Source organism: Lichenostomus cassidix, chromosome 10, assembly GCF_008360975.1.
Source record: "Lichenostomus cassidix isolate B80296 chromosome 10, HeHo_3.0, whole genome shotgun sequence".
NCBI lineage: Eukaryota > Metazoa > Chordata > Aves > Passeriformes > Meliphagidae > Lichenostomus > Lichenostomus cassidix.
In genome coordinates this window covers 14,541,296-15,582,978 of record NC_139491.1, presented here as the reverse complement: position 1 = coordinate 15,582,978, position 1,041,683 = coordinate 14,541,296, and the positions used below count along the sequence as shown (strand labels likewise).

General features: G+C 39.7%; 16 protein-coding genes and 3 long non-coding RNA genes across 56 annotated transcripts; 10 read left to right on the top strand and 9 right to left on the bottom strand.

Moving 5' to 3' along the window:
• The first annotated feature begins 26,169 nt into the window (after positions 1 to 26,169).
• LOC146432811 (uncharacterized) lies at positions 26,170 to 237,291 on the top strand. Of its 4 annotated transcripts, none has more exons than XR_014854328.1 (7): positions 26,170 to 26,234; positions 65,037 to 65,165; positions 136,904 to 137,031; positions 143,852 to 143,963; positions 158,786 to 159,018; positions 164,016 to 164,099; positions 234,551 to 237,291. XR_014854328.1 is itself a non-coding variant. In XM_085070843.1 (5 exons), exons 2-5 carry the CDS (start codon positions 65,069 to 65,071, stop codon positions 234,568 to 234,570), a joined length of 357 nt encoding a protein of 118 aa, XP_084926969.1. In that variant the 5' UTR covers positions 26,170 to 26,234; positions 65,037 to 65,068; the 3' UTR covers positions 234,571 to 237,291. The 4 variants fall into 4 exon arrangements, 1 of the variants encoding a protein (XP_084926969.1); XR_014854329.1 differs by lacking the exon at positions 234,551 to 237,291 and adding an exon at positions 226,916 to 227,028; XR_014854330.1 differs by lacking the exons at positions 158,786 to 159,018; positions 234,551 to 237,291 and adding an exon at positions 226,916 to 227,028.
• On the bottom strand, positions 131,431 to 134,677 carry FOXB1 (forkhead box B1). Its single transcript, XM_085070818.1, has 2 exons — positions 134,309 to 134,677; positions 131,431 to 133,892 (listed from the first exon to the last, which is right to left on the bottom strand). Exon 2 carries the CDS (start codon positions 133,866 to 133,868, stop codon positions 132,906 to 132,908), a length of 963 nt encoding a protein of 320 aa, XP_084926944.1. The 5' UTR covers positions 133,869 to 133,892; positions 134,309 to 134,677; the 3' UTR covers positions 131,431 to 132,905.
• Positions 179,069 to 187,533, bottom strand: LOC146432813 (uncharacterized). The gene is made up of 3 exons (XR_014854188.1): positions 187,265 to 187,533; positions 182,054 to 182,234; positions 179,069 to 180,047 (listed from the first exon to the last, which is right to left on the bottom strand). It is a non-coding gene; the product is annotated as an uncharacterized LOC146432813 (long non-coding RNA).
• On the top strand, positions 194,831 to 198,545 carry LOC146432812 (uncharacterized). Its single transcript, XR_014854187.1, has 3 exons — positions 194,831 to 194,889; positions 197,368 to 197,771; positions 198,254 to 198,545. It is a non-coding gene; the product is annotated as an uncharacterized LOC146432812 (long non-coding RNA).
• Positions 237,292 to 246,279: 8,988 nt separating the features above from the next.
• Positions 246,280 to 261,776, top strand: BNIP2 (BCL2 interacting protein 2). 4 transcript variants are annotated; one of them, XM_085070830.1, is made up of 13 exons: positions 246,322 to 246,429; positions 248,024 to 248,092; positions 248,801 to 248,938; positions 250,518 to 250,648; positions 251,357 to 251,424; positions 252,228 to 252,401; positions 254,236 to 254,412; positions 255,068 to 255,170; positions 255,346 to 255,477; positions 255,872 to 255,958; positions 256,087 to 256,185; positions 257,594 to 257,629; positions 259,280 to 261,776. In XM_085070830.1, exons 4-13 carry the CDS (start codon positions 250,599 to 250,601, stop codon positions 259,326 to 259,328), a joined length of 975 nt encoding a protein of 324 aa, XP_084926956.1. In that variant the 5' UTR covers positions 246,322 to 246,429; positions 248,024 to 248,092; positions 248,801 to 248,938; positions 250,518 to 250,598; the 3' UTR covers positions 259,329 to 261,776. The 4 variants fall into 4 exon arrangements, with proteins under 4 accessions (XP_084926957.1, XP_084926955.1, XP_084926958.1 ...); XM_085070831.1 differs by lacking the exon at positions 248,024 to 248,092 and having other exon boundaries at positions 246,280 to 246,345; XM_085070829.1 differs by lacking the exon at positions 248,024 to 248,092 and having other exon boundaries at positions 246,294 to 246,429.
• A 2,366-nt stretch (positions 261,777 to 264,142) lies between these two features.
• Positions 264,143 to 268,672, top strand: GTF2A2 (general transcription factor IIA subunit 2). Its single transcript, XM_085070833.1, has 5 exons — positions 264,143 to 264,227; positions 264,584 to 264,717; positions 265,202 to 265,306; positions 266,616 to 266,742; positions 268,360 to 268,672. Exons 2-5 carry the CDS (start codon positions 264,646 to 264,648, stop codon positions 268,383 to 268,385), a joined length of 330 nt encoding a protein of 109 aa, XP_084926959.1. The 5' UTR covers positions 264,143 to 264,227; positions 264,584 to 264,645; the 3' UTR covers positions 268,386 to 268,672.
• A 5,296-nt stretch (positions 268,673 to 273,968) lies between these two features.
• GCNT3 (glucosaminyl (N-acetyl) transferase 3, mucin type) lies at positions 273,969 to 276,341 on the bottom strand. Its single transcript, XM_085070828.1, has one exon. The coding sequence runs from the start codon at positions 276,217 to 276,219 to the stop codon at positions 274,666 to 274,668; it is 1,554 nt and encodes a 517-aa protein (XP_084926954.1). The 5' UTR covers positions 276,220 to 276,341; the 3' UTR covers positions 273,969 to 274,665.
• Positions 276,342 to 311,679: 35,338 nt separating this feature from the next.
• On the top strand, positions 311,680 to 417,536 carry OTUD7A (OTU deubiquitinase 7A). 8 transcript variants are annotated; one of them, XM_085070825.1, is made up of 18 exons: positions 313,195 to 313,402; positions 348,542 to 348,617; positions 352,943 to 353,060; positions 353,598 to 353,703; positions 355,466 to 355,548; positions 367,931 to 368,063; positions 373,351 to 373,496; positions 374,604 to 374,758; positions 383,583 to 383,765; positions 385,110 to 385,328; positions 390,291 to 390,392; positions 391,793 to 391,920; positions 392,637 to 392,749; positions 398,069 to 398,196; positions 399,715 to 399,864; positions 404,181 to 404,295; positions 404,541 to 404,625; positions 406,428 to 417,536. In XM_085070825.1, exons 8-18 carry the CDS (start codon positions 374,674 to 374,676, stop codon positions 407,859 to 407,861), a joined length of 2,742 nt encoding a protein of 913 aa, XP_084926951.1. In that variant the 5' UTR covers positions 313,195 to 313,402; positions 348,542 to 348,617; positions 352,943 to 353,060; positions 353,598 to 353,703; positions 355,466 to 355,548; positions 367,931 to 368,063; positions 373,351 to 373,496; positions 374,604 to 374,673; the 3' UTR covers positions 407,862 to 417,536. The 8 variants fall into 8 exon arrangements, with proteins under 8 accessions (XP_084926946.1, XP_084926947.1, XP_084926951.1 ...); XM_085070824.1 differs by having other exon boundaries at positions 355,461 to 355,548; XM_085070820.1 differs by lacking the exons at positions 313,195 to 313,402; positions 355,466 to 355,548 and adding an exon at positions 311,680 to 311,732.
• Positions 417,537 to 424,111: 6,575 nt separating this feature from the next.
• Positions 424,112 to 458,101, bottom strand: KLF13 (KLF transcription factor 13). The gene is made up of 2 exons (XM_085070816.1): positions 457,119 to 458,101; positions 424,112 to 429,560 (listed from the first exon to the last, which is right to left on the bottom strand). Exons 1-2 carry the CDS (start codon positions 457,657 to 457,659, stop codon positions 429,268 to 429,270), a joined length of 834 nt encoding a protein of 277 aa, XP_084926942.1. The 5' UTR covers positions 457,660 to 458,101; the 3' UTR covers positions 424,112 to 429,267.
• Positions 458,102 to 458,273: 172 nt separating this feature from the next.
• LOC146432805 (uncharacterized) lies at positions 458,274 to 459,901 on the bottom strand. Its single transcript, XR_014854326.1, has 3 exons — positions 459,787 to 459,901; positions 458,796 to 458,967; positions 458,274 to 458,703 (listed from the first exon to the last, which is right to left on the bottom strand). It is a non-coding gene; the product is annotated as an uncharacterized LOC146432805 (long non-coding RNA).
• TRPM1 (transient receptor potential cation channel subfamily M member 1) lies at positions 458,950 to 581,935 on the top strand. 5 transcript variants are annotated; one of them, XM_085070815.1, is made up of 30 exons: positions 458,950 to 460,332; positions 487,687 to 487,828; positions 489,397 to 489,522; positions 494,182 to 494,376; positions 507,065 to 507,160; positions 544,474 to 544,553; positions 545,322 to 545,517; positions 545,788 to 546,001; positions 546,548 to 546,672; positions 547,347 to 547,518; positions 549,966 to 550,140; positions 551,638 to 551,761; positions 552,914 to 552,986; positions 553,833 to 553,933; positions 555,462 to 555,635; positions 556,289 to 556,423; positions 556,710 to 556,760; positions 558,291 to 558,431; positions 559,070 to 559,099; positions 562,092 to 562,381; positions 562,914 to 563,142; positions 563,873 to 563,995; positions 564,336 to 564,467; positions 566,423 to 566,551; positions 566,869 to 567,120; positions 567,678 to 567,852; positions 571,936 to 572,080; positions 574,132 to 574,331; positions 575,450 to 575,582; positions 577,436 to 581,935. In XM_085070815.1, exons 5-30 carry the CDS (start codon positions 507,158 to 507,160, stop codon positions 578,691 to 578,693), a joined length of 4,860 nt encoding a protein of 1,619 aa, XP_084926941.1. In that variant the 5' UTR covers positions 458,950 to 460,332; positions 487,687 to 487,828; positions 489,397 to 489,522; positions 494,182 to 494,376; positions 507,065 to 507,157; the 3' UTR covers positions 578,694 to 581,935. The 5 variants fall into 5 exon arrangements, with proteins under 5 accessions (XP_084926941.1, XP_084926937.1, XP_084926938.1 ...); XM_085070811.1 differs by having other exon boundaries at positions 567,678 to 567,870; XM_085070812.1 differs by having other exon boundaries at positions 458,950 to 460,342; positions 567,678 to 567,870.
• A 5,150-nt stretch (positions 581,936 to 587,085) lies between these two features.
• Positions 587,086 to 623,081, top strand: MTMR10 (myotubularin related protein 10). Of its 2 annotated transcripts, XM_085070809.1 has the most exons (16): positions 587,086 to 587,381; positions 588,650 to 588,710; positions 601,007 to 601,143; positions 602,243 to 602,315; positions 603,323 to 603,465; positions 609,925 to 610,015; positions 612,320 to 612,494; positions 612,900 to 612,987; positions 613,153 to 613,241; positions 614,216 to 614,346; positions 614,468 to 614,537; positions 614,723 to 614,793; positions 615,652 to 615,821; positions 617,099 to 617,269; positions 618,102 to 618,284; positions 618,809 to 623,081. In XM_085070809.1, the coding sequence occupies exons 1-16, from the start codon at positions 587,328 to 587,330 to the stop codon at positions 619,406 to 619,408; spliced, it is 2,307 nt and encodes a 768-aa protein (XP_084926935.1). In that variant the 5' UTR covers positions 587,086 to 587,327; the 3' UTR covers positions 619,409 to 623,081. The 2 variants fall into 2 exon arrangements, with proteins under 2 accessions (XP_084926935.1, XP_084926936.1); XM_085070810.1 differs by lacking the exons at positions 587,086 to 587,381; positions 588,650 to 588,710 and adding an exon at positions 593,129 to 593,231.
• A 953-nt stretch (positions 623,082 to 624,034) lies between these two features.
• Positions 624,035 to 638,715, bottom strand: FAN1 (FANCD2 and FANCI associated nuclease 1). 2 transcript variants are annotated; one of them, XM_085070807.1, is made up of 14 exons: positions 638,581 to 638,715; positions 635,815 to 637,239; positions 633,555 to 633,695; positions 632,885 to 633,080; positions 632,339 to 632,572; positions 631,732 to 631,863; positions 630,480 to 630,588; positions 629,651 to 629,770; positions 629,057 to 629,221; positions 627,967 to 628,135; positions 627,196 to 627,299; positions 625,623 to 625,817; positions 625,113 to 625,241; positions 624,035 to 624,275 (listed from the first exon to the last, which is right to left on the bottom strand). In XM_085070807.1, exons 2-14 carry the CDS (start codon positions 637,115 to 637,117, stop codon positions 624,138 to 624,140), a joined length of 3,135 nt encoding a protein of 1,044 aa, XP_084926933.1. In that variant the 5' UTR covers positions 637,118 to 637,239; positions 638,581 to 638,715; the 3' UTR covers positions 624,035 to 624,137. The 2 variants fall into 2 exon arrangements, with proteins under 2 accessions (XP_084926933.1, XP_084926934.1); XM_085070808.1 differs by lacking the exon at positions 629,057 to 629,221.
• A 412-nt stretch (positions 638,716 to 639,127) lies between these two features.
• MPHOSPH10 (M-phase phosphoprotein 10) lies at positions 639,128 to 646,065 on the bottom strand. The gene is made up of 11 exons (XM_085070804.1): positions 645,903 to 646,065; positions 644,760 to 645,417; positions 643,783 to 643,946; positions 643,212 to 643,383; positions 642,789 to 642,930; positions 642,313 to 642,380; positions 641,565 to 641,702; positions 641,245 to 641,355; positions 640,905 to 641,012; positions 640,154 to 640,384; positions 639,128 to 639,326 (listed from the first exon to the last, which is right to left on the bottom strand). The coding sequence occupies exons 1-11, from the start codon at positions 645,995 to 645,997 to the stop codon at positions 639,177 to 639,179; spliced, it is 2,037 nt and encodes a 678-aa protein (XP_084926930.1). The 5' UTR covers positions 645,998 to 646,065; the 3' UTR covers positions 639,128 to 639,176.
• Positions 646,066 to 647,854: 1,789 nt separating this feature from the next.
• Positions 647,855 to 658,763, top strand: MCEE (methylmalonyl-CoA epimerase). 2 transcript variants are annotated; one of them, XM_085070806.1, is made up of 3 exons: positions 647,855 to 648,031; positions 651,737 to 652,080; positions 654,516 to 658,763. In XM_085070806.1, the coding sequence occupies exons 1-3, from the start codon at positions 648,001 to 648,003 to the stop codon at positions 654,666 to 654,668; spliced, it is 528 nt and encodes a 175-aa protein (XP_084926932.1). In that variant the 5' UTR covers positions 647,855 to 648,000; the 3' UTR covers positions 654,669 to 658,763. The 2 variants fall into 2 exon arrangements, with proteins under 2 accessions (XP_084926932.1, XP_084926931.1); XM_085070805.1 differs by lacking the exon at positions 647,855 to 648,031 and adding an exon at positions 648,377 to 648,580.
• Positions 658,764 to 660,756: 1,993 nt separating this feature from the next.
• APBA2 (amyloid beta precursor protein binding family A member 2) lies at positions 660,757 to 748,433 on the top strand. Of its 3 annotated transcripts, XR_014854325.1 has the most exons (14): positions 660,758 to 660,903; positions 710,459 to 711,464; positions 721,412 to 721,492; positions 722,668 to 722,704; positions 727,640 to 727,785; positions 729,105 to 729,140; positions 730,722 to 730,808; positions 734,568 to 734,753; positions 737,422 to 737,601; positions 738,666 to 738,878; positions 739,677 to 739,796; positions 744,915 to 745,055; positions 746,499 to 746,677; positions 748,081 to 748,433. XR_014854325.1 is itself a non-coding variant. In XM_085070797.1 (13 exons), the coding sequence occupies exons 2-13, from the start codon at positions 710,496 to 710,498 to the stop codon at positions 746,568 to 746,570; spliced, it is 2,268 nt and encodes a 755-aa protein (XP_084926923.1). In that variant the 5' UTR covers positions 660,758 to 660,903; positions 710,459 to 710,495; the 3' UTR covers positions 746,571 to 747,753. The 3 variants fall into 3 exon arrangements, 2 of the variants coding, with proteins under 2 accessions (XP_084926924.1, XP_084926923.1); XM_085070797.1 differs by lacking the exon at positions 748,081 to 748,433 and having other exon boundaries at positions 746,499 to 747,753; XM_085070798.1 differs by lacking the exons at positions 729,105 to 729,140; positions 748,081 to 748,433 and having other exon boundaries at positions 660,757 to 660,903; positions 746,499 to 747,753.
• On the bottom strand, positions 747,323 to 838,776 carry ENTREP2 (endosomal transmembrane epsin interactor 2). 5 transcript variants are annotated; one of them, XM_085070799.1, is made up of 13 exons: positions 838,537 to 838,776; positions 801,330 to 801,386; positions 786,048 to 786,158; positions 780,306 to 780,437; positions 770,627 to 770,734; positions 764,026 to 764,043; positions 761,248 to 761,408; positions 760,511 to 760,646; positions 756,073 to 756,148; positions 754,845 to 755,432; positions 750,821 to 750,895; positions 749,811 to 750,139; positions 747,323 to 749,434 (listed from the first exon to the last, which is right to left on the bottom strand). In XM_085070799.1, exons 1-13 carry the CDS (start codon positions 838,774 to 838,776, stop codon positions 749,249 to 749,251), a joined length of 2,217 nt encoding a protein of 738 aa, XP_084926925.1. In that variant the 3' UTR covers positions 747,323 to 749,248. The 5 variants fall into 5 exon arrangements, with proteins under 5 accessions (XP_084926925.1, XP_084926927.1, XP_084926928.1 ...); XM_085070801.1 differs by having other exon boundaries at positions 764,026 to 764,088; positions 838,537 to 838,766; XM_085070802.1 differs by having other exon boundaries at positions 764,026 to 764,040; positions 838,537 to 838,766.
• A 24,426-nt stretch (positions 838,777 to 863,202) lies between these two features.
• Positions 863,203 to 1,022,158, bottom strand: TJP1 (tight junction protein 1). Of its 9 annotated transcripts, none has more exons than XM_085070783.1 (30): positions 1,021,977 to 1,022,158; positions 1,012,944 to 1,013,076; positions 903,904 to 903,960; positions 899,375 to 899,499; positions 899,056 to 899,158; positions 897,336 to 897,615; positions 896,653 to 896,756; positions 895,585 to 895,753; positions 895,092 to 895,236; positions 889,229 to 889,365; positions 886,701 to 886,806; positions 885,723 to 885,873; positions 885,094 to 885,202; positions 884,189 to 884,408; positions 883,599 to 883,783; positions 883,368 to 883,463; positions 882,866 to 882,948; positions 881,621 to 881,831; positions 880,988 to 881,088; positions 879,592 to 879,945; positions 878,927 to 879,178; positions 877,297 to 878,196; positions 876,887 to 876,981; positions 876,150 to 876,374; positions 872,039 to 872,089; positions 871,110 to 871,285; positions 869,995 to 870,436; positions 868,498 to 868,715; positions 868,051 to 868,194; positions 863,203 to 864,784 (listed from the first exon to the last, which is right to left on the bottom strand). In XM_085070783.1, the coding sequence occupies exons 1-30, from the start codon at positions 1,022,141 to 1,022,143 to the stop codon at positions 864,690 to 864,692; spliced, it is 5,634 nt and encodes a 1,877-aa protein (XP_084926909.1). In that variant the 5' UTR covers positions 1,022,144 to 1,022,158; the 3' UTR covers positions 863,203 to 864,689. The 9 variants fall into 9 exon arrangements, with proteins under 9 accessions (XP_084926909.1, XP_084926910.1, XP_084926912.1 ...); XM_085070784.1 differs by having other exon boundaries at positions 868,090 to 868,194; XM_085070786.1 differs by having other exon boundaries at positions 868,111 to 868,194.
• LOC146432796 (uncharacterized) lies at positions 1,022,142 to 1,027,506 on the top strand. Of its 4 annotated transcripts, XM_085070794.1 has the most exons (4): positions 1,022,142 to 1,022,922; positions 1,025,298 to 1,025,424; positions 1,025,515 to 1,025,548; positions 1,025,664 to 1,027,506. In XM_085070794.1, exon 1 carries the CDS (start codon positions 1,022,142 to 1,022,144, stop codon positions 1,022,838 to 1,022,840), a length of 699 nt encoding a protein of 232 aa, XP_084926920.1. In that variant the 3' UTR covers positions 1,022,841 to 1,022,922; positions 1,025,298 to 1,025,424; positions 1,025,515 to 1,025,548; positions 1,025,664 to 1,027,506. The 4 variants fall into 4 exon arrangements, with proteins under 4 accessions (XP_084926920.1, XP_084926921.1, XP_084926919.1 ...); XM_085070795.1 differs by lacking the exon at positions 1,025,298 to 1,025,424; XM_085070793.1 differs by having other exon boundaries at positions 1,025,298 to 1,025,548.
• The last annotated feature ends 14,177 nt before the right edge of the window (positions 1,027,507 to 1,041,683 follow it).

Here is a 1,041,683-nt window from a genome sequence, read left to right as displayed (position 1 = left end):
CCCTGGTTTTGGGTGGGTTTTAGATTTTTTTACTAGAGAAAGTCTTACTAAAGCAACTGCTTTTTATTTTCTGATTGCTTTCAGCTCTCACATGCTATACGTGTTTGATGTAGGTTCATGGGCCAATTTTCTTCTTTTTTTCTGTTCGTCTTCTGTCTTGGTCTATTTTATTTTGCTTTGAGAAAATAGGCTTAGATATCCTATCGGTTCAAAACCTGCCTGGACATGAGCTGTATTCGTTTGAGGGTGCTATGTAGAAAAAAATAAAAAAAATAATGTGATGGGATTTGACTTTTTTGGTTATTTTCTCCCACCACCAGTTCTTGCCATAGACAAGGAGTCAGGATTGTGAAGAGAAATCAGAAGTGCAGTTATTTCAGAAATAAACTGCTGTATCTGTAATTGGTGATGGTGCAGTGTTTTAAAGCAAAGAATTGGAACTGGGTAGGAGCCACAAGGCTGAAAATAATGAACTTCAGCAAGGTAGCTGATGAACTGACAAAAAAATTCAGACTGTGTCTGCATGAGTTGAGCTCAGACCTAGCAGAACAGAACATAGGCAATAAATTTGCAATCTGCTTTTCTCTCTCTTTTGTTTTAAACAATTGTGTGGCATTTATTTTGGATTAGTGGAGGTCATAGCTCAGAAAACACCTTGATGTTGGATGAATAAGCTGCAGAGCTGCCTCTCTGGGCTCTGTGGGTAAGGACTGTATTTTAGAAGGGCAGGCAGCTGAGTAAGTAGCAGATAATTCACGTACACAGATTGATCTCCTCTGATTAAATATTAGAAAGAAAAGAAAGGAATGTTGTGTGCAATTTATCAAAGGAAGCCCCTGAGATGGGGAAGAAACACTGTGATGGCGGCGTGATGTGTCTATTAAGGGCTTCCCTGAGCTGTCCCAGTGACTGGAATGCTCAGCTGGAATCTTGGGTCAGCTGTAAATTCAGGTCTGTGTCCTCAGTATAGAGCATTAGGCACTCCAGTGTCTTTGAAGGTCCAGACATGTCATTTTTAGCAATGGGAATTAGATGTCTAAACACCTTTCAGTGTCTGAGTCTCCTGTTGTGTGATTGCCTCCTAACATCAGGCATTTATCAAGTTCTGAAGCACTGCAGACCCTTCAGCCAGGACAGTGCTCCAGTGACCTTGTTCAGAGTTTCTCTTAAACAGGGCAGATACTGGGCTTGCAGATATCCTGGCTTTTTAATCTCAGATTTTCTTTGCCTCTCAGCTTAATCTTTGTTGTCACATATTCTTATGTCATCAGAAAATCTCATTGGTTTAGAAAAAATCATAACTGAAATTACCACCAATTATAAATAGACATGAATTGGGTCATGAAAATGCTCTTGATTTAGGATTAATCCAGTAGTTTAGATACGTTTTATAATTATAGCTGTCCTCTTCTCCCCCCCAACAAGGTGCTAGTTAACATTTACTATATTTTTCAGCTGTAGGCATGAGTGCATGTTTTGAAAGAGTATTACCAAGGTATACTGTTCTCGGTTTAATTACTCTGGCAGTAGTTTGCATTCACTGATAGAAGAAAGAAACACTCTGTGGCACAAACTATCTGATTGCAGTTTCTTTTTGTTCTTCATCTATTGCATGACACTGTCCAAGCCATTTAGTTTATCTCAGTTTCTCAGTGTTCCTTTTAAATAAATTTCTTCTTTTTAAACTAATATATTTATATATTTATTTTTTTAAGTGATTCCTGATACAGCAAATCTATTACAGCAGTTGATGAGCTGTTTTCATTAAGTGTTTTCAGTTCCCAAGTTCAGTTCTTCAGGACTGATTAACATTAATGATTATGTTTCAGCTCAGATGCTGCCTGGGAAATGTGTTTTGAAGCTTTGATGCAATTTTCATAGCCTGTGTATCTGAGTTATTTTCCCAGGTGGACAAGTACTTTCACAGTTGTCCAAGCTGCAGGTCTTGGGTAAGAGTGAATCTGAAAACTTGGGACCAGGCAGCCGAGATGAGAATGCAGAGTTCAGTATACAATATTTTTTGGAATAAATTGAGCAGCTGGTGTGTGTGAACCTGTTAGACTGAAATATTTTGGGAAATCTTGTGTTGTGATAGGAGAACTGTGCTCTCAGTTCTGGGTCATTCCAGTGCTCTGGCCAATCTTCAGTCTTTTGGGGGTCTGCTGTCATTGGTGGTTCTGGGCAGGATTTTTTCTGTATCTGTTTCCAAATGACTTCATGCTCTGCCATTCTCTCCCACATCAATGGACCATAAAATGTGTATCATTTTTCAGCTCTGTTTTCCAATCTACCCGGCATTCGTACACATATAGTCCAGGTAACTGGAGTGCTTAGCTTTGAGAGCAGATTAAAGGTGCAGTCTGCCCCCTTCCATCTGAACTATCCTTCTGAGCCACCTTCATCTCTCTTCTTTTTTCTTTTTTTTTTAAACTAAAATTCTTTTTATTTTCTCCTCGTAACTCATGGAGTAAAAATGAGAACAAGTTTAGGGCCTTGATCTAAAGCTCAGGGAGATCAGTTAAGAAGGCTGATACTGATTTTGATATTTGGGGATGTTCAAAAAGGCAAGGTGAAGGAAGGAATTTTACTTTCTATGGTAAATACTATATCAGATCCTTGGAAAAGAGCTCAGCTCTGTATTAGTGTATAGATTTACCATTAAATCATTAAGAGGGTCATTACACTGATTCAAATTCAGTGTCAGATTTTCCAGATGGGCTTTCTCAGTATTAGTGGCACCAGTGTATTCAGAGGGAATTGCAGGAAGAGTGTCCAGTGAAGTCAGGATAGCTGCTGCTGAAACCTCTGCTTGGCTCAACTAGGAATTTATTGTCATTTAGTGAAAATATTGGTGAGAACATAACCTTTTGTAATGTTTAATGTTTTATTGGCTATAAAAGATAAAATATAGAGTAAAGGGAAGTAAAATAGTATTTTGTTAGGTCAGGAGTTAGATTTATGCTGCTACTTACTGATGGAATAATCAGTGGGTCATAAAGATCAGACTGCCTGCCTCCTATCTCTTTTTGTGTGTGTGTGCGCATTCAACAATCTCTTCTTTGTGATAGTTAGGCCCATGGGAGCTTACCAAAACACCAGGTCCCTTTTGTCCAAGGGTATTAAATTATCTGTTTAGATCAAGCAGAATGTAGTGGATGCTTCTGTTTCAGACATTAAGCAGTTGGGATAGGACTAAATAGACCAGGATGCTTGACATGTGCAAATGGAGCTCTTGCTCACAAGGGACACTCAGCAGCGTTGTGAGCTAATTCAGCACACACAGAGTAGGCATTAAATAAATTGTGCATTACCATTTGGTGGGGAGTAATAAGCAAAGAGATCTCAAAGTCTTCAGCTTAAAAGGAGTAATAGTGTATGTTTCACACTGTTTCATGATATGTCTGGTGTGCTCTTACTCAAATAGATTAATAGTGGAAATAGCATCTGAAGGCTTCTCTGAAAAATGGCAACACATTGAGATTTTTCATTAGACTGAAAATCCCTATGCTGTGATAAAATTGATAAGATCTCGTGATCAGTGATAGAGGAAGCAAAGACTGAGTGGCACCATGAGGGAATTCTCTTTGGTAGAGCAGGGTGCTGTGGCAGAGGAGGAAAGCATCTTTGCCACAGTTAAATTGTCCAGCAGTGATACAGAGAATGTCATAGTCTGTCAAAATTACAAAGGGCTTTTTTTCCTTTTTCCCCATAGGTAGCAGACTGAGGTGGGCTTCCAGATGTCAGTTCCTGTAAAAACTTTGGTAATTTCATTAGTGTCCTTTGGAACGGGCTGCTCTGGACACATGATGTTTTGTTGGATTAAGACTTCATTCCCAATTGTCCTGTTAAACCAGCTTTCTCAGAGGGTAAAATTAATCCAAAAGATTTATTCTAAATAACTTAATTTGGCACAGCCTTCAAGAGAACTGTAGTCTCAATAATGCCTAGTGCAGACAGTGCTTGGTATCACTGCAATGCGTTTTGTTAGTTATATGAAGCTTGTAAGAACCGTGTACCTGCTTTGCCTCTTGGAATAAGTGATTTGGTTTTGCTTCTGATCACTTTTCCTCTCTTCCTTTTTCTTCTTAGCCCCTTCTTTCCATCCCTCAGTGGGAGAAACAAAACCCCCTCTCTTTTTACCCCTACAAAATGACTGGTGTTGTGCAATTCACAATATGAAGAGAGAAAACCTGGAACATGTGTCATTCTTTCCATATGCATAAGGTGGTGTATTCTTACATTTCTAGATATTCAGAAAGAGATTTTTTTATATTCAAGTCTCATCCTTCTGCTTACCTGCACTGAAATAGTTGCTTCAAGGAAAAACAACTGAAATCCTTGCATTAGAAGGACAATTGTGGTTATGCACCTTTGATTAAATCCTTTGTGCTCTGGAGGCAAACCAGGCTGAGTTCTCAGCTTATGGTGTGGACAGTTGGACAGAGTGGGGATCACACCTGACCTGGGCACTTAAATGTGACTTCTTCAGAGTTTTCTTTTAAATCAAGGAATGCCCTGTGTGCATAGCTCACAAGACTGGAAGCATGGCAAAAAGACATGAAGAACAATACTTTACACATTTTTTATTCTGGCTTTTATCCCAAGAGATCCCACAGAGCTTCAGTAACTACCATGGAACCTGCCTTTAATGGAGAGGAGTGACAGGCCTCAATTGTTTCAGCACATTTCCATGAGGGCTTTTTCCCCTCACAGAGTGGTTCATTTTTCTGTCTCTGATGGTGAGGGGAGGGGGAGAAGAGCTGCGTTTGGGGAGGTTTATGTCTTTGCAACTCTGCTGGTATCCCCGTGAGACAGAAGTAAAGGATTTTTTGTCTGTAGCTTCAGGATAGCAGCACACAAGAAGGATGCTCACTGTGGCCGTGCTGTTCTGAAAGGACTTTTTCTCTGCAAAACTTCCTTACTTTTGCAGGGGTGATGTGACCTGCTGCTGCTCTTAGAGGGAAGTTCATTTGCTCCTGGTGTAGTGAATTGTCTTTGATAGTTCATGCAGACACACACTCTGCTGAAATTCAGTTGTCAGCACAGTAGAATAAAATACCCTGTACATCATAGTGGAAGGGGGGAAATTAAGTTCTCTTTATACATGAGGTTTGCTAGGGCAGGTGACCTAAATGGCTACATCTCCCTGTCACTGTCCCCTGTCTATTTTGAAATAAAATATTAAAAGTCTTCCTAGGTCAATTATGGGTTTCCTGCAGCATTAACTCCTTGGCTTGTAGAGCATCTTGACTCTAATCTACTCAGAAACTGAATTGGTTAAACGAGAACTTGGATCGCAGGTTAAAAAAAGAGATCTTAGAACTCGACCAGCCAAGTGCTGCTCTGTTTGGCTCTCAACACTTACAGTTGCTGCTAAGGAGCACAAGATCCTTTTTAGAGCCCAGTTCCCTTAATTAAATATGACACTTTTATTAAATATGTAAAACCACCCAATTGTCAAGTACACACAATGTACAGCAAAGACAGCTGAGCAGGAGTGCCTGGCTGCAGGCAGGGATTTGCAAAGTCTGCAAAAAAACCCCGCAAGGGATGGGGACAGTGAGCAATGCACTGCACTGACTCCTGCAGAAGTGTGCTATACTTTTCATCTTCCTTCATTGTACCTACATGAAAGGATCTTCTGGAGGGGCAGATGTTGGCCTCCCACCAATTCTAAATAATGGATGGTACCAGCATTTGTATTCTTCTTTTGTGGAGCCAGTTTATGCACTGTTTTACTGGCTCCTAGAGCCCAAGGAAATACAGTTTGGAGCCAATCCTGGTTCCATGGCTCTGGTTTGCCTTGCTCAGGAAGAAGCGAGGGCTGTTTCAGATAGGCCATCTGGCTCTCTTGAATGAGCTTATTAGTAATAGTGGAGGTGGGTCTATTAGCCTGGGACAGGAACTCAGAAACAGATGCTTTGTTTATGTGTAAAATATGGCTTCAAGCCAAAGCGCTAATCATGATTGCCTCTGAAGTGGTTCTAATCATCTGTATGAGACTGCAACTGCTCTCGTGTTGTTTGTACAAGCTGGTAGTTTAGAGGTGTTGTGTACAAGATATTTGTAGTCATAATTTCTCCAAACAGGTTAAGGCAAACATTATGAGAATCAGCATATTAATGTGCTGTGTTTCAAATTAGAATTATAAACACACTTTCCTCATTGGAGGCTTAATCTGCTAGGAAGAAGCCAGATGTTTACTGATGACACCATTATTTAGAAAGACCTATCAAACTAAAACAAATTATGGTTGTTTAACTGGAGGAAAGCCTAGTTTTATGTATCAACTTAGTAAAACAGCTTTGTGCTGAGACTGACTGAAGGAGGTTTTTTCTTCAGGCACTAGGCCAAACGTGAATCCCAGCAGATGTGCAGGTTCCCCTTCTGGCCTTAGGACAGCAAAACTAGGTGTGCCTATGTTTCTATAGCCTGTGTGAAATAAGTGAAAACAGGAAATGAATAGTTCTGTTTTATTTTTCCCAGAAAATCTTCTTTGAGGCCGAGGAAAAAGACTAAATTACATTTAGAGATTTCAGTTAGCATTATAAAAGGGGTCAAACAAAGGTAGAATTTTTTTCTGAAAAATGGGAAATTTAGACATATCCTGTTTAATTGTCCTCTTTTTTTTATGTTTATTTGAAAGTCTTTTTGAGAAGGAAAAATTATGACTGGGCAATGCGTCTGAATGGTTAAAATCACAGTTTTATTAATAAATTCTTTTATTTGTTTTGAAATGGTGTTTTGTGATTAAAAAAAAAAAAGAGATGGTTTCAGGCAGGGTAGCTTTATCCTTTTTTTTTTTTTTTTTTACTGTTAGCTCTCTGTTTCCACACGTGCTTTCCTCACAGATATTTGAAATCAAGTCAACTATCTGAATCTCTCCAATGATCTCCAATTAAGTTTTGCTTCCATTGGTCTTTCAATAGAGTACATTCCATCTTGTACAGTTTTGCCACAAAGCATCTTTGCTTTTTTCTTTCATTGGTCTTTCCCATTTTGACACTCTATGCCAGTCTTGCCTGCAACACCAGGCTCCAAGAAGTCATGTAAGTACATACTTAAAATACTGTGCTTTTGCATTAGCATGAAGTTTACCTTTTTTCTAAAGCATCTGATCTTCAAAATATGCTTAAACCTTAAGCCAAAATGTTACTATGCCAAACACAGGTCTTTGCTCCATACAAGGCAAGAGGAAGATATAGTACAGGGATTGTCTCATGATTCTATTCCTCTAAAGATAAAACGGAATACTCAAGATTTATGTGCCACACTTGTATGATATATATCACACTGTCTGGGGGTACATGCATTGATACTCTTGTTGTGGGCTGGTGGATTGTAGAATTATCGAAGGGAAACTGCTTTTATTGAATCCTCTGTGTATCTAACTTCGAATTGTCACTCTACAAAGCAGGGTGTTCATAACACAGTGAGACACACCCAAAATTAGTTCTCTTCATTGTTTCTTGAATTGATGTTTCCTAAAACATATCATAGGAATACCTACAATACTATATTTATTTCCATGTAGAACCGATATAAACTGTGCCTTTCATTTGAAAAAAGGTGATAATGTGAAAGCTGTGGTTTAGCTATAAACAGTCTATGAGTTGTAGTTCCTTGTGATGCCAGGTGGCATATAGGAGAAAACAGTAAATATGCAACAGAACAAAACCTGGCATAATCTAGCTGTGTCTGCTGTTAAATTAAACCTTGTAATCTTTTCTTTTTTGCTCTTGATTACAGAAATGTAAAGGTTGGGTAAGTAAAAGCACACCTAACAACCTTTTGATAGTATTAGAGAACTAAGCATTCTCAGTTCTCTCACTGAAATCTTCTTAGAGGTCTGGACTTGCAGGAACACATGGTAGCTCTGAGCAAAGCCTGTAACACTGCTCTTAATGTAGCCCTTTTGTGGCTATCCACTGCAGCCCATGATATGTGCAAAAATAACTCATGGCTCACAAAACACCTCTACCCACCCAGAGTGTAGAAGCTTAATTGGTAGAAATCCCTGCTGGACCTATCACTCTCCTATCTGTAATCTTACTGGGCATGGTTCTCAAAGCACAGACACAAAATGAATCGATGTTTAATTTCTCTTCTGTGCCTCAGAACATCCTGAGAGCACAGAAGACCATAAAATAAATAGTCCTTCCTGTTTTAATTAGCCAGTTCTTCATTTTTGCAGCTACTTTCTTTGACAAGTGCATCATCGGTTTCCCTTGACTTTCCAACTGAGGACAATGGTACAAGGGCATCAAAGAGGGGATCTTTTGCATGCACCAAGAGGCAGCTTTCGTGTTCCTGGCATTGTCTAGACTGAGTGTTATGGCTTGTATGAGGAGTTTTATTAATAGCTGTGTGGAGTTCTCTATGTATTGGATGTGTTAATGACTGCAGTGAGTTTTCTGTGTGTTCAGTTCATAAGGAGTTCAATGGCATTTATGTCTTCATAATGAAAGGAGGTTCTCTTCTTAGCAATAGCATCAAACAGAAGATAGCTGAAAAATTAAAAATATAGTTGAGCCCTTTATTAAGACTAGTTCAAAAGTGAGCAGGTGCTATTTAGTTAGATATTTGGTTAGGTGGCAGATCTTTTGTCAGGCGTGAAGAGAGTATCAGGAAGTAACTGTGAGGCAGATTCAATGGTCCTTCCCAGAGAAAAGCTCCCACTGACTCACGTTCAATAGACACCACAGAATTTGACTGAGAAGGAATGAATTTTACCTTCGTAGGCTGAAAATGTCTAATTAAGGGCCCAAGTGGGTTTTCTTTGAAGTCAGTTGGGGCTATTCGTTGAGGGAGCAACTGTTCAGCATAAGTAAAGGGGTCTGGCTCAAAAAACTTTTAACTAATGTTGCACTGTGTTAAAATAATCTCAGAATCAAACACAGAACAAATGTAACATTTCAGTTAATGAGTCTATTATAACATGTTTCCCTAGGAAACTTGTAATTATAATTAATTACCTCAAATCTGCTGCTAATCCATTTGAGCTTAGAAAAGACATGAATTTTAAGAAAGTTAATTTTCTGGTGCTATGTTACTGTCTTTGAACATTTGAATATTTGAAGTAACATTACAACTGAAGGACTTTAATTTTACATACATCTTCAAATTCTCCTCAAGCTCTCCCAGTTCTACATTTAGCTGCTGTTGAGCAAATGCTTATAAAAATTATTTGAGATGGGAAGAAATAGGGAGACTTTGTATTTGCATTGGCTGAAAAATAATACTTTTCATTATATTTTCAAACTGAATTAAACACCAATGAAGTTCCTGCATTTTTATAGGCTAAAGGGGCATATGGAAGTGAAAATGCTACCACTTCACAAATTCTCAAAGTATTTTGGACTCAATTTAAGAACCTACAACTGTCATGTCAGTTCTCTATCCAGCTTCTTGCTCACAGATCTAGGTGAGATAATGTTTTTAAGAACACCTGTGAGAAAAAAAAAAAAAGAATATTATAGGAACAAATTTTTACACCAAATCCAGGATGGATGTAAATCTGTGTGACTACTGAGCATATTGATTTACATTAACTGAAAAAATGTCCATTACTGTGCAACAGCCAATTACTTGACTTGCTTTCAATGAGGAGGCTGGTATTTAGTGTATTTAGTTTAGGAACTGGAATTTAAAAGGTACAAGAGAATTGACCAATCCAGGCAAAAGAAATCTGTGCAGTATTGGAAACATAGGGTAAAGAGCTGGCTGAGATCAGCCTTAAAGGGAGTCATCATGAGACTTAACCTTGTCTGTTGTCTGTGATCTTTTGTTGCTAGTCCAGTTAGTGTACCTTTATAGCCACTTTTTCAACAGGACCTTAAATGATTAAGAAACTGTGGTCCTAGTTTCAAAAAGGCTCTGAATCAGTATTTCTGAATGTATACCTTATAACACGTAACTGACTGAAATGGACTCAGCAGCCCCATTTTCAAAGAGTTAAACTTTATGGTTGATGATGCTGTGTATTTTTCCTGTCAGTGCTAAACAATGTATTGCCTTAATCATTGCAGGTTGCCACTGGCCAGGAAGGGTGAAATAATTGTTCCATTTCTTGATACACTAGCTGGAAAAGCCCCAGTGGTGACACTCAAGCAAACCAAGGCAGGTGTTGCCATACAAAGTCTTTCAGGACCCACATTTTCCTACTGCTTCTTCTCCAGCTCAGATTCTCTGGAAAGAAGGCAGTACATTGATAAGACCTGGGCTAAAGAAAAGAATCAATTGTTTTGAAAGTTAAGCCTTGTAAATGGAAATAATACCAGTGAGATCCCATTATTATACCGATAAACTGGTTTGGTTTTGAGTAAGTAATGAGTTACTTGACACTGATCAAAATTATCCTTAAATATTTTCTAGTTTGTGACATTTTACTTCCAAGGGTATGGCCTGTGGCACTTGCACCATTTTACCATCTGGCTCTATGATGTATTCTTTATCCTAAAAGAATGCTGAGTATTCATGGAATAAATGTTTTATATATATGCACTCTTTGCTTACACTCTTCCTGCAGAATAGCCTGACATGTGACTTGCATATTCTTGTTGAATATTCCCTGCTGATTAATTTTTCTCTGCCATTTAAAATGAGTCTTTTAATACCTGGAAAGTCATAATGCTTATGAAACAGATGGAGTAAGAATAGAACTTAGACCTTTCCTCACTTTGAAGTAATTTCATAGATTTAAAACCCAGTTATGATAATTATATGAATTTCAGTTTTCCTTCTCTTGATGGATTGCAGGATTGCAAAGTAGGGCCATCAGATTTTCATTGCTACCTTGCCCTCCAATTAGTTATAGGAGCTACAGGCCATATTCCTCACTTCTAGCAGCTGCTATCCTGAAGACAGGAAATTGATTAGAGGAATCCAGTCTGGGCACTGAGGGAGGAATCTGACTTCAGTCACACAAACTCTGGGAAGCATCTAAGAGAGAACAGGTTCATTTTAGTACTACATTAATAGTTAATGTGCCATGTGAGAAGGCCATTATGAGAAGAAATGTGGTGGTGTATAAATAGGTGAGGAAAAGCTTGAGTTGATCCAAGTTTCTACTCTGTTCTGTTGCAGTTTCTTATCCTTTTGCATCTGCCAGCCTTTAACTCTTTGTGGCAACAGGCAATTGGAGAGGTCAGACAAGGAACTCTAATGCTTTACTTGCTGCCAGCCAGTGTCTCAGACTGCAAAGCTCTCCTCTTACGTTGATGTTGGTATTTGTACTAATATTTCTCAGCATATAAGAGAGCATGGAAATCATATGCCAGGCTATGAACACCTATGACTTGTATTTCAATGGATCTCTGAGTATTTAGTGGTGCCTTTTTTCCTTTTATTCAACTTCTGCACCATGTGGATCAGTGATTTGGAGAGGCTTTGGGGGAATTTATTTGATTTTGTGTGGGAGGCAGTTTCAATACAGAGAGAAATCCTGTCACAGAGAAACACTTGAAAAATGCGTCCTACTACTCCATAAAACCCCATAATCCAAAATGTACATAAAAAGAAACAAAAATATTTGGTTTTAAAAAACCACACAGACAGAAGCTCCAAAATAAAAATCAAACTCGTTTGGGGATTGACTCACATGACTCCACTGCTCCGACTTTTGTCTGTTTTGCCTTGTTACTCAACCACATACTGTTTTTCACTACAATAACCTCTGTTTTCATATTTGATAAATTAATACAAATTAAATTCAGATTCTACTTCAGCAAACTTACATTCCTCAATTTCTTTGGAAAATATGTATAAATAAATGAATAAATAATTATTTTCATAAGAATTCTCTAATGTACAATATGGACATGAATAAGTCTAATGGTTTCGAGGAAGTGTTCAATTTCTCAAGCTACTGATAAATGTTTATGAAAAAGTTACATCCACAACCATTCTTTTTAAACCAAACAACTCACAGGTTAAAAGCTTTAGACTCAGAACATTGATTTTAAATAGCTGAAATGAATTTTGTCCTTGTGTATTACTTTTTGCTAAGTGTAGCATGGTATAGATATATATATATCATTTGTCTTTGGGCAGTTGAGTACTGTTTCAGGTCTAGCTAAGACAGTTGTTTATAATGTTCATTATATCACGAACCAAATACACATCATCTGTGGAAGTTGATTTTTTAAAAAACTGTTCAGTGTGGGCAGTAGACAAGAATGGGGGTTTTAGGGTCTTTGGGCTGTGTATTGAGGCATGAAATTCTACTGGCTTTACAGGTGTAATAGCACCTTGATTTGCCAGAGTCCTCCTATGCCATTATAGGCGGCAGCTTTTTGCAGTAAAAATGGATTTGGTGAGGAAGTGCAGAAAATGAAGGGCAAGAGTAGCTCTGTCTTGCACTAAAGCAAGTGTTTGTGTGCCAGTGGGGTAGGGTGGCAGCAGCAGAGTTCAGCAGCCAATTAGCTGGTAGCTGTGGTTAATAGAAGTCCCAAATGTATACACTGTCTCCTGAGCATCATGTAGATCACATGCACATTCTTGATATGTCTGTGATAAAGTTAACTTTATCTTAAATGTATTTGTATTAATTGTGATTTTCCTGAGAACACTTCTGAAAGTAATTTCTGCAGGCACTGCATTGCTATCATGTGATCTGGTAATTCCAGTATTTTATCTGTGGGAAGACAGGCATTGTGATTAGGGATTGACTGTACTGGAACCTTACCCCTTATCAGTGGCATTTCTGCAATGGTACCAAAGAGTGGGTATTCATGACAGAGCTCATGCACAGTGTACCCACCACAGGGGTTGATGTCTGTGTGCTTGGGACAAGACTGCTGGGAAAGTGACTGACCTGTTTTGTGGACTGGCTGCTCCATCATCCTTCATTCCCCAATCCAGAGAAGTGCTGTCATATTAAGATATAGACAGAAGCCGCATGGATGCCAAACTGCAGTTCTTGTGCCAAGTTCTGTCTGTGAAGTTTCTTTAAAAATTATATTTACAAATTATGTACAAAATGTCTTTTTTTCAATAAATAAATTCTTGAACAGAAGGCTTTTTCCTCCACAAAGTTTTGTGGTGATTTGGTTGGGGTTGTTTTTAGTAGTTACTTGTATTTTCTTGGAGTTTCCTTATTTTTCTTAGCTCCCTGATGTGTTCTTGTGGAAAAAAAATATCAGACTCCAAATGCCTTCTCTGCCTCGGGTGGCCTTGGATATGCAAATCTGTCTTGAATAGCAGAGGAGTTGATAACTCTGGCCTACAGCTCTCACACAAAGGAGACAGATTTGTCTTCTTTACCCCCTGTTTGTCTCCTCAGGAACTCTGTTCTTGGTTGACAATATAAAGCAAAATGAAGAAAAAAATGAAAAGCCTGCTCTGAGCAAAGTAAGAGAAAGGGGAGTAAGGAAAGAAAAAGCACTGCTTGTGCTTCCACCAAATAAATTGCTTACTGCAATTTTTTTGATAGGTGTCTCTCATTGTTTTTATTCTCATTAGTGGAAATGAGGAGAAAAATATTTCTGTCAGATTTCCATATTTCCCCATTATCATTTTATTTGTCACAATATGTCACTTTGCAGAACAAATGCTTCAGAAGGGCCCTGAACCACTATTGCTGCAAAAAGCAATAGTGTTGTCTACAATAAAGTCAGTATGTTAAAGAAAATGGAAATACTTCTGTGGATGTCATTGGAAAGAAAGGTGGCTATTGTAAACAGAGTAGAAGAAAAACAAATCTGTCTTGTTTAGAGTTAGTTTCCTATTTAAAGCTTTAAATGTTCAATTAGTGGGTTAATCCTTCTTGCAGGTTTTTACCCTTTATTTGTTGCTGATTGAGGTGTTTGTTTATATTAATTTTCTTAAAGCATGTAGTTAAAAGAAATTAGTATTAAGGCTTTGAATAGCAATTGCAGATCAAAGCTTTTACACGGTAGTTTGTCACAGAAGGTGCTGTAATGCACATCTCACAGCAATATTCTTAGACATGATTTGCTAAGCTGGTTACTGACCAGCTATTGCTCACCTTTTATGTATCACTGGGTAAATGCAGCAGCTGGGAAAAACAGTGCTACCAACAGTTGTAAATTACTACTTTTTTTTTTTTTTTTTTTTAAATCTGATGAGGTTTACAGTACAAATGAGAACTGAAATACCATAATTAGGAAACTGTGAAATTGGAAAGGACTGGTTCTTGTCTAACATAAAAACCCCTACAAAAGTTCAGCAGAGGGAATTTTTGATGTAGCAGGAGTGTTAACAGCTGCACTAAATTAGAAGCTGCCTATGGAATCCATAATAAAACAGACAGTGAAGCTTCAAACAGAATTTCCATGACTGAGTATGCCTACGTTCCAAACCCATCTCTGGGTTTTTTTGCTTTATAACCTTCATTCTTTCCAATTTCCTTTTTCTGAGTTTGTGTTTTAATAAACAATAATGCAATAAAAGGGTTCTCTGATGTTAATGATGTAGATGCAGTGCTCAATAACAAGGGCTTTTTAAAATTAATTAATAACTTAGTAGGAAAAGTGAGTTAATTGCTGCAGCAGGAGGCCAGTGAGTCTGTAGGAGTTTTGGACTTACCCAGAAAATTGATGAATTGTGAGCAGCAGAAATAAAGTTTCATTATGCTGCCCTACATAGGTGCTTCAGATCTGATTCCAGGGAGTGCCCACTGGACAGAATGTACCTCATTTTATTCCAGTAGCTTTTTTCTCTCTAAAAGGCAATTCTCTGGGCTTAAAGGAACTGTTGAGAGTGCAGCTTCCATTTTGTGTGTGTTTGTTCAGTACCTCATGTTTGTGTAGAGCCCTTGTTGCCAAGGCCAACACTCTTCATTTTCACAGCCTCTTCCTTTTGGTGCTTGTTTTGGCATCTTTTACCAGACTCATGCCAATTCTTTGTCAGAAGTCTTTGATCCACATCAGATACGGCTGGAGTGTTGTTTTTAGCCCTGAGAAATGTATCTCCAGGGACTGCAATGTTCTTTAGTTCACTGAATGTCACCTCCCTTGTTTATCTCATTGGTGTGTACCTGTTCAGCAGAGATATGTACCTTCCTTACTGATGCAGCAATAAGGATGCTGTACACAAATTCCTTTTCCATCCAAAGTTACCATTCTGAGACCCTATGGAAAGCAGATTCCTGGGATCCTGTCTGCACTGAAGGATGGAGTATGATAGGACCCTCCTCTGTGCCCCAGAGTCAGAGCTGTGAAGGGTGATGTTCTCTCACCAAGCAAATGAAGCTCTAAGAAGGATTTCTTGAAGGGTAGAGATTTCTTCTTGAAAATTTCTTTGATATTTTCAAGAAAAAGATTCCTAGTCAAAGGTTTGGTGCTGCAGCTTTAGACATTGGGAGAACAGAATTTCTCAGAAGAATTGAGGCAAGTAGGGATTTTAATGTCTTCAATGTGTATTTCTCTTGGATTTAATAGGATGTGTATTTTATGTTAGCCGAATGCTAATTTTTTAGATAAACATTTATTGCTGTTTAACAGCTTTGTAATAGATATATGAGTATCTAAGAGATGTGTTACATAGCTGTTATTTCTTAATAAATGTATTTTAGGTAATCAGTGAGTACTTAATGTGCAATTACTGTCTTATTAAATCTAAATTGAATGTGTGGTTTAGGAAATGGAGACCTGGCTCCTCCAATCACATATGTCTGCATGTTTGGCTGCAGATGCTATAAAGCAAAGTTTACCAACAGTGACTGGCTGGGAAATTAATATCTTTAAAACACTTATTTAATTTTCCCACTGAAGTCTGCCATGAGTTTCTGAATCTGTGCTTGGCTCCTAGTGGGAGTTGATTAAACGTTCTAGGTGGTCAGGTGCAAAGTGCAACGTTGTTGGTGGAATGGGAAATTTCAACGTGGTGGTTAATGGGCAGTCTTGCAAACATGCCACTGCTTTGCCGCCACTGAAGGCAAGCAGTAACTCCTGGCACCTGGGACAGGGAGCTCATGAGGGGTAATGTTAAGGGTGTTTTCAGGTGGTGGTGTTGTGGGGGTGTTTGCTTATGTGATTCTTCCTTGCCTCCCCACTCTGTTTCCTTAAGGCATGGAGTTTTTACGGAGAAGGCCATGTACCGAGGAGAGAGATTAAGCAAGATTTGTCTTGTTTGCAATAGTGTTACTTTAAATTTGTTTTCTACTAGATGTGTGTGCCTTTAGTGAGTTGCAAACTTTTTTAGCATACAGGCATTATCCTTTCTGTCTTCAAGTCAGAGTGGAGACCAGGCAGCTGGGACGGGTGTGAATTTAACACTGAAAAAACTTTCAGTAGGAATGGCTGTCTATTCAAACAAGCCACCTGGAAACGCAGCTGGCTCCTATTCACCAAAGGCAGCTCCTGCCTTCACTGGGTAGTGCCTTATTAGGGACACTCCCAGTAAAGGGCAGTGGAAAGTTGTAGAAGGGCAAGAGATTTGTAAGTTTGTTTTATAAATGGAAGATTTGTTTCTTAGGTTTAAAAACTGGGGTAAGCATGAGGTGTTTACTTCTACCACAATTCTCCTAGAAAGCTAATTTGCAAACCAAAAGCTGCTGACTGAGATTTTGTCAAGGACTGTTGTGAGCTATGGAGGGAGCCTAAAGACTCAAGTCAGGAGAGTTGGGCTGGGAGCTCATACTGCCCTGAAGCAGGATGCCTCAGAATGTCAGAAGAGGGGGTTTAGCATCTTAGGTTGCAGAGGCTTAAAATAGTGAATAGCTTCAGGTCTCAGTGCAGCGAAGGGCTAGTGAGGTACACTAAAAATTTGATACTCTATAATGTAATACACTATATATTTTGCAGTACTCTGCAATCGCTAGAAAGGTAAGGCTGGCTTGTTCTAAGACATATGATTGTTTTGGTTAATTACTCCTCTCTGTATTGTGCTTATTTTCTTGTTCTGAACCATCTCCCTATTACTTCTGGTTTCATAATTAGGTGCTGCCTATTTTTATATGTTCAGATTGAAGCTCTTATGTAGTGTAGTATCACTCTTGACCTTTTAAATGACCTCTTTTAACAATTTGGCAGTGAATGAGTAAACAGTAATGATTTTACTGTACCACTTTCTTAGCGCTCAACTTCATTTGATGCACTGTGGCATAGTCAAGAAGGCCAATTATTTTTGAAATGATGCTAATTAGTAAAAAGGCCACGGCCTTATGGTGACTGAGCTGTGTCAGGTATTGTTCCTCATCTCCCTCATCAGTCCATGCACTGCCCTCTTCCTAGAGATGTGTATCATGAATACTGGGCTAAACACATTCCTCCTAGAATCACACTGAGGTCATCTGTGCAACAGTTGAGATGAATGTGTTCTGTTATGTTTCCAGATGACAAAGGTCCATAAATAAAATTCAGCAGAGGTAACTCTTCTGGAGGACAGTGATGTAAGCACATGCACATCACTGACTAATGATAGATCTGTTTGTCTAGCTAGACAAAGGTCCATAACTCCTCCAGCAGCTAAGTATGGCAGACCCTTGTAATTCTGGAGTGATAGAGCTAGGATTTTTTAAAATTAACTATTTTGATCCTTGAGCAGGAATATTTTCATTTGGATCATTTATAATCAAGATGCTTCATCAGTTTCCAAGCCTTCTGGACTTCTCAGTGCTTAAGTTGTTCTCGGGGACACCTCTCATTTAGATCAGGTTAGCATGGTTGTGATGGAAAAAGTATCTCCTAGAAAATTAAATGCTTTTTTTTAATCTTCCATTATATGCAGAGGAGTCAACAGACAGAATTTGAAAGACTTAGATTAAGTAGTTGTAACACTTCAAAGGCATGAATCTTTCCAATATATTAGAGAGAAAGCCAGTTTTTATTGACATATTTGCAAACAGTAATTTAAGTGAACCAGATTTCTGAGGAATGTTCTCTTTGACCTTTTGCAATGCTGCCTTACATATCCCAATAAAGAATATGCCCTGTGTGAGTAAACCACCCACAGTATCATCCTTCCTGTGGGATTTACAGTAAACCAAAGCAGGACTATCCTGGTGTAAAGGCAAAACTGCGGACTCCCAGAGACAGTACTATGATTCTGCTGTCATCTGAGGTGGCATAACTTGAGTTATAAGGGCAAGGGAAAACCTAATCTAGGCTGTGGTAGTCTGAAATTTTACCCATTTTTAATCCTTCCAAGCACAGGTGCACAAGGGCACATGTGTGTGTTGGCAAAATCCGATGAGATGGCCCAGCTCGTTTCCTGTCATAGCACAGAAAATTCTTTCATAAAAAGGAGAATGTCTGTAGTTGCACTAAGAGAGCAAGGTCCTATGGTGCTGCTGTTAAGAACGACTATTCCAGTTGTTCCAGAAAGACTATTACTGTCTACAAAAGTTGTTATGGATAATGTGAATTTCTTAATGAAAATGTGTTTTCCTCAGTCTGTCTAGAGCCTACACAGTTGCTACAAGTTTTAACTCAGGTTAATTTGTCAGTCTTGTATTTGTAAAGCTCAGATGCTTTTCTCAGCAAGGTGTAACCTGGTTGATGGTAACACATATTCTGCCACTCCCACTGGGATAGCACATCTTTACACAAATCAATTCCTATGGATGATCTGTAAGTATAGCCTAACTACTGAGGGGGATAGAAGCTTTCAAATGTTTTGAAGGAAATACATGGATCAGCTGTTTCCCTGTTGCCTTCTGTGGGATGTTTTGTGTATCCTGTATGATTGTCTATGCTAGTCCTGTGTCACTGCTTTATAAAGGGTTGTGTGTGGTTTAAAAGAAAAAAAATCACTACTAATGGACTCATACAGTTGTTTTAAAATGCTACCGCTGAACATATCTTTGCTTCTACTTCATTGTTTCCATTTTGTTCATACTTTAAACAAAGTTTTGAAGGTTGTTTGAAAGTGTTATCCCCTAATACAGTTTGCTCTCATCATCCATTATTATTCCAGTCTGTGTAAGTGAGGTGAAAGAAAGTAAATTTTTATTAAAGATTAAATAATATAAACTTTATTCCCATTAGTTATTTACAGGAACACTTTTCATTAGCACTTGCAGATAGATAGGATGTGTGTAGTCCACTGGACTCACTTAGAAGGGACACATTGCCTCAGATACATGAATACCACCCAGTACCATGTGGCTCTGCCAGCCTGGTGGGTGTGTCAGCACGGCTGTGTATGCTCGTGGGCAGCCCGTGCCTTTTCAGCCCTGAAAACACTTTGCCATGGAAGTAACCACCAGCAAGGGAACACTGCAGGGATAATGTCATGGCAATTCCTCCAGTTTAGAAAGTTCTTCCCAGCATCCCCTTCAAACTCTCTATTGGATGATTCTGTATTTTTGTTATTCCCACCTCCAAATGTCCCTGTAGATTTCTTGAGATATGGTGTTTTCATTGTTGCTTTCTGCCTCAGGCAATTTAGAATGCAGTCCAACAGCTTCAAGCTTCTTTTCATGGGGAGGTCATAGCCTCCAAGATTCCAGTACCTCTTTTGACTAGGCAGCCCTCTCAGAGTGTGAGGCAATGCTGTGGTGTCAGTCAGCCTGCAGGAAGGAGCAGTGAGGAAGCTTCTCTTCCTGCACTCGCTGGCTGCTTGGAATAGCATGGACTCCTTGCCCTGATTTCCTTCTTGCCCACTTGCCTGTTCCTGGGCAGGAGGCCCCTACCCTTTCCAGCAGCCAGTCATAATCTAAGCAAGGCAGAGCAGAGGGACAAAGGTGGCCTTGTTTTCTTTCATAGTCCTGTGTGTGAATAAGTAAAATCTCTGACAGTCTAGCCCCGAGCTACTATTGTTTGACAAGTGCTCAGAGAGGCATTGAAGCTCTACAGCAGACAAATCCAGCTCATGGCACTATGATTGTTTCCTGTGTGTTTGAAAGCATTTCCCATATTTATGTGTTTTTTAAATATCAATAAATGTCCAAAGTGAAACAGTAAGCCAAAGTTGTTTGCTGGGTCAGTCTTAGCCCTTGTTCTAGATTCCTCCTGAGCTGAAGTTCTGTGACCCAGAAGTTACATTGCCCACAACTCCTCATCATTCCAACTCCAAACTGTGATTTGAGTTTTGTGGTGTATATTATACCTTGATGCAGCAGTCAGGAGATAAAACAGATGCTTCTTAGGACATGCTGAAATGTAAATGAACAGGAGTATGGGGGGGTAGAGGGGTATCTAAGTTCTTGCCTCTTTAAATTTTTATTACTTCCCATCCAAGCTTACTGTTTTTGTTTAATCTTGCCATTCCTTTTCTTCTTCATTGTGTGCTCTTGTTCTTAGGGATATGCAAACTTTATTAGTCAGCTCAGCTTTCAAGCTCTGTGCGCTTTTGTGTTTGAGAATTGGGAATCAGGTACTTTTACAGTTAGCCTAAGGGGAGAGCTGGGCAGGAGGAGCCTTTATGAATAATCAGGGTTGACATCTCCAACGTTGTTCCTTCATTATAAATATTGTTAAAGGAGCTGTGACCACCATGGGCTCAAACAGAACAGAGCATGGAGGGGAAGAAAAAGACAGCCTTTGATATCTGCTCTTTACTAGTTATCACTCCACTGATGACACTGGCATTGACAGGTCTCTTAGATTTGGCTGCCTTTTTTTTGGAAAGTTTTTCTTCTATTAGCATAATTATTCTGTCTGTTGAAGGCTGAGTTCATTGTACAGATTGTAAAGGCTGGGAACACTAGTTAATGTTACTGCTTGTAAATTTTCTTAAATGTTGTATGCCTAATAGATGGGGAGACCATTCTGATTGCATCAACTGGTTTTGGCTGCCTTCCTTAACTAGATTTACTGAATACCCCTACCATTAATGAATCCCATCCTCTCCATGAGCTGTACAATCTAAATGATTGGTTTGTTCCCCTCCTCCAAGTGTACATTTTTTCACTAATATGAGAGTACGCAATACTATTTAAATAGAATCTTGCTTTAAGCTTTATTTTCTGTCTTTTTAATTTGATTGTGTAGGAAAACAGTTGCTCAAGCCTGGACTTTTTGAGGGTTTTTCCTTTTAGGAAACTAAAACATATTTTTGCTATCACAATCAGCTTCTCTACTGTATTAAATATTACTGAGAGGGAAAATTCTGTTCAGTGGGATGATTAGTTCTCCAAAGGGTTAGCACAGCTTCATGGGACATGTAGCATAAATTTTCTATTCATAAAGTACTTTGAAGTTTTAATGGGTATAAAAGTTAAAAATACAATCAGATTATATATGCAGAATGATCTTGCTCTTGGAGTATTACACAGAATGTTTGCTAGTATGAGCATAGTACGTGCTTTATTGGATTCCTTTACTCTGGCACATATATTTTCCTTTCCTAAGCTATGGACAGATGGAATGCTTGCTGTAGTATTTGAAGTGCCTTGGGCACTTGTGCAGAAGAATTTTTCTGCTCTACTCACAGATCCTCATCTGGCCTGGGTGTCTTCTTGGAAAAATATCTGGAAAATTACCTCCATGGATGAACTTGGAATTTTCCTCCATGCTCAACATTGCTGCCAGAGCATGAGCAGAGGAGCTAGAGAATGCTGAGGAGAGACTCTCTTTCTGAACTGAGCTGGGGAGGGAGTGAGAGGAGATAGAGACACTGAGATGACCATGAGCACTTTTTAAATCTGAATACCCTTTCAGATAACAACATCTGTACCTTGGGCGTGGGAAGGGAGTACACCATTTCTGAGCCAAATATATAATCCGTGAGTCAAGTATGACAATTACAGAGAAAATGGTGCTGAACTGAAGTTGGTATTTTGCAGTATGTGGTTTATAGAGTGGTTGGAATCTATGGATTTACCTCTAAATAGGCTCAGCCAGGAGAATAAAGTCTATCATGAAAGAGCTGCTTAAATGCCCTTTGTAAGACCTGTTCTTACTCTGAAAAATGTTTTGAGATCTGCGTATTGGAATATGTGTCCTTTCCTTGTACAGGAGTGACTTTACATTCTGAGTGACAATTTTATGAGTATGGGGAAAATCCTTATGTCTGGTCACGGGGATGATGGGGCACTATGCACTGCTTGATTGGGATGAAATTTGTTGACAACTTTCTGCAGAATTTTTTTACTCTACATTTTTGTAGCTTTTCTTTTTTTTCAATTGTCGCCTAAAACAGAAAAAACAATACCAAGTTTAAACTGAATTATAGAAAAGGTGTTAGATATTACAATCAGAACATGTGTAACCGTGACAATGTGTAGGAACAGAATGGGATATCTAAGGATATTTGGAGAATACTCAGAGTAGCCTGGGTAACAATCTGTTTATAAAAGATAATTACCTCTTTCTGGTGATGGCATGGGAAACAGATAAGGTGGCTCTGAAAGTCTCTCCCATATGAAACCAACATGAAATGGCAAAGAACCTTCATTGCAAAGCAGCAAGAGTTCCATGTGCTTATATTTCTTCTGTCTTTAGGTGTACTCTTGGAAAGGACTGAAGATAGCTCAGTACCTATTCAGAAATGCACACACATATTCTGGGGTTAAAAATACAGCTCTGTGAATGTATGGCACCACACACCTTCCCGTCAAATAAGATTTTGAACCCTAACCAGTGGAATAACCAGCACTGGCTAGTGAAGTGTACAGTGTTGTGTCATAAAACAAGTCTGACCATGAGAAAGGCAAAATGAATTACAGTTTGTTCATAAGACTTGGCACATATTGAAAAATATTTTCCCATTAAGGAAAATGAACATCAGTTTGGGCTTTTGTTCTGCATGTCATTGAGGTGCTGTTGAGTGTGATGAGATCTCAGGAACGCTGTTCAGACTGGGCATGCTCTGGCCGTGTCCAGATTACACTGGAGGAATTTTTTCTCTGATCCTTGCTTTGCAATGCAATAGAGAGCCACACTCATATTGCATGATTCTATGTTGTCTTCATATTGATGAGGATGTAAAAACAAGGGAAAATATATCAGGGACCAAAAATGTAAGTCAAGCAAATTTACTAAATAATTCTGTAGAGCCAGGATAGCAGTGTGAACCTGTAAAATGTGTACATATACAGTTTTCTTCCAGATTGTGTGCATGAAGTTTCAGTGGTATCACTGACTTTATTGTCCAAAGTCTAAGTGTCACACTGTCAAGTTTTCATTTCCATTTCTTTAGCCTTTGCCCTGCCATGAGCAATCTGATGTTCAGTGACTCTTCACAGCTCTTTTATTTATTTTTATAGATATTGGATTATGTCCTGTAGATCCATGCAAGAGAGCGCTTTATTTTACTAATTTGAAGGCATCTAGTAGATTATTAATGCAGCATACATGGTAGAAAATATTATACATGTTTTCATTCTTTTTATTAACTTTTTATGAAAAAATGCTTTTGAATTGATCAGAAGCTCTGCTTTATGATACTCTGTGGGAAGGATAAGTAAGCATTTGCTTTTAATAAAAATGATTCCGTTGGGTAAATAAAATTATTTTATCAGATTATGGACAATTTTAATACATACTTTTTGTTCCTTTCAAATGAGTAAAAGTCAAAATTGTGGCAGTGTGTACAGAGGAGTAATGAGAGTCTTACAGAAAAACAGGTATTTGCTTTTTGTCTAGTAAATCACTAAAGGCAGCAAGACCCAGTTCAGATGTGTTTAAAGCTTGTTTACATAGTGTTCACTGTCTGTAGGTCCTGAGTTTTTGCTTGAAAAATAATCTGAATGTGAATAAGAAGTTGGAAGTGGAATTTTATTTGGTTTGGGTTTTTATTTTAATCAAGGTGTTTATTTATCTATTGCATCATTCTGAATATAACTACTGTCTTTTTTTTTCTCTTGGGGGGTTGAAGGAGTCACAAAATGCACTGATGGACTCACAATTCTTTTTGTATGAGAAAACAACTACAGAGGTGGAATCTTAAGGAGAGTTTAATGGCTCTCACATCTTTATTTATATCCTCTATATTCTCAGTTTTGAAGTTATAGACAACCTTCCACCCCCAAATTTTACAGTTCTTTAATTTATGAGAATGAGTATTTGCAATAATTTTGTCATTTCTCTCCATATTGTCTGAAGATAAATTGATGAAAATGTAGGATTTGCTAAAAAATAGTGAATTCTGTGTTTTGGTTTGAGTAAGGTAATGTTCCTTGAGATTTTAGTTTTTGAAGTGGCAGGTTGTCTTGTGCTCTTTACAGGGAAAGTTTCTGGTGTGATTTATGGGCTGGATTTTCACCTATTCCCTCCTACTCACCTATGGATTTTTGCCTGTTCACTAGTTTCTATAATTGCACCCACAAATGGTAGGAGACCAGTATCATGTTAAATGAGTAAACACTGTTCCAGAATTTCAGTATTGCAGAATTCCAGTAAATCCTGTTTGAGAATTTTAAAAATACTTCTGTTGCTTTATGAACCAGGATTTCTGGTTTGCATTTTCAAACGTCAGCGTATTATTTGCTGTGCAAACCAGTGGCAAACATAGGTGTTTTGCCTTACTGCCTGGTCTTCTTTGCTGGCTTGAAGAATTTGCCTTATTGTCATTTATAAAACGGGGAGCTGTGACTAAGGGACCGGTTATATCGGAGCTTGATAAACCTTTGTAAAGCAATGTGCTGTTGCGAGTAATGGCCTCCATTCATTATTAGCCCAGTTGATTTTCATTTACACTTGGCTCTAACAATTAGCTTGAGCAGGTGTGAAGGTGATGGAGGGCCAGGGACGCACAGAGGTCAGCCACTGCTCTGTGTGATAAATTAACCATTATTATCTGCAGTGAAAGTGGCTCTTTACGCTTGTCAGCAGCAAACAAAGGGACAACATATCTCACATAGAGTGGAATCAGGGCCGCTACTGCAAATGTGATGTGTCTGTAATTTTTGTCTGGTAAATAAAGGCAAATCCTTCTGATGTGTCACACCTGTGCGTTTCACTTTGAGGAAGTAAACCTATCCTATCTTATATGTCTATAGATAAATTTATGGATATTGAGTTTCAAAGATGTAGTTAGTAGAATTTCATAGTAATACATTCTAATGTGTATTAGAAACTAACTAGAAAACTGTTAGTAAAGGATTTGAAACATGGATATTTTCAACAGACTGTAATAAGGAAATTATCTGAGACTCCTGACTTTTAAATTCCTGTGTTATTACTTCAAAAGCACCTGTGATTTTTTTCTCTGCGTAGCATTGGTTTTCCTCTAATGTGTACTTATGTTTATCATTCTAATGAACTGTAATCTTCTCCAAATCAAAAATATGTCCTCTCCTAAAGGGTATGGAATTTGGGAATGGATCAAGCTCACTGTGGGATACTGATGGGATGTAGAATTGACAGAATTTGAGTTCTGCTTGGGTACTGCTGCTTTACTATTACCAACTACTTGGTCAACTGCACTGCCAATATTTTACATGTCATGAGTAAGTTATAAAGAATATTCAGGCCTTGACCCTATATGAAAATGAGAGAAAGCCTAGAAAGAGGAGGGCCATTTTCCTTCCCAATAAAAATAGGGAGTGCAGGGAATTTGAATGTTTAAATTGTCTGTTCTATCCAGCTCCGCCCACTCCTCATTTATTCTGCTCTTGGAAGGAATGATCTTACAGGATGAGTGCCTGAAGCTAGGTTTTCATTCTTTGGCTAGCAAAACAGTCTGTCAATTTGCAACGTTTCAAGTCTATGAGCTCCCTCCACACACAGCCTGTCTTATGAGTCAACAGGAAGAATATGTAGATTTTTGGATACTTTGTTATAACCGCTGTTGTCTTTATGAAGAATTTTCAAAGAAACTCAAGGTTCTATTTTAACATTAGCTTTGATTATCAGTGATGGGAGCAAACATTTCCTTGTTTTCTCTGGTGGACAAGAGTTGCACCATCACACTCCTGCTGGCATTTGTATTGGTTGCTCACGCAGTTGTCACTGTTAGCTCAAGCACCAGCCTGTAAAGCTTGATCATGTGGGCCATGTAGTTTTAGGCTGAAGTGGCATTTCATTTGCTATTGAGACTCTTTTGTTTCTCTCTAGAATCATGGTGAGTTTTCTTAAAAAGCCAGTTTCCATACATGAAGTACTTGCATAATCCATTTGCAGAACACTTAGAGAAGCGCCACAGATGTGGAATCCGTCTGTTCTAGCTCATCTAGCAGTCAAGTGACTGCATAAGCTAAGCATCTTCTTTTCCAAAAAGTTAAGGAATTTAGTAACCAGTGTGATGGAAACTGAAATCAACAAGAACATACTGAGGTCTGAGCAGAAAGTTCTGTTATTAACCTTCCACTGTACTTTGGCAGGAACCTCCGAGGCTGCCTGTGCTGTCTGCAGCAGGGAATCTACCGAGGTACCTGCTCTGGTAAGGTAAGGCCTTTCCAATGGCAACAGTTTCTTTTGTGCTCTGATTTTACTACATCTGTGATCACAGCTTCTTGGTCCTCTCTGAGTGTAGTTAGGGGTGTCTGCATCACCCTGAAAATGCTGGTGTGACTTCCTTAGAAGCAGCCAGTTGTCCATGGGCTGCCACACAGAAGTTACATTGCAGAATGAAGGGTAATCCCCTCTCCAGAGGATGCAAAATATTGTCAGTTTAGGGCTGCTGCTTATCAAATGCACGAGTGAAAGGGGGGTGGGGAATAGAGACGTTTGGTTGTTTTAAAGAAAGCAATGTGTTTATTATAAAAAGCAAAGCTCTTGCAACTAAGTGGCAGCAGTTTAGCGTTGCATAGAGTCTTGTTAGAAGTAAAGTATATGTTTAATCATTTGATTTGTCAAAAGGGAGGGTTGAACTCAGGGGAATAAATATAATACACATGGGTTTAATTACCATGGATGGGTAGGCAAAAACAAAGTATGCAAAACAGTACATTTACTCTTCACATATGTGTGTATATACATACATAATTAGAGTTGGGCAGAAAATGCATTTTTTTTCCTGCCACCCACACTTTCCTTGTTTTTTTATCAAAATAAATATTTTGATAGAAAAACATGCACCAACTCTACCATATATAGTAATTACTTGTCACAGACAAAGATAAAAAAAAAGAAAACTTTGAAGTTAAACTCAAAGCAAAGAAAGCTAATTTTACTCATTAGAAATATGTAAAACCCTAATTGGGAAGGGCACAGAAAGGAATACAAACATTTGCTGCATGGTAGAGGAATAAGCATACTGTAGACAAATACATCTCTTGAGTTTCTCTTGGTGGCTCATGGCAGATCTTCAATACACAAGGATCAGGGACATACAAAGATAATTTTTAGTAATTTGTCCAAGGCTGTGTTGTGAATCATTTTTATGGGGGATAATACTTTTAGGTTTCTGGTCTTAGGAAGGCCAGAAAGCAGTTGTCCCATCTGTTATGTATTCCATAAAAGGTAGGGGTTGGGAGGGGGGGTTGTTTATTTCTTTTTTAATTTGAGAAACTCATGAATGTTAAACAAAAATGTAGTTTTTGTCTGAGGTGTAAATGAGAGGGAATGTTGCTGCACAAGTTAGGGAAGTTAATAAATACATTATGTGGTATAAAGTTAGATGTGTTTTCTCTCTTGAGAGGTTGTTCAAACAGGGAAAGGTCAATAAAAACTGTTAAAATATCCTTTTTTCTTTGATCTATATTTATAAGGACCATTTTTTTTTAGTTAAGCCATGCAAATTCAATGAATTTTAACAGCCTGCTATGGCTGAAGATTTATCCTCTTCCCAATATCTTTGCACAGGGAAGCATTAGTTTAGGAAGTTTATGATTTGGAGAAGATATATAAGTTAGACTGGGCATGATGCCAAATTTGATCTGCTGCAGATTCATCACAAGCTGACAATGTAAAGAGGGTGCAGATCACTAATGCTCAGTGATGTATAAGTTTTTAAAAGTTCATCTCAGGTACCATCACTGGAACTTCAAGGCACTTCTGAATCTCTGTACTCTTGCCTGAATTCAGAAGAAATTATGGTGGGATTTGCTGGGGGTCTTGTGTCTCCTGCTGAAAAAAGTCAGGTATAAAACCACTCAGTAAGAAAATGGACTGGGTCAGGTGCTTTGGGTAGGTTTGCTTTGTTGGCTCTAACTTCTCATGCTGAGGTGAATTTCACTGAGTGAATTTTATTCAATCTGACATTTCAGAAGTTACTTAGGTCTAGTTAATATCACAGGGCAAGCATTTCCTTCTGAAACAATTCAGGACATAATCTAGAATACCTTTTCATGGGAAGAGCCTTATCTGTATTTCAAGTTGTGTGAGTGAAGCAGGCAACTGTGAGTAACCTCAGTGTACTTTCCTGGGGAGGCACACAATGATGGTGATGTCATTCATCTTAATATTCAGAGTCTTTACTCAAATCTGGGAGATTGTAGCATGTTACCTCTAACGAGCTCAAACAACATATTTTTAAATTCAACAAATGTTGAAACCTTCCCTAGAGGAAGGGCTGCACATACACGGCCACAGACAGGAAAGCATCCCAGAACTTTGGCAGATGGCTCTTAGAGTTGACTGGTTGTGTGTGTTTTGTGGTTCTAGTTTTATTTTAATGGATGTGATTTAAGGTGAGAAAATTTTGGATTATTTTTATGAAGATTATTTGAGCATTACAAATGTTGAAAGCTACTGTGTATTATTGAGAAGCAAATTGTATTTGTTCAATGAAGAAATAAAGCTCCCCCTCTCCATCTCTAACCTTGAATGAGCTAATTATGTCATGCTGGTGTGAAGTAATACTTTTTACTATTGGCATTTTCAAAGCTGACACAAAAGGTGTTGTGTGTTCTTACCTCAGCGCTAGAGAGGGAAAATGCAAAAGCACAAATGCTGTAGGTGAAAACTATCCTTCCCTGGAGCCAGAGCAAGTTCTGCCCTAGAAAATACAAAGAAAAAATTTTACCTTGTTTTGAAACATAAACAAGAAAAGAAAATGCATTAGGACATTGATAGTTTTAGTTATTCTGAAGCCATCTGTTAATGATGCAGCATTTAAAATATTCAGAGGCTTTATTGCACTGAGAAGAGAGAATCTTTTTTTCCTGAAATTATCAGATTTTATAATTATCAGATGTGCTGAATTCATAATTAGGTTTTTTTCCCCTTCTTTTTCCCCTATTTATGTAAGTTTTGAGGGAATTAATCGTGTCTCCCTTTCAGGAATTTATTAAGGCAAATTTATAGCTATAAGTACATGAACAGCATCAGCTGGTGATTACCTGAGTCTTTCAAGTCAGCCACATGCTGAAATTCCACAGTGGATTGCGTCATTGCAGTGATGTAAAGGAAATCCCTTGGTTTCCTTTTCTTTGGGTATCTAAATATTCAGTTCAAGGCCTGGTGCTTTAAAGTTTTTAGCAATCGTTTTTAAAGATGCAAACTGCTTTTAAATTGCTTCAGTGGTATATGCACTCTTTGATTATATGTAGCTCATAATACATTTATATTTATACACTGCAAATTGTTTTATATGCTCTGTATATGAACTATGCATAGTTTTACTGATGCTTTTAGGCCAAATTGAGGTTTGCTGCATCTCTGAAAGCTTATTTTTAAAGTGATGTGGTTTTTTCATTTTTCCCACTTAAGCAAAATTCTATTGCTGCAAAGTAAAAATTCTATTGCTGTAAAGTAATTGTATGAGTGAGTGCCCCTGTTTAAGTGAACAGTTTATGGTTACTGTATTAAAGCGAACATTTCAACTTGGCTAACACAACCACTGAATAAACACATATTGATATTATAGAACAAAATAATATATTAGTGCATTGCTCATTTGTGCTCTGATAGTCACCCTGATACTATTAGTCATGCGGGGAGTGACAAACACAATTACACTCGAGTGCTAATAGAGTGGAAGGGCAAAACTGCCTGACCTCGGCATCCTGGGTCGATTTAAATGTTTGATGTCTCATTGAATTAGTATCACAGTGTGAAAGACAAAGCTCAAACTAATGGAAATGAGCCTGGACATGCAATACTGCTGATTGGGCTGACATAATTAGAATAATATTCTTCACACAGCTAATAACAAGCAGAAGAAATAAATAACCAAGAGATAACTTAATGACTGCATGCTAAAATGCTCCTTTGAATATGCTAAGGTTAGCATTTTCTATTTACTTATGGAGCACTGAGGGAATTTTTTTCTCTGTGTAATCATTAGCTGTGGTGATCAGCTCCATACTGGTCACTAAGGCCATATGAAACTATGCAGGTTGACCCAACTTTTCCCCCTCAACATCATTATTTAACCCTCAGGGCATTGTTACAAATATCTGTCTCTCTGGAAAACCTGCCCAATCCCTCACAAAAAGAGAGAAGAAAAAGGAGGGGAAAAAAAAAAGCTGACACATGATGGATTCATAAATATATAGCTTTGTATCTTCTTATGCCCTTGATCTCTGAGGTACAGGGTCATAAAGCATGGGTAAGTGTACAGGGCTTTTGAAGACTGTGAATTTCTGTGGGCATGAAGTGAGATTTTGATATATTTGATGCATAACACAGGACAGTTTTTCAGAATGCTTTCCACAGTAGCTTATCTTAAACTTTCTTTGTCAGTCTCTCATGTACTTTCTCAGCTTGAGGCGGGATGATGTAAAAACAGACTAAGAAAAGATGTAGGTGAGACAGATGTCTAGAAAACCACTTGACATTACTCATCAGTTCCATCTAAACCTCTTTCTTGGTCATTTGTTCCTGAACATATGTGCACCAGAAATCCAATCTAACAAAGCACATTGGCTTCACGTCAGGTGAACAAGACTTTGCCGTGGACAGAACTAGAAATATGTTCAACGATAAACATGTACTTTCAGGATTTTGTAGGAGGACTTTCAATTCTTAACCAGGACCTACTGAGAGTAAAGCCAAAACAATTTGCTGCCTGGGTATCAAGTTAGTGTGATTCTGAGACCCAGACAAAAAAATCATTCAATGTATTAACTAGATGAAAAGCTTTTTCTCTTTCTACTTACAGAAGTTCATAACAGATTTTTCTTCTGTGAGCAAATCATTGGACTAAAATATGAGAAAGCAGCAACAGCTTCCTGAAGAGGCTGAGGAATAGTTTCAGCTAAAATTAATGTTGTGTCTTTGGTAGGTATCAGCAAACAAAGTGCTTTTAACTTTAAGCTTGACATGGTAACTTTGTCTTGGAATTTGCTAAGAGATGTCTTTTGGGTCAAGTTTTCAAAACAGCAGATAATCAAGTTTCAATCAAGTCGGGAAGCTTTGTAGTGTCTTTGAAAGCTGATGCAGGAGAATTCCATTTCTTAATGTTGGGATTTGGCAGTGAACTTCCCTGTACTTCTGGAGCTGCAGCCTCATTCATGAGGGGATATCACCACAGCACAAAACTGCTAATAAGATCTGATTCATTTAAATTGGGCTTGTTAGTGAGAACTGAAAGTTTCAAGTCTTAAAACACCTAAGACAATGTACGTGGGTTTTTCATGCCCAGTTGAGCCATAAATTTATATAATGACAAGCCTTCTATCATGAATGTACTGAAGTGGAAACCATAGTCTGAAATAAGTAAAATGTTGCAGGTTGCAAACTTGCAGGTAGCAGAGTCCCAGCAGAGCATTTTAGCTTTGACCAGCACAAGGCAGTGAAATGCTGTTCATCTGTTATGTTCATAAGCTGACCTACATCTGTTACTTCCTTTCCAATAATACCAATAAAAAGAAGGCCCAGCATTCTCAGCAAATCACATTATTTCACTTCATTAAGGGTTAAGGGTTTTATGTCAGTCTATTACCAATTGAGGCTGAGATAGCAGTGCTGAGCCAGCACATGCCCCAGTATTGAGGGCTGGCACAGAGGTGGATTCCCTCTGCTCCCAGCACAACCACCCTCAGTGCTGGGGGCGTCTGATTAAGAAAGGGCTTGGGGTTTGTGTTATAAACCAGTGACTTTAGTAAGTACAGTTGTCATGCAAGTAGTAAGAAATACATAACTGATTCAATTCCACAGATTTTTGATTATCAGAAAAAGTGACTCAAAGTTGTCCCCTCCTAATCCAAACCCCTCAGCCTTCTGATTGCTGTTGGTTCATTTACCTTTGTCAGCTCTTCCAGTCCTGTGGAACTGACAATGTTGACTTTGTGTTTGCCTGCTCTGTGTTGTTTCCACATCCTTACAGAAGAAGTCCTGTCTCCCCTTAGTAAGAAAATCAGCATCATGTAAGAGGAGCAGGAATAACTCTTTTCCTCCATAACATGGAGAAAACAGAAGCAACAAATATAATAAACAAATTCCCATTCCCTGTGATTATGCAGAGATATTACCTATGAGCAGCACCTCTTTTTTGTCAACCTTAATCTTTTGCCAAGAGTACTAAACCAGTGAGATTAACTATGGGATGACAGGCTGACTCTTGAGGTAGTTTGAATCTAATGGTGAGGGGCTATTTTCCCTCACTGTTAACCTGTCTGAATTTATGCTGCTGAGCCACCAAACCTCCTCCACTCAGCTCCTTTAGATAACCTTCCAGAGTTTCTGTGCAAAATGACTATTTTTAAACACATAACAGTGGCCACTAAAAAATGAAAGGTGAGTATGCAAGCAGACCAAAGATACTCTTATTTTTGCACTGAGCTTTCTTTAAGCAAATCATCTGGCTTTTGCTCCGCCCAGATACTAATTTTTGGGAATACACTGAACATTTTGATGCTGGAGTCAGAGGCCTCCATGAACTTAGTGCACTAGAACTGATAGTAGCAATAGCTTGACTGATTCTGGTAGTTGAGCCTAACATAACAAAAGTTCTGTCTCCTCCATGAGTGATTTCAAAGCTGAACACATTGAGTATCTTGCAGTTGTTTCTTGGTGTTAACCAGTGGGGGAAATGTGTTTTGTAATTCACATGGTTTTATGTTTTTCCTGTGTTCGTCATGTTGCATTCTTTATTTGGTGGCAGCTCTGTTTTCTCAGTCCATGTAAATGGTTCTGGTAGTACACTTGTATTCTCACTTAGAAAAGGTGACAGCAGTCTGTTGCTCATTACTTAGCTTTAGTTTCCAATTATAAATCTGTTGATGTTATAGCTCAGCATAATTTGCACATCATTTGCCTTCTTAAGATAGCTAATTTTTTAAAAAATTGAATTCTGCTTTCAGTAGAATTGGGGGAAGACAACCTGTTATAAAAACAGTGGTTCTTCTGCCTTTTCTGTATCTCCTATGGTAGTTAACATTTTAGTGAGGTCTTAGTTCTGAACTTTTGTCATAGTGAACTAGGAAAACGTTTTTCCTTTAAAAGAAACTTCCTCAAAGAATGACAAGATATCAGCTGTTGTGAGTATTAATGCTTTTAGGCTAAACATGTGGTTTCATTATCAGTCAAATCAGAGTAATGGATCTCAGTTCTTTATGTCCTTCTGCAGTTTGTGCCCTTTGGCACATCAGCCCCCAAACTGTAGGTTTAGGTTTATTTCACATACCTGAAGAACTTTTCACACATTTCTCATTTCTATCTTCCTTGTTTCCTTTGAATGAAAAATATTATTTTGTTTAATTTTATGATAAGTAGGAATTTAAATGTCAAGAATAACTATGGGATTAGTTAAACCTTTCTTCTGACAGACCATTTTAACAAATTAAGCTTAGTTAAAAGTAAAACTGCTCTTTGACACCCACTAGTGTGTCATCATCCAGTGCCTTGTGGAAAGGGTCATTTTATATGGTGGAGAAAGAATAGAAAATGTCACTGTGATAATTTCTATTCTTATCCACAAACAGTCAGCTTCTTCTGTGTTCTAATTTTCTACAACAGTCTTCTACTGTAGTCATGAAAAATCTGAATCAAGGACATTGACATAAACTGAAATCTTTTGATTAAAGTATTTTGGATTCCCAGTCAGCAAATGTGCCTTTCAGTTCGTACATTATTAAGGAACAACAACAACAAAAGTCAGGGTATTTTTCAGTAATTCCTGGTGCTCATAGATGAGTTAATGCCATGAGCTGGGAGGTCTGGCTCCCTCCGAAATTTGCTAGTTGGATATTGTTTTATTTTATTTTTCCCCTCCAGTGGCCTTAGTCTTAACAAGACCTTGTGCATGGACTGGTACTGCATATTCTCAAAGCAATAGTTCTGTCACGGAAGGAGATTGCTTCATCTGCAATACTCTGCATCCATTTTGAACAGCAAATCCAAATTCTGCCAGCACAGATATCACTGACAGGGGCTAGTGCCTAATGTACAAGCTGGCATTTGATGTGGGTTGCTGGGGGTGTTCTTATGCAAAACATTGACAACCTTTCTGGACCACAGAACTGTAAGCCTTTCCACTTCATTCAGAAAAGACAGAAACTTGAATAATAATTTGAAATAAAGTCCTTTGTGTATCCAACTCTCCTGGTACAAACCCTTCACTAGCAAGGAATGTACTGAAAGTGGTGGTATTCCAGTGCCAGTTGAACAAAAACAGCCTTTGGCTGTCTGGACTAATAAGAATGAAGAACACTTGCAGATAGAAAAAAACAAGTTTTTTTGTTTTGTTTTGTTTTGAGCAAATGTAGAAATACCACAGATAGCTGCAGATCTGATTTACTTTCATGCCACTTGACAATCTGATAATTTTTACAAAGATATACTTTAAATGCTGTTTCATGCAAAGTTCACTTTTTTCCTTGTTTAAAAAACACTACATCTTTAATTTGCAAGGCTGTGTATTAATTTTGCTGAGTACCATTTATTTCCCTTTCCTTCTACTTTATTTAAAGTCAGTTGTTGACAACTCTCAGGCATGTCAAAGTCTCACCACTAATAATTGCTTAAGGATCCCTAACTTCTATAAATGTTGGTTCCAGCTAAAAACCCCATGCAATAGCCCTGTTTGAAGGAAAGGGGGAGGGGGGCTGGGGAAGGAAAAAAGGGGTGGGGAAAAAAAAGAAAAAAAACCTGAGAACTTCTTCTGATGAATTTTTGATTTTCCTTCCTAACAAAGAAATGTCTGTGATTCAAAGAAATAGCTTAAAGTGATATTATAAAATAGAATATGGAGTGCACTGTTCTGAATGACTCTTTGCTTTTAATGTGAGGCTGAAAAATTGTCAGTGCCTTTTTTGATTAGATGAGGTTCTTTTTTTTTTTTTGTTCTTGATCTAAGAATTGAGGAGAAAAACATGCTACTTGCATTTGAATATGGTATGAGCTGGCTGTAATGTGTTGAAGATAAAGCAATACCAGTACTGCCTCAAGGCGGCACCTGTATCTGTGGGTCAATGCCATTCCTCCTTAGATCGCTGCGGAGCCTCTCTCTCGGCTGCTGCTTTATTAGGCCTAATTAGGCAGGCTGTCACTTTTATTGGTGATGGAAAAGGAAGATAAGTAGATTACTTGTGTCATCTATCTCTATCCGGACGTGTCTAAAAAGTCTAAAGTGATTGCTGTGGGCCACAAATATATTTCACAAGAGGGAGGGAAAAAAATCAGAAATGTATTAAACCTCTAGAAATGACTTACCTTTGGCACTACTGTGTGTAATTTCAAACCCACAGAGAAAAGAGTTACAGTACATACGTAAAGTCCTTTTGTTCAGAGGGAGAAGGTTGTCTGTAATGGTTTTTGTGATATCAAAATAATAAAAAAAGGCTGTTTTTAACTTGAAATTCCAGCAGCAGTTATATATATTTTAAAGTTAATCCAAGTTATAATAAGAGTGCAGTGTCTGTGGCAGATGGAAGGGGCTATTTTGATGACAGGCTTGTTGACGTGTTCCTCTGATAGGTTTGCTCTTTGGATCATTGCTCAGGGCATCTCCAGTTTATGCAGCATGTGTATATCTTTAATGATTGTTTATAGGAATAATTATTTTCTAAATAAAGTATCAGATATCTTCTTAAACAAATTCATTATTGAGAACTAATATTATCAACAGCAATCAGCACTTGCAATATTTTAATTTTCTGAGACATCTTCTGCTTTGGAAGATGATAATCTCCAGAATGTTCCTCAACAGCAAGAACTTATTAGGTATAGCATTGTGGTAAGAAAATGAAACTGCCTTTTATGGACTCTTATGAAAAGGAAATATCTTCTTGCTTTAGGAGCTTTGGTAGAGTCAGATACCAATCATTACAGAACTTTAGGCTCAAGGATAATACAAAGCACGTTTTGTATTTTTAAAAATTCTTAAAGCTACCAAATCACAACCAGATAGGTGATAAAATGCTTTTAGAAATCTTGATTTTTTTTTTTTTTTCTTTTAGAGATGTGCTCTTGCTTCAACTGTTGGTTGACATCCAGTCATGTGGGATACAAATACTGACCTCTCAAAATTTGATTGCAGCCACAGCACAGTTAGCAGAGTGTTAACATAGGCATCTTTAAGAAATACGTCAAAGAAGTCTGTGTGAAAATTCCTAAAGTCTAATGGGTCAGTGTGTTTGACTATTAGCTGGAGTAAATGTATAGGTATAATTTATGGACTTATGGACTGAAAATCAAACTCAGTCACAACACTATCCAGCATTCCTTATGCAGAACACTCCTGTAGGCTTGAGCAATATCATTTCAATAAATGTTCTTGTGTATAATGAGTGCTATGGAAGGTCTTTAAATGACAGCTTCTGACTGCTTCACCAGTGGCATCTTTATTCAAGATTCTGTGTTCTACAGGCAGTCAGCCATTCCATTTGTTTGGAACCTTCAAATGTTGTCATTCATTATTCAATTCAGACTGTTTAGGCTTTATTTTCTTTGCCTTAAAGACTCCTCTTCACAGATGTTGCCTAACTTCCTCCATGAATATTGAGATAGCTGAAAGTGCAGTGTCATGGAAATCCACCATTAGGACACACAGTTTCATAGCTGTCATACAAGCCTTTTTGTAGAAGTGAGGGTTTTTTGAGCCACGTTATGATAGAAAAAATTCTAAATGTAGGACAGAGAGGCACCTAGTGCAAGGAACTTTCAAGTGAGTTTGTCTTGAAGGACTTGCAGATCATTATTGAAGAAATTCAGAAATTTGATGCTTCAGGGGTTTTGTTTCTGCCTATTACTATAAGCTGCAACTTTTACTCAATACCCATTTCTTGATTATTTCTCTTAATTGCTGTATCTGCTCAGAGTGGGTGTACTATCCATGTCTACTTATTTATAAGATTTACCCAAGGATTATAACAGGATAGAGCTACTGATTGCAGCAGCTGATCAAGTGGAGAGCCACACCTCAGCCTCCCAAACCTGGCTGATCAGGCATTTGCATCCAGCAGTTGCTAGAAGGTCACAGGGAAAACAGAGTCCTGAACTCAAGGCAAGTGTGAGAGTTATTTATTTATTGTCTCTGTGTCTCTTAGCTGGAAAGGTCCAAGGTCTGATCTACTTTAAGATGTATAATTCTGTGTTTAAGTTAAGGAAAAGCCAGTCTCTATACAAACATTTTTACCATCACATTTTTTTCTGGATGTGTCCATGTTTTGTAGTTTGCTGACATTCAATGCCCCAGTACCAGCAGACATAATGTATATGAATGATCAAAACTGAGTTCCTGAAAAGATTCTTCATCTTTCTAAAGCTTTTGAAAGATTTAGAGAAAAAAAATTACCAGTCACATCCTAATTTTGTGCCTTCAGTATTACATGTCTTATTCCATTGTTTCCTCACAGTATCTGAAGTTCAGTGGCTTTTGGCTTATCCAAATCAAGCTACCTGTGAGATCCCAAATTAGAACTCTCACTTGAAAGATATGGAGCAACTGTCTTTGCTTATGGGGGGAAAATATTCATTCATTCTCTTGTTCCTTCTTCCCCAGAAACATGCAAACTCTCCCCATGTCCATTCTTGTGCCATGTCATACCTAAGAATAAATCAAATTGCTGTATTTCTAGTTTAGTTGATCAGAAAAAGACTGGGAGCAAAGATGGCATCCCAATTTCAAATCTGTGTCTCTGAGAATATCACAGGGAAGTTACTGTTGTGCATATTTAAAGAACTTGGAAAGATCCACAGATTGAATACAGCTGGTTAGAGTAGGAGTGTTTTTCACATAGACAGTTGTAGTTACTTTTTTGGTTATGCAAATAGATGTGGCAAAACCTTAGTGAGAAATAAGGGATGATGGTACTTTGATAAGAAATATAAAATATTATTATTTTGGATTCTTTTAGCAGGTACTCTTTCTTTGGAAGGCATGATGCTTGCCTGTTTCATGGATATGTAGAAGCCTTTTAGAACATTTCTATTTCCAATTTACCTCCTGGTCAGTTAGGGATAGCTGTGAACCCAGGTTCGTATGATCACGGGCTGCTGCAGCCAAGGACCAGCATATATTGACCAGATGAAGAATAATGTCCTGTATGGACATTTTCTCTTTTTATGTTTGCATTCTTGCAGGGAATACGTGAGGGTTTTTGTATTCCAAGTGCTTTATCCAGGGAAGACTGACCCTATAATTTCTACAACTTTTAGAATTAAGTACTGTAGCAGAGTTAGGCTCTAGTAACTCAAAAGCACTGGAGTAGCCAGCTGAAGCCAATTCATTTTTAAGGGGTATTTAAGCTTCTAAGAGGTTCTTGATTTCAAAAGGCAGATTGTGTTTCTTTAATAATATTTGTTCTTTCTCTTCAGCCATTGAACCAATTAGACACCAAGAAATATAGTCTAAAAAGCCAAAATTTGTTGCACAAAATTCTTGCAGAGTTGGTTGAGATCAGTTTGAAAGACTCTCTAAATTTTTCTATTTAAACCAGCATATTTATCCTTTTCTTATTTGTGTGTTTCCTGTTAAGCCAGAGCCAAACTCCTTGTCAGCTACACAGGGCTTTGGTGGTATAGTTAGTTCTCATATTTATTTCTGATTGTGTCATTTTTTGTCTTTTGATATTAACATACTACTTTTATTTCAAACTGATAACATCTGTGTAGGCAATGCAGGATAATTGTGAGGAGAGTTAGGTGATAAAGGTGATTTCACTGGATAACTGCAGATACAGAACAGTTCTATGGACATGGCCTTTGCACACCTGTATGGAACAGGCAGGAGTAGTTAGGAATTTCCTTCATTTTTTGAGGCACTTTCTTTCACAGGACTTTGACACATCTTCAGGCTACCTGGCCATCAGTCCAGCCCAGGTCCAGTGCACAGATGGACATCAAGTTCGGCAGCACCGTAAACGGCAATATCTAGTCCTAGTTGCATTTATGTTTTTCCTTGTTCCTTTCACATCCCATTAGTATTAGTTTTTGTTTTGAGAACATAAAAAGCCAGAACTAAAGTGTACAAATATTATTGTTCTGTATTAATGACTTCTGTATCCAATTAGTGAAGATCATTATTGCAATATGTTACGACTTGTATTGCACACAAGAGAGCATAAACAAGATTCCCAAGAAGCAGGTTTATAAATAGCTTCCCTGCAGCATTCCTTGACTGTCCCAGTTCCTTTGGTCTGTCACGTTGCCACACAGCAGAGTTCAATGGCACCGGTAACAAGCACTTGTCACAGAGTAAGGGTTCCATCAGAGCCAGAACAGAGTGCAGGGAGTACCAGCTTTCCCTGCTCCCCATCTGTTTCTTGTACGATAAGATTATTTCAGTCTTGTGGCTGAAGCAATTAACATTTCATTGCAGGTGATAAAACCTGTTTGTTAAGTACATTTTAAAGAGAGATACTGTATTTTAATGGACATTTAGTAGCTGGCTATCAACAGTCTATGCTCCCTGCCTGGGGACAGCATGCAAGGTTTATTAAATATTAAGAAGCTGTTCATTACTTTCTGAAACTATGACAACAGAACATCTGAATATTTAGAAAACAGTTAGCGTTCTTTAGAATATCTTCTTCAGTTAGGGGAAAGGACTAATGTTTGTCTGGCTAAAGATGCATAAAAATGTAGTGTCTTCTTTGAAGTTTGCTCTTTGCTCCTGCTACTTGAGAATGTTGAAATTAACCTGCACTGCATAATTTAGAACACAAGTGAAAGCACAGCCTCCTTTTAGAGAGTGCAGGAAATCAGATATCTCAGATAAACGCTAGTTTTGCAAAGTTTTTAAAAATCCCAAAATCCATGGAGGGGTATATTGTTTAGAGGTTTGTCTGTCGCCAGTTTGAAGCTTCAATCTTTGTAGCATACAGAGGCTATTATTTCATTGCAGACCTCAAGGAAAATATCAGTTCTTTGCAAAGAGGCAATACCTCACTGAGAAAATATCCACAGACTTCTTGGAAGATCTTCCTTTACTTTAACCAGAGTTTGAGGCAAGGTGAAAGCTCTTTGCATATTGGCTGTTTGGATATAAAGGAGGATCTTCAACACTGATGAAGCCAGTTACATATTGTATTAGTACCCACTCTTGTTTGTCTGGCATGAACAAGAAAAGAAAAAAAAACAACCCCAAACTGACAACCCAGAGCTCTCCTTGGTCCCGATCTTGTCAGTCATGCTGAGTGAGCAGAATCTTGTTTCCATGTGGAGCAGTTTGTAGAAAAAATCCCTCCGTGGCTACCATGGGATACAAGAGATTTAAGTGCATCTGTTGTGAAGGACAGGCAGCAGAATTATTTAGCATGAGACACGATTTTATCTTAAATGTATAGAGTTAGAAAGGTCACAAATGTATTACCATTCTGTGATGTGCAGCTAATGTTTTAAGAGTCTAAGGAGTGGGGGTGGGGCTGGTGAACCACATCAACTTTTAATCTTGTGTGGGCTGTAAAGGTGTTTTCCAGGCTTTAGAATATGGAAGTAGGGTATGTTTTTGTATAATTTTCCAGTTCAGCATTAAAAATACTGACAAAGAGAAACAACATTAGCTGGCAATAAATTATCATGATGCATGAAAATGATAATGCATTGGTCCCGAGACATGGACTTGGTCATGTAAATGTTCTGAGTGCAAGAACAGGGGGTGAGGAGGGGCTCAAGTAGCCTTAAGTCATCTTTCTGCCTCGTACCCCAAGCTGGATCCTGAATCTGACTTGGTAGTGTTATCGTGGCAGCAGAGAGACTGAGCAGGGAACAGGAGCTGGAGTGGGACACACAGTGTAGCTCACTGCTTAAACTGCAGAAAAGATTAGAATATACATGCAGAGACTGAAGGCAGTATCTGAGGCTGTAGGATTATTTTGTCACAGAAGACAATACAGTCTACATTTGCTTTCAGTAAATGGCAGCAGCAGTGGTATTGAAACTGATCTCGGTGCAAATCTCTTTCATGGGAAGTTGTAACTTCCTGACTGCAAACTAATGCTACTAAAGCAAGGTGGTTTTTCTGGAGAGATTTAGATGTGCCTAATGTTGTATGGCAAAGGCATGAGTGAATTTGAACTATGAGGTTTGTATCCCAGCACTGCAACACAACCTGTTTGTTTCAGTGCTTCTGGGTAATTACTTTGCTCTCTTGTGAGTTTTTCTCTTCCTTGGGTTCACCTGACCTGGGAGCATGTGTTCATGTCTTTTGGCCATAAGGATGTCTCCTTCCACTGGATTTGCACCTGTGTTTTCTTTCTCCTCTTTCAGTTCTCTGTTTCTTAGATCTATTTGCTCTTTTCCCCTACAAACTTTTCTTTGCTCTCTCTGGCAGGAGCTTTAATTGTTCTTGGCCTGTATGTCTTCCATAAAAGCTCCTTGCAGCCTTTCACTGTCCTCTGCATGCAGACTTCACCTGCCTTCCAAATCCTTAGTCTTTCTGAGCTCCCTGGCTCTTTGTCTTTTGGCCATGTATCTCTGCATCCTTGGTCTCTGAAGGATTAGAGCACTCAGTATCTGTTGAGCCAGAGAAAGGTCCAGGACACAAAATACCTGACCCTGTCAAGAGTCAGAGTGGGCGTGGGCTCACTCCAGTCTCACCCCTCCACAGCCAGTGCATGAAGACTGGGCATTTGTTAATTTGCATGGGCACTGGCTGTGATAACAGATTTCCATGGTTTGATAATAGGAAAATAAGAGCTGCTCTGGTGAAGTTCCTGGCAGCTCTGGGTTCTTTTTGACGTGTCCATCATTATGTTGCAAAGCTTGTCATTTAGGGAAGGGTAAAAAATAGTCTACCCAATCTGCCAGGAAAAGCAAGGGAAGGCTATTTAATTTCTTTCACTTGCTGCATTTAATGAAGAAATTGATGCACGAGGTTTTTAGGGGAATGGCATAGAAAAGGGGAAGAAAAACCTCTATGGGGAGCCAGATTTCTCATGAAATGCTTTAAGATTAACTGAGGAGAGAGGGACAACCCTAGAAACTTTTCAAAAAGGAAGACCTATGATGGTGCAAACTGAGGCAAATTTCTGCTTTTTCAAGTCTCCTTGAACTCAGATTTTTCTCATCTGTGTATGAAGTAAAGTTTAGAGAATTTTCTGTTTTTCTGATCCTGCTTTCTAGTAAGTTTGCAAGTCTCCAACTTCTCTCTGAGCCTTTGCAGTGTTCTTCTCTAGTGGGAACCATCCCTTGGGTTCTTCCCCCACAAACAGTTCTTTGGTTTATAAAGGAAGCGCTTTTATTTTGTTTTTGTTGCTGGCGTCCAAGACTGACAAATGGGTTTAGTCCCAGGCTCTTCTTTCAATTATTAATGAAAAATATTGTATTACCTGAGGCTAACCCAACATTTCATTCCATTTCCAAGCCTTTGGCAACCAGCAATCTCATTGCTGTCTAAAATGCAGAGAAGAAAATCTTTTGCCTGTTCCTTTTTCCTTCTCTGCTTCTGCCTTGCCTCCCTCCCTTAAGAAATTCACTGCGTAATTGCAGGATGACTCCAATGAGTGTGCTAAGAAAGCATTGTTATAAATAAAAGTGAACATCATGCAGTCTGATTGTCACTTGTTTAGGATTTAAAGTATCAATTTCTGAACATTACGGAGATTTAGACATGGGTTAATTAAACATTTACATACATGTGTAGAACAATATATTGTATGGTGCAATAATATGCACTTTAATCAGAATCTGTGGGTGTTGTGTGTTTGCTTGTTCCATGTTAATTGGTATCGTGCTGGCTCCTAGCTTAGGTCTTTGGCTGGATGGAACAGAATAGACATGGTGTTTTAAATATTTTAATTAGGACCAGCAGTTCCCGGCTCACTCATTTCTCATTGGATTGTTTTTCATGCATGAATAAATTAGCTAGCATGGAAGTACTTTGCAGAAAGTAGTTGCCCTCTAGCCATAAAATGAGTCCTGTTCATTAATACTTTAATGAAATTAGCTGTGAGCAAAATATCATTCCTTTTAACTGTGTTCTAATTTCTTAATTTTAATTAGGCACATAATTGTAGTATACTGAAATTATCTTAATGTACAGCAAGAAAAGTTCTATCACCATGGGCCTGTGGCTGAAACTTGAGCATACTTGCAGCATATTTCAGCTTGCAATTTTTCTCTTCAACTTTTCCTAGCTAATCAAAATCTTTTCCTTGCTTTGTGTTATTGCAACATGATGTCAGGGACTGACTAATGCCCTAAGATACCAAAAAAATTAAAAGAATCACTAATGCTATGTTTTGTTGATGGCAACATTCATTTGACAGCCCCCAGTGTAGAGTCCAACATAACCCAGGAGTAGTTCTAGGGAAGCATGGAATGGACAAAGCCTATTTGTTATTTTGACTTTTTGCCCTGAGATGTTTCATGTTTTGCTAACTGGAGTTCCTACATTTAATTTATAATTGTACAAACTGAGATAGAAAGGAGTGAGAATGTATGAAAGCTAAGAAATTTAGGTTTTAGCAGCTCTAGCATGTAATCTTTAGTATAAAGTTTAATTAGTATAAATTAGTCTAGGTTGTTTTACAAATTATCTTGTGTAAGCAGATACTGTGCTGGTGGATGCAATTTCTTTACTGGAAAGAAAAACATGTTCTGACAAAAAGGCATTGGTTACTCTATCTGACAGTGAGTTTGAGTATTTTGAATGAATGTCCTCATCCTGATAGAGAACTGTGTGTAGAAACACTAAACTACATACTTTCTTTTTTAACAGGAGAGCTAAAGATCTTCAATCCAAATTTATGTCAGGGGGGATTTAAACTTCAGCGTTTACGACTTTGCTCAAAACTGCAGAGAACTGGAATAAGAAGCCAGAAAGGAATCTTGAAAGTTTTAAAATACTGAAAAAGGGGCACATATTGAACCTTTGAGTTTTTGCATCCAAATCCTTTGAAAACTAGGTTTTGTATTTGTCACTGTATTAAGCAAAGAGAATTTCAAGTAGTAGTAACTATATAGACATGAAACATGGCTTTGACCCCAGGGATTTTAAGGTCAAATGCTGGCACATTAGCATGTTGAACATGGTGGATTCTTGTAGTGATTTCTGTCTCCTGTACAGTGCTGTAGTAAGCTATTCTGCAAAGCTCTGCAGGTGTGTCTGTAAGCACCTTTCCAGAACTGCCCTGCAATCCATGCTGCACCCAGCAGGTGAGCTCAGGCTCCTGCCTTCCCGTGGAGGTCACGTAGATCAGGGCTCTTGGCTCTTTTACAGGGTGACAGGGACGTTTGTCTTTGCTGAAATTGAATTTCTAATTGAAATCCTTTTTGGCAGTGTATTTCACTGCCTGCTGTAATTGGCACCTGCTCTAAATAATATTGATATTTCTTATTTAAATAATAAATTATGGCTAATTGTAATACTTCATTATGCCCACAATTAAGTGAACTGAGGTTAGTTTACAATTAATACTAATACTAGTTGATGTGCAATTTGAATGTAATTTGCTGCTGTTAGCAGATTGCCAGTGGAAAGAAGAAAGCTAAGGGATTTCTTGTTTCCAGTGGCAATCTTGTTTTTCTAGACAAACAACCTTAAATAAAATGTGAGTTATATTCAAATAACCACAAAATTAATTAGAATAAACATTCTGGTTTTATTTCTGATCAATCATTGTCACTCTTCCACTGGTAAACACACACTCAAACCCTCCCTTTGGAATTATTTTTTTTTAAATTATTTTTTAAAATTTATTATTTATTTTATTTTATTATTTTAATTTAATTATTTTAATAATTCCAATTATCATCTATTAAAGATTAGTAAAATTAATGCAGTGCATCTTTAATTGTTTCATGTTATAGGAGACAAGATAAGTTCAGAAAACTCCAGCTTCTCTTAGGCAATCTCCAATATGATGCATTTGTATCAGAATGGTTTGCCTGTATTTGGTCATAGATTGGTGTAAGAGTGCTAACAGAAGCTCTAAAAAGGAAATGAGAATGGGCTGGAAGTTTTATGTGGAACTTCAGCTGGTGATAACAAATGTTACAGACAGTGATTGTTCTAAAAAAAGAAAAAGCATGGGATCTCCTTTCTTGTAATAAAATATGTTTGAGTGTATTCAATGGCTTACAAGTTATCTGAACTTGGAGATTATTTGCTGCAGAAGCAAATGATGTAGGCTATGGGCATGAGTTGGTTTGCTCTGCTTCACTTGTCAGAGTCCTTCTGGTCCTTCCAGCATCAGAAAGCATCTATAAAGTGTGTTCAAGCAGCAAATTCCAAGTGCATCATCACTGCATTCAGTTTTCTGACTTGACAAATTTGTATTAGAAAAATTACTTACCTGTACTTCCTATAGACCCATCTGTGATAAGGCTCAAAGAAAAAGTTAAATTTAAAATTGCATCTTTCTGGCACAAAGAAAATTTGCATATCTAACAGATGTACAGTGAAATTCATTTCCCCTGCCCATGCCCTGTGGGGATCAAACATCTCAGGATGTAAGAATGGGGAATGACATGTCCAGAGTGACTTGAAAGCAGGACATGAGGTGGAACTTTACACAACAATGGTGAAAGGTTTAGTGATCTTATTGCCATATAATTCTTGGTTTCTTTAGTTTGGTTGGGTTTTTTAATTGAATGCTATGACTTCTTAAATAGGCATCTGAGTACATTACAGCTCATTTAAAAATTATGTGGGGGGAAAATTGATTAAATACCTGGAATGAGCAGAAATGCTGGAGTTGTGAAAGTCCAACTTAAATCAGGACCACTTAAAAATTAAAAAGCCATCCCCACCATGTTTAACTTAGTCTTATGATTTCCAGGTCAGTCAGAAGCTACTCAAGATGTATTGAATAGAAAAGGAAAATAAAATAGAATGTGTTTTTCTTCTTCTAGTGGGCCAAAAGCTAATTTGGGAGAAACTAGAGTTGCTTTACCAGATCAACAAATAAACCAGAAAATTCAAATTATCTTGACAGAAGATGTAGCTGGAGTGATTTGGAAGGAGAGGTAGATGAAACGTTTTAATAATGAGCATCCTTTACTGAATTATTTTTCCTTTATCAATGAGATTTCTTAGACAAAGAATCAGGAGATTCTGTGACAAAAAACTCCACCCTAATCTTGTTTCCTTCTGTCTTTCTAAATAGCTGTATGTCATAGGATTTGCTTATCAACTGTAACATTAGCATTAAAAATCCTTTTAGGTTCCCTGTTGTTACTCCAAGATGCCATTTTTAAGGCACCAATCACTCTCTTCAGATCGCGTCTGCCTTCAATCAGTGGCGCATCTGATTTCATTATAATGATGTTATCATTTAGATTAATCAGTATTTTGCAGTTTCAGTTGATTAGAAAATTACAACTTGTACATAGTATTCATAATAAAAATACAAACTACATGGTAAGGAAGGAATTCTGGAGAACAGTGGGTGTTTAACAGCCTGTCTAATTTTGGAGGCAGAAAATCACAGCTTACTGTTGCCACAAATTCTCTAAGTCCTTGATAACAACACAGCGTCAATGCATTAGAAACCAACAGCATATTTCCCTTCAGAGGGTGGATGCTGTTCATTTACACAGCTATGGGAAATTTCCTTTTTTATACAGTGTGTGTAAATCCTACCTCTGCCAATGAAATCGCTGCTTTGAAATTCTGTACCTCTTTCACCACAGCATTTTTCTTGAAAATCCAGAAAACTTATAAGCCTTCCCTGATATTTTCTGTTGTGGCTCCCAGTTCTGAGTAATTCTTATTTTTGGTCAGCCCTGTACCACAGGTGACTTTGAATCTCCAAATTACGGAATTGTTTAATAGATTCAGAGAAGGATGTTATGGAGTTAGGCTTGGTGAATCATGTGGCAGAGGATCAAAGACTTATTTTAACTGCTCTTTGCCATTCCTTGTTTGATAGTGGTGTTAATCCTTCCTTTATAAAAGGAAGTAGCAAATATTAATACTTTTAATAGTATTAGTTGGACTTTTTAGAGTGTCTCTGCTGTAAGTTGTTCTTACAAATAAGGAGGCAATGTATCTTTGCCACAGATCAGACTTATTTACTGTATGCCATGAATGTAATTGTATAACCATAATGATCTGGGGCAAAATGGATTGGACTGCCAGCTCTGCTCATCTATGTGCACCTTTATCATCTGATCTGACTGGCCACCTCTAGTTCCAAAAAAACTCATGGGAGATTTTTCTTCCTGCTTGGGCATCCTCTATCAAATCCTTTTTGCAATCTTTCATGCAGACTTGCTGTATTTTCTGAAAGAAGAAAGCATCAGTCACATCCTCTGCAAGCTCCAAGTTCTCTACAACCTTCTCCTTTATTTCCATCCAAGAACACAAACAGTCACATGCTATTATATGTCTGTTATGGAATCTACTCCTAATGCCAAAGGGCTGACTGTAACACAACATCCAATGCTTGGAAAAGATGTCTAGCTTCTTGAGAGCTTTCTAGTAAATTAACCCAGTTCAAGCAGACAGAGCAAGGTCCCAGTACTGAGAAATTAAACAAAACCAAGGAGAATATTTTTCCATGTCATATTTTTGCAAAAATGCAAAATATGGGACTGGGCAGCATGGAAAGATACTTGCAAATAGTCATCCTTTTAAATGCATTGAATTTTAGAAGGTATTGCCTTTTTAATAGGAAAAACACTGGATCCCTTAGTAGCTTTTCTACAGGTCAATACTCTGTTGCAGAGTATAAATTAAACATAAAATCAATCTAATTCATAGTGAGCTTCCATTGACCTTGCATGTCTAGCTTTATAAAATGTGAAAAAACAGTGTCTGTTACTACTGTCCGAGTATTAGGTCTGTTTCTCTGCTGTAATCATGAACGTTTCTCATGAATATATCTGCTTGTTTTGTGACGCCTGTAAAAACAGCCTAAGAAACCACATCATTGATATTTTTCTAGCAAATATTTTCAGACTTCATGAGATAGTGGCATGAGTCTGCTACCACAATAGCACTGTAATAGAGTACTCATTAAATTTATGCAGATGGTAGTTTCTTGCAAGGAAGATGTATTGATGTTTACCATTATGAATATGAAATTGTTAATTGTGGATTTTGAAACTTCAGGAGGCGTTTTGAGCATGCAATTTATCTTATGACAAAATTTATCCTAATAGAGTTGTGTTGAGCACTCAGAATGACAAAACCAGCAGGGCAGTCAGGCAGACTGTCCCTGGGGAAAAAGAACTGGTTTGACATCTGTCTGAATACAGTATTTCTCCTAGTTTTTTTCCTGGACTGATATTACAGATGCTGTTTGGAGCCTCTGAGGGCATGATGCTGCAAGCTGATGTCTGGGTCTCAAGGAGCCTCCAGGTCTGTGAAGAACACAAGCTGTGTGTTTTAAAAATCAGTTGTTACTCAGAAATGCAGAGACTCCTCGTGTCTGGAATAGATATCCCTTCAAGTCAGGCCTCCTGAGGTTAATAGGCTGCATCTTTCTTTCCCAGGTAAAGTGGGGACGTGTTGGGCTGTGAGTGTGGAGTTCGTAGTCTCACGTCCCAGGCTGAAGGAAGGGCAGTGGGAGCCTCCTGTGGAGTCACCAACCAGCAGCACCTCTCTTGTAGGGAGGGCACTGGGGGTGGGGTTGTGGCTAAGGATGAATTGGTGTCCTGATGGTGGCTGATTTCAGTTGTGTTTGAGTTGCCTCTTGCCGAGGTCAGTCTCCTGATCTGCTTCCCCCATGGGACTTCTTCTTGCCATGCTACAATACAAAGTGCTTTTTAAAAAACAAACAAATGAAAACAATTTTGGGGTCTTGAGATTTAGGATTAGCAGTAGCTTTTTTACATTTTATAAACACTTAAAAATTTTAATAACAACTTTTTGGGACTTGGAATGTTATCTACAGCGGTTTTTTTAAGCTTCTTATCTTACCGTGTCGCAAGAGAAAAATGTAACTTTAAGTCCCCCTGTGAGAGGGGCCGGGGATCACCAGGTGGCGTTGGATCCCACGGACTTCTAGGCTGTTTTGTGCCGGGAGAGCTGCTGGGCAGCTGCGTGCAGATGCACCGCGGGGTTGGGTTTACTGCAGCACCGACAGTTTGCACTCAGCTTTGCCTTTGACTTAAGCAAATTAAGCAAATGTTTGAGGCAAGGCTGCTCTGTGTCATTCAGAGCAGGCACTGCTAATGAAAGGGTTTGCAGAAAAAATGTTGCTCAGACGTTATAGAGGAAACTGTATAAAGCAAGTGTGGAGTTGAAGCACCTCTATTGTCTTGTTAAAAGGCTTTATATGAAAAACTTTTTAACCTCAGAATAGCAGTCTTGAAAAAATTATTTTAATCAAGAGCTGGTTGACTTACTGACTACAGGAAGCATTATTTTGGACTGAAGTGGCTGGGCATTTCTATCTAATTTTTTAAGTCTCTATGAGGTCCACTTAGGTCCTACACTTACAGAAGTAAGACATTTACTAGAGAGTTTTCTTAACTGCTTTTTTACATTATTAAACAATGCAATGAGACAGGAAATTAAGCCAGAATAAATAACACACATTTAATTGTGTAGTTAACCACGGGAATAAAGGCTGTAACTCAGTTTTTCCAAGAGGCGTATAAAAATTCAGCAATGGACATGGTCAAATATAATATGTATCTTATCCATGACTCATGAGCTCTCCTATCTTCTCCACACAACTGGCTGAGAAAGGTAGAGAAATTTTCTTTTCTCCTTGAAATTGCTTAGAGATTTCTATTTCACTGTCAAATCGTGCTCCCTTTTACAGCTGCTGGTTGTCAGCACCTGAAAACCCATTGTGCTCAGCTGTTCTGAGTAGGTGTGAAGGCAAAGGTGGCATTGAGGATCCCTCTCTTCCTTAGAAAGCCAGTCAGAGAAGAGGTTCACACTGACTCTGAGAGCACTTAAAATTAACATCTTTTTTACATGGATAGCATTTTGTGGCAGATCATTCTCTTAATAAGAATCAATTACCTGTTCTTTTTTCTTTCTTTCGTTCTTTTTTTTTTTTTTTTTTTGAGAATCCAGTTGCATGGAACAAGTCTCAGGGGAAGTGTAAGATTATGTTTTTAAACCATTAATTTCTTCTGATTATCATACTGCTTTCCTCATGCTAATTGCTAAACCCGGTGGGATCTCACTAACATGAGATACAGCCAAGAACAGACAACAAAATCGGAAGATAGCAGAGGTGGTGATTTTAAACCCCACTGCCAGGCTTATGGCACAGTACTGAGAAATGGAAAAGGCCAGTCCATCTCTCTTCCTGCTCTGTATTGTCCCCACAGCATATTGTGAATGTGTTTTTTCTCCTGTGCTTTATGGCTTTCAGATGATGTAGGGAGTTTCCACACTTCCCTGAAGAGATTGTTCCATAAACTTGTGCAATTTATTGTGAGAGGTTTTGTTGGTGTTCTACTGTAATTTCCTCATTACTGAGATATAATTATCAGTAATGTAATTATATATACTGTAAGGGATTTCTTTTCTCTCTGTGGTATTTACACCGTCTTTTAGAATCATAACCATGATTCTTTGCAAGCCTTCTAGTTAATACATGCATTTATAGCTTGTTCTTTAAATTGTTTAGCATTCTTTATTCAACCTTTTTTACTTTTATTTTAAAAAATTCATTAATCATGGCAAAATATTACTTGTTTTGAATGAAAAACTTTCAGCTGACCAAAACCTTGCCACCAGGTTTTTTAAAGGAGAGAGAATAAGAGAAGTTCTCAGAAAATCCTTGCTTCCCTCCAAATCATGAGATTTTTGCTGTTGAAGAATCAGTAATCCCCTGATTACTGAAAGGTCAGTAGTAAGTGTATATGCATACTATATATATATGTGTGTGTATGTATATGTATATCTACTACAAATTGCTTTCTTGGCAATGTTTACTCATAGGTGCTCACAGTTATGTTACAGATACTATTACCCATATATCAGATGTATTATACAAGTAAAAATATGTTTCAGAGTGATTGTCATCCACTTGGGTCTTCCACTTGCTGCTCTGAATCCCCTTGTAGGATATGGATGGCATTATTTCCCTAACTTGGATGCTGTGAATCTCTCTCTTGTCCCTGCTCTCCCACCCCTGTCTCCAACAGTATGATATGTGCTTGTTTATAGTACTGGCTTTTAAAGCTCTTTTTACTTTACTGATGAGGAACTTGCTCCTTTCTTTGGTGGAAGTCATCATGTGATTATCTAGAAAAAAACAATTGACAAAGCAAAAGTTTCCCTGTGACTTGGGGTGTTCCAAGTGGAGGATATTAGTGTAAAGAACTGCAGGCTTGATGTAATGAAAGAAAGAGTATTCCTGCAGGATTTGTTTGTCGGGGAAGGGAACTCGGTGTCTGTTGCCAAGAAACTGTCACACTTGCCTTAATTATGATTAACAACATACACATGTATCTGAGAAGATTTTTTTCCTCGTTGACTTTTGTAGAATGTCCATGTCATTGCTAAATATTATTTCACTGACATCTGCTATTGTAGTTTTTTATGATAAGAGCTGGTCTCTGGTGCATCATCCATCTATGCAGAAAAATTATTTGCAGTGCCTGCATCCACTGCCAGTTTCAAATGTCTTTCTTGGCAGATTTCTGTTCTATGTAGCACCAAACTGCATTTATTTGTGTAGCTCTGGTCAAGAGTGGAAAATTGCTTTGAACCATGAGGAATAATGCTGGTGCTGTTCATGAGCAAGGTATTTATCAGCATATTGAGCTACTGGCTCTAAACCAACCAGAGTAGCTCATAATCTGTATTGATGAACTGCTCAGACTTGCAATGAATGCACTAAGTTTGCATTGTAGAGTTTGTTGTTCTGCCTTTTCTCTGTCTCATTTGTTGTATGAGGAATGTCAATAATGCATAATATATTTTTAAAGGAAAAATACAATCTGGTGTATACATTACTTGATTACAAGGATGCTTTCAAACACTTAAATTCCAAGATCATGGCGGCTATTATAACCATATTAACTGTGCTATAGGTTCTCATTTTACAGTTACTTTATGTTCACAAATGATTGTATTTTCTAGGAGAAACCAAGAGAAATAACGTAGAAGTCAGTTGAAATTACATATTGAGAAATAAGCCAAGAGAATTGAAACCCACACTGTTTCATAGAATGACAGAATAGTCAGGACTGGAAGGGACCTATAAAGATCATCCAGTCCAACCCCCTGCCAAGGCAGGGTCACCTGGAACAGGTGACACAGAAACGCTTCCAGGTGGGTTTGGAATGTCTCCAGGGAGGAAGATAGATACGTACATACATACACACACTTATATATACACGTTTGTATGTGTATATTTACACACACACACATTAAGGCTGTCAAGACATTTCTAAACTCATTTAATTTTCACTTTCTCATTCCTTCATCTCATTGTGTTTTGCAGGTAGAGTTATTGGTCATAGTCCTCCAAAGTCAACAGTGGAGAAGTCTGTCTATTTCTTGTTAATTAGATGTTTAAGTTCTAATTGGCAACTCTTGAGACAATCGGGGGTGTAAAGACCATTTACTCACTGGGAATTGTAACAGCAATTGGTCCAATCAATGGTTTGTACACCAGAAGCATTTACTTATTCACAGCTGAGAGACTCTGAGACTGAAGGACAGCTGGATTAGGTGCTCCCAGTTATCCAGTAAGGTGCAGAAGAGCATGGCTACCATTTGGACATCTGACTGACTTACAGTGGGAGATATTTATGTGGACACATTTTGAGCTACAGTGTACATCTACATTTTCAATGGAAATGGTTTTGTAAGTGAATCTCAGTGCAGGAGGAAAATGAATGGGGTGTTTCAGTGAGAGTGCCAAGCCAGGTCCTAGGAAGCCTCTTAGTGAATACTTCTGTTTGCTGGGGAGTGAGGGAGGAGTTTGATTTAGACTTCAGGGTACAAAACTAAATGCAAGGTAATTGGGAAAGAGAAGGGAAATTCTGCAAGTCTCTTCTCTTTGGAATTACTGGGATACTGTTTTTCCTTCAGTAGTATTTACCATCTTTGTTTTGCTCCAAGTGATTTGGAAGCCAGTCTTGCACACTGTTTATTGTCACTTCAATTCCCTGGGAACTAGTGCAGGGTCTATGTAGCATATTCTGCAGCATTATGCACTGCTCTCACACATCCTTCTGGAGCAGTAGCAAAGCCAAGTAGAGGAGCAGTGGCATCTTGGCAGTGAGGTCCAAGTCTGACCTGTACTCTTGGTGCTTGTATTGCCAAACCTCTGAGCTGATTTGACCTAGGCATCAATTCCCTATTAGTGTGTTACAGGGGATTCACATCCAAGTGAGAATTCTAAGACATTTTGCCCACTGAAGCCATAACTGACTTCAGTTGCTCAGGAACCAGGGTTGGATTCATATCCCTAAAAATGCTGATTCCACTCCAGGCACCTGAAGCTGTGTCTGCAGCAAGGCCAGCACAGCTGGCTGAGCTTCACTCCACAAACCACAGGTAACACCTGACTGCAGCTACAAAAGGGACCTCTGGCTGGTACCCTCTGCACCAGAGAGTGGGACAGCCCTACTCAGCCTCTTTTCCCTGAGTCACTGACACACTCTACTTCTCTTTAACACCTGAGAAAGAAATGTAACCCTCAGTTGCTGGGCTCGTATTTTAACCAGCACGCTGGCAAGTATATTTCAATTCCTTTCTTGTAATCATGATTGTGTGCTACTTCTGTATACCAAAGGAGAGGGTCCTTAGTGATGAGATGAATGTTGAATGTTAATTTCTTTCTGAAGTGTTGCTCTTCAAGGCTCTGTCACAGAAATACCAATAGAAAATTAACTTCTCAAAGTCACAAAATTTCTGATAGGGTATTTAGTCTCTGATCTGGAAGCTGACAGTGCCTGATCTTTAAACAACTTTGTTCACGGGGTTCCTGCTGAGCCTCATAGCACTTTTCTAGATACTCCAGAGAGCTGGATTTGAGGGGAATCAGTAGGTTAGAGGGAAGGTGCTTGTGTCATAATCATTACCCTACCCTAGAGCAGGCTGCCCAGTTCAGTTTAGCGAGTTGAGAATCTGTGCCAGAGAACTAAAGCAAGCTCTCTTCAGTCTGAACAGGCTCATACTGAGTTGTATCTTGCCTTTGGCCATGGGTTATATCTGCACCTTTTACCAGTAGCACTTCAACAAGCTGTGGGCAAGCACCTGCACAGAAATCAGCCTCCCCAGACACATTTGTAGAGGATTGTTTGTGAAAGCTGTCCGGACACCTACCTTGGTGGGCTTTGCAAGCTGAATGAAAACACTGAGCAAGGGGTGGAAATTTTGAATATAGTAATGTGCATTTAAAAAAACAAAAATAAATTCATATGAGTTTAGTGTTAAAAGCAGCCCAGGGGAGCTAGATTATGTCAATAGCTGGATTTTGGCAATTTAAGAGCCACCTGCAAATTTTGTCAATTAATGTTAGTTTGGGTCATATCTGTAGAAGCTAGATTATTTCATTGCCTAGCACTGTCAAAATGCTATGAAATCAAACAGTGATGGTCTTGCTGGCCCACGTGTGTTTCATACTAGCAATAAAACTGACAGGAAATTAGTTGGTGTGATTCGGATGAGGCCAGATGAGAGGCAGAAGTCCCATTGATTTCAGAAGGAAAAGGGATTGTACATAAGCAGGGGAGGGGGAAGAAAACTATGCAAAATGTTGAGATCTCACCTCAGCCTGAAACAGCTGCAGGGGCATGTTCTGAAGGCAGAGAGGCATTATCTTATTCTATGATAAGCATATTTTACTTGTTTTATGTCTACAGACAAAAGGAAATTTAACTTGTAAAAGAGATTATTTCATCACAGTGAAGTTTTTTGGTACAAGACTAACTAGAATCTAGAATTTGAAATGTGTTGACATCGGAGAGATTTTTGTGAATTCATGTGCTTAGGTGACTATGCCAAGAGAGCTGCCTTGGAGGGATTTTATGCATTTGTAGAAAGATATTAACAATTTTAAATCTCTGAAGAGTTTCAGTTAACTTATAATCATAAGGGTATTAATTTTACATTCCTTCTTTTTCAGTCTGGTTAAGTGTTGACCTGTGCATCCAAAATAGTAATCTTCACACATGGTATTTCTTTGTACTGCTGTTCAGATATCAAAAGAGAGATGGAAAGGTTTGTGGGTGTTTTGGAGGGATTTTTTTGAAAAGAATGTAAATAATCTTTAATCTTTTCTTTTGTGTGTGTGTACAGTCATAGTGTACTTAAGAAGGTTTTTTTAATTAATAAGGAAGGTTATTGGTGTAAATCTTACATTGAAAAAAAATACTAAAACCTTTACTGCTCAATAGGAAGCATGGCTTTTCAAGAGGAAGCAAAGACTGAATTTTATTAGTTAAAAAAAAAGTCATTGCAATTCTGTTTAACAAGTGCTATATTTCCATATCCTACCTGTCATTGCTTTAAAGATGTGCGAATCTGAGATACCATCCTGATTGCAGTGTCACTGACACAGGTGTGTTCTGCTACTTTGGCAGCTGAAGTGCAAGAAGAGAGCTCTCCTTCAGCCTAACCAGACTTGTGTAAAGACCAAATCAGAGCAACTGAATTTAATCATAAGGAAAAATAAGTGTGTCTCAGCTTCAGCTAAACTTACACAGCACCCCCAAGCCCTAGAACCTTTGTAGAGTACATTATCCTGCACACTCCCATCTGATCTAACTTCTCCATTCAAAGATCCTTTTCCCTTGTCTTTGTGATTCCTGTGGTATTTTTCTGCTGGTACATTCCCAAAATGCTAAAAACTTCAAAATTACTGACAATTTTTTATTTCAAATTGGGAAAAAATTCCGAGCAAATGATAGTACTTAGCTCATCGTGTGGAGACTGTGATCTGCACCCATTTAGGTCTCCTGCCGTGTATGCTGTCCCTGGAAGTGTTGTAGCTCTCTGTTGGTGTGAAGATTGTGTGCACACAGAGCTCTGCAAAATCCATTCTTGTAGGTGGTAGTGGCAATTTCCAGTCCCTTGTGCCAAGACAGCAACATCAGCTATTGGAGAGAGAGAGACTGTGTATCTATGTGGCTGGACTCAGATATGTCATCACAATTTCTTCCAGTGAGCCACTCTTTTCTATTATCACTCTCTTGAAAATGTGCCAGGCAGGTCCTGCGTGATTAGTCTTGGTTGAGCTTTAATTTGCACTACTGTTAGTGTTTAAAAATAACTTCAGTTCTGAAAAGTTTTAGTGGTTTGAGAGGCACTTGCTGCACTTAGGCCTGGAGAACTGGTGTTGTACCTTCAAATGTGTCAGTAAGTGACAGCAGATATGTGTGATGCATTGTGTTCAGTGTGTTTGTATGTGCAGACTATTTGGGGTTTATTTTTTTGAAGTACCCACTCAAAGCAGTGTAAATTTATTGTTTTTTCCTAGAGTTTACTCGTGTTATTTTTGTAGTTGTTCTGAGGAATTCAGTTCTGAGCTTGCAAGAGTTCAAGAAGTTACACAGTGTAGGCAAGATACCCTATAGCTCTGCAAAAATCTGCATATTTTTCACTATGTGAGTGCATACACTGTTTTTTTAATATAATAATCATTGAAATAGATTACTGAGCTCCAAGACATTCAATTGCAAATAATTTCAACCATGGTCCTTAAGTAGCAGCTCAAGTAACCTAACGTGGGGGTTTTTCAGTAAGAAACTAACTTGTAGCCACCATTTTATTCAAGTTGACTTTCTTCTAAGCAGGCTGCTTCTGGCCATATCATTGGCATTAGTCCTCTGTCCCTGACCCAAAGCTTTTTTTAAAGCAATCTTCAGAGAAACCCATGCTACATTTAACTTTGGTATCTCTCCTGTGGGTCTCAAATTTAACCAGACACGGCCGATCTGAATATTTCCTGCATGTTAAACAGACCATTGTAAGCCTTTTCCTCCAGGCTAGATTGTTATAAATGCTGTTTATGATCCTGCTATGACAACTGTGAAGGACATGGCAAAGAATTTATCACAGGATTATTCATCCACCATCAGAATACCTAATAAGATTCTAAATGACCCAAGATGATAATAAGATCTAGCTTGTAGCAATAAGGTATTAATAAACTGGTTTTTTTCAATAAGGAATTGTCCTGGCATCATTACCCTGACATATTTGTTTTCCTTCTATTTTGCTGGTAACATAGCTCTGGTGCTTTATACAGCAAATTTATAAAACCCCATGATGTATGAAAAATACACCACATATGAAGTGGAACCCATAGGTTAAAGTCAAGAGCATTCTGTTTGCCTATGCCATAAAAGGACTAGATTTTTTTAAGTCGTAGATCCTAATTTTTCCATGCTCTTTCACTTTATATTAAAAAATTATATATAGAAGAATACATGCCCTACATACAAGACCATAATTCAGGGGAAGGGATTTTGTCAAAATCATAAACCCAGAAAGTGCAGGTCAAGTGATTAATGACTGGCACTGGAACCCTGAAGTCATCCTGAGCTGGAATTACACCTGCAATCCTTACTTGCACTGTCTCAGACTTTAAAACCATTAGATTCCTGTTGGGGGGGGAAGAAAAATTCTATAATGGCATAAAAAGCTTGCCATTTCTGTTGCTGTGAAAATGACAGATGGAAAATACTTGAATGTGCAACTGGTCTCATTAGGCAAATAGTCTGGGATCCTTCTGAAGGAAGACCTGATGTCAGTACAACCTGTTCCTGTGCACAGCTGACCCTCTGCTCCCTGCTCACCTCCAAGTGCTAGGCTAGGGAACTTCCAGCTTCAGTGGCCACCACTGGCCCCACAGGAAACACTCTTAGCGGGAAGAAAAGACCATCTCAACATGGAGCTTCTGAGGAGGTGAGAGATGCCAGGTGCAGGAAAGAGTAGACATGTAACACTACTGCTTATCCATTAAACCTGTTGAAAAACCTGGTGATAAAACATTACACTACTCCTTGAAAACGCAGAGCTCTTGTAGCTTGTCTAAATACAGGTTTGCACTGGGTGATCTCAAACTCTTAGAGGCTGATTCCCCTCCTGCATTTATAGTAATGGAAAGCATGAAAGAGGTGGATTGTTTTGCTCAGAGCTCTGACCTGAGGCAGTGAAGAAACTGGTCTCAGTCAATTACTCTGCCCATCAATCTACATCATGACCAAGGTAATTTTCTTTAAAAAGGCAAAAATGAGTGTATGTCTCATTATCAAACTCTTATCAAAAGTTTATTCAAGCTGGAGAGAAGTGAGATTTGGTGCAGAACACCATGAACTCTTAGGCATAGAAGGGATTTAGATGATTTCAGCTCTTTGCTTTCAGTCGTGTTCCTGGTTGGAGAATTGAGTGGTTGCAGGTACAGTCAAGTGACCTTGCAGGGCTGCTTCGTAATAGAGTAAGCTAGCATGGGACATATAACACTTGTGTTGCCTTTTCCTCTACAAACTTTCTCTGGGACATCAGGAGATTGCTCTGCCTTGCTTCTTCATCTGAAGAAAGAAAAGAAAAATATTTCCTATCTTAAGGGAAGGTTGTGAAGACAACTACCAAATATTACAGTAGTGGAAATGCTCAGACTTTACTGGAATGGAAGCCTTGTGGAAGTTCTAACAAGGTCTAATTTCTGACTCAGTAGCTGGTGCTTTGCATGTTTGACTTTTCTTTCTGATGCAGCAAAAATAATCATTTGCACACCTATTTCCCATATGGAAAATGAAGATTATGTGTTTCTATGGGTGCTGTGGGTACAAAGGGAATATATGCTGAAGTGTGCAAGGGAAACTAAAGGATAGATCTGAACAGACAATTCTAGTTGAAAAAGGAGTGGGATCAAGGCTTTGATCCCATTTAATTGTCTTTTCCTCACTGACCTCTGATGTTTTTAAAGTGGCTATTCACTGAAAGTTTCTGCTTTCTAATAACTGTCTTTATAGGGAATAAGAAGGTCATTAAAATAGTTGGGAAATATGTAGCAAAATATGTTATGTGTTTTTATGGTTTATTTTCATCTTGTCTGATGGAATTCAACTTGGGTCCATCTGGGATGGTGTTGATGGTGCTGACACAAACATGTAGGAAGCTGTAGTCACATTCACTGCTGGTGATAATTCTTTTATCTCACCGGACATAGCAATGCATTTTAAAACACACATCTTCAGAATTTTCCCCTGATTTATATAAACATTGTTAGCATTATAATATGCAGAGATTGGCAGAATTTTATGGAGAAGGGACTTGTATCAGCTCTGATGAGCCCTGGAAATAGGAAATTTAAAAGTCCGTTTGCGTTGACAACTCTTGTATGTCACCCCTTCCAGCCTGATCAGTCCCTTTGCAACCACTGCTGTTCTCTGTGTAAAATATGAGAACACGATGGGAGGAAGACAGAGTGAGAAGCAGCTGTATAAAGGATGGCTGAGGGGAGAGGGTTAAAAAATATTATTGTCTATGAAGCTGAGAAGAGTACTTGTTGCTCTGGGGACTGGAACTACAGTAAATTGCTTGAGAAAGCTGTTCTTTTCTAGTTGGTTTTTTTCCTTCTCCTTCTGGTGTGGATGATTTCCTGGAAAAGGTATTTACAATAGTACAATCTGGTAAAACACCTTCCTGGGTTTGGCACCTGCTTACTAGACTCTCCTTCAGATATGCTTGGAAAAGTGGGTATTTTGTGAAAGCAGACTGTGAGACTGCTGGGTGATCCTCAGTTTTCTAGGAAGCAGAATAAGTTTTCCCTTTCAGCTGAGAAATAATGTTCTGTGAAAGCTGTAGAGAGAGATAAAAGCGAACACAATCTAAGCAAGTGATCAGTTGTGAAGTTGGCTGGGACCAGCACCTCGCAGGAACAAACACATTCTGTCAGTAAAGCTGGGAACAGCCTGGGAAACAAGAATCATAGCTTCCATCGGCCTTTCCTTTCAGGAGATGTGTGTGGCCTTACTGTTTCTCCACCTACAGTTCCCCTTTCCCAGTCTCTCAGAGGAGCCCTGCTGTTCCATCATGCACTGTGTGGAGAGCAGAAGCCTTTTTCCTAGTGCTGCAGCCATGGGGCTCAGGAGCTCCTCGCACAGCCCAGCTCCAAGCCAGGCCCTGCAGGCAGCAGCAGGAGGCTGTGCAGGTGAGGGGCTGAGAGGCAAGAACCCAACCAGCAGTGCTTGAAATGGAGATAAATGTGGGAGGGGCAGGTCAAAAAGCAGGTTCACCTGCCCCACATCATGCATCAGTTGATAGCCTGAAGATTTTGTAGGGTTGTGGTAAACCATAATTTTGTACTCTGGAACAGAAATACGTTGTACTCCCCAGTGCCTTTTATTTTGGACTGTTTAGGCTGGTTCTCTGCTGCACTGTTCCTTGTATCCCCAAGGAGCCTTCAAATGTCATTCTTAATTTTCTCTAATTCTGTGAGTCTTGTCAGCAATGCCATTACAATAGAGTAAGTAGGCTAAAAAAGGAGAGAAGAAATGTTGATTTTTTTCCCTTCAAGTTCTCAAAATAAATAAAGGAGAAATATTTATCTCTATAGTATCTCAAATCCACAGTATTGCTTCATCTGCCTAAGTCTACTTTCTCTGTTGTGTCCTATTTAGCTCTAGTAAGTCACAAGGATATTGAGGGCAAATGACAAAAATCTGACAGAAAGCTGATTAGCTCTCCTGTGATTATCAGTAAAGACTATGACTCATTAAATCTCATTTCCTGAGAAAGTCCACAAGAAATTATCTGGAATAAAGGTCTAAAAACCTAAATTGATCAGATTTATAAGTATTCTTGTTGTCGCTACAGAACAATCAATGAAAAGAGAGGAACCATTTAATGATACCTTTGGAAATGGTTATTGTTCAGAGAGAGGGGTCTGTTTCCCTTTCATTCAAGATTCAGGCAAAATAGCCGCCCTTCTCCCAAACTAAACAGGTTGATGCATGTTGTGAGTTTTTTCACTTTTCAGTTTAGATATGTGATTATAACTGATGTAATAAATAGATGCTTGTGTGCAATATAGCTTTCATTCAAAACTATGCTTAAAAATGAACCTGGCTTGTCCAGTTTTGAGTAGGTTATTATTACCTCGATGCAGTGTTTTCTTCTTGGGATGCATGTTTTTTGTGGTACATTTTACATTATTTTGAGAGGAAAAGCCTCTTCCCTGTTGCAGGGAAAAAGAAAGACCTTATTGATTTTAATGAGATTTGGCTCACCCTCTGATAGGGCAGAACTGCAAGAAGTTTTTGTTTTGACAGTTTTTATCTTAGTGTAGAGATATGTGGTCACAATCTCCTGTTGTGTTGCATACTAACCTTACATGATGGATGTGACAAAGAAAGAGTTGGTGTGGTCTCATGGAGTGAATGGTAGACCCCAATTACTGCCTGAGAGGTGAGGGACTTGAGCAGTTCTTTGCATTTGTAATTCAGAGTGGGATCTGAACACCTCAGCAATTGAGCTGACTTGCCTTCATAACTAAGTTCTTGCTGTTGGGTAGGACCTCAAACTGACTGCAGCAAACTCTGGTTTTGAACTGTTTAAAGGATTGGCTTTCTCAGATACTATGGTGTGATGATACAGTTGAGCCTGCTGGCATTAAATTATCTTGGAACAGAGATATTAAAATAATAATTATTTAACAAACAGAAATTTATAGCTTAGTTTGATCTCACAAACTTGGATCAGAAATGAACCCAAGTTGAACGTATGGGGAATAAGAGCACTGATACCTTTCTGAACAGCTCTGAGGTTTTTTCAGTGTTTTCATCTGAGATTTTAGGTATATTGAAGTGTTATTTGCTTAATTCAAATCCACTTCTTCTGGCATGAGAATGAGGAATGTTGATGTTTTATCCAGATACAGTTTGAAGAACATGACATAAAAATAAATGTAGGAGACATGCTTTTCATGTGGGCACCTTAGCAACAGTACATTTGGAATTCCATTTTTGCATGTGTTTCCAGCAAGTTGAGCTTTTGTTGAAGAATTGTTTCCCTCCACTGTAGCTGTTACCAGTTCCATCCAGCACATTAAATGTCTTCTGTAGGATGTGTTATTCAGCAATTAAACAAAATACTTAGAAAAATATGCTGCTGTTTATAACTTGAAAAAGCATTTATTAATGTGAAGATACAAGGTAGGAGTAGTTGTCTATGTGCTATGAATCATACTTTTCTGTTTTGGAAATGAAAGTTATTTAGAGGTTCTGTGTGTTTGTCAATGGAATTTGCTCCGGGACTGTTTTATAATGACAAAAGAAATTCTGTGCTATGTGCAATACAAAGATGAGAAAAATTATGAATTCTTACTCTACTGGGAAGGACAGCCAAAGAAACAAAAGGAGTTAGGGAAGTGTAAATGTTCCTCTGGTAATGTAACCTAAAATGATACTTCCCTGTCTAAGTCAAAAATTGTAGATGCCATTTTTAACCCTGCGGAGGGAAAGACTTTGGAGCACCTTCATCAAGTAAGCTTCCTTATTTAGCACATGTGAAAGTCTGCAGCTTTATGTAACATCTTAAGTTAAAAATGAGTAAAGGATGGAAAAGTTAGATGATTATCATGAGGGTTTTGCTGGTTTGGTGGTGAGGTTGTTTTTTCTGGTTTTTTTTTAGATTGGAAATTGAAGCTTAGTATCTGAAAGACTAAAATGATAAAGCAATACAAAGAAATGTTTGGAAGGGCTTCAGCGTTATAATGCTGCAGCCTGAAGGAGGTTCTTTAACATTCTGATGTCCTCTTAACTGTCTTGAGTACATTCTGCACCTAAACTGGCATTGAGGGTTGGGAGCACAGCTTTGCACAAGGGTATTTCCAAGTGCATTTCAGCTGTGCTCCCCTGGTGAAGGGCAGGTACCTGCTGAGCTGAATGAAGCCACTCTTGGGATTCCACTCAGCTGTTCTCAATGCGTCAATTAAATTACTCTAAAAATTATTGATGCCAAACAGGTGGAAATGCCTCATGTGTAGAGCCTAAAGGTAACTTTACTTCGTTGAAAGGGAAATGTTGGAATTAATATAAGGCAATGAACTGGCTATTCAGGCTAGTTAGTGAAAAATTAAACTTCTATGAGTTCAGCCAAGCTGTTGTGGGATTTGCAGAGGGAAAGAGAAGCTCTGGTTCTGACTTGTAAGGGTGGGGAACATGGGAGCAGAGGTTAGAGCCAGCAGCCAGACTGATAAGGAGATGAGAGAAGGGGTCAGAAGGGATGAGCCAGGGGAACTGTGGAGGTGGGTAGAAAAGTATAGTGATTGAACCACTGAGGCTTAAATTTTGAGGCTCCATGTAAGTGTAGTTCACTGGAAAACTGGGAGATTCCTTTTTATTTCTGTGAATGCATCTTGGAAAGGTATAGGATATTTTATGCAGATCACGCTGGGATTATGGCAAGGGGTGATGTTAAAATAAGTAAAAAACCACTCCACATTTTTTCTTAAAACCCTGTCATTATTTTAACCTCATCTCTTTTGAACAACGTGGAAGATCTTGATTTTTCTGTTTATTGGTATCTGACACAATATTCATAAGTGTTGCTGTTACTTGGGGGTAAAATATCATATTAGTGAACAAAAAGTTCTTGTGCTAATCCTCTGAAGGCCTCTGGTTTGGAGAAATGCTGTTGAGAGCTATATTAAAATCTAGAGAGGTTGATTGGTTGTCTGATGTGAATAACTGTTTAATGCCCACATCACTTTGCAACCAGACCCCTCCAGGCTGATTCACTGCCTCCATAGAAGCTGAAATTCCTTCAGTGTCAAGTAATGTGTTTAGATGTGCTTTGTTTTGCAGACACTCTATTTCTGTGTGAAGTGTAGAATTTTCAGAAAAGTCTGGAAAACAGTGGACTACAAGAGAACAGTCCAAAGGTGGCAGAAACACAGACCAGTGTCAGCCATGGGCAAGCAGAATATTGGTCAAAGGCTGAAGAACATGTAATGAAGGGGAAGGGGCTTCGCTATATTAATGACATTCCAGCATAATCAATTTACACATTATCTACAATTTACAGAGACTTAGATAAGCCTGAAATCCATCAGATTACCCTGCCAAAAGCACACACTGGGTATTTGTTCCACCTAATCCTCACTGGTAGTCCAGACTCTTCAGAAAGGATAAATCAAGAGCAAAGTAACCACATCAGGCTACTCAATTGCCACCTCAAAACTATTCTTAAGCCAGATATGGACATCTTGCCCATCAGTCAATCTGCCTGTCATTTTTACCACCTCTCATTGTGCAAGAGAACTGGCTTTTTGGCGAAGTGATAATAAAATTATAACACAGTCCAATTTTTCAAATCAAAAGCTAGAACTCTGCTATGGGGCTCCATTTTCTTTCTAAGAGTCTAATGAGGAGGGACAGGCAATTATTATTATTTATTTCACTAATTAGCTGGATAATCATTCATTGTAAAACTCTTCAGTGTTAGAAATATGTTCCTTGTACACTTTGCTTAACAGTTTCCTTTTTATCAGACTGAACCTCTGTAAGACATCTATTATTAGTGGGGCAGTGGGGGGCATTTGAAAAAAAAGGAAAAAAAAAATAGAAGGATAATTTTGATCTACGAAGATAATGCAACAAGAAGCAACAGTCCATAAAAGCATCTCCTTTCAGTCTCTGAAGACATAATGCTTTATGATAACCATAAAACATTTTAGTGCAAAATAAATTGCTGTCCTATTCAAATCCTTAAATGTACTACAGTGGATGTCACTGAAGACATACAGCTATTTTTTCCAATACTGAGATATATTTTATCATAATTTGTAGTGTAGGTGACAACCTTGCACACATGATTGCCTTTTCTTGCTTAGTTAGCTTGCCAAGGTCAGAGTCCTTTGGCCTTTTATGGATGTAGAACTATTAGGAAATAAACAGGATAACCAAGTAGTGTAAAGACAAAACTTGTTTCCTTGACTGGTTAGTCATATACCCCTTAAAGATTTTGTAGTGCTCTAAGTATGTACTTACTGGAAATTATTTCTTTTTCAATGCTACAACAAATTCTTCACTTGTAAAACATATAGGTGATTTTTCTCATTTTCTTTCTATCTTTCTTTCTTTCTAATTTTTGTTTAGTTATGTTTTCTCTTTTCCCTTCTAGCTAATGAATGGCATACTGGTTTTGGAGCTGCTGTGAGGAGAATGAGGAGTGGCAATTAATGGAAAATACTGCAGCTACAATTCAGCCCAGAAGACTTGAGCCAGGTAAGCACCTCAATTTCCTCATAGCTGAGTTCTTCAGATGTCATTTCACATTGTGCCACTGGTGAGGTTCTTGGGATGTGCATTCTCAAGGAGCTTCTAGAATTTCATATTCACTTTTTGCATCAAAGCAGTGGGAAGGAGGTTTTATTCTGAAGTATTTTTGTGTTACTGCTGCTGATGATTATGCCTATGTAGGACTGCATGGAAAGAGTATAGGAAAATGCTAATAATGGTGACCTATTTAGCAAAATCTTTTAGGAGGTATGTCCCCAGCCCATCAAAGTATTTGCCTTGGCTGATTTGTTTAAATCTGATATAATATGTCATAGCTTATTGAATGGAATTTAAAAAAAAAGTTTATAAAGTCCCTGAAACCATAGAAATGTGTAAGACCTGGCTGGTGACCTTGCTGTAAGTTCTGTACAAGTGTGAAGGAAATAAATGTAAAATGCATTTTATATGTTTCCCTTTAAAATACACTGAAGTTTTTGAAATAGAAAATGGGTTACAATAAAACTTTAGCCTCTGTCTTGAGTTGTTGGGATGAAATTGTGACTCAAAGGAAATTTGTGGAGTCTTTAAGTAGAACTTCAACCATGAATGTGCATTTGTGTGTTGACTTGTGTGGTGATGGTGCATTTAAATTTTTTTTCCACGCTGGTGTGGAAGAACTTTTATTCCATGGTCAGCGAACACAGGTTGCTAGCAGTCAGTATTTTGCCAATATCCTGAAAGTATGGGTATAAAATTGTCTGCTACTTTGCTTCAAATAACTGTTCCCCCAGATGAAGGATCCATTTTGAAAAGTTCAGAAATCCATGGAGATTTGATGATTTGGAAGAATGATATTTGAGTTTGTAGACCTGTGCATTTGCATGAGTCCCCTCATGTGAGACTCTTGGCAGGACAAGAATTTCTACTCTTCCTTTCACTGTTGTTTCCAATCAGTCATATTCACCTAAAAATGGCTTATCAAAGGTTTTAAATTGTTTTCTGTGTTGCCAATATGGTGAAGGTGGAACATTTTAAATACAGAATGTAAGCCAATAACTGGATAAGAGGAGGTTATGAGCAACCTTTCGGACTCTCAACCATATACTACAGCATCTGTAATGCATATATCCCTTATTAAAACATTTTAAAATGTGTAATTAATATAACATGACTTTCTTGGTGTCTACATAATATGATTGACAACCCATACCATGTAAGAAAATAGTTGTCCAGGGAGATGGGGATATTGGGGCTTTTATTCTCTCTTTTTAAATGTTTTCCCAGTTGTTGTTCATTGCTTGTTGGCAGTTTTAGATTTTGCAAATATAAAAGCAGCTGCAGTAGCAATGTTTAGCTTTTGGATTCAACAGACACATATATTTTAATCTAAATGACAATATTTAGCAACAAAATTGCTTCATTTTAACTTCACTGCGTTTCTTAATCTGTAGGAACTATAATTTAAAAATAATGAATGCAACAGGGTGAATATATGGCATCCATTAATTCCAAATACTGCTTATTTCCAGCACTTTTTAATTATTTGAATATACTTCTCAATATATTTAACTGAAGTGGAAAAATCATTCAAACCTCAGACCATTTACGATTGCTGGTGTATCTGTTTCTTTCCTTCCAAGTTACTGAACTTCAGAGTAACATTTCATTTTGAGTACCTATTTTTTCTTTGTATTAGAAAGTGCTACAATAGTTGAAAAAGAAGCTGTGAAAGATGCAGGTTTCATGAACAATGAACATCAGAGGACATGAATTAATAAATTGCAGGTTCTGCAGCAAAATTGTGTTAAAGGCTGACTTAAATCCAAAGACATTAAGTATGATGATTGAGAGTCTGTGCTGCATCTTGTATTCTTCTTTTATCTTAAAACAGTGCTTTCTTGGAGAAGCAGGGATCTGGGAGGGTTCCTTGATTTCCCAGAACCATCAACTTTAATGTCTTTTTTGCACATCCTATATGCAGGTGCCTGGAGACCTGCAAGGCCAGGTCTCACATTCTGGAGGTTTTTGTTACCTGCTTTTTGTATCTGGCATGAAATTTTGTCTTTTCCTCATCAAATGGTGTTCTCTTCCGACGACTGAGACTGTACACTGAGTTCCTTCCTTGTTGTTAACATAATCATTTACTAAATTTCATACTAGCATGGACTGGAGACAGAAATCATAAGCCTGTTTATATCACGAAGCTTATAGGTTCTGGATGCTGAAAAAGTGGGTGGCAAAAGCTATGTGATCTTTCCCACGTTTTCCTGACTGTACCCAAATGTACCAATAAGGAGCTGCATGTGACTCACAGTTACATGGTGTTTTGGTGCCAGGATCCTGATGTGGTGTGCATTTTGGAGCAGTGTCTGCACTTTACCTGCGTCATGGCTTGAAACTGAGCATGAAGACTGACAGTGAGAAAAACAGATTTGTATATTAATGTTTCATTTTTTTTTTAATGTATTCTTGTGCACTTTTTTGTGGTCATATAGACCTGGGCCCTCGTGAAGAACTAGCTCAGACATTACAATGTGTTGGTTAATAAGCATTTGAGCAAATAAACCCTACTTCCCTTGCTGTTTAAACTGGAAAAAAAAAAAAAAGAAGAAACAAAAATATCTACTTGATTGCTATTGATCCTTGTTGGCAGCTCGGTTTGCAGCATGAATACAGGCTGCCTATTCCTAGACTATAAACCCTCAGTAGAAATCAAAATACCAATTAGGGTCAATTCTTATGGCATCTATTGGTTTTTCATGAGACCAAAATGAATGAAATTTTTAAGAGTCTCAGGACAGCCTGATACTGACTGTAGTAGGCACTTTGTACCTGTACCAGGTTTAGCCATCCATTTAGTCAGCTTGTTCACATATTTGCCTGCCACAGCTGCAGGTGGTGAGAGAAAACAAGCCTTGGGCCAAAGTCTTCTTGCTTAAGGAGCTGTGTGGTAGCGTTTTTTGCTGCTCTGCCATCTGAGCAAATTTTGTCAGGAAGGGAAGGGTAATGAGAGCTGGGAAAAGATGTTACCTGGTGAGTTTGTTTCAAGGGCTTTACCCTGTAACTGACCGGTCTTTACTGTTGAATTCCTTCATTGACTTCAAGGTTAGTTTTGCCACTCTTTTCAAGGTGCTGTGCACTCTGCTTTCTTTTGCATTGGCACACACATTCTGGCTTTTCTCACTTCATGTCTCAAGCTGACACACCAGCTCTCCTTATCTTTGTGCTGACTTCTCTATACATACCTGTGATCGTTTGGGGTTTTTTTCCTCCTGTGTGGCAGATCATTAGTTTCCCTCCATTGAAGTCCTTCTGATATCAAATCCTGTTTGCAAGGGCACTCAGAGTTAATCTCTCACAGGAACTCTACTCCGAGAGAAGAATGTGTTTGTGATTGAGCTTTTTAATTCCCTGTTAGTTGATATTTTATTGCAGAGCTATGTCTTTCTCTGGTTGCCGAGTCCATGATTTATCTCCAAACAAGTGCCAGCTGCTGCTGACAGTCAGTAAGAGACTGAGTGCCCAAAGTGGATCCAGTACTGAAGTCTTTGCTCAGTTTCCATTCCAGGTACAATGAAAATTTCCCAATTTGGAGTTTAAACAGGCAAATAAACCATGAAGAAGCTGGCTTGTGTACGTAAAGAAACATTTTGTGGTGGGGACTGGCTCAGGTAGAGGATGTCTGACTGAAATGACTTCTCACAGGGAAAGAGTAAATGCTAATTATTTATCTTGTGGGCCACAATTTTTCATTTTGTGTTCCCCAGGCTCTACGACAGGCAACTGGTATGTAGGATACATGGTGTGACTCTCTTTTCTGAGAGTTGGCAAGAATGCAGTAGTTCAGATCACTCATAGTCATCAGAGAATGACAGACTGGCCTGGGTTGGAAGGGACATAAAAGATCATCTAGGTCCACCCCCTGCCATGGGCAGGGACACCTTCCACGGGCAGGGACACCTTCCACTATCCCAGGTTGCTCCAGGCCACACCCAAACTGGCCTTGAGCATTGCCAGGGATGGGGCAGCCACAGGTTCCCTGGGCAACCTGTGCCAGAGCCTCAGCACCCTCACAGAGAAGAATTTCTTCTCAATATCTAATCTAAACCTGTGTCAGTTTGCAGCCATTCCCCCTTATCCTGTCACTCCATGCTCTTGTGAATAGTCTCTCTCTGTCTGCCCTGTAGGCTCTCTGGAGGTACTGGAAGGCTGCATTCAGGTGACCCCAAAACGTATACTGTGCTCCAAGGGTTCAGCCTGTGTTCAGTTGAAACAGCCAGGAGCTCCAGGGTTTGCCCAGATTGTCTTGACTGGATACCCAGCAATCACTCCAGCTGGAGATACGTCATATGTATTAACATAATTAGAGGCACTGGCATTGTCAGAAGCTTGTGTAGGGATAAGAACTGTTCATTTGTATGAAATCCCATTATTTGATAAAAGTTAGAGTTGCTAAAAATGGCAGGCCAGCTACTGAGGTGTTGCCTTCGATGTCTTCAGAACATTCCAGCCAATTTACAGAAAACTGTGTGGTTATTTGCAGGCTCAGGGCCTCAAAGCTGAGGAGCCCAATAAATAAGAAATGTGTATAACTAAATATAGCACCTCTACTTAATCATTTCATTCCCTTCCACCTGCTTCCAAAGAACAAAGTTTCAGGCAAAAATCCCTCATGTCAAGTTTCATCTGTGTTCCCATATTTCTGAATGAATTGCTGCTCCCCACTGCCCCTCCCAATAGGAGTTCACAGAAGTGCAGCAAGACCTTATTATTCTGTTTATGATAGGATGGTCTATTCCAGTCTGATTCAGTCCATAGTAAATCCATCTACAGAATTAATTCTGGGCTTGTGAAGAAGAGATGCAAGTAAAAGCTGTAATGATTTACAGTTTGAAGATGCAGCTGATAGGAAAATAAACATTGAATCAGTTTCTTCTATATGTCTTAGTTCCATTAGAATAATGACAGTAGGTGACATTTTTCACTTTTTAATTGGTGTTTTGCTGATTTTATCAGAATTTCTGCTGATCAAAGCAAACTGGCTATTTATTTATTTTGCAGTGATGCTAACTAATCAGTGGAAGTTTAATGTACTGTAATGAATTTTAAATATCCTCCTAGTCATTACAAGTGTGTGAATCTAGACTCTTTCTCGTAACAGTTTGAATAATTAATTACTTGAATAGCAAAAAAAGGTAACATTTAATATAATAACATTTTCTTTGAAATATTTCACTGCATGTTTTATAGCAGCATCTCAAATTAGCAAAGGATAATTCTGACCAATATATCACCCCTGCATGCACACAGTTCACTTAACCTAATTCTGACTGCATTGGGTTAGACTGATAGTAAATACCTTAATTACTAGTTTATTTCAGCAGCTTGTTAAATGATTGTTTTATATTATTTATACTTCAATGTCTTTGTTTTAGTTGGTTTCTTTTATGTTATTTATGTTATTTATGGTTTTTTCAAAATCAATGACATGCTTCATGTCACAGTATTGTTTCCTACCAATCATGGCATGCCACAAACTATCCTCATGAGTATAAAAGAAAAAGGGAAGTTAAAAAAAAAAAAAAGAGTTACAGAAAAATTCATGGACTTTGTTAACTTTTGGATACAATTATTCACATCTCCTCTTGTACAGGAAAGAACTTCAGCATTCATTCAACTGTTTAGGACTAGAGCATATTCCCTGAATGAGAGCATTTGTCTTTGAGGACTTAAAGCCAAGCTGAAAAGATGTTGGTTTCAGTTTGCTTTTCCTGCAGATTGTGTAGTCAGGTCCTGGTACACTTTTTGACATTGTGTGTTTCCATGCTTAGCTCTGAACTAGACTTCATTCCAATATCTTGGTAACTGAATGTGAAATGTGAGATGAATGCATGGGATTTAATGTGTTTGTATTTCTGGATTTTAGTTGAGGCAAGACAAACAAAAAACCTCTCCTCATTCTTCCCGTTGTGCTAAGAGTTATTCCAGTTCTGGACTCAAAAGGGGCATATTCAGTTCTCAGAATGCTGAGGTTTTGGAAGGAATTTGGTGTCAAATTTTAACTGTAGTGCATATGTCCTTCTAATATGCCCTTCTTCAGTGGGAGGTATGGAATGCTGTGGAAGAGTCCCCAGCAGGTGATCCAGGGTTCATCCTTTAGACTCAGGACAGGTGTTGTGTGTCTGTGCAAGGAAAGCCAAGTGCAAACAGCCAATCCAAGAGAAGCTGTTTTACACTGCTGCTGCAAGGAGGGAGTGCTGCGAGGTGTCTTGAGAGGACAAAATTTGGGTTGCTGTAAAATGAGAGAATCAATAGATTTGTGCTGCTCAAAAGAAATATTTTGGGTGTATTATTAAACACTCTTCAAAGCCATGGGAATCTTGCTTCTAAAGCACGAGATCAGATGTAGATCCTGTGTATAGGGAGTAGGGGGGGTTTTTTACATGTCTGTTTGGATCATTTTCAATGTCCAAATAAGAGATTTTAACCCTCCTTCAGAACATCTAAATGGGAAACTGTAGACAGATTTCAAAGTGCAAAGTGTAAATACTTAAATTTCAGCTAAAGTAAAAATTCTCTAAGGGTTATTTTATTTATTTTTTAAATTTTGGCCTGTTAGAAGTATGTGGAAGCAATTCATGAATTTTGAGGGGGTTTTTTGCAATGATGTTTTAATAAACAGTAATGTTTTAATAACAAAAATTATAAAGTAATGAGTCGGCTACTAAGTCAGTGACTAGATTTTGAACTCGCTTGTTAAAATTCATCTCGCACTGTCTAAAACTGTAAAATAAAGACAATTTAAAATGAAGAGTGAAATAGTATTAGTGTAACAGAAAGCATCCAGGCTCACACAGAATTCATATCTTCCAGTGAGACACTGTTGAGAGAGCCTACCTAATTCCAGTATGTTTTAGGTCTAGTTTGAGAAATGAATTTAGTTGTTCTGCAATTATTCTGGATTTGAAAGGAAACAAATGGGAATTACAACATAAATATAAAATTAAATTACAGGCAGAGAGTTCCTGTCTGTCTTGGACCATTTAAGATATTTAGACAGGTGTGGTTACTCTTTCCAGAAGCCTGGAAAGGCTTTTCCATGCACATCTGGAAGGTATCCAAGGATGAGCCTGGTGGGTGCTGTGGTTTTGGTGCCTCTGAGGAGGACAGTGATGAGCTACCCCAGGGTGGGATTGTTCTGGGCCACTTTGGATCTGAGGGACAAGAGGCTTTCCCACACTTGCTGGAACAATGGTAGAAAACAAGCAGTGCTTTCTCCCATTATAAAAAAGAATGGACAGATGAATATGTGGAAGATGTTTTGATTTTTGTTTACGGCCAGAATATGCTGAGTTCTACCTTTGCTACCACAGCAAAAATGGATATAATACTCCCAAAATAATCCTAATAAACTTACTTGAGGGCATAATACAAAAAGACAAATTAAAGGAAAAACACTGATTTATTGTGATTTTATTTGTTGTCTGTTGCTTCTTGTGGTGCATTTAACATGTAAAAAAGACAGAGCTGCAATTTGTGGAATGAGACTGATTTTGTTCCAAAATTTTTCCTTACTTATCAGTAGCTATGCTGGAATCATCTGGTCTGTTGGGGTTTGGTAGCTTGAGGAATTAATGAATATTCATTCCTTTTCCCTGGGTACAAAGTAAAATAACTAGTAATTAGTATAATATTTAATACTCCTATTCAAAATAAATAAATCTTTTGTGAAAAAAAATCTAATTATTATAATGTAGCAACTTCTGCGTGTGTAACTGAAATTGGATGTGCTGTTTTGAAAATGCTTTTAAGCCCTCATTTACATGTTTCCAGATCAGTTAATTATTCCCCTTGTATGCATAAAACAGAACTCTGGATTGTACTTGCATATATTATTCATTTTGCTATCTATCTTCTAAGTTTAGCTGATTCTAATGTTTTAATTTTACATTATTATTATACCAGTGATATTTGTCTTCTGATATGAAAATTAGTCTTGTCTGCACTTAGTTTTATGCTCACTTTTAAATGAAGTGGCTTACATGGTAGTAAGTGTGACTATTACAACTTGGATCTTGTGTTTTGCTTCTCATTCTAAATTAGTCACATCATGTGTTTCTGAGGAATGGAATGGTCTCACATGGGGACCTTGGCTTTTGCCAGTGAGGTCATGAGCCAGAGAAAAATGTCGCTGATAAAATGAAGGGCAGGAGCCCTGAATCTTGTCACCAGAGTCAGAGCTTGGGAGTTGCTCTAATAAGGCCTGACTCAAAGCTTGCTGGAATCTGCAGAAGGATTTGTGGTCGCTTTTAACGAGACCTTTCATGTTTATCTCAACGTTAGTTGCTGAATTTAGTATTTCCCTGGTGTCCATTTAGGTTGTCACAGTCACTAGATCAAGGCCATTCCTGGCCATGAAAATATAACTGGGGAGATGTTTGACACCAGTGAGCCCCACTGGAGCTGTATAGTTCCACTGTGGGCACTGATATGTACAAACCAGCATGGTCTTGTGTACACCACCACTGGGGCTGGGCTCCTCCTTCAGAGGACACAAAGTGGGGCAATCTCTCTGTCAGTATGCTTGGAAGTCTGTGTGTGGTAGTCAAACAGATGCATAGCTTGGAAATCATTGCTGCCTTCTGACCTAACAAATCAGTAATTTCCTATTCCATTTAGAACTGATTTCATTCCCCAAGAAGGAAATCTCGAAGGTGCAGGACAGGCTGTACCTGCGTGCCAAGAGATGAGCCCTGTGTGCTCTAACTGCTACTGTGTGCCTCTTGGTGTGAGAGATGGAAGCTGAGGGCTCTGCCATCTACATCCCAATCTTGATGAGATAATAATTTAAATTTTCCTTGAGCTGTTTTATGTGTCTCTTGTGTCTCAGAAAGAAACTTGAGCAAAACTTGCCTTGTAGACGTTAAGGGTTTTACTAACCCTGCGATGTCACATATTTTTCTTTCTTTTTGCGGGGGGCACGAGAATTTTCAGTGAACTTTGGTTAGGTGGTAGGGATTTGGCTAGACCTGACAGCCATGGAGCATGAGAAACAGCGAGGTACTGAGTGCTCCTGTTAAATAGAAGTTTAAGGTTAAGGATGTCTGAAAGGATGACATAAAATCTGTGCAGGACTCAGGAAAACTGCATAATGCAGAGCAGTAAATGCCAGGGAGGAGTTCAGAAGCAACAACAATGAAGTAGCTGGTTGAAATGAGATTAAGATACCACAGCACTTTAGGGACACACAGAGAGGAAGGGTTAAAAGGATGCTGATCAAACAGGAAATTGTATTAAACAGACATGGAAGAGTCTGTGCAGGACCCTCCTCTCAGAACCATGTGTCAGGCTTTGCCAGAGGCTGGCAGATCTTACCAACTTTTGCTCTTGGCTCATGTTTTTGAGGCTGTCACATCAACTGTCATGACTTTGTGTTTAAGTGAAATAGTAAATTGAAAGGAAGGAGCATGAAGGATGTGCCACCCTGCTGTTTTTCATGTGCTGGCCCAGAGCCCTGCCTGCATACAAGGAGCTAAAGAATTGCAGGGGGGTAAGACAGGCTTATTCATAACAATAAATTTGAGAAACCCTTTTCCTTTCTTTTCGGTGCTGAAAGGACTGAAGGCCAGTTCTCTGTGTGAATAGTTTGAAACTCTTTTTTTTAGTTGAATTGCACTGTACATTTTGCTTCAGGTGCTGTGAACTTTGAGATCACTAAATTGTAACTGAACTGAAGGTAATATAATGCTTTAGATATTCCTTGAACATTACGAATTTTTGGGCAACGAATTTTTTGTCAAAACAAACTTCTTTTATTCTTATTTAGGATCTGTAAGTAGGTGATTCTTGGTAATCTGTTTTTCATTGTTTTACTTTGATCTTTCTTAATAATTTCTTTTAAAATGTGCTTTGAAGTACATTAATGTAAAAAGTATAAAGACTTCAATAACTAACACAGGCCCTTTGGGCAGGAACATGCCTATTCAGTTTTTTAAACCTTTGTGCATATTTACAATGCTTCAGGAAGAATTATTGATGGTAATACTATAAATTTTTTTCTGATAAACTTATATGGAAAAGTTTTGCTAGAAAGGCTGGAGAGACAGGAGCAACAAAAATGAACAGGCTTAGAAGGTGATGTTATAAAACCTTTCTATGAAGCATTTTATTGAGTGAAAGGTAAGAGAATTTACTTTGCTGCTTCCAGGTAGAATTATAGTTAGGGACAAATAAATTTTGACTTCTAACATTTAAGTTCCTCCAGTTGTCCTTCAGCTCAGCTCTGTCCCTACCTCTGTTGTTTCAGAGGTATAGTGGTAAATTTAAAAAATGTGATTCAGCTGTGTTTGTGTTCATCATCTCTAAGAAGGTAATGAACACTGTATTGCTGAGATCAGAAGTCAGTAGACTCCTTTTATCTCTCTTGTGCCATAACCTTGGCTACAGCACCAGGACATTGTTCCTCTCATGACTTAGCAGGCATTGGCCAGCAGTTCCCCCAAAATCATAGAATGGTTTGGGTTGGAAGGAACCTTAAAGATCATCTCATTCCCACCCCCCTGCCGTGGGCAGGGACACCTTCCACTAGACCAGGTTGCTCCAACCCCTGTCCAACCTAGCCTTGGACACTTCCAGGGATGAGGCAGCCACAGCTTCTCTGGGCCCCTCTTTTGAAACCCTTTTAGGCACTGGAAGGATCTCTAAGGTCTCCTCAGAACCTTCTCCAGGCTGAACAGTCCCAGTTCTCCCAGCCTGTCTTCATGGCAGAGCTGCTCCAGCTCTTGGATCATCTTTGTGGCCTCCTCTGGAGTGGCTCCAAGTGGCTATCCTTGCTGTGCTGAGTGTCCCAGAGCTGAGTGCAGCACTGCAAGTGGGGAATGGAGCAGACAGGGACAGTGCTCTCCCTTGACCTGCTGGCCACGCTCCTTTGGATGCAGCCCAGGGCACAGCTGATTTTTGATGCCGCTGGCTCAAGGCAAGGTTCTCACCCACAACCTCCCCAGGTCCTTCTTGAGGCTGCTCCCACTCCATTCCCCATCCAGCCTCTGTCTGTGCTTGGGGCTGCCCTGACTGGGCACAGGCCCTTGCCCTTGGCATTGCTGAACTTGATGAGGTCACCTCTCACTCATATTCAAACCTGCTTCACCAGCTGACCTGATTCACCTGCTTTTTTTCTTCTTGTGAGTGATATGAAATTGCAGTAAACAATTAAGTAAGAAAGAAATATTTTATTCTGCTGATATTTTGGCATGTGTACCATTTCTCATTTTAGCAACATAATTAGATTGGCTTTCACAAAATGTATTGTTGAGATGAATATATTTATTTTAAATGCTTCAATTTTATTAAAAGTATGTTTTGAAAGGGAACATTTCTGTGAAAAACAATCACACTAGATGTGGTATTTTTTATAACTGCTTTACATTTGTCATGTATATCTGTTTTTCACAGAGGCATGCTAAGATTTATCAGTAAATTTCTGTGTTTAAAATATGTTAGCAGGGAGAATTGCATAGCATTTTACATCAGAAGCCCATTGCAATCTCCCCAGAATTTTACCTCCTTCCCTTCAGAGAGGAAAAATTTAAGAAAAAATGAAAAACCAAACAAAATATTTGACTTTAAGAGTTTTTCAAAAGTTTCCACCTTCTCTTTGGCCTTTTAGGGGAAGATGCACCTGAGTAAGAAATTAGAAACTGTGCAGTGCAAAGTATCAAGTATTCTTTGAGCTTCCAATATTCCAGAAAGCTACTCTAGAAACAGGAATTATTTGTTATTTCCACTGGTGTCAAAAGACTGGGGTATCTTACTGCACTTGCTTGTGGTGCATTTTTTCAGCACTTAATTTCCTGAGAAGCCCAAGGGGCCTTGAGGTAGCTATTCCTTTGTTTTGAAGTAGCCAGTTCTTTCAAAATTTAGTTTGAGGTGAGTGCCTTTACATCTCCAGAGAATTCTGGTGGAACTTTGGGTTGCATATTAAATTAAATTGAAATTCATGTCCCATTGGAATATGTCAACTATTAGGTCATCTGTGAATGTTTTAACATCAGTGAAGCCACATATTTCTGACTTCTGCCTCTATGAATCCAAACCTTTCACACCAGGGAATTGGCAATGCTGTCTGAGTTTGTTCCATAAAAACAGCTCAGGTGTTCAGTAATGTAGAGAGCAAAAGCCTCTGGGAATCATTTTGCTGCTGGGCATGATTGCAAACCTTTCCCTTTTCCTTCCAAACACCCACTAGTCAGGTAACTGAGATGTGCTATTATTGATCTGCAGAGCTACCACTGGGCTAGTCACTTGTCATACAAAATGTGTCAAAATTTGCACATCAATTGCAGCAGTTACTTCAAAAATCATACTTCTCTATGAAAATAAAACAGAAAATCACACGCCACTTAAACACCTCAGCAATAATTCTCTTGCTTCAGGCACCTCAGCTGTAATAAATGTTGGCATTTTCATTCCAAACTTTTTTTTTTTTTTTAAGAAATTTAAAAGAGCACTGTCAATTCATGCCGTTTTGAAACAATCATAGTATGCATGAATGGGACAGAAAGCTGGCAATTAGGCCAGTCAGCTGCCCAATGTTTGCTTTCTTCTTGCACTTGCCATCCTGCTTCTCTCCTCTGTTCTGTTACTGTAATTTTGCAGGATACAGCAGGGGTTTTTTGCTCAGCTGCATACATAAAATTCTTCTAGAAAACTGCTTTGGCATGAATATGTTGGGTCCCACTACATGTCCAAATTCAAATCAATGTGAGAATTTTTCTTGTTGTTTGGAGATAAAATAAATCAGTAATATAATGGGTCCTGTTGAAATTCACTCTTCAGCAATATGAATCTCAGGGTAAACTCACTCCACTTTTCCTCCCGAAAATTTCTAGCTGAAACATCTTGCTCTAAAGATGTCTATATTTTTTTCACCATCTGAAATTACTGTGGTGGAGCACGGAAAATTTCACTTGAAAGAGAATTTAGTTTAAATTCTTAAATAGAACAAGTTTTGTATTATTTCTTCTTCTTCTGAGATATTGGGTGACCTTAAAAATCTTCCAATATTTTGTATTTCTTTTAGATCAATGTTTCATCAGCACCTTAAAAATACTTTTTTTTTTTCATTTATAATGACCAGTTTTTCAGGGTTTCTAACATTTCTCAGTGGAGCTATTGTCATCACTGGGTAGCTGGAATACTAGATAAAACACAAAATATAAGTGAAATATTTGCACAGAAAAGTATTGTTGATGTGCACCTTGCAAATCAAAAGGAAGGCTCTTGAGTCTTATTGTAATTAGAGATCACTGAAGTGGTTGTTTTATTAGCAATGCAGCTTCTCTTGGAATAACTAATTTTGTTCTACATTTATTGCACCTAAGTCAAGCTAATCCTACTGAAAAATGGTTTGAATGCAGTGGTGGCCCAACACATCCACCTGGTAGAAAAGCCTTGCTGAGAGCAGTGGGTTGCATTTGGGACAGGCGAAAGATTTCCACTGAGATGGTAACACTGAGTTACTAAATAAGACTGCAGATTGTGGATGGAGGATGCACCCTGACTGGAGAAGAGAGCTTTAGCAGTGTTTATTGGCTCTGGTGTCACATCTTCTGAGCACAGCCAGGAACTCTGCCTCACTGAGCAGCTGCAGGACACAATTCTGTCCCTTTCTTTCTTCTTCCTCACCTCTCAGGGGTGTTTGGGTTATTTTTTCCTCCAGAAAGGAAGCCAGTAAAGTCTGCCCAGGTGGGGTCCCCTCTTTGACATGTTATGCTCCTGAACTTTGGCAGAGGTGCTTTATCAATGCTTGGAGAAAGTGAAAAGGAAACAGGAAGCCCAAATGCTCGAAGCTGCATGCACAGACATAACTATGAGGCTAAATTACCCGTGTGCAATCGGGGTAATTTCATGGGAAATTGTCTGCTAAACAATTTTCAAAATTTGGGTCTGTACCAAGCAATTCATATGGTAAATCTCGTTGGGCTTTCACCTTAATATATTTAGCCAGCTTAATGTTTAAACAATGCTTTTATTAAATGAAAAAAATCTTGTCTGTTCATCGGATTGTACAGCCTGTGCTTTCTGAATGCAGAGCTCTGAGTGTTGGCAGGAATTCCCTCAAGTGGGCTTGATTCGTGGGATAGGGAGTGACCTTGGAAGAGCATCTGAGAGTACCAATTATTGCCACAATTCTTCTCACAAAATATACAGTAACACACAGTAGTTTTCTATCACAGCTCTTTAATACAATCCTTTACTTGCCCAGTTCCCTTGAGTGAGCTTTTCTCCTACTGTAGAAACGCATTTTCTGATACCTTAGTATGTGTGGCTGTCCTGCTGTCTTGGGACAGAGAAATTCCCATTTTAAAGTGTCCATGCTAAAACACAAACTGAATGCAATGTAGTAAAATACAGAGAGTAAAACCAGCAAGAGTCCCTTACTGGGTAGATGGAGATAAGGCCTCTGTTAGCATTCACTCTTTATCTCAATAGACTTACACCACCCAGACTCTCACAAAAAGTGTCTGTTAAATTTTAGTTTCTTTTTCTGAGTGACAGCTTTCACTGAGTGATGCAACTCACATCACAATAGAATTCTGAATGGCATGGCCACAGTCCTTTGCCTCTTGACTGACAGCAAAATTCCATGCAAGTGTCTCTCATGACTTGCTGCAGAGGTGCATGTGCATGGAGCTAGCTCTGAGAACCTGCTGTGTATGGAGAGAGAACCCAAACATCCAGATCCTATGCTGGTGGAGGGTGAGTTTGTTGTGGAAATGATGCCATTACAGTACTTACTGGGAAGGGGAATGATTGCTACTTTGTTGATGGTGTGCCCCGCCTTGGGTGACTGAACCACACTTGAAATGCCACATGGACAGGCCCATACTGCATTCCAGTTATGCCATTTTCTGGTTTTGTTATGATTTGTGCTCTGAAACTGAATTATCAGGCTGGGTGTTCTTGTAAGAATCCGATCTTCTCAACATTCTTTTTCAGTCTTTCGGTTGCTTGGCTGACCTTGTTTTTATGTTAGTGGGGTTATTGATGGGAGTAGCCAATGAAATGGGTAGTGAACATGGGAAGCATTTTCAGAGTGAGTTATTAAACTCCTGCCAGAGCTTGCATTTATTATAATTATCACAAAACTGTTATGTGGCCCCATAAACTTGCATGGTGATTTATAAACTTAGGCTGAAATTTTCCTAATGCATATATGCGAATTTTTTACTCCTATGAAGGAAGTAATACCTATGCTTTCTATAGTTAGGGTTGGTTCCTATATTCAGAAAGATCTTATTCTATTTAAACTAGAATATGGCTCTTGGAATGAAACCCAAACTAGCTTGCTTACATTTCTAAAGTCTCAGTGAAGTTTACTTGTAAAACTAGTATTGGTCTAATCCTGCAGGGCTCTGAATCCTTTTCCTGCTTTTTTTAGTACCACTGGAAAAAAAAAAAAAGATAGTCATCATCTTGCACAGTGGATTTTAAAGCATGAAATACAAAATAGGCCTACAGAAACTCCTTTCCTGTTTTCTTAGCGTGTTAGCCAGGAGCAATAGCAACAGAAGGTCTTTACCTTGTAGTGGCAGATGGCTGGATGCTACATCTCTGTATTGTTTAAAATTCCTGCAGCTTTTCCAGCTTCTAGAGTTCATCTAAAACAGCTCTTAGGAGTCTAATATGATTATGTTTTAGATCTTGATTAAATTTGATTTACAGTTACAGTTTTATTTCTTCATTAAATTAGATTTTATGTTCTTTATTTAAATCCTTGAGTTTACAGATCTGTTTTCCTGAGACCATGACCTGTGCTGGAGGTGGAGGAGGCTGACTGTGATTATCAGGTGTCCAAGCTGCCTGTGGCCAGCTGAGTCTAAATGTAGTGGGGAAATTGGGTTAACAGGGAGTGAGAGCCTCATTAGTTACTCTCCTCCCTCCTAGAAACACGGCAGTCCTGGTTGTGGTAAATGCACTAATGCTGAGTGAGTTACTCAGCACTGCTCACCAGCATATCAACAATTCAACAGACTGAAGTGCAACCAACATTCTAAGAACTGCTTTAGAACCTCTGTCCTGTCTGCACCCAGCACCAAGTGTCTGAGGTAAGGTGGTGTTTGAAATATGCTTGAATCATCCCCAGACTTGGATTAAATGCCAGACATCAATGCAGGAATCATATCCCACATCCAGATATTAGCAGGTAAGATCCTTTCCAACAGAGTAAAAGCAAAGCAGGGTAAAAGGAGACCAATTGAAGTTAGAACTTTGAATAAGCTGCCCTGAACCTGAACCAAGTTTACTTTTCTTGCAAGGGCATTTTTACCTTCAGGGATAGGCATGAGCCAATGTCTCTTTTCTGGAGAAGGATAAAATGCTCTCAATTTTGCAGTTTATTACAGCTTGAGGAGCAAAATAAGTTGCCTAGAATGGTTTTGACTACACCATGCCAAAATAATTTGTGTCTTCTGAGAAGGATGTGATTTTATTGAACTTATTTTTCAAACTCTACTTGGAAAGATTATTTATATTTATGAGAGGCTCTGCTTAAATCATACAAAGGGAATTTTCAGGAAAATAGCTACATAAATCTTAGAAAATGTAAAACTAACAGACATATGAAGGATTTGTATTTAGAAAAGAATCTCCCAGTGGGTTGTTCTCAGCAGAAAATGAAAAGGTCTTTTTTGCATTCAGTTGAACTATTAGTGCATTTTTTGCTGATACAAGCAGTTGTACAGGTACGACCACTGTCAGAGTCCCAGATCTCAGTGCTGCAAATTAGCAAGGTTTTAGCTTTGCTCCAAATATCATGCTAGCTCATTTTCATTATGAAAAAGGTGGGGGGAGGAGAATGGGACAAAGTACCTATTGGCAAAGCACATTATAATTGTTTAAGCAGGCCCCACAAGTCATGCATTTCAATTATTTGTTCAAAGCTGTCTGCAATTAAGAGTTGCAAACAAGGTTTTTGAATGCAAAGTCAGACAATTAAAATGTTTCATGAGTGCTTTAGAGAGAGAAGTTCTGAATTAGCACTTTGAATACTCAAGACCTCTTGTTTCCTAATCTCCTTTCCCTTTTACTCTGTGGAAGAGAGAGATGTATATTTTTCCCAGAATTTTTTTCTTTAAGCCAGGCTGATCCTAGGAAAGATTGAATCATCCTGCTCTTTGATTTGTACATTTGAATGTCTTTTGCTCCTTGAGAGATCATCCTTTTTGCCTCATAATGGTCCAGGTGCAAAAAAATTACTTTGTCCAGGTCCGGCTTGTTCTCAAAGGGGGGTTGTAAATCACTTTGAGCATCCCTCTCTCTTGTTTAAACACCCAACACACACAAACACACACCACCCCCCAAATCTCCTTCCTTCCCCTTTGAAGAGGCAGAACTGTTTTAGCTGGTGATTTGTGGCACTGCAAGTGCAGCCTCTGAGCTGGATAAGCTGACAGAGATGTGGGAGCAGGGGTGTGCTGGCCTGAACCGAGTTCTGTGGATGGTGGAGGGGATCTGCTCCCAGCTGCTGCCAGGGAAACAGCAAACTTCTTTCTCTTCAACCAGGAGAAACAAACTTCACTTCTGTGATTCCTTACTCCTCTCAGGAGAAGAGTGCAGCTCAGGGTTGGGGTTTTCCTTGCTAATGTCATTTGAATGTTGGTTGTTTGTATTTAGATCTCAGTTTCTGAGTTTTTCAGGGTGGTGGAGGTTTTGTTGGGTTTTTTTTCCCCTGCTTTGTATGCTCAGAAATCCACAGCCTCAAGGCATTTGACTGTCTTTCCCCTTTCTCTCCCCGGTAATGCCTGTCATGGAATAATTTTTAATTATTAAACCTGTTTGATGCAAAGAAGAGCAAACTGCTGCATAGGTTTGAGTTGTGTAGTTAAAGATGCCAAGCTGTATCAATTTTAAAAAACACATCTAGGTATTGAACCACAAAAGAAAATGTCAGGTTAACTAGTTACTGTCAGAAAAGCAAAGACCACACGGCTTGTGGTATGACATGTAAATTCAATTGTGATTGAGCTTTTCCTGGATCTGATTATTATTATCTAATAGTCTAATTTTTGTGCCCCTGTAGTCTGTGTTCTGCATTGCTGGAGTGGGGACTGAGAGTACGTAACAAGATTTGCTACTGTTAAAGCAGAGTGATAAAGTTTATTCTGCTGCCTGGGGTTCTGGAATAGACAAAGCAGAGGGAAAGAAAGGAAGAGCAGGGTTGCAGTGGGGCTGCCAAGGCAGAGTGAGCACTGCTGTTGTAGTTGTCTCTGCCTGTTCTTTGCTTTGACTGTGGGGCTGTCCCACTGCATCAGTGTTGCCTCAGGTGGGGACTTTGCCTTTTGAGAAAGAGCAGTGTGAGGCACGTGGTGAGATGGGACAGAAATCACTCCTTATCCTAAGGATGTCACTGTGTTCATGGTCTCGGCTTTGTTGGGTTGGGCTTTGTTTTTTGCTTCTCTTGTTTTTGGATTGTGTTTTTTTCCCCCAGTTAATTGCCAATCAATTCCTAGATTCATGAATCAGGGATTTTTGTTGGAAATTAAGGAATCCAGTCACTATGTCTTGCTTAGACTGGCTCTTATGGAAGTATTAAAACTTCTTGAGTACTGCTGAGAACAGCAGTGATTTCCTCCAGAATGGTGTATGTTTAAAAACAGATAGAAGTAATAGAGGGAAACTAAAGTTATCCATTATTTGTGATGCAGGGAATTACTATTTCTTACTGGAATACTTGTGCTCAACATCATTCTCAGCTACCCAACACTTCATGTTTTCTCTAATGTTAGAGATTTTTTGGCTAACTTGAAGTATAACTGCTTTTTTCTTTATTTAATAAACTATGAACTGGGACTTCATAGTTTATTAATAAATTAACTCAGTGTGACTGAGTTAGGAAAGAGAGTAACCACAGACAGACAGACTGGTGATCAACTGTGGACGGGACCTGGTCCTGTATGTGCACATTTTTCCAAATTCTCTCTTTGTTCAATAACTATATCAAGCATCAGTTCTATCATGCTTTTGCAGAAAACTTTGAGCACTTAAAAACAGCATTTTATCTTGGGCAACAATGAAGGAAGAGGAGGACACATTTGGAGGGATGGTGTTTGTCTTCCCAAGTCACCCTTACCTGTGCTGGGGCCCTGCTCTCCTGGGGATGGCTGAACACCTGCCCAGCCATGGGAAGCAGTGAATTGACTCCTTGTCTTGCTTTGCTTGTGTGCATGGCTTTTAACTGTTAACTCATGTCCACCCATGAGTTTTCCAGCTTTTCCCCTTCTGATTCCCTCCCCCATGCAGCTGATGGGGGAGTGAGCAAGTGGCTGTGTGGGGCTGGGCTGCTGGCTGGGGTTAAACCTTGAAACATCTGAAGGACACCAGCTTATTCTGCCACTGATGTCTTAATAACTCCAACTGAAAAGACCAAGTTAGACCATGGACAAATATAGGGTTAAGAGCTTGTTTCTAGATCACAGAGCTTAGCTAATGCTGCTTGTATTGAACTATCATCTAGAACTTCAGGTACGATCCATCAATAGTATTATTACATGTAACATTTTTGCTAGGCACTTTTATCTGCCAGGGATAACAAATCAGTAGCCTAAATTTTTTCAGTACAGAAAACTTAAATGGGCACAGCTCTGTCAGTCTCATCCTTGTGAGGGTTGAATTTCAATCAGAAGACAGATCTGCATGAACCTGCATTGAAAAACACAGTTAGTAGACTAAAGGCCTCAGCAGGAGAATACCTGCAGTCCTCTGCCTGGGTTACTTTGTATTGTCTGGATTGGCAGCACTCAGTTGAATCCTTCCCTTTGTGCTATGCTTCACCTTCCCTGCTGGCTGCACTGCCCTGCTTCTGTTCCCTGTCCCAGCTCCTCTCCTGGAGAGCACTATCACTGCTGGAGAGTTAGGCCAGAAAAGGGCCATTTGTTCTGTCTCCTCACACCTTTCCATAGCAATGCCATGTTCACTTCCAGCACATCAATTAGAAGTGATTCTGGTCAGCACCCATGCTCACACTTGGCTCTTTAGATCTTCATAACACTGTGCAAACATTGACTAATTAATCTCTTCAGAAGAGATGGAAGGATAGGTGGGAGTTTTCACTGTCAGCAAGGGAGTGTTTCTAAGGTGCTGCTTTCTGCCAACAGCTCCCGACTTAACCCGTGCTGTCTGTCTGGCTAATCAGGCACATTGGTGGCACCCAGCACAGTTAATCACCTGAGACAGCTGCCTGCTTTCCCTATCACCCTTCTGTTGCTCCAGTAAAATGGGATTATTCAAGTATTGTTTTCAAACGTACGGGGCTGTGACTTTCCAGTGTGACAGGAATGACTGTCTCAAAATTGGTGGGCTTTTGTTTGAAAGCTAGTGAGTATAAATCTGGCCCTTTTTTTTTGCATGCAACACTGTCCCCAGAGGCCCTGATCTCCCACCTTTAGGGAAGGGGTTCAGCCCAACTTGGGAGCATGAATGAAAATGCATGTACTGCTTACCCAGTGCAACAGAGAGGGCTCACTACAAGAGCCCTGGGAAGTTTTCCAGCTGTGGACACACACATCAGTTAGACCTTGCTGCTCTGCATTGTTTTATTTTTATTCTGGATGCAAAGCGCTGATCCTTGGGGGTTTTGTTGCTTCTCTTTGTTTTTGTTTTACATGTCATTGTGTTCATAGGAAAGCACCAGCTCGCAGGTGAGCATTGACAGGCTCTTGAAAGAGCTTTCAAAGCTCTGCTAGTGCTGCGAGTTTTTGCACTTGAGTGAGTAAGGTTTTCCTCACCTTGTAAAAGGGAAGTAGCACATTCAGTGGTGAACTTTGCAAATAACAGGGCCAAATGCCGAGGGGCAGCTGCACCTTTAGGTACCTTTGTCCTGCAAGCAGACCTAGAGGAGAAAACCATGAAAGTCTCACTTATCTGTTTATCTAGCTTGCAGCAGTCTGATGCCTTCTGCCACCTTTACTGATAATGGTCCCTTTGAAGTTGAATACAAGTGTGAATTTATGGTTTTGTAAAGGCTGGATTCCAGAACAGGTCATAAATTACCTTGTTAGACAAAGGCTTCTGGGGAACAATATTGCCTTACAATCCCTCCCCGTGTCATTATCCTGATGCACTTCTAGCATGGCAAATAATTGACCAGAATTATATGCTGACCAATTCTCCAGTCAAGCTTTGAAATTTGTTTGTGTAAACTTTTCTAGCAAATTCTCATAATTGCTCTTAAAATGAATCTTGAGTCCAGGTGACTGTCAATATTCTGAAGCCAACGAAAATGAGGATCTTTATTTGCTTGAAGTAACATTTGTTTAATTTGCTGCTGTTTCTTCTTCAAAATAAAAGCATTTTGAAATGCCAAATGCCTATTTCAGGCATTCTCAGGATGTGAGAGTAAACAGCAAAATGAAGCAGGAGAAGTAGTGAACACATATTTCATCTATACATGAGTGGGCCAAATCCTGAAGATTGCCTGCTGATGGAGGGCAGAGCCCTGATCTGCTCCTCAGTAAAGCTCCAAGTCAGGTAGCAAGGCATTCCACAGTCAAGAGGGCTGTGTTTGAAATTGATGGCTGTCCTTGATACTCTTCTGCATTACTGAACTCAAGCAAAAAGGGAGTTTGTGTTCAGAGTGTAAAGCAGGTGGGTTTTTTTATTAAGGATGGATGCTTAAAATAGTCTATACTGTATATTTAAATGTCATAAGGAAGTTTCTCTAACAGAAGAAAAAAAACAAAACCACCAAAAACCCACCAACAAAAATGCCACAATTGCTTTACTTAGAAAATAACGACTTCAGTGGTGGAGGGAGACAGAAAACTATCATGATCATGATGCCCATGGGATTTGTACCATGGCTGCCTTATTCCTGCTCTGGACTGTGAGCAGTCTTTCTCAGGAAGACCTAATTCCCTATGATTTATCACTTTCAAAACTCACCATGTATATAATCATTTTTATAAGTCCCCTTTAGATACATAATTATGAGCTAACTAGTTAAAAAAATAATGTGACTCCTGTCGGCTTCACTACAGAATTCCAGAGTTCCAAAACAGGCACAGAAATCCCTGCCCTTCTGAGCACTTGAATTTCATACTTCTTGTCCCTCATGATCTGAACTGGGGCTTTCTTTGTTTTCTAAAGTACACAATGCTCACTCTGCAAAGAGCTAGAGAGTGGGCATACTGGAATACCCTGTTTATGTAATGTGAAAGAATTTGTATAAAAATTCACAAGTGCCTTGTAACCCAAGTTTGCTCTGTTCCCTCTCTTCCTTGAGTCTGAAATGCTGACAGGATTCTCTTGTCATCTGCTACTAAAAGAACAAACAAAAAAAACCACAAAAACCTTGGTTGGAAATCACACATAATTCATCTGTGATAAAATAGATGTTTAATTTTAGTGTCACATTTTTCCTTCCCAATTGTCTTGCTCCCTGGAAATGGTGACTGCACCAGACTGAGGGCTGCTACACCTCATTTCTGGCTGGCATCTCGAGAAACTGTTAATAAGAAATGGCTGAGCCTTGTCTGAACAACTCTTCTTACTGAGAGTTGAAAAGGAACTGTAGTGTGAAAGGAAAAGCAAATAAATAATGGAGTAATCACTGATAGAGACATACCAGGACATGTGAAAACACTGTGTATAAATGTTCCCAAAAATTCCTATTGAATTATTCTCACTCGCTGGCTAAATAGGTAGCTGTCCAGCATAAAAAGCTTTCAAACTCTGTCTGAGGCATTGCACTGGACTGCTCCTGTGCCAGCCCTTTTTGATGTCCCAGAATAAGGTACGTCTTGATGTATGACACACAGTAAGAAATTTGAAAATAATAGATTGCATCAATTCCCTTTGACAGCCTGGTTTCTGGCCACTCCATATAGATTTTGACAGATAATTAGCAGGGCAGATACAGTACATTTGAGGAGCAAAGGCTCTTATAACCCGTGGACAGCTAGTTTGCCATAAAAGCCAGATTATGCTGTTAAAAGAAACTGCAAAAAGTTAGATTGCTAGAACTTTGACACTTCTGAAAAGAGATCATAGAAAAAGGTTGAATTGGCTTTAAGGCAGGACCTAACAAATGGCTATGCAGTTGTACAGTGTGTGGGATGAAGTGGTAACCTTGTTATTTTATCAAGAAAAGACTGACTATTCAGAAACAGCATAAGACAGTGCTGACATTAGAACAATTAGGAGAGGGTGACACAATTGAAATGCAAAGCACCAGTAAACCTCGTATTGAAGTGTTTGTTTCCTTCAGCAAAGCTCAAAAGATCCTTAAATGTTGGATCTGTGGGATCTGTTGCTGTTAGCTTTTACCTTGAATGCATTTTCGCAATTTATTTTCTTATTTGTCTGACACTAACATTGTGATCTGTGGTAGACAAAATACAGAACACAAATACTGCAATTCAAAATCCTGAGTCAACAAAATTCTGTCTTTAGAGTCTGTCTTCAGTGGGAGACACAATGTGGGAGCTTTGCTGAATACCAGGAACTGGAACCCACCTGCTGTGGTCACCTTGAGCAATCAGCAGAGGCACTTCAGCTCTGCAGGGCTTTCTTGTAATATCAGAGAGAGTGTCCTGGGTGGGAGTGGTTTTATTTTTCATGCTTCTCCTGTTTTCAAAGGAGCACCTACAATCATAAAGCAGGTTGTCCCATTAGTGTCATTAGTCACATAAATGTAGTAGGTCTTAGTCTGTCCCCATGTTTGGGGGAAAAGTGGTGACATATTTTCAGTGAAAAACTTCTCAGAAGAACTTAGGTCCTCTAAATGACCTTAAAAGTAAAATGCAATTGTGCCAAATTGAGACTCAAATTTTGCAAATGATTGTGATAGGAAAGTGTGGTTTTTAAAAATTTTGCATAGTTATTTATTTCTATTTTGTGACATAAAAAAACATTTCTTTTAAGTAGATAAAAATGGATTTTATTAATTATCAATTAGATAAAGGATTTTAAAAATCTGATCCATTATAAACATTATTTTAAAGTTAAGAAAAATTGATGATTGATGCTTCTACTCCATGTGCTGCAAGTCCAAAGAACTGTTGCACAAGCACAGACTGAGCAGTTACAAGAAGAAAGGAAAAGAATAAAATTGTTGAGACAGAATGTGCCAGGCAATGCAGGAGGTAGTGCTGGCTCCTTTAATTGGGGCGCAGCGTTGTTGATTAGTCAGAGCAGAGGAGAATCAGATCTCTGAGCTAATATTCTGCTCAATTAAGTTCAAACCCCAGACAGGCCTATCTAGAAAATGCCCCAGTAACTGTGATGTACCTCAAGGGGGGGAGTCAGGCTTAACTGATGTACAGCAAGCATTTTAAAGGGTCCATCAGGGGAGCTCTACAGCCCTTCTGTGTTGTGTTCGTGTCCATGAATAGTTAAAATTTTTACCATAAAATTATTGTTCTTCAAATTTACTGTGTGCTAATGACAGGCTTAATTTTTTCTAAGTGCTGCTGCGTTGTTTGAGCTTGCAAATCACTGCAGGTATTAAGAAGGTAAAACTGAGGTCAAGTGTTATTACTGTTTGACATTATTTTTGCTAGAAAGTTAGGGAACTTGTAGTATGCCATGCAGATTTTTGTATGATGAATGTCAGTAATAATGAGACTGAACAGCTGAAGCCATGTAGCCTTGTCAATACATGCCAGACACATATCATTTGTTTTATTACAGATACAGGCTTTGATCTTTCTTATGTTTGAAGACTTGATTAGGCCCATCTTGTTAAAGACATAGCACATGAAAGCTGGGAATTGGTTCCTTTAATAGCAAAGCTCTTGAGAAAGAGCTCCTCAAATTAAAGAGTAGAAAACACCTCCTAAGGGCTGTGTAAACCTTCCCACACTCAGTACGAAATGTATTTGCAGATGTTTCTGTGCCAGAATGGTGGTTCTTACCCAGTCTTTCAGTGGTGCTCAGAATTCTGGATTTGGCTGTCGAGAAGTTGTTTTCTGAGCTGACCTGAACACACTTGTCTGTGTACCGAAGGACAAGGTGACAAGGTGATCATGTGTGCTCTGGGTGCTGGGGACAGACACGGGCTGGCAAAACACACCAGAGCAGAGTCTTAATAGCTACAGGGAAAAATATTGTTGTACATACTTTTCCCTCAAGTCTCTAGAGTGTATCACTTGAGTTCAAAACTTTTTGACTCTTGGTCACATCTGTTAGCAAAGGAATAATGTAGCTCCTGTAGGAGAATAATGTAAGAGAGTGCTTCTCCTCTGTGAGTGTATTCCATCCTGGCAAAACACAGGCAAGATTTTGCTGGCAAGTACTGAACAGCACACCACATTAGGATGTGGCCTGATGCTGTTCCCAGCTATTCCATTTATTTAATGTTAACTACATTTCCTTTTTTGGTCCAGGCCCTTCCAGTATGATACAGAAATAAATTTATGCATAGAGTAAGAAATAATGATTAGCTTGAGAATATAATTTCCATATGAAAACAAAAAAAAAAGAAAAGGCAAGAAAGGCTTTATTATCACATTTTTGTATTGTTGCTTTTCCTGTTGCTTGGCTACCGGGTCATACAGAAAACTACATTTTGAAGAGAATGTAAGTTAATTACCAGCTATTCCTAAATCAGCAATTAAAATCTCACCTCCAGATTTTCTATATGTTTTACATTCTGTAAGTAGCAGCAGAAAGGAAGAAAATATTTCATTTTGCTCCCCACCCTGCCAAGAGAGTGGGCTCAATGTAATGGTCACCCGTGCCTGAAGTAGTTCTTACGGTACTATTAGATAAATGTCTTCTAGCAGCTGCTTGTTAAATACAGTTTTGGAATGGTTTTCTGTGGACGTAGCCAAGGGCCTTCCTGCCTCATTTGTTCTCAAAGTCACATTTCAGTGTATGCTCTGATGATGACAGTCACTGTAGAATCAGATGGAGTCTTCATCTCAGTCATGATAACTTGTAACATATTTTTTGCCTCAGCAATAGTTTTGTGGTACTTCTGAACCTCTGGTTACTTGATTCTAGTAAGTGACCTTCAACTAGACTGAAACATCCAGGTCTTGCTCTCCATTAAAGCAAATTGTGTCAGCTCTTGTGCAGAATGAGCAGCTCTTAGGGTGGTGGCCCTCTCTCACCCGTGGGAGAGCTCGTCCTGACCCAGTGGGATGTGGGACCTTGGGCATTGCTCTGCATCCACCTGGCTGTTCTGACACTGCTGCAGCTTTCCTCACTGATGGGCTGCCTTTGAATGAGGTGGTAACATTTAATTATATTATCTTGTCTATTTTGCTGTAGGGGATGCTATTTAGATTTATTTATTTTAATAGTGCAATCTGTGCTTCCACTAGCTTAGATAGAGGAAGGCTTTTAATTGGAAGGCTTCAGATTTGATGACAAGATTCAGATTGTATTCTCAATCCCATGTCTGTTAATCCTGCTTCTTGAATTATTGGCTTTTCACATGCACAACTCCCATGGAAATAAGAACAAACATTTAGTTCTTTTCCTTGGAGAAGAGGAACCACTTGGTTCCTCCACAGAAAATACAAAGTGGTTGAAGCACCCGTGTGAAGAAAAAATAGCCAAGAAGAAGAAATAAAGAGAGAATATTGAAATAATCTTTTTATTTTAATCACTAAATCACTGCCCAATAAAACCATTTGAAGTATCCACTGCAAAACCTTAAGGCATTTAACATTTGCTGGGAGTTGTCATTTTCTTGAAAATGAAAGAAATCCTCTTGAAATTTTTTGGTTATGAAAATTTAATTTAGGCAGAGCAACTTGTCATTAGCTAAATATTCATTAAAACTTTAGTATACACCCATGTGTAAATTCAGTTAGTCTGCACTTGCCTTGGAGCTCTGAGGATTTCATTGCAGCTTGTGTTCCTTGATGAGGGTGATGTGATTTGAGCTGTTTAGTTGCTTGCAAGACTCTTGACTGATAATGTCAACCCTTTGGGAAAGCCTCTCAGATGCTGTAGTTTTAAGGTTCTTAAGGGTCTCTTTTCCTCTGGTCTTGGGAGCTGGGGTTTAGTTTTCAGTGTGCATTGAGTGGGGATTTGCAGCATTTGAACCCTCATGTTAGACAAGGACTGATTTGTCGAGAGCTTCCATTTGTAGTTTTGCATTGAAGAGAATTTGTTTACCAAGGACAATGATATGATGGAAAATAACTGTATATTGTACTAGGTGGCATTTTGCTGTGGAAGTTCTGTGGTTTGTGGGGAATTTCTATTTTCCTCTTAGTATCAGCAGTGAGGGATGGAGTAAAAGGGAAAGAAGTAAGCTTAATGTAAACTGTGTTTGAATAAATGTTTGCCCACAGGAGCACAAATATTTCTTACTCTTCTGGTCTAATTTTTTTATATATTAAAAACTCAGGGTCTTCCTGCATCATTGATTTTATAACTATTTACAAATAATAAAAATCTTCATTTGAAAGAGGTTTGTGGTAATGAATTTTGAATACCATGTTATTCTTTTTAATAAACAGGAATATGAAAGCTCTTGAAGTAAGATGCGGCAATAACTGCTTAATTACAGTGGAGGGGTTGCCCTCTTACACACCCTCCAGCCTAGGTAGGACCCAGATTCCAGAACCTTGCTGACTATTCCTTTGGTGAAGGCATGCAAAGTATTAGGTATGTCACTTCATCAGTTTGGATTGCTAGCCTAGGGTTGTTTAAAAGCAGGTGCTAAGAATAGGTGCATCAGTTAAATGCTCTGTGATGAGGGTGATTTATGATGGGAGGCTTGAGCAAAAACAAAAATTATCTCAAGTCAGATGAACAAAGGGTGGCTGTAATTAAGTATGTATTAAACACGAGCATTACAGGCTCTCAGCCACTGACTTGGTGCTTGCTGTCTTCCACTGATACAGTTCTGCACTGGCTGCTTGTATTAAATCCACACAAAGAGGAACATTCTGTGTTCCTACCTGGCTTTCCATAATGTTCAAACTGGAATGACCTTTAAAAAGCCAGATAATATTTTATTTACCTTTTTTCTCCTATTTACTGCTAAATGTTAATGAAGGTAAGAGATTCAAATCCTTGCAAATAAAACATTTTAATTGACTTAAGTGTAACCATAACAGTAAATTGGCTACTTTACATGGAAAAGCTTTTCAGTATTGTTGAAACACACTTGTACAGTCCTTTCATCTGTCCATAGACTCAGAAATTAGAAGCAAACATTTCCTTTGTTTCCAATGACAGGGGGTTTGAGAATGTTTTGAGGATGGATTTCCCCAAGATTGGTTGCTGTAATCCAGCGCTGGTCAAGTGCTCCCCCGAGATACCTCTGCTTAAGCCCTTGCTGCTTACTTTACAGTATTGACCAGCTGCAGTCAATCCTAACAATAGTTACAGGGAGCAAGATTTCTATTCCAGCTCTCCAGTCTACCTGTTCATTTATCTCAAGCTGAAGTATCCTCTGTTGTCTAGCAGTGTTGTCCAGCAATATTGTTGAGTTTGGCCTGCTATTTCAGCTAGTCTGAACTTAATTGCATCAGTGCTTTAAGGTAAAAGGAGCATTTTATTGCTGTATTTCTGTTAAATGGAAACAGATCAAAACTCTCATTGTCTTCCTAGGAAATTTCCTCCAGGCAGCTGGGGTGCGAAAGTTCCCATCGCTCCATGTGAGCTGGGAGCTGCTCCTTACAGCTGCAGCAAACCTTCTGCCTTGTGTGTTAAGAGGATGGGAGGAATGGCTGAAGGAGTTACAAGGTTTAATGCTGCCTTCTAAAGCAGAACTGCCTGACTGCAGTGGTGCTGAGAACCATCCTCCACCCTGTGAGCAGCCTTGTCCAAATTTCCTTCAAAACCAAATTGAAAGAGCAGTGGTCCAGGTACTGGTGAGACCCTGTGTAGGTGCTAGTGCAGGAGCAGAGTCGCTGCCACAGTCACAGCAGCAGCCAGCCTTTCTTGATAGAACTTTCCAGGTGAACAAGCTCTGTGAGACTCACAGCTTGGGGATCCTGGGGCTGTGTCAGACATGTTCTGTGTTAGAATGAACAAGCTGCTTGGAGCAAGCCTCTAGAGACTCTTATACAGGAATATTTCTCATTCTTTTCCCCTGTTCAGATTGGGGGAGGAAGGCAGTTCAGAATTGGTGTTGCTGAGGTTACCTTGAATAGCATGGGGCAGTCTCACAGTTAAACAGCATTTGTGTGGATTGATACTTGACTGTGCAATTGCCTACACTTCGATGTTCAAAGTAGCAACATGCTGACTCAGGAAATAAAAGACCAATAAATTTTTAACTTTAGACCCATTTTAGTTCTGCATTAACCAAAGAAAAACATCTACTGATAAAGGCAGAACCAAGTCCTTGGAATTACAGAATCATTTAGATGGGAAAAGACTTCTGAGATCAAGTCCAAGCTTTAACAGAGCACTGACAAATCCACCATTAAGCCATGTCCCTCAGTGCAACACCTACACATCTTTCAGAGTCTCCAGGGATGGGGACGCCTCCTGGGCACTCCACTCCCTGGGTAGCCTGTTACAGTGCTTGACTGTGCTTTCCATGAAAAAATTTTTCCTAAATTTCAACCTAAATTCACCCTGACACAACTTGAGTGCATTTGTTCTCATCTTGCTATATGGGAAAAGAAACCAACCCCCACCTGGCTCTACCACTCCCTTCTGGAGCTGGAGAGTGATAAGATCCCCCTTGAGGCTCCTTTTCCCCACACTAAAACACCCTCAGCTGCTCCTCATCAGACTTGTGCTCCAGACCCTTTCCCAGCTCCATTGCCCTTCTCTGGACAGTCTCCAGCACCTCAATGTCCTTCTGTTCATGAGTGGCCCAGAACTGGACACAGCACTTGAGGTGTGGCTTCAGCAGTGCAGTACTGAGGGACAGTCACTGCCCTGGTCCTGTTGCCACAGCACTGCTGGTGCAGGGCAAGTGCCATCGCCCTTCTCGGCACACACCCACCAAGGGCTCACGTGCATGTGTAAATAGTGAGGCCCAAGACTAAGAGTTGTGTAGTGAAACAAGTCTTAGACACAGATTTCTAAAACAAGGCTAGAAGTGTGTCATCTGACATTGATAAGTAAACACAGAAAGACATTTTTTCATAATTTTGCAGAGTGCTCTTGTAAGCCAAGTAAAACTGTTTCATCCCAACATTGACTGAGCTAAAGATAAAGCAAGTTTATTCTCAAATTTTTCTGACCCTAATGTAACCCAGAGCCACCTCTTCCAGCAGCTCTGATTTATGCCTTGTTATTTGAGAAGAATTCACATGAAGAGGTAGGATCCTATGTTGTCTTGTGTCACACAGCCCAAGAGTCCTGGAACCAGCAAAATCCAGACTGGAGTTTTACACTCCTTGCACAGCTCTAGGTAATGGAGGTATTTGCCTTTAGAAGAATTTACTTTGCTGCCAGCCTGTGAGATGCTTGCACAGACTGTGTGTGGCTCATAAGTAGAATCTGTTCTCAGTCCCATTTCCTTCAACCTTTCACTGGAGCAGTGCTGTGTTTGCTACGCCGCACTGACTGCTGTGAATGGCATCAAAGCTTTGCTATACTTGTGGGTGGAGCCTTTTTCTCTTTTTCCCTTTTTAAAAACTGTTAACAAAAAACAGCACAGCATATGAGAGGAGAGGAGGGGTTGACTGGGTAATTTTTTTACCAGTATATAAGGTGGATATTCTAATTTTAGTTTTTATAGGGAGCTTTTCTGACTAGAGTACATGGCAGACAAATCTTTTTGTAGTTACTTTCCAGACAATCTGATAGTGCATTGGGGATGAACATAAAATTCTGCTCCTGACTTAGCAATTTATTTTTAGTATTATTGATAAACTATTGGATTATTTTGATTCTAGTAATTACACATTATTATTAAAATAAATAATCTTCTCTGTTATTTTTATTAGGAGTCAGATCCAACTTATTAATTCAAATTCAGTTACAAGCTGATTGTATAAGGAACTTACTTTTTACTGTCCTCAAAATTGTCACATACTTAAGTACATTTCCAAAATTAGAGTTCCAAACTTCTCTTTATTGACTTATCGTTTCAATTTAGAAATCCAGCAACCTGACCTGGTTTAGGAAATGATTTAGTGAAACAATTCAAAACCTAGTTATCCTTCTTTTCTTGATCAGGTTGATTCCTTTCTAGTCAGTACTTTTCCGCCTTCTGGTGGAAGGACTTCTCTGTATTTTCTTTGCTTTGTGTGTCCTGGGCTGAAGGTGCAAGTGCTTTTGGGAAGCTGAGTGTCCTGAGGAGGTCACATCTGGTTACCTGTAGCTCAGAAACTCTAGTGACAACCTTCACTGGCATGAACCTAGGCAGCATTTCAGAAGGGGTTTCCTCACTAAAATGTTTTCCTATTTATGAAAATTCTTCTGAAATATGTTAAATACAAATTCCTTCAAAGAAAAAAGCCTCTATATATTAATAAAAATTATCTTTTTGAAAGCTCAGGAGTTTGCAGTCCTAGCCAGACCTGTCTCATACATGTGAGTTGCCACTTTTGTCATAACAGATCCTCATTTTGCCCACATACTGTCAGAAGCAGCCTGGAGAACACAGAGCTCTCTGACATCTTGTAAAAAAAACCAAAACAAAAAAAAAACCAAACCATTTTGCCAGTTTGGGAGCTGTGTTCTACAGAAAATAACATTAATGATCCAACAAGCAATATGTTTGGTCAAAGCTTTGCAGTCTCTGAGGAACCTTTGAATATGACAGCAGGCTGAACTATCATTGCAAGTGATTTAGAGAAGCTTGGGGGAGTGAAGATTTCCTGTTTGCTGTGTGCAGCTATTAGAAAAATAAAATTTGGCAAAAGATTGGATTTCTCAGGACTTGTTCTGTAAATCAGACCAAAATCAGATTGAATCCTTAGAACAAAGGCAGATATACTTTGCATTTGAATATAAAACCTATCAAGTGGGTGGTGGGGAGAGAATGGGTAAATAAATACAAAACCTCTTAAGGGTTTCTTTCTGGGTTGGTTTCAAGAATGTCCCACAAAACAGGTTTTCATGGTTGTATGGGGCAATGTGATGCCATTCAACTTTCTTTCCTTTCTTTAGAAATTCTGAAGAAACTGTTGAAAACAGCTTCTGGGCTTTTACTAAAATAGTTTCCAGAGATGAGGAAAATGAGAGAATGCATATACAATCTTAGACAAATGATCTGCTCATATATTGAAGCCTGGATTGTAAAATGACTGCTGTGCTTTCCAGTGAATGAATATTCAGTGCTTCCCTGCTGGGTTGGCTTTTCCTATTTGAACCAGCTACAGCTCTGCACTGTGATTCACTTGTTACCAAATTAAACTCTTTACACACGTGGGAGATCCAACTTTATAAAGTCAAATTTTTGAAGCGCTTTCTGGTCAGCCCCTGTGCCTGTCACAATCTTCATAACGTACTGAATTAAGTTTAAAATATCATCCATGTGTGTTGTTTTCTCCTGGCTGTTGAGCAGCCCTTCTGTACATCATGCATTTTTCTGTTGACACTACATATCACTTAGCAACCCAGTGAAAGGCCCTATATGCATTGATTGCACACAATTGTCTTTATGGGGTGGAAGTGTTAAGTGAATAAACCCCCACAGGTGACCAGACGGTCATTCCTCTCATGTTGATAATCTGTTTACATCAAAATATTGTTTACTCAGCTCTCTGATCTTCAGGAATCTACATGAAGCTGAAAGAATACAGTTAACTCCCCACACTCTGACACACAAGTATGAGCTGTATTTACATTCTCAGAGATGGACAGATTAAGAAGAGAAGGATTGTTTTGTCTTTAACTTAGCTCTCCCAAATAAAGCATTAAAATGCATTTGACAGTTAACCACAGATGATAATGCAATCTTTATGCTGTGGTTCCCATCATAATGGAGAAGTTACAAGGCTGTCACTACACCATAAAGAAAGAATCTTTCCTGCAGTCTTAGTGCTGTCTTTTCTGCTTTCCTCTTTGTAAGCACTGTTACCAAATTACCTCTGGAGAAGTTTGATTGTTTACACTTATTTTTCTATACAGGGTGAATAGCTGAGCTTTTAAAATGAGCTACAGTGTTCTCCCCGGACATTTTTCCTCAACATAAAGTAGTCCAAAGAGACAAAAATAGTTTTCAATTCCCCAGTTTTTGTGGGTTTTTTTTCCTTCAGTTTTATTTGGCTTATTATATCCTTATTAATTACTGGGTAAGTGGATGGAGAGGGGAGTGTGCTGAACTGGAGACAGATATTTCCATCGTTTGGTTTGTTTGTTGACAAAGATGTAACTTCCAATGCAAGCAGATTTTTTTTTTTTATATTAATGAAGGCTTTGGAAACTCAATAGTTTATATCATAGAGAGGGAGAATCAGCACTTTTGAACCCTTTTTGCCAATTGGACAATTCTGAACGATTTGAATGTGAAATCCTCCCTTTTGAAAATATTCCAAAAACACATATCCTGAAGCAGGTGAAGCAATAGGAAAATTGCAATCTCCTACTGTGATTTTTTTTGTTTGTTTGTTTGTTATTATTTGTAAAGGTCACACTGTAGCATCTTGTCGGAAGTACAATAAGTGTAATTGAATTAAGGGAGTCAGTTATATCTGCATCTTCTGTCTGTTTTTTTCCAAGTAGTTAAATATTATAGTCTGAATCTTTATAGTCCCTTCATATAAACCTATTTTTAAAAGACTCTTTACTGGAGAAGCACAATAAGGACTTTAACAGGGCTCTGGAAATCCCTGTTACACCACACAGTAACTGCACTTGGCAACACAATCTAGTTTGGAGCTTGTAAAGTGAGAGCTGGGCCACACACACAAATGCGTGTTACTGCAGTGTGTGTTTTCTGGAGTCAGTTTAAATCAATCCTTGCCCAGTCTGATCAATAAATGATCTGGGTTTTCATTATGTTGCTCATCTTGCTCCCACTGAAGCCCATGCATCCAGTCCTGGTATACCAAAAAGTCCTGTTGAACCAAACTGGTCTTTGGTGAAGCCCATGGAGTTCTAGAAGTGATTAATTTGGCCCATGAGCTTCAGTGGAATTTCTCAGGTGAGGAAGGCAGTGAGAATTTGGCAGTGATGAACTTTTCCTTGGCTGCAGTGAGAGGCAGGCTGAGCTGGGTGTGGCTCAGGCCTGCTCTGGGCTGGACACAGGGACAGGAGTGGGACTGCTCTGGAATACAAAGCACAGGTGATGGCCAGAGGAGGTGGCTACCATTTCCCTCTTAATGGCTTTCAGATCAAGCTACTTTTAGAAGCTGGAAGATCAAGTGGATAATTTAGTTTTTGGCAGAGTCACCTAAAAACTCTGTATTTCTGTACATTAACAAGGAAGGTTGATTGCTGATCCTTAGTTCTGCAACTGAATGAGTGGCTGCTCCTATAAACATTTCACTGTTACAAGTAAGATTTTTCACAGTATTAACTTTAACAACATGGGTGTTTGCTATGGAATAAAACTTGATGTTCTGCCATTTTGCCAGTTAAAACAAGGGAGAAAAAAATGGAGTTAAGATTATGATAGCTTCTATAGTAATATTGTCTTCTGATACAGGGACTTCTTAATAATTAAATGAGAGCCAGAAAAAAAAAACAACATTGTTTTTTCTTGGGATATTTTCCATCTTTACAGCATGATGAGTTTTGTGTATTTCTTCATTAATTCTGTAATAAATCCAGTTATTTTTAAGTATCCTGTATTGCTTTCAAATATATCTTAGTTCTTTTTCTAGAATAAATTTTACTACAAAATTTTGACTTCGCATCTCAAAAAACGTTGATTTCATGGGAATGCACTTGAAAATGCCAGGAGCAACAGGACAGAAAAAAAACCTGGCTTTTTTTTCTGTCTTCTAAAAAACTAATTTATATTTCTTTGTATTGAAAAGAAGCCAGACTTAGAGCCTTATTTTCATGTGTTCAAAAGTTTGGTTGCTCAAGCCAAACATTTCCAAGGCTTTTTTAATAAAAAATTAATTAGTAAATGGCATTTCTTCCTTCAAGAGGCAGATTTTAACATACTGTAGGTGATGCTGGTTGTCACTTTCATTCCACTCTGTTCAGGGACTGTTCTTAAAATCATTAAATGGTGGTGGGTTGGGGTGGGGAGGCGTGACAAAATTTAAAGACTGAACTGTGCATAATGAAGGTATGTGGTAAAAAAGCAGTCATTTAATTGCTGAACCTTCGTTTGGATTGTGTTGCTTGTGCTTTATCATAAACCCTCTCTCAACCTATAATGTCTTTGTCTCCATATTTTTTTTCCATTCCGACAAAATTCCAGGCCTTCTAAGTCTAATGATGTTGACATATTAAAACGGTAGGGAGAAGAATGTGAGCTGAGCCCCTCCTTTTAGCTAAATGTTATCTGCTTAGACTAATATTGCAATTGCCACCCACTGACATAATTTGTTTCACAGTCACAGCCTGGCAGCATGAATCAAATGTTGACATTCTAATTTCATGCACACATGGGTGTTTGGCTGAGCAGGCCCCAGCCTCTGAGCCATTCACACCATACCTGTGTAAATCAGGGAGACAAGGCCTTTTCACAGCCACCCAAAGGGAAGTTCCTACCTTCCAGCAAAGTCTGGGGCTGGATAAAGCTGCACAGCCCTGCCCTCTGCTCAGGAGCTCACACTGCCGTCACCGTACTAGCAGCTGGACAGGCATGTTTACAGGAAAACTAGTAATTAAAAAAAAAAAACTTCTAAAATTCAGTATGTTTAACAGATGTATCTCATAATTCCTGTATGGAATAGATGGGTTTATTCTCAAAACTGTTTACCAATTTCTGTCTAACTGGCTTAAATGCAAAACACATTACAATTTTACTCCTGGAGACCGAAGCCCACTAATGATTGTTGCAAAGATGTTTCACCAAAGTTCTCAGTCCAAGAAGCCACCGCTGGAGCTAAAATGAAATTCAGCTTCTATATGCTTCTAAAACTACAGCCAGATTCAGACAGCCACCTGCCAGAGCCTGGTCAAAGGCCAAAAGGCTTAAATATTCTTGTCCTTGTAGTGTCATAACTGTGTCCCTGGGAGCAGTGCGAGGCTGCCATCATGAAGAGTGAGAGAGGGTGTGGCATGGCTGGGGTTAAGTTGCCTTTGCCCCAGGATGGGAGAAATGTGTATCTGGCAGAGAGTTCGAGGTGAGCTGTGGAGATGGCCAGGGAAGGGTTGCTCCTGGCAGGGGCTGCTGCCTGCCGTGGCCTCTTTCCTCTGCCGCTGCAAAAACCTGGCTTCTGGTGGCTCTTGCACGGCCAGAGTGAGCTGCCCTCAGGCCAGCCCTGGCTGCCTGCAGTGCCATGGAATGGACAGCTTTGCCAATTGCTCTCTCTGAAGAGAGCTGCTTCCCACTTCGGTTTGTGTCAAATGCAATCCCGAGCTGCCTTGGGATAATCATGGCAAAGTCAGCCTCAGAAATCCAGCTTTTCACTACAAATACAGTTAAAAGCTTGCAGGTATCAAAACTATGGGGTTTTCTGTCTCCATTTTGTAGTTTTGTTTTGGTTCCATGCAAAGTACAGTTAAGTGTAGTGAAAGAGCAGATTTATTTTGCTTTGAAGAAAATCTTTTGTTTTCCTTGAAAGGCACCCAAAAGTCATGGCAAAGCCAAAAGAATGGCTTTGAATAGTTATTCACAGATCTAGAGGCACTCTCCAATGACACATGGCAGAAACATTCCCAGAACTCCATGGTGGAATCCCTAAGAAGGATGCCAAGGAGTTGCTGTGGGCCTTGATGGCACCTGATTGTCAAACAGGGCAAACTGTCAAACATAAAAATACCTGCCTGCTGCTTTCCCAGTGCTGTGTGTTTGAGAGCTCTGAAAGATCTGGATTGTTATCAAGTACTGAGGAGAATAATAGGCAGTCATGAGCCATGTGACATTCCTGTGTTTTAATTCATTGTGGTCCAGAACTGACTGTGGCTGGGATCCAGTGCTTCAGCTTTGGCATCCGTGGATCTGACAGGAGTGCCACGACTGAACTGTGTGAGGACAGTAACATATACACATCTCTTTTGCTCTGGAAGGATTCCAGACTGTGCATGCACAGCCTATTGAGGGGCTGTCTACACTGGGCTGGAAGACAGGACCTGGCTGGCATGGGCAGTACTGCAGCAGTGGAAAGGGAAGAGATTTTAGCTGAGGACTTGGACAAGTCCTTGTGTCTGAGACGTGCCAGGTCTTTAAAGTTCATTCAGCATAAAAAGGAACTTGGATTTTTTTTTAGTCCAGAAAAATGACAGTCAGTAAATTGTGAAGAAGCAAATTTATTTCCTTCAGAAGGATGGAGAGCTGAGCAAACCCTGCCAGTGTCAGATGTGCTGTTTCAGGAACATGTGAACATTTCAGACAGGAAGCTTGGTGAAGCAATATTGAATAAATATATTAAAGCCAGCAAAACCAATTATCAAGTAAAGACTGATGTTATTCACCCACACTGAAAACCGTGGGCAAATCTTCACTCATCCTCAAAGAATAACTTTGAGGGGGATGCCCACACAAGGGAGGAATCTCCACACACACTCCAAGAAGGGGTATGGTAGCAGACCCTGCCATTGAAAAGTGGGACTGGCCTTTGATAGTATGAAGTCATCGACTGCCAGTCTGCAGGCTGGCTGAGTCAGCTCAGCATCTTTAGATAGGTTATCAGTAGTATCACTTGTTGATTCCTTTTATCAGGTACTTTGTTTTTCCTCAGAATATTTAACTTTGGGATCGATGAGTCAGGCTGGTTTCTGCATTGTTCAGTGTCAGAAGCATCACAACACCCCCTGCTCCATTCACCACTGAGGGCTTTGCTAATCGGGTATAGTTCAAGTTCTTTACCCCACTCTAGGCAGAGCATCTTGCTACAAGTTTCAAGAATCTGGCAAGATTTACTATTAAAGGAAAATAATCATTAGATAGTAAAAGGAAACAAACTGGATGTGGATGGTACAATGGATCTGGCTGATAAATTAGTATATTCTTTGATTATCAGCTTTCTGTCATTGTATTTCAGACTCTGGGCAAGCTGGATGTTTTTTGAGAACCTACAATTTTCCAATGTCCCTGTGTTCATATGTATCTAAGAAAAAAACCCCACAGGTTAATATTGTTGATGCTTTGCAAGATAATGTGTCAGCATTTGTATTTTTCCCAGGAGGCATTAATGAGGTTTTTTGGACTCCCTGTGGTCTTCCCTGTGCTCTGAAACAGCCCTCTGGCTTATCCTCAGCTCTTCCTTTTCCCAAATAAAGAAACAAGATATGGAAGAGACCCACTCCTCTTCCCCACACGCTCTACATGCCAGCAGGCAGCACTGCAGTTGAGACTCACAAGCTGCTCCCTTCCTGCCCCTTCAGGGCTGGCCGGAGTCAAATGTGGTCTCTGCCTGGACCTGCCCACTTGACCTTGGCCTTGGCAGGAGATTGTATCAACTGGCTACTAAGCAAAACATAGTCAGGGTTTATTTTGATATGGTTTTGTTTTTCTTTCTCAGTGCTTTATTTATTTGTTTGTTTGTTTTCAGCCATCTGGTTAGACCAGAAGGAGGGAGCTGGAAGGGAGAATTTTTTGGTTTGCATATTTTTATATAATGAGAACCTGGCAGTGGAGCTGTTATGAGCACCTCACAGACAAGAAGCCTCATCTGCTGGCACTTGGCTGTGTAGCTCCTGATGCTGGCTGGTTCTTACCAAATTGCAGCCAAAATACTGAGGAGTGAGTTTTAAACTGAACTTTAAAATTCCTTGAGAAAACCAGTCTGTAACTTGCAGCTTTTCTGCCTGCTTGGGTTAGGTAAACAGAGGGAAAGAAGGGTTAAATAATGTGCTGTGTGGTGATATTGCTGTGCAGGCACAAGCAGAGAGCTCAGCAGAAACACTTGCTGGGGAGGAGCCTGTGGGGTTCCAGGGATGGCTCTGGGTGTCATCATGTCCCTCCTGAGGAAGCCCAGGGCCAGAGGGATGCCAGCACAGACACCAAGAGAAGGGTTAGCGCAAATGAAACCTGAGAGTTGATTGAAGCATTTCAAATCTCTCCAAAGGTTTCTTTATTCCATCAGGTCAAACATATAGTGTCTGGATTAGAGAACATTATCAGCTGGGCCAGCCTCCTAAATCAATTAGGACTTGAAGGGCTTAGTAGCACATTTAGAGGGGCTTAGTGATAAATTCTGTCTCGTTATTTCCACTGAAGTGGCAGTAGCTGTGAGAGTAACTGTGGTGGTGTCTATGAGAGAAAGAAAAAGCAGCAGAAAGCAGTGAAAAATGAGGTAGAAAAACTGATAAAAACATCTCAGAATAAAGACATGGTGATGCTATTTGCCCATCTCATTAATAAAAGCTTATGTCACTGGGAGCAAGCTGAGTATCATCTATTTGCCTCAATTTCTTTAGAATTTGGGTAAGAATATAATCACCTTCCTTCATGGAGTGCTGGATGTGACTGTTTTATTGTGTGAGAAGGGTTGTGCCATGACTGGAATGAAAAATCCTTGCTACTGCTACAGAAAGCTCGCTGTAGCTGTGCCTCTCCTGTCAGAAGCCAGGCCTCGTTTGCAGGGTGTGTTTGCTAAGTTGTGAGCTGCTAAGGGCAGGTTTACAGCCATGGGAAGTGATAAATGCCCTTGGCAGGCTTGTTGGCTCAGCCAACATCCACACTGCAGCTCTGGTTTTGGACTTTAGCTGAGTCATGGACAGCCAGCTCGAGTGCATCTGGACTGATCCCCCAAAACTTTGGGTGCCAAGGTTAGCACTGGCAGAACCATCTCCAGTGTCTATAGCCTAAGTCCAGCAAGCTGGTCATTTCCTGGTGCTGATACATTTCTTCTAGAAATAGAGACACTCTCAGCCTGGCAAAGAGGAACTATTATGAAAATTAAAATGTTACAAGGTTTTAAAAAGTAATGTCTGGATCTCAGCACGAATAGCATGGAGATTATAGTAGAGGAAAAGTGAGTGTCTGACAGAGGCTTATGTTTGGCACTATCCTTTATGCCAGCAGCGTTGCATATTTTATTAACCACACCCACCTTGAGGGTGGTTTGTGCAAGGATTTGTAATCTCATGTATGTGGAGGTGAATTTACTTCTTCCTTTCTGATCCTTTTTTTTAAGTGTGTAAGACTCCTTAAGACCTGTTTGTGCATTAAAATAGGCTGAGTTGCTGGTTCCTTTCCAAGTAGCACGAGGCCAGAAAAACCCCAAGTATTCAGATGGAGATGTGGTTCTGGTGTGGTTAAGAGTATGAGTGCAAATATTTCTGGAAGGAGTTTCCTGAGATCTGAGCAAGTTCACATGCCTTTGATAGTTGCAAAGCATGTCCTTGGAGAGTCAGGCCACTGTGACTTCTGACCTTGTTTTTCTTAAATGGAACTTAATTCTTCTTATAAAGGTAACTTGCAGCAATTTCACAAGTGCATTTTCACTAACTAATGAGTAATGTGGCCTCTTCCCCCTCCTCCCAACTCTAGCCAAATAAATCTTGAGGTAAAAAATAACCCCATCCCTCCTTTTTATATTGTTTCCTGTCTGGAGAATATCTTTTATTTTCATGTGTGCTTTGAGTGTAGTACTTACTTACATTTAAGATGGTAAACAAAAATTTCAAGCAATGCATTAAAAAACCCCTTGTTCTGTATTCTATCCATTTGTCTTCCCTTTGTCCTTAATCTTGATTTGCCCTGTAGGTTAGTCTTATCATAAAGACAGTATGAATGACTGTCTCAGCGCCTTTCCTCATTAATGCTGCAGGAAATTGATGAGTAGATCTCTGGAACTGTGGATTTTTTTGGCAAGAATTATAGCCCCTATTTATTTTGGAGGGACCCATGTGGCTTTCTAAGTAAATATATGTTAAAATTTTCCCCAAAAATAAACAGTGCAAGTAATCGCTTGATATATGAAGTTGACATTTTGGCTTTGTGATTTGCTATGATATGTAAAAATCTAATTTCCTCCTTGGAAAGATGCTATTGCAAAAATTGTAGGTAAATTAAAATCAGTGGTTTATTCAGAAGGTGAGTAATAGACTCTGTTTTAATATATCAATATTTATTCTGCAGCTTCTCAGGTCTGCCCAGATATATGCCATCTAATGCTAAATGTGTGCTTGGCTGTGATATTACCTTTGTTGGTAATTGAAATGGATAAAGATTGATGTAAGTGTCTTGCACACTCACTCCAGCCAGGATTTGTAAATAGCATTGCTCCAGATACTAAAAGTGCATTACAGGAGTTTCACTCTGAGTATGATATTCATGTACTCTGTTTACTGACTTGCTGATAGGCACTCCAATACATGTACTTGAATTCTAAAAAATCAGAGGATGAAGTGTAATTTTGTAAGTTTAATGAAGCTGTATCTGCTGTTAAATCTCTGCCTTGAAGGAATCTGTTGGACAAGTACTATATTCATAGCTGCTTCTATTTGTGCATCCTTTTCTAATTAAACTTAAAAATAGAGTCCAAGAAAGAGAAGTCAATGGCTTCATGCACTGAGCACCTTTGGACTCGCTGAGGTGCCCAGTGAATCGATGCTGCTAAAGCTTTGGACATGTGCCACATTATTAAAAGTAATGGCACTGAGCTGGATGGCAGAGCTGTGGGGAGGAGGAGGGGTGGCCAGGTCTTTAAAAGAGACTTAGTCTCTCTTAAGGGGATAAGGCACCTCAGAAAAACAAGCATTCCAACAAAAATAGGAAAACAACTAAGTTAATGGAATTATTGCGATTTTTCAGGAGTAAATCTGGCTCCAAAGCTAAAACCAAGAAAAAATCCCTTAATAATAAAATTAATAAAATCTGTCATGATTTTATGTCTTGCAGTTCATAATAAGGTTCAACAGTATAATTATGATATCCATGCTGATGAATTATAGAAAACCTATTCCTCTGCTTTTGTTCTTCAGTTGATGATTTTCCTGATTGAAACTAGTTCTTTGCCTCCCCAGAATCCAAATGTCTGAACAGTTGGCTTTGGATCATACTCTGAGTTTGGGGATTGCAGAGTAGTAACCAAATTTAAAAGTCTTCTTTTATTGTATAGAAATACAAGAAAGTTTATTTAATTTTTTTTTTGTCTTCATTGTATTTTATGAAATTGGAATATCTGCAGTTTGAACCTCAGCTCTAGTGACATGAATTTCTCTCTGCAATGCCCTGATGTCTTTGCATAATTTGATGGATTGAGTGGGACTCCAGTTTAACAGCAGCAGCCTAGACTCTTCTTTATAAAATTTGCTTGCTCACTGACTTTTTTATCTTTTTTCCCCAAGACCAATTTTCACAAATGCACTTCTTTGGAAGTACACTTGAGAATTTTAACATTTTGGAAAAAAAAGTGGGATAATTATTCTAAAATACATTTGTATCTCTTGCTCACTACTTAGTCTTAGAATTGTGAGTTTTGTTAGGTGATTGTTATTGGTTTTAGAAGTTGGACACTTCTGTGTTTTGGTTTCTTTTTTGTGTGGCTAAAATTTGTGCAGTTGAGTTTATGCAAGCATGTGCATATGTGACTGAGAATTATTTTCTTTCACCATTTTGTCCTCATTAAAATTTATTAAGTCTGAGTTATCTGAATGTTGATAGAAAAGAGGATAAAAAGGTCAGAAATGTGTAGCACAAATAATACATTAATTTGCAATAATTCTCTGGCTGGCATTTCTCTATTACTACATATTCCAGAATACTTGAAAAAAAATCTTTATATACACAGATTTCTGCTGTTTTTTTAGTGATTATGGGACCAAGCCTTAGCTGAGAGATACTGGCAGAAGCTAAAAGATTCCCATGTGAATGGAGTATTCTGATCCAAAGAAAGTAGATTTTTGTTGGCTCTTAGAGTTCATTTCAATCAGCATAGATTGAATTTTCTTAAGAGCAAAATATAGGCTGTCTTTTGCCAGCACTTTCAGTAAGATTGAGGCTTGGCCTCCCATACTGTACCAATTAGTTGTACAGGACAACTCTTATTAATTCCTCTTCCTACTGGGAGTGTGGAAGTGGGAGATGTTTAAGCCAACACTTGGACTGTCATTTAAAGCCATGTTCCCTAAATAATGATTAACTCTGTACAGGAAGTTTACTTATGGCTATTGATATAAAGAAATAAAAGAGGAAACAAATAAGGATCATTTGGTGATACAAACCCCAAAATAAACATTCAATTTAGTATCATACCTGCATTTTAGAGTGAAAATCCTACTGCAGACAATACTTCAGAATTACTCAAGAATGCAACTAAAAAAAAAAAAAAACATCTGGAGCTTATTGCATTGTCTCCTATACTTGAGAGCTACCAAGTCTCACATTTGTATGTTCAGGAAAGAAGCTGCCATGAGGGCAGGATGGTGCACAAAGAGCTGGATTCACTTGCAGAGTTCCTGTGCTACCTCAGACAAATGCCTTTCGGTTTTGTGCCGTTGCTGCAACAGGCAGCAAAAATCAAATGTAAATTCAAAGGAAAAAAACACCCATTAAACATTAGGCTTAATCCAAACCCTGCACTCCTCAAGGATTTTCCCCACTCAGGCAACAGAAGACATAACCAAATCAAGCACAGATTTTTTTCAAAGGCTGCAAATATGAGCACTTCTTAGGTGGGTAGAGACCAAGGAGCAATGTGAGAGCAAACAAGTCAAACATGTTGACAAGACAAAGGAATTTGGGGAAAATAATCTATCTGTGTAACAGCTAATGAGTTTCTGATTAAGGGAACTCTCTGCATCAAAGTAAAGTTTGTATTTCAGGCACATTTGTTCAGCTGCCTTTTGACAAGGATGAACATTTTTTATGTTTTCCAGTGTTGAATAGATCACAGCCAACCCTTCTGCGCCTAGAAAAAAATTATTAGGGAAGAAAAAGTAGCACATAAAATATTTTTTTAGACCTTTTGATTCCAAATCTTGCAGAGCCCTACAGCTTTACTTCTGCCTCCTGTCACTGCACAAGGTCTTTCCACTCCACCAACCCACATGGCCTCACCTCTGTGCCTTAAGGCTGAACTTGCGCTGCAGGTCAACGCAGATGTGAAGGTGGTTCCTGCTGTGGCTCTATCCCACCTCAAGTCATATATCAATATCTGTCTACCTGTGTTCTACAACTTGTCCTGAGTAAGCTTAACTGGCTGGTGTCTGAAAGAGGATCTGGAGCTGAAAAGGTCTTTGGTCAAATTTGTTTCTTTGCTCTTACCAGAACACTTTGAGGCCTTCTTTTCCAGCACTAAACTTTATAATTCCTCTGCTGGAATGACAAATCTGGCATCTGATTGTCTTGCCAGCCTCATATCTGTTCCCCTAAACACTGAGATCCTGTTATCACAAATCTGCCCTTTCACAGGTTCCCCAGGCCATAGGTCTGGCTGTGCTCATAAGGAGCAGAACTGTGTGGCAGGAGCTCCCTGGAGCTCAGGACTCTAACTGCAGGGCCCTGGGGCTTAGCAGGGATGTCACTCATGAAGAGCAGTACAGCTCCAATACAGTAATTTGTGTGTAGAGGGGCAGATGCACTTTGCTCTGTGGAAGAGACACTTACAGCTGCTTAATGCTCAATGGATTGTAGCAAGGTTAGTGAAGTCTTCAGTAACATTAGCAGCTCAAGGCACTATGGATCCTCATGTGGGCACCTCAGTGATGATGGCACACAAGGGCTCACTGAACTGAATCCCACTAAGACACCAGAAGAGGGTCTATGGTGCTGGTTTGGGGTTTTCAGTCACATCATGTTCCTGACTTGGTTTGCAGTGAGGCTGTGCAACTGGGGAGATGCTAATCCAGAGAGGGAGCCAGGGGCTTGAATGAGTAGGTAGTGGAAAGGCAGTAGGTCAGGGTGCCATGGAAGCCATTGACTTTGGACTGGGAACTTACACTTTGAGGGTTGCTGTTTTGGAAACTTTTGCTACATTTGCTCCTTGGTGAAAATTTTCAGGGGAGCCTTCCTTCAGGTCATGTCCTTGCTGCAAACTGCACATACATGATCACACACTCAGTGTTCTGGTAACTGATGGGGACAACAGACATTTGCTTGATTCCTTCCTTAACAAAAAAGAAAGCCAAAACACTTTCATACTACTGGGTAGGCAGCATTTTATGAAGAAAATTTAAGAAATTAATTAACTATAACAAAATTTCACCTCTTTAACCTTAGCTCTTGAGCAAACCTGAGCTAAATAAACATCTGACCATTCAATCTCTTCCACTTAAGGTTAACTTGAGTTTATTATTCAGACTACTGCCCTTGTGTATTAGGCAAAGCATAAATTATGCATACTAATTACCTTGGATGGGGCATGACTTTAATGAATTCTTTTAATTAAACTGCAACACTGTGGTTTTGTAGAGGATGGTCTATATTTCATCCTTAAACTATGTAACCTTCATCTTTGTCTGGAGAGATCACACATTTGAGTTGGTTTAATTCACTTAAGTAGTAAATACAAAGAACAACCTACCCTCGCTATCACTGGGAAATTTGAAAAATGTTCATGTTCTATTGCAGTGCTAAGAAATGAGATTCTTCAATGAAAAGCTATGATTCTGTTGGGAAGGCAAGGGCTAACATGCAGCAAAAGGATAGGCATTCTTGAAAGAATGAAGCTAAAGAATGGTGTAGTATTGGTAATTTCCAAAGCAAACACAAGTAAATAATTTCCCAGGACTTCTCATTTACTTGGCATTTTACTCTAGTGGTAAACCAGCAGAATTATCTAAGTTCCTGGTATGTTCTTTTCAAAGTGGCTTTGGCTTCTTAAAAACGATCAAGGCACAACAATTCAGTTACACTCTTACCTGCAAAGGATTTGTCCACAGTGGCAGCACCAGTAGCTTACTAGCAGAAATAACAGCAGAGACTAAATGATTCATTTGATTCTGATTCTTAAAGGCAGAGCATGCATATGCCCTTTCTCTTTTGCCTTTTGCTATTTTGTTCTTGTTTACCTGTTCTTGGCAGTTTTGAGGCCTCTGCGGCTTCCCAGAATCCAAAGAAAGCAAATGTTCATTGGATGAGCTTCAACTGCCAGACAAACCAACTGCTGGGTTAAAAAAGAAATGCAGTGGCTGACAAGAGTGTTTAAGACGGAAAATAGCAAAGGTTGCCCATCTGGACATCTCTTCCATCTAATCCAGGTCTCCTTCCTCCACTGTCCATATAACAGCAAGGCGTGCTCCTGGCTGGTCATGCTGACACATTTGTGTCCTCTTTTCCCATGGATCTAACGTGGTACCCTGCCCTTTCCTTCACAGCTCTCTGGTTGGTTGGTTGCTGCTTGTGCACTGGCCAAAGTGCTCATCCACACAAATAAATGAGAATTTTCTGTTTCAAGTTCACTGTAGATCGTTCCATCCCTCTGATGCTGGTCCTTTGGTCTCACCCTCACTGTTCTTTGGTGTTGTTTCATCATTGTTGCTTTGTCTGAAAGGAATATCTGCCCATGCAGCCGTTAGTGTGGTTATCTTACCCACAGAAACCACCTCCAGTGATTCACAGACACTTGGTGAAAGGCCCTTCCAACACAAACCATTCTATAATTCCAACTCTGTTACTAGTTTTTTTCTGAGGTCTTCTGTGGCAAAACCTGAATTTCACATTTTATAATAGAAAGCAAAGTCTGCAGTTATTGTGCAAATGAGTTAAAAGGTTTGTGCTCATAGTATGTGACTATTTTATTCCGTGTAGAAAGAGACAGATTTTGGGAAGTTGAAAATTTGCTGGCATGAAAATGTTGCATCTCTCTCTGTGTCCTGTTTGGGGAATGAATTTTAATATGCTCTTTGGAACAGATTTAATCTCATCTGCACTTCCTTGGGTGAATCTGCAGTTTAGGCTTTGCTCTTCATTGCAGTGATTCCTGTGTGGTTTCAGTCATTCCTTGATGCCATTGTTTGCCATGGGCTTGTCTTCCTCTCAGTGCCTGCAGGCTGTGCTCTTATATAGCATATGTTTTGACAAGCCATCTGGTTTCAGTAGGTTTCCCGAGTGTCTGCCTTCTCACAGCCTGTATTTTTGGCAGCTACCAGTGCCTTCAAACCCTCTGCCTGTCTTTCTCCATGGGTCAGAGATTCTTATTTCAGCATGGAAACGTTAACACATGGGATAAAGAAAGAGGCAGCTTATAGAACCGATGGGACGTTATCGATGTAGGGAAAGGGACTGAAACCAGAGGACTCAGCACAGCTCCTGTGAATGCTCCTGTCTGACACCCAGGGGTGAATGAAATGCATTCAGCTCCTTTCTGGCTGGGCACAGTGCCACTCTAACAGAAGGTTCTCAGCACCACCAACCAAGAACCCATGCACAGCATGTGCATCAAAGGTATTTGAAAACAGCATTGCTTCAAGGGTTGAATTCAACAGCTGTGTATCTTACACTTGCACATCTAATCATCAGAGAACTTGCTCACCGCTCCTGCAGCTTTTTTAACCCCACAGAAGAACAGAATTAGCAGAATCAAGGAAAGAGCATCCCAACTGTTTACCTTCCCTCAAATTGTCATGGGGAATCAGCTAAAAGGTTGTACTGCTAGGTGACAAAATGGGTTCAAAGCAAATCCAAAGATCAGAATCTATAAGCAGAAATAAAAAACTATTGTATAAATAACATACAAAGTTTTTTATAGATAATAAAATATTGATTTCAGCCGTTATTGCATATCTTCAGCAGTTTTTATGGGACAATCTTGTATGGGGGAATCTTCTTCTGCTTTCTCTATTGCAGAATGGTGAAATTACATTATTACTTCTGTTTATGTGAGTTGAAAGCATAGAAACACTACTCACACCTGCCTGTTGTAACATATCCTAAAACAGTGCTTTAGTTTGAATCATCCCACATGCTGAACATAGGCTTGGGCACATCATCTGAATGAAAGAGATGCATTTGCATTCTTCTTCTTTAAAGTTTTATATTTCTAACCCTCTTCTGCCCTTAAATTAGTTGGGCTATTCTTTGACTTGCACTGACACAGTAAGAAGATTCATGTAAAAACAAGACAAGTTGTTGTATCAAACAGTTTCTGCTTTGCCAGTAGTGACAAATAAAAGTAAACACCTTTTCACCACCCCTCCTTTCTTTCCAGGGAGGGGACCTTCACTCCTGGTTTCACTAAGGATAGTGAATATCAACAGCTAGATTATTTACAAGGAACTCTACTTGAGATTAATTTGGGGTAAACAGAAGCAGTAGATGGTAATAACCCCATCAATCACTTGCTGTTTCACAGCCAGTTTCAAGCAATGCCATTAGATTCTTTTTTAAGACACAGAACAAGTTTTCCAGAGCTCTTGGCTGCCAAGCTAAGTAACCCCCCAAGGCAAATGCATCCTTTCTTGACTGATCACTTCTATTGAGGAGCATCAGGAGCAAATAGGAGACCTGTCAATTAGCTTGGAAGGACTGGCTTTTAAATATTACATTTCAGTGATTATTGTTTGCTTGCTCCAACCAAAACTTGTTTATGGAGATGAAAAATCCTTTGGTATTTTATTGCAATCTAAAGAAAATTAAGATTTAAGACAAATGCATGCTTGGCAGACAGAAGTGTGTGTGCAATGGGTGATGTGAACAGGGACTGCAATACTCTGACATTGTATGCTTTGTTTAGGTTGTACCAGCATGCCAAATCTGTCAGCAGGTTTTCCAGCAGAAGGCAATGTATAAAGCACATCTTATTTTAAAAAGTAAAGTGAAGATCCTGTGAACTATTTGCTGTGTTTAAATGCCTGTAGCAACACAGAATTTTATTTCAATGGGAATCTACAAAAGCAGAGGAGTTATTTTATTCTGTAATACTTGAAGATGCAGGGAGTAAGTACATAATGTTCACTATTATTTTATTCAGGTCTGAAGTTCTACACTGATTAATTTGCAAAACAAAGCAGTAAATAGAAACTAGATTTTCTTTTGCTCCAAATACATAACCAGGAAAAATCTGAATTACATTGGAATAGTTTCGTATTCATACTATTCCTTGAAACTCTTCCATGTCTCCTTCTCAGATTTCCATTCTTCTGTAGGTCTACAGCAATTCCAGCTGAGCTGTCCCAATAAAACCTGGTTTGTGGATGGGAAATGGCAACATTATGCGTGTGGCATGGGGAACTACTGATGGAGTTTTATTGCTTTCTTTCAGGCCTGCCCCACTGCAGGCAAAAGATTCTTTATGGCAAGAAGGCTAAAAACCAGTGTATGTGGCAGCAGTTTCCCACCTAACTCTCTGATTTAGTCTGGCTGATCTTCCTGAATCATACGTTTCTTGTATATGACTGGAGAAAAACCTGCTGTACCCTGAAAATCAAGCTTTATTAATTTTCAGAAGATAGAATCCTGTTCTGATATCATTAGTATATGGTATATGAAGCTGTAGTGACATGATGGCAGTTAAAATGCTTTCACAAGCTCAGTCTGCAAAAGCCACTTGCTTACTGCTGCAATTGCGGATGCTGAATTTGGTGACAAGACTGAAGTGCTTCCCATCAGTTGTGTATTATTACATATTGAACTCCCTGTTTTGGGGCTGTGACCCTTTTAAAAATCTTATGTGGGGATTTCAATAGGACCAGTCAGGTGCTTGGAGTGAGAGGTGTACTTCATTCAGTGTTTCACTAAACTAAGGTGCACAGTTTCTGAATAATGCTGCTGCAGCCAAAATGTGACCTACACTTACAGAGGTGCAGGCCTGCTGATGTGTTTCAGCAGACCCACTGAGGTACTTGGAAAAAAACAGGGAAGTTTGAAGGTTATTAAGGTTGGGTCTATAGTTTTCATAAATTAATTAGTCATAGAGATGTGTATCAATTACTCTTTATTATTGTTGTTGTTAGTCAAGGTTTTTTCCACATCGGAGCATGAAAATTTAGCTTGCAGTGGACTTTGTTATTGTATTCTCTTTAAATCTTTATTCTTAGTTGAAGTAAATAAACCAACACAGTAAAGAGAGCTGATAGCTACTCCATCTGTATTATGGCACACAATGATGGCTGGAAGTTAAAGGTTTGATATATAGATCTATTTTTTTATTGCCAGCCCCTGCCCCTGAAGAAAGTATTAAAATTTCCAGATGAGTAACCAAACAATAAATAGATGAGACAGTTGCTGTGAATATCTGATTTTTTGCATAATAATGAGATATTGCTGGATAATACGCTTTGCAGTCCACAGTTTGTCTACATTATCATTTTGATTGGACAAATGCATAAGAAAGATATACAAGTAAAGCTGTGCCAGGTCTTCTATTTTAAATTGATTCCATGTGAGAGTTCAGTTAAATTTCTAGGACATTTTAAAAACAAAACAAATTCTAGGAATATCCCTACACATGCACACAGACACATTCACTTGCACACATCCTCACACACAAAATATACAGCCAATACCTGGCCTTACAATTTCTTATGCACAGCAGAAACATTGTGTGCAAACTTCAGGCTCTTTCTCAGGCCAGTGAGGTTAGAATTAGGGGCATTTTCAGTGAGCATCTTCTGTCCTGCCTTGCAAAAGGCTCGTGGAAACATCCTCAAGGGGCCCTTTCAGCTCACAGCAGGACCTTGCTCCATCTTGCTCCATTCTTTGGCCAGAATAGGCCAAAGCAAAGTAGGCTTTGGGCTCAGTCCCAAATACTGGCTAGGTAAATTCCTCAATGGTTTCACTGTGGAAAGAAATGTGAAGTCAAAACACTCTCATCTTCATGAACATCTCAAGAGAGTCTCAATCTAGTACCATTTGGGTGCAATTTTGATGGGAGGGAAATACTGTGCCAGTTCAATTCCCTGACAAGTTTCTTATAGTTGCATATAAGTGCCCTGCTGGCAGCACTGAAGCAACATCTCAGTCACTGCTCTCAATGCTGGGAGATGTCCAGCAATACTGCCAATATCAGTGTCTAAACCAAAGCTGGTTCTCAGTAATGAAGCTGGCTGACAAAGTTAAACATAGACAGTTCTAAAATTTATTCCAGATATTTTTCTTTTAAAGTTTTATTAATAAAGATGGAGCCAGAGCTTAGTTTTCATTCTATTAAAAAAAACCCCAAACAAACAAGAAGATAAACCAAAAAAGCTATATAGTTTATTTGAACATAGTTATCTATTTTCTGCATTTGACCTTGCCATCTGGACAGGGAGATGCGTAAGCCCAGGCTTCAAGATTAGTTTCTTCTGGTATGCACACCTCCAGCTTCTGTTGTTGGTCTGGTTTAACTCTGAGCCCTCTAAATCCTGCAGGGTTATCACGTTGTTCTTCCTTTCTGTTACATTTTTCTTAGATCTCCCAGATTTCTACAAGTCTTCCCACAGAGGTTTGCTTCCTCCAGGTTTTGAGAGGGCAAGGTCCTGTGTTCCTTGCACCTGCTGACTGCAGTGAGAGTCCTTGCTGTGCAAACAGTGACAAACCTGCCTGGCTCAGGGCTGGTTTCAGACCTGTGAAACACTGGCAATTCAACTGCAAACATCTGCTGGTTCAGCAGAGGAGCTGGTTTGACTCTGTCTTCCTTTTTTTTCCCCTCTGTTTGTTTCTGCATGCGTTTACCAGACAAGAAATCCACACATTTATAAAACAATGGTAAATAAAGAAGCAAGCCCAGCAAATATGACTTAGATGTGTCCTAAGAGCACTTACAGCATCAGCTTACCTCAGCAACAGGGAGATGAAAACTGCTGCTACATTAAAGGAATTTACACAGTTACTGTACTGCAGCTCTGCTAGGACATATATGATTTAACTTAGAGAAGGACATTTCTATGTTCTGATGGTCCCTCCATACCAGATTGCTGTAGTGGTAGTTTCTGACCCTGTTTCTTCAGCAGAGCATACTCACTGCATTGAGAAGCAGAGCAGGATTTTTTTCCATGTGTTTACAGTATCTATCAGCATTTCTGTCCTGATGGGATGCCCTAAGAAGAGCTTTCATGATGCTCAGCCATCAGTGCTGTATCCAGAAGCCATTCAATCACAAAAAAAGAAGTGGGACCAAGTTTTGGCCTAGTTACTTATCTGCTGGTGAAATGTCCCTCACAGAGAGTGACACCTGGCTTATGTCCTGGTTCCCTCCCTCTTGATCCCTCACACTGTAACCAACAAACAGGAATTTTGTGAGTTCTTTTTCCTCAGTCATGTAGGTCCAACCCATATCTACAAAACACAGAGCAAATTCAAGCCTTAAAGCACAGACTATTTTCATCTACACCATGACATTCCCTGCCCTGGCAAAATTCCAGGTTACTGCATTTGACCTCAGAAAAGAAATGCATTGTTGGAACTATGCTGTTAGAATTATGCAACTGACCAATTAATTATATTTTAAAGATTATAATATGGTTAATGGGCAGCAAACTTGGTGAAGTCATCAGGCTAAGTGTACTGCAGGTGCAACATCTTTTTTTACTGGAATTTGATTCATTCGCAAAACGATTTTTCTATTCAAAGCAACTGTCATGCTTCCTTTGTCCATAGATAATTAAATAAGCTTTCCAATTTATTCACGTATTCTAATTTACATAGGGTACCGACCCAAAAAAACCTTTCTGCTTACCCAGAGAGAAGACATAAAATACACAGATAAATCTAAGTGGCAGCCAGGGCACACAAAGAGCAATTCTGGCTGGTGAGGGCACTGTTGCTGTAGCTCGGAGCCTGGCCTGAGTACTGCCTGAGAGTTTTCTGTCTTCTTTTCTGAGGTCACAGTAGGAAACTGAAGGTCTGAGGTACTGAACTGTCCCGTGCAGAGCTTTTATATTCTCTTTACTCACATCTTCTTTAGCTCAGCTTTCCACGGTACAGGCTCAGAGAAAGTTTGTCCCCTTTTATTTCACTTCTTCCAGGTGCTGGTCTTTGTAGAGCCCCTCTGTGACAAGAGAACTCCATCCAAAGCTTGTCAGCTCTGTACTGTTTTCTGAGCCTGAGGCTTCCTGCAGCTGAGGTTTGCATTTCCCAGAGGTTCCTTATTTTCAAAGTTTTAGATACTCATGTGATTCCTCCTAGCATAGAATTCAAATTCTTCACAAACATTTGTGCATACAATTGCACAGTATTATTGTGAGTTTGGCAAGTGGCACTGATTTCTTTACAGGGAGCAGTCATAAAGGGGCCCAACATACCATATTTGCAGCAAAGAATATATAGGTCATGTCTCAGAAATACCAGCTACAAAATTATTTAAATGCTATAGCATCACAGGGTGCTGTAAAACCCTTTACAAGCTTAGAGAAGAGAGTATACAAGCACTTTCAAGGTAGTCTAGGCCTGTTTCAGGCTGTCTGGGTACAAGCAAATGATTGTATGGATAGGCTGGAGCAGTGGGCTGAGGCCAGCTGTGCGAGGGTCAGCAAGGCCCAGTGCTGGGTCCTGCCCTGCCATCACTACAGCCCCAGCAGTGCCACAGGCTGGGGACACACTGACTGGAAAGCTGCAAAAGGCCCTGGGGATGCTGGTCAACAGCAGCTGGACATGAGCCAGGTGTGCCCAGGTGGCCATGAAGGCCAATGGCACCTGGCCTGGGCCAGCCATGGTGTGTCCAGCAGGGCAGTGACTGTCCCCCTGTGCTGGGCACTGGTGAGGCCTCAAGTGTTGTGTCCAGTTCTGGGCCTCTCATGAAAATAGGGACTCTGAGGGGTTTGAGAAGGACTGAACTCCCTAGAGTCCAGGCAAAGGTCTGGAGCATAAGCCCTATGAGGAGCAGCTGAGGGAATTGGGGTGTTTAGCCTGGAGAAAATGAGGCTCAGGGGGAACCTTACCATTCTCCACAACTCCCTGACAGGAGGTTGTGGCCAGTTGCGGGGTTGGCCTCAACCCCCAAGTAGCAGGTAACAGGATGAAAGGAAACAGACTCAAGCTGTGCCAGGGGAGGTTTAGGTTGAATATTAGAAAAAGTTTCTTCATGGAAAATACAGTCAAGCACTGGAATAGGCCCTCAGGGGAAGTGGTGGAGTTAAAATTCCTGGAGACATTAAAAGATGTGTAGATGTGGCCCTGAGGGACATGGTTTAGAGGTGGGCTTGGCAGTGCTCTGTTAAGACTGGACTCCATCTTAGAGGTCTTTTCTGGCCTAAATGATTCTGCAATGTCCTGAGACCTGCTCTAATATATTTCTTTCCATGTGTGACCTTATGGGCACTTTGGGAGTCCATGAATGAGATGCAGTATTAACCTACTTCTCCTAAGTTGTAGGAAGTGCATTTCTGTTTTGATTGTCCTGTCTCTGAGCCACAAAAGCCACAAAAGAGATGTGGTATCTGTGAGCAGAGATATTTTAGCCAACACAGCTGGGCCTGGGGCTACCCAGCAGCCAGTCCTGCTCAGGCTCTGGGATCATATGTGCTACAATATCCAGGGCTGTATCCACAGCTGGGGCAATGCTCCAGTTGGTGACTTCAGGGACTGTGTGTGTGGACTGATTTATGATCCTCAAGTGTGTTGTGTAGTAGCTCTTTTTTCCCCCAGACAAGGCAATTCAGCTTCAAACATATCTGTCTTACTTATAAGCAGTTTAAACTTTACACTCAAGTTATTTTCTTCTCTTTCCCCAAGCTCATAATTTAAGGGGAAAACCATCAAAAATAAGTACATAACATAGCAGAATACAAACCCTTAAAAACTAGCAGAACCTTCAGTCTCTGCTTGTTTTCCTTTATGGTATTTTGTTTTATTAATAAGGCTGCCTCTGTATTCATGACAAAATAAAAAAGCTATTTCCAATGAAACAGACAAGTCTTTGTTAGACATCAAATATAACTAATATTTGATGTCATAAATATTAATGACTTTCATGTCTTCAGATACTTTAGAATCAATTCCAAACATTTTTGTTTTGATTCACTCTTATTTATTTTTTCACATTGAACTGGTAGAAGGATTTTTCCCCTGTTTTTCTGTGAAAAATGTATCAAGTTCTGCAGCCTTCTTTTCTGTTTGAGTTAAGACATTGTTCAATGTATTTTACATGGCTATGTCTGTACAGCCAGGCAGAATTAGCAGTTAGTGTCACATAACAGAAATGTAGATATGATGGCCACCAGTCCAGCTGCCAGTTCGAGCTGATCCTGGGATTTCCTGGCAAAAGAGTAGGGATTGAAAGAGGTAAGGATTGCCTTTACCAGGCAACATTGAAGAGACCACATTTTCTGTGGGCATAGCCCACAGCACAACCTGTCATTTGACATCTGTTTCCTTTGCCAGTTCTCCACAGGTACTGAACAATTATTGGAATCTCAGCAAAAATAAATTAATATTAGTTGTTCCTTAAAAGCAGGAAATTCCTCTTTCTGAGTGGAATCGTTCTGTCTCTAATCACAAATGTACAGACTCAGGTTTAGGCCACAAATTCAAGCTTTCATGTCCTATAAATAAATAATGAATAATGTTATCAGTTGACTGAGTGTTGATGCAGAGAGCAGAGTCTCCCAGAGATTAGATATCTCAACCTGATGTATCTATAATAATTGGGAGCCAAGTTAAAATATCCATCCACTCATGGAGGAGAGGGGATTCTTTGCCTGTGGAGGGTTGGTCTATACTCAGATCAAAGGAAAAAAAAGATGCAAGCCTGTGATGGGAAATGTAGGAAAACAGTAAGTTAAAAAAAAAAATCATACCTTAAAAAAAATCTGAATGCTTTCAGAGCATGAAGGAAAGAAATCCCATGTTCTTTCCAAGCCTGTGGAACATCATAGCTGTTGTAAATAGGCCAGTCCCAAAGAGAGCACACATGTTCCAAATGGGAGGAGATTATTTGCTGCACCATTTTAGCATGCTTGATTTATCAGTAATTAATGGAAAGTTGACAGGGATTTTGAGCAAAATAATTCAGTGTTCCATAAGCCCAAGTTTTGGCATTAAAAATGTTTTACTTATGGTATATTCATATGGTGAGAACATAGCCAAGTTGTTAGCATTAATGAAATCCATCCTAATTCCTCTTTGTAAGATGCATTATTAATCTGCTGTTATTAAACAAGGAGTTCAGTGCAGTTAAGACAAAGAGTAGGACAAGGAGAAAATATATTTGAAAATTGCATCATTCAGAGCAAGAACTAGAGGCTGAACAGAATTGCTTCAGTTTAGTGATGAAACTGTGTTAATTGGGGTTTTTTTAAGATAGTTTTGGAGGTAGAGAATATTTCCTAGGCAATCCTAGTGACTACATGGGATTTGGTGGTATTAACAAAATGTGGAAGTTTTATCCTGGTTTGCTGAGGAAGTGAGGCTTATGAGACCATATTTCACGCCTGTTTTCCCCTCTCAAGCCAAGCAATGTTGAATGTTTTGGCCAGCTTCAGTCAAACTTGAAAGGAGGGGAAGTCCTCTTCCTACCAATTGAGTTCCTTAGTTTTTTTAAGTGTTCTCTTAAATGGTTTCTTAAAATATTGACTAGATAGAAAAGACAGGCTCAAATTAGTCCCTGAGGGAAAGCCAGCCTGAACTCAAGCACTGTTCATTGTGTACAGCAGTAACAAGGCAGCCAGCAGTGGGTGCATCTTCTGACAAGTCAGCAGGCAGCTCTGTTCCCTCTGCTCGTGTTGGGTAGGTTATCATCCAGAAATAACAGGGGAGGGCTCTTTGGGCAGGTATAGTTTAGGGAACAAAGGCCATTTTCTGTAGGGAATCAGGTAAATTTATTCCAGTGCTTACACTACAGTGTGCTTTTCAGTACTGCTCTCTGTCAGCCATCCCCACTGAGATCAATGGCAGTTGTATTGTGGACTGAAAGGATAACAGCATAAAGAATGGGCATGTACAATCTTGAAAAGCCTCTGTGTCCAGAGAAAGATCCCTGAGTGCTAGTACTAATACTTCCTTACAGAATTTGCAGAATGAAATCCTAGTGCTGTCCTCACCAAGGGTGTTGGAGAGAGCCTGTAAGAGCAAATTAAAGTTTTCATTGTGTCAGGGCCTGGATGCTGCTAGTTGAAAGAACACTTTACAGCAATATTTTAGCGCATATTTTTCAGACTGTTGATTTTTTCCAATGATTTTGTGTTAATTACACAATGTCAGCAAATGAAAGATGAAATGGAGACATCCAAGAATAGTCTGAATCTTTTGGTTTACACTCTTGTATGTGCTGCTGTGCATTGCTGGCTGCCTTGCAAGGAATAAATAAATAGATGGCACCTTATTGCCCTGACTTTTGAGTTGTCCTCATGGATTGAGAAATGTGATTTTTTTGTTTTTTAAGAAAACAATATTGGTGACATTTTCATGCCCATTTTCTTGAACCTAATGGGCTTGATGCTTTCTGTGCACATAGTAGGTGCTTGCATACATAGCTTGGCAGCACAGGAACTCTGTACATGAACTTGTATTTGGCAGTCTTGCTCTGCAAGACTGAAATGCCACCAGCTCTGTTGGGCTGAAGTAAGGAGCAACAAAGCAGATTTTGGTAGCTTGCTGTAGAGGTTAGTGTTTGTCCAGTCCATTTACTCTAGTTAAAGCAATGTTTTAGGGGGTTTTCCCTCCACCCAGACAATATGAGTCAATCATAATTCCATCCGAGTGAAGAGAAGGTTTAGGCAGAATGAAAAAAATATTTGGACCAAAGAAGTTCCCTCTTTTCAAATTTGCAGTTACTATTTACTAATGTAAAGAGAGAAAGGTTACACTGTATGGTGTAGCATGCTTGGAAGAGTGGAACATTTTCTAAGCCCCAGTGAGAAGCCATGGTTTGGAGCTTCTGAGAGATAAATTAACCTCTCTGAAGTCTTGTGATGCGACTGGTACGTGAGTTACCTGAGCTAACACAAAACAAATGACCAAAACCACTGCCTCAAGGTCTGCAGTGCAAGGGACAGACTTTCCTCTCGTCTGACACTGTGAAGAAATGGACAGGAATGATTTGCATCCCCCACTCCAGGGAGAAAGGCTTTTACCATTGCTGATCTGAGAGATACAAGGAATTCCACCTTATGTCAGGATACTCTGAGGATCCAGGCTTATATAATGATGCTTGCTGTTTTTCTACCAGATCAGTTCCCAGCTTTCCTAAGAGGTATTTCCAGAGCTCAAGTGGATGAATACTGACAGCTTCTGCTTTGTATCCTCAAAAGGATGAAGGAGAAGACAATGCTGAAAATAGTACTTAACTCTGTGCTGTTGACCTCCTACCCAACTGTGCCACATCCACATTCACAGAACCATAACCTCCCTGACTTGCATTGAGAACTAAGGAACGCATTGTTACTGACCCAAATTCATCCCATTGAGTTTCTTTGCAGCGGCATTTGACCCCAAAACTGTCCTTTTAAGCAGTATATCTTTACTTAGGAAAAAAAAAAATCGGAGCTTGATCATGGAGAAACAGTTTGGGGTTGTTTTATTTAGTTGTAGGAACTGGCAAAAGAGAATGCTCAGGAAAATAGAATAAAGTCGAAGGACTTGGGATATTCTGAATAAAAGAAAAAGCAGCACTTAGATATACACAGTCCTTACTGCAAAGGGAGGGCTAACAAGGCATCCAGAGTGCTAGATGTCTCATGTGCTTTCTTCTTTTCTAATGTTCTGGGTGGCTCTGTGATCTGATGGCTGTCAGCTGCTCCGTGGTCTGACAAGGCTTTACTTCTCTTTGGAAATGTATTTTGTTTTATAATTTATGCCTGTGACCAGTTAGGAGGAAAACGCTGTTCTCTGAAATACAACTCGGACACATCAATGCAGATAGAGAAAGAGGAGCACTTTGATAGACTGTGAGTGCTACAGGCAGAGCTGGGTTTATTTTCCAGTGGAGAGCCTTCATCTGAACATGCAATAGGTGCCCCTGGTGATTCCTGTGCAATGACTTCAAAAGACCCTGATCTTGAGCTTATGGAAAAATCTCAGAGTAATGCCAAGCTGATAAAAAGACATATCTTTGTATGTCTTCTGACAGGGAAAAAGGAAAAAAAAAGGAAATAAACCCCTAACCCAAATTCCTCAAAAGCAAGGCTCTGCAAGATGAGCCAGAGCTTTCAAAAGACTTATCCCAAACCATCTTGCAGTAAAGGGATTTATAATATATAACTATATACAGGCAGTATGAAAAGTTGTAATGCCTAACTATGTACAGACAATGGAATTCACTGTTAATTGTCTCTCATTTTGCTCACTGAAGGAGTGAGGAAGAGAACGAGGTGATTTCAGGGCAGTCAGTCCCTGCCCAGCTCCAGCTGGTGGTGTCCATTCTCCACATTGTGCTGCCCAGTGCTGGCTGTGTGGGGGCAGAGCAGGAGTTTCAGCCCTCTTGTGCTTTGCTGCTCCTCTCTGGCCTTGCTGTGTCTCCTGGGTGGACATAACCAGCCCTATGGCTCTGATTTAGCTAAAGCCTCTCTGGATTCCTCACAGGAATTCATCTACTAGCTCTTTTAGTCATACTTTCAGAAGAAAATCCAGTATTAGTAAGACTTTATCAAAGGCTTTACAGTACCTGATGCTTTACATAACAATCCTGGAGAACCTGAATGCTGGAGAATTTCCAGAGATTGATTTGTTGTTAGAAAAGGAGGGAGGGAATGTGTCTGAGGTATTACTGATGAGAAGTGGATAAAGTGGTTTTGATGCAAGAGGAATTGAAAAATTCCTCACCATTGAGAAAGTAGAGTCAAAACACAGAAAAGAGAATTTCTTAAAGCTTTCTAGAGTTTTATCAAAAATATTTAGGACTGTGATTTTGTTAATGTTCAGTAGATTAGCCCACATCTTGAAAAGAACCCTAGCAGCATCCTAAAAGCAGATTATGAGCTGTGCTTTCTTCCTCCAAGAATTCAAAAACAAACAAGACAAAACAACCACCTGGAAAAAAACCAAACAAAAACAACAAAAAATCCAAAAAACCCGAAACACACACACACAAAACCAAACCAAACCAAACCAAACCAAACCAAACAAAACAAAAACCAAACCAAAAACCAAACCCAAAAAAAAAAACCCAACAGCAAAATCCCCCAAACCTTGTTATAGGCAGAGGGGAACATAGGGCCCCATGGTTCGGTCTGGGTTTGGTCCTTCTTTGGCAAGTTCTTTTGCATCTGAGGCAAAAGAAAATGTTTCTGGCTTATGGTCTGAAATCACTGGACTAACAGTTGAAGAAAAAATGAAAAAGGATGTAGACATTTTCCAAAGCTTTCAGATTTGCCCATGGCCACACAGCATTAGGGCACATGCGTACAGCTGTATGTGACTTCCACATCCACTGACTGTGACCCCAAACTGAGAAAAAGATAAATTAGTTACCTAACTAGAAAATCATCTAAATGCTCTGAAAAACCTTGGTAGTGAAACCCTTACTCTATTTAATTCACTGGGAATTTTCTGGGGATTTTTATGCAATTAAATTTTTACCCTGAACCCCACCCTTTTTGTATAACTCATTTGCAAGCATGACTTGGGTGAGCTGTGCTGTAACCAGAGGTCTCTATCCCTGAGAGCTGAGAAAACTCAGCAGTGACAGGGCAAGAAGGAAGGGACAACACTCCCCTCCTGGGGAATTTTCTGTTGTGGAAGTCATGTGTCTTCTTCTGCTGGACACAGTACATGTCATTTTTTGGGAAAAAATACTGGTGCCAGCCTTGCAAATCATGAAGTGATTAAATTATTTTAAATTATAAATTACTTTAAAACCACATCCTTTGGCCAGTGAGGAGAGCAGCTCAGGGTGGTCCAGCTTGTCCCCATGTACATTTGGGAGTGTGTCTGCTTCCCTGGGCCTCCAGATGTACCAAACCCTTATAGGTCTAGCAAACATGAGGAAGCTCTAGCTCAATAAAGAAATGAATATGACTATTAACTTTCTTCAGGTGTAGAAATCATTAAAATCTGCCTTCATGTGTGTTAGATTTCCTCTCTCTCTCTCTCTCTCTGTTAGAGTTCTCACAGATGCAAAACCCAGCAATTTGGAGCCAAATTATGTGTAACAGGGATCAGCCTTCTCTTGATCCTCTTCCCTGTTCTCCAGAGAACTTCCTTAACCTGGAAATTATAAGGGTTAATCATGAAATTATATTCAACAAGGGCTCAAGTGCATTCAGCACCAATTGCAAAGAAACACAAACTGTGGTCTCCTTCAGCAAGCCCATGCAGGCCTGTTCCCATCCTTCTGTGCCTGAGTGGTCTCCTCACTGGTCTGAATAACCCAGCCCTGGGAAAACTAAGGAGAGGCAGGAGCACAGGGAGAGGAGACACAAGCTGTGTGTCCGTGGGTCCAGCACTGCACTGGGAAAGACCCGGGGGAACTGTTTATCTCCCATTAGCCTTCAGGGAGAGATATCTCCAAGGCACAATGCAAAAGCCTTTTAAAGACCCTGGGATGCTGATGGAACCTTTCAGCATCCCAGTACTCTGCTCCCAGGAATACACATCATTAAGATGAAGTGAAAATTTGGTAGTCAGAGCCACAGAGAGAATGCCCATGCAGGAGAGAAATACAGGAAGAGGTGGGAGAAAATCAGATTGTTATATTGCTCAAGTTGGAAAATAATTGCACTTCTGTGGTGTGGAAGAGGTGGGCTTGTAATTGTGTGAAGAAATGGTTGCCATCTGTGGCCAGCAGAGCAGGAGAATTGTCTTCTCTGCTCTGAAATGGGTGCTTTGTCCACCTTGATATTCTGCAGCAGAATATCCTGTGTGACCTAATCTTTAAAGCAGCTATTTTTAGCCAGAGCTGGATGACTTGGTGTGCTTTCACATTCAGGTATTCCAAAAGACAGACTCCGATTTTTGCTTGTTTCATTTGATTTTGTATTTGTTTCATGTTGAATTTGTAATGCAGTGGTGCTGCTGATAGTAGGAATAAATGTGTCCCCTAATTAGTAGCTTAGACCGTTAAAAGATGGAACTAATATGTGGGCCTGTTCAGGAGAACTGCCTTGGGAACAAGAGTTCCCAGATGCTCTGGCAGGAAGCAGCTGTTCTAGAGGTGTTTAAAATTGAGAAGGCACCATAAGCTGTCAAGACCGCGGCTGGTGAGCATATCCAGGAGTAGGACCAGGTCTGTGTTTTGGGCTCAATCCCTCCATCTTTACTGTCTATCCAGTAGCCACTAAAGCAAGCAAGGAGGATGGAATCTGCAACCCCCACAGTGCCTTGACATCATCCCTGGGAAAAATGTCTGCAGGTTAATGTTTGCAAAGAAGCCCAGTACATGCAGGTGGTCTGTGCTGTCTGCAGTAGTTGGGGGCAGTGGAAATGCTGAGCGTTTTCCTGTGGTATAAGATTAGTCTTGGCTGTAATGTCTCTCTAAGGAACTGCTCTAATTAATGCAAAATACTCTACTTACTACTTAATTAATATTGAGGCCCTACGAAATAGTGCAAAATCAAGAGCCTTTATTTAGTAGTGCCTACAGTTGTGGTGTGAGTTAACCTTTCAGACATGTTGGTGTGGCCATGTCAGGCACATGGAAGGGAGCAGAAGGCAGAGGATGCCGAGGTGCTCTGCCCTGCTCTGGCCGCCTCAGCACTGAGGGCCCCAGCAGAGGAAGGGTGGCACATAAGGTACCTTCACGTGGAAAAGCTGCAGAAGGAAGGGCAGGGTCATCTAGGTCGGCATACTGCAGTTGGCACCCTCTGGTCCATCCCTGTGAGAAGAGCAGCTGTGTCTCTGCTGTCCATCGCTCGCTCCCTGTTAGGCACTGGCACGGATGAACGCGGCTGTGCCCCGCGCTGCCATGCGCTGCGATGTGCGGCACGGCCACAGTGCCCGGCCTCGCCTGCGGGCATAGGCAGGGCGAGGCCAGCACTAGGTAAAGCCGAGGGTGTCCCCGCGATGCCGCAGCCGCAGCCCTGGCTCCGTGCAGCGCGGCAGCCCCGGTGAGCGCGGTGCCCGGGGTGTGGCAGCCCCGCTGTGCTCAGAGCCCCGAGCGCGGCAGCCCCGGAGAGCAGCCGGGCAGAGAACACTCTGCCCAAGCGTTTCCAGAAGGGGCTGCGATCCTTAGGGCAAAGGGCCGATCGTCCCTCTTTTCTCTTTGCAAATATAAACGGCACCTCCCAAACTGTACTGTGGCTCTGCTGTATAAATCTGGAACCTTTAAATTTTTTTTGTTGTATTGTATTTTTTTCCAAGCAAGGGTGCCAGTGCAACTCGCCCTGTAGCGCAAAGGGACCCAGAAAGAGAGAGGAAGATAAAATGAATTTAAATTCCAAAGGGGTTTCAGTGCTGGTTTCCTAGTCCCCGAGTCAGCAATGTGTTTGTGAAAATTCAGCCTTTTTGTCTCTCAGAAAAAAAGGGCTAAATCTACATCGGTGGCCCAGTCTAGGTTTGCTATTCTTTGCATTTTCTATTCAAGTGAATGAGAGTGAATGAAGTGGCCTGGGACCCTTTATTTGATCTACTCAATTGCATAAAGTGACAGAATTCTAATATATTTGTTTAATGCTCTTCAATGGGGCTTTCACTTTCTAGCTTGCAAATGAAGCCTCGATCTCCAAAGTTTTGTCCTTTTTTTCTTTCTACCTTTTTTTTTTTCCTGGCAGAGAGACCATATTTCATAACTTGGGCCACGGTTTGAAGTGATTTGAAGAGGAGTTTTAGACTCGAAAAGTGGGAAATAAAGAAACAGATGTGAAGTTATTGTAAATTCTTATAGTGGGCTCTGGGGCTATTGTAAACCCACTGCAGGCGGTCCAAAGCCTCTCTTTTTCATGCTGTAATTGAAACATATTAATTAGATAATTTGTTGTTAGTTTAAAAGAAACAAATACAGCCCCTCCAAGGCTTCACAGCCTCGGTTTCTTTTTGTTAACAAAAACAAAACAAAAAAAAACAACCAACCCACAAAGTGACATTTATATTAAGATTCCGAGATAATTCGGCGCTGAAGTTGATGAAGCTGCTAAGTTTTTTCTCCCTTTCCCAAGGACCACTTTTGAAAAAAGGCTGGCTCATAAAACTCCCTCTCAGGGGTCACCGGGGAGTTCTTTTCTCCCTACCTGGCACAGACCGCCCTTCCCTGCAAGGCGCGGTTCGAGAGAAAATAAATATTCTGAGTGAGAAAGAGCTGGCTGTCTTCAATAGAGGATTCAGTCTTGTGGGGTGGTGTCTTGTCACATGTCGAGGGGAGAGAAAACAAAACAAAACAGAACCACAAAAAAAAAAAAAAAAGGGGGAAAAAAAAGGGAAAAAAATACGCCGCCGAGAAAGGATTCACATACCATGTGCTGACACGAAGCAAACCCCCGAGCCGCCAAGCCCGGCTGGGTTCTCGGGCTTACCTTGCTCTAACCCATCCTCCGCAAAAGAGCTTTTGCCTAGAATGAACGGTGTCTTTGCATTAAGTACGTCTAGCTAATAATGTCTCCCTGGCAAATAAAATTTAAAAAAAAATAATAATCCCCCCGACCCCCCCCCAAATGTCTAAACACTACCGAGAGCTCGGCCGCGGCTGATTCCCTCGCCCCCCTCGCCCCTTCCCTCCGCGCTGTTGTCTGTTGCTGCTCTATTTCAGATCTGTGTTTATTGACATTGGACTTGAGCCATTAGGGAGATTTAACAAGTCAAAGCAGTAAATTCAAGAGACGCGCTGAGCTGAGTATTTGTTTGAAACCAGCATCACAACATTTGGGGGCGCGGGCGGAGATGCGCGGAGGAGCGCGGCGGCCCCGCGGGTTGCGCGCTGGCGGCAGCGGCGCGGGAGAGGGCGCCGAGGCCGGGGGGTCCCCTGGCTTGGGCAGTCTCGGGCAATCGCAGAGATAATGAGGAAAATGGCACTTTAAACGTACGGTGGCGAGTCACACGCTCGAATTATGTAGCGAGAAAGCTACTGCACCTTTTGAAAATGTTTTGCTTTGGGGCATAATCTTTTCAGATCTTTATCTCTGCCGTAACTATATCGCTTGAAAAAAAGACTCTGAAAGTGCAGCTTCATCTTGTTAGTTGAGCTCGCATTTCATCCTTGAGGATTTGTTCTGACTGCTAGATCTTTAAAGAAAAAAGAGAAGGAGAATAAGCGTCCTCGTTGTCTAAAAATGTAGGTCATCGCTTGTTTAGGAAAAGTTTGTCGAGTTATGTGTCCATTGATCTGGTGATAAGTTTTGAATGCTTTCTTTAACTGATCGTGTTGATATAATCGTGGGTTGGACTTGATGAATGAGTTCAGTTGTCCCCCATCTGACAAGCTTTAGCAGCTTCATGCATTTTAATCAGCCCAATGATTCATGTATTTTCCACCTTTTTTCTGTGTGTGGGATCCGTTCTTTAAAAAAAAAAATAGTCGCAACTGGATTAATTGCCCTCTGCATTAATCTAAAAACTTTTGCAAAGACCTTTTGGTATGTAGTAAGGAAATGGGGATGTCGCTTACTGTGTTTGTGGTCCAGAAATTCAGAGAGAGATCAGTCAGAGACAAAACCTCTGTAACATCACTGCCGTAGAATTCGTGAATCCTGTCCCTTCATTAGAATACAATGTCGTTTTCTTGCTAGTGGGCACTTCAGCATGTGGTTATCTGGTAACTGTGCTCGCAGACTACCCTATCTCCAAGGCACTTATTTACTCATTTCACTAGAATGCTTCTATAATTTTCAACAGTTGCAGAACCCTTGTAAAATCCCTAGCAGATTTGGAGAACTCCCCTAGAAAGTGCCCAGAACCCATTTTCATTGTAACTACTTTGCCCTTACTTTTTGAAAGGGACTGTATATTGAATTACAGAAAACCGGGTACAATTGTGTCACACTTTGCAAACTACCGGTTTTGGAAAGTGTTGATCAATAGGGATGGGATGGAGAAATTCTAGCAATGGTTGGACTAACTTGTGCTTGAGGAGGTTTAAATGCCAGGTAAAATGCTACAATAGCTCATTTTTACTCAAAAAAGATTTCGTGATAACACTTGTAAGAAAAATCACCGCTGACAAAAATTCAGTGTTCTCAGTTGTAAAAAAGTAACTAATTCTTTAAAGATTTTTTAATGTTTGCTCTGTATTGCAGAAGATCACTAATTTTTACTCTTTTTAGAGTAAATGTAACTGGGAGTAAGTAGGTGATGAGTATACATACACCCAGGCGTGAATGTAATGCATGTTTGTATTTGGTTTAAGCGTATAGGGCACAAATGCAGATGTGTGTGTGTATGCACAGATGTACAGATATATAGTTATAAACCCCACAGAATGCACTCTCCCTTTGGTAAATCAGAGATATCAACAATTTCATCTAAGAAGTTGTGGTAAGTTAATAACTATATTTATAGTAACCTTGAGTGAAAAGGCTGTTTAGATTATCTAAATATTGGAATAACACTATTCCTTCATCATGAACTAATGTTTTTACTTTTCCTGTGTAAACTCTTTAAAAAGACAAATAAGAAACTAAATCTGCATTTACATATTTTAATGAGAAAATATTATTTGGACGACTAGGTTCATAATTTAACGTAGACACTTTTTAACCTTTTAACTTTTTAACCACATGCTGGGAACAAGAACACCAATATTTAAAATGCCATGCTTATTCTGTACAGGAAAAAAAAAGTTAAAAAGAAATGTCCTTACAGTTTCAATAGACATTAATGCTGTTTGGAGGGGGTGTTCTTTTTTTTTCTTAACTTAAGCAGTTCACAACAGAACAACAGTTCGGTTTCCAGCAAACTACCTAAAACTAGAAAGGAGTATATCAAACAAAAGTGCATTTTACACATTTTATAATCATTCATATGCACAAACATTTACAGTTTCCCTAGCCCCCTCTCTCTTGTCTGCAAAGCTCCAGCAGAAATCAGGATGACCTCCACAGTTTGTACCTGCTGTTGTATTACTTTTCCACATTTTATCAGTGACTTCAGCAGCTTTTCTTTAAGCTATGTCGGGTCGTGTGCTTGGTAACAGGTTTATTTTAATTAAAATTATTGTTGTTGTTTGTTTTTAAGCTATGAAATAAATAGCTACAAAATTTTAAAAATAACAACAACCAAAAAAACCAACAACAAAGAAAACCTCAGCTCCCCAAACCTTCGGGTTAATCAGAAGTTAACAGACAAGTCAACTCCTCCTTCTCTTTCACCTGAAAACTACAGTAAACATCCACGTTACAACAGGTACTGCAAAAAGGACCTCATCTGATTTACAGTACAGATGCAAGTTCAGTATTTACATTAGAACAGGCGCTTTGTAAACATGATAGTTGTGGCGAGAGGGGCCCGGCGCGGTTCCGTTCTGCGGCTCCCGCTCCGCGCCGCCCCCGCCGCTCCCTCACCTGCGGGCCGCTCCTGCTCGGGGCCTCAGCCCGGCCCCGCCGAAGCCCTGCCCGCGGCGGAACAACGGGACACGCACCCACACAAAGGACACCGAGCACTGCCCGGCGTTTCCAGGATCCAAGCCTTTGCTGCTTGGAGGCTGGAAACGCCGCTGCTCTCATGCGGTGACACGGCAGCCATCCTTGTTTATGGTACTAAAGATCGGTCCTGTATAAACCCCTGCTTTTCCCCAGACAAAGGAAGGGAAAGAGGCATCGCCGAGCCAGGCTTGCCTGGTCGCCGACAAATCGAAGATGCCTGAAGTACTTTTGGAAAACTAGCGATGCAAGTGGCAGTTCCTACCGGGCGGGAGGGGGCGGGCCGGGCCGGTTCCTTTCGCCTCAGAAGAACGGAAAACAAAGTTCAGAACCAGGGGAGAAGCCGAGCCACGAGGGAGGGCTCGGCTGAAGGGGCGAAGCGGAAAGGGAGCTCACGCGAACGGCAAACCTCAGTTTCCCGCGGGGAGTTGTCTCTGCTTTCGAGGAAAAGAGTAGAGAGGAGAGGGGAAAGAAGAGGAAGGAGGGAGAGAAGGAGAGGGAGGAGAGCTCCGAGGAAACTTTGGGAGAAGGGGACTGCAGCGTCCGTGCAGGCGGCCCGGGTCAGTGCACCGCCACGGAGTGCAGGGCGGGCGCCGGGCTGGTGAGAGTCTCGCTGGGGGTGGCCGGGCTGCTTTGGCTGGTGGCCGTCTGCGAGGACGTGGGGCTGAGGGAGGGCGGCGAGTTCGAGAGGATGGTGGGGATGGGCGCGGGCAGGGCGGGCAGGGCCGGCACCGCGGCAGGGGTAGGCTTGATGGGGACGGGGATGGCTGGCAAAGTCTGCCCCCCATGGCAGAGCGGTTTGATGGGCACGCCGTAGGCGCCGTACTCGCTGCTGGCCATGGAGATGGGGGTGGCGGTGTCGATCATGCCGGAGCTGTACATGTGGGGCCAGCCCGTGCCAATGGAGCTGCCCACCGTAGTCAACTGATTGGGGAGGGGGTAGGCGGCCGGCATGGGCTGCATCGTGGAAAAGGCGAGGCCCCCGGGCATCTTATATTCTCTGGCGATGATGTTCTCGATGGCGAAGGGGTGTTTGAAGCTGGAGGGCTGGGACACGCCGAGGTTGTACGTGGACATCTGGGGCAGGTGGGTGCCGGTGGCCGCAAGGGCGCTGAGCCGCAGCTTCGCTTGCTGCTGCAGGTACTGCGCCGCGTCCGCCGGCTTGCTGGGGGCCAGGTGGTCCGACTTGACCACCTTGAAGCGCTTGCGGCGGCGCAGGAAGCTGCCGTTCTCGAACATGTCCCCGCAGCTGGGGTGCAGCGCCCAGAAGCTGCCCTTGCCCGGCTGGTCGGGGCGGCGCGGGATCTTGATGAAGCAGTCGTTGAAGGAGAGGTTGTGGCGGAGGGAGTTCTGCCAGCGCTGTGTGTTCTCCCGGTAGTAGGGGAAGCGGTCCATGATGAACTTGTAGATCTCGCTCAGGGGCAGCATCTTCTCCGGGGAGCTCTGGATCGCCATGGCGGTCAGCGAGATGTAGGAGTAGGGAGGCTTCTGATCACTGTAAGTGTTTCTGCCCGGGCGAGGCATCTTCGCTAGGCGACCCGCGGAGATCTGCAGAAGGGCAGCGACAAGGGGAGGGGGGCGGGAGGAGGGGGTAGACGGGTGAGACCGAGAGGATTTGCACGGACACCCAGTCGGGTCAGCCGGTGGATCTGGGGCCGGGCTGGAGAAAGAAGGGCACAGGGAAGGGGGACGGTGGATCTCAGCCCTCGGAAGGGGGCGGCGGGGCTGGAGGGACGCGGATGAGGGCAGAAGAAAACAGCCCGGAGCCCTGTGCCGCCGGAGGGGGAAAAGCGATGTGCCTCTCCCAGCTCTGGCCTCCCTCAGCCTGGCCTTCCCGCAGCAGCCCGCGTCCGTAAAGTTACTCTAGTGATAGCTCTGTCTTCTGGTCTCGGCGCGGAGAAGGGGACCCCGTCCCCTCCCCTCGTCTCCCACCCAACTCCATGCCAGCCCCTGCATATGCCGACCTTAAAGTTGCTGCAAGTTGACAGTCCGCATCCGGGACGCAGCTGGGAGTCCGGACTCTTTCCCACCCCGCTCCTCCGGCGTGTCTCTCGCTCCTTTCGCGGCCACGCTGCTCCGGTTTAGTCCTGAGGAGGCAGCGAGCTGGCTTGGTTTTGGGAATCCTCTTGTACACCCCTCCCTTCGCCTCCGCGGGCTGAATCAGCTTCTTTTACACCACCGGCAGCTGGACTGTAGCAGAGGCTTGTTTGCTTCTCTGCAACGGCGATGAGCTAAGTAGTTGCCTCCATGTCCTTCCTCTAACCATCTGATAGTTTTATGTGGTGACATGAGCAGAAAAGACCCCTGTAGAGGCGCTTCATTAATGTGCCACTTCTTTGCTATCATATGACAATCGCCTTGGGAGCAGGGGGAGGGGAGAGGGGAGGAGGGGGCTGGAGAGAAAGGCATAATCTGGTTTCATTTACACCTATTTACATGGACACCTTGGGCCAATGGGAATCATTTCCATTTGAAGACAAGGCGAGGGGTGAAAAGGCTCCGCCAGCGGAATTGCAGTGCGATGGTACCCGGTGGCTGGGGGTGGGGGGGAAGGTATGCACTAACCTCTCTGTGGACTTTGCAGGAAGCTTAGTCTGCAATTCACACTTACAAATGGAGGTACTGAGCAGTGGGATGTTTGACATGGAAATTGCTTGGCTGTGGTATTCTGTTTGTTCTGCATTGTTATCTGATTTGTATTGTTGGCTAACTTAAGGCGAGCCTTTTTCCCTGTAACGAGAGACTTTCTCTTTGCCAAATCCGCTCTCCCCGAGCGAAGGTTCTTTCGAGGAGCGGTAAGATCGGGGCTCCTCGGTAGCCGCCCCGGGAAGTTACTCTCCCCCCCGCCCTCCCACCCCGCCCGAGCCCGTGCAGCACCGCTGCTCTAGTTCCGCGGACCTGTTGGTGTAAAGCCGTGGGAGTTGCTCTAAAAACACCAGAGCGAACGGGCTGCTGGCCGTGGCGCAGCCCCGGTGTGCTCGGTAACGAGCTGCCCTCCACGCCGCTGCTCTGCTCTGCCCTGGGGCCGGGGAGGATCCGCTTGTGCGCCCTCCGGCCGGCCGGCCTCGAGGTTGGGGGGTCCCGCAGAGCTGGTCTGGGCTAATGGGTCCGTGTCAGCCGTCACTGTGCTGCACATCGTCAACTTGACGCCTTCTGTGGGATTTGCGTGATGTGTCTCAGACTGTTCGCCTGCCTGTGTGCTTCTCGGCGCGCACTTGCGTGTGTGGGAGCAGGCAGGATGCGTAACACCCGAGTTGCGGCTCTCTCTGGTGCACCGTACTCCCTCCTCCCCAGGAACCAAGGCCCCATCCTGGAACCGCAGCCCAGACGAGCAACTCACTGCCAGCCTTGTGTCCTGGGGGGAGGATCAGGCCCGGAAGGTCCCTGGCTTGCCCTGGAACAGGAGGGAAGTTTGTATGATGTGTATTCCCGAGGCTGCAGTGCATCCTGTCACCCTAGAGCCAGAACTGAAGATTGTCTCAGGAGCTGCGAGCCCTGGGAGGAATAGTCTTTGTGGTGAATACACATCAACTCCATTAACAGTATTTTCGGAGTCGGTCAATAACTCACCAAAACATAACTTAAACACGATGAATTTAGGAGATTAAACAATTTCATTAATATTGAAATGGCTGCTGAGGCTGAGCGCGCGCGCTTGAAATGCAAGCGCACGTTTCTCAATATTAACAGAAGTACTTGAAAAGAAGAATAATGTCACCTTCTTAATTCAGCAAAAATAGCCGGGCTGGGGGGAGGGAGCGCGGCAGCGGCTCTGTGCAGCGCGGCTGCTGCGAGACGGGCTCTGCGAGAGCCTTGGCGTCTTCTCGGAGGGACGATCCCCATCAAGCAGGGCTCCCTCAAACCTGGCAGGAACCTCAAAACGCATTTCACACTGCGACCAGCGCCGACCTCGTGTGTGCTTCCCTCGTCCCAGCCCGGCTGCCCTCGGTCCCACCTAATCCCTCTCTCTCGGGGCAGGATGTCGTTTAGAGAATAATGAGCAAATAATTGTGTTTCTAGGAATCCGAGAAGCCGGCCGGCCCCGCGCTGCGAGCTAACGAGCCCTTTTGGGGGGAAGGCATGGCTCTGCCCCTTGCAGAGAAGGGCCCGGGAGTGTTTGTGCTGTTCAGAGCCCGAGAGCTGCCTTGTTCAGTTAACCGGCTCTGGGATGCTTCATCCAACAGGGCAGGGCAGGAAGGCAACCTCCAAAATTTTTTTTTGGGAGGGGGTAAGGGATGATGAGACGATGGACATTTGCTAGAGAGTAGGAAAGACAATACTCTTGTATGTCTGGAGAGATTCCTCCCAGCATCCCCTAGGACACCGGACAGAAGGCTTCTATTTTTGCATTGAGAGACCCCAAATATGTGGGTGTAAGGGACACTTCCCTCCCTCCCTTCCTCCCACACACACAAACACAGAGATCTCCCCCGTCCCCAACTTCTAACACCCCCTAGTTCAGGTTTTGTCTCTCAGCCCAAGTTCGCTCCTGGGATGTCTATCAAAAAGACAGCTCAGAAAATTCACAAACTGACAAATACTTTTCTTCTTTTTGCCAGTACCTTTTCTTTTCGAAGAAAGAAAACCCCAAACCAAACAAACCACTGACGGAAAAAGGAACCTGCGAGCTGTAAAGTTAAAGGAAAGTCGACTTCCGTTGTCATTTGCTACTCCGAGTGCAAACGAGGTATGGCTGTAAGGCGCCCGATTTTTTTCCCTTTTTTTTTTTTTTTTTTTTTTTTTCTCCATTGCAAAGGAATGTGTGAGCGGAGGGGTAGGGCAGGCAAAGTCATCCCAGTAGTTGATACCCAAAGTTTCACCTCGTGCTAAGCACGCAACAGATGATAGTCTTGGGTAATATAGGATTTAAATGTAACTTGTAGCATTTGCCTTTTACTTTGAAAGTCAACATTAGGGAGGAGGAGAAGGTGAAAGTGAATCCGAATCCATTGTGTGGAAACACAAAACAAATAGACGTTTTTCTGAAGTCTAATTCAAATAAGGAGCTCAGAGGAAGTGTTGCGAAAACTGTATAAAATACACATAAGTCAATTATATCAATGTGCAAACCCAATGGAAATCTATTTCGTGCAAGAGCCATTCAGCCCTTGCATGGAGCCCATCATGGACCACCTTTCTGCATGGAAGGTTTGCAATAGCCCCCTTTCCCACAAGCAAGACCACACACGTTTACAGATTTGGTAATAATTTATGCTAATTTTCCTCCATAAATCCACAATTCGCCTCAGTGGCAAGCGGGGCTGTTGAGAGAGGAAAAGGAGGCAGAAAAGTGACAAACACAATATTGATTTTGAATCCGTGTGGCTGCAAGCAGGTGTGCAGCTTTGCAGAGGGGAGGAGTGGGAGAGGGCCTGTGGGGGGAAGCCAAGAAGTTTTCCAAGGATAAAAAAATCCACCCGGTGTGAGAGAATAGCTCACAACCTTGTTAATATTTACAAACCAGTTGGGAGAAAAGAGAAGGGTGGGGGGAAGTACCAGCTTCTTAGGGTTTCCTAGGCTGCAAAACACAATGCCAGGCTCTGAGCAAGCTTCCCCCGTTTTGGAAAGTCAACTCCAGGCTGCTGGTTGTGGCCGCGTTTCGGCTAAGCCTAGCCTTTTTTTTTTTTTTTTTTTCCCTTTTCTTTTTTTTTTTTTTTTTTTTTTTTTTTTTTTTGGTAACGGTTCTGCTTCTTTTGCTTCTTGGGGGCCGAGAGGGAGAAGGAAACTGAGATATTTAGGGTCTCCTGATTTTCTGTGTGCTTGAATTCCCGGTGCGGTTTCCCGAAGAGCTGCGGCCGCTCTGGGAACGGCGGGGCTTTGTCCCACCCCACATTCTTCACCAAATCTGCCACTTTGGCGTGAAAGTACTTAGCGCCCTTTCAAAAGGATTTTGTTCCTTTCCCAATGAGCACTAAACAAACTCCCCCTGCCTGTCAAGGCTGGACTGAGAACTGCTCCCCAAACCTGTATTCCTGATAGCTTGGGATGTGCAGTGCGTTTTGTTCCCGGGGGGGCCGGGCCAGGCTGCGCCCCTCAGGACCCGGAGCTCCCAGCGCTGGGCAGCGCGCTCGGCCGCCCCTGCCCTGCCACCGCCCGCTCGCTCCTCGCTGCTGTCACCCTCCTTAGAGCCGGCTGCCCGAACGCGCTGTCCTCGGCAGCCCCGTCGGGGATTCCAAACGCCGCCAGCCCGAGCCGGCACTTGGCCCGCTGCGCCACCACCGGCCTGCACCCCAGGACGGCCGGTGCCCCGTGTGCCGAACTCATCGCTATCGGGCCTCGGCCCCGGGACCCGGGCAGCCGTTTCGCCCCTGTCCAGCGCGCAGAGAGCCCGCGCTGGGACCACCCGAAATCCTTAATCCCGAGAGGAGGCTGTTGTTCCCGCTCATGGCTCCCGGGGCTGTCCCGCAGCACCTGGTTCCTGACCAGAGCCGGTTTCCCGGGAGAGCTCTTTTCCCTCTGCCGCCGGCGGTAAATCCACGCGCGGGTAAGCGCAGCACCTCAGCCTCCCCTCCCTCCACATGCCCAAGACCTCCCTAGGACGGCTCCGAGGAGCGCCAGGGTTACACCGGGTGCCGTGAGCCCGGGCTGGGCACGCAGAGCTGCCCCCGCTGTGCCTCTCTCCACGCCCCTCGTCTCCAGCACCTGCCCCGCCTGGGCTGTGAGCGTTCCCCTCTCCGCGGGGCCGCGCAGGTGTGCGCCGGGGCCGCGGGCTCGGGCAGAGCATCAGCCGTGACTCCCCAGCGTTTTGTTAAGTACTGTGCTGCTAGCGCAGATTGCAGCTTGAGTCTCGACGTTATTGCCCTAAGAGCCTGTCTTTGTGGTAAACTTCCCTCGCCTTCCCGGAGGTGCTGGAGTATTTATCTACGCGTTTGGGATTTGTTGGTTTGTTTATTTATTTATTTGGAGAAGTATCAGGGGAGGCCTCGCAAACTTTTTCTTTTTAATCTTCCCTTTTAAACAAATGTCGCATTTCAAGCTGCCCTCTCTTCTCCTTTTCACATTGTAGGAAATATTGAAAATGCCACCTTAGTATTGAAGGGATTAACTTGCTTTTCTCCCAGCCGCTAACTCTGGTGTAAAGGGAGCAGTAGATCAACTGTATAATGTGTGCACTGTTTGGTCATTTGTACAAGCAGAACAAAGGTTGAGCTAAGCCAAATTGCATTGCACTTGTGAACCGAGTCCCAATTTGAAGTATCTTTTACAGCAGGGGGAATGAGAACAATTTCGTGTATGTCTAAAAGGGAATAACAAAGCCACTTTCTAGAGCATCTCAAAGTGAAGTAGTGAGGCGTGACATTCCCAGGGTGAGGAGGGACAAAGGCAGGGTCAGGGGGATGAAAAAGGGAATCAAACAGCCACTTTCACATGTCTGCCCTCAACTGCTGCACCTCTCCATAATAGGAAACAACTGTTGTAAAAAGGGGGATTGCTCCCATTCATTCAAAATAGCAAATGATAGCTAAACAACATTGTCAAAACTGAATCAACTTCTGTGCAGTACCACCCAGAAAAAGGTATTGTGTTTTGGTTAATAGCTGGGTGGAGCAAACTTGATTTTCCTTTTTCTTTCTTCTCTTTCTTTCTTTTCTTTCTCTCTCTGTCTTCCCCCCCCCCCCAAGGATTCTTCTTTCCAGATCCATCCGTTTCATAAACTTTATTTTTTATCATGAACCTTTTTTTTTACAAGACATGATCAGCCCATTCAGGCTTTCTCCCAAAGTCTGCTCTTGGTGTTCCGTGCAAAACCAGAAAGAAAGAAAAATTAGGCTGAGTCCGGTTCTCTCTTCAGTCAGAACGGCTGTTCAAAATCCATAAGCAATGCATATCTTTCTTGAAATGCACGTGCGTGTAGCCCGGCAAAACCACCTTTAAATGACTAAGTTATTACTTAGCCAAACATTGTGAAATGGTTTTTATGACAATTGACGATGATTTTAAATTGCATATCCACAAGAATAATGGCGCGCACGTTACGGTTATTTCCCCTCTTTAAAAGCAAAGGTAATAACCGCTCGCGGAATTCAGGCTTGGGCAAACTTTTTCCTGCATTGTGTGAAGTCTTTAACGAGCCAGGCTTTAATTAGGGTCAGAACTTTGAATGCTCGTGTTTTTCTCTCTGTTGGCGGGGGGCATGTTTGCAAACAGATCCGTAAGTTGCCGCCGCGAAGCCGCAGCGCGGTGGGGGGGTGTGGTGTGACTGTGTGGGCGCCGGGGCTCTGCGCTTTCCCTTCCTGCCGCAGCGCCCCCTCCCCGCGCCGCCCCCCGCCCTGCTGCCACCCACCAAGCTGCCCAGGGACCGGGAACACAATTCCCGAGCGTGGGGCTCCCCGCCCCCGCGGCCCGGCCGGGCCCCGCTCCTCGGCGGGACGGGACAGGACAGCACGGCCCGCCAGAGCCCCCCCGGCGCTCGCACCTGCGAGGTGCGGCTCTGTCCCACGGGGAAGGGGCAGCGCTTCTCGGCCACGCCGAGTGGCCGCAAAAGCAGAGGGGCTGCCCGCCCCTCCCCGTGCTGCCGGCTGGGCTCAGCGCCCACCCTGCAATGAGAGGGATCCGCAGGGCCGGCTCGAGGCTGCGAGCGCTGCGGGAGGCGACTGGGCGGTGGAGCGCTCCGTACGCTCGGGGCCCGTGCAGCGGGGCGGGAGGGCAGGGCGGGACGGTGACAGGGCAGCTTGGCGGCTGCAGGCGAAGCGCTGGTTGCGTTTCCCGAGCCCAGCGGCTTCCATAGCTTCCTTACATCTGTTGACATCCTCCGCCCGCCTCAGCTCCCGGCCGCTGTACTCAAGACGCGAGCAAAGCTCCCGTCTTCCCATCAACCCTCAGCTCTGCAGCAAAAACCATATTAACCTTCTTTAATATTTCATTCCTGGAAGAGATTCTTTGGATCTAACTTTAGAAAATATTTCCCCGCAGCGATTTCTTCCCATATATTTTTTCTCCGTATTTATTATCGAGAGATGTGGTAGTCATACAGCATTCAACCAGCTAAAGAGGATAGAATTTGATAGAGGATTTTTTCCCTTTTGGCGAGGAACGATTTTACGTGGGAATAAAAGGCATGGGGAATGGCAGAGCTTTTTTAGCTCTGAGAGCGAGATGTCTGCTCTGTCATACAGAGGAAAGCCCTTTCGTATTTCTTCTACTAGGAAGTATTTCCGTCTAAGTTCGCTCTCTCTTGAGCCGCGACCTGTAATACCCTTGCTCTGTATTTTGAGTGACAGCAGTTTCAGTCGGCACGGCCGTTTTCTCGTCAAGGTAGAATTACACTTGCAAGAAGCGCCCCCGGTAGCCGAAGGGAACCGGGGCCGGCGCTGAGCCCCGCGGACCTGTTGGCAGCCCCGTGCGGAACTGCGCGGAGCCGGGCGGAGCTGCCTGGGTAAACTGCTTGTGTATTTCACATTATCATCCCGCTATCTGCAGGCAATGTAGATTTTCTAAAGATCTAATGAATAAACAACCAGCAAGTGCTGGCGGTGTAATTTACATTGTTAATGCCTACATGTGTATAATAAATATGCATTTGTATGTCTTCAAATAAACTCTTTTTAGTTTCTAACCTGTGGTGATTTTTTTAAAAGCTGTCTTTTTCAAGAAACCAATTTTCCTTTTCGTTTCCTGAGCTGGTAGGGAAGGAAAAAACCTAGCAAAGCGCTTCACATCTGCTTTTCAGTGACTGCGAGGGGTGCGCGGGCCCGGGCGCTGCCTGCCCGCCGCAGTGAGCCCCGGGGCGCGCCGGGCGCAGCTACCGCCCGATCCCCCGGCGCGGGATGGAGGCCGCGGCCAGGCAGCGGCAGGCACTCATTCCTCACTGCAACTTGCCACGCTTTTAACAGCAGAACAATTTAAATGTACAATATTAGCTCACAGTATTAGTCTGGAGGTGCAAAGAACAATCCATTCAGAGACTGAGCTTCAAAGGCACCGGATTCCCCTCAAGGAAAAGTTTACAAATGTGGCTGCTCCCTCCCTCCTTCCCGGCCTCCCCCTCCTCCCCTCCCTCGCCGGAGACAAACGGTTTTCCCCGAACGCTTCTGTAGAGGGCATCCCTGACCAGATTTCTCCCACCTCGCCGTGCGAAGCCCTCTCCCCCCGCTCTGAACTGCGGAGCGCGGTTACTCCGTGCGCGGCCCCGCCGCCCTCGAACGGGCTCCGCGCCGCCCTCGCGGGTCGCGCTCTGGCAGCGGTGGTTGAAGGCGAAACTCTCGCTTTCAGATCTTCAGGCTGAAAAGCCTGGCGCTTCTAAGCCCCTGCTGACTTCACCTTGGGAGGGATAAAGATTTTCTTCTCATTTTTCGCTACAAACCAGGTGCCACTTTCTTACACCGCTTGATGGCAAATGTCTCGTCTTCAGCGAGCTGGATCTGGCATACATTATTTTAATTAAGTCTATGGCGATTTACTTTCCTCTGAGATCCATTCCACGGTGCAATTAGGAACGTATTGGTGCTAGCACATATGAATATTCAGGAGAGTGTCAATTAATTAGCAGACAGAGGAATCTCATTATGGTGCTCAAAACCCTTTTAGTGCTAAGCAGAATTAAGGGGGCATTTGCCAATGTGCTGGATTAGTGAATATTTTACTGCGCGCTCATTTAACTTCATTATCATAGCACTTACGCTACTCTCTGATTTTATTAATTAAATTGCTCATTAATTTATCCAGAAAGGGGGATAAAAAGTTTTATGACGCCACAGCACTCGCGTAGACGCCCCAAAGAGCGAAGTGCCGCCCTGCCGCTCGGCAGGAAAGCGTTTCCCCGGGGCCGGCGGGAGCCGGGCAGCGGCAGCGCATCCGCCCCACGCGCGGAGTCCTGCGCCCCTCAGCCAGGTGCATTTTTATCTCCCTTCACCCCAGAGATAAGTGTAATGCGGCAATTAGTGCCTCTGCAGCAAAGGGAAAAAGGGTATCGCTGGGAATTTGAAGCGTAGACTACGGGTTTCATCTCTTTTTCTACTTAAATCTTTTCTCAGCGTCTGGGGAGCGGGAAAGCCCACGATGCGATTAACCCCTTAATCTCTGCTCTGAAAAAAAACAGCAGAAAGAAGAGGCATGATCTCATCTTTCCTAGTATTATGGACAAAATCTAACGGGATCACTTTCCGACCGAGACAGAAGCGTAACCTGAACGCTTTGCTGGGGAGGAGCGCGAGTGCTTCCTGAGGCCAGGAGCAGCCAAGCGCAGGGCGCGCTGGTAGCGGGCTCGCAGTTTCTCAGCGCAAGCGGGAGAACTGCGAACATCAGAAGCCAGCGATCAGGATTACGCTCATTTTCCAGTTAGGCAATACTTCAATTCTCATAATTTTTCCGAGGAGCATTGTATTAAGAGCAGCTATTTAAAAAAAAATGTCCGTGGGATATTGTGCTTTGCAAAAAACAAACAAAAATTCCCTCAGAAATGTTTAATATTAAATATTAATCGGATTTAAATTCAATAGCCGTATCTTGCGACAGTTATAGATGTGCGGGAAGCTATAGATAATCAGCCCTTGTGCATCTTCACACAGGAGGGATCGACCCGGTGTCAGCAGAGAATCCGCAGAGGAAAGGGAGACCGATGGAAATGTGTTTTAAAAGTCACCTCCATTTCAACACCGAGCGCGGAATTTGCCCAAAAAGGTTAGAAAGACAAATATTAAATCTGCCTTCACAAAGGGAGCCGCTAAATAGATCCGAAATTAATATGCATGTAAAATTAATTAGCTGCATTTCACGACATCAAAATAAGTACCTGGGAAACAAGAACACCTTCTGGGCATTTGGCACCATATGCTAGAATTACAGTTAATTGACTAATTACATAAATTAGGCATTAATTTTACAACAGATCAAGTATAAAAGATATCTCAATTAATTGTGGAGGGAGAAGGAGGAGGTTAAAGGGGAGGCTGGCCGTCCGGCCGGGCGCTGCGGGCAGGGAGCGCGGCCGGAGCGCCGCCAACTTGGGGCGGTCGTTAGCGCGCGGAGCCAGCCAGCCGCGCTCATTAGAATCAATTACACAGCCGAGATTGATTAGCGCGTGTCAGGGCGCGGCGGCCCCGCCGAGAGCAGCCGGGAGCCGCCCAGACCACGGTACGGCCCGGGAGCGGGATGCGCTCTCTCTGCACTGCCCGCTCCCTTCAGGGGAGCTTCCTGCCCTCTCCTGCACCCTTGAGTATTTTATTCGGGGAAGAAAACTGAGGTTTGTGGAGAAAAGGTGCAGGGCTGGGGTGTTTTCCAGTGAAGTTAGTCAGATTTTCCTGTTACTTTGCTACAGTGTGATCAAGTTTCAAATGATATTAACAGTTCTAGGTAGCCAGAGCTGTGGCACAGTTTTGGTGCCTCAGAGGTGTGAGGGGATGTTCTTCATAGGCCCAGCACCCTGGGGCCTCCTCACCTGTTAGAGAGGCTACCTAACAAGATTCCTTCCTCCTCAGAAGAAAAGGAGTGTCCAATTTGTACCTGACTGTACCCAAAAAGGTGTCAGACTATCTGCAGTTTGCTTTGTAGCTTTCAGTTTAAGCATGAGGGAGGCTGTGTTAAAATTCAGGAAGGACTTTTAGCTAATGGGAATACTTACACCTTACAAGCTTAAAATGGAAAAAATTCAAACCAGTATGGGAGACTCAGGGACTGATAAAAGCCCTGCTCATGTAGCAGGTAGTGGAAAGATTATCACACTGTGAGTATTTGGGGAGGCACCAGTAAGTGGTTCCCATTTACACTGGGATTTGCCGAGCACCACAAAATAAACAAGTCCTACGCTGCAGCTTTTGGCAAGGTGACTGGTGAAGCTGGGACTGCAGCTGTCCCAGCAGAGCAGGAGCCCCAGGCAGGCACCAGGCAGGCTGCACGGAGGGCTGGCTTCTGCCTTTATGGGGAGGTACAGGGGCTCTTGCTTCTTCTGTGAGTCTGCCTTACTAACAGAAACAAAATTTGGCTTCCCTCTCCCTTTGTAAATAAATATTCCATAGGAATAGACTTCTACCTGGTTGCATGAGTGGCAATATTGCCTGACTGTTGATGGGCTAGAAAACAGATGAAACCCTGCCACACGTCTATCTTTTTATTGAGACAAAATGTTCATTTTGATGTAGCAGTTTTGTGCTGTTGCCAGATGCTGAAGGTACTTGAGGGAGATGTTGACAAGTGGATAATTGTCAACAGAACTAAAACAGACACTTTGTTTACAGTTGAGCATGATTAATTGAGAGTAAATAAAACAACAGCTCTGTTCATAAAGTCTCTCAGCATCTCAAGTTCAAAAGCAGGCAGCACACTCCAGAAAGGAAGGCACTGAACCTGCTTGTACACAGGGGTCAGTAACTGAGCTCGATAATGAGAACAGCCTGTGCAGCGTGGGGCATCACCCTCTAGGTTTCAAGCCAAGTCGTTTCCTGCTTGCTTTTTCTCTCTGTTGGGTTTTTTTCTTCCTTTAATTTCAGCTTACATGGCTGGATCCACAAAGGGTTACGGATCACATACTAATTCAAAAGAAAGAGTTGCACATCTTAATGCTAGATGTAGTTGAATTAGGTAAAATGAGGGGACAAAAGTGTTCTGGAATGCTTCATCGGCACTAAAATAGGAAGTGATGCAGCAGTCTTTCTTCCCACATTGTAACTTAAAGGTTGTTATAGACTATTTCATGCTTTAAAATGGTAGTGAGTGGCACAAATTAGTGGTGATGGTCAGTAAAATCCAGGAGTACTCTGTGTTTTTTTGGTATTGGGTGTTGATTTTTTTGTTTTCATATGTTTGGTTTTGTTGTTGTTTGGTTGGTTGGTTTGGTTTTTTTTAGGCAGTGTATGTTTACCAAGAGTTGTACAGAAGGTGGCATAGTTAGTATCTAAGTGGTATTTATGCTGCTCAGACAAGATAGATGCTGCAGCTCTATAGGAGGATGGAGGGAAAATAGAGTTTACCAATCCACAGTTGCCCAAATGTGCTGTTTGTGCATATCTTTTGCAAAATTGTAATTTCCCCTCTCTCCTTTGTGCTCTGATCCACTCTGAAGCAACTTCATGTGAATTATTCTTTCTTTAATGGACAGGAGCCCTACTAAGACGCTGTTGTAGCAGCTGGCTTAGCCTCCCCTGTGTGTAGCACAGTTTGCTTACAAGTTAGGAGCCTGTTAATCTATGTTCAAACTGCCCTGGTCCTGCCCTCAGCTGACTGGGCACTTGAGAACAGCCTGTTTATGTCTGCACCTGTGGTCAGTGGGCTGCAGCTGCTCACAACCTGTGAGTGAGACCTGCTTGCCCCATCAGTGCCGAAGGAGGGGCAAGCTCCCTCATTGATGACTTTTGTGTATTTCTTCTCAAGTCAGTTTAATGCAGCTTGCAGCTTTGGGGTTTTTTTGTCTTTTGTACCCTGTCCTGTCATTGACTTCGACAGTGCCAGTTTCCAAGGCATGTCTTTAAGAGAATATCCCTCAGTCTCATGCCCACAGCTCAAAAATACAATTCCTGTTGCCTGTGTTACAAACGGTCCTTGAGGAGTGGTTGGGTGCTACTCATCTGTTACAGCTGTATCTGCTTTGAGGGAGGGGACGACTGTCAGGAATTGATAAGAGTTCACATGGTAACACACATTTATCTGTCTTTTCAATGTTACAGGTAACCTTAGGTTATTGTTTTGCACTCTGAAGGCCACTCATGCCACCAGCCTCCCATCCGGAGGTGTCATTAGCCCCGCAGTGCTGCCAGCACAGTGTGTGTTGTGATGTGGCTCCATCACCCATGCTCAGTGGATGGTATGATTCTGACATTGCCCTGGCTGCTTGCTGGCTGCTGGGCTCCTGTCCATGTGGGACTGTGGGTCTTGGAGCCATGCCTAAGGGTATTTATTCTGATTGTCAATACCTTGTCTGTTGGATTACTAATTGGCTCACACTTGAATAATTTACACTATCACAGCCAAGATAACTGCACTTTTCTCTTTGAAGCCTCCTATATCCTTAGTATTTCTCCAGTTCCTTCGAAAACCTTTCTCCTTTATCTGTGATCAAAACTTTGCTCATGCCTCGTCTAGAATGTGCCTCTTCCTCTGGAGCATATGCTTGTCTGAGCTGCAGCAGTTGTTGCCTGTGCAGCTCAGAAGTGCCCCAGGATGCTCCCCAAAGGCTGCTGCACTTCAAAGGAGAAGCTGCAGGCTCACAGCAGCCAGAAAACAGGCGCTTGCGGGGCTCAAAGCCCCAAAGGTGCCTGTTGGCATGGATGTAAGAGGAAAAGCTCCTTTCAAGGAGCAGCTTTGGAGTTTCCTTCTGTAGGGGAGCACTGGGCACTTCAGGGACAAGGCAGCAAGCCAGGATCCTCCATGCATATTGTGAAGATCTTCCCAGAAGCTAGAGCAGCTGTGTGGGGAACTCCTGTGCGAGGCAAAACACCAAGGAGGAGTGTGGCAGGGAGGAGAATTGTTTCCCTGGTGGAGAGGTGAGAACATGGTCTGTCCTGCTGTTGGTGAGCTCTCAGCCCCGAGCTACTGCTGTCTTGTACCATTCTCAAGTTCACTGTGTTACTTGTTTGGATGGTGGTAGGGTTCAGCTCTCCAAAGCAGAAGACCCTACTTATTTGCAGGACCGAAGGGAAAAAATGGTTTCCATACTTATGTCAACTTTGCATTTTCATTTGAATGACTGTCAAATGGTAAAGACTTCTGAGATAACACCCTTTGAACCTAACTTACCTAGCACCTTTAAAGGACAAGTTTTCTAAATGAGTTATATAACTTTTAAAATAGGCCCAGAGACAGGAGGTTCTGCTTCATTTGACATCAGTGGATTTAGTGTATTTTACAAATGGTAATGATCACATGAATTTTAGGTGACTTCTGAATGAGGATATGTTCAGTTTCTTTATGATCCAGACACAGAAGCTACAATGCATGGACCTATAGGAATGTCTGTCAAAAAGCACCACAAGTATTACTGACCCTGTAGTCTAGAGCAAATCCTGAGAATGCTTCTGTCTAACTGGCCCAGGGAGATGTGCCTGGATTTCTTGCTGCCCTGTCAATATAATGCCCTGGAGTGTGAAGGACAGAGGCTGCAGATGGATGTAGGATATACTTTTTCATGGTCAAAAGTTACTTGTGGATCCTGAAGGAAGTCCTGCTCTGGGCACAAACCTTGAGGCAGCCAATCATTTGCTGCTTCATTATCTTGAAAGACCTTGAGTTGGAGTCAAAACTGAAATAATGAGCCAGACCTATGAAGGTGAATGTGTTTGCAGCTGACAAGAATGGACACATGCTGGTAACCATCTGCTGGGATTCCTTGCAGGTAGCTGTGGAAATGCACTTTCATGTTTAGGCTGTGAATGCCATGTGTGTGATCTACTTTATGTGCATATGCTGTCTAACTAAATAGTTGCATGGGTATTAATGTCTATTTAAACTGATATTTGTCTTATTATGTACTCTTTGGGAAGAGACTGCCTAGTTATCCATTAGATATTTTCTTCTGAAAAAAGAAATGCCTCTATTAGTGGGTGTTTGTACATGAAAATCCTTAGAGATAGAGCAGTTATCCTTCTGTGCTCTGTGTATGTGAAGTTTGTATGCATTTGCAAAGTAGAACTTTGTTTAACTTGGTTGTCATTAATGGTCAGGGATGCCATGGCACTGGTACTTCATAAGTCAATTAAACATAAAACATTGTAACAGGATTATTAGAAAGTACTGAATGCTGGAGAATAGATGTGATACAGGAAGGGGCACGAAATTGCTGTGTACTTAGCGTGTATAATGCAGCTTGCTCAATTTGTTCCTGGCTATTCATAGGAGAGTACATTTTCTCTTTTAATTGCACAAGATGACAAGACCTTTTAATTAAGGTGGCATCTATAGTATTCATACACTGCAAAACCCACAAATGACTAAAACTTAATAGCATCGTAAAAACTATGGTTAAGGCTTTTACCAACAGTGCCATCACAGCAAAGGGTCTTAAATCAACTATGTCAGCAGTGAACTTATGCCTACACTGAGCCTACTGACTCGGAGAGCAGGAACTGATTTCTTTTCATGCAGAAATAGTGTCTTTGTGGGTTTTTTATGGCTGTAGTAAACTGGTAAATGGCCTTTTTGTCTCTTCATGTATACCTGCCCTCCCATGTCTAATTTCTGCTACCTCTGAAATAGTCTGTGTCCAGTTAGAAGATACTTTGGGGAGAGAAGATAAAACTCTTCTCCACTCACAGAAGTTTCCTGCAGGCTTCAGAGGGACAGAAGGGCAGGGAATGAGAATATTGCATCTGGAGGTTGTGGGGACGCAGACAGGCAGCATTGGATGCCACAGAAACAGAGCAGGGAAGCCTTGGGGCTGCTCAACTTTGGTACTGACTCGAGGTCTCACTTGGAGAACCAAATCACCCTGTTCAGGGATCACATTAATGGTCACTGAGTTACTGCTGCAACATGGGATGTTAATAATTGACAAGCATAGTCCTGGAAAGGATTTACGCACAGGCAAATTATTTTCTGTCTTCCCCTTTTCCTGACAATGCCAGTCTTACATTTGTTGGGCTGGTGTTTGTGGGGGCATGGTCCTGCACCATCCATTTGACAGGATGCTATCCTGTGACATCCCAGGAACCTCTAGAGGTGCATTCCACTCCAGAGGTGAGTGAGGTACAATGGCAGCTGAACACTGGCGCTTTTTGCCTTGGTAGCACTGGTAAAAATGGGAAAGGTTCTTGGCCACTTTTGTAAGGCGTTAGGCTTTTTTCTTTCTTTATTCTCAGAATGTAAAGGAATATTATGCAGATGCTAAAGGTACGGTGTTATTTTTGGCAAGAGCTTTCTGTGTTTCTCATCACATTTTCGTGTGTGTAACAGTTACTGTAGGGGGCTTTTCCACGCATTTCTTTTTTCATAGAATTAGAAATCTAACAGTTTGGTTTTAATCATAATGTCCTGATGCTCAGAATTCCATCGACTAAGAAATAAACCAGTTTGTATCCAACATTTCCCTTGTGAATAGTTCAGAAAGCAATATGATTTTTACTTTATGGATAAAAGTACCGTGTTGTTTACCAGATGAGTATTTAAATAATTTAGGTATGCTATTCTAAACAGAGACCTTGTTAGAGAGAAAAGTGCTAAATCACAAGAACCTCTAGCAAAAGAGAGAAGGACAGAGTAAACAGGCAAAGAAGAACGGACCTTGGGATGTATTAACATTTAGCAATACTAAAATTAATTGTCTTAATCATGTCTGGTCTGATATTAGGGAATTATGTTAATCAAGTATATTTTCTCTATGATCAGGCTTTAGAGTGCTGATTATTAATTTGTGGGTGTGGAATCAGTCATTTGGAGATTGTTCTCTGCAAAGCTATGTGACCATTGGGTTGTTTATTGGCCAGAATCCTTGATTTTTCAAAGCTCTCTGTATTCCCTGTTCAATCCCAAGGGCCCTGAGCAGCAGGAGTCAGTCAGGTGTGCAGGCTGAAGAGTCTGTAGTCTTTCCATGCCGTTTTGTAGACTGGCATGTTTGGTGTGGATTCCATGGCACAGGAAAAGCTGTTCATCCTTCACTTCCAGCCCTTCAAGCAGAACCTTCTGTTCTGCTTCCTGTTACCTGGGAAGCTGGGAGGCCTTTCTTCAGCATGTGGCTGGTTCATCCAGCAAGGGGCTGGAGCTGGGACCACCAGCATCTTCTGACAGAAGTTAATGAAGCTCTAAGAAGTCATGGGATCAAAAGTAATGTAAAGCTGTTAAAGCCTTTATTTGAGTCCTAAGTCACTAAAGGAACTTGAATTGAACTTACCCAGTTCATCTATTCAATGACTGGCAAACACATGCTTAAATTTAATCATAGAGATGAAAACATTTGCTAAATACTGTCCTAAACGGAATTAAGTTTTTAAATGTCTTTTGTGCGTTTTCACATTGCTTAGGAGTTTCCTTTTTTCTGCAGCAAGAGAAAAATAATAAAAATACAGTGAGAAACAGAAATTTGGCTGTAACTGTGAGGATTTGAGAACTGTGGTAGGACAAGATTTGTAGGTGGGGGTTATAACTTAATTGGACTCTGTGGTATCAATGGAAAATGTAACTAAGATTTTAGTCCCACAATAATTCTTCTGTAAATGATGCATTCTTTTTATTTTTCTGTACTCAGTACATTAGAGTGTCAACACTTAGAAAATAATATTGATCCCATTATAGGAGCCTTGGAAAGTTGTCATGTTGAGGAAGAGTCAGTTCCTCTAAACCAGTCCAGTGTCAAGCGGTCCAAACAGTTTGAAAACATGAGAAAACTGATATTATTTTCTAATTCAAGCTGATCCTGTGTGCTTTAAGCAATGAAACTTCCCACCCTAAAGCTGCTTTTAGGCCCATCAGTGTTTGTGGATGTAGTCAGACTTGGTGTGTGTCTGGTCCCTCTGTTGAGGATCAGTGATGCCCCTGGGTGATGTGCGGCTGGGTTTGTATGGAGGTTTTGCACTGGCACGAGAACGGTTTGGTTGTGCTCAGTGCTCCCAAACACTGTGGTAGCAGAGAGCTCTGCTGACTAGCATCCCTTTATTGAAAGGAGGCTGGGGACAAGGCAGCTGCAGGGAGGAAGAAGATGCTTGGCTCTGGGGTTAATCCCTGACTATTTGTCTTGTGGAGCTTGGAGTTCAACTTCAGGGCATATTTCAAGGGACATTTATGCTTGGGGGCAGGTCTGCCAGCAGTGCTACGTGCAGCACTCCTGACATCAATGAGAGGCCCTCACACAAAGCCAGCCTCAAGTGGCCTGGAAGTTTGTGGCACGGAGTGTGGCTCGAGGATGTGTGTGTATGTTTTGTGCTCTGGGTGTGTTTGAATGAATGTGCTGCTGATCTAGACCCTGATCCTGCTGTGCAGATTCCATAGGAACATGCATGCTCTTTAATACAGCACATGGAACATTAAGTTATGGGAATTTTGTAAGCAAACTTTCTGTATGTAACAGCTGTAATAAGCAAGTTTTCACAAGCTGCAAATAAAACAGTAAAAAAGCAAAGTTAGAGGTTTGCTGATTTGTTTTGGGCTTTTAATGATTACTGCAGATGTTACTATTTTGAGACATTTGCTTAATAGAACGAGAAGAAAGAATGAAATAGGAGTGTTCAGTAATGCCAGCGCCCTCTGAAACTGAAAGCATTACCAGTACACAAGTCCTTAAATATCAACACTGTTTAAAGGAGGGAAAAAAGTTAAATTAGTGTATTTCCCCTTCCCAAAGAGCAGATGTGGATCCAAATAAAAAAATAATTTCCAGATATTTCCTGTGAAGTTCCAATAAAGCAAAGAATGAGATCAAAGGGAAACTGAAAATGTAGGCTACTTCTGATGCTTGGTCCATATCTCTAAATTCAGATGATTGGACAGAACCTGTCAAAGATTGAATTTTGATTATCTGCTGCTGATCATGGGCTGTGGAAACAAGGAACTGAAAGTGATGTGTAGTGTGATCCTGTACCTCGGTGTTCATGTTCTTAACCTCTGTTAAGAGGATATTTCTCTTTTCTGTCCTAATGTCTGCTGTTCTGTCCCTCTCACTACTTGCTGGAAACACCATTAGGGACACCAGAGCAAGGGCAGAGTGAACAATCAGCTCTGCACACAGCATAGGGAGTGAGCCAGAGTGTAGGGATAATACCCAAAGGAAATCTGATCTCAAGGTGGGACCTTGAGGTATCTGTGACATCTGAGAGCAAAGGAAGGAGACATGGTGTGTGTTCAGCACTGGGGGAAGAGCCCAGAAGCTCCAGAGAGGCTGCTCTGCTCAGCCTGAAAACCAGAGCGTTGTGTCACACATTGGGCTTCTTTGAGCTGCTTTGCTCTGGGGAAATTTCTGCGTTCCAGGACTCAGGATCACCTCCCATCTGTGCCAGAATCCTGATGATGATGAAACTGGCAGCACTGAAAAATACCTCTTATGTAACTCCTATGCAGTTACTTTGTTACAACCTTTTAAAAAAAATTTATTATTTTTTACTTTAAAGAAAGGGTCACCTTAAACTTGACGAACTTTCATAGCCTGAACAGGCAGGGGGACCACGTGGAGAGCAATGTCTCTGGGGATGCACTTTTCAGTGAGTAAGTTCACTTGAGGCATGAGTCTTAGGTAGATTTGATTGCATTTACTAATACAAAATCTGTCAACGGTAAAGACACCTTCACTGTTTAATCTTCCACTAGAGGGGAAAAAAAAGAAAATCAAAATACTTTTTTCTTTCCCAGAATAGCTAGCTGGCAGAAAACTTGAAAAATGTGAATCCCCTTCTTGATACCAAGTCACTTTGTTGATGAACAGTGCTCCCAGCAAAAACTGGGAATGATACCAGACAAAGGATGCCCAGCATCATTACCTGCATTATATATCAATAGTTGTGCTTCCTGGCTTATGAAGTGTATAACCTTGTGTGTCCTTAAAGTGTAAAAACAAAACACGCAGCACCCTAAGGACACCTGGGACTGCACTTCTAACAAGCCAAGAGAAAGAAAAAGGTTTTATTAAAATATTATGAATTATTGTTAACATATATTTACATAATTTAATTCAACCCAGGAAACATCTAAAAGAATGAAATTTTATATACATATGGTCATGAAGCCATCCTTTAATGTCATCATTTCTCTGCTACAACCCATCAGTACACTGGATCCATATTTGAGGGGATTTGCTTAGTTTATCTAACAACAAGGCAATTTCTGGGGCTGTTGTCACTTAGATGGGATACTTGTCTGGCTCTCTCAGCCTAGTCCTAAACTGGAAAGACAGTGTCTCTCAAGGATACTGGTTTTTTGAGTGAACAGTTTAAAATGCTACAGCTTGTGGGCTAAGTAAACTGGGTCAATGGTGTTACTCGAAAATTGTTGCTGTTAGTAACTGACATTTAAGGCTTTGATATTTCTATTACAAGCTTTTCTTCTTTTCTTGGGAATGCTTAACTTGTAATTAATTTTGTTAGGTTGAAGGTCATTACAGAAAGAAAATTGAAGCATCTTTAGGCTTCTTATATATGGAATATCTGTTAAAGGCCTTATCTTTCGAATCATTTACTTTCTAGGTTCAAGACAGTTTTGCAGTATTTTTGCAATTAACAGTTATCAATTCAATAAGGACTTCTGACATTCTTGGTCAAGTGTTTGTACAATCACTGTTTTAGATAGAAAACTGCTAGGAATCTAATTATACTAATGCGACTGAAGAGGAAAACAAGGCTGAGGAAAGCCATGTGCTGTTAATGTTATCTTCTAGAAAAACAAACTTATTGCAGACCTATTATTAGAAGTAAAATCTCAGTGAATGCTGGGGTAAATCAGAAGGCAGAGAGAACTCAAGCCTTGTGTGTGTTGTGTACAAGTGATGAGGCTTCTGGTAAAATATCTGCATTTAATCACAGAATAACCTTACTTGCAAAAACATGTTTATAAATATAATTTTCTGTTTCAGAGCAAAAATAGGGCTAATTGTGTGGCTGCCAAACAAATCTGCTTGACAATATGTCCACAAAAAGGGCATTTTGCTGGTGAGGAAATGCACTGAAGGATCCTAGAAACTGCATGACAGGAAGTTCAGCTCTGTTGGGGTGACCACATGCCTGTGAACCACAGGTGCATTGTTTCCACTTCTCATGGTTTCAATCTCTGAGTTTTGAAACCCAGGAGCACCTGCATTTCCCAACCATATCTGCTGCTCTGCCATCTCTATTTCCCCTCTGTCAGCAGTTGGCTACCAGACAAGCTTTAGATGAATAGCATTCACCTTACTTCAGAGTTGTTTTATGATGCTGGTTAGATGAAATAGTTCCAGCAGATACTCTCAATAAGCAAAGGCCTGTACTCTCTGCAGTTCATTGAACCCATATGGATGAGAACAGCTGCAAAGATGGGTTTGCTACCTGAGGCCAATGTTTGTGTTGCCAACCGCGACTCCGGCTTGCTGACCCTTGTATAATTCATTGCAGTTGAGGAAATGTTGCTCACACTATTCCATTTTGTGATGAATGGCGTTACTTAAAACTGATAGTCTTGTAAAGCAGTGGTGACTTCCCATGTCTGACAGATGTGAACAAAGAATACAGTCAATAAATATTGCCATGTTCTAAAGGAAGATTCACTGCTCACAGTCGAGGGGGAGGAATTTCAGCGCAAAGAGAAAACAGGTGGAAAAGAGGCTAGTATAAAATGACAATTTAGAGGTTATGCTTAAGGATGGATCTTTGTGGGGATTCATGCATTGCAGGTCTCTGAATCATCCAGGTGTGGTGTTGCAGGCACATATTTCAATCTACCACCGTGGAACAGTTACTGCTTCACTGACCCTCTTACAGGAGCCAGGCAAATCATTTCAGTGACCTTGCTGAGCTTAGACTTCCATGGAATTTGCCCAGAAAGGGAAGGATGCCTCAGGAAGGCCATATTTGGATAATAACATTTTCTACTTAGAACTATTGCTTCCGGAAATGTTTTTCATCCGGACATTGCTTGGTGCATTTTTATAGACAGTTGGTTTTTTTTTTCCAAACTGAGGTTGAGTGCTTTCTTGTTCATGTGAAAGAGCATCTGACCTCCTAACCAGTGTCTCTAACTCCATGAGAAGCCCTTGTCAGCTTTGCTGTTGGCCTCTGCAGGCAGCAGCCCCAGGTTCTGATGAGAGAGAGATTAGAGCCAACTGATTGTATCCTTAAGAAGGACAAAAAGGCAGATTCTTTGAAAGGTCAGGAATATCCACGAGTAGCCATTAAGAAAAGGGAAAGAGGAACTTTATTTTAAGAAAATGGGAAGAGAAACATGCAAGTATTTAAGCAGGTGTCTGTCAGAGACCCTGGGCAGAAACTATTATGGTCTGAGAGATGAGGATGCTGCCTGGGCAGGTGGAGTTAAACAGAGCTCTGAGTGGATTGCAGGTACTACAAGGGAAGCAGGTGAGGGGTTTCAATGAGGAACAAATTGAGGTGAGTGGTGGAAACACAGTGAGAAGGAAGCAGGTTCCTCTTTAATGTGAACCCTTCTTTCACAGAGCTGGTGTCCCTAAGCTTTTAAGGTAGACGAGCAAAAATAACATCATTGATCATATTTTTATAAGAATATACAGGGCACAAAACCACCTGGTATTTGTTCACCTTCACTCTATGATAGGTGTGCAATTGTTTCACAGTCCTCTGCTTAATTTCTTGCCACTTCATGGAGTATGAAGATAAATGAGGTAGTGTTTCTCTAGAATGTTAGGGACAACTGCCCAATTCAAAGTCCTGTTGAAGTTGAGGTATGGATTAATATTTGTTTCCTATTCCTTTGTGGTGTTAACAGTGCACCAGCTGCAATACTGTGGATATTTCCCTAGAAATGTTTCATATCATTAAACTGTAACTTTTATTCATGAGGGAAAATAATTTTTCTCCAATGCCCCCATTCAAAAACCACAAAAATCTTTGCTAAAAGGCTATTAAGAAGGTGCCTGAAGTCCACGGAGTCAAATAAGAAGAAAAGTTTAAATATCTGTATAGGCAGTGGTGAAATAAGACAAAAGCCAGTTAATAATCTATGCTGTTTTTCATTCCCAGCAGCTAAAGCTTGCCACAGTGCAGAAATCAGACCATAAAAGGGTGTGTAGCAACCTTATATGTGAGTGATGCTCATCTTGCTTGTGATCGAAGCAAAGACTCCCAGGCACCTAGGGGCTGAGACACCCCAGGAGTGTGACCCCCTGCACCAAGCTCTGACAATGTGCTGCTCCTCAGCCCTGACTTGGCCCCAGGAAGGCCAGCAGGGATGCTCCTGAAGCTGCAGGTCTAATTGAAGCAGCTCTGACAAAGTAGATCAGATCTTTGTGGGCACAGAAGGTGTGTTTGCAGTCAGGTTGAGAAAAGGATTTTTGCTTCGCTTTGTTGTCACTAATGTTACATCTACTGAAATCAAAGCCTCAGCACTGAAATGCACTTGTAGTGATTTCTGCAGTTCTCTCTTGTTTCTTTACATGGTGGTGTATAGCCACAAGGGGCCGAATTAGAGATGTCTAGGCAGCTTTTCTGGGCTTAGCTTTGCAATTAAGCTGCTTTAAAAGATTTCCCAATTAAAATGCAAGTAAATAAGCCACAATAAAAAAGTAAAATCACGTGAAACTAAATTGATATTCATTTGGACAGTTGCAGTTCTTTTAAATTTATTGTCTAAATCTGCACACCTTGAGTTTTCAGACTAGCAAAACAATGGTTGTCTTTTATATTGTGTGAACTGGCCAGCACAACTGAAGGAGAAACTTTATTATTATTACTGTCTTGGGGTTTCACAATTGTTTGTGGCAAAGGAACACAGAACTGAGCACTCCTGACCTGACCTGCAGGTGCTGTGCTTAGGTGTTCTTCAAGGATGCCCAGCAAGCAGTGCTGTGCCTCTGGATTTTCTTGCCTGTGTCATCACTTTTTGTGTGACTTCCCCAAGGTGGCCTTTTAATTTTTCTTTCTTTCTGGAACTGGCAGCCTAGCTGGAGCTCCTGCACAATAAATCTGGAAGCAACCCAGAAATCTTGCTCATTTTTTGGAGAGTGCAATTGGCATGGGGCTCAACAGAACTTCACCTGCCTTTGGTGCCCTCACTGTCAGACTGTAACTGAGACACAGTAAACCCTTTCTTCTGAGGGCAGCTGAGCCCAGAGAAGGGAGAAAGGAGAATGCAGAGGTGGCAAAGAGGAAAGAGTGGAAGTGGAAGAGTGAGGATGCCTGGGGAGGTGGATTGGTGGGAACAGATGTTTCTCTGCTTATCTTCCTCCCTCTCCCCAAACAAGCTGAGGATCCTGCTGCCCTTGTCTGTAGGTAAGGGAGTGGTAGATGCCAGAAGTCCCTGTGCTGAGTAGGTAGTGCTGTTTTCTCTCTGCTTTGTGGGTCAGGGGTACATTCAGTTGCAGCATCAGCTGCTGCAGTTCCTTTGGTGGTAGGGGTGATAGGAAGCCTGTGCTGGGAGCTTCAGGAGCTCAGGCAAGCTGCCAAAACTGTCTTAGCAGAGGGAGCGAGAAAGGGGAAACTGTGACGCTCCACTTTATCCCTCTGCCCCAAACATCAATGGGATTTGAAGAGACAAAGAAAGGACACTTCACCACCTGCAGGGCTGCTTATCAAAGGCCTTCTACACACAATGGAGGTGTGAGAACTTCTCAGAACTGAGGTCACAAGTGTCCTCTACAATTGAAAATATTGAGCAATCTACATAGAAAAGTAATCTACCAGATTCTCTGTGTACGTAGGTGTGTACAAGGATCTAGGTACTTACATATAATGTCCCTAGATCAACTGATGTAACATCAAAGATCACAGCTTCACACCGTGCTTATCTAGACAGAAGCAACAGCAGAAATGGATGTGAAAACCAGACCAACATAATGCCTTTAAGATAACTCAGAATCTTGTATTTATATCTTGCATTTTGCACTTCACTTCCTCTGTCTCTTTTGTCTTTTGTCATTTTGTCATGTCTCTATTCAGATGCTGAAGTCTTTAGGGGAGGCTGCATTTTCCCGGCAGTGTGACACAGAGCACTTTTGAAAGTTAATGATTACTATGAGAAATAAATATTCAGTGAAATGGCATTTTCATGATTGAAGCTTCTGTTACCAGTGATACCCATTGCCAAACAGGAGGAAGTCAGGATGCTGGATGTGCTCTCACAAGCCTTAGAAAAGCACCCACGGAACTGCGGGGAGGCACTCACTCTGCAGGTAATCAATGCCTTGGAAATAAAAAGAGGGGACTCTTCAGGGACACACCCTGTTTGTGTGTATCCAGACCTGACACCTCAATTGAGTCTTTGCTCCTCACCAATATTTTACAAATGTCTCTGTGTTTGACTTGTTTCATGGATTTATGTGCATTTAAAGTGTAATGTTCATAATTTGGGAATTGTATTCAGTAAAGTATTTCCAGTGGTTATTCCTGGCATCTGACACTGAAATATAGGAGATGAAGTACAGATACTGCTTTTACTACATAATAACAGGTATAGACGAATTGATTTATTTGTTGCAAAGCAATACAATTACACAGTTCTGTGGAACAAAACATGACCTGGGACAGTGTATCTGGTAGCACTGTATCTACCACCAAGTAAACACAGGAATCTGTCAGTAGCCATAAGAAACAATTTTCATTTGGAAATATTAAATTATACCTGACACCCAGCAGAGGTTCACTGCAGCTGGAGCTAAGCAAAGGAGTACCCTTTAATATAAAATAATAAACTTCTAATTCATTTGAAGTGCAATCATTTTGAGTAGACCTATAAAATTACTTATCATCTTGCTGTCAGTGCTGATAGAATATCTGTGTAAACAGCCATGGAAAACTGAGTGTCATTTATAACCATTCTTAGATCACTATTCAGTGGCTTTTAGGGTTTGTTTTTTGGAGAATCTTAAAAACAGCAGGAAGAGAAAGAGTCCCTACAGACAGTTACTAGATTGTCTGCTACTCCTGAGATAGGAACAACTTTACGTCTTATGCAGTGGTAGTTTCTGGACTTGATTATTTGTTGAATTGGTTGAAAAGGCAATTTTTGTCATAACCTTTCTAATATTTTGGCATTTTCCGTGGACAAGAGAAAGATATTTTCCTTCTTTCCAGCAGGGGGATTTCTGATCCAATCTGTAAGTGGATAGGGTGATAAATAGTGACTTGGTGTGCTGGTGGTGCTGTGACTGTGAGCCCAACACTTGCAGTGCTTCATTGGATGTGACTTTCTCCCCCAGTGTGTAGCAGAGTCTCTGTTTTGTCTGGCTCATAAGAGAGCTCTGAGAAATGGGGACCCCCAGTTAGTGTGGGGTGACTGACACCACACCATGTGCTCAGAAAGGAGCACAGGTTGGACCAGGACATGGCTGAACTGTAATTCCCATGAAATTCCAAGGTGCTGTTTGGTGTCACATGGGAGAAAGGTTAACGAAAGAACTGCAAAAGGGAATTTGGAATACAAAGTGAACCAAGGAAAATAAACCTGACTTCTGTGAGAAGCAGAGAAAGAATGTAGAAAAGAGATATTTTGATGTAAAGGGTGAAAAAGTGGTACGTAGTGTGAGTAAATTTCCAAAGCAGATTAATAAGGATGACCATGAAAAATGACAAGGAATCAATACAGTACTTAGAAATTAAAATAGAAAATGAGGAGAGAGTGAATGGAAGGACAAACTGAAAAGTGTGAATATACGACATGCAGGACAGTTACAAAGAAGAAAGATGCATTCTGCCTGTGGGTTAGAGGATTTGTGGTTAGGTTTGTTGGTTTTTTCCTACTGAAGCTTTTTCATAAATTTATGAAAAATTGATGGTGCACTAATGGTGACGGACTGTCACGGATTGGCACAAAAGTTGCTCTGACATACAGACTCCTGAAGAAGCCTCAGATATGCAGTCTGTACACAAACTGCTTCTGAGAAAACTGTCCCTTAGTGTTTCTGCCAAGGGTTACAGCAAAAACCTCACTCCAGCTCAGACTTGGGTTACTGAAACTCACAGATGCTCTAAAGTCCAAGTTTAATCATCTTGATCCCCCCTCAGTATGTAGGACATAGTCTGGACTTTGAAATCTATTCATATGCTTTACACCATCACTGTTAGAGGTCTGCCCACTGTGCACAGAATACCTACAGACAAATGAGAGTTGACAACAGCAACAGCAATCAGGACTGAAAGTGTGACATAGCTTTGCTGCTATTCAGAGAAGTCATTAAGTAAATCATAACTTTTCAGGGGAGAAATGGAAGTGGTAATTGAAAAATGATTCACAGAGCAGGTGTCTTCAAGAATCAGAGAGGTAGGTGTATCTCCCATGTGCTGAATATTGTTCAGGTTTGCTTTGCTTCTCATCCCCCTCTGCCCTGCCTTCACCAGGAGATGAAGTGCAGTTTTCCAAGAGCAGCTGTGTGTATATCTGAAAGTATGAATTTGGGCAATTCCATTCATACCAGAGTTGCAAGGGGAGCTTTTGATTTCATGTGGTAATCTCCAGAGCCAGGTACTGACTCAAGGTAGTTTCAGTGCTAATCTCAATGTCCTCCTGTTTTTGACACCAAATCAGTGTTTGTCAATTTTCTGTCTGATAGAAACTGAAGAGATTTGAGGAATAAGCAGCTTCAACTTGTTTTTAAAACATCAGTGAAAATCTCCCTGAGTATTTAGAGCCTCTGAGGACATCAAAATAACACATCTCAAAGAAAGTACAGTTAATCCCACAAGAGCAAAACTAGATTTGAAATACACTGCATTTGGTTATTGGACATTTAAATGTAGTCATTTGCTGAACCTGTGTTAAGCTTACTTGGACATCCTTACTCTTCCCAGGCCATCAGTTAGTCAATAGCATGATGTAATGAACAACTTACTAAAGCCAGTATTGCCATTTCCTTGGTTATCTGGACTTGTCCTAGAAATGTGCAGCCATAATTCTGTGTTCAGTCAATGTTTCCCAGGGTATAAACGGTTATTCTACAGGTCTAATCATTGGATTAGACAAGGTGCCTGAATTTTTCTTATTTCAGTAGGAAGCCCAAGCCTTTCAGCATCTTGGTCATGTGCATCTTGTATGTTTTTCTTGGGAAAAACAACAGTTGTTGAATATCCCAAGGATTTGCTCCAGTCCGTGGTGCTCTGGGCTCCCACTTGGCAGCTGTTGTTCACTACTTGTGTTTCTGTGAGGCTGACAGTTGTTTGAGATGGGCTGTTCATTTCTGGAATAGAGGAGCTGTGGTCCCAAAGAGCCATAGGAAACAGACAGCTGGGACAGATGACGGCAACAGGGGAGCTCAGAAATAAATGGTAAAATGAAGTGAGAATTGCCCTCACCTTCAGCAGCCCCTAACCTGGGAGCTCAGCGTGTACCACTGCATAAACCTTAGGCTAGGGCTAGAGCTGGGATTAGGGTCAGGCTTTCAAGGAGTAAACTGAGAAATAGGTACGAATGACCCTGAGAAAGGGTTGCTAAAGTAACCTAAAGGCAGCTGGTGGGATGTTGCCCTTGGCACTAGGTAATCCAGGCATGTAGCCACATTCCTGACCTAGCCTTCAATCAAGAGTTAAGGACAAGATTAAGGTGGAAACAGTGAGAATGAAATGTCCTAATCATTAAGGAACGTTCAGACGGAACTACCAAAGAAAATTGAGGGGTGCTCTTAGTGCTTCACCCCTATGCACTCCTTAGCCTGGGTGCCAGGAACATCCTATGGCGTAAGTCTCAGCCTCAGTTTAGAATTCCAGGAGAGTGGAGTGGTGCAGTGCAGTAAGCAGGGACAAGACACCTGTTGGGAGATGTGCAGCACCAGCTTGGTCCTCAGGGAGTGGCATCCCCACCACCTAAAAAGCAGCGTGGGTTGCAAAACAATAAGCAAAAAAGTGCCTTGTTCCAACCTGGCCCCTATTTCATAGGTTGAGAAGGCTGTGCTTCACGTATGAAAGAGGAGTTCCCAATTTGTGTCTATTTGTCATTAAATAGACAATGGCCATGTGCACGAGCGTGCAAAGGATTGGAATCATTGTGGTTTAAACAGCAGCGAAGAGCTGAGAAGTGAGGTTAGGGGAAAGGTATTGATTTTGTGTCACACAAATGTAGGTAGAACATCTAAGCATTCAATAATGTTCCCAGGGCACTTTCAGTGTGACTGGTTGAAAGAGGAAAGTACAACATATTTAATGATCTGTAGAACACAGCGTCCTTGAGGTCAATAATGTGTACTTAACCTTTAGGTTTTCCATGTTGTCTGCTTGTCCAGTTGGTTTATGAAGTGTATGTTAACATGATTGGGGATTTAAGGCAGTGATAACTTGACCTCTCAAATGTTCACTGCTGGTGCACGTGGAGGTTGGACAAATCCATTGTGAATTCTGCTGAGCTTTCCCTGGCACTGCCTGCAGCTAAGGCTGCTGCTCAGTCACAGCTTTGTGCTTTGAATGCAAGTCGATAGTGTTTATAATGTGAGCACTGATTGCTGTCTTAATCCAGTTTTACTTTGCCTCCACAATTTAAAATGAAGATAACCTCTTCCAGCCTTCAGCTTTTGTCAAGGGACCTGGGCTTATTTGGTGGCACAAATAATGATTAATTTATTTTAAAGAAGAAGTCAAATAAGAAATAAAGGCAGAACTTCAGTTAGCAGCAAGTATACCTCAGTTAAGAGGAGACTAAAGATTTTTACAGTGATCCTTATTAGACACTAAAGTCTAAATAATTTTAATTGGCAAATGAAATTAGTCTTTCTTATATGAAAGCTAAAATCAGATCTTTATTCAGCCTTAGTGTGCAAATCCCATTTCAAAGAATTACTGCTGTCCCTCTGAAACAGACTGGAAAAAGTTTAACCTGATTTTATAGAGCAAGATTATTCCTGTCACTGTGGAAGGGTCACTAAATGAGGTATCCCAGAGTATCAGCAATTCCCATGTAAATAAATTTAGGGTATGCTTTGAATTTTAGTAAATTCCTGCAATTTTAATATGGGGCTTTCTTACCTGTCTTCAGAGGATAAATATACAATGTGCAAAAACTTGCTTTGTAAAACTGACTTCCATTTGGATTTTGCTTCAGGACAGGAAACCCATCAGACATTTATTGTCACTCTGTCTCTTGAAATTGCAGGAGATGGGGTGTGGTAGTGTTGAGAGCTCTCACAAACAAGGACAAACCGCAAACTGTGAGTGTCCCTCACTTAGTCCTCTCTCTCCCCACAAATAGACGTGTGGAACAACTGCTTTGGCACTTAGACCCACAGCAGAGTTACTGCAGCTTCATAAGCAGCTGCTCAGCTGTCAAGACAAGGTAAGAACCTTTTCTACTTTTTTTATGTGTTACTAGGCAAAAACCTCACTGTTAGGTATTAATTTATAGTCCCATGGCAAATGTTTCCTCCCTGTCACCACAAGGTAAGAATGCAAACATGCTCAATTACCCAAGGTCTCTAAACTGCGTTACACTGATACAGAGCTGAAGCCTTTCCTTGAGCACTGTAACTCCTGAGGTCTCCTCTTGCCAACTCTTCAGGTTCCCTCAGAACTTCCTAAGAGCTGATGCCCCACATTTACCTGTCTTGGCTGCAAATGGCAGAGACAGAAGGAAGTGCAGCCAGCAGGGGTGTGCAAGCTGAGTGAGTGCTGCCTCTGTTTCTCAGTACATTACTTTATACACACACACATATATTTATAAATATATATATATATATATATGTGTGTGTGTGCATATAGGAAACCAGCCTTTTCTTTGAGTATTTCAGGCCCCTGCTTATCCAGCAGCCCTGCTCATGCAGAGGTCCCATGACCCAGACTGCCTCGTGTCCTTTCCACTGAGTGCAGTATTTATACTGATATCTTTTTGCTTGAGTTTTCTACAGCAGTATAATGAATATTGTTACTGAAATGTAGTGAAATTACAAAATAGTATCAGGGCTTTCTGTATGAGGTGCCCTGTGCACTTAGAATGAGAGAGACCTCTTGAAGAGTCAAACCAGACAATAAACAGAAGTTTCAAAGTAGAGTAGAGGAAGGAAAGGGTGGATGGAAGCATATTATGTGATTATTGTGCTTCTCCTCATTTCTAAATTAGAGCATCATCTCCCTGAATTGCTTTCTGAAAGGTTTGAACAAAGTAATTAAAATTTTAAGGGTATTTCAGAACACAGATCAAATTAGTATGATCTCACTTTTCTATTCATTTTCCTTTTTATTTTCATTATATTTGTGAATCACCTATTATTTGTTTGTTAGTAACTGACTATTAGATTTTTTTTCAAACAAAATCTGCAGTGTAATTTGAATGTTTCATAACTTGTTGGAAATGAGGTTATAATCCTACAAAAACTTTTGCCTGGAGCAATGACTGTTTCCATATGAGTAGTTCTATTGATTTATTCCTGTATACAAACATTTGAAGGATAGAGCTGCGAAGTTATATTTTATGTTCATGAGGTCGAGCCTTTCAGGGGGATTTCTCTCACAGGAAGAAAATACTTTCCCTCAGTGACCTTTGCCCCTACAAGTAATCTGTCACTGTATAATTAAATGAGAAAGTAAATAATGTTATTATTTCTGAGCATGGACACAGTGCACACAGTAACAAATCGGATTCAAAGAATAGCTGATGAGGGGATTTGTGGAGATCCTTGATGCAAAGTTTTAAGTGCAGTACAACCAGATACCTACTCTAAATTGGCTGCCACTGTAATTAAAAGTATAAATGTTTCAAGCTGAATACATCCTATTAGTAAGATTTTAGGAAACAAAAATTTAATTTATTCACATTCGATATGGTCTGTAAATGCCACCATTATATGCTTTCCTCTGGCCTTTGATTAGCTATGGATTAATAAAACTTTTATACCTTCTTTGTCAGCCTCATTTTGAACTCTGTTTTTGCATACTGTTACTATTAAATAAATGAATTAGTGTCCAGAAATGTGTCATGCATATTACCTAGCAGCAGGAAGCATAATACAGTGGTCAGCTCCCCAGGAGCATTATAAATCCTAACACGCTCAGTAACCTGCTCATGTGGACCTATTAAAAGCTTGATGATTTAGTGAAGCAGTATTTGTGCTTAACAATGGAATTTTAGTTAATTCAAAACAAAGTAAATCATTTCCAATTACAGTATTTGAATATTCACAGTAGCTACACAAGGATGTGCAATGCTGCCAAGAAAAAAAAAGAAAAGGTATTATAAAGGTTGACTGGAGTTTAGCGTTTCGAGTGGTTGTGGTACCTCAGCATTAAGTGAACACCACTGTTTGTAAAACATATTTATTTGACATAGCTGCTTCACTGGAGAGATTAAGAAGCTATAGCTTAGAATGGGCAAAAGTCTTTCCAGAGACTGTGAAGACTTCAGTGACCAGAAAAGCTCCTGAAGGTTAGGCAGCAGCAGGAGCAGGAGAGCCACCCAGCCAAGAGAGCATACAAATGGATTGTCAGCAGACATTTATGATCAGTTCAATGGTACTGTTTGTATCTGGGCTCAGATACAATTTCATATCTGTGCCTACACACACCTCAGCAGGACTTGCAGGGATCTAAATCTGCAGCTCTTGGGGCAAGTGAGTGAGAGCATCTGCCAGATTATCCTGGGACTCTGGTGCAGGAACATGAGGGATTGATGGGGAGGGTCAAGTTCCATGAAATGTCTTAGCAGCTTCTATCATGAGTAGCCAATGTCCCATGTGTGTGTATGTGTGAATACACACAGATCCATACACATGCTACTTATAGTGTGTGGAAGATCAGGCTGTTCCTTCTGAAAACAGGTCAGTGTTTTCCAAATCTGTGTTTTCAACCCGGACTTAGAGGTGTGGCTATGCCTTAGAATGCTGATATGACTCAAGAAAGGCATTGGGTTCCTAAGTGCATTAAAACCCCTTGGGTTTCACTAGGAATTAGGGTCTCAGTTGCTTTCCTCAAATCCCACTTTGGCACTTATTTACAGCCATGAACTTCAGGCTGTTGTGAAGCTCTGAAACCCAAAGCATGTGCCACTGTTGTTCACTGAAAAGAGAGCGAAGTTGACAACTCTCCAAGTATGAAAATTACTTCATATCTGCAGCATTGTTTTAAAAATGCTATAGAGTCCAAATGTATAGACTGTAATGGAGTTTTTACAGTTTTTCTTGTGGATTAATCCCTTAATTCTGGTTCTTGTATGCATTTTAGCTTCCTTGTGATCAGCTGGTCACATTAAGTGGTTAGATTTTAGTATTCTTATAAGAAGAATTAGGGAACTTTTAAGTGGGGGAGGGAGCTTATGAAAATGTAATTTCTTAAGGCTGGTATTATACAGCCAATAAGCACGATATGAAAGCACAGAACTGCATGAAGAGGTCTTTTTAACACTGTCTGCTCAGCTGACTTGCACTGTATGGTGCTGACAGAAGGTGGTGGAATAGGCGAAGTGCTAACCTCCAGGCAGCTTTTCTATCTTCATTTATTCCCATTACGTCTAAAAATTTATTTTGACAACGTTTTCCTTCATGAGTGACATTTGCTATCTTCAGACATAGTTATATAAACCTGTTGCTGTTAATTGGGATTACATTATTCCTACAAGTGTCTGTCTGACTCTTGCAATTTTCAGACCTCGATTCCATTAATAATCTTAAAAATATCAGTATTTGCTCCTTGTGGCTTATTGGTCTCAGCATAATGACTTCCATTTGAAGATGATTACAGTCATGTGATATCACCTACTTATTAGAAAGTCCTGAGGGGAGAGGCTTGGGAATAGATCCATCATTAAAAACAATGTGTTCCTGCTGAAGTCTGAAATACAAAATATCACCCAGTATCCTCAGAAGCATTTCTTTGTTCATTTTGGCTGTTACAGTGCCCGATACAGCCATGTGCTGCACAGCAAATTAACAATCCTATAGCTGCAGAAATAGATCTGGGGGAAATGATGTATGATTTGGAGGAATAAATCAGGACAGTAGTGCATGAGTATAGCGATGCTATAGATTATAAAAACTGATGTGATCGTCTCTGGTTTAAAAACCTGTTCAAATGCCATGGCAAAGTTCCCAGCAGGTTCCTGGTGTGTTGTTGGTGTCTCAAAGATAAGGACTGGCACCTGATGCTCAGGGTACTCAAGGGACTGCTGATTGCATTTGCAAGTAATTGCAAATTGCATTTGTGCAAACTGCTGTGGGGGTGTGAGCTCACAGGCATTCAGAAGTGTAAGGTGGTCTTAATTAGCATTCAAAACAAATTCCAGGAGGTTTATAAAAGTCTTTTTCCTCTATTCTTCCCACCCATTTTAATTTTTTTTAAACTTTTCTCTACCCTGAAGCCATCCACTTAAACAGTGCAATGACTTGGAATAGTCTCTGTTTAGAGATGGTGATAAGGGGAAGGAAGGCAGGTTGTACTAAAGTGTAATCAGTTTATGGGATACAGCTGGTGGGAGACTGCCTGGCTTTGCGGGGCAGCTGAGGGTCTGGAGGCAGCCTGGAGTCAAGTGCTGCTCCAGCCGCCCTAGACAGCATCTGTCTGACACAGAGGAAAAGGGTGGCCTGGGAGGAAAATGTACTTGGCTCGGGAGGAAGCACTTAACATCTAGAAGGGAATGTCTCTATGGATACAGTCCTCATGGGCAAGGAGAGATTTCTTTTGTGAGGACATTGAGATCTTCATTGGAGGCAGAGGGTGAGTAACTTCATTTTGGAGTTAAGTCTGAAACTCGGGTGTGTATCTGAGTCTGAGCCTGTGCCTGGGTGGTCATTAAGCGATTGTATGGAACCATGTTGTGCCCAAAGTCACCTGAAGTCTGCTGGCTCTGCCAGAAACTCTGAGAGCTCCCAGAACGATTATGAAGTAACTGTGTTTTATTCCTTTATAAATGTGGTCTGTAATGCTGTATGCTTTCTGCAGTGTGTTCTCATTTCCTCTGGTTACAAGCCACAGACCTTACGGGAAGGGAGGAAAAGGATAACCAATATTGGAGTGATGAGGGGTAATCTTTGCTGTGTCTCTAACAAGAATTACTATGTGTAGCTCTATTTTCCTTTTAAAGTGTTATATTTATGGACGAGTCTTAATCAGTTCTCAGCATTCATGATCAGTAACATAAGTTGATGTGAATACTAAAACTAAGTAAGTTTTAAAGCTTCTGTTGAGGCTTGTTTGCTCCTTCTAAGCAGGAAATTAACTGGCCTGAAAGCTGCTGAAGAATGTACAGGATGCTTTGCAGGAATATGTATGACCCTTTTTCATTTTAATGAAACTTTGCTAACATATGGTTGAAGGAAACAAACACAAATAGGTTCACCCTGGCCAAATGCATTAAATCAAACATAGCTAGTGTGCTCATTATCCATTCATTGTTGTTTCAGAGTTACTCTTGATTGCCTAAGAAATCTTACAAATTAGAAAATCCATCAGTTGCTGCAAAACATGAGTAACATATAAATAAGAATACAGAATGTATTTCAATCCCTTTATTTCTTGTTCCTGTGAGAGCAAAGTTAAAAGGGCTTGCTATACAAATAAAATAAAGTAAACTGCAGTTTAGTTAAAATATGGTCAATGTGGTCAGGGTATATAGGATTTTGGAGCCCAAGTTCAGTGATAAAGTTCAATGACAAAGGCTTTTAGGGTTTCTAACTACTAAAGCAACAACTTTGTCTCTACATAATACCTGTTGTTAAGCCGATATTAAGTTTGTTTTACTGGACTGAATTTGTAAAGAATATTGATGATATAGCATTGCACTAGCAATGTTTATTCTGCACTACATATCATACATTCACTGCACTCCAGGCATATGCAGGATCTTCCCATAAAATACGTAAAACTAAGAGCAGGAATCTCTTAGTTAAAGAAGATCTAAACCTCTTCTCATGTATTCTGGCAACTTTGACAGAACTGTGAAGATGGAGATCCTCCCAAAATGCCAATGCAGAGAACAAGCCCTGGTGACTGTGGAGCTGGAACTCTGAAATGAAATAGATTCTCATCCTCTAAACTTTCAGAAATGTTCTTACTGTAGGTGTGTAAAAGCTAAAACCTTTTCAAACATCTAATGAGCTAATGAGCTGTCCTACCTGCAGGGCTCTCTGCTGTCAGACCATTTGTGCACTCTAAAGTTCTGAATTTGTTCCTTCAGCAAACAGGTCTTTCCATATCTGAACAAGCTGGGGGCACCTTTCACTTCTCAAAAAAAGTAAACGTGCTGTAGATTCAGCAGGAATTGGCTTCAGAAACTCAGGAATTTTCTCAGCGTTCAGTCACATGACAGATCTGTCAATGGCATGCAAAGGAACAATTTGCAGTTTATTTGTAAAACTAGTTAATATGTAGCTTATATCTGCCAACAAAGCTAGTAAGCTTCAATTCTGCTTTGCATTTGGTTAAACTCAGTGATGCACATTTCTACACCTACCTGTGAAATTTGTGTGGTTTGTATCTCTGACTTGTGTTTAAGAAAATGGGAGCTGTCCACACTTAGTACTCTCCAAACTGAGTTTGTTTAAACCCACTTTTCACTGAATATATAGACATAAATCTTGTTCTTCATAGTACCTTATGTCTATCCAGGTATGTCTTTGTGCATGTGGATGAGCAATTTGTTCCCAATAGTATAAGAAACATCTGCAGAAAGGGCATATTTCACTGACAGTGGCAGCATGCCAGGAATATGCCCCAACTCCTGCTCTCAAGGACACGAGTTTGTGCCTCAGCTCAGACACAGTGTGAGGGAAGGAAAACGTAACCCCAGTTTAATGCATATTTACAAGATCTCTGCTCTCTGCAGTGTGGTGTAATGAGTACCCAATGTGCAGTTTGTATCATTGTTAAAGGAGCACTGGTGGAAACACCAAATGAAACGAACATGCTAAAATATTGTAATCTATCCCACAGGGTGCTGTTCTTCAAGGGCTTGGTGATTAGAGGTTTTATTTTCATGCAGCAAACATTACTTATTCACACAAAAGTCCTGCAGAGAGACAGAGATTCACACAGGCTGTGTTTGCTCAGGAGATGGGACTGGGGCAGGGTTGTGTCTTCCATGTAGAGACCTGGCACTGAAGAGCATTGGGAACCTCTGCAGGCTTTGTACCATGGCTCTGATTTTGATCACGTGCATAAAGAGGTCTTCTGCAGAGTGGTTGACTTAATTCAGTCAATTGATAATTAGAACTGACAAATAAAGAGATCAATGCAAATCATGAGGAAAAAAACCTGGGACTTGGTTTATGTGAATCCCCCAAATCCTCCTATATAGTAACCACACCACATGTACAAAACAGAATCCACAGTTTGTTTTCCAAATGCCCAAGTTAACACATCATAAGAGATGGGAAAAAAGGATTTAAAATTATTTCTAGGAAATAACCAGTGCAGAGGTTGCAGGTCCTTCTTAGTTTAGACCTTGTGGGTTTTCAGTGTCTTTCCATGGTGGGATGTGGGCTGAGCAGTGATGCAATGGGTGGAATGCAGTCTGGCACTGAGCCTAGGCACGGCGCTGGGTGCAAAGCCTGCAGCTCTCTTGGCTGCCTTCTGCTCCTGGCCAGAGCTCTAGCAATGTTTTTTCTAAAGTTTGAAGGGCTCCAACAAGTTATTCTGGATTTGTTGTTGCTGGTTTTTTTTAACCCAAGTGGCTAATCAAAGAAATAAAAAATTAAATACTTTGAAGGAAACACTTGATGTGAAGTTGGAGGCATTTTGAGAGAGAGAAATTAAAATCACAATGAGCTTGTTGACACTGTTGTTTTTTTTGCCCTTAAATATATCTCTTCTCAGGTGTGTTCCATTTCATACAGTGAAGAAAACTGTAAAAAACGGTAGTTGGATTTTTTTGATAGGGTTTTTCCCTTCTTCTTTCTTTCCTTTTTCTTCTTTGAATGTGTAATGTCTCTGCAATTAGGAAAATAGAGTGCTGTCAGAAGATTAATTTTTCAGACAGTGAAGAAAATTCTGATGTGTTTGAGGATAGTGGTTAAATTTCTTCAATTTAAAAATATTTTGAAAGGCTTCAGCTGGGAAAAGGGATTGGGGGAAATGGGAGGAAAATAAGCTGTATACATGCTTTCATGGTTAGGGACAAGACTGAGGTGAGAGAGGTGGTAAAGCTTGGTACAAAAAAAAAGGAAAATCTTTAAACCTAAATAGAATAGAAAATTAATTTAAAACAAACTGAAATAGAAATGCTTTTTAATAGGGAAAATAATCTGAAAACTTTTTGATGTTTTATTGATGGACTCTGGTTTTTCAACACAAGTTTTTATTTCCCCTTTTTGGTAAAGGATTGATGCAATCTTTTTTGAGTTAGGAATCAATACTATTTACATTTCCTGTTTGAACTGAGATTCAGGAAATCTAAATGACCATGGTGTCCAAGGCAGCCCAGCAGAGCCAAGAACAGATCCCTTGTCTGCATCCCCAACTTGTGCTATTCCTGCTCTGTATTCCTTGGAAAGAAATCTTTCCTGGTCATAGGTGGTAAATCCCTGTCACTCCCTTTCTCTGCATGGCTGTGGGTGGAAGGCTGGGCAGTGTGTGACAGTGACACTCTGTGCTGTGTGACAGTGTTTGTCACCTCCTAGAGATGTGCCAGCCTGCTTGTCCTGAGCATCTTACCTTGGTTTGAGCAAATCTCTGCTTCTGGGTGACTTTAAAGAGCTTAATGTGCTCCTGGTGAATTTGGGTATCTGTCAGAAAATACAGTGTTTTTCAGAGGATCAACTGTCCTTTTAGGATGATCAATATCAGCAACTGATGGACCTTGTTAGAATGCCAAGTCGTTGATTGCAGAGCTATTTCAGATTTTGTTCTACTTCTAATTTCAGGGCATTATTTTTCTTTAGACATTCCCTCTGCCTGGTATGTTACTGCCCAGGGTTGCAACTTGGCTTGCTTCTTTTACTCTTGTTTCTTATTAAATGTGTGCAAATAATGTTTGTTTAGGAATAACTGCAGTTCTCCTTGTATATAATTTTTCCTTTGGTTAATTTATTAATAAATGCCTTTTATTACCTTTTGAAACCAAAAACAAAGTTAAAAAGGAAAAGCTCTGCTCGTAACCTAAAGAAAGTAAAAAATGTTGTTCCAGTATCAGTTATCACAGTGTAAAACCATTAGTCAGGAATAAAATTCTGAGAGACAATGTTCTCATTTTTTTCACTAATATAAAATCACATTATCTATTAAAAGTGTAAATTTGTGTCTTGCAGACTTAAAACTGCTGGATACTGCAACAAAAATCATGTGTGTGTTGGTTTTTATTATTAACTCTAGCTTTGAATTAGAATTCCCTATATTACAGCTTGGAGCTAAACTCTGTTTACAAAACAGTATTTACACTTGACTAATTTTGCAGATCAAACTAATTAAATCAATTAAACTGGTGATTAACCAAATGAAGGCTGATTGCAAAAATTAGTGGGTTTATTTTGGAGGACTGGAAGTAAGCTAATTACTGCAGTGATTACTTGAACCTGGAGTACTCTAAATGTGGTATAAATTGAAACCTCATAGTGAATTAGACTGGGAATTCATTACAGTTTAAAGCACTGTTAATACTATTCAGGCTGCTACTCCTGTGGGAAAATTTCACTCAATATTTTGTATACTGATAAACAATCATTTAGTTTGTGTCCTTTTAAATAACACCAAGCAATTTCACACAGTATTTTTTTCTTGTAGCCGAGTCACAAGTCTGTCTTTATGAAAATGAAGTTACTAAAATTGTCAATCATATTCCTGCACTGTGCATGATGGGAAATGTAGTCCAACAAAGTCTCCCTCCATCACAACGAAACCCAGTGCTCTATTCTGGCTTCACAAGGTTGCCACAGCATTTTTGGGGTTGATATTCTTACCCCATGTTTGGCATCTCTAGCTGCTGGCTTGGTGCACAGAAGAAATGGGGGTTTGGTTCCCTTGCCCTGCTCATCACTTAACTGTTGGCACAGCACAAAACGGCTTGTACTAATCCTAATTTGTTGCATTTCACGCTCATACTTGGAAATGTGGTGCTGTAGAAGGATTTTAGAAAATGGAACAGATCTGTGAGATTACTCGCTCATTTTGTTTGCCAATGCAAGCTATTCCCTGTAGGATACTTCCCAGGCTATTTCGTTCCTCCTTGCTTCGCCAATTAACAACGGAATATAAATGTCTACTAAAAATGACCTATATTATAGAGTTCCTTCAAGCACATCTCCTTGCAAGGGGGTTAATGAAATTGCACAGAATTAAAATAGAAAGACCTCAAAGAGCTGGAATATTATGTAGTTTGTGGTTATTGCCTATTACACTTATGACTATTGTAAACATGCTTTGTTTTCAGCTTGTTTTGTAAGATCTTTCATTACATCCCTCATCCAGGGAGGGGTTCAGTTTCAGTCCTCATTGCTCCAGTGAATCCAGGCACTTGAGAGTTATGTTGAATAACAGGCTTTTATTTTGTATATTTTTGCAGGTTTGGATTATTTTCTCACGCACATGAGTACAGGCCCCAGTTGTTTAAAAAAAAATTACTGTAGACCAAAATGCAGAATCTGCTCCTTCATTTTGTTGTCCTCTAAGCTATGTCATATGTAAGCAAAGCCATATGTAGGTTTTTTGCAGCATTCCCTTCAGAAGCTGTTTGCTCGGGATAAGGAAATAGATACTTAAAGAAAAATTAATTAGAAGTACAACCATTTTTCTCTGTATTTAATTCCCAATTCATGGGAATTGTTCATTTTACTGCTTACATTGCCGGGTGCATTTTATCAAGGGGAACTTCAGACATATATGAAAAGAATTTAAATCTGAAAGATGTGAGAAGAAGTAGAAGGTGCCAATGAAGCCATTTTGCTGGGCAAGTAATCTGAACTGAGGTTACTGAAGGAAATAGTTGAGGAAAAGGTGGTGATCAGCCATGGGACAGGACAGGAAACTTGGTGGGCCATTGCAAAGGCTCAGCATGAGCCAGCAGTGATGGAAGGCAGCAGTGGGAAGGATTTCAGCTATTTTTTAGTAGATCTGGAGAATAAGAGCTGCAGATGTGCACAGAGCATCAGAGGACCTTTCCCATATGCACTCTATATGGAGTGCAGTGCTTGGCACTTCATTCTCAAACAACTGTGTGAAATGAGAAAGCAGTGAAGGGCTGCAAACCCCACAGATGCTGCAGGGAGAGAACTGCCATAGGAAGGCTGAGGTGGTGAACTCTGCCAAAAGGCTGGTGCTCTGTGAAGATGGAAGCTGAGATGTGCTCACAGTCAGCAGCTCTTAGCACTGGGAAACAATGATGTGTGTTTGGCGTTGTGCAAGAGCAGAGCACATCAAACCAAAGCAAAGGGAACACCTCAGCCAAGTGGCTGCTGTATATGTATAGATCATTTTAAAAGAAAACTACATTCTGGTGTAGGATACTCACTTCTTGAGCAGATTTCTTGAGCAGACTCCCATAGGAATCACCTCCAAAATACATAGTCAAAAATTCAAATTTGTATGTGAAAGTCACATGCAAAATATACCTTATGTTTTTTGTTATCATTTTTTAGCAAATATATGACCTTCCATCACTGTCTTTGCAAGCTATGAATTTTTTCTTACAAAGAGGAGTTTTGTTTGTTTGTGATGGAATTAAAAACATAGAAATGCAGATTACTAGCTGAATGCTTTAAGGGAGGAAGCCATACGTATGAAGTACAAGGAAATGCCAGTGCTTGCTTCAACACTATACCAAAATAAGGCATTTTCTCATACTCTGAGCTCATTTAAAATTCCTTATAAAGTTCATTAAAGCAAAGCAATCTAAATGGTAGTTTGTTTTTGTAAACTAAGTCAATGTAACTTGTCATTATTTGAATAGATACAAGTGATTACCAAATTTTCATTTTCTGATGCAGTTTTTTGGAAGTTAAATTCCACAATATAAACCTGAAGTGAGTTTGCCAGTCTTGGGTATGTTACATTGCCATATGTTTGCCCCACAATGTCTATTTTCATTTATTCTCCATTATTTAATGCTAGAGCAGAAAGAGAATATTTTCCTGGCAGCTTCAAATGGTTATTATTCATTTATATTGTGTTACCACCTGGAGTGCTCATCTAGGCTGTATATATGTGGGATTTCCACAAGAGCTTAGGAGACAAGTATGTGAAAAGAGAGGAAGCTGAAGGAAAGCATTCATTAACCAACACGACAAAGGTCTATGAAGTAGCTCCAGTAACCCTGTCTAGAGTAAAATTGGTTAAGAAAGAGGTGTGTGCACTCTTAATAAATTCATCATGTAAAAAATGCATTATTTTTCTCAAGGAGATAGCAATATTATTCAAAACGTGCTAAAGTGGGCAGGATATCCCAGGAGTAATTGTGAATTATTAGGTCATAGGGACCTCATTGCAAACTATTTGCAAAACTTAATTGGTGTAATAAATAAAATATGCATGCAAATTAGACTACTTTCTGAATTAAAGGAATCTGTTATCCAGTATTGCAAAGATTCATCCTAATTTAATAGGTTTTATATACTGTTTGAGATAGCCATGTTTTATATTTGTCCTGAAAAAACCAGATGGTATTTAACTAAGCCTGAACCAGCCAACTAGTGGCATCTGACAAATGTCAGTGTGTAATGCAGGGTATCACTGGCAGGGTGACACCAGACTCCAGTGGGAGTGTAACAGAATTTTATTTAATTTAGTACACAGAACAAAGTGGCTAAGCAAGGTGACAAAATGAACAGCCCTATATGCTTTATTCTGTCTAAAAAGACTCCTCCAGTACTGAGGCTAAAAATATTAGTAGCTTTGAAAGTTCTGTTTGAAGCCCTGTTATTTATTGATTTATTTTCGATTCATCTTCGAATCTAGTAGTGGAAAGAAGAGCGCTAATGAGTGTAGCTGATTTCATTACCCTAGATATAAAATAGGGAGTATGTAGTCATGGTAGTCATGTAATGACTTTGTATCCTAAAGCAAAATCTGAAAGAATCAAAGTGAAGAATCTCTTAGAATAAATATAAATAGATGGATATGAAGAAGCAGTTAACATTCTCTGTCTAATATCATTGCTAGACTCAATAACACTGTCTCATCATCAACCCCAAATCAAGTATTGCATCTGCTTTTTTAAAGCAGTTGATTGAATGAATACAAATGTCTTGCTGTTGTCACTTGGGATAGCACTTCATATATCCCATTTTCTAGCCTCTAATTATTCCATTTGTAGACATGAATGCCATTTAGATGTAAGCTAATTCAGCATGGTAACTCAATTAGATTTGTACTGACTAGGATTTATGAAACATCAATGGATTCTTGGTGAGACCAATGGGACTACCAGTTATTTATCCCTAAGTCTTACTGATACTGCCTCTCAGGAGCTCAATTAAACACGCCAGTGATGAGAATATTTTGTAACAGTAGTCTTTCACAATTAGACTAAGATTTTTGTAAAGCATATCACATGTAAGGCAGGGCATCATGTATTATGCAATACAAAGTTCTCATCTGACTAGTTCATGATGTTGAAGGGTAAAAGAAATTCCCATCATTGCGTTGTTGCTGTAATTATAAAAAACAAAACTCAAATTGAGTTCATAGAAAGTATGATGAAAAATCTGCTTTGCTGATTGAAAAAGTAAAAATCAAACTATATTTATAAAATAGTATCTGCATCTTGCAGGCTACAAACAGGTCTCCCTACTAATGTAGGTCCCCTTGGAAACCATGAGTTCCTTGTGTGGATTTAGAGCTCTCATTGCACTTGATCCCGGGATCATTTTTTTGTTCCAATTTTGAGAAACAAATGTTGGGAATGCTCACTGAAATTGTGGATTTTAAACAATGAGAAACCTGCACTCATTGTCATTAGGAGTTTAAACTATTGGATCCTAATTATCAAGTACTGTGGAATTAGCCATTAGTAGAAACTGAATTATTATTATCAGACAGTATCAGAGTCTGAGCTGAGCAAAGAGACTGTTGGAAAGTATTATTTTATTCTTTCAAAGGACCCAAATTCTGGCAGAGGAGGTGTTTGGGACACACCATGCTTTCCACACTGTTCTGTATGGTGAGAAAGTGAACTGCTGCAAGATTGGGATTTTATGTCAGTAAGTGGGAGGAATGGGCAGTGGCATCTGAAGTTGCTGTATTGGGGTTAAAAGTCTTGGCAGAGGTGCATGGAGGGATGGACTGGAGTTCTTGAAATGCAGACTGAAAAACTTGATCAGCCATCTGTGCTGCACTGCTGTGGACCTCAGCAGGCTAAAGGTAGCCTTTGCATAGCCAAATACAGATTTGTTCTGACTGGTGTCATGGCTTAGCCCCAGCAGGCAGCCTGGCACCCACAGCCCCTGCACCCCCAGTAGGGTGGAGGAGTGAATCAGAAGGACGAAAGTGAGAGCATTTGTGGGTTGAGGTAAAGACAATTTAACAGGTCAAGCAAAAGCTGCCCAAGTAAGCAACACAAAGCAAAGAATCTGTTCACTCCTTCCTGTCACATGTTTAGCTGTTTCCAGGGAAGCTGGGTGTCCTCACATGTAGCTGCTGCCTGGGTATAAGGTGCCATCACTCTGGAAGTCCCCCCTGCCTCCTTTGTCCGGTTTTGCTGCTGAGCGTGACGTTGTAGAGTAAGGAACATCCCTTCGGTGAGCCGGGCTCAGCTGTCCTGGCTGTGTCCCCTCCCAGCCTCCTGCCCACCCCCAGCCTACTCACTGCAGGGGCAGAATGAGAAATGGAGAAAGCCTGGACGGTGTGTAAGCCCTGCTTAGCAGCAGCTAAAACATCTGTGTGATATCAGCAGTGTTTGGTGACAAACCCAGAGTGGCACTGTGTGGGCTGCTGTGAAGAAAATTAACTCTATCCCAGACAAAACCAGTCCAGCTGGGATTTGGGGATATGGCTGGTGCTGTCTAGCATTGTGGGAGTTCCTTTGCATTGCCTCTTGTTTATGCTGGGAAGTGTGATGGAGGAAATGACTGGCATAGCTGCTGCCCAGCCTACCTTAGAAATATCCTCTCGTTTGACTCATGCCTAAAAGTAGCACAGAGGGTTAACTTCAAATATGTATTAAGTCTCTGTACCTCTACTGAATGCACTCAACTTTTGCTGAATAGTGTAGGAAAACCAGCACAGGGATTTTAACCTAAACATTTTATTTTTCATATGTTAATCACATATTCTTTCTGCAGATTAGACATTGACTAATCAATGTGCATTGATATGATCCAAGTACCTCCAAAATCACCTCTGTGTCTTAAAACACTAAACCACCTGCCAGCCTGCTCTGTCTGATGGACTGTAGGCTTTTGCAGGTGGAGTGTCAAGGGGAGTGAAGCAATATTTAGGTGGATAGGTCACATATTAGGTGGATAGGTCACACTAACCTATTAGCTAAGAAATTTTATTGAATCCTATGTGCTAAAATGCCATCTCATTTGTTCAGACTATTTTGTCCATATGTTAAATTTGAGTCTGTATATTCCTGAAAGAGCTGTGCTTGAATTTTGAAGTATGGTTGTTCCCTTACACCCTCTTCTGCTTTTTATGGTGCTATCCAAATGGAGAAGTTGTAGAAGTGAAATGTATTAGGGGACACTCAGATTCAAACTGGTTTCCTGTTGCAGGCACTCTCAGGCTCACTGGCTTGCAGCCCTTGCTCCCATGTTGGTCAGAATGCTGTAGCTGCTGATGGGTTGCAAGGTGGCTGAGGCCATTTCCCTCTAGGAAATATTGACAGCCTGCAGGACTGAAGGGTATATAATGGCACCTTAACTGACATGGTGGCTGCTGAGGAATGAACACACAAAAAACTTCTTTTACATGGAATTATTTAGTGGGAGGGTGGTGTTTGAAGGCGCTGATTGCTGAAATGGCATTGTTTGGATGCTGATTTTCTGTACCATGTGCCATTTCTTTCATCAGATTTACAACACTGTGATTATCCCACTCTCTCACTCTGCAGTTCTTACTGTTAACATTAACACTCCACCTGTACTCCTCAGTGCTAGTAGCCATCTGTATTTGCAGCTTTTTATGAAAGTTATTCAGGTTTGTGCCTAAAACCAGTTGGTTAGAGACTATCTTTCAATTTACAAACCATCCTGCTACTTAAATATTTTCAGCCTATCATTATTACTGAATGGTTGTTTAAAAGAAATATAATAATTATTCACTTGCCAAATAGTTTTCAGAGGATCCTGTCTGCTGTCTTAAGTCTTGCTATTGCTTTCATATGGGATCAGGTCAGTATCTTCTCATACTGGGAGAATTTATCTTGGCACCACGTCTAATAATTAATTAATAATGAAATTAATATTAGATTTCAGTTATGGTAATTTTTGTGCAAAATAAAGTATTGCTAATCTTAGTACAAGGTAGTGAAAATCTTCTAGCAAATGTTCAGTGTGTTGGAAGATATTTTTGTGGAAATTTTTTTCCCCAAAACTGTCCTTTTTAATGGAGGTATGCTTGGAAGAAGAGAGCTCTAATTAAGAAAAAAAAAAAAACCAAAAAACAAACCAAACAAAAAACCTGAAAAAACCATAACCAAACAAACCTTGTCAAAATTGAATGTTTGCATGTTCTTATTTTAAAGTATTTCTTTTCATGTAAATACACTTATCTGGAGAACAAAGGGTCAGTTGAAACTTTTTTTTTTTTTCAGTTTAAACCAAACCTGTTTAAAAAAAAAATCACAGGAATATTTGAAAATGTATTTTGAGTAGAGGAAGGAAGTGCTGGTGATTGGTAGGTGTAGTGCACAGGCACATACACAACCACAGCTTTTGCATAAGGTTGAATTCATTCTAGAATCAGGACTGGAACACCCAAAGAAGACATGTAGCTTGTCCTCTCTCCTAAGTCTGAATCAGCCCTACAGAAGTCATTCCTGACTGATTTTTGTCTACACTGTTTTTAAACCTAGATAATTAAGATGCACAACATATTCCAGGGCTAATGCTAATATTTAATTTTCCTGCTGAAGTACATGACTAGTTTTTCTTACTACCATCATCATGGATGTGGGGAAAAATAATTTCCTTAGCAGCAGCCTTTATTTCACTTGTGTGAGAAACCTCTTCTATGGGACAAACAGAACCCCAGTTGTTTCAGTTTTCCCCAATGGCATTTGCTTGTTCTAATGTTATGTTTTATCTGGGTGTCTTCCTCTGGGCTTATCTCCATTTAGTCTACATGTTTCTTATCTAGCAAGATAACTTTGAATTCTATTCTTGGAGAATGTCACAGTTTTTCCCACCGTGCCATAGATTTGTAGGCATACTGTCTTGACATCCAAGTCAGCAGTGACAGTATGGATTGACACTAATGCAGGATGGTAACCTGCAGAGCCCAATCTGACAGGGGAGTTTGACACTGGAACACCAGGAATTGATCTCAAGGGTTGTTTTCTACTCATTTTAGAGTTCACTCTTGTCCTGGTCTTGGCATGTAGAATGAATTTTCTTCTAGTGGCTTGTACAGTGCTGTGCTTTGGATTCAGTACAAGAGGAATGTTGATAACACACTGATGTTTTAGCTGTTGCTAAGTCATGTCTACACTAAATCAAAGACTTCCCGGTGCCTCATGCTCTGCCAGTGAGCAGCTACACAAGGTGTTGGGTGAGGGCACAGCTGGGAGCTGATCTGAACTGGTCAAAGGGATGTTCAGGGATGTTCCAAGGCATGGAATGTCACACACAAACTGGGGAGAGTTGACTAGGGAGTGCCAATTGCTGCTCAGAGACAGGCTGGATGTCACTGGGTGCTGAGCAACTGCTCTGTACATCAGCTCTTTCTCTTGGGTTTAGTTTCTCTCCAGCCCTCTTTTTGTTATGATTATTATATTCTATTTTTCTTATCTCAACCCACGAAGTTTGCCTTTTCTTTTTGATTCTCCTTCCCAAGGCATGGCTATCCTGTTGCAGAAGGATATTAGATTTGTGAAAGCAAATCATGTCAAATTTTACACACAGCTTGTGTGTGTGAGAAACTGTAAAAGTGATGTTGAGAGAAGCACAGCTGCAGTTGTGCCTTTCTGACTGCTGCCACCAAATCCTAGTTCAGAATCCACAGAATTCCACTGAGATGGCTCCGTATGAGCCCTGCATGTTTGGCCCTTTAACTGGGGCTTTGACCTGAGGACACTTCAGATGCCTTTTGTCCTGCATACCAGATATTGCACTCTCAGGAGCACAGGTGGCAATGAAACAGTGCTGCTTGTAGAGACGGAATGGAGAGAAAGACACAGTAGGAATTCTCCTCACCTGCTACATAAAGTGACACCCAAGTTACCTGAAGAAGTTTCTTCAATTGCTATTTCCCCTGCAAGCCAGGTCCACGCTCATATTGCAGCATTCCAGCAGTTTCAGGTGATTGTTGCTCCAATGAGGTGTTTCATGCCTGGAACTATTTCTTTGATGGAAGAAATAGAGAGCAGGACCAGGAACAGATGGTTGATAATGACATCTTAATTCTAGAGAGAATGAAAGTGCTATTTCATTATGGAGTGGTATATTTAAATTGCCTTCAGGTGTTAGTTTAAGAGAGTAGAGGAAAAAAGAAAAGTTAAAAAGATTTTTAAGATTTAGTAAAAGGGATAGAGTGGTACAAATCAGAGCTAGTAATAATGCCCTACAAACCTGTCAGATTGTAGTAATGTGACAAGTGCTTGCTAAAGGGAATCATTGCCCCATGTATGGTGATGGACTTGTTTCACTTTGATGAATCAACTGGTTAGAATTATTAGAAAAATGAAATGTTTGCCCTGGTTCAGAATTTCCAAATGCCCCTTCAGGATAAAAGGACATGCCTTATGTCTTTTTAATAATTTGAGAATCAATTTTATGCTATGCAAAATACTCTCTCTTTAAAGCAGTAACATACACTTTAAAACAAATTCATAGTCCAACTGAGTTTAGTGACTAATAAGCTTAATTTAAGGAATTTCTTTCCTTCTGCTAAACTTTCCTTTAAAGTGGACTTATTTAGTAAACATGTGATCCGAAAGGTTTATTCTGACACTTGCAGTAAGGGGAATCCTGGCTGATAGAAATGTTGACATAAATTAGGATTAATCAGGCTAATTCCTGTGTGAATTTATAGTATTTGAGTATGAGAGATTGGAAAACTATCAATTCAAGACCTGTGTGATAGAAAAGCCACACACCGACATCTTTCTTCCTGTGAAAGATGTCATTGAAGGGCTGTTATTCTGTTATAGGTGTCATCTAAAATGTGTGCAAGATGAACAGAGATCCATGCACAAACACTTTCAATCTGTTTGCATGCATTTGAGGAAAAGCTCTCATAGATTTCTTAAAAATACACAAATTAATATTGCTTACTTTTCAGCAGGGGTAAATTAGGGTCTTTGAGACCTTCTTAGAATAGTCTGGAGTTAAATAATATGCACGCTTTTCATTTTACTATGATGAATGCAAAGCTATTAAACAACCTTTTAAAGAGTTGGTGTAATTATCTGTAAACAGTAATGTTACAAAAAAAGGTCAAGTTGTCCTGCCATTAGAAGTTTATGGATATAAACTGGATTTATGTTGCCATAAAATGGGCACCGACTAACTAGATTAATTCTACACAACTAAACCAACTGTAGTAATATTTAGAAACAATAAAGTGATACCAATTAAAGCAATTTTATTTTTTGTGTCATATTGATTAATGGTGCACTAAAATTAACCAAAGACCTTAAAATCAGAATGGTTGCAGGAGGCATCCACATCTCAGCATTATTACCAACAAGAAGGAGCAGTTAAGGGAGATGGCCCTGCAATAGTATGAATATTTAATTAATAATTAGTCATGTAATTTCTCCTCAGGAATTATTATCCCTCAAACTGGTTTGTGAATTTAATTATTAGCAGCCTTTTTGTTTCCATGTCCCCTCATTACTGTCAGGATTGATGTAACATAAACTTCATTAAAAATTAAAGCAAGAGTCTTAATTACAAGGCTACCCTGACTGAAGTCAGAATTAGCCAAGTCAGTGATGTGCAAATGAGTGCATTATTTAAGAAACATGCTGGAAGTAGTTATGCTAATGTGGAAGGTTCACAGTAGCAGACCTTTTCACTTGCAGTTGCATATTCATTAAATGCACTATGCAAATTTAATGTAGCAGCCTTAGTAATGCGTTGTTAATTTATTCAGATTTATTGAGTAGGACTTAAAAAAAATGTACAAATTTAATTACTCTATCTGCTAGAATGATATTAGGAGAGATAGTGGAGGTTTAAAATGTGTTGATCTGGATTACTGCAGTTTGATGGAGGATGTAGTATCAAAGGACACAATTTTGATAACTAGGCTTGAAAGAATATTTGATTTACTTATAGAATGATCTAAGAAATCACTAAAATTGCACATGCTACTTCCCAATAGGAAAGTAAAAAAAAAGTCTCAGTTGTATTAACTTAAGAGCTAAAGCAGTGCTGAGTCCACAGTCTAATGGATGTAATGATCCTACTGAGACCAGTAAAGGTTATGTATGGAGATCTATGGGAAGCAAACTGTCTTTGTGGAAAGTTCACTGGTTGTTACATGTTCCTTGGCGATGCTGCTGCTCATCAAGTTTAACAACAGGAATCCTGTCACTTTGCAACATTACTGGCAGCACATGGTAATTTGTTAGCAGTGGCTGATAGGAAGTTTAAATTTCTGTCTTTCTTTTTACTTTACAGTCTGCAAAAAAAAACCCATTATAAAGACTGCAAATTTACCATTATGGAATAATTCTTACCTGGTACATTTTTTCCTTACAAAAGCAATACATATGACAAAAAACCTATGATTGCATTGCAGTATTCACTTTGAAACCTATTCAAAATTATTTGGTCTCTCATGAAAAGACTCATGCCAGCAAGTGTGACCCTGTTACCACTGACAAACAGAAAAGCTGAACTAGTACAATTTGTTGTCAAATGTCTTTGCTTCTCGCAAACAATGTAACAGTTTCCATATGTTTATTTCCCACCTGACGTGTGGTTTTGGAAATGTAATTGCTGTGGGTGTGTCTTGTGCTCTTTCAGTAATTGACTTCATAGCTGGGTATCTGTAAAAGTTCAGACACTTGCAAGGGCTAAAGCCTGGGCTGCTTATTTGGACAATAAGAGCATAAAGGACACCCTCCTTCCAAGTGTGATAAATGCTTGCCCATTCTGCTCCATGTGGGGTTGCCTGCTTTGCTCACTACTGGATTGTTGAGACATCCAGGCTGTGTCAGGCTATTGGCTTGATACTAAAAATAGGTGACTTCTGTTCCCTTGTAAAGGTCTGATCCTACCTGCCCTGTAAGGAAACAGGGACCAGTCCATGCATTTATCTCATAGTTAACACTCAGAGTTTTCCTGCCTGCAAGTACCTGACTCTTCAGGGCAAGCTGGGCACAGGCAGGTCTGCATTATGAAGCCTTTGGCAAAGCTCATCTGAGAAGTTCTTCTATTCTTGCCTCTTGTTCCTGCTACGGTGAGGCTGCTGTCTCCTCTGTCCTCTGAACCACACTGCAGAAATTAACTTGACTGTGCACTTTTAAATCACTAAAAATTAGCTGCTGTTTGAAATAATAAAAATTAAAATATACTGATGTACATTCTTAAGTCTGCGTGGATTTGTTTTATGAAACTAAGAAACCAACCCAATCCCTAAAACCTTCTTCATCTTTTCACCTTTCCTGTGCTTTACTGGTCTAGGCCAGTGGCTTTTATTTTCAGCCAAACCTGATCCAGCTAACAAATGCTCATGTGTTGGGATATCAGCTGGCACCACAGGTTTGACACTGAAGTTACAGGATGAGGGAGACAAGACAGACTCTTTCTGTCACACTGTCACCCTCAGTGCATGCCAAAGCACACCTGAGAGGACAGGAGCCACTGGCACGAGGGATGGAAACAAGCGGTTGGACACAAAGTCAGGAGGGTCCTTTTGTGGTTACTCTCTTGTCAAACATGGAATGTACCTACAGCTTCTCTGCTTATGTCTTAGGCTCCTTTCACTGCTAAATATTATAATTCAAACTCCCTGCCCATGAATTTTAATCCATACTGGAATCCATCCTGGTTTTGCCAGGTGGCTTGAGGAATCTGGAGAAATCTGTCAGTCTCTGTTCTCCTCGTAAGCAATTGGATCTGTTTGGTTTGGGTAAAAAGCTGATTGCCCAACCTATCAGTCTTGATTTTCCCTCCATGCAGCAAACTCTTTTCAGATAAACTTTTGCTCCAGAAAGTACCAATCTTATGACTGCTACACAAAAAGGATCTGTAGGAAAGTACTTCCCTCCTCTGATGTCAGGCATTTCCCTTGGAACACACACGGCAGAGTCTGTAGCATTGTAGGTCAGTTCCTCTCAAAGATCATTGAATCACTGCCTGCTTGTGCACACACGCAGCCCAGGCTTTCTGAGGAAAATTCATCCTCTTTGCCCAAACAAGGATCTATGCAGTATCCCACACGTTGCAGCAGTGTTGTTTGAAAGGCATTCATGGTGCTGTAAAGCCTTTCACAGTGTGGCATCTGTATGTCAGAAAAATCAAGAGGTGTGGGTGTGCTGCAGGGCCATTTCCTGCTCCACAGAGAGTTTCTCATTTCACACACACTTTACTGGAAATGGCTCTTTCAGTAAATTCACATTCACTCTTCTTTTACCTGCTTGGAATTTTTTTTTTCTCTGTGTAAAGCATAGACTGGCTTATTCAAAATAGTTTGATTGCAGTGAAATCTTAGAGCTGTGCCTGTATCGTGTGGGTGGTGAGATTAAATGATATGCAGTGTATGCTTGGAATAGTTGAATGATTAGGCACTTACATCTGTTTAATTAAACAACGAGCTTCAACCTCTATTTAATTAAGGACTAGCTCATTTCAGTTGTGGTCACGTGCTGGGAGTTATAACACTTAGGTTATTCAAATCCAAGGATATAATGGAAATAGGTTGGTCTCCTTTCAGTCCTTAATAGCCAGTGGTGCACAGCACAAGGCAAAGAGATGATCTGCAGGTGAACAATGTAAGAATTTGTGTTACCAGGGAAAAGGTGTGTTTAAGGTAAGAATTGGGCCAATGGGGAGAATGTGAAATCATATCTGTGGGGTGATGCGGGAAGTAAAGGCTCACAGACATCATCCATCATCAGCAGTATGCTACAGTCTGGCTTACCCCCTGGAAAGTCTTGTTTCCTTAACATTATTGCCCTAGCTTTTTCTCTTAAGAACTTTGCCCACATTGCTGAAGGCTGAGGACCTTTTGCTTTTCAATTTAATCCTCTGAAAACAAACTTCACTATGAAAAAAATGCAAATGTTGTGTTTTTTTCAAAGAAAAAAGTAGGCTTTGAGATACAGAGGTTGGAGCTTAGATTTGAGGCTCTTGCAGTATCCCATTTAGTAGAATTAATGAAAGAATCTGGGGCTGAACTTGTTTCCTGTGCTCTGAGATTGCCTGCCAGGCAGTGGACTTTCTTTTCTCTGTCTTAATTATGAATTTGAGAAGCACAAACCTTGTTGTGTTAGGCAACTCAAACCGGTGTTAGCCAACAGGGAAAGAAGCAGCAGCTGAAGAGAGAGCTGCATAGTGTTCTTTCAGAGCTGTGAAAAGTAAAGATGAAATTTGTAAACAAATACAAGAAACATAGGAGGTGTTATAAATCTGTTGAAGCGGATTCAGAAAAAAAAGCAATTCTTGTGATCAGACTTACAGGTCTAAGTAATAAATCCAGGTTGGTTGGGAATTCCAGCTTCCTTTTAACTTGTTACATTGACTGTCCCTAAGGAAGACGTGCCAAAAGATGACGTTGCAGTGAGTAAATGGGGCTGTTTCTACTTTAATGTCTATGAGCTTATACTGGAATATTTGGGGAAACTGGATTAACTTTCAAACAAACATGGAATTTGCTCATCTTGTGTTTATCTTGCACTTACCTGAAGTTCTGGTGAGCCCAAAACCTGATCATCCTCCCCCCCAGCATATGAATAACACCACCGTTGCATTACGCTTAAGATTTACTCTTTTCCATGACTGGTGAGATGGGAGGAACCCCTAAATGAGTAAATTAAGTCCTAGCTTGGACACTCACGGTTTCCAGGCTAAACTCCTGAACTTAGCTGAACTTCCAAGCTAAACTCCAAGGCAGAGAGATCATGAAGAGCCTGCATATGCCTGTCTCCCAGCAGCTGCAACACACCTTGTGCCACACCAGTCCATCCCCCAGCCAGCAGCTTGTGGCAGTGGTTGGTACTTCTGCCCCCAGGAAAAGACAGGATTTGGGTGGATGGCTTTTCACAAATGTGACCAGGCTTAGGCTTACTGAACCTGAATTTTGAAATAAGTAGTTAGTTTGCAAGTAGCTAGTTTTTTACTAAGATAAAACATTCTTTTTTAAAGAAAGCATTTTCATAATAAGCAGTTTAATATGCATATGATTAATTTTGATAAGTTGGCCTGTGTATGTATACATAATCAAAACAATACCTTTGGTTGGAGAATGCCAAGCATATTAATCTCAAAAGAGAGTTGTAAGGACTAAAAACAGCAAGAATTTTGTCAGAGATGGTCTCATGCTCTGATATATGTGGTTACTGTAACTAACACAGTAGCTGAAGCTTTGGTCTCTGAATAGGTTTCTTCTGTATCTACCTGCTGTTTCAGCAGTCTGTCTCTGTTGATGAGTGGCATCTGCTAACAGAGATAAGGTGTAAGGTTATGTTGCTTTTTGCAGTGACACTGTGCATTTTGTTTGCTGCAGTTGTAGGAGCAGCAATTCAGGTGGTGCTCACATGTGTAACCTGTCAGCCCTCCTGCAGAGACAGCCATTGCCAGACTGTCCCTACGGCTTTACAAAGATGATACACAGGAAATTGTAGTTATTGGGTTGTGACAGCAGCACATTATTTTACAGAACCTTAAAAAAAGAGGGATGTGGCTTTCTTGTTAAACAGCCCTGTGTTTCAGTTTCTTGGTGTAACTTCAAAAGCACTGGGTTAGTCTGGACCCTGGGCAGGCAGAGCATCTGAAGGCTCTATTCTCAGTGGGGACACTGTAGCCCAGTAAATAATGGCTCTGCTTCTGTGGGTCTTATTCTTTGTTGCAGATTAAATTAGTTTAATCAAGTTCATGAGTTTGGGCAGCCTCTTATCTTCCTGCCTCTCCCTGCTCTCCATCCTCCTCCTAGTACATTAACTGGAGGAAAAATTTATGATCTCATTAGTTTTGCATATTGGTTCACTTAGGACAAATTGATGCTTTAAAATGTCACTCAACTTCAACCTGTTGTGAAAGCACTTAATCCACAGAAGACTACTCAGGTGTTTCTGAGCCATTTGACAGCTCTGACATCCTGTAGAAGTTACGTAAGAAATGGACTCTGTACAGCTACTTCTGATCACCAGCATCACTGTCAGTTCCAAGCTGGGCTTCTGGAGGGCTGTTTTTGGCTGTGCCAAGCCTCACTCCAAGTGCTCAGATGTGCTTCCCTGCAGATTCACAAATTCCACGGGAATGGGCTGGCATGGGGATGAAGTGAGGCAGCTTCTCCCTCTGTTGACTTAGGCCCTGCCTGGTCCAGTTCTTGAATTTGTATGAGACCTGATTTGAGAAACTAGGATCACACAACAGGGGACTCCAGCACACAACTTGGTAGCAAATGAAGAGAAATATTTATTTTCTTTAAGCTACTGTATCAAATTTCTGTCTTTTAAAAAATTCAAATCTACATTTTGTTTGGAAAAATCTGTGTTTCTAAGCAATTTAAAGAGTTTGGTTAAATCTTCTGAATCATATTTTTATTACCTTTTACCAATTATATCCTGAAGGCGAATTCCAAGAGTTTTGCTGTAGGAATCAGTTATATTTTACATTCTACTGTCAGCCTTTTCTCTCCATGGTGACTTTGCATGTGAATTTTTAGCTCAAGAGAAAGCCTTGTGTAGATGGAGATTAATCTCCTGATGCAGTTTGTGACAGCACTAACAGGTTGTGATATCCTAGGATAATGCTGCACCTCACACTTCCTGCTGTTTGAAGCAATTATTTTTCATGCAAGATCTGTTGGTCCTGCACAGGGATTTTTACAGGTGTCTTTGTATCCTCTGGCAAAGATTTGAGGCCTGGGGCTACTTTTTCTATGTCATCGTCATAATTCCAACATGGATAAGCTATTTTGGGGGTCCCTTTTCTGTCAAGTCTCTGGAATTTACAGTCTGTCTCCCTTGCCCTCTTTGTCAGACACTAAGGCTCTCTTGCCTTAACTGAAGATGATTTGCCATATGGTAAAGTGGATTTGCTCTCTATTAAATGTTTTTAATTGCAGTATGTTTACCAAGAGCTCTGTAAATACTTACATATCTGATGCAGCTAGAAATTAGTTTTATGCTGGGTTTTCCTGGGACTATTCCAAATGATGCTGTTCAGAGAAGTTAAATTGCATTTGCTGCCATTCAGTGCTTAATGACAGCACGCCCAGCATGGGGCTGGATGGCATCGTGCTTTCCATGCACCCATAAATAAGACCTCAAAAGGATTACTTCAAATGATATAGGTGAGTAAGCTCCCAGTGAGGTCTGGCAGGAATGCCTACTCTGGTAGCACTAGTGAAATTACTGGAGTGATTTACAGCCAGAAACTCAGCCAACGTAATTAATTTTAAACTCTGTTGTTTGCACTAGGATTTTTCATTGCTTTTTTTTAAAGTTGTCCCAGTATGACTTCTGATCATAAACAGAGTCAGTCTGTCAGAGCTTTTTCTAAAGGCTGCTTACTGCCCTCCATTAAAAGTTTAATTTGAGAGAGAGACCATTTTCTGCTCTTGGGAAGACTGAAATCAAGCTTCAGACTTGCAGAAACAATGTTTCCGTACCTCAGTCATTGTAATACTGATTTTCATGTAACACTGGTGTGCAAAAGCCTACTAGGTACCTTAAATATCTGCAGATAAAAGTTACAGATGTGAAGTGTGTGTATGCCAAGTTAGCACAAAGTGCCTCAGACAGGAATTGCAACACAAAACAACCCCAAACAAGAAACTGTATTATGTGAAGTACAAAGAATTCTCAGCTGGGTGAAATCAGAGAATGGGCCAAGTGATTTGTTGGAATATAGATTGTATAATTATACCGCTCTCAAAATATTTATTAATCGTGTTTGAATCCTAGGAAAACCTTTTCTAAATGTTCTTGGAGGAAAACCAGAAAATCTCGAGTTAACCAGGGCAACTGAAACTCTGTAACAAGTAGAGAATATTCCACTTAAATTCCTATTCAACAGACTAAGTTCCATTTTGGCAGCCAAGTTGTTTCCATGTTGTTCAGCTCAGATACAGGTATTCAATATCATCTCTTTTGGAAGTATCATCTGTCCACACCAAGGCATGGAAGGAAAACTTGTCCTCAGTAACATCCTGAGATTCAAACCTGTATTCCCTCTTTGTCTTCACTGACCTGTTTTGAAATACAAGACCAAATTCAGACTCTCAGGCAATACTGTCCTTGGTTTTAGCTGGCCCTCAAGCTGTCCTAAACTTCTCCATGAATATTCTTTAGAGACTGCAGACATGAGAAACACCAAGGGCCTGTTTTGTGTTTCCTGAGGCCTTTGGAGTATCTATGCCCAGCAGCACCAAGATGGCAAGGGCTATCAACAGATGGACAGAAGTTCTGCTGGGAAAGGGTTCAGCCTGCAGCTACAAGTGTTGGAGTATGATATGGGAAAGTGTGTGGGGAACTTCCACTGTTGCTTTTGGAATAATTTTGTGTTGCTTCTTTTACATAAGTAGAACTAAAGGGCAGTGGATCTCTGCAGACTGATTACAGCTCCCTATTTGCAAATGGAATGTGCTTTCCCTATCTTCTTATTCTTGGACTTAGAACATATCATAACAAAACAGGTAATATTCAGTGTAATGAAGTAATTGATTTTTGTGTCTCTGTAGTGTGGAAAGGTCAGAGCAATAATAAATAATTTCAAAAAGTAGTTGTAGGGTCGGATTTCATAGCTGCCATAGGTACTGGGTACATAGGGTACAAATGGCATAAAGAGAGCCAGGTGGTGCAGGAGCACCTCATGTGGGAGCACTGTGACATTAACTGTGACACCATGGCAGCACCTCACTGAGGAAATTCAGGAGGAAGAAGTTTGGAACGAAGAACATTCGGAGCCAAATACTTTTCTGGTGTAAGTTACTTTAGCTGCACTGGCAGGCTTGTGTGATTTGAAGATGTACATTTGTATCACAAAAGAATTTCTTTTCCCAGGGTATCGGACTGTGAAACATTAGAGCTCTAAAGCACCTTGATTCTCCAGCATCCTTTAAGTCTTAAATGTCTGTCTTTTGGGTATGGTCTTAATAGACTGGGGCTTTAGGACCAGTTTCTCTGAGAAGCAGTTCTGTTCAAGAAGGGCCCTTGACACCATTCTGGCTTAATGCTAGACACATCTGCTGCTACTTGGGCAAAATTGACACTGTCTAGAGAGCAAAGCAATCACCTGCTGTAGCATTACAGAGCATTTACACTTGAGCCATGTTACCAGGCAGTAAATCTTGACCTTTAGGAGTTCAGAGATTAGATTTCTTCGCTACAAGCGCTCAAGATATTGTTAGGCATTTGTTGCTATTCAAAGCAGATTTCAGGGGTTACCTATGGGTTTAAATCATAGCTTCAATCATTTTTGGAAGGTTCTTTTAAAGCTGAGATAGCTTCAAATAAAAACTAGGATTACTTTTACATTTATTGTTAGTAGTTGTCAAGAAGCAAAGGTGGGGGAGGAAGGGTTGTGGGAGCAAAGACATTGCTGTAAGTTTCAGTGTTTATTTCTATGTGAACAGATATTTCAGTGTTTGGAGGGAAATGGCTTCTTTTCAATGTGGACAAGAGATGCACTTATTCCAATGGGATAATAAACTAAAAGTTGTATTCAAAATAGGACTGAAGACAGTCACAGTATAAAAGAAACTATTTTGAAAATAGGAACCCCTCAGATAATCACAGACTTAAACAGACACAGTGTTAATCATTTGTTAATACTGAAGAACGCCTGAAAGCTTGTGCTTTATATTATGTACAAACCAAGCACTGCAGAAGGGGAGTCAGGCAGATGCCCCCACTACTAGCAGGAATCCCTCATTTCCCATTACAGAAAAGCACTGATGATCAGATTTGTGTAGGTGCACACAGCAGTTAAATGAGACTCTCATCTCCTTTGGCAGCAAGACAGAAGATCAAAATTCACAAGACATTTTCTCCTTTCTTCCTCCCTTTTCGCCAAATTATTGGATGAGTCTCAAATCTTTATCTCCGTCTTTTTATCCCAAGCTTATTTTTCCAAAATAAAGAGGTACAGTCATGAAAGAAATCCCATTTTCATCCAAAGTTTTTAAAAAACAATGAATTTGTGAAATGTAACTATAAACCCAGATATAAAATTGAAAGCTAATGACTGAAGAGCAATACAGTAAAAGCCTGTTGTAACTGATAGTAAAAGCATGTTCTGCATCGTACTAGAGTTAAAATGTGGTGGTAATTCTGAACTGAATTCAGAAAAAAATCAGCCAGAACAGTAAGGGATTTTTGCCCTTTGCTCAGGCCAATGCTCCAGAGCTGGAACACGCTCTAACCCTCTGGGCATTGTATTAGAGAAGGATTGGAGATCACTTGGAGAGTACAGACAGGGAAAGTTTTATTGAGGAAAGGAAGCACGATTAAAGTGATTAACTACCATGAAACAGTTCATTACAGAGTCCTTTAAAGTCCAAGTCTCCCAGCCCCCAGGGTTTCACTTTCTTGCTTTTTTTAATCCTGTAAAGTAAAATAATAGCGATTTTTTTTCCTGTAGAAAGGAAGGGAAAGCTTAACAAATGGGAGGAGCTCAGAATGGGGCAGAACCTTTTGCCTTATTGCTCTTTGAAATCTGTAACTGATATTATAAAACTTCGCAATGGAAGTTTTCCACATTTTTCCAGGCCTTGAGAGGCCAGAAACTCCAGTTATTTTGCTAAGCCTCACAATTGCAAAGTGTAAGAATGTGTTTGAACTGGCTGGACAACCTCCAGCTGAGCAGTTCCACTTCTCCATGATAAATGGAGAATATAGATGATAATGATAAATGCCATCCTCACAAGTCCCAGGTCTTGTTCCCTGTTCTGTGATAACTAGGCACTAAACACAACAGATGGAACCATAACTGGTTAGCTAAAATTGTCTAGGTGTCTGTAGACACATTTGATACCTCACAAGGTATTAGAGTCTGGCCTTTCACAGCTGGTCTTGCAGTCTTTGAAATCCTGACCAGTGGGAACAGATTTTGGCCTTGGGAGATAATGAAAAAAGCTCTCCATGAGTCCCATAGGAGCATAAAGGGTCCTCTGGTGATGTTGGCTTAGGTAGCTTAAGGCAGCAGAGCTGTCCCCAGTACATCTCTGCTTCTATTTTTTACACTTGTCTAGATCTGAACTCCTCCAGTCTGTCTTTTGTGCAACTCTCTTGGTCCTGGTTCTACATCCGTCTTTGTCATCTTGTGATGTTGTGTGGTTGCACTGCTCTGAGCATCTAAGGATGTCACAGTCTACAGAATGTTTGCAATAAAGCAGTTAGGGCAGTCACACTTCCATTTGTATGAGTGGGAAATTGTGTTCTGTTTTCTGTGATTGGGTCCTCTAAGGTACTGGGACTAAACACAACTAAATGTCTTTCGAGAGTCTAGGTTTAAATGGGAATTACATTGGTGATCTGATAGAGAGGAAAGAAGAAAACCAAACAACGCCAAGTTCCTCCCATCTTCAACTGCAGCCCAGCTTGCCTTGACATTCTAAGGCAGATCAGAAGGACTGAAGTACATAAAGTGCTATTGGATGTAAAAGCACCAAAGGGCTTTGGTATAATGCTGTGTGAAATGTTGACATACTATGTCATATTTCTAAATTCTAAAATGCTTGCTGCTTGTTTGAAACACTAACCTTAATATAGGATGTGGTCTTTTGATTAAAATAAAATACAGGGAAACGTAATCTAGTTGTGACTGACTATGCCAAACCTCTGTGGAAGTTTTTGTTTTGACTTGTTTCCCTCCCGCTTGCTCCCCACAGAAGACTCACTATTGGTGCCAGCAAATGCAGAGTGTGCAGTGGTTGCTATGGTAATTATTTCTTGTAATGAGTTAGTGTTATAAATGGCTAGGATTTAATGAAGAGTTCCCTCAGGAATATCGTGATCAGTTTGGTTATGCATCCCTGTGAGACACACCAGGGTGCTGGGCACTCATCCACCACAGCAGAACCAAGGGAGCTGTGGTGGTTCATCACTCCTGAAATCTCCCACACTTTTTTCAAGCTAATTCTGTAGGAAACACAAGTAAACGATGCAGAACTTACTAATGACTGAGGCTGGCAATCTGCATGCATCTGTTTCTCTGTATGAGGGGGGCACTCAGTGTAGCTTTGTGCACAGTGCTGATTTACTGAAGGGGCAAGAAGATTTTCAGATCTACAAAAGCCAAAAGAATACTGCATTCTGCATAAAATAGAATGATTCCATCCTTGTGTATACAAGTGTTTTTTACTGTTCTGAAGGGTCCATGCACAGTGCAAAAGCAAGTGATAGCTTAATGCGGCAATTTGCAAACCTCAAATCAGATGTAAAATGTTTTTAAAAAGAAAAATTGTATTTTAGATCTTTGTAGAAACTCATCGGATTATGTTTTCAAAGCAGGTGTCTTTCCCAATTTGAATCATAATAAGTCTTAATTTCATTTTGAGACTGTGGAGAACTGCTTAACTTGGTTCAGCAATCAGTAATGTATTCCTTTCTGGAAACCCAGAGACTTAATTTAAGACTGTCAAACAGTAATAAGGCTGCTACCAAATATGTTAGGAACCATGTACAGGTGATTGTAATGCTCAACCACATGGATAAAGGTTAAGGGACCAGTCATTTTATAAGGCCACATGTGGGTTCTCCTGCAGTTTTACAAAACAGAAAATGGCTTAGTCTGTTTAGCAGAGCAGATTCATTGTGGTGTTTATGTTTTGAAAATAGTGTATGGGAGAACTGAGATAAAAAAAGGGGGTTCAAAGTGTCAACTGCAGATGTGGCTTTACTTATATTTTCCTGGGGGCAGTCTCTCCAAAGGTACTTTGTAAGCCAAGATCAGTCCATACCAAAAGAACAGATCCAAGCAGCTGCTTCTCTCAGATGGCACACTAGTTACTAGGGGTCTGATCTGGGCTGAATCAAAATCCCACTAACTGCTGGTGTTTGTGGTTGGGTTTTTCCTGTTCAGGAGTTGAGACCAAACACACAAGTTGCAGAAGTGGAGTGTTATGAGCTGGAATGAGGCAGTGAAGCCATTTGTTGTACGTTAATTTATTTGAAATCAAAATATCTGGGTCACATGTAACATATTTTTGGTTATTCCATGTGCCAGATTTAATACTTGACCTGGGTAATTAGGAAAAGAGCATTTTTTTCTAGACGTAAAAAGCTTTTCAGAAATGATATATTTTATAGTGAGATTGTTTAGAATTGACTTTGTCTGAACAGCTGAACAGACACATTTTCATCTCAAGTCTTTCAGCAAGACATTGTTAGACCTGCTCAGATTCCTTGGCTGTCTCATTTAGATAATCTCTGCTGTTCCTCTTTTACCAGAGTACCAAGGGTTCTTTTGTCGAGGGCCTTGTTGTTCAGATTGTGTTAATGCATCTTTAATCATTCTTCTTCCTCTTTCTTATGCATTTGCTGCATAGTTCTAGGTGGAATTGCCTCTTCAGATTTTTTCTGTCTTGCAGTGGCACATTCAGGCTCAAATTGTTGTGCTCAGTAGTGCCATTGTCACATTATAACAAGGAAGATGCTTTATCATGTGTTGTAAAATGAGCTGAAATCTTCTGTTAGGAGCTGAGGGATCATGTTGTAGAAAAATATTCATTTTTAAGCACCAAGTCATTACACTGGAAAAGGACACATTAAAGCTGTCAAAGTATTTTCACTCTGTAATGCCAGGGTATCACATTAATAAGTTGCAGGGCATGAGGTTTTCAGTATTCCCATTTACAGAGGTGTATAATGTAGATGTTTTTAAATGGGCAGTTTTCCTCTGGGTTATGAGTTTGGCAGTGGCCAACAAAAAACTTTGTTTTCAAAATATTAGCAAATTAGCTAATATTATTTGGCAAGTTAATTAATGCAGTCAGTTCAGGCACTGCCTCTTTTACTGTTGCTACTATGTAATTATGATCTTAGATTTGATTCCACATTTCATATTTCCACAGAAAGCAGCAAAGTAATATAGACTTTCTCATTGTTAACCCAGTAGTAGTAGTTCTGTATTCTTGCTTTTATGCTGGTCAGGAAAAGAAGAAAATGTTTAGGTGAAAGATGGTGAAGGAAAGAGATATATCCAGGGACAGAAAGAGCTTATTGCTTGCATGAAAAGAAAAAAGGTACCTGAGTTCAGCAAACTGAAAGTTTAAATTATAAAAGTGTGACAGTTCAAGTAAAAAAAAAACTACATGAAATTTGTGCAAATATCTGCTTAAATAATCTTGCTATGATTGTTAGTACAAACTGTTTTGAAATATTAACACCCTCACAATGTATCTCGGTGTCTATTTAGCAACTAGTGCGAGCAGGAACATGGGACATCTGTTGTTCAAATCCCTCCTGTGGAACCATGAGTGCGACTTTGATAGCTGAAGAAGACAAAAGGGACAATTTCTGACGTGAAATACAGAGAAAATACAGGCTTTCTGCTGGGAGATTGGATCCCAGACAATCCTTCCAGCTGACTAATAGAAATGGAAAGCAAGGAACAGGGAGGAAGGCACTGGGAGCCTGCCGTGTCCCTACATGTGAGCTCAGAAAAGAGAAAGCAGGGCTCCTGGCAAGGAATAAACAGGTCTTTCCTTTGTGCATCTCAAGGTACTTCTTCAGGGGCCAGAGGAGCAGCAAGTGGACAGATAAGGATAACAATGAAAGGATGAGATTGAGGTTCCGTAGGAATACCCCAGGCACTAGCATGTGGGAGAGAATTTCCCATGGAAAGGGTCAGATATTGGTGGCAGTAGCCACAATTCACTCCAGTTTGACCAGCTAACAGTTGAACAATTAGATGATCAGAACCATTACAAGCAGTAGATAATAGTGTTCAGTATTATGGGAAGAATAGTCAGGGGATCAAATGGCAGTGAATCTATACTGCAGACAGTAAACAGAAAAAAAAGAGGAATTCCTGTGATGCTGTCAGAATGTGAGCTGGAAGTATGGAGAGAGCAGAGTTCATTTTTGAGATGAAGAGACACATGTGGTGATATAATATTAATTGCCTAAATATAGTATAAAAAATCCCACCCTTGTACATTTATCTTCGAGGCAAAACTAGATGCTGTAGAGAATGTGGCACTGATGCTAATGATGAGGGATTGTGCTGCTGATTGGTGAATCTCAAAGGATGGACTATTTGCTACTTTTCTCTTTCCAATATTGTGTCCCTCCTGTGTCAGGCATGTCAGAAGACATCAATCGGTCAGGAAAGGATCCCATTTGGTAACAAACTAGACCATAAATAATGCCCTCTGCCAAAGCACAGACCATTCTCCAACTGATGAGAACAAAACAATGCAGAAGTATTAATTGCCTCTTTAAGAGTATAAAACCACTCTGCTGCTTGGAGCAGTGCAGCTCTTTAGGATCTTTAGCTGCTAATGACCACTGGAATCTGAGGGGCTACAATTGTCTTCCCAATTATTTAAGAACCTGAAGCAGTCTCCGAGTGGTGAGTGCTAAAAAGGAAAATCAAAGCAATGTGCTATATTGTGCATTAAAATGATTGGTTTATATGGTACTGTATTTTTATGTAATTTAACATTTAGAAAACTAAAGACAACTAAATAAATAAAAATAATCTGGTTTTTTCCTATTTCCAAGAAAAAATACTTTTGATTACTATTTTGAAAGCATCCTTAAAGAGATTTCTCTCAGAAATGAGGAATATGCTATTCCTTTATTTCTCTTTATGAGACATAAATTTTAAAAAGCTTGGCCTACTGTGGAGAAAAGCAGTGCTGAAGGTCCTGTGCTGCTGTTTGTACAGACACATGAATGGAAACTCAAGCTGAGCAGAACCAGTGTTGCTGATGCCTTTCCTTCACTGAATGCTGGCTGTGTTCTGATCCAACACCAGCCGCTTGGGGAGTGGTTTCCCTGCCTGGGCCCTGGGGATTCTGCCCACTCCCTCTTGCCCACGGCAGTTACACTCTGGAAAATTACTCATGACCTTCAACCAACTGGCATTTTTATACCTGTGCTTTGCAAAAGGGCAGGTGCCCCTCCAGTGATACCAATTCCTCCAATAAACATAAAATGCCCCCACATTAAAATTCAAGTTGAGAGGAATCTTTGGAAGCAGGGCTGATTTCAGGGTTGCTCATGTCTTTGTCCAGTCCAGTTTTGAATGCCTGTAAAGCTGGAGACTCCACAGCCCTCCCCTGAACTGCTGTGAATTAGAAACTAGTAGCTGAGAGGAATGAGCAGTCCCCACACCAAAACACAGCTGCATACTTTCACCTTGGCTGAAGGCTGAGCATTTGCTTGATTTTTGTCTGGGCAGATGGAGGCAAAGTACTTACTGAAGGCATAGTAGAGCAGAAGCAGTTTGAGCTCTTCGGCAGACCAAAAAAACAACTTTGGTGGGAACAACTTTAGCTGCAAGATGGGCCTGGAAAGGACTTTTTGTCTGAAACAGTTTTGAAGTTACAAAGAAAAGGCACTGCCTTGGCATCTTTATGCTCATAAAACTGAACTTCCCCCATTTTGTGCCTTTGCTGAGCTGCACCAAAATCCCTGATTCCAGAATGTTTGCTGTCTGTTCATCATGAGAGTTTGTAATTTGCAACCACCATTGATTCAGAAAAAACAAATTAAAATACATTAGTTAAAGATCTAGCTCATGTTTGTAGAGCTAAAGGAGGGTTTGGAAATGCAGTACCAGATAAATACACTCCTCTAGGAAGATACCAAACACTGAGCTGCTGCTGTGTGTAATAAGGTTGAATGAATTCAGTGATGTTGGACAATAAAATAAATTGCTGAAGATTTGGGTTTAACCAGTTGGCTAGGCTGTTTCACTGAAGTAATTTTAAGTAGCATGGGAATTCATCTTTCTGTAAGAACAGAGAAGGGGGAACAGCAACTCTCCTGCTTTGTGACGCATCAACCAGAATAAAAGAGACTACTGTTGTACCTGCAGGAGTGTTGGTAATCACCACACATCCAAATGAGTAATTAGCTGAAATAATTACCAGCCTTGAGAGATGAATCCACACACTTTTCTTGTCTGTGACAGTATCAAGGAAAACAGGTGTTGAGCGTGCCTTCAAGGGACAAAGATTAAAGATTATTTCATTATCTGGATTCCTTTAGGCAGAGAAGTCTTGCGTTTTATCCTGTCATGCACAGAAAGGTCTAAGCAGCACCTCATTTTCCTCATGCTTTGGCAATTTTGAAGCTGAGCTTCTGACAGAGAGTGAATATTGTTTAATCTGGGAGAATTGTCTGTCCTTGAGAATTCAGTAAATTATCTCTATGTCTCTTCACAGTCTGCTTCCTACTTAGAGACCCAAGGCAAACTGCAAGTAAGGATGCCAAAGAGGCACTGAGCAACAGTCTTCCTAAGACAGAGATTTAGATTAATTAGGAAAGTAAGTATTTGAAGGGTTACTTTACTTAGAAACTTACTGATGGGACACTGTGTGTGTTTCCAACTCCTTGTTTCCATTTCTCAGCAGTGACTTGCAGGAATAATGTCTCTCAAAACCGTGACTAGATTATAACATATCTTTGCAGTGTGCACCAGCATTACACCCATGACAGATCTGTGCAAGTTAGTATTTGGATCCCAAAATTATGAGATGGAACACGGGAGAGAGATGGGATGGGTGGAACTGATGGAAACTGGCTGTTGCAACAGTTTGTCTGCATCAACATCTTTCCATTGAAAACTTTACCTTGTCCCTTATCTATTTTCTCCTCTAATCCCATTATAATTTGAAGGACATTTTTGCCTAGCTAGTGCATGTTTGATTAATGATCTTTTTTTATCTGCTCTCATTTGATTCTTTACCTGGTCAGTATTAGGTGTTTTTCTGATTCATTATCCCCTACTTTTGTTTTCCATTAATCTGTTTGTTCCTGCTTTTTCTTTGTTTGTTTTCTATTCTCTATTTCTCAGCTACAGTCTATGACTCCCCAGAGCTGAAGCGAGCTAGAAAAAAAGACATGTCCTCAGTTGCAGCTGGCATAGAATTATTTGTAGTGGCCCTTGCTAACATCCTGTGGTTCCAAGGCCCAGAAACAGTTCTTGGTGGTTTATGACTTTGACTGTCCATGGAGCAAGGTCCATCCTAGTAGTGCTGTGTGCAATTTATCTGCCTTTTGGAAGAACAGATTTGGTGCTGGTGGTACAGCTGGGCAGCACCACAACACTGGATCTTCCTTGCTATAAACTGCCCTCTCTGAAGTTAGTCAGTTTTGGTTTAGGAGTTTTCCGGAAGAAACTATGGAAGACATTGTTTTCAACAACTATTGTTTGAACATTGTTTTCAACTCTCCCAGTTATTGCAGCTGGCTGCAGCTGAGGATTTCTGGAAAAGAACATTGTACGAATTTTTGCTGCACTTGGCTCAGCATCTTGGTTCTGTACAGGGTCCATCTTCCTGCCATACTGTGGGCCAGCATTTCCAGAGGAAGAAATTCTCTTCCTTTTTGCTGGATTTCAGTTTTGAGCACTGTCTGTGCTTTTTCTCTGACAAGTCATACAAAACCCTTGCATGGCTGAGTTCACGTTTTTAAGTTAGCAGAGCGCTGCTCTCTCCCAACTGACATTCACCTGCAACTCCCTTGGTCTTCAAGCAGGTCATGAACATGTCCTGTAGCAACAAATAAAGAAAGCTACACAGGCCCAGTTTACATACATAAAATCAGACTAAAGATTGTACTGAGATGCTTTCCAGTGAGACAAAGATTTCTGCTTTCTGCCAAGGTGGCAGCAGCAGCCACTGAAGATTAGGCAGATGCTTAACCTGAGCAGGTTAAGTCTGAAGGAAGTACAGGCTGGCTTCTCTTTTCCATTGAGAGCAGTTTCCTCACATCTAACTGTGCTTCTCTCTGCATTTCATGTATTACTGCTGCCATAGTTTTGAACATACTTTCCAAATTTTTTTCTTCCCCCCACCATGGTTACTTAAGAAAACTTTTGGATGATTAATTCACACCATAAATATTCATAATTAATTTTATAATTTTCAGTATGGATATGTAGTACACTTGCTGAGAAGAGCTACCTACAATAAATAAATAAAGCTGAGGATAAATTGAGCATTCAGAACTCCTGGAATTTGCGAGGGACTGACTTAAAGTGCAAGTGGATGGTTTGAAATTCTAGTACCCACAGGTCTTCATAAGCTGAAGTTCTCAGTCTGCATCTTCAAGGAACCAGGCTGTAATGAAAATATTTTGATATTCAGGAAAAATTTAAAGCTTCACAACACTTCAGCTGAAAAGATCAAAGGCATCTTTGAATAAATGTGACTGCATTTTGCCTTTCAGGGACTTAACTGATCTGTCTTCCCTGAAATGATTCCTCTGCTTCTCATGGGACTCTCCCTTCATGTTTGTGGGTTGTGCTTCTAGAACATGATTTTTGTTTACTCTAGTGCTGTAGTCTGATGGCTGTTAAATGGCTTGCTAAAGAAAGGACAGATCACGCAACCTTTTTTTGCAAATGCTATGAATAATCCCAGTGATTTTCAATTAGTTGCCTTTCCAAGAGTTTCTGAGTTTCAACTGCTGTTTATAGTGCTGGAACTATGCTGTCTTGAGCTAGGTCAATACGACGGAAAAAACCTAAACCTTTAAAGCATACCTTTCCTGAATAACTAGGGAAACTCTACCGGTGATTAAGAAAAACAGGGAAATACACAGTATTTGAAAAAAGTTTTGGTAAGATCTCACGCTGCTTATTTACAGAGGCTCCTATGAGAAAATAGAGGTACTTAATGTGTAGGTGGGATGAACCTGGACGAGCCAGAGCATCTGTAACTTGTAGCTTGCAAGTCAAATGGTTTAATGCTGCTGGAGAAGTTAGAGATACTTTCCAGAAGTTAGAGAAGACAGATGTTTAACCTCTCCCAGGCTTTCCAGAGGAGCTGGGTACTTCAGGGCAATTGGCACAGTGCAACTTTCAACTTACATGCCCTGTGGGCAAGTGGAAATATTTTCCCACTCTATCTATAGAAGATCGTTATATGTAACTCAGAAAGTTCCACAGCCTCTTAGTGACCCCTGAAAACCCTTTCCTTAAGTATTTACACTTTAATAAAACAAATGAAGAGGGGGATAATGAGGTCCAGAGGCAGATGGTCAGTGAGAAGCAGAGTAATGGTGCCTATCTTAAAACCTTCTGTTTGTGTTGAGTACTGATGAAGAGTGATGTGAGACATCCCTGCAGGTTCCAGCATGGATGCTACTGCTGTGCCTGCCCAGTGCTCCCAGCAGGCAGGATGTGTCCAGGGAGGCTCACTTGCTGCTCTCTGCTTTGGACTGCATTTCCAATTGAACACCTGCTTGGGAACCCACTTCAAAAACACACAATGCAGATATCTTTTAGGAAGGAAATTGAGCATGCAAAGAATTAAGGTAGTGCATTGATGAGACTGAAGCTATTTTGAATAAGAACAAACACCCTTAGGCTTTTGGGATTTTAGTACAGAATTTTGAAAAAACATCAAAGGGGGAAAAGTAAATACTGGTTTTGCAGCTATTGACACTTCAAATTCTATTTAACAACAGCAATATCAATTGCATGTTTCACACAGTGTGATTTCCTTAGAAGATGAGCAAGATTTGCTTTTGAATGTAGACTCAGACTTTTTGCATTGAATTGCAGGTTGGTTGTGTTTCAGCAGTAACTATAGTCTGCTTCTCCTGTACCTGATCTTAAACCTTCAGTTACACAAGAGACGTATGACCTGGGAGCTCAAGCAATTGCAATCAATATCTGGTAAACTGATTTAAACTTAGAGTGCCAAATGCCTTTGGGAAGTGTTTGGACTTCATTGCATGGCTGTGTAAAGCCAATGTAGCAAATGAAACTTTAGCTACCTCTGAGTCATGTGTTCATATTTTTTAAAAATATACAGGTTTTTTTAAATGGTAAATATTATCAGCTACTTTTCATCCTGATCACTAATGAAAGATTTTGTATCTACTAATAGAGTTTTACAAGGTTAGTAATTTTGCCTCCCCTGTTTATCACCCCAGTCATTTTCCATGCATAAGTCACTATTTGTCCAGTATCTAGAAACCAACACCCTGAAAAACAGTGACACTGGTGGGCAACTCCATTCATGTCAGAGGCTGTTAATACTTTAACTGTTGTCTCTGATGTGGTTTGGAGAAGCAAATCACCAAAGACTTCTAAAACCCGCTGGTGTCGTTCAAGCAATCAATGACACCAAAAGGAACCTGCTGCTGGTTGGTTTTGTCCCTCGTGTTGGTCAAGATGAAGCCAGGTGTTCACTGCTCACTCAGTGCTGCTCAGAAATCTCTGTCTCTAGTTCACCCCTGATCCCCACAGTTCTCTGAGCCAGCTGGTGTCATCCACGGAGCTGGGATCTGGCCTTGCCAAGAGACTGGGGAGCAGGGCTTGGATGTGTGGGAGCATTAGCTCATGTGATGCTCGGAAATGGGGGAGGTACTTCTGAATTTATATGGTCACTTTTTATAAGGAATGAGTTGGTTCAGACTTCAAGGATGACAGCTTTTTAGTCAGGCTCAGGATCTTGGGAGGCCCATTGCCATAATTATCCTGCAGGAATACCCTGACCTGCTCAGTGCTTGTTTGGTCTGTTGGTTTACATACCATGTAAGTATTGTAATAGGCTACTGTTATTTTATAATGAAGTACCCGTTTTATTACTGAAATGGCCTATGGAAAAGCTAAACAGAGTTGGGGTAAATACTTTTAAATAAAATAAAATCTAGGGAATAGTTAAGTTATGCAAAGCTCGGACGTTTTAAAGAGAGGTATGAGTCGTTTGATGAATAGGAAATGTGTTAGGAAATTCTGATTAATTATTAATCTATTGAAAAAGGAGCTAGAAAAATTAATATTTTATATCACAGATATATTTATATAAAATAATTCTGTAGTTGGTTAGCTGGTTAGAGTACAGCTTCAAACAATCTATAGAAACAAGTGAATCCTCCTTTATCTCAAATATAATTAGCCATTTAAATGTCTTGGGTCAATTTATTAACACTTTATTCATCGGGGTGTAACTTTTATTAGGCTTTATTGCTATCAGAAATTATATCCTACACAAATACAATAGAGATTTAAATGTTCTGTAGAATGAGTCAATGCTTCCTGACTTTATTGCACAGTATTGTAATGAACCTTGACCAGCTGTAGATTTGATAAGTGTAAAATATTGCTGCTTGCTGCTAATTTTGTTCCTTTTTAATGACTGATAATCCATGTCGATTTAGTGTGATAGTCACAATCCAATACTGTTTTCCTGCTATAAATGTGATTGTAACAGGAGCTATTAAGTGTGTCTGCATAATAAAATTAGTCAGGGAAGCTCTGTATATTGTTTCCAGGTCTTTGGATTTTCATTATAGTAGTGGAACTTGTTAGACTGTAAAGCTTGATGGTTGCCAGCTCAGACAAGCTCTTTTCTACTTCTGTGCCAAGCAAAGGGGTAATGATGCTGCACTAAGAAGTCTGTTCTCACTGTTCTGGAAAATTCATCATATATAAACATAGGGGATCATTTTGGGGAGAGCAGGAAAGGTGTTATGGGGGAAGAAAGAGAGGAAACTCATCTGGGCAACCACCACTGCACAAGAGTTGCTCAAAGAGACAAACCTGACAGCTGAATGTCTGTGTTGGGAAAAGGCAGTTGTGACATCTCTTAGCAATCAGGCAACACTGATAAATCAAATGTTCATGTTTGTCAGGATGCCAAGCTGTGTGAAAGGATCATAGTGAGGAAGCCCAGGCAGAAGACTCTTTTCCTTTATGGCTCTGTCCAGTAGCATATTCCACTTTTAGGTAATGAACTGTTGCATCAGAGTCATTCTGAGAAACACACACTTCCTCACACATTTGCTGTTGGTCTCATTTGATCTTGTCTAACCTGAAGATTTTTATTTCAGTTCTTGGGCCTCTAGGTTTGCAGATATTTTTATAAGAGTGGTTGAAATCCCAACTGTGAGAATAATCAAAAAGCAGTTTCTGTAGCTTAATATAATTTTCTGGATTTTTTTTCCTAAGTGAGTACCTATGTGATCTCCATCGATATCTTGGCAGAATAGTAACTAAAAGCTGTACCCATATCTGGGTACATTCTCAATAATGCAATAAAGCAGATCTTTAATCCCTGCATTTCTTACTTCTTAAATAGATAATGGGGAATTCTGCCACTGATGTCAGCATAGGCAAGGTTTTGCCCACAATAATTTTGTCTGGGGAAGCCATGGCTGTTGTGGTGTGAGAGCTTTGCTGGGCTTTCTGTCTGCTCAGGTGGACTGAGCTGTACTGACCACTGGAGTAGGACAAGAACTTGCACACATCCCCTGATAATATTGGCTGAATAAAGGCTTCTGTCAGCAGCTTATAAGGGGTAGTTTAGAACTATTCACTGACTAAATAATAGTTCATACCTTTCAATTCAAGGCAGGAATAAACCTAAAGATTCATAGTCTTCTACATTATTTATTTGCATCATTTCTTCCAACACTTGGAAAAGCTTCCCAAGAAAAATAATGCAGAAAGCTGACAAGTACATGCAAAGAGAACTGTATTAGCCTAAGGTTTACTGGAACATCTTTGCATTTTGGTGATTGTGTGGTAGAAGCTGTGAGACCCTTCTGACTTTTGAGTTTATGCTTACAGGGATGTTTAAATGTCATTGCCCAGCCTCTGCATTATCCACACTTACTGTACTGGGGACCATTCAGATATTCTTTCCATGTGTCTGCAATTTCTATGAAGGCTCTCAATGCAGACTGTAACACAATAAAACAGTGGTGTAAAATACATTTACTATGAGCCTTTTTGCAGAGATCTTCAGGTTGCCTTTATGGCTGACATATACTCCTTCGTAGAGGAATTCTGCAACTATTTCTAGGATTCAGAGGGATTTCTGCTTTGCTAGCTCAATCTGCTATGCAGCACTACTTGCATCAGGCTCTGTGCAGCAGTTTTGGGGGATGCTGGCTGGTCAGGGCTGCTTCCTGCCAGAGCACAAAATGCTGAAGGGCTGGTCAGCAGGTAACAGTAGCTGAAATGCTGCCAACATCATTTGGAGGTTGAGGGGTAGTTAGTGTACCTGCAAATTAGTGCATCCATCCATAATTGGGGCCATTTCATCAGTATTCCTAGGGGACTCTGTGGGAGAAGTCCAGTCCAGGAGAAACTGCCTCCTTTAGGACTCTAGAGCAAAATGAGTTTTGGGTAGAGAGAAGACATTTCCTCTGCTCAGACACAAAGAAAAGGGAAGTTACTTCACCAATTTATTATTCAAGTTATTGGAATAAGTTCCTAGTGTCCCATTCATTTTTTTTTCCAGATGAGGATGTCCCATATAGATTTAACTCTGGGCTTTTGCTCTAGCTCAGCAAGTACACTAATACAAAGGGTATTCCTTGCAAATAAACACTGGACAGATACAAAGAAACACTGTGCAAAACCTAAGCCATGCAATGAGCTTCAGAAAGATCAGATCCACAGATGTGCTGACTGAAGTTTAAGAGACAACTTAACAGATGTACAAAGCTGTAGATCAGAGGGGATATAAAACAGTTAAACTTGCTTAAAGGCACAATGTGTCACAATCTAACGATTCCATGCATCCTCAGCCCGACAGAAGAGGGAACATACGCTCAGCTCGCTGCTCTGGCTGTAGGCATGCCAAGAAGATTATAAAAATGCCATGCTGTGATATGTTGCCCTCCTGCCTGAAAGGCTACCATTAAGCTGCTTATTTACTGCACCTATTCAGGCAGCAGTGCGGTTCAGAGTGCTACCTGTCTTCTTGTTGGATAAATTAGTTGTGGATATCACAGGATTGTTGCTGCCTATTGTTCAGTCTGGTGAAGGTGGGAAGAGATGAAAGGCACAGATCTGACCTTGTAATGTTTTGTGTAAAATAAGAGATGCTTTTTCTTCATAGTGAGTGTCATAGTTGATCTTGGTAGGACTGACAGTGTTAGCAAATTTGGAGTTAAATTAAAAAGGCTGACATACTAATGAAGGCAATATTTTCCTCTCAATCATATACATATATAGATATATATATAAAAAGATGTATATATATTGGGGGGAAGATATGGAGGTGTGGAGAGAAGTGCATGTCATTAGAGCTTTGTGCTCTCTGTAAATCAACACTGTTCAAAATGAAATCATCAAGTGCACAAACAGGAAAACTTAGACACCCCCTCAATGCAAAGGATTTTTTTTTTGTCATTGGTTGGGGATTTTTTATATATATAAGTTGTTTTGCTCTCATGTTTTTATGATATATGGAGCTGTGAACTTTAAATTAGTGATAACAGAAATTGACAAGTACAGCATTAAAAACTAAACCATGCAGCCCTACAGGCTTAATTATGAAGTGAGCAGGAAGATAGACACAGAAAATCCTGTTTCAAAATTTCACCTCACATAATATAAATAAAAGATTATGTCTTCCACTGGTAGCCTAAGATCAAAAGGATAATATAAAATGACTAGTCTGTATTTATTTTGCCTTTATTATGTGTATAGATAAACTATACATTTCTCATTTCCTTGTGTCTTTTAGCTACACACAGTTAGAGACACTTATATATAGATTTAATTATGGATAAATATCTATAAATTAATATATGTAATTATTTTTGATTTTTCAATTACTCATTAGAAAGATGTGTTTTCATTGTCAAAACTTAAATATAGAGCATTTTTTGAATAGTGTTCTAATTGATAGTATGACAAGTTGAATATAAATTAGGCAAATAAACATTGATTGGAATTTATTTTAGAAACTGTGATTCTGAAGATGTTTTATATAATCACTAAATGAGACCAGTTATGGCAGTATTTATTGTATAGATGTATATATGTCATATAAACAGATACCTTCACCAGTCAGGTACTGTATGTGCTAAACTGATAATTTTCATTGCTGTTCTAAAAATAAACTACTTGTGAAGTTTGAATAAGGCACTGGAGAAAGTTTTCTTCTTCCTGACAAGCCATTACTAATTCAAAACATTTTACATGGCTTTGGTATAGCAGGTTAGTGGCAAGGAAAAAAAAGAGGAGGAAAGAATCTCAAAAAAAAAAAAAAGTGCAACATTCTCCTTCCTTCCTTGAGCTACTTATTTGCTGATTTTTGGATGCCAGTATAAAAACTGCCTGAATAGCAATCGATGTGCAGCCAGGAAGGGTTTGTCACATTCAATGTGGCTTACTGTGACACCAAATCAGGCTCAAAGGAAGAGTGAAGAAATATGAACACCTCGTTCTAAGGGTTTCCTAAAAGGGCACATCAGTATTTTCCTTGTTCAAGAGGGCATGTGCCCTCAGTGATGGGACTGTCAGGAAAGTGTCAGGCTGTAAAATGCAGGCTTGTTCCACCAGAGTAATTCCTTGTTTCCATATTTGTTTGGCCATGGTTTAGAACCATTTCATACAAAGCCTTAGTTTGTGAAAGTAGCCCTGTTAACAGATGGTGGCTGAAGCTGAGCTTTTCTTATGCTGCCTTACAGTACTGAGTCCTCTTGGAGTGGTATTTTAGCTGGCAATTATTGTATTTGATTATGATCAATCAGGATGAAAATTGACTTGACTCCTAAAAGTCCAAATCTCTTTATATCATTATTAACCCAGCATTTTCTTCCTTGTGTCTCCTCTTCAGTGAGCCTCCGCCACACACATTTGCTGAATAAAGATGGCCCTTTGCAGAAATTAAAGGAAGGTGTCCTATTGTGAACAGTCCTAGATTAAATTTAATATAGAAGATATGGGATAAAAAAAAATATTGTTTTAACTTGTCATTTTTGAGTACGTTTGGAGTTGACAATATTTCAGAAACTTTTTGTAAAGAAGAAGTAGGCATACACTTATGCTAACTCTCATGGAAGGGCCTAAATCACTGCAGTTGTGATTAAAGATAATCACAGGCAAATCTGTTATAAATGTGTAATTAATCCTAAGCATGTGAGTAGTGTGACTGTTGTAAATGGAACTGCTCAGACACTCATGTACTGACATGCACAGAATTAGTCAGGCACTTGGCTCCTCCAGTAGGTCTGGATGGAAATGCAGAACTCTTCTGCTAAATCGCCGTGGGCTCAAGAGAACAGAACAATTTAATTATCTCCAGCCAGGGTTAAAGAGGGATGGAAGTATCCTTTTGTGCCAGAGAAATTTGCCCAGATGTCATTTGTAATGGCAGCAAGGACCAGTTCCAGGGAGCAAGCCCAGGTGAGGTTTTGTTGCGTGGCTGTTACTTGTGAAGGGAAACTACTTTAGGATATTAATGCAAGCCCAGTAATCAGCCTGGGATGAGCTTGAGATGGTTCATTCAAATTTAGAGACATCTTTCTGTTTGAAAGTGTTGAGGGAAAAATTAACTAGGTCATGTAAATGAGAGTAGGGATCATTTGGGGAGACTTTGAGTACTGCAGTACTAATAGGCAATATTTAAGCAGACTTTTCATTTTTCATGTGTACCAACCACCTGAAATATCAACTGGCTGCACATCCCTAAAACAAAAGGGTGTTGCAAAGGGGAAAGGAGGGAAAAATCCCAGAGCTGTATAAAGCAGAACAAATTTAGAACTGTGAAAAATTCAGGAAAATGGGTGAGCAGAAGGATGGAGAAATATGGCTGTGAGTTTTGCAGCACTGAGTAACAAAGTTGCTTTATCCCAAACCTACTAAAACTGCAAGGTTCCAGACAGATGCCAATACTCTTCAGTCACTGTAATTGGCAGACAAAAAGGTTTTCAGGAAGAATATAATCATTAAGATCTTGGGGGGTGGAAGTAGGGTGGAATGTTCATCAGAATTAAAAACTGAAATTGGAATTTGGTGTGGATTTGGTGTGTGATAACCCTACAGAAACATAAAGTAAAACATAAATTTATTGTTTGGTCACTGTGTTGGACAGTCAAGACTTGAGAATATTTTTGTGTTAATTATAGACTGTAATGATCTTTATTTTCTATGTAAATCTATTCCATATATTTAATGATGTAAAAATATAAGTGCATGGTTATCTTCAGTTAAATCAGTGGTTATCACTTCAAAAAGCATCTAATTCTGGTTGAACAGTTAGTAGTTCTGGCAAAGGACTGAACCGCTGTGATGTGATGTACACTTGCAAAATAAACAAAAATTGCTGTGCTACTGAGCTAAAGAATATTTACAGATTTGGTTTTCTTTGAAGGGAAGCTCCATGAGGCTTTGCTGTACAGAACACCCTTCTCCAAAACATAGTGATTCAGTGATTTCATGTATATACAGCATTTTTTTAACTTGATTTCTTTTATATGCATATTTTCAGAGGATGAGTTTGTGTAACCTCCACAAAAGACATTCAGGATATTTAGATTTTTTAAAATCCTGAAGATAATTGCAGATGTTTTGGATAGTTTTCTTTTGTCTTGCTTTGTGTTAACCATGATTCGGTATTTAGTCCTGGGCCATAAGAATTTTTTGTTTGTTTGGAACTTTGAGAAAGGAAGTATTTTTGTTCAGAAATTTTGCAAAGCTTGCCAGGTTTTATGGTTCCTCTCACAACATCCAAGAAATGACAAATAGTTCCTGGAAGTGCTTGGGTAATCAGCATCTTGTGCATTTCAGTGCAAATCCAGAAAAGTGTGTACAGATATGAGGAAACCACCTGCCTTTCACAGTCCTTCTGGCACCTGAGCAATGATCTAAACCAGTTTCATTTTTAAGTTCCTTTTTTATCCAATCAGTGCAAGTCTGGTGGGTGTTCTGAGGTGCCCTGAGAGCTCTGCCTTTCTGACAGAGCAGCTCTTGGCTGGCGGTTCCTGAGCTGCAGCACAAGGTTTACGTGCCCAGAAAGAAAAATGGGGATGTGAGGTCAGCTTGGCTCCAGCCTGGTGATGCTTTGTCAATATTGGATTGGCAATCCTGTTACTGTAAGAAACAAGGACATCATGTAGCTGTTAGGAGCTAGAAAATAGATTGTTTACTATGTTCCATGCCATCAATCAGTTTTGTGAGAAAACTTGAGCTCTGGTTGACTGGTATAATTTCTTTTAATAGCTCCAAATGTCTCTGTTGCTTAATATTTATTGAGAATCAATTAACAGCAAAATAAAGCTATTCAATTTTTTATGTAAAAGAATTTAGAATATTAAAACAGCTTTGTATCTCAAATTATTTTAATTCTAATAATAGTAACATGGACATGATGATTTAAAAATGGCTGCACAGTTGTTGCAGGGAAGCCATACCAATCAATGTGTATAGATTTGCTCATTTACTTCAAATTGGAGATTAGTAATATAATTAGAGATTACTTCTTTAGTAAGGGACTTGTCAGTAAAATAATGCAAAAGCCTAAGTTTAAGTAATAAAGGTTAGTTTCTTTGAAATATTCCTGTTTGTGTTTTCAGTATATCTGCAGATGAAATGTATTTTGTGTGTTATGTCACTCAGTATTCTCAATACTAAACCAAATCTTTTACATTCTTAATATTTGTTGTGCTATGCAAATTCAAAGTTTGGAAAGCTGTTGCCTTCCAAGTCCTCTGTATATAATTAGAGGGATATAAGCAGCCCTACTCTCCAATAAGAGTCCCTTCTGGTCAGCTATGTAGCATAAATATTGATGCCAAAAGATTTAAAATTCATCCTAGAAAGAAAACTCCTTAGGATTTACAAAATGCCATTTAGAAGCTCACTGTGTTGAATGACCTTAGTTAAGTGACATCCTCCATTGAGACAGCATAATAATTGCATCATGCATCAAATGTTTGCATTGAAAACCAGAATATTTTAAGACAGGACTGCGGATCAGGTTGACATGTCCCAGTAAGAAGGAAAAATGAGATGTATAGCAGAGGAACAAGTGTGAAGCTGGTCCTTTCTTCCTGCCAACCTCCTGCCATCACTCACATTACTGTTTTGGAGCCTAAGAGGTTTGATATTTTCCATGGTCTAATTCAAGCTCCAGTGAAGTTGATCAAGTGCCTCACTTGGAAAAAACCAACAAAAAAAAGGGGAGAAAAAAGCTGAAAACTGGTTAGATTTAGAAGAAAATCCATAATGGATCACTAAATGAAAACAAGACTAGGAGCTAAATATTTTGCCTTCAATGAAGTCAAGGTATTTTATCCTGAAGCTGCTTAGTTCTATGCACTTTCCCACTCCTGTCCTTCCAAAGAGAAACAAGCAGAAGTACTGAGGCAGCTTGACGAACATCTCCAAATATTAAGGACGACCTTTCCTTGCCAAGGTAATTACCTTGTGTAAGTTGATGGTGCAATTTGGTACGCTGTGTGTTGGACTGGTGACATTGCATACACCTGTCAGGCAAGTTAGTACATCAGAAGCAAGCAAACCTCCCCAGGTTGGAGCTGTAGAGTGTAGTCTTCATCTTAATTTTCATTCTCATGCAAGTCAAGACCTCTTCTTCAAAGTCTTCCCAGCCTAATCCCTTCTTGGGTTCAGACAGCTGGCATGCAGGTATTTTTTAGGTGGGTGCACAGGCACAACTGTCTGCTGTGAGTTCGGTGTCTGTTCAGAAGTGTTCTTCAAACTACTTGACCTGGAAGTGGATATGAAAATTACCTTCTCAGGGCAGAGTCAAATGTTCCCATGGTGTAAAGCTGTCCACACTTCTCTAAACACATCCCTAACTGGTATTCAACATTAAAAAATGTCTTTCATTAAAAATATAATTTGACGAAGTAATTGACTTGCATTTGATTAAGTCAGAATCTATTGGATTAAGATGATTAATAGATAAAATTATTCTCAAACAGAGCAGTACAAAAGGTGAATTAAGTCATGGGTCATAATAAAATATTAAATTTTAGAAAGATTGATATGGTAGGAATATTCATTTCACAGTAGGTATCATGCTGTCCTCTTACAGATAGTGATGTAATTCAGATGGATTTTGGTAGTCAGAATCAGGGCTGCTTCAAAGGCCTTTGAAGTTGATGAGAATTGTTGTGCCAGAGATGTGTTTACAATACTTTACACCCACAGTGTAAATATTTGCTGCTCCCATATTGACAGCAAAGTGGGGTGTTACTATTTAGAAGAATTAGTTCTGAACTCCAGAGGAGAAAAAACAGCTTAATGATCTTAGAATCAAAAAACCACTTATCTAAAGAAGAACTGCTGCCTTGTAAGACTTCCTGTTACACAGCACTGTAATACAATGTAGCATTTCATTGCACATATCGTATGTATTAGGAAGAGAACTTAAAATTTGTTAGGAAATTTGACCCACCAATACATAGGACACTGCACTGACTGAAAAAGCTTATTCAGAATAAAAGTTCTAATATTAAAACTATAGTTTTTCTTTTAATTGAACAAGTAACAACATAGCAACAGACAGCAACCACATCTTAAAATAACTTTAAAGCTGCAGGTTAACCATTAAAGCTGCACTGTCCCCACCTGGATGAACTGTCAGCATTAATGTGTGTATCTGGCTTGTACCTTACTTCAAAACAGCAAGAGTAATTATTTTTTGTCTGGCAATTGCAGTACTCATTTTTGAAGGTAAAAATTTTCCTTCCTTGCCAACCATAGCATGTAATTTTAGTAGCCCCCTTTTAGCTGTGCCAATCTAATAGAATGGTCCATGTGTGGTGCATAAAATTCAGCATGGCTTGAAATGCATGAAATGCCCACTGGATGGGGGATATGGGCAGCTACCTGCACTCTGATATTGGAATTTGACCTGAAGATGGGAAGGTTTTCTATCAACCTCTGTTGTATTTCGAAAGGATAGAGCCAGTGGAAATAACTAAACCTACAGTTACCCAGCCTTCCTAGATTGGCAGCTTGTCAATAATTAAATCAGAGTAGCTAGTAATTAGATGAGCACTTGGTCTGCTACTGAAATTAGTGTGTGCATGGGATCTACTAAGTTCTTTCAATCAAAAAATTGATGACCAAATTGAAGATACTGGCAAATCATAAGCAGGAAATTCCCACTATGGGACAACAGACTATTGACTGTTTCAAATTTAATTTGCAGTAGTCATGTTCATTGAGGCATCTGTAAGACAAGGAGAAATAGGTGAATTACAGATTTTATTATAAGCATCTGAGTTTAGGAATCTATAAAATCTTAAAGGTATCTTCAGCATTCTCTCAAGATTCACTAAAACAGAACCTAAGTCTGGTAAATATTGAGCATCTCAACAAGTTCAAAGTACCAAGGGAGTTATGGGATCTATTTGCCAATGGAACCCATCCAGGGAGTGACTATATGTTTAAAATAATGATTGTTTTAGTCTGGTCAAGTGGGGGATGATGATGCCAAAGCAATGTGGAAAAGCTGTCATTGCAAGTAGTTTTTCTCTGGTTGGCTTATGGTATCCCAAATACTGAGACAAATTAGAACGTTTGTTGCCTAAAGGAGAATTTCTTGAGTCTAAGTTCATATGCTCTAATAAAAGGGAGTGCAAAAAGACTACCAGATACTTCCCTGACTGTTCCAGCAGGTGCCAAATGATTTAGTAGTGAAACATAGCTGTATTTAACATCCTTTAAATTGTTCCACAAGGTAAAAAAGTGCTACAGTACCAGTGACAGCACACACCAGAAAACCTGTAGCAGGTTGGAAGTGCTCATTATACATCCCCAGAGACTCCCTGCTCAGATGGCACAAGTCCCACTGCAACTGTGCCTTTTTTTGCCTTTTTTTTTTAAATAATGTTACAAGGTCAATGCAAATGCTGTTCTGAGAAGAAATGGGCTTGCTTATTTTTCTTAATTGAGGATTATGTAATTGCAGCCATTTAGTGACTGCTGCCTCTGATAGACTGGATTTGTAAAATGAGGAAATTGGAATTACAAAAAGGGCACAAACAATGCTCCATTCCTTCACAATAGCTTCTGCTGACACAAGAGCCTACTTCCAGCATACTGAAATTTAGGGTTTAAAAGATCCACCAAAAGGATAACAATTACTATTGTTTGGTCATTCTTGTTCAGCACTGGACAGCATGGCTCAGCCATATGTATAATATTTGCCTATTAAAAGACAAAAAAAAATCTCATTTCACTTCCAAGCTTACTTGAAATCTCTTGAACAGTTGGCACATGATATTGGTGCTTTAGTGCCAAAGGTAATAAATTTTGTTGGCCTTACGACATGTTTGGGAACAGCTTTAGCATTAGAGATGGAAGAGCTAAGCTGGACTCTTGTCTTTATACTAAGATGGTTGGTTAACAAAAATGAAATCAGTAAAATTCAGCAGATGTATTTTTCAGTAATTTCACTATTGTCTTCTGGATACCTTGAATTTCCAAATGTGTTACCTCTGTGAGCCAGACTTCACTCATTAAGCATAGTACTTGCCAAGGCAAACTCTAAATTAAAAATTAAATTAAGATAAAAATTAAAATTAAATTAAAAGCTACACTTCCTATAATGTAAAATGGAAGAAAACAAAAACAAACAAAAAAAGGGAAGACTATGCTGTTTCAAATGTCATTAAACTTAGGCAGGACACTTTACACAACTTTAAACTGTTGATTTGAAAACACTTGATTTGTTTACTGCAGAAACAGTATTTTGTTATGGGTGAACTTAGCAATGACCAGCTAGGGATCACTGTATATTGATTTTTTTTTTGTTTTACTTAGGAATAAATTTAGATGGATGGACAAATTTGGAGCACTGTTGCTTCATCTTTATCCCTAATTGAGATACTACCACGGATCGTAAGGCTCTGGAGTATAATGATTTGTCAGCACAGGACACAGAGTGGACCAATTTAATAGTTGCTAGAGGGGTTAGGATTCCTACTGCCTTTGATGAAATCTTTTTTAGGTCAGTAACATTTAGAGATATAGGAAAAAAAAATGAAGTAATTGGAGGGAAACCAGATGGTTTGTGGCTAATTTGGAAAAGTACAGATTATTGTTGTGCAGCATCTTATTCATTAAATGAAAAGGCCTTAAGATTTTATAAGGGATAGATTAATATTGATATCGTGTTATGATTCACACTGTTTAGTGTGCAAACATCAGCCATCCCTTATTTTTTTCTGCCCATGCTCAGTGCTGTCACTGAAACCACTGTATGAGGAATTACCCTGGTGAGTCAGTAGATGACAGCCTTACATGTACATTTTTCATTTATGTTTTCCTAGTACGGAAAAAACATTTGCATGCTGTAAAACACAAATTCAAATATTACAGAAGCAGCCAAATATATGCTTATCTTGGAAATAATATGGGTGAGTGAAGTGTCACAAGCATAAGCTGATCTCTCTGCATTCCTTACCATTTTTTCAGAGCATCTTGTTTTATTTGCACAGGCTTCTATTCATTACATCTATTAAATGTAGGTTAATTTTTAAGTTCCTTTACTCTTTTATTCTGAAATAATATAGACACACTAGCTAAGAATCGAGATGTGTTTATTTTAGGATGATAAAGGTAAAATGTTTACCCATCTCTAACTGGGTAAATATTATTTTACTCAGATTTATTATGATAGTGCCCAGGGACTCTGAATGAAATTGCTGAGCAGTTCATAGGTACTGCAAGGGGCATTTTTTGCCTCACACAGTTTGTAGCAAAAATAAGCAAGACAGAAAAAAGATGAGAGTGCACACACAGCCTGGGAAGTGACTCTTAGAGAGGCTTTAGAAGGGAGAGGTGAAATGCTTAGGAACACAATGCTGACTGAGCTGAGAGATCCTGACTGTATACATGAAGGGCCACATGGCCCAACAGATATGCAAATCAAGTATTTTTAATTGAGGAATGTGTGTCATATAACATACATTTAATACACTAATATATTTTATATTTGTGTGTGGATATATATCTGTGTAGAATTTTGTGGAATTTCAGGATGGTTACAAATTACATTTACAAATGGTTCCCAGTATATTGCAACTGGTATAGGGGATTTTTTGGCTCCCATTAGCTTACTTAGTGTTCTTAAGGCCTTAACCTTCTGTTGTGGGATGAAGAGATTTAAACTTCACAGCCTCTTGCTGTCACTTGCTGGCATAATTGAGAATATTGTCTGAGATTTTTGGAGAATCCTTTCCATTTGGCAGAGATGTTTGGACACGCTTGTTAGGAACTGAACACTACAAAATAGATGGTCAGCTCTGGAGGGGATCCTTCAACGAGGGAATAGCTGTAAGAAAACAGTGCCAAACAAGCAACATTTTGCTGAGAGGTTTTCAGAATAACATTCTTGACTTAGAGCCCATTATCTAACAGATGTGTATTGATTTAATAAGCCTCCCTACTGTTTCACTGTAAGCACTTAGTTCTCTCATCTTCACTGGAGAACGTGGAACAGGAATCTGTTAATAAAAAGTCTCTTATTCCAGCAAAACATGTTGGCGCCCATATTTGTCAAGGACAGTTAAGTATTTCAAAGCTAATTAAAACTTCTTTTTCTTGATTGGGATGTTGTGGGCAAGTCCCTCAGCTGGATAGTACCTGATATATATACACTGATATCCTTTTGCTTGACCAAAAATAATATTGCAAATTATTTAACCTATTATATTTTTTAACTGGTGTACCTCAAAATGATCTCACAAAATGATGTGACTTTCTATGGCTACAGAAGTAAAAACTTGGTAATTTGCCACTCTCAAGCTGTTACTTCATTCTCCTTTCATTTTCTAGATGAATTTCTAATTTTTTTTCTAGCTGATTTTGCTGAGCACGAGCAAATAAACAGGAAAATCTATTTGGCACAAAATCTGTTGAAAGACTGCCTGAGTGTGGACGGGAAGGGGGAGAATCAGCTCTACTGCAGCTACAAAATTCTGTCAGGTTTAACACAGAATTTGCTTTCTGTGGCAAGGTTTTTGGGGGGAGGGGGGGTGGCGCTCCAGAGGTGGCTTCTGTGAGAAGGTGCCAGAAGCCTCCCGTTCCTGACAGAGCCAATTCCAGCCAGCTCCAGGCAGGTCCACTGCTGGCCAGGGCTGAGCCCATCAGCAACAGTGGATGGGATATCGTTTCTTCCAGAAGCAGGGGAAAACCTGCACAACAGCCATGCAGCTGGGGACATGAGTGAGAGTATGACCCCACGGGCAGTCAGGACCAGTCTGTCAGGACCTGTGGAGAGAAGCCCATGCTGCAGCAAGTTTGCTGGAAGGACTTGGGACCCTGTGAGGACCCCCACTGGAGCAGACTGAAGAACTGCAGCCTTGGGATTGGACTCAGAGAAAAGTTTGTGGAGGACTGTCTTCTAGGGGAAGGGAGCAGAGAGAAGAGTGTGAGAACTGCTGCCCCTGAGGAGAAGGAGCAGCAGAGACAGATGTTTCTGTCTCCTCAGCCTCTTGAGGAGTACTCTTAATGTTTCCCCATGTACATCACAAAGTCATGTCACTTGAAAACTTTGGCCTTCAAATGCTACATTCTTTCTTACAGATGCCTCAGTTAGAACCACTGGATTTACATATCTGTAGTGCATATGATGTAAGACCAACACAGGAAGCATTTTATACCACACAGCTTTTTGAAGGTAATAAATGCATGTGTGAGGAGTTTAGCACCTGTTTTGAACACAGTATCTCCTTTTTCACAATCTATTACTACTTTCTGCAAAGTTTTAAGTAATTTGCTTTTCTGAATCAGGCTATAAATCTTTTAACTCTAAAATTGATCTCTTCACAAAGTACATGTGTTCTAATGCTGTAATTACCTGAGGCCTGATCTTCCAACCCTTGGCAGTGTAAGTAATCTATCTAATCTAAGTAATCTGTCTAATCTTTGTGATTGAATATATGGAGAATCAAGTGATTCCAGAATATCTACTAGGTCCCTACTCAACTTTCCTAAATCACATTTTGTTTTCACATAGATAAGCGATCGAAGTGAAGGGTTAACAGTGTTCTGTCTCTCTTAATTTGAGATTTTGAAGACAATTATAATTCAAAATGTTTCTTCTAGTTGAGACTCCTTAGGAAAGACACATACATAGCCTAGAGCTAGAAGTCCAACTTTGCTTTTAAATGCAAATATTTTAACAAGTATAACACACAGAAGCATGAACTATCAATTATTACTACTAGGCATATGTAAAACATCTTGTTTATCACAAAGAGACCAAATTAGGCTAAAAATAAGATAGAAATTTGTAATTGAAATGTTGCCTGTTCTCCTTTAAAACTGCCCATTGTTCTTATCAGAAGTAGCCTTCAGGTTGTCTTGATGCATCTAAATAGATCTTTCAATAAGAAAAGATGGGAACTGCCAACGTTGGCAGACTGTGGCATTTGTCATGCAATGAGACTTCCTGGGAATGGTGTTAGAACAGTGCATTATTTACAGCACCAGCCTGTCAGATAAGAGTAAAGACTTTGTTTCCCCTTACTTTCATTCTCTAAAGGCTCTGCTGGTACATACAGAATGACAGGAGGAAGTTTCAAGTCAGGCGGAGGGAATTTCCCAGTTGATGTAGCAACATAGGAATGTAGGCAAAAGTCAGAGGAAATTTTGAAAGTGTTAACTTCAGTAGATATTTTGAATCCAAATTTAACAGCATTTGACTGAAAATGAAATGTTTGATTTATTTTTCAATGTAATAATGTCTCAGTCTAAATCAAGTCAAATTCTACTGTTGTTTATCTCCATCCACCAGAAGACTTAATTCTGAGATAGTAATACCTTGGGGTTTTGGTTGGTTTGTTTGTTTGTTTTTCTAGGCTATTACTACTTATCTTTCAGAGCTACAGCTGGATTGAGTCCTCAAGGTGATTTAGTTGCATCATTTTGTAGACATGACCACTGTTTTACCAATACTTTCTCAAGGGTAGTGGGTAGGTTTTGACCAGAAAATAATTGTCTTAATGATCCTCAGTGCCTCTTCAGGATCTCCACTTGCACATCCACACTCACAGGAGTACCCTGACAGCTGGACATGTGCATGGCAGTGCCCTGTGACTCATGTGCTCAGGGAACACGGCCTGATGAGTTACAACTGGAAACGTTCTGTGAAGTCAATGTTGCATTGCAACAGCTTATTCTTTGCCCTGTCTCTGTGTCTGCTGAGCTCTTCTGGAACTATATCTCTCTAATCCCTAATGGTTATTGGACTGTTCTGTTTTGTCCTCTTTGGGTTTTGGTACAAAGTTTTGTATATTGGCCTTACTGGTATGGAGTGATTTCACAGCTCCCTGACACTACTGGGGTTCTGTATATCACACCAGGCCCCTTGATTTGCTTGAGGTATTTCTAGAGGTTATTTCTGTTATATCAGATACAGTTTCACCTTGTAATTTACAGTGGTCATAATTTAATCTATTTAATGTTGACAAGATTGATATTGTTGTTTAATATTTATTTTACAAAACAATATGTTTAACTACTATTATTTAAATATGTATTGTCTGCATTGTTTCAGTCTCCTCTCTCTGTCCTCTTACTGATGGCTTCTGGTTTTCTCAAGGTTTGAGGGTTCAGGTGTCAGAACATGAACTTTTTTTCCACTCTAGGCTTGCTGGAATGGAAGGAAGCCTACCTCTACACAAGGCTGTCTCAAAAAGTTAGAATTTTTTTTGGTAGTGTATGACTCCCCCATCATCAGCTGGTTATAATTTCTCTTATTGTAACAGCATACAATTAAGGAGACTTGACTCAGCTGCAGAGATTTTCACTTCAACTCTTTAAGTGGTTTACAGCCCAAATAATATTTACCACTGTCAAAAAAACAGGTCCTACCTCTACTAGGTGGTGTTATATATTTATAGTGGTCTTATATATATATACACATATATTTATGTATTTATCAGACACCATGTATATGTCTATATGGCATCTGATTTAGCACTTTAGTAAAGTCCAACAGTAGAAGTCAGACCATACCCTTTGTGTCACTCAGACTTCAAAAGGACATAAAATAGCCCTCACATCTCCATATCACTACCCAAAGTCTCTTCTTTTTTGTTCGGTCTCTTACATCAGAGACAAAGGAGTGTACCTGAGGCAGTCAGTTGTTGCTTGTCTCTGTGTTGTTTGATGTGTGATGAGCTTGGTTATCAGATCTCAGTGTGCAACCAAATATGGCTTCACTTGCTACAAAAAGTGCTCATCTACAAGGAGACAAATATGCCCTCTACTGACTTCATCTGTGGCTAGAGTGTAAAAGCTGCTGTCAGAGAGTACACAATGGAACTGTTTGCAAATAAAGCAAACTAAAATAAACATCTTTTATCATAAGAAAGCAATTAGTGTTGATTCGCAGCTTCACTTGGTTTTTCTTTCCTGACCTTGACTACGTTGTGATGGTTTTGTGCTTCCTCGGACAGTTTCTACTTGCATCTGCATCGATTAAACCTTGATCTCATTTATTATCTCAGGAAATGGTCTCAAGGTCACAGGGCTGGAAATTTAATTATGGTGGCAGTATATTAAGTGGCACATTTAAAGATGCTGAATCGTAGTAATTAATTTTTTGGATGGTGGTCTCTAGGGAACAGGTTTTCTCTGCACTGGGTGTTTAGACATCCATCATGGCCATTCAGCTTGGCAGCTGTCTTTTAGCTTTAAACTGCATCATTATTCATCTTTTATGACTGACTTTAAAAACACTAGACAACTATATCCTTTTTTATTGTAATATATGTCAGATGCTTGTATTAAGCTATACTTCACCTTTGCTATAAAACATTATCAGAGGTTGCTAGCAGCTACCTAGGCTGGCCTCTAAATTGAGACAACAATTACCCTTCGCTGACATCTAGTGTCAAGACATGAGATATAGCTGGAGTGCTGAATCCATTGGCCTGGAAATCCTGCACTTCCCCACTGATTCAGGCTCACCCAAGAAGCTGCAGCACTGGACATAATTAGTGGACACGAGGGATTAACTTGGCACACAATGTTGACTTTGTAGCAGCACTAGGTTATTGGATGAAATGCAGCACTGTCAAGGTCTTAAAAAGCTTGTAATGTTTAATGAAGGAATGGTCATTAAACTTGCTGGATCAAATATTAGGCAAGATGGAACTGGGAGGTATTTAATAAAGAGGCCTGAAAATATGAACTAAATCACATATATTCATTTAAACTGCTGGCTAAAGCCCAGCATATTTCAAAAGTGTCTGCTGCTGGTTAAAGCTGGATGATATGAACTGGGAAGGAGAAGAGTGAGCAGGTTTTAGCTTTCTGCATAACTTTACAGATATTTTTTTCTACTGTAGATTTATTTTTCTTACATTAAATACTTTAAAGTTCACACTTTAAAGTGTTGGGACCACAAAAAAAAGTTCTCTAGGGAGTGTGAGGTTGTTAGAGTTCTCCAAGTGAACAAAATCCACAGATTTTTAAGCGAGGTCTTTCATACCCTTTGTCAAGCTGAATCTTCCAGGATCATATTAAACAGTGGATTTTCAAAATATTGTTACAAGTGTCGGTCCTCATACTGGTATATTAATAACACTATTATTTACAGGCTGAGGTGAAGATGATCTCTTAAAGCAGTTGGGACAGTCAGAGAATGGAATTAAATTCTGGGTACAGAATACTGGGTGTAGCATTCCTCCTGCACCTTGTTACCTCTTGAATCTCTCTACATATAGCTCTTCAGCAGTAAAAGCCTTTGTGCTTGCAGCATTTGACCTTCTCTTTAAATTCCTGTCATTAACCCATGCAGTTCTTTGTGCTCTTTGGCCTTTCTGGAACAGTAATGTATCTTATTCTGTGGAGATCAGCTAGATCTCCTTTTTGTGCTGTGTTTTGTGATTAGAATTATGTGATTGTGGTTGAGATATTTAAAAGCTGTTCCTGTGCAGTGAAGGTGAGGAAGACTCATCTTCTCAGGTGTGTGTCATCTGACTACAGCTTACTTCCCTGGGCTCACTCCAGCAGTTGCACATGCTCAGCCCAGGGCTCTTGTTAATTCAGAGGGTTGTAGGCAGTATTTGTAAATGCTGAGCATGCCATTCCTCCACCCGTGGTCTGTGTTCCCACAGTTTGAGAAGAAACCAGCAGGTAGAACAGCAAGGTTATAGAGAGAGGAGTGGATGGTGGATCTCTGAAGTGAGATACACGAAGGCACAGAGTGTTTCTCAGCTTTACTTGGGTTTGATCGCAGAGTGCCTGCAAAGGACATCTCCCAGCAGTGTCACACAGTGTTCTCAAGGCTGGACAGTGAGGACAGTAGAGAATTTGGATCAGGTCAGTTGAGTCACATACAAGCTTACTTGGAAATGAGTGATACCACAGTGGCTTCTTACAGAGCTGCCTATGGAGCTTTGGAGCTGTCTGTATCTCATCTACTTGAAAAGGTACAGTGAGATGGGGAGATAGCCTATATCTATTCAAGAGTCAATTTAAACAGGAAATGTTTGCAACTATGATGTTCAGCATCTACGTGTGGTTGAAAACTCCTCGGTAATTTCCTTATAAAAACAGCCTGTAAGCTTGCAAATTAGCTCTCATCTACTTTTAAACATTGCAACAGAACATAAAAATGGGAATAAGGTATCCTGATCACTCCTGTGGATCACTATGGTTATGTTTCAAGTGCTCTAGCCTGTTCTAAATTATTAAAATTGGATAAATCGCATGTGTGGTTGCAGTTCTAGACATGCAAAGCAGACCAAATCAGGACAAATCAGGGCTAGCTACAGCTGCAAAAACAATATAGTTAAAATAGCTTCTTTTTTTCCCATGGGTTTCTGAAGAAGCCTCTTTGTTCAGAATCCACTGGATTTTGTGAAGCAATGAACAAATCACAATATAAGAAACATGGTGGAATTGCAGTATTTGATGCAATATTGGTGGATACTGATATTTGGAGCATAGTAGGTTCCAAAAAAATTCAGTAGGATATATGGAAACTATTTTTCTCAAGTTTGTTTTCTATCCTCTTGCAAGCCATTTTAACAAAGACCATATCACTATTTGGGTTGTAAATCTCTATGCTATTGACCCATTCAGAAATGGTTTGAATATATCTGCATGTAAATATTGCCATCAATACGTGTAGATGTGAGTGTTCACAATGGAGTGGGGACTAGCTCTACAGAAAGTTTGAATTTTGGAGCACATAGAAGAGATAAAGTCAGTACAGCTAAGGCAGCAATGTTGGAAGGATGATAGGTGTATAATAAATAATCCATAGGTTAAGGTAAGTTTATGCAAGTAGATGAGTAGCTTTGCACAACAAATGGAGAAACAGAAGAAAAAATCATTAATGATAACTTCAGAAGAGGCTCATGATACCAAATCACATATCCACCATGAACTGCTTCTTCTGCTGCAGTCATGATTTGCATTTTATTCGGATTACCTTACTGTTGGATTAAGTCACTGGTATTTTTATTGAAATCAAAATAGCAAATGTTCCCACAATTCATTTGGAATTTATGAACAGTAAAATTAGTCTGTTTTGTGTGTTTTTATGTCAACAAGCACAACAAAACCACTTATTGTTCCTGTCTGGAGGCCTTTTTATCTTAAATGCTACAGCAGAAGGCCACCAGTGATAGAAAATTGTTGCACTTCACCACCTTTGTAACAGCCTTGCATATGTTTGGTAAATTAGAACTCCTCCTACTGAAATGCTGGATTTATAACCAGTTATGGGAGGTTTGGGTCCAAGCTGTTGTACATCATCAGAACTTTTAAATTACCTATCAGGATTTTTCCTCTGCTTTTAAACCATCTCTTACATTAAAACACCATGTCATTCTTGTAATGACTTCATGCAAATGTCTTAAAATCTTCTTAAAACATTATTTAAAGCCATTACTCAGTATGCTTGCTTTACTTTTATAGTAGTTCTGAACACCACAGTTTTAGCCTGTGTCAGAGAAAGTTCCTTTCAGATGAGGTAGGCAATAATTGGATTTCTGTGTATACGAACTATCTTTCAAAACTGTTTCGGTGCATACTCACATGACTGATATCCTCATAACCATCCACCCTGAACTACATTCAACTTTCCTAAATGAGATTTTATTGGAACTGATTATGATTAGACAAATGGGTGACTTCACTAATGTATAATACACTTTTCAATTATAGAGTATGTATGATAATTTACATTTCTTGTTTGATAGTATGATATTTATGTGACATATTCTGGATGAGATCTGCTGCTGTTTATATAATGGCCTTACTTTTCTTTTAAATTAAATCTGCTTTCAACTTCTTTCAATATATTTAATTTTTTAGGATAAACAAAGACATTATAAATCCACCTTAATTTACCCTTCAGTGGAATGAAATCTCTTGGTGGATAAATTCTGCTCCCCAAATTTGTTGCCTAAGGAGACAAACTCTGTCATCAAATGAACAGATGAACACAATGTGGCTTGGAATAGCAAGTGTCCCCAGTTAAGTGACTGCAGAATCAAGCAGCCATTATTAAACTGACAGCTGAGACTCTGTTAGAGAAAAATGGAATTTTATGAAGAAACAGGATTTTTTCTTTCTTGCACGAAATCTGATTTATGCCTCCTGGATTAACAGTTTTCTTTACATGTAGAGATTTTGCAGGATGCATTGTTAATTTTGAGATAGGTGAGAATTAGAGCATCTTCCCTGGCAAAGAACCTCTGGGCAGAGGAAACAAAAAAGTATGTAATGGATTTAATGGACTTTTTTTCCATGCTAATAGCCTTTACAACTTTTTATCTGGTGTCAACACCTAAAGAAATGGCATTCAGTCAGAAAAGAGAAATTGTCTATAGATACATCAATAAATTAGGTTGCTAAATAGTTTTCAGATCTTGTGTTTAAAAAAAAAAAAGGAAGAAGTTAAAGTTGCAGCTCATATCTGTAATAAATAAAGACTTTTGAAAACTACCACATCACCAAATTCAATTTTCAAGTGGTCAACATACTAGAGGAATACATTTTTCAAATTTAACATAATCTCTTTGCATGCTTCCAGGAGTTTGCTGGTGACACAATGCTGGGAGGAGCAGGCAATCCCCCAAAGGGCTGTGCAGCCCTTGGGAAGGACCTGGACAGGCTGGAGAGATGGGCAGGGAAGACATGGCTGAAGTTCCACAAAGGCAAGTGCAGGGTCCTGCACCTGAGGAACAGCCCCAGGCACCAACACAGGGGCTCTGAGGTCTCCCTGGAGCCTTCTCTCCCCCAGGCTGAACAGCCCCAGCTCTCTCAGGCTGTCTTTACACAGAGAAGCTCCAGCCCTTGGAACGTCTTCATGGCCTCCTCTGGACTTGTTCCAGCAAGTCCACATCCTTCATATATGCTGAGAGTCCCAGAGCTGGAAGCAGGATTCCAGGTGGAGTGCAGGACCTTGAGCTTGGCCTCCTTAACTTGATGAGGTTCCCACAGGCCCACCCATCATGACTGTCAGAGTCCCTGTGAAAGGTCCATCCCTTCCCTCTGGTGTGTCACCCACACCACACAGCTCGGTGTCACCAGACCCGCTGGCCCTGTCGCTGACAAAGGTGTCAAACAGTGCTGCTCCCAGTATCAGCCCCTGAGGAACATCACATGTCTTTCTCAAACTTTGGGTGTTTTATTTGTAGGTATTAGGAAGTGTCTGTCCCAAACAGTGAAAGGTGAAGGAAGCCAAGTCAAGGCACTCACTGTGTGGGGTAGCTATAAATGTGTATTTTCTTGCACTTGAGATTTGCGACCTGAATCTGACTCCTCTCTCTAAACCAGGGCTCTGCCTTTCAGTAGCAAACTACTGAAAATGCAGGTACTTTGATAAGGAAAAAATCAACCCTTGTGTAAAAGTAGACTATACACTTAAATCTGTATGAGGCAAAGCAGCTGTATGAGTCTTCAAATCATAAACATAATTCTCTTCCTCCTTTAACAGGACACCACCTGCTATTTAAGTCACTAACTATTCTGATTATTTTAGACAAATTTCAGTGTGCATTTTCTTGCATCTCAGTAACAAGGAGTGTGTTTGCTCCAAAATCACCCTACTACAGCTAAATGTGAAAGCAAGTGTATTTGATTCATATTGGGCTTGGAGTTTCTTTACTGAAATAAAATAGGAATGCTCCCAAGAAGTAAATACTTAAATAATAATGCTGATGCAAGTAAGGGGAATGCTGAGTCCACAGAATGCATGATTAACAGCACATTAGTACCACATTGGCTGGGACATGTAGGTAGTTGTGCGTTCTGTAAATAATTCTCTGGCTGTCAAAATAGTATGCACAAGATAACTGAAGCTATCTTGGCAGTGCAGGCCAAATGGCATGACCCACTAAAATCATGGCTCATTTATGAGTCAGTGGACAGCTCTTAGATTTTAACAATCTATTAAAGCAGTTGGGCAAAATCCTTTTCACTGGAAGATTACTAATGACCTCTGTTCCTGTCATCCTCATCTGAATTGGGGGGTGTGTATACATACACATATGAAGCCTTTATCATACCTTTGCATTTCCTTTCAGAGATTTCAAAGTATAGTTGCTTTGCCCCACTGACTTTAATTTTGTTCTTGGGCTTCTCCTCAAAAATAACTTATTTTCTAGCCTATCTTGGACTCTATAAGAACTTCCCAAGGAGTAACCAAGAAGACATTTGCTTCAAATTAAAATTCTTGAATCCAGGTATGATCATGCAAACAACAGGCAGAATTTATTTAACCTTCAGCCAGCTGCTTAACCAAGCTGAAATTATTGATAGCCCATCAGCAATGATCAAGATGGAGAAGCTAAATGAAGAGATGCCTTTTTTTTTCCCAGCCTCCCCCTGTACCACCCCCCACCCCCCCTTTTTTTTTCTAAATAAGAGAACCATTGAGCTGGTAACAAGACTTGAAATGCCGTGTCAGCTCAGCCAGCGTGGTCAAGGAGCTCAGCTGTAGAAGGGAAATAAAACTGTTAAGTTATGACTGCCCTCCAATCAGTCACAGGGGTAATGATGTTTGGCTTTAGTCAGGTTATATGTCAGTAAAGATACATCTCTCAGACAGCCTTTAAGACAGCCTTAAGATCATGCTTATTGTTTTATATAGATAGGGGTCGGATGCTGATATATGGTGGCCATAGGCCACTGAAATAAATTTCACAGCATTCAGCAGGTAAAGTTAATCTCAATAGAACAGAATGTGACTGCACCTTTGATAGAATATTCATTTGACAGTGATGGGGCATTTTCTCTCTGCTAGGTTTTGGGCAAATCACTCAAATGCAGATTTTTTTTCCCCCTGCCTGGATTCTAAATTTGCTGCTGACCAATTACATTTGGTCTTTAGTGCAGAGCTGTGGTGAGATCAAAATTCCAGTTTCTAAACTAAACTGTGTTCACCCTGTTCACCATGTTCTGTTCACCCTGCCCACACATAAATCACTTTCAAAGGTAAGGAAACCTCAGAGTTCTAAGTTCTGCCAATGAAACTTCAGTCATTGTGGGTGATAACAGGAACTGTGTCTCAGGAGCAAAGGACTGAGACAAGACCTTGCTGGAAGAGACATTCCAGACTTACAGCTCTGTGAATTTAAATTTTACTATAGACTCAGACAAATATCTTTTACTATATTCTTTCTGATAATGATATTTAAGTTTTCACTTAAGCCTACTGCTAAGCACTTCATATCATTTGCAAACATTGGATCACACCTTTCATTGCAGTAGCTTGACATTAAACATTAAATTTGCTAAGTCTCTCAATTGCATTATTATAACATAAATTGGATTGTTATAAAAAGCAGGTTCCCACTATGCCAGCTTCTGCTCTTACTATTATTCAGCATAACCATTCCACAGAGAAAGAAAATAAAAATACAGCCTATATGCATTTCATGTAACACCAATGCAGCCAGACTAAAATTTGATAAAGCCGTATATAGTATTTATACCACAAGTAAAACGTGCTTTGCATTTTAGAGTATAATGCAGTGTTCATTTTTAAAGTCAACAAAATTATGGCTGTAGGCCTAGGGTTAAACTAAAGCATCAAACTGCCCTATAGTGTTGGAGCCTTAAATCCAGATCTAGAGTAACAAAACTGTTTTAGTTTAATTTAATAGGATTTATCAGAGCAATGGCTTAATTCTAAAGTTTTATTTTGTGTTTAAATTGTCAAACATCAATTAAATTAATAGAAAATTGGTCTGGTAAAGACCAAAAGTGGAAAAACAACAGGTCATGTCTAGAAGTGCAGGCAGATATTGTTGAGAAGTTGATTGTGTATCAGGCTTTCAGTGTTAACCTCTGTTGATGTTGCTTTGCCAGGCTTTTTTAGAGCTGTTGCAGTCAATAAATAAGTTAAACTCAGAAACTTTAATGTTCATACTACACCTGTTTATATTTGCTAATGTTGATCCACGTCCTAAGAGAAAATTATAATGTCAGTATAAACATATCAGATTTTACCTTTTAAATCTGCCAGGAGAATTTTTATGAGACTCTGAAATGTTGGAGGAGCTTTTTTTTCTCTTAGATGGTATTAACTAGTCTATATTCACAAATTTTTAATTTTTTTCCTAATACCTGATTTTCTTTTAAAGAAGATGCTCTAATATTCTGGGCTTGCACAGCACTTTTTAGACAGGTATTTGAAGACATCACTGAATGATGCTTCATAAGCTTCTTGATACAAATGTCATCAGCTGAAGAATTCCAACTATTACCAGGAATCCCACAGTTAAATGAAATCATTTACATGTGAAAACTGAGTAAGAAATTAGAGTTCATGTTGTCTGAACTTTAACTAGGCATGAAATTATTCAGAGACTTTCCATGTGATCATCATATGTTAACTTTCACCTGGCAAGGCCTGTTTCAAGGAAGTGCTTAGGCAGGTATTTCAAGCTATCAACTACTGTAAGCTGTGATTAAGAGCTTTCCTGGAGAGTGACCCTAATTATAATTCCCATGTCTTAAATAAGGTAGGCTATGTCTGCAGACCGACTGAATTTGGGGAACATAGGCTCAGCTTTTCAAATTAACATATTAAAGCTTTGAATTTTCCTCATTTAACATCTTTAGTTCCTTCAGAGAGAAAAACATTTTAAACTATTTTGGAACAGTTTTAAAGGAATTGTTGTATTTTAACTCTTTTTCCTCTCCCAGTCAAGTTTAAAAAACATTAACTTACAGGTCTCTGAATTTTCTATTATAGATTTTACTGTTGGCAAATTCTGCCTGTTCTTCTGCTTAATATTTGATCAGTGTCTGGAAAGGCAGTGATCTGAAGGGAACATATGATCAGTAATGAGTTTGATACTTCCCATCTTGCTGAGACTTGGCTCTCTGGTAGCAATGCTTTAAAGGCTATGAAATTGCTTCAGTGTTTTGCAGTAGTGTACCTCATCTTGAGTTTCAAAAGCTTTAAATCCATATGTGGCATGGTTAATGTCAATGTTTTATTATTTATTCTTTTTCTAATTATATGTATGCTATCACTCAGTATATACCCAAAGCAGGCCTTGTTTAGGGTGTCTCTAGCTTAAAAAAAAATTAAAAAGCTCCTGCTACTTTATAATGATTTAATGAAAAGTAAAAAAGTTTCCTTAATGTGGATAGGGACCAGTATGAATTTTTTCACACTGATACAGCAAATTCTCATGAAGGAAACACAAATGCTTCAAAGTCTTTAAATGCACCTTTTAAATCACTGCACTTTCAGGTATACCAAAATTTTTGCTGGCATGATATCAGACAGAAAACAAGTCACAACCTGTTCTGTAACTACCCTGGTGTGACCAGTCAGTATAGATTATTACTTCTTTTCTGTTACAGATTCTTCATTGAAGCCTAGTGATCTGTAGTGAACCATGGAAATAAATATTTGCTTTGCTTCTTACAAATTATTTTTCAAGAAGAAAACAGAAACTTTTCCAGCTGTTTTTTTCAAAGTATAATCTTTTCCAACACAAAGATGTCCTCTAGAACTACTAACATAATTCTTTATCTAATCTAATTGTTAAAATTCCTGATGTAATTGTTTAACATTTCATAACAGGCTACCCAAAAACTACACAAATGCCAAAAAAATTGAAAGCAAATGGTCAAGTAGTAAATGACTACGTTTACATAAATGATCTGGTAGTAAAAGTTCAAATCCATGAAAAAATGATTAATGCAGTATTTTGGTTAGGCTGATAAATGAGATTTTAGCAATATCTGTGTATGGGTTTCTGGATTAAGCTTTTTCAACTTTTATCTTCACTGAACAGATTTTCAACCCTTGTACATAAAGCATTTTTTTCTTATTTCTCTTACCAGGGCTTAACAAACTAGAGCTTGTTCCCACATGAGGGAAAAAAATGAAAAGGACTTTATTACTGCATACTCAGAGTTCAGACACCCTTTAAAATGTTGAAGTGGTATTTTTTTGTGTTAATGCAACTAAGGCAGACTTTGTGCCAAGATTGGAAGGTACTCTGGGAGAAAAAGAACCTAGTAACTTCTCATAGTCTAAGCTTCCAAACATGCAGCACATAGCAATTTGTTAGCTAATTAACTCAGAAGTTAATCAAATCACAGCTGGCTAGAGCCAGGACAAATATGTCAATGCTCTTTTGCTGAGCTGTCCTTCTCAAGTGCAGTGACTGATGTATGGATTTAGCTCCCACCTATGGAGATGCTCAGCTTCAGCATTGAAAGGAGGCATTTCCATGGGTTGCTCCTCAAATCCAGTGTGACTGCTTTTAGTACATTCACTGCACTGAATGCTTCTGCAGTCACTGCTAAAGAATAAATTATGAAGGCTGGTTGATGATTCTCAGCAACCACTCCCTAGGCTATCTTTGCAACAAGAATCAAATGTACTACAAGACAAAATTTCTGATTTTTGCTTTCAATGTCTAGTGGTCTGTGGCAATTTGGCTTTGAGAAAACACTATTAAAACATTCCAAATGCAGCACTGAAAAATGCAACCAGATGTAAACTGCAGTTTTTAATCACATGCCATCATTGTGCACACAAATAATTTGTAGGAATTTAGTGGTTTTCTAGAACTGACCTTTATTTTTCTTGTACTTGGGTGCTGAAACATAGACGTATTTCTCTTAATTATGACAAATTATTCTGATATTTTCCATAGGCACAGTTTCTGAAGGCAATATAGCATTAGTTTCTGAGATATTTGTCTTGTCTTATAGAAGGTATTTCATCACTCTCAGAGAAGTTCCCTGTGTAGTTCCCACTGAAGCTTCACAAACATTTAAATTCCCTACTGGAGGGGACATGGATTTAACTGTGAATCAACATACTTTTTAAACCTTACAACAACAACAAAAAAAACCAAACAAAAAAACCCCCAAAACCCACCCATTACTTTTTTTTTTTAATCAACTCTGCTCCTGAGTACGATTAACAGGAAGATTTCTTTTACAGCATTACAAGGAATAATTAAGCTGTAAATGAAGTCTCTGTTTGCTAAATGGGAAACAATATTTTTACCACAGGCTTCTCCCACCTCAACTTTATCCATCTAGATAAACATAATTAAGTAATGGATGATGGTTTGTTAGCATTTTATTACATGTGTTTGCAAGGGCATTAAGAATAATCATAAAATGCACAACAAATGTTATAGGTATTGAGGTTTTCAGCAGTAGAAAACGTGACTTTTTAAAATCTGGGCTGGAAACATGTACTCCTACAAATTAACTATTCCTCTATGCAGAACAGCCACTGAGATGCTGCTGTCTTAGTTGATTTACATACACTAATTGCTAGTTCCTATTAAGCACTGAGTGGTCACCTGCTCAATAATATTAATAGATTCATATTTTCACATATCAGTTAATCACAAGTAGTAGGAAACATTAATTTCAGTTTAGATTTTAGCAATGAAATTGGATTATCATTTTGTTTAGGAGCCTGTTTGCTGCTTTGCTATTCAAACAAAATGACCTAGCGAAGCTGTCAAAATTTGCAATATTTTGTATGTATATACTATGTAAATGTATGTGTATGTATATAGTTATATAATGGTGTGAGTTTCAAATAGACAGGGATGGAAATATTTTTTTTCTGCACTTTACCTAAACCACATGATCAAAATGTTTCTACTTGAGTCATTTATCTGACTGAACCTTTAAAGTGGGCTGAATTTTCCAGAGACAGAACCTACAGGAAACAATTCATATTTACAGCTCCATCAATTCAAAGGAAAATCTCACCTGGCATGTACAAATTTTCTCACAAAATTCCTCAGTTGAACTTCCCCCGAAACCCATTGAACAGCTCAGTTCAGTGGCTCATCTGTACCTGAATCAATGCACAGCTGACCACCCAGAAGACAAGAGGCTGGCAAAGGGAAATGCTGAAAATGCTCATCTGAAGAACAAGTGGCACAGCCTGTCTGGCCTTCCCAGCAGCACCACCTGGAAATTCATGGCACTGCCTTGGCCTTCACAGCCAGAGAGTGGAAGCACAGCTGGAGCCCTTCTGCTTCTGGCTGGGTTACTCCAAGAAATATTACACTGAGTTGAGGCCTTTAGATGGGATGACTTTGGGCCCTGTTTACCAAATAGATGTCCCAAATTACTAGTAGGCAATAGGGATAAAAACCCCTCAGTTTTCCAGCACACTGACAGACTTTCTGACTCACTTGGCCCTTTTGCTCTCTCCTAGGTTCGGTAAGAACAATTTAAGTCCAGGACAGACAACCCTTGGAGATCTGAGTGCAACTTTTGGTACATGCTGGAAAAACATACAGGAATTCCATATGCCATTTTAATGACAGTGTGGAGAGACTGTTTTGGGGAAAAAAAAAATCCTCACTTTTGGAGATTCAGTTCTGTATGATACTTTTTGGGGGGGAGTGGGGTTGCTTGTTCTGTTATCGAAACACTTGCCATTTAAGAACTTCACAATTTTTCAAAACTAAAAATACCATAACCATCACAGTGCCCTTCCTTTCTTTTACAGAATTCTTGCTTCTCAACATATGTAGTTTAATTTTCTAGAAAATAAAAGAAAACTAGCAAGAGAAATAAGTTTTTTACCTCTGTTTAGTTCTTTGTGTTTTGATGAGTGTGTTCAGAGATGAGGGCCTCGGTGCTCTTGCGGAAGGTGTGGGCATATAATATATGATGGAAAGTAGCATTAATACCCTGCCATGAGGTGACAAATACAGACCTTAGGAAATGCTTTTAAAGATAAGCATTATTTCTGTTATGCCACTGAAGAGGCACAGAACTGCCACTAGTGGAATTTCAAGTGAAACCTCAATTTACTCCAGGAAGTTACTGATTTTCAGAGTCTCATGTGCAGCCTAAGATCCTGAATTCTTCTTGAGTTGTTTTTCCGCTGACTCCACTGAGGACACTCTGGAGTCTAAGAGGCCATAATTAAGGAGGAAGGGCAAAGGACCTGACAGGACAACTCTGAATTTAGGACTTTACTGTGGAGTTATTTCTGCACGGTTTTAATGATAAATATTGTCCTGCATAAAGCAAAATAGTTGATAACTCAATCTGATGGACATAATTAGTTCTTTTTTTATTCTGTGTGTGTCTTTGTAACAGCTACTTGTTCATTAATGTGATACTTCTAATGTTAATTACTAATAATTATTAGCTTGAACAGCACTTCACCCCAAAAAGGTATGTAAAAGTGCATCAATGTTGTCCTTTTGAAATGCTCATGTGGTAAAGGTAATAAACCATTCCTGTGATTCTGACAGTAGCAAATACCATTTGCTACTGTCAGGAGGCAAGTTAACAGTATTACAACTTTGCTGAAATTTGAATGCATTCCACGTTCAATTTTTTTAATAAGAACTGTAAATAACAGGCCATTTTGAAGTATAATAAATGATCCTTTCCAAAGTCTAATGATAGCTTACTTTAGTTATAGCCATTCTTTTCTAGCAATAGACAGCTTTAAAAAATCATTCTTGTCGCATACACGTAATTTTAAGGAGCTGGCATAAGGTTTTGGAGCAAGTCCATTCATTTAATTTACACAGGTGTGACAAGTACTAGGAGTATCTTTGATGACCTAATCTCATCTTACATGGAAAGCTGCCTTATCTTCTGGGGTTTGCACACAGTATTTTCTTCCCAGGTACTTCATATTCTAGAGATTTCCTTTCTACTCAGGGTATTGCTTATCCTCATTAATCAAATGAGGATAAGCAGTGGCTAAAGATTTAGTATGCCTCTGATTTAGTATGTTTAAAAAAATAAGATTTTAAAAATTAATGAAGTCTCTATTTAAAACTTCACCTCTGAATTTGAAATCTCTCAAAAATCACATTTTCCAGATATTTATGGGAATCCTAAAGAGTAGTATTTCTTTTTTTTGTTTGTTTTTAATTAAGTAAAGCACCAATTCGTACTTTATCACTCAGATTTGGAAGGTGCAAATCCAAAAACACAGCAAGATTTATTGGGAGGTCAAAATAATGCAGCCATATTATTACCATATTATTACCATTAACTACAGCATTATAGTATTCTTTATAGAAGAGCAGATACCTATTTTCAAGTGAACTAAGCTTCAGGTGTTCTGAAAAAAAAATTGAGAAGAAAAACCAAGTCCCCTTCAAAGAAATCCATGTATCTTTTTCCTGGCTCTGCTGAGGCTGTGATTTTGTTCTTTGAAAGCAGAAGAATAAAAAATACTACATGCATTAATGCATCATGAAAAGAAATAATAGTATGAACTTCAGATTGAAACCATAAATATCTGGTGTGGAAGAAAAACAAAAGTGGGTTTTTACTGTAATGTTTTGACTGCTTGTTGGTCCTGCTCTTACTACAGTTATAACAATGACTAATCACCACAGTATGTGAGCATGCTAAATGGGGATTGAAGCCATGGAAAACTCCCCAGTAAGAGCTATGTCTGAGAATAAAAGAGAATGAAAATTATTTATTCTGAGTGGGCATTCTTTTTTCCTTCAAATTTTGCTTTGGTCACATTTATTCTTGAAGAGAAAGATGTGACATTCTTCCTTCCCACCTTTGTTCTACAGGCCAATCCCTGACTGGCACAGCCTACACTGTCCTTTTTTGCACTACTTTGTTTTTTTACAAAGTGTAACTTTTCATGGTAGTTGAAAAGATAAAAAGCTGTTTTTGGAATGAACAGCAACACGAACCAGCCAACTCTGCACAGCATAATGGGATTTTAATGTATTCTTCTTGTCGGCATAGTGTATTTCTGTGATAATTTTATGTGACAGCATAATTAAACTGGAAAACAATTCCCATTTCCTATGTATTTTATCTATTTATCATCATTTATTTCTTTACTTTCTTGCTCTGCTATAAATATTATTGTAAGGAGAGTTAAATAAGTTAAACCAATGCAATTACTTTTACAGATTGAAATTAACTTCATATATCAATTTATACTGGTTTGTATACAGCACTTACTATTTGCCCTGTACAAATAAATGCATTTGTTGCAGTATATTTATAGTGTCACTATGGTTTCCATGTTTGCACTCCTTTTGACTAATGTTCTATATGTTAAAACTTGACACTTTAACAGTATTTTCAAACAATTTCATTCATTATCAAATAACCATTTATTACATTGTGGCAATTTCAAACCATTTACTGGACCCTCTAGACATTGCTAAACAATGATTTATCAAGGAGTGTGCAAATTTTACTGCTTATCACAGCAAATACAAAAAGTAACATTAAATAGTGGCTTGACAACAGCACTGACTAAATTATTTTCCTTTTTTAATCTTGATGAGTCATATTTAGTAATAGCAGTTTGTAAATGCACTGGAAATCGTGGCCAATATTCTAGATTGCTCCATTATATGAGGTTCTTTCTGGTTTGCTCAATTCTTTTGCATGCTTGGTGGATAAATTGAAGGTTGTGGGACACAACAGATGCATCTCTTACTGTGTTTTTATTTTCTTATGGCGCCTTATTATGCCCCAACATTGTCCTGTATGACAGTGCTTTTCACTTGACCATGAATGTAACAAAATTCAACTCTAGCCAAATCTGTATTGATTTTTGCTTCCCTAGAGTGAATAGCAGTGATGCAAAGGATTTTCAGTTCTGTTTTCAGGAAAAATCTCCTCCTTCCAAATTTTCTAGCCAACAAGTAGAACTGATTTAATTTTCCATGTGAACACTTGGCTGCAAAATGCTGCACTTTTAACAGCATTCCTTATCTCCCCCATTTCTATAGATTTTGAGATCCACAGTATGTCTGTGAGAGAACAGACTGATACCCACAAATGACAGTTAGGTCTCTGCAAGCACTTAGGTGTAAACTTTACAAGAAACAGTATTTGAGGGAGACATCACCATTCTCAAGAGTTGTCATTAATTGCAGGGCTCACACATTCAGCTCAACACTAAGTAAATTGAAAGGCTTCAATATTTCAGATATTCACAGAAAGAGTTTCAAGGACTTGGAAGTATTCCTCATTTGTGGGATTCATACATGGACTAAAGCTGAACAAATATAATTTACACTGAATTTAAATGATGCCTAAATCAATAGTCTGCCATTGTTGGTTGATACTACAGTAACATTAAATAGCTCCAGAGAAAGCCAAGGCTTCACTGTGCAAAACTAACAGCTGAACATCACCCTACACAGAAGAATTTATAGTCTACACAGTTTGTTTGTGAATTGAGGTAATAAGGAACCACACAGTAGATTGTGAGCTTCCTTGGCCAAGGTTATGAAAAGAATGGAACTGAAAATTGCAGACAGATTTTCTATATGTCAGTCTTAATTTCAAATGCATCCAAAAGGTTTTGATTCATTATTTCCAATTCAGGAGTAGTTATGAGGAGCACTTGTTCTGTTACTGGTTCCATGCTAGAGCCAGCAAAGACAGCTTTTACTCATTAACTTAGTAATGTAGTAATTTAGTTTAAACTGCTACCGTTTTCAGCTGATTCTGGCAAGCTGGGCTGTAAACTGTGGTAAAGAAGTAGCCAACTTTCTGTTCTGCAGCCTGTGTCACAGGAGGACAACATCTACCAGAAGGGTGCAGTTAGGCTGAGGCACTAACAGCAGCCAGAGCTACAACAGCCAAAGTGCAGCACAAACCGGAGCCCTTGTACCTGCAGAAAGGTAAAATCCTGTTTGCTTGCTGAAGGTCTTACAACCCCCAGAGTAAGTACTTCAGTTCTTTAATTTTACCCACATGTATCTGTTATGCTTAACCCTAGAAGCTCAAAGCATGCGTGTTTACCTGTAATGACAGTAAGGAATGTTTGGGGTTTGAGGGGGTGGAGTGCTTCTTTGAGGTTTAATGTTTGGTTAGTTTTTGTTCACCAGCTCTACTAATTCACTGTTCTCTGCTCCCAGTTCTCTGAGAATTCTGCTAGACTAGTTGTGTATGACCAAGCCCAAAGTATGTTCACAGGGTATACAAGGAAAGTTCATCCAAAAGCAGTAAAAACATGGCAATTAATTTTACCCCAGCAGAACTGCTTACTTGTCTTCTTAAGCTTAACAGATAATGTCTAAAAATTATTCATCTACTCCTGAATCTCAGTAATTTTTAACATGCTAGTGTTTTAAACAAAACTGCCACTGAAGTCAGGGAGGCCAGATCAGGCACAAAAAGAAGTTTTAACTTAAACCAATCATTTAATTTTAAGTGACGCCATAATAAACAAACCATTACATCAATGCCCCTGCTTATAAAAAACCCCCTAAACACTGTCTTAGAAGATTAAAGCATCTAAGGACCCAGAACAGTCAGCAGTAAGCATTTAATCATTGGAGAAACTGAAGCTGAGCTCAATCTCAGGACAGAGCAGAGAGGCTGCTCAGAATCAGGTACCTCAAATACAGCACTTTGGGCACAGCTGTGTCCATAGCCCCATTCCAGTGAGCCCAATGTAAGTGCCAGTGTGTTTATTTTATTGTTGTCAGTCTAAATGACAAACTCCTAGGACTTTCAGGTACATTTAGATCCAACTCTTGTTGATCCAGGAACTGATCCTGAGATGGCTGGTCTTGTTAATCCATTTCCAGCCTCCCTTTCTCCACTAGTTTGCCTACTGGAGATTACTATTCCTTGGTTTCCACTGGCCAGATTAATAATTTGACTTCTTTTTCCCCTATTGCTATGAAATCAAGTTTGAGGGGGATTTTTGAGTGGGTTTTGTTTCGTGTTTTGGTTTTGTTATATTCTGTGGCAGACTTTGTATGTTACAATCCATGGAAGTTCAGCAACCATCAGCTATCAAGTGCCAGAGACAAAAACCATTTTTGCCTTAATCAGGCCTTAATATAATCAGGGTTAACAGCACTCCCTCTTAGAATGCAGAAATGGAAAAAGAGTTTTACTATTCTCTGTGGCCAGCAGCCTGTGCATGAGGAAGGAAGTCATCAAGGCAAGCTCTTTCCTCACTTAAGGAGATATTATACAAAACATTAAACCCAATGAGGGTATCTGTCAAAATCTAAGAGACTTCATCTCTGCTGTTATCGACCTTCCATTATGGATTAATTTGACACTAATTGCAAAAATGATTTAATTTAGCTAATCTTCAAAAAATACTGTTTGGAAATTAAAATTAATGGCCAGGATAAAATCCAAGTATTCTACCTGAATAAAAGCTTGGACACTACGAGCCTGATGCAGCAATCTTAGATAGGAATTACCTCAAAAAACTGCATTTAATATATAAAGCAACAGAGAACCAAAAATTAATTTGAAGAAGAACATGACAGGTTATCAGTGGCGAAATGTCAAAGTTGTGTACTAATGGAAAGGGATGGAAAAAAACAAATTTGGAGCATTTTAGCTCTAGAAAGGACTTTAGTACTATATTTTTTTAGACCTAAAAACCTCAAGAAATTACATATTTTTTAATTGTGCACTTTTAGTTATCCAATAGGAGAACCTAATAAATCGAGTACTTATCAACTATGTACTGGATAAACCAGAGAATGTGATTTTTAGAAGCAGTTTTGTAGTTCAAAAGTCAACTTTGTACCAGCAAACTAATCCCAGCTTTCTGATGTTCTTCCAAGTTCCTATTTTTCATAAAGACACTGTGTAACATGATAGATTCTCATCTGTACCAGATGGTACAGGTCCCTGAAGAATCATATGCCAGCTGTTCACAGCCAGAGCACAACACACTCCAAGCACACTTGGTCTTTCCTCTCACTGTGCACCCAACACAGCAAGGCTACACTAACACTGGGGCTGCTGAGCATCCCCAGCAGCACAGCCTGTGTGTCACAGGCTCTCTGTGTAGTGTGACACGTGTGACAGGTGACAGCTCCACACTGTGCTGCATTCCTTTCCCCTGTTAAGTTTGGTCACGACAGTCTCCTGTGTCTATTGGGCTTACTTTGTCCAGGAGGTTGGAAGGGTCATGTTCTCCAGCATACAGAGTATGGTTTCCTTTCTCCTGTTTGCATTAAATGAAAGGGTGACATCTCAACATCTTCCCAGTGCCACCAGACTTGCCTTGCTATAACCCAACTGCCCCACCACTGCACTACTGCCTGCTTCCCTTGTGCTCCTGTGTGCCTACCTAATGTAATTAGCAACGTGTACGGCTTGCAAGGGAGAAAAAGGTTGATTCTAACACATGGTTAATTAAGACATTACAGTTAGCTATTTGTTAGGCTGACTCAGGGGAGTAGTAATAGGATACGGAGCCTTTCACCTTAAGTTCAGCTGTTCTTACCCCCAAATTCCCAGGTAGTGATCAGTAATTTCTCATTAACCCTGACATATGCTGACTCCAACTCCACTCAGGCATGCGGATGAGTTCTGAGCACATGTCTGTCAAGGAGGAGTGTCAGTGTCTCTGATAATTAAATTGCAAAGTGAAGAACCCCACTGCTGTGAGTGAGCAGCAGAAGTTGATGTTTCCCTGTAGCATTATTTTAACTCGTCTTTGTTGTTGTTGTCTCCAAACTCAACAACTATCATAAGCTGTCATAATATCAGCAGATACAGACTTAGGTTTTGAAGACTACAAATTGACCATTGTTCTTAGGTTCCCCAGCAAGACAAACAATTAATAGTAATATCACATAGAAGTTGGAAAAACATAGTTTAAAAAATACCTAATCCAACACCTAAATTATAATGAATCTCCAAGAAGCCACATATTTCATGATCCTACCTGTGCTGCCAACAATGTAAAGAATCATTGGCTCTTGACATCATTCTCTTGCCAAAGGGCAATTACCTATTCTGTATGCATTGCCTTAATCATGTCAAGTAGTGTCCCATAAATTTGCATGTCTCCCAAGGAAGTACAGTGCATTGCCAGCAGCCTGACAGGCCAGATCAAAACAATTTCCTGGTGTGTGTTTACATCAGCTTTTGGCTTCTGAGCTGCTTTAGCTGTAGTTGCTCTGCAAAACAGCGCAAATTTCCTCTCTCTGAACTGTGCTGCACTGGGGATAGAGGCGGGAGTAAGAAGAGTCTGGATGGATACACTGTCCTTACCAGATCTGAGCAATGCTTCTACATTAATGAACTGCAAGTCAGCTACACAAATGAAACCACATGCTAGAGATAAACACAGCCCTCTGAGATGGGCTTGTTGTCACAGTCAGAGAGGGAGAAGGAGAGAGGGAGACACACACACACACACACACCCCCGTGTGACGAGGAGAGTAATGAATGCCAGCATCTCTCCCTCCTCTCTGGGATATGTGAGGATGACAAACTCTCTGAGGAACAATTCCTTTGACTGGTTCGTGAAGGAAAGAAAACTTGTCATGCTGCCAAGAATAAAACTGCTTCTGGGCTTAGTTTTGAATTTTATAAAGTGAATAAGTGAAAAATGTATACACATTCACTTCAGACCCAAGTCATGAATAATTAAAAGAATATATAATTGTACCCAGTTTTCCCCTCAAGCTCAAGCAGCAAAGATATTTTCTGTCCATGTAACAGGGTACTTCATGTGTTTTGTGTTTTTTCCAGGAACTGCTGGAAGTGAGCTGAACTGAATGCATCCTGCATGCAAGTAGGAATAACAGCCTGACCATCGGAGCACACAGAAATGCAAATTGAGAACTCAATTCTTTCATATAAAGGAAGCTGCGGATTTTTTGATTATGCATAAATATTTTCCTGGTGTGATTCATTCACACTTGATACTGGATTTAGACTACAATATGATAAAAATTATAACATGAACCCAGCATTATTGTAGACATTAATCTGATACTGCAAATGGCAAAGATCAGACATCTTTTATAAGGCACAGGAAGGTAAGAATGTTTACCATGTCAAAAATAAATATGCAGAAAATAACCTCAGAAAACAAAAGTTGTCCTTACCCATGTGTAACTATCTCTCTTTTCTGAGACAGGCACACTTTCTAGCACAAATTAAGGAATGTGAGTCAATGGTATGCAACCACACATTTGTCTGCAATTCTGCTGCTGTACTGCAATTGTCTAGTGATACCTACCTGGAAGAAGCAGATGCAAGAGATTTATTGCTTTTATTTTTACACATTATTCCCACAATTAATAGGTGTGCCAGTTTTCAACCAAAATGAAATTCAGGATTAATACTGACTTCTCTCAAGGGCATAGACATTAGCAAATATGGTATGAATAGCCATGTATTTAGTACCTTTCACCTGCAGTACAGAAATCTTGTTCAAAGACTAATGAAAAACATAAATTCTGTAAACAAAATTATTATTATACATCCCCTCCCCCTCAAATACAGACAGGAAGTTTCTCATTAGTAGCAAGCTGGCTCTAGCCTCCTGGGTGTTTGTAGCCAACACATTGTGATGCTCTCTGATAGAGAAAAATATATAAAAACCCCTGAAAATCACACCCAGAGAGAATGAACAGATTGTATGTAGATAATAGCTACGTCCTTGAAATGGCAAATGTATGGGACTTGGTTTGACTCTTAGAAAGATGCACATTCTCTCTATTTTTGTCCTTCTCCAGCTGAATTCCAAACACAAGTTCTTAAATTAGACCTGACTTAGAGCTCAGCTTCTTTTCAACAACCATGTATTTGCTCAGAGATAGAAAAAGACAAAACAGGATTTTTAGAAGTGAAGCAGAATATTATATACTACCTACCTCTTGTCCACAGATCTGAAAACTGCTACTCTGTGATGTGTTGATCTTGTCATTTTTTATCACTGTTGTCTATGAGAGGAGCCGAATTATTTTTGTGGGCTACAAAAGCAAGGTAAACTAGAACCCAAAGACCTCACCATCATAAAAGGGCAAAATAAATTGCAAAAAATCCCACACAAAAGTATTTGGATTTCCAATACAGGGAAAATGGCAAGGAGGAATTCTCTACAAATGCAGTCTCTGATCCAACTCCACTGAGACAGACTTTCAAATTAGTGTTTTCGAGTTCCAACATTTCTGAGTTGTTGCTTGAACCACTTGAAAGAGAAGCACTTCCCATGTAGTTGATGTTTTTTTTAAGATTACTAGAAAATATTTTTCTATTATGTAAAATGTGAAAGGACTATGGAAAAGGTGAATGTTTTGTATTCCATTACTTTTGATGACTAATTTCTATTTAAAGGTTAATTGTCAATTATGTCAGACCCCAAAATTGTGTAACAGTTGGTTTTTCCCATGTACAGGACAAAATGCATACAACAGAGCATTATTCCTTCAAGCCTGTTCTCTTTGGTAAAGCTTTAGTATCAGAAACTGCTTATATTTGCAATTGTCTGATGTGTAAAAAAAGAATTATTCAACATTCCCCAGTAGTTGGCTGTGACCTCTTGTTTGCTTGTTTTCTCGGTTCCATCGGAACACTGGATGGATTTCCAGCTATCTTGTGCCACCCCGTGTAAGAAATGGGAAATTACACAACTTTGCTGACCACTGGGACCTGAGCTTGGCATCGGTGTCCTGGAGATGATATTTGTGCGTTTTGAATCTATTTTTCAGTTTATCAACAACTGAAGAACATTTCAAAAAGTATTAAAAGTATTTAATATGACACTTAATTTTTTAAAAAACATTATTTCTTTATACTTAAGCTAGCTCCTCCTTTACATTTGTAACTTTTATATGATAATGTATACAGGCCTTAGGCCATCTGCTGTGCATGATACTAGTTCCTTATGAATATATTTTTAATGTTGTAATTAATTTACCTTAATAATCGTGCTTTTTCCCCTGTTATTTGTAGACTTTTTCTTTGCTAATTGGTGCCTATGCTTTTTTCTTTAGTGGTATTTTTCTTTCTCACGTTTTCCTCCATGCATTTTCTGCACCTTTATATCACTATTTAATTCCTTCCACACCTCTCCACATTCATCACATTCATTCCAAGTTCCTTCAATACCAACAATAAACAAAACTTTGTTCCTATTGTTGTGTCTACTGGGCAGTAGATCAGCTGTGACCAAGTCAGCAGCTGTCTGTGTATTATAACACTGTGTTAGTGACAAGTTCTAAACCTTAGCCAAAACCTAGTAACTACCATTACCATTCTTAGATATGTGAAAAAGAGGAAAAAAATTAGATTTATCTACCTTCCCGTGATTTTACTGTGCTGAAGGTCTGTATTTCGGATGCTGTATTTATACAGGTTGAGTTGTACCTGCAAATGCTGTGGCTATTGAGGGGTTTTCCTCCATAACTGTGCTACAGCTATGCAGCGCTGACACTGTCTGAGCTCTTTTCCCTCCTGCGGGAGGTCCCGCTCATCTCACAGGTTCTTGGGCTCCCCGAGTACCGCGCACAGCACTCCAGCCTCGCACGCACAGCTCAGCCGAGTGCACTTGACATTTCCATCCCGTGTCCCGCGGGTGGTGGCACACGGCTCGACCTCTCGTGTCACAGCCCTGCGACGAGCGGCACGGGCAGTGGGGGAGGCGATGCCGTGCGCAGGAACAGCAGCTAATTAGCGTTAATCACGTCCAGCCGAGCGCTGCCGGGGGTAGCAGCGTCCCTGGGCCCGGCGCTGTCCCTCAGCCACGGCAGGAGCGGCCGAGGGCGCTTGGCCTGCTCAGCCTGGAGGAGGCTGAGGGGAGAACTCCCTGCGGGCTGCAGCTTCCTCCTGAGGGGCAGCGCAGGGGCGGCACTCACTGATCTCTGCTCTGTGACCAGCGACAGGGCTCGAGGGAGTGGCTGGGGCTGTGTCAGGGCAGGGTTAGGCTGGGTATCAGGAAAAGGGTGTCACCCAGAGGCTGCTCGTGCACTGAAGAGGCTCCCTGAAGGGCACTGGTCACAGCACTAAGCATGACAGTGTTCTAGCAGCGTTTGGACAACGTTCCGGGGCACATAGTGTGACTCTTGCGGTGTCCAGAGCGCGGCCTCGAGTTGGACTCGGTGTTCTCCGCGGCGCCGCCCTCACGGGGGTGCTCTGTGGCGCTGCAGTCCCGCCCTCACGGCGGCGCGAGCCCGCCCCGCGCGCAGCTCGCACATGCGCGCGCGAGCACAGACCTGCGCGGGCAGGGCTGTCACGTGAGGCGGGCGGCGGATGCTGTTCCGGGTGAGCGCGGGCGCGCAGCGCAGCGCAGCGCGGCCCCTGGCGCGGCCCTTTCCGCGGCCCCGAGCGCGGCCCCGCTCCCGCCAGGTACGGCCGCCGAGGGGCGAGAGCGCCGGCCCGGGTGCCTCGAGCCGCGGTCGGGTCCCGCGGGGCGGGCGCGGGGCGGGGCCGAGGCCCGGCCGCAGGTGCGCGGGGGGCGGCGGGCCGAGCGCTGTGGCCCGGCCGGCGCTCCAGGCGGTGGCGGCGCGCAGGGACCCCGCGGCCGGGCAGCTCCCCAGCCCCGCTCGGCCGGGCCCGCGGCTGCCCCGCGCCGCTCCCAGCGCGGAGGGAAGAGCTGTGAACGCGTAAATCTCCGAGGGGAAAATCCCCCGCCCTGCCCTGCCCTGCCCCGCAGGATTTCGCAGCGGAGCGGCTCTTCCGCTCTAGGCGCAGCGAACGCGCAGTACTGAGCCGTGGCGCGGAAGTCGGAGTTGCTTTCTAGTGCCTTTTGTCTCAGTTCCTCCTGATTTCCTGCTACTAATGCAATACACTAAATAGTGGTTGATTATTTCTGGTTGACTTGTATGCATATTTAAGTCCTACAAAGGAACATCTAAGCAGAGTATAAATGCTTTTGGGTTGTTTTGAGAAGTTAGTATTTAAATGAATCTGACTGGTGCAGAAATACAGACTCTTCCGTTGCTCTGGATGTGGAGTTTGGTATCCTCGGGTGGAAAGCAAGAGTGTTTTCCAAAGTTTTCTCTCTTAGCTGTCTGATTTCTCTGTGCTTTGCTGCTGAGAGAAGGGAGAAAAAGGAAACAAAGAATTGATTTGTTATTAATGAAAGTCCTTGCATCGTCTCATTTTGCAAACTTGCAAGTGATAAAGTCTGGATGCCCCTTTTCAAGTTTGGGAAATGTGTCCTGTGCTTATGGCTAGTCTGGCCATGGTCTAAAAACCACTGGAATTATAGAAACATTTAGAAATTGTAGTGAGCTGCATCATGTGGTAGCAGAAAATGGGTCTGTTCCTTGCTTTTGACTTGCTTTAAAATCAAATATGAAAATTACTCCTAGAGGTGCCTCTTTTAAGCCTGGAACCTGGAATTAACTTGACACTCAGCTAATGTTTCTGTTGACACAGTGGGAGTGAAATGTGGGGGGAAGAAAAGTAGGCTAAGCTTGTTTTGAAGTTGATTTTGACTTTTGAGATGGAAACAGCTTTCTGTTCTTTGCCTATCAGGTACATTGTCCGTGGATGCTGGACAATGCTGGACATTGCAATTGTTTGGCAAAGTTAAACTTCCTATTTATTCTATTTTAAAAGCAGAGGTACTGGTCAAGGACTGAATATAGATCTTTGTATTGGATAGGCAGGTGTGGCTATGGAAATGTCTGACTTGTATTTATTGGTGTGTTTGCTGAGAACTGAGGTGAAAATGTAAATAATTTTTGCAAGCAGCCTTTAACTTCGTGAATTAAATGATCTCATGCTTTCTGTTGCCCTTCTGTCCCAGCCCCTGCCACTACCCCCTTTTTTAAAGTATTTGGGACAGACATCTCTGTTTAGTTGCACTGTAAATTTTTATAAGTGGCAATTTTTAATAGGCTTCTTGCCACTGTTGTACTTGATATTCCAGAACCTACCAGCTAAGGCAGCTTGGTATTAATGGGAGAACTCTGAAAATTATCTATTCTTCTAGGAAAAAGGATGAAAACACTGATGTTTGACCTCTGGTGCAAGCAGTGATACTCTTCAGATGCAAACTTAAGTAGGTCTAACCTGCTGTTCTGGAATGGAAATCTATTAATTAGCTGTTGTGAAAGAGCAGTGGGTTTGAGTGATGTGTTCCCTTTTTGTAATATCATACTTGCCTGTTCAGATACTTAAAAATATAAAAGGCATTGTGGAGTACCAAAGTCCAGTGGCTCTAGTAAGAGGGCAGAACCTCCTGGCAGCCCTGCATCCAGATGTTCTTTGATGTGTTGAAGTTTCTGATCTTTAGATAACTCCCCAGCTTCCATTTCTTTAAGCAAAATAGAAAGTAATGAGTAATGGAGAGTAAAATTAGGTTTGCTGCTCTTAGAAACCATGACTTTTTGAGTTGGCCATGAAGTGTGCTAGGATCAGGTAGAAATTATTTGCCTTTTTTTCTATGTGACTGATAAATTCTTTCATTATTACAATTTAATATATTTTTCAAGTTAAGTTTTTAGATTTTAGGTTTACAGCTAAATTAAAAAGGCTTTGGCATATTAAAAAACAGATGTCAGCACTGCCACATGAGTTATTTTCCAGATATGTAAAAAAGAGTTATATCTCTGGGTTAAAAAGCAGTATTGGTTGCCTTAGAACTTTGGACTTACTCGTGTTCTGTGTTGATTGCTTCTTTGCAAAATACCGTGGTTTATTGTTTTGATTAATGTTGGTTTTCTTAACACCGTCATTGATAAGTGTACCTGTTTCTTCCAATCTTCAGAGCCAACACAGCCAAGAACTTGAGCTGGTTCAGACTTTTATGTCAGCAGAATGGTTTGTCATGTTCCATTATTGGGGATTTCTTGTTGCTGGTGATGGGTGAGCCTGAAAAAATAGAACTTTACTTGCACATCACAGGGTGAGTACTCTGAAGACACTTTCTTAAATAGCTATCTTTAAAGTGTTTGGGTTGTTTGCATTATTTTTCTTTTTAAGTGGGTGTGTTGGTTTTGCTTAGCCCAGTTTTTGGTAATGGAGGGTGCCACAAAGATGCCTCCTGTGAGAAGCTTCTGGAAGCTTTCACCATGTCCAGCAGAGCCAATCTTGGATGGCTTTGAAGATGATGGACATGTTGCTGGCCAAGGCTGGGCCAATTAGAGATGTTAGTTACACCTCTGTGATGACATATTTAAGAAGAAATCAAAACAAAGCAGTCAGGCAGTTCTTTTTAGCCAGAGGATGAGGAGGAGGTGAGAACATGTGAGGGAAACAACATGGAGACACCAAGGTCAGTGGAGAAGGTGGGGGAGGTGGTGCTCCAGGCATTGGAGCCAACAGTCCTCTGCTGGCCGTGGTGAGGACCAGGGTGGAGCAGGTTGTCCCCCTGTAGCCCATGGGGTCCACGGGGGATGCAGAGATCCACCCACAGCCTGTGGGGAGGTGCCCACACTGGAGCAGGGCGATGAGTGGGAGTCCCAGTGTTGAGAGAGGCCTTGCTCCCGAGATGGAACAGCCTGGCCTCAGAGGGCTGCACCCCGTGGATGACGGACCCCACACCACAGCAGTTTGGGAGGACTGTCTGCCCGTGGGAGGAGCTCACGATGCAGCAGTGTGTGTGTGTGTGCTGCTGCTCATGAGATGGATCCACACTGGAGGAGTTCGGGAGAACTGTCTCCTGTAGGATGGACCCCACAGCAACACAGGGGAAGGACTCCTCTCCCTAAGCAGCAGCAGATTTTGGTGATGGACTGACCTAAACCCCCACACCCTGCCCCACCCTGCACTGTTGGTGGGAAGGAGGGAGGGGGGTGAGCAGAGAAATGGTGTCTTTAAGTGGTTTATTTTACTTCTCATTATTCTCCTCTGACTCTTAGTAATAAATCACTTTGCAACTTTAAGCTGGACTTGTTTTGTCCTTGGAGCATTTTCTCCCGGTTCCTTATCTCAATTCATGAACCCTGTGTGTGTTAACTTTATCTCTCCTCTGCCCAGCTGTGGCAGGGGAGAGTGAGCAAATAGATGCCATGGGTACCTTGGTGTTTGGCCAGGGTCCAGACCACAACAGTGGGTTGTATCTTAAAAAATCCATCTTGATTTTTTTTTTTAACTCAAAATACACACTTACTGTGTGTATAAAATAGACACACTCATTGTCTCCTATAGAGTCTAGAGACATGTCAGGTTCCTTATATTTTGGAGTGAACTGGTGTAATCATGAATGACAGATCTGGCTGCTCAAGGCCTTAATTTTAACTGAGAGGTTGATCCTGCTTGACTGCATGAAATCCCTTCCAACCTAAATTATTGTATTATAAATCACTCTATAAGCAGTTTTGTCTGGAAAAAAAAGTAAAACGGAAACAAAGAAAAAACCTTTCCCTGTGTTGATTGGTTTTTATTCTGCGTAATCCCTCAATTTGATGATAAGTTAAAGGATGTGGTGCAAGTATGGGAATTACCACAGTATTGAACCAACATCTTCTGTTATGTTCCTGCAGCTCCTCTTTAGCCCATTGTGCTGAAGACCAGAGGTTCTGGCTGATCAGGAGTCTTTGTTAGCAATTCAAGTTGGCTGAAGAATGGAAGGGGTTGAGTTTAAGGAAGAGTGGCAAGATGAAGATTTTCCAAGGTTTTGAATTCTTTTTTGAAGTAATTCAGATTGAACACAACATCAGCAATATCTGTCTTCCTGGTGCACTAATACTCAGTAATAATCTTGAAGTGATTTACATTAATATAGCAGTTTTAAAAAGGTTTTGTGGCATATTTCTTCAGGATTGCCACTGTTGAAGTTTCCAGTGTTTCTGAAGTGACGATTTGTAAGCTTGGCTTTGTTTATTTTCTGTGCTAATATTTTGCAGCTACATTGCTTGCATATTACTGCCAGTGTCTCATGGCCCAAATATTTCATGAAGCAAAATTTCTGAGGAAAATTTTTAACAGCTAAAGCTGCTACTGATGCTTGGGCCCACAAGGAAACTAAATTTGCTGACCTTAGAGGCATTCTATGATTACATGACACAACTACTTCTATAAAATTTATTTGAAGTCAAATTTTGTCAAGTAAGAATATGACAAGTTTTCTTAAGGATGACACACTGGTAGTAGTCAGTGTTCTGGTATTTGTCACAGGAAGGGATGGTCACTTGAATGCTGTAAGGAATTTTCTGCTTGCTGTGGTGTTTTGTTTACTGAAAGTTTGAACCTAGGCTGTAAGTCAAGTTAGTGCAGTACTGTCCCACAGTGGCTTTTTTTTTTGCAGTGTGTAATTCTAAATATATGGCATTAAAAAATGTAAAAGCAGTTATGTAACAATAATTTCTACTTTGTGTCCCAGGCCCCTGCCAGAGGATGATCCTGTTGAGTCTGATACGTTGGCTGCAGCTGGAACAGAAAGTGAACCTGGTAAGAACATTCCACTCCATTCAAGCTGACTACTTCCTACATTGTTGGGGGGGGGATTTTTTTTGCTTGGTTTCTTTTAGTTTTTCGGGGGGGGGTGTTGTTTATTTTTCTGTTTGATTGGGTTTTGGGGTTTTTTTTGGTTTTTTTTTTTTACATTTTAAAATTTTTTAGATTTTGTCTGTCTGCTTTACTTTTGGGGCATTTCCAGTCCTGGATTGGTAATCTGATTTTATTCCCTGCTTTCAGCTGCTGTCTAAATCATGCAAGTATTTGCTTTATGCCTTGGAGCATTCTATGTATTCACAGAACAGATTCTTTCATTTTCTGTCCTCATTCTTGTCTTTTTTTCTTTTTTCAGCTTGTATATTATTTTCTGTTTGCTCAAAGATAGTTATGATGCTACTGAAGCCTAACAAAAGCAAGTGCTAGGGACGTGAATCTGTTTTATTATTTGCAAGATTTATTCAGTATAATATCTGGAACAGTCCTGGGACACTTGGATGCAGCAGGCAGGAGCAGTAGTGTCTGAGGTGGTGGCAGCTCTTCAGGTTTTTCTTCTGCAGGGAGTTTGGCTGGTGGGCTGCCACCCTGGTCATCCTGTGTGTGTGCAATTGAGACCTTGCACTTGAGAAACTTTACCTGCTGTTCCTTTCATCCCCTATTAAAGTCTTACTCAAAAGTTAGCTTGTTTAAATTATGGGCATTAATTTACAATGCGTTATAAGAAAGGACTGTGCTTTTCTGTCTTGTTAATATGTTTATCTAAACTTGCTTTGGGTTTGAAAATAATTTGCTTTCTTTAGATACAGAGGGTAACGGAACCAAATTGAGGAAGAAAACAATTACTCCAGATATTAGGTTAAATTTGGATCCTGATGAGGAAGCTGTTTTGTCTGATGACTTGGATGAGAGCGGAGAGATAGACTTGGATGATTTAGATACAACTTCAGAGAATAGCAATGAATTTGAGTGGGAAGGTGAGTATTTTGCTCATTTTGTCTGATGCTCTAAAATATTTTCTTACATGCCGCAGGTTGACTGTTTCTCTAGTAAGAAATAGCTGTGGCTCAGTATTACAAGAGGAGAAATACAAAAGGAGTGATTAGATTAGAAATCAGAAATAGGTGCAGTTACTTTTTAAAGAACAATCAGACCTCACCTGATAAGTTAACAGTTAACAGCTGTAACTGCAGATTAACTTAGGTGAAGATCATCTATATATGCATCTATAAGGCTTGAAGTTATGGAAAATCCTTTCTTTTTCAGGAAGGTTTTAAGAACCACCCTATGGAAAAAAGTACCCAAGGTGTTGTAAATGTTTTAGAAATGAGGTTTAATTGGAGGGAGCCAGACAAAGAGATACAGGTTGCCTACTCAGAAAATTATGAGTTGCAATTTAAGGAGGACTGAATGGTATTCTTAACAATACTAAAAATACTAAGTAACACCTGATCTCGAATCTTCCTGTGGTGAGAATGGCAAAGTCTAACTCATAGCCTTAAAGTTTGCCTCTGTCCAGATTGACTGGAGGCAGTAGAAGAGCCTGTATTTTGTGTCAAGGAATTCTGGAGTGACTTCATAGGAAGTTAACTTTGCTATAACTGCACTAGTAATGATCTCAATTTTAAGACATTAATAGGTGTTTTATAGGAAACACCTGGAAATTCTGACAAATTTTATTTGAGATAAACGTTTTGTGTAGGAGTTGCAGCACAAATTTTAAACTTGGAGTTTAATGATGTCTTAAGGCCCTTTTATGGAAGCCAAGAACTGTTGTGTTGGGCAAATTGTTGGAGTCTCTAATATCTCTAAACTTCATGGTTTAGGAATGTCTTTAATTTAAAGCAAACATGTAAACTCAATTATTATTTTCCTATTCTGAAAATAACATAATTTTAATTCCTGAATAAACAGGAGGTTCTCTTTTCAGTGTTATATTTGAAACACTACTTGTGGAAGAAGAAACACTTTTTAGAATAAGGGGGTGGTTTTGGCATTTTAAATAGCTAAAGGCATATTGCAGGTAAAGTTTTCTTAACAGAGACTATGTTTACCTTTGTAAAAGGATTTTCATTGTTTTAGTGAAGAAGCATTGGTATTTAGGATTAGTTTTGCAGTGATGCAAAGGAAATGTTCCAGATGTTTGTGTCTTGTTTTTAAAAGTGGCTGAAAAGGGTTTCTGTCTTTTCTTCCTTTAATGCTGCTGTCTTCATTTTCCTGGAAGGATAGTTTCAATTAACAGCTTTGTCTTGGGAACAGACAACTAACTTGCAGTAGGTTTTTCTCGCTTTGGGTAAGGTCCATGCAACAAAGTCAAGAATCATAATTTCATTGGAGCAAATTGTCTTACAGATTGCTGTCAGCATAAATTTCATATATTTTGATTGCACACATGTTAATTAGATCTAATTTTTACTAGATTTGCCTGCATGTCTGCTTGCAAGGTACCTCAATGTTTTAAATCATGCTTCATGTAAATCTGTGATCAAGCAACCTCTAATTCTCACTGGAGTTAACCACTTTGTCTATTTTGGTGAAATTCATTGAGGTCTGTGTTCTGAAAGCCTACCATTAGTTAGGCTTCCTCCATGAATGGAGGTTTTTCACATACCTGTAATAGAGAACATTACAGTTAACAGATAACTACCAACATGAGTATGTTTATAAAATATCCATGACATCAGCTGGTGTGTCCATTGGCTGAAGAATACCAAAACAGATCAAATAGCAAAGTGGTTAACTTGTGTTGTAACTGATTGTCACTATGCATGGTATTCATAAAGGGTCTTTAACATGTTTTAATTTTGCTAGATGATCTTCCAAAACCAAAAACTACTGATGTCATTAGAAAAGGATCACTGGCTGAATACACTGTGGCAGAGGAGAAGGATGATGGTCGACGCTGGCGAATGTTTAGGATTGGAGAGCAGGACCATAGGGTGGACATGAAGGCAATTGAACCATATAAAAAAGTTATCAGTCATGGTGGTAAGGATTGGTGATGTGCTATGGGGAACTGTTGAGCAACTACTTCTTTAAACTGCATTGGGGAGGCAGAGGAAGAGCTTTGGGCATAGAGACTTGTGGTGGTTCCTTTGTTGCACTGTGAAGACATGGTTGATGTGACAGTTTTTTCTCTATTAAACTGAAGTTCTAAAATGTACATGTGGTCACATGTACTAAAATGTACCTATGTAATAAGATGTATTTACTCTATCCTAAGTTGTCACTGCTAGCTAATTTTTTGGCTTTAAGAGTGCTGAAAGTATTAAGTATAGATCTGCTAAGGCAGAAATCAATTAATGACTCTTCCCAATAGTCTGTGAAGTTTAGGTTAGAAGAAAAGTTGACTAAACTTTAATAACATAAGATGTTACTAAATATACTGAGGTTCTGTACTGAAATGTTAATTATAGGTACAGTGTTTGATTGACATCAGTTTGAGCTGTTCCTTGAGAATTAGACAAACTTGAAAAATAAACCTTGAGGTTTTCTGTAACTGTATGAATGTGTCCATATGGATGTTTGTAAATCTCTTTGAGGTAAATAATGAAAAAGCTCAGTCAATGTGCTTGACTTAGTGTAAATGTAGTCAGTGTATTGTCACCTTTGTCACTACTGCTGCTTATTTCTTTGTTTTTAGGTTATTATGGTGATGGGTTAAATGCCATTGTTGTGTTTGCTGTTTGCTTCATGCCTGAGAGCAGCCAGCCTAACTACAGATACCTAATGGACAATCTATTTAAGTAAGTCATCATCGGCCTTTCTGCTTTTTTGTTAGTTTTAATTTGTTAATTTGTTAACTATTTATTAACTATTTTGTAATTGTAATTTATTTTGTTAATTTTAATTAAGTGCTACTTGGAATTACTTTAAAATTAAGACTGTGGATACAAAAGTTTTCTTTGCTTATCTCTCCAGGTATGTAATTGGCACTTTAGAACTGTTAGTAGCAGAGAACTATATGATTGTTTACCTGAATGGTGCAACAACACGGAGAAAAATGCCAAGTTTAGGCTGGCTTAGGAAATGTTACCAACAAATTGATAGAAGGTAAGAAGTTCTCCAGTTTTTTTAGTGAAAATAGTATTCTTAGAATACTGAATATTGTTATCTTGTAGAATATGCTTACAACTTAATATATTAATACAAGGTTAATAAGGGGGGTCCTTTGTGAAGCACTTCATGAATTGTGTGAAAAGATTCAAAGAAGCTTCTCCTTGGAATGTTATTTCCTTGTCAAATCGATACTGAATCTTAAGTTTTGATTTTACAGTTGTGTAGTATTTTTTCTTCTGATAGAGGTTGACTTCTAATAATGGGATGTCAGAGTACTATGTTTATGAGACAGTTGTGCTTCTAAAAACGTACTTCTTGTATATTCAAAACCCCTTTGTCATGCTGCCATTTTCTTCTAGTAATTGTGTCCATTGTTTAAATCCTTCAGGTTAAGAAAAAACCTGAAGTCACTGATCATAGTTCATCCCTCCTGGTTCATCAGAACACTCCTGGCCATCACAAAACCATTTATTAGGTAATACTCTGGAAGCTTTTTCTTAAATAATTGACGACTGTTTGCTTTGAACTTAAAAGACTGTTTTAATATTGACCTAGTGAAAAATGTTCAAGTTGTAACTGTACCCTGCATTTGTTCTTCCACAGCTCAAAATTCAGCCAAAAAATTAGATATGTCTTTACCCTGGCAGAACTAGCTGAACTCATCCCCATGGAATACGTTGGCATCCCAGAATGCATAAAACAGTATGTTTTATTATTCCAACATCTTCTATATTTATCATGGTTTAGGACTGGTAGATGTTGTAATCAATGTTTGGGTTGAATGTAACACTTGGCACTTAATGACTTCAACTGAGATCACTGCTGTCTCTAGGAGGAGTCTCCATGTTTCACCTCGTTGCCAAAGGCAGTTTGGTATGGAGTAGCATGGATAGCCAAAATGTTAATATATAGTGATTTTCACTGTGAAGTTTTGTGCAATTACTAAGTTGTGGTGTGCAAATTAAGCCTTCTAGAGAGAAGGTCTCATTCCAGTTGTTTTGCACCTTAGTGTGAATACTAAACTGGCTTGTGGGAAATTCTGGGCATGTTGATACTGAAGTTGTTTATAATGTCTTCAGTGTTTATTAAAATGTGGAACAAGTTAGGTGCTGAAATATCACTTGGATTGGGTTTTCATTTAAATGAAAAGCAGTGATGGGAAAATTCTGAATCCCTACTCATTACAGTTCTAAACTACTTTGGTAAAGAAATGAAGATAGCATCAATGTAATTTTCTTCCCATCCAGATGCAAATATCCATTTTAACATCAGCACAATTCTGCTCTCAAATGTGGTCATGATCCTTTTGTCAAAAGCATTTGTGGATGCAGTAATAGAGTAAAAAGCATAAACTTGGGTCTTAAGAAAACCAGATGAAAACACTAAAATTCTGATGACAAATTGATCAGCCTATTAGAGGGTATAATACACAAACAGTGTTGTCTGCACTGTAATAGGTGAACATAAACTGGGGAAGATGGTCCAGTGTCACTGTGCACACAGAAGGTGGACAAATCCTCATGCCTCTGTAGATGGCTGGTGATTTCAGTAAACATCCCTGCTATCAGTTCCACAGTTTAACTCTGTAAGACAGAAAAGCAGTTTTCTTGGGGTGGAGGTGAAAGACATGACAAAGCTGCGGCAGCCTTGGGCTGTCTTTAGAATTCTTTTAACTGGGATTTTGTGGATGTGTTATGAGTATTCAGAGTGTCATTCCAAGGTTTAAAGGACTCCTCTTTGTATTGATGAACCTTTAACTGTTCGGTAAAGGCTGGACTTGGTTAACTTAGAGAGTTAATTGTCAGATTTCTGTGGAGGATTATGTCTGACTTCAAACTGTTACGGATACAGACTTTAAATTTTAGTGATGAATGCTAACACTGTACAAAGTTCATATTCAACTGTTATGTCATAGTAACTAAATCCTAATGCATTTTGTTTAATGCTAATAAATGTTCAAGGTACAATGTATTTTTTTTCTGAATTATCTTAAGTTTTGAAATTTGATAAGTTTCTGCAAACTGTATTGACACTAATACTGGTTTGCAGCTTCTGTTGATTTTGGCCTTCATATGTTATACTTACTGAAATAAAACTTTTCCTCACCAAGGTATGAAGAAGAAAAGTTTAGAAAGAAACAGAAAAGGTATATTCATATTTTGGTTAGGGCTGCATCTAGATAAGACAATTTGCACTGCAACTAACTCCCAGTTGATTGGCTTGCATAAAGGAATAAGCATTTGTAAATATAAACATGCACTAGTGCCCTAGTTTTTATGCATGACAGTAATTATACTGTACTTGCAGGCAGTATGGAATCTATAAGAACTCACCCTGGGTCTTCAGACAGACATTTGTGAATACTTTCTAGTACACTATTATGTGAAATGCTCACTTTTAAGGGGATGCATGGGTTCTCAACTTGAAGTCTTTAAGAGGCAAAAGTAGTGCTTCTGTATGAACCCATTAAATCAAATTCCACTGTTTCTAACAGGAATTGGTATCTGAAGACGAGCTGTATTTAGGTGCTAAGCTGTAGCTATGCATTAGCAGAGATGCAACTCTCTAAGCAGTTCTAATATTGAATCTTGTATTTTTGGTGTTCGCTACCTTTTTAGTTATTAACTTGCACAGATGCAATCTAAATTAGTATTTTAGTGCTGTTTGTATTTGCAGTGCCTATGTTCCTTGCTAATAAATACTGGATTTCCATTTTTTTAAATTTCCTGCTAACAATTCAAGCTATTCCACAGCTGATGAATTTTTGGAATGGATATGTTATTTTTTCACTCACTAACAATGTACTGAAAGTTTTTGCTATTAACTTTGTTTTTTTTTTTTAAATTACTTTTCTTTTGTGTGCATAACTATTAAGGGAGGCATGTTGTCTAAATTGGGTAGAGTAACACTGAGATTGAAGTAAAAGGAATTTAAATTATTTCTGAAAGCTTACATGTAAATCTAGTGATGTGCTGAACATTCTTTAGGAATTATTACAATTAAGAGATAATTTTTAAAATCTCCAGTAGAGAGATTTTAACTAAAATCTCCAGGGGCACTTTAGTTAGTGTCCCTGTTGATAGCTTCACCTAGACTACCATCACTTCTGTAAAAAGTAGTATGTTCCTCAGTGAAAATTAGATTTAGGGAAGAGATCCTGGCAGAATTGGATAGTGAGCCTTTAATCAGATTGAAAGCAGCTGTAGGCATTATTTTTTATAATAGGGTAGAAAGGAGATGTGTTGAAGGTTAGTCCCTAAACAGGGAACTCAATAGGAAAAGTATTGCAGTTATGGAGCCTCTTCACTTTTGTTGATACAACCAGTGCTGTTACCTACTTGGCTTAATTACTCTCACATTAAAGGTGACTAATTCAGTGCTTATTCTGCAGCATATGAATTCATCAGAGTGGTAGTGCTTGCCAGTATTGTTGTGTTACCTGTATGCTTGTATTCCTGCTTGCGTTTGTTACTACGAGCACAGTGCCTGCTTTTCTCTTCTGTAGTCAAACTTCACTTGCACCTTATAAATGCTTCCTCTCAAGTGCTATACTTATTTAAATGGTTTCCTCACAATTTTAATTAATTTCTAGGGGGAGGTAGGAAAATAGATATTAAAAAAAACCCAAACATCATGACTACATTAATTAAAACTCTTAATTTAATATTTTTTTACTAAAACTTTTCCCACACAAAAGCTTTATGTTTTTCTGTTAAGGTTAATGTTTTTTTCTTAATATATGAGCTATCAAACTATGTTAACATAGTTTATTTTCACTCCTTTCTTTGCTAAGCAGAGTTGACCAAGAGCTGAATGGAAAACAAGAGCAGAAAAGTGAACAGTAAGTTTGGAGTTCAAACAAGACTGAAGAATATGCAGATGGAAAGATGCCATTTGTGCACCATGACAATGCATTCTCTGTGTGTATGTATTATATAAATCTGTTGCAAAAGGTGCTTTGGAGTAGCACACAATGAACTGCTTACTGCTGTATTGGTTTGTCTTGACTTTAATTGCTGTTTATGTAATCGTTTTATACTGCTAAATGGCAAAGAACCCTATGTTTTCAGAGGATGTTCTTGCAACTGTTTATCTAAATGATGCATGTTCTTCAGTAAAATATTTATATACCTAAATGTTAAAGGAAAGAGATAATATATATATTTTTATGACTGAGCAATATATATTGAATACCTGCTGAAGGAATTCATTTGCAGGTAGACAAGGCCATAAGTTACTTGTTATTGTATAAATCTGTTTTGCTGTAAATGGTCAAGTGCATTTCTTCATTGTTGTGAAAACTTGTTTGGATATTAACAATCATATTAACTTGGCTTTCACAGATGTAGAGATCCTTGTTTTTGTTCACATACCTAATACAGACTCGCTCCTTTACCTCACTAGAGTGAGCTTCAACTTTGGTGTCTTTCAGTCCATCAATCAGGATGCAGAACTGCAGTTCTGTGGATGTCATTTGTTGGCCACAAGGTTTAAGCCTAAACCACGATAGCTGAACTGTCTGACTGGTAAGATACCAGACCTTTTTCAGCTGAAGTTGTGAATTCAGGTTCTGCTTCACTATGTCAAGACAGTCTCAGCTGGCAGTAGGAAATGAGTCCATTGCAGTTCTCCGTGGATGAATCTTGGTTGTCACCAGTAGGAGCTCTGGTCATGCTCAGTAGAACTTGGGAGTTACACAAGTTCTGCTGTGTAGTTCTAGGGAGATATTCTAGCCACAATACCATTTTTTGGGCAGAAATATGAGAAGTCTTACGCTACCTGTGTCATCCTTGTAGATGAAACATCCATTTATAAAGCTTTTAGTTAGGCACATGATACCAGCACTAATTTAACTTTGAAAAAGCGTTTTAAAGGTTGGAGTGTTTTCACTCCCCGCAGTGGTGGTAAACCTGTGTCTGTAAGAGGTGTTCTTGGACACATAACTAGTGTTTATAGGTTTACTGGGACAACAGTAATGCACTGGTTGATATGTTGTGAAAGTTTGTAACATCTTTTGATAAACATTGCAATTTCCATGTAAGGGCAGGTGTATGCAAATAAATCCATTCAGGAGTTGAGCAATATAATGTTGTAGCAAGTATATTCAATCTTTGCTTTTGGTGTTTATTGTGCTCACAATTTTGTCTTAATGCCAAAAAATATCACTTTTTAACTATATTTAATGTTACTCAGCTACCTTATTAAAAAATGTTATGTTCAACCGCATTACTACCTGGCACTGATAAATAGCAGTTGTGAGATATTCCATGGTCAAGACTTACCAAGTAACAATTAAATCCACTGTCTCCAGTGATACCTGTCTAGACTCTGAGAGCATATGGATGTCAGGTGAGGGAAAATTGCTCATGTCTCTGGAAGTTTAAGTCTGCAGTTCAGATACTTTCATCTCAACATCTAAGTCCTTTTGTTGCAGTAGCTTCTGTATCAGAGTTTCAAGGAGATTGATGTGCAGGATGTATTCACACAATAGGCAATACTAATGCCAAGTTGCCTTGCATCCATTCCGTCAGGTTTGGATCTTGCTCTGAAAGCAGAACATAAATGCACTTTCTTTGGGGCTGTCTTACCTCCTGCTTCAGTTTTGATGTTGACTCAGATTAATGTAAAGTTCAAGTCAGTACATGGGACACTTGCAGCCTGTTTCCTTCTGATATTTTCACAGTGTGATTTGTACGACCATGCAAACCTGATTTTCACTGGGTTTGCATGTGTCCTAAGCTAAACAGGAAGCATTCTGGTTATCTTATTTCCATTTTGATAAGAGAATTATTCTCAGTAAAATTATATTCTTAGTGGAGGGATTACAGTTCTCTGTCCCATTGCTTCCTGTGTGTACAGTGCAGTATGGAGTAGCCAGTCCTCTGTATATGCCATATTAACAAATGATGGGATTGGTTTTGTGTTTCCTGGTGGCCAAGGATTCTACAGTTTCATGCTGTATGATTTCTTTCAGAAATGTGTATGTGCTTATAAATGGTTTATTTCTCTTGTATAAGTTGTAGTGAATGAGTATGCAACACAGTTCTGCCTCGAAAGACATGCAGCTTGAGAAAGAAGTGTACTAAAGGATTATTCCCCTCTGACTTCTTGCAGCTCATCATTTAATGGTGAGGTGGATGTTTACAAAAAGCAAAGTGGTCCCAAAGCTATGGGTAATGTTCTGTCAAACTTTCCTTTTTTGAAATCTATAATATGATGTAATATATTTTAATATTTAAAAACATGAAAAGTTGGAATGTCATACTTTAATAAAAATTATTTCAAAACTTGAATCACTTTGTGATAAGATACACTATTGTAGGGAATTGACCTTTCAATGCCACTTCCTTCTAAAAGTAGGAGTCACTTTGCTAGAATTTGGTGAGCCCTGTCAAGAAAAAAATTTCATGTGCCACTAATTTACCTTTGATTTAGAGGTCTCATTATTTTATACATATTTATATGTGTAGCAATCAAGTCATAACCTACCTCATTATTGCTGTACACAACTGAAATAGAGTTGTTTGGGCCAGTGGCCTCTTGATGTGACATTTCATAAACTGATTTCTGCAACAGGGTAAATTCAGAAGTGGCAAAGAGATTCTGGAGAAAGTGTCATTAAAAACTGATGTGAGTAGACTGGATTTGCTTGAATATTCTTGATGATTTTTGTAGTATGGCACAGCCACGTTCTGTGGGAAGGTCATGGGAAGGGATGTGTAAGGATTTAGTGCTGAAGCAGATTGAAGTCTTTGAGGTTCTGGGATGTTGAAATGGAGAACTTTTATTCCAAAAAGCTAGAACTAGTTAGAATAATATGTACCTTTGTTAATAACAATGCAGTTTGGCATATTTTTTCCTTTACTCTCAGTAAATTTGTGAAGAACAGTCCTAATTTCTGCGAGGAAGTGTCTGAGAGACAGTAGCTGCACTGCCAATTGCACTCAGCTAGCAGAGTGTAGCCTGTGTCTGTTAGCATGTTTCAGCAACTTTGTTGCATCATACCCTTAATGCTCCAATAACAGCACAAAACTTTCAGCAGTTAATTTATGTCAGACTTCAAGGTTATATTACATGTGATGGTAATGGAGTCTTTTATGAAATGACCTTGAAGTGTATCATGGGGAGGAGAAGGTGTTGCTGGTGCCTGGTCATGTCAGCTTCACTGATACTGCCTGCAGAAATGTCTGCACTTAAGTGAAAATAATGGAATTACATTGTGAATAGGCACTTTCTAAATGAAATCTGTCACAAGGTAGAAAGTTCCTTGGTGAAAAGCGTATTTCTTTCAGTGTCAGATTTTGGTTGGAGTATCCTACAGGTTTATACAGTATTTTTACTATCTAGAAAGATGGTTTAAATTAATGTCTTCTCAAAACCTGTTGCCTTGGGATATGACTTTTAATTCTCAATTCATTCCAGTCTCCCTCAGAAAAACCTCATATGAAGAACGGAGAGGAGAGGGGAATAACAGCTTGTGTGCATTTTGTAACCACAGAAGTCTTAAAAATCTTGCCATGAAAATTCTTACTCAGTCCTTGTGAATGCAGGTCATTCTGTAGAGGATTTGTTTCACTGACTGCTTGTCAGAGACACTTGAAACGAGTGCTTTAATTATACTTTTTAGGAACACTTGGTTTTAGTCAGAATAGCACTCTGAAATGTAAGGGATATTTAAATATTCATATTCTGCAAGACATATCTTGCAGGTTTCCTACCTTCAAAATTCTAAGTTTAACTACACTGGTTCTTTTATCACATCTCACATTCAACTAACATTGGAAAAAAGGGCATTTGTGAAAAGGTTGCAGTCATGTCAGATTTTCATCCTTTAAGCATGAGTGAGATCAGTGACATTAAAGCCATTCTTTGCTCAACTAGATCTTTTTTAAAGTTTTCCAGTTTGAACTGCCCAGATTACCCTGATTTGAATTATTTTCTTTTGTCCTGAAAATGATCTTCAGAGAAGCTGAGTGTTTTCCAAAAGTCAAGTCATTATCTTACCATGTTCCTTACTCTAGCTTGCTCAACTGCTAGTTAATATTTATAATGTGGAATTCCGGGTTAATAATTACAAATAAATATTCAGATGCTTAGTTTACCAGTGGCTCTGCAGTTCTCCAATGTTTCTTAGTCATATAACAAAACCTTTTTATTGACAAGAAAGGCCTGAGCTGTAAGGTGCTCCAATGGTTGAATGGCAGATTGAAGGGTTAAGATAGAACGATTAAATTGTCATTAATGTCTGTAAGCCTTATTGTGTGTGATAATGGGAAATGTGCAGTGTTTTAACAAAGTGAAGCTGCAGTAATCATGCAAAAGCACAGGTTGTGAATCATGGATGATAGAACTGGCTTAATTTGGCTAGTAACACTCTTCACAGATGTCACTGTTTTTCTTAGCCCCTTTAATAGAAAAGATGTAAGTAGAAGACTCTTCACCTACCTCTTAAGAACATTATGATCCTTTCTGTTTAAATGAGCGTATTTCCTGTGTTCCAGAGTGTCCCGGAGTAATGTGATAATCACGAGTGTGAGTGTGCTCGCGGTGATTACTGCCGGGGTGTTTTTAACTGGGCAAGCCGCCGGTGTCGCAATGAACGCGTTAATCCGAGCGGGAGTGTTTGATGGGGCGGAGCTGAGCGGAGCGGAGCGCTGCTGCTGCTGCTGGTGCTGCTGCTGCTGCTCGGCCGTTCCGCTTCCGGGCCAGCGGCCGAGCAGGGGCCGCGCTTCCGGCCGCGCGCGGTGAGGGCCATGGCGGCGCCGGGCCGGGCCGGCGGGGCTGGGAGCCGTTCTCCGGGCGCGGCGGGGCCGGGATCCCTTCTCCGGGGCAGGGGGCGGCGGGGGGCCGGGGACGGGTGGGGCTTGGCGGGCCGCGCAGTGCCGGGCTGGCTGAGGCCGGGCTGGCTCCCGGCGCCGAGCGGGCGCGGCCGGAGGCGGGCCGGGCTGTCGGTTGTGCGGCCCCAGCGCCGGGAGCGCTGCCGAGTGCCGGGCGGTGTTTGCGGGGTGCCTCTGGCACGGGGCGTGCTGTGCATGTGCCCGGCGGGCTCGGCTGTGCGGCGTACGGGGTGTTATTGTTACCTTTGTTTGTTTTCAATGAGAGCGAGGACAGCAGAGGCGCAGCCGCGGATGACCAGAACGTGTCCGGCCCTCGCAGTAAGCCATGGCGTATCAGCTGTATAGGAACACCACGCTGGGGAACAGCCTGCAGGAGAGTCTGGATGAGCTCATACAGGTGCGGTTGGGGTCTGGGCGAGTGCTTTAATAAAAAGGGACGTTTTTATCCATATGGCTTTGTGGGTCCTGTATCGAGGATCCTTTGGCTGAGCTTTGGTAAACTTACTGATGGGAATCATAAGGGTTGGGTTTTCCATTCACTTGTGATGTCTTTTTCTTTACATTTTGGGTGAAGGAAAATGTTTCTTTAAGTGGCTTAATCTCATGTGTCCCCATGAACAGCCAGATTAAGCTGGAACATTGTAGTCAATTTGCTGCTCTTCTGGGTATTTCCAGTAAATATTTATTGTAAGAGATCTTTGTGTAGCACAGAATTGAAGTATAAAAATGAAAATAAATACAGGAACATCATGTTTGTCTAGAACGTTTGTCTAGAGATCTGCTTCATGTGACCTTTGTTTTGATGTTATTAACATTTATTGCATGTTTGAGCTTACTTTGAAACAACTGAAAACTTTTTTTTTTTTTTGAAACTTCTTTAGTCACAGCAAATCACACCTCAGTTGGCCCTTCAGGTGCTACTTCAGTTTGATAAAGCTATAAATTCGGCACTGGCACAGCGAGTCAGGAACAGAGTCAATTTCAGGGTAAGGAAATGATATGTAGAAGTTTTACATGAGATACAGCAACTAAGTGTTGTGACTTAACTAAGAATGTCATTAAAAGCTGTGTGCTCTAAGCATGGACTTAAGGAGGTCCATTTGGATTCTGTAATAATGACTGTTTGCATGTATATTCTGTGTGTAGTTGTAAGGCTGCTTACCTTGTTCTGCCAGGGATCTTTTGACTGAATGCAAAAATCAGATGATGAAAACAGGGAAGAGGGGAAATGCTTTTTTGTTGGATAACATTGCCATCCTCAGTGTCTTACAGATGAGGAGGGAGACTTTTGCTTCTCGCAGCTGTCCCTAGCAAAAGTGAGATGAGGCCACAATTTCAGCCACATCAGTAATGTGAAGAGAGACTAGAGAGTTTTAGATCTGCCCTTTCACTGGATCATTCTGTAGCTATTTTCTGTAGGTATCATAGAAGAATAAGCTGGGGGAGGGGGGTTCCCCAGTCAGCCACCCTAATTGATGTTAGATACCCAGCAAGTTGTTAAGTATCAACTTGAATGTAAAGTTAAGGGAAAAAAACACAAAACCCAGCTTCCTGTTAACTTTTGTCATACTACTTTCCTACATTATGTAGAACACATTAATGATGTGGTCTCCTAAGATGCTAGATTTTTTAAACAATATAGAGATGTTAAAAATAGTATAATTTCTCTAGCACACTTAACTTGTTTTGTATATGTAGCATGATACAAAAAACAGTTTAGCATGTGTTTAGTGGACAAATTAAAAAAATGTTACTTGGGGCTTAAGTTCAAGAATATAAATTTAAGATATGTAAAAGTGAAGGCCGAAAGTTTTCCATATTGACATTCTCAGTAATACATCAAAGAGGAGGGATACCCCTTTATGTCAGATGTCAGTTTTGTCATGATTTTTTATTTAAGCTACCACTTTGTTTAAGCAACTGCAGAATTCACATCTTGTTACAATTACTACTGTAGCAGATTTTTCTCACAGCCCAGTATTTTAAGAAATGTTTTCTACTACTGATCCTTTGTACACATTAGAAAAACTGTGAAACTTCTTAGCCTACCTGTGGATCCTCCCCTTGGATATCCTGTAACATCACTACATGGTCTTGAAAATTTCAGCCACTGGAGGGCATTTAAACTCCGGATTTCCTCAGAATTGCTTGCTTGCCAGTTTGTACACATTCAGGTCCATTATTGGCTTTGTGCCAAATCTTGTTCTAAAAGGGACATAGTTCAGTAGATACTCATCATATTTTCTGTTGCTTTTGAGATGCATCCTATAGAAAATGTCTCATGTCTTTTTCTAGGGGTCTCTGAACACATACAGATTCTGTGACAATGTATGGACATTTGTACTGAATGATGTGGAATTTAGGGAGGTCACCGAACTTGTGAAAGTGGATAAAGTGAAAATTGTAGCATGTGATGGAAAAAGTAAGTATGAAATATGATATAAATATGCTGAGACACAACCCTTGATTGTTTTTAGAAAGCTTTGACCAAATAGAGTGACTGTATTACTCAGACAGAAGTAGGGCTCTGCATTTCCTTACAAAAGCCAGCTAAATGCTTCACTGACTCATAAGCACTGAGGTAGAACCATGCTGGGGACTGCTCTGCACCTGTTGTTGGGAAGTACACAATACTAGAGCTATTAGGAAATCAGAAGTAAATTTTTTTTTTTTTTTTGTGTGGTGTAGTGTTAACCTGTTTGTTAGGATAGCACCATGTTTGACTGAATCTGAAGAGTGCTACAACAGTCTGAGCAAGGAATTGTCTGAGAAAAGTGTCTAAGCAATCATTCTCTGGATTTGATAGTTGGGGGCACAAGCCCATGAGAAGCTTATGCTTGCATTTGCAAGTCATAAGACTTATTTGTTGCCTAACAGACCTTCTGTATGTACACTGCTTGTGGGAGTTTACAATCCATATCTGCTTGACTGGATTACTTTTGTCCTTGTTCCTTGAGATTCTTTACTGGAAAAAGTAATTCAGTGACTTGTGGCAAGCTGCTTTATAACTTTTTAAAGCCATCAATGTGGCAGAGTATTGCTAAAGCTGTGTGAAATGGTGCCACTTGTTTCGTCCTCTGAGAGTGATGCTAAAAGGAAGAACTGAGAATGGAAAAGGCTTTATTTAAATGCACTATAGACCTCTGAAACAGGTTCTTCATGGCTTCCTGATTCTGGCATGATTACAATGGTCACTTCAAGTTGTAGTTCTAAAGAGTTGACAGAATTTATTGTTTGCTCAACTTCTGGTATTAGCCAAGCATATAATCTTACTGCTTGTTTTCTTGTGTGCTTATTATAGCTAGTGGAGGAAACCTTACTTTCCAAGTATTAATCATTTTCATTCTCGATAAATTGTGCAGATAAGATTTAAACAGCTGACTGACTTGAAGTTGCTGTTAACATTACAACCTTTTTTTTTCCCACGAGAAGTTGACTTGTTGAAGGAACATATTAAACACTGGCTTGTTGTTTGAGTTACATACTTCTTCCACAGCTCTAAAAACAAGAAAGCAGTAATGGTAGTGTATCAAAAGCTGCACTGGTGTTAATTGGTGATTCTGACAAAAGTTCAAAACAGAGAATAGCTCTCAGTTTCTTTATGAAGATCATGCTCATTCTTGCTTCTGTTTCAAATGCATAATAAGCTATAGCCCACAGTCCATCAGAGCTTATGCTGCTGGATGTGCAAAAGCCTTTCTCTTTAGTAGATGATAGCCACATGTTCTTGTGGCTGACTGCAGTAAAGGGTTTGTGTATCACTACATGTTAGAGCAAAGGTTTTAGTATTTTTAATTCCTCTGTGTGCACAACCCTGGAGTTCTGTGCTGGCTCTTTTTAGTGTTGTTAAGTGAAGTGAAACAGCACAAGCAGTTCATGCATGGCATTGAGAGCAGTGGAGGGAATTGGGTAGGTACAGAACATGTTCTAAAATGCTTGGGGAGTGTTTTTGATCTGGGGGAAGGTGTACGAGAATGCTCTTGGTTCTCTGTTTTTAGTGGGGATGGGTATTGGTCTCACTTTTTTTTTTCTTTCCTAGACACTGGTTCTAATACTGCAGAATGAATAGACCTGTGGTTTGTCTGCAATATTTTCTGTTAATATGCAGCACTTTCTGGAGAGAAGCATGGAAAGGGACTGATCATATTCAATTCTTGTGATGCAGATGTGAGTTAATCCATATTAGAAAGCATCACAGAATGATGGCGGAAGAAATACCTGTAGCATTTCTTCAGTTCACCTTATAGGGCATGAATACAATGTTACCCTTTTTTTTAATTACAAGAGATACTGTTGTCTTTTTTTGTTCAAAATAATTTCTGTAATAAACTTTTATTTAAAAACTTTTGAAAGAGTGATCATTGGAAAACTTTGTTCAGAAACTAGCATTAGCATACCATATTTTCCCAAAATTTTCTATGTGTGTTTAGAGAAATGTTGCAAATTAAAAAGTCACTCAGGTAGAGGGTTCTGAGTGTGGTTGCACTGTTAAGTATTGCTAGAAATGGCTGTTCCAGAATGATGGGGGAGGACATCAGCAAAAACTTATCAGCTGGTGCTGGGCAGCATGTTTGTGTGTTTGTGACTGCATCTTTCTCTCTATAAATAGCTCTGCTACGTGCCCTTTGCTGCACACTGCAGATTGGTAAGTAGCCATTTCTGAAACCAAAAGAACAGACAGTTGCTTTTATTGCAACAGTAAGTGTCTGTTTAAGTCATCCTAAAGGATGGAAATGTGTAGCTGCACCATGGTTTTCTCTTGTTCTATGTCAGACTCAACTCTTCTAGGTTTAAAATTTTTTGTTCTCTAATAATCATGAGGTAAACTAAATTTCAACCCATACAGGTGTAAAAATTTGTTCTTCCTACCTCCAACTACTTGTAATCTTTTGCTATCTCTAGACAGGAACTACACAGTCTTGAGGTCTCTGTAGCCTTAGGACTGTCTCCTAATGGAAGTAATTATATCTCTGATTTTATTCCAACTAAGTGTGTGTTAGCATCACAGAATGGCCTGGGTTGGAAGGGACCTTAAGGATGATCTTGTTCTACCCCCTCCCATGGGCACAGACACCTTCCACTACCCCAGGTTGCTTCAAGCCCCATCCAACATGGCCTTGAGCACTTCTAGGGATGGGGCATCCACAGCTTGTCAGGGCAACCTGTTCTAGTGTCTAATCACCCTCACAGGGAAGAATTTTTTCCTGATATCTAAACCTACTCTCTCTCGGTGTGAAGTCATTCCCCCTTGTCCTGTCACTCCAGGCTTTATCCATATTTCTGGGATGGTGTTTGTCCAGATCCCGGATCTGTTCCTTCTGTGGAGGTGTTTTGAGTTCACTGGAAGAGCAGGGAGCAAAGGGAAGTGAAGGGGATCTGGTGCCAGTGTTCTGCTTTTTGTTGCTTTGCTCTCCATAGCTTTCTTGTCACTCGCTACTTTTTGTGTTTGAATTTGAGCTAATCCTGCCAGGTTCATGTGATTAATGTTCTTTGTGGTCTTGAAAGATTAAACTTACAACTAAGAGCATCAACTGCACTTTTGTTACACTAAGCTACTGCAATATCCAGTGGAAGACACATAATTTCACTTGCTAGAGCATCAGCATGCTTGCTGCTGCCCATTTGGTTCTTCTTTGCCTGTAGTGTTATGGACTTTTTCATTTATTTATTTCATTATAGATTTTCTTAAGAATGATCACAATTGCTTCCATTTCTCAGCAGCAATGAGGAACTAAAAGATACCTTTGCACCTTGACATTGAACTGGAATGGATGGTTCTATTTAGAAAGTAAATTAACTTAAAGAAAGTGAAGAAAGCATAAACACCAACACAGGACTGGCTGTGAATGACTGGCTGTTCAAACATGGTTTCCAAGAAAAAGGATTTTGTCAATTCCATAGGTGTGCAAACCAGGATGTTACCTGATGTAAGCTGTTTGCTCAGTCTGGGATGTCAATACCTGACTCTAAATGTTATCAGAGAGGCACAAATTAAAGTGCAGAGCAGGAAGAATTTATGATGAATTTCCAGAAGACAAGTTTAATCGGGATCATTATGTTCCTTTGCACAATGATTAGGCACAGTGAGGTAGAGGAGAGTTACTCAAAGCAGATACTTGTGTTTAAGGATCTTAGCAGCTTGGGGGTAGGATTTCAGTCAGGTCCTACTGACTTGGGTTTGCTTTTCTGTAGTCTAAAACTTTGCAGCGGGAAGAAAAGTTAGGAGCATGTTAAAAAGGACTTTAGTCTGGGAGATGTGAACCTTTTCGTCATTGTAACCTAAAGGGTGATCTTTGTTAGGATTAGCCATTATGGCTTAGGAAGTAGTAATTTACAGATATATTAATATTTTGATTTGTGTCTAGTACTAAAAGAACCTGCATCCTTCAAGGAAGTGGAAAATAGTTCACTGAGAGTCAACATTTTATGGTCACTGCTGTTGCAGTCAGCAGAAAAAGAACACCATAACCCTGCTGCCTGAATCAATTTCACTCATGACTGCAAATATTTTACTGGTATTGTATTCATATCGTTCATGTTTACTTTTTGTTTCTTTAGAATGTATTACCTGTTTTCCTCCAAATTCATTTTCATTGACCTCTTTTTATTATCGGGCATCTCAGAGATGATCATATAAAGGTATCAAATGCAAAGCAAGAAGGAAATAGACTCTCCTAACTAAATTTAGAAAGAGCTGTTCATAGACCTGTTGTGAAATATGTAATAAGCCAGGTGCAGCTCACATTGTTCTTGTAAAAATAAAGTGAAAACCACTTGGAATTAAAGTGTAATTTAAAACCATGTTTAAACCAGAAAAGTAAATCTGCTATTAGATTTCATAATTATAGTTTCATCTTCCTTCCATGCATTTCTTGAAAGGTAAATTTGCAGCGTATTTCCTCCTTAAACAACTGGTGGCCTATTTAGAGGTTGGTTTGTTAGTTAAAAATTGATTGTAGACGGCAGTGTCAGAAGTAGATTTTTATCACACAAAGTTAATAATTCTGGTATGAACCCCTTGATTTTACGGATGAATTTCACATGGGGTTTAATCTATTTTTGGAGGTGATCCTGTACTCTGATGTGATACTGCTACTGTGGGCTAGAGCTGGTCCTACTCTATTCCAAGTTTATTCTTTTTTCAGTTCTGCAGCCAACTGTGGCAAGTTACATGATGTCTCTGTGCTCTGTTGCCAACTTTCTAAGAGGCCAGCTATCTGATTTCTAAGAGCCTTTGAGATCTCTGGAAGGCAAAGTTCTGTATCAGAGTTGAGTGGGGGTTTTTACTGCCATTTCTAATGGTAAGGAGACATATCACTGCTTTGACATGTGGCTGCAGTCATAAACATGACATTTCTAATGTCTTTGGAAGAGGATAGGCTGAGAACATTCCTTTGTAAGAATCTTTTAGTTCTCCTTTAGCATTTGGGAGTAGGCTTATTCTTTCAGAAGAAATTAGGTCACTACTAAAAGGAAGTGAGTAGAAAATAAATTTGCGCTAGATAGCCTTTGTTTTTGCAACCAAATCATCTGAGAGGAATTCTAAGTAATAACACCATCAGAAACAGGAAATTTCCTTTGGATCAAGAACATTGGATGTGGAGGTTTTACCAGGTGTTTACCTCAGCAGGTGATAGTGCCAGAACAGTCATTTTCCTCCAAAGCAGTGATCTCTCTGAATGGGAGGGCTGCCTGGGCTGGGTTGTCAGATAACTGCTGCCCCTCCTAGTGAGTTGCTAAGCTGGTTTTCTGGTATGCTGGCTTCACTTGATGCCTTCATATTCTTTGGCCATCTCTTTCAAATTTGGATAAATGCTTAGATCCTCTGTCTTCAGGTCTAACCAGGAAGGGCAAAGATTGCAGTGAATAACATTAAAAGAAGAAATATTTTGACTTTGCTGGAAGACTTACCATAGAACAGATTTGAAGTGGCACTTTCCACCCTCAATCTAAATCCTTGTCTCTGTCTCTCCATCTGTAACATTTTTGTGTCTGTCAATAACAGATGAAACACTGTTATTATAATAGTGTGTACAAGCAATACTACACATTTCTGAGAGAAGAAACAGCTGAAGAAGTTAAACATATTTACAAAGTGAAGGGGATAAAAATTATTGTTGACAGGTCTGTAACTTGTAAATATGTATCTATCTCTACAGGTACATTTGCAAAATAATAGGTCCCTTATTCAATAATCTTCCACTATTTCAAGTGGGGATTCTTTCCAGGCCCCTCCACTTCATTCTTTGAGAAAGAAATTATTTAGTTCTTACAGACAGCCATTTCATGGCTGGGTTTGATTTTGATGTAATTCCTTAGAACTAAAAAGTACAGGGATTTGTTTTTGTCTCCAGGAATATGCACATTTCCCCTCCATTTTCCAAGGGAAAAAGACAACACGTTGCTATAGCTAGAAACTCAGTGACTCTTCTCTGCCTGTTTCAGTTCAGACACCTGAACCTGTCCCAGTCCCCCAGTGAAGCCCTTGGCACTGGTTTAGTATTTTGAGCTAATACGTATTAATTTAAAGTAAGTGAAAGAGGTCTAATAAGCAAAATCAGATGAAGCAGTGGTTGGATGCAGTTTTCTATGATTGGAGACTTGAGTTCTTACCCTAAGTCAGCAGAGAAGTTTTGTTTATTCTAAAGGAATGCACTAGACACGGAGATAATTTCTATTTAATGCTGAATTTGCTGCTGAAACCATTAAAAATGTTGTATGTAACTATCAGGTTAGCATAAAGCTTTAATTTCTTTAGCAAATGTCTGCTTACATAAATTGCAAACAGTTCCCCCCTTGGACCAGTAATCCTGTTACTTTATTTGCTCGTTTTGCATAAACAAATACCCAATGATACATTGGGTATTTATGTATGAGAGCCTTTCTTGCCAGTATTTGGAGTTGTTTTCTATAAAGTTTGCTGTAAAATCACCATGGCATTTAAAAAAAAAATCACTGTATTACAACCAAGTTCACTTTAAAATGTCCAACAAAATTGCAGTGACACACCTTTTCAAGTCAGTTACTTCATCTTCTCATCCTATTTAAATCGATGTTGTAAAGATCTGTGTTATTGCAGTCATAACTTCATCTAAATGTAGCCTGGTGTTATGGACTAGCTTCAGCTCTTTGTATAATTCTCCACTGTTTATTCTCCACTGTTGACCTTAAATTTATAAAAAGGTGAGTGTTTACTTACAAGAAAGTTACTTTTAAATTTTTCTTAGTATAAAGACAATGGCATTAATCCCTCAGCATTACAGGTAGTGAAAAGTTGTTGGATCCATGGGAAGTGGCTAGCTTTAATATGAAGTTAGAAAAACATGTGGGTGAAACACGGAAGTTCACAAATCTTTCTTTCAGCTTCTAGAAACTCAAGGAAACAATGTGTTAGATGATTAGTTAATTCATTGTCCATTACTGGATATGGTAATTACATTACTGAAATATCACTAAAATATCTCTTTTTTTGGTGGGGGGGGAAGAGAGAGATGCAGATCTTAGAAAATGTAGGTTTGCACACCATTGTTGCATCCCTCTGCCTGGGCTGCAGATGGAGAAGTGGGTGCATAAAGGGTTAACTGCTTTAACGCTCTGCCCAGGAGCACAACCCGTTCTCCTCAGAGGGCATAGAATACCGAAGCGCTATTTCAGTATCTTGGATTTTATTGAAAGTTGGGTTTTAATGACTAACGCCTTTTGATAGAGTCCAAGTTTAAAGCGAGGCAAAAGCAGCAGCCAGATGTTCAGCTGGCAGCGCTGCGGCTGCCAGAACGGGCGGGCGGCCCGCCAGGTGCTCTGTGGAAAGGCAAATCAATCCCGGTGTCAGCTCTGCCCCGCCGGAGCTGGAGGCACCGCGGCCCGTGCCCCGGCCCTGCCCGTCCACAAGCAGCAGCCCGGGGGTCACTGTGGCGAGTAGACTCCATGAAGGGACTGACCAGGCCCTGCCCGCTCCCTCCCGCCCGTCAGAGGAGTGCGGGCCTGCCGCGCCTCGTGAGGGCAGCCCGGGGGCAGGACAGGGCCCGAGCGCGGCGGGTTGACTTTCCCGCCCTTCCCCACCGGGCCTTGCCTCGGCCGGGCCGCCCCGCCCGCCCGTCTGTCCGTCCGTGCGACCCTCGGCGGGGCCGCAGCCCCGTGCCCCCGCCCGTGGTGCTTCTCCTTGGGCCGCGCCGAGGCGTGCGCCCCTCAGGGGCCATGGGGCTCCCCTCCCGCTGCCACCGAGGCGCCGGCGCCCGTCTCGCCTCACGACACGGTGTCGATCCCCTCTGCGCTGTCCCTGAGGCGCCGTCGGCAGGACTCGCCCACGGAAAGCAGCAGGTGCCGGCGAGAGTCTCCGCGGCTCCCCTCAGAGCCCCCGGCCGTAGAGGGCCCTGTGCCGCAGGTGCTCCTCGAGACACAGGATGGCCGCATCGTCCACCTCGGGGTCGAACTTGTTGGCCAAGAGATGATGCTGCTGCAGCATCCAGGGCACGTCGCCCACCCCGTAGATGCAGACGGCGCGCTGGTGGCGGCCGGTGCAGGGCGGGTAGGGCGCTCCTTTGCTGATGTCCCCCTCCAGGTACTCCCACTTGACCAGGCGGGGAAGGGCATTCATGTCCGAGAGCTGGAACTTGTCGTTGTGCGGCATGGCCCCCGGCACGCCCGGCATGCGGTTCAGGGTGGCCCAGACGTGCTCGTCAGGGCTGTAGGTGTCCTTGGACCACTCGAGGAACTTCTGTGCCGTGGGGTTCTCGAAGATGTGCTGCACGAAGGCCCGTGTGACCACGATGTAGGCGCTGCCCGTGAACATGGGGGAGCTGAGGGGCGGCGGCAGTTTCTCCTGGGCAGTGCGGAAGATGGCCGTCCCCACCTCGTGGTGGTACTGCCAGCGGCCCCGCTTGGCGCCTGAGGGCCTCTCCGACTCCAGACTGTTCCGGCCGCGCAGCAACTGCAGCGCACGGACGATCTCGGCGTTGGTCTTGATGGGGAAGTCGGCGCCGCAGGTGTTGAGGACGTAGCGCCATGGCACGGGGCTCTGCAGCAGGTCCCGCATGCAGTTGAGGTCGGCCTGCAGCCGGGACCAGGAGGCATAGACCACGCTTTCCAGGCGGCTGGCCACGAACACGTTGGGGAAGCAGGCAGCGATGGCCCGCACGGCCTCCTGGAAGGCGGGCGGCGATTTGCTGTCCACATGGACGCAGTAGACATTCTGGGGGGCGTAGAGGGACCGCAGGAGCCGCTCGAACATGTCGATTTTGTTGTGGATGACCATGGAGTAGGCGATAGGGAACTCCTCCTCCTCCTGGCTGAGGGGGAACTCGATGTACCGCCGGCTCTCCTTGAAAGCTCTGCAGTCCCTCGTCATGTTCAGGTACTCGTCGGGCGTCGGCGAAGCCTTTTTGTTCGCAACTTCCAGGTTGCTGAGCTGCGCCTCCTCGACGGCACTCGGGTCCCCGCGGACGACCGCCGAGCAGTTGATACTGCGGCCGGCGGAGAGCTCCAGCGCCCGGCAGAGGCGCTGGCGGCAGCGGGGGTGGCCGGCGGGGTCGGGGCGAGCGGCGCCGCGCAGCGCCAGGGCGGCGGCGAACAGCGCCAGCGGCCCGAGCAGCAGCGCCCAGCGCCGCCGCGCCGCCGGGGCTCGCTCCCACCACCGCATCCCGGACTCTGCCCGCGACTCCTGGCTGCGCTGCCCTGAGGGCGCGGGAGGCACTGCCGCACGGAGCAGCCCGGCAGCTGGGCACCTGCTGCCTCTGGGAGGTGGGGAAGCAGTGCCTGGGCGCTCCCCGTGTGACCAGAGGTGAGTAACAGTCCCCTCCCTCCCCGTGGCGTCGCTCTGTTTGGTTTTATCAACACTGGAGGTGGCTGTATATCTTCTGTGTCTGTTTAAAAGATAATATTTAATCTTACCCCTGTCCAACATGTAACGCAAGGAAAATTCCTCTAAAAGTCAACCCTACATAATGCACTTTTTCGTAAGACTTTACGAGATTAATTTGGGGTCCAACCTGCTTTTCCAGTGTTCTCATCATTGCAACTTACAGGTCAAGGGAGGGGTAGTGATAGGCTGTAGTCTAGAAATCCAGTTTCAAAAAGGTTTATTGCTGTCCTAGAGTGCTTTGAGCTTTAGTGAAGGATTACTGCAAAAGATAACTGGGCAAAGTTCAATCTCTGCCTCTACAGGGGAAGTAGACGGTGAAGGTAGAAGCTATGGTTTATAAATTATTTGCCACAAGTATCTGCTTAAAGAAGGAAGTGAGAGAATGTTTGCCCCTACACGCTGGCCAAGGCAGTATCACATGAAAGAAAAAGAGGGGTAACTGGAAGTGATAAAATACTCCTTGTGCTGAGATGAACAAAATAATGCTCCCTAAGCTTTGCAGTCATCCTGAACCACTTCATGATTTGAACCAAACATGGTATGTGGTACCATGTTGGTAAAAAAGGAGCAGTTTCAACAGTTTCAGTGAAAATTTCTAAGCTGGGTTTTTCTGAGATAGAAGGCATATTTTTTTTTTCTCCATATGTATCAAGAAACCAAACTCACAGAATCTGCAGATGGACTGAGGACAGTTGTATGTGTAGTTCTGTACAGGTTCTTGAAAAAAAGAAGCAGTTACTTCTCTAATTTCAAAACTGTGATTATTTGTTAAATTAGTAGCTTTAACCAGCTCAGTAAATAATTGTCTTAGACATGGGTAGTCCAGAAATTTTACTGGGCATTATGAAAAGCAATTATGTGATACACATAGTATTTCCTATATGCACAGTGCCATATTGCCTGTTCTGAGTATCAAAGTGAATGTGCTTGGGAGAAATGTGGGGGAAAAGGCTTGAGGAATGTAAATAAATGGACTTAAATTATTTTGGAATAATTTGCCAACATTCTGTAAATGTAGTCGCAGATTTACCAAAATGGAGCTTCTTTGGAAGAAGTTTGTTGCTTAGCATTAACATCTTGAACTTGTTCAGTGCAAGAAACTTGACATTTTGAAGGTTTCTGCAGTTAGTAGTGTGGCCATAGGACTCCACATCATTTGCTCTGTGGTACGCAGCTCTTCATATGTAGGCTCTTACCTCAAGTTAAAAAAAGCTGCAGCAAACCCAAGCAGTCTGAAGTGCCTATGCCTCTGCTCTCAGGGTGAAATTTTAAAACTTTCTCCTCTGAAAAGTATGAAATGTAAATAACCAAGAAAATACTTGGCTGAAAATCTGAAAAAATTGAATTAAATTAAACGTAATTAATAGCTTTCTGTAAAGCTACATTTTTTCTTCCCATGAGAGAAATGTTAGCTTACAATAAAAAATGTTTTGTTGGTAAAGTTGTTGGACTTGAGGACTTGTTTTTATATTAAATAGAGCTGAAAACATGTTAACATTTATATTCTTAAGTGCAATAACTTCCAACATACTTCACTTTAAACTCTGGGCTCAAATCTTTGGTGTTCCCTTAAATGATGGTCCATGTGACTGAATACAACAGTGACTCTGCTTAGGAGTGAGTGATGTAAAACAACTGTCCTACAATCAGTATGTGACACACAGCCCAAGCACTTCCTACACTGTAACCAGCAACCTCGTGATTGCTTGCATAGAGATAAATAGCCTGGAGATATGACAGCAAATTACAATGTAAGAGGAGGATGGTTTAATCATGTTTAGATAATAATCTTGCAGAAGACTATCTGTGAGGGGTTGCACAACTTGTAAGATTCTTGGAGTTATGCTTTTCAAAGAAACATACAACAGGCTGCAAAAAGTTTTGTATTTGAAAGGGTGAAGGAATGGCAGAGAGAGGAGTTTAAATATTTGACAGACGTGATGGCCGAGGCATAAAGATCACTGTGCTGTCACAAGACAGACCGGTGTTGCAATTAATTTCTAGAATTCCTGTGTTGATCTCAAAGTCTGAAGAATTTTCATCAGTATGACAATTTTCAGTTAAAATAGTTCTGGTAAGTCTAGGTTTCATGTCTCTCTAGTGCCTTTTTGCACCTGCTTCCATTTCAATAAGCTATATCAAGTTAGAAGTTTCTGCTCTTTTAGCTTTCCTGTTAAGGGATAAAAAGAATCTTCACAAGTTAACCTGCTACCTACTTGCCTAATTGCACAATTTCTAGGTTGTGGTTCAGATAAGTGCATTGGAGAGTGGAGAAGAAACATCTATTCTACTTGCTTCTCCAAGGGAAAAAAGCCTAATTATGATTGTTTGCTGATGTTGTCAGACCTGGTGAAGCACATGGGAGAAATTTACACTGATGACAAGGGTCATAATCTCCCTGGGTTCACCTGTACACAGTTAGCTTGTAAAAGGAATAGGGTTTTCCCAGTGAAAGCAGCGTTAACAAAGAAGGATAAAGAGCATTCATATGAAGGGATCAGACTGTGGTGGTTGCTGGAATCTGTAAGGAAAGGATTTTTGTATATATAGATACACTGTCAGTTATTTTAGCATGACTTTTAAGAAATACGTGGAAGTAGTAAGTTTTGTGAACTTAGTCAAAGAGACATCTGAGACCAGGCTTGTATATGCTACAAAAAAGTCTAGTGTGTTACACTCTATTGCTTGGGGGGATGGTTTAAGAATTTCAGTTTTAGCTTCTCAGTCTAAAATGGTTTGAGTGTTAATTGGTTTGGTGGATGGGGTTTCGGTTTTGGTTGGTTTGTTTGGGGGGTGTTTCTGAGTTGTCACTCTTTCTTTCTTTCTTTCTTTCTTATGAAGTCTATTGTAGGTCAGCTGTAGGAGTTTTGAAGGATTCCACCTGGAAGCTCTAATGCCACTTTTAAGCATTGTTGTCTGTTCCATTCTGCTGCTTTTCTGTATTTCTCAGTTTTCAGAAGAGAGCCTTTTTTCCTGCTCATTCATTCTGAGCCATAACGTGCATTTTCGTGTGTTGGTTGCAATGCTTTGCAGGCATTACTAGCTCACAGCTAAGTTCTGTATTGTCCAGAATGCTTGTGTCAACAGGAGGAATTTTGTATTAACAGCACAATGACTGTTATTTGACCATTGTGTCTCATAACTGTTTGGTTTTTGTGTGTCATCTAGATAGTGAAGCCTTAACTTGAAAGAAGTATGTGCATGAGGCATAATTCTAATCAGAAAGCAGTGCATTTTCCTTCATGAACTGTTCTAGTGTGGGTCCTGTCCTAGGCTACAGGATATTCAGGATATCCTTCAGGATATCTGTTCCACAGTGGATCCTTTTGCCAGCTTCCTTTTAGGCACACTGGCTACCCCACCCTTCCACCCTCCTGCCCTGACCTTGGTGTCTGCAAGATTGGCTCAGCTTTTTAAGTCTGACATGGGGCAGCTTCTGGTCTCTTACCACAGAGACTCCTCTGTCTCCTTACAAAATTATTGCCATGTTAGCCCAATGTAAGAACGTATGAAAATTGACCCTCTTAGACTAATGGTGGGGAGTGTGCAAAAGTGAGTGATAAGGGTGTGACTTCAGCAAGCCAAATGAATATGGTTTCTTTCTTGCTTTTATCTTCCCCTTTTTCACACTCTCTAACCCTCATTTGGCTACATATTTGCATAGAGAGCTGATGGCTCTAGCATTCTCAGGGTCCACTAGTATGTTTTACAGCTGTAAGATTGTGGAATCCTAGAACAGCTCAGGTTAGAAGGGAACTCACAAAATCATCTGGCCCAAAGGCTCATGGGACAGGGAGCTCAAATAAAATTATAAACACCTTGTCCAATTTCATCTTGAAAGCCTCCAGAGATTCCTCCCTTATTTGAAGTCATGCAGTGGTGCTGCAAGTTGTGTAATGTTTATAGACACTACGTGGAATGATTTACAGACAGAATTTGAAACTTGCACACAGAACTGACTTATTTTGCCAAGGAAAGTGTGTAGAATCCCAGAATGTGCTGGGTTGGAAGGGATCCATCAGGATCATGGAGTCCAACTCCTGGCCCTGCACAAGGCACCCCTAGAGTCACACCTTGAGTCCAAGAGCATTGTCCAGACATTTCTTGAGCTCTGTCAGGGTTGGTGCCTGGGGAGCCTGTTCAGTGCCCAACCATCCTCTGAATGAAAAACATGGCTTTTTGCTTCATTCTGTTTGAATGACTACTGCTGAAAGTGGGGAATCTGGACTGCCACTTGAGTACCCCCTTGTCACTGAATGATTTATGGTGTAGGTAATATGTCAGATATGTCGGTGAATATCCAGGTTTACAGATAACAGGTAACCTAAACCACCCAAACCCATGGTGAATCAGCTTTCTGGCTCTCTCCAGAGTTATTTGGATTAGTTATGTGAGAAATACCTACTTGCATGAGGCCTGTAAAATTATTTTGTAGGCCCACACCTAAAAATACTTTGGGCTGACTCTGATCTTCCTTTAATTTCTGATTATATAATAAAGTGTCATTAAGCAAAATTAGTGGTACTCTCACTGACTGCTACTTAATCAAAATTTTTCCTAGGTGTACTTTGTACATAATTTGCTGTCAAGTACACATCTTGTAGTAAGATGCAGTATTCTGTTGTGAATAACTGTATTCCACTTTTTTCATTTGTGTTCCCTTAAGGAATGTTCTGATTTGTGTCAAGTAGTAATGGTTCTTTTCAAAAGAACTGTTCTTTTTGTAATAAATACTTCCTTGAACTATGGCAGAAATGAGATGAAATTTCATTTCCATTGGCTGTTCAGCCTTTGTTTTTTTTTTTTACTGTCTCTGCTGGTGTTGTGATACTTATCTAAAAATCATGAGATTGTATTTGGCTTACAGTTTTGAGATTTATAGTTTTAAAATTACTGACAAATATTTGGAAAACTTCATTATAGATTTCTCAATATCTTGAGAGACCATATGTTCAGTGTCCTTTTTATGTGGAGTATTTGGCACATCTTGGCAAAGGTGGGGAGTGAACAAGGAAGTGTTGAGGTTTCCAAATACATAAACCTTATGCAAATATGCCTATATTGTATATGTACATTTTGTCTGTAAAACCTTAGCATGATTAATATGGTCTTGCGCAGGTTTTGCTTTCTGAAGCTGAAAACTGTCTGATCACAGACTTTAGCTTCTGTTTGCTCCCATTTATTTCAGCTGAATTATGTGTCTCAGTCCTGTACTCTCTAACAGTTCTAGCTGTATCTTTGCATGCTGCTAGGATTGCATCCCCACTAGCAGAGTCTTGGGTTATTTTGATGACTAGTTAGAGATCAAGTTTATCTTTGAGGAAACTGTCGGATGTTAATTTTCCTTTTAGAGCTGTACTTCATTGCTGGTTTGTGACAAATGGTTTGAAAGCACTACATGGAGTACCTCTGGATTTGCCACTACATGAACCTGATTCAGAAAGGACATGAAAAGGCAGCAGTAATAGGCAGTAAGTAAAAAACCAAACCACAATAATTTTTGTAGCATGCATACCAATTCCTGTTACATAACTAAGCACTGCCTGATGCTACTCACCTTACAGTTGTAGGCTCATTGCTCTGCTAATTCTGGACCTGTGGTGCACTTCTACTGAAGTAAAAGGATTTCTGCTTTTATCTAAGGCAAAATTGCTGGACTGAAAAGTGTAAGAGTGAGTATGGCTTAGAAGAAAGCTTAAGCAGATAATCATCACTGACATACAGTCCATAGGATAGTACTTGTTACTTGAAATTTTACACAATGGCTGAACACTGCTCACAAGGTATAACAAGATTCCTCAATTACATTTTATATTATATAGCAAAATAGGGGGATAAGGCATTACTCACCTTATATAGGTTGCTGAAGATAGACAAATAAGTAGGATGATGCTAGTAAAGATGTTTACAAGAATTTCCTTTAAACCACTCTTAAAACTCACACTGTTTCTGACTGTGGTGCCCAACACTATAAACTGGACTGTGTCTTGGGGGAAGAAAACCTGTTTTTTCTTCAAGGATGTAACACAAAGAAAACACAGTGATACTGGGGATCATAAATACATTAGCTCATTCTTCATTGTTTCTAGAAAAGGATTGCTTCATACAGCATGAGAAATATAAACAAAACAGCAAACAAAACTCTTTTAGACAGATGATAGAGGAGTTCAGGGCGACAGGAAAAAAAGAACCAAAAGGAATGAATTTAATTATTTACATTTCTCACAGTGAAAAACCCATTATAACTAACATATTGAAGAGATTATTCCTTAAGAGATAAGGGACTCTTGAAATAGACACAAATGTGAGTTTTGTTTCTTGCCTTGTTTTGAGCTGTTTAAATAGTATTCTGAAATTAAGGTCTTTCTCTTCTGTGGTAGAACTTTTATCAATTTATCAGTGTTCTGTGCAGTTCTATTTGGTCACAAGCAGAGAGTCTGCCATGGTACACAGATCCATGCACAGAGTGAGGGCTGACAGATCATGTCTAAAGCCTCTGTGTAATTGAGCACATTGCTTTCATGTCCCTGTGGCTGCCCAGAAGCATCTGAATATGTTCAGACCTACAACTGGTCTGGTTGCCCTTGAGTGTCCCACAGTTGCATAAGAATACTTTGGGCTGGGAGTTTATCCAGTTGCTGAATAGGTGTGTCCAGGGCTTACTGATTTCAGTAGATTTTCCTTCAATGCTTTTAGGATTCACACAGAGCATTTTAGGATTCTTACCTTCACACTCATAGAGTGCGTTATGAGGGAAGTCACACAAGGAATCAGTGGGGGAAAGGTGGTTGTCACTCCAGAACTGTTGTAAGGAATTCAGTTCTGTCTGAGGTTCCTGCAGTGTGCTGTCCTCCTTTTGGCTGCAATTCTGCAAAGAAACCCAAGTATTTCATAATAGTTTGAATACCCTGCTTTTTCTGTCATACATTCACAGGAAAAGTCAATATGAAATTGTTTTGAAGGGGAAAATGCAGTTGTGGGTAGTAGAGTACCATTTTTTCCTTATTTCAGGTGATCTATTTGCTTCCTATTTTTCACTTCAGTTCTAAGTTTGGATGAAGTCTTTTTTTCTGCTTCTGTGTTCAAGTGAGTGAGGAGGTTTGGAGTCCAATTTATACAAGAGCAACAATAAATCTGAGTGGAGGTGTGTGAATTGAAGGACTCATTCTCACTGAAGTCAAGTTGAGAGGTAAAAGAGAAGAGAGTTTGAGTTTTACTTCAAACAGGGATGGTTTCTTAGTTTATACCTGAACCTCTGAGCTCATGTTTGCTCTGACATTAGGTAAAAATGTGCAGCGTCTTAACTTCTCTTGTTGGAATTGTCCATATACCTGAATGAGAGAGTTTCAGTGATTTATTGTTCGTTAGATTACTTCAGTATTGTTTAATGCAGCAATGAATAGCCATTTCCAGGACATTTTGCCCACCTTTTTAAAGCAGTTGGGCTATTGTTATGAGTAGCTATTAATCACTTCATCTATGGACTCTGTTGGCAATTGAGTCATAGAGCCAATGTCTTTATGGTTATGAAATAAAAATTACTATTTGAACATATATTTGCATCTCTAGTTATTAGGCAGCTTGCAGAAGAGTGACATGTTTCAGTTAAAAATTGATTCAGGCCATTTTTCTTAGTCACAACCAAGATGAAATTTTGCTTCAGAGAAGAACTGCTTTAATTGTCACTCAAACCATACCAGACTCCTGAGGTATATATGTGAAAAAGGTTAGGCTAGAAAGATTTTGCCACATGTTAGTGCATAAAAAATTAGCATGTTTGCAAATTGTGTGTTTGACTAATTGTGAAACAGTTCTTGGACAATAAAAGGGTTCAACCAAGCTGGTAAGTTAGAACTGTTCTTCCCTCCGCTCTTCCCCCGGTAGACTTACAAAAAAAGCTAAAAAAATAATGCCAAAAAAACCTACCAGCCTTTGCAAGGGTATATTTGAGCAAACAATGGATTACATACTGAAACAAGGTGTTCTTTAAGAGCACTAATGTTCCTTTATTTCAGGAAGGTTATGGTTCATGATTTTCTGGAAACTATTTGGAAATGATACAGCAAAAAGGGCTGCACTGTTCCACATTTAAAATGGTGAGATCCCAGCACTGATGTGTAAATCCTGACCGATACTGTGGCAGGATGCCTTGTGCCATGCCAGTGTGGGACAGAATTCCTAAAATACAGATGGCATTGTCCACCTGCTGCTGACACAAGGTGTTAGCCACCATTGCTAAAGAGGAAATGCAGAGTATCTGTAATCAATAGCTTAGTGGTTTGTTGTTTCCTTTTTTAAAATATATATTTATATTTTTTCTTGTAAGAGTGTTAGTGTAACTGAAACCATAAGTCTGACTTGCACTATGGCCATGTCTTTTTACTGCTGAGACTTGGCAGGCATATATACTCACTAGTGTGAATATTTAACATCTAGGAAAAAATTGGGTCAGGAAATGTGGTGTTTGGGGTTGTGTTCATTTGAATAAAATATGCACATCACAGACTAAACTCTCTTCACCAAAAAAGAAGAAAAACCTTTACACAGAGGAGGATATGAGCTACAGTCTTTGTATCTGGGTAGTTTTGCCATTACTTCATCTTCTGCCTGAAGATGTGAAATTGTGGTTGACTTACAGGAACCAAGGTGACACAGATTTTACTGAGAAGTGAGAGCCAACTCTGCTGCTTTTGAAGTCCCAGAAGTGACCAGATGTAATGGTAAGGGAAATGCTTGACAGTAAGAGATAAAAATGTAACAAACCCACACACTGGGTTCAGAAACGGTTTTATGCGCCTGAATGAAAAGATGTTATCATGTTGTCTCTCTAGGCCTTAAGAAATCATGTGGTTCTGGTGTGTGTGTTTTCACCTCAGATTGGTAGAGAACAAGAGGTATGTTGATGCCCTTTCTCGCTCATGATTGCCATATTAATGCTGTTTTTAAAGTTACGAATGCTGGGGGGCTGTGAGAGAAGATAGCTGGGCTTGCGCGCACAGTTTCACACCTGAGCACGTTATGGAATGTTCTCTTTTCTTACCTTTGAATTTGTAACTGGCTAATGACTTGAGATCCCTGTGTCCTTTCATGGAGGAGACAGTGCTTCATCTCTAGGCTAGCAGCAATCTGGAAAACTTGCAGCAGTGACTGCAGAGAAACCCCGAGTCTGGGCAATTGCAACAAACAGCTGAGTTTCTAAGAAGGGAATACACTGATAAGAGCTTTTACCACTGGAATTGATAACAGAGTTTTCATGAGCAAACAGCTGAATGAGTGCTATAAGAAAAAAGATCAGAAAGCCTCCATGCTCTCTTTTTTAACTTTATCAATTAATAGCCTGAGGCATGAGGTTTTTCATTGGATATTAGCACCTCTTGCCTTTTGAAGGAACAGGCTAATATATCAACAATGCCACATTGGAATTCAGGTATTAGACCTAAATTAAGATAAGGAGAGGCATTAATTAGAGAAGAGACATGAGAGGAAGGCAGTAGTGCTACATGTGGAGAGCTGGGCAGGATTGAGTTGTCTAGTTCCAACCTCCCATGGCAGGGGGTTTAGAACTGGATGATCTTTAAGGTCACTTTGAGCCCAAACCATTCTATAGTTCTGTTACCTCCATAACAGGTGTGGTGAGCTGAAAAATGGGTTAGAAAAATTATTGTTTGAAACAAGGTGTTAAAATAACCCCGAACAAATGCTAAATGCCTGAGAGTCTAGAGTTTTCTAAGTAAGACTGAACAAAAGATTTATATTTTCTAGAGTGATGGTAGAAGTCCATTTTTCTTTCCTTCCTCCATAAGAGGACTGGTAGAAATTGCTTGCCCAACGCTTTGGTTTCCAGTTGTGTTTGGAGATTCCATTAATGATTAATTTGGAATTATCTGTAGGCCATCAATTTTGTTTGCTACTCATATTTGGTGTGTGCTTAAAACTGCCAATGTGGTCAAAGGCCTTTTAGATAGAGTGCCAAGTTACAGTTGCAGTCGTAAATAGTACCTGCAGAGTGTGTATGTCCTACTTTGCAACTCCAGCATTTTTAGTGCAAGGTGAGAAAAGCTGAAGGGAAGCTTCAGGGAAAAAAAAAAACAACTGAAAAAACAACCAAGCCCAAGCAACTCTGTTTTCAAATCACCTTGGAAAGAACAGTTGAAGCATGTCATAATTGTAAAAAGCAATTTCTCTGTATTTCAGAGCCATCTTAGTGTTGTTTGCTTATATTTTTCAACTTTAGGATCCATGAAAAATTGGCAAAACCCAGCACTGGACTCCACCAAATGAATGGCCCAATAGTGGGACTAAATTAGACAACCACTTGAAGTAGATGTAGCCTTGCCAAATTACTGGCTGTATCAGCCACAGCTTGTCTGCCAGCTGACAGAGAAGGATGTGGCAAATCCAGTATATATTGCAGGATCTACCTCTAATACTGTTCCACTGTCAACTTGTGTTTCTAACTAACCTGAAGTTAATTTATAGCTCAGGGAACTGGCTACATTCCATTGACTAGCCCTGTTCTTCAATTGTGGGTGAAGAGTTCAACTGTACTTCAAATTCTTCTATTGTTTCCAGCAGCTGATTCAAATAATAAGCATGAGACATTCTGCCAGTTACTAATTCTGAACTTCAAATAAATTATTTTTATATTGTGTACATATAAAAATAATATGCCTCTTTTGAGCACTGTCTTGTGTGATAGTTGATAGAATTACACTCTTTTATGGTGAAAAGGCTGTGTGTGTCTTATTAGTTAAATGTAAACTAGTTATTGCCTGTGTTTCTTTGCAGCTTGTTGGTGCTTTCCAGTAAAGAGTTGAGCCTTATCAGCACAAAGGTGTTGTGCAGGAGAACTTTCACCCTTAGTAACAAATCCTGTTCTGTCTCCCAGTGGATGTTTGAGCTAGACACTGCCTCTAACACCGAAGTTATGTACAGCACATTGCCTGTTATCTTTTGTGTATCCTTGAAGAGGATATCTCCCTCAGCTAGAAATGACTCTTTTCTGTATACATATACTCCTATCTGTCCAAATCTCTGTCCTACTGAGACACAGAATGTGAGTTTTAATGGGAATTCATAGGTTAGTGCTACTGGAAGCGAAAGAAAAGGAAGTTGTTTTTCTCAAGGGGAAAAATAAATAAATGGTGACTAAAATAATCACTAGGACCAGTACTGCTTGTTAGAAAGGAGAAACAATTTTGTGTCAAAACTCTCCTCAAACATTCCAGGTTCTGTGTGGTTTTATTTGCTTTGTGCAGCACTGTTTTTGAATCAAATCACAAAGCAATCTGACTAACTTTTTAAGTTAAAAACTATCATTTGCTGTATACGTGTTGTTCAAGCAACACCAGGTGTCTTTTCTCCTGCAGATTTCTAATTCATTTTATGAAATAAGCAAAGTTAATAGTTTTTGTCACCTTGCAGAATCATAAATTACTATGAAACAAGTTTTATGTTTTTAAAATATGTGAATACAATGTTGTTGGAAAAGTGCCTGCTTAATAATGCAAGAATAACTCAATGTCTCTTTCCTAAAGAACACCAGGGCTTTTAGCATAGCAATAAACCCACTCACCTGCTGGTTAAAGGAGGGATGGATGTTGCTCTAAGTTCTCTTGTCACTGCAGGATGACTGTAATGATAGCAGCTACACCAGAAAAGAGTCAAGATTTCAACCTATTCACTTATCTGTATCAGATTATTTCAGTGACCTAGAAGTCAGAGTCACATAATGCTTTTCAGATTCTTTTTTTAGCCATGCTGTCTGACCTTTATCTTAGTTAATGACATAAATTTTGGTCAAGCCATCTTTCAATTAGCCTATGCGTTTCACAGAATACTAACCTGGAAGTTAATATTTTGAGAAAAGGTGCAGCTTGGGTAGAATCTGTGCATATATTTCAGTATTCTTTCAGTGCTATTACTGTGTCTAACAGTAAAGAGATAAGGCAAGCAAAAAGAAAATAGACTGTTTCTGCCTCAGAAGACAGGGATGTTTAGAGTGCTAGCCCAGGAATAAGATTCATTTTCATTTTTAGATTTTGCCATGGTGAAAAGCAATGTAATGTAATTTTTTTATGTTCATTTTTGTACTCCTTTTGTGGAACTGATCTTCTGTGTCTCACAGGGCTTTTCTGAAGTTAAATATTTTCTCTGTGTAATCTCTTTTACAGTATGAGGTGCCAAGTGAGTACCTAAGCCTTAATCATAATCTTCCTCATTTAGATTGGCATTTTGGCTCATGAATATTCTTGGGCACCCAGAGGGATCAAGTCTGCAAATATATAAGATACGCTGAAAAAAGTGCAGTTACTATCTTCCTGACTAAGACCTATGAACTTAATCAGAGCACTGGATATACAATACATTCTTGGAAATTCTCTGCCTCCTACAGAACCCCATGTAGTTTCTGTTGCAGAATCATAGAACTGTTTAGCTTGGAAAAGACCTTTAAGACTATCAGGTCCAACTGTCAGCCCAGCCCTGCTCAGTCCATTGCTAAACCATGTCCTAAAGTGCCACATCAACATTTTTACTGTACACAGTTTGTCTTATCTCCAGAGGTGGTGACTCAACCACCTTCCCGAGCAGCCTGTTCCTGTGCATGACAACACTTTTGGTTGTCACAGTCTAAACCTCCCCTGATGCAGCTTGAGGCCATTTCCTCTTCTTGTATTGCTTGTTTCTGTTCCTATCAGCCTTATGCAAAGCACATACTGGCATGGAAAGTGTGTCTTCTCTGGTGTTTCCTTGTTTGCTTTTGTGACAGCTGCTTATTAGCCAGCAGATTTCTCAAAAGTGGCTTTTCTGACAGTTTTTCCCCTGCTGTCTTTTGTTTGTTCTGAGGATGGGAGGATCCAGGAAAAGCACAAGTGCTACAGTTTCTGACCTCTATTTGCTTTAGTGTGCTGCATGTAATTCCTTGTGGGTTGATCTGGGATGTGAGTCACGAAATGCTTTGTGAAACAGCTTCTCTTAGGTTGCAAGACTGGGTCACACCTGTATCCCTGCTGCTGTCCAGGATGGCCACAAGCATCATCCTGTGGTGGAGAAATTAAGCTAAAATTCTATCATTTGGAGGCTGATAATGAAATTAGCAGCCTGGCCTCAAAAAAGAACTGGCAGCAGTCAGAAAGATGACTTTCCCCCAGCAGATTTCGGGGTTAGTTGATGCTGCGATTCAGAGTGGTCTGGAGGCCTCTGTTCCTAGTTTCTCTTCAGCCTGTCCCCAGCTCTGTGTAGTGGCCCTGTCTGCAGTAGGAATACATTGCTATGTGTGCAGCAGCACTAGAAGAAAGAGGATGGAGGCCAAGTTTGCAGCCAAGTGGAAGAGATTTGTTAGGAAAGGAAAGGGGGGTGAGTAGAACAGGATTCTCTTCCAGTTTAGATGTCAAGAGTATCTACCACCTCACAAAGGACAGATCTTGCTGAAATGGCTTCATCCTCCACCTCAGAGCAAGTGGAGTGTGCTGAGCTAGGGAGGAGCCCTAAGCAGTCCCTTGGAATGAAGGTATTGAAGGTGGCACTTCAGTAACCACAGTGGGTAGTTGCATTTGTGGGGATTTAAGTTTAGGCTTGGCCTAAACTTAAATAGGCTTGGCCTGGAAAAATATGTGTCTTAGCAAACCCTGCAGTGTAAACATAATTTTGCCAGCATGGAAGTAAGTGGTTAGGTCAACTCTCCTTATGATACTTAAGGAAGTAACATGAAGTTCATTTCAGGATGAGCTGCTCTCAGTGCAGGCCAACAGCTCTTCCAGTGTGTGGTACAGTCCTTTCAGTGCCACAGACCACATGCTGTCCTAGGAAAGGCCTTGCAGGGCAGATGTGCCCTCAGTATTGATTTGTGGTTTCTGCTCATCCTCAAGTAAAAAGATTTTCTTGTACTTCCTGTAGGAATAGTATCAACCAAAAGAGGCCACATCACTGTTGAAGCCATTTAGTAATTATATAGCTGCTTTACTTCATTGTATAAAGATTTATATGTTGTATGAGAAAAATTTGACTGTAACTGAATTGCCTTCATTATCCCCCATGAATAATCAAGCTATTATTGGATTATTGTTGGACTTCCATTCTGTCTCTTAACAGCTGTGTTCACGTTTCTGTTTATATTGTTGACATATTTACTACACAATTGTGTTCAGTGCAGTGCAAGGGCAAAAGGGCACACTTGGTATCCCTTTTGGGCAGTTTGATTCCTAATAAATGGTGTCATACCTTTCTGAGCTGTCAGTTCCACTTCTCTTTGCCAATCTGACAAAGAGCTGCAGACTTGATGACTGATTTTGGCTTGGTTTTTCTGTTTTTTATTTTTTAATAGTAAAAGGCTTGACAGCTGGATTTATAATATATATCCAAGAAATGTTCTTGCTGTAATGAAAGCCACAAGTCCTGTCATCTCCTGGGGAAATTTTATCCCGTGAATTCATCCAGAGTGAGAAGAATCTTCTCAGTTATCTTGGTTTTCAGGTCTTAGTTATTAATGTATTAGTCACAGTGTCACTGTAGGTGTGTGTTACTCAGCAGGTTTTTCTTAATTCTTTTTTTCCTCTTTGTTTGTCTCTTGGGGTTTTTTAAGGTTCTTGTGGTGGGTAGCCATGGCTGGGTGGAGGTTTCTTTCCTGTGAAATGAAGGTGTGTGCTTTCTGTGTGTTATCTTGCATACCTGAATAATTAGTCTGTTTGACGTCTGCTGGCTGATAGAAAATTTACCTTGTCTACATGACTTACTCCTAATTTTCCTACCCAACACTTCTCTTATTTTCATGGGCTTCAATGCATATTATGCAAAACTTTGATTATAATCTCATTACTGATCATTAAAAAATGTCTCTTGGAATAACACAGACTTTAGACTTCTAGTTCAGCTTGGTCAGGGACAAAGTAAGCTCAGATCTTCCTATGCTGTGCATCTAGAACTGGAGAAGACATTTTGCTTTATTTATCAGTTTAACTTCATTTCTAATTAATGGTTCTGGTACTCTTGCTAAACGTTTAACCAAAATTACTAAAATAAAAATCTAGTCATACTTTCCCCACCAGTATAAGTATCATGCATATACTAAAATACTTCACAGTTTTGGAATATGGCATAATTTTAAAATGTATTTTTCCTTTCAGCATCTCTCTGAGGTTGGAAGTAATAACCAACAGTCAATGAACTTTATTTCCAGATGAGAACTGAGGCGCAGTGAGGTTGAGTCTTGTTTTTTGGGTTTGCTGAGTTAGTCTGTCCAGCAGAGGAGGAGCTGAATCTGCCTTTTCTCTTGATCAGTGACAGCATTCTGTCCACTCTGATGTGCAGTGGTTGGTCACTTCCCTCCTCCCAGAGCTCCCAAATCCCAGAGCCCTAGGGAGGTCACAACCATTTCATTACCAGTTTTCCCTCAGATGGCCAAATAGTTCCACTACTCTGAAAGAAATACCAAAGAAGGGAGTGAATTATTGCCTCTAGGGCAAAAGTCAGCGATTTTGCCACATACAAATCACAGAAGCTCAATTTGCTTGGCAGTGCTGGGTTGTCTCCTGCTGTTGCTTGGGTGGGGAAGAGGCAGGGGATGGGCTGTGGATTTATGAATTATTTAAACTCTTGCACCATCTAGTGGTACCTTTGTAAAAAAGCCTCTCAATCATATAAGATAAAAGCAGATAATCTATTTAACTTTCTATTTCAAATTCCAACTGCATCTATAATTAAAAGCAAGTAGCTGTGTTAAGGCGAATATAAAAGCATCATCTTTCCCCTAAGGAGCCCTGATGTTTCTATTCCTTCTTAGCATGTGTTTCTGTATTTCTTGCAGGTAACGTAAATCTTGGTTTTATCTTCTTGAGTAAAATGCCGTTAGATGCAGAAGAGTTACCTTTCAGAGAAGAGAAACCAAGAATAGTTTGTACACAAAATAGTATTTATTCTTACTTCAAAAGGTCAAATGTTCTCTTTAAAAGCTGTATTGGTATTCTGAAGAGTAACAATATCCACTGCATAGAAAGAGCAGTGACAGTGGCATTGCATCTTTTTCCCATGTAAAACTGTTGATGTGCCTTACATCTGCTCTGGAGAGATTCTGGGTACAGTCAGCCATGAGGAATCAATGCATTATCCAGCTCCTGCCACTCAGGGAATCAGCTTGATATCGCGAGCTTTTTTTACAAAACAAAACCCACCCTGAATTTCTTGCATTCTTTCTAGTTTTTTAGCCTGTAGGCTGCACTCGTTTCACACTATCAAGCTTTTCTCAGGAGGCAGGGGAGTGGAAATATTTTCTTTTAAAATGAATGCTGAGTCTCAGACGTGATTCCAGTAGCAGAGACTCCAAGCAAAGCACTAAAAATAGTGAGAGTCATGATAAAATTGCAAGAGCAGGAAGTGTTGCCTCTGAGAGGAGTGGGGAGGAATCTCAATTTGCATGCATTCATTAACTTGGCGTCTGAAGTTAAGCTGCTTTTTCTAGGGTGCTGCTTCTTTCATGGCCGTAAGAATTATAAAAACTGTTCACAAACCAACTCCTGGCTGAATGCTCTAAGGTAGCTTATAACTTTTACAACTACTGGATATTTATAATCCATTATCACAGATATAACATATAATGCAGACTATATGTAATTTCCTGGGTAGCTTTGTTTTTTGCAGGTACACTGAAGCTGGGTGCATGCTTAATTTTTTGGATAAAATGTTATGGGTGCTAATCTCTGGTTAGTAGTAATGATCTGGAGCATGTTGGAAAGATATCTGCATGCTGGGCACAGTGATTTCACTGAAATTGCTGATTGTGTTGCTTGGTCTCCATTGTAATACCTATGGCTTCAAAAGATGCTGTAATAGTACTTCTGCTACTAATAATAGAGAGATATCTGTATCTGGCAAGAATGTTCTACTTACATGCGGCTAATTATGCTCACGCTCTTAATTATCATTTAAATATAAAAGCTTTGTAATTGCTTCCAGGTGTAATGCAAATAAAATGCATTACATCTCACTTTGAAGGAAGGAGGCCACGGGCAGCTCGTAATAAAACAGCGTGAAAGGAGGGATGAAAACCAACTTTTGATGGGCAGCTTGGTTTGGGGATTTGTTCCACCAGGGTCCTTAGGCTAAGGACTGAGCCAGGTCCTTTCTACCTGTGAATTGGAATGGTTTGTCGTGATACCTTCTCTCTCAGGTTAACAGGTAGTGTGAATGTAACAATGGTACCTTGGAAAGGAAATACCCTTGAAAGTGGAAATGGCTCTTGCCAAGGATATGACACGTGGTACTGAAAGAAAAATGTCTAATCTTCTTTACCATTAGTGCTGGGTGTTTAGTAAGTGCAGAAAGAAACTTCTCTGGTTTTAATTAACAGAAACTTCTGCTCCTGAACTAACCCAGAATTGAAGTTTTTGAACAGTGATTTGTGTGGTATCTGTAGGAAGGTAGGTAAGTTTTCACACTGTATACATTCATTGTTAACAAAGAAAGCATATTTGACTCTGCCCAATGTAATACATGACCTTTCACATTCTGGTTTTACTGTGTCATGCTTCAAAGATAGTTCCCATCAATATTTTGATGGTCTTTTAAAAATTCAGTTACATTGTTACAGTTTTCTTTTCTACTCTCATTTTGCTCACTAATTCCATACTTCTGTTGACTTGTTTGTGGTTGTACATAAAATGCTATAATTTGTCTTAAAGTTCACTAAGATACTGACACTGAAATATGAAGAGGCCATTGTGTCAGTAATGGAATTCTCCTGTTTGGTGTATTTTATTCTTTCCTAGATTGTAGTGCAGCAGCATGTTGGCGGTAAGGTTTGCAAGGGAGATTAGGACTTTTCCTGCAGGTCCATCCTTGTCTTTACTTCAGAATTTCTCAGTGTGTTAATAATAATCACAGTCCTTTCTACATATCAGAATTAGTTTGTGGAAATGATGTTTTATATATTGGTGAGCTGATTGGTTACACCTGTTATTTTATTATATGTATTTGAGTGAAATACAGACAAGGTCAAAATGAAATCTTACAACCAACCACTTTGTAAATCTCAAAGTAATCCCCAAGTATAGTGACAAAATTATATTCAGCATTCTTGAGCAATGATTAACTTACATAAGCAGCTGATGAAATTGTCCATGCTTCCCTTTTCATTTCTCTTGGTACTAATTTGGAATTTGAAATGTTATTTGAGTGTTTAAGCTGATGAAAATCCTGTTGTAGTCTGGAAAAATTTCTAGCTGTTGTATTTTTAAAGCAATTCTAGGAAGTAAGCCAGTGCCTCTCTCCTAATGTTATATCCTGTTTTAGTAAAGTTCAACTCCTTATACAGGTAATGTCAGGTATCGTAAAGATCTAAACAATCCTTCTATTTGCATTTCTTTGGATGAACTGGAATACTCTGCCCATTTCTTTATTTTGAGAGTTTTTAAAGGACCTTTATTTCAACATTTAAATAACATTGACTAAACACATCAGCTGGCTAGTGGCATCCGTGTTCCTGAAATAGCATGACAATCTATTTTCAATGGATTCCCAGCTACATAAATGATTTGAGGAAGTAACCAAAATTGTACATTTGCTTTCCTAGGGATTTCAGGGGAGGGAGCAATAGAGCTGGGGATGCAAATACCCCTGATATTATTTCAGGATTAACATTATTAATATTATGAATTCTTATTTACTTCTGAGGAATCAAGTGATCCTGAAAGTAACACTATGTTATGGAGTGCAGGAATGAAGCAAACAAAGATTCAGTATGACCATGGTTTTGCTTCCAGAAATGCCCAGCATTGCATATCATTTTCTTGTCCTTTGTATCTGCCATTTTCAGAGTTAAATGTGTGCTTCTGCTTAGGATGGCAACCCCATAGCAACACCATCTGTTTATTCAAATTGATGTTTCCTTATAAGTGAAACATGGTAGTTAAATATAGCTTGACAATTACCTGACATTTTCAGAGTTTGTTTTTCATTGCAGCATAGTAAAAAATCAAAAGTGGAATTAATTTGGTTGTCAGACACTAACTGTATTGTAAATAATATTTTGCAAAACCAAATACCCCAGTTTGCTGTGAAGCAATGCTCTTATCTCTCACATTCACCCATGACTTGGTTCCTGTGGGTGGCTGTATGATCTAGATCATTGAGTAAGGACGTAGAGTGGGAAGTATAAATTCATAAATGTCAAAGTGCCTAGACCAGCTTTGGTTTGTTTTGGAAAACACATACCATACTCTAGTATGTCATGGACTCATGTTTTACCCTCTCACGTTTATTTGGATGAATGAGAACTGTGTTCATATTACAGTTGTAGCTTTGCCCATTTGTAGGTGTAAGTTCACAAATGTCAAAGAATATCAATCAGCATGAGAGCAAATTTTTAGATCCCACCATCTCTTAAATTATAGCTGTGTGTAGGAGTTGGTTCAGCACTACTAGTCCTGAAAGAAGTACCATAATTTCTAGGAACTTTGGGGTTTGCCTTTTTGTTTGGTTTTTTTTGGTTGCTTTTTTTCCCCCCCTTTAAGAATACTGTGCATTTTGGAGGCCTGCCTGCAAGCAGGAGTTCATATCCCTGTGTTTGAGTATCCAAACCCAGTCTAAGTCAGAGGCAGCTGCAGATGCTTAATAGAAATATGTAATAGAAATATCTGTCCAAGCTGAGTTTCAGTCTCTGCCAAAACACATGGCAAGATAAACTGGTGTAACCTTTAAATGATTAATGAAAAACAATCTGGTATGGTCATCTCCAATAAATGACAGAACAGCCTTAATCATAGCCACAAGTGCAGTTATTCTGTTTGAGCAGAAAGTAAAAATATCACAAATATCAAGCACTTCAGTCTTAGATTTGAATATCTATTTTGGTTCTGTTTAGTGCACAATTTAAAATGGAAATGTGACTATTCTTCTCATTTCTACAGGATTCAGCATTGTAGGGAAGAAAGCAAGAGGAAAGAGAGAACAGGATAATTCCTTCTTAAATCCCACTACTCTGTGGCAAGCAGAGTGGCATTACTGAGAGTGGTTCCTGTCTCTGTTCCTTTTGTTGAAGCTTTAGAGATACTATAAATTGTTAAAGCCTGCTATCACAACAGCACAAATGCTGCCAGTGACAGCCAGTGGGGGCTTTTCTGCTTGTCCTACTTAGTCTTAGGTATATGGGGAGAAGGCTGTAATGAAACTGTAAAACTTCAGTTCATCAACATGAAAGGAAAGGAGATTAAAATGAAATAAGAGGCATGAGTCATCAAATTGACATGCACCACTGGATTTAGCAGCCAGTATTGGTAGGGTTTCTGTAGGAAAACCTGTGGTATTTTTGGCTATTGCTGTCAATAGCTGTCAGAAGAGTTGGACTGAGCAAAATGAGATAAAAAGGAAGACTATAATACAGAAGGGAAGTTTTAAAAAGCAACATATCTGCTTAATTAATTGCAGCCTACTTATGGATTCATTAACTGCTATTATGAGTCAATCTTTCTTTGCTTCAGATTTCCATTCTGAAGGTAGCAGATCCAGAGCAAAGCAGCTGTTCTCCAGCCACTTCCCAATACTGTTTTACATTCTGTGTCACATTTTTCTACCTCTCATTTAAATAATAAAGCACAATTTTGAGAAGAAAGTTCCTATGGGAGAAACAGGACTGGTGTTTATACAAGAAGACTGTGCTATAGTTGAGATTCATGCAGTCATAATGAAATGGACTATCCGAGAGTGCTTTTAAATAAGCAACCAGCCATTTATTAGCAACATTATTAGAAAATATTAGAACTAGAATATTGTGTGTGTGTGTCTGTGGGAAATAAGACTGGCAAACCTGTAAACTTTTAAGTTGAGAAATGTATTTATTCCTCCCCTCCACCCCCAATGTTGAACTAGTTGACTGTAAATCTTGTGCTATTTTTTTTTTTTTTTAAAAAGGAAAATTGATTAAAAAAAATTGATAAAAAAAGGTGGAAAGTCTATCATGGATTGTGTCAGATTGAATTAAAGTTCATATAACACTTTACCCTTAGAAGCTGTAACACAACTTTTCACATGAAATAAGGAAAATAACTTGTTATTGTTATAAAAAATAACATTTTAATAACTTGGTTTGGATAAAGTTCTCTCTTCCATCTCCTTTTCTTCAAAGACAGTTTTTCTTGCCAGTTGTTTGTTACTCTCCTGCAAAACAAGCTTAAGAACCTAGTGTAGTATCTCAGAAAAGTCTATATAGTAGTCAGAAGCCTACTGACTAGGCTTCTGGCTTTTAAAATATTTTTCTTCAACACCAGTGGCTTCTTTACTTCGTATTTGCTGCTGGTATTTTCCCTCACAGTGTTTTCAGCTGAGCCATCCTTAGAGATGACACAGGACTTTCCCCCACCAATGTTGGCTTGTTACAGAGCAGCATGTGCCTGAAGCAATCCAAACTGGCAGAACACCTTTCTTCTTTCTTTATTTCTTCTGCTTCATGGAAGTCCTTAATCCTGGCAGAGAGCTGTAATTCTGATCAGTCATTCTCAAAGCTCTGGTGAACATTGATTTGTCCTTGGTGAACATGAAATGTCCTGGATGTTGTTGCTTCAGGGCGCTGAATCTCAGCTCACATAATACTGAGAGAAAGCATATGATAAATGGAAGAGTCTGTTCCTTTTTAGTGTTTTCTTCTGTAGAAGCAGGTAGAAGTCTTCCTCTTATGGCCCAGTACAGTTTCCTCCCATTGCACAGCCCTACAAAATAGCCTCTCTTCCCTTCAGAAGTGCACATTTGTTTTGGTTATGGTCATGGTCAAGGCAGTTCTTGCAGTGAGACCCTCCTCAGTTAGAGCTTTACTTCTGGTCACTTCAGTGAAGTCCTTCTGAATTAGTTTCCTCTTCACTGGGCACAGACGGGGCTGGTGGCAGTCATCACAAGCCCAGCACTGCAGCCATTGGGAGAGGGAGCACCTTGCATTTGCCTGTTTAGATTGCCACTGGGAAATGCCTTTGACACACTTTGGGCTGAAATATTCCATTTCTGTGAGGTGCCTCACAGTGCACTCCTGCAAACTTTTAGGAAAAACTAGTTTGAAGGTTGCTTCTTCGAAAATATTGACTAGAAAACTTAAAGAGGGCCTGCAAAGGCAGTGTTACTTAATCACAGAATTGAAGACTTACTAAATTTTGTAATTATTTAGTAGGTGACAGTAAATCTCTGAAATACCAGATTGAGACTGTGATCAGACTGCAGGTCTGATAAGGTTGGGTTGGAGCTGTAGTGGTGAAGAGCCAAAGGAAAGAACTTGGCAGGGCCAAATTCAGGTTGTTGCAAAGACCCAATCAACAAAGGGCTCTCAGGTCAAGAGACCTGGGTGGCCCCTTCTCCAGAGGCAAAAAAACCAACATGAACAGCAGAAAACTCTATCTTCTAGGAAGGGTAAGGAGCTCTGCTATTGCTGAGGAAAGTGGAAATAAAAGCAATTTACTGTCTGGAAATTTGCCATTTTTTTGTATTAATATCTCAGTAAAGAAGCTGAAGAGACCATGAAGTGCAGCTTGTCCAAAGCAGAGCAGCCATTATGCATCTGAAGGCTATATTTTCTTTTTATTTTAATTTTCAGCTAAGAAAGAAAAACAGTGAAGGGATGGGGGGGAAGTCTGATCCTTTTAAAATGAGTTCCAGGCAGTTCAATTCCTTTGGCTTCAACTGAATATGTATTTTTTTCTAGAATGTTTACCAGGGGTTTTGTGCTATTGTATATCTTTCCTCTTGGTGATACTTATAAGATGATTTACCTTGAAGCAGTTGCTTTGAAATCTGATCTGAATTGCCTAGTATTGGCAGAGTTCTGTCTCTCTAATGGTTAATATATGGGTCAAATTATCTGCTTTAAAACTTAAATCTCATTTTGATGAGGTGTCTTTATGATTTCCTCCTATTTTTCTTTAGTTTAAACGCCAAGAGATGGCCAGTCTTGCTGATAACAAGGAACAGGATAAATCTGTTATATTGAATTTGCAAGATCACCGAGTCATGTGCATATATTGAGATTATTCTTTTTGCACCTGGACTTTGGCTTCCATACAGTTCTCACAAAATGAGTGCCTTTGATTTAACAGTTGGTTTATTGTGTGCTGTATATACATATGTAGATGAATGAGGTTTCTTTTCTATTTCTACTTTCACCACAGTAAAAAAGAAGGAAATTGCAGGTTGTTAAAGCCTTATGCTCCCCTCAGTATGATCTGTAGGGTTTTTTTGCACACAGTGCAAAGGTAGGTCTGCTGAAGTAACTGTTTATCTTTCCACAATTTGAGTATCTCACTAGCAAGTTGTGTCTTAAAATATAAAAATACCATAAATTGCTGGAATTCATTCTTTATTAGGATCTATTTCAGATTGGAATAGTGATGAAAGGAACTATTATCTAAATTTTACTCCTTCATGATTTACCACAGAGAACAAACTCCCTGCAGGGGTATCACACTGCTTCTGGTTTATGGGCATGAGATGCACAGCAAATGGAAGTGGCCCATAGGAAGCTCACAGGGGATCTGCTAGAGATAATTAGTGCATCTGTTTTCTCTTCCCAAATTCATCTGTGGTACTAAAGTAGCTGATGATTCTGTTTTGCTTGATAATTGTGAGGAGGGTTATTTGACTAATAAAAAGTTCAGTCTTTCTCATTTAGACAGGTAAGTTCTGTTACATTGAGAAATGTAGTGTGGATAGTAGGAAACGTTGCTATGAAATACTGCTGCTCCCTAATGCATTGCCCTGAATGAAGGCTTATAAAATGTGTATTGGAGTTAGGAGTGATGACCCCTGTGAGTGCAGAGGGAGGTTTTTGAGAAACAGTGCAGCTGCCATACCTGAGGGGTTGAATTTTTTTGAGATTATGAGCTGTAATAGGTGAATATTGTTTCACTGACTCTTAAAAGTTTCATTTAATGAGTCAGGATTAATTCCATGCAAATCTGATTTCTCCCTTGCTCTTTTTCTAACTGTCAGAGAAGAGGAGGAGGAACATTTTATAAAACACTTTTTACTTTAAGAGTAGAATTTCAGATGAGTTATATAATATCCATGCAAATTGAGAGTGAAGTGTACTATTTTGACCTTCACAGTCATCTGCTAAGTGTTTTATGGCCATTTCAATTTTATCTTTTTAGTATCATTATATTCTAGAGAACTAAGTCTAGTCAATTAAGCTTTACCCACTACTTTAACTAAATTGGAAATATAGTTTTGAAAAAGCTTTTGGTGTTTTAATGCTGAATGTATTTTCAGAATAGAGAAAGCTCGTAGCTCTCTTTCCCATCCCAAAGAATAGAATTCTTTAAACCTCTCTTCCTTGAGAGTTCTCTTCAATGCCTGTCTTAAACTACTCCTCCTTTTGTAAATAATATCTGGTTTTGATCTATCTTGATCATGGCATTCCTGAAAGTGTCCTGAGTTGGAAGGGTAGCACAAAGATCACTGCAGTGCAGCTCCTGGCCCTGCACAGGACACCCGACCATCCCACCCTGTGCCTGGGGGCACTGAGCTCTGTCAGGCTGCTGCTGTGCCCACTGCCCAGGGGAGCAGTTCTAGTGCCCAAACACCCTCGGGGGGGAAAGCCTTTCTCTAATATCCAACCCAAACCACCCCAACACAGCTTCAGGCCGTTCCCTCGGGCCCTGTCGGTGTCACCGCAGAGCAGAGATCAGTGTCTGCCCTTCCCCTCACAGCATTGGGAAGTGCAGTCAGGGCTCCCCTCAGGTTCCTCGGGATGAACAGCCCCAGTGCCCTCAGCCGCTCCTCAGTGGCCTCTTCAGACCTTTTACCATCTTCATAGCCCTCTTTAGATTCTCTCTAATAGCTTGATGCCTTTCTTATACTGTGGCACCCAAAACTGCCTACAGGACTTGAGGTGAGGCCACACAAATCAGAGCACACAGCTATCACTGGGGAGTATTTCGGATTGGGAAGGAAGGGAGTAGTATATAAGCTATTTCCCTATAAACCTTCAGGTTTATAAGGTAACCTGAAGTTACCTTATAAACTTCATAGGAATTACTACCACTGAAAATTCTTAATTTCATTATTTTGTGCAAGAAATAAAAAGCCTGGGTGTCAGTACATGCTCTAGTTGCCTGGTAATTTGACTATAAAATGACAATGTGTTATCATAATTTTAACATTAGCTTTGATCAGCAAGCTGGACTAGCTACCTTCCTTCCAACTTAATTTTTCTGTGACTTCTAGAACATTATTTGTGAGCTGACATGAGTAAAAGGGACTAAGCATGACTGAAGCAGTTATTTATGTTCAGTTAGCTTTTAATTTTAGTGTGATTTTTTGGAATATTTTTTTAGAGGCAGGAGGATGGAGAATCAATATTACTCAGCTCTAGAGCGTGTTTGAGTAGGAAGGGTTAAGGACACTCGTTTTAACAGAGATGGCTCACCCAAGACAAATAACTTTCTCTTATTTAGGGAAATAGCTACTCTATATAAATCTATTAAATGTACATTAATGGTATTTTCATTGCTACTTCTCTAAAAACAAAATACAGACAAAATGGATTAAAATAATTTCTTTTTCATGTTCCGGTGTTTTTAACCTTAGTAACTGGAAGGGAATTCTGTTATAAGAAGTAGTTTGCACTTAATTGTCAGCATCAAAGCAATGAAATACAGAAGGTTCCTGTCCAGTGCATCAGCTGTATGGAGCAGATTGCTTGGATGCCTTCTGTAGAAGATCATGTTCATGCTTTCTTTTTCCCTCTGAGGTGCAACAGAGCAAGACACAGCCCTTATGACACTTCCTGGATAGGTTTAATTAGGCCATTTGAGGCACTTTGGATCAAAGTAAGATAAGAACTGATAACTGCAGGTCAAATTTCTCAGTCCCAAAGGCCATTGAAACACTTTCTGTAGATAATTGTGAGAATTAGAGAACATTATAATTTTAAAGGCTATTTTTTTTCCCTTTCAAGAAAGGCTTAAAGTAATCTTTTTGCTGAGTGCAAGAAAAGAAAGAATGCTTGTTCAGAAATAAAACTCTTGTTGAAGGTAGTGGTATGTCTCATGGGCTGATTTCAGTCTTCCTGCAGGGCTCCCACTTGGTATGTAAGATGTATTGTGGTTAAAAACTAGTTATAAGCCCCACTGTTTTATGTTTCTTTGTTTAAAAGCAAGGTGAGAGTGCCTCTGACCCATCTACTAGAATAATGCGTAAAGTGTGTTTGGTTGTTTATCCTGTGCCATGTGCTTTCTGCTCTTCAGGCTGTGAGTAATGTGCTGGTAATTCTCAGAGGAGTAACAGTAGCAGTCCCAGAAACAGAAAAGCCAAAATCAGGAAAGGCAAACTCCACAGCAAGCTGGTTTCATTCTATTCTCTTGTGTTGCTGTAGCAGAATAATGATCTCGGGAAATAATTATGTCCCTGTGGACAGCTACAACCTACATCTCTAGATGTCTGTACACCACAGTGGTACACTTGCACCACATGTGCAGGAGCAAACCAACAGATTTCTAACATGAAATGCTTGGTGTTTGCTGATAGTAATTCCTCTCTATTTAAAATTAGTGAAAATGAGTCTCATCGTGTTTTATTGTGGACTACAGAAAATAATGGGTGAGCAAGAAAAATTACTTTTGGCTCATTTCCAGGGTAGTCTGGAGGTGATGCAAACAATCACACTGCACGAAATAGAGCACGGTGGACTGTGTCCACCACAGATGTTGACAGAGCAGACTGGTTAAGTCTTGTTTTATTTTGGCTTATCGAATTTAGTACAGGAAAAAAAAAAAAAAAAACTTGTGCTACCCAAGATCATTTTGAGGCTATTCAACTGTAGAATCCAGGCTCATGGAGAAGCAATTTTAATGAGTCAGCAGCATGGATCCCTGGAGTACTCTTTTCACTCTTGTTGCTGGGAACTTTTCATTTCTTACAACCATTGTCCAGAATGCATGTCCAGAGCTGATCATTGCTGTGCATATGTGTCAGAAAGTAACATCCTTGCATGACAATGGAGGGGGGGAAAAATCCCAAACAAAAACACGAAACAGACTGTTCTGTCACTCTGCTGTCTCTGTTCTACCTGTGTGTATGCATATTTTGTTTTAATTATGAAATTTTCAGGCTTGCCAGTGCAAGTTCTGGCTGCAGTTATGTAAAAGAACTCTAGTTGATGGCAAAATTATTTTTGACCAAAGAAAGTTTTATTTTAAATGAAGTTAGTCATAACATATGTTGACAGACTGAAGTCACCAAAAAGAAAGCATGTCCAATTACTTTCCATGGAAGTGTCACCTATTAGAACAGTGTAAGTCAGGAGGTCTCTCAGGGAAAACCCTCTTGAATTAGGCAAGAAGCATTTTAATGAAAATCTGTAGAGGGGCAAAGTATCGTTTTCTGTAATAAATAAAGATCTCTGTATTTTATAGGTACAAGAATACTATTCATTTGAGAACTTAATCTTGTGTTGTACAAGGCTCTTGCTGTTGACTTCCCCACAGTCAGTATCAGCCCTATCCATGTGCCTCTTGCACACATCATGTCTCTAAGGTCCTACCTTGTGTTCAAGGGCTAACTATCTTGAATGCCATCTTTTATAAAATTATTTTTTCTTTATGTCTCTTTTTATATGTTTTCCCTCTGTGTGTTACTTGCTTTTCTTCTCTTCCATCAGCAGAGACATGATTTGGTCCCACAGCAGCCACTAAAAACAGGAATGTTTTTAGTGGCTGCTGTGGGACAACCTGATGTAGCTTAAGCTGAACTGCAGCAGGAGAGAAACTTGGATATGTAACTGTCCTGCTTTTTCCTTTCTTTCTAATTCTCGAGCACCCTGAATACATTCTGTGTTTCTCCCCAGAAATTTGAGCAGTGAAATGTGAAGACTTGGTGCTTTTGTCCAGATTTTCATCTTGCTCAAGCATCCTGATTAGATCTGGAGCCTGGGCTGTGCCACCTTTGAGAATATCTCACATATCAAATGTGCATGTGCCAGTAAAGCCCCTGGCTCTGAGAGCAGTATCTCCAGGAATGATTCAGCCTATTGAACATGTGCTTGGCAAGGTTCTGCACATTGCAAACCCTGAAACTGCTGCATGAGAGCTTTTTCTCTTGTCATTAAGCCCTGGACTGACGTGTGGTGTCCACCCATCTGCCCAGGGATTCCTCCTGTCATTAAACCCTGGACTGACGTGTGGCATCCACCCATCTGCCCAGAGAATGCTTGTCTGCTCAGTAGTGTCACAAAATTACTGTGATGAGTCATAGCTAAGTGTCCTGAGGTAAACTCCAGCCATACAGTGTGCTCTGTGCTCACTTCAAATTGAAAAACCCACAACTCAAAATCAGCATAAATGGGGTAACTGTTGAAAACTCATTTCTTTAGAGGCTTCAGAGGATAAAATCTTATCTCAGATTCACAGACACTCTAGTGCTCTTAGTTAAGAATGTCTGCATTATGTGTAAGAGCAAACTAGATGAGTTCTGCGGTGTTATCATTAAACATTCTTTCTATCAGCAAACCTCTGATGGGACCTAACTCAGCTCTTTGCCTGGAGAGAAGGAAAAAAAAAGGCAACTATTTAATTAGGTCTTCTGTACTCGCAGCCCTTGCTGCATTTTTTTCCTGAGATTTTTTTCTAGGTAACACTTCTAGTAAATTCTGTTGGTGGAAGCTGCCCACTTTTCATAGTCTATACACGTGGGCTGAGTTCTACTGATTTGGTAGCATTGGACAATATGGGAAACTGGCCTGACATAGGGATGGGGCCAATGCTGTACAATCTTTAGCTCAAACGTGTTCTGGTGTTGCCTTTAGTCAGCTTATGGCCTGTTCCTGCTTGAGGAGAAGGGGAGAACTGAGAAATGTAAGAGCAGCAATAAAGACTAAGGATTTTCCCATTTTACTGCCGAGTTTCTGAACTTCATCAGAGAACTGGATAGATGAGTCATTAATTTTTCAACGTTGAGTAAACCCCACTGTAATGACTGGCCTTAGAAAGCATCCTGCCCTTCTGTGTTTTGAGATGCACATCAGGGTTTTTTAAGAAACAGGTTTGTCTCCTTTGATACAAAGAACTTCCTGCTTGCTGTTTCTGTCCATAAAACCTCCCTCTGCTCTCCAGGGGCGAGTAATAGCCCTGTGCTGAGCCAAATGGTAAACATAGACTTGTAATTGAGGAGGTGTTAGCAACTAAGAACTGGTCTATTAACTGCCTGTTAGTACTAAGTCATTTGCTTGTCATTTTTTAAATTTTCTTTTTTTATATGTCTGGGAGGAGCGGGGGAGTGATGATTTTTATTTTCTGTTCTATGTTGGGGAAAGAACTGTGCAGGAACATAAAGGCTGATTTAGGGACTGGTTACCATTGAAAAGTGGTTTTACAACATCTCTTATCTGAATAATACTCTTTTCTGTGGTTTTGAGTTGCTACTTTTAATTGCTTTTTGAGGGGCAAAGCAAGAAACATTCCTTTACAAGCTAGTCTTGAAATGTGTAGTACTCTGCAGTGGCTCTGGACCTTGAGCTAACAGTTGCAAAACTAGCTCTATGTATACCTAATTTTGCACTTCTTAGGTTACCAGCATTTCTTTTCTAACTGGTGGGAAGAAGAGCAAATCTGCTATTGCAATAGATGAATTTCTGATTGGGATGCTTGGTAATTAAGTTGTTTGTTTCTCTGTGGGTATGGCAAGGTTTCCACTCTATTTAAAAGACTGGTTTTTTTCTATTCTTTTGTTTTTGTAATTCCTGTAAAAATCACTACTGCTCATGTGGCATGGGACTGAGATATTTCATTGCTGTTGAGTGCACCTCCATTAGGAGTTTTCAGTCACTACTGTTGTCCCAAACCTGCATAGGACAGGTTTCTATGCTGTTCCTCAGCTGTTCCTTAGAAGGCTTGTTCAGAAATCCCATTCTCTTCCTTGCTCCACTGACCTACATGCATCACACAGAATGTACTCAGGTTCTGCTCTGCCACGGCACTGCAGTGCTTCCCATCAGTCACATTCTCCTCCTCAATGTGCATGTGGCTGTGGATGAGATATGTGGCAGATGCTCCAGAAAGGGATGGTGCATTTCCATGTCTTCTGACTCTCTGTCCTTCACACTTCCTTAATCTCATGACTTTTGTTTTAACTCTTTGCTGCAGAATCTGGTGATGCGACATCCCTACAGGTAATGTTTTCAGGGAGCTGTTCTTTCACTTTCAGTTGTATTCATCAGGAAGGGTGGCCCTGGGTAACCTTGACACACTTATGTGCTGTGCCATTACTCAAATGAGAGATGTTCTATGATTTTTCATTTGATACTTCATCAGTCAGTGCTTTTCTCCACCTAGAGAGTTAAAAAAGCGCTCTATTTTGCTGCTAGTGGAAATGTAATCATTTATATATAAGTCTTTCCAGCAGCATCTGGCCTTCTTTAATACTCAATGGAGAGTGGTAGGGTTAGGTCTGGGAGTCCTCTAAAGGCTCTGTGACTATATAATGAGTGCAGGATTCAAATCTGGATCCCTGTGTTAAGTGGCTCCTGTATTAGATGGCTCTAATGGACTCTGAAGAGATGAAGTTGTGCATGTGGTTAACCATGTATCCATCCATGGCAGAAACCTGAATGAAGTCCATGAACCCTCATTGCCAGACCTGTCCTTACTCTGAGGATTTCTAGGCTATGGTATTGCTCCCTGTAGCCCCCTGTTTCCAAAGACAGGCTTTCAATCCTCTTCTACACCACGCCTTCATTTAACAGCAATGTGTTCTCCCATGTTCATCAGTGAATCAGTGTTGAAAACTTCTATTCCATCCATCCAGCATGAGAAATCACATAGTCTTTTTGCAACAATGTTCACATAATGGGGCCAGCATTCCTCTCACTGTGTTAGGGAACCCCATTAATTTTAGTAGGAGCTGCATGTGCATACAGGGAATAATGCATTCCAACATCCCTAAGACAACTGCCAATTCAGTGTGACCAATGTAAAATTTCTGCTTCCAGCCTGAGCAGTCTTTGGACCACTAAGTTAGTCTTACAGCCATGCTCAAGGGTGGCTTTTTTGCAAATTTAAATAATTATGTAGAAATTTTAGTGTGATTGTGTTTAGTTGGTTAAGAATTAAAAAAAAAAACCCAGCAACTAAGGTAGTAATAAACTGTTCAGGTTTATTTTCCATTTGCTACAATTGAATGTGTAAACTGAGTATATTAACTTTAACTAAAGCAACTAAATATCAATCACAATTTCTAGCTTTTATGACTAGATGCTGATGGAGATGTTTGAAGATTTTTAGTAGTGAAAATCCATCTGTTCAAAGTTGTCTCATAGAGAAAGAAACACATTTTATAAGGCACTTAACTTCAGTGTGCTGGTGCAATAGGAATACCAAAGTTTTCCTGGCAGGAATAACCATAACTGGTATTTTAACAGTTCATAGTGTTTTTCTTTCATGGGGGAGTAACACAACTTCTCTTATGAGCCAATAGATGAAAGTATTCCTTAATAATTTTCTTCCTATGTACATTTTGGTGAGAATTTGGTACCTGATGTCATTAGGCAATATTGAGAATTCCAGAGTTGTCTGCTTGTCCAGGCTTTGTTTTCATCTCTTTGTCTCAGATGTGTTGAGCATTTGCGTTCCAGTGGCAGTTAATGCTTTGAAAAGGAAGGAGAAGTATTGTAATTGGGTGTTCATTTTAATAACATGTTCCTTTGGATTTCCCCATTGAGGATAATAATAAAGCCCACTACTGTTGTCTTACTAACTGTATAATTTGTTCACCTTGAAGTCTTTTCTTTCTTTAAATCTTTCTGAGTCTCTTCAGCTTCTGCTCATAGATAGTATTCTCAGGCTGAACACAGTAATCCAGAAGAAAATTTACCTTTCAGTAGTAAAATATTTGACATTGCCACTACCTTTGAAAGACAGTGTTTTCTTTGCTCTTTCCAAGGCTCCTGCAAACTGAGCAGAATATAATCTCCCACTTTTGATTCTTAGGACTTTTTAAATAACTAAAAGCTTTTATAGTTGTAGCTTGTTCCTTTTCAAACCAATTGTCACAAGTCTGCTAATTGGTTCTATGATTTTTGGAACAGTATAGCTGTGCCTTTTGCATAGTTGTGAAAAATATATTAGGAGCTTGCAATTGAGCAGGAGTCAGGAATGCACATGGATGTTCTCACTACTGCTGGTTTATCTGGTAAATGAGCAAGTCCTGTTTTTCACAGAAATATGGTAATGCAAGGGTAATGCTCTAAAGCTGAGATGACCCTCATTACTGGATTATTTTCTATATCCAGAACTGACTGTTCCAAGTGTTCTCTGTCAGCACACAGGCAGTTATCTTCTTCCACAAGTTCTAAATTTTGTTCTGAAAGACTTCTCTGTTCGTTGAGATCCAATGGATTAGGAAGTTTACTGTTTACTCCACCCCTGAAATATCAGCCAAAAGTATGGTCACTCTCACAACGCAAAGCTTTCCCTGATTATTTATAAATCAGGAATGCTTACGGCGTTCCTTGTGCATATAGTGCTGACCTTTTAGCCATTCAAACTGATTTAAAAATAAGAAATAAAAACCTTTAAATCAGAACATCATGTCACATTTGTCTGTGACAAACAACTTCCAAATCCACTTTTCTCTCCAGTAAACTGCAAAAGCATTGCAGATTTGCTGCAAGTTTCAGTGCAGAAGTGTCACACATTCTGTTCTGTTCCAGGTTTCACTGCAGAATTAACTCCAAAACATCTGTAGAACAAAACATCTTGCATGGAGCATAAAAAATGTGTTGCTAATTGTGTGGGTGGCATTTGTCAGTCTGCTTGTGAGTGTCAGAAACCATATTGTATTATTTTTAAAGTCTCTGAAGGGTGATAACAATCTGTCTGTAACTGTAAAATAGTAATCTGATGTAATGACGGGAGAAATAAACTTCCCAGCTGACCTGCCAGAAAAATGTGTTCTTGTTGAGTAGATATTTACAGAGTCAACAAGTAATAAAAGCAATTGGCTGGCATGAAATGCTGTGGATTTCAGTGACATTTAATAATAATAAGAGATTTAAAAATCATATTAATTAGGAAACAACCTCTTCCTGGCCCCAGTCTCACAGGTCAGGAGGAAGAAGATGTAACCACTCTGATTTCTTGTGCTGCCCCGGTTTTGTCCTGGCCTGCAGTGTATGTGCTTTAAACAGTGTAGGATTGAGCAGCAAAGATTCTGATGATTTGATTTCTATAAACATAAGGAGGGGAAGCAGCAGCTCATAGTAACCCTGATTTTAAGTACTACTAGCTACAATTACTCAAAATTAGTTAAGAAATAGTTATACCCCTTCCTTTCTAGTTCAAGTTAAATATTTGGACATATTCATAACTTGAGCATGTCCTTTCCTTTTCAACTGGCCTCCTTGTGTGTATGGTTTTATTTATTTATTTTAAGCTTTTATTTATATCTGCAGTTAAAGAAGACTTTCCTAGGCGTTCAAGGAAATATTTTTTGGTGGATATTGTATGTTAAAATAGAATAATACTTATTAAGAGGTATTTCATTAGAAACTCTTCTAGGTGTTACAGAGATACCGTTAAAATATCACTAAGAGCTATTTCTCATGTAGCAATTGTAAAAGATAAGAGGAGTTTCTCTTCTTGGGGATAGCTGGTTGCATCTTCACTTTATTAGACAAAGATAGAATTTCTGAAAAACTTTCTGTTGGACCCTAAGCATAAATATCTGTATCTTAGTATGCAACATGCAACTGATGTCTGTCCATTTTTATCTACTCTCTAATGCTCTTGCAGACAGGCATTAGAAGAAATAAGAGCACTGTATGTTGTGCTTACCATTTATATTCAGTATCAGTCGCAATGGAAAGGGATCCAATTTGCATTTCTGTTGTATATAGTTTAAATTGTGGTATATAACTTTTCTTTAACAGCTTTGCCCCAGTGTCCATGTTTTCTGAAATGGAAGTTTAAAGTAGACATTTCATTATATTAAAGACAAAAGACATGGAATAGAAATAAAGTTGTTTTATAAAGGTGAAATACCTAACAGACCAATGAAGCCAGATTAGATACCTTATTCCACAATTTGTCATTTATATATATGCATTTATCTTTTTTTGTGAGTTTCAGCATGTCTGGGGTCCTCTAAAGAACTTCCTGCAATCAGTGAAGTGTAGAAATGTGGATAGGCTAAAGGAAAAAGTATGATGGATGAAGAAAACATCAAAGTATGTCAAGGAGATATACAGCAATTGCTGTGCAGGAAACCTCATTCCCCAAGTTAAGGGATCAGCAGATTTTCATTTAAGCTCATTTTAGCCGCTAAATGTTATGAATTCTATGTTTTAATAATTTTCTACAAAATAGCTCTCTCTCATGAAAATTTGGAAGTATGCTGTTTGGACTGGATTTATGTCATCAGACATGAGGGTGCTGAAGCCCTGGCACAGGTTAGCCCCAGGGGATGTGTGGTTGCCCCATCCCTGGAAGTGTCCAGGGCTAGGTTGGATGAGGCTTGGAGCAACTTGGCAGAGGGTTGGAACTAGCTGACCTTTAAAGTCCCTTCCAACCCAAACTATTCTGTGATACCAGATCATTTTCCCCATGACAGGAACCTTTCTACTCCTGAAGTCATGTTATGCTGACAGTAACCAAACCCCCAGGACTAATGAACAGTGTCAAACATCAATTGTGACAAAACTTCTTTCATTTCTTCCCCCGTGTCTGTGTATGGTCACAGAAAAGATAGAATAAATTTCGCAGGGAATGTCAGTCCATGTGAATGCTTCCCTTCTCTTAAAGCCTGGAAATTAAAGATTTCTGAATGACTTCATGATCTCTGGGTCCCTGATCTCTGTTAACTACTGCACATCTGCTTTCTAATTTAAAGAGGGGGAAGACATTCAGATAAGAGATTGCAGCATTTGTTGCATCTCTTGGGACTAAAGAATTTTGTTTCTTGAATCTGTTCACACAGCTGTGTTTGGAGATTCTACCACTTCCATGCAGGCAGAACATAAGTATGCAAACACTTCGCCTAGATCCAGCATCTCTGCCTTTTCACACTCTGTCTGGGACTTCATTAGAAACATGTTTGTTCTCCCATAATGGTGGCATAAAAGAAAGTTTTGCTAGCAGGAAGAAAAGATAAATAATGAGGAACTTTCAGGCCTCAAAGGATAGCCTCTTCCTGCACGTACCCGGCCACCCTTTCCTTTGCTAAGCCCTTCAGACTTTTGCTGGCGTCTCTGGCTTTGGCTGACAGAAAGACAACTGGCCACTTCCTTTGCAGTGACCATCTAAATGAGTCCCTGTCTCTGTAGCAGCACTTGGCTAACTAGAGCCTTCACATCAAACTGTGTCAGTCTCTCACACTACATAGCTTCTCTGACTACATTGAGAGTACCTTCAGCCCTGAGAGCTCTAGAGCAGCCACCTGAGGGTCACATATTCACTAATTAATTTCCTTTGCAAGCTAAATGGACTAGAGCTTTCAGCAAAACTCTGCTAAACTGTTCTTTCTTTTACAGACAAAATTGTCACCATCTGGGGCTCACCTGTAAGACAATCTGTACAGGCAATCACGTCAAGCAAAAGAAAAAGGTATGTCTTTCTGGAATTATCCACACATTTCACAATTTATTTTTCTTTGCCACATTTAAAGAATGCTGGACTTTTCACTGGTGAAGAAACCAAGGAGCTGTTCTGCTCATGGGCTTTTTGGTTTTGGGGTGAAGTAATCTTCAATCATGAACATAAAGAATTTCTCTAAGGAGAATAGAGAATGTGAGGGGCAAGCTATGAGAGGTCATTTTACTCAAGCCCAAAACAGTATTGGACAAAACAGTTTTATTTTTTGCCTGTCATGATTTCCTAGAAGTTAATAGCTCTGTGCATTTACAGCAAAAGGTTATATATGCAACTGTTGGGAACTTTTTCAATTTTTTTTCCCTGGTCTCCACATTAGCTGCAAAAGGAAATATTTTTCAAAGATAAGATGAGATTCTTTTGGGGGTTTCAAGAATATTCTAAACTGATATTGGGGTTCTATGAGAGAACTAGATCTGGTTTTCTTCCCTAACCATCAACTTTCACTTGCTTATGATATGAAAACGCATCTCTGCAAAACTGTCTTCGTGTGTTACCAAATGTGCTTCTCCATATGTGTTGTGTTGGTGCTAAATGTATTATATTGTTTACAGCTGGTGTCTCATTAAGAATTTAGGGTTGCTTTATCTGCCACTGATTGGATGTTATCTGTAATAGGCTGATTTCAAACGAGAATTCTTAGTGTTTCTAGATAAGGAGTCCTTGCTTGAACAGGTACACCTGTGATTTTTTTTCCTTCTATTCCACATATTTTGCCTAGTTCTTGGTCTTAAATGTTGCTGGTTTTGTCACAGTAAGTGGAGGAAGGGAATGCTCAGTTCTAAAAGTGGGTTCCTTAATCCATTTCCTTCCAACTCTAGTGTTGTTGGAAGAGCAGCAATGAAAGACTGCTTTGGTGTGGGGAAGGTAGGTTTAACCGAGTGAGATAGAACACACCTGTCTGCGCACTGGAATAGCTGCAGCCAGGTTAGTTGGGAAGTTACTGTGGGCTGAAGTAGACTTTCATGTCGAGAGAGAAGGCACATCGAAAGCAGTAACTTATTGTAACGTACCCCACTCTACAGTGGGCAAAACGGCGCATGGTGATTTCCATACCGAGGATGGAAACGGAAAGAAGCAACGCTTCCCATCTGCCCCTGCCGCGGGACCGTCGCGGGGCGGAGGAGCGCTCGTGGTGCAGCGGCGGCTGCGGGCCGTTCCCGGCCGTGAATCGCCGCCGGCATCGCCCGGGAGCGCCGAGGCCGCGTTTGCCCAGCGCCGCCGAGGGACGGGCTCGGGAAGGCGGCGGCCCCGCGGGCGGCCCCGGGCCGCGCTGTGCCGGCGGCTCAGCGCGGCTGCCGCGGGGGCGGAGCGGGGCGGAGCGCGGCTCCCCGGGCCGCTGCGGGCAGCCAGGGGAGGGAGGGCCCTGCGGCCGGTGACTTCATGGGAAGGAGGCGGCGGCGGTGGGAGGTGGGTCTCGCTTTCCGTCTCCCGGTGCCGTCTGCAGGGCGGGCGCGAGGCGGCCGCTGCGCCGGGCAGCGCGGGCGGGGGGACAGCGGTGACGGAAAGCGGCAGCTGGGGGGGGACGGCAGCGCTGGGTTGACTCCCTCCCCCCCTTCCCCCTCCCGGCCGGAGGAAGATGGAGCTCGGTTAGTGAGGGCTTGCGGGAGGAGCAGCGGGAGCAGGTAAGAGCTGCTTCTCCTCCTCCTCCTCCTCCTGTGCGCCCGGGCTGCGAGCGGCGGGCGGGCCGGTGGCAGCGGCGCAGGTGGCACAGGTGGGCCCGGCCGCAGCCGTGTCCTTGCCCGCGGGCTGCCCGCGCCGCCCCGGCCGCAGAAGTTCCCGCTGTGCGGAGCTGCGGGCGCACAGCCTGAGGGCAGCGCCCTCGGCCGCAGCCCGTGAGGGCAAAGCCGGGCGTTCCGAAGCGCCTCCCGCCCCGTGCCTGGGCTGTCGTGGCGGGGATGCGGGTAGGGCTGCCGGCTCTGCCCCCGCCCCGTCTCCCCCGGCTCATTGATGAGCTCCGGGAAGGGCTTCTGCATTGCAGACTCGCTTCGCTCCTGCATCCGCGGCTTCAGCCGGTGCGAGGAGCCTGTTCCCTGGCGGGGTGCTTCGGTGCTGCTTGGGCAAGAGGCCGATTTGGGCAGGTGGTATGTCCTTCTGTGTTTCTTGGACCGTGTCAGGACATTTGGGGGGATTGACCTCATTCGATAACTATTAGATGTACGTGTGATATTTGTTCTCCTTTTGAAAGAGCTACGAAAGGGTATCCGCTTGGATTTGTTTGAATAATGCTCATTAGGAGTTCACAGGGTGCAATACAGTGCAGTGAGATATAATGTGCATATAAAACATAATGCAGTGAGGCACACGACCTTACATAATCTAAATTTAAAAAGCTCACTACCCCTACGCTTACCCTGGAGGTTGTAGGAACATGTCAGTTCTCAGCGCTTTCTGGAGACTCGTTCGGTACCTATCTGATATAAAGATGCAGCGTGCCCTGTGAGCCAGTGCTGAAAATAAAAGAGTAAATTGTTGACTACTTTTGCTGTAGTTCTGTCACAGTGAGTTGCTCATCACTGGTCAGTGTCTCGCACCCACAGTGATATTCATGGCTACGTGGGCATACACAGCTCCCACAGCCAGAGGGAATGGTCTCTTGTGTTGTTCCTTGGATGTGCCTTTAAATTGACCAGCTAAAACACTGTCATATTTTAATAAACTCTTGAAGCTTCTCTCCCTAGGCCCAAATAGTGCTGCATTTTCTAGCATATGGATATGAATTTAATGTAAAGAGAAAGAATCCTTTCACACTTTTCATTTGACCTTCACCATCTCAGACAAATACTCAAAACTGATGATCAGGGAAAGTATTTTGGAAAGGGCTGATTTAAAATATGTTGCTGGGTGCAACATATGCAACTCATACCGTATCTAGGATGACACACAGTCAGCGTTCTGAGGTCTATATCCGAAGGAAACTAATGTCTGATAAATTTGGCCCACATTTTATTTTAACTCAGTCCTTACAGATGACATTGACTTTAATAAAGGTTGCTATGGCACAGATTTAAAGCAAATTATATTAAGCTTCTGGAATTGAAACTGCTGTTGATAGGAAAAGTGTTGTTTTGTTATTTACAATCTGTTATTAAAATATGAGTGTGTTAGCTGTTGAGGCTGGATCTGGCTCTGTGTTCTGCTGTTGGTGTGAATTGACTAAATGGTCTCCTTTCTATGGATGGAGGCCAGATTTTTCCCTGGTATGACTGTGCTGCTCACACAGGGGCAGGCTAGACTTTTCCCATTTGAATCTGGAATACAGATGAATATCAGTGCCTACCAGCCTCTGGAACACTTTCTAATTCAAGCCTGCGTGCTTTTGATAAAGCTGCAACATTGGTGTGGAGTTCAGAGCCTCTGTGGGCTGTGCATGCCCACACAGCAGCAATCGTGGTATGACATGGGGTTGAAATGACACCTTTGTGAGTCTGGTTCTTTTATGATACTATGTTTTCATGTCTGTAGTTTTACAAGAAACTCAGTCATCTTCAGGACAGCTTATTTCAGGTATAATATAACAACTGTTAAGAGTATGAGGGTGGGTAGGGATCAGGTGTAATAGAGTCATATTTTTGTGTATGAATAGTGCAAAATTAACTGATTGTTTGGTTAACCGTAATGTATCTTGTTTCGAAAAAGGTTGGTTTGTTGGTTTGGGGTTTTTTTTGCAAATGGATTCTGGAAGATTTTAGTCTTGGTTTAATCAATACAAATTCACGTAGCGGTGATGGTGGCTGGATGTTACAGGCTCCGAGGAAGCGTGTAATGAGCAGGTAGAAAGGTACTTAGTCCTTCCCTAGTAAGGCTAACTCTGCATCTTTCACTGCCCTGGCACATCTCTCTTATTGTCATGTTGGCAGACTCAGCAAAAAGGCCATTGAGTGAATAGAGCTCCAGGTAAGGAGTTTTATAGATCTGTACACATGCAGGCTGTGAACACTGAGTCTGATGTTACCAGTGTGACCATTGTGCTGATTGTTGCTGTAGTTGCCCTTCATGTTACTTATTTAAAAAATAGGGAATCTATGTTTTAATCAGTACTATACAGAGAACATTTAATTTAAATTAAAACTGTATGTTTTAAATATAAAATTCCTATGGTGTTTTCAGGTCACTTAGAGTCTTATATGAGTTCATTGGTATCATATCTGTGTTATTTGGGGGCAAAAGGGAGTTTTTATTAAATTTGTTATATATTGCACAGACAGAAGAATTTAAAAAATGTGTATATCGCTGTGTTGTCGCATACTGTTATTTAGCTGATTATTGCCTTTAGACACAGTAACCCTCTGTAGTCTTCATGGGAGGAGAAGAGCACTGGCAAGGCACAGTTATATATTGAGTTATATAGGAGAGAAAGTTGGACTTGAGAGAAGGAAAGGACTAAGGGAGCTAGCAGAATGTTTGTTTCCAGATAGTCTGCACCTCATATCTTGCAGTTTTTAATGAAGTCTCCTTCTGTTTAATATATTCTGTATTCCAAAAACATAATGGAATCTAATGTTCCTTTTGACTTGAATTTCATAAGATATCTTGGGATTCATACTAAGCAAAAATTAAACATAAACTTTTAATTAAGCAAATGGTAGGCTTAAAATACCCAGTGCAACTGTTATTAATTTGAGGACTGAAAATAGAAAAGGCTTTGTTGTTGTTGTAGATTTTGTATTCTACTGGTTCATATGTCATTGATATGACTACATAGGCATTCATAGATATTTAGACTGAAGTATAGAGCTAGATGGGATGTGGACCTTCTAAATAAATTGATCAGGTTGCCCTAAGGAAAAAACTGGAAGATTAACTTGGTTGCTTAGATGGTCTGAAAATTCAGTTGTATAGTCTTACACAAAGGTAGTTTACCAGTTGAGGTGTGATACAAATATTGCACACATGTTACGTTACATTTTCCTGTATTTCTTTATCATTATTTTCCTAAGGCAAAGAATGACACAAAACAGAGAAGTCGAGTAAGATGGCAGAACTGTTTTCAAATCCTTTATGGTAATTGGTTTGTTTTATTTTAAGGGCAGATGAATTAGTATACACATGTAAATATAACAGTACAAGTTTCATTGTCAGATATTTACTAGACTCTGTTTAGTTGTCCTTCCCCAGCTATTGAACCAGGGGAGGAAAAATTGTGAATCTGACAAGCATGGAGGTACTGGAGATATGAAAGACTGGACTTACAGGTCTGTTTTCATATTGCTCTCCTAACATTGCTGCTTCTGTGATTATTTCTGAATTTGAGTATTTTAAAAAGGCAAAGCTAACTCTGATGTATTTTAAGTCTCATTCTCAGTTTACTTAAGTTTCTTGTTGTTCTTCTATTTGAGGTCAGTGTTGTCTATTTTAGGGTACTGTTACACCAGTGATTTTTAGTCATAGTGCTTTGCTGTAGTGTTTTACTGTGGATGATTGACATTATGTGTATTTATTTAATATCTTTTGGATGGAACCTTTGAAAAGCTTTAGGCTTGAAATAGAGAAATTGTTCAACTTGCTTATTATCTTTTATTAAAACAGTTTATAAATTGATTTATTATTTTAGGGTATCTCAGTCTCTTGAAATACAATTTAGTGAAAAAGATCAGAAATCTCAGGACAAAGGCAGGAATTTGCTCTGATTTGCTTGAAAATGTATTTTCTTATGTATTTTATAGAAGACATGAAAGATTGGTGTTGCTGGAAGTATTTTTCAGTACTTGCAAGGCATTTTTCAGACTGAGCATATCTGAAGATACTTCACGATATATTTAGTAAAATTAGAATGCCTCCTATTGTATATTGAAAATTCCATTGGTCAGGACACTGAGTTTTGCTGCTCTCTGATCATGATTTCAGGTTTGTATGCGATGCTTCAATTCAGCCTGTACACAGAACAAAGTATGGGGGGTTTTGTACAAAGGGTAAAGTAGCTATTTTTATCTGTCAGTGTTTTGCAGATACTCAGTTCTCTACAGTGATGTTTTTTTTTTTCACTTGCACATTCTCTTAGGATGTGCTGAGTAATCATTTGCATTGAGTAGTTAATCAAAGATGGGGCAAAACCCATGTAGAAACTGAGCAAGCTGTGGAAGAATTTTAATTCTCATTTTGGACACAATGGTTATATTTCCACTATTGTTTTCAGAATTAGTGTAAGGAACACTGAGAACTTGTTCTTTAATTAGATGCTTGAAATATCACGTTTCTAATCCTGATATCTGCTGACATTAGTGGCCTGTGTCCTATGGAAATGTACAAAGTGGTTACTGCTGTGTGTGACCAGGAGATGCAATACTGTGATGTTATCAGAAATGTGTTCGAATGCCTTTGATTAAAATGGCCAGCTGCCATGGTGATAGTGCCATAGAAACTGGTAAAATAATCAGTGCCTATTAGGAAATCTGAATGAAAAAATTCTTCTCTAGTTTTGTCTTTTATGTTTCAGCACCTAAGCAGGAATGAAACTCTGCTGATGTTATATTCCTGATTGAAAAACATACTGAACAAATTCCTTTGTATTACACAGCAGCCCAGGCTCAGGTTATTATAGTGGTACTGCTGAAGCATTAAATGCATGAGTGACTGACAATTCAGTCATCCCACAGATGACTTCTAGTCCCAAGAACAAGGGCATTGGAGTAGAGACCTTTCATACAGAACTGATATTTGTTGTTAAGTCTTTACTTTACTCTTTTCCATTATAATTACTTTCTAAATAGTGCAGTAAGTATGATTTCCTTTAAAAGCACTCTTCAAGCAAAGCAGGGCTGTGACTGGGTCCTATGGCCAGTGTCTACACTGGCACAGCCCAGTAGTGAAAAACCTTTAATTCGGGAGCCTGACTTCGTAAAGGCTTTTGCCTGTCTCAAACTACGCAAATCATCAGTACAAGAATGCCAAATACCATCATATAGCAGTAATATCTTTACTGGCTTAGCTTTGCTCATCTCTTTTGAGATCTATTGAAACAAGAAACCAAGTGCAAGAAACAGTCCTGGCTTACGTTGTTCTGTCTCTGGTTTGAGTGAGTCATTTCACTCTGACTGATTAGCGACTGTAGAAGGTACTTACACCCCATTGGAACTTGCTAAGCAAGGACATGGGGGATGAACCCAGATGCATCTGTCTAGCTGTATACTCACTAAATTCCTGTGCAAACACATTGCAAAGTTTCTGAGGTGCAACACTTTTATTATGTGTTAAATAGTTTTCCCTCTTAGCATTATAGTGTAAAGGACAATTCCTTGATTGTGGTGGACTTGAGTTTATTAATTAGGTTCACCCTGTACTAAGCAGCAGACAGTAGAAGAAAACACACACTGTGAAGCTGTATACTTCACAGAGAGTATAGAGACAGAAATGATAACATGCTTTCTTTAATCAGAATAACGTACTTATCTGAGAATAGAACTCGGACCAAAGCATTGCAGATGGATGTGCCAGAAACAGTCTCAGATCTGCCACCCCTTGACAGAAACCTGCCCATCTCTTACCTGAGAATATTTCATATCCCAGCAGCTTCTATTTAAAGTCTTAGAGCTGTTACATTGTCAGTTGTGAAGAAGAAGAGGACATACAGGTTAAAGAACATTGTGGTAATGGGAAGGGATTGTTTTAGTGTAAATAATGCATTGATTTAGCAAACTATAATTAAGTGTAAAGCAATGAAATCACCTCCATGTCCTTCTTAATAACTCATTACATCTTTGTCTCTGGAAGAGTGCAAGTGGTTTAAAGGAAAGGTAGAGTATAAAGGGAAGGCAGATTTATGTAATTTCAACAGAAAGAATGACAGAATATACAACCCATAGATAAAGTTCACATGTGGGAAAGATTCAGGTAGCATAGTGTGCTTATCAGTTCTGGCAAGCACAGCTGAGTAAGAGCTGGAGACAAACTTCCCTTCAGAACAAATGAACAAAAGTAACATATAATGGAGAAGGCCACAAGGATAAGGTTAAGTAAACTCAGGTTGATAAGACTGTTTGCACTTTGCCAAATTGAGGCTGTTTGCTGGTAAGAAATTGCCATTGACAAGTAGTATCCTTTTTCATTATCCCTGGGTATTGGTATGTCCAGACATTTCCAAGAAGGGGATTAAATTCGGGGATTGTGAAATTAACCTGAAAGTTCAGAATTTAAATGAAAAAATTACAACAGCTAAAATACTTTATATTACTTGTGATGTTTCATGTTTGGTTTTTTGATAATCATAAAAGCAAGGCTGGAAATAACACTATGGGAAGGCATATCAATGTCAAGGCATTCAGGGTGGAAGTTCCAGGTTTTAGTGACAGTTTCCCGCAAGGATTTGAGGTCCTATGAGCTACTGTCACAGCTTCTTATCATGTATAGCTTTGATAACTCAGGAGGCAGGGGAAAAGAATCAGTTGTTCTAATATTGGACTTTATGCAGTATCTCTTCTATATTGAAAGACCTGTGTGAAGGAATGAATTTTTGAGCCATGTTGTTGGGAGTCTCTCAGTGGCTGATGAGCACTGTAGAAGCCAAATGTTCTTAGCCAATAGAGAGTTTATTCTTTCAGGCTTCATTATGTGAATGGGTATGAACCTCAGATACACAGAACTCACATCTATGGTTATAATTAAAGTTTTCTTAGATATTTGTGTTGTGATTCTGTTCATTGCTTAATACTTCAAGACAGAGTTTCAATTAAAGTCGGAAAAGTTGTTTGCACTCATGTGAATAATCCTCCTTTTCTGAGAGCCACCCAGAAGTGCTTTGCTGACTTGCTCTTTCTCTTCTATTTCTCTCACTGTGTATAGTCACACTTGTATCTCTCTGCTCTGGCATTCCAACCTGAGGATGCTTAGTGGATAAGAACTGTATAACAGTTTTGGGCAGGAAATGCAAAGATAGATATTCGTAACCATCAGACTGTGAATGCTCAAGGCAGAATTTAATCAGGATTATTAAAAGGATGCCTTTTCTTGGCAAGGATAAGGAAGAAACAAAAGGCTGTGAAAAAAACATCTTATATGAAGGTTCTCTTGAAGAAACCCCATGTAGAGATCTGTAGTGTCTCCTGGGCAACACAGTTTACATTTTTATAATTCTGCATTGTTCAAAATTTCTTCTGACATTGATGGATAAAAGCCTGTGCAGAAGAAAGAGCAGCATCATAAATCTAGAGCTGTGTTGTTTGTAACAATAATCACCACATTGTCTCTCTCTGGGCCACATCATCTTTGTAACAGGAGATACCTATTTTCTATAGTTTAATCCCAAATACTTTTCTCAGTTCCTCTACCTTTCAAAAGGAAAATCGCTGTGATTGGCAGAGGAGGATGTGTCAAACAATGGCTAGTAGGTTGGATATTGAATCTCAGCGCTTATGACTGGGAGAATTAATAAGGATTTTTTAATAGGGCCCAAGTCTATTTGAACTGGGTTTGTGATTATAAACACATCCTACAAACCATTAATTACTTATTACACATGAGGGAATCTTTAAAGCAAGCCTGTAGCACTGACTTACTGACAAATGCACCACACTGCTGGGCTGTATTGCTCATGTGCAGGCTTGGTGGCACTGACTGCAAAAGGATGCAATGCTCGTGTCTGCAGATCAGGAATATGTGCTCATCCTGGAAAACCTGAGGCATATGCATCCAGTTGAGATGTTGCTGGCTGCTCTCCCTCAGTGCTAATGCAGATCAGATGTTTGATTATGAGCACACAACACTGCAAAATGTAGACCTTAATTAGCACAGAAGTCTAAATCATTGTCTTTTCCTACCACCAAAGATGAACACTCACTCAGCCTGAACAGCTCAGTTCTAAGTCTGGAGCTGATGACATGTTTGCATCTAGCTGATAATATTTTAATTTTCTTTGATATAGAATTTGAGAAACAGCTGTTATAATTTTCCTTCCTCTTGTTTCATCTCCTAAAATAAGAAATGGTTCCTTTAAGAGCTATTCAGTTGTTAGGTTTCATTCCACATGCCTCTCATGTTTAAGATAAAATATTTTCCAATCCGGTATAAATAGAGGGATATGTACACATGAGAGAAGGTATCTCTGAAGCCTTTTGGTTGTCATTAAATGTATCTTTACAGAAAGAAAAATGAAATACCCTTCTTTGGATTTCATAACGAAGTTTACTTCCATAAAAAGTTGCTTATTTTTCTGAGGTAAAGATCGGGAGAGCATTTTTTGGGTAGAAATAGTCCAGTTATTTTCTTACAGAGGTTGTAGTAACATGTATGTTCTTTGTGAACCATTTTTCTTCTCTGAGTCTGAAACTCATCAATGGAGGAGAAAATGATTCTGTAACAAATTTCTTGAGAGTTATGCTGCCATGGTCCTTAGGAACTGGAGAAAAAGAGGTCTGAGGCTTTAAAAATACAAAATCCATCTACCTCCTCCAGGCCACTGAAATGGGCCTTCTCTCCTGGTAGAATCAGGCCAGAAAATAGCATTTGAGTTGTGGAGTTTTGAGTATCTTCGGCAGAAGATTACCTCAGATGGAGTCATTGTGGCAGTAAAATACATTTTAAGCTGAAATACTAAAAGAGTGGATGGCCAACAAGTGGGTTTAGTTAACTGCTATTACCACTACTCTGTTCATATCCCTAAAACTGTCTTTTACTGTCACAGAGCTGCAGATTTAGGCCCAGATATTTAAAAACACATCTCATGACTAATATCGATGAAAAAAAAAAGTCTATTTTGAGCAGCTTGAAATGATGCCATGTCAGTATATTCACTTTTAAAGTGGGGCGAAATGTAACTGTATAAAATAGTTTGCCACATAGGTGTGATTTCTGGGGATATTTTATCTTCAAGCTATATCTTTCTTGGCTATGGCTATGGAAAATACATTGTGTTTAGGGAGAAGAAGAAAAAAAATAGATTTCCATGAAACCTGTGACTTCACCAGTATTGTTGTATATTTCATGGTCTTAAGAGGAGCTAATTTTAAAACGGATTCAATGCTGTATAGTAAAATCCTGAGACCTAGATGCAAAAATGTCTGATAAATCAAACTCTAATTATGATAGCTTGTGGTTATCTTTTATGTTTTTATCACTATACCATGATAAATTTAACCTAGTGTTAGTTGTAATTTTATAATTTCAGCTAATGAGCACTGCAGACAAATGTTCACCAAGTGCTGTGAAGGTGGAAATGCCAAAGCAGAACTTCGCTCTCTGCACAGGTGTTTATGCAAAATGTGACCTTTGTTTGATCTTCCAGCTTAAGTTACAACGCAAATGAAATGCAGTAGCTGTAAATATAAAACTGTAGGTATACACTTGTTAGGGGCTATCGCTGTTTTTGAAAGAAAAGGTTGTTGCAAACGTAGTTGAAGATTGACAGACGTATTCTTAGAAGAATGAGTTATTGTCAAATTGCAAGAATATTTGCTAAACACTGTAGAAATCTATACCTTGTAAAAATACGTTGAAGTAGGGAAGCAGTTAATTTGACAGTAATTTGCTAGGAAAGTTGTGTGCTTTTTATTTTCTTTATTTGAATTTTCAGAAATTTCCTGGTGGCTGGTAAGAAAAAGCTTATTGCCTGTATAATAAAATAATCTGGATGGAGAGAGCTGCTAATAATATGCCATTCTCCTTCTGTGTTGCTTCTTCACGTTCCCACTGTTTGCTTGGCTGGAATGTAGTGGTGTTACATATTTGTAGATCTACCAGCTCTTCTTCAAGCCTTGTCCTGTTAAATTGGGTCACAGCATATAATGCATGTTAAATAAGACAAGAAGGCTTGTTGTATTTACAGAAAAAAGTTAGCAGCAGGATCTCACAGTATTTACAGGAAATATATTTTGGTTAAGAATAAGCACATTTCCTTTAAATACATTACTAGCCATTCACAAAGTCTTGTGTTCTTCTGGAAGACATCTTCCTCTGTGTGTAAATGGCACAGGATTCAACAAAGTTGAGCGAATGTAGCAAAATCTCAGGCTATAGCTCTGAGATCCAGTGGCTTGGTAGATCTTTGGTTAGTGTTTTGCAATAACACATTTAAGTTTTGTGTGTTGAAATAATTTTTTTTTAGAGACAGACTAAAAGGAATTATTTTATCTCAGAATCCATGCAGAGAAAAGTGTTTTTAAAGTTTCCACTGTTCCTTGCCTCAGTTGAAAAGCTGACTACAAGTCCTTAAGACATCACATGACTTCTTTTAATGAGATTTAGTCTTCTAGGTCATATGAAGTACTTTTAAAAAGTTTATTCTTGTCCTGATGATTAAACTTCCAGATCAAGTTGTAACTTCATTAATAGTTCAAAACATTGATTGTATATCTGAAGAGCAGAGCTGCACATTAGTCCCTAAGCCTTGTGTGTTGTCTGTTCTTCTGTACTTTGCAAAATGAAACATTTTCCTAGCCCTTAGATGTGCCTGTTTAAAACCAAACCTGCAGGTGTGTAGTCTTTGGTAAGCTATGGCAGATATTGCAGCATTCCCTTCCAACCTTTCTCCTCCTGGGATCCTCTAGAATTTCTCTAAATCCATGTTGTCCTATGAATCCCGTGTTTGCCAATCATGGGGCTTATACTACTTTGTGAATAGTGATCTGTCATGAAACACAGTTTCTAAAAAATTCGTTTGCAGTACCTCTTAAACACTTCAAATGAAATGTTCAAAGAATGGTCATATGTACTGCTACTAATGAAATTTGCCTTAGTGTTAAGGGCACTAGGGCTTAAAAGTTACCTTTTTTATTTCAGAATGTAGTTTCTATGTATTAATGAGTAAATTCTTCAGAAACTTTGCATCTGTTGTGGGGATTTAGTATTTTGATGGAGAGATGTCTAGGATGTGACTCATTAGATTTCTGAGGCTGGTGTGACATTCATGAGGCTTTATGGTCTTGTCTCCTGATATCAGTCTAGCTATAGAACTCAGATGATTAATTTCTTCCTAAAAATCTATAGGTCTTGTTGAACTATAGCATCCTCTTCAGAAAGCCTCTCATTCCTGATTTACAGACTCTTAATTCATTGGATGAATTGTATGAATCCATAAAAGGTAGCAGCCTTGGTCACATGGGTTGTACCTTTGTGTTTCAAAGAAGTCCTTTTGTATTACCTTTCTTGTGACTAAAAGTGAAGTTGAATGAACAGTCTGGGTTTAAACATGACTGTGAGAAAAGGATTTGCTTTTGTATGGTAGCTAAGCTGGTGTTTTAATTAAGCAGTTAGTGTATACAGGTTTTAGAGTTGTCATGACTTAAAACACACAAAATAAACATCCTGTGTTTATAAAAGTGATCATAGAGTGTGAAATGTTCTTTGATAGAACTTGCTTTCTATCTGCTTGCATTTTATAAATTTATCCTTTGATGAAAAGCTCCTGTTTGCTTTACTCAGACCATGGGTAGCGTCAGAGGCCTCTCTGCAAAAGTCAGGTTACAAACCAAGGCCAGGATGGAGAAGCTGCTACAGCCCTTGCACATCCTGGCACTGACAGTATTTCACATGTCCAGAATTGTTCAGTGCCCAGGGTAGCAAGTGTTTGAGAGAAAAAGTCTTCTTTCTTTGCAGAATAAGCTAAGACAGCTGTTAAATTTCATGCTTAGCTGCAGAGCTCATACGTGATCACTGAAGATGAGTATCTGCCTTAAATAAAGGAGTAGGTCATTAATCTTTTGAGAGCTGTTCATGCAGTCTTTGCAAATACAGAGACCTTGGGGATAACATAACTTCAGTAGCAGAGCCTGCTAGCTCTTGTGTGTCACTGTGGTGTTAATTGGAGGAAAATTATAGTAAACTTGCATGCTTTCTAGCTGAATTGTCACCAATCTGTTTAAAATGTTTTAGTTGCCTTTCTCAGATCTTTACTGTTAATGAAATTACCTCCTAGGATTTTATGCATCTAAAAAGATGCAATAACAGTGCCAGAAACAAAATTAATATGCCACGAGAGTTTTCCTAATGAAATTAATATGGTATTTATAACCTTTTTAAAGAGGCTTTTCACCAGTTACAGCATAAAATGAACTCCCAGGAGATGGAAATGCTCTTTCTTAGGCCAAGCTTTTATACTTCTGCCTGCTTCCTTCCATGATACATGAAATGGAAATCTTGAAATAAAAATTAATTCTTTTACACCCTTCAGTGGATTCCTAACTTTTTTATTATTAATTGTGGACTTCAGTTTTAGATTAGTGTTTATTTTTTGATCTTTTATGCTGTGTTTTTCCATGAGGTAGCAGCAGCTATGAGTGTAAAATTCATTTTTCTTTTGACAAGACAGTGTTTTCCATTTTCTACCAAAATACTTTTGTAAATGGAATGTAAAACTTCAGTTTGAGACCTGCAGCTACGAAGTTCAATTGTGTAAAAGTTTTCTGGTTTGGGGGAGTTAGATTTCTTTTTTCTTTGTTTACTTTTTATGTTTTTGTTTTGTAAATGGTGAATCAAATGTGCTTAAACATCTATAAAGAGGTATTGTTATTGTGGCAGGGCACAGCTTGCTGAGGAGAACTAAGAGGAAACTGAGTCTTGTTGCTGTCAAAGGTGAGACAGAGCTAAATCCAGCATGGAGTGGGTTTATTGTGGAACCAGCAAGAGTTAGCCTTTTATCACATTGGTCCCATTTGGGATATCACTCACCTGCTCTGCTGCCAGCACTACATTAAGTGGGTCTTGACTTTCCTTCCCAGCAGCTTGAGCACTGCTCAGTTGGGAAGTTTGGGTAGGAAGTTGAATTGGTTTGTGCTGTGCCTCTCCTTGAAGTTTCTCCTGGAAAACACTGGCCAGGGCTCCTGGGCATCCCCTGACAATCATTTGTCTCCATGCATCTCTCGTCTCTAGGATTTTCCCTTGTTGCCAGTCATGATCTTTGCTGCCTTCTTTCCTGGCTTCTTCTGCATTCTGAGACTGCTGCTGCTTTCAGGGAACCCTTATTTTCAACACTCCAACTCCCATTTTTCCTCAGCTGAAATAATCAGTGTGCAGAAACACTATGTGTGAGCAGCCTTTTTAATTCATGCTGTACCTCTGTGATAGTTGGAGGATTCAGAATGTGACCCTTCTGTTTAGTCCAGGTGTCACCAAAGATTACAAGCAGCTTGTACAGATGCTTGTAAAGTCTTCTGCCTAAGAGTTCAGAGTCCAGTGTCACTCACCCACAGACCCACACATATCCCCAATTCTCTGCTGCCTGTTAGCCTTTGCAACTGAAGCTGTTCTTTTCACTGATGTATTTCTGCCAAAAGCTATGTTTGGTGCCGTTAGGAAAACCTTCCTTCACCTTGTCATAGTCTCTGATCTTCACTAATGTGAATATCTTGCTTCTGCAGCATGCTTTCACACAGAATTTCTAAGCTCACAAGGTATGAAAGGAATCCAGATGTGGATTGGTGGTAGAACAGGAGGGACAGCATATGACTGTCAGTTTGCATCTCATATGACAATTTCAAGGTTTACTTTATGTGGAAGCTTTACATAATGTGCGAACTTTCACGTGCTGCAGTACTTGCCATGATAAATTTCAGGTAGTGTTGTACTCCTTAAATGAAGGAAAAGACTCCCCTGTTGATGGTGAGCGTAGAAACAGACAAAATTTTTAAAAATCAAGGTGACTTAATTGTTCCAAGAAAATGTCTTCATTCTTATTGGAGGTTTTGGTTATTTCTTTGTAGCTTTTCATCTGACTTTTTGATAGCCTTTGATTGATAGCCTTTTCTCTGGTGCTTCCTACATGGTTAATGTGAGGGTGTCCTGTTGCTGGACTGGAGAAGGATCACGGAGTCAGGAGTCCAGCTGGCTGCTCTGTCTTTTCTGGAGGTAGCTGATCCCAGAAACAGAAAGCATTTGGGAGCAGTCAGGGTCTAAAAGCATCACTTGTACATCTCACTGTTGGCTGTCCAAAATAGTTTTCAATTATTAAGATGCTTATATATTTGAAAGGAAGTGTTAATGGACTTTCTAAAAATTGCTTTGTCAAAGCAGCAGAGCACTTTCTCTGGCTGTTATTTTTATGTTTCAGGATATGTTGGGGAGAAAGCTTCTGGAATATGAAAAACAGCTTCAGAGATGAGGACACTTCTTAACTTTCTTATGCCATATGCCTTTCAAGGAGCAGATACTCTTCTCGTATTCTTTCCTTGCAGTGTTTTTGGAGCTTTTGGTTCTGCTGATCTGCTTGAATCAGAGGGTTATCAGCATGCCCAGTGTTCCCAAGAGAAAACAGTATGGAGCCTGATTGTTTCTTCTGTTGGTGTAGCATCCTTGTTGCTGCGAGTATCAAATTTTACTGAGAAAGTTTCAGCCAGCTCCAAGAACTGAGCTGCTGACTGAAGCCAAAGGAACAGTAGCAAAGTGTGTGCTTGCCACAGTTCTAATCAACAGTGCTTCTGCTGTTTCACTTGGAAGGAGATTACAAAGTATTTCTTGGGCAATTTGCTCTACTTCTGTGGCAGAGCTGAAAGAGATGTCCTAATATTTTTTTTTTAATTTAATCAGTTAGAGAAAGGGGGTCAGGAACACTTGGAGAAGTAAAATATCAAGCTTTGTGCGAAGATAAAACATTCTAGACTATAAGCCTTCCCTGTATTTGTGGTGGAGAAAGATGTTTGCCACTCAGGGGTTTATACACTGTTAGGATAGAATAAATATTTATACATATGTGTGTGTATATGCATGTATTTATGTGTAGATATAGAACAAGATAGCTTCTGTTCCTGCTGGTCAGTGTAAGTTTTTTCCATAGCCCTTCCTTTCTCTCTCACCTGTCTGCCTCAGGCTTTCAGCAGGGAATGCAGAGGGATGTGATGTGTAGTGGAGACCTGGCCATGTTGACTTCCCAAGAGAGGAGACTGGGGAGGCAGTGGGATTTTTAGGGAGTGGATGATGCAGGGGTTTTTTAATGCTCTTCAGTATGGGTTTTGTTGGAATTTGGGTTTGTTCTAGTGTTGGACTGTGGGGGTATTTTTGGTTTGTATTTTGTTTTGTTGTTTTTCTTCTCACATATGTTCTTTAATATAAAGATCATTAGCAGAAAAGATTTGCAATGCAATTGACAGATACTCCTCCTCATTATTTCGTTCATATATGACCTGGAATAAAAATAACCTCACAGGGGCAAGACGTGATTGAACTGTCACAGTCTCTGTTTCTACAAGACAGTGAATGCTACGTACAAAGCTGTGTGAGGTTTGTTGATACAAACCTGGCACTGAAAGGGGAGTTGGGTTCCTGCTGAGTGGCTGTGTGGTTATTGGCTCATTGTCTAAGATCTCTTGTTATTAAAATGTTTCATGAAGAACATTTGCAAAATGCTGTTATGATAATCACCATCTTGATGGATACATCAGGTGCTGAAGTGCAGACATGGAGTACTAACAGCTCAGCTCTCCTCAGCCTGAGTTAGAGTCAGGAGATGTAATAGTTCCACTCAAAAATGTAGGTGTTTTGTGCTTCTCTTAAAAACTTCTCAAAGTTGCAGAAGAAAGGAGGGTGAAAAAAAATTTTGTAAAAAATTACCCTTTAAAATCAAACGCTTCCCAGCTGCTGTTAACCTGTCTTTGCATGTTCTGGCAGCACAATTCTACAACTTCCAATCATTCTCAACCATAGGTTGCTAAATATTTGGAGGATTAACACTCAGATTCTGAATTGTACCTTCATCTTCCCTTGATAGATCACTTAACTGGGGGACTAAGAGAGTGTATAGAAGACAATTGCCAAATTTATAAAAACGGAAGGGAGCAGCTGCTTAATACATCTGTTAATCAGTTGCATTACTGCCCATGGCAAGTGAAGAGGAGTTTTGATATTGAGAATACTACAGGCAAAGAGATCCCTGTGTCTGAGGCAGAAGTTCTAACTTCAGCGAAAATCAGTGCATAAAATACAGCAAATCATTGTATGTTAAAGCTGGGCCCTTGGACTTGGGACATGAGCTTTGAAATTTGGGCTGGGTTTTTTTTGTCACACAATTAACTCTACAGTCTCTTAAATAAACTGGAAGATACAGATTGTTGACCCCTTAGGCCATTTTAATTTCAGACACCTAAATTTAGAGTCTGGACTCTCATTCTCTTATTTAGAGCATTGGATTTGTGAGATTTGGACTGGAACCCAGGAGCTTCACCCTCTCCCTTCTTACATTACTGTCCTCTCTCTGAGCCTCTCCAAATACTGAAATTAGTAGCACTTCTTTCTGTCTTGAGACCTTCTCAAATTGCTTTATTCATTTTTCACTCAATTTGCTTCAGAAAGTATGTATGTTGCAGTTCCTTTTATTAAAAACAAAATATGAATCAGATATGGAATGCAGAGAGTTTTTCATTTATAATTAGAAATTTACAACTGTCTGGTCTAGGTGAAGCTTACTGTGGAACTCTTCAAATAGCTGTGCTACATGTTGTGTCATAAAATGGATTAATAGATTATGCAGAGAAAATATGCTCATTATGGTTTTTTTGGAGTTAACTTATGTGCTCCCATCATTGCCTGGATGGTAAGGTGGTAAAAGTTACAATATATACTGAATCTTTTAGATTTCATAATCAAGAAAACATCTTCAAATAAAAGAAAGTTACTACATCTATATGGAGGAAACACTGACAGAGATGTTTGTGTTTTGGAGGGGAAAATAGTGTTTGATATACTCAGTTTTATGTGATAGCTCAGCATAATTACATATTCAACCTGTTACTGCAGTTCAGCATTGGAAGTCAGATCCAGCACATTCTGTGCTGGGTGGTATTAAAATCAGATCAGTGCAGCTTTACATGAAACCAGTGGTCTTCAGCTGTATAGACAAATGCAGGCTAAAGTCTATCAGCCAGATTTTGGAGTTGGGGTATACTGCAGACACATACTGGAGTTCCAGAATACATTAGGGATGCTAATCTATTGTATTGTTCTAGTATACCACAAAAATAGTATTGGAAGTGACACTGTATTCCTTTAATCACTCTCCTTTATTCTCAGCAGCTCAGTGGAATTAAGCTTTGGGCCAGACAGTGACAGCTAGAAGCCATTTATGTGAGCTCTGCAGAAAGCAGCCATCATGAAGGGTTCTTTATTTTTATGTGTAATTTGGGAAGAGAGTAGTGCTATTTTCCAGTGCTGTGGAGAAACGAATATATGTTTCATGAACCATTTTTGTTTCATGTTTCAATGCTATCCAAGTGCAAATGTCAGCAAAATCTGTCATTCCCCACCTCTCCAAAGCCATAAACAAGCTCAGCAGTCACAGTTGTCTCAGAGAGCTGTTACTAATTCAGTCTTTTCTTTTAATGGTTTTTAATTTTACATATATACATGTGTATATATATTGTATAGCTGTAGAATAATTCTGCATAGTCATTAAGGCACAAGCCTTCTCGTGGGCAAGGCCCCAGAAGGAAGCAGCAGTCTTGTGTCAAAAGAATGAAGGGGTGAGGAAGCATAGCCAGGGTATCACTTGAGGCCTGCAGGCATGTGCTGATGAACACAGTCACTACACACTTCCCAATTTGTGGAGACAGTAAAAAATATGCTCACAGTTCATCAGGGGTAAAAGTTTGCTTTTTCCCCTAAGTCAATGGTATAATTTTAATTTCTTCCAAATTATGAGAAGCAGTAGGGTTGTTAAAAGCTTCAGCATGCTGCCTTTCACACCATTTTTTTTATCATAGTTCTGATGGATTTTTTTTCAGTACCTATATTTCACTTTTCTGCATTGTAGAAAGTCCTAAGGAGTTTGACTTGGATGATTTGGATACATCTTTAGCTGAGGAATATATACTTCTGTCTAAGCAGAAATGCCATTAATGGTCTATAGCTATTAGATGGCAGATGTAATATCCCATTTGGGCTGTGTTCCAGCTAACAGAATAAATAGATTATCTAGAAAACTGTTTAGGACAAGATAAAATTAATGCTGTATGTTTCATAGATATTTCATGGTTTGGGTGGATACCTTAAGACACGATTTCAATAATTTGTCTTTTTTAATAGGCCAGATTATACAATGCAAAAGAATTTCAAATACTAAAACCAAAAGCTTTTCTAACTGGGTTGGTTTTCATTAGAAAGTGCTGTTGAGTTTGATGAGATGCCTTTCTGAAAGGCAATCAGCTTTGGTATAGGAGATTCCATGTATTGGAGAATGAAACGTGTTAGTTAAGGCTAAGTGAGAATTGAATTCAATGGATATCCAAGGGAAAAATCTGTAAATCAAAGCAGCTACAGAATGCAAGCCCTAGTACTGTAGCTTTCTGAAAGGATGCTGTATAAAAATAGTTGTAAAAAATGTATTTGTAACAATGGTAAATAAATATTTCAGATAAACAGATGCAAATTTATGATTGAATACCTTACCATCCCCTTTTCTCTAGGTTTCAAAACCTTCCACAGGTTTTGAAAATAAACCATTGCTTTTTTATGTCATCCAGTTAATTTTAAATTTAATTTTATTATTCAAACAAGAACCATATTGTCATGTGACAGCTTAGGCTGGGAATTTGAGACAGAGTTTTCTGAATTTTTAACTTAGTATACTACAGCAATCTGTGCAACTGGGTAGTTAAAGATGGTGTACAAATTCAATAATTAAATGATAACAGACTTATTTTTCTGAAAAGCTTGCTCATCTGTCAGAAATATTTTTTTTCCCTTGGTACACATATACATTTTGCCTACAGTGTTTGGGGGTGGTTTTGCTGTGGGTGTCTGAGAATGTGCTTTTGATTGATGAGCTAAGCTGTTTCTTCAGGTACTGAAGCAAATAACTTTGGATGCAGAACTCCAGAAACTGCTGCTCCTGAAGAGAGAGGTGGAGAGAGATGCTGCTCCCACCGAGCTGCTGCTCTCTGACACAGGGTTTGCTTTGCTTTAGGAGTTTGTATTGAAAAAACGTGCTCAGCTTTCCACTGCGGCACTTACGATTGTCTCTCCCCAAAAACGGAGCCATGACTGTGGCCATGGCTGTGGACATAATACAAAAGTAGTAATTCTGAGCTTTGGGGACTCTCAAATGGGATCTTTTAGTAGGAAAGGGAATTTAGCGACTTACTACCTAATAAAATACTTATATTACTGCAGAAGCTTTGATTTAGTAGCTGATGTGTTTCAGGAAGCTTTTTTTGATTTGTTTTTCTCTCTCGGAATTGGATGAAGGATTTCCTATAAATAATAATGTTATTTCTGCTAACTTTCATGGAGTTTGACAATCTCCCCTTCTCTGTTCTTTTGTTTTCTGTGTCTCAGAAAGATTTTCTGTCTTCTTGGTAATTTGGTTGATGGAACAAAGGCCAAGAGGCTTTTGGGGACTGTATGTTGGTCACTTGGTTTACCAGCTTATCTTCAAGTAATATTTGCACCTCTGCCAATTTAGTCTCTGATTCTGTATGTGTTACTGCTTCACCAAGGCAGCAACTTTATTTCTCTGGCTATTTTACTGTTAATTTTAGAAGGTGTTTTCTTATCTTCAAGCTTGAAACATATTTTGGCAGCTAATATCACTCTAAATGGAAAAGCAGAAAAAATTGGAATGTGGCAAAGAACATAGCTGTAGCATGCTGTATTATTTTTTGAAATATCGAAGTCCAAACAGCTTTTGACATGTTTGCTTCCTGCAGTTGAGGGAAAAAAGGCTTCTGTTAAGGGCTTAAAAAATGAATGCTGTGTATTCACATGCTGCAAGGTTTTCAGCAAAGGAGAACATTAGGTATGTGAGTAGCCAGAAGACTCCTTCTTAATTCCTTTCCCACTGGGTGGTGATCCAGTGTCTACATGCTAGGGAGAAGGACTTTATTTTATGCAAGTTTTAACAGAGCTGGTTTTCCTTGCAGTCGTTAATATATTCCTACTTGTGGAATATTTCTTGTATGGCCCTATTACCATTTAAAGGAAATGAATTTAAATAATCCCTTCCTTGAGCTGTGATCATTAAATTAATTTTACACTAAAATATAAGTTTTCCTCCAGGCTTAGGAACAGTTGAGTTCACAGCTTTCCCAGATAGCCTTGTCTGCTGTTACAGACAACTGAATCTGCCAGATACAGTACAATACACTAAATATTTTCATATTTAGACACTGGAAAACTCATGTTGAACTTTTCTAAGTTTACTAAAGGGATGCCTATGGCAAAAATCCTCATCATGTCTACAGTGTCTGTGGTGTCACTTCAAGTTGCAGTTATTTTCCCCATCAGTCATTGAGTTAAAAGACCTCTGCAAAGGAGTCATAAACTGCTGTGCCTTTCATTTTGTTGATATCTGTGGGTTTGGGTTTCTTTTTATTTGTTTGGGTTTGGGGTCTTTTTTTTTTTTCTTTTTCTTTTTTTTTTCCCCCAAGGGGTTGATGCTTTATAGGATATCCAGGCTGGCTGTGATAGGGACTCTCTATTAGGTGTATATGCAGTGTTAGTGTCTGCAGTGAGTGAAATCTTCCTTCTGTTCTCGTCCTTTGTTAATTTTTGAAAGCCAAGTAACTTTTGGGGAGCCTGGGGTCTCACTCACACCTTCTGGGTGCCAAAGCCTTTCTTGCAAGATCACTATTGCAGCACTGGTACAGCTCTCCGAAGGGCTTTGCCTCTGACATTGAAGTGTCTCATCTAATGAGTGCTCCAATTCTTCAGAGAAGTGGCCAGGAAATAAATAGATTTTGTGAAAGGAATCAGTGTTTCTCTTCCTCTTTGCAGTAAATGGTAGACAAAATACGTAGGCTGATTTTGGGAGATGAGAAGATGCATGTTTGCTAAGATACAACTCTGTCAACAAATAGAACATAGAAGGGGATTTTGTTGTCATTTTGACTTCAGAGAGAGAAAACCATACTAGGATCCATTTCAGTGCTTGCTGGATGTGGTGCCAAGGGACATATTAATCCTTTTTTGGAATTAAAGCCCGTTAACTGTACCCCAGTATTGGGTTACCTGTTTTACTCAATAGTTCCTATATACATCATTCTAAATGAGACCAACTTTCTAGGGGCTTGGTAGAATCCTTTTTGAGACACAGATTTTTCATGCAGTTTTGTTGAGTTTTATTCCAATAACACAAAGAAACTGCATATTTTCAGAACATACTTTATAATGAAAATCCACCTTTTATTTCCAGCAGTTTAACTGAAAAGGCATGCTCTGTTATCCACACAGCACAGTAAAAACTGGTACATTGCTCTGAATATTTATTTGTATAATACAAAAATCCGTACTTCAAGAGCTACATTAGCAGAAGTCTATGCTTGGAAATCCAAAGACCAAGAAGTTAGGAAGGGATAAAAGAAAATTTATCTAGATTTGTAGCTCAGTGTCTTGTGTTTACTTATTACAATGCAGCCTTTTGTAATCAAGTCACTTATTAGGTCTCAATTTCAAGGTTATAACTTAAGCTTTTCTGACATATCTGAAAAGAGTGGCCCCAGAAGATTCTTCAAAATAGAACGTTTTTAAATATTAACAGGCTTTTTTAATCAGTTCTTCTGTATCAGTAGGTGTGGGGTTTTTCTGTTTTGCAGATACTCTGAAAGGTTTGCCTGGTACTGGTTTAAATAGGAAGGCCCTTCACCAACCTGTTGAGGTTTGTTTAGTAAAGGTTTCTGTGAGCTCAGAGATCTGTGAAGACTCACAGCCCACCCACGCCAGTGTAAGGGGCAACATTGTGCAGTTTGGAAAGCTCCATATTTACAACTGGAATGTTTTCTAATCAGCCCTTTGTGAAGGAAAAGGAAATCTGTCTTCTTATGAGATGCACTAATTACTTCCAGACAAAGAAAATACCTTAAATTAAAAACCTGTTGCTGTGCCTGACAGTTCACAGGCTAAAACAGGCAGGGTGAACATATAACTCCATTTAATAGTGTCCTCAGCTGTCAGTGCCAGGGAGCACTTGGGAATGGAACAGGAATGGCAGTGACTGTCAGGTGTGACAACCAGGGTCCCTGTCCTCACTGCCCAAATCTCCCGTTCTGTCATGTGGAATCCTGCTGGCTGCTTGCACCACCAACATGGGGTTTTATTGAGCTGTAAAAGTGGTTTTTTTAAAGCCTGGGGGTAAATCTCTTATTGTCTGTTTTTTGAAAGCAGGTTTTCTGTACTGTAGGAGCAGTATGTGAGCCTATGTGTGAAATGAGAGCTGAAATTTCTACAATCTGTTCTTACCAGACAAGCTCTGCAAAAGAAATTACCTGTTTACTTAATGGGGAAAAAAAAAAAGGGATAAGAGGAGATTTAATTGTTGCCTAAAATTACCAGAACAGAGAAAGAAACTAATGGTAATAGGAATATAATTTTAAGCACAGACACGGTGTAATGGGATCCATGACTTAGAAAATGGAGCGAGATAAAGCAGAATGGAAGCAAGTTCACCAAATTTTCAGTGGCAAGTCTAATTAACCATCTGGAGTCTGATGGGTTGTCCACCATCTGAAGTCTTTTAATCGGTGTTGATTGTCTTCCTAAAATCAATTTTGTAGATTTAATTAATAGAATCATAGAATTATTAATGTAGGAAAAGGTCTCCAAGATGAGAAGTCCAACCTTTGACCAAACACCATCACACTCACTAATTGTATTGGGAAGTGCCACATCTAGTCATTTTCTGACCTCTTGCAGGGATGGTGACTCCACCACTTCCCTGGGGAGCCTCTTCCAATGCTTACCCACTATTTCAGTGAAGAAATTCTTCCAAATATCCAGCCTAATATGGCACTACTTGAGGCCATTTAGCTTTGTCCTGTTGCTTTTTACTTGAGAGAAGAGGCTGACTTGCTCCAGCACCTCAGTGTCCCTCTGACATTCCCTCCCAACTTGTCGTTTGCAACTGGCCTGGCCCCAAAAGTGAGCCCTGGGGGACACCTCTTGTGACTGACCAGCTGCATCTAACTCCATTCTAATGGAGGTCATGGGCTTCATGCAAAGATGACAGAATTAATTCCTTTGGCTTGTCTTATACAGGAGCTAGATAGTCAGAAACCCTGTATTACACTGCTGTCTTCTAAATTATTTCTTTGATTTAAGTATCATTCTCAAATTTATGAGGATAAAATATCAGTTTTTTAAATGATGATATTCAGGACTAATCTAACTGGTCAAAACTCTGGTTTTATCAATGTTTAATTTTTTCCCCTTTATTACAAAACTCTGATGAACATTTTATTCATAATTTTCCTAAAAGAGTTGTATCTTTGCATCTCTAGTAAATGACAGAATCTACTCAGTTTTAAGAAAAATGCAGTGAAAGGGGAGGAAAAAACTCCCAGTAAACACCTTTCTGTTACATTTTTTAGCTGTCCAGGCTGTTAAGAAACAGTAAATACTTCAGTTTATTTTTGGTATGAGTCCAGCTGTAACTTTAATTGTTCTTGTCTGTGTTCAGTGACATTTCAAAATAACGATTCATTGTTAGTTCAGGTTAAAAAAGCAATTTTTGACCAAGTTTTCAGAGTGGGTTGACTGCAGTTCCCTGTTCATGATTTTTTGTTTTACAGATCTTGACAACTGAAAGAAGAGTTTTGCTGTTTTCTGGAAACTTAGTATTCCTGTGCTCATTGTACTTAATGAAAAAATTAAGACAAAAGCTTTTTCAGTGTACACACATCATTCAGTGTGCCTAATTGGATGAGTAAGGAAATTTGTGGATGTTCTTTCCAGAGGAAGTGTCTTATGGCATGAGTTTGTTCATGTTGTAAATCACAAGGTACTGCCCTTCAAGGCAGCCTATCTGCATAAAAGCCTGTGGCCAAAGTAAGGTTCTTGCAGGACGTTGTGCAGCCTTTTGTGTTGTGCAGCTCTGTCATTGTTGACCCTTTTTCTTCTTTTTTTTTTGCTCAGCATTGAATGACTGTTTCCCCACTTGCATGTTTCACCTTCGTTTTTCAACAGTGGCCAATTATGGCTGCAATTGAAGAAAACCCCAGAAACAAAGAAAAATCCCCTTCTGTGCATTAAAAAATTAATATGCTAATACATGCTTCCTTTATTCATACATGCTTGTAAATATACTTGCTTTTTCTAAGAGCTCATTCTTGATGTAAACCTGGATACACTGGAAAAATATACAAGTTCCCTATCACGCAGCTGATCTGTGTCCATTACGTATTTTGTACCTTGCTGCCATCTGTCCACTGGCACACTGCATGGATAGAAAAATAGGGGAAAATTCCAGTTATCTGCTGTATGCTGTTCCCAGTTATTAGTGGTTTTCTGATACACGGAGCAGCATCAGGTGCTCCTAGACTTCCTAAAGGTCTTTTGACCATTTCTTCATATAATAATGTATTTGTTCTAAAATATGTTGCAATAACTAAACATTGTTTTAAACAGAATTTAAGGAATCTAGCGTGAAAATTTGATAAAATAATACAAAAATGTAAAAAATGTATTTCTTTATATATATATAGTATCTACATTATGCTAATTGTCTGGTTTTCTAAACTAGTTCAAGGGTTCAGCAGTGATCATTGCTGAAAACCTCACTCCAGCAAGACTCTTCCGTAGGAAACCTTACGTGCTTACAAGCAGCCAGCTGAATTGCACATTATCTGCAATTTTCTGTAACCTGCTCTGCGTGACCTGTCCAAGTCAGGTAGCGCTGCAGCATTTTTGGGTGGGAGTGCTTACAGCCCTCAGTTGGGTCTGACAAGTGCCTGCAAGGTCAAGAGAAGCATTGCTCAGGTAGATTTGGAGTCTGCAAGCTGTTCCATTTGGCTCCAGTTGTCTGTGCATTTGGAATAGTCCGTGGGGGACAGGATTACCAATGGAGTAAATCCTGGCCCTCTCCAAGCACAAATCTCCATGTTACTGCTCCTTGCTACCTGCATTCATTCAGGGACAAATGTCTTCATTGAGCTCCCAGACAGTTCTCTGCTATTTTGTTTGGAAATAATTTGCAAACCTTGACTTGTTAGGAAAACAAATTGGGACAGGAAATGTGGGTAAAACCATGAGGATGGATTGTAAAAGCCCTGCTTAGACACCTGCTCTGATGGAAGGCTGTAAGAATTAACACAAATTCGGCAAAAATCTTGTTTCAGGTTACATTTTAAAATTTTTTTCCTAGTCCTCTGGAGACATTCATATATTTTGGGGAAGAACTGGTTACAGTTTATTTCAGTTTCTTCCCAGACTTCTCTTCAATGTTCGCTCCTATGACAGCAACGCTCTGTTCAGCTTACAACAGAGGGAGTTGGTGGCTCGGTGTCTTTGGTTAATATTATTTATGTTTGTTTGTCCCTATGAGCAGGTTGTAGAATTGAAATTATGATTTCTTTTTGATGTCTCAGAGGGAACATGCAGTTATAGAAGCAGAATTTTGTTTTTGCTGTGGCATTGACAGTATTCATAAAGTCTGTGGTACACAGATGTACACCCTTAAGCTGCGCCATACAACAAATCCCTTATGAATAATGGTAGGGTTTTTCCCCTTCTCCAGCAAGAATTGCCTTTCTGTGGTTAAGAAATGTTCTTATAAGGGAGATGGAGATCATCTGAACAGGGAGCTTGGAATAATGGTCAATATCTGCTTCAGCAACAGAGTAACATTTAGCCAGAGTGAGAATTTCCAAAGGATCTGGAGAATATTGACTGCATTGCATTATTTATTTTTGAGGATGAAGCTATAGAGGAAAAGAAGTTTTATTCTCTCTCCTTGGTAAACACACACTAAAGCTTCTAAATTTTAGGGAAATTAAAACCAATAAAAGTAGCATTGTAGTATAGCAAATTTTGCTATCTGTGTTCTGAAGATTCTGATATCCCTCTGAATGGTAATTCTTCCCTCCTGAAGCCAGTGTCAGAATGACCAGTTCTAAGGAAGTTGAGCTTCTACCAAAGAAGGGCTTTCTGTCCTGCTTCAGTGATTTGTTCCCTGGGCTTCTGTGGGTTTCTGTGTCTGGCACTTGTGTGAGGCTGGTTCTTGTCTGGGTGCTTTGTGAGGCCTTTGGCTGTTTGCCTGGGAATTCCTGTAGTGACTCTTATCGAGCCATGGGACATTCAGCTGGAGTCACAGTTCCTCTAGAGATGCAGAGAAATCCTAGATGTCTGGACAGCGTGTGTTCAGCTCAAATGTACCATGTGTGTGCAGGAGGAGTGATTTGCACATGGCTGAGAAGTCCAGCTTCCCTGGGACAGAGAACTTGGCATCCCATCTGACCTAAATACTCAGTTTGTTTTCTGACAGGAAAATCGTAAATGGCAATGTAAGATGTAATTAAAGCTTTCTTCCCATATTCAATTTCCAGTGCATCAGCTTCTAGAGAACCCAACTAGAGATAATGGGGCTGGGGAAAGGACCACACTGCAGTAGGCAGCAGATCCAAGACGAAGCCAGTCTTTACCCTGTTACATGAGTAATTGCAAAGATGTAATTGAGAGATGGGAAAAAGTGCATGTGTGCATGTTAATCTAGAGACGTCTTTTATCTGGAAAAACCTCCACAGATTCTTGAGAAGCACAATGCAAATGGTGAGCACTGTTTGGGATCCCTCTTCTTGCTTTTTAGTTCTGAAATACTTGGTCTGTGCTGAGCAGCACCAGACACTGGGAAAATCTGTCTGTCCTATACAAAGTGTATCTCAGCTGGCTCTCTGCTGAAGCTATTTATGACTTTTTTAAATGCTATTGCCATGATGATCTACAGTGTGTCCTCAAGTTTGCTCGAGTGTTAATTAGTTTATTGTTTTGCATGATGTATTAAAAGCTTTTCTGTTCCATTTCAAGTTTGAACTGTAATTCAATCCTTAGGATGCCTCACATGTAAGGCAGGGTTACAGAGCAGGAGGTTAGGATGTGGTATCCCTTTCCTGCTCTGTTGCTGCCTTGGCATATTATCTGTTTGATATCTTTGGTAGATGGGTGCCTGAAAAGAGAGTGAAAGACAACAAAGAGATTTTTTTTTCTTATCTTCTGTATTAGACATCTCATCCTGCTCTTATGGTGGGATTTTCTGTTGCAGTTTGTGTCTCAGTGGGAAATATTCCAATTGACTGACGTCACAGATGTACCTTGTTTAAGATCAGGGCTCATTTTGCCAGGCAGTGCTACAGTTTTGTTACGTGGAAATTTTTTTAAAACAGCGGTGCCCTCTCTTTTTTGCAATTTAGTGTAATAATGCTGTGACTCTGTAGTACTTGAAACTCTGTTCATGGTCAGTTGCAGTGTTTTGTCTCCAGCCTATTGCTCAATTCCTTCCAGCTGTAACCCCCATTGTCTTTTCTAACTGCTGAAATTGGGACTGGTTTTCTCCTGTGCTGCCCAGTGTCCTTCCAGTTGGTGACACAGTTGCTCAGCTGGAGATTTAGGCAGCACAGTTGTGTTCTTGGCTTGAACCAGTTTTTACTTCTACAGGATGATAATCTTTCTACTGAATGTTGGCCTGGGTGCACTTTGGATGCATTTCTTTTTTATTCACGTGTGAAGGTGCTCTACCAATATCACTGTGGAACATTTTTGTTTTTTCTGGAAGAATGGCATATTTTGCTGAGGTTTACAAATTATATTTAAGTTGCTATATATGTGATTCTTCATTAGCCAGCTGACAACATAAAGAGTTAGTCAACTGACATACAGGATTATTTTTCTTTCAATGAAAGGTAGTGTTGATGAAACTTTGCCAGGTAAACCTTGGAAATGTTTTGTCCTTAAGCAGTATTCAGTCACTTGTAGTCAGGGTAAAGATAGTTTTTTTTCTATAGACAATGGTAAAAGCAATATTATAAGGCAATAGTGGTTTTATATTGCACTTTCTGTTCTTTCTAAACAGCCCATAACTCATTATTCTCCGTCTTGCTCACAATATGCATTTCAGATAAAATGCAATCTAATAAACAAGTGCAAAAAGAGCCTAAATACTTACCTTTAAAGTCAATAGTAACCATCATACTTAGTTTTGTTTCTGACGGATTTCTGCTATTGGCCAAGCTGTTACTTTGGAAAGTTGAGCTTCCTTAAATTACATGTTACTCACATCTTCTCACTGTTTCTGAATCACTTTGATCTGTAGTTCTACTGAGGATTTTGTTCTCTGCTTTGACCTTTGTGCAGGGGTTCAGAGCTCTTTACTTTGTCTAATGCTATAGCAAGTGAATGTATTATGAAATACTGTATTTAGTTATTTGAAAGACTTCATTGATGCAGTCTCTGGCGCTTCAAAAGTGCTTCTGCAAATGGCTGCTTCCCCTGATAGTAATTACACACATTTTGGATGCAACTGGCAAAGGAACAAACCCGAGTGGGCTCAAGTTCAAGACACCTGGCAGTGTCACCTTTCTCACACTGCCAAGGGGACATGTGACAAGTTCATCTGAACCACTGGCAGGAGTGGGGCAAGCTGAGGCTCTGTGTTACAGACTCTGCCTTCTGTCATTTGCACCTCTGTCGCAGTGTGCTGTGTCCTGTCTGGGAAAAACCCTCTGAAGAGTTCCTCGAGATATTGCAAGTTAAATAAAGGCATGAAATCAATCCTTCTGGAGGGCTTGTGAAGTGAAATGGAACATAATCACCTTACAATCATTTGAGGGATTATTATAATTTTGTCTCATTGCATTTTATTATAGACTGCTTCATGCATGGGATATGACACTAGAAAGAGCTACTTGTCGTCTGTTGTAATTTGCCTTCTTTCTGCTAGAGGGAGAAGAATTGATTATAAATTTAGGGGGATAATATGGAATGTCTTTATACCAGTTTTTGCATACATGGTGCCTTAACACACACAATAATTTAAAAAAAAAAAAGAGAGACAAGCAGGCTAATGAACCAAGAATGTATTACTACTTAGGATACTTTTTTGTCTTTTTTTTAAATTAATGCCTCTTAATTTTTGATAGAAATTATTAAAGCAAGGACCATTTGTTATAAACAAATTTTCCATCCCCCACCCTAAAAGTGTGGAATGTCTTTCTCTTTCTTCGGCTAAAACATCTGGGGCTCAGTGAAATCAGCCCATGGAGAAATTAAATGAAATGTTGCATTTCTGTGTTGTCAGACGTCTGTCAGCTGCTAGTAAGAAGAATATTAAATAAATCCTTTAGGCTCTAACTGCATGGCTTACTATAGGGTTAGGGATAAATGTATATCAAGTTCTCTGTTTTGAATTGACAGCTTCTCCCAAATGGGGAAAAAACAAAAAGAAAAAAGTGGTGGTAGTGATGTTAGTTAAGGGATCTATGTTATCTAGAGATAGAAGTATATCTATTTATAGCTGTATAAATATATCCATCATATACAGATATACAGATAATATAGATGCAGTATAGGGATAATCTACCTATATATTGCATATAGATTCTATAAACATGTAATATCTATATACATTTTAATACGTGCATAACATTTTCTTTCTGTCCATAAAAATTCACTTGTATTTTTTATATTTATAATGCCTTTATGCTAATGCATTTGACTTCTAGTTATTAAAATATTTGCTCATTTCTTTGCATGTTACTTGGTAAGCTGCTCAAAAATGATAGCAGATGTGGGGGGATTGTGCTCCTTTTCATTAATGGCTAGGATAGTTGGCAGATAAAAATCAGTTCTAGGGATTGAAGTATGCAATTCAGCTACAGAAAATCATATTTTTGTTATTGTCTCAATTTTATAATGGCAAATAAGGAAATTACTTCTCTGAATTCAACTGAAGAATATATGAAGTGGATAACAAAAGTATCACAGATATTCTTATGTGCATAACTGTCTAGTATGACATTTAATTTTTTCAGTTCATGGCAAGGTTACATTTATTGCACTGTAAGTGTTCCATAATTAGTTTTCCCAAATAGTTTAAAGCATGGAAGAGGTGGAGATTGGGGGATTATTTGGTTAATAGGTTGGTTGGTTTGATGGTGGATATTTTTTTTATCTTTTTAGATGAGTTTTGATGCCAGCTACTGTGCAGATATATGTTTGTGTGCCATACAGCAGAGCAGATCCAAGAAAATTCTTACTAGGAAAACTTACAAAATGTACTCTGTGTGTGCTGGTAGGCTTCAGTAACAGATCACATTTGTGTCTAAGCTTTACAGTACTTTCCATGTGTAAATATATTTTCTTTAATGTATTCTGGCCTAGATGTTGTGTCTCAGATGAGAGAATTAATTAGATGGGGAATTCCAGGGCTGGATTATGTCAATGGCAAGTGAATCAACTTCTCTTCAGTTGATGTGTTAAGTTCTTTTTAAGATTAGTATAATTACTCTCATTTTACAGGCGTAGAAACTGATACAGAGCAGCAGAGTTACTTGCTTGGGTTTGTAGATGCTTTTTGAAGCACATCTGGAGTCATGCAAAGGAGGATGCTGGGAGCACCAAGCTGTTCCTGTAACTGCAGTGTTGGTACCTATTAAACATCTCCAGTGCCATGGGGCAGATAAACAGCTTCAGAACCTTTGCAGATCAGCTCTGTGTGTGGCAAAGTGTCTGCTGCACTTAACATATAGCTAGTACTTGAACAGTGTGGGATTCACGGTGTGAATTCATGGCCGGCTTTACAGCGTTTCAATGTGCTTAGTTAAATTCCTGAGATTTCTCTTTCCCCTCTTTCCACTTTCTCAAGCCAAGTTTTGATGTCTTTGACAGCTGGAAACGTTGAGGGAAAGGAGTGAGGAGAGAGATTGGAGGCAAGTGTTGTTTTGTGTCCCACTGAAATGCAAGTGGCTCTTAATGTGTCAGGATGTACAAGCAGGAGGAAAAGAATAGAGAAATGTGTGAGCAGAGGTGAAGAACTGTCATTGCTCTCCACTACTGAATAGGCAGAGTAGGCTGATGTCATTGTGACCATAGGAACAAAAAAACCCCAGAGAGATGCTAGGCTTGATTACATCAGTTCATAAAATGGGCTTTGCTTTCCTGTTTGCACTACCAGCTTTGATGCAAACACTGATGTAATGCAAGAACATTTAGTAAAAGTGCAAAACAACCATGTTGTAATTTTTTAGCTTCAGAGAGGATTCTTTGTTATTGAAGGAATGGTGATTGTGGTGCTCATTTCAGTAAGTACCTTTTATAACTGTTGACTAGATGACATTCAGCTGGACTGGCAGAGACACATTTTCATCTTTTGATGCTGTTTCTAACGCAATCCATAGTCGGAGTGGAAAATTTTGCTTCTTCATCTTCTTTTACACATACACAGGAACTTGAATAGAGAAGAATGGAACTCCTGCATTATTTTAATGCATTGAAATGTCCAAATATACTTCCTTTTTTTGTTGTTGAACTTCCTGCTTATTCTGCCAATCTATATGAGAGTTTGAATGGGTCCTACTGAGAATGCTTACTGCAGTAGGGTTCCCAGCTTGCTGCAGTGGGGGACTAGGGCTCAGTTAGAACACCTAGGCTGGCCAGTACTGAAACATCTGCTATTTACCTTTTGCAGCTTGTTTCAGGAGCATGGATGAATAAGGCTTTGCATCCTTACAGGGCTATTTGCAAAATGAGAGCTTGAACGTGTTTTGATGTAGGTTGAGGATACACAAACATAGAGATATTGTAATGAAGTTATCGTGGAGTCTACTAAATGCAGTTGTGTTGCAGAACTTTTTACTGTCTCTGTGAAATGGTAGCTGTCAGTGTAAGGTGGGTTATCATGTACATCACATCTGAATTTCATACTTTACTGGCAGGGTTTGAGAAATGCCTAGAACGTGGTTTTCACAAGGGCTGAGATGATGTGTACTGGGTAATGCCCTTAATAGAAGTGAACCATTAAGAGTATTGTGAAGAGAATATTGATTTAGCACATGCAAGCTGACAGTAACTATTCTATTTAGCATAATAACAAATGTGGAGGAGGAGGAAGAGGAGGGTCATTTTTGGAGAAGAACTTAGCATTGTGAAGAAGTCAGTGCATTCTGGGTAACTTTGCCACTGAATCTCTATAGCCATGAAAGCATAAAGCATCAGCTTAGAACACTTAATCTAAAATGTTGAGCATTTCTCCTTTAAAACTCTGTCTGCTTTTGAAAAAGTAGAGTTCAGCAGTTTAAAATTTTGTTTCTTATGCTATAAACACAGTTAAGGACTTTCTGTTAATATCATACTAAAGTCATCAGACAGTTCTGTTGTTTACGAGAGAAAACAATTTTTTTTTATATATTACATTCTCAAATTAGGAAAAAACCTGCAGCTGCCCGCAAAATTTACAGTTCTCCAAAGTGTGTAGGAAAATTATATTTAAAAAAAAAACCAAGGAGGAGGAGTGAGAAGCAAGCATTCAAATTTCCATGGAAGCTCTGTGTTTATGTAAAGTACAGCAGCTGCACTGCAAATTCCCCTCTCTGGATGACCTCAGTTCTGAACAAGACAGACTGTTCTGGGTGCAGGTGTGATTACTGAATTATTTGTTCTGTTTTAGTGTCAGTCAGTTACAGAGAAGTATTATGGGTAAAATTTGTATCCACTGAATAAAGTGAATTGGTAGATTTGGTATTCCACAGTTCACTATGTGCCTTCCTGCTATTGCAGAAATAGTTTATTTTATTCTCTTGAATTGCATTAGTTAAATAGGACAGACAAGAGGAAGTGACTCCAGCAACAACCTCTGAATATATCAGGCAGGCAGAAAGGCAGGATTGCACTGAAAATGGTGCTGGACATAAAAGATGGTTTGACAGCTGAATTGGGAATTTTTTTTTTCTAAAGAGGTTTGTATATGTTGTTGGAATTGAGAATTTTAAATTTCTTCTCCATGCTTCCTGAGAAACAGAGCTGTGAGAAATGCTGACTCCTTACACATGCATGTCCAATCAGCCTTGGTTTGAATGTGATTATTCTTGTGAGCTTGCCAGAGGTTTTCCAACCTACCTTAGATCACACTGGTTTTTGCCAGGTGCCTGTATTTATTGATGTTCTGTGTGCCTTTTATCTCTTACCAGTTAATGAAGTTTTATAGAAAACTCCTTCTCTTTCATTAGTGTTTGGTGGAGACTGCCAGAATAGGACTAATGTACCGAAACGTGGCTGCTTTTCTCACATTTGGCTCCAACCAAACAAGTGCAGTCAGGCTGGGACACCCAGGTTCCTGAACACCTGATGTGCAGGATGTCTGCTTTTCAGGGTCTCAGAAGAATCAGTTCAGACCTAGAACCCACAAAAGTGAGTCCTTGTAGAAAGATGGGTGTAGTTTTCTCCAGATTAATTAGCAGATTCAGTTCTGCTTTGGCAACCAGTTAAGAGAGAACTGTTCATTGTAAGATGTGTGACTTTAGCAGCTAAGGTGAAGTTATACGCCTAGGAGGTTCTCCCTTTCATTGCTCAAAGAGCAATAAGAGGACATGGCGTTTCAGGTGAGTGGTAATCCTATAAGGGTTACAGGAGTGATGGCAATAGTGTCTTTATGCATCCACTATTCTGATCCTTCTCTCTTCAAACATGGTAGTGACAGGAGTGGCTTCATGTGAGGCACAGAGCATTAGCACAGCAATGTGTCTGGGCATTTGGTAACATTTTTGTTGAAAGAAATGGAATTAATATTAAGATTCCTATACAAATAGCAATGTACTCATAAACACTTTCATGTTGTGTTTAATGAGCTTGCCATTGCCTTGTGTGCTTTAATTAAAAAAGAGATGGAAAATGGAAGGACGTTTCCTGAGACTGATTTTAAATACTGATCTTGTTTCTGATCCAGCGCAGTTTCTTTAAATTATCTGGTTCTAACTGAAGACATGTAGGGAAATAGATCAGATATCTCAGAAGATTTAACAAGGGTTTTAGGTGAGTAGTGAATGATAAATACATCAAAGGAATGTGTAATCCAGTGTACTCATACTATGGCATGATTTTCCTGAGCGTGGGGATTGCCTATTTTTCTTTTAAACCATCTGAAGCAGATAGATCTTCCTCATGAAATTGGTAGTGCATTCATGGTAGGACTTGAAAACACATCAACATTTCAAATGGTGGGAAGGAGTGGAAGAGGGATTTGGCAGGGTCAAGGACAGCTGGAACACCACCCGCTGCTGTTGGTGTTGGGAGTAGTGAGACACTGTGGTAAACAGCTGGGATTTCTCTGAGTCATTCATTTTCCGTTCCCACCTCATCGCTCTGTCTATGTGTGTGGGTGGCCAGGTATGTTTCTAGGCAAGGAAGTCATTAAAATTGATGTCACATCTCAAAGTCACATTAGTGGGGAGAGGGGTCATGATTGCATCTTTGTCTTACCCATTTTGGAGCCTTTTTGCAGTCACCTCCCTGATGTATGTGACCATCGGTAGAAAGGGCAGGGGAGCAGCACAGAGATGGTCATTACTGTGCCTCACAAGGATACAATAGCTTGTGTCTTTAGTCTCACCTGTCTGTGGCATGCCAGGCACTGGGCTGCAGACCCCTGTTAATGTGCAGGAAAGCTCTCTTTCAGAAACAGAACTGTGAATGTCTTTGTATTATTGTGTGCATTTGCCCACCTGCTTTCTGGGGGGTGGATGGTGGTTCGAGGTTATTAGCAGTTGATCTGATCGAGGGTGCTCACTGTCCTGCACTAACAGCCTGTGTGTGGGTTAACACCAGGGCTGCATATGTGGCTTCAGGAAAGGCACCTCCATGTAGAAACTTAGGGCAAGGTTGCTACCTCAGCATGAAGTTACAGTAACCTGGAGTAGTGCTTTGTTTCCCTATTCTTTTGTTAGATGATGTAAGGTAGAGCAGAGGGTCATCCTGCTTCTTTTGATAACAAAATCTGACACACCTGAGCCCAGGGAGGCCAGCTGGAAGAAGGTATTGAAACCCCCCAGTAAGTGAGTAGTGCCATCCAGCATTCAAACAAGTTATAGATAACTTGAGATAAACGAGAATTGTTTCTTTGTGATCTTTGAACTTGTTTGCCTGTTTCTCTTTTCTTCTTTCAGGTGAGACAGTGAGGTCATTAACTGCTCCAGAAGAAGAGGGTCTGGAAAGAAAATGTCTCTGGCAAATAAGTATCAGGTAACACTGGCAGTGGGGAAGCTTCCTTATTTTTAAGATATTTATCTGAACCAGTTTTGATGAACTGACTTACACCTGAATTTAAAGTTACAGATTCAGAGGAACGAAATCTTGAGCTTTTAGTCACTGAAACCAGAAAAGTGCCTGCTTTTCATTTTTATGTAAAGTGCTACTGCTTTTGATATGCAAATGGTGCACTGTACTGTGTAACCTCAGTCTTCTAGAGAGCAAAAGGAAGGGCAGAGAAAAATGTGTGTGGTGCAGGAATTCAAATGATATGGAGACAGGGTTCCTACTCTCTTTCACAATGCAGTCCTAAATTCCAATAAAGCGCAGAGATCAAATCACCTTGGACTCTGAGGGCAAGGATTGCCCTGTGTCATAAGGGGCATTTGATAATTCCTGCATGTCATGAATATAAAAGGTAACTGAGATGACTGAATGTTAAAGTAGCTGTAGCAAGCAGTAATAGAACTGAGTGGGTTGTAGCCGAGTGACAGCTCATCATATAATCATCATGTTTTCCACTTACAGCATCTCTGAAAAACAAGAAAGATGGTTTAATTCTTTTTGGTTTTCCCCTAAAAAGAGATTTTGAGTAATTGTTTTTTTTGAAAACGTTCATTGACATCTGGGCTATAGGTACCTATTTTGAGTGATAGAAGAGTTGTTGCCTGTGGTTCAAAATGTATTTTCTCTCTCTCTCTCACACACACCATATTAAATCATTGGGAGAATTTCCCTTAGTCATTTTTCTTTTTCCTTAATTGCCTTCTCTTGTACAGAGGTCAGGCTGGATCTGCTGGCATTTCACGATGTAGAAGCGATCACTTAGGAAAGCTCAGAATTTTGCCTTTGATGCTCTCCATTCTTTCTCCTGCCCACACCTCACCCCTGGGGAGCTGCCAGAACAATCCCACAGATTGGCACAGATGGGCCACCTGAGTGGCTCTCCCATGGCTCAGCTGTACAGTGGTGGGGAGCCAGGCCATGGTCCCCTGTTCTCCCTCAGTCCTCAGTTCCAAGGTGCTGATTGAGGAGAAAGAATGGTTCTGTGATTATGTAAAGCAATAGCAGATTCCCAGATTTTACAGGAGGCTCTCACTAACCTCTAAGTCAGTCTGTCTTTTAGCATTATCAGGAGAGTGGCAACTGGGAAATGGCTTTATTAGGTGAAATAGGATTTAAAGGAGAATGGATCTCCTGAGATGAAGCTAAAATCAATAGGAGATTGCACTTTATGCTGTGAGTCTTTAGGAATCTGTTTGTACTGCGTGGTTTAGTTTTGGGTCGGAAGCTTGTCAGGTTTTGTATCCAGAGGTGTACTTTATTAATAAAATACAATTCTTTTAAAAGTGAAATTGCAGTTATTATTTGTAAAAGTGAAGCTGTTCTGTGAAGTTGAGGAAGTGTTGTAGAGATTTCCTGAAGGGTGAAGCTATGGCTGTGTTTTCCCTGTGAAGTCAGCAAACTGAGTGGTTGGTGTAGAGCATAAAAGAGTAACTTCAGTTGCTTTCTTTTGGAAGGGGTAGCTCTGTTTGCAGTAGTTCTCTCCACTGAACTGCTAAAGCTTGTGCAGCTCTCTAGCAATGGGTTTTCCTACTGCAGCTCACCACTGAAGTGTCTATATGCCTGTAAATTGCTTTGTTGTTGGCTTTCAGATACTGTTGGAGGGGTTTGCATGTGTATAAAACTTAGAAATAGCTTTTTCTCAGAAATCCAGGGCAGATAAGTAATCAGAAATTATCACAAATTAGGAATATACAAGTCAAATAGAGGTCATTCATCTTCTGTCACCTAGGAATGAATGAATGAAGGACATACATTCTCATTTAATTGACAATTCTAAGCTTTCAGTGGCTATGGGAAAAAAAGAGCTACTTACTTAATAGCGTTTTTAAAAGAAGAATATGTTTGATAAAGTGTAGGTGTTCACAGTATTGGGCAGGTAAGAACAAGCTTTATGATCTTGCATTTATTTCTCAGTCATGTTCACAGACCACTCAGACAATCTCCAGACCAGGTGTCACTAACTGGCCCAAACCCAGAAGGAAGAGGAACCCACCTTTTCAGGCCTTCTGGATTTTAGCATCACCTTTGAGTCAGTGCAGACTACTTTTGCTGGAAAAGTGCCATAAGGCAAATAGGTAGAGACTGGGGATAGCATCCATTGTTGGTTCAGTCCACATTATAGCTATTTTATTTCAGAAGATGAATGCAGACAATTGATAAATGTAAGAGTTGAGATTTGGTGTCTTTCTAGCATAGGCCTGGAGAAGTGCCTTTGCTTTTTGTGATAAAAAATTATGTGTAGTGTTTCAGGTCTTAATTAAAAAGAGAGTTTTCCCTTGTAAAAAGGTGTCTCTATGTTTTGATCAATCAAACATTTGCTGTGTTTTCTGTGACTCCATGCTGTTACTACAGCTGCTGACACAACCCGATGGCTGCCTCAAAGTGACATGTACTCTGAGAGCTAAAGAGAATGTACAGAAAGCTTTCCAGTATCTTGGTGATACTGCTTCTGTCACCAAAAGCTTAATGAGTCATCAGGGATTGTCACTTTTTGGTTATGCCATAAACAAGACACAGGTTGAATTTTCAAGTTCTTTGTAAGAACTTACTGTAAATGTTTCATGTTCTTTCCAGAAAAATTTCCTTGTGGTTCTTTCAGTTTGACTCTAGTGTCATTTGTTTTTCTTTCATTATGGATGAATCATCAAATAGCTGAATGTAGAATTGAATACTGAAGTCAAATTCATTGCTTATATTGGCAATTACAATTTCATTTAAATCTGTAGCTTGCACTTATAAGCAACTGAGGCTTTTGCTGTGATCTTTGCATTGAAAGACAGACTTTGTATCTCCTTGTCCATTGCTTGTGCTGTTGTATGAATTTCACCCAATTAGTATGACACCAATACACTTCCTTTCATTTTCCTAACTTTATTATCCAGTGGATGCATGCAAGCATCCAGGGATGGTGTTAACATGGGGCAGAGAAGCAAGGAGAGACTTTTCTCTGCAGTCTCTTCTCTATTCATTCTTTCCTTTCAGATTTTTGCTATCTAGAGAGAGATCTGTTCTGGCTATTTTTTAACTTGTGCAATTAAAACAGCTGTTTTTAATGGACCTTCAGAGAAAGCAAGGGGCACTTGATGGCCACTGATACTCTGGGCAGTCCTTCCCTGTGTGCTGTTTGCAAGTGAGTGCTGTGAGTGTGCAGCAGTGGAGCAGGATGAGGGCACCAGGACAGCACAGCAGCACTGCTGACGCACCACTTGCTCTCGGTGTTTTGGGGGTGTGACTGCAATGTGTGTGTGAATGAAATGCTGCTGCTGCTGCAAAGGAGTCAGATGAGCTCACAGATACTGAGCACCATTTTTCAGAGAAATTTTGGCATAATTATGTATACTTGTACAATCTGCACAGAACAATAAAAACACTGCAGTGAAACTGAAGTTTGGGTAATGTTTTGGCCTAGAAGCTTGAAATAAAGGTTTTGGCAAGAGTAAAAAAAGTATCTGGAGAGTCTCCTAAAAATGTCTAAATTCTAAACAATTGTGAGGAAGCAATTAGTATTTAAAATTATAAGAAATAAAAGCCCTAAAAACTTCAAAATATTAGAATGTTTTAAGCTTTGATTAATGATGCATAGACTAATAGAGAAGCAGTATCTAGTCAGTGTGAGAAAGAAAATATGGTGTTTGGTCACAGTACCACTAAACAAGTTGTAAAAGAGCAGTATGTGCTGATCATTTTTCCTCTCTTAGCAGGTAAAGCAGATTAAAACTACATAAATGGCAACATATCCAGTCAGGACCAAAACACTTGAGATAAAGCTTATTCAACCACTTGATTCTGTGATTCATGAATTAATATTGAGGATTCTTTTAGATCAGGCTGCAATGCTTGTTGATTTTGGGGGGATTGTTTTTTTTAAATCATAGTACTTTTTTGAACAAAATTAGTAGTTCTCAATCTGCAGGTGAATTTTTCCTGAGTAGAAGGGGACTAAATATATTGGATCTGCTGGAATAATTTACTCCAGTTGACAGAACTGGTCAAACTGGTGGAAAACCAGCTCTCTAAACTGGATTTTGAGGTATATTGCCGTTGTTTATCTCAACCAAACAGGAAGAGAGTTGGATTCCTAAGAAGCTGTCATCTGCTGTACATAGCATAGAATTTTATTTTCCATAATAGTACTACAGATAAGTATTCCAGAGTGTGTAGTGGGTATGACAAATGGATGCAGAAGAGTAAATTAGTGTAATTTTTGGAGTAAATTAGTAAAACTTGTTCTGCTCTTCTCTTCTTCCTCACAGGCACATGATACTGCAGAGCTTCAAAATCAGAAGTAAATCAGCTGGACTGTTGCCTCCTGCCTTTCTAAACAGGCAAACATATTAGAAACAGAAAAAGGGGCCTACCTACCTCATTCCTGTAAGTAGCTGTAAAAATCCCCTCCACCCCTCAAATCAGCATCTGTCAGTTAGTTGTTTTGGAATACTGAGCCTAAGAATGTGGCAAAAAACCCAAAAATTTTAATTTGTTTTGTTGACAACAATTAAGCGTAGCCAACCAAAGAAACCAACTAAAATTATTAACAGGCTACCAGCATGCCTATTGCCTGTAGCTACGCAGAGCTGATGGATGATGCATTGTTACTCATTAAATGAACCTTTTTCTGTGCTTCCTAAAGCTTGGATGCTGCATAGGTTCCTAAAGCCATCCATATCACTGCCATGTGAAACTGCTGCTGCAGTTCATGTGTCACTGCAGAAGCTGTTTGGGGCTTAGTTCTTTGCTTTTATATGTCTTAGCAGCCCATTCTGTAATGACATGGTGTAAGCCATTGTGAGATTTAAACAGAAGATCCCCAGAGTGACCCCCTTGGTGAGGACAGTGAGCAGAACAATGATTGCTGAGTACCTGCTGTGTAGCTGATACTCCTCTCTGACTTTTCTGCCCTTTCTGCAGGGAGAAGGTGGGTTTGCTGGTGTGGATGCCTGCCTCATTTGCTTCACCAAAATGAGTTAGGGCATGCAGGAGAGAAGGGAGACTTTTGCAAGTAGAACCTATCATGGTGAGTCAGATTTTGTCCCTCTTCTGCTGTAGAGCTTCTCAGTGATGCTACATTGCTCAAAGCAAACTGTTCACACAGAAATATCTCTTCTCTAGAAATATGTTACACTTCCTTGGCAGCAGTGCTGCATTGAGAGGTTCTTTCCTACTGCTTTTGCCTCCCCTGCCACATGAGGTCCACAAAAGTGCTTGGGGGAACCTGCAGCAAATTAAAGCAGCAAATTGAATGGAGCTGAAAATAATTACTCTCTACCATGTACACATGAAGAGTATGAGAAACTGTGGTCTGTAGTTTTGATGTGGAACCACAGCATCTGTTTTGAGCATTATACTAAAATGAAGTACGTGGGAACTGTATTTTTAATTTTGAGTTGCTAAATACCCTCTAAAATACCTCGTAGAGATTACTTCTTCTTTACTAGAAATTAAGTTTTCCATCGTTGTTCACTGTGATTGTGAAGGAGTCCCAGCAGAACTACTGACAGTGCATAGCACTGCAGCATGGACACTGTATCTGCCCTGCTATCTTCATTTAATGGATTTGTTTCTAATTTGGAAGCTTAACCTTGGGTTTGAAATTCACTGCAAGCAACTTTCTCAGCAGCAAAAGGGAGTAATGAAACATAGTTTGCTATAGAAGCATTGCCCTTCTCCCTCCTCCTCATGATAATAATTCTGTCTGTCTCTCTTGCCTTCTTTATTGCCTTCATTTCCCCAGGTTTTCCTAGCCTCCCACTTCTGTGTTATTTCAGATTTCACATGTCATCTCAGTACCTTGGAAGGATGTGTCAGGTCAAGCTTCTGGCCAGAGGCTTTCCACATACTGCACTCAGATAGGCCTAAGCAGTTGTGCATCTACAAATATGACATTTTGAATTAATTCAGGATTAATTTAAACAAAAGCAATTGCACTATCTTCTGCAAAAATGTTTACTTACAAGCAAACCTACATACCAAATACGTGTACACAGACTGGATTGTGCATGGATAAGCAAAAAAGCAAAGTTAGAATTCACTAATCTTCCTTTCCTACTTTCAAGCATTAATTTCTCCAGTTCCTATGTTGTTCTGGGGGTTTTTTTGTTTTCTTTTCTTTCTCTCTGACTGCCAAAGGTCTCTGCCTGAACGCAGCTTCTATGTCTGTCTCTGCTTGAACATGGATACTTTGTCTCTTCCTTTCAGAAGTGGGACTTGATGTTCCACACTGTCTTAAGGTTCTTGAACTATTGCTGAGCTCATCAGTTCTTTCTATAGCTGCTGCACAAATTTTTTCCAAGCTCCACCCTCTGTGCATACTGGATTTTATTTAAGCTGTCGAGGATTAAGTATGGTATTAGTAAAACCTTTGGGATTCTTGCTGAGAGTTTTATAAGTATCCATTTTATCATGGAGAAAAAGCTGTATCCATGTGTTGCATATAGAATTTTTCCTTTGGAACCATTGTCTCTTCAGAAGTCCTTGTGAGTTTGGACACTGCATTCAACATCTGCAAGTCTGTGTCTTTCTACTTGGCTGTCAGACTGCTTTTATTTGTCCTTGCCAGATCACCAGCACTGAACAGATTGCATTGCTCTGTTCTGCTGGGACAAAGACAATCCATGTTAATGGTTTCTTTAATCTTTTAAAAGTGATTATTTTATTTGGGGCACTGGCTCCAGCCAATTCCATTCTCTTGCTAGTGATAGTAGTCAAGTAGAGAGATAAGCAGTGCCTACATCAGACAAGTCAGACTCTAATCTTGCCTCATTTTTTGCCCAGTTTAGCTGAAAAAAATTCTAAACTTGGTTCTCAGAAGTCATAACATTTCATGGCTCACTTGGTTTGCCTTCTCCAATGTTCATTTCAGGTAATATTGGTTAGCGCTGTATATGCTATTAACTCTTATGTACCTAATCTAAACCACATTTATCCAATGTATCTTGTTTGCACAACTGAAGTAATTCTACTGTAAACTTTTCTTAGATTTTGGGTTTTAAGGTCCAGAAGAGTAGAAAATTAGAGTAGACCAGGGAACCTGCAGATTTGAATAAAAAGGAGGAAATTCAATTATCTATTGAATTTAGATGCACCTTGCATCTAAATTTTTTTCAAGATAAAAGTCTCTTTTAAGCTATTAATTTTTTTTTTTAATAGATCCTTCTTGGGTATTCCTTTTACCAGCTTTACAGACCTTATTTCTCTTTGTGCTCCCTGATGCCCTGGTTTAGATGGTAAAATTTCAAGTCACAGGTGCTGCTGTGTTGCTGTCTTGAACCATGGAAGCCATTCAGGTCCTATTGAGCTCAGTGTCTCCTTGAGCAAGGTGGGGCTCTGGATTGTGAATCAGCCCAAATGTCTCTCACCCTTCCTCCCAGTGCCTCCTGTGTGCTGCTCCTTTGCAAAGGAATTTCCAGGTTCTGGATTGTTTTACTCATCTGCATTAGGCATCTGCTGTTTCCAGCAGGGCTGGTGATGGCATCACCCAAAGCACAACAAACTGCTGCCTACAAGTTGTTAGGAAACTGCCTTTTTTGGGATGTAGGCCATGTCCCAGAACTTTCCTGTAGTGAGGAGGTGGTTATCACTTTTAATTTTCTGATGCAGTTACTATAACTTGTAGTCAGAGTGATAAGACACAAATGTTATTCCATTTTATTTAAGTGCCATCTTGGTTGTTGCTGTGGTAGTATTTTTATAGAAGTTGGCTTATTATAGAGCAGTGGCATTTGGTTTTGCAAGTAACTGGGACACATTACCTGCCACTACAGGCAGCTTACTCTTGAATTCATCATTTGGCAGTTACTGTTCATTTTAGGCTGATTTAAGATGATGTACAATTTGATTATAGTCTGAATTTCAACATTGAATTTGTCCTAGGAATCCTCATTAAGATACAATTAATAAAGACTAACTGCTGCATTAGGATACTTGGGCAGCTCTGCCTAACGTGGGTGGAAGTAGAACTGTGTTTTAATTACAGACAATGCTCTGTCATTTTGAGATTTAATTTCTAGTTGGATTGGTTATTTTAATAACTGTTTATTATCAGACAATTATATTACATAATAGCAACAATATTGTTTATAGCATGAGGTACATACTGTAACTGAGTGCAAACATGGAGCTTTGTTTTTTCAGATGTAGAAAACAAACATTCTAGCTGGTGCTCTTTACCTCTGCTACATGCTTTTACAGCTTTCATCACTGGTTTTGTTAGTGTGAACTGAACTAATTTACTCAGTTCTCATGAAATCAAAATACTTTTGCTAAATATTGGAAGTGAAATACTGCTAAGTCCTATTTCACAGAGAGAAATGAGATTCATTCTCTTTTGCACAAACTGTTTAAATCCTGTTTTTTACCACTGAATCTGTGTCTCTAAAGCAGCAATTTCATGGAGCTTTTCAGGCCAGTGTGTTTCTTCTCTTAGCCAGTATTGTCCAAGGTAGTTTCTCATGGAATTTCAGGAAATTTTTGTTTGTCTTGAAGATTTCTTTTTCACAGTAAAACTATTTTTCCAAGGTAGGTAGTTCTAGACCTGGTGAAAAGAATTAAAGGTATCCTTTAAAAAATGTTCTCACTGGACAGTCTAACCATCAGGGTGTTATTGAATTAAAAAATACAGACTGGTTCGGCTCAGAGCAAGATCCTGTCTTTCTAAAGAAATATATCTTAATCTAAGAAAGCCTTAACATATTATACCATGAAAATTATCAATATAGACCAGTAGAAGGATACAGTTTAAATACTTGGTATAGTATACTTTTATAGTATTTATACACTCCTTTTACAGTTATTTAGCATGAAGTCCATGAGAATTTCTACTCCCTTGGTTTTGCTGTAAATAATATGAGGTACATATTAGCAGACAAAAATACAGACAGTGGCTGTGTGATGAAAGTATGATCTTTCTCTCTCCTGAGGTATTACTGTTTTAGATGAGGTAGTTAGAAACTTTTAAAATGTGTTAAACCTTTAAAATCAGAGCAGTTCAAAATAAATATGTCCACCTGTTCTAGGTCCTGAATGGTTCTGTAACAGAGTTTTAGCATTGCAGAACTAAATCATGGCCCAGTCTAAGTTCATTCAGAGTCACATATTTATGAGTAAATTCATGTGGTTTTAAATTACCTCTCTTGCAAAGCCAAAAAGAATTTCAGTAAATTAGACAAAAGCTATCCATCCCTGATCTCTTGGTGTTATCAATGTGTATGAGGGCAGAGAACATATGGATGGAGAAGGTGGGACTGTTTGTGTTGCTAAAAGAAGAAAGAGCCAGTTGATATGTTCATAGAGAAGACAGGAAATAACTTGTTTCTAAGTAAATCATCTCCTCTCGCATTTCTTTTGAGCTACCTCTGTATATTTAAAGCCTGAAAAGCTGACATCATTTGTTTCACATGGATGTTTAAAATCCTTGGAAGCTTTACGCAGAGAGAATGAAGCTTTGAGTGACTAAAGTAAGTTCCAGCGTAAATTAGACCAGTAAGATTCTAAAAGCATCTCTTCATGGAGCAGTTAATTCTTTACAGAGGACTAGAGGAAGTTTAACACTCTTATAAGCTGAAATGACGTTTGGCAAAGAGTAGATTTCAAGACTGAAAAGGGTCAAACAAATGCTGTGGTGAAGTTCCAGACACTTATTTCCTGGTCACATTTTGCTAAATTTGGAACTGAGTCTACATCCTTTGCAAAATGTGTACTGCATGTAATTATGTTCCAAATATTGTTTCACTGGAGGCTATTGGATTAGGCTGTTTCATTTTGTGTTATTTATTGTTGCTGGGTTACAAAAATGAATTGTGCACTGGTGGTGTAATAAACTAGCAAATGTCTTATTTGTCTTATTAAACAGGCAGGGATTAAAAGGATGTCTTATTAAAATGTCTTGGTTGAAATGTTATGTGAGTAATTGGATAAATTTTTATGATGAGGTATTTTATTTTGTGAGGGAATGATCTTTCCCTTTATGCAGAAATTCGGAGAGATTTACACTCTTTCCAGCAATTGTTGTTAACAGAGATTTTACTGTGTGCAAGAAGCCTTCAATACTTTTTTCATTGATTCTGAAAGCATCTGCTGTATTGCTCAGTACTATGATCAGACAATTTGTTTGATATGATTTTGATTCTTGTGACAATTAAAGCGTCACTGAGAGGAGATGCCCCCCCAGCCCCCAAGAGGAAGCCAATTTTCTCTTTTGGGAAAGTTTGGCTGATAGAGGAAAAAATCCCTGGTGATACTTATTTTCTAAACTGTTTGACAGAAGTTGTCTGGACAGTCTAGTGCATACATGTGTCTGGACGAACTCTGGGATGTGCTGGTGGCTGCTGAGGTTTAAGGTATTGAAGGACAGAAATCCACAGAAAATGATGCTTCCTTCTTTCTGCTGCTTGCAGAACAATCTCCTGCAAAGCTGATAGGATTTCCCAAGTAAGTTTTCTACATGTGGGACTGACTTACTCATTCTGTGAATTCGTAGATATTAAGTGTGCCATGAAGCATGCTGGTCTTTTTGTGTTGTTATTAACCAAAAGCAGATAGATGGGTCCAGACAAAACTGAAGAGATTGGCACCTTCAGCATTGAGATCTGCCTTCTATTTCTGAAAAATGTTGGAGCTATTTATAAGTTTAGAAGATCACAGGACTGTATGTGGCTTATCATGCTTATGCTTGTTAGTTCAGCTTCTGATGTACTATTGTAATTAACTTTATTCCTAGCTTTCACAATCACAAGGCAGTTTTTCTTTTTTTAAGGCCTTCTGCAAGAATACTGGATATTTTATCTTCACTGAAGCACTGTGGCACATTGCAAATTATGTCTAAGGCCTTAAGTGTTCCTTTTTTTTCTTTTTGGAGTACATAGTATACATTGTTCTGTTTGATGTTATAGCTAGCTTAGCAATGCCCAGGAGAAAGCTTCCAAGGCCTAGAAGGGAGAGCAAAACTACTATAAAAGCTAAACCCCAAATTTCATCTTTCCACCTCTACCTACAATGAGCAGGGAAGCTGAAAAAAATTTCAGCATTTTTTTCAGACTGTTTAAAATATTGCTGCAGGAGGAGGGAAAAGACTGCAGTTCCTCCCTGCTCTTCCTTAGCACTTTAGCACTCCTTAGAGCAATTCATACTCTGCATTTTCCCTGCTCAGCCAAGGTGTGGTGAGTCTATCAACCTGTCCCCCTTCCATAACAAACATTACTTCATTACTGCTTTTCCATGTTAGCAAGGCAAAGTGACATCAGTTCAGCAGTTCTGGTTCTTTTTCTCAGCCAGGTTTCTCCAGTAAGAAACCTGATACACTACAGCTTCAGTCCTTACCTTTTTGTCTCCATATGGAAGAAAGGGCCCTTGCTGAAGTCTTTGCTTCCACAGATATGTGTGTCTTCACCTCATTAGTGTTCAACAGATGGATTAGTTCATGGAAAGAACTGAGAACAATGGGACCAAATCTGTCCCTTACTAAATTCTTGTAGTGGTTTGTAGAAGGCCTGATAGGACAGGAAGATTTCCAAGGTCAGCTTTCAGTGGTGGCATTGGCTGGAGTGACATGCTATTAAGTGTCTGACTTTCCAGAGGTAAAGTATTATGGGAAAGTTTACTGCTTATCTCTAAGTAGCAATGGCAATTACAATATAAATTCTCTGAATGTCTTTCTATTTGAGAGCTTAAATTCTATCATTTGAATTACATAGAAGGTACAGAGGCAGATTTTCAACCTCCTGCTGGAGATTGTTTATATAATTTTGGGCCTTTTGGCCATGGCTTTACTTCAGGAGACTGACAGTCTAATTTCATCAAGCAGATGTGGATTTGTATATGTGGAGTAGATATTCAGTCACATAAGCTCTGTAAAAATCCACAGGTCAGATTCAGGACTGTTTGAAGTTGCCCAAGAACTTCTTTGCAGCTAAATCCCTTTTGGATGAAATCTATTTAGGGAAATGGTATTTTTTTTTCTTCCTTTTAGTTAAAGTCGCTAATCTTTAAAGATCATAATCATAGAAAACATTATACATAAAAAAATAGTAGCTGCTGTGCAGTTTGAGTTGCATATATTACATTGCACATAAGCAGATCAATTTCTATATTAATTAAACCAGAAATACCAGTGGCATGAGTTTAGTTCTGATCTAAGTTCAAATATTTGACTATTTGATGGTAGTGACCTTCTTCTTTTCCTGACATACCACTTTTACTTTGACGCTAATGCTTGAAAAACCAAATTATTCCCAACTGGGTAAAGTTCAGCTTGTACCTTTTTCCATTTTCAAGTATCATGAACTCCCCACAGATAGTTTGCTTTTCAGTGTGTACTGACTGCAGCTCCAAGAAATGAGCTCATTCTGCCTGTCATGAAATGGAGAACACTGCTGGTTAATTGACTGCTTCAGCAAATGGAAAAGCAAGAGGATTTTCCCACACATTTGTACATAAGAGAAAAGCTGACTCAAAAGTGAACGTTGCACATCTGCTGGTTTTAGCTGGGGTAGAGTTAATTTTCTTCCCAGTGGCTGGTGTGGGGCTGTGTTTGGGATTCGTGCTGAGCACAGGGTTGATGATACAGAGATGTTTTTGTCATTGCTGAGCAGAGCTCACACAGAGCCAGGGCCTTCCCTGCTTTTCCTACTTCGGCCTGGGGAGGGATATGGGGGTGCCTTGGAGGTTGTGAGGAGACAGAGCCAGGACAGGTGACCTGAGCTGACCAAAGGGATGTTCCAGACCATGGGACATCATGCTCAGTATAGGAAGGGCGGGACATTTGGAGTGATGGTGTTTGTCTTCCCCAGTCACCATGCTGTTGCTGAGGCCCTGCCCTCCTGGGGATGGCTGAGCACCTGCCCAGCCATAGGAAGCAGTGAATTGACTCCTTGTTTTGCTTTGCTTTCCCTGTTAAACTCTCTTTATCTTAACCCAGGAGTTTTCCAGCTTTTCCCTTTCCAGTTCTCGTCCTGGTCCGAGTGACTGAGGGGCTGCCTGGGGCTGGGCTGCTGCCTGGGGCTAAACCACAACAGCACATCTTCCCTGTCTGGCCAAGTGATTGACATAAAAAATAAACTCATCGTTTTTTCAAATAGGTTTCTGCAAAGCTAAACAGGGGAAATGAGAGTAATCCTGTTCCTCTGCTTCTTGCACTGTGGTTGGTCACTCCTTAAGCCACTGATTTGTTCAGCTCATATAGTTTTTTTGCAGGTGATGGAAGAACATGGTTTCAAGCAAACTCTTCTTTTTTGTTGTTGTTTTTTTCCTTGATTTTTTTTTTGCTGTTTTTTTGTTTTGGTTGGCTGTTTTTGGTGGGGTTTTGTCAGGGTTTTTTTTTAATTCCTCTTATGTGGTTTATAGTCTTGTCTGTCTGTTGAGCATCTGTCTTACCAAACAGTGCTGAGATGTTTTGTGGGACCAACTCCCTGCACCAAATCATCATTTTCTTTTTCCCTCCCTCCCACCCAGCCATTTGTGTTTCATATAAAACCTAAATGAACTTAAAGACCTTCATTGAAATCATTCCTGCTCCACATGCACAGCTTTTTATTCTGAACCAACAGTAACAGAATTCTGTCTCTCTTCCTTGCATTTCTGGCTAATAAGCAGCCCTGCTAGTCAGGCAGAGCCATTTTCTGCCATGAGTTTTTGAATAATTTCTAATAAATTGACAGTGGGTATTCTCCAAACTGCTGAAACATTTGTTTCTAAAAATAATCAGCAACAACTCCCAATCAGCTCTGCTATGCATCTGGCTTCTGATCAGCAGCAAAGCAGAGTAGTTTGGTCAATGTCTTTAAAATAAAGAAAAAAGAAATTAAATGTATGAAATAGAATGTATTTTTGGATAGCTTAAAGGATTTTTTTTAATGAATCTGTCAGCTTTCCAGGGCTTTTTATGACAAAACGCAGAGGAAAATACAGGTACTTCTGGAATCCTTACAGAATCCAATTTTCAGTGTTTAAAAATATATATAAATATTTTTCTCTGCAGTAGATTAAATTGAAAGATATTTATATGCTGAAGCTTGCAGTAAGCTGTACAAACATGTCCTAATTCCTCAGAGTGATATTGTCATCACGTTTGTCAGCTAAGGCTCAAGGAGACTGCAAATTCTTTTGTATTTTCCTCTCTTTTTCCTGTCTGGGAGTTCATGATGAGCTGTCTGTTTCAGAAGAGATTGTTCTTCATTTAGTTTACAGGTGCTGTTTTCATATGTGAATTTGGTACATAAGTTAAAAAAATGCTGGCACTGTTGTTTTTTTTTAGCTGTTGCCTGTAGACATTAATATTCAGTGTGGTGAAGGGTTTTATTCCCCCACCCCCAGGTTCTATTTTGCAATCAATAGCATTTTCCATATGTTTTTTCCTGGCATTATGAATTTCCTAGTTTGTACAGTGCTATTTAATTCCATGTCCTGCTTTTCCACAGAATGCAATAATAGATGATGACGCCAGTGGCAATTAGAACTAATGGTCTGCTTCTTAGAGATGCTGAATATCCATGAATCCTGTTGAACTTGGTCAGAAATTAGGCTATTTTAACATCAAACTTGGAATATCTGTTAGTTGCTGTTGGTTTTTTTTGTTTGTACAGTTCTGCTGTTTCCTTATAACCCTTGACTCATCAGTTTCAGTTCTCCTTGTTGATTCTGAGTATTTCCTATTATTTGTTATTTTTAATTTGCCGGATTTACAGGGAAAATCACAACTGTAGAGGTAGTTAGGGCTTATTTATGATGAGAGAAAACTCACAGAATGTTACCAAATTGATCTGACTAAATGCAAGAGGGATTTTTCTTACTGTTTAGGGCTTTTTTTTGTTGTTGTTTTGAAGTTTTGATGCACAGCCATTCTTAATACTAGATAATTTCACATTCACTTCACTGCTGACTTTCCTACTGCAGGATTTTCAATTACTTACATAGTTTAAGTGAAACATACAGTTGCTCTATTTATATTATGCATCTTCAAAATGTTGTGAAATGAATCATTCTAGATTCCATGTCTCAAATCTTTATTTTCTCATTTGTATCTCTAGCTGTTTTAAAATCTTGGAGATGATATCAAATGATAGGGCTTTTAGGATGAAAAAGAATTAAGTCTCCTATTCTTCTTAGTTTCATTTCTCGACTAAATGCAGTAACTGAGGAACATGATGTTTCACAGCAATAAGGGTGGCAGTCACAGGGCTGGGGGGAAATGGCCCAGGTGTGTTTTGCTGCATTGTGTGTGTTGTTCCCAGCTGTAGCTCATTCAGCTCAGCACACACCGAGCTGATATTCCAGCTGCTGTGAATTCCACATCACACAAATGCCTGGCATGCTTGTAGCTTGCTGCTCTTTCTACTTTATGTGCACCTAAGGACTTACAAGGACTTGCTTTTTGTACATAATCTCAATTCCAGAAGTTCAATCCTGCTGCTATTTTTAGGGTACTTGTAAGAGAGAGAACTTTCTCATCAGTCTGTCACTGAAGCTGTGGGATGAACCAGTTGAGGGGATCTGTATTTTCAAGAGGAATGCGGAAAAATCACTATTGTCTGTTTTGCCTTGATGTGAGGAACAATGTAACGTGCAGAGTAACAGACAGTCAGGCCTTGTGTTTAAAATAGCAGCTGAATTGTCTCTGTCAAGGCATGGATGTGCTGCAGACTCCATTTTTAAAGACTATACTGAACCCTTAATCGCTGACTGTGCACTTGACATACAATTAAGCATTTGAGCTTTTCTCTAATCTCTGTGTACAAGAAGATAAAGGATGCTTGGAGACTTGTATCAGTAAGACTATTTATACAGAGCTCATACTGCTAACACTTTTGATGTCCTTTAAGCTTCTGCCTTCATATCCCTGTCAGCTCAATCCGCTGCACACATTTTCTGAGTCAAACTGGCATAAGCCAGGAAGGGGAGAAATGTGTTCACATGGGAGAACACTGGTCACAGTAAGACTTTTTTCTAGCTAGTGGAGAAATCCTTTCCTTCATCAGTAACTTGTGACAGACTCTACAGACTTAGGACATAGATAAAGCAATAGTTCTCATGCCGTGATTATAATGAGATTTCAAGTGATGAAGGTTCAGAAAAAAAACAAACCTGGTTTATGCTAACATTTCAGACTGTGCTCAAGAACTTGTCTTTGAAAAGTTAGATTATTGAGGTGCTGCCTTACTCTGGGTCATGACAACTGTCACAGGGCTCTGCAAAACCACAAAACATTAACCAGTCACAGATCTTTTGTAGCTGAGCTGTAGACAGATGCTATGTATCAAATTTTGCATCCTTCCCCCACAGTTTTCAACACAGACATCTGCAGGACACAGCAATGCCACATTCCATAGCTAGAATAGAATTGTCATTTCTTTGATGTTTGTCCTTTGTCTTTAAGAAGACCAATACTGGTAGTGGCCATCTTATCGTGAAAACCCCTCCCTTTAGGTGATCTTGTTATTTTTTCTTAAATATTACTGCTTGCCTGTTATTAGAAATACCTTCTCCCTCATATGTTGCTTGAGCTAAATTAAGTAATTGCAAAGAACCAATGAGCAGTGGGCAAGGCCTTGTATGAATGTAGAACTTGGATTGAAGAAGCCAAGTCTTGACAGAATCTAAGCACAAAGCTGATGTTACAGAAGGTGATGTTTTCTGTCTGGACTTACAGCTGCTTCAGTAGGCAGAGGTGCATGTATGAAACAAAAATAATGGGAGCAAGCACACACTTGAGATGTGCTCACTTGGGGAGATGCTGATCCACGTTCAGCAGAGTATTGGCAGAGGTTTTCAGCACTGTGTAGCTGATCCTGAGCTGCTGAGAAAATTGTAGGAAGTGTTTCAGTCTTGTGTCAGAAGTACAAGTGGAGAATGGAACCCCTTTTGAGTTCAGAACAAGCATTGCATGAGAGTCTTGGAAGACAATTGAGGTACTTCTGAAAACTGAGTGGAGGAAGCTACTTCATCCCCTTGTTAGTGACTACTTTGAAATGTCAGATAAAAATAGGGAAAAATGAGACTTACTGTAGATATTCATTCTTAACAAAGAACATCTCTGCTCTCTGGCCTCAGCTGATTTTGTCTCAGACTCTTACCTTCAAAAGACCTGTTGGAGATTGAGGTTTTTGGTTTGAAATATATGTGTAGCATCTTCAGTCTGTATTTCATTTTCTTTGCTAACTTCCCACAGAAGCTATTGCAGGGACCATGCAGAGGCAAAAAGATGAATTCAAAGTATGTGCCTAGAATGGTGAAAGAATTGCAACTGAAATTCCATCCTGAGCCTTTTCATATCTCATATGATTTTATTCTGAGCTTTTATATCTCTGTGTATTTTGTCATAGACCAATTTGGGGTCACATAGGGAGCATTCTTCAGTTTCTTGGCCACCTTTACTGTGGAATACAGCAGAGTAAACAGTGCTTAGGGTTGATCTTAAACTGGTGAAGCTCCAGTGTATGTGTGAGAAATGCTGCAAAAGGCTGAGCTGTGGGCATGTTCCTGTGCCCTGAGCATCATAGTATCCATGGTGATAACTTTTTAGATAACTTATTTACAACAGCAAGCTAAATGGAATAATTTTTATTTCAGTTTAAATGGTAAATGGTGATCCAATAAAAAAAAAAATCTACTGCCAGCACACAGGTTGAGTCCTCTTTCAATAGAAGAAGTAGGTTGAGTGTTGAAAAGGGTTTATTATTCTGTGCAGCAGATGTGTTGAACAAAACTATAGAAGTTTCAATCGTTGTTTGTTAATTTATAGTTGAAAAGACGGAATATACTTTGCTTGTTTATTTCCAGGGCAGTGATAAAAGTTACATCTCCTTAGCAGAAGCATCATCATTTTAGTTATTTCCCCATAGCTAATAGGAGTTTCATAGAGTAGATATTTCAGTTTGTTAATATTGTATACATGGAAATGTGGAGGCACATTTACACCTGATGGTTATTTCTATCCCCTGCAGTCCAAATACCCCTGAAAGTGTTAAGAGTTATTAAAAGTTGCTTCTGTAAGTTTATGGTTTTGCATTTGGTTTTTTAAGTTCCCTGAGGGTGATAAAGAGAGGGTCACAGGTGAGTGTGGTTTGACTCCATTTCCTTTGCAGTGTAGGAAATGATGCTTTTTATGCTGTTATGAACTCTGAAATAATCTCCTTCAGAGTGAGGCTATCTGTGGTGTGCTACATTCATAAATGAGTTCCAACAAAGAATTGAAGATAATGCTTTGGTCAGATTTATGGTTCTTGCATGAAAATATGTCACAGTGAAGAAAAAAAAAGGTAGGAATTTTATGAAGTCCTATATATTAGTTCACTTACACTTGAGTTGGAGGTGGGTAAATTAACAGTTGTTAATTTAGGTACTTAACTCATGTTCCAGTTGAGTTGTCACACAGACAACCAGGAGTTTTTGCATAAGAACCTTTATCTACTGACATCTGGTTACTTCTGTAGGTATACTAGGAAATAATGAGAACCATGTTATGTTCTGTTTTCATGTCCTAATTCTCACTAATTCATAAAAATTATGCACCTTGTTATAGTTTTGCCTGTTTTAAAAGCATTGTCAGAAGGAATGTTTTCCATGATAAAAAAGATTTGGGCAGATTTCTGTTAAATCCTGATTTTGGTAGGGTTGGGCCCAGTTACAACTGTATGAGTCTTGTGAATGGATTTAAAAACCAGCAACAGTAAAACTGATTGTAAGTGCCTTTTAAAATAATAAAATGAAGCTTACAGTAATTGGATTATGTATTTGCAAGCAGTAGGACTTAAGAGATAGGAGTAGATTATATGCCAAGGGAACTGCTCTATCTTTTAAAAATAAGTAAACCCCATGAAATGGTGTTCCTGATTTCTTCATGTGCTTATCTCTTCTTTTTCATCAAAAAATATGGCTGATTGAGTCTTCTCCTAAATATCACTTCATTAGTTCATCGTCTTGGATTTTAGAAGCTTATGAGAAGAAAACTTTCAAAGCTGTATTTGATGAATCTTAGGAAGAACTGTTAGAGGAAATTCCAAGTGCAAGTTGCCTTTTTCATGTAGGATAGCCATAAGGATATTTTTGTACATTCAAAACCCTTTCTTTTTAATTGTCTGGGTTGTACTCAAGTAATATTCTTAATGCAAATTATTGTATGTGGTAATTTTATCTGCATTAGGATTAGTATCCATTAGGCTTCTAAGGTCAAAGGTAAAGTCAATTTTGGTAGTTATTATTATTCAAATAGCAAATGTGTAATGATTAATATACTACTTCTTTTTCTTTTTCAGATTTCTCAGGGGACAAAATTTTGCTTATTCATACCTTCTACTGTGGCAAAAATGGATTCTTTTCCTCACCAAAAACCAGCAGCATAACACCCATCCAACACCTGCCTCAAGGAACTCTGATTTAAAGTCTATTGTAAGTCAAATTGAACACTTGCTTAAAGGTAGCTTTAATCAGCTGTGCATCTATTTACAGCTCAAGACTTCCCAGGAGCCCTAATCTGAGCAGGGTGGCTTTTCTGCAGCAGCTGTTGGTTCTTAACTGGCAGCACAGGAGGAAGGAAGAGCTGTGGGGCAGGGCTTGGGCTGAGCTGCTTCTTGCCCAGTGTGTCCCCATCAGAGCCTGGCTGCAGAGCAGGGCACACCCAGCCCCTGGCTTCAGTCCCAGTGACACCTTCAGGAAGGAGATCTGAACTGTCAGTGAAGGCTCAGCCTCCTGGAGCTATGACAATTGATTTTAGGACTCAGAGTGGAGCAATAGGGAGGTACAGAGCATCTCGTGGTGGCCCCAGTGGGTCATTCCTAATGCAAAGCTGACTTGGAAAAAAGTAATGAAACTCCATGTTATAGATATCCTAAAATGGCTGCTCAGAATTCATGCTTTCCATGCACTGCAGTTAATTTTATGCAGGCTGAGCATATGATAGATGTTTTTGGGAGAGAAAACTGTGTTAATATGAGAGTTTGGCCAGCACACCTTCTTTATTTGACAGAAGGATGGCATTTGGAGAAATATATTCAGTGTTTCTATATAATATCTTCTTGCTGTATCAGGAAGAATTTATAAATGGGGAAAATGAGAGGAAAAAATTCTGGATGAGGAAGAAATCTAGTTGGTTCATGTTGCTTCTTTGGAGATACATTCTAGTAAAGGAGATGCATGTTACTTAATGAAATTGCATTTCATAAGAGGCCTCAGATTAACATCTGAAAGCCTAATTGTCAGCTTTCCAGTGCAGTATGATACTCCCTACTTCTTTATCACTCTCACAGATAAAAGAATAATTAATAATAGATTTTTTTTAATTGAGGTATTTGTTTTAGGGAAATTCCTACTTTATCAGTGGCATTACATTTGTCCTTTGCAGAGCTGCTTTCTGTTAGAATACAATTAACACACTGTGAGGGTCCTTGGGAATAAAATAAGGGAAACATTGTAATTGACTCATTCATTCTCTCTGTCTTGTTTTATCTTGTTATCTATATCATGTTTTTTCATTTGAAAAAAAATGCTATAGCAATGATGATGTTTTATCCTGAAAAAATACTGATGCAGGGATGTAGAAGATCCTTACCTGAAAAGGCTCTGTCTCTTCCTTGGTTTGTTTCAGTTCAGAACCCCTGTATCTATGGACTTCTTGTTTATCTGTGACATTTTTTCTCTCTGAGAATGTAATCTTTCTTAAGTAAGAAAAATAGTGTTAGGAAAACTCTCTGAAGCTCCATGAAAATACAGTTGTAAAACTGTTGCAGCAGATGAATTAATCCTGCTGCCTGTGCCTCTGCCCCAGGGCTGGTGCTGTGGGTTTTGCTGGGCTGCCATCAGTGAGAGTGCAAGTAAAGCACTTCTGGTTGTTAACAGGGATGGCAGAGGTTTCACAGCCTTTTGTGGGACTGAGGGATTTTAAGGTATTGAGTGTCTCTACTTCTCCATAGTTTCTTCAGTGGGAGTGTGCCATAGCTCTTAGAAGCAGAATGACCTTTTCAATTTTTTTTTTCTACCTCCTTTCATCTTAACCTCCAATAATAGGTTATAAGCTCTAATTCTTACATAAATCACCTCTAAAGATAGTTTGTTATGTCCTTCATTATAGTTCTAGCTTGAAATAATTCAAATATGTAAGCAATTAGTAGACATTTTAAAGAGCATTGGTGGAAATTGAAATGTAACTGCGTAATTGAAGTGTAATTGAAATGTAACTGCGTTTTTAAAATACACCCCAGTTGGTCTCTGCACCTTGATGGTATTTATCCTAGAGCTGGACTTAAAATACTTGAACAGTTCTCTTGGACAGCTCTTCTTTGATGGTTCCCACAGAGCCAAGGCTTCTTCAGCATAGCTTCTTTCTTCCTCTGTTTTTTTCCACTTCTGTGTCTAATGTATCTGCTCAGGACTTGTCTACACAAGATACCAGGGAGAATTGATGCAAGTCAACTAAATGTAGGAATTGGAAGAGGGCAGCTTAAATCCCAGCAAGTCCCTGTGTGCACTATCCCATTCATTATTAAAGTGGCCTCCAGTGAATTCAGTTTCATTCGCTTCGAAGGCAAGAGGAGCCAAACCAAATTAAGGCCAGGATTTTATTCACAGATGAAAGTGTTTGCAAAGGAATTTAACAGACACAGTCAAATCCTGTTAAATTAATTGGGTTAATTTTCTTGAGTTCCATTGTGTAGATAAAACCTTAGTAATAATGTCTGATTTGAGCTTTTACTTTTTCCCCTTTTTGTTCTCCTTTTGCTCCTGTAACTCTGACATTTTAGATTTGAGAAGGTAGATGGCCCTCACCAAATCCTGTCTTGTAATGTTACTGTGTTTTGAGAGTCCACATTATTAACATATAAATGCCCTACTTTGCCATCAGGTCTAGTTCACAGATACCTTTTGTTCAGGTAATTACCATCCATTTGGCTTCTTCAACTAATGCCTTTTAATCCAGTTAGCAAAAAAGACCCCACCATCTCCCCTTTCTTAAGTGATCTGCATTAACTACCACTTCCCTTAAAGCTGCTGTTCTCTTCCTAAACAAATCTTCTCTACTGGACTTGATAGTTTAATTATAGATTTTTGCTTAGTAGTTCAACTTAATAAAGAGTGGTTTCATTTCATAATGTTGTCAAGATTGTAGAATTATGGCATTTCCCATCAATTGTGGCCTGTCAGAAAGAATTACTTTCAAAGTCTCAAACTGCACAAGCAGGGTCTTTCTGCCCTCCCAGCCAGTCCTAGCAGCAGGAGCATTGCACCCAGGAGTGACTGCACCTTTGTCCATTGCCACACCAGCTGAGAGAGAGCCAGCAGGGATGTGAAACAGGCCCTGAGCTCTGTCACACTGCAGGGACATTAAAACAGCCTGGGGAGAACTGGTTTAATGCAATCTCTGGGTGTCTCTCCAGAGGTTTCCCAGAGCACCAAGACCCTGCATCATACTGATGGTGCTTAGTTCATCCTTTCTCTGAAAACTATGGAAGTGAAATATCTTATTTGCAGCTTAGTCATCCTGTCTGCCTGAGGACTTGTCCAGTGTCTGCTGATTTCTCTCTGTCCCTCACTTCGGTTTTGTGAGCTGTGTGTGTTCTGGATACATGGGATGGGATTTGTTTTAACATAGTTGCTTTTGCTTCATTAGTTAGCCCTGTGCATCTCTTTAAGCTTCTTTATAAAAAAAAACTTCATACCATTTAACTGGGTGAAGCTATTTGATTTTGAAGAAGTTAAATTTAGATTCAGGTGAAGCCTGTTTACTTCCAAGTATGGCTCAGCTGTGAGAGAGGTACTTAAAGGAGAAGAAAAGATCAAATATAACTGAGATTGTACTAAATTGATTTCAAGTCCTATTAGCCCATCTTAACATTTCAAAGTAATCAGTATCATCTCTTTAAATACTTTTAAATTGCTTTTTCTTATAATATACAACAAATTATCCCATTTCTCTGCCTCTGTTATTTGCACTGTATGAATATGAAGTTATTTAGGGAAGCAGTTTGGCCAGAAAGTGAGTGAAAACCAAGGTCTTCCTGTGTTTTGATGGTCAAGCTGCTTCAATTTCCATTCAGTCAAAGTGACATTTGTGTGTTTTGTGTGACCCATGTGGAATGAGAGCTGCAGGTGTCTGTGTGTGTCTGTAGTGTTAGCCACAGGAGCAGTGGTGCTCGTGGGCAGGTGTGTGAGGTGAATGATTTGGGTTACATCTGCCCTGGGTGTGTTTACAGTGTCAGCCTGGGTAAGGCTTTGCCAAGCCATTGAGAGCAAAGGGGCTGCTGATGGCTCCTTAGGTGAGGAGAGATCAAATCCATCTGGGGAGAAATGGGTCTGAGAGCCACCTGCCTTCTGAGTCACAGCCTCCTTTAGCATTTATAGTTTATTTTCTTTTTTGCTTGTTTTTTACAATTCCATCTGGGTGGCTTTCATAGCTGATAGTAGTTAACTGGCAAAGATAATATATTTTTTAAAGACTTTTTTTTGGGTTCTGTTCCTGTTGGTTTGTTTGGCTTTTTAATCTAGATTCTAGAGGGCTGAGCAAACAACTTCCATGGGGAAAAAACAGTGTTCGCTCAAATATATGCAGAGAGGATCTTACCAACTCTGCTCTTTGCCTCCAGAGTGTCGATTCCATGAGGTAATTCTGAGGTGATGCTGGCGTCATAAATGCAGAGATTGGTCTTGTCTTTTGCTGTGACAAGGATGGCTTTTTATACTGTTGAAAATACTGAGGTAATGCTGATCCTGAGACAGCTCATGGATCGGCTTCTCCAAGCTGATCTGCACTTCATCTCCCCAAACCTATGAGCACTCCAGCCCCCACACAGTGACTGTACTGGAGTGCCCAGCTGGTGCATTTTAAATTAACACTCATTATACTACTGAGTCACTTCTGGTGGTGATCTGAAATGCACCGATGCTTTGTATCCTCTCTGGCAGGTTCCTTTGGTTTGATCCATATGTTTCCATCCTGCTGGGTGAGATTCATTTCATTCTTTCTTGTAGTCTCTAAAGAAATTAGTTGTATTCAGTTTCTCGTGATCTTTTTGTACAGATTAGTGCTGTTGAGTACAGTGCATCTATGTATGGGTGTTTGTTAAAAATAAAAATAGCATTTTTGTCCTGCATTTGCATTGGAACAGATTCAGTTGAGACAGAGCTTAGATGTCAAATTTGGCCATAATCCATTAAGGTAGTTCTCTTCCCAAAATGTCTGCATTCTTTTTTAACTAGTCTCCTCAATATTTCCAGTTTTCCTTCTGTTCTTGTATCTTCATTAGGAGGTATTTAAGGAAAGACTGGATGTGGCACTTACTGCCATGGTTTAGTTCAGAAGGTGTCATTTGATCATGAGTTGGATTTGGTATCTCAGAGGTCTTTCCAGCTTCATTGATTCTGTGATTTAAAGGTCTCTTCCAACTGTAGCAATTCTATGGTTCTGTGATTTTATATATCCCATAAACTTTTAGTTTGTTGGACTAAATTGGGCTTAGTCCTCATGGATGGGGCTGAGAAGGACCCCATGCTCGTGGGGCAGAAGGTAAACGATGTTTCCATTGTAGCAGGGATATGTACTTGCAGAAAAAAGGCAATTTCTAAGAAACCAAAGGCATTCCGTTTTTAAGGCTAGATATAACCAGGTAATTACACATGAAGTAGGAAAAGACTATGTTTCATGTTGCAGACAGGGAAATTAATTGGTTTCCAATTTCTTTCACAGTTTATTTCCCTGTAGCTGTGGTGCAAGCAAGAGCCAACCAACATCATCTGCTGCCAGTAGAAAATCTCCATGCCAGTCCTTACCCTTGGCACGAGGTAAAGTTGCAACTGAGGGATCAACAGGAAAAATCCAATTTACGCTCAAAGGTAAACTTTGACCATGAATAACAAGCATGAAAGTAAAACATATGCTGTTCTTTACATTGTGTATTGTTTAATTTCATCCTGTTTTCTTTGCTTTGCACTGTTTCTGCAGTGGTGCAGCCAGGGTAGAGGTATTGAAATACCCTTAGGATAACTGCTTTTTAAATTCCAGCTTTTTAATAGCTTGCCTAGCATCAACTCCTCTGGTAGTGCCTGCTTTAATTTTTATTTATGTTTGTAAAGAGCATTGCCTAGAAGGAGGAGGTTCCTGTTTTCAGGAACAAAAAGTAGATGCAAAATGCAGTAGAGCAAATATATTTTTGTTAGCCATGGGTTTGGCAAGAAAAATTCCCATGCCAGACATTGTCACATTTCACTTGGGGCAAAACATGATCTGCTTCCTAACAGGTCCCTGGGTGATTGTGCCCCCAGGAGAGCACCCTGGTAAGATTGTTCCCCACAGGCTGCTTATAAACACAGTAAAAACTGTTCAGCAGCTACAGCATCGCTCACCAATAAAAGATAATAAAACAAATAAACCTTGTAAATTACTGTTATATCAACTCTTATGAACACTGGTTTAGCCACAGTCCTGGAAAAGGAATGAAGAACATTAACTCCATCCCAGCCAGACCCAGCACAGTGGAGAATCTATGAATCTAAAGCTGTATTGACAAGGCAAATAAAAGAACAAATCCTAAGCTCTGCTCTGTGTGTGTTAGTATTAGTAAGGCAGATGAGCTCTAAGGTTAGCCAGACATTTAAATCCTTGCTAAACTTCAGTTTATGAGCAGTGACAATGATAATGTAATTGTGCTTTTAATAAACAGAGCTTGTGCTTAGCTGAATTGGAGTGAAGTTGCAAAGTTATTTACAAGCTGCACATAAGAAAAATCAATACAAATATGAAATATTAAGATAGAGAAAACCTTCCAGTATGAGTGATCAGCAGCTTGAGGCTATGGCAGAGATGGATGACAAGTGCTGCTTATATGCTGTAATTTGTATGTTTTAGCTTTTTTAATAGTCCTGTTTGGGGAATAGAGGAAAAATATGGTTTACATCACCTGGGAGCATACTGTAAACCCTGTTTCTTTTTCTCCTTGGCAGATGGAGACCTTTTAGCCAGCCAGTGAATCCAACTGCTGCTGCATGTCTGGCAGCACCTCTGAATGATCACATGACTCTTGATATGGATGCAGTCCTGTCAGACTTTGTTCGGTCCACAGGGGCAGAACCAGGTCTGGCAAGAGACTTACTAGAAGGTAAACTTTTGGGACAAAACCATTTCTTGTGTTCACTGCTTGCTTAAACCAAGGACCAGTCATAACAAGAGAACTCTGGTCTGTGGAAACAGATATTGCTTAGCATTTTTACCAAGTCAATTCTTGTAGTAAGCTGATCATAGATTATACTAAGGCAGGTGTTTTTAAAAAAAGTCTTAAAAACCTCTTAGTATTATATTGCTGTGTTTTAAATTATTAAAAGTCAAGCCCTAAATGTTTATGTGCCAGGGAGGGAAGGGAGGAGACTTTAGCTAAATTTTGTCATATTCAGCTGCCTGAAAGCATTTTTAAAAGTTTCTCAGGTCACTGTGTTTAGTTTGAAGTTTAGTTTGAAAGGGACTTACTGGACAGTGATAGAGACACCAGAGGTATTTTTGGGTTCCAAAACTGGTTAATATGCATACCTGAATGTCACAGAGTCGAGTGACTAGGATGAAAAACAGCTAAGAATCTGTAACAGAAAAATAACTGTCTATTTATTTATTTTATTGTGGTTGGTTTAGGTTTATAGGCTTAAAAGTGGAAAGTCACCATTGATATTTGAGGGCATTTCATAATAGTTGGGTTTGTTCATTTCTTCTCATAAGGGCTTACAACAGTTGTGAAGGTTAGAAATGAGTAGATGATATCTGTAAATTGCAAGGTGGTTCTGTAGGCTTGAAACTTCCATACTGGACTTGCTGCCTGAGAGGTTTGGGATGTGGTTTATTCTTTTTATATTAATGTGCTCTAAGAAACTGTGTCAAAGTAACTACTGAACAGGTACAGCAGACTTAAAAGTATACCTCATGTTATGTGTCTCCTTTTTGCAAGAGCAATTTCACTTTAGGTTCACTGGAAATTTTTCATTTTGTGGTAAGTTCTTTCTTTACTCTGGGCTTTTCAGTAATAAGGCATGGTAGGTTTTCGGCACAGAGGTGCACACAATTTTGCAGCATTTCCCAAGTCATCTGCTACATGAAATAAAACCTTGGAATACCTAGCAAGGAATTTTAGCATAGGCTTGCTATACTTTAGAGCCCTCTGTTGTGTCTGACTGATTTGATCAACCTGTCATTCTTGCCTAGAGTCTGTCTGATGGTCTTTCAGAAAAAGAACATGAGAAGATTTTTCTCAGCTATATCAGGACAGATTGTCAGTTATTGTGCTGATAGAGCATTGCCAAAATTTGAAAGGGCTCCTACATGCCAGAGGTCTTTCGGAAGAGTTGCTAACCTTGTTTTCCTTTCTATAAAGAATAATGCTTTCAAATAAATATCGACTAGAGTTCCTCTGTGTTGTACTTCTCATTTCTGTAGATGAATAGATTCACATCGAACATACTAACAAAGAAATAAGCAATAAACAATCTAATTATTCTGACAGGCTAATAGACATATGCATCTGCCCCAAATTGTTTCCTCCTACACAGGAATTTCTGAAAGTAGAAGGGATTGTTGCTAGTTCTGAACAAGATGTGCTCAGAGAAACATTTCAGCACTTGGAGCTGTAGCTACATTTGGTGTAACAACTTCTAACACTGGTTGTATCTTGTGCTGGGAGACAGTAATTGATGGAGTGGTTTCTCTTTTGTTTAGAAAAGACACAACAGGGGCTGCCACCCTCATAGCATTTTGCCTGTCTTTCATAGTTGTCACAGTGTGTCAGCTCTGTGTGAGCGGCACTGAAACCATGATAATACAAACAATATTCAGAAGAGCAGCTCCCACCCCATGGTGCACAAGCCACCACATGGTGCACATTGGGACATTGTAGTCCCAATGGACTACATCTGGCCTGGAGTGGTGATGTCCTTAGTTCCAATCAAACTTTGAAAACAAGTGTGCACAAACATTTCCCAGAAATTTCAAGGTTTCATTGTTCATAACCCTAAAAAATTACTCTCATAGCGAACTTGGAGCCAAAAAAAAGCTTGTGTAGACCCTCATTTCCATGTAATCACAAGTTTTGGTCAGATCTTCTATGACCCCATAGCCCTTTGCTCTTTCTGACCTGCTCAAAAATTCTGAATGTTTACATTGTGCTTCTGTGGAGTAACACCTCCTTTTCAGAGCCAGCACTGTTCTTTTGTTCATATTTGGGGTACATTTCGTCAATTTCACAATCCTGTAGATAATCAAGGATACAAGTTTCTGCTTCCTTATCCAATTATTTTAACATATTAATAGTTTTGCTGTGATTGTGCTGTGGATGTAGCAGGACAGAACTGTGCACAATATGTGTTGTTCATCCTGTCAGTAAATGGGTGAGTTAAACACACACTGACTGTTGTGCAAATAACTAAAAAATCTATACATTGCATATAGATTTTCTACATTGCCAGAAGCTGTCCTAAATGTTGGCTCAGTTGATGTTTCTATACTCTGCCTATCCTGCTGGTAAAATCCCTGCAGTTTTTTTCTGCTGAACTTTTTATTGAGCACAGCTGTTTGTCTCTGTATCTCAGAAAACATTCTGCTGGTTGTGCTTGACATGTATCTTTCAGAAAGAGTCCATTCTACATTTGAAATAAAGAGGCAAAGAGACTTAAAAAAATAATAGGTATATAACATTTTCATTACTGTGCCTCGTATAAAAGTCTACTATTGGACTTCCATATTTATTAAGATGCTTACAGCTATTTAAATTAATTGTAAATTAATATTCATAAATTTCAACTATGTATCATTAGCTGTGCTAATTCTGTGTTAGTGGATTATACACACGTGCTAAACCATTTTTTCTTAGAAGTGTTATTTTCCAGCTTTGCTTTTGTTTTTGGATGATTAATTACCAAGTCTTTTATCTTTTTTGTTTATCTCTTTCGTTTCCTATCTCTTAGAGGTGTTGTTTGCCACTTCCTGAGGTTTTTACCTTGTTTGTGTGTTCTCAAGCACATGAACAGAACTGAAAGCATTCTTGTGTATGTGAGGTGATGGAGAGTAGATATTACATTTTGTGAACCTTCACTGGGTCTCCCTTTTCACCCTTTCATTCTCAGCCTTTGCTGGTTTATATAAAATCGGGCTAAAATAAAAGGCCTCAATTGAGAGGTTACTATTGACAGAGCAATTTGACACTAACTGTGACTCAGGTGAAAGAAACAATCTCAGCAAACAGTTTGAAAGCAGCTCGTGCTGGCAGACATGTGCATCACTGCTTTGGGCAGGAGAGAGCTCAGAAATGGATCAGCCTCATGTCCTAGGGAAACAGGAAATCAGCTGCAGGACTCTCCAGATGTCACCTCTGGGTGTGCAAGGCACCTTCTAGTCAGTGGAATAACTCCTTTGCCTCACTAAGCTTTGGGAAGGTTCTTAAGCATAAACTGATAGCTCTGCATGGTAGACAATTGATTTCTCCTCAGCTGTGTTTGAGCCCCAACTTCCTCCATGTCCAGGAATGAGCTGGGCATGTCCCTGTCCCTCCTGGATAGCCTGGGCTGGCACCTTGATTCTCTCATGCACAGAATAACAGTAATGCTGGTGGGTTTATGTATAAGCTACTTAAAATGTGGCCTAAGGCAGAAAGAAAACCATTACAGAAAGTAGTTTAATCTCTAAAACAAGTTGTGCTGTATGTGGTTTACAGTGCCAGGGCTGTAGGTGTGGATGAACTCAGAACTCTGATAAATCAGGTAGAAAATAGCTCCATTCAAGGAGCAGCAGGTGTGCAGGCAGTGACCCCTGGAATATGGGGGAAGGCAAAGGATGAAATACTTTAAAATGCTAACAGTGGAGGCAACCATCAGGTACTGGAGGATTTGTGAAATAATAATAATAACAATACAAACTGATTCAAAAATAATAGGTTTAACTGAAAAGTTGCCCTTTGACTTGTATAAATGGTTTAATCTGTTTATATAAATGATGTGATATTTCACAATTATGTAAAAATAATTGCTGTCTATTTCCAGCTTCAAATAGCACTTAATTGAGGGATACATAGTTGAACATGAATTCAGGAATTGGGAGATTGTCTTTCCACTCATGAAATGTGAGCAGAAAAGGTGACTGACCCCATGGACCAAGACAGAACTGCAGTAGGGAAACATCTCCTTGAAGAACAATGTATATAAGCAGAATTCAAAGAAAGGCATGTAATTTATAGAGAGGGGGAGAGACATTTACACTGCTGTCATGTGATTGAGTGTACAAAACTAACTCCCCAAAAATAGTCCCTGATTCTGCTCTCCCTCAGATGGTTCCTTTTTTAGTTCTCTTGTGGAAGGCTTGGCAATGGGAAGAGGAAGCTGAGCTGCTACCAATGTCTCATTAACCAGGGAGCAAAAATGGCATTTCCAGCTGCCTGTTCAGTTTGGAGTGACTTCACATTCTAGCAGAAAATGAGGCATGTGTTAACAAAATGGCCTTGCTGTATTATTTTCCTTTGAGAACATGGACCAAAATTAAATCTAGTTTTAGAACATATGGTCTAATTTTATCCTAGTTTTGTGTATTAGAGTTTCAGAAGGAAAAGGCTGGTCTGGAGTTATTACTTTTTACCTGTAAATATTTGTTGATCTACTTCATGCCAAAGAGGAAGAAGTGCTGGCATTTAAACTGAATTTATGGATTAAACTGAACTTATGGATTGCTTTATTAGCAGTTGGTTTGTAAAAACAGACTTCTTTGCATTAGCCTGGGGTGTTTCCATGTTGCCTTCAAATTGCACTTACAGGTACATTTCATAGATGATGTCTTGGTACTTGGTGCCTTCCTTAGATTATTCTTCTTTAGCTGAAAGAGAACTTGTTGCCCACTCAGTTGATGTTGTCCCATCATGGCTCTGTTCCACTGGTCCTGTTTCACTCTAGGCAGCCTTTCCTGTCCCTTTTAACATTTCCTTTGCTGAAGTCCTGCCTATACATGTTGTTGCTGCAAGTTGCCTTTCATTGTGGTTCTTACTATTTAGATCTTTCCTAGTTCACCATCTCAAATTGCGTCCTTTCCAGAATTTTGTTTATCATTAAATCAGGAATTTCTGGTGACCTTTCAAATGTTCTTTTTAACATATTGGAGTAGGTGGATATTTGAAAGCTTGGGGGGAGAGACTGTGTAATGGTTCCGTGTTTGCTTTTTCTACTAATTAATGATAAAATCCTCTTTTCATGATATCTGATTTAAGAAGTGAAAGACAATAGATTTATCAACTGTTACAACCCCACTAAGCTATATTGTTTCAGCCAAAACAGTACAAAGCAAAAAACCCAAAGACTAAATAATACCATGTTGCTCAGGGGTTCCAGCACTGGAGGATGCTCTTGTGAGAGCCACCTGGAGTGCTGCATCCAGCTTTGCTCCCCCACTGGACGTCAGGACAAGTCCAGAGGAGGCCATGAAGATGCTCAGAGGGCTGGAGCTCCTTTGCTATGACACCTTGGGGCTGCTGGGGAAGAAAAGCCTCTGGGAAGACCTTAGAGCATTTAAAGGGACTCTGAGAGAGCTGGAGAGGGACTTTTGACAAGACCATGAGGGTGATGGCACAAGAGTGAATAGCTTCAAAGTGAAAGAGGACAGGGTTAGGTTAGATACTGGGAAGAAATTCTTGCCTGTGAGGGTGCTGAGGCTCTGGCACAGGTTGCCCAGAGAAGCTGTGGCTGCCCAATCCCTGGCAGTGCTCAAGGCAGGCTGGATGGGGCTTTGGGCAACCTGGTCCCATGGAAGGTGTCCCTGTCCATGGCAGGGACTTGGAATTAGATGATCTTTAAGGTCCCTTCCAATCTAAACCATTCTTTGAGTCTATAATTTTATGAATGCTTCTAAGGTGAATCCTAGTTGTGCTGTTGTTTAGCATTTTGTTTATTAACTCTCTGCTAATCTAGTTTGAGGTGGTAAGGCAGAAATGAGTAAGTGGCTTCTTAGACCATACATTGTTTTATCTAAATCATTCTTTTTTCTTCAGGCTCATGATAACTCCTGTTGTTATTCAGGCAACCATTATTTAGGGCAGAAACTTCACAGTGTAGCTGTGTTTATTTTTGAATTTCCCTTTTATGTGGGTGTCTGCTATCTCTGACATTAAAACATCAATACCAGCCTTCAGCCACAGTGTAGCTTCTATTCCTTACTCAGCTGCACTTATTTTTTTGGTGTTTCGTTGTTCGTCCTCCGCACAAGAAGGACTTGGTTTCAAAGAGTGCTGTTAAATTTCACACCTGCTGGCTCATGTAGCTCATGTAGCTGTTCTGGAAGCAACTGCTCAGTCAGAGTGTTCTTTCTGTTCAGTCAGGGAATTAGTTTGGTTCCAGCACTCTCATCATGATCTTTCTACCTGAGTTTTCTAACCAGCTTTGTGCTGCCCCAGCTTACCAGCGGAGAGGTTAGCTAGGAACACTTGTGCTGGTCAGTGAGGGTGGCTAATTTTCAAAACCACTATTTCATGGAGCTTGAAAGGTGCTGAATATGTTCTCTAATTTGGTTGAATGTTTTTCTTGCATTTCGCTGCTTGGAGGCTCCAGCAAATTTAGGAAAAGTGAGTCCAATAATAATTTCCTGTATTGGTTTCTCTGAAATTTAAGGCTTTGGTGCTGAATTGGTGCTTCTGTTCTGGAGATGGGGACAACTCCAGGGATATGGAGAGATTTGAGAATAAAATAATTGTGTGTTAGATACAGAAATTTTAATTTTTGTAAGGTTTCAAGTCTATATTAGAAGTTCAGTTGCTACAATGTACCACGGAGCATAACTCAAGAGCCACTGTGCAATCGACTTTAAATGCAACACACTGGGAGCTTGCTTTCTGAAGGCTCAGTGTAATTTTTATGACAGAGCTTTTATAAAAGATGATTGCATTTGGCTTAAAACTGAAGCCAGCGGGATTTCTGTGAGTCTGCTGATTTTTTTGCTTTCCTATTACATCCTACATACATCAAAGCCCTGTCACACAGCAGCCACTTACAGCACATGAGCACTGGGATTTTTGTTAGCTTCAGAATTAAAACATGAAAACATCTTGAGCAGGTGACCTGCAGGGAATGCCCTGGGAAATGCTGTCTGTGTTCCACTGATACAGGCCTGCTGCTCAGGGATCTCTACTGAATGAATCCAGGTTGTTGCTGGGGGTCACCCAGCCCTGGGTTTGTAGCATTGCCAATACTAGAATAATAATGTTTTGTTTAAAGCTACATTTCCTAGAATTATATTTGTCACCTTCACTTAATTTTTTTTTTTCTTTATTGTTCTCATGGTTGAGAAGAAGAATTCAAAACGTGTTTTAAGTGCCTGAGACTGAAGAAAATCAGTTCTTGCTCCAAACACTGACAGGTTTTGGGAATACACTCATGGCCTGTTTGGGTTGTGTAACTTGGTTGGGATGTGTGTAAAGTTAGAGCAGAGCCCTGACTGGATTACAGCCATTTACTCTACATGAGCTTTTTAGTGAAAAAATGCTGGCAATAACTGAAGTGCTTGCTCCAGGATCTCTGACATTTTTCACTGAATTTCCATTTTGTCCTACAGACTTTCTAACAGGAGATTACAGCACAACAGAACAACTCTGTATGGCTCACATGGTGGTTTATATTATGGTCTGCTCAGGAGCTAGGTAACATTCTAGCTCAATGATACCAGTTCCTTTCAGAATTTTGCTAGTACTTCAAAACCTGAGGTAGTTTAGCTCAACCCTGTAGGTACCAGCTGTTTGTGCTATTTTTTAACTTCTTCCGTTGGGTTTTTGTTCTTCACAGATTTGACTGTAAAAGGCTTGCTTTTATCTGTTTAAAACTGCTTTGTACTATATTTAGCTTATCTCCTTCATGTAAGCAAGTAAGTTGTCTTTAACTGCTACTCAGGTAATGTAGCTTCTCAAAGTACATAAAATGACAGCCTTCTGTGGTGTCATAAATCATGTATTAGTCAGAATCAGGTTACTTCTGAATTCCCAGGAAAAGTGCTTGTGGACTGCTGTTAAAGTCTCATATAATTCGTAGTCGCATATAATTTGTATAATTTGCTGTTAAAGTCTCATCTCTTCTAGTTACTAAATATTTTTAATTTTCCAGTTAGAAACAAGTACTTGGAGAATGGTGGGCATCTGTGATTTTAACTTAGCAGGACTGTTTTGAAAATAGCAGGCAGACAACATGTTTTTCATGTTTTTTTTGAGAATTTCACTGCCTGTACTAAACAGACTTGTGTGTCTCTGGATATTAGCCTGCATTCTGTGGTTGCTGGTGAGAGCAATATGCTGAAGTGGAAGGTGGAAGCAAATCGTTTAGAGGATTCAGTGCTGACACCACTCTGGCTGAGTCTTTCACTGCAGATTTTGTCCTGTATTACCTGCTTTTTAAAAGTCTTTTAAAATACCTGAGATTCTCTCTGATACATGAGATTAAGGGACCTAAAGTATTTTATGTTTGCATTCTAACTGTTCTGCAAACAGAAAGATAAGAGAGTTTCTCATTCTTTTGGGCCATGCCACTATCACTCTTGTCTTTCCATCATTGCTCTTAATTATTATTAGGAGCAGTAAATTATTATTTATTATTGAGAAATGTAAATTATTATTATGTTGAGAAATGTATATCTCTCAGTGGGATTTAGAGTTCATCCTAAATTGCTGGTTTCTGGAGCTGTTTGGTTCAAATCCAAGCAAGGGATGTTCTGGCCTTGATCACCTCCTCTGACAGAATGCCATGGATTTTGGGTTTGTGGACAGGAGGAGACCAGTGGATGATGGCTTTTACTCCATGGCAGCAGCTTTGACACTTTTTCCCCCAGTGCTGCTGTGTTGGATGCTCCAGTGTGGATGGTTGGGCCCCCAGGAGGGTGCTGGGTGTCACTGACCCCTGCCAGAGGTGAGCAGTGGTTCCTTGGCTGTTTTGCAGGCAAGAACTGGGACCTGACAGCAGCCTTGAACGACTATGAGCAGCTGCGGCAAGTGCACACAGCCAACCTGCCGCACGTCTTCAACGAGGGCAGCTTCTACAAGCAGCACGAGCCACAGCAGCCTCCCCAGGTGACCAAGGCTGAGAGGCCCTGCCTGCAGAGGCAGGATGACATCGCCCAAGGTAAGAGCTCCTCTCTGGCTGTTCAGGGGCCAGGCAGGTCTCTAACCTGGCTACTTGTGTGCAGAGAGTGGGAGGTCATGTGCCAGCAGCCTCTGAGCTGTGTCATTGTCACAGGGCTCACAGAGCTGCTGCTAGACCCTATTTTTCATGTTTTGGTGGTTGCGAGCTCTGCCTCAGTTCTGCAAGTTGTTTTTTCAGAGTTTGATTCAAGTACAAAATATGTTGTCCCCAAGCAGTCCTGTGGTACTTGTGAAAGGAGTTAATTAGAGGGTGTCACAGACCATTATGGTATGTAGTTGTATTGAAACAAACAAAAAGGTTTAAAAATCTGGTATCTCACTCTGCATTCTTACTCACAGTATGTGAATAGGGTGTATGAAGACTATGAATAACTTTCAGCTTTAAAATTTCTTTCTTTCACAGTTCCACAGAAACTGCCTCCTGTCCCCTGCTGAATAGAAATTGAAACCTTAAGAAAAATTAGTCAACTCCTTCTAACAGTTAATTTCCAGTACAAGATGATAAGCATGAGAATTTGCTTTTTTGTTTGCAGACCTCTTATGGGTTTTATTTCAGCTCTCTCTCTCTCAGACTGTTGGACTGCAATATTTTTCTATGAATTTCTCAAGAAGCTGTAGTTTGCACCAAAATAAATCTGCAGGTCTGACAGCTTGTCATGTAGGCAGGTAATAGCAGCAGCCTGATGATGGCTTTCTGTGCAGTCATTAAAAGGAACAGAAGGGCTTCCCCTCTCCTGCTGGCTCTTCCCTCCTTTTAAACACGAAATAGCATCAGTATTCAGGAGTTTCAGTAAAGCTTTTTTAAAATTGCTGACTTCCATCATAAGAAAAGGAACTGTAGTGCTTCTTATGACTCCTTAAAGCACTGAATACAAATAAAGGGAGGAAGAGCAGCTCAGTGGAGTTGATAAAACCATGTCCCTTCATCATTTTTGGGATACAGTTTGCACTGAAATGTCCATCTGATATTTAGTGGGAGCAGTAGATAGTGTGGGGTTCGTCTGGCTTTGAACACCTGGACTGACAGGAACTTGGCTGCCAACTCAGTGTGTAGCTGAGGATCTCGTGGTCAGAGAAACACCTTTAACTCACATGTAGAACTAGAGGTGTTCAGGGAGAAGGGAAAGGAGCACCTTGGTTTGGACCAAGCAGTGGAGGATGCAGCCAGCAGGGGAAGGCTGTGCTGTGCTGGGAGGGGTGATGGAGAGAGAGCAAGGGGATATCAGATGGAGCTGCTGCCCTGGACCTCAGTGCCCCTGCTCTGGGGCATCACTGGCCTCTTTTGCAGTGTTACAAGCTCTAACTTCTCTTTGCTTCTCTACAGAAAAGCGTCTTTCCCGAGGGATTTCTCACGCCAGCTCAGCCATAGTGTCCCTTGCTCGCTCACATGTAGCAAACGACTGCAGCAATGAGCAGTTCCCTTTGGAGATGCCCATCTACACATTCCAGCTGCCAGACCTGAGCGTGTACAGCGAGGACTTCAGGAGCTTCATTGAGCGCGACTTGATCGAGCAGGCCACCATGGTGGCTTTGGAGCAAGCAGGTGGGTGGCACCTCAGGTGTCTGTCAGCAGCTGGGTGACACCTCAGGTGTCAGCAGTTGGCCAATCCAACATTTGGGTTGGCATTTCTAATCCTGCTTCACTTCCAGAGTTTGCACATCCTGCCTGGGAAATAAAAGCTAGAGAGTAAAAGAATACACTGTGTTCTTTGCAAAATGACATGTATCCCAATCCTCTGTTTCTTTTAAATATGAGAGAAAAAAATGTCAAATTTAGTTAATGAAACAAAGAAATTGGGAGAGGAAAGAAGGGGGGACTGATGGGGAAGTCATGCAATAGAGAAGGATCTGAGTCTGGATGGTCAGAGGGGGTTGGTACTGCCAGTTCTCACGAAGAAATTACATTGCAGTGACTGTGAAGGGAAACATCTTTAAGTTCTGTTGCAGCTTGAGAAAATAGTTTTTAGATATGTATTTTATGTATTATTTTTTGTAATGAGAAACTACAGGATTTTAAAGTACTACTTCAGTATTGCTATGGGGGAAAAAAGTGTAGATATTTAAAATCAATGGTAATTCACGTCTATTAGTAGTTTAAAATTTTAAGCCAATTTTGAAGGATATGGAGAAATCTATTTAAAATTAGGGTTGGTGCCTTATGAAACAGCAGGAGTGTTAATGAACCATGAAATGAACACATCTGTATAGTGAAATGCCCAATCCTGGTGATATAAAAGAGTTGTAAAATCAGATTTCATGGTTGCTTGTGGGATGTGGAATAGACAGTTGCTTTTTTTGTGTGTAGATTGCTCTAGTGGCTTGTAACTCTCTGGATTGATCTGAGAGTTCATTTTCCAGCCTCAGCACCTGTGTGAGCCCAAACTGATAAAGTGCATCTCAGGTTTGAGGCAGGAGCTCTGCTAATCTGGTGTCCCACTGAGTACTTACAAGGTGTTGTCATCTGCTCTTATTTGGCTTTGCTAATTGAAAAGCAAGACATACTTGGATAATAGCCTCAAACAGTAAATACTTAAGGAAAAAGAAACAAAGCCTACAAACAACCAAAAGAACCCCAAGCAGTGTTCAGAAGGCCTCTATCTGGGAGAAACAACAGTGTAAAAATAAGGTGGGAACGCTACCAGGCAACTATGAAGCATGAAAAATTCAAGTCACTTACCAAGAAAATATATCCATTTTCCCTGAGAACTAGCTAACCCAAGGAGGACTGGGAAAAATAGGATGGGTCTTCCTCTGGCAGCTCTGCCAAACGCTCCAAATTCCATAGGGATATCAGAGGATACCTTGCTGCAGTACCATCGTTGACCTACCTGCTTCAGTGCAATTACAGCCTTCAGAGTTTAGCACGAACTAGAGGATCACTGTGGCTTTCTGACCTTAAAATCAGAGAATATGTGAATTTAAAGCTGACATCCTCTAATTCATACAGAGCTGGCTGGCTTTGAACTTGAAACAGGCTGCAGAAACTACCAAATTTGCTGCCTCTTAGCATTTCCCTCTCAAATCTCTCTGAAAATTAGAATAAATCATTTATTCTTTTCTTCACATTAATTAGGGCAGTAACTTGACTGGAGAAGTCCCTTCATCCCCAGAGCCTCTTGTATCCTGGAAAGAAGAGGGTTTGACCATCTGCAGTAATCATGGGTTTGATCCCAGGTGTCCTTGTAGCCTACATAGACTTAGTTTACTTTGTGAACATTTCATTCAGATAACCTGGAAATTCCTGGGAAACACTTCTGCATTTCAAGTAAATTAAACAGGTCAAACAGTGTGCTTAAGAAAATCATGTAAGACTTCATATAAACAGACCCTTTGTCTTTATGTTAGATGTAAAGATACTCACCCTGCAAAGGGCCTCAAATCTGCTTCAGACCAAACCCCATGAAGGACATGTGGCTTCTGTGGCTGAGGCTGGGGATGTTGTTAAAGGAAGAGAGGAGTGTGCTTGGGTATAATGCCATGAATTTCAAAAGAAAAGAAATAGAAAAGAAGCTGATTAGGCAAAAGGAGACTGAGGAACGAACATCTTACTGCTCCCAAAGCCTGAACTGGGAGAGTAGAATTGCCACTAACAGAGTGTCACACATGGGTTCTGAAGTGGCCATATGAGGTGGGTGTCTGTGAAAGCCTGTTAGATTTTTATGTTCTTTTTTTTTTTAATGCTTATGCTCTTGTTACTGTGACATCTATGTGTGACAGAATGTCCTGGTTACATCCTATCTGTATGGAAACTCAGAACAAAATTCCTGATTTACTGCAAAGTGTTGTGTGAGATGATAAAGGAAAGGCCCAGAGGAAGGCAGTAGGATTTACTTATTCCCCACTGCTGCGATGTATTACTTACTCCTTAGTGTGATTGCTTTCCAAATATTCCTCTGAAAGGACAGAATGCATCACATTCATAAAAACATTTTGAGGTATTTTCCATCTTATAAACTCAGCTGTTGATTATTGCCTGGATTGGAATGAGGTCAGCTTGTAAGTAATGGGCAGAGTGATCTCTGTGAGCTCTGGCAGTAATCACTGTGGTTCTTCAACAGAGGATGGCTCGAGGTACTGATAATATTAAATGAAGTCTGTGTGAAAGCAATTTTATAATTCTAAATATTTTGCTGCAGCAAGTTGATTTTCATTACAGACGCGTGCTCCCCTGTGTGTTTTTAATGTGTGGGTTGACACAAAGAGATTTTATGAAAACTTCTGCTGTGCTGAAGTATTGTGTTTTAAAAAACAGTGCAGCTGAGGAATGGCTGGTCTAACACAGTGTTTTTAACTGAAAGGAAAACCAATTCTATTGCAATGCTGAAATACAATTTAATACAAAAAGTACAAGTATACTGTATGAATGTCCTAGAACTGTTTTCCTACGCTTTTCTTTCTTTTCTTTTCGTGCTCATTTTGTGTTTTGTAAGAAGCGTTTATACAGCTGCAGCCAAAAGAAACAGTAATGTGCTGTTGAGCCTGGATTTCATGTCCCCAAAACCAATCCACCAGAATTCTGGAAATGTTTGATGTCAAAGAGTTTTCATTTAAGTTCCATTTTCCTGGGTTTTTTTCCCTAAAGGCACCCACTATAACCACTAGATTTGAAAAATTAAAATGCGCCACTTTTTTGTTACAATCCAGTAATAAACCCATATCTGCTAATTTTGCAGTCAGCCACAAGCTTTGGGATGTTAACCAAGCCCACAAATGCTTTTTGCAGAATGCACTTGACAGAAGATCACTTTTATAGAAACCTCCTGTTACTCAAAAGATTTATAAACACCAGACTGTGACATTTCTTACCAAGAGGTGCTAGTTAATCTGCAAAGCAATGCCACTCATTATTTTCTTAAGTCCTACCTAAGGTCTGCCTGCTTTTAGGTCTAAAACTATGCTTTCCACGGCACCTTGGTGTAAGTTACTGCTGAATATCATTCCACCAAGACATTCTGCTGAAAACAGGTGGCAGGTTGTTATTTCACAGATGTAGAAGTTGCTGAAAATGATCTTGTTATTTCCAAAGGCTGTCTAATAGTGCTTTAAATAAAGCTTCTTTAATGCATATTTAATTTAGAACTCAATAAGCTTAGTCTGAGGTGTTGTACATTTACAAACTAACTTCTGAAATCATTTGAGGATTACCTGATGTGCTTATTGATCTGCTATGCATCTTTTCAGTGTGGTACTCTTAACCCATACTGACTAATTGCAATTTAATTCCATAGTTCTTAGTACCCAGAGCAAATAATTAGGTACATAATAAATATTGCCACGCTATTTTTCCCATAATGTGTATTACCTGTTACTACAAATAAACTTCAGCGTAATTTTGTAATGAAAACTTAGTAATGGAGAGAAGTTTTTTTGTTGTTTGAACTTTCTTCTGTTTGGGGGATTTAACCTTAAGTGCAAGGCTGCCTGTACAAATATATAGATACTATTTCCTCTCAGCTTTCCAGTCAAGAAACTGGGGGAGAAAAAGTCTGCCTATTGCATTATTCATTCAATTATTCGCTTGTGCATTACCGACAGACCTGCCAAGTCTTGGGAAATGTACCAGCTCTGCTCATCCCTGTAAATCATCTGCTCTTCCTCATCCCCAGAGATGTTACACAATTACCCCTGCTGGCTTTCTTTGTATTAGAAGTGCTCCCATGACCTTTTAACCAAGACTTAACACTCCAGCTTGTTACCATATGGCAACCTGTGTGCCAGAAATTACCTGCTTTTAGGATGGGCCTGGGCACTTATAGTCTTCATGACTTACTGCTTCATCAAATATCTGTCCTCTTGTCAGGCTTTTCCATAATCCATCTCTGGTTTATAACCTGTAAAGTATGCTTCATATAGCAATAGTGGATAAGTGGTTCTCTAAGTATTCTCAAAAGAGAAAAGCCATGTTCTATACTACACCTTGGGCTTTGGTGCCATTTTAATTCTCTGGTAGTGTAGTCGTTGGTTTTAGTAGATCTAATAATGATTTACAGTATGGGAAATGAGAGGAGAATCAGCTGTTGAAACAATCCATCTGATTGAAATAATTTACTTAATAAACTTACTTTTACAGTAACATATCTTGATTACCACATACGCATTACTTTAGTCTTTTGACAAAAGTAAAATTCCTTTGTTACTGCAATGTAATCTGTCATCTGTGAGTGGGATGCCAACATTGATTATGTATGGGAACTGATAGCAAGGCTTATAATGGTATTAAGGCAAGGAACTCCATCTCTGGATGCAGCAAATGAGAATGGAAGCTGCAAGTTAATTAGTGGTGCTCTCTTCTTTTCCAGATCCATGTAGAAAATAGTTTCTCTGCCTCTTTTTAGAGGCAGATAAAATATTTTCAAAATCTTTTCAGTTTTGACTTCAGCCATTCTATTTAAGCTTATTTAGTAAAGATGTTCATGCTCAACCCTGCTCCTCTCTGTTGGCCTGTACAGAGCTCTTGTCCTGTTTCAAGTTCCTCTGCACCCTCTAACAGGTGTTTTCTTTCCAGGACGACTCAACTGGTGGTCCACAGTGTGCACAAGCTGCAAGCGCCTCCTGCCCTTGGCCACAACGGGTGATGGAAACTGCCTCCTGCATGCTGCATCTCTGGGTAAGGGACAGCCTGGGCATGAAACCTTCTGCCACAAAGACTTACTGCTTTTCTCTACCCCAGCCAAAGCTCAAGAACACATGAGATATAAAGCTTTGCTTTGAAAATCTGGTTCTGGAGCAATATGTCCTTCAGATTTCACTGTGGTGTTGTTTCCCTCAAGCACACCTAAAGCAGGAAAGGAAAAGGTTTCTTGGGATATAAAAGTATAACTGAAATAGTATCCAAACCTATGTGTCACAAACACCCGTGATTTGTATTTTACTTACATTTTTCATCTTCCCAGCCTAACAGCTCTGAAACAGGCAAATTTCGGGTGCTTCTGCAGGACTGTCCTTAGTATGCACAAGGAATTCCATTCATTCTCTTGATTTTTTTAAAACAGTTCTCTGCTGTTTCAAGAATGCAGTGTCAAGCTATTATCTCTGTTAGTTCCGGTTAGTGGAACAGTGTTTAGGGTGAATTAAAATAATTTCCAATTGATAAATTAGTTGTTAATACAAGATTTTTGAAGCCTTTCTGCAAATCAGTAGAAACCTGTGAAGCTGAAGACCTTTGATGTGCTTTCTACATTCTAACCTATTATGAGGAAACTTAGATTGTGTTAAAATTGCTAAAATCTCCTACCAGCAGTACTCCAAAAGGTGACTTTTTAAAAAACACTGGGATTTTTAATATTTTAAAGATACACTTCTTATTAAAGAAATAGTAAGAAAAGAGTCTGTACTGTTTCCATGGTTTCTTTTATCTTTGTCTACTTCATTTTGTATGTTAATTATGGCCAGTGTTTGGAGTATTTTGAGGTGAGCCCAGCAGCTGACAATGTGGTAACTGAAGCATGGCTGTCATGGGCACATGGCTGGGGACAGCTCTGCACTCTTATGGTGTAGGTTACTATTCCCAACCACATAAAGATGTTTTATTATCTTAAAATGAACTGGAAGGCCTGTGGCTGGTTGTATTTTTAGACTTTGTATCATCTTGACTGCTGTTCTCTTCATTTGGGTGCTGAAGCCAAAGGAAATTTCCTGCTGTGTAAGAGCTGGAGCCTCTGGGCGCTGGTACTGACTGTGATTCCGAGAGGTGCCTGCAGTGCTCATTTACATCCTTGTGCCTGCTGGCAGCTGCAGCTAAAACCAACCTGTGCATTCAATATTCCATGGCTTGCCTGCAAGCAAACACTGAACCAGCTCAAATCCTCGGCCATTCCTTAATCAAAGTTTAAAATGCGTTAGAATTCCCTCTTGTTGTTCATTAGCTTATTTACATTGACTCTTTCTTTCGGAAACCTTAAAAACAGGGAGTGAATTATTTGCCAGGGAGAGTCTTCAATTATGTATTAGCTATTTCTGTTTTACTGTAGCTTCTTTAAAACTGGCTATCATCTTGTGCTGCTTTAGGGATGTGGGGATTTCACGACCGGGACCTTGTTTTACGGAAAGCCCTCTATACTATGATGCGAAGTGGAGCTGAAAGGGAAGCACTGAAAAGAAGATGGAGATGGCAACAGACTCAGCAGAATAAGGAGGTCTGTATGGCCTGAGGACAGCCTTGTTAATACCATTTAGGGTTAAAAGCGTTCTTCTGAAGTTTGCTGTGAAAATTTTAATTGTCATCAAATTCCTTGTGCTAGCATTTTGTATGGGAAAAGAGATACTTGTATTTAAAATTTCATCTCAGAATGCAAATGTGTTTGTAGCTTTGTGGGTATAACTGTGCAGAGTTTTGTGCCTAAAAGGTCTAAGATGAGTTTGGAACCTGTAGAAAATTAAATGAATAATTATCTATCAAAAGCATTAAAAATGAGTGGATGAAATCCACAAAAGAGAGAAAACCCCGTTTAGGAAAGATTTCCTAGAAGCACGAATTAGGATTTCTAGAGCTGTGGCCAAATATTGAGTGGATGTCTTCTAACTAAAATAATCTGTAAATTTGGCTTGACTGTTGATTAAAAGGTGTTCCTTCAGCATGTTATTATTTCCTGAAGATTTCTGTGCCTGAACAATGGCTAGAAAAGCCAATTTCAGGAGTAATCCTGAAGGCACACAAGTGAATGTGCTCACTCCACTGCTGGTAGTTTAGATCTTTTTTAATAAGTTAATATTCTTTCTTCCCGATTAGAAACATTGAACTATTAATTGTCCAAGATACTAATCAAAGTAAGTTAGCTGTCAGCGCTGCTGCAGAGCTCTGCTTCCCTTGTGTGCCAGCAGAGGGGTGACAGCATTTCCTTCTGTCCCATAGTCAGGTTTGGTATACACGGAAGAGGAGTGGGAACGCGAGTGGAACGAGCTGCTCAAGCTGGCGTCCAGCGAGCCTCGCACTCACTTCAGCAAGAACGGCGGCACGGGTGGTGGGTAAGTGCAGAGAGTGCCAAAATCTCCTGGGCTTTGGTCTCAGGAGGGAAACAACACAGCTCAGCTGAGTGAAGGTGCTCATGGCACCACCAAATTGCCTTACCAACTGTTGTATTGTTTCAGCATGGTAGAATTATCTACATATTCCATTATAATATTTAGCATTTTGATGATGTTTTCTTGTACAGTTACCACACTAACTTAAGGTTACTTTGTATCCAAAAGTCTAGATTTACTAAATCCTAATTTCCATAGAACAAACATTTTGACAGTACCATTTATCTTTTTTCAGAAATACATTTGTGAAAAGGTTGGGGGTGAAACAGTACCTACAACATTTAAATACCCCTGACCCACATACAGAATCTGCTTTAAATAGCCACTGTGATAAACCATCCCTCACTTTCAGTGCAGTTGTCCCCAAAGGACACGATTATTGACCAGCCTTCAGAATGCACAAGCTTTAGTTTTTGTGTCTAGTGTTTATCTCTAACAATATGTAGTGCTTGCTTGGTGCATAATTTTCTCTAGCAACTGTTTCCCCTGGAGGAAATCACATGTGGTGATAAGTAAATTTACAAAATAAGGCATACAGCTAAATGAGAGTAACAAAGTTTGTAGAAAATATACTTTGGACTTTGAAAGCATATTCTGTTTTCCCTTTAAACCTGTGATGTTAAGGATGGGTGATTCTAGGAATTCTAGGAATGCAGGAGGACATTGCTTAGAAAATTGTCAGGCACAGTGTGTCTCATTTGCTTATAATTTGAAGCAAAAAAAAAGTTATTTTCATTTTAGTCTCTAGTTTGTTTCCTATGTTTGTAGATATTTTCTTGTCGATATGTTTCAGTTTTCTAATGCAGTTTAGTTCATATTTCTATTAACTCTGCCCTTATTCTGTTTTATTCTGTATGTTCCTTGTACCATGTAGTTTCAGTACCTTCTTGTCAGAGATGCTCTCGAATGTTATATTTGCCAGGCAGTTTACCTTTAGTTACCCATTTTTCAAATAAAGTCAAAATAAATATAAATAGCCAACAGTTAATTTTTCCTTTGAAATAGTGAAAGATGGATCAAGAAACTTATCCTATTAAACATGTGAATATATACTTCTCTTTACGTTCATTCCAAAGACAGAATGAATGTGGCAGAATGAATTATTTTCTCAGTTTAATGATCTCATGTTCAAAGTAGGGCCCTTGACAAGGAAAAGGAATATCAAAATAGTATTTTTGAGATGGGGTATATTATGTCCTCTAGTTAGGTGCTATATTAAGCAAGCTTGCACATCAGTCTTTGAACTGCAGATGAGACATTTTCCTTTGGTGTCAGAATTAGCTAAAGCATCAGAAGTTGTATCTGCTTCAAAAGAATTCAGTGACAAACCTAAGCCTGGAATTGTGCTACCTCATTCACCTGCAAACTCCTTTTAGTTATTTTTCAGAGTGAACTACGTGCAAAGGAGATCAGCAATTGTCACTGAATTTCCAGAGATTTCTCCTTTGAGAGCACTCTCATTGTGAGGCTGGGAAGTTGGAAAAAGAGAAAAAGGAAACAGAAAACCCTGGTTCTAAAGTTCCTGTTTCCAGCATGTAAAGCAGAGCAAACTAATTATGAAGAAGATTCTTGTTTTGAAACAGATTTGCACATCTTTCTGTAAATGTAAAAAATGAATTCTAGATTAACATAATTGCTTCATTTATCTCCATTTACCAGCAAAAGCAGGGGTACTGAATTGAAGCAACTGCACTGAGAAAAGGAAAATGTCTTGTACCCTGGTTTTTGTTAAGAATATCTTGTACCTTGTTTTTTTGTTAAGAACCTAACTATTGCCATCCTGCTCAAAAGAAAATTCCAACCCTTTCCTTCACTGTGTAATTGTCAGTCAGAGCCTGTTGCAGTGTGAGAGTGAATATCCCTGTTGTTATTCACTGTTGAAAACCCAGGTGCTGTTGTGGTGTGAGCTCATACAGACTCTGGATGTGGATTATATTTGTATTTACTGTCACCTCCTAGCTGTGTCTGTGCTGTTATCATTATATTAATAAATTCACAGGACTTAAAATGGGGAAGAAGGGAGGGAATATTGCTGTAATCTTCCTGTGTGGTGTTGGAGTTTTATATGCAGCAGAAACCCAGAGCATTTAAACAGGAAGGATCTCCCAAATGCAAGTGTCCTCTGAGACACTTGGACTTGGTTTGGTATTGAGAGTGCTTCATACACAGCTCCTGCAGCCATGCAAGACCCTCACCTTGTACAGAATTTCGTTTAGACCATTTAAAAGACATTGCCATAAAATGATTTTATTTTATGTGGTGTCTGTTACAGGAATGCTATTTCTTTTTAACTGTTCAGTGTATGCAGCAGCTATAGGGTGCAGATAGATATGGTTCATTATAAGATATTTATTGATTATTAGCTGTAGTTTCTAAAGGCTAATACCTCTTTTCTGGCCTATTTTCAGCTCACATAAGTTGTACTGAAGCCAAGCACAGCCAAATTGCTGTGGTGATTCAAATATGGAACTCAAAGCATTGACGGTCTGTGTTTCCTTTCCTTTAGTCCATTCAAGATAATTTTTTTCTTCAAGAATGAAAGAGAATGCCCCACTAGAGTGCAATTTCCTGTGTTTGAGTTGAAGCTCATTGCTGACAAACATTGTAAGGAAATGAAAGGAGAGGTTCCTACACCTACAGCTGCAGCTGTGGTTTGTGCTGGTTTTCATTTGGGGATTGTTAAGCAGGAAAAGAAAGGTGTCAGAAATGGAATGGTGGCAAACTGAGCCATGAACTCAGGTGTATTCTGATCTCCTGCTTCTGACAAATGAGCAGGTTGAAGAACTTTATCCCTGTGGTGTTGTTTCAGTGCAGCTCAGCTGTCTGAGGGAATGCTGTCTGCTCTGTGTGAATCCCAAAACAAGACCTAAACTCAGAATAGCTGTTAGAGTCTGTTGGACTGAGAATCTGGAGCTGTGTGTGGGGAAGGAAAGCAGGGATACCACAGGGCGCTGTTTAGAAGGAAATCCAAGGACATGAGAACAGATCTTGCTCAGAGTTTGCAGGCAAGAGAGCAGCAGCCAGCCAGGTGGAACAGCAGGGTAGGTGACTTTCCCCTTCCAGCTTTTTGAAAGAGCTTTTCTTTCAGTATTGGCTGCAGTACAAATTGGATTTTCCATAAGAGAGGGAGTCTCTTTGGAGTGCTGAGTAGGTGTCTGCTGTGTTTGGACTGGAGATACCAGTGATCCCATAGGTCAAGCTGAGATTTTTATTTTTATTTGGTTTTATTATTAATTTACTCTTTGAATAGAGATAATTTATTTAGCCAGAGTGCTCTGGTTGAGCAGGATTCTGCAATGCAGATTTACATGCTCTTATATAATTGGATTTCATTATTTAAAGTTAGCTTTACATGAACAGAGGAAATAATTTCAGTTTCTTAAATTTTCTTTGCTTCCATGTTTTATTGACGAAATTATTTTGTCCACAGTTTTCATGGCCATGCAGCCAACATACATAAAAATCCCTGAAAAAAAGTGGAATGATCAGTGGATCAAAGGATGTGGCAGGTTGCTATGGATACTTGTTAATGATGATTTTTCATTCTCGTTAATCTTTAGGAAAATTCATACTGAATCCTCAGCAAGTGGCACTGAAATAATATAAAATGGGCCACATGAATCCCTGGCAGCAGTGGTATAAAATTGAACATGGAAAAGATTTCCCAGAGAGGCTGTGAAGTCTCTCTCCTTGGAGGCACCCAAAGGCTGTCTGGACACAATCCAGGGCTGGGGCTTTGGGTGGCCCTGATGGAGCAGGGGCTGAATAAGGTGCTCCCCTGCACTCAGCCACTCTGATCCTGTGGCAGTGAGCAGTGGGATGTGTAACAGCAGAGAAGGGTTTGAGATGTGTGAGTATGATCAGAGACACTGAATCAAGCAACGTGGTGATGTGATATTGAAGAGTCAAAAAGCCCAGCGGAATTTTGGAGTTTGTGCAGTCAGGCATGGCATCGGCTGATCAAAGGGATAGAAATCCCTCTGATACAGCTGCATCTGGAATATGCCTTTCACTTCTAGAAACCTCACTAACTAGGAGATGAGGAATAATTAGAGGATCTGAAGGAAAAAATTAGGACTGATAGGCTAGAAATACTAATGTGAGAAGATAGCTGAAAATCTTTCTCGCATGTTTTCTTGCCAATAACATGATTCCCCTGAGTTCCTTTTGGCTAACAGACTACTCTGAGGTGACAGCATGGACTGCAAATGCTGAAAAGCTGTCACAGCCACCTGTGGAGAAGAGTTCAGTAAGGATTATGGGAAGAAACTGGAAAATGGGGAATTTAGTTTGAACATCAGGAAAAAGTTCCCGATAAGTCTGGGTAGTGGGAGGAGGGATTCAGGGAAGGAGAGGTGTCTCATTGTGAATGTGTCCTGCCCCAGCCTGCTGGTGATCATTTCCATCCTGCTGTGCTCCCAGGCTGGGATGAAAGATTTCAAAGTGAAGTTCCAAGGATGGGCTGGATGCTGTCAGACCTGTGAGAGGTGGTTGTGTTAGTCCCACACACTCCAGAGCGGTGTCCAGACACTTCTGCTCTGTTACTGTTCTTCACACACACAGAAAATGAAGCCCAGTCAGTTCAGGAAGTTCCCTGCATGGCTGGCAGTATGAGAACAGGTGCTGCCTCCATTCAGGACTGTGCCTGTGTTACCTTGCCCACCTTTCTTTGTCAGGGCTCACAAAAGCTGTGCTCTGGCTGTATTATATTTTTAAGTGGCACTCAGCAGTGATTTATCATCTTTACTTTTGTCTGCTTCCCACAGCCCTACCATTTTCCAGTCTTCTTCCATCTAGTTTGTTTTTGTTTTCCAAGCAGAGGCAAAGCTTCAAAATGTGGTAGTGACATTCATGATGTTAAACTAGCAAAACAGAAAGGGGATAAGTGGCGACTTTAACAGATTTATTCTTGCAATCCAGATAAAAGAATGATCTGTTTGGCAGATAATTGATTTTATAGGTTGGCTTTCAAAGGTGCTGGGGATTTCCATCTCCTGGAAGATTGTGGGGCTGATCTAAAGCATAGTGATACTAGCTGGAAACTTTTTTTTTTTAATGATGCTATTATTTTATTATTATTATTAAAAATGCATTTTCCTTTACATTTCTTTGTACCTATTTCAGTAATTGCAATACAGGTTTCTGAAGAGTGGGGCTATAAGTGACAGTGAAGAAGTAGTAGCTGCTGGGGTGTGTTGATTCACTGAAGTTTCAGTGATTGGTTCAAGCTGCTTCATGTAGTCTCAATGCTGTGTCTTCCAGAGTGGACAATGCAGAAGATCCAGTGTATGAGAGCTTGGAAGAATTCCATGTTTTTGTCTTAGCCCATATCTTGAGAAGACCCATTGTTGTAGTAGCAGACACGATGTTAAGAGACTCAGGGGGAGAAGGTAAGAGCTTTCTTTAGAGATCTCTGCACCTCTGTAAATGGAATCAACTGGAAGACCCAGCTGTAACATACCAGTGTTTATGGCAGGGCTGCTGCCTTTTTCTAAAAGAAAAGGAAAAAAGCACACAATGATGCTCAGTCCATTACTATTAGATAACTTGAAAACCACAGGATAATTATATATGCCTTGCTGAAAATCTCTTTATCCTAGATACTTGCTATTAACTTAAATAACCACCAAATTACAGAACACAATACATTTCTGGTCTAAGTGAAAAAAGTTCTAATTTTGCCATGTTATTTTGGTGCCTCTTGAAACTCTGCAGAAATCAATCTAATCCAACTTCAAAAAATCTAATATAAAATGTGTGTGTCTTGGATTTTTGTTTTTAATGACTCCTCTGCAGCTTCTCATTCCAAAGTTTCCAGAATGTTTTATTCAGTTTGCACATGTGAGCATACAAATGTTAGATCCATATGTGGAGCCAGCTGGACGCTGTCTGAGCAGGACTCAGAGGATTAGATTCATCTCACTTTCTACCATGAACTAACAGAATACTAATTCATGATAGGGTGTTGATTAAAGGGGGATGTTTGGCTGATTAAAGGAGGATGTGAAGCAGGTGATGGAGTTTACAGAAATTTACTTCCACAGGAAAATGCTGCATAATTTCAATTTCCATTATGAATTATGAACTACAAGTAATAGTTGTAGATTATTCTGTAGGTTATTTAAAAACACACCTGAAAGACAGCACAGTGATTGGTCACAGTCAGCATGAGGGCTTCATGAGGGGAGCTTACCTTGCAAATATTTCTGCAATAAAGACTCATGTTTTTGTAGTAAAAGGAGAAATAATTGTTTGGAAGCAGAAGCATTGAGAGAATTTTCCTTCCCAAACTTGCTGTTTCCCATAATTATATATATATAAACAAGCGTAAAATCTTTCAAAGGAAAATTCTGCCCTTCCAGATGAAGCATCCCATTCAAATTATATGTATAGAATTTTTTTTAGTCTTTCCTTAACTTTATCATATATACATGTTTATGTACATTCTTATATATGCAATGTGTGTGATGAAATGTGTTGACTATAAACATGTTTGTAATGTTCCTTACAGAAATCTGTTAATGCAAAGCACAAGCAGAGCATGTTACCAAAGGAACTAACAGTATTTACTGATGATTATTTGAAAATAATTCTACCTTGAAGCATTTCAGGAAGTACAAATCTGCTTACATGTGTGAGAGTCATCAGATTTTGTTATAAGACCATAATATCTTTACTAGTAAACAATTAGAGCAAAGAAAATTATGTAAGAGTAGAAGGGTTTCCTTATTGTTCTTATATTTCCTGACATTTTTATAATGAAACTTTACCCGTTGTGACTGTTTTCTGCATTGATTACCCCACTTTAAGCTGCTCTCCTGGAGCTCTGAAAATATTGCAGCACTACTGTTTTTACAAGTCTTTTCTGTTCTTTCACATTGTTACAAAAGTCTTCTTTTTCTCTGCAGCGTTTGCACCAATACCATTTGGAGGAATTTATTTGCCACTTGAAGTTCTACCAAACAGATGCCATTGCTCACCTCTTGTGCTGGCCTATGATCAGGCCCATTTCTCTGCTCTTGTCTCCATGGAACAAAAAGACCAACAGAGAGAACAAGGTATGCTTTAATCACAGCAACACTGGCTGTGATTCAGTACATTTAATACAGAGCACAAAGTACTTTCTTTAGCCTGTAGGTGTATTTATCTATCAGAAAGGAAACAATGCTCTCTAAATTTTATTGCTCCATGTTTAGGAGTCTGAGTGGCCTCATCACAAGACAATGGCACAGTCCATTTCTTCCTTTCTAACAACTGGAATAGTATCAGCACTGACAGAAACCTCCTTTATCTCAGGCACATCTATCTACCTTCAGAACTCAGGTCTTACAAAAGCAATAACATTACAATAATGTTAAATATCCTTCTTGAGGTTAGAAACTGCCTTTTTGTGGGATCTTCCTACACCTGTGTTGCCACAGGAAAGGTGCTGGGAGAGAAAACCCTACCAAACATCCAGCACAGCATCAGAAACATTAAATACAGGTTAATTACAAGGGTTGGCGAATCAAAGTGGTGTTGGTTTTGTGTGACCTGACTGTACCTCTCTTACTGCACAGCCTTGAATGCTCAGGCTTCAGTTGTGTGGAGCAGCAGAGAGCATTTGGCATTTATTCTGGGATGAAGGGAATGCTGCAGCTTTCAGCTGCCAAGCTGGTTGCTGTTGGAGACTGCAGCAGTCCAGCAGCAACTACAGCATTGCTGCTGTCCTCCACGTGCTGTGACATGAGGGACATTGGCACAGGAATGCTCCAGCAGTGCCTGGGGTTTGCACCTTGCCAGCAGAGCAGCTTTGGCACACAGGGAGAGCCACAGTTGTGCAATGTCAGCAACAATGGCACAGGTGCCACAGCACATGGGCAGATTTGAGCTGTCAGGGTGCAGCTGAGAGCTGCACTTCTTACAAGAGTCATCCTGGCAAGCCAGGCCATTCATAACCTGTAGAATTTATGCTCTAACCAAGTGTCAGGAGCAGCCTCTGAAGCTGGCTGAGCTACTGCGGGTATATACACACATGTTTAAGCAGCTGCTGAGCGCTCTGGTGGAGGAGACAGTATGTCTGTATTTGAGAAATATATGTGGTCAAATAAATACTGGTGTGAATGCCTGAAGTTGTGTTTTGGCATAGAGTCCTGTATCAGATCATTTTAAACACTGCCATAAGTAGATATAAAGAGAAAACATGTTAATATCCCCTTGCCTAGGGAGGATTTAAAACATTTTGACACATCCATATCCTCTTTTTACCAGCACACAGCCCCTGGCAATCTGATGGTCACCAGGGGCCCTCTGGTTTTGAAATCCAGTGTCTGATTAAAAACCAATAAATACTTGTATATTTGTGCAGACTCTAGCAATGCAGATATTTTGTGTCTTTGTTTCCAGAAAACACAGAATAGGTCTCAGCTGCCCCTTAGACTGCTTGGAGCTTCCCACACTGCCGTGCTCAGTCTGAGTAACTGAGAGGTGTGGCAGTGGTTTTGAGCAGCACTGTGTGAGTCTCTGTGTCAGCATTTTATTGTACTGGCATCTTCAGAAATAGTTAAAGTGGTGGTTTTTTTGGATGAATAGTGACACTTGAGGCATGAGGATGAGAGCTGGGAAGTGCTGTGACTTCCTTCACAGCACAGAAGGCAGCACACCCAGCTAGGGAATGGCAGCAAAGTCCTCACTGTGTGTCTCAGACTGCAGTGGACCAAGCAGTGGCTGTCCCTTGTCACTTATCCCACCTGTTGGAATTAGGGCTGCTAGATTGTGCTTGGAGTAGTGTAGCTCCAGCTAGACAGCCAAAGCCAAGTGGGACCAACCAAGGCTGCAAACCCTGATGGAGTTGGGTGGCAGGGAGGTGCTGCAGTCTGTGGGGTGGGATGGATCCTGCCTGCAGTCATGACATAAAAATACTGTCAGGAACCTGGGGAATTTCCTACACTAAACCTCAGTTATCAAAGTTCCCTGAGAGAGGAAATATCTTACAGTGAAGACAGAATTTTCAAGCTCCCTCACTTTAGCAGATTTGTTTTGCATGAGAACAGCAGTGCTTCAGACCAGCCTCAGACTATACCTTAGAATGGGGACACAGCATTCAACTGGAAGTGAATGGTTTCTGGGTGAAGATGGAGGCTCAGAATGCATACAGGAGTTAAGACAACAGTGACATTCTACAGACAATCAGCTCTAAGCTTTGTTTAATACTTAATTTCATATTTTAATAAAATGGAGTATCGCTAAGCATTTTAATTGGTATTTTCAGTATCGGTAGAAATAGCAAGCTTTAAAAAAAAAGGATTCTTTTAATTTTTTTTTACTTTAAATAAATATTATGTATTGAACTATGTGAAAATTAGTTAGTGTCAAGCTGCCCATAAAGAAAAAAGTCACATTTACATTTAGAAATTTCCATCCCAAAGAAAGATTGCTTCAACTCTGGAAGTTTGCTGCAAACTTTTCAGCATCACCTGTCCTAGGATTACATCTGCAGTTCTTTACCAGGCTGTACCTGTAAAATCAAGTGCTACCAGAAGGGAACTATTGTGAACTTAGAATATTGTACTTTCCTAAGTTGCCTTCTTCCTTTAAATGGTTGAGCTGTTGCACTGCAAGGTCAGCTGTTAGTCCAGTTAGTGCCTGCTGGTAATTCAATTAATTGGCAGAATATGTGTTTTCCTTGTGAAACACATTCAGTTAGTTGTTTTCTCAGTCATTCCAGCCTCTTTGTTGTAATAATTTTACTGAATGCATTTCTCCAGGGAGTGTTAAAAGTGTACTCGTTTGTCAGGTGCTGTACATTTGTGATGCTCCCGTGCGCCAGGCCCTTGCTGCCCAGGGTATTCTGCACTGTACACTCAGCCTCGCTGCTTAGGCACTCGAGCTTCCCTCAGGAGCCGAGATGCCGTGCAGTATCGCTGTGTGTGCCGCTGGCTTTGGGAAGTGCGGCTGGCTTTGGGAAGTGCGGCGGGATATGGGAAGTGCGGCCGGCGGGGCTGGCTGTGCGGTTCATGCCGGGAACGGCCGGCAGGGGGAGCCGCCCCGCGGGATTTGGGCCGCTTTGGGCCTTTCCGGGCAGTTCGCGAACAGCGGCGGCGGCTGAGCCTGGATCGGGATTGGGATTGGGATTGGGATTGGGATTGGGATTGGGATTGGGATTGGGATTGGGATTGGGACCGGCACAGGCACCGGGAGCGGCCCCGCCCGCAGCCACGGGGCTGGCGGGCTGGGGGGACAGTGTGTGAGCGAAAGGGTGCGCGTCCCTTTGCCAGCGGGGGTTTGCTGCACTGCAGAAAGGTGACAAACAGCATTCAACCCCTGAGTGCAGTCAGGTTTCAGTAACTGAGCGCCATAGTGTTTGGGTGGCTTCTCCAGGTTCCTCTGCCCTTGGATTGTCTGGAATGAATGCCCAGGGCAAGTCCTGAAGGGTTCTAGTGCAGAAAGGTAAACTCCTTGGTTGGCTGTCAGGGGAGCAGCAATGATCTGCACCATGCTGAGGATCCTACCCAGGCCCTCAATAGCTTTTATGTAGTTTCCTAGTCAAAAGGAAGAGAATTGGTGGCTTTAATTAAAGCTAACATTGTTTTTTTCTTTCTTAGTTTCTTGCTGGTGACAAATGATAGACACTCTGTGACATCTGAGTGTGCTCCCTGCATGCTGAGCATAAAGCAGAGTCATTAAGAGGCAGAGTCATTAGGGCAGAGCCCGAGCAGAGAGGGGAAGAGCAGAGGAGCAAAACTGCTGGGCAGCAGTGCTGGGCTGTAAGAGCAGAAAAGGCCTTTGCACTGCACTCACTCAGCGGCCTCAAACTGACCTCTTAACCCATTTATGTGTTGATCTCTTCTCTTCAATTATGTTAATTCAATTTGAATCCAAAATCGCTCTAGCTGCCTCTTGCTTTGTTTCTTAATGCTGATATCAGTGTATTTTTATTTCTTTGACAGTGGAAAATAAAAAGATACTAAACTAAAAAAACAAAGTAATTAACATGCATGTGAATGTCTGATTCTGAGAGACAGGCAGGAATATTGCAACTTTTTATTGCTTTCTGCTATTCTAATGGCTCTGTCTCCAGGAAATGTTGATTGTACAGTACAAATGGCCATGTGGTTCTCTCCAGAGGTCTCCCCTCCTCCACAGGTGACTATCGTTCACTGCAGGAGCAATCAGTGTATTAACCTCTCCCTCTTCTCCTTTATTGCACAAACATGAAAACAGGCAAATGGAGCCTGGTATAAATCATTTGTGGTGCTCTGGATGAGGCAATTCTGCAGCACACTCAAATTCTGCCCTTCTTGAAGCAGCAATTCTGCTTTTCACAGCTGAGTCTTTTCTTCTCTTTGTCATTGTTGTTCCCCCCACCCCAATCCTTGTTTCTTCTCTGCTTCAGCGGTGATCCCCCTGACTGACTCTGAACACAAGTTACTGCCTTTGCACTTTGCGGTCGATCCTGGGAAAGACTGGGAGTGGGGAAAAGATGACAATGATAACACCAGACTGGCCAAGTAAGACCTTTCTGTAACTTCAGTGTTAAGCAGTAAAATGTCTTGAGCTGTATCTGGTTGGAGTACTGGGAGAGCTGCTAACAGCAAGGGCTTGGTTCATGTGCTCTGGTTACATGGCAGAAGACATGGGGGGGTCTTCAGCTGACCATCACAATCAGGCTGCTGTTACATCTCTCCCTGTTATGAAGTATTGCTTTTTCCTTCAGCCTTTTTGACTGTTTGTTCCCTTCTTTTTTCATCTTTAGTTTGATTCTGTCTCTTGAGGCAAAGCTTAATCTTCTGCACAGCTACATGAATGTAACCTGGATCCGCATCCCATCTGAGACACGGGTAAGGTAAACTCCCCCTTGGTCCCACAACATGGGAGATACAAGGCACAGCAGGATAGGCTGCCTGGAAACACCTCAGTGTCCCAGCAGCAGGGACAGTCACTCATGGCTCACTGACACCAATCAGGCTCATAGATTTATCTGGTTATTTCTTTTAATAACACTCTTGCTTGTATATTTTTTGCTGAAATGTGTCTTCTAGCTTAACGTTTCTGTTGCATGTTTCAGTAGTCTGTGTAGTTTAAAGAAACCTTTTCTCACCATTGTTTTCTCAGAACTTTGTCTCACTCTCCTGATGCCACTGTTAGGTCACTATTCTCTTTCTGAGAATGCATTTGCACCCGTGGACAGCTCCCAGTTTAGAGTGGCTGACAAAAGGCCACAGACTGGCACTGAACTGGAGCCTGCCTCTTCCAGAGAGCTGTTTTAGAACCATGCCCAGCTGGCACTGAGTCAGCTACAAATTTCTCTGCAAATTGCATTGAATAGATGGAGGGGCTGGGCTGGAGGCAAAAGGTTGCTAGGAGAGGATGGAGGTGATTTAGACAGCCTACACAGATGGGGTTTGAACAGAGAACCAGAACACAAAAGGAGAAAGTATTTTAACAAGCTGCAAGAGGGGGAAAATCCATTTTCGTACAGTTTCCACAGTAGCAGCTACCTCATCAGAAAAAGGAGAGTCAAAATGGTCCTGCAGTTGTAAGTGGTGAGCCCTTGTGGAACCTGGCTTTCCTCTCCCTGCTCACGTTTGCTGCAGGAGTACAGTCAGGTCACTGCAGCGCTTTCATCTCTGCTCCATGGGAATAATACCTCTGCTCCCAGCTGGGTGTTGGGGTGCTCAGGGATTCCTGGGACAGAGGGCACGTAATGCCCAGGGACAGAGCAGGCAGGTATTTCTGTAGCAGAAGTATACACATACAAACCTGACCCCTCCCCATGTCCTTGTAGTTAGTTGAGTGTTTCATATTCATCTCTAGCAGATTTGAGCTTCATGCTGCCTGAAAGCAAGGCTGTTTTACAGGAATAAATAAACAAAGTCCCACTTTAAAGTACCCTAGGATCCATGTTATTGCATTTTCAAGGAAGGTGTTTTATTATGTTACCTAAAATATAAAGTGGAACTCAGACTTGTGACCAGTTTTATCTGCATTGCCTCTCCAATAAACATGAATACACATCATTGTATTCCTCAGCTTCCTTGTTTGAGTTTAATGTCTAATATTTCAGATGAGATGTTTAGCCCTTGTATATCATACCTTTGATTTTCATGCACCAGAGACCTGAATAATCAAAAAGTCAATTTAAATAAGCTGACTTTTGAACATAATCAATTTTTAAATATACTGTATAAAGGTTTGTGTATATGTTTGCTGTATCCCCCTCACAATTTTCAGGAGCAGCTCATTCCCTTTCCATCACATCCTCCCCAGCTCCTTTCCCGCTGGCTCAGGGACATCCTGCACTGCTGATCCTCCTGTCCTGGCTCACCTGGGCAGGAGGAGAGTCACTTCTCCCTGTGACTCAGACACTGACTTTCACATGGCCTCTGAGTGACTGACTTCGATTCTACAAATGTGCCTGAAATGAGCCAAAAGCTACTGTAGGAACAAGCAAAATACATAGTAAGCACAGCCAGAAAAGCTTTATTTAGTGAAGAAACCAGTCAAAAATGTCTGTGCATAAATTAAAAAATATATTTAAAATCAACACCAAAATCTGTATTGAATTCGGGGTGGGTATTTTTGCACCAGTTCTTGTATGAAACTGATTTTGCTGTATCTAATTATAATTCCTTTTCCATAGCAGGCCCCTTTGGCTCAACCAGAATCCCCTACAGCTTCAGCTGGAGAAGACGTGCAGTCTCTGGCTGATTCAATGGACTCAGACCGAGATTCCATCTGTAGTAATTCCAATGGCAATAATGGCAAAAACGGTAAAGAAAAAGAAAAGGACAAACAAAGGAAGGATAAAGACAAAACCAGGACGGATTCAGTTGCCAATAAAATAGGAAGCCTCAGTAAAACCCTGGGAATTAAACTGAAAAAGAACATGGGTGGTCTTGGAGGTCTGGTGCACGGGAAGATGAGCAGAGCCAATTCAGGGAATGGAAAAAACGGTGACACAGTGGAGAAAGTCAAAGAGAAGAAGTCCAAGTCTCGCAAAGGGAGCAAAGAGGAATCCGGGCAGTCTGCGAGCACATCTCCATCTGAAAAGACCACTCCATCTCCCACCGACAGAGCCAGCAGCTCACCCACGGAAAAGGTGAACACTAAACCCTTCTCTGACAAGCAGGCTGACCCATGGAAGTACAGCACAGACGTGAAACTCAGCCTAAATATTTTGAGAGCTGCCATGCAGGGTGAACGAAAGTTTATTTTTGCTGGCCTTCTTTTGACCAGTCACAGGCATCAGTTCCACGAGGAGATGATCGGCTATTACCTGACCAGTGCCCAGGAGCGCTTCAACGCAGAGCAGGAGCAGAAAAGAAAGGAAGCTGAGAAAAAGGCTGCACTGAACGGCTCATCCAGTAGGAAACTGGAGCCAGAAGCATTTTCAAAAGAAAAATTAGAAACATCTCCTCAGGATAGGGCATCACCCGTCTTGCCTCAAAGCCATACGACTCAACTGGTTTTAAAATTTAAAGACCGCACTAGTCCCACCCCCAGCTCCTTTTCCTCGCCCAGCAACGGCGCCAAGAAAAGCGGCCCCATCCCGGTGTCTGCCCACTATAGCCATACCCCACCCGTTCAGAGGCAAAGTGTCATCCATCTGCATGACGTCAACTCCAAGCCATCGAGCTTCCAGGACGATACCTACAAGCCAGTGGTGGGCACCCTGAAAACCTGTGCCACCTACCCGCAGCAGAACCGGTCGCTGAGCTCGCAGAGCTACAGCCCCGCGCGCCTGCCCGGCATGCGCACCGTCAACACGGTGGAGTCGCTGAGCTACGCCAGGCCTGCCGAACACAAGTCCCAGACCTACACCAACGGCTTCAACACTGGGGACATCAGAGACTGCTTGGAGTACGCTGACGAGGACGCTCCTCAGACCTGGCTCAACAACGATAAAAACCAAGGCAGAAGCACAGTTTGCCCAATCTATTCCATCCAGCAGAACCGCTGTAAGAAGGAGAACTGTTCCTTTTATGGTCGTCCTGAGACTGAAAATTACTGTTCCTACTGCTACAAAGAGGAGTTAAAGCGCAGGGAGAGGGACAGCAAGGGACACAGGCATTGAGGATTCTTCTGTGACTACTTAGTTTTACCATTTTCTTACTTACAAAGTAAACAGTGTTGGATTGCAGTAAAAGGAATCCTTAAAAAAAGAATAAAGGATTGATGAGTAAATAGTGTCTAGCTCTTCGCTTTTCCGGGGCAATGAGGAAATAATAGGATTAATTTATCATAAAAAAATATTATTTTCCATTTTGTCAGTGTCTTTTTTACATATACTGGTAAGCTGAAGGGTTGTTTACTCCTTTGTCAGTGCTGTGTATATGTTTGGTCAAAAATTTACTAATGGTGCCTGAATTTACACTGACATCACTCAGGTAGTAGAATGATAGAGAAAGTCATACTAGCGAAGATGTGGTGTTGTAATAGGGTAGTATCTGCCTTGCAGACATTTGAAATGATATAGCTATTATTGAGAGTATTTTTTCCTCAGTAAAACCTAAATTTTTCATAGCCTTTTTTTTCAGGAGGGTAGTGATTTTGCATACTGCACATTTTTAACATGGCAGCATATTGCATTACTACTAATGTTTGTACTTATTTCAGTCTGAAATGGAATGATTCTGGAAAAATGGGAGTGAAAGGTCTGAATTCATGAGGGCTGTAGCTCTTCCTAATTTAAAGTTATTACCAATTATTTCTATATTTTCATTAAAAAAAAACAAAACAGATTTGAGCCACTTTAATTTGCACTGAGTTTTTAAACAGGTTTTATAAGAGAATTCTTTATGACTTCATGTCCCCAAGCCCCCCACACAGTATAGTTTTTTGCACCTGAATTTCAGAAGTATTTTTGTTGCTGTTAAAATGCAGAGAAATATTAAAACTAAAATTAAAAAAAATAAATACTAGATACGGAAAATTTGATGACCAGCTAGGAAATTTAGGATCATTTTAGATCTGAACTGCTTGCCAAAACAAATGTAATGCATCAATTTATTCCCTTAGCTAGTGCACGAACTTAATCATTATTTACTTATTCCTTCTCAACGTTATTGAGTGATAATTATTGCAAGTGTAACTACTTGAGCCTTTCTTGAAGGCTGTTGGCTCCACCTCTTTTCGAGTCTTCTCGAGTGAGTCATCTCCCCCCCCAGGAGGTTCCCAGATGGCTATAAAATACCTCCAGCAGGAATGGCAGCTCCTAGCACAGATTTGCACAAGTCTGATATCCAAATATTTATGTAAGTGTTTGCAATACTTTTGAAAATAAAACTTTGCTCACAGAAACATTTCTGCAAAGCAGACACCGCAGATACTGTTGAAGTGGATGGATGACGTGAGGAAGTTTTTGGGGATACAGGGCTGGTTTTGCACCCCTCCACCATCAGCTGGCAGAATGTAGGAACAAGAGCTCTTTGGTGGTGTTACACTTGTAAACAATGGCTCATTTTAAGAGCTGATTTTGCAGAACAGGTGAAGTACTGCCTTCAGGACTGCTGACTCTGCCACCTCAGGCTGCAGAGCAGGAGTTCTGCCTTCCTCACTATGGAATAGCACTTTTCTGGCCCACACAGGAAACATCCTTGCCAAAGAGTCTTTGTTTCTGATCATTTTTCTGCTGCAGCCCAGTTTTAATTCTTGACATGGGTGGCACCGTTTCACTTGCATACAGTTAATCCTAATTAACCCTGAAACCAAGCCTAAAGTCCCCTGTAAAACAAGATGCACAAACCTCTGCTGCCGTGTACTGGCTTTGAGAAAAAACACGTGAGCTTCTTCCAGTGTCCCAACTTGGTAGAGCTGAGCACACACTTAAAATTGACCATATTTTTAGGTTTTCTGCTGAATGGGAGGTTTCAAAAGAAGTCCCTCGGCTACTTCTATAAAAAGTTAGGGTCTTTGCCATGTTAGCTGTTCCATGAATCCAGACCTGTACTTCATATTCCTTGCTGTATACTGAGCATACACTGAATCTTACTGAACTTTCATTCCTTCATAAAAGGAAAATATTGGTATGTGTTAAAGCTCCGTGTGACTTCTGTCCTTAAGGTAAGCACCTTCCAAATCCCATGTCTCCTGTTGCATACACTGGTAAGCAGTGTTCTGTTTTGCTTTGCTGTTGTGATTATTACATTTAAGTCCTAATTGTCAAAGAAAACTGGGATTGCAAATTATGCTAAAACAAGCCAGACCATATTAAAAGAAATTAAATATTATACTTGATTGTATTTGCTGCTGAGACTGGGAAAACTGGCAGGATAAAACTTCAGGAAAACCAGAAATATTTAAGAATTCTTGGGGCATTAGAGTAGCAGTAGTGTGTGATACTCTGAGAATCATTTCTCTGTAAAGTTGTGATTAAGAAATATTACATTAGCAGCAAACCACACCAGACAGTGTATTTAAGTGAGTTATATCCTTTCTGAATGAGGAAAAAAGCAGTACATCTGTAAAAATAAGCAATTACCATGAGATTTTGCTGCTTCCCATTTTCATAGGATTTGTTTCTGTAGTATATTTTTGATTCTCTGCTCATGAAAAAAAGACATTTAAAACCAGTCAGCATTTAGGTAAATTACTCTGTTCTGAACTACTGAGTACATTGTACCTGTGTGTTAGATTATTTTGAGAAATTCATCCATCTTGTCTGTATAGGATACCAAACCTGAGTGTTCATGATCATCCTCAGGACACAGGTATTTTGATAAATATTTACCACAACAGAATTGTTCACTTTAAAATACCTGTTGTATGAAATACTGACAGAACACTTTTTAGTTGTGCCTGTTTCCTTAGAATCTTTTTGCTGGGATATCTTTGAATAATTTTCTAATTGCTGTTTTCTTTTAGAACTCTCCTCAAACATCCCATGATTCTGTTGTCCAAAACATTTTAAATTGAAAGGAAGTTGTAGGCCTACAATGCAATTTGTCTGTTAAAACCTACCCCTCTTTTCCCTGTAGTTGTCCTTTTTTTCTAGATAAGTAATACTGGGGCTGGGGAGGTTTCTTTCTGTTTCTGGGCTCTTTGTGGCAGTTGTGCCACAGCTGGTGTTGAACAGACCAAACATGCAGAAACTGTGCCCCCCCCGATGGACTCTTGTCCCATTAAAAGAGGACTGTAGCTATAAAATTTTCTACCTATTTTGTTAGAGAGTTCATGAGTTGCACTGACCAGCACCGAAAGAAATTGTCATTCCTTAGCTCCATGTTAGAGGTAATTACCTTCATATGTATTTTTGTATTGTACTTTGAGTGCTCTTTTGAGTTATTTTTCCTGACAGCTGGAAGTGTATGCAGCTCATAGGCCAGAGGGTTCTGTGCCTGATCTGCCCTCTCTACACCCTCCAGAGCTGGAGAGAAGTCAGTTTTGCTTTGGGGGGTCCCTGCTCATTCATTGTTAGCCCAAGTGGCTGCAATGCACACTCATATTTTTGCATTTCTATGTGCTTTTTTCCCCTCTCTCCTTCACAGTGATTCAACATTTATCACTGTTGTCCAGATTTCAGAAATACAGAGTAAATACTGGGTAGTCTACTCATTCCCAGAATGGATCCAAAATCACCAGGAGAGATTTAGCTTGAAGGAAGCTGGAATTCCTTTAAAGTGTGAAAATGCAGTTTTCCTAATTTAAAAAAGGCTTAAACCTATTATGCATTTTTTTTAAACTTTGTTCTAAACTCTGATGCAAAGGTCTGTTTGTAACAGAGGATGTCTGTGATACATAATAGGTTTCAGTAAAGTGCCATTTAAAATGCTTTGTAAAGAATTAATAATGCACTGTTAGAGTTTACAAATATATTTTCAGAAGTTGGTATCAGTTGTAGCATATGGCTAACGAGCAGCTCATTTGCAAGGTTTTGTAGATTATCAAAAGTAACTTCTGACTTTGGATTTTAAACCAATTGGTGGACTTTTTGCTCTATAAATGCGATGGCAATATTATCCCAGTTTTCTTTAGCAATTAGTTGCTTCTTCCTAAGTCAAAGATGACATTAGGAGCATCAGTGAAAGATGCTGTACTTGAAAAGGTTTGTGTTGCTTGTATCTTAAGCAGTCTGAGCAGGCCAAGTGGAGTGTTGAGTGGTGTCTGTGGAGCTGAGAGCTGATGTGAGCAGTGGTGCTTGGCCCAGAAAGCCCTGAGGACACCTGGCTGCAGTGTCTGCCCAGGCAGGGCCACTCCTCACACAGAGGCACGTGCAGGGTCTGCTACTCCTCGGGTGATCAATGTGTAGATATCAAAAAATGCACAGCACAGATCTGACAAAATACTGCCCTCCACCTCCCCGAATCTGAAACATCTGCACTGGTGCTCACCTTCACCAACGGGAATGGTCTCCCTGACAGCAAGGAGACTGCTTATCTTCAGAGCCTTTCAGCAAGTGTTAAGGGAAGGAATAAATGTTTTTGATCAAGGCCCGAGCCTGCACAGTGTCTGTTCCCCACAGGCTGCCTGACGTTACTCTTCCAAGGAGAGAATCAGTGAGAATTTTGCCTGAGGAGTAGAGGGAAGCCTTAGGCCTCTTTGGGCTACATTTGCTGTCCTCTGCTGTGTGTGGACAGAATCCCATTGGTTGTGGGGGCCTTAAATCAGGTGCTTCGTTGACATGTAACATACTTGCAAACTGGGCATGAAAGTCCAAGCTGGTAAGGGAGTCAGGTCTTCCTAAAACTCTGAGTGTTTTGCACAGATGAAAACCCATATGTTAACAGAAACCACAATAATCTTGGATAAACATAGGTCCAGAGAAGCAAAGTAACTGTTGCTGATTGTAGATGGCTTTTCAGCTTAGTGTATTTTAAGTCTCTGTCAGTGTATTTGAAGAATATTTGTTTTAGGGAATGGCAGCTTACGCAGAGGATCACCAAACTATACCATAGAGTTGAAATTATTTCAAAACAGACACTAATAATCTATTTTAATTTGCACACAGATTTCCAGTGTATATGACTAAAATATTATATTGTTAAAAATGAGAGGAAAACAACACAAAGGTGTTTGTAAGTATGTTCTATTTGTAGACTTAAGGCTGTATTATGTTGGAATTTTACAAGCCAAGTTTAAATTGTAATATAGAAATTATTTTTATATTATTTTCAAAATACGCTACAGAGCAATATTTTGCGCCTTTATTATAAACAGGGTCATCATTTTAGTAGGTTACTTTCAGAAATGCTGGTAGAAATTAACCATGAAAAGAAAGCTTTGTAAATGTACTTGTTTCTAACTGCTCTGTCTGTTGTGCACATCTGTATCTTATGTGAGTTGAATATACAAATTTTTTTTTAATTGAAAAGCTTTAAATTTTTCTTTATATATTTTGGTACAACACTGTTCCTCTCTATTTAATTCTTCTCTTCCAGTCCTTACCAATAGCCACTTTTATAAGCAGATTCTGAATAAACATTCACCTGGAAAATTTCCTTACCAAATGAAACATTTCTGCACAGGTATTGATTGACTTGGGACATTCATAATACACTCTGAACCCATTGGAGCAGAATTAGTTTGCTTTTTTTTTTAAAAAAAAAAAGAGAATCAGCTATTTATTATTCCTTCATAATGAAAATCAAGAATTAATAACCCATGCAATCATCTGGGGGAAAAAAATCACTGTAGATCATAGAAGTGTCATCCCTAATTGGCAGATACATTGTCTTAATATGTATCAAATATGCATTAGCTTCTTGCAGATTGAAGTGTTCAGATAATATTTCTTCATAGTTCTTTGTATTGTACATATCAATTACTGATGAACTGTGCAAAGAAAAAGACATCCCAAACTGATGCATATGTTAAATTACAAGTCTGAATAGTTTTTAATATTCCCTGACTTCTGTGGCTTAGTTTGTTGGGATTTGTTTGTTTGTTTAAGAATTGCTATTAAGGGATGTCCTGCAACCAAAATTTTCAAATCTGGATGCCTCATGATTGTGCATCTGGTTTTCTCCTGATCAATAGACTGGTTTTAAGGTGTACTAAGCATCCATTTCTGTGGGAAGAAAAGGTCCCTCTTGGTTTCAGAAAATCAAGTGAGTGTTACTCCAGGTTACTGTTCAAGTCTTTTCCTTATTAACATTGTACATTTATTTTCAGTCAATAGAATTTACATTTTGGCTTTAGTGATTTTTCCATGTGTGAACAAATAATGGGGCTTATTCATAAAGTGATTGTGTGAGAATGGAGAGCTTTGCCTTGTACCAAAACACCACAGAATTGTTTAACTGTTTAATTCTTAATGGGGCTCTAGTATTCCACTGTTGGGGTGGGGAAATAAGACCATATTTTTTCCTTGGGTATCATGATCCTGTTATATTGTCTGGTTGGATTTTTTCCTCTCAAGTGAATATGCTGTTCTGATTGCTGGTTTATCTCCCGTTACCTGAATGCCTGTACTGTACCAAGAGAATTGAAATGGCTGATGCACATTTGCACTGTGGAACAGGCCATGTGGGTAAAAGCCACTGTGTTCCAAACAGCCTTAAAATTATGACTCTCTGGGGACTGAGAGTCACTTAACTGGATGCAGCCTCTGTCCTACTTCCTCATTTAACCATGACTGTAAAACACTCAAGCCTGCTGTAGTCTGTGTGTCTCTGGACATATTCATCTGAAACCCTGTAATCTTAATAGAAAGTTTTCTTTTAAAAATTGTGATTCTTTGATAAGCGTTAGTGTGTCAGGAAACCTTAGTCAAAAGAGGAGATGGAGTAAAAACAAAGAGATAAACATAGCTAGTAGAGTAACCAGGGCACCAAAATACTAAAAAGAGCGAAAACTGTTAAGATGTATCAAAAGCCATTTCCTGTCAAAATGGTATGTTTTGTAGATCTTCCATTATTCTGGGAAAACAGAAATGTGTTTGCCATTCATCTCTGCATCTAATACAGCCTCTTACTTTGTTGCAGAGGTTTTCTTTTGGGGAAGAAGGGAGAAAAGGAAATTCCCTTCTTAAAGAAAGAAAATTCTAGTGGCAGAATCATCTGAGATTGCAAAAAAATGATCCAGTGTTGGAACTAAACAGTGCCTAATTCCAATGTGCATTGAGTATTTCATTTTCATTTTGCCCCTTTCAAATACCATTTCTTTTAAAAAATGAAGGGAGGGGAAGTTCAAAGATTAAGCTTGTATGTTAATCATCCAGTCTTCCTTCTTTCAAACGTGGAATCTATATAAACATGAAAATGAAATTACACTGGAGTTGCACTTTCCCTTCTGAGAAGTAAAAGCCACCTTTATAGGTAAATTCCGTGTAATTGCTTTGGCACAGAGTAAAATTAGAACCCCTTGGGACAGAACCTTTGCCTGATGAAGCCTGAGAGCCATGGCCACCGTAGCCAAAACAGCAGGGCTGGGTTATTCTTGCCTTTAACACAGATGCAGTTCATTCTGGCTCAAAGTGTCTGAACAGTATCTTTGTAGTAAAGGTGAAGTGGAACACTGCCTTTTTTGCCACTTGCTTCCAGGTTTAAGTAACAAAAAGCCTCTTCCCCATGCTTTTGGTTAAAATATGCAGGAGATGCAGCAGCAAAACATGGCATCTCAGGCTCAGAGAATGCCCCACATCCCCTTAAAAACGGGCTTTGCAATCAGGTACAAATTGAAACACAGCCATGTGGGCGTGACAGAAGCGCTCTCATCTCAACTTTGCAAATTGTGTGCACTTTTAATACTAACAAAAACGAAGCAATGGTTTTGTTGTTTATTTGCTCAAGGTTCTGAGTGCTGTAAATACAGTCTTTGTATAATGCACAGTGTGTGTACAGTACAGAAATGCTTTTCCCCCGGAGCCGTTCGGAGAGCTTTGCATGCACATGGTGCCCAACTCTGCTCACTCACCATAACCAAGGAGAACAAACAGGATTTGGGCCTAGACTAAATAATGGATGAAATTAGTCACACAGACCTAAACAGCTACGAGTTAACAGCCATGGTGTTCTAGGCCAGCTTTGACAGCTTTGTATAAAACTCCATCCCAATGACTGAGATGAGGTTTGTGCTCTTTCCTGGGAAGGAGCAGTCACCTGTGTCTGTGCCCATTGCTCTTAGCCTCTGACTCCTGTGTTTGTAACGTGCCAGGCTTAGCATGATTCAGCTAGGAAGCAGTTTTTAAAATCTGCACAGAGCTTGTTTTCCTTTTGGAATCCATCTCGGGTTTTACTTTGCATTCAATTTTAAGACATAAAATACTGTTATGACCATTTCATAATGCCTTGAAGTTGTCTCTTGTGGGGCTGAAAGACTTTGTTCTCCTTGGGAGGCCTTGTTCTTCCTCATTGATTCTTGTGACTAACATTTTTGTATGGAAAAAGTTGAATGAACCATTGAAAGTATCACTGCTGTTTACATGTACTTCTGCCATTTGGTACACTTTGGTTAAAACCAATGCCTCTCAGACATGGCAAAGCTTGAAGGACAGTCTGAAGTATTATATACAAAAGGTATATGTAGTTAATTCATCATGACTTTAGTGTTGCTGTTGTATAATATGCCCACTCCCCCAACTGTCTGTACATCTCTTTTCCTACTGCTAACTTTTTTTTTCATTTTTTACTTTCTTAGACAAATTCTAAAGCTCTTTGTCCTTAAAGCCTGTGATAGATTTTCCAATAAAGAGGATTTGGCTTTCTCAGTTCAGTTTGCACACAAAGTGACTTGTCTCCCCAAACAAGAATTAAAGTAACACAGATGTCACACTCTTGGTTTAGAGAAGTTTATTTACTCATTAACTGAGAGTCTCTGTTCAATTATAATCAAAGCTAATTATATAAAGTTTAAAATATCAGGACTGGTAATGTGACTTTATCTAATAACCTGGCAAACTCAGCTTTTTTAACACATAGACATGTACAATAAATGTATTTGTACTTGAAGTCTGTATTTCAAAGAAAGATAGTAGTTGGCTCTCACTGGGGCTTAAGAAAATGTTTAAAAGGGATAAAGTAAGTCTAATTGATTTTGGTTGGCTGAGAATTCAACTTCTTCATAGTCTTACCACCCTTCTCATTTTTCAGAGTCTGAGTTTTCTTGTTGCCTTCTCTAAGTTTAGACTCTTTTAGCAAATACTGATTTAGGCTTTCCATAAACTATGTAATAGAAACTACAGAAATTTATTTAAAGCTGAAATACTTTCCAGTTTTCTTGTTTGACCATTTTCATGCAAAAAGGAATTAATTTATCTTTTCCCATTTCCCCTCCCTATGCATAATTTCAAAACACAATTGGTTGCAGTCACTTTTGTCTGCAAAGAAAACAGTCGATCATTTTTAAGCTGACTGCCATATTGTTTAAATCCATTGTTCAAAAGAAACAGGAGCATTAATTAACATTAAAGCATAAGGAATATTTCTTGTTGTGAAAAGTGTGAGTTCTTGAGAACCTTTTCTACATACAGTTTTCATTCAAATTCAACTTAAATGTCATTTTTAATCTGATCCATACTTTGACAAAGATGATGTGTAAGAGCTGTTTTTAGCAGTTGGATTGTTACTTTGTAAAGTATTAAAGCACTAAACCAATTTTTGCAATAGGTAGTAAAACTTGCTTTTGTTTTGAAAAACTTCCAGTTATAACTGTCGCACTTTTTATAGCAGAACTGTATTTAATTTCTTTCTTTTATGAAAGATTACTCAAAGTAACTGATAGCTCTGTAATCTGTGTGAATTGGCTTCTCCATTATTTGAATCTGAGAGAAGCTACAATGCCTATTCAATAAAATTAACTTATTTCTAAAGTACCTGTTTGCTTGAATTCTTGTTTGTGCTTTCTGTGTGCTCTCTGAGTGATGCTGGGCAGATCCCAAACCCCAGGGAGGAAGCAGGGGACAAGGATAAGGGGCTGCTGCAAGCCTGGGGGGGGCGGGGGGGGAGTTGGCTAAGCACAACCTTGTGTGCTGCTGCCATTTAAAAGAGCAAATTGAGTCTCTTTCCCAAAACTCCACCATGCTGAAATCAAGCTGTTAATACTGTTACCTCAGAGGAAGCAAAACAAAAGTAGTTCAAGGAGCCTAACGTTGCTAGAAACCTCAGATCAAGAGCATGTACAAATCCTGTGGGAAAGATTTCGTTTCTCTGGCCTGCTGTAGGAGCTGATCCTCCCTTATCTAATTTCAGTGCACATCAGAAATGGTGACAATGGAATTGCACCAGACCAGGGACACACTGGAAATGGAGAGGGCATTGCAGGGGCTGCCCCTTAAGCACAATAATTGAAGGAAAAAGGCCAGGGGTAGCTTGAGTGAAGAACTAGAGGGGCAAAAGGATTCTGAAGTGGAAGTAGAAGCTGTGGCTGATGCGCCAGCCATGTGCCTCCTAGGAGGGATGATGAAAACCTCTTCAAGGAGAAAGCCTTAGAGGGCTACAGCGGGACCTTATAATAATAGACTATAATACAGGACATAATACAGGACTGCTAAACAACTAATAATCAAAACTCACAGAGTGCTGTGAATCTGAGACCAAAAAAAAGGAACATCAGTAGTAGTAGTAGTAGTGCAACCATAGTATTTGCCCAAATGTTTAGCTATTTGCAGCATAAGAGAAATCTGTTTGATAAAGCAAAGGCCAAGGCAGTTACCTGAGCTCCTTGAGCTGGAGAAATTCATAAAGGATTCCTGCCCTCTGCTGTGCCCCATTTTATGTTTGCAAAATACTGCCTTTCTGCACAGAAAAATGTTAAGTCACTGTGTTCACTCAAGAAGGTTACAGAAGCATCTGAACAGAAAAGCTATGTCTCAGTGCTGTGCAGAATGATGATTAATTTATTTTCTTCATTCTACAGGAACTCATCTCCAGGATGCCTGCAAAGGCTGAAAACTATTGGAGTGACTGAAATAAAAGGATGGCAGAACCAAGCATCCACTCCTCTTCCACAAGATTCAACAGCCTGTAAGTCATGGTATAGTCAAGTTTCTTTGAAATGTGGCATTAGATTAGATTTCATCTGCCAATTATAATGAAAAACTTGGATCATTTGAGGAGGCAGGAGGTGGAGCAAATGGCAATGGCTCATGAGGAGCCAGCTGTTAATACATTTTAATTAGTAAGTAAAAAAACATGCTGACACATTACTTGTTCTGATAATTTTCAAGGATTTCTGGGTGCTAGGTGGATTTGAGTACAGTGACAAACACTTTCCAGAAGGCTAGCTAATGTGTTAACAAGTGTGGTACAAATTTGCCATTATAACTTAAGAATTTGTAGGGTTGAGAGAGTGGGACACATCCAGGAAGGAAGATGGCTCTTAGGCAGGGCTGTGCTTACAGGCAGCGCTAATTCTGCTACAGCATCCAGATCTTTTATTTGGAGCAGAATGTGGCTAAGGAGGAAACACCCATGTTCATGTCAGCTCTGTCCCTGGGTGATATCCACAGATGTCCATGGCAGTGGCTGCTGCTTGGTCATTGCCACCTGGGAGCTGCATGAACTCACTGAGCTCATTTCCCAAGTGGCAGGAAATGGCAGTTCTAAGTTAAAAAGATAATTTTTGCATGATGCTCCCCAAAGCAACTCTTTTTAGAGGCACCTCAAAGGAAGGTCCGGCTTTGGATCCTGACTGCTTCCCCCAATATGTTCCACTTGTGTCAGGTGTCTCCCACAAATGTTCCCTGTGCTGTCAGGAATTGACAAGCTGGGCTGAGTCTAGACTGAGGTGACCCCTACAGTATAAAGGTTTGTGTATGTAACAGTGCATGTAGATTGCAATTGGACAGTAGAGAGCCAGTGTTATTCCTTGGAGGAGGGTGAGGATGCCATCCCTGGGTGTGATTGCAAGGTGCTGTGCAGAAGTGCTGAGCAGGCAAGCAAGGACACCCTGCTCTGAAGCAGCTGCTGTTTGGAGAGCGCTGGGATGTGAGCACAGGAACAGAAGATGGCTGAGGAAAAGCCTTTTTCTTCTATGGTAGCACGAACATTGAGAGAGGACTCTGTCATAAGGCTGAGGGATGTGAATCCAAAAATCATTGATATCAGTAAAGCAGCAGGATTTTGAAAGCATTGCACACATTGTCCATAATATTTCAGCTTCTGTATCCAAAAGGGTGGGGTTTTTTCCCAGAATCTCCTATCTCAGTTCTTAAAGCAACTTTTCTGGCTTTACAATAGCCCTGTACCTCAGACAGATTATCTGAAGGACCTGCTGAGGGTGCTGCATAGCTTGGCTGTGATTTTTGTCTCACTGTGTAACTCCATGCACAGGCCTGGGCATGTTCTCAGCTCCCAGCTGGCCCCTCCCAAAGCCAAAAGATCACAACACCCAGAGAAGTGGGAGCCTGAGCACAGCCCAGAGCTAGCCAAAAACACAGCCACTGCACAGCTGTGATTTAAAGCTGGCCATTCAGCTGTGCCTTTACTCCTATTTAATAGCAGTTAAGTGGTGAAGTGCTGTCGCCTTGAAAAGCTTCCCCTCTCTTAGCAAACACCACATAGCATGCGATTTTTACAGTGACTTGTAGCATATTTTTACTCCTGAAATACAACCCTTCCATTTTTGATCTCCTTAACCACAGTGATTTTGTGGAGAATAACAAATTTTCCATTCCTGGACTTAAAACTTGACTTTTTTCCTTATTTCCTTCAGCATTAATTATCCCGCCTAAAAATAGACAGGTGGGGTCCAAAAATATCCAGTGGAGCCTTAATGGAAGGTTTCTTGCAGGGAAGCCAAGAGCCAGACCTGATTTATTCACCCAGCCTTGTTGTTTGTGCAGACCCACCCTGCAGCAGGTTCCTGTTTCCAGGCTTGCCTCTTGTTTGCTCACTCGCTTAATCAGTACAGCTGCCTGCGAGGGCACGTTAAGGGGAAACCATCCCTTCCCCGGTCTTCTGGGAAGGTTGTAAAAGCTGAGGAGTGTGTGGCTGCTTTCAAACCCTCAGCCCCTGAGAGTGACTCCTCTCGTGCAGGGAGGAAGGTGCATGTAGGTCATTTCTTTTGAGGGATCTGCCAAGCTGCTGTGCCTGGGAGCACGGGTGTCTCCCTTGGCTGGCCCTGTGACCTGGCAGCAAGGAGGGACCGGCATTCCTGAACAAAACTTTCGTCTTTCTTCTTCCTGTCAAGTCATCCTGTTCCTCCCAGCAGGCTGCAAACGCAGTTTGTACAGAAACCCTAGGGAGGGAAAGCTTGGGACTTGTTTTATGACTTCCAGAGTCAACAAAAAGCTTGGAAGTTAAACCAAACCTGCAAGGCCTTGAAATTCATGGATAATTTCCAAGGGTTTGAGTTGGTTCTCAAACTAGGCTCTGAGATGTGGTGGTTCTGTGTTTTGGTGTAGGAAGTCTTGATACAGTGTGGGTTTGGGGCCAGCCACTTGTGGGTGTGCCCATGTCATTACTCCCTCTGGGCAGATCACAGCTGAGATGTTGATTCTTAGATGTATGTGAGTTTCCAAGTGTGGCATTTTGAGAGTCCCAAACTGCCATCTTTTTTGTAGGGTGGGGCATGAGGCTTGAGGAAAAAAAGGCAGGGTCTTTGAAGTGCAAGGCTTTGAAGTTTAAAAAAAGCTAGCAAATTCCTGTTGCAGTTCACTGTCTGTGGAAAATCTGGAAGTTAAGACTTTTGACCAAAGAGACTGGATAGCGTTTAAAAGTAACAGACTGGGGAAGTGTGGCTTTCATGTTTTAACTGTTTGTGCAGTGGTGGAGAAGGTGAGCTTGATTCAAAGAGTGTGTACCAAACAACACTGTCAGTCTCCGCCTTCCTTCTTTTCCACTCTGAGGCTTTGAGTGCATTCAAATCACTGACATAAAATGTGTGTGGGGTGGAAGGGGGAGGGAGGAATTTCTCTCTTCCCGTTGCTATTGTGTTTTGTTATGTTTTGTGTCTGTTCAGTTTGTCTCCAGGATCAGAGAAGTGACTCAGAATGTTATTTCCACAATAGGAGAGCATGGGAAAACACAAACATTGGTCTCTTAAAGACACACAGTCCTGTTTATCACACATAGACATGCCTCATCTTCTGTCTGCTGGAATTGCTACCACATGAGCTACCTTACTCCTTCCTCTAGAACACTATTTGAATTTTGCACCTTAGACCTTTCCTGTTGTCTCTAAAATCAGGTAAATCTCCCTACCCCATACTCCTACCTTATTTTTCTATACTTACCTTCCCCCTTTAACTTATCTTCCCCATTTATTGCACCTCTCATCTGTTCCTCACACTGTTTCATCTCATCCCTCTTTCCATGCTGCCACACACATGAAAGTCTCTCCCCAGCACAATCTCTCACGTCCTTCAGCTGGGCCTTTTTTCTCAATGGTGTCCTCATATCCACCAACTTGGCATACCACACCTTCCCTCTGGGAGATGTCCCAGTCCTACTAGCTATGCCTTGGAGAGAACACTTGGGCTAACTCTGAACAAGCCAGCCTGGGCACTGTGAACCTTTGTGATGCTTTGGAGTATTTATTCCCTGTAAGTCCCAGTGCTGCAGGCCCAGACCTGCTGTGCTGTGCTGTGCTCAGCCAGGCATGATCATCCAACGATGAAGAGAAGAAACATCAGCTCAGCAGAAACCTGGCAGCAATAGCATCCTGGAGCCTCCTTTAGTCCAGCCCATGGTGCCAACCCCTCTTTTTTGATTGAATATTTGTTTCAGCCAGCAGGAGCCAAAGATTAAATCTAACTCTTGCCAGTGCCAACCAAGTAGGACAGGTTGATCCTTTATTTACAATTATGATGAGGTAGCAATTATACTCTAGGGCTGTTTTCTCGTGGTGAGGTCGAGCTATTACTAAGCTCAGTGGTTTGGTTTTGTCAGCAGACCTTCGGGGCCTGTTCTTGCCTATAGCCCCCCTCAGGTTTTCTCGTGTCTCTTTTCTTCTCTTGTGTTTTTTGATGTCTTGTTTAAATAAGCTTGTTCTGCAAGTTGTCCAGAGCACAAATCTGCCCCAAAGCCTGTGTTCAATCATGCTTCTCTTTTTCCCCATTGCTGCTCACATATCTGGGCATCCAGACTCCATCCCTTTTCTGCTGCGTGGATTGAGAAATCTAGTAAGATAATTCCTTCCTTTCTTTTTATCCTCTTAGCTGTGCCAGCAATGCATTGTAGCTGGCTAAACACGTGTGCTTGCCTGCTTCAACTATTGCTTGACTTCTGATACTGTATAAGCCTTTCCTAGTCAGCTGCTAGAAATGCTTGTCTCATTGTCCTCACCTCATTTTTATTTCAGTCTCCATTTTCTCTCACTTTTCTATCTCTTTCTGTTGACTGTGTATTGATATTTATGTCACTTTAATCTCTGGCGGTCAGCTAGCAAAGCATGCCATGGGTGTGGCTCCTTGAAAAGCCAGTGCAGTGAACCTTAAGGTGGATTACTTTGAAGCCAGAAATGATACACAGGTAAATGGAAATGGGAAAATCCCATCCTAACTCTAGCATTATTCTTGCTTCTCTTCTGAATTGCTGGACTACTGCCAAGTCTAAGAAAATTTCATGGCAAATGCTGAGTCACAGGCAAGACAGAAACCCCTGCATTTAGGAACTGGAGAGGAGAGGCAGGAGAGAATGTGTTAACAAACACATTTCAGAGTGTGGGTGCCTGGGCGAGGAGGCACATTACATTACAGTATCAAGGCAGCAACTCCATACTTAAACCAAAAAGGCATATTCCTTTGGAAGGAATTGTTTCCCTCTTCATTCTTCTATCAAGTTTAGAAAATGATATTTGACTGCTCTTGTTTTCAAACACAAGGTGGATCTTTGATTGAAAGAAGACTTCAGGAATGCTACTCTTTAGGGCCTATTATAAACAGTGCCTAGAAGCATTGTGTAACCTGTATTTTCAAGAAACTTCAGATTCATTCCTTCACATCTGCCAATGCCTTACGTTTTTGAGAAAGTGGCTCAAATTTGTGTTTCAATTTCTTCATCTTTAAAATTAGGAAAGAACATTTCAGGATATTGCGAGATGACATTACTACTGTTTTGGCATGGTATTACCCCTTGCAGAGACGATATCAGAAATTTGCAAAGAACTGGGCTTTGAAAAAAAGGACAGCTGACTCTCTGACCTTTAAGTCACACATATTAATCCTATAACCATCTTGTAAAGAAGAATACAATGTATACCACCTTTGAGAAAGTAATTTCTCTATGATACTACAAAATAACAGTTAAAGCAGAGAAGAATACAAAACAAATACCACAAAAGCTTTCTCTCAATGGTTAAAAGAAATCCCATTTTAAACAATAGCACTGGGTGAAATTTGAATAAAGACACCAAACAAGATATTGAGTCTCAAATGAACAGCAGAAATATTAACAATCGATGCTTTTTAGGTGATAAACAGAGAAGGAAATTAAGAGAAAACCAATATTTCATAGTTACAAGTTTTATTTTGGAAAATGTAAACCTCACTAACCATGCATACAAGTTAAGACAGTATCTTACAGTTCTTAATTTTCTTCCTTTTTCCATTTTTTCCTTTTATTGTTGTTGCATAGGACATTATCACAATATATAATCTATGCAATACAAAATACATAAAAAGTTACAGCAGAGCAAGAATAGATGAACATATAACTGTACAACTGTAATACTTCAATGTAGTGATTTAGAGTTGAAAAGTGAGCCATGGAAGCTTTCATGTGCTGCTGATAAACCTGTCCAAGTGAGGATGACAGCGGCAGCTTTCCAGTTCCCTAAAGCTGGAATTTTAGCTGTGACCATGTGCACACTCCCTGGCACACGTGTCCTCTGTCCCCCACTCAGGCATGTGCTGCTGGAAAAGCACACAAGCACGCACACACATGTCCCCCAAATGCACACCAGACACAAGGAAATGCACCTGTAACCAGAGATGAAACTCAACCACAAATCTCCAACAGGTTCAAAAGCTCCAAATGCAATGGCATTTGGTGTAGGAATCTGGTTCAGGCCCAGCACTAGTTCTAATGAAATGGATACCTATTTTTGCTCTGTAGACATCCCTTCATTATTCAGTGTGTAGTATAGACACACTGCTGTGTATTTATGTATACACACATACACTATACAATATACACACATATATGTATTAATATATATATGTGTATATATGCTTATATAAATCCATATATATAAATATATATATCTATAAAAACCTATACCAGTGGATGGGCTTTTGCATTTTATATTCTGGCTTATGGGATAAACAAGTATAATTTGGATATTTTCTTCGGCCTAAGGCTATAGCTCTTATCCCCAAGAGTTACAAATACAGATGTTCATCATACCATTCACTGACATAGACTAGATGTTAGCACCCAATGCACAAACAGATGGTGTGATGGAGTAAAAGAGCACCTGAAAGTTAGTTTGTAGGTATGACCTGATGAAATTAGTAAATCTAACGGCAATGAAAAGGCAAAAACTGCACTTCACAAAGCACAAATTCTGTAACTCAGGACAAAGCACTGGAGAAGAGCAGTTGTGAAACAGGTGAGCTCCTCACACAGCCTTTAATGCCTGGCTGCATGAGACAAGGAAAGCACTGAATGTCTGGGGAGAAGGTAATAAGGTTTAGAGGTGTAGAGAGGCTCTCATAGCTACAATTATTGCAAGGGTTAATGCAGTAAAGAGGGTTGAGATACATACAGGAATTAGGTGTTATTACTGAGCAGAGGCTTCTGATGACTTATTAATATATACCTTTGCAGTTATGTAAACAGATACTATGCATGTATTGTAAAAGCAAGGGAAAATTTATTTGCAGATACAAAAATTCTCACAAAATGTAGCTGCCAGGAATTTATTAGGACTGCTTTCTAAGAAGCAGGATGAAAACTGAATTCATGTTGCCATTATGCCTTTGCACAGGATGAGTTAATGGAAGGGGTGAATGAGTTTCTAAGAGCATCTTTAGTTTCAGTTTAGTGGGAGTAGTAAGGTGATGACTTTCACTTGCACCTATTTCCTATAGCAAGGCAGTTCAGCTCATCTCTTAGAGAGGAAGTTAGAATCATGGCTGGAGAAAAACAAACTTTCAGTGCTTTCTTAATAATAAAGCTGTTGTTATAGTCAGAAACGAAAAAAAATCATGGCCATGTTGTATTTTGTGAGGATACCTCAACAGATGGCATGGGGAAAGGAGGAGGCAGTAGAGATGCACATTCCTCCAGATGGAGAAACCTGCACCTTGCCAGAGCAGTATTTCCTGAGTGTGACATATTCGTTGCTGTGCCAGGGGACTGTTTTGGATTACACTGCTAGGTGAAACAACAGAAGGGTAAAAATCTGAGGTTAGTTTGGATAAGCACAAAGATTTCAAAACATAATTTGAGCTGTTATAACTTCTCATATCTGCAAAATTCAGGAGGAACCATCATGAGAATAGAGTCTAATGACCTTGCTAATCATTAGACATTTCTAGCAGATGCTAGAAACCCCCAAACATTCTTTTTTCATATGAAAATATTCAGAGAAGGTTTTGTTCCCATTCAGTTTTGGGAAATAGTAGTGGTTTGGAACTTACAATTTTATCCTAAACCTGTAACGTATTAAACCTTTAATGGAGATATTTGAAACTCTAGCTGGGATTTAAAACACTAACTTGACTGTCAGCCTAATATATGCTGAGGTATTTACTGCTAAGATGTAAAAACAAAAAAAGATTTAACGACCAATTTCAGAGAATTTCCTGAAAGTGTTGTTATGTTGGCTATATACTGTCCAATGGTGATCTCATTAAATGAACTGACTGAATTGGAAATTTGATTTTGAACCAATTTATTTTTTCCTGTTTAAATTTGGAGAATTATTAGTAATAACTATGAGGAATACAAGCAAAATGTTAGTTCACTGACATTTCATGGTTCTGTGTCCCTCAGAAGAGGTAGTCCCATAGCCTTTATACCCTATAGTTGCAGTACTAATAAAACCTGGTGCAAATATTCCTTGTCCAAGCTAGTAAAACAACTTGTTTGTAATGCACGAACTGATTAATGCTGAATTATTAAGTCCCAAATAAATGGATTGGAGTGGTTCCTCCTTTCCTGTAGATTAAATGATGCTCTTGTTGGAAAAGGTGATTTTAAAACAAATTTGGAACGTGAAGCCTAATGAGAAATGTGTTTATGACTTGTTTTGAAGTATGTGCACAAGACACAGCTGACCTGTAGAATTCCTTGAGCTAGATATCTGAAATGCCTCTCTACTAACTACAGCACAAGAGCACTTTTAGCAGTCACAGAAATGATTGGAATGTGAATTCCTGTTACCTGAATTCTATCAAGTTGTTAAAATTGTGTATCTCAGTAGATGAGATTAAAAAAAAAGAGGAGAGGAAATCTGTGGAGGCCTACAGAACTGGTTTTCCCCTAACTACCAAAGGTTGGGCAATTATCATCACATTAACTCTATTTGTCATCCTGCAAAAAACCCTTACAATGTTCTTTCATTTTCTGTGAAATGAAACAGTAGAATTGTGCCTTGAACGACTTCCAATTCAAAAGGAGAAATTAACAGAGTTGAAATCTGAAGCAAATTAACATAAAAAAATACTGAAACATCTGCACTTGCTTAGATTTAGAGTTGTATAGTTTTATAGATAAATACTTAACATATTTATCTATAAAACTAATAGAATGTGTAGTATTAGGAATAATGTAAATATTATGGAAGTACCTATGAAACTACTTGGAAATCTATATTAGCTTCTCACAGTTAACATACAGTACAATAAAACCTTGCAAAATTGGATCAATGCAAAGCAGCAAGTAAGGTACAGGTTCATTGGGAATCTGGAGGCTTTCACTTAATAGCAAATGACAGGTTTGGCATAGAGAGTTTCTTTTCACCATGCTACACTTAACTGCATTTATATCCTACAGTAAAAACAGCAAACATACCAAAATTCCAGAATCAAAAGGACCTGAATTTATAATTTGCACCATCAGACCCAGACAAACCAAGGAAAGGGTACTTGCTGCCAGTGAGGTTTTCAGTACATCACAATGCTCCTGTCTTTTACTATATTTTCTTCCATATAAAACATAAAAATCTACCTCCTTGTGCTCTTTCTAGTGTCAAATATTTGAAAGTTATTGAAAACTAGCCAATATTCCCTTTCTGTTATTTAGCAGTTATTCAGAAACAAGAGCACCTTGCTTTATGCTGGTATCTGTATTTTTGAGAAACTTGTAGTAGTGCTGAGCTATAATGTAATTCTATTTTAAGCTTAAAAATGCATATTTTATTTTTCCAGTCAGAAGATACCTTATGATTTTCACTTCCTTTTATCAACAACCACAATTTTAATGCAACAGAATACAGAAACTGTGTCTTAGCCAATTTGTCTTTCTAAGATACAGTTGTACAGTAGGTAAGTACCTTGATAAAAGTTTTGGTGGGCATTGGTTCAGTAATGCTATTTCCATACTCATAAAAAAAAAAACCAAACAAACAACAAAACAAAAAACAAAGGAAAAAGAAATAAAGGAAATTTTTCAAGTCAGTGTGGTTCGATTTGAATATTCTGTTGGTCCCATACTGAACAGGCAGTGCAGATAGCTTAACAACTTGGAGAGAGTGACAACAGAATGCCTCTAAGTTTCCAGGCCACCTTGCAATAAAATGTTACCCAGTGTAAATTTGTTTCTTCGTGATTTATGTTACTTATCTAAGGCATCTCGTTGAAAATTTTTTCTCAGAATTTTATCTAGCATGAAGCAAACCAAGAAACAAGTTTATCTACCTCACAGAGATTTTTGCAATAGGAAGTTGGGTTTGGAGCATCTCCAGCATGAAGTGAGAAGATGGCTTGCTACCCTAAGCAGAGGGCAGCTTGAAGAAAGACAAGACTCCTGTTTGGATGCTCCCCAACATAGGTTATAATCAGGAAAGCAAACGATGGAAGAGTCCAGTACTACATTCCAGTATTGGGTTGGTTTCTGTACTGTTTGCTTGTTTTTTATTTTTTCCCCAGTGTGTGAAAGAACCTAACAAAAAGCTTCTGAGTGCAATTATATTTACAGAGTAAGGCCGTGGTTAGGGTGTGTCTTCATTGTAATTATTGTGTAACATAAATATCCATCCCTGAGAAAGGAGAAGGGGGACACAAATCCAACACAGTTGATTTGTAAGTGTATGTATGCTCATATTGTGCAATCCGGTTTTACAAACTACTTCAACACCTGAGGTGAATTAAGCGGGATTTTTTCCTTTTTTTTTTTAGATTTTTTTCATTTTCTTATAAAGAATAATGAAGAGGATCCATAAATGGTTGCAAAATATATGAAATATTGAGACAGCAGGAGTCACTAAGTGTAACATGTAAGTTTGTCTGTCCATGAGGTTAGAATAGCCACTTGTGTGGTTGGGTAAAGAAAATCTGACTAGAAATTGCAGTGGGAGGCAGCTATTTACTGATTTTTAAAAAAGAGAGGGTGGGAACTGAAGGAAGGGAAGCAACAGAGTTTTTAAGTGTGTGCAACACAAACAAAACTCCACGTTAGGCATTAGAGGCAAAGTGCTGACATCCAGTGCAGGTAGGTCTATGGGGAGCTGGCGGGGCTGATCGTGGGGCTCGAGGCGTCCGAGCGGCTGTAGTCACTGACAGAGCCTGTCCTGGAGCTGCTGCCGCTCCTCCTCTTCAGCATGCTGGGGTGGAAGTTGGCGTGGCGCCGGGCGTGCTTGGTCAGGTGGTCGCTGCGCATGAAGCGTTTGTCACACAGGGGGCAGCTGAACTTCTTCTCTCCGGTGTGAGTGCGGTAGTGCCGGGCCAGCTCGTCCGAGCGAGCAAACTTCTTGTTACAGCCCTGCCAGTTGCATTCGAAAGGCCGCTCACCTGCAGGGAGCAAACACGGCACGGTTAGAAGGGACAGCAGTGTCTTCCATGGGCTACTGTTTTGTATGCAGAAGTTAGAATAAAAAGGTTTGAATGCCACTTGGCACTAAATGGGTGCAGAAGAGGAGCAGAGGAGGCTGCTGTGGTATTCCAACCTGTTAAAAACTGCTGACAGTCAAGCTAGTCATATACCTTATTTGATAACTGGGTTTTCAGGGATGCTGGGCTCCTGATCCTTTCATGGACAGCACATCTCATATGTCTTGTGGTCTAGTTGAACTTTATGACTTAATAATATCTGTACTGAGCTTTACAGTATATTCACTTATTCTCCAAGCTGTCCCTATGTGTCTGACTCAGTGCTGAAGTTGAGAAGGTGTGATGAAGTCTTCCTCTTCAGCTATTTAAAAAGTTATGGTGAAAATGCAAAATGGCAATTTTGAGGCACTGGATGTGAGGCTCTCACCTTGTGCTCTCCACAGGTGTGCCTGGGTTTTCTGCATTTGCTACAAAGCACTACAGTTTCACTTAACTGCCTTAGGTCTCATTCAGAAGTGAGGCAGGGAGCACTGCATTCCAGCTGGGGACGTGTGTCACCTTGAAGGTACCAGCCTTTTTTGAATAGCTGATGTAAACCCCATGAGCTGAGACACTTAAGCTTGGAGCAATGACCAGTGAGCTCCCAGAAACAGTGACCTGGTGACCTGGTCCAGTTCTGAGCAGACCTCAGACATGGGACAGATAGATGCCTGGTGCTGTTGCAGGGCTGTGCTGGAGGTCTGCACTGGGGCACTGTGGTAGATGTGCAGGCTGGGAAGCTCTGCACAGGCTGCAGACAGAAGCAGAATTGTTGGGTAGATGGTTATCTGGAATATATTCCCAGCTTCATCACTTGATGTGCTGCATAGCTTGGGCACCTCATATTATCTGCTTCCATCCTTAGTTTCTCCATTTGATAAAAATGAATATGTTAAATCATGAAAGGTGCTGTCTACTACTTCTGCATATTGGTTTGGTTCTTACTGTCACTGAGTCAGATCATCACATACTCTTTAGTTGTTATTAATTGAGAACATCTTATTCTTTTGTGAATACACAGACTAGTATTTTTCATAGTTGTAACTTTAATAACTTCCTACTTGCACTAATCCTTATGTTTCTAATTCTGAATAGCCTGTCCAAGAGGCCCAGAGAGCTATATAAATGGTGGGCCAAAATAAGAAATAGAAGCTCTCTCCACAGTACACTAAATAGCAAATAAAGAAATTAGCCTCCTGGAGAAATTTGATACACCTTAATTAAAACTGTCTGAGAGCAAAATTGACCCTAGAAAGTCTTCCATCTAAGCAGCCAATAATCTGCTTTAAATTCACAGATTTGGCAGTAACATTTGTCTCCAGGATCTTCTTAGGAGACTCCTTCTCAGAAAAATACTTTTATAGTCCTTTTCTCCCTGTTCATGAAGCCTCCAAGATACTTCAGCTAAATCTCAAACAGTGTGTCAATGGAAAAGGAAGTCTTTTTAAAATAGGGGTTTTTTCAAGAATCTGGGGATATTTCCTTGATATTTCCTTGATTATTTAGGAGAAAGACCAAGGCTCATTAGGCCTTCTGTTCTTAAGCACATTTGTTGGATTTCATTACACCTACAGTCACAATGCATAGTGCAGTGGCTGTATCTGTGCAGTACACAGAGAGATTGTTGTATGGAGAACCATGACCACGCCCTCCTAGGGACCAGGAAAAGGCGGCAAAGATGAGCAGCACTGCTTCCAGGTGGCTTCCCCTCACCTAAACCCTAAAAAACTCAGGGTTCCACAAATGAATTTAAGAATAAAACCACAACCAACTGGATTTAAAGGATATAATCTTGTTTCTTAAAATAACCCATGCAAATCCATTCAATGTCCTTCTTAGCCTTATCCTGCCTGCAAACTGGCAGGGACAGAAGTCTCCATCTGCTGCTAGAAATGTGAAATAAATGTATTTTGGCTGTTTGTCATATATCCAGTCGTGTGTTCTTAGATAAGTTCCTGCCTGTGATGGGCCATGCCTGTGGTGTGACATCCCTGTTGTGTGACCACATTCACTGGTCACACTACAAATATACATCTAAGAGGACTTTGGAACCCTTGGGAAGAAGGTCTGAGGGGTACGTCTGGCCTGCAGAATCAGAGCTCCTCATCCCCGAGCTATGGCATCATTTTTTGGTAAGGCAATGGCCTTTGGATGTTTCTACTGCCTTAGTCAATTTCCGTGTTTATTTTCATTGCAAATGGTATCAGCAAATGTTCTCCACTTGAAGAACTGTCCCATGAAATGAGTGCTTTCAGACAAGGAAGGCAAAAGTTTTCATGCAACATTTTTTCTGTGCTTCTGCTGTTCACAGCACCGAGAAGCACAGAAAAATAGTACCTTTTGTTCCATTCAGTTTAATGGCACCAGCTGCTCCTGTCCATGATTCTATCATTTGGGAGACAGCAGTAGGCACAACATTCCAGTTCCTGATGAGAGAGGAGGTTCTGAAGCAGGATTGTGTAAGATCAGTGTTATTCAGCACTAGCAGGTGATGATGATATTGCACAACTTCTCTCCCCCTCTCCTCACTGCACATCAGATCCAGATGAGAACATTCAGGTTCTCACTCACCTGTCTGATTTGATGTTAATGATGGTGGAGAGGATTTGGGTGCTGAGCCAAAAAATGTGGTATTTCTTCCACTATATTTCTACCATCCCTATCCTTCTCCTTCCTAGGGACTATTTTCCCCCTCAGTCCTCTCTATTCTTGATTTTATATCTTCTTGGTACTTGACTTTATGTTTCTTGGCCAAGTGGTTTTCTACTGACAGCTGACATCACTCCAGTAGTGATAATAGTTTTCTAGAGTACTTCCCAGCTTTGTTGAGGTTTAGCAATTCCTCTTCAAAGAAAAACTGTATTGTGAGGAAATGCTGCATGCCTTGTGTGAAGATATGAGAATCATTGTTCATAAAAAATTAGTACACAGTCTGGAACAAAGTTGCTGCAGGGTATTAATTAAGGCAAGACCTAGCTGCTGCTCCAAAACCACACATGGAAATTCACAGTCTGTCATCATTCTCATCTCTAAAACAGAAGGGATGTGGTTTTCTGTGCAGGTAAGTTATATAAATGTCCTTTTAGCAGTAAAGCAGTCAACAGAATGACAGATTATATGAATTGATTGCCTAATCTCATTAGGGAACATGCAGCCACAGTACAACGTTCCTGCATAAGCAGTAACCCATGGACATGTTGTACTGAACAGAGAGCTTTCACCATTAAAATGGCTGTAACACAACAAAGTAAGGATTCTTGCAGCGCCATTTTAGGCACTGCTGAAGCCAGAATTTTACCTTTATACATTGACTACAGAATGTGATCTTACAGATTAATGAAAAAGTGTTATCAAGTATCTTAGATATGGCAGGAAACACATCAAGCACGTGAATAAGTATATTGAGAGTCTTAATGCTGTGCCTTGGCAGCAGCAATATCTTTGTGCATTATGAGCCTTACTAACAGGTTTCAAAGAGTCCTAAGTTTCCAAAAGACAAATATGCTTGAAAAACAATTAATCAAAAAGCAACACCAGCTGCTTTATCTTTGGAGAGGCAGGTGAGAGATGCCTTTAAAAGATAAGGAATACTGTAAATTATTTTTCACAACTTTAAATAGGTTTGGATTTCCACGTTCCAAATCCTACTAAATGGTAACCTTTCTAGGTCCTTTGCCAGAGCACGTGACATCACATAACTTGTGTTTAAGTTACACAAACTGATGGAAAAAATCACATTTGAGAATTAGATTCAGCTGATATTAACTGAAAATTACACAAGCAAGAACATTTTTGGCTTTTTCTTGAACTCCACCCAGTCAAAAAAAAAAAAAAAAGGTGTAGTGTAAAGCTGCATTAAGAAACTTGCAGTGCTCACTGAGTGAAAGTACGTGAGCTCTGCAGGTGCACCGAGTTCTGAATTCCTTTCAAGGGCACAGGCCTTGCTGCTCATGCTGCTCGTATTGTCTGGCAGAGCAGACTGCCAAAGGAAACCCAGAGTTGCCTGGGCTATAGAAACAGCATTAAAAAAATGCACCTCTCTCCTCATTTGCTGGAAGGGATTCAGAAGCAACTAGAGCCAGCCTGTTCTTATGATATTACATAAAGGTCCTTTGTATTATTCTGTATTTGTCAATCATTATATAGTGAGGCAACTGTATGTAGTTATGGGAAACAAAAACTCCAGAGATGGTGGCACCAGATCTGATGTCTGCTGAGCTTGATTTGTACAATCCTTTTAGAGCACATACAGTTTTAAGGACTCCTTTCCTATCTAGTGAGACTCCTGTACAGACCCTGCAGAAATCTGCTTCCTGCTTTACCAATTCATTTGTCTGATATCCAGCATTTGAATATCAATTAAAAAAAAGATACCAAGTACTGTATAGGCTACTTTAAAAATAACCTACTAATGACTGAAATGCCCAAACAGTTTGAGACAATTGTGAACCTAACAATTTTCCAACTTAAAATGCAAAGATTAGGCAATTGTATGTGAACAATTTGAAGTGTCACATCCACTGCCCTACAGATCAGAGTATTATAAAGTCAAACCACATATTGTGGGCTATTTTTTTTTTCAATTTAACTCATGTAATAGCTCTGCACATTATGTTAGCATCTTTAAGCACATGTCAAGGCCATGCAGTAACAAAGAAATTTGTATCCTGGGAATTCCATGAGTGCCTGCAAAACCAGAAACAGTAAACCAGAAACAATTTTCTGTGATCTTTAATCTGTTCTGCTGCTTCCCAGAACAGGATTGAATGTTGTTATAAAAACAGACTAGAAGCCTGAACATGCTGCTGTGTGCTATTCTTATATTTCTACATTTTCATATACATAATTAAGAGTATATTTGGAAACACAGATCAGCAGGCTGGGTGGGGAGGATGAGGGGCAGACAGTTAAATAGAGATGTGACTGAAGCAGCCTTCCTCCAGGAGAGGAAATGCTATCCTGGGAAAAACATTCAGCCAAGCAGACTACGTTCCTTGAGAATGGCTGTTACTTTAAAAAAAAAAAAAAAAAAAAGAGAGAAAAGGTCATCCTTCAATAGTACTGATATGTATTCAGGAATATTTTAATTTGTGACATTCTCTTGTTTACAAAAAAGCTCTTTTGCATTGCTAAACAACAAATCCTTAACCGAAGTGCATAAGAGAATAATGCTTTAATGTTAGGCAAATGGTGGCTTCTGTATCCAGTATTTTAAAAGGGATCAAAAAATTCCAAAGCCTCACATTTTCAAATTCCCATAAAATGAAGCCACTTAGTTTAAAATTAATGATTTTGGGGGTGATCTTTCATAACCAAATAAGCCAAATGCAATCGGGTTTTTTGCATCTGGTTTTGTGTCTGTCCAACAGCTTTGGAGTATCTGGGCTGCCTTCACATGCATCTAACAGAGGCAGCAAATTCAGCAATATTAACTAAACTTGACTAGTTCCAGAAAACAGAGGATGTTTTAGTAATGTTCTCAGTGAAAAGTTATAGGGTGAATTAGACTGTCACTAGACACCGGAAACCCAGTGTGGGAGTGCAGTATGAATGTCCAAATCCAAGAAAAGCTCCAGTTAGAGTTCCCATGTTACTGGACACTGGCACAGAACAGTCCCCGTGCCCCTAGGACACACAGCAACAGCAGCTAGGTTGCATTAGGAGCTGCAGACAGAAGCATGCAAATTCCTGCTAATTCCATTATCTGTCATGTGACCTTTTTTTAGGAACTGGAGTTCTCAGAATTCCAGCAGGCACAAACCCAAACATCTACAAAGTTCATTCACTTTAAAGTGTACATGTCCTTATTTTAATCTTAACAAATCCAGTCACTACATTTATAAATTATTGGATCTTATGTTTCCTATATGCATAGGAAACTACTACTGAGCAGGAGCTGCAACAGCTACCATAATGTCCGTTATTGAAATCCTTGGTTTATTTTCTGTACCTTAAAATTTTCACTGAATTATTTAGACATGTATGAATGTTTCTTGAAGGGAGAATTTCCAAGTGGCAAGTTTACATTTCAAATCACTGTGTGTTACTGTTTGCCCTGGAAGTGTTTGTGTGACTCCATCTAGGAGCACAGATTACACCCTGTGATTTATCTGTTATAACCACAGTAACTAGAGCAACTCAAATAGCAAATGACGAGCACATGGTCAGATACTATAATGATAACGGCTGCAATGCCGGAGAAATGTAAGTAGTGAAAAATTCCTCCCCTAGTCTTAACCACAGACAGGTCTGTCTGAGAACCAAAATAGCTCATTTGGTATGGTCCATGCAGATATCTGGTCCTCTTAAAAATATTAACATTCACTTTCACTGTAATGGAAACAATTTTTTTTTAACAGATTACATTCTATCAGTTATATTCTAGGCTTTTATTTCAAACTTGTTCAATAATGTCTTAAAACTCAGTTTATAACAATTTTAACTATTTAACTGTATTTTTATGAGCCACATTTGCTTCTCTTTTGTCGAAGCAGAATCATTCAAGCCTATTCCAGCTTTTTTTTTACCCCAGGACCCTCCATCACATAATCTTTGCATTGTCTAAAATATGCGTTCCATGGCTTTACTGAATCTCTTTTCAAAGAGGGATGCCCAAGCTGAACTGTTCTGACTATCTACAGTTTAGCATTTTTAAAAATCCATGGTTTTTATCCTGCATTTTTGCACAGTGAATTAAGAATCTGAAACTTGAACCTGCTATCTTTACCAAGTCATTTTCTGCCTGCCATTTTAACTCCTGATTGACTCCTGTTTAGGTCTTGCTCATCTCTGCTTGCACACCACTGTGTGTTCCGTAAGTTAAGCTCTGTTTCCACTCCCAGCTGAAACCTAGTTTCAGACCACTTCATACAAACAACCAGTAAGTAGCTAGAAGTTATGTTCCAGGATCTGGAAAATAAATCTTACAGCAAATTGGCTTTAAAATGAAATGGCCACAAATTTAATAAAAAGAGCTATTGTTACATCCTTTGCTAAGGTTTTGAATGGAAGATGGAAATAAAGGCTAGAACTATGTAGACATTTTTTTCCTGCTCAATTGAATTTTTTTTTAAACCATTGAATTGCAGAAGCATTCTGCAAACAAAGAAGCCCATAGTAATTTTATTTTTAGTTGACCAAAATGTTTTACTTCTTTTGGTTTTGGGGTTTTTTTTTGGGTTGGGTTTTTTTTTGGTTTTTTTTTTTTGTAACACCATTTAAATTCTTTTAGCTTTGGGGACAGTTTTCAAGACAATGATGATGTTAATCTGAAATTAATAAATGAAACACACTAACACAATTTTTCTGAAATAAGTCAGTCTAAATAATTTGCTGACTACCTGTCAGTGAAAAACTGTTCACCAAAAATGTAGTTTCTATAGGTCTTGCTAGTAAAGAAATGCAAAGTTTTTAATATTCCCCGTTAACATTTCTTGGCAGCTTTCTACCCATCAAGATTAAATGCCTGACATTTTTATTAAGTGACTAACTGGAGATCTGATCTTCGAAGGGAACAATTTCATTTGTGTTTTCAACTTCCACTAAACTCCCTGTGTTTATAAGCACAAGGGAACTCCAAAGACAACGATGAGTAAGGACGATGAAAGTCTATCCTACACTTCACAGAGAAATCTTGGAATAGATTTTAGTTCTATGCTGAAAATGTGACTGAGAATATGCCCTGTGGCATTGAGCACAGCCCAAAGAGCCTTGGGTGATTCCCTACAGCATGTTAAGTACAAGAAACATTTTTCCGGAGTTATGCTAAGCTGCTTTCACTTCCTTGTACTTTTGTCCTCGGGAGTCATTTTGCAAACTGGTGGTAAGTGATGCAGCCCTTCAAAACATTGTGTCTGTTTTGAGTTCTCCCTTCAAAGAGCACAAAGATGCACTAAAATGCCATGCACTGCCATGGCAAAGAAAAAAACAACCCCAAGACCATGCTAGAAAGACCAAGCATATTTTCCAAATATTTATATTTACTATCTTCTCTGCACTGAGATAGTATGTTATAATTCCATAGATATATAGTGCATTTTGTTTGGTTTTCTTGTCTCTAGTTATGTTCACACAGTTGTTCCTCTCTGCTAGTGAGTATGCCAAAACACAGGTAATGCTGCTGGGCAATTGAGAAATAAATTCTTTCCCATTGCTTGAAGATCATAAAAAGGCCCTTAAAATTCCTTCAGGATTTCCAGTTTGAAATTCCCATCTGTAGACCTGAGCACTGAGATGCTACTTTATTTTACTGCACCCCTGTACTAAGATACATAATGCTTGTGAAAGCCAATATTGGGCTTTCTCCTGTGCAGTTTGTGATTTCCTGGTTTCAGAAGAGTTCAGGCTTTATCTCTTCCTTACACAACCCCGCCCTGTCTTGTGTGTTCCTTTATCTTTTGAAACTACAAAAAATCAGCTGCACTAGGCCAGGGGTCTGTGAAGCTCTGAGGTCAATTATACAGACTACATCAAAACAGCTGTGGTGGGTGGGTGGATGTGTGGGTGCAGGTGTGTTAAATATGTTGAAGAGTTTTTCTCTTGAAGCACGGCCAGCTACAAAATCACTAAGGTGAGTTTAGCCTTCAAGATTCCTTCCTTTTATTATGGGGCCTAGATATATCTGCACAATTCTTTAAAATTATCCTCTTTAGAAGTAACAGAAATATTTAAAGCTACTTCAGCAAAGAAGCTGAATTGAACCAAAGGCACTTCCATAACTTTCTGAATAATTAATTAACCTGGTCATCCACTCATCGCTTAGGTATGAATGTGTGCATCTGATGACTCAGTTTGATGCATCAGAAGAATCCAGTGGAATAGAAAAGCCAGAAGAAGGGCAACTCTGAAACTGAAGGCTGAGAAAGGGGGAGTGAAGGAACAGACATCTGTAATGCCTAAAACACTCCTATGGCTTAGGGATTTCTCATCACTCTTTTAACCAATGGTCACAAACTATCTGCAACTACTAGCAAAATGATGGGAGTTCATTTAGTAAAGGGTGATGAGGGCATCTTTGGTTTTGCTGCCGTCCCCAGCTTCCTATCACAAAACTGCTAGGAGCCACAACAAAGAAGGAAAGAAGCAATATTCTTGTTGGTATCTAAAGCACTGAAATTTAGCAAAAGCAGCTCCAAATTCTTAGCAAGGTGTTTCAGGGGGAGTTACTACATATAGATACAAATGCAGTAAGAGGAGGTCCTCTTGGATGTAAATTTGCTCATTGATACTCTGGGTATTCAGGTTAGACATGTCAGAGAGGAGAAGATGCACATGTGTGTTTTCTTCTCACAGAAGTATAATGAACATGAAGGATGTTCCCCACATCTCACAGGTTTTCTTTTTGCAGCTAGAAAAAGCTTTGTGGCAGCAACTGCATTACTGCTATATCTTCTAGAAGGCCTTGTCAAAGTTGACCTAAATAGTATTTCTCTTGACCCTTTTCTGTCATATTTGCTGTAGTTTTGCTATGTGACTGCGCTGGCAGCATGGACAGTTTAAATGCACAATCAGTAGAGTAACACCTCTTAATCTAGAACGCTGTGAGCAATCAAAATTCCAGCCATCTCCTACAAAGGTAGGAATACTTCATCCAGAAAAATGGCAATTTACACAATTGTATGAGATGGTGTTTACAATGTATGCCATTTCAAAATAGTTCTATATGGATTTATCATTGCTACCTAATACTGTTTGTGGATTCTCTTTTAACTCTGAAGCCTAAAGTTCACTATTTCACTCTCTTTCTTAAAAGTTTTGACACATGACCAAAATGGAGACCTCTCATCTTAAAAAAGAGAGACATCTGAGCCATTAGGATCCCCATGAGGCTGGAAATGTACCCAACTAGCAGGGACAACTTCCATATCTCGGTGAGTGTGCAGAATGGAATGGTCCCTGTTTGCCCCACAGGAATAACTCCTATTGATCGTGCTTCCATTAACTGCAATGCCTTTGTTTACGTGGACTTTGGACATATCCTATTATAAAAGCAGCATTTTTTTTACCTTCTCATTGGAATATATGGGTTAATAGAGCTCTTTTACTCAATACCAATGACAGGCCTAACTTAAAAAATGAAAGGCAAAGGCCTCAGTAACAGAGAGCATATGCTCTAAAATAAGGCAAACTATGTTGGGTTTTCTCTCAAAGTCAAGTACCTACAATTGCTGTATATAATTTCTGTTCACTAAGCCTAAAACTCTTAGCAGGTCTCCTTATGTCTGAGGCATTAAGTCCTAGACCAGTGCTCAGTAAAACAGCTGAAATTCACTAATTTAAAAGAGCAGCAACTTCCACTTGATTTTGTCTCTCATGTGGCTTGTTCCAAGAATGGAGATCAATAGCTGACCCTTTGACTTTGCTCTTAAATGCCAGATAATTAAATTGTGTTATGCTGAAATGATGAAGTGATGAATTCTGGGGAGAGGAAGCTGTATCTTAGCTATGTGTCATTTGCAAACCACACTGAAGCACCACACCCTGCAAAGAATGGAACTCTGAATTTTAGTATAGTCCTTTAATTACTGTATTTCTCTAATTTTTTCTACTCAGATCTATGAATGTAATAAAGAAGGATGATTATTAAAACATCCATTGTGATTAGAAAATAAAAAAAAAACCACTGTAAAAGAGCCTCTGGACATACCTAGGCATTTTCTGAATGACAAAACTAAAAGATGGGGATTTTTTTTCCTTTTCCATTGGTCAATACACTATTAAATACATACACTTGAATACTGGGGTTGAAAAATCAAAAACATCTATGTGCTAATCAGCAAATCTGACCTATTGCATCACCCCAGAAAAGGAATTTCAGCCTAGAATTCTTGCCTTGAGCCAAAAATTTGTTGTTTAAGGGACTTTCTTCATTCCTTACATACAAAGATTGTGGCTTCAGCATAGGTCAGAAAAGTGGCCTCTTAAAACAGACTAACATCGATGAAGCTCTGTGGGATTTTGTTCTTTTTCTGTCATGTTGATGAACCAATTCAACCTTTCAAAATGACAAGAGACTAGAGGAGGGCTCTCCAAATGTATGTAATAATAAGCACTGTTTTTATTGAATGAGTCTAGTTAAAACTTGAAACTAATAAAGTGGTCCTTGATGAACACATGTGCTGGACTGAAGCCTTGTTCAGTCACCTGCACTCTCACGTTACTCCTGTTGCAGCATGCTAGCAATGCTGATTTGTTGTCTGCTACAAGCTGATTTCAGCTGCACCACTCACCCTCTGTTAGAGCAAACAAGGTGATTAATGAAAATGTTATGCAGACAGCAACTGAAGCCAAGAACACAAACTCCCCAGACTCGACTCTTCCTCCTCCAGGAGGGAAAAATATCTGGCTGATAGCAGAAACAACGGATCCAAATGTACCTACAGGAAAGGTGCAGTTAAGGCACCAACAGAAACACAAGGTCTCCCTTACAGACTCCTGTCTGGATCTTCCCTGTGCTACCTCAGAATTGCTCAGTCTGCTACCCAGCCCACTCTGCAAACCCAGAACAGCTCCAGGTCAAACATCTAGGTTTGTTCCAGGTTAGTTCCACGGGAGCTCTAGCCTATGACACTCCTTGGCATCCCATCCTTCTACAGCCCACACTTTACATTGGGAAAAAAGATTACATTCTCAATATAGGAAACTTCAGCCTCCCTTTCCAGTTTGGGAATTTCTCTTTGTGAAGCCCAGGATAATGTGCCAACAGAGCTCACAGGCTGTCAAGCCATTCATTCTCAGTGGTGTGGTCATTGCATAGAGAAATTATATATGTGGTATATATACTTTTTTGGTCAGTGTGATGACCTTTCTTTCCTCAGTTCTAAGTGTGGGACATAGGTTCCTTGCTTGTCTAAAAGTGGAAGGGTCTTCTCTATATGAAAATGCAGTTTTCTAGTCCTTCTTGGAAAATTCTGTTGGCTTACTTAGGTGGTCTGAAATTCTTAGTTATCTGAGTTCTGATCACTTTGGGAGACAGAAACTTAAAAATTAGATTAAACCAAAAAATTTGAACCTGAAGATGCTTGCATTGCAACAATGCTTGAAATCCAGCTGAAACTTCAGAAACCATCCCTGTCTGCATGATGACCACAGAAACGACCTCTGCAGTGGTTTAAACTGCTTTCAATGAAGGTCTGCCTCACAAATTTTTATTTGTGGTGGCTTTCAAAAAAATTTGCATAGTAATGTTCGTGATCTCTGGTTAGACAATGGAAATGTTTTAAGTGGGGGAGCAATTAAATAGGTAATGACAAATTATATTAATATAGTGTGAACTGTGGGTGAATTCATGCTGAAATTGGGAAACTTTGGCTCCATGAGCTCTGCTCAGCACTTGCATGAATAGCTGCAAAGAAGGAATCATATGACCTCATGAATCAGTCTTTTCTCTGTTGACATATCAATGATTTTTTTATTATTCTATTCTACTAAAAACAGGAGAATGCTTGTAAAAGCAAAGCTTATCAAATTAATGAAAGGTTGTCCTGCTATGCAAAATAACAGACTAAAGGATTATTCATTTAATCTGAGACCTGCACTTTATTTATCTGAATTCTGGAAAATGTTGAATGTCATCTGCCTCCAACTGAAGTGCACATACTTTGGCATGAATAGACCTTGAGGGTAAGTTATGACATTTTATGTGCACAGCAGCTCCCAGGATTTGGGGACAGGATGATATTTCATTTCGCTAGAAGCCAAGCAAACAGAAGTTAGTAAAGTTGTCTTTGGCTGTAATTGTGAAATGTCTCCTTGTGAACTTTTGAACTGTTCAATCAACAACATCACAGTAACACAGCATGCATGAAACATGGGACTTCAGCATTTATAGCTGTAAAGCTAAGTGAAAAATCTGATACTGAGAGTTTATTGCAATTGTATGGAAGAGAGAGGGAGTGGGATTTCCTGTTATTTTATTCTCATTCTGGGTGGATTGTTTGCCAGAGAGCAAGGTGGTGTTGAAGTAGTTTATGAGCAGCATCTGCCAATGGCCATATTGAGCATCCAGCTTCAGGGAACAGGCAGCTCTGGAAAGTAGTTTTATGGGCTGATAATCAAACACTAAATCTGTTGCTTGACACAAGGCAGCTACCATTCAAGGTATGCATAAAAGCACTGCACACACCTCAAAATCTTCTGCCCAGATTGTTAAACCACTCTCCCTGTTTACACCAGGCTTCAGGTTTTTTGTTTTCGATAAAATAATTAGATTATATTGTAACAGTTGTACTTATATTCTAAAGTGCCCACTTTTAAAACAGGTCAATTTTTTAGAAAAGACATTATTTGCAATCCAACATTCAACTCTTGCAATTATCGTTTATATGTCCTATTCTGTAAATACCTTCCTGTTTATTTTTTATCTCCTGGCAGTCTCCTTCAACCACAGCTGTATGAAAAAGAAAAAAGAGCACCAGTCACGTGCTCTTTTCTAGTTTCACCTTTTTTCAGTCTTTTCTATGTGTTAATCCTTTAAGCTACAAATGTTTTTACGTACATAGCCATCCAGGCCTCATTCTCATATTGAATCAGAAAATAAATAAGAGAAGGTTTCCTACACTTACCCCATGAACACCCACGGTGTGACACAGCCTAAGTGCAGCTCAGCTGCTGTGACCCCCCCATTTGATGCTGATTTTGAGGACAGCTGGTACAGGGTCACGAGGGAGTCTGGCCCCACCAGCTGTGCCTGACGTGTGAGGTCACCGCGTAGGAGAGAGGCCACGGCCAGTGCTGGAATTGAATGAATGGAGCATTTGCTGGATTGTGGAGGACCCGAGTCATGAGCCAATTATCTGAGTATGACTCTGGATGTGAAACTGAACTGAAAAGCTAAAATCTTGCGTAGAACAAAGATATATTTCAAAGACAGCTTTGTCAAGGGTATCTTGAGTTATATAACATATATAACTCAAAAATAGAGAGGTGTTTTCAAAAAACTATGGTATCATGGACTCATGTAGAAAGTCAACAGGATTCCCTTTTTCATGACCAAATACTACTTTCACTACTTTTCTTTTTTGAAGTAGTATTGGGAGGAACTTCTATAGTATTTTAAAATTTACAAAAATATACATATATACATATATACATCACGGTCCCTTTAGCAACTCTGTCTTCCCTTGCATGCTGCACCTGTGTCTTGATTGCTTGCCTTTACAGAGCACTCTGTAAAGTGTTAAAGCTCGGTTAAACCTAGTTACATCTCATTGCAGAGTGTGGTTTATATGTATGAATCATACCAGAAGGGCGGCCCAGCAGCCACCATTTTCTCTGTGAGTATTTAAAAACCTTATTGACAGGTAAACCATTTCACCGGATGAGAAATCAATGATTCTTTAGCAGAGATTCTTAATTCTGTGGGTTCATACATGTCAAGCAAAAATTCAGTAGCTGTAAACGTAAACAAGTTGTAGTATAAAGATCCCTATTATTTTCCAAAACATAAACTCCAATGCCTCCAGCACGTTTTTGGCTGCTCTGCTACACTTGTTTGTTTAAGTGTGCAGGTCTATTCTCTAACAGACCTGCTCTTATGGGTGAGGAGAGGAGACCCACTGGCCATTCTGGCTTTTTGAGGTGGAGCACCTGTTCCCTGTGTTTGCAGGAAATTAATTGGCCACACTCGACATGCCAGAAGCACAGGGGCTAATGAAATGCTCTAAAATACAGGATCTTACTGTGGCCAGATTTTTTCAGGAGATGATTCCTGGGATAGGGAAGTTCTACGGAATATAATAGGAATTGCACCATTACTGTGAAATTCGAAAAGATATCAGTATCACGTAAGTCTGCAGGCTAGCTCCAAAACCCTATGAACAGGATATAATTTTTACTTTGAAAAAGATCACAGAAGTTCCCTGCTGTTCTTACTTCCATTTGGACTCTTGGTCAATCCAGTCCTAAATCTGAGAACCACAAAATTATTTGAACCTGATTTCCTGTCCATATTCCTAGCTCCTGCTAAGCACAACTCTGGCAGCCATGGGTCTTGGGCTGGGATTCAGGAATTGCAATATGCAGAACTGCAAGGTTCATAAACTTGGGTAATCAGGAGGTTCTGTTACAACAGACAGACTGTGAATAAACCCAAAGAAAACAGGAATTGCAACTTCATGAGTTGTGGTGTTGTATCCTGACTTAGCTTTGAGGAATTGAGATGATCCAATTATTGCCGTTGCAGCTTGACAGTGCCAAATGGGACAGCTTATTATTCCTACCAAAAGACGTGATGCACAAAGTACTTTGAACTTGATTTTCAGCCAATTGGTTGGAACTTGTTTCTACTTTCTTTTGAAAATAAGTTTTTACAGCTCAATTTTACGATTTGTGAAAAATGGACAAATAAGAAAAAAACTTAAGTCTTAGCAAAAATGATACATCATTATACCGCACAAACCCGGGCATGTGTTAAGCATTTTTTTCAGAACATAAATAATCTCAGCACTGTAAAGTTGTGTACACCATGCTGTCTGTATGCCCATCAATGCCCATTTGTAAATCACTTTCTCATGGATTCATCCTTTGTTCTACTACTCAAGGCTGTAAATGCTGTTAGGAGAATAAATTCACCACTCTGTGTGAGACAGCTAGGCCTTATTCCCATGCTTTAATACAGGGGAGAAGGAACTGGATACAAAGATGTCCACTCGGTAAGTAACACAGAAGCTGAAGGCTTAGCTGATTATTCACTGACTACTGCTGTGTCATTGGAGTTTTGTACAGATGGTAAGGAGCTGTGTTTTATAATCAGAAGAGTCAAGCACAAGCTTGATCTAGGAACTCAGGACTGTTTTTATATTTTTAAAAAATTAGGTATTAAAAAATCCCAAGGTGGTCTGATTTCCAAGTGAGAAACAGCTGTGCAGTGAAAGTTACTGTTGTTCTTAGTGTGTTTGTGAAACCACAGCAAATGTACTCAAATGAAATATGTGCCAGCAGGCACTTCTTCATAAAGGGAAAACCACAGACTTTGCATTGCACAGATGAGAATGGTACAGCCTCCTTAGAACTACTTGATTGAGGAAACAGTTATGTGATAATTTTGACTTCTTTGCAAATGAGACTGGAAGTCAGCTCCTCCACAGCATTCAAAGAAGAAAAACTATGAAGCACACCAATGACATCAGTTCCTTGCCTTTCTGTAAGAAATTAATCTAAACATCTAATACAGCAATTTGCATGCCAACACCAGAAAGACGTGGCTTATACTAAATAAGTTTGAGTCTCTTGCAAACAACAGTAGTGATATCCAATTGACAGTGTATCTGTATAATACAGAAATGTAACTTGGGTTTTTTCAGGGGTACTCTACACACAGGATCAGAGTTGGCTCTTGGAAAGAAGCTTTAAGCAAACATTTGTACAGAAGTTCAGCACAGGTATGGAATGTTTTTCCAAATGAATTAGTCTGTAATTCACCTGCAAATGCTAACCTTAACAGCACAAACTGATGACATAACCTCAGAAAGTATAATTGTTTTTCAAGAATTCATTACAAAAGCAAAGCACCAGCCACATAACATTCTCTCAGAACTTTTTTGTAACTTATTATATTCTTGATGACAAAAATAACTTTTAGTAATTTTTGGCTTAGTGACAAAAATCAGTCTAGTGATTTGTACATTCAAGAGGGAGTAGTCTATTGCATGTAGAAATTAAATTATGGTCCTGTAAACAATCTGTAAAAACACCAGTCAGGATTCTTTTTTTCACTGAGAGGTTTGGTGTTAGACTGTGAGGAGGGAAAGTACTCAAATCCTCATTAATCTATCAAACATAGTGAAAGGGAAGAAGTAGGATTTTTTCATATTACAGAGTCCTAAAACTTCAAGGAATTAACAGCAGCCAATTAAACAATCTCATTTTAAATGATAGGGAAAAGGAAGTATCAAGCGAAAGATGTAGGTTTAAAATAGTGTATTATCACAGAGACGATTTTGTTTTGATAAGGTCAGTGATATTGTTTTCTCCAGAGGCCACACTGCTCAGAAAAATCACATTCAGAAATGCAGAGAAAACAGATGAGTTCTATATGACTTTTCACCAGTAAGCAATATTAGCAAAAAGTCTCTAAAAACGTGTAGTACTTCACCATGTAGGCCCTTCTGGTATGAGTCAGGTGAGAGTTTATGCTTGGAGAGGAACGCTCTGTTTGCTTAGTCCACACTGCTTAGTGGAAACATCAGCCAATTCCAAATACTGCAGTTAGGATAAGAAACAGAATCACAAAATGTTCTGTTCTTTTTTGTTGTCCTTTTTTTTTTTTTAAGAACACCCCTTTGGGGACTAACTGAAACTTTGCTTAGAAGATGCTGGTGCTGAACATCTGTACTTTGACAAGCAGTGTCTAAAAGCTGTTTCTCATTACAGTTTTGTCTCTGCAGTATGTAGTAAGAGCTTTGTAAATTATCACTTTAGTATAAGGTTTCTGACAGTCATTTTCCTAAACACATTTCATCTGTACATGTCCCAGTTATAGAAGACCGGGACAAAGTTCGTGGTAAAACATTTGAGCCAGCTGTTGTACAATATTTGCTTACTTCAGTGAGCACAGCAAAGATAATACTGTACTCTGCCTGCCTACCACCTCATCCTCTGAAAACCACCAATGACAGTTATTAATTAAAATGGCTCCCCGGAAGTAAGACTGCTAAATTTGCACTCCAGGCTCCAGCAGATGCTGGCTTAAATCATGTCTGATTTGGTCAGTGAGATGATGCCCTTAATGATATTGTCCTGCAGACTGAAAGGCGATGCCAACACATCCAAACTCACTCAAGCTGAAGGAAAATATGGAAAAATGGTGTAAGTCTTTCAGCATGGTAATTACCTCGATCTTGTGTGATATCTGAACTCGTTTGCAGAGGAGATGTTAAGAAAGCTGGGGAGTACCAGAATGAAGGATGAGGAACATTGTGTTCCCACAACCTTCAGCTAAACTCCTCTCAAACTTACTCTTTCAGACTCTACAAAGTCTGGCAGTCATTTGAAAACTTACCTTAGCAACAGTGTAAAGGATTCTGCAGAGCAGGGAAGAGCTGGAGGGTGTGGGTAGAGGGAGATTTCTTCCTCCAGGTTCCACTATTTGAGCAATGCTGAGTTAATCTACCAAGCTGCAACAGCTACTCCCCCTTCAAAGCCTCAGCAGCCCATGGAGGAGCAGCAGAAAGATAGTTAAGGTTCACTAAAAGTTATATTCAACTGTGCAAAACCACTTTTATGTGTATTATCAGTGCAATGTTATATATATGCATATTATATTTGCAGACTAGGAAGAGGTTTCTTTCCAAATGAAACACAAGATTCTGTGCTTAAAAAGAACCCATAAATGTTTATGTATTAGGGATCCTGAGAGTTGTTTTTTTTTAAGACAAGGGGTAGGTGATTACCTAGAGATAGTCTTACCTCATATCACACAGCTTGAAGTAAAACTGATTCTGATTCTATTAAATTCACACCTAGCATCTATTATAATTAGTAATCAGTAATTAGAATTACTTTGTCCCATGACCAAATGCAACACCTTCTCTATCATTTCTTAAAAAAAAAAAAAAAAGTTTTTAAATACAATTCTTATAGGTCTGTTTATGCTAGTAATACTATGTAGGGGCACCTATAATTCCAAAGCATTTGCTTTTCTGGTTGCTCATATATTTACTCATACATTTCTATTTAAGCTAGAATTTGGTTCCAAATGTTGCCAGTCTGAGAAATTCTAAAATGTTACTGAGAAGAATTCAGTAGTTTTCAATGATGAAAGTTGGGGGACATACAAGGTGTAAATATGGTACATCTTTGCACAAAGAGGAAAAACATACCAATGAGGATACTGTCTGAAAGTAATCCTTTGGGGTATCTAAGAAATTCAGTTTTGTTTTGGCCATGTTAGGAGAATTTAGAAGACATATTTACAAATACACCCTGGATTTATTGTACAGTAAGGCTAAATGTTCTATTAGCACTGCTTGTGTAGACATATATACACCAACTGGAGGTATCCCTTGACTATGAGGGGCTTTCAGTGCTCTATGAAGAGTTTCACATGCATAAGAAAGCTGTGTATAGGGCTTGGAAAATATATAAATTACCAGAACAATCAAAAACTGCCACAGCCCTCATGTATTCATGCTCATCTGCAGTCTTTCTACTGGCATTTAAAAGAGATTGCAAATTTAAATTCAGTAAGCCCCTACATATAAACAACAAAAATCAGCCTGTGGTTCTGTGAGGTTTTAGCAGCATCTCTGTTCTATTGGTTGTAGCAGGATAAGGTCCACATTACTGGGTTAAGAATGTAGGAAAGCCCTATATGCAACTGTGGGCTTTTGCAAGAATCTAAAAAAGTCCCTAAAGTCCCAGTCTAGCATGTAAATTTGTACCAATGCAATTTCATTTATTTAGCCCAAAACTGCAAAATAAATATTTCTCTGATCTATTACCAAACAGCTCATAATTTCACCAAAAACTTTGCCAGAAACATCTGAGGATGCCCTAATCCTTCTCAGCTGGCTCCATTCTAAGTTCCTCTAGTGGAAATACTGACAGCTGTTTACTTAAAAAAGCTCAGTACATCCCGTCTGGCTGCTGTACCTCACCTGGTGTTACTCTGGAAGAGTTAGCATTTCTGCTGCTCTCCTTTACCAGTTTTAAAAGCTACTGTTGAGGGCAATAAGGATATAACCAGCATGGCTATTTTGCTTGGGTATTTATTGTCCAGGGATATTCTAGCTGGCTGCAGGATCAAGGCAGATGGAAAGATGCAAAACATGCAGCAACAACACTGTTTTCTTTCATATGACTTTTTCAGGAGCTTCTATTCCAAAAGCTTGTATAACTTACACCCAAATAGTAGAGAGTGGTCTGGTAGAAATATAGTGTGCAATAAATCTAAGATAGCTTATTGATCCGTTGACTGCAACACCAGCAGATACCCAGTCACCAATATTTTGCCCATATGTCCTGAGAGCACTACAAAAGGACTGTAAGTGATTACAGCAAATCTTTTCCTTGCACTAGAGGTCATTTCAGGATATGCTTACTTTAATACCATTTGACTTGTGCCAAGTTCCTGGTTAGTAAATGCTTTTTATGTTAGGGCTGCAAAAAAGCTTCTGAGGTCGTTTTTCTACGAGTAACCACAACGGTGGCACTCTGAACATTTAAAAATTTTTCTTTTAGATTAAGTGGAGGCCCTGTAAGATCTGCTGAATCTGCAAGACCTGATAAATACAGGATATGTGTGTCTGACTTCAGTGCCTGCACTTAAATAACCCACATTGTGTAGCTATTGTTAAACTGAACACAGAAAGATAATGATCTCACTGCCCATGCAAATCTACCTCATGAAAGCCAAGTGGGTAACAAAGGGAAAAAAGTATACCTATAGAAATTCTACAGAAAGGACCCTTCAAAAGTTGTCCTGCATTTGAACAGCAGAGTATTTTTTTGGCTCAGTCAGCACCGACTTCCAGACAGCTGATCCAAGATTGGAAGGGGGTGGGGGGAAGTTGGAACATGCTTAACTTATAAAACAGAACTAGAAACCACATGTCCAATATAAACAAGTTCCAGGTTTCTGCTCTTGGACGTGCCATAACCATGTTCAGCCAGACAATAACACAATGGAATAGTTGTATATTAAATGGTTAAAGGTGCCTTCTTTTCAAATGGAATCCAATTGTGAGTTTGTTTCATAAAGAACTCCAATTTAGCAAAAGATTGTTTATGCAAAACTTCTGTCACATACACTTTCCAGTGTCCTGCAGAGAAGTGCTACTGCAGAAAAGTCTTCTGCAGATCATTCTGAACATTTTAGTCCATAGGGCTGTGATTAATTTCTAATACAGATACAGCTATCAATTGCACCTGTCCATTCATTAAAAAGCCTGTCTGCTGGTTTACTCCAAACTATTTGTAAGATCTAGTTAGGGAAGAAACTGAGAAGGGAAGTTTTACTAGCAGTGCCTTGGATGAGGAAAACAACTGGAGGGTCATCCATGGGTTTCATAGGTTTCAAATAGGTTTCATTACACTGGACCCAAATCCCACTTCCATGCTAAAAGAAAAATGGTTTGTGGAAAGAAAAGTCTGTGACATTTGTGATTTTCTATTAGACACATAGTTATAAAAATGCTAAGTGCAGCTTTACTTTAAATGCATTTTAGCTACAATACCTAAATTCTGCTGTTACTAGAAACTTCATTTCTGTGACTTCTGCATGATTAATATCTCCATAAAGACAGGGGGAAAGGAGGAAAATGAACTAAAGGGAAACCATTCACAGGAAAACCTGTGGAAAACCATCAGGAGAGGTGGTTCTCCCTAGCAGCTAATATTAATCAAGTGTGGGGTAAATATAGATGTCAGCCAATTGGATTCTCCATGCAACCAATTTAACCCTAACTCTTTTGCAGCTGAATTAACTGAATCCTATTATTAAACCCTGAAGCAGTCATGTAAAAGGAGTGAGTAGTAGTAGTTCTACTTTTCTTCCAGACTTCAGCTCCTTTTGAAACATGTAAGTTTTAAATTTGCTTACTTTTTAATAAGTTTATGCCCTGTGTTTATTTCAAGGTCTTTGACATTAAGAAATTTATAGCATATATATTGGTTTTTATCTTCAATGAACACAGATTGTTTGATCCAGGCTTAGAATCAATACTTTTAAGTAAGAACTTCAGTCTTGGGAATCCCATTGTAGGGTGAGGAATCAGGGCTTTAAGGGAAGTTGTTCTGTGTTTTCTACTGACATGTTTTATGTGTTTAAATTTTCTTAGAGGAAGTAAGAAAGGAGTTGCAAAGCTCTTTCAGAGGAAACACAAACAAAGCTTTGAAAATCTGTATTGTTTTTAAAAATATAGACTTATTAAAAAACTTCAGATTATCAATTTGCAGAAAAAAATTAGCAGGCTTTTGAAGTTCTTAACACTGAGGAAGAAGGCTTATGCCTCAGGCTGGAAAGCAACTGATTCACGAGGCTGATATTTGAACCTGTCCAGAAGCCACCATTTGGGCTCATCTCAGAAAAAAAAAAAAAGCCTTAGAGAAAATATTTTGATGCACTCAGCAAAGTAAGGAGGTAGAAGGCACTTAAGGGACACAACAGGCTAGAGGGACCTTGCAGCTTTGGATAATCTGGGTGTATACTAATGAGACTGAGGGAAGCACGCAGAACCTGCAAGCTGTTTCGAACTCTTAACACAAGAAATCGAACTCAGGAGGCCCAACATGCAGAGGGACAAATTCATTTAGTCTATCCTTTTGCCTTTGGGAAATCAGCACTGGGAAAAAGCCTTTCCAATTTCCCCTGGCATCCCGTTCAGAGGAGTGCAGCTCCCCGTAGGTCCTGGCATGCAGAGCAGCCCAACTGACAGTTCAGGAGGATAGATTGAAGCACCAGCACCACTCATTTCATCCTGTTGTACCCAAGAGCGGCCTGCAGGCCTGCTCTGCACTGCTCTTGAGTGTCACAGAAGGCCCTAGATTGGGTTTCTTCTCTTGTAATCTTTTCCTGCAAAGACTTGGATCTTCATCAACACTGCCCACCTGCTACATACATACACATATACCCCTTTGAGAGTCACTGTGTGCCTAGAGACAAGCTAAAAGAAACCTCAGCCAAGTCTAGTCCATGGCTTTCTAGCTAACTAGCTATGTTTCTAGTAATTGCCAGGTGCTAAAATGGAAGATAAAGTTTATTTCAATGATAGGAAAGCTTGCTTCTTACATTGGTTAATTGGTGTCTACACACACAGATAGCATCCTGAATCAGAACTTAAGGGCAGCTGTGCTTTACTGTTTTGTTTTGATTAACATAGTGTGAGCAAATCAGACTTACTAGAACTCAAAGTGAAATCCAAACCCCTATTTAAAAAGGATTATTTGTACTTTATATAAAGGCTTCCTTGCCAGCCTGAACATGGGCCAGCCTAATCATTATGCTCTTGTCATCCTTGTGACAGTGAGGTCTGATTGCTTTTTCTCAGATTGCTTTCAAATACCAAATACATTATTAAATTCTCCATCTTCACATGCACAAGCTACAAAGTCATCAGACAAATTTTTCCTAGGGAAACAAGACATATTGATGGGGGGAAAGGGTACATAAGCCAAAAAAGAACTTTTTTCCATATAGGTTCATTAGTGTCATATAATCATATGTGATTATAGAGAGTTAATGTAAAGAAATGGAAACGAGTTGGTCTTTTCTACCTATTTAAATTCAGCTAATGAATAAGGATTAGACTAAAAAGAACAACAGATGCCACATAATACATCCTCCACAACTGCAAGGTTAAGCAGGCAGAACACACAGCTGCCCAAGCTCACTCTGCCTGCTAGAGACAAACAAAGGTGTTGACCACTTTCTTTTGGATGAGTCCTAACCTGACATCTGTGAGCAAAGATAATATAATTAGGCCTTCTCTTCTTCCTGTGCTCCAACAGTCATATAGAGCTGGTTTAGCAATAGTACAGAGGAGTTACTGTTCAGCCACATGGCCCCCAAGTTGGTTTTGCTGCAAGACTCTTAAGTGAGACTCCAGACTGAGACTGGCGCCCACTTCTCCTTAGCTGATGCTAATTTGTGCAGACTCATTTAATTCTTATGACTGACTGAAAAGCAGTTTCTGTGTTATGAGGTGCTGCTTAGTGCTTAGAACTAGGAAGTTTAGAAGGACAGTTCAGTGAAGTTAAATAAAGGTTTATATTGTACTTTCTCTGCATTCATGATGGTGTGCTAAAGAAGATGGTGAAAAGCTTGAGAGGTCACAATGATTTGGAGGGAAGCTGTGATACAGGGGATTCTTGTGATCCCTGCCCAAAATCCCATCAGTTTTTCTCTACGTATAAATACATAATATAATGCAATAAGCTGGGACTCTCTATAGCCTCTCAAAACATAGTGGTCCTGGACAAAGCTCTATAAGATTGTAGCCTGTAGATTGCTATTAGGCTCTGTACTGTCTCCCTTCTCTCACTGGTGCATTATGAGACTAATTGGTTTCCAGTAACTCCAGAAAATTTCCAGACCTTTGTGCTGAAAATCTGCTTAAAGGAGAACTTTGTAATGTAAATTATTTATCTGATTTTTTGAAAGTCCTTTGTGTTTAGGAATTTTCTCAGTGGAGAGGATTTCTGAAATCAGTGTGTCAGTGAAACTTTTTGTATCGGTGGGGTCAGTATAGCTTGGGACAAATGGGGGTGCTGCCTCTGTGGACCACAACAGAGCTTTTGAGATCCATGGGAGCTTTAGTGGAAAAGTATTCGGACTTCACAACTACCCACAGACACTAAATATAACCTTCTGGTAAACATTAAAACTTCAAGGGTTTTGTGGCTGATGATCATGTTGAACTCCAGGACATTCAGTGAGAGACTAGAGTGGAAAACATAAACATGAAAAGAAACATCGGGGGATGGGAACTTTGAAAGCTGGTGGAGAGAACATTTTGGTGACAAAAGTTTTTTTGCCTGGTTCCAGGATTTGCAGTGTAATAAAGATGAAGTATTCATAAGGCTGAGACAGGTTAACCAGTAGTGTACTGAGAAAGCACACAATTTACTGTGGATTGCTCCAGCACATTTTGTCCTAATAGGAATACTAGAAAATGCAGTACACTGAGTAAAGGACAAAAAGCAGATGCTCTTGGCATTTCCATCTTGGTTCTTCTGCTTTAAATAGGAGAATTAGCATCCTCTGCACTATGGTTTTTACTTTATGTATTTAAGCTCTGATATCTGGCTATAACTGTCAGAAGGATTCCACACAGAGCACCAAACAGCTGGAAAATGGTATCAGCTTTCCATCCCTATCACCCTGGCCTGGATTTGATGCACTAGTACTTGGAAGGCTCTGTATCTCTTTGACATAAGCTCAAGGATCTGGTCTACCCTTCCTTGAACCATGAAAAGCAAAGCCTTTACTTTCTCAGCAAAGTAGCAAACAAGGACAAGCAAGTTTCTGAAGCAGATCATAAACTGTTCTGTTCAAGTATCTCTTGCAGGATCATCAGTTATCTTCTAACCTGCAGTGCTGTTCTCAGCCTTCAGGTCACCCCTAAATACCAGCTCATCTAGTCACACAGCACATGGAAGAAGTTCCGCTGCATAGCAGAAGTTTTTGACTGTTTTTAGCAAACAGTTTTGGGAGTTAATTGATAGCTGTTTAAAGCAGCTTCTACGAGTATCTGGAGTACTTTCACCACTGCTCTGTGAGGTGGATAGCCATCACCCTATCTATCCAACAGCTGGACAGACTGATGTGTTACTTAACTAGTTCAGGATCACTGGAAAGCAGAGGAGACCCAAAGCCCTTGTTCTAAAGCAGTAATACACCATTACACGTTTTGTAAGAACAAATATTTACCAGTGCTGGAAGTGATCACTTGTTCTGCTAGCTTAACGCTTACTGTCTTACAAACTTTTTTCAAGGCTGTCACAATTTCTTTTAAAGATAGAAAAAAAATCAAACACCTTAGAAAACCTTCTGCAAGGGGAGTAAGAGGCATTTAAGCCTGTTTAAAACTCAATCCAAACAGAGACAGACCTGTTGCCAGTGAGGAGGGAAACTTGGCAGCTTTGCTTAAAGCTTCCCACACAGACACTCGAGACAAAAGAAAACAAAGAAGCTGTAGTCCCCGAGGGTCCTGCCACTCCCTGGGCAAAAACAGTCCCTTCCCTGCTTTTCCTTTAGCTCTCAGACACACACACGTGCGCTCTTCTCTCAGTGCCATTAGCTACAGCAGTAACCAATTGAGCCCTACAGACCTGGAAAAAATACAGGAAATGAAGAGTTAAAAAAAAGAAAGGGAAAAGAGAAAAAAAAGAGAACTTGGAGGCGAGCCAGCGTCCCCGAATGACTCCGCTCTGCCGGCAGCCTGGAGCGACACTCCCCGCCGGCCCTGCCCTCCCTCCTCTCCCCGCAGGGCGGGCATGCCAAGTCCTCCTCGCTTTATCAGGGGCTGGAGTTCCCCTTCGTGGTCTCTGGTTGGTTTGGGAACCCAGAAACGTTGCTAAATTTATCTTTCACTTTCAGGACAATGGTAAATGCCAGCAATAAGAATGCAAAAGAACTGAAAATTAATGGAGACAATTCCTTGCAAGCCAAGTGGAAACACCTTTTCTGTATAACTCCCAAGGCGGCAAAAAGCAGTTACACAGTGCAAAGCAGGACAGGCTGCCTGGGGTGCCAGGAACACGCTGTTCCTTTGGCTGTGTGCCACAGGGAATTGTCCATCCATATGCTCAAACTTGATGGGGCTTTCTTCTCTCCCACGGAGAGCAAAGCATACCCTCAAATTATAATGGCTCTTGCTTTATCTCAGGAACGTAACAGGAAAAGCTGAAGGCACACTGAAGGTAGAGCCAGCATGGGTGAGGCTGACACCTCAGAGCTAAAACTGCTCAGGAGTTACATCATGTTTAGTTCTGAGGATCTCTTTCTTACTGCTCTTCATAAGAGAACTGACCATACATCTTAGTAAACTAATTTGCCATTTGAAATTATTCACTGGAACAGCTTGCACAAGTCTGCTCTAGTCGGTATGGTGCCTCAAAATATGTGCTATAATTGGTGCCTTCAGCAGAGATTGGTCTCCTCAATTTTTGGTGTCCCCTGTCTGACTGGAAGCCAACCTATTTCCCAGCGCCAGGCAGAGGTGTGAGGTGTGGCAAGTCATGGGGCCTATTTCAAGATGGCCCTCCTAATACTTTCAGTACAACTTTCACAACGCTTGCAAGACTTCCACTTTTTCTGTGGGTGTGTCTTATAAATTACAGTAGCAACAAAAAAGTGCTCGGTCTTCACCAAGAAGTAAGCACTGAACACTGCTGAGTACAAGTTACTGGTTGCATTCAAATGTTTTTTTCTTTTGAATTTGGTTTTACCCAGCTGCCGAAAGCTTTCAGACACTGCCCATATCCCCCTCTCTCCTCACTCATGGTGTCTCCTCGTGACTCGTGTTCAGCCTCTCATCTACCTTCTGCTAACTCTAGCTTTCACAAAGTGTCTGCTAAAGAAAGAAACAGACACACAGCCACGTAGGTGCCTCTAGAACATTTAATTTTAAATTACCAGGAGTATCGGTACTTGCATGGGATGTGATACGCTGGTATAAAGGGAGCGACGGGAGCATGGAGTAGGGAAAACGGGAGGTAAGAAGTACTGGAAAGGGAAGTACAAGACACACAGAACAAGAAGGCCAGCAGCTAAAAATTACAGCTTGGTACAATCCACACAGATGACCCACATGCCGTTCCCTGTGACATTAATAAAAAAGGGCAACATTAGCTTTGAATCTATGCCCAGTGAGGGTTTATTCCCAGAGGGGTTTTTTTTTTGTTGTTGTTGTTTGGTTTTCCCGAGCTTGAGTTCCGAGAGGTGAAACCATAACAGTGGCCAAATAAAAGTTTGTTTGGTTTTGTTTTTCATTTTAATTACCAAGCTGTAACAAATAAATCTCTGGCTGAATTGTAACTAACCTGTGTGGGTCCTTAGATGAGCTTTAAGATGGGAAGATTTGCCATAAACTTTTTCACACCCCACATAGTGGCATTTGTGCTTTTTCTGGGGTGATCCAGGGTCAGTCCAGCTTCTTATGCGTTTGTTCTTTTGTCTGGGGCTTGGCTCAGTTACTGCAGCCAGGCTAGTAGGTGTGGCTGCTCTTTCTCCTCCACGCTTACCAGCTGAAGACAGACTTTCTTCCCCAAACTCCTTAGGAGCAATAGAAATGTGTATTTGTTCTGTTCTATCAAGCGTCTCTGTTTTTTCCATCCTTAGAGTAGGTGAGTTTGGGACATGCTGGTTCAGATCTGCTAAAATGCTAGCTACCACAAGTAATGATGATCCATTGTCTTTCCCGGTTTCTCTGACTTCCCGTCTATCTTCTTCATTGGATGAAGGAAGTATTGCTGCATCAGGTTGGGGATCAGGCTCCCCTTTGGGACTATGGATAACAGCACGACTTGACATAGAAACAAGGCACTCTGCTGCAAAATGATCCACATATGCTGCTGTTGCCATTTTTCATAAGTTTAAAAAGAAATCCGAACAGACGAAGACAAAAAAAGAAAAAACAAACCCAACACAACTGTGCTCTTTCCCTTTTTAAAAAGATTACACAAGCAGACTTTTCCCTCCCTTATTTCTTAGGATCGGTTGGTAGGAGTAAAGGCTGATTTAGCAGCCATCAAACCCACACTTTGTTCGTGACGATCACACCCAGCTTGTCACTAAATCGAAAAAGCGTTGGCGGTCCAAGGAAAGAGAAAAAGAACAGCAGATAGATCCTGGCACTGGCAGCTTGTTGCTCGGAGCATGGGTTGATGCCGTTTTCTCAAGCAGGCAACGAGCTGGCGATGCGGTCTCGCAGCCCTCCCATCGCGCAGTGACAGCGGACCGGCGCTCCCCGTTATCGCTGCCCGGAGCCGCCCGGACCCCGCGGGGCGTGGCCTGGGAACATCTGGGCGTGACGTCAGCGCTCGGCCGCATCCCGCGCCAGCAGGTGGGCGGTGCGCGCGGGGGGCAGCGCCCGCCAATGGGAGGCGGCGCGCCATTGGCTGGCGGCGCGCGCGGCCGGCACCCTCCGCCCCCGCCGCGGCCACGCGGCCGCAGCGCGCAGGGCGGCGCGCGCGGACCCCTCCGCCGGCCCCGGGCGCGGCCGTGCTGCTCCCGCGCCTTTCGCTCCCTCCCCGCAGCTCGGACGGACGGGCGCCATTCGGTAACACCCGTGCTAGGGCTGCCCCGCGAGGGACCATTCAACAGGCGCCGAACTGTTACCAGATTAAACGTCCTCAAGCTGGAACCGATACAAGTAACAGGAAGGAGCGAGGCTGCACAGTTTGGTCCGCAGCTACACAGATGGAGCTTGGGTGTGGATTTTAATGGGTTGTGGCTGGTTTAACTAACTGCCACGGAACACACCTGAAATGGCCTTCCTTTCTGTCAAAACGCTAGCAGGCTGCAGCCTCTGCATTATTTAGAAGTACAAATGCAAATAACTTGGGTTTCATTGTTATTCTCTGCTTGTAAAAGATACAGCTCAGCCAGTTGTATAGAGATTAATGCCTGAATCAACGAGTTGTATATGAAATTAATTTATGGAGCAGATGTAAAATGCATCTGAATGGAGATCTGAAAGCACTTGTGATACCTATTACCTTTTGCCAGAACATGTTTCTCCAGACTAATTCCTATGAAATTCATGCCTTTAGCAAAGGTGTCCCTTTTCTTTGAGATAGAGGTGATTAGAGGAAAGTTTCTCTGGGAGCCCTTCTCTTTCTGGAGTAAAAGTTCTGTGGAGTTTGAGGGGGCGTGAGAGGAAGTGAACATCTGTTCCAGAAACCCAAATAGTTTTGGTGTTAGGTTGAGCAAAAAGTTGGTTTCGTACGTGTGAAAATACCACATGCAGGATTGAAGTCTGCTGATGCTACCACTGTGCTTTGTGAAAAAACAGGATTTATGTTGCCATGCAGCACTGCCCCTCAGGGCCAGGCTCATGGGTAACCTGTGCCTGCCACAGTGCCCCATGTCTGCTAGCAACAGAGCAGCCTGTGCTGCTGTCTCTATAGCAAAAAGAGAAATAAGGCACAACCAGTGCAGGAGGATGTGGTTTAATGCTGAATCAAGCCAGATCATTTTGATGCAGACATACTGTACCGTACCATTTGTTCTGCTGAGCAGATCTACAGGAAATGTTTACACCATTTCCAAATAAAAAAGTTGAGTTTCAGACTTACCCATTAGATGAAAAAGGAATTCGGTGGAAAACATTTTTAGAAGAAATTTTAGTTGTGTTGAAGCTCATCGTCTTTCTTGAGAGAAATAAATTGCTTAAGTAGACCTACCTGGTGGTTCTTTAGTAGTAGATTCAGAGAAGAAACCCTGCAGCTCTCTCAGTTTGAGAAAAAACAAGGGGCCGTTTTCAGGGAAATGAGGAAACGGCAATACTTAGACACAAGTTCTCAGTCTTAACTCCAGCATCAAGGACAATTATCAGAAAATGTACAGTAAAAAGGAGACATAGACTATGCTGGTGGCCAACCACCAGCAGGCTTTGCCCCAGCCCTGACGGGGGCTCCAGAGGCTTCCTGCTTATCTCGGTGCCCTCAGCCCAAGCAGTCCCTCAGCACTGTTGCGCCCCTCTCCTACCGCCTCTCCTCGAAGCTCTCTCACACCGTCACGGTCTGTCCTGGCCCTGCTCTTTCCCGCTGTATAGCACTGGCTTCCCCGAAGTCAGAGGGGCCGGTGTGGCCTGTCATCGGCCGGGCAGAGGTGCTGGCAGCGCGGACAGGGAGATCGGCAAATCCTGGGAATTCCCGCTCTCAGCGCGGCCCGCACCGCCTGCCAGCCGTGAGGGGAGATCGCCTCGGGAGAGCCGCGAACTGCGATTGGCTGTCCCGGCCCCCTCGCGCGCCTTTCGGGCACGGCTGGCCAATCGGGAAGGCCCTTACATGCTGGGAGAGGCGTCCCTCGGGCAGGGTGCTGCTGTGGACAGTGCCCTCAGGGGTGTCTGGGTGGCCTGCGGCTTCTGTGGGCGACTGTCTGATGCTGCGGCATCTGATGCTGCTCGTGTTTTGTCTTCATGGCGTGAGCAGGCAGGACACGGCTCACCACGTTCCTGGGATCTCTGGCCAGAGCAGAGCGGCTCGGCGTCGTGGGCACAGCCGGGGCGCTGGCAGAGGCGGCCCTTGGCGGGTAACGGCTGGTACAGCTGATGGGCGGAAAACGGGCGGACTTGATTTTTCAAATGATCTTTTGAGTTAAAGCCTTGTGCAGGCAGCAGCTGCTGTTGTGTAGGAGTGCCTTTCATGTACAAACTGGCCGTAACCAAGCCCCTCACGGCCCATGTGCTGTGCAGTTTTTCTGCCGTTCTGCACTGAGGGCTTGTGTTAGCACCGGCCTGGGAATGTGGCACAGGAGGGCTCAGGGCAGGCAGGGGCTCAGCAGGAGCTTTGCGTGGGTGAGAACTTGCTGCTTCTTTGGATGAACCCTATGAGCTTCCTTCTTCATTTGGATGAGCCCTATGAGCTTCCTTCTTCATTTGGGAAAAAACAATGTTGCGAAGGTTACTTGTAATAGAAAGGCGTTTTGATGCAAAAGAAAAGTTAGTGATATTTGGCAGATGTCCATGCAGTCCAGGTAGGGTTCATGGATTACTCTCTTAAGGCATAACTGAATGGAAATGCGCCTCTGACTTTCTAATAGCCTGTTAGAAGTAAAAAAATTGTGTTGTCTGTCTTGCTGCCAGTTAGAGTCACTATCTCTTTGCATGTTCAAGAGCAGGGTGTGTAGCAAGTGTGTCGTGTGGACATAATTCCAGGTGCCTGGTGGGACCAGCTTTGGCTTTAATGCAGGATTGCAAATCTCAAATGCAGCTCTGTGAACTAACAGGAGTAAATAACCTCCCTGCAAGTAGCAGGGTAAGGGGTCTGTCTCCTTTGCAAGGACTTGCAGCCATTACATTAGGTCCGTAGAACAAAAAAAAGTTGTGGAAAATCAGTAATCAAAACGCTGTGTCCATTTATCAACTCTTTCTTATAATGATCTATATCTACCAGTCTATTTGTTTATTGTTACTTATTGCATGGTATTTTTTCTGAACAAGTGCAAAAGTGGATTTCTGTGAAGTGTACAGCAAGTCTCAAATGCACCTCTGTTGAACATCTTATACCTGACTTGTTCTCACCAAAGGAGCTGAATTTTGAAACTGAGACTACAAAAAAAGTAATAAAAATAGATCCTACCTCCTTATTTAATTTTCTTTATTTGATTATATTGTTGATGTGTTCTTACCCTGCAGGCATTTGTCCCACAGACTGAGGTGAGAATTTTTCTCTCTGTTATGGCACTACTTTTCTACCCACTCAAGAAATACAGTCTGTTTTTTGGCAGAGGATTTTAGTGTTTATTGTTTTCTTATTACATAATTTAGAGTTTTGTTTAGGTACAAATGCATGGCAGCAGAATAATTTTAAATGGAATTCACCTTGTTTTCCCTTCCCAAAATAGCTCATTGTTTTAAATTACAGGAATATGAAACTCTAAAATGCTTTGTGAAATGAAAATAGTTTTATGGACTCTGTTAACAGGAACTTTGAACAGAATAGAACAAAGTCCTTATACAAATGCCAGACTGATGTTTTATTTCGCACGGTCAAAATAAAGAAAAAAACTGAGCTACAGCAACATATCTTAGAACTGGTTTAAAAACTGTTATTCAGATTAAAAGGATGCTGTAAACCAAATAATGGCAGAAGACTGCAACATGCAAAATTGGGCAATCTGAAGTAAGAGTTTTATGAGTGGGAGATACGAAGCATTTTAGCTGAGAGAAATTAGTTTACTATTCCGAATAACATGATAAGATGGAAACAGGCAGTTTTATAGTAGCAGATATTTCATCAGAAATTTTCCTGCATGAGTTTGCTCAGTAATTTTTTTTCTTTTCATACACTTCTGCTTTAGATCCAGTGGGTGAGATACAAAAAGTGTAAACCACAGGAGTTCTGTGGCAAGTAACATTATTTTAGATCATCTCAGGAAGCTCCTTATGAGAACAGGAAAAGGAGAAGGCAAAGTAGCCCCTCTCCCTGTTTCAGTTCCTACACAGCATCTGCAAGATGAAAAGATTTAGTTAGATTTTATTGTATCTCTGTAAATAGTTCCTTTTCCAATTAAACTGAAGAAACAAGGGAAAAAAGGAAACAGAGAAAATGACAGATGTCTCTGCCTGCATTTTTGCAGTACTTGTAGCCTCAATCCTATACTTTGAATCTATCAGTCTGTACTGATGCTTTCCTGTGGTTCTGCCTTAAGTGGTTTCATGGGTTGAGCTGGGGCTCTGGAAAGAAAAGGGAATAAAAGGGGATAGAATTATAAAGCCTATGGCCTGCAGCTCTCTCAAAGATAAGCTTGCCTAATACTGTCTCTTTTGTTGATATGAGGTTAATAATAATGCAGAGCAGAATTGCTGCAGAAGATAGGAAGAGAGGGAGGCAGTGAACAGGTTTCTGCCAGAAGTGAGCCACACTCTCCACTGAATGTTTGCACAGGGTTGTTTTCACCACACATCCTGGTGCCTTAATGAGAGAGTGAATATCAGATGTTTAACCTCATCTTCAGAATCCCTTTAGCTCAGTTTAATTTGAACAAATCACTGTGTTACAATAAGTAATTGCTTAAATTCATATCAACATCACTAATAGGTCTCCAGTTGTTGAAGACTTGGACTTTAAAAAAATAAAAAGGCTCTAGTGACTTACATTTGGCAGTACTTTTTCAAAAAGTAGAGGTAAGGGTTGAATATTAAAAAATGCAGGAAGCCATTTTTACCTGTGAGTCATCAGTCAGCAACTTTGACATTTTGGAAGCACAGCAAGAAGCTTTGGAGGGCTGAGAAAGCACTGTAAGCTATAGTGACAGCAATGTGCTGTGTCACTGAGCTTCCTGGACTAGCTGTGACAGGAATCCAAAATGCCAGAGTATTGCCCATTGTGCTGTTGTAACTAATGACTGCACACAAAATGGCAGAAGGTATTGGCGTGGCAGTGATAAAAGAATAATTAGGAAAATAAACTCTGAAAGAAAAAAAAAATCTCACTTTTAAGAAGTATTTTGATCCTTTCAGAAGATGGGAGACAAAAGAGATTGTGTTCTCTAATGTGTACTATATCAGTTTGTGGAATTGTGTGTGCTGTGGAAAAGAGAGTATAATGTAAAAGTAAACACATTCTTGCATTGAGCAGTGATTGAAAGGTTTATTTTATTTCCAGTTCATTTCTACAGTAGGAGGCTGCAGTGACCAGTATGGTACTGTAAAGTGTAAAGAATTGGAGAGTCCCAAATGAACTCCCTCCCATTGGTCTGAGTGAATTGGTATTTACTCACTAATGTTGTATCTTTGTGGAAAATGCCAAAAGCTGAGAAACAAAAGGAAGTACATTTGTTGTTCAGTGCCTAGTCCTTCTCAGTCACAAAGCATGAAATGATAGTTTGGATCTTAGAAATGAGCACCAATGATACTGTATACAAACTGAATCCATTTTAATAGTTTCTTGGGAGGACTCAATGAGATCATCCACATAATCACCAAAGCCACTCTGTGTGCAAATAATGCTTGTGATTTCTAAGTGGCAGCACTGGCTGGGGGCTGTGGGGTGCCTCACACGCTTGTGAGGCTCTGTGGCTTCTGGGCACTGCTGCTTCCACACTGGAAAGCCCAGAGGCAGAAGTCAAGCACTCCTTTGTGAGCAGCAAACTGAAATTTTGTTAGCTGAAATCCACTTTCTGCCTCAGCTGTCAGACATTGAGTGCTCAGCAGATCACAGGGAACACCTGCAGTTGCTGTGCTCATGGCATTCTTTTTTACAGACAACCTCTGAGAGAGCTGTCATCAAAGAAATACCATGTGTAAGGCTGTAGAGGCCAATTTCTCTGGTTTCTTCCAGCCATGAAGCAGGAAAAGAGAACTTCTTTAAAGTGGCGGTGCTGCTTCTTGCAGTAATGACAGCTGGTCATCCTAAAAGGCTGCTCAGTGATCAACATCACTGAACACACCAAGCAGGCCTGTTCCATGGTATGCCTGACCTCTGCAGCTGAGGCACAAGAGAGTCTTGGTTCATTTCCAGATGCAGACCTGCTATTCTGCCATGGTCAGACTTCTGAAATGGTGACCCACAAGTAAACATTCAGGATTTTTGCTGTTAATTTACTTTTTAATCTTCCTTTTACATTTCTGTCTTCTAATTTCCATAAGGTTGCTCTTCATCCTACAGAAGAGCAATTCATCCTACAGAAGAGTAATTCATTGAGAGCCAAGCTGTAGCTCAGTGGTCTGTAACACACTGTGAAAAAACTTTCAAATGAAGGAGTTATATCTGATGGCCAGTGGTTCTGAGATATCCAATCATAGTAAGTCAGCAGCTGTACCAGTAAAGGGCCTTCTAACTGTTGATGTAAAACCCTAAGAATATTGGGAAATATAACTTTCCTGCCATAAGAAGATCACAGAACTTGAAAGGATGACATCCAGTTCTCCACCTGCTAGGAATTGGGTCAGAAAGAGAAAATAACTTCTTTTAAATGCAACATCAAGTTGCATTAAATAAAGCTTACCAAAGAAAAAGAGGTTGTTCATGTTAGGGTACAGCAAGCATGGGAAGGTAAAACATAAAATAATTACTTCCTCTGTTTTCACTCTCTGTAACCAGACTTCTGTCAGGTTTTGCCAGCTATGAAGCAGAAAGTGATGAAGTTAGAAGTCATGTATTGAGCATAATCACTTCCACTGCATTTGATCCACAGAATCATTAGTTTGAGCTCGGTTTAACTCGTTTCAGTGTTGGTTTTGGTCTTTTATGATTTACCCATTTATTATTTCTGTTTCTTAACTTCTCTGTGTTTTTTTCAATGTGTGAATATTGCATGTTGTCGCTTTTGCTAAGCTTCTTTTCATTCAAAAGCAGAGAAAATACCAACACGTCATCAGGAAGTGCTCAGATGAGTGAATTGATCCAGCAGCTTATTCAGTAAAAGTTGCATAACATTCATTCATGTTCATGCTTGCAAGTCAGCAGTGAGTCACAGGTGAAAGCACCACTGCAAAATAGTCAGCTGGATATTTTTGCAGTATGTTTTCTGAAGCAGATATTATAATATGTCAGATTAGTAATATGTTAGGCCTACTGGAGTGGTCAATGCTCAAAACCTGGCATTTTAGTTTTGCAGAATCATTATGAAAAGATAGGATGTTTGGGTACAGTTGATGAATAATGCTTGCTATTGGGCAGTTGGTATGTTTGTGTGAGCCTGCACACTGAATTTGGAATAGGGAGTTGTATCAGTTTTTCTCCTGCCCATCAGTTGAGCCACTGCAAAGAACAAAAGAAATTCTTTCAGACAGCATTATGGGGTGGTGAAACACTGTGCATCCCAGTGGAACCTGAATGAGTAAGAAAATGACTGCTTTCCATGGCAAAACATTATTTATAATCTGAGCCTGGACATAAAGGTGAAAGTGTAATGGAGATTCAAGAGAAGTGATTACAGATGAGGCTGATGAGAGCTTAGCAAAGCAGCTGCAAATTATGCATAAAAGCACCTCTGCTTAGCCTTTTTCTTTCCTTTTAAGGAGAGTATAAGCCTACTGCTGGTGGAGGAAAGATAGGACATGGGGGAAAGAGAATTCTGTTCTGTTGCTGCTTGATTCAAAGGTCAGCTAAGGAGAGAGATTGAGAGAGACTGAATGACACTGAACTAGATTGCTCAGAGACCTCTGATGTTAGAGAGCTGTTGTGAGGTTGCTGAAAAAGTGGCCAGGTGCATGTGGGTGGTTATTGGGTCTATATGAGCCTGTAATTTGTGATATGTAAAGTAAAAGTAACTGGTTTTCAGCAGTCTCATGTGGCCTGTATATTTGCTTTCCTTAAAGATTGCCACTGAAGGAATTAACTGTTAATCTAAAATGTCCACTTAGCTGGGAAACTTTGACCCATTTCAAGAGTCTGAATGTAGATGGGTCTGTGTGATCCCACCTCTGCAAAATTTGTTCCCCAGGATACGAGTGCCCTGCCATTTGGCAAAAACCAAATCCAGCAGAGTTTGCAGTGTCCAGCTTCAAGAGTGTTACGCAGGTCTGTGGCAGAAACACAGAATTTTTAAGTGGATGTCCTTTTTTTAAAGATGTCTCAGCACAGATTTCAGCTTCACTGGCCTTTGTGCAGTAAAACTTCCTTTTAATGCTATCTTTAGTCTGCATCTAGGTCACTAGCCCAGGGATGTGGTCTGTCTGTCTATCCTTCTGTGTAAGCTGTGCAAGTCAGCTCCCTGAGTTTTGTGTAAAATAAGTGAATCTGCCTCTTACTGATGCAGTGAAGAGAGTGAAGCACCCAAGCCTGAATTCCACTCCTCTGGAAAGCATTACTCAAGTGCAGCTGGAGGCTGAACGTGGGATAATGGCTGTTGACAAGGTTCAGTCAGCTTTAACTGGGTGTGAGTGGATCCCTGTACTGGGTCTGCCTGAGATGGGGTTAATTTACTGCACAGCAGCTGTGCAGTGCTGTGCTTTGGGTTTGTCACCAAACACTGCTGATATCACACAGATGTTTTAGCTGCTGCTAAGCAGGGCTTACACAGCGTCCAGGCTTTCTCCATTTCTCATTCTGCCCCTGCAGTGAGTAGGCTGGGGGTGGGCAGGAGGCTGGGAGGGGACACAGCCAGGACAGCTGACCCCGGCTCACCGAAGGGATGTTCCTTACTCTACAACGTCATGCTCAGCAATGAGGCTGGGGTGAGTTTTCCAGGGATTGCCATTGCTTAGGAACTGTCTGGGTATTGGTCTAGCTGGTGTTGATTGCTTTTGTATCACTTGTTTTTCTTTTTATTTTGTTTTGGTTTTTTGTTTCCCCCTCTCCTGATTAAACTGTCTTTATCTAACACACACATAAGCTTTCTCACTTTTGTCCTTCCAGTTCTCTCCCTCATCCCGCTGTGGGGAGAGTGAGGAAGCACCTGTTGTGGGACTGAGTTTCCTGCTGCTGTGTCCTCTCTATGAAAACCAGTCCCTTCTCCTGATGCTGCCTCTCCTGGGCACTGTGCTGGTGCCCTGTTTTGGCTGGTCCAACCCACAGCTTTTGGTGACTCCTGCTCTGAATCCTGGTTGTGGATTTCTTGGCAGCAATGGGAAATTTGCCTGAGTTGATTTTTTTTCCTTTTTTTTCTTTTTTTTTTTTCTTTTTTCTTTTTCTGTTTGGAGCCACTGTCGGTTCTTCTGCAGCCAACAACTTTTATTGCCTCTTCTGCGAAGGAGATTAAGACAGCAGATAATCCTGCTCCCAGAAACAGGGCCTGAGAAGCTAAGCCAGCCTTTCTCATCTGTGAACACATACTGCTTCACTGCCTTATTACTGTAAATGCTGTGATTCATTGTCTCCTATGTATTTAACACATGTAGTCTCTTAAATGCAGTGTTTGTATGATTCCTTATGAACAGAAACTGTTTATGAAGCAGTGATTTGCTCTTCTCTCCTCTTCTTGTTAATTGCCTATGTTTGCACTATATCCACTATCAGCACAAGACCTGCATCTGGCCCATGTCTCCTGCTCCCCAGCCACTGTGCTGGCATCTTTCACTTTTATGAGAGTGTTAAGACTTCTCTTCATCTTTACAATAACCCTGAGACCTAATACTGACACCTGAGTATCATCCCTACAGATGCCTAAAATCCAGATACTTTGAGATAGGATGAGCTACCCCATAGTGATTCACAGATTCCCAAACTTAATCCGTATGGAAAGCTTATATAAACTAGATAAAGGCACTCTGAAGCCCAACCAAGCAACTTCCTTGTATAATGAGAACCAGGATACTTTTGTGTATTGGTTGAGATTCTGATCCTTGCATTCTCAGAAATGCCCAGGCACAGGGTGCTGGGCACAGGTTTTGCTGACAGTGTGAAAACAAATACTTTTTACCACCATAGTTTATGCCAACAAATGGATTAAGTGCTATACATGCAATTTAGATGTTATGTGTCATATTCTGACAGGCTTCAGAGAGTTCTCTGGGTTTTTTTTTTCAGGAACACTAGGTGACAGTGACATCATTTAATATGACAGTGTTTTCCTCTCCTTAGTCAGTTCCTGATGCAGAAGATAGATCATATCTCTGTAGCAGAGGACAGTTGCAGAAATGTGTCATCAGCCTACAAAAAAGGCTCAGTTTGTAGTGTGAAGTACAGAAATCACTCATATGACTAAGCGCTGTGCAGAAACTTAGAGCTATTTCCAGGAAAGCCAGGCAAAGGGGGAAAGATGGGCATGTCACATGACACAGAAGCATGAGCTATACCAGCTGGCACCATGGGAGCTGGCTCACGGCTTTCCCCATTGTCCAGTATGTCCCTGCAAAGCAATATCAATGCTCTCCATTTCTGAGAGCACTAGGCTCAAAGACATTTTGAAAATTGGCCTCCTTTGGTGTAGCTTTGGAGATCTTTGACATCCATTTTGTAAATTCCAGCTGTGGTTTCTTCCCTTTAAGCTAAGAGTAGTTTAGTTTACTACCTAAAAACTTGATCTGAAACAGGCATATGGGCTATTAACATTGAGCTATATGGGAGTCATTCCCTTTGAGCTGTGGAAATGTTGGTTTCCCAGAAGGCAATACCTGAGTACAGTGTACAATGCCCTTCACTCAGGCTGCATCTCGAGTATTGTATCCAGTTTTGGGCCCCTTGCTGCAACAAGGACATTGAGGTGCTGGAGTGAGTCCAGAGAACGGCAGCAGAGCAGGGGAAGGGTCTGGAGCACAAATCTGATGAAGAGCTGCTGAGGGAGCTGGGAGTGTTTAGTTTCCCCCTGGGGAAAAAGAGGCTCAGGAGTGACCTTACTGCTCTCTCCAACTCTCTAAAAGGAGAGTGTAGCCAAGTGTTAGCCTCCCAAATAACAAGTGGAAGGACAAGAGGAAATGGCCTCAAGTTGCATTAGGGGAGGTTCAGATTGGATATTAGGAAAAATTTCTTCACTGAAAGGGTTATCAGACATTGGAACAGGCTGCCTAGGGAAATGGTTAAGTCACTACCTCTAGAGGAATTTAAAAGATGTGATGATATGGCACGTAGGGACATGGTTTAATGGTGGGCTTGACAGTGCTGCATTAAAGATTGGACTGGGTGATCTTAAAGGTCTTTTCCAACTGAAATGATTCTGTGATTCTATGACTTGCACACTGATCCATATACTGTAGACATCTGAAATCACCTAAATTCCTTCAGGAAAGGCTTATCATATCAGCAATTATCTCACTAGCTCGGACTTAAATAGGCTTTTTCAGGATCAGGGGTGATTTTTCATGATAATGGATTTCCCTAGGAGTTATCCTAAGTTTCCAGCATTTGTCATTCAAGCTGACATCCCACCTTTGAGGAAGAGTATGAGCCATCTTTCTGCAAAGCAGGATTTACCAAATAGTTTGGTGGTGCACATGGCTATATACAGTAGAGGTGAGCCCTAAAATTTCTTCTTCTCTTTCCTTAAATGATTGGTGAGATTGTTACTGCAGCTTTTGTAAATCTTTAGAGTCCTTAGCTACAATCCTGGTTTTTATATGATGGAAATCAAAGGTACCTGGCATGTAACACTTCAGACTTAGCATCAACTATTCAAGCAGATGTTTTTGAATTAAAGGAAAGAAAATCTGGACTTCATTAGACTACAGAGGAACCGATGTAGTCACCACATAAATTTTGCTCAAGGAAAAATATATAAAAATCCAGAGCCAAATTTCTGGAGTCTCCTTTGCATGGTCCTGACTTGGTTGGTTTTTTGTTATGGAAGCCAGGCTTACTGAGTTCCATGTCTGTTTTCTACTTAATACATTTTCATCTTGCTCCATGAGTTCCAAGTGATTAAAACAAGTGATATCATAGATGTCCTTTGAAAACAGGTAAGTGGCTAGAGGACTAGTCCCTGTTTGTGAGGATGGGAATCTGCAGCAGAATTTTCCCCTTTTTGAGCATAAGTTATCACATGCTGATTAGCCTAGGAAATAGTTTTTCTTCATCTGCCTATGGAACTATTTGCTTATTATTGAGCTGCTTGTGGATATGTCACAAACATGGTTTGCTGTTTAGCACTATTCACACATTGTCCTAGGGAATTCTAGGTATGCAGATGGTTTGCAGACAGGTGACTGAAAATTTGCCATTTGTTTTATTGCTTAGTTCCCCAAATCATGCAGTAGTTCCACTTCCTGAATATCACTGCCATGGGAGAGCAGCATGGATTTCCAATGCATAGCTAATACTGCTTCAGAGTAATTGTGTAATCCAGAATTTACTTTGAGTAAATGTTGAAAAAATAAATGTGGACTTAGTTAGCTCTTCAGAGGACTTATCATTCACCAGAATCAAATGCATTCACTCAGATTCATGGAAAACAAACATAAAAGGGCTCAAATAGCACTAACTGGAATGTGTTTAGAATACAGACTGATAGTTTTCCGAGTGCATTGGTGGATTTACTCTTAGCCCAGATTATTTACTTGGGTAATGAAACTGACTTTTGTGCATTCAGCTGTTTTCAAAATAAAAATGTAGTGGAAAATGTGGTCTGGCTAGGTCTGCTAGGCAATGGGCTTGTGTTCTCTGCAGTTAAGTGGTTCAATACATTCTACAGTGGGAATATTGCCTGCCTGAGAAGATTAATTTCCTTTTTGGTGGTTTGTGTCTATAAAAAAAAAAGGATGAGTTCAGTGATATTTAGCAGAGTATATAACATGCTGGTAGTCATTTGGATTTAGGACAAAGCCTTACCTGTAAACTTCAAGTGGACAATGAACTTAGGATCCCTGCTGGAGCTGAAATGAATGAAAGGTTTAGTAGTCTGTGTAACAGTAACCACCTTTTCGGTGCAATCTGTGAGTAGCTCTTCTCAAAATCTCTCTAGTCTTCCCCCTGCCAAACACCTGCAGCAGAACCCACAGCATCTCTGCTGTTAGTTCTGCCTGTACCTGTGAGAAACAGGAGATTTCCTTTTAGTAGCATTACATTTAATTTCTGTGGTATACTGCGCTTCAGTGATAATATCCAGGCAATGCAACAGTTGCTTGTCTAATTTGTAGCGTTCTTTCCAGCGTGGTTATTCTGTCTTTAGTACCCTCCTTATCTATCAGACGGCAGCTTAATGTTGTGAATGAGGCTGTGCGTGGCAGGTGCTGGCTAATTGCATGTGTTTGTCCCACAGCTGCCAGTGCTCTTCTGTCCAGCTGAGCACGTCAGGGCTCATCTGAACCATGACTGTGGTCAACAACAGCCCAGAACAAGGGACTGCTTGTCCCACAGTGGTGACAGCAAAACGCCGTGGGGTAGGGCTGACTGTTTAACAGTTTTTGATGATTTGGCATAGCACAAGTGCTGAACAAAGCACAGTGAGTGTTCACACATCATGACGTGATGTCATGCATTTTCCAAGAAACCTTCAAATTAAAAAATTCATAATCTCTTCAGTGAGTGGGATGCTTTTTGGGGAACTAACTGGGCCTCTCTGATAATAGTGTATTTATTCCATAGTGCAGAACTGCCATGCTGTGTCTCAGAATAGGAGAAATAACATCATTATAGAATCACATCCAGTCACTTAGGATGTGTTTGTGTCCTTCTCCCATAACTGCCTAGTTTTTCATCTGTACTGTAAATGCCGAGGCTTGCAACAGAAATCTTACACAGACAAAATAAGGATGCAGGCTTAATTACTTGTTGCACTAATTAATACAGTGCCATGACAGCACTTGTTTGTAAATTACAAACCTTCATTTAATAACTAAGATAAATTTTATTTTCATTCTTTGTGTTTCAATGTTGTAACTTGCAATACCTTTCAGAAATAATCCTGTGCAGGCAGTTTAGATTGGAATGTGGTGATACTAAATAACACGTGGAAATGCTTTAATGATTATATGGTGAAAATATTAAATGATATATTTGATGCCATTGTTTGGGTGCAAAGTGTTTGTGTATTAGGATACTGTGAGTCAGAGCACACACCCTCTAGCTGGAGCTCACAGAACCCAAGGAAGGGAAGATGCCTGTGTGTTTGAAAGTAGCTGCACAAAGAGAGTGCTGACTCTGTAGCTCATCTCTGAACAACAGATTTTCTTTGGGCTAGGGGATTTCCCAGGTGAGAAAGCTGCAGCTGAGGAAGCAACAAACATGGTGGGGCAGTTAACAGCAGCTGACCTTTACTGGAGGGGCAGGCAAGTTGTGGTTTTCTTTGGGCAAGAAGAGTCCACCAGATGCTCACCTTAATTGGGCCTCTGCTTTCCAACTCTTCTGCCTACCACCAGTAAGGCCTTTTTACTCCTCAGGTCTGGCTTTTTTTCCTTGAAGCTGTACTCCTAGCAGTAGTCTTGATTTGGAAAGAGCTGTATTCAGGAAGGGCTGCCTAATTGTGTCCTTAAAGTCCACCAAAATCAACAGTGTTTTTCTGAAGCAGGACCTTAGAGTTTCTCACACAAGCAGGGAGTAGAGCTGGTGGCTCTGCATTGCATGGGTACAGCTCAAATAGCAAGCATCTACAGAAGACAAATATTTTACAAGAAAAACTAAGGGAAATAAATTCAGATAGGGACAAAACACAAGGAAACAGAAGGGGAGAGAGAGGAGAAGGCTAAGTATGTAAAAGACAACAGCAGTAGCTAAGAGTTATTTTGAGATAGTACAAACACTATCCTGGGTTTGGAAAACTTTCTTCTATCCCAGATCTCTGAATTTCTCAAATTCAGGAGATACATCATATATGTTACAGACTATGCACCATCATTTGTGGAGATTACTATGAGGACTTTATGTAAGTAGTGAATGACATAATTAAAAACACAAAAAGCATTCTTAATCTGAGTGAACCATGGGGCAAGGATACAGAGTGCCAAGGGGGCCTTTCCCAACCCTGGAGCTCACTGCTTGCAACCCAAAGGATTAGCTCTACTGTACAAAGTGCTCATTGTATTCTGCACACACACTGTTCCTGTACATTTCCAGAGATGTAATGCACTGTAGTAAGTAAATGGCACAATTTCAGACAAAGCCTGTGGAGGATGTCTCAGAAAGGATTTGAGCAATAAAACATCACACTGTTAATTAGTATGTTCCATGTGGTAAATAAAAACACTCTGACAATCAAGAGAGGGAAGGCAGTGAGAGCTTGACTGTAAATTTTGCTTAAGCAAAGACTGCATTTACCTTGTAGGAATATTTCCTGTGAATAGTTTATGCAATATGATGAATAGGGAAGTCCTGCACTTTTGCATGCAGTGGGAAGACTGCTAGAGGAATCTCATCTCGCTTGTTTCCTGCTAGAATAGCCTCACCATGTCACCTTTCTTTAATTCTCCAATTTACTTTTAACACCCCTCTTGCCCTTCTGCCATAACTCTCTTTCATTTAGGGACTTCTGGAGTTGGAAGTAGTGCTTACTCCAAGCGTGCTAGTAGTTGTTATGGTCTGGGGGAAAGTCCTACCTGCTACAGATTTTGCCATTAAAGTAAGCAGGAGACACAGGTGTTTTCCAGTTTAGCAGGTGCTAAGAGAGGCGGAGAGACAGACAGAAGAGAAGCTAGTGGAAAACATTTGTTTCCTAAAGAGCTGGATGTGGAGGAGCAAGAAGAAGAGGTTTAGTTTTCCATGGAGGCAAGTGAAGAAGGTTGGTTGTGTGAGTGCTGGAGTGGAAGAAGGCTTGTTGCTTTCAGAGCAGGGCCCTTGGCTAAGAGAGGAGGGAGAGCATCTGCTGCTTGGCTTACCTGCAGTGAGAGGTGGGGGTGAGTCAGGGGCTTGGAACAAATGTCTTTGATTTTTATCAACCTTCTGCCCATTACCTAATTTAACTGGTAGTTGTCAGTGAGGGGAAAAGGGTCATTTCTCAGAGCAGCAGAAGAGGAAATAATTTGTTGTTTTTGTTGCTGTGACACTTCCCCCCAGAGTATTTTAGGAAACCAACATTAAAATCTTGAAATGAATAAAGAAGTGAGTGGTGTGGGACAAAACTTGCCATCTTTAGCTAAAAGATTGCTGTATTCCTCTACTAAATCATGAAGATTGTTGTGTAGTCTTGAGCTGGTTTTGAATATGTTTGCTGCAAATTGAAATTCAATAGTGACAGCCCATTGAGTCCTTGCCTCTGTAATAAGACATTTGTTGATGCAGAGCCTTGGAGTCTGGGGTCCTCCATTCCTTTCTCCTTAGGAAGGCTGGGAGCACAAGGCCTGTATAACTGGGCCTTTTTTTTTTCTGTTAGTATATAGGGTAAAAATTTAAAAACCATCAAAGTAATTAAGTATTTACTTTCCCTTTTGACATAATATCTTGGGACTTCTACTGAGATTGAACCCTCAAGTTGTCAGATTTTTTCAGAAATAGAGTCTGTTCTAGACTAATAGGGGGTTATAGGGAATGATTTTTATTTTTTCAAATTCATTGTAGGATTCATAGACTTAAGAGAAACAATAAGAACAAGAACTGTGGTTTCTGATCAACTTCCTACCTACAGGTTGTGATGCATTTTGTTCCTCATGCTACAAGTGAGAGCGAGTAATTCTTACCAGTATCTGACAAGTGGCATATGCAGTGAGAAGAGAGAGGGAATTGAGATGTTCTGAGAGGGGCTGCCAGTCAGTACAGCAGCTTTGTGCAATGCATTTCAGGCCACTTGGTCATGAGTGGTGCTCCTGTCATCTGTGGCATGCTTCACCGGGAGCAGGTGTGACCCTGGCCATTGGATGAGTGCAGATAGGCCAGCAGGAGGGCACTTTGGCAAGTGAAGGGCCCTCTGGCTGAAGGAGTGAAATAAAAGGTGAATGAAGACCTGAGGATACCTGTAATAGAACAGAGCCAAGAGCTGAGGAGCAGGAAGTGGCTGCAAAGTGAAGGATTTGGGAGATTATTGCTTGAGTATTGCAGTATTTACTGAATATATTGCTGTCCTTTTTCCTCCTGTCCCCAGAGCAGATAGCAGTAGGTAGCAGATATCTAATCCAAGACAAGCAAGATGGGTTTCACGTTCATGGTTTCAAGTCTGATATTGAATCAGATGTTCAGATGTATTGCTCTGACTCCATGTAATGCAGAATTAATTGTATCAATTATTTGCATTCTTCTCCCCCATCTCCTATTTCCATTCACAGAACAAATCTAGGAAATCTTGAACTCTTGTGTGAAGTCCACCTGTGAATGCTGCTCTGCAAGCAACAGCATCTCAAGTAAGCTCTGGGCTATACATGAATATTTGTATCTAGGTTTAAGATCACCCAGCCACTGAAAAGAAGTAGTAGGCTGACTTAAGGAACTGGAAGGTGAATTAAATCATGCAGTGGGATATCCATTATTGCCAGTTGTCTGCTGGTAGAATGCAGCTTCAAGCTAGAACTTGTTCTTCAGGGAATGCTGACATTATGAGGTAGATGATATCCACACAAGTGTTTTCCCATTACTGGAGAATAAAATATAACCTAGAGGTGCTGCAAACCCCAGCTTTAAAGGAGTGTTATCTTTCATATTATGTCCTGTTGGGGCTGTGAGACCTGAAGCTGAGGGTTTGTTAAACAAACTAAAAACTTTGGCCAAAGTCCTGCCATTTTGATAAAACAGGAGTGCGCAGCTGGCAGTGCGGTGACAGGAAGGGCAGCAAGTGGCCCAGCAGTGCTGTTGTGGAGGCCTAGGATGCTGCTGGAGGCATATGAGGGGTATTGCTGGCAAGGGCAAACTGCTTAAAAATCACCATCAGTACCAGGAGGAAGGCCAGTGTCTACAGAAATTGGTGAATAAAGTATTCAGTCACAATTGCAGTCGAGCCTGGCTCAAGACTGTACTTGCCAAGACCTTAAAGTATGAAAATCTCCTTTGGCCATCCCCAGTGCTGCCCCAAAGCCTATCAAAGGGCTTTGGAATGTGTTTCCCCTGTGTTTACTACTCCATGCAGTTTAGTCTAGTGCTGGCAGTGGAGAACTGTAGCAGGCATTCCTGGCTGTTTGAACTAAGTGGTATCCATGGCTGGGGGAAAGAGTGCTTTTCAATCTCTGCCAGGTTTCTTTGTTTCTCGTGGATCAGCACTGATGGTGCTACAGTTCATCCTCGTGCAAGGATCTCTTCTCCAAGAGTACTAGTCTATACATCCCCAACACTTCTGACTCAGTGCAGTGAAACTGTACACCAAACCCATTGTCTAATTGTTTATCCACTCCTGGTTTCTAAAGCTGAGACGCTGAATAGAGGCAATTCTTCTAGCTCTGGCTTCATGCCTCATAGCAAACGTGTAATTCCTGCCATTTGCTTCAGTTTTGCTCTTGGCTGAAATCTGAATGTACAGCACAGGGCTATTTCACATTCTTCTTTCTCCTATGGGCTGGTCTCATTATTAAGGATGCTCCTCACCATTGTATAATTTCTGTGTGCAAGTTGGTTTCACCCGTGGTGCTCACATCTCATCTATGCATGAGCCATATGCAGTGGAAATTGTTCCCTGCTGATAAAGGCTAAACTGGCCATGTGAGGCTGCTGCTGTTTTTAGGAGTAATGGGGCACACAGAACGCTGTATGGGACAAACTTTATTTCCCACTATAGAAACCTCATTCTTCTGTTCCAGACACTGCAATACAGTAGTGGGTTTAATGAATCTGACCCCTGAAAATCTGGGGGGATGGCAAGTTCATAGACTTTTCTTTGGCCAGAAGGTGCTTGGGATTTAAACTCTGGTAGGAGTTGGGAGGTGATTCTGCTCTGTGATCTGAAATACAGAGGCACAAATGAAAGAAGAGCTGCTCAACCCATGCCATGTTTTCTTTTTTACTGCCGGGAGCTAGATCTGCTGGTGAATCTCAGGCTTACCACCTCACTTTATGGTTTGAGGGCAAGAAAATCTTAACCTCCGAAGAGCTTGCATAATACTCAGGTAGAAGTGAATTTCTGGGAGTCTCCCTTGTTACATTTGCTGTTTATTTTCAGTTGGGAGTTTCAAGCAGAAATGTTCTGAGGCCATGTCACACGTTTGCGCTATGTCCAGTGTTTCTACAAATCATCACATGTGGTTCACTGATCCTTCATCTACGTATGGCAAATGGGTTCCTTTGAGGATACCTCACACCTTAAGTGTTCTCTTCCCAAGGAGGGTGACCCTCTCAAGATTATTCAGCAAATTCAAAGTGAAAAGATAAACTGGGCCAAACCCTTGAAAAACAACCAGGGCAAAGAGATTCTGTTGATTTCTGGCCCTCTCCGTTCCCCTCAAGCCAAACCATGTATCCTCCAGCATAACATCATAATGGTAAAGGATGCTAACTGGTTTAAGACTTGGTGGTTTCCTCTGAGAAAATGTTTCAAGATTCCATAATCTTCATCAGAATTTTCGAGATAGATTCTAGCTGCCATCCGTTTTGAGCCACATGTTGGTGTCTACCAGGCTCATAAATTCAGACATCAGAATAAGCAGTTATTTGTTCTTGACTCCAAGATCATGCCCATATTACTAGTAAATACACCAAATAGAAAGTTTTTGAGACACAGCATATTTTGTTTTGCTAGTAGTCAGACTTTCTGGAGGGGTGGAGAGTAATGAGGTGGAAGTGGTTACCAGACTTTTGAACTGCAGACTTTATATAGATAGAAGAAAGTTATTTAAATATCAGCTAGATCCTCAGGTGACTTTCAGTCTTTATTTCAGTAGTCAGAGATGAGTGCTGTGGGAGGCACACACTAACTGCAGTAACACTTGTTTTTCTGTTCTTGTGGTTACTCTTCAGGGTTAGGCAATGTTTATTTCCCAGCATAACTGCTCAACAGCCTTCCTTTCAGAGCTGTCAACACATGCTAATACGTATTTGAGGAACTGCTGCTACAGTACCTACTGGTTCTACTGTTGGTTTTTTAAGTTCAGTTACTTGTATGTTGTAGGTTAAAGAGCCTCAAGAATTTCACTGTAAAATGTATACAAACTCAGCTGTGTAGTTAGTCTTCTTGTTTTTTGTGTCTATGCAAGCATTGTACTACTTGAAAGTCTGCTGCAGTGCTGCATTAAGGCTAAAGATTTGTGAATTAATAACTTCCATAGTTTCAAACCCAGTGAGGCTTCTTCCAGCCTTGCTTTTCCTTAAAAACACAAGGCTGGGGGGTTGAGTGGGTGGGGTAGCATGTCATGTCCCTGCAGAACAAAAGCATATCTTGTTCTAATACTTTCATGTAAAAGCTATCAGACTTGCTTGCATAAGGCAGACTTAAAGCCAATCTCTGTCTTTCAAGGGCCACCAGACTCTGCACTCCACATAAACAGTGAAATGTTTGTGTCTGTCCCTGTCTCCCACTACACTGGTTTTTCATTCACTTAGTGATCAAATCCAAGTTTTCTCTCTCTGCATGAAGTACTGCCTCAGTAAAACAGCTCTGGCAAACCCACATTGACTTAAATGAGGCAAAGGATTTCAAGTTCTGTGGTTTTTTTCAAATCCCCTCATATGCTTGTTGCAGCCTGTATCGAAGACCTCTTCCTGTATCTTTGCCTCCTGGATTCCTCATCTATTTTTAAATCTTATGTTTTTTCCTGCATTTATTTTAACTCTGTTACTGTACCATTTAACCCCTGTGGGATATAGACTTTGTGGGAAAGAAATGGCATATTACAAAAAAAATACATTGGTTAATCCACATATTCCTGGAAGGGTTTCATGGCACAGGACATGCAGAAACCCTAATTAGGTATTATGTGTTTGTTTGTCAGCAGCTGTAATATAAACTGATGAAGAAATAGTGGGGGTGTCACACTGTGTCTGTCTGATCTCTCTGCCTGGACTAATGCCTCAGCAAAATACGTAGCTTGAGTTAATGCCTCTGATTCAGGATTTGCCCACAACTCTGAAGTGTTTTCCTCATAGGATGTGTACTGGTTTGGACTTGTTATGGGAATTCTTTTCCCTCAGCAGTATCAGTGTGTGCAATGTCCCATTGCTGTGCAAAAGTAAATAATATTCAGGCCTTGGATCTCTTAAATATATTTTGTGCTACAGATCCCCCAGGGATTCCTATGAACTTGTGTTACCTTCTGCTTGTATTACCTAAACTGCTTGAACTTGTGTTACCTTCTATTTCTCCTTGATTGACTGTGTCCCAAGTCCCAAACAAGGCTGGAGAGGTCTTTAATAAGACTTAATACAGATGTTGGAGGAACAAGACTGGAAACAAAAATTTGCATTCAAAACAATCCGATTCTATTTTAAATTTAGCAACTAGATAGCTCTCTAGTGGCTTAACCTCTGCTATGCATAATCCTAATGACATATCTCATCTTTGGAAGCTGGAAATTAGCATTCATGGCAGAAATGTCTTCCAAGTGTTTACAATAGCTCCATGTGACATTTTACTTTTCTTTGGGATTAAGTTTTGGGGCACAAGTATGAATTATGTTGATGTGTGGCTTCCTGTGTTTCAAACAGCGATTCCTTCCTAGTCCATGCTGATTTAGCCAGGCAGTGTGTTAATACAGCCAGAGGTTTCTATGTAAGTTGTTCTGCCAGGCTACTTCCATGAGAAGTGTTCCAATTGCAGGTGGTAGCTGCTGGAAGTTGTGTTGTGCCCATCCTCACTGCAGGCTCTATCAGTATCACTTGCTGCTTTGGTGCAGTCCAGGAAAGAGCAGCCAACTCTCCTGCACTGTGTGAAAGCCGTTGCAATTCTGGTTTTAGATGTTCAATTTCCATTATAAACTTCCTTAATGTTGGAAGATTAACAGACTGCTTTGGTCCAAAGCTGCAGAAGTTAAAATTTCAAAAACTTATATTCAGCAACGTGTCCTTACAGTGTCTCATGGATTATATTTTCAGAATGGTCAAAATTATTTCCTTCTTAGGAAACATTTTTAAAAGCATGTGAGTTTGCTCATAGATGTATCTTGTCTGTTATGTTACTTGAATCTAGGAAATGTGCCATTGAAATTAATAAAGTCACACTGAAGTTCATACCTGCCATGTTTGCTTTTCTGACTAAAGACAGTAAGATGCCAGATCTCCTGTGTGGCCTTTGGCAAGTCATTAATCTCAACTATTTCAAAACTTTCCAATCCTTTTGGACTTTTTATTTTGGATGCTGAGTTGGAGGCTGCTAAATCAAGTACAAAACTTTCACAGCTTCCAGCTGGAGCTTAGGTGGTCTGTACAGCCAGTGCTTAGCTTATCCAAAACTGCACAATCTAAAACCAAAGAACTTTCTGGCAAATGTTGGGTTTTCCATCCCACCCTCCACAGCCTCACCTACAAAAGCAGGGTGATACCACCACCTCTAACCCTGCTGCTCCCAGGCCATATTGAGTACTGAGCCTTGTTAAGCACAGACTTTTGAGCTTGGTGTTACTGCAGTACAGGCTACTATTTATAGATATCAGAAAGCTGAAGAACAAAGAATATTGTGCACATTCCTTACTACTATAAGGAATTAAATTCTCTGCTAGATTTTAGTTCAATGTCAGCCATTTCCTATCAATTTGACAGACTCCAAATAGCTCATGCAGCTCGTTTATATTTATATATATATATATATATATGTATGACATACACATGTATCTTGGCTTTTTTTTCACTAAATTGCCTCAGCTTTTTCAGTTGACTTTTTTTCCTGTTGACCTCCCATTCAAGGTTTTCTTCTACTGCTCCTATTAACTTTGTTATTGTCTGTTTGTTGAAAAATACTCTTATTCTTGCAGAAATGCTGAATGCTTCTTGCCAATCATAACACCCCCTCACTGTCCTGTTATTTTATCTTTTGTTTTCCTTCTCTTTTAAAGACTTTTCCCCTCTTTTTCTGTTACCATTGCATATTCATACAGACATTACTAAATAAGTTCAGCAATCAAAATACCATGTCATCCCCAAGTAGGGAGGTTAGTTTATCTCTGAATTTGTTTGGGCTAAGTAGGTTGTTTTGGTTTTTGACTTGATTTAGACTTCCTTTCTCAGCAGTCTGTCTGTTTGCTGTTGGGTTCACCATAAATACGTAATTTAACTGCATATGAATTTCCACACTGGGAACTGTGGTGCATTATTTCTGGCATGCTGGAGATTAAACTTTGGTGATGCCTCTGAAAAGTATGTATGTAATTTCAAAACCAAAATAATCCTATTAGTTGAATTAGATGTTCCTTGTGAAACATCTTTATGAAAACAAGGGTGATCTGTGGCTGGAAAGAATTACAGCATAACCTTTATGGCACATGTTTACATGCTTTGCACAATACTATGTTTTGATGAAGCATTGTTCATAACTTGGCAGAGACCTCTTAAAGAATGTTGGCCAGAACAAGCTGTTTTTTACAAGAAAAACAACAGTTTTGGATACGTTCAAATTAAATGTTTATTAATCCAGACAGACCCCACTATAATTCTCATCTTGTTTGTAGAGGCTTAAATAAATTAGCTCCTGTATTTCCCCTATCCCAGCCACATGGGGTTTCACTTCATGTTGGTGCAAAGGTACAGATTCATTCAAAAACTGAAAATGGAGCATTCCAGCTCAGGTGTATATGGCTGTATGGCATAGAAAACAGGAAAATCCAACGGTATTAGTTCCAGGTCTGGTTAAACATTCCATAACTTGCCAGAAAATAACATGCAGTAAATATGCTTACCAAAATATATTGTATTCTAGCAAGTAGGGCTAGTGGGTAGAAGATTTATGTTTGCCTCTGTAACTCCTAAGTGTGCTTTAACACTTGTCAGGTGAAGGTTTGGTCTGTAGAAGAATCACAGCCTGGGTAAATCTCATGTGATTGTGCCATCATGCAGCATAGCTGCTCAGCTGAACACTTAAAAGGCTGTGAAATGGCAATAATTATAGTAGCAGTTGTAGACTGTGTATCTGTGTGCATCCTTACTGTAACTGCATGGTGATGTAAAACACAAACACCGAGGGCAGCATGATTTGACTGTATATATGATTATTTCTTTTCTTCCTGCATATAAATTTCAATGTGAGAAATAATCCCAAACTCTTAAAAAATGAGAGCATGTATGTATCTCTGTGTGGCTGAGGAGGTGGAGATACAGAAAAAGAGCTTTGATAAATAATTGGGTTTTCTCCCTTCAGCTGGTTCAAAACAGGCAAGTTTAGATTTCTGTGTGTGAGAAGCATGATGATAGCAGCAAGAAAACGGAGTAAAAGGTAGCATAATCAATACAGAAAAATTAGGGTGAGAGTTTTGTTGCTGTTGTAATTAAGTCAATTTCTGAGAATATTAGCAATAATCCTGCTAGGTGTAAAATATCTAAGCACTCCTGGATGGAAGAGACAGATTTCCAGCTAGCAGGCACATGGAGTTCATCCTGTTCCCATTTTGGCTTCTGCACATGATTGGGCTCGAATAAGTAGGAAGAAGGATAGTAGTCAGCAGCTTGTGTCAAAGCGCTGTGTCCAGGCCACAAAAGTGAGGACTTAGGGAAACACAAATGTTGCTGACTAGGTTACAAATTTAGTCATCTTGCAAAGTTCAAGGTTGACTTAAATCAACTAGGCAGAGGGCCAAGCCAGTAATTTCTGTTTAAGTCCTAAAGATTGAATGTAGTGTACCAAGTTCTTGTGGCTTGCTGAGAGCGAGAGAGAGGTGGAAATCAGCAATTAACGTAGTTTCCTGGTAAGCGAGGTGCACAGCCAAGTATAACTCTGTAGTCCCTTTCATGGAGTATGGATTCCTGCTCTCAGTGACCTTCTGGTGAAATTAATGCTGAGCTGCAGATTCAGAGATGTACACTAGAAGTGTGCTGTATCCTTGCTGTTGAGCAGGTAGTGACTGATAAGATCAAAGTCTTGTCTGGTAAGGTTTTTGCCTTGGTTAGAGCACATGTTTTGCATTCAGAAGATATGGCTAAGATCTTTCTGATCTTAGCAGAAATTGAGAGGATTGAACACTTATTTAAGGCTTTGAAGGTCATTGTTTGGGTTATCCCAACCTTCTGAATTACGGTGGGGATCACGTAAAAGGGGCAAGCTCTCTCTTCAGCCACCCCCTGACGAAATCGACACTGTGAAATGGAAATTTCCACTCTTCCTGTACATACTTTACTGCAAGCGGTATTCTATCAGTCAGGCCCAACTCCGGGCAAGTTTAAGCAGACGTACTGGTGCAGAAAAGGTTAAACCTCAGAACCTTTTGCTTCTTGGTCTTCAGCTACCTTCCTTTTTACATTTCCTGCTGCTAAAAATGAGGGAGTACGCGAAATGTGGGTGCTTTTGGTATCCGGCATATCCTTGTTTACTAGGCTCAATCTCAAGGATTGCCTGGAATGTAATTTTAAAGCCACAGAGCGGGAGGACGCAGAGGAGGAGCAGCGAGGATCCGGCGGACACCCAGGGCAGGGGGGACGCGGGGGAGGTGGGACCACGCTGGCACCGAGCGGGCTCCGCCCGGGGCGGGCGGCGGCGCAGCGGGGCCCGGCCGGCATTGCCCGTTTAAGCGGCGGCTGCCGCTGTCCTCGCGTGCCCCGGCGGGCCCCGCCCGCGCTGCGCTATTTATAGACGGGCCGGGGCGGGGCGGCCCCGACACGCGGGAGCCCGGCCCGCCCCGCCCCGCAGGACAGCGTGCGTGCCCCTTCTCCCGGCGGGGGAACACTGTGCGTGCCCCTTCTCCCGGCGGGGGGACACTGTGCGTGCCCCTTCTCCCGGCGGGGGAACACTGTGCGTGCCCCTTCTCCCGGCGGGGGAACGCTCCCGGCACCGCGGGACAGCGTGTGTGCCCTTTGTCCCGGCGAGGAACACTGTGTGCGCCCCTTCCCCGGACGGCAGGACCCGGGCCGAGGAGAGCAGGGAGAGCTCCTGTGTGCCCCTTCCCCGCGCAGGGGAACAGGCAGGGCCTCCCTCTCCGCTGTACAGCCCCGAGGCTTGTGCAGCTCCCGCTGAGCAGGGGAGAGGAGAGCGAACAGACTGCTCTGCAGGCCAGGCAGCGGAGGTTTCTGACCTGTCCTTTGTCCACTGAAGGGAGAACAGTGTCTTCTTCCCTTCCCCCGTATTTCTTTCTCCCGGGGTTTTGGCACGGGAATCTCCACCTGTTCTAACTGCAAAGGCTGGATTTTTCCCTTTTTTCTGGTCAATGGGAAACATGCAAGCAAAGGGCCGACGTGTGCTCACTGAGCAATCCACCCACGCTCTGAGCTGTGGAGAAAGGAATGGAATGCTTTCCTTTCACAGAGGGGTATCATTTACTACGCACAAACTGTACTTTGTAAAAGCAGTGGAGAGCCTTTGTCTCACTGTAGAGGCTGTGTAACTGTGTAATATATTTGTATATCCCCTGTAATCAAAGAGAAAAAGAGGCTGTGCTGAATGAGAAATAGGAATTGCCATACTGGATTAGAGCCATCTGCTTCAGTATCCTGTGTTAACCCAGCCTGAAAAAAACCCACTGTTGAGGAAGGAATGTGCATCTCTTTTTTTTTTTTTTAAATTAACTTCAAAAATAGTGCAGTATGGTGCTGCGTATTACAAACATCACTTCAATAGCTAGCATGCCCCTTGGAACCTTAATTTCTATTTGCTTTTTATATCTATGCAATGATAAATACTCCTGTTAGTCATTAAAAAAATTGTATCATTTCACTCCAAGTCCACTGGAGTAAGGCAACAGTTTCCCTTCCCCCAAGTTATTTTTCTCCTGCCACTGTTTTTAACAAAGGATAAATCTAGTCAGAAACACTCCATCTCTGTCAGTAGTGGGGGGGGAGCAGGTGTCCATGTCTGATGCTTTCAATTTTGCACCTTGCCTACAAGTCTTCATCTGAAAAGCAGCAGGTTATTACCACTTCATGGAACAGTTTCCCTCCTCCTTCACCCTGGAGCACAACTGGATGCACTGTGCCACCCAGCCCTTCGGCAGGAGTGGTATCTCTCTGATCAGCAACTGCCCGAGTGTGACGGACATTGAAAATAAGGCCAATTGCTTTAATGCCTCTGCCAGCAAAGCTGTGTGAGAGCAAATGAGCATGAGTTACTGAGTTGGAGTGGGTTGTGAGGATCGGAGACACTCATTTTATAGCTTTCCTGGGTATTAGGGAATTTACTTGCTTTTCAGGACAAATACTGTGCTCCTTCCCATACCCTTTGCTATCCCCTCCTTTAATACAACAAATCAACCAGTGGCAGAGAGAGTTTACCTTGGGGGTGTCTAGGGTGAAGAGAGCAAAAGTAATCTCTTAAGTGCAGGAACGCCCTCAGCACTTTAAACCACAGCATTAGAACAGGAGTCTCAAGTGTGCATTTGTAATGCTTTTGCCCTTTGCTCTTTAGAGGGTTGATTTGCTCCACAAATACTTTATGAACCTCTTGAGACTGTGGCACCATGTTATTCTTCAAAAGTGTCCACTAGTAAATTCCCACTGGATTAGAACATAGGCTTCTCTCACACCATGTTAAATAACCATAGGCAAATGCTATCTCCATAAATACAGGTCTGCGTGCATTATAGAATCACATACAAACACAGTTGAGACCAGATAAAAAGATCAATCTTGTATGAAAACAGTGAGAGGGTTCAGTGCCCTGTGCATTCTGAAATGGACAAACAAAATTAGTAAGTCATTCAAGGGCAGCCTTGTTTGTATGCTGTGTGTGGTGGGGTGTCATCTTTTCTTTGAATAGTTGACAAATTGGGTGCAGCTGAACTAAATAAACCGAGGGCTACGTGTCCACAGACCTTTATTTTGTTGATTGCTGGTCAGATCGTGTTGCCAGAGGGGATTTTCCTGCTGAAGTCTATAGCATGGGGAATTTTGGTGTGGAGTTTATAGTCTGTCTGTGTTAAAGCTGAAATACAAAATTACACTTCTGAATGTAAAAAGAGTTTAACTGCTTAGTTCAGCTTCATGTGACAATAAGAATACCTGTGCTGGAGGCCTGATTGATCTGCTGGACCTCAGCTCTTTGCATACCAGTGTTCTGCCTTTGGTTTCAGCAGAGTAACAACAACTTTCTTCACACAGCCTTTCTGAAAGTCATACAGCTGGGAGCTTCAAAAGATGAAGAGTCTTCTGTCTTCCCTTGGCTTTTGCTTACTCCTTTTCAGCATATTCCTCTTCTGGGCTTCTCCCAGGTGCCAGCTGGTGCCACACTGCAGGGGAGGTGGGCAGTGCTTTTTGCTCAGTTGGAGCATTTTGGCAGGTAGACAGGAGGTTTGGCCGTTGGTAGACTTGGACTGCTGATGCTTTGTGGTGCCAAAGCTTCTCGTGGAGACTGACCTGTTAGTGCAGGCAACTTCTGTGGATTACCAGTCAGGTACAGGCTCAGCGTCATCCTACCATCACACCAAAATCAGTAAACTAACGGAGCAAACACAGTAAACCAAATCATAATTCTTCAAAGGACAGCAATTTTCTGGCACTTTCAAAACTCACTTTCATCAGATTAGATTCTCATGGTTTGCTCTTGAACTCATTTTATAATCTTTGCTTTTGGACTGTTTGGTTGATTATTATTTTGCATGCTATGAAATATACTTTAGATGTCACTTAGTTCTGCTCCTTATATAACAGATGATCTAAAGACATCATTGCTGAAATGTTTGTGTGTTGTAGTGGTAAGTCCTTAGTCAAGCAGTCCCACTGAGTTTGATGGCAGTAATTTGGTAAGTTCATTTGTGTTGACCAAGCTTTGAGTTCATATTTCATGGCAAATATTTGTTCTTTATACTATGTTGCATTTGAAATTTGCAGTCTAGAAACTTTGGGGACTGCAGAAGTTCTTCAGAGTCATAGCTGAAAATATCTAATGAGAAAAAACAAAAGAAGAAGATTATGGTTGGGAAAAAGCAGTAAGAGGTCAGAAGTTCACAGTTGATGGTAAAATGGGCCATATGTCCTTTTAATCTCCACTCAAGAGATAACTAAATATCTGTGTCAGACTCCTTTTCAAACATGTTTAGAACCACAGAAGCAAGGGATACATTTTAACAGTGTCTGTCAGTATTTAACCTTTTTTACATGGGCAAGGGAGAAATGGGAAATAATTTTTTTTAAGCTGGTTATGCAAGTTAGGAAAGGTTGGCTTCATACTGTGGGGATTTTTTGTTTTAGTATACCTGAGACAGTAATTGGACTTGGACAGTTTTGTGAACAAATGGCTTTTTAAATATCAGATTTGTTCAAGAAAAAAATTTTTGAGACCCTTAAGAAAAAACCCCAAAACATCTAATGGAAGTGAATACGTGATGTGGCCTAGAAAATGTCTGCCCACATGCACTTTAAATTATCTGTAAAATATGTTCATTTTCCTGCTCTTACAATAATGTTTAATTCCCTCTGGTCATTCGCATGTTGAAAATTCAACAGATAACATATAATCTTTAAAAAATACATTGCAGGCAAGAATGGTATATACTATTGTCTCATTTAACAAGCAAAAGATGATGAAAACATAATATGATTTTACTCAGGTCTAAAGAAATTTAGTAGTAGTACTGCCTTTGTTAATGGCATGTCTTCAATAACTGGCTGTATGTTCTTTTTAACATTTAAAGCTTATCTTCTTCCTGACTTCTCTTTTAAGGTCTGGATGGAAACACAGCCAAAGGGAACCTGAATGAATTTTGTGGGCACAGAGGACTCATCATTCCACTGTATCTTCCAATGAAGCAAGTTTATTTTCTCCATGATAGGTCAAGGAAACACAGGCTGTCCTGGTAAATGAGGTCAGAACTGTTAAATATTAACTTTCCAAATACGTGGGTAGGCCTGTGAGTCAGGCACTGTTCTGCTAACTAGGCAGTATTAGTTCTGGGGAATCCTGTATTTTCCTAGGCTGACTGGAGTTTGGCCTCCAGAAAAGAATTTACTCTGACTTCTGTGTTCAGAAAGTAAGAGTAAACATGCTCAGAATGCTAAGAATTTTCTCTTGCTGATCTTTCCCAACATTAGTTTAACAACAGTTGTGCAGAGGATACATTATTTCTAGCCTAGATTCCTAAATCTGGGAGAGACCTAATGCAGCCTTGCTGTTTGTCTGAGTACTGTGGATTTCCCTGGCTAACTTTGTCTGGCTTTAACAGCAAGCAGTGTCTGAAACTAGGCTAAACAGCATCATAGGCTGGGAGAGAGCAAATGATTCTGCAACAGGGAGACTGTATCATGAGCCATGCAGCAGTGAGGTCTATAGAAAACTGACTTTGTCATTGTCTATGCTTATGGAGTTCATTGATTGGTGTCATTTGGTGACAGTCATGTGGAGCACAGTGCTTCCTTGAAAATGCTCAGTGCTGTCTGAACTGAGAAGCTCTTCTGCCATTGGAAAATAGAGATTTTTCTTGTGGAATTTGGAGTGTACTTGGACTACTCTTAGAAAAGCAATGTTTATTACCTATGAGTTAAAATTTAAACTTGACTGTTGGCCTAATTGCCCTCAGTGAGTCTAACAGAAACTGCAGGTAGTGACTAAGGACTCATTCCAGCCAGTGATAAGGCACATCAGCAGGACTGCGTGTCGCCAACCCTTGCTAACTGGACTTTGCTTTTGAGGTCTCTGGAAAGTTCCCATGCAAGGGCAATCTCCTTTGGCACTGTGGGGCTTCCAGGAACGTAGTATTTGACAGTGTCATGAGGAGTTGCTGTTTGTTATGTACAGCCTGGCTCTGCACTGTGATCTGTTCTATTCCTCTCACATACAGAAGTTATACTCTGTGATCTGAGTTTTAGCACTAATTTAGAACATGGCACATGCAACTTCAAAGAGAATAATCAGGATGAGATTCCTTTCTCAGTACATCACAAGGCCTAAGTATACCTTAGGCCTCAACAAAGATGGCAAAATCCTCTTCTGGCCCCAGCACAGGGTGAATTTCATGCAGGAATGCATTTCTTCAAAGCTATTTAAGCTCCTAGAAATTCAGATAATATTTGGTGGGATTACGTATCTCACTCATCTTCAGCAAAGCAAATGGTATTGTTATACAGTGATACTTTTTAAAGTGTTGTCTGCATCGTGAGGCTTCTGTTGAAAAATGATACTAGAACAAATCCAGCTCCAAGTGTCCATTTTTACTTGTCTTAGAAATTTGCCTCTGACTTGAGTGGGAAGGGACTGTAAAAAGACTTAAGTAATTGGCATCCGACTTCATTATCGCACAATGTGGTTTTATGATTTATTGAATAGTTGCTGACAATGAGTGGCCTGTATAGTTTGTTTATTTGGTATTAGGAAAAACATTTATACCATTCTGTTATGAACTCTCCTCTTCTGAAGGGATGTGTTTGTCTTCTACAGGCCTGCCTTGTCTGTGATATTCAGACAACATTTTCTGGGAAATTGCCATGGCAAGAAAAATTGCATCTCTCCTCTCCTCCTCCTTCTCTTCTCCCCCTGCAAAGAATATCCTATTGTTTGTGAACGGTAAGTGCGTTGGGTAGCAGCTGCAATCAGCAGTGTGATAGATGGTTAATATTAACAGTGGTGGTTTAGTGCTTAAGCCAAGTTCTAACAGTTTGAAAGTGAAATTGGAGCTGTTGGGCCTCACACTGTCCCACTGCTGACCACTGAAGATTTGCTAAGACATTATTGGTAGTGTGTTTGAGAAGCTTTTGGTGGAGGCAGCAGACTAAACCTCAAGATGACCTTGTACATCAACTTCCTCCTAGTCCCAGCGTGGATTTTCAGATGTGTCTCACTCCTGGGTGAAACAGTTTCTATTTCAGCCAGGGTACCAGGGTAGCTTTGGGTGTCACTGTGTTTATGTACCTAGATTAGAGAGAAACCAAGTAAGAATGCAGCTGTGAGCCTTTAAGCAGCATGCCATGGAAAAATAAAACACAAAGTGTGTATGTGCATGAGGGGAATGTACCCAGTGTTTTGCACATTCCAGCAGAGGCCTCAGTAAAGACTGGAATTTTAATTCTCATCTGACAACATTCCACGAAGACAACTTACATTCCCTTCCTGCTTCCCCCTCCCAGGAGATTAATGTAAAAAAAAAATTGGCTGATTATTTATTCTGCCTTGGCTATCAAATAACAGTTGGAGTGCCAGCAGTCAGATTGGCTGGAGTACTTCTGTACAGTTCCTCATTTGGGTTTTCTGGGATTTGTTAGTGTTAGCCGTTTTCCTCCCTATGTATTGTCATTCAAAATCATGATTAGAAATGTCTCCAGCTACATTGGTATCTCTGCAGGGACTCTTCAAGTTTCTTTTTACTGCACACATGGTCCAAGCCCCACATGCCTGTTGGTGTAGTATAAGGCAGGAAAGAGGTGAGGCAGTGACTCATGTAAACTTCTTAACAGCACAATGAAAGTATAAAACCCCACCTATCCCAGCAGGAACAAAGATCTTGAGCTACACCACACCTGCTGTATGGTATTCTTATGTTTATTCCAATTTTTTTACTTCTGAATACAAATATGGAAAGTAGGCCCATGCTCAAAGAATTTGAATGAAGGAAATGTTGGTTTTGGAACTGAAATCAGTGTGAGATCAGGAGAACCAGACTTTGCACACAGTCTGTTCATTTCTGGATTACAAACTATATACAAAAAGGTGCAGAAGTCTGTTTCCTTTATATAAGTGGGCCTGCCAGCATTCATAATTATCCCATTTCAGCCACAGCTCATGACTAAAAAAGTCAATTAGTTAATTGTATTGCTGAAATCATAAAATAATGAGTCTAACCACTTCAAATAAGGGTGTTTTTTCCCTCATCTTCTAATTCTAGTACAAGTCACAGTAAACCTTTTTTAATGCAGCAACTTCTGTTTAACAGTGTTAAAAAAGTGTCATCTTAGAAAGAAAACATTGTCAGTTGGATTCCCTTCTCTATTCTCTTTGCTTTTTAATTGATAGTCACTTTTTTTAGAATGTCAGCTTTGGCCCATATTGTGACATAGCTGTGAGAAGCAGAGCTCAAGACCTGCAACCCACCCAGCAAGGGGGAAGATGACTTAAGTTAACCTTTTCTGCATCTGTGAATCTAGACAGCTTCAGCAGCTAGGAAGATTCACAGTAGGTAGAGAATATCTCATGTCTGACATAAATGACAACATTGTATCCTGTAGTGCTGTCCCTGGCAGACCTCTTGCACCTGAACTGTCACTGGGATGCTCAGAAGCCACCAGTGTGTTGTGCATTACTTGACTTCATTCATTCTTCTCGTGTGCCTTTTCCTTGGGTAAATGGGTGAGAATCTTCCCTCTCAACTTCAGTTAGTTCCTAACATAGATTAAGACTGCTGGAGTTGTCGAAAGAGAAACATTGCAGTGATTTGAAAGCTCATTAATGTGTAGGAGACAAAGCTATCTTTTCCTCTCTGGTTTACACTACTACTTTTGGACTCAGTCTTGAGCTGTCTGCTGGAGGAGATGAGGACAAGCATCCCATCATATATCCTATACATCACGTACCTGTGTCACTGGGCTGTGATCAGGATGGGAGGGAAAGCTGTCCTGCAGCAGTCACATGGTGGCTGGAGGGATCTTACAGGGAAGAAAAGGAACAAACAATCCATTGCGTGTGTCCCTGTTTCCTGTGTCAGCCATTTGAGATGGCCAAAGCTGCCTCACCACAGCAGGGGCCCACCCTATTCAAGTTCAGTGTTAGGGAATTGACTCAGTGCTTATGAAAAAGGCATCAGTTATTGCCCAAGCCCCCCAAAACCCCTCAAGACATCTGAGAATCCTCACCCCTCCCCATTTCCAACAAAGGCATCACGTAGTTGAAAGTGACTGTGAGATCAGCTTTCCTTTTATACCTGCTCCCTCTGTACCATGTCGGCAGCATAAAAGGATAGGCAAGTGGAAGCTGTCCCTTAGGAAGACCTTTTACAGAAGGAAAGCATTTCTTTGCCTTTGTGTGATTGTTCCCTGGACCCTTTTAGAGAAGATGGTGGCTCTGTGCCAGCCTATCTGCCAGACTGTGCTGTGACATGGGCCCCAGCGGAGGTGTTATGAACACGGTGTGCCCTGGCTCCCTTCTGCTTGGAACACCCTGAACCTGCACAGGGTCTGTTCACAGCAGATGAGGAAGACAGGGACTGAAAAATTCTTCTCCCCTAATCAAGCTTGAGAAGAAAAGCACTGAGCAGGAGAGCTGGTATGTGGGCTGGCTGCCTGGAAGGTAGCCCTGGGTTTCGGAAGTAAGATCATGTGGTTGTGTCAGTAGGGTTTGCTCGCGGAGATGGCTCTGGCTTAGGAATCGCTGGATGCAGCGAAGCACCTGCTTCCCTTCTGGTAAGGAGGAAGAATAGTTGGGGGAGGTAGATCAGCCAGAGTGAGAACTAGAACATTCTGAAAGCCTTGCTGGGAACTGGCAAATGCTCTGGGACTTTGAGGGCCAAAGTATATTAATTTATTCAATTACCCTTTTGCCCAGCATCATGAGCAGTGGCTGGGCATTCTCTGAGTCTGTGAAACACTAACCTAACCCAAAAATGAATGTTCATCTCAAATTGTTTTTTTCATGGGTGTGGGTTGTTTTTTTTTTTGTTGGCTGGTTTATATAATTGAACTAATTAAAGCAAAGCCTCAATTAAAATCTTGTATTTTTTAGGTTAGTTGTAGTTTAACGTTAATGCCTGGGTTTGATACTGCTTACAATAGCAATGAAGCAATTGTCTCTTATGGTAGCTATAAATCTCCTTATGTATTTTCCAGAACTTAATGTAATAATAATATTTTTAAGGCTCTCCTATTACCAGCTGTAAGTCTAATTTTCCAACAAGATGCTGATAATGGTATTACTCCGGCTTTCAGCAGTTTTCTTTGTGTCAGAGCCCCTTAGAGGGGCAGCGGATTCTTATCCAGAATTCTTGTTTTGGTCCTGTAAAATATAGTTTTATTGTAACAGTAGCTTGCTCTTAATAATCTTTATCTGCTTTATTAATTTATTTTTGTCTAGATTTTTCCACATCAGTTACTTCTGCATTGCTGACAGCCCAACACCATGTAGTTCAAACAGAGTAGTATCCACAAACTGTCTCAACTGATCATAATTACATTACTCTCAGTGAGTACAGCATTTCCTTCACCCGCTGCTATAATTTTGATTGTATTAAAAGTAAAATTCTCAAAACATTAAATTACCTGAAAATTAATTTGAAAAACTATCACCAAGAGTCTTTCATAGTCTGCTCCTGTGAAAAATAAATGAACGTGTTAGAATCTGCCTTCAGCCATAAGAGCTTTTGAGGCAAATAATGTGTAGTCTGTCAGCCACATCTTGCTCATGACCTTCCAGCCTTCACAGTTGCTCCTGAGCAGTCACTGTCTGGGTTCATGGCCCAATAGGTCTAAAAGGGAAGTAAAATTAAGCAGTATGAAGAGCCGGGCTATAGTCAGTTCCGTGTAGGGAGATGAAAATACATCTTTTGGGGTCATGTTATCTGACTGAACCTATTACACAGTCTCAATTTAAGCTAGGTAATGGGACATAGTATTTTTGGCTGATGTTAGCTCCCATTTTCAGACACTCACTTTAAAGGCCAGTGTTCCAGCAAGAATTTTTTCAGTTTGTGATCTTTGTTAAAGACTCTCACGAAATTCAGATTAGAAATTACCATTGCATTTGGCACGCATTGCACTGTTATCCAGCATCCCAAGAAAAGGATCACTGTAGCTGAGGATGCAACCAAGGAACTAAAGCTTTCAGGGAACATGTTGCTTCCTCTTCACTGTTGGAAGCTTTGTCTCATGAGGAGGTGAGACAGATGTTCTGTAACAAAAAGTTCAGGATCCTCTGGAAATTCGGGTTCTTGATCCTCTTCTCTCTCCTGTAATCCTCATGTCCTTCTGGAGTCTTGTTCTGGGGTGTGAACCAGATATGTTCTGACCTGTTTCTTTGTCTTTTGGAGTTGCTGCCAGACTAGCCTCAATGAAATGTGTCACTTCACCTTCCTTTTAGGTAAAGATAGATCCATGTTTTTGCAGTTTAGTAACACCTGGGACTGGTAAATACTTAAGTAGGGGATTCATAGCCCTGGCAAATTGTGAGCATGAAAAGAAAACCTGAGTGATGTGCAGAGTCAGCTCTCCGGCCGTCTCGTGATCTGCCTTTTTCTGCTTGCAGGCGGCTTGCTCGCGCCATCTGCCGGAGCCTCCTGCTGGGAATGCTGTGGGGAAGCTTGGCTGCACACACGGCAAGGTGGGGAAAAAAAGGAAACGTGCCTAGAACAGAACGACTCGGTGTGTGTCATCGGGACAGTGAGAAACCAGCTGGGAACAACCATCTCCAGGACGCATAACGTGTAAAGAATAATTAAAGGTTTGTTTGTGGTTGCATTAATTCTGACCTTTCTGGTTGTTTTTAGGACACACAAAACTACTGAAGCCAGTTACATTTAGAACTGTATACAAATCTGTATAATGCTGTCTTTTATGGCATGTGCTGCTGTGCAGAAAATCACTGAACTACCTTCAGAGTCCTAAAGCTGATAATTACAAAGTGGATTATTTTAAAATGGTTTGCTAGTTAGGGAAATTGAAGCATTGTTTCAAAAGTAGCAGGCCACAGAGTAATTTCAGTTGTACAAGTGTCATTCTGTGCATTTTAGACAAGAACTCCATGGCTGCTGATACACTTTGAGAAATTCTACAGCTCTCTTGTCACCTCTTTGGAAACTCACCTGCCCACTACGTTAATATTTTTTTCTTATGAATAGAAACAAAAAGAAAAGTTTGTTTGCAGCAGCTTCTTTTCTGGCACTCTGTCCTGCAGAGATTGCTTTGTGTCACCTGAAGCTAAATGTCACAATGTAGTTTGTTTAAACAACATGCACCACAATGGGAGCAGTCAGCCTATACACCAAAAATGCCTCATTTAGGTTTTTGGCAAAATTTACATAAAATACAGATTTTCCCATACAGAAACACAAGTTGTGATGCAGAATGTCATTAAATTCATGCCTGTGCTTACTGACTGGTGACATGAGTGCTTACACACTGGTGACTGAATGCCTTACTGACTGGTGACATTTCCAGCTATTTCACGAGAGTTTTATTATGGTTCCAGCTGGGTTCCAAGGTACTGGTTTCTTTTAAATTAGTGGGAGCATCAAACAATGTCTCCAGTCAGTACCATTGATCTTGTTCCGGCTGTGGGTGGAGGTACAGGCGTTAACTCCTCCTAAGATTTGTTGCCTTGTTTGGTAACCAGCCTTGGCTATAAGGTACTGGCTAGAAAAGATGAGATGGCCCACACCCAAAATTGAACACTGACTACAAGCACTCCTTTTCTGACATGGCTTGACCTTCTCGTAATTGCTGCCATCTGGGGAGTGGTATCAGCCTGCTCCCATCTGCTGTCATTGATTCTTCAAGAGGCAGTTTGGCTTCTGAGTAGAAGGACTATGTGACCTTATTGCCTATCAGCCAATGCTGAAAAGTGAAACATAAATACCTGTTTTGATTTCAGTCTTGAACAGCTACACATGTAAAATCTGGATCTTTTTACTCAAAGCTAACTTTTCAGAAACCCTTTACCATATCACTTTCATGATTATCTGTGACACAGCACTGTCACCTTTGGCAACCGGTAAGTCTCTAATAGGAATAAAGCCTGTAGTAGTCCATAGCAGCAAGCAGGCTTACTCAAGGGAATTAGGAATTAGCCTTTAGTAATACCCTGAGTAGACATTTGCACATCCTCTACCAGAACTAAAAGAACCTCTGCATGTTAAAGGCTATGGAGTATACTTTGATTTTAGACTGAACATTATCTTGCTATGTCCAACTAATGCACACCCCAAGGATGTGGTGCTTTCTTCAAGTCTGATAAGGTAGGTGCTTCTCATTTTTCTACAGTAAAGAAACCAGTAAGATAAATGGGTGCAGATTGGATGCAGCTGAGAAAATAAATGTGGTCATGTTTTCTACCACTGTTCTAGAGGCCATTTGCTTGGGTCCAAGATCTTTACCAAACCACAAAGCTAAAAAAGGCTCATTCTGTCCTCAGTGAGATGAAAGCTGCTTGTGTTTTTGTCTCAAGGGGGTGGTTATCTCTTCTGGTATGTCTTCTGATACTTGAATTCATCCTAAGGAGTTTAAACCTGAGCCCTTTTTTTTAATACAATAATGTTTTCATATGTCAAGACATTCTCTATCTTGTATTTGATAGAAGAGAGGGATTCTTTTTCTTCAAAATGATTAATCAAAGTAAATTTTTAGCCATCTGACAGATGCTTGAGGAGAAAGTACAGAGGTACTTATATGTTTTGCTACAGACTTGTTAAATGCTTTATCAAAGTTCAGGGGTTTTAGTACTCCTACTTGCAGGACAAAACATTGCTGATACACAGAACATTAGAAGAGATAGATGATGAATGGAAAATGCCTGATGCTGTAAGCATAATGCAAGACAAAGATTTGAATTTAACTGATTTTGTTTAACAGGTGTTATTTTTGTTTCGCTGTCATGATTTTCTCTTCAGTGCTTCTTGATCTGAAGCAAATTGGATAGATCTCTGAACATTTGCAGTTCATCTCACTTTACCAACCACACTGCAATCTATTATGGTCACAGTTAGCTTGAGAGGAACACATAACAGAAAATCAAATTACATCAATACAGTAGCTTTCTTCATATCTGTATTGATTATGTTGCTGCTTAAATGGAGTTTGGCAGTGGACTTGGTCACTAGCTGGGCCTTGAGTGGCTGAGATGAGAAATTGCCTACACCTGGGATGAGAGCTTGGTAGTTTTGCAGGGACTCAGTGCACAGCAGCTGGGAAGCACTAGTGCACATGGATGTAGCAACTCCAAAGAGACCTCCATGGTAGCAATAAAACCTCAGTCATACAGTCATCTGCTTTAGTTTCTGAGGACTCACTCTTTTGCTGGGTGTTCATGCAACAATGTGTGTCACAAATAGAAGCTGCAGCTCAAACTCTTTGCAGCCCTAGCTGCCAGTTTCAGGTGTGTCAATGGGAAGTCTTCGAAGTGTCTTCCTACTTGAAATTTCTTGTTGATTTTGCTGCATAAATCTTGTTTGGTGTACAGTTTTCTGCCAGTAATTCAAGTTGAATGATACCAACATGCATGTGCTTTCACCCTTTCATTGGACCGCACAAGTTTGGAAATCAAAAGTTCAAAAGTAAGTTGTGGGCAAACATGGTTCTTCTAAGAATCCATCTTGCCAAGGACACCTTGGATAAAATAAGGGTCCAGCTAAGCAAGAGTAATTCATTATCAAGGAAAATGTCTGCAACTGGAGTCAATCAGGGATATAATCATCAGGACTAATTGCATATGGATATATTCAAAGTTACAAATGCTTGCTTTCAGTCTTGTCTCCATTTAAGCCAGTTGTCAGACTTGCTTGAAACTATTTGCCATCAGAACTAATTTAAAACCTTTTGCATCGAGCTGAAGCCAAGTTTTCATCTGAAAAATACCAGTGGTTCAAGTTGCCATATCACCTAGTTTCTTCCTTACTCAGTTTGGAACTTTTTTTCATTCACAGTTACAATTACATGTGTCCTGATAAAAAGTAGGTCATTGGTGTTCACTGATTTCTGTTTTATCTGCTTATTCCCTCCTAAAGCAAATATCAAACATCTGATTCAAATGTGTGGATGCTGAGATTTAATTGGCTGCAGTGGAACAATATAACAACAGTTTTCTAATTTAACAGTACTCCCAAACCTGCAGATCCTGGAAAAGCCTAGTTCATATCAACTTCATTAAAGGTGGAATTCAGCCTACTGCTGAGGGCTGGCTAAATCCAATCTATGCTTAACTCTCCCTAAGTCCTCAAATATGCACTGCTTTTGTTTCTGAACTATGGTAGATTTTATGTGGAGAATTTAACACCTGTGAGGATTGGGCCCCAAAAGCTGTAATAATTGCTAAGGGGAAAAAGAATCTGAAATGTTTTATTGCACAGCACAAAAGAGTACTTCTTGTTGAACTAGAATTTGTTTTCATAGTCAGGAAGTTTTCTTTGTCTTCTGTCAAACTAGTCTTGGATTTCATTATTTACAAATTTTCTTTCAAGACAGTACCTACTCATAAAGCATTTCTTGAAGCCTTCATTTCATTGCACTTCTGTTGTCCTGTAGCACATGAAGTTGAAAAGTTTTAAAGACATGTGGGGAAATTCTTCGCTTTTATCTCTGCTAAGGCAGGAACTCTTTAAAAAACTAAGTATCAAATTAGACCAGCTTAATAAGTTCAGCAGCAGTAGCACAGTATAATGGTGACCTGTGGTACTGTGTCATGCAGGCAGGGACATTGCTGTTCTGGTGCTTCTGCTTTGGTGACCGTCCAGAGGTTTGCACAGCCTGGTTTTGGTGGCACTTAGGCTGTGCCTTCAGTAAAACAGTGTCTGATATCACCTCAGCATCTGGGCTACCCAGTTTTCCCAGGTACAGCTGTTGGCCATGTTGCCTGGGGACACTGAGCTGTGATTATTTCCACGAGTAGAAAAGCAAAGGAATGTGAGGAAACCCTGCCAAAACATGGTTTATTTCTGTGTAATTCCCCCAGTCCCCGTCTTTCAATCATAATTTGATATTCTGATGAAAATTCAAACTAGAGACCCTGTTCAAAATTCAAACTAGAGACTAAGAGAGGTGAAGGAGAGAACTCTGCAAAAGTGACTGTGAGCAGCCTGGTCTGAGATGGTAGCATGTGCAGTTCCTAAAGATGTGCAGACTCGAAAATACATTTTCTAGAGAAGTGATTTATGCACCAGAAAAGGGGGCTTCCTGTGAGGCAGAAAACGCCTCCAGCTCTACTTCAGTCCCTGGGCACAGATGGACAAATGCCATTACTCTTCCTGGTTGGACAAGTCGTGGTTGTGTGGTGCTCAGCAGGAAAGAAACCACAAACCCCAAACATTTGTGGTGTGGTGAGCTGTGATTGCGGTGCTCAGGGGCTGATGCAGGGCAGAAGCAGGCTGGGACAGTGCAGTTCAGCAGTCACCAGCTGCTGTGTTCATGGGCAGGGAAGCACAGTGCTTATGCTGTTCCTTCTCAGAGCTGCCACAGCTCAGAGCTTCCTGTTGTTTCCAGTCAGAATGGAATATTGCTCTGCCAGCCAAAGGAAGGCTGTCCTGCTGCCTGCAAGGCATCTTTGGGGTGGTGTACAGGATGTCTCTCTTCTGGAAGCTCTCTGTGCTGCTTTGCTCAGAAGGAAAGTTGACTGCCTAAATGTGAAGTGATATAGTCTAAGAGTTTCCTAAGTTACACAATATAGTTTAAAAACCTGTTTAAATAGCTTTTCTTTTCTGAAGGCACTTTAAAGTCAGTGTTGTAGCAGTAATCATGCTAAACATTAGCGTAGCTGCAGTCTAGATTGTCCCAGCTAATACACATTTTACACTCCTGAGTTTTTCCCAGCTTAATGAGTAAACGTATAGTCTTAGCTGACTGCAAAAAGATTAGTTTACTTCAGTGGGCTTAATGTATGACATAGACTAATCTTGGTGTGATCCTATTACTGCAAGGTCAGCTGGGATTGTAGTGTTTGATTGTTGTGCCTTGCTTATTTGATTCCAGCATTTGTGTTCCGGAGCAGTTTTTGTCTTTTGTGGTGTCTCTGAGACTTTTTAGTCAGGAGAGAGAGAGAGATGGAGAATTCATGTGATCCCAACTAAGAAAAGGTTGGGATACTGTGAAAGAGGGAAAAGGGAAGTCCTCATCCCATTGTATCCCTATATCAGTGTCAGTTATTGAACTTTAAGTCACAGCAAAGAAAATCCACCATCATTTGTCAGATCTCTGAAGATCTATGTGGCAGGAGTTGGTCAGCTGAAAGGTATTGCTGTGATAAATGTTCCTAGCAGAAATGGAGAGCTTGCCACTGATGGAGCTGGTAAAGGTGGGAATTCTAAAATTGCCTCTGGGCCAAGATCTGGCTAATGGGTCTGTCACAGGTAACTTTCCTTTGCCTCTCACCGTTGGAGGGCACAGCAAGCTGGTGGCTCTCAGCTCTGCGTGTTGTGTTCCTGATAGAGGATTGATCTGTAGCTGCCCAGAAGCTGTTTGTTTCCAGTGATTAACTTGGCAAAGCTCACCACTGAGCATGAACTGCAGCTGATGTCATGATCAACAGATAAGAGGGATGAGGTGCTCCTGACAGCTTGTGAGTGAGAGTATGTGGTGGTGCTTTTCTCTGGCATAAGCACTACAGCAGCTCCTGTTGGCAATCCCGAGGAAATCCGTGAAAACTTTAAGGGGTTGCCCCCTTCTGCTACAGAAATTGGCAGCAAAAAGCACAGTTGCTTTTTATCTAGTGCTTGGTAGGCAGATGGGAGCAATGGATTTTTCTCCTAATTGGTGTTTTTAAATCTCCTCCAATTTAATTATGTTTTGTCACTGTTGAGCCGCTAGCAGAGAAAAGGACCCAAGTTCTCAGTGTGGCAAGAAAGAGGAAGTTTATTAATTTGATTTCAATATATATAGACTTTTCAGAGGTCGCCCAGATTGGTCAGCCAGAAACCTCCCCCTAGGCCTGACTGGCCAGGCCTGAACTGTCCAAATCTCGAGACACTGTTTGAAAAACATGCAAACTTTATCTTTGTTTATAAAACACAGCAGAACGTTCTCATGAGAAAGACCTGTGCTAGCCACAATGTTTCACTGTTTTAATGCAGCTTTCTTAACAAATACTGATCAACAGAAGGTGAAACACTGCAATCAGAAGACATCCAGCATAATGGCACCACTCACTGGAATGTCACAGGACTCGGTGAGTTATGCAATGGCAATAAATAGGGACCAGCAAAACACTGACAGGTGCTGAGCTCTGTCAGACAAGGCCACCTAGAACATGCTGATTCATTGCTTGCTGATATGTGCTAGAGTTGTTTCCAGACTGCATCCTCTGTCATGGGTAAATTTAACTGAAATAAAGAAACCTCTAAGTGGTAGAATTAAAATGCAGAGAAGGAGAATCATGACATTATATTTGTATTTCTCCTCCCTTTTCTTTCTTCTGGTGTTGTGTGAACTCTGTTTGGGTTTTAGCCATCCCTTTTAAATTAGCATCCTTCAAAATTCAGCTGAGGTTTCCCTTTCTATTCTCTTTTGTAGAGTTCCATTAACATTGGGAAAATATTTAAAACCTCTTGCAGAATTTTGAATCCATTACTATGAAGAACTGAGATCGTGTCAGTACAGTTGAGAATGTCCTCTAAAAATGTAGGAATTGTTTGCTCAAGCACTTTGCAAACCATAAACATGGTTCTTGCTGTCCAAGAAAGCCAGCTGATTTTACAAATATAATGGAATTCAGTGTCTTTGCATAGGTATATATGAGTGCTTCTTTTATTCAGGTAGAGAAACCAAGATATTCAAGATGTGAGGTGACTTGCATGTGATCCCATAGAAAATCAAGGAGAGGAATATCTGATTCTCTGTCTCTTACTTTACTTTGAAACTTGTTCTACATTTTTACAGTTACCTTGCAGCTAACTCATCCTTCATATCATCCTGTTCTTCTGGCACCAAAATGTATTCATATCCACATTTCTAGGTTCTCTCTGGGTTGCAGTTACCATTATTACTTACTGGTCCAAATTTATTTTGTGTATTTTATTTCCTTTTCTCATTTGAAAGGCAATTTTCACAGAGTCAACATGATGGTGTACAATACCAGTACATCGGGCTTTAGGAAAGGTCACTACCAGTGACATTCCTTATCACACAGAGAGGTTTTTAACCCTCTTCTGGACAATTAATAGTGAGTAAAGACGAACATATTTGACCTTTCCCACGTGCTAATATATTAAATATTTCAGGAGGGAGGACGGACAGCACGACATGAGAAAATCCTGTGCTTTGCCAAGGAAACACGCGCTACAAAGCACCACCAGGTGGAGCTGGTGGTACCCGAAAGGGTGGGAGCGTCAGGTGCTGAGTTTTGGGGTGCGGGAGCACTTCCGTGGATCCCACCCAGAGGGGAACGTTTTCTGTGCATCCTATCCAGTGCGGAACATTTCTCGTGGATCCCACCCCGTGGGGAACACTTCTCGTGGATCCCACACGGAAGTGGGGATCTAATTGCTTTCAGTTAGAGATTTGATACATTACCAAAGCATCTCATGGAAGTCTGTCCTTCCCCATTTTCAGAATCGATAGCAGTTCAGTTATCTCTTAATAATTCTCCTAAGGACCAATTGCTTCTTTTCCCTCGGGAATGATGGAGCACAGTAGGAAGCCTTGTTTCATCAGTTAGAATGTTGAATATTAGCAGAGTTTCCAGCACATCTGCTGTTCAGACGTTCCTTGGTTACCCAAGCAGGGAGCAGGTTTTTGTCACCAGTTGCAGATACTAGCTTCTGGTGGGAAGCAGAAATAAGCAACTTCCAGGGTTACAACCTCATTCTTTCAGTGCTCAGATCAGTGGAGTATTTTCAGTTAATATCCAGTGGGGCAGTTTAAGGCTTCCGTGCTTACCTGTCATTAAATTACTCATTTTGCTTATGGTCTAATTTTTCAGTTATCTCTTTTTCTTCACTACCCTTTCAAGTCCTCTGTTATTTGCCAATTGAGAAACATTATTTCTTGCAGCCTTCAGTTGCTGGTAAAAAAGGGAAAAGTTCTGGATTTATTCCACTAGCTTTGTTTGAGACATGGTAATGCATTGAACAGAAGTGATGCATTGAATACTGAAACAATGATTTTACTCAAATCAAGTGAAATGAAAACAAAACCTTACGTTGTTCTCCTGAGATCCTGTTCTCATTGAAATCCATGTAAAAACCCCATTTGCATTTAAGATTGTGAGGGTGAAGCTGATTTCTGCCTGTGTTTATACACAGCATACGTTAAGGTCACCCAGTCTGAATCCCATCTTCAGTGAGGGGCACCATCAATGGCAGTGGTTCTACTTCTGAAATCAGTCTGGTTTGCATTTTGGATCTGGGATCACCCTACTCACACCCAGGAGGTTCCCTGCATCTTTCCAGTTTGCCCAGTCCAACAGACTCTTGGTGCTCCCCTCTAGCTCCAGTTTGTGGTTCCAGTAACAGAGTTAGGATTCCATTTTTATTACAGAGCAAAAGTAACTGTATGGATGTACTGACAGTTTCAGACTGTTTTAGACATAGGAGAAAAACATTCCGAGCTGTATTTAACAGAGCATATTTAAAGGCATTTTATTTATGACATCGAATTGTTTGAATGGAAACAGTGCTTGGAAAATAATGAAAACATAGGGAAAAAGAAGAAAAATCTTGATCTGATTATTCAGACAAACTCATTATAATGGTCATCCAGGGTGAATAGTCTGTCAGTACTTTATATCATTTGTCAATCTAGACTAACAAGTGTTGTACTTTTAGGACAAGGAAGTGCTTTGTCACACAGACAAGTCTGAGACCAATGAGAAACCCTTTCTTAGGGCTGATGATGCACAGAAAATGGAAAAAGACTCAGCAAAGCTGGTTTGTAAAATAATCACATAAAGTGCAGTGTAATCCTTTCTGTCATCTAATTTATTTTATTGCCACGACTATGAGGACTGGAAAGAGTTACAGTTTTCTATCTGTCTAAAAGGAAAGTAATTTCTAAGTGTGCTGAGATTGAACATCATTGTAATTAATTTTTTGTCATTATCCTTAAAGTAGAAGTGAAATCATAGAATGTTTTTAGAGGCTTAGCTTTGTATTCAGAGGAACAATTTGCTTATTCTGTTTTAGTGTCCCTAAAACAGTTAAGAAGTTCAGTCTGCATACAATCTTTTCTTGTTATTATATTCATAGTCCTGTTTTTTAGAATTCAGTTTTTGCCTCCCCTATGTTTTAAAGAAACACAAGTCAACAAATCAATTTTCTTAGCTTGGAAGATCTATCCATTTGCAGCATCCTAGGATGAGACAAGGGCCTGATTTGTCACACTGCTCCCAAGTGATTCTAAATGTGCCACCAGCTCTTTCAGCTTGGTTGGAAGTTGAATGTGATACCATAGTGAAGGAATCCACTGTCCTGGTTTCAGCTCTGCCTCTTTGAGAACAGGAAGCTGTCACTAGTTCTCTAATTCCATTAGTAGGCGATTTGCATGTGAAGTAAATTATTGTACATGGGGACATGGCATGTAATATACCATCAAGGTCTGAGTTTTCAGAAATACCCATTAACCATGGGCTAGATCCCAGTAAATGCCAAGATTAATTTAGATAGTGTCCTATGCTGGATAAGAGTCTTTGTCTACTTTGGTTTTTGGAAAGACATTTGAGGCAACAAGAACTTGAGTTGAAGAAAAGTGGCAGTTTGCATCTGCTATTATAGGAGCTGTTGCTGTTTCAGCATTTTTCAGAATTAGGTTAGGACCTGTCTGAGCTTAAACAATCAAAATTAGTGAGTGTTTTACCAATATTGGGGCCTGTAACCAATTATACTGTTCCTTATCTGTAAAATTATATTGAATTTCTGTTATTATTCTGGTCAATTTTTATAGGAAGAAAGAAAAGAGAGCAAAAGCAGAAAATTATATTGATGTGTGAAGTATGGGTCTGTTTTCCTTTTCAAGGAAGGTATTGTCTTAATGCCTTCCTGACCTGTGGTGCATATCCACTGCTAACCAGTACATGTGCAGTTAATGGGTATGGAAATGTGCTTTCCAGACAAACTGGGAGCTGTGACTGGTTTTCTCCTGGAAATCAACCCTCCCATCAGCCTGGGGGCAGGAGGGAGGAAACCAAAGCCTTACCAAAAAGGAAAAAAGGGTGTTTGTCACACCTGGGGGTTCATGCTTTGTACGTCACACAGATCTCAGCTGCTTCCTTATTTGTTAGAGATCCAGAGCGCTTCCATGCTTCCCAAGGGTGTCAAAGTTCAGGTTTTTGATGTTCAAATCACTTGAATGTTTAGGTAGAAAGTGCTGCCAAAATAGCTACCAAGTTCTAGGCAGTGCAAGCTAAGTGTAATTCATTGTATATTATGGCAGTGACAGATGAATGCACATAACATTTTGTGCTGTACTCAACCATCATTTTCTATCATTGCTATTTTTCCCATCCCAGGTAGTTTCAAACCATGGAAAGAAACCAAGTAACTCAGTTTTATTAATCAGAGATGAAGTCCCTGCTAATAGTACCCAGAGCTTCTTGTGATATTGTTTGAAAACACAGAAATGTCAAAAGTGCAGTGCTGGACATATTTGCCTGTGAAAATGCTCTCCCAACACCATTTTCTGTGACGTGAGCTCTTCATTTCCATTTCTAATGTAACACCTACTCCCTGAGATGGAAGCTGCTTGTGCTTTAAATTGCTGTGTGCTGCCTGTGCAAGCCTTTAATGCACTCAGGAAGGGGAAAGGAGCCACAGAGCTCCAAGAGCTTGTAGTGGTGTTCTGTAGTCAAATGAAGCCCATCCAACCACAGTTGCTCGAATGTCAGTACCAGTGATCATGCAACCACAAGGAAAGTGGTTAAACAGCTGGCAGCTAGCCCTGGCTATGCCAGAAGTCATCAGCTGGCCCAGCCTGCTGTTCAGTGGGCTTCTGTCTGTTGTAAAACTGTTCTTCTGATGTCTCTGAGGTTGCTGAAATAAAGCAGGATCTAAGGAATGCCCTCTATCACAAACTGAGACTCTTAAATTATCTTTCTGTGCTTCAATTCAGCACATTCTAAACTGCTACAATGAACACAGTTCTTTTAATTTTCAGTTTGAATATGTCTTCATAGGTAAAATGTGATAAAGAATGGGCCAATATAGTGCAACATCTTTGAAGCCCTGAAAATTGGGCCAGAGTGCACCTGTAGGAAATTAGCAGCTGTACCTAGAGGAGCCCAGCTGGAGGCTGTTCCTCCAATGAGCTGAGGAATAGACCAACACAAACTTAATAAAATTTTACTGAGGCAAATGCAAAGCTCCTGTGTTATTAGGACCTGCAATCCCAGTGAGTGGCAAACTGAAGGTGAGTTAGCAGAGTGCCCTTGCAGTGTTGAAGGCTGTATTAGTGAGAGGGAAATGTTTGTTCCTCTGATTGGTACTCATGAGTTTGCATCTGGAACACTGTCTTTATTTTGGGAGCCCATTAGTACAGGATTGACAAATATCTTTGTAGGGGCCCTTGGGATGAGGGTGGTTGAGTGTGAAAGCCCCAGCTGTAAAGCTAAGCTGGAAGAGCTTGTTGAGCCTAGGGAGAAGGGGGCTAAGGAAGAATCAGGTTGCAGTCTTCGACTGGGTAAAGGAGTGTTACAGGAAAGATGGAGGCGGATTGTTCTCATAAGTGCAGAAGGAAGAAACAGTACAGCAAGGGAGATTCTACAGGGACATAATGAAAAAGATCCTCACAGTGGGGAATGCTGGAGTACTGTAACAGCTTACCCAGAGGACTGGGAACACTGTGCTGGGAGTTTTTCAGCATTCAGCTGGGCAAAGCCCTGGACCACTTGATCCAACTTTTAGGCTGGCTCTCCTTTGAATGGGAGGTCAGACTAGGTGAGCTTCACAAGTTGCTCTAACTTATTTTTTTTCCATGACTACAAATCTAGGGAAGCTGAGCGATCTCCAAGGGTGAGGTGGCAGGGTGACCTGGGGGGTTTCTGGAGGTGCTACTCCCTTGGCAGATTGCTGATATAACTACTATATGTTTTGTCATTAACTGGCATGAGGTTTATTGTTCTTATGAGCACTGCAGATTATTTCAAATACATGAGAGTGCTCACATGGACACACATATACAGGCCCACTGACACAAACAGAGATTATTTGTTTATCTTTTCTGTCCACATCTCATGATCTGTTTTAATTTCTTTTTAAACTTGCTTTTTTCCTTGCAAGAGAAAGAGATAGGGTGGACAGTTGCTAAATAACAAAAACTCTGGAATGGAGAAACGGACAATTCTGAAGTAAAAGTACCACAAGGTGGCCCATGGTCTTCCTCTGAGTTTAGGTGTAGAATTGACTACAGGAAACTTCTTTTCTGTAGCTGTCACCTGCCAGTCACTTGCTGAGTTTTTGTGTAAACTGTTACATTTGTAATCCAAACATTCTCTTACCTAGGTTGCTGCAGCAGTGCTTTGAGGATATGTAGTTTACAGAAGAAGTTGACTCTTCGCCCAGCAGTCCCCAGTGAGCTCCAAAGTGCTCATTCTCATGGTAGGTAACCAGCACTGAGAAATATTCTGTCTGTGCATTGTTTTAGGGGGGGGAAGATAAATAATCCAGAACTGTTAAGTGCATAATGGACCCTAGGCTGGTTTTTTGGTTAAACGCGTGACTCTTGAAATTTTCTTATCGCATCACAAATGTTGAAGGACATTAAACCAGCATGCATTTTTTACAGAAAATATTCTTTTAAGACATCCCATTAAAAAAAAAGTACTTTTGGTTTTTGTTCTGTTAGCCATTGCTTATGAGAGAGGCTTGTGTTTAGTTTACCACTCATATTAAATGCAAAGTGGAGGAAGGCTTAATTCTACATGTCTTGTATGGGTAGTTCTTTACACAGGTCTAAGCCTATCTTACCCTGGCCTGTCAGTGTAAATAAAGTTCATTGGATTATGGACTGCTGCTTTCCATATTTAGTTTGACTACCAGAGTGAGCAGAAACATTTCAGCTGGCATGATGGACTATAGATCAAAGCTTTAAATCTACAACTTCTTGTTTTAAACTGACATCAAACATCTCTGATGTGATGTCATAGAATGCAGCTCTATGAACAGCAAGAGCAGGTTTGGGTTTTTTTTCCCCTGTGGGCTGAAACAACTACAGTTGTCTTTAACCAAACCATTCACTTTTCTAAAATGCTTTGTGGTAGGGCCTTTGGGACATGATTCTGTTCATGGCTGCAGATGTTAAATTCCCATGGTGTGGTATCTATAAGATGTACAACTACTTATATCTTAGTGTGTTACTTCTGGGTACTTTGAAATGGATACATTCTGCTTTTCCTAGAGAGCAAGCTGTCAGGGACCTTGATGGTGATATTGCAGATAGTGTGCCTGCACTCTGCTTGCCCTTTTATGGGGGTGTATGCTCTTGTTTTTTCATAATCTAACGCTGACTAATTTGATTTCATTGCAAAACAGGGAGGGTGATGGACAGATGTGCCATTTCATGTCGTGGATTGTTCAATTTCAGAGCCAGTTTAAGGGTCTTTGACTTGCATACTGTGCCAAATATTCATTCGTTGTCCAGAAATATCCTATGGCAAGAGATTACTGTGCTTTCATTCCCCTGTGCTGATTTAGACCACGTGGTTACACAGCTCTGATCCAGGCCACACAAACCATTGAATCAGCTCAACTGATGAAGCAGAAAACTCCATCATGAGACAGGAACCTTCATAAGAACATTTGTTTAAAAGGTTTCCTAATGTGAGACTACACTCCTAAAACCACAAGCTCTTTTGGAAAATATATTAAACTTGTGTTTCTCAATCACAGAGCTGTTGAAAGTGCCAGCATGGTGTGTGTTTCTGTTTCCCAATCTAGTGGAAATGGCGCATGAAGCGTTATATAAACACAGTGGGGGCAAGAACATCAGCTTAGTTGCCTGATTTTTCAGCTGGGGTTAGTAGTCAGCAGCTTCTGTTGCACTGATTGCTTTCATCTGGCTCTTGAATGCAAACATCCTTTGTACTGATGACTTGTAAAACTCCAGAGTGGTCTTCCAAATACACCAACAACAGTTACAGGGAGTTCAGACATCTTAGAATCACAGATCCAAAGTGACTGAGTTTATTCCTTACATTCTACACTGTGCTTTGAAGAACAAATTTGTTTTCTAAATTTGTGCTTCCTGAAGAGTATTTCCCTATTTTTGTTCTCGTGCTGACCAGAACAACAAACCTGATGCATCTCTGTGTATCAGTCTCTTCCATGTTGTTTTGTTTTAGGTTTTCAGCACAGTTTTTTTGTGCCTCATGTAATCAGCTGCAAGCAGGCACCTATGTCACTTCTATTGAGGGACAAAGCAATGAACAAAACAAAAAAAATGTAATGACTAAATAAAAAGTATGACTCTATAACTAAATCCTGTAAGTTAGTGGTGCTTCTGACTTATACTCACAGTTACAAATCAGCTGTCCCTGTTTATTTTTCTGAAATGGATCTCTGTTTTCTCAGTGCTCTCATCCATTTGCTTTTTCTAAACCTGACTCTCTAACAAATTCCTGGTTCATGTCTTCTGGAGCCAGCCAGATATTTCCTAGTTAATAATTACTTCGTTGTTCTTTTAAACCATTTCCCCATTTCTTGTTCATCCTCTCCTAACTACCTCCTTTTGCTTCCACTATGAATGCTTAGGCAGAATAGTACAGAACAGATGCATTGAGGTATTAGTGAGAATTCATGAAGTCAATACACACCACACCTTATTCACCCTCACTCCCTAATTAGTGAGAATCTAGCCAGTGCTCTTCTGGGTTGTTTGCTTTTAAAACCTTGTCACTCATCTTGGGGCCTGGTGTAGGCACATTTACCATCAGCAGTTATCCTTTAGGATGCCACCATGCCTCTAACTCATGGTCTGCTGAGGACCATCTGCTCTTTTCATGTGCCTTTCTACTGATACCAAAACATTTTCCATCTGACTGCCCTGTGCTTTGCACAAATAAAAACCTTTTGGGCTGCTGCTACTAAAGTAGATTTACCTTCAATCACCATTTATTAAATCTCTGTCCATTAAAAACCATAGCTTGCAGAAGCTGTGTGCATTAAGCCTGATTATAGAGTCAGTAGAGAAGAGGGAGGGGGACAGCAGTTGCTATCAGAGTATTGCCTTGTTTTTCTGCTTGGCTGGCTGCTGGTAACATTTGTGACAGGGTCCATATCGGAACAGGAGTCCCGTTTTTGGCTTTGATTTTGTTTTGTGCATTTGTCTCACTCTTTATTTAACTGGTAGCTTAATGGTTGTTGGCTTCAGGAGAAAACCTGCTCAGACTACATGACTGATACCAGGGTTTTCTTTGGTGCTGGGGTACTAGTTCCAGTATGGAGGGGATTAAGAAAGGAAAGTTCACAGGTTCCCTACGGAGGATGAGTGGCTCCTTCAAACGTACTTCATTTAAAGGTTCAGCATCTGGATCACAGAAGGTAAGTCTGCAATTACCCAAATAGTACAGCTTGAGGGAAATAGCTGGAGGTACCATTTGCCCCTCTTGCTTTTAACAGCTGGTGCTGTTATAAATGAAAACTATTCCCATTCTCTCTGTGCTTGTTTGAGTCTCAGAGGTATCAGTCATGTTCATTGCACTGGTTCTAGCAACGAATGTTATTCCTGTTGCAGGAGTTCTTTCACAAGTTCCTTTCTTAAGGATCTTTGGGTTATATGTCACTGTACAGGTCTAGCCTGTAATTATTCTTGTCCATACGCAAAATCACAATTTGATGGCTGTTGATACTCAGTATTGGTCACCAGTCTAGATGCAGTAAATACAAAGACTGGTAGGATGTATGCAAGATTTTGATGTGATTCACTGAACTACAGATGACAGACTCTATGAGAAATACAGTTGGTGGTTAAGAGTATTTTCTGTGTAGGTTATGAATGAAAAAGCAATGCAGAAGAAAGAAGACATGAGTGATTGCTTTATAATGTAGGAGCTTACTGTTATCATAAGCTTGCATGTGGTAAATTAATATTAAGAATACATTTGTTAGCTGTTTTTAAGCTATTAAGGGAATTTATGTACATATTTTGTAGATAGATTGATAGATTCTTTTACAACAAATATAGACTAACACTTCAACTCAGGATTACTTAGATTCCAGCTCAACTAGCCTTTTTCAAGCTGAATCAATTCAAATAAATAGTTTTTATCTACTCTTCGAGCTCCTGCAACCTTCTTACCTCTACTTTCTGCTGATTGTCATCACAATGTTAGTGTCAGATTCTAACTAAAGGAATGAAAGGAAGTTTGGAGGAATATAAACAAAGAGAAAAATGTCACACAGGCAACTAAGTATGCATTAAAAGGTTTCCTTCTTTAAGTAGATTGTTCTATACCATATGCAATATTGGTCATAGTCATCTGTGATTGCAGGAGAGAATATGTCTGGGTTTGGGGCACTTCTTCAGTAGAGACTGATGGTCATGGGCCATCACTAGGTGAATTCCAAGCACTATCTCATGATAAAGTAGCTTACAGTGATGGTTTTTATGTACTGACTATGGACTCTGGCCCTTTTCTCTGCTAGAGATTGTCAGGCTGCATGTATGACCCATATTACATGCCCAATTACAGACACTGAGTGCTAGATGAAAAAGGAAAAAAAAAGAGTGCTTCAGGTGTAATTTCCTTGGCACTAGGGCCAAGCCTAAGCATTTGGAATCAAAACAGAAGGTGTTTGCCGTGGGGTTTCATTTTTTCCACCTCTGATGGATGTAAAGTGAAGTGGCATAATGAAATGTCAGCTAATACTTAGCAAGTGGTACTTTGGGTAATTTTCTCATTACTTGCACAGTTGTTTCCTGGGTGCCTCATGACAAACCAAGCTGTCCTCCAAGAATCTGGCATGTCATGAACAGCTGTGTATTTCTTGCTTTGTCACCCAGGTGGCTTCCAGCTTCATAGGCGCTGGTGGTATTAACTTTATTTATTGAATAAAAAAAAGAAATAGTGATAAAGGAAGTTGGAAAGGATTTTGCCTTTAAAATGTCCCCAAGCCTGCTTTGATACTTCAAAGCATACAGCATTTTACTTCTTGAATGGAATAAAATCAGGGTAAAATACCCAGGAAAAAATTGCTTAATTTTGTCCCAGTAATCCCATGGGAAAGACTAATCAAGTGAAGGTATACCAGAAGGAATACCATGCAGACTTTGTTTTTCTTTACTTATTATAAGAAAATGTTGTCTTTCAAAAGCTGAAAATTCCTTTCATGGCTTGCTTATTTTAGTCTTCCTAATTCTTTTGGTGTTTATTTGCTTTAATGTTCCTTTCAGAAACAGAAACTTTACCTTTAGTGGAAAAAAAAAGTTTTTAGAGTTGATTAAAAACCTAGATTTTCAGGCTTATATAATAGGCTGGGAGTGTTACTTCTGCCAGAAATGATGTAGGTTGGCTCTCTGAGGTCATAGCACACTGTGATCACCAGGCAGGTGAAGTGCTCAACTCTGGGAGTCAGGACAGCTCGAGGCAGGAAACTGAGCACTGTTGTGCTTGAGAGTGTTTTGTATTGAATGTTAATTTTTGCAAACTATACAGCTGAAAACAGGAATTGGATCTGGTCTTGCATGTGTGTGCCTTGTAGGGGTGTGTAGTGCTTTGGGATACATCTGGAAAACCTATGCAGGAAATTGTTACAGCCATGTGATGTAGCCAAGCATTGAGGTTTATAATGAGAATTTCACCTACTACTGTAATCTTTTTCCCTTTTGCCTCTCTCTCTCTTGCATTTTTCTGAGGAGTGTGTAACAGCAGGTGGTCTTGGCACTTGATTTTAACTTCCAGTTTTCACTGCAGTAGTGCTGGGTACCATGACTGAATGTATCCTGTTCAGCTCTCTACTCTGCTTAGCCTTCCTGTGTAGTCCCCTAATTTTGACAACAATGTTGTAGAAAAAGATAAAATTTTATTTCCTGAAGAGTTTTACAAAACCACCTGTTGCTTCTTGCTGTGCAATTAAAAGTGTAATTCTCTACCTCAACAGAGGATGCTCTAAATGAAATGTGAAACCCAGAATGTTTAAGAAAGGCTTGTCCTTGTGTGTCTGTGTTTTGGTTTTGTGTCTTGTAAACATCTCAGTTTATTAAAAAAAGGAGCAGCTTATCTGGATGCACATCACTGGTCTGTTGTTCCCACTAATGGAAATTACTTCAAATTACTTTTCTGGTACTAAAGAATGCTTTCATCTCTGCTTGCTATCTCCATTGACTTGCTCTAAATGTCTTTAAGATGTACTTACTCTGACTCATTTTCTGTTCCTCCGAAGAGAAAATCATTTTATGGAAACAGCTTTACTCTGCATTTATTTCTCTTTGCCTATAATTCTTCCATGCTTGTAAATTCTCAGTGATTATCTGTATAAGGGTATATTCTGTGCAAGCCTTCCAGATGCTCAGATTTAAGCTTTTATAGAGCCACTAATGTATTTTATCACTGTCTTCTTCCTGGCTATCAAATGTTGTACAAAAATTTACAATAATGCCTAACAAAAAATTTAAAGAATATTTTATCCAAATACATTAGACAACTTTTAAAATCTCAACAGCACTACTATAGGAAGGATAATGGATCTTTGTAATTTTTTAAGGTAGTACAGTATTACCCAGTGTTTTGTTGGAAAAGCTTCCATGGATTACAAAGGAGAAAAGATTATTAGTCCTTCAGACCAAGGCAAATATCTTGCCCTGTGTTTTGTAAATGACCAGACAAACCAGTGATGAATACATTCTCTTATATCAGAGAGAATTTAGCTTCTAGGCAGAAAACCAGTTTTGTCTCCCCTTTAAGACACTGTTTTGATCTGTCTTACCATTTGCTAATGAAGCTTGAAAATTAGTATGAAATCTGTTACAGTGAGTTGTGGTTGTTAAATTGTATGCTTTGTGCACTTTCTTATCATAATATTAAACTTCAAATAGGAAAAAAAAAAGACTAACAGGATGAACATTTTTGCTCCTAAACTATTTGTCAAGCAGCTGTGATTTCCTTCAAATTACACACCTTTTTGATGGTTTATAAAAGGTTAGGTCATAGGTCTATTTGGAAGTTTTCTGCAACTGGTTAATATTGCAGTTACAGTTAAACAGACCCTTTGGTAACAGTGAAATAATTTTCATACTCATTCCTTTTGAGAGTTTCAAATTTGAAACTTTTGAGAGTTTAAAACCCTTCCCTCCAAATTTCTGCTGTGATTAAGATATATGCAAATATGTTAGTCAATGTCTCAGTGGCTCAAGAGTTAAAAGTGCTGCAGTTTTTACATTTTGAGGAGTCAATTGAGTGATGGAAGTGAGAAAATAACTGGGACGTAATAAAATCAGTTTCTAAGTACGTCACAGCAGGTTCTGTATCTTCTTTAACGTTAAAAAAATTACAGGGCAATAATTAAACTGTTACCACAGGTAGACTTCCATGGCCATAAAGGAAAATAGAAGCAGTGTCTGAAGAATAGGCCAGCAGGTTATCAGCTGCCCCACCTCAAATGAACAAAGACTGTGCTTAGCAGCCTGTGCTCCGGTACAAGCTCCCAAACTGAGACACAGCAACATGGCCTGTGCTCCTCTCTGTAATGACAGAAGGGAATGTCAGATTGGAATAATCTCTATCAGAGTAGCTGTGTTCTGAAGAGAAACTGAAAGATGTTCTAGTTGGTTATATAACTTTGTCCGGTTTTGACGAATCTTTTCTACAGAGATGATTCTGCAGGCTCTGTCACATCCCTGCCTTGCTGAATCAACACCGAGGCGCTTTAGTGTTGATTGGGTATCGCAGTGTCCTTCAACAGCCTGGATAAGAGCATTGTGAAAAACAGTCTGTAATAGAGTATGTGTTAGACAGCACCAGCTGATCTGAATAGGAATTGGAAATAAATCCAGTAACCCTCTAAGCAGGATGCACAATTGGCCAAGTGAATTATAAGGCTTTTGTTTTGCTGTGACATACCATCCAAAGGAAGAATACCAGTACAGGAGAGGATTTGTCCAATTTGAAATGTAGATCCAAAAGGTTCTCCTTGGCACGTCCGTGACCTTTTCTTGACATCCTGTTCCTTCTCAAGACAGATGCTCTGAGGTATGACTTTTAGGAATCCCTTTGTTGTCAGAAATTGTTCCTAGGGACTTGAGTCTCTATTCTGCAGGAATGACTCATCCAGCACAGTCAGGCACGCGGCATTGCAGTAAACCCTGTCCCCAAAAGTCAGTGCATTGCAGACATCCAGCAGAAGCAGATGGTGTGTGCATACAGTGAGTAATATCTGAGCTGTAGCATGAAGGAAAGGGTACCACAAAGGCATGGAAGCTTGCTGTTCAATAGAGGATAGAAGCATGGAATCAGTGAGAAGACTTCTCACACTCTTGAGCTGTTAAAACCTCATGTACCTCTACCCAAAGTGCTGCCTACGTACAACTGCTATGTCGTGGTGCCTTCCAGCCAGGTGAATGTCAGGAATTTTGTGGGAGCTTTTTTTAGTTTAAGCCCAAATGTTTGGCAAATTCTTAAAACTGATGGCGGCTGTTACGTACAAGGAACATCTCCTGGAACATCTGGATGTCTGGGCAAATACTGCATAACATCCTGGAGTATACAGCCAGTGCAGCTTGTCCCCCTTCTGGATATGTACATGATGTGACTTCTGCACAGAAGTCATGTCATGGACTGAATGTCAGAGTCACCTTGTGAGTTATGGAATAATGGATTTTACTTTTCAGCAGTTTGCTGCTGTTCCCGTTCAGCAGTTTATATTCACTTCTGGCAGGACTTGCATGCATCTCTGTCTTCTGCAACTGGGCTTCAGTGCCTGTTTCCCAACATGGATTCCACCTAGTCTCACATAAAAAAACCTGTGTAGGTGCTTGCTTCATGCTGACCCTCTTGCTAGTTCTTGTTTACAGCATTTCTCCAGTGACAGACAGACTCAACAAGCTTTATGCAGCTCTGAGTAGAGAAAAATCGGAGCAGAAAGCTTGAGCAGTTTTCACTTTGAGTGTAGTTTTGTTGAAGGAATCTGTCAAGGGTGACTACTTATTAAAAGCTGAAACACATGCTCATGAATACTTAAAATCTCTCTCTTTCAAATCCCAGACAAGTGCATATTAGAGTGCTTCTGAGGGCAGATAATTTCACAGTAGCAGGAGATGCTGAATGTGATTTTAAGGGGCCTAGAAAACACAAGTGTGGGTAAACAAAGGAAAAAACAGTTTTTCTGGAAATTGATATTAGCTCATGTCTCATGTAGCAATGGTAGGTTGGTTGATCTTGGAATGAAGGATATGGGTTGGGGTACTTAACCTTCCAGTCGTGAAGTTGAAGAATCAGCCATTGCCTTAGTGAACAGAACCTTTCCAGTCCTTTTTCATTTCAGACTCTGTGTTAGGAGAATCTTCTATAAGTGATTGAGATTCTTTTAATGTAGCCCTTAAAAATGAGATAAAAAACATAGATTTCAGAGTAAAGGAAGACTGAGAAAGCACTGAAAAAGAGATGTTTCATGGGCAATGTGGTGGGTTGTATCAGCAGTTGAACTTCACTGTTTTGTTGCTGCTAGGTGAGATTGGGCACATTCCTTTTTACTCTGTTTCTTTGATGTGTCTTGTCCACAGAAATAGTTTTTTGTTGTATGTGGGTCCCAATCTGTAGTGCAACTTCTGTGATCTACACTAACGGAAAAGTTAGAAAAGCTGGAGCTGGTTAAAATTGATTTGATGTTCCTCTGATCATATCCCCCCCTACTTCAAGCCTCTTTTCAAATAAAAAGTAAGCCATGAGATAACCTGCTTAAAGGCTTACATTTGGACCCAGTTTTACCTCCCAGTATGTATGTTATTTTTTGTGTTGTCAGTACTTTTTTCTGCCCTGTGCTTTTACCAGCTGTTAGCAGACAAATTATTGATACTAAGCAGCAGAAGTGTCATTGTAGGGTTCGCCACTCAATCCAGTTTGGAGAGAAATCCTGTAGACAGGATTTGGAATCAGGGTGGAATCAGAAAGCCAGTTTGTCTTGGAAAATGTCATGAAGATGAGAGGAAATAGCAAAATTTGAATGTACTTATTTGTGAGGAGTGGAGAAGGCCTGGAAACCAGTGTTACATAACTAACAGCTCGTTCATCAGCAGATAAAAGGAGGGTGGAGAGGATTAAAGACAAGTAGCAGGGGCTGTGAAAGGCAGCTGTACATGCCAGACTGCCCAGGCTGGAGGCAGCAGCTGAAGCACATCAGGGTGCCCAGGCAGAGCATGGGCAGAGTGAGAAAAGGGAGCCTCTGAAGGACTTCAGCAAATCTGAGAGTGACAGGGCAGTGGTTGCTGAGCAGGTCCTGTGTGAATTGCAGGGAAAAGTGGGAGAGCAGTGACTGAAGGGCTGCTTCCTCACTATTTAGGCTGTGCTGGAAAAGCACCACACATTCAGTCTGGAACATCAGTTGAACACCAAATGAGTAAAAAACCAGAGATACCCTGATGAATAACTGTGACAAAATTAGAGAAGTCTTGCATTTAACAAAATGAAGAGACTGCAGGTATAGAGAATGTAGATTTTTTTTTCTGTAACTATGACAACTGATTTCCTTAGTGCAGCTGATAGTGCCTTATCCAAAACTCAAGAAACTGCTTAGAAGCTTATTTTTCATGGTAATCTCATAATATTTAATGGATAATGCTGGCCTTTTCTGCCAGTAATTTTACTTTTTTGGAAGAGTGTGATGCTTTTTGTGATTTTAACAGCATTCCACCAACATGTGATCCAATAGGAGTTTCTTTGGAGTGTGCAGATGCAATCATCTGTGAAATGTATCCAACAATTAAAGCAATTGCTCCTCCAGAAACCTGGCTCACCTGACAGGGTTTTATGCTTCATTAGAGAATACTGTGCTCACAGTGTTGATTCTGTTTTGTTAAAATTCTGCTAAAATCCTAAATGTTCCTCATTAAGGCTCCATCAACTAGATCATGTTAGAAGTTTTAAACTGGATTCATTCCCAGGTACTGAAGACAGACAATTTCACGGCCTTGAACTTTCCATAAGGGAATGTTCAGTATCACTAGGAGAATATCCTGGTTCTTTTGATGTAAATAGGAAGCTATAAAAGCAATTTTTTTACAGTCACAGTAATATAAACTGTAAACAATAAAAATTAACTAATCAACTGATAATAGTGACAGTGTCTCTTCTACGCATAAATGGCTTAGGTTTTGAGGATGAAGTTGAATATAATTTCTCCATGTTATCATTAGCACCTGCTTTCTTCAACTTGTGAAGATGTGCTGTAAAACAGTATCAGCTTGTATGATGTCCTCTTGGAAATGGCATGAAAAGGCAGCCTTGTTCTATAAAGATTAATCTCTAATAATAGCACAGTAAAAGATGTAACAGCTGGTATGGATTAATATTCCTTAATATCTACTTTCATGTGATTAATAGCTGAATGGCTTAAGCTCCTACCAGTGGAAAGCAAGCAGTGGTTACTAAGCTTTACTAAATGCACTGCTTGTAATTTTTTTAACAGAAAAGACATATAAATGTTTTTAATTTTTTATTTCCGGTGATTTTAGTTGACTTTAGCTTCCCTTCTTCACAGTTTTCCTGATGCAGGTCATGTGTTACCAGTTTTCTTTCACAAAAAAAAAGGGAGCAATGAGTTGTTCAGGGGTTCATTCTCTATTGTTTCTGATACACAATACCCAAGAATCTTCCTAATACAATCATCCTAATACAATACAATCATTAACTTCTATGTTGGTTTATTGGTTAATGTATTTTGGGGAGATTGACAGGTGAAGAGGAATGCATTTGGTTTTAGGCTTGATGTTCCCACTAAGTAAGAAATATCTTTTCCCAATTCTATGTTGTTGGTGGTGATTTTTTTTGTTGTATTTTTGCAAATGTAAAATCTTTGTCAGTTTGGAACTGAAGAGTAAAGGGTAAATTCCAAAGCTTTTTAAAAGATTTATTCAGCATGTGGTTAGCTGAATCAGTGCTCAGAGCCCAGGGTGTGCTGTTTTGAAATTACATCTTAATCACTTAATAATTTACCTAGGTTTTATTGGAGTTTGAGTCCCCTAAATATTTTCAGTTATAGACGTGAATTTGCTCATACAGCTGAAGACTGCAAACCCAGCTGAGAATCAAGTGTAGAGCTCATGAGCTGACAAGTTTTTTCCATTTAATGTCTATTAAGTTCAGAGGTCAGAGCAGAAATCTGTGCTGTCCAGAGGTGGAACAGCACCATTGAGGGAATGCTGTAGAACAGGGAAAGATGTCATTCCTCTCCCTCAGAGTTTGCTCCTAGACAGAGATACTTCAGATAGGGACTGTGTCAACCAGAGGGAATACTGGGAGATTTAGGGGAAATTATGTTGTTGGCTTTTAGTCATCACAGCATCCTTCACCAAGGAGTTCTTCAGCTTGTATGGAAGCTGTATGCAAGTTGTATGGAAGTGTGCAAGTCAGTTTGAGCTCATTAGTTTTGGAAAACAGTTTTTTATGTTTTGAGATTTCTTTAGCCTGACACTTAGTATCCCAAGTTGAGAATCTTTTGATTTTTCTGTTGAATTTTGTATGTGCTTTTGTATTCAGTCATAATTTCACTTCACAATTTGTTTGAGCTGTTCTTACAAAATCCTGATTGTTCTCATTGCCAGAAGCAGATCAGACATTTTTTGTTTGTATTTGTCAGGCTTAGGTTTGAACAGAGCAGTAGAAAGGTGAACAGTCAGTTTGTTTTCCTAAATCACTAGCTCTGAGCATTGAAATATTGACATGAGATGACCTGACATGCCTTCACCAAACACCAGTAAGTCTGGCTGTTTAGCAGTGTCGTTCATCCTAGAGAATCCCAAATTGTTGTATCAGCCTTCTGTCTTCAGAATAGTTAACTTACAGGAGAAGTGCCTCCACCTTCTCAAAAGGATCTTCACATCAAGAACACTAATTTTTATTCTGTTTTAATGGTAGCTCTGCTGGTGACTAGTGCTGCATGTAGGTCTTCTGGTAAACCAAAAGGCTGGGAGAAGGAGCATCCTTGTAGGACCCAGAGAAGTCAAGCTCTGTACCACACTGATCTCATCTATTTTTTTGTTTTGGTTCCCCCCTGGGCACAGAACCTCAGTAAAGATCCCCATGGCCCAGAATGCCTGATCTCTGCTGCTCAGCCTCCTCTCTTTGCTGTTCTTGCCTCTTGTTACCTGCTTGACTCCTGAGGGGTGTGGGCAGCTGAGGCAGGTTCTGTCCATGTTGGCCTTGAGTGTATGTGGATCCTGATCCATTTGGGCCTTTGGAAATAGGGACACATGCTGAGAGCCCTCCTGAGGAGCAGAGCCCAGGAGTGGCTGTGTTCCAGGAGCTCAGGATTACTGTTGCATTTGTGTATTTCATTCAGGAAATAGTGGAAGGGAAAAAACTGGCTTGTGGGAAATGGCTAGCCCCGTGCATTTATCATTAGTGTCCCACTCCAGTCAGTGGCCCAGTTAATTTTAATCATTGCTTCCCTCTCCCATAATAAATCCTATAGTATTAACATTTTGCTGTTGATAAAGCTTTAGTAGTTGGAATAAATAAACCTACTAATGCAATCTCTTATCTTTCTGGCATTCACCTGTGTCACTCAGCAGGATTTCTAAATGTTTTTTCATTTAAATTACAAATGTTCTGAAGTTATTTTTTTCAAGCACTGAGGGAGAGCCTTGTTGTCTTTATTTTGTGTAATAGCATGTTAGGAGGAAGGCACAAGGACACTTGAATTTACTTGAAACTACTTGAATTTAAGCTGTTTGTGCTATTTTCCATCTTTGGACTCTAGCTCTGTGCTAGGCCCTTTGAGGATACTAGCCCTGGGAGGATGTTTTTGAGACACCAGGAATCTGAACTGGTGCCTGGTGTGTGGGTTCAGGCACCTGACTAAGCGTTTAGAATTTTTTTATTAGAAAATAATGTGAACTGGTCCCCTCAAAGCCCTGTTAATCTGATGGGTCTAGTTCATTAGCAAACTCTGCCTGAATCAAGAACTAGAGCAAAGTCCTCTTGCTGTCACCTTGATTTTTTTCCTCTGAAAGGAAACAGAAGCTATGAAATTTTCATGGAATGAGGATGTGGGGGGTTGTATTTAACTTGGTCAAATTGCTTTGATTTTCAAATAATTGTCATGTTGATAAGGTAAAATATTCTACTAATATTAAATTTTCATTAGTTTATACATGTTAATATGACTCTCATTACTGCTCTTCAAAGTGTTGAAAAGGGTAAGTGCTTTTGTTTTCTGTGCACAGGCACACTAAACATCAAATGCATTTTACTGCTTTGCTAGAATGCTAGTTGATTTAGAGCAGGTTTGAGTAATTTAGAATGAAAATACACTAGTAAAACAATTCTGTGTCACCCTGTGTTATAGGTGCAGAAATGCTAGATGTAACATGAGTTGAAAAGGACATAAAAGCTGGGCTGCGAAACCTATTTAATTCCTGTTCATAAAATGAGGAATTTGTGTTTAAGTTGCTTTCTGGAGCAATATGTAGAGAAATAGATGCAGCTTGAATGAGAGACAGAGGGAGTGTTTGCTGCTGAAAACTTCCAGTGATCAGAATTAGGTAACCCCAGGAGTATTGACAGGCCCTCAGTTAGTGTATTCTAATCATTTTAAGGGAGAGGTCATTTCCAGGTTTTCTGGAAAAGTTACACAATATTCAAAGCTGATTTCTTAGAACTGTTGCATGGGATTAACCTTAAGTGGTGTTTAAAATCCACATTATATTTTGGTGTTGGCTATATGCAGCAGATATAAGTCCTTTTCCCCAGTTGCAGAGCTTTTACATTGCTATTTTAATTTTGCTACACTGGTATCCGTAGCAGAGTTGTTTCAGTTTAAATGAAACTGTACTTATACAGTTATTAACCAGAATTATCATTAGAGCATTATTCAAACAACTGCTACATGAATACCTATTACTTCATTGAGCCTCCACTGGATAAATGGCCTGACAAGCTTGGGAAAAATGTAGGCACACTTTTGTGAAGCTTTTGTAATTACCAGCAAAAACCAGTGACCTTTCCCCTGTGCTGATGGATTCCATTACTCTGTTACACAGGACAGAAGTTAGCAGCTCTCCTTCTGCTATGTCCAATTAGAAGCTGACACAGGTTAATGTCCATTATATCCCCTAGATGGATGATGAGAACAGGGAAAAAACTCAGCAGCCACTTGCATTTTCTGCGTGGGGCTTCAGTGCTTTTTGGGTTCAGCCTGTCGTCTTGCCCCAGAAGGGCTGCAGTGCTGAGCTCTTGCTCCCAGGGTGTCCACAGGGGCAGGGCCAGGGCCCCAGCTCAGCCTGCTGAGGAATGTGTGTTACCCCACAGTGTTTATGCTCTGGACTCCATCCAGTGCTGCAGCTGGGGAACAGCTCCAAACCTTCCTGTGTCCCACAGCAGCAATCAAGTGGAGAGACAGAAGCTTCCCAGACACCTCTGGCATTGCTCAAACAGAGCAATTCTGGCATATTCCTGATCTAGGGGTAAAGCCTGTGCATGTAACATGCATATAATGAAGCATAGGGACTGTCCAGCCAGCTTCACTGGGTTTACCTGTCAGGCCAATATTTAATACCCCGCCTGAGTAAGTATTTGAGCTCCTGGTTTGTTCCTGAAATTGTATTGCAAAAAGTGTTCAGTACCAAGAGAACTCTCCTCCAAATCACGTTTCTCAGTGTATGGAAGGGCAGGATTTAGCTGCCAGTACAACCTTTGCTGGTGTATTTCCAGGTTTATGCAAGGTGAGTAACACTAGGTCAGAGTAAGAAGGTGTCACCTTCCTAAGGCCTTCCTGGCCTTCATCACGTTAATGATTTAGTCTCCTCTCAACAGCCACATGCACTTGGATTAATCAGCCACTAGATAGAGCTGTGCTATACAGAAAAGACCTCTCTCTGCAGTATTGCGTTAAAATTTGGTATTCCCTACTAGTGAGCCAAAAAAATGGATCAGTTGTTGCACAGGACAGATATCAGATATGACAGGAAGCATTCTCTCTCCAAGATGCAGTAAAATTCCCTCTCCATCCCTAATTATACACTAGGATCATGAATCTTTTCTAAGTGTACCTTATAATAAGACTTCAGTGAATAGGCCAATTTAATTCCTATACATTAATTATTAAATAAGGCATATCTTTAAATTACCGCAGCAATTAATTTTTAATCAAGCAGCTATCATAGACCTGTTTTATCATGACTGTGGACAGGAGCCTTGAAAGCAAAGTTTGTATTACCTTTTTGATTTTTCATTTCCCATATTCCCCTTCTCCCTTTCTCCCCTCTCCAATGCTGAGAAATGCTCACATATTGATCAAAGGATCATAAACATGAGAAAAAGGAATTACCTGTAATATTACCTAATAAAACTCAGAACAAAATTGCTTTATTTAATACTTTATGTATTTTTATCCTAATTTAGGTAACTTACAGTGCTAAACTTCTGACATGTTTATTATATTATAAAAGATCCTTAGCAAAACAACTAATGATAGGTTTAGCCTTTTGACTGTGTTTAAGATGTTGTTTACCAAGTTTGCATTGAACTGGTACTAAACTACACTGTGTGCTTGAGGCTCCAGAATACAGTATAATTCATACTGAAAGATTTGCAGATGTTGTGTGGAAGTTGAAAATGTGTGGATTTGACAACTTCTGCTGGCAGCAAGTACTGCTGTAAGAACAGGATAGAAACAACCTCCCTTCAGCAAAAACTACTGATGGCAGCCTGTAGCTTCCAGCAGGTACAGGCACAGCACAGACATTGTTCAGATTATTCCATGTGTGTTCTGGCAGTCAGCCTCAGCCATGACCAGAAAGAAACACCTCTGGGTGATTCTTAGTGACATGTACTGTTCTTGGCCCTCACTGGAACAGTTCCAAAGAGCAGGACCTGCAGCCAGTTCAGTGGGTGAATGTCTTGCAGCCACAAGGCAATAACAGTGAAACAGTTTTCTAGCAAACTCACACATTTAATTTTTCTATTTTCACTCCTTCATCTTAATACACACTTTGTCAAACACAAGCCACATTTTTAATAGCCAGTATTATGAGTGTGTATTTGATTCCATTTTGTTCTCAATTCTTGCCAATAAAATGGCACTCAGCCTGCTGGTTGAGTGGATTTGTGATTCTTTCCAAGGATCAGCTGTGGATTAGTGAAGTGCAGCTGGTGTGTTTCTCATGCCAAGTAGTTTGAGCAATTTTTTTTTTCTTTTTAATGTCCTTTTCTAAATAAATCCTGCCTCTTTTTCTTTGCCTTTTCTAGGGATTTTGTCTTGTTCAGTAGTAAACTTCATCTTTCATCAAACTGTAGGTTAATGAGACTGAGCAGACAGGCATTGCCCAAATGACTCTCTATCAAAAGGTGAATTTAAAGAGATTTTCTTTGTTTAGTTTAACAAGGAAAATTCTTGTTTAAGGAGTCTAACTCAGTAGTAAGTGAAGGTGCTAGTCTAAAATGCCAGTGATCTTAACTGAGGGTAGTACACACTAGTGTACAAGGTTTTGAGCTGTAGAATTCATGAGACTTCTGGCTGATAAAGCTATTTTCATCCACAGAGCTGTGTGGCAGTGGCCAGAGCTGTAATGTAATACTTTTACTGAAGTTCAGGACTTGTGTTCCATATCTACCTTTCATTACAGTTGCAGATGAGGAAGCTCTCTATGTAATGGTAGAAATATTAAATTGTCAGAGTTTCTGAGTATCTTAGAATAAAGTATTGAAATATTGAAGTTTAAGTATTGAAGAGTTTGTTGTGGGGTTGTTTTGTTTTTTGCTGCCTCCCAGGGTTACAAGCTGACCCACCTTCCCCTTTGCCAAAGATGGGACCAACCAGAATAAAAGCTAAAACTTGTCCTCTGGCCTGGCCATTTAAAGCTTAACCCAGCAAGCCCTGCTGTGTTTGGCTCATGCCAGATCCTTTTCCACCCAGCAGTACACAGCATTCAGGGTAGGAGACTAAAGTAGAAGAAAATATTAATGGTTTTATTTTTCTTGCAACTTTAAAAATCCTGTTCAGCTCACTCCCTTTTATATCTGCTGTAAAGGGTAGAGGCAGATTCATTTAGATACATATTTCATTCAGATTCATGTATGTAGGCTTTTAAATACATGTGGAGGAACCTGTTAAAAAGAATTAGTTTAGGAAGCTATGAATCCTTCGTCTCTCCCACTGCATAGTGGGGACTGAGTAGAATTTTTTAAAGCTCTGAAAGGATCTGGAGACTAAGGCATGTTTATTCAGATACTTAACAACATTTTCTATCAAGAAGTATGTTCAACATCTTAGAATTTATTTTATTTTCTGTCATTTCAAGGTTCCTTTTTATCTGAATCAGAAATTTGTAACAATGAATTTGGGGAAGGATTTGATTTCGTAGCACATTTTTAAACACTGTAACTTCTGTTTCAGCCTTCCATATCCGTTAGTTTTGCATAGTTTTGCCATAGCACTGGTTGATGTTTAATGTAACAAAGGTTAATTATTATGCTCCCCATGTAAAAAACATGACTGAAGAATAAAAGCAACCCCAATGTAGCAAGTAATTGCACCCCAGCCATCAAAGCATGCAAATTCACCATTTTTATTTGCAGATTTTTCAGTCATGGTACTGTTGTTAAAGGTAATTGTAGAAGGTTAGGGAATCAGTTGAGGTGGACAGATCCCTTTGGAATTCTCTGTCCTTGATCCATTGTGTTCAGTCAGTGCTGGTGCTGGCAGAATCCCAGGCTCCATGACTAGGTTCAATCGCCAGCAGTAATCTGTTAGAGACACTAAGGGAAACCTAATGGCTGTTTTAACAGAGGGTCTGTGATGATTGCTCCATGTAGGTAAAAGCAGCACATCTGCCTTTTCTGCATCAGCATTCTCTGTTCTCTGAAGGACTAATATGAGTATTTGTAATGACCATTTTTGCACTTAAAAGCAATAAATAGATGGGATGAATTATTAAGAATGCTATTGACTTCTAAAATGTCTAGTAAGTATATTACAAGGCACTCTAAACCTTGTTCTCTGTGTAGACATGTCTGCTCAATGAAAATCCCAGTTTGATGATTGAGTTGCTTGAACCTTGGCTCCTGTTTGGATTCATTTACAGTGATTAAAAAGATGCATTCACTCTCAAGAAGTTCTCGGGTGACATTTTCACACTATTCTCTTTCTCATACAAAACTCCTCCTTTTTGGAGAAGCACATAATAACTTGCACATTTAAAGTTCTTCACCAGATCAGTCTGAAAATCAATGTTCCAAATCCCACCTTTCCATGCTGGAAGAATGAAGGAGGAGTTTGGTCTGTGTAATTTGGCTGTGCAGCAGAGCATGTGGAATTACAATGTGCTTTCATCAACTCCTGCTCATAGCTTTGGGTTCTGCTTCTGTTTTATTCAGTTGTGCATTTCAGTGCTTGAAAGCATTGATCATAAGCCTTTCCTTCTGGAAGGACTCCTTTAACCTGCAGCCTGTAACTACAAATCGAGCATATTGCTTTCTTGTTCATAAAAAGTGCAAAGTAGTGAATGTTTCTTGGGTCTTTTCCCAGACAAAACAAACCCGTGCTCTTGTGCACAGATTTGCTCACTGATAGTCCTGAAATAGAATTTTGATAAAGTTAAGATTGCTGGCAGTACTTTAAATAAGGTGCTTATTTCCTATACAACTCTTGTTTCAGAATGCTGTTTTCTTTCCCCTGTAACATTAAAATGGCTGCTGGCGGAAAAAAGTAAAATATCATGCTAATGCTTTATGCCAGTGAGCTGTAACTCTGTAGTAATCAGAGTTCAATGGAACTGCACATTCAGCAAAGTTGAACAATGCTGAGAACATGTCCTGAGAGCGTCCAGCTTAGCCTGAGCTTTGCAACTGAAAGGCACAAATCATCTTACCTAATCTTTCATGGGAACTTCCAGCCTGCAAAGCCAATAAAATAAACACACTGATGCTTTCTGTCACTCCCTGAAAAGGCATTTTTTGGCCTTAGGCATAATTTAAGTATACCTATATAATTTGTATAGATGTCTCTGTCAGAAGTATGAACAAAGTAATAAATGTAATAAAGAGAGATATATACACAGAAGGAAGAATCTGAATTATTCTGTACAGTGAACAGTACATAGTCAGTACCTTTATACTGACCTTTCTTAAACTCTTCAGTGAGGTTGGATGGCCCTTGACAAGGATCCAGTACTCTCTTGGACCTCTTCAGGAAGCCATTCAAGAAGAAAAGAAGTGCATCATTTCAGGATTTTTCAGAGCTATGATAGTTTGGGGAGAGAAGAGGATTCAAGACACAAATAGACTCCAGACTGTATCTGTCAAACCAGTCAACCACAGCCTTATTACCAGCTAATCTAGGAAAAGAGTGGCAAGCACTTCCAAGGACATTGAGATAAATGCAGTGGGATGTGTGGAAGTACACTTTGAAATCTTGGCTTTTAGAGCGGCAGGATAAGAGAACTCTGTTCGGGCCTAGTGGCATTTATCAAGAAGCCAGTATGCAAAACCTCTGTATGACTTTCAGTAAAAGAGTGTCATACTAGAGGAGAAGGTCCTAAACAGGCCTGGGTAGCAGAAAGTTTAGATCAGTATTAGGCACTTTCTTTTCTCTCTCCTCCCCTCCCTCCCTCCTTTTGTCTTCCCTGGCACCCTCCCTAAGTGGAATGCTACAATTTCATGGAATGAATAAATACCGTGAGAGTTAATGTAACTATTAACTGGTAAGTGTATGATCCAAACAGCATGCACCCACAAGTTCCCCAATGAAAGGGAAAGCAAGCAGGGAAGCCATCTAAGAGAAATTCTCATGGGTTCCAGCCAAAGGATATCTGAGAGAAAAGTACTGCAAATATCTTCATTAACTAGAGCACTGCAGTTCTGTTAGTGTAACTTGTGGTGCAGCTTTGACGAAATATGTGAAACATTCACTCTTAAAAGGCAGGCTAAGGAGGTTGATACACACTGTACATTCCAGCAGGATTATTATGGAACAGGTCTTGGAAAGCAGATAATGCCCCAGATTTCACTCTGCCACATGAAAACAGCATAGATGTGATTGCTACAGCTAAATTACCAGAGGATTGCTAAATGTTTTCTAAGGTGTGTATAGTATACTGCACATGTGCTTTAATCCATATGTATGAGGTCTGTATTCATGTTTCGTGCTTTAGAAATAGAAAATATCTGTGTCTGCCTTAGCAAGCTCTCAGTCGCACTAGCAGGGCATCACTGGAAGCTCAGCTCAATGGTTTTGATCCTGTATTTTGGACTTCCACATCTGCAGGATTCACATCTCAGATCCAGGAGGGACCAGACCTTTTGCAGTGAATTTATATTCCTTATAATCGTTCAGATGAGTCAGCATGGAAATAGGCACAGAGATATGGTCAAGTTTTCCCATATAAAGCCTGTTACAGAGTTTCATTACAAACTCTGTTTCCTTATTTTATTTTACATTTGAAAACTTCTATTTTGCTCTAAAACTGTATTCTATGTTTAATGAACTTTCCTCATACTGGACAAGTCAGAAGAGCAGTCCTGTGATGAGTATGGCAGTAGCACTGGGTAGGAGAATGAGCAACATCTTGTCTTTGAACTTGCTTCTTTTTTTCTTTTGCTGTGAGAAATATCTGAATTAATTAATTTGACAGCCTTCCATTGAGAATAAATTGATTTATTGCAAAGTATACATTTGTTCAATATCAAGTATCAGTCTCAGTTGTTGTTCCAACAAACAGCTGTTGGACTCTATCCTTTGTAAATATTTTGCTGTTAAACCTCTGTGCTGAAGCAGCTTGTGGCTTATGCTGCTGCTCTGTTGGCCACCAGTGACAGTGACTCTCCAGCTGTTTTTGTGATGGTGCAAGGGGCTGGATGTGTGTTCTGCACAGCTCTCAGGTGGACTGGTAGCAAAGCTTAAGCTCAGCAAATTAATGCATGTGTAGAATGGCATTGAGCGTTAAGCTTAGGTGCTTTTAGCTCTGTTTTTGTGCCTCTTGCTGGTGTATGGAATCACCAAGTTAATGTAAATTTAACCAAGTAGGTTAAATTACCACAGTCTTTATAGAGGGATGTAATAAAACTTGGAGCTGCCATATTTAAACATGCTATCCTCAGTCAAGAGAACATGAGGATTATCTTGAATAGAAAGACTGAAGATTGTGTATATAAATTTACCTACTGGCTTGCAAACTCTATGGCATTTCAAGGTGAAGTGATGGTGGTGTAACCCATGTGCTCCTTTTGTCTAAGTGCTAGTCTGAGGAGAAGATTTTAAAGGGTAGTTTAGAAAAGGTAGTTTTAAGAGAAGTTTAAAGGGTAAATTATGCACATCTCATGGGATCTAATGAAATTGAGCATTTATTCAGAAACACTTGCATTTTTTCAGCCACTACCACACTTGGTATCAGAGAAAATACTTGCATAAAAAGGTTAAGCTAAATATACTGGGGAGAAAAGTCCTAAATTCTCTTTTAGCGGTTATACAGCTGAAGATTACTGAAACTAAATAAGATTTAGAGATTTCCTCCCCTTCCCAGTAATTCTTAGAAGAATTATTAACTTCAGAATTTCTCTAACAAGAGCATTTGCTGCTTGCTGGCATTTCTGTTTTAATTACTGGGGGGAACATAATGCGTTTGACAAAGCTGAAAGCTGCAATGCCTCATACTGCTTCAGCAACTTACCATGGTTTTAATTTATCTTAACTCATGTATTGATCAGCAGGACCTGAATTTATGAGAGCAGATTTCTCATCAAATGTCCCACGATTTCAGAATACCTCCAAACTGTTTGGTTTGGGACTAACACTAACTTCACAACAGCTGCCTACTGTATAAGGCTAAGTGGGAATTTGTGTATTAAACTCTTCAGATGAACTGAGCTGGTGAAACAGAGTCTTCTCTTTATTGTAAAGACATGTCATTGACTTTGAACAGTTTTCTGGATATGGCATAGTTTGTGGCAATCTGTGGATTCATCATGGCTGTAAAACTATGCACGCGTGTAAGCATTTTCAGAATCAAGAGTTAAGCAAATGCCTTTGTGTTAAAAGCTGGATGTGAACAGTCCAGGTAGGAGAGAAATTCAAGCTCTCTGTCTCCCGTGGAGGGGCTGGCATGGATGGCACTGCTGTGTTGCTGCCCTGAGTGATCAGCACTTTTTTCTTCATTGTCACAGCTCATCTTTGATGTCAGTTGTGCTTAAGCAGAACACACAGTTCCTTGCTGTTTTTTCTGTACAAAGCCTCTTCAAACACCAAAAAAAAAGGGATGAGGGAAGGAGAATTGTGAAACATATGCAATTGCCACTGTTGCTGTGTGAAGTTGAAAAGCTTTCCATTAGGGAGGAGTAGTACTTAGAGCACTTGACTGTATTACAGAAACACTTATCAGTGGGTGAAACCTTGCCAAAAATAACTCATTTCCCTCACACTTCTTACACGATTGAACAGCCTTTCTTATATTAGCACCAGATTTAAAAAAGCTGTGTCAATTTTTGTCTGCTCTGCTTTAAAAATACTCTTTCCAATTCCAGTCACTTGACATAACTCAACAGGAGTGCTGCAGATGACTTCAGCAATGAACCTGGGCAGTAAAGAAGGCAATTTTTTAACTTAGTTATACATCTCTGCCATCCAGAGAAGAATTGCAGTGATAATATTACAAAGTCGAAAGAAGCAATCAATTTTATTTTACAATCCTGTCCACCTGAAGGCACTTACTCCCTGCATAAGCAGCAGTATATATTTTCCAGGAACTTGGTGTTTTCAGTGGATTGTAGACTGGGAGGGAGGGAGTGAATTGTATAAAGGAGAGAATAAGGCGAATACATTTTTTACTGCTGCTGCAGTGTGTGGTTTCATCAGATCCTACTTAAGGTCATAATACATTTGCCAAGGGATAATAGCCTGTACTTCAAACTAGGCAGATAATTCCATTCCATCCAAACGCATTTTGTGCAGAGATTATCACATTCCAATAAATGTAGCTTAGGTTGTAGGAATCAGATTGGGAATTAAGCCATTTCTCACTACTTCTGTTCATGGGTTATACTGTTAATTGATTACACTTTAAGGCTGTTGAGTTGTTGTTTGTATCAGCTGTTCTACACCCAAAATGCCTGGGTAATTCTGAGAGGAGGGTATGAAGAGGTATGAAGAGGGCTTATGATCATTTTGCTATCAAACTGTTTCTTCTTTGGGGTTACATTTTGGCTTTTATGAATGAACTCAGGTTTTACTGGAGCTCTAGAGGCAACAGACAGTGCTGTGCTTTAGCCCACAGTGCAGTAAGTGAGCTGTGACGTTTATATTAATGCTTATTGCAATTTTCACTAGTTAGAAGTGTTTTATTCTGTGAAATCCTAGCCATTGGTTCAAGCTTTAATTCAGCGATGAAAAAAATAGAGGCTTCCTTGAGCTGCAATTTGTCTCAGTTATGACAACAAGTTTGGCTGTGAGTAGCACCTCTCAAATGATGAAACTTCTGACATTGTGTTTTGTAGTTTTGCCACCTTTTCCCCTTCTTTAACATTTTCTTAATTATGTCACATTGTAATTACTGCTCACTGCTTTGTGACTTTTGCATTTTTAGTTTACTGGGACATTTCAAGTTTGGATTTGGTCTGATAATGACTGTGAAAAGAAAGACTACAATATATACCTTAGGTGTTTTTCATGTAGTCTGGCTCAGTTCCTACTCTTGTACAGTTTTACAAATAGTCTTACACAAAAAAACCCTAAAACATTGCATCTTACAGTGCATTTTGGTACTTCAAAGTTCAGCTCCCACATTTGCTGTCCATGAATTCTACTTTTGATCTATGTGTGCACTAATGTCTATATGATACGGCTTGAAAGCTCTCACAGAATGCTACATAAACAATGTAGGAGAAGAAATTCAGGGGGAAAATGTTTCCTTCATACTGTTTGAAGTAATTTGCTTTTATTAGGTGAGTAGTTTCAAGACCAGTGAGTGTCTGATAAGAAATGATACATTGTGTTGATTTCATTCATAGACACATATTCAGGAGAGGCCAGCAAATGCATCAGATTAGAGAAGTTTAATGTGTTTTATCTTTTTTTTAAGAAATGCTGTTAGCTGCATTCAGTAAGTGAGCTATCAAACATGCCAAACAAAACTTGGGAAAAGATCTGTGAGCTGTCCATTATTACTATGTAAATTGAACTGGTTACCTAGGTGTTAAATTTGCAACAGTTGTAATAAAACTTACTACTTCTTGAAAATAAATACGTTTTTGGCTATCAGGGAAACAAGCATATTTTATTTTGGTGGTGGGAGTAATAAGGGTACAGTTTGACAGTGAAGAATGTAATTAAAGCTTTTTTGTGTGTGGACTCTTAATTGTATATAAAAATATTGTTTAAACTAATAAAACCAAATTAATGAATTCTTCCTTGCTGCTTACTCCCTGCAAGCATATGGGTACTGTTGGAAACCAAGGGATTTTTTTTTCTGAGACAGTCACAGTGAGGGCAGCAGAGAGATGCATATCTTTATCCCTTTCCTTCACAGTGCATTTATATCAAGCCATGTCACAAAACAAACTCCAAGTGCTATGAGCCTTCCCATAGTATGAGTGCAGGCATCCATGAAAACTATCTTTTGTCTAGTGGCCTTTTCTCTGAGAATGTAATTTTTTTCACTCATGTGTGTTATTCCTTTGAACTCTGAATGAGCACTTTGGCTGAACTTGGCAGAATTATACATTTGGAATTAAATGCCAGCAATTTCTTCCTCTTACCATGCAGAATTTTGTCACAGGCTTTTCAGACAAGTAAGCACAGCAGACAGTGGGCTGTTTGCCCTTTACAACAGAAGTCCACATTTATTAGGTTTTTAGCCAACTTGGTTAAGGTTTATTTTACACACATTGTGTATAAGGCTCTTTGCTTTTACATGGTTGTTCCCCAACCCACCCCTGGAACATGCTGGTTAATTCCTATTGTATTCTATAACTATTGTGTTCTTATTTTATATAGAGAGAATTATGTGTTATCTGAAGTCCTGTTCAGAGCATTCAGTGGAGGCATCCTGGCAAGTTTTGGTGTTGTCTCAAGTGCCCAGTCTGAAATGTGTGTGTTTCAGCATTGTCAAAACTTGTTCTTTATTTGCCATAGCAACTGAGGAAAATGTTCTTTTTGCCCATAGAGGGGTCTTTGATCTCAGTCTCCTTAAACTGAACTCTTTTAACAGCTCCAGTTTTGGGTTTTTTGGGTAAATGCACATGGCTTGGTTGTCTTTCTTGAGTCTCATATTTAAACTGAGGTGCCAGAGCAGTTATGGTGTTGCCAAAGGGAAATGCTGGCAGGCTTCATGTCCATCAAATTTCTGATAAGGGAAGAGTCAGCAAAACTTGCATTTGATTTTTAAAAACGCTGTACTTTCTCAGGTGCGCATTTCTGTCATTGCAGTTTAGGCTAACCAACAGGAGAACAAAACACACAGGGATGATTTTTCCAATATTTGTTCCTAAAATATGTCCTGCCTTCCAAATGCAGGTACTGTAGATGCAACCGATTCTTACATAATGGCTGGCCAAGGAGAACTTGTTCAGGAGCACAGAGGAATTAATTCCTTTTCAGCTTCCATTGCTATAGAGAACCTAGCCAAAACAACATACCACATTCTATGCCTGCATTTCATTTTCAGAAGGGAGTTAAGTGCCCAAATCACCTTTTAGTATTAATTTTTTGGCTTATATATCTTTGATAATATTTGTTGTCCAATAGGTCATCTTCTAGCTCACAGAGTACTCCACATTCTAGATAGCAGAGGCATTCATAAAGGCCTCTGAAATTTGATTTCCACTGGAAAAAGCAACATCTGTGGGACTTCATTGGATATTCTCCTTCCATTTCTGTGCTGAGCTTTCAAGTATCTTCCATACTCCATCCCGTTTCTTGGGAAGCCAGCAGGAACTTTGTTTCACTAGGAAGACCAGGTTCTGGTTCTAAACCAAAGCTGTTTCAGCTGCACACTTTGCCATTTGGGGCAGACAGAAGTTGAAATTATGTCTGTAAAATACTTTGTTGTCAGCCACAAGTGGATCTGTGTTCAATACACTGGAGATACGATACAGGAACAGGGAAATACATTTGGAGTCTAGCAGGCTCCTTGTGTGCCCAGCACAGTGCAGCAGGAGCAGGAGGCACTCAGGCAGCCTTTAGCTCCAGCCAGCAGGATCCTTGGATGTGATCCTAGATGTTACCCTTACCTCTTGCATTATGGCAATTATATCAGCCCCTGGCCCAGCAAGGCAAATGTTGAAAGTTAGAACAAAGAACTACCTGCAACACAGTGTTCTGTGCTATTGTGGTTTTAAAGTGTTAGAAGTATTAGAAGATGCAAAAAAGCTCTTGTCTGCAAAGGAATTAATAATATTGATAAAGGCAACAGGGTATGAAAATTCATGTGATATGTAAAGTTACAAAATTAATGGCCTTATTTACGACTTCAGCTGTTTTAGTACAGCGTTTTGCCCAACTTCAAATTGTTCTAAAAAGGATTAGATATAATTAATGCTGTATGACCTCCTTTTTTCTTCTTTTCAAAGAATGTAGAGCTGTACATCTAATGAGGACCCCTGAAAGGACTATTATGTCCAATTGTCTCAATTATGCAAATAGCGTTGATATTTTAGCAGAAGGGAGGGGATACTTCAAATTAAAAGTTTCAGCTCCTGCTTTAGCCTTTCTGCAGTGCCGGCATTTTTACAGCAAGTACATCCACTGTTTGAAGAGAGGAAAGGAGGTTTAACAAATTGGAGATTTGGGCACTATCAAAGTAGATTTGTTGTGCCTTGTTCTACCATGAGATGAAAATACCCTCTGGGCAGGGAGATGGGTCATGAGACTTCTAAAGGATTACCTTCAAAGGGAGTCATGAGATTGGTTTGAACAAAGAAGCTGCTCACATGCTTATCATATGAGATTCTCTTCTTAAAGTGGTGGAAACCCATCTCCTTGGGAATTCTCATGAACTTCAGAGAGACTGGAAGTCCTAACAGTAAGATGAATGAGAAGTCTGAACAATAAACAGAAAGATGGGACAGAAGCGCAAAGTTAAATGCACTTTATTTATTCTAGCTGTAATTCATCTTTCCAAACTCTGAAACACTTCCAGTGACAAGCAGGTAGGATATTATTTTAAATCATTTTTCATTTCATTCCTGATAGTCTTCTACCTTTTGTAACAGTGATATGCACAACTGAAATTTGCGCTGAAGCACTGCATAGTGACCTGCAGCTGATGGGAGAAAGCTAATTCCATTGAAATGACGGTGTTCTGATTAGACTCCTTCTTAGATTTCTCATTTTGAAGGATGTGAAACTTGAAGTACTAACTGCAAGAAGACAAAATGAGTTTTCAGGTCCAAAAAGGGGGTCTCAACACTTCAAAATTAAAAAATTGCTTGGGTGTGACTGTAATGCGATGTAGAAATGCTGACAAAGAAAGATCATGTATCTTACATATTTCAATATTTTGAATGCTAATTTCAAGCTACCTCTGCAGGAAATGGGGATGGAGTTCTGGGGTTTTCTTTGTTTTGTAGGTTGTGACTTTTCATTTTTTGGAGGGGACTTCAGTTTTCAGAATTAACAAGTAATAACGCTTTCTGGAGCTCTCTTGTGGCAATAAGCCTTCGGATAAGCAAGCTTCTTTCTGTGTGTATTTGTTTCCAGTTGAGTTTATCAAGGTCCAGTGTAGGTCAGGTATTATGGAAGTCTTTGAAAGGGAAAGGGCAGAATTTATGGTGGTTTTCCCCACCTCAGTGAGTGTTGGCAATAAAGGAGGTTCCCCAGTGAAAGACGTTTAACAAACATCAGCAGCCCCATCACATTTGTTCACAGTGCTGCCACTGTCGTTTGAAGAAATGCATTTCTGCCATGAAGCTGGTTGGGCTCTGAGGTGAGAGGTCTCACTGAGCCCCAGCCTACCTGTGATCTCTAAGTATTCACCTACCAATCTTTTGAGTTATTGAGGAGCCAAGGAAGCTCAGGTTTGGCCCTTGTTATCCCCCCAGCTCTTCAAATCACAGCTCCAAAGAACGGTGCTCGCATCCCCTGTTGTGTCCTTCCTGCCCTTTGCTGTGGTGCTGTTGGGTCCTGAGCAGACACCTACCAGTGGAACAGCAGCTCCAGGAGGGCATTCCATGTTCCCCTGCTGAGCCAGAGACAGTCATGGAAACAGCTTCTGGCCTGTTCCAGTCTCCTTTAGCTCTTCTAAGTCAGGCTTTAAATGTTTTCTCTCCCATTCTTGATAATGGATTAAATCCAGAAAATCGAAGCCTTTATTATAGTTTTTTTCTCACTATCACTTTAATTCAAATCATGGATAGACTGTGGCTAGCATTTTAAAGAGAAGGAGCAATGTGCTGCACGCCGTGAAAAAAAGTCCACAAACATCACTGGACATATTGTTTGCTGTTCTATGGCAGCTGTTAATTCTCTTCACTCACCTCCTCAGGGGTTTTAGATGTGTAAGGACTGAAAAGATTGACCAAATTTTCTGAAAGCTGTTTTATTTGTAAACTCTGAAATCTCCCATTGCCCTCACCCTTTCTAATTATTTCAGCCCTGAAATATTCAGGTTTTCAGAAAGTTCCCAATGAATGTTGGCAACTCTCAGGTGTAAATAATGCAGTATTTTAAACGTAAGTATTTAGAGTCTGTGGGAAATAATTTAAACCTTGAATGCCAATGCTTTTATAAGGGTTTCTGAAAGATTATGGGAAATTATTTTGTGCAAACCCTGCAGCCCAAGAGTTTAAATAGCTGGAAATTCTTTTTTGAAAATGACAGAAAGCAGCAGGGAATAAAATGCGTCTGATTGTGGCATATTCTATGAAAGGTGTTAGGTCTTAGCTAATGCCCAGAAAAGAATTGCTCTACTGAGTGTGAAATTAGCCACAGAAAGTTGCAAATTTTCAACGGCTCAAACTCTTTAACAGAATTCTACCTGGAGAATCCTGGTGTCAGGAAAACGCTGTGTACTGCAAACTAATGTTAATTACTTCAGGGAAAGATTGTCTAACTAGTGCACTTGCATACATATTTGCAAAAAGACTGCATACTTACAGTACGGAAAGAGAGAACTAAATATTTATGGAATCTTTTCTCAAAATATGTATTTGTTCAGCATCTCCAGAATTTAGAGCCTCATGAGACATGCATATATTCTTTATATTGGGAATATGGAAATCTTCCTTCATAGTAATTTTAAAGTGTGTTTTATTAACGTGCATCTGAGTATGCCGTAAGTATTGGCATTTTGTCACCACATTTTGAAAATGTCAGTCTAATAAATTCTTCAAGCCTGCTGTTTAGTTTGCTCTGCACTTCAAGTAGTACTAATTACAGCTGTACATTTAGAACAAACTCTTATAGATGAGTAATATCCCACACAACCTGTAGTCATTTTCTTCAGATGTTTTTCATTTGTGGTTTCCCCTCTTTCTTGAAGAAAAAGGTCTCAAATCATACTATTATGTCATATATGAAAAATCAGCATGTTTAGCTGACTTGTCAGAAGTTGTAGAGAAGTTCTCTCTGAACTAGTAACTAGTAACCTCATGTCAAAGAAGTGCTCGTAATTTTAGCCTCTTTTCCAAACAGCACATTTTGGGCCATTTCTACAACTTACTGTCTCTCCCTGCTCATTCATTCTGTTGTATCAGACCTCTTGAGAGTGGTCACAGGCAGGCAGCTAGGGCTCTACTATATGGAGGAGAAGTTGCTCTCCACTTCCCATCTGAGTATCTTGGTTTTTGTGTAAGATCTGGGAGTAAAACTGGCATGTGGAGTGTCTACAGGCTGCAGGTTCTTTGGGGACAAAAGTGCAGAGGCTCAGTACAGATGGCTGTTCGTGTTTCCCATCTCCCAGGCATTCGGAACAGAAGGGCTAAAGGCAAAAGGAGGATTTGGCAAGTTATTAGCAGAAGTGTAATAGGTGACAAATGGCAATTAACATTACTGTTGACATATCTTCTGTGGAATTTGGTGCAGTGAGGGAAAGGACAAACTGTTGCAGGAATGCCTTTTTCTTCCATAGATTGTGGTAGATGTGGTATGTAAGGTTGTCAGTGAGTTTCTTTCTGCATCCCATACAGAAAAATTCTGAATTGCAAAACTGTGCAAGGGGTGTTCTCCCCCAGCAAGCACTGAGCCAGGCTCTGCTGCAGTACACTCCAAATGGTTCTTTAAGTTACTTTATTTTAGTTTCATTAGCTGCATAGTTACATTAGTGCTGGGCTGAGCCCCAGCAGCTGTGCCTGCCTCTCTGTAGGACTCTGAGCTCATCCAACACATTTTGTTCCTGTGCCTCTGTGGACTTTGTGCTGGAGCTGGGTATCTCCACCATTTCAGAGTGAGCCAATCTGCTGTGGTATTGAGGCTCTAGCTGTTTGTCACATTGCAAAGCCTCTGGGGAAGTGCTGTGTATCACTCAGAGATGCAGCAGAATCATCTTAACTTTGGAAAGAGAGCTTGTTACTTCTAACTTGCATACTTTGCAGATTGTGTCCCTCAGTTAACGAACAGGGAGAGAAAATGGAATAATTTTCTTGTTTCAACAGATGTTGGCTATGCCTCTCCGGGAACACAGGGCCTAATGAAGCTCATTACAGCTCTCTGTGCAGTGTAGCACCACTTACTGGTTTGCACACCATCAGCAGGAGGGATTTCTGGCCTCAGTTTGGAGTAACAACATTGCTTGTGTTGCTTACAGACACTGCCATTGTGCCTGGTGTGCATTAGTCTACCACAGAGCAAGTGGTTCCCTGACAAAGTTGCTGCAAGAGCATGGATTCAAATTGAACAATATGGAAAACATAGCGGGATGAATGTCTCGCAATTATATATAAGATTTGATAGAACTCTATCACTAAGAATAAGAATTGTCTCAAGCAAATAATACTTTCTTTGCAAGAATCTTAAAATTGTTACAAATCCCTTCTTGATGCTCTACTTATTAGCAAACAATATAAGATATCCTGTTTCTATTGGGTGTTGTTTGGTACTTCATATTCTAACAATTGCTAAAGCTATTCTTGGTTGTACAAATAGCATTTTGATAGAACTCATGCAAACAAGAGTTTTGGAAATTTAGTAGATTCATAGGTTGTCACTGTGTTCTGTAGTTGGGGACATTGTTCATGGCTCTGGCTTCTTAGTGACATAACACGAATTTAAAATAGCATTATGGTTTTATTCCTTGTACTTATTTACCAATGAAAAACTTTTCAGTTAAATCTTACCAGTTTGTGAGTGGCTACAAAATTGGCTATTAACATACATCACATAGTTTGGAGGATTTTTCTCCAAGCAAGACCCTGTTATTTGGAGGAAAGCCATTTCTACATAGAACTAATCACCTGAAAGGTTAATTAGTTGGGCATTTGGAAAAACTGTTCCTTCAAAGTGAAGAATGATGGATAGTGTAATTGGGATGTTGATTTAAAAGCAGCACAAAATAGAAATTGTTCTTATGACAGGATTTAAGTTCCAGGTAACAGAGATTCTGCAAATATAACAATTCCTTTTTTCTCCCATCTGTTACTGTTAAGTAAGAGTGCACATGCTCTTGATATGAATTTCATTCCATGTCCAGATTACTTCTCTCTCCCATCAAAGCAAACATCCCTCTGATCAAATCTAGCGTAAATATCCCAGTTTAATTCTTCTGTAGAGCATTCTAATTTTATAATTGGGCAAGACAGTGGAGATTTGATTTCCCTGGTTATACCACCTTTTTTGTAGCATACTGCAAGCCACAGGAGGATTAACTGAAAAGTTGGTCAGATGGTGTGAACAGGGCTACAGATGAATGTTTCCATAAATGACAATAATCAATCCACATCTTAACGAGATGTTGGTCAAAGTAATTTGTATTAGTCCACAGATACGAACTCTGCTGCCCAGCCAGATCCATTTTGGTATTATTCTGTGCTTGATTTAGCCTGAACAGCTCTGTCAAACCCTGTATAATGCATGACATAACATTTGTTTGGTCCCCTGCCTACTCCCTCAGTCCATTTGTGTGGCAGGCACTGAACACTGTGTCCAATCCCTGTCCCTGCTCCCTGCCCCAAGCCCTGCTGTTCACATGCCTGCCTGTCTGCTGACCAGCTGTGCCTGGTCCAGGCAAAGTCTCTCTGGAGTGCAGCAGCTGTGGAACATGTGCTCTTTCCTCGGGCCCCAGGTGCCTCCGAGCTGTGTGACTGTGGATACTCTGCAGTTACAAGGTGAGGCCCAAGTCCTGTCCCCTCCTGTCCCCAAGTCAAGCAAGCCAAGCCATCCAGCAAGGACACAAGTCCTGTTCCATGGAGCAGTACTCTGGGGTTCATGGTAGTTCAGAGAGCTCACTACTGGTTTTAGATCTGCTTGAGCCTGTGCTCAGTGTCCAGCAACAGTGCTAACTCTCATCCTGTCCCCCTTTCACTCCCCAAATTCCTTCACTTCCTTTGCTGGTCATTATGCTTATCACAATCACTAAATACTCTGCTATCCTGCAGGGGTAGATCTCAACTGAAATTCACAGCTTCTGGAGCCATAGTGTCGTGTAAGAGTTTGTAGCATGACATTTCCAGTGGCTTTCCTCTCCTGTGTTGATTCCCACCTTGGAGTTTCACCAAAGATGTATTTATTGGTCCTTAGCCCACCTGTTGCTCTTGAATAAAGCTGCAGCGAAACAGGGCTGCAGGTTTTGGTTTGGTACAGCCTGAAATTCAGGCTAATACTTGTTAATTGAATGGTTGGTTATATATGAAGTGAAGAACATAAAATTTAATGTTAATTTAGTAGAAAACTGAAATTGTTTATGTGTGGGAGTGAGAGAAAATTCTCTTCAGTTGCTGAAGCCCTAGATGTGCTTTTTTCTCAGCAAATAGTGTCATTTATTTGCAGTAGTCAAAGGACAATTGGTCCTTGTAGAACTAGTCCTTGTGTCTATTATTGCCTGTATTAGCAAGGTGACTACTGGTTTAGGGTCTTGATTTTGTTAACCTGTGATTTACAAACCAGCAGTACTGATTTCCCTTCCTTTCTGCAGGAGGATACTTTTTTAATGCTGAAGACAACTAGCAAAACCATATAGTGGAATAACAAATATCCAGTGTTAATTCATACCATTCCTCAGCAACATAGTGATTTCTAGAGTAAAGTACAAGAATTAGCAGTGGTTTGGTTTGGTTTTTATTGTAGATTAGGAGACCCGTCACCAGTTTACATGAAGGAGAACACTGAACATCTGAAATAAGTTTTTTTCAAAACTAGCGTCTAATTAATACATTCAGGACTTGCAATAACAAGCAGGTTTGAACTTCACTACTATCAACAAGTTGGGATCTGCTTTTTTTCATTTTCTTAAGAGGTGCATGGAAAACCCACACTGGCTATTGGTCTGAAAACTGTAGCTGATCTATCATTTAACAATTCATCCGTTCAAAGACTGTTAAAAAGTGCTTATATTTTTCCAAACTCAGAAAAGGTAGTATGTGTACTTACATTTTTCCTCGAAAGAATAAGCATTTCAATCCAAAGAGAGAAATGTACAGAATCTCTATAAAGTAAGTGGAGAAAGTGCCTATTTTCTGACAGTAAATGTTTCTGCTCAAGTATTTGCACTGGATTATAATGAAGCTTTGGTTAAGCAGATTAAACAGACAAAAGCAGTGAAACTTCAAAGGCTGACCAAATGTGCTGAGGTTTTTATTTCCCCAGTCTGTAATGCCTGCCTTTGCCTTCCTCTCATTAGCACAGAAAAATAAGCCAGTAGAGCATAATGTGTTGTTCCTCTGTAGTGCCTGCAGCGACTGATTCCTAACGGGGTTTCAGGGGTGAGTATTGAAGGTTTTTTCCAACGTAGCAGTAGATAATAGACCTCCTGTGAGAGGGGCTTTAAGAGCAACTGCACAGCTGAGAGTTCAGCTGTTTATAGAGCTCATTTTAGATACCAAGATGCAAAAGCTTCCTTCCAAACACAGATGTTAAGTCTGAGACTTAATCCAATGGTTAATTAACTATATTTACGTGCTCTAAACAGCAAAAGAAACTGTGGTTTGGTAAGGTAAGAGGAATAAGGTAAAGCAGTATTCACTGACGTGGTCTAACAATCCAAACTGATTTGATATTTCTAGGTTGCATTTTCCAGTATTCCCTACAGAACAGTTCAGTGTGCAGCATCTGTTATGGTTTTTATTTTGAAGAGTGTTTTTGCTGCACTGTGGATTGATTTGGGCTTTTGTGTTGCTTAGTCAAGGAGTTATCAGAGACCACACAGAAGTCGGAAGTTTTAATCAGGGGGAAAAAGTGAATATGTTTGGAACATATAAAATAATAAAACCTAAATTAATTAAAAATTTAAATATATAACTTAAAAAGTACAGAAATTATGTAAGCTCTGTAACAGGTTCCTGTTAAGCTTGTTTTATAATGTTAAAGCTCATTAACTAATATGGTATATATGGGAAGTAACAACACTGGGCATAGTTGTAAAACAGCAGTGAATTTGTACACTATGTGGTTTTGGGTTAATTTTGAAAAATAACTGTAATTCCAATCAAATGGATTTTTTTTGGATCTCTGAATATTTCGAACTGTGTCAATATCTGTGAATTAGCAAAATCTTGTTCTCAGCAAGTAAATGGCATTTCTTTGATTTGATCATCCACCTCCACATACCACAGAGCCTCATGGATCTCCCTGTTGGGGATGTTTTCTGTGGACTTTTCTAGAACTAGACTCTGATACTATAGAACAAAAGCATTTTCTAAGCTCCATTTCGAATAATACTTTTGCTAAAATTCGTCATCTTGTAAAAGCCTTGCCAGAAGATGTATGAAAAGAACCTTTTAAATATTTTTTGAAGAAAGGCTTTTTAATTTCATTTGACGAAGGAATCTATGGAGTCAAGACAGGAATGCTGACCAAGTCACACAGCCTTATGATATTAGATTTAATACTCTCTTCCTTCATATTTTGCTCCATGACCAAGCTCTTTATGCTAAATGCCTGAGATATTTGCCTTGTTATTCAGAAAGCAAGTAAAGTTGTAAGCTACGGGAAATTTTGTCTATGAGTTCTTAGCTCTTTCTCACTGTTGTGCTGTGAGGTCCCAAAACAACTACTACTGAAATGAAACGAGAAGGTTCTGCCTTGGTAAATCAGTAAGATGAGAGTGGAGAGCAGAACTGCAGGATCTCCTGGATCGCTGACTGCCAAGGCTGGCTCAGAGGCACCTGAGAGAGGTGACTATTTGCATACCAAGGCATTTATGAACAGCTTTTTAATTAAGTAGGAGCTTGGATTGGCAACTTACTTGCAGTTGCTTGCAATGAGGGAGCTTCAAGTACTCCACTACTATTTTAGATATAGTGGAGAAAATGAAGAAGACATATGGGAACTAACAAGTCAACAAACAAAGGAACTTCCAAGACAGCTCTTGCCTTACATGAGAAAGAAAAATGAACTATGACACTCTGTTTGTCGTGCTGTAGCCTCTGCAGCACTCAGGGAGCTTGGCCAGTCTTGAAGCTGCTGCCAGACAGCTGCCAGGCATCTGCACTTGACCTTCTTTAGTCAAAAATCAGCAAGGTTTTTGGTTCTTTCTCCAGGAAAAGTCCCTTTCCTTTTTTAAGTCAGCCTGAAAGTTCTTGTGTCATTTGTATCTTCTGTGTCTGCAAAAATTTAATCTCACTTCCACAGCAGAAACTAAAGCAAAACATAACAACATTTGCTTGCTACTTGAAAAGACAGTTTCATAATTCAAACTCAGAAAAGGCAGCTTTTATCAGGAAGGCAAAGATATTAGCATCATCAAATTGTAAGTGTTTTTTAACATTTTTCATTTCTTTAAAATTAAATGGCTCCTTTGAACTCACTTTTTTAATTCCCTACTAAATGTTGATTATTCCAATGTTGATGATACTTTGCCTTGTTGATAGTTGTGGGGACAGAGAAGGTCCAGGGTCCACGAGTCAGAAACTGTGGGACTCTGGCCTGGAGCTCTTGATGGTCTCAGTCCTTTCAGTGTCCCCAAACTCCACGGGAGTACACTTGAGCAGCAGAGGCTCTCAGTGCATTGAGAGAACTTTTACTGTTCCAGTTTGCCTGGCCATTGCTGCTGTTACCATTGCTGTGAGCTTGAGCTGATTTCTGGATTGCAACCTGTAAATAGGCCAACACAGTTTGAATGTAGTTTTCTTCCTCCTGTTTCACAGATACCCGAAGAGTTTGTGCTTTTTCTGTCACATGGTGTTTCAATTTAAAAATGCCTCCTTCCAAGACATATCTCATTCAGAGTAAGAAGCCTTCGGAAAGACTAAGAACTTGATTTACAACAGGAAAAGAGTATTAGAGAAGATTGTTAATCATGAAGGGAAAGTTAGTGGGGAGCACTTTCTGCATGCAAAGAATTAAAGCATTATTTGGACTAAATGCTATTATCTATTTATATCACAATTTATGCTGATTTTCTGTACTACTTTGAGTCCATTTACTGTTTACTGTAGTAGGAAGAAGCAGCTGCATTTTTTGGTAGACCTTGAAACTTCAAGACCAGCATCTTCCTACATAAAGGTTTTTACACACATCCAAAGTCTTAATTTTATCCAAGTCATAGAAAATTCACATCATTTCATGAGTAGATGAATCTGGTGTTTAAAAGTGATGCGAATGAATTTAGTAGCTGAAAATAGAAGGTGAATGTTACTGTATCTGCCACACAGAAGTACATCTGTACATTTCTTTTTTCTCTCTCCTTTAAGGGTCAGAAGGCTTGGATAGAGAAGACCTTTTCTAAAAGAGAATGCATCTATGTAATTGCCAACAACAAAGATGTTACCAGGTAACATTTGAAACAATTTGAATTTGAAAAGTTTGACATTTTTGTTTTGGCCAGCAGAAAAGCTTAATACCAGAGTAACTGAACTTGATTTGGGTTTAGATATGTGAAACCCAGTTTAGTCACTGTCCCTAAAGGGAGATGACAGGGGAACAAAAGCACAGGTCATGCTTGCACTCAGATCTGCACAGAGCCATGGGACATGTCCCACAGCTGAGAAGGCTGGTAGCAGGAGAGGCAGCAAGTTGTTAGTTCGTAGCTTTGCGAACCGGTTTAAATTCATACTGGATTCTGAAGGCAAGGGTGCAATAATGTGGTGCCATCCTTCACAGTTGCTGTGATGCTACCAATGACAATAGCATACAGGGGGATTTGATTTCTCAGTCCAAATATTAATATCACTTCATGGGCTGGCTGCTTATTGTGGTCCAGCTTGTGTGGATAACAGAACAGTTAATGTTAACAGTTAATGCAAGCTGTCACCTCTGAGTAAGAAACAGGTGGTCAGTGCTCCTGTTCTGCATTCTTTCTCCTTGCCTGTCCTTTTACCTAGAACAGCTTTCCAGAGGATAACACAATTGAAGTGAATTTTTTTATCTCTGCATGTTAAGAAACACCTAAGGGCTGTTAATTCAGGCATATATGTGTATGTGAGAGGTGTTTCTATGATTCATGTACAGCAAGGCGTGGGTGGTTGAAAATCTAATTTCTGATTTTATTTTTAATATTGAAGATACTGAAATCAAATTCACTTCAAATTTTAACTTACAGGTGCTGCTGTGGCCAGCTCATTAACCAACATATTCCACCTCCTCCAAGTATAACAGCTAATAAAAATGGAGAAGAAACGAAGCAAGTGGAAGCTCAGCCAGAGAAATGGTCTGTCAGTAAACACACACAAGCATACCCAACTGATGCCTATGGAAACCTGGAATTCCAGGGAGGGGGACATTCAAATAAGGCCATGGTAAGAGGGATTGACTACTCTAAGGTGTTCGTTCATCTGGTGTGTTAGCTTAACAGACTCTTGAGTTTTCTTAGCAATAGAAGTAACAGCAAATCAAACTTCTGCAAAAATTCTGGTTTTCCTCTCTTCTGAAGACATCCAAACTTAGATTTGTTTCTTTGTTTGAAAATTGTAAAACTCTCTCTTCAGCATGAAAGGCAAATAACCATTCTATGCTCAGACAATTTACAGAGCAGGTTGGGTGATAACATTACACATTGCTCTTTGCAGTACATCCGTGTGTCATATGACACTAAACCAGATTCTCTGCTGCACCTCATGGTGAAAGACTGGCAACTGGAACTGCCCAAACTCTTAATCTCTGTCCATGGAGGCCTCCAGAACTTTGAAATGCAACCTAAATTAAAGCAGGTGTTTGGAAAAGGTCTGATTAAGGCTGCCATGACCACAGGAGCTTGGATTTTCACTGGTGGTGTTAGTACAGGTAAGCAATTGCCATCACTTCTAGTTTACTTAAGAATTCAGTCATGTTCATTCACTAATCTTTCCCACAGGCAGAAGATTTAAGTCTACATGAACGAGTCATTATCCACTAGACAAAAAAAGGAGCATTGTAATCATTTGTGTTAATCTCCTACCCAGCCCAGACTATAAGATTTTCCTGGGTCAGTATTGATTTGCATTACTCAGTGCTTCCCCTGGAAAAAAAAAAAATTCAGCCTTGGTTTCAGTAGCAAGAAATATACCACTAGTTCTAATACACTTTTTTTAGTGCTTGGTTATCCTTGTAGTTAAGAAGTTTCCTACTCCAAATTTACCAAACTTTAGCTTCTTGTGGGTTTTTTGTACCAAGATCTTTCTGATTATGTCATAACCATGGTTATTTTCATTGCATTTTCTACTATGAAGTAGAGATACCAATTTAGTAGTGAAAGCAACCCAGTAGCTCTGTGAGAGGCAAGAAGAAAATTCTGTTGTTCAGTGATCAATCTAAAGTGCCAAAAATGAATTAAATTGATTGTATCTATAGGTGTCATTCGTCATGTGGGAGATGCCTTGAAAGATCATTCTTCCAAATCCAGAGGACGAATATGTGCCATAGGAATTGCACCATGGGGCATTGTAGAAAACAAGGAAGATCTAATAGGAAAAGATGTAAGTGTTTAAGGAAGCAGCCGTGTAACAAAATATATTGTTAATATTTCTGAAGTATTGCTTTTTTCCGTTTCTAAAACATGCCTAGGAGGTGAAATTGAACAATTTCTTGAAAAAGAAACCTACTGTTTAGGTATATTTCTCAGATTGTCATATATGACCTCAAAGTAAATACAGAACTAGTGAGGTTTCCATTGCTTTCATTAGTAAAGACCTCTCTGTGGTCACAGTTTTATGTACTAACTTCAGTGTGACACATTGAGACTTTTATAAATCACGTAAAGGCCTTTATGGGTGCAAGGCTGGCATTTCTTATAGATGGGTCCTCTGGAGTGGCATCTGAACTCCAAATGAGAATGTATTTCTAATGCACTAAGAGGATTATGTAACAACACAGTGTGTGAACAAGGAGAGCACGCTAATGAGCTTAGGGGAACATGCAGGGGAGTGCACAATGTGACTGTCATCCTCCAAAGAGAACAGTGCTGTCAGGAGTTCAGATTTGGAATGTAAAAGCAAGCTCCATTTGTAGTTCTCCTCTGGGTTTAGTTATAAAGGTTTGCTTGGTTTGTTTCCTCAGAAGACTCTGAGTGTGCCTCTGTTGGGTGGTGCAGGGCATTTTCCCATTTGATTCTTGGCTCTAATCTAGGTCTATCTCTCCTCTTGACTCACAGGTAACACGAGTTTACCAAACAATGTCAAACCCTCTAAGTAAGCTCTCTGTGCTCAACAGTTCCCACACCCACTTCATTCTGGCAGACAACGGCACATTAGGTAAATATGGAGCTGAAGTAAAGTTACGGCGTCAGTTGGAAAAACACATTTCCCTCCAGAAAATTAACACCCGTAAGTACAAGTGGGGCAAAATGTACACCTAACATCTTAAAGGAAGGGAGGGAAGGAGGGCTTGAAATACTTAGAAATATGGAAATTAAAGGTTTCTTCCAGCTCTTTCCAGTGGAAATGTGATCAGGACTGTGTGACTGCTCTAGAACTTGTGTTGTCTGATAAGTGGTGAAAGAGCCCACGTCGAACCAGGCAGAAAAACCATGGCATGAGGATTGCATAAAGGGATGAAGAAAAATTGACAAGTAATAGTGAGGAGAAGCTTCCAAGCAATGAAAATCTCAGGAAAGCAAAATGCAAAGAATTTGTGCACTTCTAGGCTAGAATTCATAAGCATCAGTAAACACACACAATGAAGTGATTTTTTACAGTTCCTGTTTATGGGAATCCTGTGTAGCTCAGTGATTTCTGATTCCAAATGTTCACATGAGCATTTTATTTTCTCTTTTATGTATGGATCTGGTTCATTTGAAATATCACACTCAGAATTCTTTGATCTTCCTGATAAACTTAGCAGACATTTTGATTTGTAATAACAATGAAGATAATTTCACCTTAATGCTTCCATATTTAGAATTTTGTGCAGCTTTAAAATTTCTTCCAGTTGTTACGGCCAGTTATTCTTCCAGTTATTATGGCCTCGCTAAAATAGTTTTCTAACACTTTTCTTGTCATTATTTAGAAAAAAAATCTTTTAAAAGACATATTTTCATCAACATGCAAAAAAAAATTTTTAGAAGGTGAAATTAAAAAAATATAAGCTATTTAAAATAACCCTACAGCCCTCATTAAAAATGGTCCCAAAAATGTTAATAGTCTTTGAATTTACACTTCAGTTAAGACCTACTGTAGAATCAGCATAAGTTCTACTAGTTGCATTTCTTACCTCTTAAAGGTGCACCTGTAAACTGTGTAGGCCTGTAAAAATAAGAAAAAACAAACACCCAGAATGGCAATTGCATTGAACTCCACAGAAGTTTCTAGCAGGGTCTAAGTGCTCTTACAGGCAGAGCAGGAAAATCAAGTCAAGTGCCAGGTAAAGCCAAAAGGCACAATTAGACATCAGCCATGGGGTAGCCAAATGTTCTGGGAGGTCTCTAAGTACTGCTCTCTGCCTCTGGTATGCCTAAGAAACAGCTCAGGAAAATGCTGCCCCTTGCCTTTGAGCATGGAGGCAGCGCCAGGTACTGCTGCCCACAGATGGAAACAGCTCACCTTAGTCTGCTTTTGTCATCTTTGTCTTCTGCAGAAGTGCTGGCAGAGCTGTAAGGTTGTAAAAGGCTTGGAAGATAAGGAATTCAGGGCCCAGAGACAAGATGCTCTGTCTCATTCCTTTTAATACCATTGGGGCTTGGGGATATTGGCTCTGATTTAGGTACTGTTTGATAATTTTTGTCATGAGAAGGGCAAAGCTGGGAATACACAGAAACCTGTTCTTTGAAGGGCTGCAGTACACCTGCTAGTAACGACATACAGGGAGTTGTTTTGTTTCTTTTTAATCACTCCAAGCACAGGCACCTCAGCTGGAAATCTCAGGAGGAATCACTAAAGATTTCATGGACACACAGGCCGGCCTATGCCCTGTGACTCCTCCTTATCAGAGCAAGGGTGTACTGACAGGAGGATGTCAGGAAGCTTCTGCTGTTACTGTGCATGGTGTTCCTGTTCTTCAGAGAGGAGTCAAGGTTGAAAATATTAATTCTTTCACGCGTTCTCAGCCAAACAAAAAAAGTGCAACTTTGTAAAACGCTGGTCATTTCACAGATTAAGCACTGAATTCAAATGCTTACGATAGTGGAATTAGTCAGCATGCAGGTAATGTTTTGTCCTTCATTTCCCCAAGTTTCTTGTGACCAAGGCTACTGAGACCATGTGACCTGTGGGCTTCCCTTTGTCATCCTATGCCTGGAGATCACAGTGAGGCAGGGACAGCAAAGGGATGCTCAGCTGTCGTCTCTTCCATCGGCCAACCATGTCAGCCTCATGATAAAAGCACTAATTTCATTTTTTTATTTTAGGAATAAGCATAGGTGTGTCACCTTACTGAAGACTTCCCATAGGTAACCAATGAAGAGTTAAAGCATCAGACTGGGTAACAGTGAAGCTGATGAAGCAATAGGACAATCATGTTAGCTGCTGTATCTGTACCTGGTGTCTGTTGAGAGAGATTACAGACATTCACCAACACTGGGTGGATAACTTGTCAGTGTGGAGCTGATGCAAAACCAATGGCAGAGAGACATCTTGCTCTTTTCTTTTTGGGGCTGTGAAACAGCACATGGATGTTTTTCCTCACATTGGCCATGAAATGGCCATCGTTTTTCCTAAGGGCTCTGGTTTGAGGTGGTGCTCTAACACAGAACTCACATCCACTTATCTTAATTTCATAAACTAAGTTTCAATGACACCTCTTTTTTTTCTCGTTTCTGTTCTTCTGTTTTTTGCAGGACTGGGGCAAGGTGTTCCTGTAGTTGGACTCATAGTGGAAGGAGGTCCCAATGTGATCTCCATTGTCTTGGAGTGTCTGCGGGAAGAACCTCCTCTCCCAGTTGTGATCTGTGATGGCAGCGGGCGAGCATCTGACATTCTGTCCTTTGCACACAAGTATTCAGAAGAAGGAGGGTAAGGTTTCAAGATCTTCACCAAAGCTGTGCAGGACTATATGCTTTGCTTTCATAGAGCTTCATTAAAAGAACACCTCAAGGATAAAATGGTACTAACAGAAGCATTCTGCTAGCAGTCAGCTTTTTTTGCCCCTTTGGTCTTAGCCCTGGAGTTAATGAGTAGAAACTGTTGCCACTTGGAATGCATGCAGTGGCCATTTGAAATGAGCTTGCTCTCAGTACAGCACACTGTCATGCAAGCTCCCTCAGGCTTTGCTGCACTGTACTTGGTGCTGGGTTGGTCTTGGTAGAAGCAAGGAGAAGTTCCCAGGAGTAACTTTTCCTCAGGCCAAGGCTGAGGTTAATTAGTGCATGGATTTGCAAAATTTGTACTGCCTGATTCTGCTGTGTTGTGTGAATGAACTTCATTGTCCAAAAATGCCAGACCAGCTGTAGAAGTGTTGGACTTCCTTCATTCTCTTGCCTTACAGGCAAAAACCTAGTATATTGTCTTAATTAGGGTATAGCACACCTGTCTTGTGCTGAAGACAGAGCCTAATTCCATGACTGAAGTTGGATCTTAGCTTGGATTAAATATTAAGCACACAAATAATATTGTAAGCAGTGTGGATGTTGTTTGCTGAATTAGAAGAGCAGCTCTTATGCTGGATTTTGTTGGTATTTAGACATAGCACGTATTTAATTGCACCAACAGTATTTGTGATTCAGCAACTTTCTTTTCCTATGTTACAAGCTTCTTTAGTTTAGATCAAACTTTGCTTTTTGCTTTCTTATTCATTCTTCCTATCAGCTCATAGGTAATTGAAAGAGCTTATCAGGATCAGTCTGTCTGAGATGTGCTCACTGCATGACTTTCTTTCCCAGTGCATATGATGCAGTGTCCAATTTTCTTCTCCAATAATTATGATAAGATGAATGTGTTCGTCTGGTAAGGCAGATCTGTAATGAGAATTTTTTGCCAGTCCAATCATTTCCTCACAGTGAACTTTGAGTTTTACTGCATCTCTCAGGCACCTGCTAGTAATGTTTGCTATAATTTGAAAATACGTGTGTTTTACTAGGAAATGGATGAAGATTGAAGGGCTGTTTCATATTGCTTTGAGAGATCAAATATTTCTGACCTTTCTAGAATGTTTTCAATCTAATTTCTTTAATTATCTTTTGGGTTGTTCATTTGTTTCTCAGTTGGGTATTATGAGGTTTCAGATGCACTGAAGCAAGTTCAGTCCTCTATTTAAGATGATAACCAAGGTGACATATCAGAAATGTGAATTATTTTGGGGTTTTTAGCTATATGCAAAGGGACTCAGAACATTTAGAAGCAAAGATAGGGGTCCTGTAAAGCCTAGAGATAAAATCCTGAAGACTGAACTTGTTAGCAGAAGTATATCTGTGATATGTAAGAGGAATACCTCTATATTATTGCTTCTTAAACAGCAGGCCTTCTGAATATATATTCATTCTGACAATGTCTTATGTCTAATTTTTCATTTAGGATAATAAATGAATCCCTTAGGGACCAGCTTCTAGTTACCATCCAGAAAACCTTTAACTACAACAGGAATCAAGCTCATCAGCTGTTTGTCATTCTTATGGAGTGCATGAAGAAAAAAGAACTTGTAAGTGTCCTAAAAGTAGTTCACAAAGGTAATTTCTGTGACCAAACTTTATAGAGTACTTTCAAGTGCCATTTTCCCAGGGTTATAGTTTAAACGTTTTTTTTTTCAATATAGCTCCATTAAATGTTCACATAGGTGATAAGCTGACGGGAAGAGAGTCAGCCTTCCTAGAAAAATTGGTTGAGAGAGCCCACAGCTGCCTTAGTCAGACTATTTTGAATTTAAAATATGCATCAGAGCAGGCCTGGTTTACTCAGCAAAATTCAGACACTGGCCGTGCAGCCTAAGCAGACTTATGATTATGGTTTTCTGTTGATAGTTTTGTCTGCTTTCTTGTTAATTTGTAGTATTTTTTCTATAGTTCTTCTATTTCTAATGTCATGTGTCTTTGCATTCCTGCAGAATATATTCTAACTGTTGAGAAAAGTGCTATTCTCAGTATTTAATGTGAATAGTTGCTTTTGGAATATAATTTGGGGGTTTTTGAGTCTGCATTTGGTATTAAGTTCATTAATACAGAATACTTGGTTATTCTGCTTTTGAATTATTAATCTTCTAATATGTAGCTAAATGACTATGCTTTACATTAATTACCATTTTTCAAATGAGTTAATTGTAACGGACTGAACTAAGCAAATGTGACTAGAAATAATTGCTTTTCTTTACTTGATTCTGCCTTTTTGATTTTCATATTTAACACATCCTGCAGCTAAAAAATATTTGTATGTTATCATCAATAAAATGAATGCTATGATAATTATTTTGGGAACTAGCATTTCCATTTCCATTACTACTGGAAAGTAATGGAACCATCAGAAAACATTCAGTTTTGCATGGCACTTTTGTCACCACTTTTTAAAATTCATGGGTTTGGTGAAGCTTTTCATCAAGTCTGTAATGTTTACCAATGCAGGGATATTTTAGCATAACTTCATTGAAAGGATTTAATTAAAAATTCCTGTGAAAATTAAATTTTGAAGAAAAAATCAGTATAGCTGTACTTTTTGAAAAATCCTAAGTCTTAGGAAATAACAAAGCTGCACCATTCTGCTCTGATTTTCTCAGAATTAAAAATTCTGCTGTTTCTATCCCATTGTTAGTCTCTCTCTTTGCTGTGTTGTAATTTTGTGTTTGGTTTTGTCTGCCCTTTAGATCACTGTGTTCCGCATGGGCTCCGAAGGGCAGCAGGACATTGAGATGTCCATCCTAACTGCTCTCCTCAAAGGTGGGTTTTCCAAGCAGCTAGGAAGGATGCACAAAAGGATCCCAAGAAGACATTCCTATGCACTGTCTGAGGCTCACTCTTTGTGTTTAAGTCTTTGATTTCTTCACTTGGATTCTAGCAAGTACCTGGACATGTTTGGTTAATGTTCAGGTTAGCGTGAAGCACAAAATCTGGATTGAAAGTTTTGTGTGGATTTCCTCCCCTGAAAGCCTGGGGTGGGAGTGATGCAACAACTGTACTGCTAATATTTCAGCTCATTTTATTGCAGTTCTAGCATACATTAATAAAGTTAGGAAAAAAAGTGGGAAGATAAAAGGCTGTCTGGATTTTCCAGATCTCAGATTGTACCGTTTAAACCTTAGAGCAATAGGATCAGTTCCATATTTATTTGGGGTTTGTTATGTTTGCCTAAACAACTGTTTTCTGTCTGCAGGTGTCTAGTACTTGACACAGGCTCAATATGGGATCTCTGGAGTCCCCAAAGCTAAGGAATAAAGAGAGGAATTTTTACACTCTTATCTACAGTGTCAGCCAGAGGAGCTGAAAGGGGTGTTTTAGAAGAGTCAATGTCTGTCTAGCATCAGAATAAAAGTCTATGTGGAACCTTTTAAAAAATAAGGGAGATAATCTCATTAATCACTTGGAAATTGGGATTATGAGGTTAAATGGAAGATGCTGTTAACTGATTTGATGAGTCCACTGCTTTGTGGCAGAATTATTCTAATGATAGTATGATATGGAGCCAGGCTTGCTGTTTTCTAGTTCTTGCTGAAGTGAATCACAGAAGGTTGTCCAGCCTTGTTTCATCATGTTTGAAATACTAAACACCTGTGTGTTTCTCATTAGGTACCAATGCCTCTGCTCCAGACCAGCTCAGCCTGGCTTTGGCCTGGAATCGTGTAGACATTGCACGCAGCCAAATCTTTGTCTTTGGACACCACTGGCCAGTAAGATAAAGTTTTCCTTCTCAGTTAGTCTGTCAGTAGTTTAAATTAAGTTGTGCAATATTTCCACCTTGGATTTTGATTCTGCACTAGCAGCAGTGGTGAAACACTGCAGTTCATCTGCATAACTAAAATCCTCTATTTGAGCCACTTTGTGTCTCACTGTATTGATGCTTATTACTTTACTGTGTGAACCATCTGATGCTGAATTACTATGAAGTGTCATGAGGAGAGCAGCCTGAAAGAGGCTGTAGGAATGAGGGGAAAGAATTTTGGTAGCTTTTTTAAATTTAGTCATCTTTCTTGAAATTATGCAATAAAATGACACTCAAAGGAATACCATTCATGTGCATGATGTGCATAATGGACAGATTTATTGCATTTGGAAGCCTGTACAATTAAATTTAAACAAATGTTGCTGCATATGCAGTTTTATTTCTTCACTTCTAGTAATGTGATGATTTCAATATTCAAGGTTCATTACAATGCTTATACAGAGAAGATTTAATAATCCTAAAGATTATGAAGTTTTACTACTATTACATGTTTAATTGGATGGAATGTCCTGCTCTCCATATTACTGTGGTTAGATTCAGGGGTTCCACCAAAAACTGAAACCTGTTACTGCTTTGGCCTAGTTCATACTTCCCCTGCACAGCAGTTGTGGAAACAGCACAGTGGAAACAGGCAGCTGGGATTCACTGTCATTCCAAGTTCCTAGAGATTGCTTTCAGACCAGCCTGTGCTGCCAGTTGCAGTTTTGTCCAGGCTGTTGAATAGATTTGTGATAGCTGGGCAGAGGAGAGTTTTTTAAGACTAATAAAACCCCAAGAAAGAAGCCTTTTTGAAGGCTTCATCCTGTAGCTGTCAGTGCAGAGCACAGGTAGTTGTAATCCAGTTTGCTTGTCTGTGGAGTTTCTGTAACCTAAGCATTATCTGGAGCAAGTTAAGCCTCCAAATCATAGACAAGTGCTGTGGTGCATGTGTGCCTCTGCCCTGGGCAGATAGGTTGGAAAGGTGAAGGACATTAGGTGAAGGCTAAATGTGTCTCGAGAGGTATAAACAGAAATACTGTCTGCAGAACGGAAATGAACCAGCGAGTGGCCCTCTGTCCTCTCCTCTCTGCTCTGCAGTATGGATGCTGTTTGGCATCATGCAGTATTCTTGTTAAGCTCTTTCTGTCCAGCTCTTGTTGCTGTTTATTTTGACAACTACTGATTTCAGAGAGAGCAAAGGAACTGAAGTGTCCCAGTCTTCCTCTCACACTGATTTTATTTTGAGAGAGAAATCCTCCCCAGTCAATCTCATTCGCCACTTTGACTTTCAGTGTTACTGACTGCGTTAGATATAACAGCTTTAAAGAAAGGATAAAGCTGTGACTATGCAGAAAGGTCCTTAAATTTAGAGCAATTATCATTTTTAGTTAACAATCTGTTGAGAAGTGGTGACTGGGGAGCAAGTTTGGTACTCAATTAAGTAGTTACTGTACAATCAATTAGATTTCTAATACTTTATTGCATTATAAATACAGCCTTTAGGAAGCCTTACAGCTCCTGATGGTGCAGCTCCTGAGAAGGAAAAGAAATCTCCAGCACCTCAGACTAAAGGAGGCAGAGGGAAGGGAAAAGGGAAGAAAAAGGGAGGAAAAGCAAAAGAAGAGCCAGAAGAAGAAACAGACCCGAGGAAACTTGAACTCCTGAACTGGGTGAGATGCTTGCATTAAAACTGTTGGAAGATTGTTTTTCTATTCTGAGGTACAAAGACAGAAGGAAAATACACACTTTCATTCTGTAAAATGCTCATTTGCACATTCCCACAAGATCAGCAGTAGATCCTGCAGGAATGCTGTTCCGTGTTTGAGCCAAGAATCCCTCTCTCATCCCATGTGCACCACGTGCAGCCATACCTTAACAGTACAGATCAGTGCTGAGCTGCAGCATCTTCTTCCCTGCACTTGTCAGAAGGAAATAACACCAGTGAACATCATCCTTCTGTGTATGTGTTAGTTTAACTTGTTCCTATCGTGTTGAGCAAGTAAATCCCCTTTTTACATAATGTCTCAAGCATGGTATGCCTGGTTTAGTTAAAAATACTGAACAAAATTACTGAAACCTGTAAGTTGAAAGACAAGTTTAAAGCTACAAGTTGAAAGTTGTATTGCTAAAGGTTTGGAAAACTCTGCTATCTCTATTCACTTGCATGTGGGTAAAATGTTACTTCCTAAATGCCTTTTTTACTGACAGATTTATCAACATATTTGACTGAGTTCATATCCTACATAATGAAAAGGCCTGTGGTTGTTAGCCAGCCAACTCATTTGTACTCATGTGGTCCCACATTCTCCCTTGTGCAATTCAGGTGAATTCCCTGGAGCAGGCTATGCTGGATGCACTGGTTCTGGATCGAGTGGACTTTGTGAAACTGCTTATTGAGAATGGAGTGAACATGCAGCACTTCCTGACTATTCCTCGCCTGGAGGAACTTTATAATACTGTGAGTGAGCAGAAATACTAAAAGGCCCTGTGACACCTTTGCTACTGTATTGTATGAGACTTGAATCACCACAGAAAGGTTTATAAAAAAGGGATATTACACAGCTCTTGATAGAAAGGTGTTTGTCACTGTAGCCCAGTTCCTTCTTTTCACCCCTCTGGAGTGTGATGGCACATGGTTGTTGTCTAAAGCTCTGCTTAAGGTGCCAGATCACTAATTCTGTTCATGTTTGCAAAAAATCTGCTGAATTGAAGCTCTAATGGACCATGAATTATTTTTGTTTCAGAGATTGGGTCCACCTAATACACTGCATTTGCTAGTCAGAGATGTGAAAAAGGTAAGTTTTACTAACAGCAGTGTTACATTTGTGTGATTGCATTAGCAGTGTGAATCAACAGTAAAAGCAAGCATAGTGTGGGGGGCAGGCATTTGAAATTAGATGGCAGCTGTTAAGGAAAGTTAAATGTCTTCTTGTGACAAACAGTGATGCCAGTCTAAATAGGGCATGGCAGCACTACTAATTAAAAAACTAAGGAGTAAACTTAATTAAGCTCCTAGTAGTGTAATATGGCATTTGAAATTTAGGTTGATACTGTTTCTTTACAAGTAGCTCCCAATGCTGCATTACAGGGAAGAAGTGGAAGGAAAGGCCTGCTAGATTAACTGGAAGCTCCACTCATGACCACAGAATTTGTTCCCTTTTGTTTGTTTCCTTGTGTTTTTTCTAGTACTTTTCTCCCATCAGCCCTACTTTTACCTGGGAAAAAAATCTGTTCTGTCCTAAATTTGTTATTCATTTCTTTCCATTATATGTAAATTATTCTTTCCATTATATGTAAATATGTAATGGTATCTGTGAATAGGGAAGGTCATTGTCATATTTGTCATATTTCCTCTCTTTGAGGTTTTGAAGCTTTTATTCAGTAAAATACAGCTGCATGAAATCGCCTGTATTTGTTTCTGCAAGGAAAACTCCCAGTTATTCCAGGGAGGTTCAGATGTGGGAATTATGCAGTACTGGGTTAATGTATAATTCATATTCATCTGGTTCATAGTTTAACACTTTCTCATTCAATGTTGTCACTTTGAGTGTTACTAATGTTCCTCTGCATTCTGCTGTCTGTCTGTCTCTCCTCTTTTTCATTGCATTTCCATGCTCCCTCCCTCAGCGGCAATCCCGGGGATTCAGTTGGGTTAACATGGAGGTGATGTGCTTCCTTAGGATGTAGTTGTTTCATCCTAGCAGCTGCTCAGTGGTGCTGTAGAATCAGTCATTGCTGTAGGATGTAGCTTGGACAATGAAGCACTGGGTTTTTTTCCAGTGGAGTCAGTACAATTATCCAGTTTTAGCTGTAACCACTGAAATTAGAGTTTGCCTTTTGCTTTGATTCTGGGCTGCACATTAAATATGGTCTGCTTTGTATTCTCAACTGTAGATAATATGATGAAATATAAGTTTCTGTTTAAAAAGTATGTAAAGTGTGAATATCAGGGATATTCACCATGAAATTGTTGTGCTTTTATACTGGATTAATGATAATGAGTGCAAAGTTTCCTAATTTCATCAATATAACCCTTGTAAACAAAGTAAACTTGTATGGACAGTGATATATGAGTAAATCAAAGGAAAATTTGTTCACAACTATGAATTCTGCTAACAACAAAACCAAAAAGCTATTACCCAAAAACTTGCATTATGTGAATCAGTTACCATTAATTTCATACAATGTTCAAAGACTAAACCCAGTGGCTGTAAATAATAGCCATGTGCCAATTTAACCATGACGTATATCTAGCCAGGCAATTTAATCTACGTCATATGTTCTTATCCTTAGTCCTTATTAAGTTGTGGGGTTTTTATTTGTAGGGAAATCTTCCACCAGATTATCATATCAGCCTAATAGATATTGGTCTTGTCCTGGAATATCTCATGGGTGGAGCCTATCGCTGCAACTATACTCGGAAAAGTTTTCGGACACTCTATAATAATTTATTTGGACCAAAGAGGGTAAGAATGAGTTCATTCTGAGTGTGGCCATTGTGCTGATGGTAAAAAAATAAGTAATACTCTGTTCATTTAAAATAAGTAATACTCTGTTCCTTTGTTTTTGTGAAACTCCACAAATTAAATTCTAAAGAAATGCTGCAAGGTAGAAGTTGCAACTCCAACAGTGAAGTTCTATAAGAAAGTTGTAAGATATCTGTGTTAAAGGACGTGAGGACACAAGAGGTGGAGACTACACTGATCTGGAGGAGAATTTCCTCCTATTCCAGTAGTTCACAATCCAAGTATTTCTAACTGTGGTGTGCTTAGAAGCACCTTAATTTTTTTTGAGCTTTTCTGACCGTGTGGTGATTTTAATTCTCAAAGCACTATTTATCAAATGATTCATTTAACTAACTCTTCATTCTGAATTAAAATCTTTAATTTGAGGGCAGTATATTTCCTAACCCGTTGCATTCCTGCAAATACAATTAAAATGAAGAGTAGCTAATTGCAGCACTATTGGTACAGTTATTCGTAACAGTAAGTTAAATAATAAATGCTGTACATTTGTAAATGAAAACGGGTTTGCTTGGTATTGTTTGGTCTTTCAATTTTTCCTCCCATCTAACTGATTTTCTTCTTTTTTTTTTAATATTCAGCCAAAAGCTCTTAAACTACTAGGTATGGAGGTAAGTTGGATTTACTTAAAATACTGGTTTTATCAAAATTTATCTTGGTACAGTTCTGTTCTTGCTCTTAGCTTTTTCATTTTTACTGTGACTAGCAGAAAATTTCAGCTAGGCAGGATATTCCATTTTGCAAACATTGTATGAAATACTCCTGACAATGTTTTTAAGGTTAGCATCTTTAGAACTGCCTAAAGCTCTGCTTAATGGTCTTCAGACAATTTTTGGGACTATTATGTAATAACATGCTTCATGTTGGAACACATTGTAGGTTTAATTATTCATTTGTATATATTAATGACATTGAAAAGAGAATGTAATCCAGCAGTGCTACTTGTGGCAAAATCTCCTTTAACCATGAAATAACAATTTCTGTGCTTGACGATGTTTTAGCATCAAGCTAAAAGATTGATCCACTTAACTGGAGTGAAAAAGCAAGGTGGTCAGATGCTTCCCACTGTAAAACATCCTTGCTACTGTGATGGCACCATGCTTTGTAAACAGTGAGGCTGATCCAGGATTTTGGGTCCAGCCCCTACTTAAATTGCTTGTGTGTCTGCAGAAATTTGTAATTGAGCAGAAACAAATCTGGGATGATGCCTAAAACCTCATTCTGTTTTGGAGGAAGTTGCTTTTGTTTCTGAAAAAAAAATCACCAGAGACCAGGAAAGCACTGACACTGAGAGGCAGGTGCATTTCTCTAGGAAGTGTGCTTTTATTACTGCTGTGACAGTGCTCAAACACAGCAGGTATCCATGCTGCTTGTGTTGTAGTTGATGTGAACCATACCCACACACAAATGCCCCTATTTCCCCAGGCACATAAGCAGGACTTTTTCTCTACAGAGAAAATCTGTAGAGAACCTCTGAAAGAGGTTATGTTTAATCTTGCTGATCAGCTTCCTGTTTTCTGCTGGCTCAAGGCCAAAAGCTCAGCCCCTCAGAGGTGCGACCCTTTTTGATCAGCATTGATCACAGGGCTTCTCCAAAAGCACATTTTGATTTTCCTATTTGTCCCGGGTTAATGATAAGACTCTCTCTCCTCCGAGAGCGAAGGGCCCCGACACCCCCTCCCCCACCCACAACAGAACCTCTTAGATGGAAGTGAAGAAAAAACTATTTATTTAACAAAACCACGCAGAGTGCCCTACAAGGCACAGGGGAAGGGGAAAAACAAGGTGAAAGGCAGTTATTCAACCTGATTAAAAAGTCCTTTTCTCAGACGCAGTCCCTCTCTTCCTCGCCCCCCACCCGGGGCCGACCCCAACCCCCCCCCCCGTCTCCGGGTGGCAAAGCAGATCGAAGAGAAGGGGTCCAAACGAGGAAAAAGAAGAAGAATGGAAAAAACGGGAACAGAGCTCACTCCGACCCCCGTCCAGCACACAGTCTCTGCCGGGCGACGAATCCTCCCCCGGAGCAAGGCTTGGAGAAAATGTTTTCAAAACAACCCGCGTTTCTCTCTGCGGCTGGGTGCAGTTAAAGAGACAGGACCACACATTTTTTTCTTTCTTGGGCATATAAGCCAACGATAGGGGATAAAGGATTATCATCAATCCAAGACACTATTTCTTTCAGTGAGGAATGTTTTATGTGGCACAAACTGAAGTGTTCTTTGTATTTGACAGCAGGTAGAACCCACTTCTTCTTCCAAGAGAAAGAAAAAGTTAAAAGAACATTTACATTTCTTTTGCTGAAGTGATCAGTAAATTGCTGTGACTTCGTGTGGTTGGGTTTTTTCCATTTACAATGTTAACAGCTCTAACCCAGGGAGTTTAGACTCCTCAGCACTTTCAATCCTACACAGGGTTTTGTTTTTATTTGATTTTCCTAGTGTGTAGAGGACTTAATTTTTGGTCCTCCATTTGAGATTTTATGTCCTGTGCTTCAGAGATAGTCAGTACTTCATGGTATTAATGACTCCTGAATTTTCCACAGAAGACAGAAGTCATCACTTATAGTTCTTAACACTGCTGAAGGAGAAGTACATGCTCAATTGCTGAGTTAAAGAGTCATCTTAACAAACCTGGGGTGGGAGGCTGAACTCTGAATTTGGATTTAAGTTCACATTATGTTGAAAAATAGTGCATTATGTTGCACTTGCTTGAACAAGAACTAATTTTGTAGAATAGCAATTGCTTTTACTTGCAATCCACTTCTGAGATTGGAGTCAAGGTCTACAGTGATGATATGCTCTGTCTACACTTACGTATGCAATGTTCTTCCTATGTTTTTTAAACCCTAATTTTCCCAATCATGGCTTTTCTCCCTTCAGGATCCTGCTTCATTGTCACTACTTCCCTTCAGTTACTTCCATGTTGGTTCCTGTAGTAATGGCCTATCCTCCCTTTCCCTTTAAGAAATGGGATACTTAATACCTTCCATGTGCACTGCATACATAAGAGGAGATTGCTTATTCCAAGGTGATGACTCCCTTTAGTGTCTTGCTGTTCTTAAGGGTGCTGTGTGCCTGTCTTTGCCTTTTGCATGTTGCCATGACCTGCTCGTCAGTCTGACAAGTGCTCTGATACCTGGAAGATGTGCAGCACTGCTCCGCATGGATGGACACACAGGGAATCAGAAATGACAGTGGAGCGTATCTGTAGGGAATTCAGCTTTGTTAGAGCCCCACTGACACCACAGAGGAATTAATTCAATATTAATTTGCTGCAGACCAACCTATGCTCTTCCCCATGCAGTAAAGATCTGTGTACAATGCATTTGAAGGGATGCTTTCAGTACCAAGGGGTTCTACTGCACTTTTCCAGGATGGGTGACTTGTAATTATGTGTTCAAGAAACACTGCCCTGAATAAAATCTGAGTCTGTGTGTGCTTGCCCAGTGCATGCTCTGTCCTTTTGCATTCATTGTTGCAAACAGCAAAACCAAATGAGAACTTCGAGTACTAATGTGTCCTCTCAGTACTTGTTCTGTGCATGGTGCTCTTGTCAGGTGAGCTATTAGAAACTGATGGGAATAATTTTAATTTTTCTTCCCAGGATGATGAGCCTCCCACCAAAGGGAAGAAGAAAAAGAAAAAGAAGGAGGAAGAGATTGATATTGATGTGGATGACCCGGAAGTCAGCCGCTTTCAGTACCCCTTTCATGAGCTGATGGTGTGGGCTGTGCTCATGAAACGGCAGAAGATGGCCCTCTTCCTTTGGCAACGAGGGGAGGAATCCATGGCCAAGGCACTTGTAGCTTGTAAACTGTACAAGTCTATGGCCCATGAGTCTTCTGAGAGTGAGCTGGTGGATGACATCTCCCAGGATCTGGACAACAACTCAAAGTTAGTAGAAGCAGAGCAGATTTTATATCTACTTGATACAAACTTGCTGAGAAGCTTTACTTTTAGTTAAGTACAATTCCTTTCTACAATGTAATTTCTCAGAATGCCATTTGGAGCCAATTGATCAACTGTAGACAGGGCAAAATGTGGTCTTGGAATCTCAAGGCAATACTAGCAAGGAGAAGACTTGCATTTTTTCTGACAGAATGCATTCTTTCTTCAGCTTCTCTCTGTAAAGCTGGCTAGTTTTATTTCACAAAGTTATTTTCATAATTCAATGATTTAACTCACAAAATTAAGGAGTATCTGATGATACATCTAAACTGCCTTTAAGATATTACTGGTCTAAGTGAATTCCCTCTGTTCACTCACAATTTGTTAGGAACTTCTGTAGACTGTCCCAAATCAAGCTTGAGATCAGTTGTTCTCATCACTATATATATACGTGGCTGAATGCAATGCCCTGTGAACAGAGTTAAAAGCAAACTGATTTCTAAGTCAAACTTCACTGGTCTTATTTTGCATTTTGCAGAGATTTTGGCCAGCTGGCTGTTGAACTCTTGGATCAGTCCTATAAACATGATGAGCAGATTGCCATGAAACTGCTGACCTATGAACTGAAAAACTGGAGTAATTCTACCTGCCTGAAGCTGGCTGTGGCAGCTAAACACAGGGACTTCATTGCTCACACCTGCAGCCAGATGCTCCTGACAGACATGTGGATGGGGCGACTACGCATGCGGAAAAACCCTGGCCTTAAGGTATCCCTGTTGGGCACCATTTCCTGAGAGAGTTTGTTGCATGGAGCATTTTGTCATACATAGTGTTTGCATAGAAAAAATGGCTTACTTAGAGATGTTTTAAGAACATATCTGTTTCAAAGCTGATTTCTTTTGTTTCCAAATTCAGGATATCTAAGGAACATTACGCCATGACAAAGGAAAATGTAACTCCATAAAAGACTTAACATGATTGGAATCTGAGAGAGAAGTTGTGGCTTTCAATAAAGCATGAGATTTGTTAATTGAGAACATACTCCTTCTATTAAAAATTAGTTGAATACAAGGAAAAATATCTCCATTAGGGGTCTGTGCAATGGGAATCTAAATAAAATAAACCAGATGTGGACACGTGCTTCTTATATTGCTTCATATCCTACCAGAAGACACAGTTGAGACTCAGTGTTGAAAAAAGTGAAATCTGTGCAATTGCATTGTGTGAAACCATGTGATTTTTATTTCATGCTTCTGTAATTTGGAGCACAATTTCTTAATTGCAGAGTGTTTGTGGGGTTGGGAGGATTTCCAGGATGCCATGTTTCATGCAGTACCTTATTGCCAATGCTTCATAAGTATTTACTAATTTTTTTAGGCTTGAGGATGGCAGAATATCTTGAATACTTTGCAAAAGAAAATTTTGCTTATGGGACTTATCTTGCTATAAAATTTGTAACGTAAATGAATATTAAGCTGAATTCTTTCTTGTTTACAGGTTATAATGGGAATTCTCTTCCCTCCCACCATCCTTTTCCTAGAGTATCGGAGTTATGATGACTATTCCTACCAGACATCAAAAGAAAATGAGGAAGGCAAAGAAAAGGAGGAGGAAAATGCGGTTAGTAATGGAGATTATTAGAAAGTTCTAATATCTCCAGAGTGCTCATTTTTCTGACCTTTCTGATTATGCTGTAGCTCACTCAGGTTAAAATCTCAACTGTTCATGTGGGATAAAATCAGTGAAGAGTTTTGGCAGTGTATAGACTGGATTCTCAGGGCACATGAAGTGTCTGCGTAGTTCCACAGATTTACAGAGTTCTATTTCTGTACTTTTAAAAAGAGGTCTGTTGCTCAGGTGAATCCCTGCTTAGTTAACAGTTGGCTGGGTTTGTGGTTGAAGAAAAGCTACTATTTTTACTGCTGAATATTGATGAAATCTGACAACTTTGGTTTTCCAGGATGCAAATGCAGATACAGGCTCTCGAAAAGGGGATGAAGAGAATGGAAAGAAAAAACAAAAGAGCCTTCCAATTGGAACAAAGATCTATGAATTCTATAATGCACCTATTGTCAAATTTTGGTTCTACACAGTAAGTTACAATGATTAAACTGATGGGGATGGGTTTTCTCACACCTGTGAAACTGAAAGGATTCCAATGTAAAAGTAAAAACCATGTAATAAATAAATATTTTACCGTCTTTCATGGAATCTGATGAGTAAAGCACTCCCTTTATTCAGAGAAAAATGCACAGACAGTGAAACAGAATGAATAACTGAAGCTTATGCTGTCAGCCTCTAAAGCTCCTACGTGCTTTGAAGGAGGCTCTGTGTGGCTGATCATGCACCAAACTAAGTGCAAGCTTCACAATCCAGTCACTCTATCCAAAGCAGGCTGGATTCTCTTGCTTTCTAAAAGTCCTGCATTGAAATGTCCTTTAGGACCCAAGAAGTAACCCCACAGTATCTGTGTTTGCCATTTGCCCTGTTGCTCAGATGGGTACAGCCTAGATGGAAGCAGAGATCCCAGTCTGCTTAAGACTTCATAGTACTTTCATTAAAATAATTAAAAGCAATCTAAACTAAAATACTTATTTTTGACATGCGTCTGATTTTCTGTTTATTGCGTCAGGAATTATCTGGTGTTAAATGGTTATAATAAAACAGAACATGTATTCATGCTACTGCTCAAAAATTTTGTGTGTGACCTGTAAAAAGGATAGTGGTTTCTTTTTTGTTCAAAATTAGGATGCCTGATACCTAGTAGGTCATAATAATATGTAGGTTTTTAGTTTTAGCACATTTTAATCACAGAAGACTATATTGACCCCTTTCTGCTGCCTGTATTAATAATTTAAAAGCAAAATTCTTACTTAATTTCAAAGAAAAGTGTTCAACATGGTTTTACAGTGCAAAGAAATTACACTTTAGTAGACTAAAAAAGCCCCAGGCACAAAGGGTCTGGTTTAGAGTGCTTTAGAATTTCTGTTTTGCTTCTTTCAACAAATGAGATAATTCAGCTGTCTGGATCATATGTTCCACAACATCTGTGATTCCTTTAGCTGCCTGAGGCCTGTGGCTGTGCCAGTGTGGAGGCCATTGCAGCAGGCCTGCTTCCTGCAGAGAAGGAAATATTTTCCCTTATGCAAGAAGGGTCTTCAGCAGCTGAATATTTCACGCTTAGCCTTAACACACAGGTTCATATGAATGTCCTAATTAGCAAAACTATTAGGGAAATGAGCAAAGGGGGCTTTGCTTTCATGTATTATCAGGCCCCTCAGCTAAGAGGATTTGAGTGCCTTCTGTCTGGTGTTTCTTCCCTGGTGATACAGCCTTGCTTGCTCTTACTGAGTTAAGCTTCAGAAGAAACTTTCTCCTGAGACTGGGAGCTACTTACAGTAACCAAAACACCTGAAAATCTATTGCCCATGTAGATGGGTTTAAGTAGCAAGTATAGGAAGAGGGACTGGTAAATGAAGTTTGTATGCCTCTGGCTGCAGATGAGGAGTGTATTCTGCCTAGGTGGTCACAACCACATCATTACAGAGTGGAGAAAGCAACTGGCCTGGGTGGCTCTTTATTTTCCCTACCCCTCCAGGCAGGTGCTGCTCACAGCTTTGCCTCCCTGTTCTGCCTTACATCTGCCTTGAGATGGTGGGCAAACATTTCACACTGACTATTCCGTTCTTTAGAAAACTCCTTTTTCTCCCTGAAATATCTTTTTGTTTGCTATTGTTTTGCTTCTGGGTTTTTTCCCTGCAAAGTCATTGAATCCTTTTTGATTTCTTAACTCTGGATTTCCGAGGTCTCCGAATTTTTTAGTTTGGTTGGTCACCAAAGGCTGCTGTGTGGCTTGGAGACACCAACACCACCAGTTTGACATTTACACCAGTGGCTATAGAAAACTGAGGACTTTGTAAGGGAAATTAGTGGAGACTGATTTTTTGTGTGTGCGTAAGTCATCTCAATTGAATACTGCCTAACTGTGGAAGGATTGTGGGATCTGTCATCTAAAGTCCATAAAGAATTTTTTTTTTTTTCGGCTAGATATCATACCTTGGTTACTTGATGTTATTTAATTACATCATCTTGGTGCGGATGGAACGGTGGCCATCAATCCAGGAATGGATTGTCATCTCCTACATTGTGACATTGGCTTTGGAGAAAGTCAGAGAGGTAAAGTCTGACCATACCAACATCTCATAATCCTTAAAATGAAGCTCCCTCTTAGAGATTATAATGGCATGGACTTGTGCACAGGGTTGAGAAGCCATACAGGAGAGAGGAGTCTCATATTCTAAAATACACTAATAACTAAAAATTATTCTTGCTTGACACCAATTGTGCTGACAGTGGAGGGGGCTTCAGACACTTATTGACTATTACAAGATTTGTTTTTTTCTGACCATTACTTCAAAAATGTAATTTGGAGGGGTTTTTAATTATTTCTTCATTGTATGTTTGTTTGTTTATTTGTTTGACTTTTATTTCAGATTCTGATGTCAGAGCCTGGCAAGCTGAGCCAAAAAATCAAAGTTTGGCTCCAGGAATACTGGAATATTACTGACCTGGTGGCTATTTCAGTGTTTATCATAGGAGCAATTCTTCGCCTGCAGAGCCAGCCTTACATGGGTTATGGAAGAGTGATTTACTGCGTAGATATCATTTTCTGGTACATTAGAGTACTAGATATCTTTGGTGTGAACAAATATCTGGGACCTTACGTCATGATGATTGGAAAGATGGTTAGTGCCTAAATTGCTATAAATTATGTCTTTAAGAACTCCATAGGAAGTTAAATTCCATTCTGGTTTAAAAAGAAGTTTTCCATTGAGTAGGACTCTGAATAAAGCCTGTGGAAAGTTGCCATATGAATTTCACACACACACACACAAGATGTTGTACTCATGCAATAACAGATTGCAGATACACCAGGATCATCCATAAAACCATAAAAGCTGTGTACAGGAGATGGTACAGCAATGATTGTATCATTCTTTGCAACCACAGAGAAGGTCTGTGCTAAAAGCACAGCATAGTATATTTGATGCAAAGGTGAACAGGGATAGCAAAGATTTTAGCATTTTAATAATTTTAAATATAGTCTGGTATTCCTGTAAGTAGCTACTTTTTCTGTATTTGTATGTATGCTTAATTCGTGAGCAGTACTTAAAGAATGATGTCAAGATTCTCCTCTGCTATTTTCTTACTTGCCTGTGATATACATGCTGGCACACAGACCTGCTGGTGCCACTGTGCTGCCTGGTGGTGCTGAGAGGCTCTTTGTGGTCTCTCCATGCAGATGATTGACATGCTGTACTTCGTGGTCATCATGCTGGTGGTTCTGATGAGCTTTGGAGTGGCCCGGCAGGCCATCCTGCACCCGGACGAGGAGCCCTCCTGGAGGTTGGCTCGCAACATCTTCTACATGCCCTACTGGATGATCTACGGAGAGGTGTTCGCTGACCAGATAGACCGTAAGAGTAGAATTCATAGTAAGAGTCTGTTTCCTGTTTCTGAGGCAGATGATCAGATCCAAATTAAAGACTGTTTTTAATTTGGAAGTAGTGTTTTCGCTTTATGATTGTATTGTTGTTGTTTTCTTGTGGCAGACCTGAGACTGAACAATTTTCTGCACCCCACCTGCATGTCTGCTCTCTTGGTTTATATTAAAATTCAGATCACACAGAAGGTGATGTAGTCTGGAATATTCTCCTGTCCAAGAGTGTGGCAGTGTTAAGTGCTCTGTTTACTTGCAGGGATCAACAGATCATTCTGAAATGTTCTTTTCATTCAAAGGTTTACTAAGAGTCAGTTCTAACAGAAGAAGAAGAAAAAAAAATCCCTTATGCAGGAGGTTAAAATACACATATCCTTTCATCTCCAGCTCACAGGCAATGAGCTCATACAATTTTACTCCCAATCATACATCTGTCTGCTTCAGAAACATTTCCATTTCATGAATCACTCATGTTGTTCTCTTCTACACCTATGGGAAAACAAAACAAAAAAAGCAAACTCCGCCTGATTAGTTTTGGATGTAAAAATAGCCTTTCTCATAGAAAACCTGCCTAGTTTAAAAAAAATAGCTGTCAGTATTTTAAAGGAGATGGAAACTGTCCTGTTACTGCTAATTTTGTGCTAATATTTAAAATCTGTAGGACAGTCCAATGTGCAACTGGCCTCCTCTAGTGTGTATCATGTAGCTTGCACTTTACCTGAAATAGTACAAGCTGCTGTTTCAGCTTTGCCTAGGTTATTTCAGTCACCTGCATATACTGACAGGGAAGTGGAAGCCTAACGAACCAGGAGGTCTAAGCTCAGAAACCATATAGATTCATCATCTTGAGAAGCTTTTATACCAAATGTCATTAAAGTGTACCATAGTTGTTTAGAAAGGAATAAAGTGTCATTAATCTGTTTCTAAACAATGTACAATCAGATGAACTTTGTTTTCCTAATGAATGCTTGTTTCATTAATGTAACTTAGGGCACAGTAAGTTAGTCTTGACAAATGAAAGGTCAAGCCAGTCATCTACTAGCTGATACTGCAGTTTTGGTGCACATGAGAGATCCTGAGCTTATCCTGGTTCACAAGTGAGACAATTCTCCCATGGAGAGGAAGTGACTGTAATGGGCTATCCCTTATCTCACTATGTGCATTCAAATCCTACTTCAGTTTGAATAAAGAATGTTTGCCAATGTAGACAGTTTGATTTCCTTATGAATCAAAACTCACACCTTGTCAGCCATCTCTTCAGTGTAAGTGGTGTCCCAGGCTTTTCTCATGCTTCCAGTCATTTACCAGTTATATACTCAGCATGCTTTGAATTAGAAATCTTTCTTCAGTAGTGCAAAGAATTTGGGGGACAAAAGGTACAGGCTTTCTGGTTGTACAAGTTCAGCTACTTGCTCCTTCCCAGGTCAGAAGCTTTGCTGTGTCAGTAGCCTAAGCATAAACTAACTTGGAAATGTGTGGGTTTGTGTTGTTTTAATATTAAAATAATTTTGGCTATGCAAGGCATTCTTTACACTGCCTTACAGTTGTTGTGTACATTTCTCCTGTGTAGAAGTCTATGGACTGACTCCTGAAGATCTTTTTGCTTTCAATAAGAAATGTTCACTCTTCTCTGTCCATGGTTCTCTGTAAACACACCACAAAGCAGCCTCAGAAGTCACTGGGGAGTGATGGCTATGGGCAGTCTAATGTGACTCTAACTCAGGTGCTAATGGCTGGTTTTGGCAAGGCCCAGGGGTTTAAACAATTTATGGAAGAAGTACTATGTCAAATTTTTCCTCTGAAAGAAGGTAGTTGGACTTTGTCAGTAGCTTTCTCTGAGGATAGAGTGTCATCTAAAGATGAAGATCACAAGTCACAGAATGTGCTGCTGTTGGAGGACACTTTTGGTGCCAGTCATCCAGTTGAACTTTCCTGCTCAAAACTGGATAAATTAGATTTATCAGAGATTTCTTAGGGACTGTTTAGTCAGGTTTTCAGTATCTTGAAAGATGAAGACTGTGCATCCTCTCTGGAGAAGCTGGTTTAAAAGGAATTTCCCATATTTCCACCTTTCCCACTGCTTCTTCTCCTTTCACTGAGAAGATTCTGGCTCTGTGTTCTTTTCTCCTTCACAGCATCAGGTATTTATAACATTGGTAAGATCTCCTTGACCTTCTCCAGACTAAACTAACCCAACTTTCTCAGTCTTGTCTCGTTTATCAGATAGTCCAATCACCTTAATAATCTCTGTGGCCCCTGACTGGAGTATTCTGGTATGTCCATGCCTGATTTCTGTAGGGGAACTCAGACCCAGACACACAAGTCCAGGTGTGGTTTCACCGGAGCTGAGTGGAGGGGAATAATTACCTCCCTTAATTTGCTGTAACACTTTTCCTAATGCACCCCAGGAAGCTCTTGTGGGGTTCACTCTGTTTAGAAGATGTGCATGAGCAAGAAGTTACCAGTATCTAGTACTCAACAGCACCATATACTTAAATAATAGAGAAGCCTGGTTGAATTTCCTTCAATAGTGTGATTTTTCTTACAACCAGCATTTAGGAATTGGCGAATTTAGGAATGCAGACTGGTAGTCAAAATGGCCATTAATGTTACTGATGTTATTACAGTGTACAATAACATGCCTATTAATGGAAACATAGCTATTCAGAAGAAACAGCTGACACATTGAAAGCCAGGGTGGTTAAAAAAAAAAAAGAGGAGAAAACGTTTCCATAATAGCTAAAAGAATTATTTTTATGGGATAATTTTGAGTGCTTCGTGTTCGTGGTGGCAACCAGTTTTATTTACTTGCTAGAAATATCATGTCTATTTAAATGATCATCTGCCAGAAGCATTTTGTGATATATTATTGTCATTAGTTTGCTGCCATATGTAACAGTTGGGGAAAACAGTATGAAAAGGAAATTGCAGAATGCAGTGCATTTTTAACAAAGACGTTTTTTCTAAGCATGTGTCTTTACTGTTCTGACATTTGAGTTGCTTATCTTTTCTTGGCAGTAGAACTGTATTTCCAATAATCTTTTTTTGGTTTCTGTTTCTTTATCATTCTATTGTTTTCTTTTTTGTCTCCCTGCCTCCTTTTCTATTCTGTTCCTTTGGAATGATGTTCAGTCTATGCCATGGAAATCAATCGTAAGTCTCTGTGGAGAGCTGATTATCTCATTTAGCTGAATATGTTCATAAATCTCTTCCTTGAATAGTTACTCATATTCTAATTACAGCACACATCCAATATTCAGGGGTGAATCTTGCTTTTCTACTGTAATTGTTTCATTTGAAAATAAGCAGAAGGAAAATATTCTATTTTAATACAAAATGCAGATCAGAAGTTTTAATTGAGCTTAAGTGGTTGCTGAGACCTGTTTCTAGTACACCAATAGTAAAATAATTGGGGTTTTTACATTATGATGCATAAGTGGTATTGTATAACTAATTCCCTTTGATTACCTAGATAAAATATTGCTGTGGTTTTGGCAGTAATTTCATTGGTCGCTTTGAATAAAATTAGGATTTGCTTAATTTTGCTGCTATACCTTCCTTAGGAAAACCAGGAAAAAATGTAGGCATAGGTGTAAACCCCCAGTGAAGCTGGTCAGGGTCATTAAAGGCGTCTTCAATACACAGGGCCCCCATAAAGATTGAATTTACACTCAGCAATCTGGCACTATTAAGGCAATCCGTTTATATCTTTGGCAAGGTATGCACACAGGCCTGGTTAAAGAACTTGGTTTTAATTCCACTATTAATATGTATGTATACACATTAAGATCTTGTCTTAGACTATTACTGTGAGAGAAAGAAAATCCATGGGATGTGAATAGAAAGCCACACCATACAGTAAAGAGTTGCCTCTCTGTTCACTAATGTGGGAAATGTAGTTAAAAGCAGAATTTTAAGTAGAAATTATACATACTCGGTCCTGGAAATAAACTGACAAAATTTGGCAACATTTATGCCTGTGTCATGATTAAATAAATATGAATGGTGTTTTTTAGTATCAGACAATTTGTGAAAAATACCTTTCCTGTTTTTCCTTCAGCTCCTTGTGGGGACAATCTCTATGATGATGATGGTAAACGCCTCCCTCCGTGCATCCCAGGGGCCTGGCTCACTCCTGCTATTATGGCCTGTTACCTTTTGGTTGCAAATATCCTGTTGGTAAACCTGCTGATTGCTGTCTTCAAGTACGTAAATGATCATACATCTTTGTCTTATTGTCAAAATAATGTTTCTGTGAGAATCCATCAACTGATTTTGCAAGGGTTTGCATTCACACTTAGAGTCTCATTACTCTGTGGATGTGACTTGGCAAATACTGGAAACTCTGGCCTGGAGAAGAGTGAGGAAAGGAGGCTTTGAATTTGCCAGTGATTGAAACGATGTATGTGAAAGAACCTGGCTACTTCCAGTTATTACTAATGGATCATGACAGGCCTCAAGGTTGCTCTGGAAAGATGAGAAATAGGACCCATGAAACCTGGCACATGCCTGACAGAAACCTGTGTAGCCCCTGGCAGTCACAGCAGAACAAAACTGAACATCAAAAGCAGGAGGCATTCCCACTACATCATCTGGCTTCTTCTTTTTTCTTCTTGTTTTGTTTTCCATTTAGAAAAAGAAATTAGGGCCTTGCGAGTACTTTCACTACCCAAAAAAATAGTCTGTATTGCCTTGAACCAACAGGAAGGATGTCTATGTGTTGCCAAGGTCTGTGGCCTATCCAAGCAGCATGCAGTATGCACACATCTGTATTTGGACTTATCTGGAGTAAAATTAAATAAATTTCTGCTACTTGTTCTTCCTACCTGCACTTAGCTTGCATGCTTTTCCTCTCCTGATGTAGGGATTCACAAAAAAAAAAAAAGAATAACTACTTGCTGGCAATACTTTCTGAACAGAGCACCTGAGAAAAGCAGGTGATTCATTTTTGTTGCCTTCAAACGTGTAGTGTTGAGGGCTTGTTGGCGTAGGTAGTTTGTGTCACAAATGCAAAAATAGTACTTTGTGTGCCCAGAAATCTGCAGCTCACAAAGCCTGTCTTTCATTTGATGTATGTAGCTTAAAAGGTCATGAATTTAAAGTACTCAAATGCCAGTCACATAGCTGGGGAGAAGGGGAAGAATCTTACAATGGTAGCTATTATTGGCTGAAGGACCAAGGAATCAGCAGTTTGGGAAGTAGGTCATGCTGTTAACTCCTGCCATCCCAGCCTGCTTGCAAGGGGTTGAGATCTGGCTGGGGAATTCCTGCTATAAAGAAGACATGGAATGAAGGCAGATTGTTATTTATCATTGGCAAATAGTCTCATGTATACTTAACCTAAAGAAAGCAAAGTGTCAAAGAGATGTTTTAACTGGTTTTATGAATGTAGATATTCTAAAGCACATAAAGTTAGAAAAGAAATGGACAGAAAATATAAAATAGAAGTTCCAGTATCACCATCATCATAGAAGTGGAGTTAGCTATCTGAAGATACTTTAAAATAGCTTGAAAAGCCTTTTCTAAGACAGAGTATCAAGTCTGCTTTCTCTTAGTTGGTATTTAACAACTGTAACTATTGTTATCTCTGATTGAATACCATCACTTCATATCAACTGAATTTCAAAATTAAAGATCTTTAAAACACACCTTACTTTGCTGTAAAAATGATGAAGCTCCCAAGAATGAATTCCTTTACAAAAATATGCACCATGTTTTTTGAATCAGAAGTTTGAGGAAGTTTGAATTTAGGACATTTTGTGAAAACTTGAAAAGTCTTCTATGTAGGTCAAGCTGATTAGCATATTAAAGGCAAACTATGTGAAGCTTCTGAGTTTAGCATACCAAATACTTTTCATGGATTTAATACTTTGTGTAGCATCAAATACTGGCATGTGTTAAAAGAAATAGTTTATAACCAAGCCCCAAAATACCAATTACGTGATGCATAAGTTGTGCAGGTTTCTTTTCACTGGCACCTAAGGGATTTGTACAGTAGCAGAAAATGGTCTGAAGGAGGACTGTTCTGAGTAATGCCTGAGGGATGCAGAGCACCTTCTGTTTGCTACCTTCAAAAACAGTAGTGAGATCATGAGTTCAATTTAATCCTTAGTTCAGTAGCACCAACAAAGAGCTGAACCGAGCAAGTCATGTGGCTCCATGAGGTTATTTAGCTGCTGCTTTTTTCAACATGGTACTTGCTCAATGATAAGTGAGATTAGAGACCTCATAAAACTGTACCTATGTTTCCTTCCAGCAATACCTTCTTTGAGGTAAAATCAATATCCAACCAAGTGTGGAAATTCCAGCGGTACCAGCTGATCATGACATTCCATGACAGACCTGTCCTCCCTCCACCAATGATTATCTTCAGCCACATGTACATCATCATCAAGAGGATCTGCTGCCGCTGCAAGAAGGGGGATGGAGACCAGGATGAGCGGGACAGGGGGCTGAGTATGCAAGAAACCTTCCTAACCTGAGCTCTTTGTGCCATATTAGCAGAAAGCAGCAGCTGCTACAACACTGAACTCTTTTGTTTACTTTGACCATCAAGTGTATTTGCAGAAGACAGTGTGGGCCAATATTTGTATCAAGTTAACAGCTGTTAGGCTCTGTGGGTGCCTGAGAATCTGCAACTCCCTGATGCTCATGAAGATTTCCTTTAACATGTTTTCTTAAAACAGTGAGATGGTATCTACTTAATCCAGGGGTTTACCAAGTTCTAGAGAAGTCCATATGCTGGGAAAGACAAATAAGAATTTCAGAGGAAAGCATCACAGTTCCAAATGTCAGCTGTCGTGTCAGCTCTGTGATTGTGAGCAATCTGTGACTATGAGTACTCCCATTATCATTTAGAGATTTATATGTCATTTCACAGGGAAACTATGAGGATTTCTTCTAACAGATTCTGTAACTTTTATTTTCATCATATGCCTCATGGAAATAAGCAGGTGCTCACAACTATCCCTCTATTTCTACATTTCACAGGAAACATTTTTGCACAATAGGAAAAAGAAAAAGGAAAAAAAGTGAATGTAACACTCCTTCCAAATGCAAAGAGACAAATCCAGATAAAGAATGAACTGTTCCTCAAGGCTTATATTCCCCTTGGATTTTTCTCATATGATTATAAATTTCTTAACATCTTATCCAAAGAATATCTGTGAACAATCTGTGAAGTTTATCTGTTGCCTATAACTGTCATCCTTTTAAGAGCAATACTTGAATGAAGGAACAGTCAAACTGGCAGAGATTGCCCAGGTCTTCATCTTGTAAAATCTTGTCAGTTTGTTCAGTGCACAGCTGTCAAACAGTGCCAAAGTCCTTCAGAACACAGAGCCCCCTGTGGATGGCCATGGAAGCAGATGATGGTCATAATGCATTCCATTGCCTTCACTGCTCTGCCCATCCTTAGTTAAGAGCTTATTCCCTGTGTTAAAAAATCATTTGTTCAATTAGTGCAGGAGTAAAATCTGTGATATGTCCATGTCTGAAATAAACTGCTAAATTTGATTTAAATTGACTGCCAGAAGTTCAGAAAAAGGAAACTCCTCTTTTGTTCTTTTGCCCAGAGTTATTTCTGAATGATGAAGAGCTAAAAAAACTGTATGAGTTTGAAGAGCAGTGTGTAGAAGAATACTTCCAAGAGAAAGAGGATGAGGAGCAGTCATCTAACGATGAACGCATCAGAGTTACGTCTGAAAGGTACCTATTGTAACAAAAATATCCTCACCACTTGTCTGGAACAGTATTTTTAGTATCTTTTTTATAACCACAATTGAGTTAAAATACAAAAGATTTTGATCTTGAAAAAAACCACCTCCAACTCAGAAGCTGATCTGAATCCCAAATAACTATCTGAGCAGGTGCATCTCTCACAAGAGCAAACTTTTTGTTATTCCTTCCATTATGTCACTAAGTCTGCTGGTTTGGGTAGCTTTGTTGTAAGAACATTTTTGCTCATGACAAATTTTATACCTCTCATCCGAGGATCACAGTTATGCTTTTCATCCATTTGAGCAAATTGCTGCTTGTTGAGTTTCCAACAGTTCATCCAACCATGCGAAACTTGTTGGAGCTTAATGACAAAAGCACTGAGGGTTCTTCCCTTGGACCTATGGTTTACATTAGGGTCTGGCATGCACAACTGCTGAATTTTAATCTCTGCCACAGAGCCTCTTGGAGGCTTTGAAAAAGGCATTTAGCTTTTCAGTATGAACATCCCCATTTAAAAGATGGGGAATATTCACATGTAAATCATTAAGCTATTCTGAGGACTAGGTAATGTTTGCATATTGCTGTGTAAGCACACAGTGCTAATGGCAGCAGCCTTTTTTACCAGGTCACTTGGCAGGACTGTTCCCAAAGGCTCTGCCTATTCTGTCAGTGGATCTAAGGAAGTCAAGAGATGGGGTCTTTTATCACTTCCTTGAAATGATGAAAAATTCTCCCTGGAATGAAAATTATACACATTTTAAACACTCTTTCACTTTAATCTACCTCATAGTATTCTGTTGATGAAGTACTCCACATACATATTTATCTATATATCTATATCTTCATTTTAACATTTGTTACTAATTAGCTCTGTGAGGCATATAGTTCTTTAATAGATAAACCTCTTTCTCTTGAGAGAGGCCCTGAACATCTTGCATTATTATATGTGACATTTGAGAATAGAGAAGTAAATTAAACCTGCTACTTGTATTTGAGTAGCTTTTATCACATTGGTTATCCATGGTAATTTGTCAAAATCCTAGGTATTGTGGCAGAGAATAAAGCAGGGCTGATAAGCCTCACTGATTCACTATAGTCTATGGCCACAAAGCAGATTTGCTTATTTCTCATGGCTTCTTGCTCCAGATGCTTCGTCATCTTTTGTGTGTGAGAGCAAAAAAACATTAATTTAACTTCCACAGTAGATTTACTAGAATATGATCTCTAAGTCGCATTCCAATTAGTTACCTTTATATACATTTTACTAATACTATCACATCCATTATGATACAAATGGTAAGAAGAAAATTGGAAAAATTATTATTTTAATTGAACTAGACAATAGTTCCACTGCCTTCAGCTGAGACATAATAGAAAGGTATTTCAAGAGCTAAAGCAATCCCGTCAACACCAGTACATGTTTCTCTCTCATACAGCTGCAAAACCTGTTTTACAACATGCTTTGATGCTGTTTTAAGTCACCCTGTGAGCACGTCATTAGAAAGTACTTTTCATGTAATTAATTTGATGCTTCGCAGTGAAAGAGAACAACTGAACACACAGTGGATGCCACACGCAGAAATGTTAATAGGAGTCTGTCCCTAAGGGCTCTCCTACCACAGATATAAGAGCAAAGATCAAATACCCCTCCAATATGTATGGAAACCATAGATAACAGCAGAATGCTCATGCTTTTGATGCTACACGTAAGAAAAAAGAGCGAGGCATGATACACACTACAAAATTCTGCCTTAGGAAGAAATCAGGAGCTGGGTGCCCATAATGGATTACTGCACCATTCTATAGGTTCTGTTCTATTCTTCCCCTTTTATACCCCACAGGGTTGAAAATATGTCTATGAGGCTGGAAGAAGTGAATGAAAGAGAACATTTTATGAAAGCTTCTCTCCAGACAGTGGACCTGCGGCTCTCTCAGCTGGAAGAGCTCTCTGGTCGGATGGCGAACGCTCTGGAGAAGCTGGCAGGCATTGACAAATCCGAGCTGACGTACACGCGCTCGCGGGCCTCGTCAGAGTGTGATGCTGCTTATCTCCTGAGGCAGAGCAGTGTTAACAGCTCTGATGGCTACAGCATGTACAAATACCACATCAGTGGTGATGAGTTAACCTTTGATGACAGCACCGCTCCTATGTCGCCGGCCATGCGTAAAAAAGCCCACTCTATTGGTACCAAAGAAGATGGTGCAGACCCAAGGATGCTGCTTCCAGAACAGCACACTGGACTCCATACTTCGAGTGCTAATGCAGTCAGCACAGCAGATCCCAGTAAATCTGCATTAGAAAATGCACAGAATGTTTCCAGACCCCATTCTGGTTCAGTTGGGAGTGAAAAGCAGGGGGTTTTCAGTAGCGATGGAATGATTCCTCAAAGTATAAACCAGATGAATGCTGTTACAAACAGTCAATCAGTAGCAGGAACAGATTTTCAGAACGCTCAGTTAAAAGTAGAACGTACCAAGTTAGAAGCAACCATCTCTTATCCCTTGGACAAATCCAAAGCAATGCGCTATTTTCCTCCTGAAACTTTCAGTGCTTGTCAAACCACTATGATGAAGTCAAGGAGCTTTATATTTGCACAAGGTGGGAAGCTGGTCGGAGGAGTTAACAACTGGACCTCAGAGTACAGTACCATTATGGATCAGGTGTGCCCTTCTACAATTGAACAGTGGGCCACGGAGTGGAAATACGAAGTTGAGCAGCAGCTTTCTCAAGAGCGTCCTCCAGAATACCCTGGGTTGATCTCTGAAGCAGAAAAGCAAGCAGAGGAGAAGCAGATGGACACAGATGATGATAGTAATGTTGCTGAAGCAGGTATGAGTGCCTCTTACACCTCTATGCCTGCCAATGTCAAGGCTGAGAAAGAGAATTTACTGTCAGTAAAGCCAGAAAGGACTTCTGGGTTCCCATCAGTACGCTCAAAGAGTTTGCACAGCCATTCCCGGAAAGCCAAGTCTGTGAAGGACAAATTAAATAGACCAGGACATGCCAGCAGTGTAACCAATTTGGTGGTAGCATTTGGCAGTGCAACAGAAGAACAGAAAACTAGGCAAGAAAATGCATCCACAGAAACTGAATGTTAAAGTGGCTTATGGCCCCTGTTTTACGAACAGTCAAGAAAGCAGCGTGACTAACTGAACAAATTAGGGATTTTTAAATTAATTTCTGAAGAAGAATTTTGGATATATGTGTTTCTCTTCTTTTAAACTTAATAGGTACATGTTCTGTTCTTAAATGAATGCTTGCTGGGTTGGGTGAAAGGGAGATGTTCTCTCAGGGGCAGATAAAAAGTAGAGACAGTCCAGAGATGCCGACAATATAGATCTTCCTTTGTTCCATTTCAGCCTCCCTCATAAAGCTCATTTACAGACAAGCGCTTTATGAAAGCTCTTAGAGGAAGAACAGTATTATAATGTAATAATTTTATCAGAAGACTTCTCAAACTGAATGAATTTTTAACCAGCTTTAGTTTTATTCTTACTTATGCAGCTGGTTTTTATTGTGGCCATGGTGTTTTTCAGATAAAAACAAAATTTTTAGAGGCAAGGGAAAATTATGCAGTCCCCTCTTTCACTTCTGATTTCATGCATGCTGCTTAGCTTCTTTTTCAGAATGGCACAACGTAGCAGTTTTATCCACTAAAATAGGTCAGAGTGGCAAATTACAGTTCTGTTTGGTGAAATCTGACCCGGAAAGCCACGTGTAGACATATTCTTAATCTTTCCTTGAACTTTAGTGGCATAATCTTGCTTTCAGGATCATATCTGTCCCCAACCCAATGCATGTTGACCAGCCTTAAACTGTTGAAAAACAGTGATCTTTGTTTCAAAATGTTTAGGGAGATTCTAAGTATATCAAGTACATGGAGATTTTAGTAACAGAAATCCAAGAACTGCATTAGTGTTTTGTATAAATGAGGATTACAATAGAAGTCCATGCAGAATAAGATTCTGGCTTTTCTTAAATGCCTGCAAGGGAAAACAAATCAAAACAAAACAGGAAAGGTGTTCCGATCAGGTGAGATCAAAATACAGCCAATCTGTGCTTGAAGCAAGTCTACTGTGACAAATTCATCTTTCATTTTGCAATCTCATTATGACAACACATGAGGAACAAGGAACAGTTTCTAGGAGTCTGTCCAAACAAAAGATACATTTTCTAGATGAGAACAGAAATTCTGTACGTTTTCTTGAGTAAATTTCAAAAACAAATGTCAAAGGGGAAAAAACGTCTCTACAGCAAAAGTGTTTTGATGACTACGACTGGAAATCAACATCTGTAGTTAGATTTACCCAGAGCACTTGTCTCAGCAGTGGCATTTTAAGTACTAGGTGTTGGTCATTTTCTTCATAATAGCATGATGTTATTTGCCTCATTCCTCCCTGTTAAATTTTAGGAACTTTGATTTCCCAAATAATTAGCACCTCTTTGCGGGGGATGTGTACCATCGAGCAGACAATTTTGAAAATGAGTTAAAGGCATGTTACTTGTTCCCAGAATACTGGTTAAAGGTTTATGCTTAACTCACTATCCATCGGGACTCATTCATATACTATTTTGAAAAGACATAATTTCTTTTTTCACTTCCCATCAGCCCCACCATGCTGGTCTCAATGTCCTCCTTGACAATGATGCTTACAGCATTTTGAAATGCTAAGATTGATGGAAGGCTCTACAAATGCATGAATGGTACCTCATTTTTACTGTTTGCATTATATTTCATACTCCATCCATACTTGGAGCCTGAAGTACTCTTACCAAATGGAAAGATCATGGAAAGTGCATAGAGATTTCCCAAAGTTCAGCACCATTTCCTATGGATTTTTGCTATCTTGGTCTTGCCAGCAGGTTTACTGGTTTCACTGCTGTTGGAACAGTGTTGATATTTTGCTTTTTATGTGGGCTTCTCTTTTCTTCAACTTTACGGAACTTGATGTTTTGTAAAAACAGAATGACATTTGAAATTGTTTCACTTCCATGTTTACTTGTGTGTTACCATTCTGTGCAACTACATAGCCATTGTGTATATGTGGTTAAAATAGCCTCCAGTTTGCCAATGCCTTTTTATTGTTTGCCTGCACATTCACCAGAAATGGATTCATTAACAAACACAAAGGGATGCAGCTTTTCAGCACTGTGCTAAACAAGCAGTATGCACTGTGGAATGGAAATATGGGTGTTGCATACCTCTTGTTACATTGTCTGTATAAAATGTGTGTTAATCATGCTTTTGACCACTTCATTTTTTTAGCATTTCCATTGAAAATTTATCTGATAGCATGTAGATTTCAAACGAAAACATTTTACCTTTGTATTTATATACTTCCTTTGTGTAAAAATATTTATAAAGAAACACATGAAAAATATGGCAAATTAGTTCAGTATAACAATTTTTTCTCTATAATGTCAAAACATTTCACTAATCTGTTTCTTCTTGTGCAGTGCATGGGCTGAACATTTTCTAAGCAAAGTTTCTGTCTTGATGTTTGCCAGTAATTTTCCATAAAATTTTCTGTACAGGGATGATTTTAAGAGGTTTGGATATTTTCTGTCCTCTTGCACAGCATGAACTGAATGACAACCTCCCTGCCATTAAATGTGAAGTAACCACACTGGCTTTGGCAGAGTCATTTTAGACATACAGCCATTTTAATAAGATTTAAATATGGCTTTGTATGTGCATAGAAGACCAATAATAGATTTGATAAGCAGAACAATGACCAACACATTTGCATGTCTGCCTCCATGCTTTATTGAATACTGGCTGAAAGGATGCAGGCAGAAAATTTGCATTTCTGAAGAGGCATGTTTAGTGCTTTTCAGGAAGATGTGTCCCCCTTCACTGCTAAGTATGTGGTGACTTCACAGCAGTGTCACTGTGAATTCCATTGCCATGATTTATTAAGTGCATGACCTATACTGAAGCAGGTCAAGCCTAAAGAGTGTGTACTCTGAGGCTATGTCTGTGCAGAGATACAACACTGAGGTAATTGAAATTTGTTCATCTTACAGTATCTTGCAATACAGACATTTCCCTTTCCCTCAAGGCAAATGTTTTAAACACGGTGACTAATTGTCATATTCACAAAGGCAGGTTCATAACCCTACCACCTGAATCCATGAATTACCCCTTTTGACATTGCATCATTCAGGGACTAGCTTAACTTTGCTCTCACAAGCCTCTCCTGTTGCAGAGTCACTCTATCCATTTTAGAAGCTGGATTTGGATACCTGAGAACCAAGAAAGTCCATTTTCCATATTATTTACTAATTCATTGAACTAGGCATTGAAACCTTCCAACTATGGTTTCTCCATGCTGCTTATTCAGATGCTTTCCAATGTGCTCGACTATAATCTTTGGCAAAATATTTATCTCTCCTTCTAAATAAAAATAAAACAAACACATCTGCAAGGCCTTGCTGGGAAAAAGGAACATGAGGAGGGTGCCTGACCAAGGATGGTAACAGGATCATTTCATTAGCTCTGCAAGATCAGCAGGACTGTGCCCTGTTACAGGTGTTCTGGGCTGACACAAAACCACTTTGCTGCTGAGCCCTTGATGTGGAGCAGGTGAGTTTTCCAAATGACAGCAGCCCTTGGACACAGTGCTGAGGTCCCACAGATGCTTCTGCAGCACTGTCCTGTCCAGCAGGTCACTTCTGCCTGAACTGGTGTTGCACTCAAAAGCTGTTGGGAGCAAAAAGCAGACACAGCTTGGATGTAAAGTCAGGAATTTATTATTAGTGTAACAAATTTTAACACTCTAATATATGAATTGTTATTAGTTTAGATCTATCTAGTTATAAAAGATAAGAGACAGGAAGAGAGAACAGGAAAGAATACTACTATACTACTAAAGGAAGAAAAGAATAAGGTAAAGTTATTCTATGCACACTTCCTACTATCTACCCCTTATTTTTGATGTTTATTCACACCTGCTCTGATCCTACAGGGTCTAATGGTCAGTGGCTGCAGTGAGGATAGTGAGGAAACACTGCCAGCTGTCAGCATCCCAGGTCCTTCGTAGGGTGAGCATGATGTTCATGTTGTTTCTTTGTCCCTTTTTTGCTACTTCAGGGGCATTTTTATGTTTGCTACAAAGTTACATCTTTTTCATCACTGGTGTTTAAATCCTACAAATAAACCTGAATTTCCTCATCATTAGAAAAATTGCTTTCACAGCTAAACAGATGAGGGGCAGCTTGAGGCAGGTGAAGGCAAGTTCAGACAAAGCAGTTCTGACAAGCCTCAGTCCTGAGGCCTTACAGAGTCAGCATAAAGCCTGTGGCCTGCTACCACCAGTGACAATTAGCCTCTGTTTGCTGGGTTATGAGGCTGCATTAGCCCTAGGGGTGTTTTCTTACTGCAACCATTGCAGATGAATGTTCTACCACATGCAGCAGTTACCTAAGCTGAAAATTCAGCTTAATTGTGGATTTTGATCCCCCACTGTGATGCAGCATCACACAGGAAGGCAAAAGCGATGCAAGGACCTGGTTGATGTGGCCATTTGAAGGCCATTTCAATTGCTGCCAGGCACAGGGGTTTGAGGTAGTCATACAACAGCACCCAGCAGTACTTTGCATTGTAGGCTGACAAACCACAAGCCCTGGGAGAAGTGAGACAAAGACTCCAGATTTTCTTAAAACTGCAATTTTATTTTGCTTTTTTCAACTTTTAGCCTTAGCAGCAGGAACAAAATTTGATACAGCAAAGTGGTGCGTTATGGTTGACGCCCTCTATCTTTACAATGGATGTAAGGTATGTCTTCATAACAGGCTTTAAATTATTCTTTGCAGATGTTCAGCTGAAATATTTCAGTGGCTGTATCCACCTAGTGCTTGGTGTTGGAGTTCATGAAAAAGAGGGTGCCTAATTTCATGTGCCAGCTCCTCTTTTGTCACTGCAACATGAACCCCCCTATGAAACCACAGTGCTTCATCCTGCATGATTCTAGATGCAAGCATCTCCCTTTGCTTGCCCTCACTGGACTGCTATGCTCAACAAGCTGTCACTTGAGCAGACCAGCAGCCTTCCAAAGGGCCAAAAGTCTAATCTTCAAAAAGATTTGATTCTAGTTTAGAAGCACTAATAATCCAATAGTCATGATCACAATGTCTCCAATACCTATCACAAAACATTCCAAGTCAAGGTAGAACATTGTACTATGAATAGCACCAAATCATTCCAGGCAAGTAATGCCTACACAATGATTAACAAGGAAAATACCCTTACATGACATAGCAAAGTTCCTAATCATTAAACCTGCACACAAAGAAGACAGCCTCAACCTCACAGATGTGCCCTGCAAAGGAGGCTTTTTTCCTGAGACACCTCAAGAAATTAAAACCTCTGCATGCTTTTTATGTCTTTTGTGTATCTGGCCAACACTGTCCAAGTTGCTGTTTTATGTAAATAACCGTATTTTAAATATTCTTCTCCTAGATCTTCATCAAGGACATTCAGGAAACTTTTTTTACCAACTGCTTAATAAATTTAAGGCATTATGGTTTTATTCTATAAGAGGTAATACAGACCTGTAGGGCTGGCTCCCTCACTAGTCCCCAGCCACAGTCCCACACTTCTGAGTGCAGGCTGAGGTGTCTTGGGTGCACAAATTATTGAATGCACAAGTAGAGAGGTGGCCAGGTGAAAGAAATAACCTGCAACACTTTCAGTGAAAAATAGAACTGACTTTCATCAGTGAATCCCTGACTTTGCAGACTTGCTGCACACTTGGCTATAGCTCTGGGCACATAGCTCAGCTGTGAAATCAGACAACACTTTTGTCTTTTTGTCTTGGAGTTCAAACCAATAATTGAACCAGTCTTCAGAGAGCTATGAAAACATGTAAGCTGCTATAGAAATACAGGCCTGGAAGAGATCATCTGCACTAGGCAAGTTCAGCTATGTCAATAGCATCAGTGGCAGATGGTGGTCTAACCTGTTCTTGAACATATCTAATGAAAGCCATTCTCTAATCTGCTGAGAGATCAAAAGGGACCATTGTGAAAATCTGTTCTGACTTAACCCCAGCCCTCACGCATTGCACAAGCCAGAGCACTTCCCCAACCACAGAGCTGCCTTGTGAGGTTGTACCAGAACTTTTGAGGAAGGTACCTAATCTGAGGGTGCACTGAATACAGCAGGTTATGCACCCCAGCCAGAGCTAACAGATAATCATCTGCACTGTCACAAGCAGTGGTAATGTAGGTAAAAAGAGCCCCAGGAGACAACCACACAGTGTGGGGCATGATACCACCAGGAGAGCAGGCCAGGCTGGTTCTCAGAGTGGGAGTGGGCAAGTGACAAGGTCCTGGTCAGGCTAGCATACAGGAGATACCACTGAGTAACAAGGTAGAAGCAAGGAAAGTAACTGTGCTGAGTTTAAAAAAAAAAAAAAAATTAAAAAAAGTAACACCAGACATCTGCAGTCTTTTCAGTTCAGCTGGCTTTGTTGCATAGCTGTCTTCCCACCATTCTTTCAAGATTGCTCTCATAGAACAAAGGCATTCTCAAAAACCTCTGGCTTGGCAGAACTGTTTGAAGAAAGTGAGCAAGTGAGGCGGAGCTGGGATGGCCAGAGATGGGCAGGCACTCTAGTGCGTTGCCAAAAGGGAGCCGAGGGATCCAGAGGATTTCCCTGCCTGTCCTGCCTGCCCTCTTGCCTTGTCTGCCCTGCCTACCCTGCTCTACTTGCCTGTCCTGCTTTGCCTGTCTGCATCTCACTGCAAGTTGTGACAATTAACTTGCTTCTCCAAAGTACTCAATTCTGTCAAATCAGCCTCCTTCTCCTACTGGCATAGAACTCTTTAGGTGGCAACTTGTGACCAGTTCCAACAACAATCCTCATAAATCTTGTGAGAGCTTAGTTTTGATTTTGTTTGCTTCTTTTCAGAACAGCACTGCAATTTCAATGTATCAATGCAGTCCTTAATGGAAATTTTTGATCCTATGATCATCCTCTCATGAGTAAGATTGCTTTTTTTTGAGTTAGATTGCCTAAATAGTCTCTGTGCTGATGCAGAAACACTCTTGTAATTCTGATGTGGTTTAAATAATCACAATTTTTTATATCACTGGCAAATTCATTATGTGCAATTTCAAGTCTGGGCAGTTTCTGCCTTCCTCACCCCCTCGTTTTCTCTTCCCCATTTTTTGAGTTAAATTCCCTTTCACCAGTGTTCTGAATACGAACAAAAACTTTAAAGAAGGATAAAGATAAGGGCTAGTCCCGCAGTATTTCTCACTTATCAAACATCCAAGGGATTTAGGTTATGAAAGGGGATGAGAGGAGCTGTGGTTTGCCCGCACAGCACTCAGCATTGCACCACCAGCAGCATCTGCAGCACAGTGCACTCTCTAAAATGGACTGGGGCATGAGATCATGCCAGGCTCAATCATCCCACTTAGACAATGATGTTGGCAACATAAAATAAAAATGGTGTATGTGAAAATACAGGATACAGTAAAGGGCACTGTCTGCCAACAGTAATGAGATTGGACCTTTGTGCAAGGAGATGTGCTTGTTTTGGAAAGTAGACAGTGGGATTGATTTTATCTTCTCTACCCACAAGTTCAAGAGCAGTGTGCTCTTACACAGGTGCTTGTTGGTGCTCTCCCCTGGGCTGTTGAACACCAGTAAATGTATGCACATGAGCTTTCCTCAATCTAGGCAGGTGACAGTGGATTATTTCCCTCCTCAGTGTTCAGTCCAACCTTTCTGCTGTAATCAGTGGCGCATCTCCTCTAAATTGTGGAATCCAGGTTGTGCCCTATAGTCTATTCTTTCATTGAACACACACCCTCAGACTTCAAAAAAAATCCCAGGGTCTGTTAAAGCAATATATAACTCCATAGCAGTAAGTGATTTCCAGAATCACAGAATGTCAAGGGGTTGGAATGGACAATGGATCATCGGGATGGATCATCCAGCCCAAACCCCCTGCCGTGGGCAGGAGCACCTTGCACTAGAACAGGTTACTCAAGGCCTTACGGAACCTGCCTGTGAACACTGCCAGGGATGGCGGAGCCGCGACCTCCCTGGGCAACCTGTGCCCGTGCCACCCTCCCTCTCCACCAGGCCGGAGCTGGATTTTTATGGCTGGCCCGGGACAGCCCCGAGCAGCACTAACTCCTGCAGGCCCCGAGCGCGGGTTTCGGTTCCCAAGGGGCTCTGAAGCCAAACTGTGGCAATCCTGCGCTCCGGCACCAGGCCCCGCCCGCCGCAGGGCCCGCGTTCGGCTGTTCCCTGGGGAAGGCCCGGGCGAGCAGCGAGCGGGGCGGCAGGGCCGGTGGCCCTCCCCCGGCAGCGCGGCCGTGCCGGGGCTGCGCGGAGCCGGGGCTGCGCGGTGCCGCGGGCCGGCCCTCACCTCCGGGCCGCTTGTTCCCGCCGGGCCGCCGTACGCGGCCGCTCCCGCCCCTCACGGCCCGGCCCGGCCCGGCCTGCCGGGGCCGCCGCCCGCCCAAGGAGCCGCTGGGCCGGCCCGGAGAGGCGGAGGGAGCCGCGGGGGCTCCATGCGGGGCGGCGGCGGCCCCAGCCCGGGCCTGCCCAGGCGGCTGGCTCCTCCCTTGGGGAAGGAGGGTGCGCCGGGGCCGCCCCCGCGGTGTGACGGGGAGCGCAGCCCGAGCGGCCGCGGGCGCCGGGCCTGAGCCGGCGGGCGTCGGCACCACCTCCGGGGCCTGGCCCGGCCCGGCCCGCCCGCCGGCGGCCACAATGTTCTCTCTCAAGCAGCCCAAACCCACCTTCAAGTCGTACCTTCTGCCTCAGGTAACTGCCTTTTACTGCCATTACCGACCTGCCCTCCCTGCCCCGCCTGCCCCGGGCCGTGCCTGTCCCTGGCCGAGGTGCCGCCGCGGTGCTGTGCCCGCTGGCCCCGGGGCTGTGCCCGCTGGCCCCGGCGCTGGCGAACAGCACCTGTGGAGGCTGCCGGGCCCCCCAGCCCTCGGTGGCCCCGGGAAACAAAAGCTGCGCAGCCGGTCGGGGTGCAGCCCTCGGCCTCCGGCTCTGCGCGCCGCACACGGACTGAGCTCGCACGGTGCTCGGGCAGCAGCACTTCTGTCAGAGTCAAGTCTCGTGTTCGCTGCAGTCGGCCCGTGCGAGATTATTTTGGAAAGTTGGGAATTACGCTTCAGGTGTTTGGGCTGGCTTTGCTCTCAGCGCTGGGCGGGATGAGGGAAAGCAGCGGGCGCTCCTCTGCTGTGCAGATAATGAAACTCTCGCTGTAGCCATCGTTTCACGTTTAAAACTTGTCTCGTGGTATAAATAAGAAAACAGAGTATATCTGTCAAGTATGTATGGCACATACAGTACCAAGGATATCGAGAACCACTAGGATTTTTTGTGTCATCTGGGTGTGCACTTGACAGAAAGGGATATTTATTTCTATTAAACAAGGCAGGACCTCTTATAGCAACATGTTTGATATGTAGACTGATTTTACTTTTTTCTCAATTTCTTAGTAAAAGTGAAATGTCAATGTACCACAGTTCTGGATATTTCTAGTCCTGGGAAATGATTATATTGCTGTCATTGTAGGAACCATGGGTTATTTTACCGAACGTTCCAGTCTTTCTATAGAAGTATTTTTATTTTTAAGGTTTGGAACTGAAGTGCAAGTAGGCATGTGGGTGTTCTAGGCCTTGAGGGTTTTTTAAAAATCTTTTCTGTGTTGGAAAGTTGTGCATCTTAGAAGTTGGTAGAGAGTTTTTTGTGAACTTGCGTGTCCATTTCTGTAAAACTTGTTGAAGATCTTAAGCCATTATAGAATGTCAAGCCAAATTGGTTTTTGTTCATCCTGTGACTTTTTACAGCTTGATGTACACAATTTGTTAAATGTGAATATTTTAAATATTTTATTATTTTTTTGATACAAATCTAAATGCAGTCAAAATTGTTAAAAAATCTTGCTATGATTGGATTCTAGCTCCTTAAGATGAGCTTTTGAAGTTGAAAGCTCTCTATAAGCAGATCAGACTTGTGTGTGACTGTAAAGTTCTGAGTTTTAAGTGAATTCTCTCTCTTCTTTTTTTCTTCAGGCTGACGACAATATAGCGTCAGAACCAAGGATTAAAAAACTGGAACCAGTACTTTTGCCAGGTAGGCATCAATCAAGAATATAACATATTAAATACCTCTGTTGGTATTGATTTGGGTATATTTTAATCTTAGCATTGCTCCTTGAAGGAATTTTCCTTCTGAATAAGAAAAGGTAATGCTATTTGTGTCTGTAGACACATTTTCTAAACTGCCTGAAACATTAAATAAACACATAGGCAGTTTTGCCTGTGTGATGCTTTACCATGTATGGAATGAAGTCTTGGTTTTATTGTGAATATTGGAAATTAAACTACTGTTAAGTGCTTTAACATTCTTGACACCTTTTGGAAGAGTACTGATGATCAGACTTGTGTCAGATAGTCAGGTATTTACCTGTGTGCAGTACCAAAGCCTGTGTCAGAGTCTTCCTTTATTTTAAAGGAAAATAGTCATAGAATTTCCAGAAGGGCATGATTGACTTCTGTGTTGGAAAACTCCTAATGCTATCTTTATTCATTTACTCTTACTGCATATGCTTCTGTTAGGTAAGCTTGGAATTCGTGTGTGTCTTCAGACCTCAGCAGAATAACCTTTTTGGGGTGTGGGAAAAAAAGCAATGCTTTTATTGTTCTTCACCATTACATATTTATAAAAATGGAGGGTATTAATGACTTCTATATTTTAAATAAGAAATAATAGCTGATAAATGACAGTTTGATCAATGAGGATTTCTAAAAGCCTTTTTTCAGATATGGAAGTAACAATCTACTGTGCCCAAGATTACTTTCATTGCAAACTGTACATCACAGTAATGAATTTGTCTTGCCGTTTTTAAGAGTTATTTTGAGTTTAAAACAATGTCACACTATGCTTTTTTCTTAGCATTCAGAAGTTAGATTAAAAATAAGAATTTAGATACACACTGATGTGGGTACAAACAAGTTACTCTTAAAAATTATTTCTGTCACTGCTTTGTGTGGGGCTGTTGCAAATTAAGCAGTACTAATTGATATATGATGTGGTCCAGTGAGGTACCTTAAGCTTAAGAGGCTGAAATACTGTGGAAGAGGTTCAGCTGAAAGAGTAAATAACAACTGCCTGACTCTCTTCATGAAACAAAAGAATGCAGAGTTTGCTTGAGGCATAAATACCTTAAAACACATTGCTGAGATTGCTCGATATTTGAAATACAGTTATATTTTTATGCTTGCAAAACTTCTGCTTACCACTTGGCATCTCACTGATTATGTTGCAGTTGATATTCATCCAAGGCCTTTGACTCACAAGGAAGTGACTGCATGTTCTTCTCTGAGACATTCCACAGCAAATGCAATGCAGTCTGAGAGTGCTTTGCTCAAAATGTAGCATATCCTTCCTTTGCTGTGGGACCTGGCCCTGACAGTTACAGAAAGTAACTTCTGTGCTGCCACTTTTTGCAGCGTGGGTCATTTCTCTATTTGTGAAACTCCCAAGCACTCTTAAAATGATGCTGACTGGGTTTGTTTTTCTCAACTGGTTCGGATGTATTCCCTCTGCATTATTTTCCTTGTCTGCACTCTCTGTAGTCAGCATTTGATGGCCCATGGGACATTTGTAGTAAGTTGCCCCAGGTAACATAGAAGCCACAGTATGGTGTACCACAGACTTAAAATTTCCTCCTCCACATCATTCTAAGCTGTTATTTTGAATTATTTCATTATAAAGTTCACTGCTCTGTGTAGCTACAGAATAGCTCTGACAAAAATCTGTTCATGAGTCTGTATGGAGGGGAGGGGAGTTTAAAAGTGACTTATTTAAAATTACTTAAATGAAACTCTTCCTCTTTAAAGTTAAGCACCAGCCTAAACACATTTTTTTTGTTTCTGTCATCAACAGTGCCATAGAAAAGTGCATAAACAAGTACACATTGTACTGTTGGATAGACTGGCTTTGGATTTGTCATAACCCAAGTTTCTGGCCAAATTCCAACTCATTTAATTGTATTAAGGCTGACTTGCACTTCCTTGTAAATACAGTTTCAGTATAGTATTCCTAATATCCTATCCTTAACAGTTGTATGAAATTGCTTTTGGTCTCAGGAACAGAGATAAACCTGAGTGGCTGAATGTTTGTTATGCTTTTTTAAGTAGTGGAGTTTTTTAGGAATTATTTTGGAATTAAGTTACATTAGCACAAGTGGATACTGGCTTTAGTAATCTTCAAAACCTGCAGATGGTTGTATTAAGCTTTTGATTCCTAAACATAGTGACTCTGAGGGAGTGGCTTGCTTACTAATTCCAAAGAAGCTAAAAAGCCTGCTGTCTAACTTGAATTTCTATGCAGTGGAGGTTAGGACAAGGAGTTACAGGTCAGGAAATAATACACCTGGTTAGAAAATGAAGTGTTAAAAAAAAAAGTCATGTGAATCAACTTTCAGCCTGTAGAGTTTGTTTGAAAAGTTTCCTCTGGAGCCCAAAGAAATAGACACATCTCATCAGAATTTGGGGCAGAAGCCTGTGTTCTCATGGAACTGTATGCCCTGAGGTGGGTGGTTTATTGGGAAAAGGAACAAGTATAATTTAAAACAAGTAAAAACCTTGGTTGTAAGTGGCAACATTGATACTGCAGTGGGAAAAGAAAGTAATATTATAGAATGTAGTATAATTTGATTCTAAAACAGTTGTTACAGGTTTGAGATGGAGTTACAAACATGTTTTCTTTTTATTTCTGCAGCTCTGTTTTCCTAGTGTTAGCTCTGTGAGCGAGAGTTTCTGCAGAGTTAGTTAAGAGTTGGCCTCTGTAACAGTTTCACTTTTCCCCCCTTTGTTTGTTTGCATTGCTGTTTTTATAAGCGTGTCAAAGAGGAAAATTACAGAAATAGCAGGTAGTCTACCAGTCAGTCTGTTCAAGTGCCTTGCCTGGCTGGTAGGAAATTAGTTTGTGTACCTTAGGGGAGTGTGGAGTTCAAGTTGTTAAACCTGAAGGTGTGTTTTGTTCTGGTGATCAACTGTAGCCTATTTTCCCTAACCACCTCTGTAGCCTTTTCAAATCATCAACTTGAACATTCAAAAAACCTGTCCAGCATAAGTGGCCTGTAATGCAGAGTGTGTCTCCAGGATTTGAATGGCAAAGCAGTGTGCAGCAGGTGCAATACAGGGATGGACAACGAGCCAGTCCGGTGTCTGTACTGGAACCAGTGCCACGCTGTGGTTTGGGCAAGATCAGGCAAAGAGATCCTCCCTGCTGCTAACACAGGACGTTCTGTAGGAGATTATGTAACCAGTGGAGCATCTGACTGAGTGTGAGGAAAGGATTGTTCCTTCCGAATCTTAATGTCCACTTGAATTAGTCAAATTGTTGCTCAGTATGCTAATTTGCTAGTAGACTAAGACGATAGTTGTTGCCAGTAAGTTTTTACAAAAAGGCTGGAAATGGTTGTAAAATTATAGACTAAACTGAACTGGAATAATAGTTTTTATCTTTAAGGCTTGCTCACGTTAAGGCAAGTTAAAGGGGTGGTGGTGATGAGGTGCTGTTAGAAGCAGCTGTGCCCAGGCTGTCGTGTCTGCTCTTGTTTCATGGTCAGATGGCAGCAGTGAACCCTAGAGCCGTCACTGGTGCCTGGTCACAGCCACGGTGGGTGACCAGCAGGTCACAGGGACGGCTGGGCAGGGCAGATGTCACCTCTCACTGGTGGTGGCCACCAAGGGACAGGGGAGCAGGGCAAGCAGCACTCCCAGCTGCTCCCTCTGCCCTCCCTGCAGTGTGACAGGAGGACTTTCCTCTTAGAGGAACCTGATGGGGACACCCAAGTGAGGAGTCATGGGACATCACAGAGACAGTGCTACCATCTTCAATTCCTCTTGCTGGATTTGTCTTACTTGAATTTAAACAGTTGCTTTCTATAGCCATGTAAACTTTTAGCACCCCCAGTTTCACATGGTAACAAGTTCAGCAATGTAATTATATGCTGTTACAAACTCCTTTATTTGTTTTTTTCCTGAATTTACCACCATCTAGTTCGTTTGGATAAATCGTAGTTCTTGTAGGACACAGCATACATCAAACCATATTCCTCCATTTCATGTGAGTTGTGATTTTCAAACGTGTGTTGTATGTCCACTTTGTTTTGCTTCCTTTTAGCTTAATTGTCTTAGTTGGTCCTAAAAAGGAAGCTTCCCTTATCTGTTATCACCTTTCTGATTAACTCTGAACATTGTTTGGTTGTGCTGAGTTTCTGTTGAGGTGGAAATATGTACCATGTTTAAATTTTTGCCACTGGATATCTTCGGAGTTTATTTAATAATGCTAATTGGCTTTTTGATTTCCTTTGGCTTTTATATATATATATGTCCCTTTAGAATAGCAAGTGACTGTAGAAATTTAATTGTGGGAGGTTTTTAAGACTGTATCATGGAAAGTTTTAATCTTTTAGAGGAGTCTGATTCTCTCGCAAGTTAGCTCCCAGCTTTTTGTTTTTTTCTGCATTCTGCAATTCCTGAGTACACTGAGTCATGTGTTCCAGAGCAGCTGCAACACATCATGTGATAGGAGAGGCAAATGCACTGTTCAGTGAGGCACCCTTGTGCATTAGTGCCCCAGGTATGTGCTTTTCCCCCTGCTTTGGACCCCTGCACCTCTTGCTTGGCATTTCGTTTGGCCGGTGGTGTCCCCGAGCTGGGAGCAGAGGCCACGCCGTGCAGTGAGTGCTCGGTGCTGGCTGGGCCGGGGCTGGGCGGGACTGTGCGAGCGGGGAGCAGGTGAATGGGGTTAATGGGTAACCCTGCAGATCTGGCGGCTCTGTCCTGCTTGCCTGCTAGGAACCTTTTCGCCTCAGCGCCTCAAAGGGAGAGCTGGGATTGTTTACTTGGTACAAGTGATGTGCTCTCACTGTCGGTGCCTTTTCCTGTGGGTATTTCTGGAACGAGTTGTTGATGCTCAGGAAGGTATTGCCAGCTCTGTGAAGGATGTGCCTTCTGCTGGTGAGTAGCGACAGCCTGGCAGTGCTGACAGCAACTGAGCACAGCCTGCAGCCAGGCAGCTCCTCACTGTTCCCAAAGCAGCCCGGGTTGGTGCTTCTCATTTCCAGTGTCGTGCAGTGCTCACCAAGCCTCGCTCCCTCTTTGTGCAGCTCAGTGAGACATCATACTGCAGGGCTAGGGTTTTTTCCCTGCATCAAGGTTCTTATTTGAAATGGAAATGTTACTGTGAAAGTTCGTTTGCTTGTTTTTAAAATTAAATTGTGATATTAAAAAAGGCAGCAAAAAAGTTTTGTAGTTGCAACTTGTTTTCGGGAATCAGTGTCATATAATAGCATGAAATTATTTTCAACATTTAAGAATGGCCAGGTTAGAAAATCAGAATGGCAGTTTGGAAAACAATGCAATTCCCTGAAGCTTTTTTAAAGTAGATGCTTCAGGTTTTTTGTGGTTTACACAAAGATTACCAAAAGTTTTAAATAAGTTATAAGAGTTTCAAATTCTAGCTTTGAAATCTGAAGCAACAGGTTTCTGCAAAGTCTTTTTTCATACTGAAAGAAGTTTAAAAACAAACCAAACACTTGACTTAGATTTAGAATGAGATGTCACTTACAGTAAGTATATAGTAAGTACTCTTTTCTGTTACAGCTTTTTTGTTTGTTTGGCTCAAAATAAATTTTCGGGTGTGGTTTGGGTTCAAGTTAACTGCTTGTTTCGTGTTTGGGTTTGATTTTTTTAGGGATTGGCACGACATAAGTACTACCAAGGCAGTCTGTATGCAGAATCTAAGATACAGTCTTAGAAGTAGATTTTACTGGATGGGGTAATTTTGTCCTGCCTTTTGTTATGAAAGGCATTTCTTAAAGCTTCTCAGTAGTAATATATTTTAAGTCTTTGTAAACATCTGCAAAAACAATTTCCTATATGCAACTGATTAACCATAGGTCAATATGGGATTAATTCCTCGAAGGTAGCAGAATGTTCTTGTTTTAAAACTAAGTATTTTAATGTTCTTACATGTGCATTTTGTGAAGAAGTTGCAAAGTAATTGGTTTCTGCCTCGTCTGCCCCATGTATGTTTTATGCTGCAAGCCATTAAAATCCAGAAAGGGGTAGTGTAGATTCTGAATTGTCATCTGTCCAAGCTACTGGGGGTTTTGTTTCTTGGCAATTATACTTTCTTCCAATGAAGCAAGTCTTCAGTGAACTGATTTTGCACTAATTTCTAAACGTATGTTTCTGTATTAATTGATATATTAAGCCAAACCTGTATAATTTAACATAGACTCAGTAGTACATTACAAGTTCAGCACGTGTAACTTAATTATAAAATAACAAGCTGAAAACCTCAGTCTTCTTGAATTGTTACTGATTATATTTTTTAGGCAAAGTCATGGTTTGGGAATCTGTAGTTTATGCAGCCAGACTTCAAGATATGCAAAGCACCAAACACACTCCCTCCTCACTGGCTTGTCTATTGTTCACATTACAGAACTCTGACCAAATCATTACTAAAACTCTTATTGGAGGGCTTCTGCTGAGAGAGTTTATTTTAGTTTGGCCCAGCAATACATACAGATGCCAAGAGGAGCTGTTTATTATTCGATTTTTCTCACCACAGGTGTGTGTTCTTATTAACTACTTGGTGCTGACACTTTTTTTGTGCAAAGAACACACAAAGAACAAGCCAAATCAGAGTTAATTCAGATGAAATTCAGACTGATAAGAAAGGAAGAGAACATCATTGTTGACTGGGTCAGTTCTCTGATGTGACTAACAAAGTCTATCACAAATGTCATTGCCAGCCTTTTGAGGTGGAAGTGAACATCAAATATGGAACTGGTTCTATTTTAGGGATAATGCAAGTTCTGGGATTAAGGCAACTCTGTAAGCAGTTTTTTAGTTTTCTGCAATGCTTTGTTTTCGATCTCTTTGGTAATGAGAGCTTTGCTCCTGATGTATGTTCCCTTCTTGCCATCTGAACTGCTGTTGTTTGTCGCCTACTCTACATTCCTGTGTCCTTCACTGTGGTTCTGAGATGTGGGGAAAGCTTTTGTGGAGCATCCCATCCTAGTATTCTAGTCAGAAAAGCAATTATCTTCTCAGGGCCCAGCTTTGAGCTTTTTTTTTTTTTGCTTCCCCCCTTCCACCCTGTGTTCATAAAGATTAGCCAGTATTGGGCAAATACTTATTTTAGTCTTGTTATTGTGTATGGGAAACACAGAGATGATCTTGAAGACTTACCAGGAAGCCTTTATTTTTTTGCTATTTTTCCCTTACTGAGCATTTAAAAAATTTATCTAAGCTCTTTTCTCTTTGTTAGCACACTAGAGAAACTGTAAAATATTCATATATGTGTGGCTAGCACAGACCTTTCCCGTGAGAATTCTTTTCTCTCTTCTTGCTGTGTTTCATAAACAAAGATAAAGTTTGGATGTTATTAAAAACAGTGTCTCGAGATTTGGATGGTTCAGGCCTGGCCAATCTGCCTAGGGGGAGGTTTTGAACTGACCAATCTGAGTGACCTTTGGAAAGTCTATATAAGTTGGAATCAAATAATAGAATGCTCTCTTTTATGCCACATGGAGAACCGAGTCTTCTTTCTCTGCTAGCGGCTCAACAGCAACATATATGGTATTTTAATAAGACTTTCTAATAAGACTGGCAAAGCAAGCTCTTCTGGTACCATGCACTTAAAACACACCACTCTTCCTGCAGTGTTCAGAGTTGTTCTTTGGTAGAAATCTCAGGTTCTCCTATTAAAAATTAATGCAATTTTTTTTCATTCCCCAACAATCACAGAATTGAGCTGTCCTTTTGGAACAACATTGTACGAGCTCATGAAAATCAGAGAACAGATGAAAGACAATTACTTCATGAGCTTACAAATACTTTTTTTCTTAAAGTTTGGAAGTGCGTGAGCACACTGAACAGAAGATTCATTTAGAAGTGGATTAGAGACATTTACATCTAAATGCATGGCACATACTAACAAACTCGTACAATTTTGGTATTCTCTCCTCGAGAGAGCAGCTAAGTGGGTAAACATGTTGTAGATTTCAATTACTTATTAACGAATTTTTAATTGGAAATTCTTACTCGGGAATTTCCAAAAGTTAATTATTTGCCAAATATTTCATGAGTGAACTCATTATTGTGCATTCTTAATGGTTAAATGGCTACTTGAATTAACTTGAGCTTTTCTATTGTGAACTTCTAAGACTATCTTTCACATAAACAAGCTGGTTTTCTGTTGTCTTACTTGGGAATAATCACTATCAGCATTGTAAATGGGAAATGGGAGCACAGTTTCCTAAGTGTATTCAGGTGCTAGTTTTTTATGGATTTAGGTAGAAATTATATGTCTGCATAAAGAACTTAATGACCTCTATTACCCTTATGTCTATTAGACCTTAAGCATACCCATAGAGCTCCAATGCTCATTAAAGAAAGTTTATGCTGATAAATCTATTCTTGTGCTTCTAGTACAGCTTTGGGAAAGTCCCCTCAGCAGCATGCAGAGTACCTGCAAACCTACTGAGCTTGTAGGATTTGCATTAATAATTTATGGAGTGTGATTTCAGCCATTCCTTGCCTCTAGCAAGTATCAGGTTCTTGATGTGATAAAAATATTCTCTGTTAGCATTTTAAGATGTGTCTATATGTATGTGTGCCATGCTCCATCTTTATGTATATGTATTGATCTGTGTTTGTGTCTGTATTTATTAAATACTGCTCAGTTCCTTTAATTGTGCAGTATTGTTATGTTCAGTCAGTATTGTTAGAGTTGTTGAAAACTGCTCAGTTTCTTATCACCTCGTGCACTGATAAGGTTGTGGTCCTTGATGCTGCTCAAATCAGCCTTCTTCCTTGCAAAGTTACAAAATGCTATCTTTATATGATAAACAAAAAAAATTAAACTTGATCCTGTGAGGCAAGGTGCCAAAAGTTACAAAAATATTGTAGTGAAAATGGTGTAGAACATCCTTTATTTTAGGATGTTAGTGACTAGGGATTGTGTTTTCAAATTGTGAGGAGCCAAGCTGCTCCAAGGCCGGAGTGGTGTGAGTGCAGGCAGGGTAGAGCACAGCTGTGCTATCTATGCACTGCTCCCTCCTGCTGCTCCCTGTGCTCAGCAGCTTCACTCCTGCCTCTCTCCAGCTCCCACGTGTTCCCAGGCTCTGCTGTCTGCTTCTTAGTTTGATTGTAGTGGCTTATGCTTTATGGTGGATTAGAGACATACCAGGAATTCTCTTAACATCCAAAATACAAACCGGTAAGATTGCACGTGCTTTTGGGAGGTTTAGCAGAATTTCTATGAAGTTTAAGTTTTTGAGGCTGTGTGTTAGGTGGAGGGTGTATTAGCTAGATAGATCCTTCAGTATCTCCTGTTATTTTTGTGATTCCTGTGTTCAATGTAGAAATAATTTTATTAAACATGATTAGGCTTTATATGTAAGGGTGGCAACCTGTAATTTTTCTTCTGGTTTCCTGTCAAAGTTTAAACAAACTGCTTTTGTCTCCTGAGATCATTCTTCTACTCCTGGAGTCACATGGAAGTGTTGACTGCTGTTCCGTGTCTGGAACAGCTTGTGACTGTTTACTGGAAAAAAGCAGCAGTTACATTGTAGAAATGTGCACTGTAATATCTCTGAATAGCTCTGTTGTTGTCTTGTATGGGAGAATCACCTACTCAACTACAAATACAAGAAGGGTTCATTGTGCAAATCCTGCAGTTACTACTCATGTTGTTTATCTACTTTCCAAAATTTTCATTTTGAAAGGCTTGCTCCTTTTTATATTGCTCATTATAGATGTCCAAATGAGGGATAAAAGATGAAATTCTGAACCTGTATCTTGGGGGGAAAAAAATCAATTTCTAGAGGTGTTTGGAAACTGGATCTATTAGATTTGCAAACTTTCTCATGCTTCAGCTGAAGTTGGTGTTCACACACTCTCTGTCCTGCCATACCGTAATCCTCAGGTTCAAAATTGACAGGCCTGTGTTAGGGCTGTAAGCCTGAGAGAAAAAGATAAGCTAGGCCAAAAAAATCCAGAATGTGTTTGTGTTGGATGAAAATAGACTAAATGCAGTTGCGCTAAAATAGGATTAGAATTAACATGTTGCAGTGTAGCCACACAATTATGAGGAATGGAGGAGGGAGGTAAAAAGGACTGGCTTTGGAAAGAGAGTGATGTAGCAGGCGTGTTTTAAACTGTAGTAAATTCAAATTGAAGATGTGTGCATGTATCTCATTTCTCTACTGTTTTGTACCATCAAAGACATGAAGTACTGAAATAGTTTGGTAATAGTAATTTGTTTTTAGCAAGTGTCTCCTGTGTGATAGTAAAAAACATTATACGTGGTAACAGATAAATGAATGTTACAGAAAGAAAATAGCTGTGGAAGTTGCACTTCATTTCATGGTGTATTTAGCTCTCCATACTTTTTGATTAGAAATGCAGGGATACACTGGCAATACAGAGAGAGGGAGGAATAAAAATTACTTAGAACTCAGTTTGTGAGGAGGTTGTTTTTATTCATACACAGAATGTGACAGAACTTCACATTGAATAGTTGAAGACTTAACACCAACTCCGAGGAGAAATTTCTTCAATAAATGGATTGGGCTTTTGCAGTTATTTATATAAACAGATTATTGAAGAAATACTGGACGTTAAGAAGTTTCAGGCCAGACCTTGCTAAGTATTGGAACATTTTTATTACAGTGTTTAGCAGAAGTAGGGCTTGTCATTCTCATGTACCCCATTATAAGACATCGTTTTCAGTTGCCGTGAACTTGGCTGAACTTTTAACTATTTGTACTGAAGCTGTCAGAATCAGATTTTTAATTTTCATATTCAAAAACTTATTTAAGCACAGTTTCACACTATTTGAGGAAAGACTTTAAAGCTCGAGCAGATCTGTTTATAGAGCATTTTCACAGCTTCTGCAATTTCTGGCATAGATTGTTCATGTATATGATAACACAGGTCAACAAAACCTGTCTAACATCTTCAAATAGTCCCAGAACCCAGATCATAATTCTGCCAGCTCAAGGCTACAGACTTAGACCAAGACATTTTTGTAGCTGAACAACTGAGCCAAAAGCAGAGATGCTGCTGCTGCTCTTAGTGACTTCCAGGCAGATCACTGATCATATTAGGGGTGAGAGATCCAGTAGGACAGCATGTGCAGGGACTGGGCCTTGAGACAGCATAAGCTGTATTTCTCTCAAGTGTCTGGGATGCTGAAGGTGTGGTTACTTGACTGCAGTGATAACCACTTGAGGAAAATACCTGCTCCACATCAGGAAACAGGTGGGAAATTTATTTCAGGCTATGGTATATTGCTTGCACATAGAGTAACTGATTTCTGCCAGTACAGCTGCCCAAAGAGCTGCTGTTTTCATGCAAAGCATGACTGTGAGATGCCATTTCAGGCAACTGGGACTAAACATGCCAAAGCTATTACGAGCAAATTAGGCTTCAGCAATCTTTAGTCCTTAGTTTTTTCTAAACAAAAACTTACAGCCAATATGAAATTACACATCTCTTGGAACACACTTGTACTCCCACACTATTTATGGTAGACAGCAGCAGGAGGTGGTTGATCTGATGACAGAAGTGAAAGCCCTGTACAGCAGTAAAAGGAATTACCAAGTTAGATTCCTGAAGTAAGAGTTACTCTTTAGCTTTCAGAAATCTTGGCTGTGGAACTGAAAAGTATCATTATGTGTAGTGATTTACTTTTTCTTTTTAAACGGTCCTCAGTCTCATTTGCCCCATAATGCTTTTTTATCTTATAGCTGTGTTTTCTTTCTTGAAATCACCTGAAAATGCCTTTATAAATGTAAAATGTATGTGGCCTGATGATTCTGAATTCAGGAAGTTCATAAAACTCTCTGAAGTACTTAACAGTAGCCAACTAATTCCAGTTTTAAAAATAAATACTAGCTGAAGCACAAGAATATATGCTTGTTTAAAGGACAGCGTTGTTCAAGGCAATGAATTTTTAATAGTGGAGAGTTGCAGATCTTGATTTCCAGATATAAGGGAAATGGTGTGTGGTTTTGTTGGATTTGACTGTGGGTTGGTATTTTTGGTGGGGGTTTTTTTGTTTTTATTGTTGGGGTTTTGTTTTGGTTTTGGTTTTAAGTTGGTTGGTTGTTTTTGTTGGTTTTGGGTTTTATTTTAACTACTGCCCAATACTGTCCATTTTGAAATGGTGGTTTTTTCCCTGGAGTGGTGTTAGTTGAACTCCATGTTCACTCAGAAAAGGTGGATAATTTGAAGCAGGTGAAGAGTTAAGGGTTCCTTGGTACTACAGACTTATCATTGTTGTACCTGCAAGATTGATACAGGCTTTTCTTCTCCCCTCCCCTTTTTCTGTTCCAGGTGAAATTGTGGTGAACGAAGTAAATTTTGTAAGAAAGTGCATTGCAACAGATACAAGCCAGTATGACCTGTGGGGCAAGTTGGTTTGCACTAACTTCAAGATTTCCTTTATCACAGATGACCCGATGCCACTGCAGGTTGGTTATTGCTCTCATGGGTGCACACTGACAATGAATGGGATAAGTGCAATTGTTCACACAGGGAGTCTGTCTCAGATCTGACATAAATGGATGCCTTCTGAGCAGGCTGCAGGATGAGGTTCTACTGTCCTGTTCTGAATGTGTTGCTATTCCATCCCTTCATTGAGAGGATCAGAACAGAGCAAATTTTTACAGAAGTACATCCAGCTCCATTTACCTCTGCATATGGAGGCTTCCCTGGGAAGTGTTTTACAAAAGGCAAAGCAGGAATTATACACACATGTGTTCTTCCTCGAAGGAGATATTTGCAAATGCTCCTTAGACAAGTGTCAGATCAGCAAAGCTTTTAATGTGGTGGAGTTTTATTGGTGTTACTGATGGAGGGCAAGCTAACCATGAAATGAGTTTTCGCTGTCGATGAAGCAACAAGAAAAGGGCAGAACTCTCTTGTCTTTGTCAAAGCAGAACTCTTGACATTCAAAATCATTCATGATCAGTTTTTGAACAGCACAGTGCACAACACTGTTTGGAAATCCAAGTAGTGAGCTGTAGGTTATTTTCAGTAGAGTTTGCATTTTCATTTGGGGCTTTTAAAGGAAATGTTCCGTTAACTAAGGATATGTAAAGTTCTGAAAGTAGGTAGATGCTTATACAGTAATGGTTAGGAAGTTTGACCAAAGCTACTTCAAAAAGTTAATTTTTGACAAGAAGTAGTTGTCAAAACTTGTCCCTGAAAGTAGAATTTTTTTTTCTTTCTATGATTACAAAAGTAATAATAATTTGAGTTTTTTTATATTCCATATATATATTATACTTCAAATTGTCTGTAATTTTTGAGACTAATTCAGTAAGTCCAGTGCAAATAATGAGCTTATTTTGCATATTCACTGGGGTTTCTAAACTGTTGTGTGTGCAGTTCAGCAGCACAAGAGAGCTGTTTCCACAGCCTCTAATTACCTGTGAATAGGCAAGGGTGGTACCTGTCAGAAAAGCCTAGGCATGCCTGATTTTTATCGTAGTTTCTTCAAAGTTGTGCTGTGTATGTGGCTGCAAACTGCAGAACTGCAATTAATGGCTGTGGGTTCATGTGTTTCAGAAATTCCATTATAAAAACCTCCTCCTTGGTGAACATGATGTCCCACTCACATGCATTGAGCAGATTGTCACAGGTATGTCGAAAATAGTTAAGTATAATGACAGGCTTTGTTCTTCTTCAGTAAAAACTGTTAACTGCCTGTTAAATTCTGCAGAATTGTTGATACTTAAGGTTTTATGTAATTAATCTTCCACGATTTGAAGTATTTAGTTTATTTAAATTAGGATAAAAGCCTTAAATGCTGAATAAATCTTAAGGTGCCATGCAGGAGATTTACTTAGTTGGGTCTTTATATTATTGGTTTTAAATTTATAACTACCATACTGAATCAACAGGTGTTGTAGGAAAGACATCTTTTACAGCAGTACAAAATTTGTTAGCAACATTTTTGCATTGAATCATCTGAATCTCTGCCACTGAAATACACTAGATTGCTAAAAGCACGTAGCTTATACAGTTACACATAGCTGGGATTTCTGACAACAGAACTGCTGTAGTTTTCAATCTTCTCTAATTCTTAGCAAGTTAAAAGCTGGTGATCCTCAAAAATCTGCAAATGACAATCGACATCTTAATCTGAAGAAACAAAGTACTTCTTGTGGAGAACCAGGTTTTGATTTGTTGGATTCTTTAGGCTAACCTATTTGTTAAGAAGAATGTTCTTCGTCTTGTAATTCTAGAATTTCATAAAAGTGATGATTTTTCTTGTTTGTGGCACGGGCTGTTAAACACTTGGCCTTCTGGCTGCAAGTAATCTAAATTATTAGTTAAAATTTTTCAGTCCCCAAAGCTGATTGTGATCACTGTGAAAAGATTAATGTGTATCTCAGGAAGATTGTGATTGACCTGTTGTATTGTCTTGCACTGGCCCACATTTGTTGCCCCTTTTCTAAAACATGAGGTTTACCTTAAATTTAGTGAAGTATAAGCTTTTGCTAACAGGAATTAGAAGACTTTCTACCTCAATCAAAACATGCTATTAAATAAAAAATTTCTGGTAGCAATATTACTGTATCTATTTGAGACAATCTTGTGTTTACTTATAGAACACAGTCCAGTAACTTTGTCTCTTCTTTGCAGTGAATGACACCAAGAGGAAGCAGAAGGTCCTTGGTCCCAACCAAAAACTTAAATTTAATCCAACTGAATTAATAATTTATTGCAAAGACTTCCGTATTGTCAGATTTCGTTTTGATGAAGCAGGTCCTGAAAGTGCAAAAAAGGTATTATTTTTTCCTTTGAAATCCTGCCTTATAGTCATTACATGTAGCAACAGCTGTGCTGATAAGAACATTTTGTATCATGACGTTTTGATAGAGAAGTGGGGGGAAGAATTGCAAATTAGTCACATTCTGTTACAGGAGAATATCTAGATATTTAGAGTCAATACTAATAGGGAAAAAATTTAATGTGTATTAACTGTTTCTTATCATGTAAGATAAACCTTTCTTCTCATATCCATTGTACTTTTAAGCATTATTAATTTATTAAATAAATCTTTTTGAGGACGGGAATGAGAAGGCTGCATTGCAGCTGTACAACAGATGTTTGCATTTTTATGGAAAATGTTTCAAGCTTTGATACATTTTCTGAAAGTCATGAGCCAAATTTACCCAGAGGTTAAGTATACTGCCTTATGGATATCCTTAATTGAGTCGCACAGCAAGTTCTCCAGCGAGCTCTTAGATTAGACAAAATGGTGATTCCACATAAACCTGGCCTCCTCCTCAACATTTTGTTGGCAAAGACCTGAACACCTCTTGACAGGAGGAATCCCACGGGTCTGTACAATGTCCTTCCCTGCCGGTGTGCAGCTCGTGTCGCCGCAGGGCTCCCTGCAGGCTGCTGAGATGTCCTGCCGGTCGCAGCCCAGGTGAGCCGTGCTAGCAGAGCTGCCCAGCCTGAGCACATTGCTGCCTCTGCTCAGACCCTGCGCTGCTCCAGCTCCCTGAGCTCCCTGAGCTCCGCGGCACAGCCGGCCTTTCGGGAGGAGTGACCCAGTTTGCTCTCAGAGCTTAGCAATTCCCCTTCTCAGCGGGATCAAGTTTGAGTTTAGCCCTGTAAGTCCCAAGAACCATCTGCCCAGCCATAAGTCTGTGTGCGGTTCCTTACCGAGCCACTGCTGAACCGGCTCGGCCCTTTGCCCCTCCCGGCCGTGCAGGGACAGGAGCCCTACAGAGCCACCCTGCTCCGGCCTCGCCCCTGTTCTGGCTTCCCCTGCCCCCTGTGCTGCTTGGAACTTTCCACGCGTGGCAGTCGTTCTGCAGTCATTCCCTTGCACAGCTTCTCCCAAATCCCCCTGGAGCAGCAATCTCCTGCAATGTCTTTACAGCAACTGTTTCTAATTGGCTGCCACAGCAAAGGAGAGTGATTAGCCTGGAGGAGGAGAGCATAAACTCAGCATCTCATTAACACCCTTTGTGCTGCGTTTTCCTGTGCAAGAGCAAACAATGAAACCCTTTTATGAAGGCCCTTATGCTGGGCATTTATAATTGCATAGGCTTAGGTAGTTTCTTCTGATAGGAAGAACAGCTAGGTCTAGAGAACCAGAGCCAGTGAGGTTTTAGAGATTTTGCTGGTGATGACTAAAAGTGTAACAATGGCCATTTTCAAATACCGGAATGTTCTCATTAGAGGAGAGGAAGAAAACTTGTACAAATATCAGCTGTGTGGTTACTGTTGCAGTTTTGGTGCATCCTGTAGGTTCCTGCAGCTTTGTGTGGGCGTTTCACAGAAGCCCGAGGTTCCTGAAGGGCGATCAGGTTCAGCTAATCTAATCTAATGTTTCCATAATAACATTATTCTGTTAGCACTAAAATATAAATGTATAAAACCATGAGGTCCTTAGATCAGTTTTCATGTATCAGGATTTTGCTTAAATTATTTTGGGATGCTAGTGAACACATCTAGAGTGGTCTTACACAGCATATTGAATGGAGTTGTTTTGTTTTTTCTGACATTTATATGGTATGCTGGCACCACAGTATTGAAAGATTTTATCTGCTCTCTGTTCCTGTCCTTCAGGTGGTACATATAAGTAAGGTTGTCCTGATGTTTAAAAATAAAAGACAACTATTGGGCCTCCTTTCAGTTCTGAAGGGCCTCTTTAATCTTTATTTACAACCAGCTGTTTGTACAAGAAAATGTCGTAGCTGTCTACTTGGGAATAGCTGTGTGTGCATAACTGTTCTAGGGAAGACCAAGACTTAGAGGGTAACTGAGTTCTGATGTGGGGGGAATCCTGCTCTTGGGCTGAGGGTGCATTGCCCTCAGACTGGGAGACTTCCGTGGGAGAGGACTGACCATGGAATCCAGGCTCCTGGATGGAGGGGCCTGAGCGCATCATCACCTGCTCCACCTTCTGCTTCAGTGCTGCCAAGATTAGATCAGGTTGTAATTAGATGTCATCCTAGTAATGCACAGGAGTAGCATTCTATAAATAAAGCACTGGTAGGTCAAAACAAAATACCTACCTACTAAAATATGCACTTCAAAATACAGGAGTATAAATGTCTCTACTTGTTGCCAGATGATAGCAAATGTTCTGTTTAGAGCAGTAGTTATATTAAAACAATACATGTGGTAATTGGTGTTTACAGACGAGCTTTAAGTATATGGAATAGTTACAAGAAGAACAGATGCTAACTTTATGCAGTTAAATAATTTGTTTCTAGCATAGTTCCTTGCACGTACTGCAAATACTCAGCAGCATCCAGTGACATGAATTGGTGTTGGCAAAGAGAGTGTAATCTGTTCCTAAGGAAGAGCCTTTATTTGCTGAACAGGGCATAAGGGAGAATAACTAATTAAGCTGCCTTACTAGAATAGAGATTATGCTGAGTCTCTCTTTGAGGATCTTGGAAAGATCCTCTTTCCAAAGATCTCTTTGCATGGTGTGGAAAGAAGGATCCAAGCTTGAAAGCAGGCTTCTGATGTGGACAGTCTGACAGACTTGACTACACACAGATGTGTGGGTAATGTTGACAGAACTTTCAGAATTGTTTTTCTTTGCCTTTAAGCAGAAAAATAGTGAGAACACATTCATTTATTTTTGGGTAAATTATGATGGAGAAGCTTAAAAATGGGTTATATTAGAAAAAAACCCTCAACACTTGTTGCAGCCAATACAGGCTAATAAAATACTGTCTCAGCAATAGTCAGCCAGGTAAATATTTTCTTCCTTGTTTTTATTAGTGGATATTTGGGAAAGAAGTGTTAAGGAAAAATAGAAGGAATGGAAATTTGCACTCACCACTGTTTAGCAGCTTAATTTTGTTTTGTCTCTAAAATAAAGCGATAGAGTCTCCAAAGGAAGGAAAGCCAGATGGGTGTGGGAGGAAGTGGAGGATGGGGAAGCAAGAGTAAGCAAGTTGGGGAAGTCTTAAGTTAGGCAGTGCAAAAAAAGAAGCATTTCACATTCCTTAGAGGAAAGGAATTATTTTGTTCCAGAAATGACAGTAAACAGTCAAACTGAAAACGCCTGCAATTTTTTAGGCACTACGGTAGTTGACATTAAACTGAGAAACCAAAATGTATGAAAAGGTGAGGCTGTAGATCTTGTGACTGTTAAAGATGGCCAGTGTGTTGCCTCACTGTGCACAGGGATCTTGGCAGTGCCCCAGAATGGTACACACCCTGTGTGTCCACGGGTATATCTCCATTTTCTCATCCCTTTCTCTTCTGGAACTCCCTCAGTGGTTTTCCTTCAGGAAGCTTTTTTGAATGAGTATGAGAGCAATTTCAGAATCACATGCTCTATCAAAACAGAAGGAAAGTTATTTATCTCCAATCTTGTTTCCTGTGCAATCAAAAGTAGCCTTTCCTACGTCATAACACTTGGGATGGAGGGGAACACTTTTTTCCCCAATTGTTATGAACAATAATATGAAACTGTTTAGAGTGTTGGACAAATGGTCCTGACCCTTTCTAATGTGTTCCCCCTGCCTTCCCAACTCTATTAGCTTGTTCTAATTGTTTATACAGATCACAAAATTGGTGTTGTTTCAAGACACTGAGAATGCATGAGAAGACACTGTCTTGATGTTCTTTGGAGGGGCTGTAGAAAACTTTCTTTAGAAGTAACTTACAGAATGAGAGAATGGTTTGGGTTGGAAGCGACCTTAAAGCTCATCTCATTCCACCCCCCTGCCATGGGCAGGGACACCTTCCACTACACCACCTTTTTCAAAGATACATCCTGACCATGAACATATCCAGGGATGGAGCAGACACAACTTCCCTGGGCAAAGGTATTTTAAAAAACAGAGATGAATTTTAATAATTCTCTTAATGCTGAATGCTTGTTTTCCCAGTAAGTCTTCCAGCCTAGGAAGATTAACAAAATCTGTTTGTGGAACTTAATGTTCCACAACCTGTGGGACTTGCTTGTGTGACTTTCTACCACAGGTGTCTGCTCAGAATAGGAATTGCAGTAGCAAAGGAAAATCATATTTTTCCAGAGAGTTCATAAGCAAGGTAGCCTGGCTCACGGAAGGAGAGGAAATTCAGGGCTAGGCTAATTTGGCACATCTGGAATGTTGCTGTTCGCAACTCTTCTGCAAGAGCATTAGGAATACTTTGAAGCTCTTGCTGTTGGTCAAATTCCTGTTGAAGAGGAGGGTGTCCTGAAAGTATCATTTATTTTTCTCAGATAGGATTGGACAGGGGACACTGACATAGGGAAGTGGCTTTTGTGGTACAAAATAACTACAGCCATTGTGTTTAGTGCTTTTAATAAATGAACTTTCCAACAAGCAGCCTATTCTCTTGCTATTTGTCTGAGCCTAAATATCTTCAGCTTTACACAACTGTAAATTGGCAAGAATACCAAACATTTTTGAGTTTGATATGAGAACGCTTCCTGTAAAACATGTTTGTCTTCCAATTTAAGAGTGTTCTACTTATGGCCATAATCTGCTGAGATCTGTGGAATGTGCTTGTCTTCTGAATCTCTGAGACAATAAAGCTATTATAGGGATTTAGTGAGGAATAAACAGAAAATTAGTATGTCTTTAATACTTGCTTAGTGTATCTATGAGTGGAATTTTTCTAAAATATAAAAATAGAGACAGTAGCAGGATAAATCTATCACTTTTTTAAAAAAGAGAAAGAGAGGTCCTGAACCCGTGGGTGGACTGTTCCACCTATGCAATACCTGGTGTGAGTTACATCTATTCTGTGGAACACCCAGGAGCATTGTCCACCTCCTGCTTTATTTAAAAGCACAACTATGGTCTCATATTTGTTGTGGGGAACTAGATCTGAATGGTTACAATCTCCCCCCCACCATTTTATCCCTCTTCACAGAGCACACATACTCTCTTTTTCAAATGTACAAGTAAATGACAGAGACTTCAGCTGCTGCTTTTAAAAATAGGTTTTATTGTATTTCTGTTGTGTTATTTGGCAGCTCGATGGAATTTTTTTCCTGCAGTTTGTCCTGAAGTCTTGAGAGTAGATCAGCATAGTGAAAGGCTTTCAACTTTTACTCCATAAATGAAGATGAGTAGTTCTTCTAGAATCAGTTACTGCAGAGAAAAGCGACATAGGAAAATGAAAGTCAAAATGTGTATGTACACAGATTTCCATTTTGTTTCATTGTGAATGGTAGCCAAAAATAGTCTGTTAGAAGTGGCCAAATATTGTTGAATAGCTGCTTCTCCAGCATTGGTGTGTACACTGAAATCACAAGATTTAGTAAAATGTGCATGGCTTCCAGTTATTAATGGTGGACATTAAAAATTTTATCAAATCCTGGAAATGAGCTTGTTCATTTGGAAAGTCCTTCTAGATTGTTTCCCAGGGACACTTCTATTTGTGCTTTTTGGGGGGTTGTCACCCCTGGAATGTTCTGTCCTCGATTTTCCTCTGCAGTTTCATTGTAGAACTGAAAGTGTGGGGAGAACAGTTAAAGAAACTGTTGTTCTAAAACTCGACTGGAATTTTTTTGTTGGGGAGTGTTTGTGAAACAACATTGTCGACTCAAGTTAGCCTACTGTCATGACTGGTTTTGTAAATAATGAGGAATGTCCCCATCAAAAGCCAAAGTATATAAAGATACAGTAAAGGTTCCATAACACCATGTATGTTGCATACAAACAGTGAAAGTACAGCAACTTTCTCCATGCAGAACTCAGGATAACTGAGCTTTGTTCCTGTGGCCCAGTGCTGCCAGCACTGGTATTCCTTCAGTTCTGTGGTGCAAATCTTTTTCCTTTGTCTGTCACAATAAGGAAACTTTCCTTCACTAAAACACACAGGATGTTTTTTTAAAAAATAATATTCAAAACTGCTAAACTCTGAATAAATTTTGTAAATGTGTTTCTAAATATGAAAAGTCTTGGAAAGTTGAAGCGAAGAAAGGAAATAGAAAGGAAAAATTTGAGGTGGTAAGAATGTGGGTTTACACTGTGTCTTTGTCCTTAGTTAAAAGATACAATTTAGTAAAATAGAGAAGCAAATAGTGAGGGAAGAGGACAAAGTTAAAGACTCCATTCATGTCCTGAAATTTGAAGAATAACAGCACCCATCTCTACTTGATTTTTTTTTTTTCTTCTTCCTGAATTTGATTCTTCTAGAAAGCTTTTTCACAGCTTTGCATATTTCACGCTGTTATAATTAAGGGAAATAACTTTTTTGTCTTTATAGATATATAAAGAACGTAATTAATATCTCTTTCCTAGGTGTGCCTTGCAATAGCTCATTATTCTCAGCCAACAGATCTTCAGCTTCTCTTTGCATTTGAATATGTTGGGGAAATATATCATAATCCAGGTAAGTATGAAAGTACTTTGATTATGCTTTGTTCCTATTTTGTAATACATATTTTTAGTAAGACTTGTGTCCAGAATCAGTGGCAAAAAGCATTTGAGGCTTTCTCCAAGGGTAGCAAAATCAGCTTGTTCTGCACCCAGTCTCTTACTGACGGTTGTAAGTCATTCATTGGGATAGACATTAATGGCCAAAATCCAAAGAAATGTCTTTCCTGTCTGAAACAAAACAAGACTGTGCCAGCATGAATACTCCTATTTCTCAGTTCACGCTTCCATCCTCCTATTGTATGTCTCTGTTGGTACTCTGGGTACCCAGTTAATGTCCCATCAGGCAGGCTTGCTCACCTGCCCTTCTTTTGGGAATAAGTTTCTCTTCTGGTGGTATTGCAGGAGGATTTGTGCAACTTGGGACTCCATACCTTCTTTCCTAGAGGCTTACTAGGCAGTTCTTACCACTCAAAACCTCCACCACCCCTGCTGAGTTGGAGCACACCCTCTCTGCTCAAGGCCAATCTCCAACTGAACCTTGTCAGTTAGGTAAGCCTGCAAAGATGCCTTTGAAACTTGATTTCTAGTGTAATGCTGTGCGGTCAGTGCTGAGTGTTCCCAGCCAAGACACAGCTGAGAGCCATCAGTTGCAGGGTCACAAAGCTCCCCACAGAACGTGCTGCTGCTGCTGTAGAGCTGTGCTACTGACATGAGCGCTCAGCAGCTGGCACTAGAAACCACTGATCTGCCTGTTACAAAACATGAACCTTGTGGAATTGTGAGATCAGGCCTTCAGATTTGCAAAAAAGTGCATGTTTTTCATGCAGGTGCCTCTGTGACTGCCCTGTGCATGCACAAGGATAAGTGTTCATGTGATTGTGTTGCACACTTAGTTACACATGGAATTTCTTACCTCATAAAGCTTGGGCAGTTATTAAGGTCCACATCTTTTCATGTTATATAGTACTAGGGAGGAAGCCAATTCGCAGATAGAATTGCAATAAAATGTTAGTCTGTCACAAAGTTGCCTTTACTCTGTCCTTAAAATACCATTTGCTATATGGAAAAATACCTAATGGAAGATATCTATAAGGTGGGTAAAAATGTTCCTCTGGAGCAGCAGACCAGAATGGCAAAGCACAGTTGTGTCTGCTATGCTGCACATTCTAAGAGAATTTGAAATTCTTTTAAGTTGGGTTGGGATGTTCTTGTTGTTGTGAGCCCTGGTGTTTGTCCCATTGATCTCTGGCTTTGCTCTTGCAATTGCAGTGCTGTTTAATGACTCTCTATCCCTGCTACTCCAAGTGTTAAATACTGTCTTTGTGCTTCCTGAGGAACATAAAAAACCTGCATTGCTCTGGTGTTTGTGTACACTGTTTTTTTTCCAGGCTATATTTGATAGTTACCCATCATTAAACAGAAAAATTGTGACTCTTTTTATAATTATTGTATTTCTCTGTTTACCATATTTGAAGAACTACTTCAGTCTGATTTTAGTCTTGTTTTCTTCTGAAAATCCTAAGTAGTCAGAGTGCCAGTGCAAGAATGAAGTTGATAGATACAGAAAGCAGAAGCAACACAGGTTATGGGATGTCAGCTGAGCTGTGATGCTGTCCTGCTTCCTTCAGGCAGGCTCTTGCTAAAGCTCAGAGCTTTCATGGGGGAGGTAGCAGGGTTGAATCTCAGTTTATTCCACTTTCAACTAAAAATGTACTTCAAGTGTAAAGAAACAAAATGTAGTTTCTTTTTGACACAGCTGACTGTCCTCTTGGCACCTAAAGAATGACCAGCAAAGGAGATCCTTCTGTATAGTAACAACCTCTCTAATCTCCTGGTCCCTAGACACAAAATGATAGACCATCTTTTTGTGTGGGTATAAATATAAATTTATATAGAAACCCCCATATTTTATCCTGGCCTTCCATTTCTTTTATTTGCTGTTAATACAGCAGTCATTTAAAGTTGCTGAAATTATATAAGTTTTAAAATGCTGCAAGCTTTGGCATATTGAAGAAAGAAATCCTGTGACTGGAGATAACATTTGTTCCTGAGTATTGGTATGCCTTGCCTTCTATCAAGCAGCACAGCAGGCCAATTTTATGTTGCTTTTCCACTGAAATTGCAGGGGAAAATACATTGACATCTTCATGTATCACCAAGCTGTCATTAAATCACTGCTTTCTTGTAATACAGCAATAGGTAATACAGATAATACTAGTCCTGATGCTAATGGCTAATTTTTGTAATTAGGAAGGTGAAGAGTTTGATTTATGGTTTTTTTTTTTTTAATGGGCATTGATGACTTTTCTTTCCCTAGCAAAGAAGGTGAATGGCATAGACCCAGGAGGAGGTGGTGGTGGCTTCGGCAGTGCCAGTGGTCAGCAGACTCCTCTGTTTGAAACTTTCTCGGATTGGGATAGAGAAATCAAAAGGACAGGTGCATCCGAGTGGAGAGTGTGCTCAGTCAATGAAGGTTACATGATATCCACTTGGTAAGTGGCTCTTGGGACGCCAGCAGGAGGGAATTGTGCTGCCTTGTCCTGTGTCCCCCACGGCCTCCATCCCACCCAACTGTGCACTGCACCTCTTAGTTGTTCTGCTCTCTGGAGAGGCCTCCAGATGAAAGGTGCTGCAAGTCTTGTCCCTAAAGGAAATGCCATGTCCCTAAATGTCATGTTTTGGCATCTGTTGTTTTGGTGCTTCTGTACTTCCATGTGGGACATGTGGTTTCTCACCAGTGTCCTTGGGCTGAGTCCTCACATGGGACAGTGGCAGCCATGCCCAGGGGCTGCTCTGGGGCAGCCTGACTGAGCTGGTGACACAGCACTGCAGCAAGAGGGAAGATGGTAAAAAGCCCAGGGAAAAATAACCTTTTTCTATCATGTTTTTTCCACAAGCCTTCCAGAATATTTTGTGGTTCCGTCTTCCCTAGCAGATCAAGACCTGAAGCTGTACTCCTACTCCTTCATTGGGAGGCGAATGCCAGTAAGTGTCCTCTTTGTTCTGGTACCTCTTGGTCATGGTACAGTAATAATCCTAAAGCTGTGTGTGCCAATTAACAGAGATTGTGCATAGCATTAAGAAAAAAATTTGTACAGAATAGCACTAACCTGCGTGATTTTGTTGTTTCTTGTGTTTTTTCCCCGTTAGTTATGGTCCTGGAATCACCCTAACGGGAGTGCCCTCGTGAGAATGGCCAACATTAAAGATGTATTGCAGCAGCGAAGAATTGATCAAAGGTAAATGTTTGGTTGTGTTACTCTTATCAGAAGGGTAGGATGGCAGAAAGTGGTGACTGTGTGACACAGCAGTGGGTGGCAGTGCAGAGGACTCTGTGACACTGCAGTGTTGTAGTGTGGGAACTTTGGAGAGACTGTTCTCTGGATCTACTTCTGGCACAATTGTTATTCAAGGCCTGTTCCAGTTTCAAATACTAAATGACTTTTCAGATTTTAAGGTATCTTTATTTTTTAGGGGGCTAATCATCCAGATAACAGAATTTATTGATAAAAGGCTCAGATTTACTGTAATACAGATTATGTTGGTGGAGATTTTCTTGCCTCCTTCAGCAAGACAGCAAAAACCCATTTATTTGTGGCATTGGGAAATACAGTTCTGGAGATTTAGCATCACAATGCATATGGTATTTCTGTGAAATACTTGTCATTTTGTGCTCTTAATGAAATATTAAAGGCATTTAGTGCTTTATGTAGGTAGTTTACAAGCTTGGTATTTTTTATTCTTTAGTTTAATTTGTAGGGTGACTTTTTGTGGTAGTGCAGACACCTGAATTGTGTGTTAGACTGGAGCTCTGAGTTTTAGCTGAAACCCTGTCAGATTTCCTGACTCCATAAACTTTATATGTGTTCTGTTTATTTAGCATAGGTAAGTCTTACTAAAAATGATGGAAAACAAAAAACTGAATAGAGTTATTTAACTGTCAGTCAGCCTCAGATTTTCATTTCCCAAATGTGATGTTTTAATGATCTAGCATTTCCATTTTTTTGTTTTGTAGTTAGCAGACATCAAAAATGTTTGAGTTAGTAGCTTTATGGCAGGAGCAATGTATCTCCTGAAGATGAGCTAGTAAACTTCTTTTTTTAGAATGAAGTACATGTTTTATGTGGGTTTAATTGTTTGCAGTTAAAGACAGTGGCATGTTTAAAGACTGTTTCTTTCCTCTCCAACAATAAACTGCTGTTCTCCCCTGCAGGATTTGTAATGCCATAACTCGAAGCCATCCCCTGAGAAGTGATGTTTACAAATCTGACCTGGACAAGTGTCTCCCCAACATCCAGGAAATCCAGGCTGCACACATCAAACTCAAACAGCTCTGTGTCAATGGTATGCTGGGCTGTCCTTTCATGGGGGTTGTTTTCCTGACCTGCAGTGAATTCTAATAGACCTGGCTGACAGGGGTTGTCACTGAAGTTGTTCTGCAATGTAATTACTGTCCCTGTTGCAGAGCCTTTTGATGAAACCGAAGAGAAGTGGCTGTCCTCACTGGAAAACACTCGCTGGCTGGAGTACATTAGGTTGGTAGCATTAATAAAATGATGTTCAATGAGATGTGCAAAGTGTTCAGCACTGTAAATAAGCAGTGCATCAGTTGAAGGATTCTTTGTTTTAAGACATGTTAGGTAAATATAGATAACCCATTTGTTTTCTTGTAGAGTGTGAACTTCTGTTAACTGTTATATCACTTTTTTTTCCTGTCTAGAGCATTTCTTAAGCATTCTGCTGAGCTTGTCTACATGATGGAGTGTAAGCACGTCTCTGTAGTCCTACAAGGTAATACAACACAGAGCATGTTGTAATTATTAGCATTTCTGTGGTAATGTAGATAAACAGATCTAGATAAAATCAACTGTAATCTTTGTACATAAACCCCATGGCTTCTGAATATCTCAGGCATTTAGGGAACTAGAAGGGAAAATAATTTTGTTATGTATCCGAACTGTAGTATAGTTCTTAGCATCAAAGTAATAATTTGCTTTGAGTCTTTGTGGGTTTTAGTCTGATAATGATGATAGAATCAAAACCTTAGGGTGAACCTTTGTACTGTGTTAATTGGGCTAATAGTCCCTGCATAAGCAATATGAGTTTAAATCAGAGGTCCTGTAGACAAAAATACTTCACTTGACAGTGCCCACTTGTGTCTGTGCAAACAGATATTTCAGAGGAAAAGACACTGAAAAACATAGTCATATCTGTAATTCTGTCATTTTTACAAGACCTGTTCAGCTGGTATATCCCACTATCCCCATGTAATGGCCTTCCAAAATCTGTGTCAGGGTGGAAAAATGTTAAGATTTCAAGCAGCATGATTACCCTGCTCCTCAGCACATCTTGGTTTAAGTACCAGGCATTTGGGTGGGTATTTTGTTCTTGATGAATGCACTGCTGTGCTGGATATGCGGAACCCTTTTTATAGTCTGAGTCTCAGTTTAAGAAAAAAAAGTGTCTTTCTCTTCTAATTTGTTTTTTTTTTTAATTATGAGAACAATTAAAATAACTAAAAGCATATTTTAAAGGGAATTCTTAAGAAAAACACTGGACCTAGTTGCACCTTTTTGCTCTTTGAAATCTAATTCTGTCCATTTGCATTTATGTCTTACATATTCTGTACATTCTGTATGTTATTTGCAGAGGAAGAGGGACGGGACCTGAGCTGTCTTGCTGCTTCTCTCATTCAAGTCATGCTGGATCCCTATTTTCGAACAATTGTTGGATTTCAAAGCTTAATACAGAAGGAATGGGTCATGGCAGGATATCAGTTTTTAGATAGGTGTAACCACTTAAAGAGATCTGACAAAGAGGTAAAAATTAATTTTATTTGCATGTGATCACAGTATCTGCTTGGTATCATCCTGAACATTGATTCATACAGAAATCTTAAAGTAAAAATATGTTTTAATACTTTCAAATCTCATTATAATAACATAGAGGAAATAAGTATTTTTCCAGGGTAGAGATGTCTTTTCTTTACCCTCTGTAGCTGTGTGAGAATCAGTGAAATACCAGGTGCAATCCCAGTGGGTTTTTATGTTTCTTCAGTGTTACACATGAAAGCATCTCACTGCTACCAACACTAGCACAGCTCATGTTTAAAATTGAAATCAAAGGAGGTGAGGAGTGGGTTTGGAGGGGGTGGTTTTGCTGTTTGTTTGCCAATAGCTGTTTCCATCCCTGTGCTGTTATCCCTCTGCAGTGCTCTCAGAGCAGGGAGCTGCTGGAGAATCCCCTCAGCCGCATGAGCTGACACTGCTGCCAGGAGATGGAGGGAGGGGAGCAGAGCTTGGCTGCCAGCACTGCCAGCTCTTCTTGGTTGGCCTCTTCGTGGCACAGGAGGGGCTGTGACTGCAGGTGCAAGAATAGAGCACCCAGGTCAGCAGCCTTGTTCAGGGACAGTGCCTAAGAGTCCCTGAACACGAATCTCCACAGAGTGTGGAGCCCACAGATAAACCAAGGACACTGAGCACCAAGCACAGAAAATGCATGAAGGGATAAAGAAATGAAATGCCAGCAGGGAAATAATGAGAAAGCAGCTATTTTGGCCCTAGGAAAGGATATGCTGAAGAGTGAAAATGGGAAGGGGAAAATGTTTCTAAAGCTTTACATAAATGATGGCTTATACTTCCACCATTCATTGCCTGCTATGGAAAAGAGCTAGAAAATGTAGTGAGAAATTAATGTGGCTGAATCATAAGCTCTCCAGTCAGCTCAAACAAGGAAGTAAATACATTGTAAAAACAAGGCCAAGTGGCAAAGAAGGCTCATACAAGCACTAATTTGGAAATTATGAGGGACATAGAGATGGCAGAAAGCCTTTTTGCTGCTGCACGAGTATGAGGGGAGCCCAGGAAAGGACTGACTGGATTTTTACACAGAAGGGAAAGCTGTGCAAAGGTAGTGCTGAGAAAGCAAGCGGCTAAACAGGAATACAGGGCGTTACATTTGCATAGAATCATGAAAAATGCAAGACTCCAAATAGTTTACCCTGTTGAGTAATGGACCAAATACCCTAACTGCAAAGAAATTGGTGTGATTTGGGAAAAGCCTGTTATATCTGATAATGCCTTGTTTCTTTTGCCAGTCTCCTTTGTTCTTGATGTTCCTTGACTGCGTTTGGCAGCTGCTGGACCAATACCCAGCAGCCTTCGAGTTCACCGAGGTGTACCTGACCCTCCTGCATGACAGCGCTCGCATCTCCCTGTTCGGCACCTTCCTCTTCAACTGCCCTCACCAGCGAGTCAAGGAGAGCACTGTGAGTAGCAGGGGCTGCAGCTGCTGCTCCAGCAGGACATAACAGCATCCCAGATAAATGCTTCCTGTGGGTTTTCAAAATGTCACACTCTGTTTGGGGTGAAATACTCAGATCCCCAGATGAATGTGATCAGAATGTCCTTTCAGGTGATCTTTGCAGAGACAGTGACTCACTATACAAGAAGAAAGCCTACTGAATTTCTTTGTTGCTTTTTTCCTAGGAAAACATTGCTGCTGTACATTATTATTTGTACTCCTCTAGGAAGCAAATCTATATCTGGAACTCAAAAAGTAGAATGACAGGCAATAAATAGAATTTCATGCTTCAGGCAAACTCTGAAATCTCTTGACATAATTATTTGAATAGTTGAAAAAGTTGGAGATGCTGCACAAAATTCCAATAGTAATGCACAGTGGAGGCATTTAGGAAACTGAACACTTAAGCACCAGTTTTCAAAAACAAATTTATCAGAACTGAGTGTAGAAAACATTTGATGGCTGATAAAAGTGAAACTTACTTATTTTGTTAAATATTTTCCCTTTAAAGTTGTAGGTAGCGACCTTACGAAGAAGCAGAGCACTGAGGGACTGTTGGTGTATTCTCAAAATGCCAGTTTGGGAGTTGAGTAAACCAACAAACAATTTAATGTAATTGAAAAGTAACTGCACAAATGCAGAACAGCTGTTTTCTCCAGCTGTCTTGCTGCTCAGTTGTGCTACCTCTAAATTACATCCCTGCTCCTCTTTGCCCAATAGTTAGGTGCTGGCTTTAAGATCTATGAATAAGCTCATTTTCTCCGATTTTAATCTGCCTGAATGTTAACTTCTCACAGGAATTTGCTATAAGCAAAAATATTCAGCTGGGTGATGAGAAAGGCCTGAGATTTCCGTGTGTTTGGGACTGGTCTCTTCAGTTCTCGAGCCGGGACCGGCTGCTGTTCCACAACCCGCTGTACATCGGGAAGAGCGCGCCCAGCGTGCACAACGGAGCCCTCAGGACCTTCAAGCGCTCCAAGGTAACTGCAGGGTGGGAAGGGGCTGTGCCTGTGCCTGAGGCTGGACTCACACTCAGGGGTCGTGCTGGGGATGCTGCAGGTACCCTTGGATTAGCAGGAAGAGCCTTAATTTTCTTGGCTTCCCAACCTAAAGAAATGATTTTCTGTTAGAAGTAAAGATGTAAATTCTTGAGCCTTGCGTTCTAAGATAACATGTTTCTGATGTGGCTGAGTCACTGCCAACATTTGCATTATTTCACCTTTGGAAAAGTGATGACAGGCCACTTTTTCCCCCCAGGGTTGTCAGTATTTTCAGTAACTCCTGATTATAAGTCAATCATTCATTGCTACAAAACATTTGTATTTGTTTTTAAAGGCCATGAGCGGCCACAGTTTTCCCTGCGAGCCCTGCAGTAGTGACTCAATAGCTCAGAACTGTTTAAAGGTCACAGCATTTCTCTGGATGATGCACTCTGGCAGTTCAGGGAAATTTGCTATTCCAATGAACGTAGAACTGGAAAATTACCAGTATTTATTTTCTGCAGAAAAACTACAGCTCCACATTGCGAGGTGTCCCCCCAGCACTAAAAAATGGAATCATCAGTGAGCAGGAGTTCCTTCCGAGAAGAAACTCTCTGATACTAAAACTGAAGCCGGACTTTTTCCAGCCAGCAGAGGGGCAGAGCCACAGTATGGAGCAGTACTTCAGAGACTGGTTTGCAAAGCCCGTGGATTTGCACGGCGTCATTCTGCCCCATCTCTCCGGAACACAAATAAAACTGTGGAAACTCTGCTACTTCCGCTGGGTTCCCGAGGCGCAGATCAGCCACGGCGGCTCCATCACCGCTTTCCACAGAGTTTCTTTGCTGGCAGACGAGGTGGACATGTTAAACCGCAACCTGCGGCAGTACAAGAGCAACTCCTCCTTGCAAGGCCACTGCTTGGAACTGGATCAAAGCAGGATGTACTTCAGAGCAAATGGTTTAAATGACACCTCTGCTGCCCCAGACTTCCTCTCCTCCTCATTCCCATTTTCTCCTGTAGGGAACCTATGCAGACGGAGCATTCTGGGAACACCTTTAAGCAAATTTTTAAGTGGTGCCAAAATCTGGCTATCCACCGAGACGCTTGCAAATGAAGACTGAGGTGATGTGGAGGTTTAAAGGTTTGGGGAGAATACAGCATATCATTTTGTCTTTTCTAACTTAACACTGCTAAATGCGGCATTGAAAGCTGTAATAATTTTTATATACAAACGTAAGATTTGCACAAATATTTAAAAGCAAGGCAAGTCATGCTTCAAATCGCACAATTTTGTCTTCAGTAGTTCTCATCTGCTGGGGCTTCTGCTCCCCAATTTCTCCTGTTCTTGGGGGTTTGGCTCATTACAAGCGATAGAGCATTTCATTAGCTAATTGAAAGGCTTGGTGTGGTCATTAATGAGGGTTCTGCTTGAAATACCTTTGTTTTCCCAGTTAGTGACTGAAGTGATCCTTTGGTAAAACAACTTGGAAAGTCAAAGTAGTGCAGTAGAGATAGATGAACTGACAGCTGAAATCTGGGAATATGCTATTTTATCAGACTGCCTCTTCAGGAGTAACACTTACATGCATAGATACAAACATACTAATGTTCCATGACTTATCACCCTACATATGTTCTAATGCAGTGTATCCATTGGGAGTGGTTGTTCCCTTTTCCTTCTCTCCCCAAAATGTGTTCATTAACAATTAGTCAGATTTGTGCTCTTTGTCATGAGCTTGACTTTAGACAATAGAAATCCACATCAGGACAATGCACTGTTAACCTTAAAACATTTACTGTAGATATGGTATTGTAGTAGCTTTAGAAGTGCCTTTAATTGGGAGGAAACAGTAGCAGGATTACTCTAATGCAGCTGAAACCCCCCCAGCTTTTTAAAACAGATTGTTGTGGCAAGCTCTTGTTCCATCCCCTGCTTCCCCCTCTCCATTTCTGGAAACAACAGACATCCAGCAGGTTTTCCCTCTTTAAGGTTAAGTTTGTTTTCAAGTCCCACAAGATTCTCACCACTTTATAAGGGCACCTCAACTACTCAGCATTATATCCCTGCACAGAGCCTGATCCCTGCCAACCCTCTCCTCATTTTTTTGTAGGATGAAGAAGCTTTCAGCAGAACTCATAGCTGAACCCTGCTGGGTTGCAGAAAGGACTGGCTCCACACTGTCAGTTCCATGAGGAGTGCAGGTGCTGCAATCACTGGTAGGCAGGTGCTGCAAGAAGAGCAGTGAGTGGTGCCTTCTTTTTGCAGACGTGCATGTGGGACATCCATAGGGACAGTGCCATGCACAAGAACTGCTTGAGGGAACTACATCCAACAGCCTCCTTCTGCTTAATGCAGCAGCCTCCTCATTGCTCTGAAACCATTTTAAATGATACCTCTCCCTGGATGCTGTGCCACAAAAGGACTCTCAAGTTTCACAGGGAGAAAGGCAGGAGTGTCATGAATTCCAGGAGGGTGGAGAAATAGTGATGTGTTATTCTCACAGGTTAAGGCTCCTGTCAGCTGCCTTCTCTGAACAGCGAGGCTGTATTTTATATTAAATTATTTCTGTGTGGAAGACCAGTGCTGTTAAACTGACACTGAGCTTCTATCCAGGTGTTGCCTCACCAGTTAGGGCACCAAAGGCCTTACACGATGGACTCAAAGCTGTTCTCAGTTTTCTCAGTGGGGAAATAAAAAGAAAGCTGCAGGCTGGGAATACACAGTGTATTCGAGTTTAAAAAAAGGGGAATGGTAGGACTTGAAGATCGTTTGTAAAACCAAACTGACCTTGAGCACAGCCTGAATCACAAAGTGGGGTTTGGTTCCCAGGCTGTTCCCTGACCTGCAGGGCTGCTGGGGTTGGAGAGGGAAGCAAGGCAGGGCCCGGGCAAAGGTGAGCAATGTCAGGTGAGTTGAGCTTCCTTTTTTCCCTAAGGGAACTTCCAAACCCTGTTCTTATGCAAAGAAGCTGTTGTGTGTGCTGTGCACAGGGTGTCCACATGGGCAGGCACAGGCTGTTGTGACACAATGCCAGGTACTTCTGGGCAACTGTTTGTGAGGAAAAAACGTGTATTCACCTCAATTGCCTAATTATGCTGCAAGACGAGCTGAGCATGTTAAATGGTCCACAAACCAGTTGTGTTTATTTCCCAGCTTGCTGGAGCAATCATCTCACTTGTTCATTATTCAAATGTTTGTATTAGTTTTGCTTTTGCCATTCCTTTTTTCCCATTAGCTTACTGCTTTCCCTGGCCTGATACTTGATGTAAAAGACCTCAACCTGTGTGCTTAGTGTCTTTTGGTACCAATATTTTATTTTAAAATGTCAGTTAAAACTATAGTGTCTTTTTTTTTTTCTTTCCTTCAAAGTATAACTTCTTTGGTTTAAAGGTACCAAAAATATGTAAATAAATTACTCCACAAAAGCAACTGGTGAGATTAAAAAAATGTTTTGGCTAGTACCCTTTGGGGGAAAAAATGGGTACTATATTTAAACAGAATTGTCTTTTATAAGATTTCAGACATTTTTACATTTCAGTTCTAAGATGTGTACAGATGCTGCAGAGGGTCTTTGTATTTTATATATATATAGTATGGGAGAGGGTTAAAAATAATATGCCTTTATAATAAACAAAACCTGTCGAAATATCTATTTGCCAAACAGACTTCAAAAGCAATTTTGTACCATTCAAAAAAGGGAGTTGGGTAAGCAGAGGCTGAGAGGGGGCACCTCCTGCAGAGAGGAAGGGAAGGGATCCACCTTTCCCTAGACTTGAAGGCAAGGTTCTGCTTCCTTGTGTGGCACAGCCTTGCTGAGGAGTCTGAGCAACTGCTCTGTGTGTGGGAGTGAATCTGTGCCTGTGCATGCTGCTGCTTCCTCTGAGTTTAACAACTGAACACTTTCTGATTTACTTTTGAAAGACAGGTACCAACTGTTAATTTTGAAATATTCTCCACTCTGCACAGTTGCCTTATCAAGTCAGTAGGGACTGTTCTGAAATTCTTTAATAACTTGCAAAAGCAATTTTGGGGTGTGACTATGTATCTTTGACTTCTGTGTACAGAATACTGACATGCAAGTGTGTATATATATGTGTGTGTATATACATGTACACATATCTTCCAATTTTAATTTCTCTTCATCATTTAAACCAAGATACTGTTAATGCTATTTTTGTGTTGCAAGAGTAGAAATGCAACCAAGCAGCTCATCCTTCTGTGTATGTTTGTAGAAAATGTGCATTACTGCAGCTGTTGGTGGCTGAGTCATGACCTTCATAGCACACATGGGGAGCTCAGTGGCTGCTCCTGTGTCACAATGTCACACTTGCTGCCTCCAGAAATGCACTGACAAGTGTGTGTGTGTGTGTGTCTGCCCAGGCCTGCACATGTGCTTCATGTGCACCTGCCTGCAATACCACTCTGATCAATTAACTGCCTTGTGTTTTAATGAAAATGTAGCAAGCTGGGCAAACGTTTTGGCTTATTCTCAGATGGAAAGATATTAAAACCAAAAAAATTCTAACATGTATTTAAGCAAAGGATGAAATCTTAAATTTGCCTCTAACCAAGAGACAGAAATCTGTACCTCAAATTGCTCTAGGCAGTAGGTTTCTAATGCTGTTGCTGTGATGGTTTAGAGTTCACCATTTCAACTGAAACTAAAACCTTTGTGCCTGATAATGATTTACTGAGTAAAGTAGCAGTGGCAGGAAGATTATAAAATCCTGATGCTGAGTTGTGAATGTGAAGTAAATTAGAGTCAATAAAAGTTCATACCTTTCCACAGTGAACTTTGGGTGGTTTTCTTTCACTTCCCCTAACAAAAAAAAATTGTGTGTGTGTGGTTTCTTCCAAGAATAGCATGGACACTGTGCTACAGGAAGATTATTAATAAAAATGATGTGCAAATTATCTTACTTCTTGCTATATTCTATTAAAGTGCCTGTGGTTTGCATGGTAATCAGAATTTCTGATAGCAGGAAACTTGTTCAATATGAGAATGAAGACTCCCGAGAAAAGATGTTGGTTATGTGTTAAGAGAAACCCATGGGATTTTGGTGTCTTAAAAGGGAATTAATCTTTTTAGTTCCAACTGACTGAGGTATTTCTGAATGAGCAAACCTGTCAATTTATGTGGGGTAGAACTGACTCTAATGAGTGTGGTCATCTTGGCACTGACCAACTCCTGTCTCCTACCAGAAATATTTCCCTTTATACAGGTACTACAGATACAGCAGAAGGAGCTGTTAAATAAATTGTCCTTTCATACATAGCAACACATTAGAGTAGCATTAAAGCTTTATGCCCAACTCTCTGCCATCATTGAGCACCTGTATTTGTTTATGTACAAGTGCAAAATTCAAATATATAGTAGTAAGTGGGGACAGGCAGAGAACCAGTGGTCCTGACAGGCCTGACAAGGGGCTGAACTCACACCTTGCAAGGAGACTTGCCCACTGTAATGAATTTGGGCCACACAGGCACCACAGAAATGAGCAGGACCTGATGGCCCAGATTCTGTATTGCAGAGATGTTCTCAGAGGGTTCCAGTGTGATGGCAGCTCCTCTTCTTCACTGCCCAAACCCCCCAGATGACCTCATAGACTAAGGAATTGTGGAGAGAAGGGCTCTGCTCTTCTGAACATAAAATGACAGCAGTAGATCATACTGACAGTCTTCTCAAATTACATTTTAGAATGTTTTGTGCTAAAGAGAACTACAGTAACGTTCCAGGAAACCAAAATTTTAGAAGAAACTATTTTTAATAAGCAGCAGCAGCAGGCAGTGATGTGTGTGGTGCCCATTCCTTTAAGAACACCTGAGTTACCCACATGATCCAAGCTCTGTCAGCTGAGGCGTTTGCTCTTGCCTCCAATATCCTGCACATGACAAACCTCCACTGCAGCCCCCAGCTTGTGCAGCTCACTCAGCCACAGCATCTGCTTGGGAGACAGGCGGTCATTGGGGCCCTTCACCTCCACCAGCTGCAAGGAAAGGGGCATGGTTAGGACTGTGCCTCTGGATGAACATTAGCTCCCACACAAGAAGTATTTTTTTATTGCTGTTATGTTCAAGGAAAATAATAGAGATTTTAGCATGATGGAAGGTCCAGTGGGTGCTCAGTTATTACCCCATATTTCAAAATTTAAGGGAATGAAATTTTATGTAGTAACTATTCACCAAAACACAGACAGAAGCCCTGGTGAATGAAGATCTCATACTGAAAAATCGATTATCTGAACCCTCACCTGTCCCAGCTGATACTGACAGCAGCTTATTGAGGCGTTCCAGATAATTAATTTCTGCTATTCAGCTCTGTATCATAAACATATAACAAGTTGCTCCAATAGATGAGATGTCCAACAGTCTTCTAGTACCTATTCCCCTACCATGCAAGGCACGAAACATGAGTGTCAATTTTTGTAGCAGACACAGTTGTTTTAGACTCAAACAGTCCAGTTTTTGTCTAGGTGGTGCCAGTAGAACTGTTTGCTAAGTCAGAATGTGTATGGCTGATTGGTAACAGGTGCTTTACATTAGTAACAGGTGCTTTACATTGGTAACAGGTACCTTACATTACATTTCATGCAAGACCTTTTCTCCACCACCCTAGCTAGTGTTGATGGTTGCTGGTTCTCCCTGCACCCGTTAAAGCTCCAGCACAGCTCCGGAGCAGCAATCATCACCCAGTGCTGCGGGGGGTTGGGCACCGAGCTGCAGGGCTGACTCCACCGCGACAGGAAATGACAGCTTGTGTGGGCTGACAAGTGCAAGGTTTGACACGAGGGAAGGTAAGTGAGCACGGAACATTCCCCACACACCTTGAAGAGCTGGCTGTGGGAGCTCCACACGAGCAGGTCGGGCAGCCCTCCCCGGCAGTGCCGCAGGTCTCTGGAAAGCCGCCGGAAAACACCGCTCAGGAATGTTCCTCCAAGGCAAGAGACCAGGCTCTGCAACAGAAGGATTGGTAGTGGGTTGGGGTTGTTTATAATGTCCTGCAGAAGCATTTCCCAACTCTCTCAAGAATACTGGATGGCCCAGCTCAGCTATTTGTTTAGTCTCCTGGAACAAAAACCAGAAGTAGATGTTTTTTACATTGATTTCCCTGCTGTGTTCCCAGCTACTGTTGCATGAAAAGTGACCATATGAGAAAATTGTAACAGTATCTGTGCAGGGCCTTCAGCACAAATCTCCCTAATCCTGGTTCCTCCCTCCCACCACTCCATCTGCCATGGCTCAGTGCCTCAATACAACCTGTGAGCACAGTAGGTCCAGGTGTAATTGAATATCAAGGCTAATTGGAGTGCCCATGCTGGGCAAGAGTTACTTACCTGGACTTGCTGGAGGGAAATAAAACGTCCCCAGTTAACCAGGGCTGCTGCTTTTCCTTCCTGAGTGGTCCAGACGTCAGCAACCAACTTTGCCAGAGCCTCTGAGGAAGCTGTGTGAAGCTGCTGGAGTCTGGCCTCGATGACAGCCCTCCTGTTCTCATAGAAGCTGTCCGTATATAAATCCAGGGGGGATGTCTGGATGAAAAGGTAAATACAGCTCTGAGGAACTGCCAGTACAGTAGCTATTCCCAGAATGACAGTGTCCTACTTCATATTGTTCTTAACTACAAAGTCAGTCAAATATCAAGCTGATTTACCCTGAACACGCCCACCACAAACATATTTATTAAATGGGGAAAATTTGCATACATCTTAACACCCAATGAAACAAACACTGGCCACCTCTCGGCCTGTGCTCTGTTGGTTTTGAACTCTGGACAGAGGTTTCCTTTAACAGACAAAGAACTCTACATTCCCAGTGAAATGAACAGTAACATTCCAGTTGGGATCTGGAATTGGGATCAAGACTGCTCAGGCACAGTGAGTGGTTTGAGGCGAAAGAACAAAGCCGTGATGAAGCTGGGGCTGATCCTCCAGCACCCACAGGAAGAGCCCCAGGACAGCACTGAACACTGTGTGTGAAAAGCCCCTGCAGCAATTCAGCTTTGACCACTGCTGAGCAGGCAGCACTGAGAGCTATGGCAGCTTTTCAAAAGTAAATGCAGAGTGCTCAGAAAACAGCCTTTCATAAACGGCTGCCACACATAATCCCACAAAAATACAGCCCAGGAATGACCGAGAGAATCAGGTATGAGCTGTCAGCTCCTCATTGTTTACACCTAAGGGCCATGATAGCTTTGCTCTGCATTAATAAGGATAACAAGAGGAGCTATTTGTATGAATTCCATTTCACGGTTTTGTATGGCCTTTGGAGTTACAGCTGTCTCCTTCCTGTCCTGCCCGTGAGCCTGGTGCTTTTCAGCTCAGCCACAAGGATTTCTGCTTCAGATGGTGAAGAAAAATAAGGCCACAAATTCACCTCAAATCATTGAGCTTAGGGCATTACAGGGAGCTGTTGGAGAGGGCTGTGTAACGTTGTTTGCTTGCTCCTTATTTTTTCAAAAAGCAGGGATGATCCCAAAAAAATGGTGGGGTGGGTGAGGGTATTAACAAACCTGAGTTTAAAAATAAGGCTATTGAAAAGAACAGATTTCTTTTCTGATGGAATGTGTCATCTTCAGACAAGATGAACAAGGCTGTGGCACAGCAGTGTTTCTCCACTGCCTATGAAGGACACTCCCCCAGGGAGCTCAGCTACAGGACACAAGCATTTAGCTACACCAATCCCACCCCCTCTGACTGTGAATCCAGCCTGATGCAGCAATTAGTTACTGAGGAGGCCCTTGGTAATAAACCAAATATAACAAATAATAAAATGAAGGAAACACCAAGATCTGTCTGGAAAATCCCTCAGAATAAAATGTTAATCTAATCCCAAATAAGATTTCAACGTTGTTACTGTGTCTACAGCAATGGGCAAATAAATTATACAAAGAAAGCCTTTCAAAATTACCTGATAGGAATTTCTGAACACATCAGGTACATCATCCATGAAAATGATATCCCACATTAGAATCCCATACAATGTAATAAACGTTGAGCCTTCCCCATGAATACCTAAAGGGCAGAATTTAATAAAAATGGAAACATTAATTTCTACAGCAATCTCATCTGAAGAGGTGCTGAACCATCACTAGCCAAAGCAGAAACATGCCATGTTCAGGTTCATGCCCAGCTGAACTCAGCACATATTCCCACTGCAGCTGCAAATGCAGCTCATTCCTGCCCCATTCCCCAGGGACTGCTGCTCCCAGGCCAGAGGCCTTCAGCTGCAGCACAGCTTCCATCCCTGCCCTGGCCCCCACAAGGCTTACTGGGCTAACTCTAACAATTTTTAAATATACAACATTTTTAACATTGAAAAAATATTTAATGTGGATAATAACAATATGTAATATGTTAAAACATATATATGTATAGTATATAATTAGATCTTGTATATTGTATAAAACACCACAAGTTTTTCCTAAAACCACCTTTGGTAGATGAAGGCAGCAAATCACTAAAGGCCAGGAAGCAGGTCAGGTTGAAAATACATGTTGGAGCATTTTGGTAAGGAAATTATGTATAAGAATATACATATTGGGCCCAAAGAAAACAGAATCAGCCTAAAAAGTGGTCTAATGAAATCAGCTAAAACTGGACAGCTAACTAAACCAGTAAAGTTTCTTTACTCCCACAGTTATTTTACTGTAAGATATCCCCAAACCAACAGTACTGTTACCCTGATCAAAACCATTCCTCCTGTAATGAGTTAATGCCAGCTCCTCAACTGAGCACATGACTGTGGATACACTGCAGTCTTCTCCTCCTTCTCCACCACCAATATCCTCCATGAGAAATACAGATTTTCCAATCCCCGTCTGAGGACACATCTTGCCACTGATTGTAACCTGAACATATAAAAACGTTTGGTTACTTTCCAGCATCATATTTAAAAAGCTTTTGCCCAAAACCCTTTTTCAGTTTTCTTAAAATCAGAAACAGAGTTGTTCCCAAAAACCAACTGAATAAAATTTAACCAGCCATTCCTGTGATATTGTCCTGTTTAGCTTTCATAAACTGGCACATTTTCAGAAAACAAATGTCTAGCAAAAATTCTGTGCAGATGGGAACATAGTCTTTCTATATGCAGGACCAGAAGCAAAAATACAGAAGACTGAGGAGACTGACTCTGGACTGAGACAGAGAAGGGCTGTAGAGAGACATGTGGTGAGGAGGCTGAGAGAGCATGTGAGGCTCTGCTCTGATTTTGCCCAGGTAGAATTATCTTTACAATGATATGGAAAAGATTTTTGTAAAATCCATTCTAATGTGATGCAAGTGCACCACACTGAATATTTGCACAGCACATATTTAGAGTGCATAACTCCCAAAGGTTCCTAAAGAACACTCACATTTTTTAGCCATTAATCTAATGCTGACAACACGCAAAGGTTACCATTACTTTTTCTTGCACACAGAATGCTTGGCCTGCAGCCACCAGAGGCAATGCACTGATCTGATCAGACTCTTCAGACAGAAAGGCTCTGAGGGCATTACTGATAAATTGGTGGAGTTTATGGCTGATCACATTCATAACACATATAAAGCAATGCAAATTAGATCAGTGTACCACTGACTAACTTCACATAAGAAGCTGACCAGTGTAGAAGCATTTGAGTACAAGAGGCTTTTGTCTTAGAAACACATTTGTATTCCTTCTCCTGCAGCACATCAGTCAGAGGCTGGTGCACAGCATGTGACAAGTCTCCCAGATTATTTTTCTCTGTCAGAAGTAACAAGAGCTCGGGAGCTAGTGTTGCCTTGCTTACATGTGTCACATCCTGCACGGTGAGGAGGGGCAGGTCCTGCAGCAGGCCCCGGAGGTGCTTGCAGCTGGGCGAGTCTCTGATGCGCAGGGCGCGCTGGCACAGCGACAGGCGGTGCCCGGTGCGCACGGCCGGGTCTGCCAGCCCTCTCTGGATGCAAACAACGGCCTGGCAAACAGCACGGCAAACAGCACGTCACACACACCTCTGCACAGCTCTCTGCTCGACAGCAATCCATTTCAGGAGCACAAACATGTGAGTGTGAAGAAGAGCATTTAGGACAGGGCCACCTCCCTAACTGATGTACTGAAGTTCTAACCAATGAGTAACATTGTCCACAAGGAGGCTTCTGGATTCAAATTTACATTAGTACAGTAAAAAGAAAATTCCTCTCAATGTCTACTGCTCAGTAGAAAATTAAGGAATTGTATTCATTTTCTTAAGAGAAACTGGTTGTCTGACCTTGGGATTCCTACCAATATCTGCATTTTTAGGAGACTCTACTCCACCACTCTTTCCATAAAAACTATATTTTAAAAATGTTTTCAGACAATGCCTGCAGTGTTTCCAGCTTCCCAGCAGCAGTTGTGAAGATACCTTCTTGGTGTTTTTCAAGTGCTGATGTAAATTCAGAGCCAGCCGATCCCACCATCTCCCTCTGCTGTCAGCACAATACACATCCTGGGCCAGGAGGCTCTGCAGCTGCTGCACTGCTTCCTGTAGCAATGGGATTGCACCTTGGTTAACTGAGTTACAAAGCCAAGTTAGCTTGTCACTTTCCCTTCTAATTAATGAATACTATAAAAACTTTCGGCAATCCAAACCTGCATTTTATTCCACTACCCAATACACCAATTTCAGATTCGTCTTCAAAACTATAGAACAGAGATATTTTTATGTCTTCTTAAAGGTTAGCTGCCAAAAACCCGGTATTTTAATGCTTTCTGTATCCCTTATTGTATATTAAAAATATCAAAGTATTACTTGTTGCCCTTTTGTAGAGGTGAAGTCTTTTTCAGAATAATCTGATTTGCTTTAACATGTAAGTCAGAGGCCTTTGGAGATGTTAGCCTGTGAGTTGAGACAGGGATTCCATAGAGGACTTCCCTTTCAAGATTTTTCTATTTAAAAGCAATCACCAAATCTAGTAAAACACAGCTATATTTAAATAATGGAACAAGCATATCTCAGCAATAGTCTTATGGTGCACTACATACGGTAATGCTCTAAAGCATAAGGAGAAATGAAAACAATTTAAAACTTTCTAAAGCAAGCAGCAGAAAAAAAGAGTTCTTTTCCCTTAAAAGTAACCTGTTATTAGAACTGTAGCAAGCCCTGGCAAGCATTACCACCATTTCCCAGCCACATCAGAAATTATGTAGAATGCTACATTAAATACATACTCCTATTCACTTCACCACTTTACCTTATACTTGTGAAGTCTCTGCAGAATTTCAACACCTTGAGAAAGGATTCTTGTGTACACCCAGCCAACTGTGAAACGTCGCAGGTAATCAGGTAAAACTCTGTGATAGCTGAAAAATAAGAGCAGCTCAGATTTAATTTAATTACAGCACTTTAAATTAATAAAATTATTTTACTAAGAATACTTATACCTAAAGCATTTACAAAAATTAAAAGCCTTATATATCCAAACTGATCTGAAATGAGCACCTCAGCTGCAAAGTCAAGAACCCAAAAGTAAGGCAATAGCCTGGCTTAGGGAGCAGGTGCAAACTGCACTTGCCCAATGCATTTTAGTTTCAACACAAGTGTAATTATCAGTTAATCAGTTTTACAGCAGATGCAAAACGGTAACTTGTTACATCATCTTTTGTTACTACCAACTCATTCTCTTAAGTGAGAAGTTTAACTTCAGACACAAGGCTAAACAAAAGAAAGTCTAGAACAGGAATTTCCTGCCATAAAAGAACACTAACATCTTTTCAGTAGGCATCTCTATGTTTCAGGACAAGCCCTTTGAATATCTTAGTAAAATCAAAATAGATTTTCCCACTGTCTTCAGTGTAAAATGGAACAGACCTACAAATGACCCTCTATGAATGTTATTTTAAATCAGTTGCCATGAAATTGAAAACAATGCCAAACATAAGGCTTTAACGTGTGGTGTATTATTAAGCCAGAAAGCAAAATAATTAAAAGAAACACTGATGAAGAATGATTCAAACCCAATACTTGTTATTTCAGTTCTCACATATTCAGTAACATTTCCTGAGTGACACCCACTTGGAAATCTAAAGACATTAATAACCCAGCACGTTTTCCCATAACATTTGCAACATCCTTTTGTTCACAGTCAATTTTAATTTCTGCTTATTGCCATTTGTTTCAAAGCCATTTAAAAAAACTATGACAAGGGGAAAATAAGGCTCTTGTTCTCCTGCATTGGCACATAAAACAGAACCGTTTTAGTGCTTTATCCCTGCCTACCAATTCTTTCCCAAGATTTTATAAAAAAGGTCTTTTCATATTGCAACTTAAAAGTTAAACAAACAATCAGGAAGTTCCAAGCTTTCAAGAACATTAAGGTCTCTAGCTTTATCAGGCTGAAATAAAACCACTAGTCGATAAGCCTCTCTCCAAAGGAAAAGTACCCAAGGTAAGATAATACATTTAACAGTTTCCTGTGAACACTAGGCCAGTTTCCAGTTCACTACCTCAAAGAGGGGTGATTTTTCAGTTCATTCCAGGCTTCTTTAGCACACAAATAGAGATTATTAGCCTCTTCCCAGTTCCCATTTACCGTTGCAGTGGCTATATCATTTGACAGATGAACAGCAGTTGCAAACCTGAGGGAAAAAAACACGACTTAATTAAGCTTAAAAAGCATCTATAGTTGAAAGAAATAAATTCTTTTCCTTCAGTCTCCAAAGACATTGAAGACTGTCTTTGTGCAGCCATCTTTATTCTTAGTCTTGTAGGATTACCAGAGTTTAACGTAGCAGGACACATTATGTTTGAATTTACTTATCAGCTAGAGAATGTAATTTAAGTTTAGCTCAGAATCAGCACAGCAAATGAAGAAACAGCTTTCATCAGATGATCATGAACAAATAAATATGCTACTTTGGTTCAAAATGCAAACCACAGTGAATTACAAGTCCTGCCTGGATACAAAAACGCATTTAAAATCATTGCAAAATTAACACTTCTACATATTTACATCTGGAGTTCTACATCTGAATTCTTATTTGCCTACACAAGTGCTGCAGTAAAGCTGTTCTAGAAATGAACAGATTTCCAAGCTGCCAAAGCTCTCCCTACCTGATAAGATCATCTCTGTCCTGGAAGACCTGTGTTTTCCTGTTCACTGTGTAACTGGGGAACACCATATGCCCCATGTTTGCCCTAAGGACTGTGGAGAGCAGGCCTTGCCCAGCACTGCCAGCTTCTTCCTCCTCCAGCGACTCAGGCAGTGCAAAGAGCAGCAGAATTCGGGAAAAGACAGCCCGAGGGCCTTTACAGACTCTGACACATTTTCCAGCCAGGTCCTTCACCCTGGAGGAACAAATCAAATTATTATAACAAACGGTTTTACCGTGACTTGTAAAAACTAAAGTATAATGAATGAAGTATGAGAATTTTTTTTCAAGCCAATTAATGCATATATCTGATTTTTCTTGAAAGAAGCAGAGAGACTATACAGTCTAGAATTTACCCTTCTGTCTGACTCCCTGTGAATTGAAAAGTAACATTGCCCTTTTTATTAATAAATTTACTAAATGCATTCGTCTCTTGAAAGGCATCTAGATTTCAGTCATTTGATGCACAACTTACATTCACCTGCAAAATGAAACTGTAAACATTTACCTTTTTAAAATCACTGTCCCAACACCAGCCTGACTCCTGCTGAAGATCGAGCGCTGCTTTGACAACCTCAAAAAGTCACTCACAAGTTGCTGTTTCTGAGCATTTGGGTTTGGCAAGTGAAAGATCTTTGCCAGTGTTTTTAGCTCAGGGGCTGAAAGCAAATCCAACCCTTCACACAGGTCTTCCAGTTCAGATTCTAAAAGTAAAATGATCCATATATATTCACTCTGTGTTATACACATACATTTGAGCAACAGCTCTCAGTACATTCATACAACCTAGTACTAATCTAATGATTTATGTTCTTCAAAAATGTATTATCAATTCTATCTAGCTCACCCTGAAATTCTTCTGGACCTTTTCTAAGGTCTGCCTTGATGGAATGGAATAATCAGAATAAGAACACTCTTTACAACTTCAAAACAACAGCAAAGATTAAAAAAATTTGCTGAGTTACTAAAGAAAAATGCTGTTTAGGAAAGCTGGTCTTCTCTATTATCTAATTTGCACTGTTTGTATTTTTACAAGACCACTCATCCACCTGAAGCTTCTATCCTGCTCCTCTAGTTCTCCCAAGGCACAGCCAAGCACGTAGTGCACTGAACTCTAACATGACACAACTGTAGATTTTATTTGTAGTATTTGAATGATTTATTAATGCTGGCCTTACCTGTTTGTAGAAATTGGGCTTTAGCCAGTTCTTCAATTACTGGTGACAAATCCACACTTATCTCCCCATACTCTATTTTGTTCACCTTTAACCAGTTCAGCTTGCGTTGAAAAAGTCTCACATACAACTTCTGCCCACAAACTGCAGATGTTATTAAAAGCAGGGAAGGACAAAAAGAAGAGTAAATTCTAAACACAGTAGTATGCACAATCACCACCTTAACCAGAAGGTGGTTATGGATGCAGGTACTCTCTAAAACACATTTAAATCTCCCCATGTTCTACAAGCAGACTTGGTAAAATACCAAGACTTACCTTTCCAAGTAACTAATAAGTTTATTAGAATCTTTAGGTTTTGTAGGTAGAAAAGTATTAGAATGCATTTTGTAGGTAATGTACATTGCTAAAATGCATTTTGACATGCTTACTCTTCAATAAAGAATTTGTTTTATAGAAAAAGACAACTTTATTTTTCAACTCTGCATATTGTGATACTAAATAGGTCTTTTTGCTTTCTTAAATAGTCTTTCAATAACCAAATATTTCATGCTGGGGCACAAAAGAAGTTGTAGTCTGACAGAATCATTTCGTAATCACAGAATACCTCTCTGTGCAGCATTCTTCAGATTCTTATTTTTCTAAAGACAAGCCTAATTTTATTAATATATCTACTGAAAACAATGAGAAAAAAACCCTCACATTCATTTGATTTTTATCAGGGAAGTATTTTCTTAAAGTACCTTTTAAAAAGACTTTAAATAGTAATGATACTGAAATTCAACAAAATAGCTTATTAAATTTTAGCTGAAAATAGTCTGTCTATTGTAACTACATTCAACAACCTTCTGAATACTTAATTCAACCCCCATTAGCTTCTAAATTTTTTACCCCTGTCTGCTGCTACTTAACTGAAAACTGATCATTAATAAAAAGACACTGAAACACTACCAGACCTAGACACACTTATGAAATGGCAGATAAACATTAAATGTTTATTTAACAATTCTCCTATCCTTGTAAGACTTTTTCAGCCTTTTCTTTAATAGAATGTTTCCCGGATCAATTCACTGGGAGAACTGCATTTAGACACATAAGCTTGTCATCTTCACTGTGGGGTTATGACTCCTTTGAAGTCTTTCCCCAGTTTTTATAATTCTGGAGGAAGGAAAAAGTTGAACACACAGACATTTTTTCTGCAGACCATGGAACTGACCAAAGTAGGGCTGCAATAAGAATTTCATAATAAGCTTCATAAACTTCCCTGTGTTTGAGATAACTCACTGAAGAATGATAGGCATTTCAGCAGAAAATAACCAAATACTGGGAAATCAAGCAACTTCATAGTACTAAGTGGGTGTGTGGGCTTTTTTATCTTATGATAACTGAAAGACAACACTTGCTTGGGTAGAAACTTCTAACATGGGACAGATAACTCATCTACCTGAACTTTTAAAGTATCCTGCCTGGTATTTCGTGAAGGCAAAGACATCCATCTGTTAGTTGTCCAGGATTTGTTATCTACTGACTTAGGGCTATCCACTCACTTCTCACAGCTCAATTGCTGCATCTCTCCTACCCTGCAAAGAGAGATTGTTTTATCTGTGACCCTCACATCCAGTCCAGACATGGATTTATCAGCACCACTTTGCAGTAATTCTTTCTGTATTCCCAGCTGCTGTGAGAGGGGAATTTTGAAATCACACCCAAAGAGAAACAAGCACTTCCTTTATTTAAAAGAACAAGTTCCTGTTACTGATCAGTGTTGTTCACATCCAGGGAAGGGAATGTGGAAATGGGGAAGGTGTATCCTGAATCTCTCTTCTAGTATTTGTCAAAGTAGCCAACACCTACATACATTACTGGCTCAGCTGTGAGTTTATCCCTGGATCTTTGGATGTGAATGATGTGCATCTACTGCTTCCCTCAGAGAGCCAATAACAAGACTTTAGTTGTTTCCTTTCTTTATATATTCCCCCTTTAACTATCCCAACATAAACAAGGCATCACCAAGCTCCAGGATGCCATTACTGTAATATTCTCATTGGTGGAGTGCACCAATGGGCTTTGCAGTCCCACACCAGGTTTGGCTGCTTGTGTCCATGGCCAGCTCAGATCCATGCAGCTGTGCAAGCCAGGCTGCTGGGAGGGCCGTGTGAGGATGTGTCCCCCATTCTCTCAGGTTTGTCACTCCTCACATAAAACTATGTAACAGTTCTCTCTAGGAGAGGTAATGTAAAAATGTATTTAAAAAAAAAAGATACCTGATAACTTGTAGAACTTGGTTATAATGTTCAAGTCTTGCTCATTAAATAGTCTGACATCATCTTCATTCTCCAATACTGCTCGCAGCACTACTAAAAAGTTCTGGAGGTAGTATGGCTGACCAGAAGAGCTGGGCACAGAGAGAACCTCATCTATTTTGTCTAAAATGTCCCCAGTGGAATCCTGAAATTCTACCTTTTCCACAGTTTCTAACAAAGTACGGTTCATGTCATTCTTAAAGTCTTCAAGAACTTCCACAGGAAGTACCTCTTCATCATCCTTGCTAAAGGAATTTTGTGTCCCACAGTTCACGTCTGTCTCTGGAGTAACCTCAGAGTGAGGCTGAGTCTCGACTTCCAAATTACTGGTCAGCTGTGCTGAAGTATGGATGGCTACAGGTGTTTCCAATCTTTCAGGGCTAAGTACCACACCTTCAGACCTGCCTTCTGTTTTGGTGCTCCTTGTACCAGATGGGAACCTTTTGTCATTACTGTTATCAGCTGGTAAAGGTACCTGAACTATATCCACGAGGTCTTCTCGATTACATTTGATTATTTCATTTTGAAATTCAGGTTCCCTCTTTGAAAAATTTTCTTCCTGGTGCTCTCTCCCAGAAGGCTGATTTTCTTTCTGAGAACTCTGCCCAGCATCAATCTCATAATCATCTTCCTCGTGTGCTGCAGCACTTCTACTGGCACTGTGAACAGCCGGAGGTGAAGAGTTAATCTCTTCATACAAGACCTGTTTTTCTCCCTGGAGACAACGCCTTCTGGACAGTTTTGAAGACAAGCTTCCCAAAGAGACTATTTTAACTGTTTGAGCCTGTGATTCATTTTTAACACTAAAGGCTGAACTATGCTTGCTAAAATAAGGACTAGTCTGTTGTGCTGCACTCCCTCCTGTTTTCAATACATTACTTTTGGAAGGACTTGTTTCTAGATTTACAAGGTTTTTTGAAAAATACGTACTGGAATTATTGCTCAGATTTGCAGCTGGGGGACTCTTATTCCTAAAAGAATTCAGTGTAGCATCAATGGCACCAACCTCACCATGGTTTCTCTGACATGTTTCATCAATGTGCTTATTTATTCCATATCTTGGCACCAATTGCCCACACATGGGACAGCTAATTTTGGCAGGGGGGACATTGTTAAAAAAGGAAGTAATAGAGGAGGATGCTGAAGGTATAGATGACGTTCCTTTAACTTCCACTTGTTTTGTTGTTTCTTTTTTCTTCTTGTTATTACTGAGTGACAAACTTATTCGGGATCTTTTGATTCCTGAAGACCTGGCTTCTGCCATTACAAAACTTCACAGCAATTACATGGTACAGACAACTCCATTCAGGCCATATTTCTTTATTCTGTAATACTTAAAAGACTTTTCTTGGCTTTGCATTTTCCATCTGTAACGCTCTGACATGCCTTCAAGAAAAAAGAAATACTGAATGAGTGGTCTTCTAGGGTACCATATGCAACCAAGATGAACAGAGGAGGAGGAAAGTGGAGAAGAGAAGCAAACCTTAACTGTTAAAATGCTACCATCCTTTAGCTTGCCTTACCAGGCAGGGAAGCACATCACAATTGTGCGGCCCTGTAGCTGCCTTTATATGGCTTAATAAATGGAAAACTAATCCAAAGTCCACATTTACATCAGCAAGTGAACCTGGAATTTAAACAGGCAAGTCCTCTAATTTTCACAGAAGCACGGAACAGTCAGGGTTGGAAGGGACCTCTGGAGACCATCCAGTCCAACTCCCCTGCCCAGGCAGGGTCACTGGATCAGGTACCACAGGAATGCATCCAGGGGCTTTGCAGAGAACGGCTACAAGGCTGGTGAAGCGTGTGGAACATAAGCCCTGTGAGGAGCAGCTGAGGGAGCTGGGGCTGTTCAGCCTGGAGAAAAGGAGGCTCAGGGGGGACGTTATCATTCTCCACAACTACCTAAAAGGTGGCTGTAGCTAGGCAGGGTCCAGCCTCTTCTCAGGCAACCAGTGACAGGACAAGAGGATACAGCCTCAAGCTGTGCCAGGGGATGTTTAGGCTAGATATCAGAAAAAAAATTCTTCACAGAAAGAGTGGTTCAGCATTGGAATGGGCTGCTCAGGGATGTGGTTGAGTCCCTGGAGGTGTTTAAAAAAAGACTTGGTGAGGCACTCAGTGCCATGGTTTGGCTGGTAAGGTAATGGTAGGTCACAGGTTGGACTCGATTATCCCGAATGTCTTTCCCAACCTAGTTTATTATATGATTGTGTGAATGTGTCCAGAGAGGGAGATCACCATCCCCCCTGAGCAGCTCTTCCAGTGCTCTGCCACCCTCAGTGTGAAGTTCTTCCTCATGGTGAGGTGAAACTTCTTGTGTTTTAATTTATGGCCACCGCTCCTCGTCCTGTCGCTGGGAACATTTTATCACTGTCTCGTTTGCTACAGAGAGCCATTTAGTGTGCCAAACACCCATTTCCAGAGCACACCCGGGGCTGCCCAGTAGCCTCACCCTCACGGTCGCTGTGCCGCCCGAGCACATCGTGCAGCCAGGCCGAGCTCTGCCGGGGCTCAGGAGCCGCTCCAGCTGCTCCGGACGGCCGGGCCCAAGTTCCCGGGCCCTTCCCGGTGCTGCCATCCATCTGTGCCTGCCCTCGCCGGCCCGCCCCGCTACCGCCGCCCCTCCCCGCGCCGGGACCCCCTCAGCCGCCTGTGCCCGCGGCCCAGCCGGAGCCCCTCGCAGCCCGCCCGTCCCGGCCCGGCCTTCCGCCCTTCCCCACGCACCGGCACCACAGCCGCGCGTCGCTCCCGGGCCGTGCGGGGCCTTGAAGGGCCAGGCCGCGCCGTGAGGGGCCGGGCCGGGGCTGTGAGGCGCCGTGGAGCCGCGCCGTGCCGTGAGGGGCCGGGCCAGGCCCGCCGCCCCGCCCGCCGGCAGGCCTGAGCAATGCAGCGCCGATGGCACGGCGCCCTGCGCACCCCTCACGCAGAGCTGTGTCTACTGTAAACACCGTGCCCTCCTCAGATCGAAAATTTCTGCAATTTAAATGCCTGGATGCACCTTACGTTCTTCAATAAATGCAATCACTCCTGCTATAGATACAGCAGCAGACACAAAGCTTTGGGCTATAGATTAAAGCAACTGTACAGTCACAGGACATGTCAGGTATGGTGCAGGGTTATATACCTGCCCACGGCAAGAACCTTTCTTTTAGGAATAAAGCAGAGTTCTGTGGTAGAAAATAAAAGTCAAATCTACAAGCAACTGTCTGAACATCACCTCAGAAGTTCACAGAGCATTTTAAAGATCAACACACAATAAAACCTATCCAAATTCAGAAAAAAACATTTTAATATATACAAGATGCAATATATTAAAAAAATTACAACTTCAGTTTATGAACAGAGAGTGCTTTCTCCTTCTTCTGTTTCTTCTTTAATTTGCTTGCATCTTTGATTTGCATTCTCACTTGATCTTGTAGCTGAGAAAAGAAGGCCTGGGATGATTTCAAGGCCTTGTCTTTACCTTCATCCTGTCAATGGAGAAAATATTTGTTACAACCAAGAACTGTGCAAACAGTACCATTGTATTACTTACTAGTTACTCACACATAATGGTATTTGATTTTAAAAATACCTGGTAACTGATTTTCAAAAGATATTTTCCACCATATTTTTATTCCACTCCTGCTATCTAAAGAAATAAAGATTGCATTCTCTTTCTAAATAGCATTTAGCATGACAGGTAAGAGCAGGCATCAAGAACAGATCCTTTCACATCATGAACTACATTTTGTGTTCTGCTTGCCTTCTGAAAAGGTAAGCACAAACATCTGGAAGTAATGATGTTATTTTTCCTATTAGTTTCCAATACTTCAAAATTTCAAAGGTTTTTAGAATTTTATTTAAAAGGCATCATAAGTGGTGCACAAGTTTACTGTTTTATAGCATGTGAAACAGTATTACTCTGATGAGATTTTAGGGAGGGGTCCACAATAAGGACAAAATTAAATAGGAATATTGTATTATGAAACAGTTTAAGTAACTCAAAGCTTATATAGAATATAGAAAACTCAATGTGTATTCAAGTAATGACACTTGAAGTGGAATGGCTTAAATGCATGGAAATAAAGAACATGTCTTAATATTTGAAGGAACATCACCTTGTGAACTTTAAAATAAAAGTAGCACCTCACACAGAATCATTTCTTTTACATTCTTTTATATACTTTTATATAAAAGTAGTTGTATTATACAGCTTTTCCATATTTTTCCAACCTCATACTTGTAATTCTTTGGGATAAAGTTTCCCTTCCTCTCTCTAGCTAAAAATTATCTATCCTTGGGATTTTAGTCTTACCTTGAGCAGAGATGCTTTGCCTTCTTTTGCAAGCTTTTTTAATTTTGCTGCAGCAGCTTTTTTGCTAAGTTTTGTGCCTTGTTCTGGTTTCATCTTTTCAAGAAGCTTTTGACGTTTCTCCTTTTCTCTTCGCCTCATACGTTTACGGAGCTTTTTCCTTCTTAGTTCTCGTTTTTTGTCTGTGGGAGTCTTTTCTGCATCTGTTTTTACATCACCAGCTTTGTTCTTTTCCTAAAGAGAACAAGATCTCTAGATCCATAACAGTGCAAAAGACAAGACTCACTTCACAGAACCCTAATCTGTCTCAATGTTTCCATTATTCCAAGTGCCAGCTCAGGATAAGGTAAAGGCCAAACACTGGCAAAAGCTGGGAAATGAGCTTTGTACAATTGATCCAGGACATGATAATTTCTCTGCTCTAGTGCCATTTAGCTTTCCCCTTCCCAACACATATATGTTGTTGAGACAACAATGACCATCACGTAACAGTCAATATCAAGAACAAAGCATAATATGGCCTACTGGAGCCAAAAAAAAAATTTACTCTTTCCGCACCTTCCAGTTGGCAAAAAAACCCCAACCCCTCACCCCCCAAAACCACCAATGCTAAAGTTCTAGGCAAAAAGGTCCACAAGGTGAGGAACCACCCACCAGGATGGGAAGGGGCAGAATTCCCACTGATCTGACAGACAGCACATCCTTCTAAAACCACACAGATCCTCCTCTGATCTTTATGCCGTTTTGTATTTACCTTGATCTCCTCTGGTGCTAAGAGAGCAGCGTCACTAACAGCAACTGGTGCTACTTCTTCCACAGTTATAGCTGGAAGGTTCGACACGATTTTAACTTCTGGCACCGGCTAGAAATAAGGAGACACATTCAGGACTGAGCACACCATCTCAGCAGGTGACAGACAGCTGAAGATATCAAGTATTTGGGTTTGTTTAGAGGCAATCACAGTGCATTTAATATGTAATAATAATGAGCTCAGTAAACATCAATGTTTAAAATATATTCTAGAAATTGAAAGTAAAGTATCCAGTTTAAAAACGGGGAGAAAGCCCCCAACTTTATGGAACTTATGCACTTACTGGTTTGGGTGTGAAGTGGAAGTTACAAAGTGCATCCAGCTTCTGGAAGAGTGAATCCATCATTTCCTGAATTTCTTTGTGTTCAGGATTTTCTTCCTCTTCAGTCTTTTGCTGCATTAAGGATGCAATGTTACTGCAACACCACTCACAAAGCTATTTTACTTTAGCAAGACTGATAACAACACAACATACAATTCAGAACTGTTTCACAGATAAACACTGAAAGACTAAAGTACTTCCACTTTGCAAGTGTACAAATGAACGCAAAAGATTATGTGCTATGAATTTCAAACCCAAAGGAAAGGCATTGTTTATGTTACCTGGTGAAGTTTCATGTATTCTTGCTCGTAGATTTCAGCGAGACTCAGCTTACTCTTTTCATGGTCCAAAGTGATCCGTTTCTTGTATTCAAAAGCCTCCTCCTTGGGTTTTTCTTTTGGTACTACATCATCCCATGCCTGGGAAAGTCATAAAGTAATGACCAAATGCAACTACAGTCAAATATCAGCTACAGCTTATTTAGAACATTTTTCAATTTTTTATCTGGCACATTAACTAGTTTATACATGTGGCTTCCCAGGACTCATTAAGTTTCACACTTTCATTTGAAAAAAAAAAAAAAGTTATAGCTCTAGCTTGCATCCTTGTTTTTAGAGGATGAGGGCAGAAACTATAAAAAGTTACAAACTCTTCCCCATATATACATATTTTTTTAAATTCAACTAACAATAAGGCTCAACAAACTGTGAGATGCAAACTTTCTATCAGTGGTTTTGAAGCAAAATGAAGTAAACAACTGAGTTTTGGTCAGTGTTCAGAATGCTCAGAGCACTACAGTTAAGCCAGAACTTACAGACTGGCATCATATTCCAAATAAACCCCTTACAGTTTCATCTGAACACACTCATGTTTTGAAGTGCACCAAAACAAAATAATAAAACAACCACTTGCAGAAATTAAGATAAATCTACAACTAACATTGGAAATGCTTCAAACTCATCCTTGGAATGTGCCTTGTGAATCAAATCTATGAACAACATAAGGAAGAACAGGTAAGATAATATTAACCTCATCCAATATTCTCTGTTTAATGATATCTTCAAGCTGAAAAGTAGTTTCTTCTGTGATCACAGGTGCTGAAAGGAGAAAGAGAAGAATTTTAAGATTAATGTTTCTCTGCAAGAAGGCATTCTTGTTCTATGAAGAATAAACCACAGAAAAACAAAGTAAAGCCTTCGCAAAAATGTAGCAATTGAAGGTAAAGTAAGTAAATATAAGTAAGTCATATTATGTAAGACTCATAAACTACCAGGTCTGCCACCAAAGTTATGAACTTTCAGGTAAATTAAAAATTAACAAAAAGTATTGTAATTTTCTGTAGTTTCCACTGTGAAAGTGCACAACCTCAAAATCACATCAAGAAGTTTAACTCGGTGTTCTGTTACCCTGCTCTTCAGTCACAGGTGTTTTCAGCAAAGTCAAAGGGAAGAATACCCAACATGGTCTGCACCATGCTGTCAGGAAAGCCCTGTCCCCCTCCTTACCCATTCGGACTGCATGGTCAAAAAGTACTGTTTCTTCCAAAAGGCTGTTCTCAGGACGTTTTTGTCCAGTCACTTCTCCTTTAAGCTGCCAAGGTTTCTCCTCTAACAACGCTTCTTCCAAACTTTGGATTTTTTTGCTCATCTGGAAAACACAATTTCCTAAGAAGTTTAAAACAGAGCTCACTTGTAAACTCACAGCAAGAAATTATTACTTATTTCAAGTACATTAAGGAATATATGATTGCAGAGGTATCTATGTAGATAAACCATGTGTTTTTCTTAAATTTTACAAACCCTCTTCATATTTGCTTGACTCTGAACAAATGACACAATCAGTTAAAAAAAAATAAAACCTGCCACTGTTTTGAAGTATTAGCCACATAAAATATGAACAAAACCCAAAGAAAACCAAACCACAATTACCTTTTCCTGTCTCTTCTCAAAAGATGACTTTATTTCACCAGGATCAATGCCTTTCTCTAATTGCACTTCAGTTACATCTTCTGTTTCACTGTCATCTGGCAAACTAAAAGTTACTTTTTTAGAAGCTTCTTTACTTCTCATGTGCTCCACCATTTCATCCATATCCTCAAACCTGTAACAATAACATTTAATATAAAATAAAGGTTGAAAAGCCTCTATAATTTTTCACATGAAGGTATTTCAGCCCTCAGACGTTTGTAAACTGACAGTTTGCAACAGGTCTCAAAGACCCCACTGAAGGTAGAGGGCATTAGGGAAACTTCTGGATAATGAAAATAACTTTCAAAAACTAAAATTACAGGTCATAAATGCTGTTTTTTAAATAAATATCAAGGGACAATATTAAAAAAATAAATAAACTGATTTTAAATAAGGTGACAACACAAACCATGAACATACAACAGTTAACCGAAAATGGCAAACTATGACCAGAGTGAGCCTGGCATTCTCAGTATTTTCTGCTTTACTTTAGAGTAAAACTACAAGGATATTTTACCTGCATTTTACTTACTCAGACATACTTTCTTCATTTTGCTCTTCAATAGCACTGTCTGCTTCCTCTTCGTGATCATCTTCAACACCATTAGCTTCTAAATCATCATCACCATCACCATCATCATCATCAACTGGATCAAAGAAATCTTTGTATGTCATATCTCTAGAACTTTTACTTGGCTAAAAAGGTGAGAGGGAAAGAAAAAAACCAAACAATAAACCAAACCAAACAATAAACAACTGTTAAGACTGACAGAAATCGAAGGGTATCCTGTCTTTTAAAATCTTTAGTGCCTGGTGCACTACTTGTGTACCAGTAATGGATTAACCTGTGTTAAGGCATCACAGTAAAACTGATTTCCTTTACTGGTATTTACAATTCTCTACCACTTAAACATACAGAAGTCAAGGAGCTGTAGATTTCTGCCAAATACTTGCTGGAATGCACACAAATTCCCTGGCTATATTTCTTACATGCTAGTGAGAATGTATGGTAGTATTAAATAACAAAATACTTACTTTTGAAACAATTTCTCATCAATTTAAGTTATATCAGAGTTACAAGACCATGTCCCAGGGAAAAGCCCTTTGCTCTGCAACAGCCACCTTAGTGATCTCTAATTGCTGAGATCACTAAGATCACTCAGATGCTGAGTGACAAATCTTTTTCATTTGCTGGCTCATGTACTCTGAAGTTCCTCAAGGTCCCTTATTTCTTGTGGGTACTATCTTTTCCATTATTTTTGTAAAAGCCCAAGGCCCATCTAAGGAGAGACTGGAATAGGAGGATGCTATGTCCTTCTATACTACGAAATTTTCTTACCAGATACTCATTGTTAAAATAAAGCTTCAGAAGTAATTATTAGTCATCTAATCAAATTTAGCTTGGCAGTTCCTACACAGAGTTAAACAGTTTATAGTCATCCTAACATATATTAGATTTTTATTTAAAGGAAAAGACATATCAAAAAATTATTTTACTGATATTCTTACTTTGCCTTTAGCTTCTTCAGAGTCTTCTTCCTCATCATCTGAGATAATGTCTTCAAAATAATTAATATCATCATCTTCTTCTTCTTCTTCCTTGTTTTCCTTCTCTGCATGTTCTAAAAAAGCTTCCATCTCAGCCAGCTTGAAAAACCTGTCATCCACTACAGATTTTCTTCCCTTTTTTTTCAGTGTGGTTTCCTTGGCTCTTTTAGCTTGTTGCTCCAGTTCTTCAATATCAAAGTCAATATCAGAATCCTCTTCACTGGATTCCTGCACTATGCTTTCTCTGAGTTTACTTTGCTTTTCTTTAGCTTTAGTTTTATCTTTATCTTTTGTATAAACATTTTCCTGTTCAGTTTCTGTTTCCATTATGTTGTCATCCAATTCCTTGTCACTGCTGGTCTCCACATCAGAGCCATCCTCTTCCCGGTCTGAGAGAAGGCAAAGATCTTCATCCTCAGCATCCCTTGCAATGGATTTCTTGAAGAAATCGAGAACTGCATTGTTCTGGAGCTCTAGTTGTTGCCAAATCTGTTCTTCATCAAAATTTTCTATCACCAGCTCTTTTAGAGGACCCCCACGAACTATGTTACTTCCTTTATTCAAATCGTAGAGAGTCTTTGTCATTGCTCTGAAGTCGGCAGCCAGACCATCCTGGACACTAAGAGGAGAAAAATAAAAGAGCTTAACACCTTCCATTAAGTGAATCACCTGGTCACACTACTGCTCTCTTTGTATCTGCTTTGGTACTCTGGTGCTACAGAACAGCACCTTTCAGCAATTACTGCTGTGGCTTAACTTTCCACACATCTCTTGGAGTACTGCTACTACATCTTCATAGAAAAAAAGACAAAATTCTGAACCTTTCAGCTTTATTACACTTTGTGTATGAAGCAGCTAGACAGAATACTCCACCTTCCTATAGCTGCATTTTCCAATACGTTGATCGTCTTTAAGCGCTCCAGACATTTGGAGGCAGTAAACAGTACAGCACAAAACATCTCAATCACCCAAGAGCCAGACCCCAGGCTTCACAGAGGTAACTACCCTTCTCCACCGCCTCACCCCTCAACTTTCACACCCGGGTAGTCTCCTCCAGCTTTTTCCCTAGGGCTACCAAAGCTTCCCCCCGCCACCCCGCGGTACCTGAGGAAGCACTCGGGGCGCGCCGCCGCCGCTCCGGCCACCCTGAGGCACGTCTGGATGCTCTGGATGCCCGGGATCGCCGGCACCGCCGCCATGGCTCCGCGCACACGTGGGTACCCAGCGCCGCTTCCGCCACAGCGCTCCGCTCCGGGCGCCTCCCGCCGCCGCCGCCAAGGTTCCGCTCACAGTGGTTCCGCCCGCGGAGCTCTGCCCCGCCCCGCCTCCTGAGCATGGCATGCCCGCCTCCGGGGCCACAGCATTCCCGCCTCCAGACACAAAGCACCCCCGCCTCCGGGCCCGGCCCTCTGTCAGAGGCGCCTCGTTCTCACAGAGCCCCAAGCAGGGCATGGCTGGTGCTTCCCGCCCTGGGAAGGGCGCGGTGTTGCTATAGACTGGGATGTGCATCAGCACGGGGAAACCTGCTCTAAATATAGTGAAGCTACAGTCATCTTACTTCACAGTTTTGAGTCTCTGACCTAGATACAAGGGCTATTTTGGAACCATACACTTCCAGCTGATTCTGAGGGCAAAATACCCAATATTACCTGGTGTCTCCAAGCTAAAGCTAACACACACACCCCCGTTCACCATCAGCACAGCACTGCCCACTGCTCTTCAACACCCCTCTTACATCATGTAGTTTCCTTAAGGTTTATTTTATAAAGTCAAATTAAGCCCTACACCCACAGACCACTGTGTTCCCAGCCACCCACAGCCCTTCCGCAAGCTGATCCAAAACGGTGCCCAATCTTCTACCTTCAGTACTGCCCTTGGATCTGCTGCTTTCATATTTCCTTCCTACCAACACATGAAGCCTTTTCAGTGCAGAAAAAAGAATGCCCTGCAATGCCACTTCTGTGTCTCCCCTGTCACTTCGCACACTCAAAAAACCATGGTGTGGAGCAGCCAGCAGAGCTGTGTGACCTGTACCTGCAATTCTCAACATCAGAAACACACCTGAGACACAGCCTGGGCTGGAAAGTGAAAGTGTCATATACTGGGACTTTCAAATACCCATTTTGACCTCTGATTTTAATCTGCACTTTTAACTAATCACATATAATGAGATTTGAAGTGGCACAAGCTGTTTATCTATTTAGGCTATATCTCAGAGACTCACAGTGTGTTATGCCTGACACAGCAGGAGAGCAGCACCAGCAGTCAGCCTGCTCACTGTCCTGAGTCTCTCTGGCACAATGCTTCATGGCATCCTGGCCTGTATCAGGAATAGTGTGGCCAGCAGGAACAGGGAAGCGATTCTTCCCCTGTATCTGGCACTGGTAATGCCACACCTTGAGTTCTGTGTCCAGTTCTGAGCCCCTCAGGAAGGACACTAAGGTGCTGGAGTGAGGCCAGAGAAAGACAGTGGAGCTGGGAGAGGAACTGGAGCACAAGTCTGATGAGGGGCAGCTGAGGGAGCCGGGGGGCTTCAGCTTGGAGAAAAGGAGGCTCAGAGGTGACCTTATGGCCCTCTAGAACTCCCCACACCAGGAGGGTATAGCCAAGTGAGGGTTGGCCTCTTCTCCCAGGCAACAGCATCAGGACAAGAAGATGTGGCCTCAAGATGCACCAGAGGACATTTCGGTTGGACATCAGGAGAAATTTCTTCACAGAAAGGGTGATTAGATACTGGAATGGGCTGCCCAGAGAGGTGGTGGAGTTCCCGTTCCCGGAGGTGTTTAAGGAAGGACTGGATGTGGAACTTAGAGCTCTGGTTTAGTTGACAGGGTCGTGTTCAGTCGTAGTTTGGACTCAGTGATCTGTGAGGTGTTTTCCAACCTAATTCATTCTGTGGGATTTCCTCAGAAAACTTCCTCAGCCTTGCTACCGCAGGCCTCCTTCCTACGTTCTCTCCCAGACCTGTGCCGTGGCAGGCGCGGCCCCTGCGGACGGCAAAGCCCCTGGGCGGGCAGGGCCTCTGGCAGGGCAGGGCCCCTGGGCGAGCACGGCCCCTGGGCGGGCAGGGCCGCCTCCCGGAGCCAGGCGCGGGCTGCAGCTCCAATGGCGCGGTGCGCTGCCGGGCACGGCCCCTCGCCGTGACACACCGCCGCCGCGCTGGCGCCGGGCCCGGACAGAGGGGTGCGGGGAGGGCGGTGAGATGGCGGCGCTGCTGCGACGCGGAGCGGCCGGTAACGCGGGGCGGCAGCGCGGGGCGGCAGCGAGAAGGGCGGAGGATGGGCGGTGGGAAGGCGGGCAGCGGTGGCAGGGTCGGCACGGGCTGGCCGCGGGTCTCGGTGCCCGCCCCGGCCTGGCGGATCAACCCGGGCCAGCCTCCCTCGCAGGCCAAACGACACTGTCGCTTCTGGAAGTAAAACCAAGGTCTCCCGATCCAATTGACGGGCACGTTAGCAACTGACAGTAGCTGGCATGGGGTAAATTACAGAGCAAACTCCAAACTTAAGGCGCAAGGGGGAGTTTGTCTTTTTTGAGGTGCGGTTTGGAGGTCGAATTCAAAATAACTTGCTGTTCACGATAATAACCTATACTGCTCACTCTCGTAGTAGTAAGGGCAGGTTAAACTCACGATACCTACACCACAGTTGTACTTGGCAGCCACAGACCAGGAGAAAAGTGAATGAGAGGCTCAACGCTGTCAGTGACCGATCAGTAGCATAGTGGGAATACAAAACCCCCCTGTATGACTGCACTTTGCTGGAGGGAACCAGAGCTGCAGCACAGCGAGCCTGTTTCCATGAGCTGTGGAGCCCATCTAATTCCCAAAAGTCCCCTCCAGCACACAGCAGAGCAGCTCGATGGATAACCTAAGCTCAGTTGGCTTCCAGAGTTCCCTAGATGCTCACACCACCTTGACACTGCTGGGATTTAAGAACGGCCACACTATGCCCTTTCTCCATTTGGTCCAGAGAGGGAACACACAGCCCCTGTGTGCCACACTCCCTATGGCGACAGCATCGTGTCCGTGCTTTGGGAGTTCTTCTCCACCTGAAATGGTAGACAGCAGTGCCCAGTGACAAGGTTCTTACTGCACCCCACTGGTGTAAAACCTTCCCATAGAGACCATGACTGAGTTCAGTCAGATTTGGCTTGTGTTTGATTCCTTAGTTTCCTTGATTAAGTCAGTGAACACTGCTCCACGTAAGAAGCAAAAAACAAGCTTATGAATAAACATTTGAAGGATGAGGATCTCAGTTTATGGGGTACTGCAGACTTGTTGCTTTATAATCTGCGCTGTTACAGAATGCAATCCTTACTTGGTACAACTGTATGTTTAAACTCCAGTGTGCATCATTCTAGTAGATCAGTCAACTGATCCCAAATAGATCTAAGTCCCAAATAGATCAATTGAAAAATATTCTTCAAATGAAGCTGAAGAAGGTTATGTACTGTGGAACTTGTTTTGTGATGTATATATAAATACAAGTGTTTCTTTCCTGGAAACATGGAATTGATGGGGTTTCAATCTGAAGTTTGCTGAAAAGCTTTCTTTTTCATTGCAGAGTCATTTTTTGATTATTGGGTTAGAAGAAGAGAATTTTAAGTAATCTATATAGTTACTGATCTAGATAATGCAAGATAAACACAAATGCATTTTGTTTAATCTCAGTCAGTTCAATTATGGATTTAAGATTAATTCTCTGTATGCATCTGACTAGAGCTAGGATAAATTCACGAGACTTCACAGAATAAATGCTCATATAAGGGGGCATTTAAGTATCTTTGACTTTACAAGAATCCTAGGAATATTCTTAACTTTTTCAATCTATTGTCTTCCCAGGAAATACCACAGAAATCAAATATTTCTTGGGCAGAACCCAGAAGAAAGCATTTTCTATATTTTTTTCTACTGCTTCACTAATAGCTGAGTAACAGTCTGTGTCTTTGTCAAATTATTTGAAATAGAAAAAATAGATTACAATAACTATATAGTCATATGCCCTGGGTGAAGTGCAGCAAGAATTACAGATGGCAGATGTAAAAAAAATGGGAAAATCTTTGCCTTTCCCATCAGTAAAGACTGCTTAAAAAAAGAAAAATCTACATTAGTAGTATTTCTATTGAACTGCAGTCTGTTAATATTTGGAAGAAAGAATAAAACAGTAAAGGGCTCTGGAAACATAACAAATTATATAGTAAGTGATCCTTCTCTTTCAAAGGCTTTTCTCATTTGGAGAATACTGCTGTCCTCCAAGTGGAAAAATATCTCTTGCTTCAGCAAGAATAGAATCAGGTCTTAAGAAATTACAGTACTGAGCTACTTCAGCAGAAGCTTAGGTGCACAGAAAAGACTGTATAGCAGATTTTTGGTGGGGTTCTTACTTTCTGTTACACATTTATTTACTCTGGTTAACTGTCAAACCCTATACTAGTTACTTATCCATGTCTTTATTATGCCACCTAGTTCCTGCATGTTTGTTATTTCATTCATTATAGACATTGCACAGTACTGCTTCCTCAGGGAATTACGTGGCTCACCCTGATTCAGCTGCATTGACATGGCAAGTGTTTCTACAAAATAGTTTCAGCACTGACATTTGAAAAACCAGAATTTTTCTTTGTGTAGAAGTTTCTAGGGGATTTTTTTTTAACATGTAAAAAGTTGAAAAGCAGTTGCTGTCCTATACCAGTATAATAGCCTAAAGGTAACAAGTGAAGAATTGTCCAGAACTTCTGGCAGTGATGAAGGAGATGACAGGATGGACTGTGTGAAATCCTGGCAAGAAATACTGTAGGGCAGTTAATTGCAGCACTGGACAAATTTCTGGAAATATTTAATGTAGGATGTTGATTTAGTATCATCAAAAGACTGTGAAGGGACTCACTTTTGTGATACTAAGTCCTTGGTAATATGCACATTGCATGTTATAATTTTAAGTGTCAAACACATGCAAACATTTCTTCTTCCATCCAGCACCATGCTCAGAAATGCTTAGATTTAAGGACTCATCAGTTACCTTTGTGAAGAAAAAATAACTGGTAGCTGTACAATCTTGAATTCCTGTGGAATGGTAGTTCTCAGTTTCATACAGTAAAGCAAAGCTGATTAATTACAGCTATTACTAACCTTACAGAGTACCAAGAGCCCAGCCAGGCTATCTATTCTCAGTGTGTTGAAAAGCATCCAGAATCTCAGTGCATCAATGGCACAATCGCTTAGCAAAATAGCACAATTGTGACTTTAAAGCAAAGAATGCCTCAAAGACTTCCAAAATGCTGAGATGCCTCCAGCTTGGCCTTGAGGCATTGGGAACTTTGACTCAGGCTACAGCAAACTGGCATGAAATTAAAATGTGGCTTTTTAAAATATATCCTTTAATCTAATTCTAATTTTGGTGCTAGAAACAACTGATACTATCACTTTGTCCCCACCCCCAACCCCTCCAGATTCTAGTACTCTGACATTAATTTTTAATGTAATTCATTTGTAAGTATCCTTATTTTATATCTTTCCTTTTCTTTGTGGGTTTTATTTTGTGTTTGCTATAATTTTGAGATGTACAAGCATATTCTAATTTCTTTCTCTATTATGTGAGAAGCTCTGAAAAATTCAAGTCACTCTTAAGTTGACCTTTATAATTGATCATGTATTCCTCTTTTTAACAGGCACATGTAAAGATTTACACCAAATTTGAGTCTGCTTTGGGTTTTGGGGTTTTTTTTAATATACTTCTAAATATTTATTTAGTCTCTGAAAAAAAAATGTTCATTGAGCTGTTAGTACTGCAGAGTAACTGTTTCCTTGCTCTCAGTCTACCCTGGGCATGGCACAAGGGTGTGCCACTGACATGGCAGCTCTGCAGGCCTTTAAGGGGGAAAGAGTGGATCCCGATACTTTCTCAAAAGCATCGTGTCAAGTGCTATTCACTTTTTTTCAGGGCTTCTTAGCAGATTGCAGACTTCAGCTCCCACAATACGAACTCTATCATCATCATCAAAGTCCTTTTCACAAAACATTCCGAGCTGTTTGTGGAAACTGGGCCGACTGAATCATGTGGCAATTGCAGTGCCTGATTTGGAGAAAGCTCAGTCCTTGTACAAAGATGTGTTAGGAGCCCAGGTGAGTGAGACTGTTGCTCTTCCTGAACACGGTGTCTACACTATTTTTGTGGAGCTGGGAAATACCAAGCTGGAACTTCTACATCCTTTAGGAGAGAAAAGTCCCATTGCAAGCTTTCTGCAGAAAAACAAGACTGGAGGAATGCATCATATCTGCATCGAGGTATTTTAACATAATATTTTATGTAATAAGATAGATACATTAAAGGATGCATATTTTAATATGTTTGACCTGTGTCAAGAAGTAATATGTAAAGCTTTCATATTTATGAAAAATTATATTTCATAAGAAGAAGTCTAAAACGTGCCTTTTATTTCTGTTTTGGAAATCACAGTTCAATTTCATTAGCTACGTGACAATTTTTTCCTCTTTCATGCTATAAAGATTGAATTGGGGAACAAAGGGCTAAGTAGCCATTGTGGAAGAGTGGTGAGGTTGCAGTGTTGGACAGGTGTCAACTTCCTCACATAAAAGGATGTGCAATGGCAAAAGAGAAAGTTGTAGGTTTAAGCTATGGCATAGTTTAGATTTAGGAAGTCAAAAAAGCCTGTCAGTTGTGCTTATCAAACAGCAGTAAAGCCTCCGGAGTTCCTTCTGTCCTCTTCTTCCTTGCCATCACAGAGATTGGTCTGGAAGTACAAGGGATGTGAAGGTGCTGGGTGAAGTAGTTGCCTTATTTAGTATACTCATGTTTAAGTGTATGTTTGATGCAAAACCTCATGCTGCTGCCTATGATACATATTTATCTCTGTGTGAAAACAAATGGACAATTATAGACTAATATACACAGAGAAAAAAAGCAATTCATTGTTGACCTGCTGTTTAAGTGGGACTGTAAAACAGATCTGGTCACTACCATAGTCAATCAAAAAGATTGAATCGGCCTCCTCCCATTTTCATCCTCCTCAGAATGGAAAATCTTACCATTTCAAAGATAAGTAGTCTTGTAAGTTGAGCAAAAATATTTTTAATAAAAACTGTTAAAGAACTTCAGTGTCAATTGATTGTTCATTTGAAATTTAAAAGCATATTATGTAGAAATACCTTTTATGAACAACTTCCTTACAAAAAGCTGAATTGTAAAAATCCTTTCCGTACTGGAGAGGAAGCCTAACAAGTTTATCAAAATACTTTTAATTTCCTCTCTCTTATACAAAGGAAAATTTAGACAGATATTTTCATAAGCAACTTGTTTCAAAAAGGTAAGTATTTTAAGAAGAAATGCAATTATTCCTGATCAGTTATAATTGAATACCTGCAATGAAAAACCATGCTGGACACAGTAGAGTAAGAGAGCAATCCAAGCCTGGTGCTTTCCTAACATGGATGCAGCCAAAGGCTTTGCACTGTTCACTGTCACTCATCCTTGGGGATGCAGGAATTCACTGCAGCTGAGCCCAGCCTCTGTTCCTCTTCAGGCCATCTCTGCAGGACAGGAGCAGCAGCTGCAGTGGCTTTGCTGCTCGGGGAGAGAATCTGGAGGGGCCATGGCACATGTCACATGGGCCTTCTAGTTTAGATAAAACTTGACAGTTTTTCCTTTTTTATTTTTTAGCAGACGGGTAGTTGTGTGTAGGAAGAAGTGTAGTGAGTTTGGAATATTCATGAACAAAACTGCTGCAAATGGGTAGGAATTAGGTGGTATCTGTTCCTCTGAATTAAAACTAGGTATTTCCTTCTTCCCTACAATGGCATCATGAGAGTTTACTCACCAAATTATGTCCACTCACCTCAGTCTTGAGAAACAGCAATGCTGTTATTTTAATTCTAGGTCTTTATTGATATTGCCTATTGAATTTTCTATTGAGTGTTAATATCACTATTTCAAAAAATGAATGCATTTAAGTTTTTGGAAAATTCAAATTCCATTGGATGACATGACATCAGAACTTCAGATCACACTGTACAGTATAGGCTTGTTTTTGTTAATTACATATTTCTATAGGAAACTACACTGAAATATTGTATTAACAGCTATTATTACAGTTAAGTTCAATAGGAAAACCATGTCCTATTCTGGATATATTTTTGATTATTCCAAGCTTTTTTCCTTAGGAAACTTTATGAACTTTAACCTTCTCAGAAGGAGAATATATAAATGTAAAAGGGACTTTCCTTTTACCATCTGCCCACTGCCCTCCTTTTTCACCAGCATTTAATGAGTCAGTGCTCTGTCATCAACTATAAAGGGAGGCATTTTTCTTTAGTTATTGATATTTGGAAAGCAACATGATCTTCCTAGTAAAAGTAATGCAGAGTTTAGATTATTTATGGAGTCCTTATAAAGTAACAACATTAAAAAAAAATCAATGGGCTTTGTGCCTGAGTGATTTTAGTTTATTAATTTCTTAAATATAGCACAATCTGTTTCAATGGTATTTTATAAAATCTTCAAATAACAAATGCAAATGTCTGTAGTACTTTTATTTTTCAGACTAGATGTTTTTAAATGGTTTTATAACTTAGTTTATTTTCAGAATTATATTAGAACTTAGAAGTAACATTTCAGTGAGGAATCATGTTATTGCTCCTAAATGTAAAATCTGCATAATGCAGTGCAATATGTTAATTTGTGTGAACTGTATCTTTTTTATAAGGTTGATGACATAAAAGCGGCTATGACAGAACTGAAGAAAAAAAAGATACGAATATTGAGTGAAGAGCCAAAAATAGGTGCACATGGCAAACCTGTGATTTTTCTTCACCCAAAAGATTGCCATGGAGTCCTTGTGGAACTTGAGCAAGCTTGAGCTGTAATATTCATAAACACAACAATAGAAGAGTTGTGAAGTTCCTGAGTTGGTGCTGGGAATATTGATGTGGTATTCAGTCTTTACAAGTTCATTGTAGTTCCCATGGATTAAGTACAGCTTTTGAGTACTGAAATAGTGCTGCAGATTTAGGGTCTTTTTTTTATTGTTGTTGCTGATCTGATTTTCAGAATTAATATGTTGGCATTTCCTGAATTCTCTGTGATTCTAAAACACAAATACATGAGCTAAATTACGTATGTGCCATAGTAATTTATGTTTTGCATCCTGCTTGCAGCATGATTTTACCTCTGTAGCCACAGAAACTGTACAGTTTCTAGGTCAACCCACATTATTTTGCTCTACATTTCAGAGCAGAGACCCACTTGTCACTGACAACAATATAGTTTAGACATTTTCATTAAAAATAAAGGAAAAACAAACACTGTATTTTCTCTTTTCACCATTCACCATCTGTACTTCACACTGATTGATTGGTTCATGCAATAAAAAAATCCATATATTATTGTATGGGTGTCTGCAATCAGTAAATAAGTTTTTCTTGGCATAACAATTACTGGCAAGGAAGTTACCATGTATAAATCATCATTTAGTTGTTTTATGAACTCTCTGGATATGCAGGCAATGCAAGAAGAGAACCTGAAAAATTGTTTGCCTGACATATATTTCAGATTGTAACGCACTTGTGACATTTTAGTTTTTTCAGTTACGGATTTCTTTTCCCAAGCTTTATCCATAGAAGGGTATCTTGGAGAGACATGAACAAGCAATGATTAACCTTTTCACTTACTTTACAAATACGATTTTCCCATGCAAAAACGCTTACAAAATCAGTGGCAAACACACACTATGTAAGTCTTGCATCTATACATGGTTGTTAACATTAAAGACCTTGCCAGGATGCTGATGTCATAGGCTGCAGTCAGGTTTGTCAACTCATTTATGGACAGACCTCACTTTATTGGTGTGTGTTACCCAAGCAGTCTTTTCCTGATGCTTTCTTTTATAGGTTTGTTTTGACATTTCGGCTGTAGAAATAGAAGACTTGCTGTTTCTCTAAGTTTTCTTCAGCCTTAAAATGTCGTACTTTGCTAGCTTAACTACAATCTGAATTTTAAATTTTCCTACGTCTCTACATATACAGTGAGAACCTTCAGCTCAATATGAAGTAAGTTCATTTTAGTCTAGGAGAATTTTTACTTAATGGAATGGAATTATTTGCAATGTGTGTCATGTTTGTTGCTACAAAATACAAATATAATGTTGACCTGAGATTTAAACTTGTTTTTAAAGACACTTTTTAAAGACACTTCCTCATGAATTCTACTTCTGAAAAAAATCTCTACAAAGCCATGCCTTTTTTTTTAACAAGATAGTTTTGTACTCAAAATAAATGCTCCTTCCATCATATTTTAAGAAAAGCACGGCCTTCTAAAGGGTTCCTACATTTCATCAAATCACTGTCAAGAGGGTAGTTTGTGATCTAAACTGTTTGAATTTAGAAGTCCTAAGACTTATGATGGAAATGCAGAATGATATAATATTCCTGAAATATGATTCTGCCATTCCAGGAGACATTCTATGAGCAAGGCTGCTTTTGTCTTTTCATTCTGTCAAAGACAGGGAGGTACCTTTTTTTTGCAAAACCATCCTAGGAATGCCAAGACTAGAAGCCTCACTGGTTACATGTAAAGATAGTAGTGCAGAAGTCTTTAAACCTAATACCCTCAGTTTGGTGCAACAGAAATAGTCCTCCCTAGGTTCATTCTCCATTTCTTTGTCCTGACTTTTGTGTATGATATCTATCATCAATACACTCAGAGTAGTAGCCTGCGGTAGTACTAGGGAACAGAGATTTTTGGGTAAACAACACTTGCTACACCTGCTGATAGTGCTCCCTGTCTTATTGGCAGAAAGAGGCTTGTAACACTTTTTAGCTAGTAACCAGCAATTTTTGTGACTGACAGATACAGTGTTGCCTAATTCTAAGTCAGTCGATGTGTTTTGTTCATCGTATCTGAGTCATGTTCCTATCTCACTCACAGTTCATAATTTTCTTCTGACTACTCCTAAGGTGGAAGACAAGATATTATTTAAAAAAAAAAAACAACACCCCCCAGAAAAGAGAGTTTAGGTCTGTAAATTAGTTGATACCCAAAACTGGATCATGTTCTTACAAGTTCTTGTGATTTGATGGGATCAGACCCCCTTGCTTGTCTGGGTGTGTGCTACAGGATAGGAGAATTCCCACCTCTGGAGCTGTAGATGTGGAGAATAGCCAAGGGAGCTGGACAGCTACACTGAGAGAAGGTTCCTGTTCATAAGCTTAACTCCCTTAGATGTCAGTGGGAACAGAATCAGCCCCTATGAACTGTGTAGTGCTTCACCTGAAGGCAGGCAGCCTTCACAAGTCATTGTTCTGACTTACCAGGGGGTTGGGATGGGGCTTACTTACATGGGGCCAACTCTTTGTCATTTCCGTGATTGTAAGAGGGGGGTAACATCAAGAAACAGTGGAAATTCAGGGATGGTAACTGGGGAAGGAGAACTGTGATTTGCTCCTTTCAGTGGAGGGACATTTAACAATACACCCCTGTTGCACCATTGTACAACTTCTGGGAAGAGCAACACTGATTCAAATAACTGGAGCCTGATTATCTCAGAAGGGAATTAGGCTTTGACAGTGTTTCTTCTTTGCTTTTTGTCTCTTTGGTGTTTTTTTTAAACAGCAAAACTTTCTTTACTGATAATGTCAAGCTTCTCAGAAGATGATGTATTAATATTTTGCCAGTAAATTTTCTCACGCTTGTGCCATTTGTCAAGTGCAAGTTCCCTGTTCCAATCTCTCCATGTGCCTTTTTTCCCCCCTGAGCTGAAGCGTGTTCCCATTTTATGTTGCCTAAGGCAGACAAGACACATTTTTCTGGACTCCATCAACATTACTCAGGCAGCTAAAAAGCTCATAATTAAATTATGCAAAATATCTTTTTTTACTTCCTCTATGCAGCCCTCAAGTCACTTCTAGATGGGAGGAGGAGAACAGGCTGCAGAATGAATCCTATTCCTTTTGATGAGGCCAACCTAGAAGCAAATTCCAAAAGCTCAGAAAAGAACTAACTGCATGCTTTTAAAAAGCTAACCTTACAGTTTTGCAATTCTGCAAAAACTCTGGTCCTGTCATGCTTATTCTGCAATTAATGCACCCAAATTTCATTCTGCATTCCATTACTTTCATAATTGCCATATCAAGCTGAAGTCTTGTAGAAAGACCATGAAACATGGAGATGTTTACATTATCTAGTTGAGGTACTTATAGTAGGAGCTTTGAATTATATCCTTTACACTTCATTTGATTCTGTCCTTACAAGGAATTCTTCCTGTAGTGATCTGACATGGGTTTGTTGGACTCAGTTAATTAAGAGAAAGACTCAGAATTAATTGTTTCAATACTCAATTCTTTTACCAAAGCAGTTGCTATGTTGGCCAAATTATGAGGCTATCAAACAGAAAAAGAAGGTCATCAAGTTCAACCAATTAATTAATATGAAAATGGAAACTAACAACATATAAATTAATCAACCCAGTGCTGACATTTTACAACGGAAGACCTCACTGACTTAGGAATGCAAAATCTGTCACCTTTGATAAGCATTTTCAAAACACTTTGAACATTTTATGAAATGCATATTTATCTTATTGTGAAAGAGCAATGTTTGTATCCTATGATTGTATAATCCTTAAATAACTATAAAATTGTGTGAACTGTCTATTTTAATGTTCATTTGCACTGTCTTGCATATTGTTAAAAAGCATTGCTAACTTCAAAGTTTATAGCATATTCACAAATGAGAAGTTCTCATGTTTTAAAGTACTGAAGCATTTTGAAGCACATTTTGAAGCATTTCATGACTTTCCTGGATCTAATATAAAGTGGCCTTTTAACTGTTATGCTTTGATAACACAAAAATAGCAAATAGATACTGAAGTCTTCTATGAAGTAGATCTTTAATGAAGATTTTTACTTGTTTTTAATATTGTGGTTTTTTCAGTAATAAAGCCAGGTTTAAAACTTGATTTAAAGTTCTGAAGTAATTTTTAACTGCAGGCACCCTGAAACCATATGTGATGATGCAGTTTGCATTAAATAGGGGGAATATCCAACTCTGCACGTATGGCTGGCTTTTATGGAAATTATTTTTTCCAGAAATTGAAGAGTAAGAGAGGTATATTCTTGGACTGGTATCATGCACCCTATTTTTACCTTCCATTTTGGTATGTAATTTTCTGTAATAACTATCTGTCTGAGTCACTTTCTGCAAAATGAGGTAGAGGGAGAATGTTTGTTAGAAACTTAAATGAAAAATATTTAAAAAATATATATCACTCCCTTTGGGACCCGTGAAGTCTTTGAGAGGTCAGTTGTAGTACAATACTTGCAGCTGCAGTAACTTTAAAAAAAACACCTGCCATGTTGGGCTGGAAATACTGCTTTTGGTATGTTGCTAGAGCAAGTCAGACTTAATTATGTATATGAGGCTATTACATCGAGTTAACAATGTTGAGAATTAATAATATTAATTAAAACATCATTTGCCAAATGTTTAAACAACCCATCTACAAATTCTATCTGTAGATACACTGCAGTTCTGTGTAAAACATACATGCATTACAATTTGGGTAATGTTTTGAGTTCTCATTATCTTCAACAGAAAATCAAAATCAGTCAAATAATTAGGATGTAGAAAGGAACAGATGGGAAAAGTCACCGTAGAAAACCACGATAGAAAAATAGCCTCTTACTAGAAAATATAGAGTCTTAACAAAAATCTTAACAACAGCTAAACTAAAAACAAGACTAAAAAAGCCCCACAAAATGGTGTTTCCATGAAGGGCTTTGCATGTACACGGAATGTGCCTTGATCTAACACCTGGTAGAGCTCTCACAGGGCCAACAAACACCCACCAAGCTGAGCACAGCCGTCACAGCAAACACTGATATCTAGCTGATTGGAATGCTATGTAATTACATTGGGACAGCTTTTCACTCTTGCTTTAGCTGCAATCTCCAATTTACATACTTAGGGGCAAAGCCTGTCATAACTGCCCTAAGATAGGTGTTTATATATAGAAAAGATATAGTGGTTTCTAATAAAAGGCCTGAGGAACCAACTGTGTTTATCATTCACGGTAAGAAATGTTCTTGGAAAAACCCTCTTCAGTGAGCTTTTAAACACTACACATTGATTCCTACCTTTTTAAACTTTAGGGGTGGATCTATGTATTATCTATACGGGGGCACAAAAATCATGATTTGTTCTCATAAATCTGGCCGAGTGATGGAATGTGACTGAGTCCAGTGCTGTTCCCTGGTGTAATGTTCAAACTCGCGGTGTTGGTTGCACTTGAGCACCTCAAGCAATAGGGAAAGGTGAGGTCATTACCTAGCAGGATTACATGGCATTCAGGAAAGTAATTCACAGAGAAGGGCTGTGGAGACTCACAGAAAACAGGCTCAGCTCGGGCCCAGCGCCGCAGCAGGTCCCTGGGGGTGCAGTGGCCTTGCCGAGTGGCACAGCGGGATGCAGCTGTCCAGCACACAGCGCTGGCACAGCCTGCTCGGGGGCTCGGCTGGCCGGGGGGCCGCACGGCTCTGCTGTGCCCGCGTCTGGACAGCCGCTGAACCACACAACTCACTGCTCGGGCGGGAAGGCAGGGACACCTGGAGCAGGTGACACGGGAACGCGGACAGGTGGGCTCCGAATGTCTTCGGAGAGGGACACTCTGTGAACCACCCTGGGCAGCTCTTCCAGTGCGGTGCCACCCTCAGCGCGAAGAAGTTGTCCCTCACGCTGAGGTGAAACTTGTGTTTCAGTTTATGGCCATCGCTGCTCGCCCTGTCGCTGGGCACCACTGCCGAGCCTGGCACACGCGAAGCTGGCACAGAGCCCGGGCCCCGGTCGGGGGAAGCGGCTGGCGGACAGGTCAGTGGGTCCGGCCGAGCCCCGGGCTGTGCTGGCCCCGGCACCCCCGCTCCCCCCGCTCCCCGGGCCGTGAGGCGGCGCGGGCGCTATGCGCCATGCAGGTTCCCGGGCGCTGGCGCAGGCAGGTTCCCGGGCGGGCCCGCCGCGGTGTGCGGCGCTCGGCAGCCACACAAAAGAGCGGCTGCGGCTGCGGCTGCCCCGCTGCCCGGGACCGGCCCCGCCGCTGCACCGCGGTAAGCACCGGGGGCGCCGGGCGGGGGGCCGACCGACCCACCGACCGACCGCCGGCCGGGGTCGTCGCGGGCACCGGCGGCTCCGTCGGGGGTGGGGCGGCAGCATCCCCGCGGTTGCCCTCAGGGGAGCGGGGAGCCTCCGGGCGAGCCCCCGCCCCGCGCCAGCAGGGATGGTGCTCCCCTCACATCGGGTCTGCGGGCTGCCCTCCCCGCGAGCGGCTGCCCCCGCCTCATCCCATCCTCATCTTCATCCCCATCTCCATCCCCACCCCTGGCAACCGAGCTGCCCGCAAGCAGACGGGGAGCCGGGCGAAAGGGAGCCGGGAGAAGGGGAGCCGGGGTGAAGGGGAGCCGGCTGAAGGGGAGCCGGGGTGAAGGGGAGCCGGGGTGAAGGGGACCGGGGTGAAGGGGAGCCGGGGTGAAGGGGAGCCCCTGCGGCATGGCGGAGCTGCCGGCGCGGTCGCTCCGGCCCCGGGGGCTGCCGCAAGCCCGCCTGTCCCCGCCGTGCCCGGGGAGGCGCCGCCACCGCGCCCCGCCAGGCGAGGGAGAGCCGGCGGCGATCCCCCGGGGCCGGGCTGCGGCTCCGCTGGCTCCCCCGGGACGCTGCGAGCTCCGCGCTCGGCCCGGCAGCCTCAGCCCCGCCGTGCCGGGACAGCGGCTCCGGGTAACGCGGGGACCGGCAGCGCAGCATCCGCATCGTGTCAGCGCTTTGTGGGAGGGCGGGAGGCTTAAGTCCGTTTGTCTAAATGAGAGTGAAAAGAAATGGGAGAAGAGCCCTCCTGTAATGCAGCACCGCTCGGAGTTTGTACTTGGTTCTGATTTCATGCCTCGCCTGTAGCAAAAGGATCAGAGCTTTTGATCCGCTCTTTTCCCGTTCCCTTCATCGTGAGGTTTGGAGGGAAAAGGCTGCTCAATTAAGAATACCTGATTTTTGTTGGGATAAACAGCATGAGATATATTATAGCACGGTCTGTTTGCCTCCTATTGAACGGGTTTTTTGAATATATGTGTGTGGTGCCTTGTATTGCCATAACAAAAGGGATGGGGGTGGGGGGAAGGAAGGGAATACTGCATTTAGAGCTGCATCTTGGAAAGTCAAAGACTGCCTTATTTTGCCTCAGCTGGCAATTTGTGCTTTCAGATTTACATACTTTGCATCCTCAGTGTCATTTGGGTGGTTGTTGCATGCTAGTGAGGACAAACAAGAAAAGAAATTTAAATAAAGACAAGAGATCATACAACATGCATAGTATGTAGAGATAATGTGCATTGCAGTGATATTTAAGCAAAGTCTGAAATTACTGTGACCAGTTTGAAAAATGCAAGTAGTGTTTCAGTTGTATTACCTGGCCAAGGCCACCCTATAATCTCCCAGGAGGGACTGGGAGAGCTGTTTGCAGGAAAGGTATTTATCTATTATGCCTGTTACCCAAGAATCCCTCATTACTTAATGAGTAGAACTGAAAAAGAGAAACAACTGCTGTCATAGTTTTTAGTGGTTCTGTGTAATCCATAGTATTTCCAATATAACATAGCTTTAAAAGGGAGGAATTCTAGTGTAAGTCTTTATTGCCACTTAAGTTAAAATACAGTATGTGCTGGTTATCAGTTTGAAAAGCAGAAGATCGACATTTATGTTAAAGCCTAAGATGGCAATTTATCACTGTATTGTCCCGGTTCTTCTCCATGTGGGACAGACAAGATGAAAGAGCTTTTCTTTCCTATGTTGTTCTACAAGTACTGAACTGCTAAAGTCAAAGCCACTGTCTTTAGTCCACTTGGGGCTCATAGGATTTCATGCTGCAGAACTGTCCTTATAAACCTTGATTGTCAGACTTTCTAAATTCTCTGGCAGTTTAGCCCTCATCTGCACTTGGAAATATCTAAAGCTATTTTAAAAAATGCATCAGCAGCTGCATTATTGCTCTCTCTTGATCCTCTGATAGTAAAGGAAAAGTGTTCTTGCAAAGGCCATAGGTGCTCAGCTCTTTTGATCAAAGTATTACAATTCTAAGGAGCAATCTCGAAAAGCATGTTTTGTGCAGTTACTTGATTAATGCCAGTTCAGGTTGGGGACTGGACATGAATTTAAACAAGCTAGGTCTTTAAAAAGTGACCTTTGCTTAAGGCTGTGAACACGAGAAACCACTTCAAGAAGCATAATTTTACCATCTCTCCAGCTGTTCTCATAAGAGTATTTGCTAAGAAATAATTTGTGAAAATACCATGGTTTTAACATCTTTCAGTTTATATTGCTGTGCTGAAGGTAGAAAAATTAGCAAGTGACCTGTTCCAAGCTACCAGTTTTCAGAGAGAAATATGGAGGATCCTGGTTTTGTTCAGAAGAAAATCTTGGTTGTAGCCTTTGAACACATCAGGGTTTAGGTGCTTTTGCAGACTTTTGATATCCATTTTTCATGTAATCTGGGTTTAAATAAACAAGGCAATTATTTCATGCATTGAGCACTGCAGTGGTAGAGGCTGGGGAGCAGCCCTGCCAAAAAGGCCCAGAGGTCCTGGGGAGCAGCAAACTGGACATGAACCAGCCACATCCCCTGGCAGCAAAGATAGCCAGGAGCATCCTGGTCTGTATGAACAACAGTGCAGTTGGGAGATCCAGGGAAGTGATTATTCCCCTCTGCTTAGCACCCAGTAGGGTCACATTTCTAACCCTGTGTCCAGTTTTGGTCCCCCCAGTACAAAGAAGATATTAAAGAACTGGGGTTCTGCAGAGGCTGCAGAAGTGGTTGGGGCTGGAGGCTGAGCCCTGTGAACAGGGTGAGGGAATGGGGCTTGCTGAGTCTGCAGAAAGGAAGGCTTTGGGGGGACCTAACAGCAGCCTTCAGTCCTTAAAAAGAGCTCCTCAGGGAACTGCAGCCAGACTCAACACAGTGGTATGTGCCGAAGAATGAGAGGCAAAAGCCATATGTTGAAACAAAGGTTCAGACTGGATGCAAACAAAATATTTTGCCCCACAAGGACAATCATACATGGAGATTGTGTGGTCTCTGTTCTTAGAAGGTTTTAAAGACCAGATTGGATAATTCCTCAGCAAACTGATCAGGGCTCACTGATGGCCTTGGTTTGAATAGAATGTTGGACAAGAGATCTCTGGCATTTTTTAAGAACCTGAACTGTTGTGATCCTGTGAACAGTTGTATGTTTGTGCCTTTCTGTACATGATACAAGAAGCAGACATATTTCCACAAGTCAGATTTTTTGGGAAAGATTTAGAGCTTCCATTCTAGGATTAATCCATGCATCTCAGCAAAGATGGAATACAGTATCAGTATGATACGTTGGCCTTTATTACCTGTGCAATTATACATTACTATTAATACAAGCTAACACTTTACACTGACCCTCCCAAGGAAGAGATAGTTGCTGGAAATAAACAAAAACAAGAGCATGCTACTTGCAAGCAAGAGCTTTTTCTAGGAGGTATCTTTTGGCACTACTATGAGGAAATTAAAACCTTGCAACATTTTTGCAGGAGATGTAATGGTAGTTGTTACAGCTGGAGAAAATAAAGCATTGATGCAGTCACATGTGCTTCACAAGTTCAGAGGAAGAATTGAAAGCAGAATCACAATTCACTGGTTTTTAGACACTCAGAAAACCTGCAGTCGCTGAGTCAAATGCTCATTATAAGTACCTGCAAATGCTTTTAGTCTACTGGGAAGGGTATTACTAAGATTTTTTTTTTCCTGATGACCCATGAGAGCTGCATGAAAAGCAGCTCAAGAAAGCACCATGTGATTGGTGAAGTGTGTAGTGCTTTAGGCTTGTGCTGTCTGCAAGAGCTGAACATGCACCACTTAAGCTTTGTTGTGGCATCCATGAGAAGAGGACTTCAATCCAATTCCCAGTTTTGTCTGAACTTAAGTCTTATCTTGGCTAACAATGCAATTTTTTGGAAGGAAGGCCTTGCACAACTGTAAAAACATACATGGATTGAACTGTGTTTCTGATGCTGGTAGGTAAGTGCAGTCATTTGAGTGCATGGCACCCCTTTCCTTTTTTATTGCAGTACTTACTGTCTTCATTCACGTGCTGCAGCAGACGAAGGTGATTTGAGCATCAAGAGAAGTAAGTTAGAGCTGAGCAAAGACTGGTATGGAAAACTCTGGGATTGATAGGTGCTGCCACCTAAGCCAAAGAGGACGAACTAGAAGCCCTGTAGGTAGGAGGGATGACAAGGAAAATGTGTTATTGTTCTCAGATAACAAGGTTACATGAAATACTGCTGGAGATGCACACTCTGAAGTATACTCATGCATGGAGAAATCATTTTCTTTTGAAATAGAAGGAAATGAAGAGGAAAAGAAAGTTGGAAAAGAGGTACACAAAAAATGTCAGTTATAACCAATGTGAGGTTTGCAGTGTGGATAAGGATTTTCAAATAGTACTTCTGCAATGCAGACATCCACTGACACCAACCTGGGCTTCCAGTGGGAGCTGCACAAGGAGTATCTTGGGATAGTTGGTTTGAATTATTAAGATGAAGTTTCCTTCAAAAAATAGTCCTCCTAGTTACAGGCTTAGTAAGAATATTCAGCCATATAGAAATACTTCATTATTGCTTCATTACTTAAAAGGCAGATTGACTATTTCCATTCTGTTACTTGAATGAAGGAGTTTTTTAACATTGTTTTGTGCACTGATACTAGGAGTATTTGTGAGCATGTCACAAATAATGCAAGTTGCATTATTTCCAGATTTCTGTCTTTCTCTTTACTTTTTGAGAGATCCTCTTCACAGATGCACTTCTCAGCTGCAGCTTTTGCATAAGTTCCTCTCCCCAAGTCAACTGTACAGTAACCCTGATAATTTCTGATGAGTGAAATCCTTTTTACATCTGAAACATTCTTCAAGAGAGGCCTGACCTTGCAAGTTTTTATTGTGTATGTAATCTACCTTTGTATTAAGGGTTCACAGGATCTGATATTTGAAGATTTAGTGTCAGATTTATTTTAATTATTAATTTAGCAAAGACTAAGTGTAAGACAGAAAGGTACAGAACTCTTTCACCTGAGTACAGAGGTTAGATTTAGCTAAGAATTCATAATGTGGTCATAGCAGGCATATTTACTTCCTCCTATCTTCAATGTGAAAAACCCCAACAACAAACAGCTCACAACCCAGCATCATAGTTCTGTAGCACTAACTGTGAGTGATGACACAGTTCTGGTGAGGGTGCAGGTCTAGATTTGACCACTGGAGTCCAAACTGCCAAGTGATGTTTTGTAACATGGGAACCTGTGGTGAGAAGCACAAGTTCCATAGGGAGAGCACCTGTTGTAAGAACCTCCCAGAAGGAGTAGCTGTGTTTGGCGTTCACTGTTCAGGTTCAGTGAAGTAGCTGATCTTTATGTGAAGAATAAAAAAGAAAATAATATTCCCAGATTGCCATCCATGTCTTTACTGCCTTTGTCCACTACCCAGAAACTAAGGTGCTTGGGTGAACTTTCTGTCACCCAGAGTGCCCTTCAAGATCAGAAGATCAAAAGTGTTAGTTAACTTTGCCTTTTCCTGTTCCAGCAAAATGGTAATATATGCCTGAGTTACTGGATTAGCTGAAGAGAATGAGTGTTGCACAGACCAGATTCTTTTCTAGAATGACATTTTATTTTTTTTTCCCCAATCATGAAGAGTGAAATGACATCAATAAACTGATGTTGCTCTCAAGAGTCACTGATACGAGCTACCACAAAAAATTATTCCAGTGCAAGGGCAAGTGCACCCCTTTGGTTTAGTCAAATCTTAAAATAGGTCTCAAAACTCATATTCTGAAAGCTGAGAGATGACTTTCTAACACATCAGGGGGAGTGCATGGAGATGGAATTGCTTGTTTCTCATGCAGAAGCAAGATTGCTTCAGAGCTGCTATGCTCCTCAAATCCATACCAAATCTCCCTCCTGCAAATGAAATCTTGTATTAAGCACTGTTACTAAACATATCTTTTTTTCTGTTGGTATTTCTTTTCCCCCTTCTAATTCACAGCTTTTGTGTCTGGTAAGGATGGCCATTGTCACTGGTACCAGGTTTCACAGGATTGCTGTGCTGGCTTGAGTTTCAAAGACCACTACAGCTACTAATAGATGAATAATCATGAAGGCAGTTACACAAAAAAGAAATATTTCTGCTCTTGTAAAATGATCCAGTTTAGGAAAGAAGCAGACTTGCATGGTTCCAAATTTTTACTATGCAGCATAGCATGTTGTTGCCATGCTACCAGATTGCTTGCCTTGATATTTAAATTTGCCCTTAGATTTGTATTTAAAAAGAATGAACTGTTAACAGTGCATTAAAATATAAAATAACCTGACAAGCCATAAGCCTCGTCACCCTTTTTTTCATGTTTTTTTGGCCTCTATGGATTTTTGTTTTCTTCCCTAAATAAACCCTACCATCACAACAAATCTCAGCTAGGAATGAAACAATGAAATACTGAAAGGAGTATATACAGTTTGGGAGTGCAATGAAAGTTTATATCAAAGGAGGAATATTAATTATAATTTCCATACTTTACAAAAAATGTGTATTTTACCTACCTCACTAAGTGCCTCTTGCCATCCTTTGTACTCTCCAATTTAACACTACAAAGGGAAATCAGAGTATGATGATATTTTCTTCCTATTGATGAATTGTGCAAGAGAAAGGAACATTATTTCTATATATGCATGTGTGTAGATATATATAAAATGTCCTTTAGGCACATAATCTTGTGTTACAGTAACACAAAATCTTGTGTTACTGGAAGACAACTCTTGATTAGAGATAAGGCAGCTTTAAAAAGAAACTTATCCCTGTTATATTCTTAGCCAGTCAATCAGTGTGGCTTTAATTATGTAGAAGTATTTGACATGTTACGGCCCAGGAGATAAGAGCTGTTGCATACTAGATGAATGAAAGGGAAGGAATTCTGTTGGTGACTAAAAATTCCATGCTCAGTGCTGCATGAGAGACATAAAATGAGCACTGGTAGGGAACGCTTCCTCCTAAAGAGTGATTTGCATTGTATTGCTGATTCTAGGATTATGAAGGTTGTTGGTGGCAGAATTGTTCATTTCTGGTTAATGACTGTTTACTTTCTTGATGGAAGAGCTGCCATGAAAATACCTGTGTAGTTTCAGGAATGTGCCTTTAAGTCAATTGTGTTGGTGGGATTTTTTTTGTTTGGTTGATTGGCTTTTGTGTGTTTTTGTTTGGTTTTTTTAAAATTAATTAAGGGGTTGTCTTTATATTTTCAGTCGTAGGTGGAAGTCTCAGTTCTCCTTAGGTAAAAGGTATCTGTGATACTTGCTGTTTTCAGTACTTGGAAAGAGACTTCCTTAAGGTTTTTACCACATCTCTTCCACATCTATCTGCAGTGATAATAAATTATTTCTACAGCATGTCTTTAATCTGGTATTTGTTCTCTATTTATTATTCAACTCATATGCATCATCACTGGACCCACCAACTAACAGATAATAATTTGGGGGGAAAATGTAGGGGAATTATTTATTCCCTACGATACTGTTGTGACAGTTATTACTTTCTTTCCCATGCATATATATATATATATTTGTTTTTAAAGTTTTTAATTACAGTTCAGTAAAATACCTGTCTTATTCTTGAGCTAACATTGATTTAACTTAGATCTGTTAACATTTTTTACTGTTGGGAGTCTTATGATATTTCATGGTTTAGTTTAGGCTCCAGCTGTTGGTGTGTGAGAATCACAGCTTTGAGCTTATACTCACACAGGCTCCAGGAGTGAAGAAACTCTGAGTGTGTACTTTAAACATCTGTGGACAATATGACACCTTTATTCTGGAGTTCCTGTGATTGGCAGTGCTACAGCAGCTGTAGTAGAAATAAGTTCCCTGATATTAACCAGCTTCTGTTTGAATGAACTAAGCTTGAGTTACCAGTTTCCTTTCTGATGGTATTTAACATTGTTATAACAATTCATGAATATTCATATACAAGCCAAATGTCATCCAGAGTTTCTGAACCAGCTGTTTTATCAGCAAATAGTCAATGGTGTTACATACTTTCCTCTATGTAATGATATTCCTATTTAAAGTAGTAATTAAGGTAATGTAGTAACCTGCTGTAGTATTGGTAAATCCTACTGGAAGGTTAGGAAACAGAAAAGCTGTTTGTTGTTGCTCTAAGTTTCCCACCCTCCCTATTCCTTGGCACAATGAGCCTTGTTTTTTGTCAGGATGAAATCCATATTGTCTTTAAGATGTTACCTCTGTCATCATCAGATAAACTTGTGACTAACTGTGGCTGACAAGTGAGGTTGCCCCTCTCGGGCTGGTTGACAACTTGCACCACGTTGGTCACACTGACACATTGACTGTCAGTCCCTCGGGCTGACCTTGTGGCAGTCCTTGCTCCTCCTTCCTCCAGCCTGGGAGGCTCAGCAGGATGGTTCCTGTGCCTGAGCTGCACACCAGGCTCCTTGTCACACGATCATCCTGAGGGACCCTCACGCATTGTAAAGACAAGCAAAGGTGGAAATCAAACAGAAATTCTTAAACAGTAAAGTTTAAAGTTTACTATACATGTGGAACTTAACTAAACAACATAGTAGCATCCTGAATGAAATGGAGGTGATTAAAAAAACAGATAAAAATCTTCATTGTTGTGCAGCCTATGAGCCAACCAAATGTCTAGGACCCACTCCTTGGTGGAAGGCATTTAGAAGACAGCAGTAGACTGTCATTGCTCAAAAGACTGACCTGTCTAAATATCCTTCCCAGTTTGGTATCTTCTGTTGAAATTAATCTGACAGAGGAAAAGAATAGTGTAAAAAAGTGGTACTAGGCCAATATAACCTCATAGTATGGCAGCAAAAGACTGTGAAATGCTGGATTTAATCAATAGCCTGCAGACCAAACATTTACTGAAAACCTGAATAATAGGTATGTCTGTAATTATCGGAGAATATAACTTAAGTGTACCTAACTGGAAAATCTTAACTTGGTTCTGCTATTTAGTTGAATTTTGGTGTTAACCTTCTTGCTGGGTTAAACTATAAAGATAAAAATAATTACCTTTATAGATTAACATATTAAATATTTTGCCTGTGTAAATATGAATAGCATGTGGATAAAAAGTTCTCTGCTCTGGAGACTATAAAAGGATGGCTTTGCATTTATTACACTATTTTCATTGTTGTTTTCTTTACCAGTACTGTGTCATGAGGTAGGGGAGGGACTGGGCATGTGTTTGATTTTTAAACAAACTCCCCAAAGTCTGCCTTATTAATTTGTCAGCTGTAGACTTAGTTATAGATTTTTAAGCTCTTTGTGGCAGGAATGTCCGCAGAATACTTAACATAATGAAATCTTGGTTAATGGACTTTTCCACAACACACATAATTTAGGATTTATTTGCCCCCAGTTGAAAGTTACTATAGCAAATACAAGATGAAGAATTAAGTTGAAAGGAAAATGTAATGTGACTGTTCAGGGTTTGCATCTGGTTAAGGGGCTGATATCAGGAGGCACAGAAGTTGATTATAGCCTTGCAATGCTAGGCTACATACAATAGTACAAAGTTGGATCCTGCAGGGAAGCCTTGTAGGTGCCTGATAATCCATTGGGAGAGCCCAGGAAAGGTGTACACAGTGTTAAGTAGTTGTTGTTTTACAGTGTGGGCAATTTCTGGTATTAAGGGACTGTGGCATATCTTAAAGAGGCTGGAAGTTGACCTTTGATTTGAACTGAGTGCAGCTCAACCATCTTCCAAGACTTCAGTTTTGCTACAAGCTGCAGCCTTCCCTGTGGTACTGGTGTCCCTGGGAGTGTCCCATGAGCCCCAGCAGGACTGTGGCTGGCTGTTGCTGCAACACAGCAACTTCTGCTTACCACTAGGAGACTGCCATGGGGTAGTTGTTCAGACCGTAATAATTAAGCTTAGAAAGGTGAAACAGCGTTGACCTAGTGATAGAGAAATGGAAATTGTTCCAATTGTTAGAGGAATTAGTCTACATTTGACTTTCCCAATGAGCACAGCAATTACATAATTAGTAGTTTCTAAGGATCATATTCTGCCAGCCATAATACTTTGTGTCATATATCTATATATTTGTGCAACTGTAGACAAGACACTGCTTACTTTAAACCAGATATTAAAATGTATATACCTATTGCCCTGAGCATCACAGTTGAAGACAAACCAGTCTGTTTACAAACAAATAATGAAATTACTGAATAAGTCAGCAAGACTTATACTGCCATTTACATTCTCGCCTCAGTAGCTACTTACTGCATGTTTAGTGATGACAAATGCAGAGTTCTGAATTGGAAAACTCATATATTACTACAAAATAGAAAGAAGACCCACAATGTACCAATGTGATGTCTTAGTGATTTCTCAACTGTTCCATCTTTAAAGGAAAAATGCTAATTCTTCAAAGTGTTACCCAAGTGTATACCCAATGTGCATAGGTACATTTACTGAGAACTTAGGAAATGTATGCTTATTTAAATGCATTATGCAAAACTTTATCTTATAACAAATGAAATAAAATGCTGGGAGAATTCTTGTTTTCACACTAGCTTATATATATATATATATATATTTATATATCTATTTTTAAAGATACTAGAATATTAGAGAATATTATTTCATTAATATTCCCCTAGTCGTTTGCTAGTCAATGTGTCAGGTATGGAGCATGAGGATCCATGTGGAGGTGTCTTCCATACTGCTGCCCAGCTATAACCTTGGGGTACAGCAACCTCGCACTGCAGAGTTAGTGCCTTTTCTCCAATAGATCTGTTCCATAGGGTTTTTTCCTATGTAATGCCATTATTTTACATGCCGCAGTTAAGCCAGCTGCAGTCCCAACCTAATCTCTTGTTTAGGCCAACTGTAGATCTAATTAACCCTGATGACACTGCATCTTAATCAGAGAGTACACTGCCTCCATGAGAATGGCTGAAGCTGTATTAATACTTTTTAGAATATTGTCTAACAGTGAGTTTTCAGTGTTCTCCCTGTTCTGTGCTGCTTAGCCTGTCAATTACTGATAGGGATATCTGTGTACCTGTGTGTGAAGAAAAAAATCAAAATAGCCCCAAACACAGGCTGAACTCTCCAAGTAGTTGGGATTTTGACAGACCACTAGAACTCTCAATGTTCCCATCTCTAGCAGAGCACAAGATGGCAGAGAAGATAAAGAAGAGATAGCCAGCTATCATCTCCTGTGCTTTCATGAAGTTAATGAGCACGGAGAAATGACATGCACAGAGCCCAAGATTATTCAAGAGACTACAAATAGCATAGTATGAACTGCCAAAGGCTCATGCCAATCTGTTCCACCATTTCTGCTGCAATATTTCTGTTTACTCTTCTTTTCATAACGACAGTATTTCAGCTTTATCAGATACCTGTAGGGAGTGTGATCCACCATCTCATTTGAAACAGTTGCTCTTCCCTATAATGACTTGGCAAAAGTGAGATGAACATTCTGTTATCATCATGAAGGTCCAAAGGAAAATGAATGCTTCCTCAGACCTTCAGCAGGCTGATGTGCTCAGAAGTAATTAATTTATGGGGTATCATCTCCCAGCATCAGACTTGAATCACACAGATTCTGTGCATTGTTACAGAAATCACATAAAATCAAGATGCTTTTTTCCAAAGATGCTCAGAGACATCAATAAATATTCAATCCCTTGATTTTCTTACCAGAACCACCCCAGACAGGGAATAAACTTTAGTGGTAAACAAAGGGATTACTTTGTTCCCCTGCTTTGTCTGATGAAGCTCAGTTCTTCAGTTTTCAACAACTTCTCCCACTAGACAAGATCCACATGTCTCCTTTCTCCTTTACAAGCCATTAGGATCTAATGGGATAAGACTTGTGCATCAGAGCCTAGACAGCTAATGATGCCTCACTTCCTAGCTGTAAGTGGAGCATTTTAGACAACTGAGTTAATAGCTGCAGTTTCAGCACAGAAAAGTCTGTTAAATCAAGAATTTCACTTGAACTTTGCTTGCGGATTTCTTGAAAAGGGTTTTTCCACCCTTACTAAAAAACTTTTTCAAACTAGAGTAGACAGTTGAGATAGCCAAAGTCACATTTTTTCAAAGAATCCTTTAACTGCAGGCTAATTGCATATTTTATTTCATCCAAGATGAACGTTGTTTGTGCTTTATGTAGCATCAGAGAAGAAGTGAAACTTTGAAATCTTCTGTTTAGGCAGTGAAGATATTGAGAGGGGAAAAAAGGAGAAAAATTAGCTCAGTTCTCCAAAGCAAAAGAACACTGTCTTTGGTATTGCAATTTCACAGATAGAAATCTGCATAGACTAGTCTGTTTATCTGCTCAAAGCTCTTTACATAACTGGCACTTTGTCATCCTCTGTCTATAAATTATAGGCAGTCATTGCTGGAGTGTCTGAGTAACCAAGCATAGGGTTTGCTGCTTTGCATATAAATGTAGCTACAGTCCTGGATCTGTGTGAACATAAATACAGACATGAAGGCATTCTTGCTCTTCAGCTACATACCAGAAAAACCCACCCATAATGTCATACATCTGTGGATGCTGGTATAAATATGAAGCAGATAACCTCTTTGGTTCCTTTAAAATGGAATGATGGAAATTGATTTGGGAGAAAGATGTGAGTACATAAATTGCATCAAACCAAATACAGGTTGTTACAAACAACTGTGAATGAAATGGGCAAATTAGGTAGCAAATGTTGTGTCAAGGGGTTTTGACTGACTTGGTGAAGAGGAGACTTTTTTCAAACATTATTCTTTGCATTGATAATACAATAGTAGAGACAGTTTACATCTCAGAAAACTCAGTCTGGATCAAGCCAATAAATGTCTTTCCTAGCGTGACACTAGAGTAACATGTGGAAATAGATACTTCTATAGAAAAGGAAATAGGCATTATCTAAATAATCACCTTACTAATTAACTTCTCCTGATATATGATCCTAGTCCTTCAGTATACAGAGCATGTTACAACTGGAAGATTTAAACATCTGTATAAGTGCTTGGTACTTTTTTGGAAAGCAAAAGATCTGTCTGTACAACCAAAAAACCAAGCTGCAGAGAACCAGACTTCAAAGGAACTACAACATCCTGAATGTAAAACTCCAGCTACCCTAATTGAGGATAAACGATGATATCATTACTTAAAATGTACTGGTTACTGTGGATGATCCATCCATAGCTGATTGCATGTTTTTAATGGCATTAAATAATGTCCTGAAATTTGCATTGCAAATTGTAGGATGGTAGGCTATTTTTTTTTCAACAAAATCAAGTCAGTTCCACCCAGGTCCTCTATATCCAACAATCCAATAGTGAAGAGCATTTTGGCTACCCTGTTTTTCATCTTTTGTTTGCTCAAATTATTTTCTGTTGAGCATAAGGCACAGATATTTTTGTAAGTTCACTGTTAGGTTTCACAGATGTAGGTTTAAGGAGATTATTTATGCTTTAGGATTTAACATCTACCAACATGCTGTTCATTTGCCTGATATCACTGGGGACTAGTTCTTTTATTGCAATTTATAAATCCTCATCTTCAGACCTTGGTTTTCAGACATCCAACAGTTATTAATATAATGAATTTTATCTCAGATGAACTAAGAGTGTTTATTCAACCAGCATTGTATGTGATAGGTCCAGGGTTTTGTTTTGGTTTTATATTTAAATAGAATAGGTAATGCTAACCTGGTAGGTTGTTGAGTAACCTTGGGAGCCCTCCCTTAGTTTGATGCATGTTTGATGAAGAATGCTGTTTTCTTGTGCCCTCTGCTGATAATTTTGGTATTAGCTTTCCAAAAGGGCAGCAGCAGAAGCTCAAAAACACATATCCAATCCTTTTTGCTTCCAGAAACCTTGTATCTGGAATGAAGAAGTCAAACTTTTGCTCTGTGTGCCTAATGTGAGAGCTCTAAGCCTCTGCAAAGGTGGTCAACAAAGATGTGACTGAGTCTGATGTCAAATCTGTCTCATGACACCCCAGATAAATGCCTGTAGATGTGTCTGCTGTAGGTCTGCTGTAGGACTTCATTCCCTGTGGAAGTGTAGATGTTGAGATTGTACCAATTTCCAGTCCCATGGTACCTGGGCCAGGGAGAGCAGGAGCTCTCGGACGTTTGCCATGCGATAAGTGATAAACTGCTCCTGAAGCAGGACGCTTGAAACATTAAAATGCAAGAACAGAAGGTGAAATCAAAATGTGAGCCTTGCTTGAAATGTCTGACTAAGCGAAATCCCTATGCTGCTTTCAAATATGTTGCCTATTCTTTTATAATTAAAGCTTGAAATTATTTTATATATGGTGCAGTGATTGACTTCAGAATGAGGAGGAATTAAAAAAAATCTTATGAAAGCTTCATAGTAATTAATATTATTATGCTAGAAATTTGAAAATAATCCCATTTCTTTCTCAGTGGTTTTCATCCTGTTCTTGGCAAGCATTTTCCTTTGCTGTTTTTCTTGTGCTAGGAGAGCCATTCTGGATTGCCAATAGGCTCAAAACCTCAAGCAGTTTGTGGTCAAATGACCAAATGCCTTGATTTGATCATTCAGTTGGGATGCTGTGAGCTATCAAAGTGCAGTCTAGCATTTTACAGAGGGCTGCAGTCCCCACTATGGTTATACCAAGAGCTAGTCCTGTATATTCAGTTTTCTTTGGACTCTGAAAAACCAGTGGAGGACAGAATTTCCCCACTGAAGTTTTATTATGTTTTCAGAGCTACTAAATAAAAAATATATATCCTGTTATAGTGTAATTTTGTGATATCATGCATCTTAAGCACGTTTTGGTACTGCCAAGTACTGCAAGTTATTAGTATTTTATGGAACTTTCTTCCCCCATTTAAAAAAATAATACTCTGTCTCCTCTGATATTCAAAGGCTAGAAAAAATGCAGATAAACCAGGAAGAAGACTCAGGAAGAGGCAAACAGTTGTATATAATTTCTGCACCTGTGTAAAGGTCATTTTGATGCACCTGTGCAAAGGTCATTTTTAGAAAGCTGAAAAATCCTGCAAGATAAAGCCTGCAGCATGTAAGGAGTGTTGAAACAGGCAAGGCCAGAGGCAGAACCTCTGGATCCATCTGCTGTCCTCATGCATGTAATAGGAAGGTTGAGCAGATAATACAGAGCAATTGGGAAAAAATAACTTCACTTCCAGAACTGGCAAATTTCCCCATTACACAATGCACATGCAGTGCTATACTCTGACAACATCATTTGACCTTGAAAAAGCCAAAGTGTTCTTCGCAAACCTCCAGAAAGTATTCTCTGCATGGAAAGGTACTTGATTTTTTTGCATTTAAAAGAAGAATTCATTATTCCATGCAATGTCTAAGTGTAATTTTTTTTATATCTCAGTGGTGTTTACTACAATTGCTGATACAGATCTCTATGGTTTTCATGTAGTTGCAGCTGATCCTGACTAGATTTACTCCTGTTTTGTTTCACAGTTCTACTAAAGCTTTGAATGAGATCTGTTCATGAGGCATCTCGTACTACACACAGAAGTACCCCAGGGCATCGTATAAATTAATATTCCACCCATGAATGTAGCTAGTAGTTAATTTATCATTTGGCAGTGAGAAACAAGAGACCAGATTACTGATTAATTACAATGAAGCTGAACAGGATGCTCACGTGTATGCTGAAGCAGAGGATTATTGTACTTGTGACAGCCTTTGCAATCTGTAACCTGGTTTAGTAGTGTTAAACCTAGCAGTTTAAGAAATAAATAAGAACAATGGTAAATAGTACCAGTATTTTTAGTTTAGCTAATTAAAATTTTATGACTGGCATAGAGGATCTGAGTTTATGGCATCTTCAGATTTGGCACAGGGAAATAAGAGAATTCTCAGGAGTTGACTTCTGCTATAACCTGTCATATCTTATTATGCTGTTTCCAGCTCTGTCTGATTTAAAACAAACCAGACTTATAATTTATTCCTCACTCAAAAGAAGAGGAAAGAGAGCCCAGTAACTGCAGCCAGGAAGTACATTTGAAATAATACCATGATAGCTGTGAGTGACTGTCAGGAGCAATTGTATCCAATGATCATCCTGAGAATAATTGTGTCTTGCCTCCTGGGAAGAAGCTTTGGAAAAATACCATAAGGAAATATTCATGGATTACAATAATTACCTGATACATTGTTATCAAATGCAGTCTACATAAACACAAGAATATGCCCTCTTAAGCACACAAACAAAATATGAATGAGCAAATCTCTTCTATTGAAGAGTGTGTGTGTGTTCCACAGGAGATGTGCTTGTGTCTGTTCAACTGGGCTTCAAACATCTCTGCCCCACTAATATCTCCAGTTATGTTTGGGAAAACATGGCTGCTTTGCATTAAAACTGCTTTTAGGTTTTAGATTTTTATTTTAAATCAATCATAATTTAAACATATAAGACTTCCAAATGAATTATTGTGCGGTGTCACAGGGCCATATATAGCCTGATTTAAATGTGTCATCCTTAACTGATGTCTGCAGCAAAGACATACAGTTGTGTTAAGGACAATGTTGATTAGGATTGGCTCTTAGCTTTGGGATGAGGCATGGACATGGCCAGCAGCTAATTCTGTAAACCTCTGTCAGACGTTGTGGATCTCATAGAGATGAGGGCAGAAAAAACTGACAGTCCTTTGATCCAGTTTCACTGCCACCATCTTTAGCCAAGACTATTCTTGGAGTTTTCTACTGGTGGGAGAAATACTATGAAGAATAGTGATAAAAACAGTACATCAAATGATTTAGGACTGTAACCCTTTCCAGGTGATCAGTGCCTGTGAAAGGAGGCAGCTCTGGATAAGACCTGTGGAATCTCAGAAGGGATAACATGCCTTGATTCACAAGGCACTGTGCAGTTTGGGTTTGCCTTTTGTCATTGTCCCACCATTTATGATTTACTGTGTTGTGGATTCACACAAGGTAATTCTACAGCATTTAGTATTGTTACTGCAGAAGCATCTTTAAATTTAAATGGACAAGAGGAGGTCTGCACTCTCCTGCATGACTTTGCATCTCCCTTTAAATAAACAGCTCATATATCTTTGGAACAGGAACATTATCTTTGAAGGAGTGACCATATTGCACTTTCTGCTCTTCTGACTAGCTTTCATTTACTGTCGTTTCATAGAAGACACTGCTAATTACAGATTTCCTTAATGAACACTTAGATTTTATAGTAAGAATAGGAGTTAGGTGCCTGCAGTGTATGTGACTGCTTTGGAACAAATTTTTCTCATCTGGTTTGCATATTGTTACTTTGTACTGCTGTCTTTTTGTGTCCTATAATTTTCTAGTCAGTCATCCTCCTGTATTAGCTTCCTAATTCCACAGAAAAAGCATTCCTTGCAAGCTGTTGCAAATAGGTTTTAAAGACACAGCTACATGTTTTGCTTGTTCCTGATATGCTGCTTTGTACATATGCTCCATTGTTGCCTCTCTTTACTCAAGTGCTCTAAGCCTTCTTCCTTAACTTCACCAGACCTCAGCACTCCAGACAGATGTAAAATACAGCAGTCATGTTAAGAAGTCCCTTTATTGGGTTATTCAGCTAATTCCTCTGCATCATGTCATCATTTCAGTGGTAAAGAATTTTGAGGAAAAGGTTTAAATTCACCTGAGCTTAAATGAAAGGTGAAAAAGTATAGGAAGAAAAAATCTCAGATCAGGCTTGTCCTGAACAAACAAAAGATGCTGCCTCAGGGCTGCAGGAGTGCAGTTGTAGTCTATCAGGCTGGCTGCAATTGGAAATAGCATTCTCATTTCTCATGCACTATAATCAAATTGGATGCAGATTTGCAGACCTGGACAACAGTGACTAGATGTCATCGGTTATTTTTACACTGCACAGAGTGTGAACAGCAGTGGTTTGGAGAATGATGTTGTAGATTTTTGCCAGTGTTTCCTTTATTGTCTATTGTAACTAGTGACATGCAGTGATTTTCTATGCAGAACAGCAGCTGGTTTATTTTCTACTGCTTGCCATAACTGTGTTTCTGGATGCAAAGAAAATCTTTCTCAAGATGGCAACTAACAATTCAAGAATAGAAAACACTGGGTTTGATGGTTTAAGACCTACTTAGGTGCTAATCATCAGCCTTTGAGCAATTTTAGAGCCTTCAAGTTTCACTGCTCAGGTGGTAAAAGTGACACTGTTGATACAATTAAGGGTTTTTTTATTACTGAAGCACTAGCATTTATTTTAATAAGATGCTCTTGTCCTTTTGTGCAGACCTATGAAATGTTTGTTCCCCAGATTCCTGCTTCACAGTTTATGGTGATATATTTGGGCTGCAGTTGGAGCTGAATAGGAAAATGGAAATAAATAAGAATAGATGGCTTGTCACTGTGAACTTGAACTGATGAAACTGAATTATCTTTGTCTAGCTTTTTAATATTGGCAGTGACCACAGTAATATGTATCAGAGGCAAATCAGAGCACTTTGGAAGGGATTTTGAGAGACATCTCATCATAATCCTAATAGGCTAAAAACAACTGATGGTAAATGAGAATTACAACTATTTGAGAGTCTCCAGTTTATTATGTGTTCTTCCACCTAATGTACACAGACATCATTTACTTACTAAGACTTACATGCTGTATAGGAAGGATTCTTTTCTTATTTCAGTTTATTTCTAAGATGCCTCTGTGTTACTTCATATCCATCCCTTTCTCTTGAACTACACTTCAAATCCATACCTCCAGCACCACTGATTACGTAATTAATTTCTGAAAAATATTAAGAAGACTAACACTCATGATAGAGGAAGAGATGTATGAATTGCCCTAGGAAAAACAAATCAGGAGATCTCAGGTGCAGACCAGGCTTTGTCCACCAGACTGCTGCACTAACTACAGGGAAGTGGAGTCCATGGTTTTGAAAGAAAAATACTAAAGTATTTAGAAAGTGAGAATAAAGCTGGCAGTAAGTGTCACTAGCTACCTAAATGTGATACCAAAAGAGTTAGAAGAATACTGAATGTTCCAACTATGCCACTTCTAACTTCAAAGTATTTGGATTCTAAAATTAGAAATGTGCAAGTAAGAAAAGAGTTAATGGCAAAATACATACTCCCTCAAATGTTTTTATGCTACTAGTACTTCTAATAATCCTCCTAGTTAAGATAATAAAATAGTTATAAAAGCATGATATTCTTGGCAGCCTCCAGACATTGTCTAAATGTTTTGTGTAGCGGAAAATAGCAGTTCTGTTGAGGAAATGCAATTCACTACTAGATGTGTTCTCCAGCACTGTAACAAATATTCAAGAGTGGTAATCAGAGAAAGTAAGAGATTGTTCAGGATTTGTGCACAGTTAAAAATTTACATTCATTTACTACCTAGAATGGACTAAGTCAAATCACACATTGATTTTCCTAACAATATGTAAAATATGTAAAATACCTATTAGATGTTAGAAAAAGGATTATCATCACCAGCATGTATGATAACTAGACAGTGTTTACTAGAATGTACAGTGTCGACTATGGTAAAGTTCATTTTTGTTTCTTTTGTTCATATGTGTGTCTTCCTTGGCAATACAGTATTTTATGGCTGAGTCCCTGCTGAAATATATCTCAAAATAATTGCAGTTAAAAAAAAAAAAAAGACAACTAGGAAATGTAATTCATAAAGTCTTAAAAATATACTTTGCTTTTGTGCTCCATCTTTCAACTCCAATGGAGTAACTGGTCAGAAATGAAATGTCTGCTTTTTCTCTAGAATAACTAAGCAGCAAGTTACCTCTTCCTGAAGTCCCCTGCTCCCCAGATTAATCAGGATAATAAACCCATAATTTATTACCCATAATCAATTTGACATGCATTTGCTGTATGAGTTCCAAGTTATTCAGGACTGCTGTATAACCTGTGAAGATGTTGGATGTTTTTAAAAGAAAAAGTACCACATCCTATTATTATCCAGTTTTTTTGAGTCTTTTTGAAGGGCATGTCCTTTGTGCATCATCTCAGCATGGAAGCATCTGTTTGCCCTCTGTTAGCCTCCTATTTGTAGGATCATTAGTCCTCTATTTTTGTGGTTCCTTTATAACTTCATGCCTCAACATGAGGATGAACAGTTCTTCTTTGCCAAAACAGAGTACAGCACAGGCCCTTCTTATTCTAAAAAGGAAGTTACTCCCTCCTTGACCTGTAAAATACATACTTGCTAGAGCTTTACTTGACTGAAATGTGTGGGGCTGTTCATCAGATCACACTTGCTAGGAAACCTGAAGTATTTCTGCAAATGCTTGCGTTGGAATGCTGCTTATTCATTCTGAGTGCATCCATGGGTTTGTGGGTTAGCCTAGGAAAATTGCTGCAGTATGGTGCAGTGGAACAGCAGCTCACTGCCACCTCTTGGCATTAATCCCAAGGGTTGAATCTTATCACAGCCAAGTTTTGCAGTACTTTAAAGCCCCACTGTGTAAAGAACTTGAGAAAATTAACTGATCTCTAACTGCAGATCTCAAGGACATTATCATAAAATAATGCAGTAATATGAAAACGTACAGTGAAGTATAAATGGCAGCTTGTATAATACTATTGTACAAGAAATGTGTCTCAATAAGCAGAGACAATGTATTTGGAATGCTGTGGCACTGAGTTATCACAATAAGATCAATTAGAGGTGATTGACCTCGGAGGGCTATTTAAATTACTTTAGTAGGAAGCATTAGTATCTTGAGTACAGCTTCTAGGAAATGTGCTACTGTATTAGCTGTAACTTTCTTTCACAGACTTCTAAACACTGAATAGATAATTTACTGAGTGTGTTATAAAAGTCTGCATATCTTAAAGCAAAATAATGAAATAGAATATTAACTGTTGAAAAAATTCAGTTTTTAACATAGCACTAGATATTCTTTCATGTCTAAACCCAAACCACTTCTAAAATTTTTAGAAGACTTCAGTATCTTATTTTAGTTGCTTAAAATCTCTTTAGTTGCATGACTGCATCAGTATTTGTGGAAGAACATAAGGGCAACCAATTCTACAACATTTGCAGATAGAAAAAATAGACGTAATGAAATATAGAGAACTTTCCTTGCTTCCTGCCGCAATAATTTCAGCTATTTTTGTTGTAGAAAGTTCAGAGTTAACATCAAGTTGCTGGTGATGAGAGAGAAGTAACAGTGTTTTGCTGTACATGTAGATGTCCTACATAACACCTCTGTAGCCCAGTTTCACCATTTTTTGAGGAGTTCTATCTCTTTGCAAGACTAGCAAGGGAAGAAAAAGAAAAAAAGAAAAAGCTTTTTTTCCCCTGCAGAGATGAAGGGTTCAACAGAGCTAAAAAACAAGGTGGAAAGGTTTTCTGGTCCTTAGTGAGAATTTCCACCTGAGCCATGTAGTCTTGGGGCAATTCAAATCAAACATGTTCACAGTGTCACGGTGGAGTAGCTCTACTCTCTGAGGCCCTTAAACAATGGGCATGGTAGTGATTGCATGATTATTCACAAAGCACTTAGAATATTAATGATGACACTGTAGGTGAAATTTCTTCATGATGTTATCCAGCTTGTGCAGAAATACTGTCTGTGTTTCCCTGAACTGCGGTGCTTCCACCAACCTTCAGCAGAGATATTTTAAGAGCCTGGTCTAAATCCTAAAAAAGAGGGGGGAAAAAAATCCAAATTGTGACATAATTCCTAATATAAGATATTAAGCTGCTAACCAAAAAGGGAACTATGCATGGAAATCTTAGATTAAAAGTAGCATTGCCAGTAAAAGTACCTAATTTAATCTGCCAAAACACTTTATCACATCAGTTTATTTTTTGTTTCATGGGTCTTTGAGCAGCCTGTTCTAGTTGAAGGTGTCCTTGCCAACAGCAGTGCGGTTGGAATAAGAGGATCTTTAAGGTCCCTTCCAGCCCAGGTCTATCCCTCTCTTCTTTGAGCTGTGAGACCAAACTGCAGTCTTCAGATGACACTGCTTTAGAACTGCTTTTTGATTTTTCATTCTGGTGGTCAAAGATCAAAACCATTGCTCTGTTCTCAAGGGTCTTTGACACTGCCAGCATGATTTTCTTCTTGAAATAGTGCTCTCTGCTGTCAGTCCTTTATGGCTGTATTTTTTTCTGTGGTCTGAATATTTTTTCAAGATGCCTTCCCAAGGAGTCTTTCTTTTCCTGTAGAAGTCTGTACAACAATGTCCATTTTTCTGTGTTATTTGCCTCCATGCACTTTGTCTCAGTAATCTCATATTTAGTTGATGGATGATTTATTCCAGACACCTCTATTCCAGATGTTGCCTATGTTTGGGATTTTAGATGTTCTCTCAGTATTCCTAGAACAGAAATATCTGAGCAACACATCTCTAAACCAGAAGTCTTTATACCCTGTACTCCTATTACTTCCTTTCTCAGCCACTGTAGACAAGAGCATTTCTTTGCCTGTCATTCAGGCCTGCAATTAGCATGTCCCTTTTCGTATGCCTTCTTAAATGTAACATGCTTTTCTGTATCGTATCCAAGGAAGTAATCTTCTTTTAAAAATTCTAATTAAGTTGTGTCTAATTTCTGTAATGTTTTCTCTAACCTCAGTGAATGCAATTTCTCTTTTCTTTCAGCCTCTCAGGCTACCACTACAAAGATCATATTCTCACACCTCTGCTGTGACCACGCCATTGAAGCACTGTGTCCTTTTCGTTAACAGTAATAATAATTTAAAATATTTGGTTTTTCAAGTGAAAACCTTAAAAGTTACTAGTCGCCTATTTTATATATTATCCAGCAATCAACTAGAGATACAGGACTTTGATCATCCATTTATTATTAAGCATGTTAGGCCTCTTGCCATGCTGGCTCTTGCATGTAGGAGAAGGTGTTAGAAAAGATGTATGTATATCCTGCATATCAATTCAGAAAATTTTATTTTCCTCTACTACTTACCCACCACCCCAAAGAAAAAAAAAGGCAAAAAAAAGGCAAAGGCAACTTAAATGCTACCACTGCTGCTTATTGTGATTGAATTTGTATGCGTCTTTATGTTCTCCTTTGCAGGAGAGTCTGTTGGCTTTTACTTCGGGGCTGAACCATGAACTTCCTTGGCCATGGCAAACCTCACTGTTCTGTGTTTGACTATCCACTGCAGCCATTCTGACTTGTACTTAGTAATATGAATAGTAAACCATAGTAGACTCAACTAATTTCCTCTGACTTGGCAAACTACCAACACAGGGAGGAGGAATGCATAGATTCCCCATCCTTCTTGTGAGAGAGAAGAGGAAGAAGTATGATATAGCTCTTCAAATGTACTTCAGGCCAATCTTCTCAGTTCTTATTATACTAATAGTTTCTTTTGTCCAATACCATAATGTCATTAAAACTAAATTTCTATCTTTCTCCAGTAGGAATTAGTAGAAATGTTTATGGAGTATAGGAAATTATCCCACTTCCTCTAGAAGGCAGCACGAATTAATTACTGTTAGATAATACAATAGATAGGCTATAAAATAAAAAAATACCTTTAAACCAGATTCTACTCAAATTTTCAGCTTCTGTATGCGCATCACATCCATTGCCTTAAACGATTTAAATTACTTTGGAGGTGTGACTGTAAGATCTCTAGGGAGGTGAATGTGAACTTCAGGAGTTAATTAAGGGTTTTATTAGAAACATGAAGTAAGTTGAGCATAGAGAGTACCTGTGTTTCCTGGTGCAGAATACCCTGCTTAGTCTAAGTTTTAACACCACTGGGGAGCAGGTGAGATAACCTGAAACTGTTCCAAACTCCCAAGTGGTTTTACTACCTTCTTTCCTTCTTTTTAATTTTTCCCCCTTTAAGAGTTCAAATTTTCCCCCATATATTACTCCAAAATTATTTATTACATTTCCATCTACCTTGCTTATATAGGCCTAGGTGATTTCTTGCCCAGTGTTCAGAAAAGGTAAGTTTCTGCTTCTGTAGGACATCAATATAAGGACTGTTCACCACTGACACAGCTATGTCAAAAGTGAGCAATTTAATATCAAATTAAAAGAATTCTGTATTGTCTGTGCTTGAACAGATGGTACCCTTACTCATTTATGAGCATAAATTACTACCAAGCTTAAAATAATTTATTCACTCTTAGCACTGCAGCCAATAGCTTACTATCTAGCTACAAGAGTTTTCACATCCATCAGCTCAACCAGTGATCCAGCTCTTGGAACATTATGTTCCTTTTGCGACCCTCCTGGGAGGACTTAAGGCTTCTGAATCAATGGATGAATGCACATTTCTTTCATTTGTGAAATAATACTATGGAGAATCATCTTATAAAAACTCCAGGCATGATTCAATACATTAAAATAAAGCTATGTTGTAGAAAAACAGTGCAATAGAAATTACTTAAGGCCCCATCCTATGTGTATTGTAATTTCACATTATGTATTGCTGGTTTATAGTTTCCTGTAATTTTGAAGTTCCTGTAAAGCTTTGGAGACATTTGAAGGAAATTACTGTGTACTTGGGGTTTTCCTGTTCTTGGGTACATTTTGTGCTCAGCTGTTTGGACAAATTTCAGCAGAGGTGTGAAAACAATGTTGAAGAATGAGAAAATGCTGTTGAATGACTGTAAAATAATATTAAAGCCTTTAAAATCTTACAGGTACAGATTTGATAAGCATACTGCAATAGAGGTGCCCTGAGGCAAATACATAGAAAGAAAGCCACAAAAAGTCAGCAGCTACTAATTCTACAAACGCTGTGAAAGAAGCAGGATGTTGATATCCTCTTGCATCCTATCCCTTGCCTATAGCAGCTTATCCCAATGCAATAATTTCTGTAGGATAAGGCAGTGGGCAGAAGCTGATGCACAGAACGTGACAGAGCACATTTCTGAAATACATCAATTTACCACTTTTCAGATATTGTAGATTCTTAGAGGCCTGCAGTTCAGAAGGTGTCATGTTTTCTGAAGCAGATTTCACTGCCCCAGACAAATCAATAGTTGGTTAAGCAGCTGCAACTAACTCTTGAGACATGGGACTGAAAAACTGAACTTGCTTCAAAATGCCTGCTTGGTTTTCATTTATTAGTTGTATTCGCCTCAAAATTGCTGTGGATTTTTTTGGTTGTTTGGTTATTTTTGGTGGTTTTTTGTTTGTTTGTTTTTTAAGAGAAATCAGTATCTCACCTTAAAGGACTTACTCTTAATATTTCACTTTTGTTTAAATAAAAAGACGTGGAAAACTGTATATACATATCTATAACTACTCTGAATGATTCACGTCATGCTTAGGCAAACATGCTAAGAGGTATCTGAGAACATTGTCTTGTCTCATTTTCTGCCTGCCTGCAGTCCATCTTCCCAAAGCACCTATTGTGTTGCCTTGATCTGAAACATAATGACCATATAATGAAAGCAGTTAGAGATATTATTTTGTTAATAGGTTGATGGAGAAGGGGAGGGGTATTCTGCTTAATACGAAATACGCTGAGATTAAAATTTGCTGACACTAATTGGCTTGCTTTGTGAACTTGGGTTCTTCTCTAATTAAGTAATGGTTTCCCAGCTGCAGTGGCTGCTTGGGGATACCAAACTGATGTGAATTACAGTGTCTTTGCAGCAAAACATTGTAATAGTGACAAAAATTTGTTTGCATAGTATAATAATGCGGCCTAGGACCAAAGCTAAAGCAGCGTGAATGCTTTGATCTACAGCTATGAGATTCATTCAAATTTAATTGTGCAGAAATTTTTACTGAAGTAACGCTTTGAATAAGTATCTACCTCTGAGTGATCCTACTGAAGGACCTGAACTGAAGTTGTTTATAACTGTGGGAAAATGTATAATACAAATATAATTCTGGTTTCCCACTGCTCAATTTTCCTCCCACGTCTGTGAAAAGAGTTCAATTTGTGGTACTTCTGCCTTGGTTTGTCTGCTACAGTTTCCCAGTTAGCAGTAGTATAAAAATTAATGGGCCCATCAAAGAGATAATAAAAACTTCATCAAGATCCATCTTCCTGTGCTATTTCATGTACATTTGTATAAAATTGCTTGCTCTTTTTTTTTTTTAAGCTCTACCTCTGTACATCTGAAGATTATTAATAGGCACAAGACTTGGTCAAGAATATAAAGGAAGTGTAAGGTGGAGATGAAAACTGAATCCCTTTCAACTTGGTGTCTAAGACAGAGCCTTTAATTACTAAAATGTTCTTACTCTTTGAAGTAACACCCAAAGATGCAGAGTCCCATCATCAGGGGCTGTGCAGTGCAAATGGACTGTGTCCCCTCTTCTTACTCTAATGGAGAATGTGCTCTCCTTTTCCTATTTGCCATTTCCCATTACTGTCACTTCATCTCCCAGAGCCAACAGTAGTTTGAATTTTGAAACTGCAACCTCCTAGTAAAAGTCACATTGTGTCCCTGTTGTACCCTTACTGAAGAATTGGCCTTGAATGGAAATTTTAATTAGACTTAACTATGAGATTTGATGAAGAGCTTTGAAAGATGTTACAGTTTCTAATTAGCTGATTTTTTCCCCACTCACAGAGAAATCTCCCAGAGTTCTTTCTGCAGTGATGGAGCTATGAGGGAAATTCTGTGAAGATTCTAGCACAGAAAGGGTTGTTGTTCATAGAGATGAAATAGCTGCTATTGAGGATTTTCTTCCTATCCTTCTGCTGGCACAGAGTATTTTCAAATGTAACCACAATTTTTTTGGTTGTTTTCATTCAGAATGGTTTATTTACTATTTTTAATATGTATCTAGTTCTGCTCTTTCAGTTTTGCATATGTAATTTAATTTAGTGAGGTTTAGTCTATTTTTTAAAATATGTCTTAAAAGTATAATATTCATGTGATGCATCTAGAAGTATTTTCCCTAGCTGATTTTTCTGGGAAAGGTTATTTTAGCATGTAGTTAGCAGTGATGGCTTCTATTAATGCAAGCAGTGAACTAATCTGCACTTCACAAAGCAGAATCTTTTATCAGGCACAGCACAGGCATGCAAAGAGATAAGAGGAGCAGCAGGTCTCCAGGCAGTGGAAAGGGGATACAGATGGCAAAGACTGAAGGAAGGTTTTTAAAGGTAGAAATGGCAGTTGACGCATCTATCATAATTTATACATTTAAAGTGAACCCCATCTTCTCTAAATCTCAGACAAGCCTGCTGTTTGTATTACACGTAACAGAAACTCAACAAAAATAAAATTATAGATTTTTTTCAAAGATGTGGGGGTCAGCCCAAAGAATGGTGTTAATGATCCTCTGGTGAAGCTATGCTGATTTGTGACTTTAACAGTTTTTCTCTATTTTTAAAAGTTTGTCCTAATCTGTGACTGTCCATGTTTCTTCCCTAAAAGGTTCTTCTGAAAATCAAGAATAAATCCAAGACAGTAGCAATGTCTCTTTCCTCAAGCCACCCCTCCTTCTCCTGCTTGGTGCAGGGGCAGCAGAACAAGAGGCACTGCAGCTTGGCTGTCCCTGGATCCCACTGCACAGGGGAGCCCTGAGCTTGGCAACTAAGTGCCTTTCCAGCTGCCAGGCTACCAACCAGCTCAGATTTCAAAGCCATTTTCACTCCCTACTGGTTTCTTACTTGCAGAATATTTTACTGCATATGCTAAAAGTGCTCTAAACTCTTAAAAGTTATTTCTGGATATAGAAAGGACTTAGTTGCAACCTCATATTATGATATTGCTATCATTTTCTTTTAGAATATTTTCTAAAAATACTCTGAATAATACAGCATGTGCTTATTTTATAGAACTGCTCGTTGGTTCTTAACAAATAAGTAAATATATTTCAGATCCTGCAAATACTCACCCAAACAATACATGTGCTGCATTTCAGAGATGCATCTCAGCAATACATGTAACAGACCTTTGATTTTGGTGATCATTTAAAGAACGAAACAGAAACACTCATTGTTTCCGAGCCTTTGACACACTGAAAATGAGAGAGTAAGGAGAACACAACTAGGCCTTCTTTTAGGGAACAACAAGATTGTAAGGGAGGGAGGAGAAGATTCAAATGGGAGAACTCTGATTTAAAGTGTTCTGTCTCAGACAGAATTCCCCATCCATTTTTTCCCCTTTCTGCTGCAGTTACAATACAAAATACTCTTCAGCATATGCACAGAAACCATTCCAAGGAGAACAAAAAATACCAGCCTGGAATAGCCAACCCAATCAAAGTTTTATGGACTAAGGAAACACTGGCAACATAATTTATTTTAATGGACATATTAAGCTTTCACCATCTGTTCTGCCACTAATTATGAATGCCAAAAGAACATATTTCACAGTTAAATCAGTAAGACATTATTCATGCACTTATATGTTACTTCTACACTAACACTTCTGCAGTGTTCTCGTACTGCCTACGCAACTCAGAGCAAGCTGCTCACGTCTGAAATTGAGCTTCTTGGTAAAAAGTATTTTTTCAATAACTGTTTCAGTGGGAGAGTTCTTAGTGTAAAATATATTTTTAAAGAATAATTGGGGGAATGAAAGCCTTTTGTTTTGGTAATGACTTACTAAAAATCAAGACTCTGGACAAGTATGTTTTGCTCTGCTTTCTTGCATTTTATTCTTTTTGTCTGTCTAGATGCTGTGCATGCTGTAGGTGTGTGCAGTGCCTGCTGCATCTGTTGTTCCAAGCCTTGTATCCTCACTGGAGAAGGCAAAAGGGAGCAGCTATTTTTAAGAAAGGAAAATTGAGCAATTTATAGTGCTCACAGGATCGAGTCAAAGATCACCTAAAACAACAAAAAATGCTGCAAGTGACACTTTAGTGTTCATGTGGGAGAAGCAAAGGATGTCTTGAGTGTACAATACAAGACAGAACCCTGAATTGTTCTCCCTCCATGAGACATCTCTGTCCCTTCCTTGGTCAGCTGCAAGGCTCTGCAAGTCTCTAGAACTGCGTCCAGCTCACGAGATGAGTGTTAGCATTAACTGCTATGGTACCACCTGGCATGTAGTGGTGCAGTCTGGGCCATCCTTCATCCTGCACTTAAGGAAAATAAAATGGATAAATATTCTCTTTTAGTCTTCATACACCATGTCTTATCTTGGTTTAGCAATTTAGCCCTTAATATTTGCTTGGCCTTGGAAGTGGTAAGTGTGGTAGTTGTGTGATGCAGGAGAATCTTGGTACGAAATAGGGGAATCATCAGAGTGTTAGACTTGGGTCCAAGGAGCACAACTATTATCATCCAAGTACTCTGGAAAGCACAGGATATCATTAGCAATACAGTACAGAAAATAGTCAAATCAAGTGGGGAAAATGTAATTGATATTATATGGTTTGCTGAGGCTGAACAACAAGAAATAAACTTGGCAGAGAACTGGAGTCTTATGAAGAAGGATCTGAGTTTTCTGCTGGGATACAGTTTCTGTTGCTGTGTAGGGTGGAAGGGATCACCATTTTCACTTGGTTCTTTTGCAACAAGTCAAGTGGATACAGGCATTTTTATATACAACCATGTAGAGATTGACCCTATACTAGCAACCACTGACTAATTTTTTGTAACAGTATAAAGTTAATAGGACAAACTAATCAAGAGATAGGGGGAATCAAAGGGATTTCCAGCATTCTAGAGAATTTTCTAAATGAAAGGAGCCAGGAGATGCCAGGAAGCAGATTCTTTTTTATGGAATCAGAAAGGGAACAGAAATCCTTTGTAATTCTAACCTGGGGGAGAATTCTTCCCTTATGTTCACAGGCATAAAAATAAAATGGCCCACTATCCTGTGAAAACATCAGCTTGACACAAGATGTCAGGAAATGTCCTTAAAAATAATTCTGATTTGAAATAAATGCAACCTATTTGTCTCTGCAAATGGCTAGAATTTAGTTCTGGCAACAATCTGACATTATATCCTAATGTGCTGAAGTTTAGAAGGACTTTCGTTCAAGAATTCCATTTTGCAGACTTGGTTTTTTAAAATTGTGGTCCTTGAGCTGGTTGAATGCATTTTTTTTTCTCTTTTTGTTGAAAGCTGAACTATTCAGAAGTTGAAACTTCATGTCCTGTAGCTGTTGACAATGAACATATGCCCACTATCAAAAAGGAAAGGATAATACATCCATTCATTTTTCACTTTCATTTATGCTTATACATGGATGTGTGTCCATGACTGTATCTCTGTCACACAGGAAACTATCCAAAGGGACCCCTGTGTATGTGAGGACATCTGACAGTAAAAAGTGTGATGGCAAAGGAATCCAGTGCCAACCAAAGGGATTTTCTTACACCACCATTTAAAATATCCTGGTTTCAAAAAGAGAAGTTTCATTCTTTCCTTAGAGTCACTAGGTATTAATTGCATTAAATTCTATGCATCTTATTTTAAAAGGGGGAAAAGAGACTGGTAGAGAAAATGTTGAATAAGTAATTTAAAGGTTAAATTTTGTGCACAGACTTAAGTCTTTATATAGAGACTGTGCTCATTTACATGAGAACATGGGGAAATATGTCCTTCAGCCATTGATATAAAATTATAGGAATACTGAGAAAAGGAATTGTATTCACTTTTCTAAAGTATCTTGCAATTTATACTGGCAATTATGAAACTACACGAGACCTGTAATATAAGAGCTTGGAAAAAATATGTATGTAAGTATATCCAGTACAACTATGAAGCAAAAGTCCTTCTAATATGAGACAGTACTTGAAGCATCTTTAATTTCCCACTTTTAATTGCCCTCACTGATCTGGAGCTCTTTAATACTCTTGGAGCCCCTGTGCAGTATCCTTTTTTGTACAGACTCCTTTAATTACAGCAGCCAGCAGAAGTAAAGCACTGTCAGAGTGCTGTGTTAGCAGGTCAGCCTGGCAGGCACATGATGCTAAACTGAGTGGTGTTCAGACATAATCTAATCTACCTTGTGTGCCTGTGCTCCCTGCCTCAGTTCATAATGTTGGATGCCGATTGGTAGCAAAGATAAAAACCTTATTATGAGAAGGATGCCTTTTGTGCTTTCATTATCTTGAAATAACCAATAAGGACAGGTTTTCCTTGGAATGTTTTTATAATGCTTATCTGAAGTCAATGGTAGTACATTCTGTCATGCCTCCTAAAGACATGGCAGAAGTTTTCAGGCAGCAGGTGATGTGGAGATGCTCTGTTTGCTGTTCTTCAGGTTATTTGGAACAGCTTGGCACTGACAGTGTATCTGCAGGCATTTGAAGGCTGCATTGCTTGGGTTTGTCTGAGACACAGACAGCATTGATTACTGTAGCATGTTGTCAGCTCTGCTGTGTCAGCAGCAAAAAATTCTTTTGATGTGGAGAAATAGAAATAGAAGGCATTCAGCGTGTGCTTAGCTCCATTTGTGACTGCAACATTAAAGTGATACCATGCCAGCCTACAACTGCAGAAAATATTTTTCCCTTTTCTCCTCCAAGGAATATTTCCTCAGTAAGACTATACAACATTTATGGATTACAGCATTAAACAGAATAGAAAAAAAAAAAACCCTTTGCATTTTTTAACACAGAGATTCTCATTTAACAAGTTCTTGATTGTCAGTATGCATTTCTATAGTTTGTATTAACCAGCATCATAGATGCAACTTCATGAGCTGGATGAGAAAGAGTCCTTTGTCCTACCTCCCCTCAGTGGGAACATACATCTCCAATTCTTCTTGCACATGTTGTTTGTAGGAAGCCTTTGAAAATAATTAAAATTAAAAAAAATTTAAAACTGCTATGCTCAGAAATAGCTATGGCTGCCAAGGCAAGACCAAGGGTTGTGACTTCAGGTAGTTAAGACTGGCCAGGAAGAATGTCAGAACCTTCTATTAGAACACATATGGATTAGTAAAGTGCCTCCTTTCCCTCTTGCCAATGTTGTCTCCTGGTTGGCATTGCAGCATTAAGACTCAATTAAACCATTTAGTAATATAAGTACTAACAAAGCTTTTAAAGATGTTATGCATGAGCTTAAAAAAATAAAACATCTGTGCTATGGATATGGATAAATTAGAGGAGATAAATGCAGATTGCCCATTTAAAATTACTATTATTAGCGCCTGACAGTCCTCTGCCTGTGCTGCAGGTGACCCAAGCAAGGAGGTACCAGAATGGCTTGGCACAGCTGGCACCCCCTGTGCTGCTGCCACAGCACAGCCCTCCTGCCTGAGCCACTCCTAAAAACTCACCCTGGCTGTCTCCAGCCTGCTGAACATGGAGACCATGGCTGGGAAAACGGGACAAGCAGCATTTACATAATGCAAATTGAGATGCAGCATTAAATTGCAAGTGCTTTTTTTTTCACTAGCCATTTTGGTGATAATTCAAGGAGGGTCACAGTAGTAGTCTGTGCTTATGGATACCTTACATATCCAAGAACATGGAAATTTGCTTCTGTAGCTAGAATTTTAAACTAGAAATTCAGTTGAATCATAATGAAATATTTCTGATTTTATATGTATTTCTAATTTCTTTGTAGTGCATTTTTGAAGATACATATGTGAATTTCATTCAGCAGTACCTGCTCTGAGAGTATTTCCATGTATTGTATTTAGCTAGTGAAATTCTAATCTTTCCTCAGCAGATGTCTAGGGTAGTGTTTGACTGAACAGGATTGACATTCTGAAAAAGATTACTACTGAAAAAAGATAGAGAAAATTTTGGATACATGTAACAAAAATACTTCAAAAAACAGGAAAGTGAAAAAGCTTGATAGCTAATTAAGAAAATAATTAAAATAATCTGAAAGTTACAAAGTTGATTGTTACTTTCCTCTGCCAACTTTGTAGTTTTGAACACTTAGCTGCCTCCCCACCACCCCCAGTGACTCTATGAAAGGCCAAGCAGAAATTGCATATGTTTGGAAATAATGGAATTGAATAGACCCAAGGCTGCAAAGATAAACCAAACACACTGGAGGAATAATTTTTGTCAATCCTTTTTTGGTTACAATATTCTTACAGGGTAGCACTTGTAAGATTTGGGGGTTTTATTTAACTGAAACCCTTCTAAATAACATGAGAAAAATAAAGACAGCTGTGTGGTAAAAGGTGAGTTGCAGCATCACTTTCAGACATCACTCTCTCTCAGCAACAGACAGCATACCCTGAACACATTTGCTGCTTTGCCACTTAATGTACATGAATTAGCAAACACATTTTTAAAGTGAGTCAGGAAGAGGTTTTAGCCATTGGTACAACATCCTATAAATTTATAGATGCATTCTAGATTAATGGTTTTGATCCCCAAATTAAGTATCCAGGCACAAAATTGTCAAGATATGCAACAGCTATGATTTACTTTGAGCCAGAAGATCTCATTAACTTTGTATTACCAAATGTTAAATCACTGGCTTGAGGCCTGTTTTGAATAGCTTAATCATGTGGAAAGAAAAAAAAAAGGACCTTACTTTGAAGAATTATGTTTTGAGACAGAGACGTAACTTTAAACAACTGTTGAAATTACAAAAAACGGAAGTAGAGAAAAGGAAAACGTGATAGAATAAGATGTGAAAACCTAAAATATGAAAGATAAAAACATCTAGTCCATAACTTAGATTATCAGCACACACTTATGCAAGAAAAGTGTGCTATAATATTCATAATCCAGACATTCAGAATCCAAACATGCAGAGTTCAATTATTTTGCAGTAAGACCCACTTACATGGCTTGATAATGTATTTGACACTGAGAGGAATGGAATGAAGGATGGGAGAAGATTCAAATATGCTAGTTAAAAAATAAACATTATAGATGTGGCATTCACAGTTATTGTCTTCACTGTGTGAAATCAAAGTAGTCCCCTTTTCAAAGTTATTAATTCAGAGAAGAAGATGTGAGTATGAGAAAGGATTTGCACTGAGATTGTTTCGATTTGGGTATCATCTACTGATGGAATTGCAGTGCTCTTGGAAGGCTCTTGGTACAGTAGCCTGGAAACTAAAATACTCAACAGATTTAGTTCAAGGACTTGAAATAAGCCTCTTTCTTTTAGACAGCAGTTTTCATACACAGAGATAATTGTTTTAAGGTGCAAGATGACTGTATGGCCATTGTATGGCAATCTAACAGTCTCTAGGTTTTCTCCAGAAACTTTCTTCAAAGGCTACACAACAATGGAATTACTGCAGACGTAAAATTTGGTCTCTGCAAGCTGGCAAATGGTGCTTCATGAAACTCTTGAAAAGTAAGCTTGGTTTAAAAAAAATCTGCTTATTTTTTCTGGTTATGTAGTCAATCATAGTTAAAAACGAAAAGATGGTTTAGCTGTAACTATGGCAGTAGATGCAGGACTTCTCCCTGAGAAGCATTTAGTTTGTCCTTGGTTAAGTGTTTCTTGGAGGGAAGGCATCTTAATGAAATACCTTTTCTGAAAAAGGACACGAGATCCCAAATCAGTCTTAAAATCTCTCCTGTGTTGTGCTTTACTGAGCAATAACAAAGACTTGCTGTAGCTGATGTGAACTTCTGTGGGGCCTTAATATTTGGTAACCAAATTCCACAGTACTCTGCCAATTGAAGTGCAACACTGCATTCCGTGTGTTTTTTCCTAAGGTACTAATCTTGTAGAAAGCCCACGACCTAGCTGTTTTAAAAAAAGAAATTGCATTTCAGAAAGGTTATTTTCAGCAGCTTGACTCTGTAAACACCTATATATCCCTTTAGAGATAGCAGAATTTTGTGGAACTCTTCCTTGACCAGAATTGCCTCAGGTTAAAAATTTTGTCTTTGATTACTAATTTTCATCCAAATAATTTGACCTCCTGATTGATGAGGTGATTTTATGCAGTGAATGTCTGGTGTGCCAAAATGACAGCAGTGATAGTTTTTGTATTTGGCATTTTTTAATTTTACTGACTGTTTTGAGTGACAATTAACTATTCTCTGTGGGCAAAATTCTCTTTAATCTAAATTGCCTATCTCAGCAGATAAGAGAACAGACTATCTGTAGGGTTGTTTAAAAGAGTGATTGTTGACCTAAATGTTTAGAAAACTGGTACACATAAACTTAAATTTTATATCAATCAAAATTCAAATTTATAGAAATAATTGTTTTTTTAAGTAGTCCTAGTAACAACTCCTGAATTTGTGTGAATAAAAATATAAAGTTAGAATGAATACCTGCCTCCACATGTGTCAATTTACCTGAAAGGGTAGGAACTATCTTAGAGCTATTCAGTGGCACAATTTGAGTTAGGTAACATGCTGTGCTGGCTTAGAGGAAAAAATAATCGTCAGACCCAGTATTCCATCACCCAGAGTGGCCAAAAGCAGATGTTTTGGGAAGAACAGAGTAATAGCTAATGAGACTTCCCCAGAACTGTCTTACCTGTTTCTATGAGTTTGGGAGTCTTTTTTTAATTTAAGTGCTTTGCCTAGGACTCTTTTTTTTCCTGAGGAAAGAGACATGATTGCTGTCAAATTGTTCACTTTTAAAAGACTTTAAGTGAGCCTCAGAAGTAAATGAGACTTCTTGTCTCATGACAGAAGAAAGATGCAATTTTTAGTCTGTTTTACCCAAGAGCCATTTGAAGCTAGGTGTTGTTCACCAAGTATGCTTTCCCTCCCTTCGTGTCAACCTGGTCTGCATTTTCAGATGTTACACACTAACCGAATAGAAAGAAGATGTTTGTGGCTGTGGTGCTGATTTGGGAACCAGAAAACAAAGGATCAGTTTAACATAGCTCAGGTACTTCAGTCTGGGTCCTCAGTGGGAGGTAAATATGCATGTCTGGATTCAGACTAATGGGTGCATGTGACAGGGATATGGGTGTTACACACAGATGAACTGCTCCCGTGCCCAAAGCGAAATGATTCTGCACCTTCTCTGCTGCCCAGCATCTGAAAGAGCCTTTCAGGACAGCTGTGCATGACAGATACAAGGCTTTGTTCTGCCAGGTACCCCAGCATGCATGTGCATGCTGCTTCTTGGGCTTCCTTGAGAGCAATGAGTGTGGGATTTGATTTAATATTGGTCTTACAGGTGGTCCTGCTGGACCTGTAGTGACATAGTGAAAATCGATTCAACTACAGATGCCAAAGGATCATATGTTTTCCCTTTATGCAGCCTGTCCTAGTCCCCATAGCCATAGGGAACAGCAGACAACAGGAAGGACCAATAATTCATTTGTCAATACCCATTTACATTGCAGGCTTAGTTCAGAGCACATCCTTCACTGCTCACATGGCATCGAGTGCAGCATTCTCCTGTCAGGTCACTGCGTGTCTCTAATACCAAATAAGAGTTTCAGGCATTGTGCTTAGTGCTTTGTTTTCAGTGACTATTTACATGCAAACCTAAGGTGCAACTGTGTCATTCAGAGCACATCTAAATAATTTTACATTCAAAATACTTATTTAGAAGAAAAGGTCTCATTTCCATAAGGTCTATAGATACAAATCAAAGCTGGTGGGTGTGAGGTTTCAAGCCATCCTGAGGATCTGCTACAGTGATTGACAGAGTCTTTATCTTCTAACCAGTTTTTATAAATTGGAGAGGATTTTACTGATGTGCAATTTGTGCCTTAGAGACAGAGAGGAAAAATCTTTCTAATCTTGCTTTCTAAAGAGGTGATCATCCACTATGAAGCAGTGTGCCTGAAACACAACCAGCTGCAAGCTACAAGTACTTTTTCAAAGGTGGAAAATGCAAAATCCCACAATACGATACGCTGTTAACAAAGTCTCTGATTATCTTCATTATCTACTACTCTTGTTAAATCTTTATTTTGTAAAAGGTCTCATAAATTAACCTTGCAATTTGCTAATTCTGCTTAACAAAGGCAGACTATTTTATCTTGAAAAGAACTAACACAATAGTCTTTACCCTTACTTTATTCTTTCAAAAGATTTTTTTACTTATTTACTAAATCTGCCAGCGGTGCAAGTATTTGTATGAGATTGAAAACCACAGTCTTCTATTAAGAGATAAAAATGCAATCTAATCCTCTTATACTAATTAAATGGGGAGAGTGTTAATGAGGAACGTGTCAATTGTCAATGCCTGAAAAATCTAATTTTGGGTAAGGTTTGACTCATTAAAATGATGCTGTCAATCCTTTTCCTGTAACCTTTTAAAGAAAATTTCTTTTTTTCTCTATGGTTATGTTAAGAGAGCCCATGAAACCATTCACAGGACTCAAGGTCAATAGTGATAAAAAGAAACCTTTTGAGGAGTTATTACACACTCAGAATCAAGAAGCTGTAAAATTTGAGTGTAAATGGTTGGGTGTGAACCTCTAACCCAGCACTTAAACCCTGAGTTATTGGAAAGTTAAGCATCTCCATTTTCCTTTACAAATGAGGCCTTTCCAGTGACCTCCCTCCACAGCTCTTCTAAATTGCCAGTCTCAGTATTCTAATCACCCTCCTCCAGCCCTCTTGCCATTCACTGAATGGATGCTCTTGGACTAAGGTTGAAACTACTTGGCTTCAATGGTACAGTTTGGAATGTTTTGTTGAATCTCCAAGCTTTATTTAAGGTGACCTATTCTGTTTTATTCCCTTCTGCATTATTATTCAAGTGGTAAACCTAATTTACCTCTACCTAACCTGAAATTAATACTTATCGAAGGAAAGAATTTTTTTCCCCCACAAGGCTGAAGAAATACATACGTGAAATCATTTTACAATGATTAATTGATTGCCTGTGGTAAGCATTTCCAATTTTATTGTGTTAAAAATTTGAAGAGATGCATAATGAAAAAAAATTCAAAGGATCTTTTCTTGGTAAACTGTAAACTAAAACATAAAATGCTAATAAGTAAGTTTTGAAACATTGATTGCTTGTACATCACTTAGTTTTAAGTAAGTATCAAGTTTAAGGACTTCTCCTCCTTTTGAATGGAAAAAGAACAATATTTTAAAATGATAGCATTCCAAAATGTCTCCTTTTTTCCCAATGCTATTATGTTTTACTTTGATATGATATCACCTCTTTGCATGAAGAGATACTCTAAAATATGGCCTTTGCTGGGGACATTTATTTCAATGAAGAAAGTTGATGGCACTAAGACAAAACAGTTAAAAATGTATTGAAGGCATAATTCTATAGTATTAATAAAATGGCCTCTCTGTAAATGAAATTGAGCCAGGATGAGAGTTGGCAGTAATTCTGTGAAACCACAACAAAGAAGTGGAGTGCAATGCAGCTGTCCTGGTAAGAGGGTCATGTTTTATTAATGTGTAGTTCAGGTGCACCTAGTCTGATGTGGTTTCCTTGTGTGTGGAAATGGATCTGCCACAGGTAACAGCTCTTCAAAGCTGTGTGCCTGCTGAGGATATAAAGGGTTGCCACAAATACTTCTGGGATATTTGCATCCACCCTGAAGAGCTAATTGTCAAAGAGCCATAGTTTTCTGAAAACTCCAAAGAACAACTTCATTTCAAATGCACAAATCACGGGAATATATGTGGTTGCTGTATTTCAGGTGGAGCTGGATGTGACCAAAATGGAACATTTTCATTATGTGTATTTGATTATGATGTTGAATTAACTAACACTACCTTATAGTTACCTGATATTGTTAATGGATAAATTTATTCCATTATATAAATCCTTAAATGATGACGTTTAAATGACAAGATTGCATTTTTTAAAAAAAGTTCTGTCCCAACCCATATTATTGTCTTGGCATTCCTCAGATATTCTCTGACAAACTAACTCATCTTTCTGAATGATTTTAAGATTAGAATAGCCCCATAACTTTTCTAGAGAGATTCCTAGTTTTTTCCTAGTGGGAGAAGGAACTGAAGGAGATGAAGTTACAGATTTATCACTTACACCAATGTAGATATTAATATAATACTTATATAAACATATATAAGAGATAAACTTGCTTGTGTATTTGTTGTGTAACATGCATGACCTGCTAGAGAAGCCTTACTTCCATCTGCAGCAAGTGGGAGTGTGTGTGTCTGACACACAGTTCCAAAAATTAAAGGCTTCAAATTCGTGATGAGCTAAAATTACTCCTGCGTGTGTGTAAACCTATTTAGCCAACACCCAGTGGGTTCTTTTATAGCTATGTGATAGCAACAGAGTGCAAAGCTTGCTCAAACAGCTCAAATTTAACCAATTTCCTTTCCCTTCTAACAGCATGTCAGGTTCAATAAATCCTGTTTTCACTGTAGCCAGCAGTAATCTCAGGTGTAGTTTGGTGTGTTCAGGAGTCTGGAACTCAGTGCCAGGGATGTGTTGGATTACCAGGCTCAGAGCAGTCACTCTGCACCACAGCAACAGGGACTTTGCTGCTAAGGGGAAATGGCCAAATTTACACCTTAGACTTGTATTCTTGTGGAGGAGAATCTCAAGGAACCAAGAGATGTTATGTTGCTCCTGACTGTGAAGGCGTTTCTATTGCAGTTTCATTTTTTTCCTCTAATAGCATGGAAATTTGGAATTTGCACATCTTGTCAAGAGTGTTGATCCCTCATTTTGGAGAAGGTTCCCAAATCTTGTCTCACCTTTCACCTGTATCCCCAAGTTACCAATCATTGTGTAGGTTTGGTGGCTTAAATGACTCTTGTAGGAATTTTCCATGGCAGACTAATATTTTTTCTGTATTCTAGACAAAGCAAATTTTGTCTCAACATGTACAGCATTTCTCACTGCACAGTACACTTTCCAGTCATTGTTCAGTCCATTTCAGAACACTGAGTTACTGCAGACAAAAAGGAATAATTCCATATATTGACACTTTAGGTGGAATCACTTAGTTTTATTCCTAAAATAGTATTTAAATTAACATTAGGGGCCAAGTGCATACGTTTTTCTTTTGTGATTTTCCAGTGAACAGTCTTTTCCAAAGTATGACCAGTATGTAGAGATAAGAAGGAAATCTAGTTCAGTTGGCTGGTTTTTATTAAACTTTGTGTGCTTGAGGGGTACTTTTTCATTATTTGAAACTGATCTCTTGGAGCAGAGCAGTCGCAAGAATAAGCCATAAAATCTCATTGCCTTAATTTAGGAGTCTCATTCTGTTGAATACAAATATTCTGCTTCTGTCCTTCCCCCTGTTTAAGGTACCTTAAATGAGGTTCTATTTTTGGTGGCTTCTTCTCTGTAGCAGGCTTAACACTGCAGAACTGATACTTGTGCTAACTCTCACATGGATGCAGCACTACAGGTTAGTATCACTCTTTGAGCTGGGGAATTAAACCCTAAACAATGATTAAGCCACATCAACAATAAATGATAATTAAATATGTGATCACACATACTTTTATTGCTGCTGCAGGAAATAGCTAATCTCTTTAACTATAAAAGCTACATTCAGTTGGGATATATGCTCAAGAATACCATCTCTGCAGTTCATATTCTACTGAGAATGCAACCTGCATGCTGACAAATTCTGTTACAGCTCAGTAGTAACTCAGGACAGGCTGCTCCATTTTGAGAGCATTGCCTGTGGATACAGGGATGTGTATTTGCAGTATCTACTTTATTGCAGCCATTGTAGCTTTAGGCAGAATTTCTGCAAAACTGCAAATGAGCCAATCCTGACATACAGAAATGAGCATTTGTTATCTCACAACTTTCATTTCTCAGTCTGCTGTCAGTTGCTAAGCTAACTAAAGAAGCATAATGGTGTGTAATAATGGACATAACATTTTCTTTGTTTGCCTGTTCAGTGATTTTTCCCCCCAAATTATCTTTTGTGACTACCTCAGATTCACAGTAGACACAGTAGAGTAAGCAGAGAATAAGAGAATTTTCTTTGGTCTTAGCTACACAGGAAGACCCTAGTGGCTACTCTTGAGATAACTAGCAAGTCATGTATTTTAATGCCATCTATTTTTAGATGCTGCTCATTTTCACTTCCCCCACACATTTCCCTCATTTCTTTTAAGAATCATTCTTGCTCTGCTTCCCATGCAAATCTCTTCTTGTTTTCTAAGTCTATATTTCACTTAAGAATCTTAAAATAATATTTAGATGATTAATGGAAGCTCTGAGACAGTGAATAGCACCAAATCTGTAGTTGTCTTTAGCTGTGTTTCCTCCTGGCCTATCCCAGCTGTGCTTTTAAACAAATCAGAGGCAGCTGGTATAAAATAATGTGTCATCATGAAATTATAACTTATGTACACTAGGTGAGGATGGGGAGTTTAGATTAAAAGGATGATCTTGAATCTGGACTTTTCCATGCTGTTGCTACAACGAGCAAATTTAAATAACTTTGGTTGATATTTTTAATTTGTAACCTGCTTTATTTTTGCCCTTCCTGAAAACAAGGCAGTGTGTCCAACTGGACACAGGCTCAGTGTTAGATGAACCTCAGCTACTCTCAGGCTCTGCAGGTGAGCTACAAAACTCACAGCTCCTGCTGTGTGAGCCAGAGTCACTGGGGGAGCACAGACCATCTCTTTCTTCTCTCCTCAAACCACAGAAAGGTGTGTTTGGTGGTTTTCTGGTTTGTCTATTCAGAGTGTGTAAAGTACTTTGTTTCCTTTGGACCTGAGGCAGCCCCAGCCGGTATCAGCCCAGCAGGGAGATGGGAAACTGGGTCTTGATAGAAGAGACTAAGAAAATAAAGAAATATGGAACAACATCTAACTACAGGGATGATTTTATAAGGTTTTTTGACAAATTGTCATCATTTTCTAAAGGCACTTGTGGGAAAGAGAAAGTCAGATTAAAACACACTAGTTTTGAAAGGAATTTCACAAGAAAAAAGAAAATGCATTTCTGAATCCCAAGAGGTTTCTACTTGGTGCAGACAAGTGTTTTAAACTGTATTTCCTTATTTGTAGTTCGTTGGATTTGATTTTAAATGAAGGAAAAATATGAAAGACCTAGATAGCAAATTGCTGTTAATTCTATCCACATTTTATGTTTGCTACTCTTATTTTTATACCACTACCTAGAAGAGGTCAAGCATGTGAGAGTAGAAATACCTTAAAATAAATGGCAAGAGAGCTCATTTAAGACTTATCTCCTGTCAGCCCTCCCATTCTTGTTGTGGGTTGAGAAGAAAATTCTCTTGGATGAAAGAAGAAATGAAAGAACTATTTAGGTAATTTAGCAAGAACCAACAGAAGCTGGAAATTCCTATCTAGTTAAACTTTAAACTTACTGTAAATTTCCTGAGTTGTCAACACTGACAAAACACCTCAGGTTTATTTCACACATAATATCTATTTGTCAAAGCTAATTTTCTAAATGGCTTCTGGCTATTTTCAGTCACTTTCTGCAAAAAATAATCCTAGTAATTTAAAAATTCTTCATCGAATGTATTGTTTATCCATGATAACTCACAGAAAGAAATATACTCCCTATAAATTCAGTGTCCTCTCTAATTCTCTTTGAGTTTGCCTATTTGGGTTTTTTGCAGTGTCAGTAGCACCATTGAAGTTTCAAATATCTGCACAGCTGCATTAGTGCAGCTTACCTAAATAATTGTTGTATTCATGAAGGTTTTAGTAAAGCATGTAGAAAGCTTTCTGAGCAAAGATAACTCACACACACTGTAAAAGGCAGAAGTGGCATTCCCAAGACCAACTTCGCTGCTGTCTACTCATATTGGAGTTCTATACACAAAGAAATGCTAGACCTCAGTTCAGTTTTCAGTCTCAGGTTTCAGAGAAAAAAAAAATCATATCTCAGCTGCTAAAAATTAGTAATTTTTCTACCCAGGCACGTTCAAAGTATTCTTTATGGTATATTTTCACACATAGGTGAACAAAGCCATTTTATCATTTTATAAATATCAAACCACTCCAAGTGAGACATCAAATCACAAAGACTGGAGTTCAGCACTGCCATTTGTCTAGATTTCTAGATTGGTGTCTTTACCAATCTTTTTTCCCTCCTCCCTAATATTTTTTGAGGGAACTGAGGAAATTGGCCATCTCTGAGACACGGAGGTTCAAACAGCACCCTCGAATTGTCTGTGGCCACAAAAATCCTGAAGAAACAGGTGTTTTGGGCTGTTCTGGACCTGCTGAGCTTGCACTGAGGAAGAGATGTGCATGCATATGACTCTGTTTGTAGGTATTTACTGCCATGCAGATCTAACATCCTGGACGTAAAAGGATCAGTTTGATTGTGTGTCCTAATAACTGAAGTTTCTGTTCTAGTTCTTTCCCCTCCTTGAAACAAAGCATTGGTGTTTTGTAGAATTTTTTTGTTTAAAATCCACAGGCCTCAGAGAAAAGGAACAGACATTTTTAACAGGCCTAGCTTGTAAGTCCTACATCAGGCTGTGCTAGCCTTAGCAAGAGAAACATTTCTCAACTTCAGTAACACTGAGATGGCACTTGGAGTGTCACAACATGACCCTAATTTAATGATGTGGTAGAGCTCACTGTTGGAGACTCCTTCAATAGCCAGACACCAGCAGGTCAGTGTTATGCAGGCTCAGTGGGAAGGGGGCACAGCATGGCCATTCCTCCTGTGCTGTGTGTCCTCCTGCCTTCCCTTTGTTAGAGAGACTGTGCTCCTTCCAAACTGCTGCTCACATGCTCAGTGTGCTGTCACTGACACTGCCGGATTAGGGCTCCTGTGAGTCAGGATCCCAGTTACACTTGCTTTTAGAGGAGCTGGCAGTTACCCTGCACTCTGCTTCTGGAGCTCTGCATAATGAATTCTCATGGTCTGGAGAGTCAGCACCACTGAAAAATGAAGTTAATGCACTTTGGCCTTGGGGAATCAAATGACTGCAGAATCTGACATAGTCACAGCAGGCTCATGTTCTCTTATCAGCTTATTAAAAATTCCAGTTCCCAGTCTAGGATCAGTCGTAATTCCTCTGGACCAACTTAGCAGATGGGAGTCTATTAAGTCTTCTGTAATGAAAGCCTACTGAGAAATACCATTAGTTTAATATTAAAATTGTTTTGAATGAATTGAAGTTAGATTTTTTCCACTTTAATTTATCCCTTTATTGGAGAAGAGACTGGCATAATTACTGTAAAGCCCTGCAATCATGAATTTTCTGATGCAGTTCTGTTGAAAAATACTGTTATCTCAGTTACAGATGTACTGAGTAAGTAGCTGAATGTAGCAGATCCAAACATATGTCTGTGTTAAGAGGGTTGGGTGTTGTTTTTTCTTTTTTGCAGCATTTCTGGAGTATGAATGTATAGGGCTATCATATGGAATAGCTTCAGTCAGCAGTGCACCCACGGCACAGCTCAGCAGAGAGAAGCAAGGCTGTGGGCTGTAGGTGCTATAATCTCGCCTGGCAGTGCTTATAACTTATGTCTGAGGATGACTTCTAAAGAGTAGAACCAGTTTAATAACAGCTAGATTGCAGTGGATATCTGGGGAAAATAGGAGGTATTGAACAATTCCAGGGAAGCAAAACTTGAGTGTCAGTTTTGTCAAAACTGACAAAGGGTGCAGATACTTCAAGTGTGAGTAAAAGACTAAGGAGCAGATGATAAAACGAACCTGGGGAGGAGTAGGTGCAGGAAAGAGGTCTTGCAAAATAAAGTGAATGTATGAAATTCAGCCCAGTAAAACTCTGAGGTTCACCTGTAAGGGTGACAGGAACAGCAGGGCACAAAGATAATTTGGCTGTAGGTAAGCATGCAATAGTATGTTTGTTGCTAAAAGAACCTAACAGTGCCCCCCTGCCCCCCCAGATCATTGGGCACGTTAAATGTAAAGAACTTGTTTTGCTCCCACTAAAATGCTGTTCAGTTTGTGAATCAAGTATAGACTCAATGCAGTTCATTAACCACAGCCAGCAGTATTATACTGGGTATTTCACTGTATCACCATGTTTATAATTGTGTACCATTTCCCATTTTTAATGCTAATTTAATTGGTCTTTTTTACTGAGAAGACAGTGGAGAGATCTTTCTACACAGGGGAAAAGGTGCAGAAGTGTTAAGGTCGATAAACACCCTACTGCAGCTGTCTGGGATTAGGTGCAGCGAACTCAGGAGAAAGCTAATGAGTATAATGAGCACTGATTAGAATAAATTCCAGCTGTAACCCAGTAGCCCTGTTTCTGGGAGCAGAAGAAATTGGTTCCCCTATGCATACTCCTTTTTACTCTTACAGAGAAATGCAGCATGTGTTTCCTGGAGATTGATTTTCCTTTTAACACTGAGCTGAGGCAAGGAAAATTCAGAAGAATAAAGCAAAGCTATCATTGAAAGAAAAACATTTTTACTGAGAACCTGGTGTAACTGATCCCTTATTTACTGATCCTGACAACACTGATGGAGATTTAGTAATGCATTGTTGAACTGAAATCAAGAGTTTGCTTGTCTCAGCAAGATAAAATTACTGAATGCCAAGGAAGGGAAACAAGGATCGAGCACTGACCCTCCCATGTTCCCAGGAACACTTAATCCCAGCCGCAGCCAGAAGATGAAAAGTGTGCTTGGAATGATGCAGAAGTTTGACCTAACTCTCTGCTATCAAGGAGGGAAGTGAGATACAAGAAGTAGGAGGGAGTCTTACACCAAGCAGAGGAAATGATAAGTGGGCTCAACTGGAGCCTTTATGGATAAAGTGTCTCTAGATCCAGAAAGTCATTACTCCTCTCTTCACTTCAGCATTGAGTAATATTAGATGTAAATACAGTATTTTCACCAATTTCAAGAGCATAATTGTCTAATTTTCTCAAGGTACATATAATGTTAGAAGGTTACAAAGTAACTGATACTTGAATATTAGCTAAAGTACTAGTCCATACAATCAGGGACTCAGAAAGCTTTGCACACTAGTCTGAAAAGCAGAACACGTGGTAAAAATACAGTATCTGTTGTATGTCTAAAAGAAAAATTTAAAATCTGACAGATTAAAATCTCTCTAGGTGAGAAGACAAGAGTTCAGACCTGTGGCCCTCAGGAACTTTGCTGCATGACATGAGACAGCATAGAAAAAGCCTAGAATGCTTATAGATTTCAAAATATTCAGGTAATGCTAAACCTAATCAATGACTAAAGCATTTTTCTAGGAAGCTTGAGAGATTTTGATACAGTGGAAGAAAACTAGGCTGCCCTGGCTGTTCTAATATTTGAGTTAAAATACAGATGGTTGTTTCCTTGACAGAAATGTATGTGCAGCTCCATAAAGAGCAGTTCTCAGACTGGTGTTTGGAAACTCAGTTCAGTAATTCTGATGTGTTGGTACAGTCAGAGAAGTTACATTTCATACTTGAAGATGCTGTAATCAGTGCACATTCAGTCTGCAATTTATGGGCTGAAAAAATAAATTCCGCCTTTTTATTTCGGTACTTTGTTACCTAAAGAGTAGTGCCAACTGAGAAGATTGCAAAGGAGGCCAAGCAGAATTGTAATTGTTGTGCAGAGATTGCTTTGTAACTTCAGTTTCCATAGCATTAAGATCAGCATTGCCTCTCACTGAAAAACCAGGCTTTTGCCTCAGTTCCAGCATACAGGGGTAAAGCCCTGTGTTCAATCATGGCTTCAGACTGAATTAACTGAAAACCCATTTCCCATGTCTCAGGATGTCAGTGCTAGACATGCTCGAGAGGAATTATTTTCTCTATTTCTTATCCTATGCTCTAAAAAGTTTTCAATGTGCCACTGTTTTTTGAAGTTCTTCCCCCCATAGTGCAGGTGCTGCACATTATCAGGGCCCTGCAGTGCCCAGCTGAGAACCCTTTCCTGATTGCCCCACAGCTGATGGAGCTCCACTCATCAGCCACCCCTCCCTTCCTAGCCTGATGCCCTGCCCTTTGGTTCTTAGAACACATTCAGGTGGCTTCCTGCAATGTGATATAGAATATCTAGAGCACAGTGGAATTTTTTTGCAGGTAAGTAACATCTCTGAGCATTCGCTGTTGGAATTTATAAAAGGCTATCACTGCAGTGATACCACTTATGGCAGTTTCAGGGCCTGGATACTAAATGAAGATTCTTAGATGTGGGTGGAAAAACTCCATTACACTGGCTAAAAAAAGGGTTCTCATCTCCATATGCTTTAGGAAAATCTGAGTCATGGGTTTCAAACTGTGCTTGTTACATGCTCTGTGCTTCTGTATCTTCAGCTACACTGTAGTGACTTATGCACAGGGTCAACTGCACTGTAAATCTCTACATATTTTTATTATGGAGAATATTTCCACTAGAAGACCGAGGCCATTGCAGATGAGAACGTTTCTTTCACTAAGAGGCATTTAATCTGTTCTGTTCTTGACAAAAAAATTTTGGTTAAGCCAGATGAGATCTCTGTAGTCTTCTTGCAGTACCATTCAGAATTATTATTATTTGTTCTAACTCATGCCTGATGTGGTCATACAAGCAATTTCTCTTGCTTGTGGGCAGTTTTTTGCAGCTTGTGCAGAGCATTGTAGTGTTGTAACTAGATTGCTATTTTAATCCAAAGTAAAATAAATTTTTATAGTGCAGTCAGAGTATAGAAACATCCTTATTTTCCAGTAACTAGACCTGACTTAATCAGAGGTAACCCTAGTGGGTGGATGGCTTGGGGTTCTGAGTTTCTTCTAACTGATTCCAAAGTAAAGATGTGTCATTATTATTAAAGGGATAGGGGACATATGGATTGTATTGAGAACCTTGCAAGTCTCCTAGCTCTTCTAACAGTGAGGACGGCCAGGTAATCACTGAGAAAGTTTTGCCTCTTCTGATTTTCTCCTTTAAAACTTCTCTTCAGATACATTAAAAAGCTTTATTCTCTCAAGACTAATTCTGCAAGGTAGAAATAACTAAAAAGAGTTCCACATGTTGCGTTCCTTTCATACCTTCTCCTGTGACTAATACACATCTCTGCTTTGTATCTCAGAATCTACAACCCATGTTTTGGGGATAGATTTGCCACATTATGTCTTTGCAACAATCCACAGATATATTTTAGATCCCTGGATTTGTCGCAAACTAAGGATTGGGAGTTTTCTTCTGTTACCAGAAGTTCTGCAGGGATATCTATAAGGTTTTAGGTTACAGTTACAGGGTATTTTTTCTAAGTTAATAATGCCTAAGAAATTCCTCCCTATGTAGCTCCTCTAATCCTCTAGCTCCATGCTGGTTTTATTGCTCTGTGTGTACACAAGGCTTGGGAAACTGGTTCAGTCAGAATGTTCTTGCAGTTGTGTGGTGCAGGCAGGAGCCTGAGCTTGGTTCATCCCAGTGAAGTAACTGCCCAGGTCAAGTTTATCATAAGGATACAACAATGAAATACAGAGAAACACAAACACTTGAAGTATATTATTTCCCCCTTCCAAATAATGCAGCATATCACACTTGTTAAGCCTGTCTAGAATTAGCTATTTTCTTTAACTGTTTTTGATACAGTGAGCTTTTATTGTTAATGTGTCTTTTACCTGGAATATAGATTAGACTTTGAAAAACAGTGTTGCAGAGGGATCTGGATAGATTAGAGCATTGGGCCATGATTAATTTAACAAGTCCAAATGCCAGGTTCTGCTCTGGGGTGCTGCTTGATAGCAGTTCAGCAGTCAGCCATGTCCTCTGGCAGCCCAGAGAGCAGAGCATGTCCTGGGCTCTGTCAGACACTGTGACCAGCTGGTCAGAAGAGAGGATTATCCTGCTGCATTCAGCACTGATGCAGCCTCACCTGGGTGCTGTGTGCACTTCTGGGCCCCATCGTTTAAAAAAGATGCAAAGGTCCTGGTATGTGTGCAGGGAGAGGCAGCAGAGCTGGTGAAAGGGCTGGAATGCAATGTCCCTTGAGGGGTGACAGAGGGCTTTGGGCTTGCCTGGCTTGTAGAAAGGAGGCTGAGGTGACCTCATTGCCCTGTACAGCATCCTCCAGAGGGGAAGTGGGCATGGAGGTGCTGATCAGCCCCCCAGAGAAGGTATCCAGTGACAAGAATGGTTCAAAGCTGTGTCCCAATGGGTTCAGACTGGACGTTAGGAAGCATTTCTTTACCAGGAAGGTGGTCAGACCCTGGAACAGGCTTCCAGTGGCAGTCAATGCCCCAAGCCTGTCTGTTTTAAGAGGCATTTGAACAAGGCCCTTTAAGCATGCTTTAACTTGGTCAGCCCTGAATTGATCTGGACTAGGTAATTGTTGTAGATCCCTTCCAACTGAAATAATCTGTTCTAAAAGTAGTATTTGGTTTAACAATAGGAGATACTTCATGGCATCCAGCTAGTAAGGGCTAATAAACCGGCAAGTGCTTTTCAAAAAATAACACTTTTAATACCAATGCATATCTTTTAGTGCACTATGTGACTGCCAAGTTAATAGAACTATTTTCCTTTAGTTTTGGTGAGAGCAGGTCAGATTCTAAATGTTTGCTTTCAGTACACGTTAAAGAAATGCCTAAGCTGAAAATTGAAAAGAGCTCCCGTTTACTGCATAGCGATCAAAGCACGACCCCTTACTGGCAAGAAAAAGAAATTGAAAACTAATTTCAAGGTTCAGGATTAATTCTCTGTCAAATTGACAGAAGAGAGCCTACACAAGAATACATTTAGCATAAATGTAGAACCTTCTCTTTATCTATTCCTTTCAGAGTGCAACTTATTACTTTGATTTCATGGTTCCATAGCACAAGCATTTTAAAAGTTAGCTGTCTGAATTTGGTTCAAATATCTACAAACACAGGCTTTTTACCAAATGAATCTATCAGTTTGCTTCCTATTAACATCACTGTTCTCTATTGATGACCTTTTCCTGAATGTGTGTTTTTCCATCTTCCCTGCAGTAATTGCTGGAAATGATTGTCATGTAAGGAGCTGGCTATGGCAAACAGGAAACATCAAAGCACTACAGCCAGCATGCTGGATCACAGAGCCAGAGCTTGCCCGACTTCTTCTCACAACAGGGAGCCTGAAAATGAAGAAAGTGACCTTCCCATTGAAGATTATGCAGCAAAGGAGGCAGAACTAGCAGCTGTCAGAGCAGGCAGTCCTACCCCTGTGGAACATGAGTGCAATGACCATAGTGGAGATGGTGACTCCAGCTCTGACTATGTAAACAACACTTCTGAGGAGGAGGACTATGATGAAGGCTTGCCAGAAGAAGAGGAGGGGATCACATACTACATTAGATACTGTCCAGAGGATGACAGTTACCTGGAAGGAATGGACTGCAATGGGGAGGAGTATGCTTCCCATGAGGAACACCATGTTGAAACAGATGAATGTCAGGAAGCTGTAGAAGAATGGGCAGAAGGGAAAATTCAGCACCAAGATGAAAATGAGGTGATGGACAGGCAAGAGTGGCAGGAAGGTCAAGATAATGGCATTCAGATTTTGGAGGATGAAGCATCATCTTTGGAGATACAAGACCAAGAAGAAAACATCCAGTACTGTCAAAGTGAAGGTGACTATCCGGACTATTACCCAGCAGAGGCTAATGGAAATTCCCAGGGAATATCACCATACCATTCTAGAAAAGAGGATGCAGAGCTGGAAGACCAGGAAGAGGACATTGACCAGATTGTAGCAGAAATCAAAATGAGTATGAGCATGAGCAGTATTAACAGTACAACAGAAATGAGTCCAGAGCACACTGGGACTGAAAACATAGCACATGACTACAAAGAGACTTGTTCAAAAGGAGAAGCTGTTCACAGTGCTAACAGGCATGAGGGGAGGCCAAAATCACTGAATATCCCATCTGCCTCTAAGCACAGTGGAGATGTGCATCGAGGTTTTAAAGCAAAGTCAAGAACCCCAGAGGACAGACAGAAGTGGCCACAGGAGCAGGTATGAGGTACTCGTTTTAACCAGACTGTCAGAGGCATTATGCAAGTGTTACGTTAGTTATTCCAAACAAAATTAGCAATATTTTTGTATATGTTAATATGTATATACATAAATTAGCAATATTTAAAATTTTACTGTTATTGCATTCACATAGTCACACTGTGTGTTTAGAAAAAGGTGCTAAATGTAATCAGCCTATGAAGACAAGTAGCAAATTTTCCACAGAGAAGAGACCATTCAGACAAAGGTATTCCAGATGCATGGGGCAAAACCAGTTTATTTACACTATTTCCATTTTGCAGTGACACTCCTGAGAAATGTAAAACTGCTGGGGTCAGCATTGAAGTAGTTGAATTTTTTTTTCCATTAATGGCTCATGTGCCATTGCCTTAGTGGCTGATTACTTTTTGTTTTCTATGGAACGAATGCCAAGTCTAGATACTGTATATGTTAAAAAAATCCTGCAGGAAGTGCCTGCATATTACTGTGGTTTTTTACTAGCTGGACATATCTTGACCTTGACAAGAAGGAAGAAGCAGCTTTACTCCTACCAAAAATGCTGTTCAGCAGTTTTATCACAAGAATGATGTAGAAGTTAATTTAAACTGTGCACGATCTTTTCTTGTTCTAATGCTGAGTGCCAGAAAAAGAGACTGAGAATGAAGCTCAAGCTTTTCTAAAGGAAAAAAAAAGTTCCCTGAAGTTTCAGATTGGATGTGGTTATTTCTTAAAGAGACATACCTCATTCCCTAATGTCATTTTAAAGCCTTGACTTGCATCTCTAAAATTATATGCAGTTGAATATTAGTTATCTTCTGCAATGAGCAGATTTACCTGAAAGGGGTAAAACATGATGTGTACTTGGATAACAGACTAGTAAGGATAAATTATTTTGCCTTATCTTTAATTAAAATGCTTTATTAAGCTTCAGATGCATAAATTTCCTGTTTCAGCTTTATCAACTCTGTAAGTATGGTTTTCTATAGTTAAGTATCCCACAGTTAAACAATTTAGTCTAGGTGATTCCATTAAAAACAGACATTGAAATATGTTAATTCCTCTGAAAAACAGTAAAAGGAAATCAAAAGTTTAAATATATGCTGATGAAACAGGTTGACCTTCATTATAATTGTGAACAAAAAAAAGTCTTAGGGGGATATTTTCAGATTTCCCATATCTGCAGCAAGTTTTTAATATTCATTACTACATTCTATTTTCAGAAGTATAATTATAACCAAATTGTGCAGCTTACCATATTCAGTGCCCTACTGCCAGCATAAAAGTTCCTGTGTGAATAAGCCTGCTGATGTTGAATGGTTGGAACAGTTACTAGGTGTTGGTTGGGAGCAGAGGGGTTGAGTTTCACACTTAGTGATGGTTGTTCTCCCAGCAGCTGCTACTGGGAATGTTGCTCCTTGCAAGTTCTCAAAATATTTGCAGAACTAAAGAAAAGAGGAGTTCTTGAATAAGAGAGAATTCCTCAAAGTTTGAGTAAGAAATTGTTGGGGTTTTTCCCCCCCACTGAATGCTTACCCATTCAAAACAATATTCAAAATATACTTTCATTTCAACAACTTTTTGTTGTTTGCAAGTTTATCAGAAGTTGAGCTGAAATGCATTGTCTCTCTGTCATTCTAAATAGACTGCTAAGAGCTAAGGGTTGTGGAACACCTGGATATTGATATAACTGCCCTGGTGTGAAAAAAACCAAAAGGACCTAAGTATTTCTGAACTGCCAGTCTGAGCCTTAATTGCTATTTCCAGGTAGTGTTGGACCAATGCCTTAATGTTGTTTAATAATGAGGGAAGCACTGCTGCAACAGGTAACCACTGGCTGGATGAAGCCCCTGAGCTTCTACAATCACTTTTAATAGCAACCACAAACTCCTGTCTTAATGGATAGAGCACTGGACAGTACAGAGTGTTTCATGCCTTCAAACACACAGCCAGGAAATTAGAGGTACAGCAGTACAGGTCAGCACACAGGGCTAAACAAACTGGGTGACAAGGCATGCATTTCATCTGTAGGAAAGGAGACAGAGCACAGCTGCTGTGGGCACTTCACTGAAGAGAAGAGCATGGGCTTCCACAGCAAAAAGGTGTGAAGCGGTATTTCTTAGAGATACAGAGGCTCACAAATGGAAACATGAAGTAATCCTCCCTCTCTCCACCCCAGGCCTCCAGGGATATAACAAAAAGAGTAAAAAACAAATAACTTTTGGGAAGCGTTACTTGAATGTGTATTTCATAACAAGACTGGCCTTTCCTTACTATCTTCTTATCTACTGCAGGTTATAATTCTCAGCTTCATCCAAAAATCAGGCTCATGATGAGCCTTACTGGAATAAGTTTTCAGTACCCATTTCTGGCAAAGTTAGATTTTCTTCTTGATAGCTTCCTTAGCACAAGGTGTGTTTGGACATTTAGCATTAATACTGGACCTCAAAGAATTTAGGTAAAGTACAGAGGATTTGGTTTTTCTTCTGGGGCATTCAATTCTTTTAATATTTACTGTGAAATGTCTTAAGGGATGGATGGAATAAGAATGCTGCCTAAATTAACCTGTGTCTCATTTGTGAAACCCAGACAGCCATAATTTCGACTGCAATTTGGAAACGAACTACAATAATTCAATTTCTTTCATAGTGAAAGAAAAAAAAACCCCAAGGCCACTGTCAGTACATTTGCATGCTAGACTTACTGTTTGCAGAGAGGCTGCTTAGAAGAGCCTTGGATTTGTCACCTTGCAAAAAGATCTGTTATTGCGAGCGTGCATCTCACAGTACAAAATACCATGCTGAAAGCGATGACAAAGGCATACATATTGCATATAGAGCACCTTTTTGCCTCAGTTATCTTTAAATAAATGCAGACTTGAATGCTTCTCGGTTAAATCAAGATATGTTCGTCAGCTTTTGTAAACAATAAGCAAGCAGGAAGGTGCATTTGTTGTTTCAAATGTTAAGGATAGTTACACTATTCTCAGCTTTTTCACATTTCTGCTCCTCTGCTCCTTTCCTGCCTCACATAGGTATTATTACTGCTCATTATAACATTTACATTCCTTTAAAATATACTATTAATAAGCTATTAATAATAAAATATACTATTAATAAGCTATTAATTCTTAGCCCATGATAGGTGCTAACATTCTGTTAGCAAGACATTTGCTTAATAACAAGTAAACAAATGTGATTTTAAAGGTTCCTGTTGCTAGGTTTGCACCAGGAAACAGGAGTCACTTTTTAAGAAAGACCCAGCAATCTACAGAGAAGGAAAAACAAAGTAAGCATCTTGTTTGACTTTCAGTGTGGGTCAGTCTCCTGTCTTAAATACACATGCTCAAGGCTTGAAAAGTTCAGGGATGTATGAGCTTGGCTTATTTAGCCTTTATCGTAAATACTTCTAAGGAAGCACTGAAGGGGATGATTAGCACCAGACAAGTCTGAGGAAAACCTAGAATACATTTAGAGTGTATATTTGCTCTAACTCACTGCTTAGCACGACTCTTATTCCTTGCAGGTTTTCCATGCTTATGTTAAGAAAGGCGTCACTTCTATGAAGTTGAACTGACTATTTTTGGTATTTTATAACAACTCAAATTTAACAACTCCCTCAAGCTAGGAGTTTTCCCCACACCCATTTGACATCTTGGTCATCTCTCAGCTAAGTGCTCAAGTATCACACGAAGAAATTATCTTCTTTTTCGGTTTCTAATTTCATTTCATATATTTTACCTTTAGCAGAGAAATTGAGTATGGTCAGACATGCTATTGATGTAGTTCTCCTGAATTACCAGTTTTTATTGTAACAAACATGAATTAAGTGACAGGTATATCTTTGGGTGGAAGGAGACAAACTGAGTGGCTCCTTCAACTGACAGTAGCATACAGTACCACCAGAAATTTTAAGTGTATGTGGTATTCTTGTGAAAAGTAGTTGCTTTTTGGAATGCTGTTACATTTGCTCCAAGGTTAGCTTACAATACTGTTGGTTTGGCACACTAATAATCAAACAGGAACAGCTTTAGCAGATGAAAAATGAGAGTAATCTCCTGGTGCAAATGTATGCTTGTACTGCACAAAGTATGAGCACTGGCCTGGTCTAAATCAAAGCTGAAACCACAACAAGCTTGTCTGCAGTTCACTGCAATATACCCTGTCCTGCTTCCTTCCCACAAAGCAGGATGGCATGGGGCAGTCCCAGCCCCATCCTGCTGCTCCCTGACAGCATTTGGAACTTCAGTTTCTCCTGTTGCACGTGCAGAATTAGCATAATTAAAGAATGGTAGAAGCAGTGAAGAAAAAAGCAAAGCATTGGACAGCAGCTGAAATAATAACTAATGGAAGATCTCTTGCACTGATGCAACTCAATTAAATAACTGCTTCTCTGGAACCTGCTGTGTGGCAGAGTTTACTCTGTTCATTCCAACCACAATCCTACCTCTGTGAAACACTGGCACTGGCATGGCTGAGAGCTATTTCTGCTGGGTAGGGGCTAAAGATGGCTATGGGACTCAATACTTGAGCACTGACAGCTTAATCAGGCCTTGCTCTTAATGTCTACTCTAGGTAGATTCCATACTCCCGAGAATGTGTTCTCTCCTATTTACCTATTCTCTCTCTATTTACCAACAATAAAAGAAAATGTCCTTAACAGTATCAACACCCTACTCCACCTATACCCTCTTGAAGGAACAGGAATTTGCCATGATCACCTTTAAAAAGAAGGACCTTAGAGGGAAGTCTGCTTTTTAATGATGGCTGCCTGTGACCCTGAATGCTACTGCTTCTCATTTCTCAATCATTCTTTCATAACACTGGCATACCTTTGACAGCCTAACCAAATACGCTTATACAAACTGCCCTAGCAGGGACACCATGAGTTTGTACAGTGTTAGTCTGCTTTCACAACTTTCATATAGGCTATGCCCTTATACTTCTTCGACATGGACATCCAGAGACAGATAAAAGACCCCTACAAAAATTTGTAGAAGAAAATTTAACAAAGTCATCTTTTTTTTGTTTCTTTTTCCCCCCCCAACAGCTTTGCACACATCAATGCTGCTACTGTGTTTTCCTTGCCTGTGGTGGTAGAGCTCAGTACTGACACAAGTATTTATTTCCTTCTCTCAGCATGGGTACAGTGCTGTGCTGCTGCAGAGTCCAAACCCAGGAGTCTTTTGTCCATAAAAGATTTCACCTTTAGAACAGTGTGAAGAAACCTAGATGATAAGCAGTTTAGAAAAGTGTATATCTTAGGAATGTCTTGCTGGAAGTCAGTCTGAATATTATGGGATGCATTTGAGAACAATTTGTAGAAAACACAAATGGCTATAAATGAAGTATTAAAGCAGGTTTCTGCATTCTCCTGTGTTCTAGGCAGCTGTGGGGCAGAACTATGAAATAGCTGTTACCAGGTTCCCAGACTTACCAAGTAGTTACTGAAAAGTGCTAAACACTCCAACCATTCTCAAACAAAACCAATTTCCTTTGCTAATGACTGAGTCACAGACTTTTAGAAATCAGCTCCTGACACCAGTAGACAGCAAAATCAATGTGTGTTACCTAAAGATGCATTAGTGACAAAGTTTTCTCAGGAAGTTTAAATCAGAAGGCAGCATGGGCTCGTAATTCCATCCCTGTAAGAATGCACCATTCTGCAGTGCTATTTCTCTGAAACTCATCATGGTTGGTTCTCAATTTTAAATATATGCAAGGACAAAAGAAAAAAAAATGGTTCTTTGAGGTGATAAAAATAAATTGGCAATCATTTTAATGTCTATTGAAATTTGATCGAGTATTCAAATCATTTTGTGGAATGCTTAGATCTCTCAACTTACTCTTTTCCTAAACTTGACTTACTTGGAACTATTTCTCAGAAATAATTTTTGTCCCCTCCTGACATATACTAGCACCACTGCTAAATTAACACATAAGTAATGGGATCTTTGTGAGAGAAGAGTGTGAACTCTGACCTTTTTTCCTGTGATCACAATCAGAAAACCTCCAGCTAGTCAGCAGCTGCCTCATTCAGATTCTGTCTTTTTAAGTATGTCCTGCTGGGCCAAATTGCTCAGCTGACAATGTTAGCAATGTTAAGGATAACTAATGCAATGCTCAGAAAGGTACATTAGGCCATTCCACTACACATCACCAGCCTTTACAAGGGATGCTATTTCACTTGTGCAATTTAATAGGAATAGTACTGCCATAATAGACATGATATGAGGCAACCACCTCTTAGTTTAAAGGATGTTTTCGATGCACTTTGAGGTGTTTCTATAAACTTAGCAGGGTTTAAATAGCAGGAGGACACATCACCCAATGATAAAGTATCTGCAGAAAACAACACATCACAAAAACTAGAAATGGAAGTTTTGTCTTTAAGTGACAAACATAACACCCACACTTTGCTTTTATTCTACAGAGGGACAACAAACCTGGACAAAAGATCAGTCAGGTCTATAGGTTTACTTGTGCAACAAGTAATTTAACAGTCTTGGCAATTCACCACAAAACATCTCTTTCCCAAGAAGGTTGTTTTTTTTTTTTACTTAAAGCCTACCACAAGGAACCTTTTTCAGCTGTAACCCACCACAAAACATTTCTTTTCCAAAAAGCTTAGTCATCTTCAAGATGAGTTTCAGAATATGTAAGCCAGTAGTACATTGGTCTCTGAACACATTATTTGCTAATGTTAAACAGCATTGCTACTAAAGACCTGGGCAGGTGTGGAACATAAGGCTCATTATTCAAATGTTTAAACAGAATAATAAAGCATTACCATGCCTTTGAGCTCCTCTCCCAGACAAATTCTGAATAAATCAGGAAAGGGACTAACCTGTTGCTTTCCAGAAGAACATTCCTCCGTAGGAAAGTGCTTCATCAGTGCTGAGCATCACAGCAGCATTCAGGATCACAGGCAGCAGCTGTGAGGAGAACCAGTGTTGTTGAGATGAGTGTTTGACTGACAAACCAAACAGCTCACGCTGGAGCTACCAACCAGTGTGACCAAAGAGCAGAACTCACTCCTCACCAGCCCCCACCTCCAGCTCAGAGAGGTGTTGTGCTGCAGGAAGGGATTTTTATAAATGTGGCCCCAGGCCTGGTAATTAACCATCAATCAGGACAGGGCTAGCTGGGGCATGGGTGGAGTTTCATGCTTGTTGTGGAAAGATTTCCACAGGTGCTTCAGTGACTTCAAATAAGTCGAGTCTGATTTTCCTCTCAGCCCAAAAATAATGTTTTCTGCTCTGCTTCATGTTCCTTCAGTACTTGCTCAGAGGCAAGTATTAACAACATTACACCTGTAATAGTTTTATATCCATGCATTATAGAATCTTGTCCTAGGGTGGGAGACTTTTAACAAAGCTGTACCTCTGTGTTAGTATGCAGTCAATTCCAAATTTCTGGTTTAGTTTTAGGTTCTGTTCTAAATTGCAGGCCAGGGTATTAACTAATTATAATACCTTATGTTTCCCTCAAATGTGATTTTTATAGCTGTCTTAACATTCAAACCAGCAATATAAATTGGAAACCATAAGAAACATGAAGAAAGCAAGTATCAAATGTGATAATTTACTTCACATTAGTCGGATCACTTGAGAGTATGAACCAACTTCCAAACCCAGTGAATACCAGAATTTATATTTTCTGAAAATGACACCATAAAGGAGCTCCAAAACAGTTCCTTCATCCTTGGTCTAGAAGCATTTCCTTCCATAAGTCCAAGACTACATTGTTTGTAGCTGTGGATGTGAGTTGCAGCCATTCCTCCTCTGCACAGTTCTATCCTTTGACTCTGTAAGTCTTATGGAATGAAAGGGAAGCCCTTCTCCCTGTACCTCCTTCTGCAAGCAGTTGTTGGGCACAGAAAGCCTCAGAGAGGCACAGCTCGCCTTACTTGGGCTGCTGCTGAAGGCTGTGCTACCTCCAAAGCTGGGGAGATCTCAATAATGTGATATTACAGTCAATTTTGTTTGCAGGAAGTGCTTGCAGTGACACCCCTCCCTCCCCATCACAACGTTTTTAAATAGCAAAGTGTTAATAGATCAGCCAGAGGTGGATTTTTATTAGGACTGGTGGAATTACATATGCAACAATTACCACAGAGCATGATTGGTATTATGATCCCCAGGGCTGAATAAATCCATCAAGATGGCAGATTTGAGGCAGAGACCTGCTTCAATGTTACAGCACCCAGGTGATGCTTACAAAAGCAGACAAACAATTCATTCTTTATATGCAGGTCCATTTTCAGTACAGTCAAGTGTATGGTAATCAGAACTGACAGAGCTTTAAAAATAGTAACATTCTGTCATACATATTAATGTATTTGCTGTCAGTGTTTACAGTTTAATGTATCTTCATTGTGGCAATGTCATAATCCCTGCTTAAAGGATACTTGATCTAAATCCTGCTACTTTAGGGAATATTGTATGATTATTGTGCTTGTATTATTAAAGTCCTCTAGAAATTGGTTTACCTCATTAATATATTTCACTGCACATCAACACAGATTGCTCCATATTAGTTTAGCCATGCAATATAATTAGATTTGTCTTGTTTCAAAGAGAGTAGTGTTTATAAGCAGGGATATGGTGAGTTTCCCAAGTCTGGGTACATCTCAGATAGTCTTTTCTGTCTGCTTACTAATTGGGTGAATCTTTGCTTTGTGTATGTTGTCTTACCTGACAATTACCATTACTGAGCTCTAATGTGCCTGCTTCATTAGCATATTTTGTTCTGCTGACTAAATATTAGTCATCAGGAATAATTTGTCTAGAAGTGAACATAAAGCTTTTCTTTGACTGGAGCTAGATATTGCATTTGAAGGTCAGAAGCCAAGGAATTACACTCCCATGTAACATTCAGGCTGACCCTTTCAAATAATCCTCACAGGTTTCCATTTGCACAATTGTCAATACAAGTTTTTATTTCTGAAGCTTTACAATGGCACTGCCATTTAGGCCTTCATTTTTATACATAATGGGGAAACTAAGAAAAAAGGGAACATGAAATATCCTAAATCATATAAATTTGTTCCAGAAATCACCTTGGTTTTCCAGATTTCTAACACTGAAAATCTGAGCCGTGAGAACTTCACTTTCTCGGTACATGTGGGACATGGGCACTCCCCTTGTCAGGTGCTGGTGTTGTGTGACTTGGGTCAGGTCTGGAAAAGCAATTCTGCCCCTGAGGCTACTGGAACAGGAAAAAAGGAGTGTTCTGTAGTTTAAAACACTTAATGTTTTCTTTGTGTATGATTTTGTATTTTCTCTTTTACATTTCTTCTGAAGCCTGAGGTGGTGCTGCAGCATCCTGTAGCTTTGCTTTGCCCATGAGGAAGGAGATGCCATGAATACAGAATCCTACATTCAGTGCTAGAATTCAGTTTTTCAGATCAGAGATGGCCGTTAGGGCTAGTTTGATTTTGTCCAATACTGAGAAAAAACACATTTAAAAATTCTGACTTTGGTTTCTGAGTAATTTGAACATGTTAGCATTTGACTTAATTTCATGTGAAAAATTTGCATTGACGTAAAATAATTAAAATTTAAATCAGTACTGTAAGTGGGAACTTAATGATAATTGAAATGTCCTGTTATTTACATCAAAGTAGATACTTTATTATAATTAAAGAGCTTAACATTTTCTATGAAACTGATATTTGCTGAATTACAGTAGGAAATTCCAACTGTTATATCACATTATAATTCTGTACCAGTAATGAATATTGATTGTACACAAATAACTACAGGTGGAGAACATGCTAAGTAGAGTTTCATATGTTCATGTTTTGTGAATTTTTATTTAAGTTTAATTTGATCTGGTCAAAATTTTTTTATTATCTTTCCGCCATTGACTTCCACTGATATCTCCACTTTGTTTTGAATCTTTTCAGAAAACAAAAGGATCTAAAATCCTTTCCTTTTTTTCTTACAGATGTGCAATGGTTTAGAGCAGCCCAGGAAGCAGCAGCGTTCAGACCTCAATGGACCAGTTGACAACAACAATCCCCCTGAGGTAAGTACCTTGGGCTGCCAGTTGTGCTGCCTGCCTTCAGCAGCCAGGAGGGCAAGCAGGGATCCCACTGTGAGCTCTCTCCCTCTCACACACAAACTTAGGCTCTGGTTCTTTGCCTGAACTGACAGTAAATACTATATCTGCCTGCTCTGAAAAGTCTTTGAACTTCACCCATGAATTTTTGCTGCCTCACTCATTTTATGTAACTGTCTGTGACATGTACTCAAGCCTAAAATTTTCTGATGACATACAGAATAGGGAGAACACTTCAGAAGTTCTCTTTTTGGATTATTGGAGTGCAAAAGTTGCATCCAAAAGAAATCATGTTCTGCTTCCATTCCTCCCCCACCCCCTTCCAGTGTCAGTCCTGGCTTAGTCAGCTGTGAAGAGACACAGTGATAGACAGAGCTGCTCTTGTCGCTGAAGACTGGAGCAAAGAAGACATCTGAGAGTGCAGAATGAGTTATGCTTGGGGCTAGACACAATGAAATGAAACTGAGACATAAAAACAGAAGTCACTTATCTCAAAACCATAACATACTTAGCCTGTAGCCTGTTATATTAACGAGGTGGCACATTTCTAAAGCCTTTTCCCATAATGGAGAAATCAGCCTCTTTCCTGGAAATGGGAATGACTGAAGAGGCTGGCAAAAGAGGAAGAATGGAAGGATTGTATCTCATTATGGAGACTAGGGGCAGTAGCATAAAAAGAGCACTGTTGTGGCCTCTGCTAAGATGAAGTGTAATTCTATGTACTGAGCAGTCAGGGACAGTTCTTTTTATTCACTGGCTCAGAATCTCTGTAAAACATTGTTAAATGTTCTTTATTGGAAATTTGGGATATCACTAATAGGCAATGTAATCTAGCAGACAGCTGACTGTATTGGGAATTGTTGGTTTGTATTGCTCATTTGACAACTGACTTCCTCAGTTATTTTCATGGTCTTCCCCCTGCCTCCCTTATTTTTTTGTGTGGTGGGACCTTAAAATACTGGGAGACTCCAAGTCCAGAGCACTCTGTAACAGCTAGGTGGGGTTAATGATTGTGATGTAATGGGTTCAGTGTGCTAAACAGTGGTTATGTGACAGTGGTCAGCTGTTAAAATATAATAAGAATTCCTTTCATTGTGTGAAAGTTATTTTGTTACAGCTATACCATTTTTATTTCTCAACAGACAAAGAAAGTGTCTTCCTTTCCAAGTTTTGTTGATGGTAAGTTTGACATCATCCATAGTTAAAGCAAGGGTGAAGTGGAAGCAAATACTTTAATATATATAAAAGATCACAGTTCTAAAAACCAGTCAAACCCAAGAGAATACAGCTGAGAAGTTTAAGTGTGGAAGTATTTAACATTTTCATCCCTCCCCATGGCAATGGGAGCCTAGGGGTGATAAAGAGAAGCAGATAGAGCTCCCAGAAGGATCCAGGTGAAAATGAAGAGCACCTACAAATCCCCATGGCAATGGGAGCCTAGGGGTGATAAAGAGAAGCAGATAGAGCTCCCAGAAGGATCCAGGTGAAAATGAAGAGCACCTACAAATCTGGAAGGGGTTAAAAGGGGTGTAACAGTGGGCCCCAGCAGGAGATTTAAGGACATGTAAGAGCACCATGTTCTTCAGAGCCATTATTGCACTCTGGGAATCTCAGTTGTCAGCACAAATGGAAAGGTTCCCCTGAACTCACCAAACAATGGTAATCCAACCCTCTGTTCAGGAGAGCAAAGCTTTCACATGTTTCTTCAATCTCCTTTGCACTGCTATTACATGTATTCTGTTTGAAGAAAAATAAGTCAATTTATTAACACAAGAAGGTGGACAGAAATAAAATAGCCTTGTACTGAAAAATATTATCATTCTCTGTTTCACAGACAGCTGAAGAACTTTGTGTAGGAAAAATGCACACAGCTCTTCCTGCAAAGAAAATATAAAGTGAGAAAAGATAGTGGGATGCTTCCAAGGGTTTGATACCTTAGATCTGCCATGAACACACACAATGGAAGCTTTAAAAGAATGTGGAAAACTTAATTCCTAATGCCATTCTCAACTCAGGAAAAACTTCATGCAATTTAGAATAATATTAGGATGTCACACGTTTTTCTTTTATTCCCTGATCTCACCATCTTGCCAAGCAACTTCTGTTTTCAGTAATTTACCTAAAGAGCTAGAACAAATGGAAAATTCAAAGATTGTCCCTTCAGGTTGACATCTGAGGGACATTACACGGAACAATTGGCACATACTGGCTAACAGGCCCTAAAGAGAGGTAAATTTAAATGCATTCCCCAAGGGTGGCAGAGACAAGAAAGCAAGCTGATGCTTTGTAATAAGCATCTGCTGATTGTATAGTGGACAAGCATAAAACAAGGCCAGCATGCACAGAACTTTAAAGCAGGTGAGACAATTCCGCCCTCACAGCGCTGCAGATACAATTGCACATTTTAATTTCACTGGCATAAAAAGGTTATGTCTTTTTCTTTCCTTACTAGTTAGCTCACTGCTCTGTTGGAAAGGGGTCAGGATACCCTTTACATAATATAATACCTATTTTTAGTTCAATTATTTTGCTTTCTCTGATTTTTTCTGTAGTGGCACAGTACGTGAGGACAAGCTGTCTATTAGGCTTTTTCTATTGCAGGTATTGTATGGCATTGTCTAATACAAATAAATACATGGCTCACCAGGAGCTTATGATAGCTTACGTGACTGCTCTCAGAATTCAAAGAAAAACAGTTTCTCTTATTAATTTGTATGTAGAGTCCCAAAAAGTACAGGACCCTTCTGCACAGAAGAAAAGATTCTGCCAGCTAACACTGCTGTTGTTCCCTGAGCTTTGACAGCAATACCACAACTGATATTCTGGTTATATTCCTATTCAGTTTTAAAACACTTTCAGCATGAGTCCTAAACTACAGTAGCTATATCTATGTTTCTATTAATACGTAATACTTTTCATATGCCATGTGAACATGAAAAATATCAAATCACCTATCATATGTAATGATGACAGGCCCAAAAATACTGGAAATTGCTGTTAGAATTGTTTCAGTAGTAGTAATTAGTTCTGTGTTCAGTGGTCCTGGCTTTTCTGCACTCTGTCTCATCACCACAAATCTTATTCCCTCACACAGTAACAAGCATGATGAAGTAAAGAAATCCATCAGAAAATGGAAGTTGTAGGTAGACATTCTGAAAGGTGACTTATGCCCTGTGTCCATTTAGTGCTTATGCAAAATCTGCTGCAGTGCCACACATCCCAAGGTCTCAGTGACTTCATGGAGTGTGATAGTTCAGCAGGAAATGAACTTCTGTGCTCACAGTGCAGCCTCTAAATACTGTCTGAATCCTTGGTTTACATGATTTTAGGTAGATGTAAAAATGTATTTTTAACAGGTTATTGAATTTTTTTATCGTGTTTTCTTTTTTTCTTACTTTATGGATGCAAAAGTTAATTTAAAAATGTTTGGACCTAATCTGCTTAGTCTAGAAATATATACTTGTTACATTAATAGATAGCAGAAATCCAAGTAATCCCTATTGCATTGATAAGTGCAGAAATTTGAATTTAGATTTTCTGAAAAAAAACCTAATGTTTAAGCACCAGTATTCGACATAAAATGCCAATCTTTGCTCACATCAAACTAACCTTCCCTTCCTCATCAGTAAGCCTTTACACAGGCTTGCAGTCAAGGGCATGCTAAAGTGCTCTGATGAGCTGGGACCTCAGCCAAGTCTGCATTTTTGCATTATTTAAAGCAGGCAGAGATAAGGGAAGAAAACACCCAGGTAACCCAATTTGACCCTGGCAATTTTCAGTACCATTCCACCCTTCAAAGAGATGTCTTGTTCTACCTGACAGTTGCTTACATTGCCTTCATGATAGGAAATGTATGTTGGAAATGTTTTCTGCCCAACATGTCTTTTTTTTTTTGTCTTTTTTTCCTGTATTACCTACTGCTGTAAGCATCTTCTGCATGCTGTTGATTTATACATGATGTAGCTGACTTTGTTGCTAGTGTGATTCTGCAAAACATCATTTTTTAAAGCTATGAAGAGATGATGCAATGACATCCAACCAAAAAAGCCTCAGTCTTTAAGGAATCCAAATAAATAACATCAGCATTATGAAATTGCTTATGAAAACACTGTAGGTTATTTCCACGTTCAAGAATTATTTCATACAACTAAGTTAAAAACATCATTGCTGTCACAAACAACCAAGAGGTGAGAAGCAATGGTTGTTTCCTTTGTAGCATCCATGGGTTGCACAGACCCTAAGACAGCCCAGGCATTTCCTGCTCTGAGCTCAGAGAAACCTGCAGTGTCTACATAAAAATAGATCTCTGAGCATGGCTTTGAACATGCCTCTGGTGGAGCCTGTCAACCTGGGAACCAAGCAGAAATGTTCTGCTTAAAATGCACAAAGATATAACCAGAAGTGGGCCAAATTCAACATACATGATTGACAGATCCTGCAGACTTAGAGTTTTGGTCTTTGCTTGATGTAGTAATGATTGTATGAGAATTTGCACAAAGAATTGCAATTTTACTTGTCTTCAGACACAAAACAAGGAAATTAATCTAAATTACCTACTAAGGGAGTTTACTTAAACTGATTTAAACACGTGGGTAAGCCTATTTCAGAGTTAAAACAATCTTGATTCAATTTAGCCTCATTTACTTAGCCCGAAGTGAATGAAGGAAAACAAAATTAAAGCTACTTTAATTTTGAGTGAGCATGTTGATGCAGGTATCTAATGAAGTTTTGCTAACTTAACATTAAATTCATGTTGTTAATTAATTTCCCTCTCTGCTGCCCTTGAAACAAGACGTCAATATGATGCAACGTTAGTATTTTGTTGCATGCTGGAAGAAGTACAGATGTATGAGAATGTTTTAGACCTGGAAAAACACCACCAGAAGAGGTACCATACAAAATACACCATCCCTCTCCTGAAAAACAAAATGGTACAAAGAGGTCAGCAAAGAGGAGCAGCAATACAGGAATGGAGTTCTTGTGGAATTTTCATTTTCTGTGATTTCATTTAGTGAATTAAGGCTGTAAGAACAAGGATTGGTTTTTTAGGTATTGAAAGTCTTGGCCTTTATGAAGAATTTCAGTGACTTCTAAATTAGTGGCTTCTCAAGAATTTCTTTGAGGGTTTTTCTACTTTCAGTGGAGCTTGTCAGGATATTTTTAGCACTTTCCCAATACTTTGAAAATTTTAAATTCCACAGAATTCTGTTCTGAGTTATAACGAATATCTAAACCATAACTGGATTTGTACAGATGTGAGCTAAATAAAATGTGTTCTCTGGTATATAATTATCCTTTTGAAGCTTAAAACTATAGCAAACCAAATAACTCCAATTTGTGTGAGCATTGTTAGTTAATCTCATGTCTCTGAGGAGTGGAGGACTGATATAAATATATAAATATATATATATATAAAAAAAATATATATTAAAAAAAAAATATATATATATATACCTTGAGTACTGACTTACAAAGAGTGGGTTTTTGCCAGGGTTTGAGATCTGCAGGATGAATAAGTGTTAGCAACACTTACTAAAGAAGAAAGTTACTTCTTTTAATCATGTTAATATTCTGTTGGAAGGCTTTTGCTAAATTAGAATGGGAGAATGAAGGATAGGAAAGCCCAGTAAAAGATATATGTGCAAACCACTATTTCAGTACATTTAATCAGCACAGCATGCCATATATTTTTCCTTCACCAGATAATAATCTTCTACATTGACTTCATTATAAATAAATTGAACACTGAACAATAAACCTTTTTTTTCAATTGGCATCCCCCTTCAGTGTCATTTTTCTTCACACACAATACTTTTATACTTTAAAAAAATGCATTAGAAGGTTGGCAAGTTGATCAAACTCAAAGCACATTTCTTTTATAAAACTGTTGAGGAATAAAAAATGTTCACTATCAAGAGATTTCAGCCAAACTCTGGAATGACTGTTCTTTACTGTCAGTCTAATCTAGTTGGATGTAAAGCTTAACAGCTGAATAAAGAGGATGATGAGCACAGTGCCAGTATTAGAAAGGTTGTTCAAGCCTCAATATCCCTTATTCAATTTCTCATCCCTCCCCTCCTTAGAAAGGCAATAACTGTAAATGTCTCCTGTCAGTTCCAGGACCTTGTGAACCTGAGGACCTCATTGATGGGATCATCTTTGCAGCTAATTACCTGGGCTCCACCCAGCTGCTGTCTGAGCGCAACCCTTCCAAAAACATCCGCATGATGCAGGCCCAGGAGGCTGTGAGTCGAGTCAAGGTAGGGCATCTTTATGGGCTCTAGAATACTCTGATCCTTTGGCAGCTGATCCCTGAAGGGTGCAGGATCTGCAGCCTCAAACCTCTCCTGAGGTGCACTTAGGTAAGTAGCAATGAGTAAATACCATTAGTTTCCAGTGCTTGCTATACAAATGCATACAGCAAAATAGAAATTATTCCAGAGTCTGTTCAAAATTATTTGGAAGCTGTATGAAAAATTCAAGTATGAAAGACAAATAGCTGATTGCAATTAGAAAATATTCCAATGGCAAAGCACAGGATATTTGTTTGTGACTTTACTCTTCTGTTATCACTTCCTTTAACTTACTACAAATTAAGAAAGTCAGTCTCAACATTATTACTTATATTATGACTTTTTAGGACAAGAATATCCACTACTGTTGTTTGGACTTGGTGTTATTTACAGTGAACAATTTATTTGTAAATAATGTACCACATACTGCTTCATTCAGCTGTTTAAAGAAAATATTTTTGGTTAAGAATCCATGTAAGATTTTTTTATTTCAGAAGTTATTCTGCCTTTGCTGTAAATACCTCATCTAAATGAACACATTGTTAGAAAGAGGCAGATTTAAATGCGAGGAGAAAAAGAATGTGCATAGTCAATGAAATACTTAATTGCTAAAAATTGCAAGTTTTTGAAGGAAACCAGTTTGGAAAGGCCACTTAAAATAGATTGTTGTGACTGATGATTGATTTAACACTTAGAAAGAAATGGAATGCAAGAAAGGTCCAGTTCTTTAAACTTTCCAAACCTTTCAGTTTCTATTTAGCATATTGTGATGTCTTGAGCTGCAGTAAGTAATTGTTGCTTACAATTAACTCCCTAGAAACTGTTTTGTATATTAATACCACCCCTGGCTGTCAGGGGTACTTGACTCCTCTAGAGAGTCATGGCAGGGAGTTTGAGCTCTGTTTTGTTCAACAGTTACATGTAGATGTGTGATGAACACAGAGAGAAAACCTTGGGTTTAAGATGCACGTGCTGCCATTTTTGACTGCTGTAAATTTAGCAGGATAAGTGTTGGGAGCAGCTGGTAACAGACAGCACTTTGGTACCAATTCTTTTGTAATCAACTGTCAACGTGCATAATGCCATGAAATAGAATTATGCTTGAGAACTGCAGAAGGTATAAACAAATCTTCTTCTCTTGCACATCCTTCCCCCACTGCTCCCAGTTTTTTAATTTTCAACAGCCTGGATTCACAGTCAAAAAGTTTCCCTGACTTCCCACACTGTCTTTTCTCTTTCCCTGTGTGTACATCTGTCTGCATTCTTTTTTTTATGCTACTCCTCAGAGGATGCAAAAGGCGGCTAAAATCAAGAAAAAAGCGGTGTGTAAACTGTTTTTCTTGAATGCTAATGTTTACTTACATTTTTGTTGTCCTTGTTTTCCATGGAGTGTCATATCTTTCATTACAGATCCTCATAAAGTTGTCGTTTTGGTTTCTTCTTTGATACACAGTAGAATAGTGAATGGAGTAAAAGGAACTCATTTTCTTCATTGTGCATTTGCTGGAGTGCCTGTCTGCTGCCCTTCTGCTGAATACCTATGATTTGTTTAGTCCAGATGTACAGCCATTGTTATCTGTGAGATATTTTTGAATGTAATGCTTATTTTGATTTTACTAACCAAAGCAGTAAGATGTATTTCCTGTGCCTGTGACTTACTGTGTATTTATTAAATTATTGTTGATATTTAAAACCAAAATAAATTCACCATATAGTAGCTGGAACAATTCATACAGGAAACATTGCACTCAGTTAAAAACAATACTTCAGATTGTTACTAAATACAGTTGACAAAAATACCACCAAAAGGATGGAAGCAATACAAGTAGTCTCTGCCAAAGTATGGGCTTGCTTTGTATTTTGCTGGAAGTTAATTCAAGTAAAATTAATCTGAATGAATTATAGGCATAGCTAAGCCTTTAAAACTCCAAAAAAGAATAGCAAATACATAATTCTCATAATGAGCCAGTGCCTGACCTGGAGACTGTGCCTTCCCTTAGCACAGGATGAGACAATCTGTGGCCATTTTATTCTGAGGCTGCTGCCACAGGTGCTGCTGAAAGCCAGCTGCAGTGGTGCCCTGTGGACAAGCAGCCTGGAGGAACACATATGTTCCTGCTGGACTAGAGAGTCAGGGAAGCTCTTGGACAAGGCTGCAGTGAGAGGTAGCAGCTGCTTTGCCACCTCTTCTGCTGTTTTCTCAGGTGGCCAGAGCCAGGACTCACACTTTGGCATGTGGCATTACACTGTGATCCCTCTTGCTCTGTGACCATGGCCTCTTATGGGGTATGGAAATGTTTCCCCCCTGAGCAGTGGTCAGATATTGCAGTCTAGAAGTCACCTGACAGCTTTCTGTGGTACGAGAGAAATATTAGTTCAGTGCAAAAGTCTTTATTTTCTAAGAAAAGAAACCCTAAAAAGATTTAAAAAAAAAAAAGAGTCCTAAACCCCACCACAGTACTGAGCATCTGTTTGCACTGAATTTTTTTGGTGACCTCGCTGAAGATGACAAGGGCTAAAGAGCTGATGGGGACTAAGTCACTTTCTCAGTTCTCCTACCTTCTCAATTCTGGTGTCTCAAGTCCTGAAGTGCATCAGTGAAAAAGTGGGGGAAAAACAGCCATACTTTTTCTCCTGTTTTGGCCATAAATAAAGAATTTTAATACTTGAGCTGTCAGTCCCACAAGCTCCAAAAACTCCTTCTTACCAGAAAATCAGAGTATGCTTCACTCTGTCTATGCAATAAATGTACTCTTTGCATGTCTCTAGAAACACCTTGGAATAGCCATCTCTCTAGTGGTTTAAACTGCAGTTGCCTCACATCACATTACGCTTGAAGCAGTCAGTGAGTTTGTCATTCTGAAAAAAAAAAATCCTCTTGTAACAAAGCATCTGTTTTTTAGACTTCTGAGGGAGATTCCCAGGCCTTGACTGAGGTGGATCTGTTCATCTCCACACAGAGAATCAAAGTTTTAAATGCAGACACACAGGTAAGTTGGCTTTAAACCTCTTGAAAAGAATGTTGAGTTAGACCATGCTCCTGTACAATTACTGGGACACTTTATTAAACCTGGATAGATTCAGGTATGCAGACTATTCAGAAAGAGCTCCTGTTGTTCTAACACTTGCCAATATAGTAAGACTGGCACCAGTTTTGCTTATTTGATGTATTGGAAGATGTCTGCTTGTTACTATAATTGAGCTATAATTCAATTTAGAAAAAGATTCAAAAGCCTTTCAGAATGCATGTACACTGCACTTCTGGAACAGTTTTGGACCCCAGATTTACAGTCCAACAGGGAAGCCATTTGCTGCTTTGACTAAGCCATTCATATCTTGCCAATTTTAACATTTAATCTCAATTTTTTTCCATAAATCACATCTGAGCCACCATCCTCTTGGCTAAGGTAAATTATAAATCATTCATATAAAAGCAGGATTTTAATTATTATAGAATTTGTTTTTCTAACAATGGAAACTACAAAGCACCTTCTTCTTCCTGAAATTTAGGAGAGTATTACTGTCCTTTAATGTGAGGGTAATGATAATATCTCCAGGAAATTGACTATTTTTCTTTTAGTATCAGCAGATGTCCTCAACATGACACTAGAATTCCCAAGAGATGAGCCAGATGAGTAGAATAGCCCATCTAACATGGGCAGCAATATTTACAGTCTGCCATCCATAAATCCCCCTGACACTGCATTTCATCCACCATAAGCAATACCACTACTGCTTATGGCTCAGCCTTTTTTTGACCTCATGGTACACATGCATCATCCAGAGATTATATTATAAGAGCTGATAACTACTTCTTGCATTAGCAGAAAACAAAATGCTCATAATTAATCAGTGTAAAGATGACTACAGGCAATTATTGATAAATGAACAGCTACAGTTTATAGTTGGAATGTATGGCAGTAAATAGGTAAGGTCTCTTTGTTGAGTAAGGATTAGACTTAGTGGAAGTCACTCTTCTTGCTTCTTTAAATAGTTCAACATTTCAGCTGAACATCAATCCTTTTAAAAATAAAATGGGAAAGTCCTTTGAAGTAGTCCATACACACTGTCAAAGGAACTGTCATCTTTTCTTCTGATCCCCTGAGATTTGTAGTGATGCAAAATGCAATCCTCCTTGATGAATGGTATCTAATATCTGAGCTGTTCAACCAGATGAAAATAGTAATAGTGGAAATTGTTACAATTCCAAGCTCTCTGGTGTTTGCTCTGGGTTTTTGGTTGTGATTTTTGGTTTGTTGGTTTGGTTGTGTTTGGGGTGTTTTTTTTACCGTGTGTCTTTCAGAGAGCTGTAACAGAATTATTGCCATGACTTTTTAGCATTTTTGGCTTGGTAACACTTTTCAGTGCTGGTGAAGTTCCTGACTGGTGCAATTACCATAGGTCTATTTCAGCTGGGGTGGCAGCTGGCAGAGACAATCTCTACGTTCATGGCTTTATCAATTACATAAACCCTATTTCTGCAGCGTGCCATGTGTTTTAATCCATCTGTAGCGTTGTGAGCTCATGTGAGGTAAGAGCTGAATGAAAATGTAAAATTCCCATTCAGAAAATGACATGTAGCAAGGTTCAAAATGCTGAGCAGTGCGAGTCAGGTGCATTCCCAGGCTGGAGGAGAGCCAGCAGAGGTGATTCTATTGCCCTCAGCAGCACTAGGAAATGGCACCCCTGCCACTTTGTAGTTGCTTATGCATTTAGTTGCTGAATACATTCAGCCCAAGTCCACCACCTGTTTTGCAGAAGGAGCAGCCTTAGCTTTGGCCACGTGCCTTGTTGATAAGAGGGGAATCCTTCACTGTGCCACAGCTTTGTGGGGTTGCTCTCAGTGCCCAAAGCAGCAGAAGCCACAGCAGCCTCTCCCAGCTTCTTGCTCAGACAGTGAAGAGAAGCTGGGAGTGAAGCAACTGTGAAAACTAGGAAAGAAAAATAAAGATGTAGGGCTCGCAAATGTGTGTGTGCAGAGACTCTGGCGCATGATTGGCTCCATGAAATCGCCTGACTCATTAGGCTGTCTAATTCACACTCCCACGGGACTACAGCACTTTAAAACTTGGAGGAATGCTTAGGTTTCCTCCTTCAGCAGTTCTTTGGGTTTCAAGAGAAGCAACAAACAAGATTCTAAAAGAATTCAGTGGAAAGGAAGGGATAATCTAAAAAGGGCAATTGAGACAGGAGAAGAAAACAGAGCTTTCAAAAAAGGCTGAGAGGCTGACTTTCTAAGGACAAATACAAGGATAATAAGGATGGAATGGATGGGACTAGAAAATGGATAAGGGAAAGAATAAAGAGGCACATGGGCAGAGATAAAGGGATTTATGGGAAAGTAATAAAAGAGAGGGTTGGAAAAGAGATATTGGTAATGGAAAATTGAGTATAATGGAAGATGGAGTGAGAAAGGAAAAAGTCAGTCACAAATAAGTCAAAAGTAAACACATGTTTGCAGTCACTAGATAGTATTTGCCTCATTCCTAATTGTTACTGCATTGGACAGGAAAAATGTGGGATGGGTAGGTGGAATGATTGTTTTCACCCTGCAAGGGAAAAAAAAAAACCCAAACCTTTTGAGTAACATCTGTGTGATGATATGGGCAGAAAGCCTTTCTTGGCAGGTGAGATTAAATGCCTTCATTTTCCCAGTGCATTCACTCTTGTGCACACTGCATGTATGATTACACCCTTACACAACACTTAGTGCACACTGCAGAAAGCAATTATCTCTGCAGAGCTCCCCACATCCTGCTGAGAGATGTCCATTAAAAACCATTTCTCCATTCTGACAGAAGTGCTGTAAATCCTCCTGAGCTCCCGCAGCCCTTAGAGACACTCCCCAAACCACCTCCTAACCACCATTACTTTTCATAGGTTAGGCATAAGCATTATTTCAAGCCTGAGAAGAATCATTACAATAATTTTATGGGTAATGATTATCTTCAGCAAGACAAGTGGTTCTAAAAAACAATGGTAATTTATAGTTTTCTCTGTCAAGTTAAATTGTACGGAATTTCTTGAAACAATTACTGTTGTTGACAAGAGAAACAATCTTTCTTCATTAGGCCTTAGAAAATTGTTCAACTAATGCTAAACTAATGCCAAGCTGTTTATATGAAGAATGCTGCTGCTGATATAAATTATGAAAATTGTAAATTGTCTCATACCACATTTTTTTGTTCCTATTCAGACAGAATTTGGTGGATGCTTTTAGCTGTTCAGGGTGAGGGACAGGGATGGTCAGGACACATTCTCAACTAGTTTGACCACTACAACTGTTATGATTCTGGTTGTTTCTAGTTTGAGATAAAAGCCTGGAAAAACTCTCCAAACTGACCAGTGACCCCAGCAAGAAGCAGTTTTCAGATGCACCCTTTCTGTTTCTTTAAGAACAGTTCATCTTCACAATGGCAAAATATGCAAAGAAATAACATCACTTTCCAACAGCATGAAAATACTTGTAAAACAGTAGCATAGCTTTTCATTCCTGCTTTTCAGTAGCAACCACGCTGTATTTGCTCAGGCATCACTTCCATTGAAGCCAATGCCTTGACCAGCCACTCAGCTTCCATTGGGAGTTGAAACCATCGACTGCACAGGGAATATCAGGTCTGGGCCCACAGGAAGTGCTTCTGTAGCTTTTGTCTTTCTCAAGCAAGAGACCATCAAGGAGAGGGGAGATGCAGTATTTGTAGGAGAGCAGCAGGCAGGGAGAACTGCTGTCTTGTCGTTGCTCTGTGCAGGAGACGATGATGGACCACGCGCTGCGCACCATCTCCTACATCGCCGACATCGGCAACATCGTGGTGCTGATGGCGCGGCGCCGCATGCCCAGGTCTGCCTCCCAGGACTGCATCGAAACCACTCCTGGCGCCCAGGAGGGAAAGAAGCAGTACAAAATGATCTGCCACGTCTTTGAGTCTGAGGATGTAAGTAAATGCAGTCAGTTTGTTTAAACAACAGAGGTCATGTAGCGATCTCTGAAGTCAATGGCCATTCATGGGCAAGATTTACCTGTGGGATATCAAATTGATCATTCATCCTGGATTATATCCTTTAGTCCAGTGGGTTGGCACAAAATGACACATCTGTGCCTCCAGGTGCTTGCAATGAGGCGGAGCCATTCTGGAGCTCTTTCAAACTGAAGCCAAGTTGCTGAGAACATCTTCTGCCTTGGCAGGACTGCACAAGGCTGCCCTCTACCCACTCCTGGTTCCCTGTGGCTGCTGACCTGTAGTTGTATGTACTCTCCAACGTGCCACTTGATCCTTTGGTGTTTAAGAACACGTTCAGCTGTTTACTTTTTTCAGTTCTCTTTTTTCATCCTAGCGAAGATTATGAATTAGAATTTTTAGATAGAATTTTAGAGTTCTGTGCATCGCTGCTGTACATCAGGTTTCACTGTTGTAAAAAGTGCTGACGTGCCTTCCCATACCTCTTGTGACAAAAGAGGATGTTTTGTGTTTTCCACTACAAAACCAGGTTTGGGTTTGTAGTGAAATAGATACTTGTGTCTGAAGTGGCAGAGCAAGGGACATCAACCTAAAACATTTATGGAAAAGTATACCAAGCCAGTAAAACAAAAAAAGCAGTATTTGTTTGTTTCTATCTTGACAGTAAGAGGCAGTACGAAACATTTCCCATCACTGTTATTATAGAAACAACTTCAGATATAATTTCTGGCATACCAATTAAAAAATAATTGAGTTCTTTGGTTCAGTCATAACTCAGAGGTTGCATATATTTTTGAGCTAAGCAATGCATTTTCATTATTTTAAAGCAATTAAACCTGTGAAGGAGAAATGGCATTGTCTAAAGGTTAGGGGGCTAGACTGGGGTTGTTCTGAGACCAAGTTAGCTCAGCTCTGTCACAGCTTTGCTCGGGTGACCTTCTCAAGCAACTTAATTACATTATCTCTAAGTTGTGCATAATGCTGAAGACTGCCATAAATATTCACAAGACCTCAGAGATAGAGATTAAATTAAGATGTGAAAACTGGCTATTACTGGCAGCAATAAAATAGAGTGTGACATCTGGAGATATTGGTTCTGGGAATGTAGAATGAAGGCAAAAGCAGAGGATGAACTACAGAGAAGTAGCAATGGAGATTAGAAGGACTCAGAAGGGACTGGTGACAAATTTTAATAATAAAATGATATGAAAATGTCCTGAGTGAATTCTATACTACCATACTACCTAGGGCAGTGGTCACAGCACCAGCCTGACAGAGTTCAAGAAGCCTCCAGACAATGCTCTCAGGCACAGGATGGAATTTTGGGGATGTCCTGTGCAAAGCCACGAGTTGGACTTGATGATCCTGATGGGTCCCTTGCAACTCAGCATATTCTGTGATTCTGTACAAACCTCTTGGTATAGTAATAAGACTTGAAAATGTAGTTTAAAATCTGAAGAAACCAGTTGTGACTGGCTAGGCTACTTATGTCCTTAATTTTCTAAAGTAATTTTCCAGTCAGACAGATTGGTGCTTTTGTGTACTGCAGCACAAATGAAATAAGAAAACAATCTTTTAGCATCAAAGAAAATAGCTGATTATTAGATTGTAGGAAGATACAGATTTATAATGTTGTCCAGAAAACCCCATGCATTCATAATGCATCTAAAACATACTGACTGTCTAAGAAGGTGTGTTGCATTTCCAGAATACAAGTTTGATTAGTAATATTTTTCGTGACCGCACAAATGATGACCCACAAATACTCAAAACTCATGGCATTCTCCTGTGAGCTGCAGTAAACTCAGAGTAGGGGAAAAAATTCAAGTGTAGAAAAAGCAGGTAACACATTCCTTTTACTGATCTCTGTTCCTGTGTGTTCCCTTGCCATCTAGTGGCATGTGCAGATAAGTGCTCCTAAATTTAAGAGGGCATTTTGAAAAGGAGTTCTCAACAGTAGCAAGCTTTAATCGTGGCTCTGGCTGCATTCCAGAAATGATCCCTGACATTGCTAGTCGAGGTGTTAATGGGAATAGCTGTCCTAGATGTGCAGTGGGTAAATAGGGGTATTACTGGTTTGCTGGGAATGTGGGACAGGCATTATGGCAGAAATAGGGGAGCAGATGGCTGTGTTGAAGCAGTGTTTTCAGTCCTGTAAAACCAGGGAGGAGAAGCAGCAGGTGACACCATAACCAAAATCATCAGTGCACACACTGTGTCTGTGAAGGCATGTGCAAGCAGAGCATCCCTTCTCTCCTCACCCCTGCAGACAGCCTGTGCTCAGGGGCAGGGCTTGTGGCACTCCTTCCCATCAGCTCTGTTCCATGTTGGGCCAAAGCCAGTACTCTGCAGTGTTTATTGGAATGGCTACACGAGCAGCATATGGCTGCTTGCTACTGAAACCTACTGAGGAGAGGCGATCAGCAGGGTTTTGAAATGGAGTTTGCAATTTGATTGTGGATGTAATGGGTTCTTTCTGTACAACAGACCTTAAAGTGACTTCTGTCCATGCTAATGCAGGAACTTTGCAGGATCCTTTATTTTGATTGTCTTAACATGCAGTCTGTCTCCTGATTTCTTGTGGTTTCATTGGTAACCTGTTAGTCTGTCCTTTCTCTGAGGTGTGTTTTGCTCTGCATTCTAGGCACAGCTGATAGCTCAGTCAATTGGTCAAGCTTTCAGTGTGGCTTACCAAGAGTTTTTAAGGGCCAATGGAATTAACCCAGAGGATCTCAGTCAGAAAGAATACAGTGACATCATCAATACCCAAGAGATGTACAATGATGATCTCATACACTTCTCCAATTCAGAAAACTGCAAAGAGGTAAACTAGTTTTGCATATTCATTTCAGATTGATCCATTTTTCTCAGAGGAATGTAGTTCTCAGAAATATCTTTTGGCATTTAAAAGGATGACAATTTCAAGATGTGTCCTTTGTCAGTACTGTGCTACTAAAGCCAGCTTTATGGTTTATTAGGATTTCTTGTTTTCATGTTTAGGATCTTTCTGTTTCCATTAATCAGAACAGTAATAAAGTGCATTTACATCTGACATAGGTAAGCTCAGTGCTATTCACAGCACACAGAGCAAGGTGATTTATGCTTCACCAAAATACTGATACAGAAAGAGCTGACAGAGTTGTGGTGTTCTGCAGTAGATAACCTCAGCAGAAGTCAGCTGGCCATCAGCATTCCCTGTCCTTCCACTTCTGAAAGAAAATAATTCCCCATACTTTCTTCAAGAGTATACTCTCTACTTAAACTCTTGCTCCGCTTCTGCAAGTGTGAGCTGTGCTGTGGTTACTAACCAGTTGACATCACCACAGTTCAGGAAAAGGAATCATTTATGTTACATCAGGGATCTTACATTAACATGCTAGGCATGATTATATTCAATAATTAACAATATTAATAATGTTAATAATCATCAGGAGATCCTTGCCTGAAAAGAAGGACAGACAAGCCTTCTGAGATCAAGAGACAGCTTGAGCACTAATGGCAGAAGTGGAGCACAGCCAGTGTTGCAGGCACTGCTTTAGCCACAAAATACTGGAGGCTCCCCCTCAGGCTGCCAGGTTCCATGGACAGAAATTCCTTAGCATTCATTTACTTGGCATCCAGTTCCAGCACTTTCGACAGAGTTAACCATGGGTTAGTGTTTTGCTTATTAGACCTACATGACCTTCAACAAATAAGTGGAGGATACCCCTGAGAACAAACAGATGTGTGTTACACAGTCAAGAGTGAGTTTGAAGTCAGGCTACCACCTAATGGCAAAGAATAGAATTTGGTTTGTGATTTGTAGATGTTATTCAGGAGCGACTGAGATATTCATGCTCAAAGTCAGATGAATCAAAGCAAAAAAATGTTTTTCCTTTTTAATTGCAGCTCCAGCTAGAAAAACAGAAGGGAGAAATCCTTGGGGTAGTGATTGTGGAATCTGGATGGGGATCCATTCTACCCACCGTTATCCTGGCCAACATGATGAATGGAGGCCCTGCAGCCCGTTCAGGAAAACTAAGCATTGGAGACCAAATTATGTCCATTAATGGTACCAGTTTAGTTGGGCTACCTCTTGCAACATGCCAAGGGATCATAAAGGTACCCCAAACTTACAACTCTATGCTGTAGATTGTAAGCCAACAGAGATGTAATCTTCTGACAAGTGATCCTTCTGACAAGTAGATTTCCAGCAGATACAATTTTTCATATCACTGCAAAAAAACCCAGTAATTCGTCATTAACGAAAAGCAGAATTAGAGATTCAGGAGTGATAAAGCACAGAAATTTAGGGCTGGAGAAGATGACTTCAGCTTTGATACTGGGCTATAACAAATGAGGCCAGGTCTGAAAAACTTGCCTAAATTAAGTTACTCGACTATCTTCAAAGTCTGCAGCTTCCCCACAGCCTCCAGAATAAAATACAAGGATTAAAATCTCCTATGCTTTTTTGGGCTCCATGCAGATAAAGTGGATGGAGGCTGGTAGACTGCAGGACAGATCAAGTGAGTAGATGATTCTGCAGACACGATGGAATCTCAGAATATATTATGTTTAGTCACAGAGACTAAATCTGATGTCTCTGCAGATTTACCAGGAGCAGCAGCAGCAGGAGGTTAATTAGCCAAATGCTGGAATAGGGAAAGCACTAGTCACTTTTGGGTTTTATTGAAAGATTTGTTTAAATTTCTTTAGTAATTAAAGGCAAAATTTTAATGTTTTGTTGGGCCAAATATCTTGGGAAATAAATAAATGTAGCTCTGTGTTAACAAGAAGTTTCTGTTGGTGTTAGCTGGTCTTTCTCAGAGCAGCTGCTTAACACTCTTGCAATTAGGAAATCACTGGTGAGGGCACAGTAAGATTCATTTCAGAAATACTGACTTTTGGAATATCTTACAGGGACTCAAGAATCAGACACAAGTCAAACTGAACATTGTCAGCTGTCCTCCTGTTACTACTGTCCTCATAAAACGGCCAGACTTAAAATATCAGCTGGGCTTCAGTGTACAGAATGGAATTGTAAGTTTCTGTATCATTGATTATTTCGGGGTTTTTCCCTTTCCTTTTTTTTTTTCCCCTTTCAAAAAACATACTGAAAGAATCTTTCATGACCTCGCTTTTTCTACTGTTTATTAAAACCTTATTGTTTCTGAGTAATATAATGCAAATGGATGACACCAGCAGAAATTCTTGAGGGATTTTCCTACATAATACAGCAACAAGATTTATAGCCCAGGTTATTTGGTGTAATAGCCTGATCTGCTAATTCATTATAACTGCCATTAGTGCCAGAATTGCAAGGAAAAGTTATGCTGAAAAAGGTTTTTGCAATTGTAAAACTGTCTTTAGTCTTAGATCTGATCCTGTTTCTCTTTTTTAAATTTCATAACACACTCACTAAGACTTTTAATTTTTCTTCTGTGCATAATTTATGTGGATCACACGGCAGTAGGCAAGGGAATATAATTGTGACATCCTGTTATTAAAACTAAACTCTTACTGAAACGAAACCTCTCATTACAAAGTAATTGTATAGATTGTGGCCCAGGTACCCCTTCTCTGTGTGCTGCAGCTTCCCCAGCAGCAAAGAGGGGAACAAATGTGGCAGGGAACACTTACCCTAGGCACCTCAGGGTCCTCCTCTTGCAGTGCTTCCTTCCCCAGCCATTCTCTGACACCTTTCCAAAGCAAACTCCCCACACAACTAGCTCAGGTACTCACTGGTCTTTCTGGGGGCTGACACTAATTAGAGATTGGCAGTAGTGCAGGACCATCACCATCTCCTCTTCCTCCAGTCTAGGAAAAAAAATAATCAGGCTGCTCACACAGCAAACCACTTCACAAAGGACTGTGGGCTGTATCCTCGGTTCTGTGAAATGCATCCGTTGAACTTGCCAGGTTTCTGTTTGCCACCCTTGGAAGAGTAGCAGGTAACTCTCAGGATGTGGTTCATGGCTCTTCCTGCACTTCAGCAATCAGATGGTTCTGGATGGGTTTGCAGCTCTCCTGGCCATCTCTGTTGCTGCTGTACCCACGTGTGAAGTGTCCCTCCCTGAGACCACCCATGGTATCAAGGACACACCCTGCTCCAGCTGGCTGCCCTCCGAGGTGATATCTACCCCAGGATTTGGTTTTACTGATCTTGCAGAGGGATCTGTTTGAGGCACTGATCTCTTTCCTAATTGCACACCTTTGAAAATCTTGGATGTTCCCTGGTGCTATGCTAAAACGAAGGGAATACATTCAAGGACCTATAGGCATCACTGTGGGTTGATTAGCAAGTTTAGGAGCTCATTCACAGCTTTGGTGGGAGGTGGATCAGGGCTGGGGAAAACAATCAGGCCAACGTGGATTAGGAGCATCCCGTGTCCTCACACAGACAGGGAGTCTGTTTGACAATCTATTCATCTTGTCCCAGTTAATCATCTCCTACATGACTGGAGCCTCAGTATAGTAATGCAGGGTAGTTCTGCAGGCTCGGGTTGTTTTCTGTCACAGTGTGCTCCCTCCATCTACTGGCCATTTGTCACCACACTGGAGGACCATCCATCCTTCCAGTTAAATGAGCAACATTCAGGTAACATCAAATATAAAGTTCACCAAATTCAGCATAAAAATCCTTTTCAGATAGGAAAAAAAAAAAAGCCTTGCAATGCATTTATTTATGAAAAGTCTGTGTTTGAATATGAAAGCCAGTGAACAAAAAGCAGAGATTAACATGTTTTGTTAGGCTGCTATGTAGACAAACCTCTGGGCTTCTAAAATCGCTTCCTCTGAAAAACTCTCTCTTAACATTTGAATATATGAGAGCAAAATATGTCTCTCTGGTAGTTTGACACTGCACTCTTTAAAAGTAGTTTTGTAATTGCCAGCAATTGTTAAAAGTTATGATAGGATCCAGAAATAATATTGTTATTCTTTGTTGGTGCAGCATTAGCACAGCAAAGAAATAAATGGGCTGTCAGAACAGATATAATTAAATGTCTTTCTGGGAGGCCATTACCTCATTATCCATGCAGCTGGGACTTATTTCTGTGCATCCTCTGATAGCAGCTTTGCAGTGGTTCCTTTTCACTCTGCCTATCTCATCTGAGCAGGATGCACACCAATCTAGTAGGGAATAGCCCAGAAACAAGCTGGACACACAGAAGCACTGTCTGAGCTGGGGTTTGCCTGCACGGGGTATCAGCCAGATGCAGACACTGCACTGCTGCAGGTGAAAAAAAGAAATGTTGAGCATTATGTGACAGGGAGGTGAACATTAAATGACCTATCAGCCACCTTCTGAAAGTAATTATGCTACAGTTCTTTTAAAATATTATTTAAATACAAGTGGTCCTCATGTATCATATTGTTTTCTAGAGTAGGAAAAAAACTGTGTATTACTACTTGTATTTCTACTGCTGATAAAGCACCACCTTTCAGTCTAGATCTCTGAGATTTCTTTCTCTGAGAAATCCATCTACCCTGTCCCTAGCCTAGCACAAGCTATCTAAAATTACAGTAAAAATTAACAGAGCACTTTATTATTTCTTTGCCGTTGTTTATTGTCATTTAAACTGGCAAAAAAAATTTACAGGGTTTCGATAGTGTAATATAAAAGTGAGATCTGGTTTTAATAGGTTATGATTAAGGTGTTTACATAGAATAAACAGTTTGCCTGGCACGATTTTATCCTTAATGCTTTGCTACTCAATGGACAGTTGCAATAAAACTGATTGTGAAGCTACTGAAGTTTCACATCTGATGTGCTGCAATTTGTCTAGGACATTGCAAACCTATCACAGCTGAATGGATTGAACCAGTGTGCTTCACACCTTTTTTTTTTCTTTTTTTTCCCCCTTCAGTTTACACAGTCAATAGAATATAGACTCCTGCTTACAAGAAGCAGATCTATCTTGCTTTATCTAATAATATTACAGCTGTTGCCATGTTCAACAAATACAACAGGGTAAAGAATCCTGGCTGAATGAAATCATATTTATTTAGAGATACTGCTCAGCTTAAACTCACCAGTTTCATCTGCCATAGCTCCACTGGCTGGAGATAAAACTCTTAGGGCTGGTTTGAGTCAGCCCTTGCAAATACAGGAGCCACTAAATGTGTGCTGTAAATGCAGAATATTTTTTTCTCTGTGTGCTCTGTCTCTGGCTTACCAGGGTCTGGGAGCCTGGGCAGAGCCACTCAGCCTCTATGTCTGCATCTCTTTCTACCTCATTAAAACACTTAATGCTCACAAAAAGGAAGCTGCCTGCCTTCCCTGGAGAGGGATTCTTGAATGAACAGATCACTTTCTATGTCTGGGGCTGTTAAAAAGAAGAAACTCACTGATGGTATTAAAAGCGCTAAAAGTGTTTTGAGAGCCACACAATGGAAGGTGCTCTGCATAGATATGCAAGCCATTATCTTTCCCTTTATGCCGGTGGGTAGAGGGATCACATTTCCATTTGCTCCAAAAGCTTTTTTTTCAGCTGGCTGTACTGTTTCTGTATTTTCCTTTACACCATGAGAAAGATATTTACAGGGTTTCTTTTTTGTACATGCTGCTTTTTGTCCTTTCTGATTACTGCTCCCCATCAGCAAGGAGCAAACCTATTCTAACAGTGAGTTGAATTGAGCAGCTTTCTGTAAAAGAGAAGGTCTGTGTAGTGCAGCTTATCTTGTCAACTCTATGATTAGAAGGTAGACTGCCTACAAAACAATATATTGTACATGACTGAAATTTGAGACTCAATTCTGTGAAGGGTCCTGATGGTGCCTTTTTCCATAGAAACCCATCAGAAATACTTTGAGGATCACAGTAGGTAACACGCAGCCAGTGGAGAGAGCATGGTGGAAGATGGATCTCACTGCAGGAGGAATGTCTTGTTTAGGTTTTTTTCTGATGGCTGAGAAAAGCCTTTTATAAACAAAGAATAACTATGTATTTTCCCTCCTCAGATCAAACAGAATGAACTTCAAGTGAGAAGGGATTTTTTTCTTTAATAGGATTGTTATTTGTGAAGAGGAGTCTAAAGGAAGCTGCTAGTGCTGTACAGGAAAAGATTCCAGTCAGCCATAGACAATGTGTTACCTTCAGTGCATTCCAGAGTGGCCATCTCTCCACATACTGTGTGTCTGAATTTGATTACAAACTCACTGGGACACAAGCCACATCTTATCACACTTGGATTTAGCTCTGAGCAAATGACCAGATCGCAGCAAATAATGATTCTTGGCATATTATTCTAACCATTGACAGTAACTGCAGAAACAGCCATTATCTGCTGCTCTAGCACTCAGTCCTTTTCCTCCAAGAATAGGTTTTTCTTAGTAAACAAAAGGTGGATCCCAGCACTGCTAAACTCTGCTTCATTCCAGAGATCCGAGCTATACATTGTCTTATGTGATGCATGGGCTTAGTCTTTTGAAATAATTTACCAACAATTTCTGTCTAATGCACAGCTGTCTAGTGTGCCAGGGAGGATCCTGTTGCAGCACAGATACTGTTGCTAAGGAGGAAACATTCTTTTAAATTCCCCACACTGGATTGAGATTTCCCTTTCTGCCTGGACTCTATTCATGTTGCAACCTCAGAATACTTTTAAGTAGCAGTCTGCTGGGACTGTGTCTGCTGAATGTAGTTCTTCTTGTACAATTATGGGGTCATAAAATTCAACACTTATGCCTAGTTCTTTACTGGAACCTCAGCTGCCAGTTGAAAAAGAATGCCCTAACTTGCCTTCTTCATCGCGAGCTCCCTTTGCCAGCAGCACTGAACAACGTGGAGGAAAGCTGTGACCCTGGAGAGTGGAGCTCTCTTCCCTTCTGCAGGGGCACAGGAAGCAAGTTGTATTCCAGCACTGAACAAAACTTTTCCCCCATCTCCACTTTTGCATGGCTACTACCAGTATCATTGTGAGAGATATTTTTGTGTTCACAGCCAGAGACTGAAAATGAAAATTATACTAGGCAGAAATCTCAGGGAAAAAACCCTCTAACACACCACTAAACCAACATTTAAAAACTCATTAATACTTTTGGCAAGCATCTTCTGGAATCCTTAGTGTGTCATCACTCATTATTACGCATTAAATCCCAGTAGGTGCTACATTATGATATTTCTAAACTTCACTCAGCTTTGCTTTCTCTTGGCAGATTTGCAGCTTGATGCGAGGTGGAATAGCGGAGAGGGGAGGGGTGAGAGTAGGACATCGGATTATCGAGATCAACGGGCAGAGCGTCGTGGCTACTGCTCATGAGAAGATAGTACAAGCATTGTCCAATTCAGTGGGAGAGGTAAGGAAACAAATTCTTTATCAGGGAAGAAAAATAGTTGAAAAAATGTGTGTTTCAGTTGAAAAGAGTGTCCACACAGCATTAAAACCACCACTTCAGTAAACGGAGTTTGGCACTAATAAGAAAAAATAACCAGAACTTTTTTTTTAAAAATTAATGATGCACATTCAATGCATTTTTCCATTCATTTTCAAGAGTTCCTGGCATGATTCTGTACCTTCAACCTACTGTCTGAATTAAACCAAGTGGTTAAAGGAAGAAATCACTCAGGCGTGTTGGCTGTGAAAATGTCTCTTGGCTTATCACCACAGCATCTGCCCTAGAAATGAATTAATATTCAAAGGTCTGAGAGATGCAAATTGATACATATTTTAATAATTCAATTTCCAACTTACCTTGGGAATAAGTTAAGTACTTCTAGAGAAATCAGCAGTGAATAAGCAAGATCCTCCAGTTGATCAAAATCCCTCCTGGATTTAATGGTAGTCTAATACAGAGCCCTGGCCAGATCTCCCACTAGTTCCTTCGATGAAAATCAAAGACAGCTAGTTTCCTTCTGGAAAATGATACTTGACGAATTATAGCAGAGTATGTGCACTTTGTCAGGAGCAAAGCTGAAGATTCCAGCAGCCCCTCCATGCCTTTATGGTCCCTCTTTGCTGTGTAACTTTTCACATAACAGAGGACAGCATAAAAACTTTTTGTACAGCATGAAAAGAAGATGCCAAGGCAGCTGGTGAGGCTCTGTATTATCAGTTAGTAAAGTTTCCCTTCCTTCCTCTTGTGTTGTCCAATAGTATTTACAGCTGTAATTACAGTCCTGATTACATGAGCCTTGGATGCTGTTAATCTGTAAAACCCCTCTGGCACTGGGGACTGGAGACTCAGTACTCCCTGAGGAAGGAATTCAAGTACAGTAGCCAGGAGAGAAACTGTTCCACCAGAATCTTGACTGGCATTTAAACATCAGGTGGTAAAGTCCAAGTTCTGAGTTCAGAGGATTATACTCTAATTAGGTGAAAATACATATGAAATGACATTCCCACAGGGAAGGAAGATAGAATACAAATCTAAGTTCTGTTAATACCAGAACAGCAGAATGAATTTTCAGAGAGGTTTGTGCTACTTCTCTTTAATGTCTGTAACAGGAGTAGGGTGTAACAATAGAAAGTGTTTAGATGGCTTTTTAAACTATATGATGTCACATCATGCAATTGTATTTAATAAATAATTAAAAAAAAAAACAACAACCCACACCAAAAAAAAGCAAGACAGCAAACCAGCATCTTAAAACCAGATAAGTTTGAACTAGAAACTCTAGTATCACATCTATAGAAGCCAGGATGAAAAATGCACTTTTACCACAGGGAGAGACAGATAGGGCCTTATGGATTCTTTTAAACTAGTACCAGCTCTATTAATTTCTGTGTAATCAATTGACAGATTCACATGAAGACTATGCCAGCTGCCATGTTCAGGCTTCTAACAGGTCAAGAGACGCCCCTGTACATCTAACATCTTCCATCCAAGCTGAAGCTGTCATAGCTGAAGTGAATTTTGTATTTTGTATGAATGAAAGGCTTGGAAGCTGACCTGAGGACTCCAGAACAAGGAACAGACAGGTGTCTCTGCCTTTTCTCTCCTTCCTTTCTATTTCTTTGACAAAAAGTGTTGAGAAGGATGGTCAAGGACAATAATCACTGACAAAAATATTTGTAAACATTTAAGTATTTTGAACATCTTCTAATCTCTTTTCTCATAGAACTTAAAACATATTTATTTGTAACCTTTATGTGGAGTGATGTATGTCTGTCTTGTTTGATAACACAGTGAATGTGAATATTTGATGAATGAGACTGCAGGAAATGGCAAAGAAAAGCAATTAGAGAAAGTTCTGGCTGCCTCAAGTTTAAAAAAAAAATCCCAGTCCCATAAAGTGGTCCAATACTGATGACTTTGCATAATTTTAAAACTGGTGCTGAATCGATGGTATTTCAGTGGAAAGGAATGTGTGCAGTTCAAACTTTTAGATTCTACTGTAAAGAAAACCACTGTAGTACTTGGTATTGTTATGACAAGTGTAACCTGTTTGGCAAGGTGTGAACATAAACATGTAACAAGTGTTTCATATGCTAAATAAAGAATAATTGCCACAAGATTAAAATCAAAATATTTATTTAGATACATATTTATTTTTAATGCTTGTGATTTTTATGATTTAACAGAGTTATTTCATGGATAACTTATTGCACAGGTTGTGTAATGTATGTGTTGGGCTGGGGTTTTTTTTTCTTTAATTTTTGCATATTACCTTTTTGTTCATATTAGCTCAAAATGGGAAGCCATGCTTACCTGTTTCTGTCTTTTATAAAGCATTCTTATTCCTAAGGCAATGTGTTCTGAATGTAAATTGTTTTGACAAATAACCTAGCACCATCAGCAGTATTAGAATGTGTGTAGATAAAAAACCTAGTAGTAAAGTTGTATTCCTTATGAGATAAATGTTAATTGGTGTAACTTTGTCTATTTTTTTTCTTTTGGCCAAGGCCTTGAAGAAAATACACTGTGACTTAAGAAGCCTTACCATGCAGTAACTAAAGAGCTTTAGATGACTGTACTTCAAGGAATAGTGTGTTGCATGCAACTGACCTTAGGAAAGAATTAACCTATCACTAATAAATCTGAAATAAGAAAGGAAGCTTGCTTATTTTGTTTGTTGTGTAACTTTACATAGTAAAAAATTCCAAGTAGAAGATCATTTAATTCTTCATCTAAGTGCAGTTGCAAAGGTCACAGATTATTTTTTAAAAAGGAAATATTCTCTTGAATTGGGAATTTGTGTATCATTATTATCTTGAGAGTAGAAGCTTTCAATTAGAAGCTTTCATACCTTGTTGCCACTGGATGTCACTGTAACTTCACATCAATACAGAAGCATGCTATAATTAAAATTCATTAAAATGGATGATTCTGTAAAACTTAAACTACCCATCTTCAGCTACATTCCTTTGTGACCTTTTCACAGGATGTCTGCCCAGCTCAGAGTGACACAAATGAAACCAGTATATGATTAAACCTCAAATGGAAACTAAGGCTACTGACAAGCACTGCTGCAAAAAATTAAAACCCCGAAACATCAACCTGTGGTAGGTTCTTTATGAGAACCTTCTGTTTAAGGCCTTTCCAATTTCCTCTGAGAGAGCCAGGATGAAGCTTGCACTGGAAGACGTTGCTGGCAGACCTGTGTTTATGCTGGTAATGAAATCAGTGTCAATATTCACTTTTTGATAATTTTTTTTAAGATCAATGTTAAATAAATCATAAACACAGCAGAACCACAGTAACATGTTTTAGTAATAAAATTGTCAAAACTATGAATTGGAGTAACAATTCTTTCTGAAAACATTCAAGGCTCTGCTAGATAAAAATTCCTCTGATTTCCTATCAGTTGGCATTGGTAAAAAGTTTATGAAAGGTGCTTTTTGGAAATGCAGTATTCCCTAACACATCTTTTGGTCACACACTGCAGAGGACTTAAACATCAGTTCTTGGTAGCTCATGCTACTGCAGGAATGAACTCGTGAGCATTCAGAACAAAGCAGGAATAAACCACACTGCAGCCAGTACTGTAGTTTAAAAGGGCAACATTGGGACGGGGGAGCAGCTTTAATTGGACAGATCAGTTAGTGTGGAATGAAAGACACCGGAAAAGTGGATTAGAAGCAGCACCGTATGTGTGTATGGATCACCTTTATGTTTCTATCCAAATCAGTTGTTGAAAAAGCAAAGTCCAGAAATACTTTTTATTAAAACACTGACGATAGTTAAAACACTTTGAGGTACATTAAATAAATACAACTTTTAAGTTGTACAGCCAGTCTCTAGTGGGATTGCAATGGTTTTCAAGAAATGCTGGGCAGCATCGGTAGCATTTCTGTAAGTACAGTGAAATAAACGCATTTCTGGTTGGGAAAACACTTGTTATGACTTAACTAATAAATCAATTAAAATTTTGCAAAAATCAAGGCTGAAATTTACATTCAGAAAAACAGGTGTTCTCATCCTGCCGTGGGGGAAAAAAGTGGAATTCCAAAGGAAGACACTTTTTCCTTTTAAAGTCATCCACTATTTGTATGTGTCCCAGTGGTGGTTTCCTCCACAAGTGTCTCTGCAGAAGGACATACCTGTGACTCTCAGAGGATGGTCTCGCGGCACACGGCGGGGAAGCTGTGCGGTCTGTCGCGCTCCGCAGCGCTGCCCAGCCGGGGGCTGAGCGCCGGGGCAGCGCGGGAGCTCAGCGCGCCGCAGCTCCGCAGGTGCAGCTCGTCCTGCAGCCGCTTCCTGCACAGGCTCACCGGCGGCTGCGAGCTCGTCATCACCTGGTGGAAAACAGGAGTGGAGAGAGGAAAACGGCGTAAGAAAGGTTCTCATTTAAAAGGTTCAGTCTCTGCATAATATTTCATTTAAGTTGTTTAACGCTGAAGCTGTTCCACAGGAGATGCAGCCCCCCAGAACTCCTCCCACTTCTGTCCATCCAGCTGCTCAGGACTGGCACCTGGAAAGCACTGCCTGGCTTTCTGTCTAAACTGCAATGTAAAATGCTTTGCTGCCCAAAAACCACAAATTATGTCTTACTAAAGCCATGTTACTATAAAAGAACTTCTGTAGGAATTGTCTGAAGTATTTAAAATGTAAAAACATTTAGATAAGGTATTTGTGGAAGTTGGACACATCTTTGGAGCATCAATGGCCTACCTGGTCTATGATATTGGCACTGAAGATGGCTTCTTCCATGTGTCTCTCATCAGATTTAATGACTGACCGTATGCTGTTCACTACGTGACGTACTTCTGGAGGGAGATTACAGTTTGAATGTTCCAAAAACTTTGCCACTAAAATTTTAGTGTCTTTATAGGCCTTAAGGTCCACTAAGGAGTGTGGCCGCTCTTTTGAGGCTGTGTGGAAAGCCTTTGGCTTTAGGTGCAGATCAATTTTCCTTGTATCCCTCTGTCTTCCAGTTGGTGGGAAACTGCTCAAAGAATGCTGGCAAGCAGAGGCAGCCATATGAGAACCAGAAACAGGAACTAAAAAAGGGGGGGAAGAATATCTTTAAAGTAATAGTTTAAAAAAAGAAAAAGAGAAAAGAAAAAAAAAAGGCAAAACAAATATCATCACAAAGTTTTTACTTTGTCATGAAATGTCTGTTTTGTGTGAAGAGTAGCAAAAACGTGCAGTCAAGAAAACACCACAAAAGGTGTAATTTTAACCAGGATTAGGAGTAAGACTTTCCCGTGACCAAGGAGGACTGCCTTGAGAATGAGTGGGTGGGTAATTAAAGTACTTCACAAATCAGACATTTTTGTTACCTCCACCTTCAAGGACTTCAGTGGACATTAATGATAAACAAAGCCACCAGCTACTCTGTGTTACATGTATCTTGTAAAGTTTTAGGCCCAGCTGCTCCCCCCAACTTTTAAGACTGAAGTTTTACCTATTTCTAGGCCTTGGAAATTATATGCAAGAGAGATTAGTGAGAGACACAGAGAAAGCAAAAAATCTGATCTAAACCAGAGGACTTAATTCACAGCATTCATTTTCATTCAAGGCAGGTTCCATCAGCATTGCTCACCAAATATGATTGCTGTTAACTAAGTGGCTTTTCTGCCCCCAGATTTTTTAAAGCTCATTTCTCTATCAGAAGCTTTTAATTATTTTTAAAAGAAAAGAAGGAAACCTATCTCCTGCTTTAGAAAACCAATTCTCACCTGTTTCTCCTGTAGCTGGAGATAATCCTGCATCTTGGCACTGGCTGCACACAGGAGTCCAGGCACAATTATCACCTTTAACCAAAGGGAGACAGAAAGAGCAAAGTCAACCCCTGCTGACTCTGCCCAAAGCAAGGGAAAATACACTGGAATCTTTTATTATCTCCTTTACAGAATGAAACTGCTCAGAAGAAATACTGCTTTCAAGATGTCCATTCATAAAGAGAAGCTACTATACACAAATGCCCTAGGAGTTGTTACACAGATACAAACAGGAAGACAGAGCTCCTCTTTGATGCTTTCCTCTGTAATCCTAAATATTTCAGGCCTAAGTGCTGAAGCTATGGAAAGCTCCCTGTAGAGGCAGACCTCAGACTTTTTTTTGTATTTCCAGCGCAGACAGAGTTTATACTGAAAAATGGGAAAAACAAGAAAGATGAATCCCTCTCATTTCTACAAAACCAGCATTTTATTCAATATTTCCACCTCATTTTTTAAATATATTCTCATTATTTTCAGTACAAATGTAATACACCACTGTTAAAATTAGCGGGTAGGTGAGCATGGTGGTACCTGATGAGCCAATCAATAACAAGTGGTTATGAAGTAACTACAAACAGCTTTGGACACAGTTGGCATCCAATGCCAGTTTCTGGGATTCCAGCACAAGGATCAGTGATGATGAGATCACACTGTACAGTAACTACCACTGCAGTGGTTCTTCATTTGTGACAAGATGGACTAAACCCTCACATTTGCTTGTTTACATCTGTTCCCAAGACTGAAAATTGTTTTCAACTTCTAGGTAGCTTAGGAGGTTTTCTTCCATTTCTCCAGGGACAGTCTGTAATGAAAAGCTGGCATAATCCTCTCTGGTAGAATGAATAATTAAATGAAGGAAATAAACATAAGACGCTACAAATACAGAAAAATCTGTAAGAAATTAAGAGAGACAGCTTCTATTCTGTCTTTAATTTGCTCTATTATGCTGAAGTACTGCAGCACATGAATCATGGCATGGTAATTAAGAGAAGACACTTCAGAGGTTCTGTCTTCCCATCCATTGCTAAACTGTTTAATGTACTTGCAGCAAGTCAAAACTACACCACTGGACATGACCCTGAATTATCTGGAACACAAACACTACAATAATCACTCAGGCACTTAACTGATAGAGCCACATAGTCTATCATAGCTGATTATAAATGAAGTTTATTGTAATAAACATCTGTGCTAGAAGCTGATTTTGTCTGCCTTTGCCATGACAAATTTTACAGGGAAAAGACAGAAAAAATGTGCGAACTATTAACTTTTAAGTAATTTTTTTAAGGAGAGAACTATGTCTGACAGCAGTATGCAAACCCACCATTTTTATGTTATCCAGGGAGTACACAGTGACCATAAAGGCACCTATTAAATTAAACCTTCATTTATAATTTCTCCAATAGGAAAGACAGCTATTTCAAAACAAGCAAACACGTTCACTTTCAGCATTAAAGGTTTCATGGGAGAATTATTTGACTATACCCTATTAGACCACATCAGGTCACGGTGTGCTTGAAGCACATGAACTGTGCTTTGTTGGCCTAAAAGACTCTAAATTTATTAGCTCTCATCGCTGTTGTGTCACTGTCCTGTTGCACATATGGAACATCCCCTTCTCAAATAATTTATGTTCCAAACTGTGGGCAGTGCAATTCAAAACCCATTTCACAAAAATCTACACAGTAAATGTCAGGGTTGTGCTTCTAAATCCCTTTATATCAGCTTGTACAGGGAGGTGAGTCAGAAGACAAATTAGTGATTTTTTCTTAAAGTAGAAAGACAGCATCTTCAGACAAACCCAAGCCCCAGCTACAATCTGACCACTATATTTTCTCTTTTGCGAAAACAGCTAAAGCTCCTCCAGCCTCAGTTCTCAAAAATCCACAGCTATAAGTATTAACAATATGTAGTTACAGCTCTGTCTTTCATAAAGTCAAGTCTACTTGACCAGTTCTTTTACTCCAGGACAATTATAAAAAGTAGGTGTATGTTACTGAAAAAAACCCAAAGCAGTTATTCTTGTCTGTTGGTTGAGGGAGCTCAGTTGGTTCCCTTTATCTTTGCCTATTATTCAGCTCTGTGGATATATTTGAAAATTCTGCAGTGAATATCAACAGTCAGTCATGAAAAATCCAGATCAAATGGCTTTTTAAAGTTACAAACACTAAAGAACTTCAGCTGTTTGTCACAGCTTAGGAAAAATACGCTTCAGGGCTGCTACAAACAGCCAGAATGTGTTACTAGAACTGGGCTGCTTCTAACCTACGGATGATTTTCAAATCGAGTTCAATAAAAAGCAGAGGAAGGAGATGCAATGCAAGCCTTCATAGAGTAAAATTTTGCAAACTAGTTTGCCAAACATAATGCATGAAAGAAACACATCTAGACTCAACTAGAGACTCAACTCAATCCTTCCCTTAAGGATTTCATTATGAAGAGTCTTCTGTAGGCAGCAAAAAATAGCAAAGTAGGTCAGCACTCAGCCCCTCCAAGTCACTGCTTGTGCTCCCCCTCCCCTGTGTGTCAGTACCTCTGGAACCTTCTCTGCCTCTATTCCAGTCTTTGCTAAGCCCAGTTATGTCTCAGTAACGTCCAACTCGTGCCCCTCAATGCCACTTCTCCAGAAGAGATGATGAATGTATTTAGGACGTGTTAAAAAAGCAGGCAGAGCATCTGTTCCACCAGGTGCCCAGAGCCAGCTGGAACACGTGGCTATGGCTGCCCACGGCAAACACTGCTCAACAAGCACATGGAGCTCAGTTCTGGGAAGGTGCAGAGACTGATCCAGAAGAGGAAGGGTTCTCCTTCTTGTCTTTCACACAGCTGAAAGGATTCAGAAATTCCTACTTACTGTCTGCATGGAAGCTTCATAGCACGTATGTCCTAGCAGAGAAAATGTCATAAAATAAATGCAGACTTCTAGATTAAACATTCACTTTTCCTGGTCCAGATGCAGAGGCTACTTTTCTAATGGTAAAAGATACTCAATTATTGAGCTGTGAGGTCTCTAAATTTATAAAGATGCAAGAAGCGCAATAGAACCAACACATCATCCTAAATGAAACCAATTATTTCTACATTTTGTCTCCTTTTGCTCTGAGCTAGTCACATGATTCTTCCTGTAGATCCCTTAGAAAGCCTGGTGAACATCTTGTAGCAGCACAATCCATGGCATCTTAAAAAGCTTTTAATATTTACTTTCAAGCTACTTCTCTGGGTTACCCTTCTGAATCTCTGAAGAGCTTAGATCCTTTTGTAAAACCTCCCTTTTCAAATGGTTTAGACAGTTCTACATACCTGCTATTATCCTCTACTAAATCAACCCTTTCTTTTTCACTAGCAAGCAGATTTTTATCAAGATACACTGTTCAGCTAACCTCTCCTCTTGTCTTCCCTACTTTTTTAAAAGGAGATTCATAGCAGAAGACACTTATCCACCACAGCCAAAAGCTTTCCTTTTCATTTATCATCTTGTCATGTGCCTCATGTACATTTCTTTGACCTTCAAAACTTTTCACCATACACCCCGAGTTGCCACCAGTCACAGTGAGTGCCTCTGACATGCCCCAGTACTGTCAATGTCAGTGTCACCTTGAGCAAACACAACCTGCTGTACAACAAGCATGACAGCTCTAGTAATAGTTTCTAAATAAACCCCAGCTACCATTGCACTCCTTAGTTTAGCCTCTCAGTAGAACAGCAGTAGAGAGGTGGAAACAACTACTCAACACATGGTATTCTGAGCAGTGCAGAAAGAATGGTGAAAATCAAAAAAGCCAAAATTAATTTCACTCTGTCAATTTTCCTATTTCCATTCTTAAAAATTTTGAAGTTTAGAAAATATGTGTGGAGCTAAAGCCTTCACACCTAAGATAAACCACTTTGGAATGCTGCAATTAATTTCCAGCAGCACCAATTGCTGGATACATCAATATCACTGATTTGTTCCATGTTTGCTGCCCTGTGGTCCCACACCTACCTTCCGTGGCAGACAAACAGGACACAGGGGCACTGCTTGATCGCACGATGTTTGAGACTGGTTTGGTTTTGTGCTGCTGCTGGACAGCAGCCTCGTGGCCACCAGCACAGGATGAAGTATTTGCAGGCCCTAAAAAGGGAGAGGTCTGGAAAGGGGCAGGAGGCTGGTTAAAGTCCACACAGCATGTTTTCTTTTGCTTCAAAGGCAGCATGGCACTGCTCTCTTGAGCAGAGCTCTGCAGTTCTCTTTCTGAGGGGCTGTAATTCCCTGAGGAACAGTCCAAGGACCTGCCATGGGCACAGTTCTTTTCCTGTCCTTGAGATTTCTGTGTGGAGGCTCGGCTGTGGGAACTGTCACCCTCATCAGGAAAGCCCTCTGAGCGAGTTCTGTGAAACCTGCAGTGAGCGTGGCAATCCAGGGTGCTGCAGCTCTGCTCTGCAGCCCCCTTGGGGGTTATACAGAAGGGAGAAAGATCTGCAGAGTGGAGAGATCCTTGAACTTCCAGCGAACAAAGATCTTCAGAGGAGTAGCTACCATCTGGGATATCAACAGCCTCAGAGACCATCAAAGAGGTGCTCTCAACAGAAACTGCAAAACAGAAGATTCAGAGACAAATAAAAACTTCTTGATCCCCTCCCAATCCTCCCCCTCCCCATGTTTTGTATGCTGATTTAAATTTAGTAATCTGCAAGTATAAAAATAATTACTCAAAGCAAAAAACACTGAAGTCATTTACTTCCTTCTAGTGTCCTTCAGCAAAGTCATTTTTGTGCTGTTTTTGATACTGACTTTTCAGCTTTAAATGAGCAGGCTCTGTACTGCTACTCATCCACTTGCATTCCCAACATCTATGCTTCAGGCAGCAAACTTCCCACTCGGGCTCCTGGAAGCCATGCAGGAGGAAACTACTCTTTGGAAAAGGAGTGTGGGGACTATCAGGAAGCACCCATGGTTGCTGACAATGAGAAACAAGCTGCAAGGTGTGCAGGACTCTTCAAAGAGAAATGACAGTCGCCAGATCCACCTCAAAGGGCTTTACAGAGCTCACTTTGTCTGGCATAACTCTCCTCTGCATTTCCAGCCACAGCCTCTGACTGTGAAAATGTTCTTCTTGCCATGAAACACCTGAAAGCAAATGCTTTTTTCTCCACTGGACAGGCAGAAGAGAAGGGAAGTCCACTCAAAACTCCTACTGTCTTTAAGGAGACAAATGCAAAGCCACAATCACCTTGTGTGCTGAAGTCTGGGGTCATGTTCCTCTCCCCCAGGCTCGATCCAGACACTTGCTGAGTGGCACCAGTGACCTAAATGAACATTTGGAATAAAAGAGCTCATTAACCTGCAATTTACCAAAACAAAGGGTAGTCCTCAGCATCTGAAGGACACACCTGACAATGCTGAGTAACTTTCATGTGAGCTGCTATTCAGATTGGAAGCTATTTAAACTATTTTACAGCATCTTTGGGTCAGGAGCAAATGCAGGGCAAGGAAATGTGCATAATGTAGTTTTTCATTTTTCCAGAATCTACGAGGTAAATTCATCTTCAATTCACAGGTACTTAGGGCTGCAGGCTCACATTACTAAACTTAATACCTGCAATGCTTAAATCCAATGGTATTAGTACAAGCAATCTCTGTTTATGCAGTCTGCATTTATCCATATAATAACTTTTTTTTCTGTTCACCACATCATATCACCCTAATATAGGAGAGAGAAAATCAGAAACCACACAAACAAGCACAGGAGCAGTATTTTCCTTCGGTTATTTGTGAGGATGTTCACATAATAATGTACTTTAAAGCCCTATAACATCACTGCCAGCCAGGTGCTCTCCAGCCTGTTGGAGACTGCTGAATGGAGATAGTGTTAGCACTCACCTTTTTTCTGAAGGGGTGGATCTAAGTGGATAATTTCCCTTCACTTTTGAGAATCATGTGAACAAAATATAGAATCATTCCTGCTGGAAAGACTGGATCCCTAAACACCTGAAGTTTAGGAAATATTCTTTCTATGGATTTGAATAGACTTTGGATTGGTCCTTGTCACCAATATCAGTAGATTTTTTGCAGTTCTTTGGGAACATGATTATTAAAAAAATTATTCTAATAAATAGCTGGTAACAATAAATGAAAAAAATATAAAAAAGGTTGAAAGGAATGAGATTGATACCATCTTGAGCAGAAAGCATCATATCTGCTTGTCTGTAGGGCCACAATTAACTAGTAGAGCCTATTATGGTTGGTGACAGTCTAGAAAGCAGCATCAGTCACCTCTGTGCAAACCTTTTTGTCAAGCGCTTAATCTGTGTCTGGCCTTCTCAAAAACTGGATGTGACACAATTAGTCTGAAGCTATTAGGACGAGAGCTTCCATTTCACATGCCAGTGTAGATTAAAGCACACATATATGTTAACTTACTGTGCTCACTCTTTTATTTTTTTGCATCTATCTATCTATCTACAGCTTATTATGATCAAGTGACCAGGAAACTTTTTCTAATAAAAGTTTAGTTTTTAAAAAATATTTTAAGATGAAGTGTTAACAAATACAACTCCAAACAAAGCACAGTGCCAGAAATACTTTAATTCAGCAAGAGATGGATAAAGTACTGGGAAGCAAAAGTGAATCGCTCATTTTTTAAACAATTCCCTTGGAAATTTCTGAATGGATCTTTCTTTATTGCAGCAGAGTGTCACATCTGTGGTAAAAAGTAAAATGTGGTATCACTCTAAGTGGCAGATTGTTCCTGGGATCCAACTGTGGAAGTTCTGGGAACTAGAACTAGAAAAGTAAGAAATGTTCTCAAACGCTCTTTGTTATTGTAGAAAATTCAGACTGACTACATTTTGGAAGAAACAGTATAATGTTTTAAGGGTGTTTGTTTCTTTTAAAAAATCTAGGGATTTTTAGGGCTTTCATAAATTCTTAAGCTAGGTGCTTTCATAATCACTGACTTAATTTCTTAATCACTGACTGGAAAATATCTGATGAACATTTGTGCTGAAACATTTATTGACACTCTACATTCTCTCTGAATAATTGCTGAATGTATTTTACATGCATTTGGAATTGATTAACCTTCTTGCTTGAGGGAAGGAGAAGCAGGGTTTTAATTGTAGGAGGTACCACTGCCAATTGTGAAGCCAGGTCAGAGTTTTGGTTCACACAGGGACAGCACATGGTTTCATGCAGGTTTCTGCCCAGCCAAGGGGAACAAAACCTTATTGACTTCCACATCCTCAGACAGTCACTAAGCCATCAACAGGAAAAAGAAAGAAAACCTGTGCTTTTAACAAGCCTGCACAGCCTACAGGTTAGAAAACCTTATAAAAAAGTCATTGATTTAGTTCTCCCAGAACCCTGATCTGTTTGTTCTTGTCTTTTCTATATCCCAGTCAACACTTTGCACAGAAAACAGTGTGAAAACCACTTTTTTCATCATCATGAAATAGGAATTCCTAATCAGTACAGATGACAACAGCAATTTTTACATGGATGGAACACTTAAATTAGCACTGCCATTTGTTGCCCATAAAATGCATGAAATATCGAGTCTAATTTGATACAATTTAATAAAATTCTAAGGACCTCAATCTATTTAAAAACAAATAAAACCTACTGCTTGATGCTCAGTAAAAGGTTTTACAATTATGACATTATTACATAATGGCTCCCAGAAGCACTTTTGTAGCTAAATCCCTGCCATGATTTCCATTGCCAAGCCTGCCTTTGAGGGATTTATAAATCTCATTATTTCAGTTCATACCGTACTGTGCTCTATGGGAGCATTTGCATCATGTAAGAACCCAGGTCTCCATTTAGCTCTTCTTGCAGACCCAAAACTGCCTTAGACTTTGGCTCCATTCTCCATTTACAGCTCAACTGGGACACTGATTGCAAAAAATATACGAAGGCTTTATTGTCAAGAGAAGTCTGTGGCTGCAGTGTCACTGCAGGCTTTGGTCATCCCTGCTGATACACAGAGCCTGTTGGTGGTTTGCCCCTGCAAGTTCTCTGAACCAGCAACTACCAGCTTCATATAAACACACTCCAGGTAAGAAACTATATAATTATCACCATTAGAAATTAGATGTCACCACTCATTTTCACCTGTGATTAGAACAGACACCTCTGGAACTCAGGTGGCCAGAGGTGAACAGGCAAGGTGCTGAAACTGACCCCAGATGCCAAAAAATAACAGTGAATACTTCTACTTATTAAAGCCAAGCTCTTCCTGCAAGAGCATGACTTTGCAGCTTGAAGGCACATCTTGTTAAATTATATTTTTGTTACATGCTGCTGCTATTGTGCTGCTGCTCGTTGATATCATACCAAGAGTAGTCCCAATTACAAGAGTGCCCAAAACGATTTTGTGCTTTACTAAAAATAGACACTTTACTAATCCTTACTTAGTACCACATGTGAATTCTCATCCCAGACAGGAGCCTTCTCTTTCCCCCCAAACCATGCATGATTCATATCACTTTTGCCCAAGTTTTTTATCACTGGAAAATATCGACTTCTCCAAGGCTTGCAGGTTCATCTGAGTTACTGTGAAGGAAAAAGGATGGAACTTGGACAAAAAATATTCTGGAAGGAAATGGCCTTGAAAACTGCAATTTTGCTGTTCAGCAAGGAATTTCACTCACAAGCAGTTTATACTGATTCATTTTATTATAGCCAAATAAATCAACAGTAATGCAATGTTTGGCCTGTTTGCTGTGTCAGGTGGAGGGCAGAGTACTAGGCAAGGATTAGAAAAGCTGTCAAAAGCTGCTTTGTCAGTCACAGAAACTGCAAAGTTAGGCATATCTTGGACAGATTTAACTGCATTTTTGTTGGAGGTTTTGCATTTCAGTGTTCTTTTTTCTCAGACACTTGTCTTATTAATTATATTAATAATCTTCTTGTGTATAATAGCAAAAATTTGTATCATTTCTTTAGGTTTGTGGCTTCAATTCTGGTTTCCCCCAATGTGAAAAAAGTCATAGGAAACATTTCAGTGCTGTATTTTGGGGAAAGGCAAAGTAGTCCCCTCTGTAATGTGGGTGCAATTTGGCAACCTGAAGACACGTATTTCCACAGTGTGCTGTTAACCACTGATAGACAATACTAAAATGCTTGATTCCTAGAGTTTTTACTGAAGCCTGCAAGAAAATAGAGCTTCTAAAAGCAATTGTAAGTATTTTCCTTTTGTGACAGCTGATTCAATTACCACAAATCCCTTCAAGCAAATGCTCAAATTAGCTTTGGCTGTACAGGCAGATACATTATAATTCCAGTTTCAGCTGAGTCGATACTGTGCAGTACGGAATCAGGCAAAAAGTGTAATGTAAATATTTGTCTCAAGTACATTGGATCCCTCCTGTAAATTCAGGATAAAAGTATTCTGCACTCTCAGGAGTAACAGTTTCTTGCCATGTAACAGCAGAAGCTGATTACCAAAAACTGTAACAAGCAGAAGGTTAAGCAATAGAGAACTACTCGCTGCTATTTCATAGGAAGCAAAATTTGTTAGTTAAACCTTTATAAAGAAGATGGTCTGGAAAATGTTTTAAAGAATATAAATATGTTCTAATGGTTGTTCCTCAAATTTTTATTTAAAATTGTTTTGCACCACAAAAGTTTGAAGACTACAATAAAGACTTTCCTTTGGCTTTCCTTACCTGACTGGCAGGCATCTCTCCAATCACTGCCTCGTAAGGAGGAGGCAGCTCACTTGGATACAGCATTCCTGGGCTGTTAATGGTTACTTCATATAAAGCACCAAATGGGGAATGAGGGAAGTCCAAATGGAGTCCTCTATATAAAAAGACAAACAAACAAACAATTAAGAAATGGCACTGGATTTATTGCCTACAGCACAGTGATGTAGAGCCCTCTCTGAATTCAAAGCCTATACACTACAAAGAGTTACATTCAAGAAATTTATTAGAGATCCAAAATGAAGCCCTCACTCACAGAGTAGCTTTAAAAACTGCATTTTATTTAGGAGCAACCTGTTTATCTTTACCAGCCTGTTTTGCCATCACTAATGTCCTTCACTGCTCCAAATTAATACATATTAATTGCAATGATTTCGATAAAAAATTAAATCTCATACTCAACTTCAAATGTATAATGTTAACAACTGTGAAAGGATCTCTTATAAAGGGATCTCCACTCTAAATTCAGATATTGTATCCTTGTCTTAGCTAAGTTCAATCATTTCTCTATTGCAGCAGTGCTTTAACACAATATTTCCATATGTAACCTAACAAGTTTGCAAAAAAAGGGATGTAATCTTTCTGGAAAAGAAGTGCCTCATGTAAGGGAAGGACATTATTTGGCTTTGTATTCTTTGAGAGAACTTAGATCACAGCTCAGAGCTAAGTGCTGAGTGCAGGCAGGGAAGGGGAATCACCTCTGTGCCTCCACCACGGGGGTGCAGGTGTATTCCGGTGGGTAGTAGGGTGGAGGGGGGATTGGTGGGATGAACTCATCAAAATCCAGGGTTTGGTGCAGGACAGTTCCGTGTGGAGTCATGCAGTCAGGATTGGCAGAATGTGGCCTCTGTGGCAGAAACTGAAAATGAACAGGTAAGGTTCCTTCAGATGGCAGAAACGTCACCACCAACATGAACAATTTTAATAGAAGGTCAATAGTAGCAGCCCTGGCCAACACCAAATTCATTAACATCCAAACTGAAATGGGAAAGGCACTTCTGGGAGCGCAAGAATACTTGTGATCAGCCAGGAGGGTGAGTCAGATTGCCAAAATACAACACAGGGTGTTACTACAGACAGAGAGGCTCTGGGCCCCCAAGTCAATCACTCTTAGGATGCAGGACACAGACATTTAAAATTAAACGGCTTTTCAGGAAATATTTCTGCTTTGTATATTGTTTTATTACAGCCCCACACAATCAGCTGTGTTTTAGTAACTGATGAAAAATAGATATAACTACTCAAATAACCATTTGCACATTCTTGTTTGCAATCTGAACTACCTTGCACTTACAGGGAAAAAAACCCTCATGTCAATCCCCAAAACAACCCCAAATAAAACTAACCAGAAGCAGGCTACTACACAGGTGTTAAGTTTTGAATAAAACAACTGCAAATACCCCACCTATTTTTCACTTCCAATGAAGGGGCCATTTATAACCATTCTTTATTATTCTTGTAATATAAAATAGTCTTAACAGCTGTTTGTGGTTTGGTGATACAGACACTGCACTTTTCAATGTGGTGTAAAGGTTATAAGTACTGGTGTGAAAGTAAGAAAAACACTTGTTCCATATACACATCTCAAAACTCAAAAGAAAATAACTACACTGCACAATAAAAAGTAATGATACTGAGAACTAAATCAACAGCTGTGACAGGAACCTCATCAGCTTCTAGCAGAGCAGGGATTTAAAGAAGCCATTCCAATATCACTGATATCAGAAACACTAACAAGTGCTCTGGAAAAGGCCTAAAATAATTCAAGATCAAATGTGGGTCATCCTGCAGATCCCAAAACCCAGACCTGGATCTATATGGTCCCCATGGATAAAAAGGGACTAAAAGACAATCCAAAACCACAGAATTTTTTCTTCTCTTGGCAAGTTTCTGCTGTCATACCACTTTTCTTGGATCAGTAGATGACTTGATCTTTAGCTCCTGCCTTTTAAAACAAGTCAGCTAAGAAACTTTGCTGAAAGCACATTTCTTCTTTGTACTGGAACAAGACAACATATGTTTTTGTACTGTTGACTTATTACATTATTGTTTGTGTAAATCCATGATAAAGATTTGGAGAGCAGTAAAATAAAAAGGACAAATGTTTATGCTTAGGAGATCCAGCAAATAGAAAGTAAATTACCTTCATTTTTAATATCACAGTTTTACATTTTTCACTTTTCAAATTTAGCTTGGTGTAGTTCTGCTGAATTTACACTATCACAGAAATGAAGTGGTAATGTAAATGTCTTTGGTGTTTTAAAGCTTGAGTTACATCTTAGTTCCATTAAACTCACTCTATGTATGTTGTTTCAAAGGTCAGAGCTGTAATAACACAGCACAACAGAGGGTCAGGAGGACCAATATCAACTGTTTGTGAAAATGAAGTATTAGCTGCTCATTGATCAGCTCTCCAGGGATATTTCCACAAGTAAGTATTAAAAAAAAACCTCCCCTGCAGAATGTGTTATTTCATTACGTCCCACAGCCAGCCATTGTGTTCCACTCATGGTACATTACAGAAACAAAGACATGGTATCTGTTAGATTTACTCTGTGTTATGTGAAACACCTGATGCTCTTTCATCCTCCATGTGAGGTGGGATGCTGTTATCTACCCCAAGTACTATCAGACATTTCCCTATTTGGGTTACAGAAAAGACCCAAAACTTTTATAAAGTCATTTAGTCTAAACTCATCTGATCTTTCAACAGCCATTTCCCAAAGTGTTTCATTAAATTAACCAATAAACTCCAAACTTCTGCCCTAAGTGACACAATCATCAGCAATCATCAGCAAAACACATGGAAGAATCTTTCAGGAAAAAAGGAAGCAAGACAAACTTCACCATGATTACCTAAAAGCCGTAAACACTTATAAACATAATGGAGACAAATATCTGAATACTCTGGGTCACATTTTGTACACTGTTTGATTCCACCAAACTCAGGACTGCACTCATTTTTCTAAAAAAGTTGATAATTTAGCTCATTTTTACAATCTGAAAACAAAACAATTATAATTTACAACTTCCTTGACCTTCTCCCAAATTGTTTCCATATAGTGCCATGGACCCCAAGCTTTGGTTTGCACCAGAGAACATTTAGCTCCATTCCTTCAGTTCTGGAGTTCCCTGGGGCTGGATGCACTCAGCCACTTATTGGGGTGATACTCTTAGCACAGATCAGAGCAGGGCAATTAAACACATGCCACTTACAGCAAGAGAACCATCAGCACACATTCTGTGGGACATGACAAAGGGAGAGGTTTCACACAGGGCAGAAGGAAAGGCTGTGGCTCCAGAAGGAAAAGGCCTAATATTTGAATGCAGCTCAGTTGAACAGCAGAATTATCTGCATCCCTTTCAGGATCTGGGAATACAAACCATGGCAACGAAGTGTGACCAACACTTGACAATGAGCAGCAGAATGGACATGGAAAGGCACATGTTTGGGGTGTTTAGAAACAACAGTTTACCTGTGTGATATCATCCTGCTGGAAGGCACAGAAATTAAAGTGAAAAAGGCTGTAAGAGGGAAACTAGCAGGAAATGAAATAATAGCAAATATAAGGGATTACCACAAAGAACAGACATCCTTGAGAAAACAACTGAAAGCTACTAAGTGGGAATTAAGTCACATATAATTCCATACTATGCTATCTACAGATCTCTGCTAGCCTGCAAAAGCTTATTCTTTCTACAGGAAAATGTATTTTAAAAATCTTCAAGAGTTAGTCTCAAATAGTGAAGTCTGGCAGGGTTTCAGCAAAGGCTTAATACGAATTTCAAAGGTTAAAATAAGACAGTAATAAAATGCAAACCGCTGAGAAAGCTGGACTAGGTAAAGAAACACTGACAAATACTTTCACACAGAAACACACATTTCTGGTATTAGAAGACAGCTGTTATCAAATAATCAGTCTCAAGATGCCATTGGCAAGTAGGACAGGCAACAAGAACTGCCAAGGAGAAAATGGAGGTGGCCTGTTTGGTCACCAGGACAAACAAGATCAAGTTGCACTCAATGTCATTTTGAAAACTAAAGCTCACACTATGGAACAACTCACACAGTGGGTCTCCCAGGCAGCCTTGGGATTAAACTAATGGCCACTGCAGAAGCAACAGATAGAAAAGGATTGCAGACGAAGACAAACAGCACACAGCATCACTGGTGAATGCTAAATACCCAACTGCATTAAAAGCTTAGCAAAAGTTTATAGCTATCAATAGGTACTTCAAACTAGAAATAAAGAGAAACCCATGGCCCTGGAAATCCAAAAGACTCAACCATTTCTCTTGCACTCCTGGTGCTGTTGGATGCTGGGAGCGTTCAGAAATCTGACAGGCAATGAAATACAGATCTGGAATTCATGCTCTTCTTTTAGGAAACTGCTAACTTTATGTTTGTATCTTGGCATTCAAACTACTACACTCATACATGTGTTTTCTGATCCCTGGCCTTACTTTAGTGTGTGAAACGTGTCTGACACCTAATGGCCATTACACAGACCAGTGCTAAAGGGATGTGTAACCCAGTGCACACAGAACTTGGTGTGCTTTCACTGGGCACATCTGACTTGGACAGAGATAGACAGACTGATTTAAACAGCCCTCATACTGAGGACTACTTAATTTTTTATTTTGTCTGCAGTTATGAGGGAAGAATAAAACACTGAGGTTTTGTAACCACTCCTTGAACCTGCATTCATTACAGAAGTTTGCCATGGCAGCAGCAGCAAGTTGTTAGGAAGCAGAGAATCAGATGCACAAATGCTGGAAGTACCCCACTTCCAGAAGAGGCAAAAGTGTTTGAAAATGCAGTTATGCTCAAGGGTCCATTGGAATAGTACCAAGAACTCCACACAGCCAAAAACAGGGCTGGACACCAGTGACCTCTGCCAGCTCCCAGCCTGCAGCCAGACATGCCAGCTATCCCTGCCCAGTGAAGAATTACACTGCTCTTCTCTCAGGGTTTAACTGCTCCAGGTGAAATAAACACCATTAGATATGCACAAGATTGTAAAACTCAATCTATTTTTGTCAGACCTAATTTCCAGCTCTTCACTGAAAGATCATCTAAAAGCTGGTCGCTGAAGTGATCAGAGTGATTAGAGGGTATTATTTGTGTTCTGAATATTTTGAGTACACTGAGGTAAAAGCTGATGGAGGAGATCCAGTTAAGAAACCGAAGAAACAGCAGGTAAGACCTGTCAATGTAATTCTCTATTGAAACAGCTCCTCATGTGATACCATGTGGTATATCCTCCTGCCCAAAGGATGTGAGACTAAAAGCTCTGCACCACTATTCCCAGATATGGGACCTCCCCACCACTCATCAGCAAAGACATCCTCTAGTCTGTCTATCCTGCAGCTGCTCAGCACTGCTGACCCCATGCAAATGCCACTGCTGGGAGTCACTGCTCAGCAATTAGGGCTTATCTAAACCACAAGTGCCATATATCAGAATGTGGCTGGTGCTCTAAGGGAAACTTATCTGGAGTTTTTCCCATATCTGCATGTAATTACCTCTGCCTTCCATATCACATTTACTAAATGTACTGTATAACTTCGAAATCAGTCCTTTGGAGACTCCAGGGTTCATTATTCTCTTTTCAGTCATTTATAAAAATCTGCTCGTTTTTGAGAATGGGAAATAAAAATTTCTAATTGCATATAATTAAATACTGGCATGTTATCTTGAGTAGAAGCTCTGTGCAATACACTCAAGTCTATAATTCTGTCTCCAATTAACTGTCCTCCTGGACAGGTTGCTGTTTTCCTTTTCTGAAACACTGGAATCAGCATCAGCTGAAGGGAAATGTAGACTCTAATTGTCTGCAAGAACAGGAGGACCATGGTTGACTCTTCTAATTTGTCCTTGATCTTGAAGGGAAATTACGAGACAGAAGGTATTTTGATACGGAAAACACATTCAGATTTTTCTGTTCAGTTGTTTCCAGTTGCTGTTCCTACAACCATCACAAGCCATTAGCTCTGTAGCCTCGTGGGCATTGCCTGGTGATATCTTTTTTGAAGTACTGACCATATTTTGGTCTTAAATATTAAATATTCTTATTCTACCAATAAAATGTTTAATGAAAAATGGTACATTTGTTAAAAATGTCAGAAGATATCCTGCACTGCAGGTTTACATTTATGGTGGGAAGTATTTATGTAACCATATTTACATTTCAGATCTTTCTGTAGATGTATGTCATTCCCAATGCATATTTCTAAAGGGACTGTTATCTGGGTTTTACAGCATCTGGAGGTGAATTTTGTGCCCCAAAAAAGCAATATTTAGGTTTTGATGTAATTAGATTAAATAATAAATGATATGTAATAATGTAAGATCAATTCTCACTTAAGCTTCACCCTGCAGGGTTTTTTTATTACTATTTCACCAGGATATGGGGGTTAAACAATGCCAGCAAGATATTATCCTCATATAGAGATGCATTATGTGAGGTGTTTGAGCAGAAATATTAGCTACAGCCTATTAAGATAATGACACACTGAATTATCATTATGGCTGATGAAAACAGTAATTAAACATTACAGCTTGCATGTGTCATCATTACCTTATTTTCTTTACAAAATAACAGATGGTTTTAGGTACCACATAACATGAAGAGCTACTAACAGTGCTGGTGATAAAATCAGAACACACTCAATGCTATCAGTGCCAGCACTTCTAGGGTAAGTACTGTACAAACACATTTGGAGTGGAAAGAGGGGTAGAATAGGTGAACTTTATGCTGTAGCTTGGCCACAGTGGGTGTCATTTCTTGTATTTCTTAGTTTAACCCAGGCAGCTACCTTTTGAAGAAAACAGGGTGCCTTTTTGCAGTAGCCATTCATCAGACAAGATGCAAACTGAAACTGCCTCAGGCAACAAATGAAATATCATGGAAGTGACAGTTTGGTTATTAAGAGAGGTTTCTTCACATTACAGAGCCTTGATATGATCTGATTTGATTCACATTTATCTCCTAGAGGGGTGTGTACAAAGAAAGAACAATTCTGGGAAGCCCTGTAATGGAGTGCAGCCTTAAACTCTCTAGTGAAACACATAAATACCTTTTCAATCTTTAATTATGGTTTAATTTACTCTTGCAGCTTTAGTACAATTGGTAGGGTTTCTTTGCCTGAGCAAATGCATATACTTAACACAGCAAAAAAAGGTTAAAGTGAAATGAAAATTTTGGGGTACTTTCTGAAACAGTCAACTCACATAAGGAACAATCTAGAAAAAGTATAAAATACAATATAAAGCAATAAAACCACTTTGAAGTATTTTTGCAGTATTTTTTTCCTTAACACTAGAAATAAAATGCTTGTTGGGTAGGACTGTATTTAAACAAAAAAAATCCTCTTCAAATTCACTGGAAAATTTAAACTGTGCTTACTACTGGACAGCTTGTGTTTATGTTTTTAGGACTTTTTTCCTAAAGATTGGGATGCCAGAAGACAGCAGTTTCCAGTAAAATACCGTCAGTTTGCCTAGATGAATCAGACACTCACTGTATGCAAAAGTCATCAGCAAAGCACATAATCACAGAATCATTGCTGCAGATTTTCTTGAGACTGTGTTACACCTACTTTATGTTGCTAAGCAATAAATTGGAATTCTTCGAATTTGCAAAAATTACCATTGTAACGGACAGATTTCTGAGATAAAACACACTAACACAGCACAAGAATCACAGAACTTATGCTCTAACAGTAACCTAATGATATCCAAGGAGGGTGTTCCCTATTGCCTCTTCTTGCTACAGGAGAGCCTAAATAGCTCTTGAATACTGTAGAACAGAGTAAAGCAACCAGCAGAATAATTAAAACCTTTTCAGCTCTGAGGATTGGTAACTCTTGCTGCTGCTGTCAAACTTCCAACATGGTAAACCCAGCTAAGAGAAGATGCACACATCAGTGAAAAGGAAAAAGCACAAATCCAGCATTAACAAGCAAGAGAAAAGGAAGTTAATCAGATTTCTGGGTGTAGCAGAGCAAAGGGGAACTGCAGATCATGGGACAACAGGCTGAAAGCAGTGAAAGAAAAAGAAATCCTCAGGTCAGAGTTCAGCTGGTCTAAGTCAGCGTAGCCCCAGGGAAGTTACGCTCACTTAGGCCCGGTAGGAATCTGGCTCAGCAACCTGGAAAAAGAAAGGGAAAAACTGATAAACAAGAAAAGACTGGGATTGAGCAGAAATATATATATATATTTCCCTTCATCCGTGGAAAGGGAAGAAATTCTTGTCGATGGAGCTGAAAGGGTGGGAGAACGGACAAGTAAGCAGGAAGACAGAAAGCTGGGAACACAAAGCATAGGAAGCAAAAAAGAAATTAACAGAATGGCAGCATTGCCAGGTGGGAAAGAAAGAATCTTAAAGACATAAAAATGAGGTGGCAGAGAGAAAAATTATGCACTTTTAAGGAATTTGACATCCTATTGAGGTTACTGCTCCTTGCATATGCCCATCAGAAGCACTTTAATATTGTTCTTGGTTCATTGTTATCTACACATTTTTATTACTACTGCACTGCTAAATACCATTAAGTGTAGATTAAGATTCCTGGAATATATACAGTTCTGGATCACTGCTACCATTTTTCCACTAGACAGAAAGATTTTGTGAAGTGTGATAATCTCTTCATCTCCCCATCATCACTGCAAGGTGAAAAATGTCTTCAGTCAATGGGCATTCTTGTAGCAAATATGGAGGGGGAGAGTGTGTGAACAGAAAGAATACCCAGAATATCATACAAATCCTTTAACATTTAAAATATAAGTGTCATCAGCTGAAATTATGATTTCTGTTGTTTCACATTCATACTAAAGCTATCAAATCAGCACTGTTTACAAGCCTCTATAAGCCTGCACAATATGCATACACAGAGCCCTATAGCAAAAATGCATTTATGTACTATTTGTAGTTATTACCTAAACACATGAGCCTAACTCACTATACCCATTACTGTGTGAAGCAAACACCAGATCCCAGACTGAAGATATTCTTTAACTGAGTTTGAAACCCAGAGACTGGAACACTTGTCTAGAAAGGACAGCCTTATCTCTGTAACTCACGCACTTAAATCAATATCCATGGCACCCAGGGTATTTCTAGTTATTTATTTATTTTTAAAACAGCCACATGCCTGCATGGCAGGTTATACAACCTGTGTTGTATTTATGTGTTGTTTAAATGGTTTGCAGCTAACTTGCTGGGCCAGTCTTCCATCTATGCAAACTTCTCCAGTACAAGCTATACAAATGACTGGTATTGGATTTGTGTGTTTGCCCTCCCTTATTAAACAGGGGACAGTTCCTAGATTAATCAGCAATAGAGCAAAGTTACAAGCAGTACAGCTGGCCTGAAAAATACAAGGGTTTCTCTTTTTTTGTCTCAACATTATGTTGAAACCTTGTGAACCCCAACACTCATTTGGAATAGGAGAGCTCTCTTTGTCCAACCAAAACAAGAGAGCATCCTGCAATGCAGCTGACTTTGCAGAAGACTAATGATCCTTTACCCTCTTGTTTGAACACAAATTCTGCTCTGAAGCTGAACATGTTTTCCTTATGAAAACACAGTTATTGGCACAGAGCTGTGAAAAGTTCCGGTTTTGAGTTTATACTTCTCAAAATCCGCAGTTCTCATACCAAAGTAGTAGGGAAAACTGGGATCTCAAATGTAAGTAATTGCTCTGGAGAGTATGGAAACTGGAGATAATATACAAGTGATGACAGCAAATGTAAAGTGCATATGTAACTGAACCTCGTTAATAACCTCATTAACAAAAATAACACACTCCCAATTGAAAATCCTGATTATAACACTCTAATACATAAACATTTAAAACACAGCAGCTCCTCATACTGCATACATCTATATGCTATATTTATATAGATGTATGCAGATAAAAATACACCCATGTACACACACATTCTAACAATTCACAAAGACACACAAATAGGCTTAAGTTTATAAGCAAAGAGTTGGTGCAAATGAATATCCACAGAGCAGGACACTATGTTATGCTGGACAACCCCCTGTGTTGTCACTGAAACATACTCACCATTTGCAGAAGATCAGAAGAAACCATCTGCATGCAACACATTGCTGTTGCCAAAGCACAGACAATGGTGGAGATGATATTGAGAGCGCACACACTGAACAACAGGTCCTGCGGAGAGACAGCAGCAGAATATCATCTCTGATCTCAGGGACACAAAGGACAGGAAATGCTTGAGGGATTTGATAACAAACACTGCCAACTGCTATCAATTAATACTGTCTCAAGTAACTGGGTAGAACTCATTTAGCTTGTAACATTTTTCATGTAGCAAGCCACAAAGGTAGCAATTACAAAAACAAACATCTTCCCTTCCCCACTTCTCACAACACATTTGCTATTAGATATTTCCTCAGAAATATTGATATTCAAATTTTCCAGTTCCCCAAAAAGACAAATGACTCGTTCACAGTGGACTCCAAGCTACAGCTATTGCAAGAAAGATACTATGAAAGACACTTCTGATTAAAAACAATGACATGCAGCATTACTATTGCTTTCAGGAGTTGAAATTTACAACTTAGGGTTGTGTGTTAAAAAAATTCAATGGAAATTCTAGTATGAAATAGAGACTTCTCCTGTGTCAGAAACTATGCATCTGAAATACTTTTATACATGAAAGGAAAGCAGTGATTACACACCCAGGCATTTCACCTTCTACTGATGAATTGAGTGCACAAGGTTAAATTGTTGGCTTGTTTTTTTTTTTAAGAAAAAAGTTTAAAATAGAAAATACAGTATTGGTTTAACAAGTAGAATAAATGAAAAGAACCATTTGAATTAAAATGGAAACATTTTCATAGCAGTGGTGTCATTAAGAATAAAGCATCTGCCTCTCTTCCAATCACTGGATTTGTATTTACTTTCCCCACAGCCAGTGAAAAGAAACACTGATTTAGTGTGCTGGTGACATTTCCAAACTGCTGCAATCCTTGTGCAGCAACTGCATGGCTGTTGTGGCACTTGTGTGGCTCAGTATTCTGAACAGCCAGGAAAAGCGTTTGAGAAAAAGCAGGAGAGAGAACAGACGAAAAACTAAATCAAAATTGCTACAATACCATGAGTAAAAAACACTCATTGTGTAAAGAACATTCCATAGGATCTCATTTTAAAAGTGTATTTCACTCACTGCCAGTGCATGAAATAACTTCCATGCTATAAATCGCTTTGTTTTCCCCACAGTACTAAAAAAATGATAGAAAGGTGCAGCTTTACTCCTGCACTGTAATTGCATGCTCCTCGAGTGACCTTCATTTGAAGATGGAAATGCCAGCCATGGGAGCCAGGCAGACAGTAAATGGGCCAACAAGTTTTAGTCATTTAATAACTTACACTGAGCCAGATTTGCTCTTGCTGATCTGGTCAGTAGTTTTCTGTCCTTTTGGCCAGCCCCTCAGCCAGGGGAACAATGAATCAGCAGCATCAACAGCAAAATACTGCAAAGGCCAATCTTGAACTCACAGAAGGTGATACAGAGGACTTACTCAAATAAAAAGTCACACAGACCCATTTTGAGCATTCAAATGGAGGTAAACAGGCAAAATGATCCCTGGAGATTCAACTAGTTAACAGTGTCACAAGGAGATTGAGATCCTGCATGCTCTGCTTCCCATATGCAAACCTAGGTAAAGAACACCAAGGCACAGACAGGATCCTGGGCAGAAACAGGACAATTTCCTAGCAGGAAGAAAATTCATTCATTGCTTACTACAGCCATTTAAATGCAAGACTTAGCTAATCTGAGTGCATAATTTAGTAGCACTTATTCTAAATAATAAAATCAAAGTTCTAAATTAGGATGCAAAGTGTCTCCAAGACACTCATACAACTTTACACGCCTCAGGACAGACTTAACTGTGTCTCTAAGTCTCATGACAGATGTTTCTTTGATCTGTTCCTGAAGATGCCACAGCTTCGTCCCACTATTCCAATATTTATTTTTACCATCATGTCCATCCCACAGATAAAACCCATGGCTTCTTTTCTTCCATAGCTTTTGAGAACAGGCTATTACACAGCAGACTTTTATACCTTTGAACTCTATTATCACTCTTGAAGCCTTTTCCACCTTTACTGCATGACATATTAACCCCATTTTCTCCAATCCTCAACTGAAATCAACTTTCTAGGCCTCTGATCATTTCCATTAATTCAATTTGTTTCACCTCACCTTGGTCCACATTTTTGCTTAAATGCAGAATCCTGAACTAGGCACAACTGAAGGCCTTGCAAACACTGACTATAGCAGGAGGATTATTTCCTGTGCCTTGCAGGCTACACTCACCCCTCCACATCCTGAGACTTTCCCTTGGCACACTGGGATTCAGCATTATGGTTTTGATGTAGGGCAGGGATTACTGTCCACGGGAACAGCAGCCTCTTGCCACACACTCCTTTCCAGGCTAAGCACACAACACTTACTGTTCCTGCTACAATCTCTTTGAAGGTGAGGGTACAACTAGAAAATTCCAAATGCAGTGATGCAGAGTGTTTATGTATTTCATAAAGATCCATAAGAAGCAGACATTTATCAGCCAGAAAATGTAAAAAGGTAGCAAAGCTAAGCAAAGAGATGGAAAATATTATAAGTTTAAAATTTTAACAGAGATGGTAATAACTGAGCAATGATTGTGGAGTCCTCACCATCACTAGATATTTCTTAAAGCAAGGTTGCTCCTGTATTTGTTTTGGCTTTTTTATCCTAAAATCTGTTTCAACTCAAACAGGAATCAACCCACAACCCACCCTCTTTCTCTGCTCCCCCACTCTCCACCGCCCCTCAACATTAATCAGCCTGAGGCAATTTACCATTTTCAGGAAATTCACTCCCTGTGCCCTGGAGAAAAAATAATTAGGTAATTCTTGACTCTCGTTTATTCAGCTATAGATAAAAAGTGAGCAGGAACTAAAGCTCTCCATGGCCAAACATGCTACCAGAAAGACAGGGTAGGTGCTGACAGACTGCAGCTGGAACAAACACAATGGCAATTAAGATGTCCTTTAGGAAATGTCTGTGAAAAAGCAGTAACCACAACAGGGCCAATCGTAACTCCCCACAGCCCCAGCCACAGACAGCTACATTTATAGGTGTCTAAAGGAGCAGGAAATCTATATTAAATACAAAATCAAGGAGCTTTAGTGAACAGACTTTTAGTTGACATCCACAAGAACGCTAATCAGAAAACACAAGACGTGAATCTCTAATGGTGTGAAATAGAATTCTCTGCTCCTCAGAAATCAATTTTCTCTAATCTTTGTTTTTTGAGACAGAAATCTGATTCTTCAGCATGTTTATATGATAATTAGTGCTCTGATAGGTAAAATGTACTAGGTAGAATTATTCTTGTACAGTTTAATATATAATTTTCTTGATAAACCTTAGCTCACTAACTGCAGAGGACACAAATCCCCTTCAGAGTGGAATCAGCTGTCAGAATTGCCTGGAACCATGCCTAGATCAATCCACATATACACCCCCAGGAGTCAGACAGCACTGTGAGCTGTTTCTCTGTGGCTACTTATTTTCACAAGTAGGTCTCTCAGTAAATCTCAAAAGGTGAATTAAAATTTAATACTGATAGTGAAAAAAGCAAGATTTCATGGTTGCAGTATTCAATTTATATTACAGCTGAACAATGACCAAATTAATTGTGCCAGTAGCTGCATAACTGTTTATCATCCTTTCCCTCCATAGTAACAGACACCTCTGACTTATGCTGTGTCCCAAAGGATACCTCTGCATTCCCACAGGATACCTGTGCATTCTCAAATCTTCTTCACACTATCCTTTTCCATATGTCTGACTTAAGGATAGAATATCTATTTTTTCTTCTTAATAATTCAAGCTGTTTTCACTATTATTCTTTTGAAACTGTTTTTGAGCTACTGTACCTCAGAGTTCTTAATTTACCAGCACAATTAAAATAATATATAAATATATAAAAATGCATGTTCTCTATATGTGCAGCCCAAAAGCCTACAGAACACATAAAATTAGGAGTTGTATTACAAAACCTGTGTGCTTTTTAACATATGAATGTTTAATTCCAATTAAAAAAATACTTTGTATTCAAATAAAGTCATTTTAGGATATAATTAATTGAGAACATAATATAAAAAACCCATACTGCAATATACTAAAAAGGCAATTTGTCCTAAAATCTGATTTTCTTTGTTTTCCAACAAACTGCTGGGTGATAAAGCAGTCAGATGGTATCAAACTGGAATAAGTAAAAAATTGGTGATTGTCACTTCGATAACTCAACTGTAGAAACAATCATTTAACAAAGCAATTTAGAACAGCTGTTAGCACATGCAATTACCTGACAGAAGCAAAGAGATGAGATAGAATCTAAAATGAAAAATGACAATGGCACAGATCCCATCACCCAGTGATGGGAGCACTGGCAGGGCTGGGTCCTTTATAACTAAAGAACACTCACTGCATGGGTGTTCACCCTGCTGAAATTGTGTCCTTCAAACTGTAATTTGTACCTCGTATTACAGCAAACACAAAGCAAAACTGGAATAGTGTTATTTCTCTCTAATGGTGAGCCATACCCATAGAGTTCCTTCAGCTTAGAAACCAAACCTGTAACTAAATTTGTCTCTAATATCAGTTACCTTTCAAAACCATCAAGTAAGCCAGACTAGAACAGGAATGTCTGGGCACCTTCACAACTCAACTCTAATGCAGACTTTGGTAAATATTTAGTCACTCTCGTGCCTTTTCCTATCATAGCAATGAACTCTACTGTCAATTAAGTTACATGCATGAACATCAAACCAGAGAATCTGACATTCAACACAGACCATAACACACAGATGAAGCACTATTACCACAAAACATTCACTCTGTCAAGTACTGCACAGAAAATTAATCAGCTGTGCTGCTTACACAGAATTGAGAAACTGTATTTAAACCTATTTTGCTCTAGAAGGAAACAAAGTACATCCATTTCACTTCATGAGTTCCAGTCTGCTCAACAGTACAGAACTGGCAACTCTCTTTGCAACACACTCACATTTTGCTGCCTCAATGGATTATTTTCCTGTGGAAATAAAAGGTTTGTAGTCTTTGAGGTTCTTAAGTTCTTGGCACTTTTGAGATCTTAATCAATATACGATAAAAGCAGCAAAATCAGCTTGCTGATGTGTAAAAAGAACACTCTGTAAGCAGCAGCCCTGAACATGTGCACCTAAACATCCTCTCTGATCAATGGCTAAAACAGCTCCATGGCTGCAGTGCTGTGGAGATGATTTCTTTTCTCCTTGATTGACTTCAATTATGGTGCTTCATTTCTTACACTACTGTATCCCGAAAGGAGATCATGAGCAGTAAAGCTTTTTCACCCATGAAATGAGTGTCAATGTACCTCTTTTATTCAAGAATTCAAGGACAACAATCCTTTTGACTCAAAATATAACATCAGTTGTTCTCACTGGATACATCTGAAAAGCACTGGGAAAAATATCTGCTCTAATACAAGGAAGACTCAAGAATTAATTCTGAACCAAAGAGGTCTCAAAAGCACATTGAATTGTAAATGGAGACATGGCAAACACTTCATAAAATAGATTTAAGGTTTGAAAGTACAATACGATTCACTATTTTACATGCATCTAAAATATTTACTATATTTTTAAGAAGCAGTGGACAGCTGCTACTTAAAAATAACTCAAAGAGGTCTTCTTTTGCATGCTTTTCAACTCAGGTTGTGCATTAAATTCAGTACTGGGAATATGATAGAGACTCCTGAAAGACTGAGGTTTCATAAAATAACTGGACAAGGATGGAATAAACAGATTCCAGTCATTCAAAGAGGCACTTTTTCAGCCATGAGAGAAGTTTACAACCATATTCACTCATTGCCCAAGCTAGGAACAAACCCATGAGGTAGGAAAAGCAGCTCAACCATTCAGACTACAAAGCCCACACTGAAGTGCTCTTTTTGATGGTCTCTGGTGTGGTGAATACACTCTGAATGTAGGGAATGTTTTCAGCTACCTGTAAAGGAACGTGAAACAAGTCCAGCATTTAAAAATCTGAAATGGAATTACTTATTCTGTGCTGAGCTTTATCCAATTTTAAGAAGCTTATGAAGTCTTTCAGGTAAGTAATTCAGCAAAATTAATGAAATTGCATTTGGTCTTGCAGCAAATCTGAGGAAAGGCTAAAGAATGTGCTAAGAGCCATCCTCCTCTGTTTTGCAAGTGGAAGCATGTTCCTCTGAATGAAAAAAATTAAGCATATGAGTAGACTTGGTCATCAGGAAACTCTTAACAATAAATTTGGATTCAAAGGAGAGGAAAGGGAAGATTCACACATAAGACTGCAAGAGCCTCAAGCTACCTAAATCTCTAATAGAGATACCAAACTTACAACTAATGAATGGAATCAGAAACCTGAAAGAATCATTTAATAATTATATTGTACTTGAATTCGAGCAGCTCCAAACCAAATATTCATGCTGAAGACAGGGAGGGAATCAGCTTCTCTCCTTGCTTAATAGTCACAAAACCATTCTACAGATGCACCTGAAGTAGGAAGCAATTATTTTAATAGCAAATCTATAAATTCACATACATGTGTGCAGGTATTCTGGACTGTGTAAGCTGTCAGAAGTAACTAAAAACACTCAATTGGATCATTATTAAACCAAAGCAGCATAACATTCTCCTCATATATATGCAAGTATCAGACATCAATAATACATTATAAAATGTTTCAAACTTTTAAATACCTAACTTAATCCTCTCAAAATATTCCACATGCATCTTTAATAAGTTTAGAATACTCTGAATTTAGAAAACAAAAATAATTTTTAAAGATGAAAGATGTCGGGAAAATTTAATCTTTGTACTTTAATTAACATTACAAGAAAGACTCAGTTCCTCAAAATTTCTTCCACAAACCAACACATTTACTGTGGAAAAACAGATTAAGTTGATGTTACCAAAACTGCATCCTAAGTCCATCCCATCTGTGGCCATCATCTTCTTTTGTGAACACCTGATTCTTAATAAACCTTTTAAACTCTTTTAACTAATTTTGTAAAGAGATAGGATTTGCTTGTGCCTTCATTTGGCTTTAATTAAGTCAAGTAATTTCCTAACACAGGACAGAGATGCTCTAGAAGTGTGGTTATTTAAAAAAAAAATAAAAAATCAAGATACTGAGACACTGACATCCTTTACGAGCACAGATTGTTGACCCTGACTATTATGAGGAAAGCAAGGAACCTTCTTTTCAGGGGCAGTTCAGGAGCCACTAATGCAGGAAACAGTAAAAACCACATCTTCTAGTGAAAAACAGAAACCAGGAAGTCTCTCCATTGCAAAAGAGGGCAGATGGGTCAGACTTGGGTGCCTGCAGCTCTCATGGCAGTTCATCACATCAGGACACTGTGCTGTTCTCACTGAGGTGTGCAGACAAGACCACCAGTATGATTTCTGATAAACAAAACTCTAACCCCACCAATTCACCATCCCCGAATGGGCTGAGTCCCCATTACAAGTGAAATAGCAGAGTATTTTTGTCCATTTTACTGTAACATATCATTTTATGCTGAAATCTCACTATTCAACTAATCTCAGAAATCAGCACTTACAGATCAGTCAGCATTTGCAATCATTGCTCACACCTATATATGTACATGTGTGACCAGACACACTGCAGTGGTAATTCATGTGTCCCAATTGAAATGTTTGAGTAGTTTATTCGGGGCTTGAAATGAGGAAAGAAGGAGGATTGATTTACAGAAGAAGCACAAAGAGATGGTTCATAGCAGAAAGAACAACAACAAGCTTAGAGATTTTTAAAAGCAATTATAAAACTCCCACTCAAGGCACAGTCAACACACACAAGACCAATAGCCACTGTCAGTTTTCCCTGTCCTGTTTGACTGGCATTTTCTTTCTCTCTGGCTCCCCAAACAATGAACATAACTGAGCTTTTGGTAGTAAAACATCTGTTTCTTGAAAATCACATCGTAGTTGTTAATTGCAATTAAAGAGGGTGAGCTTTACCACCATCACCTGTTAACTAATGAGCTGTAGCTTTTTTTCTTATGGGCTCAGTAAAACTCTGTTCTCAAATGTACAGGAATCAGAGCTAAGACAAATAGAAAGCAAATGTAGAATTAAAACTGAAAAAGATGTAAAAAACTTATTGAAAATGTTATTTTCCTAACGACCCTGTCTTAGATTAAAAGTTCTGAACATGATTAAAACTGCACTCAGACTATGCTCATGGGAACTGCTGTGTTTAAATCCATTCTCTTGTAGCATAAGTTGATATGTCAATTCTCTTTATAAATGATTGAGTTATATCTTAAAAGAAAATATATTTCGTGCTTGTACTCTGATTGCTGCATTGGTTAGAAACTTGATTTTCAGCATATGTCACTTCTACTCACTTCATATGCTGACAATGTCCTCCAAAGACAAACAGTTGTTTTCTCTCTCATTAAAGTTTACCTTACTGACATATTTACAGGAAGCAAACATATGCTGCCTCGATCTTTATTTTCATGGAATTAGCAAGTCAGCTTTTCCTGAATGACAGGTTCACGTTCTGCATCTGTCATACTATGAGGAATGTCCTTCCCAGAAATTACCGTCTTGTAATACATTTCACTGCAGTTTGCTATGTTTTGACCAGCAATGTCAAGATATGTTTCTTTGCCACTTACTAAACTCCTGCTACCCAGTAAGTTTTTGTTCTGTTACCTTTATCATCCTCATTAAAACCTGAGGCAGAGTTCTTACTTAATTTTGGGGCCATAAAAAAATGTTTCAACTTCTACCTGATCCTTATTACTTGGTGGTAGCTTTTTTGCTTTTTCTTTAACAAAGCTGAAGAACATTTAGGTATTTGCTACATACCTTGTACAGGATTTCTACCCATTCTGAATTTTAAAATATATTTTCAAATATCAATAAAACTTTTAAACGTTTTCCAGGATACACCTTATCAGCTACCACCCTAAGATCCTTCTCACAATTAATTTCTCTACTTTACTCCATTTTCTATTAATTCTATTAAAACGCATACTTTGAAATTGAGAGTCACAGACGCAGAGTTAGTTCTGTTGATCATTAAATTAAACCTAGAATGAATCAATATCTGCTTCCCAAGCTAGCACTCCTTTTTTCAAGCATTTTCCAAAACAACATAACTTCATGTCTTCCCATTTGGGGACAACGAGGCAAAACAATGATGTCAGCAATTACACTGAGCGCTAAACCACTAGTACAATATTCTTACTATTTGTTCTCAGCTTTTTATCTGGGTATTGTAACACAAAATGCCACAAGATTTAAACTTCTTCCAATGTTGCAGGGCAGTTTATAAGCATGTTTCCACCATTATCCAGAAAGAACACTTGTTCCTCTCTCCCAAGCAATGCCCACTGCCCTCATGTTAGCAGTACCTCATGAAATACTTCACCATTCTGCAATGCTTCGTGTTTCTTTGCAGTTCACCACAACATCGATAAACAACACCACCTCAGAACAGCAAAGTGAGAGATACCTGCTCTTGCACCTTCCAGCATCAGTCAGAACCAGATTTAACTTCTGTTTCTTGAATAACCTCTGACAAAACAGTTACCCATACAAATTCTGATATTGTCTTGCTAAGTTAAAACTGCAATGAATTGTTAATTCTCTCCTGACACACCTTTAGGGTTAGCCTCACTGCATTGCACTCCTGCAGAGGGTTCAGTTTCAGTGTTTCTCCCAGGTTACTGCAGCCTGATGTTTGGTGCTGCATTTCACAGCAAACACAGACACCATCACTGTCGAATTTAATCTGTGGAGAAAAGGTCAGAAAAAGTATAAATCAACAGAAAAACACTTCCCAAAAAATTGTATTTACAGTTATGGTAATGACTACTAAAATGCAAAATGAAAATCTCTGTGCAGAACCCTTGGAGCAGAATGTTTTCCATTGATTAATATAAGCTATAAAACCAGGTAAAATACAGAAAGAGGGTTCAATATCAAGGAGTGTTACATTTTACATGTCTTTTTGAAAAAAATTTGCTTCCCAGGATCAAGTGAAACCAGAGTAATGCAACTGAATAAATATAAAATCATACCAAATGCAGGAAAACAAAAAATAATAGGAAAAGGTCAGAAAATGAGTCATGATCACAAATCAGTCCTTTATAAAGTAAAGATGGAAGCACAGTGGCTGGATGGTAAGATTTAAATCACCATGTTACTTACCCTTTTGCATTAAAAAAAAACCCTGAAATTTCCAGACACAAATCCACAAAAAATTTCCTAATGCAAATATGCATTTGCTATTTCTAATTCAAATTCTCCCTAAGGAGTTGCCAATTTTCTGAACAAAAACAGGTAACAGCATTCCTTGTAGAGTTACATTGCACAGCCTTATACGTAGAGTAATTTCAACAGAATATTTACTTACTGTTTAGACCTCAAGGAATGTTTAAATGGTTCATATGATCTTAAAAGTTATATGTTGAAATATATGTATTTTTCAGTGCTACCCCCATCAGGATTATGCAGCACTCTATCCTTACATGCTGGTGACTGGGACAGCAGATAGAAGAGCAAAAATAAGAGTCAATTAAAAGAACATAATAAACTTCTCCAGATGAGGTACAGATGACTGAATGCTTGCTTACTGTGATGAAAGTGTGCTCAGGGCAGGAGTGATCTCAGGGGACTTCAGCTCCTGAGACTCCAGAATGCCCTCTAGCCAGCACAATTTGTAAAAGGCTTTAGAAAAACATTGGGTGTGTAAATTACACCATTTCCCATATTCTCCAAGCAATACTGGAAATAATTGTCTATGGCAACTCACAGAGCCTGGTCATACCCTATGCCATAGACACTGCAAAGAAATAAAGAAAAAAAATATAGTTTGCTCACCTCTAGGATAGTTGTGGGGTTTATTTCTCACTAGCATACAATTTAACTCACAAAGCAGCTTTAACAATTCCAGACTGGTTCTTTTCCAATTCCTGTAATCTTTTAATACTTTCTTTTAAAAAGTGAAAGATCCAAGCAAAACCCAACTAAAATGGTTTATGTTCAGACACCCTCAGCTCTTCAAGCTGATGCAAAATCAAAGCACTGGATGTCACTGGGGAAGTCTTGTCCCAGAACCTCTCTGGAAATGGTTCAGTGATTGAGAAATGCTGCTGAGCAAGTTTGGAACTCACACTTTGAGTTTAGAGCTGTGCCAAGGCCAGAGGCCAGCAGGCTACACCAGGCAAATCAATACAGGCTTCAGCTGCTAAAAAGTTTTTATAATGAGGAGAATGGACTTCAGACAAAGCTTTCTACTGCAAGATCATCTACTCTAAATCTTGCTGTCCCTGTTCAGTGAAAGACAGGCACTGACTCATGCAATGTATCTGCCATTTCTAATATGAAATACAGAGCCCAGGGCTACTTTTATCACATGTAATAAACAGGTGTCACAAAAATAAGGCTGAAAAGGCTTGGAGAAGGTTCTAAATTTATGAGAGATTCTTAATTCATTCTAAAAGTTATTCCATAACTTTGTACTGCCCAGTAGCTCTTCTTTTAATTTCATTACTAAAATGAGTTAAAAGCAAATTGTTTACATGAAAGTCCTTGCAAAACACAGGGACATCTTAAGAATCACAGCATATTCAAAACCACCTAAGATTCTCTACCAGACTGGAAGCATATTACTTTTGGAGAATTGTTATCAATTTACCTTACTGTGCACCTTTTTCTTCAATGTTTGTGGAGTGACCTCTTTGCTAAGTTGTGTTTCTCTAATGGAGAGCAGGACAAAAGGCTGAAGGTGTCTTTGCATTCATGTTCTCAACAATAGAGGCTGAGAGCACTCTGGAGCCCTCTGCCCCACACCGCCCTGCCCTGCTGCTGCCTCACACTGGTGCACACAGGATCAAGAGCTCATACAGCTATTCTGTGGCCTAAACAGTGCCAAAATCAACTTTTTTTTTTTTTCATTTGGTGAGGAAGGAGGAGAAGTGGTTTATTTTTAGCCCAGATCACATCTCAAATGGCACTCTCTGTGTGGCTTCATAAACAGAGACAGCAGCACTGACAATAAAGCTGCATTGGTACAGGGAGAAGGCAGAAGCAGTTGGGATTACTCCTTCCAGCTGCTGGGCTGGTGTTTGCCAACCTCACACACAATCACATCGCAGTGCCTCCAACACTGTCTGTGTTTCAATCTCTTTTTGGCTGGCAGAGCTCAAGAATAAAGCATCATTCACTTCATCCCCTGCACATATCCCCACCATCCTGTACATATTTGTGTTCCACTTCGTGATTCTTACTCATGCTAGTCAGTAACCACAGCAGAGTTTGTGTACTTTCATATTTATGACAGTTGCACAGTACACCCTCATCCAAGCCATATTTAAGATTTCAAACTTCAGCCAGAACTGCCTATATGCATAAATCTTCTTGTAAGTTCATTTTATTTTGTCAAAAAGCAGTAGTTACTTCAAAAGTCATACAACCCATTAAAACCTGAATTTTATGTAGCAGGGGATCAAAAAACGAAAGGACCTTCCAGATTTTTTACAAATACATGCACACACACACTCACAGGCCTCATGTTTCTTCTATTCACCTGTATCCATTCATCAAATTCTGTCAATGCTGCTGAAAAGAAGCTTGTTTGGCTGCTGAGTGCACACATTCTCCCCAAAAAGGGTAAGTTAGGAATTAGTTAACATCATTACTTTGCATTCTACCCTATTACAAATGTAAGTCTTCTAGTAAAAGTAGTATATTAACCTTCAGGATTTTTTATGAGGGACATAAAACAGGCAAGGAAGAATTTCAAAATGAAGTATGAAAGTTCCAAAGTTGATAACAAGGCAGTGAGGTCCAAGAAAGCCCCAGTGGTGTTCTTAGGGGAAGGAGCTTCAGTCAATTCTAGTGCCTTATGCAAAGGGAAAAATGGGATCCAGTAAGGATAAAGTTGCATTGTAGGGAAATACCAAGATTAAAAACTGACAGATGAATAATCTTTTTTCTGGAATTTTAAAAACTGTGTTTCAATATGCACAGACCTGAGTGTAGCTCCAGTGCAAAATGGAATACAAATAAACCTCAGTTCTGGACCTGGGCTCTGCCATTCAGGTCTTTGGGAATCTGCACTTGCTCTGCTATCCTAGCTGCCTACTCCAGCTAAAGGTAATTCAGGGGAAAGAAGTCTTCTTTTATGTGTTACTATAACCACTGGCTAATTTCAGCTGTACAACCAGAAAGAAAAAAAAAAAATTTAAAAAATCTTTTAATAGAGAGATTGACACTATCACTACTTTTCTGAATAATAATCACCTGTAAATTTGATTAAAACTACAGCATTTCTTATTAAAATGAATAAGTGACTTACAAGACAGGTAGGCTTGATAAAGACAAATATAGACAAAGAAATAAAATGTATTCAGTCTTGTGCAGTAATAGAATATTAATTAAAATATACTAATTGCTCTACTCATATATGTTAAGCACAACTTTTAGAGATCCATTATTTGAAAAAGAGATTCCTATACAGAAATGTTTCTCCTACACCCATTAATGAACAGCCTGAGTGTGTAACTGCTCTGTACACATCCTACTCTCACTGACTTAAAGCAGTATCTTCAGCTTTTGGCTACAGGATCTGCAGCTAATCACGGGAAAAAAATTCCAATTAATTTTTCGTAACTAGGCGTTAAAGCTACTGCCCTTTCTTCCCCTCCATGTTGTATGTTGCTAAGCTGCAGGATAAAGAGCACAAATACCAACTTCACAAATTACACATTCAAAATGCTAACATATGGTGAGCACATTTCTCATATTCACACAAAAATATATATTATGGAATCTACAATAAATCCCCAGGGCTTAAAGCAAAATAAGACCACTGTGTCTTGTGTTTTTTTCTTCAAATAACTATTCTACATGTAAAACACTGCTGAATTTAAACTCCATAATACAGTAGATACTATTATCACTTTTAAAACCATACACTCAGCATGAATGAGTTTGACAGAAATACCACAACTAAAACAGCATATATGTTGAATTTGACTTTTTTACTATACTGTGCTTGGAAATTTACTGGTTCAGTTATATGGGATGTTAACTACATTTCAAACCACATGTCTGCAAAGGCTGGATTTTGACTCCTAGAGCTGCATCCCCATAGAGTACATTTGTATCCTCAGAGGCAAGTAAAGGGTTTAGATTTGATAATGTACACCAGTCACATAGTGCAGGATTGCACACATCTAAACTCTAAACAGAGCCATCTAAGGAATCAAAATTAAAGATACACTGAGAACAAGCTGTTAAGAAACTGGGATTTTTCCTTTTTGGGTGAAAAATGGTAATATAGTAATTAAATATGCTCAGCATAATGCATCACCACCTTCTGAGTCAAATTCTGTGCCTAATCATAAAGCAGTGTTGTTCATTGCAGTGCATCCCTCCCAGAGGGTGGTCTATGAGAACAGAGCTCTAGAATTCCATATACATGAGCACTGCAACATGGCAATGCAATATGTTCCTGTGCAAGTCCCCAACCTGACTGGAATGGGATTTTGAGCAAAGAAAACCTAAAAAGCAAGGTCTGTGTAGAAGAAAGCGTTGGTTTTTGGTTTTGTTTTGAAACTGTTCTGATATGATAAACAATAAATTAAATTGCCCTTCCAGAGTACAAACTGTGGCAAAGCTACTTAGTACTTCAGCATGCTCTGAAAATTGAAACTACAGTTTGAGCACTTTTTATTTGAAGTCAAATATTCAGCCATGAGTTTACTTCTGTAGACATCTTTGCAAGCTGAAGTCAGAAAATATGCTAGAATTCCATGTGTATGTACATTTTTTTCTGAGATAAAAACATGAAAGCTTTAGGTAAACTGTACTTCTAATAATTTAGAGGATGCCACATCATGATCATTTGTTTCACTCTGTATTTTATAACACAAGTGACATTCATTTACTTTGGAAATTAAGAAGAAAAACCACTTAGGCTGGCAAATAAATATTAGCATAGACATACCAAAACATTCCTGCCAGTGCATCTGGGAAATCCACAGGCTGTACAAGGAGCTCCTGAATTCTGATCCTGCTGAGATCAAGTGGTAACCACCACATTGCTCTGTTGTGGCCTGTATTCCACCTACTCTGCTGAAGCATTATTTTTACCATGACATTAAGAAGAAAGTCCTTATGGTATCAAAAGTTACTTTTTGAGGTGGCAAAACACTAAATGCATTAGCACTTTTACTCAAACTTTTCCCAACAAAATTTTTTCAGGTTGTAAACCTACAGATTGCTCTACTAAATACATGCTGTTCTGGAAATTAAAGGAATATGTGTATGAAACCCTAACAAATGAAAGCTAGAATCCTTGCCCTTCGTAAGAGACTTGTTTTCCACCACTCACCAGCTGACATCCTTCCAGGGACTTCACCAGCTGAGCATTCTGACAGGAGAGGATGGAGCCAGCCAGGTTCAGCATCACACACACTGCAGAGAGCAGCATGAAAAACGTTATCTGGAAAAAACCCAAGCGGCCTATTGTTACTCACTTCAAGAGGCAAACAAGGAAAAATATAATTTAGATGTTCCAGAACTTCCAGCCTGTCACACAATTACATGGATGGCAACATTTTATGTATTTTAAAGAGAGTAGGGTACTTAATCTGACAACATCCTCCGTCTCGCACTGTAAGAGAAAGCTAAATCAAAACTAGACATGACTATTATATGTTTTCCTCCAGCCATTTCAAGATAATCCATTTATCTCCCACTTTTATCACACACGCTGAAAATTTAATGGGTTTTATTACTGAGCATTACTAAAAAGTGAGATTTGAAAAATGTTTTATTATAAACAGATGTAGTCTCAAAACAATTTAAATCCCTTTTCATAGGGATATGGGTATCTTAAACAAGAAAAGTATTTGTGAACATCATGTATCATGACTTCCTACAAGTTGGGGAAAAAGGGTGAATAAAATTCTGCATATATATAACTACTTGGTTTTTAAACAACAATTACAATTTAGGCAGCATCCTCCGTAACAACTACTCATTGTGTTAGTTACTCCTTTTTTCTCATCTCAAAATGTGTCTAAACAATCATTAACTTGATTCCATCAGCTTAATTATAATTTTATTGCTTTACATGTAAAAAAAACTGGTCCAGTCTGGGCAGACAGAAATCTCAATATGTAGTGGAGGGCATAAGTAATAAGAGGCCAAGAACAAAGGTGTGCCCAATGTGTGGCCACCTTAAATATTCAGTGTTGACACTGCCATAACTCAACAGGAGTATGAGTGTATTACATGAAATCAGTAAGAAATTCTGTTGTATCTCTGTTCCATGTGCATGCTCACAGTTTACAGCCCTTCACTGCTCTCACAAGATGTTATCTTTTGTCAATGCATGTGCTATGAATATTTTTGACAACCTTAAATCCAAAATGGCTGTATATTTTTTTTCTAGTGCTTTTGGACAAAAAACCCCATAACCTCCACAGTATTAACCGAAAGACAGAAGATGTGTTACAAATTTTAGTTGTCAGCTTCAGATTCTCACCAGCATCACAGCTGACAACAAGGGCTCTAACCTACATCAGGTTTATCTGTCTCCGCAGCACTTTCTCCATATCAGCATTCATTAATGAAGAAACCTCTATTGGTGTTTCCAAGGTAACCTCTTCCTCTTGTTGCTGGCAAAGACAAGAGGGAAGGACCAGCACTGTCAAAATCATGAAACAGGCTCTTAGAATTCCTGCTCATCTCGGTGGGTCTAAGGCTCACATTCTGTTTAGAAGCTGCATTTCAAAGTGGCAGCCACCACATGATATCAAACACTGAACTTCTCTGTCACACTCGTCTTCCCAATTTTGCTACTTTATGTCTCACTTCCTAATACACCAGGCAAGGAACTACCTTGTCTGGACATGGAGCTAAAGAGGAAAATTCACATCCATAGTAAGCCTTTTGAATCTACTTTGCCTCTTGCAGAGCACAAAGATTGTAATAAAAGTAATTGAAGTATTTCCAATCTCCCTTCTTAATGCTTCTCAGCTAAATAGCAAAAAAAGCCTTCTACTGATGGAGTAGGACACACCTGGTACTCTGTTATCACAACTTCACAGGTGAAGATTGCCACCATGCTGGAAGCCACAACACAGAAAAGGAGGCATAAAAGTATCAATTACCACATTTACAGGCATTAAAAAATATGTTCAGTGTGCCCAATTTTTTTATCACAACCCAGTCTTTCCTAACACTGGCACAGGTACAGCAGTAAAAATAAACACATCTGCAACCCTTTGAAAGAGTGGCCATTGTGGATTATGATGGAGATCCAACACCACACTGAAACACCACAGATGAAGTCAGATAGACATTATTTATGAAGTCGAGTATGCCCAATTTCCACTTTACAATTTTCCCCAGAAAGAGAACTATCAAATATTTGCTTTGAGAGCTCAGTGTGATGTATTTGCAGGAGCAGTATGAAATTATAAGGAAAGGGTATAAAGATGCAGCTAACCCAGTGACCAAGGGCAAGAACTTACACCGAAGCAAACACAGAATTGACAGATATTGAAAGTCTACAATATTTTAATGCTGCTTTAGAATGACAATATTATGTTCTTCACCCTTCTAGTTACAACATATAAACAAGATGAAATATTCCTAGAAATCAGGAAGAAGCATTAATACCACTAAACTCCAAAAGTCACCAAGAACTAAAACATGAACTTAAAGAAAAGCCAATGGATTTATTATGACATGGTGGAAGCAGAACTAACTGGAGAAGTCGAAGCTTCTATTCTATACAAAGGACTCTACAGGGGACATGTTAGTAGGACTTCCTACTTAAATGCTACCATGGTCCTAAACTAATTCTACAAAACTAAACAGCTCGGATGCAATGATTTAAAGTGATATAACAACTCACTATTTGAGATGTCATCTTGCACCTGGAATTGTAAACTATTTTAATTCTCTAGTGGGACTAGGCTGTACTGGTCCCGTGCTATGGCAGAAGATCTGAAGAGGAATTCCAGGAAATAAGAAAGGACAGATCCACATGAGGCTCCCCTTTTTACTCATTTTCTGGGAACTACTTAGGTATAAATATGCTGAGCATACCAAGAGTGAGTTTGCATCTGTGCAGTCCCAACAGACCACACCATACAAATCTGCACAGAATAAAAAAACAGCATCTGCCATGCCTTTGCAAGGGAGAGCCCAGAATAAGTGACCTTCCATACTGAAAGAAAAAAAATAAACATGTAAGACCTAACCCTAACCGGTTATATTATCTTTCCACTACAAAGAAATTTGCTTGTAGTTCTCTCTTTAGTACAACTTGACCTTTTAGAAAATTATTAGCATTCCCAGATTGTTTGTGAACATTTTTACCTGCACATTTCTTAAATGTAGCTACAACCATGCACCTGCCTTCAGAGTGTCCCAAAATAGATCATCTTAATTTTATGGATACCACAAAAAACCCAAAAGGATTTACAGGAGCTGATATATTCTCCACCCTCCATTCTTTTTCATCACTTGCATTTTTGCCTCTTAATATTTCTCTTTTCTTCACAACTGGCCTGAAGTAATTTATACTCTTTTGTTTTTACCATAAGCTTTAGATTTCCTTTCATCTTGTTTCCCAAAGGCGCTGTTAAAACTGTATTACCTGAAAAACTGAAATCTTTAATCCTTGAGATAGCTGGCTCAAAGCACTTTCTAGCCCTTACTCTTACTGTGCCTTTCACAATTTGTTCTTGAATTGATAGGAGGTAAAAAGAGGAAAAACAAATGAACCAACTTTAGCGCACACTGCAGTTTGTGACTTGCAACAGAAGACATTAACAATTTAGATTTTCTTCCAATATACAGCTTTCTACCAAAAAATGCAATGAGAGTAGCTCTGAGGAGGAGGACTTGGGGGTGTTGGTGGAGGAGAAGCAGATGCCCTGACAATGTGTGTTTGCAGCCCAGAAAGCCAACTGTGTCCTGGGCTGCATGGCTCAGGCACGAGCAGCATGGCTAGCAGGTCAGGGGAGAGGATTCTCCCACTCTGCTCCACTCTGGGGAGGCAGCTGGAGTGCTGTGTCCTCCTCTGGGCTCCCAGCACTGCGAGGATGTGCACCTGAGGGAGCAAGTCCAGAGGAGGCCAGCAAGATGCCCAGAGGGTTGGAGCAGCTCTGCTATGAGGACAGGCTGGGAGAGCTGGGGCTGCTCAGCCTGGAGAAGAGAAGGCTCCAGGGAGACCTTAGAGTCCCTTCCAGTGCCCAAAGGTGCTCCAGGAGAGCCAGAGAGAGACTTTGGAGAAGGGCATGTGGTGACAGAACAGGGGGAAATGACAGAGAACAGGTTTGAATCAGAAATTTGGAAGAAATTCTTCCCTGTGAGGGTGCTGAGGCTCTGGCACAAGTTGCCCAGAGAAGCTGTGGCTGCCCCATCCCTGGCAGCGTTCAAGGCCAGGCTGGATGGATGTCTGAGCAATCTGGGATAGTGGAAGGTGTTCCTGCCCACAGCAGGGGGTGGAACACAATGACTTTTAAGGTCCCTCCCAATTCAAGCCACTCTATGACTTCACTTCCACAAATATATATTAAAAACCTGCTTTTTGACAATACTTTTGATGGTGATTCTTCAGTGACCCAAACCACCCACTCACTACTGCATATATATACACCAAGAGCACAGCACAAAGGAATAGCACATATTAAACACAGTTTGAAGAATGACTTACTACTACAAGTAGGAAGAAGTTTTTACATGCAAAATAATTAAAGTCCTCCAAAAATGATGTATATATTGTATCACATGAAACCATATTTCTAAAAGCAACCTTTTATTTCATTCCTCACACTTTCATTTTGGAGATATATATGAAACTGGATTGCTTATTCATTGCTGGCATTTCAACCACTACTTCCCTGGTGGTTTTCAGTGGTTTGATAGTCAAGACATGAACACTCAGACAAAACGTTACCCTCTGTGCTGATGAAAGATATTACTCAATTCTCTTGTGCAGGGTACTTTGAATAAAACCAGGCATTGCCATGGTAAGCTGTAAACCTGCCAGCCCTCTGTACCTGAAATACTTGGCCTACATGTTTTTTCCTGTTAATTCCTGTCCTGCAGTTCCTGAAAGGTCAGAAAATCATCCTTGAAAGAACTTTGTTTGACATTGAAATCATTTGTAGAAAGCTGGTTTTTTGAGACACTGTAGTTTGACATGAGATACTCCAGGCTTCTTTCCAATCACATTAAATATGTATGCATACATTCAGTGGGATTTAAAATTTATACCTTTTAACACACACATTTATCATTTGTGAAGCAGCAAGAACAGCCAGAGGTAAATGTGATTGTCTCTGTAAACCACTGTATAAGTAGATTAAAAACTTGCCACAAGGTATTTTGCTCACAAAACTTTGTCTTACATAGACTACAGACAGTAACATTCATTGTCATTTGTGCCACAGAATTTATAGTTTCCCTGAGAGAGATGCAGAAGGACAGGACCAGAAGCAACCTGAAAATTTATGACCACCAAGAACTATGAAGCAGTGAGATCAGCAGCTGTGCCAGGACTAAGTTAATGCAAGATTATGTGGGGTACAGACAGAAACTGCATGTTGGACCAGCCAGATACTGGATGGTCATTACAGATTATAGCATTAAATAGATAAAACATACAATTTTTAAATGAACCCACTTAAACTTACTGAACAGAAATGGCACTCAACCCAACACTCTTGACTCATGGTTTGCAAGTGTACAAGAAACAACACAATTTATCTTCCCATTATTTGCCTCATAATAGATTTCTTTTTCATGATTAAATTATATCACTTTTAAAATTATTTCTCAATGCTTGCCAAGAAAAGACAGGATGAAAAGTGTTGGCATTTCAGATCTGTTTAATTCAGTATTCCACGTTGTTTGCCTAAATTAAAATACAGATTTGAACAAAAATATTTTCTCTAGGTCTAAAGCAATGTTCTATATTAAATAGGCAGAAATACTCCCTGCAGTGTGGCACAGCATTGGGCTAAAAATTTTAATGTTTTTATGTTAAGAGCCATACATTATATTCTGTTTTATCCTAAATTATAAAAGACTGTTCAATTCCAGTCATTATTAAATTAAATTACATTTTCTCCAGATTAAATTTCTTTTGACTAGGTCTAATGAGGCTATTTAACTTTTTAAAGGAAAGCTGAAACCTCAGTATAAATACTAAAATCCACACAACTATTCCTAATTTCAAAGCTAAATAGTTCAGATGAAAACTTCTAAAAGTGAACTTGATGTATGGGATTTTACTGACCATGTTATGGTCCTATGAACTTGTTTTCTTTCAGACAGATCTTGAAATTTAATTGATTTATTATTAGTCACTTGGTTGTATCTTAATTTCCATATTTTTATTAAAATGTTCTGTAGAAAACTCTAACTTCAAATATAAGATCTTCAAATATGATTCTGTTTAAGATTATAAACAACTCTGCTGGTTTTGATTTACAAGAAAAAATGATGCCTCCCTCTGACTGTATTTTATTTATTGCCAGAGTAGCAATCAGCTCCCACCAAGAGTCAGCAAGTCATGTCTTTGAAGTAATAATGTGAGTGTTGGTAACAGCCCAGTGTCCAACAGAGAGGGACACTGGGAGTTTTCAGGAGAATTTGCATCACACAAAACACCTATTTAAACACCAGAAGAAGCAGTTTAGTTTCCTCCTGTTTCCCTGTGCAGCAAACAACAACAATATCAATAAAGTGAGGGACTTGATAGTGGCTGCCAAGGCATTTCAAGAGCCCTGAAATCCAAAATGCAACCTTGGCTCTAAATACAGGAGCACAGTGACAGATAAATGCAAAGATGCACTTACATCAAACCAAATCTCCTAGTATCTCATCATAAGAGAGTTTCAAGAGGCTTCCAAGAAATTCCCTCAGTAGAAGCAATGGCCATGCAGATGATTTCCTCAAGTGTGATCAGATTGAAAGGCTGTAAGACAGCAGTGAGTGCAGCATTGTCACACTCTACACACAGCAATAGGTGTTTGTTGTCTCTGCAATGCTCTGTTACAGATCCAGCAATTACACTATTTAGGGTAGTATTTTTAGGAAAGTGTAAGAGGGGGCCTGGTTTAGTAATAAAAACCCTGTGCTCTTAGCTCAGAGACATTCAGTAGAAATTTGTCAAAAGTAGCTGTTCCAGCATCTACTAATTTTCTGCTATTTTGATTCTGATTAACTCTTTTAGCATCTGCACCTTTCTGAATCACAGAATATTGAGTTGGAAGGGACCCAAAGATCATCAAGTGGCCTGCAGAGCACTGCCACATAAAAGAGGAACAAGAAGAGCTATTCAAACTATCTCCTGAAGTATCCAAGTACTGCACCACACTTCTAACAGGAATTGTAACAAAAGAAGTTTGCAGATAATTAGTTTCATAGCAGAGAACAAGCTTAAGTTTTGTCTAATAATCTGTTAAAAGGATAATGGGGAGTAACCAGTTAATATGCTAAAGAGCCTAATTCAAAGTTTTCTACTTGAAAATAAGCACTCAAAAGAATCCTCCAATGATCTGCAGCTACTACTACAACAAATCTAATTATTTAATTTTTACTATATGTGTAGGCAGTCAAAAGAAGTAATTTTGACAATTTAAAAAAGTATAGTAGTTGTAGTGTCTAATTTTTATCACTGACATTTCCATTTATACACCCCTGCTCCCCTAAATAAAAAATCCATGCACATGAAATTTAATTTAGTGTTATTTTGAAAGAGAAAGAAATCAAACAGCACTAACCTATTTTAATGATAGTCAAAATACCGTCAATTTGAAATGCTTCAAAAACAGCTGCTCCAGCTGTACAATCACATGGAAAAAGAGGAGTTGATATCCAGTGTGATAATAAACACTTCAAATATAATGCTTTCTGAATAGAATTTTAACCACATAAGAGATCTAAAATTTGCAACTACCTCACAGCCATACCAGTTTAATTTTCCTTGCAACATACTCTCCAAGGAAGTAAAAATCAAAACTTAAAAATTAACTAATGGGACACTATTTCTCAAAAATGTTCCATGACAACAGCAGAACAGGAAAAGAAAGCTGACACTTAGGGTCTTTAGACATTTAGGATGCTAGGAAAGACAACATTTTTCTAAATTAGCTTCATATACAACAATCTATATTTTAACAAAACAGCCAGATAAATCAGTAAATAGAACTGAATACATTTTTTCAACAGTGTGAGCAGTCTAATAATTTTTTTTTAAATCTACATAAGACTGAATTTATACTTCCATAGCAACTGCATAATGGGTTCATCCACCTAAACAACACAATACTTTTTGCAAGTGTCACATTGCAGGAAGGATTTACCTCCATGCACGTGTCAGTGAAATGCTACTCCATATAAATTAACCTTCCCTAACATCTGTAGCAGAATTCCCTGAGGAAATAAAGGCTCATGTTGTCCTGCTGACAAGGACAGGCATCAAAAGCTTTGCAAGCAGCCCTTCCTGGCAGAAGCATAATGAGACAGAAGCAGGATGTAAAGGTCACATACGCAGAGATTTTGCATCTGTCTTTCCCAAAATATTAACAGCAATTAACTACTCACGTGCAATTATTCTCATTAATTAACAATTGCATGGTCTCTCCGAGCCCTCCCACAGCAGAACACTGACTTTCATCACTGAGGAGGGAGAATTCTGCTGGGTGAGGGAGGTCAGGAGCCACGACTGCTGATCTCCAGCAGCAGCACAGGAGCATTTCCAGTATCAGTCTCTGAGGCAAGGCTTCAGTGTGGACAGCAGTTCTTCCCAGTTTGATTCTAATGTAAACCCACTATAGTTTTGGCCATTTCAAGAAAAAAGGCACATACATCTCCAAGGAAGAGTCACATGAATAATTTGATGGAGATCCATCAGTAAATGAACTTTAAGATTTCAAAGATGTTTACTCATATATCTGAAGTTGAGCTTAATCCATAATGCTGTTGGAGGTTTTATAGTATCTGTAGTAAGGAAATTCAAACACTCAATCACAGACATGTCTAGCTCAGGATGTAAACTGTGATTTACCTGGCAAACAAATCCCACTGAAATCAAAGTATTTTTCTTCAACAAGCACAGTATAATTAGGTTCTCTTTGGGTAACAGTGTATTTCCTTCCATCTGTCACACAAATAAAACTAAAATCACTTGAGTTTTGATTGTGATACCTCACAAAGAGTGAGGTATCCATTCCCAGCTCCATCACGCCCCAAAATACTTTATATTAGTTCATACAAATATTTATTGTACTATTCAATAAAAACATCCCAAATGCAGCTCATCTCGCCTAGAATAAATTTTTGAAGCTAGTATTTCCTCACCATTTGAAAACAAAATACAAAATTTAACAAATAGTTTCCATGTTGTCCAACTAGCCAGGCCCAGTGATACATGACACAAGATTAATTTACCAAGGAGGAAGAAGAAATGCTGAAGGAAACCAGACTCACACCAAGAAAGAGTTGAAGAAATTAGACTGCAAAGGCTGCCAAGATCTCCAGGAGCAGATGGGATGCAGCCTGCATTTCTAAAAGAAGGAGCAAATGAGATGAAAGAACCATCAGCAGATATATTTAGCAAGCATGTGAGAACAAGGGAATTACTGATGGACTGAAGAGAGGTGAATGTAGCACCCACAGCACACTCCTCATTGCCAGCAGCAGCACTGGGGCTGGAGCTGTGACAGTGCCCCAGGCAGGAGCTGCTGCCATGGCAACACGATGGGATGGCAGCAGATGGGCTGTTTAAGGGTAATTTTGGAGGGCTTGTTGTGGAAGGGACAAGTGTTTTGCCCCAACAGGGTTTGTCTGCTCTTCAGGAAAAGCTGCTTGTGGTCTTTTTAAACTCTGCCACTGGGGATAATCAGCACGTGGATGCTCAGCAAAGGAGTCCAGATTCTCACATGAGTGACAGCTGGTGGCAGCTGGGCCCAGGAACAGGCAGCTTTGTCAAAAGGCTATCAGAGAGATGCAGACAGGCAAGAGGAAGCCTTAAGAAATGTTAAGGTGTAAAAGAGGACATGGAATGTTCATTCTAAAGAGATGCTTCACCCTGTGACATCTTTTCTCCCCCACTGCAAAGATTTCCCTTCTGTTTCCATCTCAAAGATTCACTTCTGTTTCCATCTCAAGTGTTGTTTCTTTCTCACCCAGTTCACAAATTTACTGGGTCATTCTCCATTTTCCCCCCTCTTCTGTCAGGTACAGTCTAATGAAAGGCCACTGGGGGTAGGTTTTTCTGCTGGTTGTTTCATGATAATGAAGAAGAAAGAAGGGAATCAGGAGTCTAAATTAAAAAAAAAACCCAGCAATTGGCAATGCAGCACACTTTTTAAAAGCTAGAAAAAAATCTGGAAAAATTTGGAATATTAGTATAATCAGAATTTACACAAACTCTAATTGCAAGCTTTGAAGACCACACTTTTCAGATCTCCCACTCAATCCAACAAGAGACATTACTTCATTACCTAAACCAACAGTTCATACATAGAGAAAAGACCTCTAAGAGCATTTGTTTGAAACAAACATAAAGGAGAAGCAGCTTCACTGAAACATAAATGTATTTTACTCTTTCAAACCGGTGTAACTGGGAATACAGTTATCAATAAATACTTCAATCTCATTTCTAGATGCTGTCTCACAGACTGTTAGCACAACCCCAGCCATGCTGCAGTAGTGTGGAGACAGACAATGCAGTTTGGTTACCAGAGCAGGGTAGCCACGCCAGTGCTTTATACAACTAACCCTCAGTGAAGGGAGAACAGGAATGCAAGAGGCAAAGAAAACTATGCCCCAGGTGTGGGAAATTATTATTTACAGCCTACACTTTCTTCACTGAAATCATTCAAACCCAAGACACAAATCTATTGCAATTCAGTTACTTATGGTGCTTTAAGCACTGAATCTTTGAAACATCAGAGATACCATTGTGTGATTTGTTATTGACGTGGTTTTGGTTCACTGCTTTCTGATCATCTAGGTCCTGTTCTTCTCAAGAGCTTTTGATCTCTATCTTCCTTGTGTTGCCAGACTCAGATTTCAATTCCTCTTTCCTGTTCTAGTCCTCCACAATTCTCTTCCCCCTGATTTAGCATACAGCTCCTCTGAATTTATTTTCCTTTTGTGCTCCCAGAAAAGAGGTCAAAACCACTCTGCTCTCAATTTCAAATCCTGGGTTCACATCAGCTCTGAGCAAAATTTACAGCTTTACATCAGAAGAGCTACTTTGTGAACCAGCACTGGATTTGCTTTCCAAACAGAAGTTATTAGAGCTTTCCAAGTGTCTTTTGAAAGCAGCAATGCTCAGCATTCAGCCCCCTCCCAGTTTATCAGAAACTTTGCCAAACACTGGGATGTAAGATGCACTTGTTTTCACCAAGTGTTTTGTTCACCTTTAAACTAATGCTTCAGCCTCAAAGACAAGTGTTTGTCTACTAGCAGGGATCCTAATGAACATTTTGATCAAGGAATTCAAGGAATACTCATGCTGAAATGATGCTGCAGAGTGATCAAGGGATCTGTTATGGCAGAGGGATGTTCTACATCTCCTCCCAACATCACACAAGTATCAAAGTCAGCAGTGACACACGAGGTGATGGCAGCCTTTAGACTCTGCTGCTCTCCCACGCTGTGCATCCTTTCACTCGCTCTTCTCCTGCAGCCTTGACCTGTTTGTGCTGACATTGTCTCTCCACTACACAGATCATCTTTTTATTCTAGCAACAAAACACCAAACCTCTGCTTGGGGGTGAGATATTGGAGGGAAGACAACCCACCTTTTTTTTTTTAATTCAAAGATTTCTCTCAGATTGCATCTGAAAGGAAGCTGTACATTCTCTTGCAAGAGTTTGAAAAGACTTGTCTCATCCCTTAAGCTGCTCTAGGAGCTCAGGTTGAGCAGCAGGGCCAGGAACATGTCACCACTCCACCTCACTAAGAATATAGAAAGCTTACTTATACACTACTTCTATACATTTTATGTTTCATCTATTTCCTGGAGTTTGGTTATTCCTGCTATACTCTGCAATGATATCTAGGGAGAGGAGATAATCAAAGAGGAAAATATTTGGACCAGTTTTACATATTCATGCATCTTATGGGGCAAGAGTATATGTGGATGTATTTATGTAAATTACTAGTAATTTCCTTTTTCAACACAAATCTTTTTCTAATGATTTTTACAGAAAAAAAGAAAATTCTGTAAGTCTGAATTTCAAATAGTTTGAGTTTTTCACTGGAATTATAGAAAGAAAATCTCATTTTGCAACAACTACCAAGCTGAGCCAAGATTAATATTTTCTAACAAAGTCAGATTTGTGTTTAACTCTTTCTTGCCACAGGTGCAGCCTGAGACCTTGCACAGCAGTTCATCCTTTTGCCTGATGTGCAGGTTGAACTGCAGCTATTTAGGGTGGTTTCTCTTTTATTCTTCTTAAATGAAGAAAATCCTATGTGCTTATAAAAAAAAAAAGCTTGAAATAATGGTTCATTTGAAGGGACAACACATTGAAACTGAGTTATATATGCACTGATTTGCATGCTCACTGGTGCACAGAACTGGATCTGGAATGCACATTTCATAGTAAATGCTTTTAAATAGCTATTCTGAGTAATCAAGATCATTTATTAATAAGTAGTATTATCTTGCGCTCACTGACATTCACAGGCAATAAGAAACCCCACATTTCTGTTCATTGAAAAAATAATAAATCTATCAGTTTATTGTAAAAAATTTCAGTTAGAAATACAAAAATATTTTTCTGGGGTCACCCAAATGCCAGATGGCAACAGAGAAGCTTTCAACTCAATTCAGAGGCTGAATTAATCTCCTTAGCACAAACAGATTTGCAATTACCATAGATTAGATTGTAACAGAAAAACAACCTGACTGCACAGTTTAAAGTTTTTTTACAAGGTAATTCAGCCTCAGGAGCTACACAAGTTCTCTCCCAGTTTTCAGACACTTCCATAAACCAGGAGGAAACAAATTCCTACTTTGCCACTGCATTTTAACATTAAGCAGTGGTAGTGACACAGCCAACGCTTGGTTTCCAAAAATGGGACTTCTGAGAGATTTCCCCAAAACACTACCAATACTCTGAGATTTCATAATTGAAAAGAGCAAAAGCCTAAGAGGAAGCATCTGAAATATATGGAAATACTGTTCAAAATCAATGTGTAAGCAATTAAAATATCTCCTCTGCCTGAGTGTTTCCTCTGGTAAATGTAAATACTGGTTTGATAACAAATAGTGATTCTTTGCATATATAAAGCACTTTGGCAACATAAGCAACTGATGGCTAGGAGGTGACCAAGAAAATTTATATAAACTAACAAAATCTGGTGAATTTTCCAGATAATTAAGATTTGCAAAGACACTTTAGCAGGAGAACCTCCAAATTTCTGCACATTAATATTGCAGTAAAATGTCCTTAGTACATATACATTTGCAAATCTTCGACTGAATGCATAATACAAAACATTCATACTAATAGCTTATAAATACAGAAATACTCTCGGTTTTGACTTTGATTCCAAGGTGTTTAACTATACAACAACATGCTCTTTTCCATACTAATTCTACATAACACAACTCTAGTATGATACAGCCAGGAATTAATTGTTGATGAAATATTTGTGTTTAATACTTCTTCAACTCCCTCTTTTTGCCTGCAGAAAAGAATACATTTGCAAAGAAAAGACATTGCACATGTGGAAAAAGGCTTTATGATTACTGCACTGAGCAAGGCACAGCCAGCAGAATGAGGGGCTGACCCTGGCCAGCAGGAAAGCACCACACAGCCACTCACTCCCTGCTCCTTCCTAATTATTTGGAAGATAATTAGAAAAGCCCAAGCGAAAAAAAAACCTGTGGGTGGAGATAAAGATAGTTTAATAAGCAAAGGAAAGAGGAAGGAGAAAGCCAAAGCTAGTGATGCTGTGTGGGAAAGCTAGAAAGCCTTGATGCAGCACAAGTACTGCTCAGCAATAGTCAAAACACTGGTTATTATAAACCTTGTTCTAGTCACAAATCTGAGATAGGCAGAAAACTGGCACCTCGATGTATTATCACAGTTTCACCAGTTTTCAGGACGTCACAGATGGTGCATGGTTTAATTTTATATCACTTTATTCATAGCCTCAAATGATAAAGCTATCTATCTATCTATCTTTCTGCTATCACTCTCGGCAATGCCAGATTCAGTAACACATTGCAACAAAAAAGACACGTATTGCAATCCATTATCTACTTGCTTATAATACTATCAAATAAGTTAAAAGGTAATTATTGACCATATGCATTTGGCATATGTGTTGTATAAAGAGATCATGAGAAATATGACTCATTAGTGTGTTGGTGGTACTTAGTGCTGTGAGGTTGTAAAGTTATACATTATTGAGTGTCCATCAGCACAGTCACCCTGCACACGTGGAGTCCAACTGCTCAAGGGGATGTACAATTCAGCAAGGAAAACAGGACATTATGTAGCTACTGTAAAACTACTGCACAGCTTAACTCACACAGGAGTGAAAAACATCATCCCTGTTCCCATTCTTCCAGCTGATTATTGTATCACCACCACATGCCAATGCAGAAGATCAGCATCTAACTCATGAGCACTAAGCATACTCTTGGAAATCAATAATTTCCTGGAGCAGATTTTAGGAAGGTGAGCTGTTCTGCAAGCATGAATGTTGCCTTTCATTTTTTCCTCCCTTTTATCTTTATTTCCTTGAATTACACTGACCACGACTGCCTATTTACATTTCACTGAATGAATTGATATTAGAAAGCCCAGCTGAATTTACAACATGCAAGTGAGTGCTCAGGAATCAAAGAAGCCAAGTCTCAACAGGCCTGGATAACATTTCTGATGCATGAATGTTGTTTATTCCAATCATGTAACCTCTATGCCTACTGTTATAGTTCATAATACTGAAAGATATACCTAAAGTTCTAATTAAGCTTATACTTATTAGTACAGACTTTTAATTTCATTCTCTCCATTATATTCTTTATTCTGGGGACTATCTTCAGTACTGTGTTACAAATGTTTCATGCTACTGTGTCACACATGCACACTTTTTCAGAGGCAATGCTTACCTGCTAACACATCCTTGTTGCCACAGTCATCACATGTTTTTAATAAGATTGATTTCCATCTAATATTGCTTTCCATTAATAGGTTCACTGAAACTCCATTAGCATGCACATACAAAGAATGGATTACTGTTCATTATTAAGTAACTACATGAATCTCACAACAGAAATAATAATGTAGCTGAAAATTGTTCTGGAGATGAAGATGAACAGGTTTTCTAATTTGGAATGGGCTTTTTTCCATCCAGATACCTGCTAAAAAGATTGGTCTGCGGTGAATTTTTAGGCGAATTAGGTTAAATTCAAAGGTATAAGCAGACCAATAGTCTATTTGTGGGACACAAGAAAAACACTATTTTCACCCAAGTAGTTTATACAACTTCAAAGGCCCTTCACTTTTTATACTGAGTGTTTATAAATATCAGGGTACATAACAGCACTGCAAATCATCCCCACAGACTGTGAGGCTTCTCTATAAAGACAGAAGCCCTGGGAGTTACTCACCACAAGGGACAGAGGTCTCTTCCATGAAACAACCCCGATCAGTCCTGACAGCAGCACCTGTGACAGAGAGCAGAGTTACCAAAGAGACATGAGGTTTATACCAACATCATTAAAAACATAGGAAGTAATAAGATGAAGCTTAATGCACAGTCATGATAGGTATTTTCAGAATGCTGGAAACCAAATGCTAAAAGTCCAATGCTTTCCTTTTATTTTCAATAAAAAATAAACAGAACTAGTACTAAGCTGTTTGTAAACAAATTTCAATCCAGCTGTCAGATTCACTTAATTCTGATCAGATCACTGTAAGCCTTAAAACATTTCTTCTCTCCAAGTCCCAAATGTTATCAACACTAAAGGGGAATAAATATTTAGGGTAAATTTTCTTGTGGTCTCTTAGCACAGCTGAAATTTAACTAAAAAAGGAGTAATAACATGACAACCACAAAACTATCCAGGGTATCAAGATAAATTAGCAAAAGGGTTTTTAGTTTGTTTCACCCACCCAAACAACCTCTCCACTTGATCTTATGTTTGAGAGAGGACCCATATATTCATTAGAACTTGTGTTTAGCAGACAGATACATTACTCCCTATACTACAAAGCAAAAGCAAGCAGGATTCAGACCTTTATACACCTAAGCTGATCTTAGGTATTTTAAAATAACATGCAAGTTAGAGCTGAGACACCATAAGCTTTACATATAATTAAGAATGGAGAAACTGCAGCAGCTGGGAGAGGCATATTGACCCTGGCATGGGAGAAAAAAAGTGGGGAGGGACCTTTGCATTAGAACATTTAATTTCAAAAATAGTAAAGTAGAACACAAATAATGCAGAGAAAGGAATGCACAGTGTATTTATTTCATGAGTCCACAGTGTCAGTTTTTCACCTCACCTTGTGCAAAGACTTTTTGTAACAGCACCTTACATACTCAGCTAGTCACCATACCCACTTCATCCTGCTTTCATAACAATCTTTTAGGTGTAAAACAGTAGAGCATAATAAACAAAAATGCATCTATATCTAACCACTACAGAAGAAATGCACACTGTACTGGGAGCCAGGCTGGAAACAATCCAGTATAGTGATGTTCAGTGTGAATGTGGGAGAAAGAGCTGTTGGTTATCTGGAGCAGCTGCATTGTGGAGTGCCCTGTTTAAGCTTTCACAAGTCTAGTCTGTGGATACTCTCACTGTGAGCATGTTTCAAACATATTTCACACTTCTACAATATCCCCAGCTGCAGCAGCTGTGGAAAACCTTATTCAGAAAGACAACACGTGGAAAATGCACTTTTAAATTTTTCTTTAGCAGCTATGCCACTGAAAAAAGACCCCTCAAATGAGGTTTTTATGTAAAACCTCAGTGTTAGTTTCTAAGTGAAGCACAAATGCAACAGCTGAGAGATAAACGCAGAGTAAAAATGTACCAGGACGAGGATATGGATATCAAAGACTGTCCAGATAATGCCTACATGCAAATGTGCATAGTTGGTATTCTGCAGCATTTCCTACTGCATAGAATCTACATACTTCTGGATGTTGGCCAAGTGAAGGAAAAGCTGAGAATTCCATCTTTGCAGTTAATTAAATGTGCTCACACAGCTATGTTAGCTTATTATTACTGTATGATAACTTGGCTCTGGGCTGATAGTCCTGTAATGTGAAACTCCACTCAGAAGGTAAAATGACAAGGTTAGCTAGTTTATCTGCAGGCTAGACAGCAACATGCTCTCAATTAAATAAATGGGTTGGCTGAAATTGTGAGGTTATTAAAGAAAACCCTTTAGGAAAAGTAAGAAATCACATTCCAAACCAGAGCAGGTATTGATACATAAAATATTTGTAAACAAATCTGTGTTTGTCAGTCACCAAGTCATATGGTCAGAGTCAAGATACTGCAGTGCACCACCTATGAGTAGCAAATCTTTATTTTCATCTACTGTGTCACCTCCCTTCCACGAGTTAAACCTCTACCCCTCTTGTCTGACTTGCTTGTGACATTGCACAGGATGCAAAAAGGGAGCTGATCCTTTTTGTTCCACTGAGCTACAGCTGTGTTTGACCTTTCCAGAGGCCTTGTAAGATGAAAGAGGTACATGTGTTTTGGTTTGGTAAAGGAGAACTTCCTGGCACTCACTGTATGGCTCACCATGCAAAAGGTCAGGCACAGTCAGGCCAATTGATAAATTTACACTGATAATAGACACAAGAACTCAGTGTTCCACCTGTGTCTTTAATATTGTCAGCATTAGAGGTCACCCCAACAATGCTGCCATGTAGTTTTCTAACCCCCACTAGTCCCCTGTGTCAGTCACTGGTTACCCAGAAAACTTATTTTGCTTTGAGATGCAACTATTTCCAGTGCCAAGCACCTCTCACTCATCACAGTGTGCACAACTATATAATTAGGAAGAAAGCACACAGAGAACATCACATACTGACATTTAGTTAGAATACACCAAATTACTATCAAAATAGAAAACTAAAGACTTTTCTTGATATTGAAGGTAACCAGGAATTTAAGAACAAAACTAAACCAAACAAACCTCCGCAAACCCAAACAAACAAAAAGCCCCACAAAAAACCCCAAAACCCAACCAACCAAATCCAAAAAACCTCCAGTCTTAATGTTTTGTTTTCTCTTTAGCTTATATTTTTTATAAATACAATGCTAACATTGAATACAGTGAGTAGAAACCCCACTTTGTTTATATTCAAAAGTAGCAATTATTTGAAAAGTAGTATGCAATTTACAGGCCCAAAGGATCTTACAATAATCGCTCAGAATATTCAATAGCTCAGCATTGCAATCTATATGGCTTCTCACGCTTTTCAAAAATCACTACATCACACGTATGCTGTGCACAGGCTTTTTTCTTTCTTAAATAAGAAGTAAATTGGAGGTTGATGATTTTAACAATCCCTCAACCTTGGCAAGGTGTTTTGATTTCAGACCCTGCATAGTACATTTCTCTACTACCATGGACCCAACTTCTATCTGCTGAATTTTAGTGAACCTCCCCATTACATAATAATCAAAATAAATGAAAGCTACCAAAAACACTCAAAAACATAGGTTTGTCAGGTTCCTTAAGGAGAATTCCCACAGATATATGTAGATCTATGTACCTGCTGGTTATGACAATGCTGATGCACAGAGGAAAAACCAGAGTACATCAGTGCTGCCTTCTGCAGCATTAGAAATGCAGTAACTCAACATGCATATGAAAACTCCATTATCATTAATGCAAGTGGTGCTCATGCATGACAAAGATGCATTTACTTTAACAGGCACATACTGAGGCAGGACAAAACCAGAAGGTAAAATTACTTTCCAGTACAGGGACTGCAAACAAAGGCTTAGTCCTTCATGGTGTCTTTTCCAGCATTTTCCCTCCACAGTCTGGTGAGTACCTAGAAATTTAGAGGCTCTGACTGAGTATGGGACAGATCAGGTGATGCAGACTCTCAATGTATCTTAAATCATCTGCTTTCCAAGACTCCAATTCCAAAAGGGCTCTTGTATGTAACACACTTTCCAGTGTGATTCTTTTAAACTTCTTTTCTGAACTACATAAACCCTATATTTATATAAATATTAATTAAAACCACATTAAGTATAGTGAAACACTATCAAGGTACAAAAACATTATGGAAATGTAAAATTACTGATGTCTAAGTATTAATTTGCTTAATTTTACAATTTTTTTTCTCAGTTTGACTTGGGATCTAGCAACATTTTTCTAGTCTAATACAGAGCATGAGTTACAGAAAACTCCAAGTTTAATTTTCTATTCTTATTCCTGCTTCCTTGCTCAGCCTGATACAACATATATAAAGTCTTTTGGTCCTTTTCTATCACTTTACGGGTTACTCACTGTTTTAGCTTGTAAATACAAGACAAATTCTCTAATCAATGGATTCAGTCACATGAAAATAAGCATGTAAGTTCTTCACATTCATTGAAGATATTCCATCTCAGGCCTCTTCTAAGAACTAAATTCGTGTGTTTACAGATATCTGTGTTTATGTTTTCAGAAATATGCGTTGTTCATGTGTCTAGAAAACCTTGAAACCAAGCAGGCTGCTTGTAAGAACACATCAGACAAACACCCATGGAGGTGGGCCAGGCAGAAGCAGCACAGCACCAAAGGCTCAGGGCAGCAGAGTGGGGCGGGCAGGGCAGGAAGGAGGCTGCCAAAGGGAAATAGCAGCACTCACAGCTCTGGTGTCACCAGAGCTTTCTGTCAGCACAGCACAACAACTGCTCCTCTGCACAAGTGCCTGAAGCCACTACACTTCCCAAGGCTCCCCTGTGTCAACTCAAATGTTCCTGAGAGGGTGAAGTTCAATTGTACTTCAGCACATAATATCCCCAACAGTCTTTAGGTCTAGGTGTACCTCACAGAGTCTAAGTCAACAGCTGAAATACCTTCAAGGATGCTGTTTCTGTGAAATCTACCGCAGCCCTGGGAAAAGGTAGGTAATTATTTAACAAAATGCAAGTATTAAATACTGTGTGAGTAATGTCACAACTATCACATACTCAGAGACTATAAAAGCATGACACATTACTACCAGAGCATGAAATCTTCTTATAATAACACTCTTTGCAGCATCTGCAATCCATTAGTGCAAAATGCTGGCAAAGTTAAACACACACTATAGGAAAAAGAACTGTGCTGCATTGGAATTAGCTGAAAAGGGACTGGAATAATCCACCAGTAATATTACTATCCATTCCAATTCCTGGAAAAACAGGAAGGATGAAAATCTCTTGGGGTGAGGGTGGTATGAATGTATTAACAAGTATCAGAAGAAGAAAAAGGTTTATATATATTTCCATATGCATACACACACATGGGAAAAATGTATGGACAAATACAGAACAGTGGCTTGGTTTTGGAATGGTCATCCAAAAGAGTCATCCTAAATAGTGGGTGCTGACAAAAATCATACCATTACACCACATTCAAAACCAGTCATGAGCTAAAGAGTTTTTAAAATAGTTAATATAAATATTTATTAGCAAATATGCAAACTAACTGCTCACCACACAGCTATCACCAGAATCCAGAGACTCTCATTTTAAGACTATATCACTAAGAGCACAAATGCCACCAGACTGCAACCACGAGCAAAAGATCTGGATGCTGAAAGATAAATACAAGCAAGTCAACAGCAACCAAAAACCCACAATGATTTGAGCACAGTTTTGGGCTATTTTATAAAAAGATTCACTGTGTTCCTGACTTGCAAACACTACATCATAGCTTAGTCGCTCTCATTTATCCACTGTGAACCTAAAACTAATCTAATTCTAATTGCCATGGAAACAGGAGCAGAGAAACAAAATCCCTTGGTGCCCCACAAGAACAGGACAGTAAAATTACCTATACATTGACACAGCTACCAGAATGTATCAACAGCACACAATTTTGATCTTATTTTAAGCTCTAGGGTGAGCTTTTTTTTGGTTTTGTCTTTGTATTCCTATCAAATATTCTCCATACCCATCAGAAATCCGCTCATTACACATCTGTAATTTGTTTCTATAAGGAAAAAAATTGACATAGAGAGAAAAACAAGCACTGATGGAGCACATATCCACCAGATTAATATATTTTTCAATTATAAAGAAAATCTGTATGTTCTGTATTTGTTACTGTTCTGAGTGGTTCAGAACTGTTATGCTCAACTTCACTAAAATATGCAAACTGTATTAAAAGCTATGGACAGGGATTTAGATAAGATATTAAGCACAGAGCTGATATGTCAGTGACTCACAATACAGTCTTAATTCTAATCTGTTTTTTATTAAACATAGTCACAGAACACACTATTACATTATCTTCTACACCCCATAATGTAATCCATGAGCATTAATAAGGCACACAGCCATTAGCATAAGAGTATTTAAACAGAAAGGTAACTAAGCAGTTTGGAACCAATCCTCCAAGCTTTCAAATGTAATAGATTATTTATGAACAAACCTGAAATAAACAGATGACTGAAGAGTGAGCTCAATGCACGCGGTTTCATAGGGGAAGAGTTTGAACTCAGAATAAAGCCTTTTGAGATATTGTAAGGGATAATATAAGAAGCTTTTGTGACTCTTGGACAACTCTCTCAAATTCAAATGAAGCTCCCCTCAGAAATCAAGCAACTCCCTTTGCCAGAATGACCTATGAATGAACCAAAAGAGCACAGAGCTTTGAGTAACACCACCAGCAACACTGCTGCAGAACCAGCTGCTGTGTTTCACAATGTTCAAAATGAAAGCCAGACCAAGCAATTCTTTCAAAAATAATTGACTGGAGAAATGTGCTGCCCATACATGATATTCAGCATCTTTACAGTAGCTCAGATCAAGTGTGGATAGCTTATTGATTCTTCGAAGCAGGAAGGGTTTACTGAGGCAGCAGTCAAAAGCTTAATTAAAATGCACTGAACCAAAGAAATCAGTGAAATTAGAAGCAGTTTGTCCAATATGATAGATCTGTATGCAGGTGTTGTAAACTCAAGTGTAAATTCTTTCCTCATCTGAATATTTATTTTCTTGGTCTTTATGTGCATTCCATACAGTAGATTACAAAAATGATTTCTAATAGGAACAAAACCTCCACACCTGAAAGTATATTGAATTTCCTTTACAAAACTACTGATACATTTTTAATTATTTGTAATGAAAGAAATAATGCACATGAAATCATTAGAAAGCTATTATGAGTGTAAAAAATAAATAATGCTTTATTTCTTCCATAACAGTTACACTCCTTCAAGGGCTGAAAATGTGAAAACTTTATCTTAACTGTAGTAACAAAGGATTCCGTGTTTTTCCGTTACTAAGGCAAAGGTATCACCCAGCTATCAGGATTTCACTTTCAGAATTTTCATTTTATGTTTTATTGTATTTAAAAAAAATTACACCCATAATGTTACTAAGACAAAAAAGCCCCCGTGATAAATTTCTTTAGACATTCCCTAATCTGTTTTCACACCAATCTTGACTTGTATCATTGACTCAGTACAGAAAATTATTCTAGAAATATTGTTTCCCAGTAGCATTAGGAAATTACTAATCAGATTTTTGCTGCTTGATTCTTCCAATAATTATAAGAATGAAGACTGAGATTGTTTAGATAACTGAAATGAGACAATGGCTCTTTCAATTACTGGCAGAATTTCTCAGGGGATGAAAGCTGAGGTGTATTATAAAGTGATCTAAATAGCAATAACAAGAGCATTTTCTTTGCCTCAAATTCAAAAGAACTTCTAAATGCACATAGAATGCAATGCCTTTGCCCATCACTAGAACACAGTGAGCTCTAGTCCTCCAATTCCATAAATCTTTTGGGGTTATATTTAAAACTGCAGTGCCACAGAGCACATGGATAGAGATTAATCAAAAAGTATTAAATCTCATACTCTAATGAGCATGACTAGTGATTTGCTTCAAGGCCATGCTACCAGATAAAGGAAAAGGTTAAGGATGCACAGGCAGCAAGGGGAGAAAGGGACAGAGTAAATATTAAATGGTTAGATCAGATAAACACTATCTCTGTCCTTAGCCTACTGACTTCTGTCACCACACTCCTGGTCAAAGACATCCACCCTACTGCATTTACCATCTTTTCTGAAACAACCCTTCCCAGGCAGCTATAAGCATGACAGACTGCTGGTCACCACATCCAAAACACGAATGCAGAGGGAAGGGACAAATTAATTTGGATAAACACAGGTTTAATGTAAGGATGGATAGCTGCATTCCAAACGCACCCACAACGGAATGGTTCTAAAGATGAATTTCATGGCAAGCTGAACATAAGTCAGCAGTGCCCTGGCAGCCAGGAGGGCCAAGTGTGCCCTTGGGGACATCAGGCACAGCCTGGGCAAGGGAGGGGATTGTCCCACTCTGCTCTGCACTGGGGTGACATCACCTCGAGTGCTGGGGACAGTTCTTGGCAGCACAATACTGAGCTGTTAGAGTTGTCCAAAGGAGGGCATGAAGAGGGTGAGGGGTTTGGAGGGGAAGTTGTGCCAGGAGTGGCTGAAATCACTTGGTCTGTTCAGCTGGGAGGAAAAGGGACTCAGGGGAGACCTTGTCACAGTCTACAACATCCTCATGAGGGGAAGAGGAGGGAGGCAAGCACTGATCTCTTCATCACGGACAGGACTTGAGGAAGCAGCATGAGGCTGAGTCAGGGGAGGTTTAGGTTAGAGATCAGTTAAGTTTTTCCCCCACACAGAGGGTGGCTGGGCACTGAACAGGCTCCCCAGGGCACTGGTCACAGCCTGACAGAGCTCCAGAAGCACTTGGACAATGCTCTCAGGCACATGACATGATTTTAGGGCTGTTCTGCACAGGGCCAGGAGATGGACTTGATGATGCTGATGGCCCCTTCTCAACACCTGTCCCCCAATACCAAACCTATCTGAACCATTTTTCTACTGAGACAAGATCAGGGAAATACCTGCCCCTGGTCCTCTCCAGCCTCAATGCCACAGAATGGAAATCCAGGTGCCATCAGCAGCCAGCAGCAGCTGTACTACAGTTCAGCCATGTCCCTGCTCAGGGTGCTCACAGGCCTGAACTCCAGATACTTACAGCCTGTCAGCAGCAAAATGCAAAAATGAAATCATGTTGCTACAGAGTCAAAGCAGACTGAACAAAGAATGTAACGGGTTTAGAATAATTTAGAGCATTACCTCTATTCTCAATTATAATAATCTCATTAGTTACTATTAAAGACTTAAAACACATTATTTTAGACATGCTGCTTATAAGTCATAAGATATCTGTTTATGACAACCCTTGAAAATAACTGATAAAAATCTCTAATTGGTTTGAAAGGAAAGAGCAAAAGACCTGGGCAAGTAGAAAAGAGTGTATCACTCCAGCACCACAAACCAACCATGAAGTTCTACAATGCACCCACAAGAAAATGACTTTTCAATGCCATCCCACGAAGCAGTGAAAGCCATAAAGCTTCACAGAAGAGAAGGTACACATTGGAACGATCTAGGGAACAGGCAGGAGTTTTTCTCACACCAGCTTCTTGGGCAGCATGCTGACATGGCCTTCCAGCTTGAGTGCAGAACTACTTTGCAAAAGCATAGCTATTTTCTAGTGAAATCTGATACATGACATGCCCCCAAGATTCAAGCCAAACAGTAGGTAAGAAGTAAAAGACAACAACAAAACCTCTGTAATTGAAATCTAATTCAGCTGTAGAGGCTTCTTAACCTGTCAGCAGGCAATAGGTTTGGGGAGCACATGACTTGCTATTTCAGTAATGTAAATGCAATTGATTATTTGGGCAATAGTAGTCCAAACACTGAATGAATCAAAGTACAACCTTAGCTCCAAAATCAAAGCCCAGAGCTATTTTGAGTGCAAGGGGAATGTGAAAGAGCTATAAACATCACAGAGCAACTAAAATGATGTCTGTTTTCTCTCCATAGGAGATTCAAAGAGATTACTGACGTATAACCCTAAATTCATTTGCACAGCAAGTTGTAATTTATAACAAACAAGGTCAAAATACACGAACTCTGAAACATTACAGACAGAAAAACATCCTGTATAATACTGGTTACCAAGCCAAGCTGGATTATCAAATTGAAATGTTTTCTATATTGATTTTGGAAATAAAGTGAGAATAAAACACCAATCTTCATACGAGACTTCATCTCACACCAGACCCAATTGCCAGATCTTGGTGGTCTGCTTTCTAGGATTATTAATGGCCATTCAACCACAAACCACACTCACTCTACAGAAACCCTTTTCCCACAGAAAAATTTAGCTCAAGGAGTCCAAAGGCTTATTCCACCTGACTCTAAGGTCAGGACTTCTGGCAAATAAAATGGGAACTTTGTGTCAAGAATAAGAGGAGAAACATACTCTTAAAAGAGCAGTTATGCATTTTCACATTACTGCTAGGTCAAAACACTTTACTGTAAAAATTTCTTCCTGGGGTTATGCAGAATCATTCATCACCAAAAGAACTCAGAGCTGCAGAAACTTTGGTTCCTTAATGCACCACAACTGGGCAAATAAAAACTGCATTGGACAAGATACATCTGTATTGTCAGATACATCTGTGTTGTCCTCCCTTCCTGTGGAGGAAACAAAAATCCAGAAAAAGTAATTCCCATTGCCATGTGAAGCATGCTTGTCTAACAAGGATTATAGACTAACTAGCATTATGTCTAACCTTTAGTGGTGGATCCACCTCAGGACAAAAAATAAGTTAAATGAATTTCACATAGTGCAGCCATTCACATGTGGGCATTAGACTGAGAAGTGTTTTATTCTCTTTAAAACACCTCCTTAAGTGCCTCCTAAGAAATTACTATTAACTTTATCTAATATTAAATGGATTGAGCTCGAATGTGACCATTATCCCATTCATTACACAGTCAGATGTCTTCATTTTTAAAAATTCCACAGAGTCAAAGGCAAAGCAAACTGAGTGAGCAGTACATCAAACTCAATTATATTTCAAAGACAGGGCCTCTTTGGTTTGTTCTACTTGTCTCTGATTGCCTGCAGAAAGCTCACAAAGAAGCTTTGAAATTTCCATCCCAGGAAGATTCCCACACTCTCAGTGTTTGTGTTACTGCAGCCTGGCTGACCACAGACTCAACAAAAGCATAAAGTATTGACTTTCATAAAAGCAGCTATATCCCTACTGCAGTTGTCTGGAGATACTTTATTCATTCAGGCAGGATAAACCAAAAACAGGACAGAGAGAGTAATACTCACTTCCAAATGATTTAGGGCTATTACATTTTATACACACTAACATAGCCTAAAAAGTTTTAACTTGTAACTTTGGCATTTAGATTCCATTTAATTAGATAATTAAAAAAAATTAGCTCTCAAAACCTGAGACAGAATGGGATGATATTCCAGGACATAAGGTGTCATTTGTCTTTTTAAAAAACATGGTTGATTTTACTGGTTAAGCTTATAGTAGAATGGGACAGTAACTTTGCACGCAATATCTGTTTTTAGAACCATTTTCTCCCTATCTTTCCACATTAACTGTTCAGAATCACAATTTGAGAAGCAAAAGTTTTGGTTTTAAGCTGAAGAATGCAGAGGGAGATGGGCCTCTTCAAATGCTGCTCTGGCCAGCAGCTTTCTTTTTGTACCCACGGAGAAAAAGTTAACAATGACAAAGATATTTGTTCTGACACAAAACCCTCAAGTATCAAAACAGAGAAACTAGGCTTTCTAGCAATATCAAACACACCAAGGACCACGGTGAACCTTGCTGATTAATGGATAGGAGAAACTGAAACTGAGTTCATCTGCAACACCAAGCTGGCAGCTGATGTGAAGAAAATCAGCCTCAGTACTTCAGTGCTGTCAAGGAAAACTCTCTCAGGTTATTGCTATTGATTTGTAGGAACATGATGATCTGTGTCATGTTTCAAGGAGTCTCTGGTTAGGGGGTATATCAGCCACTGGTATCTTAACTGGGAAATATTATCTACAGGACAATTTGTAATACTAATTACACTCTATCTTATAACACATCATGGCTAAACACAAAGACAGGGGAGACAGGGGTTTGTTTGTTTGTTTTGGGGTTGTGTTTTCCTCTGCTTTGGGTTTTTTTTCTCCTTTTAATAGGAAAAAAAATCAATGGAAGTATTAAGGAAGCTGACAGAAAATAAGGGAAGAGAAAATAGTATAGCAATAAAAAGAATAGCACTACACAAAAAAAAAAGGCACTGAAAAATGTGAGAGCTCCATTAATAGAAACTACATTATGCAAATAGTCTTCTATTCCTGTTTCATTCATCAACTTGAGAAACATTCTAGATGTTAGAAAGCATTCAGAATACTACTGATTTTCATCAGACAAAAAGGCAAATGAAAGCTGCAAAGCTTGCTAAATGGGATTCAGTTTTCCTACAGCTTCCACAGGTTTTCCATTCATAGGTATCTAACAGATCCCAGCACAAAACAGCCTCAGCTACCTGAGATACTCACACACCTTGAGGATCAGAAACCCAGAGCTGGGACTCTCCTGCTCCTCACACACAAACCCCAGCACAGGGTGAGGCTCAGGCTCATGTACCTGCATGTGCAAGGGCACTGTGTAACCAGAAAACAGGATGGATGTACAAAACAGGAGCAAGGAGATGCAGCCACATCACTCAGACCACGAAATGAAAAGAAACAAAAAGAAACAAAAAGTCTACCACCACCAGAAATGAAAAGTCTATGCAGCCACTAGATCCTGTCTTCCTTCCCCTCCTCCCTTAGCTGCTTCTTGGGTCAAGCAGTTCAAAGAAGATATGAACACAAACAACAGGATATGAACATAAGATATGAACACAAACAATTAAGCGGGAAAAAATTGAATAAATTAAGCGTGAAAAATAAAAGTTATCCCTTCCTGCAGTATGTACCTTCTAAGCCAATAACCAATTCAAGCTTCCTAGTATTTCATTACCAATGAGCAAGGGCGAAAGCACAGAGCTATGCCCAATTCCCTATACATTTTGCACTTTCAGAATAATTTATGGGTATTGTTCCCTATGGCTTATAGTAAAACCATGGTGTTTCTAAGTTAAGGACTGATTTTACAGCAATCAATTTAATCAATTTTCTAAACCCAACCAAAATGGTGCTAATATTATTTCTATGTAGCTACACCTAGCCACCAGGGGCAGGGCAGTGATGCAAGGACAGCAGAAAACAAATGTTACTTTTATTTATTTGCTACTTCAAAGTTGTATGCACTACTACAAAAAAACCATAGCAAATTTAAAGTTAGAAAAACAGCAGAAAATGGAAATTTTTTTGTATCATTCTGCTTGTATAAAAACAAGCAGAACTCATCAACTATGTCAAAGTAACTGTTACTTCTAACACCTAATACATACTGCAATTTGCTGTACCTTCTTCAGTATTTATACCTTTTGCTAAATTTTCTTAGAGTCCTTTAATTACAGAAATGGAAGTGATTCTTTTTTAAGCATTCCACAAATAACTGCACAGGAATTGGTTTTTCACTATTATTCTCCATGCTTGTCACAGCTCACTTGTTACTCGAGTTGCCTCGTGCCTAAAGTACCATACAGGATTTAGAAGACCAGTTTAAGTGTCTGCCTGCTGTCACTGTGTCCCTGTTACTGTGGTGTCCAAGTCTCCATGCTCCAGGTCCTCTCCTATAACGTGGGACAACAGTTCAGAGTGTGGCAGCCATATCTTAAATAAGCAGGCAAACCAAAAAAAGGCACTTGGGTCATTATCACATATAACATTTAGTACTGCTGCATAGAACTACTAAAATGGCAGAGCAGCAATGTGAAAATCTTTCTACAATGGAGAAGAACACAATTTTGCCCGGGGCACAGCTCTAGTCTTCTGCTTAACAAAAAAAACCAAAAAAACCAAAAAACCAAAAAAAACCACACCAAACCCACAACAAAAAAACAAAACATCCACAACAAATATGTGATTTCCCTTTAGACATTAGTTACCAGCAAACTTTATTATCAATAGTGAGGAATTTCTCTAGTGACTTTTTTTCCCCACAGGCAAAGCAACTCCTCAAACTAAGAACTGGTTGGGTTTCTCTTCCCCTACGAAAATTCCTCTCAAGTTTTCCCAAGACCCCAAGAAGAAAAGCAAAGCATATCCTGTTTAACTTCTACACTTCAGTGACAGTTCTGAGTACAAATGACTTTGCTTTCCGTGCTTTCAATCTGCAGAGCCTTTCTGCTCTGCCACCACGGAAGGAACGAAACAGAGTGCACAGGGTGTACAGAGCAAAGCACATCTCTTCACTTGTCTTTGAAATCATTTCAGAACTTTCTTCTCTCATACTGCTAAGAACAAAAGCATGAATATTTCTCCCTTAAACTTAGTACCACAAAGTACTGTGAACTTCAGTACCAAAATTCTATTGAAGTTGCAAAAAGTGCAATGCAAGTGTACCAACAAGTGAGGCTTCTGCTTTCTGTCAGTGCCTTCCTCTCCTCAAGCATGGAGAAGGAAAACTTCAGTTGCATCTTCTGTGAATGTAACTATCAAAATGTTACCTCACAAAGATGAGGAATAACAATCCATGCAACTAAAGGATTATTTCCTTAATGTTAGAAAACTCCCTTTAAATTATTCACATTTCAAAAGTAAAAGAATACTTCAAGCCTGAATTAGCCCTAGCACATAAAAGTTCATATTGCAGGAAAAATAATGGATATGACAGATACAGTCATAAATGTATTGTCCTAACTAAACAAAAAGAGCCCTTTTTCTTGTTTCAGCCTAAAAATACAATCCAAATAATATTAAATAAAGTGAATTTGCAAGCCATCAAATATGGCCAAGAAAGATTACCACTTGTAAACCAAAGCTGTTTAAAATTCTTAAATGCTTTCCAAAAAAATTTAATTATAATACTAAAAAAAAGCTTGTACTTATGTTGTGTAAACTTTAACAAAGAAAAAAGCAATCTTTTATTTGACTGATTTTAGGGCAACTTAATAGTCTCAACAGAATGAATCTTTCAAAAGTCTTTTTTTTCTAGAGAACACAGGTGACAACACTGTTCTCACTCTGAAAGTAAACTCATTCACAACTACAATAATCTTTTCATAAAGACCAAAACAAGGACCTTAAATAATACTCCCAGGGAAAAAAATTCTACAGCAAAAGAAAAAGTTTTGACCAAATCTAAAAATAGAAAAATTTAGAAACGAGATGAACTTGTGAGCTCAGGTCAGTAAAATTAAGCTCTTTACCTTATCAAAAACTTTTGCTGACTTTATGCCAAGTTGTATATTTATATATATATATACAACTACTGCTACATTCCTTTCCAATTAAAAACAAAAACATAGATCTAATCTACAGAAAAGAGAGCAGAGATCCTAAAAAACAGGATTCATCAATGTCATCTGAGAGCCAGAAAATGAGTAACTGGTCCAGGATATTTCTCTGAGATATTTCCCCTTTAGAACTCACCCTTATCTACACAGCACACTGTATAATTTGCAGTATAATATACAAGGAAATTATCTTGGTGCAGGAATGAAACACAGCACCTGTAAAACAATCTGTAAATCAGTTTTTTAAAAACTCATCCAGCTCTTATAAAGTATCAAAATGAAATTGCAGAAAACTCCAGCAAATGAGCCTCAAACCAGTCCATGGGCACACATGGATAATTTGGCATTTGTATTTAGTTTTTGTTAAGTGCATTTTGCAAAGCTGACAAGTGCTAAATTGGCCTGAATACAAGACAGTCCTGAATATCAAGTGACTCATTCTGCAAGAACAAATAACCAAAAGAGGAGTGAATTGCACCAAAGCACTAGACCTGGCATATGTCAGTCTTGATGAAACACCCTGACAGAGTGCCAGGGGAACACTAAAACATTTTAAGTGTCTCAGTGCAAAACCACTTGAAAGGACCCAGCATTTTCCACAGCAAGCCAAACTGCAGCCCCTTGAGTGGCAGCTAAGCTGAGTCAGACTGGACAGCACCTGCATGGATCCAGAGCCTTGTTATCCTAAACCAGTCCAGCAACAGCAGCACTGCCCAGCTGCAGGACTGGATACAAGATTAGCCCAGATAATGAGATCAGAATATTAAAGACCAAACAAAACACACATTTGCCGATTCTGGAGTCAAAGGGATCAGTAGAAGAGACCTTGGACACACAGAAACAGAGAATTATCATAGAAATTGATTTTGATCTCTAAGTTGGCATGGACATCATCAGTTAATCACAGCTTCTGCTTCACTAAGTACTCCTTAAAGAAAGAGGAAGAAATAATCTAAATAGGAAGGAATGATGAGGGCTGTCAAAAACAAAAGACAATGATATCCAGCATTCAGTAAGTATTAATGTGGATTGGGAATCTTTTTCATTTTAACAATTCTCTCAGTAAATAATTCTCATAAAAAACTTCAATCACTTTCTTAAAATGACACTACTGTTGTTTCCTGGGGTAGAACGAAATCATCATATTCTCAGTCATTTTTGTGTTTCAGTAGATAAAGGAATTTTCATCTACATTTTCTCGTCCCACTTCCTTCAGAATTTTCTTCCTACTCATTGTAAAAGTGTTTCCAGACAGTACAGATCCTTTGCACCACCATATAGCATAAACCCTTGTTTTAGCCTGGTAATGACAAGACCAGTCCCACACACCACAGTGCCATGTACTTTTTCACCTGAAGAAGGTCTAATGATGAAGACAAAAAAAAAAAAAGTAACGGAATCAGAAAGAACATACAAAGGAAAAAGCTGGAAAGCTTAGGTCTTTTTGCAAATAGTAGGTTTCCTGATTCTGGAAAGCACAAATGTTTGTCACTAAAGTAGGTCATCTCACCTTTCCATGCTTCAGACTGCAAATTAAGACAGCTCTTTGATAATTCACTGTAATGCTGCAAAATCTAATGAACTTAGAACACATTTTTTCTTACACAGCATGTCAAATTCTGCTTGTAATATGTTGTAATAAACAAGTTCTATTGTACTTTTCCAACAAAATTTCAGAAAAGAGACCTTTAGAGATTCATAATTCATCCCTGCTGTAGTTACCTCAGAATGCTCTTCATCTCTCTCCTATGGAAACTGCCACAGAAATTTGGTGGTGATAGAGGGACCCTCACTCATGTTCTAATTGTTTTCATTACCTTTTCACAATATTAAATTAGTGCTTTGAAGGACACCAGACTTCTATATCTGTAACAAGTGAAAAACACAGAGAAGCATCCTTTGTTTTTTCAGTCTATTTTACAGAAAGACCTCAAACCCAACTTGTTCTAGAATTCCAATACAGCTTCATAAGAAACAGTACCAAGGAATATTATTGATCATTTTGCAGAAAAGTTGTGTTAGAGCACAAAAAGACTGCAGGAGAAGAAGCAAAATTGTTACTGCTGCTCATAACAAGAAGAAAAAAAGACAAAATCTGTCCTGTTCCTTCCCTCTAGACTTCCTATCCTACTCTTCATCTTGAGACATGGAAATCAATAGCAGCATCAAGTGGATTATCAAGACAGGAGGTACAGAGCATTGTCAATTCTCAGTGGGGTTTGGTTTTGTTTTGGTAGTTTTTTGTTTCTTTGATTTTAAATTCACACACACACAGACACACAAAAAGAGTAAAAGCAGGTAACTGCTAAACAGGGAGCTCTGCAGCAGGCAGGGACTGGGGAAATGGGACATGAAAAAGAAAGGGCCAGAGCAGTGAAGTCAGAAAAGTTCAGCAGTAAAGTCAAAAAAAGTAATGAAAACCTGATTTAAAAACATCATTAAAACTAAAAGCAATAGTATAACTATTAATGTAAGTGCAGCCAAATGCATAATTTTTTTCTAGCAAATGGCCATAAAAGAAATAATGCACTTGAGATATAAAAATAACTGGCGAAATTAAAAATATTCCATTGTGTAGCTGAAAATTTATCCCGTTTAAAACTTATTCGACATGAAAGCTAAGCTATATCTTATGAAGATATATTCTGAAAACTTCAGAAAATATGTCTGAATGATCAGTGAAAGTAGGGAGAAGCAACAGAGATGCTGCATGAGAGAATGCACAATTCACAGAGGAGTAATTGATGCCAAGTGATGCAGAGTGCAAAACTTTCTCGTTCCTGTTCCAGCTGTTCTGCAGATCATGCTCAGTGAAACGTTGCACTGCTGCCTGCCCAATTAACATCTTATTTTATTGTCTCAGTAGACAAAAAAAATCACTGCATTGCTGCTCTTAAAATACAGAAATAAGCCCTTGCTATATCTCAAAATATGATAGAGTGAAAACAGTTTGATATTCAGGTTATTACTGAATTATTACTGAAGGGCATTCTGAAACTTTGTTTTACACATCAAAATGCTGAACCACTGCATATTCAAAGATAAAAAGCAATTTTTAAATTTTTAGGATGCTTTTGGCCCTTCCACTAACTACGGAAACCACAGGTTTAGAAACGGGTTATCAAAATTAAATCCCCAAGCTGACAGAGAGTAGGGTTAGATTAGGTATCAGGTAGAAATTGCTCCCTGTGAGGTTGATGAGGCACTGGCACAGGGTGCCCAGAGAAGCTGTGGCTGCCCTTGGATCCCTGGAAGTGTCCAAGGCTGACTGGACAGAGGTTGGAGCAGCCTGGGATAGTGAAGGTGTCCCTGTCCATGGCAGGGAGGATGGAATGAGATGATCTTTAAGGTCCCTTCCAACCCAGCCTATTCTATGGTTCCATTATACACATTGTGCTCCAGAATCCATGATTTCTTGCTATCCCACTGAGAGCAAACTCATATAAAATGTCATTAATTTCTTTAAAATATCTCACTGAAATGAAAGACAGTTAAAAGCCAGTATCTGGTACTCATGTTCCCATATCACAGTTACTCTTGTATTTGCTGAAGTTCTTGTCTCCCCTCCTGACAGAAATATTTTAAGTATTTTAAAAAATAATAAAATCATATGTACAAATTTGAAATTGAAACTGCAGTAAATTTCCTATTTAGCAATCATAACCAAGGGAGACAAAAACATAACAATGCTGGTTTACAAACACTCAAAGAAAAAGCAGTTTGCCACATTCTTAAATACTCTCTAATCTATCAAGCAATTCTGTAAGTAGTAACAGAACTGAATTCTTTAAATCTGGTCTGAAAAGCTCACTGAAATTGATTTACATCTTGGGTAAGCCAAAGAAACAGAGTCTTTTTCTACCTCAAAATCTCCAAGACAGGTGATCAGCAAGAGAAGCTTCCTCAAATCAGTCACTTGCATGATTTTATTTCCCCCAAATATACAACCTCTCAATCATACTTTACCCCCTAATTGCTCACCTTTTCTTACCCCTTTGCAGTCTGCAGGAAGTGCTTTTAACAGTAAAGGAATCCTGAGCTCTAGCTAAGCCTTCACACTGAGCATTTCAGTGAGTCAATCTGTGCAGGACATCACGGTGCTTTCCTAGAACTCACTGTCAATATTTGGAGACTAAAAACATGGTTTTTATCATGCATTTAGTGATTCTTCAGGAAGGCAAGTAAACTGTCTTTCTGTATGCTGTTATGGCTTGTCATTTCTAAGCCATAAAATCCATCTCCCTATTTTACCATGAAAAAGACTCCTAACATATCAAACATTGATATTAGCTGGAATACAGTCCTAGCCTAGAATTTGCAAAGCAGATGAAGTAAATAAGATTCAACACTGAGAGGAAATCACATAATTAAGACTTCTAAACTACTCTGAAAACTTGAATCTTCATTTTTCCTTCTCCTGAAAATGACAAACTGTATACATTTATGCTATTACAATGCCACTCACCCATCAGTAAAAGGCTATAATTTGTTCTCTGTTGCACACCAAATACCTTTAAAATCAAAGCAGAAGACTTTTAACTGCAAAACTATTAAATATTCAAAGTAATTTTCTGCTACATCTCAAGTTAAACATGACTTGAGTTGCACAGTGCCAGCTTCCAATTTATAAATCCTTTTAGCAGTGTTATATAAACACAACAGAAAGTCATTTTCCCCGAGTATTTGTACAGTAATTCCTCTGAGGAACAATAAGAGAGAGAATAGAACCAGAAAACACGTGCAAGTGTTATTAACTGGCAGATTTACAAACATGAAACATCCTACATACTTATTAAAAAATCATTTCAATGACAGCTGTTACACCTACAACCAAAAGCAGCTCTAATGAACCAGAGACTGTCAAATTATTACAGGGTGGCAAAAGGATCATATAGGGACTTAACCAGAAAGACAAAACTGGCTGAAGCCACAGGACATGTAAAGCTTGTTTGAGCAACACAAAGTCAAAAGACTAATCCATTAGCTATTGGGAGAGCTTCTCCCATGATAATTTCTCCAGTCTTCTCCACAGAAAATACTTTTTGGGTTTTTAAAAAAATTATAGTTATGACCAGTAATGCAATGCTTTTACCAGTTCCAGGGTATGAACACAAATCAGAATTAATAGAAAAACTGAGATGAATTTGAGTCCTTCAGCTAGGCATTGCCTATTGAAACACACAGAGCACCACAAGTGGCACCAAACCCACCCAAATCTCCAGCTAAGACTCTAAGAGTTTGCACCACTCACAGAGCCTGTTGTGTGAGGTTAGAACAGGGAGTGTGTGCAGCTTACCAAAACAACATGTTTGTAACAACACTGTCTACTCCCACAGGCAGTGCAGGCCAACAGGAACTGAGCTGCTGAGGGAACAGATGCTGTGGAGAAGCTGACATCCACACCATCCACATTGCTGGAGCACAGTTTCTTTGGCAAGGCTTGTTTTGGTTTGTTGGTTGGTTGGTTGTGGGGGTTTGTTTGTTTGTTTATTATGGTTTTTTGCTTGTTTCATTTTGTTTTGGGTTTTTTGTGGTGGCGTGGGAGGGGTTCTTGGTTTTTTTTGTTGTTTTGTTGAGTCTTTTTTAAAAACAAGATCTAGCTCTAGTCTGAGCCCATAGGTTCAAATGCCCATGGAGAGCCAGACAGCATCAGGGATGCTGTGGGAGCACACTTTCCAGTTTAGTGTTATCCAGCCTGCGAGCTCAGAGAGCTCCACAAGATGAATCAAAGCACAGTGTGGAAACAGTTGCATAATTCATTGTGAAAGTTCACATCTGAAGCCACACACTGCTCGGGAGGCACACTGAGAGAACCATCCACACATGACCTGAAGCTGGGAGACATGCTGGTACCACAGCCAACCTAAGAACCCTGAAAAATGAAAAGTAAGTCTTTCAAACAGGAAATTAAAAGATGTTTGCAAATGAGGAAGTTCTAACACTGCTGAAAAGTAACACACTCAAGAGAAATAAGGTATTAATACTTCATTATGTAAGGAGCCCTAATTGTCAGAAAATGGGAAAACTGCAGAAAAAAGGACTTGAGGATTAGTTTAAGAAGGAATCAAAACATAAATAAGACAGTGACAGAGGAACACAGAGACAGAATCTAGGAACAAATTATCAGGAATGCCATATATACAGACTGAACAGTATATATTCCACTGCAATAAGCACTGGTGAAGATTCTCAGAAAGAATGATCTGCCCAGTTTGGCCCCATTTCATTAAATATACCCAACCACTGTAGAAATAAAGATGCCAAGAGATTTAGACAATTACTTAAAAGTGAAGCTAAAAAGTTCTATATGGTTTACCCAGGTTAATGAGCAGTGCCATTTTTCTGGTAGGTTAAAAATCCTCAACAAACGAATAGCAACAAAATCATTTGTCCTTGTGTCCCCCACATATGCATCAAAAAATGTCAGAAGCTTAACTTGCAGAAAAAAAGTTACATTACATATTAGGACATATACAGTTAATGTATGAGATTCATAGTAGAAAAGGAGTAGAAAAGGAGTAGAAAAGGAGTGCTGGAAGGTGTAATAAAAGTTACACAGTTTATTACCTAACTTTAGGAACACCTAAACAAACACTCAAATAGAGATGCTGCTTTTTATAGATGGATCTCAGTGAAAACAGAGTGGAAGAGCTGTTGAGACCCATGCCAGGTACACATTTCTATAATTTTATAATTTCAGTAAAAAAAAATACATTCTATTTTAGTGTATACATACAAGCACAGAAACAGAATATGTTTGTAATATTAACTTATTTTCAAATTTACATATATAAAAAATGTGCATATATGTATTGAACATTACTATTTCTCGAGAAAACGTAATTCTCAGAGAATGCAGTGCACCACTCCTTTGGTACATTTAGGCAGCTTTGCTTGTGCACTTACAGTGAATTGGAAGCCAGGAAGGTTTCTTTGTACTTTCCATCACCAAGTGATTATAAATCCCACCACTTGGGGATTTATAGTTATTACCATGCCCTTCCTAAATCTTATATTAATGCCTACAGCTAAAAACTTCTGAGACTCCCAAATTCTTTATCAAACAATTTAATGGTGAAATCCACCGTAGGTCTACAAGTTAAAACACAATTATCAATTAATCTCTAAATATAGAAAGACTATTAAAGGACCAGCTGGCATTTTCAAATGATGAAAGCCAACACTGTTCTTTGGCATCAGCACTAGCTGATGTTGCTAAGCTACTGCTGCTGCCCAGTTAGTTACACACCATCAGGTATTAAATTCATGCAGGCAACTGTAGGAAAAGAGAAAAAAGACCCTCAAAATGCATTCTTACACCAGTAAAACTCAAAAGTCAAATCTTACCATCTGAGTCTACGAAGTGCAATATTACTTGTGTCCATGATGAAATGATAAACAGAGAAAAACAATCAGCCTTTGGTGCTATTTTAGAGTCCATGCCATCTTTACTTGCTCTGTTAATTCACTTCAACCTGCTTTTGCTATAACATAGGTAAGTTTTTATTGCTTTGTTGTAACGTAGATGAATTTTTATTGTCATGTACCTATGTTTTTGATGAGTGAATTTTAATTTTTGTCAAATAAATTTCTTGATAAGAATCAGAAGGAGATTTTTTTCTGTGGGCCAACAGGGACAAATGGAAAACATTGTCAGAAAGGATGATCATTTTTCTGGCAGTTAGATTAAAGCCTGTGAAGATAATGTTCTTTAGTATGTGATCACTGTTCAAAAAATTTCTTTTGAATTTCTGGTAGCTTCTGTGAGATTACAGTGGCAGCCTTTTCCTAATCCTTTCATCACTGATCACACTTGTGGTTTGCAGCTTTGAAATCCAAACCTGCATTTACTCTTGAGCAGCCTAGCCAGCCCAGGTAGCACCATTACACTATAAAACAAACTTGAAGAAGACTCCAAATATCTTCCTATTCACAAACATCATCTCAGCAGTGCTTGTTCTCAAGCTTGATTCCATTCTTATTTAGGACATTACTTTTAGGTCCTTAGCAAAGCTGTGCCATTGGGAAGTCAGCCTTTTATCCCTGCTGTGCAGAAGGAGGTAATTCCATGGGTAGAAGACAATTTCAACCACTAAAGAGCTCTATCCTCTCCATCATACACTCACTGTAAGCACAAACTTTATGATTGTGACATTTCTTCCCTTCCTCAAATAAGTAAACTAGGAGGAACATTATTAAGATCAATTGCAAGTTTAATGCCTTCTGGTTTCATTTTTTTGGTGGGTTTTCTTGTGCTTTTTACCTATGGTGAATGCATGACAAGTTAAAAAATTATACATAGAATCATGTTTAACCATTTTTTACTCTCAGTCAAGAGTCACATCAGATTCTGCAAACTTTCCTCTGATCATCACTTTCTACAAAGGAGCTGAGGGATGAAAGAGAGCAATGGAAGAGATCACAGCTCCACAGAACACGACAGAAAGACAGTAGGTGTTTAGTTTATCAAGGGAAGAGACACTTGGTGCTGCACTAGACACAAAGGTTATTGTGAGCTGGGAGCCAAGGCAACCTGACAAAAGCACCAGGGCACAGCTCCGGGCTGCTCGCTACAGCAACTGGAGACCATTACTACCACACACAGAAAGGTTACTGTCAAAACTCTGATAATATTGCCTCAGCAAGCAAAAGAATTTTCTGGCTCTCTTTTTTTTTTCCCTCTCCTGAATAACTGACCTCCATTTTCTAGGGGAAACAAACAAATAAACCAAACCCTACAGGCAATACATTCTTGAAAGATCAGATATCAGATTACCCTGTTCTAGTTTGTTTCAATACCATATTCTGAAATCCCCACTACATATACATATATATGTGTGTATATATATATATATATATATATATATGTCAACCCCAACTGAACCAAGAAAACATAAAATCCCAGCAACCAAAAAATAAAAAAGACCAAAAATACCCACTAAGCAAAAAACCACAAAACAAATTAACAAAAAAACCCCCAAATCCCCCAAAACAACAACAAAAAAGTAAATATCTGCGCAGAATTTCCATTTATATTTAAGAGGGTTACTTCTATATGTTTGCTATTCCACAGGGTTACAAACAGTGAATCTATACCTCTACTCATACTATTATACTCCTAGATTTCTATGGAAATATTCCTTGCATTATCTGTTGGCACATTCCTTAAAGCCTTGCTACAGATCACTGGGTCAGTGAAATGACAAAATTCATTGTCCCTGCAACATGCTGTAGTTATTTTTTAAAAACATAGGCAGGTTAAGTTAGAAAAGTTTTAATTTCTCAGGCAGAGAAGGGCAAGAACTCATCACTATTATGTTTATTACAGTTCCCTCAGTGTGTTTGTACAACCTTGTTATCCAATGGAAGGGCATATTTAGAGCTTACTAAAGTAACAGATCATCACTTGTCAGATGTGGAAACACAGAAGGAACAGAGAGCACACTTCTTAAGAAAGTTCTTTTGGGATTGAGGAGGTGTGAATCTTGTCTGAGAACACACTATTTGCTTATTCTCATCTTCCCACTCCCCAGGCATTTCAAATGGCAACTGGGGAAGCAAGCATTCCTCCCAGTTAAATGACCAAGGTATTCTGTAACAGAATAATAACCAAATACACTCATTTTTATACAAAATACACACTTTACTGCCTTACACTGAAGTTAGTGTCTGCTTCTGAGAAATCCAGTAAACAACACTCCATACAACTATAACTTTACTAAAATAGCTACGTGAGGTACCTTTTTTCATGCTAGAGAAACCACCTTCTTTAATATACAAGCCTACCTCTTGTTTCTCAGGCCATTCACTGGCATTTTAATTGGAAAAGAAAGGAATCCTTATTTTTGCAGATCTGTTTGTAAAATTATAAAATAATTTTTCATCTTCTTCAGGATCATCTCCTCAGAAAGTATTTTTTACTTAATCCAAAGTATCATTATATGTATTTATACCAGCAAACCTCTCATTTCCTCAAGAGTATACTGATTAATGTAATCACTGTGCATTATTGTTAATCCACAGGCTTCTTATGGGCAACTAACAAATACAATTACCCTGACTGCTGAATTTTCTGCTTTCAGAAAACAGAACACTTCACAAAGCCTCATATGATTTTTAAATATAAGCTTTTCACATCCTATTCACCTTTGGCATGTTCCATGGTCTGTGCTGTTAGTCAGAACTTCACATCCATCTGCTGTGTTTAGTGCTGCAGAGCTGCCTGTAAGGCAGGAGTCAATCAGCTCCTGCTCAGAGCTCATCTCTGGCTGCTCCTGCAAGGGGACAGGGGAACAGGAGCATGGCTGAACACATCCCTGCTGGCAGCTGGGGCTGGGAGACACTCCTGCAGCACCTGGGGACTCCTGAGATGTTCCTTACTGACACTCTGGGCTTAAAGATGGAACTTACTGGCCAACTGGCCCAAACAGATCACAGCTCCAGTGCTGTATTCTGTCATGTGTTACCCAAAAGCTTTTTGCAAAAAGCTGCTCCTAACATTGGTCTCATTTACCTTCTCAAACTCTGCAGAAGAATTACATCAGAAACAGCTAAATTATCTAAAACACTGATTCCTGAAGCACTTAGGGTGGAGGCAAAGGAAGTTAAAACATCTTGGTCTAACATTTTTGGTATTGTATGGTTAACAGACACAAGATACTAGAAATATTTTTAGACCTTTCTGAATCAGGGAAATATTGTTAAAAACATTGCTCTAATTTCTGAATGATCTAGTTTTCAAGAATTTGGGCTACAGCCCATTACTAGAGCATCCAATTTGGCATCAGATTATTTTTCTTGATGAAGTCAATTACAGTAGATCCAAGGAAATATATTGTTTGGGGACTTTCATATAGTTCCTAAGTGTACCTAACTTTAAACAAAAAAAATCTAATTAATTTTTATTTTCCAGGAGCTCTAAATTTTAGTACATGTAGACTTACTTTTCCATGGCTAAAATTCTTCACAGACCTATCTTGTTTCATTTATGTTATAAAAATCAAAGCAGACATTGATGAAGGGAAGAAATATTCAGAATCCCAAAATAACCAACCTCCAAAAATAAAAAAAATTGTTTGTTGCAGAAACAGTCAAGACTGAAAAGTAACTGTAACTCTCAAACTGACTCCTTTTTTCCCCATTATTTCTCTTCTTCTCTATTCTTCAAAATAGGTTAAGTAACAAGATAATTACTTGTGTAGTTAGGAACCAAAATGGCTAATTGAGGCAAAACCTCAAGTTAACCCCAAACAATTCATACTGAAAGGCAAGTTTTTAATTTGTCAGGACACAAGAAGGAACTATCAAGTGGAAGGACATTCCAGTTCGTCTGGTGATGAATTCTAGCCCCACAGGCAAAACATGCATTGCTGCAGGGGAAGGTACAAGGTCAGAAGTAGAAAATGGTTTTGCTTCTTTCTACCTTCCTACCTATTACTTTAGGTTCATAAACCAATGATGGGTATGTTTGAACTCTTCAGATAATCCTCACCTAGAACTGACAGGACTTGTCACTGGGGACCACGTTTCCTAAAAGTTGGGTTTGATTTTGGGTCTTTCAGACACTTGATTCACAGGAAGGTAGGTAAAGGAAGATGAGCACGTGGTGGACACTGGTGGACACCAAATGCCATTCTGATATTTGTTATACTTATCATCTGTATAACACTTCATTGTTTGTACTGTCATTATTGCTTTTACAGTAAAGGTTCTTCTCCTCTCAAAAGGCAAATATTAAATACCAAGAGAAATGAGTCTGTCAAACCACAGTGTGAGTATTTGAAAAGCTCAAAGGAAAAGCTGCATTGAAGATTTAAACTACTTAGGTAGGAAAGAAAATATTTACTGAATAAATATGAACTTCAAAAGCAGATAGCAATGTTTCAGTATTGTTGCTAGTTACTGGTTATTGTAATGATATTTCACAAGATCTCAAAGTATGGTCTGACAGTGAAGCTTTATTCCAAATTTCATAAGGGATGAAGGAAAATGTTTAAGGGAGGAAAGGAAGTAATTCTAAATTATTATAAATTCCTTAGGTGGAGAATAATATATGTCACACAAGAATGAACAGGACAAGAGTATCTCTTAAGAACTCCTTAAAAAAAATCTAACATCTCCTCTTGTACCAGAAAAAGCATGAAGAATTGTTTATGTGAAGGACTTAAGTCTGTACATTATATCTGACTGCTGCCTATCATATCAACATGACTTCTGTCCTCCTGAAAGGACAACCATTGCTGGTTCATGCATAAAAGGCACATGGACAAGTTGTTAACATTTTACCCAAAGTGCACAGTGTTATCAGGGAGAGAAAGTGCACCTGGCCCCGCCTCTGTCCTGTCCTCTCTACTCTGCCCAGTTCCACACAGCAGCTCTGTGCTGGAAGTGCCAGAGATGCACCAGAGAAGTCCTGTGATCCAGCTGTAAGATACTCCTACAATTGCAGACACAATGATAATGTGTCTAAAGGGCATAAGTTGTTATTCTCCATATATTTTTCTTTCCTTGCTCGGCCCACCCCCTCCTCCACTGCCCTTTGGTGGCTTGCTTTGTTCTGGTTTTAATTTTACTTTGAACATGAAAATTATTTATAACACTCTGATGCATTTAAATAAATCTCCACTCCACAGGTCAACATTTTTCAAGTATCCTTTATAACCAATATTAGTGACAAGCTCAGAAATATTCTTCTTTGATGCTGCCTTTTACCCTTTACAGGTAATGAAAATTTATTTCACATGAAAACTCTATTATGTTCAAAACCACTGCAAAATGAAAACTCAAATCTAACACTTCTTGAATTAACACTGCTCTTTTGGAAAGCAATTTGCAGAGCAGAAGGGACTACAAGAGCATCCATTTGGTTTATTCCCATTCACAACAGACACAAAACCTTTCAGATACAAGTCATGTCCATGTAGGCAAGTCAGAGGAAGCTCAACGATTCTTCATCTAAAGATCTCACACTTTCATTAGGAGTTTTCTAAATGCATTTTTTACTTTCAGATCATAAACATAATAACTAAAACTTGCCACAAGAATGTGGAAGTGGTCTTAAACAGAAAATTTCCAGGGTGTATAAGTAGGAACATGTAAAGACTCAAGTCTACAGTTATGATACTCCAGATGACCTGAGAGAAATAAAACAGAGTTCCCTTCATATCAACACAAACATAGGACTGGAGCCTTTGCACTGTAATTTCTTTTTTAGCCATATATTTCACAGGTTTTCAAAAGGTTTTGTATTTAGCCTCCGGAAAGATAAAATTTGTTTGAACTACAGCTACTTTGACTATATGACAAAACCACTTTCTACTAATGTTATTTGCAGAATGACATGGCAGTGTCACACATGTTCACAGCACCATCAAAGTTCTGGATGGTGGTTTACAGGGTCAGAACTTGAAAACCTCTCATTTTAGTAACATTAGTCAATAAATGCTTTCACAGCTATAACAGAGGAATATCACTGAGATTAAGTTTTCTGATAGAACCACATTCACTAGAATGCATAACAGCGAGATTGCTGTCTATTGTTGATAAATTATATTGTCTCTTGGCTCTTTACAGTGAATGCTTAATGCTTTTTTGGTTTGTTTTGGTTTGGTGTTTTTTTTAAACTAAAGAGTAATCCTAATTTCTTTAGCAGGCAAAAAATCTATCACAAATCTGAAAAATAGCTGCGTGCACAATTTTTCACCTAGATGAAAAAACGTTTCTTCTCTGAAGAGAATGAATACAAAAGTGACAGTGTAAAGCTACATGTTTATTATCTCAGTGCCTCTGGATTAAGTGTCTCCATCTTCAAATCACCTGTTTTTATCTCGCCTGGCACTGAAGGATTATCTAAAATCTTCAGATTAAGCCATGCTCTTTCCTGCTAAAACAGCAGCAAAAATAAAATTCTCATAAGTACATTATACCCCTCACATGAAAATAATTCTGCTGAGAATGACTCTTTGTAAGTGACAGGAATAACAAACCTGTATAGTAACCAAAGAGGACATTATGTGCTTGTTCTTCAGAACAGAAATTACTCATGATGATGGCTTCTAGAAATGAAGAAAGTTCATATTCAAAACTGAAAGCAAGTTTGCAAAGTAATTCCAACTTTGTAAATCTGACAGAAGAGTTTAAAATTGTGCTGATGTTTCAACTAACCATGTTTAAATAAAGCTGTTGTAAAGATCAGAAATACAAGAGTTAAATTCAGTTTGCCTCCCTCATGCAAAAAATAGATATTCTTCAAAGTGCTCTAATTTTCTCATTTTTATCCAAATATGAAAATAATAAAACCAAGCAAGTGTAAACTTTTTCGAATATTGTAAAATTATTTCTTTGGTTTTTTAATCACACTCTACTGGAAAACAATGTCTCATTGTAAGTGATGCAGCAGTAATTCAAACACGTATTTCTCATTTACTGCAATTTAGCTCAAAAGTACTCCACCTACTTTAGACCCTTAGAAGTAGCTCACAGAGCACTGGCATCTGCTCCTCAGAACTGGCTATTTTAATCTGCAGACCTGCATCACATTACCAGTGCAGAAGTAACCAGGATGGAGTAAAATTCTGCCCAGCACAAAGCATTCCTAGTAATTTGTAGGGAGTTCACATCCTCTGCACAATACAGGAGCTTTCAGATTGGCCTTACAGGTTTTACCTGAATTAGCAAGGAGTAAATGGAACATGAGCAAATCTGTTTGCAGAAGAATCTGGTCCTGAGAGCATCCACCATATTCACAAGTTGGATGGGCAACTACTTCAGACAAGCTCTAGTCTGGCCCAGAGACTTAATTGCTCCTAGCAGTCAGATTCCATTTACTGTGTTCTTACAGCTCATCTTTTGGCTTCACTCATCCCCCAGGAGTCAAGTTCGTGTGCTCTGAGGATGCTCCGTGGTGTGCATGAGCAGTGAGTGGGAGCACACACATGACCAGAACTAAAACACTGATATGGACACATCCACACACCATCAGAAATGACAATGAGAAAATATACTGGGGACAGGACTGAAGTTTCAAACAGCACAAGCAAGAACTTCTGAAGGAATTATCAACATACTCTTCTTAAAAACAGATTGTAGGCTCTGTTTATGAGATAGAGACTGTGATTCCGTGACTTTGCCAAAGATGGGAGACTTAGCTTTAGAACATTTTGATCTTAAAATGCTGCTTGCATGTAAGTTAGGATGCTCTAAATGTATAAACATTCCTCAATTATAAATTCCCTAGGTTTGTCACATTTGCATAACACTTCTTTAAAGCAGTGTAGTTGCTCCCAAAGAGAAGAGGTAATGACCACACCACCTGCTTCTAGAAGAGTAGCTTTCTTTAAATACACCACTGAAATAGTTATACTCTTGTAAGTTACATATTTTCAGGCAATTCACACCTTACAGGGTCCCATTATCTGTTCTGCCCTTGGATCCCAGAAAGCACAGGAGTGAGCAGAAAAATGAATTGTGAAAGAATAGCTAATTAAACATGGTAATTCACAACTCATTCCTTTAGTAACTCGCAACATTACAGCTTCATTTAGTTGTATAAGTTCAGCAGCTGCAAATAACTAGATTATTGACCTTCGAAATTCCAATTCCTCCAAGGTACTTAGCTCTTTCGGAGTTTCTCTCCAAGCAGACTTTACCTGTTCCTCACAGCTAGTTCTTATAAGTTCCTGGGCAGTATTTGCTGTCTTTTACAACAAATGCTTATACATTTCCAGCATAAAACAACAGCTGGAAAGGACAACCAGAATTCAGGAAAAATATTTCATTCCTAAAGAGACTGAGACATACACCCATCTTTCTACTACGGATTTAAAAAACCCACAAAACCAAAACCACAACAAACTAACTTAAAAATGTATGCTGACAACAGTAAGAGACTCACTAAAAATAATAAAATAATATTTTCATTCTGCAGTCTGTCTGCCTACAGAAAAATAAAGACTTCAGAACACTGGTCATTTATAATAATATGGGATTTTAAAAAATGATGCTATTTCTTCCCTCCAGACTGGACACCTCCTGCTTCTTATCATAATTATGTTTGCTTTCTTCAACTACTCCTTCCTGTAACACAGGAAGTTTTTAAATTAAATTGCTCTTAAGGCTCAGGCAGCAGAACATACTCAGAAGCAATAAAAGCTGATGTGCCTCATGAAACAGATAATGTTGGCTTCCATGAGTCTGCTATTTTCCGGAGCACTGGAGATGAAAAATCTCAAGGTTGTACTTAGCCCCAGATCCTCAGAAGTTACAAACAGTTATTCTACTGTGCACAGTTCAAAGAATTTAAAAGGAAAACTGCCACCTTTCTAATTGTTCCTCTGTCCAGCTGTCTGATTTACTATCATTCCATCAGGATATGGAAACAACATTTTCACCCATGAAAGCCCTGCTCCAAAGCCCTGCCTTACCACAGACTCCATAAAGCACAGAGGATGTTCCCAAGGCTTCTCAGCTCCTATGTTCTATGACATGGTTTATGATATATGACCTCTTGTACACCAATGCCACAGGTTTTAACTGGAATCTATTAACAGCCTCATGGGTTTTCTGAGTTGGATGTCTTTGGGTTTTTTGTCTGTCACACAATATTGTCATGATGTACAAACTAAGAATGCTATGAAAATTAATGATGATCCAATCTATCTAGACAAGATAGATTGCAATCCTTGTGCATTTTATGAAGGTGAGAGGCAAACCCATGCAGGTGACATTGATTTTTTTTTTGCTAACACTGTGTACCAGTAACACACATCCCTAGCAGGCTTCCTGAGACACAAAGTTCCAGACAGTTGACTTCCTTCCACAGATTGCTCACATTTCAAAGCCCTGACAGACTTGCAAAGGAAATGAAAGATGTGCCTGAGGTGTTAACAAATCCAAAAAGAAAATCAGAAAAAGCCCAGGGATGGTAGTTAATAACGGATACAGCAGTAAAGAGCAACAGATAAAGTCTCAAAGAATCAAAGTCAGTGTAATTGTTTTGCAAGTATATATAACTGAAGGTTCCACTATTTGTAACTGAAACTATTACTGCATCTTACAATTCCTAATGGAGGAGTTAACAGCAATCAGTCAAACATGATAATACTTTCTCAAATGTATCATCCAATGGAGCTGCTTTTATTTTGTGACTATCACACTGGCAAAAACTTACCATGAGTTATTAGCCAGACTGCGAAGGGGCAAAAAATTAACAAGTCACTTGTAGGATTTTTGAAGGAATCCATTTCCTGGTCTTCTAAATGTCATAAAATTGGAGCAAGGAACATCAAAGTAACTGTCCTGGTGTGTGGACTCATTGTCTTTCAGGAATGACATAAGATCTTCAACAGCCACATGGAGAAATCAGTTTCATTTGCTCCCTGGGCCCAACTACTTGATAATCTGCATTAGAGGTCTCAAAAGTCTCCTGAAAACTTTTTCTGTGCAGAAATTTTCCTACTCAATTCCCAAAACAGTAATACAAACTACCTCCAAAAGAAGCCTGAAAGTGAATATTTAGAGATACAGAACACTGTCTGAACCAGAAGCAAACTTCACAGAATAACAAATTGTCCACAATAAACTAATCATCATGGCTATGAGTCCACAGATTTGAAATCTACTATTAAAACAATCTTCTGCAGAGAAGGGATCTGGTCACATAATCTTACTCAAACAGTAAACTTTTCCTCCAGGAAAGTTGTATGTTGAGCTCTCAGGCTGTGTGTGTTAACCAGGAATACTCAACCAAGCATCCCACACTGTGTTCTCAGAGTATCTAGAGCCCTCACAGAGCACACTCAGAAGTACATTGGACATTTTGTTCAAATCTACTTGATCACCAGAGAGTGAGAGTTTCATTTATACGTACAGCAGGTGGACAGGAAAGCTGCCCTTTAAGTCCTAGACATGAAATTATCATCTCCAAGACAAATAAATAAAGGTTACAGGTTGTCCAAGTTCAGGGAACACTGTATCACACAACAGTAGCAGCAAGGTTACTTTCTCTCAAAGAGCTTGGCTTTGCTTTCACAGTCACACTCTGTTGGCAAGAGGCTTCTCATGTAAACCAAAACTGATTGCCCCAAGCTACAACTATCACTCTATTCCTCCTGATAATCCACAGGCAATAATGGAAAATACCAAAAGGGAACCAAAAAGGGGAAAGGAGGAAAGAAAAAAAACACTCTGTGTCTAAAAAGGAGATGAAGAGAAAAAACCCACAATTGCTAACACGTCATCTTTATTGTCATCTCCCCTTCATTTCCACAATGATTCTGCATAGGAACACGCCAGGACACCCTGCTGCATGAGAGGAACAGCCAGGGTCACAGACCAGCAGAAGTTTTTGAAAGTTAACTTCTCTAAGCATCGCCTGAGGTTTTTAAACCTATTTTGTACAATGTATAGAAGGATACAGAAAAGGCTCCTACATGCAGCTTTCTCAGTTAGTAATGTAGACAAGTACATAATGTATTTCCCATTTTCCATAAGAGAAAAATTGGGTCTGAGTTCACATCAACAATCTCCCTATGTATCACTTTCCTTTATTTAAAGAACATAAAAAAGCATGTATGTCATGAACCTTGAAAACACTCTATACTGAAGATGCTTTTAAGCCAGAAGAGTTGATCTGTTCTGAACATGGGGTATGGATGAAAAGAGGCACAGTTGAGAAGAAACTTAATAAAAAGGAAAGGTAGCAGAAGATCTGCCAGCAACACACTTTTACATAAGAACACAACCACTGTCAACTAACTATACACAAAAAAAGGAGATAGCATGTACTTGCTGTGTATTCTTCTAAGATTTCTAGTGCCATGGAGTGGTTTTAGAAACCTGGGTTATCTTATGATTTAACTTACTATTTTGTTAATACTTTGCTCTACTAGAGAGAATTCTAGTCTCTAACTAAGCCTAGTAATTTTGTCAAGTTGCTGGGATCAAGATGGGGGTAGCAGGATAAACATCATTTTGCAAACTTCTAATTAATGTCAAGAAATGACTTCACAAAGTAAGGTCTGCTTTTGCAGTCATGCTACCACAGCTCTGTCAGCCTGTGGTTTGCTACTGTCCTAACACTGACAGGAGCCATAAACATCAGGCACACTTAGCAGAAGCATTTCCTTCAATCTGAGCATGTACAGAACCAATACACTACACACTGGTGTATGGTTTGAACTGTAAAGGGCAAAGGGGGTACAAATATTTTCTCACATTCAAGCAACTATGGACCAACAGGAGAGACAAATAACCTTGTCACTGCTTACACTTCCACCAGAACAGCCTAATTTTGAGACCTATTTTTCCATGATTAAAATAAGGCTAATACCCTGTTCTTGATCTTCCTAACAGGATCAAAGACAGTTATGACCATCTACCTCATATGAAAAAACACATCCTTTTACCCAGCTGAGAGATTGTGAAGATGAAATGGTCATTCCCTCAGGAGACTGCAATGGGAACAAGCTGCCAAGCATTTCAGCACATGGATTGCCAATGGTTGCTGCCTATGCAGAGAATTAACCAGTACCTGCTTATCTAATCCCCAAATTTCCTTCTGCTCAATGTGAGGTTGACTCTCATTATTTACCTTAAAAATGTCTTAATACAAAATATACAAAAATACTTTTTATCTTTCTAATATGATGCTATAAAAGATAAGATAAACTGTTTAATGTATGTGATGATGCTTAAATAAGCTCAGACTTCTTCAAAGTTTTATGGAAATTATGGTGCCTTGTTCTTTAAATAAGCTCTCACTTGTATGGTCATTTGATTTGACTTCAGAAAGAAAGTGAGAAATTAGAACCCTTCCTTGCATTTGATTACAGAACTTTCTGTGAGTCTAATATGCAGCCTGCTCTATTTTTTTTTTCCAACCAGCTAGACACTTACAAACACTGGGGAATTATTTTCAGAGACATTTGAAAGACTCTTAACCAATTTTTGCAGTTTTCATTTATATTGCCAGGGCATTTGGTGTCAAAAACTGCTGAAAAGTACCAAAGCCAAGACTACTCTCTTTTAGGATGTGCATTTCTAATGAGTAAAAACTACTGCATATCACGTAAACACACACACACAGACACACACACACAAAAAAAATCAGAATTGCTGCTTGAACACCAAACAACTCAGTTATTTACTTCCAACAAGTGAGGCAGAAGTAGTGTGAAGGCACTGAGTGTCTGTGTCTCATTTTGGCACCAAGTAAAGAAGGATAGTTCCATTCTTTTTCTCTCATGTCACTTAAAGCCACCTGTAGTTATTTCTTTAATTGTATTTTACAGAAGCAAGCTAAAGACTGCCACTCTTCCACAGAAGCATTTTTCAGCTGTGAGTGATGATATATCTAGTGTTTGTTAAATTCTCTAAATACCTCAAAGGGCTTTTAGAAAAGACTGTGTAATCAACTAACTTAACTTTGAAAAGTTCTTTAGGACTCACCGCACTTCAAAACTGCTCTATTTTTATCTTAGTTCTTGCAACTTTGAGATAAGGATAACAGGAGAACACAAAGTTTATTCTAATGCTCAGGTAGATCATTATAAGGTAGAATTATTTTTTCAAAAAGTAAACTCTTAGTTTAGGATACAATGTACACCTGCCTCATTCTGATAACACAGGAAAGTAAGACCTTCAAGTCAACAGTCCTGCAATTCCCTGAGCCTTCTACCCATTCAGGCTGGAATCACAGGTTTGGTGTCTGTAGTGAGCAAGTAACATGCATGAAATCTAAGTGGGAAACACATTTTCTGTGAAATATACTACACAGAGAGAAGAAAAGAAAGTATCCACAGTAAGAAAACCAACCTATCTTGGAGCAGAATGATAACCACCAGAAGTGTCTCTGCACACAGAATACAGGAGGTGGGGAAAAAGGTACTATTGAAAACGTTGTGCTTACTGGAAAACACAATCAGTTATGTACATTCCTGCTCACTCCGTCAAGATAACAAACACTGCCTAAGATGTGTTGGTTTAGTAGCATGTTAATATGTAAGCAGCCAGATTCTGAACCTAAAATTCACACCTCATCGCAACAAATAATTGCCTATTATCTTACAGAGAACCACATTTAAAAGAATGACAATTACAATATCAAGACTATTAGTGTAAATTCATATTTCTTTTTAAGATTGGAACAAAATACAACAAAGTCAAGTAAGATGTCTAAATAATTGATCCAAAACGATTCTTCTGGTCTGAAGGACTCAGGAAAAAAATAAAAGGAATATTCTGCAGAAGAGCATATTAAATGGTTCCAGGTTTTTTAAAAAATTATACCATTTCCACCACATGCTCAGAACTAAATAACCCAAAATACTTTATCTAACAATTCTGGTTTCTAACAAGTACATTTAAAGTTGAAAACTCTCTGGTCCGTTAAAAGAGCTGAAGAGACATAATTGAAACCAGTAACGCATTAAATTAAATGGAGCAAATCTTCACCAATAACACAGAGTCTGTTACCAATGCCCTCAGAAATGCCTAATTCTTCATAAATGTCAAGCCCCATTTCACCACTTATGAGAAAAACTTTCATGCAGCAGTATTAGCCTAATGTGTCCGTGTGTGCACTGTACCCATGATCAGCACTAAGTGAGACCACCTCAGTCAGAGCACCAACTGCTTTTTTTTTTAATTTGTGCTAGCAGGACACACTGGAAAGTGAGCAAGGATATCGCAGAGGAATCAGGAGAGCTCCGCTTTGCGTTTAGAACAACAAACCTTTCCCTCAGGCCAGCAGCCTCACCTGGGCTCTCCTCAGCCTCTCCCAGGGCAGGACTCTCAGGTGCCCAAAGCACGGCCTGTCCAGCCCTCCCGGGGCACTCGCGCTCTCCTCGGCACAACTCTCCTTCGCCGTGTGTGTACCTTAAATCCCATCCTGCTGTGCTCGTCTCGGTTGGTCACTTCCAGCCCCACACGGCTAGCGGCCGAATTTGCAGCCGCGCCAGAGCCTGAGCGGCGGCGGCAGCCCAAGGTGAGACCAACTCAGCGCTCATGGAACGGGCGCAGCGACTGAGGCAAAGCCGGAGGCTCATTTGTCATCCCAACTTTCACCCGACGCTGTTGATAAAACCCAATCCACCTCGGCCAGCCCTTCCAAAGGGGAGGTGGAAGTGCCACGGCGCTGCTACCGGGCTGGGGACCGGCCGGGGCGGGCGAAGCGCCGGAGCCGTGCCGAGCACAGCGCAGCGCATCGAGGCGCTCACCTGCCCGCCTCAGCCCGGGCTGGGCGCCGAGGCCCGAAATCGCCGCCCGCGTCCCACCTGCCGGGCGGCCGCGCAGCCCCGAGGCGCCCCGGCGGTCCCGCCCGCCCCCTCCCGCGCCCCCCGACTCACCGAGAAGCCGGCCCAGAAGGGGCAGGAGTGGCGGACACGGGCCGAGGTGGTGAGCGCCAGGGCGGCGAAGCTGACGGCCACGATGAGGCAGCCGAGCACCATCTGCGTGACCCCCAGGGCCAGCATGGCCCGCGAGCGGGCGCGCTGCTCGCGCAGGCGGGACAGGCTGCGGGACAGCGCGGTGGGGCTGAGGGAGCGCGCCCCGCCGGGGGCCCGCGCCGCCCCGCCGCCCGCCGGCATCCTCCGCCCGGCCCCGCGCCGCCTCCTGCCGCCCCCGCGCTCCGCGGGGCAGCCGGGCGCGGGCGCTGCGGGGCGGCGGGCAGCCGCGGCGCATGGAGGAGGAGCCGCCCTGCGCCCGGGGCGACCCGCGCGGCCCCGGCCGGGGCACGGCGGGCGAGGGGCAGCCGCCGCCGCCGCCTCCTGTCCCCGCTGCGGGCGCGGGGCGGGGGGGGCTGCGGGGCCGCAGCGCGCGGGCGCGGCTCAACCTCAGCCGCCGGCGGGGGCGGCCCCGGTCCGGCCCAGCCCCGCCGCCCGGCTCGCCGCCGCTCCAGCCGCTGCCGGGGAGCGCCAGAGCCCCGCCGCCCGGCTCCCGCCGCTCCGGGAGGGGAGGAGAGCGGGGGAGGGCTGCGTGCGGCCAATGGCGGGCGGAGGCAGCGGCCGGAGCAGCAGCGGCGGCCGGCCCTGCGGGCTCGGCGGCGTGTGCGAGGCGGGCGCTGGGCTCAGGGCTCTGCCCGCGGCCCCCCAGCCCCGCACGGCGCCCGGGCAGCGCCCCTGGGCAGCCCCGCTGCCGCCGCAGGGCCCGGAGGGCAGGATCGCTCCCACCTGGGCTCGGTGAGCAGCGGCACCTGGCAGCCCTGGCTCCGTGTGCTCGCGTCCAGCGGCGCAGGAAGGGCAGGGCTGGCTTTCAGCTCTGTGCGAAAGGCATCTTAACCTTATTTTATTTTTAATTTTTTTATTTTCCTCTCAGCAAACCATAACCAAGCCTCAGGTCAGAAACAGATCAATCTTCTAATTATAAAAACTTCCCTGTCCCGCTGTTGCCAACAGGGTCCAGCATGGTAAGGCTGCCCACAGCACCTGAAACCACTTTTCTTTAAAAGGGAAATCACAGTGATTAGATATCAACTGCAAACACCTTGGCCTACTCATGAAAACAACACGAACAAGAACCCAAACGCCAGATAATCATCTCACTACACTGCAGGATATTTAGGTAGTAAAACTATGCCAAGGTTAACATGTTTGTAGAACCATAATCTAATAGAGCAGTATTTTTTTAATACAGGAACTGGTAGTCTACATATCTGTAAGTCAGTGATATTCATACAAAAACCCCAACCCAAACATCACGTGTAAACCAGGCTTAAATCTTTGCATTCGAGGCTCTTTTCTTTCAAGAACTTTTCTTTGCATTAAATAGCTTACTGGGGAGGTAGTAGTGTGGAAGTGTGCCTTGGCAGGAGAAGTGTCAGAGAGTAGGTCCTCTCTTTTCATACAACATCCAAATGTTGTACTGTAACAGAAGAACACAAAAAAGCTTGCTGCTTTTAACCTAATTCACTGCCTGTGTCACAAAACACCTTAGGATAGCAGCCTACAGTGCTGCCACCCCAACATGGCTGAAATACTGCTCCAGCACATGTGCAAGTCATAGTTCAATCAGATCCAAGAAGCAACTGATAGAGCTTCACACTGAAGAGACAGCTGTTTTGCTAAAAGTTTTTAGTCTAATGAAAGAATTGTACTACTACTCATAAAAGAAGAGTTAGCTTACAATGACAGTTTCTCAGACTGGGCCTGATAATAAATGTGAGTCAGCTGGAAACAACACATCACCACACATTTGCCACTGGTTTTCCCAACCTGAGTGCTGGCACAGGTGTGCTACCTCCCATCTGAAAGCCCAGGCAGAAAAGATAAATGAAGGCAGCTGGGAATAGATGGTTACAGATCACACTGAATTTTTGCTTATACCAATTCACACTAAAATTAACTTCCATTTGTACTAATTTTTACTTCAAAATACTCCTTTTAAAGTCAAGGAAGAGTCTGTGTTACAATATTCTCCCAAACAGAGTGAAAGGTTCTAGCAGAAAGAACCTTTTTAAAAACAAAGCACAGATACAAACTGAACCTGTGTAGTCTCCATGATTAAGCAGCTCATTCTCCAACAAGGCAGAAATGCTTTAGGTTATTCAACAGCAGGACAATTAGAAACCTTAATAACTGCATTTAAACCTCTATCTGGGTGCTCTCATTCAGGAACAAGATGGCCCTAGGGGCTTGGAGAAATTAGGACACATTACACTGGGGTGTGAATTTACATCTCCACTAACTCCCTGTGCTGATACTACTGTATGCATTACATACAAAGCAATTCACTTTCATTTCCAAGGACTTTCTAACTTTCACATTAAAAAAGAATAAAAAAAAATCACATTTGTGGTAATCCAGAGGAGTATCTGGCACTGCAAATCCACATGCTCATCAGCTGTCCATGAACCTTACATGTGGCTAAGCTCTCAAGTAATCAGTCCTTCCAGTGCTTCTTCTCTGGCAAACTAAGGCTACCAGAAAACTATTATTTTGGCTTCCAGTAGGAACCCATGGGACTTTAGCTCACATTTTGTTACTTCAACTTCATAAGCACGCAAATGTAGATAGATACTGTTGAAGAACTGAATTAACACTGGATACATTTGTTACTTTTCTTTGAAGAGTCTTAGTTGCTGAATTTGTTTGAGAAATATTTGAGAGTGATTTGGGACGTACTATTATCCCAAATTTAAAGTTATTTTGCTGAACAGATCTTTTTGAATACTTCCATTTGTATTTTTCAATGCTGTATCACTGAGCGTAACTTAAAGTGGGATGTGGTACTAAAATTTCTTCCAGAACTGTGGCCACAAAAGCTTTGGAATAGCCATGTTTATATGTAAACACTATAATATACTAATTTTTAATTTACCAAATGATTTGTTTCCTGAAGGCAGCCAGAAGGGCACTACATGTCAGACCTTATTATTAGCCTATTAAAATTAAACCCCATCAAAATTCAGAAGCAAGCATGAGAACGATCCCATTTCTAAGGTAACTGTGTCAGTACTGCCAGCCTTTACTGACTCCCATCAGCTCAGAAAGCAGTTTCATACTCAAAACTGTCTCAGTGGGCAGAAGTTTGTATTTATTCTACCCCATTTTGCACTGCAGTGACTTTCATGCATCTGTCTCTTCAACTGTAATTTGAGATGAAGCAAACAGCATTTTCAAGTGCGACAGAATAGGAAAAGGAGCAAAGAGAAGTAAATTCCCAGTTACAGGAAAGCCTCACTTGCCATTAGGAAGGTGCTCTATGGGGTATAGATACTGAAAGCATGTCCAAGGGCCCTGCCATTGTCACTTACACACAGCATGACTCAAATCTGCATCCCTTCCATCATCTCATTATCTGAAGCAGCTCCTCTATCTCTGTCTAAGCAGCTCTGAGGACTTATTAGGCACTAACAAGCCAGGCTGTCTCACTCAATGCACATCCTAAAGATGTAGTGGAAATTGGTCAAATGAGGTGGTATCGGTCCTGAAAATAAAATGTATACTTTATCTACACATACACACAAAATGAGAAAAACCCACAAAACTTATCTCCTTCCATATCCAACCTTCATCATACATCTTTATTATCTTAAAATATTTTTATTATTCTAATATGTAACAAGTAATTTCTCAGCCATTCAGATGTTATGTCCTTAAAACACCAGCAGTAGTAATTCCACTCTTTGTCTACCCTGTTGATTCATCAGAGGGAATCAAGTATCCAGACCACAACACACAGGATAAGCTCAGTTGAAGCATCCCATAATTTCTTGGCACATACATTAAAAAATTGTCTTTTTCTATAGCTACACATTGCCCTGTTCTAAAAATAGCCTGTAAGGCACTTCAGCATACTTTATCTCAGGTTACCAGGAACCATACCCATATATCTCATTTTTACTGAAGTAATGAAATTTGTTTATGGATATAACTACCTAAATATAAAGTCTGTATCACTGGTAGAACAGAATAGCAACATATTCTCACATGCCAACTTTTAAGAATATAAGTATATTTGATTCCAAAGGCAACAGAATCTGGTTTTCAGTATATTAAAAGAGAAATTTACATTTTCACGCACTTGACAGTCAATCTTCCATAAGTTTATCTTCCAAAAAGTTATAGTGGGCAGGGACAGAAAGGAGGACAAGACAGCAAATAGTAAAGATTGCTTCATCTATATACCACATCCAAATGTAATCAACATCTTGCAGGAAGTATCCTGCTTTAGTAGCTTTATGTTTTGAAAATATAACAAACCCCTCATCGTAGCAGATACCAAAATGTGTCAAAGACAACAAGAATATACATGCCAGTGCCCACCAGTATAAGAAAGGATCATGGAGTTAAATCTGTAGCCTTAAACCCTTACTGTGGCACTGCTATCTTTGGTATTATTTTGCTTCCTGATGACTCAACATTTTCCTTAAAATAGAATAACTGCCTCTGACAGACTTGTAGTTAATCAATGAACCTCAAAAAGAAAAATCATCTTCCCACCTCCTTACTTTTATACTAATAAAAGTATCCACTGTGTTTTCACTTGGCAAATCAGATGTATGATGACACTACCAATCCCATCTTTCACAGCAATTTTTCTGTGGAAATGAATGAAGAGCTCACAAAGCACACTGGTTCTGTGTACAAAAATATTATGAATAAAACAATAAAAAATTACTGTGAAGATCAGCAGACTTTGACTAAGCCCTGCTTCTGTGCTTGAAACCTAATTGCCTAATTATGAAAGCTTTTTAAAAGGATATATTAAAAACAAGAGCATCTACCTCCCAGTCAAGAGCCCTGTAATAAACCAATGCCTGGACAAAGTCTGCTTCCAAGAGCTAACACAAAAAGGGGAATTGTCACATCTCCACTGCAGGCTGCAAAAAGCTATCCTTGGTGGGGTGATTGTGCCCAGAGGAACGATTCTCTAACTTGTCTCTTTAAGGACACTTACACATGGGTCCCTGAACTTCTCAGCTATTTTCTGCACCATCTGCTACCTATGAATTAGTCTGGTACTCCAACCAGTGATAGACCTGAAGGGGGAAAAGAGCAGTAACTGCCATTACTTTATAGCCATTATTGGGGTTTCTCAGATTTACATAGAGGATAATCACAGATAAGCTGGTTCCACAAAAATAGCATCCTTTAACACCACATCTGAGCATATATAAAACCATAGGATTTACTTCCATATGTAAGACAAAAGGGTTTTAAACAAGAAAGCTTTGCAGATAAAAAAATGAAAGAAACCTCGATTTTCATGCTTTAATCTGAAAATATTCTGGGTCTCTTCTGCAGAAATACCTACCTTGGAATTACTTCCTCCATGTGAGTGTCCTGGAGTGCTTCAGACACCACCAAAATCAAGCTAATTGCTCTGCATTTTATGACTGCTTGAAAGTTCATATTGGATCTGAAAAGCAGATTGCCCTGTGGTTTTACAAAAGGCAAGCCAGAACTCAGATTTTTAAAAATTAGATAGATTTCTTTCCCAGATCATCACCCTTAGCCTAGCAGAAAATGTAATCACTGAAAAAAAAAAGTTGCATAAACCAAAGTACTACCTGGTATTTTCTGTTCAAGCCTTAGCAAAAATAAAACTATTTAAATCAGGAGTTCACTCTAAGAAATTAAAACATAGAAAAATATATATCCAATATTACCCAAGAAGTTTTAGATGTAAGTTTTTTTGGTGCACTAAGCCGTATCACTTTTCTTCTGTAAAACTTTAAAATGTGCAACAGTTCTGTATATAAAGTACCAAGTAATAGTGATCAGATTCCTTACTGGTCCCACTGCCAAGAGGAAAAAAAAATGTGGTAGAATTAGCCAGTTCATACTGTCTTTTAAAATGATTAGACTTTACTGGGCCAGAATCTACCAGTTAAAATATATTCTTCTGTAGAAATTAGGTAGCTGAAATTCCCAAATAAAACTTAACAGAATCACGTTTAATAGTGCACAAAATCACCCTTTTAGCTAAGCCACTATAATCTAGATGTAATTTTAAATTAAGAATCATTTTACATATTCACAGGTAGGCTTTTATATCCTTTACTGGAAGAAAAATGAGTTACATTTTTAAAATTATAAGTCAAAGACTTAGTTTTATGAGAAATACCTCAAATTCTTATGATTCATTAAATAAAATTTTCAAGAAATTAATTTGTTTGATTTCCAGGTAAGTAATTTAAATAATTCAGAATTAAAAAGAAAAAAGCCAATAGTCCCTCCCCTAAGCATCTCGTTGAAATTGTGGATCTTCTAGTAAAGCACATGGGATCTGCTTGTGAGATTCTACCTATTCTTCTTAGATGTGTACATATTCCTGAGAAGATAAAGGAGAAAACCAAAAATATTTCCAATCACTATCAAGTAAAAATTATCAAAATATTAGGAAAAGACTTAGATACACTTTTTAGGAAATAGCTCATGAAAAGCACATAGGCTTTCCAGTTGTCATCTGTAGATGAGAAAAGCTGTAAACACAAGGCAGAAGGATCTTCCTTGGAGAATCAGGAATTGGTGTTTGGAGGCTGAGACACTCCAGTTTTCTTCAGAAGCATGGGGTAGGCAATCTAAATAATTCAAGGCTAGCTTAGCTGGCTCTTAGCAATTTAGTTAAAGCCTGATAGATGAACACAGCTTTTCTACTTTGGCTAATTGAAGGGACCAGAAAGACTATTCAGCATGGAAACTCAGGTGAGCTAAAGTCAAGGATTATTAAAACAATTCTGGTTCTTGGATGAAATGATAATTCATAAGGAGCATTTATTTTATATGAAATTGCTACTAAGATTTATTAAATCAGTCCCCACTCCAACATACTGGATAATTTTTTCAAGATTTTTCTCTCAGAAATGCAGCTGCAAATCAGAAGGCAAAAATCAGCTGCAGCTGCAAATCAGAAGGCTGTCTGGATGAATCTGAAACACGTTCAAATTAATCCAAGGCATAGTTCAGTATTTTTTTTCAATAACTGACCATACATTATTAGATACATGAACTGTAGCAGTTTTGCCAGGTGTGAAAGGGTTAAACTGTATACTAAGACACCAAAAAGGATTGTACGATGCAGAAAAACCCCAGAAGTTGTATAGTTTTGTCACACTGGTGGAATACATCCATGGATAAGCTGGAACAGCCCTCAGGGTTTGCCCTTCATGCCTAAAGGCCAACTTGCTGCACAGCACCATCCAGCCACCCATCTACCAGAGCTGCCATGGACTGCAGCCCTGCAACACCTCTGGGAAACTCACCCTCCTCCTCCCTGGACTCCGAATGACCTCAAGCAGAAGTGACCTTCTGATGACTCAAGCCCTTTGTCCCCTTGCTCCAGCAGGACTGTGCTGCAAGCAGAAACCTGCAGATACAATTATACTGCTATCATATATTATACTGGTATGATATTTTTTAATCCATACCCTCTTCTCCAGTCTAGTATGTTCCACTGGCACAGCTGTATTTCCACAGACATTTACAGATTCTCCTCACTTTCCTTTTTGCTTACCTAGCCCCTATGATCCTCTGCATTTCTCTAATCTTCCTAAATACTGCTGGTGTTCCCTAAATAACTCCACAGACAGTTCTGTATTAGGTTTTCAGAGAAATAACATGCAGAGTTAAAAGGAGAAAAATGACACAATTCTCCAGCAATCTATACTTGCAGAGTACACTGGTAGTTTTATTAGGCTATCATAACCTTTGTCATATTTTTTTATTTTTCTGGTCAAGACCATTTTGAAAGTAGAAGACTTCAATAAAGAAAATGATGCCATTTGTTTATCTGAGTATCACACAGTACTGTAGCAACCATTTGTCATAACTGCTGATGAAATACAGAATGTATTCAGGATCAAACACAATTTAGTTGCCCTAAATTGAGAAAGGTTAAAAACTCCACTCCTCTGAGAACAGTCAACCACACAAACATTTCCCTTTGCAGAATGGTACAGCTGATGCTGCTGCTGAGGATGACTAAGGATTGAAAAGTTTAGAGAATTTTTGCATATTTACTCATTAGAACCTTTACATCTCTTTTGAATTTTAATTGTTAGACCTTTTAAAAAAATTCTTACATTTCCTACTTTCACCTGTGTTCAAGATTTATTTAAGTCAAACTTACTGTTCATCTCTATCAAGGCATTGCAGATAAACTTCTTCTAACTTCAACACACTGTCTGGAAAAGAGTGGATTTTTTTCTGAGGTAGAACAGAATACTATTTCCTTGAAACAAAAATGTCTGAAGAAAAGCTATTTCCTGTGAAATGCACCACACATATAGAATATAACATCTGAATACATTCCTAGGTATGTGGAGTTCTTAGGCATTATATGGACTTTTTTTTTGTAGCAGAATGGCAGAAATATGTACTTATATTTACTACAAAAAGAAATTGAGACAAGTCTTACTGTACACTTTCTGAAAAAAAGCCTTCAGGAAGAGATAACTTCTGCATAACTATTTATATTTATGATTCAGGCACAATTAATATTTGGAAAAGCCTTTATAAATTTGTTATCCATATGTACCAAGAATCTTTAAGTGTACTGTTGTAAGACTAAGTGGCTTATTTATGCACAAAACTATAACTTCCCTTTCAGCATAGAAAAATAGGGAGCAAGTCAAGAAATTACATTTGTTCTGTGAAAAGCTAGTCTTAACTGTCTACTTAAATCGGTATAACAATGCCATATTCAATTTTTGACAGTGTTCTGACCGTTTGGTGTAGGGTTTTTTAACAGCATGAAAAGCTTTCCTTGCACTTCAAAGTGCTTTTAAAATAGGGCTTTCATTCAATACAAGTGGCACTCCTTAAAACAGTTTTTGTCTGGCCAGAAAGTACATGGCTTAGTTTCTATCAGAATTAATAGTCTTGTGTTGGAAAGTGCAAATACAGATCATGGGACCTATGATTCAGCAGAGCTACAATTCAGAAGGAACAGATCACTCCAAGCAGGACACCTAAAATGTACAGGCTGGTTGTGGTCAAGGCAATGGGACAGACAGTGGCTGATCATTGAGGCATTTAAAAGGTTCTGTCACTGTTCTTACAAACAGTAAATTTTACCCATGCAAATGACTGCAGCCAGGAACACTTCTAGAAGATGGTTTCCTCAGAAAGAAAAGAATCTTTTCTACAATTTCCCATACAATGTTTCTTCTAACTCAAAAACAAGCACTTGTTCTTTTTAAAGGAACACTGCCTATGTATTTTCAAAAGTAGCTTACAGTTGGCCTGAGGGGAAATACAAACAATCCCTGTGGAATATCAGTGCATAATGAGCAGTGTACTTTCGTGGCTGCCTAGGGAACAGTGCTGGCAGCATCCCTCACCACCGTGGCCTGAGGTCTGCAGAAATGACAGGTGGAATGAAAGTCTCTCTTTGGTTTTGGCAATGCCAGGATGAGAAGGATTTAATATGCTAAAGAATTGTATTCCATTGCCAATCTCTGGTTTTTATTTTTTTGTGTCTCTAAATGGAATATTTTAGGCGTTAATTTATAAAACAAGCAAAAAAACTTACACATAGCTCTTATATTATGGTGATTGTCAGAGACTAATAAAGGCAAATTGGCAAAAACGATATAGGTGGAATGTAAGCCAAGGGTATAAAATGGTTTGGCAGAAAGAAAAATTCCCTGGAGGATTTATAACAAAAACAATAATACAAAAACTCTGAATAGAGAGGTGTACATACAGAAAAAGCAATTACTCTAACAGACTATTAGTTACTATGACAAGCATTTGAAAAACAGTCTTATCTGAACTGCCAAAAATAATTAAGCAGATTGTCTCACTACCCTTCAAACAAAAGAATTAGTGAGAAATTTCATTCAGGCTTTGTGCCCCTTTCTCTAAGAACCAGGAAAATTAACAAGGTCAGCTTGAGTACAGCTAGGATTATTCTTCAGCCAGTATTTTAGCACAGTTCTTAATACTTTATTTTTTCCTTTTAAATCTCCCTCTAGTTAAAGCACTTCTTCCCAGGGGGCCATTTGATGGTTTTCCAGACTGTTCAGTGCCCTCCCTTTCACCCTGCAGCAAAAAGCATTGCTCCCCATGGCACCACCAGGGCCAGGGCCAGACTCACCCCTTGCTCAAACCTACACCATTTCACACACATCTCCTGCAATAAACTGATGCAGCTGAAAGGGCACTGGAACCTGAGGTAGCAAGAGCAATTTGGAGGCAGTTGCTCCATTACACAGAATAGACTAGCTGGATTATTATTTCAAGTTTTTCCCTGAGTATTTCAGGCCCCTGGGTAGGAGTCTATGTTGTACTATGGAACTGAATAATTCAGAAGGGAGTCCCTTAGGAGAACAGCTGTTAGGTAAACACTTCAGAAAAAACCAAGTTTAGTAAAGGCCTTTAAATTATATTTTTCTTTCCCCACTGAAAGCCTAATTATCTCCTAGTAGTTCAGAAGATTTTGTTTCAACCTAACAACCGCTTAATGCTCCCTGTTCTCCTCACATTACTGCCTGAACAGTTTCTGAGTAGTATCACATAGTCCCTAATCATTATCAGAGTGAAATGTTCCTGGGGTTGGAAAAGTAACTCTATAAGCTTCAACAATTGAGAAACAATGTGGGGAAATCTGCTATTCTCCTTGTGCTTCTTACCCTGATGAATTCTCACAGCATAAGCCACTCAAACAGTTCTGAAGGCTGCAGGTACTTTTCAATCCTTTTTCTTTAGGGATGTTTGGCACTACCAGCTAAGGAGGTTGACACCTGTTGGGAAGTCATCCCTTGATTCACACAGGACTTGCAGATACTGTCAATAAAGTACATCCCCAGGCATTTTGCTGCACTGGGTCACCACACTCAGTGTCCTCACATTGTGCCTAATGTGCTTCCTGTCGGGGGCAGGGGTGGGGCTATGGCTATGCTCAAATTTTAGGGGGTTTTGGTTTTAAGAAAAGCATTGCTGTAAGTGTTCTGCTGCTATTAAAGATCAGGAAAGTTTTTACTTTCAATACAGAGATAGAAGCTGATAAAATAACATATTGTTCACATAAGGCAGGACTGAAATAAAAACATTCTGGAATATAAATATTAAATAATGTTTCCAATATGATCTGTGCAACTGAAGGACAATTATAGCTCCCCACTCCCTCTCCCAGATAAAGCTACTGGAACTATATATCATTTTTAATGAGGTTTTATAGCATTCTGTAATTTCTTCTTACCTCTGTACATTATTAGCTATTTTGCTTTCTCCTGTGTGTGTATACAAACCTAATTTTTTTATTGATGTGTTCAGTTGATTGCTGGTAGGTACAGAATAAATATGTAGCCTGCGCCACTGTGGAAATTGCTTATAAGCCTCCAGTGCTATCCTGGAGGAGCATAAGCTCTAAATTAATCTAAAATCTACACTAGTCACACTTCTGGGGAGCCAAAAGTTCTCCAAAGCAGATACCTACTCTATGTAATTCAGAACTTGGGTAAATTCCAAGCCTTCCCTTTGGTTATCAGACTGCAAAGGGAAGGATGTCTGTCAGGGTATTTTCAAAGAGCCTACCACACTATTTTTCCTTCAGAAACCCATTAAAATTGCTTCTTTGATCAAACTCTCAGGAAACATTCTAATTTAAAGAACTAGAGAACTGTGACTTAACAAGTTTTGCACTCTTTTTAAGAATTACTTCACCTTGCCCACTTCCTCTTGCCATTTTCTTCTACAAAAATTATTCTAACCTCATTCTTTTTTCTCTGCCTCTTATCAGCTCAATGATAAATAGACTTAATAGGCCTTGCAAATCACAAATAGACAGGTGGTGCAATGATGGACTTGCCATTAGCTGCATTAGCACAATGTGTTTTTGGAATTTCAAGAAGGTATAAGCACATTGAGCTATTACAGGCTATTTCCATAAATCACAGAGCATTTTATTTAATTAAGTCCCTTTTAATAGCAATATTAAAGGTACAGACAGAAGTGTCATTAGTACAAACAGGTTTGATTCATGAAACAACCTGGGCTTTTTATTATTTTCTATCCCATAAAAATCACATTTTATAATCCAACAAAAGCAGGACTTGATTTTTTGATTCACAGTGTAAAATGTTGTTTTGATTCACAAGGTAAAATCATTGGTAGCCTTCATTTTACCTTACTAGGCTTAAGCCTGACAGCTTCCATTCCCCCACCTGCTGTGATTCATCTTCCAAATCTTAGGACATTACAACCATTGAGGAACAATAGTAATTAGCACAGCACAGGCAGCTCTACAGGCATCAGAGGTTTCTGTGCAAGAGGAAATGCTCTAACTGAAGAGAATAGCTTTGAAGGAATGAGGATAATTTTACCTTACCAAAAGAGGGGTATAGAAAATGATAAAGTGAATATTCAGAGTACATATTATTGGTCAACAATGAATATATGACCTTCTCAGTATTTTTTTCAAATCTTTTATTTTTACTATGGGGGTAGTCAAACACTGGAACAGGTTCCCTGAAGTGGTGATCTCCATAACAGGAGATGGACTGAACATTATTTTAATTATTTAGAGAAAGGTGGAAGATGAGCAAACTTAACCCCATAACAAAGCCCTGGGCTTCCACTAACCAAAACAGAGTACAAACCAGTATTTTTAATATCCTAGGAACTGACCTTATTATGGTACCCAGTAACTTACCCCCCCTTAATTTGAACTGTTTGTAACTATATTTAGTCTGTTAGTAGGTAGCAGCCTGCTTACAAAGTGCACTGCCTGGTGAAGGCCACATACACAAAAGCTACCATTTTCCCAACTGCATAAGCTGTTTTAACAAATCCTCTTGGCCAGCATCAGAGAGCAATCTCATTTCAGGACAGCACAGCCACTCCAGTCCTCCTCAACATGAGTTCAGGACCTCTTACAAACTCTTCTTCACAGATGGGAAGGTTCCCAACAGAGCAGCCTCCCGATCACCTCCACATGAAAGGATATACTCAAAGATGCGCTAATGAAGGACTTAAAACCAAATTAATCACTACCACAAAGTGCAGGAGATTTGCTGGTCTGTTATTGAGCTCTGTTTCCCTACATGCCCTTCAGAAACAGCAGTTATTTGACACAGCAGGTTTGCAGAGTTAATGGGCTCTACACAGACTACTGGACAGTGGAGCTCCTTGACAGACAGTTTAACCAATTTCCTGTTTATAATTTTTCCACTTGGTAATGAAGTCATTATCCTTTTGAGAGTCAGCTGCAGACATTCCTATACATATTAAATGGCACAAAAAACCCAGACCCATTAGTCTCTCTCAGAAGTTGCTATCTTCAGATTTGGTGTCTTCATAATTCTCTGTGGAAGGGCAGATTCACTAGCAGGGGAAGATTCAGCAAAAAATGATGTTTTGTAACCCTTTAGAAGCAATACTTAAAGCAAACAATAAATAGCAGTTCTTCGCCATTGATACCTGCCATAGTAATTTATAGCTCACTTTTCCCCTCCCATGGTGTCTTAGAGCAAACTGAAGTCCTAAGCATGGTTTGCTGTTTCCCACAGCATTCCTCAGTGAGCAGCCAGAGCAGCAGTGACAGAGAAGTGCTGGGAGGTGGGGCTGTGTGTGCCAGGCACAAGTGAGAGCAACACAAGTACTTCACCAACTGCATGGGTTATTAGGCAATAGCTTATTTGCAACCATCCATCATTCCTCTCATAAGCAATCTCTACCCAGGCAGAACGACTTGATTACACAGCCCCTGCCATATGTGCCCATACCACGGCATTTCAGAACTGCTTAACTCACACATGCAATGTACCATCATACTTCTACCCATGTCAGTCTGGCATTTTACAGTCTGTCGCCTTCACTGTCCTTGTCTTTTGACTAAGTGTGGCTCGTTTTTGGTATTTTCAAAAATGTCTGCAGTTTTAAAATTGCTGAAGATTTCACCAACTGCAATTTCAAATTAAAAGTAGATTTTAAAAAGGTTTAAGTAGAAGCCAGACAAGTAAAAAGTTGCTAAATTCAGGTGATACAGTTATTGCTTCCCACCAATTCTTAAAGTATATTCCAGATCCACAATAGGCTTTGCTGTGATCTCTGAGTGAAGTAAAGCTGATTTCTGTTGTAGGTTTTGGGCACCTGTTAGAAACTTGAGGCTGAAAAGTGTAGAAAAGAAGTATGATTTTCTTCTGGCATGTCCAGCTGATAACGTACTATTTTGACTTATTATGTTCACATTACTATTACTTCTAATCCCTTACTGTAGTCATTTGTGATAGCATCCCAGTGTCTGTATAATGTTCATAACATGAGCCTCCTGTGATCACTAGGAAAAAAATCCAAAGCCTGATTTTCCTCCTTTACTGAAAACCATGACACATCCTTACAAATCATGTAAATTTTACACTACTCAACACCAGTACACAAAGGCTGGATTAGCCTTATGTGCACACACATTTCAAATTGCTGGCTGCAGCCTTTCTCTGCTTCACCAGAGGATCACATTAACAATTATTAGTCAGACACAGTGGGCAGCCTATTACATGTTAGGAAAGATCTGTCAGTTAAATGGAGTAATGGTTACAAACACACATCTATGGCATTTATTAGCTCTAAGCTTCCATCCTAAGTGCTGAAGAACAGTAAATATGAAAACAGAAGTCACTTCCTAAATCAGAATGAAAACTATTTCTTAAAAAGCTGCAAATAAAATTCAACTTCAGTCACCCCTTGAAGCCAAACAGTCCACAGTTGTGATTCCACACAAAAACTGAAGCGACAAATTAAATCTTAACTGTGTATAAGTGGGAAAAGCTTCTACTCTGGAGGCCTATGTATAAATAAGTTGCTTCAGCATCCAACAGCTGGCCTGGCAGCTTTTGCACTGCGAGCAAAGTGCAAATTAATGTCCCTGATAGGGACAGTTCATAAATAAAGCAATATTCTAGAAGCTAAAATCATTTCTGTCATGTGCTGAATCTTAGAAGTACTACAGCAAAATGCTCTAATGTCTGAATTCTCTAACCTTTCCCTACTGAATTATAAAACATGGGCTGTAAATATTTAACTGAGACAAAGGAAGCTCTAGTTTCCAGTAAGAATGAAGTGTTACCTTCTCCATTAGCCTCATTCTATTTTAAAAGGTATTCTGAGGTTCACTGGGTGGCAAGAACAGATTTTATTGTCAAACATGAAACCTTCCAGGGAATGTTCAGTGAGAAACTATTCAGGTGAGAAAAGAACAATGGAACAGAGATCAGAGCCACAGCTTCAACCTTGAAGTTACACAGACCAGAGCTGCTGAAGACCTGCATGACCCACAGTGCTCTGTTCATGCCTGTCCCCCCAACCCCTGACATGTCACAGTGCCCCTGCTGCTCACAGGCACCAAACACAATGATTCCCAAGGCAGACAGAGGCAGCTGCAGCATTATCCAGCTGAAAACAACTAATTAGGCAGCAGAATGCTACTACTGCTGCAAAAACCAGATCACTTCTAGTATTAGAAGCTTTTAATACCTCTTGACATGAGGCACCAAATACAGGTGAGTTTATTTACCTTCTAAATATGGCAAATACTGTGCAAAACAAGGAATGCTTTACAGCATTAATGTCTGCAAAGTGAAAATTTCAAAGTATTACATGATAAGATCACATTATAGGATAAAAGCACTACCAGCAACATCCGTACTATACTGTGGCAACTTTGCAGCCATTTCATTCAGGAAGCCTCACTGAACATGAACAATTTAGCTAGATTAAAGTAGAGCTATGGACAGCTACAAGTGCATTTTGTTCAATTAACAGCAAAATATGTAACCCACAAACAGAGATTCTGAGCTAGAACTGTTACATTTATTTGCTTCCAATCTTCTTCCATAAACAACAGTATGACAGCAGAGCAGAGAAGGAGCAACAGCAACTGAGCAATTTCCTTAACCAATTTTTAAGCCACACTGGTGTCTTAGAGAAGAGTCTTAACGAAAGTATGTTATTTTTATCTCCTTTTTTTTTTTTTTACACAATCAGATTCTCCATAAATTAGCCAGCCAGAGCAGTACATAGATTAAAACTCACCTAGACTCCTAAAAATGAGGGACCAGCTTCACTAGGGTTGGCATGAATGTTATGCTAGCTAGTCAAAAGAATCATAGGATGGTTAAGGTTGGAAGGGACCTCCAGAGGTCAACCTGTCCAGTCTTCACTGCTCAAGCAGGGTCACCCAGAGCCAGGTGGTTTTTGAATAACTTAAAGGACAGAGTGTCCATGACCTCAAGGGGCAGTCTCATAGCAAGCAGGCATGTGATGTTCAGAAAGAACCCTGTGGGCTCCCTTCTGTGTCCTCGCTTGTGTCTCTGGGTACCATTGAAAAGAGCCTGGCTCCACCTTCATTGCACCCACCCTTGTGGCAGTTGGTTTCCATATATATTAAAAATAAAAGATTACCCCAAGCCCTCTCCCTTGCAGGCTTAAACTGTCCCAGCTTTCTCAGCCTTTACTAACAGGAGAGCTGCCCCACTCCCTTCACCATCTCTGTGGCTCTTGGCTCCACTCTCTTCAACACAACTCTCCTGTACTGAGGAGTCAGGACTGAACAGAGATCTCCAGGTGAGGCTTCACCAGTGCTGAGCCCAGGGAAAGGATCCCCTCCTTGAGCAGCTGGCAAGTTAGCCTAATGCAGCCCAGGAGAGCACTGCAGATGCCTTTGCTGCAAGGGCACAGTGCCAGAATGTGAGCTGAATCTCAGTGAATCACAGTGCTCCCTGCCAAGACCTTCAGAAGGTGCTCTGATGGTGACACACAGCAGAGCAGGGAGGTTTCCATATGCCACAGTGCAGCACCAAAGAGTGAAGAGACAAGGCATTTCATGAGGCCACATACCCACAGTGCAACGTTTTCTTACCACAGCAATTTGCTTTCTGTTAGTGCCGAGGAAAACATCACTCCTACATTAGAATCACAAATAGGTACTATAAAAAAATTAAGATGTAGAAAAAAGGTATGTATTGCCAGTCCCATTACTGGGATTGGAAATGAACCTAGTTTCACTTCTTCACTTAACTACATTAGCTCTGCATTCAGCTCTGCTCGACTGCAGCTGAGCAGCACTACTCCTCCACAAGAGTTGGGACTGTACAAGATTCACTTTTGATCTACCTCTTTTCAATTTACTTTTCCTTTCCCAAATACATTGAGAAGATTCCTTGAAGTATATTTGAACTGACACTGAAGAAGAAAACCCTGAGCAGCTACTACATACCAGACCTGGACTGTTGTGGAGGTTTTGAAGGTAACTTTGCTGTGGAATTGTTTTCTTCTACTTTTAGTTACACATTAAGTGATTCACCTAAGAAAACATGTGCACAAATTTAACATTTTACTATGTAGAGTGACCTTGTATTTATGCTCATTGTTTACCAAGACATACAGAATGAAAGAAATTACTTACACCACCTTTTGTTTGGGTCTCTCTGCTTACTCACTGGTCCCAAAATGGCTGTTCTTAATGCAAAATAAACATCCAAACAAAACTACTTAGCAAATGTCATTCCTATGAACACAGGGATGTAACATTCTGGAATTCTGCACATCACACAAGCAAATAGTACTCTTCCTAGTTATATTTATCCTTACATAACTCTGCACCAGAACCCCAGCATCCTTTCCCAAATATTTTTAGAACTTTAAATTCGCTAAGAATAAAATGATGCACAGATGGATCCCTGGCTTTCATTGCCTCACTAAACACTTAAAATATCTGCTCATTCTAGTCAAGAGCAGAAACATTTTTGGAACATCAATTTTTTGCTTAACAGAAAGATTTCTTACTCAGCTGTGATTGCTGCAAGAAATATCTGATCTCATCACCCAAAATTAGTATATTTTGACAGAAAACTAGGGATAAGTAAATCTTTGATCTTCTTGGATTAAAATATTATTTCTTCCCAAAAAAGGGTATTATTACTATTTTCTTTTAAATTTCATGTAGATTTTTCCAAAGTCTATGAAGCTACATCAAGGTATTCATAGAAATCTGGCATTTAACTTCTATTTTGTTAATAAAAAAATTATCATCTATGCTCCAAATAACTGTTTTCTTACAACAATTCAGAAAACAACGAGTTAAAAAGAGCTTAATAATGAATCTTCCATTTAAAGCTAAAGTCTCAGTGCTGAGAAGGCCTTAAACAATTTCATTTTCTTAACTCCATATACATAATTACCCGACAGCCTAAACATGAATTTTGTTACATATTCCCATGGCACAGAGGTCATCTCTTCTCCTGAAGAAAAAAGGTTTGGAAAAAACCAAAACAACCAGAAAATCCTTTTATTTTAGAATTTTATCCAGATTATACATTTTAGATTGTTATACAGACATCACACTGTTACAAAGAAACATTGTGAGCTAGTAAAAAACCCCTAGCAGTACAGTTTACACAGGCTGTTCTTTAGGAAATTACTCTGCACTACACTGAATTCTTTCCTAAGGCTTGTTTGCAATTTGGTTTGAAAGAGATAACAGTTTATGCAAAGAGAACATGAAAAATGAATTAACTACAGACTGAAAAAGTCTATAAAAGTTCATAATCTCTTGCTGGGTATATTACATCAGAGCATCCTTCAGGCATTTCCCTGTCAGTTTATTAGCCCATAAAGAAAACCCACAGTCCTGGAAAAATGACAAAGGCAGAAAATACCGTGCTGTAGCAAAGTGAGATGGCACAACCACAACTTGCCCCAGTGAGTTTGAGATTCCTGTTGAACTGTCTCTTCCTTTGCTTTCATACCTTACTAAATAAGAACATCTGTTTTGTAACTACAAAAGCAGCCTTCAAGTAATCACTGTTTTCTGCAAGAGGCAGCAAGTCTCAAAAAAATTAAGCCAACCTGCTTTGCAAAAGGAACATGAAAAAGGACAATTTCTGCAAGTGTCCTTTACACTGAAGGGAACATGAACAACCTTTAGCTGTATGAGCAGCTCTGGGCTCCCTATTGCCACACCACTGAAGGCCATGCCAGGCTGATGACTGAATTAATACTTTGAACATCTTCCCCTTGGCTACCTTCTGTAAGAACATGCCTTGTTTACGAGCTCTGCACTCGTTTTAAATGACAGCCGAGACATCTGAGGTTCTGTGCTGATGTCACTTTTCTTCTACAACAGAGCAGCAATTGCGTGGAGCTCAGTGCTCTGGAGCATGGCTGTGCCCATGCAGTGCAGGGCTCAGCTGCCTGCAGCCAGCACCTCTGGGCACAGGCTGTGCTCACACAGTGCAGCACAACAGCAGCACAGCTGCCACACATCTGTGCACAGCTGGACTCACAGCCCAGCCCCAGGCTTGGACAGTCAGTGCTTGACACCACACCTCTAACAGCTTCCCGAGGCTGGGCAGGACTGCAGCATTCTAACAGTGGCCATACCAACTTGGAAACACCAATCACACAACTAACTCTCCATTAGTAAGTTTGAATGTATATATACACATATATATGGTACAGAGTCTGATGTGAAAATGCCTGGAGAGTAAATAAAGAAGGAAGAACCACCACATAGAAGCAGCTTCTTTTGGCACTCAGTATAAACCTGCTGCCTTTCCTCCTATCTCCCCTGCTCTAAAGCTGTTTGCTTGCTGTTTCTTAGGTAAGACTCCCCCCCAGTGGTTGTTATTTTCACTCACATGTGAGCTCAAAGGCTGCTGCAGCACTGCAGTCTGCAGAAAAAAAAAAAAAAAAAAATCAGTAGCACTTGCCAGTATTAAGCCTGATAAATCAAAAGGATTGGTAAGAGGCTGTCAGAAGTTAAGTATGATTTTGTATTAATCAATCTGTGTTACATATACAGTGCACAGGAGCTCTGATGGAGTTCTCACTGCACAGAAGCCTGCACAAAGCAATCTAATACAAATTGCTGATTTGAATTACTCCTTTTTAATTCAAGTGTTTTTAATTATATATTTTCTTTATGATAAGAAAAAGAAAACTTATTTTAAGAAGTGCTTTTTTTGGTTCACAAACAGGTAATTACCTTTGTTTTTTCTGTCTGCCAAGAGCAGTCCAATTACATACACAACACTATTATTATTAGATCACCAACCCTCCAGACCATGTAGTAAAACTATTCCTAATTTCTATAGAAATCCAGTAAAAGTTTGAAGCTTACCAAGTTCTGTGGCAGATAGGCATTCTGACCACCTCAGAATGTCCAATGGGTCCTATGGGAGGTGAGCAAGACTTCGATACACAAACACACCTCCACTCTTAACTGCAAAGCTCACACTTTACAGTAGTGGAGGTGTGTATGTATATATTTATAGTACCAGACTTGGAGGATACTGTGGATAGGTAGAACAGTTTTTTTGGTTTTCACTTGTTTCTATTCAGATAAATTTTCTGTTTCCTTGAGGGGTTTTCAGAGTGGTCCTTACTGACAGTTTCCAAAGTAGTTACCTATGATAAAACAGTACCTTTTTATCTTAAAATAGGATTGCATTGAAGGAGCAATGCACACATCAAGAACTTGCACTCCTCCATTTCCATTTCTGTCACATTTTGGCCTGGAATCCAAGCAGGAATTTCTGCATGACATTATGGCATATTTTCTATATCACCAGAAAGCCTGAGCTAGTTCCTTTTTATTTTGGTATTAAAAAAAAACAAGGACCACATCTAGAAATGAAGAGTGGCACTTAATTCCTTCAGAATTGTTAAGTGCTTGGAAAGCCACACAGAGAGAGCAGTGGCCTCACAGATCACTAACTGCCACGGTTCACTTTAGAAAGCTACTGCCTACAGACCAAAAGAACAAGGTCACTGGCAAACTTCTATCTCATCAAAAGAAAGGTGAAACAGAAAACATGTCAAAAGTTATGGGTATTCAGAACAATGCTTGCTATTAATTTAAATAAAATGTAGTACCTTTGTGTATAGACCTCTGTGCTTGCTCATCACCTATTCCCACACTGCAGAAAGGGAAATTCTGAGCTCCTGGCTTCCAGGGCAATGCCAGCCTCCCTCACCTTCACTGGAGGTAGACATTTTTGCAACCTATACAGAAATTCGTAAGAATCAGGGAACTCTGCTAGAGATGGCAGGTTTTTTGGGGTTGGGGGTGTTGTTAAACAGAACACTGCAGCATGAACAGCTTTATGGGCTCTCAGGGAACTTCCTGCTTAACAACAGCTTTCAGTGTTTGTGAAAAACTGCTCTCTTCTCTTACTGGCATGGTTTAAAACCGGGCAGCTCTTACTATCACAGGCCACGACTCCATGCCATTTATGCCCATTAAATAATGGAAATTATATGTATGGGAATTACATTTAAATGCCACCAAACCAGAAAACAAAAGTCTTCAGTCTGTTGAAACCAAAGAAACCCCACAGACTTCTATACCAGCACAGTCCCAGGTAAGGCTGTCAGACTGGGGGATCAGATGAGTAAGCTTTATTTCAGTGGGACTGACAGTTGTACAGATATTACTGCAATAGCTTATGTCTGAATTCCCTTTTCAAAACTGCCTAGAACCATGAAGATGTCAATTAAGAAAAAAATGAAAGTCTGCATATGAAATATAACTCAAAGTTACGCAAGCCCACTCTCATTACTCCTGCATTTTCAGCAGACACGTGAAGGGCTATAAAAAACTTCAGTGTGTTTCTGTAGAAATAAAAAATGGGGTGCCAATACTGGCAGCACCAGCAGGACTGCCAGTGCTGTTCAGGGAGAAGGGCTGCAACTCTTCCTTCTGCCACAGGCCTGGCTGTTCTACAGGGGCAGCAGGTTATATTTTATGTAGCTCATTTCATAGTATTATTTTCTATACACTAAGATTTGCATCTGCATATATCTTGGGCCTTTACACAGCTTTTACACAAGATAAGCTGAAAACAAATTAGCATAAAACCTTAATTTTAAGCAAGTATTTCCCGAGCACTAAGCTGACTTCCCCGATGTACTGCTTCACTAACAGGCTACTTCAGTAAACAAATATGTAGATTTCTGTATCCCCAACGTAGTTAATACTACCTTATCTTTTTATTTTGCAATTTGAAATATTTGGTCAGTTATTGAGGAAGGACAGAAGTATAATTAAGAGAGATGTCACTGCAGCCAGTTTCACTGTTACACCATTTATACTGGAAATTCTCTATCAGGCTCTGTATTACAAAGGATCCTTCTAGCAAAGAAGTTTCTTCTTACCTTCTTTCTGCAAGGAATAATTTTCAATGCCAGGTTTCACTCTGGCAAGATTACCTCAAAACCATCTACATCTTTGGCAAGGCTTTTAAATGTATGTAGACTTAGCATCACCATTAGTAATCTAATGCCAAGATACAAAAAAACCTACCTGACCAAATACCCAATCTCATTTTCATTAAATTCTAGGGCCTGTTTCTCACTTAGATCTTCACCCAAAGTCCAAGCCCCAAAGCTGAAAGGGAAGTAGGTAATAATTTTTCTGTGAAAATATTGCTTATTTTTCATATAGAAAACTAATAGAAAGTAATACCTTAACCAACATGTTTTCAACCAGCACTTAACTTACCTTAAGAGGCTGAAATTTATCTTCATAGCCAATCTATTGGGATCCTCAACTTTTGCATAAAATAGACAAGTGGTGCAAAATACTGTAAAGAAAATGTAATCCTAAGTGTATTTATTCTCAGATTCTTGCTTACAAGATGACAAGGCACAGTTTGGATATAAGGAGAAATATTTTTACCCCATCATTTGATTTTGCCAATGGATGGAGCCAGTAGCCAAAGAACTCTGTACATACCCAGACCACCATGGCACTCAGCAAGGCTTCAACAAATGCCTTCCTCAAGTGACTAAGATGCTAAGAACACATTTTTCAGATATGCTTAACATCTATTCTCCAAACCTGTATGGCTTTGATTTCCATTACCTGGTCCAGGTTACACTGCAGCAGACAATCTTCAACCAGACCCTAACATTGCTGATTTGTTTCACCTAACCCACACTGGCAGGAACAGATGACTTTACAACCATAAATGTTCGTGTGTGTATCACTGAATACTTAGGGCTAATTTTCTTGAAAACATTTACCAAAAACCTGAATCGGAGACAAATAGTAATTCTGTAGCCACTGTCTGTTCCCAACACTGAAGGTGTTTGTTAAAAATGAACACAGGACTTGAGATTTAAATTTTTAACACTTCTGCACAATTTGCAGGGCCAAAGCTGACCAGGACTTCACTGAGACAAACAGGAAGAACTCAGAGATGCAATTTTTGAACTTCACATTAAACAGTAATTAGAAACAATATTAAAGTATTACAGGTGAACTTACCTCCTGCAGAGTCTAGCGTATATAAAATATGTAATAAAAGCAACCTCTTGCAAGGATAAAGGTTTCAAAACCACTATTATTTTAAAATAAATGTGTTGTTTTAGTCTCGTTCTCTGTGTTAAACTGGCATTGATTTAACACAAAAGCATTAGGATTTAACAAGAAAGAAGACGTGTGTGGCTTAAATCAGACACTTTGACAAACTTTTGTCTTCCTACAGGCAGACAGCAAAAGACAGTTTCTTCAACAGGCTGCTTTGCAGTAGAGAATTGCCACATTTTTGAACAGCATCAGCTTTCTCGTTTCATTTATGAAACTGCAACAGAGCAAAATCTGTCATTTTTCCCCTTTTGATAGAAAAGCCTAAGTCTACACTCTCTAAAAAACAGAAGAGCAGAAAGATGCTATCTGGATCACTACAGTAAAATCAGATGACAGTCACACCTTACAGCACGCTGGACTCAGGATACCCAAGACACAAAAACCACCACTGCAGGTAGTTCATGCAGTGTAATGCCAGGGTGCCTCAAGTCTGCCTGACTCCTTTTGTAGTGTTTCACATGGTCCTAGTTTTCTCTGGGATAGACCTAATTTTCTTAGTAGGTGGTACTGTGCTGTACTTTGAACTTCCTTACATTCCTGTTGCTAACACTGATGTTTTAGTTTTGTCAAGTAGTGCTTACCCTAAGCCAAGGACTTTTCAGTGTCTCATGCTCTGCTAGTGAGTGAGATAAGCCATGAGGAGGAGCAGTAACAGTAGTGAATGCATCTTCTGGGCTAAGTCATACCTGAGAAACAAAACTTACTTGTAAGTAGAAGTACAGAATGGAAACATCAGGGTTATGCACTGTTTCCCAGCATTTTTAAAAAATATATTTTAGAACTTATTTTCCCTGATAGCATAATACTAAGTTAGCCATGGAATACTTCAAACAGATAATGGGATTCTGTAGGAATAATTTTAAAATTATATAGCTATACTATGTGTAAATCTACATGCCAGAACACTACCACAGTTTTTGGAAGAATAGGTGTGACAAGTAAAGTAGCACCAACACAACGATCCAAGAGATAAGTCTACCACTCCTACTTGTATTGGGTAATTCCAATGGATCCACACTGGAGCTCATAATTTCAGAAGCCCTGCTGTAGACAACTCCAACTAACTTCACAAAAGAGTTCTGCTACATGTATCAACATATGGCAGAATCCAGCTGTCTGCTTACACAGAAAAAATAAAATCAAAATTGTGTTATGTACACATAAATGCATTTCAGAAGCAATAAGGTACTACAATCATCTTTATTATTTTAAAAACAGTTTTATTCTGTATATTTAGAAACGTGTAATTTTAATAACTGCAGAGAAAAAAAAATCAGCCACACCTGAATAGCTAATAACTCATTAACAGAATGCAGTGGTATATTATCTAAACAGTAGTAGTGCCATTGTGCCGTAATAAATTGTCTATTAGTAAAAAAATACATTTCAGGGCACATAGTACAGCATCCTTATGACAAATTACAGTAGGGATACTTTTCAAGAATTTAATCAAAGTAGAGAATTCCGAGTTATATTCTTTAAATGCAGCACTTTAAAAGGTAACAACTTTGTGCATTTTTAAAAAATGTCCTCGTTTGTATATTGTAGAAATGCTGCTTTATTGCTGCAGATGTCAAAGTTCAAGGCTCAAAAGGTATGAGAATACAAAGATATCCTTAAGAAACTTTGTTTGTTTTTATATATATTTATATATATAAAAAGGTAAAGCTTATAAAAGTTAATTTACAAACCAAAAACAAAAGTGGTATGCACGCATTATATACAAGCGGTCTATAACATCTATAAATTTTCAAATGCATAGCAGAAAACATACCATCATTTTCTTCTGGTTCTCTTCTGGCTGATGAACACAAACAATACTCATTCTCTAAACCAAACTCACAATTTTTTGTTGTTGTTCCCCCCCATCCCAGTCTCTCATGATATAATATCTAAGTAAGCACAAAAGCCATACAAACTTAATACAGAGAACTATGAGAGCTAAGACTATTAAAAACATGAGGGTAAGGCATCCCTGCTGGTTAATAGGTTTGTAATAATGTGGTTAATTTACAAATCCACAGAGGCAACTGAACCATAGTCATCCCACATGCTTTTCCCCCTCCCCCCGGTTCTCAGGACAATGTTTCCATTTACAGCAAGTAGATGTGTTTGCATTACCTCTCAGCAGAGGAAAACATCTAAACTGTGCTACCCCAAGCTGACTGCCATTTCATTAGACATGTACACCAAAAGTCATTTAAAAACCAGAGACCAAAATGTAGTCTTGTGAGTTAAAAACACACAGTCGCAAAAACGCAGGCCAAAATCTGTGTTTTCGACACTGGAGTATGAAATCAATTTAGTTCCTCTGTGTAGAATTTCATTGGTACTTTCAGATAACAACAAAATACTAGTAAGTGTCCTTTAACAGAAAATTAAAAAAAAACCCAACAAAAAAGAAAAAAAAACCTAAAAAACCCAACACACAAGAACAACCAAACCAAAGCATACAGAACCTGCAAAACCCCCACCTTGTTCCCCCTGTACACTCCCTGCTTGTGGCATGTATTGTGACCATGGTTCAAAGAGTGTACTTGCTAAGTCGTTGTTAGTTAAAGCAAGATGCTTAAACACTAAGATCCATTATCACTTATAGAACAGTTAATACTTGATAGAGTGGTTCAGTTTATATGTAAGGTCCATCTCAGTTTCACATTATTTACTCAGTCAGCTAACTTAATATTTAGAAGTGGTCAATTAGGACTGAGACACAGTTTGCTCCAACAAGATAGTTTGGATCCCCGGGAAGAGACTTGTTCTGCCAGGTTTTGGGGTCACCTGTGGGAGGAAAACACAATGCTGGTGTTTAGTATCTGCTGTCACACAGTGTACATCTTGAAACAACCAAGCTTTTGGACAGGAGCTTTTAAGTTCTGAAGCAACACCTCTTTTGGTTTTTTTTTCCTTTGTTGCTGTTTAGTTTGTTGGTTTAAAAAACCCTGCAGTTTGCATGTTAATAAAAAAATATCCCTTCATTATCATATAACATAGGTCAGTTATTAAAAAAAGATGCTGTGGCGCTCAGGAATTGTTAAATATTACTCATACTACTCTACAGCACCAACATAGTGCTTTCCATTTGAGGCTTGTTAGCAGTAAATCAGGTGTTCACCAGCTCCTTCCTAAACTGCCAGTGAAAAAAAAGCCAAAACAACATTTCAAAAGCTAATGCGGTAAGATGCATTTGAAGTGTCTTGGAGCAGTTTTGAACACGGATGAGGCAAATCAGAATTCATGTTGTAACTAAGCACTATGACACATTGGTAGTTTTATTTTCTATGATGAGAATGACTGTAGACAGGATTGTAGTCATTTTGCAGCTACATCCAGTATAGGTGTTTAAAAGCATGAAGTACTAAAAAAGGATTCCAGTGAACTGGTACATAAAAAACTTTGCAACAGATCTTATCTACTTGTGGTCAAAGGTTCTGGGTAACAATCTGTTACAACAGAATGTCATCAGCAGCCACCTCACCAGACCAAAGGTTCCAATTCCATCTGTATAGTCAATTGTCTCTTAAGTGGAGACAATTCTTCATTTACACACCAAAAATCACTACCAAGTGTTGCCACTGTACAAGGTGTGATAATCCCACTATGGCAGAAGGTGAAAATGCACTGAAGTTCTCTTAAGCCTTTCAGATAAATGACATTAAATAGCTTGGCCAAATAAATCTGCCTTGAAAAATGCATAACAAGCTAAAGAACCCAGTCACACACCTGAGCGAACACCTGAGACCTCTGTATTAAGTGAGAATGATACAAATTCCATGTAACTTTCTTGAAGAACTCATGAAAACAAAATGAAGTACACAGCGCACTGAGTGATGGCAACATCTAACGTAGTGACAAAGAATAGAAGTGGCCGATGTGTAGTTAGAGATACAAATGAATTTACTGCAACCAGCTGAGACTGCTTATTTCAGTCAAAAACCTCAACAATACTGGAAAGTTTTTCCTTTCATAGATTCAGGAAATTCCATTCAAAACTCATATGATCAAATATATTAGAAGAGTAGAACAGGACTGCAAGATGGTCGGGTCCTAGTCTTGCACATGAGACAGGCAGACCTGTTTCCAACCTTTCCTTCTAAATACACAGTAAGGATACATAGCTATTGAGAATGTTTTACCCATATTTTCCCATATAACTGCTTTGAAAAGGAAAACAAAGAGATCACTTGGTATTTTTTATGTTCTAATCAGTGTGGCCATAAAAGGCAACTTTTCTCCTCGGTTAGTTTTAATACCAGAATCAGTCAAGCTTTTGAAGGGGTTTAACAGTAACATACCAATGCATGAGGCTTAAATGTGGCAGAAAGGATGTTAGTAAGTGCAAATGAATGTCACTTTTAGGACAGAACATGGATACATTGAGAAAAGATGAGGTAGAGCAGACGACTGAAGAGAGAGAACCCCAGAATTGTATAAACTGTTATAATAAAGCCACCCCAAGAATCAGAGTCCCATAACCAACTAATTTAGAAAGAGAGAAAACAATTATTTATTTAAGACACAGTATGGTCTACTTACATATCATAAGACAGAATTGCCTAATTTTTAAGTTTGTCTCAAAAGAGCAATGTTATGATATACATCCCATTTCAGATTAACAGAATGTGGTGTTATATTTACAGTACAGAAAGTGTTAGGGTTTAAATATACACGCTCTTGCTTTCACCCACACATGCGCGCACACACACATCCCACTTTGGAAAGGGAGGAAAATGTCTCAGGAACTTCAGTTATTGTTTAGATCATTTGAGTCCTCTCCCTTCACTTCAAGTAAGTTCATGAACAGGTGCTATTAGTTACAAAGGAAGTGCTGTGTTGCTTTTGTACATAGTTGTCATATCTTTTGGGACCCTATCGTTTATGAGCCCGTGTTTTAACACTGCCATGTATACACACATTGTTAAATAGATGCATGCAACACATGCATAGAATAGCTTATAAAAAACAACTAGAAATTATTGCCATTAATACCTCTAGATTATTGATTCCCCATGAAGGGGATTGATGCTTTAATTTTTCAAAGCATCAGTGCTTTGGTGTTGACAGTGATAGATACATTAGTGACAGAAGATATGCATACATGGTGGCTTAAATGCTGTATACAGAAGTACATTGTTCACTCAGTACTCAGATCACATGTGCACATTAATGGCTTGAACCTTCCACCATAAATTTGGAGAGTAGCTGAATAAAACCTTAAGACTTTTTCCCCAGATGTGCAAACGTTCCTTTTTAAATCTCTGTAACCTCACAGCCGTTACATGAAATTGCTTGAAACTTGCCCAGAATTCTCAGTTAGGCTCCTCACTGACAATTTCAGCCAATACATTCTCTCCCTCATCCCAGAAAGCCACAGTGAGGTAAAAATGAACAGGTAAATAAAATTGCAACCTAGTTGCAACTTTTACTATCAACCAGAGACTTCTGGATAAAGGCAGTAGAGGAGAGATAGGTAGGAGCAAGCAAGAAAAGTCTTTTGGAAAAACCAGCTACATTAGAATAAATTGTATATGCTTTTACTGAACACTATAGTTTTCTTAAATGACCCAATTGTTAGCATCAACTTGCACACATGGAAACAGTTAACAAGCGTTAAATCATGATTTATGAGCATGCAGATTGTTAAGATTTGCCAGAGTCCTATATGGTTAATTAAGCAACAGACAAACACCAGTTATATTACAAAGGCCAATCAGAGGTACATATTCATTTCCTCTCAATTTTAGTGCGACTATCATTTCAAGTGTATTCAGCTGTAGCAGTCCTCAAGAAAGAAGACAGAATAGAAAAATACGGTAATATTTAATAGACTAGAGATATTACTCTTTTTCTGCTATCATGGTTCTAGCTATGAATTTGCACCATGAGTAAATGTAAGAAAGACATTTGTAATGAAAGTGAAATGGGAGAGTTTGACACAAATACAATGATTGAGTTTTTATATTACACAGCATCACCTTTAGCCAAAATAACTTAAATTATACGATAGCACCCAAAAGCCCCAAAAGGACAGAGGGAGGACAGCATACCCGACGAGGAGTCGGAGGATTTTAGAGCAAAAGACCAACCATCAGGGGTCATAGACGCACAGTGTGGCAGGCGGAGCTCCACTGGCTTCAGGAATTTTAGTCCATGAGGCCCACACATTACCAAGGGGCTAAGAAGTGTTTCACCTAGAGTTAAGAGAAAGAAAAACCTGTTACTGATTTTTCTTGAAATATGTTCAAGGTATTACAGTTACACTGCAGAGCTACTCAGTAACTCAATTTAGAGAAGAATATGAACGTTTAGGCCTGTCAGTAAAGAAACCCACTTCACAAGATTGTTTCTCACTCAAGTGACTCTTCAATAGAACATGCTACAATCTCAAAATGAAAAATATTGAAGCATATTAAGGTTACTTTCATATTCTATTTTGTTCTTGTTGGAAACTAATTGTATTAAATAATAGAACAGTGTACAGTGCCAGCTGTTACCTTTCTCTTTATCCAAAGGTGGAAGTATACTGTTGTCTCTGCAGACTTTGAAATATATTTCTTGCTCTATTCCCTCTGGAATGGCTCCTTGTGGTATAATAATACTAACTCCAGTCTCTATGGAGCTCAATACACCACCATTGCTGTTAAATACGCCTCTTGCTGTGGCTACAACGGTGTGTCCATCTTCCTCCTCCTCATCCTCAAGTGCTGTAGGGCTGAAAAGACAGAAAGCCTAGCAGTTTTATCAGCATTTCCTTCCTGTGAAACTCTGTGGCAAAAAAGTTTAACTCCACCCAACAAAACCCAAAACAAAGAAACCCCCCAACAACCAACCACAAACAAACACAAAACCACCAAATCTCACAAACTCTGAAAACATTCAGCAAGTAGTTAAAGCAAGAATTCAGACCACCTGAATGTTGTGTTTCCAACTCCATGCTTCTGGCATTCTACAGAAAGAGCTTACCCCAGCTACACACTTCAGCTTCATAAAAATAAATGCAATTAACATCTGAAAGTTTATTTTTCGTCCCCAAACCCCATTCTGACTTTAATACCATAAGAACTAATAATTCTTATTCAAGTCACACTGAACCCTTCTATTCTTATATATATTGAAAACAAAGCTTGTAAAAAAAAAAAAAATTACACACATTTTTCCAGATTGCCAGGCTTTAACTTAAGAGAAACTTGTAATTTCTATGTACCTTGATGTAGATTTCAGAACATTTTCTAGAGCATTTCACTCAAAGAACCAGTCATTTAAAAATGTAGCAGTCTACAGAATTATATAGCATAAAACTTCTCAGGTGCTTAAGAACAAATAGGACAAACAGCAAAATTTTAAGTCTGGTTCATGCATTAGTACTATTTTGAAATAAAACATAAATAAAACAGCATTCTGTAACTATCAGTTAAAAGAATTTAAGAAGTCAGCAGACAGCTTAGGATTGTAACAATATCTGTTGCTTTTGACATAGGTCCTATAAATTAAAGCATACTAGGCAAGCATGAGTTGCAATTAAGCAGCTGCTGGTTTATCTCGCAGTAAAGAGAACCAATAGGAAACTGCAAAAGTTACTTTCACTTTTCACAAGTATTTTTAAAGTATCCCTTATGCACATGTACCATGAGGTCTCTCTACTCACACAATCAATACAATTTGGTGCAACAACTACCCTTAGAAATGAATTCCATCTTCCAGAAATAAATTGTGAGGATAAATGATTACCATGTACCAGAAAATTTGTAATTTAGCATGCAAAATAGGAAATAAAAACCATGCCACTTCCTAATAATGGAATACAAGACAGTACAGGAACATAAGACACATTTTAAGTATTTGTCCTTTGGCAGAATTCAGAATCATAGTATCAATCTTTCAACTGTAACATCAACAGCAATTGGAAGCAGAATAAAAAAGCTGCATTTTTTCACAGGTTTCACAGATGACCTATAGATGTACAAGTGGAAAGAAACAGAGCAGCAGCTTACCTTACAGGAATGGCTTTAGGCACAGCATTAACATTATTTGGTTGATATTTAGGCTTGTCGACCTGTACAGCATAGGTGTCCATTCCACTCTCAAACTCGGGAGGCTGCGATGAGCTGTGTGCTTTCAGAATTGGTTGAGGAGAATTTGAAGATTTTGATGGCAACTCTGGTTTATGCTGAGCTTCATTTGGCAAGAGATTATGGTTGAATTTCGGACTTTCAAACTTGCGCTCAAAGGGCCTTGCAGCGCTCGTGTAAGGTTTGGTTGTGAAGCGGTTGTAGGAGGGAGTGACAGTCTTCTGAATCTGCTCAGTTCCATTAACAGGGCCTTTGTCAGGGAAGCTTTTCTGAGGGTAAAAGGTGGACTGCACAGTGTCCTCTCTAGAGGATCTGAAAATTGCTGACTTATTCTGAGGTGGAGGAGCATCAGACACAGAGTTAACTACAAAGAAAATGAGAATACCAGAACTTGTCAGTAACTATCAGAAACGCCTAGTCACACACACTGTGGCATTTTAGTAAATTCTTAAATTTTCAGTATAAAATATATACAGGTTCAGTTTAGCTCTCTTAGATCTTCCTATTGTATTTTGTACATTCAAGCAAGTTACCTGACATTTCATTAAACATGTTGGAGACAATGGTAAGACTTTTCAATGAAAAGGTTAGACTAGTTTATATCATGATCAAACTCCCAGAAAACAGTATTGAAAAACCACTGTGTACTTGCACAAACCAAAAAATTCATAGGAACTGGGAAATCCCCTCAATGTGAAAGTGAAAACAACTTTTTCTTCAGTTTTAAGAAGCCTACAGGTACTCATATCAAAAGAATTCTTGTCCAAAGCACAAGGAGTTTTACTTCATCTTTGCTGAGACAACTGAGACAGTTATAGGTACTACTAACACCTGGAAGCTACCTGGTTTCAGACAGAATAACAAAATAATTTCATAAAACTTAATCTCACTACAGTAAGAAACTATTTTCAATAAGAATGATTCCAAGTTTCAGTTACAGAACAACACAGCTGCCCATGTAGACATGCTGAAGCAGCCACACAAGCACTTGATAAGCAATAGCTGCTAGCACAGAGGGCAGCTTTATAACTGCTCACCTTCAGAAAGTGCAGGCTTGTGGTGTGCTGGGAGAGACAGGACAGGACTATTAATTGATTGTGGCTGTGTGTACTGGACTGAAGGAGCAGGAGGAGGAGTTGTAACTTGAGGGATTGGCTCATAGCGTTTTTCACCAACAGGTCTATCCATTGATTCAGTATCAGTTGGTTTCCCCCTGTTGAAATAGAATTAAAAAACAAACATTTGTATGTTTGGTTTCCTCATGACTCCTGTATTCACTGTTATTTTGTCTTCTATGATCACCTGATTTCCATTTCTTCCTATAAACATTAAAACATTATCTTCTTGAATAGCCACCTGTCTCAAGTATAAAAACATTCACTGATAAGCACAAGAGATTAAGACAACATTGACCTTGAGAAGATTAGTAACACAAACCAAGGCAAACAAAAGGCAGATGACATTTCAGGTGTATTTGCATAATTGCCTACTAGATCTTAGTTTTTCAACTTCATTTGGAGTAATTTCAATGAAAGTGTTTTCTAATTTCATGGGTCTTCAAAATCAAAACATAAATCCACTTCTTTTTGGGGTTGTTTTTCAAAGGCATAATTAGCCAACAGGACAACGGATTCTAGTATAACTTCTCTAAATACACCTAGTATTTGAACAATGCCATCTTAATTAGAAATGTAATCAGCTTAAGCTTCACTAGCTTTATGTGCATGGTGTAGGTAATTTTAAAATATTATTTTCAAAACATTTTTCTTATGCTAAAAATATTTATCCACAAGTTTATTTCAGGAAATGATTGATTTCATAAATATCTGTAATTTCAGACTACAATATATGTATTGCACTTACTTCCAGAATTTGTGTTTCAAATTTTAAGTGCACATAATGCCTGTGATGAAATGTAACAGTGAGAGGACACCTGAAAACATCCTCACATCAACAACAGTCTTACCACTTGATGTTCCTTTTCAAGTAGTCATAGCTAGTGTAAGAGCCAAGAAATCTAGGTGATGGCAAAGCAAACAGCAATAGAAGAATGAAAGAAAATAGTCATTCTATCTTGAGCATATTATTTCTTCACACTTTTTATGTTAGTCCTAGCAGCTGTCATATGACAAGGTTGTTGAAACAAAGAGACACTATTCACAGAGAGGTTTCTGACAAAACCTTTACCATATGCATATGTACAATGATCACATACTATACTCCATATGAGATTTGGTCAGTGAATTAGGAGGTAGTCAAGATCTTGTATTGGCATATATTAAAATTCTGAATGAGATTACACTAAGCCATTTGTTACAATTTGTATAAATGAAGTTATTCAATACATTGAAAGAAATTAACAGAGTATAAATCACATATCCTAACTATCTCTCACTTATGGTCCCATTTGAAACAACTTTGTCAGTCGTAACATTCACAGAATGACAATAGTTTTGTATTGTACTGCAGATCACATACTGAGGGTACATTCATAGCAACTGTTCCTACAACACATCAGCTCATCCAACAGCAGAGCCTACACCATGAAATGCTTCTGGTTGTGTTCAACAGTATCTAAAAGGACATCTTCAAACAACTGTCTATGAATATTAAGAGAGACAGAGAGTACAAGTAACTGTGTAAGTATACTGATGTCTCCACTTGATTTGTAACACTTACCTTGCTTATATGTAGCAAGAAAATACATTGTACATAAGGACAGCTTTCCCTCATTCCATCACTTTCTGTATGCTCATAAATATTTAACAGGTAAGAATTCTAGACACCAACCATCTTAGTGCTTCAGAGAACTATGCAATGGAACTAAGAAAAGGGCTGAAAAACTTTTGAAAGTCTGCTTGATGACCACACAAATGCGATTATCAATGATCTAAACAGCATTGGTATGAATGTATCTCTAAAATAAGCGCTGCAAAAAAAAGATCATTTTAGATCTATCGCAAAGCTCCCATTCCACTCATTTTATCTAAAGCCACTTATCCAGCAACAGGAGTCACCACTGCATGCTCACCCACTGTTGCCTTTATTCCTGGTGCATAGCAGCTGCTCTCTCTCAGAAAACTGCCCACCTGAAATCACTGCTTCCCAGAGGGAGACAGTAACCAGGGGAGGGCAGCCCTGCAAAAGCCCACCAAAAAACCCAACACTCCATAGCTGATCAGAACTGCTTGTCAGCTTCCTGGAGAACAAATAGATGTGGAAGGGTAGCACATTTTGATGAAGGGAGAAGAGGAGAGCACAAAGTTGAGTTCGGCAGGAAGCACAGTTATGTCACAGGCTCCTGACTGAGGATGAGACACAATCCTATCCACACTGCTCAGAACCTGAATGCAGCCAAAATGATCCACAGCACGGTGATTCCTAACAGCTTGTAAGTGTATAAATGAAGTTCCCCTAATAATTGATAGGCTGTTTTCTAACCTGCTTCCCACTTAATCTTCATTACAAAATTGCTACTTTAATTTGAAAGGAAGCAGAAATGAACCCCTAGACTGAACCAGTGGGACACAAGTTAGTAAGCCTGTGGGTACAACTGCATTGCTGATCTTCAATAAACTCCAGCTAGGACACCCAGGAATCTGGATGCTGTTCCTCACCACCTCCTCAGCTGAGGCTATAGCTGCTCATATGAGTATTCAACCATAGTCAGTACAGAAACTTGCTGAGTTACCTCACTCTGCAGCATGTCAAGCTAAAGCAAGTAACTACAATGAACCAAGCAGCAACAAATCCATTGCTCTCAGCCATGGGGATATCTGCCTCAGATTGGTTCAACTAGATCCACTGAAACGCACCCATTTACAAGTTCTACTGTTTTCTCACATCAAGAGAAACTATCCCTTATTCTACAGTTCCTGACAACTGTAACATGCAGACATGGCATTATCCCTACAAAGCAGCTTTAGCAATGACATAAATTTCCTAAACTATGAAAATAAACCCTTAACAAAATATAAGAGTAAAATAATTTGTAGTGGGAAAAATACATACTGTTACCATACTTACTCAGTGGCAAAGAACTTTACATAATTTGATATTTCACATTAATATTTAACAGTAAGAAAGTTGTAGCTATTGCTCATGAATAAATAAAATCTGTCCTCTGTACCCAGAATACATTATACGGATTATTCAGAAGCAAGAGATTGCATAATCAACAGTTCCTGTATAATCCAAATTTAGTCCTGTTTATTTTTAGAAGTTTATTCACAGAATAGCAATTACCATAGAAATTCACTGTGAAAAAAGATTTATACTGAGCAATAAACAGGAAAAAATGTGGAAGCTGGTGAGTCCTAAATATGAATGCTTTCTCAAGACAGCATTGGTTTGTGTTTCCACACAAGGACACTGCAGTGTATGAGAGGCAGTACTGTCCAACTGAGCAGTGTTCTTGTTTATCTCTTTCCACTTACATTAATATTTTAGTATTTGTCTATTTGCAATGGACTACCCTGGATAAATTTTCTTTCCCATGTCTGTCCCTTCCTGTTAAGGGTTACATTCTTTCACAAAGCAAAACCACAACACATGCTTGTCCCCCATGATACATGAAATTGTCAGCCTTAAAACCAGTGCTATCTTACTCCTCTGTGGCAGTAAGAGGTCACCTTCCCATAAGTACAAGCCCTGAAGTTATACCCTAACTCACAATCAAAACAAGAACAACTGAGCAGCCAAAGAATACAAGTGTCACAGCAGACAGAAGTGGTAGGTAGAAGTATGGAACAATCTCAACCATTAGCTGTTCTGCAGCAAAAATTCTAGAGTTGTGTCTGTCTCTCATGCTTTTCACCATGACAACACTGCAGAATAACAAAGTTAAAATGAAAGCTTACAACACTCTCCATCTGAAGAATTTTACAATCCTCACAATTACTTGATGAATGCTCTGCACACATCTCCCGAAGCATGACTTGCATTTTCAGTGGCAACAGTCCATGCCAACAGACCAAAATGGATCATCTATGACTAACACTGGGGTTTTTTTGTGGGAGAGTGGAATTTTCAAAATTACTGCAATGAGGCCAGCCAGGACAACTTTCTTAGGCTATGGTACCCAGAAAGCAGAACAGCTAAAGTCTCATCTTTTCACCAGAAGACACTGGGCCACTGGGCAAGTGAAAAGGAAGGCTATGAAGCATCCTTGCCTAAAAACCAGAACTGGTTACAGATACCCAATATAGACTTCATTAGGGAAAAAAAAGTGAAACATTTAAAACCTACAAAGCTTTTAAAAATATTCCAATATTCTCTGTTCACAAAGAAGGACAATGGAAGATCACAATGATCAAACAACTAAAAACTGGATTCCCAAGTCCCAGCTCAAATCCTTAAGACAAGCACTGGAACATGGTGTATCAAGTACATGGAAGACACCTTGCACATATACTTAACATTGTAAAACTTCAGCTAGCTATTTAATATTTCATTCTAAAGATCTCATTTACATTAATGAGATTATCAGCTGCCAGATTCTCAGCTTGACCTGAATAGTCCATGTTTCAAGAGGAATACAATTGAAGCCTTCAAAAATGCCAAATTTTCAGGCTGCATGCAGCAAGCCAAGATAGCTCTTCACAGTTACAGGTACAAACATCTTGTTACATTTGAATGAAAATGCATTTAGGTAACTGTGGAGAGTATTCCAAAAGTTTGTTTAAGTACCCTCCAAAATAGCCAGCTCTTTACCTGAGCTAAATCTGTGTATGAGTTTTCACACAATTTCTGTATCAAAATGTTCCAAATCAAGGAAGCAAAACAATACAGGAAACAGATGTTTCCATCACCAGATTAAATTCTGGCCTCAGCAATATTCCCTAAAGGCTCAGTTTCCTAATGTCAAACATGGCTAACGTGCACAAGAACAAATGCATGCAGAATGTGTTTTTAAACTGAAGCTACACCTAAACAGAGAAACAGACTTTATGAATACAAAATTCCATTTCAGTACCCCAAGTCCCTGGAATTCCACTGAACACAGGCAGGATTTCATTTTTAGTCCTACATGCCTCCCTCCTTTTTCAAATTAAAAAAACCAAACAAGGCAAACTTACTTGGAATAATTGCTGAAATTCAGCTGATTCTGTGAATGTATTGGTTTGGTGGGCTCAGAGTGATGGCTGGCAGGAACCTGTGCCGATGGCTTATTCTCAAAACTCCTGCGATCGAAGTAGGAGAGCTGCTTGCGGTAATACTCCTCATCTTCCTCAGGATCATAATGGTTGGAACGCACAATATCTTCAGGTGGCTTCACTTGAGGTCTCTGTGGTTCTGGGGCCCTGACCAAGAAGAATAATATACAGTTGCCTTGCCCAGTTGAACAAGCATATTGCAATTCTATTTTATAACCTAGCAAGTAATAAAGCAATCAATGTGTTATAATTATTATAAAAGAATTATAATTGTTGTAATTGCACACCTTGCCTTTTTACCTATATTGCATGGAAATCAGACAGCTGTGACATACCATAAGGAAAGAAAATCCTTATTTCCCTTACACCATACCTTTTCCCCTTTGTTTTGCTTTCTAATTATCTCAATTAAAGATAAAAAAAAGTAAGAGATACTTAGTAAGTTTCTTCCTCAAAAATGCTGAAAAAACAGTCTTTCCCCCACTTCCTAGCAACCACACCCACAAGAACTGACTTGATTCCCCGCTTTACTATCGAGACACAAACCATACTGACACACTCTGACTCCTCTCTGCAGTTTCCAATTCGAAATACTGAGATATGTTTCTGAATATTCTAAACTCATATTGAAAACTAAATTTAATCAGTTGTGCATCTACCTGTAAGTTGTTTTCTCATGCTCATACTGGCTTTGAGAAGTTGGTTTTGGACCACTCACACTTGTGAGTGCAGGCTTAGGTGCTAGTTCTGGAGGCTGTAAAGAAAAGGACAGCATATTTTCTTAAATTCTAACATTTAGAAGGATAAAGCACTTTATGATTAAGGAAACTAAGACTACCTTCCCTTCCCCCAGAAGGAAAAACAAATACTAGCAAAAGAAGAACTAGAAGAGTTTTCAGTATAGCAAGATCCTGGCAGTGTATTCACAAGAAGTGTTCATCTTCTGCTTTTTAAACATACCACATTTAGGTTGCTAAAAGGCTATTTCACAAGCAGTAAAGCTTTGTTTCTGAGACAATATTTCACTTCTTGCAAAAAATCAGGAACTAAAAAACCTTAAATGACTTACCTTGACAATTGATGTATCACTAGTATCCTTCATTTTTTCCAAAGATGGGGATCTTCTCCTTTCAAATATCTTAACCCTACTTCGCACAGACTGTGGTTTCATGGCTGGATCTTCTTCTTCCTCAGCTAGAGATGGTGGTGTAGGCAGTGGTTTACTGTTGGAAGGCAAAACTTCTGGTTTGGTTTGTGATGAAGGGGGAGGAGGATGAGAAACACCTGAAGTGCTATGAGAAGGCTCATATTGTCCAGCTTTAGCATTGTAAGCTTGAGGAGGACCTTGTTCATAGCCTCTTATATGCGGATCAAAGTACTGCTTGGGTTCAGGAGACCGAGATATGGCTGACTGGTATGGCTGAGCTTCTGGCTTGTATCTGCCATGGGTGTCATATCCAACCGTGTGTTGATCTTCGTATCGCACTTGTGGTAAGCTGAAGTTTTTGGGCGCATGCTCATAGCGAGGTCTGCCATCGTAGCTCATTGCAGGGGGTTCCTCAAAACGAGGTTGTGCTGGGTAATAGCTGCGTTCTGTGCTCTCTTCTAGATTTTGTCTGGAATCAAGATCCCTAGGAGGCTGGTTTTCATAAGCTGTTCTTGTTTGGTTATAGGGCTGTTTGTCCTCGTAATATGTCCAGTGCTCCTCATAGGGAGGCACACGGTCATCATAATGTAGGCGAGGGTCATAACCACGAGAAAATTGATCTACATAGTTTGTAGAGTCATACCTATATGTTGACTGTTCATAATCCCTACTCGGTTGTTTTTCTGCATACTGAGCCTGGGATTCATAGATCAGATTTGGGTCTCTTTCCTGTCTCTGTACTGGGTGATTCATTGCTGGCTGTTTTAAGACGTAGCTTTGTCTGGATGCTTCTTCATTAATGTATGGATCCTTTCGGTACACCTGTTAGAGACAGACACACTTCTCAACTAAAATGAAGAGTAACTGCAGCTGCGCTTGAAACATAGTATTTTAAACAAACCTATGTTTTAAGTATTCGCTCTAATTTTGTTTAAAAGCAGAATAATTTGATGCAGATGTTTGCAACCAGAGGAAGCTGAACTTGGTGATTCAAGAGATCACTTTTAGTCATATTTTTAAGAAAAAACATGTAAGTAGATTAGAAGAGAAAGACATGTTTGGGGTTTGATGTGCAGGAGGCACACGTACTTTTTTGCAGAACATGGAAAGAGTGGAAGTAAACTATATAAATAGACTAAAACAGTTCTAGCATTGCTGAAGAAGTATATAAAGACACTCAACAAACTGTGATCAACTTCATGATCAATGATTTGGCATGATTTAAATTTTAGGGAAATAAGATTTTTCTCAAGACCTCATTAACATGAGAATGCTGACAAGCTAAGAAAGTCACACAAAGTAAAATCAAAATACAGAATGCAGCCATTTTAAAAAAGTCATCTTTTTGAGATGTGAACAGGATAGAGTTTGAAGCCATGCACACAGAACATTACATGATGCTTAGCAATTCAGATGAACTGGTTTTTATAACCTGCATGATTCTCTTAAAGAAAAAAAAATGAGAAGGAATTCTTCAAATAAGGGCAAAACAAAGATCATGTGCTAGCTTGATGTATAGCAGGAAATCAGCACAACAATGTGGCACAGGTACCTTTGCTGGATCTATATGCGGCGATAAGGATGATGGCTCTTGGTCTCTTAGTACTATATGAGCTCCCTCAGCACTCGGTGTTCTTAAGGGGCCCGCTTGTGGTTGGTAAGAGTTGTAAGGAGCAGCAGTGGGCTCCTCCAGTCTGACATTAGTTAGGTTTACATTTGCATTTACTGCAGAGGCTGATGAGGTTGCAGGGTTTGATTCAGGCGACGGGGAAAGGTAAGGGACTGCAGGTGAGGCTTCTGCTTTCTGTGAAGTGTTTAAAATATTTTAAATATACTGCTATTGAACCAATGTATGACTTTTTGATTTATATTAAAATAATTTAAGTGATGCTCTGACCAATGCAGCTAGATGTAGAATGAATTGTACTGCAAGTATCATGCGCTAGCACTTTGAGAAATTCATTAGGTTGAGGATCATAAAAGCAAAACATTTAATCAAAGTAGGATGGTACTTCAATCCCCCTCCTGTCAATGAGTCACTAAAACAGGTAGGGCAAGCTGATTTTCCAATTCATTGTAATGTATTGTTGCTGTTGACAGATTTTTGTATGCACACACAACACTGGTAAGCAGAATATAAATGGACATTTCTTGTTCAAGAGAACTTGAAACCTGAAGTAAATGTATAGTGGTCAGTACATAAAATGACTTTCTTACCGGCTGAGTAGTAGTTGGTTTAAATCCTGAAGAGTCTATTCTGAGATTTGGCTGTGGCTGAGCCTGAGATGCATAAGCAGGGTAAGTCTGAGTCTCATGATGCATTCCAGAAGAATCCTCTCGAACAGGTTCAGAAGAGCGTGTAATAGCAGATTCAGGAGGAGTCCCAACCTCATCATTCAGAGTTTCATCCAGTTCTTGATCAGTATAAGCACCCCCTTCTGTGTCTGTGTCTTCATAGTCAGACGTGTGTCTGCTGTCTGTGCTGTACATGGAATACTCACTGCCGGGAGCGGAGAGGTAAGAAAGGCGGTCATCGTGTAAGTCAAGATCATCACTTGTAGCACCATCTGCCTGTGGCAAACAAAATTAGGTACACATTTATTGAAATACCTTTTAAAGAACACCCTTTTCCTTGCAATGTCAAGCTTGGGAATTCTATCAAATTCAACAGCAACAATATCAAAGGGGACAAGAAATCAGGTTTCTATCGCTGAATATGTTACGCTTAGACCTAAAAGTGTTACCTGCAGCCCAGCTTTCTGACTCATTTTACTAAAGGGCCAGGTGACTATCAGTGTAAGGGAGCGGGGGGATAGTGCAGTGTCCACAAAAATCAAAGTGCTTGGAAAAATTCAGAGCTGCACTTGAAAGTGGTGTTATGATATTGGTGTTATAATACCCGAATAATGACTTTGCAGGTACCTATAAGGAGGTAAGGTCTCATTCAGATCTAATTAAGAAACCCATAGCAATAGGTGATTCACCACTTGCTTACTTGTGGTTGGCACCTCTCTTGATAATACTTCTTTAAGAGGAGGGACCTAATGTGCATAGTGTAACATGCAGCTTGAGAAGGTAAGTTTTAGTGGGGAACACAGAATACTAACTTGTGATTTCACATGTTTTCTCACAACTGTTCTCAAAAAGGTCAGAAAGAACATGAATATGCCACTTGCTTTCACGATAATGAAAAATGCATTCCATCACCAGGCAATCCCAGCCCTTAGAACCCGTGCAGTGAAACAACCAGAAGTTCTTTGATGAAAACCCATCCAACCCCCACAAAATCTTCACAGCATTAACATATCCTCCAGTTAACAGTGCCAATGAGCAAATGTTCCCTTACTACACTGCTACATGCATAAGGACAACTGTACAGCTCTCATTAACAGATTAAGTGCTCTAATATAGTGACAAATCAATTTTGAGTAGCTCACAGAGCCATGAGGCATCACTGCTTTAGATCTTCAAATGATTGTCAAAAGGAGGAAAGCAGAAAAATAAATCTCATTCCACCATCTACCCCATCTATGACACCCGTTACAATGAAAAAACAGAAAACCTCTCATGAATACAGTTTTGCCATTTCCCCCCCAAAAATATTATTTCTTACCTTGCCTTCTGAAACCCACACTAGTTGGTTCTGTTGTTGCTGAATTGCTTCTTTAAGAGCTCCATACCATCCTTCATTCATTGAATTCAAGTTAATGGTAGCTAGAAGTACAGTAGATTAGTTTGACTTACGATTTCTGCAGAACTACAAGAAGTATCTGTACCATGAGTAATAAAAGCAACATAAACTGGTAACGATGAGACAAATAGTAATGTGAAAATTAGTATCCAAAGCAACCTTAAGGCCTGATGGGGCTTGAGACGTTTTATCCCACAGGAAACACTGAATTAACAGTAGCTTAGAATAAAGAGAGGCTTGAGTTTACCCAGACTTAAACAATAAAGTTACATCATTTTCCTATTTATTCAAGTTTTGATTTTGGCTGATGATCCTGCACAGCCACAAGATCTATTAGAAATGTCATTTTGATGTTTCAGATTGCTTTACATTTGTGCAGTCATGTGCAAACAATGCACACACCAATTAACTAATGGTAATTGAATGGGGAAGCCTGAGCAAGTCCATCACTGCCTGACTTAGTCCATTTGCAGAAAATTCTGGAGGAAGAAGTTTCTCTCATCTTGCCTCCCCTTCCCTCTCAGAGATTCTAATCCAGTCTGTCTAATTACTTACTTGTGAAGAGATGGTGATTATTTTTGCGGAGCTTGTGAGCTCTTTCATACAGCTTTCTGGCACTTTTTCGTGACTCTGGGCACAACCTCATTCTCATGGTCTTTACTCCCTGCTTAGAATCAGGATTTAGGAACACTACAATAGGATACCACTGGGCGTAATTCAGACGGTCCACTGCATTAGGAGTGACATCTAATAAAGCATGTTTGTCCTGTTGTGACAAAAAGCACAGAGGCAAAAAAGCGAATCATTTACATACTACATGAAATTTTTTTAATATATGCCACAAATTGCTTTTGTATTACCTTTACAAAATTCACTGTTTCAAAGTATTGATTTAAATCCTTACACTATTTGAATTAACAGAATAATAAAAACCAAACTAATTCCAATACCAGCTTACATAGGCTGTAGGACTGTAGGACTGACTGCCCAAGTCTAGGATTTTTAGTATTTAACTCTCTATTTCAAAAAACCTCTCTATTTTAAAAAAGCAGACATTGAACTAAAAATAAGCAGTTTCCTATTGGGATTCTGTAAATAAGAAAACAACAAAGACTGAAACACAAGGCATAGTCCCACTATACACCTCTATTTTCCTTTAAATTAAAAAAAAAACCCAAAAAAACCCAAAATCACTCTGAATGCAGAACTTGGCCAGCTTTCATTCAATGGAATCAAGCACACAGCATGCAGTATACCCACTTTGCTGCTATAATAGTTTTTTCCTCCCCTCATACTTAAGCATCTGAAAGGCTTCTAGTTTGTTTTTAAGTAAGGAAATAAAAAGGTGAGCCTCATATAATGCATTCATGTTAGAAGTTTTAAGGATATTGGCCAAGGGAGACAGAAGAACCCTTTCCCTTAGTCTTCGCACAAAAGAATTCTGTCTAATGATCAATTGGTACATTGGGGTGGGGGAAACTCCATAAATAAAGTAACCAGTTCTAGCTATAATGTCACACCCTGGCTTTAAATGAAAGAGGAAAGAGCTTAAAAGAGCCTTAATGGAGAGAGGACAACAGTCTCTGGAACAAAGCCTAAAAGTACATTGAGGCTGCAGCTACTAATATGGAGAAGAGGGGTAGTGAGTATTTTTTTATTAACCAATAGAGAGATAAGAAAGTTATTTTTAAAGCAAGCACAGTAAGTTATCATTCTACATTTAAAACATCCAACACTTTACTTCATGTTATGAGTTTTACTTTTCTTGTGTTAAAAGTCCAGAGACAATAAAGGACTTACTCTATCAATTATCTGCTTTATAGTGTGGAGACGAATAATGCCAGAACTACGTTGGTCAGTACCAGCATCTCTTGGTTCACTTTCTGGCAAAGAGAACACAGTAAAAATCTATTGTAAATTCACAACATACTCTACGTTCCCTTATTAAAATAAAACTATTTCATAGCTCAAGTTGTCAATTCAGATTGAAGACACTTCTGATTACAAATAATACATGAATGTCTACCCACCATTTTGGCCTTAAAAATCACACCTTTACAAAAGCACTTAGAAACAGGAAAAGATAGGGAATTAAAATCAAATTTGAGGTGGCTATAAATAGAACTAATATTCCTTCAGAGAATTATCAGCAGCAATGTAGTGGAAGAATTTACTTTTAGTCTGTTTCTTTACATTGTCAATGTCTTGTTAAATATGTTAACTAAAGTAATAATGTAGAAACAATCTAGCCAAAGAAAGCTGACTACTTCTTAACTGCAGAAAAACCTGATATAACACTTACTTGCAATTTGAAAGATATCTGGTTCTTCTCTAGCAAGTTTCTCTCGTGCAACATCAGCTATTGGACCAAAAATGGTTACAGGTCTGAGAAACCCAGCTAGAATTGAAGGAAAAAGAGAAGTCAAGATATATCAATTGCTTAAACTAAATGCAAGATACTCTTAACTACATTGGCTTTTCCAAACCAAACCACACAAACCTGTAATGTGCACCAGTAAGAGCAAAGCCATACCTTCCCGAAGAACAACTCTTTCATAGGCAGGAAACTTTGTCTGAACAGGTTGGGCAGAAAGATCTTCTCTGCTTTTCCGGAGATTTCTTTTTGAGCTCCGCAAGCCTCGGAATCTCCAAAAGTCTGCTCGATCTCCTCCTGCTGTCTTTGGAAGTGTGTACTGTACACTAGCCAGCTGCTCAGCTCTAAGGTGACAACAAATACCAGTTACCAACAAGTCAGCTTCTGAAGTAATGCCTGAATAGCAAGATTACATTGTCAAAAAAACACTGCCCCTGGCTGAACAAAGCTTTTGCTGTTTCTGTATTAGGAACTACAAGACAACTACTGAGCCTGCTATCATATTTCTAAAACTTGTTATATCCTTGTCTCTTGTATTGGAAAGAAAGTTTATTTATGGACTGTGTAGAGTCAAAAGCAAATCCACAGATCAGATATTTTACTTCAATTTGTTTTAACACTTAGTCACTTTTTCTCACTGAACCAATTCTATAAACTTGTGTCCTGCAGGGAAGTCTAATCATTCATTATGCAGATACAACTTAAAATTGTGGGTTTGAACCAGGAATTTAAGTATTGCAAGATCATACCTGTTTTTGTTAGGAATGATACCTCTTTCCACTTCCTTATGATTCTTCCCAATTCGAATGGCCAGCCATGAACCCAATTTGCCATTGTACAGAGTGTCCACCACCCGGAACACTTCACCTTTATTGAAACTTAGTCCATAAGGAGATTCCTTCTCGTATTCAAAATGAGTTCTGATATAGAAAGAATCCCCTACATCAGACTCCACAATGCGACGATAAACTGAAAAAAAGAAAAGAAATCCCAAAATATTGTTACATAAATGCAATGCAATGCTCACAAGAATTACACAAAGCAATGCCTCACCTTAATTCTCCTTGTTCTAAGTATACAACATTACTTCAAGAAGCCTTAATGTCTCAGAACTGCTCTATTTTAAGCAGTGTAACTATTTATAGTAAACTCTACCATAAATAAATACTCTACTATAAATAAATAAATACTATTAATAAATACTATAAATAAACTCTACTATAAATTCAACTTTTATAGTCAAAAATTTGATCCAAGTGCAAGCTTAATTCATTTGCCCTGGAAGGAATTAATCTTAGAAGTTTGTATGTACAAACACATCAGCATAATCACTCATTTTCAATGGCATAACTACAACTGACTCTTCTACCTTCTCCAAGGATAATGCCAAGACTTTATTTTGATGTTAGAGGTTATTTCTGAAAAGCTGGGGTTTTTTTGGTTTTATTTATTTGTTTGTTTGGGGGGTGGGGTGTGTGTACATGGTTACTATATCAGTCTCTACTCCATCTGCAGCAGCCACCTATCCCAAAGCCAAAAGAACTTAATAGTCTAAGATGCCAATTTCCTGCAATCCAGCAGTTAGTTATTCACTAGACTTTTTAATGCTGTTCCAAGCAGCCTATTACATAATTTCCAATACACAAATATTTACCATCTTTTTTCTTCTGTGCCAAAATGGTTACTTCTTCGCCTTTAGGAAGATCAAGCAAAAAAAGGACAGCTTCTTCTCTGATGATGTTTGTGAAGTCTACATTATTTACCTGGTATCAATGAAGTAATCAGTTTGATTTAGAATATGACATTATTAAAGAGATTTGATTATACAACAGGAAATCTGAATCTATTGCCATGATTTTTTCCTCGCTCAATTTCATACTTACCAAGTGCATGTATCTCAAGATACCTCTTGTACCTCTAAAAAGTCCCACTTTATTTCTCAATGAAGGCACAGCTTCCAGGATAATAGGTAACTGTTCATTTTATACTCATTATGGAAAACCTATATACATCAGTAGCCCATAGAGCCCTCTGACAACTTAGTCACCCAACATGAAATCAAACTTCATCAACTGAATTAGTCTACAAAATTTGATTTAAAAAACTTGCTAACCATCCTAGCAACAGTACAGTCAAGAGATTTTGCTCCTAGTAATTCATCTAATAAATATACACAGGCAAAAACCCCGTGTATGAACTAAAAAGGCAATATATTCAATCCTACAGAAAGAAACCCAACTTTGGTACAACAAAACATTTGTAATGTTAATAGTTTTGACATACCCTGAGAATCTGGTCCCCTTCCTCTAATCCTTCTTTTGCTGCAGGGCTGTCTTCCAGAACACCAGCTACAAATATGCCAACATCGTTGCCACCTGCTAGTCGCAAGCCCACACTATCTCCTTTTCTGAATTTTACCAGTTTCATGCTTGGCCTAGAAATTTAGAAAATATTCCATTTACAGGTATAATAGCATAAAATACCCTGGTAAATTTGAAACATGTGAAGAAGTAATGTGCCCATTAGTCAATTAGTGGATATTTTGCTACACATACCACTAACTGCTTATCAACTGCAGCAGTACAACATGCTCAACAGCAGCACTCCAAAAAACCCACCTGCATGTACATGTTTAGTATGGTTTGTATGTTTTACAGTCACAGCACTTAAGTGAGACACTGACACTCTTCCATAAATATTCTTCCTTTTAAAGAGCTGTGCTGGCATACAGATCTATTTTGGCTCTGAAGAGATCAAAATGAATTTGAAATGAAACCAAACTATAATCTATTCTCATGTACACTAATATCCATAAAGGAGATCCTAGTTGAAGTAGACTTATTTCTATGCTGGGACGTTGGACATTTCTGCAGTAACCTTTATTCACTGCTCTCCAATTAGTATGAAAAGTAAAGAATATGCTACAGTGTATCTTTCCTCTCTGGAGATTGGGACAGGAAAGGCGGGGTGAGAGTGCCCAGGGAGAGACAAAAGCAGCAAATTCTTTTCACCTATTCATTATTGTAAGTGGCAATTTCCATAGAAATGCATAGGCTTTGAAATGGTATATTATACAATGTAAGTGCCAACAAGGTTTGGAATAAATCTCATGCCTTCATCCTATTATTTGTGAACAGAAGTGTCAGGACAGCATATTGGACATGACATCAGAGCACATATACAGGTTATTGACCACCCTGGATAAAAGTTGGGTTTGCTCAAGGACCAGGCAGGTTCAAATAGATTTCAGAAATACATTACCGAAGCATTCCATCTTCATGGGTTGAATTGGGTAAAGGACCATCAGATGGACTGACTGGTAAATCCACATCTGGCTGACCTCCTTGTGCATACACTGGCTTTGGCTCTATCAAAATACCAAAAGATTTCCAATGTCCATTTGGTCATTTAAAGATGAGAATGTGAAGTTTAACTTCAATAAAACTTAGGTAATGACTTCTTCAGTAGCCTTCCTCTACCCCACTTAGGCCCATTTAAAAGCAAACTACGAGAAAACTTACAAAGGAAGACACTCTCACTATTCTACTCAGACCAGTGTGATTACTGGCCTAGTTATTACTTCAGTAAAAATTCCCAGACTTCCTTTGTACTTCATTAAGTACTTTGAACACCACAAAATGGCAAGAACTAGAAGCCTTCGTGATCCCAAGGCCACTTTCAACCCTTCTGTATTTAACCTTGATTTACCTGACCTAACTTCTTCATTTTCCATTGATTCTCTTCATTCAAGATTTTAATTTTTGAAAGGAAAATACCAAAAAACTTTGGCCTACTAATGCATGCCTTGAAGTCCAGTTGGTGGTTCTTAGAACTATGCACTTACTATGGCTTTGCTGCAAAGCTTCTCTGGAGGTCCTGTGAGGAAACTGCCACTGCAGGCTTCCCTCAGCAGTGAGCACTAGCAGGGGCTCTTCTCTGATACAGGCTTGGTCATGTTAAAAGAATTTATATGTAAGGCTTATCTTTGCACTCTAGAAAGAATTCAATTTCAAACAAGGCTGACTTTGAACTAGTCTAATATTCCTGATCTTACCAACAACTGTGCCATCTTCCTTTCAAATCACTGAACAGACTAGTTTGCAACTGGCAACTCCAAGCACCAACTGGGTAATAATGCCTTTTTCTAGTATGACTCTTGTCCTTCCCATACACTAACATAGTATTTTTCTTTAAATCGTTAATGAACCTTTCCTAAGCTAAGCCTCTGATGATCCCTCTGAACAAATACTCTCCTCCCACTTTTCTTTGACACAATCAACTATGACAGCCATCTTGCCCTTGCCCTTAGTTTAAGCAGCAAACTGTCACAGATTCTGCCAACAACTTCTCTAACATTTTCATTAGAGTCTTGAAAGATTCTCATTTCCCTAGAGCTTTCTGTGAGCCTGTTAAAGGATTATGCCCTTTGCTACATGTTTTTATCTCAGACTATATATTATGGCAAGTTAATTTTATCTGCAGACATTAATTTAAATATTAGATTTATGTACTGGCCTACACCTCCTACCACCCAAACTAAGTATTTCCATGTGCCTCTTCTCATTCATGCAGGAATAAAACACTTCTACTTCCCCAGGAACCAACAAAATCCCCACACTATTCATCACTTGCTTGCTAGCTCCTCAAACCAATTATCAAGTACACACATTATTTTGGATTAAAAACCATCTTAGGAGTCTCCTATCCAGCTGAATTTGTATTATGGCAATTATTAATCTTCAGTATCTTACAGAAATGCAGAATTCATCTTTCTAATCTTACTACCACATTACTTCATTTGCATATCTTCATAACACTGCGGTAAAAGGTCACCTCCTATGACAATTTTTTAATAATGGCTGCCGTATCAGAAAACATACTGTTCTTATTTTCAAGATCTTTCAGAGTCTATCAACATCATAACTCTTCCAGTTCTGCACTAATCTACTGACTACTACATGCAGAAGTGTCACTGCTCATCCCTTAGGTCCTCAAATATTTTCAAGCTTGAATGTGCTTTCTCTCGTTGCACCCAGCCTTTTAAGAACAGCTCCCTCTAAACCATCTGCACAGCTCCTTTCTCCACTTGTAATTTCTCCGAAGTGCCTCATTCTGTAAACAAAAATCTTGTAAGTTCGCCTGCCCGGAACAGTGTCCTGTATCATCTTTTGTTTTTTCTTTTTTACACCATCTGGCTTTTATCTGCTGCCATTTAGCTCATCCTTCCCTTTTGGGAAAAAGGAATGAGATTTTCTTCTGGTTTTATTAGCTGTACTGCATTTGTTAACCTGCCTTCTTGGTCCATGATTGTAGTTAAGTGCTACAAGAACAAAGCATTTTGGAGTGTTTTGAGTTGTATCTTGGGAACAGTAGTTCTAAACAGGCTTAAGTACATCTTTGCTATAAATGTAGTCTGCTACAGTAACCCATAACAACACATTTACTGCTAAACAGAAAAAAGATGACAGATTTTAACCTTGCCTGAGAAATCAGCACAAAACTCTTTACAACCATCATTTATAACTACAACCCTAAACACTGAAATCTGACCCCTGTTTAATGGCAGACCCCACAACTTAGGTTTTCAGGACCAAAACTCTTAAGATATATATGGGATAATGGTTACAAAGACTGTTGGTATTCAGAAATAAAAATATTTAGGACTTGGTCTGTTTTAAGACTTGAAAGTCATTCCACAAATATGCAAGAGTATCAAGTCTTTACTGGTCATCCCTTCTCAACAACATGCATAAGTTCTCAAAAACATGCATATATTTTAATATTTTTACCTGGGAGTGGTGGCGTTTGTTTTTCAGTTCTTTCAACTGTCACCTCTTCCACAGCTTTAGAAATATCATCTGTATTCTTTACAGGTGTAGAGACAGCTCCTGGTTTAGTTATTCTCTCATCTTCTCTGCTTCGATGACTATATTAGAAAAAAAGATTCCACTCTGCATACAGAATTGCTTCTATGAACTCAGTCTACTAAGACTGCATAATAAAATAAATACTTTCATTCATCAAGTTGAGGGTAAGGTATCACCATTACTACGTAAGAAGGTTTTAATCTTAGACTATCACAACATCATTTTTACCATTTCTAAATCCAAGTGTTTTGTCCACAATTTCATTTTAACAAAGGACTTCTCTAGATATAGCTGTTGAGAAAGCAGCAGCACATGGTGACACAGACTGCTCTCTGCTTCAAGCACACAAGTCATACACATGGTGCTATATATTGATAGATATATAATGAATTGAGAAGCAAAGGGAAGAAAGGAAGAATATCCATTACAATGGCCTTTTTTTCACCCCTTCCTATAGAAATAATGAATTTTTAGACTTAATTCTGAGGCTTTGCTGTGACTAATTTATCTGCTCCTTTGTGTGTCAGCTGCCCTGGAACACAAGTGCTGCTGGTATGCTACTTTTTGTCTTTGCCAAGCCCTGCCAAGACCCACACAAATATCTCCCTCATTTCTCATCTCCTCAGAGAGGATGAGGCCTTCAATCCACAGCTATTACAGGAGTAATACCACAGGAGTGCTTCTCATCTGTGCATTTTAGTCAAAAGACAATTTGCTACTTCTTATGCATTTCTTACACACATTTGGGAGCGTTAACTGAAGGAATTTAGGACAAGTTAAAATAAGTTCTTGCTTTTAAATGATGAAGGCAAGGAATATTGTATAGAACAAAATTTCCATTCCTTGGGTTCAAAAGATCAGGTATTCTTGTACTGTTGTACAGAGCTACAGGTACCAGCTATACCACAGCAGAGCTGAACATGTGCTGCATGTTGAAATGTTAACCACTACACTGCTATCTGATGAACAGTAAATAATTTAATAGGGTTGGAACAGATGAATATTAATAATGAGCTAGAAAAATAAAGTTTTCTTCCTGGTAGTTGGCAAATAAGGAAGGTTATAAAGAATATTTGAAATAAGACAGACACAAATACCAGCCTTTTATATAACACCAGACAGAATTGCCAAGAAGAAGGGAAAAGGTGTTTTCTCAAGGATAGCCAATGGCTTGGTCAGTAGGTGCATGCCCATCTGCTGCCATAAAGGAGATGTCTGTACTGGAGGGAAAAACCAGAGGAGAAGTTCTGCAGTACCAACAGCTAGATGGTGCTACTGGGCAATAATGAGGATCCCTGTCCAAAAAGCACAAATGGATCAAAACCCCATCACAGAGAGTTAAGAGTGTTAAGATCCTAATCAGAAATGATCCTTCAAGAGTTGGAAATATGACTTCAGAAAACAGATACCAGCCAGTCTACTCATCCAAGATATGCAGTAAAGAATAAAAGAAATCGCAAAAATTGAAACACAAGCAGAATGTGCTTTCCTGAAGCAAATTAAGTTTAAAATGTAAGAAACAAGGCATAGCTATTCAGCCAAGATATACTACAACTGCTCTGTGCATTTCTCTGACAGTTTTAAAACCATGTGCCTGAAGGCAGATAAACAAAATAGAATACAGAGAAGTACTCCAATCACCACAGCAAACTGTGAAAGATGGAAGCAATTGTGCATTATAAACAACCATCCTGTTGTAAGTCATTGATAAAAACAAGCACTGTAATTTAATTTTAAAAATCCCTATTTATGCCTTTTTAAAATCCTGATAAAGTCCCTTTTGGAGGCTTCCACAGTTGATTAAAAGGATGCTAAAACCACTATGTGTAACGAAATGGAAAGTAAGCATTTATCCTTCTACTTCATTCCCAAACACCGCTGATAGAAGTTTTCTTACTCCTCTTCTGGATTTCCAGTTTAGGTGCATAAACTAGACAGTACCAGACTAAAACATGACTGGATTGCTCATTCCCTTGAAAACAGTTCCTGGCTTGTTAAAAACAGACACATATATTTAGCTATTTAAAAACATGCTAAGTGTTCTAGAAACAAAAAAGTTCTCTAGTACTGTGAGCTACAACTAATTCTACTCCCCAAAGGTTTTTGGGTAATGTGCACTAGTTAATGAGCTAATACAGTAAATTTCCCCATGAGCCCTCTCCACCTGTTTTCCAGCATCTCCGAAGATTTTAAAGGAGTATTATTCAAAAGTAATAATATCTGTTTTGCTTTAAAAATAAGGTAAAAAATACTACAGTTTCTACGTAAAGACCAAATTCATTTAACATTTCCTCTACACAGTCCAAACCCAGCGTAACTTTATGATGCTTTTATTCCTGCATACATCAAGAGAATGTAAATGTGGAAGCTCTCAAGAACAGTAATTAAAATACAGACACTGAGGGCACAGCCCAAAATAGTCAGGTGAGTATCTGAAGCAACAGGCTCCTGGGCTGCTGCTGTGTGTGTAGGCAAATACACCCTGCCCACTCAAATGCCTGCAAAAGGTCAGGTCTGCTCTACTTAAGACATAAAAGTTTAAATGGGAAAAAGCTGATAGACACAGAATTATCACAGAACAAAAAGGAAACATCAGAAAAGCAAGGGAGAAGATTTTTTCTTTGACTTGGCTTAAACTATGCAGTGAGCTCTGAGTATTTCACATTACAAGATGATAAGGGAAATAACTTGATGCCACCACTGGTTCCAGGTGAGGGAAACTTGTTGAAAACTGACAGCTGCACTTCCCATGAGACAAAAGTGTTGTTCCCTGCGTGCACTGTGACACTATTGTTTAACACCTGTGCTGTGTCAGGGCCTCCTTTACCTCACTTCCTCTCCCTGAAATTTTTTTAAAGAGTGCTTAACAGAAACATTTTAAAATTACAAAATACAATCAGCTACATGTTAGTGCCAAACACTGTGGCTATTATTGCAAAATAACAGATGACCTGCAACACAAGGTTTGTCTCTACAGAAAAAGCTACAGAAAATACAAACTTGTAGGCTCTTCCCAAATGTATTTTTAGCACATCTTAAACTGTTTAGCATGAGAAGAATAAGAGCAAAGTAGCATTTGTCCTAAAGACATTCAAAATAGGGCTGATTTTTATCTTATATTCTAGTTTTTGGGATTTGTTTGAAAATGGACAGAACAACCAATCTCTCGTGCCACATATAAACTGACAACAGTATTACAGAAGTCAGCCTCATCCTTCCAGAAACAACGATGACATCCACAGTGATTTCTTCAAGCTACCACATCTTTCTCGCTGAGGCTGAAGTGTTAAACATATCAAAGGACGTTTTTACTATTCCAATACCTAGGTGAGGAAGTTAGCATAGCAGACAGAGCTCCCAAGCAGGAGTTCTTCCAATTAGCCCACAGATAGAATGTGCCAGGTTTGGCAGCACCTAGCTTTAAATGCCACTCTTTAGGAGGGGTCACAGCAAAACCTTACCTAGCTCAACAACTTGTTAGTGCCAGCAGTAAGACCAGATAGATAAGAAAGGATATGTGATACTTGTCCCCAGGCACTCTTCAATTTAGGTGCAGAGACGTCTTTTGCTCATTCAAACTTTTTAAGTACAACTCTTCACAGAGTTGCATAAACAAAGCACAATTAGCCATTTTTGTTAGTAAATTAAGAAAAATGGTTTAGAATTTGAGTTTTAAAAAGACTGTTCAAGAGAGATCTGTGAACTTTCTTTAGACTAAAGAAAAGTAAAGTGCTATTTAATGCTTTGACAGAATGATCAAATTGCAATTGTTATGGAAACTCTATATCCAGGAACATTGCAAGCAGCCTAATGTCCACCTTTCAGTATTCCACACTGGTATGTACATTAAAGACCCTGCCAGACCCCAAAGCAATACTGCAGCAAATCTGTTAGCAGATTTCTGAACTCTAGTGCACACCCAGAAATGTCAGTCTGCACTTAAACTTGCATGAAAGGACTAAGAGGATTCCCCTGGAATTTCCCTCCTCATTAACATACAAACACTTGGCAGAACAGTGTCTAAATAAAGACTCATTATCTTCAATACATTTTCAACATCCTCCTTAAGCTTAGTTGGAAGACTTTTTGCACACTTCTTCCTCAGCTTACTCTCCAGCCTTTTTCTTCCTCCAGATTTTTCACCAAATTCGAAAAAGAATAAGTAGTTAACTAATTTGATCTTACAGTAGATTTAAACTTGCACAAACAAGCACTACAAAGAGAAGTCGCTCTCAACATGTTTTTCTTTACATGGCTTGGGGCCCAGATTTTCTGATCTTGAAAGGGACATGTCGCACAGGAAGCCAAGTCATGCCAAAGTAGCTCTTGCTCATAAGGAAGATGTAACGGATGCATTCAGAGCTGAGATAACTTCAAAGTTCCCTCTCGGGGAGGATTTAATTCTTCCAACAGTTTGGTCTACAGGGAGGAAGTGACCATTCTACCCAAGCCACTGCAATAGGACAGGAAAGCACTAACACTAGGCTAAATTAGTCATAGTTACAGCTCAGATAGATATTTTTTTTTTGTTACTCCCTCCAAAAGCCCTGTCAGACTACACTAGAAATGCATGTCAAGACATACAGGTTTTAAATATGACAGATCTCTCACAACCTTCACAATCAAAGCCCTGCCTCTGGGACCCTGCTTTTAAAGTTTTTTCCATTAATGTGGTTTCCTGCTTGAAAACAAGCTTTCATGCCTTGTGGTCCCCCCAAACAATGTACACGAAAGAGAAGCAAAAATGTCTGTAACCTATAACCCCAAGCAGGTGTACATGCAGGTACAATATTTCTTGCAGTTTTATTAATCTTTAAAAGATTCTAAAAGCCTTGAAGGTGTAAGTGTTACTTTTCCCTTGGGCAAACCAGATTTTATTAATAAACAATCAAGCATATATTTTCTATGAAACAGCCAGCTGAAATATTGGGTTTTTTCAGAGTTTTTGAACAGCATCTAAAAAAATCTTCAGACAGAGGCCCTGAATTTGAAATTTGCACAGATCAATTCTACCTCCTGTTCCATCATATATGAGCAGTCAGAAGGTAAACTTTTCTCTTACAAGGATTTAGTAGAATCTGAAATCCAACAGTAAAACTCTATTTCAATAAATTAAAATATCTATTTACAAACTGCGGAAACGCAAAACTGTGCAGATTTGTTATTCAAGACTAAAGCTGGACACGGCAGGAGAAAAAATTTTAAACCATACAGTACATTACTTGTCTCTGAATTCATAGAAAATCAGACTTATGTACTGAAGAATTATAATCAATGTTTCATTACCAAGTCCAAACATTAAAAACTACAGCGTAAAAGCTAAACCTGCTGTGCAATACACCTTGTTTTGTAGGAATTAAATGCACTCAGAAACATAAGATAACCCCTATGCCTAAACAAAGCAAAATTTCAACAAGTTTACCGAGGGTGGACATGCAAAAGGAACCGTGCTGCAGGTCATCTCAAATCTCCTTGCAGCTAACTGCCTTCTAAAATACAACTACTCATCATTCAATAACATATATTGCTATCAAACTTACATTGTCATTCATACAACCATGCTCTACAATTATGTCTTAAAAAGGTGTAACATTAAAGATTCAGTTTCTCCTCAAGTCTAAAATATTTGGATAATTGTCATCTGCATCTCCTGAGACAAAGAATGTCATATTACTGCCCACATAGTTCTGCTTCACGTTTGTTACACCATGTAAATCCAAGCACTCCTACAACTTATATGTCACATTAAATAGTTGATTTAAAAATAATACAATGCTGCCATCACCTGCCGTTGCTGGGCTGCTGTGGAGAATGTCTGGAATGGTCTGAAGGCTCTGACCTCTGGTCAGGAGATCGTGAACGACTGCGGCGGGGCCTGTCATGTGATCGGTTGGAATGATCTGATGCCAGCGACTGAATTTCTGAAATGTCTGTTAAATAAAAGTTGTTTTTTCATGAAATGATTGTAATTTAAATGGTGGCATGACCTGCTCAAATGGGAATAAGCTTTTGCAGAGAATTTTTATGAAGATGTTAAATCTATGCTTATTATTACACAAAAACCAAACTTAATATTCCTGAAAGAACAGCCACAAGAATAGGGACTGTATGTTTTTCTCCACTGGTTTTGTAGGTGTGGATTTCAAACAAAAATTTACCCATATTACAATCTTACTCCTAACTCTTCTCCACCCCACCCTCTCATCCCACTTAGGTATTTTGCATCTTGACAACACAGGGAATTCTTTCATCTTTAGAAATCAAGTTTTTATACTCACCATCTCTTTCTGAAGCATTAGCAGAATGAATACTGTCAGAAAGATCAGGGACATTCAACAGTGTGGCTCGCTCATCTCGCTGGACGACCATCTTCAATTTGCCTTTTGACCTTTCTATTAATGTTTTGGCATCTGCTAAGGACATATTTTCCGTCACTGTGCCATTTATCTGGAATAGAGGAGGAAAAAAGAACGGATATAAACTCACTAAAAAACCCCCAGTGAATCTCCAGCAAAAATAGCGGTGTTCTGCCTGATGATATTTAGAAACAGTTAAAATATTTATCAAATTACCACAGTACTATGAAAGACCATTGGGTTCATCCAAAATATAACATAATATAGAAAATTATTTTCAACTTTCAAAGTCAAAGCTTCTAGCTTTGTACTAACACAAAACTTTTAAAAGATTTGTTGTGTTTTTAACCAGCATTGCTAAAAAACTCAACAGAGCAAGGAATGGTCCATTTCTCTGCACCAACACAAGCACAGCACTATCTTGAAATAAAAATTGTTAGTGTGAATTAAAAATCACATAATGGCCTCAGTTGGAAGAGACATCAAAGACCATCCAGTTCCAACCATCCTGGCATTGGCAAGGACACCTCCACTAGACCAGGCTGCTTAAACCATCCACTTGCCTTAGACACTGCCAGGGACTGGGCACAAAAAAATTAATCCTGGGGTATATTTATTTCTAAAAACACCCAACCAAACAAAAAAATTAATCTGAAGGCAAGTTAAAGTGTTGCACAATAGCAAAGTTCCCCAACATTGCACTGCACAACTAAGCAAAGCCTCATACCTTTACAAATAGTCTTCATTATGTATTTGCAGTGAGCATTATTTGTCTGAATAAAGCTTAGTTTAGGGAATAATACCAAAAGGCTTAGTAATTTTCCTTTCCTTAGAGAGGCTGATTTATATTAAATTTGATCTTTGAAATAATTTAATGAAAAGTGACACACCTTCTATTAACTATAATCATATAATTGACATAGCCAATTCTAAGCAGAGTTGTATCAATGAGTTTTGCCTTTGAGCAACTACCACCACCATATACTGTACCTTCAGTACAACATCTCCTTCCTGAATATTGCCATCTCTTGCTGCCAGGCTGTCCTGTGATATTTCTTTCACAAATATGTGACTTGCCAACCGCAGGCCATACTCTTTACAAGAAAAGAAAAAAGAAAACTGGTGAAGTTAGAGTAGAAAAAAGAGGGAGGTATCCAGAGATTTACAGCACTGCTTTATACAGAATTTACACAGGCAACAAAAAGAGGAGAGTCCACTTGACACACAATGGGCTGCAGCAGAATTACGTTATAGATTTACCATTATATCAGTCTATTTTTCTAACACTACCTATAATCAGAGCTGTTGTTCAACAGCTTAATTTAGATGCTACCTACAATTTTTCGTCTTCCAAACAAGACAGCCACTGAAGACTCAGCTAAAGTGTAGGTACATAGCTGCTGACTACCAGATGTCAGCTGCACAGTTGGGATTTGTATACACTATACAATACTTTACCCTTAACTAAGCACACGGATTTTGGAATATGAAAAATACCACCAGAAATACAATAGCAATTTTTAGGTTTTGAACCAGCTACTGGTAAAATGGGCAAACACACTGGTAACAGCACTGTTCATACAGCCCACACAGCCCTGAACAAAGCCCTGAGTGAAGCAGCTGGCCTTTAAAAATGAGCAAAAGTTTTAGCAAGGGATTTGCATACAAGTTACCTTCATTTTTCCTGGATTTCACCAGCGTGACTTTGGTGGGTTTTGCGGGCTGGCTGGAGGCGACAGACCTCCTGTCTGACCTCGGAGATAAGCTCCTCTCCCTGCTCGCACTGCGGTCTCTGACCCAGCTCTTCTCGTGCCTCCTGCTGGCACTGGGACCACCCCGGCTGCTCCTTGGATCACGGATTTCTTCATCATAGCTGTCATCCTCGTTTTCAGACACTGGTTCAGGGTCTGGTCGAGTCACCGGAATCTGAATTTTCTTCATCCTTCGGATAGTCTACAACCCAACAGCAGGTATCAGCCTCTGGCTGGGTAATGCTAATGGTGTTAGTAAATGTCAGAAGGCAAGCTAATCCCAGAACTCAACACATGCAGATGTATTTGTGAATGCTCTGAGCTGCTGCATCCTCATTATAAAATTGTATTGAATTAATACAAGAGACTTATCAATACAGATTACTAGAAACCTGTTTTTACAGTTGTTTTGGTCCTTTTTAATGGTTTTGCAAAAGTAACAGAAGGATAACAGTAAACAGCCTTTGTAGCACAACACAATATTCTGTCTTCAGAGCTGCATATTTGAATGCCCTCTCTTTGCTTAAAACCACAAGATCAGTAACTGGCACTGCTAAAAACCTTTTTTGCTAACATATAATCTAGTGTATATTCAGTATGTCATTGACAGTAATTCTCCTCAACTTTGAAGCCTCCCAGTCTTCCAAAGAAATGTTTATGCAAGACACAGAGGAAGGGGAGCAGTCTCTCTGCAAGTTCAAAGTTGGTTTGCACTAACACAGACAGCCGGTTCCAAAATATGAGCCAGCCCTGTTCAGAGATTTATGTGCTATATATTACACCAAGAACCACACCAAGTTCTATCATAAAGCTTTCATTAATTACCTTTTTTTTGCACATAAATCTACACACAAATGCTTAAGATACTGAAAGACCTGCACAGCTTGCCACACATTGCTTTCTGTAAGCTTTAAAGGTCTGCTGCCAAATCTACAAATGCAAAATATTACACTTTTTTGCAACTGCATTAAAGCACACAAATGCACTAAAAATCTGCCTGCATGGAAACTTTTCTACAATCCCTAGAAGTTTGTTTTCATTAATTAAGAAACTTCTAAACATTGTGCATTTCTTGTCTAATTATTTTGTAACATAACCCCCAAACTTCTACAGAAAGCTGGATTACTACCCTTTGGTGATGACCTGTTCTATTTTGCAAAGTTCAAAAGCCAACCACTTAGAATAAGCCTACGAAATTATAGGAATTAAGGTAATTATACTTTATTTTGGCAAACTGTTTACTGAGCACAAAAAGAACTGTGTTAGTGCCTGAACAGCTTGTCCTTTAGCATACACCAGCCTTTGAAAAACTCAGTAAAAGTGCATCCAACAAAGTAAACAAATATTAAACAAAGCTGATTTGCCACCATTTGGCAATCTGAGAAGAATTTTACCATAAAGAAAAGGAGTCTGAATTATCCAGTGCCACACTATGCAATCATCATTATTCACATTTTCAAGAAACATTTTGACTGACCCAGTTGATAAACATGCCATGATTATCACTTAAACCTGAAGCATCACACAGGTGTTATTCAGGTACCTTGCATCAGCATCATGCTTGTATTTTATAGCAGATATTACACTATTTCACTTCTGCTCTAAAACTATGGAATTTTAAATCTTCAAGACATTCACTTACAATTTTGGCATTCTTCCCACTTTTCCTCAGCTGCTGAACAGCAAATGCATGCTCGACATTATCCATGGAAACTCCATTAACCATTGCAACACGGTCATTTTCTCTACACGAAAAACATCACAATGTACAGTGTAAATATTTCATGCCAAGAAGAAAATATTGGTGAATAGATGTCCCTGAGCAAACTGCCTGTGTTACAAACCCACTACACCAACAGTTATAGATAGACAGCCTGAGAGCAAAACAATTAGGAGGTTAAGCTACTACAGCCCAAGATGAATGCCCCCAAATCAGAATCCAGGTATAATTTGGCACTTACTGTAGCAGTCCTTCTGCTGGGCCTCCTTTCAGCACATCAGAAATAACTATGGATGTCTCACCACTCTGAAAGTGAGGATTATCTCTTCCTCCAGATATTGCAATACCAAATCCAAATCCAGGGGCCTAAAATGCAATAAGAGATATTTTTACTTTCCAGTATCTAATGGCCACAGTTTGCATTCCCAAACAAAAAGGCCCCACGAGATGAATGCAAGTTCTAGAAACAAAGCAGGATCAATGAACCCATCAATGCTGTGCAATCCAGTACCAAGAGATAGATTAAAAATAAACACTTTTAGAAGGCAGAGAGTTTTGGAGTAACTACCCAGTCTCTTGCAAGAGATGAGAGTTCTCATTTGCATTTTTATGGCCTAGACCTCAGGTTGTCACCAGCAAGACCTCAATCTTCAGAAAACACAACAAACCATTCCACTGGGCTGCAACACTGACTCAAACCCCTGTATCACTTCCTGCAACACTTTCTTTGAGTTTTCCCATTATGGTATTTACCCAGCTTGACCTCACTTAGCTCAGGAACTGACAGGATTGCAGCACACAGTAGTATGACTGCAGGCTCAGTTCTTACAAATAATACCAAGATCACTTGTACCATTAAATACATCAAAACCTTGTCAGCACTTGCAAATCATCTGCATCTTAACAAAAGTAATTTGCTTCAATCTTTTCCCTCTAGGGTGACCTGCCACTACAGCAAGGTCAATGCCTCTGAAAAGTTATTCCTGTTAGATATTTCAAGATACAACAATGATGCTTACATTTCTGCCTGGAAGCAGCAAGGGTGGGAAATAAGCTTTCTAAATATAACTCATCTGCAAACCATCTAGCTCTTTCATCATTGCCCAGAAAACATTTTGAGGATATTACCATTTAAATGCTGTATTTTGCTCAGGAATTTATTCTGTGATTTTCAACTATGCAAAATACAGTCACCGGATGGAAGAGATCAGGTTTGGGTCAATCGTGCCCCTCCATTTCACAGAGCACACACTTTGTGCTGGCAGACTTCATCTTCTCTTTTTCAGACTTTTCAACATGACCCAGCTTTAGCAAGGAGTTTCATAACCTTCCAGTGACAGCAGAGGCAACATGGCAGTGTGCATCTGGCTGCAAGACACATGACATTCAGCTTTTTGGACATTAATTACTGCCCAAAACCAATCTGTTTCCTATTTCCTCCCAAAACAGAGGTCATGAAAAGATGTTTCAGATTTGCCTCTAAGCTGTGACTAGGAACATACAGTATTAAAATACAAATCTGGAGATTCACTGTTCAGAAATGGAGTTGAGCAGTTAGCCCACACTGTTGCCAAGAAGAAAGTTGGTCTAACTGTGGGGGACTGGGGAAGGGTACACCATACTGCATCTTCTACATCCATTTTAATTCAGTAGAGGGTGAATGGAATCCAGAAAATACATTCCAAATAGATCAACCAAAATAATGGCTGGGATACAAGAATTAAGTGAAACTTGGTGCCATGAAGGAGGACCTTAATGTCCACTTATGACCACAGCTGAGGGGTTTTTGCAGTTTTATTTTTTTGAAGTCAAAGAGAACATATAATAGCCTACACAAACACATCACAAAAACCCCTTTCAAACGGTAACATTTCCCCTCTCACAGCTCTCCTCTTAGTTTTCCATTATTTTAACAAACAGAACTTAGTTTGCCCTGTATTTGGGCAGGAAAGGAAAGGGAGAAAAGACATAATAACAAAGACATTTATGCCAAACTTCATTTAACTACTCTCTATCTTTCCTTCACTGTAAACAAAAATACTTTAAAAATTCTCCACTCATGGTATGTAATAAAATCATCAGGCTAAGGTCAGCAGAAACTCACTGTAAACCTTATCTTGCTGCTTGTCATACTATTTTTTTAAAGTAGATTTGCAGATCAAATCACCAGTATGAAGATGAATATGTTTCATATTTTGATGTTCTCTACCAGAAGCCGTGAAACAATGCAGGCTCATACACAGAGAGCAGTTTAAAGAGCCCACAAGTCAGGTAAAGAGTTTCTAATAAGAAATCAAGGCCTTCAGAAACACTCCCAATTAAAAAGATCAAGCCCTAAATCCTGAAAAATGAAGAGCTCCACATAAGAAATCTCCCAGTAAAAATCAGCCTACCTACTTTTCCTTCTATCCTGCTGCCTAACATCATTTGGAGAGACAACTGATTATCAGAACTGCTCTCTGGAAACTGAGCCTAACTCCTAGACATGCCTGGAAATAGTAAAATATTGATCACTACAGATGATAAAATATACTAACATGTATCTTAAATAAAACTGCACTAAAAAAAAAAAATCTCTATCACAACTTTAGCCGTCTGATGCTGTAGAAAATCCACAAAAAAGAGTTGTACTATTCTGCTTTCCCACAGTAATGCAGTGTGGGAGAGGTAAAAAGGTGGGTACATATCTGGTTTCAGTTCTTTGAGGGAAGGACACACAGAACTGAGTTGCAAGCAGCAAAAAACTCGCCCGATACACAATGTGCATGGTTCCTTCTTCAAGTCCTTTGCAGTTAAGTATATAAACCCAGAAGACCTCTCAATAAAAGATAAAATGTAGCAACCCGATGAACTTTAACTGCATTTGAGATTGGCTCAATCCCGCAAGAGTTAAGTGCCAGTCCAGCCCAGGAAGGTGCAAGAGTGGTAAAGAAAGGGAACAAAAACTCTTGGTGAGAAATTCCAGCCTCTCCTTCCCAAAAAGTTTCTAATGAGTCTTTTGACAGTAGTGTTAGAATCCACCAATAAGCCCTCTTCCAAACGTTAAGGATAAATTCTAAGCACATATTTGTTCAATATTAGCATAAGAGTTTTTGGTTTTGTTATCTGGCAGATAGAAATAACGTTTTTTTTTTAATTGACTACATTAATGCTATCGAACTTATTAACAGTACACATCATCAGCTTTCAACACTTAAGAACTACTTAATCCGCTAACAAAACAGTTGTACCAGAGCAGTTGGCAGAATTTTGGCACATAAAAGATCATAACCAAAATTATAATCATATTTTCACATCAATGCTACAAAAGAACTTCTGACTATGCTGCAAGTGCAGCCAAATGTGAGATCTCTGGTTCCTACCAATAGCTTCAAAATTTGTTCAAGGTAACACCATATTGCATTTCTTTATGCACTGACTAAACTCCTCACTTCTGGTGTCACTGAAATTACTGCTCCAATCAACCATGAAAAGGTCCCCCTTCAAGAGAAAATGATCTGTCATCAAGCCTACAAGCCAATCTATGGCAGTTTTTGTTTGGCTTTAATTATAAAGCAGTACTGATTTAACCAGAAACGTGAGTAAAAAAATTGAAGTTTACAGAGATTCCAGGGATGACTGGACAGCTTCAAGAGGAAAACATAAAAAGCAATTAATTATACATAGAAATACCACTTCTTGCTGAAAAACTGGGCGACCTAAAAATTGTTGAGAGCTTAAAGAATAGCCTAGATAAACAACACAACACATCTTTACTTTTATTTTTCTTGCAGCATGTGGCTGCAGTCAGAGACAGGATACTTTGTCAGCCTTCTGGTCAAACAGAGTACTGCTCTCTTTACAAAAGGGCACCTACCCAAACAGTTACTTTGAATCAACAACGTTAAAGCCTTTAGAATCAACAGCTAACAGCTCTGACAGAAAATTAACATTGTATCTGACCAGCTAACCTACACGTACACATCTGTTGTCCAAGATCCATTCGTCCCACCAAAGCCACAATTTTAAAATGTTTTTATTCTATGATGAAGTGAAGGCAAATGATATAATCTGCTCACCTGAGAAAATACTTTCACATCTCCCTGTTTTTGGAATCCATACAGCTATTTGGACCATGATTCCATGGTCACTTTAATTCTAAGCTGCTGCCAGAAAAGGCATCCCACCCTGCTCTGACTTTCCCTAAGCAATTAATTCCTTATTGACTCTCTTGTACAGCTTTCATGATAGCTGCATCAGAACTCAATTTAATTTAGGAGTAACTCAAACAAGAGGAGTCAGTCTACATGCAAAAGCAGTCTTGCTTTTCACTGACTCCCAGTACACATTCCTTTGTGCAGGGCACACATTCTGACCACCCAGAATCATTATATTCAGCCACTGGTTTAACAAAGTGGCAAGCAAGTAAGACTTGAATACATTTATTTATATGCAACTACATTGCTTTATGTCCCTCCAAATAAAGTTTTAAAACTTTCAAGCACAGTTACAGCATATCCATGAATGAACACAGATTTCTACCTCCCTTCAGTTAAGCACAGATGTAATCTAAGGCTTTGTTTCTGGCACAGTTATTCGTAGGCAGGCTTATCTCTGAAACCCAACAGACAAATAGAGCTATCACATGGAGCTTTTACAACACTTCTAAATTTAAACAAAGGAATATGACAGTTTCCTTTCCTTTTACTTCCTGACATCTGGCTTTTTCCTATTGTTTTCAAAAACTACCAGTATCCTGCGTTAGGCACACAAGCAATTGTATGAACTTACCCTGTGAAGAGTCACTGTGTGTTGTTCCCATATAGCTGTTTCTTCCATTGTTGTGCTCTAAAGAGAAAAAAACCCCAAAGTTTAGACTTCAGTTTCAATAGCTGTATAATACCACAAACAGAAAATTGCATTCAAAATATTAATATTCATGTAGAATAGCAGCAGAAGTAGTTGGCTTGGCTCATTCATTACACATTTCCTGCCTTTATATGTCACATCTGAACTTCCTGTGCTCCTGTGGAAGGGGAAGGAGGGAAGAATAGGCAAAATAGATTACAGAGCTTGAAGCTATAAAGAAGTTTCAAGGGAAGGACTGCAAGCAGCATTTGTGATGGCTCTCTTGGTTGCTCATTAAGCTTGCAGTAGATATAGCCAGTCCAATCTGTCGTATTTCTATTCTAACACTTGTACTTACATTCTCCTTTTGCTTGCTTTAACTGTATGCAGATTGCCACTAATTCATGAACACCCAGCTACAGATTACAGTACCTGTGCTACTGTATTATGCACACAGGTCACATTTAATGGACTGAAGTTTAGTCTAGGCTAATTATTTTAGTCAATAGTAGCACTGCAGAAATTACAAGGTCCTCTCTAAGGTAACTAGATTAAACAGTAACATTATGACAATATTGACATACCTGCATTTCTGCTTAAAAGAGCACTACTTAGTGTGCCATGATAAGCAAACATTTGGAAAGGGGAAAACAGCATGAGGGAGGACAACCCAGCAGAGCCCAAGGCCTGAAAAAAGGCAGGAAGGCAGCAGGAAATGCACAGGGAACATCCTGCTGTTACATTTTCTGCCTTTCCAGAGGGAGTGTCCAGTGTTTTGTTCCATACCCACCCCTCTCATAAGCATGCAATCCACTAATTATAGAGCAGAATCAGAACACAAACATCTCTGCAACATAGGGGTGCTGCTTTTTTTAAAAAATCTACTTTGCTTTCAATTTGTTTCAGTTACAGTAATTCAGTCACTACAACGAAAACTACTCCCAGCTTTTAATCCACTCCTGCATCATAGGGAATAGCAGTAGGAGTGTTTACTCTCACAAACAGTACCTCTGGAAAATGTATTCAATTTCAGACCACCAGAATTTGCAACTAGGTTCAAAAAGCAAGTTCTTCTCATGACACCAAAAAGCTCTGCATTTCCCACCCCCCCATTTTGTGCTTGAATTTCAAGGGTTAGGATGTGCCACATTACTGCTCACTTCTCTTTCAGGGTTCACTTCTCTTGAAACTGCTGTTGTGACTTAATTGGGAGATACTTCATTCAAAAAGCTGTAATTCTCCTCAATTCAGTACCAAATGTTGCTCCTTTGCATCACAAATTGATTCAACTCTACCCCAGAATTAGATTATTTCCCTCCCGCTTCTTAAGTGCAGACCAAATATATAGAAAAACAGTAACAATTTATACACACAAAGCCATCTCTGAAACAAAACAGAATGTTTCACTTGCTAAACAGTCAACGAATACTGATTTTCTCCCTTATTTCTGATGTTCTCATTCTGTCTTAGTTTTGGCAAGAGCTTTGCAGGCTAAACATCTCATCAACAAGTGAAGAATTATCTCTGCAAGTTAACTTCTAAAGCAAAAAGTTTTAAATAGCTCCTCTTCAGAAGAAAGTGCAACAGGAATCCAGTAAAGGCCCGCAAAAGCTGTAATTCACATTCTAATTGAAATAGGCTGCCTCACTTCTACCTGCAATTATCAAGAGAGAAGTTAACCCGCCTGGCTCGTTTCCTACACTGCTCTGGGGCTCTGCAGGTACAACCCTGTGTCAGCACAGAGGCCCCCTGGCCCAGCACAGTTTGAGCTCCTTGGCTGACAAGGTGCCTCATTTCCATGGCTCTGATTCCTTGTGCCTCACTGCTGGAGCTGGGGACACAGGGCACAGTGCAAACAACACCAACAGGCTCTGGATATGGCATGAACTGATAAAACCCAGTTTAACCAGCTCAGCACTGCTCCCACTGGATCTGGGAGAACTGGCAAACCCAGAGCTGGAGCAGGAGAAGATAACAAGAACAGCTAAGGCATGACTAAGAAAAACAGAAATTACCTATGTAACATGCTTCTGAGAACTGTGAGAAGACTTATTACATCACAAAAAACCCCAAGACAAATGTAAAAAAAAAAAAAAAACAAAAAAAACCAAAAAAAACCAACCTCACAAACTCACCAGCCTTTCTAAACCTGGACACTCACTGCTCAGTCAGTTTGAGGCTGCCATTTTTAATGCCTTTCTCCCTTCTGCAGAAGCTCAGTCTTTCCACTTTTTTCTCCATTTTTTTTCTCACACTATTGCAATCACCTTCCCTAGATTTTACTAATACATCCATTTAAAATGCACAAGACTTGGAAACATCAAATATCCATTAGTTACACAGCAAAGCAAGTAATATGTTATTTTCACTCCTTCTGCATGCCCAAACAGTCCAATCAAGAACAGTGAAAACAGTTCAAAGGCAGTGTGAGGTGAGTGTTGGCTTTGACACAAACTGCTTAGTGAGTTAGTTTCTAAACTGTAAAGAACTACATTCACTCACAAAAGACCAAGAGAAGTTTGAAGACCTGTGAAGTTACTCACCCCACTTAGCACTGACAACTGAGGCAGAAGAACGAGCCTGTGCTACCATCAGCTGAGGTCCCTGTTGTGATGCTGCTCTTAGGCCATACCAAAGTGTTCTATTTTTCATGCTATCCACCACTAATTTAGGGGATATCAAGGTGACTCAGCAGGAACTGAGAAATATATACAGCCTAACACCCAGAAACTAAGAATATAGGAGAACACTAATGCCCCAGTCTAGAGTTACAATAATTTAACAGAGGCCCTTTAATAACTTTGAAATGCACGTGCACAACTTTGCAAACTCCTGTGTCTATATTGCCAATGGCTCTCTACATCACATTATCACATAACTTTCAAGGCTGGAAGGGACCTCTGGAGATCATCCAGTCCAAACCTCCTGCCAAGGCATGGTCACCTGAAGCAGGTGACACAGGAACATGTCCAGGTGAGTTCAGAATGTCTCCAGAGAGGGAGACTCCATGACCACCCTGGGCAGCTCTTCCAGTGCTCTGCCACCCTCCGTGTGAAGAAGCCCTTCCTCATGCTGAGGTGAATGAAACTCCTTGTGTTTTAGTTTATGGCCATTGCTCCTCGTCCTGCTGCTGGGCACTGCTGAAGAGTCTGGCACCATCCCCTTGGCACCCACCTCAGAGATATTTATACATATTAATGAGATCCCCTTTCAGCCTTCTCTTCTCCAGACTAAACAGGTCTAGTTTTTCCTCATAAGAAATGCTCCAGACCCTTCATCACCCTTGTGGCCCCCATTGGACCCTCTCCAGCAACTCCTTGTCTTTCTGCTACTGAGGAAACCAGAACTGAGCACATATATTAAGGATAAAAAGAGCAGAAAGAATGATGATATCATGACTTCAGTGATTTTAAGCTATTGCTTTATTAAAATGAAATGTTTCCTTAAGCTCATGTTAAACACCTTTAGACAATTAGTATTCCCAGCTGTGTATACAACAAGTGGATGCATTTGTGGGCTGGATTTTTTATTATTATTTAAAGGATAGGGTCATACAAGATGTTGCAATTCACCAACATGGAAGTCATGAAATTTATCATTTGCTCAGAAACTTGGAAACATCAAATCTTGTTCAACTCTTTCATCTTTAGAATTGCCCTGAGAAATAAATATATCAAAGTAAACATCTTTCCAGAAAGCTCCCTTTGTGGGCTTATAAGGGGCCTTCAAACAACAAACATTTTTTGTTCCCCTTCTCAACATATTTCTTTCCTTCTTCTCAAGGGCTGGGGTTTTCTTGTTTTTTTAAAAAAAACATGCTATTTCTCACAAAACTCTTACCTTCACACACTTATCTGGGTATGTGTGCACATACACACATAGGCTTTTCTTTCAAGCATCCTGAAGGCCAAAAACCAACCCAACAAAACACTACCAAGTTTGATACTCCATTTGGCTACCAAACTGAGCAATGCTGTCATGTTGCAAATAGTATTGCTCAGTTTACCTGCAGGTGGAAAAGTACTGCAGGTGGAAAAGCTGTTGCCAGCAGCAGCACTGAAGCCACCCAAAGGCTTGAGAAGACACTTCCAGTTCACATTTGGGTAGCTTCAAACAACAGCCACAGAAATTAGTATTTTACCTTAAAATAATGCAAGTTTCCTGAGGGCAAGATTCTTGCAGTTAACACTTTTTAGTTTTCTACACCTTGGCTCAGACTAAGACCAGAACTCCTAACATGTTCTTGAAATCCAAACCAGAATAGTTTCCCACTCTTTCTTTTCAAGTCTAGGGGGACTTCCTAGAAGAATTATTGTTCCCTTTTTAATTCAACTGCTTTTCATAAGAAGTGAATTGTGTTACAAATGACAAGATAGATTTTAAGGAATTGTTTCCTCATTTGTGATCAAATTTTGACATATGAGGTCACATGCATTTTCAACTGTCTTATTTCTCAGTAAAATTTAACGGTAATTTTCTATTACTGTTAAACAGTAATAATTGTTACTAATAAACATAAGTATTAAATATCTACAGTTGCCATCCCTTTCCATACATTCCCCACTAAGGACAATGAGATTATTACATTTTCAGAGAAAATAATATCTATCTATCTAAAACAGATTTTCCTCTGGACAACACAAGAGGAACCTATTGTGGGAAACAGAGAGTTGCATTTAGCATCTTTAGCAGCCTGGTTTTGCAGATCAGCATTGACAGCTGTCCTACAGACAATGAAATGAAGCAACTAGTTCTGCTACCCCAGGGGGTTTATTGCTCCTATTCTCCACAGAACAGAGGGGAGAGGAAAGGTATCTGACAGCTCTGAGCTCTTTCAACCACAACAAGCAAACCACAGGAAGGGAATGGTCAGATCACAAACTCAATCATGTAAAGAACAGCAGCTTTGCTTCAAGCTTGCAGTCTCATGTTGAGTACACCGTACTCACAATAAAATGCTCATGTCAAAGAACATTCCTATTTATCCTGAAAAAATCGTAACAACTGTGACATAGCATTCTTATTCAAGACACAAAGAGAAGGAAGAACTGGTAAGGCGCTGTGTCAAAAAAAGGAAAAAATACTATATTTACTCTCTATATACTATACTATATAATCCTATGCTATATATGGTATTATCTCTAATATTTAGAGTGAGAGTCCCTCTTCAGAAGGACACACCAGATATACATATGCTTCACCCATCTTGCTGCATTTCTATTTGGCTTCTAAAATTAATTTTCCATTATTCTTGGGGAAGTCCAGTTGAGCTGTAGGATGCTACTGAACTTCCAAGTTCTAAAGGTGAAATGAAGAATCGATACATTTTGATTGCACTTATGGGAACAAGAATTAAAAAGTGCTTATCAGAACAATTAGAATTTGCAACTGTTACAACAATTTCTGCAGTTTGTTAGGTGTCTAGGGGGATGATATTTATCATTCACTTAAAAAAAACCCAACATAATCAAAGTCAATATCCAAAACACACAGCTTCCTGAGGAAGTACAGAAAAGAAAACAGAATCTTCCTCAGCCAGCCCAGAGCAAGGAATGAAGAGGTCATCTCCCTACACACAGGGTATCTTTCAGCACTCAGCTGCAGCACACCGTGTTGTTTCCAACACCAACCAGGATGACTTCCTACAGATACTCACCTTTGTCCTTGCCTAGTTAAACTACAGCCACCTTAAATTCCAACAGATTCCCTCCAATTGTCTTATCATAAAAGCCTTCAGCTGACTGGGGGCAGGGGACCCATTTTTTAACAGTTGTTCCCCTGCAATTAGTGCAATGAGGTCAGAATCCCATTATCTGACTGATTTTATCAACTGAAAGGAGAGCTTTGTCTTACATAGTCTAACACATGCACAATGCACCACAGCCTCTCTACAGGGAACCTCAGAGTTACTTGAGGGATTTCAAACACTGGCAGCCAACTCCTGGAGCAAGTGCAGGCAGGAGGAGAGCACTGAGGCAGTGCCACCTCAGCAAACTGCACACTGCTACAGGTCCATTCCCACCCACAGCCCTGCTAGCTCTGCCCTACACTCCACAATCAGCCTGCATCTTCTTTTTTTACTTGATCATCACTCCTTCCAAGGAGGACTGTTTCCCTGAATGCATTTTTAAGAAAAGACTCACGAGAGATGAGACAGAGCAGCTCAGGGACTGCCACAGAGACAAACAACATGCCCCTGATGCTATTTATCTCTTTTACACAGCAGTGCTAAATGGAGAAGAAAACACCCACTAAAGGACTCTTTTGAGATGTGTATAAAAAATTTCACAGAATCACTGAAGCTGAGAAGCCAGTCTTTAGTCTCGCCTTCTGTCTAAGTGACATCAACCATCTATTGAAACAGAAAAAATAACCTTATTCTCTGAAGCAATGTACTAATCCCTTAAAAGTAAAGCAGTGCTCATTGCAATTTTTTCCCATTTGATATATAGTATGGGTTCCAAGCTCTAGTCAAGAGTTCCACTCCTCCCAAACATTCACCTATATTAAATAGCCCACCTCATGAAAGGTCTGCATGAGGAAAACCACTATTAAAGCTGCTCTTCAGATGACAATGCACAATCCGAGTTAGAAAAAATACAGAATTTTCAACACCGCATGTTAATAAAATGAACTTACTTTGATTTAGATCACGCTGGAATTATGAAGTCTACTACAATAGTACACATCAACAGTTTGAACCATTCTTCACATCATGAAGAACAACCTTGAGAGGAAAAACTAAGACTAAATATACACATATACATTTTAACAATAACTGGGCTGTTCAACCATTCGACTCAATTTTCCCTATGCTTCCAAAACCACATGCCACTCTGCAAGACACTACCTTACTAAACACAATTTCCACTGCTTCCTGATCTAAAATTCCAAAGGTTAGTGGCCTTTTGAACATATAGATACTGTGTGTATCTAAAAACATCCCTAACCACTAGTTTTCTTGACGAATTTCTCTACAAGAGACATTTTTTCTCTGACTTCTGAGCACTGTTCTCTCCAAGCTAAAAAAGTAGCTCAGTATTTAACTCCCCACATCCATGTAATACCCAGCTTGTTTAGCATGACTCACTTTTCCAGAATGGCCTCTCATCTCCAAGCTTCACACATCAGAGATAGGATCACAAAACCTTTCTGTTGGTGGTACTGCTGCTCAATGCAAAAAATGTTAGACCCCTCTTCCAAAAAAGTCCTTATCAAGAACAGTATGCACAAATTTGGAGGGATGCTGCATTTTAGTTAAATAATTAAATACTGGATTACAGATCCAGTTAAATCTGAGTATTTATAGAAGTGTTTATGACACAGGCCTAGTAAATCACATTATCCATGAAAGGCAGAAGGCTGACACTCAGGAATAAGGCAAAACAAACCAGAGTGCAAGACCCACTTGCAGATACACCTCAAACTATCTCAGGCCAATTTACTTCAGATGAAGAATACCACTCAAACACCCTGGTAACAGTATCAGCCAGCAGCTAAGCAAAGCTTACTAGCTCCTGATCGCTAGGGCATGGGAAAGCTGTGCTTGAGAGTTTGGGATCCTTGGCTGTTTTGCTTCTTTCCATTTTGCCTTCCAGCTGGCAGTGAAACCACGCAGGATCACAAACTCCAAAGTGCTGGCAATAGTGCTTCACAGATCACTACTCCAGGCCAGTACACTAGCAAAAGATAGCAAAATCACACAGAACACAAAGGCTAAAAAAGCAGAGTGGCAAGCCATGTTTCTCCCCCCAGCAAGGCAAATTGCCACAGAGAAGAACACGTAACTTGCACATCGCTTTTGCTTTAAGTCTTTTCTCCACCATACTGACCTAGATCAATATTATTAGGACCTAGAGATTCCTAATTTAGAGTATAAATTTTAACATGTAATTGAAAGGATTTATCCTCTCATTATATACCTGAGATTTGATTTTTTTGGTATCACCTCAAAACCAAGATCTTCAAGAAACTCATGTAATATTTCAATTATTTAAGTCTCGGGATGCAACCTGAAAATCAATTATTTTATTAACAGTACCTCCTTAACCAGCACACTGCCCTCCTACTAGTTTCCATCCCCAAAAATATCCCCTCCCTCATATCTTGTGCAAGTGTTACACCCATTTATGTGGTCACTGTTACCTGTATCCCTCCCAGCTCATCTCAACGACAACAGCAAATGCTCCTGGTATAGTCTGTAAGGCAGTTCTGGGAATGTAAAAGCTCAAACTACAGCCTCCCACCAAAGTAAAATACTCCCTATTGAAGTGCACCAGTGGAGCTCAGAAGTGCACACAGCTGTGACCAATTTCACAGCACACAATGACAGCTTAGAACAGCAAATTTCAGTCACACACTACCTTCCCAGTGGGTTTGTTTTAAAACCGTAATAGTGGTCAAATGGTGATGCAGACTGCCCAGGAAGGCCAGGGAATATCATCCTTGGAGATGCCCAGAATTCATCTGGACAAGATCCCAGGCAACCTGCTGTAGCTGACCCTGCTCTGAGTAGGGGGCTGGACTAGATGATCTCTAGAGCTCTGATGATCTGACCTCACTGTTCTGCAATTATTCTATAAATCAGATTTAGTGAGAACTGCTTTGAGCACAGACTTGGACTAGCTGATCCCTAGAGTCCCAACCTTAATTACTCTGTGATTCTATGTCAGTCACATTTCCAGCACATTTCTGAAACCAAATCCAATCATCCAACTGCAGACACAACCTCCATCTCTACTCTTACTCACAACTCAGCATTAGTGTTTTATCACTCATAAAGAATATCAGCTGGAGTTATTCCAGTTTGGTTTTTCCCTTGGGGGAGGAAAAGAGCACAGTATCAGTATCAAAGAAAGCAAAATGATACTGCATTAGCTTTATATAACAAGCATAAATCAATCTTATGTGTCTGACTATGGCTTTTTATTTAAAAAAATACAATGCAAAAAAACACACAAGTAAAAGATGTGCCCACCAAGAAATTACCAAAATGAATACAGACATTAAAGCAGCAATCAAGCTTTCAAGCACTTCACCTGAAGACAGAATGCCTCCTACTTTGTTTTTAATCAAGAGAATCATAAACTAGTTACCAAGCACTGCACCATACAAATTTTAGATCATTATACTCTGAAGATTGGTCAAATAAGTGCCTCATGACAGGCAACAGTATCCCGCTAAGACAGAGCTGGGTTGATTTTCCAAGGTACTACTCAGAGCTTACAAGTAAGAACAAATGCTTTAGAGTCTCACATTACAATTCCAGTTACAGGTGCACAACAATGGCCTTGACATCTTCCATCTTGACAATAAAAGAGTAGCCTACATAGGCCAATTTCTCTTTAAAATTTGGGGGGAGTGAGGGGGGGGAGGTGTTGCTTGTTTTGTTTTTGATTTTTACACATAGCCACAGCAAAATGATACATTCTACAGTTAATTGACCAAATTCTTCTAAAAAGATCTGAAATCAGGGTGCTCCAAACACACACACACACACACTACATTTTGCCTCATAGAAGCAGTTGACTACTACTTTTGTAGTAGCAGGATTAGAGTGTGTTTCCCTGATATTTTACCCCTTGAATCTCGGTATGAAGAAATATGTCACTGGACAGTAAGACTTTCGCCCCCACCCTGCTTGTAGGTACAAAATTTCTTCCTCTGAATCTCAACAAACTACTCTTAGTAAGAAATTTCAGGTTCAGTGTCCTTCCCTACCCCAAACAACCACACACCCAGATGGCATCTTCCCACCCTCAACTTGGGTAACTGTCACTTAAGAAGATTCAATTTTAGCAGTCACATGGCTGCTAGAGCATCTTCAGAACACAGTGCAGCCCTGAGCTCACATAAAATTCACACATTCAAAGAAAGTAAGTCTGAAATCAAGGATACAGAAATACAGGAGCTCAGAGAGAGAGATGGTGAATGATGTTAAGTCTTACAGCTCCTTGAAAAAAGAGTAACTTCTTGGCTTAGAAAGCTGTTAGTGACTTTGGAGGAGACAATGGCAACAAATAGTTTGGTTTAAAAAGCACGTCACAGGCAACACAGCAGGGTTCTGTTTTACTTTCGTGCTTGTGAGTTGAGAGAGGAAGAGAAACAAGTCCAAGAAGGCAGTGGAAGAGAAGCAGAACTAGAGCAGCACTGCCATACCCCCCTGGCAAGAGATGGACACGAGACTTGAATGGGAGGACAACATAACAAACACCACCACAGCATTCAAAAGGCTTATTCGGCTATCAGCCAGCTAAACATTCCTAAACTTTCTTATCAGGCAAATGTGGAAAGCAGAAAACACCTCATTTTTCCTCAGAAGAAAAGACTATCCCCACCCTATTAACACCTAGCTTCCATATTACTTCAGCATGAAACGGATTTTCCTCTTTTTCAAATACACCTACCTTGAAAAAGTATCTGTTTAAGCAGGCACAATCTACTTTGAGAGACAGTTGTGAAGTGTCAGTCTCTCCTTGCTTATATGCACATCAGCCCGTTCCAGGATTTTCCTGCCGAAAAAACTCTTCCTAAAGCTAACACATTAATGATTAGTGTTACAGAAAAAAAAAAAAGCATGCTACAACTGACCATGTACTCAATATCAAAACTGAGTAACATAGCTCTGACAGAACTCAAAACCAGGTAATGTGTTGAAGATGTAGAAATAAAAAAAACCCAAACCACTAAGATGGCATTAGTCAGTAAAACCAGTATTTAAATTCTGAACAATAAAGTTCAGGAGAAGAGACAGGGGAAAAGAGTCCTTGGTTTTTTATACCAAGTTGTTCCATTGCATTTAGCTGCCCACAGACCTGCAGATGAACTCCCACATCCCAAGAAGCATCTTCCATCTCACTCAACATCTTCATTTTCACCAGTCCTTTACACCCTTTTTGTTTAGTGTCTATGTACTATAAATTAAACTTACCCACTACTACAAGAAAAAAAAAAAAAATCAAAGTAATTGTGAAGGTTCAGTTTCCAAAGAGTAGTGCAAAGGGGCAAATGAGGTCTAAGAAAAAGGAATCCAGTTGTTGCGTAAACGAAGTGAACAGGTGTCCTACACCACAACCAAGGCAAGGCACAGCGGCCGGGGGACTTGGAGCAAAGTCTGCTGTCAGAACGAGTACATCGAGCAGCTCGTTAAAACAGCACCTTGAGGCCACTACTTGACAATACAAAGGGTTAAGGAGCAGCAAGAGCCTAAAGCTTAGGGCTACTCTCCTTCATTTGCAAAGCTACCCTGAACTGAAGCAAGGAATCAGCCTGGCATTGATGATGACTTTCTTGGGGTGGAAAAGGAGCAGCCAAGAAGAGAAACTAGCAAAATAAAAGCAGGAAACTTCTCAGGTGGGTTATTCGTTGACTACAAATGTAGAAAACACTACCCATATAACAACATACCTGCAGACACTTTGATAACCCTCGCTGCTGCTTTCATGGCTAACACAATTGCTTATCACAGCCAGTTACAAAGTGAGATTTGTTTTTTACTCCTAATCCTGGCTATATTATTAGATATTAGTAAAATATGGATGTTTGATTTCAGAAGGCAAATGAAGCCTCATTTTTACCAAAGAAAGACTTATAAGCATGTTTTACAGAAAACACCTACATATTTTTCTACCTTCCTACTTATTAAAATTTCTTTTTTTTTTTTCAGTGATCCGTTTGCTTCTCTTCAGGAGCCAAGGCCACTAAGAAGCACAAGAGAAAATAACAGCAGCTCCAGAAGAATCAGCAAGCAAGAAGAACCAGTAAGACACGTCCACACTTTTTTCCCTTTCCTTAAAAGGACAGGCAGCAGCAACAAGGATGACCCTGCCACCCAAACCATCTTTTAATTTCAATCATAACTCCTCATCTTCTTGAAGAGAAGCAACGAGAGCAGCTCCATTGGGAGCCTAGACTGGACAAGAAGCACTAAAAGCAGGCCTGAGATATTGCCCAGCACCATCAGCTGCCCTGGTCACAATTCTCCCTTTTGATTTACTACTGGCAGCAATCCCACCACTGCCTTTCACCATACCAGTGGTTCACAAACAGACCTCTTCAGAAAAGCTGGATACAAACCACTAGATATTAACTTAAGAAAAGCAAGCACTTTTTAAAAACAGCATGTTCTTGGGTTTTGGGGGTTGGATTTTCTTTTGTAGACTCCATCCCTACCCCCACTCTTAACAGCTGAATTCCTGTGAACCCCAGACAGAAGAATTACCCCAGCTATTTCTCACTCACTGAGTCAGAAGCCAACACCCAGTCTCCTTCCCTCCCCTCATGAAGTGAGGGCAGAAGAGATATTGGCTAGAGTCACTGGAAAAAAATGACAGAGTAATTACTGCACAAGAGGCTGTACACAGGCTTCAAACTGACCTCTGTAGGTATTCAGATTTACATAACCATCACATCTTTCCCATCCCACCCCACAGACATACAGCTAAGATTTCTCTCTTTCCTGTTTGCACATCAAAGTAGAGGAATGGAACAAGAGAATTCACTGACTCAAGAGGAATAATTGTTGACCAGATCAGAACTTCCTAGCAGCAAGCTGCCTTATGCATACCATGCAAAACATCACCCTTCAAAAGCCATTCTTCTCATGAAAATCCATTTGGTAGGCTTTCAATTATTTCCACCATTGTAGATGAACACTGAATTTTACATAAAACCCAGTATGCAAGTTTAGAAAGCTTTAATTACCTAAAATTACAATCTTTCAGATCAAATAGCTTCAAGGCCTTTCTTTCGCAGTTTCAACTTGACCTTCTACTTCCCAAATTGAGTTTTAAGGTGATAAAAAGCCCAAGTATACCTAAACCACAGTCCCATCAAAGGGAAAAAAAGAAGCACACCCAGAAAGCCAAAGGTTAACCTTAAAAATGGTCACAAAGCTGCTTTTGTATTTACATCAGCAATTAAGAATAAACTCATTTCAGTGGAACAAACTGCCTCACCAGCAGCTTTAACCACATGACACTCTGACTTCTATTCCCACAATTTCAAGTGTATCAACGATACAGGATTATATTCTTGACCAAAACTGCATCATGTCCATTCATCACCACTCTGGCATGCACATTCCCAAGTATGTATGAAAACTATGTGGGCAGAAATGATCAAGGCTATTCTAAAATATGCATTGTGCTTCTACAAAACTGCATCTTCTAGCTACCTGGGAACCGTATTTAAAAACAAAGTTGGCAAACCCAAAGCCCTTAAACAAGAGCAAATTTCCCCATTTTTAAAAGATGTTCTGATTATATTTCACATTAAAAACCGCAAGAAGGAAAAAAAAAGTGAAACTATAACCTGACACTCCAGTTTGCAACCTGAAAACACGCTCAAGTTAACAGAGCCTTTACCTCACCCCTGGATTACATGAGCACTGCTTGTGCTACAAAAAGCAGCTCTATTGAACTGCAACATTCTGAATGTAATAAATTCTAAGAAAAATCACAGAAAGGTTACAGACCAGGGGAAATAACTAGTGTAGAGTTTGTTTTGCCCCATCTGTTACCTTAGGTTTCACATTCTAAAGCAATTTAAGACTTCAACTAATAAAAGAGAACAAATTCAGCTCAAGAGTGACAAAGTTCAAAAAGAAGCAAGGAAGAAAGATAAGAGAAATCCCACTTAGCTGTATTTTCCCCCTCTGCAAATATTTGTTCACATTGCTGTGCATTAACTCCAATCTGTTCCCCCCAAAAGAGAGGAAATCAACAGCAGAAAGGCTTCCACACTCTTGCCCTACGAGTCAGCACCTTGACTCTCAAAGGGGGAAGGCACACATCAAAACAGCGTCATTTAATTTCATAGCTAAATACAAATTCTTTCAAGAGCAGAACTTCACTTGTACCACACTCTTGCCCTTGGATGTGCCTCATCTCCAGCACCCCAGTCATCAGGTGTGCATTGGCATCTGCAAGTAAAGGATGCAAAAGGCTAATTTTGTGACAACATGGGCCTTGGATAAATCAGCAACATATTTTTTAGGATTGCTTCATGACCTTTTTTAAAAGAACTAAGTTATTACAAGGCAATACAGAAAAAAAGTACTTAAAAGCTCTTTCTCCATTCCACCTTTGCTTTACATCTTGCAACTACGGAGTAAACTAAGGATTTTAACTGCCCAGTCCTGACAAATTGAACACATTACGGTTCCATGAGCATGTACCAATTACCAGTCTGCACACAGTCATACTGGTGACATTTTTCCTTGACAATGCACTGTTAATTTAGGAGTCAGTGCTCCCAAGCCATGTTTACCCTCAAAAGATCAAAGACAACACATGCTTTACCATAACAATAGTGCAGATTATCGATACTTAACAGCCTTAAATATTGAGACCAGTGGCACTGCAATGTCACAGAAGAGTAAAGGTTCTGCAGGGTGCAACTTCTCTCCCCAAACTGGAGGGAAGGCTGTTAGTTAAGAATTAGGTATAGAATAGATTAACATGATGATTTCAAATAACCTACAGTCCCACATACCTACATCGAACACATCACTGCATCTACACAATTAAATGCAAACAGCAACATTACTTTGAAATAATTTTCAAAAGCAGTATTTTAGGTTTTCTTTATTTTTAGTATACAATACAAACATATTGTCAGTTTGATTTTTCTTCTGCTAGTGGTATTAGCCCTGGGTATACACTTTCTACAAGATGAAATCTGAGCTTCTCATGTAAGAAAGTGATAAGCATCGAAACACACAGAATTGTAGTATCTTAAGTTTGCACTTGGAACTCAGCCTAAACAAGGCTGACAGAATGGTGAAGTTTAAATTGCAAAGCATTGTAACTTTTTAGGGAGCTCACTTTACATTTGTTCCATATTACATGTAAGAGGGTCTTTTCCCTATCACCAAAAAAATTAGTCTACTCCGGTGCAAGTCAGAAGAACATTTAGCCTAAGCCATTTATTATTACCAGTCCACAAAAACATCATCCATCATGACCAAAAGTAATGCTCTTATTTAAATGAGTGTCTGTTCATTTCATTGACTTGTTTTCAGTATTGAGAAGAGGAAGAAGAAAGGTTGTGCACTATAAGCACTCACTGAGAAAACTAAAAATTATTCAAGTATTAAAGAAAGCAACAAATAAGCTACCCCATTAAATGCTGGCAAAAGTTTGACGGTAATCACGAATGTCTGGCAATGAAAATCTAGACACACAAGCACTGTAAGTAACACCAAAAGCTTTCTGTTGGCAGGCTGAATAGAAAGAGAATGTCTGGCATTTCTAGAACTGCCTTTACAGTTTAATGACTGGTGATCTCCCTGTCTGTGCAGGCCTGAAGAGCTACCTTTACTATCAGCCCTAAGTACCTAATACAGAGACACATCACTAATTGTCTCCTATAGCAGTCAGTTTGGTACCTTTTAGAAGCATGGAAACAAAAAAATTAATTTTGTTCAAGTACACTGTTCTGATTTTGCACAGGTAAGACAAATCAAGTGAAGAATCCCAAACTAATCACTACATCAAGATGTGTCCATAATGTATTAGTGGATGCCATGGCTTCAATTCAACTTTTAAATAAATCAACTATACAGTAACTCAAGCAGAGCCAAACCTATGAGAAACTGCTCTCTCCCTTGGTCATCATCATTTCATCAAGATTAATCCCTGATTGCAAGCCAAGCTATGGTGAAGATGAGAAGCACGTAGAGTATTTCAGAAGAGGAACTCTGAACACAAAGACTAAAAATAAAAGTCTATACATAATTACTGAGAGATGCTACCCATCAAATCCACCTCTTAGCAAGTATTTCCCATCTGTGCTTAATGGGCAGATGTCTTTTTCGTTTACTCAGCACATTTTTTGAAATGGAAAAGTATGAATGACATTCTAGTTATTTATCCAACCAGCTGGAGAAGAAACTGGATAAGCACTTGGTTAACAGCTGAAAAGCCTGTATAATTTTTGTGAATTACCTGTTTATCCTAGGTTCCAGCTACAGTTCATTCAACTGTTGCCCAAAAAAACTATTAAGTCACCTGTCAACAAGAACGAGATATTGGGGAAGAAAGGAACTGAGTTATCTACAAACCTGCAAATTCAGCAAGCCATAGTTTTTCCAAAGGAATATCTCCCTAAATGAGTAAGAAACCACAAGAGTTTAGCTTTAGGACACCAGACAAATCTGTTTGATGAGTCAGTTCAATGCAAAAACCTATCAGGAAACCATAGCTTACAGAGAAACCATTCAATCCAGAGTATTCTTTGGATAAAAAAAAAAAACCCTAAAGACTAAGTAAGTGAGGATAAAAAACAGTGAAGAAGTTCATCAGAAAGATGAGACATGAAAGAGTACTTCCAGCAAAGACAGCTGTAGTACAATTTTATCATTAAAGCCAGAACTGAACAGCAAAACACACCTTACTGCCAGAATGCTTTCAATGCTTGACTCATAATATTAGTACCTTCACAGTCATGCAACTTCTGATGATTTGAAAGAGAAAATTAAGTGCAGCGACAATATCTAAATCTGTACCTCTTGTATCAATGTATTGATTTAGCTGCATCTTTTCTACTCATTTTTGTAGGTTCACCTTCAGAAGTCACTTTTTGTGAAATTTAATCCTCTCAAAGCTACTGTAATGTTACCAACACGTGTAAGTAAAGCATCCTTTTTGCCTCACCGTGCCATTTAAGTTGATCCAGATTATCACATGTTGAACCAAGCTGTGGAAAATGTTTTATCCTTCGAAAGTTAAGGTGCAACTACAAAGTAAATATGAAAATATATACAAAACCCAAATATTTTTGTCCTACCAAATACCACAAGAAGTACTTTATCCAAATAAAGAAAACACTCGTTATATAACTACACCATTCAGTTAGGTTCCTGCTGTAAAATCATTACTCATTCTACTCTTTTCACAGCATTGCTGTAGCAGGAAAAATTTATTACATTCTTTTACAACTTGAAATTTATGTTTTAATGCATTGTCATTGTATAGTACGTGGTCAAAGAGCAAAGGCAATTTTAAGTTCACCAGTGCTTATCCTTGAATATCCACTACTGCTTCAAGAGACTTTAGGCACAGGTTGTGCATATTTTACAGTTACTGAAGTGCAGTAAACATGTGAGCATCTGATGTCACACTCCCTGCAAACAAGGGGACAATGATGCAATGCTGTACAACAGAAGCTCAGTTTTAGAATTATACAAAATGTCATACGTGATACATACATACAGTATCCATCAGATGTTACCTCTTTGTTTTCTACTTCTCAGCAGAATAGAACAGAGATGCTTAGTTTTTGATCCAAATGCACTGAACTCAAGCAGGCTTAGAATCTGATGTACAAGCAACCAATATAATATATTAAATATAAACACATTCCCTGGAAACAAAGACTAAACTGTGAACTGCTAAATTCGCCCTTCATAGGTAATGGGCTATCATGCTTCTTATGTAAAGTCTTATTGAATTAGATGTCTACTTCCCCCAAACATTGAGCACCTTATTTTCTGTGAGAATATGGATTCTCTGTGTTTTAGAGAAGAAAAAAAAAAAAAACCAGTTTATCCTTCTAACTGTCTCACCAGGCGACTTGAATTTAAGATTTTATTCTTTTGGACTTTTTTCTCCTCTTCCCATGATCTCTGCGATTCAGGCACTACCTGATCTAACAACTGTTAATAAAACTAAACAAAAGTAAAGACAGTAAACAAAAAAAAAAATCAAGTCAGCTTAATTTTTTATTCATGTTTACTCCTGCATCTAATACTGAAGAGGGTATGGGCATAGTTACCATCTATGATGCTCATTAAGCTTCAGACACTAAAAGGAAACATTTGTCAAATTCTTCTTACTCTTCACACCAATTCACGAAAAGGCACGAGAAATCAAACTATAAAATATATGCTACAGTGCAGTAAACTGCTTTGCACTGTATTCGTCATCAATAAAGGACCATTGTTTTTTTAATCCCTTCCCTCCCCTGCTCTGCCTGGTCACACAGACTTTCTTCTCCCTAATCCACCCACTCTTTAAAGCCACCACATGAACTTTTCAAGGCTGCCTGTTTGCAGCAGCTCTGAATAAACCACACAGACCGAATCTCTCACACACACACGACTATTTTTGAAGTGAAAATTAACACAAATACAATCTAAATGGAGACAAGTCAACAATTGGGCCCAGATAAGCACTGTGTGTGTAGTCAGCAGGGAAGAAGTGTTGTTATAGAAAATGGGGGCTAAAAGCATGGAATGAGAGCTGGCTTTGTTCACAGGCAGTAGCCTAAGTGCCTATCAGTCAGCAAAAGCATTTTTAAAACAGCTGCATCAAAGCTTTCTGCAAGTTAGTCAGCATGTGACAGGCCAGCACATTACAACAGTGCCACAGCAATCTCTGCATAATAGGAGTGCTCGGAGTGACCTGAAAGGTCAGTGTTTTCAAGCATTCCAGTAATCTGTAAATTGCCTTGGCTTATCGCTTGGAAGCAACATAATTACATTGCTTGAAGGGCTAGGACAGTAAAGGCAGATTTTAGGTATTATGTTTTGGTCAGCTACATACTAACCTCCACACAGTAAGCATATCCAGGAAACACAGAATAATGTGCAAATTTTAAAAAGGAACATTAAAACATCAAAGTCTGCTCTTCCGATAGAGGGAAAACTATTTACAAAGTTTTGTAACACTGTCTATAGTAGTTTATGAAGTAGAAATATCTTTGAGGGGTTTTTTTTTATTTCTTAACAAGTGTTCCAAAATGTTTAAAGTTACTTCCTATAAAACTAATTTTTAAATACAGCAAGACTGCAACTACTACTGAGTAAATTAAAAGGTCCTGTTCTGGAAGTTAAAAGGTGGAGCAACCAAAATGCAATTTTCATAGTAAGGGTTTAGTTCCAGTTGGAAAACAGTACTTACTATCCGAGAAAAGAAAAATTATTTTTGCCAGTTATAAACATCCCAAGCAATTTACTCATAGCCAAGCAAGGCTAGTCATTGACTTTAACAACAGATTTTTCTAGAAATAGAAAATCAAAATTAGATCCATCAGTCAATCTATCTCACAAGATTAAAAATGTAGTGTTTAGGTGCCAACAGCCTAATCAGGAACAGTCAAAACTACTGCAAACCCACTGTTTGATTCACGTGTTGCTGTCATGTCCCAGCCCACAGAACACAGCTCCCCAGGGCTCACAGCACAGCATCTCTGCTGGCAGCTCCCCAGTTTCCCTCACCCTGTCCTGTGGAGCCCTTGTGCTGCACACCACCACACCACTGTCTGCTTCCACTGCCACCACCCTGTTAACAAATCTACTAGTTCACTGGAGGTGAATTCAAGCATTCACCACACACGCAGGAGGGAGTAAAACCACATACAAAGAACAAGGCAAAAATTCTCCGTTTTAATTCAAGCAAAGAGAAGAAAGAAAAAAGCTTATGCAGTATTTCTCTGGCTGATTGCTTTTGTATGAAGTACTTTTATTATCAGTAACTACTTAAAGCATGGTTGATTTTGTTTTTATTTAGATGGAGATAATAAATGCAGTCAGAAGTTCATGCTAGCGAAATGCCCGCTGCAGAAACATCACATTTATGTTTAAAAGGCATCTCCTGCTTATTTAAACTACAATGCCAGTACAACTTCAAGTACAGGACATAAATCTCACATTATTGTAAACCAAACAAAGTTAACAGCCAAAAAGACAATCCTAGTATTATCAATAATGCAACTGACTTAAAAGGTGCCCTCATCATGCAGGAAGAAATAAAAAAACTACCACTGCTGGTGATTCTAAAGGAGAAAGGATCTCAGTATTGCTTTTGCTAACACACCATCCTAAGATAGAGACATTTACTGACTGCAAATAAACACAAGTAGGAAAACCTTTTATGTTAGCATTGGTATTCAAACAATTTAAACAACAGATCCCCTCATCTGAAAGTCAGCACTTTCCTGCACAGTTCTAGGGAGGATTTACCATTGAACTACCAACAATAAACAAATCACAATAAACTACATGAGCATTGAAAAAATAACCCTACAGAGTGCTTCTACAGCACTGTATCTGATTCAGATGAAACAAGCTCTTCATTCAAGCCATCAACAGTGTTTCTATAAACCTGTATACCTTGCTTGTACTTCCTGGCTAAATGCTCCCTGCTTTAGGAATATTAATCCAGTCTACATTATCCATAGAGAGCAAAACCCAATCAAAATGCCAGTGCATTTCGTTCTCTCGTATGAGATTACCCTCCAGGAATTTCCATTCTTACATAGCTGGGTTATTAACAGAGAGGTTTATCCTGTATGCAATGGCCAATCACTTTCCACAACTTAATTTCAATTTTGAAGGAAACACAAGTTCTTTTGTCAGAAAGCCATGCCTTCAAGCTTGGCTTCAAGATCTTAATACCCACTGGAAAAATTATTTCAGACAGTCCAGGTTTACAGGAAAAGCCTGTACCCTTGTCACCTAACACTGTGCTGAGAAATTAAATCATGTGGAGGCATTCATGGGCAGAGGAGCATTTTTTCCAAATAACATGCAGGAACAATGCAGGGTCGAGTGACACAAAAAAGTTTTTAAACAAGCATCCTGTGATGAGAGGGTTAACATGATCTGGCCTTCTCCCAGGTGAAATTCTGGGGAAGCCAGTCATCCAAAATGAACATGAATTATGTATTTATTACAAGTCTTGGAATTTGTTCAGATAAACAATAATTGGCAGAGTTAGCCCCAGGTACTATCCTGATTCTATGCAAATTACAACGAACTAATTAATTAATACCACATTGCCAAGTAGAACCTCAAAGTTACTTCTACAGTTCTACAGTTACAGTCATTCCAATTGTTACTTTCTATAAAAACCAATGAATCTTTAGATTACATAATTTACGCCTTTTATATTTTCAATGAAGCTGAAAGCACCTCTGTACATATTCTTTGCTTTGTTGTTTTTTTGTTTGTTTTTTAACTTTTAAATATGTTTTTATACACCTTTTTATAGGAACATGTGCCAGGTCAGTCCTTTGTTAAAGTCATGTCATCACTGCTGTAATTTAAGTAAAAGAAAAACTGACATCATTGTTCAAATTTCACAATCTGTCCTGTTTCATTATGCTACTGCTTCTAGTTATAATTTAAAGTTATTACTTCCTTTTAATTAACTCAAAAAATTGAGCAGTGTCTCTTCAGCCACAAGTTACCTCTTAGTAATTTTAGTGTTATTGAATTCATGATGAATGTAACCAAATAATGAATGCTGCAGCAAGAGCACCGTGGCTGTCTAAAGAAAGAGATACAACATGGTTGGTAGGAAAGGGCAGTGGATGTTATTTCAGCCTCACAGAGCCACGTCCAAAAGCTTGACCATATGTTCTGGAGTGTATTAACAAGTCTCTATGCACCTTGCTCATTCTATGTCCCATCTGGATACATCCTAAGAAACAGTCACCAGCCCAGAGTGTAAGTAGCTGGAACAGGTCCATTTAATATTTACAAGAAAAATTTTAAGCTGGATACAGAGAAGGGGGCCATCTGTTAAAGTGATTGCTGACCCAGTGGGGCAGAGGGGAAGACACTGTTACTGGATCCCATTCAAACTAAGCAAGGAACCGCCTATGCAATCCCAAAGGATCACAAGTTGAAAACTAATTACTGCCTTTTTAGGAGAGGTGGGAGAATATTTTGTAATTTAGTTCTTAAGAAGAAGTCAAATGTAAAAGACAGTCATGAAGAAAACAGAAGGCTGCTCTGCAGTGCAGTCCTTACTGAGAAAAGCCTTGGGAGCTACAAATCAAACAAACTGCCTACTTTTGCTCCATTTCTATTTTCAGCATGTCAGTACTTTGTATGTGTGGGGGTGGGGAGACAAAAAAGGCCATCAGAACCACACCAAGTTCTGTTGTTGCTTCCTCTGCTATGAGAAGTTAACCATACACCTTCTGATGAGTTATGTAGGCCAAAAAGGTCAGAATACATTTGCCCACTTCTCCTAAGAATGTGAACTTCCCCAACACAACACTCCCTACTGCTATCATCTTACTGAATTTAGGCTGCCCTCCCCCACCACAAAAGGGAAGAACATCTGTCTATAATGGATTAGGAAACAAAAATCCTATTAGAGATTAACAAATACTCTTGAAGAAATAAATACTTTAATGTACAGCCAATATTTAAATTTTTAGCACCAACAATACAGTTAATTTTTCAAAGTGTCTAAATAAATCCTGATATACAAATGCAGGAAAGAACTCTAAAGAACTACTGAAGATCCTACAGAGTCAGGAACAGTAAATGTAAGCTAAGTGCTCAGTCCTGCACACAATGGGATGGTTCACCAACCCTGCAGTAGCCCACCTACGGAACTCAAACAGTCCACACAGCCTGGGGCTTAAGCAGCTAAGAGTACAGCACAGCAGGAAAACCCCATGGATGACCAAGAAGACACCATTGTCCTTGGACAAGTCATCACACTTGTGGCCTCAGCAGCACTTGTTACTCTGAAACCTCCAAGGGATCCACACTGGACCTTAACTATTCAGCTGAACATGTCCTGCCATTTTCTCAGATCCTTCACTCAAGCACGTCACAGCCCCTTGAAACAAGAGCACCCCTACTATTTATGACTGTGCAGTGCATATTTGAATAATCTGTGCCTAAAATAGCATAATTATAAGACAAGACAATGTTTTCATTTCAGGACTTTTTGGACTCAGCATAAATACACTGCACAGAATCATGGAATTCATTTTAAGACTTCCCTACGGCTGTTTGCTTAATCAGTACATTCAGTGAAGAAGTCATTAGCAATATATTTGCCTGAGAAAACACTGGGCATAGCTTGATATTCATTTTTGTTGTATTTATACCATGATAACAAGGAAATATTTGTGAGGATATAAATGACCAATGTCTTTCTTAACCCACTAAAAAAAAACAGTAAAAGCATTTGTTTCAAATACTATCCCTTAAATCAAACTGACACTTAGAATTTGACAGTGTTAGAAACCAAATATTGGGATTATTAATTGTGACATGGACATGTACATGGCTTTACTCCCCCGACACTGTGACTAATCAGATTTTCCCCCACCACTCCAATGGGGATACAAGACATGGCCTTTCCTCTAGGTATAGAGGACAGGAGAAGAAAACAGAAAAGAGGATCCTATTTCACACTGATGCTTATTGGCAAACAAAATGGGTGAACACGTCAGTCCTTGGTGAGAACTTCAACTTTCATATAAAGCTTTTGGATGAGTTCTTTGACCTGAGACAGACAATACTTTTGCATAGCATTTTAAGTAATAAACCCAATATATTTAGCACAATTCAGAGCTTGAGCAGTGGACCAGTTACAGTTCTGCTTCCAATTCAGTACCTTATGCTAAGTACTTAAAACCAAGTATGTTCAGGAGTACCCAGAAGGTTTTGACAACAAGGGTACGTTGCAGTGTCAACACGGATATATATTCAAGCTCAATAACCACTCCTGACTTCAAGCACAAATTTAAAATACCATGTTTTGAGCTTTTTTTTTTGCACAGATAGAAGCCCAGTATTTATTCTCATAGAACATAAGTAGTAGCACAATGTGCACGTTAAAATACCTATGACGTATATACAATAACCTGTTTCTAGATGTTTTCCTTGACACAAAGATTAGCTAGCTGGTCACTGATAAGGTCTTACTGCTTTTCCACTCTGCAGAGGTGGAGCCAGTTGCCAGGCACAGCCAGATTTCAAGCTCTGTTTACATTACAGTAATCTTCATGCTGCACGTTGAACCAGAAGCAAACTCCAGAACACACTTCATAATGACCTACGGAGTGTGGAGCTTGCAGCTCTTTTCACACTGCAGCCAAAGTCATACTGAAAAATGCACCTGAAGTATCATCTGGTAGTTGAAGTTGCTGACAGTCGTGAGTGGAGCAAGGAACTAAAGAAAATCCAAGCCCAAAATAGAATTATTGATATAATTTCTTCTTTGAAAAAAACCTAACAGAAAATTAAAATTAGCATTTCCTGCAGTCCAAATACAACTTATAGAAACACTATTAAAATTAAATGCAGTAATTTTACACGCTCTTTTTTCCATATGGGAGGTACATTCTCAGGTTAAACTGAATTCTTGATTACTTTCCCATATACATTTTCCACGTATTTATTTCTTTGTTATTACAGTTGAAGAATCTCACGAACAACTGAAGAACTGATCTAACTTTACAGTGCTCATATACAGACTTAGATGGGAAAAACAAAATACTGCTCCAAACTTAGGTATCTCACAGACTGCATTAAAAAACACTTTGGAAACATTTGCACATATATGGTCTACAAGAAACAAATACACTGGAATTCTCAAGTAAGATTCTGGGTACAATGCTAACCCACATTTAGGAAAACCACAGGTCATTCCCCCTAAAACAGAAAACCAAGGAGTCCTTGCAATCAGCATGTCTTGAACCATTACCACAGTCACGTTCTCAAATGCTGATTCAAGGGGCAGTTAACAGATCCACGTTACAATGTATCAAAAAGCCAGTTACAATAACCAAAATCAATTAAGTACAGGACTGAAGTGAAAGACTGTGCAACACTCTTCATGAATGTATTTAAAAATAGAAGGAAGTCTCAAGAACTCAGGTTCAGCATTCAAAAAGGCTCAGGGATTCATTAAGTCCTGTCCCCACATTTACAATTTAAAATCTTTTCACGGTGGGTTTTTTGTTGGTTTGGTTTTTTTACCAGTGTGAACTATATTGGAATCTTCAACTTAAAGGCAGAAAGTAAGCTCACATCCCATTACTAAGTGCCTAACACAGTCATTCCCACAGCATCCATCATTGTTCAAAAAGACATCAGAAGAGATTAGGCCCCTTAAATTTAGCAGTAACAGCCACAACCAGATTAAACTGCAAGCAAGATTCCACTTCTCCACCATTTTCTATTGTATATTACCAACAGCTACAACAAGCATATAACACCTTAACAAAACCACATTCTTTTACAGCAGAGCAGGGAAAAAGCTAAGTAATCAAAACTGAAGAGCAGTGAAACTGTTTGTTAAAGACTGTTGATAATAGGGCGTAACACAATCAAATCACAGCAGCCAAGATTCTCTCATACACAAATAAGAATTATTCAGCTAATCAAAAATAACTTTTTTTTTTCATTTTAGGTTTTGTCAGGTGAAGTGTGCCAAGGTAACTGTGGACATGGACAAAAGCTCAGAAATATATTAAATAACTTTAAAGAAAAAACAATTCACAGAGGCTTTTTTAGTGCATTCCAACCCCAAAAACAAGAAACCAGATACCATGTTTGCAGGGGTAACTAAAGGAAACAAGATCTGAAATGTGAATACAGAAATGCCCCCATATACTAGTATTTCCAAAACACTTTCTAATTCCCCTGTCTATACCTACTGAAAGTACATGGAGAGTGGCCCAAGAACTAATGGCCAAAGTACAATTAATATTATCCATCTACTGAAAGCACCTGTTTTGACAAGGAAACTCATACGAATTGTATTGATCAGATTCTAGTCTCTAATGACATTTCTATGATCAAGACAAAAAAAAGTAAGAAAATTTTGATTAAAAGCTATCACAGACAAGTTTATACTGACAGTCACAGGACTCACAAAATGAGGTTTTTACCCCGACAAATACATGTTTTTTCAAATAACATGACTTCCATAGATCTGAAAGCATACCAGTGAAGAGTTAAAGCCCAGTGAGACTATATTTTGCAACATTCTTAAATTAACATACCTTTCAGTATAATTAGTTTGGCTGATACTGTATACATGTATGCAAGCTCCAAGGGCCAATGTGATATGACCATGAGCAGGAGAAGTTTCAAATAACTGCTATGGCAAGATACAACTTTCAATTAACACCAGTCTGTACACCAGTCTACAGCAGAAACATACGCTTTCTGTACACTTCTGTAACTTTAAATACACTTCCATATTTAAAAAAGGAAAAAACTTGCAAGACAGTACATGCATGTGTGGAAGGCAATATTTGTCTGCAGCCTCACAACATAACTGTATTTTAAGAGCATTTTGAACTAGAAATGAGAATTTTATACCCCGATTTTCCATCCAAAAAAAAACCTGCAAAACTTAAGTTGATGCAATTTCTCACAACCCCTCACACAGCAGAATCCTAACACAACACTATTCAGGACAACATTTATCTTCAACTCCTATTTGCTGTTAATATAAATGCATTTGAAAAGGCCTAAAAAGCATGTTTTATCTGTCTCCATAGCTAGGTGGTACAACCAATGGGAAATATTACCCAAAATAAGTTACTCTTCCAACAATAAACGTTTATTGTGGAAATGTGTGCGTCTATATGTTAAAATGTAATACAATACCTCTGGAAGCATACTTAGAAAGACGCATCAAACTCAGTGGTCAACACTGGCTTTTAAGATTTTCAAATTCCACTCCGGAAGCTGAGGTTGCCTTGAACACACTTCCAAAGTAAGACTCTGGAGTTGGTAAAATCGCCACCAACAGTATCTCACAACTATATTAAGTTTGTTACTTAGTATCTCAAGAACCGAAGTTTTTCGGTAGCAATAGAGTAATGTGTACATTTTACTTTAGCCTGTAGAATATCACTTCTGAGTAAGTGCATACCAGCAAGTGACATCAGACCGAAACCACATAGTTTCACTCGAAAGCAAACACCACTAAGCCGAGCTCCGGCAACACCAGCTAACACACGACGGGAACTTGTCGCGCTGAAGCCACAGCAACTACTCAGGCGCCACAAGCTAAAAATTAGTTCGAAATTCAAATTCAAACTAGTTTCAAAGCAAACCTTTAATTTTGCACGAAGGGGAAAAAACCTGTTGAGCGTTCCTAACTCCACCTCTCCCCCCGGGGGACGCTCGGCATTACTCACCGCCGCGCAGTGCCGGGGAGGTCAGAGTACACACCCCGCACCGTGCACCTGCACCGGCAACACCTACGGATCAGGTGGAGGACCGGCACAAGTTTCTGACGGATTACTGCCGCCCCAAAGCTGTTTACCGATGTCAGCAACAATCATCCCCGACTGATTCAGCGGCCACAGAAAAAATCCTGCAGTACTGGACTCTCCCGGTTGAGCCTTTCCTAATTGCCACCCGGCTCCAGCCTGAAACAAAAGGGCACGGCCGGCGCACCGGCGGGAGCGGAGGGGCTTCTCCCGGGGGCAGGGCCGTCCCGCCGCAGCCGTCCCGCCGCCGGGGCCTGCATGGCCAACAGGTGGGCGGCCGGGCGGGGAGGCCGGCGGGGCAGGGCCGGCCCGGGGGGATGAGGACCACCTGCGCGCCCCTCCCGGCCGGCGGCAGGGAGGGAGGGAGGGAGGCTCTGCGGGGAAGGCAGCCGGGAGGCTCCGGCCCGCCGCGCCCCCCTCCTCGGTCCGCGCTAGCCCGTGCCCTCAGGACGGGCTGGGGGGTAAAGCCGCTGCCGCCGCGCTGCGGGCTCGGCGGGGCAACGGGAAAAGCGCGCCTGGGGTACCGCGGGATCGGAGCGGGCAGGGAAAGCGGCCGCCCCGGGCCGAGCCTTACCTTGGTGGAAGCCGCCGCGGCCCTGGCAGACATTTTGTTTCCTTCTCTCCCCCGGAGCCGGGCGAGCGTGTGCGCGCCTACAACTCCTCAGGCCGGGGGAGAGAAACTCGGCGCCGCCGCCCGCGCCTCACGCAGCCGCCCGAATAAACATCCCAGGGCGCGGGGGGGAGGAGGAAGAGGAGGACGGCAGGGAAGGGGCGGGGACGGGGGAGGAGGGAGAGAGGAAGAAAGAGGAAGGGGAGCGGAGGCTCAAGTTTGATAAAAGTGCGGTCTCTCTCCCGCGGCGCCTGGCGAGCCGGGGCCCCGTTCCGCCGCCGGGCCGCGGAGCGCGGGAGCGGCCGCGCTGTCCCCGGGCCCGCCTGCTCAGCGGCCGCACCGCCCGCCCGCCTCGTGCCGCTCCCCCCGCGCAGCCACCGACATGTCCGACCGCCGGCACGGCCCATCCCGCCGCGGGGGGACCGCCCGCCCCGCCGCCGCCCGCCCCCGCTTTCCCACCGGACCCGGACCCCCGGAGGGCGGCGGGGCGGCGGCGGCGGAACGGGCGGTCCCGGGCCGGCGGGCTCCGCGGACGCGGCACGGTGCGGGGCCGCCCGCGGGGCTCGCTCGCCGCCGGGCTCCCCCGCGCCATGGTCGGAGCGGCGGGGGCCGAGCGCGGCCGGGCCGGCGCAGCCTATGGGAGCGCGGGGGGCGTTTGAACGCGGCAGCGGAGCAGGCCGGGACCGCCGGCGGCAGCGGGACCGCCCCGGCACTGCGGGCTGCGGGACCGGCCGGCTGCGGAGCTCCGCAGGGCCACGGCTGCGCTCCGCCGCGCTCCGTCCCGCAGTGCCTCACGGCCAAGGGATTCTCGCCCCCCTGGAACCGGGATGGCGATCAGCGCGGGCGCAAACCTGCTTTTGCGTTTGCCCATTGTTTGAAGGGGCGGGACGTTCGTTTTCAAGTTCCTTAATTGTACATTTTGTTCTTGAGATAAAAGCAATAAAGACAGAAAAAGAAAACAACTTGGGAGCTTTGCTTTGCTTTAAGGTGGTGACTGCACAGCCTTAGCATTTCCTACACACCATGAACTGCTGCCTGTGGCTTTGAAAAATAAACTTTTCCCAGTAATTTAGACGAAGCGTTTTCAGTGTCTTTTACAAAGTAAGTATTTACTTAAGCACTAAGAGAACTACTGCTTTTTTTTTTTTCCCCATTTAAAAGGAAAGGCTTTTGAAAGCTGTTATTTTACTTTTGGGCGGTGGATGCCCAACCCATGCAAGATGAGGCTGTCCGAAAATGCAGCTGTAGTTCTGACTTTCGAGATGGCTCATGCCACAGAAAGCTGAGCACACTCCCAAATTTTGTAGGGCCAAGTCATAAGCTGACCAAAGACTTCCAAAAGCATCAACCACTGAAGTGTTTCAAACCTCAGTGAAAAGATGGCACACTGTTTATCAGCCACATCACTATGGTTCATAGTTAATGATGTTGATTAATTTGCTCTTTAAAATTAGATTAGAGCCAGAGTGGCATGACTAATCAGGTACATAAAGTTCTAGTGAAAGGAAAGTAGGTGAGAAAAAAATCTCAGTCCAGAATGGGAGTACTTTACAGTCGCTTTGCAAACATTTAATGAGATATACACGACAGTAAAAGCCATGGTACCAGGGCAATGATTTCCTTGCAGTTGCACTATTTATGTGCTACCAGCTGCCTTTGTGCTCCATGCAATCTTCAGAAGTACTTAAATTCTTAAAAAGAGGCAATAACTCAACGATCCAAATCACTCTTCCACCAAGAAACGCCCTACCCAAAGCTACCGTATGAGTTTTACGTTTGTTCTCCTTTGAAAACAAACAAATTCATATTGCAGGAAATAGCTGAAGCAAATTCCCAAGGCAGCGGTCCGAAATCAGGGGGAAGGGCCAACTCCACCGTGGCGCGGAGAGCGCGGCACTGCGGGCAGGGCAAGGCAAGCCCACCGGCACCTCTCCACAGCGCACACCGGGACAGCCGCACAGCTCCGGTCCTTGGGCAGCACCAGCCCAGCCCCCTGACCCCTGAGCGCTGCCGGAGCGCCCCAACAGCCGGGTTGTCCCTTCCCTTGCCTGCTGAGCTCGGAGGGGCTCTGCCCCACGCCAGCTCTCCCGTGGTGCAGCGTGGCCTCCTGCCAAAGCCCCTCCGCTGGCGCCTTCCATGAAAACACCACTGCACATTTCTGATTCGTTAATTGCTAGATGTAACTAAGCCTCAGATTATTTTTTTAACTCTATCTACACATGCAGAAGGCGGAATGTGACATTTTTTATGCCCACATGCTTCACTGCCAGAGTGTTCACCAGAGGAGGCAGGAAGGAAAAGGCTGAGATCACAACAGGAAGGAGGGGGATGATTTCAAGGTGTGGAGACGCATGAAAAGAAACTCAGGGGAGGATGACCTGACAAAGTGTAGGGTAAAATAATCCCTCCCCTGTCATCTGTCTTCCCTTGAACAGTTTTGGGGAGGGTGGGCAAGACCTGCAGGCTGGGGAGGAGGAGAGGCTTTGAGTGAAGATCATCAATGAAGATGAGGCAAGGGAATGAAAGAGGACTGCAAACAGAGGTGGACATGGAGCCCTTAAATGAGGAAGATGGACCATGGGAAAGAAAACCAGTTATTAGGGTATTGGCAGAAAGATGGGGAACAAACCAAAAGGTGAAAGAAAAACATTAAAAGTTCCAGCAAAGGTGGAGGCACCATTTTTGTATCATCTTACATTGGATGAGAAAATGACATCAATCCATACACTGAATTTAACAAGGAGGGAGACTATTTAACAAGGAAGGATTTCTGCTACAGGTTTAAAACAGCTAGATATACATAAATCTTTTGACCCACAGAGGCTAATGAGACTCCTTCCTTCCTTCCTTCCTTCCTTCCTTCCTTCCTTCCTTCCTTCCTTCCTTCCTTCCTTCCTTCCTTCCTTCCTTCCTTCCTTCCTTCCTTCCTTCCTTCCTTCCTTCCTTCCTCCCTCCCTCCCTCCCTCCCTTCCACCCTCCCTCCTCTCAATCTCTTTTCTCCTTTTTTCCTTTTATTTTTTAAAATTATTTTACTTTTTAATTATTTATTTCTTCCTTTCCTTCCTTCTCTCCCTCCACATCTTCCTTCTCTTTCTTTCAACAGTTATTTAAATCTTCATCTCTACTCTTGATACAAATTGGAGGAGCTAGAAACATTATCTTACTCTATTAGCTTTGGTAAAATGCATATATTTTTTGGTAGATACAAATTATTCTTAGTGAATGGTTTTGCTTCTTTTTATCCAAAGCAAGGATCACACTGCTGTCCTTTGAAATTCTTCCTTCAGGAGAATTTTTGCATCTCTTCATTAACAAATTGCTCACAAGCAAATCTACCATCAACAGTACTGAAAATGCCAAATCAAATGTTGGTCAAGTCAACATAAAATTATTATCTTAAGTGCAAGTAACTTTGAACTATATTCCTATTTAACCTTGGGGTTCCTTTTTAATTTTTAAATAAATATTACAAAATTCATGTCTGAAAGAGCAAGTTATATATTGTTAAGACTGTTATGATTCCAGTGTATTCATGTGTTCCCATTAAAAAAAATTAATGAAACAGCAGATGTCCATATATTTGTATACACATATTGATAATTAGCAAGAGAAATGTATGTGTTAGTGTTTATGCATATATATATATATGCCTTTTATATATAGTACCTTCAGTCAGATGCAGTTATACACCAAGTCCCATCTGTTAGCCAAAGGATCAGAATTTTAAAACATATTCCTGATTCTATCCTTACAGGTCCCAAAACCAGGACCATCTTTAACCCCTGTCTTTAGACAGAAAAGTGTCTTGGAAGTCAAGGGCTGAAGAAAAGCAAGTGTTTTACTCATCCTTTAAATAACTGCTGCTGGGAGATGTCTAAAAAAAGTACTATTATATTTTCTTGGTAGGAAACCTAAAAATGAAACTATTATTTAATAAGTTCAAACCATAACCCTAAATTGATTCAAAGGACACAGAAGGACAGTAGACGTGTGAATCCTTCTTTCTGAGGGCATGGATATCTGTCACACTGCAAGAACAGGAAGTCTATTCTCTACTTTGTGTTGACTTAGCTTTTTAAGAAATGTTTTGACCACTTAAAGATGGGGAAGACGGAAACTGCAAAACCGCAGCCACTACAGAGACAACTTCCTGTGGGTTTTGTGGTGTGTGTGGCTCAGGAAGAGAACAATTCATGTAAGATTTTTCAGACATATCAGACAGTTTTGCTGCCCTATGAGGTAGTCTTGGGATGCCTATCTATAAATAGGCCAATATATTATCAATCATGTCATGCAGTTTAGTTCATATTATATATTCCATATTTGTAGTTGCCACATGATTTCAGCATTTCAGTAACAAAGAAAAAAGGGGAAGAGAAAATAAGAGTTCACCATATAAACCACAAGAGAAGAAAGTATCTGTTTCTACCTCAAGAAGTAAAAAAGTGGTTTACAGAAAGCTCTGGGAAATTGAAGTCCTTAGAATTACACAGAACTTCAGTGTCTTGATGAATCAAATGCCTAGGGAAAAAATTAATGTAGTAATGATGCCTAATAATGATTCTTATCTTCCTCCTACTTTCACACAGTTAAAGCTGGCTTCCTATACCTACTGACTCTTTAAAGGGCTGTATATCACTGCAGTGCCTCTTCTGAAAACACTGCAGATAATTGCTCAATATACAGGGAACAGAGTCTTCCAGTAACTCGCTGCCTCTCACATATTGGAACTGTTAGACAAAGACAAAATCCCAAAATCTGTACTTCACCTCTCATTAAGAGGTTAAAGCATATACCTCAAGTACACTCCAGAAGCTGGATATGTGCAGAACAGGAATAAACCAAGCATCTTCATACAGTCAGCCTGCCTTAACTCCTGCTGTTTAAACTCATTGTTATTTTTTGTTTAACACATTAAAAATAGTACTGGTTTAACACAGTGCAAGGGTTTTTTTTCTGTTCAGCCTGAATATCACTTCAACTTTTAATCAAACGGGAAATGTACAAATAGAATTAAAAGTAGGTTGCAGTGGCAATGCAACATTATTTTCAGCCTTAAAATACTTAAAGAATGTATCACTGTAGAACTGAAACCTTGTCTCTTTGGTTGTCATTTTGGGATGTCCTTATAAAAAGAAACTTGTCCCCTTGGTTTGGACCAGGTCTTGCAGAATCTTTGTCATCTGTGTAATTGTGTAGTGACAAGTTCTGAGACTACTGTTGAAGAAAATGTTATCTGTGAGTTTTAGTTGTGCTTCATGCAGCAGAGCTAATTTATTACAGAAATTCATTACAGAAATGTTATGTAACTATTCTACTTCCCCTCTCAGACATTTTATGAACGGGACTGTATACTTCAATGCACTGCAGCTGAACAAGATGGTTTTACAAAACGCTTCACTGTAAAGTAGCCACTGGATGTCAAAATGTCAGATATTGGGAACTGTACTACTTTCTCCAGGTTTATTTGATAAAATAATCGAAGACAACTGTGAAACTTCAGCAGGCACAACTTCAGTACTGATGTGATTCCAGTCCCATAAACAGTCACTGTAGACAACTCCACACATGCTCCACTGATCTAAAATTCTTATTTTTCATATTTAGCTTTTAGAGAGCACGCCTATCAGTTCATCCTAAACGTGCTTGCCCAGACAACAAGCAGCATGCACCAAAGACTAACTGCACAGGCAACTTTATGAAGTAAAAGTGAAGACTGAATGCACAAAGGCTTCGTTACTAACAAACACTGAGAGATTTGTAAAGGCAGTCTGGGGCCAGCTTAACAAAATTGATTCATTTAATTACCTGGCTGGCAAACACTCGGTAGTCAAACCCAGAAATTTTCCAGGAACCCTTGCACATGATACAAAGTGACAAAACTGTTCTCTGAAACCCAAACAGAAATCACCACTCTAAGGAGGATGAAGATGGGGAGGAAAAGAGGTTGCAGAGGTGTGCTTTTCTAAGATAGTTTTGAAAGGTGAGATCATTCCCACAGTTTCTTGAGCACAAATATCAGACTTGCAATGAGTACTACAGGAAATTATCATGACTCATTTTTGCAATGAGAAGGGCATGAATACAGAAAATGAAAACATGTACTGAAAATTGTTACATTCAACGCAAAAATATATACTGAAAATTGTTACATGCTAAAAATGTTTATAGATAATGATGCAAAAGTGTGAGCTCATCTGCTTCTTCATTCTTCATACCAAAAAGACTTTATTGCATAATTGCAAAAAATGTAGAAACTTAGATTACTGAACTTTATAACCTATAATCTATTTTTATTGCCACTCGGCTTTCATCATTTAGAATCTCAAATTTATTTTTATCCTCTAGCCTTTCTCATTACAACTGGAACAAGACTGCATCTATTCTTTTAAAATTCACATGCACAAATTCAGCAAGTCAAGGAACTAACAATATGCATAAAGCAGGAACACCAGATTACACCCAGTTAATTCCAGTGTAATCTTTGCCTTAGTTGGTAGCTCTGTCCTAGTGGCACCTGCTTTACAAGAGCAACTTCAGTAAGGTTTAGAGGAGGTAAGTAAGGTGAGTAAGCTCCTGACAGTCACACCCATAGGGTTATGAACCCTCTCCATCTTGGTATTTGCTTTTGTTTCTACCTCCAAATATTAAAAACAGTTTAAAAAAAAAAAAGGCACTATTAAAAGATCACTGTTTGTGTGACTGGAAGAAACTCAAGTCACCTTGTTTGTACCCCCTGCAGGCTTCTTCACTATATATTATTGGATGATTATATTGCATAGTAGTGTCACCACTGGTCTTGCTGGGGGTCCCTTTCAAAATCATATCATTCAAAAATATATTAAGCCTGAGACATGATTGCATAAAATATTATTTTGTTATAAAACACTGCAGTAGAACATATTTTTATGAGTTTTAACTCCATATCTCAATAATTCAGATTACACCCTCAAGAGATCTTATTTAAGACACATTCACTGAGCATCACATACTTTCCATCTTAAAGTTAAGAGTGCTTTTCAGTTACTTTTAGTCTGTAGCAACTATGCAGACATCTGGTTTTCTGTGATATTATATATTCTATATTCTATTTTGGCTGTGTCTGCAATCTATAGCAAAATTTAGCTCCCAGGGACAACATGTTTTGCAGTATGCCCTATTTCATCTGTAACTGTTACACTTCGGTTAACATTAATACTTTTAATTATTTAAATAAATAAACTTGTAACTTGTTGTTACAAGTTTTTAAAGTAAGTTAAAAAGTTTTCAGTGTATGTAACAGTTTCAAAACCAGCAATATACATGAGAGGCTACTAGAACAGAAAGTGCTTAGTGTGGAAGGATATTGCATTATTTCCTGACCTGTTGTTGTCAGGAAATAAAAGCACGTCACGGGTTAGGCTTTGGTGTGTCACAGCACATGAAATCAGTGGGCAACATAAACCCAGGAGATGAAAGCCCCGCATTGTTCTCGTGTTATTGGCCACTCGTTTCTGCTCCTGCACCACGTCATTCCCTCCAGAGCTGCATCTTGCTAACTCCAGATGGGGTAACTGAAGTGATACTGGTTTGAAAACTATCTCTGGAGCACAGAGGCAGGAATAAGTAGCCAAAGATGGGGACTTTTCAGGCTGAATTTACTGGCAAAGAAAACATGACTATGTATCTATACTCGCACAGCACTGACCTATGCTTCTAGCACGGAGATCACCTCAGCTGCAGATTTCTGAACATGTGGGCAAAAGGCATCCTCTGCCTTATGGAGGTAGGGCACTTGTACCTCATCTGAGACAGGAGGGCTTGCTTCACTCCTTGGATAATTGCATGACAGTTTTCAAGCAGTCCTGTATGATGTGTCACCATGCATGTGCAAGAAATTCTTAGATGCTCTTTTTTTAGCTTGGAGATTATTATAGTATTGGCTGTTTAAAGGCACAGTGAAACCAACTGTCACTGAATCACTCAAAAGCATTCAAAAAGCATGCTTGGTCCCATTAACTGCAACCTGTGATGCATTTCCAGTAAGACGTTTTTCAGAAAAAACTAGATACTATTTTAGTTCAAGATTTATAAAATCAAGCTTTGACCACAGAGTAATCCTGAGTATGCTTAACACAGTAAACAAGAGATTCAAAATGACATGAAGTATTAAATGAGAATTTTTTAATGAGTCATCCCATTGCCTATATCGATACAGAGTCCAAACTTCACATATTTCTCTCAGTTGATTAGAATCAGTCCAGCTCTCTAGGCACTTATACTGCAAACAGATCAGTAAACTGATTTACATTTGCCAAACCAGAAGTTCTTCTGAGGAAGTCACAGTTAACATCTATCTCTAGGACTGTCAGGGCTCAGCCCTGTTCTGCTAAAACCGGTTGTGCATTTACTTACCCAGGAAACATTAGGATTTGGTAAGATAAACATATATTACTACAGATACATCTTTACTTGAACTCCAGCTTTAAATCTAAGAAGTACACAGTCAGAAATTTTCCTGGCTCTGCCTCTGTACCAGAGACACCAACCCTTTAGTATAGGACCACACATTCCACAACCTATATTAAAGTGAAGCCCAGAGGCTCTAACCAGAACAATCCTTTAATCTACCTCAATCTATACAGTCAGTACAGAAGGATTCAAAGCAAAAATATTTACAGTGTGAAGCTCAAAGCTAACAGGGCAAATGCTGTATTTACCACACTTGGCTGGCTATTTCTCATCCAAGTGTTTAAGCAGCACAGTCCTCACAGAATCCACATTGTATCAATTTCATTAGCTAAATCTTTTCTTTACACATCTGTTAGTTCAACACTATGTGCCAGCTGAAAAACTGTAGCTGTCAAATCCTTTTTTAAATGTGTGAGATTATAATACTTGTGAAAAGTGCTAAAGCAAGAGCCTAGGGACTGAAATTCTTCTTGTTCTCCAAGCAGGTAAAGCAAGGACAAGCATTAAAGCAAGTTCCCCAGTGAAGTCCAGTCAGTGTGACTGTTTTCAGTCCCTCCATCTCTTTGCCTGAGAGCTTGTCAAGTATTTCCAATGTTATGCCTTAGTCTAATAAAAGATAGAGCTTCTCACCATAGAACTTGCTCCCTAACTAGTAAGTATTTCTGAAAGCCTTTTCAAAGCTGGAGAAACCAATTTTTGCCAAGTGCGCAAACTTCCAGAGTCACATAATACTCTGAGACTTCTGTTTTAAAACCACTAAATATGATAATTAACAACAAAATGCTGAAGTGATTTATACAGTTTCTTATGATAAATGTAACAAGTGTTTTAAAGGAGGTCTACCACAGAAAGTTTGTTTATTTTCCCACACTTTTCAAAAGCTTCTCATTAGAAGCGGCAGCCTTCAAAACTGGCCTTTTTTTTTCTTTCTTTCTCCCAAAGACTTAATTATAAATACAGAGCTTGAAATCAACCCTATGACTCTTTCCTGGCTGTGTGTCATACTGACATTTAACATCAAATACATGCACTGCTGCTTTGTAGACATGCATTGCTGCACAAATAGATTTCATACTATTTCTAAATGTTTCTCTCAGGGTACCCATATGCTATTTTCACAAATGGGCATCTCTTTGGTTTCTGAACTATATATGCCAAGACCAGGGAAAAAAAAAAGAGCAAGCCTAGCCCCTAGGTCAACACAGGAAGCATCCAGAACTACTTCAGTAGGATAAACACCTTCTTTGTACTCTTGTCTTACAGTATGGACTGATTTTTTTCCAGCCTACTCCATTTCTCGAACTGTATCACTGCCCTGGCTGTTCAAACAGGCCTTAATAGCCCTGACAAATTGATTAGGAAGATAATTAATTGTTTCTCTTTAAAAGCCCTGTAATCTGGAAGCAATAACAGGGGTTGACAGAGATTTACATGGAAGAAGAAAGAAGGTGGAGGCATTTTTCCCCCATGAACACCATAGTATTGCCATAACTACATGAACTCTCCTCTCTCTGTTCCCCTGCCAGAGCTGCATCATGAGCAGTTAACCCACTCATTATTCTTGGCACAGAAATAAATTAGAGAGGTAATCACTGAAATGCTTAGATCATTTGGGAAAATCAGTGAAACAATCTCTACCTACACAAGCATATTCAAGAAGGATTACAAATCAAGTACAATGTGTATTATATCTACAAATGCACCAGATAATGCAGTAGCTGTTGCCCTCATTATATTAAAACCAACAAATAAAATCTGAGCTTTGCAAAATCTTTGCTCATATATGTGCAGGGTCAGCTTTACCCATGCATGGCCACAAAAGGCCCAGAGACAAGGGTGTGAACAGTGATGCTTCCCTGCAGCAGCACAAGCCCCATCTTGTACAACCTGTACAACCTGAGAGCCGGGAGAGCAATAAGGTGAATGAGCCTTCAAAATATGTCAATGTCTTGGTACTTTATAATACTACAACACAGGTAATGAGATCTTATCAAAACGTGATTTAATGTCATGACTCGAGCTGGATGGTGAGCACAGGAACATTACTATTTGAATTTAAATTAAAATTTCATTAGGTATCATATTACATTTTTAAATTAGTATTTTGTTTCTAAGCAAACAGAGTTGATTGTGTAACTGAAGGCTATCTACACCACAACCTTTTCCATGCCACAGCAAAAATAATTCCACTTGTCTCAAGGATAAGTTGACTGAGGTCTCTTAAATGTATGTATTATATATGCAGACAAACTTCATCTTGTTTTTTAATTAAAATTATTATATTCCATCTTCCTACCTGCACTCAAAAGACAAATACAGTCCTTACATGACCCTCCTCCAACTCTCCTTCCAAAAACTGTGTCATGTGTCACCAGTGAAGATGGCCAGTGCCCCACCGATACACTATTGTGTGGCAGTCAGGGACACAGAAAGGAACAGTCTTAGCGAGAAGTACACCTGGGGACATCCTGCTCCACCAGGATTCTATTATTCTCTAGACAGAATGAAAAATAGCACTGTACAGCACCAGCATGTTCCCTGTTTTTAAAAAGATGGTGCTTGTGTTTGAAACTGAAATTAATTCAGCCAACGTATGCAGTCCTTTATGAAAAGGCCCCTTGAACATAAGGAAACAGAGACACTTGAAGAGGTCATGCATCTGAAGTTGTCTGGGAGTGACTTCTGCTTCATTCAGAGGGTGCACTCAGCTGTGGGCTTCACCCCCCTGAACACACAGTCCCTCTCACCACCCAGGGAGCACCTGGAAGATAATTCTGGTGTTCCCCACAGGCTGCTCTGACTGAGGAAAAAGCAGCTCCCAGCCCCTGCCAAAGGACTCCAGCAAAAGCCTCCTGAAGGAGCTGCTGGAGGACGCAGTGAGTCAGGGCAGTGCCTCTGGAGCACCTTGGCAGCACACCCGCTCTGACCTGCTCTGCTCACTTAGCCATGCTCCATCTGCAGCCACAGCCCTGCTCCCCCAGGCAGCGCTCCTGCCATGGAAACCTTCTTCAGTCTCCACAGGAGCCTGACTCCCCGCATGGCTAGTATTTTTAGAAGTGACCCTGTTGCTGCAGTGTATTGCAAATGAAAGAAATGCACCCTTATATAACATTATTACAATTATATTGCAGTGTTTGCCTCAGAGAGACGGCAGCACCTCAGGTAGCAAGGCTCTGCCACAGGAAGGGGCAGAAGACACCACAAAGCTGGTCACCCAGTGCATTGTGTCTTGCCTGAAAATAGAGGTATAACGGGATACTTGGTTTGAGGAGATCCCCTTACTCCATCCAAAAGTTATGCTTATATAAATCTTAAATGACTTGCAGCATGAAAACAAATTGCTAGGCCGCCAGCTGAGATTTCAACTCATTTTGAGTCCCTAATTATGCTTGAACAGCTCTTGAAAACACTGAAATCTGTTTCTGACTGCATAGCAAAGCATGGAATGGGCAAGACAAATATTGTAGTAACCTTCATAAGCAACCTGATAGTTATTGTGGAATCTGTCCTCTCCCCTTTACCTTCTCTGGGGAAGTTGGTGTGGATTATGAAAACATCTTTAATAATAACATGTTCCAGAAATCGATCATTTTGTTTATCTATTTTTAACATTTATTTCAGTATTTTATGCAAAAACTTAATTTCTGATGTTATCTTTCCACTTCCATTCTCTGCTATATGGAAGAAGTACTTAATAGACATACTTTGATGTCAGTACAGATTCACAGACAGATAATCTTCTTCTGAACAAACTTGTTTCTGTAAATAAAAGTGCAATGCAAACATAACTGGCACAGTCCTGTCTGTGGTAACAGCTGTTATTAAATCATACCTGCTTCTATTGTCAGGGATGTTTAATAACCTCCACTTTGTAACGCAAGGGCAAGCAACTGTGACTACACCCATATTTTAACAGCAGCAGGATACAGATGTTAAATTCTGGACTGTACTAGCCTCACATTCCTCCAGTAAATGGCCTAAAAGCCAGTGTTTTTCATTTTTCTTACTTAGCTTTTTGTGTTTCTTTATATGGAGATAATTTACCAGGCTCTTCAACTTTGCTACATCACATATCTGAGGGAAAAAACAGTGCAAAATACAACGCATGAAGTATACTATTTTTCAGCATTCCTTCTTCAAACATTTTCTGGACCTTTTCAGGAGAAAGTATTCAATGTTCATGGAGAATTCTATTGCATGACTTCATTACTGTCACCTCTCCCTTGCAGAGGAGGATCACTGAGGTACAAACAGCACCAACACCTGGGTTTTTCCACCCAGCTGCCACTGCACACTCAGGGACCTTGGGTTAATCACTACTCTGTACATCACTAAAACATCAAGGGGGGCTATATGGACAAATAAATATAATGAAGAAGCTTTTCATGCACTTTAAAAATTAACTGGTGGTACATAAATGTACAGTCTAGCCGTAAACTTGTAATTGAAAAAGACAAAATTAAGACAAATATCAGTAGCTATTCGAAGGAACTTATGCAACTTGACATTCAGTCATTAATATTTTTATTGCAGTTTGTCTTTCCTGACTGAGAGCCTTAAAGGGCTTGTTGCTTCAGCAAGGTACCTTATTGCAGCTCATTAAGTACTGGCAAAATATGGGAATTTGGCAGGTAGCTCTCCACAGCAAAGGCCACCTGTTTAAAATGTCTGCAGGTGCAGTGAGATGGTCTGGGCTTTGTTGAAACTTTTACATTGCACTGCAAAATACAAACTGATTTTTAATTTCTTCATTATTACCACCTCAATTCCTCCTTCAGCATTACAGTTGTGTAATCTCTACCCTTGGAGGTTTTCAAGATCTGACTGGTTACAGCCCTGAGCAACCTGGTCTGGCCTCTGAGCTTGCCCTGCTTTGAGAAGAGGCTGGTTAGCTCCCTTCTAACCTGGAGTATTCCATGATCCTTTCTGGCATTCTCTTTCTGTCCTCTTTCTGATGTTTTTAAGGATTTTCCCTATAGACTAGGGACTCTTATAAAGAGATTGTTATCTTGGTCAAAAATTCAGGTGTCCGATCTTTCTTAACTTTGCTTTTATGGAAGATTCAATATACTGCAGGAAAATCAGTACTTCTGGCAGATTTGCATATTTTTTAGTTTTGATTAAAATGCTGGTTTTGCCAAATCTTCCGTAGCTTTCAGGAAATTGAAGCAAAAACCCCAAGTTATTTATACTCTTCTGTTCTTCTCTATAATCTCTGCTACTTTTTAATTGCTGGCTATATGTTTTAAATTTTAGCTACTGCACTGTTGTGCCTGATTCATTGCCTTTTTGGCTTTCCAGAAACTGGTTTGTAGGAACTTGCAGTAAACATTTAAAGTGATTAAAGCCCAGCAAAGAATGGTGTGTTACATGTGAAAATCTCTCTTCTGAATTAGCTTCTTCCTACTGAACATTAGAATTTCTCAAGGTTTTCACCTCAGCATTAGCTTGTGTTTACAGCACAACATTATTTTTGTGTTCTGCACATTTTCAATGTCCCTAACTAGCTTCCTAAAGTATTTTCCAACTCCATTAGAGGTCAGTTTTTCAAGCTCCTTAAGTAATAGCAGTGAGCTTTATTATACCTTCTTCCCCTCTCTCTGCTGACAGGAGCCATTACTGCCATTTGGCAAACACCATGCTTTTACTTTTTTTCCCCCTATTCCTTTCTCAAAGAGATTTTGTAAGAGCTATAAAAAGCAGGTCAGCTCTGCAAGCACCTCTATACAAATTTCTGCTGCTCTTAAAAGGTAATGTGAAAACAAAACGATTTACATTCAAAACTTATTAAAATGACAGCTGAAGCCAGGAACCAGGAGAAAGAAGCTAAAAAATTATCAACTTAGATGCAGCTGATTTTACTTCCCCCTTACCTATACGTAGATTTTTCAGCAAATTTCAGCAGATTTTTCAGTTGTTGCTATTTTATCTCCTTTAAGCACCATTCAGTATGCAAACATAGTCACTTTCAGTATTTTTCTTTTATGGATTTAAGATCTGTAATGCTAGACCAAAATATCCTTCTTTCCCCCCCTCTGCCCTGCAAATACAAGCTGGTATAAATGGCTCCAGTGAGTAATTTTCCTTAAGGGCCACTACATAAGTCTGGCATATTCTCTGACTATCCACATTACTGAAGGTTGCTTACAGCTTTGAGCAAAACAGCGAGCGTACTGCCATCCTCATGATCAGGCAGCCAAGGAGACAACTCTGCTGATAAGTTACAGAAAAAAGGACTCTCTGTTTGCTCAAACACTTGCACACTCTGCAGCTTCCTGCCAAAGCCTGCTCACACTTCAAGCTCCTGGTGGATTCTGGATATGCAAGCATAGCAATCTACCCATGATCAGTGAGTCACCATGGCATGATTATCCTATGATTAAACCACTTTTGCTTCCTTTTGCTCTGGCCACTCCACATGGGAGCCTTTCCAGATAAGTCCACATCCTCCTGCTCAGAGATCTGTTGATCTCTTCAGTGCACCACGTTTGAGATTGCAGCACTAAGGACTGCTGGACTGAGCACCACTGACAGGCAAAAATTTACAATGCCAAACTTAATAATTTCTAGAATTATCTGTTCATCCTCTTAGCCAGTTCATTCAGGACAATCAGTACCATTTTCCAGTTGTGGCAAGCCATGTGGAGCAAGCACTGTTAGGACTTTTTGGTGCCATGATAATGACTGCAAACGAGCCACTGCACAAATGAGTAGGGAATACTGGAGAATGAGTGAGAAAGGTGATGCTAAAATGAAGAGCTGGAAGGTGGGTAACAGTTGCGTTGGGGGACTGGAATGTAATCAGGTCTACTTTCATCTGTGTGAACTTCATCCACAAATCAAACTGAACCCAGTGCAGTAATAAAAGTGACAGATAACTCACAACAAAATATGGGTATGAGATGGGTTTTCTGGAAAAAGCCTCAAATAACTGCAATAACTACATAAGAAGTCTCTAAAACTCGGCCCAACTCAGCCCCTGTAGCATTATGAAATAGAGGATGGACATGCACAGCAGCATTCCAGGTCTGCCTGGAAACCCCAGGAATGGAAATGGCCACAACTCTCTTTGGTTCCTTGTTTGAGATCTGTGGCTCTTTGTTACATCCCTCAAGATTATAATGCCTTAAAGATAAATCTTGTCAGCCAGAGACAGTGTCCCCCTGGTGTTATATGGAATGTTTCTGCTCTCTTTTGTGATGTCCTGAGAGGTATTTTCTCTGTGTATTGTAAGCTGACAGCTACTATAACCTAGGCAGTACAACAAGATGCCTGTTTTCGCAGACTGTATTTCAATTTTTTAGATGTTTGCAAAATGGTGGTGTCCTTAAAAGAACAACCCCATCATGCAGAGGACTGAAAGAAAACTCTAATTTAACTAAAGAGCCCTAAAGCTGCCTCAGTTCAGACTTGTTCCCAAGAGAACATTGCTGGGAGCCAACTACCGCTGCTTCCTTCTTTGCTTGCTGTTGCTGGCAAGACTGAATCTATTTTTTACTGACATGCCACTTATAATATGCTGTGAAATGCAGACAAAATGCAAAGAGAAATTGCAAGCTGTCTTGATAAACATTTGACATCAGTTTCCAAAGCCCAGAAATAGTTTTGTGATGCTGTGAACTCAGGTAAGGCAGCAATGGTATTGTAGCATTACAGCATTTTTGTGGTGTAACTGCACACAAATCTCGGCTGTGAATGAACAGCTCCCTTATGTGAAAGAGCATATTCTAGCATCTTTATACTCAGACTACTGTACAGAGTGGCTCTTGATCAGTAATTTGCCTGTGCTTCTGACTTTCTCTGTAACTGCCCAAGTCACCTAATTTGTTGTTTGATCATCTATGAAGTAAAAAAAAATATATATATATAAGTTCAAGATCTTGGGATAGGTATGTTATATAAATGCTATTTATTATGGTAAACAGTTCTTTGCTACATTCACAATTTTCTTATCTAGCTCAAAACAGAATTCAAAACATCTGGATAATACTCCATGGACAGCCTTTACTTTGCAACTTGGATTTTAAACATGGGTGTCCTCCCCTGCTCAATCTACTTTCAGCCTTGCTCTCCCCAACCTTTATCCTGATCCCCTGACAGGAGCTGCTCTGTCATTTGTGCTGCTTCAGCAATCTCAAACTCCTGACTGCCTTTAACCTACTGAATCACTTCCTGACTTTATGTGATGCCTGTAAACTTCCCTTCACCTGAATCTGAAGATGAGCATTTCAACCACATTTCTCCACTCTAGCAAACTCACATGCTGCTATGAATTTTGCAAGATAGTAATTTTGCTGCATTTTAAATCCAGCTTTTCTTCTGCCATCTCTGTCATTTTCCTTTTGCCTGGCTAGGTAAACTGCCTACACTTACTTTGATAGAGGTTATACTTCTTTCTCTGTTTCTTTTTGTAAATACTTTTGAACAACAACAAAAATAGTGTTATCTAAGGATGCAGGAACATTTACAAAATGTCGCAAAAACATATTTTTGGCAATAATCCCAGAGCAAAACAAAGATATTCTGGGAAGGCCTCCATTTAAAAATAAATTCTATTCTAAACCAGGGTCGCTGTGCTTTTTCAGAGGAATGAGTTCTGTCATTCCTCACACACAGCTACGAGAACCATACACACAGTGAGGTCCTCACTGAGACGAGTTTAGAGTCACGGAGTTACAACACTGCCCATATCTCCCTATCTTTGCTCACATCGCCCTGAGTGAAGCCTCCCATCTGCTGCCAGCAGCCCTCTTCCCAGCTCACAGCAGCACAGTAACCACAGACATTATCTGCAAGGAGAAAATTATAAGGACACTATCTACCTCATTTTCAGTTTGGCTTTTAAAGGAGTTAACAGCTGCAGGAAAGGGAAGAAGCAGCAGCTGGTTATTTCTGCAATGTAATCATGAGGAAAGCATTGCAGTAGCTCTGTGGAAGAACTCGTGGAGTTTGTTCACTGAATGCAGGAGTAGAATCAAAGAATTATAAAGACGTGCTTCCATTCTAGTCCTCTGCTCACCAAGTGACCCCGCACAATGAAAATTAAGTTTTTACCTGTCCCTATTTCTTTGGGCAGATACAGCATTTAATTTCTTCTGGAAGGTGCAGCTCAGAGAAAGGCAAGCCCTAACTGTATTGCCTGGACACTATCCATGCCTGAGGTACAGCAGCTCCTTGGATAAATTAGCAGAACACTACAAGCACACTTCCCCATTCTCAGTGGATGTCCTGTGAGGGGAGCTGGAGTGGGGGAAAACAGGCCTGCTAGCATCAAGCATATAATGGGAATTCTCTCCTGGATTCTCACAAGTCCTCTGAATTTCTCCATGTCACTGCAGTACAAGGGAGGAAACCAGATTCCCAGCTGAGCTAAGGGAAAAATAGAACCCTTAACCCTCAATAGGACAATGGATTTCTTTGACTGACTGTCAGGAGTAAAAAGAGTTATAAAAACTACACTCAGAGCCTGAAAAATAAAACTTCATGGAAGCTAAACCTGAACAGAGGCCAAAGCCCTAAAAAAGTGCTGGAGGACCAGGCTGGCAACAGGACACTTACTGTGAATGCCAGGCTTCCACATCCTTCTGCATGTCTGCTGCTTGTGGCATTGCTGGGACTTAGGAAAAACTACAGCTGCAGCCCAGCCCACTGTAAATTCTGATCTATTTCTGACTCCTTGTTATTTCCCTTAGAATAAATACTAATGTTTCCATGTTTCTATACCTGAAACAGATCATATAAAGTAATGATCTGGTACTGTACAGTCACCTTCAGACATGCACAGGAGACACTCTTAGAATCTATTTGCAACTCCAGCCTCAATCATCTTACAGCCAAAACTGCAGCTCTTCAGCAGGACTGCAGTGCCACGTGGGATAAATAGATGCTGTATATGGTATTACTCTGTTTCCAGATTTCCACTCTGCAGATGGTCATGGCATTTTCCACATGACTCCTACTGTAATACCAGAACCACATAAGTCATTTATAAGTAACTGATATGTCCCAGCACCTTAAAGTGCACTGTTCAAAGCTGAACAGACAATGCAAAAGAAAACATTAGCATGTCTCCTTGTTTTAACTTTATAGAGAGCATATATGCAACCAGGAAAAGTAGAAAAGCAGAACAAATACTGATATGTCAGCTAGAGCATGAAAATGTCAGAACTTCCACTAAACATGATAATCTAAAACACAGCAGAACATGCCCAGAGAAAATAAAATATTATTTTGTGCTGTGCTCAAAGCCTCTGAAAATACTGTTATCACTGATCTGAATTCACTTGTATAATTGGCAATTACTTTGTTACTGGAGAAAGAGGTGTCTAATTGCAGAAAATGACCCTTCTGTCTTTGTTTTCCATTGCCTTTCTTCTTTCATTGGGATAAATAGATATACACTTTATTTTTGTCATTTCTTAGGATAAGATGTAATATTATAGCTTCTTAAAAAGTTAGTTACATGAGACATGAGTTGAAAAATACCAAGGAATACAAAATAAATTGTATGGCTTTTGTTGCTAGGAAAATATGGGTTGAAGAACAACGTCCCACCAGCTTTTAACCTTCAAGTATTCAATGTGTTATGCAGAATTCTCATGAAAAAACCCCAAAGAAAAAAAACCCAACCAAACAACCACACCCCCAAAAAACCACCAACCACCAACCAAACATTCAGGACACATGAATACCTATTTTCCTTAAACATTTTCTGTTTGCTTCTAAACATATTTCATTTCAATGCAAAGGTTCCTGATAATTTTTTTTTCTTTAGACTCCTAACAAGGCAATTCAGGTGCTAATGTTTTTTATCCTAGGCATACAAAGAAACAACTGCAGTACCCCCACTCCTTCCAGCTACAGATGAGTGTGGGCCCAGGTCAATCTTAGCAGCAGTAATTTTGTATTTCCATCTCAGAAGCAGATTACCAAAACATTTTTCTGAGCCACCATAACAAACCTGCTGCAGGTGCAGGGTGGAAAGACAGAACTACTACAACACAGGAACTGGCTGTGAGTGTCTGACACCACTAAGACAGTAAATGATAATCAAATTATCATTCAAATCCATTGGCAGTATGTTCCCTTTAAGGAGTCTGATAAATCTCCACTATGCCTTGGTGCAAGAGCCACAGTCAGAAATCAGAATATTTGATCTTGTTCTGGAAATGTGCTCGCTTGTGAGTGCCAAACATCTCTGGTTTGGCCAGAACCTGGACTCTGTGAATGGTGAGCAGTTTCAGAGTGGAACACAATCCCTGAGGAGGCTGAAGTACTGCAAATGAATTAAGATTCACTTAATAGTTGGAATGCCTTTGTTTCACACAACTCCTCTTTTGTAAAGCTAATACCAAATCATCAACAATTTTTTACCAATATAAAAGAAGTGCTCATTAAACAAATACGGATCACTGAAAAAGGATAGATTTCCAGTCCAGTACATGAGCAATAAGTTAAAAAGCGTTGTTCTTACATTAGTCTAGTGATGAATATTTTGCTTATGGAGCCCTGGGCATATAAGAATAAATCCATAGCTGCAGTGTAGGTTTAGTGCCAACACATCAGTGATCATGAAAAAGTGGATTTAAATTACCCATTTTTCCCCTGGAGTTTATTCTCCAGCATAATTTGGAACCAGATCAGCGCAATTTAAATGAACTGTATCAGTAAGGACCTTAATGGAATTTCACAGGATCCACCAGAGCACAGACTCGGGAGAGCAGATCTGAGCTGAAGTCTTGCTTTCCCCTTCCCACCTCTGGGAAGTGAAGCCCAGCAGAGGCAGCAGAGGCTGCTGATGATGGCAGCAGCTGGGCTGCTTTCAGGGCTACATGGGACTTGTCAGGCCAGTTCTGAGGCTGCACTGTCACCAAAGCACCCTGAACCAGCCAGTCCAATCAACTACAGCAACTGGATTACGCTGTGGAATATTACAAAATGTTTTCCTTTTTTTTTGAATCTGCTTATCAGTGAGGTCAACTAAGAATACAGCCCTTCTGAACACAAATGATCATAGCTCAGTTAAATAGACATCATGTCTTTAAAGATAATTTGACATTTGTTTAAATGATGGAGACAGGTTTGTAAAGAAACATGAAGAAGAGGGGAACATTCCTTTTTTATTATGTGAACTCCCACATGCAATGTCATGAGGAATTTGAGTGGGAATTTATTTACAAAACTGAGATATATTGTCATTACACTGAACTGAAGCAGGGGAAAAAATTACCATGCTATAAGTCAAATGTCACAGTAAAATTTAATATGCTGGAATTCTTGGAAAGTGTTCTAATGCTTTCAGCTCAAAAGCAGTGTACACTGCTTTTTATAGCAAAGAATTTTAATTATTATTAGTTTTTGGCAATCCCCATAGTCTGCTGGCATTTTCTAAGCCACAGAGATTAAAACCTGAAGAGAAACAGAAGGTGGTAGGAAAGGGAAGAATGCCTAATTGAAGTACTCAACATCTACTTATCCATGACATACTAATGTAAATATGTGAGCAGGAGTGCAAGATCAAGATGTTATTCCTATCTTCCCCAAATGTACCATTATTATCCAATTGAATTCTCATAACAGCCAAAACAGGTCAGAGAGATTGGGCAAGTGATTCTATCCCATAAGGGATGGCAGGGTAGGAGCTGGGCTGAGGAAAGGGTAGCAAAACAGTTTGCCTGGAGAACAGAAAGGAATTCTGGAAAGGTTGTGTCTTCAACCAAATCACAGTGCTGGATTCTATGGCATTCACATGTTATTCTTAGTGGATTTAAGGGTAAACAAGTTCCTGCCCTGCAGTGCTTGCAGTACAAAGATATGCTGACATGACCAGGTTTCCACAGCTTCCACCTCACTTCCTCCCCTTTTTACATTTCTATCCATACCTTATCTTACAAGGCAAATACAGCCTCCATTCACCAGGTCCTGACCTGTGTCCACTCCCTCTTGCCTGGACACGACACTGTGGCTGCCACACAGCCATGAATGAAGGACACGAGGCTCAGACAATCCAGGGCAATCCCACAGCTTCCCACTCCTTTGCTCTACAAGCCACATCCTGCACCCCTGCACTGAGATGCTGAATGGCACTTCAGAGCCTCCTGCCCACTCATGAGCCCTTTTCTCATGCTGCTCCAGACTCCAGCATGTACCTTCTGGCTTCAGACTGGTGACTAACTCTTCCTCAGCCACAACGAAGCTGTGACTCAGGTTTGCTGCTAGTGGCAAGAGCACACTCACGTTGTGATGAACACCTGGAAGGAATACTTTGGACACTGTAATTCTGACCATGGCAGCCAGGGAATGATTGCAGCACCAGCTCAGGGCAGCTTGCTCACTGGGTGTCTGCAGCACTGAGCTGTAGCAGGGCTGTGTATGGATAGTGAAGCAACACTCCCACAAGGCTCCATGCCTGTGCCTGATGATTTGTGCACTCTGAGCAGGAAAGCAAGTTTCCCCAGTGACGCCATTCACCAGCAGCCTTTTTTATTGGGGGAACAGGAAAAAGAATTTGGGGAAAGTTCCTGGGATGCAACAGTGGTGCTTCTATGCCAAGCAAACCCCAAGCTAACAAACTGTCCCTTTGAACATTCAGGACAAATATTCTGAAGACCTGTTCAGCACCAGATTGATGGGATGTCCTATGCTCCCTCTTCTCATTCCAAAATGTACTTCAAAAATGAAAGAAAAGAAGGACACAACACTACAAGCTAATTAGCACTTCCTATATTGTATTTGCTATTGCTGATTCCAGTTTAAGTAAAAAGAGACAGCAATTTCCTGCTAGGTGACCAACTTCACAGAATCCCCTGCACTTGGGCATTGAATTAACTGTGGCAATGCAGTATTGTCTGTAGGAAAAGGATTTGCTCAGTACAGAGTACTCTCTGCACCACCTCTGCTTCTACCTTTACACTTTTCACTTTCCCTAAGAGGAAAAACATTTGCATGAAACAAACACCAAAAATGTCACAGTATAAAAATATCCTTTAGGATTCAGTATATGTTATATGCTATTATGCTATATGAATAACAAAGCATTACACAACTTTTAAAAATATTTGCAGATTGGCATCATATAACTTTTATATAAAATTACAACTTTGATTTGTCATGGAAGCTTCTTCAATGATTAACATTTATCAACCTCCAACAGTCAAAAGCTATCAGATGTCAGTGCTGTCCTCGTTAATCCTTTTCCCCTGGGAAATGTCTTAAGGATCTGTAGGCTGCTATACTAAGTTCCCCTTCAGCACACAAAATTCATCCAGATATCTGCAATGACAAAGTTCATACCAGATAATATTTGTTATTCTGGTAGGGACTGAACTTCTTGCCACTGAAAGAGATCTCTTTGTAGTTAGCAGTCAAATAAGCACTTACAACCTCTTATCAGTATTTCTCTGGGCCTTCTCCTACTTTCACAAGACTCCCTGTAAACTTAACGCTTGAAATTTAGTTATACAACTTGAATTTTCACTGACTGATTAGGATAGATGATAAGACAAACACTCTTCTTGCATGTCGTTGTTTCTGCCACTTATTTTTACCATACTGCCATCACAGTACTTAATATCTTCTTTAGAAAGGCTAAAGAAACTGCCTTCTTGACACAAAACAGCATCTCATTGACTCAGGGACAGTAAAATTCTCTCTAATGTGCTCTTTAAACCAGTCATGAAACCCAAGATAGCAACATATGGTCTATTAGGAATCACCTTGCCCTTCTCCAGTCTCAGCAGGCAAGGGCTACGTAAAAATCTACATCTATTGGAAGTCATTAAACTTAATAACAAAGAAAACTTGTTCAGGTGTTCTCAGCTGTAAATTTTCTATTTGTCACCTGCTACTCCCAGACAGATGAACTCACAGATGGGAGAGACTGCAGATCAGAAATTATAAACCTTGCAAGCACCAAAGTACAGAAATAGCATTGCAGGAATTCATTGTCTCCATTTCTCCCATTCCTGGGGAAAATTGAGACAATAACATTGATATTAATCGACTTTTTTTTTTTCTTTGCAAGCACTTCAACATTTGAAGGGCCACCCATTGTGCCCAGGAGCATGAGGAAACCCATTTGCCTGCAGGAGAAAACAAGTGAGCCATCAGTAGCTTTAACAGAAGAAATGCCAAAGGGAGGCACCAAATTGAAGAGCTACTACAGGTGTGGGAACTGCATGAGTTGATGTCCTTGAAATGATGGAAAACTGAAAAGAGAGTTCCTCCAGATCACATGCAATGCTGAGCATCAGCAAGTCCTGCAGGCACCGTGACAGGTCAGCATGGGCACAGCTCTGGTCACTCCACAGGGCACTTCCCAGGGCACAGCCCTGCTGTGGCACCTCTGAGCAGCACGCAGGTTTGTGCAGAGACAACAGCTCCCTCCTGCCCAGGAGTGCTGCCAGCCCTGCCTGCTCCTCCCAGCTCCCCACCACCACCACCTCCAGCCATTCAGGACCAGCACTGCTCCGTGTTCCCCAGGAGATGCAGAATTTCAGCAAGTGCAGAAGGCACACGAGCACCTGGCACGTGATCTGCACAAAACACTGTGCCAAAACACTGCAAGAAGAGGCAGGAGAGGAAGAAAAATAAAAGGAGCAGATATAACTCCATTTAAGATGACTGATTAAAAAAAAAAAAAGACAGGTTGTTTTTAATTCCCTGTTGGCAGTAGCTAGTCTCATTTCATTGCCTTTAATTTCTCCTCAGGTCTATCTGCAAGTTTAATACAGGTCTTTGTGCATGCTCAGGACTTGTTCACTTAATTGAGTGAAACTAGAAGCCACAGTTATGCCAGAAGGTTTTATTAGCATATTAGAGAATAATCAGGAACCTTTTCCCAACCTATTCCGAATTAGATTGCACAAAGATTTAGATGATGTTTTATTTAAACACAGGCTTACTACACTGCCCGCTGCAGGTCTTAAAATAAGTCAGACATTAAAAACTCCCCAAGTACAGTGTCTCCCCACTCAAGAAAATAAAGGAAAACAGTTAAAAAACCTGTTAACATCAGTATTAGCACTACAGTGTACTCCGAGAAATTCCAGTGCAAAAAGCTGTGCTTGCATTTACAACCTCCCCAGATGAGTCCATGTCACATTTATGAAGAGTACGAAAATATAATACTCCTTGCTAACTGTGTTGCTGTGCCATTATTACATGTTGGAGTATTTTTCATTTGTGTAAACTAACTAAGAAATCCACTTGTCTTTCCAATCCATCCTAGCTGAAATCCCTGTTTTCTAGGTATGCTGATGATACACTCTGATTCTTTGGTCACTGGTACACTTCTTGCAACATTGCTTCCAAATTATTTTGAAGGTAGAGCTTTCTCCTTCAGCCTTCTAAAAATGGACTTTACCCCCCACTTAGCAGCTGAATAATTACTGGCTCCATGTTGTCTGGGGGCTGGCTTCAAGAGCAGGAAAAATTTGGCAAGATGCTTCACTGTCAGTTTAGGCTTTCTTCACACTTTCTCCCTTAAATCGACATATTCCTAATTGTTTTTCCCTTTCTTTTCCATTCTTTATTACACTTCATAGTCATCCTATGCTTGCATTATGCTCCCCTACCCTGAACTTCTCTACCTAGCTACCATTAACTATTTTTAGGACTCAGCTTGCCTTGTCGTGTTTACATCCTCTCTTAAGATCACTTAAGCAGAACAAAGGGCAATTTTAAGCAATGAACTGAACTCCGAGGATGAGAAGCAGGGTGGAGCAGGCCCACGCTGTTTTAGGAAAGGCAGTTTGGAAATCGGGAACAGAAAGCTCAGTTCCTAACTGACTTGAGCCTGCACCAGGGCGTTTGATAACAGTGGCATCTTGCTCACACTGCTCTGAACAGACCGACTGTGCAGTCCCTCCAGACCAAATCCCTGCTTCCAGCAGAGCAGAGCAGCAAACAGCTTCTAGCTTTAACAGCTGGCAATGCAATACGCAAACCTCTCCACCACACTTTCCCTGATAGGCTCCCAGCTTCACTAAACACTACAGTTTTTAATTCCTTGCACTAGAGCTAAGGGAAAACCAGGTGTCCTTGGCTACAGCTCAGCATCCCACCCATACAAAGTTCAAGAACAGCTGCAGAACAATGTTCAGACACAGACCAACAAAAACATTTCTAACATAGATTTGTCAGACTGGAAATGCAGTTAAACCATGAGTGAACATTATTCTGCTCCATGAGACTTCAAGAACAGTTCACAGAGCCTAGAAATCATTTGTGTATGGTCTTGCAATTAAACACTTCCATCAGTCACCTTTGCCATGCACAATTTTCCTTCATTCATGCACACACACTCACACACACACTTTCCTCAAAGGATGCTTCTGGAGAAGCTTTTGCTCTGAATGTCTGTATTCAAAGTAATTCATTTTGAATAGAGTATGCCTTCATGATGACCAGTTTTTTACACTAAACTTCAAAGACACCCACCTGGTCAGAATTGATGGTTTGTGTACAGGCCTGGCACACACCTCTATCTGAAAGCAGTAAAACTTTCTCATTCTGCTGACGTGTTTTCAACCTGTCCTCTGCCTGCCAAAATATAACCCTTGAAAGCAGACTCCATATGACTTGCCCCTCAACTATACATCCTGTCAACTTGTATTATCCATGGTAATAGTAATATTTAAGAAACACCCTCTAGCAAAATGCTTACACTGTTTTTCTAGCTTGAGCAGAATAAATACCAGATATCAACAGTACCACAAACATATTTCAATTCTGATAAACAGCTCAAAGTGGAATTTTGTTTTTCTAAGTCCTTAAATGTATTATTAGTTCACATCATGTTCTTTACTTTAATCCCAAACCTGTATTTTTAATACTAAAATTATTTTATGCTTAGTAGCAGCCAGTTATAGGAAGACAGTAATGGAAATTTAAAAACAAGCAGTACTGAAGGGCTATTTCTTCTGCCATCAAGTAAGAGTTAACCATTTTTTATTTCATCTTAAAATACACTGTTGAATATCTCTGCCAAGTCTCAGTTTACTGAGGAAAACCAGTGTACAAATCTTTATAACTCACATTTAAAAGTCATCCATGTGTTTTAATGACAAAGACAACAGAACTGCAACCTGGAAAGACACTGGAAATACACAATGTTAATTGATTATCACGCCAAACTGATCTTTCCAGATGAAGTAAAAGCAAGATCTGACAAATGTATGTAGCTCCTGATTACTAACAGCCTCCAGTGAAATGATGACAACATGACTACATTGCTTCCTTTTACAAGCTCATTTACAATATGCTTTGTTGATGATATTTAAACAATAGCTAGTGCCAAGTGGGCAAAGCTGATTATATTAGCAGTCTTATTCTTCAAAATAAGGAAGTGTAGGTTCATCATTTTTCTAGGTTTCCTAGGAAAACAAAGTTGTTTTATCATCTTGTCTACCTGCTATGCCTACACAACTAACAGTTGCTTGAAACCCTGATGAATATGGAGGACAAGGCACTGTGAATTATGAACAATTTAGAGGCCATCATTATGGGGAAAGATATGGCAGTAAGAGGTGTAGGGCATTCAGGCACTAACTCACAGAAAATGGCAGATCAGTATTTCTGCTGCTCAAGGAGAAGCCTTTTTCCAGCTGTCAAACTTTGGAGAATATTTTGGTTTTATTCACTCTACTAGGGTTAATAAAAAATAATGGTCTTTCTTGTGTCTTTTCCAAAACTGTGACAAACTGAAGTGAAAACCTACACACACACACAGGAATGCAAACAAAACTGAAAGACAGCAGAATTCTCCTATCCAGGAAGCCTACCACAGGTTTCACTTACAACTGCTGCAAAGGATATAATCGAGGGCTAAGAAGAAACAAAAGAGATGTAGAATGAGAATTGCTATTTTAACTGGTATCAGCGAAAAATGACTTCATCTGCATACAGGTAATTTGGAACCCATTTTGCATAGTGTCAAATGACAAAAACCCCACAGCTCCTCAGCAAAAGTCTGCCATTATTACCTTTAAGTTTACAAGTAAAATCTAGCTCCAAATGGGAGCACACATACTTTGGAAAGTCCACAGTAGGTTTGTTAGTATGCTGGCCAAAATAGGTCCCTGACTGCAATCTGTTCCAGCTAAAGCAGAGACCATTTCTGCCTCAGTCTGTGCAGGTTCCTGGCTGGGCCAGGCAGCAGGAGCTGTGCACTTGTGACCCACACCCTCAAATACCTCCCCACAGCAGCAGCCAGAAGGTGCAGCACACAGCCACTATAAACACAGTTTTTCATATCATCTGGCTCGCTTGCCTCCCATACTTTGCAAATTTTATCGCAAATAAGAAACGGTGGTATGAAGTATATTCAAATATACACTAGAAACCTAAGAGGCATCATTTACAGTTTGTGTTATTACAGGCTCCAAAGATACATAAAACATCTTGCATTCATAGTCTTGACATGAAAAGGCTAAAACATGGTATTTTTGCCTGAAACTCTGTTAATGACAACACATAGTTGCTGCAGTTTAAAAATATCCCTTCTACATACTCTTTTGAAAAACTATAAATAGCCTGTAAAAAAAAAGTGACTTTCATATCTCTGTTATTTGAACAAGTAACAGAGTAATTCAACATTAGGTGTGGCCTTAAGGTCACAAATTTCAAAGACTATTAGGAAAACAGAAAACTGAGGACAAAACCTCACACAAAACATGCAGAAGGAAGGAGCAAATATCCTCTTGCTAACAAATTGCTACCATCAGCAGACAGCATATAATTCAGCACTGCTCAGCTGTGAAGATTTCTGGATTATATATCAGAGTTTTTAACAATTTGCTTACATAGCTCAGCCAGTACAGAGTTAAGAAAGAAGCTTCTTGTCAAATAATTCAGTTGGACCTGTTCCTGCTGCTACTGATGCCAATAGGAGTGTTGCCCTAGAATTCAGGAAGAGCAGGACAGGATCCAAAGTTGTGGTGTGATCGGTTTTACTGTTTGTATCAGTGCTGTAACTATCAGTCTCCAACTGGAGATGATGCTACTGATGGTAATAAGACTTATCAACACCAATTCCATTTGCAGCTTGGCCTTAATCCAAGATGTCTACAGCAGTGAAGTAAATTACATTCAGGCAAATTAAAGAATCCATTCACTAATCAGATTTTAACTTTTATTGTCAAAAAGTTTCCGTCAATGCAACTTTTATTCTAACACAGTTCTAAAAATTTACTCATTAAAGTGATCTTTTCAAAATCTTATTTATAGATACATGCATGGAAATTCCTCTTGAAAGTGTTCCCTTCCTTCCTTCCGGTTCCAGTCTGCCACATAGATTTAGGAAAAAACTGTTTCAAAATTAGCTCAAAATCTTTACTGTGACTTGATAGTGACACAGCATATTAAACAGGTTTTGATAGGAGGTAATGTGCTATCACCACTTTGAATTTTCCCCTGGTAAACTTCACCAGTGAATCAGAGAATCCATTACAGAACGGCTGGGGTTGGAAGGGACCTGTGGAGATCACCCAGTCCAACCTCCCTGCTAAAGCAGGTTCAACTAGAGCAGGTTGCACAGGATCAGTTCCAGGTGGCGTCTGAATATCTCTAGAGAAGGCTACTCCATGACCTCTCTGGGCAGGCTGTTCAGTGCTCAGCCATCCTCAAAGTGAAGGATTTTTTCCTCATGTTCAGATGGACCTTACATTGCAGTCTGTGCCCACTGCCCCTCATCCTCTTGCTGGGCACAACAGAAAGGAGTCTGGACTATGTTGTGACACCTTCCCTTCAGACATTTGCATGCATGGATGAGGTTCCCTCTCAGCTGTCTCTTCTCAGGGCTGAACAGGCTCAGCTCCCTCAGCCTTTCCTCATCAGAGAGATGCTCCTTTGTGCCTTCCTTTGGACCAGCTCCAGGAGCTCCATTGTCTCTCTGTCCTGAGGAGCCCAGAACTGGACACAGCACTCCAGAGTGGCCTCACCAGGGCTGAGGAGAGTGGCAGAATCATCTCCCTAACCTGCTGGCACTGCTCTTCCTAATGTACCCCAGGATCCCATTGTGGCACTGGGGACACTGCTGGCTACAGGCCTTCAACCAGACCCTGTCCTGAAGATCACAACTTCTGAGCTCTGCCATTCAGCCTCTCCCCAATCCCCCTCACTGCCCACTCATCTAACCCAACTTCCTGAGCTATGTTATGGGAGAGAGTTCCAAATGCCTTGCTGAAGTCAGGGTAGACAACTCCCACTGCTCTCTCCTCATCTACCCAGCCAGTCATGCCATTGTGGAAAGCCATCACATTAGGGAAACATGATTTCCCCTTGATGAATGCATTTGGAATACTCATGATAACCCCTTCTACCTCCACATGCTTAGAGATGACATCCAGGATATGTTGTTATCACCTTTCCAGGGTCAGAGGCGAGGCTGACTGGCCTGTAGTTTTCTGGGTCCTTCTTCCTGCCCTTACTGAAGGCTGGAATGACTTTCACTTTCCTCCAGTCCCCAGGCTCTCCTGCTCTCCATGACAAAGGTGGTGTAGAATGACATGGCAATAATGTTTGCCAGCTCCCTCAGCACTCATCAGTGCATCCCATGGGAGCCCATGGATTGTGGCTGTCAGGTTTGCCTAAGTGATCTCCAACCCAATCTTCCTTCACCAAGGTTAAGTCTTCCTTTCTCCAGACTTTCTCTCTTGCCTCCAGGATCTGTGATTCCTAAGCAGTGGCCTTAGCAGTACAGACTGAGGCAAAAAAGTTTTTCCTGGTTTGCCATGCCAATTCCTGGCAGACCATGCTCTCTAATTAAAGGACATACAGGTTCCAAAGCAAAGCTGTTTTTATGCTGCACAATAAACCAAGTTTTGAACTGTATGACTGTCATTAACTGTGGACTCAAACTTGCACAGATCATGCAAGTCACTGTTAGAAGGATCTGAGTTCTAATTAGCAACTGGCCTTGTGCTTCTGGTCCCCAGCAGAGACACAGCTGCTCACAGCAGTGTGGTGCTGTGTGGATCTGGGCAGACTTGACAGGACCAAGGCATTTCTGCACATGGATGTGGGATGGATCTGACCCTTGAATTTCTGCCCAAATGCCACACCCTGACCTCCACGCAAAACACAATTTTGGCTGGCTTTAAGGAACACCAGGACAGACATCTCTGTATGTTTTGATATGCATAAATCTTAGCTTGCTGCAGAATCTGAGTTTGCAGTAATGAAACACACTCTCTGTTCTTGCCTCACCCAGAAAGTGAAGAGTTATTTTTGATTGTGTTAAAAAATCATAACTCAGTTAGATGTTTTATAGGACTCCTACTCACCTCCTTAGCACCACATGCATCTTTCTCTTTATTTCATTTCTTGGCAGTTCATCCTCTCTAGCTAAGAGGACATACTGTGTCTAAAACAAAACTGTCTTTGTACACCACATAACAAACTAACTTCTGAGTTTGTATGAAAGTCACAGAGTTGACAGCTTGGGAGTTTAAATGATGGATTTTTATACCATTATGTAATTATTGCCACAAAATGAAACATTCATTCTGTGTAAAATTCTCAGGAACATTAAATCAGTTCACATGTATGTATACACTGAAAGCCCTGAGGATATACAATGCCAAAGAACATCATAACCTGCTCAGTTCCAACTCCACCCCTTTGGAATGCATTGGAAAGGAAGGTGAGATCTTTCCGAGTAAGTAAACTGGGGACTCCCTAATGATTGAGAAAGAGTGAGGTGATGAAAAAAATTACATATTTGGCTCCATGCCAACATACCATGTCTTAGCTAACATGGAAAGCAGCAGCCACAGGATGCAATACAGGTTCCAGCACTGTGTATGACTCTCCTTCACTACTGATGCGCAAGCAAGCATCCAGTTAATAGTTTTTACTTTAATCTTCTCTTGATTTCCATGTTCTTCATGCTCTCTATTCATTGTGAATAAAAATTCATGGTCTCTATTATTTGCGAATAAAAATTCTGTGGTCATAATATAGCTGTGTCTTAGTGGCTATGGAGCCTCAAGACAGAACACGTGAAAGACTTACAAATATATAAATTGAGCTCTCTGCTTTCTAGGACTGTGCTCTAGCTGCTTTTCCTGCAAAAAAACCAAACAGTAATGGTGACCAAAATAAATGACTGTTTAAGAAAGAGTTAATTCTCCCACCCAGTCACCTTCTGCATCAAATCAGAAAGCTTTCACATGAAAAGAATTTGTTTGCAAACAGTTCTTAACACACATTCTTAATCTGTCCAAGAGCCTGTTTATCTCTGTTTACTCCTCTACCTGTCAAGGGGAACTGTGGTCTGCTGATCTCAAACATACATGAAACACTTCCTCAGCACTTCTTAATGGCTGATTTCATCTTCCCTTCCCCAAAGCCTGCTCTTTCCAAGGCTCTCTGTGCATAGTAAACGTCTCATTCTAAGCATAGTCAATTTTTGTAATTATGCTAAAAGCAAACCCATGAATTTGGTGTTGATTACTAAATGTGACAAATGTTTGAAGGATCCTAATCCAAGATTCCAGAAGCAAGTTCAAAATAGCCTGTTACAGTATCTTCCTGTACAGATACTAAGTTACTTTTACCTTCTACTAAATCTGACTGATGTCAAGCCATACCTCTTTTTGAGCATCTCCTTAGCCTTCGTATCTCTAGGCTAAATAAATTTTTAATACCAGTATTGAAGGAAGTCAGCATTGCTTTTTACTAGGAACCTCAGAAACTTCCATGAAAGGTGCAGGCTGCTAATATGGTTTCAAAGGCTGGCCTGGGAGAAGTTCTCCAGGGACTGCTGGTGAGTGACAGTTTCATGTAGGATTATATAAGCTTAAAAAACTAACTACAGTTCTGCCTGCAAAACCTCTCTTCTGAGAAGGACCAGAATGCTTCAGCTCGCTCCAGTTCCACATTATTTTCCCTTTTATGTTCTACTGCTATCAAAACAGCATTTCAACACTAGATAGTAACCATCATATAATGTTGATTTCATTGGCCTTAGTAATAATTTGACATTGATACAACACTTTGTATTTTACAAGCACTTGAAAAACAGTAAGATGTGAAATCACAGTGTTCATGAAAATATATTTAGTAAAGTCAATGACAAACCCATCTAAAGAAACTGAAAAGCTCATTAAATGAAGACTCTGAAACACACTAAAACAACAGTTCCTTATAAGCTGAAAATGTTCCCTTCCTCTAGGACTGTTTAATTCCAAGTGTCAGGATTTAACAAAAGAGAAATGTGTGAGACTGGCAGTCACACTGCATAAAATAAGTTTACATAAATTGGAACTCTCTCTTTAGCAATCAAGCACTTCCTTAATTCCATGAGGTTGGACTGAATCCTCACTGATTATTAGCACTTCCCATGCAGATACTTAAAATAGCTCCATATGCCTGGATATACTTGCAAAAATGCCTGAGGAGTCACTGCAGGTGCTATCTGAGCAGTCTTCAGAGCAATGTTACACAGGGCATGTACAGTGTTAATATTGAACCTTTTCACACTCTTGACTTCCAGCAGCTCCACAGTCCAATAGGAAAAAAATACAAAAATTTACTAAGAAGTTGCATGAGGTTAAAGATCCCTAAATTCTTTTGTGATGCTACAAAGAAACATGCTTAAGCCTTTGTGACTGATTAACTCGTCAGTAATGTAAGGAAACTGAGATGTGACTGTACAATAACATCAGCACATGGAAATATACTTTAATTGAGGTGTGATTAACTTCACCAGAATAGCGTGACATTCATTCCATACCATACCAAGGACACTTAAAGTGAATTGCCAAAAGAACAGCAGAAGCCCCAGTACAAATATTTTGTAAATATCCAAAAGACTTGGAGGTTCCTACAATCTGTCTTATTTTACCAGCTGGAAAGTACTAATAGAAAGAGAAGCAGAAAACCCCTTTGGTGGAGAGAAAATGAGAGTGGCCATTTTTCAGGGGCTGCTTGACAAACAGCTAAGAGAGAAGCTCTGCAGAGGAGTCTGAAGAAGCTTGACTTACCACACTAACATGAACCAAAATAGAATTTTCTCTTCTATGGAATGATATCTAGATCCTCCTGCCCAGTGCTTTTCCTCATAGAAATGAAAAAGCAAGTCCATTTTGTCCCCATGCACACATGTGTAAATCCCTGCATGTAGCATGTAAAACACATTTTAAAATTATCCTATTATTCTGCCATCAAAGGGGAGCACCATCACTGCAGCTACTCAAGCACACCTACCCCTCACCTGAAACTGGAACCAATAAAGCTACTTGCATTTATACTACAGAAACATCTAACAACACAGTGAGAAGCTTGCCTCCAACAGCCTATCATCTAAATAGGATAGAAAAAAACCCAGAGATATCAAACCATTTGTCCAAGTGGCACAGAAAATGAAAATAAAATTTAAAACTGGGTTATTTACTCTTAATGCTGTCACCAAGGTTCTGTTTCCTCACATGAGGATGATCTTTCTCTAGAGCCTTGATACCTTATAGTAAAGACAGAGTTAGCTTTCAACAAAGCTATTTCATCTTAAACAGGGCCACTGCTTGGCTTGAAGCTATGCTACTGAATGGTCTTTAAATATGGAATGAGTTGCATGCCCTAACTAGAAATAGCAGCAGGAGAAATCTAATGAAAGTGTGAAGTATTCATCAGGGAAATGTGGAAAAGCTATCATAGCAGTTTCTTTAAATGGCTTTGTGAATTTTATTCTTAAAGATCAATGAAATTAGTTACTTAGTAAACTTGACAACGGGTATAAAAATAGCCAGTAGAGAAATCAGAAACCCTCTCTTTTAAACAAATAACTTCACAAGTTTTTTTTTTCAGTATTAATGACTTTCAGTGCCTTAGTATTTCTTCTGCTTTCCTTCTCTTGGTGATCATTAGCACTGCCTGCAGCAGAGTTGCCCCTAAATCATACTGCTATGAACTGATGGAGATGCTAAGGTCTTAGCAAGGCCCACACATGATGCTTTCAAAATTCTTCAATTCAATGCCACCTGTGACAAGGTAAAAGGTAGAATGTGCTAAAAAGACAACTATACTGACCACCTACTATTTGAGAATTAATTCATTACAGTCTTAAAAATCCTTGGGATTTGCAGCTTCATGGATTTGGTCGTCAAAGCAAAGTGTTATTTTCACCTGGAGTAAGCAGGAAAAGAATAAGAATGTGGTGAAACTAAAGAGTCAGAGGAGTATCACACTATTAGCAAAAAAAAAAAAAAAGATAGCTGCATTTATTCTATATAACCCGGTTCAAAATCTCTGCTACAGTACTGTATCAAACTTTAGAGAAGCAAAAGAGGATGTATGATTTCTGAAGCATGGGATCATTGACTTTGCTAACAGGAAAATACACAACTTTAGTTCACGGTTTGGCATTTTTCAGTTTAAGCACCAAGAGGGAACATGGTTAAAAGAATGGGAGCTAAAATGCTGAAAAAGATGAAGTCTCTGGTAAATTCAACTTAATCACAGGGTCAGTTTAGGGGCATTCCCTCTAATTTGATCTTTCATTTCTCTCAGATAAACAAGCCTAATTACTTCTCTCCTTCAGGATAAATTGAGGGAATTATGGTACTTAATTTAAAGCTACTGCTTCATCTTAATAGTCCCTTGGTATGAAGAGACTTCAAAATTGTTAATATCTAGACTGTCAGTAAGCCAAAGGCTTCCTCAGACTTTTAACAGCAGCAATCATTGATTCTCTTGTCATATTTCAAAAGCCAAACCAGAGATGACTAGTTTAAATTTAAGACTCCCAGTGGAATAACCTCTTTCATCTATGCTATGATCTGAGAAGCTCTGCTATTATAAGGTACTCAAAGTAGTCTTTGTAAAGCAAGAGTGCTTCATAAATGTTAGGTTTGACTGAACCCTGAACCGATACCTTTTTTTGTTTGCTTCTTTGATTTTTTTGGGTTTTGTTTTGGTTTTGGTTTGTTTTTTGTTGGTTGGTTGGTTGGTTGGTTGGTTTGTTTTTGTTTGTTTGTTTGTTTTAATTCAGGAGTTTTTCTGTTAAATTAAAACTATTATAAAGCATTTTTCCAAAAATATAAAATATCATTTTTTTTTTCCCAGTGCATTTAAACATACATCTGTAGCAAGTATAGATGACAGACAACTAGAGAGTGTCATAGTACTGTATGAAAAATATGCAATTCACTCTCAGTAATGGAATAGCAAAAAGTTTGCCTTTATTTCCACATCCTTCACTTACATGAAAGCTTCCTCAATCTATCAATCAGATCTCTTTAAACACCGAAGCAACAGCTCTGACCCCTCATTTGGCTAAAATGCAAGCCTTTATTAAGGTTTGTAAAGTTTTCACAGCAGCATCTTTGTGCCTCCCTCATTCTTAATAAGAGCTCCCTGCAAAAAAACTCTTCTTAACTTCTTTGTCTCAAAAACCCAGCAGGCATGAGACAGAAGGTGTGAGGAGAGCATTCCTCTCAGACTGCCCAACACTGTCTCCTTGTTTCCCCTGCTGCCCCTTCTGTACCACCACTTGCCTCTCATCTTTTCCTCAAGTTGCAGGATCCTGAGGACAAACCACATTATCATTCTGTGTCTGTGGAGTCCCACACAGTAATCTAAATCAGACACCTGTCTAAATAATGGCATCATCCAAATCCTACTGCCTCTTGCAGATATTTAGAATTAAAGTATAGTCTTTCCTTCAATTCTGCTATACTACTGGGGATTTCATTGCAATAGTTTACTGTATGAATACTGTAAAGAAATGAATTTAACAGCATGAGTTACAATTACAGCCAGGCTGCAGGAAAGGATTCTCTATTCTGCTTGCTCTGAAGTGTGGATGAATGATCTTGCACAGTTGTAAAAGCTTCCCATGTTAACCTTGACCTTGGCTGGCCAGGCAGCTCACTGCAAGGTTAATTAGGATATGTGGGTACAAAGGACATCCTTTTCTAGGTGCACAAGAATGAGCTCAGCAAAATAAAGAAAACAACTCTGCTGCAAACACTGGGAAGTCAGATTCCACATGCTCACATATCAGGCAGGTCAAAGAAAACTTCTCATGCACTCTCATTTGGAAATTATTCTTTACAGGTGATATTTCAGTTTATGATTTAAGTATTGTTCAAATAAGAGAATGCAGAATCCTCTCAAACCAAGTAAGTCAACAAATCCTCAAATCTTGCTTAGCCTTTGCAAAATATAAATTTTAGGCAACAAAATGAATGGAATATTTTAGCCCAAATGGATAGGTTTTGAAAGTAATATAAAGATCTATCTAATGGAGCTTTAACCAGGTCCACAGTAACCTGCACATACAAATAGTTTTATCTGCATCTGAGCAATGCTAAATGAGGCATATATTATCAAAATTCAAAAGTCATAAATTAAAGAATATTGTTAGAACTTTTTAAAAACTATGTCCCCATGGTATTTTTCATAGACTTGTCAGAACTTATATGATTTATCATTTAATAAATACCTTAAAACCTGATTTTGAACTGAATTCTATAATTTGTGCGACTTATGAAACCATTTTCTTTGCATATATAATGAGGAATTTGAAGTCCCTAAGCAAATGCCACATAATTTTAATATGTATTGAAAACATACTAAGGTTACACCAAGTGCTTGCGTGTCTTTTCTATTTATAGTTAAGTATAAAAGAGTCATATGCCCAATCTGAAAAAGCAGCAGTGTTGATAAATCCCTGGTTGTGTGTACCAGAAGAATAGCTCTTGGTCTAGTTTGGCATTTAAAGTCTGACTCCTTTTCACACGCCCCAAACCCCACACACATTCTACTGCTAATACTCCACACAATAGGACTAATACCAGCCGATTAGAACATGCTTCAATAGCATAATTCTCTAAAGGGAATGAATATCCTATAAGTTAAATGATGACACTAGGTTATATGAAATCCCAATTAGCTCAGCAGAAAAGAAGAAAGGCTTTAGAGATATGAAACTGTCAAAGCAGATCGTTCATAAAGGGGTATGATTTCCTCTGTGCCTTTCAATCTCATTTTCAAAACAGCTTCCTAAACTAGCATTTGCAAATACATCTGTTTCTGTACACAAAAAGGCTAATTCCATACCAAGTGCTTGCTCACCTGACAATATAGCATATGTGTATCAGTCTCACAACCACCAGGAATTAAGTTCCCATTTTTAGCCCTTGGGCCATTTAGTTCTCAAAGGTTAAATCAGTGACAATGCTATGATACTATATTTAAATGGCTTTTCAACAAAGACTGAAGCTATTTTTCACACAATAAAGTTAAGTGAAACTTTGTAAGACATTAATTCATATTTGTTAATGAAAACTTTGTTTGGGGCCTGCTCTTTTATAATCGTGTCTGCTGTTTGCACTGTCCACCATTTTACAAAGTGTATTTCTGTGTTTTGAGAAGCTCTCCCGATGTTTACAATCTCCTGTCCTTTGTAAAAAATTGCTTCTGAGTCTGAAAAACACTGTGGGTTGGACTGTGCCCATAGATCCAGAGGCAGGACAACACTGGCTGCATGAACAGTGCTCTGTCATCTCCTCGGTCTCCCTGTATTTCTGCAGCCTGGGGAGGGAACTGAGACTGGAGTAAATGGATGGAAAAGCCATCCAACATGTCCTTCACAGCCCTGTGGAAGTCATCTGGAAATTACAATGTCACTTATGACTGTACTACCTGGTCAAACTAGCTTTACAACAGGTACTAGGGAAGGAGTAAAACTGCTTCCACAAAGACTTGTAGAGCTGAATTTATAGCTGTATTATGCAAGATGCTCTGTGTGTTGTAGATGAGTGTATAACACACATGAAAAGAAATGGTGAAAACACTGACTTGGACCCATGGTCATCCATCTTTGGGAGATGAAGCTTTTGAACTGAATTGTGCAAACTGAACTGGAAACTGCCTGGCTGCACCTCCTTCTCCTTCTCAGCACAGTCAAGCTGTTCAAAACCACAGCACTTGCGAAACAGAAACTGGACTTACTTCACATATTTTGTTTTTCTTCTAAAACAAGAGTTTTAGAAGCAGCAGAAATTTTTCAAAGAAGTGGTAAGCTGAAGCCACTTCCATAACAATTGTTCTCCCAGAGAGCGTCAGCAACAAATTAGAGGAAGTCAAGGCAAAAGAAGGGGCACACAAGAATCTCTGGCTGCAACTGATTCTGCTAGTTCTTTGTTTAATCATAATTCCAAGTGTCGGATGTGGGTGTAGCAGGAAAAGCAAATAACAAGAAGCTGAATGATAGATTAAAGTCCTTTTTAATTTGGCCTTAAAGTTTAACCATACTACCATGGAAAATGCTGTTGCACTCCCAACAATTTTGATGCAAATTTTCCCAGCGTATGGTTAGGAAAATTATTATTTTTAGCATAACAATCAGGGATAGCTACAGCAGCCTTACAAGTTTTTGTTGTGATGGAATTCTGTGTTTCCTCTGAGAGGATAATTTTCTGTATGGTCACACCCTATACCGAGAAGCAAGAAATAAAAAGGAACAGAAAAGGAAAAGGGAAAAAGGAAAAGGGAAGAAAAATCACCTACAACTGCTATTATATTTGTTTAGATCCAGAGTTACAGCAATCAAACTACAAAATCACTAACAGGAAATATGCAATGAAAAGGTACCTGTATGTTTAAAGAATCTGTCAGATGTTTTTGAAGTCACAGAGCACTGCTACAGAACAGGACTTTTCTGGCAGGCTCAGGAGAAGGAAAGCATCAGCTAAAAGTGAATGAATGACTCTTGTTTGCATGTGACTCCCATGAATACGATGATCACAGCAAGTGCAACACCATTTTTAAATAGAGGTGCTATACTGTGTCTCTGCTGAAACCTGGACTAAAATCTCTGGAAAATAAAATGGACTCTTTCAACAAGAAATAGCATGTTCAGATTCATCAGTCTGACTGAGTTTTGAGAAGCTGTAAGGCTGAAACAGATCACTTCCCCTGCTCAAGGATAATGGTAACAATGTGGCTGCAATTTAGCCCTAACACAAGTTCCCAAAAGAATTACATCTGTATCAGCTCTAACATGGATGTAACCTGCTTTCAGTCTGAGCACAGCTTCATTTGTAATGGATTGTTAGCCAATAACTGTGGATGTAAATCAGAAGAGCAAAACTAAGCTACAATCACCACATTACATTTTAAGAGTAAATCTTACCAGAAAAACTAAGCTACAATCACCACATGCTTTTCCCCCAGTATTCGCATTCTTCACCTGCTCTCATTTATAAATCAATGTACACGGCAAACTAAGTCTAACTGTGATCAGTGATACCCTCTCTACAAACTCTGCATTGGAAAGTACTGCAGAGCAGTGAGAATCACAGAATATCAGGCTGGAAGGGGACCTAAAGAATTACCTGGCCCAAGCCAGGCTGACAACACTCTGAAAGAGGCCAGATTGAAAAGAGAGATTGTTGCTACTGTAGAGAAAACTGTAGAAAAAGCTGCACAGAACAACAGTGAGTTCACACACCCCCAAAGCTGCTGATCAGTGAAACTGTCAAACCCAGCTTTTGTTCATGTAAACAGAGGAAGACTGTTCCTATAACAAACTTGCCCCAATGTGCCCTGCAGGGATTCATGTTGCAATTCTTTATCAATTCCTGCCAGGCATTATTCTGCCAGCTTGTAATCCTATAGCAGGAGAAATCTGCATAAAGAAATTCTCAGGAAAGAAAAAGTGCAATGGCTCATCTTTCTTCGTGCCATACATGCCAAAGCACCAAGAAAGTATTTTGTAAACATGTAATTGGCAATAAAATGGAATCTGATTTTTTTTTTTAATTTGCTGGCTGTAATATATACAAGGGCCTGGATTCAAAGCCTTTCTGATGGTGGCTTGAACAGCTTTTAGGTCGTTTCTCAGTTACCTTGTGGCACTGCAGCAATAATCAAAAAAGTTGGGAGCACTTTGGAGGAAGCTTTAAGAGAACATCAGTAAGGTTTTGAACAAAGACAGGGGCTCAAGATGTTAGGATAGTTATGCTTCTCATTTTCTCAAAACATGTTATTTATTAAGGTACTAAGGATCAACTTGCAATGGCAGATGCAACCATATTCTAAGAAAATGCATATTTATTCTCTCATGCATTTCAATTACTTGGAAAGTAAACATTCCTGCTTTCACATGCACATGTGCATCCACACAGCTCTGCATTTCTCAACTGTCTGAGTCCACTCTGCTATGGGAAACACCACACGGCCTGGGAGAAAGAGAATGAAAGAGAATTGTCAAGGTCAGCCTAACTCCAGTGAAAATTGCCTGCACCATTAACCTTATAGCAATGGCAGGTTACTTTTACATTAAGATCAATCATTGAAGGAATTAGAGTGAAAAGTATGCATTTCCTGTTTATAGACTTAGAACATTTCAAGACAGGGTTTGTTGGTTTTTTTTTTTCTCCTCTAAAGTCATTCAAGCACAGCATCTATCCGGAAAGGAATCTCAACTCTGGCTGTCCTAATCAAACCTTGATGAGAAATTCCAAAAGACAGTTTGCAATGACAGCACTTACAGTTATATATTCCACTGCATTTTATAGACACGTTTACTTTGACAGAAGCAACAACCAAGATTTCCAGCCCTATTCATCTTAGTCATCAACAGCTCAGAGACCCAACAGGCATGGGTGACAAATGGGGTCCCCCAGGGGTCCATACTGGGACCAGCTTTATTTAATAGCCTCATTAATGACATAGACAAAGGGATCAAGGGCACCCTCAGCAAGCCTGCAGATGACACCAAGCTGAGTGATGCAGCTGACAAACATGAGGGACAGGGCCATCCAGAGGGACCCGGGCAAGCTGAAGTAGTGGGACCATGAGAACCTCGTGGTTTAACACCACCAAGTGCAGGTGCTGCACCTGTGTCCAGGCAACCCCCAGTATGCCTGGACATACAACAGGCTGGGGATGAACAGCTCAAGGGCAGCCTGGACAAGAAGGACTCAGGGCTCCTGAGAGGTGGGTGAGATGCTGGACATCACCCAGCCATGTGCACTTGCAGCCCAGAAAGCCAAACATGTCCTGGGCTGCATCCAAAGCCCTGTGGGCAGCTGGGGAGGGAGAGGATTCTGCCCCTTTGCTCTAGTGAGACCCAACCTGCAGTGCTGCATCCAGCCCTGGGGCTTTCAGCACAGCAAGGACATGGACCAGGAGGGTGAGAGGCCAGAGGAGGCCACCAAGATGACTAGGGGGATGGAGCACCTCTCCCATTAGAAAAAGCAGGGAGAATTAGGATTGTTCAGCCTGCAAAAGAGAAGGCTTCAGGATGACCTAATTGCAGCCTTCCAGCATCTGCAGGGAGCCAACAAGAAAGAGGGAGAAAGACTTTTTACAGGAGCATGGAGTGACAGGACAAGGGGGAATGGCTTCAAACTGGAAGAAAGTAGTTTTAGATTAGATATTGAGAAAAAATTCTTCACTGAGAGAGTGGTTGGGCACCAGCACAGTTTGCCCAGAGATGCTGTGGATGCCCCACCCCTGAGGTGCTCAAGGCCAGGCTGGCTGGGACTTTGAACAACCTGATCCAGTGAAAGGTGTCCCTGCTCATGGCAGGGGGGTTGGACCTAGAATGATCTTTAAGGTTCCTTCCAACATAAACCATTCTATAATTCCATGATCTTCAAATGCATATCAAAACTAAAACCTCTAAAAACAAGTATTTTCTAGTCTCTTAGTTTATTGCAGTTCACAGAGTGCAGAGAGACAATTAACAAGAATATCCAAACAGTGGAACAAGAATATCCAAACTTGCCCTAGACAAGTTGCAAGCTATAACACTCCCTACCCACCTTACATGAAGAGCAAGAGGTTGACATGTGAATCAATTAGTGTCTGACAACTCCACTTAGTCCTAAACATATGCCATCATCTCATTCTGTAAATGTCAACTGCAAACTGCTTCTTCTCCCACCAGGCCCTGTGCAAAGAAATTACTACAGGATTGCAGAAAACCATGTATGGCATTTAACCTCAGGAGAATATGGAGGAAAGGGTAGATCAGTAACCTCATAGTACTTACACAGAAAATGAAAAGCAAGCTCAGCAAGTGAACATTTCTGAAAATGTTGGCCTATGGCAAAGCCACCACAGCCTTCAGATTTTTATTGTCCAAAATGCCACATATGTCTGTGTAGCTGTTTGAGATGTGGTGATGCAAATGTGATTATGCCATGAAGAGGAGATGGGAAGGAAAGGAGAACAGGAGAGGAGCCCATCTAAATTTTCTGCTTTGTCTGTACTGGGATGCTTATATTAATAAAAATGTTTCTGCATGACTCATAAAAACAATGGATGGATTAATTACTTCCAAACATACGAACTGATATTTGTTATCCCAAATGAAAATGAGAAAATGAGGTCTAATGCTTTTCACTTTGTTCAATGAACTGGGAGGGTTAAATCCATCTCTTCCTTTCATAACTTTTGAGCATTTGCTACTTCTTATGTAAGTGGAAAAGGCAGTTACATTAAAATATCATTCCCACCCAAGTTCAAGCCCCAATACCTGAAAGTTTGCCAATTTTTTTGTGTATCACTAGAAAATAGTACTGCACTATTTTCCAGGATTGGTCTGCCACTCCTATGTACTTTTCTCTGTCCAAATATTTTCTCAGAACATCTTTTGTTGTGGTATTTTTACATCTTTCAGAGTGGGGAAAGTTTATTTTACAGACAACTAGTTTAGGCCATGTTGAACTGCACAATTTATTTCCCAAGTATAAATACTGCTGCTATTGTTTGCAGTTGAAAACATAAATAATGCAAAAAAGCACTACTAAGTATGCACAAAGTTTGATCCCCTATGCCCAAAACATTTTAAATTTTCATAAATCAAAGCAAATATATTTTTGCTATCAGAGTCGTTGGGAAAAAGTTTCCCCTAAACTACCCACGATTAGCTTCACTATCTATTTGTATAAAAGGTCAGCAGGAAGAAGGTGCAGGTGTTACTAGAAATGCTCATGGTTATGATCCAGTTAGTCAGTTTTTTCCCCAGGTCAGCACTGGATGGGGAAGTAAGGTTCTGCTTTCAATCAGATAAAGGAAAAAGTGTCTTGGAAATGTATGGCCATGAAAAGGCAATGCACACATGTCTGGGTTTCCATGCATGCACTGTTAGACTATTAGCAGGTCATTTTAGAAAAATGAATAGCTGTCTTATGCTTAATATTTTCCCGAAGTCATGAGTGCTCTACACAGTTGTCCTGCACCATTAACCAGTGACAATGTTGCAGCCTAGAGGTAGCTTCTTTTCAGTGATGGGTGAACTGATTTTTGTGTTTTTTCCTTGTATAATTCATAAGTTAGCATGACCAGAGTGTTGAATTGCAAAAGTAGGACATCTGTCACCATGGGGAAGCAGTGGGGGAGTATGCAGTGTGCTTCTGACAGCTGTGGACTTATTTGTGGTCACTAGAAAGGTGCCTACTTGATTTTTTTCTACTTTAGCATTCCAGACTTTGGGCTCTGTCATCTTCCAAATTTCTTCAATAGAATATAACCTTCCCGATTTCTAGCCAGCCATATTCTTTCCCAGCTAGGCCACTAGAGCCTTCCTTTGAGTTCCTGGGACTCACCTAAGCACATTGCATCCCCTCCCAGCCATTCTTGTCTAGCAGATAATGCAAGATCTCAAGTTACACAACCACTGCAGAGAACAGGAGCTGGCTTAATTGATTTTTTGTAAAAGGATGGATTCCAAGTTTGCTGCTAACATAGGCAAAGATGGGCTGAGCTGCAGTGTCACAAGTACAAAGGCATGAAGGAAGGCATCATATGGGACAAAGTAATCAGACACAGCTGCTCAGGTGAAATGAAATAGAATTAGGCAGATTTATTTCAGTAAATCCTTACCACAGGAATATCCTGCTACTTACACTAGATCTCTCTGTGATTTCTCAGTGCAATCAACAGAAGCAGCTATGCAGATTTTATTTACAGCACATATCTTTTTAATCTCTTTTGAAGTTTGTGTCTTATTACTGCCAACCACTTTCTGCCTCTGCAAATGCAGTGGGAAATCATAAATATATGTACTTTTCCTCCTCTAGGACGTTCGTGTTTGTTTACAGTTCAGAAGCACTGCTGCATTCACTGGCAGTGGCACAGTATTACACAAGTGTGAGGATCAACAGACTCCAGCCCAGGAAACAGTTGCTTCCTCAGCTGCTGTGGCAGCTCCATTTGTGGAGCACACGGCAACACAGACTGCTAATCTGCTCTCTGGAGCCATCCAGAATGGGTTCTGCCTTACCAGAGGCAGCTGCATAGGACGTGGTGAAGAGTTTGCAGCCTTGCCCTGCTCTCTGGCACAGACACACCACGGAGCCTGCACTTCAAAGTGCCACTGGCCATCAGAGCTGAGCTGGTATGGAGCTGGGGAAGCACGGCTGGACACAAGGACAGGAAGCGTGGCTGTGGCAGAGCACTGAAGTGCCACACTGCAGATCCACCCTGGCTCTCCCTAACGCAGTGCAGCAGACATGGAATGCTCTGCAGAGGCAGCCAGGCCATGAGCAGGGGACAGGTATGAGGAGTGGCTGCAAGGAACTGCCCTCACCAACGGGCTGGACAGCTGGCATGACATCAAAACCTCCCACTGGCCTGAGTGTGAGCAGGAGTTTCAGCCTGGGGACCTTGTGTACTGCAGTTCCCAAGACTTTGTATTCTGGGGCAGCGTTTTACCCTTACATTAAATTTAGAAATATGTAGTATCTTAACAGACAACTATCTTCTACAGCAGCACTTCAACTACATCATTTGAGAAATCCCACTGAACCTCTGTATTTTTACATCCCACCTTTTCCCATGAAGTGTTTTTGCTTTTCTCAATCTTTTATCTGTCTATAACAAAAAAACCCACAACATTTCAACAATTCACTAACAGCAATCTCTCCCACTGCTGGAACTCAACTTTGAATCAAATCTTGATGTCAGTGAAAGGTAAGAAGCTTACCCACACCCCAACATGAATAAAGCTATTTCTGTTGTTATATTCTACCAGCCATGTAGCTTCTTTACTACTATTATCCATGCTTTTAACACTATCTTGTAAGACACCTTCTCCATTTCTGTAGGATTTTTTGCTCCTTCGAAGACTCGAGACAGGAACCAGAAATACCTGTATTAAAGACAACACGTCAAAACCTGGAAAATTCTCTAAACATTCAGAAAATTAGCTGAAGTGTAAGAAATTTCTCGATGTTGCTTCTTATTTTCCAAAATAATTATATACCTCCCCCTAGAGGAATCTTAATTGCTCTGCCTACACTAAACTAAAAGCCCCTTTATGTAGTCCATGTCTGAGGGAAGCACACTATCCCAGAGAGATGCAGTTTTTCCATGTACTCTAATGGAGTCATTCACTAAGAGCATCACCCAGCTCCTCAGCCTGTGACCTCTAATGATGTTCTCCCTCTCTTCAAAACATTCTAGGCTGCAAGTCTGAAGGCAATCACCCTATCATCTTGTTTACTGTTAAATTAAAACAGTAGGTAATAAAAAATGATTTCATGTCACTTTTAGGGAAAGATTTCTACTCTGTGCTTTAACAGGCTGCGAGCTGCTAAGAGGAATATTTTTGTAATATAACTAGACAGAGAAGTGATGTCACTTACATCATTCACAAGAAGAAGTTCAACTCACATATTTCAGTCCGATATACTCAAAAAAGCAGCAAATACAAGCTTGCCATACACATCTTATCTATCCATCTGCCTGGATTCTGAACATGCAGGAATGCAGCTAACCCAGGCAGATTGGTCCTGAGGAAGCAAAATGTGTTTAGCTGTTACCAGAAGCTTGCTGCAGACTCAAGGTGCCTGCAGCAGATTGCAGGGAAGATTCTCAAACAGTGGGAATCACGGAAGTGTTTTGATGCAGTGAGACCCTCAGCAGGACACAGTAACCAGCTGAGTAACTGATCCCTCTAGTGCCAAACCTGCATGAGAGAAACTGCACAGTCACCAGGGTTGTACAGTCCAGCTCCTAAGTGACACCTTTGTGTATGGAACAGCCTGCTAAGTATTTTTAGCAAAACACTAATTTTAGACATTATTGTAAATCAACCATTAAAAATTATTTGTTACAGCCAGAGTTTGCCTTAAGATGCAGCATTTGGGTTTTTTCAATAATATTGAAAAGGTGCATGCAAAAGATTTAATTACGTTACCATACAGGTTCATATTTCACATACTTTACCTCATCTACCGTAGCAATATTTAAACATAATTTTGTTAGTGTTCTAAACTTCACCAAGTTTCTGTTTTAGGGCAATACATAGAAACAAAGAAAGGTTATTTTAACCTGAATGCTAAAAAAATATTTCTTTTCCCTACCAAGTACTGACTAGCTACATGTTTATCACCCACAGTAAACCAACAGACCAGAAGGGGTTTTTTAGTCAATGAACCATGAAGTCTAAATAGAACTTGCTGTTTTAGCCTGTAAGTCTGACCACAGAAAATGACATTTAAATAACCAGAGAATCACAGAATTAGAGGCTGTAAGAAACGTCAAGTGACCATCTAGCCCATCAGGGCTTGATTGACAGCCTGAAGGACAATTCACCCAAGCCAAGGTCCACTCCTTTTTTCCCAAGAAGTCACCAGGAAGAAGTTGTGAGTCACAGGAATTGTTCTGGAGGTGCTGTCCTGCTCACCACCATCTTTGCTGGGGACTCACATCCCTTGATAGATGACAACAGATGACCTGGGCAAGACTGTACCTGATCCGGTAAGAATCAGGTAAAGCTGTAGAGCAAAATATAGCCCTTATTTCATTAAAATGTTCTGTATGATTTAGTGCACTCTCTCCCAGTGTGTCCAGATGAACACAACTAAACCTCCCATAGGTGTTTTTCAGACTTGTTTTCAAAAATCTCCAAAACACAGCACAGGCACGTGTACCTCAGCACAAACCACAGCTCCTGACTTTGCTTAAATGTGACAGGGGGATTGAAGACAAAATGATGGATTTTGCGCTTTCGCCGCAAACAAAGCACTTCACATCTCTGACCCTACAGCCAGTGGTCCTGGGGAACAATGGGTGCTCGTTATGTTTCAGCAGCTTTTCACCTAGTTGAAAGCTGATGTTTCTTTTCTTCCCTTTTCTAGGTTTAGCAAACCGCATCTGGCAATTTTTTCTAAACATTCTGTATTTGCTGTACACTGTTAACTGTTTTCATCCTAGGAGCAGAGTCAAAAAGCAAGTGCTTTACTCCTGGCCTCAGAGAAGGTCACATTAATACATATGAAATCCACAAGCCTATGAATATATTGCAGAACAATGTTTGCTCTTCTTGAAACAGCGTCACAGTGTTGACACGCTCAGCTTGCAGCTCCTCACAATTCCCCATTCATCCTCTGCATTACTGCTGCCAAGCAGTTATTCTTCATTTTATGTTTTGCATCTCATTCATTCTTTGTCCGGTTTTGAGTTTACTGAATTATATGTTATTGATCTCAGATTATTTCTTCAATGAATCAAGACCATTCTAAATTCCAATCTGTCTCTCAAAGGATTTAGAAGCAGTTTCAGGTTGTTATCATCCAGATGTTTTATAAGCATACTCACTGCTTCCTTAAACTGTGCATGCAAACTGTCCCCACAGGGATGGAAGGACTTGCTGAACCCCATCTGAACCAGCTCCCCTCTCTGGCAGCAAAGCACTGATAGCTGAATGCTGAGCATGTTGTTTTGAACAGTTTTACAGTGGACTTCTATTTTTACCTCATCAGATTGCTAATCAGAATGTCAAACAGAGCTCTGTTCAAAGCCTCACTAAAGTCAGATACATAGCAGCACTTGTACTTTCTCTCATCTACCAGGCTACTTAACTATTGAAAAAAGCAAGAAACTGACCTTGATATAATTTGTACATTCAATGTTTTTACCTCCTTCCTATTCTCAAGATGGTTGTTCAACAGTTTGGTCTGGTATCTTGCTGATACCAGTGAAACTCTTTTGCCTAGGTTTCCTTAGATCTTCTTTTTCTCCCTTCTAAAAGGAGAGAGGGCATCATGTGCATCTCCAGACCACCAGGACCTCTCCCCTCATCCTCCACAGGTTTTCAAATTACTAATGCTTCAGAAATTGCTTCAGCTACTTTTGTAAGTAGTCTAGGATGAGCTCCATCAGAAACTGCCCACTTGAATATATCAAACTTATCTCAACACAGTTTAATTCATCCCCTTCCTGTTCTAAACTTTTATCCTTTGCTAAAATCCTGCAGCCATTTCTGAGTCTGTCATCTGTGCTTGTGGTGATGACTGAAGCTAAGTTAAAATCCATGTAATAATAACTGAAATGTCTGCCTGTTACATTTTAAATGTCTTAAAAATAAATATTGAATAATTCCAAGCAGAACAATTAACTCTCTGATTCTGTTCCTACAGCAGTATTTTGTAAGTAAAATACACTTTAAAATAATTTTAAAAATTTTTCCTGCTTTTTTTTGAAGTGTCTTTATAACTTCCAACTATTGAGAGATAGGGATGTTAAACCACAGTTCAATCATCTCATTCACACAGTGATATGTACTTAATTATTAATACAGTACTTTCACCATTCAATGTCATTTCCTACCAACAAATCACAAGAGAAACAGCACACTGTCACCAGTTCTTAATTTATTTAACTAAGTACTATTTAATTAGTTGTAATTTTAATTTTGAGATATTATACACTGTAGATTTATCTAGCTAAAGCCTTTTAAATATTTTGCCAAATTGGTGGATATAGCAATTTCTCCCCTCCCCCCTTCATTTTAGCACCTCTCTGCAGACTGCAGCACACATTAACAGTCTCCCTTTGGCAAACTTTTTATTTTTTCCAAGGAGAACCACACTTCATGGCTTTTCATGCTGAATTGTTAAAGCAGTGCTTTGGCAGATAAGGTATCTAAGTTACTCAAAAAAAAATGCTACAGGCAAACTTCAATTTGTACACTCTTTGCCTATTTTGGTCCAGATGTACAACAGAAAAGAGCTTTTATCAAATGTAATTTCTAATTTTAACAGCATTTTGTTGATACTTTCAGCAACTATATATATCCTTCTGAAATTAATGCAGGAATTAATGCTTTTCAATCATATTTACTGTTGGTTTGCAAACTATTTACAAGTGTGAGGTCCCAGAGCCTAACTCTGTACCTAGAATTCTGACCAAATAAAAAACCTCAAGAGTTGCTTTAGTGCTCTAAATAAATGTAATGTGCAAAACTTGAGTTGCTCAAGTGTTCCAAATTTTTCTTTTTACCAATGAAAAAACCCCACTGAAGGTGTTTGCATACTGAGATGATAAACAATGGCTATAAATCAAGGGGAAGCTCATGTATTCCTTTCCCTCCTTTTGCTGATCTCCCTGGAATCAGGAAAGAGATGAAAAAGGATAGCAAGAATAAGAGCTAATATGAAAAAAGCCCAATGGATTTATAAAAGCTATGTGAATTCAGATACAATTATGTATTTTTTCAGATTTCCTGACATCTGGGCATAGCAACTGACAGAGTGTATAAACCTGAACCTGAATTACCCTCACTTCATCTGAAGAACAGAATCAACTGGCCCAAACTTCTTAATGGAGAAGCTTTACCAAGCAGCCTCTTCTCCAGAGAGGCAGCTGTGGTTTCTCTTTTGCTTTCTCATTGCCCGAGTTCGCACGAATGACTTCTCAGCCAACTTTGTGCTGATCTCTAATGTCACAGGCAATGGAGTGATCACCTGGGAGCTGCGGTCACAGTGCAGTGTCAGCATCTTGCTGCCAGCCCCCAGTGTGCTGAGCCAGCAGGCCCCAGCTGTCCCTTATCACTGCAGTGTCTGTTTGCCTTCAGCAAACATGCTGTGCATCCAGATGTGTCAAAACGTCTCTCAAAGCAAAGCCTGGACTTAAACAAGGGAGAGCTCTGGACAAGCATCTTGCAGGAGTGGTTCATGTTTTATTTATCAATATGCTGCTTTAGAAATCAGTTCCCATCATGCAGGGCTCAGAAGCAAGAGTGGAAGGATGCATCCATCTATCTTACCTGCTGCCTCTCCACAAAGGAAGAAGTCAAAATGAAGATGTCAAAATGGCATGGATAATCTCATTCTGTGGCAGATGGACTATCACTTACCTGCAGCATAAATGCTCATGATGGGTAAGGACTTGGGAGAGTTACAGAATTTTCTTCTTATTTTCTGCTGCTCCCAGCAGCAAAATTGCATTAGAAGAAATGTGAAATGCATTTAGTAATTGCATGGTATGACCACCTCTTTAGAAATTTAAGTCCATATTACTGGCTAATGAATGAGAAATCCTGAAAACATAAAGAGATTATGCATTATCCAGAGAAGATTCTTGAAGAAGCTGAGAGAGATGATAGACACAAGAAGAGTCAAAGCATATGATGGCATACATGACAAATTCTGTATCAAAATTATGTTTCCACTCAACTTCATTGAGAGGCATTAAGCAAGGGAGACTTCCAAAGGGAGGGGGAGAGTTAGTTCTCCTTTGCAATTACAGTGCACTAAGTAAAAGGTAAGTGCCAAAATAGAATTTGCTTTGTATTGTGTTTAATTTTGAAGAGTTTCTACCACTATTGCTGTGCTGGGAGCAGTAAAAGGAATGTGCAATATGACCTGGAAATAAACATCCGACACACTCCTCATATATGAACCTTCTTTGTACTTTTAATGAAATCTTTCAAGCCACTCCACATATAAACAAGTTTGATTCTGACTTTTAGCTATTTAACAATAGAACAAGGTACTCAGTCAGCACCATGAACAAAACAAGCAAATATGACTTCAGCTGTGCAATTTCCCACAGGTTCTGGTCAAAACTGCTTTCAAAAAGTCCTTTACTCAATTCAAAAACAGGAGTGTTTCATAGTCAGGGATACAACTATATCCCCATCTACTGTATGTACACTGAAGCAGTTATTCTGCCACCTGGAGGATTTTTCTTACGTTTCAGAAAATCTCAATCCAAACACAGTCCACTCTGGACAGTGCTTTTTTATTATACATTAACAAATACTACATAGAACAGAAATAAACCATCAGGAATTCAATCTGGGGGAGTGCATTTATAAAGCCACAGTAGGTTTACTGGTCCTACTTTGGTTTTTTCCTTTTTCTTTTTTCCCCTTAAAGCACTCTCCTTTAGTGTACAGACCCCTGGCCCAGAGGTCCAGCAGCATCCTGGATGGTTCTCTTGCTGTCCTGGTGAACAACTATTAGCATGTTTCCTTCCTCTGCTTTGTTTATCTTTTGTATTTGACTCAGTAAACTCTCCAGGGCAGGCACTGCCTCTCCCCAGACACACAATTTCAGCTCTGAGCACAACCAGAGGCTCTCACCAGCTGAGGTCTCCCAATGCCAGCACTGCAAAGAATAGCAAACACCACGAAGCTGCAAGCTGCTCCATGGCACCACACCACTCAGTTTCAGCAGCTTTTCCTTAACAAACAGCTAATTTTCAGTCTCTGAAGGATTTTGCTATGGACACAAGAAATTGGATTCATACAAACAGCAAGAGAGCTTGCCTTCTCAATTTCTCTATCTAACACAGATTTTGATGCAGTTTTTCTTGAGCTACTGAGAGTGGGGGCTGAAGATGATACACTCCACAGCAGGTATCTTTATTGAAGATAACGATTACTGACTGCTAGGTAATGAAGTCACTTCCAGAAAGGATTCTGCAGTCTACATTGTAACTTTTTCTTCTAGTGGCAAACAACTGGCAAGGACTGCAAATGTTACAACTGAGCCACTGTAGGAACAGAGTATTCTTATTTCTCCCTGTTCCTCAATTAAAACTATAGAGTAATTCCACAAGAGGGGAAATTAATTGAAAGATAAATCATAAGAAAAATGAGAGAATGATGCAGATAGCAGCTAGTTTTTTATTTCAGACTATGGCAGTGCAAGGTAGGACTGATCTGACATGGTACTTGAAGTCTCCTCTGAAATAAGCAGATAAAAAGTGGTTCCCAAAAACCAAATAAGGAGTGCAGAAGCCCTGTCTCATGGACTTTACTTTTCAAAGTAAGCATACTAAAAGAAAGGCACACAATTTTAGAAATTGTTAAAGAGGTTTACCAAACATACATAAACTGCCATTTTTTATATTACAGGATTGTACATTATGCTTTCTGTGTAAGATTGGAAGTCACAGTGCTTCATGCTAGACCATCACTGTGGGAATAGCAAATACATGTCCAAAAACCTCTGGTTTTCTGCGTGAATACAAAACAGTGAGAAGGTGTCTGCAATCTGAATAAAGAGCTTCAACTCAAGAGACTAAAATAATGAGAAGAAGAAAAAAAAAGAGTGACATCAGTAAATCATTTTCCTTGATCTCTTCTAACATAGAAGCCATTATGAGCACAACATGTTTTTTCCCCACTTCCCTGTGGAATTGTGACTCTGTTACCAGGTCATTCCTACAGATACTGAACAAACCCCCTGGAAACACTCCTCAAATTCTACCAACAGTTACGGAAACTTAATTTGAATCTTTGCATTTTTGTATTTTGGAAAGGGATTTTTACACTACAGAATCAAACATCTGGATCCACCACAGCCACACAACCTCACTGACAGACAGGAGAACTGGGCATAGGCCAGGAGCCATGGTAGTACTAAATTATCTACAGCCAATTACAATGAAAACCAAAATACTGAACGGCAGCATCAGGTGAAACTGGTAACCCTGGAAACTGGTCTTAGGTATCAGCTGTACAAAGTAGTGGACAGGTTCTTTATATTTCAAAGATAAGAATTGTTTATTTCTACAAAGGTGTCTAGAGATTATAACTGTGATTAAATTAAGCCACAACACCACTTTTATAGTCTGCTTTAAAACTTCAAATGAAATTAAAAATCTCTATCAAAATCTAAAGAAGATAAAATAATGTTTGTAATTGAACTTCCTCCTATTTATTCTCTTATACAAAGAGACATGACATGACTTAAAATTCAATTAAGAGTTTCCACTTCTGAAATCACTCTGAAATACAAACTGCAAGATATTAATGGAACACAGGATATTTACTCTGCTCATGGAATCAACCCATTACTAAATGTTTAAGGAAATGTGCACCATTATTCCCTGTGACTCCACCCTTTCCTGTGGGAATAATAAAAGGAGAGAAAAAAAAAAATCACCTTTCTACTTTCGCTTGATTTTACTTTTCCTTACCAGGATTCATTTTGGCAGCCTGGTAACAATAATTTCATCGTCCCAAGAGCCATTCCTGGTACAGAAATTTTTTGACATGCAGTTATCTTTCCACAGAAGGTCTTGTAAGTATATCACTGCTTGGAACACAGGCCTGCCCAGCTCCTCTGCTCCTTAACAAAGCTTGGAGTGACCAACTGCAGTACTAACAGAAGGAGAATGCCAGGAATCTGTGGTATTTCATGGTTTGCATAATGGTTCTACTTAAAGACAGCCTTCAATGTAATTGTTTTTAAATGGGATTTCTATCATTTTTTTATCTTTCAAATGGATAAATACTTACTGCAAGCAAGTTCTTCCCAGCATTTTTTCAAGAGACACTTTGCATTGATCAATAAAAGTCAAATGTACAACAGAGAAAGATAATTTTTTTTCTTCTGTGTTTTCTTTTAAGTTACTCCTTGTCTTTTCTCCATGCGGTTTTGATCAGGGCTGCTTTTTGAAAAGCGTGTCTTTCTGTTCTTCAGCCTGTTTAATCACTTCTCCATATTTCAGTGTTATTGCTGTGAGCATTATTTTATTACCTTTCTAATTTTAGGGTCTGTTTCTCCGTATCGCCTCATTTCAAAAAAGATTCTCTTAGCCCTTGATTATCTTCTTGCTTTTGGAAAAATCTTTTTCCTCAGTATGCCACATATACATCTCATGCTTTTTACTTCCTGAGTATTTCAGTCAACCTCAATGAAATTAGGGATGAAATATTTTAGTAGATAAAATATCATAGGACAAACGATACTGGTCGCATCAGCGGCAAGATCTTTGCTTCACAGGCTCAAATGACCCAGAAAAAAATCATACATTACTGAGTTATCAACTTACAGATCCAACAGAAGCTACTTTTAAGGGTGGCATCTTGCCTTTTGGCAAGAATTTTAATTTTTCACTCCATGTGCATTAGCGATAAATAAGTGGGACGATTAAAAGTAGATCAAAAAGTAGAAACAAAAGTAGAAAAGCTCACTAAGCACTAGTCTAACTATTCCCAGGAACCTAAAAACTATCTTTTCCATGGGGTAGATTTCAGTGTTGAAAATAAACAGAATGTCTATACTTCCTTGACTAGTTTTACACACTTTATACCTCACCCCAGACTCATCTAAACAGGACGGATTTCACAACTTATCTGCACCTTGTAACCTAATGAATTAACTTGGGAAAAACTGTAGTGGAAAAACACACCTGGACTAAACAGACACAAAAAAAATATTAAAAATTCTTGAAACTTTAAAAATTTTCATTCAGTGGTTCTTTAGTTGTACTAATATGTAGCACAGGTATAAGCTGAATTTTAGTTTCATTATTAAGAGCCATGTATGTCTTCTGAGACTATAAAGCTGGCTTATCTTTTATATGTGACTGTAGTCAGAACTATTTGTTTAAAGGGGGCAGTAGACGCCCTTAAACACAACCATCACAAAATCCCTGATTTTACATGAAGTGTAAACCAAATATTACATCAGTCTGCTGCATCTACTTGTCCCTTCTTTTTTTAAAAAGAAAATCTAAATGGAGTTGGCATATATCACAAAATGTTTACAACCTTTGTGGGTCCCAATGGCATGTTTTCCCACCAGGGCTCATTCTGTCATATCTAGAAACTTTATTTTTAGCCAATGGCAAGTTATTTTGGTTTAGAAGACCAGTCTTAGTACCAGTACTTCACTTGTATGTTGCCAAGTTTAGATGCTGTTACTTAACAGAAATTTCCTTGGTATCCTAAGGACACCCCCAGTTCATCAGCAGTACTGTCAGCAAGCTCATCTCTTTGCTGGAGCAAGGAAATACCCACAGACACATTAAGGGGGTTTGTTTCTTCATTTCCCAGGAGAGAGACAAACCTCCTCCTGCCTTCTTGTGCTACAGTTCACTGGCTTTTATTTCTACTCCATTTCATAGCAGGAACTACTCACTTACTGAGGTAGTCTAGCAGAACAAAGGAACCAAGTGTTAAATTAGGAGTATAAACCCCTAATTTCTCTCAAGATTTAAATTTCCATTCCCAAAAGAGAGATGAAATTTCCAACCCAGCAGCTAATGCAGCAATAATTGAAGAATGTTCTGTGTGTTGATTACCTCACAGATAGGAAAGAGCCTGTGCAGGTGGCTAAACTTACTGGATCAATAGTGAATACAGATATTTCAGATTAATGGATTGACTCCTTTGTGGATGGTTACTGTCACCAGTGCAGTACCTTGGCCAGAATTTCTGCAGCAGAACACACCAAATGGAAGCAGGAATGTCTCTGATTGATACCACACCACTTCAAAGACAAAATACAGCTGTAGCTGGTATTTCTGTGTACATGTGAATAATTTTGCTGTAGTATTCTAAATTAATTAAACTACTTTCATACCCAGTTTTGTGTAGACATATCTAAATCAATTAAAATAACACTCTGAGGAATTAGATTCATCCATTAATTCATTAAATCAACTTAAAACTATAGAAGTGCAGCTGAAACAATTTAAAGTGCATCCACAAAAACTAAATCAATTGCATTACGTGAGTGTAAATTATTAATCTAATGAATCCTTTACTGATTGCTATTGATCTGTTTACTAGTAAAATAAGTATTTTCTAATTGGCATTTTGAGCCAACCCATGTGCCCTCTAGTTTCCATACATGCACACACAGGAATGGCTGCATGCATCCTCACACAGCAATCTTTAGCCAAATGCCTTGGGGTTTTCTTCAGACTTAAGGAATGTGCAGCTTCTTTTTACCAGAGTTACAACTGGAACCCAACAGTAACAGAAGTCACAACACAGCTTTTGAGCTGCTGCACAAACTGAACATGCTTTAAAATTGGGCATTTAAGAATTACAATTATCAATAATGGGATATTAATTGAAATTCTGGACTGCATTTGGCTAAATCTGTCCCTGCAGAGGAAACAACACATATAGTCTGAAATGTATAGGGTGCTATCTACATATTCCATTAGCAACTGAATAGATGTGTCTGTTGTGACCCCTAGTGATTTTTCACAGGGTGTTTCTAAATTTCCAGTGCCAGAGATGCTCCAGACCTCTGCACACAATATATGTGGTCAGACCCCTCAGTGTGACAACAGCCCAGTGCCACCTCCTACCTGTGTCCTGCAAGCAGTGAATTTGTGCAGAAACATAAGTTAGGGAATAAAAATACCAACAGTATCTTTCTTTGGGTAAACAAGGAAACTCCCAACTCTACAACAGAACAAAATTGATATGGGTGTCTGCTTCTGAGCCTGCTTATATTGGCACAAGTAAGAAAAGAGATCAAAATGAAGTTACCAGTTGAAAGCTACAAAATACAATTAAATCATTATTAAAAGAATTGATTCTAAAGACTGAGAAAAATAGCTTGTTATTTTAGGAACGCAAACAGCTTCTAAATATCATGCAAAAAGTTTTTGTAGAATTCGGCTCCTACAAAAATAACTTTAATATTACGTTATAAATAACATATAACATTAGCAAAATTACTACAGTAAAAAAAACCTTGGCTTCTAACAAGTGGTTATTTAGGAATTGTATTTTAAACCTGGAGCTCCTTCTCCATCCTGTAAATTCTCCAACTCGTTTCTGTAGAAACACTATTCCTTTATTCAGCAGAGCAAAGATGGAGATCTGCCAAACTGTTATGCAAGATAATGAAGCAGTTTCTCAGAGGGTGAGAGATCACATGAAATCACATGCACTACAGAAGGATTAAAATTTCAGGAATGTTCAAAGTTTTACCTTCCATTAACTTCATAAATTACATGACATTTCAGTTTCAAATAACTACTTTGCTCTCAAAGTTTTAAGAGTACATAACAAACTAAGGACTCCTGTTTTTAAAACCCTATTCTAGTTTTACCATTTTTCACATGGGCAGTAAATTAAAATCCTGGATGAAAGAAAAAGAGGAAATTTTGTGTAACAATGACAACTGCTCAAACTGAAGCACAGTTTTTAGTCTACTCTTTTTTTTCTGCTAAAAATGATACAGATAAAACTAATATTTCATAAAAATCCAGATTTCTGCATCGACATAGATTTCCATACTTGCTGTGATGTATTAGCTTACATTTGAAAGGCTCCTTCTTAGGCTCAATTCCTACTTTAACTCTGCATGTCAGGATACTTTTGCCCACATGGAATTTTATACTTCAGTTTCAAAATAACAATTTTGTTATGGATTTTGTGAGTAGAACCTGTCATAATGATATAATCACAGAAGTGATACTTCACATAGCACAAGTCACAAGGGGGCTGCACACATGTATTTTACCATCAATCCACAAAGAGTTACTTTCAATAGTTGTCTCCACTCCAGCATTTCCTCACAAGAAGTTCAAAATTTACCTTTAGTATGAATCACTTGTTTACAATCCGTTTGTGAGCTGTGCTGATCAGTGTCCAGCACCTCAAACAATTCAGTCCTGAAGGCCTAATGAGAGGCATTTCTCATCAAAAGTCTTCTGTGATGATACCACGTGAGATAGACAGTGTGTCCTCAGATGATGTTTGGAGAGGAAAAAAAGGTTGAGGGCTATTTTTTTGTTTGGCACAATTAAATTAGCTTTTAAGTTCATGAACTTTTTATTTTCACTTTTAGAATATGTAACTAAAAAATACTAAGATTTTGCTTTTTTTTTACTGGAAAATGTACACCTTGAGACCAAACACAATAAAAAGAGGCACATTATATCTACTACCATAAATTTTAAGCTTTTAAAGCATTAAATTTCCTACATTGTACTAAGTAGTCAAATTAAACCACTAAAAGAAAATGATACCTTAGCTGTCCCTTTAGAGCTTTTCCCTACATTGGAAGAGACAGTTATTTTAAGGATTAATTATACATATAGCAATTCAAGGCACTGACTGTCCCCAGAGCCTGGAACATGCCTGGCTAGTGCACAGCCTCAGCATACAGGTTACTCACTAAACATGTAACAACTGCCTGCACAGCTCAAATGTGCCAGAGAGGTCCCACAGACTGCTCCTTACTGCCCCAAAGAACATTCCAAACTTCAAACCCTCTGTCAGAGTTATGGGCCATTCCTTGGGAATCATTTTTTGTTCAAACAAGACTATTACAAATATACAAACATATATATTAAAAGCTTCTAAAATGAAAAGCTCCAAAGCTCAGCCCCTGTTCCACATGGTGGCAGAGAAGAAGCCTTATGTCCCAGGACCATGTCAATGAACCAGTATTCCTCCTGGCAACCTCTCAACTTTTAATAGGTATGTGTTTTATTTATTTTAAATTAACAGACTCTGAGAGTTCACTTGCGACTACTGTCAGCTAGATAGCTTTTCAGTAATATCATAATAGTTTACTTAAGATCCTCCAATTTCACAAATGACTTCCAGTCATGAGATGTACAACTTTACATCCTCCTCTACAGATCAGGCAACCTGAAATACACTACTTTGTTAAGCTCAGAATTTTACCCAATATAATACTGAGATACTTGAGAAGACAGCTGCCATACCATTAAACTAAAAACCACAGCCACTGCTACTCAGCTTCTTGGCAAGAACTGCCTGACAGTGCAGAAATAGGATGCTGGTCTGCTCAGTCATGTGTCCCTTTAGACATTGGTAATATTTTGTCATTTTGCCAGTATTCATTCATGCCTTTTGGATACGATACATCACAGCCACACACACACACAGAGATGCTCTGGCTCAACAGTCAGTTATTACCTGACTGGTCTGCAGGTCAAAGTTTAAGCAAATACAGAGGAGAAATGTTGCAATGGGATAATTGTATGTACAATGGATCAGTCTCAGTGTTTCCAGCTGAAGAACTACAGACCATTCTGAAGTAGGTAGAGCATTAGAGAGTATCCCTGTGGAGAACCTTGTGCTGGCAAGAGATGGGCTGGATGACCTAACAGGACTTTTCCATCACTAATATGATTCTCTGAATTTCATGCTTTTTGACAGTATTACAAGGTTCGACAGGCATTTCTCTTCAGAAGAGGGATTAAGGTCAGTAAGAATCAGCATCAACTAAAAAAGTGCACATGAGGCAATTGTGATTGCAGTAGGCAAAAAGACATTCACAGTCAGAAAAGTATACACTGCTTGTGTGTTCTGTACATGCAAAAATCCATGATGCAATTAAAGATCTATATGGAGGAAACAAGGAAGATGAGACTCACGCTTCCACACTGGTTTTCCTGTTACAGGGAAAGAAAAGTGTAAGATGCTATAAAATAAAAACAGTAAAGGTCTAATACCTTACACAAAGCAGAAGCACAAAAAATAAATACCAACTTTAAAGATGGGCTTGGAAACAAATGGCCCAAAAAGTCAGTCATGTTAATGAGTTTTCATCATTAAAAGCTCAATGCCTATTAAGAACTGAACTTCAGAAAACAAGTTTTGCTGTAGAATCAAAGGAACACAGGAAGAGGTTTCAGAAAAATGTGCAGTATCTTTAATTCATTCTCCTATGTGTTCTTTCACAGGGACTGTCACAGGGATATGCTTGTAATCCCTACTAAGGCAGAGGGATAACACCATACAGCATATCCAACAACCATAAGACATAACAAACTTGAACAATCTATGCCAGAGGGACCAACGTGTGGCTCTTGAGCTACATATAGTTCTGAAGCAGCTCAAGTCAGCTCTGATCCATCACAGGGTCAGCAGTGTGGCTGTCCCGGAAAGTGGCTGCTCCGGAACTGGAGTGTGACAGTGAGTCACTAAACAGCTTCTGAGCTGCTTGGTCACCATCCAACCCAGCTGTGCTCCCATCCTACTATTTTTAAAGTTGCCCTTCCTTTCAGTTCTCTAAATGTACCAGCAAGATGCCCCTGCAGTGTCCATGGAGTGTTGTATAAACACGGATAGCAAACCCAAATATTCAAACTTTAATGTTGAAAATGTTGGTAATACACTGTTGGTGTAGAAAGAATAATTATGTAACTATTATACTCCCATCGCCATATGATGTTACACATTCCATCTTCTCCATAAAACATCACAGAGATCTACCAAAGATCAAAGAGAATTCAGTGTGAGGAAAGAAAACACTTTGTCTTCTGACACAGAAGACTGCAACTAAGATGGTACTTAATCTATGATGACACCTCATCCTTCAATAAGCCACCTGCATGCTTAACCCTGAGCATGCTTCTTTTCCAAACTGATTTATTACCTTCAACTCTTTATAAGAAGGAATTAGTCAAATCAATTTAACCAGTCAGTTGCATAACTCTCAATATATAGGCAGCAGATTTGGCTCAAAATCCAAGACACCAACATCTGCTTGGTGAAATCACTAGTGTTTTCAGGAATCTTACATTCTACGGAGGTAAAAGAGAGGAGTTAGAAATTTTCTGGAGAACGGACAAAAACTCCTCTGAATTATTCTGACACAGAATTTACTCAATGTCCAGTTCTAGGTCCCTGATTTTCTTTCATTAACAGTTTTAGATTTCATTTAAAGCACTCTCAGATCTACAGCTCAGAATAAGAGACAAAATACAAACATTTTTTTCAAAGATAATCTGCAGGTTTTTTTATGACTCGTGCTATACAGTATTCTGATGCATTCCAGAATACAATGTGAACTTAGGTCTTGAACTGATACTAAAAATTATTTATCTGCAACATAATTTGACATTTAAAGACAATTTACTCATAAAACTGACAAAATTCCTTATGCCAGCAGATTTTGTAGTTTTCCATAAAGAAACATTAAAAAAGGAATTACAAGTTCAACACAGGAACTATTGGCCAAGACACAGAAGTGAAGCCAGCTGAGGTGAAAGAAAACTTAGTTCAAAAGGGTTTGAAAATAGTTTCTATACATATTTAAATATTCTGGTACGTGTGTGGGCTGGGCTTAGATCTCAAGGGAGAAGTAATGAGATAAGCCCTTCCTGCTGGTAAACAGTAACTGCAAGTCAGCAGCTTTGTGATTCCACATTCCTGGTCTTTCCCATCCTCCTGTCTGCTGCTTGTCACACTGTAAAAAGCTGGTGAAAGCAAAGCAAACCGGCTCAGTTAAAATAGGAGTCTTTAAAAATGTATGGTGTTTCAAGGATTTCCTGTAATCCAGCTGCTCAGAACAATAACCAACCATCTTCCTATTACTTTCATAATTGTATCAAAGATATATTAGAATAAATAAAGGTTTCAAGCTGGATTGACTCAAAAGCACCGGCAAACCTGTGAACCTGTTCAAAGACAGAACCTGCACTGTGGCTATACCACACCTCCCACCAAACCAAAAGGGACCTGCTGAGCTGTGCCTGCAGATGTGGCACACCCTGTGCACTCTGGAAATTCAGTACCCACACAGGTACCCTACTGCAAGCACCCGAGAGCAAACCTTCACACAAGCACATTCCAAAGGACAACAACCAAAATGGGAGGATGGATAAAAGCCAAATTCTCTGCTCTCTCACCTCCACATCAGATCTTTTCATCAGACACCTTTGTTCACATCTATCAGGAGGGTGTGATTACCAAGTGCTCTAATTGGCATTAGTGGGAGCAGTACTCCAATTCTGAAATTGTAACAATCCTCTTCTGAGCATTCCCTCCTGACTGCTGGACACCAGAAAAGAGCAATCTCATTTAGAGTATTAAGGATTTAAAGAAAAGCTATTAAAAGTGAAGCAAGATAGCACTAATGAGGTCTGAACACTATATGGCAATAAATAGACAAAAATAGTGCAGTAAGATTAGAAGTAGGCATTGACAAAATTGAACTAAAGGATTTCCACTCAATTAATGTTTGGTATTTTTTTATTTCATTCTGCATTTGCATTATTATTAGCAGTTTCCTTTCTGTTGAAGCAAGGAAGTGAGTGGTAGAGCAGCAGAAATAAAGCCAATGGGATGGTGAAAGGTCCTTATTGAGCAAGATGCCTCACTTTGGTTCTGGATGTCCCTCTGTTTGTAAAAAGTATGCACAGGGTTCCAGGTTTGCTGCTTGCTAAGAAATATTGCAATATATTGTTCCTTGGCACATTGAATAAATATAAAATGAAGTTCTTTAAAACACAAAAAATCTCAAGGCTAGCCAAGATAATTAAATTTTATGAAACCTGTGCTTTTCACAGAACTATTCTCTTGTGCTAAGGTAGCACAGGAATGTTTTAGATCTCTTGCTCAAAACTCACCCTTAATGGTGAAGGCATATTTTGGCCCAATATAGAATTATCATATTGAGTCAAAATCTGGATATAAAGTGAAAAATAAAAAATAAACAGTTTATTTTTATTATAGCAATGAATTGCTCCATAATTCTGACTGAATCTCCTAGGGATAGTAATCTGTAGAAAAATAAAAAACATATGCAGGTGACATAAAACAACTGGGAAGTCATAACCAAAAGATGCCATGAAAGCTTCAGAAATCCAAAACAATCAGGATGAATAGGCAACTTAAATACAAATAAAATTTAATGCCCAAAAATACCAAACAGAGCAAAGTTTTTGCATGACAGTTGTAAATTAATTCTATCAAACCAAAAAATTTTGTGACCACTGTTTCAATGGCAGAAAGCTCAGCAGAAACATTTGATCATTCTACCAAAAAAAGGTAACAAAGTGTTAAGATACTTGGGGAGCTGAATGAAGATTAGCACTGAAAACACTGTAATTCCCTCAAGGAATAAATAATAAGTTCTTCACCTTAACTCTATGTTTATGAGTCATTGCTTCTAAAAAGGGAAGTGCAGACAAAAGATACAAAACGGCATAAAAAATCTCTTCTAAGTCAGAAAAGGACTGCAACTGGGCAAACTGATAGATAAAAATTACATTTTTGTCTCAGAGAGAGGATTTAACAAATTAATATCTGAACTTCCTAAAGCCCGTTTAAAAAACATAAAAAAGAACAAGCCTTTTTAATTTGGTTAAACTACTGAACTCATTGCCAAAGGAAGTGTTCAGGGCAGAAACTTCACCTCTTCTGTGCGTACACATTTCAAGAATATACAAGCACTGTCAGCAGTTTTGAAAAAGATGTTAAAACTTTGGATTAAGGCCTAACCTAATTTCTTCTGAAACAAAAGCAACATGGAGTTATTCAGGGGAAAGATTTTTCTACCCATGTTTACTTGAAACATCTCCAGCATCTGGTTCTGGCCGTTCTCACAGACAGGAAGCTGCACCAATGTAATCACTGTGTGCTATCATTTGCTACCCTCAATGACATCAAGACTACATAAATAGAGCATTTAATAGTTAGGAGAGACCATGGCTTTCCTTAGGGACAGAGTGGTCATGTGCTAATGATCCATCACCCAGACAATGTAACCCAAATGCACAATTCTGTACAAATTGTACAAATTCCTTCTACTGTTCTGTACTGCAATGTTCTTTGCAGCAGAGCAGTTCTGTCTCACAATATCGTCCCACTGCTCACTGCTGGTATAGCTTTCCTCTCCCTGCACATTTTCAAAGAGAAAATCGTGACTGCATTGAAAATGGACAGGGGAAGCAGAGATGCAACCAGAGATGAACTGCTGGGTGATGCATTTCTGGCTGACTGATATTTCCAGTTTCTAGGGATTATGGAGAAGAATATAGCTGAAGATATGTCCTCTTCAGTTAATTTTCCTGTGTTATTGCAGAACATATATGAAAGTACATGTATTCTGTGAGAAACTATGCTATCAATATGTGTGATTAAGTCAAATAAGTTTATATATCAGTCCAGTGTATGAGAAAATTAATTAACATATTTTGCATGCAGAGAGATGGATTTCAGCCAGCACAAGCCAGAAGGAAGGGGATTCAAGCGCTGAACATGGTGTGAGACAGTCAGAACTGGCATCAGGAAAAAGCAGGTAGGAGGCTAATTAGCACAAGATTTGGAGAATGGGAGAAAATGCAGCAATATGAGAGAAGAAAAGCAAGTGGCTCTTATAAAGAAAACTCCAGTAGGCTTTCCAGTGGATATATTCCTACTTTTTAAATAAAAATGCTTGACTATTTACTAATGAATTATACTAGCTTCTCAGACCCTACCTCTGTTCTGTGAGTAGATTGATTGTGATATAATAAATTTCCTATCAAGCACATAGACATTCATTTGTGGTAAAGCATTCTCTTCAAAAGCTTTATAACAGGGCTCAGCATTAATCTATATTTGTGAGGTATACCTTGTTTAATGTTTTACATAGGCACATACATCTACAAAGTTACAGATGCTACCAGCTAAGATAGTTTGTCTCACCAATTCTAGCTGCTTTTCCTACTTAAAACTTCATTCCTTCCTTGCATTCAAACTGAAATGGTGAAACCCTTTACATCACTTCTACATTTAGCCTACATACAATTGTGAAAAGATGTTGGTGTCAAAGCTGCACCGTGAAGGAATTATCACAAGTTCTGAAATTTCTCCTATCACTAAAAGTGTAACAAGATTAGTATGAAAATGTGGAATGCTTAAAAGAAAGGAAGGATAAAAAGAAGAGTAGTCTAGTGTATAAACCACTGTGTACCACTACTGCATTACCACAGGGCGTGTCTTAAATGCTGCAAAAGCAACAGTGGATGTGCTCTGTGACCTCCTTGAATGATGCCTCACAGACTGTGACACTGCTGGTTCTTAGAAGGACAGAAGGACACTAGGCTTGGGGTGGCTCTCCAACAGCAGTTACAGGATTTTCCTACATGCCTTTTGAAGAAAAAAATACTCAAATATCCGAAAAGATCAAAAAGCAAAGTCAAGAGAGCCGGATTACAATCCAATAGTATTTACTTATTTTGTAAGTTCATTAGTTTGATTAATTTTATATACTGAACATCATAGCTAAGCAAAGTGCAAGTGAGCAAGTCAGAGAACTGTCCCTATGGAACATGAAGTAATTGTTTACTCAAAATTAATCCATCATATTTACCAAGCAAAATTTAAAAAAAAAATCAAAAATAAGGAAACTGTTCATTTTGTTTAAAGTCTGTACCTTTGTATTAAGAGACTGGGCCAGGACAAATCACCTTCTGTACTTGAAAATACTGCAGCTCTATTACTTGTGGTACTGTTCTGCCAATATTCAAACAGCTTTAGCTAAATGTCAGTGCTTGTTTTTTGTATAAAACATATACAGCTTTGAGAAGCAGTCTACCCAAGTTTATACTACTTTATCTGTAACATACTTTCAACATTACTCTTCAAACTGTGAACTATCTGAGCTCTGAGAGGCTTAAAAAGACTGAAGTTTTTTATTTGACATAATTTGATTTCATAAAGAATCTTTGACAGTAATATAAGACAATATTACTGCATAGTACTTTAATACCTTCTTTAAAGACTAATATTCCTCATTCAAATGCATTTTAAGTTATTTAACCAAAGAGTTGAGAGCAGGCTTGGATGGTGTTCCCTCTTTTGAGTATCAGAATCATTTCTTGAAACATTTAATTTCCGCAATTTACTCTAATAAATAAAAACACAGTTTATTGGGATTCAGTACTTGGACCCTGTCAAGCTCTGCAGCTGATTCACCCTCATACTAAACACTTAAAATCTTGAGCATCCTTAGTTTTTTCTGCTGACTCCTCCCAGCAGCTAGATTAGATGAATCTTCTTCACTCAAAACAAGGCTGAAATCCTTAATTTCTTGCAGCCCTGAGTTATGTAAGGCACCCCGAGCAGTGCAGAAGGTGTGTGAGAGGCTGGCAGGGCTCCTGGCAGCGCCGAGGTTGGCAGCTGTGCGGCTGAGCGGTGCCACCCTGCCCCAGGGGAGCTGCTGGCGAGGGGCACAGGAGCTGCCGATGTGGGACACAGCTCTGCAGAGAGCTGTCCCCGAGGACGGGACAAGGGCAGGGAACTGCAGCTCTGAGACCACATGCAGGCTGGCTCCAGCTGTGCAAGGGAAGGTACAGTCTGGTTTGGTCAAACGGCTGCTGACAGCATGCCTTGCTTCCCACTGCTTCTGCCCCTGCTCCTCAAAGCTGCATACCCTGCTTTTGGCTGATTCTCCTCCACCTCCTTGTCTGCTCAGGTTTAGACTCCAAATTCCCTTCCCTTTTCTATAGGAGGCACAGTCCCTGCCAACTTCCTACTCCTGGCCCTGCTCCCAGGCTTTCTGCCCCTTATTAAAGGATAGAAAACCTCCAAAGGAGATCACACTTTCTTTACATAATCTATTTAATAATACTTTTCAAGTAATTCAAAGCTAACTCTCACTCCTGAAAAGATCTCAAAGGACTCCAACAATTTAAGAGACTAAAATCTGTGTTGAATTATTGAATACAAAGGATGACAAAACCCACTATTGTGGGCTTCCACAAATATACCCAAAATACCACAAATGCTGCCAAGTTAAGTCAGTCAAAACTGTGAGTCATAAGTGACTTAAAAGGCATAAGGGCTGAGCACTTGAGTTTCTTTCACATTTTTTTCAGGTCTGACACTTTCTTTGTCCTTTCTCATTTGAGCTTTTGGTATATACTATAACCAAGTTCTAACGCTGTTCCCACAGCTACAAGGGAGAGAAGATCAATGAAAATCTTCCCCAGGAAGAACAACTTAAAAAACCACATTGCATCAAAAAGGTTGGACTAAAACTACAGTAAATGGCAACACCATATCACTGGGAAGCCCAAGTATGCACCCTACTGGTGTTTTTCCAAAATGACCATGAAAATACATTGTATTAACTGAGAGGAAGATTTTGATATATTCCAATCTGTTTGTTTCAAAGACCCTTCAATTAGGCACACATTTCTGCATTCATGTCATCATTTTTGTTTACTGTATAGTTACAATTAGAAATTATCTAATTTATCTGCATCAAAGATGGCACACAGAGAAATCCTGACTAGACCAGAGGCTCTGATTTTTTTTTATTTCTTCAGGCTCCTAGTTGTAAGCAGCAAGGTAATTACTGCCCACTTCTGAGTTTAGCATACAAGTTAGTTTACATATCACATAATACATTTCTCTCAATGCCAGGTAGACTGTGGTAGAATTCCAACATACATACTGGTATTTTTCTCTATGCTCCTTAGCACCTCTTAAATCAGAAAGGTCCCAGAAACCTTTCTTGTAGAAGAATGATTTCCCACACCCACAGCTTCAAAAGTATATCTAATAATAACAGTTGCTAAGATGACAATTCTTATTAATTTTGAGCATCTCCACAGGTAATGTTCAGATGCAATTACCTTGAATTAGGTGTCACCCTAAAGCACTACCAAAATCAGGCTCATTCATTAGCCAGGGAGCGTAAAAACTAATAATTAATGGGATTTATTCTTCCCATCTTGTTCCTTGTCAGCAAGCAACTGTCTGAAAATACTTCTCTGCACTCCAGAAAACAGAAGCAGCAGCATAAATGAGCTTTTCATATGTTCTGCTGAAATTCCTGCTTTCCCTGCACCACTACAAGTAAACAGTGTTTGTCTGACACTTAGGATTCCCACAATAGTTTTAAAATATATTGCTTTATCCTCTAATCTCACATTATGAACCATAAGCACAATTAAGACAACTGACATTCTCTGATTTTTTTCCTTTCAAAGGGCAAATATTTTTTAAAATATCTACACCTCAGTCCTCTGCCTCTCAAATGTAGTTTATTTCACTCGAGGTGTTTACTCAATGATATTTCTACTAAGAACATTTGACCTTTAAACAAACATTCCAGACTATGTCCTTTGGGTGAAAACACACTGGTTGAGTTTCCTTCCACGTGTTCCCCTCCAGCATGTTTGTTTTGTTCAATCCCATATTTATCCTGCTCATTGATTCTGGTCTGCCAACACCACCTCATTTCAACAAACTCCATTCTAATATCCTTATACAAGGTCTTCCCCATTGCTGGGATGCTGAACATCCACTTCCACTTTTAATTAGAGCAGGCACAAAAAAGGCAGTATGGGTGTCTGTTTTAACACCAAGGAACTACAGATCCTGACAAAAAAAAGGAATTTCAGGACAAATTCTGCTCAATTTTCTGAATATTTAGAGTATCAAAGTGAAAAGGTAGAACAGGCAAACATTTAAGAGTTCCATGCAGTACCCTGAAGTAAATTTAAGGGAACTATCACTGTGATGATAAACCATCTATATCTTTTTAATTCCACCTGATACATCTGTACTAGTGAGTTTTAAACACATTTTTACATAACTGATGCTTAGAGAACTGAGGTTTTTCCTATGTTTGTAGCTAATCTGATACAGTAGGGCTCTGATGCTAACAGGGTGCTCTAACTACTACTGCAACTTGAATAATAATCACCACAAAAGCTGAAGACAAAAACAAGAGATGACAATCTGTGCCAACATAATTGTAAAAGCCACTGTAAGCCCTAAGTAAGGAAGACCATTAATGGACAAAATATAATTGCAGATCTTCAGCTGGTCTTGCTAGAAGTCTTGAAGTATGACCTAGTCAAGGACAGCCAATGCCTAATCCCAAACTCTTGCTAGAAGTCTTGAAGTATGACCTAGTCAAGGACAGCCAATGCCTAATCCCAAACCTGCATAGTGTGTTAGCCCCACCAATTTATTAAAGAAGCTTTTTGAAGGTGTGGTCTGAAAAGAACACAGTTCCATACAGAAAATCCTAGATTATCAACTGAATTGAAAGTTTATAAGAAAGATTTATTCTGGCAGGGAGTTACTTATAATACTTTGCCTGACACTTTACACTTGCAATTGCTGCCCACAGAGGTACATTTCCACAAGACAGTATCAGCAGTAGATGCATAACACTGCAAATTGTGCCTTATCACTTCTGTGAGCACTCCACAGAGTGCAGGCACCATTCTAAGTACCATCTTAAACAGAAAAGTTTGCAGTGGTAGAAGAAAAAATGAAGCTCCTGTCAGGAAATTTTAGGTGGCTGGGATCAAGTCCAGCAAATCCTCCTGACTCATCCATTATCTTCCTGGTTTTGCACTTGTTCTTAAAAATTGTCTGTTTTCCATCCTAAACTGTATGTCTTCATGGATCCATCTTAAAGCCTTAAAATGCTCCCACAGGATGCACAGCAACAGATCTGAATCCATGAAGCAGATACTTCATGGATTATAATCTCTTACTTGCAGTATTAAAGTATTGGCTGCAGAACTTTCAGATTAATGCATCACATTTCTGGGCATGAACTCATTCTAGCTGGCCTGTGAACATTCCCAAGAATTGCTATGAACTGGAGAAATGAAGGCAGGCCAGTTCAGTGTGCTTGTATCCCTGGATTGTTACTGCCTAGAGAGTACTTGATTCTGTAGTAATCATCCAGGTATCCAAAGCTATTTTGTTATATTGCCCAAAACTGCTGCGAGTGAATGCAGAGGAAATACTGCATCCAATTACATCTTTTAGTTACGTGTGCAATATGAAAACACCTGATTTAGGCCATCCCCACCTTACCTTGAAGGTAGAGAACACAAAAGCTATGTAGTTCTCTGGTTATGCAAGCACTGGGAGATAACCAAGAAATGCAAATTTGGGTTATTTGGTCAACCATGTTTCACAGGGATCACAAGTTTAAGAATGAAATAATATAGACTGCATATCCAATTATAAACTGTGAGAAGCTTTCAAGCAGCTGTTGAGAGCCTTCATTTGGGAGCTCATATACCTATCTCGTTACAGTAAATGAATCATGATTTCACAAAGCTGTTTTTAACAGTCCACATGTAAAAAACACACCTAACAAAGGCCAGCTGAAGAGCTGCCTGAGTGCTCAGGCAGCATCCAACTTCGATGTGCAGCTTTGAGTGGCAATCATATTGTTCTACATTATCAGAGTCAAGTACATAACTGTAATATTACAATAATATAAGAATATTATAGGACATGCTGCCTTCCCAAGAAGGGGAAAACAAGAATTGTGTTTGTAGCTCGGCTATGTTGTACAATCTCCATGTTACCCTGTAGTACGTGACTTCACTATTTTTCCTTTATCTGAAGGACTGCAAGAAACCTCACTGAAAAGCATATTGCTCAGACTTCAGTACTGCATATTCCTAACTTACTTTCCAAGCAGGTTGAGAAAGCACTTTCTGGCTTCTGAACATCCAAGCAGCTCCAAGAGCATATCTTCTCCTTGCTGATTTTTCCCCTTCTTTGTCATTACCAGCCTTTCAGCCCCCTTTCCCTGGGCTGTCCTCAAGGACAATGCAAGGCAACACATTATACAGCTGGAGAAGTCAGTAGATACCAAAAGTTGACTATCAAATCTTCATAGAAATACGAACACTATTATTTTCTTTCCTTCTATTCATGCAGTGGTATTCACCATGGTGAGAATAGGATATGTACTTTGCAAATTCTCTAGCTCTTAGGGGTGCTAGATAAGTATAATGATAGTGCAGCCAAGATTGCTAAATTTATTACAGGAGCCTGTGATCCCAATAGTATATTGCTAATAACAGTGCCAAATATCCAAAGGCAGCTGCTCTGTAGAGGTTATCCAGTCCTGTATGCTCCCTCACAGAATACTGCAGAGCAATAAGCAAAGGCATATTATACCAGGGGGAGAAGCAAGCTGCTCTTCTTAGATATAGACAAGTCACAAACATCCAATATTTCTTTGAAAAATCAAGGAAAACTGTGCCAGAGGACAAAAAGGACATCTGTGCCAAAAGGAACCAGAATCTCTGCAAACTGAAAGTGTCTCCACTGCTGCAAGAGCGATGAGCCAGCCCACGCTAACTGCCCTATTCCATTAACGCAGTCTAACCCTTTTTTCAGTCTAAGCACAGCTTATAAACAATTTGTTTTCCATTCACAGCCCCAGACTTCAAAAATAAATTTCTCTGGACTAAAAAAACCCAACGTTCTCCTCAAAGTTTGCTATGACATTTTTGCAAATTCATGCAGTCTGAATTCCAAGGTGCTCACCATCAATCTTTTTTATTTTATTCTGCATTTAGGTTGAAGACTTGGGTGTTGGGTGCAATGTACTTCATTTTCAACTTTCAACGCATACAATTATGTCTCCATTATTTCAACAACATTTTCAGTTAATATTTTTCCAGTGACTGCAGCAAAACCTTATGCTACAGCCCATATTTCAATTTTTTTTTTTTTTTTTTTTACTGCTGAGAGTATCCTGTCAGTTCTTCTACATTAGTACTGGCGCATCCTCTTAAAATAAACCATCTGCTGAAGGCAAATTCCTTTGTTCCCTGCCTGGGCACACTCCCCAGCCATTTGGACAAGAAAGATGGGAAAAAGGCTAGATGGAGAATTCTTTGGGATGATGAAGAATATTCCAAAAAGCGGTATTTTACTTGAGTGATAAATGACACATTCCTGAATACCCACTGGGACTTCCAGAGAGCAAAGGAAAAAAGGTTGGTAAAAGCAGACCTTGACAGGGTGAGGATGACATTTTACAACTGTTGTTGAAGGACTGCCTGTGTAGGGTCAGGCCCTGCCCTTGGAGATGTTTGCTACTGGCAGAGATGGTACAATGTGACAGGCAGAGTTTAGTCAACAAGACTCTAAAAATTTATGTAGAGATCATGCTGACAAAAAGTGACCCTAACCAGTAATATTTTTTATATTAAATGCAAAGTGCATGCATGACTGTACATATAATACATGTATATTTATATTTTTATATAATTCATATAGACAGATATGCACATCAGCGTCTGGATAGTGACAGATAAACTTGAGCATGGCTGACTTTAGAAAGAAGAATTCTGCAGCTGCTTAGGCACTCACACTTTTCATCCCTTTGTGTAACTAAAAAAGACCTTCTTCCAGTGTGTAAGGAAAGAAATAGAACCCAGTGCTGTGAAATTCTACTTTGAAGTGTTCCAGTAGCTATCCTGACTGGAGTATCTGAGTAACAGCTACGGAATACTTTGATTAACATTTCTTCTATCGTAACTTAAAAAACTTAAAACTTGAAAGAAAAACAGAAAAAAAAAAAAACTAAACACCTTCTAAGGAGGCCAAATGTATTTCAAGACCTTGCCCAGCCTGCCCTCAGCATCTTTAGCATTTGTCCAAGTGCATCTTTGGGCTTATTGAAATAAAGCTGAGTATTACTGCAACACTTGCAGACATTCTGTCTGCATCATTTCCACATACATCAGTACCTGTTCCTCGGGAGTACTTCTGTAGAACCTCCATACCAAACTGACCTGACTGAAATCCTGCTCGGTGAGAATACCAACTAACAGGCACTTTAAGAGAATCCCACTTGGTGAAAAACTTGAGGCTTAAAATGTCTTAAAAACCTGAAGGCCTTAATTTTAACTGTGGCTATTGTCTTTGTGCATAAGTTATGAAGATACTCTGATTTTTCATGTAGATCAATTCCCCTATTTCAGGAAGAAAATATTCTTCCGTTCATTTCAGTGCACAAACAAGTTTTAAGTGCATGTGGAATACTAATATTCCCATCCTTAACCTTCTGTATTTTTGCCAGGCATGGATCAAGGAATCTTGTTTCTGAGACAGTAACAGAAAGTGAGTGTCTGAAGGTCACAGGAAACATTTCAATTTCTTTTACAAGAAAAAAGAGCAAGAAAAATTTCTGTCGCCACCAAAGACTGGATGCTGTCACTGACTGTATTTGCACTATAGGATCATTATTATTTCCATTAAATTATTATATCTTTGCAGACATGCCAATGGTGCCCACACTTAGTCAAGTATTTAATGACAGAAAATTCCAAACAGCTTTTGCAAACAAAAACAACATATTTTGCTTAATAATAAAAATCAAATTTTAAAAGCCACCAGAATTAATCACCCAAACTCTAGTTTCCAAGAGGAAACAGTTCTGGTAAGGCAAAAAAATTAGCAAAAGCCAAAAATCCCAAACATTCAACAAACCTAAACTGAAAAAACCTCCAGCAACCTAATAAAAATATTAAAGCAGACATGCTACTAGCATATACATTCTAGTGATATATTTGAAAAGCCACTCATACTGACACTCCTGTTATTTGCTATTTTTAAGCACAAGGCTGAGAGCCTGCAATAGAAATTGTTGCAGTCTTTGCTTTCTCATATACAACAAATCTGCCTCTTTTTGAGCACAACAGTAGAGAAAGGTCAAACAAATAAAATCTATCAATACCAGGAAAATAGATTGAGCAATATAATCTTAACTTCTACTCTAGAAATAAATCTGTGAAGAATTTCTGGCATGAAAGATAAATGCACTTGGACTCAAAGCCAGTTTAGATTCACTCACATAAAATTCTTTTGGACAGAAACAATTATTTACTACACAAGTATCTAATGCCTAAGAAAACATTAAGGTATCTAATCTGCAATAAGAAACCTTGATTTTTCAAAAAAAAAAAAAAATTACATTAGCATTGACCTAGAGAAGCTTACATTTATATGAGTGTTATTCTTTTCCCTGAGTCATCCCATCAATTTACTTTAATACAACACTGATCATCATGTGGCTCCATATAGAGTTCAGCTCCGAAATTGAGACATTCAAGGGAGCTCAGAAGTATCTCAAAAGCAGAGCTAGTGGTCATTCTCAATCATCTCTCTGCTCCCCTGCATCTCTCTGGACTAGCTGAAGGACAAACAACTGGACCCTCATTCTGCTTGGGACTGCAATTCACTGGCAGGTGAGCACTGTAATATTGAGACTAAATACATGACACCAGCATCCTACCCAACCACACAAAGAGGAGCTGATATTATATAATCTAAAGACAAACTACACAATGGCCTACATATCTCCTGACATTTTAAGAAAATGATGGACCTGACAAGTCACAACCATCCGCCAAGTATAATGCTGGTGGAGTAATCAAGCAGGTATTACTCTAACAAATGCCAAAGAGTGTTTCAGTACAGTTCCATCTGCCCAAATTCATAATGCCATTCTGAGAAGAAATAAAAACAACCTAGAACATGCACTCACACAAAAATGTATTTCTAATTAAAATTAAACACAGCCATCAGTATAATGTCTGTTATGGAGTTAACATCCTTCGTAGACTTAAACTGGAGCACTGAACTTGTTGAGAAACATAAATCAATCAGTCTGAATCAATTCAGAAACACAAATCAAGGTCAATCACAATTCAGAATTTAGCAAATTAAATTACTTGTTCATTTATGGTTAACTTCCTTAGGTTAATCTTAAGGCTGCATAAGCTTCACCTAGTATTATGCTTGAGACTTAATAATTTGCCTTGACATTTAGAATAGCTCTTACATAAAACTTTGGATTTGTTTTTAAATAAAAAGCAAGATGACAGAATAAACAATGCTGAAAATATACTCCTCTTTCCCAGAGGAATTGTAATCTTGGATCAAAAGCCTGCAGTTTTTTTTTCCTCTTTCCATCAGTATTATATTTCCAAAGTTGTTCCAATTAAACCTTTTTCCTTCTGTATTGAAAATTATTAATTGCATATATTAAAACCAGTAGTACGTATTTTTCTGTTTTCTTTCCTATATACTTTAGCAATAAAAATACACATGTAAGATGCAAAGTACTTTCATTTCATTAACTGTAAAATGTGTTAACTGCTTGAATATTCCTTTTTTTTTTCATTATTTAAACTATCTTAGGTAAAATAAACAGGCCAAAACTGGCACTACTGTATAAAGTGAGTACTGTGTTCATACACCATCAATAGATGCAATTATTATAATAAATGGGTTACAGTACAACAACAATATTGTGAAGCAAGTCTAAGCTACTAGAGAGGATTTAAATCTCAGAAACAGCTGCATAACAACCACACTTCTCTGAACAGTAACAAATTAAGGGCATCCACAAGACTCCAGCTGTGCTAATGAGTTCTTCCTTCCACATCTACAGAGACGATCAAAATACCTGCAGGACTTTTTAAAGAACAGGAGCACTCTTATGTCTCCATCCTAAGAAATTGAGTCTGATACATATCATTTGTGTTATTATTCATTTCTCATTTTACTAGTTTTACAGATACATATTCAAATTAAAACACTCAGCAGGAAAATCAAGACAAATGGAAGTATAAAACCAGAATGATTTTATTAAAAAGAACAAAAATCAAGCTAGAGAATAGTATCTACCACCTCAGAAGTCACTTGTAAGATGGTTTAAAGGGAAGACGAGTTTGGGCTAGATGAAATTAAATAGAAAATGCAATAAATCCGTGCTTCACTGCAGACTAGACTGCCTTGCTCAGCAATATGCTCCATGACAATTTAACCAGTACAGTACGGTATCATGTTTTGATCACTGCATTTTTTTTTGACTAGGGGGTGGGGCTACTCACAGCAACAGTTACTCAACATACTGGTAAGGACATCACCAACAACAAATTGATTGTAAGCCTGCTGTATGCTATAAAAATCTACCAAGGAGATTGGGGAAGTGAAATAAGGATGTCACCACAAACATCCATTAAAGTTAATCACTAAAGCCTCTAAAGAGCCTTGAAACTTCTTTAGAAATTATAAAGCACGTGAAAGTGCTGGTAAGAAGAGCAGCAGCACAATGACACAGCCACTCAGTGGGTGCTGCTCCCCCAGCACTCCTCGCACACAGAGCTTGCTGGGCACACAGCCCCACAGAGCACGCGAGGTCAATCACTCCATCCTGCTAATGAGAGCAGGCAAGCACACAGAGAAACACCAAGTTTCTACAGCTCCTCTGCAAGAAATCATACAAGGTATTACACCCACTCAATGGCATAACACTTACTACAGTGCACTGAAAATTACTGTTCCAGGTGAACATGTGCATTCCCTATCTGAAGAAGGCAAACACGTGTTAGCTAATTCTCACTTTCTGACTATCTCTTCCTCTGGTGCCTCTTCCATTTTGTCATGCATTCCACAGTGCTTCATTCAGGCTGCTCTTTGTATTTAGATGTCTTTATTTTCTCCTCTTTTGGGTAATTTCCTACCCTACTGTGTTACTTTTCTGCTTTGTGTGCTGACATTATCGACCTCTAAAGCGTTAGTGCACAGTGATTCTAGCCAACATCACTTCGTTGGCAGTACATGGCAAGAAGAGACAAAACAATGCACCTGAAATGGGAATGACTAGAAAGGAATGGAAAAGTGGAAAAAAATAAAAATACTGCATTGTTATAACATTTTGCAAAAATATTCCTTGGATTTTTACTCCTGTGCAACCGGAGATATGCTTTGCTGCAGCTGCAGGTTAACTGAACCTAGCTGTGTGCATGTTTAGAGAGGGTAGGCTAGCATCAGCTGCTTCCAGCACTGGACTTGTTCATATTGGAAATAACTGCAGTGCTCTGATTTTCAAGAGGAGCTCCTTTGTCCACAAGGGCTGATCTTAGCAGGAAAGGCTTAAATCCATATTCCTTTAAAAATACGCTTTTCAAGGTCTGATTTCAGTAATTTCTCAAGACCAATCAAGGAGTTACAAAACTAAAAATGAAAAAAGATATCTTAGGTGTACAATCTCTACTAAAATTCATTATATGAGCTCCTTATAAAAGTTTTCAAAGTCTCCCTTTTGGTCACTCCCAGAAAACATCCGCACTGACTCAAAGGAAAAGAAGGAAACAGTTTCTCTGCCTCTACACATCGTAGGGGTGGTCAGTGTTCATTAGGCTATGAGATGTGCAAAATCTGTCATCCATTCAGCAACCACAAGACCCATTGATCCACCTCTGAGCTGTCACACAGCCTCCCAAGGTAGCTCACACACAAGTGAGGATGAAAACTCCCAGGGCTCTATCAAGCAGGCCAGTCCCAAATTGCACCTGCATCCCAACATGACCTTCAGAAGCCCTAGCACCAGTGCAGCACTTGAACAGCTTGAGAGCCATATGCAGCTAAAGAATCAAAGGTTAGTCACATCTTACCTATTATTAGAAGTAGATTGTAAGGTCCTTGAGAGTAAACACTTCATGTTTGCACAATGCCTAGTACAACAAAAACTCGGTCGATGAATTGGACTCAGAAGTGCTACTGCTATCCTGGGTAGCTTGTAAAAAGCCAGGGCTTGTTTGAGTGTTATAAAGATTAAAGCACAGATGAAATGGAACATTAGAATAACAAGCTCAATCTACAAGGTAGTAGGTACACCACATGTGCCTCCAAGAGCTGATAATCCTGTGCTTTAGCTTTTCTCCCTTTTTCTGCAACACAAGCCAGGACTTCTGCAACATTTCTGGGTTGAAAATAACCATTTACCAATATTCAACATAAAATACAAGTGTATTTTTTTATACATACCACTAAAACTGAGCTTTTCAAGGGCTAATATCTGGCATAGCACAGGATAATGATACTCCTTAAAGAAGAACTGAAGGGCAATAAAAGAGATTTTACTTAGTTTGGGCAAACAGGTCCTAATCTGACTAAGTGGTACCACTAATACCTGGAGAGGATAAAGAAAAACGGTGCAAAAAGTTGAAAATGGATACACATTTTAAGGGAGTTGCTGTGCTATCATTCTTTGGCTTAACATAATTTCATCACTTTATCTTCTCAGTTGCTGCCTTAGCAAAATTGTAAAAAGAGGCATCACTTACAAACCCCAGTATCATCCACTTAAGACAGCAGAGGTATCACTAAGAAATAAAGCTGAGGTTTTGTCAGCAGTCCTGCAGACTCCCACCACTTGTATCAGGATGAACTTAGTCCTTCTGGAAGGGTGTTATGAGCTTAATAGATGTGAGCCAGGTACAGGATGTTAATACAGGTATGCAGTAGACCAGCTGGGAGTTGTGTGCTTTGACAGTCTCACACAAATCACAGAACGGCTTGGTTTGGAAGAGACCTTAATAGTCATGTAGTTCCAACCCCTCACAATGGGCAGGGATGCCATCCACTATATAAGGTTGCCCAGGACCCCATCCAACCTGGCCTTGAACACTTCCAGAGCAGGGCCTCCAAATCCATGGGGTTTGCAACTGGTCACTGCAGCAGCAGACCACTGGATAATGAGGTTTCACAGGCAAGGACCTATCTAGCACTCTCAGGGAGATCACCCATGGAGACACACAGGTACAACCAAAAGCCATTAATAACACAAACTTCATATTTTACTAACTGCGGTAAACAACAACTTGGCAGCATCACCTTGTCACAGACAACCCTCTGAAGGCACCCAAGGTAGTCCCTCCCTGGCCTCTGCTGAACTTTTGCACATGCAAAAGGCTCTTCACTGGTTATCCCCTCCCTTGCAAAGAATAACCTGTATTTTAATGAGCCTCCCAGTTTAATGCAGCTCCCACAAGTTGTCCCCTGCGCCAGGTGAAGTCGCAGTAAAGTAGTAAACGCAGCATTTTCATGTATTGAATTTCTGCATGGCCATATTGCATGGAAATGCAGAACTTCCCCACTGGGGACACATTTATTCACTTGGAGAAGAGAAAGCGTAAGTTATTATTTTTGTCTTTCTGCTATTAGGATTTGTCCTCAGTAAGAATTTGCTGAGTGAAACCTCTAAACAAAAGGTTTACAAAAAAGATTAGTTTAGTATGTACACAGACATTACTTACTTTAAAGTGAAACCCAACAACATCCAGAATTATTAATGGATCTCATTCTCATTACATGATGGCTGAAACAAAGAGTGCACTGGATGCTGACATATAAGTCCTCCACATATTTAAATATGAAACTTTTCATCTTTGCTGCGCATAAAATGAGTATACTACAGCATAAAACAGTCGTAAAGAGGACATTTTCAAAAATCTCCTTTGCGCTTTAATTTTTATTTTTAATTTTGTTCAGTCTGCCAGTGCCTGAGTGTTTTTACTAGATGAAGATTAACATGAAAAATATTCAGTTCTGAGAGCACTCTTGAAAGACTTAGGCATACTAATTTACTCAATTATTTCTTTAGATCTATTTTTAATCACAATTTTAGAACAATAAAAACACAATTACACAGTATCAAGAAATACTTCAGTGTTACTCTAAACTATCTAGCAGCAAGAAAATCCATATTTTTAACCCTGATTTGTGCACTTAGCTAATTAAACTGGTATTATCCTTTCACGAGACCTCAGAAAAAGTGAACTTCCTTTCCTGATCCTAACTATCAATACTTAGCTATTAACGTATGAATTTATCCCTGTACATCCTCTACACATTTGTATGCTTCAGATACAGACTTGCCCATTATCATCTGTCTCAAATCTCTTTGCAAAGGTTCTGTGGCACACAAGAAATTCTTTTTACCGTTGGCTATAATCTCTTTTTCTTTGAAGGCCCCAAGAGTAGAGATAGATTTAGATAAAACTCCTTAATAGGACCACACAGATGAAGACCCATATAGCAGAAGGAAATTTTGCTCCCTAGGGGAATTTCTAACCTTCAGCAGAGCAATGATTACACCGGTCTCAGTGCAGTGACAACAGCTAGCACAGACACACCAAAGGCAGCTGGAAATGAGCAGCACAGCCCCAGCACAGGCTCCCTGCACACATTCCCCAGCCATAGCACCCAGCCATGCAGGACTGGCACTGAGAGAGAGATCTGGACACCACACAACACACTACACCCAAATCCTTGCTACTAGCTTCATTACTTCCTTCAACAGCACACAACAAGCTCTTTGTCCCAAAGATAGCGCTATGAGGCTTTGCAATTAGAAACAAAGCTGTCCTGAGGAAAAAAATACCAATTATGCTATTGGCATCATCTGTGAAAAACATCCCACTGAAAGACACAACACACTCGAACCACTGTTTATGCCTTAAAGATGTTTCCCCAAATCCCATCTGAACATTTTTGTGATATTGTTTCTAGCACCATGCAATGCCAGACAGTATCTTCACATCACTATTGATTTCTACATTTTAAAGACAGCACATATTTTTTAGCTCTTTCATCCTTGTATTTCATAACCAGTTTATGATTTGCCATATTCCTTGACATTAAAGTCAAGTATTTAAGTATTTAAAAAATACATTATTTTAGTTTATCAGAATATAATTTGTTTTGATCAAATTCCCCCCAGTGAGTCGGGAGGTGCAGCTTTTAATGGGTTTTGAGTAAACAATTTTTGATAAAATACTGCATTTAGGATTTGTTTCAATATTTTGTAAACACAAATAAATAAATATAAACAGCAGAACATCTACGCCCATGCTCCATATTCCTTCATATTAACATTGTACTTTCTTCCATTATTTGAATGCAAACAGATCCTCCTGAATTAAAAGTCGGGTAAAAAACTGCTCTAGTTTCCTCTTTCAATTCAAGAAAAATTCTGGTGCATCCCTTACACCAATTCCTTACCATGATCACATTGTAGTTTCCAAAACCATAACACAAACACATCTACCCCCTAACCAAAGAAAAGAAAGAGGTATATACCAGTACTGCCTAATGGTAGTAACATATCGCCTGTGATACCAGCTTTCAACTGCTATAAGCTTACACAACTTTCAGAAAAATACATTTCCTTTTCTAGTGCTTTATTATAGCCATATGCAACTGAAATAATTTTGTGGGTTTCGTAAAAATTAATGTTTGACTTTAAACACAACTTCCAAAGCCTCAATATAAAAATAAAATTTGAAATCTTATTTCATTTTTCATATTTACTCAATTTACAGTCAATTTCTTAATTTTATGCAGGCAACAATGCTAAGATTTGACATAAAAATTTATATCTCATGTTTGCTGAGGAACAAGAGTGTAGTTGTACATCCCTAATTATAAAAGGAACATCACTGTTCTTAATATTTGGCAGTGTGTCAATGCAATAAAAACATTAAGTACAGTACCTTTGCTAATGTGACAGGTAAACCCAATGCAAGAAGCAAACTGCTTTATTAATAAGATAGTCTTAACTTCATATAGGATAAATGTAAAAGATGTGGTACTTACAGTGAATTCACAGAAATCAATGCTATCAAGGCTTTTGCTTCTGTGTATTCTCCCTTTTATTCTTCTTAAAGAGGGCTTTCCCTGACTTACACTACAGGTAGCACCATTGGGATTTTCGGAAGATGGAGTAACCCTGCCAAACAAAAAGAGCCACATATCAGACAAAGAATAGATTCTTCTATTGGCTTAAAGTAAAAAATTTACAAAGGGAAACACATCAACATGCTTTACATACAAGAATGTCATTCGAAGTGACAGTTTTCAATCACTAAGTGCCAAAATAAGACCATGAGTATGTAGAAGTCTAGCTCCCATCAAGACCACACTGCTCACAGATTCTGTCAAACACATGTAACTGTAGTCACCTTTTTTGTACTAAAGTGAGAAGAATCAGATACATTACAGAAAAATATATTTAACTTCTGAAAAATTAAAAGGAATATTTTTTCTCTATTGCTTCAGTGGAAACCCAAGCCCTATGATAGATGTTGATGGCTGTCAGTTAAATCACCAGGAGCCTGGCAGTATTTGGCTTTTGACCTTTTCCAGTTTCAGTGCTGATGGTACTTCAGCTGTTCTAGCAATGAGTAACAACGAACAATAATGATGCTAATAGGATCTGTTAAAGTTATAGGGGTAATATATTAAGCAACTACACTTTATAAGGCCTTTCATCATATTATAATCTACACACAGTCCTAGGGGGAGTCCATAACTAAAATATTTGGAGGAAGCAATCCATATTTCAATAGGCTTGCTGGAAATTGCTAATGAGCAGAAGTAAGTGGGGTTAACAATTAACTAAGTGTATTAGGATTTGTGAGGTGAATATTTTAAATGCAAAATACTCCCTAGTCGGATCAGCACATTAGAAAAAGAAAAGCTCTATTCCAGCAAATACACTCATTAATAACTACCTACAAACGTTGAAGTCTCCATGTCCAGGTTTACGCTTGTTTCATATCATTTGTCAATTGCAGCCATAGACGATTGCAAAAACTAGCTTAACTGAGAAATAATAAATTTTTTTTTGCATTTCCCAAGTCTTTGTGCAGCAGTTCAGTATTTCTCTCTAAAACCATTAAGATTCCTCTCACAAAAAGATACTTTAGGACATTTTTTAGGTTCTTTTACTTAGAATTAGCAGCGTTAGTATGCACATAAGTGTCTGTGCAAAAAAGAAAGCAAGAAATGTTTTATAAATATGCATCACCAAAACAGGACATTGCATAGTGGGCCACATTAGCTCCTGAAATACACAATTCCAAACACAAAATACAATAACCATGTCCTGAATACACTTCTTTGATTAGTGAGACTTCCAGGTCTACACAATGCCATGGTCAGGATAATAGCCCTGTGGGCAGCTAGGGAGAAGTTACAATATCCAAACCTGAAAATTAAAGCAAACCCTTTCAAATCTCTTACTCAATTTATAAAGATAATGCCCTTCACTTTTTTTGTTTTTTTAAATTACTGCAACTACCAAATCACTATTTTGTTTTCAGATGCTTGACTTTGGGGGATTTTTACACATGCAGCTGACACACACACCAACATCTTGCTGTAAATTCTCTTGATAACATAGTAATGTGGCTTAGATGTTTTTTTCACCTTGGGTTATTTTATTACCAACTTTAAACTGCAAATTTTTACCTGAAAACACAACTGTAATATCTACACATGTTACTTACAATATGAAACTCCTGCTGAAACTGCACTGGATTTTTTTGCCTAATCATATACGGGTTGAATTCTGAGAAACATGCCTGGCTACTGCAGTAACATCTGTTCACATAAACTTCAAGAACAGAAACTTCAAGAACACCACATATCCCCTGCTAAAATATCTTCAGGAATTACCAGGACAAATTTCCAAAGGAAGACAACTGCTCAGTCTCAGTCTTGTTCTACAGACAGTGACACTTACAATGACAGCATGTTTCTATTGTATGAATATCTCTTCTGTAACCAAGCACTCCAAACATCTCTCATCAAGTACCTCACTGTACACACTCTGTGTTCATGGCAAATGCAGATGCTGGAGTTCTCTGAGAGATCCATTGTTCCCATACTGTTAAGAGTCTGTATTTATTCTCTCTACAGAAAATCTTTGAGGGCTGCCTACTCCATTACTTATAATTTGGGTTAATTAATCTTCAAATGCACCTCTGATTAATTAAATGCCTGGTACATTAGACTTCTTCCTTATACTTAATAGAAAAGTAACAGCTGTAAGCTACATTGGGCTTTTGTTTATTTTGAGTAACATTTCAAATCATTTATTTCAGGGCCTTACCTACTAGTGTGCATTTCCTTAAGTTGCAAGTCTTTTAATGTTTTCTGTTACTAAAAAAACCTTTATTAAAAAAAAAATAAAAAGAAAACTACTCACATGGAAAAAGCCCAAACAAGTACAAATTACAGGCCAATCAAAGTAACACAGTTTTAACTTAGAACTACACTAGTGGTATGTTTTGAAGGTTCTTCTGCTTAGGAGTGTCAATCTCTAAAGCCACTTGAAAAAATGAACTTCCAGCCATCGTTTACCAATTATGGCTGTTACTAGTTACCTTCTAAGATACAAAAGAATAGTTTTAAAGTTACATTTAATTTTCAAAGTATTATTATTTGAGAAGAAATATCCCAATTTATCTATTCCCTCCTTTCCTTTATAAAATAAATAATTTCTAGATGTCTTTACAAGCAAATAAAGTATTATTTAACCAGCTAAAGAAAAAATCCAATCAATACTGTTGATACTGTGAATTGGGAAGCTTTGCCCTGTATGCACACCAAAGGAAGGATTTGAGGCATGATATCCATACTGACAGCATCTTGGGGGTTTCTGACTCTGTGGTTGATGAGGAAGCTTTGGGACAAGTGCAAACCAGTTAACTATCAGCTTCTCCAGTGCCTCCAAATTGTCCTACAATTTTAGCAAAGGGAGGCAGTAACAGACCTGAGGCAGATTTGGATCAATTCTACCCAGGCTTTGCAGAATGCTGGATGCAGCAATGAAACTCTCAAGAATCCATTCCCAGTAGCACCCATGCAGTACTGAAACAGGAATTCCTTCAAATACTAGACATTTCCACAGTGAATACACATCAAAAGTTAAGACTATAAATTTGCAAAACAAACCCGAGTGAGTGTCAACTCATGAGAAAAGGTCCAAAGTGTTTTGAGATTGACTTGAAATTAAATTATTAAAAAGTATGAAAAACAACTTTTTAAAATCCTTCTCTCATTTAAATCATGCTTTGTGTTCTCAAGGTGTTCACCATAACCAGAGAAACTAAGTTTATTCTTTTAAAAATGAATACTGAAACTATAATGCAATACTCCATGTTTCTGGCATCTGAACCTTAAGTTAAAAAAATTAATGAAATTCACTACATCTGATTGCCTCCCTTCAACTTTTATTTGGATTTCTGAATACAAATTAATACTAAATTAATAAGTTAATTGCTAAGTCACTGTAATACATGCATCAGGAGTATAGAGGAATCGTCACAGTCTAAAGAGAAAAATTTCTAATAGCCCTTTTAAAATATCTGTAGCCCATCACCTACTTCAAAGCAAGCACTCTTGAACAAAAGCCTAGGAATGGTATGTTCAAGGAAGTCTGGGGCTTTAAAAAGTAGAATATAGCATCAGGACCTTTGAAGGTAGGGAACAATTCCTGATGCCTTGCTTCTAATTTGCTGTTTCTGTTCAAATAATATGTTTAATATTCTGGAAACATAACACCTTTTTAATGGAGCTCATCACAGGAATCCTAAATTAAGGCACCCAATTAACTTTTGAAAAATTCAGTCAAGTAAAATGGGACCATTTTGTATATCCCACCTGGAGTCTGAGGCCCTTATTTATTATCCACAATTCTTACAACAGTTTCATTGACCTTGACTGGTTCCTGATCATATATCACATTACATAACCATGACTCTAAATTATTTCTCTAGTTTGTAAAATAAGCAAAAATCTTAAACTTTCACTATCTGTATTCCCTGACAAGCCCAGTAGCCTAACAAAATACTGTGCAACAGTGACTTCAAGGAGAAGTGTCATATCAAGGGCTAATGACTTAATACATACTATAAAATAATTAGATGGTATTTGTATAGTACAAGTTTACTAATAAAAGCTATATTTATATTCTACTCACATATAATTACTATTTATAACAACTTTCAATACACACCTAATGTTTTTGTAGCTAAATTATATCTGAAATTTCTAATGTCATCTTAATTTCTAGACAGACCAGATACACTGAAAATCTTTCAAGGACTTCAAAAACTCTCTTCTTTTTCAGTGATTAGAGTTCTGAACAATTTTACAAAAGTCAACATCAGAATGTTTAAAAAACACATCTTGACACATTTTCTGCATTTGTTTTCCAAGTGCAGTATTAGAGCTAGAGTTAATGCAGAGTGGACAAGGTTTTGACAACTATACAGCCTCAACAAGACTTCTAATGGTGGCATAATTGTTACACTTTCCATATACTGCAAGTTAACTGCCTATCCTATAAAGAAAGCACTTAGGTTCTTGTAGCAACATTGAAGGCAAATTTCTCAGAAACTTCTACCTCTGGTAGCTACACAGATCTCAGCTGAGAGATGTATAAAATCCCCATAATTATATACCTCCCAGAAGCCAGGCTTCCTCAGTACCACAGAAAGTGAGGACATGGGCTGGGCTCAGCTCAGTGTGATCACTATGGCATCTGGCTCAAATGTAAGGCTGCAAAAGTTGGAATTTACTCCCACTGGTCAGACTAGAAATCCTAACAATTATAGTTACTCAATATTAATATTTGTTTGAGAAAATAAAACACAGATTTGAAACAATGGCTGAGAACCTGAGCACTCAGCTGCTATGATGAATTCTTGCCCCTCTGCAAGTATGTAGATTCTAAGTATGGTATATCCTGCCTCCCGTAGAAAAAAAGTATTCATTAACTTTCAACATGAATAAATCTTTACAATGGGCTAAACTGAAATTTTTATCTCATTGCAAACAATATTAACTGGAACCAGTAATCAAAAATGGAAAATACCCATTCTGAGGATCTGTACTTTTCCATAGAGTTCTGTACACACACCAAGAAGATCAATCTTTGATGTTTTCTTTCTCCCACATTAAGGTGACATTTTCCATTATTTAATTACACTAAATATGACACTACTTAGAACATAAACAAACAATGGCACTTTTCTCCCTAGGGATGATCCTAATGATAAAACAGACATTCTTCATTATAAGCCTGGGCTTCTACAGCCAAGCCTCAGCCTCAATACAAAGACTCGGAGACAACAGAGATTTCAGATCACTGCTTAATTCCAGACGTGTTGGTTACTCCTCACTGATTTCAAATAAGTTTACTCATACGCTTGAAAATAAATGTGCCTGTGCAGTATCTTACAAGAAGCAGCTATCATTTAACTTCCAGGCTTCTGCATCACACATTCTTCAACAACAGCACCAAACAGGGGAACTGGATCCTGTCAAAATTCAAATTCGTAGTGCACTGCATCTGCATTCTTTTCTGTAACCTAGATTGCCTCAGACAACTACCAATCATTCTTAAAAGAATGTAAATATGGAATAGTCTCAGCCATTTCCATAATCTCCCCAATGAGAATTTATCACTAACTGAGCTTTTTGCCTTATTTCATGGTGCAGCACTCCCCTGCACCAAGGGGAGCAGCAGGGGTGCTCGCCAAAGCACAGGAAGTCTTTCAAAGTAAAGGCAAATGCTGTAACAAACAGAAGGGAATATTAGTGAGAAGAACTATTAGAACGGATAGAATATCCTGTTGGAGGTTTTGTTGTTGGTTTTTCTTTTTCATTTGTTTATTTATTTGTCTGCTACCTTCTCCTTGCAGCAGAGAAATATAACAATCAGTCTGACAAGAAATTATAGTCTACCTGTGTAGTTCCCCTTAATAATGTCCTTTAGCATTTCCCTATTGTAAAAGGACTCAGGTTGCACATATTGGGATTTCAATAAATATTTATAACATTTTACTATTTTAAGGCACTCCTAGTTCAGCTGTCTGTTTTTCTTGATCACCTTTGCAGATGTTAGTCCCTGCTGCACTCTACCTGTGCTAGCAGTGTTATGATGGTGGGTTTTATATCCAAATACTGTCCCTCAAGCAAGAGGATTAAAAACATCCTACTCATCTTGTTTAGGCTCCTACATATTAGATTACAACACTGCACACACACAGGAAAGGGTCTGAATCAGCAGTTCAGCACTCCAGCAGCTTCCTCCAGCACTGAGTCCGAAACTACTGCCCCAAGTAAACCTCATCATAAAATTACAGGCTCCACATGAAGCAAGTTTCTGTCTCCTCCACTTCCCACTGCAAGCCTGTGGCATAACTTCTCTTTGTTCAATTGCCTGGTTTATTCTTAGCCACTTCATAACTATTTTTCCTTAACCTATCATGAGACATCGGTGTTTTCATCTGGAGCTCTGCTTCCATGCATCACAGAATAGGACTTACATTTTGGGGGGGAAAGCAGGAGAAAATTGGAGTGGCAGATGCTCTATAAAGAAATAAAACATTGCTGTTACCTTTTTCATTTTCTTTCAGTAGGATTCAGGTGGATTATCTCCACCAACAAAAGGATGAGTATTTTAACCCTTTTTTATTAAATTATACCTTAGCTTCCACTTACAGTATGGACTCACACATCAATGAGTTTATGAATCTCAATGGTTAAGCAGCATTTTTAAAGTTTTTAAAAATAAGCAAATAAAAATAGATTAAAAAGCATCCTCTGACTATTTACTGACTTGATTTATATGTTTTCTTTAGGTATTTTTGAGATTTCCAGTGATACAGTACTGACATATGCTTATAGTTTATGTATTGTAAATATACACAAATATTGCATAGATATGAGAGCAACATATTTTCTCTCTAATGTTCCGATTTTCTTAATGCACTATTTGATACAGATCATGCACAAATAAGAAAAAATTAACGACACTGTATCTTTATGCACTTCTCTAAATGCCTGAGAAAATAGTATTTCATCCATAAGCATAAAATCTATCCATACAGATAATGCCTAATGCTATTAAAGTTCTCAAAGAAAATGTGAATACATATTATGTCACCTATTAATATCCCAGAGACATACTATCAAATGCTGAAGTAAATCACACATCTCCCTAAATTTTTTTTTTAGAAACTTTGCCTTATTTTTCTTTAATACTTTTAGTCAACTAAATCCTCACACAGCATTGCATTGCAGCAACATGATGTCAAGTTAGAAATGTTATGAAATGCTTGTGGTACGTATTGGTGTGGATCCACTATAGCATTTTGCTATACCTCAAAAAGCACAGAATCTCACCATAAAACAGGAATATACAGTTGATCTAACTGCAACTGAACACAAAGTAGGAGTTGAATCAAGTCCTTGCAGATGTACTTTTAAAGCACACAAATATATATGGCTTCCCTCTAACATGCCAGCAAATAAAACACTTCCAAGAAGACATAGGAAATCTTGAAGAGAACAACTGTCATCATTACATTTTCCACAATTAAACTTCTTAAAGATGTAACACACAACTGCATCCACTGCTGCACACAGACAGGAGTGGCATTTGAGGAGAATAAAATAGGTATGGTACACTTTATGTAACTTACATAATCAGAAGCAAACCACTGAATGCATTGTAAAAACCTTTGATTAAATGTAATAAAAATTATCTGTATGACAACATATTTTTGTCTAAAACTTCATTTGATTTTGTTCATTACAGTCAGGATGAATAGATTTATCAGACTGTGCTCTATCTGCAAGGAATAGCAAGATCTGGAATTAATGACAGGAAGCTTACTACTTGCACATTAAGTTTCTTAAGTGATACATTTTCTTGACACTGTCTATACTAGCTGAAACTGTGAGGCAAAGGAAAGTATAAAAAACCCCACATGCTACAATTCATGTAAGGCCCATTTCTGTTACAACTACCGACATGAAAATATTTTTATTTGGGAACTACGTTTAAATAAAATGACCTAGCACACTTTCTGTGACACTGCACTAGTGCTTCACTAGCACCAGGTAAGTATAGTGAAAGAAAACTGTATGACCACTACCACCTAAATATCACTCTTGGTTTCCTACAGATAAGAAATTCTCAGTGTACAAGTCTGTGATGGATATCTTCCTCTCAGAAGATGTGACAAGTTGACATGTTTGCTCCTCGTGATTTGCGCTGCCGATGGCACACGTGCCTCTGCTCCCATCGCGCTGACAGTGGGCTCCTGCCCGCCCACGAGTGCCTGCCTATTGCAGTGCCATATGCCTGTCGCTGCCCTACTCACCCACATTACACCGCTACACTTTAATACATTTTTCATAGCGTGTTGTTGATTCATCCAGAAAAATCAGTTCAGCACACAATCAGCAAGCACAAAAGGAGTGGGAATCGGTGAGGGGAAACGCAGGGTTTAAGTAAAAATGACCGTATTTGAACAACACTACCTCTGGCGCTCGCTAATCTATTAGACCTGCGTCTGCCGGTTGGCATTTTCTCGGTACACCTGTCAGCAGCGGCAGGGCATTCGGAGCCGGCTCCGCACAGCCCGGCCGGGAGCACGATGCGCTCCCTCGGCGGCACCACTCGGGCTGTCACGCAAGCGGAGCCTGGCCGGAGCTCCCGCGCCTCAGTCCGCGCTGCCATTGCTGCTGTGCCCGGTCCGGCAGCGCCGTCCCCGCGGGAGCGCAGCCTGCTCCAGCCGCGTCCTCCGCCGCGCCGGGAGCGGACAGCTCCGCCGGCACCGCCAACGCCTCCCGGCGTTTCCACACGGCCGGCGGCGAATCCGCCGAGAACTTGGTGGCCCGGCGATGCCCGCCGGGAGCCGCAGGCCGGGTCTGGGCACGGCGCCCCTCATGTCCGCGGAGACCCCCCGCCGCCGCGCCCGCCCGTCCCGCCGCGGCCCGCGCTCGGCCCGGCCCGCAGTGCCCGCGGCCCCGTTTGTGCCTACTCACCACAGCTTCCTCTTTAAGGGCATCAGACTGCCCCTGTTGGAGGCGGTCACCCCTATGGCCATCTGCAAGACAGTCAGGTATTTCTGATACTTCATTTTGCCGTCGCCCCCCCTGTCCCTGCCTCGTCCCCGCCGCCGCCACCGACAGAGTCTCTCCAGCCGCTGCATGCAATCATCAAATTTTTATTTCCAGGCATCTGCCGTCCCTGCGTCGCGCTTCTTCCCCTCCTCCTCCTCCTCCTCCTGCCGCGCTCCCTCTCTCTCTGCCCCCCCGGCTCACGCTCTCCTCCTCCTCCTCCTCCTCCTGCCGCACTCCCTCTATCTCTGCCCCCAGCTGACGCTCTCCTCCTCCGCCTCCCGCCGCGCTCCCGCTATCCCCGCTCCAGCTGACGCTCTCCTCCGCCTCCCGCCGCGCTCTGCCCTCCCCCGGGCCCGCGCTCCTCTCCTCCTCCCGCTGTCGCACTCCCTTCCTCGCAGCCCCCCGCGCTTTTTCCCCCGACCCACTGCCGCGCCTCCCTCTCCCCCGCCGCGCTCCCACCGCGCCGCGCTCCCCGCCCCCGACCAGGCCCCCCGCTTCGTGTTCTCCTCACCTGGGCTATCTCCGGCCGGCCTCCGCCTCCCCTCGCCCCCGGGGCGAGCAGGCCTTCCCCACCATCGCTGCCCGCCGCCGGGGCGCTCCCGCCCGCTGCCCCCGCCGATTACCTGGGGTATCCCGCCCCCGCCCATGAGGCGCAGCCGCCGCGCTGCCCTCCCGCCATCAGAGGCGCGCCATGGCCGCACCGCTGCCCGCGCCTCGCCGGCCTTGCCTCTAATCCCATTAGCGCCTACACGAGCCCCATGTTATTTTAATCGCCCTCCCGGCTAACGGTGTCGGCCGTGGGGTAGCAATAACCGAGCTCCGGGGCAAACGCCTCAGCGCCTGGCGGGGCGGCCCCGTGAGGGAGAAGGTCAGCGGGAGGGTGGGGTGGGGTGAGGCGAGGCGAGGCGAGGATAGGTGCGGCTGAGTCAAGGCTGAGGGCTACAGCGGTGGTGAGGCGAAGATTTGGTGGCAGGTGGGACAGCGCTTCCCGCCAGTGTCCCTCAGGGAGGGCATGGGAAGGCACTTCCCGCCGCGGGAGCACAAGAGCCACCCCAGCACCGGCACGGCGAGTCGCACCCAAGATCCCTGCTAAGGCACAGGGAACAGGAAGGCAACCCCTTTTTTATTTCTTTCCATGTGAGGAAAGCAACTGAAGTGTGTTTGAAAATCATATGGTGATAAAGCCAAACTAAACGTATTAAATTATGTTAGAGGGGTGCCCGCCTTCTGGGTGCTTAAGCGCAAATAGCCGAACACGTAACTGTGTCGTGGCCTTAGGTGTGACACAGTTGTCATGGCTTTAATCTGTTCTGTGCCTTTGTCCTCAAGCTCAGCACTAACAGCAGCAGAACACTGGTGTCTGATAAGTGCATTTGTAATAAATTCTAACACCTGGTACAGCAGTATCAGAGACCCTCAGTGCAAACATCCCTGAAGTGAGGGGTAGCGTTTGGCTGGACACATTGATCAGTCGTGTGGCAAATACTTGGCCTGGGATACCCTTGAGCATGTAGATAGATATTTTACAGAATGCAGATAAGAAGAAATCCATGCTGAAGTGACAACTTTTCATTAAGTTGCTGTAATATGAATAGTATGCGTTGTAATCCTTACCCAGAGCTAAGGTCCTAAAGTGGCACTGTCAGCTGGGAAGAAAAAATGTGAATAGTATTGTCACTTCAAGGCTTGGAGATGAGCATTTCAGTGATTTTTGTGTGTGTATGTATAATATATACCTCAAGACTGCACTAGGCTACATTCTGCCCAGGCCTGTTCACTACACAGGAAGCCTAGAAGATAAATGCAATACTTAACAAGCACAACAGATTTTAATTAGAAACACAATAGTTGCATTACTGTAGTTAATGAGTTCAATGGCTTTGCATTTTCAGCCAAGAAATCTGATGTGCACAAATGTCCTGAAATTCTGTGTTACAATGCTTTTAGAAATTCAAACGGCAGCTTGATGTCCAGTGTGAGTGTGTACCTCTCAAGATACTGTTAATAGGTTCTTTGACTTTGAGGAGCTCAAGCATTACAAGCAATGAGGGATGGCTAACTTGAAATGATTAGGAAGATTAAGGAGATGGCATTAATTGTTGTACTTAAACAATGCTCTTAGTATACTAACTGGGAAGTGTACATCTTTTATACACAGAACATCGAATTAGTTTGAAAACCTGTGGAGATCTTACTTTTCCTTAAAACCAAAAACCATAAAATGAACACATTACTTTCTCCTTCTGTGTATCTAGTCATCATTAGCTGCTTGAAAAACCTCTTGTTGCCCACACATGTTATAAGAGAGTAAGTGTGGGCTGGGTTGTTATCTCGACAACGTTAACAGAATGCCAGTGACATTGTAATTGAAATAGTAATTTACATTTGTGAAATACTATTAAGAAAATAATATACACCTTAAAATGGTAGGAAGTGCTGTCTAAAAGAATGATGAGACTGTGTTAGTTTAAATGTTGAATGTTATCTGTTATTATGAAATATTTGAATGTTACACCTGTCAGGAAAATACATTTCATGTAGAAATTCTTAGAAAAAAATATCTAGTCTTAAACTGGTTGTAGTGGTGGAAATTTTGTAGATCAGCCAATCTAAGCATGTGAGGAAGCAAAGTTTATTTGAAAGCTGATGAAACGGGATAAAGCAGGTAAACTGTCAGAGGTTTTTACTTTGTAAAAGGACTGTGTATTAGAGAATCTCAAAAGTTTTTCACTTTTACATTAGCAAGTTTGGGACATAAATTTATTTTAAGAATTTATATGCAAAAGAGGTAAGAAATGTGACAACCTTGCATAAAGACTTAAAATGGAGCATGGGTGTATATTCAAAACTTCTTTAAAAGTCTGTAATATTATTCCTATTCTTAATTCAATGGAGATTCCTAAATCTATTTAAATTTGCTAAATAATGAGAGTTACTCCAAATTTAGCTCTAGAGTTTTCACTATTATATTCTATCTATATGATATTAACAAATTTGATTGTTATGTCCATTTTATGCATCCTCTTCTGTATTTCTTGATGTGCATTAAAGAGATAAAAAACAGTTATTAATGGAGGCATTTTGTCCTCTAATTTTAATTGGCATTACTTCTGTTTGTCTTGTACCTGTTCCTTCTTTGTGTGGCTCCATTATATACTGCCTTTCAGAACATCTTGCTTTAGGCACCAGTATTTTACATATATGCTGAAAGAGTAAAAAGATCCTGTCTTTCTTGCCTTTCAGATGAACAGCCTATTTTTAACAGGAGTCAATCAGCAACTTGCAGATTAGGGGAAGCATCCAGACATCCCACTGTTAGCTCTGAGGCCTGCATGGACCCATTTGCTGAGCTAAGAGCAAAAGCTCTAAGGTAGATATCCCTGCAAGAGAGGCTTTCTGATGCTATTTGCTGTTCTCCATGCCAGCCTGTTCTAACATAATTCACTCGCCTTCACTGCAGAATTCTGGAAGCTGCTCACATTTTTTTGAACCTAGTAGGTATTTTAAAAAACAATTTAATTCCTCTTAGATTAATATAGCTGTTTCATAGGGCGCTTTTAAGTACAAACCAAGCAGAACCATACTAATTTCTTAATTTTATTTGCTCAGGTAACTCAGCTGCAGACTTTACCTCAGAACAAGCTATAATCTATCTATTTCTTACCATCTGTCATGCCCTGGCCTCTTCTGAAGCCTGTCTACAGAAGGACCTTCCGATGCACTTCTTGGCTCAGAGGAACAGGCTGCTCTTTCACACAGTTACAAGTTACAATGTTGTGTGTGACTGCTACACTTGAATGATGTGCTCCAACACAAACTCCACTCATGATTGTATGTTTACACCGGGATAGTGGTGTATCCAGGAAACCGGTGGAAGGAACCCGAGGACAGAGTTTAATGCCAGTGTGTGTGACAGTCTTGGCCCATGCCATGGTGTTCCTAGGCTGCTGTCAGCAGCAGGAGACTGACTCACTGCAGCTTAGAGTGTGCCATTGAGGCAGCTGTACAGCAGGAGCTCCGTGCAGTTGCTAAGACCGAGGAAATGTAACTGTGGTGTAAAGCTGATTTCATCCTAAGCTGTGCCTCTTTTTTCCTGTCTTAATGTTGATAGCATATATATGAGATTCCATGGAATTCAAAGCAAGATTTTGCAACATTATCTACCCCTGGAGATGTTAAATTTGATTTCAGTAGGGAATCCCATGTCACTGGGATTTTAGAACCTTATGTTGCTTTCCCTTATCATCAGCCTGTCACACAACCCTGTAGTGCCAGTTGTCACTAGTGCCATCCTTTTCAAACTCTCACCTGTGTCAGTTTTGACTGGGCTCACAGGACAAGGGGTAATTTAGGGCTGACTCAAAAGACTCTTTGGAGACACTATAGAAATGCACTTTTAAAAGTCTTGGCTAGCTTAAGTTACTTCAGATAACGTACTTTTTCTCCAATAATGTGAGGAAAAAGAAATTACACTTCTAACTGGCATAGCTGTGCTGGTGAACAAGCAAAAAAATATTTTTTATTTGCTGATGTAGCTTATTTTGTTCAACAAACCTGTATAAGCTACTGTTTGGCAAAAATTAAAAATAATTTTATCAGAATAACTGGCATCTTTATTAGTAATGTAATGGTCACATCAGCAACTTTTGAGGGCAGATTAGACTTTAATGGCATATTTCAAACATTCAGTTGCATTGATTTTTAGGTTTGCAAAATTTATTAGAACTAAATCAAATGTTAAATAAACTTGTTGCTGGCTGTATGGAATATTAATGTCTTTTATTTGCATCTTAGGATAGTCTTACTTTTAGCTGTACTGTGCATATAACAGACACTTTTCATAACTTTACATTGTCAGTTCCATACAGTTTTTAATACTATGTGCTACTGTGTATGCTGAAGAATTAACATTTTGTTTACTTCTAGGATGAACCTGTTCCCCTTGCTAACTTCTAGTCCAATGACTGATAAAAAAATCTTGATACATCTCACGTTCTGTGCTTCTGTGGTATTTAATGTGATTTGAGAACTTTTTATTACACAGTTCAGTTGATAAAGTGGCAGAGTTCCAGAGACTGATACAATGCAGTAGTGACATTAAAACATGACATTGGTTGACTTATCTTCATCTCTAATTTAATCAAAATGTTCCTCTTTACCAAGGAAGATTTTTTTTCCTGCAGGAGTTGTTAGTAATGTGAATTTGTATAGTTAGTCAATAAAAGTAATAATATTAATAAAGATTTCTGTTAAAGATACTGTGATGGACTTCCCTGCCGTTTCAACCTGTCATGTGTAAACTTGTTACATCTTCCATTTTCTTTCCAGAAAGAGAAAGACAGGAATCATATCTGTCAAAGGCAAAACAATTCCTTAGAATCTACAAGTTTGTCAGATGCAATGACTCTGGGGGTTATTTTATCCATCCTCAAAAGTAAGCAAAAAGTGTTTGTGTTTGTGTGTTTCCTAACTGCATTCAAAATACATAATTCTGTGACTTTTTCTGATCTACTAGGGCTTCTTTGTACTCACATTAATGTATTTATTGAATATCATACAAAGGTTTTTTCTGGTCTATTACTGCTTTTTTCATAAAATACGTGCAAAGTGAAGATTATATAAATTTATATAGAGAGATAAATACAGTACCATCGTAACAAGGAATTGAAGGAATTTTCCTGTCACACTTTACTGTCTAATTAACCATGTACACAAGGGGAAGTTTTCACATTTCTTTGAAATGCCTTCATGGCAGGCTGGCTTGACTGGTGGCAGAGAACTGTGTGTCTAAGTGGGTGCAGTAATGAACTGACACAGTCATTTAAAACTAGCTCGCATTTTCTGATTACTTATTTGAGATGCCAAAATAAAAAGAGGTGAATAATTTTGCTTTGGAAGGAAAGAATGTTCACCTTGTTTTCTCAGAAGAAGAGAATATTTTAAGAGAATTTATTCACAGAATAAGTAAGTTTTACTTTACTGTGGATTATCAAGAAGAAAATGTTTTCTAGATTAAGAAATTGAAACATTTACAAGAAACTTGCAAGCAAGTATCCCTGTTTCACTACAGTCAGGGCATTTAGAAGTGCTTTTCCATACAAATAGTGTTAGTGCTGTTCTATCAATTCTGATGTGGAATTGCTTTAAACTATTACAACCAAATTTTAAGTTACTGCAAAAATAAGAATACTATTAAAGTGAGGAATTCAGGCTAGACCAAAGTGGACTTGTACAGGCACTGTCCAGTGATTTTACATATACCCGTTTCTTGCAAGCTTGTAATGCTAAGATTTTACTCTTGTAACAAAAAAAAAAAAAAGGAAAACCACCCTAAGTCAAAATTATCCAAATATCACATTATGCCTGACAAGCATGACCCTCTCACAGGATAAAATAAGCTTAATGTAGAAAAAAAAAAGCATATGCATGAATTCCATTAGTGCTCTCTGATACAGCTTATTCATGTAGAAAACTACTGGAGGGAAGAAATCACCAAGCATACAATTTCAATGTGAGATGCAAAAGAAAGAGAAGCGTAAATAACATTGCTTCCCAGAAAAGATTCTAAGGAAAAGACTGCCATCTGCAACACATCACAGTCTTTGTACACAAAGATCTAATTAATTAATCTTGCTAACTGTGTATTGGTAGAGCTGTGAGCCTCTGTAACTCTGAGGTGAGGTGTGATCAGAGCTTGCTATGATTTTGGGATGTAGAGTTGTTAATAGCTTTCATTTTTAGATGTGATGCCCGATGGGGAAGCCTCCAAGCACACAACAGTTAAAAGAAAATGGAAGATTGTAAAAAGCAGGGGATAATTACTGTTCCCTGGAGGAAGGGTGTAAAATTCTGAGAAACAAAAATTCAGAATATTTCAGGCTGAGAAAAAAACATGGCTGTCTGAACTGGTGTGGTAAATGTGTTATAGAACCACTGTAAAAAATCTGAAATGAGGACCAATTTATATGGCTGTACTCAGTTGTCTAGAAAGACTGCTTGCTTACATTGCTCCTCTTTTTTTCAGTTCAATGGTGAGTTTTGTGCATGGTACCTGCACACATCAGGACAAGTTGATCAAAACAACAGAGAATATTACTACAATTTAAGGAGCTTCTCTTGCCAAAATTTATAAACATGCCTAGTTTTATAAATTATTTTAATATTATAAATAAAAATGTCTAATTATCATTTATTTACAATAGTATAAATATGAAATTTATAAATTCAGAGCCTTATTTAGCATCTTTAGTATCGTTAATTAAATGCTGATAGAAATGTTTCCACATTTACGACATATAATTCTGAAGGTTGGTTGGGTGTTTCATGGATAGATTGAAATTATTTATAATTCTAGTTGAAGACTGTTTCCCATCTCTAGTTGTAAATTTGCACATTTATTGCAAATATGAAAACCATTCTTCACTTTCAAGAAGAAAGTTGTTCTCATTAGAGTGTATAAAGCTGTTCTCATTATCATGTGGATGACTGTTAACATTATACTATTTTAATCAGATTAACAGTACAATGAAAATTAATGTAATAGGATTTGCTATAATTAGAGGCAAGTATACAGTAATCTACTATGAAAAGAACACAAAGTGTCAGCGGAGCTTATTACAGGGATATTGTTTATGGTAATTATTCAATTTTTTTTAAAAATCCTGCTAAGTCTGATTTTGATCAGATTTTTTTTTTTTGACACAACTTTAATAAAACAATTCAACCCAGAAATGTTATTAGTCTTCAACCATTACTCTTGTCTGGGCCAGAAAGAAGTAGAACTAACTGTCGCTGTTGAGCAGCTAGCAGAGTAATGAATGCATCGGTTCTCAGTGGCAAGAAGGAATGACCTTTATTGTTTTGATTTCATCACATTTATAGAGTTCTCAAAAGTCACCCAGATTGGTCAGTCAGAAGCCTTCCCCCAGTCCTGATTGGCCAGGCCTGCACTGCCCAAGTTCTGGGACACTGTTCCAAAACATCCAAACTTTATCTTTATTTACAAAACACAAGAAAACCTCTCATGGGAAAAACTGTGCTAGCCACAACTAACAACAAACAGTAAAAAAAAATTAAGAACTGTGATAAGTAAAATAAGTAAAATACGGGAAGCTATGCTTTCCATTGCCCTGTCCAAATAAAAGATATAATGAAAAAAAAAAAAGAGTAAAAATTATAAAATAGTGATAAGATTTTTATGACATAGATGAATGAACTAAGTGCTCAATATTTATCAGTTTTAAAATACCCTTAATGTTCCTGTAATTCTAGTGCAGGGAAACCTACAGGAAATTTTGGTTCAGATTTCAGATGTGTTTCTCAAGTGGTTATACTGTTATTATATACCTGTCTCTTGTAACATTCTCACAGATCATAAAACTTAAGTTACACAAATGAAGCCTAACAGGTGGAAATTAAGAAATGAAAAGCTAACTTAAAAGTATAGCTAAATGTAAGAGCAGAAGTGTTGATGCTGCAGGCTTTTTTTTTTTTTTTGTGAGTATCTGGGACTCCACCTGATGAAAGAATCATCTTGAACACAGCAGGCTGAAGGACTGGATCTTATGATGTCACTTTTACTGTCATCAGGAATTAGCTGATGCCATCCCCTAGTGCCATGGCACTGTATCCTGTTGGGGATCCAAAATACAGTACTGGCTTACAGTGTGCAGCTACAAAACTTTCAAAAATCCAATATCACTGTTTTCAAGAACAAAAACTATTTATGCTCCTAAGAATCTGCAAGTTCTGGTCTTTTAGTCACTGAATTTTTAATTTGGAGAAAACAGCAGAAAACTTGTAACATTCCACTGAGACACAGCTCTCTCATTAAGGATGTGTGTGTGAAGGGGAGGTTATTAAAAAAAAATTATGAGAGAGAGAGAGAAAAATCAGCTAAAGGAACTCTTGAGCCAAAGTTTTAAATTTTTTTCAATTTCTGAAAGCCTAACTTCAGAGAATATATGTCTGGTATACCAATTCAACTTTATTTTATTGAAAATATTTTATATTAATTTGTACCAATATTTTCAATGCCACAAACATTTAGGATGTGTCATTCTTTCAGGTGTATGGGAATGAAGCACATAAAACATTTTCTAGTTTCTTTCAAGACTATCTAATACAAAGTAAAGAACAGAACTGTTAATTCCAGATACAGGTAGTTTTGAATATCAAGCATCTATTTTTTTTCTCCATTGAATCCATAAGGGATTTGAATTCATCTTTTACTAACCAGTGTCAGGACTTTGCTAGTTTCTAGACAGTTTTTTACAAACAATAAAAATTCATGTGCAGATCAACAATCTTGCTACAAACCAAATTTTTATATCAAATAAGCAATTTTCTGTCCTCTGCTTCAGAGTAGACACAATCAATTCTAGCTTCTTTTATACACTGCAGTTATTGCTACTTTTGGCATAGATGATCTGGCTCCAAATTTGCTGTGAGTAGACCAATTTTTTTTTAATTGCCCCAGTATAAAAATAAAACTGCCTTTATGGCATTCCTGATGTTACACTATCAAATTGCATAAGGCCTTCCATCCTGGGGAAAGTATGAGTAGCAAAAGAGAAAATGGGGGTAATTTAGCAATTTGTCATTCATCCCTGAGCAGTGAGCACAAAGTTTTGGGTTTGAGTTGTGGGGTGTGGTGTGAGTCAATCACTTGGTTTTCAGTGAAAGAATAACACAAATAATGCATTAGTAAGGTTTTGTCTGGTGAAGTAAATAGATTTAAACCAGCTTTTGCTCTTATGGCAGTTTATATAACATTTTTCTGGTTTATATAATATTTCTCTTGGTTGTTTTTAGACATCAAAAAAACCAGAATCCTGTACAATACTGTTGTACAAGATTTTATTTGTCAAATTTAAAATTGGTCATCACATTAATATTCTCTGATACTGCAACATTTCTACTTCCTATCATGTTTCAAAAACAGATTAGCAAAAGAGATGAAATTAAGTTATATTTTAATATACTCTCTGTTCTTTCCCTTTGTTTGCTTCTAATTATTTAACATGTTTGCTTGGAGCTTTGAAAGAAAAAGCAAGACTGTGTTAGGGTCAAGTGTACTCAGCTGCCATAAAATAATAAGGCCACTTGGAAATGATCATTTTATAGCATGTGAGGGTGTGGTACCATGGTCTAATCCATGCATTTGGGTGAGTGTTGGAAACAGTATTTCTAAGGAGTGATTTCCTGAAGGTGACCTGGACAGTGTCTGTCCTGAGATCTGTCATGCTGTGATCTGCACTGCTGCAATGGCAGCATGCACCGTGTTAACAGTTACAGGATAATTACTCTTCTCACTCTAACCTACTACTTTTTTTTTCCCTCATTATACACTAGCAGGTTTGAGAGCTCACTTGCTCTCTTGCCAGCTAATCAATTTGCTCACCATCTGCATGTAAAGAGCACCCAAGCAGTTAGGAAACTGTCTGGTTCTTACTCAGCACTGTGGTTTCTTGGGAGCTATTCACTGGCTCTCTAGACTTTGGAGCAGCAAGAGAGGATGCAACAAAAATGAAAATAAAGCTCTGGTGTTTAATTTTTTTAGTTGAAAAATGCTACTTTTTTTTCTGTGAAAATTTTTCAATAATTTACAAAGGATAAATTTTGAAGATTAACTATAAGAGCCATAAATAGAGATCTCTCCTGGCACCCTAAACATCTCTGCAAATCTGTTCATTTTATTGCAGTAGTGCAAACTCTTCCTCAGAACCATCTGCAACACTACTGAGATTTGAAAACCAGAACACAGAAAAGAGACCATTGCTTAATGGATAATGATCAAGGACATTCTCAAACTCACTGCACTTATCTTCCAGTCAACTGCCCAAGCAGCTAAAGTACCTCTTCACTGGTCTCACTCCCAAGTGAAAGATACAAACACTACAGAAGCCAGAGAACTTCTCTAAAGAAAATCAGCTGATTTCTCACACAAATCTAGTGTGATATTCCTTCTCTAAATCTTTTCCTGGACCTTACTGACAAACAAACAGAATGAATAAAGCAGTGACCACACAACAGAACAAATAAACAGCGGTGAATATTCAAATGGAATTAATGAAATCAAGCTTCTTATAGGCTCATGTAGCCAAAAGTGATGATGTTCTACTTATTGTGAGTAACCTCACCATGGCTGGAGATAGCGTTTTGCAGTGCTGACAGTTTGATTGTGTACCAGAGTACACTGACACTAAAAGAAAACACAGATCTCTGTAGAAGACAGAAGACATAGTGTTTGTAGGAACAAAGCAAAAATACCAACACTTGCAAGTAGTCACTGCAAAACACATTCAGTCTGGTGATCTGTGCACATCATTGTGACAGCAGCAATAAATCACAAGCTCTGCAACTGTTCAGAGGGAAGATTTCCTGTGAACCTGAAGCCAAAGATTAAGGTGGATCACATTGTACTGGATTCACTCCACTCAATAGGTGAGTTTTTGCTTATCTTATTATGCAAAGAGCATACATACCATCTGTATTGAGCATTTCTGAAATGTTATTACTGTGGTATCTACACTGTGAGCAAAACAGAAATAGACTCTGCTCTTACCTTCCTGTATTTTCATATGATCCCATCTCTAAGTAAGCTCCGTTACTTTTAAATTATCCCTTCTACTGCAACATCTGAAAGCATAGCTGTCTTAGCATTGTGCTGCACCTTTTACCTGGTCATCCAATCAAAGGTACTTGTCTATGTAACTCCTAATGACCTCTGTAAATTTTGACAAAATAGTGCTATTCCACCAGAATAGATCATTCAAGTCTCTTATACAACTTGGATCTAAAAAATTTGTAATGGGTGGAAAACATGCTAAGAAAAATTATTCAGCATAGCAGTGGAACAGAGTTGTCCAGTAGCAAAGAAGTTCTGCAGAAATGTTCTGATATTCTTCTGGTTGCAAAGAATTTTATTCTTTTGATGGATTTAAGATTAGGGTAGCACCAATGTCATTTCTCAGTTACTTGTCATCCTACTTGATGCAGACATCTGACATCTCATGACAAATCTGATGCTGTAGAAGCTCAGCTCCTCTCTGGTGAACTGTATTAAAAATGCAACCAAATTCAAGGTCATAGCTAAGATTCTAAGTGAATATGGTAAGATAAAATTAAATATAATGCATAGGATCTCATTTGCATTTCTGTCGTCTCTTATATGAGCATCTCTGAAGGAGTATAATGGTGAATAACTCCAGCATCAAGAGTGATGAATTTCTGGGGGAGTTGGCTACAGAAGTTATCTGAATCTTCATATAATCTTCAGATTCAATTTGCATTTTCTTTCCCATAGGTCTTTGACAGAGCAACGAACATCAAAATAAGAGACACTGCCCTTTACAAAGGCATTGTCTTACTACTGTACAAGTAATGCTTATCTGTTCACACACCTAACATGCACCAGTGACAAACATGCCTGCTCAGATAGATACCATTACTTTAAAATGATTCCACATCTTCTTCTAACCTACAGTACATCCTCTCCTCACTTCTTGTCTCAGTTTGTGTTTATCTAAATGTCATTAGCATGCTTTAGTCTAGCAACCAGCTAGTTGTCCTTTGAATTCAATTGGCCTTCACTAGATGGTATATGAGAAGAATACTTTTGCTATATTCAATCAAGAGACCTTGAAGATACATTCTTGTTCTTCACATGTTTTCTGGCTAACATTGAATAGAAAGAGACTAGTAAGGAAACAACCCATATAAAAGCACTATAGATTTCATCTTAACTTCTGCAGGCTTCTAACTTCTTCCAATATTGAAACATTTTCATGGAATTTGTTGCTCTCCAATATCATAAACTAATTTTTTCTTTGCAGTCTGTTGCAAGTATTTTACAAAGAACAAATTCATCTTGTATCACCTACACAAAGTGACAATGCTGTCTCCATTTTTTGCAGCAGCAGCAATGCTGAAGTTACTCATAAATTGTGCTGCGCATTTGACATATAGCCAAGAACTGGAAGAAGCAAACTCACCTCTCCACAGGTATTATTCTTCATTCTATAATTTCACTGTATTTATCAGACACTGCTAGTTACTGTGATACATCTAATTACCCCTGTGAGCCCAGAGAAAAGAGAAGCACCATCACCTGATTTGCACACGCCAGTTTTTTGTAATCTTAGAAATAATTAAGCTGTTTGTATGAACAAGGTTTACATGTGGTTTATAAATATTGTTCCTTTTTTTGCTTTCTTTGTAGAAGAAATACACATCCTCTCACCTATATTGTAGAAATAACTTCATAAAGTTCTAAGGAAATTCACATGAAGAATAGGAGAATGATACTGAAGGGATGAACAAATCCAGGAAATTAGACAACTTTGAAATTGAACTTCAGTTATCCTCTTGTGCTTGCCTGCTGCATATTGCCTTTATTTTGCTGTGTCTGTACAAATAATGATGGCATATTTGCTTGTGTAAAGTAGAGGAAATTAGTGGGCCAAAGCCATATGTGGAAGATGTTTCAAAATTCTTCAGAGTGGGCTAAATGTGTAATCTAATGTTTCTTTATCAGGCAGCCATTGTATGTCTGTATGCTGCCTGCAGCAACAGATAGCACAGGATATAACATTCTGAATTCTGTAACCGAGAAATACATCAAGCAAAAACCAACTGTGCCTGATTCTAAAAGTACTGCCTGCATTTCTACTTAGTTGAATAGACAGGGGTTATTTGCAGGCAGTATTTACCATTACTTTGGGGGAGGATTTGAAGAAGGGAAGGAAAAAATCTAGCTATGTTTAAATGTCCTATAGGATTTCTTATGTCCTCCATGGGTTGATTAAAATCATGTGTTCCTGCTTGTCCCTTATCCTTTATCCCCTACAGAAGGAGCAAGTAGCAATAATTTGTAGCAAGATTTTTATGTAAGTGTCCCCCTTACATGGGTTTTGTGCAGAAGGGAAACATATGGTTCTCAAAGAGCATTAATACCCAGGTACAGCTGGTCTTTGAAGATTTTAAGTGATCTAGCTAAAAAGAATGATCAAATGCCTCCCAAGGGAGACTGTGGCTGTTCTGACACAGTTCTTTATAACAAGTGTAACACTTATAGGGAGATGTCTATGGAGACCTAAGAATAGAATGGGGATTGTATTGGCAAAAGAAAAATAGACATATAAGCAAATAAGACAAAAATAAACTCTTCAACATGTCCAGCAGTAGAGAACTTAATCACAGCCTACCAGGTTGGCAATGAAGAAAAGCAAACTGATTAATTCATCTATTGTTATTAGTTAATGCAACAACCAAACATTTCTCCATGACAGCAATGTCTCTGCGCCAGGTTTTTATTATCCTGCGGCACTGGCACTCTTAAAATTTCTATTACTCAGAGAATTTACATTGATTTAAAACAGAGTTTTGTTTGCTGGATATAAAGACAGCTATCACAAAAAAATTAGAGTCAGACCTTAGGTGAGTATCAACTCTGTTTCCTATTCTAAAGACTCATTGGATTTAAAGAAGGAAAGATCTGAGGCAACAGATTTATTTGAGGAGCTGATCCCAAATAATGGTGTTCAATCTTTATTTTTATTGTACGAAAGTATCACATAGTTCCCACCATACTTAATCAGGCTTCATTACTGCATACTCCAGAGCCCCAAATGGAAGTGCCAGAGCTGAAACTGAACATTGTCATTAACTGCTCTTGTGCAGGGTAAAATTTCCCAAGGTGTGTGTTCCCAGGAGAGACCAGATTGCCAAAGGGATAGAAAATAAACTTGATATAGAGAATGTGAAATTCAGGACAAGAAGTTCACAACAGAAGGTTTAGGGAACCTGGAAAATTTATGAAACTCCTATAATTTCATGACTGCAAGAGGTAAATTAAAGAAGCAATAGAAAGTTAAGAGGAAAGATGGAAGAGAGTTGTATAATCCAGGCAGTGCTCTAAGAGGAGTCTTGTCTCACTGAGATTGATAGCAAATCCGAAGCTTACTGTCAAATACAAACAAGAAAGCTAAACTACAGAATCAGAAGCCAGGGGCCAATTCTGCATAAATGAAGTCGTGATTTGCAGGACTGCTCAAGGTAAAAATCCATTTCAGAAATGAACCACTATCCCATCTGTATTTACAGCAGCATTGGAAATGAAGTTGCTAATACAAAATAAACACAAATCCGTCATTTTTCCTGAATTCTGCTGAAAGAATGTATGCAGATAAAGTGCAAATCTAGTCCTGGGGCTGCCACTGGATAACATGCCCCTAACTAGAAGGATTAGAACTACCATGACATAAGAAATCCTAAGCTAATTTGGAAGTAGAACAGCTGAAGAAAGGCTGTTAACAGAAGCTGGAATTAGAATGCGAGGTTAAATTGCTCCAGATTATTTCTATCTGTGCTGATAGGGGTGCCAGATGTGAAAGTCTGGGTGAGATCACCATCTTTGAATCCACCAAATCTTTCATAAGTCAGGAAGTTTAGGAGGCAGGATCAGAGATATTGTATCTACAGGTGCAATAAGAAGAAGTTCCTTTTAACATTCTCACATAAGATTATACCAATAAAAAAATGGGGAAAAATTATATTAAGGGAGGTCCCTTTTTTTTTCTTTTTCTTTTTTTTTTTAATAAGGAAACTAAATATATTAAGTAAAATATTTAAATTATGGTAATTATTTTAAAGTAACTAAAAGATTCTTCACAGATTTTTAACAAAATATGTCCAAGGACTGAATACCTTGACTAAGAAATTTCTCGAGCCAGAAGTAAATATGCTGTGGTCTTAAGCAGGTCCAAGCTGCAGTCTTGTTCTATAATATCTGCATGTGTATTTTATAATCTTGCAGGTTATTAAGCATGTTGATGTATAAAAATATGCAGAAATGTTGGCTGCTCATAGATCATACAGCAGGAAGAGATACTAGCTACATAACAAATTAGTAACAGCTGGATGGTTTGGAACCAGAAGGCCTAACATGCCAGTACAGGTCAAATTTCACTCAGTTTACGAAAGAAGACTACTTCACCTAGGGCAATAAAACAATGACTCTAGATTGGATTTTGCAGAACCCGGGGCTCCCTTGTGAAACTGCACAGTAACTTAGGCATGACAAAGATGTCACAGGATCAGGGAGCCCAGCAGAGAAATTCAGCTGCCTGAATCTGGAAAGATTCTGACTTGAGAAATTCTGATTGCTTGAAGAGTTGAAATGAATAAAGGAATTAAGCTTGAGGTTACAAAATTAAAAATGGAAGTCTATGCTTTTGTGCTGTAGTGTGTCTTTATGAATATTTTTATTTCTTTAAAAAATAGAGCTGTATTCTGTCAGCTTTTATCTTTAGAAAGATTTCATTGCATGAAGTGCTTAAGATTTTCTGCTTTTAGATTCTCTTTTGGCAGTGGGGTAGGTTTTTTCAATGGAAAGACTTTTCAGCTTTAATGTCATATTTCAAAAGAAATTTTTTTTGCTGTGTTTTGCTCTTTCCCTTTGACAGCCATCATTGCTGAGTAATGCCCAGGGTCATACTTTTGAAAAGCAAATTCTTCCTTTGCAGCATTGCTGCAGGACCTATGGCAGAGTGCATATCCAGAGAACTAGGTGCTTCTCCTTCTAGAAGATATAGGTTGATGTCTTATATCAACCTTGATATCTGGCAGTAGAGTGCCAGATGCAGATCACTAAAGGAATCCATAAGGGAATATCAGCAACTGTAGAAATGTTTTTTGGGATATATACACATAGATTCACATTTATATACTATCTTGAAATATTAAGCAAGAAATGCATTAAATGTAAGGTAATTTGTTCCACCAGAAAGCATACAGAAAGCGAATCCAGGTCATTACTTGCTCAGATAGAACTGCAGACTGAGCCAAAATCTTCATCACAGAGTGATGAAGAGAGCTTCAACTGAAGTCAAGACAGTTGACCCAAAGTATCAAAGATAAAATTAGTCTGGATAAAGAGTCCTGAAATAATGCCTAGATAGCAGTTATTTTCCTAACAGAATTTATTACCACGACAAAACTTGGAAAAAACCTCCAACCTTCTCATATCTTTTGGCAGAACATCAGTATATTTAGTAAAATACAATAATTTTCTCATGTAACAGATTTCCACCCTTAATAAATCTTACTACAAAAAGTCACTAGCATTCAGCTCATACTTAGTGTCAAAACTGGACCAATGTCTCTAATGGGATGTTAAGCATTAATATGGCATTAGAGAGGATTCAGGTCCTTCATTGCTAAATCCTGCTTCAACAAAACAAAGAAATTCTATTACATGCAGAGAAAGCAGAAGTGTACCTTGTCACTTGATAATTCAAAAGGCAATCCTTGTAGAAGAGTAGGGAGTTTTACCACTGAAGGTGACCAATTAACAAAACCTGACTGAGATTGTTATTTTTGGGGTTATTAGATGGGGACAAACTTTTAGCAGGACCTGTTATGATAGGACAAGAGGTAATGGTTTTAAACTGAAGGGGGATCAATTTAGATTACATAGAAGAAAGAAATTTTTTACAATGAGGGTGGTAAAACACTGACAGAGGTTACCAAATGAGATGGTAGATGCCCCATCCCTGGAAACAGAAGGTCAAGCAGGATGGGGCACTGAGCAACCTGGTCTGCAGGGAGGTTTGGAATAGATGACCTTTAAATGGTCCCTTCCAACCCAAGCTATTCTATTCTATTTTTGCAGTCATATGGCAGATTTTTACAGGGAGCTTAAAATTTTTCCCATTTATAATTTGATTTCCACTCCCCTGTTCCAGCATTTTTGTTTAACTGGTTTTATGGTTGTCCAAGATAAAATGACTAGTTGGTGTATGACATGTTACCTCTGCAGAAGATGAACATATTTTGATTTCTACAGCACTGAGTCAGCATTCTGATGAGTTAGCATTTATATTCCCGACAGCTGTTTATTCCTCTCAATGTAATTTCAGAGATAAATGTCCAGAAGGGCTTTGCTGCCCCAGATCTATCAGAAAACATATTTAAGATATTCTGTGGTATTTAAATCATAAAAAAAAATCTTCTTCAGTAATGCTAGAACAAAAAGTGTTTAATTTTTAACGTTAAATAACTAATTTAAACCTTAGTATATTATTTTGAAATATAATCTGGTCATAAGTCAAAGTATTTTAATTTTCTATGCAAAATCACATCATTGGTTTCTAGGTACGTTATGAATTTCAGAAACATACAGAAATTTCCAATCAGTGTTTTTATTTTTCTCCTTTTATTCAAAGTTGAGAAAGTAGCCTTGAGAAGAAAAGAATAGATAAGAACCAGCGCACATAAAGGACCAAATGGTTCCTGGAACAGCTGATTGATTGTGTCTTACTAAAGCCATGGGAGTAGTTGGCACAGTGAAACATAAATCTTGATAGAAGGCAGAACTAGTAGATGAGGATTCACTGAATTCTGCAATTCTTCAGGTAATGCTGCAGGGTTATTATGGCAAACATGGTGTAAGCTATGGTCATTCATATGCAGTCACTTTTATCTGCATTTTAATGTTTAGTTTTCTTGTAAAGCAGTGCAGATGTTGCAGAGTAGCAAAGATTTTATTTTCCTGCATCATTCCTATAGAATTTATGGGGTGTACTACCTGTTTTAGCTCAGCTGCTTTAGCTTTGGACTTCAGTAGAATAAACTCTTTCTAGAAGATGTTTCTTCTAAGCATTCATCTGATAGATGTGCATTTATGATATGGAAGGGAAATGAAATCTACTGTTAACAAGAGTATAAAAGTGCCTGTTACTCATGCAAAAATAAAATCTAGTTCTGAATCCCATTAAATTAATATTTTTAATCATATGTGGTGGCAATTAATTCTACAGATTACTTATGATTTTGTTAAGATAACAAATACTTAATTGCTCTGTCCTTTCAGACTTCATTTTGCTTTGTCACAGGACAAAAAGAAAAGATTTCTATTTTTTTTGTTCACATCCTCTATTACCTAAGTTTTGCCTTATCCTAATCTCTAGTCTAAATCTAACAGTTCCTTTTTTCAGACTTAGATAGAAAGGTATCTTTGCTTATTAAACTAATAATATATTTTCCCTAATATTTTTAACTTTGTTCTGACTGATTTTTTTTCTTCTTTTCTGGGATAGAGTATAAAGAACAGTGAGCAGTGTTAGAGAGGAGTCTTCCAATAGATTCTTTCTGCACCATAATACTTTGGCTGCTCTAGACCACCAACCACCAGTTCTTACTGAACTTTCTGTATTACTGGCAAGTACTTTTCTTTATTTTTTCCTCCCGTGGTACCTATAAGTTTAGAAATAAAGATAATAGTCCAAATTAACTTGCAAGCAATTCCATTCATCTCATTCAGAGCTGTGTCCATAAATGAACATGCAACCAATGAATAAAACCATTGTGGTTACTACTCCAGCAAAGTAAGACTTTTAAAATACAAGCAGTAATTTTGATGCTAAACTCCTTAATAAAACACCAAAACTGGAACGTTATTACCCTAGGATTTTTTCCCAAGTGCTTACTTATGTCAGTAAATGAGGTTAAACAGGAGGTCGATATCTTCCTCAATGTACACCAGTGAAACTAATCTGTGATGCAAACTCTATTGTGGAAAGAAACCATCTTGAATCTAAGCATTCAAGATCATTTATTTGGCTGTGA

What these genes read in the sequence shown, in the direction of transcription:
- LOC146432811 (XM_085070843.1), top strand. Translation starts at nt 65,069, where the DNA reads ATGGCATACTGGTTTTGGAGCTGCTGTGAGGAGAATGAGGAGTGGCAA. An exon ending in GCCCAGAAGACTTGAGCCAG is followed by an intron (nt 65,166 to 136,903) that starts GTAAGCACCTCA and finishes TCTTTTTGCCAG; the next exon opens with TACCTTTTCTTTTCGAAGAA. An exon ending in CGCGGAATTTGCCCAAAAAG is followed by an intron (nt 143,964 to 234,550) that starts GTTAGAAAGACA and finishes GCTCTCTCCTAG; the next exon opens with GTTCGGTAAGAACAATTTAA.
- FOXB1 (XM_085070818.1), bottom strand. Translation starts at nt 133,868, where the DNA reads ATGCCTCGCCCGGGCAGAAACACTTACAGTGATCAGAAGCCTCCCTAC.
- BNIP2 (XM_085070831.1), top strand. Translation starts at nt 250,599, where the DNA reads ATGGAAGGGGTTGAGTTTAAGGAAGAGTGGCAAGATGAAGATTTTCCA. An exon ending in CAATGAATTTGAGTGGGAAG is followed by an intron (nt 252,402 to 254,235) that starts GTGAGTATTTTG and finishes TAATTTTGCTAG; the next exon opens with ATGATCTTCCAAAACCAAAA. An exon ending in AAAAGTTATCAGTCATGGTG is followed by an intron (nt 254,413 to 255,067) that starts GTAAGGATTGGT and finishes CTTTGTTTTTAG; the next exon opens with GTTATTATGGTGATGGGTTA.
- GTF2A2 (XM_085070833.1), top strand. Translation starts at nt 264,646, where the DNA reads ATGGCGTATCAGCTGTATAGGAACACCACGCTGGGGAACAGCCTGCAG. An exon ending in GTCTGGATGAGCTCATACAG is followed by an intron (nt 264,718 to 265,201) that starts GTGCGGTTGGGG and finishes AAACTTCTTTAG; the next exon opens with TCACAGCAAATCACACCTCA. An exon ending in GGAACAGAGTCAATTTCAGG is followed by an intron (nt 265,307 to 266,615) that starts GTAAGGAAATGA and finishes GTCTTTTTCTAG; the next exon opens with GGGTCTCTGAACACATACAG.
- GCNT3 (XM_085070828.1), bottom strand. Translation starts at nt 276,219, where the DNA reads ATGTTGGACAGGGGTAAGATTAAATATTATCTTTTAAACAGACACAGA.
- OTUD7A (XM_085070820.1), top strand. Translation starts at nt 374,674, where the DNA reads ATGACTCTTGATATGGATGCAGTCCTGTCAGACTTTGTTCGGTCCACA. An exon ending in GCAGGATGACATCGCCCAAG is followed by an intron (nt 383,766 to 385,109) that starts GTAAGAGCTCCT and finishes GCTTCTCTACAG; the next exon opens with AAAAGCGTCTTTCCCGAGGG. An exon ending in GATAACACCAGACTGGCCAA is followed by an intron (nt 404,296 to 404,540) that starts GTAAGACCTTTC and finishes TTTCATCTTTAG; the next exon opens with TTTGATTCTGTCTCTTGAGG.
- KLF13 (XM_085070816.1), bottom strand. Translation starts at nt 457,659, where the DNA reads ATGGCAACAGCAGCATATGTGGATCATTTTGCAGCAGAGTGCCTTGTT. An exon ending in TCATCTAAGGACCCACACAG is followed by an intron (nt 429,561 to 457,118) that starts GTTAGTTACAAT and finishes TGCTCCCTGCAG; the next exon opens with GTGAGCGGCCTTTCGAATGC.
- TRPM1 (XM_085070811.1), top strand. An exon ending in AACAACAAAGATGTTACCAG is followed by an intron (nt 544,554 to 545,321) that starts GTAACATTTGAA and finishes TTTAACTTACAG; the next exon opens with GTGCTGCTGTGGCCAGCTCA. An exon ending in GATCTGGACAACAACTCAAA is followed by an intron (nt 562,382 to 562,913) that starts GTTAGTAGAAGC and finishes TGCATTTTGCAG; the next exon opens with AGATTTTGGCCAGCTGGCTG.
- MTMR10 (XM_085070809.1), top strand. Translation starts at nt 587,328, where the DNA reads ATGTTCTCTCTCAAGCAGCCCAAACCCACCTTCAAGTCGTACCTTCTG. An exon ending in CGTCTCTGTAGTCCTACAAG is followed by an intron (nt 614,794 to 615,651) that starts GTAATACAACAC and finishes TGTTATTTGCAG; the next exon opens with AGGAAGAGGGACGGGACCTG. An exon ending in TAAAGAGATCTGACAAAGAG is followed by an intron (nt 615,822 to 617,098) that starts GTAAAAATTAAT and finishes TTCTTTTGCCAG; the next exon opens with TCTCCTTTGTTCTTGATGTT.
- FAN1 (XM_085070807.1), bottom strand. Translation starts at nt 637,117, where the DNA reads ATGGCAGAAGCCAGGTCTTCAGGAATCAAAAGATCCCGAATAAGTTTG. An exon ending in GACAGAGATGATCTTATCAG is followed by an intron (nt 631,864 to 632,338) that starts GTAGGGAGAGCT and finishes TTTTTCCCTCAG; the next exon opens with GTTTGCAACTGCTGTTCATC. An exon ending in CCGTGCAGGATGTGACACAT is followed by an intron (nt 628,136 to 629,056) that starts GTAAGCAAGGCA and finishes TTATATGTTCAG; the next exon opens with GTTACAATCAGTGGCAAGAT.
- MPHOSPH10 (XM_085070804.1), bottom strand. Translation starts at nt 645,997, where the DNA reads ATGGCGGCGGTGCCGGCGATCCCGGGCATCCAGAGCATCCAGACGTGC. An exon ending in AATGAAGAAAGTATGTCTGA is followed by an intron (nt 643,384 to 643,782) that starts GTAAGTAAAATG and finishes TTATTGTTACAG; the next exon opens with GTTTGAGGATATGGATGAAA. An exon ending in TCCACTTCACACCCAAACCA is followed by an intron (nt 641,013 to 641,244) that starts GTAAGTGCATAA and finishes CCTTATTTCTAG; the next exon opens with CCGGTGCCAGAAGTTAAAAT.
- MCEE (XM_085070805.1), top strand. Translation starts at nt 648,541, where the DNA reads ATGACTGCACTTTGCTGGAGGGAACCAGAGCTGCAGCACA. An exon ending in GGAACCAGAGCTGCAGCACA is followed by an intron (nt 648,581 to 651,736) that starts GCGAGCCTGTTT and finishes ACTTTTTTTCAG; the next exon opens with GGCTTCTTAGCAGATTGCAG. An exon ending in TGCATCATATCTGCATCGAG is followed by an intron (nt 652,081 to 654,515) that starts GTATTTTAACAT and finishes CTTTTTTATAAG; the next exon opens with GTTGATGACATAAAAGCGGC.
- APBA2 (XM_085070797.1), top strand. Translation starts at nt 710,496, where the DNA reads ATGGCAAACAGGAAACATCAAAGCACTACAGCCAGCATGCTGGATCAC. An exon ending in ACAACAACAATCCCCCTGAG is followed by an intron (nt 721,493 to 722,667) that starts GTAAGTACCTTG and finishes ATTTCTCAACAG; the next exon opens with ACAAAGAAAGTGTCTTCCTT. An exon ending in TCAGTGTACAGAATGGAATT is followed by an intron (nt 739,797 to 744,914) that starts GTAAGTTTCTGT and finishes TTCTCTTGGCAG; the next exon opens with ATTTGCAGCTTGATGCGAGG.
- ENTREP2 (XM_085070799.1), bottom strand. Translation starts at nt 838,776, where the DNA reads ATGCCGGCGGGCGGCGGGGCGGCGCGGGCCCCCGGCGGGGCGCGCTCC. An exon ending in CCCTGGAAGGATGTCAGCTG is followed by an intron (nt 780,438 to 786,047) that starts GTGAGTGGTGGA and finishes TTTTCTCCACAG; the next exon opens with ATTAAATTCGACAGTGATGG. An exon ending in CAGTGAGGCTAACCCTAAAG is followed by an intron (nt 770,735 to 780,305) that starts GTGTGTCAGGAG and finishes GTCTCTCCGCAG; the next exon opens with GACCTGTTGTTCAGTGTGTG.
- LOC146432796 (XM_085070796.1), top strand. Translation starts at nt 1,022,142, where the DNA reads ATGCAATCATCAAATTTTTATTTCCAGGCATCTGCCGTCCCTGCGTCG.
- TJP1 (XM_085070783.1), bottom strand. Translation starts at nt 1,022,143, where the DNA reads ATGCAGCGGCTGGAGAGACTCTGTCGGTGGCGGCGGCGGGGACGAGGC. An exon ending in GGCACAGAAGAAAAAAGATG is followed by an intron (nt 884,409 to 885,093) that starts GTAAATATTTGT and finishes TCTTTTTTTCAG; the next exon opens with TTTATCGTCGCATTGTGGAG. An exon ending in TGTGGGTTTCAGAAGGCAAG is followed by an intron (nt 879,946 to 880,987) that starts GTAAGAAATAAT and finishes TGTTTGCCACAG; the next exon opens with GCAGATGGTGCTACAAGTGA.